The sequence below is a fragment of the Gopherus flavomarginatus genome, chromosome 15 (assembly GCF_025201925.1).
Source record: "Gopherus flavomarginatus isolate rGopFla2 chromosome 15, rGopFla2.mat.asm, whole genome shotgun sequence".
NCBI classification, from domain to species: domain Eukaryota; kingdom Metazoa; phylum Chordata; order Testudines; family Testudinidae; genus Gopherus; species Gopherus flavomarginatus.
This window is the reverse complement of record NC_066631.1, coordinates 8,681,211-9,570,365: the sequence shown is the minus strand read 5'-3', so window position 1 is coordinate 9,570,365 and position 889,155 is coordinate 8,681,211. Positions and strand designations below refer to the sequence as shown.

General features: G+C 46.5%; 9 protein-coding genes and 1 long non-coding RNA gene across 22 annotated transcripts; 6 read left to right on the top strand and 4 right to left on the bottom strand.

Moving 5' to 3' along the window:
• The first annotated feature begins 31,565 nt into the window (after positions 1-31,565).
• On the top strand, positions 31,566-281,659 carry KSR2 (kinase suppressor of ras 2). 3 transcript variants are annotated; one of them, XM_050924133.1, is made up of 20 exons: positions 31,566-31,700; positions 40,085-40,235; positions 68,592-69,096; positions 115,630-115,811; positions 148,680-148,749; positions 152,262-152,345; positions 158,718-158,785; positions 158,959-159,057; positions 161,524-161,642; positions 168,873-169,041; positions 178,131-178,172; positions 179,954-180,020; positions 188,276-188,324; positions 190,529-190,896; positions 244,883-244,979; positions 254,456-254,589; positions 268,395-268,526; positions 275,518-275,647; positions 276,355-276,488; positions 280,654-281,659. In XM_050924133.1, the coding sequence occupies exons 1-20, from the start codon at positions 31,695-31,697 to the stop codon at positions 280,658-280,660; spliced, it is 2,613 nt and encodes an 870-aa protein (XP_050780090.1). In that variant the 5' UTR covers positions 31,566-31,694; the 3' UTR covers positions 280,661-281,659. The 3 variants fall into 3 exon arrangements, with proteins under 3 accessions (XP_050780090.1, XP_050780091.1, XP_050780089.1); XM_050924134.1 differs by lacking the exon at positions 280,654-281,659 and having other exon boundaries at positions 276,355-276,492; XM_050924132.1 differs by lacking the exon at positions 158,959-159,057 and having other exon boundaries at positions 31,619-31,700.
• On the bottom strand, positions 179,730-478,991 carry LOC127034846 (uncharacterized). Its single transcript, XM_050924154.1, has 2 exons — positions 476,916-478,991; positions 179,730-179,785 (listed from the first exon to the last, which is right to left on the bottom strand). Exon 1 carries the CDS (start codon positions 478,458-478,460, stop codon positions 477,579-477,581), a length of 882 nt encoding a protein of 293 aa, XP_050780111.1. The 5' UTR covers positions 478,461-478,991; the 3' UTR covers positions 179,730-179,785; positions 476,916-477,578.
• On the top strand, positions 309,736-466,347 carry NOS1 (nitric oxide synthase 1). Of its 3 annotated transcripts, none has more exons than XM_050924126.1 (29): positions 309,736-313,133; positions 392,509-393,756; positions 409,909-410,038; positions 419,430-419,567; positions 420,474-420,619; positions 421,251-421,413; positions 422,583-422,674; positions 424,191-424,332; positions 425,300-425,439; positions 426,005-426,179; positions 428,835-428,936; positions 430,070-430,264; positions 431,485-431,570; positions 436,271-436,415; positions 436,897-437,001; positions 437,639-437,697; positions 442,889-443,005; positions 445,288-445,462; positions 446,753-446,891; positions 448,064-448,142; positions 449,400-449,593; positions 450,253-450,422; positions 451,383-451,593; positions 453,106-453,193; positions 453,683-453,804; positions 454,592-454,740; positions 455,412-455,606; positions 456,900-457,018; positions 457,800-466,347. In XM_050924126.1, the coding sequence occupies exons 2-29, from the start codon at positions 393,023-393,025 to the stop codon at positions 457,813-457,815; spliced, it is 4,326 nt and encodes a 1,441-aa protein (XP_050780083.1). In that variant the 5' UTR covers positions 309,736-313,133; positions 392,509-393,022; the 3' UTR covers positions 457,816-466,347. The 3 variants fall into 3 exon arrangements, with proteins under 3 accessions (XP_050780083.1, XP_050780084.1, XP_050780082.1); XM_050924127.1 differs by lacking the exon at positions 309,736-313,133 and adding an exon at positions 322,293-322,372; XM_050924125.1 differs by lacking the exon at positions 309,736-313,133 and adding an exon at positions 364,298-364,569.
• FBXO21 (F-box protein 21) lies at positions 469,416-504,709 on the top strand. 3 transcript variants are annotated; one of them, XM_050924142.1, is made up of 12 exons: positions 469,416-469,597; positions 473,397-473,532; positions 474,715-474,809; positions 481,615-481,736; positions 486,169-486,276; positions 486,628-486,764; positions 487,072-487,208; positions 488,161-488,337; positions 489,124-489,256; positions 495,291-495,481; positions 497,554-497,711; positions 500,738-504,709. In XM_050924142.1, exons 1-12 carry the CDS (start codon positions 469,416-469,418, stop codon positions 500,914-500,916), a joined length of 1,755 nt encoding a protein of 584 aa, XP_050780099.1. In that variant the 3' UTR covers positions 500,917-504,709. The 3 variants fall into 3 exon arrangements, with proteins under 3 accessions (XP_050780099.1, XP_050780098.1, XP_050780100.1); XM_050924141.1 differs by having other exon boundaries at positions 486,130-486,276; XM_050924143.1 differs by lacking the exon at positions 497,554-497,711 and having other exon boundaries at positions 486,130-486,276; positions 500,738-500,854.
• A 22,436-nt stretch (positions 504,710-527,145) lies between these two features.
• On the top strand, positions 527,146-558,833 carry TESC (tescalcin). Its single transcript, XM_050924155.1, has 8 exons — positions 527,146-527,448; positions 549,094-549,163; positions 554,776-554,856; positions 556,001-556,140; positions 556,343-556,404; positions 556,501-556,608; positions 557,660-557,707; positions 558,506-558,833. Exons 1-8 carry the CDS (start codon positions 527,391-527,393, stop codon positions 558,581-558,583), a joined length of 645 nt encoding a protein of 214 aa, XP_050780112.1. The 5' UTR covers positions 527,146-527,390; the 3' UTR covers positions 558,584-558,833.
• A 3,982-nt stretch (positions 558,834-562,815) lies between these two features.
• Positions 562,816-630,974, bottom strand: FBXW8 (F-box and WD repeat domain containing 8). Its single transcript, XM_050924138.1, has 11 exons — positions 630,582-630,974; positions 626,135-626,239; positions 616,455-616,619; positions 615,415-615,503; positions 600,624-600,781; positions 591,652-591,848; positions 588,614-588,823; positions 576,127-576,254; positions 569,685-569,858; positions 565,369-565,485; positions 562,816-564,668 (listed from the first exon to the last, which is right to left on the bottom strand). The coding sequence occupies exons 1-11, from the start codon at positions 630,957-630,959 to the stop codon at positions 564,515-564,517; spliced, it is 1,875 nt and encodes a 624-aa protein (XP_050780095.1). The 5' UTR covers positions 630,960-630,974; the 3' UTR covers positions 562,816-564,514.
• Positions 630,975-636,909: 5,935 nt separating this feature from the next.
• On the top strand, positions 636,910-655,730 carry HRK (harakiri, BCL2 interacting protein). The gene is made up of 2 exons (XM_050924160.1): positions 636,910-637,220; positions 655,588-655,730. Exon 1 carries the CDS (start codon positions 636,910-636,912, stop codon positions 637,171-637,173), a length of 264 nt encoding a protein of 87 aa, XP_050780117.1. The 3' UTR covers positions 637,174-637,220; positions 655,588-655,730.
• Positions 655,731-663,913: 8,183 nt separating this feature from the next.
• RNFT2 (ring finger protein, transmembrane 2) lies at positions 663,914-702,967 on the bottom strand. Of its 7 annotated transcripts, none has more exons than XM_050924151.1 (11): positions 702,868-702,967; positions 698,879-698,980; positions 695,833-695,891; positions 692,250-692,728; positions 691,024-691,100; positions 689,367-689,467; positions 685,974-686,127; positions 674,594-674,743; positions 668,435-668,500; positions 667,150-667,251; positions 663,914-666,031 (listed from the first exon to the last, which is right to left on the bottom strand). In XM_050924151.1, exons 3-11 carry the CDS (start codon positions 695,877-695,879, stop codon positions 665,897-665,899), a joined length of 1,311 nt encoding a protein of 436 aa, XP_050780108.1. In that variant the 5' UTR covers positions 695,880-695,891; positions 698,879-698,980; positions 702,868-702,967; the 3' UTR covers positions 663,914-665,896. The 7 variants fall into 7 exon arrangements, with proteins under 7 accessions (XP_050780108.1, XP_050780105.1, XP_050780106.1 ...); XM_050924148.1 differs by lacking the exon at positions 702,868-702,967 and having other exon boundaries at positions 663,914-664,852; positions 665,867-666,031; positions 695,833-696,267; positions 698,932-698,971; XM_050924149.1 differs by lacking the exon at positions 702,868-702,967 and adding an exon at positions 696,020-696,267 and having other exon boundaries at positions 698,932-698,968.
• Positions 702,968-703,019: 52 nt separating this feature from the next.
• On the top strand, positions 703,020-713,507 carry SPRING1 (SREBF pathway regulator in golgi 1). Its single transcript, XM_050924156.1, has 6 exons — positions 703,020-703,140; positions 703,810-704,161; positions 706,281-706,434; positions 709,430-709,581; positions 710,906-711,019; positions 711,725-713,507. The coding sequence occupies exons 2-6, from the start codon at positions 704,045-704,047 to the stop codon at positions 711,806-711,808; spliced, it is 621 nt and encodes a 206-aa protein (XP_050780113.1). The 5' UTR covers positions 703,020-703,140; positions 703,810-704,044; the 3' UTR covers positions 711,809-713,507.
• A 166,956-nt stretch (positions 713,508-880,463) lies between these two features.
• Positions 880,464-884,544, bottom strand: LOC127034913 (uncharacterized). The gene is made up of 3 exons (XR_007769521.1): positions 884,375-884,544; positions 881,541-881,627; positions 880,464-880,723 (listed from the first exon to the last, which is right to left on the bottom strand). It is a non-coding gene; the product is annotated as an uncharacterized LOC127034913 (long non-coding RNA).
• Positions 884,545-889,155: the final 4,611 nt, after the last annotated feature.

Sequence of the window (889,155 nt, the reverse complement as noted above, 5' to 3'; positions counted from 1 at the left end):
AGATGCAAAACAGGTAGAAAATTGGCTGCCGAGCGTGGAACTAAGCAAGTGACCGTGTCATAACATGGTGTAAATGCTGCTGGAGAAAGATGTGGAAAAAGGAGATGTTTAACTTTGTCACATGGCTGTTGCTCGTTGGGGATTTATTGCTTCTCATTGCTTTTTTTACTGTGTGTACTAGAAGGTTTTGCATTTTTGTCCAACAGTTTTTCTAACCTGGAAGCCTAAAGTTAGGTTCCCCAAACCCTAAATGGGCACCTTACTAAATGCGTCTCTTTCAGCCGCTCTGACAGGCAGGCCACAGTTTATTTAAGTGCCTGTCTATGACTTTAGGACCCAAACTTTAGGCCTGCAGGGTAGAAACTGTGACTTTTGTTACAAGAAGGCAGTGGTGGTTCTGGCGATGAAGACCCCTGTCCATGAGCAGCTGGACTGACCTGCAACATGCTTTACGTGAACCACCAGTGAAAACATTGGTGTCCAAATTCTGCTTGGGAAGTGCAAACTGCATCTTCTTGAGCCTTTGCACCCAGGTGGGGATTTGTCCTCTCTTGGAGGTTCTTCAGGGGTACCTTTAGTTTCATTTTGCGGCTTCATAGGAGCCTTGTCAGCAGAGGCTATAATAGGGTTGTGCTGAGTCAGTGCATCCCTGGCCAGTACTGCCCACTCTTGAGGAAGTACGATCTCTCTGGGTCCCCCCCCCATTGAAAGGGAGGAGCCACTATCTTCCGCTTCAGCTCTCCCCGACCACTCCCCCTACCGCCCACTTCGGGGTGAACTTCCCGCTTTTGGAGACGCTGAACAAACTTAGCCCCAGATGGTAATGATTTTGGCATGGTCTTGCAGTCACTACTCATGGGAAGCTTCGGTTGAAGTCAGTAAGTGGCTTAGGTATATTGAGGAACACATTCAGGGCCTCTGCCTCCACTGACCTATGGTGGGGACCTAGGGTTTAGTTCTTTGCTGTACCTCCAGGAGGTGCAGCATGAAAGGGGCAGGTCAAGGAGAAGGGGGGGGTACTGGTGGCTTTCAGACACCTTTCATCTCTCTAGATTGTGGGCTGCTCTGGGGGCTGAAATGGTCCTCGTAGTAAATCATAGAATCATAGAACTGGAAGGGACCTCAAGAGGTCATCTATTCCAGTCCCCTGCACTCAAAGCAGGACTAAGTATTGCCTAGACCATCCCTGACAGGTGTTTGTCCAACCTGCTCTTAAAAATCCCCAATGATGGAGATTCCACAACCTCCCTCGGCAATTTATTCCAGTGCTTAACCACCCTGACAGTTAGGAAGTTTTTCCTAATGTCCAACCTAAACCACCCTTGCTGCAATGTAAGCCCATTGCTTCTTGTCCGATCCTCAGAGGTTAAGAAGAACAATTTTTTCTCCCTCCTCCTTGTAACAACCTTTTATGTACTTGAAAACGGTTATCAAGTCCCCTCTCAGTTTTCTCTTCTCCAGACTAAACAAACCCAGTTTTTTCAATCTTCCCTCATAGGTCATGTTTTCTAGACTTTTCATCATTTTTGTTGCTCTTCTTCGGACTTTTTCCAATTCGTCCATGTCAATTTCTCCAATTAGAGCCTCCCGCATCTGCTCCAACTTGCAGCATCTCACCCAGAATTGCTTGTATCCTGCAGCACTGTTTAGGATCCCTGTAACTTTATGCACTTCAGGTCTGTCCCATCCTGTTCCTAACCCCGCTCCTCTGGCCTCCAGACCTGACCCTGGCATGACCCCAATGATGGGGCTTAAAGGGGGACAGTCTAGTGCCATTTAAGGAAGTCTTATGCTATGCCTGCCCCAAGGGAATTCCCCTCTGGCCAGCTGCAGTTCCTACAAAGCCTCTGTCCGCTGCTAGGGTGGGGCATGGAGTCTGTGCTACAGAGATGAAAAGCTTTGTGTCCCATTAACAACCTCATAGAGCCATCCAGTGACCTCGTCCAAACACATACATGGGCTGCTGAGTTCCATGGCTATGAGCGATTCCATCACATCCTTTCCTATATGCCAGGGTTGGCCAACCTGAGCCTGAGAAGAAGCCAGAATTTACCAGTGTACATTGCCAAAGAGCCACAGTAATACATCAGCAGCCCCCAATCAGCTCCCGTCCCTGATCCCAGCACCTCCCACACACTGGTAGCCCTGCCAATCAGCACCTCCCCTTCCCTTCCCACCCCCCCCCAATCAGCTGTTCCGTGGCGTGCAGGAGGCTCAGGGTGGGGAGTGGGGAGGAACAAGGGCACGGCAGGCTCAGAGAGGGGGTGAGAAGGGGTGGAGTGGGGGAAGGGCCTGTGGCAGAGCCAGGGGTTGAGCAGTGAGCATCCCCCGGCCCATTGGAAAGTTGGCGCCTGTAGCTCCAGCCCTGGACTTGGTGCCTATACAAGGAGCTGTATGTTAACTTCTGAAGAGCCATATGTGGCTCTGGAGCCACAGGTTGGCCACCCCTGCTCTATTATTATTTCATTGCACTAAAAGAGGAAATAAAGGAGAGTCATCTGATAAATACAGACCCTGTGAAATGGATAATAGAGGGACAGGCGCTGGGTGGGGAGCACTTTGTCCTGCTATCTGCCAGGGCCAACTGGTTTCACTCCTGTTCCCCTCAGGAAGTGCTGAGAGAGGCAGCGTGCTCAGCCCCAGAGTCCGGGGGAAGAGCGTGTCTTACGTGGCTCAGCAGCACGGGCTCTGAGATGCTGCCTCCCATCAGCCAACAGCAGTTGGATGGATGGGGATGTGGGATCTAGGAGACAGTGGTTTAAAATGTGGGAACCAGGAGGAATCTGTAGGGCACACAGGGGAGCAAGAAGGGATTTGGGCTGGCTGCTGAGATGCTAGGACCAATTCCCCCAGCTTTGCACCAGTGCAAATAACTCCTGTGCAGCATGAGTGTAAAATGCTGCAGCATCAGAGCAACTGTGTTGTACACCCACATTGCAAAGGTGTCAGCAATGACATAAGGTGCCAAGGCAGTGCGGAGCCAGGCCTGCTGTGGCCATAGTGTCTTCTGGGGACCATAAGAACCAACGAATACATCTAGGGCCACCCAACCCTGGCTTTGCTGGGGATGCTCTAATCACCCATGTCTATCTATGTAGACACCACCACTAATCCCATACAAGCAGTGAGAGGAGTAGAACTCACGGCGTTCAGCTCCATCAAGGCACAGAGCGCCACCTGTCGAGCTAACGGAGCAATACCTCGAGCTTGTCCACTATAGGGAACAGAGGGTCACTGGAGTAGGCCCAATGTCTGGCCTGACTGGTACACGCTGTTGTACATTACCATATGAATAGAGTCATAGAGCTCTGAAAGGCTTAAACTGACTCAAGCACAGAGAAACGGGTATATTGAGGGAGAAAGCTCAGCCTCGATGGGATGAAGTCCATACAGGTGCAAGCTTTCACCCATGTGGATCAGCTTTCAGGATCAGGTCCTAAATTCAACACCAGCTGGGGTGTTAAATGATGCCCTCTGTTATCCCTGTGCAGCCACACTGGAAGCAACAGAATTTTCTAGACGTAGATGAGAGCAGAATTTGGCCTGAAGAATCCTTGCTAGCATTCCAGTGATAGCACATGAGCCAGAGAATCCAGCTTGGCTTTCAGATCCTAGGCTGAGTTTGCTGGGCTGAGAGTTAGTAAAACTCTCCCATGAATTGAGCAGGCAGGATTTTGAAATCTCAGAGAGACAACTCCTAGGGAACCCCACTATGGCATTTTTACCAAGTTACTGCCCAGAACTGATCTACAATTTAAGTTATTTAAATAGCAAATTAAAATGAAGAACATTTGTGGTCATGGTTACTTGCTATTGAAACTTATGGTCATCATGTGGCTTGGTTTTTAAGAGAGGAGGTTCTGGTGAAAGGGGGAGTGGGCTGGACCGACTACCCTTTTGGATGAACAGAAGCTGCTAGTATGCATGTTGTATAATCCGCAGCCACAGTTAGCACCTGAGGGAGGTTCTCAGTGGAGAAGCCAAGGACTTAGTGGGCATGGAGATCACCTATTTAGGATCTCCTGTTTAGGATTGGTCCCTCTCAGTAGGCGTGGAGGATTGTGCACGTCTCTGCCCATGCCAAACCTGTGGCTTGTGTTATGTAGGAGGTTGGTCTAGAAAATCATAATGATTCCTTTTGACTTTTAAAATCTATGACTCTTTCCTGTGAGCCAATACCCTGCTCTCTCTGGCATGCCACTGACTAAAACGTTTCAGTCAAGCTTTCCCGGGGAGAGGCACTGAAGTTGTACTGGGGTCCCTTAGAGTTTACAAAGCCAATGGCTACGTAAAAATCTCTGGCCAAGATTTTCAAGAGTGACTAGTGATTCTGGGTGCCCGTCGTCAGCGCTCATCATTGGTTTTCAGCGAGTGAGTAGTCAGCACTTTCTGGAAGTAGGGCCCTTTTCAAGGATGATGCTCTAAAAGCAAAGCACCCCGAATCACTAGCTACTTTTGAAGATCTTGGCCCCTACGTGCTCTGGCAGCTAAGGAGAAATGCAGCAATTGGGGGATGAGGCAAATGGGTGATGTGTTGGCAACCCATCCTCTGCTGCATCTTTGGGAACTTTGTCTCCTTACTCACCCTGATAATCTAATGAGAGGCTAAATAGAGCCGTTTTCCTGGTCTACATATACCCACGCATTGCATGGTGTCTGGGCACTTTTAACCGGTGCTGCCTTCCACAGGCAGTCAGCAGATATCGCTCATGCTGCTGTTGCCTCTAGGAGACACAGCAGGTCCTTATGTTAGTAAAACATTCTTAAAAACCACCTTGAATAATGTCCCAATGTGGCTATCATTCTGATGTGTATTACGGTAGTGCCTAGGAGGCCAGGTGCAGACCAGGGGCCCAATGGTGCTAGGGGCTGTACAAGCACAGAGCACAAAGACGGTCTGTGCCCCGGAGAACTTACAATCTCAGTGCACCTTGCAGTTCCATTAACCATGAAAGCAACCCTCTGATTGCGCCTAATGTCGTCGGAACACCTTAAGCTCCTTGTGTCAATCAATTATGATGCCTATAATTCTTAATAAGCTGCTCTCTCTGATTTATATTTACAATAAACATGCTCCTAGCATGTAACATGACCATTAGGTTTCATGAAACACAAACAGGTTTCATGGGGGGTGAATTCCTATTATTACAGGTCAAACAATTTCCTTTCTCGAGAAGAGAGTTTTATGTAGTGATTAGAGCAGGTCTCACTCAGGACTTGGGCAAGTCACTTAATGGTCTATGCCTCAGTTTCCCCATCTGTGTGATGAGGCTAATCAAAGGTACATACCTCAGAGTAGTGTTACGGAGCTTACGGAATGCAAAGCACGTGGAGTTCCTTGGGTGAAATACGCTCCATCAATAGCAAGTATTGCTAATAGAGCGGGGTGAGGTGGGGCTCTTAGAGCATTTTGTTGAGGATAATGACTGGTCATTATTTGTAGTACAGCAGCATCTGGAGGCACCAAGATCAGGGCCCCATTGTGCCCACTGCTGTGCAAACACCCATCAAGAGACAGCTCTTACCCTGAAGCACTCGCAGTCTGAACAGACCAGACAAAGGGTGGGAGGGGAACAGAGGCACAAGGGGTGGTACAAGTTGGCCTGAGGTCATACAGCGGGCCAGTGGCAAAGCTGGACTATGCAGCCTCTGAGGGATAAAATTTGACACGAGAATCATTTTGATCCCCCAGGCGGGTAGAGTGGTGCAGGATTAATAAGTAAGGGAGAGGGATTTCCCTCACGGTGTCAGCCAAGCAAAACGGGAATCCCCTGTTGTGTGTCTGGCGTGAGGTACAGGGGCAAATCACCAGTGTCTGATTTAAAACCCAGGCCCGGCTGCACTAAGGAGAATGAAACTGTGGACAGCTAGTGATTCAGCCGGTGATCTCTGTTTGAGTCAACAGGTGGCTGCGGTAAGAGTAAGCTGTGTGATAAAAGCATCTGCCCAGGTTTTCATAGAGGTGCTGACTGATGGCGTTTCTATTATAGAAACAAGATGATTTCCAGTAAGGGAGTGATAAATGGTAAACCCAGGGCCAGATTCTGGTCTCAGGTACAATCTGGAGTGACTCCATCAAAGTCAGTGGATTTCAAGTGGCATTACTTGGATTTACAGCAGCCTATGTGAGCTCAGAACTTGGCCCTGGATCCTTGCCACCGCCAAATCCCAAGGACATGACGTAGGCTCAGAGTCCCAGCGAAGAGGAGGTGTTTTGTTGCTTTCCATCTGCCTGCGAAGAACCAAGTCAGAGAGTGCTTGATTGTCAACATGTGGCATAAAAAGAACCGGCTAGATCCTGTGCTCATGTAACAGCCCTGGACTTGCGGCCTGATCTGGAGCACATTGAAGTCAATGGAGAAAGACTCCCGTTGTTTTCAGTGGGCTGTCAGGCCTTGGTTACTAAGGAAGCTGGAATGATGGCTCATTGTGTGCATCCGGTGGAGTCCACAATGCGGGGAGCTACGCACTGCACTGCATGGGGTGTATGATCAGAGGGCAGTGGTTAAACAACACCTCCGATTTAGATCTGAGAAGATTAGCATTTTGTAATTGTAATTTTTAGAAATTATTTAATTTTTAGAAAAACATTGTAAGTGAATAAGATTTCCCCCCCTTTCCTTCTGGAATTATGTAGCTACATGATGTGCCGATACAGATAGTGTACTTCAGCGGAGAGGGCTCCATCTCTCTGGCTCTGCCTCTGACGTCCTTTGGGGCTTTGGGCAAGCCACCTCTCCTCTCCATACCTGTCTTTCCTCCTCCCCCTCCATCTGTCTTTTTATTTAGAGTGTAAGCTCTTGGGGGACGCCTCTTGCTATGTATATGTACCTAGCACAATGGGGCTTTGATCTCCATCAAGGCCTCTCAGTGCTACTGTGAGGCTAATAACCATCACAAATCTTAGCTTTGATCCTTCCTATGGTTGTGTGCATAGTGCAGGAGAGACTACAGGAAAGATGGTGTTATATATACATCAGCGGAACTCCATTCTGTTGAGTTCAGGGGAGTGACATCGATGTGAAGCTGGAGTAACCCAGGGTGAATCGAGTCTTGTATCTTTCACCTAATCCTGATTAACTAATCCTGATTTGGCAGGGCTAAAATAATTATCTCAATTCAATTATTTTTTTAAATTTTTTTTTACCATCTTAATAGTGTATGTGATTCTTTTTATTTCATATGGTGGAATAGTAGAGGGAGCTGGTAGCAACCTCTATACTGCAGTTGTCCGCTTTCCACTCACAGGAATTCTCGCGATCTTTTCTTTGGGGTGCTCTTGGACCCCTTTGCTAGCAGCAGTGCTTTGACCAACACTACATCACTCCTTATTTTCAGAGGTGAACTGGGGGAGCCATTTGATTTTTTATTTTCACCTCAGGACACCTGGGTTCAATAGGTCACAAGTGGAATACCAACTAGTACCAAAACCTTAGATCCAAACTGTGTGGAGCTTTGGGTGTGTTTATAATCTGGATTTAGAGCCAGATTTTGCAGATGGCCTATCCCTTAACAATAGGCCACACCAGAACATTGGCTCCAAACTTCCTCATATTTTGGAATGTTTAACATCTGGATCAAAAATATTGGGGATTGAATTTCCTTTCTAGTGTAAACGTTTCCTGTCATCAATGTAGCCCACAGTGACCATTTGTCACCTTGCGTTTGGATACTGTAAGGTACTGGCTAGTGTGCTCCACTGCCTTCTATGGGATAGAATCAGAGCTGAGCAACTACGTTTCAGAGACCCTGTACTGCTAGCAGTTGAAGAGCCTTCTCTAGTTCATGTGCTTTTGGAGGAAGTGAATGGGAGTTTTATTGCGGCTGGTAGGGCCAAGTTCTGGGTGGCCCAGGCTGGGCTAACTGCCTTTGTTATAATAGGACTGGATATCTCTGGGAAGGAGAGACTTGCACTAGAGATGCAGCAGGGTCAGGTTTGGTGGGCGCTGGTGAAGTTGTACAGACAGCAGGTGCCGATTGCTCCAGTCAGTGCTGCATTTCCCAGCCAGGATTGTTTACAACCCTAAGCCTGTATTTCCCAGCAACGTATTACAATAATTTATAATAATACACTGACAGTACAATGACCGTGGTGCGTCTAGCCTTCAACAGAGCTCAGGGCCCCATTGTGCTCATAGAAACACGCCTTGTTCCAGGAAATAAGCTAACGGGACCACTATGGCAGAGAAAGATCACTGCGTGTCACAGTGTCTCATAACATGATGTCAAATGCAAAGGGTTCCTTCTCCCAGCTGGCTGACCCAAACATTGACCTAACTCTAACTTTTTGTTTTCTTCCCTTCATTTCTAATTCCATTAAATTCATCAAGTGTGTGTATGTGTGTGGGGGTGTTTAGTGCTGGTGAAAGGTGACTGCTCTGGTGGTCAAAGCCCTTTGTTTAACCAGCCCATAAGTCAATAAGTACATCACAGACAGTGGCAATGCAGCTTTCCCGTCCCTGGCCTGGCCAATATGCTTCAACACTGCTCTGCCTCGGATGAGCAGGGAGCTCAGGCTCTGTGGCCCAGTCATTCTTTGGCCCCTCTGATCAAACTGTCATCAGAGAAGCCAGTTACAGCCTGTCAGGATGGTTATGGATAAATTTACTTCTGCCTGGTCTAAACCCAGCTCTTGTGCCATACATAATGCTTTGTGTTAGGGTGGTGTGATTTTTTTTTAATAGCTATAGTTATACCAGTACATCCCCTAGAGTGGAGACTGTTATACTGGTATAAGAGTGTCTTCTACCAGTAAGGCGTATTCCTCTTCCAGTATAGGAATACGCGATACCAGTTTAAGTACAATTATACTGCACCCACATAAGGGAGTTTTAGCACTTTAACTGTAGCGGTAGAGAAAGTGGAACAAGTTTTCTGTGTAGACCAGGTCTCTGACTGTAAGCTCTTTGGGGCAGGGATCTCATCACCCTATGTCTTAAAGTGCCTTGCACATCCGTGGTGAAGAGTACATAATAACAGTAATCTACAGTTTTATCATGTGGACACCTGCCTTCTGAGAAATGGGCTGAGACCCACCATATAGTCACTGGACGGCAATAACTTTCTTTCACTTGTTCCTGATTCAGATAGGGTTTGAGGTGGTGTCCAACAAATGAAAGGCTCTTATTTTCCTCTGACTGACTTCAGTGGAGTTACTCCTGATTTCACTATGGCCAACCACAAGTGTTCAAAAAGCATGAGGCAAGCCCAGAAAAATCATGACAGTAAAGAAAAATAATGCCTTTCATTTTACTTGCTTTCTGGTTTAGGGTGCAGTTGGATCACGTTTTCAAGCTTTTCTCTGAAACCATGAGGGTTAGAAACCTCAATTTTTTAGCATGAAAGCTAAAAGTCTCATTAGTCACATGACTCCAGGAGCTGGGACTTTAAGTAAAATGCCAGATATCCCAAGACTCAAGATCAAATTGCGAGAGTTGGCAACACTTTCTGTATGACCGAGATCAGAATCCAGCCTGTAATTCGCAGGTCCCTTATCAGTTCTTTAAACTGCCTAGCCTCTTTGGCTTGGTACATTTTAAAGAGATGTCTTTAACCAGACCGCCTTGCAATGTGTTTTCTTAAAATATAAACACCCCCATCAATTGATGCCAGGATTTCTGCGCTCACGAGCAAACCCTACACTCATCAACAAGTGTGCTGATGAGGTAATGAGGGTGGGGCGGATTGGAAGCAGGGAAGAGAATAAGATTAATGGAAAATAGATTTTATTCTCATGCTACCAAGATAAACAGAGAGTTTAAAAAAATATGAGGAGGAGAGAAAGGGAAAATGCTGATACCATTGCTCTAAATTCTGAAAAGGTGATCAGTGAGTGTGTCGTTTTCAAGTGCATGACAGAGATTGTAAATCTACAACAAATTGATATGTGCTATATCCTTGTCCTTTTATTCAATTGTAGAATTGGCATTTGGTTTTCCACGGGAAGCATAAACAGGCCCACAGACATGCCCAGCCGTTGTGTACATTTACCATTTGTGAAGACGCCCGCCCCAACCACACACGTTGTAATGCAATGGGAAAACACACAAATACCGTGCCCCTGTGCTTTCTGAGGGAAAGAACGCACACTGTGCTTGGTCTGCAGGTAGACAGAATAAGAATCCAAGTACAGGCATGTATTAGGAACCCGATTCTGTTAGATGCTGGGTACCTTCCACTCCCAGTCTGAGTTGTGGGGACGCTGGCCAAGATCCTCAAAGATATTTAGGTTCCTAACTCCCAGTGAAATCAGGAACCTATATCCCTTTGGCGATCTGGGCCTCAGCACCTTGCAGGAGTTGCTGTATGCAAAGTGCATGTTGGTTAGTGTGCAGCTGCATTATGGGGGGAAAGGTTTGCATTCTTCTGAAGCATCAGAGATTTCCAGAGGCAGGAGGCTGGAATGAACGAACTAGAGGGTTGATCTGCTGGCTAATTCTGTATTCCCACGGATGATATTATTATGTAGTACCATAGCTCCTCGGAGCCCTCATCATGGACCAGGGTCCCATGGTGCTAGGTGCTGTACAAACACACAACAAGAAGACAGGCCCTGCCCCACCCCAGGATACTGCTTTAGCGGTGTTTGATGTGAATTGTGTGCAGTGGTGGTGGTAGGATGGGGAATAAAGCCCTAGTAGGAGTTTGACGTATCCACATTTTGAAAACACATCCCATTTGGTGCAATCCTCAGGCCAAACATTGCTCTCTAAGGTATCTTTAGGATAAAAAGATCCTCTGGCAGGGATCCCAGAATGGGGGAATGAATGCCACCATAGACACAGACACAGGTATCCTCTCTCTCCTTCCTTCGATAGGATTTCTGTTGTTCACCTCAAGGGGGGAGGAATGGAGATTATGACAAGGCAAGGGTTAAATAACTTTGCCTTGTGCCTGTTCTACTGCAAGATTCGGCAGAATGCTTCTAAAATAAGACTACGGGTTTCATCCAGCCCTCCGATACGTGGGCGTGTATTGGTGTGTATCTTGCAAAGTCAGCTACGCTTCATCTTGCAAGCCCAGGACTGAGTCCTATCAGGTGTTTATATATGGGTATATATGCATATTTCAGAAATGCTATGGACTGCTAGCTTGATTAAATGCATGAGAATTGAACCAAGTATTCAAACACTGCAATCACACACTCATTTTGTGCATATAGCTCTCTAGTGAGAGACATCTGCACATTCACTTTTCATGCATAAACTAACAGTAATGACGATCTTATATTTCTATAGGGCCTTTTATCTGCCAGGATCCTAAAGTGCTTTTCAAACTGTCTGTGCAGGAATCCCTTCCCTCGCCATTAAAATGCAGACACTTCTGGGGTGGAAGGTGGCAGCCATTTAAAGAAACACAACAGTTTAGAACAGGAAGTGAAGAAGAATGTATCCATTTGAAATTGCAGGGGGGAATTAAAAGAATCAGGTTGTCCGTATCCAAGCTGGCCCTTGGCCTGGACACCGGGGTTTACCATGCTACTCTTGTGGAAAGGGTCCACAATAGTCAGGACCACAATAGTCAGGATTAGGATTGCCACCTGTCCATGTTTTCCCAGGATCATCTCTTTTTTGAGGTAGCTGTTCCGGGAAAGGTAAGGGTGCTCAGTACACACTGCCAGCTGTCCGGGTCTAAGGGCTCAGGATCATCCTGGATGTCCCTTCTTTTGTACTTCACAGGTGACAACCCTAGTCAAGATCTTAGTTGTACTTCATAGCTAAAACGCAGCCCCTCCAGCACTGCAGGTGCCCTCACATATAAGGTAGGGTGAGACTAGGGCCTCCCTGCACTACCACAACACAAATACATACTAATGCTGGCAGGAGTTCATACAAAGGGGTGTGCACTTCTGGCATGGTGTAGAGTCCTGCTCCATACAAGCCCCCTGAGGTGCAGCGTTTGGACAGGAAGAGGAATGCAGGTCATGGAGACCTCTTATAAGGGGGGAACCCCTGCAGTCCTACCCCTCTGGGACTTGGCCTCTGGACTGCAGCCCTCCTGTTTCCCAGCTGTTTTACCACGACAGGCCCAACTGTGTTTGGCACCTGGAAGCCCTTTTCCTTTGGGGAGCTTTGACCAGTAGCTAATTAAAGTGACTCCAACAGCTTCTCCAAAACAAAGCACTATTTATTCACCCAAAGGTGCGTAGCTCGCAGAGAGAACAGATAAAACAACAACAGGCCTGGACATGTGGATTTTCCCTAAACTTTATACATTCCTTAAAAGTTTTGGGTAAGTTCCACCCAGCCCAGACCCCTGGCTCCTGACCCGGGAGAGAAAGACAGCCCTGCAGCATCATCTCCAGCCGTTGCTGCCCGCTCAACCCCCTATTCCTCCTCCCTAGGCTGAGAAGTTCAGTGGCTCAATATCCACTTTGATTCCAGGTTCAAGGCTGAGAAGAATAAGCCTTGTTAGCCTATATGGAGCCAGGCAAGTGGGCATTCCCCAATTAATAATTCTCCCATTGTTCCCTCAAGGACCCTTGGGTGCACTCTCTGACAGTGCCTTCTCCTGGCCTTTGTTTCATTTCCTGTTTGTTTCCCCTACCAGCCTCCTTTGATTTAACTCCTTGCAGCCAGGCAGGATAATATCAAACAGGTAAACTGAGGGGCATGTGATATTCATGGAACAAATACAGGGAACTCCCATGTTCTCTACAAGAGCCGTGTGCGGGACTATGAGTGAAACTTCGTTCCACACTAGGGAGCGAGCTCCTCCGGCAGGACTGTGGCGGGAGGGTAGCACAGCACTGTTCTTCGCTATGCAGTTGTATTATGTGCAGATCTTCCATGCAAAGTGGATCTGCAACCACTTTTCAGTGTTACTTGCATAGCAGTGGAGGGTGAGGGGAAAGGCAAGAGGTGTGAGACAGGGAGCAGATGAGGTGGAGAGAGACAGGCAGGTTTTTCTAGGGGGCAGGAGCTGCAGAGGAGAAGACTCTTTCCCCAACAACGTGGAGGGACAGAAGAGAGGGGCCTCGTAAGGGAGAGACAAGGCCCTTGAGATATGCTTTCTTTAGGTTTGCTTCAGCTTGGCATTAGCCATTGCTGTCACAACCCCTCTGTTTCCCATATACCAGTGGTTCTTAACCCAGGGTACACATAACTCTGGGGGTATGCAGAGGTCTTCCAGGGGGTATGTCAACTCATCTAGATATTTGCGTAGTTCTACAACAAGCAACAGAAAAAAGCAGTAGCAAAGTCAGTACAAATTAAGATGTCATACAATGCCTTGTTTATACTGCTCTATATACTATACACTGAAATGTAAGCACAATATTTATAGTCCAAGTGATGTATTTTATAATGATATGGTATAAATGAAAATGTCAGTAATACTGCTCTGTGACACTTCTGTATTTATAAGTCTGATTTTGCAAGCAAGTGGTTTTTAAGTGAGGTGAAACTTGCAGGTATGGGAGACAAATCAGCTGCCTGAAAGGGGGACAGTAGTCTGGAAAGGTTGAGAGCCGCTGCCATACACCACATTTTTGGGGGTGATGGAAACAGCCAGGCTCAAAGCCCCCTCAGCAAGGTGCTGAGTGGGGATAGAGAGCCTGCAGAAACACACGTGGCTCCCATCAGTCGGGGGTGCATTAGCTGTCAAGAGGGTTCATAGAGCTTTATTCTCCTTTGCCTTACACCTTGTGCTGTCATTTGAACCTCTGCAAAGCAGGTGTGAAATGCTACCAGGTTATGCTAATAAAGGTGTTACGCTTGCTTGGGTCCCATTTTGTGCAGGTGCAAGCGCCAGGTGTAGGGCAGTGGAGAGTCAGGCCCAGAGCATCTTGGATGGGCAGCTTTCAGGGTTAGCAACAGAAGCCATGTAGTGCGCTACACTTAGCAACATGAGGCCACGCTGACCCTTGTATCTGCAATGCTAATCAAGCAGGCAAGACAATACTCGCACTCGAAAATACATCGAGACTAATTTTTTGCAGTGCCCGCAATGAAGGTTCTGGCAGAGGGAGAGTTCCCATTGCAAATGGACAGCCCCTCTGTCACCTACTGTGTCTTATTCATCATATCCATGCCTCTTCCTATCTCAGGGAGTCATCTTCACACTCTGACCTAGCCTGAATATTCCAGATGTTTGCCCGGTAACATCATTAGCTCCCTCTTTGTTCTGGAAGAGAGAGAGAGAGAGCAGCCTGGATGTTTGGTTTGTCCTTTCAAGAAGCTGGCAGCTCGGGAGGGTGTATTGTAGGGGGATCATTTATCACTATAGTTGGTGTATAGCCTAACAGAAATAATATGCATTCATTAAAATTTTAAATGCAGCATGTGGCAACCACGGCCACCTCCAGCCATTACTGGAGAGCAATCAAAGGTGGATTACATTTCCACGGCATTTACATAGTCTGACTAATCCAATACGAGGTTAATTTATTTTAGCCTCGTGCTCCTACAGGTGGTTTCTTTACAAATTTTTCCATGCACATTTTCTTTGATTCAACCCCCTGATCTTAATCTCCAAGCAGGTCAGGGCAGGGAAGCAGTTTCCAGTGCTGGTGACGTCAGTCCAGCTCCATAGATTAGCTGGCAGAGGGTGCTCTGAGAGAGGTGCAGCTGTTGTCCCTCTCCCTGGAGACCAGCTTTATCACCAATCTAGCCTGCTTAGTGTCTGTGCTCCGCTCAGGGTGTTTGCAGCAGCTGGTCCCATAACACTGCGCAGCCTTTTGCTGACGGGGTAACGTGCCGCTGCTGAGCCAGCTTCGCAGCACTGAAGGGCAGGCGTGTTGAAATGGCACCAGAACAACCTGGCCATGGTCACGGTGCACCTCTAAGTGTGAGGAGGGAAACCTTGGCACAGCCTGCTCTCTGGGAAGGGGAATTCCCAGTGCGGGCAGGGAGGTGAGGGTGGAAATCCCCTTAACCTTTCCAGTTGAGATGCCTGGGTAAAGTGGCTTACCACCGGAGGGGGCGCTCTCACCACAACAACAGGCCTGGGAGCGGAGGGGGAACTCCGCTCTGCTGCACAGCAGGCAGGAGCTCTGTGCTCCTCACTAAGTTCATCTAAGAGCTGAGCAGAACTCGGCCCCCCAGCTGAATACAGAGAGTAGCGCACAAAGGGTGAAAGATTCATCCAGGGCTCCGGACGCTGGAAGTGCCACGCGGTTTCTCCATGCAGCCTTTTAAAACTTGATGGCAACAGAGCAATGTGACGCTTCTTGTTTTAATTATCATTAAGGGGCCAACATGCTCCGATCCGTTGGATCTGTGAAAGCAGCGGTCTTACCTTTCAGCTCAGCATGTGTCTTGGTAGAATTATTCTTAGTCTCTATACCTTTGGCTTGTCAGGCCAGGGTTTATTCAGACCATTTTTGCTATGCATATTTTTTTTCCCCCTGCAGCTCAGAGGCCAGCTGCTCCTTATTAGCAAATGCTGATGAGGCAATAAGGCCTAATAATGAAAGTGACACTGGCCTGGCAAACCTCTGGCAGCTGACTGTCAACTTCTGTAACTGATAAACATTTTACCCATGCACTGGCACCTCTCCTTAACACTGAATCATACCTGCTTTGCACTTCTAGGGAACTTCTCTCCCAAGCATCGTAATGCGAATTACAAATATTAATGAAATTCTGACAACAGCGCTGGGGAGGGAAGATAAGGTGGGAGGTATTATTCACAGCATTTAACAGATGGGGAAACTGAGGCACAAGAGATATTTAGGACCAGGTTTTCAAAGATATTTAGGCCCCTAAAATGTGAATCTTTTTGAAAATCTGACCCTTAGTGACTTGTGCAAGAATGCAGTCAGTCAAAGGTTGGGAATAGAATCCAGCAGTTCTAACCCTCTCAGGTCCTTGCTCTAGCCAGTGGAATGAGTCAACTAGCAATTTGTTTGCATCAATTTAATCTAATTGATCTACACAGTAGAATCTTAATTATTCAATTGTAATAGTGGGGGAAGGGGCGAGGCACTTACTAGACATGTACATGAGTTTAACTAAACTGATTTTAAGAACTGATCTGCTTAAATGAGTGCCAGCTCCTAATCTAGGGCCATTTAAACTGGTTTCACCCTTGTTTATGTTGACTTAGCTTGCTCCAGTAAGCTAAAAAGGTGTAAGGAGGTGTGAAACTAGTTCAAGGGCATCTACACGAGGGGTTTAGTTAGATAGGCCTCCCTGTAAGGCAAGGAATGGCATTGTGTCTAGGCAGCTCTCCAAACAGGGAAAGTTAGGAACCTGGTTATTGTAACAGAGCAGAGTAGCTTCACTATATAACTGGGTACGAGGAGTTTGAATGCATCTGACCTCACCATAAATATCCAATACAAGCTAGCTGTATTTTAGGGCTTGCTCCTGCTCCCGCTGAAGTTGATGGCAAGACTTCCATTAACATCTGGGAGAAGAGGATCAGGCCCTTCCTTGGAGACTGTGTAAGGGAAAGTCTCCTCGGCACTGGACGGAGGGAGTAATAGTTCATGGAACACGCCTCCCGCCCTGCGATGCACTGTCATTTGGATCTACGCTGTTTCCCGCTAATCTTCCTCCTGGGCCTCTTCTGAGCAGAGACTGCCACATGAGTTATGTCACGTAGTGCGGGGACTGAGAGCCCTGGGTGGGCAGAACGGAACAGAGCCAGCCTGTAGCAGTTCAGTAAACCTGAGCAATCACCCTGCCATGCTCTGGTGGCAGGAGAACCCCAGCGAGGGTCCTGGCTCTAGGAGGTCATGGGAGATCCTTTCCCCCACCATCTCAGGCTGGAGCTGGCTGAGCCTGATTTTGCTAAGGTGCTGAGCACCTGAAGTTCTCACTGACTTCCATGGGAGCTGGGGGTGCTCAGCACTTCGGAAGAATGAGGCCACGGATAAGGGGATGGGCCTTGCACTATGTGTGCTTCGTGAGGGGCACTGCGGGGTGATCAGGCAGCTGCAGCCCGCATCGATTGACTTTTCTGACCGGCCTCCAGGAGGCCCCCCTGGAGAACTCACTGCAGTAATTTGGAGGTGAAAAGCCCAGAGAGCTGTGACCAGGACTTGGTCGCAAAGCCGCTCGCTCACATTTGGCCCAGCTGCCTCTCTGTCATGATGGAGGGGTGAGTGGGCCAAACCTGAGAGGTGCCGGGTCACAGTGTCCAAAGTGGGGAGCCAGCCCCAGCCCCATGGGACAGGAGCTGCTGGTGGATTGTGAGTATAGGGCAGGGTTGCTCTCCAACATCCCCTTCCCCACAACCCCTGGGACCTCCCCTCCACACCAGGCTGGGAGAAGTGTATGTTTGCCTGTTTATGCATCCTTGGTTTCATGATTTCTGTGGGTGCAGCTGGAGTCAGGAGCCCCTGCTAAATCTGCTCCTGTGCTAGACATTAGGTCGTTGTCATCATGGCGGTGAGCTAACTTTGGGTCCAATGGTTAGAGTGCTCATTCAGGATGTGGGAGACCCTCCTCTGCCTGATATAGCATGGTACCTTGATGGGTGGGAAGGCTTGCATGCTTTGGTGATGCTGAGAGCTATGCTGACAGGACCACCCAAGGCAGATAGTTCAGAGTGGTAGTTCTGGGTCCGTGGGCTGCTTATGGCCCAATCAGCACACAGCATTGGCCCATGTGACATCCTCAGGTCCATACAGGCAGTATTGGCTGCGGGCCACAATGGTAAATAGGTTGAGAACCCTTGGTTTGGAGGGTAGGAACCAGCCTGAAGGCAATCCACTGGCCCTCCTGGGAGGGGGTTGTGAGTCAGGTTAACCTGTCCATGTAAAAATGCTTTCTGTTTTGGTAACAACCCGGAGACAAGGCGTGTTTGTCGTGGATTTGCAAATATTGCCATCAGGTGTGGAAAACCAGGATAGGCTGGTAGTACTGCCCAAGCAGCAAATCCGGCTGACACCACCTGTCCTTAGCGTGAGAAAGTCTTGTGGGTGCCTGCTGTGTATCAGTTCCCTGACACTACCAGCCTCTGGCCACACAACTGCGTTGCAGGCCTCTCTCTCCGGGCAGGTTAGTGATTGGCACACACCAACCCCCCTCATCCTCTTTGTGTCTCTCTAGCTAGGGTGCTGAGCCCGTGTTCCTCTGCACACTCACAGAACTCTCAGATCCACTGTTCCCAAAGAAACAACACACTCCAGCTTGCAAGATTCAGTGCAGGATCCCCACTCTTCTTAACACACAGCCCTGAGAGAGTGTAGTGTAGTTCAGTGAAAACAAGACAAAATCTATTATCACAGAACAGTGATTCAAGTGCTAGAGAGTAGGAATATTGGAAAGAAATGATTACATATAAAACAACGTAACCTGTTTTCTCAAGCCTAAACTTCCCTAACAAGGCATTCCCCTATCTCCTACAGGCTAGCTTACTCCAAGTCCTTTTCCAAGCATTTTCAGGTAAGTTGGCTGAGGTCCCATCTCATAAGATCAAGCCTGCTGGCTGCTTGTCCTCACAGATTGAAGGGTTCATCTGCACCCCAGATAGAATTTCAAAAGTGCATTTTCTTATTTCTAAACAAGAGAACCCCAGTGTTTTTGGTTTTTTCTGCAAGCTCTGCTATCTATTGGGCATCCATTGTGAACCATACGGTACTCAATTTGCACATGACCAGCCAGAGAGAGAGAAGCATCTCTTCCTGACAGGAGTATGTGGATTACCTCTTGGTGACCTGCCTTAACTCACAGGCCTAGAGGTCATAATTTTTAGCATATATAACAATCTAAGGAAAGAATGATTCCAACCAAATATATGGAGACATGTTGAAGAGAGGCAAGAATTAAAGAAAAGATTTCAGCAAGAATGAGACCACAATGAAAGAGCTATTCTGCAACAAGAGTATACAGACAAAGACAAGGAAGTTAAAAGATCAGCCAAAAGAGATAAGAGAGGGTGGATGGAAAATAAAGCAAGAGAAGCAGAGGAGGCATACGCGAGAGGAGATTTAAAAAATATGTTGTCTAGTATCTAAACAACTGACATCCCAATTTTTGAACCATTGTAGCATTGTGAAGGCTTGAGATGGTACAATTTTAATGACAGAGGAAGGACAAAGAGCTCGTTGGATAGACATTTCCAGGCTGTGCCTACCCACTAACATGCACTGAGAACCTCTAACACACACTGAGAAATGTGACGGAATAGTGGACTTGTATCATTAGAAGTAATTGCTACTGAGGAAGTAACTAAGGCGTTGTCTACACTCCACAGCTTTAGCGACATGGCTACAGCTGTGCTCCTAAAAGCCGCGTAGTGTGGCTGCTATCAGGGTTCACACTGGCAAAACTTTTGTCTTTGGGGTGTGTGTGCGTGTTTTACACCTCTGAAAGACAAAAGTTTTACCGTTATTGCCAGTGTAGACATAATCTGAGGCTGTAAACCAACTGAAGAGTGGTAAAGCACCAGGCTATGGCAAGGCAGATGCTTAGATGCAGTGGTACGAGTAGAAATCATTTCTTGCCAGTACTGCACTCATGGGATGGACACAAGGGGGGGGCATGTGACCTCCCCATGTGACCTTCCATGTGACTTCCTCCACCCCACCTCACCCTACCCCAGGGACCCCATGCTCTCCCTGTCCTTTCTGACACTATACAAAAATCAACATGCTTAAATACTCACTTTCCCCCCAGATATGTAGTATTCAGTCTCTTTATATGGAATATGGGAGTTGGTGAGGAACCATTTCAGCATATGTATGACTTATTAAAAGACAAATGTTAAGTAGAACTGTATCCTAAACTGCTTTATGCTACTGTATCCAAAACATTGTATTTCAATGGGGGATTCAACTTCCTTGATAGGAACAGACTCCTGAAACTCTTACCAGCCCACAAAAGTGGTCCATAGTCATGCAAATAGTCCTATTGTCTTCAATGGGATTGATCAAATGATTAAGGTTTTACAGGATTAGGTTCCATGTTTGTAAATTGTTCTGGATGAAACTGATAATGCCTGAGCTGTCAGATCAGAAGGAGCTTCATTCGAATAAAAAATTTGTTTAAGTTTGTTAGCATATGTATTGTGCTGTTAAAGCCATATAAAGAATGAATGTCCTCCCTAGCCGTGTTCTGCTCCTTTTAGGAGCAGAGCACAGCCCCACCCCACCCCAAGTCTTTCCGGTTCCCTATACCAGATTCTACAAATCTCTCGCTGGTACTGTGTACTGGAAGGTACCACCCTACTTGAAACCCTGCTTAGATGTTAAAATCTGGAAGAAATGATGGTGAATTACATTTGCAGGTTGTACAGGGTGGTTTGGGAAAAGGAGATCTGTCCTAAAGGCTGGAGAAAAGGTGTTACCTGCAAAATCTATAAAAAGGGGGACAAAGCTTATAAGCAATAACTGGAGAAGGGCCACACCCCCATGTGTTCCTGGAAAAGTGGTTTGCATTATTGTTTTGAATAGAACGAAAACCACCATTGATAAAGTACTCAAGGAAGAACAGGCTGGATTTTGTTCTGGTAGGTCATATTCAGACCAGATTATCACCTTGAGAAGACTTATTGAGAGAGGCTTAGAATATCAGCAGTAGATGGTTGTTAATTTCCTTGATTTTATGAAAGCATTTGCGAGTGCCACAGATAAACTCTCTGCCAGTGCCTGAGTCACTGTGGAATTCCAGAAAAGATTGTTAATTTGAGAAAGGCTTTGTATGATGAGTGTGCATGCTGCCTCTGGACAGAGATAGGGGACACCAAATGGTTTCATATTGCTTCTGATGTAAGGCAAGATTGTATACTATCCCCACTTCTCTTCTGCATTGTCATATAGACCTTATCAGAGTGACAGCTGCTGCCAATGACACTTGGTTGTTTGGGCAAGAGATAAGCTGCAAGACTTTCTGCAGGTGATATAGTCAACTGGATACCAACTCAGATGGAATGAAAAGACTCTTCATGAACATAAAGGCAGAAACTGCCAACGTGGGACTTTGTATTCGTAAACAGAAGACCAAGACCATGGAAATAGGAGAGAATGCGCTCAACACTGACAGATGTGTGATTGACAGAGAAGAGTATGAAAGAGTTGATGACTTCGTCTATCTTGGAAGTACAATATCTCCTAATGGCCAGCTCATGGAGGAAGTGAAGAGAAGAATTGGCAAAGCCAGTAGATCATTTTCCCATTTGCCAAGCATCTGGAAGAGTAAGAAGAAACATTTATCTACTAAAATGAGGTTGTGCAATCCTATTGTCCTTCCATCACTATTGTATGCTGCGGAAGCATAGCAGACGGTGGAAGTACACAGACAAGGAAGCTGAATGCATTCCTGCAGCATTGTTTAAGAAGAAACTTGGGAGTTCACATAAGCAGTGTTGCACTTCACAGCTCTGCAGACTCAACAATCAGACAGAGATGGCTACAGGTCTGGTCATGTAATCAGGCTACCCATGGCAAAAGCCCAAGTACACCTTCGATTGGGTCCCACCCGGAGGGAAGAGAGGGTGCAAAGGACAAAGAATGATTTATCGCAGGACAATTTATGATGGAGTTAAACACCTTGCTCTAGAGTCTAGACAGACAGCGGTGGGAAATATGGGTTGCTTTATGTGCCATTAAGCAGAGGAGATTCTAAAGCTGATGTGGAGCAGGAATTTTAACCCAGATCTCTTTTCTCAGATGAGTACTTTCCTCACTAGTCTATGGGATATTCTGCTGTAGGGCTCTCTGAGTCTTTCCTCTTGAAGCCTTCCCACGCTGTATGAACTACAAGCAGTCATGGGGCCAAGGACAGAATGACTCCCTATGCCTGTGGCCAGGGCATGCACTTGGGAGCTGTTATAGTGTTTATACAAAGTGGAACAGCGCCAACAGGAGAGATTGAGAGAGTCCCACACCCGACTACCCTATTGCCTGGTGGTTAGGGCTCACACTTGGGAGGTGGGAGACCTGAATCCAAAACCTTGCTCCACCTCAGGGAGCGGGGTGGGATTGAATCTGGTTCTCCCACATCCTAAGTGTGCTAACCACTGGGCACAGCGATGTGTGACGTGAGCCCTGAGCCAGTAGACGTGCTCAGAATACACCTACCAGATCAATTCCCACAGGCAAAATAGGCGGGAGGAATGTAGAGTTTGAGCATCCTGCTGGAGATTAAGTGGAAGGTAGGCACCTGGCAGTTGTGTGTGTGTCCAGCAGTGGAAGTTTAGACACCTAGGGACTGTAGTCCCCTGCAGGGGTTAGGCAGCAGTTGATCAGGGGTTTTGAGCCTCTAAATTTTGGACTTAGGTCCTAAATCCCTTTGTGGATCTCTCCCTAGGAAAGCAAAGCAACTGCAGAGAGTCCAGGTCTGATGAGAGAGGCATACTGGTGAATGTCTTAGTTATTTTAATTTCCACCAGTTTTTCATCAAGAGCGGGAGTTTGGTTTTTGACCTAAGATGTCTCCAGACATGGAATCTCTCCCGCTACTGTCAATTTTGCCAGAAAGTTTTGCAGACAGTTCTAGATAACTCTGCATCCCTGATGGCTCACCTCACGTACAGATCAAGCAGGAGGGGTGACAGACCAGAACTCTGTGATGTTACACTGAGGAGTGTCCTTGGGGCAGATGTGCCCCTGAAGTTTACCTGTGAAATGTCCTACTCCAGGCTGCACCACTAATGCAAATTAAACTTCTAAAACTGGAGCAGGCGAGAGTAAGCACCTAAAGCTAATCTCATACTCTAGATCAGGCTTCTGAGACACACCACGCTTCCCAGCTACACTGCACAGCCAGGCTAAAATAAGCCCCTAAACTATATTAAAACACACAAGAGGAAATGAGCTCCTTCACACTAGACCTGACTTCTGACTCAACTGAGCTCCCCAACTGGATCCAGCAACCACACAGCTAAACCAGACTTCTCCACAAGCTGTCCTTTCAAACTAGTGTACGTGCCTCATTCCTGGCGCAGGCTGTACACTCCCTTAACCCCACCCCTGGTAGGAACAGACCAATCAGTCCCTTCTGCCTGCCTAAAAAAATGTCTTCTAGCCAGCAGCAGATAGGAAGAGCCCTTTTAGTTTTGAGCAAATGCCACTAGCTTGTTGCTCCAAGGTAAAAAAGGAGGTAAATATGCAGTTGCAAAAAAAGTCTAATATAATTCTGGGGTGCAGTAACAGGAGTGTCGTATGTAAGACACAGAAGGTAAGCATCCTGCTCTACTCAGCTGGAGTATCGTCTCCAATTCGGTGCACCCTGGTTTAGGAAAGAGGTGGACAAACTGAAGAAAGTCCAGAGGAGAGCAACAAAAATGATCAAAGGTTTAGAAAACCTGACAGTGATGATCGTCTTCAAATATGTTCAGGGCTGTTATAAAGAGGCCGATGAGCCATTGTTCTCAGTGTCCATGAAGGTAGGACAAGATGTAATGGGCTTAAAATCTACAACCAGGGAGATTTTGGTTAGATGTTAGCAAAAGCTTTTCAACTTGAAGGGTAAGTTAAGCTGGAGCAGGCTTCCAAGGGAGGCTGTGGAATCTCTGGCATTGGAGGTTTTTAAGTTCAGGCTGGACAAACACCAGTCAGGGATGGTCTAGGTTAGTGCAGGGGGCTGGACTAGATGACCTCTTGCGGTCCCTTCCAGTCCTACCTTCCTATGACTTTTTTCCAGATAAGAGCAATAATGGGAAGAAAAAGGAGTTGTATCCCAACTGTGTGGGCCGGGTAATCAGGCTCTTTTCCTTATTGATCCTTGGGACTATTAAAAGATTTTAATACAAATAAAAACGACCCATTTAATCTCTGACGAACCTCCCTCCAAGGTCTTCACAGTCCAAGTCTGCAGTGACGGTCATGGTGTTCTGACCACATCCAGGGCGAGGGCACGGCGCTGGAATGGGATTGTATGGGAGTTTCAGATCAGAAAACAAACCTTGGGGCCTTGTGTGGATGTGCTGTTCAGCAGTGGGGGAGTCGCAGTTCAGAGAGTTCTGTGTCCCTCTCTGGGCCCCTCCCTGCAGAGGGCTAAGCCAGGCAGGCCTGGCCCTCTGCATGGCTGTTTCAGGCCGTCACACCTTGTTTTTAATACCAATGGAAAGCACTTTCTTGTCCCTCTGAAAGGGAACCATTGCAGCAGCAGGAAGGTATCTGGTGCTTGGCCAGCTTGTTCAAACGTCGTTACCAGCTCAGAGAGTTCCCAGGGTAGGCGGTGAAAGTCAGGGCTGGTGCATTTTCTCTTTAGACTATCAAAGTGCCTGTGTTCCTGTAAATCTCTGTGAGTGCTTTTCCTCTTGCGTGGAAGCCTCGGGAGCCTGACCAAAGTACAGAGCAAAGAAAAAACAAACAAACAAACTGGGACTTAAGCTCCTTCTGGGAGTGTAATGAGAGACATGTCTGCTGGGGAGCCGTGGGGCCAGTTAACAGGACAGAGCTGCGTCCTTCCCACTGCACCACGTGTTGGTGGAAGGAGTCAGCTGTGTTTCGCCATCTGTTCTGGATGACGGGTGGGGCTTGCTCCCCTCAGAAGAGTGAGAGGCCTCACTTTGCTGAGCACAGCATTGGAGGACCCTGTGCTTGCACAGGTGTGATCAGGGCAGCATTGGGCTTGCAGAATCTATATGACTAGGGACTCTCAGAGCCTAGGCTGAGGGGATTGCTTGCTGTAAAAGCGGTTCTTGTAAATGGATCATGTGCACCTAGAATGGCTGACAGGTGGTGTTGCTGTTCATAGTAAGACCATGGTGAGCAGGGCCTTGGGTGGGCTCTGTGCTTTGGGGAGGAGTTCAGCTGTGGGCAAACCTGGTGGCCTCCTTGTCATTTGTGGGTGACATACACCTACTTATCCCTGCTCCCCAATGGGCTCCATGCAGCCTTGTCCCCCTATGCAGCAGAAACAGATTGCGTCTGCCACGATCTTCCCAGACAGGGAAGGGTCATGGCTAAAGTGAAACAAGGGCAGCTGAATCGCTGTGCTGAGTACTTACAGCAACCAGAGTTCAAAAATGATGCAGCAGCCATTCCACTGTGTGTGTCCAGCTCTTTCTTATGCTCCTGTGAGAGCCGAGGGTTAGCAAAACTACCATGCAGCCCGACAGTGTGGGGTGAGTGGGGAATGGCCTCAGCTGGCCTGGGTTTATCCAGTGCTCTGCTTACACAGGCTGTCAGAGGGGACTCCAGTGCGAGGTGTAGGAGAACAGGAGCAAGTCCTTGTTGTCCAGAACAACTACCCAGTTTGCAATGTTTGTCCTCTTACAAAAGTCTTTTTTTTTCTTTAAAGCCCTTCTTATGTAAGAGTAAGAAACCTTTTTAAGGGGCATCATTGAGTTAAATATCATACTTGGGTCAGGATGTCTTTTTCCCTGCTCTTCCAAGCAACAGTGATGATTTCCAGCACTGCAGGAGATTAGACAGTCAAAGGCTGTACCTCACTTGTCCTTGAGTGGACTGTGCCCTGGTAGAGGTGTTTGTAAAGTCTCAGAAGGATACTGTCCCCCTCGGATGGAAACACTGAGTGCATCTGTGGTTGGGGCACTCACACCTGGAGGCCCCAGTTGAGATCTGAATCCCATGGTGGGAAGTACAGCACCTAGCACCATGGGATTTGGATCTTGAGTGGAGCCTCCAGGTGCTAATGCAGCACCAATCCTGTGCTGGGTGTTCCTCTGAGCGGTGCTTTGGGTCTCTCCCAGAACACCTGGGGGGAGTGCATTTTTATAAAAGATTGTCACCCCATAAAGCTTGGCAGGGGGGGATGCGGGGACGGACATTACTGCTAATGTTAACAAAAATGGGCTAGAGTTGGAGTGGAGTTGTGTGGAAAGGAAAAAGGCCTTGTGAAGAGAACTCCAACTGCTGTGTTCATTCCAACCTCTTCTCTCCCCACTCCCCATTTTTCAAACACTGCTGATTATAAAAGGGCTCTAAAGTCAGAAAGGGGGTGGGGTGGAGGGGAAGCAGGCACCTCTAGCATTTAGTGCCTTTGTATGTCTGAGCTCAACTACAGGGCCCTTTAGGGAATGGGACAAGACACTTCTTTTGCGTAGTTTCTGTCCTTGTTTTGGGGTATCAGTTGTCTGTAATTGATCTATGTAGCGGTCAGGCGAGTAGATGCCATAGAAATCAATAAAACAAACAGCAGCTCACACGGCCGCTTGTGTGCTGGCTTCTGCTGCTTTGGGAGCAGGTGCCAGCCTGGTGGAAATAAAGGAAGAGGCTGGCACCACCCACCTTTCTTTCAAATAAAGTTACAAATCCCCTGGCTGAATTTTCACCCACCGAGGGCCCAAGCCTGCAACCAGTTTCCCCAGTGACGTCAGTGGGAGTAGTCATACTACTCCTTTATTGGCTTAGCTGTAAGATAATAAAGAGCCCATCCAAAAGACTCAGTGCCCTAACGCATCGTTAGCAGCACAGTAAAACCCCAGCAGTATTACAGCGAGTATTTTAATGGGAACTCCTTTCCTTTCCAGCTGCCCTTCGGGGAAGTGCCCTCAGCCCTCTCCAGCCACGTCTGCAGAGTTCCCAAAAGTCACCAAGGCCAGGCTGAGAATGGGGCCAGGAGCATCCTCTGTTCTATAACGAGGGGAGAATGTAGCTCAGGTGCCCCTGCTGGCCATAGCTGTGGCAGTATGACGTGGGGAGAGAGGCCATCCCTCAGGTAGGCCGGTCCCAGGCCTAGGAGGAGCGTGAGTTTGAGTGCTCAGTCCGTTGGTGCCCGTTTCCACAACAATCAGAGCAGAATGGCTGCTAGCAGCCAGAAGCTGAAAACCTCATGTCTGTTTCAGAGGCGCTCTGCCCATGCCATGGTCTGACCGTGCTCCCATTGACTTAACGGCAAATCTGCCTTTGACTTCAATAGTAGCAAAATGGAGGCCTAGGTTTGTGAAGACCAACTGCAGGGTGGAGGGCCCAGTTCTTAAATGCTGATGACTACAGACAAGTCAAGGCACTTGACCCTCCCAAGGAGTAATAAGCGCCTGTCTGGGCTGCGATCAAGCAGGGGGAAAGGTCAGCCGGGCCAGATAGGTTTTAGAAGTACCTTTAAGAGCGCGTCTTCTACCTCCTGGATGCCTGTTGTGTCGCTGGTGGGATGCTGGTAATAGACCTTGCTTTCCTGTGACTTGTTTCAAACGCTCTTCCGGGGCTTAGAACTTGAGGGAGGTGAGATGAGCCCAACACCTCTTCCTTAAGGGGACACTGTCAGGTCAAAAAGCATTGGCCTGATTCCTGCCTCGTACTGCGGAGTCATTTCCAACTGTGCACGGTGGGTTCAGCCTCCCAACTGGCATTTCCTGCGCGCTTTGCATGGGGGTGAGGACTGCACAAGGTACCAGAGCATGGAGAATGGGGTCTCACGTTCTTAATGAGCAGATACCCTGCAGGTGATTTATTCAGCACCTTCTGATTATTACAGCAAAGGAACTTGAAACTCCAACTCTCTTTTCACCATTGATGCTGCATGTTTTCCTTTTGCCCAGAGTACTGAACGAGGCAAGTCAGTTTCACTCTTGTACAGAACTTCCCAACCCTAGGGATCACTGGGATCTTTGCGGAAGAGATCCCCTCTTCCTGACCTGCGCACGCAGAAGCTATCAATGGGTTACTCCACTAGCGCACCCTGCCCCCATCCCAGGCTGCAATCCTGCTGGAGCCAGTGCTGCTTCATGCATGGATTGTCTACAGGCTGGGGTGGGAACAGTTCTGCAGAGACGCTGCTGTAGAATCTCCTGCTCTTGGTCTTGCTTCTCCCCGTACGCCAGGAAACGAGTATCTCTGAAGTGCACTCCCCTGTGTCCCTGCAAGAAGAGCTCTGCCTGCAGGAGAGCCCCTTGGAGGGTGCACATGGAGAGGATGCTTTGGCCCAGTGTTTCTACTGAATCCTGAAACAGAGTCGTGGGGCTCCACCTGGCTAGGTAAGGACCCCTGCCCAGGCCCGTTGCCATGGAGAAGCAGTTGTTCTAGGGATGCTAGGAGGGGATGCGGATGTGTGGTTCCCCTTTGCTGGCCAGCAAGTGAGACCAGAGACTTGGAGACAGCTTTGTGTTTGGGGCGGCAAGTTAGGCAACCCCTGACTCCAAGCTGGATTCTCCTTGTGGGTAAATCCACTGACTTCAATAGCATGACTGCAGTTGTATAGACTGGGGTGTAACAACAGGATCTGGATTCCTGCTCGGCAGCTCCCTTTTCCCAAGTCTCCACCTTGACCCCAGACATGGGAGACCCCCAGCCTGCTCATATGTAAAGCAACAATTACAAAATAATGTTCAGTCCTCAGCTAGGATCCCTTATTGATCCTGGCAGCCCAGTACTCTGCATGCTGCTGACTCCCTTGCCCTGGCCGATAATACCATCCCATCCAAGGAGTGAGCAAATCACTTCACAGCAGAAGCCTGGAAAACATCACTTTAAAGACTTGCTAGGAGAGTGCTGCACCTGTTGTGTCTCCTTTGCAGCCTCTACTCCTGCTCTTGATATCTTTGAATTCCCCCCATACCAAAACCCACAGTGTATGTGTGAGCTAGGTCACGTTTTCCTAGTGTTTACATTGATGCATCTACATTAACTGGAATGAAGTTCTATCTGTGTGAGTCAAGAGACTGGCCCACAGGACACAGATTGTTGCTGCAGTACTATATTTATTACTGAGGCAGCAAAAAAAAAAACCCCTAAACTACACTTGACAAAATAAATGAACAAAGCACACTGAGTGATGCATTATGCTAGGTTTCGGAGCGTGATAGGTATTATGAATAAAAGATACAGTCAGAGTCTCAGAACTAACCATGTCAGGCCCTGAGTCTGCATCATGATCCGCTATAGCAGGCCCCTGTGGCAGTGCAGTGTCATGTTGACTAATGGGACTTGGTGAGGATTTGTGCTTGTAAATCCTGGGGCACAATGGGGACCACACAGAGATAGCAAGATAAGACAAACTGGAGGGAGGTGGTAGGGGAACAGGGCCAAGTATTACTAATCCAGCCCCTAGCTGAGTGGCATTGCACATATCTTGGGGGGGGGGAAGGGTTGTTAGGTTTACTCGGGATGTTTTTTCTAATCCTTGCCAATTGCCTTTTTAAAAAAATCCCTAAAACTTGAAGGTGCTATTTTGATCTTCACTCTCTCTAACCTTTGCCCATCTGTTAACTCTTCTTTCCATGGTCCAGTTGTGCAACCTTCACTTAAGCTGCAATGTGAGGGTAGCCAATCAAGCTCTGAAGTCAAAGGGAGTTCTGCCAGTGACTCCCCTGGGAGCAGGCTGGTGCTCACTATTTTTAGGAATGGCCTGGGTTTTACCCTTGTATTTTTTGTAGCGCTATACGTCACATTAATAATAATGCATCTAGCAGGGGATGCTGTGGAAATGGGAAATTTTCAGCCAGGCATGTACGGTAGCCTAGTGCCACCTAGCGTTCCACAGAAGGGGCACAGAATCGCCAAGCTGAAAGCAGTGAAAGGGAATTGCAGAGGGTTTCTTTCTGCGATAGTGTCTTAAACTCCTTGCCAGACGGTGTTGTGAAGGCTAATACTATAATGGGGTTCAAAAGGGAGCTAGATAGATTCATGGAGGATAGGTCCATGAATGGCTATTAGCCAGGATGGGCAGGAATGGTGCTCCTAGCCTCTGTTTGCCAGAAGCTGGGATTGGGTGACGGGATGGATCACTTGATGATAACCTGTCTGTTCATTCCCTTTGGGGCACCTGCCATTGGCCGCTGTCAGAGGACAGGATACTGGGCTTCATGGACCTTTGGTCTGACCCAGTAGGGCCGTTCTTGTGTTCTCATGACAATGAACCATACTATAATCTCTGTTTCAGTCTAACACGGCCAGGTACTTAGCGTCGTTCCAGTTCAGAATCTTTGTTTTCTAACTGCAGTTGTCAGGGTTGGCTGCAGAAAGATTTGAAAGGTGACATGGAAGGCCCTAGCTCTAGATGTGTGTGTGACCAGTGAGGAGAAATGTAGGTCTGTCTGTGCACTGAGCACCAAAAGCCCAAATGGCTACCCCAGTCCCCTGCAAACTGAAATGTTGGAATGATACCTAGTGGCAGACAAATGTTACGCTCAGGAAGTGTAATTATCCCATTTTACTGAGGCAGAATGTTCCTGGGCTGAGGTCACGCAGCACGGCCATGGCAGAGACAGCAGTAAAATCCAGGGATCCTGACTGCCAGCCTCTTGTTCTGACCAAGAGCCCCGCATCAGATGGCTGGGGCTGGAAGGGGAATAGCTCCTCAGGGCAGGGAACACGTTCTTTGATTCGCACCAGGAGGCACGTGGCGAGCTGTTAACAATAATAGTAATGAAAGGCGTTGATCCTGCCAGGTGCTGAGAAAATTTGGCAGGAGTCACGTTGACTTCTGTGGGAGTGCTCAGCATCACCCAGGAAAGGACGGGCGCAGCGATGTCTCCACTCCAGGGCTTTCTCCGGGAAGGAAGGCACTTCCCACGGCATGGGGCACTCAGTTCCCAATTGAAAACTGAGTGTCCCAGTGCCAGCCTAGTCTCTGGCTGCAGCAGGTCCACTCGGCTCTCTGCAGGTGCTGAGGTTGGGCTGAATTCTAACCTTAGATTCTTCTGGCACCCACTGAAGTTCATTTAACCCTCTGTGGTCTGCACATGTGGGTGATGAAATGCATCAGTGCTGCCTTTGCGCTGTAGGCTTGTCCAGTCTCCTGCGCTGATTGTAGATGTCGGCCCTGGCAGAGGGAGAGTTGAGCCGTTTGCTGCCCTGAGGACCGTGCGGGTATGGTGTATGAAAGCTGCCACTGAGGGGTGGGCAGGTGTGAACTGACATGGCTTGTTGTCGTCATCTCTTTCCTGCCTACTTGTCCGGAGGCTGCAGATTGGACTCTCTCCATGAGGCAGAATAGAAAGGGCGTTAGTGTCCATATTTCTCATGTCATCCCTTTCAGTATTGCTCTACGAACTGGTAATGGGGCAGGTTGCTCCCTCAGATCCTTAGATGAGCTTCTGCAGAGCTATTAAGAGGGAGTGGGGTGTTTGGATCCCTGACTTTCCAGTGGACAGTCCTGGGCTCCCATCCTACAAACTCTGATGCACTCAAGAGTTACCCACAGGCATCAGCGTTTGCTGGATGCAGGAGTCTTTCCAAGAACAGCAGTACAGAGCTGGTATTTCTGGAACAGAGTGCTAAGCAAGGGGTGGATATTCCCCTCCTGCTAACTCTTCTTGGGACCAGGAAGAACCAGGCATGGGAACACTACTGGAAACTTGGCATTAGTAGTTTAGGAGCCAACTCTGGCTTGTGTTGAGCAGCACTTTACTCTATGAACAGTGCCCCTGACTTCAGTGGGGCCACATGTGGAGTAAGACGCTGGTCGGTGTGACTGGGGGATGGTTGCAGTGCGTCTGGCAGTTAAGGACTCTGACCTCTCCAGCAACACGTGCCATTCTCGGCCGTGCTCGGGTTTTGTTCCCGCAGAGCTGTGGGGCTGGCATGTGCTCTGGGTGGATTTGTGCCTGTAAAGATTCAAATCTCAGGAAATATATGCAAATTGGCAATCCCTGGGGAGGTTGGCTGGCAGGTGTGGGATGCAGTGTTGAAACTCTTCAGTGTTAAGTGAGTGGTTGCCCTTTGTCTGCAAAGAGGGGGACGTGGTAGCTTTGGGGGAAAGGGCAGAGTGTGTGTTTGCTGTGTGCCGGCTGCCTCGAAACACCTTTCCCCTTCTCTTTCAGAGCAAGCTGGTCAAGTACTTCAGCCGCCAGCTCTCGTGCAAAAGGAAGGTGGCCCGGCAGGAGCGCAGTGCCAAGCTGGAGGGCTTCCCTCAGCTCCTGCACTGGTTCCGCATCGTGGACATCCGCAAGGAGGTCATGGAGGTAAGGAGCGTGCATGCCCCCCTCAGCCTGGAGCTCCTGCCTCTTGCCTCGCCCTGCAAGCTCCAGCCAGTTCCCTCCCTCTGCCTCCTCACTGGTGCCTCTGCCCATTCATTCCTGAGCCACCTCCCCAACTCCCTGTGTGCCTCCCCTCCTGCAAATCCCTCCTTAGAGCCTGCTTTCCAGCCCTTGCCTGCACACTCAGAGCAGGGTCTCTGGCTTCCTACGTGTCCCAAGTGCTGATCCCAGGGATGGAGAGAGACCATTCACCACAGTGAGTGCATACCATGCACTCAACTCACAGCGTGGTCTAAAGGGCATTGTACCTCAGGGGACAGCAGGAGCCTCTGATCCCGCTGGGCATGGCCACTTCTCAGGCGCACGAGTAGCTCCTCTCTTTGAGCTCATCAGAGAGGTGGGTTTTTTTTTTAAAAAAAAGGACTGAAGAATAAACCAAACCCAGCCCCCTGTCCTATGCCATAGCGTTCCCAGGGCCGTGCGCCCTGACACGCTTTCTCCGCCTCCCAAACAAGCCAGTAATACAATCTGAGGTGGAAAATGCCTCTTTTCAGAGGATGGCCTCATTGCTCTTTCGACGTGATGGCTCAGTGGGATACGTGGGTCGAGGTCTCAGAAGGGCCTGTCTGCACTGGGGCTGGAAGTGTAGCTCGCCCTGATTGAGCTAGCGTGCTGAAAATCGTGTTGCCGAGGCAGCACGAGTGGGGGGCTGGGCTAGACAGCCCAGGATGATCCCCTCCGAGCCTATATGTATGTACTCAGGGCAGCTAGCCCCTCCCATGCTTGTGCTGCTGTGGATACCCTTCTCTTTTCAAAAAGAACAGGAGTCCTTGTTGCACCTTAGAGACTAACATTTATCTGAGCATAAGCTTTCATGGGCTACAGCCCACTTCATCAGATGCATAGAATGGAACATACAGTGAGAAGATATACATACATACAGAGAATATGAAAAGGTGGGAGTTGCCCAACCAACTCTAAGAGGCTAATTAATTAAGATGAGCTATTATCAGCAGGAGAAAAAATAGTTTTGTCCTGATAATCAAGATGGCCCATTTCAGACAGCTGACAAAAAGGTGTGAGGATATAGGGGAAATAGATTCAATTTGTGTAATGACCCAGCCACTCCCAGTCTCTATTCAAGCCAAAGTTAATGGTATCTAGTTTGCATATTAATTCAAGCTCAGCAGTTTCTCGTTGGAATCTGTTTTTTATGCATTCTATGCATTCCATTCTATGCATCTGATGAAGTGGGCTTTAGCCCACGAAAGCTTATGCTCGAATAAATGTGTTAGTCTCTAAGGTGCCATAAGTACTCCTGTTCTTTTTGCGGATACAGACTAACACAGCTGCTACTCTGAAACTTCTCTTTTTAGCATGTTAGCTCCAACAGAGATAGCTGTTGCCTCCAGCAGGAATTCCCACCTTCCAGCTCCAGAGCAGACAATCTGCACTTGGAAAACGTTACCGAACAGCCGTTAGGAAACATCTTGGCTCGGGGAAAGCACAGCCTGAGATCCCAGCAGGGTTAGCACTGGGCTTCATCTTCCCAAGGGTGCCAGACGAAGTAGTTTCCTGGAGTTTAAGGCAAGAGGAGACCATCATGATTGTTTCGTACGGCCTCCTGCCTAACACAAGTCCGAGAACATCAGCCGGTCGTTCCTGCACTGAGCTCTGTGACTTGGGGTTGAACTATATAGCGTATATTTTAGAAATATTTGAGACGTTTCCTGTGTGTGGCTCTTTCAATGAGACCTTGAAAACCAAGGTCCTGTCTTGTCTGTATGGAATTAAATACCTTAGGGCACTGGTTATGCTAAGGGTGGGATTTTGTCCCCATTCCCTTTTCCAAAATATCCCCTTCCTTTGCTTCCCCTGCTGTTGTGTGGTGTTTGAGGTGCCTCCAAACTGTGTGGATTGAAGCAGAGGTCCTGTAGAAATATGTGATTGGGTAATTATAGACTGTATCCTTAATACATTTGCACAAGAGGGCAGAGGTAAGGTTCTGTATAGAATTATCTCTTCCTCTGTTCCTCACCCCACCATTTAAAAACATGCTGCCTGTGCATCTTTGCACTGATTTTTAATGTAAGGTGCCTGTCCAGAGGGCTGGGTGGCTCAGCTGACTGGTGATGGGGTGGGGAACGTTCCATCTTGGTCATTGACTCGTATCTGGCCCAGCTTGATAGTGACTGAATGTCGCTGGGTGTGAAGCGGGCTGGTTGTCTGTGGATAGTTCTTGGTGGGGAGGTGGCCAGGTTACAGAAGCCAGCAGTTCACCTCGCCCATTGTCCGGCAGATTGAGAACACACCCTTTGTGTTTCAGTAACACTTGCTAGGAAAGCATTATGGTTTGCGACTCCCTTTGAAGCAGGAGGCCTTGTCATACACCGGGGAAATTGAGGCACAGGTGGTCTGAGTGGCTTGGCCAAAGTCACAGAACAAGGTAGTGGCACAGCTAGGAGCAGAAACCAGGTCTTCTGACTCCCCGTCCTCTGCGCTAACCACTAGGCTGACTTTCCTGGGGACATGCAAACTGCTCAAGCACATCTACTGGTGGAGTGTGTGTGCCCTTCTGCTGAACTGGCCCCCAAACTTCTATGCTTCAGGTTATCCCCTAGGCCCTGTGGGCTTTGATCTCTTGTCTTCTACCTACCGAGCCCCATAGCTCCCTCTCCTTATGGCTGGTTATGAACTAGGTGAGGGCAGAGGTCATGCTACTGCTCTCCAAGGCTCTGCAGCTGCTTCTCTTCCAGGCTTCCCACACTATGGGCTCCTGAATCCCCAGGACCAATCAAACCTTTTCAATGCAGCAGCTCCAGCATAGCGGGAGGCCCCAGGAAATGGGGTGCTGTAACCAGAGCAGCCAAAGGGCCGTGCAGTTTTGTCCACTGCTGCCTCCAGAGCGGAGCCAAGGCGTCTTGTTCCCGAGTGCAGGATCCTGTGAGGCGCTGAAGCTCCTTGCAGAAGGCACTGAGCCCCGCTAGAATCCGAGGACTGTCTCCGATTCTCACACCCTCCGAGTGTCTGTCTAACTGTGCGTCTCTGGCAAGGCTGTAGGAAACCAGCAGAGGTGGAAATGTCCCCAGTCCCTGTAATATTTAATGCTTACACGGCACCAATCATGCAGAAGGCTTGCCAAAGCGCTTCACAAACCACCATATATATGTAAAGAGCCAGTGAGATGCAGCCTGTTCTGGGCTAGAGCCACTATGCTGTGCAGCACTGGGGAGAGGAGAGATTTTAGCCAAGGAGACCAAGGCCAAGCCTTACCGTGGGAGAAATGCTAAGTGTGCTTTTATGTTCTCCTGGACAGACAGGACCTTGACCTTTAAGGCCTCATTGAAAAGATCAAGGCTCAGTAAGCAACAGGGAATTCATTTATTGGAAGTGTTGAACCAGCTCTGCTAGTATTTGAACCTGTGACTCCAGGGAGTCAAGGTATTGAAAATTCAATACCTCAGCCCTGAATCCCCATCCACATGGGGAACCACCTTCTCTGGGCTGGCCTGTGCCAGTTCATACTAGACCCCAGGATTTCAATGCAGCCAAATCACTGGCTGAAGATAACAGGATCCTTTTTACAATTAGGTTTAGACACCTAGTCCCTATTTGGTAATCCCTAAACTGGGTGTAACTCCTGTTTGCCAGGGCTGGATTTTCATCGTGCCTTTTATCAGGGTATTTAGTCTTTAGAATTCAACTATATTCTCCTCTTTTGTCTGGTGCTGGCTTCCATGGGTCCAGTGTTATCTCTGAGTCCCCTGCTCTGCCTGGCTCCCCTCACTGTGGGTTTTCTGCATTGCTGCCTGCATGCGGTGATGTGGCCACACCACCCCTAGTTCCCCAGTCAGTCCTGCCTTGCCCACATACAGCACCTGCCCCTTCCTGTCCTGGCACCATCATGAGCACCCAGGGCCTGATTTTCAGTGATCTGGAGTGCCTCTAACCCTCGGACGGTCAGTGGGAGCTGTAGGTTCTGAGCCCCTCTGAAACTCAGGCCTCTGGCAACCTGGACAGTGTCATGGGGTGACTCAGGCCCTCTAAGGGTGTGTCTGCACTGCAGCTGGCAGGGAGCATTCCAGCCTGGGCAGACAGGCTGGGGCTAGCAGGGCTTGAGCTGGCTGGTGTGATAAAATTAGCAGTGTGGATGTTGCGGCTTCTCACCCACCTGAGCCCCAGGGCAGGAGCAGCAACATCCACATTGCTATTTTCAGTGTGCAAGTGTGAGCGAAGGTGGGTGTGTCTGTCTAGCCCGGGCTGGGAGGCCCGCTCCCACCTGCAGTGTAGGTGCCTGTGGGGACCAGGCGAAGGGGGAATTGTAATTGGTGATTGATGAACACTTGGAGGGCTTGATGGACATAATCTGCAACACCTGGGGAAAGTGTGGTCAGGTGGAAGAGGGAGTTTAGGAAGGGGAACAGAAGTCAGGCAGGGGAAGAAGGCCTGGGGTGAGGAAGTGCTGGCTCCCGTCTAAGGACTGGGTTGAAGCAGACCCAGCGTGTGTGGGGTATGGCTGCAGGGGACCAGATCAACATCTGCAGTAGCCTTGGAAAGGGGCCAGGGCTCAAGGGAAGCTGAGGCTGTGAGTTAGGGACTGGAAGAAAGTGTAGCAAACAGCCTCCAGGGGAGCGGTTGGTGCTCCTGAGGAAGGGATGGAGAGGCCAGGTGAGGAGGAGGTGAGAGACCCCAAGCCCAGCTGTGGAGGGACAGGTTGTTAAGTTGTGGACTTTGCTTGGTGGATGAGGCTGGGATGGGAGGGAAGCCCCAAAGGGGCAGCAGACCAGATGGGCTTTCTTACGTTGGCTGGAACGTGGGGGAAGGACACTGACACTGGAAGGGTGATGCTGTTCCAGAAAGAGCTGGATAGTAGGGGAGCCTGGCTGGAGGGCCAGGTCCCAATTGCAGGAGCCTGTCATGAAACCCACAAGAGCTGGCAGCCTGCCACAGACCCGCTTATGCTGAATGAAGCGTGCCAGCGCTGAGCCTAGTGGGACACCCATTTGCTGCCTCCCTTCCTTCCGCCCACGCTCTAGCCAGCCTCCTATGCAGATCTCCTGCCTGCCTGGGACAGCAGCTCCGGCCTGCTTGTGAGCAGTAGTGTCATGCCCTTCCGGAGCCGCTGTCCTTGAGGATCTCCGAGCGCCTCCAGCACACTCCGGGAGCCAGGGCAAGGGCTTATGCCCATACTGCAGAGGGGTAGCAGAGGCAGAGCAGTTCAGAGCGAGCTGTCAGACCCGTACCATGTCCAGGGCAGACTCACAAATGGAACCCAGGAGTCCTAACTCCTAGCTCCCTGCTCAAACCACACTTGGGACTGGATTCAGCGTGGACAGCTCCCACTAGGCCACATTCAGGCTTAAAGGAAGCAGGCAAAAATCCCACTGGAGTTACTGCCGCCCCTCTTCAGCCAGCAGGGAAGAGCACAGTATGATGGGGGAGCTTCCAAAGACAGGCCAGTGCTGCAGGCCAGACAACCCGAGAGGAAAACGATTGCCTGGAGTTCAACTCTTCGCCACTCCATCATGAGTGAGCCCTTCACCTTCTCTGTCCTGGGAAGGAAGACTCTCTTCGCTCTCCAGCCGTGGTGGCTGTCGCTCTTTGGCCTCCCAGTTCTTTAGCAAGTCACTTGCCTGCTGTTTGCCTCACTTTCCTGGCTGGTGATATGAGGCTGGAGTACTCGGCCTGCCTCCCAAGGTGGCTGGGCAGGGTAGCTAACGATGCCGCTCTGTGGGATGGCTGGGCTTGCTAGAGGCCAGGCTTCCTGTCCTGGGGAAGTTGTGTGTTTGAGCCATAAACCAGGTGTGGTGGCAGCGGTGGGGAGAGGTCGGTGCTGAGGAGACTGTGGCTAGAGGGCGGAAAAGAGAAGCAAGCTGTCTTCCACTCTTCCCCATGAAAATGGAAAAGATGAATGCACGTCACCAGAGTTTCCACCAGGGGGAGGAATTGCTTCACTAATTGACTGTTCTGCACCCATCTGCCTGAGTCCTGTTGTAACACTGAACTGCGGAGTGGCGAGATTTCTCACGGCTGGGAAATGTGGGGTTGCATATTCAGCGGTGAGGTGGCTCTGCGATGCCACAGCACCTAGAGGCAGTGTTGTCTAGTGAATAGGGCCCAGCAGCTGTAGTTAGGACCTTTCCTGACCACGCTACTGATTCGCTATGTGAACCAGGGCAATTTGCTCCGGCTAAAATGGTCATGTGTCTTCTTCACCTGGGACACGTCACGCCCGATGGTCACAGGTGCTGAGCACCCGCAGCTCTCATTGACGTTGGCTGGAGTGTGGGTGCTCAGCACTTCTGTAACACAGCCCCACAGCATCTTTGTGGTAGCTGCTCCATGGGCTCTTCTGAAGATGTAGGTTTGCCCCTTCCATGATTCAGACTCCCATCTCTGTGCTTCAGAGCCATCAATCCAAGGGGTTATGGAAGGGCCAAGCCTTGTCCTGCCATGACGTAGCCACCGACAAGCTCTCTCAAGGACTTGAAATGCGATAAAACTAATGGGAACGCATTGAAAAATATCCTTCTAACTGCACTCTGCAGGCCAGGGCCTGCCTGGCTGGAGAACCCCACCAGGGCTGGCCTGGCATTAATTCCCTAGGTAATGCCAGGGACAGGGATGGACCAAGGCAGTCCAGAGTCCTGGCACATGATTAGGTGGGGCCTCCCCATGGCTCCATCCCCACCACTTGGAGAAGACCCCTTCCCCTCTCAGAGGCATGGCAAATGCCATGGGCTTTCTCTTCTCCTCATAGGAGTGATAGCAGGACCCCCATTCCATGGATGGGAGAGAAATAATGACAAGAACAGGAGTCCATTCTCTCCCTCACAGGCAGGGGGTTCCCTTGATACTTACCTCAGCATCTGGAGTGTGTCTGCTTGCTGCTTTCCTTCCCCTACCCCACAGAGTCCTTAGTCAGAGTGGTGTGGGTGTGGTTCTCCAGAGCAGCGGGTCTGGGAGTTCACACTACACTGAGGTGCAGAGTGTAGTTCACACCTCTCCAAGCTATTGTTTCAGGCTCTCGGCAGACTCAGGCAGATAGGAATAAATCAGTTACACTCAAGTCACATTTTCAGGCTTTTCTGCTCGAATCTGAAGACTGGAGACTTTCGTTTTAAAGTGAAAACTGCAATTCTGATGCAGTCACAACTGCAGGAGCTGTGACTGTAGGTGTGGGCTTGGCTAAGGCACGCATGCCAGCTTCAAGCCCTCTGGAGTGAGGGTAAGAACCGAACTTCTCAAGGTCTAACTTGAGTTCAGTTTCTCTTCTAAATTTTGCCCCAGCACCAGCTGGATCAGCTCTGTGGAGCCCTGTGTTAGAATGGACTGGAATCTGGCATAGGACGGTGCCTTTCCCACTGTGCGGTCCCAAAGGGCTTGCCTTATCAGGGGAGACTGCGTTTGTAGGGCCCACCCAGCAAGGTGCTAAACACCCTCAACTGCCATTAATCAAGGTGTGAGCTGAGAGCTCTATGCACCCTGCTGGATGGGACCCCTAATGGCCTGTAGTAGCTCAGCCATTAGAGAGAAATGTGCCTTTATGATGATTCTTAGTACTGACTTTGACAGGTGCGCACTCTTTCTCTCGTCACAAGGGTGGGTCAGTATTTCAGATGTGTGGGCAGGGCATAGAGAGGTAAATGGATCAGGCCAGGGTCACGTGGAGAGTCACTGGCTACATGTGGTGCAGAACCCAGATCTGCAATAGCTCAGAGTGCTTGGCAAGTTACAATCTGCTTTAGAAGGAATTCTCCCCACCTCTCCCCTCAATGGGCAGTGGGGTTTTTAACTTCTGCCAGCACAGCAACCTGAGACAGAAAGGTGGGATCTTGCTTAGTATCTTGTCTACATGAGATCAGAAAGCAGCTGTTTGGCTCTGCAACCTTTCCTTAATACTGAAGCTCCCTTTGTAGGAAGTCTATCAATGCAGCTGTAGTAGCCTCAGCGGTGAGAGTGGAGAGATTTCTTCCTATGTGCATGTAATGGTCTACAAGGAATTGGAGATGCTATAATAAAATTTCCAATCCATACTCAGCACTGGTCCACAGGGTAATGATGTTTACTTGGAGTGTGTTTTTCATCCACTAGATATCTCTGGGCTGTATAGAGTTTCAGGTGTGATTGGGTCCTGGTGAACAACATGAGACAAAGCTGGAACTCAGGCTGTGTGGAAGTCTGTTTACATGTGCCAGTAGGTGGTAGCAGGTTTCTTTCTTAAGTGCCTCCTCTGTAGGAAGGTCTGTGATTTCATGTGCCATGGCACAGGGGACAGGCTTTCCTGTTGATGTTTTCTGAGACTGATTTGCAGTCAGCTCTCAGGATGCTTCTCCCTCCCTCAGCCCTCTCCTGTCTCTCATCTCTAGGAAATCACCCCTGGCCAGCTGAGCCTGGAGGACCTTCTGGAAATGACTGATGACCAGGTCTGTGAGACGGTGGAGAAGTTTGGGGCCAACAGCGAGGAGTGTGCCCGGCTGAATGCCTCCCTCTCCTGCCTCAGGAGCGTCCACAAATCAGGTGAGGAAGGGCTGTGCAGAGCTCGCTGCTTCTGCTAGGTCCTGTGGGCTCACTCATCTGCTGAGGAGTCCTCTGACTCTCTTTTAGAGATTTAAGTTTTTCTTCTCTGGGTCCCCTTTGCTCCCTCACCCTTGTATTGACCCCCCCTTGCCCCTGGCTGAGTGCGAGTCCCATGATCAGTCTAATCAATGTTAGTCCTGAGCTGGCTGGAGGGGATGGGCCTGCTGTCACTTCATCCCCCGCCAACACCGCCCAGGTGAGCGTCAAAGGAGCTGGTGCTTTCCATCCATCCTATTGTCTCTGGCACCCGGGGCATCACTTTGTTGTCTTGGTTGGCAGCCTCAGCAGTTGCCAGTGGGGTTATGGTGCATGGACTAGAATATATGTAGTTAGTGCCTACCTTTGGGGGGGGCGGTTCAAAACCCTATAGATTTGCTATAAGTCTTCATTGAATTCTGTAAGTTTTTAGCAGGTTTCCTATATAATCTTTGCATCCTCCCTATTAAATTCCACGTGACTCTTCCATAGTGGGCAATGGGCAGTGGAGTGCAAACTGCCCCTCTCCCCCTTAGAGGCAAGTCCCTGAAGGCAAAAGCGGGGACATGGAGCAGTGCGGGGGAAGCTCCCGTGGCCTGCGTCCATGCCATGAATAAGCAGAGACCTTCAGTCTCTGAAGCTGTCAATCTGGCCCCTCACCCTCACACATAGGGGAGAGGATGGTGAGGGAATGCTCTGCCAAACTCTCTGAATGGGGCGGGTCAGTGACTTGCACGTGAGTGGAGATGCCAGGGGCACGTCTGACATGGGAGTGTGTGGCCTGGCACGACCCTCGCCTGCGCTGGGAACTGTTCTTGTCTCCTTACCAAGCTGATGTCTTCACGTTTTGCCTTTCCTTCTGGATGTTTTCTGCTCCCTTTTGGGATGTGAGGATCCAGATTGAGAAAGAGACACATGTGCAGTCTGGGAGCAAAGCACTTGGTAATCAAAAGTTATGGCAATACAAATACAAGGAGGCCTGAGGCCATCTGTCTCTCACAGCTTTGACCTCTCAGAAGGGGCCGGTCCTGGCTTCAGCTCACCAGAGACCAGGTTGGTAGCACAGTATGGATCCAGAGTCAGATCTGGTCCAAACTACCTCAGAGCTCAGGGGTGACTTGTCCCCAGGGTGCTGGACCATCTCTAGTCTGGATGTTTGTGAAATGCCCAGGATGCACTTCTGATTTGGCCAACACCATGTTGAAATGTGTATCTCTGCTGGGGATGCTGTTTTCCAGCCATGTCATGGTCCTGTGTGAGCTCAGGCAAGTTGCTTAGGCCTAGATCCTGCAAACGCTTGGCTTGACACTGAGTTTTCTGAGGGAGGTCATGAAGGGTGCTCTTGGGCTCATGTGCATATGTCTCCTGCTGGGAGAATTCGTCTATCCATCTCGCAAGGCTCGGAAGTTTGCATTGTCAATGTTGGCAAAGCAATTTGGCATCTTTGGTGATGTGCTAGAAGGACCAAGTGTCCTTCCAGGGCAGTTAGCCATGTTGAGGCTGTTAAGTACAAGCGTGCTGCTCCAACAGGGCTAGGGGAAAATCTCCCCCCAGCTTGCTCTCTGCCTGATGGGGTTCTCTGCACTTAGTGGGAAGAAGGAACTATCGCGCTGTAAGGAGACATTATTTAGCTACCTCAGTTTTGGGTAAATTTGTGCTCCAAGCCTCCTTCCTCTGTCCAGCAGAGGGCCCCAGAGGTCCTTGAGAATGCCATTGCTGCTGGTGGAGTGCCAAGTCCCTTTCTATGAGGATATGATACCGGTGCCATCTTCATCCACAGCAGGCTAACGAATGAATAAACATGGAGCCAGGCTGCCTGAGAAACCAGAGGGGTTTTGCTGGAGCTGAGGTTTCCCCCTAAAATGCAAAGGCCAAATCCAGCCTTTGCCTTGCGTTCAGTGGGCATCTCTGGACTTGCACGCACCAGTGCTGAATTTAGCCTGAGATCTTTACCTAAAACAAGTCTTGTAGTTCTAATCAGAAGCTTCATGCTGGGCCTGATGCTCCAGGCCCTCTTGTAAGTTCTTGGCCGTTTGTCTGTGTCGGGTCTGCAGGCTGGGCCTCCCTGTTCTTCAGCTGGCAATGAGTTTGGGCCCAAGGCTGAAGGCCTCCGTGCACAGAACGTCCATTATTGAACTGCAGCTGCTATTCTTAGTTTGTGTTCAGTCCTCTTTCCCCTGAAATTCCACTCGTCTCAACAATGTCTGGTGGTAGAGAGTTCCACAGGGTAACTGAGTAAAACGGTATTTCCTTTTACATGTTTGAAAGGTATCTTCTTAATTTCAGTGAGCGTTGCCACAAATCACGGCCCTGCACAAGCTTCTCTGCTCCATTCGTTCTCTTATGTACCTAGATCTCCTTTAAACTAAAGAGCCCCAGCCTTTTAAATCTGTTCTTGTAGGGAATCTCCTTAGTGCCTCAGTTTCTCTTCCCTCCTGTGAACAACACCTATAGCTTCTACTAGTAGCATGTACTTCTTGCTCAGATTAGCCCAAGAGGTTAATTCTGCAGAGACACCCTCTGGTGTCTGGAGCAGTGCTCCAATGACTCATGGTGTCTGAAGGGGGCGTCTGGCCAGTTACATCAGTAAAGGAGGCCAGTCTGTGGCTCACTGTCTCATCTCTCACTCGGGTCTGGTCAGCTTCTTTCTCTCTGATTTCCAGTATTTCGTTTGCACCTGCCATGTGTCACATGGTGCAGTCCAGCAGTGGACATGCCAGAAGTCAGTGGGCACTGCTCCATACTACGTGTAAATTACTGCCCAGGGCCACCCCGCAGCAGCAGGCCAGTGACAGAATTGTGAATAGAACCGCAGTCTCCTGACTCTCAGTCCAGGGCCCTGCCCAGGCAGAGCCATGACTCTGCTTTGCCAAGAGAGCCGACATACGGACGCCGCTAGCAATTATTCTGCCAGTTCCTCGCCCTTGCTGACGCCCAGTAAAAGGCTGCACTGGGCTGGTGCTACCCATGGCCAGGTGAGCCCTGCCCGAAGATGTGTGCCTGCCCTGGGGTCTCTGCCATATAAGGCAATGGAAGCGGAAGGCGAATTGGCACAGGCTGCATTGGTGGTAGTGGCACCAGGCAATACGTAGCAAACCTTTTGAAGCGGCGACAGGAGCCCCCACCCTAGCAATCTGACAGTTGGAGTTTTTGCAGGCTTCCTTAAATCTGTGATCCCTGGGCCAGGAGGAGTTCCCTATTGTGTAAATGGTGGAGGACAGCTGTGACTGGGCACGTGCACTGGGAACAGGAGACATGTGATGGACACGCTTGTCTCAAAGGAGAAACATCTCTCCCTCTTGCGGCAATACTAACAAGGCCCCAGAACATAGCTGATTCAGGGCCACCCAGAGGGGGGAGCAAGTGGGGCAATTTGCCCCGGGCCCCACAGGGGCCCCCATGAGAGTTTTTTGGGGCCCCTGGAGCGGGGTCCTTCACTCGCTCCAGTGGCCCCAGAAAACTCTCGCAGGGCCCGGGCCCCCGGGAGCGTCTTCTGCTCTGGGTCTTTGGCGGTGGGTCCCGGAGCAGAAGGACTCCCCCCCCACCAAATTACCACCAAAGACCCCAGGCCCCCTGAATCCTCTGGGCAGCCTTGAGCTGATTGGGTAGTGCTCACCCAGCTTCCTTCCTCAGCCAAGTCCCTGTCCCCATCGGGAGGGCTTTCTGCCCCCATGTGCCATGCATCCTCTCGGCTGGCTTGTCCCCTGCTGACAAGCTGATGGGTTTACTCTTATACAAAGTTCCTGCAATGCTTTTCTGCTCCTGGCCTGGGAAGGTCTTTGCTCCATTTCCCTCTCCCGGGGAAGGAGCCGGAGTTCTGACCCACAAACGCTGCTGATCTCAGGGACTCGCTGCTGACTCAGAGGCCTGGGCTGCTGCGCTGACTCTGGAGTCCCTTCCGGCACCTGGCAGGAAGCGTGAACCAGTGGCTGTCTCTGGGCCGCCTTTTAAGGATAATCCTATGGGAGTCTGGGGGCGGGCAAGGAAAAGCCAATACAACCTGCTCCTGCATTCTCCAGAGGGGGATGGCCTGTAACCCTCCAGTCCCTCTCAAAGTTGGCCCCTGGCTGTCATCCTGCTGGGTCATGCAAACTCAGAGTCCCTGGCCCCAGGGATGGGATGAGCTGGTGTCATTTTGGCTGCACATTCTCCCCCATACTTTCATTGGGGATGCTGTGGAGACAGCCACGTGGGAGGAAAGGCGTGATCTGCCTCACTGTATCTATTGCTTCCTTCCTAGCATCCCTCTTTGGAGTCTCTCTGACGGCTGGCGGATGCACTGCGCAGGCTCTCTGGGTGGCAGCAGAGGCGCCCTGGGATAACGAAGCTTCCTTGGATGATGAGCTGGAGCATGGTGAAGTTGCAGCTCCCTTGAGGTTTGTCTACGCTGCAGTTTGACACCCGCAGCTGGCTCATGCCGGGTGCCTCGGGCTCGCAGGGCTCAGGTGCAAGGGCTGTTTAAATGTGATGTACACGGTCGGGCTCTGGGACCCTCCCACCCTGCAGAGTCCCTGAGCCCAACCATCTACAGTGCAGCTAAACAGCCCCTTAGCCTGAGTCAGCCGGCACGGGCCAGCTGCGGGTTTTAATTGCAGTGTAGACGCACCCTTAGGGCCCTGCACTGCCGTACATAGCTCCTCTGGAGCTCCCTCTGCAATTGGCTTGTAGAATGTTCTTGGGGTTCGCCCCTGACCTGGGGGCAGGAGGAGGGAACCCCCCCAGGGTGGTGAAACCATTGCATCCCTCTTAATGGGGTTGGATATCCTTGTGCTTGGATAAGGGCTCTTCTCCCCTGCAGCCTGGCTGCTCCCTCGACCACAGCCTACGGCCAAGTCTGAATTTGTGTGTGCGCCAGCAGCTAGGGGTGTTGCAAGTCTGGGCTTGTGACTTCCCTGTAGAAGGGGGAGATGGGAGGGGGGTTGTTCACACCAACTCTAAATTCCCACCAGAGGCTTTTCTAAGCAGCAAATCTATACCTGTGAGGTAGCTGTGCCCGTGCAAACCCCATGTAGGGGTGCCAGCATGAAGTGGGGTTTACACTAGTGTTGCTTAACTGGTTAATTACTGACTGAAACTGTGCTTCTGCAAACCCCCCATTTACCTGGTAAAGCTGCATTGCTGGAACCTTGCATTGCACCAGTGCAATGTGACTATGAGGATGTAATACCACTGGTGTGTACTGGTGAACCTCCCACACCCATGCACTCAAGGGGGAGCCCCCCCTCCCAGATTTGCCCAGATACAAGTGAGATCAGCTGTCCAGCCAAAGTAGTGAAAGAAGCTGGGAAAGGTGAACTCATGCCTGACATTTCCCTCCAAGCATTAGGGACATTTAACTCCCTAAATCCAAGCCTCTCTCGTGTCTCTGCCCTCCTTCCCTTTGGCATTTCGGCTAATTCTTCCCGATATTTGTCCAAGTGTATTGATTCTTCCCCTTGGAGCCCACTGCCGGACTTTGTAAAAGGCTCCTAGCATTGTCTTTGCTTAAATACCTTCTGCTTGTAAAGCCTTCTGCAAACAAATACCATTCACCCTCAGTGACAGCACCAAGCCCAGAAAATAGCAAGGACGCCCTCCATATGTTCCTGTCCTTGTGCTTCCTGGATGTGCGGCTCCTGATCAGTTTCGCACATGGGGAGCAGACATACCGAGCATCAAGTATTCTGCTGCTGTGGCATTTTGCATGTTGAAAATGCTCAGTATCCTTTGCTTCCTAGGATCCAACGTAGGTACCCTCCGAACATCCCAGCACGTGACTGCGAGAAGGCAGAAGCGCTGCTGCTGTTGCTTGTGCTCTGGTTACTTAGGGACACATGTTGGCGGGGAGGAGGGGAAATGCTGGAGGGTCAGGAGATAGTGGACAAGGAGAGGAGCTTTCTAGCGGTCTGAACACAGCAGTGAGGACCAAGAACTACTGAATTCTGTTCCTTGCTCTGACAATGACATTCTCTCTGCTGGGCAATTCACTTAATCTCTGGGCCTCACTCTTCCCATCTGCAAAACCAGAGGTGATGATCCTTGCTGACCTTCCAGGTGATGGTGAATCAGCTAACCCGCAACTAGCACTTTAGAAACACCGAGTGCCCTAACTGCTAACTAGTATTACTGCAGCGGTGTTTTGGGGGGACAATATCAAATCCCAGCTGTGTTTTCCTGTACTCAGCCACCACAGAGAGGGCAGTAATTAGGCACATTGACATTCTCCCCAGTATTGTATTGGTGCTATAAATGTCATTCTTTACAATAAACTAGAGGCAAAGGAGCATGGCCCCCTTCTGAAAGCCGGCACCTGCTGGGTGGGAGGGAGCCAGTCTTAGGAGGCAGTGTCAGTCCTCCTGGTGAGTAACACTGTTGGAAACTCTGAGCCGTTTTCTACATTTTCAGGGCACCCAGAAGGCTCCTGAAGTCAGGCGGAATCCAGCAAATTGTTTCGGCTAAAAAGATGGAGCTTCCCCCCACCCCCAAAATGTCAAAGAGTTTGTTTTGGATGTTTCCAAAGTGAGCTGTTTGGAACTGACATTTTCAAAACCTTTCATTTGACCTAAACAAAATATATTTTTTGTTTGGGTGCAAGAAACTGAAACAATTCAGTTTTGGTTTGAAACCAACTTATTTTTCCCACCGCCAGATGTTTTCAGTTTAGCCACTGAAACAAAAAATCAATTATTCAGTCCACCTAGTGCCTTGTATTAACAGTAAATCCCATGGCGCAATGGTCCCCATTACATCCCTGGTGAATTGAAGTCAGTGGAATTACACCAGGCATTAATCTGGCCCAGAGTCTTTTTACATATTTTCATCTTTCTTGTATGTCCAACAGCCTCTAGTGCTGCATTTCAGCCGAGCCGTGGGAAACAGCTAGATCCCCACTGCTACCATGCATACGTTCACCTTACTGCTCCAGGGTGTTGTGCTGGGCCAGCCAGGGTCACTGGTCCTCGTTCTGGGGGCAGAATAGTTGTGGGGAGAGGAAAGCAGATGCAGTCAATGAAGGAAAAGCAAACTGCCCTCCCGTAGCTGGTACAATGGTTTCAGGGGCCAGGCCTGCTGGGTGAGCGCTGCTGGCATGCAGGTTCTTGATTCTTGGGTGAGAAGGGGCTGGGGGAACATTAACACTGCAGCGTGCCCTGTCCTGAGAGGGAAGGTAGATCTGGCATCCCTGAGGAGCACAGCCAGCTTATAGGTCATTAATTGGGTATGCAGGGAGTCCTGGCCAGATGGGAGTCACCTGCTGCCAGTCAAGCTTGCTGCCAACTCTTGCTTTTTTTCCTTTTCTTCAGGCAACTGTCTGTATCCCCCTGACCACTCCAGGAGAGATCCCTGCAAAGCTGTTGCTTCTGGGCTTCTCCAACCCCATGGCCCAGGAGAGCACAGACTCCTGGTAACAAGAGAGGGAAAAGACACACATAATTGGGGGCATCTTTGTTCTTCTATGCAGCCCTCTCTAGGCATTGCCTGATTTGCTTTTAACTGGTGCAGCTGGTGTGGTTCCTACCACTAACGGTGGGAGGCTGCTCCGCAGTGGAATGGATCTCTGCCGTAGGAGGTTTGCCTGCTAGCTGACTACCCTTTCCCACTTTGTCCCTCCACATTCTGCTCATGCCTGTGTGTTATTCTCACTCTAGAGGGCAGCAGTGTCTGATTTCTGTATTTGCACTGAGCTGCTCCGCTCCTCTGTGTCTCTTCACAGTCACTTGTGTAATGCCCCAGCTGGTGTTTCAAAGGCCAGGTTGTGAAAGTCAGGCCTGGGAACAGTGCTGGGACAGAGAGAGGGCCAGTAAGTGGAAATTGTAGCAAATATAGGCAGATCTCATGATTTTATGGCGAGATTTATGACATTGTATGGTTATCTTAAAGTGCCAGTTCCTGGAGTCATGTGAACACAGGCGAATCTCAGCTTTCATTGACAAATGTAAGTTTCTAGCCCTTGTGGTTGCAGAGAGGCACTTGAAAGCATGGCCAGCATGCACCCCAGGGCTTCATAAACCAGATGGCAAAGAAAGAGCCCAGAGGTATTTCATAAAAGCCATGAGTCTGAAGCCAATCTCATGATTTTGGGCAGGGCTGACTCCTGATGGAACCTTGGGAGGTGCAGCACCGAGTTAAGATTATCTGGGGAGGATCAGGAGGCTAGGACAGAGGTAAGAGGAGACAGGAAACTGGGTAAGGAGTGACTTGGTTGGAGGGCCAAGAAGAAGTTGGCTTTAGCACAGTGTTTTGGCTAGAGTCAGGGGGAAGTAGGAAGCAGGGAGCCCAGATGGGAGAATACTAGAGCTGTTAAGAGAATCAGGTAGTGTGGCCTAGTGGATCGAATGCAGGACTGGAACTCAGATGACTTGGGTTCTATTCCTGGCATTGCTACTGACCTGCTAGGTCACCTTGGTCAACTTCCCCTCCCTCTCTTGTCTGGTCTGTTTGGGAGAGGGACAGTCATTAATTCTGTACAATTCTTTACATGTACAGTGCCAAGCGTAGCATGGCTGGGATATTAGTCAGGGCTTCTGGGGGCTACAGTAATGCAAACAAACAGTGTGGATGAGGGTTTTAGCTGTTGGAGTAGGCAAAGGGCAGATATTTTATCTTATAGGAGGTATTTTTCTGTTCTCACCTTTGTTACCTTCCTCATATAGCCTCCGAGTCAAACCTCCCTCCGTTTCTCATAACCTTCTCCCAGAGCACCTTGCTTCACACACACAGCTGGACCTGACCCTGTGAGGTGCCAAGACCTCTTCTCTTCTGGCTGGAGGGTGTCCAACCACCACCTCTCAGGCCTGTCCTTCCCCCCACCCCCGGCAAGTGCAAGCTCTCTGATTTAGCCTAGAGTCCTCCACCAAATTGGGGCCCCGTTGTGCTGTACAGGTGTGTGTATATGCACATGCGTGTGCATGCAGAGGGTCCCTGCCATGATAAGCTTAGGCTAAGGCAGATGAACGTGTTGCACTGCCCAAAGTCACACGGTGGCTTTTCTGGTGCCGAGATCCGTGTGGGAACGGCTGGTGCAAGACACAGGGGAATGAGAGGGGGTGTTAGGAAGGTGCCTGATGCCTGGGAACTGACAGGACATACCCAGTATGTCCCAATAGGAGACAGAGACAAAGGGGGGCCGTGGCGGAGCATGGGGCTGGAGGGTTCAGGCTGCAGGGGAGTTTTGCAGGGTCCTGAGGGTGAGGAGTTGGGACAGCATGTGGGGAGGGAGGAGAAGCTGGGGCAAACAATGAAACCCACTAGGGCTAGGGGGTTTTGAAGGAGCCTAAGGGAGGTGGGGTCTGAATCGTGCTGGATTTTGGTAGGATTTGGGCACCAAGCTCCCTTCAGCTTAGTTGGGAATCCAGCCCAGGAAGTCAGTTTGATCCCTTCAGGTCTTCTGATGTTCAGCTTAGTTACCTGGCCTGGCAGATCCTAGGGTCAGGGCCAGAGAGTGACAGCATCGGCTCCTGGAGCAGTCCACGTGATCACACAGGTGTGGGGAGGCTAATCTCTCTCCCGCATTGTGGGAAACAGCCACTATCATGCAGAGGCCCTGAGTGTCCTTCAGCAGCTGGCAAGCAGGGTGCCATTAGCGGACCTGCATGCTGAGCGGGGGGGCAGAGGGCTGTCTCTCATTCAGGAGTGCCTGACCCCATACCTGGGCCTTCAGCACCGCAGTGCAACTCTGTATCCCATCAGCATAAGGAGTGACTCCGCTAGCTGGTAGCAGTAATAAGCTGTTATCCCCTAGTGGAGCAGATGCTAGAGGGGCATGTGATACACTTCACTGGTGCTTGCCCAGCGGCAATGCTGTCCTGCTTCCTCCTTGGTGGGGAGTTTACCGTTTCCATCCCAAACACTTGGGCTGAGCAGTGATTCTCTGCTCCCCCAGCTATGATCCTGCTTTCTCCCCCTCTGGTGCTTTGCATGTAATTAGGTGTGAACTAATGAAGATGCAAATAGCTTTGCTCAGTGAAGTACCAGTGCCTGTCTCCCTGGCTGAGTCCTGGTTTGGGAGCTGCAGGGGTTTTGGAGATTTCTCATTCAAAAGTTTTGAGTTCAGAACCTCTCTCACCTGCAGCCGGCGGGCTTTGAAAGAGACACTGCACCCCACTGTGGGGGTGACTGGCCTGGCCACTGCAACACAGGCCTGGCCACATCCTCTGGAGAGTAGGGCTGGGCAGGACGAAGTAGGCCTAACTCCCGCAGAAGCTAAACCATTGGATAAGCCTGGTGAAGATGTAGGTAGTAACTTGCACTGATGTAGCACCTTACAAACTGATACATGGACTATAGGGATCCCTTCGCCATCACTGAAGTGCAGCCAGCTCTCGGGTGGAACATGGCTGCTGTTGAACACCCCCCGGAATGTTACAAAACAGCGTAGTCTAGGAGGTGCAGAATACCGTGTGTGTGTGAAAGTCCAGGAGGTACGTTGGCATGCAGGATGGAATTGAGACTGGGCACCGACTCTATGAAATGCTCAAGGGGATCACGAATTATTGGAAAGGCTCAAGACCATGTTATCTTTGTCCCTTCTGGCATCTGAAGCAGTACGGTGCTCTTTAGCACCATGCCGGGAAGTAGCTTCTGGGGCTTGGAGGGAAGATCCCTTCACCATCGCTGAATTACCAGAACCACCTCCTGCAGCATCTGGGTTCCTCCATCTCCAGGTTTCTCCCACTGCTGATGTGGAGCATGGGGCGGTCCAGAGAGCACTGTTTCCCTCCCCATCCTGTTTGTTTGGTCACTGCTGCATGCACCTGCTTCCTTAAAGGGAATGGGAGGATTAGGAGAGCGCACAGGGCCAGCCAATGTGAGCCTGACCTTACTGGAGATAACCAGTACATACAGCAGCTTCTCGTGGGAATGCTGAGCCGTACCTAACACTTGAGTTTTTGTCAGGGTTGGCGTTGCTAATCATTCTTTGCCCTTCTGTAGCAGCTCTTGGCAGAAGGTCTCAAAGCGCTTTACAAGCAGCGGCTGACTGATCCTCCTTATGCACCCTAAAAGGTTCATATTGTAACTCACCTCTTCTGTAGGAGACTGAATTGAGACACAGATGCAGTGGGACTCGCCCGAGGTCACACAGCAAGTTAGTGATAGAGCCAGACACAAAACCCAGAATAGACACCTTTTCTAAGCACTAGGCCAACATCCCCGCCCACAGTGTAAACAGCACCCAGGTGGACTGACACCTAGTCCCTTCTTCAAACCACTGGCCAGCACTGTTATCTGGAATTGACATAGGCTTTTCAGTTCAGAACTGGAAACTGCAAACTCCTTGTGGTGAAACGTTACCAGATTGAAAGGAAGGGAAGAACTAAGAACTCAAGCAAACTCTCCCCGCGCTTGTACCTTAAGGGGAGAAGGAGAAATTAAATGAATTCTGCATGAGCAGCATTGATTTAATAAAGAAAAAGTGGATTGATGAAAGCATCTGACGGCACTTAGCCCTGGGAAGGCTGTCGCGTCATGCTACACGGACTGGTGGGCCCACAGAGAGAAATGCCTGCTGGGGCCTTTGTTTTAAAGGAGGAGGAATCCATTGTGGTAATCACGTTTCCTTTTGCAGTTTGTTTCCCTGCGCTCACCTTTCCCCCTGTTTCTCTGTCATGAGTGATGTGACATTCACCAGTGCATAGCAAACTAACTACCCAGAGAAAAAGCTTGTGCTGTGTTTGGGGAATTGGGGCTTTAACTGAACAGACTGTGTGCTGCGGGGTCCTTGATGGAGTTAACGACCCTGTCAGGGGCACAAGTCTTGAAACCGGCTCCTCAGGGAGAGTTAGCATCAGCTGCTATTCTCAGGTATGTTTATGCCCCAAAGTTCAGAGACTCCACAGGACCCACCAGTTGCATCCCAACCATCTAAACTAGCTTGGTTTTGCTCTGACGCGGGGTTGGATGAGATATCAGACTGTAGGCTTCAGGGTTTAAGCCAATCTCTTCACTAGTAGGGATTCGGATGGGACCTGTGTGGGGGCCGGGGGGGGGGGCAGATTATCCCACAGCTGCCTACTGTGGGGTTCTTACAGCTTATTCTGAAGAAGCCGGGGCTGGCCAGTGTCCGAGACAAGATAGGGATAGATGGACCTTGGGTCTGCTGCATTGCTATGACAGCTACTTCCTAGCCCGTCTGTGCGGGAGTGGGGATAAGCCATGGCATTTTCCTGTTCTCGCCAGACACCTCAAGGATGATTGGAATAGCTCTGATTTTTCAGTGGCCCTCTCCCCCATCTTGGTGCCTTCCAGTGGGGTGAGCAAGAAGGCTCTGCCCAGTCTTTAACAGCTGCCTGACTTAAAAATCCCCACTAGGTCCCATGTGTCCCAGCTCTGTCCCCTGGCTGATGTAACAGCTCTTCTTCCCCCTGCTGGAAGGGGCTTCTGCTCTTTCACCCAACCAATTACTACTTCATCATAAAATCCTGTTCCCTAGCCAAAGGACCTGTTCCCAGAAATTACTCAGTGACTTGGTCTCTTCTTTGCAACTCTTGGGAGCATGGTTAAGGGTGATGTAAATCGGTGGGAGGGGATAGGGAGTAATGGAGATTTAGAAAAGAGCAAAGAATGGGCGGGACCCCTTAATTCTTTCCAGACAGCCTAACATTTGGGTTTAGAAAAGGTACAGACCAGGGGAAGCCAATTGTATTTTTGTCAAGGTCCAAATTTCTTGGTCAAGGTACAGTCAAGGTCCAGACACCACAGAAAATAATAATAAATAAGTAAATACTTTTGGGGGGAGGTCCATTCAAAAGCATCTGAAGGTCTGGTTTTAGCCCGCAGTTTGCCTGTTGACTCCTTGTAGGCTTTGTGTAAAGAGCATGATGCTGGGTTGGGACATTAGCTGTTCTAACACACCTACCGGCTTAGCAACTAACACTTTCTGAGTGAAACTGTTTTTGGTTTACAAGTTTAATTTGTGTGCCTTCATTTCTGCCTTGGTACAGTGGGCTAGTGGCACTTGACCCATCCTTATAGAGCAGGGGCTCTCAAACTTTTGCACTGGTGACCCCTTTCTCACAGCAAGCCTATGAGTGCAACCCCCCTTATACATTAAAAACACTTTTTTGTATATTTAACATTATAAATGCTGGAGGCAAAGCGGGGTTTGGGCTGGAGGCTGACAGCTCGTGACCCCCATGTAATTACCTCGCAACCCCCTGCTGAGAACCTCTGTTATAGAGCACTCTGACACTTTAGATAAGTGCAAAATCTTGATAAGTCTTTATCCTGTAGGTTTTTTAAATCGTTGCTTCTAAAAACACTGCCTAGATTTGCTGGTTTCAGTCCCAAGTCATTCCGTCTAACTGGACTCTCCAAAAGGTGCAGACCCTGATAGGGGACAGGGAGCAGTTGAAATAGGGATGATGTGAATGATGCAAGGACCTAGGGGAACCTTCATCCACACCAGGAGCTGAGGCTGACCCACACCCTGTTTCAGATCTAGAACAGTCTAGAGCTGTGGTTTTCAACGTTTTTTCATTTGCGGACTCCTAAAAAGTTTCAAATGGAGGTGTGGACCCCTTTGGAAATCTCAGAGATAGTCTGCACAACCCCAGGGTCCATGGACCACAGGTTAAAAACCACTGATCTGGATAATTCCCCTCTCTCTGTTGTTTTTAATTTTAATGCGGGCTCCTACCAGTATTGACTCAGATGGAATAGTGCCACCTACTGAATCACCAATAACACTGAGGAGTCCTCGTGGCACCTTAGAGACTAACATTTATTTGGGCATAAGCTTTTGTGGGCTATAACCAATGTACTCTGAATGCTCCTGGGCAGTCTCCCATCTCAGCACTGACCAGACCTGACTTGGCTTAGTAGGACATGTGAGCAGATCACAGTCTGAGGCTCCATGACTGCAAGCCCCTCGTCCTAGAATCCCTCCTAGCCAGGGAAAGCACAGCGTAGCTTGAATACTTCCCCTGTAGGACCTCCTGTGGCCCGAGCGACTCTGTAGCTCTGTGGTGGTCTCCCCTTTGTAATCTGCACTTTGATATGAGAAGTAGAGTCCTGGGCTCTGGAGGACGTACCTGGCAGCCGAGAGTTCCTCCATGAGTGCTGGGAAGTGACTTTATCCTTTAATTTTGTCATTATTTTTTTCTTTCCTGAGGCTCAGACCTTGGTGGATGACAATGTTTCCCCTCCACTGATATCAGGTACAAAGCAATATTATTCTGCAGGCCACAGCGTTGGGTTTTGCAGGGGCTCCCATTCCTCTTGATTGGCACATGCTGAATATGCAAAGGGTGGAAGGTTCACACCGGCCAGTGCACTTTTGCATTTCTAATAGTTTGGTCTCAGGCACTGCATTGTTTGGGGGGTGGGGAGGCAGCGGAGCGTTTGGATCTGATTTGCCCTTCCCTGCTGTTCGCTCAGCCCAGAGAGCAGAGCAGGCAGCAGACACTGGGGGACACACAGTAGGAACTGAGAAACTCTAAACAAACACCCTCATCTTTGGCTGCTGTCTGCTGATGAAAGGGTGCTTGAAACCACTGGCTGCTGAGCACCTGCTTGTCCAGAGGGCAGAGCAAAGCGGCCAGAGATATTGCATATTCAAAATCAAAAAGCCTGGGAGAGCTAAGGCTTTGTCTGCCCTGGCCGAAGCTTGGTTTATTCACATCTGGGGCTGTGGAGAGGCAATGGGATTTGGTCAGTCTAGGGTTGAAGTTACGCAGACTTTGGTGGCCTGAAAGTTTGATTCCAACTGAAAAAGCTCCTGTGTTTATATCTCCCTTAGGGGGAGCAGAAGAGAATCCGGTGGTGGGGAAAAGTGGGGAAAAAATAGAGCAGAGAGTCTAATGAGGAAACACACATGGTTATCTATATTGTGGTAGCAGCTGGTCTGCTGCATTATGGTAGCAGCTAACTGAAAATGGGGCCCCATGGTGCTAGGTGCTATACATGTGCGAAGCAAGACTGACCCTGCTCTGAGCAACATACAAGTCTAAACAGACACGCAACGAGGGAAGGGAAGTATTATCGCCACATTACAGATGGCGGAGCTGTGGCATAGGAAGATGAAGTGATGTGCCCAAAGGCTCACAGGGACCTTGTGGCAGAGCTGGGAATTGAAACAAACGTAGTTGCTTTAGCCACCAGACTTCCTCTTTGTGATTGACACGCAGTAGGGCTGGCCTAATTTTAGTGGGGGAGGGGAAGGATTGGCTCTTCAGTCCCTAGTACAGATCACAGGCTCTCACTTTTCAAAATATTTGTTTAAAGTTAAAATTACAGGAACATAAGGCTGCCAAGCTAATAGTAGCTTTGTAAACAAATGGCTGGAGCTGTTCACAAATGCTCAGACTCCGTAAAACTCTCTCAGCCCCAGATCTAACATGGCTTCACTCCCTGGCATGGATATGGTTGGATCGTGACAGAACTCTGCTGGGCTGCGACTCGGCATCGGTGTGTTTCGATAGCCAGAGTAGGGCCTATCTATGCTCCAAGTGCAATCAAGTCAGGGGGCCTGGTTGCTACGCCTGGACATGTCCAAGCCTCTAGTCTTGCTATAGAACATGGCTAAAGCTGCATCAATGCTAACTGGAACCCTGCTGTGCCTGAGCCCCCTGACTAAGTTGTGCCTGTGATGTAGATGGGTGTTACGCTCTCTGGCAGTGAGTTATGGTGAAAAGAGACAGAGGAGAAAGGAAGCAGATGGCATATGGAGACTTGGAAGGCTGATAGAACAACCCCCTTTGCCCATCTCCACTGCATCTAAGGACTGCCCCATCCAATCTAGTGGTCAGGAACATTTGACCATCGCAGCAGAGTCATTTGGACACTGTATTTTCTGATTGCTACTTTCCAACTGACAAATATTCAGAAGATCGATTTGTTCATTCTTAGGTTAAAACATGTTCTATATGTTTAAATATATTTTGGCGAGACATGAAAATAAACCTCAGGTCTGTGTTATGCTGGATTTCCTGAACTCACTGGAATGAATTAAAATATACCCTATGGTGCATTTTCAGGTATATATTTTACCTATGCCTTGAGTCTTAAACAAAAAAGCTGTACTTAAGGTCCTACCGTATAATTTATACATGGGTTACTGCCTTTTTAAAATATTGTGTGTTTTAGTCACAGGTACAACAGCAGAGTCAATCTTTAGAAGCCAAGATTTATATTAATAAAGTTGGAATGAGGTACAAAGTTAACCTCTTCCATCCATCTCTATTTGAGTCCTTAATTAGAGCCATCTAATTTCCCAGGGGAAATGGTGTGGGGGGGAAGTGAAAGCAGCTCATTATCGCATGTATCACACTTAATGCATAATGAAGCTCTACAAGAATGATTTTCAATATTCAGCAGCTACCCAGTGTCCAAGGGAGTTAGATTAGGGTGGAGGGATGGAGTGGGTCTCGTACCCTCAAAGGACCTGTTTAAGCAAATCAAGGTTATGCACCGTGAAAGGTCATAGGAGGCTCTATGGAAGTCCATGGAGTCGGATTTGGTAACCTTGACTGGAGCCAACCAGAGGGCGGTTGTGTCTTAGTGGACCGGGCTGGGGACAGGGCACTTGACTTTTATACTTGACTGTGCAGTTGACATGGACTGTGACCTGGGCCAAGTTTCTAACTTTGGAGTTTTAGCTGTATAAACCTACTGCTCTTTATGGTGCAGTGTTGTTAAATGCTGACAATACGCTTGTAAAGAACAGTTTCTGAATGCAGTTCCTGCCCTGAATAGCTTACAAGCTAAAGCTAGTTAGTACGTAAAATGTAGTGTGCACAGGTTATTAAAAACCTGCTTATTGGGTTAATGTGAGTGTAACAGATTCTTCTCCATCATGGCTATGAACCCTTAGACTTGGAAGCAATATTTTAGTGGCAGATAAAGCACTGATTTTGGACTCAAACAGGATTAATTTAATATTTAATATTAAATGAGATCCCAGTAGAGACGCTATGGATTTCAGAATTAATGGTGTGTGACTAGTGAATTGTGAGTGGAGCTTATTATCTAAGGGGAAAAATGATCTGTTGTCGTATATTTGTCAGTCAGTCCTGGCTCTTTAAGAGGTTTGTGTGTGTGTGTGTGTGTGTGTGTGTGTGTGTGTGTGTGCGCGCGCGCACGTGCGCATTTGGAGGTAGTGGAGGTGACGAGAAGAAAATTGGGACTGGGAATGTGATGTGAATAAAAGAGATGGTAGAACCACAAAGAGATACCGAGGTCAAATCTTAAGCCTAAAAGCCTTAGCTGAAATCCATATTTACCCAGTGGAAGAGGATAAACTCAGTAAGAAGAAGAAAAAAATAAGCCTCCTAAGAGGAAATTGGAACGATCACAAAAAAATGGTGAGGTTAAAAATATATAGATAACGGAGTCAAGTTTTCAGGCAGGCCTTGAGCCTGTGCTCACAAGTTCTGTGTGCTCCACATCTGCCTTGGGGAGTTGGAAGTCTGAACACGTCTGCACCCACAGAAATGCCTGGCTGTGCAGGGGCAAAGCTTGGAGGTACGGTTTTTGGAGGCTGAGTTAGGAAAGTCGGCCCTTTTACAGCACAAACTGCTTCTGGAACAGACTCTCTCAACTTGAGCGAGGTGGGATTGAATCAGGTAGAGTTCCCGAGTAGACTAGCAGACAGATGATGACCCGCTGAAGATTCCCTTCCATGGAAATGACAGTGCACTATTCTTAGATTTTGGCCTATCCCCTTATGTATCCTTTTATCATGGGCCCTGATCCTGCACTCCATGAAGTCAATGGCAAAGCCCCCACTGCCATCATTGCTGTGGGTTGGCTCAGAGACAGACCCCAAAAACCCTTCATTTAAAAAGGAAAAAGAGCTTTTCTATGGGACTTTGCTGCCTCCTGGCCTTTTTGTTATAAGTGCAGGTACTTCATTGAGGACAGGCAAATTCTCGTCTGTTTCTCCAATTAGTTTTTTTAATGGAATGGTTCATAAGGGGCTTCTTGTCCTCTAATTAAATCTGAGAGCGTGAGTGCACGAACGATGGACAACTTAGCCCAGAGACAGGGCAGCTGTCACCCAAGTTGTTCTGGGAAGCCACACTGCTTAATAAATGACGAATGAGAAAGAGAGCGCATCTATTTTGCATCCTCTTTATGCAGAGATCTAAGGCTTCAAAGCTCTGTGTCGGGGATAAAAGGTCAGCCATGTCGCTGCGCAGCCATTTCAAGACATGTGTCAGTGGCTCTCTGGCAGATGAGGCCTCAAAGGCCGCTCCTTGTGATAGGTATCTCTGAAGCTGTGGTGTGAGGCAAGAGGATGCCTGTCAGCCCCAACTTGGAGGAGTCAGAGTGTCCTGCACATTTGTCTCTCCCACCCCTTCCTCCTGTGAGGGGCTTTTTGCGCTCGCAGTGTTGGGAAAAGGCCCCTGCTGTCCCAGTCACTCTGCAGGTTTATTAATGGAGCAAAAGCTGCATTTCTTCCCACTCTCGTTCTGTGCCCACACTAATAAATCACCATGACAGGCGTTTGCGCTTACTTAACGCCCTTCATTGTTTAGCTGGGAAGGGGAGGAGGGTAATTCGGCTAAAATTGCCGCACACTAGAAATCGTTTTTCTTAAAAACAATATTAATATTCTGCATCTAAACAAGGGAAACCTACTGTAATAATTGCACAGGCGAATCATCAAGTCTGGCTCACCAGTCCAATTATCAGACAAATACACCAGCTCTGAAATAACGAAGATTGCCCCCGCCCCAAAATCCATTCCCTCTCCAGATGAATTGAATGGAGAGATAGATGGCTTCCATTTGTCACTTACATAATGACTAATACCTCTTCATTAAGATGAGTCGGTTTCATGCACATGACTGACTCCCTAAGTATCCAGATGAGACTATAACACACACGCTTTGGGGATGTGGCTAACTGCAGACTCATTAGTTGGGATATTTGGGTATATTTAAAGGGACACAGATGGTTAGCACCACTATTTAGGTTTTGTATTTAAAAGTAATAGAGTAGTTTTCGTAGGGTTTTGAGAAAAAGATTGTATGAAACCTAACAGAAATGTGTTTTTCAATAAGGTCAGAAAAAACAAGGGGTAGCCTCGTTGATAGATTGGTGGAAAAGCAAAGATTTCCTAGGAACTTCCTTAATTAGCGTGAACATTTTAATTAAATAATTAACCAAGACGTGACCATGACTCTGACTCTTCTCCTGGCTCCAACCACTAGATGAAACAGACCATGTTAAGAGCCCTGACATAAGGTGAAAGCATTACAGCAAAAACCTAAAGAACAATCTAAGTTCCTATACACATGCTAGAAGCTTAGCAGAGTCACCCATCACTCTTATTGGGCCTCAATAGGGCAAAGTCCTTGCAACCCTTCCCAGGGAGGATTGGGGGCCCGAGGGTCCTGTCCATTTGCTGGATCAGAATGAAGGCCCTGAGTCAGTTTACGCTCAGGCTGTTTATCCAAAAGTCCCTTCTTTGTCTATTCATTTGTCTATTCGTTTGTGAAGGATCCACTTTGAACCAGTATCTGTGAACCTCACCAAGTAGTGGTATCTCTCTGAAGGCGTTACAGCCTGAGTGAATTTGCCTAATCGTCTCCTACTATTATTAATTCCTGGAGGGCTGTGGTCATGCTCCCCCCTGGAATTGCATACAATCCCTGAGCCATGATGATACATTAACTTGATACAGTAAGATCTTCCGCAGATAGTGCCACTTCTGTCACGCACACCTCCAAGTATCTGGTCTTCCTCTTGGTGGGGTGAAGGAGAAGCATTTGACTAGAATTGATGATGATGAGTGAGAGGGAAGATGTGTGAATACCTGATGGACTGGTCTAATGGTTTTATTAGCCTGTATTTCCAAAGTGAAATATGTGGCATGCACAGAACATATGCTGGCATTTGTATAGTACATGCTACAGTATTGCTAGTACTTTTTTCCTTTGAGTTCTGTAGTTACAAATAGAAAGGTTACTGGTATTTTTTTTTTTTATTATCCCTCTGTCTGAAAAGTCAGGTTGCCATAGGCACCATCAGTCCAGGTTTACGGTTATGTTGAAAGAGAGGAAAACAACAAACGATACATTTTAGAAACCTTAAAAACGATTCCAAATAGCTCTTCTGCTGTGATTTTAGGGTCTTTTCCCTCAGGACCTTCCAGGGCTGGAAGCAAATGCTGTGCACCCTATTGGAAGCTGTGGATCTCCCCCAAAGCTCTTGACCCTAATGGGTTTGGAAAGATCAGACCATTAATAGAGCCCTGCGCGGATACAAAATTTGTATCCGCATCCGCTCCGCACTCTGCAAAATTGATACAAAGCGGATATCCATGGATTTGCAGGGCTCTAACCATTAATTCAGGAGTGGTGCATGACTGAATGTGTAGCTAGGCCTGGGTCTCAAGCTTGAGTCATTTGGGATGGTGGTGGCGGGGACTATTTCTGGCAGGTCTTTTAAAATGAAAAGTGGCTATTTGGAGCTACGCAGCTGTTTGGAGTGTCAGATTAATGGGCAGAGTGCAGGTGAAAGGGCAATAAATGGAGCTTATTGACTGGTTCTGCATTTGATTACAAGGCTATCGCCATAATATATCTGTGCCTACTATGTGTTATATGGAATAGTAGATCAATGCAGTCGGCCCAGTTCTGGTAACCCATGTGGGAGTGAGGCCTGCTTATGTCAATCCAGTTGCAGGACTAGGAGTTGATATTGTGTGTCTGTTCCCTTATCTTGTGTTTCCTCCTGCCCTCTTCCCAGCCAGATCCACTTCCCTTAGAGCAGTAATAATGTCCAAGAAAGCCCATGATTGATGGAATAAAATTGTCTTGAATTTAATAGTTTGTGAAAATAATATTTTCCTGCTCCAAAATGCATTCCCCGTTTAACCAAATCTGATCAAAGAGAAGTGCCCTGTACATGCACGCAGGCAGTTGTGTGTGTTTAAAATACATTCCCCAAGCTTTACCGGGTTATTTTTAGGCATGACGCACCCACCATTGAAATACCCAGTTATTTTTACGCTGGAGTGCAGCAATCTCGTTATGACATCGTCAGCCATCAGAATGAATAGTGGCTGACCGCGGATGGGAAATGAGAGGAGAGGACAGAACTGAGATGCTTGGGACAAGCTGCAGCACAGCGTCTTTCCGCTGCTTTTGGCAATGAAATATTGGAGCCTTTACTTGTCAGTGTCTTAGGCTGACACATCGGTTGTGGTCTTGCTGTGCTAGATTCCCGGTGGCCAGTCTACTCTGATGTTTAGGAAGTGTTGGTCATCATTAATTGTCTAATGATTATTGCTGTTTATCTAGGAAAGAATTGTCCTAGCTAGAGAGCGCTCTGGTGTGTGATGAACTATTCCTGACCCACAACTGCATGGCTGCCTGCCCGTTATGCAAATCTTTGCACACTTATTGGCCGGTGTGTTCTGAGTTACATAAAGTTGTGTGGTTTTCTCAGTCATCTTACAACATGCAAATCCATGTGCTCTGATGGGCTAAGGGATGTTACTAGCTGGCTGGAGCACAAGGATTTACATAATGGCTGCACAGTGGCACAGTTCAGATCCCTGTGCCTTCTACAGGCTGCTACCCTGATAGCTTCATATCCACATACCTGCAAAAACTCCTGCCTCTAAGCCACAGGGCAACTCCTCTCTGCAATGTCCCCTGTGCTCTCTACTTTCCTCTCCCTGCTTCTGTTCTCAGCTGCCTGCAAAGCACAACTTGAGAATGAAAGGTGCTCAGCCTTGGGACTAGCTGGCTCACTGTCTCTGAGCTGGTAGCACAAGAGAGAAGAGCAAAGCGGAGCCCAGGGGCATGGTGCTGAATTTTAAAGAACTTGCTGGAGCCTACAATAGAGGCAGGGTGCATGTAATCTGCCAGGCACAAACATAAAATGATTGAGCTTTTTTTTTTTGCAAATTAATTACACTTTTTAATCCAGTTATTCTTAAATATATATTTTGTGCTAAAAGATTTCTGTGCTCATTGTTAAATGAATGCCTCCTCCATCCCTTCTGAGGGCTAGATTCTGTTCCGTTACAATGGTCCACCCGTTTGGAGTAAGCCCTTTGACTTCAGGGCACTTCAGATTTACGTTGTTGTTGCTGTTCTTGCAAACAGTCTGTGGGCTGCACTGAAGCAGGGACCTCATTTGCACTGCCTCAAACATGGTGACAGTCACCCCCTGCAGAGGGCCAGCCTGAGACCAATGCAGCACTTCACCGCCACTACAACCCTAAAAATTGGGTTGATGTGGGATGGTGGCACTGCACTGATGACTCTCTCACGGGGTGAATTCCACCAAGGGCTGGAGTGAAGTTTACATGTACAATATTATCTTTGGCAATTCCTGACCTTTGAGGCCTTCTCGTTACAAACCTGATGTTCTTGCAGCATAGTTTTAGTACAGAATAGTTATAAGAACCCCAGATTCTTTGGTTCCTGTATTCAGCGGTGCAAACACCTGGGACAACTTCCTTGGTGTATCATTAGCCCAGGTCCAGGATAGTTATTACCTTGCAAACTAGGAAGCAGCAGTGAGAACAGAGGCTTGAGAGTCAGGGCTCCCAGGTATTGTTTAGTTTTCCTCCAGGCCCTTACAGCTCCTTAACGTCCCCTAAGTGCCACCGGGATGGTGTCTAAGGGCTAGGGACCACAGGTGAGCCCTTCATCTCCAATAGGCTTGATGATAATGTTTCCCTGCCTCTCAGGGGTGTTTTGAATCTTCATTCACTTATGCTTTTAAAAGCACTTTACAGACTGGGTTATGTGTGTTTTGTACCAGTGTAACTGCCAGGGAAGGGTGTGATTATTTTAACTGATGGTTACGTCTATCATGGATGTGGTTACGCCTGTATAAAAGTGACTTAGCTCTGGTTGACATGTAAAAAGTTAAGTTGATACAGCTGTGTTGGTCACGTGTGAAAAATCCACACCCTACCCTGACTGACATAGCTGCATTGACCTAACTCCCAGCATAGATAAACTACGTCAACAGAAACATACCTCTGTCAGCATAGCTACCATTGCTTGGCGAGATGGTGTTCCTACACTGATGGAGAAACCTCTTTTATGGGTGTAGGCTGTGTCTACACTACAGCGCTGTGCCAGTATAGCTAGGGCAACGTAGCTATGCTGGTACAATCTCTGTAGTGTAGACTGTACCTTATCCTGGTATAACTGGGAGTGGGAGCAAGCTATACCGGTCTAAGCACCTTTCGCCGGGTATCATTCCATCTACACTAGGAGGGTTGTAGTGTTCTAGCTGTACCAATGTAGTTAAAGCACTTTTGTAGATAGATAAGGCCTAAGATGTTTGGCTGAGGACCTTTACTGCGTATCAGCAACTGCATGCATCCGGCGAAGTGGGTATTCACCCACCAAAGCTCATGCTCCAATACGTCTGTTAGTCTATAAGGTGCCACAGGACTCTGCTGCTTTTGCTGACTGTTGAACTTTATTGTGCATTTTGTATTAGCTGATTTATAGAACATTTTAAACAAGGAGGAGCAATGGCTGTTTTGTAGGCTCATACTGATCCCAGCTGCTTTTCTCCGCATCCATTTTTCAGCAAGATCAACTTTCTTGGGGCCAAATCCTCCCGCCCACCCCATGTCCCTTGAGGGCCTTGAGCCCACCATGGGTGTGGCTCTGCTGTCATAAAAGGCAAAATGCAGGGACCCTTCCCCGTGGTCCTTGTCTTCTGCATTCTGTGGAGCTTAGCTTTGCTGGTGCTCCATGGGCACGAGGGGATTGGGTTGGGAGAGGAATGGGCTAGTGGGTCCATTGGCCAGTTCTCCATGAAGGGGGACCACACTGGATGGTGCAGGCTGTTCCAGCTCTGAGATGTCAGTGGTAGCTGTGGAGTGGCTGTCCTCTGGCTGCGCAGCCTGGAGGGATTGGGAAGGGCTTCTACCAGCACCCGTGGAGGTCCCCAGTGCAGCCTTCACGCTGCCATCCTGGAGTTCTCCCTTAGAGACTTGCCCTTTGAGGAGAAAAACATTGAAGAACTGAATCTAATCTAATCATTGCTACCGTGCTCATCACTGTAATAGCTGAGTAATTTATCTGCTGCATTAGGCTGTGCTATAGCCCCACAAGGGAAGTGATGGAGGCCCCATTGCTCGACACATTTTAAATTAGACTAGATGAGGCCCTAGGGAAGAGCCCTGCATTGGGAGGGGGCTAGCACTCTTGTGACCTGTCCTTAGAACTGAAATCTCTGAGCTGTGCCTTCAGCTGGTGGAAATGCAGACAGGCTCAGTGGAACGATGTCCATTTCCATCAGCTGAAGGTCTGGCTCTTTAATCTCAGCTCACGTAGAACCTGCAAAGTATAGCTTGGCTTGGGGGAGTCTCTATCCTTGGCTTCACTCCTGCATGTACTGCTTTACTGGCCTGTTCTCTTCCCCATTTCATCTTCTCCTGCTCTATTTACTGACACAACTTTCTTCCCATCTTCCGTCCTTTGCCTTCAGCTTCTCTTCTGTGTTGGCCATCAGTTAATGTGCCGCATACCCCCGACCCCATCCCATTCTGGATACTATTTCCCCACCTCCTCCCTGTACTTCTCATTTGGAAATCTTCCCACTCATACCAGACATGTCCATGGGGCTGCTCCCCAGGAGGACTGCGAATGTCACTGCTCAGACATGTATTTCTGGGCCTGAACAGGCTCCTTTCCATCAAGTTATAACGTACTAAGTGAGTGATTTGTCACCTGAAGAATCTGATTGTTGTTTGGAGCTGGTGTGTCGTATCTTCACGTCTTGGCTATTCTCTGTGTCCTGCCTGCTCTTTACCCCTTCCTCATTCAGAAATAGCCCTGGGAATCTGGGTCTGATCCAAAGCCTGTTGAAGCCAGTGGAAAGAACTCCCATTGATGTCAATGGGCTTTTGGATCAGCCCATTTCAGGTCCCCTGAGGAACGCGTCATGGTGAGCATGTGCTGTGTGCAGGGCAGAGGAGGTGCATGGGGACCCCGCACTCTGCAGAACTCTTCTTGTACAAGCTCCCAGAGCTCAGGCTGATGGGCCGTGCTGGGAAGGAGAGATGTGGGACCGCTGGATCTGCCGCTGTGCCATTCCCTCCCACAGAGCGTTTGCCACGGCAATGCTGCAGAGCTGGTGGTAGGGGTGCGTGAAGATTTTTTTCTCCAGCCACCAGGAAGGAGTCCGTTGCCTGGCCTGCATGCTAGAGTGGAGAGTGAAGAGTGAAAAGGACATGAGATTTTAACAATTCTCTTTGTTCTCGATCCCATGGGTTTCATTCATAACATAAAGGCAGCAGCAGCCCCTTCCACCATTGCTGGGTGCGGGCTGGTATGTCAGCAGACTCTGCATGGTGGCCCTATCTTTGTTAGCCAGCCTGGGAACCAGAGAGAACCGCAGGGTATGTCTGTGCCCAACAGCCTCAGTATAGACTCCCCTCTGTGTTCTGCAACAGATGCAGAAAGATGTTTGGAGTTAAAATGTGGTTTGGGGCTGTGGGTTTTTTTTTTAATGGTAACAGACATGTTCCCCTAAAGAAGCCACTGAACTCTTCGAAAGCTCCCCTGACCCAGTAATATTAAAATAGTAAGTGGACACTCGAGCACTACAAACCGTCTCTGATGTTCACACCAGCCTCTCAAAATCTTACTTCCACTCACCTGCTCAATTTTAATCTGAAGACAGACTTTCCTGAGCCCCGCGTCTCTCCCTTTGATAAGAACTTCTCCCCTCACCTTAGCAGTACAATTCAGAGAAAACGCCCCCCAAGCTCTTTTTGATCAAATCCTACACCTTTCATTTCCAAAGCCCATTCCTCTTTTTCTTCTCAAGCGCTTGAAATAAAATGAGTCCCACGAAAAGAATGGGCAATTAATAACGAAAGAAAGTGGGGGAGGGAGAAAAAAATCTCCCTTTTTAAAAGAAAAGAATCCATTTTGATTCAAGTCTTATTAGAGGAGAGGATCAAAAGAACTGGGACAAGAGTGCTTGAATCTGGCTCATCATTTAAACACTGCTAAAGTGTCACTGCAGATGGGTGGTGTACCCACCACTGTGCTAGTTGGCACTTTGTGGCTTCTTTTATTTATTCCCCACCTCTCCAAACTGCAGAAATGGAAGTGTGCAGTGTGTGTGTCTGTGTGTATATGAAAGCGAGAATTGGCCGGGTGGGAGAGGAAGAGATGCTGGCGCTTGTCAGACAGTTGGAGTCCTGGTGGCACTCGAGGAAGGTGGAATCCATTGGGCACCACTTAGAGCGTGAGCGGACACAGAAGCAGAGGGAAGGGAAGGCTGGATGCATGTGAGCGGGGTGGAGGGGGAAGCGGTGGAGGAGGTGCTAGACCAGACAGAGGGGAAAAAAATCTTAGCTGCCAAGCGTGGCTTAAAAGTGAGAGAGCTGGGAGAACCCTTTGAGGCAATGTGACTCTTGTGTGTGTTTGCACCGAGCCATCACTTCAGCCCTTCCTGTGAATCTCTGTGGCTGTTCTCTCATATCCGAGTCATGGAGTTCAATTCCCAGCTCTACTACAGCCCAGTATGTGACCTTGGTCAAGTCCCTTATCCTCTTTCTGCCTCTGATCCGCATCTTACACATGGGGAAAATACTCCCTTTCTCCCAACCATTGTCTGTCCTCTCTGTTTAGACTGTGAGCCCTTTGGGGCAGGGACTGTCTCCTCATTGTGTGTGGACAGCACCCAGCACAATGGGGCTCTGATCCCTGACCAGGGCTTCCAGGTGCTCCCATGATGTGAATTGTATGGAGCGGTAACCCGTCTATTGAAAGGAAAGCCCTAGGGTTCTGAAATTGTGTAAGTTGTCAGTCTATGGGAATAGCTATTCTGAATAAGTGTGGGGAGGGGGGGCATGTGATGAGGTGTGTAGGGGGCTCTATGGGATACAGTGAGAAGGCTCTGAACTGGGAGTTGGTGACCCGAAGTCAGTTCCTGGCTATAGCACTGATCTGCTAGGACTGGACAAGTCACTTCCCCTCTCTGCCTCTTCTTTCTGTCTGTCTGTCTCGTCTGCCTACTTTGAGGCAGAGGCTCTCGGTGGTTTCACAGCACCCAGCACAGAGAGGCCTTGGTCTTGGCTGAGGCCTCTAGAGCTATGGTGATCCATACGTTTCCATAAGGAGAACACTTGTCTGCTCTGTAGCCCAGCGTTCTCTCTCTCTGGCTGAGGACTGCTCGTGCAGACAGGAGGGTGTCAGCTCCTGGAACGTGCCATGCCCATTTCCCCAGTGTCCTGAGCTGAGACAGCAGAATTCCTGCCAGAGAGGCTCGCGTTGGATCCTCTGGTGGGACTCGAGAGGAGGATGTGATCCCGTCACTGTCATTCAGCACTTTGGTCATTAAGTGCATGTGTCGCACCAGGCTCTCCAGGGACTAAAGTGAAAACAGCCCCCCGCTGTGCACGTGGGTGACTCACGGAGCCTTTTCGGCTTCAGTGCTGAACTTGTCACAGAGTATCCTAAAAGCTGCACTCCTCTTGGAGCCCTTGTTCTGCAGGGCAGGGGGAGAGTGCAGGCCCAAAGCTGCCTCGGGAACCAATTGGACTTGTTTTTGTGTGCATTTAGCACTACCGAAAGGTGCTGGATTGTTTGTCCTGGAGACAGAGACACAGTGTTAGGGCCCAGAGAGCAGCTGGACAAGCTTTTCACAGACTGCCTCCACTGAAGCACCCTGACTTAGAGGGACTGATGTCTGGGAGTGGGATGGGAAGGAGAGAGCCAAGGCAGTTCATTCTCTAGGGCCCATTCTCCTAGGATTCCGGCCAAAGTTGGACCCCCCACCAGCCTCCTGCTAAAAAATCTGTTCTGTGCTAATTACCCTTCATTTCCCACCCCAGAAACAGCTGCATTTTAGTGTTTCCTCTGGGGTCCTTTGGGATGGAATGTGCCCTTTAAAGGCAGAGTAGCAGGAGGCTAATATAAGGCTCATGACAGCACTGCCTGGGCAGGCTGTAGGTCCTGGGAGGCTGGCTGTCCAATATCTCATGCATGGCCTCCTGCCCGAAAGGTCTGAGGGGTAAAGAGGGAACCTGACTCTCTTCTGACTGAAGAGGTCTTTGCACCCTACTCTGAAGGTGTTAAGATGTGGGGCCCAGTCAGTCCTCTGGCAGAAGCTTGTTCCCTGACCTCTGGGCTTGTCAGTCATGATGTCCTGGTAGAAAGCAGCTGGGGCACAGGCTGAGAGGCAGGTGATGCATCTGGCTCAGTTTGGCTGTTGTAAATAAGGACCAAGATCCTACCTGAGGAGGCCTGATTTTCAGAGGTTCAGTGCACTGGCAGCTCTTGCTTACATCAGCGGGAGTTAGGGCTGGTCAGCACCCCTGAAAATCAGGCCTGCGATTGGGAGCGTGTGTTTAACGCCAGCTGTGTCTAATTGCGAAGTGCTGTTTGTTTGTTCCCTCAGGAGGCAGCCTTTCCAAGCAAGACTGGACCATCCAGTGGCCGACGCCAGAAACAGGGAAGGAGAACACCCCTGTGTGCCAGCCCGAATCCATGCAGTGGATCAGAACCCACCTTTCCCAGAGCCCCAAAGTGCAGTCCAAGTGCATGCAGCACTACTGTCACCCGGGTTCGGCCCACGGACCCACGTACGCCCACGTGGAGAGACTGACTGTGGAGGGCTATCCTGGGCTATGTCCCCCACTGGAAGCCGGCCACCGCTCCTTGCCGCCGTCCCCCCGGCAACGGCACCCTGTTCACACCCCCCCACGGACGCCTAACATAGTCACCACCATGACTCCTCCCGGCACGCCGCCAGTGAGGCGGAGGAACAAGCTGAAACCTCCAGGGACACCGCCCCCGTCGTCCCGGAAACTAATTCACCTCATCCCCGGCTTCACCGCCTTGCACCGGAGCAAGTCACACGAGTTCCAGCTGGGCCATCGAGTGGATGAGGCGCACACGCCCAAGTAAGTGAGTTGGGGGCGGTGCCTGCGCAAGCTGAGCAGAGTAGGGAGCTGCGGGTGGGAGCCCTGTGATGGAGCTAGGAAACGGCTGAGTAGTGCACACCCTTGGGGAGTGGTTCGGAGTGAGTGTGGTTTAATAGCTAGATTGCTGGTATTCCAGGATTCTGGGTTTGTATCCTGGTTCAGACACTGAGTAGCCCTGGGTGGGTCAGTCCACCTCCCTGTGCCTCAGTTTCCCCCTCTGTAAAATGGCAGAGTGGCCTACCCCACAGAAGTTTTGGGGAACTGAACGTATGAGATCCGTGGATGGAAGGAAGCTGAAGATATGCTTGCTCTTGCTCTCTGTCGGAGCCGTTGGTGGTAACCGTGAACACTCCATCTACCACCCCAACCAGCCCACCTGTCTGGCACTGAATCTAAGACCGCCCTTGCTACAGATATCCCAAGCCCCAGCCTGCTAAATCTGACCTGGTCCTTAGACACAAAGGCAATGTTGGCCTGGACTGTGTGTCACAGCTGGAGTGGTGATGAGTTAATTGGGATGCTGAATTCTGATCAGTGGAAATGCTATTAGAGGGCCAGGTTTGGGTTCTTTCCAAACTGGAAAAGATTACTGCTGAGGCAGTGTGCCTAATCTCTAGGGGTGCGGGGGGGACAGGCCCGCGAGACCTAATGGTCTTTCAGGCTAATGCAAGGACTGACATGTATGGGTTTTCTTTCTTATGGTATTTGGTCACAGCTCTGGGGGAGGAGGGAGTTGAGCATGGGTTAGAGGGACTGTTATCTTCTTTAGCTTATTCTCGGCACTAGATCAATCCCCAGTCAGCTCTAGGAGCTGGGAGGGCTGCAAAGGTGGCAGTAAATCACCTGACCTCTGTCCCTCCCCTTCTGAGCTAGGTCTGGTGTCTTTGATGTCTGTAAAGCTCGGTGCATCCCTGCGGGTGCATTTCTGTGACTTCAGGCAAGTCCCTTAACATCTCCGTGACTCCATTTTTCCATCTGTAAAATGGGGTTCCTGGAACTTGCCCTATTTCAAGTGCTAGATATTAATGTGTGTGTGAGAGAGAAATAATGTTATTCCAGGCCAAGTTTAAAACTTGGATTTATTTGGTTTTTTTAAAAAAAACTTCTGCAAAGAACCTTCCAAACTTCTCTCCCCTCTGTGATGTTGTTTGCAGAGCCCTCTTCAGCCTGATAATCTCTGATGCTGGAAAGATTTCAGAGGTAGGAAACAATTAAGTGAAAATGACAATAGGCAAGAGATGCTGAAAAGTGGCCTCTTGCAGACACCAGTTTCCTGGTTCCTCTTCATTCGATAATTAAAAGCAGCGTTAGACCAGGAGCGCGTTGCCATGACATCCTCCTGGCAGCTTTCAATGGACAGTCTGCAAGCATAGCTAGTGAATACCTGTGGCATCCTTGGTTACTGAGAGGAACACAGGCATTCACAGGTGGCTCGTTCCTCTGAGCAGCCAAAGAATCTTTCAAGGCGTTCGCTGGCTGAGAGTTTTAAGATGAAACCCAGGCAGGAATGTGGGAAGAATTGGGCTTTGCTCTAGCGAAAGGCATTTCATGCTCATTATTCTTAGGCTAGCAACAGAGTTCACCAGAGTGGCTCGCTGCTCTCATTCCTTGGCCATTGGCGGTGGCTGGTTCTTTGGAAACAGGCAGCAAAATACCTTTGCTGCAGTGTAGCTCCATTTGCTGAGAGAGTTGCTGCTGTTTACTTCTGAGGAAACTGTGTTGTTCCCCATTGTAACCCACCCCCCAGCTATTCATGTGTCTGCACTTGGTATTATTTATAGCCTTCCAGTTGTTCTTCCTTCAAGAGCTCAGGTTTCAGTGGTAGCTGTGTTAGTCTGCATCAGCAAAAACAACGAAGAGTCCTTGTGGCACCTTAGAGACTAACACATTTATTTGGGCATAAGCTTTTGTGGGCTAAAACCCACTTCCTCAGATGCATGGAGTGAAAAATACAGTGAGCAGAATATATATACAGCACATGTAAAGATGGGAGTAGCCTTACTAAGTGTGTGGGGGGCTCAGTGCTAACGAGGCCAGTTCAGTTAAGGTGGAAGTGGCCTATTCTCAACAGCTGACAAGAAGGGGTGAATATCAAGAGAGGGAAAATTACTTTTGTAGTGCTAACGAGGCCAATGCAATCAAGGTAGATGTCCGCCATTCCCAACAGTTCACAAGAAGATCTGAGTATCAGCAGAGGGAAAATTACTTTTTGTAGTGATCCAGCCACTCCCAGTCTTTATTCAGGTCTAATTTGATGGTGTCCAGTTTGTAAATTAATTCCAGTTCTGCAGTTTCTCATTGGAGTCTGTTTTTGAAGTTTTTTTGTTGAAGAATTGCCACTTGGTAAGGCAACTCCCATCTTTTCACGTGCTGTATGTATATACTGCTTACTGTATTTTTCACTCCATGAGTCTGATGAAGTGGGCTGTAGCCCATGAAAGCTTATGCCCAAATAAATGTGTTAGTCTCTAAGGTGCCACAAGGACTCCTCGTTGTTCAAAAGCTCAGTTTTGTTTAATTTTCCGACCTCCTTAGCTCTGTGGATCAGCAGCCAGCAGGGGGTGCTCTCTTGCCGAAGAATCGCTGTGCTGGATTCCATTCACCCCCCTGGTTGCTGGAACTGGATTCAAAGTCTGTTTAGAGTCAGGAAGGGTTTCAGTCCCGCAGCTGAGCTCTGCCCTGCTCTGCTGTTGAATTGCTGGCATGACCTTTGTTACAATGTCCGGCTTCCTGTGGGTCCGTGTCCTGGATTTTGTTTGAAATGGATCATTCCTTCTTTTGCCAGTGCAGGATCCTTGTGATAGAAACCTGCAGTCTGAGAGGGAATGGGGAAGAGGCAAAGACCCCAAATCTGCCAGGGACTTCACTAGTGCCAGTGATTTTATGTGGAAGGCACTTGGATGCCGTGGTGATGCGTGGCAGTAAATAACCCTGCAGTGGAGTCTGGCTCCCTGTGTGTACTGCATCCTGATCTCATAGGAGTGGGAAATACACTTGTTAGCCCAGTCTGAGAGCTTGTAATTAAATCCTACAATGTTCTTAACCCAGGCATGGATCTTGGAAAGGGCGGAAAGTTTCTATCACTCTCCATGGGGATGCATATAGCTTTCTTTTACCCTGACTCGCTCTGATCTCAGGTCAGGTGAGTCCTGTTAGCTCCAGTTGAGGAGAATGAGGGGTTAAAGCCTCTCTGACAAAGAAGGAACTATGGACAGGGAGGGGAGGACCTGCAGGGAAAACCCAGGAGGAGCCAAACTCAGGAGAAGGCTTTGGCTGGACTCGTGATTTGTTAACAATAAAGTAAATCCCAGGAAGGGGCCATCACGTGTGTGGCCCATGTCCAGTGTGCATATACTCCAGCACCAGGGTACCAGGACTGGACACCCCCAAACTTGGGTGCTCTTTGGATCTGGTTCCAAAATGTGTCTGTTTCATCCTGCCTCTGCTTTCCACCTGTAACGGCTGTGCAGGCGCTTGTGTGGTAGGGAATACATATATAATTCAAAGCAAAGCAGTGTTCTTTCTTTTCCCGAATTAGAGCTTGTGTATCCCTAATGAATGAAAGCAGAGTGCACTACCCACGTCTGATAGTTCTTTGTAGATACCGAAGTCGGGCACACATACTCAGATACAGTAATAGGATCGACAGCTCGTTAAGTCCCAAAGTGGCACCATTGCTCATCAGTCAGTGCCAAAGAGAAGTGTTTCATGCCCTGCATGTGCAGTGTAGAGCGAGCATCTCTCTAATGAAATGTTGCAGTACAGCATGCATGCCAAGGCATACACGGAGATTGTGCTCTCTTCCTGGTGCTCCGTTCCTTTCCTTTTCTTCTTGGATGTCACTTTGCTGTTGTTTGATCTTCTGCTCTGTTCCTCTTTTCTTCAGTCAAAACTCACACTGCTCTCTGAAAAATTCCTGTTTACTCTGCTAATACCTAAGATCACTGGAGCTCAAAGATTAGAGGGAATTTCCCCCCTCCCTCTTTACTTTGTTTACTTTGTGCAGTTTGCAGCAGTGGCAAATCTGGAGTCTGTGTCGCTTGTTTCCTCTCTGCAGTCTATCACTTTTCTCTGCTTCGCATGGATTTTACACACGACCATAGGGGAGAGAATTTTTTTTTTAAATAGGAAAACCACAAAAATTGGTGGGGGTCTCTCAGATAGACTTGTGTCCCTGAAACTACTTTTTAACGCTTTTTATTGCAGATGACTTGATTTCAACTTGACTGTGTGCCTTTTGAAATGAATCCTTCCTCCAGCCAGATTTTGAAGTGCTCAGCACTCAGCATTGGGGCCAGATTTTTCAAAGAACTCAGCTCCCATTTAAGCACCTAACCTGCGCTCCTACTTATTTTTAATTATCCCCAATATTAATAAAAAGATTTTCAGAAGATAAAGTTTAGAGAACTGGGAGGTAAGGAGTGTTTTGATTTCATCCTCCTCCTGCAATATTTTCAGTCCAAACATTACAGCCTCAGACCATTTGAGAGAGACACAAATTGAAACTGGCTACTGTGCATTAGCTGCCCAATCTGAGCAGAGAGCAAAGTGTAAACAACATCCGTGAAGAGGGGAAAGGAAATTAGGTTTTACAAATAAGCTCGTGTGCCAGTGTCATGGGCTGAGATTTTCAAAGGGTGTCCAGATCCTGTGGAGAGCTTTGAAAATCTCAGCCGTGATTTCGAAGCTGACAGCATCCCTGGAAGCAGTGCCCATCTGATTATAGTGATGTTCATTTACAGTCAGAGAGACATCGCTTACCCGAACGGCTTCCAAAGCCCTTTAGACACCGAGGCCCTAATCCTGCAGTAGGTTCACCCTCATACGCATAGCAAGTTGTATGGAAATCAGTGGGGCTCAGGGATCTGCCCACGCAGGATCTGGGCCCTATGTGCATGAAGCACCATTGGAATACCAGCCACCACTGGCTTGCGGGATACAGCAGCCTAAAAAATGAAAAAGGGAGTGTGAAATTTTGCCTTCAGGTCTGCTCCTATGACAACTGCCAGGTGGTATCTTTAAGGTCCATGTCGCTCAGACAGCTCTTGCATTTTTCATGTCTCATTCCAAAGGCTTCCACAGTGAATTCCAGAGCATGGGACTTGCCTACCTCAGAGGAAGGGCTGAGTCTGCTGGCCCCGTGGAGATTTGAGCCTGTCATTAAAGGTGTTCTGGGTTACTGTGCCTGACATTTATACCGTGAAAACATCCCCCTTTGGGGTGGTTGTATTATTATTAATTTGTATTATGGTAGCACCTTAGGGATCCAGTTATGGATCAGGGCCCCACTGTGCTAGGTGCTGTACAAACACTTGACTAGAAGATGACCCCTCTCCAAAGATAAGCTTCCAGTCAAAGAACTATTGTAAACAGAACCACTCTTACAATTATCTTAGAACTATAATTGCTCTTTGTTTTCTCTGTACTAAGAAACCTGCTCTTTCTCCTAAGCATTAGCTTTGAATCTTTTGCTGTTCTCCTTTCTCTGTGGCTTTTGGTGCATATTTTTCTGTATTACCTTGAGTTATTGGGATAATGTTTTTCTTTGTGCATTAGTAGCTGTCGAGTCTCTTCTTTAGCTTTTGTGACTTTTTCTGAGTTTCTATTTGTCTTCCCTGTCCGCAGTTCCACCACAGGAGCAGTCAAGAGAGGAAAGAATCTTTGCTACCTACCCCTCCGCCCAATCTGATCACATTTCACGTTCCTCCAGGAAAATCCAGAGCTTGGGGACCTTTGACTCCTTACGCTGCTAATGCAGCAGAGCCAACGTGTGCAATGCACTAGTGCGTGGTCTGCAATGCTCACTCAGAGGAATTAACAGTACTTGCAGCTTGTGGGTAGGAGAGGAGTTTGGCAAAGGCCGCACAGCAAGAAATGCCCTGGGTCATGGCGAATCATCCATAGTGGGGTGGTTGACTAAGGCATTTTGATGTCTTTTCCTTTGCCCCACAGGCTGGGTATCATTTGCCAGGGGAGGGAGCTGTTGTGCTGGGAAGTTATAGTCCCATCCTGTATCATCTAGTCAGAATCAAAGTCCTTGCACTCTGACACCAGGGCTCACTGGAACTCAGGGGTGGTGTGTCAGCCCGCCGGGCAGACCTGCCTACTTCTGACTATCTCCTGCCAGTGCACCCTGGAAATGCTGTTGGCACTGGTCTCAACAGGGGCCCATTCCCTCTCTCTCAGCACAAGGAGACACAAGTGATAGGGGCTGTCTGAAGGGGCAGGGGCATTGTGTAAAAGGGCCAGGCTGGTGGGGATTACCCAGCACACACTCCAGCTGAAGTGAGTCTGACTGCGGGAAGCAGAGACCCCAAAATGCAGCCCCAGCCTTTAGCAAATGAGCTGTAGGCACTTAAAGCAGATGCATCCCATCTATCCCAATGAGATGTGGCTGTGGTTGCCCCGCTCTTGTTAGCCGCTCCCCAAACCCACCATTAGCTGCAGCTCCTACCCGTGGCTTCCTCTGCTGTCTGTACCCCAAGTGGCATGAAAGTGTTGCGGTGTCTCCTGCATCGTTATAATGCTCATTAATACGGAAAGGGGAGAGGAATTGAATGTTTCTTGGAACTGCTGAGTCTAGGGAGTGAAACCTTTCCTCCTGCAGTGGGAACCCAGCCGTGCTCAGTCTCCAGTGAGTCCATGCCTAATGGCCGTTTTATTCACTTAGAAGGGAAGGAGATGTTTTGAATGGGATTAGCGCTTGGGCATGATGCTGGATTGGTAGATCCACACACGCTGATTCTTGTTCATTCTTCATGCCCAGAACAGGGCCAGGCCCATTCAGTTGGCACTCAAGACCATGCCAAGTCAGGGACCGGGCATTCTTCTAAAGTGTCAGCATCCTCAGTGGTGGAGTGGATGTGAAATGCAATGAGCAAGGGATGGGGAGGCAGTTGCTTCCAGGGCATGGAGAATGACCTCATGCTCTCTCCTTCCGGCATGGGGACAAAGTGATTTAGATGCTATTTTCAGAACTGACTGGTTTCTGATCTGCAATGTCCAGTCTCTGTTTGTTAGTATCGCTCACAAACGACCTCTCTGCCTTATGTCCGGTACCTACAGACATGTCCCCCTCCATGTATGTACATAGCTATAGGGATGGTTTTCTGCAGACTCAGTGCCAACTGTTTAATGTCACTATTGTTTCTCCTCTGGTTTGTTTGTAATATCCATTCTCAGACGCAGGACTCGGTGTTGCTCTTCTACCCAGCACGTGGGTCTCTTTGTCAGTGGAATAAGCTAAGTGGACTCTGGGTGTGGAGATTCCACTGCTCTCCCAGGCTGGAGAGCAACATTTGTTCTACCAGTGATAAAAACTCCTTGGCCAAAGGTGCAGAGGCTTCAGCGCTGTGTTTTCGGCTGTTTTGCAGAGGGATGTTTCCTTACAGGTGAGCTGCAAAGCTAAAGAAGAAAAGTATGTGCTGTCTAGATAGCAGCAAAGCTTGTTTTGCTTTGGATTTTTCACACTAGCAATACCAGGCCCTAACTTACCCCGTCTTTCCCCCCTGGATGACTTTAACAATCTGTAGAGACCCTGGAATGGGACAGTGCGGCTGGAGATGGACACTGACCTCCAGCTCTCCCAAGCAGCTGTTACATCTTTGAAGCAGGTTTGTAACCCGTTACTGGCATGGCACTAAACCATGGCTGGTGTCTGCACACGCCTGTTTTAAGAGCTGCCAACCACATTAGCTCCTCTGGCAACCCCGCCCAACAACCAAACCCTCAAATGTGAGCAGCCGAATAGCTACCGTCATGCCTAGTGGAAGCAAGGAATTTGAAGAAGCCAAAATGCCATTTCAAATGGGGAAACTGTGTCACATCTTGACAGTAAGAGGGAACTCTACAGCATATCCCAGCCCCTGTGCACTCCGGGGTGGCTGGACTGCAGGTCTGCACTGTACTGTGGCCCAGATGGCCCATCCCCGGGAACTAGCTAGTGAAGCTCTGTCCTTTTGTTCACAAGCTTCCTGTTCTACCCTGCAGAAAAGGGAAACTTTGAAACCCTTTGGTCGCTGTTCTTGCACCTTGTGGATTATCCCTGTAATTGTAAATGGCACCCCAGTGACTAATGCATTAACTCGGCCTCATAGACCTGCTAGGAGGCCAGCTGTGGATAAGCAGTATTGCTGCTTCCTTCTTTGTAAATCTTTCCTTTTTGTAATTACACGTTCCAGGTGCGCTTGGTGCCTTCTCGTGAGGGATTGATGGCACCCGCATGGGGGAAAGAAGTGTGGAATGTAACCATCCATTCCCAGCTGCTAATTGCAGAAGGGGCCTTAGCCCCTGGCATGCTGTTTCCAGTTTGCTTAACCTCTCTGCTTTCCCACTTCCTATTGGTGCTTAGAGACATCAGGTCATGCTACTTTAATTTACAATTAGTGTGACACGAGCCCTCCACTGCAGTGACTAGCAAGAGGCAAATCCCCGCAGGCCAAGGAGTTTATTAAGCTAAATTAATAGAGGAAAGAAAGCACCAATATTAACAGCACTCCATCTCTCCAGCGTCCTACTGGGGGATCATCACTCTGATGCAGAGAGATGGGGATGGGCTCCCAGAAGCTGCTCGGAGAACAGTGGAGGTTAATTTACTCTAATAGCGCTTAATGATTTTTAGGAGGCAACCACTGAATCTTGCCTTCTAATCCCATTAGTGTTTCAGGATTATAATTAGTACATTAGAGAGGCAGCTCTTTTTTATATTCTCAGATAGAGGCATACAAAGGTTTAAGCTGTTATCTAGTCTGTGTTCAGCTGCTAAGTCCTCAGGTTGGTTAGAGAAGAAAGGTGGCTTTTACATTTATTATGGGCCAGATTCGTCAGTGCTTACTGACACTGAATAATGCCTTACTCTGTGAGTGGTCCGGCTGATTTCTCTAGGGCTTCTAATAGAGTAAGATACTTCTCAAGAGTAGTCTTATTGAAATCAAAAGGATTACTTGTAGAGTAAGATATTGCTCAGTGTGAGTAAGGGTAGAAGAATCTGGCCCTCTATAAACTAATTCCACTTCTTTTGCAACAAAATGGTGTCTTTCAATAAAATATATAGTGCAATCAGAAAGTTTACTATAGTTAATCTTTGCCTAGCATTTTTGTAATAGATTAAGCCCTCATCGTGTGAGTGTGTTGTCCCTCTATCCTTTACTAGAAAGTTAGCTATATGAAGCGCAGTGGACTAGAACTAAAATAGACCTAGATCCACCAAAATGTGAGACGTCTCCAAAAATGCCTTCAGAGTTCCTGCAGCCCAACTTCTCTTGTGGCTCCTCCCTTCCCGGGTGGACTCTTGTCTTCCTTCCACTCATTCATGTTTATTATTGGAATTGTGAGAGCATCCAGAGGCCCCAGCAAAGAGCGAGGCCCCATTGTGGTTGGTGCTGTATATATATACAGTAAGAGGCAGTTCCTGCCCTGAAGAGCTTACATTCTAAGTAGACAAGACAGCGGGTGGGAGAAAGGGAGTATCAGGGCTTGTCTAAATGGGAAGGTTATACCGGTGTAAGATGTGGTGTGAATTTAAACTGCTAGAGTTATACTGGCATAACTCCTGATGTAGACAGTCTTATTCCAGAATAAGAGTGACCTTTTCCAGTTTAATCTATGTCACTTTTATGCCAGTCACTTTTTTTTTTCCAGAACAGTGTCCACACAATACAGCTATAGTGGTATAATTGCATCGCTGTAGTTCTGTGGGTCACTTTCCTCATGTAGACAAGCCCTAAGTCTTAGTGACTTCTCTGAGGTCACACTGGGAGTCCGTGGCAGTGCTGGGAGTTGGGGTTTGATCTCATGAGTCTCAGTCCAGTGCCTTCTCACTCCTGATTCTTTCTCCTTAGCGAGGTAGCTGTCTTCAGCTCAGCTGGCAGATAACCATTGGCAGTTAATATCCGATTTGTGAAGGCCTGATGAAACAGAATTGGTTGTGCTTCTGGGATGGAGATTGGTATAGATAGAGTTCAGCTGAAAAGAACAGGCTAAGATCCCACCTAGTAATGTAATCATGTGTATGGTTCCTGATGTTAGGAGAGGATTTGGGATTTTATGGGCTTGCAAGAGCAGGTTATCCTTTTAGGAGAGCAGTAGCAGTGACCAGGCCCTGTCTGGGACAGCTACCATGTACCACTTTATTCTTGATGATGCCTACTGCATTAGTTTGCATTGTACGTATGGTAGATTGTTTCTACGTGGTAACAATTTATCACTTTCATATGCCTGCATCTGTTAAGGTTAAACAACGCTAACCGTTCCTGAGTGGTGGCTAAATTTCTGGAGCCTATAGCAGCAAATTGCCTTGACAGAGCGTCCAGCTGTTGTCCATAATGCTGAGGTATGGAACATTACTCCTAAAAAGGTCCCCCTGGCTTCCAGAAATCCACAATCCATGAAGATCTCAGGAATGGTCTGGAAATTGAAATGAAATGATTAGAATGGTTTGTAATATAATGCCTGTTCGGTACCTCATGAGTTCCTTGGGCTATTTAAATTCTTCATGGGTAATTAGTGATTATTCATCAGCAAGAAGCCAAAAAACAAACTGAATGGAAGGTCTTAAATGCACGGCACTCGGGAGAACAAAAGTTGAGTCAGTTAAAAGTAAACTCCAGGCACCATAAAACACAAGTTACAAGAGCTCATTTAAAATCACCATCTCTGCCAAACATCCAGGCATTTTAACCACGGCCCTATGCTGTCCACTGTACAGCCCAGATTAACAGACACTGTGCAAGTCAGGGTCCCTTAAACCTGCCTGTAGCCATTGCCAACACATAGAGAAGCCTAAGGCCTTGTTGACTGTTAGGTTGTCCAACTCTACTGATCTACTGCCAGCTTAATGCACTGCATGGCCTGCGGGGATTGGCTTCTTGCTAGTGACAGCTTGTGTCAGAGGAGGGCTTGTATCGCGCTAAGGGTATGTCTGCACCTGGAGCTGGAGGGGTAAATTCCAGCTTGAAGTGTAGACATACCCATGCTAGCTTACTAAAAATAACCATGGTAGCACAAGTGGTGGGACAGGCCAGCTGCCCTGGATACGATCCTGCCCAAAATGCTAGGTTGTACTGGGGCAGCAAGGCTCTCCGGCTGCTGGTGCCACTGCAGTTACAACTTTGTTTTTAGCACTATCAGAGGCGTGAAGGTGTGTCTACACTTCAAGCTGGAATTGACACTTCCAGCTCAAGTGTACACATACCCTAAGTGTAAATTAAAGTGGTACGACCGAGTGTGTGTGAGCACTGGTCAGGCGTGGTAAGCTGTGCTGGTATAGTTAAAGCAGTAAAACCACCCTAAAGGATGCATTTATAATGGAATACTTGGGGTTACACTGGTATGGCTTACAAGAAAGGGAATAAGTTATTCCAGGATTAGGCACCCTTGTACCAGAATAACTGTGTCCACACGAGGGATTGTTCAGATACCGTTATTTTGATACAAAGTCACCTAGTATTCTGGTGCAAAACCTGTGGGCAGAGTGCTCCGAGAAGCTGGAAGACGGTGTATGTTAAAATAGGGGGATGCTCCAAAGCTACTGCAGGGATTTGGATACCCAAAGACCTGAAATCTCCTAGGCAGCTTTGAAAATCTCATCCTTAGAGACAGAACCTGATTTTCCTCTCCCTGAACTGATTTGTATTCACTGACTTCAGCAGAGTAGCTCCTGATTGTCACCAGTGTAAATGAGATGGGTGCTGGATCCCACACCTTTGTTACCTAGCAATTCTCCTGGAATATTACCGTAGTTTTCCATATTCTCATGTGCTGATCCCAAACATAGCAGCGTAATTTCCATATTTCTATATGTTGTCACCTAAATCTCCCTGTCCTGTATCTTGACAGATTGCTTTCAAGAGATGCACTCAGATAAAGCTATCCATTCATCCATCCTCCCTCTGCTGGGGGGGGACTGCTTATCCGGTGCCTTAAAACATGTCTTCACCGCCATTAACCCAGTCTGCACCAACGTAGCTTTCCCTGATGTTCTTCAGGGGGTCACCATTTAGTACGTACATCAGAACTGGCTATAAAGTCCACATCCATCTTCTCTATTGTCTTTTCCCAACATCCCCATGTGACTGCACACTCCTGGAGCATGTGCATTTATAACTATGCTGTTTTCAACTGTTAGTATCCTGGATGCTATCCCAAAAATGAGCAAATTGGATCCAAGACCTAAACATTTTCATTTTGAAGGTCTGACTATGATATTTCAGTAGCTAAACCATGTTGTATTGGCTGAAGGGTTCCATGTTATTGTCACACAAGCCCTGGTTTGACTGATCATTGTGGGATACAAAACCTGACTCTTGGTCCTAGTCTCTCTTTGCTTTGGCCATTAGGGGTTTGTTGGGCTATAGAGGTAGTGAAGTTGGCCCCTGGAAGGAAGAGCATGTTATTGAAGGACAATGTCAGTCATTCACAGGGGTTCTGGTGGACGTTGTGTGATGATGATGGCAGGTTTGGGAATGGGAAGATCCTTGAATCTCTGCAGTGGAGGGGGGAAGGAAAGGATTCAAATGCAGGAATTTGGAGAACAAAATGAGCATCTGTATCTTTTACGAGTTGATGATCTGTCAAGGATGTGAAGGGGAGACAAGGATTTTTGTCCAAAGACCTGGCATGTCTCCGGCTTTGTCTAAGCGTGGCCCTCATACAGTATCTTGACAGTGATATGTAGCCTCGGTAACCGACTGGCTCATCTCTGGAGTTATCTCAGAGCTCTGGCATGTGGAGCTCCTTAGGTATGTCATTAATGTTAATTACTGCTGCAATATTCTGTCAAGGGGAACAGAGGTTTTCACATGCTTGAAAGAGAAACTTAGGCTGAGTTCCTTAATGAGAAGTTGTGCATCCTTTCACCACTTTAATGACGGGGGGCGTGATTATGAATTTAGATTAGAATTTGTGTATCCACAGTGAAACACAGAGGAATTCCCTTGTTGCCTAGGTGCTCACTTTGTGGGCTGCCTCCCCTGTGCCCATGTGGAAAGAGCTGGGATAGAAGCAGCCTTTCCCCCGGAGAATGGTCATCTCAAGAATGGATTAAACTGCTTGCCCCATCTTGGAAACTGTCGGTCACCGGGAAGAAAAGAGCAGTAAGAAACACCCGATGCCTTCTCAAGACTCTAAGGCAGGATATTGGCAAGAGACTGGAAAGCTCCCTCTTTGTTTCCCCAGTCTGTCTTCATTGGCCCAAACGATGAGTGAACTGTCGGGATTGAAGGTCTCTCTCCATTCTGTCTGACTCTGACTCGGTGACTTCAAGGCCTCTATTGATGGTCCATAGAATTTGCAATGTCCACACCAGTTTTCTTGCTTGAGTCTAGAGTGACCAGGAAGCCACTGAGTCCACTGAACACTTTTATAGCTACTTTGTGTAACATTTGCTTAATAAAAGCCAGGGTTAAATGATGCCAGCGTTGGCTGAGTGAGGAGATCTCCAAAGAACATGTGAGGGGTTCTGCTCTGACTGTTTTTCTTATGAGTTAGGGAGAACTGCCAGAAGGGAACTGGGTTCTTTGGAGGAAGTTCCCCTGCCCCCAGGTTTGCAGGGCATAAATGCGTAGCTTCAACTCACAGGGCTGTTTGCAAGTATTTTCTGACCGTTGGGAAAAACTGCTCATATAGTTTCTTCATAGCTAAACAACTGAGACACTCTAATTGATGTTGATGAATGTGTGTATTCAGATTGAGCTTTTTCACCTGGTCACATAGTGTTTCCTATTCATTTCTTTCTAATGGGTTCGGTTTTCTGCAAGGATGATCCAGGTCAAGGAATACAGCATGCTCCTTCTCTTATGCTAAACAGGATACAGTTGTGTATACTTTATCAGGCATCTCCTGGCTGATTATATGTCTTCTAGTTGGGGGCTGCAAGAATAGAAGGGATGGTGGTGAGGAGATGGGACCCAATGCCTAGAGAGAGGAATGCGGTCTTCAACTGTCATGTTTTGCAGAAAAATGCTGCCTTGTAATAGGAACTCAAGCCTTGATTCTGATCTCAGCTCAGGGTGAATCGGGAGTAACACCAAAGAATTCTGAAACTGATGTGAGAGGAGAATTGTACCCTCAAGATTATAATGGTAACTAAGTAGCAAGTCCATAACAGAATGTCTGGATTTACCAGGTAGGTTTGGCAGCACAAGGAGATATTTATCTGCCAGATAGTCCTTGTGTATTCAGCAAAGAAACATAACAATGGAAGAGAAGAAAGCGAATAAATGTGTCTTCCTCAGTTCCCATAGTCAACCTTCCAGCCCCATCCCAGGCTGTCAGTGGGATCTCAAATGTGTTTTTCCTCTCTCTGTCCTTTTCTCCTTCAGAAGTGTCTCTGCAGAAGGAGCATGTGTTTGGAGGAAAAGTTCTTTTGGTTAGTTAAAGCTCCCTTCAAAGAATTCTCAGGTTTTATAATTTGCAGCTGTATTAAAAAGTTACACTTTGTGCTACAAAAAGAGAATAATAGATCAGTAAGACTTGAGCCTTAAAATTCAGCTGTCCTGGGGAAACAGAGATGGGCACTTGAATAAATATTTAACCATCTAAGCTTTGATATGAAGAACCTGCTTTTTCCCCGGCCATAAGAGACATCTTCTGTGCTTCAGTCTCACCCCTTAGAATAATGAGAGAAGGATAAAATGTAATATCTGGTGATTATTTTCCTTTTTTAATATCAAGGCAATATTACACAGAACTCATGTACCTCAGGCTTCTAACTAGGAAATTCCTTCCATTCAAAGAGCTCTGGCAGTTTAAATTAGTCTGCTGGAGTTATCCAGGCAATCACCTCATAACTTTGGAAACACTAAAAACAGAGCTTTCTAAGAGCTTTTTCACTCCCCTCAAGTCCCTGGTAGTTCCAGCTTCAAAAGAAGCAATGCTTGTAAACTGCCCACCGCTTGCAGTAACAGGATCAGTGACTGAAGGCTGTTTTTATTGCAAGAACAGGTGTTTAACAGAGTGGCCGTTGCAGTGGATTTTGTCTTGTGGCTGAGGGTTGTTGAAAGATTTCTGTCTGTCTGTCTGATCTAGGCAGAACGTTAGACTGGTACAGAGAAGGGGTCACCTGGCTTCTGGCAGTGGTGTCTCTGACCCTGAATCTTAATGGTCCAAACTCTAAAGCCTGTTCATTCCTTAATGCTGACACAGCATTGGCCTAGCCACACTCCCATTGAAGTCAGAAGGAGTTTTACCATTATTGACGTCCGTGGGAGCACAGCTGGGCCTTTGTAAATCTGTGTTCCAAGTGCCAATACAGACAATAACTGATTAACCCTCATGGTAGGTTAAGACACAGTAGGTCTCACCCCATTTTACAGATGGGGGCGCCGCAGTAGTAAGACCAACATTTTCAGATCTGGGAGCCCAGATCCATTCCGTGAGCCTGAATGAATGGTCTGATTGTCAGAGCTCTGAGCACCTGCAACTCTCAGTCAGTGGGAGCAGCCGGCGCTTAGCATTTTGGAAAATGAAGCCATTTATTCAGGTGCCCAAATATTGATCTGAAGTGGCTGATTTTAGAAACCCAGGTTTCAAAGCTTTGGCTTTACGCAGTTTGCCCAAGGCCACCCAGCACTCACTAGCAGAGCTGGGACTCGGAGTTGGGGCTCCCTTTCATCCAGAGAGCACTGTCTCCCTTACCTCACCATCCTCTGGAGCTAAGAATTCACTCAGCAGACGCAGAGGGGTTAAACTCAGAGGCAGGTTAAGGCAGCAACACAAGACAGTTTGCTGTCTGCAGCTCCTGCAGTGAGAGACAGTAGCCAGGAGCTCCCCTACCTTTCAGGTGAATTTCTAACGCTCTGTCTGTCTCTTTCCCTGTTCTGTCTCTCAGCTGCAGCTCATGCCATCGCTTTCCCCCCTCTCTTGCTGGTCATCGCAGACACGTTACCAGGCAGGCTTCCTGTTGGTGTCCCCATTGCTGCTCATGTCTTTTCTCCTCATGGGATGCCTCTTTGCTCCGGACAGGCCTCTTCTCTTCTCCCATCTCTTGCTCCAGCCTTCATGGAACCTTCCTGTTCGAACGGTGTCCTTCTGTGAAAGGGGCAGCAGTCAAATTCTTTTGCTGCCACTTGACCAGCAGCAGAGTGGGGAAGATTGTCACTGCCTGTCCTAGGGAAGATGGTGTTAGGGCAGCTGAAGTGATGGGAAATGGAGAAAGAAATGCCGGGATCCCAGGCAGGGTCAGCGCACTGAGACCGTTGCTGTCCTGCATTTCAGGCTCAGCTGTAGCTGGCCTGAGTGTGAGAGAGGTGGGGTGTACATGGGAGCGTGGGGGAGCTGGGTGCTTGTAAAGTCCATCCAGAGCCACGTACAGCCCATCGCGCCTGTCCTCTGGATATGGCTGCAGTAGTGATGATGGGACTCCCCTCAGATGTTGGGCCTCTGAATAAGGGCTGTGGGCGTGGCGGCACCTTCCCGGCGCACGGGGTACTTCCTGAGGCCTTGGTGCTGTGGGTCCCTGCCGCAGTTTTTGGAGAGTGGTGCAGCTGCTCCCTAGGAGGGCGTTCCCTGCTGGTTGGCCGGGCTTTGAGGAGACGCTGACGTGCTCTGTGGCTGCCTGTGTGTGTGGCAGCAGGAGATCTGGGGAGGCACCCCGTGGCAGCAAGGATGTCCTGGGGGAGCAGCTGTGGCAGGGGTCCGGTAGCTCTCAGTGTAACTGAATGAGCTGGGAGACTGCATGAGGCCCCTGGGACTCTGCATCCTGGGAGAGGCAACGCAAGACAAAGTCTGAAAGGGATGAAATCTCCACAAGACCCGTGAATATCCTCGTTTTAGATGCTATGAGCTGGTCAAGTCTTTTACCTCGCTGCCCTCTCATTCTGCCTGCAGGAGCGATTGTCAACACTGTGGCTTCCCTTCTTCCCTTGCCCCGAGCTTGGGATCCATCCCTCCTGTTAGCCCTCTGGCCACCACCTCCTTCCCTGCCTCCCAGCCCAGCCCTCTCCCCACTTTATTACCTCCACATCTGCCTCCCCCGGGTCCTGCCACTTCCATGCAATGAGGGCTTCCAGGAAAAAACAGTAATTTGGAAAAAGAACAGGTGTACTTGTGGCACCTTAGAGACTAACAAATTTATTTCAGCATAAGCTTTCGTGCTTATTTGAAACATTTCCAGTGCGTTTGCAGACCTCTAATGAAAAGGCCTTTACAAACCTGGTATGCGGCCAGCCCAATAGCACTAGGTATTTGTCATCCAGTGTGAGGGAGCTGAGCGCAGGCCGGCTGCTTGCTCTCTGGGGTAGAAGGCTGGTCAAGGCAGACCATAGAGATCCCTGATGGCTGACCTGGCCATGTCTTCTATAAGCTGTGAAGGAACCATTAGGCCTCCCGGCTACTGTGATGGAGTAGGGACTGTCTGTGTGGGGGATGGGAGAGCTGGGGATGTCTTTAGGTGAGGAACAGGATCTTTAAGCCTGTAACCTGAGCCAGGTAGGGGGGAGGGGGTTAGCACCTTGGCCGGGGAAGCTGGACAAAGGAATCAGCCGGCGGGAGGAGGGGCAGTTCAGCTTGGGTTTGGAGCTGTGGGGCGGAATTCAGGGTATCCTAAGCTGGGATCCAAGTGCCCTGAAAGCCCAGAAGGACTCGATTGAGGGGTACTGACTGTGCCTACAGGCTCTGCTGTAACCTGCATTCCTGTTGTCCAATAAACCTGCTGTTTTACTGGCTGGCCAAGAGTCACTGTGGTTCCCAGGAAGAGGGGTGCAGGGCCGGACTCCCCCACACTCCATGACAGCTACATGGAAAGTCAGTGACCTAGTAGGTTCAGTTTGCAATGGGAGAGGGGGCTGGAGTAGTGATTTTTGTTTATGCAGCAACAAAAAAAAAAGAAAAAGAAAAAAGGAAAACCACTATTGCAAGATAGAACTACTGTTTTTCCCTCCCTTTTGTTATTGCCCAGCAATTCATCTTTTTGAGCTCAGAGGGAAATACCAAGCCTACCTGTCCTGGGGAAAATGTTAGTGGGGGGCAGAGGGAGCCTGAAAGTATGCCTCAAAGATCACAGAAATGTAGGAGTGATGCAGAGAGTCCCATCTGGCTTTCAGAGTGCTGGTGCTGCGCTCCCCTTGACTTTGTTGGGCTTTCCAAGCACAGAGCTGGAGAACCCCTTTCTTTGGATGACAGAGACAAGCCTCTCATTAGGGAAGCAGATGCCTATTTCCTCATTTTTTGCATGTAGCAAAACCATTCCACTTCCCAAACAGGCTTATCTGCCCTCTGTGTGTTACAAGCCAAGGGCTTGGAAAAAACCCCCTTCCCCTTGAGCAAGATGTTGAGATGCCATTGAAATCCTGTGGGAGGGGCACCTGTGTGAGGCCCCAGTTGATGAGGCAAGCACTTATGCAGGGCTTCAGTGCTCTGCTGAATAGGGATGAACATGAACATGTGTTTAAAGTTAATTGTGTGCTTAAGAAATTTGCTGAATCAGAGCTGAACTCGGCCCCAGCCTTTCGAAAGCCCTCATTTCGGCCATGACCCTGTGATTGACTATGTGTGGCTGCCTCCCTGGGCCTACTGCAGGCAGCTTGCAGCGTTCTGGCCTTGGCATGTACATTTGCTGGAGCAGCCTTTGCTTCTTCCTACAGATGGTCAGCCGAAGGATTTCAGTCTGCTGGCCTGAAGAAGTACTTTACCTTCCCCCTTACCTGGATTTAATACAATGTATTATGCAATTAGACCGTCCGAGAACCCTTAACTCTTCTGGGATGAATCTTGATCAAGGCCACGCTCCTAAGTAGCAGACAGCAGGAATCTTTAATGCACTGTGGAAGACTAGTTGAAAGTGCTCTGTGCATTGCCCCCTCCCGCTTTAAAATAAGCTCTTTAAAATTGAAGTGCATTGGAGAAGAGCAAAGCAGTGAACAAAACAAAGCCTGAATCAGTCAGCACTGCACAGTTGATTCTCCCTCCCTCCCTGAAATCACCTTCAGAATTTTATCAAATTTGCAAGTGACAACAAATGGTTGCAGGGCAAATGGATTTCATTACGTCTCTTCAGTCATTTATTTAACAAGGAGACTTGTGACATGCTTCTAGGCATTCAACAAAGCATATATTATGCCGGAGTAAACGCTAGAGAAAGGGAAAGAAGTGATGTTTGTGGACACTGTTGCCCTCAGCTGGTCCTGATCGGGGTAGGGGGCTCTTGGGGTAAATTGGTTACTGAGTGTGCATGTGCTTGAGTGGGGAAGGGGATAGAAGGTGTATGGGCCCTGGGGCTTGGCAAGCTTCATGGGCTCACATGGCTATTCTAGAGTGTCACTGAGCCAAAGAATCTTGGAATTATTATTTTGATGGTTTTCCCCCTTTTCTCCCTTACTCCTGAGCTAAGGGCACTGGTCCCTCCCTGGTGCATTGGTGGCTCTTGTTAACGTCAATTGGAGTTTTGCTTGTGGTCGCATATTGAGGGTTTCCCTTCTGTAACGTGAAGGTGATAACTGTCTGTTATCAGGTGCAGCGCTGAGGCTCCATAAATGTTCCCGAGTGCTTTGAGAGCCTTAGACGAAGGAACTACATTCAATGGCTTGTTTATTATTGTTGCATAGAATTAAAGTTTGCGCTGCAAGTTGGAAGCTGCTGCTTTCCCTGAGCAAAATTAGAAGAGACGAAAAGTACGTAACGTGATGCCAACAAGAATGAGATCAGTAAGACTGGAGGCCATTGAGTGCTCAGCACTGATCTGCTGGTGCTTTGCTTTGCGTGAGAGGCATCTCTGCTCGCGCCCTGCATGGGGGTCTGTAAGGAGCCCAAGCCCTGGTGTCTGCTGCTGTTTGGGATGCTGAGATTCATCTATACAGCTTCTCAGGGGATTAATGATCTTTGAGGTAGCAGCGGTTCAGATGCTCCCTGCTGTGTCGCTGTATAGGAATATTAATTTCCTCTAGACAAGATTATTACAAGTTCTTCATTTAAACTCTGCAGGAAGTAGATAAACACATTCGTAGACTGGATAATGCTTCCAAAGGAAACAGCTGGGAAAGAAAAACAGAGAAGCGTTAGTGTAGTCCTGCAATTCTTACTCAGGTGGGCAGTCCGACCAGATTATTGAGGATGCCCTGTATGAGTAAAAGCAGCAAAGAATCCTGTGGCACCTTATAGATTAACAGACATTTTGGAGCATGAGCTTTCATGGGTGAATACCCGCTTCGTCAGATGCATGAGACATGCATCTGACGAAGTGGGTATTCATCCACGAAAGCTCATGCTCCAAAACGTCTGTTAGTCTATAAGGTGCCACAGGATTCTTTGCTGCTTTTACAGATCCAGACTAACACGGCTACCCCTCTGATACTTGATTGTATGAGTAAGGGTGGCACGGTCAGCTTCCTAGCGTATGTCTACACCAGAGTCGGAGGTATGACTCCAGCCCATGTAGACATACCCCAGCTAGCTTCACTCTGGCTAGTTCAGGCACCAATAGCAGTGACGCTGCAGCAGCATGGACTTAGCGCTGTCTGGCCTCTTGCATACATTTGTTAAGTGACAACCCCACTGAGCCTGGTAGGTGTGAACTCACCTTTCAATAGGTAACTCTAAGCATAAGCCCCCCACCTCCCCCCAATAACAAAGGATGTGTGTGAACCCACTCAGGAGCTTTTGGTTGAGGATTGTTTTGGATGGGAGGATGTGTGGGAAGAGAAAACACAGAGAAGAGCAGAGAGAGGGAGAGGCAAGGAAGCCAGCAGTAGCGTGTGAGTCTGGAAAGAGCGCTTGGGGTCTGGCCTTGGCCAAAGAGCCTTTGGGGGCTGCTAGCTGTGAAACTGCTCCTGTTCGTGGTTCCTTCTGTGTTCAGAGCCCCAGGCCATTGTACTTTCCTTGTACATAAACGAGCCTGCACCAAAGAAAATACCAGACTTCCCCAGTTTCTCCTTCTGCCTGGAAAGTCCCCAGGGCCCTGAACTTTGACTAGCCACTTGGGTCAAAAAGGGGCAACAATACCCAGGGGAGCAGGCAGACTTGTACAACCTGCCCTGAAGCCTGGGCTGCAGAGCGTCACTGCTACCAGTACCTGAGCTAGCGAGAATAAAGCTAGCTTGGCTATGTCCACACGGGCTGACGTCACACTTCCTGACTGCAGTGTAGACGTGCCCAGAGGGTTCTGTGTGACAAATGCTTGCCACTTGTTACTGTGTAGTTCCATCGAAGTCTGTGGGGCTGCTCCGACTAGCAGCGTTATGCCTAGCCATAAGAGTTTGCAGAGTCAGGCCCTGAACTAACCAAAAGAGCACCTCCTAGGGCTATCAACAAGTTCTGCCTTTCTCCTCTGGCATCTTAAGTAGTTTTCAGTTTTCTGTGGTACAGAAGGCCTATTTTAAGTTAGATACCAAAATTGTACGGAGGAGACAGGCACGTTCACTAAGTGACCTGGCGCTTGTCCAACTTGCAAGATACTTACATCAGAACAGTGTCATTTCTCCTGGAGTACTATTGCATTTTATACATCTCTATTTTATGGACAGCATCTGATCCCGGTGTATCGTCCATGCTGTGTTCATGAAACATGGCTGGTTATCCATAGGTTGTGGAATTGGTAGAAGCCGGATGTTGATGCTTCTGTCCTGTTCTGTAAACCATCTTCTAAACTTTCCTGGTAAACATCTGTCAAAGTGTAACTGCCACTGAAAACTATCTTTGATCTCCATTGAGGCCTGCTTATGCTGAAATGGCTGACATGCCTTTTTATCTTTTGTGTGCATTTAGTGTTCTCTAGAATCTAGTGGCTTTTGAGAAGATAATAAATGTTTGACTGATTTAGCACTGTGAGCACAGATGAGCTATTCAGCTACCGGTACACGTGTGGATTGACACCTCAGCAATGCACATGAAGCAATTTGTACCTGCTACTTCATTTGAAAAAGAGCATCATATATTTAGCAAATTCTTGCATAAAATTACATGCACGTCTAATATTCAGCTTTTACCCATTTTCATGTTGAAGTGATGTTGCCTTTAGTCTTTTGTGCACTCATTTACATGTATAAGCATATGAAAGGGGTACATTCATCTCCCCTGTCAGTTCTGTAAACTTATAGTATGGGAGAATGGCCTCTTCCCAGCCAAAGGGAGCTGCTGCTGGAGGGGGAGAGTAAGCAAAGGACTACCTGTGTGATACACCTAGAAGGGTTCAGGAACCTCAGAACTGTTCTAGAGAAAAACAAACCTGTGATACATTCGCATACTTTATGTTTATACATCTTCCATCCCCAGGATCCCAATCTCCTGTACCACTTGTAGGGTCTTGCAGTAGAGAAGAGACAGGACCTAACTGTAATGAATGTAAAGGGGAGTGGTTCTTAAGTGAGGCTGCTGGCCTCAGACAGATCCTGTGACGTTCTCTAGCTCCCGTGCTGGTGCCCAGTGGACCCACCCTTAGCCTCCATGCAATGTACTGCTGACATCATTACACCAGCTGTTTTGCCGACCGCACTGCTGTAACGCAGCCCTGCCACCCATCATTGGATTCTGGGCAGCAGCCATGCAGGCAGATGGCACTCTGTACAGCCTGGGGAGGGACCTACCAGGCATGCCCTAAAGGACAAACTATTTCTCTAACAAATACCACTGAGTCTTTAATATCTGTGCAGAATTGGCAGGGCCATCAGGCTTAGAGGCCTCCTCTGAAATACCCTGCCCTATGAACTGCATTTATGGGTCTTACCTTTTCTACCTAGGAAAGAGGAAGTTCTCCATTGTCCCTGGATGACTAAACAACTGCTACCCCCCATCTAGATTTTGAAGCTGTAATGGCTTAACTGGACATAGAGCAGCCTCTGGTCACTCCACTAGTATGTTTTTGGGAGTCTGATGTATCCACTTGGTTTTCATTTCACCAGTGTCACCATATTCCTATACAGGGCCCACATGGTCCCCCTTGAAGTGCAGTAGGAAAATTCCCATTAATTTCAGTGGGAGCAGGATTGGGCTCACTGTCCTATCTGACACTGTAGCTACATCAGGGAAGGAGCAGGAAATATCTCAGTGCTGAGTATTGCCCCCTCTCTGTATGGGTTCTCTTTAAGCCACCTCTTTCTAGCCTGCCTGTCCTGGAAGACAGTATAACTTGCGCTGGTGGTGTGTTATGAAGGTCTGTTAAAACAGAAATGTAAAACCAGGAAATAGCTGTTTGTCTGAAAGCTTCCTTCTCTCTCCTAATATTTTGTCAGGTCCCCTGGAGTGAAGGTTACATTTTCATTTAGTCAGTTGCCCAGCTGTGACTAAAGGAAAAATGGCCCTGAACGTGTTATGCCTCTGCATTGGAAGGTATCATTCAGAGCTAAATAACCCCTTATGTAGACACAGTGACATTTAGAAGCCTCACTGTGATTTCTGTTGCGATACATTTGCTTCTCCAGCGGACCTTTGCAGGAGGAACTCTTGTTTTCTCCCAGCACTCAAGAATGCACTGGTTTCTGAAGATGCCTGAAATGTTATTAATGGGAATATTAGCGCAGCCAAATTCCATGGAGAATCTAAATGAGCAGTATTGGTTTCAGACCTTCCACTTTGCAGTTTGATCCCGAGAAGGCTGGGGCTCATTTTTTCTGAAATTACCAGAAGTGCGTTACAAATTGGCTGTGCTCCAGGAAGTATTCTGTTGTTGTCTCACGACTTTGCTTTGTTGATATGGAAACTTTAATTAAACTGCTGCTTTTCCCTGCAAATTCCATTTGAAATCTTGTCAGAAGCATTTGCCTTTTACTGGCTGCTTGAGAGAATGGTTGAGCTGGACGTAAACCTTCATGTGACCCACAGACAAATGCTTGCTCCCTGGGTTGTCGTCTCTGCCTGGTAAAGGTGTATATAAAATACTGCTGAATTAGAATTGATGTAATGGACTGCACCATTTGCAAAAGCAGTAGACGATCAAACCTCATGACACTGGAGCAAACCTCAGGGTGTAACTTCACTAGGCAAGAAGGTGTGAGGTACATTGGTAACTAGCAGGAGGTAAAATCCTAGTGAAGACAAGACAGCCTGCAGTCCTCACACGTATTAGCAGGTTGAGGTAAGGACTGTGAGGAAGGCTAGGGTTTACCTTGACCCAATAACTTCTGGTAAAACTACAAACTACCTTGTGTTCGGTAGGAGTTTACCTCCTGTCAGTTCCCATGGGGTAAGACCAGGTAAGAAACGCACCCTTTTCCCTAGTGGAGACAAGACCTGAAAAGGTGACTTAGGTGGAGTCTCTAATTTCCAGGCAAAGCAGACAGGACCTGACTTCTTAAGGTCTCCTGTTCCCCCAGGGTTCTCTCACTAGGCATAGCAAAGAACTCGGGTTGTTTATCTGGGAAGACTACAGTTTGAACTCATGGTTCCAGTGGGTGTGTGTCTTTCAGGCAATGAATCCCTTCATTTCATCATGTGTTCATTCTTGGTGACAGCCGTGCCAGCTGTAAATCATACAAAACAAGAAATCTCAGCACTCATTGCAGGTTTTACACATAAAATGGTGCATGAACACACACAGTCTGTATGTCTGAACAGCATTGCAAATAGAATATCCTTCCTTAGCAGCTAACAACTCTTTGCCGAGATTCATCCATACTAAGTCTTCGAGCTGGCCATGGCATATAAAGTAGAGGAAATTAAAATGTTTTAAAGCGATAACTGAAATCTCTCCCAGAAATTGATGAGTCTTCAGTGATTAAGAGGTATAACCTCATCTGCTTGTGTGAGGAATTTATACCCTTATCTTCCATTACTCATTTAAGAGAGAGAGACTTTTAAAATTAGGAGTGGAAAAACCTAAATTTGGAATGGCTTTATCACATCTGTGTCTGAAAGTGTTTTGCAAGGAGTGGCTCCTCTAGGATCCTCTATTTTGACTCTGTATTTCTCCCCAAGAGGCCACCTGGTGGGCTTGATCCTTCATCCAGCTGTGAAGGGTTGGGCACAGCTCTGTGGGGAGCTATCCTATTGAATCCCACTTGGGCCTAAGCTCCCAAATCACTTAGGATTACCTCTCTGTCTTAGGCACTTGTCTGGCACTCATTGCCTTTGCCTTTCCTTGCCTTTGGTTTGGCAAAGGCTTACAGATAATTTCCTTCCAGAGTGTAAGCCATGAGTCTTGGGTTACTTGAAACAGATCACATGGGAACAGGGGCTCCTCTCGATTGCTGCATTCCGGTGTACGGGGCAGATTGAAGAGAAGTGGGGAAGCAGTATCTGTATCGGTGGGTGTACACTGCACGCCATAGGCGGTGTATGTAGGGTATGTGTAGCTACACGACACGGTGAAAAGCAGGTTGCGTCCACACTGCCGTGTGCAGTTACACATGGCAGTGAAACGCTTTGGCAGGGGGGAAACGGTGGGGAAAGGCTCTGGCTTTAGGGAGCTGCCAGGGCTTTTCCCCATTGCTGGAGTCTTTCCCTGCTGCACCTAGCTGCGGGAGCCTTTCTCTGTGATGGGGAAAGACTCCAGCAGTGTAGACAGGAGAGGCACTGCTTGGTGTGTGGATAGCTGTGGTGGGTACGTACCCTAAGGGTTCAGGCGTGTCTTCACTCAACTTGCATAAGCAGTGGCTCACTGCATACATTGTCCTCAGGGGTCATGCAGTGTATGTATTCCACATGCTGCCATAAGGAGTGTGCAGTTTAGATGTACACGAAATCAATTCTGTGGTCCTTGTATTCCGAGGCAACCTGGGGCCTATCCAGTCCCTGGCGCTGGGGGTTGCAGTGTAGAACCGGTATGTTAGTGCTGTGCCAGTCAGGGAGACCCTGTGCAGAGGTACATTCCCAGGGGACATTTAAACCAATCTAGCAGTGTAAGGAGGGCAGAGAGAGGTGTTAGTGGGAGCGAGCAGCCCTGGCTCTCTAAGTGTGCTGCCTCCCAAGTCTCTGCCAGCCTAGGAAGCGAGGGACAGACTTCGATCATAAACCCTGATGTCCTGCCACGTGCGAAGAGTTAGTCGGGCTTGGTCTAGCTTGAAAATGAGCAATGGGGAGGATTAGGTCAAATGCTCTTGAGATCCCTTCTGGCTGGAGAGTAGCAGATGGAAAAATTGCTTTATACTTCAGACAGGCCTTGTAAGTTTCAGCAGCACTTCCTCTGTCTTTCAGAGCTGGTAGGGAACTGTGTGTGGCAGAGGAGGCTGGGAAGAAAGGGGAAGGGTGTGAGTCTGCGTGTTGTAATCGGGACACAGTCCCAAGGGAGGACAAATGCTGGCTCACCAAATGATGCAGCTTGGTACTTCACAAGGTGATGAGTCTTTGAGGCCGTAATAGCTACAAATGCCTGCAAGGACTGCAGCTGTAATGCAGCCCTCCCACCTCCACAATGCTTGGGTGCCATGCAAACAAATCAGTGGTGATGGCTTTTTGTGCTCTGCATTCCTATAGAAGCCACGCTAGCTTTGATTGAGTTAGCAAGCTAAGAATGGCAGGGTAGCCGTGGCGGCACCAGCAGTGGGTGATACAGTTGAAGACCCTCGGTACCTACTTGGGCAGCTAGCCCATCCAGCCTCTCGTGCCTCCACAGCTACACTGCTATTTGTAGTGTATGTCTGCTGGAGCCGGAAATCATACTTGCCAGCTCCATGCTCTGAGGATCTCAAAAAACTTTGTAATCATGAATGAACCAAGCTCACGTTCCCCCTGTGAAAGAGGTGTCATTAGCTCTATTTTACAGACGGGAAAATGGAGTCACACAAGTTACACAGTGAGCCAGCAGCAGAGCTGGGAGTGAAACCCAGGAATCCTGACTCTGGGTCTTGTGTGCTGAGACCACTAGACCTTTCTTCTCTCTCTAGCCTCAAACGTGAGGGGGAATAGGCTGAGGCAAATGCTCCTGGAATGACCACATTAGGGTTTGCAGAGCATGGTGGCTGATGTCTGTATGCACCAACAAAAATCTGTGACAACCCACAGCTGGATTGTGCATGCAGATGGTCATGTTCACAGGTGAGTATGGCATTCACCCAGCTGATCTTCCTGTAGAATTGTGTATGTCTGCTGTGTTTCACGTGGATCTCACTCTGTTCGCCTGAAAATTTGGCTCTGAATACTCATAATAGTCCCAAGGTTGGTGCGAGCTGGATGAGAGAAAGCCAAAGGGCTGGACAGAAAGCTTTCCTGATACACAACTAACATAGGGGCCACCGAGGAGCATGAGTAGACAACAGAGAAGTGACCCTCAAGTAGAGGGAATACCCCAGAGGGAGTTGTTCTGCCTCGGGGGTCTCGTGGTTGAGCAGCTGTGACGAACTGGGAAAGTTCTTAATGTTTTCTCTGAATACTGTGTTGGTGCCTCAGTGTCCCCATGGCAGTTCTTAAGTATCTGGCAGAGCAAAGGGCCAGTGCACCTAAATGCCTGGCACTCTGTCTCCTAGCAACTGATGGCCTGGGCCCCTCCTCTGCAAAGGTGCCAGCTGAAGGTGTTGGAGACAAAGGGATCAGGTGACCTCCTGGCCCGGGAAAGGGGATGAGCAGAGAAGAGGGGCTGGGAGGGGTTGTTAGTCTGGAGCTGGCTGGGGTCAAGGGTGGAGGGCAGACCTGGGGGTCTGGCACACTGCCCCCCAGAATGGACCCAGCCGAGGGGTCCGGTTCGCTGTATCTACAAGCTCTGTTTTAGACCCTGTTCCTGTCATCGAATAAACCTCTGTTTTACTGGCTGGCTGAGAGTCACGTCTGACTGCAAAGTGGGGGTGCAGGACCCGGTGGCTTCCCCAGGACCCCGCTGGGGTGGACTCGCTGTGGGAAGCGCACGGAGGGGCAGAGGATGCTAAATGCTCCAAGGAGAGACCCAGGAGGTGAAGCTGTGTGAGCTTCTTGCCCTGAACAAGTCTGCTCCAAGGGAGAGGAGGCTCCCCAAAGTCCTGACTGGCTTGGTGGGGAGCAGTTCCAGAGCATTGCCCAGGGACTCCGTGACAGCAGCTGTCCTGTGTGATGGCCCAGCACAGAAGTTGCTCAGACTGGCTTTCAGATGGCGCGGAGTGGCAGGCTGGCCCCAGCTCTTTGAAAGCTAGTCACGGACAGCATTGCAACTCTGCTGAACGTACAGCTTCCCTTCCGGCCCCCGAGGCCTATGCGCCAGGGAGGGAGCTGGATACGCTGCTTAACAGGCTGTGAAAATGGGCCATAATACAAATTGTTTTCTTGATGGCTAAACGATTACTCACACAGAATTGGAAAATGAGGTGCGGGGGCTAGAAATCATCACAAATCGATTGACTATCGTCTCGGACACATGGACCGGTGAGCGGCGTTTGGAACACATTCTGGAGTTCTCCTCTTACAACGCCAGGGGGAGAAAATAACCCACTGATTTGTGAGAGGGTGGAAGACTTCAGGCTTGGTAACTTTTCACCACCTTTTTCCCTCTCGAGGATCTGGAGGAAGTATTTCTAAGTCGTTAGAGAGGGAGAGAGAATGCTTGTCACCGTGCCAGTGAGCTGTGGTTTATTGCCGCAGTCTGCTCTGGAAGATAGGGACAAAGAGGGTCTGCTGCAGTGGGAGTGCTGCTGAACTGTAACTCTCTAAGGGTATGTCTACATCTACAATTTTGCAGCGCTGGTTGTTACAGCTGTATTAGTACAGCTGTATAGGGCCAGCGCTGCAGAGTGTCCACACTTACAGCAACCAGCGCTGCAAGTGGTGTTAGATGTGGCTACACTGCAGCGCTGTTGGGCGGCTTCAAGGGGGGTTCGGGGAACGCGAGAGCAAACCGCGGGGAAGCAGGTCTCCTTCCCCGGTTTGCTCCAGTGTTCCCCGAACCCCCGTGCAAGCAGGTCTCCTTCCCCGCGGTTTGCTCTCGCGTTCCCCGAACCCCCGTGCAAGCAGGTCTCCTTCCCCGCGGTTTGCTCTCGCGTTCCCCAAACCCCCCTGCAAACTGCGGGGAAGGAGACCTGCTTGCGGGGAGGGGGTTCGGGGAACGCGAGAGCAAACCGCGGGGAAGGAGACCTGCTTGCAGGGGGGTTCGGGGAACGCGAGAGCAAACCGCAGGGAAGGAGACCTTCTTCCCCGCGGTTTGCTCTCGCGTTCCCCTAACCCCCCTGCAAACCGCGGGGAAGGAGACCCGCTTGGAGGGGGATTCGGAGAACACCGGAGCAAACCGCGGGGAAGGAGACCTGCTTGATTACCAGAGAGGCTTCCTCAGGTATGCTGGGATACCTGCTTATTCCACGGAGGTCAAGAAAAGCGCTGGTAAGTGTCTACACTTGATTACCAGCTCTGGATCACCAGCGCTGGATCCTCTACACCCGAGACAAAACGGGAGTACGGCCAGCGCTGCAAACAGGGAGTTGCAGCGCTGGTGATGCCCTGCAGATGTGTACACCTCCTAAGTTGCAGCGCTGTAACCCCCTCACCAGCGCTGCAACTTTGTGGTGTAGACAAGGCCTAAGTTTTACTGAGCGAGGGGTAGCACGGAGCTTCAGGATGCAGGAGCAGTGACTCGGGGTAACAATAGAGAGCTTTCCCTTCTGAGCTGGTCCAGCATGACAAACCTTCAGGAAGCTCTGCCAGCTCCAGACCCTGGCCCGCCTGCCTATGTGGGAGGGGGAGTAGCCTCCCTGTGACAGTCACTCTCTCTGTCCCTAAGCTTAACCTCTGGCCCTGTAGGTAGGGCACACAAGAAAGAAAGGGACTTGCTGTTCTCCCTTATTTCCCAGTGCTGGGGCACAGTGACGCTGACAAATGACCTTAAGCTGGAAGTGAGTCTCTCAAGCTAGGGAGGCAGACACATGCTAGGTCTGCGTGAGCTAGTGCACTCACAATAGCAGCGTAGATGTTGTGGCATGGGCTAGCCACCTGCATGTGAGCCGGCCCGGTCTCCTGGGCTCTGAGCTTGGGTGGCCAGTCCAGGCTGCCATGTTCACACGGCTATTCTTAGTGCACTACTCGTGCGTGTCTGTCTGCCTGGGCTGAGATGCATGCGCCCAGGTGCCGTGGAGACATACCCTAAGAGAGCAACATAAAAGATACCCATTTCCAAGCCTGATGGGTTTCACAGATGTTTGTTTATTTATGCAGGATGCATTAACAGGTTTACAAATCATTGCCATATAAATATCAGAGACAAAGGATAATTGCTACAACAGTGAGCTTTTGTTTAGTGCAGTGGTTCTCAGCCAGGGGTACATGTACCTTTGAGAGAACGCACAGGTCTTCCAGGGGGTATATCAACTCATCTCCAGGTTTGCATGGTTTTACAACAGGCTACAGAAAAAGCAGTAGCAAAGTCAGTACAAACTAAAATGTCATACAGACAATGACTTGTTTATACTGCTCTGTATACTATGCACTGAACTGTAAGTGCAATACTTATATTCCAATTGATTTATTTTATAATGATATGGTAACAGTGCGAAAGTCAGCCATTTGTTAGTACCAGTCTGCTGAGACACTTCTTTGTATTTTTATGTCAGATATTGTAAGCAAGTAATTTTGAAGTGAGGTGAAACGCGGGGGTACGCAAGACAAACCAGACTCCTGAAAGGGGTACGGTCATCTGGAAAGGCTGAGAGCCATTGGTTTAGTGGCACGCTCTTCGTTATATAATCATCAGCTCTCTGTTTCAGAGAGATCACAGAGTGTGCCTCTTGACAGATTGGATAGTCGTGATCATCCGCAGCATAACAAAGGCCAGAGGACTTCGTTCCTGCCTCCAGCCCAGGAACTTGTCCTGCATTGCTACAACTGCACCGTTTCTGCAGCTTAGTGAGATCAACGTTTGTGATAGTTGGTGGTTCTTGTATTTATTGCCTGATCGTTTTCTTATTTAATAATGTAAATTGCAGAGGGAAAAACAGCCACCTGCATGTGGCTTTTCTCCCTCACTGGTTGCAGCCAGCCTTAGCTTGTTCTGGAGCTGAATTTTACTGCTCCTTAGTGGCTAGTTAGCGAGGCTGCTTGATTTCTGTGTGTTGGGGGATCCTTAATGACTAACTGACCTATGCTGAACAGTTGGCCGAGTCAGGCAGGCCCAGGAGCTCTTTAATGGCCAGTTGAAATAACAAATGCGCAATGGGAATAAATAACCAAGTTTAAAAATATTGTTGATTGGTTTGTCTTGTGCAGGGACAGTCTCCCCACATGTACACCTCTCCGGCCCAATGCAGACCAACTTACTCATTTATTCCTGGGATATGGTCAAGGTAAAAATCATAGAGATACATACGGCCTCAGCTCAGCGCCTGGCTATTAACAGCCCAATGTGCTTTGCACTGTTTGCAGGGTTAGTTTCTCTCTTGCATTTCTGTTGGCTTGAAGCGGGGGAAATGAATGAGATCCCTGTTGCTGGGCTTTAGACCCGCTTTCTCCTTCAGGATTCTTGACGTGACAGTGGCTGGGTGGCAGTATCGGGCGGGTGTTAAAACAAAAAAGCTTTCTGCAGCCGCTGTTTGTAAATGGCCGTGGAACATTCTTTTAACAAAACCCAGTCTGAATGTTGGGCTAAATTTAGCTTGCGGGCAGCTCTTTTCCCAAGCAAAAATCCATGCACATGTGAAGTCGACAAGCGTTCCCCTTCCTGGGCTTTGGCTGTATTACCAAAGACATTAACAACATTATAAAGTTCAGCTCCAACCCCTGTCTTAGCAGGTAGGAGAGTCTGATTGGTTCCGCCCCCCACATACATGCACAAATGCTTTTGTTCATCTAGGGCCCGATCTGAAGCTTTTATGTCAAGTGGCACATTAACCAGCAAGCAGCCCTATTAAACTCAACGAGACTCCGCCCGTAGTCAGGGCCAATGGTGGGGGGAAGCCGGTACAAATTACTGAGGCCTGGTGGTCTGGAAGGGGGCCCGGGGCCTGGCTTCATCGGCCCTGTTTAGCCGGTCTGCCCCTGCCGGGGGACCCAAAATTTTTTTTTCACCAGGGCCAGAACCCGCTCTCAGCAGCCCTGCCTGTAGTATGTGGCAGAGTCTGACCCCTAACTGGTGCATGCGGCTGTGTGTAAATACCCAGTCTGTACACACGGTTGTCGTAGTTGGACTCCAACTGCTCCTGCTGGCCAGGCTTTTAGGTTTTCAAAGCCAGCCCCAGGATCCCTCCTTTTCAGACCCCTTTGCTTTCTGATGTCCTGGTAACTAAAATGGGAGAAGATGAGCCGTCTTGTCCTTTTGTCTGTCTGTCTGCTCGCTGCGTCTGTAGCTGGCTCCCGAGATGATTGTCTCAGGGAATGATGGGCTGGAGGGGGAGGGATGGCAAAGCATCTCTGAGAGATTTTATATTTATGGTAAACAAGTGGCATCCAGAAAGGGTCATTCTGTTTTTCTCGATGTGATGATTCCTCTTTGCACCTACTCTGTCCTGTCTGTCTCTCTATCAATCTGTCCTCCACCTGTGGCACATAATTCATTCTAATGATATCCAGCAAAGCTGGCATGTCAGCTTGAAGAGAGCCAGTTCAGAAGGGCAAAGGAGTTTGCATGGGAGGGAGGGAATCCTAGCGGCTCTCAGGATGGAGCTGTAGCTCGCTGCTGGGGATAAAGGAACTCAGCCTTCCCTAGCTTTGCATGCATCTGGCTGTGGAGAACTCATCCTTGTCTAGACGTTAGCAGCTGCTTTCTATGGTGTGGTCCAAGGCTTGGGACTGTGGCATCCGCAAAGCGGTCCAGCCACTCCACGCTGCTCTCCTGAGCTCCCTCCCTCTCACAGCATGAGTCCCACTGGGGCGGTTGCGTTGCATCTCTTGGTGGGTTGACGCCCCTGCTCTCAGGGTGGTGATGGCTTGTGAAAAGGCTCCGTGTAACGCCAGCAGTAACGTTCGCTGTCGCTCCCCCATGGGTTACCCAAGAGGTGATGCCATGAACAGGGGCCAGCCACGTCGCACTCCACCTGGCTACACCAGTGAAAGCCTCTTGGAGTTCTAACCACACAATGTTTATGCAGTTGGGCTTTGGGTCAGGTGGCCTCTGGCACAGAGTTTCTATGAAGGCATAAGGCTGTTCTGTTGTGCTTTGCTGGCGAGCATCGCACCAAGGGCAGGGTGCAAAGGGACTCCGAGAAGCCACAATTAAATCAGACGGCTTCGAATAACAGGGAAAACATCCATTTAAGTACCAGCTTAGAATTTGCTTCTTTAAAGGCAACTGTCAGAAGCCAGTGAACCAATACCTGTTTTCAAGCGTGCTTTGAGCACACGGGCCAAGATTTTCAAAAGTGATCTGGGCCCTAGATTCTAGGGTGCCTCTTTTTGGCTGCTCGACTTAAGACACCTTAAAGGGTCTTCCTTTTTCAGAGGGTGGGTGCTCAGTTCTTTCCAGATGTAAGGCTCCTGTAAGATGTATCAAGCGAGGCACCTAAAATCACTAATCACATGGGCGACTCGTGGGGAGGGACACAAAGGGGGCAACAGTCAAAGGGAGGCATTTGGCCTTACCACGTGACACCTCCACGTGACTCCTCTCTACCTCAACCGCAGCCCGGGGCCCCCACGCTCTCCCCATCCCGTCCCTTCCCCATCCCACATTACCCAGGCGGGTGTGTGTGTCTGTCCCGCTGCACTGCCCTGCGCCGGGCAGCATCCCCTCCAGGCAGCGTGGCCGGAGACTGCCTGGGAGAGTGCTGCTGCCGGGCAGTGGGAAGAGGAGAGTCTCCTGCCCCACCTCTTCCCTTCTGGCTCTGGGTTCGCCGTCTGCTGGCCCCTTGCCTCCCCACCGGTGTTTGGGGAGGCTCATGTGACCCATCAGGTCCCTCCCACCATCACCCTTGCCTGGCCGTCCTGGGGCAGAGAGTGCAGCATCATTCAGGGCACGGTTGGGGCTGGGCAGGGAGCTGAGGGGAGTGGAAGGCCCCACTGTCACCCCTTGCCTGCCTGGATCTGGGGAGGAGGGAGCAGGGGTTGTGTACACCCCCCTGAGGCAGCCAGGCAGGGATTACGTCCAGCCACACTGCAATCCAGTGTGATTACAGCTCGTGAAGACGTGCCTGAGCTAGCTCTGCTGAAGTACTAGGGCAGTAGCCTGGATTTCAAACCCGGCCGGAACCCTGGGAGATGACTTGTGTGACCAGCTCGCGCTGCTACCAGGAGCCGCACCCCATGATTGCACGATAGACACATCCTTAGAGGGCTGCCTGTGTGCATTATAGTCCCAGTTCCACCACAGGCAGCCTGGGCAATTAACTCCTGTGCCTCAACTTACCTCTATAAAATGGGCATCCTGATCCTTCTCCCCTCCTCACCCACCTGTGTGCAGGGCTTTGGGATCCTGTGCCCCTGCCCGGTGTGGTAATGGGAATTAGAGTTTAACTGAGAGACTGAAAACGGTTGCAGGAAGCATTTCGTGTATCACTCCTGTTCCCGGGTGCCTCCACAGCAGCTCTGTGGCAAAGGGCAAGGAGTCAGCGCCGCTGGGGGAGTGTTCCTTCACTCGGCTGGTCTCTGGGTGAAATGTGGAAGAGATTAAATGACAGACGTAACACCAACCACTCGCACGCCCAAACTGAGATAAAAGTTCAAGGTTTGCATTCCGCTCTTGCTGCGTGCGGGTGCTCAGCGGGAGATGAGCGCTGAGTCCATCAAACCAATTGTCAAACCACCTAATGAGCCTTAATGCACTCGGAGAGCCAGGCATCAACCCTCAAGGACTTGCAGATATTAAGGGCTCCGTCCTGAGGTCCTCACTCAGGCAACCCCCACACTGACATTGCTGGCAAAGTGGCCTGAGGATGCAGAACGAGGCCTTACATGGCTTAATGTTGCAGATGGGCGAGCAGGGAAAAGGCAGCAGGGTTTTCATATTCCCACCCCTCAGCCTTTCTCGGGCCCTGGGGAGGCTGCTCAGAACCTTGCCTAGTTTTCTGTATTCCTCCCTCTTGTGACATTAAGCCCCCCAAGGGCTCGATTTTTACATGCCCTTCTCAGTCGCACCTAGGAAACGTCCCAGGGTATGCACCTGCATGTACAGACTGTCTTGGGGAGGCAAACACAGGTGGACGTGAGCATTAGGGTGACCAGATAGCAAGTATGAAAAATTGGGACAGGGGTTGGGGGGTAATAGGAGCCCATATTAAAAAAAAGCCCCAAATATCGGGACTGACCCTATAAAATCGGGACATTTGGTCACCCTACATGAGCATGCACAGTATGAGCTTAGAGAGTCCATCGAGCATTTTGGCCTTTCCATGTGTTTACAAACTTGAGCTAAGATGCTGGGTTCTAGTGGGGGAGGGATAGCTCAGTGGTTTGAGCATTGGCCTGCTAAACTTAGGCTTGTGACTTCAATCCTTGAGGGGGCCACCTAGGGATCTGGGGCAAAAATCAGTACTTGGTCCTGCTAGTGAAGGCAGGGGGCTGGACTAGATAACTTTTTGGTCCCTTCCAGTTCTAGGAGATTGATATATCTCCTATTATTATTATTGTACAGGGCATAAAAGCCCATCTGCAGAGAGGGGCAGTGCAGGAGAGCAAGGTCCAGCAGGCGTGGCCGTCTGTGGACAGAGGCTGTGGAGACGAGAACCACCAGTTCCCATGGATGTTACCTTCTCTCTTGGCCGGGTACTTCGTGGCGCCGATGGCCCTGTTGTCACTTTCCCATTGGCTGCTGCTGCTGCTGGATTCTGGTGAGCTTTGGGGCGCCAGGTGGTGACCAGGCTAGTTTAGGTGTTTGTATTGCAGTAGAGCCTGGGGCCCTGAGGTGCTAGGCACTGGACAACACAGTGAGAGACAGTCCCTGCTCCAAAGAGCCTGCAGTCTGGACAATACACAGGCAAACAGAGGGGAAGAGACTTGCCAAGGACAGTGACTGAGCTAGGACTGGAACCCAGCTCTCCTGACTCTTTCTCTGGGGCACAATCCACTTGGGGTAACATTTTCACAAGTCCCATCAAAAGCCTTGGGGACTTGGATTCCTAAGTCACGTCCAACCCTTTGCACGTTACCCTAGCTCGGGATGTACAGGGACAGATTCACAGCAGTGTCCCATCCCCCGCTGGACAGCATTGGGGCAGAGGAGGCTCACGGAGCAGGAGAGTTGCTCTAGCCATTTCAGTTCCACACTTGTTGCTTGGAAGCAGGTCTGCCTTTTACCTGCTGCCTAATCACACTTCTGTTCCTTTCTCCCTCCCTTTTGTTTTGGATTTGTTCCTTTTTAGCAGATTGAAGACTTTATATATTCCCCCACTCGGCCTGTTAGCCCTATGAAGGGAGGAAGAGAGAGAGAGACAGCTTTAGAAGAGCTTTCCCCAGTCCTCTCTCTGTTCCCATTTCTCAAGCAGTTTGCAGCCACCCTTCCCTGAATCCATGCGACACCAGGAGACGGACAGATGATGTCAATCAGCTGTCATCATTCATCCTTTTTAAATTTCAATTTTTTTTTTCAGAGCGAGAGGGGGGAATCTCTGTCCAAAATCACTCATCCTTCCTAATAATGAGAGCTGTCACCAGCCTGGCTTGGCTAGGAAATGATCCTCTCTGTAAATATTTGGTCTGTAACTGATTTATGGGTGGAAAAAAAATAAGATTAGTAGTTAATCACCAGGCTGCAGGAAGCTCTCTTGGGCTGGATGCCTGCGAAGAGCACGTTGAGGAGACAATGCCAGGGGCTTTGTCTGGGATGAGCTCAGAGGCTGGGCAGGAGCTCAGCTTTGTCGCAAGTGGAGTGCACTCCATGGTGTCTCTTTAGGCCATGTGTTTCCAAAAAGGCTGCTTACAATGACCCTTGGCGTGGTCCATCAGCAGGATTGGAACCTAAGAGTTTCAGGTCTGTAGTAAAGATTTCCACTACTTGAGCTGCAGGAGTAACTCCATTAGCTAGTAGCAGCAGTAGGCTGGTATCTTCCATGGGGACCCGCCACTACTGTGTATGCGACACACTCTCTGTAAATGTGGGTGGCGTTTAAATGGTACCACGGGAGCAGCTTGTTTGTATAAATCTTTCTGAAGCTGCTCTGGATTGTGTCTACGGAAAGTGCTATGACGGAGGGATACTTGGGGATCCAGGTGGGAAAGGAAAATGTGGGGATGAGAAATGGAAACAAGGGACACTCAGGAGGACTGGTTCAGGCCATGCTGCCAACCTGCAGCTGCTGGACTCCCTATGGACACATGGGCTCCACCCCAAGGCTGGAACATTGGTGTGAACTTTCCTGTGGCGCTTCAGTGTGCTGTGGTACCCGGGGACTGCCTTGGGCTGTGTGGCAGCTCTCTGTTGCGACAGTAACTTGACCCTCCTCTCAGAAATAGGGAGACGTCCCCTCTTACTCTCTTCTCCTGCTCTAACCATTTGCTACCCTTCCTCCTGGCAGTGAAATCCCCTGCAGGATTGATTGTCCTGCTGAAAAGGGAATTGTCCTTGCCATATCCCTTCCTGCCACTGCTAATGGGCTCTCCAGTGACAGCGGTCCTAGGATCTCAGGAGTTCTGGGACCACAAAGGGGTTTAGAGTCTCAGCTGCCCCTTGTCTCCAGGCTTGCCTTGAAATTGCAGCTGGTTTCAGAGTCAGCTGTATTGACCAGATGATAATTGGGGATATTTTTAAAGGTCCGACTAACTGTTGCAAGACTTAGCTCATCCCAGGGTTTTCTGTTGGTCTCTGTAGAGGATAAATCTGTTGCTAGGGGCTGCAGAGACCTGGACTTGTCACCATGGAGACAACAGCAGAGGGTACCCTGGAAACATGGAAGGCTTGGAAACCTGGGGACAGCTGTCTGGGATTGGGCTGGCTCTTAGCAGGTGAAGACACATGATTACAGGCAGGTGTATTAGAGTGTCCAACTCAGTGGGAGTCCCGTTGAGGGCGTTCTGGGGCCATTACTCTCAAGCGTCCCAGCCCTCTGCTCCAGCCTGCTTCAGAGACAGGAGGCTACATTGCCGAACCTCATCTGATTCAATTGTCTGTTCGGCTAACGAGCCCACATGCCACGCAAAACAAGCTCCTTGATGGCGAGTTGTTTGCACAGAGACATTGAAATGAGCAGCAGCTTTTCCTGTGCAAGGAAACAATTAGTGCATTAGAGTTGGGTTTAATTGTCACATGCTATGGAGGACTGTAAAACGTTTGGGGTGCTGCAAGGCAGTCATTTCCTAGCAGTTGGCGTCTCCAGATGCCCGTGGCGTTGTCATGGATTTGGGGTTATCGAAGATGTGCTGTGGTTGAGAGGAAGGGAAGGATGCTGTTGTGGAGACGGCCCAGGGCAGCGAGCCAGAGTGTTCTGGTTTTGGCTCTGACACTGCCTTCTTGTGTGATTTTTGGGAAGCCACTTCACCTCTCCAGGCCTCAGTCTCCCTCTGTGTGCAGTGAGGGTGATAATGCTGGTGACCCCCCGGCAGGATGGGGGTGGGGGGACATTGCTGTATTATTAATGGAGAAGGGCTCACATTACAAAGTCCAGATAGATATTATGTCTTGAATTGTTATGAAGAGGGACAATCTGAGATCTGGATTTCAAACTGCTGCATGTTCTTGTATGCATTTAGACCTGACCCATAGGCTCACCTCTACTGAATGAGACACTTGCATATCTAGTTAGTTGAGCAGTCATGTCACCAGAGGGTCTGAACACCTGCTGGGAAGTGGCTGAGACATGAGGGGACATAACTCAGAAGTTAAGGAAACTAGGAGGAAAGAGAGGCTTTGGATACAGCATTAACAGATGGAGTTAGCTACCTAGGAAGGCGATGGAGCATGAGACTAATCTTAAGACACTCTGATTTTTTTTCTGGTAAAACCAGGGGAATGTGAAAGAGGAGGAATGTGTGTGCGTGCGGGGAGAGGAGGGGATTAAGATAAATCAGTAACATCCCTTTGAGTTGGATGGTTTTGCGGGGCAATGACTAGCAAGCACTAGTCTCCTGTAACTCTGCACTCACTGAGACCACGTTTTCAGAGGGACGATGCTCCACCTCCTTTGGAAGCTCTGCCTGCTAGTTTCCTCTGATTGTTGAGGTTTGTCCAGAGCTTAGTGTGATCGATGTTGGTCTTTCTCCCTGCCCTTGCTCTCTCTGTCATAGCACGCTTTCCCTTCTCAAGCTGCTGCATGTAGAGTGACCAGATGTCCCAATTTTACAGCAACAGTCCCAATTTTCGGGTCTTTTTCTTATATAGGATCCTATTATCCCTGTCCCGATTTTTCAAACTTGCTATCTGGTCACCCTAGTTGCAAGCTGCCTTTCTGCAACTGCCTTCCTTTGTGACACATAGCCTGACTGTCCTAGGGGCTACCCCTCACCTTGTCCCCCTGATCGCTCTGTTCTAGGGGGGCTAGGGTGTCGACAATGCCCAGAGTGCTGGGAGCTGGACGTTCCAAGATTGTGACTCCCCCCTCCCCAAATCAGGCTGACACTAGATCTTTCCAGTTTTAGGGTGACACGTACAGCATTTCTGATGGCTACGGCCTCTTGAACCATCCCACAGAGCACTGGATGGACATAGTGGAGTGAAAACAAAAGGAATGCAATGAGCAGCAGAAATAATCCAGTGTTAAAAAGAAAATTAACAGTAGAAACATCCAATGTCTAAAAATCCCTGACAGGGAGGCTTCTGATCAAACCGTGCTATAAATCATCCTCTTGATGGCCAGACTCCATGGTGGTGGGCAGGGAAGGAATACTTAGAGACTGCTTGGTGTCAGAGGGCTCATGGTGTAAAGAAGGTGCCACCTCCCTATTTCTTTATCAGCTCTAGTTTTTGCTGTGTTGATGCAAGCTGCCTTTGGGATTCTCGGGGAATGTGCATGTCCAGTGTTTGAAACAGGAAGATGAGGGAGTTCTGTATGGTGCGGAGTTGGATCTAGTTACAGCTGTCAGAGACCTACTGCTGTGTCTTTCCACCAAGCGATGTCATCTCACCACTGGATAGATGCTTACTTCATGCCAGGGCATGGCTGGAGCTGCCGGCCCTGTCTGCAGCTGGCCTCCTAGTAAAGCCCCACTTCAGCAAAACGTTTAAGCATGTACCAAAATCACGTCTGTTCAACCGAGCACTCAAACACATGCAAAGAGTGGGACTTAAAAATATGGGTGTAAAGTTAAGCACACGCTTTGGTGCTTTGCTGAATAGGGGTGTCAGCGAGGAGCGCTAAAGTAGGAAGAGAGTCACTCAGGGATGGGGGTGGAGTGATTTAGCTAATCGATTCCTGGTGTCCTGTCACCCTGGTATCTGGGCACCATTCTGTGTTCACACCTCCAGGAAGCTAGCTTCTTCCAGTCCAATCCCTGCCTAAAGCAACAATTGCTGCCAAGAGCAAATGCTCTGGCTTTTGTGGGAAAACATCCATTGAATGCAGGGAGGAGAGTTTTCAAATGAACTCTCACCAGGATGCGGGGACAGTGCCAGGGCACACACAGGCATGTGCCTCACCACAAGAGGGCTCACTGGGCTACGTTAAGAGCAGAACATGACAAAGGTGCTATGCCCCTGTATGTTCTGAGTGCAGCTCAGGGCTGCTGGCATTGGAGATGGGGTGGCCAAGGAGGGGGAGCCTTGGCAGGAGCTGGTGGCACTGTCTGTGGTTGAGGGAGCCCACCGGGTTGGTGGAGATGGTGGGCATGGCAGCTCCCTGAGAACACTGAGCAAATACAGCCAGGGTCCTTCTTCGTGATGTCTGAAACCAAACCAGGTGGGAAAGGGAGGGCACTCAGTAGCACCCACAGAGCTGTCTGGGCTTTGGGGTGAGCTGAGCTGTTCTCTGGGGCTGGAATGTTCAGAGGGACCAAAGGGAATTAGGTCCTGGAATCCCACTGAAATGCTTTGGGATTTGGTGCCTGACTCACTTAGGCTATCCCGGCACCTAAACCCCGTTAGGCTATCCCAGCCTGAATGCTTTGCAAGGATTGTGTGGGGTTTCACCTTGCTTAGCCGCCCAGCCCTTTCTTCTGCTTCAGTAAAACTCCTCTGTGCCAGGGAGGACAGTGCTAGGGGTGGTACAGAACAGAACTGGGCACCCAGCCCTGGGGTCCTTTGTAAGATTGCGTGCTTTTTTGGGTTCTTCAGCCAAACTCCCAGGGATGGGTCGGGTGAGGAGACCCCCTCTGTCATACTCTCCTACTCAGATCTGAACCTTAGAGTTCAGAGCATGAGAAGCTAGCATGAAACCTCCAAACTTAATTACCACCTTGGATCTGATATCGCGGCCACCAGCCAGAAGATTCCAGTGTCTGGCTCACTCTGGTCTCCCCAAAACCTTCCCTGGGGGGACCCCAAGACTCAAATGCCCTGAGTCTCAACACAAAGGGAAATAACCCACTTCCCTTCCCCCTCTTTACCTCCTCCCAGATTTCCCTGCCCTGGGTACTCTAGGATATGTCCTGCTTCAAGTCCTTGAAACACAAGTACCGAGAGATCAATCTCTCTCCCCCCTCACCCAGAGGGTATGCAAAGTCAGGCTTAGTAAATCTAACACAAAGAGATTCTCTCTTCCCCCCTGTCTTCTTCCTCCCACCAATTCCCTGGTGAGCTGCAGATTTAATCCCCCTTGAGCCCCCACAAAAAAAAAATCCAACAGGTCTTAAAAAGAAAGCTTTATATAAAGAGAAAGAAAAAGACATAAAATTGGTCTCTGTATCAAGGTGACAATATACAGGGTCAATTGCTTAAAAGAACAAATGAATAAACAGCCTTATCCAAACAGAATACAACTTAACACAATCCAGCAGCTACACACATATAAATACAAAAAAACAATAAACACCTATTGTCTTACTTACTATCCTTGTACTTACAACTTGGAAACAGAAGATTAGAAAGCCTGGAGATAGAGAGATCACTCTCATAGCCGAGAGGGTCACCAAACCAAGACAAAGAACAAAGAACTTACACCCAAACTTCCCTCCACCCAGTTTTGAAAGTATTTTGTCTCCTGATTGGTCCTCTGGTCAGGTGTTTCAGGTCACTGTTTGTTAACCCTTTATAGGTGAAAGAGACATTAACCCTTAGCTATCTGTTTATGACACCCTCTGCAATAGATTTCTGGAGACAAGAGCATTTCCCCCTGGGGGAAAGGTGCTGTAATTCCCCATAGGAGACATCTCCTGCTGTGGGGGGACTTATTCTATGAGATGCTGAGTTGGGGAAGATGGAGGAAATCCCATGTATAAGAGTCTCTTGGGGGATGGTCCTATCTCCCTCAGGCATCTCCTGTATCCAGTTTTCAGGGGTCAGTGGACCCTGCTGTGAAGTGTGTGAGAAGTTAGCCTGTCTCACTTTGGCTTCCCTCAGGAGCTGGCAAGTTGGGTTTGTGGTGGAGGGATGGGGCACCTCACATGCTGGACTTGAAGGGGGCTGGGTGGATCCCTCAGCCATGGGGGAGGCCACTTGTTGGATGTCTGCCCAGGTGCAGAAGGAGACTCTGATACCATGGCACGTGGTGGGGCTGGGCTGGCTGGAATCTCTCTTATGAGCTGCTGGACGAGGGGTTGGGTTTAGTGGCTTTAGAAACAAGGAAGGAAATGCTGCTAATGGGCAGAAGAGCTGTGCCAAAGCTGCCGGCCCATAATGCAAACGTGCACCACAGGAGCTGTCTCTGCCTGCCCCAAGCGCTAGAGAAGACCTCTCGTGGTCGCTGGGCCAGTGGCAGCAAACCTGACGCAGAACCTTGGAGTGACGCGGTCCCTGGAGCGTTCGGCCTTAGTGATAAAGTCTGTCAGGAGACAGACTTGGCTGCCAGTCTCACGCCCTCTCCAGCCGTTACTGACCAAGCATGGTGAGGTGCTGGCCCGACCCATCAGCAGGAGCAAGGCTGGGGAGGCCTCTGCATCTTTCCCTGGAGCTGTAGAGGGCTGATCCAGCTGGATCCACCCTCCGTCATCGGAAGGTTAATACGATTCATTCTCTTCCCTCACCACCCCTGCATTGTTGTTAACTAATTAGTTACAACAGTATAACCAGAAATCAAATGCACCTGATTGAATAAAAGGCTGTAATTCAAGCAGGAGTCAATGCTAACCTCATAAATCGTGAGAAAATATCGCCAGCGGTTTCTGAGTGTCAGAGCCTGGGCAGCTGAGTGATGGCCCTGGGAGCCCCTCCAGGCCCTGGAATTGTTTATTGATAACATCAAGGGCTATTGCGCTGCCTCCTTGCTGCCAGGGGACAGAAAAAACGCCAGCAACCACCCAAAAAAACCTCTCCAGGATTAATGAAAGGGGCCTGGGCTTCCTTAATGGACGCTGCAGCCTCAATGGGAACATTGTGTGCGTGAGAAGAGCAGAAAGTGCTGTAACCGGAGATCCCAGGGACTGGGGCAGTGAGCAAGGCTGGGAAGTGCTACAGCAGAACGAGCTCTCTCTAGCAGCTCCTCAGGGCACAGGCTGGCTGTAGCAGCCAGTGAGGCACCTTTCTTCTCCCCATCCCCATGTTAATATCCAGGCCAAATCCTGAGAGGGGCTGAGCACCACAATCCCGGTGACTTCAGCAGGTGGCGGGAGTGTTTCACCCCTGTGCAAAGGCCCCATCTGAAGTCTGCGTGCCAGTCGAGTCCCACGCTAGCCCTGTTTTGAGAGCTGAAGTGATGCCACGTCCCTGGGCTGAGTCCTTGCACAGGGTGAATTTCACCCAAGGTGCTCACATCACTCGGGGTCTGGCCCTTTATACCCCCCTTTGCCCTCCGCCAGTGCACACTGACTCCCCATCAGTCCTGGTTAGACAGTGCCAGGCAGGATCTCATTCAATCCAACAAGCTAGCAGAGCGGAGAGAAAAATCTGCATCTTCCCTCCGCCTCCAAGAACAGCTGATTGTGACTGGGGAGTCCCGAAACTTTGGCCAGCGCATGGCTGGCTAAACTGCCCACTTGGATGGCTTGTGCCCTGCGTCAGATAAATGTGTGTGTGTGGGGGGGGGCGTGCTTTTTGGGGCACCCACATAAATGGTTTTATGGACTGGCCTCTTGCTTTGAAAGTTAGCCCTTAGCCTAGAGGCCCAGTGGAAAGTTGTATGGATTTTTTCATAGTCCAACTGCTAGCCTGGGGCTCAGGAAATGTGGCTTTACCAGACTTCTTGTGTGACTTTGGGCAAGTCACTTTAGCCTCCCTGTGCCTCTGTTTCCCTTTCGTACAATGGAGACAAGAGCACTGGCCTGCATCCCCGGGCTATGGTGCGGAAAGCCAAATTAGAGTGTGAGGCACTCAGACATGACACCAATGGGGGCCACCACTGCTGGTGTATTAATTTAGATGGCATAAAAGAACCAAATGTGTTAAAGTAACCCAAGCACTGTCCAGCATTAACCAGCCTTAACTAAGGCCTGAGCTTTGGTATACAGAGCTCTCAGCCTGCTGAGTGCCATGGCAAACACACAATTGAAATTCCTTTTAACCTTTTAGTGAAGACCAAGACAACAAGGAAAACCAGTTCCATCCTTTGAAATGTAAAGTATTAAATAAGACTTGAATTGCATCGATATCCCTTGTTCTCTTTCTCTTTAGCTGGAGAGAGTTTTGGAAGGAAAAACCCCTTGTCCGACCATCTCTTCGATGGCATCAAAGATGGGACTAACTGTCCTTTAGGGGAAAAGAGAAAGAAGTTAGATGAGATGAGCTGGAGATGTTGCTGCTGTTGAAGTCTGATCCCATTTCGTCCCAGCTGGTGGTTGGGATTTAGCTGGAGCTGAGAAGGGTGGCAGGTATCATCTGGCCTGGTTTGGTCAGGGCATCCCTCAGGATTAGGACGAATAAGGTCCAAGATCCCAGGAGATGGCGGGGGTAGCCATGATGGTGAAACTCACACCAGTAGCCTCTGACTTCCTCTTCCATCATTTCCCTGCCAGAGTCTCTTTCTTTAAGGACCCCAAAATGGAGTGATGGGTGGAACAGCCCATCCGCTAGGCCTATGTTGATTTCATTCATTGGTTTCTGGTTCTACATCTTCTGTTTTTATCAAGTGTGATTTCAACACAGTCCATGGATTATATCAATAGCCTTTTGGTTTAGACAAATCCATTCTGTCTCCCGTTTGTGCCTTTTCCCATCAACATTTATTGGAGGTTGTTGTGACTCTTTATGAACTTTCACACAGTTTTTACAGTTGCGCTCACAATTCGAGTAAATGTGTAGGCTCCGCCCAATTACCACAACAGAACCTCTGTTGTAGCACGGGGCCAGATCCTCAGCTGGTCTAAATTGGCGTAATTCTACTGAAATCCATGGAGCTGCACTGATTAGCACCAGCTGAGAATCCGGCCCTGGAATCATCATCTCATTCATCAACTTGCCAAACTGGGCAATACATTTTAAATTAACTGGAATGTAAAAATGTTAAAAGACTGCAAAGAAATTCCAATTGAACACCCATAGGTGCAGTAGAGCTCTCGTCTCTCGACATGTCCGTAACACAGTCGGGCTACTGTTGGCATTATATTAATGATAAATGGTGCCTGTTTGTGTGGCCAAAGAATCCAGGAGGAGATTTTGAAAGATACCTAAGGGATCTGAGTTCCCAGTAACCTAAAGGAATGGCAATTGGGTGTCTAGACCCCCTAGGTAACTTTGAAAATCGCAGCTCCAAGGTTTACTGGCTCCAACAATATTTGCATATCTGTCTGTCTTAAGGTTTTATACTGCCGCCCATCACCATGGTATCTGGACTCCTTCCATGTTAAAGCAATAGCATTATCAAAGTCCCTAGTGCACGTCATGGTGTCTCTGGCTTCTCTCCTGCATTGGGATATAAATTTTGTTTGGGATAGGGTGGTTTTTTAATTTCATTTTGTGGATTTGTGAGGCCGTTTTCAGGGTTTTTGGTGAGAGAGGGTTTGGGTTAGTGTCGGTGTGTCATTTCTGGGATGGTAGATAGACCTAACCAAACAGGGAAGTTTGGTACCCAGATTTGTGCACATAAAGACCCACTTGCATGGAGAGTGCAGCTGGGACAGGCATAGTGGATGTGTTTTAAAAACAAACCTTTTGTAGGAATAGCTTAAGCACCGAGTTTTGAAAACGTAGCGCTGGAGGAACAAGCTGGTAAGAGAAGATATTTCCAAAATTCTCACTGGTCAGTGCAGACTCCTGATTGATTTGTTCCTTTCCAAGTCTTGACTGAAAGCGGGTTTGAAGAATGAATTATGGTGAGGCTCCAGTACCCCAGCATGGCATCACATTTGTCTGTCCCAGGCACTAAAGATTTTTCAGGTAGCAGTTGAGTGTAATTTCTGTAGGATGCTGAAGATTGATGTGCCATGTAGCGTTAGCATGCCGTAGTTTCAGAACTGTGAAATGCAATACGGACTTAGCAAGGCTGGTGTGTGAAGAAATGATGTGATTTTTATTAGCTTGTGTTACCATGTGGGTAATAATAGTTTGCATTCACATAGCACCTGCCATCCAAGGATCTCAAAGCACTTGATAACGTGGCTTGAAGGTAAGCCTCGGAACTGAATCTGACTTTGGAAATGGGCTCATTATTAAGATAAGGGGCCACATGCAAATATGTATCTGAGCCCAGGTTTGGATTTCACGGCTTCCAATGTGTGAGGACATGGGTTCGGGCCCATGTCTTCCTGTGCTTGTGTTTTAGTCAGACACATACTAGTGTTTCCCTGCCTGGCTTGCTGGCACTTCTTCCCTCTCCTCTGTTTACCATGAGAAAACATATCGTTTCCTTTGCTGCTTTTCTTCATTTTTTCTCCTTCTCTTTCCCTTAGAGCCAAGAAAAAGAACAAGCCCCTGAACTTAAAGATTCACAACAGTGTGGGAAGCTGTGAGAACATCCCCTCCCAGCGCTCTCCCGTCCTGTCCGAGCGCTCCCTGCGTTCCTTCTTTGTGGGACACCCGCCTTGCATTCCTTCCACTCCTCCTATCCACATGGAAGCCACCTTCTCAGCAAGTAAGTCAGACCAGCTCAGAGGGGAGCCTCTGCTTGGGATCACGTGTCTCTTTCCTTGAAGGCTCTTGGAGTTAGGCACCTGTCGCACTCCACTGCTGCTCAGGTCGGCAGGGAAGAGGAGTCTGGAGGTAGGAGGCTCCACGATTCTGTTCTGTAGCCAGTTGTAGATAAATAGCTTAGAAAGCATTGGGTACATTTTGCTGGCCTGTGCATTTCTCTCACTGGTTTGGCAGAGGGAAATTTGTTGCTCTAAATATTGAGGGTGATCTGTGAGTAGTTAGAATGAAGTCTGGTGCGTGTGTGTAACTATAGATATGTGTACATGTGTATAAATATTGAGGGATTAAATATAAGCATGTGTATATAAAATATGAAGACAGACACAAATCCAGCCCTTACTATAGCCCCAGCCATAGGTATGCATTTCAGTGCAGGTGTTGGAGAGCAGTGGCTTCAGGCTCTGATTCAGGAAAACACTCCAGCACTTTGCAGTGGTTTTCAACCAAGGGTACACAAGGTCTTCCAGGGGGCCCATCAACTCGTCTAGATAGTTTTACAATAAGCTACAGAAAAAGCACTAGCAAAGTCAGTGCAAACTAAAATGTCATACCGACAATGACTTGTTTATGCTGCTCTTTATACTATACAGTGAAATGTAAGTATGGTATTTCTATTCCAGTAGATTTATTTGATAATTATATGGTAAATGAAAACGGAAGCACTTTTTCAGTAATACTGTGCTGTGACACTTTTGTATTTTTATGTCTGATTTTATGAGCAAGTGAGGTGAAACTTGGGGGTGTGCAAGACAAATCAGACTTCTGAAAGGGGGTCAGGAGTCTGGAAAGGTTGAGAGCCCAAAGGCATTGAAGGATTAAAGAAACCTGTTTCATTTTGGATATGCAGGTCTCCCATGAGATTGCTGCCGATTCTGGCTCTCAGCTTTGAACATACAGGTCCAGTTTTTCCAATGGGTCTCCTTTACCATACCATAAACCTTATCAGCAAAGACTGGCTCTGTGTCTGTGACTTGTTTTGCATACAGATTTTTTCAGACCCTTTCGAGGAAGCCTAAAGCAAAGTTGGCCCCTGAGGTAAAAGTTTTGGAACAAACTGTATTGGGTCAGTGTCTTTTTCAAATTTCTTTATACACGGTCTGTTTTCTGCTCCCATTGATGCTAGTGGCAAAAAACCTCCACTGACTTCAGTGGGAGGAGTGGGCCCTGTTTGCAATGCCCAGAGCTAGATGGTATCAAAGCACAATGTACTGTGTTCCACGCTGCTGGGTGGCTTGTGTAAATTCTGCCAGTGTTCAGATGGCAGGGTGGGGGATGAGTGGGTCGCAGGTGGATGGTTAGCCCTGGATCCAAGGGGAGGGGAAAACACTTTTAGATCCTGACCCTTATTTCCCAGCCCCAAGCCAGAGTTCTGGTTAATTTTGGAGCTTTTGAAGCTTTTACAGCAGAGCTGTGAATATAAAGGTAAACAGAACCCACCCAAAAAATACAGGGAAAGTCACCGGAGAAGCAGAAATCCTACATATGCCAAGTGCAATGGATGTGGAAATATGGCACTGGGCCTGACACTTACTTACCGACTCTTTCTAGTTACTAATGTTCAGCTAAACCGCCTTTCTCTAATTCTTTGCATTTGCCTTCTACTAGCTCATCGCTTTCTCCCCTCTCTCGCTCTCTGTCCTTTTCTTTTTCTCCCTTTACCTGTTCTTTTTACTTTGTGTTCATTTCTCCTTTTTTCCTCCTCTCCAGAGGCTTTCTTATTCCTCCTCTTTACTTCCTGTTTTTTTCCTACTCTTCATATTTCGATCGTCTTATTTTGCCTTTCTCTGCTCTCCCTTCTCGCTCAGTTTCTCAGGGCACTGGGCAGTGCTGTGAAATGTTGCTTGAACAAGCTGTGGCATCTTCCACGGCATTGCACATCCTTACAGAGACACCCACCCCCCCGTCCCAATCCTCCTCTGACAGTCCTCCTCCACCAGGGAGCACATGCCAAGGTGGGAAGGTGCCAAGAAACTGGCACCTAGATACTGTGGTATTTGGCGCCCTATAAATATCCAAGATAGAAGAAATGTGATCTGGAGCAGCTGGCCACGGGGTCTGTGCACATAAGCCTGTTGTCTTTGAGGCATGTTGTGGTTGGGGGTGGATGGTACTGCTGTTGGGTAGAGGGGCAGATCCACAAAGAACTAGGCCGTGGGTCAATGGAAGGTATCCCTCAGCTAAAAGGCAAGCTGGTCCAGTAAGTCAGCTGTAGCCATACTTTTCTCCAGAGAAACAACACTCCCCCTCCCCATAGGAAGCAATGCAATCATCTGTCTCCATAAAAAGCTGCTTCTAGCCATGCAGCCAAAAATAAATGGATGAACGGGGAGTGTATGCATGTGTGTGTTCTCTCCTTGCCCCGTTGGTATGAGGCCTTTGTGAGTGAGAGGCTGATGGAGCAACATGGCAATCAGGAGGGACAGAATTCAGCATGCAGGAGGTTAAATCTTCAGTGCTGCACCTGGCAGATGACACACACAGCGTCTCATGCTGCTTTTAATCAGAGCTGCAGCCTATCCTCCAGGCAGGGCACTGGGAATTTACCAGGCGTTCTCCTGGCCCGGATAGATCCAGCTGATATCTGGGTACTGCAGTCCCTCGGGTGCTGGGAGTGCAGGGACCCTGTGTCCCAAAGTCACAAGGCAGCGCTGCTGCAGGCATGGCTCACCGTGGAGAAAGCGCAGGATTGTCAGTTTATTTCAGACACACAACCTCGGTTTTCCCCCAGTTACAGAGAGAGCATTTACCAGTTATTTAGCATCCGGGGCTTCCGCTTCATGTAAAAGGGGTGGGTGCCAGGAGTTCCGTTTCACTCCTCATGAAGGGAAGGGAGAGTTACCATTTGGAGCCCCCTTGGGAGGCAGGAGGGGCTCTGTCAGCTTCAGATTCCATAGGCAGCTGCAGGACAAGAGGCCGCGGGAGGCTGAAGCCGCTGCTCTAAGTGAAAAGCACGTGATTTCCAAATGGACTCTCAGACTCTCTGTGCTCCAGGACAGAGAAGGCAATGGTTCTGAGTATGTGGGGGTTACCTGAAGCCAAGGTGGATTAATTTAAATCAAGGCAATTTAAAGCGGTGATCTAAATCACCAAGTGGAAAGCCTTGATGTAAATCATTGATTTTAATCAACTTTTCCATTTGTACTTCACTTGTTGTCTAGAGAAAGGTTCATTCTCTTTGCTTGATAAAACCACTGAACCATGGTGATGCACAACTTAGTAGAGCCTCACACTAGATTTAGTATTTGGGTTTGCTACCTAGGAGGGTTCACCATAACTGTATGCACTTATTTAAGCAATTACATAGCTTAGTATTTTCCCATTTTGATTGATTGTACATTTTGTGTGTGTTCGAAAATGGTGAATGATGTATTGCTTATTTACTAGATAATTAACTTTTTGCTCAGGATTTGTGTCAAGCTGCATTAGGATGGTAACTGGAATTTAATTAAACTCACAAAACCAGCATACTTATTTTTTATTTAAACGTTTTAAGAGATTGTAGTAAGTTTAGGCCTTAAAATATTTTGTATTCAATTCAGATTTCGTTTTAAATAGGTTTATTTTTAAAAAGAAAAACGTCTGATCACTTAAATAACAAAATCAAAAAATAAAATGTAAATAAAATAAACCATTTTTTTTTAAATCATCAATTTTTATCTATCCCGCTTTAATCTTTTCTGCCCCCTCTTTATTCTCCCCCCTCCCAGCAAGCATAGCCATAGCCATCCAGTGGTAACACTTTCAGACCAGTCCCATTATTTCCTCTGCACACTGTCAGAACTCCACGTGCTGGGCTCATCGGACCTGGAATGCAAATACCAGAAAGGTCTTAGGTGCAAATGTCTCAGTAGCTTGAGGTTCGATTTCCTCTTGCACAGGACAACGCTCGATCTGTTTGCAAATAGAGTGTGAAAAACACTTAGGAACTCATCCTGTCTTGTCCAGCTTTGCATTGTCGTCCTCAGCCTTGTCTGCCTGCTTGTCCACTTCTTGCACCCTGGTCCTTTCTTTCACAGGGCCCTCAGTTCATGGGGCCACCTCCCTCAGCACCTTTGCAAGGAATCCACCCTGCCTGCCTTTTAGTCCCTGAGTCTCACTTGTGCCATGCTGCCAAACTGAGTTGTCTGTCCATTGCCTATTGTCCTGCCCTGTTGTCTGCTCCTATCTGTCCTCAGATTTCAAAGGATCATCCTCAAGTGTTTGGAAAGCACCCAGCATGGAGTGGATGTTACCTTAAACCAATAGCTAATGATAACGTTATCAGTCACTGAGCTTTGCAAAGGATCCACAACAGACTCCGCTGCCCTCCTGACCCGCTCAACTAGCACTGGTGGCCACTGATGTTCTATTCTTATCACCATCTAGGTCAGACTCGCTCAGAGCTGAGTGGTTAAAGACGCTGGTGTCTTGTATATAATGGAACCTCCACCGTTGCCAGCAACAGGAGAGCTGCACCGGGGAGTATTGCAACAGCGGGGAGTGTTCAGAAAACACTCAGTGTGGATACTGGGATGCAGCTCCCCTTCGCTCCTTGGAACACATGAAGACAACATCTGGGTGAAGAGCTTGAGGATCAGCTTTGCAGGCTGCCTTCAGAACTGGAGCTTCCTTTGAGGCCATTTGTTTGCGTATGCTGTACGTCGGCAGTGTCATGATGCAGTACGCCTGGCTTCTCTGCTTATGCCCCAGCACGGCACCTGGGGAGAGAGCAACCCTGCAGACCATGGCTCCCTTGGCCCTCCTGGGAAGCAAGAATCTTGTGATCCTCCCACACAAAGCATCTGCCTTCTGAAATGGTTCAAGATTCAGCAATCTGTTCCTGGCATCCCCTTCCTCCCGTTTCTTAGGCTGCCGGGTCAATGGGACCTAGCAGCAGCGCTGGGGGCTGGAGATATTATTTATGGAGATATGTCCAACTACCTGACTCTCAGCGGCACAGCTAGGAGATTTGCCTGGAGTGAGGATATTTTTATGTATTGCTATTTCCCCCAGCATCAAACCAATGTATCTTGCTGCCCAGAATGAGTAGTGGACCAGAAACCAAGCAATAAAGGCCATTCTCAGCAAGGCATTGGTGTGTCTCATTGCATTAGGTTCCCTTATGCATCACTGTTGGGTTGCACCATGTGGTGGGATAACCTGATGCAATGCGGCATACACAGGAATGTGACACAATGGGATGTGATGGACTAGCAAATGCCTGACCATTTTCTGGAGCGGTGGGGTTTTCTCTTCCCCTTCCGTCCTGGCTGGTCATCCCCTGACAGTCTGGGGTGTAATGTTTGCATGATCAGAGCATGGGAGCTGTGCCTAGTCTGGCAAATTATTCACAACAGGATGGTGGCTCTGCACTGGTGGATCTCGCAGTCCACCCCTTACCCTGTTCTAGGGGCTTTACAGACGAGATCCCAACACCAAAGATCTCGCATCATGCAGACTCCTGGGAAATTGTCAGTTCCATAGTGTAATTTACACTCCTCCCACTCAATCGATCTTAACACCCTTTTAGAAGAAGAACAATTGGAGGCAGTGTGGTCTAGTGGGTAGGGCACTAGACTGGGTGTCTGGAGACCTCGGTTCTCTTCTGAGCTCTGTTGCTGATTGGCTAAGTGGCCTTGGGCATGTCACTTTGTCATTCTGTGCCTCTGTTTTTCTTTCCCACCCTTTGTCAGCTTACAATCTAACTACACAGAACACTTTGGCCAGGGTCTCTCTCTCGGTACAGGGCCTAGCACAGCAGGTCTCAACTGCAGCCTCTAGTTGCCACAGAAATACAAATAACATTTGTGAGCACGCTAGGGACATTCCTGCCTTTCACCCCCCTGCCCATGCCAGGAGAGGTTAGTTGCTTCTGCTTACTCAGCTGTCTGCAAATGCAACTCACAGGAGCATGTTCTTCCAAACCTCGTCTGTTCAGCTTTTCACGCCCCTGCTGGTTTTGACTGTTTGGGGGTAATGACAGGAGATGGGATGTGTCCTGCATTTCTATCTGTCTTTGTCCCCTGAGTTGCCTAAAAGGGACATCTTTCTACAGAGCAGGCAGCTAAAGAGCAGTGACCCAGCAGAGAGAAGGTGACTGATCATACAAGCGGACTGCAAGGAGCCAGCGAGGATGCCAGCAAAGCCAACCGCTGTTCTCATGGGGGAGAAATACATCCCTGCTCCATAGTGCGGAGCGATGCCTTGCCATTCGGTTGCTGCTGCTGAGCCTGGAGTTACAACCAGAGGGTGACTTCAAATAATGTCCACCTTCCAGAAAGCTCTTTGACACTCCCAGAAAACAGACAACACGTAGACAGCAGCCGGATGATTGGTGTCGATCCTGAGGAATGCTGACAATGGCCTCATTTGCATGGCAACGAAGCACACTGCTCACCACCCTTCCTGCAAAATAAGCCGTTGGGGGTGTTAAAAAGAGAGTGATTATCCGGTGCGGTTTAATGGCGCTCGACACCAAGGGTCATTATGTCGGGGAGAGGAGACGAGCTGTGACACACAGCGCCGAAGCATATTTGTTTGGGAAAAAAGCATCCCTGCAGACTAGCTCTCCTCTGGCCCTGAAGGGTTTGTGTCTGTCACAGGCAGTGGTTAGGGGCATTGTCCTAAGGGAGGCATGTGTTACATCCACCCCTTTGGAGCACTCTGCATTCCCCCTTGTTCTGCCCAACAGACCTTACTTCAATCTACCTAGTGACATGGCCCCCATTTCTGAGCTAGCGCCTCGCTGTCCTTAGCAAATCACTGACCCTCTCTGCGGTAGGTTGGCTTTAGTCTCCCTGTTGCACAGATGGGGAACAAAGGGACAGACTGATTAAGTCAAGGACATGTGAGGAGTCTCTGATACGGTTGGGAATCGAACCTTGATCTCCAGAGTCCCCATCCAGCCTTAACCCCGAGACTACGCTTTCTCCTGGCCTTCATGTACCTAATCCCTTGGTGGAAAAAGCAGGCTCCTGGGGAGTGTTCACCATGCTCTGCTCCTCTCTGAACGGCAGGACTCAAGCCACATCCTCAGTTGTTGCCTGTAAACAGTGTGTAATTTGTGCTAGGTTTGCCAGGGCAGAGCCCCGGCACCTCTGGGCTCAGCAGTTCCTAGTCCCCGTGTCACACTCAAATGTCCCCTTCCCTCAGGGGATCCTCTGAGGAGGCAGATCAGCTAATCCAGCCCCGGCACCTCTGGGCCTGGCAGTTCCTAGCCCCGGCACCTCTGGGCTTGCGCATCATTTATGAATATAAAAACATTGCTTGAGCCCCATCACCTCTTTCATTGCAAATTAAGCACTGCCTGTACGGGTCTGCCCCGACATAACTGGAGACTTCAGGGCAGCACGAGCACTTTTGGACCCAAAGCCACGGGGCCTCCCTTTGGAATTTGGACTCTTCATTTCGCTGTCCCTTCCGCGGTCCCCCTGTCAGTTGGGGGACGCCCCACCCAGCTGCAAGCAGAAGCTGCACGTTCATTGGGTCCGAAAGCCACCTTTCCTGGGCTCCGTCCTATTAACAAAAAGGGTAATTCCAAAATCTCCCTGCACAAACCCCCAGCCTAGGCCTTCTCCCTAGGGTTCCTGCTCTCAACTGCTCTGCCCCACACCCTCACATCCTCTCCCACCCCCCACTACCTACCCACCCTACCTCTGATCAAGCTGCTGTGTTAGTGTAGCCACGACAGTGGCAGGGGCTTGTTGCCCTGAGTTATGTACCTGTCTGAGCCGTATGTGGGCTGGCCAACCCCGCCTGCTGCTTGTGCTGCCATGGCTACACTTTATGTTTAGCGTACTGGCTCAATCAGAGCTACCGCAGGTATGGCTCCTTGAGCGGGGAATTGCATCCCAGCTCCAAGGCCAGATGTACCCACCACAGTCAGGGGGGAACCTCATGAGTCATGCCTGTCCCACCCACTCAGCAGCTCCCTGCAGGGCTACCAACACCCGCCAAATGGAAACCTGTCCCCCCCCATCAGAGGTTACACTCTCCCTGTGAGGAGGAACAGGGAACATTTTGTCCCCTAGCTGTTCCACTGTCCTGCGAAGGAGGCGCATTGATACAGGTCAGCAGCGAGGACCCTCACAAATAGTTTAGCTAGGAAGTCAAGTGTATTTCTCTGTTTTTTAGAAGACTGCTTTGAAATGCTTGGTCTGTGTGCCAAGGAATACTTGTTTCAGCAGCTTGTACGGGCTATTACTGCCAGAAAAAGGCACTGTCAGCGCATTAAGAAAAACCACTCTTTTTCTGGCTGAAGCATAGCCTCGGGTTGCTCTTCTTGTGACACCCGGCTAAACACATTGCTTGTGTGGGCTGCGTGTGCCTGTCTGAGCTCTCGGCAGTCCTTAGCAGATCCCTGGTGAAAGTGGTTTTGGATGCTTTTATTTTTTTAACTGCTGATGGGCCCTAATTAGAATGAGTCTTAACAGATGCACAACTCCACAGGGCAATGGAAAAGGAGGGTATTTAATCACCTAACCGCTGTCCTTTCACTGGTTTCAGAGTGATTCTTGGTGGGGGGACCTCAGTCATGGCACAGGCAGAATTTCAATGAGCAAAGGTCGGTTTGTCTCTCTGGACTGTGCCCTTGCTCTAACTTTCCTTGTCACTGGCGAAAGGCAATGGAGAGGGGAAAGCTGTCACAAATGGGGAGCGTGTGAATTCAAACCTGGCTGCAGATTAGCATGGAGCTGTTGCATTTCGTGATCTCATTGGGTTACGGTGACCAATGGGTGCCTTTTTACATCTTTGCCATGTGTATTGCTGTTTAGGAGCTAGAAGTGCCTTCTCCTTTGGGCTGTACATTTTTCTCCAGGCTGTTTCTTTCTTGAGCTTTGGTAGAATGGACCCTTTTTTCCCATTGGCTGCAGGGTCTCTGCAGTTTTCCTGCTAATCAAGTGGCATTACGTCTCTCTTGCTTTTGCTGCAGGGATTTAACTACCTGGGATAAGCACTTTTTACATTGTCTTTTGTCCAGTAAGCTTGAAGAACTTTGCACCCATTAACTAATTAAGGCATCACAGACTCCCTGGGCAGCTGAAGAATAAATCTCTGAGTGGAAGGGGAGCCTTTGTTCTGGCTAGATCCAGTTACTATGCCCCTGTGGTCTCCACACCTCTGCCCCACAGCACTACCGCCTGTTTCCCATGAATGTGTATCAGGGCTGGTGTTTTTACTCAGGGGTGGCTACATTACTGTTATTGCCCTGTGAATTTGCTGTGGCGGGTCCCTTTCTCAGGCCTTTCCTGCTTTCTAGAGTGGGTAGCTATATTAATAGTCCAGGTCTGGCACATCCAGCATTCCTTAGCGTCACCTTCATCAGGGTGTCTTGGAGAGGGTTGGTGTCATTCATATTTTCCTGTGATTCTGTGTCTCTTTAGCACTTGGGATTCTTCCCTCTGCAGCACCTCAATCTTGTAGACGTGTATCCAACTGCTAGCATCCTGTGGGGTGGATTAATGATCAGCTCTCCTTGATATGTCCTCCCCGAAGGCCATGTGTGCTAATCAGCTCTCCTTTCCCCTCTGAAGGCAGTAGGACACACCATTTCATTCGGTTAGCCAGAGCGTTCCATGCCCGGACCCTGAGTTCAAAAACCTTTGTTTTGGGGTCTGGCCCCTGAACAGGGGACTATTTTCTGGCCGCACAGTCTGTATACACCTCTCAGTTTTAGAGACGGTGGCCCTGGGTAGAACCCAATTCCCTTTAGAATTTCACCAAACAAAAGTTATTTATTTTCCCAAATGTGTCACTTGAAAATCTCAGTTACTGCCAATTATTTCTTTGTGTTTTAGTGCTTAGTAGACTGAAGCATTGTGGCCCCAGAGAGAACAGGCAGGACTGAGGTGCCACCATGGCCCGAGGCCCCTGCAATGGCAGGGAACTGATTGGGTAGGTTAGGCCCAGATAATCCTAGCAGGAGACCGCTGCTCCATGCTGCAGAGGAAGGTGAAAATGTCCCCCGGTCCCTGCCAATCTGACCTGGGGAAAATTCCTTCCTGACCCTAAACCTGGTGATCAGCGTGAGCCTGAGCATGGGAGCCAGGATCACCAGCTAAGCACTTAGAAGCAGAGGATTCTGTGTACCACCTCAGAACATTGGTCCATCCTGCCTCGTATCCTGACTCCAGCTGTGGCCAAAACTTGATGCTTCAGAGGAAGGAGGAAAAACCAAACACACCTACAATGCATCTCACCAATTGTGTACCTAAGGGGAAAACAGTGCTTCCTGACCCCTGCAGGTGTCTGGCTGAATCCCTGAAGCATGAGACTGAGACATGCTATCTATCAATGGAGAGCTGCAAGTGAACTCATTGTTAGAGTAAGGCAGGGCGTCTCTCCCTGTGACCTGGAAGAACAGACTCAGTGAACTCCTGCCCCCGCACCCCGGGGCTTTGTGGATGGTCTCCAGTCTCTCTCTTGTGTTGTTGCACACATACGCTTTCTATCGTATATGGGCTGTAGATGCTTGAGCACTACGAGGCCTGGGAAAAGAAGTTTCAATAACAGAAACGATACTGTTCTGGGGCACTGTCTGTGCTCTTCCCTCCCCCTAGCCTGCCACCTAATGAGGGACATCAAGGCAAATATTATGCCACCTTCACTGTGACATCCCTGAACTGCTCTAGAGCAATGAAGCTGCTGCATTTTAACCTCTGTCTCCTCCTAGTACACACTTGGGGCCTATTTGTCCAGGCAGCTCCCATCAGATCTGAGTTCAGGTCTTCTCCTTTTGCACCTGGAGTCTGTTGGGATTTTCATGCAGACAACAAAGAGCTCTGGGGCCAGTGGCTGTAGTTACCAAAAAAAAGTAACCTTTAGCCAAGATGCTTGGACATCATAACCGTGATACAGATGGATTATGCTAATAAGTTTCCCTTAATGTGTCAGACCAACCTTACCCTATTTGACTTCAGTCCATTGCTCCTTTTCCTCCTCTCCCAGCTTGCCAAGACTTCTCTAGCTTTACAGTCTCACCTGGTCAATCTCCCTCACCCCTTGAGCTCTTTTCTTGGCTCTGTTGTGTAGATTTATTTCCCAGGGTCATTCCCCGGATCTCTCCTGCTCTCTCTCAAGCTGCCCCACTCAACCTGATTTCAGAGATTCCTTCAGTCTGTGGAACTTCAGATCCAGACACACCCACACTTTGTGGGTGGGTGGGTTGAAATCTGGATCTGAACTTTCTGACTCAGCCCCAGAACTAGTATTAGTGAGATTGCTCCGAGTGGGATCTGGGAGGCTTTGATGTCTCTTTGCCCTTTCTCGGCCTCCCGCTGAGCCCAGGGGAGCTGGGGAATGGGAAGCTGCCTTCACAAGACTAGCTGCACGTGCCCACTGGGAGGTGATGGGCATTGTTGGCAGGCCCTGTCCCCTGTGCTGTCGGCATTGCTGGCTCTGTTAAGGATGGACCAAGACCAATCTCAACACCCCCAATCTTTGGAGAAAGGGTCAAAATCCATCTTGGGATCAGTGTTCTATGCCCCAGGCCCATCTCCAATAGCGACCGGTCCCAGCGACTGGGAAAGCCCTGGAGGAGCTGGGGAAGCAGGGTCTTTCGTGGGGTAACAATGCTGACCCACCACTGTCCCTGCCTCAGCCTGGGACGGATGGGCAGTGTCTGGTCCTGACAGAACATCCTGGAGGGATGCGGTCATGGGCATTGACACACCCCATGGATGAGTCCTGCCCTCTCTGAACTGATGAACATTGAGATCTCTGCCTTTTGACTGGCCTCACACTCAGTGCCTCAATCTTACTGTCTACTTGCAACCAGCCCCGATCCCCCTTGGCGCTAGTTCTGCCCTTTTTACCCTGGGCCCTCTGGTTTCTTTAGAGATGCTATCGTCATCCCCTGGCACAGGAGCCTCCTCATCCCCTCCTATTAGCTCAGAATGAGTCGGGTGTATTGCTGGCTTGGCCGTTCCTCAGGCCAGGCTAGAGCTGAAGGCTTTGGGCAGGTCCGAATGAAGTACCAGAGTCAGCCCTTTGCCTGTGGTGTGAGACTCCCACTGGCAGACACAGTGCTCTGGCCCGGGGATGCATCCAAATCCCCAGGAGCCTGCAGCCCTGGTATTAGGATCCTTCTGGGCTGTAGTTCTTTAAGGAAAGGTGTATTTATACCAGAGGAGAGTGTGTCAGAGCTGCATTAAATCGGCACTCGTAACTCCCCCCTCTTCTTTGCTCTTGGAGGACTGTCCAGGCCTCTCAGTTGATCAGGAATCAACCACTCTGTGTCAGGCTTCCCTTCGAATATTGCTCCAGCTACATAGTCTTGTGGGTCAGGACTCTTGGGATCTGTCACTGGCTCTGCCACTGACTCATTGTGTGATATGTGGCAAATCACTTACCTTGTTGTGGTGCTGTCTCCCTATCCGTACAAAGGCTAAAACTACTCTCCTAGCGTCCAGGTTTGTTTCATCAAGAAATCATTTCTGTGTGAGTTGCAGGTGCTGAGATGCCTACTGTGCTCCTCGTGTATTAGACATGCCTTGTTACCCGTACTTTGATTGCTGTGAAATTCCCTGATGCCTCTTCCCCCAGCTCCTGAGGAGCAGACATTTTGGCATGTGCCTAAGTACATTGCAAACCAGGGCTGCGTCTGCGCTAGGAGGTAGGGGTGTGATTCCCATCCGTGTGGGCACGTACTTGCTCGCATGAGTGTAAATAGTAACGGTAGCACAGGTAGCAGCAGTGGAGGCACAGGGGAGCTGTCCCAAGTACAAACCCGCTCAGAGCCCAAGGGTGCATCTTTGGGGCAGCTAGTCCGTGTTGGTGCCCATGCTACCGTGGCTACGCTACTATTTTTAGTGCATTGGTTTGATCAGAGCTAGCCTGAGTGTGTCTGCACGAGCTGGGAACTGCAGCCCCAGCTCCAAGCGTAGGAGTCGGCAAGACGGACTGCGGGTACATCTGCAGTGGAATAGAACAGGCACGGCTCAGCCGCGGCTGGCCGGGTCAGCTGACTGAGGCTCGCAGGGTTCAGGCTGTGGGCCTAAAAATTGCAGTGTAGACATTCACACTTCAGTCCTGGGACCCTCCGACGTCGTGGGGTCCCAGAGCTCGGGCTCCACCTGAAGCCTGAAAGTCTATACAGCAATTTTACAGCCCCGCGAGCCTAAGTCGGGGCAGCAGTGGGTGTGTGTTTGCTGTGCTGATGGACTGTAAAGGCCCCATTGTTAGTGAGCAGTTCTGGCTTCAGTTCTAGCTGTACATGGGTGCGCACACAGCGCACCGTCTCCTGCTTTCTGTCAATCCCCTTGTGCAACCATGCTGATGGTGAGGGGGTCCGGATCTGTGCTCACCTCTGTGGGTGTAAAGCTGGAGTAACTCCACTGACGCTAATGAGGGACAGTAATGTGAAGTCAGCAGTAAGCGTGGAGCCGCACTCTGGTCAGGCTGATTCAGGAGTTGCCTGTCAGGTGTTAACTGACAGCAGAATATGAGCGTCTTTCTTCCCTGGCAGGCATATCCTGCTAAGACAAGCGCCTCTTCGGAAAAGCCGAACGCTACAACATCATTAACGACGGGCCGCTGTCTGGCTGCTCCATGCATCAGCACTACAAAGCCAAGCTGGCAAACATCAAGTCCTGAATCTGGAGGATTTCCTATTCTGGCAATGTTGTGCAGAGAAGAAAGAATACAGCTTTGGCTGATTAAGTCTAATTGACCCTGAGAGGCTGAGAATGGGGGGAGGGGAATCATAATGTAAGTATTTAAACCAGTAAAGTGACTGAATATGACATGCCTGTGTGACGAACTGGGAATGTTCTTAATGTTTTCTCTGAATACTGTGTTGGTGCCTCAGTGTCCCCATGGCAGTTCTTAAGTATCTGGCAGAGCAAGGGCCAGTGCACCTAAATGCCTGGCACTCTGTCTCCTAGCAAGTGATGGCCTGGGCCCCTCCTCTGCAAAGGTGCCAGCTGAAGGTGTTGGAGACAAAGAGATCAGGTGACCTCCTGGCCCGGGAAAGGGGCTGAGCAGAGAGGAGGGGCTGGAAGGGGTTGTTAGTCTGGAGCTGGCTGAGGGCAGACATGAGGGTCTGGCTCACTGACCCCCAGAATGGACCCAGCCGAGGAGTCCGGTTCTCTGTACCTACAAGCTCTGTTTTAGACCCTGTTCCTGTCATCGAATAAACCTCTGTTTTACTGGCTGGCTAAGAGTCATGTCTGACTGCGAAGTGGGGGTGCAGGATGCGGTGGCTTCCCCAGGACCCCACTGAGGCAGGCTCACTGTGGGAAGCGCCCGGAGGGGCAGAGGATGCTGAATGCTCCAAGGAGAGACCCAGGAGGTGAAGACGTGTGAGCTTCTTGCCCTGAACAAGTCTGCTCCAAAGGAGAGGAGGCTCCCCAAAGTCCTGCCTGGCTTGGTGGGGAGCAGTTCCAGAGCATCGCCCGGTGACTCCGTGACAGCCTGCTATATAAATAGGACTGTCACACTGTAACAATGAGATGCCATTATTATAAAGTGGCTTCTGTTTTCCTCTCGAAGAGAGAGTCTCAAAATAGCTTTGCCTTGTGCACCTCAGATGCTTTTGATGAGCTAATTCGTAAAGGTTGAGATTAAATTTCAATGCTGTCGAGCCGTAAACTCCAATAAAGTATAATACAATAAATGCTGCCTCTGCCATGGTTTAAAGCAAAGCAAACCTGTGCAGAGCCTGGCATCTGTCTAGAAATTGATGCAGATGTTAACGTTTTCAGTGGTTTGCATCTGAAAACCCAGGTGGCAGCTAAAAGCCTTTAAGCTTTAATTCTGCATCAAAATGATGCTATAGAGTGGAATGCTGCCACTACTCTCTGTCTAGATATTACTATGGCTCATAGTGTCTGAGTGCCTTACAGACATTCAAAGTAGATCTGCAGCTGAAGGTATAATGTCCGGCTAAAGCAGATGTCCAGGCGCTAGCTTTGCTTGAGCTAGCGGTGTTGTTGAGGCAGCTTGGGCTAGCTAGCTGAGGACCTCTCTAGGGCCTCGGACGGGCTTGCACTCAGGTGGTTTAGTCCAAGCTGCCACCCACGCTGCTGCAGCTACCCGGCTCTTTTTAGCATGCTAGCTCAGTCGAAGCTAGCGCATGTACGTCTACCCACGCTGGAAATGACCCTTCCAGCTGCAGTGTCCATGTACCCCTAGGGTTAGCCACCTGTGCACCTGGAGTGGGTAGTCTGCATTCCTCACCCACAGCTGAAAATCTGAGTCAAGATGCCTCTGTGCAGGTAGCTCTCAAAGCAGGATTAAAAAGCAGTTCAAGAGGCATGTCACTAAGGGAGTTCAGACCCTCCAGATACCCATGGATGTTTACTTTGTCATCCTCCCCTTAACCATCGCTTAGCCAAGTTCTACTGTGTACGTGTTTAGTTCCCTTAAACCTTTCTTCAGAAGCTGAGCTCTCCAGCTCCCAGTGGCTCCTGCTGCTGTTCTCTGCATCTCCTCTGGTTTGTCCATACCTCTCCGTAGGATATTATCTTTTCTCTACCATCAATCTGGCAATTTATTTTAAGGGCCTGCCTGAAGAGGTAATTAGGAACATCTTTCCCTCTGGATGATTAGCTCTTTGACCTTCTCTGAACACCATCCTTGAGGAGACAAGATATCTGTGATGGGCTTAGCTGGCATAATTTCCCCTCATTACCGAACTGGAATTCAGTAGGTTAAGTGTTTGGGTATGTGTGAAACAATAAAACAAAGGCACTTCTTGTAGCTAAATGCCTTTCCCGCTGACTTTTAGCTCAATTTCCATTCTCTTGTGTATTCAGAAAGTTTTGCAAAGTTTTTCTTTTGCATCAGTCATCTGTGTAATTTGCTGGCGTGAGTTGCCTCGGCCTACCACCAGTATAAGTCAAACCAAACACTAAATCTGCTTGGCAAATGCAGATGTGAGAATAAGCTAAAAAATGTTGTTTTCAAAGCACCAACCTCCCACCCCTGGGCTATGGGTGTAATTTCTGGATCACTTTGCAAATTGCTTGTCTTTTAGTGATGGATTTCCAAGCCTAGAGGTCAGATGAGCGGGGATCTAGTTCCTGGGTTCCCCGTCTATAAAATGGGGATAATTATCTACCATACAGGGAGGGGAGGGTGCTGGGAAGATGAATTCACTAGTTGTAAAGTGTAGCACAGTTCTGATGGCTCTAGAGCAGTGCAAAAAATGAAGTCGTTCAGGTGCATACTCAATTTCCCTCCACTCAGACAAATGCTGGAATGCGGAAGACCAGCACCAGTACCATAAGCTTGATTCCGTACTCAACTGGGCAGCCATTAAAATAATTAGAGCACTTGAGTGATATTGTCATTGATCCACCTTGGCTGGTAGGTGAGCTGCTGTGTTCTGCACCAGTTGGAGTTTCCTTAGTCTGTGGTTTCATTTGCAAGCCTTGAGGACAAGCCCGGCCACCAATGCATGGATCACCATGGCTCAGTCTGTCTAGCAAGAAGGTAGTGTCCTGGCCAGACAGAGGAGGCTTGGTCTAGCCATTTGGGTGTATAGCAGCAAAGAGACGTCCTTGAGGAGCCCGAGTCTGTGAACCACTCTGACAGTTGCCCTTGTACATGAGGGTTAGGCATTGGCCAGTTCTTTGGTTTCCCTCTGCCTGTTAGCGTTACCTTGGTCTGGCTTTAGTGACTTCAGCCAGTTGCTCTCAAGCCAGAGGTTGACCTTGCAGTGGGGATAAGTGGGGAATGGTGTTTGCCTTTGCAATGGGTATCTTGTAGCTGTTGCTGGCATTTCAAGCCACACTCCTCTGCACTGTCTCCATCCTCTGCACCCTAGAGCCTGATGTCAATGTAGAACAGGGTTTAAGGGGCTGTGGGGTCTCGGGAGAAAAGGGAGCTTTGTGAATCCCTGTAGGGGGGAGCAGTCTAGAGGTGCATTGCCTGTCACCCCCGGGTGCTGGGGGTGAGGAATGTGCAGAACCGTCTCTCTTTGTTGCTGTCAGGTCTGAGAAGAGCTTTTACTGGCTGAAAGTGTCAAGTGCTGCAGAGAACCAGGAAAATGCAACTGGCTCTTTGCCCTGGGCTCACCATAAGTGTCAGTTACTTTAACGTTTCACTCCACCTTCACCGTCATCCGTTGGTTCAAATAAGGGGCTGGGAACCAGGACTCCTGGGTTCCGTTGCGAGCTCTGCCTATGGGCTTGCTGTGTGACCTTGAACAAATGCCTTATCCTCTCTCTGCCTCAAGGTCTCCTGGCTGTAAACAGTGGTGAGAGCCTTCCCCACTGCCAGGGAGTTGGAGGTGTAATTCACGGGTCCAAGATAAAGGTGTTGCCTAAGTGCAGAGTCGTGTCGTTTCCCAGCTTTGAGATGATTCATTCCAGGGCTGGTTTCCAAGTGTGAAGAGTTTACTTCCATCAATTTTATCCATCCCATTCATAATTTTAAACTAGACTCGCATTGTTTATTGTAGTAGTCAGAGGAGGGTTTGTTTATCTGGCTGTCACCATGATGGATAACAAATTCATACAAATTCCCTGGGCATCCAGAGAGGTGCCAGTGAATGAATAAGGGGAATCTTATGCCAGAATGCAATCACAATAGATACACTTCAGTACACATCAACGTGATTTCAGGGGCAGCTGCTGCTGTTACTGGAAGAGGACTATCTATAAAGCCAAACCTCTGGATAAAAACACCAGACAGGTAACCAGCAAGGGGCTGAGTTCTTATAAAAGGCTAAGGGGGACCCGGATTCCATAGGCCTTGGCATGGGTGGTGGGTATAATAGGCCAGGGGAGACTAAGCCTCCCCAAACAGCCAGGCCATAGCCCTGACCACGCTCCTCCCTGAGGCCTCATTCCTGCATCCCACTATTCCCCTGTGATCCCACGCACACTGCTCCGCTTCCTGCCTTCGCTCCACCTCTCCCCCGAAGCCAGCTGGACCTCGGGTGGCTCTGGGCAGGAGGTCAGACTAGATGATCATAATGGTCCCTTATGACCTTAAAGTCTATGGGCATGGGCTGGTCAGTGGGCTTGGCTGGCCCAGGACTCAGGGCTGCTGGAGTGGGTGAGCCAGTGTTCAGGCCCGGGTTTGGGCTAGCCAGTGAGACAAGTCTCAGGGCGGGTGGCCAAGGACTCGGGGTGGCTGGGGCAGGTGAGTCAGGGCTCCCCTGGCTCAGGGGGAAGGGAGCGGGGTAGGAGCAGAGCCTCCCCAAATGGGGGGTTCACACACCACCCACACACCTTGGCTCAGGAAGAGTTTGCTCATCGTACCCATCTAGTACCTCAGGAGCATCCCTGCACTCAGCATCCCATTAGCAATAAGTGATGCAGGAAACAGAACTGTGTGAAACCTGCTGCATGCTGAGGCTACTAGTGTTTGTCCAGTAGCAGTTGTGGTCCTGGCTTGCATTGCTGAGAGAGACCCTGCTGCCTCCTTCAGGGAGCTCCTGGAGACAGTGACCTTACACTGCAGCTGGATCTGGAGAGGATTCTCATTAGTAGGAACTTTGAGGGGCCAAACCCTAGTGATAGTGGCAGCAGCAGCTTCCCAGTGGGGCAGAGGAGCTTTGGCAGCATGGCAGCTGTCAGGCCAGTGAAGACACATGTCCCCAGGGAAGGCAGAGTCAGGGCCATTCCTTTCCACCTTGCCCTGCTCATTAAACACACTGGCCATTACTCAGCCCTGCCTCGGACTATTATCCCCCCCCGGTCTGAAGCTGGAAGTTGATGGAATGACGCCAGCTGGGAATTTGGGTCCCTGTCCCCTCTGTGCCGTGCACAGTGCTGGGCACGATATTGTCGCTGAAAGAGCGGATCTGCTCTGAGTGGCACCTTCCACTCCCCATGGGGGTCGGAGTCCGGAGCCTTTAGCAACTAAACCCCAAGTTTTACTGTGGTTTACTCCAGCTGGCCCGGCAGAGCTGACCCAGCTAGGGAAGGAGGATTCTAATCCTTGAGCATTCGCAGCGGGATTGGTTGCTAATCTGCCCCCAGCGCCACCCACCTGAGGTAGTGGGGGTCACGCAGGGGCTAACTGGAAGGCAGTGGGGCTGGACAGGTGTTGCTGAGGCCCTGGTTTGTCCTGAAGCAGCCTTATTGCCTGTGAGGTTTGAGAAAAGAGGAGCCCAGCTTGTTTCTCCAAGACCAGGGTGAGTTTGCAGGACTGGCAACTGGAAAGCTATGTTCCTACTGGGAAACGAAGGTGGTTTGCTGTGGAGAACCTGAGAGATGATAAACGGGGACCCTCCCAATGTCACGTTTGCAGAGCCACTCTTTGGAGCGAGCTGTACTTCACCAAAGACTAGCAGCGTGAGGGGAGTTCTGCACACCAGCTGCAAGCCCCTCCCAGCGGCCTCCCTGGCATGCACACAGCTGGCCTAGCTGGCCTTGTGCCGTACCTCTGGAAGGCGCAGGCAGGACAGGTGGTGTGCCGGGAGATATGCTAGGGACTGGAGGGGGTGTTCCTAAGCCCTGCTTATTCTGCAGTAGCATGGTGACCCACAGAGAAAAGGTATAACTGGGGCACAAGCTGGGGCAGCCTCGGGGCTGCTCTACCTGGCACGGTGGGCTGAATCCAGGATGAGTGAGGCATGAGCCACCTGGGCCAGTGCAGGGATGACTCAGGGCCCTGCTGTACATTGAGTTGAACAGCCACACAGTGACACCGTGGAGCGGCCTGCTGTGGACATGGCAGGAAGCAAGGATGCCGTGTTGTACAGTGAATGCATCACAGCCGAGGCACTTACTTTGCATAGTCTGTGTCACCTGCTTTGCCCCGATCACCATAAAAGAGCACAAGTGCCATTCAGGCGCCTGCACTTGTCACATCTGCCTGTCACCGGCGGATTGCTGGGGCTCACAGGTTCCGTTTGTTGTGTCTCCTGTCACAGCCATGCCAGCACGGCTGTCACCTCTGCATCTGCCAGACTGCTCATTTTCCTCCTCGCAGTTCCCAGCCTCTGAGTGCATTTGATCACCGTCAAGTGAAGTCTGTTGATTCAAGGATAAACTGTACTAGACAAACCAAAAGCCGCGACCTTTGCCAGCTGTCTATTCGGACTGAGCGCCAAAACCCCATCCAGGGCGCACACTGCATGGTAGTCCCTTCCCGCTGTGTAGCCTGGCTCTGCAGCTCGTCTGATGGGGGCACACACAGCAAAGTGGGGGGTGACGATGGCAGAGGAGATCACATGTGAATCAGGCTTCCGGGGAGTGATGTTGTTCCTAGACAGCTCTGCCCCAGGTTCATTGGAGGCAGGGGGCTAAGAAAGGAGCTGGCACTCGAATGGATGTCCTGTTACGACATCAGTATCCTCTGCCTATAAACAGCACATAGTACGCATTAAGGCTCGTGCGCTCCTCGGACAGGAGAAAGCTGCCGCAGATCCAGCCCTGCCTATCCCCTTGAGTTCTGCACTGCAGCTCCATCTTCCAGCCCTTAATCGGAGAGTTTTCTATAATTTCTCCCCTCAATGAATCGCTGGCGGCCTATTTTCAGGGCAATCGCTTCCAAGTAACTTTCCTTCTCCCTCTTCTTAGCCTCGCCCTGATGGTTCGGCTTTGCCCCCTGCAGCCAGCACGATCCATAACTGCCCTGAGCAGCTGCACGGCAAGGCGGAAATGGGCTGGGAATTGCCTGCCTCCGTGACCATGCTGCTGGAGGAGGTGGGGTGCAGGGTTGCGAGTGGCCCCTCTCCACTCCCTGAGGCTAGTGAGGCAGGCAGGGCTGGTTTTATGGCTTGGGTGAGGGACAATGCAGTGGCTTGATTTGCTTATGCCTGGATCTGGGCCTGACCAGAGCTTGCTAGGAGAACTGGGTGGTTCCTAGGGAGCAGAGAAGGAGAAGTCACATTTATGGAGCTGGAGCAGGCTTTGGAATCGAGTCCATCTCATTGGCCCCATTTCTGAGCTGAGCATGGCGTGAGTAGGGGGAGGGAAAGGTCTACGCCGCCATTACTGCCCCGAGACTGGTCCCTAGCTCATGATGAGCTTCGTCATCCCCCCACAATGCCCCCAGAGCAGAAGAGCACAGCTAGGGCTCAGAGGGGCTCCAGACAGGGCCTCCCCTGGCTCTGCCCCGGCATGCCTCTCTCAGGAGCTAGGGGCAGTTGGCTTCAAGCGTGAGCAAGGAATCTCCACATGCCAAGAGGCTGGTTGAGCTGACTTACTCCTTTTCTCTGGGCCCCTTTGGATGCCAGGAGCCAAGAGGAGATGGTGATGGGGCAAAAGAACAGGCAGAGATGCGGTGAAACGCCTCTTCGGACAGCCACGGAGCCTAGAACCACCTGCCCCTGTCCTCTTTGAAGAGGGGCTTTGATTCACAACCTAGCTCCTCCAGTAGAAGGCCGCCTGCACTGGCCCTTCCTGCATCTCCCAGGTGAGCTTCTGCTGCCCAAAGCCAACTGCTGAGAACCTGTTTACCATGAATGTGCTGTGCAGAGCTTAGGCTCATTGGGACCAGGCTTCTATTACCGGGGCAGCTTTTCAACCACTCACATGTCCTCAGCAGCCACTAAACCCGCTCAGGAATGCATTCCACAGAGCAGCTCTGCACGGAGAGAGCGGCCCTTGGTTCTTCTGTGAGCAGTTACCTGCGTGCTTGTTAAATGCAGCCTTGCTGGCTGATAGCGGATAACGCCCTTCTGCACTGATGACAGTTGCTCTGATCAAAGAGCCGTATAATATAAACTAGGTTTCAGGCAATAAATGTATACGTGGTGCATGGCATCCAGCAAGGGGAGGTCAACTACATCAGTCGCTACAGGGCAGCGAAGGTTTATTAAGGAGGCTCAGCAAACGGCAGGCAAAAGAGGGCCGGACGGACCAAAGGGGAGCGCTATCGGATTTCAAGGAGCAGGGGAATCTCCTCTCTGATCCCAATTCACTGGTGTTTCAGAGAGAATGCGCAGCACTTCTGCTCTTCCCAAGCTGCGCCTTAGCCGAGGACTCTTCCTCCCGGTCCTTCCCTGGGTTAATGGGGGCTGCATGCTGATGGAGTGACGCGGTGCATTGCTTCTGACAGCTACAAGGAGCTTTGCTGTGTTAATATTGGCCTTCCCTCTCGCAGGGGTCAAAGACCCAAGAGCTTTTTTTTTTCTCTTTTTGGCTCTGCAAGCTGAACTTCAGTGCGCTGGCAGCAGCTGTCAGAACCCCCGCCTGTCAGCGTGGCACTTGTTTGTGCTGGCACCCCTCAATATGATAGCCTTGGCAATTGAAACTGACGGAGCAGAGGTGGCTCGCTTTCTCCTCCTTCAGGAAAACTCGTGGTGATGGCAGCCATGCCCTCTGTCTGCTCTCATCTCATCCCTGCCTTGAGCTTGAGCTAGCGATGGAAGGCTGCCTTCCAATTATTATGTGCTTTAGAGGGATAATGTGGGCTAGTGGTTAAAGCAAGACATTGGGAGTCGGCAGGGAGGTAGTACCTGTGACGTTGCACTCCATATGTTTATGGAAATATGCTTATGAGTGTAAATATAACGGAACTGGAATATTCTTCATGCAAAAGGTCTCTTGTAAGGTATCATTACAAAGCTTATAATCTACTGAGTGTGTTCTTCCTATAATATATAAATGTATCATTCTTGTATCTAAAACTAGAAATATGAACTATAACTCTGAGGTCCTATTGTAATTATGCAAAATGTGGGCTATTAATGGTGGCTTGGAATCTTAATGGCTCCCATTAACTAGGACAATTGGTTGTAAATTGCTCTGTTTACTTGTAAACCTTCCTCTATAAGTATGTGCCAGCAAATGGGTAAAGAAGTCTCACAGGGCATGGGAACATGTCACATGATACCGGAATCCATCTTTAACCTGGTGCTTTTCCATTTAGCAGGAGGGGTGGGGACCCAGAGAGACAAAGGTTTCCCTCCTTGTGCAAAAGCTATAAAAGGGGGTGAAACAGAACAAATGGGGCTGCCAGTCATGAGAAATCCCCGAGTTACCACCTGAGTTGGAACTAACAAGGGCTGTACTGGGGAAAGGATTGGGCCCAGACTAGGAAGGAGTCTAGTCTGCGAAAGACACTGATTAGACCATCTCTGAGGGTGAGATTTTACTTGTAAACAGGTTCTTAATGTATTAGGCTTAAACTTGCGTGTTTTGTTTTATTTTGCTTGGTATCTTACTTTGTTCTGTCTGTTATTACTTGGAACCACTTAAATCCTACTTTTTATACTTAATAATATCACTTTTGTTTATTAATTAATCCAGAGTAAGTGATTAATACCTGGGGGAGCAAACAGCTGTGCATATCTCTCTCTCAGTGCTATAGAGGGTGGACAATTCATGAGTTTACCCCATATAAGCTTTATACAGAGTAAAATGATTTATTTGGGGTTTGGGTGCCATCGGGGTCTGGGTGCTGGAGACAGGAGCACTTGCTGAGCTGTTTTCAGTTAAGTCTGCAGCTTTGGGGGTGTGGTTCAGATCCTGGGTCTGTATTGCAGCAGGCTAGTGTGTCTGGCTCAGCAAGGCAGGGTGCTGGAGGCCCAAACTGGCAGAGGAAACAGGCTCAGAGGTAAATTCAGCATGTCAGGTAACAGTCCCAAGGGGGTCTCTGTGACTGAACCCATCACAGGACCTTCTTGGTGGGGCTGATGCTTCGGCTGTCCATGCTACAAGCACTAAAGTGACACAGCTACAGTGCTGTAACTATGCCACTATAAGCCCGTAGCATGGACACAGACTACAGTGGGTTTTTCCATCACTGCAGGCACCCCATGTCTCTGAGCGACGGTGGCTAGGTTGGCAGAAGCATACTTCCATCGACCTAGCTGCGTCCACACCGGGCAGAGCGACAGCACAGAGGGGTGTGGATTTTTCACGCTCCTGAGCGTCATTGCTATATTCACCTACGTTTTAAGAGTAGACTAGGCCTTAACTGATGCTTTGTGATCCTGACACGGCAAGTGCTGTGTAAGGGCAGAAGGTTGGTATCAAGGAGAGAGCACCTCTGTGCCACTGGGCCGAGCTGCATTTACTGGTAAATGTTTAAAGCCAGTCAGTGAATGGAACTTCGGGAAGCACAAAACCAGTGTACTCAGAAAAGTGCCTGACACTTCCTTCAAAAACCCTCCCCCTGTGCAGGGCTATAGACAAGCAGCTCTGGGATTGGCCTCGGGGATTTCATGGTGTAGCTCCTTAATGATGGTGCTGGGAGCAGCTGCCACTCCACTGGCACCCACGTACATTGGAAGTGGACTGTGAGGGTGAGCACACTTTATCTTTCCAGCCCAAAGAGCGTTATGTGGTCTTAGCCCCCCCTCCACCTCCTGCGAGGTAGGTAAGTAGTAGTGTGCTATTCAACAGATGGGGAAATTGGGGGACTGCGGTTAAGGGGCTTGCCAAAGGTCCTGCAGCAAACGAGTGATACACATGAACACAATTAGACACACCTGAAAGAAACCTGGGTCCTAACACAGGACCCAGATCTCAACTTTGCATCCTGCATATTGAACAAGAAGGTTTGGAATTTGGGTCTGAACTTGCCCAGTGTTCAGGATGTTTGGGTATTGGGATTCATCCTCGTAAAGAACGCAGGCCAATCTGTGAACCCAATCTGGATTTTAATTTGAATGTGGATTTTTGCACGGTCCAGTCTCAGGTGTTCTCACAGGAGGATTGGTGTCTCTTGGGCTTAGCTTCCCCCACTGCATTTATTTAGGCGAAGGTGAGGAGAGAACTAATCTGTGCTGATGCCTCTTTTCTTTGATAGAGTCTCTGAAACCACTAGTTCAGCCCCTGGGTGTTTATATTAAATATCCAGGTAGCTTCTGAGGGTAGATTCTGATTCAGTGTTGCCCTCCCTAACTATAAATACACAATGTGTGAGAGAGGTAGCACTGCCCTCTATGAGCAGAGCTGTCACAGCATGTGGGCATGAGTGTTGCTAGCAAGCAGGTGTCAGCTCATGTCCATACAGAGATGAACATTCAGCATCATCAGTGGAGAGCCATTCGGTGTCGTTGTACCAGCTAGTCACTTCCGCTGAGCATTGTCTTCCTTGCTTTTCCACCTCCGATGACAAAGAATTCATGCCTGGCCTACAGCTGCACAGCCCATTGCTAGCTGTTTTGGGTGTAGGGGTGGTGACGTTATGATTAATTACAAAATGGGCGTGCAAGAAACCAGGATATTCTGACCCAGCATTGTGGATGGCTCAGCTGAGTGGAACATCTCTTTTTCACGTCGGAGATGGCATTGTTAGGGGTCTTGTTCAGTGATGCCAGGGCACTGGCCCTGCAGAGCTCCATCATCTGGCATTAATGGGGTGCTGCAGTGGACCCCAACCTTTCTTGTTGGGATCCCCCCTTTGGGGTGGATTGTCGGATGGATGACTCTCATGGCTTCTCCTGATAGTCATTGCCTTCTCTCCTTTTCTAATGCCTCCCTCTTTTTTTTCCTCCCTTTTCATTTCCATGCATTTTCCCTCATCTCAATTTTTTTCCCTCCCTCCACTGCCACAGGGCTTGCTGCTGATGCTTCCTCCTTAGTTCTGCAGTTTCATATCTGAGTTCCTTCAGAACTCCTGGCTGGATCCCATCTGGCCCCAGGGACGTATTCCTGTTATCAATTTACCAGTTTGTTCCAAAACCTCCTTTATTGACACCTCAATCTAGGACACTTCCTCAGATTTGTCAGCTAAAAAGAAGGGCTTGGGTGAGAGAATCCCCATCACATTCTCTGCAGTGAAGACTGACGCACAGAATTCATTTAGTTTCTCCACAATGGCCAGGTCTTGCTCTTTTAGCATCTTGATTGTCCCATTGCCTAGCCGATAGTTTGGCAGGCTTCCAGCTTCTAATACTTAAAGTAGTTGCTCTTCAAATTGTCTTTTGGGTTGCCTAATTATATTTTTACCCTTGACTTGCCAGAGTTGATGCTCGTTTCTGTTTTCCTCAGTAGAGTCTCACTTCCAATTTTTAAAGGACGTCTTTTTGTCTTTAACATACACAGATCCTCTCCAAAACCCATCCCTGATTATCCAAGACATGCCTTGAGTCCACATTCGTCTCCATCCTACTGCCAGGCCTGAATTTGTGTCCTGATATTCCTTTTATTTCCGTTCATCATGTTTCTTTTATCTCAGAACGTTAGGCTCCTCTTACTAGATGGAAGAGAGAAGGTTGCTTCCCCTTTCAGAAACCATCTCCAATCTTCCTTCTGGAGCTTGCCACTGAAGTCATGTCAGGTAGGATGACCAGATGTCCTGATTTTATAGGGACAGTCCCGATATTTGGGGCCTTGTCTTATATATGCACCTATTTACTCCTCCATCCCTGTCCTGATTTTTCACACTTGCTATCTGGTCACCCTAAATCAGGCCAGGAGAAGGAGAAACGGACATCTCTCCACATCTACGTCTCTCCCCCAGATTAGAGGGGAGAGTCTGCAATTAACTCAGAGGTACCTGAAATCCTTCAGGTTGTTTCTGGCTACAATGTAAAGCTTTCCTGTGCCCTTCTGCCTTCCCACTCTGGTTGCCTTCTCTCCTGCAAACAGTGGGTCTATTGTGAACATCTCAGATCCTTCATAGATCATCCCTGTAATGAAAATAATTACCTGTGAATCATGTAGGTCTCTCATCGTTTTGTTAGGAGGTTAAAAACCCTGCTACAATTTAATAAATTTTGCAACGAGCACATTGTAAAAGGTAATTAAATACTTCAACCATCCTTGTGCTTCTTTTTTCCCCCTCTCCCTACCATAGCGGGATTTAATTGAGGCCAGCTGAAAGTTAGCTGAAATCAATCATAGATGGTAAAGCGGAGGTTTTAATTTAACTCTGGGACTGTAGCTGTAATTGCTCACGTGTTCGATTAATAAAGAACTGATGGAGGGAGGGATGCTCGTTTGTATAATACGATTTACTGACGAAAATGGCATTTATGAAAATAAGAGCACTTTGCGCTCCCAGGGCCAAATCCTGGTTTGGTATAAATCAGTGTAGCTGCATTGAAGTCATTGGAGCTACGCCGATTAAGGCCCCTGCTGAGGATCTGGCCCCTAGAATACTCTTCATCTGAGTTGCTCAGAGCAGCTCACATCCCTGCGAGGTAGCTAAGTATTATTTTACTTGCTGAGGCCTTTACTCCCAGCTTTGGGCCCTCACTAGGGCTGCCAACCTTCTAATTGCTGAAAACCCAACACCATGCCCCTTTCCTGCCTCTTCTCTGAGGTCCTACCCTCCACTCACTCCACCTCCTCCCTCTGTCGCTCGCTCTCGCCCACCCTCGCTCACTTGCTCATTTTCACTGGCTTGGGGTGTGGGAGGAAGCGAGGGCTCTGGCTGAGAGTGCAGGCTTTGGGGTGTCGGGCCAAAAATGAGGGGTTCAGGGTATAGGAGGGGCCTACGGTCTGGGGTACGGGGTTGGGATGCCGGGGGGGGGGGCGACGGGTGCAGGCTCTCAGGCTCTGGTTTCTGGCCAATGGGAGCTGCGGAGCCGGTGCTTGGGGCGGGGGCAGCACGTAGAGCCCCCATGGCTGCCCCTACACCTAGGAGCTGGAGGGACATGTCGCCAGTTCTGGGAGCCGCGTGGAACCAGGTAGGGAGCCTGCCATCCCCGCGCCAACCGGACTTTTAATGGCCTAGTCAGTGGTGCTGACCAGAGCTGCCAGGGTCCCTTTTCCACCGGGTTTTCTGGCCATAAACTGGACACCTGGCAACCCCAGCCCTCACTAAGTCCCTGGTCCTACAGAGGGACCTATATGGACTGACCCTCAGCCTTGTGTGGAGTTCTGTTGCCTTCAGGGGCATTCCACAGGGGCGTGAAGGTCCATCCGTCCCAGTGACTGGGAGTTAGGGAAGCTCTTTCCCCAAGTGGTGCTCCAGAGGGAGGGATGGGCAGGAGCTGTGCACTTGACAAGGAAGCTGGGCAGCTTGAGCCCAGCTGGCCCCAGCTCCCTAGGAAAGCTGGGAGGCTGGACCTGCTCTAGGGTGACCAGATGTCCCAATTTTATAGGGGCAGCCCCGATATTTGGGGCTTTGTTTGATATAGGCACCTATTACCCCCCCACTCCCTATCCTGATTTTTCACACTGTCTGCTCACTGTCCCCCCCGGCTCCCATCCTATCTTGGGGGATGGTGGCGGTGAGAAGCCGGGACAGCTGGACCCCACTCCCCAGGGACACAAAGCCCCAGGGGGCCTCCCCCTGCTCCCGGCAGGGAACAGGGGGGCGAAGAGCCCTGGGTGGCTTTCCCCCTGCTCCTGGTGGGGAATGGGGAACCGAGGGGGGGCGCAGCCTGCTGGGAGCTTGGGAGCCTGTACTTGATGGAAGTGCTCCTGGTGAGGATGCACACCACCGACCCAAGAGAGGAAGTGTGCTCCTGCACCACTGCAGTAGTTACTGTGGTAGCTGTAAGTCGACCTGAATCATGCCCCAAATCCATAATAAATACTATTGGTAACGACTGTTTCCCGCCCCTCGAGTGAAGCATGTGGCGAGTTAACTTTGCACAGGAAGTGGCATGTAAATGTAACCTTCAGGAGTAGCGTGTAATTAAAACACACCTCAGCTTGATATATTAAAATGGTATATTAAAGCAAACAAAGGTACTCACGGCTTATTGAAAGTATGTTTAGTGAGGGATTGGTTGGCATACTGACTAAACCGCTGGGATTGCAGCTAGGTTCTGGCTTGCAGCCCTCGGTGATAAGTCTGGTGGTCTGAGCTTACATCCGTGATGGACAGCTTTTTGGCTGCAGAGAATTGCTATTGGTTACTGTTTGTACGTGGGAGTCTCTGAAACCGTTTGTCATTAGCAGGCCTGCCTCTGCAGCTGCACTTGCCAGAGCAGAGTGAGCAGCTCCCAGCCTTCTTCCTTTCCAAGGGCTAAGGTCAGAGGAAGACTGATATCTGCTCCCCAGACTGGATGTCTTTCTCGGAGAGATGCTGTAGCTCAACCAGAAATGACTCCAGCTGGAGGCAGGAATGATGGGGGAGGTTCTGGGGCCTGTTATGCAGGAGGTCAGACTGGATGACCTCTCACAGTTCAGGCAACTGCTTCTATGTTCCCCCTCCGTGGTCCAGCAAGAGCACCCACTCTAGGCTTGTCACCTCTCCTGGGCAGAGACCTACGTCTCTCTCCCTCCTGAGCAGGGTTTTTCAAGGCTGCACGGTTCCCTGCCTGCACTGCCATATCCCCAGCAAGTCAGGCTGCCTAAACAGGCCTGGGGCTGTTCTCTTCTAAGGCTATGCACAGCTGTAATTGCCAGACATTGTAAGTTACCGCACAACCCTTATAAGCAAGCACATTCATTCTTAAGGGGAAAGTATTACAGAGAAAATGTATAAAAACCCATCAGAGTTCTTATACGCACGCTAAAAGCTTACCGTGGGGCCGCATTAGGCAAAAGTCCTTCCAACCCCTCCCAGGAAGGATTTGAGGTCCCCTTGGACAGCAAGTCCTGTCTGTTTGCTGGATCAGAACGAAGGCCCCGAATCAGTTTAAACTCAGGCTGTTTATCCAAAAGTTCCTTCTTTGTCTGTTGGTCTCTGGAGAATCCAGTTTGAGCCAGTAGAGTCTCTCCATGTGGTGGTACCTCTCTGGAGTTGTTACAAGCTGAATGAATTTGTCTAATCATCCCCCACTGTTCTGAATTCCTGGAGGGCTGTGGTCACACTTCCCCCTGGAATTACATACAGTCCCTGGCCCACAATGGTACATACCCCTAGTACAGTAAGATCTCCCACAGATAGTGCAGGAAATGGCTGTATCTGTTAGAGGTCCCTTTTGGGCTTTGAATCTGTGGATCAGTTCAGTGCCAGCGCAGGGACTGGGAGGGGAAGGAGCGCACATTCTCGCTCTCAGGACAGCTGGCTAGGCCCTTGGTACAGGTTACAGCCACCTGGCTTCAGTGTCCTCTAAGGAGTGCGGCACTGCCAGGGAATAGCCAGGAAGTCCACAACTTTTATATTCTCTTCCACCCGGCTCCTCCCTCTGGACTCCTCGGTCTTCCTCTCAGTCTGTGCAGGGAAGAGGCACTTTCTCTTCACTCCCCTGCCACAACTCAGGGAATTCCTTGTTTTCCTCCTCCCGGCTCTCTTCCATTGCAGCCCTGTGGGCTCCAGTGGAGCTGCAGCTCTGAGCAGTGCTTGGCCCTTAATTTGTTACTGGCTCACTGCCCCTCGGTCTGCTAGGCCTGGTCCCTTGGTGTGCTAGGCCTGGTCCCTGATCCACTGGTCTCAATTCTGCAACCAGATTTGCTTGGCTGCAGGCCAGGGTCTTCCCACATGGATCCAGCTGCAGGATCAGATATGTAACTAACTCCATAGTCTTCCCCACCCAGGAAAATATTGCACTGCTCATTCTAACCGTTCCTCTAACACCTCCAACTCGTTTGCATCGGAGAGGATGTCAATGATTTGGGCCCAGTTCTGCACTTCCTGACATCACTACTAGTCCAGTGTAACACCAGGGACTTCAGTAGAATAATCACTCCTGATTTACACCAAGACAAGTAAGAGGAGAATGAGGCTCTTTGTGTTTCAGGGGCTGATTCAAAGCCCATCAAAGTGAGTGGGAGGCTTTCCGTTGGTTTGATGGGCAATTAATCGGGCCAACTGTGTGTGTGTTGCACATCTGTGCATGACACAAACACTATGAACTCGATGGCTGGCTTGGCAATGACTTACCTACCCCAGCCAGATCAGCCAGCAAGGAGCAAGGTGCTCCCACTACCCTTTTCTTCCCTTTTCTCTCAGAAGGGGAATGCAAAAGAGGTCTTTTTTATTTGTAATCATGCTATTCTTGCCAGCAAGTTAAAGAAGTTTGAGCTGGATGAATGGTCTATAAGGTGGGTAGAAAGCTGGTTAGATCGTCGGGCTCAGTGGGTAGTGATCAATGGCTCGATGTCTAGGTGGCAGCTGGTATCAAGTGAAGTGCCCCAGGGGTTGGTCCTGGGACTGGTTTTGTTCAACATCTTCATTAATGATCTGGATGATGGGATGGATTGCTTCCTCAGCAAGTTTGAGGATGACACTAAGCTGGGGGGAAGACGTAGGGAAGACTACACTGGAGGGTAAGGATAGGGTCCAGAGTGACCTAGACAAATTGGAGGATTGGGCCAAAAGAAATCTGATGAGGTTCAACAAGAACAAGTGCAGAGTCTTGCACTTAGGACAGAAGAATCCCATACACTGCTACAGGCTGGGGACCGACTGGCTAAGTGGCAGTTCTGTAGAAAAGGACCTGGGGATTACAGTGGATGAGAAACTGAATATGAGTCAGCAGTGGGCCCTTGTTGCCAAGAAGGCTAACAGCATATTGGGCTGCATTAGTAGGAACATTGCCAGCAGATCGAGGGAAGTGATTATTCCCCTCTATTCGGCACTGGTGAGGCCACATCTGGAGTATTGCATCCAGTTTTGGGTTCCCCACTACAGAAAGGATGTGGACAAATTGGAGAAAGTCCAGTGGAGGGCAATGAAAATGATTAGGGGGCTGAGGCACATGACTTACGAGGAGAGGCTGAGGGAACTGGGCTTGTTTAGTCTACAGAAGAGAAGAATGAAGGGGGATTTGATAGTAGCCTTCAACTACCTGAAGGAGGGTTCCAAAAAGGATGGAGCTCGGCTGTTCTCAGTGGTGGCAGATGACAGAACAAGGAGTCTCAAGTTGCAGTGGGGGAGGTCTAGGCTGGATATTAGGAAACACTATTTCACTAGGAGGGTGGTGAAGCACTGGAATGGGTTACCTAGGGAGGTGGTGGAATCTCCATCCTTAGAGGTTTTTAAGGCCCAGCTTGACAAAGCCCTGGCTGGGATGATTTAGTTGGGGTTGGTCCTGCTTTGAGCAAGGGGTTGGACTAGATGACCTCCTGAGGCCTCTTCCAACCCTAATCTTCTCTGATTTGAACAGTAGTTAAATTGGTTTCTAAGAGGTTGACATTTGGCTTTTTGTTAAGATAGAGATACAGTCACAAGTATGTGATGCCTTATCAATAAACTGAGTTGCCGGTTAGGCTTCATCTTCCCTTTCTTGTTTGGAAATCATTAACTGTCTCTAACAGATTTGTGTTCTCAGCTGACCAGAGACTGTGTGTGTACTGGACTGAATATATCTTGGAAGAGTAATCAACTGGTGCAAATCCATGCATACTTCTCTCTTCCTCTGGGTTAAACTCCTCCTACCTGTATAAAACTAGTTACTTTCTTATTGATCGTGTTTGATTCTTGTGAGTGAGAGGGGAGAAGAAGCTGCTTCCTTAGCTGAGTTAAGGATCTAACCCTGCAGTACTTGCTCAGCGGCTTAGGAAATGAAGTCAGTAGGAGTTCTGCCTGGGTAAATGAAGTGCAAGAATGGACTGCATTTGATAGAGAACAAATAACTCTGGATCTTTCTGACCTGTAAAATTAGCAATAAAAGGTGTGGGGGCAGCAGGGTGGCACTTACATGCTTTCCCAAGTCGGAATGCAGTGTCACCCCACCTTCTCCCCCACGCCCAGACCAGGTCTTCAGTGCAATTTGGGCTTGGCTGGGTTTGGTGAAAATATTGTTCGGGTAAAGACTTTTTCATTTTCTCTCAGGCTGTCTGGTTACAATTAGAGCCCTGTGCAGATACAAAATTTGTATCCACTTCTGATCCGCAAACATGGCCCGTGGATATCCACCTCTGCGGATGTGGTTCTCCCCAGATAGAAAGCAGATATCAGCGGACTTGCGGGCCTCTAAATATAAAATTTGGATCTGCATCCATCCACGATCCGCATACATGGGCCGCAGATATCCGCAGACTTGCAGGATTCTCGTTATATCCCTGTGGTAACTGATGCCCCTCTCTCTTTGGTTGTAGTGCGGCTACATGCTCCTCTGTTCAGAGAGTAACATCTGACCTTCTCCTTTATTAATCCTTGTTTGTTTCTGTTCTATCTTCTCACCCTGCAGATACACTGTCAGTGCCTCGCTGGTCCCCACAGATTCCCCGCCGTGATCTAGGAAACTCAATCAAACACAGGTACAGTATTTCTGAGAAGTGCCACACGAATGTGTCCCGGGAATTCACACTTGAACACCAGGTTCCTGTAGTTGCAGGCAACAGCCTTTCTATTCTGTAGTATTCTCTATCCTATTCTCCGCAGCCCCTTGGCCCCCATCATCCGGGGCAGAGGCATGCCCCTGGTATGTGTGTGAGAGAGAGAGAGAGAGTGTCACACCTGACCCAGCAATTTATTCGCATTTGATTTTGACCCATGAACAAACTTCAAAACTGACCGTTGTGAAGACTGAGAGCTGAGATCCAGAAAATGTGTGTAGCACATAGGGACTCCAGTCATAGACTGGGAGCCCATGGTGCTAGGTACAGTACAAACCTACTGAAAGACAGCCCCTGCCCCGAGCAGAAAAGCTAACTCACCCTAGGGGGCGCTGTTGCAAAGGACCCAGGGAAAGAAAGAGTAAGTCAGATGTTGCTGAAAAGCATGTGGTGCATGGGGAGGGATGCGGAGTGCTTTCCTATAGCAATCCAGCTTCAAGTCCTAACCATCCTGAATATTGTAATTCAAGATGGAGCAAAGGGGAAAAGGAGTGAGCCCGGGAGACAAACGTCTCACACAGGCAGCAGATTCGCCAAGGCAGCTACAGTATCTAATCTGTTTGTGTCACAGCTTTGCACGCAAAAGAGAAGCTGTTCTTGTTAGAAGCCACTGGCTCTGTTGTTTGGGGTTTCACACCAGCCCTGAATAGGAATCTCCTTGCTGGGAACTTGCTGTCAGAGACCTGATCTCTCCCCTCCCAGCCTTACTGAGTAGGTAGCTGGGGGAGGTTTACATTTTGCTTTAGCACCCGGGGGCCCCTGACATGTTCATGCCAGCCTGACTGACTGGACGGGGGCAGGCTGGTCACAGCCCCCTGTCACACATCTCCTCTCAAATTGTGCCCAGCTGTCAGACCTCGGTGCTCCTTTCTCGAGTCCCACGGCAGCAGGAAGTGGCAGGCTGCCATAACAGAAATGCCCAGCAATATATTAAGGTTGTGGGGACGGTGAAGCAAAGGGGAAACTCGTCAGCTTCATCACCCTCTCCCTAAACGTCATGGAGATAGATCCTCAGCTCCTCCAAATCTTCACTACTCACGTGACATTACAGCTGAGCCACTGTCCCCGGCCTCTAAGGCACAGGTGAGGAAAAACCCTCTGGTGGTCATCATGCCCTAGTGTCCCCAAGCTTGCTGGTCAGGGGTTTGATGGGCTGAAACATGGAGCCCATTCAAGATGCATCTGTTCAGCCACATAACTCAGACTGCACTAAACTCCCAATTGCCCGCATGAAAGAGCATAAATGTGGCCACCCCAATTCCCTCCATCTCCAAACCAGAGAGAAAACTAGTTGCAGAGGGCAGAACGCTTCTGAGCTACTTCCTGGATTGTGTAATTTACTGAGTTAAAACCTCTGACCCAGGCCAGGCCAGGGGCAATAAGCCCCATTGTTTCTCTTTCTGCAGCGCAGAGCTAGTGGGCAGGGCAGGAGGGGGTGCAGAGGGATCCCCTTAGGGTGACCAGATAGCAAATGTGAAAAATCAGGACGGGGTGGGGGGTGGTAGGAGCTTATATAAGAGAAAGATCCAAAAATCGAGACTGTCCCTATAAAATCGGACATCTGGTCACCCTAGATCCCCTTCTACTTCCAACGTGTAGTCACAGCATTCTAGGAGCACATTCCACTTCCATTTCAGGTGATATGCAGTTTAGACAAGGCTTGAGCTGAGGTCGATAGAGATTGTCCGTTACCTGTGGCCTGCCACCCTGCAGTAAACTCCACACCAGCAGTTTGCTGCTTTCATATCTACCCCTCCCCCAAATCATAGCATTCATCTAGATGGAGTGGGAAGCGTCTCTCGTTCTGCCCATCCTCACCCTGCAGCGAGGGCGACTCCTTTCCAGACCTCCTCGAGGGTGCTTGCAGTTATGTACTTTGCCTATCCAATCGTTGGGAGTTGTTTGTATGCCTTGGGACCCCAGCAGTGATCAGAGCCTCCTTGGCAGGCAGACATTCCCTGCCCCAAGAGCTTCCAATCCAACTCGACCAGGCAAACAGGCGAGGCCAGGGAGTGTTTTAATACCCATTTTACAGGTGGTGACTGAGACACGGAGATGAAGGGACTAGTTGGATCACACAGGGAGTCCATGAGCTGGGAGCTGAAGCCTCTTCTGAGTGTAGAGCCTTCACCGGGAGGCCACTCGCTTCTCTTAGCTGTGGATAGTTAGCTGGGAAATGCCTCTCCATGACAGCTGTTCCAGCTTAGCTCTGTGCTGCCTGGTGGATACTTTGAGATGGTTCTATACAGAACATGTTTATTTGGGTTCTCCTTTATGTGGCTCCTGCATATAGTAAAAAAAAGTTTGGACAAAACTTTTTTATTTTTACTGAAAAATGCAGATTTGGGCACTGAAACATTTCAGAAATTCATGTTAAATTCTCCACATTCCCCCTCCGCCCCCCCCCCCCAAAGTTCTGGAAAAGTTGAAACATTTTGATTTAAAATGACTTTTGTTTCAAATTTTCCTTCTATTTTTATTAACATGTTAAAACCCTAGAAAATTATATAAAATGTTTTGTTTGACTTGAAACAATTCCGCCCCCCTCCCCCAAAATATTTTGGTAGGGCCATTGAACCGAAAACTCTGTTCCTGTCAGTCATACTGGCTTTTACTTGTGTGAGCGCCCTGCCTGGTCTGTGCCTTTGGCGGGAGGATGCTGCTAAGTCCCAGCTGCTCGGGCACAGTCCCATGGGTGCTTAGGATTCATGGTCCCTAGCTGAAGGTTGCACAGAATGGGCCAAACTCATCCCTGCTGTAACTCCACCGACTTCATTGTGGACACACCAGGGATGAGTTTCTAGTGGGCTGACAAAGATCAAAATGAGCCCCATCTGTTTAAGACAGACTGACAAATTGACTGATGTGGCTGTGGCTAAGGGCAGATTAACATGAAGGGGGATCTAGTTTGTAATTGTCAAACGCCTTCAAATTTCCCAGTTCCTTCTCCTTCCTCCTTCGCTGAAGTCAATGTCTGTCAAACGCCATTTCCACCCACCTCCAGCTGAGTGGCGAGGCCCGAGCTCTAGGGTCTATCTGCACTGCAATAAGACACCAGTGGCGGCGAATTTCAGAACCCGGATCTGCAGATTTGGGCTTACGAGGCTCACGCTGCTGCACTAAAAATAGCAGTGAAGATGCTCCCTCTCGGGCTCTGAGACCTGGCCTGGGGGTAGGTCTCGGAGCTGGAGATCCAGGCCAAGCGGGAAAGTCTACCCTGCTGCTTTTTGCACCGGGACAGCTGCAGGAAACTCACCGCTCTGGTTTTTGTTTTGGCTTAACTGATCGCTGGACCAGACTCCAACACTGGTGCTGTGTGGAGGGGGCTAAAACGCAGAGGGTAGCGATGCTTATAAATAAAGAGTTTCTCCACCCGGGGTAGGGCATAGCAACCTTGTTTGTTCTTAACACTTATCTGATGTTTTCCTCTGCAGATTTTCCACCAAGTATTGGATGTCTCAGACATGCACCGTCTGTGGGAAAGGAATGTTGTTTGGATTAAAATGTAAAAACTGCAAGTACGTCACGGTTTCTAAGCTGGCTTTGTTGTTGCTTAATGTTGCAAAGGGAATGACTGGGCCGTCATCTCCTAAGCGCTCTGGGTGTGTTTTTTCTGAATGGGGCTCAGGCGTACCTGGGGTCTGCCATTGTCTCCCTTCTCATCTGCATGAAAAAGTCTTTCCATGACTTTGAGATAAGCAAAACGCCCCTAATGGCTGAAGCCCAGAGTTCATCCACCAATTCCCCCACACGGCCCTGCCCGTGCAGCTCAACATCACCAGTCCTAGGTTGCAGGGCTGGCTTTACACTGATTCACCTGATTTCCTGGAATCAGGCCCTGCATTGGCGCCTAAGAGGCCACCGTGCCGGTGCCTTTGTAATTTTTACCCACCCAGCGGCGCTCTGGGGAGGTCTTTGGCAGCATTTTGGTGGTGCGCCCTTCAGTCGCTCCGGGTCTTCAGCGGTATTTTGGCGGTGGGTCCTTGAGTGCCGCTGAAGACTCGGAGCGCCGCCGGGTGAGTACAAATCGGGCCCCGCACTTGCTAAAACCGGCCCTGCTAGGTCGGAGGAGAAGTTTGTTCAGGTTCCCCAGCCTGTTCAGCTCTCTGCTGATCCTGCCACTCAGGGTGGCCAAGCGTGAGGATTGATTTTCAAGAGCTCGGGCACCTATCCACTACACGCTGACCTGAAACAGCAAGGGCAGTTCCCACTGTGCACCAAATGCCCCCTCAGCTGATAACAATTCTCAGGAAGCCTTTTGATTTCCCATCACTTTCTCCTGGTGCCTCCTCCTCACTTTGGTGTTTTACTCCCTCAGGGGCTATATTCTAAAAACTGAAACAGACCAGGGAGCAGCCTCTGAGTGTTTGAGCTTCCCGGGAAAGTCACCTGGCATGCTCCGAGTCCTGTTAAATCTCTGCCTTTCCTCAGCAACAAGAGCGTGCAGCAGGCAGGCAGAGGGGCAGGAATTGAAACACTGCTGAACACGCCGAGAGGCCCACAATGCAGGCTGAGACTGCTAGTCACTGTGTAGTAGCAGCCTGGTCCTAGCTTGCATTGAGGAGACCCTGGCACCTAGCTTGACCCCCTTCTCCAGTTCTACTCCTGCTGCATCTGCCTCACTCAGAAGCTGCCTTTCTCCGCAGTTTAGAAGGTCAGGATCCCCCCCCGGCGGGGATCTCCCTGGCTCGTTGCTGCTGCACCTGGCTGACAGAGCCCAGCTGGTGCCTCTGTTGCAGCAGACTGACATGCTGGGCAGGGCAGGATTCTGTAGGCCTACCTGCTGGTTAAACCCCATTGTGTGGCGCATTTTACATTAGCTTTTCTATTTGATCATGAAGAACGACCTGCCCCTTCAATGGCTCAGCAAATCCAGAAGGGCTTCCTTTGCCCATCGTTAGCGGGTGAAGGTGCAAGGTGCTGCATATTTCAGCCAAAACCACTGCAAAACCCTGAAATGTAGCTCACTTCAGCCAAGCTCCAGAGAGACAGAGAACAGAGCCCCCTAGATCTCTCCTCTGCTCCGAGCCGCTTTCCAGAGAACCAGACTCAGACCATGCTTCCTCCCAGCACATCCTCCTTCTAATGTGCCGGACACGGAGCAAACGAATGAACTCCTCCCTCCTCCCAGCTAACGAGCTGACCTATCCCTACTGCTCCACAAATCCCTGCCCTCTGGGCTGGCGACTGCGGGGCCTTCCTTTAACCAGAGAGGGAAGAGGTAACCCCCCTTCCCAGTCCCTCCGGGCAGGCATGTGTTTGTTTTTGTATAGGGTGCACAAAACGAAGATTACAAAATTCTGATCACATTGAATCAATTTGGGAGAGGGAGGTGGACAAGAGCTGATTGGGAGAGGACCCTACTCCTTTCACTAGTGGAAAGATTGCTTTGAAGGCTAGTAATTTGGAGTGTCAGAGGATGGCTGATGAGACTTGTGCTCAGGTTGCTTGATTCCAGTGGCAGAGACTCCAGCGCTGTATTGTGCCCCTCAGAGGAGGGGTAGGGGAAGGTCTAGGACAACAACTGATCGGCATCTGACTGCTAACCTGTCCATTCCTGCTGTCTTTCCACGAGACTCAGCCCATGGAACACCTTGGTTGAATCTCGCCCTCTTTTGTGTTACCTAGCAATAAATCAACTCCTGGCAGTAATTGTATTTGCTGTACAGCTCTGTGATTGAATCTGAAAGTACATTAGTAATAGATAACAGGGGTAATTTTATGCCTAGGAATAACATGTGTAACTATGCAAGCTGAGAGAGAGGTAGTCCAGTCTCCTGCTCTGGGGTGTAATGCACACTTCCTGGAAGAATAGGAAGAATTCTCTCCCCCCTCCCTGACATGCAGGCTGCACAGCTGGGGAGATGCACTGTCTTACTCTGAAGTTTCAGGTGCGTGTCACTGCTGGAGGAGGGATAACCAGACCTGAGAGACTCACGGTGGTTCTGACAGTGTGGCAGACCTATGGTCTGTGTCCAGTTGATCTGTCTGTAGTGTCCTTCCACCCTAGTACAGAAAATCCACAACGTGCTTAGGTGATGCCAGCAGAACCCTTTGACTGGACATTAAGCCAAGGGAAGTTGTACCTTCCATCTCACTAGGAGCAGCATCAGGCCCTAACTCTGAGGGCTGTTGCAAGGTGCCAGTCACCTCCTGGAAGGTGAGCGCCCTCCGCTCCCACTGACTGTGCAACTCACAGGATCAGGCCTTTTACATGCAGTTGGTTGCTCTGCAGTATCCCACCACCTCTTCCATATCCCTCAAGTTTCCTTCTGCAGGGCAACACTGTGGATTTCTGAGCTTTCCCGCCCTCGTGCCTGGAGCGTTCCACTTGCCGTCCTGTAACGCTTTCTCACAAGGCGCCTCGGCAGCCGAGCAAGCCAGGAGGCGAAACAGCTGTGCCAGCCGATGAGAGTAACTAAGATGAATTGTGCATTACCCAGAGTGCGGCGTAGCTCAGAGCTTTGGATGCATCTCGATTTATGGCACCGTCGCCTTGAGCTGCCGTCTCTCATTTATGGCATCAGCAAAAATCTTACAAGCTCGTGTTTATCCGGGAAGCTCATTGTGCTGTAGAGGATCCAAACACACACAAATTGCAATTAGGATGTGATATAATAGAAACGGGCCATTCTTCGGAGGCCACAAAGATGAGCAGGAGTGGGCCAGATTCTGATTTGTTACACTGCTCTCATTCTGGAGTAACCCTGCAGGAGTTATTCTGGATATCGAAGATATCGTTTGCTTTTCTAAGGCTAGGGAATATGCCATGTCACTGCCCTGTGACTGAGTCAATGCTCACTTCTTATGGTGGCCACTTTTATGTTAATTAAATATCGAGTTAGTAGAATGAGGGCAGGTTTAACCTGCTGCAATACATGACAGCATTGCGTAGTTAAAGCTGATCCCAGTGTTCTGATAGTGATATTGCCAAGGACTTTTTGTAACTTTTTTTTTTTGGTACACCTTTGTAATCTCTTGAGAATTAAACGTAATTCTTTGTTAATATTGTCCTGTCCAGCTTGACAAACCTCTCCCCTTTTGTGTGCAATGGCGTTGCAATGGATCGTTCTCATTAACAGTGGCAGCTAACATTGCTCCTTCCCACTGGCAGAACTGGACACCCGGCAGAAGGAGGTTTGAGGGGCCGGGGTCAGAACAGCGAGGGTGGTGGGATTGGAACCCACTGCTTTAAACAGCAGGAGGGTCTGAGGGGCATTGGCCAAGCAAGAGTAAAGAAGAGGAGTGCAGACCTGGATGTCGAGATTGAAACGCACTATGCAGGAGGCTGTGTCTGCTTCTGTGTCAGCCTCCTACGAGCACTTACTAAAAATCACATTAATTGTGGATTTTAACAAAAAATGAAACACTAACGAACCACTCCAGTTCCTCACCTTCTACCTACCCAGCCAGCACTGGCTCTGTTCTTCCCTGTAAAGAAGCAGGTTACCAAACAAACAACTCTCCCTCTTCCCCAAAGCCTCAAATATCAAATTAATCCTTGGCTCTGCCTCTAGGAATCTATGTATAATGAATCTAACACACAAGGCTCCTGAATTTTCATTACCCAGCTCATTGACTTGTGGCCTCTTTTTGTATTTTTTTTTTACTCCCCTGATCCTGTTTCTTTTATAATATTGTTTTTTCCCTTTGCTTTCCATGCATGAACACTCAGTGCTTATACAGCCCTCCTCTGCTCTGGCCCATTGGGGCAGAATGGAAGGCTGGGACTCTTACATTCTTAATTAGGACCACGTGAAAAGGTTTTAGGGGCATAAGAGCCTGCTTATGTCTACATGTCTGAACCAGGGGTGGAGCCCTGAGTAGACTCATATTCCCGCCTGTGTTAAATATTAATGGCCGCATAGAAGATTAAATGAATCAATCATAGCTTGAAATGGTCTAATCACTCTTGTTAAATGTTCTGGTAATAAAGCCATAAGGAACATTGCAGCAGCAGAGAGAAATTGCAAAACAGAGGGAGGAGGAGCAGGGGGCTACCTAAATATTTCTCCTCTGCAGCCATATGCTGTAATTAAGTGCAGCCCAGCATTAGCGCTGGATCATATTCAGTAGGAAATAGCAAAGAGCGACTCTCTGCTCCCTTTGTCTCAGGCTGGATTGTCAGAAATGTCAGTTTCCGCAGCTCTGAGCAGTAATGAGATTGCTGGGTTTTCCTAGTAGAGGAAGGGTGTTTGGGTGTCTCCCTCAATTCACCATGCCGAATCACAGCAGTGAGCGAACAGAGAGACCCACCAGAGTGCCGGCTGGCTCGCCTTGCCAAGGTAGATTTAGTTCCTCTTTTTAACGAGCTCAGAATGCAAGCTGGCTTGGACCAGAGATGTTCTTGGGAAAGCCCATGGTGAAAAAAGTCCTGATGGTGGAGGAAATTCTGTGGGTGACTGGCTAGGTATCACTGCTACAGTGAGCTGGAAATGAAGCAATCCCCCAGCATGGCACTAGGACAGAGCAGCATTGGGAGGGATCACCATTTTGGGTGAGAGGTAAATCAAGGCATTAACCATTTATGGCCTAGAGTCCATGGAACTTTTCAAAAGCAAGGAGGCAACCCTAACTGAGTTACATTCCTCCAGCCTAAATTCCCTGGTTACTTTAACCAGCTAAAGTTGTCCCTCATGATAACTTGGGTTGTCAGGTGCCTTTAGAAGCTCCCTCCTCCTCGTCCAAAGGAGTCACTTGACAGTTCAAGGGGGGTGGTCCGAGCCAAATGTATGTCTGGGCGCTGGGGTCCATTACTAATGAAGGGGAGCTGGGAGGGTGAGCAGCAGCACGTTAACCTACCACATGACAGGGGATTTCTGTAGAGGGGACAATGGAAGCATCCCAGAGCTCATGGACCACTAGCCGGGGAGCTGGCTTAGGAGACTGTGTTTAGGGATAGCTTAAAGAATGTGTTTTGCAGTTCGCTCATTTTTCGGCTCCTCCACCCCATGCCCCAAGTTGGTTGGGAGGGGGAAGGAAAATAGACCTTGTCTATATGTCTGAGTGGGGTCAGTAATCACAAAGTGATCCAGTTGCTTGGGCCCTGTGAAACTACTCTTTGGCTCTTAAGCAGACAACTGCATTTCTGTGATGGGCAAAATCATTCCATTGCAGTTCTCCCAAACCCGTGGCTAGCTGAACGTGTTATTTTCCTCCAGGATGTTCTGATCGTCAGAATTGTACTGTATCCTTTACACCTCCACCCCCTGTTCAGAGTCAATAGGCATGATTCACCTGCATGGGACTGTGGTGTTTTTTCATCTCCTGCGTGGGATGGGTGGGGGAGTTTTGACTCCCAGCAGCAAGCAGTGGCTATGCTGCAGCCATCCTCTCCTGACGGCTCTTCTGGGGTGGGAGTGGCTCCAACTCTGGCCATAGTCCCATAGGAGCAGATGGACTCAGATTTGCTAAACCAGTGTATCTCCTAGGTGCCCCATCTCCTCTCATCCCAGCCAGTGCCCTCTTGTTTCTGGGAGATGTACCTCCCACCCCCGCTACCTTCTGGAGACCCTTTCTGCCATCTGGGACCTGCAGCCCCAGTTCCACCACTGGACCTACTAGTACAGTGAATCTAGCCCGATCTTTGGATGAAAGGTGCTGAAGGGGGTGCATCTTTTGAAGTCACAGCTGCGGGATCTGGTGGAGCCAGCGGGATGCCGCCAAGCGCTGGTGCTTCCCCCACAACGTTGAGCGGACAACGCCGCACGAAACAAAAGCGACCTGGAAGTTAGCTCAAGTCACCACCATCCCATCTGCAAAAATCATTTCTTTCTGCGTTAAGGTTCCCTTGTTCTCAGCTGGGCCGTGTGTGACAGTCCCTCCTGACCTCCATCCGGGGACTGTGATGGATCCACCTTCACATTTGTTTTTATTGCTTCTTCTCTTAGGCTAAAGTGCCACAACAAATGCACCAAAGAGGCCCCGCCCTGTCACATACTGATCATCCACCGTGGAGGTAAGAACCCCTTTACTAGCTTTGGCTTCCTTGATGTTTTTGCCAGGCAAAAATTTTCAAAAGCGCCTAAGTGACTTAGGAGCCTGAATCCCCATTGACAGCCAGTGGGACTTAGGCTCCTACCTCACATAGGCCCTTTTGAAAATGTTACCGACCGTCTTTTCCGCTTATAGGGAGACGAGCTGTCCGATGCGAGGCAGATTTGCATTCCAAACCACTTCCACCCACCCTCCCCCTGCCACCTTTTCTTTTCAGATTCCCCACAACGCGGGGTAAGTGCAACAGGTTTGAGCCTTTTGCTAACATTGAAAGCTGGCCTGGGTGGAAGTTTGGGAGCCTAGCTCTGCGATGGCTCTGTTGATGCATGCGGGTCTCATTTCACGACATGAAACAGCAGCGTTAATGTCAGGCATTGGCACATTCAGATGCTAATTGTGCTATTGAATTTGTCTGCTTTCCTCTCCTCCAGGAGCGCTGTTCATAAATATGAAAAGGAACGGGGCACATTTACACGTCCAGAAGGGAGGCTTTGCACCAGGAAGAGTTTTTTCTGTTCATTCAAATTCTGGCTACATGTTCCTAGGGCAAAAGGGGGTGGTGGTGGTTTGAGATTACCTAGGGGGAATTAATTTAAATTAAAATAAACTGAAATTAAGATTCCAAAATATGCATATAATTTTAGCTCTAATAAGGCTGTCAGAGTATGTTAAATACCAACTGATTATTAAAAACATAGTCATTGAGAATAACCCTTTTTGCTATTTTTTAAAAAAAATAAGTTACTTTTTGCACCTAAGGAGGCCAGCTGAGCTCTGGAATCTAAAATTCAGAATGGGGCATCATCTAATTCAGAGGTGATTCACTTCTTTTCACATGGGGATTCCCTGTAGCACCCCTGGTGGTAGGGAAGAGACAGGACTCCACTACAGTGAATATTAAAAGGATAGTTCTGTACTGTGACACTTTGACTCAAAGAGACCCTGTGGTTCTCTCTAGCTCCCAGACTGACTAATGGCCAATGCTGCCAGCGTCTCCCAAAGTCCTGGCCTGGAGCAAGCAGTCTTGGACAGGGCTGATGATTACTCGCCCCGCCTCGGGGCTTCTTTGTTAACTTAGCTGCCCTTCCAGTTGCTGGCTTTGTCCACCATTTCTCATGCCAACTTTTCGGCAGGTTATTTCCTTGTTGATTCCTCTGTCCCCGTGAGCTGCTGGCAGTAACAGAGAGCAGGGAAGAGCAGGTGACTGTGCTCATCTGGGCTGCAGGCATGAGAACTCCAGTATCACTGTTGAGCACTGTCCTGGGAGATATTAGACCCGGGGGGCCGTGGAGTAGTAGCATCATAGCAGAAGTGAGGAGCCCTTCCCGGCAGAAGAGCTCTGGGTTGCTGCTCAATAATTCGTCATAAAATCCACCCTTGGGAAAACTACACCTAAGAGTCGAGTGGAAGTAGGGAAGGGCTGTCCTGCTCCCTGTGGGAAAGCGGAGAAGCTTCTAAACATGGAGGCTATGGGGGCCATAGCAAAAATAGGTTGGGGAGGAGCAAGGAGGAAAGCATGCAGGCGTTGGGTAAGATTGGCGAAAAGGGATTCTGAGACTGTCCTGAAATGGGAATGAGGTCCCCACGCTAGGGCTCATTGGAGCAAGGGCCCAGTTGCCTGCTCAGCTAAGACATGGGGATGGGATCCCGGAAACATGAGTGGTGGCAGGGCAGAAGTTTGCATTGGGATGAAGCTCAAGATAGAGGCCTCAAATATAGCCAGAGTCTATGCCATTGTCTGCCTTGGCCACCCCTGGACATGTGCTAGTGGAGCGATGGGAGAGGGTGGAGCGATTTCGCAGTCCACAAGGGCTAGTGCTCACAGCAGGAGAGCAAAAGAGTTTTAGCAGTCAGAGAATAAACACTTAAACTGCCCCTGACCTGGGGGTGGAGGGTGTTGTGGAGTGTGACCTTCCCAGGCATGGTGACATGCCGCAAGCCCAGGAGAGGATTAGCTGAGCTTGAGTTTAACTCCTCCTTCCCTGCTGCACACAGCAACAAGGCCCCGTTGTCTCACTGCTACAGATCAGGAGGCATTCGACTGAAACGGGTGGAAAGCTGACATAATGCAGAGAATCACATCACAGCCATGAAGGAGGGTCTAGTCATCATGGTGCAGAATAGCTCATAGTGTGTCTTGCTCACAAATATTGGCTTCTCTCTGGGTCAGGAGACAGTTCACATAAACCACCTTCTGCACTGATGACATTAGCCATGTGATCAAAATAAACCAGCTTGTTCCTCCTTGAGCTGGGAGCCGCCGCCTGGCAGGATGAAATTCACCCTGGGCACTACTTAAGTGCCACTTGAGCCCTTCGGCATCGAGTCTGATTGGATCCTCAGTGTGTTCTGGTTGGCTGAGGAAGGTTCTAATTGTGGTGGGAGTGGGGAGGAGTGTAGATACAATCTGGCTTCAGCTGGCGCTCTGTGTTCCAAATGTCCCAAGTCGTTATGGTGCCACGGTGGGGAAATTGACAGTTTCTGGAGGAAGGTTAAGCTGTATAGTGAAGAGGTTACTTTGGGGTTGAGCTTAGGTATTTTTAGAAATTCAAGAAGCAGACCTGGATTGTCTTCCACGTGCAGGGCTCTTATGGAGAGTGACCTGCACTCAGGCCTGAAGTTTTGTTTTGAAGCTTTGATGTCTCTCTCTCTCTTTTTTTTCTTCTTCAATTCCTTCCCCTATCGCCCTTCTTCATCCAGCAAGATTAGTCCGGACAGAATCTGTGCCGTGTGACATCAACAATCCTTTACGAAAGCCCCCGAGGTATTCCGACCTGCACGTCAGCCAGACCCTTCCCAAGACCAACAAAATCAGCAAGGTGAGGCATATCCTTCTCCTCCCAGTGGGCTGTGCAGTCCCTCAGAGCCCTTCTCCATGCTGGTACATTGTGACTAATGCACAGGAACAAATGCAAATGCAAATCCTAGGTAATGAGCGAGATGTCAATGGCTTCAAGACACGCGGGGACATGGGTGGGGTTCCTTACCCCTAGGGTGACCAGACAGCAAGTATGAAAAATTGAGACAGGGAGTGAGGGGTAATAGGAGCTTATATAAGAAAAAGATCCCAAAATTGGGACTGTCCCTATAAAATCTGGACATCTGGTCACCCTACTTACCCACTGCCTACGCTCTCCAAAAGAACCAGGAAGTAGTTGTGGTGGCTGGTGTGACCATCTGGTTATGGTATCAGAGTCATGGTCAGAAGTGAAACTAAGCTGGTTCGGGCTGGTACGCTGTACCGGTAAGAACGTGGCTGCTGGCTCGGGCTGGAACAGCGTACAGGTAAGAAAGTGGCTGCTGGCTCGGGCCGGTACACAGACAATCACCATCGGAGGAGGCTCCCAGCTGCCTCCGCTAACCCAGGGCCCTGGCCTCTGGCGGAGCTTTAAAGCTTTAAAGCTGGCATACTGGCTTACTTTCACCTCTGCTCCCGCCTGAGGCCTGCCCCTTCTGGGGGCCCAGAGCCACCCGCCACACCTTGCCCAGGAGCCCGGCTGCCCTGCATACCGATAAGTCCTTTAGATTACTTTCACCCCCGTCATGGTTACCGTACTCTGTTGGGATACTGCATTTGGGGAAGTACAAAGCAGGCACAGACAAGCTGTTGAGAGACCATAGTCCTGCTTCTGTGCTGGTGACCTTAATTCGAAAGCATCAGGGATGAGAAATGCTGAAAGGTGGCGAAGAAATACTGCCCCTAAGCAAGCTGCTTGTCAGAGTTTTCCAAGAGGCATGGGCAGCTGTTTAAGTGTAGTCATAAACTGGGCATTAAAAGATGCCAAGTGTGCAATCCTAGTGGATCAGAGCATGTGAAGTTACACAAAAACTGTTCAGCTGTTTGCAGTAGGTCAGTACTCCTTAGGCTGAGCAGAATTTGGCCCATGCAATTCACTCCAAAGTACATGCAAGCAAGCCCCCACCTTGAATTCAAGTGGATGCCAGGGGTGCAAGTCAGAGCAGAATTTGGCCCCAAATCTGTGGAATCTCACTCCTGATTGCTGTTACTTAACTGCCCACTCTCTTGACTGGACCCAACTGTCATGTGCTGGGCCCTTTCGTGAAGGAAAACTGGTCTTGTGGTGCAAGCCCAGAACTCTGGAAGTCATGTGACCTCTGTTTCTATTCCTTGTTCTATCACTAACTCAGGGTGTGATCTTGGCAAATCACTTAACCTCTCTCTGCCTTGGTTTCCCCATCCATAACATAGGAATGCTACTGATTTCCTACCTCCCAGGAAGGTTCTGAAGCTTAATCCATTTGGATAGAAAGCTCCATAAAATTCAACATGCTGTTACTGTTTGTGTCCTTTTTAGTTCAGGGGCAAGAATTTCTTGACCTATTTTCCACAGGAAAAGCAGTGACTCCCTCTGTACTTCACCCTTACGGTGTATGGCTCAATCCTCTTTCCATCAAAGTCCATGGGAGTGTTGCAGGTGGCCATTGTCTGCCTGGAAGCATCAGAAGTTAGTAGGTGTTAATCTGTTGGGAAATGTTTGTGTGTTTTGCTGAGGGAGGGCCTGTTTACATGTGGAGCTACTGAGGAGGAGCTGTTCCTGAATAACTCCATCGCTGAACACCCTTATTCTGGAATAAGTTGTTCTGGGACAGCAGGAACTCAGAGGCAAGTGGTGCATTTCCTTACTTGGGTATAAGGGAGGTGGGAGGAGATGTCTAGAGAAATGAAGGATGTAGGGTACGGACTGTGCAGTCCTCATAGAGGAACCTTTGGAACAGTCAAGCCTGAGATTTCCCCTCACCATCCCAATGCCCAGGAAAAGCCCTGACTATTAAAGAGCACCCAATAGCACCAATTCCCAGGTGTGATTCTCTTTGGAAAGAATGCATGCATGACCACTCCAGCACCAGGAGAGTGTTTGGAAGGGCAAGGGTATGTGACTAGTTTTAGGACCCAGTGGGTAGGTGCAGAGCTATTCTGCTGATTCACCTTGACAATTAGACCAGATGAGTCTCTGCAGTTCCATATCAGGGGTATAAAGGACTGAACATCTCCACAAGACTAGAGAGCCAGAGGGAGGGACAAGATATCTGGCTTTTATAAACTCTTAAGTTTGCAAGTGCCGCCCTGCCTTAGGGCTCTGGTACTTCAGTTAAAATTGAAGGCAAATGCCAGGAAGTCTGTGTCTTCATTAGGAATAAAAAACTGTTCTTAACTGGAGTTAGCTAAGCTAACACTTTAGGTCCAGTTTTCTTTTTCTTAACTCAGCCTGGTAACTCAGGTGAAAACTGCAGACTCCTTTGTCTTCCCTAGGATTTTACCTGGCATTAGCTAACCCATGATAAGAACACACCTTTTTCTCCTAGCAGAGAAAAGGCTGAAGAAGCAGTGACCTGGTGAGTGTGAGAACTCCAGCCAGGCACAAAGCCACAGTCATAAACCTGCCTACCTCAGCCCGGATGGGCTGCACTTACCTACCAAAGAATATGTCGTATGCACTCGCTGATGCATCTTCCTCTCTCCTGTCAGTGCTCCCACTCCTCTCCTCTGCCCCATTGGATTCCTTCATCTTCTAGCCTCTCCTCTGTAGCCTTAAGAACTCTTAAGGACGAACACTTGTAGGTTGTGCTGTGAGTGCCACAACTTGTGCTGGCTGCACAGCATGAGGCTGAGCCGCGTGAAGGTGAGGAGCTGCTGCTTATGCCTCGTTCAGTTCAGAAGCAAATGTTACCATATAACAGGCCAGCTGGAACACAGTGAGTCCTTGAGAATATAGTGTGAAAGAAGCACCGGTGAGCTGCCTGTTGAGTACAGCTGATCACAGCCTGCAAAGATCTCTGTAGGGCAACAGGGCTGGCTACCCCACTTCATGTGTACTTACAGATCACCCAGACATGAGTGACTTAAATCCTACAACACTCCCATGTGGTATGTAGGTATCACCTCCTCCATTTTTCAGAGAGCAAAACTGATGTTGGGGCACATGGGTTACGTTTACAAATGCTGGTTCACTTGCGGTGGCTTGGTTCCGTGGTTCCTAACACGAGACACCGTGGGTCTGACTTTCAGAAGAGCTGGTCACCTGCAGCTCCCAGCAACTTCAGCTAGAGCTTGGGACGTGCAGCACTTTTGCAAAACAGGCTCCAGGAATCTGACACTGTGCATGTGAAAATCGGGAACGCTTTAAGGCTAAGCGACTTGCCCAAGAGGAGTGAGTGGCGTCGCCAGGGGAGGAGCCCAGGAGTCCTGAATCCCTGAGGCCTTTCTCCCCTAGAACATGAAATGCACAAAGCATTGGGAAAGGATGAGCCAGTGTTGACCATGGATGTCTTACCTTTATTATAGCTCCCTCCTTGCTACCCTGCATTTACTGCTATGGATGTCACTTCCCCGTGAAAGGGAAGAGGGGAAAGTGAGCTCTCCCTGGGCTATTCAGCTGGGAGTTGAGCTTTGGTGAAGTGTCTTCCATCTGAGGATCTCAGTCAGTAATTGAGCTTCTCAACAAGTGTTTGAACTGCTATTATCCTCTAGGAAAATAGGGCATGGAGATCAGCGACTTGCCCAAGACCATGGAATTTGTGAGAGTTCAGCCTGCAGCCCAGATTGCGTGACCCTGTTGCTCTGCGGTAACTAGTAGGTGACACTGCCTCTCTGGCTGTATAATCTGATTATTCATGACTATCTTATGCGACTTTAAAGGAGAGGCTCCAAATCCTTCCTCTTTGATCTGAAGAATAAACTTTTTGAGGTCAGGGCCAGATCCTGCTCCCCTCTAAGTCAGCAGCAAAACTGCCATGAGTAGTCCTCACATTCTGAAACTCTCCCAGCTGGTTTCTTAGGGGCTCTGTACCTTCCCGTTCTGGCTGCTTGGTGGCATTGCCTGCGGATGCCGACAAGGATCATTCTCCTGTCTGCTATGGAAACATGGTTACTTTGGAGAGTGTGCGTGGCTAAGGGAGGAGGGGCCGGTCTGGCAGACTTTCCTCTTTGCAACAGCACCTTCCAGTTTGCTCAATGGTCTGTTCAGCCATCTGCTGGGGCAAAACTTCGCAGATGGCTCGTTGGGTTTCCAGGCACGTCTGCTTCTCCAAAACACCAAGGGACTGATCTGTATTTCAACAAATCTGGTTGAAACTGAATAGAAACCTGTTTAGGGGGTTTTAAACCAATGAATCATAAAGAGCTGCGCTAATTGAAGAAGCAGGCCTGGGCCCTATACAATAAGTGGAGATGCTCAGACCGCTTCTCTAACGAGGGCGGTAGTTCCGCTGCAGAGCAGACACTGCAAACACAAATGTATTGGGCTCTTTCTTTTAAACGCTTTCCCCCTACTGTTGCTCTAGGTCTTCTTTATTTCTTAGGAAAGATATGGACTTTTTTACAGTCTCTGGTCCAAATTTTGCTCTGTTCCCCTGGTGTAAATCTGGAGTAGTTTCATTGGCCTCAAGCGTTACTCCAGATTTGCACCGGTGTAATGGAAAGCAGCACTTGGCTCACCAACTTCCCACCCTCCCCGTCAGAGCTGCTGTATATGAACGGCAGTAAGCTGGGGCTGAGATTAGCTGGGACATAGAGTATCTAACTCTGCACCTGTTGGGTTTTCAGTGTGTTTGCCATCAGGGGAAAGGCAGCGTTTGTCAATGTTATTTGCTTTAACAGCTTAAAAATAAAATGGAATCAGTGCCGTCGAAATGGTTTGTGTTCCACCAGTTCTGCTCGTAACTCTCCAGAGGCAACAAATCGAACCTGAACCTCTGTGCTCTCCAGGCTGTCTAAAACGTTAGTAAAAATATTAAAAAATAAAACCTACAGAAGCACAACAACTTGATCATGTTCCTGCAGGGTCCATGGATGCTGATAAGCCCAGACCTAACCACGCACCTGGCTGGTTCTTTCTCCTGCTCTGTGATAGTAGTGGTAATGGTGCTCAGATTTATTCTGGATTAAATTTGACAGAGCCTGTTGAGTCCAGCCCTGTCTAATAGAGAACTTAGAAGCCCCAACAAGGCAGCATATGGCTTTTCATTCATTCTGAATGGCAAATTTCAAAGTCTTGCTGGCTGGCTGTGCCTATACCTAGAAGTTTAAAGGTCTGATTTTCAGAGATGCTGAGCACCTTTTCAAATCAGTCAATAAGGGGTCTTCGGCACACCTTTCCTCTGCGACTCTGCTGTTCCAGGGACAGTTGGATACTGGATGATTCTCTCTGGGATGCAGCCTCTAAAGCTGCAGCTCTTGGAAAATTCCAAATGGTAAAATTACCTGATTTTTTTAGGGTGCATATTATTTCTGTGGGACCCCAAGCAACAGCAGACCCATATGGGAGTTCACAAGCAAAAAAAGCTACAGGTTTCTTTCAGTGAATTGTGTCATTTTGGGCCCATCATACTTTATCTTAACAGAGGTCATCATGGGAAGCAGGCTGGGCAGTGGGTAGGGCACTGAACGGGACTCAGGTGACCAGTGTTTTCTTCCTGGCTCTGCTACTAGCCTGCTAGGTGATGTGGTGCAAATTACTTCACCTCTTTTATGCCTCAGTTTCCCTATCTATAAAATGGGTATAATGAAGCCCATCATGTAAAGCACTTTCAGCGCTATGGATGAATCGTTATATATGTATTTTATTTTGCCTCTGCCATCATAAAATCACATCAGCCTTAGACAGCTTGTAAAATTAAATAGAATATTTCCCATTAGGCCAAGTAATAGCTTCTATTTTGACACCTACTTCTATTTAAAAAATAGCCCCCCCCAATCTCCTATTGTCTTACCACCCCACTTCAGCCCAGCCTCCTGCACCAGTTAATGGCAGTGATGCTTGTTTTCTGTATGAATGTGACTGTAAGCTCTGTGGGGCAGGGATCTCCTCTTTCATATCTCTAAAGCTTCTTAGCACCAATGGTGCTATACAAATAAGAGCACAAATCTTCAGTTCTACTTGCTCCCAGTGCTGACTTGGAAAAACCCTGAGGACGAGGTGCTGTAAATAAAGTAGAGCACTGTGTTCCCTGAAATGTCACCTCCGTTTAGGCTTGTTTGAGCCCCTCTTGGTGACCTGCTTGTGACTTTGGCCAAGATTTTCATAGTGACCAAAGATTTTGGGTTCAGCTTGAGACAGCTTAGCGGGGACTGATGTTCAGAGAGACGGTGATCAGCAGTGTTCTCTAGAGGGCACTGTCTGTGCTGAGACAGGGAGAATGGCTGGCTGAGGCGCACTCTTTCCTGGGGAGCCAAGTTAAGAACAAGCCGCGGGTTATAAAACACCTTCGTTTGGCTCACCCTGAAGTTGTGTCTCTTGCCTCAGTGAAATCGCCCGCGAGGCAGGATCAGTCAAGAGAGATTAACAGGCAGTGAGGAGAACGGGATGGTGTTTTGTATTGAGAACACTGACCAGTGCTTGCAAACGTAGGTGCGTGAAGTTAGACACGTACATCGCCTAGCCAATGGTTTCATTTCCAGGCATGCCGAGTGTCCATAATGGCTGCTGACATCAGTAGATGCTGCCAGGGGCCCAGCACCCTGAACATCCAACCAAGTATGTCAGTGTCCGACTTCTCACCATGGCCTTCCCATGTGACTAGTTCCTCTTTGGGTGCCCAGCTTTACCACGGCCTTGATTCCCCGAGGGTGATGCCTCAGCAACATCACTAGCCATTTTGGGAAACGGTGGTCTCCGGGGCCTCATTCTTTAGCTACGGCTGCGTCTGAAGCCACTGGAAGCTGCCGGTGTTCAGCACCTCTGAGAATCAGGCCCCTCCATCTGAAACATTGGCGTGGACAGAGTGAGAAAAATGGTGAAACAGGCCCTGGTTTACCTTGTTCGGGGCTCCCAGCTGCTGGGGTGAGCAGAGCGCTCATACCTCACTCTATAAAGCAGAATGTCCGCTGGGACTTGGGGCCAGATGAATTGGCAGAGCCTGTACAGGACAGACTGGGTGGCAGTGTTTGCTGCAGCCCCATGCTCCTCCTGCAGCCCCAACCACACAGTGACATGGAAAGCTGCGCTGGTGACTTGGAAAGCTGCACCACTCTCATAGGCTTGTGTTGTTTTTTCCTTCTTCCTCTCCCCCTGCCCTCCTTGTTCCTGCAGGACCATATTCCGGTGCCCTATCAGCCAGATTCCAGCAGCAACCCCTCCTCAACGACATCCTCCACCCCCTCCTCGCCGGCCCCACCATTACCGCCCAGCGCGACTCCGCCATCTCCCCTCCACCCCTCCCCGCAGTGCACGCGGCAGCAGAAGCAGTTCAACTTGCCAGGTACCTCACTGCGGGCAGGCTGCCCCCACAGGAGGCGCTGTGAGGGGCTTTGAATAAATCGCTCTGTAACAAAGGCAGTTATCAGTCAGTCGCATGGGACTTGCTGAGTCCCCCATCCATGGGGGAGTCCATTCCCAGGGCTTGGCAGGGATCTCGCCTGAATACGTCCTCAGGGCAGGGAGCCAAGCTTCTCCCCTGTTACTGTTATGGGATGCTGGGTCTGCTTCTGGGAGCCAAACAGGATGTTGAAAACCTTGTGAAGGGTTCAGAAAAGAGCGACAGGACTGATTCAGGGTCTGAGAGGGAGCGATTGACAAAGCTCCATCCGTTTGTCCAAGAGAAGGTTAAAGAGGTGACTTGATCTTAATTTAGAAGGGGAAGAGATGTCCGGGAGCAGAGGGCTCTGTAAACTAGCAACAATCATAACTAGATCCAATGGCTGGAAGTGGAAGCCAGATAAATCCAGGTTAGAAATAGGGAGCGGAATTGAAGCGAGAGTAATATACCACTGGAACAACTGACCAAGGGACATGAGGGCTTCTCCATTGCTTCCAGCTTTTAAATCCAGTCTGCTCTAGCTCAGCCAGAAGTCATGGGCTTTGAGGCAGGAGTGACGGGGGGAGGTCCTCTGGCCTGCGTGACATAGGAGGTCAGACTGGATAATCTCAGCGGTCCTTTCTGGCCTTAAGATCTGACTCATCTTGTCCAAGTGCAATGCTCCCTCCTGGGTTTCTTTGAAATTCACAGGCCCCGCAGTCCAGTGGGAGGCTTAGTGTGCACTCAGCTCTGGTGAACGGCTCCCAAGTGGAGGGTGACAGCCTCAGATGAACTCCATGATTTGCGGAGTGTGGTCAGAGGGAACACTGGCTTTTTCAACCAGCCCCTCCTCTGCCCCATAGAAGGACTGGGGGTTGAATGGGGGTGGGGATTAGCGGTATCCTCCCCAAACCTGCTTCCTCCACTTGAGATGCCAATGTGAAGACACAGTTGATCTTTCATAACATGATGGCTCCTTCCCTTCCTTTTGCATGCTTTCGGCAGTGAAACAGTGAGCAGTGTTGACATGTCCGTTGCCATCATTAGACTCCAGAGCTAGTAACGCATTAAAATGTACAGGGGCAGTTCCCCCTTTCTGAGCTGTTGCTTTAGGCCATATGGGTTCCGTTCCATTCATGTTCTGAAGCTCGACTTTACAGCCATAAGGGCGAGGTGTGTCCTAAATGAAAGCCTGGGTTCTGGTGCACAAGCTGGCTGCCTCCTGAAAAGAACAGTCACTGAATCCCCATGGACTGGCCCATTTCAACCCTAGATGGAAGCACCCTGTCTAGGAGCAGGAATTCACTCCCAGTCCATTCATTCTCTAGGCAGACAGGCCACTCTTCATGGCCCAGGCAATACTCGCCTATTCTGGTGATGCTGCCAATTAGTGCCTGCTTGTTCTTGGTAGTTCCTGTGTCATAGAAAAAACCCATTAACCAGGATCAACACCCGTTTTCTTGTCGAAGACCTCTAAACAGCCACCCACTGGTCACCACTTTCCCCTTCTGTCTGCCAGGGCAGGAATCAGGCCAGTGGCCCAGCAGCATGGCCAGTGGCTTCTGAGCTGCACGAGTGAGTTTACTTTGTGGCATGTGTTCTCAGCCTGGGGGTCATACCTGTCCTCATTACCTTTAAGGGAGCAAGGTAACATGGAGTCCCAGGAGGGAAACAATTGGGTCTTAAAGAAACCAGATCTTACACCTTTCTGCTTGGCTACGTTTGATCCTGCCCCAGAGATGGGGTGAGGGGGATTGAGCTGGGAATAAGTAACGGTCACCAGAGAGGTACCAGACTTTGCCAAATGGGGGAGTGGGGAGAGCAGCTTGCCAGCAGCAGCCAGGGTCTCCCGTCTCTAAGCTTTCTGAGCTGCCTCCTTTGCAGACAGTCTGTAGCCTCTCCAGAAATTCATATGAAATTGGCTTTCATTAGAAAGTCAGAATGGACAATTGAGGGAAGCAATGAAGCCATGGGAAGTGCTACAAGGAAGCACTTGAAGCACTGATGGCCTTGTTGAGAGTTGCTTGGGAAGGAACAGCGAGTGCTTAGGACATGTGTGGTATTGGGTGGCATTTGGTTTTTTATCTAGTAACTGCACAGGGCACTCTCTCTAAGATATTTCCCTGATGTAAAACCAGTAAGTCAACTCTTCTGACCTACACACAGGCCCATTAGCGGCTCCTTTTTCACCACAGGTTGTTGGGATGTTTGTTCAACATTTTAAAAAAATGCACGTATGGGACATTTAACGACTAAGTGAACAAAGTCTCCTAACTCTCCCGTGTGATAGAGGCAGTATGTCCAACCTACCCCTATTGCACAAATGGGGAAGCTCAGGCAGGGATGCTGAGCAACCAGATAGGGTCACATCACAAACCACTGGCAGAGCTGTGATTTCGCTCTTGCCCCAGGTCAATCCCAACCACATGGCCTCCTGAAAGCAACCAACCAAAGGCACTGCCCAAGGCCAGGTACAAGACGCGTAAACAGCGACTTCTGGTTGAGAAAACCCAGAGCAATGCTGAGGTTTCCATTCGGGCTCCCCGGCTGGGCTGCTTCCCTAGAGCCAAAGGCTCTGGTTCATGTCGTGGCTGCGTGATAATAAGCAGAACACACACAACGAGTCCTATCTCTAGACTCTGCTTGATGGCTTAATTCCACACTGCTGGATCAGGGGCTGTACAAGGTTTCATCATGCAGGGGCACCAGGCATCACGAGACAGGTTTGCAACAGCCCTGGCTGGGCCATTCCTTGGCCTCCGATGAGCAGACGCAGCCGTTTGTGCTGACCTGGCCTGTGGCTTTATGCTTTGGACAAAGGGCTTTTTTAAGAGTAGGATAAATGCAGACTCTTTGATCATGTCAAGTCCTGCGCTGCCCGTAATCAAGTCCTAGTGCGTGGGAGGAGGCAGACAGGGGCAAGCTTTGAAATGTCCCTCCTGGCTCAGTGCTGGCCACTAAGAAATGACCAATGGTTCCCTGCAGTTCAGAACTGCTGTTGCAGTCACCGGGGTGCATTTGCTGTGGCACAGTGGCTAGGATGTTGGGCAGGGTTCTAATCCCAGCTCTGCCACTGACTTGCTGTGAGACCTTGGGTGAGTCGCTGGGCTTCCGTGCCTTAGTTTCCCCATCTGTAACATAGGAATAATGTTCCTGACCCCACCTTTGTGAAGTACTTTGAGGTCTGTGGATGCAAAGCCGCAGGTGCATGCTATTTAGTATTATTATGTCCAGTAATTAATTTCAAAGGTAACTGCTAGCAACTGTAGTGACTGAGAGGATTTAAAAGCACCTATGCATTGTAGTTGGAATCAGGAATTAGGAGGGAATTTACCAACATGCACTGTGCCCAAACTCAGATGTGCCTGGTTCTCAGGAACAGTTTTATGGAGTGGGCCTAGGATATTCCAAAGTGATACAACTTGGGCTAATGAAGGAGCCCCATTGGCCTGGGTACCCCACTCACTCAGCTCATTGTCTCCTCTCTTTCCTCCCAAGTCAGCTTTCTCACCCTACCTGGCTTCCCACTGGGACCGACTAAACAGACCCAGTGTCCAAGAAGAGCACAAGAGGTTGAGTTCTCATTAACGATCCCATTTTTAGCTTCAGCTCTTCTCCACTGACAGCTCCTTCTCCCCACCAGAGGGACTGGGATCCTCAAAGTGCTGCCCAGAACAGATTCTGTTGCAGCTTTGGTCTACAGTATCATAGAGGCAAAGCTCTTCCTGTTGTCTGACAAGTATGGGACAGGATGCTTTTGCACGGGCGTAGTCCCCTCAGCTCCTAGGAAATGTGAGCACCCCCTCCATACTGTCTGCCTGAGGGAGAGATTTCCACACCTGTGTTTTCAATTGTATGTGTTTTAATGATGATGAATTTTGTTTAAAGTGGAAATAACAAAACAAAAAAAAAGTCAGTGGCAGCAGCTTCTTGTTGGAGGCATATGGCCGTTAGAGCTGCCAGCTTGCAGTGGTGGCACAGATGCCCATAGCATGAGTCATCGCCACTGAATCATACGAGTTCATTCCAATGAGTTAATTAGACAAATTGGCATTTACACGGAGTAAACTCTGGATCGCCAATCTCCAAGGCAGCCCATCCTCACTTCCCCTGCAAGGAGTGGAGAGACCAAGTCAGGAAAGATCAAATTCCCAAAGCTGGTACCTGCATGGCAACTCAGAGTGAGGGACGCTTTCTCAACATGTTTCGTTAGCAGCCTCGCTCTGAGTGAAATGACCCTGAGCAGTGCTTGGGATGCTTTTTCATCTCTGTGCTAGGGCTACCCCCGGGTAGCACGTCCCACTGCTGTCAAGATGCTAGTCTCAAGAATTTCAGCTTTTTTCAGAAGCTTTATACAGGGTTAGGAGGTCTGAAATACAGCGACTTCTCCCTGGGAATCCAAGAGGCGTCCACTTTGATCTCAGCTCAGGGGAGAGTAGTTCCTCTCACACTGTAAACTGTGGTCTCGGGAGTTAATCAGGAGATGCTGAGCCAGATCCTTGGCTGGTGTAAATCAGCATAGCTGTATTGGCTTCAGTGGAACACTGCGGATTTACACCAGCTGTGCATCTGGCCCCATTCGTCAAATTCAGCTCTTAGTGTAGTGCTAGGCACAGCTCCACTGTGGCTTAAGTCGCTGTCTCTTGTGGTCTTTAAAGAGTCCTTGGTGCTTTTCATAGTAACCCAGGAGTCCGTTCTGATGTCGTGGCTAAATTCCTCTGTATAATTATATTTGGGTTCCCTGAGTATCCCCCATTGCTTTAATTGAATCCAATGTTCTTCACTGCCACCCGTAGCTACTGTGTAGTGCTGCTGCATCAGCGATTCCAGAGGTAACTGCCTTTTAGTGGTGGAAGAAGTGACTCTTATGCCATATGGACTTGATTCAACCATGTTGCACCCCACAGACCTGGTGGGAGCAGCTTGGTGTGGGGCTGAGATTCGTGCCAGGGAGAAGGCAGGTGGTTCTGCTGCAGTTCTGCAATGCAGAAGCAGCTTTACGTTTCAGCCCAGGCTCCCAAGAAGCCTTGCTGACAACTGACTCGATGTGCCCTGTCAGTGCAGCTCCCAGGTGCCCTGCTCCAGCTTAGTGTCTGAACTGTGCCCGGGGGCTTTGGACCCAGAGTGGGTGGTTGTGTGCGCTGCTGCGACACCCGTCCCATTCCCACAGCCACAGTCAGATTTTCATTGCCTGGGGACCTCAGTTTGGGTTCTGCCTCTTTGAAAAGCCTCCATTTATCCATGTCCAGGGTCAGCCACTTGCACCATCTTGATCCAGTATTGCGCCCTAGCCTGGGTTTTCATGGCCCTGGCTGGCTTCTGGAAAGCTGGCCTGGGAGGCGGGTGGAGTGGGGGGAACTTACTCTTGGAGTGGTGTTTTGATGTACGTGCAGTGAGCGAGGGCAAGTCTATACTACAAACTTAAGTCGACATAAGTTACATCGACATACAGTCACCGCAGTAATTACAGTGCTTTTGCACATCCACACTGCGCTCCTGGTGTTGGCAGTGAGTGTCTTTGCTGAGAGCACTTGTCCCAATTTCGCTGTCAGTGTGGGGCATTGTAGGATGGCTTCTGAAAGGCAGCCATGGTCAATGTAAGCAATGCAGTGTCTGCACTGACACTGCGCAAACCCAACTACATCAACCTCAGCGCTGTGCCTCTTGCGAGGGTGGAGCTACGTCAGTGGAGTGGGTGAGTTACCTCGGTGGGAGCTACATTTTAGCGTAGGTACTTACAGAGTTAGGTCGACGTAAGCTGCCTAACTCTATAGTGTAGAGACAATGCACTTCTGGAGCATAATTGCATTTCTCAGCTGTTTAAGAACACATGGCCCCAGCCTTCTGGCTTTAAACATCTATCTGAGATGTAAAAATTACCAGAAAAGGGGCCCTCTATTCTGCATCCTTGGTGCATTGTCACATGAGGTGTGATCATCTCTACCTTCGAACAGGCAGTTTGAGGAGCAGTCCCAGCTGCACTTTATGGGTAGGATCAGGCCCTGTGTTTGGCTAGAAGCACTCACCTTCCATTCAGACCGTGGCTATCTGTTTTTTGTGGAGCTGGGGTCAAGGCTGAGAGCACTTACTCCTGGATGAGAGGGGGGAAAGGTGCACCATGGGCTGTAGGAATCCCGTGGAGTTGCACTTGTCTGCTCTTGCCCTAGAACTGAGGAGGAGGCTTCAGTTTGTGAAGTATCAAATGCTTCCTTTCTCACCGTACAAAACACCAACCAACTTCTGATCATCAAAGTGCCCCTCTGTGCTGGAGGAAAGAGGGCTCTCCTGGTCGTTGCCTGTGTGTTCACTGTTACCTTTTCTCTGTGTTTTGTGTGCCTTGGAGCTGCTGTGCAAAGTTTCCATGTGTAGATACTGTTACATAGTGGCCATCATGTACTGCTAGGATACTGTACCATATGCACACTGAAGATCTATATTTAAACAAAACAGCTCCAAGTGGGCAGGGCAGTCTGCCAATTTGGGCAAATCCAATAAATTGGGCGAAGGCAAAGAGACCCCAGAAAGGAGGAGCTGGAGGGAGACAGGCACAGAAAAAATGCAGAAGTGAAATAACCTGCATAGAAAGGCCTGGTAGTGGGTCCTGCAGGCAGCCATCTGCTCACAGAGGGGCTTCTACAGTCAGAGGTGACCCAGAACTGAGAAGGTCCTTCACAGACCTGATACAGTCGGGTACCTTGAGATGGAGAGCAAGGAAAGCTGTGCCCATCACACCCGTCTGTAGGGACAGCATGAAATGGGGGGGAGGGGTGCTTGAGTGTCTCAGATTTAGATTATGAAGGCTGTCAGCAAGACCTAGAACTGAATTCACCTCTGTCCCCCTAGAACCTCTCTGACTGGCTAGCTGCCACTTTCTTCCCTGTTGATCTAGAAAGCCGTAGGCAGTTGTGATACCTGAGCGATGCCCCCTTCTCTGTCTGCCACTGGGACAGCTGAGACCACCTGGGAGGCTGCTAACAACAGTCCCAAGACTGATCACCTAAGAGATGGAGGCAAGGCATTTTCAGAGGAGGGTCTTAGGCTAGAATTCACCTCCCCCATAGTCCTGGTAGAGACAGAGGCCTCTAGGGTATGTCTACACTGCAGTCAGAGGTGTAGACATACCCAGGCTGGTTTTGATCTAGTTTGAAGAACAATAGGGGTGATGCCAGTACCTACACAGGGTCCTGAACTGGGGGAGGCTAGCTTGTGCCACTGCCCATGCTGCTGCGACTAGCTAGCTAGATGTGTCCACATGCACTGTAATCCCACCTCCCGACTCAGTATACACAGACCCTAAGCTCATCTGTTTTCTCACGTTGCTGCCTGAGGGGCTTGCTTGTGAGTTGGGTATATGGGGCTGACACTGGTTGTGCTGATTTTGATCAATGTGTCAGTGTAGCTGTACGGGGTGCGGGGGTATGGGTGTATTTGCATTACAGCAGGGGTCACCAATCTGAGCCTGAACAGGAGCCAGAATTTACTAATGTACATTGCAAAAGAGCCACAGTAAGACATCAGCAGCCCCCCATCAGCTCCTCCACCCCCCCACCCACTCCCAGTTCCTCCTGCCCACTGGCAGCCACACCAATCAGTGCCTCCCCCTTCCTTCCCGCACCTCCCGATCAGCTGTTTCATGGCATGCAGAAGGCTCGGAGGTGGGGGAGGAGGAACAAGGGTGTGGCAGGCTCAGGCTCAGGGGTGGGAAGGGGTAGAGTGGGGGCAGGGCCTGTGGCAGGGCCAGGGGTTGAGCACTGAGCACCCCCCGGTACACTGGAAAGTTGGCGCCTGTAGCTCCAGCCCCGGAGTCGGTGCCTATACAAGGAGCTGCATGTTAACTTCTGAAGAGCCGCATGTGGCTCTGGAGCCACAGGTTGGCTACCCCTGCGCTACGGGGACGATTATGATGGGCACATTTTTATAAGTAGAGCCACTCACTTCCTAGGCAGTGAGCTGTCTTGGCCCAGCTACTGCACTGCGATGGCACTGACAGGGAAGGGAGCGGATGGGCTGGCTGATCTCCAGTGGCATGGTAAGAAGCAATAATATCAAAGGTCATTCTGTTCCCCACACCTTTTAAGAGCCATCCTTGATTGTTAGCTGCCCTCGAGTTACCAGCGGTACCTCTCCTATGCAGTGTTCATTAGTTAGTCAATTGCTTAATGGGTGCCTGGTGCCTTAGACATGTAGTCTAGAAATGTCAGAGGAGTCCAAAGGACTTAAGTGCCCAAATCCCATTGGCTTTCAATTGGGTGGCCAGATCCCTCAGGTGGCTTTGGAAATCTCAGCAGCAAAGTGCTGCATAACTGCTAAGCTAAGAGCTGAAGACTGTAGAATGAGGGAGTTGAATTTTGATAGGTAACCTGGCTCCTAAACAGATCTAGGGCATGTAAAGCAGCCAGATGCTGGCCTGGCGACCTAGCTGTGTCCTGGCTGTTGTTACTGAAGTGCCGTCCACAGACTTGGCATTTGCACAAGGTACAAAATACCCAGTCCCTGCCCTGAAGAGCTTATGGTCTAAGGGCATGGCTGCACTTCAAGTTGGAGGTGTGAATTCCACCTCGAGGAGACATACCCATGCTAGCTCTGATCGGGTTATCATGCTAAAAATAGAGTATAGCTGCAGGAGCATGAGCGGCAAGAGGGGCTAGTCATCTGTATCCACACCTGTCTTAGATATGTATTTGGGGCAGCCAGCCCTCCCGCCCTGCTGTGGCTACATTCTATTTTTAGCATGTTAGCTCAATTTAGAGCTAGCGCGGATATGTCTCCTCAAGCTGGAATTTACATCTCCAACCTGAAGCGTAGCCATACTCTAACAGACACAAAGGAAATGGGGTATGTTTGTGAGAGATTTAACTGAAGGCAAGTCCATGCCCTGAGCTGCCATGTGGGACAGTGGGATCAGATGCCCAATTCTGGTCTCTTACTCCCTGGTCCAGCAGAGGCTGGATGCTCTGTGATGCAGGACACAGAGGTTTTGCAGATACCACCCTTCCAATTGTGCTGTGTTGCCCTTGCTCACTTTTTTAACTTCTTCCTTTCTCCATTGCAAGCTTCCCACTACTACAAGTACAAGCAGCAGTTCATTTTCCCAGGTAAGTCATTTCAAACGTAGTGCATGCAGAGTTACCCCTCTCTGATTTAGGAGCAGCAATACCTCCCTGTCCTGAGTTGCATGCCTTACTGTCATTGTTTAGGGATCTGGATGGTGCATGGGGTGGGACTTAAAGGGTGGGGAGGGGTTTTGGGTGTGTTTCTTCTAGAAACGAATCATATGAGGATGATTTGACTAAATTATTGAGGGTGAAATTCACCCCCTGTGCAGAGGGTCAGCTTCGGTCCCTCAGAATATGGGGGCATGGGGATGAATGATACCCGTGCCTTGTGCTGGCTTTTTGCACAGGGGTGAGTTTCACCCTATAGCGAGTAAATTCACCCAAGAGTTGCAATGTTTTTCAAGTGGGCCGGTCTCTTCTGAGGCTGTCCTTAGGGATAGGGTTTCCTGTGGGGAGGAGAGATGTAGTATTAGATGAGGAAAAGGAACTGGCAGGAAGCCCTGTCTGGAAGGTTTTCCCCTGCCCTGATCGAGGGTAGGTAGCAGAAGGTTTGGGAAGCCATGAGGGTAAGAAACAGATAGTTTTTTTAAGGTTAACTCCATCCCTAGGCAGGTTTGGGTTTTGTGACTGTTTGTCAGCTGAATGATTGAGCCTAGAGAAGAACATTGATTTGACGTTCAGCACACATGGCTGCAAGCCGTGGCGCGGGAGGGAAGGGCGAGTCAGCTGCAGGATGCCAGGAGAAAGCTGCCAAGGGCAAGAAGTAGCTGTGGAAGCACCTGCTTCCTCTGGCTGTGACTGATCCTTTAATGTGAACTTCACATTAAACCAAAGCAGCCAGGGCCAGCTGGAGAAGCTCCTCATTGGCCTTGTTTACTGACTACAAGGTCCGGAGGAACTAGTAGAGTCTCTCAAGGTCTTTTACCCATCCTCTGGGGGTCTCACTTCTAGTCTAACACCAACTGCCTCCGTCAAGCCCAGAAGTCGCCTGATTCTCCACTGCTTTGCTCCTCGTGGAGTCACGGGCTCTTGTGCAAGGAAGTGCAAAGTGCTGAGGGATGTGGAGAATCCTGACGTGGTCACTTTTGATCCATGCTTTGCCCAGATTTCTGTGGCTCCAGTAGGTGCAGTGCCATGGGAAAGTGCTCAGTGGGAGCTGGGATGTAGCCGCTTCATCTCATATTTCCTTTTTCCTGCCAACCTCTCTTCCCTTTCTCCTCTTTCTCCTCCCCAACCATCCTTCTCTGCTTTCCCCTCCCTCTCCAGGGCCCTTCCCCTGCCTTCACCTGACTCCCTTTGAAACAGGACTTCATTTTCTCCTTCTCCCTCTTCCCTGAATGCTCCATCCTGGTCTCCTGCCCCTGTCAGAGGCAGTTCTTCCTCACGTTGGTTGGGTGACCGACTGGAGGTGCCACTGCCGAGGCCATGCTGATGTCAGCACGGTGTCGGTTTGGGTGCAGCTTTGAGATGGGATAGAAGAGAGAAGCAGAGATGCTGGGCTTGATTCTCCTCTCCCTTATGCAGGCGTGACCCCACCTCGGTGAGTGCGAAGAGATGGTGGGCCAGGGACTTGGGGAAACCCCAGAAAATAATATCAGAGGGGTAGCCGTGTTAGTCTGGATCTGTAAAAGCAGCAAAGAATCCTGTGGCACCTTATAGACTAACAGACGTTTTGGAGCATGAGCTTTCGTGGGTGAATACCCACTTCCTCAGATGCATAATGGTTGTCTTACTGCAAACAAAGTGCCTAGCTTGGAAACTAAACTCATGACAGTGTGTCTTCCTCTCTGTTTTCACACTCCGCTCTCCTTTGTTTTCAGATGTTGTGCCTGAGACACCGACCCGGGCGCCTCAAGTTATCCTTCATCCAGTCAATTCTAATCCAATGTAAGTGGGGCTCTTGCCTTGTCTTTCTACATCCTTTTCACGTTGTGTTCTTCTCTCCCTTGCACCCCCGCTCTTGAGGATCACCCGCTAGCATGCTCAGTGAGGATAGAATCTTCAAAGATTTGAGGGGCTAAAAATCTAAGAAGTCTCTTCTGAGCATGAACAAACTAACAGTTTTCCCAGGGCTTATCATTTGGCTAGATGGGGTGCATTTTTACAGAGATGGCAAAAGGCACATTTGTGACCCAAAGGCCAGCCTCCTGCCAAATTTCAGACTCCTATTTCAAAGCACAGGGATGTGAGAGCTGTTCAAATAAAAGGTTGCAATACTTTTCCCCCCTAGCCTGGTTCTCAAAAATGGCTATACCATTTTGTCTGAAATAAAAAAAAACAAAAACAATCTGAAGCAGACACCTATCATGGAAAACTTCATAAGAACAGCACAGTTGGTCAGACCAAAGGTCCATCTAGCCCAGTATCATGTCTTCTGACAGTGGCCAGTGCCAGGTGCTTCAGAGGGAAAGAACAGAACAGGTCATCATCAAGTGATCCACTTCAGCCACATGGTTAAAGTTTGGAAAAATTCGATGCAACTGAAAACAGGAAGCACTGGATAACCTTAACAAAAGCAGCACTCCCAGCTCCACCAATAGTATTTGTTAAACTCCCTAAAGTTTGCATTAGGTGTCTAAATAACTCATGAAACTTGGTATATAACTGGCAGCTAGGAAAAGCTCTGCCAAGTGACCTATGTTTTTGCTTTTACTTGTGGCTGCTTTCCCTGTTTAGCTAAGTGTTCCCTAAGATCTTCCTGGCTAATGCTCTGATCAGCGTTGCATTAGCAGCACCCAGCAGCGCTGTTACATTTCAGGAGCTGTTGCCATTCCTTTTTATAAACTCCACTTTTGGGGGATTATGTAACTCAGAAATTTAGCAGCTAAGATCTCAGCCCAAACAGAAATGTAGGTTCTATCAGAATCGCCCACATTTTTCTAAATAGATTGGTAACCTGCTGGGGGAAGAGGGGGGGGTAAAGAATTGCATCTGTGTCCAAGTGAGACCACCTGCATGACAAAGGCAGAGCTTCTGGTGGCCTGACAAATAATGCCACAATGGTTATTTGATAGCCTGTGTCTGAGTCAAACTAGAGGTTAAAGTCCATTTTGCAACTCAAGCCAATGCGGGAGAGAGATGGAGATCTTACACCCAAATTCCCCTTGCTGCCTTCAAGCATATTTAGACCTTGTGAGATGGGTTGTACAGCTGTCACGCCTGCCTTCTGGTACATAAATAAATACATTCACATCAGAGGCATGCTGTAGTAAAGTAAGCTCAGGTATGTGGATAATTTATAAAGCTTTGGACCAGATTCTGATCTCACTTCCACCAATGAAAATCTGAAGTAACTGCATTGACATCAGTGGTGTTACTCTGGATTTACCACCAGAGTAACTGAGAAGCACTGAATCGATTTGGAAAGCAGGCTATAATCTCTACGCTCTTAGAAATAGGTATCATTATTACTACTATTATTAAAAGCAAGGGGTGGAAAACTGCTTAGCTGACTGTACAGCAGGTATAACAGATGGAAGCAAAATGGTTGCGTGTTAGTCTGGTGTTTGCTACAGTTTTCATCTGCATAGTGTTTTGCCACTTAAACTACCAGGACTCTTCTCATTTATACTGGTTTTGTGCAACTATAACTCCACTGATTCCAGTGGAGTAACTCCAAATTTACATTGGCACGTGACGGGGTGATCAGTTCTTGTCTTAAACATTTCCTCTGAAAGGTTTCTCCTCCACATTTAACACTTGAGACCTGATTCTCATTGACGCTTAAGCCCCCTTTCCTCTGCTCTGGAAAAATAGTCTTGATGTAGGTGAGAAGTACGCTCCAGAAATGTAAATCAGAGCGCGAAGGAATGACCAGAGAACAGAATGTGCAGAGAGGACACAAAGCAGTCTCTTCACTGGATGGAAACTGATACAGCAGTCTGGGTTAGAGGGACCTGGAGGATTTAACTGAGAGTGTGTCTACACTGGCAGAGTTACAGTGCAGGCAGTTACAGTGCTGCTCAAAGAGCGCTGAAGGGAAACCACTGTTGTGTGTTCACACGGTCAGCTGCCTGCACAATAGCATGTTCACACTTGCGGCACTTGCGGCAGTATTCAGAGTGTGGTATATTCTGGGCAGCTATCCCACAGAGCATCTCTTCCTCTTATGCCACAAAGAGTTGTGGGAAGGCAGAGAGGGTTGCGGGGCATCGTGGGTCCTGTCCCAATCCCCATGATGCATTACTTCACATCCCAACAATCCCTGTGCTTCTGTCCGCATTTGGTGTCATCTTTCAACAGTTCGTGTACTGCGCGCTCTGCCTCTTTGGTCTGCAGGAATGGATCCCGCACCGTTGACCAATATGCTGCTTGCTCTAACATGTCACGAGTGGCAGTGAAGTTATTCCTTAAACTACAAAGGCAAGAGGAGTGTGACATTGATCTCGCCATGTGTAGTAGCTATGACACGAGATTGCTTGGGGCATGCATGAAGGTGCTGACCACAGTGGAACGCCGCTTTTGGGCTTGCGAAATAAGCACTGAGTGGTGGGATCACATCGTGAGGCGTGTCTGGGATGACGAGCAGTGGCTGCAGAACTTTCGGATGAAGAAAGCCACATTCATGGGACCGTGTGATGAACTTGCCCCAGCCCTGAGGTGCAGGGACACAAGAATGAGAGCTGCCCTGCCATTGGAGAAGCACATGGTGATTGCACGATGGAAGTTGGCTACTCCAGACTGCTACCGATCGGTCGCTAACCAGTTTGGAGTGGGAAAGTCTTGGACTTGTGTTGATGGAACTGTGCAGGGCCATTAATCGCATCCTACTCCGAAAGACTGTGACTCTGGGTAACATGCGTGACATTGTGAATGGCTTTGCACAAATGGGCTTCCCTAACTGCAGAGGGGCGATAGATGGTGCGCATATTCCAATTCTGGCACCCGACCATCTAGCCACCGAGTACATTAATTGGAAGGGGTATTTCTCAATGGTTCTCTGGGTGCTTGTGGATCACCGTGGACATTTCACGGACGTTAACGCAGGCTGGTCTGGAAAGGTGCATGAAGCACGCATCTTTCAGAACACTGGTCTGTTCAGGAAGCTGCAAGCAGGGATTTTCTTCCCAGACTAGAAGATCACCGTAGGGGAAGTCAAAATGCCCGTTGTGATCCTGGGAGACCTTGCTTACCCCTTAATGCTGTGGCTTATGAAGTCATACATAGGGCATCTTGACAGCATAGGTGCTGACTCCATGGGTGTTCTGGGGCTAGAACACCCACGGGGAAAAATTAGTGGATGCTCTGCACCCACCAGCAGCCAAGCTCCCCTCCCTGCCCCACATCCTACCTCATTTCCACCTCTTCCTCCTCCCCTGAGTGCACCATGTCCCCATTTCTCCACCTACCTCCCAGCGCCATCAAACAGCTGTTTGGCAGTATATAGTATATAGCAAGCTCCGGGAGGGAGGGGGGAGGAGCGGGAATGTGGCATGCTCAGGGGAGGAGGTGGGGAAGAGGTGGGGCTGAGGTGGGGATTTGGGGAAGGAGTCGGAATGGGGCAGAGAACGGGAGGAGTTGGGGCAGGGACTTTGGCGAAGGGGTTGGGAGCGGAGGGGCAGGGGTGGAGTCAGGGCGGGGCCAGGGGCAGAGTGAGGGTCGAACACCCACTGACACAAGCAGAAGTCAGCACCTTTGCTTGACAGCAGCAAGGAGCAGTTCAACAACAGGCTAAGCAAGTGCAGAATGACTTTTGGTGGTTTAAAGGCCCGCTGGCGCTGTCTGTATGGGAGGCTGGACCTGGCCGATGACAATATTTCTATGCTTATAGCCATGTGCTGTATGCACCATAATATTAGTGAAGGGAAGGATGAAAGCTTCTCTCAGGGATGGACCACTGAGGTTCAGCGCCTGGAGGCTGAATTTGAACAGCCAGACACCCAGGGCTATTAGAGGGGTGCAGTGTGGGGCCATAAGAATCAGGGATGCCTTGAGGCAGCAATTTGAAGCTCAAAGCCACTAATATTTGTTGCTGTGCTCGGGAGTGCAGTGCTTGTAATGCTAGGAGTTGATTGTGATTGGTGCAGATGATGCACTGTGAAGGTGTAAGAATATTGCCTGTTGCTTTGCAGGGCTCTGTTTGCTTTCAATTAATGGAATAAAGATTGCTTTCAAACCAAAATAATTATTTTATTAAAAACAACAATCGGAGGAGAGTGACAAACAAAAAAACACATCAACACTGAGGGGGATGGGGGAAGGGGAAGGGTCCCAGGAGGAGGTGGAGTCCCAGGATGGTTAAAGATTTGTGTATGTCCAGGCATCATATCCAACCTTCTCCTTTGGAATATAGTGCAGCGGGTACTGTACATCAGCAGGGCTAAACTTCAGAGGGAGGGGTGTTGAGTGCAGTGGGTACTGGGAGTCCACAGGGCTGGACTGTGACGGTAGGAGTGGAATGCCGCGGGTACAGACTGATTACCACCAGACAGGTCTGCTCAATGGTCTGCGAGGAGATGTTGGATGCGATGGGTACTGAGTTGCTGCGGAGAATTCCTTCTTGGGTGCTGGCTGGTGACTCTTGCCCACATGCTCAGGGTTTAGCTGATCGCCATATTTGGGGTCGGGAAGGAATTTTCCTCCAGGGCGGATTGGCAGGTGCCCTGGAGGTTTTTCGCCTTCCCCTGCAGCGTGGGGCACGGGTCGCTTGCTGGTGGTTTCCCTGCAGCTTGAGGTCTTCAAACCATTTTTGAGGATTTCAATAACTCGGTCCTGGGATAGGGGTTGTTATAAAATTGGATGGGTGGGGTTCTGTGGCCTGCCTTGTGCAGGAGGTCAGACTAGATGATCAGATTGGTCCCTTCTGACCTATGAGTCTATGAGTCTATGAAGCCAGGAGTTGATAAGAGTGTGTTGGCAGTGTCTGGGGGGCGCATGGGAAAGAGTTTTGTGATAGTGGCTGCAGGGTGGGCGGGTGCGAAGCTGCTGGTTTGCAGCGCTAGTAGCACCTGAAGCATGTCCACTTGGCGCTTCATAATGTTTAAGAGTCACTCTGTGGCTTTGTTTGGCGTGCCACATTCTCCTTTCGGTCCCTCTTCTCGCTGTTCCGCCACTCCTTCAATTCCTGTGTTTCGGCCACAGAGTGCACATGACATCACACAGAAAGTCCTCTTTAGTTTTTCGTGGCCACTTTCTAATTCTGCACAGCCGTTCGGCCGGCGATAACAAAGAGGGAGGCTGGGCTCCCAAGGTCTCATCTGTGAAGCCAAAATGCAACATTTCACAGAAACAGCGTTGTTTGCACCACACAGGCCACTGATTTAAAACACAGCCACTGGTTACATACCTGCCACTAACTAGCTGACCCCAGGCAAGCACACATGAGCCACAAGACCCCCAGAATTGTGAGTAGCCGCAGGGGCAGGGGAAATCAGTGTTCCAGGACCGTACTGTACACTGGGCACAGTGTACCCAGCACTGCGGGGCGGCGGGGAGGGGCTTATAATCATTACAGTCCCCACATTTTCCACAGACTGTTCGTTATGGAAGGTATCTCACTGCTGAGGCTGAGCAGGGAATCAAGGGAGGGTCTTCTCCAAGCCCGCGGCTTCCGCCCTGGCCCTTATGTGCTCGGCTGTGTGCAGCAATGGTCCCCTCCCCCCGTGACGGCAGAGTGGCACGGGAAAGTAACTGTTAATGGGGCAAGAAACAAAGCAGCTCTGCCAAAGAACCCGCGGCAGCGGCTTGCCCAGTATCTCCATGAGAGTTTCCTGGAGATCTCTGAGGCAGATTCCCTTGAAGTGAGGGAGTCAATCAACAGCCTGTTCCGCCGCTCAGATTAGGCATGTGGTGGTACGCGCATCACACAGATACAAGCCTGCTTTCTGCAACTCTCCTGCCCCCAACAACTCGCTTCAGCAATTCCCCAAATCAAAGCCACTTACCAGCAGCCTCCTCTTCTGTTTGCACTTCGCCAAGATCTGACAGCTGCGACTGACTAGCCTCCTCAGGGGTAGAGAAGAGCTCCTGACTGCATGCATCTCTGACCTTCAAGTAGTCCCCTGCCGCTGGGTCCCCCTCCCCCTCCACATCCTTGTCCAAGATTTCCTCCTCCTGGCTCGGTCCACTCTCGACTGTCACGCGAGCCACCAAAGTATCCACAGTGGCCTTCGCAGTGGAGGTGGGGTCACCACCAAGTATCATGTCCAGCTCTTTGTAGAACCAGCAGCTCATGGACACAGCACCGAAGCAGTGGTTTGCGTCCCGTGCCTTGTGGTAGGCGTTCCAGAGCTCCCTCACTTTGCCCCTGCACTGCAGTGTGTCCTGGTCATGGCCCCTTTCTGTCATGCATCGTGAAATCTGTCCATAGGTATCATAATTCCTAGAGCTGGAGCACAGCTAGGGCTGGACAGCCTCCTCTCCCCAAATGCTGATGAGGTCCAGCAGCTTGGCATTGCTCCAAGCGGGGGATCGCCTGCTGTGTGGAGCAGGCATGGCCACCTGGAAAGATGTGCTGAGACCACTGCACATGTCACTGAGCAAACAGGAAGGAGACTTTCAAAATTCCCAAGGAATTTAAGGAGTGTGGATGACAATTGGTCACCTGAGGGCAGGGCAGTAGAGTTCAAATCAATGACCAGAGAGGCGAGAACAGGCATTGTGGGATATCTCCTGGAGGCCTATCGCAGCACTATAATCGACCAGGGTGTCTACACTGGCACTGTGGTGCTGTAGCCCCAGCGCAGAAAGCTGTACGCCTCTCGTCGGGGTGGGCTTTTTAAAAGCACTACAACTGCACAGTTTCTGCGCACTAAGCGGCTTGGCAGTGTGTGCGCCTCGGGAGTAGAAGCTTGCCAGTGTAGACAAGGCCTGACGTTAACAGACAAGTGAAAGTTTGAATCGGCAGCTGCACATAATTCAGCCTAAACCGAGCAGTGCATGACAGCGGTTCGCAGAAACCAATATTGTAATGGTCTCTGATACTCTAATAGCAATTACACTAAGGAGGACAGGCAGGGCTATGGCATATGAATGCCTACGGGGCCTGGGCTAAGCTAAGTGAGCCCTTGCTTTCCTACCAGCAAGCTCTGTTGTATCCACTTTCAGTACTGTCATCCTTTGGTACTACAAACTAACCATGCTATTACTGCTAATACTGCTTTGTGAATGCCTTACTGTGAATCCCTATTGATTGCTATTGACACTGTGGTAGCACCTCAGGCATGCACCAGGATCCCCGTGCGCTAGGTGCTGTCCAAGCACAGAACAAAAGTACCATCCCCGCCTCAAAAAGCTGATAAAATACTGTTCCTGGGCAAGACCCCAAGGCTCCTAATCAGTGTTTGTTGTGTCCTTATTCAGGCAAACTCCCTCGTGTCCCTGGTGTAAGGGCAGAGTAAAACCTCGCCAAGGAGCACAGGAGATGGCTCAATAGTTATTTTGCAGCACCGGGGACTCTTCTGTGCTCCAGTCTTGCAAGCACTAATGCATGTGAGGAACTTGACTCACCTCAGTGGTTCTGGTAGCTCTGTGGGCTACTCCTGTGAGCAAAAGCTGGCCTTTGCAAGATCAGGGCCTTACGGAGCCAGTGTCATTAAGGATGTCAGACTCGCAGCCTATCTGAGGCCCCATAGTGACATCATAATTACATCCAGCACTATAAAGGCTATCTCTGTTTCCAAGCCCTGCTTGCCAGGTGCAATGGATAGCTGGTGGAGGAACTCTTTACAATACTCTCTTTTTGGTGACCCAGAAGTTCTAAAATTATGACAGTCAAAAAAATTCCTCTTTTCTTTTATGCCAAATAGATGGGGTTACCTGCGGCTTCATCTTCCAGCACATGTGCTAGAGAGAACTATGCACTTTCCTGCCTTCCTAGGACCAGGGCATCCTTTGATCCTCAGACCCCCTTGTTACATTAACTGGTGATGGGTTCAAGCCACAGATTTGGGGTTGGAATTTTCTTAACTGGGGGAGGAGAGTGGGGGCCATTCAGACCTGTCTCTGAAATTAGCATGTCAACAAGGCGTGTTGCAAGCCCGAGGTTCCTGCACACTGTTTTCTTTTGTCTTGGGGGAGGCTGAGCTGGGGGGAAGCAGGAGCTTACAGCCATGTCCCGGTGCTGCTGTGCAGTGTCCGGGCACAGAACGTAGGGAACTTTCCATGCACGTGGTGGCATATTAAATTTGTTTTATTTTTAACAGCCTTGAAGGAAATCCATTGCTTCAAATTGAAGTGGAGCCAACCTCCGAGGTAAGAGACATGCAATGCTACTTCAGGCTTTTTATTCCATTGAAGATTGAAAGGAAAAGTTTACAACCTGAACTTCGTTAAAACAAGACCCTGCCACGGCCTAATGCTTTGGCATCTTGCCCCCTTTATGATCTATCTCTCTTCTCAGAGGCAGTTATATGGAGCTGGCTGGCCTCAGCGTTGTACTTAATGGACCGTTATATTATATACATCTCAGAGTGCATTGCACTGAAGCTGGCATAAAATTTGCATCTGCACTGTGAACTGGCCTGCAATTGAATTAATGGATGGATCTGATTCTAGTCTGACTTATGCTGGCTTTAGTGGAATTACCACTGCTGAACAGCAGTGGGAACAAACAGAGAACTAGGTTGGAGGGGGCATTGCTGCCCTGCTATCCCCAGTAGCTCAGAGGGAGGCAAGGTATAAGGGGGTCAACGCAGACTGTTAAGCTTTTGATAACAGATACCAGGATGGTGGGTCTCTGCTCAGACCAGGTGCAGAGCATAGATATAACAGGCACATGTGAAAAACCATCCTAAGGCTCTAAGCAATTTAGGAGCACAGGCTCCACTGACTTTCAATGTTACGTGTGCTCTGAAGTCACTTAGGCACTTCTAAAAATCTCATCCTGAAAGCGAAGGGCCTGATTCTTGACTCACTTGCATGACTTTTATGCCCATGTAACTCCATTCACTTCTATGGTGCTACATCAGTGCAACAGAGCAGAAGATCAGACCCCAAATGTGTCACAGCAACAATAGAAATTAGTAAAATAACATAGATACACTCTGGCCTAAATCTCTCTAGTTTTCCCTGATAATTTGTAAATCTTTCAATTTGTCTATCTATCGTAGAGTTATAGATCACTACAATACCTGAATGTCCAAAAGTAACTGCAGTAGCAAAGTCCCTTCATGGCTACCTCCAAGTCTATCTGTCCATCACAATAATGTGTCTATTTGCCAAGGCGCACTGAATGCAGTGAAAAATTATTTGAATTAACAATGAACAATGGCAAAATTCACCCGTGAATCATATTTGATCAGCTCAAGTATGTGTCTATCCTAATAGTGTGTGTCTATCTGATCTTCCACTTACCGCTCTTCTGAGGGATTTTTTTTAATAGGGTCCAAATTCTGCTCCTGTTTACACTGTTGCAACTCTGTTGAAGGCAGTTTGCACCAGTATAAACAAGAGCAGAATTTTGTCCAATAATGTATTTAGATTTCGGTACAATCTGTATGGGAATATCTGTATTTTGTGTGTGGGTGTAGGGGATTAGACTCTCAAATTTACACAAAACTCGCTAAGACATTTCATGAAGAAACAAACTCAGGATAGTTCTGAGGGAGTTTCAGTCTGCAGCCCTCTGGGCACTGCAGTAGTAGTAGGGAATCTTAGCGAGGCGAGGCTGAGCTTTGCAGGCTCCAGTGCTGGTGTCAGAAAAGCTATCCAAGAAAATAAGGTGTTGCATTTCAACCTCTTGCTTTGAGCATTTGGTCTGCAAGTTTCCATGGCAACTCACTGCAAACAAGTGTTTCATTTCCCCCTTCTAATGCCCCAAAGCACAGTCTGGCTAGATCCAGGTAGTCGCTAGCAAATTTTCTGGTGCTTGCCATGTGCACCTGGCAGGTTTCTCTCCATGTCTGAAGAAGTGCTAGAGACTGGAGCTCTGGCAGGTTTTCATGCAATCCAACTTTCCTAGGCTCTGCTTGTGTCCCCTATTAATCCTAATCCCCAAGCCCCTCACTCTTGGTCTCACTCTCAAGCAGCCTCCAAGCAGCACTGCTACAATACTAGCTAATCCCCTTCTCAGCAGAGTCTTGGCACCCCTCTCCAAGCTCCGCTGCCATCTGGTTAATAGACTGCCTTGACGGAGTGGTCTCTTCCAAATCCTCCATCTGCCACCTAACCAGAGGAGGAGGAAGAATCGGGGGAGGGGAGAGGTGGGGATTAGGGCATTCCCAGGATGTGGCTTTGACTGTGCCTGGATTCTTAGAAACACGTGTGCTGGCAAAAAGCAATCCTGGGAGGGAGTGGGTTGGCTTGTGGCCATGATGGGTGCATCGCTGGGAACCACTCCACCTGGTTTAGTGGAAGCACATGTTCCCTTCCCACCCCTGCTCCCTGCATGCACAGACGCTGTGAGAAGGGCTCTGGCTGACCCCACTCAGGCAAACACCCCACTTGTCTCCCCGCAGAACGAGGAGGGGAACGACGAGGCTGAAGAGTCTGAGGATGACTTTGAGGAGATGAACCTCTCCCTCCTCTCCGCTCGCCACTTCCCACGCAAGGCCAGCCAGACCAGCATCTTTCTCCAGGAGTGGGACATCCCCTTCGAGCAGCTGGAGATTGGAGAGCTGATTGGCAAAGGGCGTTTTGGCCAGGTGTTCCATGGGCGCTGGCACGGCGAAGTGGCCATACGCCTCATCGACATCGAGAGGGACAATGAGGACCAGCTGAAGGCCTTCAAGCGGGAGGTGATGGCCTACAGGCAGACGCGGCACGAGAACGTGGTGCTGTTCATGGGGGCCTGCATGAGCCCTCCCCACCTCGCCATCATCACAAGGTAAGCTGTGGGCTCTGCCACTAAGCTGGGCAGCTGTCGTGAATCCAGGCTGTCAAAGCTGTGTGGTAGCCTGGGCAGTCATAGTGAGGAGCTGGGATATCTTTGCCCTGTAACACAGGGTATTGCCTTCTCCAGGCTGAGCTGCTGGAGATGACGCTTTGGCACACCAGAGAGAGGCCTGGGCTCTTGGAACCTGTGTAGGTGGCTGTGAGGTCTGAGACTAGAGGATCTGGAGGCTCAAGCATCCTCAGGGACACATGCCTCTCTTCTTCAGGAACCAAAGATCTAGGGATCAGTCCTGCCTGCGCTGGAGTTGATGGTTTAACTCTGGCTGATGTAACTGAAACAAGGAGCCAGCCATTGGTATGTTACAGCTGTCTGTAGGTTCCTCTAGAGGCAGTTACAGCTGACTCTCCTTGGACAACTGAAATGCCTAGTATAGATTATGCTGATTAGCACCTTGTAAAGGCTTTTGAATTTGGTCATGACCGAGAAGTGCTGTCGGCTTCAACTAGGAGGGACATCACACGCTTTGGGTGTGAATGTGTCAGCGTAGATCTCTAAATGCAATTGATGGAATGGCTACGCTTTCCGCTTGTCTGGTGTGTGAAGCCAAGTGATGACGATTTCTGAAAACTAGCGTGCGAATGGTGCCTCTCTGCTGGGAACGGGTCTAATTATGTAAGCTAGTTGAATACGTGGTGGTTTGCCACTCTGTAAGGACAACAGACTGCCTACAGGTTCCACAGATAACTTGGTGCTTTGCTGGTGCTGGGAAATATTTGCAAGCATCTGATTTCAAGGGTCTGCTGGGTTTGAAGGTCACCCGCACCCCCATGGGGAGCAGTAGACAGCAGTTTTTAATAGTGAACATGGCAGAGTTTCCTGGGCCATCTCCTGAGGGCCTTGCCTCAGGAGCATGTGACAGGGCCCTAAGTAATGACAGTGAAAGCTAGCAAATACTGTGTATCTGGGTTCCCCTGTAATACAGTGCGAGCCATCACGGAAAGGGTCCAACTTAGGAACAGGGAAAATAATCACCCTATAATATTTAACCAATATTTACATGGTCAATGGTCAAGTTATGACATGAGTGGGCAGTTACACAGTTATTGGTGCCTAAACTGGATCAGTTTCTTCACCCTAGCAGAGAGGCAGGTGGTAGCCAGTCTCTATACAATAATAATGTATTTATATATATAACCGTACAGACGTTAACCAATGAATCCTCACAATGTCCCCAAGAAATAGGTCTGTGCATATTGTTCCCATATAGCAGATGGGAGAACTGAGGCATGGAGGTGAAGTAATGTGCACAAGACCATACAAGACGTCAGTAGCAGAGTCTGGATTAGAACTCAGGACCTCCTGACTCCCAACCCTGTGCTCATTTCCCCTGCCCACAGCTGCAAAAAAATGAAGGCACAAGAATGGATGCACCTGTAATAGGCACCTGCTCGAAAGGATTCTGCCTCTGAAAACCTGGTCCAAGTTGTTCACTTTCCTCTCCTACCCCTTACTCAATGGTCACCTAATCTCACTGTGCAACAAGATTAAAGAATTTGTCTTCTTATTGAATGACTTCCATCATGTGACAAGCTCTACAAGGCTGCTCTGTTAGCAGTCAGCACTCGGGGCTTCAGCATCAAATCTTTCCACAGGCTGAATTATCATTGAAAAGTTCCTGTAAGGTGAGGCTTCATTTCCAGACTTCTCTTGGCAGAATTTCAAACCCCCAAAATTTCAAAATGCGCTGACATTGGAAAGCTTCACAGAGCCATTAGCCGTGAAATATTTCATCATCTCTTTCCCTATCTCCCTTGAAATGGCCCATTCCCAGATTGACTGATCCCAGTTCAATTGAATAGTCAGGCACTGTGGAGAAGGGGTTCTTGCTGACTCACTTAGCGTGCTGCACCTAACGTAACGCCAGGAGAGGCAGACACTGTATCACATATGCCAGTACTACTGTTATCAATTGCTGCTCTTGCTCTGTTGAATTAAGTTGTCATTTGCATTCTATCTTTTTAAGACGTGGTTTTCAGGTGGCTTGAGTATTTCCCAGGGAAGAGGAAGAGAAGAATTCTTCAGGGCAATCCAAAGAGCAGGGGAGGTACAACTGAAGCAGGGTACAACAGAGGGGAAAAACTTGGAGTGAATATTGGGTATAGGTTCTTCAAAGTGAGACTTTAGACTCCTCTCCCAAGGGAAGTATTCAGAGCCCAATTGCTTGGGACACCACAGATTAAACAACATACTGTAGGGAACAGTCCCGCACTGGCCTTGGAGGATAGCCTAGATCTCAAATGTCTGTGGTTTCCATCTGATCCTAGAGAGGCCTGCAGTTCTAGATGCCAAGGAGGAGACTCAGGCAGGCGAGGGGTCTCTGTGGTCCTCCTTGATGTCTCCCACCTGGAGTTGTCACTGTGGATTGCTGAGGGGTGCGTTCTTTTCAACCCTTCCTGATGCTGGATGTATGCAGTGAGCCAGCCCCAAGGCCATGCAGCACTTGTGGCCCATTGGACCCCCTCAAAATAGGGCTGATGGAGGACTGACGCAATGCCTAGTCCTTCGGTTGGCACTCTGCACCGGGGGGACTTACCTGCAATGCAGCACTTACTGTGAAGTCAGAGGGGCAGCTCGAAGGAGCATGTGCTGCCGTTCAAGGTACAGAGAGTTGCAGAAACAGAAAAAGCCCCAGAAGTTGTTGAGTTGGCTCTAATGACATCTCTAATTTAGTTGGGGGAAGATGTCTCTTTCCCCAGTGGCAGGTGATGAAAAGAGGGGTGAGTTTAATCCATAGATGGTATAAAAATCAGTTTTTGGGACATGAGAAGTAAATGCCCTTTTTTTTCCCCCTGGAATAATCCTCATAAACCCTGGCAGTGAAGTTAAACTGGATTTCAGCTCTCTGACCCGTTAGCGAGTATTCAGTCAAAAATTAAAAACCCAGACTGATCCATTTCTGTAGTGTCCAAAGCCATGTTGCTGTGTTACATTGCATGGAATCGGCTGTTCCAATCACTGGTGGGTGCGGCTTGTGTCCATTGTCCCTTTGATACAAATACTGTTGAATGAAGCCCTTTGGATGTGTATTTGCACAGCATTTAGGTTCCATTTCATATCAGGACTCGTGCAATATTTTTCTAGCTACAAACCATTTTCTGTCCTAATGCCTTTTATGTAATCCCAGCAAGGTGCCATTTTTGACATCTTGACAAAATAAATATGTGCACTGTGGTAGCTTGATGCATTAATATTGGGTCTGGAGAGCTTTCCGATCTGCTTTTTCCCATATGTTTTCAGTCCTTTTTAAGGTCAAAGTACAGCTTTATTGGATTGCCCTAAATAGAGCTGATGTCCCTCATGTCTGCCAGCACTGAATGCTTCTGGAACTGACTTTACTCTGTGTACAAACAAGGCTGAATTGGTCTGTACGGCTGGTTTTTAAATCACAGTTGGAACCATTTTTTTGTTTTCTGCTGCTTGTAATGGTACTGGATGGTGGAGTGCTCCAGTGCCCTTGCGTTATGGACTCTGTAAATGTCCTTTATTATGTCTGGGCTGGCTAGTTTGGGAAGGCGTGAGGGTCTGAGGGGGAAGGAAGATTCACAGATGAATCCCAATGAATTTTCAATCAATCCTAGATTTAATCATATTTGTAACACATCAATTATTTCCTCCATTGCTTCCAGACTTCTCTGTTCTTCTGCCCGTTCCTCTCCATATCGGGTTCCTCTCCAGGATCTGGCTTAGGGAGGCCCTGGCTATGGAATGAGTGGCGTCACATGACACAGGAGTAGGGCTTGTTAAGGAATAAATCTGAATGACCAAGGGCAGTCACAAAGCTTAGGAGAACTGGCTTTCATCTGCAAGCTCCTGACACTTCAGCCCTTGCTCTCTGACTGCTGTTCCGCATGGGTTCATGCAGACATTGGGAAGGGCAAGGGAGGATCTGAGCCTCAAGGGACCCTGCACGGGGAGGACTTGCAAGGGCTGGAACAGTTTTTCATGATGGGTTCAGTCGGAGAGGAAACTCTGTGTCATTGCCAGGGCATTTCTGTTCACTCTGCCTCCTCTATTGGTCTGGACAGAAAGTTTGGTGGTCCATGGTATCAAATGGCACACAGAGGCCCAGCCAGATTAGTCTGTGGGCTGGAGGAGATCATCAACTGAGGGATCAGTGCCGTTCAACCTCATTCCCTGGCCTGAGGCTGCATTGGGTGGGATCCAGGACACAGACAGCAGAGAGGTGGCACTGAAGAGTATTTATAACTCACTTCTCAGCTAGCTTTGAGGGGAGCCATTGTAGGAGCTTTCTGCTTTACCCTGTGCTCCTGCCGCAGGGCATGCATTGCAGGGTGGCTGCCTACCTGCATTGCCTGCGTGTGCATTGCGGGGATGGATGCATACGTGCATTTCTTGCATGTGCATAGTGGGGCGGGGGCAGGGGCCTACGTGAATTACCTGTGTGTGCATGGCGAGATGGATGCATACGTGCATTTCTTGCATGTGCATGGCGGGGGCCTACGTGAATTGCCTGCGTGTGCCTGGCGGGGGTGGGAGCAGGGGCCTACATGAGTTACCTTGTGTGGAGGTGGGGCCCTATGTGCATTGCTTGTGTTGCACTGCGAGGGCAGGGGCCTATGTTTATTACCTGCCTGTATTTTGACTCCTGGCCCCTAAAAAGGAAACTAGCATCAATGGGAAAACGCTTCACCTGGTGAAGTATCCGATCCAATCAGAGCCATTGTTTTTAGTCCTGGGCTCATTCATATAATCAGGTGACTGTGTTATGTAGCCTAAATCTGCCTTTCCCTAGTCCTGTTTGGGTCAGGGTTAGGGCAGGTATCATCCTTAATAGCAACATAATATTTGTGATCTCTGTGCAGGAGATTTACCCTTCATAGGCAAAGAGACAAGGTTTTATTTTTTCTTTTAACAGGCTTACCTAGGAGCAAATACAGTTCTTACTGTGGCCTTCAGGGAGCGAGTAGAGGGTGCATTCAGGAGGGGATTGAGGCACAGTGCTGGGCTCGAGGGATGTTAGTTTGATGGCTCTACTTGCCACTTGGGGCTCATTAAAGATAAAATCAGTTGAAAAAATTCTGAATTTCCTATCCTGATTCCCACATCTAAGCAGCCTGGTGGTGACGAGTGGGGTAGTGTTTGCAGGGATGTGCAGAACTCCAGGGCACAGGCTGTAGGGTTGCACAGCTGACTGGGCAGTTAAAAGTCCGGTCGGCGGCGCAGTGGGGTTGAGGCAGGTTCCTTGCCTGCTGTAGCGCCATGCAGCTCCCAGAAGCAGCGACATATCCCATCTCTGGCTCCTATGCATGGGGCAGCCAGGGGGTTCTGCACACACCCCTCCCCCAAAAGTGCTGGTTCTGCAGCTTCCATTGGCTGAGAACCATGGACAATGGGAACTGTGGGGGCAGTGGCTGCGGACAGGGCAGCGTGCAGAGCTTCCTGGCCGCGTCTCTGCATAGGAGCTGGAGAGGGGACATGCCGCTGCTTCCAGGAGCAGTTTGAGGTAAGCACCAGCTGAAGCCTGAACCCCTGACCCCCCCCCCCCGTACCTCAATCCCTTGCCCCAGCCCTGATCCCCCTCCTGCACTCAGCCCCCTCGGTCCCAGCCCGGAGCACTCTCTTTCACCCTAAACCCCTCATCCCCAGCCCCACCCCAAAGCCCACACCTCCAGAAGGAGCCCTCATCCCCTCCCCTGTGGCCCAGCCCCCTGCCCCAGCCCTGATCTCCCTCTGAACCCCTCAATCCCAACCCAGAGCACCCTCCTATACCTCAAATTCCTCATCCCTGGCCCCACACCAGAGCCCACACCTCCAGCCAGAACCCTCACACAACCCTGCACCCCAATACCCTGCCCCAGCCCTGATCCCCTTCCCCCCCTCCGAACCCCTTGGTTCCAGCCTGGAGCACCCTCTTACACCCCAAACCCCTCATCCCCAGCCCCACCCCAGAGCCCACACCTCTAGCCAGAGCCCGACCCTCCCCCTGCATCCCTGCCCCAACCCAGAGCCCCCTCCCACATCCTGAACTCCTCATTTGTGGCCCCACACCTGAACCTGCACCACCAACCCAGAGCCCATACCGCTTCCCATACCCCAACGCCCTGCCTGGAGCCTCCTCCCATACTCCAAACCCCTCAGCTCCACCCTCCAGCCTGGAGCCCCCTCCTGCACGCCAAACCCCTCTTCTCTAGCCCCGCACCACAGCCCACACCCCAAGCCGTAGCCCTCACCCCCTCCCATACCCCAGCCCTTTGAGCCAGCCCAGTGAAAATGAGTGAGTGAGTGAGGGTGGGGAGAGTGAGTGACGGACGGAGAGGGGATGGACTGAGAGGGGGCAGGAGCGAGGCCTCAGAGGAGGGGCCGGGGCCGGGTCAAGGGTGTTTGTACGAGAAGAAAGTTGGCATCCTAACAGGCTGTCATCCATAGAGTGTGGATTGGCTTCAGCAGGCCTCCTTCGACACTTCCCTCACATCGCCCCTAGACACAGGTGTCTCCAGGTGACTGCCAGTTGCTGTTTAAAAAGCCCCTTTTTCTTCCTGATCACACAGCATTTGCCATCGAGGAAGGAAACATTTCTCTACATTTGAAAACAAATGTCTCCAAACTATTAAAGAAATCTCTGCTTCCAGCCCCTCATTTTCCAACCCAGCGTTCAGAGCACTCAGCTTCCTAGCAGGCCCTTCAGCAGAGCAACGAAATCTGTGGTGCAAGACACAAGGAGGAAGATTTGTGTGTGTGTCTGTACATTTTCCATAGCCTGTGTGTGGGTGTTGTTCCAGCGTCAGCAGAAAGGTCTCTCCTCCCTCACCCAGATACCCTTGTCTGGGGGACATTTCAGTACCAAACCAGACAAGCTTTGCAAGCTTTGTGCACATGATGTGACATTGCAACAAAGTACAGTAGCTACTACGGCCTAGGGTGGTTTATCAGACCATCTCACTGCTGGGGAACAGGCATGGAGAAGTTAAGCGATTTGCCTATGAACGCATTGTGTGTCAATGGTAGACACTGAGTCAGTTCTATGCTTTAGCTGCTAGACTGGGGTAGTCAATAGGCGGCCCATGGGCCAAATCCGGACCTCCAGATGCTTCTGACTATACTTTGACCAAGGGATTCGGACCTTGACAAAAAGTAATTGGCTATTCCTATTCCAGACTACCCTACTTCTCTCCGTGTTTCCTGAAATGTCTCTGAATATGACTGGTCTAACAAGGCAACCCTATTACCCATATAGGAAAGGAATTATACTCGGTTGTTTCATGACAGTTGTAAGCACCAGCATTTTGATATGACACCTCTCGGAAGCAATGCGGTGGGAACTCCTACGAGAGTTTCCATCAGAGCTGCTAATAGATTTTCCCGGAGGTAATGAGCAGTGTGGACATTTAACATTCATCTTAATTTGACATTAGCAAGAATGAGTGGGAGCCGGAGTGTCCCAAGTGCTGCATAACAGATGGTGTGAAACCACAAAAGAGAAACAGCATCAAACTCCTCAGCCCTGTGGCACTGAAGGATTTAAAAAAAACAAAAACTTTATACTGCAGATGAAAAATTCCAAGTTCCTTTTACAGGCTTTGAAAGAGAGAGCCTGCACTGTGAAATCCTTAACACGACCACACCACAAATACACAGAACACTCGCTAGGAAGGGTTGTCAAGTGGTGAGAGTGGAGTGTAGGGTGGGAGAGAGGAAGTGGTCATTGGGATCTTGCTGAACTCTGCCACTAACCTCCATGGGTGACCTCAGGCAAGTTACTTCACTTCTCCACTCCTCCATGTGTCAGCACTTACCTATCCCACAAGGGGTTTGGGAATTTTGATTAATGGTTTTCCAGTGCTTTGAGGTCCTTAAAAGGACAAGTCATCAGTATTTGATTATGTTAACGACAATTGTATTGGCTCCAGCCGTCACTGAAGGAGGGAGGGTCGCAGGAGTTACAGAGCTGTAGGACCTAGTTCTAGGTTCTTCTAGTCAAAAAGAGGAGACGTGAATATTTATTGTTCCTCTTTCATTCTGTGTCTCATTAAGTCTTGACTGTAGAACTACGGGGACATATAATATTTGTGCACACTGAAGCCTTTAAAGAATCTAATGATATCCCCAGCTTTGAAAACTGCTTGCGGGAGGGAACAAGCCTTTGAGCTGTCAATCTTTTATGTAGAAAATATGAGATTTGGACCAAAGTTTGCTGAGCCCTTCTAACTCCCATTGGCTTGTGTGGGAGCTGCAGGTGCTTACACATCTGAAAACAAGCCCACTTGTATTTAGGAACCAGCTATAGGCACCCGGGTTTGAAACTTTTAACCTTAGACTCTTCGGGCCTATGTACCAGTGTACATCCAGAACGGCTCCAGATTTACAGCGGAGTAATGGAGAGCAGAACTGATTGCTGCTTATGTTTGTCAGACTGCCTGGCATAAGGAATTAAAGGATGGTGTACCCAGGAGCACCCACAATGTGTGAGGAAAACCCAAGGGAGCACTGAAGAGCAATACCAAGTAAACCTGAAAATACAAAATGAAACAAGAAGGATTTATGGAGGCGCCTTTCACCAGCAGGACTGCTAGCATGTTTTACATTAGCGAGAGCAGCCCCATCACACTCCCATGGTGGGAGTGGTTGTTGTTCTGAAGGAACTGAGGCATGTAGAAGTGAAGCAAGTTACCCAAAGGCAGACCGTGAGCAGCAGAGCTGGGAAAGGGAATCCCACCCCTCAGCCTTGTGTTCTAATTACACATCTTCCATTTCACTGCAGCGGCAGTGGTGGGGATTTTCAAGGGAGTTTAAGGGAATTAGATTCCCAAATCCCAGTGGATTTGGGTGCTGTGACAGTTCTCGGGGTACCCAGGACTGTGAGTCACCTCGTTACCTCCTGCCTCCAATGAATCTTTCTTGTGATAGCTGGATGTCAACTCCTACCATCAGCAGCCACTCAGGCATTCTCCTCTGGGCTCTGCCCCACCCAGCTTCACTTTACAGGTTAACAATAGATGCACTCCACTCCCTGAACCTCTTTGAGGAGTTTCCCTATGATATACAGCCCCTGACACTGGCTACGCACAGAAATTCCAGCTCCTCTGCCCCCAAAGGTGCAGTGTACCCCAGTGCACCATCTTTGCCTTAAACCACCGTGCCTGTACACCACACAGTACTTGGGAGCACTTGTAATAACACAAGAGAAGGTTTATTTACGAACGCATAGAGGTTCCGCTAGAAACAAGAGAGTTGTGGAAACAAATGGTTACAATACTAAACACAATCATAAAACACAAACCTGGGTCTACACTTCCTTATCTCATAAAGTAGACTTCCCCTCCCAAAGTTCAGTCTGTTGCAGAGCTGGCTGCTTTCTTAAGAACCAGGATCCAAACATTCATGAAAGCATCCCCATTCCCCTTAATGAATAGATACAGAGTGCTTCTCCCACCTCTGCTTTGTACTGAAAACAGCCTGTGGTTTCTATTCACAGGCAGAGCAGAGCCCTATCTTGATGTAAAGTTTCTTTTTTTTTACCCTTAGGTTGTTTTGGTTGTTTGTTGCCGCTGATGGTTTCCCATCCCAAGCCTTAGTAGCGCTTAAGCTAACTAGTTGAACCTTGCATTGCATCACCATCCAAAGAGGGCAGGGTAACAACTCCCTTTTGCCTGAATGGGCCACCACCGAGACACATCTCCTGGTGACTAATTTTTACGCCCAGCCCCTGAAGCATACTTTCAATATAAATACATTATTCCTTAAATACTACCCCCACAGACATCTTGTGAGGATTATGAATTTTGACAAGTTACAAGCTTCCTGTAGATACCTCACGTTACTCTTCATGGATGAATATCCTGTAAGACGTATTTGGTGGAGTGAGTTTGTCCGCTCTGAGATGAGAGATATCGGCAAAGAACTGGGGACCCTTTACCAAGGTGTTGCTGTCACAGGTACCTCTCTTCATTCAGCTCCTTTGAAAATCCAAGGCCAAAAGCAGACCCAGGCCCATGCTGCTCAGCGCTTTGGTTGCACGTTGATCATGCTGAGAAGCACTTGACCTGTGAACTGGATTTTGACAGTAACTTTTTAAATGACACTCATATTCCAGAATCCACTAACAGTGGTATCCAACCTGAATGCACAAAAACATGGCACAGTATGCCAAGCCCATGTCATAGGGGCTAGAACTAGGAATGCTGCGGGGGCTGCTGCATCCCCTGGCTGGAAGTGGTTTAATCATACGCAAGGTTTACATTTGGTTCATTGGCTCTCAGCCCCCCCCAGCATAAAAACTGTTCCAGCCACCTGCCCACATTGGAGTCTGTAAACAAGTTTCTCTCCTGGTCCCTGCAGTAATGCTGATTAAATAATCATAGAAGGAAGTGTAGTGTTTAAACCTTCAACATTTTGATGAAATATTAAACACAACCATTTTCCATCGAGTAGGATGGAAGTGGGTTTACATTCTCTTACCCTGGGCTCCCACGCTAGCCTTGTCACTAACAATGTCTCTCCTTGTAGAAAGATGGCAGTCAGCTCAGAAAAGCCAATCAGAATTAGGGATCTTAGGCTCAGGTTCTTCTTACTGTTTCTCAATTAATTATGGATGCACCACAGAAATATCAGAAGACCCAGACCGCCTTCTCATAGGTGACTTATCAAATAAACCACCAAAGATGAAAAGAGTATTTGCTGTGTTCTTCCCTCATGGCAAAGCAAGCATGTTTTAATGACATGGAAATCATTATGCACCACTAATTAGCAGTCGAGATGAGAGGCTGAGGGACGGAAAGAAGATCCCGTAAAGTATTTCAGTAGCATCTCATCCAACTTCCATGCAGTGCATGGTTAGGCAGTAACCTTGATAGGCTTTATTCTGAGGCCTGTCATCAAGAGCCCCATGAGTTGGAGTCAATAAAAAAAAATCACATGGGATTTTTTCAAGAGTTATGGGCATTAACCCTTTCTTCCCTAGGCTAGACAGTGCCTATTTTAAACGCCCATGTAATATCAACCAAGCAATCAATGTTTTCGCTTCCTAGCAGGAGCAAAAAGTGTGGGCTTGTCCTTTAACTCAGGCTTTCCAGGATGGAAGCTTTGGGATTTCAATAACTGTTCTGAGCAGCAGCGATAGTTCTATGGGATACTCTTGTGGAAGTGATTTAGGAAGAACATTCCACCTTTTTTTAAGGTATACAAGTAAAACTGGAAGCAATAGGCTAAATTAATTATATATTGCAAACTCGGTGCTTAGACTCCCTGCAACCTGAATTGCAAGTCCCAATTTACACTGAGTACCAAGCAAGCTACTGTGAGGGTTCGTCACACAAGACCTTTTATAAGAGGGGGAGCAAGACTTTCCCTGCTATGAGACATTTCAGGTGCCATTCAGTAGTCACGTTGTTTCCCGTACTATCAGAAGGTGCTTGTAGGGGTATTGCAGTGCTCTTGCCCTCCAGTGCAATGCATGCCCATCATTTGCTTGGCGGGTGCCTTGAATCCACCAGATGGCTGTGTTTGAGTGGTGCTGCTTCCTGCCTGGCTTTGTGAAGCCCCCTGGAGAAGAGCTGTATCCGCAGGAAATCCTGACATGAACCAGTGCACCCCCAACCCACCACTCTTCCCTTCTGGGTTTATTCGTTTTTTTAAGCAGTGAAGAAAAACAGCGGTGCTTAGTTAGCAGTCGGCCGATGTGCACAGAGATGTCGTTGTGAGGCGTTCAAACGCGTGGGAGGCTTGTAAATCTCAAAGTTGGCTGGAGTTGCAGGGTCATCATCCACCGGGAAATGTTTGCAAACTAGATGCCGTCTGGAAGCATTTCGAGGCTAAAGGTGGAGGGAGGGGGAAAGTGTGATGGTCCCATCACCAGTTCCCCCTGTCAGGACCCTGAGATTTCCCTCCTGACCACATCTCTCTCACCGCCTCTTGAGACCCCTTTCACATGCTCCATCGTGCTGGAGGGGGCAGATCTCCCCACACTTTCCTCTTTTGGAGCTGTCAGGGGTTCTCTCTGGTCAGCCGAAGGGGTCATTGTTGAATGACGTGAAGCGTTCTTTTCCCTCGATCGGCTGGGAGCATGGGCCCTTCAGAGATCTCCCTTGTGTCAGCTTGGAGATGACTGGGCTGTAACCCTGCATGGCAGTGCAGAACGCTACGTGGCAGTTGGACTCCTTCATAACCTTCCCTCATGCTGGGATTCAGCAGCCAGGGCAAGGGAAAGGAGCCACTTTCCTCTAGCACGCCCTGCCTTCCTGAGGGGCTTGGCCCAGAAACACCCCTTGTTTCTCTCTGGTTTCAGTTTTCCTAGCATAGGCTGGGCTATAAAGCAGCTCTCCGTCTGTCTATCATCTCACCTCTGGAGGAGCTCCTTGGAGGGACCCATTCCTCTCACCACTGCGATGAATCACAGCAGTTAGAGCTGGAACCAGCCCTGCTTGCTCCTTTCGGTCCCACCTCCGAAGGGGACGATGCCCGACTGTTCCCTGCACTGCCTTTGCTAATGCTTGGTGCAGCCTTGCTTTCGCAGTCCCCAGCAATGGGGCACCCACCACTGCCCTGCGGAGGGCGCTCTAAGAACTCTTTCTGTCAGGAAGACTTTCTGTTAGTCGACCTCAAACTTTCCTTTATGCAGTATCATCCCCCAGTTCCTCCTCACGCTCCCCTGCACCCCACCCAGTGCTCCATCCCCTGGCAGCCACTTCACCAAGGTCTCCGAAGTCAGGAGTCAGTCCCCCCAGCCCCTGCTCAGTTTTCGTTGCTCTTCTTGGAGCAGTCTCCCATTAGGATGAATCGTCTGACTCCTCTTCCTTGGTTTCGAGTCCTCTCCAGTTGTGTCTTCTCTCTTCATTGCATCCGATGAAGTGGGCTGTAGCCCATGAAATCTTATGCTCAAATAAATGTGTTAGTCTCTAAGGAGCCACAAGGCCTCCTCGTTCTTTTTGTGGATGCAGACTAACTCGGCATTCAGATATGCTTTCCTTCACCACATCCTTCTGCAGTTTCTCCCCTTTCCTTCTTCCCTGTCCCTTCTGCTCCACTCCCTTCCCCACTCAACAGCTCCCCGATGGCATTGGCCACTCCTCTGATTGTCTCTTCCTGCAGCGTCTCTTCTCTCAGTAGGGAACAGATCGGCACATGCTAGTCCCTGTATGGGTAACCCGCTACACACAGCAGCAGGGTGGAGATGACTCAGGTGTGGAATGCAGGAAGGTGCCAGTGTTCAATGTGCTGTGATACACAAGCTGTAAGCTTGTCTCGCAAGGGGCATGGGAGGGGATTCTCCCTGACCCAGTTCCTTCAAGGCAAACACAATGCCGCGTGGGAGCTCTCGACAGAGACTTGAAACTCTCAGCTCTTCAATGCCTCTGTCTGTGCCAAATCTGCTGACATTCACAATGTCTCATCATCTCTGCTTGTAAATCTTACTGCATAAGGGGAGCGGGGTAGGAGGCGTATGTCACATATTTAGAAGGAGAGGAGAAATGTAGATATCTATGGAACTCAATTACTCATTACACAATTCAGAAGATTTTGTATTTCTTTCCAGTACGGGTACTTTGCAGGGTCAGTGTGTGATCATGTTTGAAGATGAGGTATAGTAAGGGGAGGAAGATATCCAACCCTGCAACTGATGCTTTGAGAGGGTAGGTTGCTCTGCTGAATAGATCATGTCTGCGCAGAGGTGTCTTCTGTATGTTTTTGTTACCTTTCCTTAATGCATAACAATATTTGTCCCCTGTGGTGCTTTCCATCTGAGGATCTCAAAGGACTTTCCAAACCTTATTCTCAGTAGCCCTGCGAGGTTAGAATAATAGAATCCTAGAATATCAGGGTTGGAAGAGACCTCAGGAGATCATCTAGTTCATTCCCCTGTTGAAAGCAGGCCCAACCCCAACTAAATCATCCCAGCCTGGGCTTTGTCAAGCCGAGCCATAAAGACATCTAAGGATGGAGATTCCACCACCTCCCTAGGTAACCCATTCCAGTGCTTCAGCACTGGGTAGGACTTGTTATTCCCACTTTACTGATGGGGAAACCGAGGCACAACTTGGTTAAGTAACTTTCCCAGAGTCACACAGTGAGTCAGGGACTGTATCCAGAACCCATGTGATCTGGTTCCCTGGTCCTCGCTCTGCCCATGACACTGCACTCTACCCTTTTTCCTCAGGCGAGTTCTCTTTGGAAGCCTGCCAAGGGACTGGCGTTTGTTAAGATTTGCAGTGTGGGTAGATGGAGAGTTCAGTGCGTCCCATCCATCCTTCCCCCTTTGCGACTTGTGTCAGTGTCAGTGAGCTGGAGTGATAAACTCTTTGCCCTTGGTATCCTACTGTTTTCAGACACCTTGAATGTTTGGATTTGGGGGTAAGGTCCCTCCCTGGACTTTAGTGCCTTTTCTCCTCTTGCTTTCTGCCCCGTCCCCTCCGCCCCTGCTGCATTTCAAATAATGAAGTCCATAAATCACATAATAAACAGCTATTGACGTCCTGCCCCAGGCTGGATCATGATTGACTGACCCGTGGGAATACTGTTTTCCTCAATCAATAAGAGGCCATGAGGGGGAATAAATCTTGATAATAACTGACAACAGGAAAGTCAATACGTGTATTAATATATACATTAAGTGAGCATATATCTTCCAGTGAGAGACAGCCTGCGGGGCTGTGGGTGAGAAAAGTGACTGAAACATCCTGGCTGTTGGGGGGGTGAGGGGTGCGTGGGGGTGAATGGGGGCAGGGGAATTACTGCTAGAGTAAAAGCATTCAGGCCTTCCAGAACTGTGTCGGGAGGCGGGATCAGCACAGAAAAGCAGCGCACATGATCGGTGAGGCCACACCAACCTAGCAGGGGATTGATTTTTGGTCAGTGCCAGGAAAGTGCTTTGTGTTTATCCAGCGTGTTGTGGTGTCGTGGGACTTTCAGTGACTTTGTGTGGAAAGCAGGCATGGAAGAACGCTCTTGTGCTTTCCATTCATGCTCTGCCCCTGCCCTCCTAGGTGCGTTTCTCCCATCATGCCATGGGCTATAGCCCGGCTTGGAAAGGCATGGTTTGGGGAAGAGAGAGAGATTGTGTCTCCTGCAGATGAGTGCACAGTGCTTGGCAGGTGAGCACTGTGAAATGTTTTCCTCTCTTGTGCACTGCTCTGACTCACTTTTTCTTGTGCTTAGTTTCCTCAGAGGCCAGGCAGAAAGAAAAGGTTTCCCGGTAAAGATCCCCAGCTAAAAAGAACCCTGCTGCCGGGGCAGTACTTGGTGGGGAGCACCAACAGCCAGGGCCGGCTTTAGGAAGTGCGGGGCTCAATTCAAACAGATTTGATGGGTCCCCGACAGGAATGACTAAAAAAAAAAAAAAAAGAAAAACGTAAAAAAACACATGGGGCTTGTACTTACCGGGTGGTGTTCTGAGTCTTCGGCAGCACTTCAGCAGCGGGTCCTTCATTCGCTCCAGGTCTTCGGCTGCACTGAAGGACCCACCGCGGAAGACCCAGAGCAAGCAAAGGACCTGCTGCCGAAGTGCCGCCGAAGACCCGGAACGAGTGAAGGACCCGCCGCCAAAGTGCTGCTGAAGACCCAGAGCACCACCAGGTGAGTAAAAGGCGCCTCTAGCCAGGGAAGGAATTCTCACTGGGCGCGGGGCCCTCTTAGGTACGGGGCCCAATTCAGGGGAATTGGTGGAACAGGCCTAAAGCCAGCTCTGCCAACAGCCACCTGCATAAAGCTTGCTCAGCCATGCTGTGGCAAAGCACATGTTACAGCCAGGCTTGGTGATTTGCTCTGGCTTCTGGGCACAATCTGAGGTGATGGATTTAACCTGCTAAGCCCTTAACTGGCTTGGGTCCCGAGTTGCTCTGAATCACCTCTCCCCCACTTGGACACCTTGGCTGCTCAGCCAAGGTGCGCACTCTAACAGCCCCCTGATTTAACAAGGAAGGGCTCCAGCCTGGGTCCCACCTCCCTGAAACTCCCTGTACCTGGTGCTCAGCCAGAGCCCCACGTTGATGACTTCCTGGCCCTTAGAGCTGTCAGGAGGGTGACAGTTCTGTTCTGTGGCAGTTTTCGAGAGCTTGAAATTTGCTGAACAAGTTGGAAATGAAACCTTTTGAACATGGGCACAAAAATGGACCTGTGCTGAAATGACTATTTTCAGATTGGAACCTGAGCTTTTTGATTCAGGGCAGCTATTTGGGGTGAAGAGAGAGGGACTCTGATGCTCTCTATCCCAGTGTGTGGGACACGTGCACTGCTCTATTCAGAGTGACTTGGGATGCAAAGCTCTGCTCTGAAAGAACAAGGGCTTGAACCTGGGTTTTCCGCGTCTCGGGGCAGTACCCCAGCCACCAAGCTAGAGAGTGTGTGCCCGTCATAAACAGATAGCTAAGGGTTAATGTCTCTTACACCTGGAAAGAAATACCTGAAACACCTGACCAGAGGACCAATCAGGAAACAAGACTTTTTCAAATCTGGGTGGAGGGTTTTTTGTGTGTGAGTCCTTTGTTCTTGGTCTTCTGCCTGACTCTCTCTTGGCTATGAGGGGATTTCTATTTCCTGCTTTCTAATCTTCTGTTTCCAAGTTGTGAGTACAGAGATCATAAAAACAATAGGGGTTATTGTTTTTTTCTTTTGTATTTACATGTCTATAGTTGCTGGAGTGCTTTGAATTGTATTCTTTTTGAATAAGGCTGTTTATTCAATATTCTTTTAAGCAATTGACCCTGTATTTGTCACCTTAATACAGAGAGACCATTTTTATGTATTTTTCTTTCTTTTTATATAAAGCTTTCTTTTTAAGACCTGTTGGAGTTTTTCTTTAGTGGGGAACTCCAGGGAATTGAGTCTGCAGCTCACCAGGGAATTGGTGGGAGGAAGAAGTCAGGGGGAAATCTGTGTGTGTTAGATTTACTAGCCCGACTTTGCATTCCCTCTGGGTGAAGAGGAAAGTGCTTGCGTTTCCAGGACTGGAAATAGAGAGGGTGGACTCCCTCTGTTTAGATTCACGGAGTTTGCTTCTGTGTATCTCTCCAGGAACACCTGGAGGGGGGAAGGGAAAAGGTTTATTTCCCTTTGTTGTGAGACTCAAGGGATTTGGGTCTTGGGGTCCCCAGGGAAGGTTTTTGGGGGGACCAGAGTGCCCCAAAACACTCTAATTTTTTGGGTGGTGGCAGCTTTAGCAGGTCCAAGCTGGTAACTAAGCTTGGAGGTTTTCATGCTAACCCCCATATTTTGGACGCTAAGGTCCAAATCTGGGACTAGGTTATGACAGTGCCCAGCTCTCTCGCTCCTTGAAGCTTACCTGGGTGATTGACACTGAGGCCTGAGTGCCTGGCTTAGCCTTGCCTGGGTCTGCGTTTCCCCACTGCGGAACCATACCAGAATGACTGTGTCCTCACTATTTCTGTACTTGCCCGGGTGTGTCTGGGAGCAGGTCCCATTGTTGTGTGGAGAAGCTCTAGGGTTCTTTCACAATCAATTGTGGGAGAAATTGTCTGTCCCTTGGGAGGAATTGTGGGAAGAGTTTGGAGGACTATGGGCACTTGAGTGATTTTAGCCTGCGTTCTTGCTAGGGTGACCAGGTGTCCGGTTTTCGACCCGAACACCTGGTCAAAAAGGGATCCTGGTGGCTACATCAGCACTGGTGACCAGGTCGTTGACTGTCCGGTCAGTGGCGCTGCGCAGCAGGGCTGGCAGGCTCCCTGCTAGCCTCTGCACTGTGCGGCTTCCGGGAAGCAGCCGGCATGTCCCTGCTCCAGCTCCTATGTGTAGGAGTAGCCAGGGCAGAGGTGAAAGTAAGTTGGTCCGGTCTGGTACGGCGTACCGGCAAGAGCCAGTACGCCGTGCCGGACCGCACCAGCTTCCATGGCGGGGATTGAAAGGGCTCTGGGCTGCCTGCAGCTGCGGGCAGCCCAGAGCCCTTTAAATCCAGGCCGCGACTCCAGTAGCCAGGCTGGGGCTGAGATTTAAAGGGTTCAGAGCTCCCTGGGGTTGTGGGCAGCCCAGAGCCCTTTAAATCCTGGCTGCCGCTGAGATTTAAAGGGTTCAGAGCTCCCCGGGGCTGTAGGCAGCCCAGAGCCCTTTGAATCCCGGTCGCGTCTCTGCCGGCCGGGCTGGGGCCAGGATTTTAAGAGGTCGGGGCTCCCCTCAGCGGCAGGAGCTCTGGGCCCTTTAAATCCCAGCCCCAGCGTGGCAAAACTCGGGGTTCTCCCCACCCCGAACTCCCAGCCAGCTCTTCAGCTGGGAGCCCCTGGTTGATTTAAAGGCCCTGGGTCTCCCAGCCACAACTGGTGCCCCAGGGACTTTAAATCTTTAAAGACCACGCCTCTTCTGGATGAGGCCATGCCCCCCTCAGGACTCCAGCAAATCCTGTAAGTTACTTTCACCCCTGAGCCAGGGGGCTCTGCATTCTGCCTCCGCCCCAAGCACCACCCCCGCAGCTCCCATTGGCTGGGAACCGCAGCCAATCGGAGCTGTGGGGGTGGTGCAGTATGCAGAGCTGCCTGGCCGCACCTCCGCATAGGAGCCGTAGGAGGGACATGACAGCTGCTTCCCAGGAGCTGCGCAGCGCAGAAGCAGCTTCTGGGAGCTGCTTGAGGTGAGCACCACCTGGAGCCTGCACCCCTGATCCCCTCCCGGGCCCCAACCCCAACCCTGATCCCCCTCCCACCCTCTGAACCCCCTCAATCCCAGCCCGGAGCACCTTCCTTCACCCCAAACCCCACATCCCTGGCCCCACCCCAGAGCCCGCACTCCCAGCCGGAACCCTCCCCCCCATGCCCCAACCCCCTGCCCCAGCCCTCATCCCCCTCCTGCCCTCCAGTCCCCTCAGCCCCATTCCGGATCCCCATCCTGCACGCTAAACCCCACAGTCCTGGCCCCACCCCAGAGCCTGCACCCCCTGCAACACCCCAGCTCTGTGAAAGTGAGTGAGGGTGAGGAGAGCGAGTGGCAGAGGGAAGGGGGATGGAGTGAGCAGGGTATTGGGCCTCAAAGAAGGGGCAGGGTAGGGACAGGGCATTGGAGGGGAGGCGGGAAAGGGGACAGAGCAAGAGTGTTTGGTTTTGTGTAAGTAGAAAGTTGGCAACCCCTAGTCCTCACTGCAAAGTGGGTGGGTTAAAGCTGAGCCAGAGTTTGAAGCCACCCCCTCAGCCAGGTCAGTTAGGCTACGCTTAAATCACCTCTTAACTCAGGGCACAGGTTTTTCTGTGTGGACAGTGGGAGGGTTTGGACTAAAACCCAGGTAGGAGCCCAGGTTAACCATGTAGTGTAGACATACCCTGTGCCACACCCCCAGCACCACCTTTCTGTCCCTCTGCCTTTCTCTATCTGCTTTGGGAAGGAGGCTTAGTATGAACACTTCGGCATTTTATTATTTAAATGTCCTGTGGGCCCGTGCACCCAGCGCTTGACCTTGTAAGCAACTTGTAAACGCCTTGACTTCTGATGTGGTTTTTGAAGCAGACAGGATATTAACCTTCCAGAGGAATAGGGGAAGGAATGCTGACACAGCCTTCACTGCAACAGTACTATCAGGCGCCGCTTTAATTTAACCCCCCTGGGGCAGCCACTGGCAAGAATTGCCTGAAAGTAACCTAAATAGCTGCCTAATGTGAGCTGAGGTTCAGCCGGATTCTGCATTAAGTGGGTGTTGTCTAATACAAGGGAGAAGTGACATTTCGCTGGTTCATACTGTCTGAGTGCCCCTTATACAGAGCTAGTGCTTGGATGGTGTTTCCAGCCAGAGTCACTTCCTTGTTAACATGCATTAACATAATGCTGCTGGGTTTAGGTTTCCAGCTCTGAAGGGGAATAGTTAAGGGAAAGCCTTGGCTTTTTTTAACTTTAACGTTTTTTTAAAAATGTTCATGCTGATGACGGCAACCCAGGCTCTGATACAACAAAGCACTTAAATCAATGGGACATCTGTACATATCTAAAGCAAAACACTTTGCTGGAGAGGAGTAGATGTGTTTAAAGCTGAGTGCGTGCTTGAGTGTTTTGCTGAACTGGGGTCCTATCCAGGCTTCCTCCTCACACCAGTACAATTTAAATTCAGTATTGCTATTAATCTCTGCTCCTCCTCCTCTCCTCCACATCTGACTTCAGGGTTGTTCCTTATCTGCAGGCTTCCCCAGTGTGGGGTCATCTTGGGAACTAAGCAGATCGTTGGTTCAGGAGGACAGGCTATACTAAAGGTGGAGTACAGAGGGGTTTTGCTGGGCACCTTGTATGCCTTCATGAGAAGTACACAATTGCCACAGAGTAAACCGTTCCACTCTGCAACACTCTCATTTCTCAGTGGCTGGTCAGATTTGTTTCCCATCTGCCCGTGTGAAGATGAAGTACTAGGAAACAACTCATCAATCTTGTGGGGGCTGCTTGATTTTTTTGCTATCTCTAAGGTGGAGATGAATTCCAGGCAGGCTACTTTTTTAATCAAAAGGTTTTTCTCTTCACTCTCTTCAAAAGAAGATACTTTCTACTTCTTCTTCTTCCTAAAGTTCAAAAGACCAGGAAGAACACGAAGCAGAGAATATATTAGGCACCTTCAAAGGGAAGGAAGAGGTCAGCATTGCTTTCCATATCCCTGTACATCCCGCCAGCCCTCTCCAAGCCAATTATAAGCACATCTTTTCAAACGGAAGCGAGAGCAACAAGAAGTGTCAAGCATTCTCAGTTGACTTGTTTGCAACAGGGGGTTGAGATAAACCATTTGGGACTGTGGTTGCTTTCCTGGATCTTAGCTGTTTTCCAAATGGCAGGAGAACAGCTTGAGTTCCCTGACAGTATCTCAGAATGGGAGGCGTTTCTTGAAATAAAAATGCATTGAGTTTGCTTCCTCTAAATGACTTGTTTCTTCTAAAGCCCTGATGGAATTGTAGCCACTTTCCAGGGAAGTTGATCTCCTCCTCCTCCTGCCCTTACCTTCGAATCAGCTGACTCTCCTGTAGTTATCTTGCATGCCAGCTGTTGAAAGTTCAGTCAAGAAAATTCTGCTGCTTAAGTAATATCCATCAAAGGGCGGCGTTTCCATCAAGAGGAGGTAGGCAAGGTGGGGAGATAGCGAAGGAAGGACAAGAAAAGTAATAGTCTTCAGGTCTGTTCTCTTTCTCTGAGCTAATTTCCCCTTCAAAGGCATCTCCATATGGAGCTGAATGGTTGCAGGGTTTGGCCAGTAGATGTTTGCCATTGTAATGGCTTGAAATGTTGCACTGGAGTTGAATTAAATCCCTACTTTGCCATTGGTGTTGCTTTGGCAGTTCCCCATTCTAAGTAGACAGTGTGATTGCTATCTAGTTGATAAAACTGGAGTCTATGGCATGTCTTGTCTGCAGAGTGATGAGCCACTGTACCAAATGTTTGTGTTTAGGACACAGCCATAAGCATCTGTCTAGGCCCCCATCTTGGATACATTCTTGAGTAGCTTCACTCACACAAGCAGTCCCCTCAGATGAGTTGAGGCAGAGGTTCTCAAACTTGTGTACTGGTGACCTCTTTCACATATCCAGCCTCTGAATGCAGCCCCACCTTATAAATTAAAAAGCACTTTTTTGTATATTTAACACCATTATAAATGCTGGAGGCAAAGCAGGATTTGGGGTGGAAGCTGACAGCTCACGTCCCCCCCATGTAATAACCTTGCAACCTCCTGAGGGGTTCTGACCCCCAGTTTGAGACCCCCTGAGTTAAGGGGTTTGCAGGATCAAGGCCTTACTTTGGAAGTACATGTATGCACTAGTGTTGTAGCCATGTTCAGTCCAGGGTGTTAGACAAGGTGGGTGAGGTAACATCTTTTACTGGATCTTTTGTAGGTGAGAGAGATAAGCTTTCAAGCTACACGGAGCACTTCCCCACCTCTGGGAAAGGTACTCAGAGTGCCACAGCTAAATACAAGCTTGGACAGATAGTTAAGCATCAGCAGTTAACACGCATTCTAAAAGGGACCATTCAAAGGGAAGTGAACACCCCTGTAGTTATAGGACAAAAAGAAGGTTACAGATTGCTATAATAGGCCATAAAGTCAGTGTCTTTATTAAGAATATTATAATTTGGGAGTTATATGGCATTTTGCGAGAGCTTCACAAACATTTCTCTCAACACTTCCCACTGCTATGCCTCTAAACCTCCCATCATTCTACCGTTGTGGAAAGTGGGATGTGCCTCCACCCCAATAATGCCTATGGCCAAACAGTGTAAGAAACAAAGGCATCCCGAGAGCTGCTATTAAACACCACTTCCATCAGAATCCTGGGAGAAACATCCAGGTTTGCGGAGTGGAAAAAGGAGAAGACCTGGGAGGGAAGGAAGTGTTACTGCCACCTTCTCGGAGAGTGTAACACAACAAAGAAAATAACATTTAAAACATTTTGAGAAGTTTGCCGTTAATGGTTCCACTCCCGAGATTGAGTGTCCGTGTCAAAGAAATCCCTGGTAAACGACAGCAGCACACAGAGGTCTCAGCAAGTGGAGCAGCACAGCTTCGTGTGCTCTCATCCGCTGCCGGAGAACTCTGCCTGGCCCACAAGCCTCTTACTGCAGCAGGCTTGGATGGAATCTGCAGCAGAAAACATTGGATTCTGTGGCAGCCCTGAGTGTGCCTGCCGCCAAAGAGGAGAGGGGAAAATCACCCTCCTGAGAATGCTGGTATTGCCAGAGGGAAGAGGGGCCTGCCAGCAGCCTCGCTCCTCCCAAAACTGACTCTGGGGTTGGCTTGTACATCTGCGGAGGAGCTGGGGGGTGCTGCGAGCCTGGATTATACTGGGAGTTAGTGCTGGAGGACTTTAGCAGTTGTGCCGGTCATGTGGAGTTGAACATAATGGAAGGCTTCCCCCACCTCACCCCATCATCGTAGAAAAGTAACAGCATGGAAGTTGAATAGCTTCATTACTAGGACCTGTTCCTGCTGCCTGTTGGCGTCCCATGTGCAGAAAGGCTCCCACATCAGGCCCTTCTAGTGTAGTAAGCCATGTAGCCCTCATGTGGACCTGTGGGTTCAGGTCTCTGCCCACTTGCGCCAGTATAAGTCAGAAGCAACACTGCTGAAGTTGGTGGAGTTATGTTCCGGTAAAGCTGCTGTAAACGAGAGGAGAATCCAGGCTTGTGTCCTGGACATTATGATCAACTGTCGTGTCTCAGCACAGACCTGCTTGGGGATAATTTGTTATTTGTATCCCAGTGGCGCTGGGGAAGCCCACCTAAGCCCGGGGCCTTGTTGTGTGGACAGCTGTGTGCGCACGCAGGAAGAGAAAGTCTGTGCTGGGGAAATCTTTCAGCCTGCATAGATGAGGCAGATGTAGGCTGTGCAAGGGTTGGGAGAAGTGTTATCCTCCCTGGTTTACACGTGGGGATCTGAGGCACAGAGAGATGGAAGATTTGCCCACATAAGAGTTCCGTAGCGTGCTTTGGCATATCGCTGTTTGAAACAGCCATTGTTCCAAGTGGACCGTGGAGCTTTTCGTGCACATCAGCAGCGTCCACATGGCGACTTGGTGCGTGGTGTGCTAGAACGCTGTAAATTTACCCATCTCGAGATAGATAAGCCCCAAGTGACAGGCCCAAGGTCACACCAGAATTCTGTGGCAGTGTCATAACTTTCCTACTCAGATCTGAACCTTAGAGTTCAGAACATGAGAGGCTAGCATGAAACCTCCAAACTTAATTACCAGCTTGGATCTGATATCGCTGCCACCAGCCAGAAAATTTCAGTGTCTGGCTCACTCTGGTCTCCCCAAAACCTTCCTTGGGGGGACCCCAAGACTCAGATGCCCTGAGTCTCACCACAAAGGGAAATAACCCACTTCCCTTCCCCCTCTTTACCTCCTCCCAGATTTCCCCGCCCTGGGTACTTTAGGATATTCCCTGGTTCAAGTCCTTGAAACACAAGTACCGAGAGATCAAATCTCTCTCTCCTCTCACCCAGAAAGTATGCAAAGTCAGGCTTAGTAAATCTAACACAAAGAGATTTTCCCCCTCCCTTCGTTCCTTAGCCTTAACCAATGAAAAAACTCAAACAGGTCTTAAAAAGAAAGCTTTATATAAAAAGAAAGAAAAAGACATAAAAATGGTCTCCGTATCAAGGTGACAATATACAGGGTCAATTGCTTAAAAGAAAAAAATGAATAAACAGCCTTATCCCAAAAAGAATACAATTTAAAACATTCCAGCAACTACACACATGTAAATACAAAAAAACAATATAAACCTATTGTCTTACTATCCTTGTACTTACAACTTGGAAGCAGAAGATTAGAAGGCCTGGAGATAGAGAGATCACTCTCAGAGCCGAGAGGGCCACCGAACCAAAACAAAGAACACTCACCCAACAACTTCCCTCCCTTGACATTTGAAAAATCTTGTTTTCTGATTGGTCCTCTGGTCAGGTGTTTGGTTCCCTTTGTTAACCCTTTACAGGTAAAAGAACATTAACCCTTAGCTATCTGTTTATGACAGGCAGAGCCGGGAATCAAATCAAGATACTCTGAGGGAATGTCTCCACTACAAAACTAAGTCGACCTAACTTACGTAACATACAGCCACCGGAGTAATTACATCACCTGTGTGAGTCTACACTTTGCTCCTTGTATTGGCAGTGCGTGTCCTTACCAGGTGCGCTTGTACTGATGGTACTGTCAGTGGGGGGCACTATGGGATAGCTTCTGAAAGCCAGCAACAGTCGATGTAAGCAATGCAGTGTCTACACTGACGCTGTGTCAACCTAACTGCATCGACATTGACTCTACACCTCTCATGGAGGTGGAGTTATTACACAGCAGTTACATCGAGGAGAGTGACATTCTAGTGTTGACACTTACGTGGTTCGTTCAACATAAGCTGCCTTGCATCGACCTAAAACCAAGCCTGAGTGCTAGGCCAGTGCCTTAACCACAACACCTTCTGTCCTCTCTGAGAGCCCCCTGTCCTCAGACAGTGCAATAATCTTCGCTGTCTCAGGGTTATTTTAGTTAAGCTTTTGTATTTCAAACAACCAAACAGTGGACGTTATGTCCTCGTGAGCTGGCTTTCTGGGCTCTTCGACGAGGCACCAGTCTGCAAAGAGCATGTTTTGGAAAATCTTTTCATTTAACAAGACAATGAATGGAAGTCCCAAATTGGCTGTTTAAGGGTTTGACTTGCATTCTAGGCCAGTTTGGAAACTGGAGACAGACTTCCCTTTCATTGCTGGGCCAATGCAATTGGGCTTTATAGGATTGTAGGATGATTCTCCATTGGAAGGGATTCCTGGGGGAAGGTGATGGTTCTAGCAGAGGATTACATTGGGGATGTATCTTTGTGTGAAACGTAGCATGATTATCAGAGGATCTCCTCATGGGTCCTGCTAACCTCTTCTGGACCTTGATTCTATGAGCCTTTTCAGCTGGTGGAATTGGCATATCCTGGGTGTGAAATGCTTTTTATCAAAGCAAGATAGTGGCAGGGAAAGATAGTAAGAGAAAGCAAATCTGCCCTCCTATTTCCCACTTCGGTTCAGTGTGGATGGCTGCTGAGTGCTGTGGAGCAGCCAGCCCCAAGGCAGTGACAGCACATTACACACCGGTGCTCTCTGAACCCCACATGGACTGGGGTGCGGCGTACCCTGCAGCACAGACTCTTGGGGGCTGGAGTGATGGATTCTGTCTGCCCTCCCTGGGATCCTAAGGTCATGTCTGTGCCCTGAGCTGGGGGAGCGATTCCCAGCTCAAAGAGACGTACTCATGGTAGCTCTGCGTGAGCTACTGTGCGAAAAATAGTGTAACTCCAGTGACATGAACGTTGGCATGGGTTCGCCGCCCACCCGAGTATGATCCCACCCGAGAGGCTAGGCATTACTCGAGCCTGCTAGACCCTCCCACCGCCACAGCTATGCTGCTCGAGGTTGTATTGGTATATCTACTCGAGCTGGGAATTACACCTCCAACTATTCTTGTTGATTTAATTGAAGACAGTGCTCCGTGCAGTAGTCAAAGACACACATGCAGTGCCAGCCCCAAGGAGCTTTGCTAAAATAACTGAAGGGGCGAGATGAACGTTGGTTGACAGCTTCACAGAGCAAAGTCTCGCTTTTCTCCCCAGAATGGGTGCGACGTAGACAGCAGCAGCGCTGGCTTCATAGTTTCATAGATTCCAAGACCAGGAGCAACCACTGTGGTTCTCTAGTCCAACCTCCTGTATAGCACAGGCCAGAGAACTTCCCTAAAGTAGTTCCTAGAGCAGATGGTTTAGAAAAACATACCGTGGTGATTTAAAAATGGTCAATGTGGGGGATTCTCCATCATCACTTGGTAAGTTGTTCCAATGGTTGATTACTCTGATTGTTAAAAATGTACCCCTTATTTCCAGTCTGAATTTGGGTAGCTTCAACTTCCAGCCATTGGATCGTGTTATGCCTTTCTCCGCTGGATTGAAAAGCCCATTGTTAAATATTTGTTCCCCATGTGGGTACTTAAAGACATAAACTTCTCTTTGTAAAGCGAAATCGATTGAGCTCCTTGCGTCTATCACTATATGGCAGGTCTTCTAATCCTTCAGTCATTCACATGGCTCTTCTCTGAACCCTCTCCAGTTTATCAACATCCCTCTTGAATGATGGGCATCAGAACTGGACTAGTATTTCAGCAGCAGTCTCACCAGTGCAAAATACAGAGGTAAAATAACCTCTCTGCTCCCACCCAAGATTTCCGTTTGTACATCCCAGGATTGCACTAGCTCTCATGGCCGCAACATCACGATGGGAGCTCATGTTCAGCTCATTATCCATCATGACCCCCAAATCTCTTTCAGACACTACTTCCTGGGATAGAGTCACCCTATTGGCCTGCATTCTGTGTTCTTAGATGTATACATTTATATTTAGCCATATTAAAATGTATATTGTTTGCTTGTGTGCAGTTTACCAAGCAATCCAGATGGCTCTGATCAGTGATGTTTCCTCTTCATTATTTGCCACTCCCCTAATTTCTGTGTCATCTGAAAACTTTATCAGTGGTGATTTTGTTATCTTCCAGGTCATTTATAAAAGTGTTAAATAGCATAGGGCCAAAAATGATCCCTGTGGGACCTCACTGGAAACACACCAGATTGATGATGATTCCCCATGTAACGTGCTTGGAATCTCTGCAAGAACGAGGCCCACACACACTGTGAGTTATTTGGCTTTAATGAAGGTAAAGTGACACATTTGCAACGGGGACCCTGGGCGTTGCTGTCACTTTGGCGGGGAACCCACCACTGAAGCTCAGCTCGGCCTGGGTCGGAGTCCAAAGGCGGGACCGGGAGCATACAGCTATATATACACAATACAAAAGCAACTCATACATATGCAACAAGGGACTTCCCACAAGCTATGCCCGCCCTTTGGCCTAAGGCCATACAAACTGGTTTCAACCAGTTAAAAGCAAATTATAATTGGCATGCCGTGTCCTACAATGACCGGCCACTTAGCAAGCAGGGGCTTTCCACAAGGCCGGCGAGAAAGTGTAGATACCCTAGCTAGGCTGTGACACAGTCTTCCGCAGTCCCCTACATTCCCCCCCTCACTTTCTTGAGTGACGCCAGTGACCATGACCCAAGGGCTGGGAGAGGGTCCTCAAAATTAAAGGTGTGATCAAAAAATACAGCATAGCAAACAGCAGCAGGATTCTTAATAGCCTGTAAATCCTATTCAATTGAGCCAAAATAATTGACATAAAAACAGCAATTTTCCCCAATGCAAGTACAAGCCCCCCCCCACTCAGGAATGAGTGCACGAACAAAAGAATGAAATCCTGTTTGTCTGACAACTAAGGGATTTGGGCACTGACTATAAATCAGTTAGGTATACCAGGTGATCTAATTTCCCAGATGTCTTGGTGAATAATCCAGTTCCATATGCATCCTCCCCATGGACCTATCAGGATTCGGTATGTGGGAGCCCACACCCCCCTAACTGGTCCAAATGCTTGGAAGGAGCACTGTGAATATCCACACTTCCACCCAGAAAGTGTCCAAGTATGTCTCCATGACCATAGATCAGATGGTAATCCTGATGTGTCTGTAAGGGCAGTGGGCCAAGTCTGGTACTCAAGATCGCTCTGAATGGCCATCAGCTGGTCATTCAGGAAATCCTGAATTTCTGAACATACTAGATCCCACTGCAATGCCTTCCCAGCCTCAGTGATATTTAATACCATCTGTCCTTGGTGTAGTATAATACACCTGTTATTTAAAATCCAATTAGAGAGAGCAATACATGCTGAAGGATTTATCCAGAACACAAGGCGCAGCCTGTAGAATAAACCCAAAAATCCAATCAATACCACATTCCCAAGCATGGGTCCCACAAATTTCTTTCTGCCAGTGTATAATTCTTTGTTTCTTTACCAGGGTCAGTTCTTAATGTCCTTTTTAGTCAGGAATTCCTGGACTTTGGCAATGTCAGTAGGGTGAGTGTTCCTTTATCTTTCCCGAAACAGTTGTGGTTCAGCATCCTACAGGGGAGAGGTTACTAGCACATCACCCTGTAATGGTTTTGCTGCTTCTAGAACAACGCAAAGGCACAGTAGATCTGTCAGTGGACAAGGGAGAGGTTACTAGCACTTCACCTTGTCCTTTTTCCCCTGCTGTCCAGAAGGCACAGTGGAGCTGGAAGGAGAAATAGGCTAATCATCAGTAGGAGAATCCTCCCAAGGAGGAGGGGTCTTTGGGTAGCGCTTCGTTACCTGTGAGAAAAGGAACCTAACACATTTCATTAGTGCCTGGCAGTGTTTTGCAGATCTCATAGCTGCTTGGGCATATTCACACACCCCCGCCCTTTTCTTGGTTATTAGCCAAGTCTTAGCTGTGAGCAGTGTCCTTGAGTGGAGCCAGTGTCTTATCTTCAGCCTGCTCGCTATTATTTTTTCTTTCCAATTAACTCATTTTGTTCCTTTTTCTTCCTCCTTCTTGGCTTCTTTTTATCCTACAAAGGGAACTTTTACTTTTCACTTATACACCTTTTTCCAACAACGAACACATAAACATTGCCATTATACAGTACATTAGTCTTATTGTTCAGTGTATGCTACATATACCCTTTCACTAAAAATAACCTTGTTAGAGAGCTTTGGAGCAACAAGCCAGGACAAGCACACCCACTTTGCGAAGTTCATTCAATTTAACCCCTTTTGCCTGATTCCAAACCAACCCATCCTATAGAAACACTAAACACAACAATGCCGGCCACAAGACAGACACCACAAGACAAAACATAAAACACAAAACATAATTCCTAACATAAGACCCACCCATCTGTCTGCTAACACTTAAACGAAAAGAAAATTACACAGAGAACAGAGGGAATTACAATTTAATCCAGGTTTTCCCACTTTATTACACTGATCGCTACAGGGGACGGAACAGAAGGATCTCAATTCGACCTCAGAGCTTCCTCGCACGCATGGCTTCCACTCCGAGGAATTATGAACGAGAGGTTCAGTTCCGCCCACACTCCTAACACCCAAATGTATACAAACCAAAAAACAACAGTAACCAGTTAAACAAAACCAAACCAGCTAGTATTTCCTTATCCTATTAGGGCTCACCTTATCGGAGCACGAACCCCAGGGGCTGCGGGGAAGTGAGGAAGAGGGGTTAAGCACCCCAGTGGCGGCACTCCTAGTTCGCTGCAGCCATCCGGAGTTCAATGTCCGAGCTAGGAGAGTCCTGTCTATAGTCGCCAGAAACTGTTACCAAAATATCGGGTCTGCCTAGCTGAGAGCCAATTAACAGCCTGACAGGGATAAGGAAAAAAAACGCAGAGGAAAAGAGGTAGTGTAAAAGTTCAGGCTGCTGTGTCCATGAGCAGTACTCACCCCCCGCACCCACCTACTGGCTGCTTGTAATCTATTGGGGGGGTCAGCCAGCTTTCACAATCCCCCTCTTCGGCAATAGTCTTCCAGGGCCCGCTGTAAGTGGAGCACCTCCTCATCCTGGGCCCGGAGGGCGGTTAGGGAGAGCCACCCGAGCTCCCCCATCGCTCACCGTTCCGTCCCAGAACGCCGGTTCACCCGCACCCGCTGTAAGGCCTCTGTCAGCTGTGCAGGAGTCACTCCGGCCACCTGCCAGAATTCCGGCCACTCGGCAGGGGCAGTCCACCCTGCCAGAACCCGCGCTACCGGCCCCCAGCGTTCCGTCTGGGGCCACTTGGGTGTGCGCTGTAGGGACAGCGGCAGCTCCCCTGCTTCCCCTACCTTCGGCCAAAGCGGCATCGTCTTCCAGAGCACCCTGCTCGCTGCGCCAAATGTAACATGCTTGGATGCTCTGCAAGAATGAGGCCCACACACACTGTGAGTTATTTGGCTTTAATGAAGGTAAAGTGACACATTTGCAATGGGGACCCTGGGCATTGCTGTCACTTTGGCGGGGAACCCAGCACCGAAGCTCAGCTTGGCCTGGGTCGGAGTCCAAAGGCGGGACCGGGAGCATACAGCTATATATACACAATACAAAAGCAACTCATACATATGCAACAAGGGACTTCCCACAAGCTATGCCCGCCCTTTGGCCTAAGGCCATACAAACTGGTTTCAACCAGTTAAAAGCAAGTTATAACTGGCATGCCGTGTCCTACAATGACCGGCCATTTAGCAAGCAGGGGCTTTCCACAAGGCTGGCGAGAAAGCAGAGATACCCTAGCTAGGCCGTGACACAGTCTTCCGCAGTCCCCTACGCCCCATTTACAGTTACATTTTGAAATCTACCAGTTTTTAATCCATTTAGTGTGCACCATGTCAGGTTTATACCATTCTAGTTTTTAATCAAAATGTCCTGTCCCTGTGCCTTAGCCACAAACTGTAGGGAGAAGGGGTTTATGATTCCCACGTCCATCCAGTGTTTGACAAGTCTACTGGAACTGTCAACGCAGGTGTGATGCTGATTTCTTGTGAGGTGGCTGCATTTCCATTTGAAACAGAGTCCTAGCAAACTCATTTCACCTACTTCACGGAATAGCTCTCTGGTTGTGATGACTGTACACTGCTGCTCCACACTAGTCAATGTGGAGACCTAAAGGTGAAAGGTTGTGTAGGCCACAACCATCCCCATTACCTTCGTAATCCAGGGTGCATTTTAAAGGTGAGCAGGTACTGTATTGTGGGTGTGGTTCCATCTGATCATCCTGCACTGAACTCAATGATTAAGCTCCCGTCAACTACAGTGATGCAGGATTGGGTCCCTCTTGCATGTCCCCCTGCAGTATTTTCAGGTCTGTATAAATAAGTGAGCTGTGTAAGTGGAACAGTTGACAGCTACCCTGAGGGATGTAGAATTTATCAGGACTGGAAAGGGTCACTCTTCACCCTGTGCTGTGGCATTTCTGAGGAATCTGGTCACCCCGATTTCACAGAGATACATTCCATCTCTGCAGTAGTTATAACACTGTGTACAGCACAATATATAACAACGTCAGATGGATGGTCCCTAAGCGCTGTTTCCCTATGGCAGCTCCTCGGGGCAGACGTGGGCCAAGGATGTGATTTTATACTGGGGCCTGAACCCCCCTCCCAGCGGTGGCTCCAGGCACCAGCGCTCCAAGCACGTGCCTGGGGTGGCAAGCCATGGGGGGCCTCCTGCCGGTCCCTGCAGGGGCGGCAGTCAGGCAGCTTTTGGCGGCTTGCCTGCAGGAGGTCTGCTGGTCCTGCAGATTTGGCGGCAATTCAGCAGCGGGTACGCCGAAGTTGCGGGACCGGCGGACCTCCTGCAGGCAAACCGCCGAAGGCAGCCTGCCTGCCATGCTTGGGGCAGCAAAAAAGCTAGAGCTGCCCCTACCCCCTCCCTAAATTATGAAATGAACAAAATAATCAAATCCTAACACCCTGCCCCTCCTCCGCAACCAACCAAACCTCTCACCTGCCTTCTCTCCCTGCTTAGGTCACTGATCTTTATTTATTTTTGAGTTTTACAGGAAGCGCTCTTTCCTTTCCTTTCGGCATAGCACTGCCATTTTTAAAACTGCAATCGCTTGATGTACCGAAATCGGGGGAGGTGGGGGGGAAAGGGGGAGGGTCATGGGGGAGGATTCAAAGAGAACTTCTGAAAACTCCCTGAGCAATTCAGAAAACTCAGTTCCCCCACAAACCATGGCCTGTGGCAAAGGTCTGAGTAAACACACACCTGTCCGCTTTCAGCGTGGCCTGTAATTCAGATTGTTTCAGGCTAATGATGTAGTACAGGAAGTCATCTCTCTCTCTCTCTCTCTCACACACACTCTACTCTAGCCACTTTATCGCAATACCAGTTAGGAATTAAATACTTTCTTGTTGCTTTTAACAAATTCCAGGTCATTCCTTCCTGGATTCATTTATAGCATCTTTCTCCCACACTCGTACCCACAGATCTGCTCTTTTGTGTTGCGGTAAAATAATAATAATGAATAAACGCTCAGTACGTATCAAAAGAGTTTAAATGTCAGTTATACCCTATATAACTCCGTGGGACTCCTTTTTCTTTGTTGCATTGTCTACCTCTTCCCTAGCACAGATCCAGCCCACAGGTAGTGGCATAGCAGACTTTTTAATTTTAAATGTTTATTAGTACTAATTCTTCTCTCTGTCTCTCTGGGTTTTATACCTATCACCTTGGTACCTGAACTCCTTCCACATAAAATCAATAGCAATAGCAAAATTGCTAGTGGATTGCATGGAATCTGTGGCACTTGTCTCTTTTTGGGAGGTAAAAGTCTGACTTTAATTTACTCTCTGTTAGGCTGCTTTGTTTTGGGGTAATTTTTACTTAATTTTTGGTTGATCGGGGTTCTGCAGTGGAAGGGGGATGTCAGTGTTGTGAGTGTCGTCCTTCGGGTGGAAAAAGGTCTTTTCAAAGATGAACATCTTGCTGCTTTTCCTAAGGACATTCAGGCTGGATTCACCTAGCTGTGCCTGGCATTTAGGCTGCATGCAGCCCTGATCTCTATTGCTCTGTGGGTTGTCTTCTCCCCTTTTCGCAGATAGTATTTATTGGCTTGTGCTTCATTAAGTTTCAGTTCAATTTCGCATACAATATAAAGTCTTCGCGCTTTAAACTCTGCTGTTGGTCAATCTTTAAACTTCGTAAGTGTTTGTGCTTCTTGTCTGCAGGATGCATAAACTGTACCGTCACTCTGTGAAGTGGGGAAATGAAGTAGTAATACCTGTGGTGGGATGCGGGTGGAGTCGCCATGGTTTATCTTGGAGACATTTGAAGATGCTCGGATAGAAGACACCATAGAAATGCAACGTATTATTAACTAGGCAAATTCCAGCATGGGTAACTACATTCTGTCCCTCTAAATATTTCTTGCAAGTTCTGCTCTATGGTGGAAGAGTCTTCACTTGTGCTGCCTTGCTCTGGTAAACAGTCCCTGTAATACACCCTGAAAATGGCTGTAAGTCTGGGGTATGTTAACTAGAAGGAAGGGTAGATCTGATTCTCCTCTCACCTGCCACAGTTATATACCTCTGTATCTCCACTGACCGCAAAGGAATTGTTCCTGATTTACGTCAGTGTGAGCAAGTGAGGATCAGGCTAATATATCAAAAATGATGGAAATTGTGGTAAACAATGTTTTAAAATGTGCCCAATTGCACTGACTTCACTCCAGATCAGAAAACTTGAGGGGAAGTGCCCCAGTCCTTCCTCTAAACTGAGCCTCTGCAAGTCACTTTTGCTTTTATCCCATTGCTGATGTCTTCAGCCCACGCTGGTGGAATGCTTATAAAGCAATTTGAGATTTGGTGTGCTTGGCTGAACACTTCTGGAACTCATTTTGAATGGAGAGCACATCAGTAATGATCTGGTTTTAGCAGTGCTAGGAAGTTTCCTGCTAGCTAGGGAAAGGATGGAGAGCTGAAGGCTGTTAGTAAACATTTGAAATTGCATTCATTTAAGTGTTTAAGGGTTGTGGATGGTTATTCAGGCTGGCTGCTTGTCACAGCCGTAGCTTCACCACTGAAACCAATGACTTTTAGAGGGTTTTGATTAAAACAAACTGGGTGTTTTTTTACCCTGGCCAGCCTGCCACTGAGTAAGACCCCAGCGTGAAGTTTGACACACTTGGCTCTGCTAGTGCCTGATGTGTGTATATCTCTGTCTACTTGGGCTGTCTGGAAGTCTGCATGGCCGTCATCTCCAGAGCACCTAATCATGCCTGCCAGTGAGGTCTCTTGTAAAAGGCAGGACATTGATTTCTATTTTTCATAATTTCCTCGTGCCAAACAACTTAATATTTTAAAATATGATTTGCAACAGTCTTTTAAATTAAAATGACGACTTTTGCGTTTGGTGTGACAAAGCAGCACTTTATGGGCCAGTCCAAGGATTATTTCACTTTGGTTTAGAGGGGGCCTCATTCCCTCATTAACAGTGTTGTCAAAGGTTAGCTGCTTAACTGACCTGAATTTTCTAATTCCATGAGAAGGAATCTTCGGTGTACAGGGTGAGCAAGCGGAGTCTATCTGAGGGCACACTCATTTTATCCCAGCAGTACAGAAAGGCGACAGGTTCTCTGGACACTGGCTCAGCCATAGTCCCTTAGAGGTTCTGGAACAAACTCTGTTGGCATTTTACACTGGTGTAAAGCTGGAGTTACTCCGGATTTACTTTGGTGTAACTAGAACCTGAATGTGGCACTGTGTCATTAGTTCCACCGTGTGGATTCTCCCCAGAGTTTCTCCTTGCTCTTCACTTCAAGGGTGCTATCAGTTAGCTGAGTGTCTTTGCAAAGGAGCTATGGTATATCAGGTACCACAGTGAACAGCAGAGTAAGTTAGGTCCTCAAATGATTTGGGGGGGTTGCCAACTTTCTCCTTGCACAAAACTGAACACCCTTGTCCCGTTCCTACACCGCCCTTCCTCTGAGGCCCCGCCCCTGCTCACTCCATCCCCCCTCCCTCTGTCACTCATTCTCTCCCACCCTCACTCACTCGTTCATTTTCACCGGGCTGGCTCAGAGGGTTGAGTGCAGGAGAGGGCTCTGGCTCTGGCTGTGGGTGCGGGCTCCAGGGTGGGGCCATAAATGAGGGGCTTGGGGTGCAGGAGCATGCTCCAGGCTGAGGCAGTGGGTTGGGATGTGGGAGGAAGTGAGGGCTCTGGCTGGGGGTAGGGCCCGGGATGAGAGGTTTGGGGTGCAGGAAAGGGCTTTGGGCTGGGGGGTGGATCCAAGGGGTTCAGAGTATGGGAGGGGGCTTCAGGCTGAGACAGGGGGTTAGGGTGAGGGAGGGGGTGTGGGCTCTGGGCTGGGGCCAGGGATGAGGGGTTTGAGTTGCAGGAAGGGGCTTTGGGCTGGGGGGTGGAGCCAAGGGGTTCAGGTTGCAGGAGGGGGCTCCAGCCTGAGGCAGATGGTTGGGGTGTGTGGTGGGGTGACGGCTCCAGCTGGAGGTGCAGGCTCTGGTATGGGGCCAGGCATGAGGGATTTGGGGTGCAGGAGGGGGCTCTGGGCTGGGGCTGAGGGGTTCAACATGTGGGAGGGGTCTCCGGGTGGGGGAGTGGGTTGGGGCACAGGAGGAGGTCAGGGGTGTAGACTCCAGGCGGCCTTTACTTCAAGCAACTCCTGGAAGCAGTGGCATGTCCCCCCTCTGGCTCCTACATGGAGATATGGCCAGGCGGCTCTGCATGCTGCCACATTTGCAGGTGCCGCCCCCACAGCTCCCATTGGCCGCGGTTCCAGCGCTTGTGGCGGGGAAGTGTGCGGAGCCCCCTCACTGCCCCCACACATAGGAGCCAGAGAGGGGACATGCAGTTGCTTCTGAGGGCTGCGCGGAGCCATGACAGGCAGGGAGCCTTAATCCTGCTGTGCTGCCGATGGACTTTTAACAGCCCAGTCAGCGGTGTTGACTGGGGCTGCCAGGGTCCCTTTTCAACCGGGCGTTCTGGTAAAAAACCGTACACCTGGCACCCTTAATCAGACAGCCCTGGCTGCCTTAGCACATACCTCTCTCCTCGTGTCTTAACTTGGCAGATGAGATCAGCTAGAGCTTACAATGCCTTTGTGCATCTAGGGACAGGATGCTCTCAGCAGAAAGTTCTCAACCCTGGAATTTGCGCACGCTCACGTTATCTGATAACGCCCACGTTTGTTTATTTCAGGCTCTTTCTGTGGAAGGTCGTTGTGTGGAGGTTCATCTGTGGTAGGGGTGTTGTTTCATTTGCTGAGCTAACACTGAGTGGCTCGTGCACTGTACCATTGTTTTTATTGTAAAAGGTCTTGAAGTTTGACTGGGTTTTGCACAGAAAAATAACATGGCCAAAAGTTTGCTCAGCTCCCTGTCTCTGTACATCTCTGTAGTGCAGAGTTCCATGTGCAGCCACAAGAAGTCAGGCACTCGGTGTTCTGGGGCTCGCGAGAGGAAGCAAGAGTTTGTGTGATGCGCGAGGCACCTTCTCCTCTGGTATTCATGGGCCGTGAGTTTCTGTTCACTGGCACATTCAACGGTAGCTCAAATCCACAGGGAGTGCTTGCTGAACACAGTAAAGTTGGATTGTGTTTCACAAGCCTGGATTTTCTATTAACCACCGCAAGTGTGTGATTATAGGCTGAGGATGAGGTGAAGCGAACATTTGGTTATAAATACACACTTCAGGAGTGAATAAGCCAGTGTATCTGAAGAGGCATGTCTGCGCTCCTTTTGTTCATGTTGTGAAGCACAGACAATCTTTGGCCTCTTCACCCTGATGTACCCTTGTGATGTGGAGGAACATCTACTCAGGGCTGGGTAGCTATCTCCATCCTGCATTTCAGCCCAGGTCTCCAGAAGTGAAAAGTGAATACGTTATCTGTGCACTCTTGAGGCCTCTCGTTGTTTGCTTCATGAATGTTATTTGTGCTCTGATGGAGGGGGACTATTCAAGTCAGACAAGAAGTAAGAGGAAACATAATTGTGGAGAGTTGTCATGAAAAGATTCTGCAGGTGGATTGTCAAGTGGCTCAGGTGCTGTATAATAGTTGTAAACAAGGCTTTGTGTGTTGGTGACTAGCTTCTTCTCCACCAAGTAATCTCATTGGCTGCAATATTTGCTAGTTTAATTCATTTGGAGGAGTTACTCATCAGCCAGTGGAAAGCATGAAGAGCTGAATCACCTGGGCTGATGTATAGTTATTTTCCTTGGGGTCCAGTGAGCTTTTGCTGCATCATCTCCCACTCCTACATTGCATGGTACTTTACCTTGTGTGGGTACCTTCTAGTGCCAGGCTTGACTTGCACCTGATTTCTGCTGCCTGATTTAATATGGACCTAACGTCTAATGTAATGGGCCCAATGAGTTTGTAATCTATCATGCACTTCTAAATGATTGAAGTGACGGGATCTTGTCTCAATAGAGACTGCAAGAAGTCTGTATTCCCAAGGTTCTCTCTGCAGTTCAGAAGTGCTTGAAATATGTTTTTTTAAAGTTCATCCCACTGCAACTGATCACAACTCACTTTGGGGCTGAGACCAGATCCAGTTCTACTCAATCTCTTTGTTTTGTTTATGGTGATGGTTCATTACTTATTTCACTTCCTTACCAAGTTTCTGTTGTGGTCAGTTTTCTTTGGGGGATAATATGAATTACACCAAGAAGGACTGATTGGAAGTATTGCTACCATGACTTAAGGTGTGCTAAGATTGCAGAACACAGCAGGAAGCATGTTGTGTAGTAGATCATGTTATCCTGGTTTCTTGAATAGATCTGTATAAAAGACTCCATATCAAAAAGGTGTCAGGGCCAGCTTTTTAGAATGTGGCTTACTGTTTTGCACCCCCAATTTTAGTTGCAAATAACTCATGGCACAAATTTTCACCAGCATTTATTTTCAGGTGCAATTTAGATCACTCACTTTCCAAACTACAAAGATAACCATGTTTAAACATGATTGTAGCCAAACTATTTTAGAGCATCATTTAATTTTCCTTGTTCAGACCGAACAAAACATGATTAAAATTATGTTAGGCCTGGTCTACACTTATATACTATTTTGACTAGGAGTCTTGGGTGGTTGTTTTTTTTAACCAAAATAGTTATACTGGTAAAAGTCCTAGTGTGGACACAATGATACTGGTATAAAGGTGCCTGATGCTGGTCTTGCTTATTCCCCTTCCTGCATGCAGCAGGTTCATAGAATCGTAGAACTGGAAGGCACTTTGAGAAGTCATCTAGTCCAGTCCCCTGCACTCATGGCAGGACTAAGTATTATCTAGATCAGCCCTGACAGGTGCTTGTCTATACTGGTTATACAGTTATACTGGTATAAGCACATTTATAATGATTAACTGTGTCCACACTAGGCGGCTATTCCCTATTGCTGGAGCGGTACAACTTTTAAACATAGACAAGCTCTTAGATAACCACATGTAACCTGGGTATCTGTATGGGTTCTCTAATCTGTTATAACCTGCCATTTTTTCCTAGCCATACAAACACAACATGGTTTGACCATATCCATCGTTCACTGTTCTCTTTAAACCTGTTTGTTTTTGTAGTGTAAATGGGTTGTAGTTCGATAAATACTCGGTCTGTGGGTGCAGGTGAGGAAGCGACTACAAAGGCTGGTGCAAATACAGAGGCTGGATAGATCTGGAAATCTGCTACAAAAGTGTTTTCCTGGTTTAGTTATATGTGGAGTCATCATGGGAAATCTCTAGGGAGCCTACAAGGCAGACTGGCTTGGCCTAAGAGAAGGTTGACGTGTGCCACATTAGAGGAAACAAGCCAATGGATATTAAGTGAACTGGGTTAAATGCCACTTCATTGGTACAACTAAAAGCATTTGACTTCTGACCAAGCCCAACTGGAATGTGAGTCTCTAGCAGGGAAGACTAATGCTCTCCGGAGGTGACGGGAATCGGCGTGTGCATTAATTCGCTCTGCTGGCTGGAGTGACATTAATGAAGTGATGCATTCGTTTTCATTCCATCAAGGAGCATTTCACAACTGTTCCTTCGTTCTCTTTTAATGTGCCCAAGTCTCCCTCTCCTTTAGTTTGTTGTATTCCCTGGTGGCTGACACGTCAGACACGGGATCATCACTAGGGCTTCTGAATAGAAACACACATTTCCCATCTGCACCAGGGGGCTTTTAGACATTGTGGTTTCTATAACAACTCGATGCAGTGCTTTCTAGGGTATTCATTTCTTTCTTGTTGTATGAGGGCCAAGACAGCAGATTAGCCGAGGCTTTGTGACTGATTCTCTTCTCGCTGACGCTGGTGTAATCCCAGCAAAGTTACACTTCAACACAACAATGTGAGTAGCATCAGAATCAGGCCTAACGTGTTTCCATAACCTGACTGGGATTACAAAGAAACCCCAGGAATATGAGTACCCAACTCTCACTGAAATTCAGTTGGAGCTGGTCATTTAACTCCCTTTGGAAACCCCAGCCCTGGTCATCGTATATTCTCATTCAGACGTAGTCATCTGTAACAGCCATTAACGTGGCAAACACAGAGAGCTCAGGGTGGATTCTAATTTGCACTCAATGTGGGAGTTCAACCTCTGTGTTTTTCTGTGAAGTATACAGTGTGTCTGCCCAAAGCATTCACCCTCTAAACACTGAGTAAGACTTAGATATTCTGAGGAGTTCCTTAAGCTCTGATCAACTTAAAAATTGGCCTTCAGATAATTTCACTTTCAGAGTCGCATGATTCTGGGGGAGTTGACAACTGTAGAAAATCAATAATCTGTGCACAGTGAACAGGGTGCTTCTTCGCTCTTTGGTTAAGATTGCATTGCTTGCCCATCGTGCCTGCTCTCTTCCATGCTAATTCTTCAGTGCTCTGCTTTATTCGGTCTATGTTTTTATGTGGGCGCTTGCCCCTGTGGTACCTGAGACCTCCCATGAGGAGTAAACACAAATTTATCAGCTGGGACCTCTTCACTTCCCCAACACAAAGCCCAGGAAAATGCCTAATGTTTTCTCTTGCACTTGCTTGTATTTTGATTATAAGGAGTTTAATGCTCCTGATCGCCTGGGAATGGAATTTTGTGTAAATGATCAGTAAGGCTAAGTTTTGGTCAAGGATATTTTTAGTAAAAGTCAGGGACAGGTCACAGGCAATAAACAGAAATTCACGGCAGCCCGTGACCTGTCCATGACTTTCACTAAAAATATCCCTGACAAAAGGGAGAGGTGGGGTCAGCACCCGCTGCTGCTGGGGCTCCCGGGTCCCCACACTGCTGCAGTGCGTGGGAGCTCCGGGGTCCCCCTGCCCGCGGGGCTGGACTGCTGCGGGGACCCCTCACCCCCAGGAAGTGGCAGGTGCAGGGAGTCCCCCCGCCAGTCGCTGTGGTTGGGTAGCTGCAGGGGGTCCATCACCAGCCCTCTACAGCTGGGCAGCTGCAGGGTCCACTTGCCCCCTGCCACCTGCCATGGCTGGGCAGCTGTGGGGTCCCCCCACAAGGGTAAGGGCTGGGAGCTGCAGGGGCAGGACTATCTGGGAGCTCCAGCCCCAGGCAGAAAATGTCACAGACGTCAATGGAAGTCACGGATTCTGACGTCCACGACCTCTGTGACATAATCCTAGCCTTAATTATCAGCGTAAATGGGAAAGATTATGCCAAAAAGAAGGTGGGAAACTATTTAAGGTGGAGTGTGGTGGGTTTTTTGGTTTTTTTTGGTTTTTGCTGTTGTATAGCTTCCAAAAGGGTCAAACCCAGCATCCATATCTGAAGGTCTGGCCATCCCATTGGCAGTGGGACTGGTAATTCTGTTACACCAGGGGGCCAAGGGGACTATGCAGTTGTTGTAGTTATTTATTGCAGTAGAACCTAGGGACCCCAGTTATGGCCCAGAACCCTGTTGTGCTAGGCACTGTACAAATACAGAACAAAAAGTCCCACGGAACTTGCAATCCCAGTATAAGACAATAGACACCTGTGAGACTGGCAGACCAGGTGCCAGCTCATGCCAAGGTCTCCATGTCTCAACTGGATACTGATAACTACAGAGCTGGAATCAGTCTGGTTCACCTGCATGTTAGTATTGCTAAAATAGGTATTAGAATTACAGTATAAGAATGCATTTAGCCTTTAGACTTTATGAATGCATGTAAGTGTCTGCCTGCATTAATCTCACTTATCCCATTGGTATTCTATACTATAAGGTGGTAATTGAGTGTTTTGCATTGTAAGCCTCCATAACTGTGTAAATCACTAGACAGGAGAGAGACACTAACTGGTGTGAAATGCTGCTCTCTCACAGAAGGCGTTATGTCTCGCCTGACAGGGATGGCTCATGGACACCAAACAGACTAACGTGGAACATTAAAGAGGACAAGTGTCTTTGTTGTTCACTCTCCCATCCCCATGGAGATGAGTCATGCAAGTGAATTCCTCCCATCAGCTGAGTCTGCAGCTCAGGCAGAAGTGAGGGAGGGAATAAAAACTCCTAGGAAGAAGGAACTGGATCTCTATGCTGCTTGGACTATCAGAGGCAACATTTTCTAAGCATAAACAGAGGATCCTCAGCTACTTAGCTTAAGTCAGCCCTAAGAACATATAGAGCTTGCATATTCTAGGAGTGTCTATTACATTTTGAAACTGAATCTTGTAACTCATTTTTGTGTGTGTGTGTTTACCTGCTTGTAAATAACTCTCTCGTTTCCTTTTCGTATATAATAACTCTTAAGATAGTTTATTGTAGGGTTGGCTACAAATGTTGTCTTTGGCATGAGAGCTAAAGTGTGATTGACTTGGAGTCAGTAACTGGTCCTTTGGCACAAGGAGTAACCTGAACCTGACTGTGATTCACGATAGAGAGACAAGGAGGGTGAAATAATATTTTTTATTGGATCAACTTTGGTTGATGAGAGAGACAAGCTTTCGAGCTACACTTGAAGTGATTCATGGTGTAAAGGACCATCTGTCATACAAGCAGGCTTGCCTGGGCAGCAAGACAGATCTGAGTACCTCAAGGAACTGTCTGTGACTCCATGTTAAGGCTATTATCATGCCTGAGGAGTTTACACTCGATGGTTGGTCGGTGATATGTAAGTACAGAACTCACAACTAACTTGGGGTTTGTGCCCTGGTTCTTATCGGTCTGCCCTGAGTACTTATGTTCTTGAGCCACAGCTGGACAGCTTGACAACAACAAATGGACACAACAAGGAAACTGTCTAGCGCCCACCATGATGGGGTCCTGGTTCATGACTGGGATTCTTAGGTGCTACAGTCATGATCATAGTAATTAATAACCAGACAAAACCGGTCAGCGTGAAAAGCACACCCATCTGTCTAATTATTGTCATGTTATTGTGCACTCTCCCTCCATGGTAAAGAGCCCAGCTCTGCAGGGGGCTTTCTGCACAGGGGGCAGCATGTGGGAAGGCTGGGGGAGAGGCAGGCCCAAAGAATGTGTCACTGGCTAGATCTGGCAGCCCTCTGTCCTCCAATGGTGTCCACTCTAGGATAGTGCAGGGCCACTGCAGCCGTTGGGCTGGAGTAGACCAAAAGTGGCCCCTAGTCCCGTTTGCAGGCATGGGAGGAGGATGCCTCCAGCACGCAGCCTGCCTAGTCAGACTGGACGTAGAACTCTTGGCACTTTTTCAGATGCCTAAATGGGAGCTGGACTCTCTTGGAGATGTGGCTGTGCCTAGGAATAGTGGGGTTCTTCGTGCTTCTCCCTGGCTTGTGTCTTACTAGAAGGAGGCTTGAGTTTTTCCTTTTCAGTCATCTTATTTTTCTTAGCGTCCATCTGGTAAGTGACATAAACCTGCTCGGCAAAGGCTAAGAAAAATGAAGCCTTTCAATTTGTTACGAGCTCGTCTCATTAATTCCAACTGGAGTAATGTCCAAGCTGAACTGAGTAACTTCTGAATCCTCATTGGCCATGTGTGATGCAGTAGGGACTGTCTGTGTGGGGAGCGGAAGAGCAGGGGAGGACTTTAGGGAATGGACAATGCCAGGGCCTGTAACCTGAGCTAGGTAAGGGAGGGGAAAGGTCAACACCTTTCCCCGGGAAGGGAACAAAGGAAGGGAGTGGCAGGAGTGAAGCAGTTTGAGTTTGGGCTTGGGGCTGTGTGGGCGAAATTCAGGGTATCCTAGCTAGGATCCAAGCACCCTGAAAGCCCAGAAGGACTCGGGGGAGGGGTCCTGACTGTGCCTGCAAGCTCTGCTGTAACCTGTGTTCCTGTTGTCCAATAAACCTTCTGTTTTACTGGCTGGCTAAGAGTCACTGTGAATCCCAGGAAGAGGGGTGCAGGGCCGGACTCCCCCACACTCCGTAACAACTGGTGGCAGCGGTGGGATATACTGCACCCCGTGGACGGCGCTTCCTGCAGTAAGTGGCTGGGGAGCAGTAAAACGAAGGGGTGATTAACCCCTGGGAGTGTGTGCCCAGTGAGAAGGACTTTGCAGTAACAGGGTCCCCCGGGGGATTGCAGCGAGCGGTCCCAGGGGTGGAGGAGTCTGCAGCTCGACCCTGGCAGAGAGGTGGTGACCTCAAGAAGGGCTGGTGCACTAGGGGTCCCCCTGGAAACCGTGGGGAGCGGCGAGCACCCCGGCCTGTGAGTGGCCAGCAGGAAGATGTATGCCAAGCGGCGCAAGTGTAACCTGGTGGAACTGTGTAAGCAGAGGGGGCTGCACCCAGGGAGGCTCAGCAAGGACCAGCTGATTGCCCAGCTGGAGCAGGGAGACCGCATGAATGAACGGAGCCTTGTCTCTGAGGGAAGCAGCCGGGCAGATGCAGCACAGGCACCAGTGTCTGTCCCCGCTGGGAGTGGTCAGGCGGCGGACGAGGGCTTCCCGAGACCCCCCCTTCCTAGGCGTAGAGGAAGGGCGGGGAGGAGCCCAGTGTATACCGAGGGCACCGTGACACCCCCGGCCAGCAGGGGATCCTCCCGGCAACGCTCGGCATCCGTGGAGCGGACGCGGCTGGAATATGAAAGGGAGAAGCTCGAGTTAAAGAGGCAAAAGCTGGAGGAGAAGGCGAAACAGCGTGAACATAAGCGGAAGGAGGAGAAACAGCGTAAACATGAGCGGGAGGAGAAGGAGAAACAGCGTAAACATGAGCTGGACCTGGCCCAGCTGACGAGCAGTGGGGCCCCGGCTGCGGTGAGTGAGGGGGGACCCAAGCCTACAAAGAGCTTTGATAAGCACTTGCTGCCCCGGCGTAAGGAGGGGGAGGACATAGATACCTTCCTGATGGCCTTTGAGAATGCCTGCGAGCTGCACAGGGTTGACCCTGCAGACAGGATCGCAGTTCTCACCCCCTTACTGGACTCCACAGCTGTGGAGGTGTACAGCCGACTGAAAGGGGCGGAGGCAGGGGACTACAAACTGTTCAAACAGGCCCTGCTCCGCGAGTTTGGGCTGACTCCTAAGATGTACCGGAAAAAGTTCCGGAGCCAGCGTAAAACCCGTGAGGTCACATACCTACAACTGGTCAACCGGGCGCAGGGGTATGCCCGCAAGTGGACAGCTGGGGCCCAAACTAAAGAGGACCTGCTTGACCTATTCATACTGGAGCACCTGTACGAGCAGTGCCCGTCCGACCTGAGGCTGTGGTTGATGGACCAGAAGCCGGAGAACCCGCAGCATGCAGGCCAGCTGGCCGACCAATTTGTGGACAGTCGGGCAGGGGATGGCAGGGAGGAGTCTCGAAGGAGCAGGCCTGCCTCAACGCAGAGAGAGAGTCAACATGGGACCTCCCAAAGGGGGCCTATGGAGAACCCCCCCAAAAGGGGAACATCCAGCGGCAGGTCCCTCCGACCCACTCAAGGGGACCCACAAGACATGGGCTGCTATCGCTGTGGCCAACGAGGTCACATACGGGCCCAGTGCCCCAAGCTCAGGGACAGACCAAGCAGACCCAACCCGCAGAGGGTGGACTGGGTAAAAACCCAATCGGAGGAGGGGCTACGTTCCCAGGAAAGGGGGGCTGGCAACGTACCACCTGTGGATGCGCCAGGCTCCGGGTTTGTGGTTTACCGGGTGGGCGCGGGGCTGCCCCTCCGGAAGGAGTGCATTGTTCCCCTGGAGGTAGATGGGAGGAAGGTCACTGGGTACTGGGACACGGGCGCAGAGGTGACGCTGGCCCGGCCCGAGGTGGTGGCCTCAGATCGGATGGTGCCCGACACCTACCTGACCCTGATGGGCGTGGGCGGGACCCCATTCAAGGTGCCTGTGGCAAGGGTACACCTGAAGTGGGGGGCCAAGCAGGGCCCCAAGGATGTGGGGGTACACCGATATTTGCCCACTGACGTGTTAATGGGAGGGGACCTCGAGGACTGGCCTAGTAACACCCAGAGTGCCCTGGTCGTGACTCGTAGTCAGAGTCGGCAAAGGGCACTGCACCCTGACAACGGGGAAGGTACTCGACCCGAGGTGCAGGACCCTAACCCAGGGAGCGGGGAACGCCCAGGGGCACGGTTCAGAGAGGCTGCGGCCTCAGACCCAGCCAGCAGGGGAGAGCCGGTCCCCATCCCTGTCCCAGCTGCTGAGTTCCAGGCCGAGTTGCAGAAAGATCCCTCCTTGCGGAAGCACCGGGACCGGGCTGACCTTAGTGCGGTACAGACCATGAGGAGAGGTTGCAAGGAGAGGTTCCTGTGGAAGAAGGGGTTCCTGTACCGAGAATGGGCTCCCCCAGGGGAAGTAGAGTCATGGGGGATCAGGAGGCAGCTGGTGGTTCCCCAGAAGTTCCGTCACAAGCTGTTGTACCTGGCCCATGACATCCCTCTCGCAGGGCACCAAGAAATCCGACGCACCAGGCAGAGGCTGCTACAGAACTTTTACTGGCCTGGGGTCTTTACCCATGTCCGACAGTACTGCCAATCCTGTGACCCCTGCCAGAGGGTGGGGAAGGCCCGGGACAAGGGGAAAGCGGCTTTGAGGCCTTTACCCATCATAGAAGAACCTTTCCAGAAGGTGGCCATGGACATAGTGGGACCCCTCAGCAAGATGACCCGGTCAGGGAAGAAATACATCCTGGTGGTGGTGGATTTTGCCACTCGCTACCCCGAGGCGGTGGCCTTGTCCTCTATCGAAGCCGACACAGTGGCAGATGCGCTGCTGACAATTTTCAGCCGGGTGGGGTTCCCCAAGGAGGTCTTAACGGACCAGGGGTCCAACTTCATGTCGGCCCTGCTCCGGTCCTTATGGCAGAAATGTGGGGTCCAGCACAACTGGGCCTCAGCATATCACCCCCAGTCCAACGGGCTGGTAGAAAGGTTCAACGGGACGCTGAAAATGATGCTAAAAACATTTATGAACCAGCACCCGCAGGACTGGGACAAGTACTTACCTCACCTGCTGTTTGCGTACAGGGAGGTGCCCCAGAAATCTACCGGGTTTTCACCTTTCGAACTGTTGTATGGAAGGCGGGTAAGGGGGCCCCTAGACCTGATGAGGGACGAATGGGAGGGGAAGGCCTCTCCCGAGGGAGAGTCAGTGGTGGAGTATGTCCTGACCTTTCGGGAAAGACTGGCCGAGCTCATGGGCCTGGCCAGGGAAAATCTGGCCCGAGCCCAGAGGAGGCAAAAGGTCTGGTATGACCGCACGGCACGGGCCCGTGCCTTCGCTACCGGAGATCAGGTGATGGTTCTTATCCCCGTGAGGAGAAACAAACTCCAGGCCGCCTGGGAAGGGCCCTTCAAGGTTATCAAGCAACTGAATGAGGTAAACTATGTGGTGGAGCTGTCAAACCGGGCACATCACCGTCGGGTGTACCATGTGAACATGATGAAACCATACTATGACAGGGGGAATGTGGTGTTGGCCGTGTGTGGACATTGGGAGGGGCAGGAAAATGACCCCTTAGTAGATCTATTCCCTGGGACAAAAGCTGGTTCCCCCCTGGAGGTGATTCCCCTCTCTGATCAGCTGACCCCGGGCCAGCACGCTAAGATCAGAGGGGTGCTGCATCTATACCGACAGCTGTTTTCCAACCAGCCTGGACGCACTAATTTGACTGTCCACCGGGTGGAGACCGGGTCACATCCCCCTATAAGATGCTCCCCTTTTCGGGTCACTGGTAAAACTGCCCAGGATCTTGAAAGAGAGGTCAGGGACATGCTGGCTTTGGGGGTGATCCAGCCGTCTTCCAGCCCTTGGGCCTCGCCAGTAGTGCTGGTTCCCAAGAAGGATGGGTCAATCCGGTTCTGTGTGGACTATCGAAAGCTCAATGCCATCACCGTATCTGATGCCTACCCTATGCCCAGGCCTGACGAGCTCCTAGACAAGCTGGGAGGTGCTCGGTACCTCACCACTATGAATCTTACCAAAGGCTACTGGCAAGTGCCGCTGGACGCAGATGCCAGGCTGAAATCGGCCTTTATCACCCCTCTGGGGCTCTATGAGTTTTTGACCCTGCCCTTCGGCCTCAAGGGAGCGCCGGCCACCTTCCAGCGCCTGGTGGATCAGCTACTAAGGGGGATGGAGAGTTTTGCCGTGGCGTATATTGACGACATCTGCGTCTTCAGCCAGACCTGGGAGGACCACGTGTCCCAGGTTAAACAAGTCCTGGACCGACTCCAAAAGGCTGGGTTAACAGTAAAGGCTGAGAAGTGCAAGGTGGGGATGGCTAAAGTATCTTACCTGGGCCATCGGGTGGGGAGCGGCTGCCTGAAGCCGGAACCAGCCAAGGTGGAGGTGATCAGAGACTGGCCTGCTCCCCAAACCAAAAAGCAGGTCCAGGCCTTTATTGGGATGGCGGGGTACTATAAAAGGTTTGTGCCCCACTTCAGTGCCATAGCCGGCCCCATCACTGAACTGTGCAAAAAGGGGAAGCCAGACAAGGTGATCTGGACTGAGCAGTGCCAGGAGGCTTTCCGGGCGCTGAAGGAGGCTCTGGTTAGCGACCCAGTTCTGGCAAACCCAGATTTTGACAAACCCTTTATGGTGTTCACCGATGCCTCAAACACGGGACTGGGGGCGGTGTTAATGCAGGAGGATGAAAAGGGGGAGAGACACCCCATCGTGTACCTGAGTAAGAAGCTGCTACCCCGGGAACAAAGCTACGCGGCCATTAAAAAGGAATGCCTGGCCATGGTGTGGGCCCTTAAGAAGCTAGAGCCATATCTCTTTGGGCGACACTTCACCGTGCACACCGACCACTCTCCCCTGACCTGGCTGCACCAGATGAAAGGAGCCAATGCCAAGCTCCTGAGGTGGAGCCTGCTCCTGCAGGACTATGACATGGACGTGGTCCATGTGAAGGGAAGTGCCAACCTGACAGCGGATGCGTTGTCCCGGAGAGGGGACCCTGAACTTCCCCAGGTCACTGGGCAGAGTGACTCCGCTCAGTTCAGTCTCGAAGGGGGGAGAGATGTGATGCAGTAGGGACTGTCTGTGTGGGGAGCGGAAGAGCAGGGGAGGACTTTAGGGAATGGACAATGCCAGGGCCTGTAACCTGAGCTAGGTAAGGGAGGGGAAAGGTCAACACCTTTCCCCGGGAAGGGAACAAAGGAAGGGAGTGGCAGGAGTAAAGCAGTTTGAGTTTGGGCTTGGGGCTGTGTGGGCGAAATTCAGGGTATCCTAGCTAGGATCCAAGCACCCTGAAAGCCCAGAAGGACTCGGGGGAGGGGTCCTGACTGTGCCTGCAAGCTCTGCTGTAACCTGTGTTCCTGTTGTCCAATAAACCTTCTGTTTTACTGGCTGGCTAAGAGTCACTGTGAATCCCAGGAAGAGGGGTGCAGGGCCGGACTCCCCCACACTCCGTAACACCATGTGATTTGCAGAGGCTCCCTGGGACTGAATATGATTGCCAGGGTCCCTGGGGCTGATAACTGCCGCGTCGTTAGCCAGCTGACATGTGGCCTGAGGATGTGGCCAGGGAAGTTCCCTTCACTCTATAGACCTTAACAGTCTTAGTGAAACTTCCCATCTACAACTTCGTTGGCCCACAGTCACCTCACACAATCCGTCCGCTCAATCCCGCTTGACAACACAACCATCCTCTCAGTTCTTCAGACTTGTACAGTGCAATGGATAGGGGACTGGACTGAGACTCGGGTGACCTGAGTCCTGTTCCTGGCTCCTGTCACAAACTGATGGTGTGACCTTGGTCACTTCACCTCTCTCTGCCCCTGCTCACCTTCCTACCCTTGTCTTGCCTATTTAGATGGTAAATTCTTCAGAGCAGGGACTGTCCCTACTATAGGTGCGTACAGTGCCTAGCACAGTGAGCCCCTGATTCCAGGCTGAGACTTCTTGTCACTAATCATTTTTGGCTCTGACTTCTGTCTAACTCCACTCACCAAGGCTGTGTCTAAATCTGAGCAATTTCTCCTCTGCAGCCTTCCAAAGGGTTGGTCTTCCTTGGCTATGCACAATGCCAAACCCAACAAAGGCCCTTATCTCTGGTCTTGACTCCTGCACCCTCGTCCTCTCTGGCCTTGACTATTGCAACATCGCCTCCTCTGCTGCTAAGATCATCTTCCCAGCCCCTCATGCTGACCCCATCACCTCTCCCCTCCCCACCATGCCAGATACAAGCTTCTTGTCCTTTTCCTGTTGGCCTTTCATCATTTAGTCCTACGCTACTCACTAACATCTTTCAGATCCCTTCTTCAGGCTCAGTGGTACCATGAAGCCTGCAGAACCCTGATTACAGCTCGGCAGCATCAAGCTAGGGTTACTGCTACTCATCTGCTCCTTGGCCTCTGTTAAAGTACCTCCCTGCCTCTCCAAACCCACACGCCTCTAGCTAAATACTGTGCATGCTGCCAGTCCATGAGAAACAAGGCTCCAGTCACGTTACTCTGGCATCCCATACCCCTTCATTGTGTCTGTTACACCTTGTCCTAAACCACATTTGTGAGCTCTTGGGGGAGATTGTTTTACTACATCTGTACTGCACCTATCTCAATAGGGCCTCAGCCTGCATGGGTGCTATTATAATACAAGTAAATCTGATGTGCTGGGTGAGATTGCTGATTCACCTAGCTGACAGTCAGCTTGTTGTATTAATGTCTGGCCATGTCCATGCTATGGGGCCTGTGTCGGCGTAGTCTCCTAGTATGGACGCAACAGATGCTGACAGAAGGAAGAGTTCTGCCGGTGTAGCAACACCATCTGTCCTGCAGGTTTTGTCAGCATAGCTATCTCACTAGGGGGTGTGATTTCATTTTCACACTCCTAGCTGACATAGCTCTGCTGGTCCATTGTAGACCAAGCCTATGAATTGCAACTTGTGTCCATGCATCTGGAGACTGTCAGGAACATTTAATAAATAGAAATAGATTAAATTAATCATTGAACAAAATAGGAATGAAATAACCTTATCACTAAATCGGCTTGGAATAATAGCGATAGTCATGATTAAATGGCCCCTCTACCCAAAAGCTCAACTGCCCGATACAACATGGCTAGGGCTACTAGGCAACATGGCACCATGGTAACCAGGGACAAGTTGCAGGAAAACCAAAATCCGCAGCTTGCCCAACCACCAAACCTAAAAGAATGACAGCTCTCACCCATCAGATGTGAATTCTGATCGACCTAGGGCAGTGGTTCTCAATCCATGGGCCGCGAGCTGCTTGCAGCCCAATCAGCACACAGCTTCAGCCCATGTGAAGTCCTCAGGGCCATAGAGGTAGTGTAAATATTGTGTGGATGTGGCCCACGTAACACATTGAGAGCTACATATGCGGCCCACACTGGTAAATAGATTGAGAACCACTGACCTGGGGCTCTCCAAGGTTCAGCTGTAGAAGGTAGAAGGAAGTGCTTCAACTCTGAGTAATGGAGGCTTGAGGCCTGGTGAACTTGGCTCATTTTGTCAGTACTCCAGAGCTACTCATAGACTCATAGACTCATAGACTGTAGGACTGGAAGGGACCTCGAGAGGTCATCGAGTCCAGTCCCCTGCCCTCATGGCAGGACCAAATATTGTCTAGACCATCCCTAATAGACAATTATCTAACCTACTCTTAAATATCTCCAGAGATGGAGATTCCACAACTTCCCTAGGCAATCTATTCCAGTGTTTAACTACCCTGACAGTTAGGAACTTTTTCCTAATGTCCAACCTAAATCTCCCTTGCTGCAGTTTAAGCCCATTGCTTCTTGTTCTATCATTGGAGGCTAAGGTGAACAAGTTTTCTCCCTCCTCCTGATGACACCCTTTTAGATACCTGAAAACTGCTATTATGTCCCCTCTCAGTCTTCTCTTTTCCAAACTAAACAAACCCAATTCCTTCAGCCTTCCTTCATAGGTCATGTTCTCAAGACCTTTAATTATTCTTGTTGCTCTTCTCTGGACCCTCTCCAGTTTCTCCACATCTTTCTTGAAATGCGGTGCCCAGAACTGGACACAATACTCCAGCTGAGGCCTAACCAGCGCAGAGTAAAGCGGAAGAATGACTTCTCGTGTCTTGTTTACAACACACCTGTTAATGCATCCCAGAATCACGTTTGCTTTTTTTGCAACAGTATCACACTGTTGACTCATATTAAGCTTGTGGTCCACTATGACCCCTAGATCTCTTTCTGCCATACTCCTTCCTAGACAGTCTCTTCCCATTCTGTATGTGTGAAACTGATTGTTCCTTCCTAAGTGGAGCACTTTGCATTTATCTTTATTGAACTTCATCCAGTTTACCTCAGACCATTTCTCCAATTTGTCCAGATCATTTTGAATTTTGACCCTGTCCTCCAAAGCAGTTGCAATCCCTCCCAGTTTGGTATCGTCCGCAAACTTAATAAGCGTACTTTCTATGCCAACATCTAAATCGTTGATGAAGATATTGAACAGAGCCGGTCCCAAAACAGACCCCTGCGGAACCCCACTGGTTATACCTTTCCAGCAGGATTGGGAGCCATTAATAACTACTCTCTGAGTACGGTTATCCAGCCAGTTATGCACCCACCTTATAGTAGCCCCATCTAAATTGTACTTTCCTAGTTTATCTATAAGAATATCATGCGAGACCGTATCAAATGCCTTACTAAAGTCTAGGTATGTCACATCCACCGCTTCTCCCTTATCCACAAGGCTCATTATCCTATCAAAGAACACTATCAGATTAGTTTGACATGATTTGTTCTTTACAAATCCATGCTGGCTATTCCCTATCACCTTACCACCTTCCAAGTGTTTGCAGATGATATCTTTAATTACCTGCTCCATTATCTTCCCTGGCACAGAAGTTAAACTAACTGGTCTGTAGTTTCCTGGGTTGTTTTTACTTCCCTTTTTATAGATGGGCACTATATTTGCCCCCTTCCAGTCTTCTGGAATCTCCCCTGTCTCCCATGATTCCCCAAAGATAATAGCTAGAGGCTCAGATACCTCCTCTATTAACTCCTTGAGTATTCTAGGATGCATTTCATCAGGCCCTGGTGACTTGCAGGCATCTAATTTTTCTAAGTGATTTTTTACTTGCTCTTTTTTTATTTTATCTTCTAAACCTACCCTCTTCCCGTAAGCATTCACTATATTAGACGTTCCTTCAGACTTCTCAGTGAAGACCGAAACAAAGAAGTCATTAAGCATCTCTGCCATTTCCAAGTCTCCCGTTACTGTTTCCCCCTCCTCACTGAGCAGTGGGCCTACCCTGTCCTTGGTCTTCCTCTTGCTTCTAATGTATTGATAAAAAGTCTTCTTGTTTCCCTTTATTCCCATAGCTAGTTTGAGCTCATTTTGTGCCTTTGCCTTTCTAATCTTGCCTCTGCATTCCTGTGTTATTTGCCTATATTCGTCCTTAGTAATCTGACCTACTCACAAACATGGCGTCCAAGTTTCTGCTCTCCACCCACTCTGTGGTGGTGGAGAATTGGCTAATAGCATTTGAGCACACGGGTGTGAATTGCGTGGTGAGTGCTCTCTTTGGACCCATCTGTTACCCCTTTGACTGATTGATCAGGAGAGTCGGGCCATCCCTTTCTGTGAGGCTTTCACCCCTGACCGCTTCTGCACCCCATTAGCTGGACCCCAGAATCTCTCACTTTGTAGGGCTGGCAGGGGATCCAGGCCACTCGGAGCTCTTAAGTGATACATTAAGTGATATGGACTCACTTGTCCTGAGGTTTCATTCCACTCAGCCTGACCTTATCACGCAAGGTGGTAAAGACAAGTCTTGCCCACTCTCCCTAAGATCGGTTCCAAACAGCCACACAGCTGCGAACATAATTTCCACTAAAGACACTGTCTAGAAGTTTTTGAACACTGCCAGTGTTCTGCCTCCTGTGTCAGGGTGAAGGAGGAGGACGATGATGAAGAAGAAAGGAGGAAGATGTGGTGGGTGGGATAAAGGAGTCATTAAAAGCCCAAACTTTTGTTTCATTAACTAGAACAAATTCAAATTAACATCTGTGATTCTTGAAGCCTATTTAAATAGAGATTTTTTTTTTTGGTCTATTATCCAGACACAGGTATTTAGTCTGTTCTTTCTCAAGTTGCCTGTAATGAGTGTAGGTGGGTATAGATGGGGAAAAAAAGCCCTCTTTCGTGGGAGGAAGCCGAGGCAGAGTCCACCCACATACTCCGTTACGATATTCAAATGTCAATATATTTTTAATTGGTTTAGATGCCCCCTTCCCCCTGCAGCTGCTGCTATCAATTGCCTTTGGTAATTAAGGCCCTGTAAATAGATTTTACTGTAACTGGTACAAGAAGGAAAATCGGAGGACCCTGTACAGTGTACAGGCTTTTCTCTTTTTTCCCTCTCTCCTCTGAGATCTGTGAGAGTTTTATCCTGTAAAGGATGAGGTGGAGAGACACAGAGAGTTCTGCCCAAAAGTCTGAAGCCCCAAAGCCAGGAGCTTTCTGCCAACTAGAAAATGGGGAACACAGTAAGAGAGAGAAGAAAGGGTTATCGGGTATTGCTCAGTATCTGTGGGGTGCTAGCAAAATATACTAGAGAGCTAAGATATTCCCCTCCCAACATGCCGAAGAGAAGGAGTGAGCTCCAAGATTTATTCCAAAGTCTGTCGTCATCGTTTTGGTATGAAGCCAAAATACTGTATCTATTTTTAGCCCCCTTTACAGGTTCTTTCTTTTTAATCCGTGTTTAGATTTAATGATGTTTCTTGGTTTTTTATTTATATCCGCCTGTTTGTGTATCTCCCCCTCTTTTTTTTTTCAGTTTGTGTAAAGGACGGACGCTCTACTCGGTGGTGAGAGATGCAAAGATTGTCCTGGATGTCAACAAAACGAGGCAGATAGCTCAGGAGATTGTGAAGGTACTGTATACCACGCGGACAGCCTAGTCTCACTGGGTGAAACTCAGCCACTGCGCATAACTCGAGTTAGCAGACTCCGGGTTTGTTAACACAGGCTTGAATGTCCACTCTTATTTGTAGCCCCAGATTAGGAACTGCTGAACCCTGTTCCCAAGCTGGGGCTCCAGCGTCTACACTGCATTATGCAGGCTCAAGTCCAACCACCCATATCCCAGACTTCCTAGTGCCCTCCAGAGGGCAAAGAAAGTCAGCTGGTGGAATTGTGGGATACTTTAAGTGGACTCCCAGAGCACAAGTCAGTGGGGCTACATCTACACTGCCAAGCAATAGGGCTAGAACCCTGGGTCCCAGCTTGACTCAGGCTTGGAGCCTCCTCCCTCATGGGGTCCTGGGACTCTGGGTCCAAGCCCTGGGTTAGCGCGATTTGTGTGTAGATGGAAGAAGGGTTAGGCTTGAGCCTGAGTTCAAACCCTGGGCTTACATTGCAGTGTAGACATACCCTTAGAGGCTAGACAGGATGATCACAATGGTCCCTTCTGGCCTTAAAGTCTATGAAACTAAAGTCCTACTTAAGCCCTTAAAATGGGGCTTAAGCGGTGCCTAAGTCTTGTGCTTGCTGTCTGCATGGTGGTGATCTTCACACAACTTGACCAAATTCATCCTTAGTTTGAAAAAGAACAAATTATAGGAGAAATCTGAAATATCAGCTACTTAAGTACTGTCAGCCAGTTCCTCAGCTGGTTGGAAGTTTGGATATTACTGAAAAATTCTCCATTTTAGCTGTAATTTTTCATGCTTGCTGTCCAGAGGGAACTTCTCTTTTTAGATTATTAAAATAAATGGAAAGTAAATCAGTTCAGCTACATTTGAGGTAGGCATGCATGTGTGTGGGCGTGTTCCAAAACCAGAATACAAATAGACTTCTGCTCTCAAAATTTGCTTCCACCTTTTGCTTTCACAGTGATAACTGAAAGTTCAACTTTGCCAATTGAAACTTGGCCTATAGATAGTTCTCAGCGAGGAGCATGGTGGTGGTCAAGCTAGGGGGGAAATGGGTTGGAAACTAAAAGGTTATGTCTGCACTGGACCTGGAAGGTATCATTTCCAGCTTGTGTTGAGATCTGTCAGAGCTAATAGACAACAGTCCATGTCTTTGGTCAGCGCATTCCAAGGGACGTGCACAGAGAAGCAGAGCGGTAAAATAATGCCTGTGTGTGTCTCCGAATGGGAGAGCTTTGAGAGGGATTTTTTTTAAAAAAATGTGCTGCGTATGCTCTGTACGAAGCTTTTAGCCATATGGAACTTTCTCTGGGTATGTCTGCACCAGAGCTGGAAGGTGTAAGTTTCCAGCTCAGGTAGACATACTCAGGCTAGCTCAGATCGAGCAGCATACTAAAAATGGAAGTATAACAGCAGGACGGGCTAGCCACCCCAAATACGATCCTGTCCAATACCCTAGGAATGTACTCAGGCATCTGGCCCGCCCTTGCTGGGGCTACACATCTATTTTTAGCATGCTGGCTCTATTACAGCTTGCACGAATATGTCTATTCAAGCTGGAAATTACACCTTCCAGCTTTGGTGCAGACATACCCAGAGAAAGTTCTAAACGCTTGAAAGCTTAATACTGAGCAGATGCAGCAAACATTTTTTTAAAATCCCTCTCAGTGCTCTCTCATCCAAAGAGATGCAAACACACATTTACAGCTATATTTTTCAGTGCATGTTCCTTGCCATGTGCCGGCCAAAGATATTGACTGCTTCCTGTTAGCTCTGCCAGGATACAGCACTTCCAGCAGGACACCAAGCACTAATGGCTGACTGGTGCCTATCTCCTTACGTGTGTGTATACGGAGCACTTGCATATGCAGATCTCAAGGGAAACAAACTTTAAAAAACAGGTTGAGGGATGCAGTTCGGAGCACCTGTGTGTTTACCCCAGGTTCCCATGCGTTACTTGCTAGAGCTGCTCGGCAATTTTTTGACAAAAAACATTTTTTGGTTGGAAAATGCTGATTAATCAAAATGAAAACAATTGGGGGGGGGGGGGAGAATTGGTGAGTTTCAGTAAAATACCTGTGCAAATCAGTTTCCAAATTGTCAGTATGTCCCAATCTGACCGTTTTTTTAAACAAAGAAGTCCCATTGTTATGTTTAAATGACTTTTTCTTAAGAAATGTATGTTAACTTACAGATTTTTTTCTTAAGTTTTTTTTTTTTAAGTTGAAATTGAAAGGAAGTGTTTTGATTGACCTGATCTGAATTTTTGGTCTGTGAAAATGTTTGATTTTTGGCTTTTTGTCTCAATTTGGGATGGAAAAATTTCTCAAAATCTCAACTTCTCAGATGGTGGGAAAACTGTTTCCTGCCCACCTGTGCCCCTGGCTCCCTTCACAGTTAAAGACACACATGTGTGGTACATGCAGACTTCCAGTGGTGGTTGTGGTTAGAGAGCTTGGCTTTTTCTTTTTAAAATAAATAAATTAAACTAACTTTGGGAACCAAAATGCAAAAACTGCATTTGTGCATTGCAGAGGCTGCTCAAGACAATCTGCCTCCCTAGGCAATACCTCAGTGTGCCACCCCCTCCAACCTCCTAGAATAGAATCATAGAATATCAGGGTTGGAAGGGACCTCAGGAGGTCATCTAGTCCAACCCCCTGCTCAAAGCAGGACCAACACCAACTAAATCATCCCAGCCAGGGCTTTGTCAAGCCTGACCTTAAAAACCTCTAAGGAAGGAGATTCCACCACCTCCCTAGGTAACCCATTCCAGTGCTTCACCACACTGCTAGTGAATAAGTTTTTCCTAATATCCAACCTAAACCTCCCCCACTGCAACTTGAGACCATTACTCCTTGTTCTGTCATCTGGTACCACTGAGAACAGTCTAGATCCATCCTCTTTGGAACCCCCTTTCAGGTAGTTGAAAGCAGCTATCAGATCCCCCCCATTCTTCTCTTCTGCAGAGTAAACAATCCCAGTTCCCTCAGCCTCTCCTCATAAGTCAGATTTGCTGAACCAGGAGGGATGATGAGTGTCTGAGGTGGGGGCATGACAAGCCCTCTGATGGTTCTATGGTTATGGTAGAAGGGGTAGGGGGGCAGGAGGTTGCAGTGCCACTCACTCAGGTTTGGCCCTGCTATTATGACAGAGGGGTGGCCAGGCCAAATCTATGTGAGCATGTTGCGATCTGGCACACCAAGTTGCAGTCCGCTCAGGTTTGGCCCAGCTGCCTAGTTTGCCTATAGCTACAGCAGCCTCTGGTGCAATGTGGAAGTTGCACAGTTAAAATCACAAAAAGTCGGGAAATGCTAAGGTTGTTTCCTCTCCTTGTCCTGCCTGGGCTGCAGTGCACCTGTGTGGTATCTCTAGCCCTGTTTACTTTGTAGAGCTTATACCTGTTGCAACACTCAAATGCATGTCAAAGAGTAACATCTAGACTCTGCAGTGTAGCCCACGTCACGATAGGATCTTCACTTTTCTCTTCTGGTTCTGTATTTTCACTTGTGCCCTCTTAATGTTTTAATACCTAGTTTGGGTTTATTTAGGCCCAGTTTCAGCAACACATTTAAGCACATTCTGATCTTGAAGTATCTTATTAAGCCTTATTGAAGTCAATGGGATTTAAGCAAGTGCGTATAGTTAAGCACTTCTGTTTTCCAGAAGCTGGAAATGAGCGACAGGGGATGGATCACTTGATGATTCCCTGTTCTGTTCACTCCCTCTGAAGCACCTGGCATTGGCCACTGCTGGGGAGAAGTGCCTGCAGATGGTCAACACCAGCAAAATGTCTTGCGGCTTGCAATCAGATTACTTTGATGGGCCGCAGGTTGCCCACCACTGATCCAGACTAATGAGTAGCTGTGTCACCCCTACCCTCTAACCTGGGGTGCCCTTTACAATGTCTTGCTCCTGTAGTCTCCAGTGTGGACTGCTCACAAACAGCCTTCTGTGTGCAAATCACTCCCAGCTATGAATGTGTGCATGCTGCAGCCAGCCACCCCTTGGATCTTACCAGGTTTTGTTATACTGCAGGGTGACCTCAACACACTCTCAGCCTTATATTTCCCCCCAGACATGTATTTCCTGTAGTGCCTAGCCCACTTCTGGACAATAAATGTTTATATAAAGTCCATCATTTCATCAATAGAAATTAAATGCACACATTTTGTTACCCCAAATGGAGTTTCCCAGAAACTTCAGTTTAAACAAACCAGATTAGATAAAACAATAAAACAAGTTTATTAACCATGAAGAGAGAGATTTTCAGTGAGCACAAGTAGGGAGGCATAAAAGTCAGAAATGGTTACAAGAAAAATAAAGATAAAACACACTTGATGCCTAACTTAACAAACTATTTCAAACTCAAAGTAAAGTTTTCTGGCCACATGCTTTCAGCAGTCTTACTGACTGAACTTTATTGGTCAAGACCCCTTCTCCATTTAAATAGCTGCTTCCTTTGTCCCTTCTGGTGCAGTGAATCGATAGGCAGAGATGGAGAAAGGAGGGTCCTTTTTATAGTATCAGTTCCCCTCTTGGAAAACATTCCCAGATGAGATTCAGGGGACTGAGTCTATAGGGAAGGATGTTCCCTGCTGCTTTTCCCTCACCTGTCTGAGCAGCCTTATGTTTTCCTTCCTGCTCAATAACTCTGTTTATTGCTTAAACTCAGTTTGGAACATGTGTTAAGAACACCATACAGCAAAATCTTATAACTTCACATACACATTTTATTAGGACAATAATGATCAGCAAATTATGAGTTTTCAAATCATACATCCCAAGGCATACTTTGTTCAAAGATTATTACAATAGTATGTAGCGCGTGGACACAGGGTACATTCTGTCACAGTGCCCTAAATGCCCAGGCTGACCATCCACAGCTCCCATTGCAAGTGAGGGGCCTCCCCCATCCTTAAATTATAGCTGCCTCTGTCCATGTGTCCTTGGCGTACAGACCAAACTATGTAGTGGTCACCCACTGCAGGGGGGACACCATGCTGTATCACCAAACCTTTCAAGCTTGGCATATTGTTCAGTGCAGCCTTTGCTGTACCTCTGCATTGCACTGAGGCTTTGCTCTCCAAGCCAGCCTAGAAAAGGCTCAGCGCAGCCTGGACTGAGGGAGGAGAGGTGACTCGGAGTAAGACCAGACAGGGATCCCTGACTATACTGTATCAGTCACAGTAATTGAACGACTCTATCCTTTTAGTCGCCTTACTTGATTGAAGATCCTTTAAGCTTATTGGATTATTGGGTGCAAGGGTTCCTGTTGTAATGTGATCCTAGCTAACCTCGGGTTAATTCGTTTAGAAAGCTGAGCCAGCAGGGGGAGCTGACTTTTCATATACACAGGAAGCCTGAGACAATTAGTGTAGTACTTAGCGAAGGATGTGCTTATCATTACAGATGCAAAGGCTGGGGCTGTTGCAATCTGGTGTGGGACCTGGGATGTCAGATGTAGGGGAGAGGTAGAGAATTGGGGCTGGGTGGTAAAGATGCTGTTTGCTAGCCCAGGGCTTGTTCCAACTTTGGAGAACTATCCTAGGCAATACGTTGGATAAATTCCTTCCTCCTAAACTGCACCCACTGTCTGAGCCAAAGCAAACAAATCACGAAGAGCCAAGTCCTCCCTTCAGATACACACACGCGCAACTCCCAGTTTGAGGGTGCGTCTGAGAGGGGAGTTTGGCCCGCCAGTGCAGGTTCCTGTCCTTGGGTTTGGGAAGGATCTGAAATAACATGTCCCCTGTGTGTAAAACGATAATGCTCTGGCTGAACAGGGGTCCTCTGAAGTTTTATATACGCAGCATCAGTGCTTTTCCTACAGGAAACTTTTAGCCGAAACCAAGGCTATAAATAACAGCGCTTTGCAAAGCCACCTCTTCCTTTCATTGAGAACTGCTGCCTCTTTCATAAACACAGGGGTGGCACAAAGGAACAGGGAGAGAATGACCCTTGCGCAGGCACACCCAGTGACTAAGCACTGACTTACCATAGGATGTCTGCTGTTGTCAACACACTATAAAATCACTGCTGTGCACCCTAGGCCAGCTGTGACCAAGCCCAATCTCAAAGTCTTTCACCCAAACGTCACCTTTTTTGGGTATGGAACAAAACCCTGAGTCTGGACATCTTGCCCAGCAGCTGAGTCAGAGAGGGCATCTGCCTTCACAGTGCTTCAGTATAATCCTTACAGGTCCCAGTCCCTGGGTCCTGACATGGATTTTGCTGACTTCAGTTCGTGTTTGGCTGAAAATATCCCTGGAGGATTTGGTCTATAATGAACAGTCATAGGTGGTGATGGTTTGCTTAAGGTAACGAACTTCTACTGCAGGGGTAGGCAACCTATGGCACATGTGCCAAAGGCAGCACACGAGCTGATTTCCAGTGGTACTCACACTGCCAGGGTCCTGGCCACCAGTCCAAGGGGCTCTGCATTTTAATTTAATTTTAAATGAAGCTTCTTAAACATTTTAAAAACCTCATTTACTTTACATACAACAATAGTTTAGTTATATATTATAGACTTAGAAAGAGACCTTCTAAAAACGTTCAAATGTATTACTGGCATTAAATTAGAGTGAATAAATGAAGACTCGGCACAGCACTTCTGAAAGGTTGCCGACCCCTGTTCTACTGCATGGGCCATTTGGAAGCTGATTGTCACTATAAGTGTGTGTGTGTGTGTGTGTTTGTGTGTGTGCGTGAGCTTGCATGCATGCAGCTCCTAGCACAGTGATCTTGGTTGGGAGCCACTCAGTGCTACTGCAACAAAAGCAAATTAATTTCTTTTCTTACCCTTAGTTTTTTGGCAAGGTGATAGTAACGGTCATTCAAAAACCAACTGGCATAGAATGTTACTACATGTGTTAGGGTGTGCAGGCCCCTCTTTGGGCCTGTAATTCCAATAATAATCGCCATGTTCAGCTAAAATACTTTACACTTCCATGGTGTCTTTCATCAGAGGCTCTTGGAGCGCTTAGCACTTGTTGGTGAAGTAAGCCTGTGTGGGTTAGGAGAGTGTCTGTTCTACAGATGGGGAAACTGAGGTATGGAAAGCAGATGTCTCTTGTCCAAGGTCCAATAACATGACACAGGTAGAAACCGGGATGGAACCCAAGTGTTCTGACTCTGTCCTCTGCTCTAAACAGTAAACCACAAAAGAGCTCATGCTTTGGTAGGAACCTGTTGTACACCTGGTGTGGGGTGGCAGAGGAGAGACTATTTAATGGAGAAGCAACTGGGTTCTCCTTCCTTAAGCCTGTTTATGGATTCTTAAAGTGTCAGGTCTCTTTATGACTGGGCATTTCCCATGGCACCAGCCATCTCCTGCCACTTGGGCTCTGTGGCTTGGTCTACGCATAAAAGTTGTATTGACATAGCTACATTGGTGAGAGGTGTGAAAACGCCACGGTCCTGATTGACATAGCTACCATCCTCAGGAAGGGGAGTTCCTACACAGACAGAAAAACTCCTTAGAACATAACAAGAGCAGCCATACTGCCTCAGACCAATGGTCCATTGAGCCCAGTATCCTGTATCCAACAGTGGCCAGAATCTGAGCTTCAGAAGGAGTGCACAGAACAGGGAAGTTGGAGTGATCCACTCCGTCTTCCACTCCTGGATTCTGGCAGTCAGAGGTTTGCATTGCCCTGAGTATGGTGTTGCATCTCTGACCATCTTGGCTAATAGCTATTGATGGGTTTAACCTCTATGAATTTATTTATTTAGTTATTATTTTGAACCCAGTTGTACTTTCAGCCATCACACCTTCCCACGACAATGAGTTCCACAGGTTAATTGTGTGTTGTGTGAAAAAGGTCCTTCCTCTAGTTTGTATTAATCCTGCTGCCTATGAATTTAATTGGGTGACTCCTGGTGTTTGTATTGTGGGAAATTGTGTTCTGTCAGTGTGGGCTGAGTCTACACTCAGGGGCTATGCCAGCATGGCTATTCCGAAGTAGCTATGCCAGCACAAGCTCCTTAGTGTAGACATTGCCTGAGAGCTGGCTTCAGAGTGTGAGTTCTTCCAGACACGACACTTATAACATAACCTAGCATCACAGCCCAGATGTATTCCTAGCAGAACTCGGTCATTGGCTGGCTTTGACCACCTCAAACAGGCTCACTGCAGGGAAATTCTGATCTCCCTTCCCCCATTTCTTCACATCACTGGTGCTAATTATAATTTTCCACCATGTAGGTGTCAATAGGAAACAAAGCTAAACCAAGCCGCTATGTGCCTCCTACGCTGCTATGATCTCTAGACCATGAGAAATTATTTCTAATTATTTCTAGACTAATCTTGGGGTGCAGGTAGAAAACATGAATTAATGATTCAGACAGGGATGGTGGTGGTGGAGGTGGAAAGCTTTGAATTACCTTCCAGCTCCTCAAATCGAAAAGAAAATGAATACAGTATTCCTCATCCTCAGCAGAGGATTGCAAGAAAGTGAATGCGATTTGTTATGCTGTTGTTTTTTTCTGAATAATGAATTAATCAGGATGTTGAAATTGGAACCAGCTTAGCAAATAGGCATAAAATGATAACAGAGTGGCTCTTTTTTGGCAGCATCCAGCCAAGGATCTCAATACACTTTGTAAACATTAATTGATTCTCACAGCACCCCTGCGAGTCATCCCCATTTTACAGATTGGGAAACTGAGGCAGGGAGCCTCCAAGTGCTCCAAGTCAGACAGCGAGTCCTGTGCAGCACAGGGAATAGTCATTCCCTCGCATGCCTGGATGTCCTGTGACTACCAAAGACAGAATGGCTCCTGGAGCTTTCCCTGGAGCAAGGCAGTTCCTCACTGCCCTTACACGGGCAATGGCCAGTGGTCATGACTGAGCAGATAGTAACTAGTGAAGCTGCCCCTCTGCATGGCTGCACATAGCCCTGGCTGCAGGCTTACTGGTGCACTGTGTGGGAAGAACAGTTCCATTCCCTGTGTCCCCTAGGGCAGAGCTCTGCTGGGGGTTCATGCTCCCGCTGATTAGAGCTTTAGGGTGCAGGAGTGGGCTGTGGATGGCTGAGTGGATCCGGGCTACCTGAAATCTTAGTTTCACCCTGCTCGTGCTTACACTCGAGCATCACGGCCCTACGCACCCTGCTGTGTGCTGCCCAGGGCATGTGTGCAGGGCAGGAGCCAAGGCCTAGGGGTGAAATGATGTCATGTGGTTTTCTCTCACAGCTGAAATTCTGTTTTGCAAGCAGAAGGGTGATTCAAATGTGTGTGCCCTCACCCCTCCTGGACCCCTCGCTTGGACTGGCCCAGCTGCCTGGAAGTGAAGGAGTGCTCATGTCTGAAATCCCTTCCCCTCTCTTGCGTTCAGTCCATTTAGAGATGGCACTGGAAGCCATCCGTAACCATGCTGCATGCTAGCACGAGCTGGTGTTGTCCCCTCAGGGATTATGCTATTCCAGTTGCTTGTGTCTCCCTTCCAGTTCCTTCTCTCTCCTTTCTTGCAGGGAATGGGGTACCTGCACGCGAAGGGGATCCTTCACAAAGACCTCAAGTCTAAAAACATTTTCTATGACAACGGGAAGGTGGTGATCACGGACTTCGGGCTCTTCAGAATATCGGGAGTTCTGCAAGCAGGCAGGTAGGCTGTAGCTGCAGCCGGTGGGGTCCTGGAAATGCTCCTGTGGGTGTTAGTCCTCTACACTGTCATTTGTCTCTAGCATCTTCCAACCCATCTTCTGTGCCAAAGAGTAACCTTCCTTTCTCTGCTAATACCATCCTTCTCTCGTGCCCCACCCCCAACTATCCCTTATGGGATAGGCCCAAGGAGGGGCCACGGACCCACACAGGAGTCGGCCGTTGGAGAAGTGGGTTTGGGGCACTGTAGACTTGCTTTGGCCTGGGGGAGCTGAGGGGCTGGCTCAGAGAATTACCCCCCTCTTCCTTGTGTCCCTTTCCCCCTGCAGGGGCACAGTTTGGTTTCTGGGAACCAGAGTTCAGGGTGTTGCCAGCTTACCAAGAATGGCCTTTTGAGTCAGTACCTCCAGCCTGTTACCAAGGGAGTGGTGGAGGGAAGGGCAAGGCAAACCACTCCCTGGATGGAATGATGCAGTGGCAGCTTAAAACTCCCAGCGCTCCCAGTCATCCTACAGAGGGGATGATTTTGACCCAGAATTTTTCCTGGGGCAGAAGCCATTGTGACTCGCTATCACCTGCTTTCTCTTTTGGTAGCGATGTACCAACGGGAGGAGAGGGCTTCTTCATCCTCGAGTCTAGGCTGAGCTAGCTGTTGCTGTTGCATTGAGATAGTTAGCAAAATCTTGCTTTCATGAGCGCCGTGTGATGGATTTGTAGTTAACCCCCAAAGCAGGTGGGCGCACACTCAAAATTCAAGTCTAGATACCAATTCAGATCACAGCCCAGAGCTCATAGGTCTGTGGACTGAACATGGACATAGTTTTGAGCAAACAGTCCAGTTTATAGTTTCAGTTCAGAACTATGTGAAATGGGATTCCCTGTGATTTTGGTGCTGTGCTGAAGGGCATTTCATAGGGACATCGTGTCACCTGTTGATGTGATGATAACACTTAGCATCTTTAAAGCCTGTTAATCAACCAATCCTCACAACTAGAACTGGGGGACATTCTTTGGACAAATAATTTAGTTGCTGGGAAATGCAGTTTTGGGTCAAATTTGCTGAATAATTTTGGCCGGGCCTAGATTCACAAGGGACTTCAGCTTGTCACCATTCACAAGACGGGAGGTGGTGGTGATGGTGTTCCCCCCACCCTTCTCCTTATAACTTGAGCCCAGTGACACTCACCTGGAAGGAGGACACCTGGGTTCAGGTCCCTGCTCTCCCAAGTGAGTGTCCCACACACTGAGCTGAAGGTTATTCGGGTACCAACACCACCTCCTCCTTTGCTTTCATGAAAAAGGTTAAAAATGCTAAAGGTTTTGTTCAACTCAAAACTAAATTTTTCCAAATTTTTGATTCAACAAAAATTCCCCAAAAATCTCATTTTCACCCCAAAAGAACCTTCATTTAAAAAAAAAAGCCAGTGAACCAAAAATCAATGATTTGCAGCGCCCTTGTTGAGGAAGTCGTATCCTCCCCATTTCACATGTGGGCTATTGAGGCAGAGAAGCTATGATATGTTGATGGCCATACAATGAGTCAGGGGCGGGAGCTGGGATTGGGGAACATCCTCATTCTCAATCCTCAGCTCAGTTCCACTAGCCTGCGGTTGGTATCCTGCCTCACCCAGCCAAGAATCCATGTGCTGCAGTGATTTACCTGTTCTGTCCCACAGCTCCAGTTCCTATATGGAATCAAGTGATCAGACTCCTCCCTGGTGTTCCTTTCTTAGCCAGAGCCTTGGGAAATGTGGTGCTAATTCTGGAGCAGGAATATTTTTGCGTGCAGTCTGAGGCTGCACTGGGGACATTTCAGTCTGGATCAGCCACGTCACAGAACTGAGGCTGTGCATCTCTTGGTTTGGAATGATTTCAGACTGGCTCCAGGAAAAGGGTTTTGTCTCCTTGCTTTGGCAGTTGGATTTCTTTGCTGGTTTTAAGACTGGGAACCATGAGTTATAGTAGAATAACTGGAATTTTGGGCCAGAATGTTGGTGGGGGGGGATCCCTCGGTGGCTTCAGTGTTACCTTCAGAAGAGGACACCTCATGGACAGGTGTTCATCTATTATAGCTCCCAGAGGTTCTCTGCACTCTCTCCCTTAGTATTGTGTTCTCCAGAGAAGTGGCTTCGGCTATTTTATTTGTGCACCTGATGTGCAGCTGCTGCAGTCTGTCCCTGCAGATGATCTCTTCTCTGATGAGAAGTACCAGTCCAAACAGGACTGCAGTGCTGCTGCAGCAGCTGGTTCCCTTCGCCTGGGCCAGAAGAGCATAGAACAAAGTCACTTCCAAATTCTTCCTCCCCTGATCTCTTGGTCCTCTATTGAGATCAGCTCTAGGCCAATCTATGCTGCCATCAGTTAAGATAAGAACAGCTGAAGGCAAACTCCACTTCAGGTGCCTCCTAATTTAGATTTAATTTGTTGTATTTTAAAAAAATTCTTCCTATATTCAAAAAAACTCCAGAGAAACCCCCTCAGTATTGTAGAGATTTGTTGTGGTTAATTATTGCTTTATTGCAAAGCCACCTGTGAGATAAATGGCAGATTTTTAAGTAGTTTTTATTTATAGTGTGTCAAAGTCAAAGGATTCAAGAAAGAGATAATGGGCCACCTATTTCTATCCCCCACCCCTCTTGCCAGTGTATCCAGTGTCCAGATAAGTGGTTAACTGTGCGATGAGCTTTTTTCTTACCCCCTGCTTAATTAGATCATTGCCAGTTTTTAGCCTAGACATTTCCCAAAGCTTTAAAAGTCCTAGGAGTACCGCTGTTTTGGCACTTTCCACACGGTATCTGCAAATGTGATACACTGGCCAGTGGTGTTTCATGTCCCCCTTTAGTGGCTGCACCACTAGAAGGTAACAACTTACTACAGCTACCTGCTAATGAGCTTGCTCGTTAGGCTGAAGTGGTGGTTATCTATGTCCTCGGACCAAGGATTCCGAGTTCAAATCCTACTGTGATTAAAAGGGGTGGTTACAGAATTGATCCTCCACACATTGGCTTGTTCTGATTGATGTTTTGTCTTATTCTTTTTAGATAGTTCCTGACCCCAATGCAGTCCATCCCTTAGACCTTCACACTAGGTGTTCTTCCATCCCTTGCCTGGGAGGCTGATACCTTGGAACACTGGGTATGTTAAAATAGTGCCCAGAGTTAGGGTGACAACCAGTGGGTACACTTCCTCCTGGGATCTGGAGGTACCGCACACAAACACAAACTGAGGATGTAAAAAGCAACAGAGAATCCTGTGACACCTTTAAGACTAACTGAGGTTGTTTGACCTTGTTGGCGGTGACCGGACAACAGGTGAAGACATTAATATTGCACTGATAGATGAATCCAGGACCATATACACAGTGTCTTTCTTCCCAAATGACAGGTTTCAGAGTAGCAGCCGTGTTAGTCTGTATCTGCAAAAAAACCCAGGAGTACTTGTGTACTCCTGTTCTTTCTTCCCAAAGCACTTCATAAGCTGTACCCATCTGTCAAGGCAGGGATGCAGCTAAGCAATAAGAAGAGATGGAGGGATATTTCAGCCAGGACAACAGAACAAACCCACTTTTCCGCACGGTGGGATTTTTAATGCCCATGCAGAGCAGAGACAAAGCCTTCACTTCTAATGGCATCGGCTGAAAGACCTACGCACAATATACTCAGTGCATCATCCTGGGAGAAGGAAAGGCTGAGTCAGCTCTCCCAAGATCCCAAGCATCCTGTTTTCATTAGGGCTGCGTGACTTCATACCAGAAGACTGGACAACAAAGCTTCCAAGGATGGCCAGATCTTCAGAGGAGATCCTATGGAGATGAAATACTTCTTCATTCCTCTGAGGCCCTCCCACAGAACAAGGGACTAATATCCATAACGGTTTGAATTCCATGCCCTTTCTGAAGGTGCAGGGTGACAAACCTCTCTGCCTTCCAGGACTTACCTGGACATTTGCCCTCAAGATGTGGCCACTTGTATGTTCCCTGAGGTGGTACTAGAGTGCCTAACCTGCTCCTTGGGGCAAACGAGCTTGATCTCACAATCATGTCAATACTGTGCCCTGTGACTCAACGTGGGCGTATCTCAAGTGTCTGCAACGTGGCTTTGCAAACATCTGTGCCAGCGCAGCCCACCCCTACTCCCTGCGTGAGTCAGGCATGCCAGAGGGCTTCGGCACCTGGTGCTTGCTGCTGTTTGAATGCCCTATTGTGTTTGCCTTTAGTGGGCTCTGCTAATGCACCTATCTAAGTGCATCTTCTTCTTTATTTGTTGTTGTTGTTTTTCTTCTGCCGAGTAAATTGCAGGTTTCATTTACAGAGGGTGGTGTTTTGACAGAGCCGAAAGGAGCAGGGAATGCTAATGAGTTGTGGTAGGAGAGGGTCCTTCCAGTTGGTGTTCAGTGACTGCATGAAAAGAGCCTTGCCTGACTTCTCTGTTCCTCACCCCAGTTGTTGTTTGCGTTGTGGTTGCACCGAAGGGCTCCAGGAAAGGATTGGGGGCCTGAGCAAACACTTGTTTAAAAGACAGTATCTGTCCCAATGAGTTTACAGTCTAGGTTATTACAAGTGCACAGCAGGTGGACAATCAAACAGGACTGGAAATGGAGGATGAGCTCAGCTCTGTGGGGAGTGACAGTCATTTCCTATAAATTTGTACAGTGCCTGGCACAGCTGGGCCCCAACTTGGTAGGTCTTCACACACTGCCACAATATAAGTGTTAAATAAGAATAGCAGAGAGACAATGAGCTTTGTGCTACATAGCTGCATAAGATGGCTAGGTCCCTGCCCCAGAGGGCTTTCAATATAGTTCAGGCACCAGGTCTCTCCTCGCGTGCACCACTAACATGCAGCTCATAGGCTGGTTCTGAATTAATTCTCTATTCTCAAAGGTATGAAAAACATCCAATTACATAGATCTACAGTTATCAGACTCTGCAGTTTTCTAAACTGGAAAGGGGTGTAATGACCTGATTTCTCTTTGCATCATGGCCTCAGCCAGATTCATCCTACATGTATGAAGCAGACTTTTCTGCCTTCCTGAGAGAATTTTTCCACTCACTGCAGTGTCCCTCAACTTTAATAACAACAATACAGGCCCTGCTTTGTGGGTGGCCTTGGAGGTTTGCCGTGGTCCTAATGCAGTTGCCTGAGCTGGGAAAGGAGCAGAGACCAGATGCTACCAGTGAATTTTTTTTTAAATTGCAATTTTGTTAGGGATTCTATTGGCAGGTCAGTATGCTCTGCCCACCAGTTCTGGGGTGGCTTCTAACATTCCATTCCTTTCCCAACACGTTCGAGAAAACTCTCTAGGAATTCTCAAGAGGAAGCAGGTTTGCACCTCTAATGTTGCAGTGTGACGGGGCATTCACCTCCTGGGCACTTCCTCTTGGCTGGCTGTGGTGCTGCAATCTCCCCCTGGCCCCTCTCCCACTCCTGGTGCCCTTTGTAGGTTGTTGACCTTGCTTGGTAGGTCTTCAGTGGCTCAGCCCTCCAGCCAAAGTCACACAGTCAAATGGTGTATTCAGGTCCAAAATAACACAAAACAAAAGTTTTCCAATCCCACTACTCCTGGTCCCAACTCAGGGACCCTTTAAACAGCAGCTGCATACTACTGCCTCCAGTTCACTGCTGCTGTTCCCTGGGCTTTTTGCCACTTAGCTCCTTTCTCTTCACCCTTCTCTCAGGGCTGAAGTTCTCAGATCCTCTTCCTCCTCGCTGAATGCCAGTGCCACCAGAATCCATCTTCTGGTTCTCGCTTGAGCTCCTGAGGCCAGCAAGGGGCATCGAGCCTGGCTTCTCTGGCCCCAGCCAGGAACTAACCTACTCAGGCCGTGCAGCTCCTTTTATCTGAACCTGCTGGGCTTGGATTGGCTGCTTCCACGCAGCCTCTCTAGGCAGCCTGGAAGACCCACCTTCACTGCTCCTTTCCTGGGGTAGAGTGTGATAAGTCTGTGGGGCCTCCAGCAGGGCACCTTGAAGAACCAGGTACTGCCTGTCACATGCAGGCATCAGTATTTGCTGTATAATTTCCCTTTTACAGAGTCATAATGAACCAAATGAAGCCCCTCATCTTACAAAGGGTCCCACCAAGGAAGAAGGGTCTGTCCGTACAGAGACCATTGCAGGCTGGGCACCCAAGTCTGCTGACACAATAAATTGACTTTTCAGTGGATTCCATCACACGCTGGTTTATACAGGAGTGAGGTAGCTGATGACCTGGCCAAAATTGGAAGATTGGAAACTCAGGTTGGAATGACAGGGGTTAAGTATACTAACGCCCTCTCAAGGGAAATATTAGCTGAAATTAATGGTCAAAAGATGAAAGATCCTCTGATTGATACCAAAACATCTAGGAAAATAATATCTGGTTATGAGTTTGCAGATGGGTCACATTGCTGGAATGAAAATCAATAGAGATGAGACCAAACTATATCCACTTTGCAAGACATGTCAGGAGCAGGCTCTAATGCCTGCTCAGGCTTTTGAATTCAACATTGTAAGGAAAGTGACGTGTTTTGGATTGAACACCTTGAATTGATCCCTCACAAAGGAGCCTGGACAAGTTGCTGAATTCATTCTCAAACTTCCCGGCCTGATCTGATGATTGCGGGACAGGACAATAACAATAACAACACCTGATGCACCGGCACAGACCATGCACAAAGTGCATGTGAAAATCACTGAGGTTTTGCCTTCACTAAGGAAAAAAAGATGTGTTCTTTCTCACCTCATGGTAACCGACGCAGGGTAAAATCCTAGTGAAGACAAGGCAATTTGTAGTTTTCATATGTGTTACAGCAGGATGAAGTAAGGACTATGGGGGAGCTTAGGGTTTACCTAGATGTGCTAAAATGTGTGAAAACAACACACTGCCTGGTCTTCACAAGGATTTTACCCCATTAGCTACCACCTGTTATCTACCTTGAGGAAAGAACACACCTTTGTTCAGTGAAACGCACCCTGAGTTGGCAGGAGCACGAGGCATGATGCATTTACAATCTAGATGTATGCAAAAGTGCATATGCCTGTCTGATGAATAGGCTTGATGTGATCATTCAAATCGGCACTGGAGAGACTTACTTAAAGTCTTAGCTCAAGAGAGATTTTTATTTGTTTTATTTTTCTTTAAACACTTGGTTGCACTGAGTGGAATTCTTCTGAGAGTAGGAGTGAGGGGAGTGGATTTTGCAAAATTTGGCAAGCTCGTCTCCTCTTTTAATGTAAAATTAATAAACCCTTGTGTTTAAATCACTAGATTTTGCAAGGCTTTAAGTCAATAACACATGTTCATTTGAGTCTAAGGGGACAGCTTATTTACAAAGCCAGGAACAACTTATGTCAGGAAGCCCAAAACCGCATCAAATTTGCCCAGTTTCGGCTCTCGATACAATCTCCGAGCCCAGCCAAGTTCAGTGGCAGGCTCGTAAACCCTGAAACCCCAGACTCAAATGCACCTGGATATCAGGGAAGTTTGGAAATGGATCTGTACCAGAACTTCCCAGCTGAATCCCAGTCTCGTGATGGGCCAACGTGAAATCCTGGCACCCCAGAGTATCGCTGAACTGGATGGCTTGAGCCCATTGGTACTTTCAGGCATACCTCTGCTGATTCGTGGTTTTGTGTCAAAACTATGGGAATCTCCTGGATTCAGGTGAGCTTTGTTTGGAGTTTTTGGACTGCCGAGCAGAGGTGGGGACCACATGGGTTACAACCAAAGGAATGGCTCAAAGGAATGGCTGAAACCTGGGAGCTGCTGCAATCTGAGCTGCAGAGCCCATTTCAGAAGCCACTCCATTGTATTTGCGAGGCTTTGCTTTTCAGAGCCCTGTGTGCGCACTCTATTACTTGTGCTTGTCTCTCTCCCCCTCACCCCCCATTAGAGAAGTGCTGTGAGCACAGACTTCAGTAGCGGGGGGAATCTTTGTGCCTTTTAATTGACCTTGGTGCTTCGTAGCAACTCGTAATTGAGAGCTGCACATGAGGGCCAGCAAACAATCTCAAAGCCCGCTGCTGGGAGTTGAAAGCTTCCCTTCTGTTCCAGAGCACTCTCACCTCTGACTCCTGGAGCATGGAGGCCTCTGAGCGTAGCTGGTGCTACTGGTTGCCAAGGCGCACTCCCCACAGCCAAGACGAAGAGAAGCTGTCAGGTTTCTGGAGTGATGGCAGAGACTTACTAAGCCTTGTGAGCTGCTTGTGCTGTTGTGAACTCTTCGTTATGTCCCTTCACGCAGTGCGTCGGGAGGATTGTGTTTTTAATTGACCTACCTCTTGGTTGTTTTTCTCACTACCTGCCTCGGAGCCTTTTGGGGGAAAACAGGGTGGAGAGTTTGCATCTGATTTTTGATCTTGCTCATGGCAATGTGAACTTGTTGATTCCAGCGGCTTTTCTTCCGTTGTCCATTGGTGTGATTGAGATCCAAATCAGACTGTGTGCTATCAACACGCACGTGCTGCCTCGGAACAATGGTACATTTTTGTGACGAAGAGGAATTTTTAAAAACAAATGACTGGATTTGATCACGTCTCACAAATGGAGGCGGGCAGGTAACGACTGCGAAGAAATAGGAAAGGGAAAAAGCAAACCTCCCCAGGGGTGTGTGTGCGTGCGTGTGTGTTTGTATGCATGCTGTGTATACACAGCTATACAAAACTGTGTTACGTTCTAAAGTAGGAAGAGGGAACGTTTGCTTTGGGAGTTTGTCGTTCTTGAGCCTCCCTCATGGCCTGGCCAGTAGAGGAAGAGGACATGGTTGGGTGGAAAAAGACAAAGTAGAGTTGAGCCCAAACTGAAAAGTTTCTATCAGGATCTGAATTGTCCCCAAGTTTGGTGGGAGAGTGTTTGGTTTGGGCCCTTTGCAGAGACAAGCCTGGACTGTGACGTTCAGAGATAAGAGTGCCCATAGCCTGCCTCTTCTCCTCTAACGACTGTAACCTAGGGATGAAGTGGGGGCAGGGAAAGGAGGAAATTTCCTTAAAACCAACCGGCCAACCATCTCAGAGGGTGACTGCATTTACAGCAAAAACCTGCCCTCAGGTAACAAGCTTTCCCGTTTCCCTTGGTTGTGCCAAACATTCTCTGCTGTTAGGCAGCACACTCCAGACTTAGGAACTCTTCCCTGATGTGAGGTTTTTCTGCAGTTGCCTTCAGAGCAGGCTAGTGTATGGGGAAGGCCCTTCATTTTCACTTGGATTTAGTGTAAAGTTTTCTGGGGATCTATCTCTATTTATTACAAAATTTAAAAAATGGGTGAAAATCAATAAAAAATGAAACTGAAGGGCCTTGGGTGCCTGGTATTCATGGGGGGCAGTGGGCGGGAGGGGAGGGATGTCCAGGGGGGCAGTGGGTGAGGGGTGCCTGGTACTTGGGGGGGCCAGTGGGCGGAGAGGTGAGGGGTATTCAGGGGTGCAGTGGGTGAGGGGTGCAGTGAGTGAGGGGTGCCCAGTACTCATGGGGGGCAGTGGGTAGAGAGGTGAGGGGGTGTTTAGGGGGGCAGTGGGGTAAGGAGTGCAGTGGGTGAGGGGTGCCTGGTACTCATGGGTTGGGATGCGAGGGGTACCTGGTACTTACAGGGTTCTTGGTGGGGGAAGGGCTGCCCAGTATTTCTGGGGTTCAGCAGGTGGGAGGCACCCAGTGGGGACGTGGGGCCGAGTAGTCCTGGGGTGCAGCTGTTGCTGTACTCATTGATTATGGTCTCAGTGTAGCATCTGAGGAAGTAGCCTGCTCCCTGCTGGCCTGTTGCTGCAGAGGTTGGCCAGGCTCGGCTGCTGGGCTCTGGCCTCCACTCATCTTGCTCCCTGACTGTGAAGCAGTCACCACAGACTAGCAGTTCCTCTCCCCTGCACAGGTGTGCTGAGCAGTCTGATGGAAACTCTGTGAGGGGGACCCCCCCCTGGCATCTGGCCCCGGCCCCCCACTCCGGACGGAGAGGTGGCAGTTCACGAGCCGTCAGATCTCCTTCCAGAACAGGGAGCTGGGTCCAGGGAGTCGACACTCCCAAAATTTGGGTGAACATTGGTAAAACATGAATAATGGCTTTTCTTTATAACTCAATAATTTTTTTTGGAAAAAATCAGTGAAAATCAAAACCAAAGGGCCTTGTGTCTGGGCTACTGACTGGCTGTGCCCTGTGTCATGCTGAGGGGCAGAATACGTCCCCTTATGGACACAGCTTGGCTGAGGAGACAGCTTTGTTGAGCAGCCCCAGTGTGGCTTGGGGAGCAGATTCAAGTGGAGAGCAGTGCCCGTGGACTGGGGAATGTTCCCATGTGACTGATACCTCCTAGGCTCCAGCCTGGCATGTGGAAGGAGGAGGAAGCCTACCTGGCATGCTGGTATCATCCATTTGCTAAAGGATCATAATATATGTGTATTGATTAGCCGGGAACTTGAGGAGGTAAAGGGAGTGACTGGTAGATGAGGTGGGGAGCAGGATTAAAAATGAAGCGAAATTCCTGAGCTACGTGCTGGCAAGAGCTCAGGATTAATAGTCATGTCACCAGAGAGATTGGCAAATACATTTACTGGGGCAGCTAGTTTTAATGAAGCAGGATGTGACAAGGGGAATTAGAGTGAGGATGGACTACTGTTTGGGGAGCAATTACAAATGACCCTGGCTGAGTGCTTGCAGGGGAGGACGTGTGTGATTTGTGTGTAGCCTTGGGACACAGGGGTGGAAATCTAGTGCATGCAGCTTGACTGAGGGGCGGGCAGAGATGTAAGAGATAGGAGCAGGCCGGGGGTAATGCAGAAATGTGGAAGGCAGATGTGTGGGTGAGTTAGGAGGCACTTGGAGTTGATTCTGTGTGGTGTCCCTTTATAAAACACTGAGCAAGACAGATTCCCTTACCCAACGGTCCTACAGTCAACAGTAATCCAGGCAATGGTAATTCAGCTTGGGGTAGGAAGCACAGAGGTCATCACCTTGGATGGAAATCAGTGTAAGGAGCAGGACACTTCTGCTTTCATTGTTAATCCTAGGAGTCAAATGATGCTTTACACTGGATGGTGTGCATGAGGCAGATGGAGATGGGCCATAGGCGGGATTTGATTATAGTTTAGGAGGCTTCTTTGAAAATATTTCCTTTAGCATCCTGCTAGAAAGGAAGGAGGAAAATCACTATTTACTGGTGAAAATGTCAGTCCAGCTTTACTATTCCTGCTTTTTATTTTCTGCTCTGAGATGAAATCTAGCTTTATGCCAAGCTGGATACTCCTCCCACAACCCTGGCGCTCCAGCTGGAGCATCTGAAGTCCTTTCATCTGACCGACCAGCTGACACTACAGCATCCTAGCTACTAAAAGAAAGCACTGAGGCTGCCTCCAGTTCCCCTTCTGCAATTAGAAGGGGGTCTTGGAGCAGTAACATAAATCTCGCCTTTGTCCCAAGGTTCTGAGTCTCACCTATTCAAAGTTCTGCCTGATGCTCCCAGCACCGGCCAGCAAAGTGACAAAGGAGCTGAGTTCATGACACCCCCCCGGCCATGTCACTTTACACAACCCAGGTGACTCAACATGCTATTGCTGAGTTCCCAGGCCACACACCTGACTTCCTTGAGACAGTTACAAAGCAGGCAATCGGTATTTTGTGCAGGTCCCGCTGCTTGCTAATGCTGACCTGAGTTCACTTCATTAACTAACAGTTGTTTAATTGCTGTCAGTGATGGCTTCCCTAGGGATTATTGCTCAGTGTAATATGGCATCTGTTTTTCATAAACAGGACTCCAGGGAAGGAAAAGGTTGATCTCTGGGTCCTAGACTGTGCCCTTGCTGGGACGTGAGTGATGAATGTTAATGTTCTAAGTGCCAGGCAAGGTCAGTGGCCGCTTCTGGTGCCAGCACAGATTACAAAGTGTCCTTTCAGGCCAGCCAGTGACATAAAGGTTATTGCTGGAGAGGAGACACTGGAGACCCAGTGAATCTCAGTGGTCATGAATTAGGCCTTGTGTGAACCGATGTGGTTCACTGGGTGAGACACCAGCCAGGTGTTTAAGAGACCTGTGTTCTGTTCCGAGCACTGCCTTGCTGGGTGACCTTGGGTAAGTTACTTTACTGTTATTACCCTTACTTATTATTTGTGTTGCACCAGTGTCATCTTCGGCAGCACCGGCCACAACGGATACTAATGAGGCTGGTCTTTCACCCTGGTGGAAAGGAGATGATAATGTTCCCCCACCTATTTATACAGCGCTCTGAGAGCTGCCGACAAGCAGCACTGTCCAAGCACAAAGCATCATCATTATTATTGGTTGATTGATACATTGATTGATTTTATTATTTCCCCAAGATGCTGAATGGGCAAAGCTCAAGTCATCGGGTCAGTGAAAATCAGCTGAAGGGTTGTGCACCGCAGTGCGAAGTTAAAAAATCTATTCAAGAATAATGTTTGTGAAAACAAAGGGCAAAGTGGCCTCTAAATTTGGCATTGCATTACCGGATGAGTGTGTGCATATCCATGGACCCTCACCCACATATATATGTCCGCAAAGCTATTGGTAATAAAAATATAGGGTGAGATTTTCAAAGCCAGCTCAGAGATTTAGCCATGCAACTCCCATTCAATGAATGGCCACTGTCTGTTTAGCTCCCCTACTCAGTGATGAACATGTTAGCCCTCTATTACTAACAGCACTGGAATAGCTCTCCTCAAACACTCCTCCTCCCAACTTACAGATAAAATGTGACTTTTTCCTTTGAGTTGCTAGTTCACTCGCCCATCTGGACCTTTCTGCTCTATTTAGATTTCCTGATAATTTTCCCTTTTGTAATATGGTGTCTTGTCGCTCTGTAGCAGATGCATGTAAAGGTCTTTTCTGTGATTCGGTTGCATTTCTTATATTGTTCTGTACAAAATGGTTTGAGTCAATGAGGAAGCCACTTGCTAGGATTGCTTTTTTGTGTGTGTCTGACGTATTTCCTATATAGACTCATAGACTTAAAGGCCAAAAGGGACCATCATGATCATCTAGTCTGACCTCCTGCACATTGCAGACTACAGAACCTCACACACCCACTCCTGTAAAAGGTTTATATTATGCATATATCAGGTATTGCTGTAACGACGGCCTGAAATTCCAGTGTGTCTTTTCTTTCACACAAGCTGTCATTTGCCGGGCAAATTCTTCTCTGTTATAGCAGTGTAAATTTGGAGGCCCTTTGCTGAAGTCAGCGGAGTGACTCCAGAATTACACCAGCATACCAGAGCAGAATTTAGCCTTTTGTCCATTTATCCCTAGCCGCTTTGTTCTGTTTTAGGACCTGATCCTACCTGGACTGACTCCAGCGGCACTGTTTCCAAATACAGTTTATTACTGGATAAAGTTTTATCTTTTGCTGGTGTGGATTTCGGAGACAGTTGCTAATGTAAAGAACAGTGAGACAGTAGGGCAGGCACTATGCGTGGTTTCTTCACACGACGCTCCTGACTAATCTCAATCCCAATTGAGCTACATCTCTCCATTTCTACCACCCTGTGTGAGTCCTGATCTTCCATGAACAGAGTCTGCCTGTGCCCCATTGTATAGTTGTTTTGTGAGATGGCCAAACATGCACTAGGGACAAAAGTGAGGTCACTCATTTTGTTTCTACTTGTGATTTATTTAGAGGAGTTAGAACACAGGTCCTACCCTAGAATAATCACTTTATTGACCCAGTGGGGTAAACCCAGTTTGCCTCTGGACTGAGTAGATGCAGTGAGGACGTGCAGCCTTAGCCAGTTGCTATCCCAGTTCATCACCTCATGGTCAGGGGACCTCATAGGAGGTATGGTTGAAATGGCAGCTCAGTGATGCTCTCTCTATTGCCTTCCTGTCTCCTCAGGAGGGAGAATAAGCTGAGGATCCAGAATGGCTGGCTGTGCCACCTGGCCCCGGAAATCATCCGCCAGCTCTCGCCTGACACGGAAGAGGACAAGTTGCCCTTCTCCAAGCCCTCAGACGTTTTTGCACTTGGGTAAGTCCTGTTGTGGGCCCAAGCTAATATTTGGCTTTGTGGGGAGGGGTTTGTGGTTGGGGATGAGTCCCTGGGCTAGCACAGTGTTTCTGCATTCTGGTGCTGCTGCAAAGCAGGCAGGAACGACGGGAGGGAAGTGAAATGGAACTGAAGAAATCCATTTTATTGCAGCAGGAGTTAAGTAACTCTCCTGGTCTCCCAGGCAGATTTTAGGTTTGTGAAAAAGTCCAAACAGAGCGACAAAGAGTCCTGTGGCACCTTAAAGACTAACAGACATATTGGAGCATAAGCTTTCATGGGTGAATACTCACTTCGTCGGATGCAAGTAGGAGGGGGGAGTAAGTGGTGTGTGTGGATTCCTTGCTGGGGCGAGGAGTACCTTCTTGCCTATAGAAAGGCTGTGGAATGCAACAAAGCCTGCAGTATTCTTTGAGCTGCAGAGCCAAGGTCCCGCCAGCCCAGTACATATGTGTTGGGGTTTGTGGAAAGGCCAGGGAAGTGGCTGAACCAGGCCAATCCAGGATGGCTGGTTCCATCCATTAACTGTATGGATGTGTTGGCCATCATCGCCACGTTGAAGAAGGCACAGAGGAGATAAAGGAAGTGACTGCTGCAGCCTATAGGTCATATAGCATCTGCCACCTGGCTGCCCCACACCCTGGGGTCTTGGCCAGAATGAAGGATTCTTTCCCTCTTCTTCCTGCCAATGCTTAAACTAGTTTGAAAAAAGTGGCGGCTGTCATAACCTGGGAGCAGCAAATTTATTAAGAGAGTGGTTAAAGCACCCCCATCAGCAACCCAGCTCGATTTTTTAAAATATTGAAATATTTGTTTGCCGGGTCTGTGACCCCTTGCAGCCTTTCCTCATTTTAAGTGCCATTCCCTGAGTTGCGTGGCGGATGAGATTGTCTCCATGCTAAACGCTGCCATAGGGAGTGCTGGAGCAATCTCACTGACCAAACTAAACTGGGGATGGGCCTCAACTTAACCTTTTCTTCTAAATGATGGGGTGTTGCATCGTCCAGAGCCAAATTCCAGAGCTGACCCTTGTCTCCAGCGGACTGAATCTAAACCATATTCCAGATGCCATCCTCCAGCTTGGGGAAAGATCCCATTTGACTTCAGCACTTCCACTTTGTTACTGGGCCCAACTCTGGAAACTAGATCCACCTTCAGCTCTCGGGTTTTTAGTTCAGACCCATCTCTCTCCTATAAATACTACATAACATGAACATAAGTGAAACATTTTAGAGAGCCCAGCTGTTTGCGTGTGACGCGGTGGGTAGGAGAACCTAGAAGAGTTCTATACTCTGAATTCTCTATGAACATTGATCTCATGCTAGATAATCTAGAACTTTTTAAACATTAGAATTTTGCTCTAAAACTACAGACAGTAGGGGGAGAGGATGCTAAATGACAGGCAGTAGAGTAAACGGTGAATTTTTCTTCCAGTTAGAGCATCTAGTACACCAGTTAATCATTCACACTATTTATCTAATAGAAAATAACCTTTGTGAAAGTGGCTCAACCATTTCCCAGATCAAAATCTTCCTTGAGTCAGACATAGGACTATAGGTTTTATCTGGTGGATTAATTTTCCTTTGTGCCATATTGATGGACACCTTAAAGACTTCAGCATACAGTGATTGGTTTATGTGAAGCTGTTATCTGATGAGATATTTCCATTTTAAAATGCAGTAATTAAACCAGTAAATTTCTGGTGTAACTTCATCATTTAAAAAAAAAAAAGAAGCAATTAAGGGATCTTATCAAACTAAGCAAAAGCCGTTTGCTTAAGGCTTAAAGTTATTAGCTAAGAGCTCTATGCTTTTTAAAGTAGCTGTCAATTTCTTTTAAAAGTTTTCAGTGTTTTTGTTCTTCCTGGTTTATAATATCCTCTCAGCTGCTGGGAATTGTTCGGCCAGATCCTCAGCTGCTGTAAGTTGATTTTAGTGGAGATTTGCCAGTTTACACCAGCTGAGGATCTGGCTCAGAGATTCTTGTCTGAACGGAATTGGGGACGGAAATCATGCCCTCTCTCTGGGACTAAAAGTGGCAGCAAAGGGAAATAGTCATAGGACTTGGTAAGACTGCATTGCCTTTCTGCTCCCTTTTGGTCTCTTTCCCCAGCACACTGCAAGACAGCACTAGTTCTTCTCCTTTGGTAAACATCAGTGAGCAGATCGTCAGCCCGGGTCATTGATTTCAGTGGCGCTATGACAACTGACCCCACTGTGACTTTGCCCCCAGATTTGGCTGGCATTCTGTTTCTTCTGGAGTTATGGGTGACCTGAGGAGATCCGGGCACCTGGGGCACTGAGAATTACCAGGGTACAGGGAAAGCCTGCATGGCTCTTTTCTGCTAAGCCTTAGAGAGCAGGGTAGTGTAGGCACTGCTCTGCTACTTCAGTGCCTCTGGTTCATTCCTCGAAGCAGGGATGGTCTTGCTGGTTGGCTAACCTTATAGGGGCTGCTTTGTGACCCAATGTGTCTGCAGTGGGATCTAGGCTCTAGTCCCTAGGAAAAGATTCTGGCATAGAAAAAGTTTTATGGAGAAACACCGAATGTCCAGGTGATTAAGACCTTGCTTCACAGAAGTTCTACGTTAAGGAGGAGCAAAAATAAGGAATGGAATCAATCAATTTAGCAATGTTAAGTGTCAAAAAGCTAAGAAATGCCTTCAGCTCCAGTGCTGTAATTAATGTTATACATCTGGTCTGATAGTTATGGAATAACCCTACACAGGTCTGGGCAAGGGAAAATCATGCTTAGAAAAACAGATTAATTAAAGCTGGTTGCAGCCATCAAAATAACGGAGGCGACTGTAGGATGTGGTCTAAAATTGAAAAGTAAACTCTGGAAAATAAGTTTTCAGAGTGGGCCTTCTGAAAATTCTCTCTGGAATCCTAATCCTCTTTGCATTCAGGAGATGGACAGCTGCAGTCTTTGGATCTAAAAACTGCTTTGCATTGAATCGCTGACCATCAGTAATGACTCTCAGCTTAGCTGGAAGGAGTACAGCTGCCTGTGAGATGGTGATGTTAGACTCAGCCTTTCAAGACACTCTTATCCCTCTATCTAAACTGCATTGCCTGAGCCTAGGAAAGGGAACATATGAATATATTTATACCTACAAAGCTTTTGATTTTCCCTTCATGTCAGACAATACACATTTATCAAGCAGATTAACGCAAGAAATAGTTCAGGTATGAGAACTCATTAGAAATACTGCAGACCCCACAGTAATGTTTCAGGTTCACATTCTGTTGGGAGTATAAGCCACTTAGGCACACTAATTTCTTGAGGCGGGGGTTTCACATGTTGGGTGCCCAATTTGATATGACCACGGCTCATTTTTTCAGCAGCATGGAACACCAGTAGATCCTGTTGACTTTGGTAAGGGCTGCAGGTGCTCAACACCTCTGAAAACCAGGATCTAGCATGTCAGATTTGGCACCTGAAAACAAGCATCCAAAATTAATGAACGCTTCCCAAGACTGAGGCCTTAGCTACCATTGCACGTAACATACCGCAGTGACAGACAACTTACAAATACCATTGGCAGACAGCACCTCTTCCTCTACTTGTGCTGTATCCAGTCCAGTGGGCCAAATTGTCTCGAAATTATTGGATACTGCCAGCTGGACCTGCCCCCCTGAGCCAGGCACAGTTCTGGAGCAAGAAATATTTTATAAAATGTCTACCCTGCCTTTTGCTTTTCACTCAAGGCAACTTTAGAACGGTTTGTATTTATATTATTCACAGCCCATGGAACCTTTCAGCTATAAACCATCAAGAGTTCCAAACCTGGGGCCTGATCTTGCCTCCCCCCTGCTCCAGTGACGGTCATTGATGAGAATGGCACTTCTAGGCTACCACCACTGTCTTCAAAGAGGAAGCCACTTACTCCCCTAACGTAACTAGTCCAGCATGCGAGGAAAGGACTGAGACATGGTGGATGTACCTGGGGCCAAAGGCTCTGAGCTCCCCGGTTTACGCCAGAAGGGAATTTTGACCTGGTGCCCAGGTTGGTGACTGGCACGCTAAAAATCTGCAGCTAGGCCTGCCTCATCCCTGAGTCCCCTTTTAGAAATTTGTACCTTGAACATAGTGAATGTGAAGAGAGCTCCTGGCATTTGTTGTTGGTGCTGCTGGGCTTTCGTTCTCAATCAGTTTTATCGTAACAACAACAAAAAAAAAAGAAGAAGAAGAAATGAAGCTAAAGTTCAGTAGATGCAGAAACAAGAGAACCCTTCTTACAAAAGCACTCTGTGTGCAGCCTGCTACGACGATCCCGGTGAAATATTCCTTTCTCAAGCACATTATTTCAAAACAAAGCCATTCGGGGCCCAAGGGCCAGCAACACTAACACAGTACAGACAAGAATTCCTCAGGAAACCTTCCGATTTATCCCAAGAGTCCAGTTAAAAGCATGAACATTTACTTTTTCGTAAAGTCCCATCCTCCAGACACCAGATAATAAGCTTGGTTGTCAAGGGGGCAGGGAGCAGACAGCTGAGTGAAGGCAAACTAGCTATTGAATGCATCTCCTCTTGGAAGAGATGTTGGAGGCTGTCTCTGGTCCTAGAGCAGCAGTGAGAAGTGTAGGCAGCTGGCTATGGGGAGAGAAGCTGATGTTTCATGCCCTCCCCTCCCACTAGTTCCATCTAGGGAGCAGGAGACAGCTGTGCTGGTGGGGCAGGAACAAGGAGCCCAGCCAAATTGTCTGCCTTCTGGATACTTCACAACTTTGTAACTCTGCCCCCAGCTCCAGTTATCAGATCCAGTAGTGTTGTGAGCAAGAGAAGAAATCTCAGTGGGGTCATGAGTGGGGGCGGGGAGGAGGGGAGTTGATGTCCAGGGAGACTTAGATCTTCCTTTCATGCTGGCTGATGCTTTTCAGGATGTCTCTCATTACCCTGTCAAGGTGCATTTCCCCTTTGACTTGATGGATTTCTGGTTTTCAATTAATACCTGAAAGATGAAGTGCACAAGGCTGTATTCCCTTCCTTCCCTTCAACCTATTTTGCATGGCGCTGCGATTGCTGCTGTCATGGACAATCTTTTTTTTTTCTTCTCCCCCTCAAGTCATGTCTTGGTGGTGAATATTATAAATGTGAAGCAGAACAATGCCCATGGACAGGGCTGTCTGCCTCGGAGCGCTTTTGAAGCAGAAGATTGATGTTTCTTACAAAGCTGAGGAAGGTGGCTCAAAACTCCTCTCCCTCCACAGTTGTGGGGGTGGGGAATCAGGGAAGAATATTGCCCTCTACCATGGTTGGAAGCCATGGGGATGGGACTGCACCCAAGTGACTTCAAACACCTTTGTCCTTAGCTCAGCTGTGCCAGACATCAGGAATTGAGCCCTAAGCTTATATTTAATAAAATGGGTTTGCAACCCTCATAGTTGTGCAGAAAACCTTATAAAACATGAGCCCAATATCAGCCAATGAGTTGTGGTCCTCCTGACCCAGCGGACCCCGTGTCAGTGGATTTTTGACTCTGAAACCATAGGGACCTGTTTTAAATGCTAACACTGTAAACTGATGATCACTGGAGCAGATGCTACCAACACGGGTCTCTTCCACAATGTCAGACTCCCAGGTGCTGAAAGACCCAGATGGCCCCCACTCAGCTGCCAAGATCCTCAGCTTCCCCCCGACAACACAGTTCAGTTCCATCAGGACACACGCCTGTGGCACATTGAAACCCTCTCATGCTGGGGCAATGCACAGCACATGAGATTATGTACAAAATTAACTGTGCGGCCTATGCTATCCATGGCCACATCAACCAGCTCAGCTGTTGACTTGAAATGAAGCTGCTGCAGAATGTCCAGTGGGCTGCACCAGAGTGATGCGGAAGTCAGGTGCAGCTCACTGCAGAGTACATGGGGCCTTGGCTCATTGTCTGGAGTGGCCAAGTAGCAAATGGGTGGAGAGTCTGACCCACCCTTTCCACTCCAGGAGGTGGCTGGTCCTGCCAGGTCAGGAATGAAGATTGCAGATGGGGTGGTGTTGGGGAGCTTGCATCACTGTTCAGACAGTCCCTGCGTTACGGACAATCTACATACCACATATCTGCCTCTGGGGCTCTTGAGCTAGCACTGAATTCCCGTTGGGGAAAAAATGGAAAAGCAAAACCTCCTGTTTCTACAGAGCTTGCTTCCAGATCCAGCTGGAGCAGGTGGCATGAATGTAAAAAAGCAGCTGCGAGGCATATTTATCCCCTGCATTAGCTATTAAGCTGCTCCCTATGCAGCAGGTTCAACCACTATTGCAACACTGCAGGAGCCTCCCACTTGAAGTACCAGGCTCACTAGTCAGTCTGTTTGTGCCTCCCATCAAAGAGGCCTATTCTCTTCTTGGTGGGCCAGATTCTTAGCTGGTGTAAATGGATGTAGCCCCATCAAAATCAATGCAGCTACACCAGTTTTACACCAGTTTGAAGATCTGGCCCAATATGTGCTAGAAAGGGGGTGTGGGGCGGGGGGAATGGCACAGTTTCCTTTTACTGTTAATGAGAGTTACATTCACATGTAAAATTCCTGCAGGTCAAGGTGAGACTGTGACGAGAATCCCTAGCAAAGGGGAGGCAGTGTATTGGAACCCGGGGCTGGCAGTCAGGACAGCTGGGTTTTCATTCAGAGTTTGCCTTCGACTTGTTATGTGACTTTGGTCAAGTCACTAGCTTGTGTGCCTCGGTTTCCCCATCTCTGAAATGGCATTAATACCCACCTTTGTGGAATGCTTTGAGATCCCTGGGTACAAGGTGCTATCTACATAGGAGGGGGTAGCGGTGGTGTGAGAACATGCCTTCTCTGAGAGGTCTACCTCGGATGCTGAAGAAGGACTGCCTCTGGCAGGACATATTCTATCAGTGCTGATGGGTAGGGAGAGCATGCGGCCTGGCTCCAATGTTCAGAGTTACCCCCTGCTTCATCTTTGGTGTCTAGGTCATTCTAACGCCCAGTGCGATTGTCTCCTAACAGCACCATCTGGTATGAGCTGCATGCGCGGGAGTGGCCTTTTAAGACACAACCAGCAGAGGCAATAATATGGCAAATGGGAAGAGGGATGAAGCCCAACCTCGGCCAGATCGGCATGGGCAAAGAGATATCGGTACGTCAGGCGGCACTGTGGGCAGGTGTGTGTGGGGGGCAGGTGCCCCCATTGTGATGCAGCCAGGAACCGCTCTAGCATCTCCAAAAATCACCTTTCAGGGGGTGGCCCCTGGGCCAAAGAAAATGCGGTGGTGTTGTGTGGCAGGATCTAACTTCTCTTCCTGCTGTCTCAGCCAGGGTGGTGGAGGCTCACGCAGTCCCTGGAGGGGAAGGAGCGCTTCAGGTCACTCCACACCAGCCATCTTTAGACCCACTTGACCTGTTTTTGTGGGCCCCCTCCAGCTCTTATTGGCTGGAAGGAGGAAGGTGTTATGTGTAGGAGGAATAAAGGGGAGAGCTGCAGGGCTCCAGCAACAAAGACAGGGAACATAGCTGCTCCGTCCTTCCTGCATTTACCCAGCCAGGGTCTGGGAGGTGGCATATGCGCCTTTGAATGAACTCCACCTGTTTTTGCAAGAATATGGAGCCCAAGCTACAGAATTCATGTCAAGATCTTCCTCAAAGTTTGGGACCTTGTGGGCGGTGGGGAGTTTGTTTCAGCCCATGATAGAGGTGGGGAGCAGATGCAAAGTTCTCCAAAGCACGCAGGTGCTGGGATCCAGGGCTTTGTCTCGGCCGGTCGCTGTCAGGGTATGTACAGTTCCAGTAAAGTGTGTGGAGAGGGCTGGCTCTGTTGTTTCATTCTCTGTCTTGTGCATGCTGCAGGACATCCTTCTCTTCTGCTGGGCATATGAACAGGAGGAGAGACCCACCTTCACCAAGCTCATGGAGATGCTGGAGAAACTGCCAAAGCGGAACCGTCGCCTTTCGCACCCTGGGCACTTTTGGAAGTCGGCAGAGTAAGGCTTCTGCCCTGTATTTCCACTGATTCTCCCCTCCCTGTGCCAGGTGCTCTTCCGTGGGTTAGCCCCTTACACAAGTCTAACACTAATGCTGCCCATTGGCATTAGGGTGGGTGGAGGATGGGAGTGGATCCGGATTAACAGGGACGTCCTTCACCCCCACCCGCTCTGGGCATTTCCAATGGTAGCAGTCCTCTGCTGCCTAACCCAGCAGTCCCTGGTCTGTGGTCCATGGACCACTGGTGATACAGGGAACGTGTCAGTGATGCTTCGGGAGCTGGCTGGTCACATGGTGACCATCTGTAAAATGGGAATAAGGATCCTTACCTCCCTTTGTAAAGTGCTTTGAGATGTGCTGATGAAAAGCACTATACAAAACTAGGCATTGTTGTTATTATGGTGCTGGCTTTTCTTGGTACCAGCTGCTGCTATGGGTGAGAATCCTGGAGCCCAGGTAAGTTGTTGGAAACAAGCAGGAGGAGCCAGTTAAGCTGCCTCCAGCGGGATTGTGTCTTGATAGAGAGGAAGAGGGAATGGGCTGCACTTGGGGTCTGGGGTGACTGGAGCTCCCAGGTGCTAGTGGGAAAGGACTGTTCAGAGGCCACTGGTGAATGGGGTGTGGGGAAGACGGGGGGGCCATCTGTGTGCTGGTGAATGAGGGGAACGGAGGTCTGTGGGGTGGTGAGTGAGGCAGGGAGAGAGAGGTGGCCCATATGGTGGTGAATGGATGTGGAGGAGGTGACTGCGTCCCAATGTGGCCCACGCTCAGAAGAAGTTGGAGAACCCTTGCCCTAGACATAAAGTTCTGCGTTTAGCTGTTACATTCCAGGCACAGTTACTCATCAGAGACAGACAAGTTTTCCAAAGCATCAGCATGCCTTTGTTAGTTAATCAGACAGAGAGAGGTTACATGCATTCCCTGCATCCACCTCCCCCACATATCACCGGATACTGCATTCACAGTATCCAGCAGGAGCTATCACTGAGTCAGCAATGGACCTCAAACTGGAGTTCCTAAAAGGTGTCTTATAGCAAAATAATGCCCATCCGTGTGTTGCTGAGACATGATGCACAGTACGTATGCTTCCAGTATAGTCATAAATATACTTGCCGTCATGGAGAAGACTTGCTTGGCCTTTCCAAAGGCCGTTAATGTCTGGCCCATGATTGTTGAGCACTGTGCCATGGCTTCAGAGAGAAACTGCTGCGGTTTCAATACGTTATTGTCAAGGATGTTTTCATTTCTGAGGTTGAGAAGTCAAGAGAGGTGGTGATTTGTGGGTAGCCCGTTGTCTCCAGGGGGCCATTCTCATGTGGGAGTACAGCATGGGTCAGTCTTTCAGTATCAGTGGGAGAGTTTGCAGAGCCAGGAGAAAACTCTCGTTCTGATACAAGCATCTGTCAGCTGAATCCTGTCCTCACATCATTTTGGCTTAATGCTTAGTCAGATCTCCCACTGGCTTCAATGAACACTTTGCCTGAGTAGATCTCAGGTAAAGGACTCCAGATCTGGCCCTATAATAGCTCCAGGGAGAATGCAGAAAGTCAGACCCCCAACTAAATTGTTCCATTTTCTCCCCCTAAGTTTCCTCAGTGGGAAGGTCCTTCTCTCACTGTCTATTTTTCCTTTACAATACCTAGTGCATACACAGGGAAATACATTACTTCACAACATGGGGAGCAGCATGCACAGTTCCATAAACATACCAAGTTGGAGGGGAGAGATTTTGCCTTATCTTGGAGTATATTTTCTGTCATGGAAACTGTAGAACAGAATGGCAGGACAGGACACTACAGGTATAGTGGGTTGGGGAGCGTTGTGCTAATCCACCTGCAAAAAGTAACCAAAGAATTCTTGCATTTGGACTCATCTAACTTGTGCAAACGTCTTTCTGGAAGACAATGAAGAACTCTGAGATGCTGATTTCTCATCCTGCATTGGGCAACCTAATCTCCCAGCCTAGCATTCTAGCTCTACTCTGTAGCCCCAGATGAGCTGCGTAGGCCCTCAGTTATTGCCTGTGCGCCTCTCTCAGAGCTCTTTACATTGCAGAATGTCTCATGCTCACATTGGAGAACAAGGGCTCGGGAAACTCTTCACCATAGAATCTCCCTGTTTAAAGTTCTCATCTACAGAAGTTCCTGTTGCCCCGTCTTTATTAATGTTTGGAGGCAGAGCACACCAGCAATCCCAGAGATCATAAAATATCAGCCTTGAGAAGGCTACAGTCGATGGCCCAAAGCCTGCCATGAATGTAGGTGGTTTGACAGGACTAATGTTAACTGACAGTGCGTGGTGGGGATAGGCAGTAGCTCCAGAGAGCTTCCAAGGAAGGCCAGGGGTTGATGAACCCGAAGTTGGTAGGTTATGTGCTTGCTTTGTTGCGTTTGGTCATTTGAACAGCTGCCCTTTAGGGTATTGCACTCATTTTGCCCTTGCTATGACGGCTGGCAAACTTCTGGCTGGCACTTACCCTAATTCCTGCAAGTCTGCCCTCTGTTTTTGGTAGCTGCGTGGAGATGGGGAGTGGGGGAGGATTTCGAAGCTGCAGTTGTTTTCTGTCAGGTATCTCTCTGGCTCCCTCATTAAGGAGAGGTTGGCTGCTGCTTGTCTCCTTGGTGTTGCTGCTTCCTCCAGAGCAGTGTGACAGGTTAATGAGAGCTGCATTGTGCATTGTAATAACAATTTGCTTACCGCTCACCCGTACTCTCTCCCAGCAACTGGTTACTCATCTCTCTGGGAGGTGGAATTCAGGCAGGCCCGAATATGCCTGAGACAGCACTGCTGTCCCGTCCCCCATCACTGAGCCAGCTGTACGCATGCTGCTGAGGTGAACATGACAAGTAGGGTGTTCCCATTCCCCACCCTACTTGGTTCATGGACATGTTTGCATGGGGGGCTTGGGAGAAGGTGGCTGCTGGCCTACACCCTGTCTTCCAGCAGCCTGGATCCAACACCTATAACATGGTTGTTTATTAATAAACACCCCCCTGACTCACTGTCCTTGGCCTATGGGCTAAGACGACATACGCTGTCAGTTTGATACGTGGTATTATACCTCCTCTGGGGATTTTATGCCCCTCTTGGCAACAGACTAGATGATCTGACAGTTCTCCCCTGACTCTTACGACTGTGATGTGCCTGCTGTATAATCATCTCTCTCAGACAACAGTCACAGACTGAGTGAACAAAAATGTTTCCATGAAGCCGTGCCATGTTTGGGCCCGGATCCTCAAAGGAATCTATGCACCTATTGATTGATGGAGCCTCATACCTTCATACCCTTCATGTCTGGGCCCAAACCTCTAGGTGCTAGAAATAATGAAGATTCTCCCCCTGCTGCCATGGTCAGGCCTAGTAAATCTGCAGCTTACTATTCCTGCTTATCACCGGTTGCTGGGTAGTCGTGGGTGAGGTCTGGGGATAATGGGGTTCTTGTGTAGCTGTTATGAGATGAGCAGGATGATTGTGTGTGGGAATGGACATGGGGAATCATGGTCAAAAGAGGTCTCGTAGCTAAGGGTCTGATCTGGAATAGAGACCTATGATAGGGCTGCCTGGATGCTTGCTGCCTGCGCCCTGAAGCAAAGGGTGCATTAGAGATGATAGCTTAGGTACTTGGATGCTAACGGTAACTGTATTAAAAACCTTTGTCATTTATCGTAGTCTCGTTTATGCAAACACACCGTGTATGTCTGGAACAATAGAATCATACATATGCAGGGCAGGAGCGGTGCTCAAGAGTTCTAATCCATCCCTCTGCGCTGAGGCAGGAGATAAAGGGACATCTATATAGACAATTTTCTCCCCCCACCAATCTGGGCAGTAAAACAGAGGGCTCCTTATACCAAACAATAATGTGAATCTAACTGATATGGGGGTACTCGGGGGAAGTGCGATTGCTTAAGCCATCTTACCATCTCCATGGTAACCCTCCTTTGCATATGAACAAATGGACTTGTTGGAACTTTACCTGCCACACATTCCTTCCATCCAGTGAGTAACCCCCAGGTCATCATTAATCCCCTGATGTGAGTAGGTTAGTGTTCGGAGAGGTCTATTCCTTGGTGGGTGGCACTTTGGAGTGAACTCCTCTCAACAGAACGTCCAGCTGTCATTGTTCAGGTGCTGACTGCTGTGTGTCTTGTCTCCCCTCTCCAGGCTGTGACAGACGGCGTTGAGGGATGGTGCCTTTCTCATCCCTTCAGTTCTCCTCCTCCCCTTCCTCGCTCTTTCCTCCATGCACTAAGGAAGACCAGAGGGTATCATGGACTGGGAGCATGGAAGGAAAGATGCTTCCTGCTCATTCTCTCCCCATCCCCAGATGCTTACCCACTCTCCAGAATAATCAGCCAGCTCGGATTGGACAGGAGGAACGCAGAATTCCCGGCGGTGGTCTTGAAGGGATACTAGGGGGAAATGTCTGGGGAGAGAACAGGTTGGGAAGAGCAATCACCAAGCATTGTATAGACTTGTCATGGAGTCCCCCTCCACGCCAGCAAAGGCCATGAGTGAGGGGGATGTGAGAGTGTGTGTGTGTAACTGATCTTTTGAGATTTTTCCACTGGTTCATACTGAGCGGGAAGCAACCAGCTTCAATTGAGCACTGTGGCTTCCTGAGACCCCAATCAGCTGTTCAGTGTGAATGTGGGTCATTTGGGGAATAGTTTTCTTCCTCTTTTTTTTAAAGAGAAATCTTGCTGCTCCATCAGTTTATCACTTGAGACTGTGCCTGCTCAGTGGGGAGGGGGGACTTTTCACTGCTGTCAGCTGACTCCTGCAAGGAAACGTGTCTGCAGGGACAGTTATGAGAGCCCTGCTCCAACACTGCTCTGCAGAACTGTGATAAACACCTTTCACAAGTGGCGTCTCTACCTCCCATCCACACCCATTCACTCTTATCCTGTCCCTCTCTGCCTCTCTGCATGGCACGGATCATTTTAGCATTTTGCACTGTCTTGTAGCTAACCAGCAAATCTTCCTTTCTTTGCTCCCCAGTGCTGCGGCTTCCCTACTTGTGCCCTCCCCCCTCTCCCTGTTTACCCATGTTATATGTGCAGGGGATCTGGTTTCCAGCCACATTGTGCACTGCTGAGCAGATGCACCCATGCAAATTGACGTTCAGGTCCATGCCTGGATTGTGCGCACACACGTGCACACACACACACACACAAAATAGGGCTTTGCAGTAAGGCATCTAGCAGTGCATTGGAAAAATGTGTGCTGGCATGAGGTCTGAAAACAGACCCTTAGCATGCAGAGTGCATATGTGTCTGGATTTTAGAGAAATGCAGAAAATAGTGTGACAATGTATTAGACAAGCCTATGAAACCCTCACATGTCAGTGCATAAACTGGCCGCTAGCTTACTTTGGTTAGAAGAGACTTTCCTTATGGACAAACCATTGCACGGTTCTCCACCGTGGTTTCTTGCATCTTCTTCTGAAACATCGGGCCCTGGCCACTGTCTGACAATACTGCACTAGATGGACCACAGGTCTGTTGCCATATGGCTGTTCCTGTCGTGTTTTCCCCACAATGTATTTCTTTGGTGGATTGGATGGTTTAGGGGGTTGGTAATGGAACAGAAGTTTTCACCTCTAGCCCACCTGTTGCAATCCAGACTGCGCTAGTAGTAGGGTTTCCAACCCTCCAGGATTGACCTGGAGTCTCCAGGAATTAAAGATTAATTTTTAATTAAAGATCATGTCAAGTGATCAAATCTCCAGGAATGCGTCCAACCAAAACTGGCAACCCTAGCTAGTTGTGACCAGAAATCACCGCCAGCTGATAACTGGTTGATGGCCTGTGTACAATGAGCTGATGATCTGAGTTAAGATCAAAGAAGACGCAAGCTGCAGTGTTGTCTGCAGTCACAGCAGCTAGGCCCAGGGTTTGAATGACTCTCTAAACCCTTGAAGTGAATCCCTCCAAGTCAGGTTTGACGCTCCTTGGTGAGGTGCTCAAGCTGTACCTGTTCTGTAGTTAGCTAGAAAGCTTCCCTTTTCAAGCTGTCAGTCTTGGACTTTTCACAGACACAGAGCTCGCAGCTATTTGTCTGCAACATTCGCTTCTGCAATAACCTGGGTTCTCTCTGTCCCTGCCAGGGAGTGAGATACGCGGCCTGGATCGTTATCCATTTTTCTGTACGTTCCTCTCCTGTCAAAAAGATCCCGCAATCCTCTTACTCTCCACTCTCTGAAGTGCTGCTTCATGGTCAGCGTCTTAGTGCAGTTGTTTTCACTGGAATACCACATACCAGTGTTGCTCTATCACCGTCAGTCTGGATGGAACCTTGAGCCCGTCACACGAGGTATCAAGTAACAGATGAGAGCAAATTTCATTATCAGGCCTTTATTAAACATAATTGCTTGACAGGAACCATGCTGAATCATTTAATGGTAGTATAAGTTAGCTTTAGTGTGGAGGTATTACAAGGCTCTGAAAACTAAGCAGTCCTGTTCTATCTCCATGAATTACTTTAACCCACTTTTTCTTACATTGTAACTGTTTTAGCCTAAATAAATGAAGGTTAAAAACTTATTCAAAAACATTACCTTTTGCGGGGGGAATCGCTTTGATTGCGAGAACAAACAAAGTGGGCTCATTCTATTAAATTTGCATGCGTATGTGTGTCTAAAACTTTGAGATGGGCACAGTATGTAGGGATTGATTCTGGATCCCAACTTCCTCTGAGTTCAATGCTCTTTGAATTCAGGGCATTTTGTTCAGTCTTGTTTCTAATGCTTTATTGGGGAGAGTTTCAAAATCACTCAGCGCTGGACTAACTGTGCTCCCACACAAATCAAATAAGTGAGAGGCAGTGTGGCCTAGTGGATAGATTTGCTGGACTGGGACTGAGGAGACCTAGGTTCTATACCTGGCTCTGTAAGTCCTGCTTGGTGACCCTGGGCAAATCATTTCCTGCTCAGTGCCTCAGTTTCCCCATCTATAAAAGGGGGGTGATGATTCTGAACTCCTTTGTAAAGTGCTTTGAGATCTACTGATGACAAGCATTTCACCATTGACTTCAATGGGAACAGAATACATTCCACCAGCTATACCCTGCATAGTCACATTCTATCTTGCACTGTCTAGGAGTTATGTGTGACTGGCCAAGGGGTCAAACCTGCCTTTGCTATACCTCGGGACTGCAAATGGAGTGAGCAAGGGCAGAATCTGACCCTCCGAATGTGTGTCACACAACATGCTAGGCAACTGCACAGGCTGTCCAGTCCATCCCTTAAGGCTGATGAATCTGCAGCTCACTGCTGAGTTGCTTTGCTGTCACCCTAAAACCCACAAAAGTAATAAGTTTGTTCTGTTGCTCTGTGCCGCCTCTCTTCTCTCTTGGTCGAGATGTATCCATATGATCATGGCTGGGCCCAGTAGCTTCTGTTCCTTATTCCTCTCCTGTTTCTCACCTCCTAGCATGCAGCAGCATCTTCATTACACCCTGGGCAGCAAGAGAGCTGTTTTCTCTCAGCCTTGCTTTCTTCACCCCTTTCTCTCTTCCACTTTCCTTGTCCCTTCTTGTGCTGCACTCCCTTATCCTGCCATCTCTGCAGGCCTCCATTTGTGTGCGTGTATCATGTGCCATAAATGTCATTGCACTAATCCTTGGAATCTCTCTAAGGAGTTTTCACCAATGCCTTCTCTGTCTCGGGGTGGAAAAGGCAGTTCCTCGGGACTGTGGGAGCAGAGGGGATCTGCTGCAGGGAAAGGCGATGGGTTTGGACTTGTCCATCACTCCGCCCCCTGCTTCCTTTCCACCCAGTACCTGAATTCGTGGTTCCTGGGTTGTTGTCTGTGCGTGTGGGACGAGTGCATGGAGCTGCTTGGGCGTGTCTGGGGGAGGAGAGGGGAAAGTGCTCGCAGTGTGTACAAAACAACTTCATAATGGATTCATTTTTCTTCCCACCGTTCAGCCTTCCCAGTTCGGAGGTTTGTGTCGTGGCATTTGAGTTTACATAACTGTTCACAGAGGGGGAAAAATTATATGTTGGTGTCTTGTCTTTACTGATTTTTTTTTAATGATGGTTTTGTTTGTAGAGTAATGGCTCAAATAGATTGTGCACAAACCAAGCGGTGGTGGGTTCCCTGGACTCCACGTGGTAATAGACACAGTGGCATGCGTGCTTTTCTGACCCTAAAAGAAAAAAGTACGAGGATGCACACCCGTGCGTTGTGGTGAAGAGTAAGTAACTCTCTACCCAACCTCAGTAGCCAGTGGTATCTCAGCTTCTCTGATACGGCCTTCATAGTCGGTCACAGAACGTTGCTCACCAGGCTTTGCAAGCTCATAAGCAGTCCCTGTATCTAATGTTGTGTTCTCTGCTCTGCCCCCTTCAGGTGGAATGGAGTGGTGCAGAGACAGACTTCCTCTTCTTTCATATGTTGAGTGGATTGTAATATTTGAGAAAGGTGCATATATTTACACCCTACTGCCTGAAGGACTCTGTTTAGCTACCTGGCTAGGTGCAACATGGGCTGCAACAGTTCATTGCCTCCACCAGTGTGCCTCAGCCTCAGCCATGGGCATGGTAGGTTGATCTCTGTGCCCATTCATTCCTCAGCCTTTCTTCTGAGTGCCAACACAGGTGCCAATTGTGTGTGTGTGGGGGTCCCAGCTCCCTAGGAAAGTGGGCTGCCATCGCCCTTCACAGCAGCAGCCAAAGCAGCTTTAGATGGCAATGACTATAGTTGGCAATGACTTTCAGCCACTGCTGACTTGGTGACCCTGGAAGTTGACAAGGACCTTTACATGGGTGCTGACCAGTCCCCAAATATACTGCTGATGGCAGTGCCTGACAAGTAGCCCTTTGCAGCAGATGATTGCCGAGGTCTGGATCACCCCGAGAGAATGCTGATCCCATTCATCTGTTGTCACCCTTGTTTTGGGCAGGTACAGTGGTCGTCATTAGAAAAGTCAACAGTGGTACCTGACAATGCTCCCTTTTTCCTCTGTACATGGAACAGGAGAGAACAGTGATGTCCCAGGTTCATGTGTGTTAACCCAGCATGCTCCTCCACAGGCACGCCTCTTGCCAGAGGAGGCCCTGCAAACATGAGGAGCCATGACAGCAGAGGAAAGATCTGGTATCATTAATGATTTCACTGTAGCTTGAAAGAGGGAGCCAAGCTGAATTTCAGGCTGTGTCATTAGCTGTTCCCTGGCGCGTGTAGGGGAAAAGGATTGATTATATTGTAATGACAGCCAGTGCGTTCTGCTAGATGTGAGGTTGTGCTGGCAGCTCAGGATTTAATGGATGGGGAGCATCCATTCCCCTCCTCTGTCTCAGATTATTTATGCTTCCTATCATGCTGTTCAGCTGTCTCCTAGATCGTTGGGAAAGCTAATCTGGAATCCAGCTTCACAAATCAGAGTCTGCCCAGAAAGACCGTTTTGTTCCTATTAAACTGTTTTAATTTAAAATTTGATAGGACTTCAGAGCCCTAGAATTAACCAGTGGAACAGGCCAGAGAGATATAATAGTTGGAGAGACTATGGACCAAACTCTGTCTTGACATTAGGGAATACAACTTTCCTTGGCATCAGTAGGAGCTGTGCATACTTATGCAAGAGCTCAGTGTGGCCCTATGTGTACAGTGTCCTGCTTGGTGGAGAGATGCAGATGTGCAGCCACTGACCTGAGGACTCCTGCACCTAAGTGACTTCCTGAAGAAATGTCTCAACTCCTTTAGCCACTTGCCTACAAGAATTTCACCATAATGCAGTAGACACCACATCTGTTTTATCAGCTGGCTGACACCTGAGCAAACGAACACTTCAAATGGTAACTGGGTAGAGGAAGGGCAGTTTTGTTCATATATCAGCTCCAGCATCTATGTGAAAGATTTGCACCCTGAGGCACCTCACTACAATCAAATGATAGCTAGCCAGAAGAGTCAAGTGTCTTGTAGCATATTTGGGAGTGGAAGATGAGGAACCTGTGGGTAGCCATGTACCTAGCCATTCTTCTCTTCTGCAGGGAGACCACCCTGTTACTCCCTTCCCATCCTGTCCTCAAAGGCATTCAGACAGGAGACCAAAACAGAATGTGCTTTCCGCAAAGTAAAGTTCTATATCAAAGACAACCCTAGATCAAGTACATAAAAGATTGTTACAAGGAGGAGGGAGAAGAATTGTTCTTCTTAATCACTGAGGATAGGACAAGAAGCAATGGGCTTAAATTGCAGCAAGGGAGGTTTAGGCTGGACATTAGGAAAAACTTCCTGTCAGGGTGGTTGAGCACTGGAATAAATCGCCTAGGGAGGTTGTGGAATCTTCATCATTGGAGATTTTTAAGAACAGGTTGGACAAACACCTGTCAGGGATGGTCTAGATAATAGTTAGTCCGGCCTTGAGTGCAGGGGATTGGACTAGATGACCTCTCGAGGTCCCTTCCAGTCCCATGATTCTATGATCAGCATCTAGTTTGAGTGGAAATGTGCCCACATGCCCAGGCTGTAATTTGGTCTTTGGAAACCACCTGAATAGCTTGTCAAACGATGGCTGCATAAGATCTGGTTTGCACGTGTCACTTATTAGGATGGATCTTTCCAGCAGCACTAGATTTTGCATTCATTAGGGTGAGGGGAGCAGGGTATGAAGCCATCAAAATCTCATTAGAGAAGTTCTGTTTACTCTGTGCTTACCCTAGTTTAACAGACCATTATTCAGCTAAACGACTGCAGCTTCCTCCCTAGTTTGTGGGCTGTCCCCAAAGACATATACACGTAAGATGCACATCAAAATTAACCAGTCTGTGTGTCTTCTTCCAGTGGCATGTTTAAACTAGAGGCTTGGGAGAATGCCGCCTTCTGACCTGGCTGCCTGTAACGTGTGTTGTCATTCACTGACGACGCCAGTGAGCATCGCGCTTGGCCCTGGCCCAGGAAGAGAGAGGAAACTAAGTGCACGGATAGGCCTTGTCCATCTCTGCTTTCTACAGCTGTGAAAAATTGGAATCCCGTATGTGCCCCCTCCTCTCCCATCCCACACGTGAGAGACCCGGATAAAATGTGATGTCCTGAAAGCACCTCACTCCTGTTTCCCATTTCTGTTTTGAAACAGAGAGATGCTACAGTGAAAAAGTCCAGTTCCCCCTCTGAGGGCCAGTGTGTTTGCACAGATTCAGTGAGGATGCTGGGAGATTAATGCCAGATTCAAGGTGTATTAACAGAGAGGAGTGAATAATCCAGCCAGGAAATGTTATCTTGTTTCTGATCTCACCATGGGTCTGTTTGGAAGACCAGACCTCTCTCTGAAACTGGCGTTTTTGTACATTCTGAGAGCAGTTAGGTGAATGGTGGGCTCTCCTTTTGATGGATGGGAAGTCATTGGGCCCCTACCCCTAAAGCAGAGCACTACAGAGAAGAATTGCCCAGGGACATGGTGACCTAAGCACAGGGACAGTTTGTTTTTGACTGTACAGGAGCAACAGGGCTCTACTTATCATGCATCCTCTGGCCATTGATGCCCAAGCATCTGGGCACTTCAGATCTTGATGATATTTCTTAATAAACGCCCCTTGCACTCTGCAACAAAAATATCTCCAATCGTTTCCTCCATATCTTTCCTGCTTTCTTCCCTCGTGATAACGTCTCACCCAGGCCATGAGCAGCGAAGGCTGTTGCACAATAGTGTAGATGAAAAAATAGCTGCCCTGTATTTATCGTAAATTAGCTCAGAAGAGCAGCTCCTTTCCTCCATTCAGCCCAGCAACAATTCTTTATGCAAACGTGTGATTTGCATCATGCTTTCTTATTTTTGAAAGTCTTAATTATTAAAAAACAATTTTTTTTCAGTCTTTGTTTTTTAATTCCAGCTTTGTGTATTATTTTTTTCCGGTTTAAAAATATCCACCCCGTCAGCGCAGAAAGAATGTAGGAGAAAATCTCCACAATGCCATGTAATAGGAGAGCCGAAGGAGCAAGGAAGTTCATCCGGTTGCTCAGTTTAGCTGTGCAAGCTACGGTGGAGACATGGGCTATTTACAGAAGTGTCTTGTGACTGTAGAGTGGAGATGAGCCTGAAATAAACCCCAGATCCAGTTCACAACTTCAAGTCACCTTTTTACGGAGCCGCCTCAAAGTAGCCTAAGATTTAGGAAGGTTCAGGTCTGGATTTTGCAGCGCCAAGTTCAGGAGTGTTCTGGTGTGGAGTTTAATTTCAGTCAGAGATGGATCTGGCTTATCTGTTCTGTTAAGAGCCCTGCACACTGCTCTGGCAATGTTAAGTTCTTCTTAGAGTGTAACTGAGAACTCCAGCCAGGAAAGTCAGAGAGATCTGAGTTTGGGTCCCGCCTTTTGACAGCACATTTGGGCAAATGGCAAATGGCATAAAATGTAGTAAGATGTAGTAAGAACTCATCTGAAATCTTACCTAAATATAGGGTGACCAGCTGTCCCGATTTCATAGGGACAGTCCCGATTCTTTTTTCTTATATAGGGTCCTATTATCACCACCGCCTGTCCCGATTTTTCACATTTGCTGTCTGGTCACTCTACCTAAATATGAACTGAAACATGGGCCATTGCAGGGGGAATTTCCATGATCTCTTTTGGATGTGGGGTACCAGACTGCAGCAGAATCTTATAAGTTGGTTTTGTCAGCCACAGTCACGCAGGGGCATTGCATGATACAGACCTGGTTGACCCCAGAAGATGTTTGCAAAGGCAGAATAGAAAAGTGTCAGTAGTAATACTTTATAAACAAGCAATGCAATGCTCCGGCACACCAAAAAAGCAACGTCTGTCTTGTTTTCTTCAGCCTATCTTGCAAAAAAAAACAGGGAAAAAAAGAATAATGTGAGTTGAAGTAACTATACTTCTTCACTTTCCTGAGTATTCAAATTTCACCAGTATTTAGGGAGAAACCAACCTGTCTTCCTAACAATACCACCCATAATAAATAAATCAATCAACATCTTGCATGTAACAGGAATTGTAGACAACCTCAGCTGATTATTTGGTCTCTTGAAAGTAGCACAAAGTTAAAATAGGTTTCCAAGACTTCCTCATTTTGAGACAATCTTCCAGTTCACAGGAGAGGTTCCCTAAAAAACCCATTATCATACTGGTGCTCTATTTTAAAACAAATAATAAAATATCCTTTTGGTATAGAATTTTCTCTTACATGACTAGCTCAGCTATTGTATGACACTCCCCTCCCCGCCCCCCCAGGGCAGTATTTTAAATAGTGTTTTTTAATAAAAAAGCCAGGGCTTCATTTCCAGTATGTCTGTTTTGGCTATTAGGTGCCGCAGTTACAGTTCTGAACAGGTGCACCTCATGTCTCAGTGGGAATCTTTTTTTGAGAAGAGACTTTGGAGGAAAGATGATGTTTACACTCGTTAATGCTTAACATTTTAAGTGGGAGAAAAAGGTATTAGATGAATTAGAAAGACAGCTCCACTATTCACATCCAACATTGGTTATTTTTTAATCACTGTTTACTACAGATACCCAGGTATCATGTAAAGTCCACAACAAGGCATCTGGGGCAAGGATGCGATAACTCCTGTGGCTGTTAAAATAGTCTGGTGCTACTGCCCTGTTTTCCACAGGCAACGAGGCCCCTTTTCAGAGCACCATAGAGGCAAGGATTGAAAAGCCCTTTCAGCTCATCCAGTGCACGGCCTTGCCAGGACAGTTCCCTAAAGCATGTTTTCTAATGCTGTGGTCCAGCCTGGGGTGAAAATTTCTGAGCAATGGAGCTTCCCTCGGGGAACTCTCTCATGGTGCCCAGTATAGACCAAAATAGTCCAGGGATGGTCACCAGGGCGCGGTAAAGAGGGAGGGGTTATTGCTCCCTCCTCGTGACAGAGGTGCCTTTGAGTCTATGGCCCAAAAGTACACTGCTCTCTCTTTTTGCTGCTAAATCACATTGCAATGTCTGCTGTCCTCCACTCTCTCACTCAGCATTAATGGAAGCCTTAGATATACACCTCTACCTCGATATAATGCCACCCGATATAACATGAATTCAGCTATAACGCTGTAAAGCAGCGCTCCGGGGAGGGGGGCGGGGCTGCACACTCCGGTGGATCAAAGCAAGTTCGATATAACGCAGTTTCACCTATAATGCAGTAAGATTTTTTGGCTACTTAGGACAGCGTTATATTGAGGTAGAGGTTTACGAGGCCAGATTTACCCCCGGTGCAGCTCCCTTTGAATCTGGGCCGTAATTGTGGATGAAACTCCCTGCTCCCTCCCTCCCCACCCCACCCCGGGCCATATTCTGCTCTAAATTGTACCAATGCAACCTGCTGAGGTGCGTGAGTGCACGTGAGCTGAGGCTCTGGTCCCAGTTCTTTGGCTTGCTAGTCTTTGAGCCCCGAGATCAGCCGACATGCCCTGGGCGGTTGAGAACCTGCATACAGGAGCTAAAGCTGCAGATGAACAGTGCCTGAGTGTGGCCAGCAGCTCCAGTGCTTGCTCACTGGGTACCGGGGTGGTGGCTCAGGGGTTGATCAGTCCCAGCTACAAAGTAATGGTGACTCTTCTCCACCACCCCATTTACTGTCGCTGCTCGGAGGAAAGTTTCCTTCTCGTCAGAAAGCCTTTGTACATCCTGGCTCAGGCACAAATGTTCTCCTCTCTCTGCACACCCTGCGCTGCCATTAGCATTAATGGGAGCTATGTGTGTGCAACCGGAGCACAATAGACCCCTGAAGTGTTGTCTCATAAACAAGATGACTCCGCAAATGGCTGCAGGCTCTCGGAATGGGCTTTATGCTTGTCGGAGCGTAGCTGGCACAGGCCCCTCTGCTCTCTGTTTTGTGCCCCCAGCTCCTGCTTGGGGACAGGCTTAGTAGCCTGTAAATGCTTAAGCAACAAAGTTTTGCCCATTGATTGCAAGGGGATCAGCAGATGCTGATGCTGGGAGATAATAGTCACCTCATTTGCTCTCCGGTGCTAGCTAGAAATGGGCTGTGGCATTGCTCATTGCCTGTGCCAACTGGCACTGGTTTGCTGGGCACACTGGAAACAAGCAGGGGACTTCTGTGTCCATCCAACCCACCTTTGATGCCAGCTTTATATTTCTGTAGCGGACGTTCATGGTTCTGGGAATGTTTTTGTCAGTAGGAACCTTTTAGCCAGTTTTCCACGGCATTACAGCATGGAGAGAAATGTACCCAGCTGGCAGTTCGTCTGCCCGTGGTCCCCTGGGTCACTTAGATCCCTGGGGAATTGGCCAGAACAGCCATATTAATGCCTATTAGCAACACTTTTTCTTATGTAAATATTCCTGGGCCCAATTCTCTGCGGATGTAACTCACCTGACTTTATTTGGAGGCAGTGTTGCCTAGTGGATAGCATGCTGGACTAGGAGCCAGGAGCTCTAGGTTTTAGTCTGGGCTCTGTCACCGGCCTGCTAGATGACCCTTTCACTGATCTGTGCCTCAGTTTCCCGCTCTGTAACATGGGAGTGATGATACGGAGCTCTACAGACAGGCTTTTTCTAGTTTGATCCAGTCTGACAGTGCATATAATGGGGAAGATGAGCATCCCAGAGTATACCCATGAGTCTCCCTGAAATATCAGCGTGCCTTTGAAGCCATTTTGCTGCAACAGCTTCCTACATAAGCTGCTAGGGTCTGGGGAGGACTGGGTCATAGCAGCACCCACTGGGGTAGTCCAAAAGCTGTCCAGTCGGTCCTCCTGTCCCGCCCCTTCCCTCCTACTCAAAACACACACACACCAGGAGTGTCACGAGCAGTTGGAGATGTGTATTCCCATGAAAAGCACCTTTCCCCCCTCAGCACATCCATAACTTCCCAAGGCAGCCCTGTCATTACCCCCAGCGGGCCCAGACCCTCTCTCACACAACTCCCATTGACTCCCTGAGTTCAACATGAGCACAGTGCATGCAAGTCAGGGCAGTGCATCTGCCCAGGTGTTCGTTAAAGGTCCAGTTAAGGACCAAAGGGCCTGCTACTTGCTGTGGGAAATGTAGTCCCCCAGCAAATAAAAAGTGCCCCCTGCAACATGCCTGGTGTATGAATCCTGGATTCATGTCAAGTGAAATCTAGTCCCTGCAGAGCTCACACAAAGCCTATATCGCTTGAGGGGTTGTGTGAGACTGAAGCGGTGCAATGACTGTCCTGCTCTTTGGACTGGGTGAGCACCACTTGTTAGATCCTTACGCATTCGGAAGTCCGTCTGGCTCTCTTCTTTGTATTTTTTTAGATGCCAGAGTATCTGCTCTCTGGAACACACAGTTTCTTAATCTGCCCCAGTTAAAGCAATGACCTGTTTCAAAGCAGAGGGCTAACTGCTGAGAGAAAGACAAGGGACGATAGCACTTGGGTTAGTGCATTTTGGCTGTGATGGAAAATGAGCATACATGCGCTCTGGGTAGCACTACTGAACTCAAAAGCCCTGTGTCTATTGCCTGATCCTCAGCCATGCTCTGTATGTGTCAATCTGCTTGCAGTGGCCACTGCTTAAGCCCACACCTGTGACAAGCACTTGGCATGTTTGATTTTATTCCTTTTGTTTGTTTGTTTTGCAAATAGTGACTTTGGGGAAATTTTGTCAGTTGCAAAAGCCTTCTTATTTCCTTTCTCTGTACAGTACGCTGTTACATTTTCCTGTACATAAAGTATATATAAATATATATACATATCTATATATGTATGTATAGAGATATATACATACATATATAACAAACTCTAAATCCTGTACAGTTTTAAACCGAACTTGATGGCCGGCTTTGTTTTCTGTGTGTAAGTTATGACTGTTGCAGTATGAGCTGAGATAAGAGTTTTAATTTTTTGTTTCCCTCTTTTTTTTTGTTTTTGTTTTTATAAATATATATATTTTGTTGTGGTTGTTGCTGCAAAATTCTCGTCACTGGAAGAGAACAATTTGATTCTGGTGCAAAAAGAAAAAAGCTTCATTAAAAAGGCACGCTGGATCTCACCGATGTAAATTTGTACAGGAACATTTATAAAGTTTTCTACACTTTAAGAAAGTATTTATAATTTCAGCTGTCTGAGTGTGAATCTCTGTGAACTGCCTAACCGGTTAGTCATGTGTTCCTGTGGTTTTTGTGCGGTGTTTGGTGCGGTAACAATGTATGAATTATTTATGCCAATAAAGACTTTGAAAACTATTGCATCACATCATTGTATTGGTCTGTATCTCTTCTGAGTATAGAGCTTTTGGCTAGGCACCTGTGCTGCTTTTATTCACATGTGGTGCTTCTACGGTATCTGATAACGCTCTAATACACCCCCTTCCCCGCACAACTATCTCAGGCTAGAACTTCACTGCTAAGTCTAGGTAGCAAGAACCCAATAAAATCCTAGGGGAGACAAGGCACAGACACTACTTTCCCTCAGGTTTCATGGTAGTCTGTATCAGCAAAAAGAATGAGTCATCCTCGTGGCACCTTAGAAACTAACACATTTATTTAAGCATGAACTTTCATGGGCTAAAACCCACTTATGCTTAAATAAATGTGTTAGTCTCTAATATGCTGCAAGTTCTCCTCATTCTTTTTACTTTTGTGACGAACTGGGAAAGTTCTTAATGTTTTCTCTGAATACTGTGTTGGTGCCTCAGTGTCCCCATGGCAGTTCTTAAGTATCTGGCAGAGCAAAGGGCCAGTGCACCTAAATACCTGACACTCTGTCTCCTAGCAACTGATGGCCTGGGCCCCTCCTCTGCAAAGGTGCCAGCTGAAGGTGTTGGAGACAAAGGGATCAGGTGACCTCCTGGCCCGGGAAAGGGGCTGAGGAGAGAGGAAGGGCTGGGAGGGGTTGTTAGTCTGGAGCTGGCTGGGGTCAAGGGTGGAGGGCAGACCTGGGGGTCTGGCTCACTGCCCCCCAGCATGGACCCAGCCGAGGGGTCCGGTTCGCTGTATCTACAAGCTCTGTTTTAGACCCTGTTCCTGTCATCGAATAAACCTCTGTTTTACTGGCTGGCTGAGAGTCACGTCTGACTGCGAAGTGGGGGTGCAGAACCCGGTGGCTTCCCCAGGACCCCGCTGGGGTGGGCTCGCTGTGGGAAGCGCACGGAGGGGCAGAGGATGCTGAATGCTCCAAGGAGAGACCCAGGAGGTGAAGCCGTGTGAGCTTCTTGCCCTGAACAAGTCTGCTCCAAGGGAGAGGAGGCTCCCCAAAGTCCTGACTGGCTTGGTGGGGAGCAGTTCCAGAGCATCGCCCGGTGACTCCGTGACAACTTTACCTCCCTGTACCTAGTTGAGGTCACCTCACTACCCCCACACATGCTTGCCTTGACTAGCTACATCAAGGAAAGAACAAACCTGACCGTGCCTTGCCTCCGCCAGGATTTGATAGCCAGCTCACTAACTCGATGCACTACACACACCCCTTGTTTTGCAGTACTGCCATAATCACAGGCTCTCTCACACACAAAACGAATGCCAGGCAACCACACATACCGCTGCACGAATGCCCACAGCGTGCTGTGTTAAGAACCGGGCTTTAGCCAGGGTACACTTTTCCTTTGCAGGTAACTCTTCATTGCCCTTCTCATGCAGCAGTGCATATGCCTCGCAGTAAATAGTGCAATTAATCAGTACTTCAGGCAACCAGACAGAGTGCTGAGCAACCATCCAACTCACTTAGGAGCAAGGGCTTCAGAATTCGGCCTAACACCGAACACAGGTGTCATAAACAGATAAGTAAGAGTTAATAGAACAGAAGTACTTCATATCTCTTTTGCCTGTAAAGGTTTAACAAGATCAGTGAGCCTGGCTGCCACCTGACCAGAGGACCAATCAGGGGACAGGATACTTTCAAATCTTGAGGGAGGGACGTTTTTGTGTGTGCTGTTAGATTTTGGTGGTGGTTCTCTCTGGGTTCTGAGAGTGACCAGACGTGCAACCAAGTTTCTCTCCAATCTCTCTGATACAGGCTCTTATATGTCCAGAATAGTGAGTAGTAGGTAGATAAAGTGAGTTAGGCTTATGTTTGTTTTCTTTTTTTGCAAATGTGTATTTGGCTGGAAGGAGTTCAAATGTGTATTTGGGTGAAAGGATTTTACTTTGTACTTGTATACTTAGGCTGGGAGGGTATTCCCAGTGTCTATAGCTGAAAGACCCTGTAACATATTCCATCTTAAATTTACAAAGATAATTTTTACTGTTTTTTCTTTCTTTAATTAAAAGCTTTTCTTGTTTAAGAACCTGATTGGTTTTTTTTTTCTGGTGTTAGATCCCAGGGGACAGGGTCTGGATTCACCAGCGAATTGGTAGGGAGAAAGGAGGGAAGGGGGAGAGAAAGGTTAATTTTCTCTCTGTGTTAGGATTACTTTCTCTCTCAGGGAGAGTCTGGGAGGGGGAGAGAGAAGGAGGAGGGATGGTGAATTTTCCTCTCTGTTTTAAGATTCAAGGAGTTTGAATCACAGTGATCTTCCAGGGTAACCCAGGGAGGAGAAGCCTGGGAGAGGCAATGGTGAGGGAAAGGGTTTACTTTCCTTGTGTTAAGATCCAGAGGGTCTGGGTCTTGAGGGTCCCCGGGCAAGGTTTTGGGGGGACCAGAGTGCACCAGGCACTGAAATTCCTGGTTGGTGGCAGCGCTACAAGTACTAAGCTGGTAATTGAGCTTAGAGGTATTCATGCTGGTACCCCAACTTTTGGACACTAAGGTTCAGAGTGGGGGTTTATACCATGACAACAGGAATGCCATAGGATCCCTGAGAGGGCCTGCGCTAAGCTCCTATCTCGGCAATACTGACAATCAGTTGGACGGAGCAAGACCATCAAGATTATGCCTCTTGTTCCATTTTGTGTGCAGCGCACTGGGTAGGGGGCTTTTAAAAGGGACTTATGGACATTAATGTTCCTACATCCCCTGGAAATTCAATAGGAATTGGGTGTCTAAACCCTGTAGATACCTTGGAAATCTCAGCCTAAATGTGCACAGTGCTTTAGAGACCCAGATAGGAGATGCCCCTGCTGTGCTGAGCTATTTCCCGACATAGGTAAATCTTCCCTGGATGTTAGCGCCCTTAAGTAATAAGCAGTGCTGAGGTGGGTGGGTGCTATCTCCTGGTGGGTGCTGATAATGGACCAAATGTAGCCCAGGCTCCTGGTGACCCAAAGCTGTTACCTTCTGCTGGCTATTTGCTGCTTGGGACGGAACGCCAGTGTGCCACTGTAGCGGTGTGGTAACCCCCTCCAGCCCTGTGGGGCTTAAAACAGCCCAGGAGAGGGCTGGGGCTGGAGCAAGAAGCCTGGGCTGATTGGGGGAAAGCAGGCTCAGCTGTGACCATGCCCCAATCAGACCTAGTTAGCCCCTATAAGAGGCGGTGAGCCAGAGGCCCAGGCAGTGTCCCTCTGCCTGTAGAGGGAGATGGGCCTGGCAGCAGAGAGCTGGAGACAGGGTACCTGAGTGGCACAGGGCTGGGGAAAATCAGAGGAGCTGGGGGAGCTCCAGCCTGGAAAGCCCCAGGCTGTGGCCTAGCAGGAGGCCAACAGGTACTGGGGGTTGCAGAGGGCAGCCCAGGAATAGGCAAAGGCAGCAGGTCCAAACCCAACCTTGCTGGTGATGAATAGGCTGATACTGCAGTCTGCCCCAGGGCGCGGGAGCTAGATGGTGACTGGTAGTAGCCGTATACTGAGGAAAGGTGGGGATAGTGGGTGGGAGCTCCCTTGGGAGGGGAGATCCTAAGACTGGGGTGAGGGTGTTACTGCCAGGGGGTAGCACCACAGATAAAGGGGCACCGGGTCCCGGGAGGGACACGGGGGCCAAGAGGACAGGCGGATCACAGGCCTACAGAGGGCACTCCGGAGCTGGAACAAGCTAAATTCCCAGAAATCATCAGCAGGAGGTGCCGCAGGGGTGAGTCTGCACCTCTACAGTCACATTGGTCCTTGGTCTCTTAACCACCAACACATGCTGGGTTGTCACCCTTTCACCATGGGTGTGTTTATTCTTCACTTACAAAGTATAACACAGCACGTTGCAGGCTTGCAGCCAGAGGTGTCTTCCATGCAGCCTTCATGCCTCAGCCCAGGCTTTCCCTGTGCAATCTCTGGCTTCCTGGTCCCACTCACTGAGCGAATTGCCCCATTAGCCCAGCAATTGCCACCCAGGTGTCAGCAATCCCCAACAGGAATGGGTGAATTAGCTTCAGTTAAGCCTGCACTCTTCCCAGGGCTGCCCTGTCACCCTGCCTATGTGGCAATGAGAGTGGGGTTCACAGGGCTGTTTGTCAGTGAATACGCAACACGCCTCTCTCTCACATGTGCACACACAACCAATACACTGGTGATCAGTCACAACAAGGCGGCTAAGGACTGAGTGGGCCATGGGAATTCTGTTCCCTTTCTATCCTTACTCCAGGTGCTTCCCTGACCTATAGGCTGTCAAATCAGTTACTATCATCAGCATAAAACTTGTGGCATTTTTTGCACCTCTGACACACTATACAGCGTAGATTCTGTGTTCAATCGAGTCTAAGGATCTTTGCTGCCCTAAAGGTCCCTCCAGTATAAGGCTCTGGATTGCACTTCCACTTATGACTATGGGAAACAGCCCTCCCTTGAAAATCAGCATGCGGGATTGTGCTGAAAGATGAGAGTTGCACAAACTCCGCAGAGTTGAGCACTTGCTGCCCTTACTTCTACAGAGAGATGACCCTGAACTGAAACCCCAGCTCCCAACACCCAGACTTGTGATAGGAGCACAGGAATCACCATAATGGATCAGAGCAGAGAGCCATCTGTTGCCAAACCCTGTCTCTAATGGCCAGTACCAGCTGCTTCCAGAGGGAGAAGCTTTTAATAACAAACTATGGACTAACTCTCCCATATCCTAACCCTACCCTGAGCTTTGGAATCTGATCCTGGAGCTAAAATTTGTACCTTGCTCCTGTTGCTATAATGGGCCAATCCAAAGACCCAATATCTAAACATCCCCCAAATGTTGCAGAGTTCAAAGTCTGGATCCAGAATGTTGTGACGTGGGCCCATTTCTCCTGGAGACCCTGCTCAAATCTTGCTGTGTTCCTGAGTATACAGGTGAGGGATGGAGGAAAGAGACAAGGGGGCACCCCAAGGTATCGCATGCCTGAAGCCTCTCTGGACAGCCCTCATGCTTTGTGGAAAAGCCAAATTAAAGTTGAGCTCCTCACCTTGCTTTTTGTAGATGAACTGAGTTGCCTCCACCAGCAACAATCGCTAGATCTAATTTTTTGGTTTTTGATCCCATGCTCATCCCTAATGGTGCCTGCTTGCCTTAACACCAAAGAATATCTAGCATGGCCCAGGGTGTCTAACAGCTGCCTGTGTTCTCTAAAATGCACCTTCAACTGTTCTACTGATGCTCTAAAAAGACAAGGCAGAACAATGATCAGTGCAAGCAGAACATCCGCTGTCCTCTTAGTCTCCTGTTAAAGTTGGGGTCATCCACCAGCAGTTGTCCCCTCTTGGCAGTGGGTTTCTGGGAATCTTGAACCCCAGCACTGTGTGAACTGAGTAAAGTGCTCCCCCTCCCCAGCCTTGCAAGGCATCCGGTGTAAAGAAAGGAATAACATGCCTGCCCTTCTCTCAAACCTCCAAAGAATCAGCTGTTTGGTGTTAGACAATGCCAACGATAATTCATTGCGAACATTTAGACAGGAGCAGCAGGAAAGACCACAGCCAAAGATGCCAGAGTCATGAAAATTATGGGCCGGTTACTCAGACAAATTCTATTGTTCCTCGCAATTATAGAATTCGGGGTGCCCATATGTATTGGAGAATGCAGCTACCGAATGCATCACAGCTGAACCCTGGTGCACCATTGTTAGTCAGGGAGAGCGAGGATGAATGGGGGAAGGTGAGAGCAGGGGAAAAAGGATGAGTGGGGGAGAAATGCTACCAGCTCTGATGGGAAGTGTTTCCCTCTGAATTGTAGCATCTTCTGGGGTGCAGTTCATCATGGCCTGGCATCATTACTGGGTAACTGCGTGTCCAAGCATCTTCTGCCCAGTTTGTTTGCTTCCCTCAAGCTGTTTTACTGCAGGGCCAACATAACTCTGCAAAATAACCCATTGAGAAAGCAGTGCTGGCTTCAACTGCTACATTTGCCCTGAACCGGTGGCGCTGATCTGGGTCATTAACCTTGCAGTATGCAATTTATACGAAAATCACAGCCCTTTCTGTGCTCGTCACTGGAGCCCCAGTGAAGGTAAAACATTCGCCTCTCGCCGCTAATTACCCATGAATGCTCAGCACTTGCTGCCCCCTAGTACTTCTCATCCCGAAAGCCTTGGAGGGCCGTTAAACCCACACACCTGAGGAGGTATTTAGTCTCATTTCAGGGCTGGGAAAGTGAGTCACAGGGGTGAAGTGAGTAACTCAAGGTCACACAGCATGTCAGTGACAGAGCTGAGATTAAAGTGCAGGAGGCCTCTATTCAAGTGAGGGACGCTGAATTTCCAAAGTAGCAAAATGTGCCCAAGATGAATGTGCCCCTGTCTCATGCATGCTGCCCACAGGGGTTCTACACACCTCAGCAGCTCCCTGGTGTTTTGGAAGTGCTGGTATGGTATTCCCAACCACTGGCTCTCACTCAGGTGCATGCTATAGGGGGTATAGTCATCCAAGAAGCAGGAGGGAAGGGGCGGTAAGTGTAGGAATCCAGTCTCTGTGAGGTCATTCCTCAGTTCACGTGTGGTGAAGAAGCCTGTAGCTGCTTTATCTTTTGCTCCCCAGCAGCTCTGCCATAACGATGCCTGGCCCATCCCTGAGGACAGAGGAATGTCAGACCAATTTTTCAGGGTTTAAATCTCAAATTTTAGATACCCACTTCTGAGAACGATGGCCTGTATTCCCAGGTTTCAATGCTGGGCCCCGAGCCCTGCGTTCTGATACCCAGATGGGCTTGGGCTATTGAGCTGAGATGAAGGATTTAGAGAACCGGGGCTCAGATTGTTCCAATTCGCAGCCCCCGCACTTGGGGGCAGATTTATACAGAGCTCTGCACTGTGACAGTTACACTCAGATTTTCACAACGGGCACCCTGAGCGCCGTTGACAATCAGCTGGCCACTCATTTGGGTGCCTAACTGGCTGTGGAGCCTGCTGGGAAATGCAGCGTCAGGCTCCAGCTCCTGAGAGGTCTAACACCACTGGAGTAGATGGAGCTTACGCTGTGGGCCAGGCAGAGGTGGGTGTAAGCAGTGGGACGATGTCAGGATCCTTCCTCTTGCGTCCCTCACAGGGGTCAGCCACAATCACGGCTCTTGGTTCCCAGGGCTCTGCCTGCCCACAGAGGGTAACCCCTGGAAGGAAGGAAGGCAATAGTGCCCATTGGCACTCCCACTGGGCTGGCACTTGTAGGGCACAACAGGTCTCTCATGCCATTGGGCTCTGTCTTTGTGTTTTGTTTTCCTTTTCACGTATCGGCTCTTCACTCTAGATTGCACTGAAATGGTCTGAGGGGAGACGTGTGTGCTGCTGCAGCCAGAACCTGAGCTTCTTAGCTCTCGAGGTCTTGGATCTTAAGGAGAAGATTTTCTTCAAAACGGCATCTACTGAAAACATGTCACATATCGAACCCTGCCTGGCTCCTTTGCTACTGATCACAGAACCACCCACGGCCTCGGCTTGACCAAGCAACAAGAACCAGTCTGCATGTTTTTACAGCACCACAAGAACACGAACAGGAGAGTGCAAGCCAAATTCTGCTCCCGGTTACTCACATAGAAATCTCGAGCTAGCCCCATTGAAGTCTGTAGAGTACAGTTACCCCCCAATTTACATAGGTGTCACTGATATTAGGAATAGACCCAGTGAGTCCAGCATTCCAGGCAGAGAGCTAGAGAATATCGAACTGAAATCACAGCAGCATCCTTCAGCGCATGCTGAGATCTGTGCATGAGATGCTGACATCTCCTGGGGTCCTGCATGTAGTGAGAAACCAGCACAGATCCGTAGATAAACATGCCATGTCTCCCTAAAGCAACCTTACCAAGAGCATTTGCAAGTGAGTGAAGGTGATTATATGTAGCTTCCCCCTCTATAGGTGTATATATCCAAGTTGCGAAACATTCATATTGTACTGCATTGTCCCAGGAAATAGACTGATGGAACGCAGGGTGGGGACAAAATATCAAAAGCCAAAGGCACCTTTAGACTTCTCGGTATTTACCAAGATTTTGTTACTGGTCTGCAGCAAAATGTCTCCAGAAGTGCCCAGTTGTGCTGTTATTTCAGAAGCACACCGAGAACTATGAAGACCGCCAAGCTAATCTGACACAGGGATTCAGATCTAAGGCTGCGTGTTTGACTCTGTGCCCAGGTGTCTGTATAAATGTGTTGGTAGCAATGACATAATTAAGGGTGTGTTTAGATTTTTCGTTAAAACAGGTACAAAAATCTCTCTGTGTGTTTTGAGAATTAAATGTAGACTGCATATTTGGCATAATAACTTGTTTTTAGGAGAGCTGAATGTACCAGATACCATCTTAGTGAAATATTTGTTAGCTTTTGCGGCAGCAATAGTTTTGAATGCTGAATTTTTGAAATTTCCCCCTGTGTTTCTCAGCTTCCAGTGGGTTCCTTTTGGTAAGCCATCCCATTCCTTGCACACTCCAGAGTACATAGACCTATATGTGTGCCCAGACACATGGGTACATACATACACACACGCACCAGGTGGCCCCCACAAAGGAAAGGAAGGGGTTACTGTGGTGTTGAGAGGCCAGTTATGCTGCCTGGCTGCACCTGCAGGGTGGGCCAGGCTTAATGAAAGAGGAAGCCCAGCTGGGGAAAGAGCTGGGTGAGGACTATAAAGAAGGGAAGTCTGGCCCACCAGGGAGCTGCAGGGAGAGGGTAATGAGCTCTCCGGTTGATGGGAGCCATGGGAGGGGTGGAGCAGGCTCTGGTGGTGGACCCTGGTGTAATGGCAGGAGACTGACTTCAGGGACCCCTGGTAGGTGTACAACAAGGAACGGAAAGGGGTGAAAGGTCATGGCTGAGGAGAGCAGAAGGGGGGTTACATTTGTACCCTTACTTTGGGGTTTTGTTGGGGGAGTCCAGAGGGGAGCTCTGGCCCACAGAGAGGTTGTGGGAGGCACCAGAGAGAGGTCCGATGGAGCAGGCCTTGATCACTGATTATAGGGTCTCTGGCCTGGAGCTCAGTGTAGAGGGAGGGCCTGATTTCCCATACCAGCCAGTGGAAAGGTGGTACGAAGCCCCTGAGGAGAGGACCTAGGCTACTGGAGAGAAGGGTGCACAGACCACTGGGCTCAGAGCTAAGAGCCAAAGACCTTTTACACAGGACGATGATTTGTTTTTGTTGGATTTTCTGTTACCCAAGAAGGGATTGGACTAAAATGTGACCCAGTCCTTCATGAAAGGAGGTGGGCCGCTATGGGATGGAGTGATCAGTGGTGGGGGGGCTGTGCCCTACCCAGCCCCTAAGGGGTAGTGAGTCTTCTCACTCCCTCACAGTTACACCCCTTATTCGGGGTAACCACACAGTCATGCCCAGGCTACCTGACAGCTATTTCCCAGCACTGCTTCCCTGCCTAGCAGGCTGCTGAGGCCCGGAGGACATGGCTCTTGCTTGGGGGATGAGAGGGCACAGGGAGGGGGCAGGCAGCGTGAGTAGGACTTTGAGGAGGCAGCGGTGGGAGGGGCCAGGGACTCTGAGGCTTGGTGGAGGGCAATGGGGTGTGAGGAGCTATGGCTGTGCAGGGGGCCAGGAGCATAGCGGGGAGCCCGGTGGCTTTGCATTGTGGCATCCGTACACCAGCCAGCAGCTCCAGGGTAGCCAGGTGTCTGTGCTGAGGCAGCAGCCGAGCCGGGGACTGTGCATGGCGCTGCTGCCGTGGGCTGCTAGGAGAGCCTTGGTGTGGAGACTCTGGGTTCCCACTGCCCCCGGCGGCCTGCAGGGCCCTCGTCCTCCCATCAAGGTTCCCAGCTCAGACCCTCTTCCTCCCACATCCCTCCCTTTGGTTCTCCCTGCACCACGTGCGGCAGCGCAGGCTGGGTGAGCAGACGTGTAGCGCAGGGTTAGGAGGTTGAACGGGGAGGAGGGAGCTAGGGGGACAGAGGGGCTTTACAGAGGGCATGGGGAGTGTGTGCTGGAAGGTGGCCATGGAGAGGACAAACTCAGAGGTTGTCAGGGCCGGGTGAGGACTCAGTGATTTCCTGGCTTGTGTCTAACAGAATAAGTGTCTGTGCACTTGAGCAAGCTATGATTTTTGTTTAGGGTTTTTTTTCTACATACATGAAACACTGTCTGCTTTGTGCCACTCCAGCAATGCAAAGCACCTGTTGGGTACCAGTGATTTTTTTCTCCCCCATACCTCTCCACACTCTCCAAGGCTGGGTGCTTATCTCAGGGGTCCAATGTGATGGACCCTGCAAGCCTCATTCTCCTGGTTTATGCTGTCCTTCCTTCTGGGTCAGAAGCAACTGAATGTTTGGAGCTGACTGAGCCCCCAGAGCACTAGAGCATGTGCTGAAGTACGCTGGTTTTCGTTAAGATTCAGCACGTGTGCTTAAGTGCTTTGTTGACCTGGACTTAAAAAATCTGAGTCAGCAAGAGTGAGCACAGGGATGGAGACCATGGTATTAACACCCTCCCCGGGACATTAGTCCTACTCCTGTGTCATACAATGAGCCAAATTCTACTCTTAGCTCTGCTGCCCCTTTGGCTCTTCTGAAGCTGGCAGTGCTGACATGGAGACTTGGCAGCAGGGTAAGTGGGAGCACAATGTAAACCTGCACAGTGGGTCACCGGTTGCAGCCTGGGTGTGAATTCCCAGTAGGAATGGTAGGTCAGAGGGATTTTGTTCTTTAATTTCTGCGATGGAACCAGTGCCACCTGGTGAATCTGGGTTATCTGCTGCGCTCACACACCCCACTGCAGGCCCTCTGGTGTTAGACTGAAGAGGAAATACAAGTACACTCTTTAAAAGCTGTTCCTGGGGGACCGGGGGCTTCTGGGAGGTTGGAGAATCTGCTTGATAAAGTGATAAGGGAGCACTGGAGGCTAGCTGTGGGAAAGCAGGAGTTCTAATCTCCCTTCCGACACTAAGTCCTTCTGTGGCTGTGGGCAAGGACCCAAATTTCTCCTGCCCCGGTTTCCTCCTCTGTCGATGACGGGGGGTAAGAACGTACCTGTCTCCGAAGGTTCTAAACTTGGGAAATACGTGGTTGAAGAAAAGTAGCTGCACCGGATAAAGGACTCAAGGAGACACAGCATCATCCAAAGCCCCTGGGCACTCGCTCTCTTTGAAACAATGCCAGGATGTTATTAGCATGGGAACGTCAGCGTGCATTGTATTTACTAGCCTTGGGTTGACTCTGGAGGATCCTGTTAGTGCCGCTCTTCCTTGATACGATAATTGCTGTGTTGCTGCCCTAGCAGGAGCTGTGATTACAGTGGCGTTCGACAATGGCGGCATTGTTTTGCCATTGTAACTTGTTTCCTTTCTCAAATCTCCTGTGCTTTCTATGGTATTGGAAATAAACTCGCTGCTGGAGTGCTGAAGGAAATTCCATATTGACTTTAGCCTCCAGAAACTTGTGAGACTTGGATTATGGAGCCCTCAGGACCTCTCAGTGGAGTTCCAGCCTTGTCCTGCATTGCAGGCTCTTGTCATCTTTCCCTTATCTACACCTTGGGCCAAACTTGTCCTAGGGTGACTCCATTGTTACCCCAGAAATGAATGCAGCCTGGTACATTTACACCACTTGCTACTTTCCACTCTGATCTCTCTCACATTGATCCTCTATATAGCCTGTAAGTGGCGCCATCAGAGTCTCCTGCTCCAGCTTTCGTTTATTGCCCTTGGACTCTCTCACTGGGTGTTTCCAGCATGTGCCGTGGCTGGGCCAGGCCATGAGAACTCTTCTTCTTTGTGTTTAATTACAGTTTTTTCCAGCCACACATCTCAAAGTGCTTCACAAAAGTGCTCCTCTCAGCTGCTACCAGGTCACACAATGAGTCAGGATCCCAGCTGAGATTAGGACCTGGGTCTCTTGACTCCCAGCCCTGTGCTCTAGCCTTCCCGCATCACCTCTTTTTAACTTATTACTAAAGCTGTGTGAAACCCTCGCACCCAGGACAATCCTTATACAGAAGCATTAGATTCTACAGTGCGATGCTGTTGGCTTCTCACCCTTGAGTGTGTCCCCCCATATTGCCTTGCAAGGAGCTGGGATTCCCGTGCCCAATCCCATTATTTTGTGGAGGGACGGATTGGAGAGGTGCAGGCAGTTGTTTAAAGCATTTCCTTCTCTCCCCCAGCTCCTCAGTCAAAGGCAGAAGCCAGGGCCCCTCACTGTGAGGATGTGATATCAGGGCAGCACCGTTGTGAAGCCAAGCGCTTGTGGGGGTACGGGTTGTGTTCTTTCACTCATTGGCTGAGCAGTTGTACAGTATGTTTGATACCCCAGTGCTTGCCCTAGCTGAGTATGTGCTATTCCCATGCCCCAGGACCTGCTCAGCTGATGGATTAGCAAAGCCAGGGGGAGAAGCGGAGGGCCAGCAAAGAGCCCAAGCCCAGATCAGAGGGCAGGCAACTTACTGGCTGATCAGGGTATTGAAGTGGCCACCAACCTAACAGGACTGTTGCTCAGAATGTCTTTGAAGTGGAACAGAGCTGGTCCCGCTTCATGGAAAATGGCTGGCGCGTCAGCTAATGCTGAATCTAGCCAATCAAGCACAGATAGCGGCTGCTATTGGACAATGGAGTACGCTGCTCAGGCTGGCTCCCCACAATGTGCATCCCCCCCACACCTTATATTGCCCTTTCACAGGCTCCTCTGGGCCCTGGGCCCATTCTCCCCACCTGCCTCAGGAAAAGGGAAGAAGCTGCTTTTGCCAGTCGCTAGCCCAGGGGTGGGCGAATTTTTTGTCCTGAGGGCCACATCAGCGTGCAAAACTTTATGGAGGGTCAGGCAGGGAAGGCTGTGCCTTGCCAAACAGCCTGGCCCCCACCCCTATCTGTCCCCTCCCACTTCCTGTCCCCTGACTGCCCCCCTCAGAATCCCCAACGCATCCAACCCCCCCCTGCTCCCTGTCCCCTGACTTCCCTTCCTGGGACCTCCCACCCCTAACCACCCACTCCGGGACCTCATCCCCTATCCAACCCCCCTGTCCCCTGACTGCCCCGCTCCCTATCCACATCCCCGCCCCCTGACAGGCTCCCCAGGAGTCCCACGCCTATCTAACCACCGTTCCCCGTCCCCTGATGGCTCCCCCCAGAACCTCTGCTCCATGTGCCTTGACAGCCCTCCAGGACCTGCTGCCCATCGGCCCTTACCATGCCGTTCAGAGCAGCAGGACTGACAGCCGGAGCCAGCCACACTGCCGCGCTGCCCCTCAGGAGCTCGCTGTCCAGCTGCCCAGAGCGCTGGCAGCACGGCAAGCTGAGGCTGCGGGGGAGGGGCTGGGTGCTAGCCTCCCCGGCCAGGAGCTCAATGGCCCGGCAGGACAGTCCTGTGGGCCAGATGTGGCCCATGGGCCGTAGTTTGCCCACCTCTGCATTAGCCCCGTCCTCCATTCCAATCTGCTATTGCTGCCTCACTCACCCTGCTTTTCCGCTTCCTCTTCCACTTCACCCCATCCCTCCTGAGCGCCTCTGCCATCCTTCTGCTTGCCCCATTCCTACCAGCCCCTCCGTTCTGCCACTCCACCCCTCCTGTCTCCCCGTTCCTCCTCTCCACTCCCAGCTGTCCTGCATTCTACGCCTCCAGTGCCACCACCTTTCTCCTCTTTCCCCGTTCCCATCTCCATCCCGCCTCCTCTCACCACCTCCTCCGGATCAGGCCACGCGCTCTTTGCCACTGGGGTACCCCAATGGACACCCAGTGTTGGCGGGGGCAAGTTCAGGCTAGATGGGATCCCATGGCTCTGAGAGGAGGAGATCCATTTTGCCTGAAGTCGCTGTCTGGCCGGATGACTGTGGCTCTCCATGAGGCTATTCCCAGAGTATGTGCTGCAGGAGGAGGATGTCCTGGCATGGGGGAAGGGAAGACAGCCCAGGAAAGGAAGAAGGAAAACAGAAAGGGGCACTGCGGTAGAGAGAGACATGATGGGGATGGACCTGCCAAAGGGCAGGGTGCAGAAAAGATGATTTGCTCAATGCACTGGTAAGTGTAAGTCTCGCTCTGAGCTTTAATTTCCTTCTGGATTTAGCTTTTATTGTAACTCTGCCGTGTGCCCTACTAAAGGAAAGGGAATCCTGAATTGCCCCAGGCTCTGAGCTTCGGAGCTGTTGGGAATCCACCACTGGAGCTGGCTCTGACTTTCACAGCTTGAGTTTCTTCCTCTAATTAGCTGATTTTTTTTTTACCCTACCAAGCATAGGGTTGCTTGGAGACCTTGGTTTAGCTATGATGAGCCCAGTGTAAATGCCAGGATGGATTAGATTAGCCAGAGCTGACTGTGCAAGTCTGACCTGTGTTCAGAATCCAAACGCCAGGAAGTTCAGATCCAGAGTTTGGTGCAGATCCACTTCTGACTTAAACAAGCTATTTAATGCAGAAGGGAACCTGATAGACAAGCTGTGCCCCTGGCCTCTGGTATTGTGTCTGTCACTCCCCGGCAGGAAGCTTGTGAGTGCAGATTTTAATTACCAACTTTATTTTCAAATCCAGTGTGTACAAGTCCATATGCAGGGACCAAACAGAATGGGCTCTCCCTGTGTGAGCTTTCCCTTGAGCTGTGCTACCTGAATATGGCATTGCTAATTACATCAGTATAAATAGAGCCACAGAGGTGACCTGAGCTGGAGCTGGGGTATTATCCCGTGGTAGTACACACAGTCACAGGCATCTCCTATTAAATGACCTCCCATTGCTCAGCGGATTCGGTTTCCCTATTTTTGTATTGCTCTTGTGTAACCATTTTCCATTCCCCCCTGTGGACTCCAGTAATTGGAGCCAGACCTTTTGCCACTGGTTTTGGGAGAGGGTTGTATATTGAGGACATCTTCACTTTCTGATTTGTGGCCCAGGCAGGACATTGAAATAGGTTCCACGCTTCCTTGCAGCGCCCCAGAGAAGAGTGAAGCACACCGAACGCTCAGATAAAATACGCACGATGGCAATAATAAAACATCACACCCCCTTGCACTAGGGCAATCGCTGCCTTTCTTCTCCGCAAATAGATCACAAAAATAAACAAGGGGAAAGTGGTTTGCATTTCCTGTTGGCACGTCTCATGCCAAAGGCTTCACAAACGATGGAGCTAAGAACCCTGAGAATCAGCCTCCTGTGGGATGGACAATGGACTATAGCCACCCAGAACACCACGCTGTGCGACAGTGTGGAGAGAGGAAAAAACGTTCAGCTTCTCAACAGCTACTTATATGTCTGTTTTTGTTTGGGGCAGAGATTCTCTTCCGTTCTGGGTACATCACCTAGCACAAGGGAGCCCTTGGCCTTCGTGGGAACTGCTGCAATGCAAATAATAATAATGTCAAAGGTGCTATCATCCCTCCCTTGCTCTTGTCCAAAGTTCCCTGGGAGCCTTGGTACCTACAAAGAGAAGACAAGAATTTGTTTCTTAAGGTCTCTTCTGAGAGGATCCCCTCCTCCATAAACTGCTTGGAGCACAGCGTATCTGCCTTTGTAGGATAAAGGGCTCAGTTAACCCAGCTGGTATTTGGATTTGTTGCAGGGTGGCTTGATATTTGAAACCTGCTGTTTCAGCCAATACCCCTTGAGCACCGAGTGAGTGAACAGCTAGCACATGTACCATGAAAAGATCCCTGGCAGGGGGCTGGAATTGGCACAATGCTTTACAGACCCAAGGCCTGATTTTTTTTTTCAAAGGTGCTGGCCCAAGGGACCCAATCCCTTATGGGGACTAGCACCTTCCTGCTCTCAGCTCCCACTGAAATAAGCAGGAACTGAAGGCACTCTGCACCTTGCAGGGCTGAGCCTAAACCTACCAGCCACTCCCTGCCCCGAAGAGCTTGCAGTCTCAGTAGAAGACAAGGCCCAGCTGATTAATTGGCACAATAAGAAGCCTGAGAATTTCAATAGTGCTGCATACCAGTCCCAAGCCACCTCTCTCTGCAGATACTTCTGAGACACTTGGGGCCCATGAGATCCCAGCACATATGGAGCAAGCTGTGTAGCCATGTGTATTGTTCACGCTTGCTTCCTTCCCCCTCTATTTACGCTCCCCATGTTTTACCCCCCATCACAATCTCTGCTCCCCTTGGATCAGCAGCTCTCTGCAGCACTGCCTCACTTGAGATCAGTTTGTATGTTATTGGCTGGGAGTTGGGACCTTGGAAGATGTCACGCGATGGGTTCTGCGGCCAGCTGTCTCGTCCTCTCTGGTCTCAAGAGACTTTAGAGCATGTCAGCTGAGTCGCCTTCTCCGCTTCCCCTGACCCACGCGATGGCCAGAATTCACATGACTGCTGCTGCCAGGTTCTAGGCCAGAATAAATTATCCAGCGAAAGGTGAAGGGGAAATGACTAAGCTTGGAGCGCTTCTGCTACTTTCAGGCTACCTTGCCTCTGGGTTGAAGCCATGCATGGTGCCTGTGCTGAATGATCTCACTCAAGGAAACACCATCCTGAAAATTCCTGAGTGCTCATTAGCTAATTATGGGATGACCACTACCCTGAGAGGTAGGACTTTCAGAGGATAAATACGGACGTGCCAGTTCAGATACAATACGTATCTGGGTTAGGTCAGGCGTTTGTAGATAGCTGGTTAGCTTGGCACTGAAGCAGAACATATTCACATTAAAACATTGCAGTGGGACAGACTTGCTTTTTTCAGGCTATAAGCCAGTGACTTTGGATACTATGTTGATGGGTGCAAATACAAAATCTTAAGCAGCTAGATTGATCAGTTGGCAGCTGTCATATGTGCAGCAGATCTGGGTTAAGAAGTCCTCAGATGTCATTTGTTTGATGAAATATGCCATTTTCTGTCTTGGGCTGATTTTTATTCATCGTTTGAAATGATTTTCTCAATCATTTCCATGCATGAAATCCTGACTTTTCAGCTACTCTGATTCGGCAAATCAGGGCCAGGGCACGTTTCTTTTCCCTGGTTGGCTTAGCATCACCCTGCTGTCTGGCGTAAGCCATCATGATTAAGAATTCAAAATATTTGCAGTAAATGTATCATTGCCATAAGCCTTCTATCTGGCTAAACAGTTTCTTAGAATACTTTCATAGGCTGACCACTAATGGGGTGAGGTGGACATACAGGGGATGAAGGGAGAGCGTAACTATTCACTGGAGGTTTTTAAACAGACACAATTATTTTTCAGTGTTCACTTAGCTGTAGGATGAAGTAGCAGGGCCTGACCATCTCTTCTGCTACTACCATTCTAAGCTGCTCTGCTGTACGAAGGAGCCAGCATCCCAGTAGATGTGGCCAGCCAGGAATTACCCTGCATGGAGGATGTGTCTGGGGAGAAGGGGGTAGGACCAGGGCATCCCTCTGCTCCAGCTATTCCCAGCTGCTCGAATTGCTCCTTGAGGTTGTAGGCAGCCTGGCTTACGACAGAGTGGGGGTCTACCTCAGGGTTGTAAACAGGTGTTTGTTAGGCTGGGGGGTTGTGATTTCCTTTCTCATATTGTTAAATAGGAGCGGGAAGGGATGAAATGGGGGTCTGAGTATGAAAAAGGTTGTTAGAGAATCCCTGAGGCTGCTTTAACCCAATGCCAGGGGCTGATTCCTCGCCATCTGGCCCCAGAATTGGGGAACTGGGAAGCTTTGAACTGAAAATGTGGCCCATGGAATCTCTTCTCCTTACCAGTCAGAATGTCGGTACTCTCAGCAACTCTTACCCTGTAGTGCTGCAGAACCGGCCTCATGCGTCGTTAAGAGCAACTAAATAAAGACCACGCTCTGGAATCAATGTCTCTGAAAATGAGCGTGGTGACTTGCCTCACACTTAGCTCACAGTGGGCGACCTTTGTCTTGTGACATTTTATTGCATTGCTGCGATCTCTGGGATAAGGGGCCCGTCAGCTAGCAGTGTGACTGCCTTGTATCATGCTTTGCAGAATTACCTGTCTCGTTCGCTCTCCGCCATGTGTCAAGAGCCATGCTGGAATGGCAGCTGAAGGAGAAATTCGATGTGCGTGATCACCCTCTCTCCACCAGCAATTGTGGTGTAGGACTGGGTAAGGTACCCCCCATTAATGCTGGCAGGCCCCAGGGGCTGGGTTAGCCAGGACACATAGGAGAATTCCTGCTGTTGCCGGTGTTCTAGCAGAGAAGTGATTTATCTGCTGTCTTTTTTCCTGTGTACGGGCTCGGGCAGCCATTACCCTATCTAGAGCTGACTGCTCTGAAGGAGGCTTGGGAACAATCCTTTTCAAAGATCAGTGTTTTTCTTTAGGAGCCAAACTGGCACCAACTCCAAACTGCAGCCTGGAGCCCAGATTCTCAGCCCTGGGGCCAGAGCAGCAGAGAAGGTGAAGGTTTATTGAAGCCACCTTTGTGTGTGCTCTATTTTGGGGTGGTCTTTGGGCTGCTCTAGCTTATGCACTATTCCCCATGGCCCCCCAGTGGGAAGCAGAGAACAGCTGGAGTGCAGTGCACTTTGCCTGTGGTATAGCCCCATCCCACCATAACGCTGGGAGCTAAGGAACAGGGGTAACACAGGCACCATCCCAGCTCTCTAATGGCCAGGGAGACCCCTTGCCCAGGAGGCAGCATAGGGGGCCTTTAGCACACTAAGCCCAGGTCAGTGGGACCCAGGCTCATGGAGTCGGGTGTCTAACCCTGCTCTTGAGCATCCGCACTATGTTGTAAAGCTGGGTTCATGGTTGCTGGATCTCACAGCTCTGGTAATATAGCGCAGTACGGCTATGGAGCCCTGCTGACTCAGCTCTGCAGCCTGAGCTGTGGCCACACTGCAGAATGACAGGGCTTGGAACACCATAGTGAGATTTGGGCTCTGACTCACCCACCTAGTGGGGCCCCAGGACCAGGGTCCTGAGTCAGGCTGATCAGTGTGTAGACCCAAGAGGGGCTTGGGCTCAAACCTGAATCACTTCCAGGGCTTAGTGCGCAGTGTAGACATGCCCTTAGGGAGTCACTGGGGTTCAGGCCCTGTGGGTGGCATGGGTGTGGCTAACTCCCGGTGCATTAAATGGGGGTGCTGGTGCCTTTAGCACATCACCAGGCATTGAAGAATTGCTCGTTGGGATCTGCTCTCGAAGGGAAAGCCTTTCTGGAAATGCACAAGAAAGATCAAGCTGTAGGAGGGCCAGCAGCGTCTGAGGCAGGGAATGGAAGAGAAACATTTCTGTAAAATGTGTCCAGATCTGATCTGGAAACCCTCCTAACTAAAGGTAATGGTGGCCAGGTCCCAGTGAAGCAGGAGAAACCCAGAGCCTTTCCTTAACCCAGTGGGGTTCCTGGGAATGCATAACAAAAGCCAGGCCAAAAAAAGAACAATTAGGGCTGGGGGTGGGTGGCACGCCCGTCCCCAGGCAGCCTCTGGAGCCAGCAATGCAGGGTGAAGGCACAGGTTGCTGTTCCCAGGTGGTGTCAATTAATCCTACTTCATTCAGAGTAACACAGGCAGCGAGGCTGGTGAGGGCTCCTGCTGATTAATTACCACTTAGCCTCCAGATGGGAAAGGCACTGCTAGAGCTGGGGTTAGACTGCAAGGGAATGCGAGAGGAGGTGGCTGGACTGGAGTGCCGCTTCAGAAGGGCAAGCCGAGTGAGTACCCTCTCTGCCAATATTTTACACTCCCATTACCTGGAACTGGGGGGGCTTCCCCAGCTCAGCACGGCTTGGATAGTCTAAGGCAGGCTCGAATTCCCCAGGTGAAAGGCTTCATTCCGTTCCTAGGAGCGAGTCCCCCGGCGGCTGCTGGGACACTGAGGTGATCCCTTGATGTATGGCCAGTGCTCTGGTGTGGTGAAGTTCCAGTCTCTCCCTGACATCCCCTAAAGTGCTAGGAAGGAAGGAGAATCCAAGGTGCTTCTGGGTCTCTCCTGGACTGTGCTGTGCCAGTGAGGCTCCCCTGTTCTAGGAATTGTGATACCTTGGCAAGGGTATTGCTCACTGTGCTCCTTGGAGAAAGGCAGGACAACCAAGTGGTGGAAATTGTGACACAGTCTGAGACCTTCACTAAGCGATTTCCCTTTAAGTTTGGGCTTTGCTAGCATCTAGGTTTGTGTGCTGGGTTGGTTGTTCTCTCTGGGCAGACAGGAAACTGCCTGCGTGTTTCATTTCCAAAAATAGCCCAGGTGGCTCTGCCAAGGGTCTTTTGCACCCAAGCTGTCTGCTTGCCAGCAATCACAGCGCTTGCTGTTGTCTGTGTTATAAATCCTGAGTGTGAGGGGGGGGGGGAGGGGATTGCTCTCCATAGCAACTACCCTGCTTCCCAGTTTGCATCTGAAGGTCATATTATTTATTTATATTTTAGTGTGTATTTCGGTAGTGCCTAGGAACTGCAGGACTGGGCCAGAACTAGATTGTGTGAGGTGCTGTACAAATGGGTTGTTAGGCCTGATAGTGTGTGTCTTCTGGCTGGCATTCCCCCTCCTTCCCCCCACACCCCAGAGAGATCCTGGGTCCTAAACAACGGTGCCAGCAGTTCCAGAGGTTAGGTGAGGCCGCAGGCAATTTAACCCAAACTACACTCTTCCTGCCATTGGTTTGAGACCCCGAGTAAGAGACTGTCAGTATTTTGAGGGCTGCTTTTACGCTGTGGATGAACAAGCTCTGTCCGGGCTTCAAGCAGATGGTCAGAGTTCTTTGAAACCCTTCTAAAGGGAGAACTGTGCTACCATCTTAAAGACAAAGTTTTGTAGAACACGGCGGTAATTCAGATTGTAAGCTACTTGAGGCAGGGAACTGGCTTTTGTTCTGTTTGTACAGCTCCTAGAACAATGGGGCTCCAAGATGCTATGTCAATACAAATAATCTTCTCGCTACAGCATTTTGTAGGATGGTTCTAAAAGTCTGCAGATAGGAGATTGTTGTGTATTAAAGACTATAGGTTTCTATAGTGATTTCTGTTCAATTTCTGTTGAACGCTGTTGGTTTCATTCCTATCAGGATAAGCAGAGCCCTCTGAAAGGTAGGCTGGAGCAAGAACATGCCACATAGACCTTCCCTGTTAATTTTTCCCCTTAGAATCTCTTCCTCTTTCTCATTCTCCCAGGCAGGATGGTGTCCGAGGGCAAGTCAAGCTTTCCAACCGATAAATGAGGCAAACAGTCTCCTCATCCCCAGTTCAAACAGTTAAACAGAAAACTCATCTTCCTGCTTTGGTGTTCGGGCTTCATTTGGCACTGAACTTCACCCACTACCTTGTTTTCACCACACAAATGGCAATTTGGGTCTGTGCCCCCAGCCCAGTCGATGCCATGGGAAATGAAGCTCGGCGCACTCTCAGGTTGTGAATTGGGGGAAAGTCAGTGTTTATTCAGGGAGAGAACCTCCTGCAGTCTCTAACCATTCCCAGGGCCAGGTGCTCTGCTGGCTGGCTTGGCCAATGAGAAATCTTTCCTTGCTCAGGGCTGTGAGATACTTTGCTGGACTGTGCCAGGGAGATGGTGGGAGGGGGCAGGATGGATGGAACAGTCAGGGTGAAACTATGTTGTGCAGCATGGAGGCTGGCCTCACGTCCACTAGGTAACTGTGTTACCTGACACTCTGAAGGCCAACCTCTCCAAGGGGCCTGCAGAATATGGACACACTATTTGCGACAAACCTATTTTCATTGAGAAAGACCTGCATTTATTAATGAATGTTTGTTTCTATGATATCCTTTTAGCCAGGGATCCCAAAGCACTTCACAGACACTAAGTGAGTCTTGACATATCCCTGTGAGGTAGGTGGTGGTCGCCCCATTTTGCTGGCATCCTTTTGTCTGAGAGAGATGGTGGAAACTGCAGCCTAGGATGTAAATGGTTTGCAATGTTTTGTGTAACTGAATAGTGCAATCCAAGAGTTACAGGCATTTGCAATAACTGCCAAAGATCATGCGTCTTGGTTGGGAGCTTGATTCCTATGGGCTATTTTCTTTTCAAAATGTAGGCGCCACTTGTTAGACAGGATCAATTCCAAATTCCTTCATATCTCACTTGCATGTGTCTATACAGTGAAGCTTGGGACATCCTGTTGTTCTTGTTCCCTCTGATAGCTCCATGTTCAGCATGTCCTTGGGTGTGCGTCCATCTTTCAATCTGCTCAGATGGCCTAGCCAGTGCAATTGTCTTTGCTTGAGCAGGGCTTTCACATGCGGTAAATTTGCCCTTTGAAGAACCTCTGCACTGGTGACTTTATCTTGCCATTTGGTGTTGAGCATGTAGCGTAAACAACATAGGTGGAAACAGTTTAACCTTTTCTCCTGATGAGCATTCTACACATGGGGAAACTGAGGCACAAAGCAATTATGTGACTTGCGCATGGTCACATGGTGAGTAAGTGGCCTAGATGAGAACTCTAGTTTTCATCATTCCTGTTCCTGTGTTAATGTATTCCTCCCTTTTAATGCCGGGGCCCAGTCAGTTACTTATGTAAAGGAGCACAACCACCCATGTGCTTATTGGTTCCCTTGAAATTCTGTGGAGGAACGCATGGACATCTACCTCCCGACCCCTCCCCAGAAAATCTATCCCTTCAAGTTCCCTCAGCTGGCGTATGAGCATGTATTTATGTATGATACAGATGGTGGCTAAAGTATGTGTAGGCACCAAAATAGTGGTGCCATTGTGACTGCTGCAGGGAACAGGCTGTTAGTAGCGTATCGTGTTCCAATTGCTCTCGCTATTTTCAGGGATGTAAATCCCAGGGCAGTACCACTCCTGGGGCTGTGGCCTTCAGGAAAGCTCTCTTCCCAGGAGCAACTGTGTGTGTTTGTTTCTGCAAAACTCTGAGGTTGCTTCAGACTGCTTTTCACGCTGTTGGCAGGGCCGGCTCCAGGCACCAGCGCAGCAAGCAGGTGCTTGGGGCTGCCAACAGAAAGGGGCAGCATATCTGGGTCTTCGGCGGCAATTCTGTGGCTAGGCCTTCAGTCCCTCTCGGAGGGAAGGACCTGCCGCCGCTGAAGTGCCACCGAAGAATGAAGTGATGGGGTAGAGTTGCCCCTGAAGTGCTGCCGATTGCGGTTTTTTTTTTTTCCCCCCACTGCTTGGGATGGCAAAAACGCTGGAGCCGGCCCTGGCTCCCTGAACTCCAAACGGGAAGTTTTGATCCTAAACCGTAGGCACGTAGGATCTGCAATTTGAATCGGACCTTCACAGCCTGATTTCTGGCCCTGGTAGTCTCCTAACCCGATAGGTACATGAAGAAGCAGAGGGTTTATGGCACACCTACAGTGCATGTGAAGGTGTGATTGTTGTACAGAAAGCAGGCGTCCCTGTGCTAGCATTCATCTAGCGAGCATGGCTAACAAGAGAAGAGCAGGCCTGGCTAGCAGCTAGCAACCAGAGAATATGCCCGGGTTCTCTGGAGGGTTTGTATGCTGGCTGCTAACCTGTGCTGCCATCACTACCCTGTTATCTGTGCTAGCTAGATTGAAGCTGCCACGGGTAGGCTTGCCTTTGCTAACTTCACTCGTCGTGTAGCTATCCCCCTGCACCAGCAGTTCCAGGAAAGTGATCATGTGGGATTTGCCCACCTGAGTCTACTAGCAGAGAGCAAGTGCAGCGTCTGCTGGTGTCCCGTCCCGTCCCAGGAGACATGGGAAACTCGATTTAGCAATTCCTGAGCAGCCAGGTTAGGATCCCAGCTGTTGGAGGTGCTTGATAGGAGCCCACGAGAGTACTTCAGTCAACGCTGCTCATAACTAAGGGCCAGGTTCTAACAGCAGGGGGTCCCATCCACTGGCCTGGAACTGTTCTTGGAGCGACATGCTGTTGGGCAGTGAGTAAAGGCGTCGGCATCTGGCCTGGTAATGTGGACGAGCGTAGTTGTTTGTACGATGCTGGCTGGGCGTTCAGAGCCCATTGGAAGAAGTCAGATACCAAGAGAAAAGATGAGGCCCTGCCTAAGAACTGCTGGGCCTGCTCTGTGCTACGTCCTGTGGTGTGTTTGTCTAGGCTCCCCGGCTGGGATCCCAGTGTTATGTCCTCAGGAACACTATCCAAGAACTGCTCCATTTGTATGAGGAGGTGCAGTTCTTCCAAGATTTTAACATTGTGTCCTGATATCCAGGCCTCATAATTTTTCCCAACGTAGTAGGCGTGTTTGGGAAATGACACATCTGGTTTCCACTTTTGGGTTCTGAAACGCCGACGGGCATGATCCGGGGTTATCCACATTCTGTATCTGGCCTTGGTTTGAAAAAGTTTATAGTCGTTCATTTGCTGCTTAGGCAGTTCAGCTGCCACCTCTGCTAAAGGTCCACTGAGCTGTGGCCTCAATTCTACCATGTACTGGTCTTCAGGGATGCTGTATCCAAGACAGGCTCTTTCAAAATTTTCCAAGAAGGCCTCGGTGTCATCACCTGCCTTGTAGGTGGGAAATTTTCTGTGCTGTGGAACCATAATTGGCAGAGGATTGTTAGGATTGGCTGGAGCCTGTTGCTTAGCCTTTTCTAATTCCAGGGTCTGGCGGTGTGCCTCCCTCTGGAGTTCTATCTGTCTTTTGTGGGCTGCATCTTCTTCTTCTTGTTTCCTTCTGTGTGCCACCTCTTCTTCTTCTTGTTTACGTCGGTGGGCCACCTCGTCTTCTTCTAGTTTCCTTTTGTGGGCTGCCTCTTTGGCTGCTTGTTCTCTTTTGTAGGCTGCCAGTTTGATGCTTTCTTCCTTTTCTTTCAGCTCCATCTCTTTTTGTCTTTTTTCCAGTTGTCGCCTGTGTTCAGCTTCTTTGATTTGTTCTTCGGCCTCCATTTTTGTATTGGAAGGCATGGTTCCTGTTTTCTTGTGTTGGGGTGCCCTCTGGTGTGTGTTGTCTGAACTGCAGGCTCTGTTGCCTCCTGGCGTCTGCCTAGCAACAGTGCCTTTTTCCCTTTCTTCCTTTAGCTAGTCTTTTCAATGTAAAGTAAACCAGAAAAACCACTTTATTTGCATGTGTATAGTGCTGGTAATGACTCTCAATGGGAGTGCTATTGTCACAAAAGACCCTTAATAGCTCCTTAATGGTTTCTTGCTTAATATGCAAGCCACAACTGCCAGAAAGAGCAGAAAAAAAATTCTCTCTGGTTCCCTTTTAAAACCAAACTGTTTCTCTCTGCTAAAAAGCCCCTAGCAGAGAAAAGAAAAATATAATATTCCTACTGGCTTCTGGATTGTATCTATCCCACCTCTGCCACCATGTCATAACTTAGTCCCAGATTTGGACCTTAGCATCCAAAATATGAGGGTTAGCATGAAAACCTCCAAGCTTGGTTACCAGCTTGGACCTGGTCAAGCTGCCACCACCCAAAAAATTAGTGTTTTGGGGCACTCTGGTCCCCCCAAAAACCTTCCCTGGGGACCCCAAGACCCAAATCCCTTGAGTCTCACAACAAAGGGAAATAAACCTTTTCCCTTCCCCCCTCCAGGTGTTCCTGGAGAGATACACAGAAGCAAACTCTGTGAATCCAAACAGAGGGAGTCCACCCTCTCTATTTCCAGTCCTGGAAAACAGAAGTACTTCCCTCTTCACCCAGAGGGAATGCAAAGTCAGGCTAGTAAATCTAACACACACAGATTTCCCCCTGAGTTCTTCCTCCCACCAATTCCCTGGTGCTGCAGACTCAATTCCCTGGAGTTCCCCACTAAAGAAAAACTCCAACAGGTCTTAAAAGAGAGATTTATATAAAAGAAAGAAAAATACATAAAAATGGTCTCTCTGTATTAAGGTGACAAATACAGGGTCATTTGCTTAAAAGAATATTGAATAAACAGCCTTATTCAAAAAGAACACAATTCAAAGCACTCCAGCAACTATAGACCTGTAAATACAAAACAACAAACCAACTTTGTACTCACAACTTGGAAACAGAAGATTAGAAAGCAGGAAATAGAAAAATCCTTCTCATAGCTGAGAGGGACAGGCAGAAGACCAAGAACAAAGGACTCGCACACAAACTTCCCTCCACCCAGAGTTGAAAAAATCCTGTTTCCTGATTGGTCCTCTGGTCAGGTGCTTCAGATACTTATTTCCAGGTGAAAGAGACGTTAACCCATAGCTATCTGTTTATGACACCCATCTGTCCCGGTTCTGCTGGCGATGCTGCCTCGAGGCGTAGGATGGGCCTGGACAAGCTCTGCTGCTTGTGCACTGTACATTGCCCTGGGGGGCTGGTGTGGCTGGGATGGGAGAGATGGGCCAGTCCGATTGTAGGTGCTGCTCATTAGGATGCTGTGGACCCAGGGTTCCCTGCCCTCACCCCCAATCATAGAGAAACAAATTCAATTGCTTTGCAAACTTTCAACAGGGTCGGGTACTATGCGCCTTATTCGGGCAGTGTTCTCTGACTTCAACAGGGGGTCTGCCCTGAGTCCAGAGAGGCCTGGTCTGCCCTGTAGCATCCATCCCTTTAGTCTCTGTGCAAATAAATTGTTCCATTCCTTTTTTTCCACAGCTTGAGACAATAACTCTGGGCAGATAAGAGCGTGTGGATTGTTCGGTAAAGCTCCAGGGGTCTCCTTTGCTTAAACCTGCCAGGCACCTGTGGAGTGCGGATGACTGAATACTGATTGCAGGGGCAGCGTTCCCAAAAGGAAAGTCACACCTGGCATCACACCCACTTACAGAAAGGAACACAATGAAAGAAAGGCTGGCGGCGTGGGAAGCTCTCTCAGCCCCTGGCTCTTGCTGAGCTTGGGCCAGCAGCAAACTCCAAGGCATCTGAGCTGCTCCATGCTTGGAGAGTTCTCTCTGCTCCACACCCACCCTTCTAGGTCTGCCACTCAGGGGGCACCTGACTACCAGGTTGATGTGTCGGAGTCCTGCTGGCTTTTAAACATGAGTCTCCTCCATACTTGAAGTATGGGCCAGGGGCGTGGGAGCCCTTATCTACTAGCACACATAGCAATAAGAAGCCTGAGTTGCTCCCAGCCTGAGGTCTCTGATTAACACCTGTTTTTATTTTATTTTATTTTTTTCTTTCTCGGGCCTGCTGAGTGAGACTCCTACTCATTCTTGAACCTGGGTCTCCCATAGTACCTGGCACTCATGCCTTACTGTGGTGCTGACGGCATTTTATGTGTGAAGGGTCAGAATGCTACAGCTTTGTACCATGGCAGGGCTGGTGGGAGAGGAGGTAGAGGGGAAAAAATTTTCACAGAAAATCTAAATAAAAGGCTTAGCAGATCCCTGTTGTAATGTGGCAGGTTATTACCTGGAACCTAGTGTAACTGGCACAGGCGCTGCCCCAGAAGGAGGGACAGAGGAGCCACTCTGTCCCTTTGTGCATCCAGCCATGTTCCCCAATGAGCACCCATGGCTTGAGTGAGGAAACCAGCTCTGCGGTAGAACAAACCGGGCAAAGCCTGGGAAACAATCTCACTCGCTAGAAATTGACACCTTCTCAAGCGATGGGAAGCCCAGCTCGTGGCACACAGAGGTGCTCTGGCAGGGCGCTGCCAATAGCCAGCGGTGCTGCGGTTGATTGGCAACCCTACCGCTCTCGTGTTTTGGTGCAGTCACTGCTCTGGTGGATGTACCCCGTGTGGTCTTTCTCAAGCTTACCAGTTAAACTGGCTTTGTCTCCTGTTGTGTAAGCTGCTGTGTCTGAGGCTAAGAGTTCTGGCTATAGAAGGGAAGCCTGGCTTCAGATTTGGCCAATAGAGCCCAGGAGTGGCTTCTGGGGACTTCTAGGCCCAACTTCTTCTTATGACAGTAGTGCCTAGGGACCAGCCAAGAACAGGGCCCTGTTGTCTTGGTTCTGTACAATAGTAACAGACAATCCCTGTCCCAAAGACCTTATCATGTAAAGAGATCACATGGAGGGTAGGGGAGAGGACTACAATGCATGGACAGAGAGGATAATACGACAGAGGCAAACTCTGTCAGTTCCACAATTCTTTGTTTGTTTGCTTTTAATTTCTCAGGTCTCACATTGGATTTTCAAAGAATCCTGTTAATAGGCCAGTCTACTGTGATGGTTTCTGTCATACTTAGTTTTTATCTGGTGTCTTTAATCCCTTGATCGCCAAAGACTTGGAAAAGTCTCTGTCTTTAATCCCTTGATCTCCAAAGACTTGGAAAAACAGGGTGTCATTATCCCCATTCTACAGCTGGGGAAACCGAGGCACAGAGCAACTTCAGGTGACTTGCCCAAAATGACACTGAAGGTCAATAAGAACTTGAAGCACAGCCTAGGTCTTCAGGCTCGCAGGTGAGTGGCCAGTCTACTGGACCATGCTGCTCGGTTCTTTCCAGCCTGCCCCTCCGAGGCCTCCTTCCATTATTCATGAACTTGTCTTTTTTGTCTTTTACATATTGTGTTTCAGGTTAGATGAGGAGGGCAATTATGCTGCTGCCCATTGATGTGCCGTGGGGGCAAGAGCGGTAATGTCAGGTCTTTTAACTTGTCTCTCAATAGGAAAGATGCTGAATGCTCCCTAGAACGCCTGCATTGAATTTTGAAAATTACCTGCTTTAAACCTATTGTGTTCTGCTTTCCCCAACTTCCTGGTTTTTTTTTCCATAAAGCTGCTTCATTATGGGTGATATTAGCAGACTCAATCATCCCCTCCCTTCAGCTCTCGGCTGGGCGGCTCAAGGAAAAGAAGGACCCAGAGTTTAAAATCAAAACTCTCAGAATCGCACACACCTGCTTAAAAGGGGTGGATTTTTTAGGTTGTTTTGTATGTGTTAGTGTGCGCTGTGTTAAAGATAATTAGCCCCTTTGATGTTCTGTGTTCCTCTGACAGGATGTGTTCAGAGGGCTCTACAAAGGGAGTTGGGGCTGTTGTTGTGAATTTCTGTGTCTGAAAGAGCCGAATGCATGGAATTCGATGGCTCACGCACAGGATAACTTGGGGCTGTGAGGAAGAGACATAGGGGAGGTAAGATCTGTGACGGTTTAAAACATGCTGCAAAGATAAATCTTAAGTTTATTTAAAGGTAGAACCCAGTGAAAGCTCTTCAAGCTTTTGTTTAACTGGTGCCTTGTAATGAGGCAACTGTGTAATTGGTAATAATGCAGGAGCCTGGTAGTGCTTCCTCCTTACAGAAGATAAGACAGAGTGCGTGTAGATTTTAGTGTGTGTGTCTGCAGAAATCTAACAGCGCAGGTCTCTGAACTAGCCTGGCAGAGACTGTGTTTCTAATCTCTGCCCCTGGCAGAAGAAGGTTATGCTGCTTGTGAGATTCAAAACCATAGCACTCCTCTCCGCTTAGCCCATGTCCTGACTAGGAAAACAGGTTGTGTTTGTAGAATGTTTTGGTTAACTACTGTGGTTTTAAAAGAAGACTTTGCCCCTAGTGTAGATCGAGCAACAAGTGATTTTGTTTTTAAATGTGGTCATCCTTAGGACCACAGGAACCATAGTGAAAGACAATCCCTGCACCAAGGACCCTACAATCTAACTAGGCAAAATGGACAGACAAAGGTTGGGAGAAAAGCACTGGGATTGCCATTTCGGTATGGGGAACGGAGGTACCATGACCCTGTGGTTCAGATTTTCCATTGCCTTGCACCTTGTGTAGTCCCTTACATCAGTGTAAAATCAGACTGGTAATGAGAGAGACCAGTGTAAAGTGGGTTCAAGTGACCCCACAAGGTGCAGGGCAATGGAGACTCTGGTCTTAGGTGACTTGCCCAAGCTTAGCCAGAAGTCTGAAGCAGCCCATCAGGTGCCTCTGACACAAGGCCAGAGAACGAAGGTGAAAGTGTCCAAGGGAGCTTTGCTCATAGCACAGTAACCCACAAGGGACCATCAGTCTTTGGGCTAGATGCTGCTGGCTCCTTGTGTGACATGTTCTTATAGCTGCCTTCAGCAGAAGCCCTAACGTGACCACTTCGGGGCTCAAGTCTGCTACCCAGCAGGATGCTTCCTAAATCACCTGGTTCAGGGAGCATGCAGCAATTTTAACCCCAAAACTCTTGATACCCACTACAAAGGTAATCAGCATGCTGACTTAGCTTTTCAGTCACCGACTGAGACACAAGGGACAGGAAAACGCCGAGGTCCCCAATGCAGATTCTATCAAGGAGCAAATGGTTTAATTAATGTGGTGGCTCTTGGATGCATGCTAATTCCCTGGGATAGTTTGACTTTGGAAAAGCAGGTGATGTACTGAAGCAGTGGTAGCTACAGGCATCTCTCTGCTATCTCTCACTTTGTGGGCAAGGAAAATCAATATAAACCACTTTGAGATGCACAGAAGTGATTATGTCTTGATTGAGCTCAGGAGATAAAGTCTAAAATGAAATTCCTTCACCACATGAAGGGCAAGCAAACGCCTTCTGTGGTCTTAGGAGGGTGGGACACATTAATTAGGTAGAGGGGTGTGTGTGTCTTCAAATATTTTTAAACTACCAATACACCTCTTTAACTAATATTCCCTGATTACTCTGTTTGAGTAGAGACTTTTGTTAGCACATTCTTTAATTCTGATGCTCAGACAGAGGTAGGGGTCTAACATCAAGGCTACGTGATATACCCATGCTCTTGACTCTATAAAAAACCCAATAATAATGCCAATGAGTAGAGTGAAGGTTTAGTTGGAGGTGCAAATGCCCTGGGGAGATACTGAAGGGGAGAAGATGGTGAAATAGGACATTGCTGGCTGGATAGCTTAACTGCTCGCTAACACGTTACTTTAATGTTTTAGCAGTGTGTATAATTGGGAATGGTGATGGTTGTCTGTGCTTTAAACGTAGCAAGGGGGTGTAACATTTGTACCATTTGCTGCTGGTTGATATCCCTTTAAAACGAGGTGTGCTCCATTTCTGTTTGGCGGTCTTCAATTTGCAGTGAATTTGCTGTCCATTCTGGCTCGCTCTTCCGGAGATATGCCGAGAGCTTTGGGCTCCTGGGCTGACGAGCCAATATCCTACATAAGAACAACACCTTTCAGCACTAATCTTCTCTCTGACTTTCAGAGCTTGCATGAGGGATAAGTAACTGCATGTAGATTTTAGTTCTTTATATATAATCATCATTCATCCTGACGGGTGCCAAACACTTTACTATCGGTCCAATTCCCTCTTAGATGGGTAATTCCTGCTAAAGTAATGGGAGTTGGCCCTGTGTATCTGAGAGCACAAATGGGCACTAAAGATATGAGAATATTTTCACCCGCCTCTTAAATGCAGCTTTCTTTAGCTTGAGAGGTAATGGCTGTGTAGCAGTGCCCAGCCAGTGCTACCAGCCATATAAGCTCTGCACTTGAAGAATGCTACAGCCGGCTCTCACCACATAGAGATTGTAGGCAGACAGGATGTTGTCACTCACCCGGGAGTGAGGCCAGAACACTGGAACTCTCATCTCAGAAGAGAGATGCATAAAGGTAAATTCTCCCAGGAAGTCCTAAAATACTGAAGATGTTTCTCTCTCTCTCTCTCTCTCTCTCTGTGGAGTTTGAGAGTTATGAGTCAGCAGGTCAAGCACCTGGAAAATGTAACTGTTTGCGGAAATATTTTTCTGTTCTGTTTTGTAATCATGACTTGTTTCTCCATAATAGCCAAGTGGAGTCTTTATTCAACTTCATGAATGTGAGTGCAAAGGGTCAGGCCAACAGGGGAGACTGGTGAGAAGATAAGCATTTAAGTATTCAGCAAGGCTCAGAATGCCAGAACTAATTCAGTTTGCCAAAGGTTTTCCATAGGAGGTGCATATTTGCTCATGTGCGTCAATTCAGTATTGCCTAGAGGGGGTTGTAATGTGAGCTGTTTACATCTCCACCCAGTAGTGAAGCCAAGCTCTTTCTTGGGAATCTGGTGGTGTTGGATGAGGGATGTGGGTGTGTACTGTGATATGCTATTAACTGCCAGGTCAACAGAGAGCTGCTGCTTTCCTTGTTCTGCGTTCAGGGAGATACATTAATCGGAGGTCAGTGCTCACAATGGTCTCTGTCGGCCTTAAAGCCCGAGTTATCTCAGTGTTACAAAACTCAAGTGAAGTCTTTTTTTCTCTAACCTTCAGAAAGTGCCATCAGGTTTCTCTTTTATTCTGTCTATAAATCAGTCTAGGGATGGCTCGGGAGGCCTTGGTATGTCATTAGTACTTTAAGTACAGCTTTAAACATATTATGGGCTAAAATTGCAAATTCTGCACTACAGCATGAGACTGAGCAGCAGTCAGTGGCATTTTTCCGTTAATTTATGATTCTGAAATACTTGCACCCTTGGGAGTGGGGGGTTCATAGCAAAGAAACTCAGGAAATCACACTACAAAGGGTAAGAGTTACTTGTAAAAATGTGTAAAGGAAGCAGCATGTCTGTAGATGCCTACCTAGCTTTGAGTTTGAGTAGCTTAGGAAGTCTCTTCTGCCTGGTACGGTGTTCTTTCTGTAAGGCCATTTGGATTCACAGCAGCTCCATCCTCTTCCAGCTCCAGTCAGTGCCACATAATAAGAAGGTGGTTTTCCCGATGATGCCTGGCAATGCCTATGTGAAGCTATATCCCGCTACCAAGCAAAGCAAACCTCTTGACCTGTTCAGAATCTTCATCTGTCAGGATAACTGAATGTCTCCATAATGCTGTGGTCCTGGAACACATCAGGGCTCAGCTTCTCAAACTCCCACAGAGGTGATAAATTGGATTTTTCTCTGCTACGAAGGGCCCGGACAATGGAAAGTCACCTTGACAAAAACCGGCCTAAGTAGTTAGAAAGGATTGCACAGTACATTAATCTCAAACTTTCTCACAGTATTTCAGAACTTCCTCTTCTCAAGCCAGCCCAGGTGCTTGTGGAAACAGGAGGAGGAAAGGAGGGCAAAGTTAGCCAAGCTCATGATGGGTTTGGTTTGGGCCAAGTTCAGGTAACAGGACATCCTTCCTCAAGTCAGATGTAAGATCTTCTGAAGATCAAAGAGCAGACTCCATTTTCGTTTTGGGGTTCTAGCTGAAATATCACAAGGAAGGTGATTTTCATAGGCGGATAGACATCCAGGTCCCCAAGGAACTATGGTCTATACAGCCCCCTCCCCTCCAAAAGCACACTGATGATCCTCAGATATTATTTCTGGCCCTTCTTGGAAGCAAAGGAGTGCCAGACATTTCATGAGTTAGCCTGTTCTCATGTGATTTCCAAACTGTTTCTGCAGAGCTAAAATGTTCCCATGAGTTTTGTATATTTGGAGGTGCATTTCCTGATTTCAGCCCAGACTCTGATCATCTGTCTGTGGGCAACAGGCAACTCAGACTCTTTGGGGACCCTCACACTCATGAAGTACCTTCTCCTGGTTTTCCCCAATGAAAGGAAGCAATATCAAAGTAGACAGTAGGACAGGAGAGTTCTCTGGAGCAGCTAGAACCCAGCAGAGGGGTCATCTGGGGTCCTACTGGAACCTGATTCCCTAAAGGCAGCTGTATTTAATTCCTCAATGTCTTGTTACCTAGAGATGTGGTAGATTCTTCATCACTCCAAGTAATTTTGGATGTGTTTCTAAAAGAGACTCATTCACAAGTTATTAGGCTCAGTGCTGGAATGACTGGGTAAATTTCTCTGGCATCTGTCAAGCAGGAGATCAGAGTAGGTAGTCCTAATGGCCATAAAAATCTGTGACCTTCTAATGAGAGGGCCTATGAAAAGAGGGCAATCTCTTGAAAAGGAAGCTGCTGGGGAATCGCTCCATTTCCCTAGGACCTTGGGGAATCTGCTTGGGCAGGATCCTGAAATCAAGCCCATTCACAGTCACTGTCATCATTTGAATAACAAGCCCAGAAACATTGGGTCAGGATGCTGGCAAGCAAGCTTGGTTGGAATCTCAACCTATAAATGCTTTCCAGAGCCATAAGAGCATATGAGAGCATCAAATTCTTCCCTAATGTTACCTTTTCCATTTAAGCAGATGCTGCTGCTGCCAGAGCAATGTCATGCACTTGTGAAGAGGGGGCTGCGTGATGGCGAATGGGAGGAGAGCTGTACACGCAACAGACGCTCCTTTAAAATGTGACTCACTCTATTAAGAAATTGGAGAGCCCTGTAACTGAGGAGCTATAGTTACTGTGGAATCCTGTGGGGTGTCTCAAAACCGTATCGAGAGGGCCCTGTGCTCCATTAAAGCCTATGAGCCACATCAAGACCAAACTTCTGTTTGGGCTTGTCACACCTTGATGATGAGGGTGCTCAAAGGTCGCTGTAAGCCACTTCTATGGCTCATCAGTCTTCAGGTTTCTGGGCCAGTCCTAAGTGGCAACATAGAGAGATCTCCTGGGCCTGGCTGTGCCAGATCTTAAGAGTTCTGTGGCCATGCCCCTGCTGCTTCAGCCACACGACTTGCACCTGTGGGTGAACTTAGGGGGTGGGGGCCAGCAGTATGCCACAGCTGATTTCTCTGTGCCAGAGGAATCCTCAGGGGGCCACCAAGGTTAAGAGATTGCTTTGCTTTGTGCTACCAGAGCAGGGCAAAGCAGATTTAACAGGGCCAAGGATCTGACCCCATATGTTTTCAGAGTCCTTGCTATAGAGTGCAATGAACAGTCTAGGACACTGCTGGCTTCATCCCAGTGAAGAACTGTAGAATTTTTTCTATAAACACCTGCTCATGGGAGACCTAGAACTAGACTAGCATGGCAGTAGTGTGGGTAAGGACTGAGGTGGAGTAGCAGACCGGGGTGGGGGGGTAGGGCTGGGACAGTTAGGGGTCCTGGAGGCCAAGATTCAAGTGAAACCTCTCCCATACTGTTTGTATGGACCAAGGTGGGATTGGATCTCAGAACTGTTCTCCATGAGCCTCTCCTGCTTTAGATTATGCACCAAACATAGGGATGTGCTGGTCAGAGAGAGGGACATCTGAAATGAAAAGGCATCTAACTCCTTTCCGAAGAAGGGTTGCTGGTGAGAGGAGTCCACACAGTCTAATGAGCCATCTGGCCAGGGAATACGACCACATTCCTTGGCAGTAGAGATGGTAAAAGTTAGCTCATCAGCCTAGCCCCCTCATGGGACAAGCACCGTCTGCTTATTGTTTAGAGTTTGTTTTTCTGCCTCTTTCATGTATGTCAAGCTTTAACTGACAGCACAGTAGGAAAAGTGTGCTTCCATTCACTGCTGACCTGGATGGAGTGTGTGGCAGCAGATCTGCTGCAGCAGGTCGTTGTGTTAGCCAGAAGTGCCCTCCATAGGCATTGGAGTAGACAGAGCTGCTAGTCCTGACATTGAAAGGGCTGTGGTCCTGCATTTGGGGAATTCTGAGCTATTCCTAGCACTCTAAGACCTCCTGGCAATGAAGAGATCTGCCCAACATTTCTCTACTCCTGGAAGGAATAGCATTAAGGAGACCTCTTGAGTTGGGGAGACCCTGTGCTGGTGTGAAATAGAGAACATGGTGAAAGGAGAGCATTGATAGGAAGGAATATGAGAGACAGAAGCTCTGGGGATTTGGGGGAAAGGTCTGGAGCCAGGGAAGAGCACAAGGGGAGTGGGACGACACAGCCTGGGGAGTTTGGGAACAGAGATGAACCCTTTATGAAGGCCCAGATTCTGAGCTGGACTCTGCACAGCTCAAGGAGGGTCTGAGTTGACTTTTTGTCACCTTTACGACCTTTGCATTCTTGAGCTAGGGAGAGAGTAAGTCTGGTCTCCAGCCTTTAGGCTGCTTCAACATACTCTGGGCTGCCTGGAATTCCACAGGCCCTTTCCAGCAGCTGGGACTACCTGTAGCATGGAAGGGCTGCAGTCACACTCTGACTTCCCAGCTTCGTGGGTTTCTATATTGGAGATTCCCAGTGCAGGTAGACATACCTGCAGTATTTGATCTTGCTGGCCGTGGAGGCATGAACAGTAGAATGGGACCTACCCTGAGTACCTGCCTAGGTTTTCAGATGGGACTGTAGTTAGGCAGCTAGCTTGTCCCACCACCCATGTAGATGTGGCTTCCATTTTTTTAGCACACTAGCTCAATCAGAGGTAGCCCAAGTATGGCTACCCAAGCTGGGAATCACATCTCCAGCTGCAGTGTAGACAGGCTGTGTGTGGCGGGGAGCATACAGCCATGACTCTGACTCTGGTGGCTGGAACAGGGGTCCAGAATCCAACCCTAAGTACCTTTAAAAAAAATTGTAACATAGCACATTAAATTCCCTCCTGTAGTTTTAAACACCTCGTGAGAAAGAGCAGCCAAACTTCTAGGCATAGGGGGTGTCTGCCCACAAGGGTGTTTGTTTGTTTAATCTTCCTGGTGAAGTCTGGGGTTAACAATTGAAAGATCAAAGCTAACTAGAGGGCTGTGTCAGGCCAGGGTTCCTGTGGGAAACAGCAGTTTCCTTCATTCGCTTCAGCTAGGAAGTGTCTGCCCTGCATTCTAGACTTGGGTCCTGGGTTTTGCTGAGTTCCCGGGGCGAGGGGCTGGGAAACTAGGCGCATGTGAGTCAGCACCGGTTTTTACTTATCAGATGGGGAAGGCCTGAGGAAAAGCAGGTGGCAGCACAGAGGGTAACATCTGTGCATGTTCACACCAGCTCTCTGCTGCCCTTGGCGCTGGGTGGGAGCTGTACTTGCCGTCAAGATTTCTGTCACCCCGGTTTGTGAGAAACGCCATGATGGCTGGGACACACTCAGCCCGTCCCCTTTACTCTGCTTTTCCCAGTCACACAAGGGGCTCCTGATCTCTCGAAATGGCCAGCTGGTGCTTTGTCGGAATCAGGAGCCAGAGACCGCCTGGAAACAAGTAAGCCAGGGTGACGCAAGGGAAGGCATACCTGTTCTGACTGGGTGTGTGTGTGGGGGTGTGCCTGTTACCGATGTGTACTGTGAATATTTTCATGCCGTCCCGTGCTGCTCTGCAGTAATCAGATGCCCCAGAGCCATTCAGTAGCATGCAGTATTGTGCCCAGGCTCTCATGCCACAGCACACAACAGCCATTTGTTTCAAAGCAATGGGTGAATTCACTGCTCTCCAGGGCTGTCCATGTGGCACTTACCATAAGCCTACTCTGTAGCACTCTTAGTGGTGTGTAAACCACCTTATGGGGTGAATGTGCCTTCAGCCTGGACTTCAAAGGGTGTTCCTGGGGCTGAGACAGTCTCTAATGACCATTCAACCCTGGATTTTTCTGCTGAAAGTGCTGGTGAGGGCCAATTAGTACCAAATTTGGCAAAGGTTTTTGTGATTTGGATATCTGCCACTTGGAGTTGTACTGAGACCCATCAAACTCATTTCACTGAGGCCAACAAACAGTTGGATGTTAAGAACTTTAAGCCTGATCCAAAACCCAGATGGGGAGGGCTCTGAGTTACTACAGAGAATCTTGATGATGCCTTCTAGTCTTAAAGTCTGAGAGAGTCCCATTGGCTTCACTGAGCTTTCATCCAGGCCTGGTGTCGTTATTGAGAAGGAGGAAGTTCTTCTAGGTTAAGCACAGGACTGAATCATGGGCTAGCTTGTATTCCTGGCTCTGCCAGGGAATTCCTATGCCCTTGGATAAGTCCCTTAACCTCACTGTACCTCTGTTTCCATGTATGTGTGTGGGTTTTTTTTTAAGTAATACCATACAAGGTGGTTGTGAGGCTTAATGTCTGTAAAGTGCCATAGTAGATCATAATACTTGGATCATCAGTGTCCTCTGCAGTTGTGGTGTTTGACTCTGGAAGGACTTGGGGAGAGATGAAGACTGCCTATTTGCTAAGGGCCACCTGGAATACTTATCAGAGTGAGCATGGGCCTCTTTCCTTATTGCTATGAGAAACCTAACCCCTCTGTTCTGTTTTAAGATACCAGAGAGTGGTGCTTTTTGTAAGCTTGGAGCATTGCCATTGATTAATGGTCTCTTCTGGCTAGAACCTCTGCTTTTGCTTTGTGTAGGGTTGAGTTTTGCGGTTTCATGTTTGAACCCCTCCTTCTAATCTCAAAGTCAAGATCAGTTGAAATGACGCAATTTGAGGTTGACTTGACACTATATGGAAACTGTCCTGTTCTCCCCCACCCCCAGCTTTGCTTGACTTCCTTTGGAAATGGGATCTGGGTGGAGGCCTGCTTGAAATTTAGCCTGGATTTGCCAAATGGCCCAGGCTTGAGAATCCAAAATGAAACCCAAACCACAGCAAATCTCTCCTGGATCTGAGTTTTGTCATGCTGATAAATAGTACTTCCATAACAGTGCCTGTTCAAAACACTGTGCTTTCTTAGTGAATAGCAGTGCTGCTTATGTCATCACTCCTATAGACTCAGGCTCCTAAATCAGTTAGGCTTTGCCATGCTGAGTGCAGCAAAGCCTATATACCCTAAAAATCTAAGCCTCTAATACAATTTATGGTTAGTGAGGTGCTTGTGACGTTAGCTGCCACCTAAGGATCTGAGCTTTCAGAACTCGGTTGGTTCAGTGCCAGCTCCACCTGGTTTACATGGGCCAGCTGACAGTCTCAGCTCTGTGGAGGCAGAATGTATGCCCAGAGGGAGCTGAGCATCCGTGAGAGTGGACAACAGCAACTGAAAATGGTGCAAACCGATTAATAGCCTGTCCCAGTGAACCATTAGCACCACACGGCCTTCAGAGCCACTAAAATGCCCAGTCTCTTGGCATGTTAGAAACAACAGCACATATGGCAACAGACAGCGACCAGCATGGTGCCAGTGGTTTGATGACCTCTTGCCTACCAAGCTTTAAGTAGAAGAACCCTGAACAGCTCAATAGAAAACATTACCATGCAAAGAAGAGAGGCACACGCTGCAATACTGCTCCTGTTAGATGAGATGACTGGACCTACAGATGTGAATTGTAGTTCCTGTAAAAGAAGCATGCTGGTTGCTTCATTTGTCTTTCTGCTCAGCTCTTGGCCCTCTCTGTAGCCCAGTCCTCATGGGATACCCTTGAAGGGTGAGTAAGTAGCCATCAGAACCTTAAAACAAATTGCCTGGCAGCCAAAATGGTTCAAGTCCATTGACTGGGTCTCTGAAACAACCAGCGCCTTTGCCATGCATTCTCTTACCAGCTTCCTATGCTCAGTGCTTCAGAAATTGTCTAAACTAATGTCTCTTCTAAACTAATGTCTCTTCTAAGTCTTCACTGCAAAGGCCAAACACATACTGATTGCCCAGCTAACTTACGTTTTTATGTTCCAAAATTTGAACATATCCATGGAAATACCACATATTGGAGTCTTTGTAATTACCTTAACGTTTGGTCAATATTGCCTTAATTTTAATTACTAATATTTGCATCTTCCAAATATTATGTGAATTGCATGTTTGTCCTTGTCCTTTTCTCTGACCTAAGATCAGTGTCGGAGCATGAAGAGCAACAAAAATGATTAAAGGTCTAGAAAATATGACACACATGAAGGAAGATTTGAAAAAAAATTGAGTTTGTTTAGTATGGAAAAGAGAAGGCTGAGATGGGACTTGATAACAGTTTTCAATTTCATAAAAGGTTGTTACAAGGAGGAGAGAGAGAAATTGTTCTTCTTAACCTCTGAGGATAGGACAAGAAGCAGTGGGCTTAAATTGCAGCAAAAAAGGGTTAGGTTGGACATTAGGAAAAGCTTCCTAACTATCAGGGTGGTTAAGCGCTGGAATAAATTGCCTAGGGAGGTTGTGGAATCTCCATCCATTGGAGACTTTTAAGAGCAGGTTAGACAAACACCTGTCAGGGATGGTCTAGATAATTCTTAGTCTTGCCGTGAGTGCAGGATCCTGGACTAGAGGATTTCTTGAGGTCCCTTCCAGTCCTATGATTCGACGAAGAAGTCTTCACTTTTCCTCAATTCCCCATCTTCCTTCCACCTTTTTTTTTTTTTTTTTGTTCTCTAGGAAGCGCAGGGACAAAGAAAGGAGATAAGAGGAAAGGGCTGGCAGGATTTGACTGCTCATGTCTGTGGTCTGCTAGCCAGCCAGGTTATATAAATATGATGCCCTCAGGTATTTAAGCTCAGGAAAGCCCAAGTTGTACTGTGAGGCACCTCAGTATTCTAAGCCCTTTCACATCCATCTTTCTGTTCTTTTGAGATTAATTCTTCATGTCTGACAGGCTGTTCTAAAAAAACATTGCTGCCCTGGAGGATACAATGTGGGTTAACCATGTTCAAGTATTATGAATGAATTAGTGCAGGGATCGGCAACCTTTGGCATGCAGCTCTCCAGGGAAAGCGCCTAGTGGGCCGGGCTGGTTTGTTTATCTGCTGCATCTGGAGGTTTGGTGTAAATCAGCATACCTCCATTGACTTCAGTGCTACTGCACTCATTTACTCTAGCTGAGGATCTCACCTGTGGATTTAAAAAACAAAATTCCACAGGTGAGATCCTCAACTGGTGTAAATGGGTGCAGTAGCACTGAAGTCAATGGAGGTATGCTGATTTACACCAATCAGTGATCTGGCCCCATTCATTAAAAGTAAAACAAAATCAGATTTCCTGACCTGGGTTTCTAATACCACCTCAGATTATTAAAAGGGAAGGAAGTTTTAAAATCTAGTTTATTCGTTCAGCAACAGTCTCTCTCTAAAATGGCTTTCAAAATATTTTGAGTTCATACAGAGGCAATGAAAGGAGAGGGAAAAGGTGGGCAGGGGAATATGTAGGCACAAATCTGACACACACACATTCTCTCACACAGTCAAATGTGGCATCAGAGCTTAAGCACATGCAGATCTGTGGTGCAATAGGCCATTATTCCTCACTCAGTAAATTCAGTCACCTTCTTGGTCCCTTGGCAACCACCCCAGGAGCCTCTTTGAGTCCCCAGACAGAGCAGTATAGTTATTTCGGCTTGCTTGTTTGTTGGATACTGGGACTCTTCCCTTTGTCGTGCTTTTTTTTTTTTGTGGCTTAGAAAACCCAGACTCCTTCTGTGAACCTCTGAGTGGCAGGGCCAGCATCATTGTCACTTCAAAGCCAATGCTTAGCAGCTGCCAAGTTAATGATGCTTTCCTTGCTCTGAGTAGGCTGGAGGATGCCTGAAATCACAGCATCCCACAAGCGCAGGTGACCAAGATGACAGCAACCAATTACTTTGTACCTCCCTTTGCTGCAACCAGAGCCAAGATTCCAAGCCACTTGGGTTGGATTTGGAAGGGGATCAGGTATTTCCAGTAGAGCTGGTCAGGAAAGAGGAGGGAAAACCCCCACCAAACTCTGAAGATGAAAATAGTTCCCATTTAATTTTTGTGTGGAAATTTTTTTTGGAGTTTTTGTGTTTACCCCCTCCTCCCCCACAAAAATCCCAAATCTGAACAGAATATTTTTCATTTTTATTTGCTTGTTTTTTAAAAGGAGAATCAGGAAAATATCAACATGAACAGAAGACTTTTCTAGTGTGAATTTCTGTTGAATTGAGAAGGCTGAATCCTTCCAGTCTTGGCTCTGTGAAGAGTTCATATGATTCCACTCTTCAGTGGTGGGACATGAGTATGCAGCGGGGTTGAGAGAACAGACCTGATCATGTTCCCTTTTTGCCTCTTCCCCTCTTTTCTCTCTGGGTCTGCAATAAAAGCAGGCCAATGTTTGGGGTCTGGCTGGTCACTTCTTGGTGCAGGACTCTAGAAAGAGAATAATTATGGCTGAGTACAGCCATTCCCATGGGCTTTTAATTTACTAGTCACTGCAACGGGAAAGGGAATGAGGAGGGGGAGGGGGGAAGGCTCAGCATATGATATTTCTCCCAAAAGTCAAACTTGGGACATAAACTCCTACCAGACAATACTCCAGTGTGTTATTTCAGAACCCATCTCTCTCACACAGACTTTGACCCAGAACTCGGAGTTCCATAGCAACACAGCTAAGCTGCGATGGAAAGCCGAGCAGCACTAGAGCTGCAATGACAGACTGGGCTGGAATGTGTTTACACGTCAGATTTGGGAAGGGCTAGGGGTCGTCAAACTTCATTGCACTGCAATCCCCCTTCTGACAACAAAAATTACTACACAACGCTGAGGGGGTGGCGGGGGAAGGGGCAAAGCCAAAGCCCCAGGGCTTTAGCCCCAGGTGAGGTTCCTGTAACCTAAGCCCCGCCACCTAGGTCTGAAGCCCTCAGGTGGCTTCTTCAGCCCAGGCAGTGAGGCTCGGGCTTTGGCTTTGGCCCTGGCCTCCAGCAAGCCCTGGAGACCCTATTTAAATGGGGTTGTGACCCATTTTGGGATCCCGACCCACAGTTTCAGAACCACTGCGCTAGAGAGATCTGGGGCAGCCATTCCAGAAGTGTGGAGGAGAAGGCTCTGTTGCCAGCAGTGATCCATCCACATGAAGGAACAAGGAGGCTGGGGCTGAGAGCTGGAGACAAGGTTGATTTAAGAGGCAGGAGCCAAGTCCACAAAATCTTTATAAAAACAGAAGGCTGACATTTCTGAGCAGGCTTCTGGAGCCTGTATGTGTGTCCCTTCAAATTCAGCAAGCGGCTTAAAAACAGCTTGGTACGTGCATTGTCCAAAGACCTAATCTTTTCCCTCTCTGTCCTAGCGATTCCTGATTGCTCAGAGCACCTGGCAACTTACCCTACATCTCCCTTCATCTGTTTTTCTCTCTCCCTTGCTGTCTTTTCACTTGGCAGTTTGGTTGAAAGGTCCCTTCTGCTCTCCATGGTACTGCATGGAGCAATAACTTCTTGGAAATAAGCAAGCTGAGGTAAGCAAAGCAGCTGCAGCAGGAAGGGAGAAAAGGAAGGATCAAGCCACAGAGGTCTCATGAAGATGCTGCTGAGCTCTAGTGACTGGGATATAGTGGAAAGTCTCTGGCATGGCGAAGGGCTCTCCTTTCTCTTCATCTCTGTGCAGTCAAATGCTTTTTGTCTCCTGCTTGGGTACAATGTGCCAGGAGTTGAAAGCAGATGGCATCAGCCAGGCGCTATCCCAAATCTCCATGACTTATGGCACTTGTTTGGACAGACGTTGTTATTCTTAGTAACCCTCCCTTAGTAACCACTCTCCACGAAGGAGCCGGCCATTGGTTCTCTTTTTGTCGGGTTTCAATTTCTGTTTAAACTCGATCTTTTGACTTTACGCAGCTTCCCATGATACATGTTCCCTGATGTTATGGCAGCACGTGGTACATGGCTCATATAAGACTACTCCATGCTAAGAGAGGGTGATTATATCTGGGTGTTTTTTATACATACATTTTGCCCCCGTGCTATAGAATCTGCCTTATGCAGGAATTCTGCAGTTGTTATTCATGGCAGGCTTTAGAAGCATTAGCCATTGTTCACTTTATTGTCAGTTGCAGAAGTTAAAAACCATGGGCCAAATCCCCAGGTGTTGTAAGTAAATTCTACTGACTCCAGTCAGCTGAGGATTGGACCTCACGCCCTGATAGTATTCTATGTCCCAGTACAGCTGGTTTAAAATTTTCAGTTCAAAAATGTTTGGTGGGAAAATGGCCTTTTTTTCTCAAAGCAAATCTTGAAAAGGAAATAATCTTCGTGAAAATTTGGTTTTTAATGGGGAAAACCCCCAAACCCAACCAAAAAAAAATCTGGAAAATGTTCACAATTTCTAAATGTTCTTCTGAAATTTGTCGTGGCCCATCCTTGCTCTTCCCACCCAGCTCCATAATACAGAGGTACCCACAGCTCTGAATTGAAATTCTGGGCCTAGGGTGCAGAGTTTTATTTAGCACGTAAATAAGTTAGGGGACAATTTTTGGCTGAGGTTTAGCTGCTGAAGCCGAGCACTGTTTTAAGCCTTGTCCATCGCTTTCCACAGCCTCCTGATTATTGGCCGGTGCAGTGGCATACGCAGCAGGGTTCCTTCTTCTTTGTTAAAGCACCCCCAGACATCAGAGGTTAATCACACACACAAAAAGAAATGGTGGGCCTATACTGTTGGATACACCGAGCATGTCTTTCAGTAGCATATGGAATTAATAACTGCATAGCCCCCTGGCATGGGTATAAAGGCATGGTAGCCGGTGAGGCACATCTTTGGCAGGTAGAGAGATGACACACCTGAAGGGTGTGGTTATGTATCTGAGTGCAGACCCTACATGCTCTGCTTGCCCATGCCTGCCATCAATGCTGATGTTTGCAGCTGTGCAGTGTCCCACTGTCTTCCCTGCTGCTGGAGCCCTTCCCATCCCGCAGGGAAAGACTCTGGCAAGAGACTCTGGCAGGAGCCTGTCACCGCTGCCTTGCCTGGTCAGAGCCTGTCATGGGCATGTGTAGCTAGCCACCGCACTGTGGATGCAGTGTGTAGCTATGTGTACACAACTTACCGCCACCAGTGATGTACCGTGAAGTCGTAGCATCCTCCCTGCCCCTCAGCTGTGGCTTAACCAAGCCATGGGCCCAGTGACTTTAATCTTTATTCTTAAATCAGTTTTGCCATCCTTTCCACCTCAAGAGCACAGGCATGGCCAGCCAGGGGCTGGACTTTCAGAACCAGCTACCCCTTTTCCATGCCTTTTACTCAGACTGAATCAGTTGCATCTGCCCTCCCTTTGTCCTCCCCAACACACCCGGCCCCTCATTGATAGTGCCACATCTTGTACTCCCAGAAGGGAAGGGAAACTAGGAGCTATCAGAAATGAAACCCATTTCCTACACCTCCCAAGTGCCAATATAAGACCTGTGGGAGTACTGAAGCTAAGCAGGGTGTTTGCCAAGAGATAGGCAAGGAACTATCCATGAAATAGGGTCCTTCATAAGAACTGTCCCCCAACGTGAAATGTACTGAGTCAGAATTTCCTCCTTGTTGTGGTAAGTCACCTAGGGGTGCCACAATCAGTTGCCAATTCTAAGACCAGGTCAAGTTAGGTCACCCAGCAAGGTTAGCTAACCTACCCCCAATTAATTTGTATTCTGAGCTGGGAATAATCATCACCGGCAATTCTGAGCTGGCAAGAATTCAACCCATGTTAGCTTTTAAAATAACTCTTCAGAGAAGATCAGATCTCACAGTTTAACAGGCCTGAGTGGCTGTTTAATTTAGGAAACAACAATATCTTTTCTTTTTTTTCTCCCTTAGCAAAAATGTGACAGTTCCTGTCCTGGTTGTCATGGATGGTTTAGATTTCTTAAGAGGTTTGTGGATCTCTAAATAAGATGTATGTTTCTAAAAAGCAAGAACTGTTTATCAAGTGTTCTTATTCCATTAAACAAATGGAGAGTTATTTACCCCTTTCTGTTTTCCACAGGCTTAGTAAATTTGTTAGACAGGCATTATCTTAAACTAGTCTAAAGGAATTTACCAATTTGCAGCCATGCTTCTGATGATGTCTTCTTTTAATTGAACTGCCTGCCTTCTTTCCAAAAAGAGGATTGCAATTTAAACTATTAACACTAATCACTCTTCCAAATTAATTAATCAGAAAACTCCTGTGTTGTTCCCAAATAAATCAAATCCCCAATCAGTGTCTGTTCAAAATGAACTGCACTGTTTTTTTTTTAAATAGTGGTTGTTAGTCTGAAACCAGTCGGAACCAGGATCTTCTTTGGGAGCCTTAACAAGGCAGGTGGCATGGTCTAGTAGTGGATAGAACACAGACCAGGAAGTCTGGAGCCATAGCTTTATTTCCCCATGCCTACCAGACTGTGTGACCTTGAGCAGGTGTGTGTGCCTCTGTAAAAGTAGGGAGGGTGACACTTCCCCTCCTCTGGAAAGCTCTTTGAGCTCTACAGATTAAATGTATCCTATGAGAGAGAAGTATTTTAGTTGTTGCTGGGGTTTAATGTTATCTGAAAGCAGCGTAGGAGTGTTGATTTACACGTTAAACTATTTTGACTTGTAAAGTCTCCTGATAGAATTGCTCAGATGGCAAACTGAGCCTGTGTGTGTGTGTGTGTGTGTGTGTGGACAGATTAAAAACATAGAATTAACTGTTTTGGCTGGTTCCCCAGGGCCTCTCAGTTCAAACCTGTGTATCTCATCTGATCTCTGTGGAGTCACAGACAGCAATGTTCACAATATTATTATTTTTTGGGTGGTCTCTGGTATTCCCTTCTTTTTTCCATCTCCCTCCTCTGGTCTTTGCAACTGTTTGGGTCATGGTGGTTACTCACTTACCTCTCCCATATCTCCAGCTCCACATTATATTTACACGGCCTCATGGCTCACATCATCAACTCAAGCCCCATGGTCCCTGCTTTGTGTTTGTAGCAGAACTCCACTCCCAACATGCTTCTCTCCATACTGCTGTCCCCCCTGCCCCCCCGGTGGCTAGTGCTTGGCTCACTTTGGTTTCCTCTAGCTGAATGCAGCTGTTTCTACTCGCAGTGTGTCCCCATCAGGGATCTTTCCCTGAAAGCCAGCGGATTGAGTAGAGGGGGCAGAAGGAAACTCTGAGCATTCTCCCGGAGTTTCTTCAAAGCTACTGGGCCAGATCCTCAGCCCTCTTAATCTTCCTTTGCGCAAACTTTTAAAGCCGGTCTAACTGGGCAGCTGAGGGTTGCCTGGTGTGGGGAAATCTACTGGTGATATAGATCTGTACTCAACCCCATCCTGAGACCTCAAGTGGAGGGGGCATGACTGAGGAGTACTGAACCTCTGTTAGGAGTCAGTGAGGACATCCTGCCATAAGGCCAGTCCTGTGGTTATGGTGCTAGGTTAGGTGATGGGAGACCAGGGTTCAAGTCCCAGACATGCCACAAACTTCCTGTGTGACCTTAGTCTCTGTGCCTCAGCTCCCCACCTGTAAACAGGGTAGTAGCACTTCTCACAACACTCCAGAGAAGTAGCTGGATAAATCCATTAGACTGTGAAGTGCATAGATACCAAGGTAGATGCCTTCTATTCAGCCACACTGCTACCCTCTCACACTCAATTCACAACTCATTTCTAAACAAAACTAACCAGCCCAAATGACTTGCTTTCCTGTCCTTGAAGGAAAATCTTTTATGCTTTGCCTGATGAGCTTGTTGCATCTTTCTCCCTCCCTCTCCCAGCAAAGCCATTCCCCAAGCATCTTGAGTGATTGGTGGATTTTGCTAGATTGGAACATGCCTGCTAATTTCCCCCAGAGGTGTCATGTGTTGGTAACCGCAGAAACCACAGAGATGACTGATTGCTCTTTCTCTGACCCACCTGGGGCAGCACAGAGTGGAATTTGTGCAGGGGCTTCCATTGAGCTAACTGACCTAATGCCTGTTCCCTCTCCCCTCTGCCCTTGCCCACCAACTATGACACTGGAGATGTGCCTCCATGTTTACCAGGTGAGCTAGTTTTGACAGAGTGATTTGTCCAATTCCCAGGCATCCACTGCACTATGCCACCATCCCGCTGGGCCTGAATCTGGGCTGCCTGGTGATGGTGTCAGTAGAGAGGCCAAGGACTGAACAGGCTCTGAAGCTTGTCCACTGCTCTCTCAAGTGGCTGCATTTCAATGGGGCTTGATGCATCTGGTTTGTAAAACCTTCTGAGATGATTCAGGAAGGAATAGCGACATCAGTGGGAAAGGCCTTTGCTTTGATATGGGCAATTTATTCCAGCTTCAGAAATTGCCACTTGTTTTACCCAAGCGGGGCCTTCCAGAGAGGATGTTGCATGGCTGCATTCAGTGTGATGGCATGTTAGGACATTATCTTAAACCATGTTCCAGAAAAGCCCCAGGGTGTGTCAACTTGTCTGGGCAGTGGAGCTATTTATCACTGTATTATGGAGGTCTGCTTCTCCCCATCCAAATACCTTTGTAATCTACTAAAGGACCTCACATTTCACTGTTTTTAAACAATTAGCCCAGCTCAAGACCTCTGCAATACATCAATTATTACAAGCTCTGGCAGTAAATTAGAGGGAAACAGGAATGGGATTAGGTCACTGAAACTATAAACTTTGGAACAAATCAGATTTTCTTGGGAAGTGAAATGGACAGCGGCAGTATGTCAAACAGTGAGATGAGACAGGCTTAGAAAAACTTTCCAGGATCTCTTGAGTTGGACGTATGAGTAAGAACATCATCCCTAGGGCAGTCTCATCCAGCAGACTCCTCTGTTCTTAGGAGATCCTTGAATGGCTCTAGGGGTGATTGTGGGAATTACAGACCACAGAGTCTCACACCTGTAAATTGGTTGACAGGAGAATTAAAAATAGAAGAGCACTTATAAAGCTGGAAACTCCATGACAAGCATGGTTACTGCAAAGGAAAATTGTATCTCACTTAATTTATTAGGATTCTTTGTAGCAGTGACATCATCCTGGTTGTCATCACTTATTTAGACTTTGACAAGGCACCACACTAGAGGCTATTAAAGAAGCCAAGTAGTCATGGGTTAAGAGGCAAAGTATTGTCCTGGATCAAAAACTGGCTAAAACAGGAAACACAGAGTTGGATAAAATGATCACTTTTCACTCCTGCTAAAGGTTATAACAATAAGGGCCTGTACTAAGTCCTCTATCATTTATTAATGATCTGGAAAGGAAGCTTAGCAGTGAGGTGGCAAAATCTGCAGCCGATACAGGTTAGGCAAGGCCAGAAGAAACCATGAGGAACTTGGAGAGCAGTAATCATTCTTGGGGAGAAGGGTAGTGAGATGGCAGATGAAATTCAGTATTGATGAATGGAGGGAAATAGTCAAATGCACCTTTATAGGGTTATAAATTATCAATAACAGCTCAGGGAAAGAACCTGGGCAATGTTGCCAACAGTTCAGTGCCCAGTTGCTCTGTGGGCATCTTTCCACCGCAGTCTTAAGTCTGAAATTTGAACCCTGGTGCGCAGAAGTGAAAGCGCATTGACCTAACACCAGCCAAGCCCGGACTTCCCCCCCCTACACTTCATGTTAGCTGTGCCCACCTAGGAGAGCAGGTGGTGAGGTTACCCTATCACTGAGTCACCTCCTTGCTGCTACTCGTGCATTGCTGTCCCATTGAATACTAATGCCTAGCACCTTTTTTTTTTTTAAAGATTAATTCATTTTCAAGTACTTTTATAAATGAGGTCAAATTTATGAGTATATGATGGGATTGCTTGTGGTGGTGGGGGTCAGCAGCCCTGAGTCCCTTTTGGTTGTCTGATGTTCCTCAAATCTCATGCAGGTGGCAGACTAAAACCCTACAGTCGGGGTCAGAAAGAGATCCCCAACCCCAGTGTATTAAGGGTTTGGGGGTTGTCGTTTTCTGGAGCATCAGTGTTGGTCATGACTGATCTGGAGATGGGATGGGCCAGGGCTCTGAGGAGGCAGCGAGCATTCTCTCTCTCTCTCTCTTTCTCTTTCTCAGGTGTTTGGCTGGCTGGTTCTCTCTTACATGCTCAGGATCCAATTGATTGCCATATGTGGGGTTGAGAAGAAACTCCCTACCGCCCCAATCAAATTGGCATTGATCTCTGGAAAGTGTAGGGGAGAGTTGCCTTCCTCTGCAGCATGTGGATGCGGGTCACTTGCTGGGATCATCTTACTCAACCATTTCCTTACCATTGCCTGGGCCTCAGTCTCTCCTGTTCTCCGCCTGTGGCCCAGAATAGTTTAGTGTCCTGCTGGCTGTAATACCATAGTCTAGTTTAAGTTGTTGGATTTAGTGAGTGGGCGCTGGTGGCCTGTGACACATAGGAGGTCAGACTGGATGATCAGGTGGTCCTATCTGGCCTTAGCCTCTCTGACTACGAGGCACCTATCAGCATCATCTCCATCTTATTGGTGAGGAAACTGAAGCTATTTTGTCTGAGATCTCATGGCAGGACAGTAGGAGAGGTAGGCCAAGAACGCTGAGCTCTCTCTGGCCTAGTCCTATGTCTTGTATCCATTCAGCCACGCTACACCCCATTGAAGCATTAATGGAGCTCTCTCACTAGCTTCAGTGAGTGTCCTCCCTGGTGCTGATAGCCACCATGGCTTCCGTTCACTGGCTTTTCATCCATCGTGACTACTGATCTCTTCCCCCACAGCTGCAGAGTCCTAACTTAGTTGTGGCGCTTCCTTGACAGTCCATGCTGCAGCCATGGAGAAGTGAGCTGCTCTGAAATAACTGCCTCCAAGTTCCGGGAACATCGTTGGGCTCGTAAAGGCCATGTGGTGCTCCTATTGATCTCCGTAGCAGCTCTGCCTGTAGACCAAGAACTGTATGTGACTGTAAGGAGGCGCACTGGCTCCCCACCGTGCCTGAGAGGGACGAGCCAGAGCAGGTGCCTCAGTGGGCGGAGTCAGCACGGCCTGTCCCCGCCCCCCGGAAGTCAAGGGGCGGGACAGGAAGTATAAAAGCCCGGCTCCAGCGCTCAGTTGGGCGTAGGCTGCTGGAGAGGACAGACGCTGGTGCCCGGGCTCCTGCCGGGCCCAGCCTGCCCCGCGCCCACTATCCAGAGGAGCGCTGGCCGGACCTGCCCCGCGCCCACTATCCAGAGGAGCGCTGGCCGGACCTGCCCCGCGCCCACTATCCAGAGGAGCGCTGGCCGGACTTGCCTCAGACCCGGTACCTGGAGGAACGTCGGCCTGACCTGCCGTGTGCCCGATACCCTGAGGAGTGGCCTGAGCTTCCCCACGACCGGTACCCGGAGGAGTGGCCTGAGCTTCCCCACGACCGGTACCCGGAGGAGCCCATGGTCTGGGACCCCCCAGACGACGCCAGCAAGGACCAGGTACCCAGAGAGGGGGAGGTTGGAAGTGGCCCGGGGATAGCCGACCCTGGTTTGGCTCCTGAAGGGCCCGAACCCATGTCAGTGTGTTGCGGCCAGGATCCCCACTGACCGCAGCGGGTCTTGACCACTGCTAGGGCCCCAGGCTGGAACGCAGTGGAGTGGGAGGGCCTGCGTTCCCCCTGCCACCCGTAACCGGGTGGCAGACTCCCCCTCTTCCCGCCTATTGCCACTGCTCTGTCCTGATCCAGAGGGCCAGAGCTAACTAGACTTGTGTTTCGTGCCCCGCCTGGACCAAGGGCTGGGCCCCGTTGACTTTGCCACTGCTCTGTCCTGATCCAGAGGGCCAGAGCTAACTAGACTTGTGTTTCGTGCCCCGCCTGGACCAAGGGCTGGGCCCCGTTGACTTTGCCACTGCTCTGCCCTGATCCAGAGGGCCAGAGCTAACTAGACTTGTGTTTGGTGCCCCGCCCGAGCCAAGGGCCCGGGCTGATACTGTGTTTGCTCAGCCCCTGCTAGAGGCCTGAGCCTGAACTGTTACTGCCCGCCCTGTCCAACGGCTGGGGCCTATTTACTTTGAGAGCCCCGACCCCGGCTAGAGGGCCGGGGCTCTACCTTGTTTGCAGACCCTGTACCCCCTCAACACCTGCGGAGGGGCTAAGCCTACCCGGACTGCAGCATGCTAGGAGGCGCCCTGGCTCCCCAACGCGCCTGAGAGGGACGAGCCCCGACACGACCGGCTTACAGTGACCCACAAAGATAGTGGCATGATGGGTGAAAACGAGCCTTTACTGTAGGTGTAGTAACACTTGACTCCTCCACGGTGCTTTTCATCTGAGGCTATCGAGGTGCTTTACAAAGAGAGGGAAGTGTCCTCCTCCCCATGTTACAAATGGAAAACTAAGGCACAAACAACTGTGACTTGCCTGAAGTAGCACAGCAAGCAAATGGCAAAGCTGAAAATCTCATCCAGATTCCTTTGTCCTTTATACCCATGTAAATCCAAAATCACTCCTTTGTTTGCAGTGGAATTCTGAGTTCACCACTGTAAACTGGAGCAGAATCTGGTCCCACGTCGCCTGACTCCCTGTGCTGTGTTCAGCCCACTGGACCACGACTGCCTCTCCTCCACAGACCCATCGCTGTGGAAGTCAGCCTGCCTTTTGAGCACACAGGCATGTACCCCTGCTGTGTGATGACCTGTGACTCGCTCTGTGAGTGACTCTCACCCTCCTGAGACCCTGCTATGCAAAAAACCATGGGAGCTAGAACGCCGGGTGAGCCTGTCTATCTGCCACACTGCCCAAGCCAGAGACGCTAAGTTGGGTAAATCCTAGGCTACCATTTGAAGCCATGTTGTCTTTCAGCCAGCAGACAAAACTGCCAAAGAGATGCTGCTGAGTTGCTTCGTTTTATCTTAATTAGTTCTTTATACAAATTTATCTTGTAACCCTTCCCTCTGTTTCTTTCTACCTCTGGTATGGCTGTCACATAAATTCCTAGATGTTACAAAACCTGCCTTTGTGGTATTCATCCTCCCAGCTCTGACTGGCTCGACCACCATCTAATATGTTTTCTTTAAGAACTGTTGCATTAATGAGACACTTGCAGATATACCTCTACCCCGATATAACGAGACCCAGTATAACACAAATTCAGATATAACACAGTAAAGCAGTGCTCGGGGGAGGAGGGCTGGGGGCAAGGCTGTGCACTCCGATGGATCAAAGCAAGTTCAATATAACGCGGTTTCACCTATAACGCGGTAAGATTTTTTTTTTTTTTTTTTTTTGCTCCCTAGGACAGTGTTTTATCAGGGTAGAGGTGTAGTTTCCTGTGACACTTCAGCACTGAGAGGCACTTAGCCAGTCCCTGTGAAACTACAGAGTTGATTTCACCTGTTCTATTCTATCTAATGTATTTTTGTTGCATTGCCTCTTTTATTTGTATTGTTTGGGGATGGGAATGGGAAGGGAGAGATTTGATGACTCCAACATTTGGCTAAAACCAAGGATGATGTAAGTAAGCAAACACCCTGATCTGCTTCCACTCTTGATTTTTCTAGACTCGGAACTTCCTTGATCAGTAGTACCCCAATCATAACGAATTGTGCAGCCTTGAAGTAGGACACATGGTTCTCTGGGGACTCAGCTGAGATCATCCAAACTTCTTTGTCTCTAGACTCATCTGATGAGGAACCCAGATGCACTCAAGTGAAAGGCCCAGTGGTTCCTGGCCTCTTACGGACATCTATGACAGTTTCATACTAAGACCTCAGTTGTACTGCAAAGTACCTGTGTGCTTTCTCTTATTCAGTTGTGTTCATTCTGACCTATAATGGAGCTTGAACTGCTCCAACCTGCTGTCTTGCTTGCTTTTCTGACAACTCAAGATCTGTTGCAGGTTAGAGCATGCACAACCAAATGGGAACTGAGCAGTTAATCTGGAACAAAGTGGGTTATCGAGGGCCAGTTTTGCTTCTGGTGTAGCAAAGGGAGTCTGTGGGAGTAGGATTTGCGCTCTAGAACAGGGAGAGAGCCATGCATACCAGTCTCTGAAGGCTCCAGTACCCATCCGGGAATGCATACTCAGGGAGTCATTGCATTAGACCCTCTTGTATCTACTTTCGTCCCACCCATTTGCACGTAAAAATTCTGCAATTGGTTCGTTTTTGGCTCTTGAGTCTGGTGTGGGAAGTTGAGATGACTGCAGTGAAATTATAAGGTTCAGACGCTGGCTAATAGCATTAGGAAGCCAGTGGTTATTGCCAGACATCCAGTGGGACCTGGTAAATGAACCATAATTCTGTAATGTGATTTCCTTTTCCCGGTCAGACTAAATGTTCTTGGTCACTCGGAATTAACAAAAAAAAAAAAACCCACCTGTCTCTCAAGCTGTCAATCTTGATCACATCGAAGATTTGAAGAGCTCTTGAATGTCTGTGCCTATTGCAGCTCACTCATGCGCTTTCATTGCGTGCACTGGTGAGCTTTCTAACAGCTGACTTCACATTCATCTCCAGGGGCTTTCTGGGACCCTGTGGACAAGGAAACCGTGAGATGCCTTCAGAGAGCCAGAGGACTCTGGATAGGGCAGAGGGTGGGCCAGGGCCCTTTGCCAAGCACTGGGCTGAGACTGGAATTTCTCCAATTGACCTCTCTAATTGCAACACTTATATAGGCCAAGAGAGAGCCAAGTCACATTTTTCTTCTGATACTATGAAGGGCACTAAAATCAGGGATGTCCCTTTCCCCAGTGAGATCAGCGGGGCGTTATGAGGTATAAGTGAGGATAAAGTGTATTCTGCCGACTTAGGAAAGGTGAGACTTGTTTATGGATCACTATATATTTCCCCATCCACTGCACTAGTCGAATGTGGTGAGTCAGGCTCATCCTTGATGCAACTCCCTAGACTTCAGTGGGGTTACACCAGAAATGAATTTGGCCCAGGTTGGTCACATGTGAACCACTGTGGATGAGGGGAAAGCAGAGGATATGTTATTCCTTGACTTTAGCAAAGCTTTGGATACGGTCTCCCACAGTATTCTTGCCAGCAAGTTAAAGAAGTATGGGCTGAATGAATGGACTATAAGGTGAATAGAAAGCTGGCTACATCGTCAGGCTCAATGGATAGTGATCAATGGCTCCATGTCTAGTCGGTCCTGGGGCTGGCTTTGTTCAATATCTTCATTAATGATCTGGAGGATGGCATGGACTGCACCCTAAGCAAGTTTGCAGATGACACTAAACTGAGCGGAGTGGTAAATACGCTGGAGGGTAGGGATAAGATACAAAGGGACCTAGACAAATTAGAGGATTGGGCCAAAAGAAATATGATGAGGTTCAACAAGGACAAGTGCAGAGTCCTGCACTTAGGACAGAAGAATCCCATGCACTGCTACAGACTAGGGACCGAATGGCTAGGCAGCAGTTCTGCAGAAAAGGACCTAGGGTTTACACTGGATGAGAAGCTGGATATCAGTCAACAGTATGCCCTTGTTGCCAAAATGGCTAACAACATTTTGGGCTGTAAGTAGGGGCGTTGCCAGCAGATTGAGGGACGTGATCATTCCCCTCTAGTCGACATTGGTAAGGCCTCATCTGGAGTACTGTGTCTAGTTTTGGGCCCCACACTACAAGAAGGATGTGGAAACATTGGAAAGAGTCCAGTGGAGGGCAACAAAAATGATTAGGGGGCTGGAGCACATGACTTATGAGGAGAGGCTGAAGAAACTGGGATTGTTTAGTCTGCAGAAGAGAAAAATGAAGAGGGATTTGATGGCTGTTTTCAACTACCTGAAAGGGGGTTCTAAAGAGGATGGATCTAGACTGTTCTCAGTGGTGGCAGATGATAGAACAAGGAGCAATGGTTTCAAGTTGCAGTGGGGGAGGTTTAGGTTGGATATTAGGAAAAACTTTTTCACTAGGAGGGTGGTGAAGCACTGGAATGGGTTACCTAGGGAGGTGGTGGAATCTTCTTCCTTAGAGATTTTTATGGTCTGCCTTGACAAAGCCCTGGCTGAGATGATTTAGTCGGGGATTAGTCCTGCATTGAGCAGGGAGTTGGACTAGATGACTTCCTGAGATCCCTTCCAACCCTGATATTCTGTGATGAAAGGCCCAAGGGTTGCATGGGCATACAAATTCCACTGAGCACTGTGCTCCCACTGTGACACATTAGCAACCTGCTGCTGCTAAGGCAGGGCCAAGAACTTGCCTCTCAATTGAACACAACCCCCTACCCATGCATGGACAGGGTAGGTGGTAACTGGGTGGTGCATGTGAAGCCATGTGTTACTGGAAAGCCAGGAGGTGTAATCAAGACATTGCTGTGTTGGAGTTGCTAAGGGGTAAAGATGCTGTGTGTTTATTTGCTCTGGGAAAGATGATCAGTCTCCAATGAAGAGGAAACCCACTATGGGGACTGTCATTAACTTAAGCACTTTCTACTGCTACATGGGAACCATCTGTCCCCTGCTCTGCTCAATGAACCTTTCTTCTCTGAGATGTATGGCAAACCCTGCTCCTGGAAATGCTGTAATTCTAGTACCGCTGGCTCGGTGGAAGACAAGAACCCAACCCCAAAACAGAAGATACCTTTTTAAGCATGTAATTACACCACTTAAGAGAAGGATGCGGTGGAGCCATTAAAGCAACATGTTTCTGATTAAACTCCTCTAGAAGGTGGTCCATAGACCATTGGAGTTCCTTCCTCTCACCCTTTCAGTAGGTTGACTTCCAGGCTGGGTAACCTAAGTTTGGAATAGATGGTGCCTCGTCTGTGAAAGGATCTGAATCTCAGGTATGGATTGATGGCAGGGACAGTCTTGCTTGAAATGTGAAAAGTGCCTAGCACATTTTTGGGTGCTACCATGATCTAAATTAATAATAATAAATGTATGGAACTGATCTCTCAGTTCTACCAGGGTAATTCCATTAATAGCAGTTGAATTGCTCCAGATACGCCAGGGTAATTTGCCAAAAACTGGGACCGGGTGATAGGGGATTGATCACTTGATCATTACCTGTTCTGTTCATTCTCTCTGGGGCACCTGGCACTGGCCACTGTCAGAAGACAGGATACTGGGCTAGATGAACCTTTGGTGAGACACAGGATGGCCATTATTATGTGCTTTAATTGACTTCAGGATTGGAGCTATATATTTAATGCTTCCCCTAGGAAAACCCAGCTCAGATGCAATGTCTGTGTCTTCTGGATGCTCCTGTGGTTTTAGATGAACAATAGGCTAAGATAAGTGAGGCACAGGGAACTTGCAAAAGCAGTGTCTGTATGCCTGTCCAGACATGCAGCTACTCCGGCTCTCTGAGTGGCTGAGTGGCCCTGACCAGCAGTCTCCGCTCTGTTGGTCCAGCCCTGTGTCACCACACTGCTCTGACAGTGCATGTCAATCCTGGCTCTGCATCACCTCAAATTGCCCATGGGAGCAAGGTTAAATTTCCATGGCAGACAGAGTCCGTGCTCTGTAATGTGTGTGTGGGAGAGGGAGCCCCGACACCCTGTACTTGAACGGTATGTACCAGCATCCAAGAGGTAAAGCAGTAATTGTTAAAGGTTTTGAGGGAGAAATCATTCAAGCTGGTGCCATACTAAGCTGTGGCTCCTCCTCCCTCTAGAAACCCTTGAATTTAGAAGCTGGTTTCTGGCCATGATTTAATGTACCACATGCAAGTAAAACCTGCACTAATGACCACCTTCAGCAGACAATCCCTTCCCCTATTTAGAACCTCCTTTAAAGTATTCCCAAAGTTTCCAGTACAATTTTGTTTGACCTCTCTGGCTAAAACAGCCATCCTGCTAGACAAGTGACTGCTTTGCTGGCCACTGCAGCCTGGCTTCCCTAGATGTTAATAGTCTGGATGGGCATGTGCATTTCAAAGACTGGGGATCAGAGTGGGACTTCTCCATTGCAAATTTTAAGTATTGGGTTAGGGCTGTTTTCCTCTTTCTTTCTCTTCTTGTATCTGTTTTATTCTCCCCCTTTTTTTTCCTTGAACAAGTGTGTTTTTTACTCTTACTTTTATACCTTCAAGGTGAACAAAAAAGCTTTTGACCTGCAGAGTCCTGGGCAATGTATTTCTCTGGCAGCTACTGACAGCCTTGAGAGCATTTTACAGCACTCCCTGTGCTGCTGTAGAGATTAATGATTTAATTTAACTATTGCAGTGAAGACACTGTGTTCTGGTCTTGGCAGGTAAGCAAAGCAAAACACCTTTTCAATCCTTTTGTCCCTTTTAAGGCTGCATCTCTTCCACTGGAACTAAATCCTGCAACCTTCCCTTGGGTAGAAGGCCATGGAAGGGTTAGAACTACACTGTCTGGCTCTGGAACACTTGTGAGTTAAGCCTCTCAAAGCCCTTGTGTGATATCCCCATTTCACAAGGTGGAGGACCCAGTCATGGAGAGGTGAAATGACTTGACCGAGGCCACTCAGTAAGCCAGTTGCAGAATATTTTATCTGGTCCACATGACTCTACAATCAAAGATTTAAAAGAAAAAGCATGATGATTTTCTCATGGCAAAGGAATAAACCTTATGAAAGAACTTCTGTTTTTGGTGGACAAGTGGCTCGAGCACAGGACTCAGACCAAAGAGCCCTGGTTTCTAGTTCCACCTTTTGCTGCTGGGTGACCTCAGGCAAGTCATGTCCCAGCTCCCTGCCTCAGTTTCTCCATCTGTAAAATGGAAATAGTGATGGTGACCCCTTTTGGTGTGTGCTTTGAGAGCTACTCACGACAAGTGCCTGAGAAGAGTCAGGTATTCTTTTTTTATGGTAGTATAAGGTAAGGACTTCACTAGATGATGCAAGGCGTACCTTTTGGTGAGGATCCTCTGACCAGTTCCTAACTTGCTGCTCCCCTTTTAGGGTGTGTTTAAGCCTGACCTGCCCGTGCTCCATTCAGAACGTGTGTTTCTGCTTGAGCTACAAAAAGATCAAACGAAGGGGAGAAAATAGTTCTGCTGACTTCTATTAAAAGGAGAAAAAAAAAAAGAAGAAGAATCCCAATGTCTGTTGAGTGTCAGCTCTACTGGCGTTATCCAAGCGGCTTTCCTCCCCGTCAGCTGGCACCACTCAATACTAATCTCATCAGGAAGCAATGGAATATAGCAGAGGAGGAAAGGTGCCCTAATACCTCTGTTAGTCAGACCCAGCTGTGCTGCTGCTCCAGCTGCATCGCACAGGGCTCTGTTTCCTATGCACGCGCATTCCCTTGAAGGAAAAAAAACACAGAACAGATTAAATGTGCCAGACTGAGCACCCTGGAAATTGAAGTTCTCTGTTTATTCAGGAAATAAGGTACAGTGTGGACTGTGGTAATGCACATACCTAGCCAACTGCCAATGGGCTTCTGTTCTGACCTGGAGGGGACCCCTTCTAGCAGGGGAGCTGGAACAATTTGTACAGTGAGGGCTCAGAGAGCCATTAAACTGTTGCTGGCAGATAACTGCCTGAGGCCAAGCAACTGCGGGGGGGGGGGGGTCCGTTGCCTGGTGTGCCGCTCCAATAAACACACCAGGGTGGAGAAGCAAACCAAATTTATTTGAGATCTCAAAGCGGTGCAGGGAGAATGACTCAGATCAAGCGCGTCTAAAACAAGCAGTCTGTTCCTTTATATCCATGAGAACTTTTCTCACTGACTAGCAATCCCCCATTTCCCCTCCCTCTTCTGTCCAGCTGCAGCATTCTCTTCTCACACATTTCTTTGTTTTCCCCCTCCCTCTCCCCCTTTCTACTGCAGAGACATGTATGCTGTATCTAAAAGTGGCCTTGAAACTTGCTTCAGCCTAGCTTCAATGTATTACAGCAGAGAACTGTCTGTTACAACCAAAAACTAACTGCTAACATTACATTTTTGCAACTATTAGTACATTAGGTTACACTAGGTTACACAAAGTGTTGAACATGGAGGAACAATGGTTCACTAAGGCCTACAACAGGAGGGCTTCATTGACACTTGTGATCTACCACTTTCCCGAGTTACCTAGATTTATACCTGGTGACACCAACAGAACCAAACTGTAAACCCTGCATATGATGGAAATCACTTCTGGCCAGGGGGTGTGGCAGCCCCCCTTGTTCCAGAGCCTCTGCCTTTTCGGGGTGAGAGGACAGTTTAGCCTTCACCCCCACACCTCCTTCTTCGACTTCTTTGCTAAGACTGCCAGCTAGGGAGGCAGGCAGGGCCGATTGTCCTGCTGGTTTTTATGATGGGGAAGTGCTGCCAGCTAGGAGTTGGACCAAGACTAGGGCCTCATGTTTCATAGGATGCCAGTCTCGTCCTTGCATCCCAAAGGATGTAACAAGTTCAGAAATGTGGCTCCCACTCTGGGGCAGCATCAGGCAGCATGGCAGTGGGAGGAGGTTAAACGGTGCCTGTGAGGATGCTAGAGGAAACCCTTGTTCTCCTGAAAGGAGCCCTGGGACAATGCAGGCTCCTGTTTTAAGGTGCCATGTGAGGGACTCACCTGCTCTAAGCTCCATGGAACTCTACCAGAAGGATCTTGCCAGGATCCAAGTGTCTGGTGTTCTAGGAATTCACTGGCCACCGAAGCAATCCCCTCCACTGTGGTACTGCAGCGATTTCTGGTCACGCCTAAAGGCTAGAATATCCCATGACCAGCCCTGTGAGCCAGCCTTTCTTCTCCTCAGTCCCTGCTCTTCAATGTTAAGGTGAAATCAGCAGGGCAGCCATAGCACTAGTGGCTTTCCCCTGTGTAGCCGTCGCTGGAGGATCTGGTCCAGTCGCTGATTTGCTAAAGACACCTTCTCTTTCAGAATGTCATGTCTGGTTTAAAGATCGAGATGGTCCCTGTGTTTTCCCCCCACCCCATCCCCATTTTCATATTGGGAGGGAACTAAAGCCATACATCTGCAAGTCAAACCAAAACCAGCCCCCCACGCCCCCCCCTCAAAGAGTTGGGGCAGTCCAGGTTCCAATCCCAATTTCCGCCCAGTCATTCTAACCTCTTTCTGGTTTGACTCAAAGAGCGAGTGCTGGGCTGTGCAGTCTGCCATTGAGGCAGCTGGGTTTTGTCCTTCTCAGTGCTCACAAAATGCCAGGAGAACTTTGGAAGGTGAATAGGGAACAAAAGAGAGTGCTTTTTTTTTCCCCTCCCATGAAAGATTCTGTGCATGTGAATTGAAAGCGAGGGCCTAAACTGCACCAGACAGCCAAGCCCAGTGCAAGCAGCACTGGAGAAGCTTTCTTAGAGATCTGTTCATGCAACTCACTCCTCATTTACAGAAATCTCCACTGTTCTAATCTGGACACCCTTCCGCCAGCTCCCCACCACGGCCTCTCTCTGCCAGGTCCCTCAGCCCTGCACTGCAGGGTGCTGTTCCTGGCCTGGGCAACCAGACCACTCTGCTCACACACCTATGTTCTGAATTGCGGGACTCCTTGCTATGGTGATCTTTAAATGAGCCCCAGGCAGCCTTCAGCCCTCCTCCATGTCAAACAATACAAGCAGAGAGCATTGGGTCATGCTCTCTGCTCTCAGTGTAACCGATATAGAGGAACAAAATGTATATATTTCCACCAGGTGCCCTCAATAGACGTTTGTTTGTTTGCTTAGCAGTCCTGCATCCCCCCCGGCTATGATTATGGTTATGGCAAACAGTTACTGTTTAAACAAATCCTGCTCACCACCTCTTTCCAAGGGCACCTTCCCTGGGGGCAATAACGTGTTTTGCAGGCTAAGGTTAATCATAGAACATCAGGGTTGGATGGGACCTCAGGAGGTCATCTAGTCCAATCCCCTGCTCAATGCAGGACCAATCCCCAAATGGCCCCCTCAAGGACTGAACTCACAACCCTGGGTTTAGCAGGTCAATGCTCAAACCACTGAGCTATCCCTCCCACTGTTTTTGAGACCATTGGCAGCACATCACTAGTTAGGCGGTGATTTTGTGATGTGTACTAGACTTAGATAAACAATACTTTCTCCTTCTGAGCTAAGGCAGGATTTGAATCCAGAACTCCCAAGGCCCCAAACCAATAGCCATTGAGAAAGGGGCTCACTGACTTCAGAGGGGATTTGGAGCAGGTCACTAACCCTCTATGGCCACTAGCCCTTTTGCCTTTTATGTTTCTATTGTCACATTAGCATCCTGTGTGTGTGGACGCAAGGAACCCTGAATCTGGTTAGGGTTTATTGTTTTGTGTAGACCAGAAATGTAGCTGTGCTCCAAAATTGAACTCTCGCACTATAAGGATTCCTGAAGATGAAGCCAGGAAAAGTATGTTTTAGCCTCTGAAGCAACCTTTTGTGCACAGCCCTTACACCTGCTGGAGGTCAGTCATTTAGCCCATTATAATGTAGGCCTGGCCTCACTAAAGGTACAGCAGTATAACTGCATTGCTTGGGGGTGTTGATTTTCCAGGAGTGTGGATTCCACACCCCCTGAGGGATGCAGTTACACTGACCTAACCCTGGTGTAGACAGCGCTACACCGACATAGCAACCGCCTCTCCCAGAGGTGGATCAACTACTCTAACTGGAGAAGCTCTCCCATCAGCGCAGTAGCGTCTTCTCTGAAGTGCTGCCACTGCACCGGTGCAACATTTAATGTGTAGAGCTGCCTTGAGAGTGAGCCAGAAAGGAAGTGCAGCAAAGAATCCTGTGGCACCTTATAGACTAACAGACGTTTTGGAGCATGAGCTTTCGTGGGTGAATACCCACTTCTTCAGAAAGGAAGTGGTCATTCTGTGGGAATGCCAGTCAGCCAGACCAGGGAGGGTTCTCGGCTTTATTTGGGTGTGTGCATTTTCATACAAAGGGCTCATTCAGAGCAGGAGGAACCTAGCTGGCAGCTCTGGAAGGTTCGAAGGTGAGGTTTTTTTGTTTTAAATTAAAGGTCCATCCAGATGTGTCCACCTGTCATCTGTTGTCTTATATGTAGGCTGTAAGCTCTTCATTTCAGGGACCATCTTTTTGTTCTGTTTGTACAGCACTTGGCACAATGTGGTCCTAGTGCAAGACTGAGGTTCTAAGGTGCTATGGTAATACTACCACTAATCCTATCTGGGGGTGAGAGATGTTTTAGGCATGAATTACTGTGAAGGACCAACTAACTTTATTCCAAAATTACCCAAATGTGGTGTTTTAGGAAAATCAGGAACAGCCAGGGGAATTTTCATATCAGTTCAGGGACCTGACCTCCCCTAATTTATTCACATGAGGGTCTCCCTCTGCCTTGGAAGATGAATAAAAAACCAAAGTCCTCAAGTTTATTAAAAACAGAAAAATAATAAAACAAAACGAGCACCAAAACAATGGGTTAATTTAGTTTATCCTTTTTGTTGTTGTTGTTGTTACTTCTCTTTCACAGAGAGATTCTAACAAAGATTTGACCTCTTAAAGGAGGGTCCATGTTGAGTAGGAGCCCTTTTCTCTAGGGAAGTGAAATCTGAAGTTGATTACTTCCAAAATTAGTAGGTGGATTCTGCTTAGCATATTGAAGATAACTAAGGCCTGGAGCTCTGAGTTCAGTGCAGCTTTGTGTGCATGGTTATGCTGATGTGGAGTTTCTTGAGGAATGGGATCTAAGAATTTTTGTACATGGACAGAGGTAGGTGAATTCAGCTCAATTCTATGAAATTCAGTAACTGGAGAGAGGATTTGTACATTGCATAAAAAGCCATTTGAGAAATTGCTATTCACGTACTTTACGTTAGGCCATTTGCATAAATGTTTGAAGGACAGGGCCCTGATTCACTTAAAATGGCAAGGTCTCTTCTAAACTACTGTCCTTAAAGACCAACAGGTGACAGGCAAATTAATGAAAAAGAATCATCTTAAGTGTGAATGAAATATCACAATGTCGCTGTTTTGCCAAAGTCAGCTTCCATCTCCTCTCCAGGAAACGTGGTTTAACTTCATCCTGGTTTAAAAGGGAGAAGCTGTTTAATACCTTCAAATTACAACAACATTTCTGTATCCCATTAAAATCATTCCAGAAATAAATCTAATTCCTGGCAAAACTCCTGTGAACTTCTTGCCAATCAATGCTAAGGCTGAGTGGAGTCATTCTTCTGTAGATTGCAGAGGCAGTGCTGGGCCTAGGAAGTTGGGGGTTTTGTGGCTGTTTTTTTTTTTTTTTTTCTCTCTTTCCTCTTTGGAGCTGCTGGGCTGTGATTGATTTATTGTGTGTGAGATCATTGCTAATGTTTGTTTGCAGTGAGATGATGCTGATTCAGAAGTGTGTGAGTGATGCAGACAGCATGTTTTAGTTTAGCATCCACTGCCCGCTCCCCATGACTTTTTATCAAAACGGTACGGTGGTCCTCCTGCTGAGTTCAGATATTCCCATTGATTCATCAGCTCGACGAACGTGGATGGGTGACTTCTTTACCTTATAAATATGCAGCTCTGTGAATACATACACATTTAGGTTACTGTTGGTTTGTTAGCAAGATATTTATGGCTCTTTGATTTGGGGGTGGGATCTTTTTAGAACTTTTTGAAGTTAAAACTGTAAACATTTTTCTTTTGTTTTAGTTTCATTATTTTAAATACCATACATATTACAATCTGTCCTTTCTCTCACCCTTTGTCTATATAGACTCTCTAATCTTTGGGGCCAGGGACTCTTACTCTGTGTATGAACAGTACTAGCATAGTGGGGCCCTGAACTTGACTGGGGCCTCCAGGCGCTGCAGGAATACAATATTTATAGTTTAAAGATGTTCCTGCTTCATTTTGTGTTTTTCTTTGCTTTTTTGGTAGCATTTTTAAATGTTAAAAGACTGAGACTATATTTCCATATATTGTGTAGGGTTTGTTATTAATAATGCTTAGGAGATTTTGTGTCTCTTTTGAAGTGGGCAAGAAATTTATCAGGTAACTTTTTTATTCATAATAATTTAAAAAAAAACAAACTTTTTCAACAGCCACTTTTTTGCTAATGGTTAGTCAATTGGACCTCAAGTTCCATTGGGAAGGGCTTCAGGTCATTCCTTATTTGGCATGAATGTAAAGCAACGGCTTTTCAGCTGCTGTAAACCATCCTAGCTGGAGCAGCTTAGATGGGCCCAAACACAGAGTTCTCTTTCGGTTGCTAAACTATATTAAACAATGCTAAGGAGTAGTGAGAAATGCTCCTATTTTAAAAATAGAGCTGTGGCAAATGAGTAACTTGGGAGAATCTTGTACCACTTCAAGAATATGAGGAGCAAACAAGGTTTCTACTCTTTAAATAAGAGTATGAACTAACAAGACACCCTATTCCCTGGATTTTAAATATTTTCCTTATGGTATGAGTGTTTGGGGAACTTCCATTAAAAGTATATAATAAAAAGTAGGGCTGTCAAGCGATTAAAAAAATTAATTGCATGATTACTCGCGTTAAACAATAATAGAATACCATTTATTTAAATATCTTTGGATGTTTTCTATATTTTCAAATATATTGTTTCAATGGACAACATAGAATACAAAGTGTACAGTGCTCGCTTTATATTTATCTTTTATTACAAATATGTGCACTGTAAAAAACAAAATAAATAGTAATTTTCAATTCACCTCACAAGTACTGTAGTGCAGTCTCTTTATCATGAAAGTGCAACTTAGAAATATAGATTATTTTTGTTATATAACTGCACTTAAAAACAAAACAATGTAAAATTTTAGAACCTACAAGTCCACTCAGTCCTACTTGTTCAGCCAGTCACTAAGACAAACAAGTTTGTTTACATTTACAGGAGATGCTGCTGCCTGCTTCTTATTTACAATGTCACCTGAAAGTGAGAACAGGCATTTGCATGGCACTTTTGTAGCCAGCGTTGCAAGGTATTTACGTGCCAGATATGCCAAACATTTGTATGCCCCTTCATGCTTCAGCCACCATTCCAGAGGATATGATTCCATGATGATGATGCTCATTAAAAAATGCATTATTAAATTTGGTACTGAACTCCTTGGGGGTGGCCTGTATGTCTCCTGCTCTGTTTTACCCACATTCTGTCATATATTTCATGTTATAGCAGTCTTGGATGATGACCCAGCACATGTTTGTTTTAAGAACATTTTCAGAGCAGATTTGACATAACACAAAGAAAGTACCAATGTGAGATTTCAAAAAATAGCAATAGCACTTGACCCAAGGTTTAAGAATCAGAAGTACCTTCCAAAATCTGGGAGCTTTTGGGGTGTGGAGCATGCTTTCAGAAGTCTTAAAAGAGCAACACTCTGATGTGGAAACTACAGAACCCAAACCACCAAAAAAGAAAATCAACCTTCTTCTGGTGGCATCTGACTCAGATGATGAAAATGAACATGCATCGGTTAGCTCTGCTTTGGATTGTTATCGAGCAGAATCCATCATCAGCATGGACGCATGTTTTCTGGGATGGTGGTTGAAGCATGAAGGGACATATGCATCTTTAGAGCATCTGGCATGTAAATATCTTGTGATGCCGACTACAACAGTGCCATGAGAACGCCTGTTCTCTCTTATAGGTGACGTAAACAAAAAGCAGGTAGCATTATGTCCTGCAAATTGTATGTTTGTCTGAGCAATTTGGCTGAAGTAGTACTGAGTGGACTTGTAGGCTCTAAAATGTTGTTTGTTTGTTACATAACTGCATTGAAAAAACAAATCTACATTTGTAAATTGCACTACAGTACTGGTGAGGTGAATTGAAAAATACTATTTCTTTTGTTGTTTTTACAGTACAGATATTTGTAATAAAAGAAATATAAAGTGAGCACTGTACTCTTTGTATTCTTTGTAATAGAAATCAATGTTTGAAAATGTAGAAAAACATTCAAAAATATGTAATGCATTTCAAATGGTATTCTATTGTTTAACTGTGTGATTAATCGTGATTAATATTTTGAGTTAATTGCATGAGTTAACTGCGATTAATTGACAGCCCTTATTAAAGTATCCTAGAGAATCTTTTTATCATGTGTGATTTTTTTTTTTTTTAAAGATGGGCATTTGAAGTGAGAGTGAAAAATGAGGGGAAGATGGACAAAGCCTCTATGGCATTAATATACCAGCTAAGGAGTAATCCATCTCTCTCTGGAATTTCTTCTGTGGTCCAGATTACACACTTTTATCTCTTCGGTGTCTTTCTGAGACTCAAGCTAGGTTCAGTCCAGGAACCTACCACTTGTGCCGTCTCCTGCTATTTAATTGCTGTTTTATTAGCATTTTTTGTGGTCAGAGTTTGATTCCACATTTGTATTGCTCTTCAAAGATGTTGTAAAGGGATAACAAATCTGTGGACATTAGCGCATTTAGAAATAAAGGCCCCAATTCAGCAAGCACTTAAGTATGTGCTGAAAGTTTAAATGTGCTTGAATGCTTTTATGGAAGGGGGCCAAGTTAGGTGAAAAACTGCAATCCAGCGTGTGGTGTGGGGCTAGATGTTATACTATCACATACTTGTGACTTGTCTGCTAGCTAAAGGACCAGCATTAAGGAGAGTTTTCCTTTAAGGCTGACAGATCGTGCTGGAGAACGAGAGGAGGAAATTGAAAAAATTCCGCCTTTGGATGGCTTTATATTACTTTTTGCTCCAAGTTATGTTAACTGGATAGGATGGGTAATTCTTAAACGGGAAGTTTAAACTTGTGATGACCCAGCTAATATAAAATATGATGATCAGATCAGTTACTAATAACCAGTGATTTTTGCATACATATAATGTATGAGGACACGTGTGTGAGAGAGAGGGAGGAGTGGTTGAGGGTAAGCAGGAAAGAGATCAAGATTCTTCACTGTGAGGTCAGCCAGAAGTTCTGGGTCTATTACAGGAAAGGGGGGTGGGGAGGTTCTGTGGCCTGCGACTGCAGGAGATCAGACTAGATGTTCATGATGGGCCCTTCTAGCCCGAAAGGCTATGAGTCTGAGTCTGTTTTATGCCATCTGTGTGGCAGCATGCGCTCAGTAACATAGCGTATGAGCAGCTGAACAGAAAGCACAAACTCCATAACCTTTAGGGGACTTTCCAGCCCTCTCATAGTGGTGTACGGTCGGATAGGGGTGCAACAGTGAAGGTTCACTGCCACCTCTAGGCAAGCATTAGTATCGGCATCCTCTGAAGACTGGAGCACAGAGAGAAAACAATCCTGGGATTTGTCCCAAATCATTGCAATCTCTGTGCCAGGCCACCTACTATCAGCTGCTGTATGTATATATACGACTACATCGGCTGTTCAGGCTTTGGTATAAATACATGTAGCTGTTTCTTTATTCCCAGTGCAGTAATCCCTCTAGGACACTTAGAATTACACACAACAAGCATCCGAGTGAGGCCAGAGCCACTGCCCTGCACTGGATTGCTGCCTAAGTTACTGCAGCCATGATCCATGCTGGGGCTACATTTTTTTTTCCCCCTAAGGATCTTAGCTCTAAGCATTGAGGGCAGCCTGTTGTGGACAGGCGGGTTCATAGTTAGATCCCTTTGCAATGGAGCTTGTCTGGGGCTGTGCCTAAAACTGACGTAGCCTGGGGATGTGCACCCACCTGGAGCAGTACATCCTGCCACTGGCTTCATAAGATGCTCTAATATAAACCCCACCTTGATAACCAGTTTGTCCTCAGAGTGGTGGGGAGAGGATGTGTTTTAGAGGGAGAGGAAAAGAGAGGCCAGCACGACAGGTGAAGAAAACTTCTTAATGAGTGCATGAGCTGGGAGCCTGGCTCCTATAATCGCACCGAGCATAGAGATAGCCTAGAACCATGTTTGGCCTGTGTTGTTTGAAATGGGGATGGGGGAAGGCTTGAAGACATGGAGGCAACTCAGGTGGAGGGGAGAGGAAGAGTTATTTTCTCTTATCCTTTTTTATTATTATTATTTTTTATTTTTTAATCTGCCACTTTGGTGCATCCCAAAAGCAGATAATTTGCACTTCCCAAGTATGGTTCTATGACCTGGGGACAAGACATCACAGGCAGGCATGGTTCAGTGGTATCTAGAAATGGGGGGATGCCATCCCAGGAAGGGACAGCCTCTCAACCCTCTATTCTCTGGGGTGGTGGCTCCTGAGTCCCCTCTAGCCCACATCTGTGCTGAGATGGGCATTGCTTTCTCTGCTTTTCTTGGGGCCATCCTGTGCGTCTGGCATCCTTCTCTCATGTGGGGAAATTGGAGTGGCTGAGTTTGAGGATCAACATTCACATGCTGGTAACCACCTCTGTTTCCCCTGAAGGAGGGGGGCATAGAGAGTACGTGCCCATTATGGAGACAGTCAGTTTGTGGGCACCTGTTACTGGAAGAACAGTGTCTCCAGATGTTTGCATCCCTCCGGTTGGCCTATCATTGAACCCTGGGCTGGACTGGAATGGACTCACTGAACATGGATGGGACAAGGAGGCTCCTTCACCTTCTCTGCTCACCTGACTCTTCCTCGTGAGTCCAGTTTGCCTTTTACGTCATTCATGATTCAATGTTGTATTAACCCCCATACTGGCTCCTAGACAGCATGGGAAGGGAGGACTGACAGACTCTTCCATGGCATGTGAAGATTTACAGGGTGCACAGAGACTAGAGCCCTGGCACGTTTTTTGAATACACGGGGCCAAATTCTGCTCTTGGCTACCCTGGATTTACACACTGAGACAGAGCCTCAGCTGGCATGAATCAACATAGCTCCACTGACTTCAATGCAGTTGAAGTTGTCAGGGCTGTGTTGGTTTGCACCAGTTCAGGGTCTGGCCTATTAACGTTAGCATGGATACTCTAGCTTTACACTGGTGTGACTGAGAATAGAATTTGATGGGCAGGGCACTGCAAGTCGTCACTCAGTGAATCCACTGATCTGCACCTGGGGCTTGATCCTGCTCCGCTGGCGTCAGAAATGGTGCTGCTGAACAGAGTGGGAATGGGCTCCTGAGGAGGAAGGTAGAGACTCACTATGGGTAGGGCTGGGGTGGGAGTAGGAGCGGGAGCACAGCTCATCTCCTCTTAAAACATGGGCCAGTGAGGAGTGTGGGAACCCCTCAAAGGGACCAGCCATGTTCCTGTACATCCCCCCGCTGCACTGCCTATCTCTCCATCACAAAGTTGTGCACCATGGAGGCCAGGCTTGAAAACTCTCTCCTGGAGCATCACTTTCACGGGGCAGGTGTATATGAGCCCTGTGCTGAAATCCGCAACCTCTAGCCTAGCACTAGCCAGCTGTCTACTATGCCAAGCTCAACCTAGGTGTCACTCAGCTGAAATCATGGGGGATGAGCTGACCCAACTGGCTGTTTAAATATTCATGTTGATCTGTCAATCCTCCTACCCCACCCCCACTCCTTAAATTTGTGTTGCAGGCAGGTTTCCCTGCTGAGTGTATTTGAGCAGATGCCTTTGGATAGCTTACTATTAAATTAGTCCTTCCTGCATCCAACTGGAGATAATTATGTTTTCATTAGCCTGGGCTGATGTATTACATCTTGATGTAACAGGCATGCCAGAAAAAAAAGAGAGAGGTGGAACTGGACTTTTTCTTTTGAACTGACTGGCACAGCCAGCTAGACTTCTCCGCTTTCCCAGGCTGGGTGCGCTTAATTAGCCTATTTTTTTTTCTCCCCTGTCTTCATCAGCTAAATGCTGTGACATCTCACAGGCTCACTTGGGCGTGGTGGTTGCTTTCTTTTAATCAAGGGTGGAAAGTTTTCTAATTGAATTACCTGGGATGCTGCTGTTTAGGACAACTAGACAATCTGCCACTGGGTGCTCCATCTACCCAGTCCTTGGCTGCCCTTTTTACACACAGGAACCCCAGTGTCCAGGTTTCCCATGGAAGGGTTGGCACATGTGAATCAGGAGAGCAGGCCCTTAGATGCAGTTTCTTGTTTTAAGCAGGTGAAGGGTGAACGCTTGAAGAACAGATTTTGGATCTATAGTGTGTGGCGGTGTTGCCATAGAAATAGGGAACAGTTGCAAAGACAGGATGCTGTCAAACCTGTGTCTACATGGCTCTTTATCAAGGGCAGTTAATGCTTCACCAAGGGAGGAGAGCTAAAGATAAGCAGACAGCCCCCAGGTCTCTCCGTGCTAGGACTCTTTGCCTTGGTTCTTAAGAACAGAAATATATTCCATGAAGGGGGAAAAATGCTACTCCATCCCGCTCACCACAACCCAAGCCTTTCCTCCTCCTCTCCACCCTGAGCACAGGCGTCTTAGTAGCGGAGAGCTTTTCCTTGCTTTTCAGCCTGGGGCCCTTTCCTCAGCATGATAGGTGTGGGGGCGGTGGCACAATGAGGCATGACTCCAAAACCATTGTGTGGCTTGTAGCCCCGTGAACAATCCCCTCGCTGTCCCGTCCCCCACCCTTCCCCTTGGAAATAGATAGCTGCAGGGGCATGTGGGAAGAGACTCTGCAGCATGCAGACGCAGGGCTAGGCAAATATGTGTTTCAATACCTGGGCGAAGGAGAGGAGCCTGGTTCTTCCCCCTCTGGATCCAGCTCTGGGGTCCCGACCTCCACCAAGCTCTACCTGCGGGGGCTTGCTAGGGGGAGAGGGAGTGTGCAGACAGACACTGCTCCAGGCAGCGCTGTGACTAGGGCTGGGGTTGTATGGCTGGCACAAATCTGGCTGCACAATTCCCCAAGTGACTGTCCAGGAGCCTTTCCCAAACTGGGCGACGGAGGGTGGGGGGATCTGTGTCCACCCCCCCGCCTCCTTAGTACGAGCTGGCCGGTCCCGGCTAAAGCCCCCCCCCCTTTGCTTTGGGAGAGGGGCCGAGCGGATGAAGCAGGCTGCAAAGTGCCTGTCAACAAGCGGAGGGAGGGGGAGTTCTTAGCTCTCCACTGGGGTGGTTAATATTTGGCCCCCCCCTCCCGCCCAGGCGGCTCTATAAGAGCTGGAGGGTGCTGCGCGCACAGAGCCTGGACTCCACCCCGCTCCACCCCCTGGTTGGACGTTCAAGTGAATTCGTTTCCGCGATGATAGGATAAAGGAGGCACATTAAGGAATAAATTCCTCCTCGCCACGCGCGTTCAGCTCAGCGCTGGGGCTCCGTCCCTACCTATTGATGCTGCTTTTCGCCTCCCCGCGAAGACCCGCTCGGTGCTTGCAGGGGAGGGCTGGCAATAGCTACTTATTCCTCCCACGGCGCGGGAGAGCGGAGCAGGCAGCCCCATTGCCCGGGGAAGGGGGGACTGCACCTCGGCCAGCCAAAGGCGGATCGTCTGGCGGAAAGGTAAGTGCCTTGAGCTGAGCAGCTCCGCTCGCCTAGCAGAGCAGCGGGCTGGCAACTGCGTTTGTGCTTTAGCCAAGACCGGGAGGCGAGAAGGCGCCCGGCGTGACCTTTGGGTGCCTCGGGATACCGCTGCCTCTGGGCACCTTTCCCCAGCAGCAAAGGTTTCCCCCGTCTAAGGAAAAGCGACCGTGCTCGTAGCAAATCTGCGGGGGCAGGAAGCCAGGCTGTCCGCCGAGGCACAGCCGGATCCGTCGGGTTGGGCCGGCGCTTCTCTAGCAAACTTTGCAGCTACTTTTCAGTTTGTTCGGAAGCGCGCGCGCGTCTGTGTGCCTCTAATACACAAAGCTGCAATGACAACTGATCAACAACACTAGTGGAGGGAAAGGGGGGCTCGCCTGGGGGCAGGTACAGGTCATCCTGTGCAGCACTTTAAGAAGCTCTGTAACATGCGTGTCGTGGGTGTAGTATCTCTGGGTGCGCACCCGGTTCTCTAGCACATGTGTGTGGACTAGGCGAGACCGTAATGTTTTCACCTAGAACTTCTCTCTGTCCACCTGGCGCCGATGCGGTTTCAGCGTTTGGTACTTGCTGCAAACTGAAGCAGCAGGATCGAACAAGTTGTAGGGAAGGGGAATTTCCCCCCCTCCCCCCGCCTCCGGCGAATAAATGCGGGGAAGCTGTTACAAGCCCGCCGGCTCTCGTGTTCGCCAGTTGCCCCCGAATTTCCTCGCTTCTCTTCCCGTTCACACGCTGGAAGGCGAGGGCAGTGCGGAGCGAGGAAAGCGGGCGGCGGATTAACGTTTCCCAGGCTGTGCAACGGGGGCACTTGTTGGAAGTGGGAGACGGGGTTAGGCGAAGTGTTGGCCGCGCAGAGAAAAAGGGAGCGATCTGGAAAACTAGAAGGGCTGGGTTTCTCCGGTTGGCTCCCCTCTGCAACCTTGTCTTGGCTCCTAGGTCTTTCCCGGGCGCTGTGTGACACATACCAGCAGGAAAGCCCTTCCGTTTTGGTCGGGGGGATTCGCCAAGGGAAAGCCGGGAGCAGGTACCCCCCGCCCGGGTCTCTCCAGGTCTCTGGCCTCTCCGGGCGCAGGTGTCTTTTCCTGGCAGTTCCAGAGCGCATGGAAAAGGAAAAGAGCTGCAGCGAACCCCGCAGCTCTTAGGGTAGCAAATCTCCCCCGGCCGGTGTGACTGTAAAACGGCCTTGCTGGGGCTGGTAACCCCCTGGCAGGCAGGTCCGACCAGTGCCGGGTCAGATCCGTGCCGGCCACAGCGACCAGTTGTTGTTTTGGCTTCAGAAGCTCCTGCTTTTTCTCCCGAGTCCCATCGGGGCGCTCTCTCCTGCCCGCACCCAGCGGGGGGAGTGTGCCTGCGGGGCTCGGGAAACTCTCCCCTGGGGCAAGAGGGCCGGGGCTGCTCGACGGAGAGCAGCCGTGTACAGAGCTCCCTGGAGCCCTGGCTCCGTGCCCTGGGCTGGGGCAGGGACGCTGGAGCACTGGCGGGGGGCGGCGATCTCCACCCCGGTAGCATTGACAGGGCGGCTGGCACCAGCTTCACTTCGCGTGGGACCTCGGGCCGCTCCGGTTCTAGTTTGACATCGCTTTGAAGATTAGCCGGGGTAGCTGAAGCCAGGGGTATTAATGTGTGCATTGCCCTTCGGCTGCTCCTGCCCCGTGCCCAGCCGGGGGCAGATCTCTGTCACCCCCGGGGTTGGGGGAGACAAGCCAGCGACTGCGAGATGGCACGGCAGCCCAACCAGAGACAGGCCCGCGGTCTGCGAGTTTTGCTCCCCGTGAAATAACACCTATCCGAGGGCCGAGCTGTTGCTGTAACTCTGTTCAGGTGAAGCAGGGCCCTGAGAACCAGCAGCAAAAACCAGGCTCCGGGCGGGACTGTTCCTGACTGCAAGAGAAGAAGAAACCGCCGTCTGCGGCCTTTCCGGCGTGTCCGGCTTTCCCCTGGGGAAGCCGGGCTCGGGGCTGCCCTCTCGCTCGGCTCCCTGGGGGCGAATGACTCCATAGAGCCGGGGCCCTTCCCTGCCCCCTGCAACCGGCCCTGGGGTCCCCCCTCCGCATTGCGTAGTATTCCCGCTCCATCCTTCCCCTCCGAACCGCTCTACCTAGGAAAGGAGAATCGCTCTGCAGAGCAAACGAGCTGGGCCTGGGGGATCAAAGAGAGCCGCTTTCTCGTGCTGGGCCGCGGGTGGACGTGCAGCGCCGGGATTACCACCGTAACTAACGCCACTTCCTACCGGCTCCGCCATCCACCCTCCCCGCGCCCTCTCGCCGATGTGTCCAGTCGCTAAAGAATCCGCCCCGGGTCCTGTGTGCAGGTGACAGACACAGGGTGCTCCCAGCCTGCCGGAGCAGGCACCTGGGGCTCGCCATCGATCACCCCTCTAGCAACCCGCCCTGCTGCGAGCATCTTCCCGGCTGCGCCTGACCTCCCTCCCGCAGCCCCTGGCTGGGCAGCCCGGGGGCCTCCCTGGGGCGCTGCCCGTCAGCGGTGACTGTCCCGTACCCCGTTGCCAAAGGAGAGTCTTTCTCTCCGCGGCAGGTTTTTACGGGCGCCGCGCAGGCCGGCTAGGGGAAGGGGAGCGGCGCGGATCACAGCTTCGGCTTGCAAAGCCCCAGGGCCAAGGGGGTGTCCTTCCAAAGCGCCGCTTGCTCAGTGGAGAGCGGCCTGTGCTCAGCTAGCACCGATCCCCTGGGGCAGCAGCGGGTTCCGCTTCTCCCTGAGCAGCTGGTTTCAGCGCCCAGCCGAGAGCAGGCCGGCCTGGCCCGGCAGCCCCGGGATCTGTCCGTGGTGCTGAAGCGGGACTATGGCCTTTCCGAGCAGCGGGTTTCCAGAGGCGCCTGTTGGCCGGATCCTCGGCCCTGGCGGCGGGTGAGTTCAGAGCGAAGCATGGTGATGACAGCGGCTCTGGGCGCCCCACCCCACTAAAATACACCCAGTCTTCCCCCCCACACACACATCAAAATACACCCAGGCTTCCCCCCACCAAAATACACCCAGGCTTTGCTTGCGAGCTCCACACTCAAGGGAATCTCTACTCTGGGCCATTTGCACTTGCGGGGGTTCCTTCCATCCAGCCCTCCGGGGCTCGCTGGGAAACGCGAGGGCGGTTACAAGCTGTAAACCGTTTTCTCAGCTCCTCTGCAAGGTCCAGGCCTTGATCAGCACCAAGCCTGGAGAGCCGGTCTCCCCTGTTGCCACCTCTCCTGGCTGCTCGCTCTAAGCGCTAACCAGGGAGCAGGGGGCTTCGTCCAACCTCAGGTGCGCTCCCTGAAGCGGAGTCAATGCCCTTAGGAGGCTGCCGGTCTTCAGGTCTCTGAGCCTGACTTCAGTCCGGTCCTGCTTCACCGCCTGGGGTCTGCCGCTGCCCTTCGGGCCAAAGCGGGTGAGGATTTCCCAGGCTCTTTGCCGGGCCCAGTACAATGCCCTGTCCCTTTCCCCCTCCATGCCCAGGCTGGCCCACCCTCGGCCAGGACCTGTCCTCCAGCCTAGAACAGAATTCGGAGTCCCATCTCGAACGGCCCAGAACTGAAGAGCGGGACCAAAACCCCGGGGTTCGGGTGCTGTCCGTTAGGGGAGGCAAATTTCAGATCGGATGTCGATTCAGATTTTGACACTCCTTCCCCCCTCCCTTAACCTGGGTTGTCCACACCTGGAGAGGAGACGGAGCAAAATCCTTGGTCATTTCTGATGCCCGCTCCATTCTGCTTCAAGTTAAAGGCTAGAGAAGGAGGGGCAGAGAATGTGCCTCTTCAAGGAAACTGGGGGTTCATGTCTTTACTTGCTTGGCTCCAGGACATTAGAAAGCAATTTTTAGTTTTGAAAAAAATGTAATTTGTTCCCCCAAGACTCAAGCGGGATGTGTGCCGCTTGCAGTGCATCTCGTGTGACTCAGAGCAGGGCTCTGCGGAGCGGCTAACACAAGCTGCCTGGAGGCAAAGCACGGGGGATGCTGTGTTCAGCATTTCTTAAATTCAGGTTTTGTTAACAAATAACCCGAGCAGATGCGCCCTAATGAATGGAATATCCCAGGGGTCAGATCTGTGTTGGTGTAAATCAGCATCGCTCCATTCAAGTCAATGGAACTACACAAATTTACACCATCGGAAGATCTCTGCTTAGCTGAAGGCTCTTGAATATATAGCTAGGTACATTCATTTCCTTCCTATGCTTTCAAGTTAGGATTTTCCTCCTGAAAATCCTGCTAGGCCACTTGATAATTATGTACGAAATCCCTGAAGATCTGCTCCACCTCCCATCGAAGTTAATGGAAAGATAGATGCTCATTGATTTAAAGGGGAGCAGAATCAGCTACTGGCTGTGAATGGAGCTGTACAGATGTGTGGGGATTAAAGGGGGGACTTGGAAAGGCACAAAGGCACTGAACTGCCAAAATCCATCTGCCTTTCAATGACAGTGGAGGCCTGAATGCCATTTGTGCCTGAGAAATTCCCCCACCCACCTCCCAGGCAAGGCCCCTGCCCCCAAAGAATTTACAACCTGAGTTTAGCTATAACACTACTAGTGATAACCTAGCTGAGGAGCTGATCCTATAAGCTGTTCTTTTTTTTTTTGCTAACGAGTCTGTATTTGCATTTCAGGTCAGTAGTGGATCTGTATAAAGGCTCAGGAAATCTGCCTAAATGTTTAAATCAGTGACTGAAAACTATGTATAGTAACTGATAAGTCATGTGCGCGCGGCTTGCATACATTAACATTTACCTTTCCTGAGTAAGGAGAATACTGTTCAATACCGTCACAATCAGTTCATGCTGTGAGCCGGATATGTACAGAAACCATGATGGTGGCATTCTGCTCGTGCATGGATACAATAACTGTGGCATCAAAACAACTTGATGTGGATTATCTGGTCACTCATTTATGTCCATAAATAAACATGTTCTGGCCTAAAAATAGAGAGATCCATAAGCCAGTGCCGTTGCTGAAACTAAGGGAATGTGTGTTTGCTCGCATCAGCCTGTTCCAAATGAATTTCATAGCACAATGTGGAGTGCCTGAACCAATGTACTCTTATGTTACAATATCATCTGGTTGAACATCACCATACACTGCAGCTGTAAAGCAAGCAGTGCTAAGTACCAATATGGCAATGTATTAATGTTCGGCACATGTGCGTGACTGGATGTAGCATGGATGTAGATTTGGATACACCTGTTATGAGGTATACAAACGGTTTATAGATGCAGTACTTGGGTATATGAGTGTTGCATATGTAAGAAATCTCTATATATTTAGGCTAATACTTTGCCTTTCTATATCTCCCTTTATCTGAGGATCTCAAAGCACTTTATAAACAATTAATTGGGCTTTACAACTCCATGTATTATCCCCATTGTACAGACAATGAGGCCCACATTTTCAGAGGTCCTAAGACCCTGCAACTCTTATTGATTTGTGAGGGGAGTCTGTGAATGCTCCGAGACTTTTAAAATTGGATCCTCTCTCCAATTGGACCCCCCCTAAAAAAATGGAGGCATCCAAAAATTAGTGAACACTTGAAAATGTGGGCCTGGCCAGGTTTATGGAGAAAAGGTGAGACTGGAATTCTGGGCTCTTCAGTGCCTCTGCATCTCTCAATAGTAGTGTAAAAACATCTCCCTGAGTAGATCCACAGGGCACAAATTGGCCCAGACTGAAGAGTTCATCTGCTCCTGCTCTTTATTTGCCCCCTCTCTCCAGTGTACAGTAGACTTTGGTTTGCAGTATCCTGCTTATTTCCGCATCAACCAGAAGTGATGACACAAGTGCAGGATTATGCCATCCGAGCCTGGGAGTAAGCATCCAGAACAGATACACTCTGAGGGCCCGATCCTGCCTCTCTCACTCAGGTTGAGTTGTAACTTTCTTGGGATTTGATTTGTGCTCTGCATCCAGCACTCAGTACAAATGTTTTCATGTACCACAGTGGGTGCGGGATCAGGCCATTGCAGACTAGTCTGGTTGAAACCATTGGGACTACTTGCTAGGTAAGGCACTGCTCAGCATGAGTGAGGTGCCCAAACTTAGCCTTGAAGAAATGTTTGTTGTCCAAAATGCCTTTCCACCAGAAGACTAACTCTCAGGAACAGAAGACTGGACGGGACCTCCTAGGTCATAGAGTCCAGACCTCATAGTGCTAGAGTGGCCTCCTGGGTTATAGAATCCATTCTCCAGCTTTTGCAGGCAGTGCTGTCATATGGTGGTGTTCATAAACTCATCAAGGTCCATCTCCAAACTACTGACAACCTCTTTTACTTGTAAATCTCCGCTAACCAAGAAAAGGGAACAAAACCCCAAACACCCCACCCCCAAAACCCAACAAACAAAAACCCTTCCTCCAGCAGAACTTTGAGCCTGTAAAGGGAAATGCCGGAGACTCCATATAGTTCACTGGGGATTTTGCTGTTGATTTTGCGTGGAAGACATTCAGGTGCTACAGGGATGGATGGTGTATAAACCCCTAAGATAAAAGAAACTGAGATTCTGGGCCTGAATCATCACTGCTCTACACCTTGCACCATCATTTGCACCAGTGAAAAGTGGGAGCATAAGGCTACTGGATCCAAATGGCAGCACCACACACTCACTCTCCACTGGTGTAAATAATGGCTCAAGGTGAAAGGCAATGGTGAAGCTGGCCCCCTGCTTTTATGCCCAAGTCCCTAGAGATCGAAGTAGCGATGTTGGGTGGGAACAGGAGAACATGAGCATTTGGAGGAATTATCTCCAAATGGAATGCTTCCATAAGGAACTGGCTGCAAATCTTGAATGCCACTCTGTCTTGCTAAATGACGGCGCTTCAAACCAAGAAACCATAACTCCTGCCAGGAGAAGCTTGACTTTTTCATGAGGATTTTAAATAGTGATATGAGTCATTCTTTCTAAAAGTCTGTGACAATGAAGTTTATTATCATTTTCTGTCTTAATTAGGCTGCTTCTCTCTCAGGCTTGTTATATTACGAGCATTTAACAGGGAACTAGGAAGATTTCTGAGAGTCAGCAGGAAAAAGAATGTAAGACAGTCTCTGGGCTTCTGTGAAATTAGTCCTAAGCTTTATCCCTGGAACATCTTAAGTTGAGATTTCTGCCATTGACTTTATTGCTTCTGGCTGGCTGGCTGCATTAGAGCGATTAAAGTTTCAGCCAACCTGCTGCAACTTAAATATCTATTAAAATGGAAACATATTTTCTTTCCTGTGCCTTGATTGGATTTCAAAGCCATATATCAAGTTATATTTTCTCATTTATTTCCCATCCATCTCTTGTACTTTTGGTAAGAGTTGTGGACAAACTGTTGTCATATCAGCATAGATCCATTTGTCAAATTGGAGCCTCAGATAAAATTCCATTCCCTTTGGGAAATTGATATCAATGAAAATTATGTTCTGCAGATGGGCCCATACTAAATAAGAGCTTTAATTTTGCTTATGGATGGGGTGGAATTGGCTATTTTATCCAAATAGTTTCAATATCACATTTCAGATGCAAAACAGAAAACAAACACACACTGTATGAAACAGTGAAATAGAAGCGATCTTCAATATCACATTTCAGATGCAACTCCCCCCAAGCCACTTATGAAATGGAAGTGGCAATCATGTTATTGAAATATGTTTAGCCCTGTAACTCTAAAAAAGCTGTTTCCATCATCAACATAGTTGTCTTGGCAACATTAAAATTTATTTCTCTCAATCTGCTTAGACAGCTGCAGGTTATTTCACTATATTTCAAACAAACTCCAATGGCACGTTATATATAGGATCCAATCTTGCTCCCGTTGAAGGTCAGATCCTACTGTGATAGGCACTACCGCTGATTTCACTGGGAATGTGTAGGAATGCTGTACAGATGAAATACAATTGGCTGGTATTACAAGACCTGTTGGTTTCCTGGACTTGGCATTACTTTGTCGTGGAATGCACTGAGTGATGATGATGATTCAGATAAATATGAAACCATGTCCTAGTAATTGAACAAATGTACATTTGTTCACACTGAAGAAATACTGTACCACTTGGATTCAGTTCAACTATATTGGGATGAGGAAACATGTACTGCTTTAATTTCATGAAAACAAAGCCCTGATTAGAGACTAACGTATTCTCTTAGGAAACGAACCCAGATTTATTTATATCAGAAAGTAGGCAATAGTTTTATTAACTGCTTTCCTGCTGGTGCCCATTCTATATACATCCATAATGAATACACACTGGCTGTACTGCTAAATACATCAGGCTAAGCATCTTAAGGTTAACAGACGGCAAATGTGAATAAGAATGGCCATACTGGGTCAGACCAAAGGTCCATCCAGCCCAGTATCCTGTCCTATGACTGTGGTCAATGCCAGGTGCCCCAGAGGGAATGAACCTAACAGGCAATGATCAAGTGATCTCTCTCCTGCCATCCATCTCCACCCTCTGACAAACAGAGGCTAGGGACACCATTCCTTACCCATCCTGGCTAACAGCCATTCATGCACTTAACCTCCATGAATTTATCCAGTTCTCTTTTAAATGCTGCTATAGTCCCAGCCTTCACAACCTCCTCAGGCAAGGAGTTCCACAAGTTGACTGTGCGCTGTGTGAAGAACTTCCTTTGATTTGTTTTAAACCTGCTGCCTATTAATTTCATTTGGTGGCCCCTAGTTATTGTATTATGGGAATAAATAAATAACTTTTCCTTATCTACTTCCTCCACATCACTCATGATTTTATATACCTCTATCATGTCCGCCCCTTAGTCTCCTCTTTTCCAAGCTGAAAAGTCCTAGCCTCTTTAATCTTTCCTCATATGAGACCCGTTCCAAACCCCTAATCATTTTAATTGCCCTTCTCTGAACCTTTTCTAGTGCCAGTATATCTTTTTTGAGATGAGGAGACCACATCTGTATGCAGTATTCAAGATGTGGGTGTACCATCAATTTATATAAGGGCAATAATATATTCTCCGTCTTATTCTCTATCCCCTTTTAATGATTCCTAACATCCTGTTTGCTTTTTTGACCGCCTCTGCACACTGCATGGACGTCTTCAGAGAACTATCCACAATGATGCCAAGATCTTTTTCCTGATTTGTTGTAGCTAAATTAACCCCCATCATATTGTATGTATAGTTGGGGTTATTTTTTCCATTGTGCATTACTTTACATTTATCCACATTAAATTTCATTTGCCATTTTGTTGCTCAATCACTTAGTTTTTTGAGATCTTTTGGAAGTTCTTCACAGTCTGCTTTGGTCTTAACTATCTTGAGCAGTTTAGTATCATCTGCAAACTTTGCCACCTCGCTTTTTACCCCTTTCTCCAGATCATTTATGAATAAGTTGAATAGGATTAGTCCGAGGACTGACCCTGGGGGAACACCACTAGTTATCCCTCTCCATTCTGATAATTTACTGTTTATTCCTACCTTTTTGTTCCCTGTTTTTTAACCAGTTCTCAATCCATGAAAGGACCTTCCCTTTTATCCCATGACAACTTAATTTACGTAAGAGCCTTTGGTGAGAGACTGTGTCAAAGGCTTTCTGGAAGTCTAAGTACACTATGTCCACTGGATCCCCCTTGTCCACATGTTTGTTGACCCCTTCAAAGAACTCTAATAGGTTAGTAAGACACGATTTCCCTTTACAGAAACCATGTTGACTTGCCCAACAATTTATGTTCTTCTAGGTGTCTGACGATTTTACTTTACTATTGTTTCAACTAATTTGCCCAGTACTGATGTTAGACTTACCAGTCTGTAATTGCCGGGATCACCTCTAGAGCCCTTTTTAAATATTGGCGTTACATTAGCTATATTTCAGTCACTGGGTACAGAAGCTGATTTAAAGGACAGGTTACAAACCATAGTTAATAGTTCCACAACTTCAGATTTGAGTTCTTTCAGAACTCTTGAGTGAATGCCATCTGGTCCCAGTGACTTGTAAGTGTTGAGTTTATCAATTAATTCCAAAACCTCCTCTAGTGACACTTCAATCTGTGACAGTTCCTCAGATTTGTCATCTACAAAAGCTGGCTCAGGTTTGGAAATCTCCCTAACATCCTCAGCCGTGAAGACTGAAGCAAAGAATCCATTTAGTTTCTCCACAATAACTTTATCGTCTTTAAGCACTCCTTTTGTATCTCAATCATTCAGGGGCTCCACTGGTTGTTTAGCAGGCTTCTTGCTTCTGATGTACTTAAAAAACATTTTGTTATTACCTTTGGAGTTTTTGGCTAGCCGTTCTTCAAACTTCTCTTTGGCTTTTCTTATTACATTTTTACACTTAATTTGGCAGTGTTTATGCTCCTCTCTATTTACCTCACTAGGATTTGACTTCCACTTTTTAAAAGATGCCTTTTTATCTCTCACTGCTTCTTTTACATGGTTGTTAAGCCACAGTGGCTCTTGTTTACTTCTTTTACTGTGTTTCTTAATTTGGGGTATACATTTAAGTTGGGCCTCTATTATGGTGCTTTAGAAAGCGTCCATGCAGCTTGCAGGGATTTCACTTTAGTCACTGTACCTTTTAATTTCTGTTTAACTAACCCCCTCATTTTTGCATAGTTCCCCTTTTTTAAATGAAATACCACAGTGTTGGGCTGTTGAGATGTTCTTCCTGCCACAGGGATGTTAAATGTTGTTATATTATGGTCACTATTTCCAAGCTTTCCTGTTATAGTTCCCTCTTGGACCAGCTCCTGCACTCCACTCAGACTAAATCGAGAGTTGTCTCTCCCCTTGTGGGTTCCCGTACCAGCTGCTCCGAGAAGCAGTCATTTAAAGTATCAAGAAATTTTGTCTCTGCATTTCGTCCTGAGATGACATGTTCCCAGTCAATATGGGGATAATTGAAATCCCCCTCTATTATTGAGTTCTTAATTTGGATAACCTCTCTAATTTCCCCTAGCATTTCATCATCACTATTACTGTCCTGATCAGGTGATCAATAATAGATCCCTAATGTTATATTCTTATTAGAGCATGAAATTGCTATCCATAGCGATTCTATGGAACATGTAGATTCACTTAAGATTTTTACTTCATTTGATTCTACATTTTCTTTCACATATAGTGCCACTACCCCACAACCTGTTCTGTCCTTCTGATATATTTTGTACCCCGGAATGATTGTGTCCCATTGATTGCTCTCAGTCCACCAGGTTTTTGTGATGCCTATTATATGAATATCCTCCTTTATCACAAGGCACTCTAGTTCACCCGTCTTATTATTTAGACTTCTAGCATTTGTGTACCAGCACTTTAAAAACTTGTCACTATTTACTTGTCCCTATAAAATCAGGACATCTGGTCACTCTAAAGTATCTGGACTGTGCACTTGACTTCTCCATTGGGAAGAACAGGAGAAGAATCCTTCCCATCCCTCAAATGGGCTGCAGAATGGCAACACCGCTTACTGCACTCAGCGATTGCCAGGGGCTCCATGGCCCTAGATCTCCCCACCTCTCCCTCCATGTTGTACATAGTGGTAGAGACTCCATGCCTCCCCCTGCATGTGGCTGCCCAGGCAGCTTCCACGGATCTGAGCATAGGGTACACACTGCAGCCTCTTTCTCCTCTACTCTATGCAGCAGAACCCCACCAGTTACATTATCAGCGAGCCCCCCCAAACCTATAGAGGAATAGGCAAGAGTTGTCCCCTGAGATTATATCCCAGCATCCTTCCTTAGGCACAACTTCCACTGAAATTGGTGGGAGCTTTGGCTGAGTAAGAACTGAAGGATCCAGTGATTTCAGTGGGATGTTAAATGGTGACAGTAGCATATTGGGCGTGGTGGAGGCAGAGCAGGGAAAGAGTTAAAGTGCACTGCTACAGCCTGCATGGACTGGCTAGGTAAATTCCAGCGGTCCCACCAAATACTGGGATAGTCACTGGCAGAAAAGTAATAGCCGGGTATCAGTAAGCACGGAGCACTGGCAACGGCAAATAAAATCATTTCCTTTACCTGTAGGTGCAAGTCAGCCTTACAAAACAGTCAGGAAAATGTACCAGCCCAGACACACGATTTACTTTCCTCCCCTTTATTCTGTTGACTGATAACAACATGCATAACGTTTTACTTGCCTGCCAAAGTAATATTCCCCTGTTCAAAGTGGATTTTTGCAAGCCTGGGGTAGACGGATATTTGGGATTGTTGCAAAAATATCGTCATGAGAGCAAAAAGGCCTGGGTACCGTGTATATATGTATCACTGCAATTGTTTGAAATGGAATGGCAGTCTGTGCAAAGCAGCTGGCAAGAGTACAGATGACTGTCAGTGAATCATCTCAGTGCTCCATTTTCAGATCCACGAACGCAGGTTTACAGTAGCTATGCATATGTTGCATCCCATTGCTCTTCATCAGACTCACTAAAGCTCCATGGCTTGTAAAAATTAAACCGGCATAAATCTGTCAGCTCTGGGGCTCTTTGTCTGACCATATCAATCCCATGAAAACTGATTTAAACAAGACAATAGTGTGCATTTAAAGCTGGCACATAAAAATGTAAGCCATTAACATAGCCAAGATATATGAGGGAGAGGACTTAATTGCTTTTCTGAAGGCCTGGGTAAAGTAAGTGTCATTCCTGAGGGCAGGTGTGTAATGTGTGTCTACCTCTGGTAGCTTGGAACTGATGGCTGGGGTAGTTAGGGGACTGTACATTACCACATAAGATTGATTTGCCTCCTGTCTTGCTTTTAAATAAAATCAGCCAATTAACATATGTGCTGGATTTTATTACTTAGGATGGTATCTGGAGACTCTAAAAGCTTTTCTTATCAGTTTCCGTGGGATTTGGGGTTTCTTAAACCAAGGACCGCCAAGCTGTTTTGATTTTTATGCCTCACCAACCATTAGCTCTTACCCAGGTTCCAATTCTGCTACCGTCGACCATGCTGACTGGGAGTTCGGTCTCCGAATAGTCCCACTGAAATCAAAGCAGCTGCGCAGGGGGTAATGTACCACTCGCTGGGAGTGAGTGGATCAAAATGCAGCCCAGAGTTAATCCCTTTCAGCAAAGGTTCTGAAAGCGCGTCACAAACCATTAAACCTTGCAACACCTTCATGAAGCGGGTTGATACTGTTACATGTGGGGAAGGAAACTGAAGTGGAGAGGTGAACTGATTTTGTCCATGGTCATGAAGGGCAGCCTGTAAGAGAATGCAAGAGTGCTGGTTCACAATCCCGTTTTGTTCTGACCGTTGGCTGCCTAACCTGGCATCCCTGGAGTGTCAGCATATTTATTTTGGGTCTCACTAGACCACAGTAATGTGTGCATGTTGCCAAGTCTGCATCCTACAGCACAGCACAGCCACTGCTATCAATAGCAGCAATTCTTTATGAGGGGGTTGCAGCATGTGTGCGTATGTGAGTGAGTGAGTGTGTGTGTGTTGCCATTAAATGGATGCACTCTTAGGTTTTTCTGTGGCTGCCATTACTGTAATATTGGAGCAGCTCACTCGGTCCAATGTTTTTATCATCACACCACCCCGGGGAGGCAGGGCAGTGCTATTATCCACATTTGACAGATGTGGAACTGAGGCCCAGTGAGACGAAGTGACTGATTTACCCAAGATCACATAGGCAGCCTGTGGCAAAGCAAGGAATAAACCCTGGGTATCCCGAATCATAGGCTAGTGTACTATTTAAACTGGTTCTCTTTCATATGGAAATGAGAAGAGGATCATCCATCAATGTGGCATATGTTTACTGCATTCAAAGCAAATCCCGCTCACCGTATTCACGAGTAACATCAACGGGAGTAGGCAGGATTTGATCCCTAATAAATTTAATGCTATGATCACTGGTTCTCTGAATTGATGCTTTTAGATTCATTGATCACAGATGACGTATTTTTGCTTGTACTAATAATTCTAAAGATAACTAATGTGGACCATTAACTAGCACTGTTTTGCCATCCCATTAGGATGTACTGCATGTCTCCCTTGCTTTCCATTAATGCAACACTTCAGCTTTGGTCCAAAATTTGTCCTCTCCATTCTTAAAAGGAGTTGTGAAAGATCATAGGACCTGTTGTGCAGGGAGCCAACAAACGCAATAAGGAAGATCGGTTTAGTGAGAATCCACTTCAGATAGAAAACTGATGTCTTATTTTCCCTGCTGTCCCCTCTGCCTGGAACCCCCTTCCTGTCCCAGTCCCACATGCCTCCATTTAAATGTTTATAAACAACTCTTTGCACTCAGATGGCACTGTTTTCACTTCCAAGCACTTTGCAAACATTAGAAACCTTACTATGTCTCTGTTAGGTCAACATATCCCCATTGTAGAGAGGGGGAAACTGAGGCACAGAGTAATCACTTGAGTACAAGGTCACACACAGACAATATCTGATCCAATCAGCACTGAAAAACACTTGTCCTCTCATCTTTCCCCGGGAAGGTTGGAAGGAATCCTTACTCCTTATTTCCATCCAACTCCTCCTCTTTCTGGAAGGGCTTTGCCCCAACAGACCTTCCTTAACTTTGGGGGGCATGTAAGGAAAATATTTAAATGTTAAATTTAAAAAAATCTTGGGTTTAGGGGCAAATATGCAAAGCGGGGTGTGAAAAATAACTTTGGCCTAAATTCTGCTTCGTTGTACGCATGCAACTTCCTGGCCTCTTTTCAATCACAGAAAGCCATTGCCATCTGATGCACACCCAGGAGTCTCTCTGAAATGTAACTGGGGCCCACAGATCAGCTCCTGGTGGGAAAGTGTTTGAATCACACAAGGCATCCTTGTAGCTGGGTCTCTGAAGCCTCTCTGCTGAAACTGCAAGGTGCAGGGGTGCCAAGGACTGAGTGGGTCACAGAAACTGAATTGGCTTCTAATCTTTAGCCGTGGGCCCCTCCGGGAAGGTCTGGGGCATGTTACTGGGACAACGCTGAACAGGAGCTGTGCTGAGTCCATGGCATCCCAGCTCCGTGGATAAGTCCCCAGGCCTGACAATCTGGCACCTTCCACAAACTAATTTCTCAAAAGATGTTGACCTCCTTTGTAAAGTGCTCTAAGATTTACGGGTGAAAAGCTCTGTATAAGAGCTAGGCCTGAGTATTGTTTGTTACAAACAAAGGATTAGATTCAAATGCTTTACTAAGGAAGAAATTACCGGAGTTCTGCAGCATGTAGAATCTGAAGGATATTGTGAGCTGTGTGCACAAGTGTAGCAAATGCATGAAACAATCGGCACTGCGTGGAGCCTCTGGAGCTGTTCCTTAGGCTTCCCCCTTGGAGCATTTGCCAGGAATCGGTGTTTCTTATTGCTCCCTCTGACTTCTCCCTGAAAACATGTCTCAGCTGATTGACATGTGATGGCCTCTAATGGGCTCTTGTGTGTCTAGGCAAACATTTATAAGGGGCATGTGTTGACAAGCAGATTCCTAGATTGAGAGCTTGGCCCCTCATTCCCCAAGTACTATGTAGGTGGCACAATCTGCGCTCTCTAGCTTCCCTATAACGATACCTGCTGGGCTTTTAGGAGGGACATTGACTAGGCTGGAGAAGACTCAGAGAGACAGATGGGGTTGATTCTGATATTTGTTTACAGCCAGGAGACACTCCACTGAATTGGACAGAGTTGCATCTGTGTAAAACCAGCATGAGTGAGATCAGAATCCAGCCTAAGGTTTCTGTATAGAGATTGGGAAAGTTGCATAAGGGGAAAAGCAAGGAGAAGTCTGACATACGGGTAATTCGTTCTGACTGCATGAGGACCTGTCAGAGCTGCAGGATGTTAAGATAGCAAAACCCAGGGCCTGTCTAGGCTTTGCACATGAATTTCTAGCAGGTGAGGAGAAATTCTGTTTGATTTCTCGCTGTACTTTATAATTCTGTAGGAAACAACTGAAAATTAGGAGTTCAGGAGAAGTGAGAGGCTCGACATTTATTTGCAGGATAGGAAGATTTTTGTGAGTGGGTGCAGTGTCAAAATATGTTTCTTAAACAGCTTTCAGTGATGGGTGGGGAAGCAACATTGACACCTCTTTGCCCAGAGCACAATTTCCTGGGCAAACAAATCAGATTGGCGGCATTAAGGACTATGGGTCTGATTTTTGCTGGAACTCAGTACTTAGTGGCTCAGTGTAGGCACCTGAATGCAGGGGCTTCATTTCCAGACGTGCTTCGCATCCAGCTGCTGCCATTGCTCTGTGGGAGTGCAGCACTTCTGGGAATGTGGCTGAGGTCTCAGCTTGCCCTTTGTCTCTGAGGAACTGGTTTGGCCACTCCTCATCCTTCCTTGGAAAACATTTTTAGTCATGATTTTAGCTTATGTGTATAGAGTCACCTGTAACGCTGCTAGCTGCATTTTGCCATGATATTATTGATCAGCAAATTGAGTTTTTAAATGATATCTCACAAGGCACACCTTGTACAAACATACGAACGGCTGTACTGGGTCAGACCAAAGGTCCATCCAGCCCAGTATCCTGTCTACCAACAGTGGCCAATGCCAGGTGCTCCAGAGGGAGTGAACCTAACAGATAATGATCAAGTGATCTCTCTCCTGTCATCCATCTCCACCCTCTGACAAACAGAAGCTAGGGACACCATCCCTTACCCATCCTAGCTGATAACAATTAATGGACTTAACCTCCATGATTTTATCCAGTTCTCTTTTAAATGCTGTTATAGTTAACATTATTAACACAGGGGTATATATTAGTAGGGTGCAAACACAGGGGTATATTCTTTCATGGTGGTGTTTGAAGAACTGATTCCTACCAGATCACTTGCTGGTGTTGGGGAAAGGGGTGGCCTGGTAAGCTTTTTGGTATGTATGTAGGTTCTTTTATGGCTTTTAATGTTCTCTCTTTAATGCTTTCACCTTAAGAATAAATGTGCTTGCTTAGAAAGAGCTGTGTGATAACTCATCACCGTGGGCAGTTACGTTCATAGCTTTTGAAGCATAAGCAAAATGCAGGTGCTGGCCTGATTATGCAGTCTGGCTTGTTGGGGATATCACAAGGTAGGCAGGGAACTGCACAGCCTGGAAAAACGCTGGTCAGCATGGAAAAAAACGTGGGTCTGTGCCCCAGAGAGGACTGCTGGGAGCCGGGCACCTAAGAGTGGGTGCCCTCAGGGGACCACAGAGTGGTATAGGTACAGTTACCATGAACTGTGGCAGTGGCCACTGCATTTATGTACCTAGATAAGTGCTGGGATCCTCTGAACATTTGGTCTGCATGGTCTCAAAAGATCTGTGGAGGTGGATCTTCAGACCTCAAAGGTAAAATATAGTGGTTTGGGCAGAGGCCTTGGGAGTTGTGGGCTCCTGTATCCTTACCGTTGCTCTTTCTATGACCTTGGCCAAGTCACTTTGGCTGTCACAGACTGTGGATGCCCGACGTAAAACTCCTTGGGCCTGGTATTCAGATATGTTGAGTCCCTATGGCCCCCAGTGACGTCAGTTGGAGTTATTGCTGATTTACACGAGTGTGAGATCAGGATCTGGCCTCTTCCGTGTCTGCTTCCCCCACCTGCCACATGGGGATAATAGACATACTGCCTGCCTCATGTTCAAGGATTAAGTCAGTAAATGTCTGGGGATTGCTCCCAAAGTGCTAACTCGTTGGTATCCCAGTTGTGCCTAGGGACTGGTTTCAGACCAGGACCCCATTGTTCTAGGCACCGTGTGACCGCAGAACAAAAAGACACCACCCCACACACACACACACCCAAGGAGCTGACAAGCTAGATGCTGTTGCTGTGTAAACTAGCGGTTATCCACCTCGACAATTACATTGCTCGTGCGGCATGCACGCTGATTGTAGAGTCTTGTTTACAGCCCTGTATTACTAAGCTAGCCTGTCTCGTACTCCTCTCCTCTCCTGTGAGCTTGGGGGCAGGGGAGAAGGACCATGGGCGGCCCCGCAAGACAGCCCAGGCAGAAGTAACCTCAGGCACAACCCCTGGACAGACCTGTCAGAGAGGCAACTCGAGAGCAGAGCTGGTTGCTTCATACAGAAGCAGCCGGTTTAGGGCAGCATCGCCCTGGCAGAAGGGCCTGTCAGGCACGAGGCTTACAGAAGGTCTGAGCTTCAGAAAGGGTCTGTGGGGAATTCCCCCTCTACCACCACCGCCGATCTTGCTCAGCTTTCGTGGCCCTGTTGTAATGCAGGTGCGATCCCCTCCCCCATCTCGATTCACCCCAGCTGGGGGGCAGATGCAGTAAGGGATGTGCCCATGTTTGGCTACCCAGGGAGCAGGGTCTCCCCTCTCTCCCACTTGCAATGAGCTGGACCCTCTCAAACAAGCCCCCATTGCAGAGAACAATGTGTGTAGTGGGAGGGCTGAGAGCCATTGAACCAAACTGTAAACCCTGCACATGATGGAAACCACTTCCAGCCAGGGGTGCAGCAGCCCCCCTAGTTCCAGCCCCTCATCCCATTGGCAGCAACTCTCTAGGCAGCTGCTGCCCTCCTGTCGCTAGCAATAGCAGGTGGCCTCCCTCCTGTGGCAGAGTGAGGGGTGATGAGACACTCTGGATACAAAAGGCTGCGAGGGAGAGGCAGAGACTATTGACCTGAGATTGCTATGAGACCCCTCTCTCCCTTCCTTTCTCAGCCTGCTTTTTGTCGCACTCTGGGCACAGCCAGTGTGTAGGAGGCTCGAAAGCAAAAGACTTTCTCTCTTCATCTTTGCTTAAATGGTTGCTGAGCGGAAGAGCTGGGAGACTCTCCAAACCCGGCCTCATTCCCCTCCTGCCTTTCCCTGGCTAGGTCTCCTTGATGCATGTTCATGAACTGAGCACTTGTTCACAGTGGAGTACGGGGAGGAAAAGGATCCTGGGACGGGAAGGGAAGCTACCTAGTGCTGGGTGCGCTGCCCTGGTTCTGATCAGGACTTAGAATAGTGGAAGTGAAATTGGGCTCTGGGTTGGGAGCGGGGGAGAGAGACAGATGGACCAACAGGGAGGGAGAAGTTGAGAACCATATGGTGCCAGCCACAAACCCTGCTGTATCACTGCTCCTTTGGATAGCTACGATGGTATCTTCTGTCCTAGTGGTGTGTGATGGGCACAGTGGAGGGGAGGTGGCGTTAGTCTGTCTAGCGTCCCATCTCTGCTACACAGGTGCAGGGGATGCTGCAGAGAGAACCATGGGGGATATTGGAGGATAAAAACCTATGTCTCAAATGCAGCAGTTGACCCCACAGCTGTCAGGGCCAGGTCCGCGTCACCTGGTCCCGAAGTACAGGGCAAGTGCCAGCCTCAGACACCAAAATGGTTAGAATAACCTGAGGGCACGGTGTGTCTCAAGTACCCCACAAGGGGGGAAGGTCCCAGAAGCCAGCTCCAGCCAGAGCCCAAGTGTCTACACTGGAGCCCCACAGCCTGAGCCCTGAGAGCCCAAGTCAGCTGAGCTGGGCCAGCTGCCAGCGTTTAACTGCAGCGTAGACGTGCCCCTAGTGACTTGAATGACCTGACCCCACAATAGGCAGGTTATGCTGCATTTGAATGGCTTGTCCCGAACTGCCATCCCCACCACCAAAGATGAGGCGTTTATGGAAGACATGTTCTGAGACCTCCCCACCCCTCCACTCATTGCATGTGTGGCTTCATTTGGTCCCAGGGAAGGGCTGTGCTCACACAACATCCTCAGGCTGCGCGGCTCAGGAGCTGGTCTCCAGCTGGAGTGGGTGAAGATCTGCCCTAGGATGGGTCAAGCCTTACCTTGACTCCAGGCACTCCCCCGAGGTCCCAGAGGGGGTGAGGCAGCTTGGAGTTCGGCCCAGAGTGTGCAGCGCAAGTTGGTTTTTCTCCTTTCACACTCAAAGGAAAGGCAGCCAAGGCCCCCAAGTGAAATGAAAATGATTTTGCCCTGGACGATTCCTCACTCCAGCTGCTCGGCAGCGTAACCCGCCTGTGTCCTAGAGTGCTGGTTAGTCTCTCTTGTGGTTCTGCAGTTCTGTGCATGGAGATGGAGTGCCAGGAGCCGAGCCTGCTTCATGCTGCGGGGGAAGAGCTGCTGGTGCCTCCCTCAGAAATATTCCCCCTCTTGGGCTGGGATCTATCGGTCTGGGCCCTTAGGTGTGTGCTCGCCCCGTCATGGTGTAATCGCAAGCCCTGGGGTGGGGGTGCTGCAGAAAGGAGTGAGGAACCTCTTGATTTCTTTCCCCTCTGAAAGCAAGGAAGGAGGCAGTGCCACTGGGCAAACAGACTTCCCCTACAGGCGCTTTGCTGGGACCATTTGTACATCGTCCCTGAAATGTATCCTGGGACTGTGGGGCCTACGAGATTCAAAGGAGACTAGAGAGTTAGGTGCCCAGCTCTGATTGGATGTCAACAGGTTTGGGGTGCCTAACTCCCTTTGGCACCTTTGAACAGCCCAGCCCAAGAGTAACAAGCAGTGTGGTGTTGGAAATCAGGGTGGGAAGGCAAAGATCATGGGGGTCTCCTCCCCTGGGAATTAACTTACACAGACACCTGCCGTTCGATGCAATTTGGCTCATTTTAAATGCAAAATAATGTTCTATGCCAGTATTTTGCTGAGCCCCTGAGTAAGCTGGCCCTGGCAGGGAGGGCGTATTGCTGTCTCCCGAGTCAGGGTCACTCCATCAGAGAAACGGCTCCAACCCTGTCCTTCATGCTGGTGGTGGAGTGTGAGCAATGTTAACCCTTTGCACATATCGCTGCAGCGTGCGACGGAGCTGCACCGCAGAGCCAGGGGGGTTAAATCTCTCAGCGTAGGATGGGCTCCAGAAAGTGGACCCTCAATACTCGAGTGGATTATTCTTTATCCTTTTGCCCTCTTATTTGTTTGGGCTGAATTGCAAATCACTCTGCCTTCCAAAGAGCTCACTTTGTATCAGTGTTGGAGAGAATGAGCTAATGCTGAGCGCCTGCTGCACATGCAAGCCAGGACTCTGCTCCTGGGAGCTCCTGTTCTTCGCCTTGCGGTCTGGCGGGGACTCGGCTCCCTCCTGCCTTGCTGGGATGCTGCTCCCATGCTGGCAGGTTTCCTCTAGGCCAGGATGTGGCCCCTGAGGTCCTGCTCGTATTGCTGCAGCAAGGTCCCCCTGGCCCGCTGGAGGGAGGGGACACTTCCCCTGCGTACGGAGTGAAGTTTATTCCAACTGTTACTATGATTGTTTTTCTCTGGAATGCATGAGAATTACTTGAATCCAGCCAACCGGCTGCTGTTTGGCAAGCTGCCTGCTCTTTCCTTTGTGCACTAGAGCAGCTGAGTGAGAACTGGCTTTCGGGAGTTAAAATCCAGAATGTGCATGGTTTGGGGGATCTGAGACCGTTTACTTTGGCATGCAAATCCTTCTATTCCAAGCACAAACAGTAGGCCACATGTGAAGCAACCGGTCCTGCCTTGAAGGAGCTCTTTAATATTCAGATTCCAGTTGCAACTAAAAGAAACTATGTCAGGACTTGGGAACAGAGAGGATAATTTTCAAAAGCATTTAGGTGACTTAGGAGGCTAAGTCCTATTTTTAAATCTAGCTTAGGCTGTAGGTGCTAAGGGCTAGTCAACACGATGCAGCAATGCACACTAGAGAGGTGTGAATTCTGCAGCTTACCAACATCTTGCACAATAAAGGGTCCACGCAGACTCTAGTGTTGCTTTAGCAGTATTGTGTTAATACGCAATAGGAACTTTTAGTGCATGCCAACAGGGCCTAGAAGGGCCAGTTAGTGTGCAGCACATTGGTGCGCTTTCGAATTCACACCCTGTCATAGTATCTTTCCCCAATCTGAACCTTAGAGTCCAAAAGTTGGGGTACCAGCATGAATTCCTCTAAGCTTAATTACCTGCTGAGATCTGATAAGCTGCCACCAATCAGGAATTCCAGTGCCTGATACTCTTTGGTCCCCCCAAAACCTTCCCTGGGGACCCCCAAGACCCAGACCCCCTGGATCTTAACACAAGGAAAGTAAACCCCTTTCCTCACCGTTGCCTTTCCCAGCCTTCCCCTCCCTGGGTTACCCTGGAAGATTACTGTGATTCAAACTCCTTGAATCACAACTCAGAGAAATTAGATCTCCTGGAGAGATAGACAGATTCACGCTCCGTGAATCTAAAACAAAGGGATTTCCCCTTCTCCTTTCTTCCTCCCAGATCTTTCCCGCCCTGGGTACACTAGGAGATCACAGTGATTCAAACTTCTTGAAGCACAACACAGAGAAATCAGGTGGGTTCCCCCCCCTTTCTGTCCCTCTCCCTTCTCCTTCCCTGTTAAGTACAGACTCAATTCCCTTGAGCCTCAACAAGGGGAAAAATCAGACAGGTCTTAAAAGCAAAACTTTTAATAAAAGAAAAAAGAATAAAGAAAACCACTGTAAATTCAAGATGGAATATTACAGGGTCTTTCAGCTTATAGAAACTGGAGAAAAAGCCTCCTCCAGCAGAGATACAATTTAAAATACTTCCAGCCAAATACACATTAGACCTCTACCAGCCAGATACACATTTGCAAATAAAGAAAAACAATTAAAAAGACTAAACCGCCTTTCTACCTTTGTACTTACTAAATTTGAACAAAAGATTAGAGAGCCTGTAGGTACTTGTGGTCACTCTCAGAGCCCAGAGAGAACAAAGCCAAACCCAAAAAACACAAAGAAAGGCTTCCCTCCACCGAGATTTGAAAGTATCTTGTCTCCTGATTGGTCCCCTGGTCAGGCGTTTGGTTCCCTGTTTTTTAACCCTTTACAGGGAAAAGAGACATTAACCCTTAACTATCTGTTTATGACACACCCCTCCAGTGTGTATTGCTGCACCGTGTAGACCAGGGGTCAGCAACTCTCGGCACGCGGCCCATCAGGGTAATCGGCTGGGGGCCGCGAGACATTTTGTTTACGCAGACTGTCTGCAGGCATGGCCCCCGCAGCTCCCAGTGGCTGCGGTTCTGTTCCCAGCCAACGGGAGCTGTAGGAAGCGGTGCGGGCCGCAGGGATGTGCTGACCACTGCTTCCTGCAGCTCCCATTGGCTGGGAGCGGTGAACTGCGGCCACTGGGAGCTGCGGGGGCCATGCCTGTGGGCAGTCAAAGTAAACAAAATGTCTCACGGCCCCCAGTGGATTACCCCGATGGGCCGCTTGCCGAGGGTTGCCGACTCCTGGTGTAGACAAAGCCCAAGTCTCACTGAGGGTATGTCTACACTGCAGTTCGACTGGGTGTAGTCCCCAGCGTGAGCAGACTAACACAGGCTGTCTCTGCTTGAGCTAGCATGGTCAAAATAGCAGCGTGGCCATGGCATGGGCAGCAGCTCCAGCCAGGATCTCAGGTGGGGTTGTGCTTGAGTGGTTAGCCCATGCCTGAGCCACTGACCATCCTGCTATTTTTAGTGGGCTAGCTTGAGCAGAGCTACGACTTGTAGGTCTACCCGAGCTGGGAATTACACCGCCAGTTACGGTGTAGACACAGCCTGAAAATCAAAGGCACACAGGAGCCTAAGTCACTTAGGCGTTTTTGAAAATGTTACCCACCGGCTTTGGGTTTGTCGGGAGCTGAGATTGAGAAACTTACTGCATCTCCACCCTGGGTGATTTTCCATTAGGTGAAGTAGTTTGTTTTGGAATCGTTCCCTGAGAATTGAATTTCAGGGGATGGGAGTTGGGGGGGATTCTTGGACTGCCTCTTCAAGTTGGCATCTCATGCAGGAACACTTTTGATTTGTAGTAAAGTGAAGGAGGAGATGAATTGGGACCAGGTGATGATACCCTTGTGCCACAGATAGTCCCATTGCCTGCAGTGGGACTAGCCAAGAAGTAAGGTGCTATTCAGGGTGAATATGTTAATGTGGAAACCTGTCCCTTAATTCAGGGGCTCTCAACCTTTACAGACTACTGTACCCCTTTCAGGAGTCTGATTGGCCTTGCACACCGCCAAGTTTCACCTCACTTCAAAACGACTAGCTTACAAAATCAGACATAAAAATACAAAAGTATCAAAGCACACTCTTACTGAAAAATTGCTGACTTTTAAATTTTGACCATATAATTATAAAATAAATCAATTGCAATACAAATATTGTACTTACATTTCAGCGCATAGTATAGAAAGCAGTATAAACAAGTCACTGAATGAAATGTTAGTTTGTACTGACTTTGCTGGTGCTTTTTCTGTAGCCTGTTGTAAAACTAGGCAAATATCTAGATGAGTTGATGTGCCCCCTGGAAGACCTCTGTGCACCCCGGGGTATGTGTACCACTGGTTGAGAACCACTGCTGTAACTCTCTCCCCCGTTAAGGTTGTTATATGATTTTTCACTCTTTCTCCTTGTCCCCCGGTGCAGGCTTGGTGTTCGGATGGAAAGGAGCGGGGATTAGATGTTTGGCTGCAGGTGCGTGTTCTCTCTGCGTGCCGTACTGCCTTTGGTCAGACAGCCTGTACACCAGGCTCCAACTGAACTGCCCAATAAATACACCGACTTCGTTTTTAGCGAAGGAACTTGGTTAGGTTTGTTGCCGACGAAGCACGGTGCTAATGCCCTGGCACAATGGTTACAGGTACACTGACACATGTGTGCTTGTGGCAGTGGACCAGCTCAGGCAGTGGTGGGACTTTCCGCTGTTCCCTCGGCCAGACAAAGATACCCCCTTCGAGGCTTTATTTTATACATTAGTACAAATGAGTTATGTACTGCCCCTCTGACATAGTCAGTTACCACCCATCACCTTGTACATTTGTATTTATTACACTGTCATCCTGACCTTATCTCTAGGATGGGTCAGCATGTTCCTGTTATCTGTGGGGAATGTGCTGGTATCGAGGTGTTCTGCTACCACCCTTCCGGAATATATCTGCATGAGTGCTCTGTGCCTAGCACCAAGGGTTGCCAAGCCTCCAGGATTGTCCTGGAGTCTCCAGGAGTTCAAGATTAATCTTTCATAAAAGATTATGTCATTTGATGAACCCTACAGGAATTCATCCAGCCACAGTTGGCAACCCTACTAACACCTCTTAGGAATGTGATTTTTTGCAATATTAGCCCCATTCTTGCCAGATTCTGTGAGCAGGGCCTGCCTCTACTCACAACCTGACTTTGCTTTATATTAGCAAAGCTTTGACCACTACTTTAGCCTAGGCCTCAGGCCTCATACCAGGCCTTTGCTACAAGGGCTTATGTCTCATGCTCTCTTCCTACTACATTCCCTCACTTTTTGTCTTTTTATGGGGTGGACGTTCACCCATCATCCTGGAAAAGCAGAATGCATGGACTGAAGATGACCCAGTGGGCTAAACACTGGTACGTGGTCATCTTACTTTACCATTTACACATTCATGCCCCATCTGTTCTTTGGTTTGCACATTTGTTTGCACGACTGATGGACAGATTTTATTTTCAAATTATGTGTTGTTTTTTGTGGGGGACCTGGGAATGTTTGGTCCAGGACTTTGACTGAGGAATGTAGTTTTATAGTTGCTATGGTATTGTGGTTTGGCCCAGATAGCTACACACTCCTATTAGGGCATTTACAGTTACCACCTCTCTTATTATTATTGGTAGTAAGATGAGTGCTTTGAAATACTGGGATAGGTATTATAACTGTGTGTTTTACAGTGCTATGAATATGAGAAGTAAAAGAAATGTGAAGTATTGGCATTACAAATGAGGCCTTTCCATATACAATTGCGTAATTGGTTGCTACACAGTACTGTCCATTCATGTTATAGGTTACCCTTCCCAGGAGCGCTGCCAGCTTTTTTGCCACCCTAGGCGGCGGAAGGTCCCATCCCCTAAATGCTGCCCCCGACAGAGGCGGCGGAAGGTCTCGCCCCCGAAATGCCACCCCTGACAGAGGCAGCGGAAGGTCCTGCCGCCGCGGTCACCACCCTCCAAATGTGAGCGCCCTAGGCAACCTCCTAGGTCACCTAAAGGGTTGCGCTGGCCCTGACCCTACCTGCTAGCTGTTACCCTTTAGTAAGCTTTACTGAGCAGGAAACAAGAACGTCTACGTTCTCTGTTCCATTGCTTGCATGGCTTCGTGATACACCAGTAGTTGACGTAGATTCACTTGTTTTTTATGGATGCTGTTTTTTAGATAACCTAGTGAATGGACAGTAACCGATTTGTTAAACATTGTGTGCCAGGGTTTAGTATTGGTACCCAGACGCTGAACAAGATTGTTTTGAATAACAGGTGCCTTACTTAGGATATGTTGTTACTGACCCCAAAGTGTGACTGGTACTACCAGGGAATTTTTTTACCCAATTTGAAGTTACTGTGGAACGTAATTTTTTTTAACCAATTTTGGTTTTATTTATTTTTTTGCCTTCATATTGTTTGCTGCCATTTATTTATTGACTGTTTTTTTTACTTGTGTATTGGTTAAACAGTTTAGCAATGTTATGCACATTGTAAATGTTGTACAGCAATAATACAATTGCTTTTACACAGTAGCCAAATTTAAATTAAATGACAGTTAACCTGGTTCAGCTAGTGGTTTCTAACTGATTGCCAACTTATTTGTTCATATATGGTAGACTGAGGTGTAGTTGACCAGTTTTTTATTTATACTTTGCTTTGCTTTTCTTGATGCGTGGGGGTTTCTTTACTGTGTATTGATATCTTCTGATGTCTTTGGGGTGTGATATTTTTTGGGAGGGGGGTTGGTCTGTGGGATGCAACCCTAAACAGCTTAAGTGAGTTAACATCATAAAGTTCTGTGTTTGTTTTACATTTTTCTTGGTTTTAGTAACCCAAATTTAATACACTTATTAACGTAGTGTGTTTACAATGCAATAGGGACCAAGCTTTTTATAACACAAGCTATACTTTTGCAATTGTTGTATGGACATTCATTTTTCACTTGAGGTGCATTACGGATCTTTTATGTTCTAAATATAGTGTTTAACTGCTCAAATTGATGCTGACATTTTTTTATGAGGAGGTGTATTGCTTTCCCCTGCTGAGCTTTGTTTTAGCAAAAGAGGTAATGTTAGAATTTTTACCCACTCTTTTTAGAGTTAATTTGTTTGTGATACCAATTTCACTTTTGTTAACTGTTTAGAGGCACAAACGTTAACCACTACTTTCCTTGAACATAACTTAAAAGAGAATAAAAATGAAACCAACATGAATTTTAAATACATGTTTATGCAAATATTTTGAGGGTATTAAACTTTGATGATGCTTGGTTGTGTTTGGGAGACAAAGGTGGAAGCCTGTTGAAATTGTTTGGTTAGCTTTTTTTAACATTTTTGCTATGATGTTGTTATGAAGATATATTTAATAAGATGCAAACAAGTTTATAAAAACCCAAATAAGAAATTGACATTTTGCTAATGTTGAGGTTTCCCTTACATTTTTTCTTGTTTGTTTGAATAAAAAACCTGTAATTGGGTTGCTCCTGGGGCCAGGTCTGCACTACACACTTACACTGATATAACTAAGGGATAAATCCACACCCCTGAGCATCACAATTATACCAACCTAACCCCCAGCATAGACAGCACAGGGCTTCTCCTGCTAACATAACCACTGCCTCTCACGGAGGTGGATTAATGTAGTTAATCCACTACACAAATGAGAGAAGCTGCAGCATTTTACATGTCGACCTGCCCTCGGTCATCTCTGCCAGGCAGACTTTGGCTCGTGAAGATGCTTTGAAGAACAGCGGCCAGAGCCTTTGCTGGTGTAAATCAATGTGGCTCCATAGAGTTCAGTGGAATTATGCTCATTTACACCAATCAAATAATTGGCCCCAAATTTTCCTTCCCGGGACTTTATTCCGCATCTGCTCTAGTTAAGGTGGAAGAACTAGACAGTGGGAGAGTTTGCAGAGGGACAGACGAAATATAGCTTGGGATGATTTCAGGGTACAGCCAGGTTTTGAAACACAGCTCCAGAGAGGATACCTGTGCTGAATGTGTTGTATCGGGGTGTCTAAGCCATTCAGATCTCTATGGGGCCCGTACTTAGCTCTGTCTATGCTCATGTCTTTCTCTCTGTCTCTTTTTTTTTTTTTTTTTTTTCAAATCTCCCTTTACAGACAGAGAAGCTCATGATTCATTCAGAGCCTAAAAACTAGTCTGTGGAGATGTCTATGAAGTGAGCCAGTTTCCAAGCACAAGATCAAGGGATGGTTCGAGGCCTGTCGTGTCTCCTCTCTAATCTTTTGTCCCTGTGACCCTCTTCAGCAGAGAGATGCTTAGTTCTGTGCCTGCTCCTGCCAGCCCAGCCTTCTGTTGGTGACATGCTCTTGCTGTCCCAGTGAAGGTTACCTGGGCTGCTGTCGTCATTACCTTACAAAAGAGAGAGAGAGAGGAGGGAGGAATGAATGACTGAAATTATGCTGGCAAAGAGCTGGAACTGATGTGCAACCACTGATGCTCTGCAGATTTTGCAACAAGGCAAGTCATTCCAGAGCCAGCAAGTTCCTCCTTGCAAGCAGAGATAAGCTGTGCTCTCTTCTCAGCTGCTAATTTCTCTGCTCAACGGTGGGCTAGTCTGTGCTCAGTGGGTCTAGAGGGCTTGGGCTGCAGGCTAGAAGACCAAGGGCTACAATGGAAGAGAATTTGTTCAGTGTGCAGCAGATACAGCCCAATGTCATTTCGGTGAGACTCTTCAAGCGCAAGGTTGGGGGTCTCGGGTTCCTGGTGAAGGAACGTGTTAACAAGCCCCCGGTAATCATCTCCGACCTGATCCGAGGAGGGGCAGCTGAGCAAAGCGGGCTCATCCAGGCTGGGGACATTATCCTGGCAGTCAATGGCCGGCCCCTGGTGGACATGAACTATGAGAGTGCCCTGGAGATCCTGAGGAGCATCGCCTCAGAGACCTATGTGGTTCTGATCCTGAGAGGTCCCGAGGGCTTCACCACTCATCTGGAGACCACCTTTGCCGGTGATGGGATGCCAAAGACTGTTAGAGTAACCAGACCTTTGTGCCCAACTGCCAAAGCAGTCGACTTGTCCAATCCAAGCATCCACGGCAGAGATCTGCAGCAGGGAGTAGACCCTACCATGGGCTTGGGTAGTTCAGCATGGGCTAGAGAGAATGGACAGGAAGCAGAGTCCCTTGTGCACGTCAATGGTGTGGTTACCAGCACCAAAGGTGAGGACTCTTTGAAGGGAAGGGACAATGCCAATGCCAATCCTTGCCTGAACGGTGGGGTCGAAAACAATGAGTTGCTAAAAGAAATAGAGCCAGTCCTGAAACTCCTAAAGAGCGGCACTAAGGAACTCAATGGAGATGCGCCAACCAAGGTGGAGACAAGAGATATAGAAGTCCAGGTGGACTGGTATGTACCTACAAACATTTTTTACCCTTGGTATCGGTTATGGCGACACAAGTCAGATGGGTTTGGTGGGGTCAGGTTAGAGCCTTCTCCAGGTCACAGACCTATTGCCCACTAAGGCATGATGGTCAGGAGAGAGAATGACAGCTAGAAAGGGAAAAGAAAGAAAATGTGAGAGGGGGAAATGGAGGTAAGAGGAGGACAGATGCATGGGGGAGAAAACAAGAAGCGGGTAGGAAGCATGGGAGAACAGAAAGGGGAGAACAAGGAGACTGGAAGAGGACAAAGGGACAGGAAAATAAAATTTCACGGACACCAGAGCTAGCAGTGTGGTCTACCAGATTGGGCACTGGACAGTTATATGGCACACATGGCTTCTTTTCCTGGTTCTGCCACTGACATGCTGCATGACCTTAAGCAGAGTTCGGTGCCTCGGTTTCCCCATCTGTAAAAAGAAGTCAACGATATTGGCTCTCCTAATACAGCGCTTTGAATTTTGTTCATAAAAGATGTCATATAAGAGCTAAATCTTGTATTATTACAACCCAAACCTTCCAGAAGAGAAGCTCAGCTCGCTGTAAATGATGCTTCTAACAGCCACCATATTTCAAAATGCTCTAGGCCTGTTCTGCCACCCAGCCCCAGCAGTTAGGCATCCAATCCTGCTCCCAAGGAAAGCAGTGGGAGTTCATCCACAGATTTCAGTGAGAACAGGTTTGGATCCTAGATGTGCAGCTCTGCTTCTCTATTTTTACACAAGCAGGAGAAATGCTATAAGCCGAGAGTCTTTAAAGTGCCCTCGAGAGCTTGAAAAACGACATTTCGCTAGAATGTAATTGAGGACCTGCGTAATTCCCCCCCTGTGTTTTTAATTGTTGTTAATTGTTCTGGTGTTTGTGCACTCACAGGAGCAGGCTCCTTCCCAATTAGCTTGCTCCTCCTGGCCATTTATTAGCAGTGATGCATTGCCGTTTCCTAGTCTCTTTCCCCAAGAATCTCAAAGCATTTTACAAACATCTTGGGTACATCTGCATAGCAAAAACAGCCCCAAAGCAGTGAGTCTCAGAGCCTGGGTCAACTGACTCTAACTCAAGGGGCTTGCGCTCTGGGGCTAAAAATAGCTGTGTAGAAATTCCTGCTCAGGCTGGAGCCTGGGCTCTGAAACCTAGTCACGAGAGGGAAAGTCAGAGCCCTGATGCCTACAAATGCTACACTGCCAAATGTCTACACTGCTATTTTTAGCCTGGTAGCATAAGCCTGATCAGTTGACCTGTGCTCTGATACTCACTGCCACTGGGTGTTTTTTGCCGTTTGAATATACTGTGAGTCTGCCAGCCCCGTTGTGAGATGATGGGTGTTAATTTATGGTTGGGGAAACTGAGGCACAGAGCAGTGAAGGCCAATGTTTTCAGAAGTGGGTCACTGATTTTGGCAATCTCCGTGTTTGGGGACATAGCTTGAAATGCTGGCAGGCCCGATTTTCAGAAGTCCTGAGCATCCTAAATTCCAGCTGTAGTTAGTGGGATGTGCAAGGGCTCCACACCCCTGAAAAGGAAGTTGTGGGTGTCTCAGGTTGCACACTCAAAAATAGAGAGATGCAAAACCAGTGGTTGCTTTTGGAAACCTGTTGACCTAAGGGAGTCACCAGCATCACAGAGAAAGTCAGTGGCAGAATCAGCAGCAGTGGAACCCAGGAATCTTGACCTCTATATGCCTATGAGACCTGCTGGCCATCAGTCTGTCTATGTCCGTCCCTCCTTTGTTCGCCACGGTGACATCGCAGCAACTTCTGTGGAATGTACTGTGATGTCACAAAGACTCGCTGTGATATTGCTGAAGAGGTAGGGAAGGCTGATTATAGAGGAGACAGCCCCTGAGAATAAACCCTTTGACTGGCTTGCTATGCTAGGAAGGCAAAAAGCCTGGGTGAATCCAGCACTTACATGAGAGTTGGCTGGTGAATTACTCTAAGTTTGAGCAGCGAAGAGTCCTTTGGCACCTTATAGACTAACAGACGTATTGGAGCGTGAGCTTTTGTGGGTGAATACCCACTTCGTCAGTTGAAAGTTTGCAAGGGTTGGGAGCTGGGCAGTGGAGGGGGAAGAGACAAAAGGTACTGGAAAGCCATACAGCTGAAAGGAGCCTATCCTTTTAATAGTATCTAAAGGAAGTTGAAAATTTTCTGTAAAAATTGTTTAAGGAAAACTGTGGCTTTGAAACATTTGAGAACAGTAGCCAGGGCTGCCGGGGGGGGTAGGGGTAGAGGCAAGTGGGGCAGTTTGCCCCAGGCCCTGGTCCCTGCAGGGGCCCCACGAGCCCTGGCCCAGTGGCAGTCCTGGTCTTCGACGGCATTTTGGTGGCAGGGGGCCCTTCAGTCACTCCGGGTCTTTGGTGGCATTTTGGCAGCTGGGGGGCCCTTCAGTGCTGCCGAAGACACGGAGTGACTGAAGGGCCCCCCTGGCACCAAAATGCCGCCAAAGACCCGGACCGCTGCTGGGTGAGTACAAGCGCCGCAGCTCCCCCGCTTTGCCCCAGGCCCCCGGAATCCTCTGGGCGGTCCTGATGGTAGCAGCTTTCTGTGGTAAATGTCAACTTTTTGACAAAACACTAACCTGAAACCAAACAATATTTCTACCTGGAAATGCCGCCATGGCGCCTCCTGGGAGTTACAGCTTGGCTGCCTCATGCCTCTGTTCTCCTCTCCGTCTAGGTTCACTAGCTCAAGTACCTGACTTATTTTCTGCAAAAAAGAGTCCAACCAACTCTAATAAACTCCACGATAAAACGTGCATGTTTTTTTAAAATGCTGAATCAGTAGGTTTCATGCAGAATCATGGTGAGGGAAGGTGAATGGCTTCAATGCTCCGGCTTATGACGAGAGGCCAAAGAGCAGAGAGAGCCGCCTCATACTTTATTCCTGAGGGTCCTGGGCCTGTGAAATGCTGAGCCCCACCTACAACAATGCACTGAGAATCCTCAGCTCTCATTGAAGTCAGTAGGAGCTGAGGGTTCTCCAGTCCTAGCTCCTCAGTGGAATCTGTCCTAAGCAGCTATCCCAAGAACCAGCAAGAATTAGTGGCCTTGAAGAAGTTAGTGTTTAACTACACCTTAAAGAGCACACTAGTATCCTTGGGGAAGCTTTAAAGTGGCCTCTGGAGAGAAACTCTGGCCCAGGCTTCACTCAGAGGCTAATATAAGGCTGATAGGGAGCATGAAGCCCTGTAAGAATGACAAGGGCAGTGGCATAATTCACTGCATTGTGGGTAAAATACTGGGGCGCGGTGATGCTAGTGGTTTTAGACGGACATAGAAGAGTAGAAACTCTGCAGGGAAACCAGCAGAGAGCAGCTCTGTGCATCAAAGGGTGTTTTCACCCTCGAGAGAGACGTGGGAAAGTCACCCCAGTCCCTACCCCCCACTACCCGGGGCTGAAAATGATCAACTCATTTCCTGTGCTATCTGCTCAGTTTGAAACAGGGCTGGTGCATTGGGGAGGCCTGATCATACGGAGAGAGACACTGGGACAAGCACAGAAAGCCCAGGGAGACTGGACAGCAGGATAACTATGGATTCTGCAGTGGCAGACACCATTGAGATGCCTAAAAAACAAGTAACCCTAAGAAGAATTAGACAGTGGTTAGGTGCAGCTGTGACACCTTGGGCTGTGACCTCTTCAGATCTTATAGACTAGGCCAGTTAGGCCTAGTCAGAGTGGGAATGGGAGATCTCCAGGTGAATCCCAATTATTGCAGGTGCTGATGTTTGCCCTTTCGTCCAAGGTCAGTACTGAACATACGTCTCCATATGGCATTAAGGATGTTAAACAGGCCGTCTTTTGAATAAGAGCTAAAGCTGAGGTGCTGACTACTCAGGGTCACTAATGGTCTGGTGGTACATTGGGTACGTCTATATTACCCGCCGGATCGGCAGGTAGTGTTCGATGTATCGGGGATCGATTTATCGCGTCTCGTCTGGACACGATAAATCGATCTGCTAATCGACACCCGTAGTCCACCTCGGCAGGAGGAGTAAGAGAAGTCGACGGGGGCGCCGCGGCAGTCGACTCACCGCTGTGAGGGTGGTCAGGTAAGTTGAACTAAGATACTTCGACTTCAGCTACGCGAATAGCGAATAGCGTAGCTTAGTTGCGTATCTTAGTTCGAACCCCCACCCCACCCCACTAGTGTAGCCCAGGTATTAGTCTCGGCTAGAATATAGTGTGTGTAACTGTGTTCTGCCTACTTAATTCCCCCCCCCCGCCTTTGTAACTGAGGGTGTGTTGTTCTCTTCCTGAGCCATTGTGTAACATTGCACATGTTGTTAAGAGGCTGCTGCGTGGCCCAGAGATGGCGGTATTTCAGGATAAAGCCTGTTCCCTTTTGCAGAGCTTTGGGGATTCTTTGGAAGAAAAAGAATGGTGCAAATATGGAGTTTATTAATAATGGATCAAGTAGTGAGGGTCTTTTTCAGGACAGTCTCCCTCTGAAATCAGTGAACGTTTTTCCTGAGTAAAAAGTGAGTAAGAACCTCAGGATTTTGACCCACTACTACAATATCCTATGTAAGTGTAATACCAAACAACCCTGGTCATCAGCAAGCGGGATTGAACCTGGGACCTCTGAAGCTAAATACATGAGCCTCTAGTGCATGAGCTAAAAGGTGCATGGCCCTTAGCTAAGGCTGTAGAGGAGACTCATTAATGTTTCCCTAAGTGATCTCGGTGCCACTAGATGGGCCTAAACACCACGCCCAGGAGGTTTGTGGGTTACATAAGGGATACAAGAAATCACCAAGACTGCACCTGGCAGGAGGTGGCTAAATTGCATCCTAAGCTTCCTTGGTCTGTATTCACCTGGGAAATTGCCTCAGATATTAGATGCCATCCATCCAGTGTGGTTTTCTGGATACATGCTCGCCCTGTGGACTTGCTGTCTGTCCTCAGGGGGGGCTATAATCACAGCTGAGTGTGCGCTGTTCAGGGCAAACCAGTTGTAATGGAGTTAATATAAAAATATACCCTGGAAGTGGGGGGAAAGGTCTGATGAGAAGCAACTCTCATCTAACAGGGTCTCGGCAAGATACAGCGTAGAAATCAAGCACAATTCATTCATTGCCAGCTAACCTTGTTCTATTTTTGACCCTCAGCCAGAGGAGAATTGTCACATCCCATTTCCTTTCATGTTGCCAACATTTATATTGTTTAACCCTCTGGGTTGTTTTTTTTCCTTTTTCCTCTAGGGCCCATTCCTTAGCTAGATAGAAACATGGCAGTTTTAGGTAGCAAGGGCCTAAAGAACAGTAATGCCACAGTAAGACGTAGACTGGTGTGGAGGATGGAAGTTGTTTCACAAAGGATTTGGAAATCTGACTTCATTCTGTACCCGAATGAAACCCAACATTTTTTAAATTCTCCGTGAAGGAAAATTCTGGAAAAAAGAATTCATTTGAGGGCAATCAAAATGTTCAGATTTTGACTTTTTGGTTTTGTACTATGACATACATAATATTATAAACACTTTTTTAAAAAAAATTAAAAACAAAAAATAGAAACACTTCTTTCTGGAAGCGTTGAAACAGGACGTTTTGAGGTCAGAATGGCTTTTCTGGTTTTCCTCTAAAACTAAAATCCAGTATAAGTTACCCATGTTCGTAAAGTGTCTCGATTTTGAATCTGACAGAGTATGGATCTGTTGAAGTTTCACCTGCCAGCCCTAAAAAGGCAGACTGCTTAGGACTAGTCTGACAGGATCCTGTCGTGTTTTTTCCCTGAGCGGTTCCGTTTGTTTTTGTGCCTTGAATTCCATCTATTCAAATGACTGACCTGCTTTATAGCTGAGAAACCCACTTGATCAGTGGTAGCCAAAATCCTGTACGTGGGTCCATATGGCCAGGGCCGTCCTTAGCCATAGGCAGAATAAGCAGCCGCCTAGGGCACCGAAAGGTCTGGGGGCACCTCTCTGCAGGGAGCCCAGACAGAGGGGAAGCAGTGGAGAATGTAAGAGCAGGGCTGCTGGGTCCTGGAGAGAGCCGAATGCAGCACAGTCTGAGGGAGGAGATTGGCTGCTGGGAAGTCTCTGGGAAGGGGTAGGGGAAGGAACTCACCTGCAGGGGTGGCAGCTTATATGGGCTCAAGGTGCTCAAGCACCAGGAATATTCAAGGCTGGGGGCTGTGCTCCACCAATATTTGGAGCTGGGTTTCTCCTCTGCCCCCACCTCGAAACTTCCCTGGCTGAAAGAAAACAGCCAGTGCCTCTCTCCTTTGTTTGGGCTGCTTTTGCCTAAGGCTAAAGAGATCATTGGGAGGCAGCCTCTTGGAGCACTGGGGGAGGGGAAGAGGAAGAGAGGAGGGGGAAGGAGGCACACACATGCTTGGGAGCTCTCTCGCCCCCCCCCCCCCGGCACTCAGTGGCAGCAGCAGGGATGGGGAGGCCACACATGATGGCAACCCCCCCCGCCCTGGTACCCATCATAGGGGAGGCAAGTGGGCTTTCTGGACCTGAGAGAGTCACTAGGAGCATGTGCAGTGACTGTGGTGCAGAGTGAGTGTGCTGCGGGTGGGGGGCAGGAGAGAGAGGAGGGGGTCCCTTCCCTGGAGCTTGCTTCTGCCAGTAAGGAGGGGGGAGAGTCCTCTCTGGCCCCAGCCCTGGGCAGCCTGTCTGAATCCCAAGTTCCTTATCCCGAGCCCTGCCCCACCCCAGAGCCTGCACCCCCAGCACCCCAACCCTGAGCACTCTGCTGCAGTGTGAACCCCTCATCCCTAGCCCCATCCCAGAGCCCTCACTTGAGGGGAAAAAACATGCAACTTAAATTTGGTGGTCAGTTTGGAGTATCATTGTGTTTAGCACAATACTTGATTATTTTACACCCTTTAAAGTATACAGGTGTTACAAAGTGAGAATGTTCTTAATGTTTTCTCTGAATACTGTGTGGGTGCCTCAGTTTCCCCTATGCATTTCTCAAGGATCTAGATGGTGGGATACGGATGTGTGATTGTTGTAGAGCCCTAGAGTGCCAGTGTGATGCCGTTTGCACAGAGAATGGCTGAAACCCTGTCTCCGGGCAACTGAAGGCCTGGGTCGCTCTCCTGCAAGGTGCCAACTGAAGGTGTTGGAGAACAAAGAGATCAAGTGGCCTCCTAATGCCTGGAAAAGAGACAAAGGCCAGAGGAGAGAGTGTCAGTGCCTGTTTGGACTTCCGGGAAGTGCATGGTGTGGAAGAGGATGCTGGGATGCTTTGGGACTACGCCATACAAAGCCAGTTAGGACTCTGGGGGAGCCTCCTCTCTCTGAGCATACTGTCTCCAGAGCAAGACGCTTACACCTTCCTGGGTCTGACCTCAGAGCATTCAGCATGCCCTTCCACACTGTGCGCTTTCCACAGCAAGTCTGTCCAGGCAGGTCCTGGGGCAACCAGAGGTCCCTGCATCCCAACTCTGCAGTCAGACGTGACTGTCAGCCAGCCAGTAAAACAGAAGGTTTATTAGATGACAGGATCACAGTCTAAAACAAAGCTTGTAGGTACAGAAAACAGGACCCCTCAGTCAGGTCCATCATGGAGGGTGGGGAGCCTAGACCCAAGTTCTGGGCCTCTCCCCATTTCCCCAGCCAGCTCCAAACTGACACTCCCTCCTCTAGCCTTTGTGTCTCTTCTGGATCTCTTCTGATCTCTTTGTCCCGAGCACCTTCAATTGGCACCTTGCAGGGGAAACTGAGGCACCCACACAGTATTCAGAGAAAACATTTAGAACATTCCCACTTTTTCACAAGTGTAACAAAATATAATACTGTATATTGAAGCAGGCAAGTGCTGCTTCTGAGTTTACACTTTTAATTGACTCTTGTAATCTTGTGGTGCCAACGCATTGTAGCTTCATTTTATATCGGCTTACAGGGTGACAGCGGGGGGGAGGGAGGCGGGCACCACCATTTTGGGCATCACCAAAAATTATACAAACTTGCTGCCTATGCTCACCTGTGAGTGTGACTCTTTCCCCTGGCGTGAGGGCTGTCAGGGCTGTGTTGGGTGAGGTGCTGGGGGGGAGGTGAGGCTGGCTGCCTACCTGCTGAGGAATGACAGTGAAAGTAACTCACTTCCTCACAGGCAGCCAGGATTGGAATGGTCACACACGGCTGGGCTGGGGATAGCCAGATAGCATGTGCGAAAAATCAGGACAGGGGTTTGCGGTAGGGTGAGCAGATGTCCCACTTTTATAGAGACAGTCCCATATGTTGGGTCTTTTTCTTATATAGGCCCCTCTTGCACCCCACCTCCCATCCTGATTTTTCATACTTGCGGTCTGGTCACCCTAGGTGGGGGTAATTGGTGCCTATATAAGACAAAGCCCCAAATATCGAGACTGGCCCTATAAAATCAGGACATCTGGATCTGGTCGCCCTAGCTGGGGAGTGCATCTCTCCCCCAGACTGGCAGTGATCCATCTCATCCAGGGGGAGCTGCACAGGGCAGGATGAGCTGCTGTGGCTCCATGGGTGCCCCGTCCCTGAGATCAGATGCTGTGCTAACTTCACCATGGTCCGTTGAGCTGGCGGTGGTGCCCATTGGTGTGTGATCAGACCTGAGGATTTGCTGCTGCTGTTGCCGCTCTGCACCCCAAGACGTGGATTTTGGGGTCCTTCAGTTTTCCACCTCTCCTCTTCTACTGCAGCTGTTGAACCAGCAGGCTGGGGGGGTGAGCCAAGCATGAAAGCAGTACTGTGTTGCCATTTTGATTGTCACTGAGCAAATTTGTTTGCTAAAAATGCTTGCTAAGAATCCTGAATTCAATTTCAATATATATTTTTTTAAAAAAAAATCAATATCTTAGCCAAAAACAGAAAATTAAGTTGTTGACAATTATTTGTGACAATTTTGGAATGGGGAAGAGAGTGGGCCAGTTTTCATCAGAGAAACAAAAAATGTTGACTGACTTTCCTATAGCCCTGTTACTGCTAAATAGAGCCCTCCAACAACTGTAATATGCTCATCTCCTTACTAGTGTATAGAGCAGGGGTCGGCAGCCTACGGCACATGTGCCAAAGGTGGCACGTGAGCTGATTTTTGATGACACGCAGTGGTGGGCTGAATGGCTCAGCGCACCGCTGCTCTGGGATTCCGGCTGTTGCCCCATTGCCACTCAGGGTCCCAGCTGCCAGCCCCACTCAGCACCCGCTGCTGGCCTGGAGACCCCCAAGGAACCCCAGGCTGGCAGCAGGCTGAGCAGGCCGGCGGCTGAGACCCTAGCTGAGCCACTCAACCCACTGTCGGCCTGGGGTTCTATTCACTCAGCTGGCAACGGGCTGAGTGGGACTAAATTCAACGAAATAGGAAAACAAGAGCAACTAATGACAAAGTGCAAGAACCTAGAGCAGTGGTCACCAACCTTTTTCGTCTGGCGTGCGCCAGACGAAGGACCGTGGTGGTGGATGAGCATCCGCCGAAATGCTGCCTAAATTCGACAGTAAGCAGTGTCATCCAGAGGCATTGGCGCCAAAATGCCACCGAATTTCGGCGACATTTCTGCAGATGCTCGTCCTCCGGCCAGTATGTGGGTGCACTGAGAAGCCCCTGTGGGCGCCATGGCACCCGCGGGCACCACATTGTGGATCCCTGACCTAAAGAGCCTCCTGAAGCATGGTGATCATTTTGATTTAAATGGACTTGAACTGTACGAAGTACTGAGTTGTTGCCACATGCAAAATCAGTGATGCACATTGTACAGTTTATTCATACCAGCAAACTTGCCACTCATATTCTACTGACAATTCCTGTAACAGTAGCATCAGGAGAATAGAGTTTCTCAAAACTAAAGCTCATTAAAAACTATCTGCACTCTACAATAAGTCAGGAACCTTGACTGGTCTTGCTATTCTTACAATCGAACAAGACATCACTTTGTCTTTGTCATACGATGACATCATTACTGATTTTGCAGCCAAAAAAGCCAGAAAGATTGCTTTTAATTAAAAACTAATCCTTGTTTCAATACCTCTTCATATAAATTTCCAATAAAATGCTGACAAATTTAAAAATATATATTATTTGCATCATTCTGTCAAATCAGAATTTTTTCTATAGTGCGACTTTTTAGTGTTAGTTCATCAGTATTACAGTGTGCTTAATTAAGTTAAACTGGTTTTAGTAACATGCCTGTGGCAAGTTTTCCAATACTGTAAGCTTATGTTTGTGTTGCTAAGAGCAAGACAGGCACAGGGGCACCAGTTTAATAATCCCGCCTAGGGCACCATAAATCCTAAGGATGGCCCTGCATATGGCCTCATACATGCTACAGTGTGGGTTGTCCGCTTCAGTGCAGATGTTCTGCCAGCAGGCAGCGTTCCAGCCAGGCTGCTGTGCCAGAGAAGGGAGCATTGCATGCTGGGGGTCTATCCTGCTGCAGCTCTGTGTCAATGACTTCAGTGTGCTGTCTGATGTGTTTAAGGTACTCCCTGCAGTCTCCTGCAAGCTGGAAGGTCATGTGCTCTAGTGATATAGGTGAGTGATCAGGAGACCTGGGTTCTATTCCAGACTCTGCTATTGATTCATCAAGTGGCTTTGGACAAATCACTTAACCTCTTGGTGCCTCAGTTTCCCCATTAATTAGGTCCTGTTTAGAGAGTTTTTTCATTTGAAAGAACTCTACATAAAATACTTCATAGCAGCATTGTTAAATCGCCAGGGAGGGGAAAATTGGAGCACACCCTGATTTAGTGTCATGTGGCTGAGCTGGGGCTCAATTTACCTCCTAGGAACCTCCAGTTGCTCTTACTGAGGTCCATGGCAAAGCTCTTCTTTACTTAATGGAGTCCAGACTTTAGCCCTGGGGCTGATGCAGCTCATGATGATTCACTGACCAAAAATAAGGGACACTTGAGAATATGCAAGGTCCCGGTTCCCCGGGAAACAGCACACGAATACATCACCTGAGCATACAGAACTCTTAGGACCCTACGGGAAGTGAAGAGGGTAACCAAAGGCAGGGCATGTTGAACCATTACCTATAAAGAGAAGAGCAGATGTGGGCAGCCATTGCTACTGCTCATAGCAGCCGGTGTTTGTTCTGCTCGCAGTCTGATGCCTGAGCTGCTGAGAGGAAAATGTACAGCCGGTAGGTCACCAGGCACCAGTATTGATATGGAACATACTGATCACATGAATGAAAATAGAATTTAGTGTAGTAACCCTAGCCCAAGTTTAAGGCAGGTGGAGGTGCTGACAGGAGGCCACAAGATCACCGCACCCTGCAACTCATGTTCCAGCAGGGCTGAGCATATCTTTACTGGATGTCCCCACAGGAAAAACAAGTTTGACTGATTCCCGAGGAGAATTTCTCTTTTGATGCGGGGATGTGACTCTTTTATTTTGTTTGTTCTGCCCCTTGAAGTCTCCAAGGACTCCTCTCTCTATAGAGGAGACTGAGTCTCTCTCTCTCTCTCTCTCTCTCTCTCTCTCTCAGCCCTTTCACAGAGACCCTTCTTTTGTCCTTTCTTGTTTGCTGACTTGTTCAATCTATAATAAGACATGCATGCTGACCATTATCTTCTGGTTGCTCTTTGTGTATTGCAAACCCAGCTGGGGAGAACATTCTGTGATGCAGTTTCTGAACCTGGCCAAACCCTGACCGATGACAATGGGAGTTTTGTACCAGTAAAGGCTTTAGGGTTTGGCCCGATGTCTGTATTCCTCTAACACCCTCTGTAGTGAAGAGCATGTTCAGAACCTATTCAGTACCTTTAACAAACTCTTATTAAATACAAAGACACGGCTCCAACTGCTAAGCGCAGCCACCACAGTTCCTTATTTGTTAATCCAAAATCTTAGCATAATTCCTCAGATGCCTCATCTCCTCCTCAGGGCACGGGATCCACTTATTGTTCCGCACGATGTTCTCCTTAGGGAGGCTTTTGTTCTTTGCATTCATATATTTAAAATGCTCCTTTATCGCTTAGGAAGCTGTTCTCACTTGGATCATTTGTGATCCCTGGGTTTTAGCTGCAAGAGCAGCCCCAGCATGCGGGCCTTGTTCTATCTTGGGGAACTGCCCCCTGTCTCTTTACATGCGCTGTTCAGTTCTAGTTGGATGTGACGTTCTCCATGTCTTCTCCGAGACTACTGCAGAATGCTGCTGTGTGCTGCTCCCTGCCAGCCCCACGGGCGGTTGCGTTTTATTGCTATGTGCAGCATGGGATTACCTCTTTCTGTTGGTGTGTAAAATGCTTTGAGATCCTTCGGCCTGACTGTATAGAAAAGCATGTTGTTACTTCTGATCTCTGACATTGGTTTGATCCTAGGTAATGGAGAAAAAAGATGGGTAGTCGATTCTTCAGCATTGCAGACCATAAACTGCTACCTGGCATAGCTGGTTGTGACTGGAGCAGAGGGTGGCAGCTTCTTCTCAGCCTGAAATATTCCTCACAGCAGGAAATGCTACCTGAGAATGTGGAAAACCCAGAGAGAGAGTGAAGGAGAATCACTTACAAACTACCCTGTGGCCCATATTATTGATGGTGGTGGGTGATTCTGCTGGAGGAAGGCTGACGGCAATGCCCCAGGGCAAAGTGAGATGGGAAAAGAAACCTATTTCTCTTGCATAGTAGAGAAGAACATTCTCTCTTTTTCCTTCTCATGCACACAGAGCTCTCTTCCCAGCTCATACTGGCACAGACACCTATTGCCAACATATGCTTTTCACGCACTGGGACAAGGGCTGCATTCTGCCCATTGCCAACAGCATCCTAGCCTTCTGGTTACTGCACTAGGTGTTGCTTACGGCATCGGTGCAAAACATTAGACTTCCAAGCTCTTATTGGTTCATCCAAATGAGCTTCCAGGAATCCGAGCAATCAGTTCTCTCTCTTGTCAGTGCAAAGGAAGTTCGAGAACACCTACTGCCAAGCAAACTCAGTAGACCAAATAGGTGAATGGACTGGCACTCAGAAGAGCTGGGGTGAAATCCTGATACCAGTGAAGTTAATGGCAAAACTCCCCTTGACTTCAGTGGGGCAGCTTTTCAGCCCTAGGTTGTATCCACAGCTCTGCAACTGATGTGCTGTGTGCCTTTAGGCAAGTGCCTTGACTTTCCCTGTGCCTCTGTTTCCCCTCCCACACTCCTGAGTGACATAGTTCTACTGAAGGAAGTATATAGTGTAGACCTGGCCTAGGTGTCCATACAGTACCTAGTTCAATGGGGTCCCAGTTCCGGCTGGGACCTCATTGGTGCAACCCAGGGCTGCCTAGCAAGGGATGGAGGACAAAAGGAGCAGTTTTCCCCAGAGGCAACAAATTGAATTTGAGGGAAGGGCAGCCTGGCCAAACCTGAGTTGCGCTGCAATCCCGTGCACCAGGTTGCAATGCGCAGCCCTGCAAGGACAGGAGGTGCCACTGCAGAGTGAATACCAGGCATGCTTACTCCCCAGTGCCCCCCTTCCCCCAGGCCTCCCCTCTAATTGGTTTCCTGATTTCAGTGGGGAGTATTCTTTTTAAAATCCTTACTTTCCATAGTAGTCATTTGGAAAGGCTGGGAGCCCTCAGTTTCAGATTTTTCCCTAGGTCCCCCAAATCCTCTGTGTGGTCTTGGTGCAACAGGAATACAAATAAAAAATAATAGCAGCCTTGGAGGCATCAATGAGAATAATAGGTCTTGACTGTGCTAATGAATGGAGGTTAAAAGGACCTATGGTCCAGTGATTAGGGGCACTAGCCTGGGACTCAAAAGATGTTCTGGGTTCAATTCCTGGCTCAGCTTGCCTTCCTGTGTGACCTTGGATAAGCCACTTAGCCTCCCTGTGCCTCAGTTTTCCATCTGTACAATGAGGATAACAACCTGGCCCTGCCTCACAGGGGTATTGTGAAGGTAAATACACTCACGCTTGGGAGGGTGTTCGGATATTACAGTAATGGGGGGCCATATAACTACCAAAGCTCAGTCCTTGCTCTGAAGAGTTGCTGTATTCTGTTCCTGTGATGTCAGCTCTTGTGTACAGCCCCAGAGGGGTTTGTGACATGCACAGTAGATAAACTGTGCCTCAGAAGCAGGGCCCCAGCCTGGCGGGCAGGAGTTGGGACAACACAGTGCAGAATGTTCACAGTGTTTGATGCATGCGTTATTCTGCATGTAGCACATAGTCATTATCTTACAGTCGTCTTTGACTTTGAATGGACCAGATTAATGGTGAGTGAGGTTCTGTATTTAATCTGATCAAAACCCTTTCACATGTGCATAAAAGCCAAGTTAGCAAAAGAACAATTTCCTCCTGGTAGAGGTGACAGAAGGGAATTTAAATTAAAAATCCAACCCCTGTTGGGTTTGAATTCTGTTGGAGATATAAAGTAGAGGTTTTCACCCCAAGGCTACCCGGTGTTTAGAATATATCCCCGGGAAGTGGTGTAACATCTTGGATGCTGGAGGGCTCAACTTCATTCCATAAATGAACTAGAAACTTCTGGAGTGGTTGGAATAAAACCGAATGCTGTTTTACCTCATTTATACCAAAAGCCACGTGCATGGGGAAAACTTCCTGACAGTTAATTTGCTGTGGGCATTTCCCTTCTTTTTAAGGTACGAGTGGCTTCGTGATCAGGGCACCTATTCAAATTAGGTTTTGAGCACCACGTTCCTGATTTGAGGCCTGATCCCAACCCCCTAAAGTCAATGGGAAGGCTCTCACTGACTGCAGTAGGCTTTGGATGAGGCCCCAGGTTTGCAACAGGAATCGTTTTTCATCGCTTGGTGTCAGGGGAATAAAGATCAGACCTACACAGAAAGAAAGGAATTGCCAGAGCGGATTAGAACAACAGCCCATTTAGTCCAGTCGTTTACAAAATCCTAACAGTGGGCAACTAAATCATAGCATTCTTATGGAAGAAGTGTCTTCCCAACCCTGGGCTGTAAACAGCTGGGTTATGTCCTAAATCATGAGAGCTGATGTCATTTACACATTTTTACCCTAGCTGGTTTGACTGGATTATATTCTCATAACTCATATAAATAACTAAGTCCTCATTATCTTTGTTTTAGTATTCATATTGCAGTAGCGCTTAGACACCGTTTTGGAGCCTACTAAATAATTATCCTCAAGGATATCTTGTGGTGGTAAGTTCCACAAGTCAATTCTGCATGAGGAGGGGGGGTGTTAAACAAAGCCAATATATCTTTGTGTCACTCTTAAATTAAGTGTGATCCAGCATGGGTAACAATTGCAATATTGTTGTTTTTTTCTTGCAGTACTTGTATCTTAGCACATTAATCCTCCAGTCTTGGAAACATGAGTAATTTTACATGTGTGAGTAGTCTCTCTTCAGTGGAATTCCCTGTGTAAAGTTACTTACATGCACAAGTGTCTGCAAGATCAGGCTCTCAAAGCATCAAACAATCTCCCTGAGAGCCACGTCAGTTTGTTCCTTCCCACTTACATTCCACTTAAGCAACAAGTTCCCCCCTCCCCAACAAAGCTATTATAGAATAACCACCATCAGCCCTATATTCTGTCCCCTTTCCTTCCAATCCTGTATATAAACTAGGGCCCCTAATTTGTTTTGATGCATTTGTATATTAAGAGCACTTCAAATATGCTCTTTGTTCTTATTCCATGGGACAGCATGGGGCAGGTGGCATTGTGTATAACTCAAATGCACTCTGGCTAAAGGTTCTCCACTCTTTATTGGGTCCTGCGGTGGCTGGTGTTGGGAGTGGTAGCACGCTGCATAGCGAGTGATAGGGTTAGGAATATGTCTTCCCTGGAGTGCAAAGGTGTAAGCTGGATGATTATCACTTCCCTACCTTGGCCCAGTGAGGACTTCGGCTTCCTGCCAGTTTTAGGAATTGGGATTTTTTACATTGCGAAACTCCCATTGCTTGTTGTTGAGCTAACACAGGGTGATCCTTTGCCAGCGTGGGGAGTTTCCAATTCTTCCCCTCAACCCCACCCCTTCAAACTCTTGCAAGTTTTCAATCCTGTGGGAAGCTGCCCAGAGCCAGTCCTGTATCCAAGCAATTGGCAGAGGGTAGCAGCTGCCTGCTGGCAACACACCAGCTTGAGTTCATCCCCCATGCAGTAGGCAGGGAGGTTTTTCTCTATGGCTGAGCAATCTGGGAGTTCTGATGGGGAACAAGCTGTGTGTGGCTCTGGGAACGAAATGATTAATATTCCCCATCCTCAGTTTCAGGGAAGTGGACAAGTCCCAGAAACTCGTGCCAGCCAGGATGGAAAATGACCGAGTTTTCAATGACCTGTGGGAGAACAGTGACACGCCCGTCGTCCTGAACAACCCCTACTCAGAAAAGGAGCAGGTAGGCACTGGTGTCTTGTGGGGTGATTAGTAGGGGTGGGAGCTGGTGTAGAAGCATAAGATTGGCTGCAATCTGCTTGTAATGGCTGCTCCATGTGGGAAGGGAGCACATGCAGGGACTGATCCTGCTCCCTCAAAGGCCATCGATGTCCATGGGAGACGAGGAGCTCAGCACGTTGTAGGGTGGGGCATGGGGTGTGCCCTAAGACAGGCTGCTGCTGCCCTGAGAGCAGTGGCCTTTTACAGCTCAGCTGACAGTGGCCAGTGCAAGTCTCCTTTCTCTTAGAGCCACAGTCACACGCGATCTGGCTTCTGGGCATAAGGTAGCATTGGAGGAGGTCACTGAAGCCTGAATCGCTCCTTTGGGTTGGGTTCCCGTAGGAGCAGCATTTACCATGCCCCAGGGTGCAATGCTCAAGCCCTTCTCTGAGCTCATGACAGGACTGGCCCAATCTCAATTGTGTGGCCCAGTTACTCCAGAGCAGGGGTGGTCAACCTGAACCTGAGCAGAAGCCAGAATTTACCAATGTACATTGACAAAGAGCCACAGTAATACGTCAGCAGCTCCCCATCAGCTCCTGTCCCCACTCCCAGCACCTCCAGCCCACTGGCAGCCCCGCCAACAAGCACTGCCCCTTCCCTCCCCATCAGCTGTTTCGTAGGGTGCAGGAGGCTTTGAGGGGGAGGGGGAGGAGCAAGGGCATGGCAGGCTCAGGGGGGGGGGGGAAGGGGTGGAGTGGGGGCAGGGCCTGTGGCAGAGCCGGGGGTTGAGCAGTGAACATCCCCCGGCACATTGGAAAGTTGGTGCCTGTAGCTCCAGCCCCGGAGTCGGTGCCTATACAAGGAGCCGCATGTGGCTCCGGAGCCACTGTTTGGCCACCCTGCTCCAGAGCAACCCCGTTTGTTGTAATGGGATCACGTGTGCAGCTGCGAGCTGAGTCTGGCCCGTTCAGTCCAGAAGCCATGCAGCTGGTGGGATCCCATTGCTGACGGCAGGGCTGCAGCTTGCGCTGGGTCTGAGTCTCTGTAGAACTTTCCCCACGGCGTGCAGAGCATACGTGGCAGAAGAACAGCGTCCAGTCCAGTCCTCAGCAAAGCTGAGGGTCCCCCGTGGTTCCCATCAGTGGCCAGAGTGGGCCATGAAAAGAAAGCAGAATGAGATGGCTTGTTCTTAACAACAGACATCTTGCGGGCAAAGCCCTCAGTGGTGGTAAGCGTGTTTCTCATTGCATTCATACAATTTGAAGTGGCCCTTCAGATAGTATTTACGTCGTGCTTGTCATCTTCTAGCACTTTGCAAACATTCCTTGCTTCTCACACCCCTTTGCCAGATGGGTATTAGCCTCATGTCTGCAGAGTGGACAGAGGGGGAAAGTGATTTTCCCCCACTTCGGTGGAATTGAACCAGGGGTAAAGTAGTATGTGGAATTTCTTCTGGACTTGTTGGGCCAAATGCAATTCTGAGATGGGACCAGTGTCAGAGGCAGGGCTAGAACTTGGCAGTTCCTGGCACCCAGCCCTGTGCTCAGACTATCCCATTCCCATGGCTCCCCCCGCTGTAATTCTCGGTAGGCCGTGCGGCAGAGAACACTTTCCAAATGGAAAAACAGATGAACATTCAAATGAAGAGGTCCAGGAAGACCAGTATTGCCTCTGCTCAGCTCAGTCACTTCCTGAAATAAACTTCCTACCCCTTCCCAGCCAGGAGCCATTAGCAGGGCAGGAACATTTTGATGGAGTGCATTTTAAGGCTATTTTTCTTTCGTTCCTATATTGATCGGCTCCTGCCCTCTGGGCTGGTGTTAGACCACTCTCGCCAGCCCAAGTCTTATTAATCTTTTATAGCCATTATTTATATTCCAGTAGTGCCGGTCAGGATCAGGCCCCTGTGTGTGCTGATCAGGATCGGGGCCTCACCATGCTAGGGGCTGTACCAACAAGTAGGGTGACATTGTCCCTGCTCCAAAACATTCACAGTACAAGAGAAGATACCAAACAGCTGTGATCGACACAGTCCTTCCACCGAGCCATGATCCGGCACTGGGCGGTGACGCGACTTGCTACTGTCACATGGGGATTCTGCAGCTGAGTTAGGAACATAACTCAGAGGTCTGGACTCCTAGTCCTGTGCCCTAACTACTAGATAATCCTTTCTAAAATAGCCTTGTTCTGTGCTGCTCCGTACTACCCAGGGTCTCCATCACTTGGTGCACTCCCTGCTCATTGAGAAGTGACTAAGATGCAAGGGTACTTGGTACCTTGTGGAGAGCTTAATTCTCCACTGAGCCCTTGGCGTACTTCATGAAGTGAAGCAGTGCAGGCAGGCATCATGGTGGACAATGATTTAGAAGTGTGGTATCCAGGGCCGCCGGGGGGGAGGCGCAAGTGGGGCAATTTGCCCCAGGCCCTGGATACCACACTTCTAAATCATTGTCCACCATGATGCCTGCCTGCACTGCGTCACTTCATGAAGTACGCCAAGGGCTCAGTGGAGAGTTAAGCTCTCCACAAGGTACCAAGTACCCCTGCATCTTAGTCACTTCTCAATGGGCAGGGAGTGCACCAAGTGATGGAGGCCCTGGGTAGTCATCAGGCCCCACGAGAATATAGTATTCTATAGTATTGCAACTTGTTTTTAATGGAAGGGGCCCCCAAAATTGCTTTGCCCCAGGCCCCCTGAATCCTCTGGGTGGCCCTGGGGTATCTTCTTGTGCCTCCAGGAAATAAGAGGCCCCAGGAGACCTTTCTAAACATCTCAACCCGTTCCTGGAGTTTAAACCTCTCCAGGATGGTGGACACCTGCCAAAAATTGCTCTGTCACATCTGCTATGATCTTTCTAAGGGCAAGATCCACTGTCAAGTCCTTAAATAAAGATTTTTAAAAATAGACTGTGAGGGCTTTTAAATGTTTGTTTATACAAAAAACACCCCAGCACACAATCTAGGGGTGCGCGCACACAGGAAATACAGCTCTTACCCAAGATTCAGACCGAGGAAAGCCAGACAGTTCAGAGTAAAGTCTGAAAATCTGTCCTTATCTCCCTCAAATGCAGCCCCATATTGCAGATGATCTGGTTCTCATAACAGCGTAGCTGATCTTGCCATATGGGCTGTAATATTTAGGCACCAGGAGGTGAGTCCAAGCACCACGACACACCTCACTCGGTTGCCAGAGTGACTTCCCCTGTTTCAACCTGACTCTTTCTGCTTAGTTATCAGTGGGTGCTGTGACTCCTCTTCCAGCCAAGCTCAGGTTACTGATTTGGTCCTTTCCCCTGTGCCTGGCAGCGCAGTCTTTCTGTTTTCTTTGCTAAGCTACTTGCCTGGGTCTGTGACTATAAGCACTTTATAACCTTCTGTGTTCAGAGCTTAATTTCTCTCCATGTTAGCACTGCTACAATCCCCAGCTTTAAGCTGCTATTAAACTCATTTTTTTCCACTAGATGTGCAAGCTTCTCTTTTATCCTTCTTATCCCTATCGTTAGACATCCTCCTCCACTAGCAGGTTTGGTCTCTCCATACGCCTCTTCTCGCCCCCCCTCCCCGCTACAGCCAGACTTAGGACTTCTGCTGAGTCATTCAAGGCTGGCTGGTGTGGGTTCAGGGCCGGGAGGGCTTGCTTCTGAAGGCGTACATTGAAGCTGGTGACAGCAGCTGACTCAGCACGCGCCGCTCAACTCGCCACCAATATAGGTTCATTGGGGCCTAAAAGAGGATCAATTAACAAGTGGAGGGCTAATTAGAGGGGGAAGCAACCCCAGCCCCAGGAATTAGAACAAGAGCTCCAATTGTCTACTCTGCCCTAGAATTGCTGCTCCTTCGGCCACTCTGAAATGCCCTCTGCACTAGGGCCATCTGCAGAGTGGAGAGGGGAAAGACAGAAGCTACAGTAGAGACCCTCTTGTGCCGGGGGTATTCCCTGGCTGTGGGGTTCCTGTACCTGCACTACGGCCCTGATGTGCCATCACAAAGGGATAAACTCCCCTGTTTTTTCCACATACTCAAGCAAACCAAACGCTCAGGGGGCTGGAGTGCATTCTCACATCCATATGTAATAACCGCAGAAGGACTGCTAATCTGCACGCTCCGTACTTATGATAACATGCTCTGGTGTAAAAAGTCTTTTGCATAATGCATGTGTGCCCCTGACTGCTACATTAATATCTCCATTTGTCCCACGCCTGAGTCGCTAATTTCACTGCTACCTAATTAAAACATAAAAGGCGCTAATATCACCCCCCTGACAGAACCTCGGATAAGGTTTGGTTTCAAGCACGCAAGCCAATGAGGCTGAGTGGAGAAGCAAAAAGCACTTTGCATTTTTCTGCTGGTCATCAGTTTCTTTCCTGTTGCACTGCACACAGTTGCCAAGCCAAGCGAGAGAGCCTCTCTTGGGTGCTCTGTCCCAAGCAGTTAGAGGACACATCCTTCCTTGTTCAGTGCGGCGTAATGTACCGACCGCTATGCCTACCTTCATGCCTCCAGCTTCCATCCCGGGCACATCACACGATCCATTGCCTACAGCCAAGCACTGAGGTACAACCGCATCTGCTCTAACCCCTCAGATGGAGACCAACACCTATGCAATCTCCACCAAGCATTCTCAAAACTACAATACCCGCATGAGGAAATAAGGAAACAGATCAATAGAGCCAGATGTGTACCCAGAAGCCTCCTACTGCAAGACAACTCCAAGAAAGAAACCAACAGGACTCCACTGGCCCTCACATACAGTCCCCAGCTAAAACCTCACCAACGTAACATCAGGGATCTACAACCCATCCTGGACAATGATCCCACACTTTCACAGGCCTTGGGTGGCAGGCCAGTCCTCCCCCACAGACAACCTGCCAACCTGAAACATATTCTCACCAGTAACTGCACACCACACCATAGTAACTCTAGCTCAGGAACCAATCCATGCAACAAACCTCGATGCCAACTCTGCCCACGTATCTACACCAGCGAAACCATCACAGGACCTAACCAGATCAGCCACACCATCACCGGTTCATTCACCTGCACGTCCACCAATGTAATATATGCCATCATATGCCAGCAATGCCCTTCTGCTATGTACATCGGCCAAACTGGACAGTCTCTATAGAAAAGGATAAATGGACACAAATCAGATATTAGGAATGGCAACATATAAAAACCTGTAGGAGAACACTTCAACCTCCCTGGCCACACTATAGCAGAACTTAAGGTGGCCATCCTGCAGCAAAAAAACTTCAGGACCAGACTTCAAAGAGAAACTGCTGAGCTTCAGTTCATCTGCAAATTTGACACCATCAGCTCATGATTAAACAAAGACTGTGAATGGCTTGCCAACTACAAAACCAGTTTCTCTTCCCTTGGTTTTCACACCTCAACTGCTAGAACAGGGCCTCATCCTCCCTGATTGAACTAACCTCGTTATCTCTAGCTTGCTTGCGTATATATACCTGCCCCTGGAAATTTCCACTACATGCATCTGATGAAGTGGGTGTTCACCCACGAAAGCTTATGCTCCAAAACGTCTGTTAGTCTATAAGGTGCCACAGGATTCTTTGCTGCTTTTACAGATCCAGACTAACACTGCTACTCCTCTGATACATGAATTTCACAGTAGTGCATAAGGTGTTTGCTAATTCACTGCAGTGTGTGATGTCTGGTGGGGGTGGAGAGAAACCTTAATTTGGGGAGGTTTCAAGTGTCAATTTTTATTAAAGTTTTATGAATCCTGTGGATATCATGGGAACTTCATTCCCAGAGAAATAAAGGGCCAAATTCACATCTCAGTGCATTTCAGTGGTGCAGCTCCGGTGAATTCAGCTGGCATGCAATAGTGTTGCTGGCCCACAAATGGCTGAGATTTGTTGAAGGAGGCAGGTGCGTAGGAAAGAAGATTACAATGTGGCCATCCCTGAGCATTCAAAAATCATGAGTCAGGCCCCCCAAAGCCATGAGATTGGCTTAAAAATTCAAGATTTTGAAAATAATAAATGTTGGGGCTCTTCTGATTTGCCTCTAGGTTTTGAGCCTTTAGGGTTCACTTTTTCAAGTTGTATTCTGCAACCCTGAGGGCTAGAGACACACTTTAAAACAATGACAGCAGAGGCCATCATTTAATCACGTGACTCCAGGAGCTGGGGAGACCACACACAGCCCAACAGAGCATGAGCAGGGATAGCGAGAGTCTCCAGAGCCCATGAGAACTAAAGAATATGGTACAGTAGTATCAGATGGAGTTCCCTTTCTCCCCCGACACGTGCACATGGAGGAAGGTACCAGATGCTGCTGCGCCTGATCCTGTTGTCACTGAAGTGAGTAGCAAAATCCCCATTTTCCAGGGTCAAAGACACTTTTAAAAACTTGTCAAAGGTTTTTGTGAAATTGCCACTGCCCAGCATCTAACTAGAACAGTATAGCCATGTGGCTGCTGCTATCTAGCCTGCCTCAGACATGGCTACTCTTTCATATGCTGCAATGTGGTTTCAGAGAATTCCTAAACAACAGGCGTGAGAAGAAGCTTTGGCTTTGCTGTTCTCTATGAACCACTTGTGCCTTTCTGTAAAGCAGACACATTTTCACCTGGAGCAAAGTGATCTACTAGGACATTCAGGGGCAAATGCTGCTCTCATTTGCTGGAGCCGTTCCACTGAGAAGAGTGAGGTTGGCTTTGGATTTTCATCAGTGTGACGGAGAGCAGAATTCTGTATAGTGCAACGAAATGCAGAGCAGGCTGAGGCCCGAGTAGAAAATTGGAGTTCTCGTTCTAATTCCTACCACAGCTTTAAGAGCGGATGCTGCTGGAATGTCTCATTACTTGCCTTCCCTGGTGAGTTTTAGGACATAAGCCCTTTTCTCGGGGTGGTCAAGTGATAGCTGGGGATCCTTCACCAGTTACCTCCACAGCTATTGGGCCTGTCAAAGGTGTCAAGTGAGTGATTGCCTCTGAAGAGTGAAGGCTGTTTCCTTGTCTGTATATCAATGTGGAAGGGAGGAAAAGTTAGATAGAGGAGAAGCAGATGAATCTTAAGTGACTAGATCCTTTAAAGGGCTTTCTAATAACATCGAATTAAAATATTTAAACTACATATTCTTCATATGGGTTCTATCATTTTTCTTCCAGTCTGTACTCATTGGCAAAGCTAGTCGTGTTGAAACACGGACTTTCATCATCACAGCTCATCTCTTTCCTCCATTTAGTGAGGTCACAATGCCAAATTTGTGCCATCGCAACCATTTCGTGATGTGTGATGATGTCATGAGCATAGGATTACAGCTTCTCTACAAGATCAGAGAAGGAGCATGAATATCTGCATCAATAGTAAAAAGAATACGGAAAAATGCAGAAGTGTTTTTTTAAAAAAATCTTGGTATAAGTTAGCCCTGGTCTATACTACAGTGTTAGGTTGACATGAGGCAGCTCTGTAAGCCTGTACACTAAAACATCATTCCTCTTGACGTAACTTGCCCGCTGTGCCGACTTAATAACTCCACCTCCACAAGAGGGGTAGTGCTTTGGTGATTGTCATGAGGTCGACGCAGTGTCAGACACTGTGTTGCTTACATTGGCTGCTGCTGGCTTTCAGAAGCCATTCAACAATGCCCCACACTGACAATTAAATCAATGCAAGTGCTCCCAATGAGGACGTGCACCAGTGACATAAGGAGCATAGTGTGGACGTGCAAAAGCAATTTAATTACTGCGGTGGCTGTACATTGACATAACTCAAGTCAACATAATTTTGTAGCATAGATGTAACCTCAGAGAGATTCAATGTCTGGATCCAGATCCAAATTTCCCCAAAGTTTAGGCGGTTCAGATCTATTTTACAGAGATGAGCTTGAAACATCAAGCTTTGTTCCAGCTCCAAACTTCCCCAAATTATAATGGATTTGGATAGGATGCCCCGGTTTGGGACCAGATCTCTTCTCCATGGAACATCCAACCAGACCTTAGTAATACTGAGTGATGACACTGCACCCTGCTGAAAGTTCTAATTCAGGGGTAGGCAACCTATGGCATGGGTGCCAAAGGCGGCACATGAGCTGATTTTCAGTGGCACTCACACTGCCCGGGTCCTGGCCACCGGTCGGGGTTCTCTGCATTTTAATTTAATTGAAGCTGCTTAAACATTTTAAAAACCTTTTTTACTTTACATACAACAATAGTTTAGTTATATATTATAGACTTATAGAAAGAGACCTTCAAAAAATGTTAAAATGTATTACCAGCATGCGAAACCTTAAATTAGAGTGAATAAATGAAGACTCGGCACACCACTTCTGAAAGGTTGCTGACCCTGATCTAATTTCAGGACGGGCTATCTCCCCCTTCCAGGAGCAATCTGGTGTGGAGCTTTTGGCATCTTCATGGAGTTTGTCTGCCAAAGCAGAATTCCTCTGAAGTTCACTAGAACTATTTTTTACCTGGTGTCACTCAGGATCTCTGCAGGCCAAGTATGTTCATTGCTGTGTCAGTACTTGCACAATGAGGTTCTCTCCAAGATCCTGGCTTGGCACACACCTACATAGGATATCAAGGAGCGAGATGGGAGTGGTCCAAGTGCACATAATTCAGAAGTCCTTTCACTTCCTCCCTATGCTTGTCCTTAGGCCTACATTTCTCCAGCAAAAAGGGGCACTGGGGAGGCCTGCTTTCTGGTCATTCCCTTAGAGTAATTGTCAGATATTAAGACAACCTTCCTCGGAGTAGTCAAACCACCGGCACTGGTTTTGGTGCATTTAAAACTATGGCAGATAATACACCAGTGAAGGTAATGTAGGGAGAAAATCCCACATTGACAGGGAATGGACTACATCAGGGGTCAGCAGCCTTTGAGAAGTGGTGTGCCAAGTCTTTATTAATTTAAGCTTTTGCGTGCCAGTAATGAATTTTACATTTACAGGGGCCGGCGGATGGAACCCCAGACTGGCAGTGGGCTGAGCAGCTCAGCCCCTGCCAGTCTGGGGGAAGTTCCGTCCACTGGTCCCTGCCCAGGGGGGTCCCAGCAACTGGCCCTGCTCAGCCTGCTGCCGGCCTGAGGTTCCATCCATCCATGCCAGCAGCGGGCTGGTAGCAGACTGCCACTAAAAATCAGCTGGTTGCCGACCCCTGGACTACATGAGCTAATAATTAATTTCCATCCCTACTTTCTGTGACTCTTTGCTCTTTCGAGGTTAGGCTTCTTCTGAACAGAGTTAACTTTGCAGTTATCCAGAGTAATTTTTTTGGTGTGGGCAAGTATTCACTAGGGTCTAGGTCAAGACCACACAATTCTCACCAGGCCTCCATAGGTGAAGAAGTCCATTAATACAAGATCCACCTGCTGTTACACTTCTCCTGTAACTGATCACTGAGCAATAGTCTGACACAACATCACTTTTTTTCTCTCCTCCAGCCACCGCCATCTGGCAGACAGTCCCCGACTAAGAACTTGGTGAATGGAAGCCCGTCCAAGTGCCCACGGTTTGCCAAAGTTAAGAACTGGGAGACTGGCTCAGTGCTTCACGATACCTTACATCTCAAGACAGCCATGGTGAGTGGGACTGAGTGTTCTGGCCAATGTTTTCTGAGTGCAGTTGACCAAATCAATGTCTCTAAACCCGATTTAACTGGAAGAATTAGAGTTGCTTTGAATAAATGAACCCAGCTTGTATGGTGCTATGGCATCTTCAATGAGCTGCTCTGTCGTGGGCTAGACTAGAATGAATCAAAGAGAGGCAATTGAGCTCTTTTGAACCTTCAAATGCTGGTGGAACATGAGGGTGGGGATGATTAGAATGCACGCCAGCTGCATTATCCCTCTTTCAATCCTGATGTTCTCTTTTCTTGGCAATAGCCGTAAATGAAATGGCTTGTGGGGTAGACTTCTAGGCTGATAGGTGGTAGATTCTGCAGGGGAATGTTGCAGAGGTGTTTACCTATAAAGTAGGAGGAGGTATGGTGTAAGGGAAGTGTATAGAATTTGGAGATGGGAAAGTAAGGTATGGAGGTGGGTGTCTATTACCTCCCAGCAGCTGATGGTGGCTGAATGTAAAGCATTGAAAAGGCGGCATTTCCTGCTGCTGGCAGAAAGGAGGACGCAAAGCTGATGATACGTGTTTGTTTCCTCCAAGGATTGTATGGAGACTGGTTTGGGGGAGAGAGAGCAAACATGGAGATATAACTAAGATTTAGGTTGGACTCTTATGAATCCCACTTGTCCGAGCCACAGTTGTAGGTCAGGCTGGGTCAGGGACATCCCTCAGTCATATGCCTGAGATCAGTGCCCTCCCTGCCAAAAAAAAGTGCACATGTGAAAGCAAACCCACTGGAAATATCATCACTTGTGCCAAATACAGAGGTGGCATTTCACCAACATTAGTGCAGCCCATCTTGTTTGCCATGTCAGTATAACCAGTGGTACAATCTACAGTTCATACGTGGCCCTTCTGTCTTGCAGGCCAGTGCGTGTACAGAGCAGATCTGCATGGGATCAGTAATGACGCCCACCCAGCATATCCGGAAGCCAGAAGACACCAGGACAAAAGAACAGCTGCTCCCCTTGGCTAAGGACTTCATTGATCAATACTACTCCTCCATAAAGAGGCAAGTCTTCTGGCACTCGCAGGTGGTGCTGCTGGCGGGTTTTTAACAGGAGGTACGCGGTGCAGTAAAATACCTCTGACTTGTTACCGGCAAAGCTAACGTGGTGGTGTGATCAAATTGCAGTGCCCAAAGTTAGCCAATAGTCGGATCGCTAGCTGTGCGTGCCCCAGCTGCACGCACACCCAGGGGCCAGGCCATTTGAAATCTGTGCTGGCCTCCAAAGAACACAAGACTGCAGACGTACGTTTATAGGTTCTGCTCTATGTCCGACAACCTTGTGCTTCCAGTGGTCTGCATCTGTGCTCTGTGTGTATGTCTAGCTGGGTACATGAGTGGGTGTACATGAGCATGTGCTATGTTGATCTGTCTAGAGATTGAATGCGCAGGTACAGCCAGGGAGACTCCCTTCCCCAGAATTCCATCCTACAATGTAGCATCTCAGAGTTTGACCCCTGGGGCAGAGGGGAACTTTTGCCCCCACAATTATTATGACTGGTCCAGAGTTATCTCCAGCTGGCATGTGTGTACGTGTACCGGGACCAGACTGCATAGTTGTGTACAAGCAGCATCTGGTGCTATCCACTGCCCTGTGAATTGGAGTTGGTCACTTCTCTTTTCCCCACGCTCACAGGTTTGGCTCCAAGGCCCACGTGGAGAGGCTGGAAGAAGTGACCAAGGAGATTGAAACCACAGACACCTACCAGCTGCGGGACACAGAGCTGATCTATGGAGCAAAGCATGCCTGGCGTAATGCATCCCGCTGTGTAGGCAGGATTCAATGGTCTAAGCTACAGGTAAAGCAGCAGACTGCTCTGGCTTCAACTGGCAGATTGCTCTTAGAGGGGTCGATGAGCATGGAAGGTAAATCAAGGGAGACACAGCTGTTTCTTTGGATGCTAAGGATACAGTGACTCATGCTTGTGGATCTGGGCAGTACATGTAAGAAACATGCCACCCTTTCATCTGTGGGTGCAGGGGCTTGTTTGAAGGCTCTGGGAGGAGAGGGCTTTGGAAGAAAAGGTGCTCATGGGGGAGGGTTGCATAGATGGTGGTGGCAGTGTCTGCATTTGAAACTGCAAAGCAGACTTCAGAGGTAACACTATCATCTTCCAAAACGTTCTCGGTTCTGGGCTCCTACTTGCCACATGCTTCTTTAAAAACTGTAGTTATTCCAGGGTTGCATATAGCCCCTGCCCAAGCGCACTTTTTACCCAGGGCTGGGGCAGAGGTTGTTTGAATGCGTTGTTCCCAGGGACATTGGGCTCTGGCTGCAGTCTGACACCACACTCCAACACACACACACGGGAAGCCGTCACTCCGAAGCTGATGAGCAATTTCATACAGGGCCTCAGCACGGTTTGGAGCTGGGAGGCCAAGCCTCTCTCACACACAGTGAAGCTTCCTGCTTCTTTTTTTTTAATTAACATCTGCGGGAGCACTTGGCTGTGGAAAGGAAAGGACTCACTACAGCCAGGCATAGTGTAGGAAGATGCTTGCAAGTGTCCCTGCACGGCTCTGCAAAGGAAGGTCAGTCCTAGCTTACCTTGGCACTCACCCCTTCCTCTGCCATGCCACTGCCCCTCAATCCTGGCTTCAATCACTGATCGTTCAGCCCTGGGTCTCACTTAAGGAGAGACTTCCAGAGCCAGAGCTGATTTGCTGGACACTTCTGTTGCTCTTTATGACACTGGGGACTGCAGTAGGCTGAGAGCACTGAACCAATGTCAATCCTGGATTTGAGTTTGGCTCCCCAGAGTGGAAAGGGCTGAGGTACGAGGTGCCGAGATGCTACAGTGGCAGGGAGCATGTATGTGCTAGACACTACTTATGGCTAGCTAGATCCTCATCTCCTGTATCGCGTCAGCCCCTAGTGCTTTCCAGCGTGCTGGGCCGGCTGTGGAGGAGAGGCAGGTTTATTTAAGAGTGAGAGAGTTCTGCAGACCAACCCTTTCAACTGTTGCAGGTGTTTGATGCCCGAGACTGCACCACAGCTCATGGGATGTTCAATTACATCTGCAACCACATCAAATACGCCACCAACAAAGGGAACCTCAGGTGAGTCCCCCACCCTGGCCAAAGGAGGGAGCCCTGGCTCTCAGCTGGAGGGGGCTGTTAATTGTTTAGATTTGTATATATGGCTTGGAGTGAGAGTAGTGCTCCTGGTAGTGGTCACCTGGCCCTGACCTCGGCCACATGCCTGGGGACCCTCTGACCTGCCATTAGATGGAAACAGCTCCTTCGTGCTGCATGTTTCTGCTGCGGTTCTAATCGCACCTTCCATATGCCCTGCCTTGCCTTTTGGGTAGCTTTTGCACGGTGACATACTCCCTGAGATCACTGACTCACCACTCAACTGGAGGGGTGGAAGTGGGCTGAGCCACCAGCCCAAGCATGAGGACAGGCTGTCTACCTGCCCTGGCCGGTTGTGAGCTGCCGTCCCAGGTTCTATGACAACTCGGACCAGACTGAAGAGCCTTCCTGTGAACTGCTTCAAATGCAGCATGCAGGCTCGTCCTTCACCTCCCTCCGGCAGAGTGCTGCCATGTGCCTGCAGCCAAGTGTCTGGAGAGTCCTAGGTTCCGAGTTGGAGTGTCTGGATGCCGGGGGCAGGAGCTGCTGAAGGGAAGGAAGGAGTGTCCCTCCTGTCCACCTTGCTTGCTCGCCATTGGGCCAGTATCTCTTCCAGATGTAGAGAAGCAATAAATTAAACCTCTCGGTTGCCCCTCTACCAACTCTGCCTAAGGGAAAGGAGTAAAACTTAGCCCCCGGGCCCACAAATGCTGAATTCTGCCTCAAACCTGTGTGTGTTTAAGAATGAATTGACCCCGTGTCCAAGTGATCAGTATCTTAGCAATCATGATACTTAATGCTTGTGATTCACAAAGGTGGGAAAGTATCAGTAGCCCCACTTCCCAGCTGAGAGAACCCAGGGACAGAGAGACTCAGTAACTCTGCCCAAGGTTATGGAGTAAATCAGTGGCAGAGAAGGGAACAGTACCCAGGTCTCCTGGTCCTGTGCTCTATCTGCTGGGCCCCTCTGTCTCTAGTGGCTGGGCTGTACAGAAACAGACACTGTGTTTCTCCTCCTTTTGCTCCTTTCCCGCTGGATGGATCTTCCCCCTCCGCCTTATTTACTGGGGGCCTGTTTGATCTCTAGGCTCCTAGATCACTGGAGCGAAGGGAAAGCACTGAGAGGGAGATGAATTTGCCAGGGAAACAGAACTGTCCCTCCGCCCCCGCTGCCTGTTTGCCACACCTTGGTGCCTGGTCTGCAGACTGGACTGTTCATCTCACACCCACATTCCTAAGGCACAAAGGTAGTCGCTGGAAAATCAGTTGGAAAGGGGGCTCTTCTCTTTTCCGGGCAGGCACAGAGGTTAATTTGGCCCCAGGCATGTTCACAAGCACAAACCATGTGGCAGAAAGCATAGCAGCTGAGGTACTGTGAATGCCAGCAAGGGCTGTCCATCATCCCAGGCAACCCCACTCAACTTCAGGAAAGAGCACATGCCCTCCTGGCTGCCACTTTTCACATCACTAACGCCAGCCTCCTCCCATCCGTTCCTTTCAGGTCTGCTATCACCATCTTCCCCCAGAGGACAGATGGCAAGCATGACTTCCGAGTCTGGAATTCCCAGCTCATCCGCTATGCTGGCTACAAGCAGCCAGACGGCACCATTCTGGGGGACCCAGCCAACGTGGAGCTCACAGAGGTAGGCAGCACAACAAAATGAAAAAAATCCATTCTTCCCAGTCATTGTAGGTCAGTGTCTGATAGGGAGTGCACCTCTGAGCACCTCCTAAAGCGCTCAGATAGGATGGGGACATCTGCACATTATACTACAGTGTTTCAGTCCATCTAGGACAGTAGTTCTCAAACTTTTGCACTGGTGACCCCTTTCACACAGCAAGCCTCTGAGTGCGACCCCCCGCCATCAATTAAAAACACTTTTTAATTTATTTAACACCATTATAAATGCTGGAGGCAAAGCGGGGTTTGGGGTGGAGGGTGACAGCTCGAAACCCCCCAGGTAATAGCCTTGCGACCCCCTAAGGGGCCCCGACCCCCAGTTTGAGACCCCCTGATCTAGGAGACCCACTCGGATTTGCTTTGCTTTTCCCAAGACAAGTCATGAGATGCTCTGCAGTACCACTAGAGGGACCCTTAGTATTGCCATGTGAACTTGTATTTGTGCATGTGTGTTCATGCACCACTGCCCTCTGTAGAGTGGAATCAGAACTTCTTGTGTTTCATAGTCTCTGTACTGCTACAGACTAACAACACTATAGCTCAGACAGTGGTTTGGAGCAGGAGGTCCAGGTGCTAAACTCACTGTCACCTGCAGGTCCCAGGTGGCTCATGGCACACTGCACAGTGACAAGTGTCAAGTCCTAAGTGGCCGTGAATTTGTTCCAATAGCCAGTCTCTGTGCACCTTAATGAGAATGTGCTTATCACCTACTTCTTAACTGCAGAACACTCTCCAGTGACTCAGCCTGAACTCTTAGCAAACACATGGCTCAGACTGAGTGGAGACATCCCTTATTAAAAAAAAAAGTAGAAGAGACTATTGCTGTACTTAACAGCCTTCCACCGCTTTGCAACCCCCACAGCGCCTGAGAGACATTGCTGGGCAGCCAGGTTGGCGAGAATATTAACGTGAATTCTGTTTGGCTGCAGATCTGCATCCAGCAAGGGTGGAAGGCACCCCAGGGGCGATTTGATGTCCTGCCACTCCTCCTCCAGGCCAACGGCAATGATCCGGAGCTCTTTGAGATCCCCCCGGAGCTGGTGCTGGAAGTACCCATCAGGCACCCCAAGTAAGCTAGAGCACGTCCGGGTGCCACTGTGGTTCTGCTCTGCTCGAACCACCTATGCCTGCTCACTGTGCACTACATGGCCTTGCCCGGGGGTCCTACATTCAGACCTAGAGTCCCACCAACATGGAGCCGTATCCATTGCTGCAACCCTTAGAGCTTCCTTCCACTGTGCATGGAAAACTGGCCCAGGCTTAAAAACCAGTGACCCTGGTCCCTTTCTCATGGATGGATGGCAGGGCTGCTCTCGCATCACTTCAGTTTCTCCGGTCCCTCTGCCCTGAGCCTCCTGCCATTCACCTGTTCTCCTCACCCCTCCCCACAACTGCCCTGTTGTGTGCGTCCCTCCCAGTGTGCAAAGGAAACGGTGCTGCGATCCCCACAGGCCCTGCTCTGCTCCCTCATTCCCACGAGTGATTCTGGTGGTTGGTGAGAACTGGTTCGTTGTAGTAAGACAAAGCTGCCTTCGGGCTTCTGTGGAATGACTGTTAGGGGCTAATCCCCTCCTTTGTTCCCCCCCCCCCGTGAGGATCCAGCAACCCAGCTGACCCCCCCTGTGTGCTCGCAGGTTTGCCTGGTTTAAGGACCTGGGGCTGAAGTGGTATGGTTTGCCAGCGGTGTCCAGCATGCTGCTAGAGATCGGAGGCCTGGAGTTTACTGCCTGCCCCTTCAGCGGCTGGTACATGGGCACTGAGATCGGCGTCCGCGATTACTGTGATAACTCTCGCTACAACATGCTGGAGGTAACCTGCCCTTGGCTATTGCCTGCCTCACCTTGGGGCAGCTATGAGGCTGGCTGGGGTGCCTTGGGGTGTACGGCGCTACCAGGAGCAGAGCGCCAAGCTAGGCGCAGCCCTGCTTTGTGGGGGACAGTAAATGAAACCAAAGGGCTGCCTTAAATAAGCTGTGAAGATAAAAATGAATTCCAGCCATGCTGCCACATCAGGGCAATATGTCCAGGGGAGCCCTGGGCCCAGCAAGTCCCTGGTACGTCACCTGCATGATAGTCACTTGAGGTGGGAAAAGAGGAAGAAACTTTGGTACTAAACACACCCAGAGTGTGGCTTCCCCACCCTGTGCTGGAGGAGTCCCTAGGGGGAACTCTGACGCTGCTCCCCCACAGAGGTGTACTGAGCTCCTCCCCTCACACCCAGCCAGCTCTTCTGTTTCCTTTGGAGGCCTGGGGGTGCCCCACAGAGCTCACTCCTCTCCTCATCCTCTTTCAGGTGCCCTGCCCCCGGGTGGGCACTGGTAGGGAGCTGTGCCTGCTGTCAAGCTGGCCTTCAGTGGCACAGGGTGTGGGGAAGCAGGGCACAAGCCCCAAACTGGATAAGCACTGGGGAGCTTTCCATTATACTTCATTATCCTTGCCCTCAGAGTGAGTCCCAGCAGCATAAAGATACAGTTCCTTCTTGTTAGGGCCTTTTTTCCTTTCCCCCTTTGCTCTTTGAGCAGCAAACTCAGCTGATGGAAGGTATTGTGGCAAGGCACCTTCTCAGTCTCCCCAGACTCTGCTGCTTTTACCCCTGGTGAGACAGGCTTGGGTAATGTGGTCCCCCTTGGGACACAGGGGAAGTCTGCTCCCCTTATCTCCACCAGTCCTGTTGAGAGTATTTTTACTCCCTTGTGGGAGAGAGTACTGCCTCTCCTCCTGATGAGGCTCACTGTCTTGCTGCTCCAGGCAGCAGGGCTCCTTCTCTCTCTGCTCTCCCCTCTTCCTTCCTCCCAGGGAAGGGTTTAAAAAGGTCTCAGGCAGCCCTAAGTTGGAATCAGCTGATCTTAATTAACCTCAGTTAGCTCCCCCTCAGCTGATTCTAATTGCTACCTTGGTAACCCTTTCTCAGCTGAACCTGATTGACCTGTAGTTGCCTCCCAGTTGATAAGGAGGAGAGCCTTTTAACCCTCTGGGACTGTTTCCTACCCCTCCCTTGCAGCTGTCTGTCCTGAGTTTATCATGATATTCACTTGCATCGCTCCTCTTCGTGGTGGGGTAAGAACAATCAATGGAGCCTTTTGTCCTCTTCAGTGTTCCACGATAGTTCATCTGCTGTCAATGGACCTTGCTTGTGGGGCAGGACTGAACGCCTTCTGTTGGAGATCCACGCTTTACACTCGCTAATGTCTCTCTTCTGTCTAGCAATTTTCACAGTCACAGAAGCTTGTAATACAAAAGGCTCAAATATTGCCTCATACTCTGGGGTACAGATGTCACAAGTGAGATCAGTGCAGGCAGCAACTCACATGCATTCCATAATGTCTAAACACTAGGCACTTTTTTATAACAAATGCCTGTTTTAACAATACTACCAGACAGGTGAACCAGCCGGATTCCAGCTCTGTATTTGTCAGTATTCAAGTGAGGCATGGGGACCTGCTAGGCAGCAGTTCTGCAGAGAAAGACCTAGGGGTTACAGTGGACGAGAAGCTGGATATGAGTTAACAGTGTGCCCTTGTTGCCAGGAAGGCTAACAACATTTTGGGCTGTATAAGTAGGGGCATTGCCAGCAGATCGAGGGATGTGATCATTCCCCTCTATTTGACGTTGGTGAGGCCTCATCTGGAGTATTGTGTCCAGTTTTGGGCCCCACACTACAAGAAGGATGTGGAAAAATTGGAAAGAGTCCAGCAGAGGGCAACAAAAATGATTAGGGGGCTGGAGCACATGACTTATGAGGAGAGGCTGAGGGAACTGGGATTGTTTAGTCAGCAGAAGTGAAGAATGAGGGGGGATTTGATATCTGCTTTCAACTACCTGAAAGGGGGTTCTAAAGAGGATGGATCTAGACTGTTCTCAGTGGTGGCAGATGATAGAACAAGGAGTAATGGTCTCAAGTTGCAGTGGGGGAGGTTTAGGTTGGATATTAGGAAAAACATTTTCACTAGGAGGTGGTGAAGCACTGGAATGGGTTACCTAGGGAGGTGGTGGAATCTCCTTCCTTAGAGGTTTTTAAGGTCAGGTTTGACAAAGCCCTGGCTGGGATGATTTAATTGAGGATTGGTCCTGCTTTGAGCAGGGGGTTGGACTAGATCCCTCCTGAGGTCCCTTCCAACCCTGAGATTCTATGATTCTATGACCTGGGCATGAGCTGGCATCTGGTCTTCCAGCATCACACCTGCCCTCCCTGCTGGGATTGCCCACAGTCCCTGTGCAAGGCTGGGCACAGCCAAGCCCTGATTGTTCAGGAGGGAACCAGGCCACTGGGATGAAGTTCAGTGAGACAGGCAGGTCATTTACTGACCCATACCCAGCAGCCATGCCTCCCTTCACGGAAGTTCTCCATCAGATGCAGAGATGGGGCTTGCCCTCCCTTAGCTCGCTCTCCAGGGCAGAGGCCTTAGGACTTGGCTTTGCGGCCAGTACTGAGTCACCGCTCACCGATTACTGCGTGTCTTTGCAGGAAGTAGCCAAAAAGATGAACCTGGACATGAGGAAAACCTCCTCGCTGTGGAAAGACCAGGCGCTGGTGGAGATTAACATCGCTGTTCTGTACAGCTTCCAGGTACCCGAGGAGTAGGACTTGCTGCTGCTGGAGCTTCAGCACAGGCATCCCTAAGGCTTTGGGGTTTGGGGTGAGACCAGCCGCTGGTGCTACGTCAGGAACTGGCTTGGGAAGGGGCCGTAGGGAGATCTGCCCCAGGGCCACAGCAGCTAGTGGTTTAACAAACATGCTTTTGTGTGGCACTGTCCTGACACAGAGGTGAAGGTGACTAAAGTCTGGGCTGTGCTGCTCAGGAGAGGCTATGCCACCTTTGGGGCCTCCCTAATTTGGGGTTGTTCCAGGTGCTGGGGTGGCCCCCAGTGGAATTTAGCACACTCCGGCCACTGGGCCCGACACAAACAGTATAGAACTGTTTACATCAGCCCTGTGCAAACCTTTCCCTGGGGAGATTTCTAGCTCCTTTACAGGGCCTGAATGGCACAAAAAGGGCCAAGGATCTGGCCCTGGGTATCCACATTTGCATTTAAAGGGATTTGTGATTTTTGGCTCGTCCAAGCCAAAACTAGTAATTGGAGCAGAATGCTGCTTGGCACCGGGTGAACCAGGAGAATATCTCTCCGCCTTAGTGTGTCTGCTCTGGGAGGGCAGGGGATACACATGGGCAGTATCTCAGTCTTAGGCAGCAGCATCTTCCAGCAGCTGTTTTCCTTGGAGTTTTATACGAGTGAGCTGGGAGGACAGCTCTAGCGGAAGGGAGCAGTGGCTGGTCCCAGAGCTGGACACCCAGGGTAACAATCCCCTTTGACCAGCCCACAGCAGAGCTTAGGGGGTTCAGGGTCCCTCCTACCTGTCAACCAGCTCTGCATACTCAAATGAAAGGAAGTTTCAATGTGAGGACTGTCTTCTCAATCAGAGCCTGTCACGGGGCCCTTCCGGATTGTTCCTCATGGCCCATTGCCACGGACAGACGCCTTCCTTTGGAAGGAGGAACTGAGCTTTCAGCCTTTGACTTCTAGACAGAAGCTGGGTTTTTTTGTCCTAATGTCCACTGCAGTTCTTGGTGGGGATGCTCCTTTTTAGCCCTCACGGCAGACTTGGCTCCAGCCCGGGCTCCTAATGCTGCCTTCTGTCCTCACTGCCCAAGGAGCATTAGCCTGCAGTTCTACTGGCTGTCTTCTCCTTCCCTCCAACAGAGCGACAAGGTGACCATTGTGGACCATCACTCAGCCACAGAGTCCTTCATCAAGCACATGGAGAATGAGTATCGCTGCCGCGGGGGGTGCCCTGCTGACTGGGTGTGGATCGTCCCCCCAATGTCCAGCAGCATCACCCCAGTCTTCCATCAGGAAATGCTCAACTATCGGCTCACGCCCTCCTTCGAGTACCAGGTACTACCCATAGCCAGACATCTGCCGGTGCCGCACAGCCTGCCCCTTGCACACAAGGGTACCATGATGGGCAGAGGTAGCAGGATCTATGTCTCCATCCCAGCTGTTGACTGGTTCTGTATCCCAACTGTTGTCTCTCTGCAGGGCAGTGGTGCTTGTTAACAAGCCTGATTGTTACAAGGCATCAAGGTATAATCAGAGTCAGGTTTGCCAACCCCCGGCACGAGTTGCCTTCCACCAAGGAGGGTGGCTCTTTGCATCTCTGCCAGAGCATGGAGAATCATCGCGGTCCCATCTTGCATCCTTCATCCCAGGTGAACCTAGCAGAGCCCTGTTCCTCAATCAGCCGTGAGGGGCTGCTGTCGACTCATGCCAGTCACCCCTTCCCTTCCTCCGCCATCCAGCAAACTTGAGTGAGCTGCTCCTGTCAGCTTGGAGATGGAAAATCTGACTCTGGTCTCCTGCCTGGCCATGCAGAGCATGAGCACTAGGCCATAATGTTAGCAACAGAGCACTTAGCCCTTCAAAGAATGGGACAAGGGACCCTGGCAAACAAACCTTCATTTGCCGAATGTCTATGCCTCCTGCCGCTTTCATTCAGTCTGGCCATTAGTCTAGATCCCATAAGGAATAACCAAGAAAGGGACTGACTTTTTCATCTGTGTTATCCATCTCCCATGAACCCAGAGCGTTCCCAGCCCTGACTGTATCCTCCGGGATTGCACAGCTGCTGAGCCTCTTTCCTAGCCTCCACCCCTTCTGGAGGCCCTATGGAAAAGTGGAGGTGTGCAGTGCTGCATCTCCCTGCTCATTAGCTGTCAGTGCTCCCTGGGGCAGCCCCACTTCCAGGAGGCACAAAGGGCATGATCCTCCGCCATGTTGTTACAAGACAGCAACATCCTCGCTGCCATGCGACAGCGTGTTGAAACTCTGGTGCGTGCAGTCATACCTCAAAGACATGGGCATCTCTAGAGGAGGTCATCTCCAAACTTAAATAGCTGGGTTGTGGAGGGTAGGATGGGGTTACCGACCAGCCCCACAAATAAAGACCCCTGACAAGGGTCTAAGGCCAGCTGGGCCCTAGCAACTAGGTGTTGTGAATGTATTGAACAGGCTGTCTTTACAAGCGAATGCACTTCCACTGTCGGGCCCCACACACCTGGCCCTTGTTGTATAACAAAACTCTGTCCCTCAGCTGATAACCATCTTTTTCCTCCTAGCCTGACCCTTGGAACACACACATCTGGAAAGGGGTCAATGGGACTCCCACCAAAAAGAGAGCCATTGGTTTTAAAAAGCTGGCCAAGTAAGTACCCTTGTAAGGTTCTTGGGAGGCTACGGGCCTACCCAGGGTGCTTTGCAAGAACGAGGCCCACACACACTGTGAGTTATTGGCTTTAATGAAGGTAAAGTGACACACCCGCAACGGGGACTCCTGGCGTTGCTGTTACGGAGGTGGGGAACCCAGCGCACCGAAGCTCGGCCTGGTATGGAGTCCAAAGGCGGGACCGGGATCATGCAGCTATATATACAGGACACAAACATAGCTTATATATAAGCAAATAGGGGCTTTCCACAGGCTGTGTTCGCCCCTTGGCCAAAGGCCAGGGGCTTTCCACAGGCGATGTTAGCCCTTTGGCTAAAGGCCATACAAACTGGTTTTAACCAGTTAAAGCGGGTTATAATTGGCGTGCCGTGTCCTACAGTGACCGGCCGCCGAGAAAGCGGAAATACCCTAGCTAGGCCGTAACACAGTCTTCTGCGGTTCCCTACAACCCTGGAGTAGCTGTCCCCACACACTAGGAGCCAGAGCACCGAGATGCAGCACACTGGCCGTTTACTGTTCAGATTCTGCATGGTGGGGCTGCCACATGCTCCTTGAATTACTGCTTGTGCGGTCAGACCAGGATTCCCCCCGTGTCTTTTGAAGGCCTCTCCTTTTGCCATGTCATCTTGTGTAGCACAGGAGAGAGGTGCCCGGAGCGGTGGGCAGCATTTGGAGTCTGCCACTGGAGCAGTATATGGGAGGGTGAAGGTATAAAATAGCTAAAAATCCTCATCAGGTCTCTTCCTACCAGTCAGTTCCTTCTCCAGCAACGACTCTCTGGTTGTTCCAGCACTTGGTGAGAGACTTCAGACGGCTCCTATTCCTTCCTCTTTCTGGGGTTATAAGGCCTGATTCTCCTTCCATCTTCCCCTATGTCAATGATGTAACTCCATTGCTGTTACTCCCAATTAGCGCTGGTATAAGTGAGAGGAAACTCCTACCCACGGAATCCTCTTCCTTGCTATGTGGGATACTTCAGCCAATCGCTCCCCTGAAGTTCGTGGGGACCAAACCCTCTGTGAGTGTGAAAGGAGAATGGCATGGGGAGCCTCTGTACATATGGACATAAGAGACAGGCTCAGACTGGGATCCTGGATCTGGACAGCCCTTGACATTTTGGAATAAAACCTGGGTCCATATGTCACAGCTAGTCCCCATCCCTTCCATGGGCAGAACAAGCCCCCTAGAGATGGGTACCCCAGAATGCTGACCAGGGATCTGCCCAATTGAGCTGAGCAACTTTGACAATCTTGGTATTTTATTCCTGGTCTGGAAGCCACCCCACCATGGGGGTGGGGTTGGGGGAGATGTCCCAACAGGGTAGGTAGAGTGGCCTAGCAGAGAAAGCAGTGGACTAGGACTCAGGAGACTTGTGTTCTATTTCTGGATCTACTCCTGACCTGCTGGGTCACCTTGGGCAAGCCATGTCATGCCTCTTTGCCTCAGTTTCCCCATCTGTAAAATGGGGAGGAGAATATTGACCTCCTTTGTGAAGTGCTTTGAGATCTACTGATGAAAAAGCACTACATGACAGCTAGGTGATATTATTTTTAGCCAGTAACACGCATGTTATGTCACAGATGACCTGACCATGGTCAATGATGCTACACAATCATCTAGACACTGCTAAGTCTGTGTCCCTGCTGTTGTGACTCTATTCTCATCCAATATCCCCTATCTCTTCCATTAAGTTAGTTTCCATGGTGTGTCCATGAAGCCACCGTACCATGAATACGTTCTTGGGGCCAGTGCCTGGCGCTGAGAGTCTGGAGGAGGTAGAGGATTCGAAAAGATTAAGTGAGCTATTGAGTTAGAAGAGGATACAATGGCTGTTAATTATAGCTGCTCTGTGTGTGAGTACGTAATTGATAAACAGCTTTATAAAAATGTGAACTTGGCAGGTAGGATTTTTAAATAATATCCCCTCTGTTGTTCTTGGTGTGTAGGTGGTTTTAATTTTTTTTTGTAAATTTACCATTAATTCTGCCTGGCTCTGAGCTAATCTGCTTTTTGACTGCTCCCGTGCACAAGATGGGAACGGATGAGCGAGCAAAACATTCCTGACCAGGTGGGGTTTCATTACAAGATGATTTAGATGCTGTCCAGAACTGGTTGCAAAGGAGCCAGACAGTTCATCTCTCAGCTTTCTCCTGGACCCATCTATACTTTTGCCAAGATCTGATCAGTGCCAGGGCTGGGGGAGGCCAGTGGCATCTGAAATGAGTGGGTGAAATCGACATGGAAGGGTGAATTCAGAAGCTGTGTTATAGCGTCAGGTAACATCCATAATGAATCAGACTGAAAGCAGGAACTGCCCAGAGGCAAGTACCTTGAGACCATGTTGTGGAGGGGTGGGGCCAAATAAATCCAGTTCAGGCTTTTCCTCCCCTCCCTCCCCCCACGTTCCAAAAAAATCTCCTCTCTGGGTGAAACGGGGGCAGATTTTGCTAGTGGACACCTTTTACCTGTAACCACATGGGCAGTGGAGGGGCAGGGGGGAAGGGGGCTGGGCTTCCCTAATGGATTCTCATTGATGAGCCTCTGCCTGGTGCATCCAACGTAGCTGCAACTGGCATCCCCGTCAATGTACCGTACGTCTGTTCTGATGAGGGCACTAGAATCTCATGGGCTGCTGGAGCAGGGCGGATGCTTATCAGACTTTATGTTGTGTTCCAACTGGGGCAAACGTGACTTTTTCAAGCCACCTCTCAACTGTCAACAAACTAAATCAAGCTGCCACGATTTCCGTGGTGTCTCTGTAACGAGATGCTGTGGCTGATTCTGCCCGGTGTGCTGCAAGAGACACTGGCTGGATCGGGGCCCATGCTCTAGCCTGCCATTTTGATGGCTTCATTTCCAAACTTGGCGTGACTTTAGAAAAAAGAGAAAACGTGGAATATTTTTGAAAGCAGGACTCCGGTCCCTGCAACTCAGCTCTTAGGAGTGACTCTACAATAACAAACAAGCGTGTACAATGTTGTATTTGTGGCCTTACTGTACAATAAGAAATCTGTCTCTGCTAGACTTTTTTTGCCCCGAATGCCTCCACCAGTGGTGCTAAACCAGCACTGGGAGAGGCAGAAGCACTTGTGTAGACAGAGTGCTGATGGCCACTGATGCGAAGGTGCCGTGTCATGTTGGGTGCATCTACATGGGAGCTGGAAGATGTCGTTTCTGGCTTGGGAAGATGTACACGTGCTAGCATTGATCAAGCTAACATGCTAAAAGTGGAGGGTAGTCACAGCAGTGCACGTGGCAGGCAGGACTAGTCACTCATATATGCGTGTGCTGTCTCAGACAGAATTGTACTCCATATGCCTGGTCCCTAGGAAGTAAATAGATGGAGATACACCTATCTCATAGAGCTGGAAGGGACCCTGAAAGGTGATTGAGTCCAGCCCCCTGCCCTCACTTGCAGGACCAAATACTGATTCTGCCCCAGATCCCTAAATGGCCCCCTCAAGGATTGAACTCGCAACCCTGGGTTTAAGCAGGCCCATGCTCAAACCACTGAGCTATCCCTCCCCCTTCTATGATATGTACCACTGCAGCTATACTGCTATTTTTAGCATGTTAGCTCAATCCAAGCTAGTGCAGTATGTCTTCTCCAGCTGGCAATGACACCTCCAGCTCCAGTGTAGACATACCCGTAGAGCTGCTCTGAGCTGGGTTAGAGGACACAGGGCTTGACACACTAGTGGGCCCCTGTCTACACTAGCACTAGAGCTGGTGGAGATGAACCGATAGTAGTAATGGCGGGAAATTCTGGGGCAAAAGGGGTTTTTATGTAGACAAGGCTAATGGATGCATCTGCTCAAGGAAATTGATTCCAGCTGCAGGAGACAAAAGGCAGGTGGTTAGAGCCTCTGTCCTGCAGCCATTTAAAGGGGAGTAAGTTGGCTCCTGGGGGTGATCCCCATGGGACTGTTCCCACAAGTCAAGTTATGCCCATAGGTGCTGTCCCCACTGGGACATGACGGAGAGAAAAATGCAGGCTTTTAAGTGAACAAATGCCCTGGCTGATTAGGGAGAGGTGCAGGTTCGGTTTAGTTAATAATCAACGCTCTTCCCAGAGCAGCGGGGTCCAGGTGTATGTCCTGGGCCCTGTGCACAGGGAAGGAAGTGTGTGTTTTTCCTTATTCAAACAAACTCAAAAGCCTTGTCAACGTCCCTGTTAGTGAAAACAAAGAAAACAGCCATTTCCCAGATGCTGTCTGGGCATGCATGAGTGGAAGAGATAAAACATTCTCTGGAGGTCTGAGACCCGAGAACATGAGACCGCAAGCTGGCAGGCTTCCCTTAAAGCCAGCAGTGCACGGGTGTGTTTGAATGGGCAGTGGGGGACTGGTTCCCACTGCCTAGAGCCCTGTGCAGTCACGTACAGGTGTGCAGAGCGTCAAAGGCTGCCTCTCCTGCCAGGGAGGGGTCTCCAGCCGCCTCGCTTGGCTGTAAATCACGGCTGAGTGGGGCGCAGCGGTTGTTTAAAACAATTCCTCTTCCTTTTCCCCAGACTCTGGAATTCTCACCCCACGGTTGTGAACTAATAACTGTCCTGTGATCACGCAGTTGTGCTTGAAATCCAGGAGAGAGAGAGAGAGAGAGATGGGGGGGCGGGGGGGGGGAAATTGCAGTGCTTCTTATGTCTGAGGATCTTATCGAGGCTTCCACTTGCTTTGCAGAGCCGTGAAGTTCTCTGCCAAGCTGATGGGGCAGGCAATGGCCAAGAGGGTCAAAGCGACCATCCTCTATGCCACAGAAACGGGGAAGTCCCAGGTCTATGCAAAAACCTTATGTGAAATCTTCAAGCACGCTTTCGATGCCAAGGTAGCGTACCAGCTCTCTGCCCATGGAGAACAGTGCATGGGGCTATACGGCTCGCGTCCACCGGGCCCAATGCAACGAGCTGCTGGGCACCCTCAACTCCCGGGGAGTTTCCTAGGAATTGCAGGCCCTCAGCACCTTGCAGGATTGGGTCCTGAGGCCGGTTAAGAGACAGAGACCCGGATGCAAACGAAGCTGTCTTCAATGTGAACACATTTGGAGAGGCTTCGTGGCCCAGTTTTTCCCTCTGTTACCATTTAGCCCCATGGAAGTCCCCAAGAGGAGCAGAATTTGTCTCTCCTTTAAGTCTCTGGGCCTCCTCCCTTAGCATTACAGATTGGATCTCAGCGCCACGTTCTCTGCCAGATCCTCGGCCCGAGCTTTCTGCCAGTAGAACTGCACTGAAGCCAGCGGAGAGACTGGCCCCTAGCCCAGCCAATCTCCCTGTGCAAGGGGCCATCACCAGCATCTCTGTCTGCCTCAGGTGATGTCCATGGATGAGTACGACATAGTCCACCTGGAACATGAAACCCTTGTCCTTGTGGTCACAAGCACCTTCGGCAACGGAGACCCACCGGAGAATGGGGAGGTAGGAAAGGTTTAAGAACTATCTCGGTACTGCACATGGCAGTAATGGTGGGGGAGGTGGAACAGCACCCACTGATAGGCCCGTTCATTACGGAGAGGGGGGAGAATGGTGCAGTGGTCAAAGCATATGGCTGGGCCTCACAACACCTGGGTTCTTTCCCAAACCTGCCCCCCACTTGCTGCAAGACCTTAAGTTTGCCTTAGTTTCCCCATCTGTAGAATGGGAAAACATCTGCCTTGCCCCCAGGGAGGCTGTGAGGTTAAATTACTTAAAAGCCTGCTCTAGATCCAAGGTCAGTGGAAGGACTCCCATAGATTTCAGGGGGTTGGATCGGGTCCTCAAAGCTTAGAGACCCTCTGATGTACAGCAACGCGCAAGGGAAAATTATGATTAACCTGCGGATGTGCTTGGTGCTCTACGAACTCTCAAGGTCCCGGTCCTGGCCCTGGCAGGCTTACAGAGCAATAGATGAGTTCAGTCCCAGCGCACGGTGCAGATGACCCACAGTTGGGTCCCACTGGTGAAAGCAGGTGGGAGCCTTTGGAGTGGAGTGGAGCAGCCACCCAGACCCACACTTACCTTCGGTGTCCTGTACGACAGCCGGCTGAAGTGATGACAGTGCTGTTTCTCTCTCTAGAAATTCGGCTGTGCGATGATGGAAATGAGAAATCCCAACTCTCACCTGGAAGAGAGGAAGTAAGAGACTCAGACAAGAGCCCCGCATCACTCCCGCCCCAGCAGAGCTGGCCCGTCCCTGGGGAACCAGGCACCACATCCCTCCCTTGGGTTAGCTGGCCTCTGTCCCAACTGAAGCTGCAAGTTTATGGCCTGGGGGAGGGACTCGCAGGTACTCAGGCCGCCAGTCCAATGCTCTAGGTAGCACTGGCCTTTCCCCTCTGGACCCAGCTGAGGTCACAGGTGAAACAAAGCTTGGCCATTTCATTCCACTCCACTGCCTGGTGGATGTTTGTCCATCCAAAACTGGCCTCAGGGTCTATAGGGACCCAAGTAAGAGATCAGGTCAGGTGGATTCTGCTGAGGGAGGGGAATGCATCCTTCTGGAGGAGTAGGGGGTGGTGGAATTGGGCCTAGTATTTCCTGTGCTTTGCTAGAGGAGGGGGAGAACCAGGTCAGGAGCTGCACTGTGGCCCTCCCAGAAGAACAGGACCCTGGGCAGTTCTTGTACATAGTGTTAGGGGGTTGCAGTGCAGGCTTCGCTCTAGGGGAACGAGTCTATATACTTTCCCTGGCGTTAAATCCCCTTGCGTGTCATCCCCTTTCCCCCCTCCGACAAGACACTGGCTCCAGCCCAGCAGACATTCCTGGCCTGGTAAGAGATGGGGCCGGGAGAGGGATACCATTCCTTTCGGTTTGTTTGCCACAGGAGCAAAGCTGGTCACCCCGGCAGAAACACATGCCTCTGGCCTGGGCAGGAGAGCACTTGTAGGGAGAACCAAGCACGCTGGAGCAAGAGCAAGGATGGTCCATTGGGGAAGGTGCTGGCCTGGGACTCAAAAGACGCATATTCAATTCCTTGCTCTGCCACCGACATCCCGTGTGGCCTTGAGCAAGTCACTTATGGTACGATTCCACGTCAAACAAAATAGGACACGGCAGCAAGTCTCAGACCCTCTGTCAGCTGAGTTAGGCTCGTGCAGCGGGACTCAAAATAGTAGTGTAGACATTTGGCTCTGCTGGAGCCTGGGCTCTGAAACCCAGGGAGGGAGAAGGGTCCCACAGCCAGGCTCTATATGAAGCCAAATGTCTGCACTGCTAGTTTGAGCCCCACAACCCAAGTGGCTTGAGCCGGCTCCAAGACTCACTGCCATGAGGTTTTTCCAGTCTGTAGCCATACCCGCTTTCTGCCTGTGTGAGGGGGGGAAAGAACTGTGAGGTGCTCAGATCCTTTGGCAGTGAGGACCCAAGGCAGACTCCTGTTGCAGCAAGACTGAATGCAGAGCCCAGAGACTGTCAACTAAAGATGGGCCTGCCCCAAACCCGGGATCCAGCTGCTCTGGGGGTTCTGAATCTGGATCCAGCCTTGGCACTTGAGCCTTTCTGTAATAGCATCTGTAGCAGGGAGTTACCTGGTCTGGCCTCAGGCCTGTCTGCTGCCTCAGTTTCCTCCCTCGAAGCATTCATCCTCAGCCTCATAGGCTGCTGCAGTGCTCTTATGCAGGAGCCTTTAATGTGCTGCAGCCCTGAGGTCACTAAGTCCTCGGGCTTAGCCAGAGTTCTCTCTTGCTGGGGAAAAGCTGGACCTCTAAGGGCCCCTCTGTCCTTTTCGAGAGTCTTTAGCCCTTTACTGGGCTCGGCTCCAGCCCTCTTGGGCTCCTACCAGTCCCTTCTTCCCCTCGTTAACCACCAATGGCTGCAGCCACACATGGGTTGGCAGCTTGGGGAAACCCATGCCCACCCTCTGTTACAGGTCCATGCCATATCCCAAACTGCCCTGTCTTCCCTGCACAGGGCCTCTTCCTGCTTCATCTCCTAGGTCTGCTGTCCTTGGAGTCTTTCTCCTGACTAGTTACCGGCCACCCTTATACCTCACGGGAGGCCTGGGTCTTAGTCACACATGACCCCTGCACTGTCATTCCCTTTGCCAGGGAAGGTGGGCTAACGTTTTAAAGGGCCAGCTCACCCTATGGCCGTGCCATACAGATAAACACCACACCACTAACGCAGAAGTGGAGCCCAAACTGGGGTCACTGCTGGCCTTTGCACGGACTGCTTTTCATAGCATCTTCGTAGAGTCTCATGGCCCTCTCCCCTCCCATTCGCCCTTTCGTCTCATGCCCCTCTCCCCTGCTATTGATAATGGGATATCATCCCTGAGGCAGCCTCAGCAATCGCTTACATGGAAAAGGACAAGAAACTATGGCATGTACTTTAGCTTCTTTTAATGCAAATTAGCTGCTGCAAATGAAGAGAAGCCAGCACTCTGCAACCAGCCACGTGTCTGTGGCCCAGCAGCAAGCGCCCCATGAACTACTGGTGATCCAGGAACCACAAATGTATAGCTATGCTTTGAACATGCAGTAGTAGTTAAGTCAGATTACCACTAGGTGGCAATGTTTCACAGATTTCTCTTCTTCGGGGCAGTTCTAGTTCTGCATTGACAACCCTAAACACTGAGATTATTTAAACATAGTAAATGTCTCCTTTTTATTTGCCTTTAAGCTTTGAAGGATCACATTTTTAGCTCTTCTCTGCAACCATAAGGGCTAGTAACTTTCTTTAAAATGCTGAGATTCTCACATGACTCCAGATGCGGGGGCTTCAAGGAAGACCCGGAATATAGTGAAACTCACCATAAAATCGCTTTAGGTAGGCTGAAAGGCCTGGGGATGTTAGAGGGGCTGGCTTCAGCTTATTGCAGTGTTGTGCAAAAACACCTCTAAGGCCCACGAGTACTATGGTCAAGCTAAGGTTGTGTCCTTCCTTTAAGGAAGTCTGGCTTAAGGTTAGAGCAGAGGACTGGGAGTCAGTTTTCTGGCATCTGTTACTAGCTCTGCTACTGAAGCAAGATTAGACTTGGGCAAGTCACTTAACATCTGCCAGAGTTAGTTAATCATTTGTAAAAAGCTTTGAGATCCAGGTTGCTGCAGAATGGCAAAGTGTTAAACATTTATTGATGATTATTATGATTATTTTAGGGGTGAAGTACAGCATATTCCACTTAATTGAGACATCTGCTCCCTGTGAAGTCTCTTGAATTAATGTAATGAGGCTAGTGAATGGTAATGTCTGCTGCTTAGTCAGAACAGAATTAGCATCCGACTAGTGATAAGTGAGTTTTAATCAGATGTTAAAGAGGTCGGAAAGTCTTGGCTCTGGTCTTTTCCTTCAGAACTGCATCAGATAACACGCTTGTGCAGAGCAGTAATGTTAGTTATTTGCACACTGACTGTGGTGGCGTTGCAGCCCCAGAGTGGCCTACTTGCTATGCGGACATGTGATGTGACAGATCCCTTCAGGGCTTGCAATCTGAAAACCCATTATGGTTTTAATGGCCTCTTCCCCTACTGGGGACAGCTGATGGAACAGGACAATATGCCACCCTCAGAGGTGCCTCTGGGAAAAGGATTCCACTGTGGTGTTCATGTGTGTCGCCTCCACGATGGACACTTGCAATACACCGTGTTACGGGGTATCCTAGAAGGAGATTGTAGTTGAGCTTAGGTGTCAGAGCTCGGCACTGGCTGCTGCAGTCACTTCCAAGAACAATTTGAGCTGTTGGCCACTATCTTTAAGGGCCTGGACAGCCTGGAGCCTGACTATACGACAGACAGTCTCAGTCTTCCATGTCCCACAAAGAGCTCTGGGGACGTTCTTGCTGTTAGCATGGACCTCTCCAGTACCCGTGGCTGGAGTTTCTCAGCACAGGACACTCCCCACTTGACCACTCTCTCTCTGGGGGAAGCCACCAGAACCCAGGGACAGTGACCTTCTGGTCAGGAGGTGGAGAGCACTTGTTTATGTGTCCTGGTAAGGTCACCGTTTCTGAACCTGAGTGTCTAATGGCACTGGATTCTCAATGGGGCCTAAATCTCTGAGGCGCCGTTGGAAATCCAACCCTGAAAGCCATATTTCGGGGCCTAAACTTCATAAGAAACTGTGCTTGCTGGAGGGGAATGGAAATACCTATAAAAACCCCAACCCAGCTTTCCAGCGAGACATGGACCTGCAGCTGGAAGCCAGGTCATGTAAAACCCTTGCCTGCTACACAGCTGCATAAGGCCTGGGTGCAGGCAGGGCCGGCTCTAGGCACCAGCAAACCAAGCACGTGCTTGGGGCGGCACATTTTCAGGGGTGGCATTCCAGCCATCTTCTTTTTTTTTTTTTTGCTTCGGGCAGCAAAAGCCTAGTTCCGGCCGCGGCAGCAGCAGCGCGTTGTGTGCGGGGAGCGCCCTGGGGCCACTGCAGTTTGCACCACTGGGGAGCAGCGCCTGCACCTTGGGCCGGGCAGGTTCCAAGTGGGGGACACTCGGGCTGGGGGCCGCCCTGTGGGGCACACTGAGCTGCCTGCAGGTGCCGCAGGGTGGCCACCCCCCAGCACTGCAGCTGAGGCTGGGTGAAGCAGCCTGAGCCACCCAGGGACTGTGGCAGGGCGGCCAGAAGAAGCAGCAGCAGCGGGGCCATAGAGGGCAGGGTGCTGCAGTGCAGGGCCCACATCCTGCTCCCCGGCACTCCACTCCCTCTGGGGTTACCCTGCCCCGGCTCCTCAGCCCCCTGCCGGGGCAGTCCCCTGGCTCTGCCCTCCCAGGTCCCAGCTGTTCCTGGAGGCAGGAGCCCTGACTGGAGGGACCCTGGGCTGAGGTGCGGCCTGGGAGCCCCGCTGCTTATCTTGACCCTGCCAGCGCCGGACTGGCTAGAGGCGATGGGGCAGTGGGCAGAGTCAGCACTGGTGGGGGGAGCTCAGCGCTGGGGCGGCAGAGGGTGCGGGGGGTGTGGGCGGGAGTGAGAGCCCAGGGCTGAAGTGGGGGGCAGCCAAAAATTTTTTTGCTTGGAGTGGCAAAAAACCTAGAACCGGCCCTGGGTGCAGGGCTCTGCTGATGCCATGGTTGAGCCAGGGTGGGTAGCCAGGGCTTGTAACAGACTCGCTTCCTCTGTGCATCAGGAGGCATGTAACATACATTGACAGTGGATTGCACCCATGCAGGGAAGGGAGCACAGCTCCCTGCTCTGCTGTCAGCATCACTAGCAGCCTCCCCTGGGGCAGACAAACAGCAGAGCCCTGAACTCAGGCCCTTGCTGGTGAGAGCTGCCCATGCTGCACCCTAGTTCCCAGCACTCGCCTGCCCATCCTACCGCTGGCTCGGTGGCCCAGTAGCAGGTGTAGAGGTGCCGCGACTGACATAACGCTTGCTGTCGTTGCTGCTTGCAGGAGCTACAAGGTCCGTTTTAACAGCGTCTCCTCTTACTCGGATGCACGGAAGTCTTCGAGTGACGGGCCTGAAGCCAGGGACAACTTTGAGAGCACAGGGCCTCTGGCTAATGTCAGGTGAGCAGGATGGAGAGGGAGGGAGCTGCTAGCTTCCTGAGGGCTCAGCCTGTCTCCAGCAGGCAAGGAGAGAGAAGGGACACTGCAGCTGCTGCAGAGGAACCCGTACCCCATGTTGTGGGGCCTGCCTGCCCTGTAGCGCACTCTGCTGGCCTAGTGTGGCACTCGAGGCACTCCCTGCCTCAGTTTCCCTTCTCTCTGGGCCCCTTAAGAATTCCGCAGAGTCCGAAAGGGTGTAAGACACAGTTCCCCTGCTGGGTTATGCTTTATTAAATCCCCAAATAGACTTGAAATAAAGTTTCTCCCTTGGGCTCAGCGGTCGCAGAGCCACTGACGCTGTCCTCCTCCTCTTCCGAGCTGTGGGCTCTGGGAGCTCCTCGTTCTGGGAGCCCCTCCCTGGAACTGAGCCCTGGTGGGTTTTATCTGGCTCAGGTGCTTGTTGTTCAGGTAACTACCGTACCTAGATGGGTTCCTTCCCCTGAAATTAGCTGGCTGGGGTAGCTTGGACCGGGGTCCCATTATGGGGGCCGGCAGCTCCATGACACCTGCCAAGCAGTGCTGCAGTGCCTCACAAGTGGTGAGCACAAACCTCCAGGCAGTCTGTTGAGAACCAGGGCCCAAGCCCCAATTTGGTTGGGAGTTCTGGACTTGGATTTCACCATCCAACCACCGAGTGTGAACTCCTCAAGCACTGTAACAGCCCAGCCATGCAGCCCCAGACTGTCCCCTTGGGCACTCCGAATCCTCCGTCTTGCCACCCAGCTAAGCCTGCCTCTGTGATTATCTCACACCAACCATCACAGCGCTAGTCAGGTTACGCCCAGTCACTTACCCCGGGTCGATTGCACCTTACTTAGATCTCGCACCAAAGACAACGCATGATCTAATAACAATCTAGAGATGTATTATATAGGAAACAAGAGAGTTATGTACAAGGTTAAAGCAGGTAAACACACACACACAAATGAGTTCAAGCTTAACTTTCAAAAAGTAACAGAAATGTCTATAAGAAGCAAGCTCTATGGGTCCTCTAGGGCTGACCCAGGGTAAGCACTGGGGCTCTTTGAGTTATGCCTAGTAACCTTTGCGCCCCAGAGCCCAAGCAGTATAAAGAGAGAGCTCCTCCTTGTTGGGACTTTTTATTCCCTTTCCCCCTTGCGCTCTGAGCTGCAAACCCCGCTGATGGGAGGAATTCACTGTCAAGACTCCTCTTCATAAAGGGGGGAGGAGAACAATCAGCAAAGTCTTTTATCCTCCTCCGTGTTCCACAGTAGTCTGGTGTTGATGGGCCTGGCTTGTTGGCCAGGACGTAGCAGCTTCTGTTGGAGATCAGTACGTCACACTAGCTCATGTCTCTCTCCTGTCTGGGGATCTGCAGTTACAGAGGCTCACAATGCAGAACGCTCAACTATTACCTTAGAACGTGAGCTACATTTGTTACGAGTGAGATTAATGCCGGCAGCAGCTCCCAAACATTCCGTAACATCTCAACACATTCTTATCGTTCTGACACCTGCTTTAGCAATACCACCACTCAGGGGAGCCAGACTGGCTCCAGCTCTGTATTTGCCAATGTTCAGTGGAGGCCTGGGGGCCTGGGCATGAGCTGGCACCTGGTCTGCCAGCACCACAACACCCTGTAGCAAAGATCTCCTCTAAGCAGCTATGCAACAGGTAAATAGCCACCAGCTCCCTGAGCTAGCCTGACTACATGTCTCTGTTATATTCACCCACTTCTCTTGCCTGACTTGGTCAGTGCGCCCTGACGCCCTGGGTCCCTAGGAGACTAGTCACCAGGCATCACCCCAGAACCACTAGGACAAACAAGCTGTAACTCTCTGTGCTTGGTTCATCTACATCCCATAGCTGTGTCAGCCCTGGCTCAGTGCTCTCCAGCCTCTCCTGCCTGCCACCTTGCTAGCCAGATCCCACCAGTCCCTGCCAGGCAAAGCCAGCCATGCCCCTGCTGCCCTGTCATGGCCTGGCAATGCCCATGGTGGTTGATGCACCCGTGGCTGTTTCCTCCCAGAACTGGTGAGGCGCAGTTGCCTCTGGAAGGCTTCCTCCCTTGGTTTCAGACAGGGGAAGGCTGAGCCCTGATGCCCTGGTTTTGGGGGGCCGGAGGGCTGCAGAGGGGTTTCAGTGCCTCCCTTTTTTGCTAGTGCTGCTGGGCCCGCAGGCTGGGCAATGACATGTGGGTGCGAGCCGGGAGACGCTGCCCGCTCTCTCTCCTGTCTCTGCTGTCATCCTCGGGTAGCTGCAGCTTTCCGGTCTGCTTGCAGGTTCTCGGTGTTTGGCTTAGGATCGCGTGCCTACCCCCACTTCTGCGCCTTTGCCCGTGCCGTCGACACCCTGCTGGAGGAGCTGGGAGGGGAGCGCATCCTCCGCATGGGGGAGGGGGATGAGCTCTGTGGCCAGGAAGAGTCTTTCAGGACGTGGGCCAAAAAAGTTTTCAAGGTAGTCTGCTTCCTTCGTCTTTGGGAAGGGGCACGGGGAGATCAGAAGTGGGCAGGGGGAAAGGGCCTAGGAAGCTGCCATTCGGCAAATCTGCTTTCAGTTAAAGTTGGGCCTGAGCTCACCCTTGGGTCCCCAGCACCTTGGCACATTGCAAGTTGTTCGGAGTTCACAGCTTTAGCTGTCTCTGCTCTTTGTGAGGGTCCTGCAGCAAAGCAAAGAATCAGAGACCTGGCTCCTCAGGCCTCCTGCCTGTGCACCGCAGCCCTCGGCGGCCTAGACAGGGCATGGGGACCAAGCTGGTTCGGGTGGCCCAGGGGGCAGTTAGGAGCCCCTCTAGAGCCCTAGAGCAGAGCTCAGGATAATGCGGCGCCTTCTCACTGGGCTGGGGTGTCTTTGAGGGTTTGGAGGAGGTATCTAAGTGCATTCTGGGAGGTGGGTCTGGATTGTGAGGCACCCAATATGCCGGGTGTTTGGACCCTGGGTTTTGGTTCGGCCAAAGGAGAGGAGCCCTTGGCCAAATGGGGGTGTGAATCCAGTATTGCCAGCCCCACATGTTCAAAAATCACATCAGGCAAAAACAAATTGGAGACCAAGTTAACAATAGTCAGTGCTGAGTTCCATTTACTTGTCTTCGGGTTCTTGAGCCATTACTGGTCATGGCTTTAAGCTTTCCTCCACACCATAAGGACTAGAAATTTACTCCTTTTATTTTTAAGGAAAGTTCATAGTCTCTTTTAATAAGCCAACTCCAGGAGCTGGGTCATTAAAGAGAAACCTCAGATATCATGAAACTCGTGGTCAAATCACGAGAGCTGTCGAAAGAATCTGGGTGTGGAATCTGGACACCTTCAAGTTCTGGAGGTGGTGGGAACCAAGGCTACAGTCTGGCCTATTATAGAAAGAAGGGGCCAATTCAGATTTCAAACACCCCAAACTCTGGGGTGATCAGAACTGGGCTTCTGATTTAAGCCCATGTGCAACTGAGGAGGGCGAGTTCTAGGGAATATCCCCCGTGTGTGTGCGTCGGGGGAGAGGAGGTGATGTTGACACTAACAGAAGATGTGCCCATGCACCACTGGCAGAGCATCCCCTGAGATGTGCTGGGGGAAAGTCACATAGCCTCCAAGCATGGTGCTACACCCTAGCCAGCACCATCCCGCCCTCCCTTCCATAAGCATGTGGGTCGGTGTTGGCTGAGAGCAGGTGGTGCCACCTCCTAGGAGCCAGGCTGGGCTGAAGGCCTGGCTGAGCTGGGGGGGGGGTCCCCTGACAGCCTGGTGTGTGCTGCAGGCAGCATGTGACGTGTTCTGCGTGGGAGATGACGTGAACATTGAGAAGGCCAACAACTCCCTCATCAGCAACGACCGGAGCTGGAAGAGGAGCAAGTTCCGCCTGACCTACGTGGCTGAGGCCCCCGAGCTCACACAAGGTACGGCTGCTTGGTCACCGGGGGGGCTTTGAGCATGGGGCAGACCCTGGGGCAGATTACAATCCTTGGGGCCAGTGGTGGGCTTACCTGGGGGAAGGGTGCAGGTCACCCTGGATGGAGTTCTGCTGACACCGTCTCTCTGGGTATTTGACTCTCTTGTCCATATCTCACTCCCACCCCAGATGTTTCCTGTCTCTGCGCCTTCTCCGCTCCCTCCATTCTCTCCCTCCTGCCCTCTTACCTCCCTCCCTCTGGTCCCTTTCTCCTGCTCTCTTTTCTTCCCATATCCTTCACCCGATGTCCAACCCTACTGCTGGATAGAAAACTCCCCCTTGTCCCTGTCCCTCCAGCCCCCATTCAACTTCAAACCCCTCCCCTCCCTCCAAATAGTGCATTGTGGCCTGGGAGGAGAATTCCACTGAAGTGCTGTCTGGTTTTGCCTCTTCACCACCCGCTCCAGCCACAGTCAGGGTAGGACGCCCACACTCGGCTGGAGGAAGGGTCTGGAGACAGGTAGCTGCTGGTCTCTGGAGCTGGCGGAGGGCCTGTACCAGGGTAGTGGTAGGCTAGGGCAGTGCTGAATCTGGCCTACCTGCTGCTGCCTCCTCTTGCAGAGCAGACACGCTCATTGCTGAGAGGAAGTGGAAATCCAGGAGCACTCTACGCCACCTGTTTAAAATTCTCCCTCCCATGGTGTAGCACAGAGTGGGGCCAACCCACTAAAACACAGTGCCATAGTGTGGCTCCTGCAGCTGGTAAACGCAGCGCTGCCTCAGCTCCTCCTGAATTCAGATGCCCAGTTGCCAATCAGATTGTGTGGCTGGCGAGAGAAATGAAGGGTGTGTGTATGTGCATGAGAGTAGTGGTTGTTTCTCCATCCCCCTGGTTACCTACCTGCTGAGAGCAGGGAGCTGCTGCAATCATTTGCTCCTTTCACATGGCCCTGAAGGCTCCCTAAAGCTTTCCAGCAAAGGCACTGTCGGTCTCCCATGGGGTGGAGCAGGAAGGCCCAAGCCAGGGCAGCCCTAGATTCACTCGGCTGCTTCATGCCAGTGCAGGTTCTGAAATGCTGAGTGTGGTGGTGCCCAGCCAGACGCTGGGGGCAGGGTTGCAGCCAGCCTGCCCTCTCCAGTTCCCGCCGCTTTCATCTGATTGAATCTTCTCATCTGCAGGTCTGTACAGTATTCACAAAAAGCGAGTCTATGCCGCGCGGCTCCTCACACGCCAGAATCTGCAGAGCCCAAAATCCAGGTAGGACTGACAGCCACACTTCTCACCCATATATCCAGGAGGCACACACACAGTCTGCTCTGGTGCATACACGTGACACACACACCCAACTCTCTCCAACTTCTTAATTCCAAGCTTCTCCGCTATCAATTCGCCAGGCCAGACCTAAAGTGTGCCCTGTGTTACAACATAAGAACGGCCAGACTGGGTCCATCCAGCCCAGTGTCCTGTCTACTGACAGTGGCCAATGCCAGGTGCCCCAGAGGGAGTGAACCTAACAGGCAATGATCAAGTGATCTCTCTCCTGCTATCCATATCCATCCTCTGACAAACAGAGGCTAGGGACACCATTCCTTACCCATCCTGGCTAACAGCCATTAACGGACATTAAAGTCCTAGCCTCTTTAATCTACAAACCTTACTTCTAACTTGGTGGTGAATGTTTCCTAGCATCCAGCACAGTGAATCCTCTACGGGTATCTCAGGCATGCTCCTGTCTGTTCAGACCACCCCAAAGTATCCTCAGCTGTAATTGCGTCTGAATATGCTTCACCTTTGCTATAGTGGTGGAAGAAGCCATGAACTTAGCGCTGTCCACACAGGTGGTTAGTTCGGTACAACTGCATATGCACCACACCCCCGCGTGACATAGTTATACCGAAGTAAGTGTGTAGTGGAGAACTGGCCTCACTTCCACGTGCTTTACAACAGTAGGGCCACATGCACTTCAGTGTAGTTTCTTCTCATGGGCACCTGTGACCCACTTCTTTGATGTGACATTCCAGAACAGTACATGGGCTTCTGCTGCTAGCGCTGCAGCTGGTCAGGGGCTAACTGGTTTCCCTGAGACATTCCTGCTGACACCAACCGTGCTAGTGCCGAGAAAGGGGCAGGGTGCTGCATTCATGGCATGACAGGCGATGCAGAAGTTCCACAAAAGACAGCATTGGGCCAGCAGGCTCAGCTTTCCAAGCTGGGTGCAGAAGAATGGCTCACAGTGGAGAACACGACCACAGGAAAGTGGGGTGGGAGGCTAGGTCTGAACAGAGGGCAGATTCTTTCCTAAGTGCCCGTTCTTGTTTCCTTTTTGTTAGTTCAAACATACGATCGTCTGGGCAGACTCTGGGCTGCTCCTGTGCCCTCCTTCCTGCTCCTTAGAAAATCACACCTAAAGAAACAGCTCCCAGAGCTGGGCCTTGTTAGCGCAGGGCTTACAGCTGTCCAGAGGGCTCGTCGCAGTGCTGGGTTTGTTTTGTTTTTCACCCCCTCTCCCTGCAGTCGGTCAACAATTTTCCTGCGACTTCACACCAATGGGCAGCAGGAGCTGCGCTACCAGCCTGGAGACCACTTGGGAGTGTTTCCAGGCAACCACGAGGACTTGGTCAGCGCCCTGATGGAGAGACTCGAGGATGCACCCCCAGCCAACCAGCTGGTGAAGGTGGAGCTCTTGGAGGAGAGGAGCACAGCTTTAGGTAACCAGGACCAGCACAGACACCCTGATTGGGGCCAGCTGGACCCCATTCCCCACCTCCCTTGCAGAGTCTCTGGGTGCCATGTGGATCCTAGCAGGGGTTTATTGGACCACATTCCCTGGTGCATTCCCATAAGGACTGTAGGGTTTGTAGCGCTGGTTTTAGCTTCCTCGTCATGAGAGAGTGTCCCCAGATCCACAGCTGAGCTGAGCTGCACTCTGGAGCTGTGGGGTGCTCAGAGCAGCTGTGTCATGGAAGAGCAGGGCCATAGGGGAGGGTTTTCTGTTCCCTCTGGCAAGCTGGTACCTAGGATGCAAGACCTGAACAACTGGTCCCTGGAAAGTAGAGTTAAAGGGTATTGATTGGCCGGGCACACTGAGCTCTCCCAGACTGGACATTCTATGGGCCTGATGCTCCATTGCCCTGCGCTAAGCAGGTGGTAAATGCTTTCTCCCCAAAGCAATAGAAAACTGGGAGAACCAGATGCTGTATCATTAGTGTGGCTGATTGTAGAAGGTGAGGACATAGTGAGCACCAGGAGATCATGTCAGTCTCTTCTTTCTAGCCCTTCCTCATTTATTGTCTCCCACTGGAGTCAAAGCCTTCATTGGCTTGCCCAAGGTGGACTGGCAGCATTGTACTGGATTCTCTCCCATCAGGTGTCATCAGTAACTGGACGGATGAGAACCGCATCCCACCCTGCACCATCTTTCAGGCATTTAAGTGCTACCTGGACATCACCACGCCTCCCACCCCTCTGCTGCTGCAGCAGTTTGCCTTACTGGCCACCAATGACAAGGAGAAGAAACGTCTGCAGGTCCTTAGCAAGGTAAATCTGTAGGTCTGGTTGGCAGCCTCTTCCTAATGTAGGAGGTTTACTTGTCCCATGCTTCTGCTTAACCTTAGACAGTGGTAACCGGAGAATGCCCCCTCCCCCTAAAAGAGAGAGAGAGAGAGACGGCTCCCTCTCGATGAACATTCCACCTTTCTATCCGCTTCCTGAATGTCTTAGGATGCATCTGGCTGAGGAAAACAGCTTGTCTATGTAAACTGCTGTCAAAGACTTGCCTTCTCAGATCCTCGAGCCGGATTCCACTGCAGTCCTGGGTGGTTCATACAGAAACGCAGCCTGTGGATATTACATGTCCCCAAGATGCATTCTTCCATCCTGATCAACGTGGTCTCCCACACTGGCTCCTTACCCAGGACTACTGACACAGTTTAATGAGACACCATCTTTGCACTGATATAACCCCCCTCCTGCCCCCAACATGCTTTGTGCTCAGTGAATTTAACCTCACAGCTCCTTGTCTTACAGAGGAGGGTTCTGAAATTAAGTGATGTGCCCAAGATCACACGGGGAGTCTGTGGCAGAGCTGGGGATTGAGTGTACAGCTCCTGATTCCCTGTCCTGATCTCTAGACCCTCCTCCCCCTGAAATCAGCATGGGCATCTTGCGCCGCTATTGCTGTGTCTGTGCAGGAGAGCGTCTGAGCCCGAGATCCCTTATGATTGTGCGGCACGCTCGTCGTATATTGGGAGAAGCTCGGAATCCATTGAAGGCTCTGTCAGGAAGGTTTGAGCCCTGAGGAACAGGCCCTAGGATGGGTAGCAATCATGGCTAGAGCCCTGGGTGTCCCCGAGCCCTGTGAGAGGCAGTCGCAGGCATGCGTCTTGGCATCCCTAGCCAGAGCTCTTTCCTCTGCTCCACCCTGCCGTGGGGCCCATGTGATGCAATGGGTCTGGCCTAGAACAGGAGCTCACCTGTCCTTTCCCTCCCACACTTCAGGGCTTGCAGGAGTACGAGGAATGGAAATGGTCCAAGAACCCCACCATAGTGGAGGTGCTGGAGGAGTTCCCGTCTGTGCAGATGCCCTCCACCCTGCTGCTCACCCAGCTGCCCTTGCTGCAGCCTCGCTATTACTCCATCAGCTCCTCCCCCGACATGTCGCCGGACGAGGTGCACCTCACCGTGGCCGTGCTCTCCTACCGCACTCGAGGTACCATGCCAGCAGCGCTGCAAGGGGCTCGTGGTTTGCATGGCGGCGACCGGCTAGAGCCATCCCATAGCATTGTGCTAGGTGGCCACGCAGATGGGGCCTTCATCTCTATTTGCATTGTGGGAGGTGGCTATTAGCATATGGGGGCGTGTATGTGTGTTTGGGGACGGGGGAATCCCTCCTTAAAACCTTGCTGCCTGTTCACACGGGGCTCCCTCAGGGTAGTGCTGGGGGCTGTGGCAGCCAGACGCAGCAGCAGAAACTGATAGCTTTCCAGCTCCTCCAGGCCGCTCTGCACTATGCAACACAAAGGCTGTATGCCCTTGTCTTGGCTGCCTTGCACCAGTGGGTGGTGGGGAGAAGAGACTTCAGATTGGCCTGCAGGGTGGATTGACCTGGCCCCCTCATGCAGGCATATGTCTCTCTTGCTTCCCACCCCTGGGAAGCTTATAGAAATGTTGAATGTTCATCCTCCATACTGCCAAGCACTGGTGTCTGCTTGCATTGGCAGGAGCATATCGGGGTGGCACAGAAGCCTATTACCATCTTCTCAAGGGGCATGGGAGGAACACTAGCTGGGGAGGGGGGATCCCTGGTTTATAAATCTCTCCAGCAAAAGCCTGTGGCCAAGGTTTCTTTGCAAGCACTCGCTCAGCTGGAGACAGCTCTGGAGGGTCCCATTTGGCCCTTAGCAGGGGGAGTGTGTTAGGGCCACAGCAAAGTCACAAACTGCCCTGCTCCAGCAAGTGGCGCCTCCCTGATGTTTGCCTGGGGCACGGGTCAGCAACCTTTCAGAAGTGCTGTGCCGAGTCTTCATTTATTCACTCTAATTTAAGGTTCCGCGTACCAGTAATACATTTGAACATTTTTAGAAGGTCTCTTTCTATAAATCTATAATATATAACTAAACTATTGTTGTATGTAAAGTAAATAAGGTTTTTAAAATGTTTAGAATCATATAAGATTAGAGTTGGAAGGGACCTCAGAAGGTCATCTAGTCCAGCACCCTGCTCAAAGCAGGACCAATCCCCAGACAGATGTTTACCCCAGTTCCCTAAATGGCCCCCTCAAGGATTGAGCTCAGAATCCTGGGTTTAACAGGCCAATGCTCAAACCACTGAGCTATCCCTCCCCCAAGAAGCTTCATTTAAAATTAAATTAAAATGCAGAGCCTCCCAGACTGGTGGCCAGGACCCAGGCAGTGTGAGTGCCACTGAAAATCAGCTCGTGTGCCGCAGGTTACCTACCTCTGGCCTGGGGGAAGCCAGCCTGTCCTGAGCGCTCCAGTGGTCCAGCCTGCCCTGAAAAGCAGAATTGGTCCCAGGGACCACTCAGTGCCTGGCCATTCTGACCCCAACTCACAGGTTGGCTGCCGTTAGTGCTGACGTCGCAGTGAGGTTTGGGGAGAGCATTTTGCTGGGTGCAGAGAGGTAAATGGCCAGGGCATTCTCCAGCAATCCATTCAGCAGTACCGGGGCAGGGTACAGACCCTCTCCTCCTTTCCTCTCCTAGATGGGGAAGGACCAATACACCACGGGGTCTGTTCCTCCTGGTTCAACCGGATACAGGCAGATGAAGTTGTGCCCTGTTTTGTAAGAGGGTGAGTGGCATGGTCACTGCATGTGGAGTCCCCGAGAGCCAGGGAGGGTTTAGACCATTCCAAGACAGACTGATCCGTCAGCTATTCACAGCAGAGAGCCCCTGAATTCCTGTCTGGAGCCCGTCATGTGCGCTCACGGCACTAATGGGGATTTCTACTAACGACCTGCCTCCTCACCCTGAACGGTGGAGGGGCTGAGGCCGTTCCATACAGCAGTCTGCAAAAGCACCGTTCAGACAATGGGGTGGGGGGTGGTACCTGATGCCCCTGAACAGCCAGGGGTCACAGAAGAGAGCACGGTGTGAACTGCAGATGGGCCCTGTTACCATGTGCTCTGCTTCAAATGCCACTTTTTGCCACCGCCTTCCACACTCAAACTTCTGCCCTTGCATGCCTGAGCTCCATTTCTACTCCCACAAGGATTTCATTGACCCAGCCTGGGCCTTGGCCCCTTCGGGGCATCATTAACTTTAGAACTTGTTTGTCCAGAGCTCCTGGGTTCCACATGCCACAAGATCCCCAGGTTCCCTGCATCCTGATTGGCCCAGGTACGGGAATCGCCCCATTCCGGAGCTTTTGGCAGCAGCGGCTCTTTGAAATCGAGCACAAAGGTGGGTCTGAGGTCTTGAGCCTCTGGTAAGTAAGGGGGTGAGCGAGTGCCTGCACAACATCCTCAGGGAACCCGAGGGTAGTACCCCGTCTGAGTGCATGCAATCATGTCCCCCTCCAGTGGCTGGTCCTGGTAAGGACTGGAGCCTATTGCAGCTAATAGAATTGCTCTGTTAGCTCCAGGGGTGTGTGTTTAGTGCTAGAGGCATCAGGCTGAGTGGTAGCTGCTGTGGTGTATGCGTATGTGTTACCATGGCTGTTTCACTCACCGTGAGATGACCTAACATAGAGCTGGTCTGACATTTTTCCACTGGGCTTTTTTTAATGAAAAATGTCATGAATTCTTTTCTTTAGATTACACTTCATTCCATTTTCCACAGTTTTTCAATGAAAGATTAGATTGTTTAAAAATACTTTTTTATTGCAAAAACAAAAAAAAATGATTTTTTTTATTAAATTTCCCACCAAAAAATCCTGACCTGTTTCACCCAGCGCTAGTTACTTGGGACCCTGGATCCATGCTCTGAGGAGTTACACAATCTCCCCAAGTATCTCCTCTCGGACCTTCTACCCTTCCCCCTCTGCCATCCACTGTCCCAGGGAACAGAGCTACACATCCAAAACAGCCTCCCTCAGAGTGCACAGAATGGCTGCCAGGAGCAAAGAGGGAATCCAAGCACAGCATTTGCCCACTCCGTGCAGGAGGGTGTGCGCGATCCCAAGCTTGGGAACTGGGGTGCAGGGGATGGTTTCCGTGACTCACTGCTATCCCACCTGTCTCTGCTCCAGCACTGAAGCCCTGTCCGATGATTTTGGTCTTTGGGTGCCGACAGTCCAAGATCGACCACATTTACAAAGAGGAGACCCTCCTAGCCAAAAACAAAGGCATCTTCAAAGAGCTGTACACAGCCTACTCCCGGGAACCAGACAAACCAAAGGTAACCCTGCTCTGCCACCTACGTTCAGCCCTGAGTCACCGTGACCAGTCGCTAGGGGAAGGGTCCAACCTCTCGTGCAGTCACCTGGAGGGATTTGCCTGCACTAGTTTGAGGACATGATCTTGGCTCAAGCTTTTCACAGCTCCGTGGGCCAATGAATCTCCCGTTTTTAAGAATCCCCAGGAAGGCAATTACAGCACAATTGCCCTCAAACTCGTTAACCAGCCCTCTCCGTCTCTCTCACTTTCAAACAAGACCTAAAGCCACTGGTGGACATTAACAGTCCTCTGGCACTTTCCCATAGCCCAGTACTGACTCCACAGCCATGGCTGGGTCCCACTGGGTCTCTGACTTCCCCCTGAAGGTACAGTCACACTGGACCCTGCTTTTCAGGGGTGCTGTGCAGCTGGGGAGTTCCACTGACTTCAGCTGGAGTTTCTGGCACTTGGCACCTCCAAACATGCAGGCCCTGATTGTCTTCAGTTCCCTTCCCAAACAGTTGTGCAGCATTGCCATGAGTTGTTAAATGGCTGCCGTGTTCCACCCCAGAGGTGGCTGCCCTGCGCCGATGGATGGAGGGGTGAAGTGACTCCTGTGTGTAAAGCTGGGCTGGGCCCTTTGGGAGCTGCGGGTGACAGGCGCCGTGCAACGTCCATTCCTGTCTCCCCCAGAAATACGTGCAGGACGTGCTGCAGGAGCAGCTGGCTCAGTCTGTGTACAAAGCACTGAAGGAGCAGGGAGGCCACATCTACGTGTGCGGGGACGTCACCATGGCTGGGGATGTCTTCAAGGCCATTCAGCGCATCGTGAAGCAGCAGGGGCAGCTGTCGGTGGAGCAGGCTGGCGCTTTCATTAGCAAGCTGAGGGTAAGTGAGCCCTCCCCAGCCTGCCGCAGGGCTCAGCGCAAGCTTGGGTCAAGGGCGTCAGGGCTTCCTCTTGCACAGTCACTGATGATGAGGTAATTGCGGCCACGAGCTCTGGGAGTGGTCAGTAGGCACCACACCTTCCAGCCTCCTGACCTGACTTTGTGGGTCCAGACTCTCTGCCCAGCTGTGCCCTCCTCTACCGACCCCGCAGGGCCCCTGGCTTGCCAAAGGAGCTGGGGGATGGGTGAGCTACTAACTGCAGCAGGCCATAGGGGTCTGGGACTTGCCTCAAATCTGTAAATCTGCAGAATGGTTCTTGCCGTTACCAACCGGCCTAGGCCCAGCACAGGGAGTGTGTCTGCACAAAGGACTGGTTCCCGGAAGAATTCTTGTCCGTAATCTGCTTCTGCAGATTAACCCCATTAGCCTTGTCCACACTAGCACTTCACCCACCACTGGCCTAGCACTGATGAAGCTCCAGTGCCAGCAAAATGCCAGTACAGGCTGCAGTTCCGGGTCCTTTTGCAATGCTGGCTCTACCCAGGAGATGTCTCTGGAACAGTAGTCAATGTCCAGCCAGCTAATAGCCTTTACCCACCATGCAAGTTATTTACCTATCTAAAAATTGGCTATAGTGTCATCACTGTAATATACAAATATAGCAAATCTATGGCCACCTAGTACCTTCATGGTTGTCAGATATTGTACAATACAGCCATGCAGATCCTACTGCTGCATAAGCACAGGCCTCCCACTTGAGCTAACAGGGAAGCTCCTCTAGTTGTTAGCAATATAGGACCTATGACACACAGTTAGACAGTTCTGATTCCATCCAGTGCAGGGCACGGGTCCACATGCATTGCAGTCTGTTCACTATGGCAATGTTCCTGTTAGGCTGTAGTACAATCTCCAGTTCCCCTGGGCTTTCTCTCTCTTCCTCTATTATTTTAACCTTAAGGCATGTGGACAAGTAGCCATTTAGAGAGGCAACCAGTGTAGTGGACACTGGACAGAGTGCCAAGAGACCTGAATTCTATCATGGCTCTGCCCCTGACCTACTGAGTGATCCTGGAGAAGTCACTTCCCTGCTCTGTGCCTCAGTTTCCCCTTGTAGGCTTTTCCTTTCTTGCCTATTTAGCATGTAAGCTCTTAGGGGCAGGGACTGTCCCACACTCTGTTTGCACAGCACCTCCCACCTCAGCTAGCATCTCTAGGTGCTACAGAAATACCATAATAATAACTTGCGACTACACCTTTCTCTCAGTGCCATGCCTCTGCTGTCCTTGCTTTCAGGATGACAACCGATACCACGAGGATATTTTTGGAGTCACCTTGCGTACATATGAAGTGACTAACCGCCTTAGATCTGAGTCAATTGCGTTCATTGAGGAAAGCAAAAAGGACACGGATGAGTGAGTTGATGTGCTTATTTTAACCTGCGCTATTGTTCCTTGGACGTGCTTGGGTTGTGTAATAAAACTCGGAAGGATCGTTTTATTTATTTGCATGTATGAAGCCAGTAATAGCAGAGACAGGAACAGGCCTCTGATCCGAAAAGTAGAAACAGACAAAGCTGCAGTACAGTTTCTTTGAGAGAACAATCAACTCAGTGGGCTAAATCCATTCCAGAAGGCATTGCCAAGGTGAATCTGACCCATTGTAGCCGCGAACACAGCCTTTTCCATACCATGAGCCCCTGGCAAAATAGACAGGCTAGAAAGCATGAGTGGGTGGGCACAACTGGAGCTGGTTGAAAATTTCCCAATGGAATAAAGTTCAGTGGGAACGTGTCAATTTGATGGAATTGACTTGTTCTGTGGGAATGTGTCGATTTCATCAATGGAAACCGGACCAGCTAGCTGTCAGGCTGCCTGGGACCCATGGTTCTCCAGTGCCTGGGCTGCACACCTGGTAGGGGGACAAGCTTGCCGGCTACCCAGGGAGCCAGATGGCTGGTTCCCCAGCTAAGGGAGCTAACTGAAAACCCAATCCCGTTCACACTGAAGCCAAATGGCAGAATACCCATTGGGATCCAAGGTGGCTTGATGGGCTCCATGCTGAATCTCAGCTGGCTGGTGGCCAGATGTGCTCGTTGCATTTAAACGCTAGCTGTCCCATGCCAGTAGGGGGGACTGCGGGGCTACGCGTGGAAGGGAGCATTGGTAGCTAGTCATTCTCCCCTTTCCCTTGCAGGGTTTTCTGCTCATAACCAGAACCCCTTGCCCCAGATGAGATGCCAAACCAGCTGCAGCAGCAGCCATCCCCCTCCAGCCGGAGGGTGCTGGGTTTTGTATTTACACGGACACGGCGGCTCCTTTTCTGCGGGGCCTGCCCACGGAAAGTGCTCTGTCTCTCGTCCTGTCGTCGTGTCCCGATGATGATGATTTCTCTTTCCTTTCTCTCTCTGTCGTCCTGTGGCGGTTTCTTTTCACTCCTTGTTTCCCTCCTCGGAGTCCCCTGCTGAAGTGCGATGGCTTTATAATCCGCAGTGGCTCTTACGAAACTACGTTTCTTCTTCTCTCGGTCCGACGAGGGCATTTCGCGGCTGCATGAAATCACCACCTTCGTGATCATCTGCATTCTTTGGTGTTTGGGGGGGTGGGGCTGGAGCGGGGGGAGCTGGCTGTTCCTGATCGGCCAGCGAGGACTGGAGAGAAGCTGTTTTGCCCAAGACCCCTTTCCCCACCTTGACGTGGAACTTGGCTGAATCGCTGCATCTTCCTCGCTTTGCTTTGGCCGCTCTGGGCCTGGCCCCGGGGGAAGTTGGATGGAAAGGAAGTGCTGCCCTGCCCCCTTTCTTGCTGCTGATGGAGGCACCAGAGCTTCGTTCTGTTTGAGGGGTGGGGTTCGTCTGTGTTCAATGGGTAACAATTCACCTACCTGAGCTCTGTGCTGTTTGTATCCTCAGCCCCACGCCCCGCCCCCTCTTGGCTCTGTCCTCAGTCCTCTCTTGCCTGTGTGCCCTGTGCTGATCTTGCTGGTGCAACAGTCATCACGGGCCATGTGCAAGCACAGCAGGTGCAGGCTGGTGTTTCTGCAAAGGGGCAGCACGTGGGTGCTCTTTGGTCACGGGGAAGCAGGGGACGTACTGCCCACTCTGCATCCAAACCTTCCCAGCCTGCCCTGGGAGTTCAGGGTAAATGCAGCCAGCTGGCATGAGAGGGCTACAGATTAGCTGAGATCCTTGGAGGAAAGATTGTGACTCGGGTGTGGGTTGCATCCTGTAGCTTCCCTGGATTAACAGGGCGCTGGTGGTGGGCACGTGAGTCCTCTCCAGCGAGGCAAGAGAACATGTAAGGCGACAAGGCTGGGAGGCAGAGTAGCTCTGAAGCCGTCTCTGCCCAGGTCCAAGCGGCACCAAGCTGCTTATAAAAAAGGTTGATAGGCAGCCAGCAAGTAGCTGCTGTATGGGGTCTACTGCGGCCATTCCTGACCCCTGGTACCAGGCCTTCTGGGAACCCCATGTAATGCCCCATTAAATGAGTAACAGTTGCCTTGATTACTCAAAGCATGGCCAGTCTGTCCTAGCGCGATCTTGTGAGATGTCCTTTCTCAGCAACACCACTCCCTACCCCCGCAGGGACTGCAATGCTCTCGTGGTGCCAGGCTGACTGCAACGGGTGCCTCCACTCTGCAAAAAACCCCAAATCCTCTCCATGCCCCCTCTGCCTGCTGCATGCATGGTGCCATTGTTCAAACTGCACAAGGCCGCTGGGCCGGGAGCTCTCAGGAGAGACGGGGAGCAAGCCCAAGAAGAGAGGCACTGGTGCTGTCTAACGCCAGGCTCTGAGGTGCTGACCGCTCAGCTCCACTGCACAAATCCAGCCCCGCTCGAGACTTACAGGAACTGCTACAGAGCTGGCAGCCCCCAAGGGTCACTCCCCTTTTCCAGGTAGGAACTTTTCCACCCACCCCCAGGCCGGCTCTCTCTCTCTCTGTCAGGGGGAGGGGGCTTTCTCTAGTTGCCAGGTTGTTTGGGGGTGCCCTCGTCCCTTCCCCCACCTGCACTGTACATAGCCATCTGCTGGCTAGACTGAGGCAGCAACAGCAAACTGGTGCCTTCAGGTGGCACTGGACCCCCTCCTGCCGACAGCATAGGGAATTACTGCCGAAGGGGGTCAGGACTTGGCCACGGCAAAGGGGGTGGGTCCCCACAACCGCTGTCACCAAGGGGTTGTTTTCAGAGCCCAGGATCTGCCACTGCCTCCCGCTGAACCAAGCTTCTAACAAAGTGAGTCCAGCAAGGTCGGAAGCCTCCCCTGGCCTAAGTGTGACTTGGCAGCTGGGCTGCTCAATTTCAGCTCGTGTTCACTGGTCTCACGCTTCGCAGTGACCACGTGGTTGCTTTGGTTTTGCTGCCTAGACCCTCCAATGTGGGTAGGCGCTCGTGTGTGCTGCCACTGCCACAGCAACATCCCTGGTCTTTACCTTCCCTGACCACCACAGATGGATCTGACCCAAAACCCTGGGCCCAGAGGCCCCAGAGCTTTGGGAAAGCTCCGCTCCAGGCTTTCTGCTGCCCTACTCCATCTCTTCGGAGTATTTTGCTCAACTAGGAGTCAGCAAGACTTTAAATAGGGACGTGCACAAATGCTGCCACCTTGTGGTAATTTGCATGCACGCTGTTCTGTGAGGGTGGCCCGATGTGTTGCCCTATGAGGATGAATGAAGGTCCCTGGCTAAGCCCCTGTTCAGTTACGAAATCACGGCTGTAGTGTGGTTATTCAATTTGCAGCAGCGACTGTATGCCCGCACCCACCCTGCTGCCTGGCAGCTACCCCGCACTGCCTCCGCAAGGACCACCAGGGGACATGCCCACAGCGCCGCTCACGGAGAAATGGATTCTGGGCTGTCCCACTGCACAGAGTGCTGGGGTGAAGGAGACTAGCCCAACCAGGGGGAGTAGGGGCTCCTAGCTACACTGCAAACCCCCAAGATGTTGAGCCAGTTGCACCACCCTAGGTCCCTGGCAGGGGGCAGGTGTGGTTAGCTGCCACGGTTACTAACCAGGTGGTGTGCAGGCATAAACCACAGCTGGAGCCATCAGTATCGTGTGCTGTTACAAACCCTGGTTGCTGTTGTGTAACCGGGGCCTAGGAGCTCTTTAGTGGGGCCGAGAGCTCAGGCAGGCACCGACCCTTCCAGTCGCATGTCCTGGTCCCCTGGGAGCCAATGGGAAGAGAGAATGGGGAGCGCATCAAGGGCAGAAGGATGCCTTTGCTCGAGATTGTGCCTCACAAATCTGGGTAGGGATCCAGCCCCTGGGGGCGGGGGAAGAGATGACAGATCCCTTACTCCGCCCTTCGCCCCCCCACCATCCCACACGCTGGGGAAGATTGGCTCTGGATCCAGCTCAGACCAGGCTGACCTTTCTGTAAGGTGCCCGAGCAAAACCTTGCATCTCCCTTCAGCCCACTCCACACAAACCTTGGGGAGAGTTTGAATTTGGATCCAAATTTTGCCCCAGGCCCATCTTTCCTGGAAATGTCAATGCAAAGGAATGCCCAAAGCTGTGTCCTTCGCATTCATTGCTGCTGTTCATTTTCCCATTCTGTCCTGTGCTCCTGTAACAGCCCCGCTCCGGAATGAGCTTTGCTGATACCGATGCTCCCTGTCTGTATCTGACAAGAGAGGCTGGCTTTGGCAGAACGGGTTGTGTCTCCTCCCGTCCGATATACCCATGAGCCACGCTAAAAACGCAGCAAGTGCAGCCATGGAGGAGCCATGACATCCGGATTCAGCCTCTCCCATTGCTAAAGGCTGGAATTTCCCCGGGTGCCCAGAGGAGTTAGGCCCCCAAAGGCTGTTGAAATTAACTGTGAGTTGAGCACCCACGTCCCTTTGTTCTCTTTGATAATCCCAGCCTTAGAGAGCAAAAAACGGTGTTACGTCCAGCCTGCTCACCTGGTGCACCCAAGAGACAGGACAGGGATGGGGGAAGGGACAGGTGAGTAACAGGGAAATCCTACCATTGTGGGGTGAGTTGAATTCAGGGCTCCAGAAGCTGTCATCAGCCTGCCGTGCTTGGCTGGGATAGTTGACTTTGAACAGGCCGGGCTGGCTTTCTAATTGAGTCAGTTCCATTTACTTTAGTAGCCAGTTTGCTCTCTTCACCTGCAAGGGTTTCACATGCTTAATTTTCTCCCCCAGAAAAGGGGATGTGATCCTGCTAATCTCTGTAATGCCACAAACACAGACCTTTCATCCGCCACCCGGACGCAGTTCAGCTGGGTGAAATGGGTGTGTATGTACAATAGATACATAGCACCTGGGTGGTGGAGAATGGAGATAGCCAGGCAATGGACTGAATGTATCTTGTGCGGTTGATGGCTTCGCCTGCCCTCTGTCCATTAATCCCAGTCCCCACTGGCTAATTCCAACACTCCAATGGGCTGAGCAGCTCCAAACAGCCCCTGTAGCAATTGGAGAGTGGTCATGATGGACCAGCGGGCTGATCCTGTCTGGCAATTCCTGTGAATGGCAAAGACTGCCATCACCACCACCAAAATGCTTCGCAGTGCCTCAGCTCACTTCTTACTCCAAAAGGTTAACAGCCAGGTGGGTCCTTACTACAGCTGGTCAAGATGATTTATTTGCAAATTGTTCATGAAAAATGCTCCCCATTTTTTCTGACCAGCTCCGCTCTTTACCTTAGACTGACGAGCCGCTAAGCCTCAGCTCCACAGCGACCATCCCCAAGGCTTTGCCTCCCCACAGCAGCTGCTTGGAAGTTTAGATAGGGGGCAACATACAGGCCTGTCTTTATATTACAGCACCTTCGAGGAGGGAAGCAAATAACCAGATCACTTTCTGCCCCCAAATAATTTACAATCTAAGATGACAAGAAGCAGGAGTTGAGGACAGGCTGCAGCACAAGAAGCCTCTCCCCGCTATATTTTACCCCTAATCTATACTCAATAGTGATTAGTTATTGACCTCTCTTAATTCCCCATTTCACTATTAATCCCCTCCCTTATCAATGCACACCCTTAGCCTCTTACCAATTAACCAACTGGCCTTCCTCCACCTCTCGCTGAAGAGACCTTCCCAGCATCCAGCCCATGCCCAGCCACACAAGAGGGAGGAGTAGCTCTTTAGTAAAGGTAGGTTCTGGTGATGGCAGTGGGACAGGAAGCACCTAAAGCTAGGAGGATGCTAATGCTCTGGGGACTTCCTCCCCTTCTAGCTGGCTCTCTCCAGCGATGATCCCAGCCCATGGAGAGACTGAGGGATGCAGGGAGCAAGGAACTTCACCTTAAAGAGACAAATTCTGCTCTCAGATCTGTCAGTCAATTCCCACAGGAATCAATGGCAGTCAATTTATACCCGCCTAAATGGCAGCAGAAGTTGGCCTACGTTCTGAGCCCCGTTCTGCAACCATTTACCCAGAGCGCGATGTGACTAGGAGGAGTTTGCAGGACCAGCTCTTCAGAAGCAGCAGCATGTACACACTGGGCATAATCTCCGTACGACACATATAGTGCACGAAGGCCTTGTTATTACTGATGGGGGGCAGAGGGGGTGTCTTTGCTGAGGTGGCTGTGGGCTTAGCCAAATATACCAGGCTAGATGCTAAGCTGCCATAAATCTAGCACCATTAGAGTGTGTAGAGTTGCTCTAATTTTCCCCAGTGGAAGATCTTCTCCAGGTTTGCTGATATTCTGAGAAGGAGAACTTTATGGTCTACGGTAATGGTGCTGCTACCATCAGGTACATAGATGTGGCTATTGCTAGAGTGAGATCTGTTGCTGGGTTTGGAATTATTATTATTATTTTCAATTACTCACAGAGTTCCCTAGAAGCTCGTGGCCCTTCTCAGAACAGATAGAGATGGGTGGCGCTCAGCATGGCCCTGATTTTGCTTCTGTGGGGAGTTTCAGTGCTGGCATCAGCGCGAGCAGAGTTAAGGCCACGCTGAGCGCTTATGAAATCCCACCCCCAATCAACACTGCATTGAGATTGCAGAATCTTGTGAGGTACTAAGAACAACCCAACACCCATTGGCTTGGGTGGGAGACGGGGCGATTGTCACTCTGCAGCATCGGGCCTGAGGGCAGTAGCAGTTACAGCAATTACAGCTTTGCATGCACCAATGCATTATTTCCTAGAAATCTTGTTTCAAATCTACCCCAGGCTGTGAGATTTCAGCTCTGGCTTCTCCCATACAACTACCTTTATTTACTAAAACTTCAGAGATGATGGGAAAAGCTAATGTGATAGTGGATTTAAAGCGCTTTGTTCCAGGACTAAAACGGACTCTTGTGGGGTCAGTGTTTTCTGGGTTCTGCTAAAGATACAAGGATGGCATCTGAACTTTTTAAACATCACAGTACGTGCCTATCTTCTCCCCGCTGAGCCAGTGTTACAACATGGCCTGGACTCTAAAATGCCCAGACTGGTGCTGTTGCCTATAAGGGCCAATGACGAGAAGCTGCAAAGCTCATTTCAAACGTAGTTTATCGACTGTCTGCTGGTGATACCTGCTCACAGTGACTTGCTGATCACACATGAGGGCACTTTTCTTTCTCATTCATGTCACTAAGTGGGGGCCAGATTGTGTGGGCACAACTCAAAGGCAGTAAAACCAGCTGTGTATGGGTCCCCCACTGGTTTAAGGGATCCCACAGGCCAGGTCTTTGCAGCAGCTTGCTCTGAATCACCACTGAATCGAGCTAGTTGGAAAATTGTCTATATGTGGGGGTGGGACTGGGTTTCCATGGAAAATGGGGATTTTGTTGGGTGCGGGCCTGGCAGAAATTCAAATACTGAAAACTTTGAAAACAAATCTTTTGGGTTTGAGGCGTTTTTTTGATGAAAAATCAAAAAATTCCATGGAAAGTGGGCACTTTGAGCCCCCCCCTCCCAAAAAAAAAAGTTTACTCAAAAACTCAATTCCCCAACCAGAAAAAACAGCTCTGATAGATAATTTTCAACCAGCTCTGCTTGGGAATGCAGCAAAAGTGACAATAAATGCAACAACCCCTGCCCCATTTGCTCCGGCATTTACTCTGAGTCTGAAAGAAACGTTTTATTTTTTAAGTCATGTGTTCAAAAAATGTAAAAGTTTGTGTTTCCACAAGTGCCAACCGACAAGCAGCTTTAGCTTTACTAATGAGGTTCCAGCCGTTTTGCATGTGTGTGAACTGCTCCCATCGATTCCAGTGTGAGCTGACTGCACCCATCCCAGGCTGTGTTTGGCTCCGCTAAAGAGTGCAGAGTTCATAGCAGAATCCAGTCACTTCATTTCAAAAACAACTGCAGCCCGCTGAACAACGCAAACCCAAAAAATTGGGACATTTTGTTGAAAATTTTCACGGACATTTCAAAATTAGACAAAGTTTTGACCAGCACTGTAGCTGGTCAAAAAACATGGCGGGGGGGAAATTGTAAAAATGGCTTCAAGAGTTGGGGGGAGGGGGTTAGTTAAAATTCAATATTTTGTCCAAAACAAACCTTGAAAAAAAATCAAAATTTGAAAAAACATCTACCAACTTCAGGGGAAATAAAACAACTGTATCTAAATCCGCCTTTAACTAACAAGCCAGCATGCCTCCAAAGCAGCCATTCATGTCTGTGTGGGGTATAGAATGGTGTATTAACAAAACTCACTCTAACTCCTCTGATGTAGGAATGCATTTCAGACCCTTCTTTAAATGAGGTTTGCTGATGTGCAGCCTTGAAGTGATGGTTTGAAAGCCAAGAAAATGTAGGGCAAACATCAATTCTTGTTACAGTGCTGTAAAACAGACAAATGTCAGGAACTTCCAAGATTGGGTCAACTCCTGACCTGGAAGAAATAGCTTTGGCCCACTGGGGAAGCCTCTCAGAAATCCTGGTTTCTTATATTTTGAAAAGACCTGAAGATTGAGTTCTCCTTGCTTCTGGCAACGTCTGAGTTCTGGGCTGTATGTGGTTCCCCAGGAACAGGGCAAAAGCGCCTTTCAAGCAGGACTGGTTGTATGGCACTGGTTCCCATCTAGTTAGAAACATAGGCTGAAATTCTCCTAGCTCCCAAAGGATTTTGGGTGCTCTATTCCAATTCATTTCAAAAGGAATTGGGTATCCAATTCACTTTGGCAGATTTGAACATCTCAGGTTTTTAAATGACTTGTCTCATGAGGAGCAAAGGCGCAAAAGTGAAATGGAGACATTTGCGAAATGTGACAAAGGTTTGGTGAAACTTCTACAATCTAGAGGCTTCCTGAATCCTCCAGCTGTCTTGGGTTTTCCCATGTTCGCTGGAACTACATCTTTTCCAAATTCTCTCAGCCTCGTGACCCTTCCGCCTTCCCCTTGTAGCATTGTGCCTTCTGTTTATTCTTTAAACAACACCATGAGTTAAGAGCATCGGCTTGACTCTCACTTTGTGTTTCCTGAGGTGGGTGGACAGATTGGTACATTTTGTAGCATTAAACGTGATTCAAACATAGGTTTCTTTCTGAGGAAGGAGGGTGGGGGTGGAAGTGGGAATGACGGTGGGCAGGTGTTGTATTTGATCATACCAGTGCTTTAAGCAGTCAGAAACATGGTTTCCCCTACCTCTGAGCTCTCAATGCTGCTAAAATCTCTGCCACTCATACAATGTACTCCAGCACCTCTCTCGTGGACTGACTCCTGCTCTGTTTGCGAGGTATCCACACTGTTCTAAAGCATGCACCTCTCTGTATAGTTCCAATCTTTTGATTTTATGGAATAAAATACCTATGCCTGTTTGCATTACAGTCAAAATAAAAAAGTGGACTAAATTTAGTGGACTGTCTTGTTAGTTGGTTTTTCTTTTTCTCTTGTGGGGTTCCTGACACTGAAAATGCCCTGTCTACCTCACTGCATCCCATTGTCCCTCCATTGACTAACAATAGTAGAAAATGCTGGTGCTTTACAAAAGAAAACTGTGAGATCTCTTGTATTTCTCTGTGAGAGATGCTCACTTCCTTGCAGGGCTGCTTGGTTTCTGAACATTACATCATAACCCTGTTTGCACTGTGAGCCCTCTGCAGGGGTCCTTACACTGAGAAAATATCTAAGTTGAACAGGGTTAGATGCCTACTCTGTCTATTCAACACCATCCAGTGTTGGAGCTGCAAGAGTCATAGTGTAGTCAATGCCAACAAGAACTGGAATACCTGTCTGGTATGAAGAATGGCGGCAGGGGGCAGTGAGATGGACAGAATCCCTGTGTAGCTGTAATGTTGCCCATGCCTACTGTACTGTCAGCTGATATAAGATGCCTTTACTTAGATACAACACACACATTCTCTCTCTCTCTCTCTCTCTGTCTGCAGGAATAAGAATAGAATAGAGTGAGGTCCAGGACTAAAGCCCAGATCCTGACATACCTGTACTTTGGGGACATTCGCTTCAAGATAGAATCCAAATCCAAATTTTGCATCTTGGGACTCAACCTCCAAAACAATTAAGTTACCCATGGAGCCTTTTGGCCCAGCAAAATCCAGATCCAGTGCCCCATATACCCAGGGCAGTGTGTTTGCTAGTGGGAGTCACACACCACAGACAAAGGGCTGCCTCCTAAACATGAGGAAGTTTCAAAAAACCCTGAAGAACTAGGATAAAAGGGGCAGAACTAGCCCCAAGGGGGATTGGCACTGGTTGTGGGTTCTGATGCAGAGATTTGAATGGTCAACAATTCAGAGAGGGCAGAGCTCATTAATGGGGTGTCAAAATGCCCATGACTGCATCTCTCCAGGATGTTCTGTCAGGACCATACCCTGCTCCTCAGTCCCAGGCTGGGGCAGGGACAGTCTGGCCAATAACCTAAAGCTCGGTCAGCAGTTACCCCGCTGGACTCAGAGATGCCAATAGGACTGGGCCTGGCAGCAAAGCACATCACCTCCTAGTGTGTATGTGTAGTGAGTCTTGTGAAGGTGCTAAGAAGGGATAGTGAACAGTGGAATCCATTCTCCAGAAATCCTAGCGGTGTGTGGGTGAAAGAGAGAGCACAAGAGACTTCCTAAGCTCCCTGATCTGTCGCATGCATGATGAGTGGATACCAGAGATAGGGCCATCCAGCAAATTTCTGCTTTGGATTTGAAATACCCCAAAGGCAAGAGATGTTTGGCCTTGTGACTTTCTTTCAGCCCATTATACAGATGGGAGCTGGTAAGTAACTTCAGATCCAGGTTTGGATTCAAAACTTCCACTAAATTCCAGGGTCTTGAGATCCAGGGTTTTGGTTTGAGAAAAGGCAGGTCTCTCTTGATTGAAATAGGGCAGCAGGAAAGAAAATATAATGTGGGGAGTAACTAACGGCACTAACAGGACACCATTAAAAAGACTGAAACAAGGAAAAGATCAAGGGACCAAACTGTAAGAAGTAAAAAAGTGACCTGTGTGTGCCTAGCCCTGTAATGACACTCACTCATATTTAAGCACTTAAGTAACTTTGGCCTGATTCCAGAGTGGATGAGCACCCACAACTCCCACTGAAGTCAATGAGACTTCAGCAACTCTTAGAACCAAACCACTCATTCAGGTACCCACATATGGACTTAGTTGTTCAACTTTCAGGGCTGCCCAGAGGATTCAGGGGGCCTGGGGCAAAGCGAGGGAGCTGCGGCGCTTGTACTCACCCAGCGGCAGTCTGGGTCTTCGGCGGCGTTTCGGCGGTGGGGGACCCTTCAGTCGCTCCGTGTCTTCGGCAGCACTGAAGGGCCCCCCGCCGCCGAAATGCCGAAAAAGACCCGGAGCAACTGAAGGGCCCCCGTACCGCCAAAATGCCGCCAAAGACCCAGACTGCCGCCGGGCCAGGGCTCGCGGGGCCCCTGTGGGGCTCAGGACCTGGGGCAAATTGCTCCACTTGCCCTCCCCTCTGGGTGGCCCTGTCAACTTCAAGCAATCTATTTTGAACATTTTGGCCTTGGGGTAAATGAGAAGGAGAAGGGCTCAGCTCTGACGGGAGCTGGGTAGGCAACTAGTCCCATATATCAGGGGGGTAGCCGTGTTAGGCTGGCTCTGTTAGTCTTTGCTGCTAGTCCCAAATAGTTTCTCTTAGGAGGAAAGAGGGGTTGAAACGCAGCAGCCTTCTTGGTTAAGAGCAGTTGAAAAGTGGTATCACCCTGGCAATGATATCACTGGGTGTCACAAGGGGGTGGCTCCCTCTTTGCATTGCTTTCTCTGTCACACCTGCCACTGGAGGCTGGCTGGAGTGGGGGGCACAGTGACAATGTCCTGGAGCAGTGTAACATTTGTGATATAATAGTGAAAATTCACAGGCCTCACAAAAAGAACAGGAGTATTTGTGGCACCTTAGAGACTAAAGGATTTATTTGAGCATAAGGCCGCACAGTGCATGAGAATCTTCAGCCTACACAGAGAGACAGCATGAGTGTGAATGACAGCAACAGGAGAGAGACAGGAGCCCACTGGACCCCAGATCAGGAGCTAGGAGGAGCCCCTGCCTTGCTCCAATAGTAATGAGCTCGCTTGCAGCCCTGATTACTAAGATAGTTTGTATAATCAGCCTTATGCTTCAGGGCTTCAGCTGGCCAACCGCAGAGGACAGGATGAAATTTTGCCTCCCTGATGCACAAGTGATCAGCTGCATTACAGGTGTTTTTTCATGTTCAGGGTTCCCCTGTTAGGATCATCGGGGCCCATCCTGCTTAATCAGTTCTCTGCCACTGGGGCCTCAGGCACTGGTGGAACCTCGGTCTCCACCCCCGTCACCCCCCCACCCTCCCACCTTTGCTCTGCGGCTCTCCGGGAACCGAACTTTGCAGACGCTCCCTCCCGCGGCGGGTCCCGGAGGGGGCGGGGCCGCGCGCGGGTCACTCACTCAGGGAAACAGCCAAGATGGCGGCGGCGGAGGCCGGCGGGATGGGCCTCACCGACCTGCCCGGGGAGCTGCTGGAGCTGATCCTGTGCAGCGGGGTCCTGAGCGCCGCCGACATCGGCCGCGTCTCCTGCACCTGCCGCCGGCTGCGGGAGACGTGCCAGGCCCGCGGCAAGGTCTGGCGGGAGCGCTTCCGCCGCCGGTGAGCGCCGAGCCGGGGCGGCGGGGCCGGTTCCGACCCAGCCGGGGGGCGTCGGGGTAGAGCCGGGAGGGGTTTCTGACCCAGGCCGGGGGCGCCGGGACACAGCCGGGTGGGCGGTTCCGACCCAGCCAAGGGGGTCCCGGGGGGGGAGTGGGCGGTTCCGACCCAGCCAAGGGGGTCCCGGGGGGGCGGTTCTGACCCAGCCGGAGGGCACCGAGGCAGAGCCTGGGGGCCTGGTTCCGACCCAGCAGGTACTGACCCAGTAGGAGGGGGAGCAGCGAGTTTCAGGCCCTGACCTAACCCCTAGTAGGGATCTAGGCCCTGGGTGTTTGCTGATTCAAGTCAGACTGATCTGGGTGTGGACGGGCAGGAGGTTTGAGCTCAAACCTGAGTCTGAGCCTGGGTTTATGATGCTGTGTAGACACCCTATCAGGTGGGAGAACACCCTGTGTACAGTATCCTGGGTATGTCTACATTGCAATTAAACACCTGCTGCTGCTCTCTGTTAGCTGACTCACACTGGGACTGCAGAGCTGTAAAACTGGGGTGTAGATGTTTCCCCCCTCAGGGGCTCCCACGGCTCGGGCCCCAGCCTGAACAGCTACACTGCAGTTTTACAGCCCTGTAGTTTTAGCCCTGCGAACCCAAGTTAGCTGACACTGGCCAGCCATGTGTGTTTTTAACTGGCGTGTAGACATACTTCGAGGGTACTGAAATGTGGAATAAACTGAGTTGAGTGAATAATTGATTTTCTGATTCTGGGGCTGAACCAAAAAATCTGGAAAAAAAATATTTAAAAATATTTACTAGTTCAGTTTTATCATGCCAAGCTCCATCCCCATAATTTTTTGTTTCAGGTTCAACAAAACATTTTGATGGACCCAAAATGTGGTTGTTTTTTTAATTCCCTTTTGGGTCACTTTTAGGTTTTGCTGCTGTTTGTTAAAAAATAGTTAAATTTCTAAATGAAATGCCTTTTCAATATTATTTCATTTTGTTTTGTCAAAGCTATTCACCAAATTTGACCTGAATTCATGAATAGTTTGTGTTTTAAAAAGTGCTTTTTTGGCAAGTTTACTATTTGCGGGAGATTTTTTGCCCAGCACTAGTTTGTAGAGAAAGAGAGAGAGAGAGATTAGAGGGCAAAGATGCACCTGTCAGATGCGTGTGACTCAGCGCAACTCAGTCCAGAAATTTTGGTGGTAAAATCCAATAAACAGGACATATTATTCTTAGGTGACCCTGTTTTCTCTTATTCAAAAGCATCATACTCAACGTGATTATCATGTGAAGAAGTGTACATACAGACGAATGCCCTTTTAGTAACATAAGAAATGTTAAATTTGTTTTTGTAACTGGGAGTCCATAACGTGTGTTGCATCTGAAGACTGTAGCTCAAAACAACAACCAAAGCTAGTAAAATATCTTTTGCTGATCTCTTATGGAAAAGACAAAGGGCTAGTTAGGGAACTCTTCTGCCCTGCCCCATCCCACCCCTATCCATTGCTGTATTTGGTAACCCATAGTGAGCAAGTGAACCAAACTTTGAGATTCTAGCTTGGTTCAACAAGGAAAATAATGTCAGTCACTCGCATCACAAGCATTGGTTGAAATAGATAAGTATGTGTGTAGTTCAGAAGTCTTTCAGTATAAGCTATTGTCAATAAAATTTAGTTTTGAGGGTTGTCACATTGGGTAGTGCAAGTGATTACATCTGCTTGTTTCACTTTCTCAGAAATCATAAACTCAACAGATAAAAATGTTCTCAAAGTAATTTTTTGCTTTTAAAATTGAACTCCTATAAAATTTCAGTTTGAATGTACTGTTCCAAGGGCTAAAATCCACTATACAATCTGTGATGAATCTCTAGATGAATCTCTGTAATTCACTAAAGCTACTGAGCCTTCTAGTTTAGAATAAATTCATTTGCTATCTGGTTTTGTTCATATCTTGGCACAAAAAGATAAATTGTGGTGCTTTCTCTAACTGCCAGTTGGCTTCTAAAATGTAGGTTAGTAAATGAAAGTGTTCTTTCTCCACCTGTGAAAGAGGCTACTGAACAATAGCTAGTTCATCAATTCAGCAAGCTATGACTTTGGATAGGTAGCCAGATATGTTCATCAATTCAGTGGTAACAATTTCAGGAGCAAGCCTGAATTTTTAGAATGGTTCAGAGACCTTCTTGAAATTGATTATGGTGAGTGATTAGTAGATGCTCATGTTGCAGTAGCATCCACTGCTTTGGTAATAGAACTTTTGGCAAGAGTTTAGATACTGACCTTGTAATCCTGGCCAGATTCCATTCTGAGTAATTACATTTTATCTCTCTAAAATTCTCACTGTAATTTTAGTTGGACAAATTATTCTTTACTTACCATCCTAAAACAAACAGTTGTTAGTATTGTTGCAATGTGGCTGCATTTTAGTCATGGGTGAGTAATTGGGGATCCATTAGAATGAAAGGTACTATAGAAATGCAAATATATTTGGCTAGCCTCTAAGTTTGTGTGCCAGCAAATTCAGGGTAGCCTTATTTTTAACTAATACTAAAATATTCTCCATATGTTTTAGTTCAAACAGTATTAGTTACACATTGACTTGGTTAATATCTATTAAATAGAAATAAAACATGTCATTCATTACTTTAAGAATCTGGACACATTTTATTTAAGGCAAGTTATGTCATTGCTCGAGGAAAACCTGGATTTTTACTTTTCAGATTTGTGACGGGAACCAAGGGTGCATGAAAACCTGTAACATTCAGATCAAATTTTAAAAATAAATATTAAAAATTAAAGCAAGTTACAAGTAACCTCTTATCTTAAGAAACCACACACACTATTTCTAGCTGTACTGAGTGCAATTCTGCCTCATCTTTTAAACTCCTTCATTAAGCAGCTGATTTTTCTGTGTCTTTTGAGCAGTCATGGGTATCGCTGTGCTGTTTCTTATTCTCTTACACTGGGGCTGCCACTGAGCAGGTGTCTCAAATGATGCCACTTTGTTGGGGAAAGTGCTTTTGTTAATACTAGCCTCAGAAATGACCTTTCATTTCAAATACATTTTGTGGCTTAGAGATAGTGAGAAGGGCTTTGTACTTTGTTAGCTTTCAAACCGAAGGGCTGATCGAAATAGGTGCATCTTCAAGTTTGTGTGCTTTAAAAGTACTTGCAGAAGCTGTTAGTAAGATCTGATTTCAGAATTTCATGATTTTCCTGCAATAGTTGATGTCATTGTTTACACCTAACTCAGTATCCAGAGCTACATTCTGCATACCCTTTTAGTTAGAGATTTCAGCTATAGCAGGAGAAATATAGGGCAATGAATTCAAGTCCTGTTAGTTGAGAGCAATGTCACCTCTGAGCTGTTTTGTCTTTAATATTGGAAAATGTATGTAGTTTAAAACTATAGGCTTATTCTCTTATTGATCTGAGGACTTAAAATTAATTTGTAAAGCTTTAGGGGGAGATTCTCAGAAGGGCCTAAGGTATTTAGGAACATAAGTCCCATTCAAGTCTCTGATATCTGTGCCTCTTCAGCACTTTTCCCCATAATGTTTGCTTTGTGTTTACTGTAATTTCTTATGATCTAACCAGAAATAATCAGACTGGAGGGGAATAGCAATTATACTGTACTTCTTGGATAAATTTTAAAAATAGAACATGTCTTGACTTATCTCAGGTACTCAAGTCACAAATGGTTAACTGCCTAGCAATAAGTAACACATTTTATAATATTAAACTGTCATGTGGAGGCTGCAATATTAACTACTGAACCTGTTCCTGTATATGTTATGTAGGTGGCCATTGCTACTGAAATACTACAGCCAGACAGACAACGTCAATTGGCTAAAGGAATATAAAGCACGGCACAATGCTGGCTTAGAAACTCGACGAATTGTAGCATCGTTCTCCAAAAGATTCTTCTCAGAACATGTAAGGTTTCTAATTTATTGTACACTTGAAATAACCTAGCTGTTTGTGCACCAGTATCTCTTACTTCATATATCTTGTCGACGTCTTCTCGCTCTGAGGCTGAATCTTTACATTTCCTTCTACTAGCCATTATTCTTATGATTTACTTGTATTGCATTAGCATCTAGGATCCCCAGTCATGGACCAGGACCTCATGTGCTAAAGTGCTGTGCAAACGAGAAGACTGTACCTGTCCAATAGAGCTTCCAATCTAAGTGTAAGAGAAGAGAGAACAGATGGATATGAGAGGAAGTACGAGGAAGCAATGAGACACTATTGATCAAATAGACCAGATGGACGTAGGGTGGGGGAAAGGGCGTAACAACAGGCAAAGTGAAAAATATGATGGTGATAGATGTCATGGTAGTTCCATGATTTTTTTTTCCCCCTTAGGTGGGTTGACTTCGGAGGGGAACCGATAAAGGGAAAGGAAGGAGATAAGACAAGGGAGGAGAGACAGGTGTGAACTGAAGCTGATGTCAAGGGACTTGGGAGGGCAGGATGAGGAGCAAACAGCTAATCAGGACAGAGCAAAGACAGTCAGAAGTTGGAAACATACTGATCCTTCAAAAGTGGCTATCCTCTCATTCTTTTCAGATTAGTTGGCTCTTCCATTTTTATAGACTGTGTGACAATGTGTTCTCATAAGTGGAGGGTACTGGGGCTAGACCAGCATTTTTTAAGAAATAATATAGATATAATCAATAGATACACAAAGTACTATGTTTTACAGTAAGTAAAAGTAACAAGTATTTTCCATGTCCATTTCTGTAGCATTTGTGAACTTTTACATACAGTGTAAAACTAACAGGACCACTGAGTCAGCCATGTGAGGAATTACTACCCTGTTATTTGTTTACTGGGGCCCATGGCTGGTCGTTGATGTTTACTCAGATACATCTTTCATCATAGCTGGAAGACTGCAAAACTTCAGGTCACTTGAATTATTGGAGGCCTAGTACTATAGATGAGCACCCTCCAATGAGAACTCTCAGTTGCCAGGCCTGGAAAATCTGTTTTCAGTTCAATTTCACTTGTATACACAAAGTATTAAATTGGGAGCTTGAAACTTCTTTGAAATTACCTATTTCTGCTTGAGAAAGTAAACTCTTCTGTAGTGTGTAACAGTGTTCTGTTTGCCAGGTGCCCTGTGATGGCTTCAGTGACATTGAGACTCTTGGGTGCCCGGGTCATTTTTTTGAGGACGAGTTGATGTCTATCCTTAACATGGAAGGAAGGTGAGAGAAAAATGAAAGGAGTTTGCTGAATGGAGGTGAATCCTACAGTGCTGAATGCACTCCGGTCAAATTCAGGCTCATTTCATCCTCCCTTGTTTAAAATAAACAGATAAATGTCATAGCCTAGTAAATCTCTGCATTATGGAGTTTATCTTGATATTCACCTTCCTTTCCCTTAGGTAGTAGCTGTCTCTTTGTTTTTAAACTTCAGAGCAAGCTTAATGGAAGTAGCTTTCCAGAGGGAAAATACTTGAAATATTCTACAAGAAGCAGGGCTTTTGGCACAATGTGCTTGTAGTCCTTTCCGTTGCTTTTCTGGTTTTTGGTAGGGAAGTGCAGCTTATAACTTTTTTTGTCTTGAAATCAGCTTGTTTGAGCCACTACAAAATGCACTCTTTGCTTAAATTGCATAAATACAAGCATGTTACATTGATCACTTACATTAAAGGTAGAAACAAACCAATACACCTCTGGTTCTTGTCTGTGTCAATATTTTTGTTGCCATTGTTAATCTCTGGAGCTGTGAAGAGGTGAACATTATCATTCAAACAAAGGTCCATTACAGTGCTGTGCTATCAGTGGCGTGCAATCAGTAGAATGCTGCTTCTGTTGTGATTGAAATGACAGTAGATTTCTCTTAGGCCTTGGCTACACTGGCGCTTTACAGCGCTGCAACTTTCTCACTCAGAGGTGTGAAAAAACCCACGTGGAGGTGGAGTACCTGCAGCGCTAGGAGAGCTCTCTCCCAGCGCAGGCGCTGCAACCACACTCGCACTTTAAAGCGCTGCCGCGTCAGCGCTCCCACGGCAGCGCTTCGGAGTTTCGAGTTTAGCCAAGCCCTTCATGTTGCCCAGTAGCCTGTTGTCCTGATTAAAGGAATTGTTTGAAAAGACTTAAACTAGAATGAAACTATTCATTTAATTTTCTCTTCACATTTATTTTGTTATTTCTCTGTTGAAATGGTGGCTTTCATGTCATATTTGACAACTGATTAAACACAATTTGAGCCTTTGCACTCGCCAAATGCTTTCTCATAAAGCAGAATTCATGCTAATTACACTGATTGAGCTGCAGTCCTTGCCATTCAATATTAGGCTAAACCGTTTCCCCTGGCAAATGTCCCAATAAAGCGACTGTCCCTCTGGAGCATCCTGATTAATTAGTGGAGGATAAAGTATTATGAGATTTGGTTCTTTCAGTTGGCAGGATGCAGAAGAGTTGCTTGGTCTATGGCTTGGGGGATAAGGAAGAAGAGCGGGGGAAGAGGGGAATTCTCTTCAAGGAAGCAATTCAAATGTGTTTCAATGGGAACTCCACAAATGAAGAGGAAGCCAGACTGAACAGCGACATTTATTTTCTGAGCAAATGTAAGAAACGGTACATTCCAGAGGACTTACCATCTGTAACCCTCTGACCACTACATACAACTTCGTATACGCTGAACAGCTCTGTGGAAGGACCTCAGAAAACTGAGAAGCCATTTTCTATGTCTTACATGCTCCAGAAGAGACCATCTCAAACAAGAAATCATCATATGCTCCTACGCACTGGAAGAAAAAAAATCAAGAGACCTACCTAATGATCATGCAGGAAACACAAAACTACTTAAAAAAAACCCACCTGTGACAGCCATCCAACGCACAAACAAAAAGTGGAACCAACTACCACAATTCCACAATGCACAGAATAACACCTCTGGGAGAAACCAAAGACACCATGACCAAACACATGGACACCGAAAGACAACCCAACATCATCAACCTATCAAGACTACTCCTAACTGGAACTGAAATATCTGTAAACTCCAAGAGACTCAATTTCTGCCCCACCACAGAACCTGATACCTTACTAGCATGTGGAGAACTAGAATAAATCTGCTGACTCCATGACAACACTACCCACAGCTACCACATCCTGACTGACAGTCCATAAGAAAAAAAAATCTGATTGGATCTCTCCCCCCGTGGACAAAACCACACACTGGATCATTACATCAATTGCTTTAAGAAAAAAAAATTGACTCTGAAATCCTCAGCAAATATTAAGTATCAGAGGGGTAGCCATGTTAGTCTGGATCTGTAAAAGCAGCAAAGAATCCTGTGGCACCTTATAGACTAACAGACGTTTTGGAGCATGAGCTTTTGTGGGTGGATACCCACTTCGTCGGACGCATGTAGTGGAAATTTCCAGGGGCAGGTGTGTATATATATGCAAGCAAGAAACAATCTAGAGATAACGAGGTTAGTTCAATCAGGGAGGATGAGGCCCTGTTCTAGCAGTTGAGGTGTGAAAACGAAGGGAGGAGAAACTGGTTTTGTAGTTGGCAAGCCATTCACAGTCTTTGTTTAATCCTGAGCTGATGGTGTCAAATTTGCAGATGAACTGAAGCTCAGCAGTTTCAGTCTGGTCCTGAAGTTTTTTTGCTGCAGGATGGCCACCTTAAGATCTACTATAGTGTGGCCAGGGAGGTTGAAGTGTTCTCCTACAGGTTTTTGTATGTTGTCATTCCTAATATCTGATTTGTGTCCATTTATCCTTTTCTACAGAGACTGTCCAGTTTGGCCGATGTACATAGCAGAAGGGCATTGCTGGCATATGATGGCATATATTACATTGGTGGACATGCAGGTGAATGAACCGGTGATGGTGTGGCTGATCTGGTTAGGTCCTGTGATGGTGTCGCTGGTGTAGATATGTGGGCAAAGTTGGCATCAAGGTTTGTTGCATGGATTGGTTCCTGAGCTGGAGTTATTATGGTGCGGTGTGCAGTTACTGGTGAGAATGTTTCAGGTTGGCAGGTTGTCTGTGGGTGAGGACTGACCTGTCACCCAAGGCCTGTGAAAGTGTGGGATCATTGTCCAGGATGCGTTGTAGATCCCTGATGTTGCATTGGTGGGGTTTTAGCTGGGGACTGTATGTGAGGGCCAGTGGAGTCCTGTTGGTTTCTTTCTTGGGGTTGTCTTGCAGTAGGAGGCTTCTGGGTACACGTCTGGCTCTGATCTGTTTCCTTATTTCCTCGTGCAGGTATTGTAGTTTTGAGAATGCTTGGTGGAGATTTCGTAGGTGTTGGTCTCTGTCTGAGGGGTTAGAGCAGATGCGGTTGTACCTCAGTGCTTGGCTGTAGACAATGGATCGTGTGGTGTGCCTGGGATGGAAGCTGGAGGCATGAAGGTAGGCATAGCGGTCGGTAGGTTTTCTGTGTAGGGTGGTGTTAATGTGACCATCACTTATTTGCACCGTGGTGTCTAGGAAGTGGACCTCCTGTGTAGATTGGTCCAGGCTGAGGTTGATGGTGGGGTGGAAGCTGTTGAAATCGTGATGGAATTTTTCCAGAGTCTCTTTCCCATGGGTCCAGATGATGTCATCAATGTAGCATAGGCAGAGAAGGAGCATGAGTGGACGAGAGCTGAGGAAGCATTGTTCCAGGTCGACCATAAAAATATTGGCATATTGTGGGGCTATGCGGGTGCCCATAGCGATGCCACTGATCTGGAGATATATATTGTCATCAAATTTGAAATAGTTGTGTGTGAGGATAAAGGCACAGAGCTCAGCAACCAGTTGTGCTGTGGCATCATCAGGGATAAAGTTCCTGACAGCTTGTATTCCATCTGTGGGTGGGATGTTTGTGTAGAGAGCCTCTACATCCATGGTGGCTAGGATGGTGTTTTCTGGAAAGTCACCAATGCATTGTAGTTTCCTCAGGAAATCGGTGGTGTCTCGGAGATAGCTGGGAGTGCTAGTGGCATAAGTTCTGAGTAGAGAGTCCACATATCCAGACAGTCCTTCAGTGAGAGTGCCAATGCCCGAGATGATGGGGCGTCCAGGATTTCCGGGTTTGTGGATCTTGGGTAGTAGACAGAATAACCCTGGTCGGGGCTCTAAGGGTATGTTGGTTTGTTCCAGTGTTAGTGTAGGAAGTGTCCTGAGTAGATGATGCAGTTTCTTAGTGTATTCCTCAGTGGGATCTGAGGGAAGTGGCCTGTAGAATTTGGTATTGGAGAGTTGTCTGGCTGCCTCCTTTTGGTAGTCAGACCTGTTTATGATGGCAACATCACCTCCTTTATCAGCCTCTCTGATGATGATGTCTGGGTGGTTTCTGAGGCTGTGTATGGCATTGTGTTCTGCATGACTTAGGTTATGAGGCAAATGATGTTGTTTTTCCACAATTTCTGCCTGTACACGTCAGCAGAAGCATTCAGCAAATGTTATATCTGCCACAATCTCTGCCACTGACATGATAGCTATACAATCCCTGAAATCCCAACCACCAGATAGTGATCAAACCAGCAGACAAAGTGGGTGCCATGATAGTCTCTATGTTGTGATGTGTACATCACAGAGAAAAACAGATAACTCAGGCACTACCTACCAGATAACTATGGCTACACTCGAAACTTCAAAGCGCTGCCGCAGAAGCACTTTGAAGTGTGAGTATAGTTGCAGTGCCAGCGCTGGGGGAGAGCGTACGTACTCCACCTCCTCATGGGGTTTAGCTTGCAGTGCTGGGAGCCATGCTCCCAGCACTGTTTACACTGGCGCTTTATAGCGCTGTATCTTGCAGCGCTCAGGGGGGTGTTTTTTTCACACCCCTGAGCGAGAAAGTTGCAGCGCTGTAAAGCGCCAGTGTAGCCATGGCCCTAGCATAAAGAATTCAAAGAAGACTGCACACCACCATTTACAGAGGAGTTTAATGATACCATCAAATCCTTCCTCAAACAGCTCCACGAAAAACTTTACAGTCTTATCACATACAAACCCAGGGTACCTTCCTTCTGCATCCTTCCCAGGATACACAAGTGAGGGAACGTAGGCAGACCATCCTAAATGGCCATGGTGCTTTTCCTGAAGATATATCAGGACTCGTAGAAACCATCCTCAAACCACTTATGACACACAAGTTTCAGCTTCCTCTGAGATACAACTGACTTCCTCCAGAAACCCTACAACATTAACCACCTCTCTGAGAACACCACCCTTGTCAGCATAGATGTCATCTCCCTATATACCAACATCCCTCACAATGATGGCATTGCTGTTTGCCTTAGATACTCACAAGGTAATTTACAACACTCAGAAATCCACCTTAAATGCAGCATCAAACTCATCCATTTCATTCTCGCCTGCAACAATTTCGCATTTAACAGACATTTCGTACAAACCGTAGGAACAGCTATGGGTATTAGGATGCTTCCCCAATATGCCAAACTCTTCATGGGCCACCTTGAGGAAGAACTTTTAGGAAAATCTGAGCTATATCAATGATTTTAATCTTCTGCACAGACAATCTAAACTCCCTCATAGATTTCTACCATAACTTCAACTACCATCACCAATCCATCAGACTCTCCCGAGTGCACTCCCACACCAACATTGACTTGCTGAATACCACAATTAGCTTCAACAGTGGAACCCTACACACGACTATACAAGAAACCCACAGATGACCACATTTGCTTGCCTTGAGAGATCCAGCAATCACCCCAGACACATCAAGAAATGTATCTACAGCCAGTTACTCAGATACTACAGTTTTTGCTCAGAAAGGAAAGTGGGATACACACCTAAACTTAAAACTACCTTCACTAAACAAGGGCATTCCACTAGAGAAGTAGATTGCATCATGGAAAGGTCCACCCAAATACCCTGGGAGAACCTGCTTCAATACAGAAGAAAAAACCCACTGACTGCACACCCTTAGTTGTCACCTGTAACCCTACTTTGGAACCCATATTGGGTATCCTCAAACAGTTACAATCCATATTTGACTGGAACCACGTCCCCAAAGAAACGTTTCCCAACCCTGCTTTTCTGGTCTCCAAACATCTCCCCAACCTCTCCAGGCTCATTAGAAGCAAGCTCCACACCAACCAGGACACCAACTCAAAACTGCCAGAGCGGCAGATGCAAAACTTGCAAATGTACCACCACTGCTACCATGATCAATACACCCCACAACACACCTTTCAAGATTCATGGCTTCTGTACTTGCCTTGTCACATGTGGCGTACATCAACCAGTGTATCAAATGGCCCAACAACAGTTGTGTAGGTGAAATCAGACAATCGCTATGCTCTGAAATGAACTCACAGAAAAATAATAAAAGCCTGTGGCCAAACACTTTTCACAAGGCATTCGCTCCATATGTGACCTCTCAATCCTTGTCCTCAAAGGAAATCCACAGAGCATCTTCAAAAGGTGAGTTTGGAAGCTTAAATTCATAATTCTGCTAGACACCAAAAATCATGGACTCAGGAGATACTGGTTTTATGGCTCATTACAACAATTTGTAACACACCACATTGCCTGCTAACCATCAATTGCCCATTTCATTTTAAATAGTTTCCTACAGCATACAGAACCTGATTTGCTTAACAGTCTGTCTCAACTTGTATTTAGTTCAGACACTCTGAGGCTTGGAAGCTTGTACCTTCCACCATCAGAAGTTGGTTCAGTAACCACATGGCAGGAATAGTGGGTGTAATAAAACTATGGTGAAAATGAATGGAATTCTGCTTTGCTATTCTGAGTCTTGGACCTGTCCACGTGTTAACATTCTGGAACAGAAGAGTTTGAGGAGATTCGCAAAGGCCAGTGGTAACCCTGATGTGATTTAGAGCGTCTGTAAATTGGAACTGTTGGCATTTAAAGCCCCTAACCATGTATATGCCTTGGCTGCATTCAAGATCACCTCCTTAAACATCCCCTGATGGTTATTAGATCTTTGAAACAACAGGGCTTGTAGAGATTCTGCCATTGCTTGTTCATTTAGTAGGTGATAGGGCCTTTATGTTTAATTCTACAGGAAGTGTCTAACCTGGAAGTACTATGCAAAGAAAATTCTTTACTTTCTACGACAACAGAATATTTTAAAAAATCTGAAGGCGTATCTTGAACAACCTGGGGACCAACTGTCATTTTTGGAAGGTAAGTATTGGCCTGAAAGAAGTCTCATGGTTTATTGTGATGGATTCATGAGGTTTGGTCTATCCTTTACCCTGTAACCCATGTCCTGGGAGTGTTTCTGCGGTGTGACTGACTCCAAGGATCCACAGGGCAGAGCTGTGGCCTCCACAACTCAAGAAACTGGGCTTTCAGGCACCAGGCATCCTTGTCCCTTTCTGGGGCTCCCTGCAGTGAGTCCAGCCAAGCCAGAGTCCTGAGGGAAACTCATTTGCACTCCTTTAGGACACAGTGTTCTGAGGAAGGATCTGCAGTGACACCCGGCAGCCTTTTCAGAGCAAGGTAACTATATTGATTAATCACATGCAATGCAGAGTCTGAAAGTCTTTAGGTTAGCATGAGAGAGGCAGGATATCATACCTGTTGGTGGGAGCCAGGGCATTGCCATGCCCTGTTTCCCTTTTGTTTCCCAGTTCCAGGAGAGAATCTTCTCCTGTGTCTGTGTACCCTGGTCTTCATACAGACACCTTACACCTTCCTCCTTTGTTCTCCCTATTTGAGGCCTTTTCTCTGCTTTCCTGCAGAGATGTAGGAGGAGTTTCCTCCTTCTTTAGGCTGTCTTTTGGGTGTGACTTTTCCAGACCATTGGAGTTTCCATTGTCTCTTCTGGATAGGATTGCCAACTGTTCCTGTTCCGCCAGGAGTCTCCTGGAATCGGGCTGTACCAATCTGGGAGATTTTAGGCTGCTAAAACTCCGGCAGCACAGTGGGGCTAAGGCAGACTCCCTGGCCCTGCGCCTCTCCCAGAAGCAACCGTCACATCCCTGGGCAGGGTGGGAGGGAGGTGTCTTTGCACGCTTCCCCTGTCCCGAGCACTGACTCAACAGCTCCCATTGGCCATGAACTGCAGCAGGTAGGGGCAGTGCACAGAGCCCCCGCCTCCACCAGGGGCTGCAGGGATGTGCTGGCCGCTTCTGGGAGAAGCGCAGGGCCAGGACAGGCAGGGAGCCTACCTTAGCTCCGCTGCGCCACTGACAGGGAGCTTGCCTTCTCACACCCCAACCCACTGCCCCAGCCCGGTGAAAATGAGTGACAGTGGGAGGAGAGTGAGCAATGGAGGGAGGGGCGTGGGGCCTCAGAAGGGGCGGGGCAAGGGTGTTTGGGTTTGTGTGGTTAGACCATCGGCAACCCTACTTCTGGATCCTCTATTCACAAGAGTAGGCTCTGTTCAGTTAGTTCATTATTCTGCTCTCCAACCAACAAACAACTTTTCCCTTCCCTTTACCCTCAGGCCATTTCTGTGCTACAGGAACTGTAGAGGCATAGCTGTGGTGCCATGGCTATACCAGCATAATGCCATGGCATAAGTACAGCAACAGCAGGGTTTTTCCATTGCTGTAGGAACACCAGCTCCCCAAGTGATGGTAGTTAAGTCAATAGAAACATTCTTCCATTTACCTTGCTTTGTCTACCCCATGGGGGGCTAGGTCAGCATAGAGTGTCTTTCAATGCTGTAACTACACGGACCTAAAACTTCACTGTAAACCAAGTCTCGGTGCATAGCTGTACAAAGGACTGAGGGAAACTGAGGCGCACATATGACTCCCCAAAATGTTACCAAAATCCCTATGATAGTCACCATTATTAACAAGGTAGTGGTTGAATGCTCTCTAGCTCAAACGGACTGTCAGCTGTTTATATTTTTACTAGATGTTGTTGAGTGATTGAACAATAGATCTGAGCTCTTTAGGTAGCTGAAATCCTCAAAAACTAATGCTATCTGCTTGGACTTGTATCGGTGTCAAGATTTCATTTGTTTCTCTCCGTGCTGAGCCCTGTAATGCTCACAAATACCAATGGGAATGACTGGGAAAGCAAAAATACTTATCAAATGTGTGTATATGGCATGTCTGCCAGAAGGCCTCTAGGAGCCTGATTCAACAAAACATGTAAGCACATGCTTAAATGTTATCTATGCTTTTATGGACAAAATACCATCAAACATATGCAGAGGCAAAGCTAGCTATAGCTCACATTCAAGGGTATTTCCTTTGGTCAAGTATGCTAATATAGCTACTGTACATCTCGGTCCCAGTTCTCAGAACTCCTTGCATCTACTCTTTTAGTCCCATCAGATGTCTGTGGAAATCACTGAGCAGACAGATTTTGCCCTTTTTATCGAATGCATTTTAAAAAACTCACCATTGTTATTTTGTACATAAAATATAATACTTCTGAATTTTTCTGTTGGTAGGAGAGGGAAAAGGCCATATAACAGTGTGTTTAGTTGGCTGTTTTAATGAAAATGACTTAACGGTATCAGTTAAAACAAGCCAGACTGCAGACATACTCAGTGACGTGACATTTAGTATCTATGTGGCATCTTCTAAGGTAAGATGCACAATTATACCATTTCCCTGTTTTGATTTTGTGTTTCAGCATTAACTTTTTTGGAGGTGTGGGAGGTGGATGGGTGGCTTTGTGTTCATTTCTGCACCAGCTTGGCTATTTGTTAGACTATGGAGATGTTAATTTTTTTTATTAGGCACCTTGGCCTAAATTCAGCTGTCTGTATTCAGCAGAGCATTTAAACATATGCTTGAATTAAACACTTTGCTGTAAAAGAGACTCTGATAACTAGAACTGAGGTATATGGTAGCTGCATTGTTGTAATTGGTCAAAGTACATGAGCTTTAATGAGAGTTGCAACTAGTTTTGCTTCTGTTATGTGTAATGATATTTTGTCTAGAAAAATATTTCTGATGTTTTCACTTTGTCCTCAAATGTTTTAGAATAAATATTTACATTCCATGCATATTTGGCTAACTGAATGAAGATTAATGTTTAAATATTATGAAAGATTTGTTTTTTACCATGTTTTGTAACCTCTTCCTGTATACAAATTAAATCTACATTTAACAACTGTCTTTCAACTTTGTTCATCAGGCTAACTCTGCAAAAGCAGTCTGCTGTCATTTCTTTAAATGATCAAGTAATCTTACTTTTCTTTAAAATGTTTGCTCACCATTGTAGTCTTAGGAGATGCACTTGTGTGATTGTCCCAGGGGACAGTATTTATATAATATCAAGCAGCCTACTTCAATACTATGTTAGCATAACGTAAGGTACTCAAACTACACTAGGCTGCTTAAAAATGAGGTGTAGTTTATTTAAAATTAAAAGGAGATTGTTTAGGATTTTAAGTTCTAATAGTGGAAACAAATGCTCTTTAAAGGAAACTTGCGGTATTACTGGATGCATGCTTTCCCCCAAAGTTCATACTATTGAGCTACCTCATGTAAGCCAGAAATAGAGAATTATGGAGAGAATTATGTTTAAACTTTGGAAGTGGAGGGTTCTCCCAAGATTTGGGGAAGAAGCAATCAGTCTTGGTGTGTACTCTAAAAATATGGTAAATGTAAAAGTTAAAACACAGGTTAGAGAGTTTATTTTGGTGTTATGATTTAAAAGTGGTGGTAGACTTTAGAGAAGGGAATGTATTGAGGCAGGAAATAGAAGCCAACGGCTGCCACTTTATGGGCTTTTTTAGAGGGGAATTCTGTGACTGATATTGCAGGAGGTGTTTTTGTCATGCATATTGGGCTGCTGATGTATGTAGCACTTTGCAAAACTAGAAAAGACATTATCCCTTTTGCAGAGATTTTATAGACCTTCAGCAGTTAAATGTAGTAAGAATAAGAAGTTGGACAATAAGGAGGTTTTGGAAAGAGGAGTGACAAGGCAACCAAGGAAGGATTCTTGGGAAAACCACACTTTTCTTCAAGGAGTTTGACACAGGACACTTGGACAAAAATAGGAGACTGTTCCAAGAATAGTGGATATATTAAATGAAGACAACATCAAAGATGGGGGTAAGGGACAAATGGAGCAATAAAAAGAGAGGCTTGAAGGACTGTAGGGAGCATGGCTGTAGTAGAAAGAAATCTGAGCAGAAATGGAGTTGGATTGAGAGTATGGAAGGCCTAAAAAGTGAGATTCTTGAGTTAGACATAAGTGACAGCAAACTGCTGAGAAGATTTGAAGAGGCAGGGAAGAGAGATGACTGGTACAGAATTGATTTAATGCAGCTTCTCCTATTCTGTGTGAAGTTCCATTACTTCTGCTTTCAAGACACTGGGGGACAACTTAGCTCTGAAGAGCAGGAGGTTGCATACTTGAGATTCAAAATCTGAAAGTCTGAGAAGTGGTTGCAAGACGTAAATAAATGTCTCTTTAAATCAAAGTATACATATCACTTCTATCGGTGTCTGTTTTATGCATTTGGGTATGACTTTATATCAGAACCAATGAACATTTAAAAAAAAAGTCATTATGCTAAAATATGTGCTTTTAGACTAAGAGCTGGAAAGTGAAGAACAGACCAAAATCCTGTTTTTAAATAGTTTATCTGTTCCAGGTGCTGTTTTAATTGACCAGTACTGTAATCCTCTCTCAGACATCTGTCTAACAAGTGTCCAGGTGCAGGTTGACGATATTACAGACAAAGTTCGCAAAGTCCTGCGGACCAAAAACCCTAGACATCCAAGCTTGGCTCCAAAGGCAGGTACTGTAGAGAAATGTGTTCTAGTTAGCCCTTTCAGAGTGATGTCGCTATAGTCTTGAGCTTGCCTAAAAAATGCTTATTTTGTTTAACTTACTCCATACTTTTTAAATAGTCTTAACGTGGGGCTTGGGAGGTATCCTTTTCTTTCTTGGAGCCATTACAAACTGAACAGCAATGAAACCACACTCTTGAGTGTCTTCTAAGATCTGAAAGAGGGGAGTCTCTCTCCCATGAACCTCTTGAAGTGTTCTGTGAAATTTGCTCTCTTTCACGGAATGAGCAACCAGTGTGTGTATCATTACTTAAGTAATAATCTTTTCTCTTAGTCTTGTCACTCTGTATTCATTTTAGGAGAGGTCTTGATTGTTTCTGATGTGGAGTTTCAAAGGCAGGTACTGGATGCTATGAATTGTGTTCTCTATGAACAGTTAAAATACAAAGGAAATGAGATGGATTACTACAACTCCTTGAATTCATTCATTCACCAGGCAAGTGCGTGTTTACTGAACCAGCCTAGGAAGCCACTGCTAGTACCAGTGTGAGAGAGAATTCTACTTACGCTTTTGTCATGTTTGCATGAGTGAGGAAATAAAATAAACCTGTATGTACCAGTGTCACAGCATAGTATGTTAACTCTCTCTGCACTTGCTGCTAGGTCAGTGCATTTTGAGGCATTTTGAATAAAATTGCATCTCAGCTGAGAATCCTGGTACTTTGTGCATTGAATTTTTTAAAATCTTGCATTAAGTGACATATGATTTGTAAGCTTCCCTCTGATTTAGTCTCATTTTTCAGGTTTTAATCCGTAGGACAGGAATCCCTATCAGCTTATCTGTGCTCTATTTAACAATTGCCAGGCAGTTGGGAGTCAGACTTGAGCCAGTCAGCTTTCCTAGTCACTTCCTGCTGAGATGGTGTCAAGGGAAAGAAGGGTAAGATTTCTTTTAATTCCATTTGACTTTTGGGAAGACCAATAAACCATTTACCCCCAAGAGGCAGTTTTCCCAGCCTGACACGCTGTTGTCAGAGGGGTCAAGTAAAGCAACCATCTCTGATGACAAGACGTTAAAATAGATCAGGTTGAAAGTTCCTGGTTAACTATTATTTCACATTTTTTTTCTGATGCAAATAGAAAAGTTACTTTAATTCTGAAACAAGAAGTATTTTCTGAGGTAACCCATAAATGCAGGAGCATCTTGTCCAATATAGATGTATGAGTTTAATTGCTAAATCTGTACATCAGCCAGCAAGTGAAAACACAACTGTATATTCACACAAAGGGTTCTGAATGGCAACAGACTTCCTGAATAAATATAACAGTAGTTAAGGTAGCACTTCCGCTTTTCATAATTTTATAGCTTTTATTTTTTTAAGGAATTTCATTTAATCCTTTGTGCAGCACAGCTGATAGAAGCTGATGCTACTGTGTCATGTACCCACCTGCTCTCTGAATCAGTGTTGGTGACTCCTCAAATGACCTAATGATTGGCTATTGGCAGTGATGTTACTCCCAGAAGTACATATTTCAAGGGTAATATTAGTGATCTCATCCAATACAATGAACTTGATTACACAACCCCCTGATGAGTATCTGACTCCCATCCTGACACCACACACTGCCTTGGGCTGCATTGTACAACAATCTCTTGTTAGCCAAACATGGCCTTCAAATATAGCATCAGGTAAAGCAGACTTGAGAACAGTTTGCAAGGCTTTCTGGGGAGAAGCACTGCTGATAAAATAATTTGACTTTTGTAGCCTTTTGCCATGTGTTTGCAAGAAGATAAATAAGAGGAAACTAACTAAACCCTATCATTAAAGGAGCTGAGGTACTGACAGTATTCACCTCAAACTTAAACTTTTATTTTCTTGGTGTTTCATTAGAAGCACAGACATCTTTGACTACATGTACATAGATGCCTTTGGAAAGGGAAAGCAGCTAACTGTGAAAGAATGCGAGTACCTGATTGGCCACCATGTAACAGAGGAGTTCTATGGAGTGGTTACTTCAAAGGAGGTCTTGCAGCGTATGGTGGGAAACCTCTTAAACCTTGGAAAACGGTAAGGTTTACTTAAACCTCATGAAGAATTTAAAGCCTTACGGAAATGTGGACCTGAAAAATTCTGCTTTGATCAGTAATATGCTTCTTTGTGGCAGTCATGAGTGGATTTACGAGGTATAAGCCATACCAGTTATTCACTTGGCCGTTCTGCTCATTATTTAGTGACTCTTACAAGAATATTCCTGTAGAGGGAGTATCAGAGAAAGTATTTAGTACAACAGATTTCATACAAGCAAATAAAGGGACTGTTTTTCCGTTAGGGCATATATTAGAGTTTTCACTATCCTGTAGAGAAAAAGGATCTTCCATTATGATCTGGTGGATTGATCCCACATGATCAACTTCCTGTGGTTACACTGGGGCTGTCATCATTGGACTTGTAATTCTGTTTCTATTTATGAACACCTTTCTTCATTTTGTTCACTGTTAGTTATAAAAGACCAAAAAAGCAAAAACATAAAAGAATTGCTCCAAGCATGAATGAGCAAGGAGAACCATATCACGATCTGAGAGAAAGTGAGCTTGCGACTTGGAGAGTGAATTCTCTGAAAGGGGTCTTGGAACCATGAGGGGGAAGTAGAATTTGGTAGGGCAATTTTAGTGCAATTCCTTCCTAGCAGAGTAGTGGATGCTGTTAGCAAGAGTGAGCCCCTGGAGCTGCTCCAATTGGATGAGTACCAGTACTGTGTAATGTCTTTATTGATCGTTATCTCCCGGATGCTGAAGTAATAGGGAAAGGAAATGAAGATTTAACCTTAAAATTGAATTTCTTCTTTGCTGGTAGGGAAAGCACTGATCAGTCCTACCAGCTCTTGAGAGACTCCTTGGATCTGTACCTGGCCATGTATCCGGACAATGTGCAGCATCTAATGCTCCAGGCTAGGTTATACTTCCACCTGGGAATCTGGCCAGAAAAGGTATCCTAACACTTGGTCATATGTTTTATCGTAGGGGTAAGCTATAAAAACAGTAGATTGATTCTGGGCTACAGTAGCTTGTATTATAGTCAGCCAAGAGCTGTTTCTGTTGTACAAACAATGTAAAGAATTATCACACTTCAAAAATCAACATCTCCCGTATAGAGAAGAGATTTTTCCTTTTTGTAGTCACCACTGCATATCTGTGGATAGCTTCTGACCTGAGTCAGAAGTTAGGATTTCCTGCCTATAATTGTGTTTTTTTCATTTTAACTTGGGCTTTCAGATTCTCTTGATTATATCTGGTACTTTACCTCTGCACCAAGGCTGTATGTTTTTAGATAGACTTAAACAGCCGTAGAACTGTAAGATACACAAGTGTTTTACCAGTTATAAACTAAAACTGTGTTTTGGTGCTCTCCACCCTCTCGCGCTTATTTTCACAATAAAATAACTGCAAAAGGAATCCTAAGCATGAGGATAATGGGGCTGATGCTTCAGTCATGCCAATCAAGGCAGGAGACCAAATAATTTGACAGAGAAAGGACCTGGACATACAAATTGTCTAGGTCACTCAAGCCTTCCATCAAGCTGAGAATAAAGCACATAATTAAGGAAACCATGTAATTATATTGAGCATGTTATATGCAGCTGCACTGTAACAACTTAGCAAAATTCAAGTCATTATCAGTGAAGGAGGATACCTCTTAAATCAAAATAAATGTAAATCTCTACTCAGCAGAGACTCACGGTTGGAACTTATCCCCCACCCCCACTGAAGATAACTCCATTCACTGCTTTAGGGCTCTGCTACCAGATCTTTGATTGTTCTTCAGGGCAGGGACAGTTGCTTCCTATGTGATGGTGCAGTGCCTAGAACAACGGGCCCCAATTCTGGTTTGAGTATGGATAATAATACGTGGCTGCATATTCCACAGATATTGTCAATCACTTCTGCACAGCAGAATGTTACCCAGCGTAGTGATTGTCAAAGTGACATGATGAAAGTTAATGGCTAAATTAAGAGGGTCACTATATGTGTACTGTGGTTTTTCTTGTTCATTTTCTGGAGTCAAGGGGAATACAACAAAACAAGATCCCCAAAACTCTATCGTGTCTTTATTTATAATATCCTTTAAAAATCAAAATCCAATAGCTGCGTGTTCGGATTATGAAGACTGTACGAAAGGAACTCAGTCTTTCAACAACATTCACTTCATTCCTCTTGCGGTTGCTTCAGCAACTTCTAAGCAATCTCTTCGCTCTCCCTCTCCTCCGTCTCTTCCCCTCCCCCCCCCCCCAAATTTCTGTCTTAGTCTCCATGGACTTCAAAGTGACCACCTGTCCATTACCAATTTGGCAGTATATAAAAACACCCTTTTCATTACAAAGACACGTGATCTGAGTACAAAACCATTGATTCAAGGCCCATATAACGAAAATCCTCTTTGGCAGGCATGCTTCAGTAAGCTTGGGTGGTATAGCTAGCATGAATGTCTACCTTTGTACAATAAAATGTTCACCAAGCTTGCCAATGTCTGAAGGAAATATCAGATTTAAGAGATTCACCCACAAATAAAATAGTACAAGCTAATAGACATGACAGATGTACTGTGACATGGGACAGCTAAGCTTTATGATTCAGAGAGCTACCTGTGACAAATTCTCTAGACCATCAATTTACTTCCTCTCACACCAGTAATTTGAAGGTTTATTTTCAATTTCCACTTTACTATCCTGCAATTTGTTGATCTTAAGTACAGATGATGTCCTTAAGTTGTATTCTCCATATCACTAATTTACTGCTCCAAATTTGCCAAACATCTTGAAAATCCTCAACCTTCTCAGTTATCATTGAGGATTCCTGCATTGCATCCATCTGTGCATGTGTTAATTCCAGACTTCTGGACCAGGGATCCATTGCTGGCACCTGGAAATAGCTGACAGCATCTTTCTCCAGCTGAGAATGTACTTTCAACTCCTCTCTGTGGCGTGGAATTTTTATTTTTAAGGGTTCCTTTTTAGCAAAGTGTCCGTCCAACACAGAAAAAAATAAACCAACAACAATAAAGAACATCACATGTAGAAATAAATGTGAAATCTTAAGAGCCAAACAGAGCTAACCAGAATGCATGTTTTACTATTGCTTAAACTTGTGCCTTTTGGAAATGACTTAAATCACTAAACTGAATTAAGGATAGACAATGGGAGAGTGCTTATAAACAACTGTAATGCCAGATGAAGAAAAGATCCCTTTCTTTTGGTGTCACTTGATGCAGAGGAAGCTTTTGATTAAATGTAAAGTTCCACAGTATTCTAAGTCATGTCCCATATGGACTTTGGCCCCCAATTCCTTAAATGGATAACTGCTCTTTACGCTATCCCAAAAGCAGCTGTGTGAATTAATGGGATTAAATCTTCCTGCTTGAATTACACAGACAGGCTAGGTGGGGGATATTCATTTTCTCCTTTACTTTTTGCATTGGCCATGGAGCCTTTTGCACAGAGGATAAAGAACAATGAATCTATCACAGGAATAAAACTTGGAGGAAAACATCAGAAAATAGCTTTATATGTACTGATGTAATATTTTAATCTAAACCAAATATGTCCCTAAAACTAGTATCTAAAGAAATCCTGAGAGTTTGGGAAACCCTCTGTATTAAAGTAAGTCATGCCAAATCTGAAATATTAGCTATAAATTTGCCAGACTCGAAGAAGTCATTCCTCCAGAAAACATTTGAATACAAATGGGCAATAAGTCCTATAAGATACCTGGGAATTCAAATCTCAAACATCCTAGAAGAACTGTAAGATTTCAATGTCAAACTGGAATTGCAGTAAATGGGGGGTGGAGGGAGCTGGAGTGCTGAGGGAAATATGCAGTTTTCTTGGTTGGGAAGAATAGCCACAGTGAAAATGAATGTTTTGCCAAGGATAGTCTTGTTTCAAAATCTCTGTAATGATCCCAATAAAACCCTCACAGGAATACAGACAAGACTGTTAATCTTTTCTTATTTCATATAAATTCTGAGTGCTGATAATTGTACAGATCTTAAAACAGGGTGTACTAGCTGTTCCAAATAGTCACGGGTACTAACATGCCAGCCAGCTCAAAGCAGTAGTGGATTGGTGGTGCCCTCACTCAGCCAAACAGTGACTTTTTTATTGAACAAGAAAATTGTGGCAGTGCAGACATGGCTAGGCTACCATGGATAATAAATTTTTAAAAAATCATACCCTCCAGAAATGTAGACTTACCCTTAACAAAGGCTACTCCATAGTTTGGGATAGAACTAGAGAGAGGTTCTTTTCCCCCGCCAGTGACATCCATTGTAAATAATCCAGACCTTAACCCAGATCACAAACTATAAAGCAGGGCTCAGCAACCTTTCAGAAGTGGTGTGCCGAGTCTTCATTTATTCACTCTGATTTAAGCTTTTGCTTGCCAGTGATGCATTTTAACCTTTTTAGGAGGTCTCTTTTAGAAGTCTGTAATATATAACTAAACTGTTGTATGTAAAGTAAATAAGGTTTTTAAAATGTTTAAGAACCTTCATTTAAAATGCAGAGCCCCTCAGACCGGTGGCCAGGACCCGGGCAGTGTGAATGCCACTGAAAATAAGCTTGTGTGCCGCCTTTGGCACGCGTGCCATAGGTTGCCTACCCCTGCGTTGCAGTGTGGCCGCATTTGCAGCGCTGTTGGGAGTGGTGCATTATGGGCAGCTATCTCAGCGTTCAAGTGGCTGCAACGTGCTTTTCAAAAGAAGAGGGTGGGATGGGGTGGAGTGTGGGGGAGACAGAGAGAGTGAATTTAATTACTGTTTAACTAACTTCTTCATTTTTGTGTAGTTCCCCTTTCTAAATAAGGTTGAAAACAAAAATTGAGCAGGTTGTTTTTTAAATAGCAAAAGATCTGAAACAGCTTTGATCACTGTGCCAGGACTTGGCTTTTCCAGAGATCTCTTACATTTGATGTTTCTGGCTGAGACATTCCTTGGGAAATAAGACCCCGTGTCCTATGCAGCACATTTGACCAAAATTAGGTAGCAGGGGATCTTGAACTATGCAGCATTGCCCTCCAAGCCCTCTGCTCATTACTTGTCTTAAGTATTTTTATCCCCTCATTCATTGCCGATCCCCTCTCTGCCTCTGAGTCAGTATACGTCAAACAGATCAATGTTTACTCTGATATTAACTTGTTATCCTATCCCAGATTTTCAGTGTTCAGTGACCCGCAGGCTGTTGTAATGAAAATGCATAACCATGTTGCAGAAGCTATTAGGGGGATACTGGACAGGGGATAATTGAGGTATTTGACAGCGGCTAAAGTGTGTAAGTCAGTTTTGTTTTTTAGCAAATAGTAGGCAGATAAGGCTTTTGATACTGGAAAGGGGAAATGTGTCCCATTCCCTGACCCTTTAAGACAAAATCAGACTACTTAAGTTGACTCGGGCCCAGCTGAGTATCCCATTTTTATAACGCATGGCAGCTGCGCCACAACGCCGTCCAGGACCGGCTGGTGAAGGCCATTGCCCCACACCTGGGTGAGATCACAGTCAACCGCACCATCCCCGACACCGACAGCCTGCTGCTCCCGGACATCGTCGTCACGGACGAGGAACGGAAAAAGATCATCCTCGTCGACGTGACGATCCCGTTTGAGAACAGGACCCTGGCCCTCCGCGAAGCCCGAGCCCGCAAACTTGAAAAATATGCCCCCTTGGTTGACATCCTGCGGGCAAAGGGCTACGAGGTTTACACTGACGCCCTGATCGTCGGGGCGCTGGGTGCCTGGGACCCCTGTAATGAACGAGTACTTAGGGCCTGTGGGGTGGGCTGTCGCTATGCACAGCTCATGAGACGTTTGATGGTCTCGGACACTATCCGGTGGTCTAGGGACATTTACACAGAGCACATCACCGGCCACCGCCAATACCAAGAGTGAGCCGGCGTGGCTCTGTGCACCCACGGGGGGGAGGAGGCCTATAAACCCCCCTACTGAACCATATCCCCTAAGCCCTAAACCCACTGCACTAGATTCCACCATGTGAGGGTCATCCTGTCCCCGTTACCCGGCCCGCTTACTTATACCCATGACTGCCTATAACCCACTGTATGAGCGATGTACCTTCACTGCTTCCCTACTGCTTCTTGATCCCACCCACCATACACCCCGCATTGGGGGACCTTACAGACTGTGTATGTTATGTGCTAACCAATTCCCAAATACCAGCATCCCCCTGTACTCTGTATGTTGCCCCCAATGACCAACAACTGACACTTTGAACTCTTTGTATCATCTTTATTTAAATATTCTCTAATAAACTTTTTAATATGTTTCTACAATAGTCTCACAAGAGTGGTCTGGTAGTCTAGCAACAACAAGCTCCCACCATCTCAGAAACCTTGTCTGGAATCCTGAACCCTTCTCCTAGCTCTCAACGGTTGTATGGCTTATGAGTCATAGTTGGACTTTCAGGAGTGTACCTCATGTTTTGCGGCCCTGACCTGAGAAATTAGGAGTGACATTAGTTGGCTTTGAAGGGACTATCTCCAGTCCTTCCAGCTAAAAGGCTAGTGACTGTATTAGTGGGCATTAAGGGGGCTTGTAATTAGAAACAACTCTGAAGGGCTCTTTAGCTCTGCAGTCTAGAGCAGATGATGGTTTTTGAAGAGCTGGCTGGTTGCAGGGTGCTGCTTCCCCACTTTAACTTGCTAAGCTGCAGTAAAAGGCAGCTGATAGGTTAAATATTTTCCTAATATTACTTTTCCGGTAAGTAATTGCAGTAGTTGCCATGTGCATATTACATGATGCTGAATGAGAAGGGAAGTAGTCTGTGGATAGGTAGCAACTGGTCCAAAATTTGTAGCAAAATGTGGTTCACCTTATGGAAAATTTTGAGAACCCTGATCTGAAGAGGAGCGGACATCTAGAATCGGGCACTTAAGCTCTATGGAGAAGATTGTTGTTTTTTAAAGCTACTATAGAGACCTGTTTATAAACATAGTTTTCTTTCTCTCACTGCTGAAGGTTCTGGACATCCTGCAGCATGTCCAAGCGTTGGATCCATCCCAGCATGGGGCAGTAGGATATTTAGTTCAGCATACCTTAGAGCATATTGACCGCCGTAAGGAGGAAGTGGGGCCTGAGGTGAAGCACCGTTCTGATGAGAAGCACAAAGAGATCTGCTTTTCTATTGGGCTGATCATGAAACACAAGAGGTAATCAACTCTGAACCTTTCAGTGTCCAAAAACTGCCACTGTAACACTGCGTTCTTGTTTGTATATGGAATGATGTATTCAGCTGCTTCCTTCTTACTGTGACTGAACATCATTTTTACTACATGCTAAGGAACAGTTAGAGATGTGTCTGAGAAGGAACATACTGCCCCATGTGTAGTTATGTGTGTATCCTTTTAGAGATATGAAGCCTAACTTCTATATACTTCACTGTCCTTTGACGGATTGCAAGTGTGTTGTCCATTTTTTGCTTAGTAAGAGGACCAGGAAGATGAGCCATCTGAACCCTAAGAGTTAATGTATTGGTAGGGATTCTATAGCTAAGCTCTTGAAATAGTACTGACAGCAGTGAATATATCTCATTGTTTTCTCTGTTCTTGCTCTTCTGTCCTCTTTGAAGGGACAGTGGGAAGGAACAGCAAAATCTTATACATCGTCTTTCTCCCATAATATCTTCCCTCATTCACTGGAGACTTCATTTTTCTGTTTTTACTTTTTTGGGGGTGTGACCTGCTAGTGATGTGCTGCTTTAGCTGACTTTCTGGCCCCTGTTCCTGATAAGTGCACGAGGAACAAATTTAAAGGCAGAGACAGTAATTTTGACTTCTCATAGGATATCACACAATCACGTATAACGCTATAAAAATAAAATAGGTTTTATATTCATGGAAACTCTTTGCCCAGAATCCTATGGTCACATGGCAGGAATGGACAATAATTGTCCCTCTCAATACAATGATTTCTAAACTGGGTGTTAAATGTAAGCTACAGGTCAGTTTGCATTGTAATAGGTTTGACTGCAGCATAGCAGCTAAATATGCTTTTTTTGCCAAATCTATGCTTAGAATGCATCTTTTCTCCTTCCCAAATCTTAATTTTTCTGTTTTACTGTAATTTCACTGTAGTTTTCAAGTTGGCTTTAATCTGTGCCACATACTGTTTGTTTGTCTTTTAGTATTTAACTCTTGGTTTGTATTTCAGTCATTTGGGAGTTAGTTCATTTGAAGGAAACTTTACAAGGTCCGTTGTATGAATTTACCAAGAGTTGTGGTGGATTCTGCATCACTGACCATTTTTAAATCCATATTGGATGGCTTTCTAAATAATCTGTTCTAGGAAATATTTAGGGAAAGTTCTCTGGCCTGGGTTTTATACAGGAGGTCAGACTAGATGATCACAATGTTCCCTTCTGGCCTTGGAGTACATGAATCTGTGTACTTCTATGACAGCAAGGTGTTTGTTACCAGAGAAGATGGGATTGGGGGCAGTATACACGAAATATATACCTGAGGCTCTTACAAGCTTGTACTTCACCCTTTAGAAATTCTTGTAACCTAATTCTGCATAAAAAACTTCTTTATTAGAATTTGCCCTTAGGCTAACAAGTTGTGGCATGATCCCTTATGACCATTTGCCGCAGAATAAGAAAGATTTATGGTGTATGGGTTGTGAACTAGTGGATGCTGTCCTGCTCCAGGTATTCAAATACTATGGTGAAGGATAGGCTGGAACTGATCAGCCATTGAGTAAAGGGAAAGAAGGTGTCAGCATCTCTGAAGTGTTTTGGATGGGTGTGAGGCAGGAACTGTGGTGATAATGATTATTGATTTATCAGCAGAGATGGGGAGAAAATGCCTGTTTGTGTTCAGTTAAACAAATGTGAGTTTGCTTTATTCAAAATATTTTCTTTGACCAGAGTTAAAGTACAAGATGACTGTTCCAGTTCCCTCCTGTATGAAGGAATATTATAAAAGGATCTGTTTGAACAAGTCTCCTCAGGTGGATTGGATTAGAATTGGCACCATGAGAACTCCATTCATTTTTTGTTCTCAGAATGACTCTTAATTGGTTTTGTCTTCAGTTTGAAGGTGGAACATGAATTTCTTAATCTACTTCAGTTAACGGTGTTCTTTATACAGAATCTCTCCCAGGAGCTCATGAGTGCCAGCATGCAGCTCCCATACCCTTTAGTGGCAGTCCTCCTCTCTCAAGAAGAGTATCTAGTTGTGCACCTTTCCAAGGTTTTGATTTTTTTTAATATACTTCTAATTAGATATGGCTATAACTGTGTCATCTATGGCTGGGATCCCACCTGCATGATGGGACAAGAATGGATTAGAAATATGAATGTCCATAGCCTACCTCATGGCCCCCATCAACCTTTCTACAACGTGCTGGTGGAGGATGGATCCTGCATATACGCTGCTCAAGGTGAGCAAATAAATCAGCCTGTAGATGTGATCTGTGTGCATTTCATTTCTATGTACATGTGTGGTATATCAGATCAGTTATGCTTACTATTTGAACAGTGTTAATATTTACACAAAAGTTATATAGCTGCTAAATCACTAGTGCTGCTTATTTAAACAAATGTACTCTGAAACCAAGATTCAAACAAGAAGGAAACTGATATTCAAATCTTAAATTGACCTACTTTGCTTCTGAATGCTCCATAACTTCTCAACGAGATCAAGAGTGCTAGGAATAAGTAAAAAGTCAACTTCAGTTTAACTTGCCACCCTCCAGTTTTATTTTGAAATACCTTTAATAGTTTACATGATAATAGCAATCCAAGTTTTCAGCAGTGTTTTCTTATTTGGGAGAATAGATCCAACTTTTCACTTAAATCTGAAAATAATTTGGTGGTATTACAGTTGATGTAATTCTGTAAGAGGCCTCAGAACAGTCTGAACACATACCAGGTGAGCTTCATTGTCTAGGCAGAATATGTTAAGGATGGAATTTCAGCCTTAACCCTGAATTTCTTGGCTTTTGTGGGTTTTTTCTTTCTTGTTTTTGTGAGGTTCTTAAGGAGATTTGGACAAAAATCAGGAGTAAAGTAATTGTATAATGGAAGGCTTTCTTTATATGATCACTATGCCTTTTATAGGAATTGTTCTGGCTTAATGCACTGTGCTATATTTAAAAAAAAGAAATCTTGTGGTCAGCATAAAAATATTGGGTACTAGGAACTTCTGCATTCTAATCCTTCCTGTGACACTAACTTCCCCTCTGATCTTGGGTAGATTACTTCACTTGTCTTCCTCTCACTATCTATATAAAATGGGGACAATACCTTTGTCACAGGGTGTTGCAAAGATTGATTAAATGTTTCTGTAGCGCTTTGATTATGAACACTTATTTTGACTGATTATGGTTCAGCTTTCACTAGAGGGAGCTGTCTAACATAGTTTGCAGTACAGTACATGAGAGCAAGTGTAAAAAATAAATTTAAAGGTCAGATACACTTGTAGATGTAAAATACAGGGAGATTGGTGGTTCTAGATTTCCTCAAATATTTTACTTTGCACTTGGTAGTCCAAAAATAAGTACTACTTGGGATTCTTGATTCTATGCCTCTGCCTCAATGCTTGTGTGTTTATGAAGCAGACTTTGGAAGGTCCAAGAAGCAATATTTTCTTCTCTCTGCACACACTGCCATTAGGATGAGAATGAAGTATCTGCCCTGGTATCTTACTATAAGTGTTATGGTCTCATCTGTTTCACTTTTTTCTTTTTTTTATTTTTAAACAAAATTAGTAACTACAGTACTGGTTGGTCGCAGAGCCCAAGTTCTCCTTATAAGCTGTCGGCTGGTACTGTCGTCTTGATTCTAGAGCACAATCTTGTATGTTACAGTTGTTTTGTCCTTACTTGCCATCACGTATCTCCCTTGACCACCCACACTTCCCTCCCTTCGAAACTGTGTGCAGGTCACTTTTTGCTTGTTGCATCAATTTCAGTTTTGTGGTTTGGGGAGAGAGAGTAGGATTTTGAGGGGGGAGAATTTCAAACAAATGTATTTTGTTTTTTAATGTTTTAACAGTTGTGGTTTTATATGGTTTGGGTCACAACTAACTACTAAATACATTACCAGTAATTCTAAGTGGTTTTCACCGTATTGCTTGTGACCAATCAGTTTAATTGTTGCAGGACTGGCTCCAGGCACCAGCATTCCAAGCTGGTGCTTGGGGCGGCAATCTGCAAGGGGCAGCAGTGCCTGTTGTTTTGCCCCCAAGCAGCGCACCGAATTGCTGCTGCAGATGGCGAGGGCAGTCCATGTGCCCTTAAGGTGGCACACGCGTTTCCATGGTGGCAGCAATTCGGCAGCGGCTTCTATCTTTAGCTGTCCGCGGTGGCTTCAGCTAAACATAGAAGTTGTCGCCGAATTGCCGCCGCCGCAGAAACGCGCCTGCCGTCCTAAGGGCACATGGACTGCCCCTGCCATCCTTGGTGGCAATTTGGTGCGCTGCTTGGGGCGGCGAAAACTGTAGAGCCGGCTCTGAATTGTTGCTAGTTTCAGAACTAGGGATGGATGGTGGTCTCGGCATCCTCCCCAAGCACCACAGATAAGCCAGACGGTGCTATGCATAGCTTGTATCAGCCCATATTCCAGTTACTGCCAAGTGTATGTTACATCACTCAAGACCTCCATGGGGATTGTACACCTGAGAGTCACTAATTGGCCACTGCACAGCAATGCTGCTTTACACAAACGAGAGCTTTTCCTCTGACCAACTAAATTATAGTAGTAGGCATTTGGTTCATCTTCTTACTATAGCACTATTGCTTCTGATTTTACTTTAATCTCTGTGTGCAATGATTAAATGGTTATGTTTTAAAAATGGGAAAACCTGAAAATACTGTGATGGTAAGGAATAAACATTCACTTCTTATAGGACTGCTATTCCAGAAAATTTGGTTTTTAAATGGTAATCTCGGTGTGCTAGACATAGCCCAAATGTTAGCTGATCCTCAGGAGCCTTCAAGGTGGAAGACACAATTCTTCCTTCATGCATGTTTGAGACAACTGACTTCTTCTTTGCTCTTCAAACAATTTGGCAGTTTATAAGGACCTCTTATAGGAATTGGCTTCCTGACTGCAGGAGTTTGAGCCCAATTGTGTAGATTCTGCATAGATGGAGGTCCTACTGAACTCCCACATGTCCTTGTTCTGTCTTCAGTATGAACCATTTACTTCTCTTCTGCACAGTGAACGGGTATCCATTAATGACTTCACAGCCAACAGCCAGTCAGCATTCTGACACTCTAGTTTAATTCCAGCAGTACTGTTCTCAGACACAGTAGTTTGGTAGTAGTATAAAAAATATCAGCTTTGCTCAGAAAACAGAGCAGGTGAAACACTGAAACAGAAGACTGACTAGCTGAAGGCAGAGCCAAAAAGCTTCTTCATTGCTGGGCGTTAGTGTGCTAACTGCTTTTTCTTCTCTCTACAGAGAACCTGGAATATAACTTGGAGCCTCATGAAATCGCTCACCCTGATATCGGCCGTTATTTTTCAGAGTTTACAGGCACTCATTACCTGGCAAATGCAGAGCTGGAGATTAGATATCCTGAGGATTTGGAACTTTCTTGTGCAACAGTCCAAAAGATTTACAGCACAGTCAAGGAATGAGTGTAACTTGATCACAAGGACAGAAGAAAGTTTATCACAGCTGCTGCCGTATCCTCTTTGTGGACAGAATTATGGAAGCCAGTTTTCACAATGATCTTAAGGCATATGCCCCGGGAATTGCTTCGCACTTTGTAACCTGTGATATCGCGTATGTCTAATAACCACTCGGTTACCATCTGCCCACACTAGTCAATTAATATGGAATGCATTGGTATTCCAGACAAGGTATTCATTATCTTGAAGTGACAATCAAAGTATTAAGTGTATTGTCCCCTTGAGCGCTTGCATTTACCACCCGTGTGTTTATGATCTATTTTTCATATTTAGGATATGAGCATGTTACGACTGTAGCTGAAGTCTGGCATAATCCCATGTTGTGGATAAGGATTGATCATACTTGCAGTATTTTTTTTACATATCTATTCTGTGTATGCAGTAGCTTTAAGGTCTCTCTGAAGTTCCACAGTTGTTTGTTTCCTCAATTCTGATTTTCCTCTTACCCTGAAAATGATTAGTGTTGCAAGCGTTCAAATGCTGAAATCACTTGTCAGCCTCAGCAATTTCACTGAAACTTTGTTGAACAAGAATCATGAGGCACCATATGATGGTGAGTTCAGCAGTAACTTGAACGGACCTCCATACATGTAACGCTTCCAGCTGTTACAGATGCACTGTTGAATCATTTTATAGAAAATAAGATCCTGGCAATTTTCTCTCCCCAAGAACTTCTTGCTGGGACCTTGATTCCTACCTGTACTTTTTCTTCCATTATGTCCCCTTCTGGTGTTAAATTTGTGATATATGTATTTTTCTACATGTCTCCTTTTATCTGATTGAAACTGTTAAAACTTGTAGTTTGAACCACCATGTTGTGATGGCAAACGGCTGTTATCTGTACTGTCAGATTGCGATTGTGCCATGAAAGCCAGTAGACGCCAGCATCTGGCAATCAATACATGGAGAACTTATTTCCTATATCATGATGCCTTCTTTCTTTTGATCAAAAGAAAAATGCCTTTTGAAGGGAAAAGAGAAGAGGCTTTGTCCAAATTCTGACTTCTGCAAGGGAGGTGCTTCAGAAACTGAGGACAGTTGAATTATAATGAGGCTACCGCCATAAAGTTTGCAAAGCCTAGAAAAATAGTACATAATTGTTTTCTTTTAGAGTTACATAAGAATTAGATGTGAAGTTGCAAAGTATTTACAAAGATATGGAATATTTACAGTACTTTAGTTTCTAAATTAATAACTCTAGGCAGGCTGTAGTCCATTGTTTCTAATTACCGTGTGGTTACATAGTTATAGGGAGAAGACCTAGTTATCCTGCTCTGTAGAGTAGAATGACACCCTTATTCTTGAAACATTTTAAATGTCTCTGTGCACTACCATGCACCCACCTTTTTAAGGTAATAATTGATATGCATGCAGTCTTGTGTAAATATTATTTAACAAGCAATTTATACTTTTCACAGTAAAGTTGTCGTGATCTGCAAGTTCCTCAACACTTTAAAGAGGGAGCAGAAAAAAACCTATTACTACTAATAAAAAGAAAAGAATAAAATTACACTACAATACATTTTCTGATAATCCCACCTGAATTAAAGGGGGATTTAGGTACAAAGTTGTCACTGATTTGAGAGTTATGTAGCTAAATACCTGTGCAAACTCTGCAAACTTCAAACTAAAATCCAAATCTCTGTCTTTAAGGGGTTGGAAATGTAATTTTTAGGGCATATCCTGAAAGATTGCCTGTGTTTGGAAGGACTCTGTTAGTAGGGTAAGTGAGGAAACACTGCCTTCAGTTTTAATTTCTAGGCTGTAGTGCATCTGACCCTTAAACATATAGTAGAAAGAGGTAGTTGACTAAGAGTCAGGATTTCCAGGTTCCCAGCTCTGTCACTGCTCACTGTGTGAGCTTGGGCAAGTCACTTCTCTCTGCCTCACTTTATCATCTGCAGAATGGATGGTCTAATATTTACCTGTTGTACCTCCCATGGGTGTGTTGCGAATGTTGGAAAAGTGCTTTGAAATCCTCAGCTGAAAAGTGCTTTATAAATGCAAACTCTTCTGCTATTGAATATCAGTGGTACACGTGCAATTAAATTCTTGCACAAGCTCTGGTCAACATCATGTTTCAATGTGACTCGGTTTTCCTTTGCTTTTAAAGGTAACATTAAAACAAAATTTTAACTTCAAGTTATAACTGTAAATATGTATTGACACATTTTAAATGTAAGCTATAATTTAGTGATACAAAATGGTGTCAAAAGTAGCCCCTATCGCCTGTTTGTGTACATTTTTATTTGGGCACTTATATATTTTTTTAAAAAGTAGATTTTGGACCTTATAAATCATAGCAATTGTTCTTGACTGTTTTCACAAATCTTTGACATAGTCCCTTGTCACTCTTACTGTGTATCAGTTTGTGAGGTGGAACCATTGCAATGTACTATTGGATACAAGTATTAAAAGTGAGTTATGTATAGCTACTTTTCAAACAATTGGTCCACTGTTAGCTTGTGTCTGTATTATAGACTAGGTTGATCTTGTCCAGAGGTTCTCAAGCTGGGAGTCGGGACCCTTCAGGGGGTCGTGAGCTGTCAGCCTCCACCCCAAACCCTGCTTTGCCTTCAGCATTTATAATGGTGTTAAATACATTAAAAAGTATTTTTAATTGACGGGAGGGGGGTCGCACTCAGAGGCTTGCTATGTGAAAGGGGTCACCAGTACAAAAGTTTGAGAACCCCTGAATTTTTTTGTCTATACAATGGACACATCATCTGCAGAATTCCTTGTGAATCATAGGATCTGTAGAACACTTCTGCATGTCTATGAACTCAAAATAGCAGATTTCTGTGGAGGTTAGAAGGGGAAATACCTTTGCGTGGGAAAGTTTAGCCCAGATTGTGGTTGTGCTCTGCCGTATGATTCTGTAAAAATGACATTATGTGACTATATGTTCAGTTTTCTTTTTCATCTGGACTGAGTTTAGAAGTAAAAATAACTTTCTAACTTGCAGTCCTATGCACCCAGTTTGGGATCTGAGCGCAAGTTTGGGTTCTTTTCTTAGATATCACTAGTAAAAAAGGTTCTGTAGGGGAAATTGCATCCTCAGTGACACCCGTGTGATCCCATTGCTTTCCAGGGGGTTGCAGAACCGTAAGCGATTGGAACTTTAGTAAACAATTCTGTTGCACAAGAATGAATTGCTCATTCTTAGCTTCATTGATTCTGCACAGCTAACTGGAATAAAAAATAGTGTGAGCTTATTTTAATCACTAAAGTGGTCAGATCTGATTGTGTTTATACACAGATCTGATAAGTCAAGTGCCATTTTCATAGCGACTTCTTAGAGTAGAACTGTATTTCACCCAGAGTATATCATTAGAAGATGATGATTCAGGAAAATGAAAGATCAGGGCCTGGGGGAAAAGACCATTGACAGGATTATAGATGTATATAGGGTCAGACTTGCTTAACTTGATGAATCACTTCACCTAGATCATTTTATCCTGAATAAATTACATCCAAAGACAAAATTCTTGAGTTTTCACTTCATAGTCAACAAAAATCTGCCTTTAGAATAGTCAAAACACCTTTCTAATATGGGAGAAGCCTTCCAAGATATAAAACAGCTCTGAGAGTTATATCTTGTCCTATGAAGTGTTTGATATGTCATCTGTAGTAATTATGTACATGTTAAAGGTACAAACTGCTTTTCCTAAAGTAGTAATAGGCTTTATGAATTTGCCATTACAAATTGTATTAAAGATTCTCTTGGTTTTGTAGGGTTTCCGTTCTTGTAATTTATGTTCCATTCTATTATGCAATTCTACATGTCCACTTTGTTCCTTTTCCCTATTCAGATTTTTAGTAGCCTGTATCCCATAGCAATATTACTTATCTCCTATTGCAACTTCTCTGTCTTAGTGGGGGGGAAATGAATGTCACATCTTGGTTATTATTAACACTGCTTGCATACACACCTAAGCAGAGGCTAGACTGAGCTTCCAGAGCTGTCAAGAAAACTTTCTAGAATGGGCACAATACTTACATGTCCACATTTAATCACTGATGCTGATGTAGGAGAAACAAATATTTTACTGGCCTATCAAAATTAAAATTATTCCAGGTGTGTTTTGTGAGTGCAACTCTTGGAAGCCATGTTAGATATATCAGTTATTGGGCATGAAGAGACACAAGGGGTTAATCTGACATCTAGAGAATGTCTGTCCAACTTTATGGATCTTGTGCAAGGATAGCTCCAGCATCAGCAGTCCCAAACCAGCTCCACAGGTGTGTGCATTTTGTAGAATATTTTCTTGGCTGCACTCTTTTTTGTTTCAGAAGGAAATTGAGTCTGGAGTTTCTGATTCTCTTGAGCTTTTCTTTTTTGAGTGACTTTTCAGCCAGTATATACAGGCAAAATAATATCTAAGCTGGTCCTTTACCAGTCCTGTGAATAGCTTGCTTCTGGAAATATGGCATGTTTTCCAGAGAAACTGGAAGTCTGTCTGTCTTGTGTCATCCAACTTCGCTCCATCTCCTTTCTGCCAAGTAAAATGGATTTCTATACCTGTCCAGTCTAGTATCAAAATTCTGTTCCCTGTGGTTAATATATATGCTACGTTTTTTAAGAATAGCATATAAGGAAGCTGCACTTCCTGCTGCAGCTAATACGTCCTATTCCTTTTCACCCTCTGTTTCATGGATATTAGAAGGAGGATCATAGGGACCAGTGAGATGTTAATTGTATTAAAAATATCACAAGGCTTTTGGCAGTGGAGGATAATGCAATGAAGATTGGGGAGGAGAAAGGAATGGGAGGATAATGAGAACTAGGTGAATCAATGTATATTAGGTGCATGATTTATTATCTTCTGCTGGTGGATGATAAATCTGACTGGGTCATCTTCAAGCCGTATTGGGTAATCCATGTGGGTATTCTGGCCAGTTATCAGGTTCACTGTCTTTAGTATGTGACTGCTCACGTCATGGAAGTGCTGAGCTCCAGGCACAGGTGGAACTGATCTATTTCTGCTGCTCTTTGGGGTAAGTGTAAAGTCTGTTGTACAAGGTCGTACTCTGTCTCTTACTCCCAAGTATCAGAGGGGTAGCCGTGTTAGTCTGGATCTGTAAAAGCAGCAAAGAATCCTGTGGCACCTTATAGACTAACAGACGTTTTGGAGCATGAGCTTTCGTGGGTGAATACCCACTTCTTCAGATGCATGAAGCACCTTATAGACTCCCAAGACGCTTAGAGACCAAACTCTTTGTGAAAATAAAGGGCTTTTGTCTTTTTTCCAACTTCCTCTTGAGAAACCATAAAATTCTTGGTGCTGAATTCTCTGGTTTACTCTTGTATTGATTTGTCTGATGGGACAGGGCACTGGACACTTCAGTTCTGGATGCTAGTACTCAAATTGCAATGTAACTTTTACTTCCTGGTACATAAGGATTATGGTGAGTGGATATGGGGGATGTTGCGACTTGCCTGCAATCGCCTTGATTCTTGCCAATGTTTCACTTGTACAACACTGAAACATAGTATTGCATCTCTCTCTTAATCATGGATAGGGAACGTTCAATACCTAATGTGATGAAGTGGGGGGTTTTTCTTGGAGTTTTCTGTCTTTTCCAGGGTTTGCATGCACAGGGGGTGGGACTCAATGTACCTGGGTGTTACTGGTTTAACGAGGTGAGGGGAGAAGGAGTTTGTTGTTACAGAGGACCGGAGAGGGACTCGGGACCCCAGCCCAGGAGACACAACCGGTTCTGGCCAGTGGGAGGACAATGGGCTGCAGAGAGAGGACCCCCATGACCTGACCAGCTGGTTCAAGCCAGAGAGGAGCTGCGAGGAGAGGGGACTCAGGCCTTCCTGTTTACAGTCCTGTTTACCTGGAGAGAAGACAATGGACAGAGGTGGGGCTTGAGGCCAGGGATATCAGAGGCCCAGCTGGGAAGCAGGGGGGCTCAGGGCTGGCGAGGGGAAGCAGGCAGAGCCCACCTGGATGCAGAGAGACTGGGATGTGCTGTTATTGTGAGAGGCCAGGCCTGAGGCCCTGAGAGTTTCCTGTGCTGTGTTCAACTCTCAATAAACCCTCCTGTTTTATGCTGGCTGAGAGTCACTCCGGTCTAGAGAACAGGGTTGCATCTCCCCTTCAGGAATGAAGAGGCCCAGGGGGTCTAGAGTGCATGGACTCCCAGAGGGGGCCCACAGCAGAGACAGACGTGCTAAGGCTCAGAGAGGTTCGGCTCCAGGAGGTGGAGGGGCCTGATCCCGAGAGAGAGTGGGCCCCCGAGAAGGGCTATCTCACTAAAGGGGGCACCCTCCACGGACCACACAGGGCCAAAAGTGGGCACGATCTGTGAGTCCGTGACACCTAATGACTCACGTGGGTCTCTAGGTGCTCTGGTTTTTCCCAATTTTGTATTTCTCCTGAATTTTTTTTTATTCAATGTGTGGACACTTTCCCCCCATGTGCTATGGCTGTTATGACTTGGAAACTCCTGATAAAATAAATTGATTAAAAATATGGCTATTTATTTTTATTCTAAAGCCGACCACCTACCATGTTACAAACCAAGAGGCCCGTGGGGTTTTAAAACAGATCGCAAAGGGCCGTTGGGAACTTTAAGAGTAAAGAATGCCATAGGCAAGAGAGGCCTCCAGGGCTTTCAGAAATAGAAGAAACCATCTGATATGCTGCTTTCTACATTGTCTGGTATGTCTGATTAGGAATATAAAATGGGTTTTTCTACACCATGGACAGGAGTTCCATTTTAACATTAAGCTCAGTTTTCTAAAGCATATGCTTTAGACCAGGGTCTCCAAACTGCGGCTCAGGGCTTCCATTTGTCCGGTCCTCCAACCAACAGGGGAGAAGCGAACAGCTGAGTAGGCATGCGGAGCAGGCAGGGGGAGGGGCTGCCGGCAGCAGCTCACACAGGGCGGCAGCACAGCTCAACTGTGCAGAGGGGTGAGTGCCCCCTGGAGCCAGTGTTCCCCCAAAAGGGGAGCCAACTTAGGGGAGAGTTACTGCTGCAGCCGAGCAGGCACAGCCCCTGCCTTAGAGTAAAAATACAACCTAGATGCTTAATTACATCTTCAATAAATGGAATAAAGAAGATGGAAATTAACACTTTCATAATCGTTAAATTTTAACTACAGCACTAATAGAACCAAACAGTATTTGTATGATACAAATGTGAGTTTTTAGAAATAAAATTTAAAAAAATGATTTTTAATGTATTGACAAATATTTTGTGATTTCACAGTACCTGCATCAATTAACTTTTTATACCTGATTTAGAATTTAATGCAACACTGACACAGTAGTGTTTGGTTTTTAATGATTTTGAATATATTTGCATATATTTAATTTCTTTCACAGTCGCTTCGGCCCGCGAAGCCCCTTCAAAAATCTAATATGGTCCTTGTCTCATAAAGTTGGGAGACCCCTGCCTTAGACCCTTAAAACAAAGCAGCTTACCAGTGTCCATGGCTGGCCTGTGTTTCTAGATTCCTTGTAGAATCCTCAGCAATTTTGTCTTGATGTTGTGTTTTTGAGTTCTTTCCTCCCCGACCCAACCTGCTACAGTCATACACAAAGCCCAGTTCCCTCTTCTAGCACCGGGACTAAAGGCGGGATTGGGAAGCCATGCTTCTGACTATTGGTTGTGGCTCTCCAAAACGCTACGGCCATCCTTGATGATTTCCTCCCATTCCTTTCATTTACCTTCTTGTCTCGGCGGCCATACTTTTCTGCAGTAGCCCTGGAGGAGCTGAACTATGCTAATATTCATTTTTAAAAATCATTTGCACCAGGTGCACAACACCTAAACTGGGGAGGGACCGTGCACTCTTCTTGCTGCTTTTTCCTACAGGCAAGTAGGTGGATGATTTGCTTAACAAATGTAAATTATCAGAGGGGTAGCCATGTTAGTCTGGATCTGTAAAAGCAGCAAAGAATCCTGTGGCACCTTATAGACTAACAGATGTTTTGGAGTTTGAGCTTTCGTGGGTGAATATTCACTTTGTCAGATGCATCTATTCACCCACGAAAGCTCATGCTCCAAAATGTCTGTTAGTCTATAAGGTGCCCCAGGACTCTTTGCTGCTTTTACAAATGTAAATTAAACTCCTTTGAAAAAATTTCAGGGCAGAGGAGCAAACACATCATTGGAGATCAGTGAGTGCTTCATGCTTTTCCATCCTGCTCCTTCCCAAACAAAGCTGGTCACAACAATTTGCATTTGTCACTCTTGGACTGCATGACTGTAATTCACTGTGTGATGGAAGCAGTGTTCCAGTTGTCCAGAAGGTGGCAGCTAGCCTTCTGACTGTGAATAGCTGCCATGGAAACGCTTGTTGTGCTCCAGATCCCTCTTCTGGCTCTTAGGGCTTGTCTCTTTTATGGAGTTTTGCACTGATATAGCTACAACAGTGCATGTTCCCAACATAGACACCTTGTACTTGGTTGAAGTGTTGGCAAGCAGCGTAACTGTACCAGTACAAGTCCTGCTTTATGCCAGCATAAAGCAGATCTAAGCTTGGAGGTTTGCACTGGTGTAAAAATCCCTAATGTAGACAACCTCCAAATGATATTGTTGCCGGCACACAGGGTGCCTGGGGACAGCAACAGTGGGGGTGTTCGTCGCCCGGTGTGCTTCACGCCAAAGAACACACCAAGGTGGAGAAGCAGACTAAGTTTATTTGAGATCTCAAACAGAACCAGATGCACGGAGACAGGCACGTCTCAGATCATGCACACTGATACAAACAATTTCTCTCTTTTTATACATAACTTAGCCAAGCCGTTTCTATTCCTCCCCATGCCCCCCTCTCCCCCCTCCCATCTTTCCCTGTGAATGTTACAGAAGCAATTATCCCAAGTAGTTAAATCACTTCTGGCACCTACTAATCTATCTTGTTAGTGACTCTTCTCTAAACTACTATCTCATCCTAGTTTCTGTGATATATTATCCTACTCCCCTAGCCAGGTGCATACAGGCCTCATTAGTGCCTCTTGGTACCAGCACTGTAGCTGATAGTCAGCCGCTTTTACATTCCATTCTTTAAGCCAGTTTGTCAGGTCGCTGAGAGTTCAAACATGGAAGGACTTTGGTTCACTGAGGCCTTAACAGGGGGCTTCATTGAGACACAGTGGCTTTCCACCCTCCCGAGTGGGCCAATGACACCAACAATATCCACAATCATGTCTCAATCCGGGACCATCTGCTCTTCTGGGATGACCCGGCTGTAGAACAAACTTCCTAAGGGAGGTCAGAGTGATCCAGAATCTGACCACTGTTAGGCACATTGTAATACCCTTTGTTTTGACAGCACTTTCCCATTGTAACCAGAATGGTGGAGGTCTATTGGTGGCATATCTTTAGAACAGGATCCTATGCCAGGGAAGGACGAAGAGCCCGAAGAGACAGTGAAATCCATCAAGGAGTACGATTTCCTTATTGAACAATGTGACGGCAGGGTGGCTAATGAGTTTTGGCTCTTTGTTGCCTCTCTCACTGACTCATGTCTTAATGGTAACTCTCAGCTATACCTATGTCGCTTTGTAACTTTAAATGCTTTAACACAGGCTGGTGGCATTATCTTATCTACTGTGTACAGAAATTCCCCGATCCGCCTCTTTCGGTCACTTATTTGGCATTGATTACACTGCCTTTACAAACAACTCTTTAACCACTCCTCCTGGCAACCACTGTGGGTGGACATGTTGATGCTGAACAGCAAGCGCTGCATTCAGGATTGGGACCCATGAACTCGGTTTAGCGTCTAAGAGCTGTGCTTTTATTCCAGAAATGTCTAGGAGGTGGACAGACACATCCGCAGCAACTCTTACACACTAATGGAGGGAAGGAGGGTGGAGGGGGAGGAAAATCCACTCATCATTTAAACAGGATTCTCTTTAAAGCCCATCCTGCATTTTCCTTTAAAGCCAAGTGCTCCAGCGCAGCAGACCTGCATGTGGTGATGTCTTCCCAGCCGTGTGGTATTTTTGTCTCGACTTTCAGCAGTGTATGAGAGGTGTTTATGGGCGTTGTCCCTTTATCATGATACAGTCCAGGAGTGTTTTCTTTTCTAACAATCCCAGCTGCCCTTTGCCCTAATTCTGTCTCCCATTCCTGCTCTAATCATATTTACACTCAACCCTAAGAGTTGTTTCTCAGTTGTATCAGAAACAGGAGGGAAATAGGATGGACTTTGAATTGCTCTCAGATTAACCATTTGCTCAAGAATCTGATCTAGTCTATTCTATTCTTAATTGAGAATAAAAGCAAGCTTGCTTCCCACCAAGCGTTATGAAACAACTAATCCTCCTTTGACGAGTTGTCCATACAGAGCCCACTTTTGGTGTGCATATTGTCATACCAACCCTGGAGGGGTTGCAAATGCTTTGGAGGAGAAGATTAAAATTCAGAAAGACCATTTCTTTGGATCAGAAGTAAACAGGATGAAATCTAATAAGGACAAATTCCCAGTACTCCACTTAGGAAGGGACAATCAGTTGCACACATACAAAAATGGAAGATAACTGTCTAGGAAGGAGTGCTGCAGAAAGGGATCTGGGGCTCATAGTGGATCAGAAGCTAAATTTGATTCAACCGTATCACACTGTTGCAAAAAAAGCAAACATCATTCTGGGATGTGTTACCAGGAGTGTTTGTAAGCAAGACACGAAAAAGTAATTCTTCCACTCTACTCTGTGCTCATTAGGCCTTAAATGGGAGTCTCCAGTTTTGGACATCACATTTCAGGAAGAATTTGGACAAATTCGAGAGAATCCATAGAAGAGCAACAAAAATGATAAAAGGTCTAGAAAGCATGACCTGAGAGGAGAGAGTGAAAAAATTGGATTTGTTTAGTCTGGAGAAGAGAAGACTGAGAGGGGACATAACAGTTTTCAAGTACATAAAAAGTTGTTACAAGGAGGAGAGAGATGAAATGTTCTCCTTAACCTCTGAGGATAGGACAAGAAGCAATGGTCTTAAATTGCAGCAAGGGAGGTTTAGGTTGGACAGTAGGAAAAACTTCCTAACTATCAGAGTGGTTAAGCACTGGAATAAATTGCCTAGGGAGGTTGTGGAATCTCCATCATTGGGGATTTTAAAGAGCAGTTGGACAAACACCTGTCAGGGATCGTCTAGATAATACTTAGTGCTGCCATGAGTACAGGGGACTGGACTAAATGACCTCTCTAGATCCCTTCCAGTTTTATGATTCCATGGATTAGCAGGGGGTTTTAATGCTCCAGCCTTTGCACAGTTTCCTAAGGAGTATTCCTATTATTTGCCATGCCCTAAGGCAGGGGTTCTCAAACTTCACTGCCCTGCGACCCCCTTCTGACAACAAAAATTACTACACACCCACAGGATCGAAGCCTGAACCCGCCCAGGCCCATGCGTGCCAGGATAGAGCCCCTACCCAAGAAGTGAGCTCCAAAAGGGCGCCTGTCTCAAAGAACCACAGTTACTCTACAGTGAGTGATCAGTCTTTAGTATGGGCCACCAACTAAGTGAGAGCACAGCTGGACAGGGCCCAAAGTGGAGCACGTGGGCTCAGTGGGGCAAGTCACATGGTGTGAGCCACAGAGAATGTGCCGTACAGGACAAGGCTTGTCAAACAGCCAGCACATGGATGAGTGAAAATCTGATCAGGCTTAGCTGTATGAGCAGTGACTCAGTGAGCACCTCTGCGTACCTCTGCCAGGCAGAGGACAGATTGCACAAATGTACTCTCTAGGAAGTTTGTGCAATTTTCCACCACTCTAGGGTGGGACTTTCAATGGAGCCTAAGGGCAATCAATGCCAGTGATACTGGACACTAAAGGGGCACTGTGTGCTTAACTCCCTTGGGCTCCTATAAAACCCTGCCATGGTCTTTAAGCAATGGACTGTTTTGCTGTTCATCACTCTGATAGGGGATATGCCCCACACTGGCAAATAAAGGGTTTACAACAGTCTGAGTGTCTAATCAGCCCACCATATTACACTGGGTCAGGGGGGAGGGGGTGGATTTGGGCCCCATCTAGTCTCATGCCCAGCTGATAAAAGGGTATGTCACAGGTTGACTGGCCCTTTAAGGGGAGTTTGGCTCAGCTTTGCCTGTGACCTAGCGTCTATCCCACAGCTTATCCTGCTCTAATTCCAACTAGTGACAGGGCTGTTGGGGGGCATGGAGTGGGGGAGGGGCAATTTGCCCCAGGCCCTGGGCCCCATGCCCCACAGGGGCCATGGCCCAGCGGCAGTCCAGGTCTTCAGCAGCGGAGGGCCCTTCATTCGCTCCGGATCTTCAGCAGTATTTCGGCGGCAGGGGGCCCTTCAGTGCTGCCGAAGACGTGGAGTGACTGAAGGGCCCCCCCCGCGCTGCCGAAATGCCACTGAAGCCCCAGACCACCGCCGAGTGAGTACAAGCGCCGCAGCTCCCCCGGACCCTCTGAATCCTCTGGCTGGCCCTGACTAGTGGCCACGGATGTGAAAGGGTCAGGACTACACTACATGGAGGGGCAGGAGAACTTAGACAAAGGCAGGCAACCCAGCAGAGAAGAGGTAGGTAGTTCCTCTTTCTGGGTGGGCCCTGGAAAAGTGTCCAGTGGGTTGCTCTTCCAGAGGAGCAACCTGGGGACCCGACCAGAGGCTGAATTAAAACCAGGCTTCTGGGAAATGGCCCCAAGGAAAGGGTATGTAAGTCCTGTTGTAAGGATCACTGTGTCCAGAGGAGGGGCTGCAGAAAGCACCTGTCAGGTAGAAAGACTTTTGTTGGAATGTGTGGATGTCTAGTTGGCCTTCTGTTGTCCCAGAAGGGGTCTATGACTTGGCCTGTCCGTGACTTACCTTCCAGCTAACGCTGGGCCAAAGTGACTGACTCTGGGAGTTGGACGTGTGCTAGAGCCTGAGCAATGCCATGCTCTGATGCCAGGGGCTGCCAGGCAGTGATGGGCGCTACCCACACTCCCTCTACACCCCCACCTAGACAATCTGTTTAGGTCTGTCATGTTCAAAAGCATGGTTTTATACTCCTGGGCTAGTTTAGCAGTTGAAACCCTATACAAATCTTGAAATGCATCTTAAGGATCGGGGAAGTTTGGATTTCCGTCTAGCTCAGGACACAGGTTGGGAGGATCTTTTTAAGTGTATTTAACAGTGATGGAGTGATGGCATTTGAACAAGGGTCCCCTCGTTAGGCTGAATGCAGTTGTTTGTTCTGTGCACTACCCCCAAAATCTACAAGATTAATGTTAAAGGGACACAGTCAACTGGAAACTTAGTCAGTTTCAAAAAGTAGCTTTACAGCAGTTTCAGGCCCTTCCCTTTTATGTGTGTTCTCCTTGTCACTTTCCCCATCTCCCCTTTTTCAAATGTGTTTCTTTCGCATTTGTGAGTCCCACACAAACACCTGGAGAATCTGCTCATAGAGGGAAATCCTGAAACTGACGAGATACAAAGTGCTGTCCTCAAATGCACACCTTGAAAAATACTTATTTTTCCTTCTAATCACATAACAGTGATCTTAGTTACATAATAACTAAATCTTTTCCCATAGAAGGCGCAGTCTGTCTCTGGATGATGGGAGTTGTGCAATGTTCTACTGTGGGGGGGAAAGCTATTGCTGTATTTTTGTACTTAGCAGTGGAAGAAGATGGATGAATGGATGTGGTATAGCACAATCCCCTGGAGCATTGACAACTCTGAGTTACGTACCTCCCTAAACTGGCTGAGATCTCGATATAGGCAGAGCAGCCTAGAGAATGTGTACTCACTGGAAAAAAGCAATCACCCCCAGCCCTGTTAAAAGGCAGCTGCTTTGTGAGTATGGGGCAGAGGTGAGCAATAAATATTTGTGCATGGCTATTTAAAGTTTATTCTTTTCATTGGATGTATTTAGAGCTGGGGAATGTTGCCAGATTCACAACTCTGGAGACTGAAGCCCTCTCTCTCTCATCCACAGAGCAGGTGGAGCATAGGCCGAGCTTGATTTCCCCATGTGCTGGACTCATCCCAGCCCATCAGCTATGACCTGGAGATGTCACCAAAAGACTGAATGACCTAGTCCACCAAGACTATCAGCAATGGTCTCAACTGTTGATGAGACCACAGGTGCCAGGCTTCTGGGAAATGGATTTACAATACCAGCACCTTTCACAGAGACAGCAAATAGCCATCACGCAATGACTTTTATTAACTACTGCCCTGGGCCTGAGCAGCAGAGGCAGTCTCCCTTCCCCATTAACCACCCAGTGCCCCTTCAACATCTTGTGTGAATTCTGGTTGCCCTGGCTCTGGCAAGGATCTGGGTCTGTTTTGGGGAACCAGGATTGTCATCTAGGGAAATGCCTTTCATTTTTCCATCACTTACCTGACAAACTAGTAATCTGTCTGTCTCGTACAGGACCTAATACAACAAGGCCTTGGCTTCTGTGCCTCACTGTACTATAAATGTGTTTTATTGATATACAGCCTCTTTATTTACTAAAGAAACAGCAGCAAGGACAGGGTGTCTGCTCAGCAGCAGCTCATTTTTACACATTAGCACTGCAAGCTAGGTGGTACAGCTGTTGATGACATACAAGGCAGCGAGCAGCAAGCATGTAAAGAGATGAGATAAGAGAGCAACCGAAAAGAAGAAACAGAGTTTAGAAACCGTGTTGAAAAAGGATGTGGAATTGCTTATGCTTGATAGTCAAGTGAGACAGCATCGTAGTTTTACGCTGCTGTGGTGTCTAAACAGCAGACAAGCAACCACTAAATGCTCCTGCTTAGACAAGTTGTTGGGGGGTTTTTTCAAAGAAAACTGTTATACTTCAGCAATGGAAGTTCCTTTGCAGAGAGGTTTCAATATGTGCCTGTATAATTTATCCTTTCTGGTGTTTGCTTTAAGGTATTTTTGCTATCATAAGCAACATGAGGGTTCAAAAAGATGTGACTAATTTTGTTATAAAATTAATAATGGGGTGTTATGCAGGCAAAAGATTCAGAAATCAAATTGCGTCTTTGGGGCATAAACTGATCAAGGGAGGAATCACAAGTGGCTAATTAGTATATATTACAGAACTGTGAAAGGAAGGATGGGTTGTTGGCCTTTGTGGAGAAGGTGGGAAACATCTGTATTTGAATGAAAATAGTGACAGTTTCTCACTCACTTTTGGATTGTTACCTACTTGCTATAAAGGGGTTTACTCTCTTTCCAGATACAGAAGAATAAGCAATGAAGTGACTGCGTGAGCCAGGAAGACATGTCAGGATTGGTATGAATGGACTGTCAACATGCGAATGGCGCTACCTTGGCTGTAAAATAGTGGATCTGTAGTTGGCTGTCCAACTTTTAACAAGTGCTAACCATGGGGACTTTTGGGATGTGGATGGGCAAGTTACTTGTGTGACCTGGGAGGGGAGCGGATGTGAAACCCAAGATGTGGGGCAGTACATGTGCAAAGAGTGTGCCTGGCACTTGAAAGAAAGAACTGAGGTGTGAGTAGCCTGCTGTCCTCAGCAGGGTGAGTCCATCCCCAATGACTGGGAAAGGCAGAGAGGTTTTCTGCATCAAGAGTTCACTCTTCCTTCCAGGCCAGGGCAAAGCAGGGCCTGCACAACTGACCAAGCAGAAGCTGCTGTGTTAAGTGAGACATGCATGCAGACTAATGTCCCTATCCCCATAGTCCAGCTGGCTAATCAATAATATCCTGTTTGGAAAAGGCTGCCCTGTCACGACAAACCCCTGCCACTTGCAGAGCTCCCACACCAGAGAAGTCGCCAACAGCCGTTCAAGTTCTTCTGCACCTACTGAAGGAGCCAGAGTGAGAAACAGGTGCTGAAGCCAGGAACCTAGTCTTGGGCCACGTCCAGACTAGAGGAGGAAAATCGATCTTAGATACGCAACTTCAGCTACGTGAATAACGTAGCTGAAGTCGAATTTCTAAGATCGAGTTACTCACCCGTCCAGATGGCGCGGGATCGATATCTGCGGCTCTCCGTGTCGATTCCGGAACTCCGTTCGGGTTGATGGAGTTCCGGAATCGATGTAAGCGCGCTTGGGGATCGATACATCGCATCCAGACTAGACGCAATATATCGATCCCCGAGTAATCGATTTTAACCCGCCGATACAGCGAGTTAGTCTGGACGTGGGCTTGGAGTAGCAAAGTAACAGGGCTTGCCCTGGCAAAATGCGGCGGCCCAGGGCTGAGCACTTGGAAGGGACTGCATAACAGTCAGAGGCCTACCACAGCCTGTGGCGCCGCCGCCAGCCTTCCTTCGGGTATGGGACGCTCCAAGAGGCAGCAGAATACTGGACATAGAGGATGTCTCAGTCCTGGTCAAGCTCTGCCTTGTTGGACATGCCCCACGCTGCTGTGTTTAGACCCACCTGCTGGGCCTTGTGCTTGTAAGTTCCCCTTTGCCTGGGCAGGCTTCAGTCACAGTCTCTGGCCTCACTGGCCTGCTTCCCGGGCACAGACTGTCTGATACCTCCCTCTTGAAAGTGGGGGCCCCACAGCCTAGTTGCCTCTGTACCCCCTGACTACTGCTGACACCCCTGTAGCTTACGGGCACACTTTCCCAGAGCTCCATTCTTATGAGCACTCTGGTTTACAGTTTATCCTCATAGTTGAAGCAAATAGCCACAGCATTTATGGAGGAACAACTGTCACAATCATGCTGCATTTTAGCCAGCAGAAGATGCACCGATCCAGGCAACGTAAGAAACACCTGCAGGCAAGTCCCTGCCTCAGTCATTTCATCTTTTTGAAGCGTTCTTTGGGGTTTGGTCAGAGTCCTCCAAGGAGTTCAGGAAGCTTTCTCTCCCTATTCTCCTCTGGAGCACGGAGTCTCCGCTCCGACTCCTGTAGTCAGCATCCTTCAGCTCAGCTGGTCAGGCAGCCAGAAAGGTCCCTTCTGCCTTATACAACCAGACTTCTCACCCTCAAGGGCTGTTCTACCATTGCAGAGTCACAGACTGTGTTCCCCTGCTGGGGATTTTCCACTCCTCTGAAGAGCTGGAGCCAGCTGGTTTCACCTAGGTTGCTGCTCTGCGGCTTGTTCATTGTTCTGCCAGGTCCTGGGGGCCTATTCACTTGTTACTGATAGTAATTGATAGCTGCCTTATTCAAAAGCAAAAGTTCAGGCCTGGCTCCCTGGCTCCTCACTAGGGGTTGCTGGAAAGAGTTTAACTCTTCGAGACTGAGTAGGTAGCAATCCAACTGTGAGTGGGGGAACTGAGTCGCACGATTTTAATAAAAGTACAGAAATATCCCACATTCCCCATGTCAGGATCCTGGCCTGATCTGGTATAGCAAACTTCAGTGGCCTAAATAACCAGCCACCCCAGCTCCCACTCACTCACACCAAGAAGCAGCATAATCTCGTTACCCTTAGGTGACTGTCATTTTAGATTGCATAGTGCAGTTGGCCATGGTTATCAGAAGAAGGGAAAATTCTCTCTTGTCCCCCAACTGCATTCATGCATTCTTGTAATGAAATAGGTTTCTGGACTCCCACCCTTCTCCCCTTTCTGATTTATATTTGGTGTCCTCCAATTCCATAAATGAAAGTGCCTTTCAAACCTAGAATCTGATTCCAAATATTCTTGTTTTCAAGTTTTGTCAGTGTCAAGCTGTCCTGCAGTGGTTCAAGAGGCTGAGTACCAAACTCTCAGTAGACTGATAAGAATCAGGGCACAAACCCCAAATTGGCTGTGAGTTCTATATGTAGATTTTGCCAATCAATTACTAAGCGTTAACTCCTCGACCACTATAACAGCTATGGAGTCATAGACTGGCCCCTTGGGTACTCTGAATGCTGTCTTGCCACCCAGGTAAGCCTGCCTTTGTGATAGATAATCTCTTGCACCAGGAATCACAGGAATATTCAGGTTACTTCCCATCCCAGTGGACCAGTCACTTACCCCGGGTCAATTACACCTTAGAGCTCACAGTAAAGACAACACTTGTAGCCAATCCTATAATAAACTAGCTACAGATTTATTAACAGGAAAAGGAAACAGGTGAGTTGACAAGGTTATAGCACAGAAACACACATACACAAATGAGTTCCAATCTTAAGTTTCCAAAGTAATAGATATTTCTATGATAAGCAGGCTGTATATGTCCTCTAGGGCTAACGCAGGCTAAGCACTGAGGATGTTTTGGTTATGCCTAGTAACCCTTGCCCCGTGGAGTCTAAGGCCTTGGCTACACTGGAGAGTTGCAGCGCTGGTGGTGGCTTTACAGCGCTGCAACTTACTCACCGTCCACACTTGCAAGGCACATACAGCGCTGAATCTCCCTGGATACAGCGCTGGCTGTACTCCTCCTCTGCCTGGGGAATAACAACTGCAGCGCTGGTGATGCAGCGCTGCTCGGCCAGTATGGCCACCAAAAGCGCTGTTATTGGCCTCCAGAGGTATTCGGAGGTATCCCAGAATGCCTGCTGAGCCACTCTGCTCATCAGTTCAAACTCTAATGCCCTGGCCTCAGGTGACCCGCCCTTTAAATGCCCCGGGAATTTTAAAAATCCCCTTCCTGTTTGCTCAGCCAGGTGTGGAGTGCAATCAGTGAATCTTTCCAGGTGACCATGCCTCCATGCGCCAAACGAGCCCCAGCATGGAGCAATGGCGAGTTGCTGGATCTCATCAGTGTTTGGGGGGGGGGGGGAAGCTGTGCAGTCACAGCTGTGCTCCAGCTGTAGGAATTACGATACCTATGAGCAGATATCAAGGGCCATGCTGGAAGGGGGCCATGACCAGGACGCGGTGCAGTGCAGGATTAAAGTGAAGGAGCTGCGGAGTGCCTATTGCAAAGCCTGTGAGGGAAGCCGCCGCTCTGGTGCTGCCCCCACAACCTGCCATTTTTACAAAGAGCTGGACGCAATACTTGGGGGTGCCCCCACTGCCAATCCGAGGACCACAATGGACACTTCATAGCGGGGGGGGGGGAGGAAACCGAGAGTGAGGGTACTGGGGTGGGGGAGAGACACCCCGAAGTCCCAGGAGGCATGCAGTCAGGAGCTCTTCTCAAGCCAGGAGGAAGGCTGTCAGTCGCAGCAGCCAGTACTTGGTGAAGGACAAGCAGAGGAGCGGGTTCCCGGGAAGCAGCTTTTATTTTCAGGATGGAAATGTTTCGGGAGAGGAGGGAGGGTTAGGGCTGCATGCATGCGTGCCTAGGTGTGGAATAGCCCATTGATGTGGTCTATCACGTCGTGGTAATCGGCCTCGGTAATCTCTTCAAAAGTTTCAGCCAGAGCATGGGCAATGCGCTTCCGCACGTTTATAGGGAGAGCAACTGTGGTCCTTGTCCCAGTCAGGCTAATGCGTCCACGCCACTGTGCCGCAAGGTGCGAGGGGACCATTGCTGCACACAGGCAAGCTGCATAGGGGCCAGGGTGGAATCCGCATTGCTGTAGAAGACCCTCCCGCTCTTCCCAGGTGACCCGCAGCAGCGAGATAGCTTCCAGGATTAACTCCTGTGGAAAATGTTGTGAGAGTGTTCACTACAGGTGCCCCCTGCAGCAGTTTGCTTTCCTCAGTGCACAGAAACCCCAGCACAGCCCTGAAGCAATCATTCCCCCTTCCCAGGTGATCCACAGCAGCGAGATAGCTTCCAGGATTAAATCCTGTGGAAAATGTTGGGAGAGTGTTCACTATAGGTGCCCCCTGCAGCTGTTTGCTTTCCCCAATGCACAGCCCTGGACAGTACAGCCCTGAAGCAATCAGTCCCCCTTACTCACCATTTCGGGGCTCCTGTGGGTTATGTGCGCTCTCTTTGGTATGGGAAAATTATGCTATTGTGAAGACTGTAAACTCCTTCACTGTCTGGGATAACTGTCTGAGATATAAACAATGCTGCCTCTGTTAACTGTAGCCTTTTTTTCCTTTCCACAAGCGACCTTGAGTTCTCAGCTGCCCATGTTAACAGCAGCTCAAAAACTCCAAAACCTGCAGAAGAAGCCATGAAAAAGCAGAGATAACCTGCTGCAAACAGTTATGGATCACTCTGCCAGAGAGAAGAAAAAACTGCAGGACTGGAGGGAAAGGGAAAGCAGGATCCGCCAGAGAAAAGCAGCGGCCAGGAAGAAAAGCACAAAGCAGCTGATAAGCATCCTGGCACGCCAAGCGGACTCTATCCAGGTGCTCGTAGCCATGCAGGCAGAGCACTACTGCACCGCACCCCACCCCCCCGTCCCAAAGCTCTTTCCCTTGTACCCCAATGTCAGCTCAAAACCCCCTTCCCAGCATCCAGGTTCTTACCTCCACCAGCTGCCTCCAACACCTGTACATTCACCAACCAGCTCTGAGAACTACGACCCTTACCCTCTGCACTCAACCCCCATCACCATGCAGTATAGGCATCCTGAAGGGCAGCAGTCATTGCACAGCACTCCAGACGTGACATATTCAAACCTGTGACTGTACAGTTCCTCACCACACATCCCCTGCCCTTTTAGGTTCCCGAAATGTTGTGTGTCTGTCAATAAAGTTATTTTCTTTTCAATAAATGAATTCTTGGCTTTGAAAACAGTCTTTATTATTGCAGAAAGTCAAAGATACCTTAGCCCAGGAAAGAAACATGCACTGCAAATCAGCTTAGGAAAAACAGATTCCTACTAACATTGTAACCACTATACTTCACTCCCGTGCAAGGCACCAAACATTACTGTTGGTTTTTAGCCTCAAATTCCTCCCTCTAGGCATCCCTAATCCTTGAAGCCCTGTGCTGGGCCTCTCTAGTAGCCCTGCTCTCTGGCTGTGCACATTCAGCCTCCAGGCGTTGAACCTCAGAGGTCCATGCCTGACTGAATGTTTCACTCTTCCCTTCACAAATATTATGGAGGGTACAGCACACGGATATAACCGCGGGGATGCTGCTTCCCCCCAAGTCCAGCTTCCCATACAGAGATCGCCAGTGCCCCTTTAAATGGCCAAAAGCACACTCCACAGTCATTTGGCACCGGCTCAGCCTGTAGTTGAACCGGTCCTTGCTCCTCTCAAGCTTCTCTGTATACGATTTCATGAGCCAAGGCATTAACGGGTAAGCGGGGTCTCCAATGGGCATTTCAACGTCCTCTACTGTGATCTTCCGGTCTAGGAAAAAAGTCCCTGCCTGCAGCTTCCTGAACAGGCCAGTGTTCCAAAAGATGCATGCATCACGCACCTTTCCGGGCCAGCCTGTGTTAATGTCAATGAAATGCCTACGATGCTCCACAAGCTCCTGGAGAACCATAGAGAAATACTCCTTTCGATTAATGTACTCGGATGCTAGGTGGGGTGGTGCCAGAATAGGAATATGTGTCTCATCTATCGCCCCTCCACAGTTAGGGAAACCCATTTGTGCAAAGCCATCCATAATGTCCTGCACATTCCCCAGAGTCACGGTTTTTCTTAGCAGGATGCTATTAATGGCCCTGCAAACTTGCATCAAAATGACTCCAATGGTTGACTTTCCCACTCCAAACTGGTTCCCGACCGATCGGTAGCTGTCTGGCGTTACCAGCTTCCAGACTGCAATAGCCACCTGCTTGTCCACTGTTAGGGCAGCTCTCAATCACGTGTCCTTGTGCCGCAGGGTGGGGGCGAGCGCAACACATAGTTCCATGAAAGTGGCTTTTCTCATCCGAAAGTTCTGCAGCCGCTACTCGTCATCCCAGACTTCCATGACGATGTGATCCCACCACTCAGTGCTTGTTTCCCGAGCCCAAAAGCGGCGTTCTATGGTGCTGAGCATTTCTATCAAAGCCACAAGCAATGTCGTGTCGTACACATCAGGCGACTTGCAATCATCATTGGACTCCTCATCACTTTGGAGCTTAAGGAATAGCTCAACTGCAAAACGTGAAGTGCTGGCGACACTCATCAGCAAAGTCCTCAGCAGTTCAGGCTCCATTTCCCACAGAAATCGCGATGTACAGAAACCACTGAGAGAGTCACAATGGGGCCAAATGTGGACAGAAAAACAGGGACTGCTGGGATGCAAAGCGATGCATCACAGGTCGTTGGGACAGGAAGCAGAATGACCCGCACCCTTCCATCCCCTTCCTACAACCCACGGTGCCAAAATGGGACGAGGTGCTGTGTGGGATAGCTGCCCATAATGCAGCACTCCCAACAGCACTGCAAATGCTGCAAATGTGGCCACACTGCAGGGCTGGTAGCTGTCAGTGTGGCCACACTGCAGTGCTTTCCCTACACAGCTGTACGAAGACAGCTGTAACTCCGAGCGCTGCAGACCGCCAAGTGTAGCCAAGGCCTAAGCAGCATAAAGAGAGAGTTCCTCTTTGTTAGGGGTTTTTAGTCCTTTCCCCCTTCTGTGTTGAGCTGCAAACTCCACTGACAGGAGGAATTCACTTGCAATTCTCATCTGCATGGGGGAGGGGCAGAAGAGTAAACCCCAAAGTCTTTTGTCCTCTGCAGTGTCCCAGTCTAGTCCATCTAGTGTCGATGGGCCTTCCTTAACAGTCAGGATGTAACGCCATCTGTTGGCGATCACGAGCTTTACGCTACTTAATGTCTTTTTCCTGTCTGGTGATTTACAGAGTCAGAGAGGCTTGCAGTGCAAACACGCAATACTCCTGGGGGAATTGTGCACCATTGTGCATGCACAGAATGTATGTCCCCTGCAGATTTCTTTGCTTCCCTGCAGAAAAATGACTTTCTGACAGGGAAGCGAAGAGAAGCCACAAGAGCAGGCACGTGACTCTCCCCAGTAGTATGTTTTGAGTGCCCAGGGCAGCTGGTAGAGAGGTAAATCACTCTAGGGCAGGGGGCGAGATGGAGGAAGACTTGGCTGGTGGCTTTGACTCTGCACCAGGCTCAGCTGCTAGTCCTGGCTGGGATGGGGAGGATGGGCCTTCCTCTTCCCCTGCATGACATCCAGGGCCATGTCAGACCCACCCCCAGATTTCTCCTCTGGCTGAAGGAAACTCTGCAAACCCCACCCTACCATTGTGCTTCTTGTGCCCATCGCTCCTCAGCTGCAGGGGGAGAGATCACTGTACAGGGAGCTGCTCCCCCATCCTCCCAACCCCTGTGCATCCAAACCCCCCCCTCACACCCAGCCCATCCCACTGAGTCTCACCCCTTCCATCCAGAACACCCTCGACAAGGCCAACTCCTCCTGCACCTGGACCACCCTGACGAGCCACTCTGGGCCCCAACCAGCTGCATCTGGATCTCTACTGACTGTACCCCACTTCCCCAGCACCTGGACCCCCCCCCACTGAACCCCCCACATCCAGACTCCCCCCCACCACCAAGCTCTATCCCCCGCACACCTAGACTCCCCGCTGAGCCCTAACCACCTTCACCTGGACCCTCCCCTGCAGAGTCCCATTACCACTGCATCCAGAACCCACGCCCCTGTGCATCCAGATCCCCACACACACACAACCAGATCCCCCCCACACAAAACCCTCTCAACCCACACTGGGATCCTCCACACTAAAACCCTCCACACTTGGATCCTTCCTTGCTGAGCCAGCCTGCTCACATCTGGTGCATCTGGCATGGAGGGGCAGGGCTTGGGGCGGGCGGGATTTCTGGGGCAGGCTGGGACCTTGAGCTGTGCAGGGCTGGGTGCAGTCTCACTGCTGAGTTCATGTGCTGGGGTGGGGGGGAGCTGCAGAGTGATCTCCCACCTCCGTGCAGCCAGTGGCCTGTGCTCCCCAAGACCATGCTGGCGTCTCCACATTCGACAAATAAAATGTGCAGAATTTTAAAATATTGTGTGCAGACTTTTTAATTTTTTGGTGCAGCATTCCCTCTGGAGTAACAAATATTAACTTAGCATATGGGGTACAGATGTTATACACGCGATTAATGCAGGCTGCAATTTACAAGCATTCTACAAAGTCTAAACACGTTACATTTCATTTTCTTTTTGACAATACTGCCAGAGGTGAGCCACACTGACTTCAGCTCTGTGTCTGCCAATGTTCAGGTGACACAGGGGGAACCGTGGCCTGAGCTGGCACCTTGTCTGCCAGCGTCACAGGCATGACGTGCTCTCTCTCAAAAATACCCAGCAAGCTGACAGTAGAGAGGCTGTTGTAACTAGGTGCTGTAAGAAAGCAGAACAAAGCTGGCTATCGTAGTCAGGTCTTTGTAATACAAGCAATCAATAGGTTGTTTTAGGAAAAAAAAATACCTATTAGGCATAAGCACCTATAACTGCTTGTATTTTTAGATGAGCTTTTGGGCTATTTAAGTGCAATGGTGGCATTGCTGCTGCAGCCCTTATCTCTTTCCCAAGCTGGGGTTGGGTTTGTTTTTGGTATGGGAAGAAACAGCAGCATGACCTGGGCTGTGAGAGGGGAGAACTGTTTAATGGTTCTCCAGATGATGGGAAAAAGGCACATTAAATAAGACCCTGAAAACAAAGCTGTGAGGAATCCCCCCACCCCCCCGCCCCAGTCTGAGACAGGCATTCACATAAGTGAAGCACTCAGAAGTGCATCCAAACATTGTGCAACGCCGCCCGTCTAACCCATCTGACGTTGGCAAATACCCGAGTTTTGATTTTACAGCCATAGGTGGGACAGCATGGGGCCAAATCAATTGCTTGTGCAGCTCCATTGGATTTAGTCCAGCATGATTGTGATTTATGCAAGGTCATAGGTGGCCTTTGATGGCACAGCTCGAATTAGCACTGAGCCATTCCTGGCTCCCAGTCCTGGTCTTCTGACAACTGCAATGCCATAGTCCAGCTGCCGCAGGCCCCCAGGACCACAACACTCAAGTTGCTTAAATATTCCCTTCCCCGCACCTCCAAGCTTGTGGGCACTCTGGATTACAGTTTACCTTTCTGGGGACATGGAATAGTTGAAACACATAGTACACAGGCTTTGCAGAAGGAATTCTAAATGATTACTTTTTACTTTAGAAAGCACAAGAGAGATACAGGTCCAGATAAAACCATAAAACACCTACACATCCTTCCTTGCCTCAGTTTCCTCACCACTCTGGCCATTCTTCAGGTCAGTGTCTTCTAAGAACATCAGTAGGCTTCCTCTCCTGCACACAGTGGCTTCTCTCTCTTCTGTATTCAGGCTTCTGGTCTCTTTTCTCGCGCTCCAAAATGGCCAGTGGCCCAGTGGGAACCTTTTTAAAAAATAACCTCCAGTCCCCTTAGATGACCCCTCGATCAGCCTCCTGATCAAAGTCCCCACTAAATGATCCTTGCTTATTTACCAGCCTGGTTTTCCTGGGCAGTAGCCAACTCTTTGTTCAAAGTTTCATCCATGTGAATAGAAGGCCATCACGTTTTTACAGCCTTCCATTGTGAGCCCTGTCTCACGGCCCCCTGGGAATTCCAGTCCAACATGGAGGTTAAAAGACCACAGAGACCGCTCATGTTAAAAAATGGAGTTTGCTGTTTGACACAGATTTATACAGAATGCTCATGAGCTGACAGACTTAATATGTTGTGCAAAGACAGATTATCACAGCTGTTAACGCTGAAACTTGACAATGGTAGTTTAAGAATTCCCTTGAGCATGGCTATTGCCCCGGTGGCCACGAATGGTACCATTCCTATCCAGATCGTGGGGACATCTAGAGCACCCACAGTGACTTGTTTATTAAGGAGGGGAAATAAAGAGACACAGTGATAAGTACTAAGAGAGCAAAACCTTTTTCTTCTCCTCTTGAAAGCGGAGAAGTCTGGATCCAGATTGGTGTAACGCAGCTTTTTAATCCTTTGGAACGCCTAACTTCAGAACAGGAAAGCTTCTTTGCCTGAAGAAAGGTTGCCTTATGGTTAGAACCACAACGGAGAGGTAAATCTGACTACTATGGACTCTGTGCCTCAGTTTGCCCCATGTAAAAGGGAAATAGGAACAGTACACTTGTCCCATTGCAGTGTTATAAGACTTGCTTAATTTAACTGCTTTGAGGTCATTGGCTGTGCTGGGCTATATAAGTGCAAAATAGTATTAAGAATGTGAGTATTCCGCATCTTCCCTGCAATAGTGCCTTGCCACCAGGGTGAAGGCAGAGTAATAAACTTTTCTTGTTACTATAGTTTCTTCTACTGCAGCTATAAATGCAGAAATAATAGGCTGCATTGTGGATTTCTATTTCCAAGTTATATAGTGTGTTAACAACAGACGATCACCCTGCTGTCCTAAACCAGGTAGCTCTTGGACCCTGAGGAAGCCTGGATCGCTCTCTCTATATATGTAGCACTGTATTATAATTAGTGCCTCACACTTCCTCAAGATTTAAACTGATGCACTGTACATTCGTCCGGCTGGCACTGCTGTTAGCCAGCACCTTAAAACCCTCCCTTCGCAGGGCTGCTTCCTGCTCTGCTCTCTTTGAATGTTTAGTATTTTATTTGTTTTGGTCAAACAACTTACTCCCACAACGACTGCTCTTTAATATTCATCTCTGCCCCTGCCCCTAGCTTGGATTAACTGGATTTTGCTCAAGACGTTTCAGTCTATTACTCTGTACGTTTAAAGGGATGGGTTCCGCCCACTCTATGCCAGAAGAGATTCAAGAACTTGCTGACAAGACTGGCTGTGAGTACTGCTCTATGTTTTTAGCTTCTTTATTCCCAATGTAGTATTGTTAATCATTGCTAATGGCTTCAAAGTGGATCTGGCAAGGTCTCTTTCTGATCTAAAGCGTCTCCAATAGCCAGCTGCTCCGGCAAGGTTCACTCAGCGCGGGACTCATGAAGAATGTGGTTTAACTGCGTAAGTAACTGGGGACTTTAGGTTGCTCTATGTTGTTGCAATTTACAGTGGCTTTCGAAACTAGACAAGTGACGACAGCAAGATGACAGGGCTGGTTTGAGCAGGAAGGTTTTATAAGTGAACTCAAAACACAAGTCATGTGTTCTCTGCTCTTGCTTGCTATGCGGCCCTTTTAAGGGGTGAGTTAGTTTTGAGTCTGTCTAGCCGCTGATTGTGTGAAGGATGGAGTCACTAGGAGTGCTAAGAGCTGAGAACTTGCATATACAAACCTGCAGTGTTTTAATAACAACTGCTGGTCCTTCAACCTCTCTGTGCCTTGACATCCCTGGCTATAGAATGGAGATAATACCAACCTCCCAGGCGTGTTGAAACGCTGAGTATTAATATTCATAAACTGTGTTGCGCTCCTTAGATGACGAGTATATGGGAGCTGCTATAGCCACACGTTGATTGTTCCATCATTCTGATAGCCAGTGAGACACATCTGACCATCTGAGGACCGCAGAAGTGGAAACACCATGTGAATGTGTAATTTCTGCATAGCTGTCCTTTGCCAAATGAATGGTGGGAGCACTATATCATGGGGTCCTGCAGGAATTGCTTCTTGGCCCCAAGCTGTTTAACGTTTTTTATCAACGACCTGGAAGAAAACCTAAAATCATCGCTGATAAAGTTTGCAGATGCCACAAAAATTGGGGGAGTGGTAAAGAATGAAGAGGACAGGCCACTGATTCAGAGATCGCTTGGGGAGCTGTGCACAAGCAAACAGTATACATTTTAGTATGGTTACATGTACATCTAGGAACAAAGCACGTAGGCCACACTTCTAGGATGGGGACCTCTATCTTGCAGAGCAGTGACTCTGAAAAAGATTTAGAGGTTGTAGTAGATAATCAGCTTAACATGAACTCCTCAGTGCAAAGCTATGGCTAAAAAAGCTAATGCGATCCTGGGATGCATAAAGAGAGGAATCTTGAATAGGAGCCGAGAGGTTATTTTACATCTGTATTTGGCACTGGTGAGACCGCGGCTGGAATCCTGTGTCCAGTTCTGATGCCCACAATTCAAGAAGGATGTTTGATAAATTGGAGAGGGTTCAGAGAAGAGCCACGAGAATGATTATAGGCTTAGAAAACCTGCCTTATAGCTATAGACTCAAAGAACTCCATCTGTTTAGCTTAACAAAGAGAAGGTTAAGGGATGACTTGACTATAGTCTGTATCTGTCTACACGGGAACAAATATTTAACAATGGACTCTTCAGTCTAGCAGAGGAAGGTCTAACACAATCCAATGGCTGGAAGTTGAAGCCAGGCAAACTCAGACTGGAAATAAGGAGACATTTTAATAGTGAGAGTAATTAACAATTGGAAAGACTTATCCTGGGTCGTAGCGGAGTCTCCGTCATTGACAACGTTTAAATCAAGACTGAATGTTTTTGTAAAAGATCTGCTCCAGGAATTTATTCTTTGGGCAAAAGCTTTACAGAGAAAGTATATTTAAAACAACAAAAGTTCCTACACACTTGGGTGTGATCTCTGGTAAGCATTTCCTAAGTCCAACACAGGGGTAGGAGTCAGTCTGTCTTCAACAAGGGTGGAGGTCCCCTAAGATCCTGTCAGTTTGTTGAATCAAAAGCAAGACTACAAGTCAGTTCAAGCCCATCCCATTATACCAAAAGCCCTCTCTTTGTTTCCTAGTCTCTGGAAAACCCAGCGGGAGCCTTGCTGGGAGAGGAGGAGGGTATCACTATGGGGTTGTTCAGTCTCAGGGGTAATCACCCTCTGCTGTTTTTGATTCCTGTAGGAACTGTGGTTATCTTCCCCCATTGAATAAAACACAATCACACATAAACTATTCATAAGTTTAATATAACAATCCCAAAAGACAATTCATGGAGTAGCACGTACGTGCTAGCCATTGACCTGATCCTAAACCAGATCTAAACAATCTGTATTTGGGAGATTCAAAATTCAGGTCTCGATTTCATCCCCCTCACCCAAACCTCAGGAGTTCCATTTTGGACCCTTTTATAGTGGGCCAAACTGTGATATTTGGATCTGGATTCAGATTCTGGACCCGGCAAAGTTGAACTCTGGGGGTCTTCGTTTGAGCATGTTTCATTTTAAAACGTGTGTGTGTGTGTGTGTGTGTGTGTGTGTGTGTGTGTGTGTGTGTGTGTGATGTTAACATATAAAATCACATACATGCCTTTTGTAATGAATATGTTTGGGGAAGGTTAACATAATGGATGTTTTCTAGATTCAGATGCTTTTTTTGTGTTTCTGTGCTACTCTGAACTTTCAAAAGTTGCAGTTGTGCCCTTAGTTCACTACTTGTGGTCTTAGACCTTCTTTTTTAATACAAAATGCTCTTAATTAGAAACAAAACATACACCACATCCGAGAAATGGTAATAGCTCGCCATGTGATGAAGCATTTTGTTTACAAAAAATTAGCCTGTCTGTTGCAATCAAGGCAGAAACAACAAATTGAGTAAAACCACACTGGGCCAATTAATTAAAATCAAATGAATGTGGACTAATTTAAACGGACAATTCTCCAGATTCTCAAACAGATGGTTAAGCTATTAAATTTATAACTTATAGCTAGGGAGATAAACAGTTGCATAAGAGGGGCCTGGTTAGGAGACCAATAAATTTTACTCTGATTTGGTGCATCGACAAAGCAAAATACATCAGTTTTAACCACCGTGCTTCCAGACTACCTGTTGTGGCAGGGAGCGTATGTCCAATAAATGAACTTGCCCTTTATAGCCGGGAAGCACCTGAGAGTAGCGCTACCTGATGTTTTCATCCTGAAATAATGCAGAGTCTCCTGTTAGGGGGGAAGAGAAAGGGGGATTGTTACAAATGTGCCCAAAGCTCTCTGGGCTGGGTTTTGTGTCATGATGGTTTGAAAACAGATGAGACAATATCATCCTGCTGTGTGAGCAGGGAACTGGACTAGGTCATCTCTCGAGGTCTCTTCCAGGCCTGTGATTCTATGGTTCTACCATCATCTGAGTTTTGGGATTGAACAAAATTGCTGCTTGTCACTCTGCTTCATAACAGACCCACGAGTGTTTGTGCAGCTCCACCACACGAACTGGGCCCCAGCTCACTCAGATCTGGGCTTGTTTTAAAGGAACCCAACACAAAGCTCTGGCAGTGGGGTGAGCGTTTGTGTGACGTGACGCGCCCGCAAAGGAACCATTTGCAGGACATGCTGCTCCTACCTCCTGCCTTGAGAATCTTAGCAGACGAGGTTCCCTGCAGGGCACCGCATTTCAAGAAAGATGTGGAGAAATTGGAGAGGGTCCAGAGAAGAGCAACAAGAATGATTAAAGGTCTTGAGAACATGACCTATGAAGGAAGGCTGAAGGAATTGGGTTTGTTTAGTTTGGAAAAGAGAAGACTGAGAGGGGACATGATAGCAGTTTTCAGGTATCTAAAAGGGTGTCATCAGGAGGAGGGAGAAAACTTGTTCACCTTAGCCTCCAATGATAGAACAAGAAGCAATGGGCTTAAACTGCAGCAAGGGAGATTTAGGTTGGACATTAGGAAAAAGTTCCTAACTGTCAGGGTAGTTAAACACTGGAATAGATTGCCTAGGGAAGTTGTGGAATCTCCATCTCTGGAGATATTTAAGAGTAGGTTAGATAAATGTCTATCAGGGATGGTCTAGACAGTATTTGGTCCTGCCATGATGGCAGGGGACTGGACTCGATGACCTCTCGAGGTCCCTTCCAGTCCTAGAGTCTATGAGTCTATGAGAGCCAGCTGGTGTTTGAGCCATTTCTGGGGATGTTCTGCTGGGGCAGCTCTGTGCCAGAAAAGGCTTTTTCTTTTTTGTTTTAAGTAAGTGATTTGTGCAGGTTTTTGATGTCACTGCGGTTTTCTCCCTTGGCGGCTGAAACCTGCTTCACTCATCCATTCTGCAGTTGCATCCCAAAGCTGCCAGCAGGAAAGCAAGGATGCATGGGTAGGTGTAATAAAGGAACTGATTGCAAGCAGCGGGTCACCATCTATGTTTGTTGGTCTGATTCATTCCGTAAAGTAGAGCTGGGGAGTGTATGTGGTTATTTTCCTTCCTTTGTAATCCTTCCGGGTCCTCGTGTGAGTTAATAAGAGCAGCACAGTCAGTGTCAATTTCACACAGATGTTACAAACGGAATCACTATGTTGTGAAACAAGTTGCCTACAATTTGAAACACTCATAGTGATTTCTTGGCTTTGCTAAGCAGTCATTTGATTTTGTTCTTGAGTTATAATATTTTTCAGTGTATGATTTGAAAGATAGACCATGTGTGGGGCAGTCTGTACAGCACCTAGCACAGTGGGGTCATGGTCCGTGACTAGGATTCCTAGATGCTACCACAATACAAATAATAAATAATGTATTGGGATAAGCTGAGAAATACTCAACATAGAACTATCCTCACCGCCTTTACAGAAGTCATAGCACAATGTTAATAAGATTTGGTATGCCCAAGGGATTAATTACGCATGCAAACACACACACACACACCCAGGGAAAGATGAGCTTCAACACAAATAGAAACCTAAACAACATTAACCCTCTGAAAGTGCATTCAAGTGCAATGTTCAAATACTTCAGATGACAGATTGTAAATGCTACTGCATCTAGAAGTTAAGCAGCAATGAATTAGTTTCAGCGTCAGAAATATGTTCCCCATCAGTCTATTTCTAAGAGGTTGATGTTTGGATCTACAAATCAGTAGATCCTAAATCCTCTGTACTACTTCATTTTGCAAAGTGTCTTTCATACAAATTGCATCGTAAGATGTTTTATGGCATTAATACAATTACAGAGTTGAATAATACATAATGGCATAGGGCGAGAGAGAGATGCAATGGTCCAGACAAGATTATTCTCGCCAGCTGAGATTTGAAATGAGAAGAAGAATCAATGCAGTAGAGAGAAGCAGAGCAGCTGTTCCAGGTGTAAGGAGCTGCAGTGGAGAAGGCTCTTGCATGCCTAGTGTGATTGTGTGAATGGATGGGACCTGTGCTCGATAAGGGGAGAGGTTGCTGCAAGCCCAGGATTAACTGAGGGCATTGACTGATTTTTGAGCATGCTGAAGTGTGGTAGGTGTGTCACAGGGACAAATGAAGAGATTGCACTTGTCCTGAAGAGCTTGTGTCATGTCTGCTTTCTACTGCAACAAGTAAGGGCTGTAAACAGACAAAAGGGAGAGACAGCATGGCCTAGTGGATAGGGCCACGGGAGACCTAGTTTCTGTTCCTGGCTCTGCCACAGACCTGCTGCGTGACCTCGGGCAAATCACCTATCCCCTCTTTGCTTCTCTTTCCCCTTCCACTCTGTCTGTCCCTCTCTAGAATGGGGCAGGGATTGGCTCATACTGTGCATCTCTACCGTGCCTAGCACAGTGGACTCTCTAGAGGCTGCGCTAAACCAAATAACAGTGCCAAGAGCCAGCCTTTATTTTAAAAACCTAAAGGCAGCTTGTGTCAGGCCAGTCTGATACGGAGTTATTTACAGCCAACTCCTTTGCTATTGCAGTCACGTGACCCTATGAGGATTGGGGTAGGTTCAGTAGCTCCTACCTTCTTATCAGAGCCGCTTGTTGGGCTACAGTGAGTGATGTTGGAATGCCAGCAGCATCCATTACATGCCTTTAAAATCAAAAGTTCCCAGCCACATTCCAGTGAGATCCTATGGTGAGTCTCCTGCATAGGGCATTCTGCTGTGAATCTGAGCGTGCTCACTGCGCTTGAGAATTCTCATGTAATGATGGGCTTTAATGAAGGGCTAATTGCTAATTTGGCTGCATTTGGAGTGTCTGTGCTTGCAGACGATGACCGGTGGCTATGTTGGCCTGGTTGATAACTCTTCCCCTCTTCATCTATTAGATTAACATTTGAGAGAGAGAAAGGCTGGAGCCTATGGTTTTCCTCACTGTCTGAGTGCGCGTCTGATTCAAGCCTCAGTCACACCAAAGCAGGAAGGGATGTTTGCAGAATAAGGAACTATTTCATTTTTAAAAAGCCAAAACAAATTATTGGAAAAGGACCCTGGGCTGGATTCTATCTTGCACAGTTGAGAATGGAGCACGGCCGGACGCAGTACTGGAGACAGGAGAGCAATATTGCAAAGCATGGTCTCTTGTGGAGTTTTTATAGGGGTCGATCTGCTCCTCTGTGTGGGCTCAAGTCTAACACTGACGCTGAAATGGTTGCTAATTGGAAGAACTTAGAAATGTCATTTCTAAGGTTGAGCTGGTGGATGAGAGGCAGCAGAACTAACTGCCTCATGGAGGTGGGGTGATCTGCATTCTCCAAGGCCAACTTGGGCTCTCATTATGGAAGCAGAGGTCAGGATCACTGTGCAGGCAGAGTGCTGAACCCAAGATACAGGTCTAGCGAGCTCCTGTTGCTCTTCCAGGTGATATTGTAGCAGCACGGAGACTAAAGGAGGTGGAGTCTAGCGATCCTCTGCCAGGTAGGGGCTTGCTGTGATGTGTATAGGGACATGGCCAATACACATATGCGCGCCCTCAGTGTCATGTGTTCATGGTGGGCCTTCTGCTGCCTTAATCCCTCCTCAGCGAGGCGGGGTCATGGGTAGAGAAGGGGAGGGAGAGGAGAACAGGGAGGTGTTTTAAAATCTCCCAAATCCAATGTTGTTTTTTTAAAAAAAATATTTTACTTGCAAACTGAGATGCTTGTGTGGGCGGTGGGGTGAGGTGGGGAAGAGAGGCCCCAATTCAAACCAAGACCATTTTAGATAATACCTGGGGCCATGTCTACATCTAAAATTTTGCAGCGCTGGTTGTTACAGCTGTATTAGTACAGCTGTATAGGGCCAGCGCTGCAGAGTGGCCACACTTACAGCAACCAGCGCTGCAAGTGGTATTAGATGTGGCCACACTGCAGCGCTGTTGGGCGGCTTCAAGGGAGGTTCGGGAACGCGAGAGCAAACCGCGGCGAAGCTGGTCTCCTTTCCCGGTTTGCTCTCTCGTTCCTCGAACCCCCGAACAAGCAGGTCTCCTTCCCTGCGGTTTGCTGGGTGGTTCGGGGAACGCGAGAGCAAACCCGGGAAAGGAGACCAGCTTCGCCGCGGTTTGCTCTCGCGTTCCCCGAGCAAGCAGGTCTCCTTCCCTGCGGTTTGCAGGGTGGTTCCGGGAACGCGAGAGCAAACCGCGGCGAAGCTGGTCTCCTTCTCCGGTTTGCTCTCGCGTTCCCCGAACCCCGAGCAAGCAGGTCTCCTTCCCTGAGGTTTGCTGGGTGGTTCCGGGAACGCGAGAGCAAACCGGGAAAGGAGACCAGTTTCGCCGCGGTTTGCTCTCGCGTTCCCCGAACAAGCAGGTCTCCTTCCCTGCAGTTTGCAGGGTGGTTCCGGGAAACGCGAGAGCAAACCGCGGCGAAGCTGGTCTCCTTTCCCGGGTTTGCTCTCGCGTTCCCGGAACCACCCAGCAAACCTCAGGGAAGGAGACCTGCTTGCTCGGGGTTCGGGGAACGCGAGAGCAAACCGCGGCGAAGCTGGTCTCCTTTCCCGGTTTGCTCTCGCGTTCCCGGAACCACCCAGCAAACCTCAGGGAAGGAGACCTGCTTGCTCGGGGTTCGGGGAACGCGAGAGCAAGCCGGGGAAGGAGACCAGCTTGATTACCAGAGGCTTCCTCAGGTATGCTGGGATACCTGCTTATTCCACGGAGGTCAAGAAAAGCGCTGGTAAGCGTCTATACTTGATTACCAGCGCTGGATCACCAGCGCTGGATCCTCTACACCCGAGACAAAACGGGAGTACGGCCAGCGCTGCAAACAGGGAGTTGCAGCGCTGGTGGTGCCCTGCAGATGTGTACACCTCCTAAGTTGCAGCGCTGTAACTCCCTCACCAGCGCTGCAACTTTCTGATGTAGACAAGCCCTGGAAGTATTTCCTAACGATGCAGCTGTCAGACCACAAGAGTCTACCAAGGGAGGGGTGAAAGCCACATCATTGGAGCTGTTTGCAACTGGACAAGATAAGTATTTCTGTAAATACCCTAAGGAACCGTCCTGCTTCAGCTGAGGGATGTTCCAGATGACTCAGCAGGTCTCTGATTCCCCTGAATTGGCGTGTGACTGTCCCTGATAGTCTGCTCAGGCTTTCACCCTCTAAGGCAGAGGTCTGAATAGGGCAGAGCGCATGCATTAATACCACTGCCCAGCAAAAGCGTTTACTTCACCCACGGCAACTTGGGCCCAGATACTCTTTCTATTGTAAGCTACAAGGAGTTTTGCTGTAGATTTCAAGAGCCGAAGGATCAAGCTTTTAAGGAGCAGGTGACAGGAACACAAACTATCATTTGTTTACAAGCCCCATCTTTAAAGGCAAAAACAGCCTCCTTATGCCTCAGCTCCGTTAGGGCAGGGCTGCGCAGCCTGAACGGTCAGCTGATGTGCAGTATAGAACTATGGTAACACACTGGACATCTCAGCTTTCCACACAGAAAGGGAGCGAGGCTGCATTTACAGCCTGGCTTTGGCTGGAGGAGAAATCTGACCGTTTAAGGACATACAGTGCTGTGTGCTTATGAGATCGTGACTCATTCTGGCCACCTGAGCCAAAATATCAAATGAGCCACCTGAGACGTTAAGTGCTAACCCTGCCCAGGTGGGGCGATACAGACGTGAGTGCTCATTACCAGCTGGCCGTTTGGTGGCTTTTGTGAAATGAGTTGATGATCTCAAGCCTGTTTCAAGCGCACAGGTGTTCATGGTACCAAACTAGCTGTCACAACAGACACATCGGCAGCCGAGCGGAGAGACGAAATCTGTGCTGGCCCTGTGTTCACATAGATGTGCTTCCAGGATAAACTCTCAATCCAGCACCTTTCGCTGGTACTGACGTTCACTTAGGCAACAATAAAACTGCCCTCAGCCTCAGCCCAGATTCCTCTCTCTCACGTGCGTAAAAATAATGAAATGATACAGCTTAGGTTCCCTTCCTGTACAATGCACATCCAAGCAGTCAGAGAAATGTGGAGAGCCAGTAGGAGGCAAGAAGGTGTCACACGATGACTCCCAGGAACCGGCTTATTCAACTAGATCAAAACTCAAGCCCCCAAATTTACAATGCACCTTTGGTATCAGGCCCCACTTTACCGCTGTGGCCTTTCTAAAGTGGCCATCATTGTGGCATCTAGACACTACAGTCAAGTCACTATACTGGATGGGTGCCTGCCACATTAGTATCAAACTTCTTGTTCCAGAACAAAGTCTGTAAGTCTCTGCAAGAGCAGTGTTCTAAAACGAGAGGGAGATTAGGGAGTGGGGAAGGGGGCCAGGTCACACTGAAGATCTGCATTTTCATAGGGAGTGCACTTGTAATAAAAAGCAATCCAGCCTGGTCATGTTTGTTATCCAGTCCCCATCGGTCTTTGTTCTTGATCCAACGTAAGCCCAAATAATTCCTGCAGTGTTTGGATAAGAGAAACCAACTCCATCAAAGTTCTGGCACCATTTCTGACTCCGTTTCCAGAGCCGAACTGTCTAGCCTGAGCCTCTGTAACATAGTCGGCCTGAGCTCAGACTGCAGTGCAAATTGGAGCCTTTGGCGTAACGGTGCTCCTTTGCTGAGAACAGTCCTGTCTGGAAAGCCAGGCGCCCATAACCATCAGCTGGTGAGTAACGTCTGTCCCAAGCCCGGATAGCCAGGAATGTAATAGTGTGGGCTTCTTCCCACCCCCTCCAAAAAAAGGGGGCTTTGGCCTAGATCTTCAAAGCTATTTAGGCATCACATTCCTGTTGATTTCAGTGGGTGTTAGGTGCCTACATACCAAGGCCATCCAGAAGGGGAGACAATTGGAGCAATTTGCCCTGGGCCCCGCAGGGGCCCCGCGAGTCCTGGCCGAGAATCTCTACCTTGGTCAGAGGCACCTTTTTAATATTTACTCACCCAGTGGCTGTTCTGGTCTTTGGGGGCACTTCAGCAGTGGGCCCTTCGCTCGCCCTGGGTCTTTGGTGGCACTTCAGCAGAGGGCCCTTCGCTCGCTCCGGGTCTTTTGGCAGCACTTCGGCGGCGGGGCCCTTCACTCGCTCCGGGTCTTCGGCGGCACTTCGGCGGCGGGCCCTTCGCTCACTCCGGGTCTTTGGCGGCGCTTCGGCGGCGGGCCCCTTCGCTCGCTCCGGGTCTTCGGCGGCACTTTGGCAGCGGGCCCTTCGCTCACTCCGGGTCTTTGACGGCACTTTGGCGGCGGGCCCTTTGCTCACTTTGGGTCTTTGGCGGCGCTTCGGCGGCGAGCCCTTCGCTCACTTTGGGTCTTTGGCGGCGCTTCGGCGGCGGGGCCTTCGCTCGCTCTGGGTCTTCGGCAGCACTTCGGCAGCGGGGCCCTTCGCTCACTCCGGGTCTTTTGGCAGCACTTCGGCGGCGGGGCCCTTCACTCGCTCCGGGTCTTCGGCAGCACTTCGGCAGCGGGGCCCTTCGCTCACTCCGGGTCTTTTGGCAGCGCTTCGGCGGCGGGGCCCTTCACTCGCTCCGGGTCTTCGGCGGCACTTCGGCGGCGGGGCCCTTCGCTCGCTCCGGGTCTTCGGCGGCGCTTCGGTGGCGGGGCCCTTCGCTCACTCCGGGTCTTCGGCGGCACTTCGGCAGCAGGCCCTTCACTCGCTCCAGGTCTTTGCCGGCGCTTCGGCGGTGGGCCCTTCAGTGCTGCTGAAGACACAGAGCGGGTGAAGGGCCCTGCCGCCGCTGCCGCCGAAGACTAGGAGCACCGCCAGGTGAGTACAAGCACCGCAGCTCCCCCACTTTGCCCCAGGCCCCCTGACTCCTCTGGGAAGCCCTGCTACGTGCCTTTGATCTTGGCCTCGATGTGAATGGCAGGGTGGGATTTCATATTCACTGTGTCTCAATGAGTCCAGATCAAGTCTACTCAGTCTGCTAGTCAAAAGATGTTTTTCTGACTACAAGCCTGATGAACTCAGCCTGGGCTCTGACTGCCAAGCTAGGTGAAAGTGAAGCTGCAGGTCAAAGTAAACCCAGTTTCACCTGCACAAATCCTAATTGTTTTCAGGTTAGGCCCTCAGTGAGACCTGCACAAACCCTCAGTCTGCATATGGAGCCCAGCGAGGTGAAGTTGGGGGGCTGGCAGCTAAGAAGAAAACAAAAAACCCTCAGCTGTTCACTTGCAGAGAGAGCAGATTTGATCTGGAATCAGTGAATATTGGCTAGGGAACCAGATTATGCTAGTTGTTGAGGAGAGAGCATGTGGCCTAGGTGACATTGAGCAAGTTGCTTCACCCCTCTGTACCTCAGTTTCCCAACTGTAAAATGGTGTTGCTCATAGTGACCTCCTTTGTCAAACACCTTGAGATTGACCGATGGAAAACTCTGTATAAGAGCTGGGGGTTATCGCTGTTGTTATTAGAGTCACTTTCCAGGTCTGAAGCACATTTAAAGTACCACATAGCCAGCCCCTATCATCTGGGGCTAGACTCTGTGCTTGTCTATGGAAGACTCAAGTTCAAGAGAGACCTTGCCTCTTTCCTGCGTCGCTCAGGAGCTGTGTCTGATCAGAAACAGACTCCCTTCAGATTGCAAGCTGTGCGGGACCCTGAGCGGCAAGTTAGCTGCATTGCCCTAAATCCTGTATAGCAGCTACTCCTGGAGCAGTGGTACTGCTTTGCAGGGGCTACCTTATCTTGATCATTTGGCGTGTAACTGCAGCTGCTGTTGGCTAGGGAGAGGGAGTAGCAGGAGGCAGGAAGGGAGGGGAGAGGTCTGAAGGGAGTGTGCAGGTCTGGCCTGCATGAGCACTTGGCAGTGTGGCTAAAGAGAACGCTGCGGAGTGGCTAGCCCTTGTCAGGAAAAGGTACATCTCAAGAGAATTCTCTGGCGAGATCAATAAATTGGGGTGGTGGCTGTATGGATTGAGGCAGACGCGTGTTTAAGTCTGAGAAAAACAGAAATCTTGGCCTCTCTAAAAGGGTCATCACCCTGGATTATTTTGCCTTTCCTGGCTGTTTACATGTGTGCATTAGCAGCCAGGGTGGAGAGGGGGCAGTTTGTGAAAGTTAAGTTAGACGTCAAATATGTGTAGGTTTGGCCCAGCCCCAGTATAACCCGAGCTCTGAGAACTCTGCTGGGAAGTGGATTCCCACGACTACAGCTGGACCTAGAATATCATCTCTCTGGGGCAGGGACGGGTCTGTGTGGCGCTGGGCTTGGGTGCTGCTGGAATTCAGATAATGCCAAGGGACAAAGGCACAGTGTGAACAAACAGCCACAACTCTCCTGTATTTACTCCACACTGCAGCGGTGCCTGCTTATGTCAAGAGTGAGCTGGGATCCTGCAGCTCTGCAGGTATTCAGAGCCAAAGGCCCATGGTTTAAAGGTGCCTGAAGATGCCTTGTGGGATTTCCAAAGCACCTAGATGTTACCTGTGTCTTCAGGCACCTAAATACCTTTAAAACACTGGCTCTAAATCCTCGCCTGGTGACCTTGGGCCCCAGTGGTACTTGTGGACCTAGGACCACTAGAAGTTCAATCGGAGCTCAGCCTCTCCCCCTGCCCCCATCAGAAGGGACTCAGAACCCAGGGCACCTACACCAGCCTGACTTCAGTCACTGAGGCTCCTTTCATGTTGGAGGTGGGGAACGGGGAGGTGGCTTTGTTGTAGGCTAGGTAATTGTTGTGCCTGGGGCTGACACAGCTGGTTAAGGGAGCCCAACAAAATGGCAACGGTGTTCAGAATCTCTCTGAGGCCAGGATTGGGAGGCTCTGACTCAAACAGCACAGAGACCAGCAGCCTGGAAAAAAGCCCAATGAATCCAGTGCCTTTCGCTCTAGCCTGGAAGCCTACACGTGGGCAAAGACCTGGGCCATCAGAGACTCAGGTTCTTTCTAAGGGATATGAGCCGGAAGTGTTGACCCTGAGCGTCTCTCCCGGGGAGTGCTTTCCCTTGTGCAGGTGTTGCTGCTTTATGGAAAAGGACTGAGATTCTTTTGAACAAAATGTCCAATCACAACTGTTCATCTGCCTGTTCGAAAGGAGAACTGTGCCCAGCCTTGTGCTGCCACGGGAGGAAGACCTGGCTTTGGAAGAGATCCCTTTTGTTTTGTACCTTGGGCAGATGAGTCACCTGGAAGGGAGAGGTGACATGCTGCAGCACACAGCGCTCCCCCACTTCTCCACAGAGCAGTGCAAGCATTTCACTAGCCTGTAACATGGCTACCTACTGATCACTAGCAGTCCCTAGTAGACAGAATAGCACTGTGGACTCACTGTACCCTCCATCTGTGAATCTCAAAGTGCTCCATAGCCCTCTGGGGGGTGATACCTCCATTTTACATATGTGGCAAGCTACATTACAGAGACATGGTGACTTGCCCAAATTCACTGGCACAACTGGGAATAGAACACAGGAGTCCTATTTCCAGTCCTCTGTGCTAATCATAGACTCTCTCGGAGCGCTCTGGTGGCTGGGAGAGGAAGAGGTACCATTTTGCTGCCAGATGGGATTTTTGTCACTATTTGTGCATTCCCCAAGGTTTATAAGACTTTGATTTAAAACCAAGTTCCAGATGTGTAAGCCTTCCTTGGCCCCAGTGTTTCCATGGCAATGGTGATGTCATCAAGTGGCAATGTGAAAGGTCAACAGCTGACCTCTAAGCTTTGGAAGCAATGTGTTGAAAAAGTTTCCATTTACGTGAAAACCATGAACAGAAGTAAAATAGTGAAACATAAACCAGAGCAGGATTTTTAAAACACTACATGGCTATAGTGGAGATGTAAGCGTAATAGGTCGCGTCCCACTTTAAGCAACTAGAGAGTCAAAATACAGCAGGATCTTGCTTATCCAAACAGCTTGGCCAACGTCACCAAATTTGTTTGGCTAACTGGGAGTCAGTGACCAGGGCAAGGTGTGACGAAGTGGGGGGTTTTTCTTGGGGTTTTCTGTCTTTTCCAGGGTTTGCACGCACAGGGGATGGGACTCAATGTACCTGGGTGTTACTGGTTTAACGAGATGAGGGAAGAGGGCGTTTGTTGTTACAGAGGACCGGAGAGGGACTCGGGACCCCAGCCCAGGAGACACAACCGGTTCTGGCCAGTGGGAGGACAATGCACTGCAGAGAGAGGACCCCGGTAACCTGACCAGCCGGTTCCAGCCAGAGGAGAGCTGCGAGGAGAGGGGACTCAGGCCTTCCTGTTTACAGTCCTGTTTACCTGGAGAGAAGACAATGGACAGAGGCGGGGCTTGAGGCCAGGGATATCAGAGGCCCAGCTGGGAAGCAGGGGGGCTCTGGTCTGGTGAAGGGAAGCAGGCAGAGCCCACCTGGATGCAGGGAGACTGGGATGTGCTGTTATTGTGAGAGGCCAGGCCTGAGGCCCTGAGAGTTTCCTGTGCTGTGTTCAACTCTCAATAAACCCTCCTGTTTTATACTGGCTGAGAGTGACTCTGGTCTAGAGAACAGGGTTGCATCAGCCCCTTCAGGGGTGAAGAGGCCCAGGGGGTCCAGAGTCCATGGACTCCCGGAAGGGGCCCACAGCAGAGACAGATGTGCTAAGGCAGAGAGGTGCGGCTCCAGGAGGTGGAGGGGCCTGACCCCAAGAGAGAGTGGACCCCCGAGAAGGGCTGTCTCACTAAAAGGGGCACCCCTCACGGACCGCACAGGGCCAAGAGTGGGCACAATCCGTAAGTCCGTGACACAAGGAGACATGTTAGCAGTTACAGGGGGTTCAGACGCTGACAGTCTGGGCGTGTAAGAACTTTTATTTTAACAGTAGCTTTTAAAAAAAGGTCCTGCCCCATTCCATGATAGATTCAACACTCACACATGGGACATTTCCAGACTTCATTGCAGGCAGACTGGAAAATCCAGATGCAACTGTTCCTGGTGAAAGTGAAAAGTATTAGCTGATGGAATTTACATCTGTGTGTGAGTGTGAGAAAAGGGAAGTCTTGAGCCACTTGGGATGGAAAAAAAAATGCTGTGCACTGGATTTCTGGGCCCACCTGGTATCGCCTCACACAGGCAGAGCCCATTAGCTTGATGGTTGTGCTCACCTGGACGTGGGTGCTGAGTATAGCCTGTGAGAGGGTAACCTAACGCCGATGTCTATACCCAGCTGGAATTGATGTTCGAATACAGCCACTCAGAGAAGAACCCAACTGGTCCCTGAAGTGGACTTTAAGCTACCTGCTCAAACACATTTTTCCATCCACCTCCTAACGCTGTGATTTTGCTGCATTGTTGACACTTAGCTGAGCTTTAAACTGTGGCTTGTGGCCAACCCAGTCTTAGGCTCATGTCTTTCATCATGTTACACGACACTGGAGCTTTCTCAGGTCAGCCATTGGGATGATGTGGATCTGGTCCAGCCATGGCTAGTCATACCCCCATCCCCAACAGCTGTTGCTGCTACAGCAGATGTAAGGATATCTACTGCGAGTCACTGAGGGAAATATCAGCCTTCCAAGGGGAGCAGTGGGGGGCAAAAAAACCTAGCTGGCTTCCAGACTGACCTTGGTAAGTTCATGGAGAGGATGGTATGATGAAACTGCCTACAATGGCATGTCACCAATCTTCAATGGCCAGCAGCAAATATCTCCAACAGCTGGGAATGGGACACTGGATGGGGAGGGCTCTGAGTTACTACAGTAAATTCTTTCCCTGGTGTCTGGCTGGTGGGTCTTGCCCACATGCTCAGGGTCTAACTGATCACCATATTTGGGGGTCGAGAAGGAGGTTTAAACAAGATTAAATGGTGGATTCTCTGTAACTTTGAGTCTTTAAATGGTGATTTGAGGACTTCAGTAACTCAGCCAGAGATTATGGGCCTGCTACAGGAGTGGGTGGGGGAGGTTCTGTGGCCTGCAATGTGCAGGAGGTCAGACTAGATGATCGTGATGGTCCCATGATCTGACCTTGAAGTCTATGAGTCTAATTGCACCAAGTTGCAAAACACTTCAGCAACAGGCACAGAAAGAGAGAGAGAGAGAGAGAGAGAGACAGAAGCTGCAGCAAACAGCATAGAGAACTTCTCAAGACCTGTAAAATATTTAGGCCAACGAACTGGGGAGGTTTCCCTTTCAAGGCTGTAAAACAACAACAAAAATGGAGCAAAGCCAGTTACTTAAAAGTTAGAAAAATATCAGTACAGACCTGTTACCTTCTGGCAACTGTAGTTAAAATCATAGATCTGCCAATGATTTTTTAATGTGCTTGTGAACTACTTGCCCTGCTGTGAAAGGCCCATTAGTGAAAGCTTGTGTTCCATCATATCCCATGTGATTCCATATGCCATCTTGCCCATCTCTGGGCCTGGGTCGGGGAGAATGTGGTGCTCAACTTGCACATGGACAAGAGTTAATATCTTGTGCAAACAAAGCCAACGGCTGCTTTTCCCACTGCTGATAATTACTATAGTCAATATTTATGCATATCTGAAAAGTACCAGCCCGTGACTGATCTGAGTCGTGTAAGTATGCACATGAGTTTCTGGCGAGGTATCAGTGAAAAGAAAATAATTTCCACCAAGAAACAGAGGAGTCAACAAATTCGTGATTGGTGTTGCCATGGCTTATTGCAGGTTAATATCACTGCTCTACCGCCAAAATGCTTCTGAAATAAATGTAGTCCAACTTAACTAATTCTGGGTCACTGAGAATGAAAATGATGCTTAAAATTGTTGATTGGTTCTAGTTTTCAAGATGTGCTATTGGGTCAGTATATACGACCCTTGACTTGGGAATGGCAGAGGATAAGTGAGTTATAAAGGGAAGGGATCTCAATTTAAACCAGAAATGACTAAAATACATCTTTGACTTGATCTATGAATAAATCTATGACTGGGTTTGGACAGTACTTGCTTTTTAGGCAAAACAATGAATGATGCAATCTGAAGCTGGTATTGCGTCATACATGATATGAATTGCATCATGTTATTCCTAGAAGTCATGGATGATGCAGTCATAACGAAGCTTACACCACTCTGCTGAACAAATTGCCCTATATCAGCTCTAGAAATCATACAGTGCCGTGCTCTCTAATTTGTCAGTGTTTGATTTTGCAAAGGGACACATTTCTGTTTAGCCAAAGTGAGCAGAGATGCCTCGTACTTGTGTGAACAGTGCAGATAACTTCTGCAATGTTTGTGGTGAAGTGACTTTTGCATCACAAAAGCGCAGTATAACCACTATGGTTAAGAAAGCCTATCACTTTTATTTTGGCTGCAAAATTGGAGATCAGGACAAGAGGTGGGCCCCACACATATGCTGCAACACTTGTGCAACAAATCTTCGCCAGTGGTTGAACAGGAAAAGGAAATCTATGCCTTTTGCAGTGCCAATGATTTGGAGAGAGCCAACAGATCATACCAGCAATTGTTACTTCTGCATGGTGCCTCCAGCTGAGAAAGGTGTGTCAAAGAAGAAAAAGTGGACTGTGTATTATCCAAACATTCCATCAGCTATACGCCCAGTACCCCACGGAGAAGGACTGCCGGTTCCTGATGCACCAGAATCATTCTCACTTGAGTCAGACGAGGAAGAGGAAGAGGATGAAACTTCTGGTCCTGAACCATCAATGTCACAGGACCCACATTTTCTCCCATCCTCTTCCTCTGAACTGCACCTCATAACACAAGGTGAACTGAATGACCTTGTCAGGGATTTGGTACTACCCAAGAGTAAGGCAGAGCTGTTGGGCTCCAGACTAGAGCAGTGGAATCTCCTGGCAGGCTATCGGGGCAAATGGAGCCCATCAATGCTTGCAGACTATTGCTGGACAGTGACAAGAGATGCTCCATTTAATGAATACAAGAGACAAGCCAAGAAGCGCCGAGTAGACACTGAATAGGACTAAACTATGTACATAATAGTTTTTTGCCTTTTGTTTCCTAATACATTTTATTTATTTAACCCTTTTGCTGATTTTTAAAGTGTTACATAAGCAGGACAGGTGAAATATTATCATGTAAAACAACCATAAACACATGAAAAGACCTAGGTTTACAATTTATGATTAAAACTCTACTATCTACACAATATACGTAGACATAAAATGTAAAAACTTAAATATCTTAGAAACAGTAGCCAGTTGTTTGAATTGTCATATTTGAATTCAGCACATCAAAATACATAATAAATATCACATTTTATCTCTGAAGCAGACGACGTCTCAAAAATTGTAGACCAGTGTATTAGGGCTAGTCCCTCTTGCTTAGAGCATTGGAGTGGGAGGCTGGAGTCTGTCCAGGGCTCTGTCAGACTTGCAGTGTGATAATGTGCCAGTCACCATCCAGTTCTTGTCTCAGCTTCCCCATCAGTAAAGCGAGGGTAATTCCCATTTCCTGTGTGGTGTGCTAAGCTTAATCAGGGCTTGTAAATCTCCCTGTGGTTCACAGATGGATGGTTCTGTATTGCAATGACTGGTATGGGGTTCACTCCAGGGCACTGAGTTTCTGAGTAAGATAGTATCATTACTTGTAAGCTCTCTCTAGTTAGGGGTAAACATCAGATCTTCTGTTCTTTCTGCAAGAGCTGCCCCCAGCCAGCTCCTGTGCACAGCCAGGGCAGTTCCAGCATGTACCCATAAGTATTAACTAGCGGGCAACTGAATTATTGTACCCAAATAGTCTTCATATGCCGCTACACTGTCTTTCTCCACCATGGGACATAAACTTTGCCACACGGCAGCAGAGCAGTGGTCTGCCTAGCTTGGTACCATATATTAGCCAGTAGCTAATGGCAGATACTTCAGACTGTGTAATATGCCACTACAATGTCCATTATTATTCCAGGGGTAAGGGAGGATTGGGGAATTGAGCCCAGCTGGTGATCATCATCTTGATTTGAAGCAGGAGAACCGATGGCTCTTAATTTTATCCTGGGTAGCGTAATTACAACTTCTAGGCTGATGGAGTGTCTAGGCAAAGATTTTCGAAAATGACCAGTCTCTTTGGATGCCTCCATGTTTGGGGGCCACTTTACAGTACAGGGGCCTGATTTCCAGACAAGGGAGCTGCTCAGTGCTTTCTGAAGAAGAGATCCATTTAAGGTGTCTCAAATTGGCATCCAAAATTTATAGTTACTTCTGAAAATATTAGTCCAAAAACTGTCTCCCTTTTCTCTCTCAAATATATTGCTTTTGAATTTCATAGAGTCCACCCCTATTATTGAAATAAACAGAAAGGCCTGATGGGCTGCCTTTATTTTTTTATTGTTTTATTTTTAACCAACAGCAGTGCACTTATGTCACCGACACCTCTTAGTGGTACTTCCCCAGATATAAGATACCTGACACGGAGGAGGGAGGACGAGACAACTCTGTATCACTAGGTTCTCACCTCAGCACTTTGTATCTGAACTGTATGGTCTGGCTGCACACTCTTACTGCAAGCTAACGGGCCACCAGGGCATAAAGAGTTTGCTTGAGAGGCTCAGATTGCAGAATAGGGACTGTACAGTATAAATTCCTTGGGGGCAGGGACCGTCTTATACCACTGGCAGCTTTCAATAAATAATGATTCTACACCCAGGCGCAGCTATGGCGGATGTGGGATTGTTCTGGGCCTTTTCCCATACAGCTGGGGTGGCCAGACTGGGACTCCGCAGCCACATGTAGCTCCTTGTATAGGTACCGACTCCGGGGCTGGAGCTACAGACGCCAACTTTTCAATGGGCCGAGGGGTGCTCACTGCTCAACCCCTGGCTCTGCCCCCTACTCCATTCCACCCCTTCCTGCTCCCTCCCCTGAGCCTGCCATGCCTTTGCTTCTTGCCCCCCCAGAGCCTCCTGCACCCCACGAAACAGCTGAGTGGGAGTTGTAGAGAGGGAAGGGGAGGCGCTGATTGTCGGTGCTGCTGGTGCGTGGGAGGCACTGGGAGCAGGTGGGGGAGCTGCTGATGTATTACTGTGGCTCTTTGGCAATGTACATGGGTAAATTCTGGCTCCTTCTCAGGCTCAGATTGGCCACCCCTGCCGTACAGTGAGGACTGGGCTCATGTTGTACTTCACATATTCAAAGCAGTTTACAAACACTGAACAATCAGTCCTCGCAGACCCTTCTGCGCTAAGCAGGTAATGATACTTCCCTGATTCATGGATGGGGAAACAGAGCCGCAGAAAGGTTAAGTGACATGCATAAGGCCACAGAGGGAGCCGGTGGCAGGGCTGGAAATAGAAGCGAGGTCTCCTGAAACCAGTCCTGCATTCTGACCACTAGTCCCTGCTGCCGTAAACACCAACACTATTTGATTGATATCTTTGACCGGTGTCCCCTCTGCAGCTTTCTAAATAAAGTGGCCCTAATGGGTCGGTTTTTTTCAAGGATGTCACTGGAGCTGTAACGGAGCTGAATTATTTAGCCAAGTCCTATGCCTCCTCTTAAGGAAGCTCTGCATCCCCACTCCTCTATTGCACCAACATGCAACGTTCAGAAGAGCTGCTTGGACCTTTGACCCATGTCTAGAAGCGCTGAAGCTGCAGAGCTGCAGAGCTGCAGCTTCGCTACTCTAGCCCTGTAATGGCAAGGGCAAGGGGCTTTTCCATTGCTGTAGTAAATCCACCCTGTTGAGAGAGGGGCACTAGCTGGCCAGAAGAATCCTTCCATCGTCCCTGCAGTGTCTATGCCAGGGCTTAGTTTGGTTTAATTGTGTCTCTCAGTGATGTAGCAGGGTCAACCTGTGTGTCTGGTGTAGACCAGGCCTATGTGTATCTATGTCCACTATTTGCCAGCTATTATCTCCTCATCTCTCTAAGATCCTGGGGCTGGCACGGTTACAACAGCACTGCCTACGCTAGGCACCGCTGGTGAAGCCCCAATGCACAGAGAGATTTTCACTTTCTTGGGTGGGGACACACTAGCTGTGCTGTCCTCTGGAGCAAGATTTCCCTTGACCAGGCAGGTGCCCTAGATCAAAAGACCAGATTAACACAGCTTCCTGCAGCCACAGCACTGTGCCACAGACTGCCAGCTTCGCTGCAGGGATGTGCAGCAAATGGTGCCATAAAAACGTTCCCTGTTGGGAGCGCATGCAGCAGAGAGGAGCAGGGAAGGAATGGGGACTCTGCTCATTGAGACATGACGCTTGGTTAAGAACCAATAGGAGAGAGAACCCCACTTAGCATGTTGTTTACTAAGGGCCATGTGCCTTTTACTAGGGTGTAAACCTATACTGACCACACTCCGACCCTCGCACAATGCTCAGGGTGTGTGACGTGATGGAGACTTTCCAGGGAAGGCAGGTATATCTTCTCTTGGGGGGAGCTTTCTCTGACAGCAAAAAATATGGTGCTTTTCAGAAGTCCTGGGAACGTCTAGCAGAAGGTTAAAAAGTCTCTGTGGTCCTCTTCCAGTGCAGAGCTGCTTCCCGCAGGGAAGGTCTGGCAGAGACTGGGAGCCCTATGCCGAGACCTCCTCTGGTTAGAAGGTTTCAGCTATTGCCTCATCTTCTGTGTCAGGAGAGGTTAGTGACAAATGATCTTTCTCTTGTCTCTTCCCAGTCACTCTGGAACAAATTGAGCATCTTCACCGGAGATTCAAGCAGATAAGTGGGGACCAGCGAACCATCCGGTAGGGTGCTTCTATTTCTGTACCCTTTGTTTAGTGCCCTGGCTGGGTGGTTGTTTATAAACTCGATCCTTTACTGTGCACATGTGCTCTTACTCTGTCTTCCTCTGGGGTTACAGAGCCCTATAGAGCGCTATCTGGGTTATATCACTCCCACCCATTACCAGTGATTGGTTCTTGGAACTGCCCAGAGAGGGAGAAAGTGAGAGTAATCTCTTATGCCAGGAGGAGACCATCTCTGACTCAGAAGGGAACAGATAGCACAGCATAGTGCCAGAACTTGCTATGATGCTGGAAGGAGCATCCCTTTCTTGGAATTAGATTTTCAAACTAAGGTCCTGACCTTTTTCTGGTCACTAAGGATCCCAGGGCATTTTTCACAAGTCGGTGGCCAGGTTGAATCCCAAGCTGGAGAGTTAACTAAGCTCCACTTGTAGTTTCAGCTGCCAGTGGTAACTTTGTCTTTACTTTCTTTCCTAGACTGCTGTGCACTGTCGTTATATGCTGTTAAATATCAGCCCTGTTTCCAGAGGTGGCTGCATTCCTCAGCTGCTAAAGCACTAGGACTGGCTACAAAAAAACTGTGTTGAAACTAGGGCTGTCAAGCGATTAAAAAAATTAATCATGATTAAATCACACAATGAAAAAATTAATTGCTATTAATTGTGGAATTAAGCACACAAACAATAATAGCATACCATTTCTTTAAATATTTTTGGATGTTTTCAACATTTTCAAATATATTGAGTTTAATTGCAACGCAGAATACAAAGTGCACAGTGCTCATTTTATATTTGTCTTTTTAAATATTTGCACTGTACAAAACAAAATAAATAGTAATTTTCAATTCACCTGATACAAGCACTATAGCGCAATCTCTTTATCCTGAAAGTGTAACTTACAAATGTAGATTTTTTTGGTTACATCTACGTTTGTAAGTTACACTTTCAGGATAAAGAGATTGCGCTACAGTGCTTGTATCAGGTGAATTGAAAAATGCTATTTATTTTGTTTATCATTTTTTACAGTGCAAATATTTGTAATAAAATAATAAAGTGAGCACTGTACACTTTGTATTCTGTGTTGTAATTGAAATGGATATATTTGAAAATGTGGAAAAAAAAAAACCGCCAAAATATTTAATACATTTCAATTGGTATTCTATTGTTTAACAGTGTGATTAAAACTGTGATTAATCATGATTCATTTTTTTTAGTTAATCACATCAGTTAACTGCGATTAATCAACAGCCCTAGTTTCCCCAGCACAAAATAGCTTTTTGTCTAAAACGAATGTTAAAAACCCCCTGGAAACTAAAAGCTTTCGGTAAAAAATGTTCAGTTTTACAAAACCAATTTTTTTTCTTTTACCAAAAGTCCCAATTTTTTTGTAAAATTTTTTTTTTTTAACAGCAAGATGTTCTTGTTTTTCAGTTTTGTTTTTCATCAAAAAAGTGAAATAGGTTGATAGGAAATTTTGAACAAAAAAGATGTGTTAATGTGCAGGTACTTTGGCATCAAAAAACCACTGTCTGAATGTTTTGTGGGGTTCTTTGAGGCTGGCTGGTTGACAGTGATGCCAAATTCTAAAAACACGGAGTTATGAGACTACTCCTTCCTTGCATGTGACCTATGACAGTATAAGGAATGTCAAAGCAGTATCAGAGAGAGCAGAGAAAGAACCAGCGGAGGTGACAATGAGAAATCCGGTCTCCATTTCCTGTTGTTGTAACAGGTTCTCTCAGTCCTGTAAGTGACCTTATCCAATGGAGATATTTCGTGCTCATTGCCTGTTCCTGTTGTTAATAAGATTTGACTGTAGTAGGCAATGGTTTTTCTGAGGACGTTTGTTTTACACACACACATCCAGATGTTTATCTCAGAGCGCAGCCACTTATCGTGACTTTGCAAAATGCTGCAAGAAGGCGGAAGAGACTCAGTCACAGTACAGAGAAAAGATATAGTGGCATAAAAGGAACTGGCCTCCCTCTGTTAAGCCTGAAAGGACCTCATTCTTCCTGGATCGCTCTAATTGCTCTTGTTAATGCAGGCCAGGACCTGGCGAGGAGAGGAGGTTTAGAATAATTGACAGCTGCCTGGCGATTTTTGGCCATTCATTACTGTTTCAGGCACCATAAATCTGAGATTATTTTGTAAGTGAAGCAGCGCAGAGGAACTCCTGGTGCCCCTGAGAACACGGTCTGCTGACTAGAGGTGGGGATTTGTATGTGCAATCAGCTTTCATTGGCATTTGAGGCTGCAGAATGCTGGAGGGGAGGCCCTTCAAAGGAAGAGGCATATTTCCCTGCATGGCCAAAAGGAAATGAGAAGCCGCTTCTATAAATGATGTGTGTGAGGAAGGGAGTTATGGAGCCTCCAGAAATACTTCCCAGGTGGGGGAGAATAAGGAAGCAAGGAGTCTGCAGAGAGGCCCTCCCCTACCTGGATAGTAGGAATAACAAGGAACCCCTCTCTCCCCCTCCAGCCAGACACACAGCCTGCTTCCCCACTGCCTCCCAGCTGGGGGCACCACCTGCACCTATGGGAAGTAGGTATTAATTGCTATCAGCAGGGTAACAGAGTGGAGGGTTCTGATACCCTGCTTGTCTAGTGCCCTCCCCCCGCCCCTCGCCCAGGTGCAAATGACTTGAGAGGATGCAAGGCAGTGAGAGGATCAGGCCCTGGAGTTGGGAACGATCTTGGAGCCTGACTCAAAGCTGTAAGTGTAGGAGCGCTAGCCTGGCAGAGGGCTTCGCTAGCAGCCCCATTCCCTGCCCTGGCCACGAGCAGCATTTTAGAAATTGATGGTCCAAGATGGGGAGCGCCAGCAAGTGTGATGGATCCCTTCCAGAAGGAACATGCTGCCCTCGGGGTGTGGTGTCCGTAGTCACAGGGATATTGGTGGGGAATGGGAAGCTACCAGCTAGGAACGGGGATGTTTATTCCTGACTCTGGCGAGGGTGAAGGTGGAGGGAGGGTTCTATGCTACATGTTATCCAGGACGTGGGAAAAACCCACCATCCCCCAGCTACAGAACTGTGACCCACAGCTACGCTTTCCAGGGTGCTCTGTTTTAAGTCCCCAAGTCCCTTGCTGGTTGAACGGAGTTCCCGGACAGTCCAGTACCTGAAACTCATCACATGTCCAGCGGGATCCACACCACAGTCTTAGCCCTTCCTTTGTTCCAAAGCTTTGGTCAGCTAGCCATGAAGATGCCACACTGTGTCCCTCCAGGGGCCACTGGCCGCACTCAGTAAAGCTGCTCGTTCCATAGCGAGTGTCTCTCAGTAACCAGCCAAGCCACGCTCTCCTGGCCCTGCCATGAGTCAGTCCTGCTGGCCCAGAGCAGCAGGATGACCTTTCTGTTACAGCACAGTCAGGTGGAGACCCAGCTGGGACAAGGTGGCACCACTCTGTGGTGGAAGCTGTCAGGAAGGTGCCAGGGGCAGGCAACAGAGACGCACAGGAACCTGCTTTGTATAATCTGTCTGTCACTCTCTCCCCACGTCTTCAGGAGAGAAAACAAACAGCAGCTGTCACAGTGACTGACAAAGGAAATCGGCCTCCTGCAGCACAATGCAAATGTCTCCACTGGCACGTTGCCAGTAACCCCTGCTTCGTCCTGGGGAGCATGCAACAGGCTCATTAAAACTGGTGTTACTGCAGCAGAGCAGGGGCTAGGGAATGCTGGGGGCTGGCCCGGAGGTGATTCCTATTCCTTACAGAGAGCCCAGCACTGTGCTGCCCAGATGACTCGTTCTGTGGGGAGTAGAGAGGGGTGTTTGTTGGTGCAGCCTGGCCCCCCAGAGCAGCAGGCGACTGAGTTTCTTCCCACTGCCAATGTCCCGCATGGGTCTCCCCACTGCAGTCTCCCTCCATCGTCCAGCTTAGGAACCCCCAAGACAAGCACTGAGAAGTGGCAAGGAGGTAGGTTAGTGATCAGAGCAGGCTGTTGCGGTACCTGGGTGAGCTGCCCCTCTGGCCCCTCAGAGTCTTGTCGAGTGCAGCTGCACCTGGGGCTCAGGCTATGAACCACCATCTGGCGCCAGGTGGGATAATGTGACGCTCCTGCTCCATACGGGTCCTGGGTTGCAGTCCCCTGGTGCCAAGAGTGAGGCTGGGACCCTGCAGTCCTGTTCCCTCTGGGGCAGTGACAAACTGCCTCCTTAGAGCCAAGTATGCTTTATTCAGAACACCAGCGTGTCCGAGAGAATCTATCCTGCAAATTGATGCTATGCTGCCTAGCCAACCGGGTGTCTAACCATCTTCCATGGGGGACTAGCTCCCTAGAGCCTCTTCCTCAGAGCATGTCCCAGACACCTCCCTGAAGAGCCTCTGGCAACTGATGATCTTCCCTCTCCTCCTCTTCTCAACTTCTCCTCCTCAAAGGGCTTTTCACGGTGCAGTGACCTTTTGATCTCCAGACTCCCAGCCTGGCCAAGCTGCTGTGTCACTTTGGGCTGGAGCCTGACACTAGACCGCTCGTCCATAACTGCCCTTCCAGGGATGTGCCGAGCTGGGGAGCCGTTCTCTCACCTTGCTGCACAGCCCGTTCCACTACCCGCCAGTACAGAACAACACAGGCTACAGGAGACTCTAGTCAGGGCCGGCTTCAGCCTTTCTGCCACCAAAGATGAAGAGAGGGAGTGAAGGATCTGCTGCTGAATTGCCACCGAAGACCAGGATGTGCCACCCCAATCACGGACGGAGTGCTGCCCCTTTCTATTGGCCGCCCCAGGCACCTGCTTCCTTCGCTGGTGCCTGGAGCCAGTCCTGACTCTAATAACCCAATATACAAGAACCCTCCCTCAGTGCCCAGGCCACGTAGTGTCCAACTCAGTCTCTGTTTCTGTCACGGGGGAGACCTGGAGAAGGCAACATAACCTGAGCTGCAATAGAACAAGAACAAGAACTGAGCAATGCAGCATCAATGAAAGTGACAGACAGGAAGACACTATTTCCTCCCGTCCTTTCCTGAATGGACTACAAACAGACTGGCTATTAATTCCTCAGGGTAGGGGGTCGGGGGGGAGATGATCTGCAGCTCTGCTAGTTGGGATGCTGCTCGGTGCTAAGCTCTTTTCGCTTGCGCCGCAGGACAGATCCACGATGAGCTGAGTAATCTGAATGGTACGCTAGGTTGTGCGGGCAGTGCCTGGCACACACTGAGTAAATGCCCTGTTACCAGAAGAGTTAAAATAATAAATCATCCATCAGTGAGAACTTCTGAGCTGGGAGGCTTTTTTTTTAATAGAAGGCACAGCTCAAAGCTACTTCATAGGACAGGCAGGGTTGGCTGTTCTGTTAGCACACAGCTGTCGGCGATTGGTACGCTCCTCTTTCAGTTTTGCGGGTTGCATTGTACCTGTGCACTGCTGGTTAATCAACTTAATGAAGCTGGGCCCACAGCGGGGCTGAATCTGATTAAGCATTTGTGCTTTGGAAAGTGGGAAATGGCTAGCGGGTAGTAATCCGGGACCAGGCTTGAGCTCGTCATGGGACAAGAGCCACTTTCCTGCCTCAACCCCAGGCGTCTTAAAGCAGTAACTGAAGTCCCTGTTTTCCCTTCTGCTCCGATTCATCCACCCTTTGTTGGTGTCTCTGTTTTCTTCACAGCAAGGAGAGTTTTGACAGGATCCCTGACCTGGAGTTCAATCCAATTAGATCAAAAATTGTCCGTGCCTTTTTCGACAAGAGGTAAGACAAGCAGCCCTGGCAGCTAGCCGGGAGGTTTGATGTAACTGTGTGCGTGTCCTCTTTCACCGCGTTTAAACTATAACAAGCCTGCAAATGAAGCTGCGGGGTTTTGTTCATTTGTAACCTCTGTCTGATTTCCTTCTACTTGGTATCATTTCAATCTAGGGCAAAACCATCGGCCAAACAAACCGGGTAGTGCCATGTTCTGTCACTTTATGGGAGCAGCGAACTCTAGAAGGTTTTGCGAGTGCTGCAGTGAGGTGGGCTGAGCACTGCAGGGGAGAGGCTTTGGGGGAGACTCGGGGCTGTTGGTGTCACCCTGTCAGGAAGCTGGGGTGAAGTCACTGTGCTGTGAGCTGGCTGCCAGTGTCAGGATGCTGAGCAAAGCTACAGAGAGACACCCAGGGCTACTGGGCAGGCAGGGTACAGTTAAGCATAGGGAGTAGGTGAGGTCTGACAAGTGGCTCACCCAGAGTGGTGAAGTACCCATGGGCCTCTGGGTCACAGAGACCTTCAATGTTAGACTGGGCAAAGCACTAGCGACCATAGTGCAGGGAGGAATCCTGCACCGACCAGGATGGCATTGCTGGAGAAGATCTAATAGGCTGCATCTCTCATCTCTGATTTGCGATGGAAAGATGTGCTGGCTGAATGCTCGCTGCCAGTAGCTTCGTTGCTGTCCGAGCTGTCATTTCTCACCTTGTCTTCATCATCTTGAGAACATGACCTATGAAGGAAGGCTGAAAGAATTGGGTTTATTTAGTTTGGAAAAGAGAAGACTGAGAGGGCACATGATAGCAGTTTTCAGGTATCTAAAAGGGTGTCATCAGGAGGAGGGAGAAAACTTGTTCACCTTAGCCTCTAATGATAGAACAAGAAGCAATGGGCTTAAACTGCAGCAAGGGAGATTTAGGTTGGACATTAGGAAAAAGTTCCTAACTGTCAGGGTAGTTAAACACTGGAATAAATTGCCTACGGAGGTTGTGGAATCTCCATCTCTGGAGATGTTTAAGAGTAGATTAGATAAATGTCTATCAGGGATGGTCTAGACAGTATTTGGTCCTGCCATGAGGGCAGGGGACTGGACTCGATGACCTCTCGAGGTCCCTTCCAGTCCTAGAGTCTATGAATCATGCCTCTGCAGGAACCTACGGCAGGCATCAGATGGGTTAGCTGAAGAGATCAACTTTGAGGACTTCCTGACCATCATGTCCTACTTCAGACCCATGGAGATGAACATGGACGAAGAGCAGCTGGATCACTGCCGAAAAGAGAAACTAAAATGTGAGACTTCTCAAGAGTCCCCAGCTCAGGGTTCCCCAGTTTTCAAGGGTGGGCTGCACAGACGCCCAGCTCCTCCAGCTTTTTCACTTTTTCCTTACATTTGCAGTAAGGCTCTGGGTTCTGAGGTGCATGGTTATGATTTGGCTGTCAGCCATTGGAGCCCATGATTGAGCCTGTCACTCTCCTGTGCCTTGTTTCCTAGTTCTCTTTCATATGTACGATTCGGACAATGATGGGAAGATCACCCTGCAGGAATACAGAAAAGTAATGTATTGTTCTAGACTTCCCCCCTCCCAAAGCCTTTTCCAAAACCACTGCCACACCTACAACCAGTGTGACTTGCTTCCCGCTCCCTGCTAGGTGGTGGAAGAGCTGCTGTCAAGGAACCCCCACCTGGAGAAGGAGTCGGCGAGGTCAATTGCAGATGGTGCCATGATGGAGGCTGCCAGCATCTGTGTGGGACAAATGGTGGGACCCCTTTGGGTGGTATAATGATGTGTAGATATTGCGCCATGTGTCGCTGGACGCCAGGCCCTGCAGAGTAATCTGGTGCTGCTCCATGGGTGAGCAAGCTGCTCATGGCCGGTCTGGTCAGTGTAATGCACTCTGCTCCCATGTGCTGCATTTCAGCGCTGCTTTTAGGCTGGGCACTCCAGGGCCATATGTGGTGCTCTACCTGACGCTATCACTCTGCTCCCTCTTGCTGCCTGCCAGATCCCAATTGCAGCTGGGCACATCAGCAAAATGGGTGCACACAAAATTCATCAGACAAACCCCACTGGAGTAAATGGCCCAGCTCTAATCCCAGCGTGGGTATAGACAAGTCTCCATTTAGGCCCCATTCAGCTTGCGCTTACTTCCCATTGCAGCCTCGATGCCTTGAAGGCTGGAACTCTCAAGCCTCCCTTTGCTAAGAGGTCCAGAGGCCTGAACACCAAAGGAACAACAAATTATTCATCCCCTGTCACTGTCCTAATGAGGTGGCATTTGGTGCCTGTTCCTTCAGTCTGTATCAAATGGGCAGCTGTTGCTGGGGCTGAGAAGCAGGTGATGGTGCCTAGCTTGGAGTGTGGCGCTGCAGCATCAGTCAGTATTATGGGGCTTGTTTGCTGTGACGTCCCTGTCCCAGCAGCCTCAGTGCCCAGACGTCCAATTTTCTTGGGGCTGGTGTTCTGCTCTGTAATGTCTTCAGCTGTGCTCTTTTCCTCTAGCTCTGTTAGTCTTGGAGCCTCGTCTCACCTCACAAAGAGAGCAGCTCATGCTAACAACAAACTGGTTGCACTTGGGTGTTTTTTCCCCCTCGGTCTTACGTAATAATAATTCTTTGCACCCTATCACTGTGAGAGTAGCTAGCTATTACCCCCATTTTAGGGGTTTGGAAACTGAGGCCCGAGGCAAGGAAGAGGTGGGCCTCCTGACCCCCCGACCCCTGCCCAGACCAGCCTCTCTCTTTCACTCTTTTCAATACTATTAACAGAGCTAGAGTGGAGTTAATTCTGTCTCTCTTCCCAAACCATAGGAGCCAGACCAGGTGTACGAGGGAATCACATTTGAAGACTTTCTTAAGGTTAGCAAAGACTTTTGTGTTGCTCAGACTAACTTTTAAACGGGGAGCCTTGTTGGGGTGGGAAGAACTCTAGGGCTGAATTCAGCAGGAGAATTCAGTCCCCAAACCTGTCTTGTGCAGTAGGTACTACCCAAACCGTTTCGGGGTTGCAGTAACGGTGAAAGTACCTATGCACAATACCTAATCCTCTTGAGCTAATGTGCCTAAGATGCTGGTTCCCATGCTGGGCTGGCTCCCAGGGATGTTGCAAAGGCTGTGGCCTCATTTACCCACTGCCACCTGTCCTCCTTTTGTTAGTTGCAAAGCCACAACTGCCCCAGGCTTTTCTCCCCTCCAGACACTGCCAGGAACGTGGTAACAGCTTCCCAGGGTGCAGCACAGGCAGTGGCTGGGCAGGTTTCCCATGCGCTGTCTCCTGCCAGTGTGCTTGGTGTTGTTCTGAAGGGCTCACTTCTGAGAGGCGTTTGGTCTCCAAGGCCCCTTTGATCTTGACAGAGGCTGTCAGCTAGGGGTGCCAGATGGGACAGTGGTTTCTGTGATGTGGACCCTGGCCCCAGATGAATTGGACAGAGATAGTGAACTTGCTTCACACAGAGCTGCCAGGTGATAGCAACGTTCAGCCATTACCAGCACTGGCACCATCCTTGGTCATTCAGCGCAGGTGTTAAACAGACCAGCTCAGGGTAGAAGGAATGAGAAGGGCTCCTGCCTCTGAGGAGCCCCCAGGCAAGTCCATTGCTGGGAAAAGACCAAGCCCCTGATGTCCATCACGTTTAACTCTGCCTGTTCCAACTGCAGATGTGGCAGGGGATTGACATCGACACCAAGATGCACGTCCGCTTTCTAAACATGGAGCCTATTGCACACTGCCACTGACCTCTGCCAGTCCACAGAGCCACTGACCTGCAGGGAGAGGGGAGTGGAGCCTTGGGCAGAGGAGCCAGGCCAGTGCCCTCCAATGGCAAGTCCGTGCTTTGGGTATCAGATGTCTGTCATTTTGCTACTGGTGTGTGTGATTAAATCTTATGAGGTCCCTGTGTTCCCACAGGGGCTGCATTGTGCTTTGTAGAAATGTCTGAGGCTTAAATGCTGACTTCTTTGTATAATAAAATAGTTTTGTTTTTTACTCTCTGCCCGAGGAACATTTTTCCCCCTTCAAGTTGGCCTGGAACCTGGGAGTGCAGCTTCTCTGGAGCCTCCTGGTGCAGAGCAACAAGTTTAGCGACAAGGAGGTGATGCTGTCAGGGGGATAATAGGAAGCTGTTGTCCTCAGCTGGAAAGCAACTGCTCTGTTTCCACGCGCATGCTGTTGTCCTCAGCTGGAAAGCAACTGCTCTGTTTCCACGCGCATTGCAAGCACAATAAATCACTCTCTCCCGCCCTCTTGCAGCCAAGGATGTGCTCAAGCATGCGGAGTGGTTTTTCTCCATTTGCAATTTTCACATGGGTCCTTTCTGGGGGATCTTTGACCACAGCAGCCAAAAAAACCCAAACAAAGAGGGGACCCAAGCTTGATGTAACAGGGAAATGTGTTGGACTGGACCTTTGTCACCTTTCAGATCCAATGTACAGATGGGCAGGCCGCCCGCTGTCAACCTATGACTCATATACTCAACCCCCCCCCCCCATACACACTGAATTTATCATGCCACTCTGACTCACCTGCCCTCTGCTCACTAACCAATGGGCTTCTGGCATTCCCATTAGCTGAGCAGCTTAAAGCAACCCCTCCTCTCTGTTTGCATGGTAAGCTCTTGGGGCAAGCAGTATCTCTCACAAAATATGTACATGGCATCTAGCCTCGTGGGTGTCTCATATCTTTGTGGGCATTGCCAGGTGCTGCTGTAATACAAACGATAACCTCAATTTAAAAAACAAAATCACCTGCCCTAAAAAGTTTCCTTTTCTTCTAGTTTGTTTATTTCCATCTCTAAATGTGCACAGACACAGGCAGGCAAGGGGACAGTGACATGTTTCAAGTCTTGCCAACCCCAGGTCCCAGAAATGGAAACTTTCTACCAGTGAAAGCGGCTAAGATCCAATATCCACTGAGATGTTCACTTATTTCTAGGCCTGGCAGATCAAATTCTATATACTGTATAAAAAAGCAAACTGAGACCTTCTTCCTGGCTGGTATTAATATATACAGTTCTTCCTTTGGACTCCTGTCACCAAGGCAGCCGGTGGTAGGCAAAAATAGGGGCAAAAATACTGTTTTTAGAAACTATTGTTTTTTAAAATAGTTTTTTCTGGCGCAAACCAAATTCAAGTGGCCTAAACAAAAATGTTTCTATGCCACAATTGGGCAGGGGAGGGCAGGACAGCCCCCTTGCATGCCAGTAAAACCATTATGCCAGCAAGGAGTGTGTGGGTGTACACTAGAGATGGTTCAGTGCATGTATCTGTCTTAAGCAAGCACCCTAGGGCCCAGTTACGTTTGGTTGCCTAGCAGAGATTTGCCCTTAATTAAAGGGTGAGCAAACGTGTGCTGGGAACCTTGAAGATACTTGAGAGCACGTTCTTAAGAACGAGCATTGGGGGGTTTTTAGTGCAGGAGCAGCTGTGGTGGGGGTGACACGTTTCTACACTTAAGCTTGGAGTAGCTATGGTACAATGCTCAGGGGTGTGAAAAAGTCCACCTCTGCCACCCCATACGCAAGTTTCACTCTGTCCCCACCAGCTCTTTGTCGGCAGGAGATGCTCTGCTGGTGTGTTGAATTTTAAACAAGTTCTGGGGAGCATTTGAATGTTATCTTCCCCCCTCTCCATGCTGAGAGCCCAGGCCCAGCTCGGGCCCATTGCCCTCTCCCTAGCACAAGGCAAGTACTCACACTGACGTAGGGGAGCCCATGGAGTACACATTGATGGTGGAATTATTAGCATCGTAGAGTTTTTTCTGGCAACAGAGACCTCAGAGCGCACTGCAAGAGGGAGATGTGGGATATTCAAGGCATAGCTGTGTAGATCCACATGCATTCAGGAGGAGCCTCCATCAGGGCTGTGCACCATGAACCTGTCTCACACCACCTACCCCCAAGCGCATGCAAGGCTGTGCCAGTGCCAACCGCCACTCCTTTCCTTCCTTCCAGCTGGGGCTGAGAGCCAGAAATCAGTTTGGTGTATCTTCAAAAGCTCGGCCCTGGCATCTGCTGGAGACACTTCCATGAAAGAGAGCTACGCCTCTCCTTCTGCAGCAGCAAGCACTCTCCTGATTCCTTCCAACACGGCCTAATTCCAGGGATCCCTGAGCATCAGGACCAAGTGACCCCATGGTCACCCTCACTGCCGTCAGGGATGGAGACAGAAAGATGCCTGGAGATCCGTCAGCCCAGTCCTGTTCTCCCTTCACTGACTCACGTTACCCCATAACTACCCCCATCCTGTGGCCCACCTAATTACAACTAGCCTGATCCTTAGGGAAACAAAGCCCTGTGACTCTCTACTTTGCAACAAGGTCACAACCCAAGTCTCGAAGAGACCATTCAAAGACTGGACAGCCCAGCAAAAAGATCAGGATCAACCTTTGCTACCAGGTCTAGCAATAGCAACAGCACTACCTGTTATCCCAATGCACCCCCACTCCAGCTTCTGTGTCTGGGCAACTCTGTGGGAAATCGTGCAATCCCTGTTACTGCTCCCTGAATTTAACACTACTTCACAAGGCCACCTGATACAAAGAACGATGCATCCCTCATTATTGATCTGTCTTTGTCCCAGGAGCGAGTAGGGAGCCAGCAGAGCGGATACTGCTTCCCCTCTGGAAGAGGCAGTGATGAGATCCCTCTCCCCTCAAGTGCTGCTCCTGCTCCAGAAATGTCCTGCCAGGCACCAGTGCTGGAATTCACACTCCCCACCCAGCCAGGCTTCTGTGCTAGAAAAGCACACTTTTGTTCCTTGACCAACAGGCTGTGGCTTGAGGAGCAGCCCCCTCAGCAGGGGATCTTCGGGCAGTTGGGCACTGAGCATATTGGCATTTTAGGCCATCCTGGATCTGTCCTTGCCCTGGTAAAGGCCAGGTGGTTACCTGTTATTGCTGCAGGAGCACTGGAGTGCTTTGAGCATGTGCTCAAGTGGAACACAGGTAGGCTGATTGCATCTAACAGATCCTAGTGAAAATAAATCATATTTCATCTGTACAGCAAAAGGTCCATTTATAGCATTGTATAAATAACTACTCTGAAAAGCAGAGCAGGACATTCCCTCTCAGGCAAAGAAGCTAATTACTCATATCTTATCATGGCTACTTTCTAACACCAGCAATATCCTAGTTTGCACGTGAGTATGTAGTACAGCTGGAATGAACAGAAATCCTTCTGAATCTGCTGTCTGCTAAATGAATGCCAGGGATAGGATCAGTCCTATTAAAGGGACAGCCCTCCAGTACACCCAGTGGAAAACTGAAAAACAGTAGCAGCATTAAGGGCCCATTGCAGACCAGAGCAAAACCCCCAATAACGGAATACGCCCATGTTTGGTTCTACATGAACTGGTGCCAGTGCACCAAACCAGGCTATTTCATCAGACAGCAGTGATTCTTCACAGGACACACTCACAATTACTATGCAGAGCATCTCTTTGTCAGCAACCCATCAGCCCCTTCAGTCTATTAAGGAATAATAAAGTGAAACAAAAACAAACTAGATAAGCCTAGGGAGGAATGTGAAAATGTCAAGATGGATTCCAGGGAGAAGCTGTAAAGCAGGTTGGGACAATGTGCCAAATGCTTCAGTTATCAACCAAAGGGAAGAACAAAGTTGCCTAGGGGCAAGGAGGTGTGGGTAAGGAGTGGCCAAGAGAGTCAGGGAGCATGGTGTAAGGTTGAACAGAGGTTCACACGACACAGCAACAGGTCACACATTATATTCGGTGGGGGACAGAGGCAAATAAAGAGTTGGGTAATCTGGCCACACTCGCCTGCTCATGTTAGAATAAAGACAGGGATATCCAGTTAATGAATAGCAGAAATGCTCTTCAATAGGTTTTTATTACACACCTGAACAAAACCAGATGCCCAGGCTGTAAACCATGGAGCAGAAGGAAGGGAGCTGGCCTCTCCGAAATGGAAGGGATTGTTAAATTACACTACAGAGATCAGAAATACCCAGGGCTTCTTGAAAACGTAACCTGTATTTTATTGTGTAGTCAGCTTGACGGAGTTTTTCTTACACATTTCCACTAGAGCAGTGTGTTAGAGAAAAGTAACAGGGTTATTACAACCAAATAACACACACAAGTTTATTGAGGGTCATGGAAAACATTACAAGCCAAATACAATAAATAATTGTAAAAATGATTTCTTTTCTCAGGCAGAAGAGATTCCCCTGGGACTCTTTCAGTATCCGGAGTGGCTAATTTTTATGTGAAGAGACAACCCAAAAAGAACCATTTCACCAACAGACTTGCTACCCTGCTCTATATATAAAGTTGTGCTGATTCAACTAAAGGTGTGATTTTAAACCCATTTTGTTAAACCAGTGAAAAAACACGTAGACACACTGAATCCATTTTAAACCTGATTCATGTTGGTTTAAACTTGCACTGAGAAAAGTACAGGTGCAAGCTAAAACAATAACCCCCCGTTTTACACTGATGGAAGTTATGGCCACGCAGGACTTGGCACCAGCTTAGCCAAATCAGTTTTTAAACCAATTTTAGTTAAACCAATGCAGCCTTTGTCTGTAGACAAGTCCATAGTTCTACTCTTCTTATCAAGGGTTGGACACAGCCATGTACAATTCAAAGATGTCAACACGAGTTAATCACGCCCAGAGGATGCAAAACAGAACCTGTGTAGTCACCTAGTTTGGCAGCTCTGTCCTCTCTACTTTGCTAAATGGGCACAATCAGTCTCAAAGACCATGTTATCTCAGTGATTATAAGAAGGTTCATAGAATCATTATTAGAGACAACTTGGAATCAAAACGACTTCCGAGACAGTGGAAGGATGCAGTTCAGTTACAAGGCACTGCCCAGCCTTGTACCTCAGTGCACAGTGATTAGCCCACCCTAAAATCTGTAAGGAGGAAAGTCCTTACAATAACAAACATTTATGAACCTTTAATGTATAGATTCGGAGATTTTTAAAAATTACAATTTATCTAAAAAAATAATTCTGAGGTGTTTGGCCAGCTTAGTTTCCAAGCTGCTCAGGCCTGGATGAGAGCAAGCTGCCTCCTATGCAGAGTGCATTGTGCTTCATCCTGTTGCAGATTGCTGGACATGCCCTGCCTGCAGCACATGCAGGGAGACAAGAACTGGCAACTTGTTACGCAGGAAAGAGATCCCAAGCTTGTGGCTCTGCAGCAGGCCTGTTCCCAGTTCTTGTTTCTTTCTCTCAGGACAGCCAAGCATCTGCGAATGCCTGAGCGCTTCTGTGTCCTTATCATCCCGTTGAGAAAGTGTCAATTCTCTTTCACTTTGCCACTCAGGGGTCTCCTTTCCCCCATCAAGGCACATCGATCTGCCACGAGAATGAGGTCACCAACACTCTTCCGGTGAGCAGCGGGAATGGACCATTTCCCCAAGTTTAAGTCTAAGTCTCCCACTCATTTTTCAATCTCCACTGACCAGAGCGAAGGTTCAAAGGTCATTTTGGATCATCAGTATGTTTGAGTGATACATTTGGGGGCAGCCTCAGAATCTGCTCTTGCATATGCCTTCAATTTTCAGCAAGAGCCCAGCCCACTAAATGTGTTGGAACAAGTCAATGCAATCTTTAGTAATCACCTCTTGTGATTCCCAGTTTCCTTTCTGCTCCATGGTGGTTGGTAGGGGACTGGACCACAGAAAACCAAGGAAAAACCATTCCTAAGTTACCAAAATGTTGTCATAGGGGACAGCAAGGCCAATGTTGTAGTTGTAACCAGTCACTTCATCGTAGGAAGAGCGACAAATAGGAAGGACACTCTCTCGAGCCAGCTGGTCCACTGAGAATTCATAGGCATAGATGATACCTCGATGCCTGGGCAAAAACAAACAAGGACAACATGCCATTTCTAATTGTGTTACAAGCAAAGTCAAATCTTTACCAACAAGTCTGGTATCCTGCTTTCAGAAGCAGCCAACACCTGTTGCTTCAAGAAAGCAAATGAGGCCTCAATACACCATGAACATTTGTGCAGTATTGTAGACAGAAGGAAATCCCTTCCTGACCCCTGCAGTGTTCGCTATATGCCCTGAACATGAGATTTGATTCTCTTACTTTAACAATATATAGATATAACAGCTACCTGCCCATGAATGATCTAATCCGATTCAGGGACAGGGAAAGTCAGTGTATTATAGCTGAATACTTGGAATCAGAAAGGGAAAATTGACCTGATATGCAAATGCCAGGACCTTAGTTTATGCTTCAGCATTTTCCCTTTGGGAGCTAATGCCATCACTAACATTTAAAGCAAGGCAAGGAGCTGCATTCCCTATGCGGCTTCAGGGGGTTGTGTGTTCACCTACTGAGGAGGAAACAGACTCAAGTTCAGAGGCAACATTGCTTCCCAACAGCTTGGAAGATTTATCTGCTGTTAAATGCTGCAAATCTATTTTGTTGATGGTTTGGCATGGGGTGTTTTTGAACTGATATATTTTTGTAAGTGTCTCCACTCCTCTTTAAGACTGAGCGTTCAGATGCAGAAACTTCTGCCCTCCAGAGCCTGTTCACTCACCTCCGGTGAGCTGTCAGGTCATCATCCATGATGCTGGCACCCCGGGGGTTCTTCTCATCTGGGATGTTTGCTGTGATGAGGCTGTGAGTATTGAACCAAATATGACGGACTGGGTGTCTAGAAAATAAATAGCAGAACTGGGTGGGAGAATCCACTTACACACGTATCAGACACCTAATGATCTAATAGGAACAATGACAAACCTAACTCAGCGCCCTGTCTTTAGTCACAGGTTGAGAAACTAGACTTTCATTTCTTCTAGGCATGACAGTAAAGCCTCAGAGATACAAACTCCTTGGGAATGGAGGTTGTCCGTAACTTTGAAGTGTCCGTAACTCTGAACAAAACATTATGTTGGTTCTTTCAAAAGTTTACAACTGAACATTGACTTAATACAGCTTTAAAAAACTTTACTATGCAGAATAAAAATGCGGCTTTCTTTTTTTTTTGTTATTAGTTTATGTTTAACACAAGACTGTACTGTATTTGCTTCTTTTTTTTTGTTTTTGGTCTCTGCTGCTGCCTGATTGTGTACTTTTGGTTCCAAAGAAGGTGTGTGGTTGACTGGTCAGTTCCTAATTCTGCCATTCGCAACTTTGAGGTACTACTGTATCTATTTAAAGTATGAAACTGAAGCTTTTAGCACCATCTAGTGGCGTATTGCTAGAACACAGATGGAACTGAGAGCATATCGCAGGCAATGCTATGCGGCAGCACATTCATAGACTCAGACTCCAGGACTGGAAGGGACCTCGAGAGGTCATCGAGTCCAGTCCCCTGCCCTCATGGCAGGACCAAATATTGTCTAGACCATCCCCAATAGACATTTATCTAGCCTACTCTTAAATATCTCCAGAGATGGAGATTCCACAACTTCCCTAGGCAATCTATTCCAGTGTTTAACTACCCTGACGGTTAGGAACTTTTTCCTAATGTCCAACCTAAATCTCCCTTGCTGCAGTTTAAGCCCATTGCTTCTTGTTCTATCATTGGAGGCTAAGGTGAACAAGTTTTCTCCCTCCTCCTGATGACACCCTTTTAGATACCTGAAAACTGCTATCATATCCCCTCTCAGTCTTCTCTTTTCCAAACTAAACAAACTCAATTCCTTCAGCCTTCCTTCATAGGTCATGTTCTCAAGACCTTTAATCATTCTTGTTGCTCTTCTCTGGACCCTCTCCAATTTCTCCACATCTTTCTTGAAATGCGGTGCCCAGAACTGGACACAATACTCCAGCTGAGGCCTGACCAGCGCAGAGTAAAGCGGAAGAATGACTTCTCGTGTCTTGTTTACAACACACCTGTTAATGCATCCCAGAATCATGTTTGCTTTTTTTGCAACAGTATCACACTGTTGACTCATATTAAGCTTGTGGTCCACTATGACCCCTAGATCTCTTTCTGCCATACTCTTTCCTAGACAGTCTCTTCCCATTCTGTATGTGTGAAACTGATTGTTCCTTCCTAAGTGGAGCACTTTGCATTTATCTTTATTGAACTTCATCCTGTTTACCTCAGACCATTTCTCCAATTTGTCCAGATCATTTTGAATTTTGACCCTGTCCTCCAAAGCAGTTGCAATCCCTCCCAGTTTGGTATCATCCGCAAACTTAATAAGCGTACTTTCTATGCCAACATCTAAATCGTTGATGAAGATATTGAACAGAACCGGTCCCAAAACAGACCCCTGCGGAACCCCACTGGTTATACCTTTCCAGCAGGATTGGGAGCCATTAACAACTACTCTCTGAGTACGGTTATCCGGCCAGTTACGCACCCACCTTATAGTAGCCCCATCTAAATTGCACTTTCCTAGCTTATCTATAAGAATATCATGCGAGACCGTATCAAATGCCTTACTAAAGTCTAGGTATACCACATCCACCGCTTCTCCCTTATCCACAAGGCTTGTTATCCTATCAAAGAACGCTATGAGATTAGTTTGACACGATTTGTTCTTTACAAATCCATGCTGGCTATTCCCTATCACCTTACCACCTTCCAAGTGTTTGCAGATGATTTCTTTAATTACCTGCTCCATTATCTTCCCTGGCACAGAAGTTAAACTAACTGGTCTGTAGTTTCCTGGGTTGTTTTTATTTCCCTTTTTATAGATGGGCACTATATTTGCCCCCTTCCAGTCTTCTGGAATCTCCTCCTTCTCCCATGATTTCCCAAAGATAATAGCTAGAGGCTCAGATACCTCTTCTATTAACTCCTTGAGTATTCTAGGATGCATTTCATCAGGCCCTGGTGACTTGCAGGCATCTAACTTTTCTAAGTGATTTTTTACTTGCTCTTTTTTTATTTTATCTTCTAAACCTACCCTCTTCCCGTAAGCATTCACTGTATTAGACATTCCTTCAGACTTCTCAGTGAAGACCGAAACAAAGAAGTCATTAAGCATCTCTGTCATTTCCAAGTCTCCCGTTACTGTTTCCCCCTCCTTACTGAGCAGTGGGCCTACCCTGTCCTTGGTCTTCCTCTTGCTTCTAATGTATTGATAAAAAGTCTTCTTGTTTCCCTTTATTCCCATAGCTAGTTTGAGTTCATTTTGTGCCTTTGCCTTTCTAATCTTGCCTCTGCAAGAATTTGAATGCACTCGTCCACATGTGAAGACAAGAAAGCCTCTCAAAGCTAACTGTATCCATGACCACCACCTTGTGATACCCCAGTTGGAATCATGAGCTGTGACTGCTTCAGACAACCACTGTGCGACACAAAGCTGAGTGGTCCTTCCATCATCCCCTTCACTTGTGAACAGTTTAAATATCAACCTCAGAACCCTTGTATCAAGGCAGGACTCTTTCAATTTCAGAGACGCTCTCAGAGGATGATAAAATAGCTTATCTCATTGGTCCTGTCACGTCTCCTCTCATCTCCCAAACAAACAAATCATTTCCCCTGCTTGTTTTTTACTCCTGCTTCCCCCTCTGTGACTGTGGGTTATGGACACAGACACCCAATAATGCCTTTCCTTTCAGTAAGGGCCTCCTGGCACTATTCATTTAGATTATCCTTTCTGGCTCATCCACAGGTTAATAATTTTATAACTGCTAAACCTAATGACTTCAGTCATATGCTGTGTTTCCTCCTCCACCCCAAAGGCCCACCAGATACAAATCACCCTCTTCCCTGACATACTCATTAAGTGTTGCATTGGAAGATAATCAATGCAATAATGTCCCTAATGCATCAGCTGCATCACAAAGAATTTAACAATTCATGGGGTCAAGAGAGAAGGGGACCACCTGGTTTTAATCAATGACCTAACTTGAACTCTCCAGCAGTGAATACCTTGTCTCATCTACCCCAGCCTTGGGAAAGGGTCATGAAATTTAGGATATATCTGTTCATTTTATAATAAACGCTAAGGTCTTTGCTTCGGCAGAACTTTAATCAAATGGGAATTTTGCCTGAATAAGAACTGCCTGAGGAAATCGTCAAGATTTGGCGCATGCAACTAAGGGGTCTGTCTTCATCCCCAAGATATTAAAACATTGTGTACTATCAGCATAAACAGCTATGGCTATGTCAGTCTGCCGGTACAGAAGCATCATTTTTGGCCCTCTGATTATTGCTTTTTAAAGGGATGTGAATATGTTGGAGGGAGTGTGTGTGTACCTGAAGGTGGAGTAATCTCTGTAGTCTGATCATTTTTTTTTAAATGATGTCCTCCCTTTTGACCACTCAAAGGCATAGGACAATGCTGTACAGTTAACACAAGAGTAAAACAGACAAAAGACTGGTAAACCAAAACTGCCCAAAATTCAGGGTTTGTAAAGTAAGGTTTGACAAAAGCTAAGACAAAAGAACTTCCCCAGAATTCAACACCACACACCAGTATAAGAAACTTTCCCAGGACCAACACTGTTTTTATGTAGGAGAAGCACATGAATTTACAATTTATTGTCTAATCTGAGAGAAGTGCAAAAAATAAACCATGAAAAATAAATCAGATTTATAAAAATTACCTTCATTGCAGTAATGATATGTTAGCAGTAACCTATTTAAAGGACCTCAGTCTATTAAAAGCTTGTGTTTTATCAGCGCTTCTTTAAATTAAATTAGCAACACCACCCATGAAAATTGTGGAGCGCACACACACACACACACACACACACACACACGATTAACCATTTGGAATCCTCTTTAATCTGAGTCCAACTGAGCAGATCACCTAACAGAACTATCATGCTGTCCTCAGAAAATTTAGGCATAGGATATTCAGGACCAAGTGAAAACATGCCAGCTCAGTCTGTCCACTGGACCTGGAAATGTCATGGCAGTAAAGCCCCTCAAGCAGATGAAGTTACCTGGCGTGCATTTCCCACAGCTTGGTGCCCATCCGCTGATCCCACACGCAGACCAGACCCTCCTCTCCTCCACTGACAATTTTCCAGTCATCCATCTGCACGGCAGACACTCCTAAGTGGTGGGCATAGAGGGAGCACAAAGATTTGCTTCTGCGGAGGTCATATACCCTGACCCTGAACAAATGGAAATCAAGAACAGAGAGAGGCATCTGTTACACTCCAACTGCAGCTCCTGAGAGTGCAAACACTGTTTGGATTGTTAGCACGTTGATTACAGTTGCATTACACTTACAAAACACCACAATACTTTTAAAGAGCCTGCAATTCACTGGCAAAGGCAGAAATCCAATAAAATTAGCAGCTAAAAATTGCCAGCTAAGCCAAACATTCTATTGGCTGTCTAAGGCCATGTCTACACTATGGGCACTATATACCATAGCTATGCCATGGTAACCCTATCCTGCAGATGCAGACTATAGCAACAGAAGGAATTTTTGCATCACGATAGGAACTCCCTGAGCAACAGTAACTAGGTCAACAGAAGCATTCTTCTGTCATCCTAGCTGCATCTGCACCTGGGGTTAGGTTGGCATAGCTGTGTCGCTCAGGGGTGTAGATCTTTTTACACTCCTGAGTGCCACAGATGTATTAATCTAAGTTCTAAAAGCAGACCAGGCCCAATACTATATCTGTTTTCCAAAAGGACTTTTGGCATCTACCCCAAGGTGTGATTCCATTGGGACTGTTAGAGTTTCTTCACTGGAAAACTATGTAACATGTTAGACATGTGCCTTGCTTTTCAATTACTGTAATACAGATTATATACTACTGTTGAAAATGGACACTTGTTCTTTAAGGATTAGTAATTAATATAATACTGAACACTAGCCAATGCATTCCCAACTTGGGCTACAAAAATGGCTAATCCTTGCCTTGCAATTCCTCTGGCATGCAAATACTCCTCTCATGGCAAAGAGAGCATCAAACATGAAATTCTCTTCTACATAGTGTTTAAAATTACTCCAGTTCAGTGTCACAGCACAAGCACACAGCCATACACATATGACTGATGGAATCAGCAGATGATCTTCTTTTTCACCACTGGATTTTCCCAGTGCAATATCCACTGCCTGTTGAAAGATTTTGCATCAGTGCTCTTTCCAGTTTTTAGGAACTTGGCTTCTTTGCATGTACTATGCAAAGTGAATATTACAATGAAATATAAGGAGAATTTCAGTTCAGAAGATAATTTGTTTGCCTCAAACTGCTAGCAATGCAGTGAGTAATAAATGACAATCTATTTGGTGTATTGCTATGGCACCTGTCTCCTTGGTATCTAAGCATGTCCATAAAACCCCCAGGACAATAGCAAAGATGCAGCTAAAGGACAAGGAACCAAATGTTACATCATCCAAGAGAAAAATCAAGGGAATCGTAGATTAACACACAAAAGAGTCATTAACATTGAAACAAAGCCATCTGCAAGCATCCAAACAGCAGCCTTCTTTAAGTATCTTTGGCCTAGATTTTCAAAAATGACTAGTGATGTTGCTTGCCCATAAGAACGTAAGAAAATAAGAACAGCCATACTGGGTCAGACCAAAGGTCCATCCAGCCCAGTATCCTGTCTACTGACAGTGGCCAATGCCAGGTGCCCCAGAGGGAGTGAACCTAACAGGCAATGATCAAGTGATCTTTCTCCTGCCATCCATCTCCACCCTCCGACAAACAGAGGCTAGGGACACCATTGCTTACCCATCCTGGCTAATAGCCATTAATGGATTTAACCTCCATGAATTTATCCAGTTCTCTTTTAAATGCTGTTATAGTCCTAGCCTTCACAACTTCCTCAGGCAAGGAGTTCCACAAGTTGACTGTGCGCTGCGTGAAGATCAACTTCCTTTTATTTGTTTTAATCCTGCTGCCCATTAATTTCATTTGGTGGCCCCTAGTTCTTATATTATGGGAACAAGTAAATAACTTTTCCTTATTCACTTTCTCCACACCACTTATGATTTTATATACCTCTATCATATTCTTCCCCCCCTCCTTAGTCTCCTCTTTTCCAAACTGAAAAGTCCTAGCCTCTTTAATCTCTCCTCACATGGGACCCGTTCCAAACCCCTAATCATTTTAGTTCAGAAAAGGGCAACTTTTTCTAATGCCAGTATATCTTTTTTGAGATGAGGAGACCACATCTGTATGCAGTATTCAAGATGTGGGCATACCATGGATTTATATAAAGGCAATAAGATATTGTCCCTCTTATTCTCTAATCCTTTTTTAATGATTTCTAACATCCTGTTTGCTTTTTTGACTGCCGCTGCACACTGTGTGGACGTCTTCAGAGAATTATCCACAATGACTCCAAGATCTCTTTCCTGATTAGTAATAGCTAAATTAGCCCCCATCATATTATATGTATAGTTGGGGTTATTTGTTTCAATGTGCATTACTTTACATTTATCCACATGAAATTTCATTTGCCATTTTACTTAGTTTTGTGAGATCTTTTTGAAGTTCTTCACAGTCTTCTCTGGTCTTAACTATCTTGAGCAGTTTAGTATCATCTGCAAACTTTGTCACCTCACTGTTTACCCCCTTCTCCAGATCATTTATGAATAAGTTGAATAAGATTGGTCCTAGGACTGACCCTTGAGGAACACCACTAGTTAACCCTCTCCATTCTGAAAATTTACCATTTATTCATAACCTTTGCTCCCTGTCTTTTAACCATTTCTCAATCCATGAAAGTATCTTCCCTCTTATCTCATGACAACTTAATTTACGTAAGAGTCTTTGGTGAGGGACCTTGTAAAAGGCTTTCTGGAACTCTAAGTACACTATGCCCACTGGATCTCCCTTGTCTACATGTTTGTTGACCCCTTCAAAGAACTCTAATAGATTAGTAAGGCATGATTTCCCTTTCCAGAAACCATGTTGACTTTTGCCCAACTTAAGACACCTTAAAAAGTCCTGATTTTCAGAAAGTACTGAGCACCCAAATAAGTCATCCCCTCAGTTTAGTACATCAGACAGCAACAACATTCAGTGCAGCAGAGCTTTTGATGAACACCTGAGATTGCAATTGCTGGATCAATTAACCAAAATACTCTGTTTTTTCTATCTAAGGCATATCCGTGGCCATCATTCCATAAAGTTTACATTTCCATCAGCATTAGCAAAAAAGGTTTGCATATAATATTTCACTCCAGATTTTGCCTTCTTTGCAATTTCAGTGTCCTGTCCCACACTATTACTACAAGAGCTTTAAATGCTGGGGAATGACTGATAGGTAGTATCTATATTATGCTTTTCCCCACACACAAACTTTTGCCTGTGGCCAATTCTGATCTTAAACCAATTTTACACTTATGTAAATTGTCTGATTTTCATGGAGTTCCTCCTATTTTATAATGGTATAAATGAGATCAGAATCAGGCCCATTACATTCAATATTTTTTACAAGAGACAAAGTGATATCTTTTTTTGGATCTTTTGTTTTATCTCATCCATTTTGTCTCTCTAATATCCTGGGACCAACATGGCTACAACAACACCGCATACAGTATTTTCTACAAGTCAATTTGTACGCTAAAGCTTCTTGAAGATTAAAAAAATTAAATGTAGAGCTTCAGGAAACAGAACAATATAGTGAATGGAAATGAAAATAAAGGAAAATCATTGATCTCAGAGTTGAAAAGAAGCTGCAAGATGACCCTCTGAATCTGATAAATGTCAGCAATGGAACAATCAAGCAGACTGAAGTCCATATTGTACTATGTTCAATATTCATAGTTTGATTCTTGTGCTGTTCCAAGAAGCGCTCCCTCTTTCCCTGTTCTAATGAAAACCACACCATAGGAGCTTGCAAATAACTCTATTCCAACAATTAAAACAAAAGAAGACAGAACCGTCCAAAGACTCCAACAGGGTAGCATCCATCTGACAGGCAAGAAAACATGCTGGAACAGAGATGGGAGTACACTGAGGATGGTTCTGTAGCAACACCTATGGAACAACTCATTGGAACACTTACAGACAGAGGGAAAACAGCTCCTAGCTTTCTCCCTCTTCAACAGTGACAAAGAGCATCTGGTGTGCATTAGAACGTTGTGTAAGGGTATAATATTTCTGAAACTCTCTCATTCACAGCACTCTTCCCATCTTTGGCTGCAAGTGCCCTGCACGATAATTAAGGTTTCTCCTATTAGTAAGCACAGCTGGAAATGAAACTGACTGCATCCCAGTTGATACATCAGCAAGGGTCCAGCTTTCAGGCACATTTCCATCCTGCATGCCCTCAGAAAATTAAAAAGAACTCTTGGATTTTTTACGTTTGCTTTAAAAAGAAAAGGCGTTTTACAAACCTGAGATGAGGCTCTAAATAATTGGAGCCTCGGTTATCGCAGAGACTGCCATTCCCCTCCATGCTCTGCCATAACAGCTATGCTCAGTGGGAATGCCTCAGTTCTGTACTAGTCCAAATGAGTCAGGAGCAAGCCTTTGTTTCTGATATTTGATTGCTCCAGAAATAAGCCTAGCCAGGTTTAGTGGTAGATGTAAACCAATATCTCCTCAGAAGGCTTTCCAGCATTGGCCGGTGCTAGCTTCCCCTGATATTTAGTTTTCCGATGCTATCCACCATTTTGGGTGCCTTCAAGGAAAGCAAGGTAGCTGCTGTGGAGCGTGCCACAGTGTGTGCTCCCCATTCTGGTAATGGAGTTTGAAGTGCACCTAGACTGAGCTCTATGGTTGCTCCCAAAAGAATCATTCCTTTCCTCAATGGAAGGGAGCTGCGGGGGTTGGGTTTTGGTTTTTTAACAGATGGTGTTGAATACAGAGCTTTCCCTATCACATAACAATGAGGTCAAATGTTGGGCCCAGAAATCCTGAGAATGTCCATTTTAACTCCCGCTGTAGGCTCCACCATTGGCCATTATTACTTAGCGTTCATATTGTGAATCCCTCGTTGGGAATACTTGTTCTACAACAGGAAACAGGGGATACTAAGTCCACTTGATACAGATAGGGGGAGGTCCAGCTGAGAAAACATTATACTGCTGCTAATGTCCTTCGAACAAACTTTCATGAGTAATTTGACTTTGTTTTGGGTGGCAGAAGATCTCTTTTCAGGGGCCCTATTTAACTGCTGACCTACTGGATTTCTGCTTTCCTGTTAGTTTAGCTCCAGCCAGGCCTCCTCCCCTGGATACTTGGGCTGTAAAATTCAGAATCATAAAGCTTTTCATATTCATATTCCGAGGAGAGGACTTCAGCATTTATTCTCATATAAGGGGAGTTACTTTCAATTCATTACATGAACAGACATGTCAAATTTGCACATGCTCTTCTGTCTCTCCCTGCACAAGTGACACAACATTATACAAGAGAATAAAACTACAAGCAGATTTGTTGGGATTCGCAGGACCCTAGCATACATGGGAGAAATTCGTATCTCCTAATTTAAGAAAAAAATCCCAAGAATTCAGTTACATGCATCAAACTTAAGCTGCTTCACAAAGCAGGCAGTTTGCTCACATTGCCTCTTTGCTGAAAAGAAAAAAAATGGTTTGACAAAATAATCATTTTTGCAAGCTGCTGCACTGGCAGGCCGGAGGTCTGGGATTTGGCAATGGAAAGTATCCGCCTCACAATCTGATACCCACCACCGAACCAGACCACCACCTGCAGCCCCATGCCCAGCAATGAGGGGAGGAGGGAAGGAGTGGGGAGCCATTAGAGACTGGCCTCTCGCCATCTCACATCTCTTTGGTGCAGTGGAGTGACCCTGCAGATAACCAGCCAAAAAAGAAAACCTAAAAATTGGACTCAAAGGGTCTTTTTAAGCACTTTAATCCTTTCACACTGACTGTTCCCAGTGCGTCCGTTTCTGGCACTGGATATCATGCAGGGAAAATCCGACTCACCAAGCCAAGGAGTTAAAGAGAAGGCTGTTAATCAGCTAAATAGAAGCTGGAATCTGTTCACATGAAAGTCTCTTTTCTGTCACCTGAGGGACTCTGCAGTGCTCCGAAATACACTCTTGACATCATTTGGCAGGCGGACCCATCTCGTCCTACATGATTCATCCCTTAGGTTATTTTTTTAATATCAGAAAGTGAGCTTTTAAATGCCAAACTAATTTTGTGGGTGATGGTGGGGAGGGGGGAAATGGAAGATATTCCAAGTGGTCTCGCTGGGCTGTACACCAACTGCGTCCACCAAATGGCTTAAAAAGAAAGTCTTCCCATGGTGCTTTCAGAAACAAAGCAAAACGGCAGCCACATCCAACTATTACCTAATACTTTGTTCCTGAAGTTCAGGCAGGCTGTACTTACAGCATACGGGGGAGAACCTAACTCTCGCAAAGCCAGCAGGGAATGAGGGACAGAAAGTGAACTCTAGCTCTAGATAAGATATTGCTCTTGCTTGTACATACCTCCTGTCTTTATTGCCTGTAACAAGCATCCATGGAGGACTATTCTGGAGGTTGACACACGTGAAGTCACCCAACGAGCTGCCTAGCTTTGTTAGACACTGACCTGTTTCCAGATTGTAGAGAAGTATCTGGCAGAAGGAGGGAAAAAAACAAAAAACGCACAAGGTGAAATATAACAGGGCCACGTGGAGTGCATTTTGCTGTAGCATAAACCAGAGCATAGTCATTACCACTCAGATTTTATTAAAGAGATGGTTTACAGGCCTACTTCTCAACCTTCTAGCATGTAATCAGGATACAGAGATTTCAACTACTGAGGACAGCAGCAATAAAATGCATACAGGGGTGGCAGGCAACCAGGCTGGCACTGTAATAGACTGTCATGAATTAGGGATATGTAGCCTGAACACTAGCTCCGGGCAACCATGGTGGAACAGGTACAAACTTTGGGAGTTCAAAGGAAGCTACATTGTGTTTGCTCAGGTCATACTGAAGTCCATATTGAAAAGCAAATCTCCTCATGAACAGACTTTGGACTGTATTTGCAATAGTACTGGAAGCTAAGCAAATCAGCTTTTAAAAGGGCATCAAAGGAAAAACAGCAAGAGAAAGTCTACAAACTATGGTAATAGAGAAAAATAAAGGAACAATTTGTTTAGCTCCGACAGCAGTGAGCACTGCAGAAGACCCTTGCATAGATGGTCAACTAGACACACTAAAGGATCATTCAACTTAAATCACAATTCTGTCTGATTTTTTTTTAACCTATGATTACAAGTAACTCACAAGATAACTGTTATAAAGATTAGAAAAAAGATATATCTTTCCTGCTTGTGTACTTTCTGATTTTGAAAGCACTATGTTTATAATCAACTTGACTGTTTCTCCTGCCCAGTCAGCTTCAGCTGTTTATGGGGGATTTTCACATAGCAACAGGAGACAGAAAGTATGTTCAAAAATAGGAAAATGCAATTGTCAAATTATAAAATTTGGCAAGGAGGCTCAGCAACAAGTGTAGAGCCTAAACATGCATTTAAATCATTTTGTGAAGTTAACTAGATTTTAAGTTTGTCCTTATTTAAATGCAAAAATCTATGTCTATCTAATATTGAGGTTGCATAGTTAACGTAAAGCAAAAGGAAAAATAAAGGTTTCTATAGCAACATTTTTCTTGTTATAACTTGAGTTGCTTAATAAATGTTACATCATTGCTTATAACAAACATGAAATATACGATATGTGCAACATAGCCAAGTTAGCTCTGCTGTAAGAACCTTAACATCTGCATTGTCTGACTTTCAAATTTTAACTGAGCAACCTTGATGTTATATTAACAGCTTAAAAAAAAAAGTTGGAAAAACAATTACCTGTGCTTAATGCAGATAAGTATTTGGACAGCTTTCACTAGACTTTCAAGTTCACACCCTACCAAGAAGAGCTCCTAATTTTGCCTCAAGATAGTTTTCCACAAGGTTGAAGTACAGCAGTAGCATATCTTTTGTGATGGCTGTCTCTTGGCAACAGAAAGTTTTGTTTGTTTGTTTTTAAATAATTAAAGTTTAGAAAATGTGAGGAATACAGCAAAAATTGCAGAAAGACTGCCGTTTTTCTACATTTCTCCTGTTGCTGAGGAGAAGGCAATAGTGTTTGTAGGGTGAACTTTGCATGTATCACTGCAACTTTTACAAATTTCCCTCATGCAAATTGTCCTAGCAACAGTCAACGTGCTAGACCCAACCCTTTTCCCCTCAGGCCAGGCACAAAGAACATGCATTATGGTGATGTAGTAAAAAGGCCAGGGTTTCATCAGGCTCTACTAAAAATATTAGTAGCAACCCGGTAAGGATCCATAAGTGATTTTTCTTCAATTGTTTGTAATGTTTATCAGTACCCAAACAGTTGTTGTTCTCCTCCTCCCCCACCAACCCCCATCTTGGCCCTGAACGATCTCCTTAGGGAGGGCTAAGTTCCTCTGTTAGCTTCCATCAACATATTACTAACATGCCATGTCTCAGAATTAAGCCATTTTTAGTGTGTATTTTTTTCATCATCACAGAACTCAAATGTACCTGAAGAACTTTTTTAAGTAATTAACTCTTAGACAAAGGCCTAGCATGGAAAATGTCATCCCAAAAAGATTAATTCATTTGAAAATCTGAACCTGTGAAAAGGGGGTTATAAATATAAACTGTTTCATAGATAATAGAGAGACATGGAGGTGAGGTCATATCACCCACCTTGTCTCATACTCTGGAACCAACACAGCTACAACAATAATGCAAACATCACTAATATTTCACATATAACACCAGTGAAACGCATCCCTTTCTGAAGAAAAGCACAGCAACCAATCAGCTCTCTGCACACAACACTGGAGATAAAGACATTTTGGCCAAGACACTGTGGCAAACCATTTTTTGTATTAAAATTGTAGAAGAAACGAATGGCCATGCTTGGCAGACCAGACTTCTGCTTTGAAGGTCTCACTTGAAAGACACAGGCAAATAATCTCCACTGAATTCAGTTTATCTTCCTTGAGAAAGATTAGCGACTGAGTTGATCTATCAAGATTCCTGCAGATCCAAAGAATCTAGACCATCTCTTTCTGGTTGCACACTTAGCCCCTGGACATAAGGCAGTGCCTCTTGTTGCTCTGGAGAAATTCCCTGCAGCTGCTACTTTGAGTGTCTATAGACCTAATAGATTCACCTAACAGATCTTAGCTCCAATCTACCCTGTCAACATAAAACTGGAACACAGTTTTCAAATATGTATCATTATGAACAGGAATGCCCTCTACGAAAACCTGTTAATGTGCAGGCGTTTAAATAACTTGGACTTTTCTTAGCAAACACTGAACACAATTATTGTCCTAATTGCGTGCCAGGTTTCATTTTCAAAATCAGAACAATTTTCCAGTTCTGTAGTAAGTGGGCAAAAGGCATTTTTAAATTAACATATTCATTTATTTACACGTGTGTAGTTTACAGATTGTCCAATGCTTTAATCTTTTTATCTGTAACAAAACTAAACTATAAAAAAAATTCTGATCCACCAGACTTTCCATATGTATTGACATTCATGACAGGAAACGTCCGTGTCTCTTTCCACTCTCTATCTCCCCTCTTTTTTTTAAGGATTTGTTTATGTTACGTATATATGTTTTTCTGCCCTAGTGGCTCTTTGTCTGCAAAAAGATACTCTTCAGTGTTATTAGCACATATTTTCACCTTTTCTTTGCTCAACGTAAAATTTATTTTTTTTAAACCCATCCCTTTTGCTTTTACTACTTCTCGGTCTACCAAGCTTCAAACCAGAATACAATTTTATACTTGAATTAAAAATCCTTAAAAATAGGGAGGTTGTAAATGAAATGACAACACAATTTTGAAGTTGCTGTAACACTTCAGAGGAGCTCTGCTGTAATACCCTAAAGTAACTAGGACTTTCTTTATAAAGGCCAAAGATAAAGCATGAAAATATCTCCTCACTTGGCAGTTAAAATAAGGGTCTCCATGTTAAAGGGAAAACAAAGCATAAGGTCTCTAGGAGGTTTATAATCTTATAATGTACACTGCAAACAGATTATCCTTTTAAAGACACTTATAATCCTATAATGGACACACAAAACTAGTGACCTAATGGGTACAAATCTGGCAAAGGTAAGTGAACCTAGAGCCTCTAGGTGTAAAATAGGGTACCCTAAGGTAATACTCTACTGAGGTACCTCCTTATTCCAACAGAACTTTTGGGTCAAGAGGGGTGAATGGCATTATATCTAAGAAGATTCTCTCTCTCTCTCTCTCTATGTATAATGACCAAAAACCCCACACAAATTAAAAATCTTTACCTACTAACAGTTTTCAAATGCAAAAGTCTAAGTTACTGGATGAGAGTCAAGTGATCTTCCAGAATGTTTAATAATTCAGCAAGGCAGAAATATCCAAAGAGTACCTTTACCATTACGTTTAGTTAAAGACCACAGAGATTAGAAAACACATTATCCATCTCAGAGGCGATTCTTTCCATGTTACAAGTCCCTTAACGACCTTTACCATCTCTCCCTCGCGCGCTCTCTCTCTTTTAATAAGGCTGAGCAAATGGGACTTCATTTTATCTGACTGCCACAGACTAGTGATATTAATTATTCATACTCCTACTCTCCCTTTAGTTAAGGTGGTGCATTAGACTAATTTCCCTCTTTGTTGCACGAGCTGGGCGAGTCTCAGTCGGTGGCCACTGTTCTCAGAGAGACATGCTGAGAAACAGGCTCACAGACTTATTAGAAGGAATGAAGGGAGGTGGGAGAAAGAGAGACTGCAAAACTTACTGTAGTTAGGAAACTTTAAATCAGCAGGTGTGTGGAAATTTTAACAAATGCAGTCCAAGAATCTAACAGAGAGAATATCAAATTAACAGACAACAAAATTACAGCTTCTGTAGCCAGACCAACTTCTGCTGTGAGCTTTGTTAGATCTTATAGCTTAGTAAGATCCAGCATGGCATAAATACTTTGGATGAGACACTTCCAAAAAAAGCCAAAACCAAAAAAAACAACGCAGGTGCTGAAGGAAATGGTGTTGATGGAACTCTTCCATGCACATCCAACATCCCAGCATGGGGCTAGGGATACTATGCTGGTGGAGATGCCATTTTTGGACAGAACATAAAACAGAGTCCCCAAGCACTTGTTATCAAAGATCCTGCAGTACTTTTCACAAGAGCAGGGATATTCACCCCAGTGTCCTGGCTAACGGCCAATTCAGGCAATTGCATTGTGAAACAACTCCCTACAGAGCAAATCCAGCTATGTTTTTATTTCTTGCCCTAAGTTGTTATGTTTTGTTGCCAGTAACACTCCAAGAAGTGGCTTCTTTTCAGCAGTGGTTACATATAAGAGGTACTATGCAACCGTAAATAAATAATAATAATAATAATAATAATAATAATAATAATAATAATAAGGAAAAGGTATAACAATGATCAACAATGTACTGAAATCATTGGTCTCTTCACTACGGAATAATATACTGGGCACACATGCTCCTGGAACATCTTAACTTTCCATTCATTTGAATGGACATATCTACGAATAATAATACTTAGAACTTACAGAGCTGTGCTAAGGTCTCAAAATACTTTACACAAGATACATGACATTACCCTATTTTACAGAGAGGGAAACTGAGGAACAGAGAAAAATTACACGACTTGCCCAAAGTCACAAAAGGACTCAGTGCCAGGGTTGGGAACAGAAAGTACATCATTTTATTTTCAGTTCTGTGGCCTATCCACTGGATTATGCTGCACACATTGCCTGCATACACCAATATTCTCTCAGCAATAAGGAGGTTCATGGAAGTGCTAGTCACTCAGGGCATACTTTAAGAAAATAACAGAACTTATTAGGAATTTTTTTTTAAATCCATGGGCTAAGAGGCATCCAACCTACATGCCATCTACAACAGTGGGCACAGCCATATCACATATGCTTGATTCAGATCTCATCATCAAGTTAAGCTTAGTGCCTGGTGGTCGCTACTGCAAGTTCTGAATATTACTTCTAAGAAGGATGTGGGAAAAAATATAAAAAGTTTACAAGCCTTAGGGGGACAGTTTGCTGGTGCAAATTGTACCAAACTGTTATAGTGGCTACTGTAAACACAACACACAGTATAGCAACATAGGAAATTTGACTATTAACAAATGCACGGTCAGCATATTGATACTTGTACACAGAGACAAGTGTACTGGCTCCATAAATTTAAAGATGAGCTAAGATTTAAGAAGAGCAGATGTGAGAGAGAGAGAGAGAGAGAGAGAGAGAGAGAGAGAGAGAGAGAGAGAGAGAGAGAGAGAGAGAGAGAGAGAGAGAGAGAGAGAGAGAGAGAGAGAGAGAGAGAGAGAGAGAGAGAGAGAGAGAGAGAGAGAGAGAGAGAGAGAGAGAGAGAGAGAGAGAGAGAGAGAGAGAGAGAGAGAGAGAGAGAGAGAGAGAGAGAGAGAGAGAGAGAGAGAGAGAGAGAGAGAGAGAGAGAGAGAGAGAGAGAGAGAGAGAGAGAAATCAGAAAGAGACCCAGAGATAAAAAGAGTAAATCATACACAAAACAACCAGTTTAAAAAAAAAAAAGCGGTTAATATACATGAATAATGGATGTTTGATTGAAAAGCAGTTTACTCCAATATGATGTAATTTTTGACAATCAGCCAGAGAGACTACTTTGCAAGTCTTTGCCAGATATAAGTCATTGTGCAGAAGTGGTAACACAACCATGTCTGTGAGCATGTGGAAAATTGACTTTCCTGCCATTCCAAAGGTGACTTTATGCTGGCAAACAAAAACTTTTATCTCAGGTGCACTTAGCTGTGCTCCCCAGCCCTAAGTAGTGCTCAAAGGACCAGCTCAGAGAATCCATGAAAGCATTGTTATGATTCATCTAGAAAGTCTGCAGCGTTCCCAGCAGTGCAAGAGTCAGGTCTCTTGCACAATGCTCTTTACGGAATCCTCCAAATACTTATGGCCTGCCATATAAATTACCTATGAAGCTATAAACAATTAAATGTAGGTTTATTTTTCCTTCTAAGTTTTTATTTGAATAGAGTCAAAGCTGGTAGCACTAAGTAGAGCCAGACATCGGGCAGGCAAGCAGTGTATGAGCTTCAGCTACACAACTCTGCCAATGCACCTGCAACCCCTGCTGTTCCAGTCCTGGACCCTTCCTGAACAGGGACTGCCAATCATCCAGCATTGTGCCAAATGTGATGGTTCTGCGACGTGGACAGATGTCTGCTAGGGACTGGAATGAGGTCAGCAAAACTCATTTAACTTGTAGCTGAAGACTGATGTTCAAGTTCAGGGAGACAGAAGTGAAAGGATATTGTTTGCCCACTAAACCATCTACCCTATAGAAAAAACACCACTATTTTATCCCCCTTCCTGCCCTATAAAATTAGGATGGGTAAAATGAAGACAAGTTGGTCCTCAAAATGGAATGAATTATTTGCCTGGCCTTGCAGATAATCTCCTTAAATATTCATGATGCATCCTAAGGGCAACATTTTCAAAACCTGAGATACTCGTCTAAGCATTGTGCCAAGTCTCAACGCAGGCATACAAAAAGTGGCTTGCTGTTTTCATTAGGAAACATAGGTAAATATATTTCTGTATAATTTTTATTAAAAGTTGCAAAAATGAATGGCTCTTTCAATTTAGTAAACAATTTACAAGTTGTCAATGGAAAATCATGGAGGCAGATTCAATTATTCTTGGGCAAGACACTGGTTAATTACTACATTGTGAGTGTGTGTACACTGAGGTTTCCCTGACTTAAATCATTCATTTTAGCAGTACTAGAATGTTACTAAAGGTTTGAATTAGAAAGACAATTACAAGGTTTAGAAGGCAGTACCTTGAAAAGGAAGGAAAGACAATTACACATAGGAATCAATACTATATAACAAAAAAGAACAAGACTATTTTAATGGTGCTTTTCATCCCAAAAATTACCCCAACACTTTACAATATAAGGCCCAGCTTCTGCAACTGGACCCACCTGGGCAGACACCTGTGCTCATGTGGATCCACTTGCAGGACCTTTCATCCATGACTGAAATGTAATCACTTCCAGGGTGAAACGGCAGCTGTTTAACAACATGTTAAACACAGACCTTACACAAGTGAAACTGCATGGAGCACTTAGGTAGCCAACGGCAAAAGTAAATGTATAGTAAAAGCTAAAACAGTAGTTTTATGAAGCTGGCCAGCAGGCCTCTGGATGCCAGCTCCAATGCCATCACTGAAAAGGAGCAGAAACGGGATTAAAAACAGGCCAGTTTATTAGTACGCTGATTTTAAAGCTGACATGTAAAGAAAAAACAATGGGCTTGTGTTTCTTTGCTTTTTAATGATGGATAAAGAAGACCTGAGAGGTTTTAGGCAAAGTGTTCTACCTTAAAAAAAAAAAAAACATGAGAACTTCAGGATTTGCTCACCCTAGAAGACCTGGTAACCAAAGGCTTAGTGAAACTGACACTGAGAGCTAATCAAATAAGAAAGGAAGCTAATTTTGGTCAAACATCTTGTTACAGATTGCCCCTCCCCCTCACATGCACAGAACCAAAGCCACCCCTGGTTTAAGTCTACTGACATAACTGGAGTTACAGCAGGGATGAATTTGACCCATTATGCTTAAAACCATTACTCACACCTCTGAATTCCATGCACTGTGGAGCACTCTGGCGGTGTCTACATATTTCAAGGATACAGTATTTCTGGAAAGCAGTACATTCTGCATTGGCCTATTAGTGTCAAAAGGTTCGATATTAAAAAAAAAAAAAAAAAAATTGAGCAACCAGTGGCCAAAAATACTCCCACAAAAATTGCCACCAGCTAATAATTTATAGTACACTGCACATGAAACAAAATGGGATGCAGCTTTTATATTGGAATGATGTAGCCATTAGACAACAGCACTGGATTCACTATCAATATGTTTCTGAGATCTAAAGCTCTTCTAGAGGCAGACCATCAACTTGTGACTCAAATAATCAACCGATGCAAAGTCTCTTCACGTCTGTGTGTGGGGAATAATTATCATAATAGACATTAGTAATTAATTTCCGGCGTGATGTCAGCTGGTGTAGCAATGCCAAGCAAGCGTCCTTGTCAAACACACCCCAGCCGTCTGGACTACTTCAGTCACATTGCCCTGATTAGGATGCGCGCTGATGCACTGCTTAATACAATCTGCCATCAAATGCCAAATACTTCAGAACTAAATTAGGAAATATGTCCGACTCCACAGAATGATGCTAAGGACTCTAAGTGGATTTCTATATTCCTTTATGAGGCACAAAGGCGATAGCCAATGTAATGGTCTTGAATGAGGCAATTCTATCCTCTAACCTCCCACCTCTGCGGGGAAAAATATTGGATTAGGATGGCAAAGGATTAAATAAAGACAGTACGGCCTCATAGCATCTCTCACCCCTAGAGGTATTTATGGCTCTTTCACTGTTTTTTGTGTAAAAAGGGAACTTTAAGGGGAGTTTAGATGCAGATTTACATCAACAGTAGAACTAGACCGAAAGAAAGCTACCCCATTCTATTTGGTTGTCAAATGGGGAAAAGTGACAGAACTGCACTTGTGCACCACTTGCCAGAGTTCCCACCCCAGCAACAACCCCTTTGCTCCATGCCCCACCTTCTCTTCCCCCAGGAGTTGCTGTTCCCCTTTTCCCCTTTCCTACTAGCTCACTACAAACCTGAGTAGGAGTGATGGGATGAAATTAATCTGTGGAAAATTTAGACAGGAAAAAGAACCAGGAAAGATTTCTTAACAATGAGATCTATTAACTGAGGAACAACATCCCAGGGGAAGTGACAGAAACCTCATTGCCTGAGTTATTTAAAATGGTACTGGGAAAAGCCCTAGACACTAGGCTATACAAGGAATAATCTGTACACTACCAGTGAGATGGAATTAATACCTAATAGGTTTTTCCAATCTAACTTCTGTGATATTCAACCACAATGAACATACATAGTAGCTGGATGTTTCCAATAAAGATATCAGCAGTAAAATAATTTAAAACATTTAATTGGTCTTTGTGCAGTTTCAGGATTAACAGTCCACTGAGATGAATGAGGCAATTCACACTATTCAGAGCTACTGTTTCAGTCTGTCTGCAGACTCTGGAAGACAGCTCTGTTCTGATTCACATTTGGAAAAAAAATACCATCAGAAGAACTAGAAGCTTTTTTCCCAGTGAAAGTTTAAATTCTACAGTAAAATATTTGACATATTATGCCCACACTGCAACACAAAGTTTCTGTGGGACGTATGACCAGTGAACTAATTGAGACACTAGGTCAAGAAAAAAAAACAACAACAACATTTTATGATGTAGCGAATGACATATGTCAATCTCACTAAAAATTAAAAGCTTGCCTTGTTAAATCTCAATAGTTTTAAAGCTGTAGAGCTCGCCTGATCCATCAGCTTTTTAAGCACAGATTCGGTACAATTGCAAAAACGGAATCTGCAGCTTATCAACTGTGCCACTGGCAAAAGACACTTATGAAGGTAGCAAAATGCAGAAGGCTTCAGACACATGAAGATTATTTATCCATCCCCTAAAGCAACATCCCACCATTCTTATAGGCTTGGAAGTAACTTAGCTCAAATACTGAAGTGAAAAATAATAGCATTCTCCAAGGATTGCACAAACAGGGTTTGACTCATTACTTAGGATGCCTCAGGTAGATTTATTTCTGAAAAGAAAACAATTTCACCTAGAGGACTGAAGCAGTAGAAGATACGGCTATCTCTCTTGCAGCTGGGGAGTAGCAAATATAATACTTACAGAAGCTAGCATGAGCCTTTTGACTAAGGGCACGTCTACACATACAGCGCTGCAGCTGCACCAGTGCTCTATGCCGACGGGAGAGAGCTCTCCCGTTAGCATAATAAAACCACCTCCGGGAGCGACGGTAGCTATGCTGGCAGGAGAAGTTCTGCCAATACAGCGCTATCCAAACCAGTGCTTATGTCGGTGTAACTCACATAGCTCAGGAGGATGGTTTATTCACACCCCGAGCAACAAAAATTATGCCAACATAAGCTGTAGTGTAGACATTGCTTAAATTACCAAAGTGCTGGCATTTCCTCATTTTATGCTCAGTGAAACAAATACTGAAAGTTCACGTAAGCCTCAGAGCAGTTTGTTAAGAAACTGACCTCCCAGTCCATTCACACAAAACAAAACAAAAAATAATAAAGAATTCCTTTGGCCTTTGTTAATTGTACAAAGGGACCTGGATTTTCCCATTTGAAGTTCTGACCCTAAGAAGCACTCAGTGCCAACTGGCAAAGAGTTCAATGTTCTGTAGCAGCAACAGCTCCTACTAAGCCTGATAAACTCACTACATCTAACACACTGCTGTCATAGTATGTATCTATAAAGACAGTCATGTGAGATCTTAAATGAAAGCCAGGATCATGCTGGTCATTAATATAATTGTGAAATGTACGTATTGATTATATTTAAAAGTTATATCTATATAGTGAAAATGTGTCCTTATAGTTTCTATCAAGATATGATTTCCCACCACAGGTGAAGAACTGATTTTGCCAGACAAAGGAAAGTATGTTTATACGTCTGCCAAGGTTCATATGTAGATAAAGCACTGCAAGCCAAACACAATGGGACCTATATTTGCATTTCAGGTCAACACAAGGATATGATGACAACTTGGAGCCAGCATACCGGCGACCAAACAACAGGGAGCCATCCTGACTCTGGGGTCAAAACTGTGAGTTTGGGGAAATATAAGGAGAAGCAAAAGCCATTCTGATATCCATTTACTGAGGAAACCCTCTGTAGGGCATAGGGATATTCCTGAAAACTTGGATTCTGGTACTGACTGAAAACCAGTAGCTCTCAAAGATTGAATTCTTAGGAGATAATCTACTTTATAAAATAGGGAAGGTGTGGGTTTTTTAATGTGTATACGCGATGCAAAGCAGAGATCCCCCGAGAAAAAACTTTGGGGAAACTGGCAGTTTGTTGCATCATTGCCACCATTTGGAATTACAAACTGTGACTCACCTGTGCATCAATAACTCTCATTTCCTTTTCTTAGCCAATAAACCTTTAGTTAGTTTACGACAGAACTGGCTACCAGCGTTGTCTTTGTGTGAGATCCAGCATGTAACTTGACCTGGATGAGTGACTGGTCTCTTGGGACTGGGAGTAACCTGATATAGTGTGCTTTTTGGTTTAAGTGACCTTCTATCATAAAGTCCAGTTTGTTTGGGTAGCAAGATAGAATAGAGAGTCTAAGGGGACTGTCTGTAACTCCATGGTAAAACTGGTATAGTGGTCCAGGAGTTCACATTTGTCACTGACTTGGTGAAATCTAATTATAGACACACCACCAGTTTGGGGTGTCTGCCCTGTTTTCTGACTGTTTGCCCTGAGGCAGGCACTCAGTCATGAGCCACTTCTCACTGCGTGACAATACCAGTTCTGCTTCCACTCATCATTCTTTCTCGGTATCTCTTAAATCTTAATCTTTGTTAATAAAACAGCATTTGTTTTCACTGCAAGTAGATTACAGTACTATTATAAAGGACCTGATCCAAGTTGTGCCAGTCAAGCTGTGTGTACACTGTCTTGCTGGGGGGGCAGCTTACCTGGTAATTGCTCTGAGTGTCCAGTGATGGGCTGGAGTCTGCAGGAAGCGCTCTGAGGACACGGAGGTTAGTGTGTATCTAGCAATAGCCTGTACCATGAGGGTGAGGTCTGCAGAAACCTGCAAGTCAGTGCTTGTGGGGCCAGAGACCGCTGGTTTCAGCAAGCTGAACCACACCAGACTGTTACAGGCTAAGGTGAAGTACTGACCAGGTGCTTCACAACCTTGAGTACCCCAGGGAAGCGACAAAGAAATTTACTGTTACATGACTCAAGAGGCCTGCTACTTAAATACCTTGTTGGTCTCATTCAACAGCCAGCCAAAGCCCTTTACTCCAAAGGCTGCCTCACTGGGAGAAACATCTAGACATGTGACTGGCAGGCCATATACAGAATGGAGAACTTTGCCCGACTCTTTTGCTTTCAGGAGGTAGACCATATCTTCAGCAGCTGCTATAGTCACTGGACTCCCAACAACATCTGGAACCAGGTGGAGAAAGTTGACCTACAACAGCACAGACATTTCTTAGTTTTTTACACTTCAGTTGAAAATTCCTTTACATTGTAATCAGAAATACACAGCATGGCCATACGCTAAACAGGGTTCTTTAATAAATGAATTAACATACTAAACATGTCTAAAACCACCTTCTTGGAACCAAGTTTCTTTTGTTTTTTTTTCAAATAATGTTTGATTTTTGGTCTATTTGTAGGAGTCAAACCTCCAAAATTCAACAGAATACTACTACACATAATATCTTTCATTTAAGACTCTCAGGATGTGCACATTTATTAAAAGAAGAAGAATTATTCATTAAGTCTCATAACAGGCCTAGAAAATAGGTACACATGTGACACAAAAGCCCACTGGTGCCAACAGGCAACGGGTTCACTGTTGTGTAACAGCAACTCCTACCGGGTCTGAAAAACTCACTACACCTAGCACACCACTTTCACAGTATTTATCCATAAATAATGTCAAGTGAGGTCTCTAATAAAAGCTTATGTCATACTGATCCTCATAATCATTGTGAGATGTATGGATGGATGACACTGAAAGGTTTTAAAGTCTGTCATCAACCAAAAACAGGTTTCTTCTAGACAGTAGATAAAACATGTACACCTCTATCTCGATATAACGCTGTCCTTGGGAGCCAAAAAAATCTTACCGCCTTATAGGTGAAACTGCATTATATCAAACTTGCTTTGATCTGCCGGAGTGTGCAGCCCCGCTCACCCGGAGCGCTGCTTTACCACGTTATACCAAGGTAGAGGTGTATCTGTCAAAATGTAAATTAACCATTGTAAGCTACTACAATGGAAGCCCCATTTACATGTGAAGTCAACAGGGGGATGGGAAATTAACTGGGAGACAAGACTGAAGACTTAACCACAGGGAGTTGCTTTGTCTCTGGGGTCAGACAAAGAACTTTGGGGAACATAAGAAGGAGGCAAAAAGATATTTTTTTTCCTGCACCTGGGGATTTAAATGGACAGCACTTTTACATTCATGAAAACAGGCTCTTAATCAAGCTCAGCTGAAATGTTGCAAAAGACATTTAGGGTGAGAGAAGTTCCTTTAGACAGATGATTAGCCTGTTAAAGTTAAGTTTAGTCTCTAAGATCAGTGTTATGATTTTGTTTTATGTGTTACCTTTCTGCTTCCATTATCCTTACTCACTATCTCTTAAACCTTAACCTTAGATAATAAACTTCTGATTGGTTTCACTATAAATCTCTCTCAGTACTGTGATGTTATACAGAAGTTGATCCTGAATTGAACCAAAAAGGCTGATAAGCACACAGTTCCTCTGGGGACAGCTAACCTGGCATTTCTGTCAATGTTCAGAGGATAAGGGGCTGGATACTACAGGGAAAAGCTTCAAATGGCCTCGGGAACTGTGTCGCTCCTACTATTACCCTGCAAGGCAAAGTCAGGGCTGGCAGAGCCCAGAGGAGATTGTTTGGGTGGCTAACAGACTGGAGGTGTCAGGGAGTTACCCAGGCAAGCACAAGTGAGTTTCTTTCCTGCTGGAGGCAACTCTCAGTCCTGTGCACCTCAAGAACTATCACCACATATTAACAGAGTCATTTTACAGATGGGGGAAACTGACGCAACACGGGGTTACATCATGTGACCTGCACAAGGTGACAGTAAGTCAATGGAAGAGCCAGGAATGGAGCCCAGGAGACCTGACTTTCAGTTCCCTGCTAGAACCACTAAGACCACAGAAACGTTGCTAGGTTAAAGTAATGTGCTGGTGAAACTGGTGAGGGGTTCTCAACCTGGGGGTCACACTCAGGTGTGGGGAATCGTGGTCACTCTGCTTTTCCTATACTGCTAAACAGGAGAGGAGTTGCTGGAATTTCCAGTATGAAAGGGTTGAGATCCCCTGAAACAGATAAATTGCATGCAGTGGTTTCTAATCCAACCTTAGAGACAACTGACAATGTCTTCAGTGTTTCTTTAAAATATTAGAAATTGGTATTACATACGGAGGAAGGGGAAAGAATACTGAAGGTGGATATCTTTCTGTATATCCACAGAAATAAACATGATTGAGAACTTCACAATTACATGACAGGGTGACCCAGTTCCAATGGAGTTCTTTCTTTGTTGTTTTAATATTTTACTAGAAAACGTGTCAAAATTGTTGGCTTCTTTGTTCTGTTTTTAAGTATTCTACGGATGTTTCCATTTAGAAGATGGGGAAGTTGTATTAAGGTTTGTTTAAATCAGAGCTCTATAGCCATTTGCTGTACAGCCAGTTTTCTTGTACTGATCGGAAATCAGAAGATTTATACTTTAATACGCTCATTTGCTCCCTCACACCATTTAACAGACTTGGCCCATAATAAACTTTGGATTTTTAAAAAAGAAAAAATAGCCTCAGAACTCCATAGACAGAAGGTGTAATCTAAAGAAGCTGTGCAACCAGTTACAACTTCACAAGTGACAGCATTAGCTAGCTTGTGATATCCTGCCTCAGAACTAATCAGCTAGTGTTGATCTGAAATTCTATGTGAGAAAACCTTGATCTACAAATGAGCCAACTTAGTTTAATGTTGACAAAAAATAATTAAAAAACAACAAAACCTCCCACACCATATGGGCTCAGCTTCATTTTCACTTGTAGTTTAGGCCAGGATTTCATCCTAGCTCTTCAGGGATGAAAGACATGCATTAACTCACTGCAATACCAGTTAGCTGCTAATGCTCTCACATAGTTCATGCAACATCGTTTTAAGGTCATTGGAAGATCCCTCTTGGCCAGGAAGAATTCAGAGATCTGGAACACTTGGAACCAAACTGACCAGCCGGAAAATACTCACCAATTTCTGGATTTCAAACTGTGCAATAGTTTGCCAGTATCCTCTGTCATCAGGGCTTTCCACCTTGACCTCGAAGCCAGATGCAGTTGCTATGACTGCACCCTCCAAGCTAAGGGTAAAAGCCTGTATCCTTTGATTGTGCTGGTAATGATAGATAGGTTCACGCCCTATCATGAGACTCCAAACATTAACAGTCCCTGCATATAAAAGGCAAAACAAATGATTCTGTTACCCTATTTCATAAACAAAAGTAGCTTGAGGATGGTAGCATCTGTGTATTAGTGAAATGGGTTGGCACACAGGAGGCAGGTCCTGGAGCACCTTCAGGACTCACTCCCTACAGCCACTAGAGCTCCAGCACACTGCAAAGTAGTGCAGAGTGGGCTCTAGTGTGGGTAATAACTGTTCTTGCCCTGAGCAAGTCTTACATTGTGACTTTCAGAGAATATTGGTATGTGCCTTAACCCTGCTCCTCTCAATGCACTAGGGATGGAACTAACCATTCGCAAGAACACAAGGAGTTCCAAAAAAGAGCTGCTAATATAAGACTTATCTACTGTACACTTACCTTCACTTAACGGCAAGGAACTAGAGTATCAAGGAAAAGCCAGGTTAAATGCTTTAAGTGACCTCTCCCTCACATTCTCTCACTCAAAGTGTCTTTGCATAGGTTTTCGATTGTGCACAAGGGGACAGGATGCGAAATTTCAGTGCCCTTCTAAAAGTGGAATCGAGGGTCTTATCCTAGCAGGGCAGTTACATATAGTATGCAACCAATGCTTAAATTCCAAATCTTGATGTTTCAGAGACTGGGGGAAATGCAGAGAAGATTATTATTTTTTGAAAGCTAAAGAGCACAGTATCCCAGGCTAGGGAAAAGGAATGTTGCTCCTTTTAGTGGTACAGATAAGCGAGTAACAGGTTGGCAATTGCACTGGCTTGTGGCATAAATCAAAAGAATTCCACTTAAAAAGTAAAGTACATAAAGTCAAGCGCTTTAATTTCAAATTACAAGAGTAAACTGGAGTTATCAGTGTACTACAGATCAGCAGGGCTGAACTCTCAAAGTGAGTTACAGCTCACTCCCAAGCTACTCCTGCATTGAAACGGAGCAGCAATTCTTCAGCCTGACAGACAGGATCAGAGCTGGAGAAGCTTTCCCTCTACTTGAGCATGGCCATTAATGATGGAATGATTAATGGTGGCTACTACTTCAATAGGAGACATAAAAGCTCTGACAAGCAGCTGTGGACAGGCACCCATGCCAGTTTACAAACGCCTGTCCCGTGTCCCAAAGGAGGCAAGGCGAGAGTGTGGTAATGAAACTGCTCATAGTGGAAATGGTATCTAAATGAGTTTAAATTGATTTATGTTCACTTTTGTTAAGATTATTTGGTATCTTGAAAGTGCAACCACTATAAAATAATGCAGACAATCCTTAAGGCCTCTGTCTAATGGCATTCCCGGAGAATATTTATATTCCTCGTCATGGGAATGAGAACCATAATGGAGACCATTTTTGTTTTATTAGGGATGCATATTTAAATTAATCTGCTATTTGCCTAAATAGTTAGCCGTCTCTGTTTGTGTGCCCAAAGCCAAAACTGCAATTAGGCTTCCATTAAAAAAATAAGTCCCAACTAAAACTGTCCCAGTGGAGTCGTAAGGGCTCAGAGCAGAACTTTTCAAAATTACTTCTTAGCCTAATGGCAATTATGTTAATTGCTTGAAAGGTAAATAACTGCTGAATTGGTTTTGCAAAATAGAACATTAGCACATGCCACATGCATACTCATGCTTAAAACAAGTTAACAGGTTTAAATGGATGGTGTAGACCAGTGTTTCCCAAATTTGGGACACTGCTTGTGTAGGGAAAGCCCCTGGTGGGCCAGGCCGGTTTGTTTACCTGCCGCGTCCACAGGTCCAGCCGATCGTGGCTCCCACTGGCCGCAGTTCGCTGCTCCAGGCCAATGGGAGTTGCTGGAAGCCGTGGTCAGTAAGTCCCTCGGCCTGGAGTAGCGAACCACGGCCACTGGGAGCTGTGATCAGCCGCACCTGCGGACGTGGCAGGTAAACAAACCAGGCCTGCCAGGGGCTCTCTCTACACAAGCAGCATCCCAAGTTTGGGAAACGCTGGTGTAGACTATTGTTTGCTTTGGAAACTGTAGCTTGTGATCATAAAGACTTAATGCTTTTGTGATTTTTGGTTACCTCACTTTATAGTGACCAGCAGGTCCACATTTCCAAACTGGTACAACAGGGCTGAAGTCTGACCTCAGGCACTTTAGATCAGCTACTGAGTACACCAATATTGTGCTTAGTTGGTTTTCAAGAAAGGAAGAGGTACATATTTCTGAGTATCCAAACTGGACCTTTAATTAGATCTAATCTGTTTCATTTGTAAACTTACCTGGGCAGGGCCCTGTGTTCATATTTTTCTGCTGAAAACCTATTCCACTTTTAGCACTCTACAAACAAGAGCACTGAAACACTGGCCGCAGAAGAGTATAAAATAGAAACAGAGAGTGAACTGCTTCTCTTTTCATAAAAGAAATGTTTTGCCTTAAACTTGGGGGTTTATGCAAGACAGCATGAAGTAAGCCCACCACACAGAAGACTGTTCTATCCCATGAATAAAAGGGAGAACTCTGGGATTCAGTGTTTTGGTCTCAGAGTTTGAGAAGCAAAAACCATTTCATTAAAATGTTTATGGCACATGGCATCCATTAAAACCAGAAAAGGACAAATCAATGTACATAGTATCAATGTACATAGCATTTTACCAAATATTTAAAAGACAAAGTCTCTGCCCCAAGATGCTTACACTCCAAATCAGAAAAATAAAATGCACAGAATACCTGTTCCAGCACAAGGGGATATGCAGACATCATTGGTAAGATCAGAGAATGACGGTTTTGTGAAAATACAGGATTCCAGGTTTGTTTTAAACTGTCAAGCCAAGAATTAGAAGATGACTAAGGCAGCAGTTTGGAGGATGAATGCACAATAATATAGGGAGCAAGAGCCAACTAGTATTTTCTTTCATTATGAGTGAATTGCATATCATGTGCACACCTCTGTGTGTGTGATGTCTGAGAAACATGTATAGGGCTTGCTTGGTTCCAGGGAACAGTTAGAAAACGCTTCCCTCAGGGGCACCAACAGATATGGATTATACAAGCTCTAAAGCAGCATTGCTATGAAGCAAAGAAATGGGAGCGCAGGTCCTTACACTCCAAAGCACCAGAAAATTTATTAATTAATGGGCAAGTCAGCCTTTGCTTTATTCACTCACATTGTATTTGATGGGACAAAATGGGGAAAAGCCATTTTTATAGTTGAAATTATCTCTGCTGAGATAACACACATTGTAAAGAAATATTTTTTAAAATAAAATATTAAAGCAGAGGATTTGCCAGGTTGGATGACATCATTGATCTACCCAGTCTGTCTTCCTGCCTCCAGCAGTGGCCAATATTTCATTCCCACACAAAAAGCTTTGCTAAAGTGAAGTTAAGGTTGCAAGCACACAGCAGTGTTTGAGCACATATTAACTTCCGAGAACACTACAGTTTAAAAAATAAAAATCCATCAAATGTTAGAAACACACACAATTGTGAGTAAGAATGGCACTTCCACAACAAGCCAGAGTCACATCACACCCTTAACTCTGCTCCAGTGGAGCTGTGACAGTGCAGTATTCTCAGACTGACTGAGAAACTACTGCATACTTACTTTCCTTTTTGGCTTAAGGAGACAGATGTTCAGTTGGATTGTGTAAGTGTGAGTAGTCAGTTAAGAGCAAGATAGTGCAGCTGTTAATTTGTGCAGCTGTTAATTTGTGATATTACAATCATTGCACTTACTTCCTGATGATCACCTAGTATTAACAACCACTTGCTGCATTATGCCTCAGAGTGTAAGCTATCTGGGGCACAGTCTGTCTTTTACTCTGTTTGTACAGGGCCTCACACGATGCAGCCCAGATTCGGACTGAGGCCTCTACATGCTTATTTAGAACCAGACAACCACACAGGTTTTTCCCTGAGTAAGAAGCTGAGTGAGATGCTCCCTATTAGCAATGGAAGCTTCCCACGCAACTAATTTTATATTTAGTTTCACATATATTTGCCTCTGGTGCCAAGTATGATGCTTTACCACCATACTAACTTGAACTGTTTTCACATCTATGCTCTAATTTCATGACGTTGTAGGCCTGCATAAGCAGACATGCAAAATACTCATGTACATTTTTAAGTGTTACATTGCAACTATCTGCAAAGTGTGGGCTTGTCTATGCTGGCAGAGCCCCCTAGTGGAGATGCATCATAAGCTGATAGAAGTTCTGCCGACATAGCTACACCACCTCCGCAAATGACATTAGCTAAGCTTACAAAAGCACTCTGTTGTTGGCACAGTTTTATCTTCACAAGGGGCTTTGCTGGCATAGCTATGTTGGCTAGAGACTGTGATTTTCTTCACAGTCGTAGCTGATATAGCTATGCCAGCAAAATTTTGTAGTGTAAACTAAGCCTATACCAGTGTGCGTCGCATCTCCTTGTTAGTAGCTAATCAAAATAGGGGATAACTGCCTACTACTGCTACCAGCTAATAGTTAACGCATTAGTTTAAGTGGAAATGGACTGTGATTAAATCTAATGATACCAGGTTGAAATATTGCTTGATGAACCATGCTGGGGGTTCACTTAATCAGCTCTTCCTCATTAAGACAATACTGTGCAGCTATTGGTTGCTGGTAACCTTGTAGATCGAGACGTAGGCCAGTCTAAATGTACATTATCTGCAAGGATCAAAGCAAGAAATCATCCATATAATTCCATTTTAGAACAGGGAACCTGGACATTGTGGTGGGGATCTTATTCTCTCACTTCAGCTTCAAAGCAATGCAGCCATGTGGGACTGCTGAAGCTAATGTGATTTACAGGCTGGTTTTTTTGGGGAGGCTGGAGGGAGAGGTTTTAAATGCAATTGTTCCTGGTAGTTCTCATCTATTCTGTTTAGGAGCCCAACTCCCACCTTTCCTATCCTGATCCAAGTTAATTGAATGTAAAACTTTTTATTTTTAAATACTGTATTTTATTTTCAATAGGGGAAAACAGGAAAAAATTACGAACTGAAAACTCATGTTATCTGGAATACTAGCTACACTATCTACTATCTATGATATTGCCTGGAATTATAGGGAAACAAACCATTAATGAAACATGAGTTTTTTTTAAAAATAGAACTGGCCCAAAGTCTCAAACTTGTTATCTTGAATCCTAGACTTTTGCCAAAAAACACTAGTAGACTGAAATGATAAACAGCAAGATCAGATATCATTCAGACTACTAGGGCTAGAAATTAACACTGAATACAATTGGAAAGTTGAGATTCTCATCATGGCTCAGTGAACAAGGCACAGAACTAGAAGTAAGAAAACTTGGATTCCGTTCCCAGCTCTGTGACTCGTTGGAGTTAATAAACTATTCCTTATTTCCTTTTTCCCATTTGTAAGATGGTTATAATTATACTTATCCCTTTACTTGGCAACCACAAAATAGAAGGGACCTTGGCCAACTAGCTTCAGATGTTCAGCAGAGAAAATTTGAAATTTCAGTTAATTCCAAATCACCAAAATGAGAGTCTTATTTGTAAAGCGTAAAATCAAAGTTCAATTTACATACCTTTCACCAATGAAGAGATACAGTAAATTCACAGCAACATTTACCCAGGCCCCCTTCTTCCTTAAAGCATCTGCAAGCTACACTATTTGTGTTGTAACTATTTTGTGGCATGTTCTGGAACTTAGAAGCGTGCTACACATAGAAATGGAGTGTTTTGGTGACCAGGTCTGATATTACAAATACAGGGTGCTTGGTGGATGAGGGAATGGCTCTGAGAGCCTCTCACTCACCATCTTGACTACTGAGATATCAGGTTTTCAGTTCAAAAGCAGCACTGCCTCAATTCCTAACAACATAGCATGCGTATAAGCAAGTGCATTCTGATCACTGCAGAAGTCACTTTCATTTGTTCTATACCAATCTATGACAAGTACTATTAGCTACTGCTGATTAGGTTTCAAAATATTAACATAAATGGGGGCAACATTATTTCCCTTCTATACCCACAGACAAACATGACAGCTTAAGTCTTAAAGGTGGTACAAAAAGCATGTTCCCATTTTACACCATAGAAAGTTTCCAAGTCCAACTATGAGAATCTGGGAGAGAGGGGGCAGTTTAAGTAGACTTCAGTTCCCCCAAAGCAGTGGCTTACGGCCAAAGTCAAGCAAGCATGGAGCAGATGGAGTCCTGGCAAGGCCGCTACTGTCCCTGCATTAGCAGCATCTGCTCATTACCCAGAACTCTCGCCTGCTTTATCTAATGCTCCAGGAAAAGCATTTTGATTTGATTCATTTCAGTACGGTAACGTGCAACACAATTAGTGGTAAAATCAAACTGGAGGACTGCCAGTGCTGACAATAGGAAACAAGGCAGAAGAAATACGAGGCCAGTGGGTTGGAATTCAAAACCCACAACTGTGGATCAAGTTGCCAAATCTCATTGCCCCAGGTGTACATATAGTGTGCCTACTGGGCACAGAGAGTGGAGGATAGAACTTAAATGTTCTCCCAGTACAGTTTTTCCATCTACCTTTCCTTGCATCTGGTTCCCCTGTGGTTGACTCCCATTGAATACCCCAGGGGTGCAGTCACAAGGACTCTCAATTCAACTCTTCTTCAGTGCAGTCAGAGCCAGAATATACTATAGCATGCAGGTACAAATTACCGACAACCTCCATACAAGACGAACCCTTTGCTCGCTATATTTCTTATGCTTTAGGAACTATTAACAACTGCTGAACTGTAATAAAAAAGACCCCCAAAACATATGGAGATATACCTATTTCAGAGAACTGGAAGGGACCTTGAAAGGTCATTGAGTCCAGTCCCCTGCCTTCAGTAGCAGGACCAAGTAATGTTCCCGACATTCTCCCTCTCCCCCCCAAATGGCCCCCTGAAGGATTGAACTCCCAACAGTGGGTTTAGTAGGCCAATGCTCAAACCACTGAGCTATTCCTCCTCCCAGGTCACTAATACATATCACTAATACATAGTGCTATCAGCAGATGTTGAATAAGCAGAATCTGCCTGTTAGTTCTTCCATGCAATCAGATGTCAGGGACATCACTGCTTGAGCTCTGTTGAACTGAGAGAAACTGATGTTATCTCAATGAGTCTGCTAGCCATGGATTCTCTGCCTAACAACACCATCTCCAACACTATGGTGTTTGTTTTCTCTATATTAGTCAAATGTACAAAATGAAAGGAAGAAAAAGCTGGAAAAATACAACAACAACAACAAAGGCATACACTAATTCAGGAAGTTTTTGTCATTTAGATAAAAAATAAATTCTCTCCATTAAACTGTAAATATAAGCTTTGTCATTCATGTTAGTAAACAACTGCAAAACAATAAAACATGCTAGTGCATATGGAAACTAAGCTATTCTGACTGAGGCTCTCAAATCAGAATAATCACTGACCTGTCACAAAATCCATTCAGCAATATGCCCAGCAGAGTTAAGACATACAGGTTTACTCATGACAGTTACTTATTCTCACATTGTAACATACAGTTCAACACAACAACCATGAGACAAACAGATAATTAGACTTTTAATCACTGGAAAGACTAAAACACAAACTAAAATAAAACCAGAGAACTCTGCTCTCTTCACTGCTTGCACAAACTGGATAGAAATCTAGACATCAAACCACCTTATGCTATATTATCCAGTGACTTAAATAACCAAGCTCAATTTATAGCTGTTAATTACAACAGAATGGCTGCTGTGAGGAAATATCCTATTAACAGTTTCTGGTGACAATAAACAATGACAGAGTTCACACTGCAACAAACACTATAATCCAAATACTTTGTTTCTATCAGAGGTTTTGCTTGTTTGTTCTTAAAAAAAATTAAAAATAAATATATAGATTTGATTTGGCTGTCATACTTCAATTTCGTTCCCACCTGCCAGCTGGTGATATTACAGTGTATCAAAATCAGCACTAATACCACACAGCTCTGTAACTTTATCAGGTTTTGGTTCTGACAAGATGAGAGGAATAGGTCTTTTTTATGTCAAATCACGTCACAAGTTACATGGAGAATGGAGGATACAACGGTGGTTAGCTTTGCTTGGAATACTCCTACAGCAGAATCCCAATTAATTGAATCCACCTCATCCAAGCCTTCTTTTTCTCATGACCTGCCACCTTGTGTCTTTGGTCTAGTTACTCTTTGCCTCAACTCCATATCACTCACACACATCTGATAAATCCTGAACAGGAATAGATCATTAGGATTAGAATATATTCCCATTAAACACACTATTAGGCTTTTTTATTTTTATTTTACAAGTAAGTGTACATGATAAAATAAGCAACTGGTATTGCTTACAAATTTTTTTTTCCCCTTCTTAGCCACATATTGTAACCCAACATCAGTAAAGGAAATGTTCTTTACATATACCCTATGTATATTCTATCCAGGGAATTAAGAGTGAAGATGCAGAATTCTGATTAACCAGGCACTGAAAGTTTAGCCATAGTCCCATAAACATGCCTCAGGGTGCTCTAAGAAAAACAAGGCTGTAGGAAGAATATTTTACAGCAAACAATTTATTTGCTTAAGACGGCTTGGTTGGATCTCCGCCTGGCACTCAAACCCTGTGCAGCAGTTCCAGTAGAAATTACACATCAGTTTTAATGGGTGCTATGTTCCAGTGCCTCCTAATGCATTTATGGTTATTGGCCAACTTTTTCACATAAAAGCAAGCGTGTGTGCAAGCGTGTGTGTATACAGAGGATTATAGACACACAAAAAGCTGAGCACAGCTGCTTCATTTTTGTAAAGCTTTTGTTAAAAAAAAAAATAGGGAGGAGAGTTGTGGTTACTTACCATCCTCATAAGCCGCTACAGCCAGAGAGCTGTTTATCCTCACAAAGGAGACATGTGGCTGAGGTCCAGGATCAGCAGAGCCATGCACTGGTTCCAGGATGGGGGCCGTATAGTCCCAGGTGCGGGTGTCCCACAACCTCACATCTCCTGATGTATATCTGGAAGAGCAGGATGTTATTCATTCCAAAAATATTTGAAAAGATTTGGAAAAAGAGAGATGGGAGTAGGAAAGCGGAAACAAAAAGAGCCTTAAAACCAAACCCCACAGCAATGGGACTCATTCTGTTTAAGTCCACTGCATGGCAACATCACGAAAACAACTTAGATACTGAGTCTGATTCTCCTCTCACTCACTCAGGTTTTATGATGGCATAATTCCACTGATTTCAACGGAATTATTCCTAATTTACACCACTGTTCAATACAGAATCAGGTCCATTAAGACCTTCAAACAGTCTAGAAATAAATGTATTAAAGTGATCCCCGCTGTAGTTCTAGAAATATAGCAACAACATACATTAACTTTCTAGAAGGGGCGTAAGGGGAGATGAGCACAGGGGGAAAAAACAAATGAATCAGTGCTCATTATATCACACTATAAATGGCAAAACATGTATTGTAGTTTATGAATCAACCCTCTTTTGTCCTTAAGTCCTGCCTTCACTGCAAAGGCCATGTACACAAATTTTTAATCAACAGCAGTATTTTTACACACACAAAGGACAGACACTGAAAACTAATGCTTTCTGTAGGCACAAGCTTTCCAATGCCTCATCCATGCATCAAAGTTGCCCAAGTAAAGTCCCTGAAGGCTAAGTGATTTGTTCATACAATTAAGTCCTGCCTTTAGAATCCAGGCAGTGCTGCCTTCTCACAGAAAGCTCTCTTGCTGAAACACGTGACAATCTCTAGTTTTACTCCACTTAAGAATACAAAAAAAACCAAACAGGCCTCTCAGATTACACAAGCCATACCTAACAGATGAATTAAGGCCATAAAACTGAGAGTGGCACAGAACCTGACTTTATAGGGTGTGTTCTAAGGCACTGACCATAAAACTGGGGGTGTGGAAGAAGAGAGTAATGGATGCTATATGCAAAGTGGAACAGTCTGAAGAAAGGATGTAAGACGACTATCCCACACACCGGCTCCCTTACCACTGGTCAAAGAGCAGTATCAAACTGGAATGGAAAAAATAAAGGAATGGTGCACTTTCGTGTTTAATATGGAATCACAGTAGGACTGCAACAATGAAAGCTCTAAAAACAGTTTCTTTAGAGGCAGAGAGTGTTTTACAAATAAAAGACAAACCCATTCTCATCAATTTTGACATCCACCCTAATTTTTTGCAGAGGAGTTTCTTTTAGAATTAAATTTTTCATTAGACTGAAAGCTCTTCAGGGCAGAGGACTTGGATTCTCCTTGTTTATAAAGTGCACAACACTCTTCCTGCTATATAAGTAAGAGAAATAAATACTACTACTGATAAATGAGAGGAAGGATGGTCTTGTGGTTAAGGCACCGGACATGCCTACACTAGCACTTATGTCAGCAAATTTCTTTTCTTCACACTCCGGAAATACAACACACACACACCGAGCAATATAAATATTGCCAGCGTAAGTGCCTGTGTGCACAGTGCTATGTCAGCGGGAGAGCGTCTCTCGCAAACATAGCTACCACCCCTTGTTGAGCTGGTTTATGTCAACGGGAGCGCAATCTCCCAGCAGCATATCGCGGCTATACAAGTGCTCTTACAGTAGCACAACTAAAACAGTACAGCTGTGCCACTGTAAGCTTCTAAGTGTAGACATGGCCTAAGACTCGTGAGATCTGGGAAATTCCCAGCTGTGTCACAGATTTACTGTGTGACCTTGTGCAACTCATTTAATCTCTCAGTGCCTCAACTCCCCACCTGCAAAATGGGGTTAATATAGTTTCCCTTCTCCCACCTTGTTTGTACAGATTATGAGCTTTTCGGGACAGAAACTATGACTTATGATGTTTTCTACAACACCAAGCAGAATGGGGCACCCATCTCAACTGAAGCCTCTATGTGCTATTGTAAAAAATATGTTTCTACTATTATTAATTTGTAAGTAACATTAAGATTCCCCGCCCAGAACATAATATTTTAGAAAGTTCTAGCTTAATCAGACAGACCATTTGGGGCTATGGCACTGACCAAATAATGTCTTCTCCTTTTCCTGGAAATTGTTCTAGTTCCACACAACTCAAGTGATTGGATATAAATCAACAGAAAGCAATGGCTTCTCTTCCTGTCCCAGATGGTCTCCATTGAGATCATGGCTCAAGCAGCTCTCTCCCACCACCACAGAAAAACTAGCAGCACCCCCACACACACCTTCTCATTGAGCCACTTCCCCCATTTCTGCCAGAAGAGTTGGACCAAATGACCAAGACAGACTGTGTGCATGTGGGGGAACGTCTCCAGAAGATATGAAGACAGCAAATCCATGAATGGAGGTGGAGGGGTGGTGAAATGATTATCTTGTCTCCAGGGCCCAAGACACCAAGGCCAAAGCTTTCAAAATTGTCCACTGATCTTGAATGTCCAAATCGAGTCACCTTCAGCTGGATTTTCAGAGGCACTGAGAATCTGCAGCTCTCATGGTCTTGAACTGGAGTTGTGGGTGCTCAGCATCCCTGAATGTAATCATGCACAACAGGCCTCAAGTTGGGCACCCAAAAATCAAGGCACCCAGAATAAATGACCTCCGTCTCCTAACAGAAACTCCTGCTAATTGAATTTCCCCACTCAGAAGCAGCAAACAATAGATGTTACAGTGTTTTTCTTTCAACAGCAGAATCCTAACTCCTCAGAAAGAGGCACTGGAGTTGAGCGTAAATCTTCATCCACTGCATGAGAGAAGCAGGCAGCAGCCAGTATTCACAGCCTCAAGCATTAAAAATTTTAAGTCAGGACCCCATAATCATGAGATCTGAAAAGTAATAAAGTCTGCATTGTCTTTAATTTTCCTTCTATTGTATGAGCACTAGGGATTCATGTTTCCAAGCCCCACTTACCTCCCAAACATGTGGGCTAAAAACATATCATTTTTTAAATGAAAGGTATGATTCTCCTGTAATCACATTACTCCAGGAGCTGGAGCTTTAAGAGATACCACATATCACTAGAGCTGACAGCACTGAGCAGCAGAATATTTACCTCCATGCTTAACAGAAAGAAAAACAGTAGCATCTCTCCCTCACAAATGCATACTTGTGGGCACTTATTCAGATGTGCAAATGTAAAAAGAAAGTGCAGGAGACAGAGGAGGAAAGAAAACAGAATTTGATATTCCTATAAGAACTATGGCTAACTTCTCTATACGCATGGAAGATAAGCACTCTGGGACTTGAAACACGCTACCACACATGAGGGAATAAAAATAGCTGATTGGCATTGGATTCCTTAACAGTGAAACTGCAAAGATTCCAGTGTGAAAAGGAGTTTTTAAAACAATTTTCCTTTAATGCTATTCTAAAGGACAATACAGTCTCAATGTTAGCTCCATAAACATTGTTAAAGTGTTAGAAGAAAAGAAAAGCAGCTTTTCTACTTAAAGCAATTCATTTTTACATCAAGGGATTTGTTGCACAAGGCAAAGTTTCATGTTCATGTGGCTGTTTTGCCAACCATAGGTTGGCTCAGCAGAATAGTACACTGTACAGTAAATAATCTGGTCCTAGATGATAGGAATGCTAGAATTAATCTATTAAAGATTCTTTCCCGCCTCCCCCCAGTAATTTTTAGGATTCTCATGCAAACCTTCTTCTGATGATTTATGCTAAACTGAGACCACCACACAATGAAGTCCTTTAGATACAGACCAGATATAGACAGTCTTAAGCCCATTCACATGTTGGCTTCTTTGCTGAGATTGCCAAAAAGGATGACAACTAAAGCTCAACTGGACTTCTTTATGTCAGGAAAAAAATCTAATTTATTTTTAATAGAGCAATAAATAGGTGCTATTTTCTATAGTATGGGTATCAGTCACCTGTTTTCTATTTTGCCCTTGCTGTTTTGTTGAATTCAGTAGTGAATTCATACTCACTTTCCATGAAACAGAGACATTTAAACACCTACTCCATTGAAAATAGTTTATTCTACAAGGCATCCTATGTTAAAGAGTGGCAGAATGTTCTGTATTTGCTCCCCATCCTTGAACATCACAATGCATTTCAAGATCCAGTTCCAGATCACAAATACTTTATTCACTCTCTGTGGTCTTGTTGAAACTTCTAAGAACCTTGCTTCTAGTTAATTCCCAGCCACACTTAGCACTCAACAAGCACCCACTTCCTGTGTCCCGTTCTACTACTTTGCCAATGGTGGTGAGAGAGCCTTTGCTTCTGAAACTCCTGCTAACCAGAAGAGCCCTTTCCTACCTCATCACTTAATATCTCTAAAAACAATCTTTTCTACCTTTGAATGTGTTAATGCCTTTCTCCTACTACTATTTATTGCAGAATATACTGAACATAACCTTCCATCACGATATTATTTATTCTGATACTACGTTTGGTACTGCTATTACCTAATTCTGAAATGCAGTCTGCAATACACCTCCAAGGAAGTTACCATATAAGAACCACCCTAGCTTGATCTGCTTGTGTTAACTAAACCAATTTTTAATCCAACAGTGAACATGTTACATTTAACATGTGCTTTACATCCAAATATTTTACAAAACATCAATTAATCCTTGAAACACCCCTTTGAGGCAGATAAGGATTATCATCCATATTTTATAGATGAGGAAACAGAGGCAGAGATGTTAAGGCTCAGATTTTTAAAGGTATTTAGGAATTGCTGTGATCAGCACTGTAGTGCTTAACTAATTAAGGAGCCTAAATCTCATTGTCACGAAAGAGTCAGTCTCTCAGAAGTTTAAATTCCATTTAATCTCTTTTGAAAATGGGATTTAGGCTCCTAAATCAGTTAGTCATTGAGACGATCAGTGCAGCAAAGCCTAAATACCTTTAAAACTCTAGGCCTAACTTACTAGCCCAAGACAAAAAGTGTTACAGTCAAAACTGAATGCACACCACACGAATGAGGGATTTTTTTCATCTGCTTACTTAAGGAAACAATAATTTAACTGCTTTTTACTGGCAGCAACTTTACAAGAAGGTAAGCAATAGTTTCCTCTCTCTCTTTTATAGTGGTGAAAGTGGAAGACAGGTGGTTAGAAAAAAAGCCTGTGGCCTGCTTCAGCTGGTATTCCATGCTGACTCAGCAGTGGGCACTGAAATGCAGCACATGTGGAAGGAAGTGGAGGTGTGGGAGTTGGACACTGTTCTAATGAAGTGGTACTGAAGAAGCAGACAATTTCATAAGGGCAAAACTGGGAAACTGGACAAAAACAAAATCAGATCTGAAAAAGCTTAACTACATTGGCTAGCAAGAGCCAGAACAAATTTGGGGAAGGGGGAGGAAGACTGATCTCTCTCCAGAGCCCCAGATGTCTTTATGGCTGCCTAATGACAATTACCTTCAAGCAATTAAGACACTGCTATCACAGTTGCATTGTTAGTAAGCCTTTGGCCCTCAGTGTTGATGGCTGTCTAATTAGTGTTTGTGTAAAGTACAACTGCAACTAATACATAAGCTAACAAATACACAAAAGAAAAACTGTTACCAGAAGCATTTTCAAAACAGTAGTGAATTTATTCATTCAGTCCATGGCAACAGTGCAGGCAAACTGTTTCCTTCTTAATGTTCTCAGTGCTGGCAGGACAGATTTTCACTCCAAACAAATAGGTCATATAGGCCATCACTTGTTTTCTGTTTCTCTAGGATGCTGGTATAGATCCTCGATTTGGGCTATCCCAAGTACATCATTCCATAGCAACCCGCTACCCTTGAATGGTTTAACACCACAGAACTCTGATAACCAGGCTCACAAATCAATTTACTATTATCATAATTCCTCTAAAGAATATGTAGCAAGAAAAAAGGGGAAAAATTGCCTCACAGTTAGGTTTAATTTCCAGAAGGCAAAGTCTGTTCTGTTTCCAGATACCTGTGGTGATCAACAAAACAAAACAAAACAAAACAAAAAAACCCAACAACTTTGTTTCAGGCAGTCAGTGACCATCTGTTAATACTCAAAAGATCTGATTATAAAATCCTTATTAAGTCACAACTCTTACTGAAGTCAGTGGGAATTTTGCTCAAGTAATGATCCACAGTCATAGCACCGAGTTTAAACAGGTGCCTGTTGATAAGCAAGTTAAATAATAATGAGCACTTTGTATTGTCATGCTGCACTGAACATCTCAAATCTTTCATCTTTATTCTACTAACAGCAATTAAACCAGTCCCTCGCGAAGTTAATGAAGGTTCTGTGAGTTCTGTCATAGCTTCTGTTTTTTTGTGGGGGCTGTTTTGGTTGGGGGGGGGGAATTTCTTTTTGAGAACAAGACTCCGTTAAATATGCAAATCCAGTCCACAAAAACCACAGCCGTGCTCATTTAAATTGCTCTATGTCTTCTTAGCTATTTATAATGGCACCAATATTGTAGTAGATGAATGCCTCATAGTCTTTAATGTATTTATCCTCAAGACCTGTGAGATAGGGCAATGCTGTTATACACATTTTACAGATAAAGAAATTAGGCATACACAGACTAAAGTGCTTGTCCAATCTGCTAAAGACAATTACCTTCCACAAAGCCCATATAACAAGGTGACAAATGATATATTCAGTTCCCAATACCTCATCAAAATTGTGACAAGTTAGGAGTCCATCAAAAAGCAACTCTCACACAGTGATTAAGCAGATTCTATGGTCTTGTCTATATTTAGACAGTTAAAACCCTGAAATCTTTACTGCTATCAGAAACAGTGGAAGCTGTAGCTTAGGCATAGCTTGGGTCTGTGTACCAGTGTCTTCTGACCCTGCACAGAGTAAGGTTAGATGACAGAGGGATAACAAGGTCCAATCCTTACCTGTGCTCCAGCTTTCTCTACTAGCAGTTATTTTTGGATACTAATTTTGCCACTGTAAACATAGTTTATTACATATATACATACATATGGAGAGAGAGAGAGAGAGAGAGAGAGAGAGAGAGAGACAAACAAACAGTTTGGCTAAATAATGACTAAGAGGACGGAGATGCAAAAATGGTCTACAGATATTTAAAGGATGTAAACACCAGGGGTGGGGAGGAATTATTTAGGAGGGCACAAGAGAGTATAACTAGAATAGGATGAAAATAAGAAAAGGAAATTTAAACTGAGTATCAGGAAAGGGGAATGGTGAAACTCTCATCACTTAGAAGAATGCTAGATAAGCTTGGGGCTGGGAGGTGAACAGCGCATGGAACAAACCTTGCAACTGGTAAAAGAGTAAGTTGAATTGTCTTTTTCATTTTTAATGTCCACAATTCCATCTCACACTTAGTTTTGAGTGGCTTATTATCATTCAAGACAGATGTCTCGGTGTACGGCCAAATGGTAAGTGAGGACCATTTTGGCATCAAGAGTGTGTGCAACTTTGTACCCAGCAAATTAATTGTGGGCATCACTTTGTTCCAATCCCTAGAAACCAGGGGCTAATAGTACACAATGACATGCTGTTGGAGAAGGCACAGAGTTCTTTTGTTGAGAATCTGTACTGGATGTAACAAAACAGCATTTCAAAATAGCAAGCAGAAATATTTACAAATGCTACTGATATTAAACAACTTTTCAATTTATTTACAAACAGCTTTACAAAAGCTCCTGTTCAGAGGCAGTTGGAACAAACAGATGTATTAAATAGCATGCAGGACATTTCTTGTTCAAAGCCAGCAATCTGCCCTTAAAAAATATTTTACAGCAAATTTGATTCTAAAATTTGATTATAATTCTTCCTTTAAATCCACGGAGAAACAGGGATTTTTGTTAGGAGGTAGTAGACTTCTATAGCATGTGAGTTTTCTACTTCAGTATAATCTTTGCTTGGTGTGAATAAGAAAGTATCCTGACAACCAATTTAATTAACAGTGCTGGACTGCCGCACAGCCTCTGAAACCATAGCTGATATTTACTTCACTGCCACAGTATCACTAAGCAGGGCTGTTGGTACTTCTGAATAATAGTTTCAAAAGGGGACAAATATACAATGTAAGAAACATATTGCTCAGACCTCAGTTGGGGACAAGAGACACATGATAGTTCAGTTTATGAAGATATGAAGTAATGTGTTCTTACATCAGCAAGATATGCAAATTTTAACACACTAGGTAAGAGGAGAAAGTGCTAATTGAAAAAGCTGTATTTGTAATAGCCCAGAAGGTATAAGGTTATTATAACTTTAAAATGAAATATATAAATTTGCTTCTCTTATTAAATATAATTTTAAAGCAAGGACAAACTAATCTAGCCCCAGGAGAAAATTGTGCTTTACAAAATGAAGTAAACTGTTGCAGATTTGGGAATATTAGACATCACAGCTGTTCAAAACAGCCATGCTCTCCTTGGAATCTGATAAAAGCTTTGGGTAAAGCAGCAACTTAATGGTCAGGCAAAATGGAGTGAGTAGGAGCTTCTACAAAGAGCCAGTCTCAGGTTTCTCCTGCCAGTTTCACCTGAAAGGCTCTTTTTCACTAGGTGGCAGTGAAGTGAATACACCTGTAACCTGAACTACCTCACATGTTTTGTAATCCTATCTGCACTTGTGATGTCATTTGTTTTCAACCCTCTGAAAGGTGACCTGCAAAACGAAACAATATTAAGCTTGGATCATTTTTGTTTCTCTATAAATTAGTGACAAAGACTTGAAAATTTTTTTGTCTATTAAATGTCTCCTTTATTTGTTTGTTTGAGGGAGTTTTGCATTCAGACCCTACTCCACCTGAAAAAGAATTACTGAAATGGTGACATCACAAGAGCAGAGTGTGAAATTGAACAATTAAAAAAGAGGAGGGATTTTAGTGAGTTTAACAAACAAAACTTTTTATGTGTTTTCAAATTTAATGACTAAATATTTTGGAGAAACATCTTTGTTACGTTTTCAAACATATCTGCTCCTTCAGTTCAGGTGTGATAAGCTACCAATATGCATTCTGAGAGGCATCTATTGAACCTTACAGCAAAACCAAATATTAGAGCAGAGCAGATAGGATAAAAAGGGAGCATCTTTAATGCAACAAACAAGCTAGGAGGAGAGACAGGATGTCCTGCAGGAACAGCTCAGGCTAAGGTTTATATTTGTTGCTCATAACTAAAAATAAAGAACGACTCCAGGATGTTGGGTGGCGTTTGGACACTAACTCAGCCTGTGCTTCATGTAATGCAGGGACTCCATACATCACACTCCTGGTTAAACTTTGTGCCTCGCAATGTGAAGTAGTGTCTTTAACACTTCACACACAAGTATGTGTAACCCTCACAAGATAAAACATTTCTCCCACTCCTTCTCCAACACAAAGAAATGTAAACATCAGAGGCCTCATCTCTTCACTTACCAGTTCTTGGAAGAGTGGTCTGTACAGTTTTCAAAAATACGTACAAGAGTAGTAAATGCAATGGCAAAGAAAGTACTATTTCCACAGACATGGTGTCAGGCGGCATAGAGAGAAAAAAAATCCTCAATAAAAGGAAGATCAGGGAGTTTTCTTTGTTGGTGGGATTTTTTTTTTTTGCGGGAAAGGACAGAGGAGGCAGACGCCACACCAAAGTGAGTATTAACATAAATGTAAAAGTTGAAAGGAGCCTGCAACACAGTTCAAGGATGCCTTCACCTAAGCATCCCACATATAGCCTATCAGGCAGCAACAAAACAACTGCTGTTGTACTACTAGAGCAGTGCTCTGTGATACTGGCAGGATCCTTTACCTAGAAACAGCCCACAGTCTAATAAACTCCAAATAACTTATCAAGTAGGGCTTTGACATTTTGTGCTTCAGGGATTCATTGTGCTAGCAAAATGGAGTGATTAACAACTGACAACAATGTCCAATAGGGTATATCAATACTAGCAAAGGAGATTAATGCAGAGATTACTGTGCAGGTATACGTAAGCTTAGATGATTGTGATTGATATTTTTAGAATACTGTAATGATGGAGGAAAGAATTGCTGTAGAACTCAGGTGTGCTACAGATATTTACGGCATAATAGTCAAACATATATTGAAAACTAATGTATTCAGAAAATTGTGAAACGTTTTCCATGCCAATTTATAAGTTACACATATAAGCTACTGCTTAGGTCAGTTCTGACCTTTACATTTTAACAAAAACTCCAATTATGTTTGAGAGACACTGGGGGTGGCTGAAAGCCCAGCGTCTCTGTAAGTGGATCCTCTGAGACAAGTAACTGTAGAAAGGCTGGTCTATACAACATTGATTGGGAGTGAGGTAACCACAAACATCACTGTCTCAAATGAAAAGGAATTCAAGGTCTGACCCAGAAAACAAGCATCGTAACCACTAGATAAAATTTTAATGATAAACACAAGATGCTCCACACCCAGGCCAGACTGAATTATCTGATGTCAAAGCCATAAATGCAAGTTTCTTCTAGAAAGAAGAGATCTTAGCAGCCTTCTTCAACCCACAGCTCAAGCTGTGCTAAATCAATCCTTGATATTCTGCCATCTTCTGGTTTGGGTATTGGCAGCAGGACAGAGAGAATGTGGAAGGCAGGGAGACAAATTACAGATTTCCCCATACAAGAGTGAGTTCCAATCTGTTCATGTTTGCTTCCTTACAGGAAGCAGGAAGACAATGTCTCAACCTACTTGGTTCCAAACGACTGCATGCTCCTGAATTAGTTTAGGCAGGTTAACAATAAAGTTTGCAAAACACAATTCAGGGTAACAGTGGTAAGTCACCCTCTTAGAATTGTCTGTCTATAGCTTTTTCAGATTCCTTTTCAGACAAATTTTAAAACCCTCTATGGCAAATCAAAGATGTACTATTTCATGTTCTGCCATGCAAGAGAAAGTATAGTGAACAATCTAGAGAGTTTGTATTTATTTCTTCCAGAGGGGTGATGAAGCTGAACCACAAAATGACACTAACATTTAGCACACTAAGTGCCACTGTTTTCAAAGCAATAAAATATTGATTCAAATGCCACTAATTACAAAATTATCTTTAAGGTAATAAAATAATCTTTAAATGTCCCGATCCTGTGAACAGTTACTCACATGCTGAACTTTAGGGACATGATGAGTCCCATTCAATTCACATGTGTAAAGCTAAGCATAAGTGTTTGCAGGGCTGGAAACACAATCATTAAATGTAAAAGATTATTGATATTTACACCCAGAAGTAAATTGACTTCTGTTAACCTCAGCTATTAAATTACTCATTCACTACTAGGATGCAACAGCTAAATATTGATCACTGGATTCATTATAGTTTTATGACTTATAAATCTGAAAGATGTGATGCCATTAACCACAATACTATAATGTTTTCTGTTTTTTTTTGAGGTTTTTTAATGATTGGAATCCAAGAACTACCTACTTCAATTAAAGCTGCATATTTAGGTACTTCTGTTCAACATGTGACGATGATAAGGTATTTATTTAGGTATTTAGATAGTTAGCAACTTGTAAGTTTCAGCTACTTTTCTGTAGATATATCTTGTTTTTATTCCTACTATTACTGAAGTTGATGGTGTCTGAGCTTGAAAGCTTGTCTCTTTCATGAATAGAAGATTGTCCAATAAAGATTACCTCACTCACCTTGCCTGTCTAAACATTTAAATAGAAACACTGCTATTAAAAAAGTAAGAAAAACAAAATCTGAAAATATCAATATACCAGGCCAAAGACCTTCTGAAATAAAACTTCTTAAAACTCAGACAGAAGGAACTGGGAACTGTAGGCTCCACAGACCCTCTGCTTTAAAAGAGCAGGAGAGCACAAAAGGAAAGATACTTGGAACAAAATGCCACAGACTTGAAGCTGAAGACACCGCATAAATGGCAAACATGATTACAGGCTGTGAAAGCAATACCAGTAGTCTCATTTAAATAACAACCATTCTTAAAAACAGCTGGGCAGTTCTGAGATGGTATGAAATTCTGTGCCATCTTGAAAGAACCAGGTCTTGAATGTCATTGGTAGAATGCCAGATGCATCTTCTCTTTTGGAAAATTGTATTAGATATCTGGAATACACTTGTGGGCGTGGTGATTTAAAGGGATGTTCTCAGGTAGCTTACATGCCAAACAAGAGTGACGTGCAGGTAGTAAACAGGTTGTTTGCAGATGGCTATAACTACATCAGTTTACACTCAGTTTCTATTGCTTCTGGTTGTGAAGAAAACCTTATAAACAGGCATGTAACAACAACGACAAAGCATAAACTTTGGAACACAGTAGTCCAGCAAGCAGTGGGTTCACAGCAAGTTCTGCAACTGTGGGATCACAAAATATATTGGGCCTGCTACTAGGAGCACAGCCACTTTGCTAGTGACAGACTCACAACCGTTGAGGTGACTGCAAAGGAACAGACATCATGACATTAAATAAAAATTACTAAGTTAAGAAAAGAAGAAAAACGAAGGAAGTTTAAAGAAAAGGAACAGGCTACAAAAGGGAAGCTACAAACAGAAACTGGAGTGGAGAGGGCCTTAAATCCATGAAATGAAAGACAACCCCAAGAAGAAGAGGGCCTTGATAAGCGTTTGCGTAACATCCCCTTTCCACTCATTGCCTTATGATTTAGATCTCAGCTCACACACACAGCCATACAATTCAAATATATGGCAACTTGCATGGGAAGCTTGTAAGAGTCCTCCATACTCAGATGATCTGCAGCAACCTTTATTATAACCAGCTGAAGAAGTTGGTATGTGGGGTGTCATTTTTACGGGCAGTTTTCTCTAGTCGCACCGCACATAAATGTACCACTAACATGAAGTGTTGCCATAAAACATCATATGTTGATGTGCTACGGGATTAAGACAGTTTGATGGTGTCCTCTAACTATTCCTACGACATCATTTCTATTTACTAGTGTGACTTCTTCTAAAGGGACAATCATTACAAAACCTGTGAAACATAAGTGTAAATTTAAAATCATACATCCATTGGGATAGTCAGGGTAATCTCATCAGCAAGTCTGGGATGTTCTAACAACCAGAAACACTTTCAGAGTACTGTACAGATGAATGCTCAGAGCAGAATAAACGGGGTGCCAATAAAGCTGGAAGAATCAAATACTAACGAAATTCCTGAAGACTAAGTCTTCAGGTCTGCATCTTAAATAAGGTCACATCATAACAAGGAAGTGCTTCCAGAAGTAAAGAAAAATAGTCCCACTGGAATACTCTTTCCTGTAGAAAACACAGGAATCTCCCCTGCAATTCAGGAAGAGTTGTTTTGGGGAAGTAACAAAAACTGCAGTACTATTTTCATTTAGGTCTGTTCTGCACTTAAATTCCAGGTGCTACTGCAACATAAATAGTTGTATTTAATAAGAAGATGCAAAGGTATATACAGAAATTACAATGAAACTAGACACCGTTTCAATTTATCTAAGTATTGCAGTGACCATTTCAAAATAGGCACAGCAATAACAAACAAGGAAGGTAAGTCCTTTCCTCTCTCAACATCCCAGCTCCTGCTAAATCATGTTGCTTCTTCCTGTCAAATATTAAGATGCCAGTCCATTCTTTTAATTTCAGTCCATTTGTTTCTATCTTCATTACTGAAAGCCTTGTCCATATCTCAGTCACTGTAACCCCTTCCTCTCTGGCCTCCCACTTCATTCACAACTCTCACCACTGCAGTTTATTCCAAAAATCACAGCTGCAGTTATCTTCCTTTCTTGCCACTTACATTTCATCATTCTCCCTTGAATTCATTGACCATTTTTTTTACTACGTCCAACTAAACATTTGTTCTCACGTTCAAGGCCTTACACATCCTTAAATCTGTCTCTTATGCCTTGTCTATACTAGAAAAGTCACCCTAGTGTATCTGCATTAGGGGCTCACACTGGTTTCACTGGTTTGATTTAACTAAATCTATCTTGTTCCCAACACTCCTCGCAGCCCTCTCTCCTTTCTTCATATCCTTCTCTCAATATTGGGTACTTTTTTTTATTATTAGTGACTATCATGCACCCAGCTGCACATAAAAGTCTTCTACACTTATTGTCTCTCCTTAAAAACCAGGAATCTTTCAGACCCTATGCGCATGTGTAATCTTCTTCCACTCTCTTCCTTTGCTTGTGGCCCCACACGGTCTTGTATTTGAGCTTGCCAATACTGTTTTTTTGTTTGTTTTTTGGGGGGCTGGGGTATTTTTGAGGGGGTAGCAATGGTGTAGCTGCACTAATGTAGATGCACTGCACTGGTGTAAAAAGTGACACACACACACACACACCAGGAAAGCTGAGCTGATGTAAAAAGTGACGTTTGGTGCAGCTTACCCCCAAGTAACTTTTTACATCAGTGCAACTCATCTACACTATGTGTTTATATTGGTGCAGCCACAAACAAACAAAAAAAACAGCAAAAGCAAAGCCTTAGTCAGTCTTACCCGTCTCAGATTGCAAACTCTTTCAGGTGGGAAATTTTTAACTGTCAACTTTTTAAATTTAAGTGTCACTTCTAAGAGGAATTGCAGTAGAGTATTACAACAGTCTTTCGTCTTGGTGACAGTAGATCTCAACTGGAAAAGAGCTCCTGCTGGAAAATGTAACTTCTCCCTATTATGTCAATCCAGATTTGCTTGTGAATCAGTCAAGATACAGCACACAAGAGCTCACAATGAGGAAGACTATACAAACATTAAACAATTTCATACTTACCCAGCAATGACGACTCCATCACAAGAATGCACATCACACAAAACTTTACCCAACTCATACTGCAACTGGCTCACAGCACCGATGCGGTTCTGCACAGAAATACAGAGACACACTGTTGTTTTTGTAATAGGTTCATCTAACACCAGATTTTCCTAGAAGCCCATGCCTTCCTAATGCTTTTGTATGGGTTACACTGCCCATTTTAGTGGAGGTCAGAGGAAAGAACAGTCATTCACTATCTGCTCATCTCCTATACATTTCAGAGTCTCTACTTCCCCATGTATTCTCTTGATAAGAAGAATGACACTGCTCTACTATGCAAGAGACTGTTGTAGGCTGCTACAGACTAAAAGTATCTCTCACTCATCAAATTAAGATGTGAATTGGAATGGGATGGAGAAGGTTACAGAACCACATGCATAGACTGATTCCAGTGGGAACTATCCTAAGAGCAAGGACTGAAGGACAAGGTCTTTAAGTGATTACATGAATAGATGGCACAGGAGTCAGAGCACCTTTTCAAAGTGAAAGCAAGACAAGCCAGCAAGCCACCAATAGCTGAGAGGAGGGCTCATTAAACCTTGCGCTGCTTTCACCTTCTTATTGGCAAAAAAAGACTGCAATAAGAGGCTCACATTTCACTAGCAGAAGAACAGGAGTAGGCAACCTATGGCAACCGTGCCAAAGGCAGAACGCGAGATGATTTTCAGTGTCACTCACAATGCTCGGGTCCTGGCCACTGGTCCGAGGCACTCTGGATTTTAATTCAATTTTAAATGAAGCTTCTTAAACATTTTAAAAACCTTATTTACTTTACATACAACGATAGTTGCGTTATATATTACAGAAAGAGACCTTCTAAAAACGTTCAAATGTATTACTGGCACATGAAACCTTAAATTAGAGTAAATAAATGGAGACTCAGCACATCACTTCTGAAAGGTTGCCGACCCCTGCAGTAGAATGACTGGTTTGAGCTGTATTATATCGTTCTACATGGTCATCATTGAGTAGTAGTATTAAAACTACTTTCGTTTTACCTTCCAATTGGTTCTTAAAGTGCGCTCTTTGGCACGGCAGCCTTGAAGGGCAAGTTTCCAGCAGGAACAATCAGAGATGCTGGCATCAGGCAGGTATCCTTCCTGTTGGCACAATCTATACCAAAGCACTTCATCTTCTGCAAGTACTTTCCATGTCCTGCTCACCTAAAAGCAGACAGACATGAAATAAATATCAGATCAGGTAATTATCAAGGCCCAACTGTCATCCAAATCAATGCATTTATTTTGCCCTACCTTTGTGACAACATGCGCTTTTAAAATTCTAGTGGGAAGAGAGGAGGTAGGTCGCATTAAAGATTAAACACAAATTCATGTTCACAATTGTATTTTCACATGTATAGGCTAAAGATAACTCTGATGTCAGCATCACTCCTCTAAAGCCCTGCTGACAATGACTGATTAGGAATGCGACAGCAGTGAGATATAAAATATTGTGACAGGTTTCAGAGTGGTAGCCGTGTTATACTCACCAGCAACCACACCACACAACAAAACACACTAACCCAGGAACCTATCCTTGCAACAAAGCCTGTTGCCAACTCTGTCCACATATCTATTCAAGGGACACCATCATAGGACCTAATCACATCAGCCACACCATCAGGGGCTCATTCATCTTCACATCTACCAATGTGATATATGCCATCGTGTGCCAGCAATGCCCCTCTGCACGTACATTAGCCAAACCGGACAGGCTTTATGCAAAAGAATAAATGGACAATGGTTTAAAACACATAAAAGGAAGTTCTTCTTCACGCAGCGCACAGCCAACTTGTGGAACTCCTTACCTGAGGAGGTTGTGAAGGCTGGGACTGTAACAGCATTTAAAAGAGAACTGGATAAATTCATGGTGGTTAAGACCATAAATGGCTATTAGCCATGATGGGTAAGGAATGGTGTCCCTAGCCTCTGTTTGTCAGAGGATGGATATGGATAGCAGGAGAGAGATCACTTGATCATTGCCTGTTAGGTTCACTCCCTCTGGGGCACCTGGCATTCGCCACTGTTGGTAGACAGATACTGGGCTAGATGGACCTTTGGTCTGACCTGGTACAGCCGTTCTTATGACACAGATCAGATGTCAAGAATTAGGACATTCAAGAAGCAGTCAGAGAACACTTCAACCTCCCTGGACACTCAATTACAGACCTAAAAGTCACAATTCTTCAACAAAAAAAACTTCAAAAACAGACTCCAAAGAGACACTGCAGAACTGGAATTAATTTGCAAACCTGACACTATTAAATTAGGCTTGAATAAAGACTGGGAGTGGATGGGTCATTACACAAACTAAAAACTATTTCCCCATGCTAATTTCCCCCCTACTGTTACTCACACCTTCTTGTCAACTGTTTGAAATGGGCCATCCTGATTATCACTACAAAAGTTTTTTTCTCCTGCTAATAACCCACCTTAATTGATTTGTCTCAGAGTTGGTATGGGAACCCCCATCTTTTCATGTTCACTATATATCTCTTCCTACTGTATTTTCCACCCCATGCATATGTTGAAGTGGGTTTTAGCCCATGAAACCTTATGCCCAAATAAATGTGTTAGGGCTTGTCTACATCACAAAGTTGCAGCGCTGGTGAGGGGGTTACAGCGCTGCAACTTAGGAGGTGTACACATCTGCAGGGCATCACCAGCGCTGCAACTCCCTGTTTGCAGCGCTGGCCGTACTCTCGTTTTGTCTCGGGTGTAGAGGATCCAGCGCTGGTGATCCAGCGCTGGTAATCAAGTGTAGACACTTACCAGCGCTTTTCTTGACCTCCGTGGAATAAGCAGGTATCCCAGCATACCTGAGGAAGCCTCTGGTAATCAAGCTGGTCTCCTACCCCGGTTTGCTCTCGCGTTCCCCGAACCCCGAGCAAGCAGGTCTCCTTCCCTGCGGTTTGCAGGGTGGTTCCGGGAACGCGAGAGCAAACCGCGGCGAAGCTGGTCTCCTTCCCCAGTTTGCTCTCGCGTTCCCCGAACCCCGGAGCAAGCAGGTCTCCTTCCCTGCGGTTTGCTGGGTGGTTCCGGGAACGCGATAGCAAACCGCGGCGAAGCTGGTCTCCTTCCCCGGTTTGCTCTCGCGTTCCCCGAACCCCGAGCAAGCAGGTCTCCTTCCCTGCGGTTTGCTGGGTGGTTCCGGGAACGCGATAGCAAACCGCGGCGAAGCTGGTCTCCTTCCCCGGTTTGCTCTCGCGTTCCCCGAACAAGCAGGTCTCCTTCCCTGCGGTTTGCTGGGTGGTTCCGGGAACGCGATAGCAAACCGCGGCGAAGCTGGTCTCCTTCCCCGGTTTGCTCTCGCGTTCCCCGAACCAAGCAGGTCTCCTTCCCTGCGGTTTGCTGGGTGGTTCCGGGAACGCGAGAGCAAACCGCGGAGAAGCTGGTCTCCTTCCCCGGTTTGCTCTCGCGTTCCCCGAACCCCCCTTGAAGCCGCCCAACAGCGCTGCAGTGTGGCCACATCTAACATCACTTGCAGCGCTGGTTGCTGTAAGTGTGGCCACTCTGCAGCGCTGGCCCTATACAGCTGTACTAATACAGCTGTAACAACCAGCGCTGCAAAATTGTAGATGTAGACATACCCTTAGTCTCTACGGTGCCACATGTACTCCTTGTTCTTTTTATAAAATATTGTATTACAGTGTGCATCAATAAGAATGAAGTATTAAACTAAATTTTTAAAATAGCCTCAAGTTGCTATCTATTTCAAAAGGAATTGCTTCACCACAATAAACTATGTGCCTAGAATTACCGTTTTAAAGATTCAAAAGGAAAAAAAACACTTTAAGCAGTGATTGCGCTACAATTCTTGCATGAAAGAGAAGAGTGAGAAGAGCTCCATGTGAGAGATGCTATTGTCAATGAGATCAGTGATAAGCCTGTTTTCAATCCTAAAATTGTGTCTCACTTCTAAATGTCATATACCAAGTAACCTAGAATGTATACTGTGCAGTCCACATCAGTTCAGTGCACTGCCAATCAACAAATATAACAGATAACGAGGACGTCCAGACTGAAAACAAATATGCTTCATAGAAATGCAGTTATATTTTTACTCATAAGAATCAAACAGCCAGAAACACCAAATTGCAGTTTGAGACATTAACTACATATTTGGTGGCAAAAATGCAGTCACCGAGTCTCCACTGCAAAACATGAATAGCCAGACTAGCGCATGTTGCAATGGTGAATAATATTAACTGCTGCTATGTGTTGCTAGCACTGAAGTGCAGAGAAGTAGGATCAATCAACAAATTCTGCTGTGGCCACAAAATCCTAGCACTTTATTGTAACTTGCTTCTTAGTCTCTCTCTCTCTTTTTTTTTAAGTCCTTTTCAAACAGAAATCTCAATAAGAGAAAAATTTAAGTGTATAACAAGATGGGGACATGATTTCTCTAAGGGGAAGAGAGTTTAACATGAACCCCTCTGTGACAAGCAGACCGCAATTTGGCTAGAGAACTGGAAAAGGAATAGCTATGTAATGACATTTGAAGAGTTATGCAACCATGACTGAGTGGGGAGTAAGCCCTGGGAAGAGAGATCAGTCGCTATGGCTGCATAGCCTGCAGAGCTTTTCAGGGTCAGCAGCTGTGAAAGCTGCTGTTTCTTGGACTGGGCACCCACCTCCAGCACACCTACTATTCTATTTAGTGACTACAGACCTCAGTCCAAACTGACCACATCGGTTGAATTAGTTTTCATCACTAGACAAGACAGCGATCTGGATTACAGTTATTCACCTAGAAGTGAGAAAACGTGTAGCGTGCCTTCCCTGACTAGATCCGTCTTAAAACTGAAAAACGAGGACTTCAATGACCATCACCACTTCCATCCCTAAAGGGACACAGTCATGTAGTTCAGGAGAATCAAAATGATGCCAAAACTTTAAAAAAAAAAAAAACAAAAACTGTTCTAATCCAGTGGGGAATCTCCTTTCAATTCCAGTTATTTGACAGTAATACAAATCTACACACTGTTGCCTAGACAAAGACAAAAGCTACCATTTTTTGCTGGCACAGACAAAAAAGCAGCTGTTCTGCAGAAGTTAAAACTCTGGGCAAACACTGCGGATAGGAAACGAACCTCTCTGTCTCTTTAGCTGGAACACATTTCTGCTGACATTGATGAGGCAGGCTTGTGCACAAACAGAGAAGTAAACAAAACCAAGTCATGCCAATTTCTGCCCTGTTAACAATATAGGGAAGAAGAAAAAAAACAATGTATGCGTTGCCAAATTGGGCAAAATTTGTTGAGACGTTTCCAGTTTTTAAGTTAGTTTTAAACAACAGAGTAAAAAATATTAGAACTAATTACAGTATCATTTTACCTTTCATGAACAAACATTCAAAGGGGGGAAGAAATCCTATCTTAAGATTTTTTTAATCAAATTACATTGAGTCTTGCCAGTTTACAAGCATGGATTTCCAACATAGCCTTTCTTTAATGCACCAAAACTGGCACGACAATCCCTATTAAAAGCCCCACTGAGCGAGCCTCAGCTGCAAGAAGTCTCTAATAAAAGTGTCTCAAGCATTTCACTTCACAGCACCACTGCGAGCTGCAGCATTAAAAACCAGCTATGGGCTGAAATCAGATTTATTAGCGCAGCTTGAGTTAGAATTTCAGGTGAGGTCTTGAGAGCCAAAAAATCATGGCTTTATTTGTGTACATGTACACATGCTCACAACCTGCTTGCTAACGACTAGTCAAAGAGCTCAGTAGAAACACTCAAAACTCATTAAAAACTAAAGCGGGACCATAATTATTTTCCAAGTCTGTATTATGTAAATGTCCAAAGCTTATCAACAATAACTTCGTGCATGGCTTACCCCACATCTAGAAACTATTTTTTTTATTTTGCCTTTAATGTAACTGTTATCTTTTTATCACATTACATCAGATTTCTTGCCACTCTCCATAGAGAAAATTCTGTTTCCCCTCAGCTTCACGCAGAGGCATTCACTACATCTTACTCACATACGGCCAAGCATGAAAGTGGTGTTCATATATTTAGAAATTTTACCTAATTTAAAGCTATTTGAATAAGATCTATAGGACTCCTTCCATCAGGTTCCAGACTTTATTTTCTTGTTCTGACTGACCAAAATCCAGTTGAACATATACCTGTTCCTCCCTTTCACTAAGTTTCCTTCCTTCCACCACCAAACTGCACAAAGTCATTACAAATGTGCACCCCAGGATGAATCCCAGGGACTTCAGTGTAGTGCAGAATTTGACCTAAATGCTAATAATTTCATCAAGAGCCACTAAGACCGCTTTTGTTATTAACCAAAGAGTTATCAGTTCCCTCCAAACACGAAGTTCAGGAAATCTGTGTCCATCTGCTTCTCTACTTCCTTTCTCATGCTATTGACCTGCTTGAGCTTAGCTCATTGAACATAAGAAAAGAGGTAAGCCTCATCCATCCATGCTTCAGAACTGCACATGAAAAAGCTATGAGACATCACACCATGTGTGGCTTTTTATATATCGTATACAAAGCATTATTAAACAACTTGAGATGGTTCTCAATTATTCAGGTTAATAACTCCGTAAGTGACAGAACCATGCAACTGAAAATTCTTGTCTTACAGGATCTGTCATTCTTGAAATACAAGTCAGTTCCTCCAGTGAGAGCCTTAAATATACACAGTTAGATTGATTAGTATTTCTAAGACACTCTGAAGATGAAAAGCATGATATTAGTGTTAAACATACTTAGATCAAATCACCCGACATATTTACAAATAAAACTCAACCTTACTCTAGTTACAGCTTTTAATACTTGTCACATAGGAGCATTTCCAGCACAAAATGCAAGTGACAAAATGTTCTTATTAGTAACTATAAAACATTTAGATAATACCAAAAGTTCACACAGCATTTTATAGAACACAGACAAGACACACTGTCCCCTAGTTTTCAGACAATGTCTGATCCTACAAATGCAGGGAAGTCAGTGGGAAATACTGCACAAGTTACGGTACTCACAAACATCTGTAATATCAGACCCTCCATATTACACTTCCTAAAAAACGGTTTAAAATTCTGCCACATGTGTAGCTTCCCAAGTGCCTCACTCTTCTCATTCCTATCCACTATCAACATGAGGAAAAACAGGCAGGTTTTGTGACTTCTCAAAATGCAGCTGCCACCATGTACCAGAAAAGAACAGCTGTCCACCATATGCCAATATGGATACTTCACAACCTCAGTGAGCCCATAAGAGTTCAGGAACCAATGACACCATTAATTTACATGATGCACATGACCTTATGATGTCTAAAATATCATACAGACACCTTTGCCTTTCACAGCATTAATTGCGGGGGAAGGGATCACTCAGCGGTTTGAGCACTGGCCTGCTAAAACCAGAGTTGTGAGTTCAATCCTTCAGGGAGCCATTTAGGGAACTGCGGTAAAAATCTGTTTGGGGATTGGTCCTGCTCCGAGCAGGGGGTTGGACTAGATGACCTCCTGAGGTCCCATCCAACCCTGATATTGTATGATTCTAATAAATCAAAGAGCAGCTGTGGGAAAGAAAGGTGGATGGGGGAGGAAGGGGAAAAAAAAAAAAATCAGGATAAAATTCAAGTTCTCCTAAGCAGTCTGTGGTGTGATTAAATCTCAAAGAGACTCAGCAGTCAGGCTACTTTATTGTTAGTCAGTTACCAATTTGATATAAACAATTAAGCAAACAGGTTTTCTCCAAAGGCGCTTGCGTAGTTCATGATGCCATTTCCACTAACTGGCCCAATTTTACTAAGGGCTTGTCTACATCAGAAAGTTGCAGCGCTGGTGAGGGAGTTACAGCGCTGCAACTTAGGAGATGTACACATCTGCAGGGCACCACCAGCGCTGCAACTCCCTGTTTGCAGCGCTGGCCGTACTCCCGTTTTGTCTCGGGTGTAGAGGATCCAGCGCTGGTAATCAAGTATAGACACTTACCAGCGCTTTTCTTGACCTCCGTGGAATAAGCAGGTATCCCAGCATACCTGAGGAAGCCTCTGGTAATCAAGCTGGTCTCCTTCCCCGGCTTGCTCTCGCGTTCCCCGAACCCCGAGCAAGCAGGTCTCCTTCCCTGAGGTTTGCTGGGTGGTTCCGGGAACGCGAGAGCAAACCGGGGAAGGAGACCAGCTTCGCCGCGGTTTGCTCTCGCGTTCCCCGAACCACCCTGCAAACCGCAGGGAAGGAGACCTGCTTGCTCGGGGTTCGGGGAACGCGAGAGCAAACCGGGGAAGGAGACCAGCTTCGCCGCGGTTTGCTCTCGCGTTCCGCGAACCACCCTGCAAACCGCAGGGAAGGAGACCTGCTTGCTCGGGGGTTCGGGGAACGCGAGAGCAAACCGGGGAAGGAGACCAGCATCGCCGCGGTTTGCTCTCGCGTTCCCCGAGCAAGCAGGTCTCCTTCCCTGCGGTTTGCAGGGTGGTTCGGGGAACGCGAGAGCAAACCGCGGCGAAGCTGGTCTCCTTTCCCGGTTTGCTCTCGCGTTCCCCGAACCCGAGCAAGCAGGTCTCCTTCCCTGCGGTTTGCAGGGTGGTTCGCGGAACGCGAGAGCAAACCGCGGCGAAGCTGGTCTCCTTTCCCGGTTTGCTCTCGCGTTCCCCGAAACCCCTTGAAGCCGCCCAACAGCGCTGCAGTGTGGCCACATCTAACACCACTTGCAGCGCTGGTTGCTGTAAGTGTGGCCACTCTGCAGCGCTGGCCCTATACAGCTGTACTAATACAGCTGTAACAACCAGCGCTGCAAAATTTTAGATGTAGACATGGCCTAAACTCCCACAGCAGCTTAATAAAAAAAAAACCTTTCTACAAAAACACTGTAAAGCAGCAGGGCATTCCATTTAACAGAAGAGGGTGGAGTTTTTTCAAAACAACAATTACCAAGAGAAAAATGAAAACGGTATTTATTTTTATTGCCTTTGCTTTTTAGTTGAACACTTAAAAGAAGCCAGTTCTACACTAAAGCACTGGATATTCATCTCATTCTGAAAGCCTTGAAAAATACTGGGCCTTTGCTCAGCTGTTAGCCACTACATAATATCCACTGTCTTTTTCTAAGAACGTTTTGCACATCTCACACTTACCTTCTGTCTAGGTGATTAAAAAGCATAAAAATGGGCTTTAAAGAAAAAAATGAAGATTCGCTAAAAAGATAGCCCTTTTAGTAGCTAACACTACCAAGTACTAGTATGCTGCAAAGTAAATTGGTCATGGCTGCAGAAAAAGTATTCCAGCCTACTTGCTATCCACTATGAAATGCAGCCCTGTTTCATTCATATAGGATGGCTGACAGAAACAGGAGCAGATGTGAAAGCTTCATGGCCTTCTACAGAGCACGTTAGTACAATGTAATGCCTTAGAAACTTTTCTTGCAGAATGTTTACAAGAGGAAATCTTTTTCTTCTAATGTAATTTTTTGTTGTTTTTAAGGGACATTGTTAGGTTAAAACTTTTAAATAATAGCTATCCTTACTTGCATAACATCATAGATTATTCAAACTGAAAAAAATGTTGACTGTCTAATTTAATCATTCATGCTAGTTGATAACTATTTGCATTTAATTCAACTAGCCAGTTTTACTCTTTGGTAGTTGTGTACTAATATAAGGCGTCATTATTGCTGTTGTCACTTCAGAGGATGTTTAAGTCCACCCCCAAAGGCTGTTTATATTGGCTTTTGTGTGATTACATGACATTGGGAAAGAAATCGTAAATGTCGGGCCCAAAAACATCCCACAGTGTCCATGAAATAGGTTGGGAGTGAATGCCCGAAACACCTCATCCTATTAACATTCCCCAAGATAATTGGCATTTGCTAAGTGGTTTCTGGTGATTTAGTGAAGCAGGTGGCTCATTATTCAATCTAGGTGGAAAGGAGGCAACAGTGGCTCCCTGGAGAGAGGATCAAGGGTGTGGACTGAACAGTCTTAGGGTAGAAACCCTAGGGGCAGCCAAGGTAACTTTATGTAGTAGTATTCTTAATTTCTGGGTTAATAAAACCAAACCTCAGGAAGGAGATGAGTTTGAATTACTATATACATAGTATATGGGCTCTCCCTGAGAACAGGCTGGTAACAGTACCTCTTTACAATCCCTCAAAAGGAACAGGGTAAATTTGAAGGGGGGGGAAATTAAACAAATAACTTCACCCTAGGTTAGGTTACTAAATTACTAAAAGGGACAGAATTGTTAAGATTCCATTTTTCACTATCCTGTTTGTTTACTTTCTATGTATCAGCTTCAACAAAGAAATCAATTTTAAGTCAGTTTCATTTCCAGGTTCTCAGTGCTACATTGTTTGTGTTTCAAACACTGCAAAAAATGCTCATTTGTTTATAAACAACTATAAATGACTGGAAATAAAAATGCAAGAAAACATTTTTTTTGGTCTTAAGTTTTCATGCTGTCCCTTTACAGCTGTTATCAAACCTTTAACATTTCTGTTAACTACACTGAAGCAAACTATGAATCAAGTTCATTTAATACTGCTTTTAATTTTCAGCTTTTGGAGTATGTCTTAATATGTAAAGAATTATAAAATAAGTCTCTGGTGGAGGAAAATGTCATTTAGGGCTACTGCACAGTGTAGTAGTTGAAATGCATCACGGTGAGAACCCATGCTGATCTTACATGGGATGAGACAAGCAAATCTTGGACAGTGCTTACCTGAGCACATCTGCCCAGCTCAGTCCTTCCCAGGTACTGAAAAATTTTTAACGCCAGTTCATAAGGCAGCTGGATATCAAAGAAAGGAACCTCATTTATTTCATTCTGAGAAGAAAAAGAAAAATTAACTGTTACTTTTTCTAATACATGAATAAATTGCACATTGTTAGTGGCAAGGTAGTAATATCCTCATAGTAAAATCAAGGAGAGATCATATGTACTCTTGGTGTTGTAACTAAAATCAGACCAACCTTCTCTGCTCTTCTATCTTACAATCCTGCTATACCAAAATGTCGGGCAGTCACTCCTGCTTGAAGCTGCAGAGCTATTCTCATCCTAACAGTCAGATCAGGTAAGTCACTTTAGCTCCCTTTGGGAACATCTCTCTCAGGCAAGAGAGAAAGAAGGGCCATCTAGATGATTCACTGGGAGTTTTTAGTCAGAAGGGTTGTAAACATGAACGAAATACAAATCTTAGTTTACCTGAGCAACACTTCCTTTTTGTACTCATATAATTATACTGGTTGCAAGGAGCAGGCCAATAGGACACATTTTCCTTGTCATTTGTTAATACTCAGAAATTAGAGCTTTTCAGTTTTTTGTTTGCTTATAGTTGACTGATACAAGCCATGAAATAAGACAGCTGACATTCATGTGCACTCGTTTTAAAACAGGGGGGTAGGAGGGGGAGTCTTGAAGACAAGATGTTTGTTACTAATAAAAAAACCTTCAAAACTTCACTGTCAACAAGTCTAAAATGAATGCACTTTAAAAACAAACAGCTACACATTCATTCATTCATTCATTCATTCATTCAAGAGTTTTAACTAGAGTGTGCAAAAAATGTAGTGTCCTAACATCTTTATTTACTTAATAGATCAAAATGAGATTATACTCTATGGCAGGGATTCTCAACCTTTTTCTTTTAGCACCTGCCTCATCACTCCCAGTATGCTATAAAAACTCAATGGCTCACCTGTGCTACAACTGTTTTTCTGCATATAAAAGACAGAGCTGGCATTAGGGGGTAGCAAGCTGGGCAATTGTCTAGGGCCCCATACCAGTAAGCTGCTCAACCTTCAGCTTCAGTCCTAGGTGGCGGGGATTCAGCTTTCCGCCCTGGGCCCCAGTGAGTATAATGCCAGCCCAGCTTGGCGGACCCTCTGAAGCCTGCTCATGGCCCCCCAGGGGCCTCAAACCCCTAGTTGAGAACTGCTGCTCTATAGTTTTCTGTATGTCTGAAAGTATCCAATTCCTATCAGAAGAAATATGTTAGAACAATAATTCTTTTAAATTTGAGTAAATACCACAAATCAGATCTTGTTAAAGAAAAAATACTGCATTATGAAGGCATAATTCTACAAATTAGGTTGCATTGAGATTTGCGGCTAAAGCAAGATTAAATTGCTTTATTTCCAATTACAACTCTCAACTTCAGTTTTCAGACTTAACACACAAGCAGATCCTAACTGAAATTTCCAGATATTTTCATGTTGTTGCAAACATGCCAAGGCCCATTATAACAGTCAAGAAAACCTACTCCTGAAATTTTGATCTCTGATTATTTTGCCTACATCTCAAACTCTTCAAGATTCTCACACATCTTCATAACATCTCACACTTAAAATAACTATTGAAGTGTAACTAACAAAATACATCCCATTTATTCATCATCTCTGCCAAAGTCAGGCATATTCTGACTCTTCAGCTACGTCTGTTCTACAGTACTGCTGCAGTGCACAGCTTGCCTCACCACCTCCACTTCATACTAGATCGCCCCCATCCTTGCCAATTCCGAATTCAAGTCCATCCCCTCTGCAGCCCTGACAAAGGAAATATAGAACAAAAAAAAGTAGTCAAATGGGTAATGCTGGGCTTTCTTAGAGTAGTGCTTCCCACCTCCCACCCCAATGAAGTCAAACTGAGAACAGCCAAAAAATTTCTAGGTCTAAAGTGTGTATTTATGGTCACATTGTAACATCAGAGTCAGAGATCAGACAGGGACTTAAGTACTGCAATGCAAGGGGGAAAAAATCACCCTTACAGTGACAAACAGCACAACTGTTAGCTCCTAATATCTGATGCCAAGCGGAGTGCCTGTTCAACAGTACATATGGTCAAAAGCCCCAAATAATCTGTCACTAGGAGAGTGCTCAACATAGCACATGAAGCAAAACCCATAAAGGAACAATGTAATATTAAGTCAGCACTGGTCTGTCTAAAAGTCTACAGGAATGAACCCAAAACTCTAATACTGCCATCCCCTCTGAGAGGAACTTGCACTCCTGTGTGCTAATGGAGCACTAATTCTGTAAATAGATTATACTTCTGACAGCTAAGCACAAATTAATCTGCTCTTTTTATTTTATTTTTTTAAAGAAAAGAATAATTAGCTAAATTAGAAAGAAGCGAAGGCTTTTCCCCCCAATTTCTCCCACACTGTAAAAAAAAAAATCTAATGCAGATAGAGCACAAGAAGGATTTATCAAAATAGCTTTTAACTTGTTCAGAGCAGTAATTAGGACTACTTTCAAATTAACTACTTCATTTATACAATTAATATTGGTTTCTCGGTGACAGGAAAGCTTCCCCACTGAGATACAGTTTAGCAAGATACTTAGTGCAGGGAAACTAATTAAGCATCCACTATCTTGTGTGAAAAGATTAGATTTTATTTAACAGAAAAAGGGTAAACTGCAACCTCATCATAACATTGAGGAGTAAACTTTTTGGTGTTACAGAAAAGCTGCTAAAATGAGACCATATATTCTGAAGCCATGCTAAAATAGGCTTAGAGTAACTAAAAACTCAGTAGTTACAACCAAAAGTATTTACACGCTAGCCTTCCTAATCCCACCAAAGAGAAATGGTTCAAGTATAATGTTTTTTCAAATGTTGTTGTTAAAGGCGAGTAAATAATAGTAACTCCTCTTGAGGGTAGCCATATATAGTTTTGTTTTAGTAGAGATTCTAGTCATTAGTCAAGTGCTTCTATGATTCATTCAGTGGTGTGTGGGTGTGGGTGTGTTTTAAAGAAACACACAATTCCCAAGTGCTTAGAATTTTGATCTGGGGTATGAAGTCATTCCTGTACCAAAAAGTAATCTTTTACCCTTTTAAGTGAAGCGACAAGGGGGTCAGAAGACAATATTTCTTGTTATTGTTCTTTCTTTTCCCCACCCCCTGACTATGGATCCAACATTATGGTGAAGGGAGTTATCATTTCAGAACCTAATTTAAAGATTTAGGCCTTGATCTTACAAGTGCACTTGTGCGCAGTCCCACTAAAGTCAATAGAAAATCAACAAAAATACAAGGGTCCACTTGCACAGCTCCAACTACATGATAATGACCAAAGGTGATTTTTTCCCCATATAAGTGTATCCGATCCCATATTCTTACCACTTTCATGAAGTTGAACATATCTTAAAGATTAAATTTTTAAAGTAAACTTTTATAGGCTATTGATAACAAAATTGCCAACAAGCAACACCAGACACAACAAATCCAGTCTGTTTATGGTCCTCATGCATCCAACGAAGTGGGTATTCACCCACGAAAGCTCATGCCCCAATACGTCTTTTAGTCTATAAGGTTCCACAGGACTCTTCCCTGCTTCTACAGATCCAGACTAACACGGCTACACCTCTGATACTTTATGGTCTTATGTAACTACAGATTTTGACGGACACAAACTAACCCCCATACCAGCTAAACCAAATCAATAAGAGGAAAAACAGAATTGTATAGGTCTACTTCTTGTGAATTATTAATTCCTGATGATAGGTACAGAATTGAGCTATTTTGTACACTGGGAGCAAATTCAAAATATATAGCAGGCCTTTTTATCAAGTCAGAAGGCAAAATGAGGTGCCTCAAAACAAGTTACTTTTAAATTAGTGTTATCACATGACATTTTACAAAAGTTTCTGGCATAGAAAGAAAGAGAAAATCGTCTCGTCTCCCCAGGATCAGTCTGGCCCAGGCTCAGCCATGAGAGCTCCTGGAGTTGAGAGGATCTTGGTGTTTTGGTTGTCAGCAGCAGGGGAAAGAAACGAGAGGGAAGGAGCCTGGACAGCTCCAGCGGAAGCCAGGGGAGTGAGTATGCCAGAGGACAAGACAAGGAGGTACCCAGCCCCTGCTGAAAGCCCGAGAGAGAAGGGGGGCGGAGGAGGAGTTACTGAGACGCTCGAGAGGATGGAGCAGAGGGAGGGGGCAGTGAGGAGCTGGAGGGGATGAGGGGGAAGATGGAGGGACACGCCGAGAACAGGGACTAAGGGAAAGTGAATGAGGAGCTGGGAGACAAGGGGCAGAGCGAGGGTCCGAAGTGACCAGGAGCTGTGGGGGATGAGGACGCAGAGGGCGGGGCAGGAAGCGAGGGGAGGGGAAGAGGCGGGGGGATGGACAGCCAAGAGGAGAATGGGGGCCGAGGGTGTGTGTCCCGTACCAGGTCCCGGATGAGCTGCCCCAGCAGGTCGTTGTCCCCGCCGCCCTCGGGCTCGGCGGCGGGTTGGACGGGCGGCCGGGGACCCGGGCGGGGCTGCCGGTGGTGGCGGCGGCTGCGGGCCCCCGGCGCCCTCCCGTCCAGCAGGCTCCGGGCTAGTGCGAAGTACCCGGCTTCCCGCCGCTCCTCCTCGCCGCCGCCATCCCGGGGCGCGGCCAGCGGGACCCCCCCGCAGCTGCTCCAGCCGGAGACGGGCTCCCGGCAGCTCGAGCTCCCCCCGGGCTCGGCCGCCCGCCGCCGCTTCTTCCCCTGGCGGGCTCCGGCCAGCTCGGCCCGCCAGCGGCGGCGAAAGAGCTCCAGCTCGCTAGACCCCGCGGCCATGGCGGCGCGGGCCCCTCAGAGCCGCCGCGCAACAGGGCCCATCCCGGCAGCCCCGGCCCCGCTGCGGAGCGCGGGATTCCCGGCCGGGCAGGAAACCGCCGCTGCTGCAACTCAGTTCCGCCGCACAAAGGTTCCTCCCCGTCTCACGGCAGCCAAGCCCTCGGCAGCGCCAGTGGCTCGTCCCGAGAGGCGCCGAGCGGCCGCTGGTGTCGGTAGGAGCTCGGCTCCGCTCGGGATTTGGCCCTTCGGCCGCAAACGGAACTGGCCACAGGCGGCACGTTTATTTGATCCCTGGAGCCCACCTCCAAACGCCAGCCCCTGCCAGGCAAATAGCCCCCAGGGCCGGGCCCCCGAGCGCCGGCCCCAGGCTATCGGTGTGGTCAGGTGTTGTCCGCAATATTCACGGCGCGTTTCTTGTTCCCGGCTCCGTAAGAGCCGCCTGCCGGGTGTCCTCGCGTAGTTCTGGTAGCCCTGGCCCTGCAGACCCTTCCACACCTGTGCGACTCTGCTCGCACTCCCCTGAGTCAAATTATACGGGATTAGGCGTTTGCTGGGTCCCTACATTGGGAGCCTTAGGCTCTGATCCTGCAATCTGACCCACAACCTGTGTGCCTGGGAAGCCCCAAGGATACCAGCTTGCAAGACTTAGGACTCTACCCTTCAAGCTGTTTGGGGGAAGGGACTGCATTTATTACATCTCTATAGTGCCCACCACCATGAGGGCCTGACCCTGATTCCAGGAGAGGCTACTGTGCTAAAAATGATAAAAATATAAATAAATAAATGCTTGTAATAGGGTGACTGCTGTCCCTTGTCTTAAGGGACAATCCTTATTCAGTTCCTTATCTCCCCCATCCGGTATCAAGTTAGTACGAGAGGTTCCTTGTCCCATATTTCAGCAATAACCAGGCAAAGGGTCATACACTATATTCAAATAAGCCAACTATAATACTGATTTTTACAAGAGGAGCCAGTGCTGACAGCAGAGCACTAGAATGATGTGTCACTCTGTGGCTGTGGGGTCTGTCAGGACGCTGCATGCCCAAATAGCCGTGATGGCAAAGAACACCCAGTTCCAAATGCAACTGGCCAAAACACTGCTCTTCATCCTATTGGACACAGATGAGGCCATGGTGATGGATGCATTCATGATTTCCAGCCTTGATTATTACAACTCATTATCTCTAGGAATGAAGCCACACATCCTGAGAAAGCTCCAAATGGTACAAACAGCAGCCTGCATGTTTAGCTACACAGGATGCAGTGAGCACATTACCTCAATGTTCTGCCCTCTGAATTAGTTCCCCACTGAATATAGAGTGTAGCTCAAACTCTCTGTCCTCACAGTCAAAGAACTGCATGGGGTTGGCTCCAACTACCTGAGAAATGCCTCTCCCTTCATGACCATGGTGACATCCTAAGACAGCTGCATCCCACCAGAACAATAAAACCATCGCCCAGTCAGGGCAGACTCCTCAGTGCAGGAGAGAGGACATTCAGATACAGCTTATCTGCTGCCAGAGATAACAATGACCATCAGCCTCGCCACTTTCAGAATTACATGTAAAACGGGTTTCTTCATCTTAGCTTTTCTGCACTTCCTTCTCCCTCGCACACACAGACTCAACATAACACCTGCACTTACACACGTGAACATAAAACTGTAAACAAATACAGATGGAGATTGTTACTAGTTCTAGTTTGACGTATATGGGAAGCATTCATATACTTCAGTGATAGGGTCTATAGAAGTACCTAAATAGACAGAATATTGGTGTGCTGAATTTCACTTGGAAGCTCATGCAACAGTGGTGTAATGTGGTGCTGGAGGCCACTCCTGCCAAGCAGCAGGCCTCAGATTTCTTCCAAATGATCTCCAAGGGTAGCCTGCGTATTGCCATAATGGGGACCAATTCTCTGCTGGTGTAAATGGGTGCAGCTGCATTGACTTCATTGGACTTTTTCCCCATTTACATTAGCAGAGATTTTGAGGCATGGTCTTCAGTGCATAGAGCACAGTCTAGTAATCTAATCAGGAGTTCAAAAAGGTACAGTCACAGGGGCAGAAACCAACCATGTCATACACTGTAGATGCTTTTCCCAAACACCTCTCTGTTGGCTAGGTGAAGTGTCAGCTAGTTTCCTCTCATCCACTTCCTGTCATGGCCAGGCAACTGAGAAAGACATTGCATCGTCTGGGTTTGATTAAAATAGACAGAGCTGCTGTCCTCTGCACACTGATGGGACCACAGCTACATATATTTTGTACTCCAAGAAACATTTTCTTGAGTGGGGTCCTAATTAATTCTCTTTTGAAGGAAACTGACATTAACTATCTCAGCCAGCATCAGATTGGGTACCTGATTCATTTTACTAGCCATGAGGAGCATGGTTCCAGCTTGCAAGAAGATGCCTGCTACAACAGTACATCCAGGACTCCCCTAACTACACCTCAGCCAAGGAAGATGTGGCCTGGGGAGCAGTGCAGAGCCACTGTGACTCTTCACAAAGGCCCTCACCTTGCCCAGATTCACCAAGATCCTTGAGATCTCCTTGTGCATTCTAAATCACCTGCAGGTTTTTGGAGGAGATAATCTTTTACCCTGTGCTTTAGAGTGGGTCCTTCAGGAAGTGTAGAGATGCCACAATTCCTTGGATACTCTTCATGCAGACTTGGGGTTTCCTGTGATAAACTTTCTGCTGGGAGCAGAAACAAAGAAGCCCAGGAAAGGGCAGTCCTAGGCTGCAGCCAGAGAATAATAGGACGTTTCATTACTTGACTTCTGTACATAGTTTCCAGTCTTAATAAAAGGTTTAGTTTTAAACTCATCAGCTGGTCAGAAAGATACCACACAAGCCACAGAGTGATCAATGAGTTTCCTGACTCTAGAATAGATTTTCCTTTTGCAAACCACTATATGGACCTAGAATCAGGAAATGTCTCTCACATCACCCAACTGAGAATGGGTGGAAATATCAGAGAATCCCACTGGGCCTGAACTCTGCACTGGGAACTTCCCAGCTCCAATTTGAATACATCTTTAATTGAGTTTTCTGGCAGGAAAAAATGTGTGTGATTATTAATCCACACTTCCCTTGTTTTTTAAAGATTACATTCGTCAGCTGAAGACTGAAAACTAGCACTGAAATATGGCCCAGGCACCTAGCATTTGCTTCAGGATATGCAACTCGATGAACTAGCGTCAATCTGACCATTGCACATGTCCTCTGAAACCAGGTGAAAACAAAATCAAACAACATAAAACCCTCAGTAAATCTAATTCTGGATCGATTTCAAATTAACTTTTTACTTTTAAGGCAAAATAATCTTTTTTAATTTACCAAAATTATAATATTTGTTGAAATTGGTAAAACAATGGCTCTTCACTGAGGACTAATTGTTGGTAAAACCTTGTGTGTTAGAAGGTATAGATGGGGTGGCACCAACAATTCTCTCTCTATGGAGTGGGATACTCCAATATTTCCTTTGTTGTGGGGGAGGGATAGCTCAGTGGTTTGAGCATTGGCTTGCTAAACCCAGGATTGTGAGTTCAATCCTTGAGGGGGGCCATTTAGAGATCAGGGCAAAAAATTGGTCCTGCTAGTGAAGGCAGGGGACTGGAGTCAATGACCTTTTCAAGGTCTCTTCCAGTTCTAGGAGATTGGTATATCTCCTATTATTATTTGTTCACCACTGGTCAGCTGCAGTTGCTGCTGCTTAGTTCTGCTCTATTGGCAGCCTAAGCAATTACTCCCTGCTTTTTTCTTTGCAGCATGCTGCTTTCTATACTTTTTACAAAACCCAATTAAAAGATGCTGAACAAACCCCAAAGAAGAAGCTGTTTGGATTCCAAGCCCTCATCTTGAGGGACTCCTCTGACTCAGAAACCCCACAAGCAATTGAACTTACCCTGGCCCCCCTGTTCAGGTTGAGGGCTACTTTCTGGCAAGTTTCAGCCTACAGAAAATGTGTCTTGTAGTTACAAACCCTCGCAAATGAAGTGTTTGCACAAGGACAATCTCTGAGAGTACAAAGCTGCCCCTGTAACAGGAGGGTTCTTACTAAAAAACAGAAGAGGGAGATTTTCTTAAGGATGAGCCTGAATTATTCTTCTGCATCTGAAACAGCCCAGAGTCTAGATCACCAATTCACCCCTGGCCTAATCCCACTGAAATCAATAGATTTACACCAGGGATGGAGCTGCCCTCAGGCTGCAGGGAAATCGAGCAGTTTGTTCTTTCAAAAGTCCCCAAGCAAGGCTGGAGCTACATTAAGGGGCATTCTTCAAAACAGGGCAAGGATAGCCCCGTTACAATTAGCGTCCACTGAAACAACCCATTGCAAACTGGCAGGTGAAGGGGAAATTATTCCCTTTGGGGTAATGTAAAGGAAAGCCTCTGGTATTTTATTCCTGGGAATAGGACCCTACTTTCCACTTTCCAATCCAATGTATCCAGTGGGGAAAAGAGAACCCAGTTACTCACCGGTTTTAAGGCTGCCCAAGAATAACCAGAGATTTCCCCGGTCCTGAAGGGAGCTGGCCATCCAGTGAGAGCTTGTTTTCTGGGGCAGATCGGATTAGGATAACGCTGAACCCGGGAACAGGGGTGAGAGTTTGCGTAATACCCAGAGTGCGAGCTATAGTAGGAGCAGGCCACCGATCTCCACAAGAGAACGACAAAACCCCAGTGACAGTAACTGTTTCTAGGCCCCCTGGATGGGCCCGATCCTGCTCCCAGGTCAGCAGAAGGTTTCCCGTGGCTCTCTATGGATCGAGCCCAGCTCATTTGCTCACCGCGCTGTGTTGAAAGAAGTGACTTGTTCACAGTGTCACAAGTCAGTGGGACTTGGTGCGAGAGGGTTTACCTGGCCTGCTACAGGGTGGGGTTTCTCTCTTCTTTAAACATCTCCCGGATCCCCAGCTCCTGTCCTGAGAGACACCTCCCCCCCGCCCAAAGCTTCATAATCAAGGATAATAACAGTTGTGGCTGATTTTCATATCTCATGTTTCTTTTTTAAACTAGAGCTCGGCTGCTCTTAAGATCCCCTCTCGACCCGAGCAGTAAGTTCTGGGGAAACTATTTAGAGTTTTTGTTTCTTTGCTTTTCGCTCTAGCTGATTCTCAAAAGAAAAGCAGACCAAAGGAAACGCTTCGTTTTCTCCCTCGTGTAAACTCACCTGCTTGCTGTTTAAAGCAGTAGTATGCTCCCCCCACTCACACTATTCCACCTGGGTCTTGGTTTCCATTGTGGATTTTGAGTCTAACAGGGGCAGACGCGGGCATACCCAGGACCTCCGCATCACCTTATCCGCACCGCACAATCCTGGGCTCTGCGCGTCTTCTCTCCATCCCAGCACAGAGAAAGACTGAGCCCGGAACTCAACAATGCCGCCCAACGGGACATTTCAGGGGAGCCGCGGCAGAGTACGTAGTATTTGAGTTCAGAGTCAAAGCTTGGAGAAGGGAAGGAAATCTGAAATAGAGATCAGGTCTCAGGAAGGGTCTGTTAAAATCCCCGAGCTTCCAAAAAATGGGTATAAAATATCCCCAAGCCAAGGGGGTATGAAACACCCCAAGCCAGGGAGCTGAAAATATCCCCAAGCCAGCGGGTATAAAACACCCCAAGCCAGGGGTATAAAATATCCCCAAGGGGGGAGATCAGACATCCCCGCGCGCCACATAACCTTGCCCGTCCCTCCTGCCCAAGTTGGAGGCAGGACAGTGGGGTTTGTGCCGGCTGCGCGGCGCGGCAAGAGTTAAAAGTTACCTTTCCTGTCTCCTGCCCGCAGCCCCGATGGGGAAGGATGATGTAACCCCCTCCTCACCATGTGACACTTTAATTAATAATCGCGCTCGGCACAACAACAGCACAGCTCACGTTCCCGCCACGCCGGCCGCTCCCGGGGTCTGGGTTGGACAGGCCGGGCGCAGCGCAGCGCAGCTCAGCCATGTGCCCCTGCGCGCTGCACGGCGGGCCCCCCGCCGCTTGCCCCTGCAGCTCCGCCCGGCGCGGGGCGCGCTTCTCCGGGGCGCAGCTGGTGGCGGCCCGCCTGAAGCTGGTCGGGGATGAGCTGCAGGAGCGGACCGCGTGGCGCAGGGCGAGCAGCAGGCGGGCTGCGGCCGGGAGAAGCCTGGCCACCTACCTGTGTCTGCTGTGCGCCGCCTCGCAGGTGGCCGCGCTGGTCTGGCTGATCCGCAAGAGGAGCTGGTAGGGACAAGGGCTCGGGCAGGAGCTGAGAGCATCCGGGAAGAGCAACAGGTAGGGACCCAGCACGCGCGAAATCAGCAACCCGGGCGAGGGGGGGTCGGGGGCGCTTTGCAAAATAACCGGGGCCGGTAACAGCTATGGGCGCAGGAGGGAGGCTTGGGGTGATGTCCAGGGACAAAAGCTGGAGTCTGCAGCCGCTGCCGGCCGCTTCTCCTCCTGCACCGTCCCCGTCTGCCCCGCAGCGCAGGGCTGGCTGGTGCCCCAGGCTGCCGGAGTCGAGTCCGGGTCCGGGAGACACCCGCGCCCTTCGCCTGGCCTGGGGGCACTTATAAACGGGGGAGGGGGGCGGTTATGCCAGGGCGGTTGACAGCGCAGGGGAGCCAAGCGAGTAACGCACTAGCCGCGGAGACCAGAAGGGCAGGGTCCTTATCCCCATTGTACAGAGGAGGAGACTGAGGCACAGATAGGGCGAGAGGCTCGGTCCCAAATCACACCGTGCCTTGGAAACTTCACACACACACACACACACACACACACACACCCCTCTCTCTCTCAGTCTGGGAGCGGGGCTGGGAACCAGTCCCGGGTGCGCTGCAATCCGGAGCGCACTGTTTGATGAAGCTGATGGGCTCTCTGCCAGGGCTTGGCACAGCAGCCAAACTCACCGTCCGCCTGATCCGCGGCCAGCAGCGGGATCCAGCCGATTTGGTCAGCTGCAGGTTCTGCGCTGTTAATCACAGCTGGTAGACACTGGAGCCGGAAGGCGGCGGTGGGCATGGAGTTGGGTACCCAGGCCTCTGCAGGCGGGGACGGCTCCAGCTGCTCCATTGCCACACTCCAGCCTGGGCTCTGTTGTCCCACGGGGAGACAGGCAGGTGCGTGTCATCAGTTATTGATCAGGCTCCTTGTAGCACAGCGGAGGGGGCGGGAGGTTGTCTTAAAATAGAGCAAACCTCGTAGTGAGCAAATCCCCAGACGGGTCTGTCACGTCTCCCCGGAACACGCGCCGATCCGGGACAGCCAAGTCCCCATCCCCCCTGTACAGACATGGCCCCCCACTGACGCTTTCCTCTTTCAAAGGCTTGAACTCTTTGCCTGGGAAAGTTCCCAGGGGCAACCTGCGATCTGGTGAGGTCTCTTAAGGGATCCAGCTTCCCACCAGAACCTGGCTGTGGTGCCCTCGCTTTGAAGAGACGACCTAGCGCTTCCAGTTTGTTGCTGTTTTTGTTTATTAGTCTGAAAGTTTCTCTTCCCTTTTATAACGCGGTGGTGACCCCCTCGGCTTGAAGCCTTCCCCCCCTCTCCCCTACAATGCAGAGTGAGTTGTTGTATGTTCGCTGTACACTCTAGGGGAGGTGCCGATGCTTGGAACCACAGGGAAGCACCCTCTGAAGTGGGTGTGGGCTCAGGGGACGGGACAGTGCCACTCATTGAACCTGATTTCAGAGTAGCAGCCGTGTTAGTCTGTATCCGCAAAAAGAACAGGAGTACTTGTGGCACCTTAGAGACTAACAAATTTATTTCAGCATGAGCTTTCCTGAGCTACAGCTCACTTCTTCAGATGCACAGAATGGAACACACAGACAGGAGATATTTATACATACAGAGAACATGAAAAGGTGGAAGTATGCATACCAGCAGGAAGAGTCTAATCAATTGATGTTCTCTGTATGTATAAATATCTCCTGTCTGTGTGTTCCATTCTGTGCATCTGAAGAAGTGAGCTGTAGCTCAGGAAAGCTCATGCTGAAATAAATGTGTTAGTCTCTAAGGTGCCACAAGTACTCCTGTTCTTTTTTCATGTAACCTGCTCTGCCAAACAAGGTGTTTGCCACATGGTTTTTCAGTCTTTGCAACAGCCCCAAAAGAGGGTGATGAGTATCGCAGAGCTGCTGCGAAGCCAAGAGACTGTGTAGAATCCATTCAACAGAATCAAGGACCGAGGGGGCTCCAGGGTTGTGGCCAAGCACGCCACACAACACACACACACCATGCTATCTGGTGGCTCCATCTCCGGGAGCATGAGCAGGTTCCTTGGAGGCAGCCCCCTGTGCCCACTACTCACGGTGTCTCATCCCCACGACAAAACGGCAGGGAGCATTGCAGGAGGTTAGTACCTTGCTGTCTGTGACCCTTGTGCAAGGGAGGAAACTTCACCTGCTTCATCTGGCTCCCAGGCTGTCCAAGCCCAGAGCTGGAGCCAGGCTGGGACATGGGCTGCTGCCTGCCCCTAGCAGAGAGTAGGTCTGCGGGCTGAAACCTGCGGGTTTAGTCCCAGCAGGCCACTGTCAGGATCACTTTATGTGCCAAGCCACAATAGCCCATGTGGATTTGTTTTCATGGAATGATTTAACTCAGTGCTTCTCAAACTTTTTTTCCATGGACCACTTGAACATTGCTGAGGGTCTTGGCGGACCACTTAATGATCTTTCCAAATGTTGTTTGAACCCTTAGCTAACTCTTGTAAAGTGCTTTGGATAAAAGCATTATGTAAAAAAACCTTCATAATAATTGAGGTTTTTTTGTTCTACAAATAAAAGCACACAACTCATATTTTAATATTAGTAGTCTTACCTTTCTAGTGCAATGAAGGCTGGGAAGGGGGGGTGTCTCTCCCTCTCTCCCCAACCACAGCAGCCCCCAAGCTGGGGCTGGGAAGGAGGGGGGTCTGTCCCTCTCTCCCCTGCTGCAGCAGCCCCCGAGCTGGGGAAAGTCGCCTCTTTCTCTGGCCACCACAGCCCTGCATGTCTCAAATTCCCCCCAGCCCCTCTTCTCACCCCACTGCCCCCTCCCACCTACCCTCTATCCCCCCAAGGCCACCACCTCCCCTTATATGTGCATCTTCTCCAGGGTCCAGGCACCTAATTAGTGGAGCCATACAAGCAATGGGTGGCCCTTCATTCTCTCTTGTGCAGCCGCCCATGTGCGCACATGAATGGAGATGGTCCATGGACCAACGTTTGAGAATCTCTGACTTAACTGAATGGCACATGTGCGAGGTTTGGTTCTCTGCTTCCTCAGGCCGTGCAGGGCTGGAGTGGAACTGAGTGGTCTCTAGAACGATTCTATTCTCTCACCCCCACCGCCGGGAATCGGGTTGGGGTTATGGGTGTAGGATGTCTCCTGATTCCAGAGCCCTGTCCAGTCGGAGTACACAAGAGATCCTAGCCCCACCAGCTTCAGGGCTGTAAATCCCTGGAAGTTGCTGCCTGGTTTCTTCCCTCCACTCCTTCCTATGCCCACCCAGTGCCAGGCAGGCTGATGCTTTCTTAGGAGAAATATTTTTGCATGTTCATTGGGAAAAAGGCCTAAAACTGATTCAGTGGAAAGCTGCTTTCTCAGCTGGCCACACTAAAGAGTTCTGTGATAACCATATTCTCTCCCCTACCCCAGCAGAATATATGGATTGTCCCTGTAGACTAAGCCAGCTCTGTAGAAAGCTCTCTCAGTCCTAGCACTTGAGTTTATCTATTTCTTGAGCGACTGCCAGTGGGATTCACAAAGGTACTTAGGCATCTAAACCCCAGATCTGGGCACCTAAATTGAAAGTTCAGGAGCCTAAATCCCAGTTTTAGGTTTCATTGTGATTCACAAGCTCCAGCCCCACCCTGTAGGTGCCTAAACTCACTCAGCTCCTAATTTTTTTTGCCATAAAAGTTCCTAGGCACCTCAGTTTCTGCCTCTGAGCAAGCACACTGCTGCCTCCCTATAGGCATCCGAATGCTTATCTCCGGCCTAAGCCCTACAGTGATTCACCAACTGGGGGAAGACAGGAGTTCAGATACCTATCTCACAGGTAGGCATGCTTAGCAGCTGGCTACCAGATTGGGTCTCATTCTCAACCTGGCTGGAGTCATGGTGCTCCCCTTACAACTTTTAGCCCTGTGGTTTGAGCTCTCTCGGAGAGTTGGGAGACCCCTGTTCAAATCCTTTCTCCCTCTGGCAGAGTGAGGAATTGAACCAGGGTGTCCTACATCTCAGGTGAGGGCTCTACCCCCTGGGCTGAAAGTTATAAAGTGGGCACCACCACAACCACTGCTTCCTCCTCCTCTGGCTGGTTTGTTGGGTGTGGAGTTAGGCACCCACCTAGCATATTCTCACAAGAAACACCTTCGGCTTCTAATCCACGGGACTCCAGGAGAGGGTTCCCAGTTCCTGAATTGCTAGCAGAGATAGGTACCTCCCTGCAGCCCAGACTTGGGCACCTATCTCATTGAGAAGAGCGGGCCTTAGGACGCCCCTAGCTGTTGACATCTCCCACTGGCTAGTTTGCGTGGCTCCCTGGCTAGTAGCCCAGCTTTTGTAGATCGCAGTCTTAGGCACCTCTCTCCCCCCATTCATTGCACAGGGAGCCTAGGTGCCTCACTCAGACTTTGTGAATCCTAGCCTGGTTCCTGGGATTTTCTAGGCACCTAAAAGTTAGGGCTTGCTATGCTCAGTGTCACAACGCGAGTCCCTGTGTGAATCTAACCCTACAATTTCATCAGGCTGGTCTTGATTTTTGTAACTCCTATGTTCATCAGCGTATAAGTTATTTTTTTTAAATTAAATAAACCACAACTAATTATTTTAAAAAATTACTAATACCACATTGTCTTTGGTTGTGATCTTTTCCCCCTATCAAACAAAAGAAGCCAGTTTCTGTTCTTCCCAGTCCCCTGCTAAACTACTGGTTTCTTAATCCCTGATTTGGGCTTTGTGTGAGTTTGCACTACCTAAATTCTGGATGGTTCTGCTAAAATTATCAGCAGTGAAACAATCAATAACTTTGTCATTTAAATCCTCATAATTATTCTTCAGAGTTAACTTCCTATTGAGATGACTGGTGCTATTCTCACTCAGATATAATATTTTGAGAATTGTTATTTATATAGCACCATAGATACGATAGATGTTTTACAATTCCAATAAAGGAAATTTTACTTCTTGCCCATCGGAGTTTAAAATCTAAGGGCTTATCTAAACCACGCAGCTTTTAGCGACAAAGCTGTATTTTGTCAGCACTTTTGCCAACAAAATACTTTCTGCTCCACGAACGGCGTTAGCTTCGCTCTCCTGCCGACAAAGCTGCATTCACGCTGCCATTTGTGTTGGCAACATTTCTGTTTTTCACAGGAGAGGGGGGCGGGGGGCTTTTTTAAGTACCCGTGAGAGATAAAAGTGCGGTGGACAACTTTGCAGTATAGACCTACCTTAAGACCTTGTTTCAGGACAACAGTTAAGCAAATATTTAACTCTATCCATATTCAGGAAAGCACTTAAATGCACGTGCTTAAGTTCCACTGACCTCAAGTTACTCGAATATGGTTAAATGCTTTCATAAACAATGCCTTGCCTTAGTGACAAAATAGGATGAGATGACAACACAGGACAGCAGAAGGGAAGGCCAAAGAAGAAGAAAATATTATTGTCCTTTCCCTCCTTTCTCCTAATCCCCTTGTTTGTTTGTGACCCTCGGTTGCAGTGTCATGTCAAATCAAGACTGATTTTTGAGGCAGGAATCATAGCTTTACTTGTTTGCAAGGTGCCTGGCACATTTTTAGGTGTCTGAAAAACAATAAATAAAAATGTGATTACTCTGTATCATCCAGAGTGTTTTAAAGTAGGCTTTTAGATAGACAGATGTGTGTTTACACTCTGTGTGTGTGTCTGTGTCATATTATTATCGATTATGTGAGTGATATACAGCTATTCTGTTTGTCTGCAGATTCAGTCAGGTCACATTCAGAAAGTTTTCTTGGCAAACAGGACTACAAAATGTTTTTTTTAACTGAAACTTTAAATTCTACACAGTGTGTCCCTCAGAGAGGTGCTGGGATGGTGTGTGGATGCAGCTAAGCTTGCTGGATGAGATCAGGACCATCGCTAGAGTTTTTCACGCCCTAGGCGCACAGCCATTTCGCCACCTCGTGCGCCGCTCCCGCGGCTCCGGTGGAGCTGCCGCAGCCATGCCTGCGGGAGGTCCACCGGAGCCACGCAGGACCAGTGGACCGTCCGCAGGCATGCCTGCGGCAGCTCCACCAGAGCCACGGACCAATGGACCCTCCACCAGCACGACTGCAGCAGATCCACTGGAGCCGCCTGCCGCCCCCCCAGGCAAAATGCCTCCCCCCAAAAATCCTGGTGCCCTAGGTGATTGCCTAGTTCACCTCAATGGAAGCGCCGGCCCTGGATGAGATTGTAGTCAGCTTTCCTCCTTACTTCCATTCCCCTTCTCTAACCACTGCTGATACTGTCTCCTCCAGGGTTCAGTTTGTGAAGAGGTTCATGAACCAAGTTGTGTGGCTTGGTTCACAGTTTTTGGAAATGAATTTCCCCAAGATTCACTTGTAGGTTTGAGCTCAAGAAACTCAAACCTCCAAGGGGAACATTACAACTGGCTCCTGTATGTTGGCCTCTTATTCCCCCTCCTCCCCCCGGCACCTTTTCAACAAGATGTAGGAACTCGTTTCTTTTCTTAGGGTGTGGAAATGCTGGGAATTGCTAGTGTGTAGAGCATGCAACTATAGGAAGGGATGGAGCTGGTGACACTGGCTGGGACATAGAGACTATTTACCAGCCTCTTAGCTGTCTGAACAAAACTCAGTCCAAGCTCACCAGGCTGAGGTGCACAAATCCCACCAAACCTCAGATCCAAGGCTCAGTTCGACTGAGTTTGAAGTTAATTGCAAATATTTGCACAGCTTAGTTGGGCAACCTGAGTTCTGTTCCCACTAGGCTCTGCCACTGATTTGCTGTGTGACCCTGGCCTCAATTGCCCCATCTATAAAATAGGTCTAATGATACTTACCTACCACATGGGGTGTTGTGAAGCTTAACTGTTTGTAAAGTGCTTTGAGATTCTCTGAGGTAACATGCTATAGAAATGCAAAGTATTATTTTCAGTTAAGCAGATGCAAGCTCCATCTTCACTGTGCACATTCCCTCTCTATACTCTCCACTTCCTTAAGGCTTACAACAGGGGTCAGTAATCTTTCAGAAGTGCTGTGCCGAGTCTTCGATTATTCACTCTGATTTAAAGTTTTGCATGCCAGTCATACATTTTAATGTTTTTGGAAGGTCTCTTTCTATTAGTCTATACTATATAACTAAACTATTGCTGTATGTAAAGTAACTAAGGTTTTTAAAATGTTTAAGAAGCTCTATTTAAAATTAAATTAAATTAAAATGCAGAGCCCCCCCGGATTGGTGGCCAGGACCTGGGCAGTATGAGTGCCACTTAAAATCAGCTCGCGTGCCGCCTTCGGCACCCATGCCATAGGTTGCCTACCCCTGGCTTATAAGGACAGGGGTTCTGTGCTCACGTGAAGTGCTCGTATGCTGCAAGCAGTGGCAGATATAGCCTCCTGCTTCAATGGGTGCACCATACTAAACTCTAGTGTAATCACAGCAGGACACAAAACAGAACAATAAATACAAAGAAAGCATGACACAGTGAGAGCACCCAAGGGTGGGAATGTGTGTTCCACTGTGCTCCACGCAGCTGCTCTGGGGCCAGTCCTGATTATTCACCATGGCAAGACAGACCCCAGCCGGGATGCAGTGGGGGAGGCTGTTCCACTCAACATCTGGACCCAGCTACTAAGAGTGGAGAGAGACCCAGCCATAAGCCCAGTGCCCTGACAGTGGTGTAGTGTTAAAAAAAGAGATGAGTAAAGTAACCTAACCTAAACTTCATATTGCCAAAATGAAAAGTGAGTAACCTCAGTTTATAACTATACTGCCCTTGCATCCTTGCTGCCTGGAGACTGGGACACACAGGGGTATTGCCCCTTCCACTCCCTGCCCCTCAGTGCACCTTCTGGCAGATTTTGCCCTTTGGGCCTCCATAGCAGCACACAATTCTGACATCATTGCACAGCAATATGGCTGGGAGCAGCGTCACCGTGACACAGAGCCTGGGCTATGGCGCCACGTGAGGTTTTCATGCAAAGGAGCGAACACGGTTCCCTCCCTCCCTCCCTCAATGGGGTATTTTTCCACCCTTGGTTTCATGATTTCAGTGGGGGCAGTTGAATCCCTGACTCCCCTGGCTTCAAGGACAAAAATACAAATCCTGGTCTTAAAAAAAAAAAGACTTTTCTTTGTGCTTTGAAATAACAACAGGGATGATGTTGAGAATCCAGATGTGGGGGGCCATCCTGGCTAATAATACAATCTCCGGGCTGCCACATGTACAGAGGAGCCATCCAACTCCCCTGGTAAGCTTCCAAGTCACGTGATGAGCTGTGGACACAAATACATCCACACACAGGGATAATTAAATATACTACCAGCAGCTCACTTTCAGGGTTTAATTTATATCTTTTTTTTTGGTCTACCATCTTTTATTGTCATACCTTCCATGGCTTGCTTGCTTTCTCTTTCTCTTTCTCTCTCTCAGTTTTGGTTGAAAAGGATTTTGCTCACACTAATTTATGCTGTATGCAATATCTGAAAAAATGTATCTCAAAGCCACATGGATACTGCCTCACATGACCCTGCTCATGAACAAACTAGGGAAATATAGACTAGAGACAAATGTACTACAAGGTGGGTGCACAACTGGTTGGAAAAGTGTACTCAGAGAGTAGTTATCAGTGTTTCACAGTCAAGATGGAAGAGCATATCGAGGGGGGTCTTGCAGAGTTCTGTCCTGGGTCCGATTCTATTCAATATAATCATAAATGGTTTGGATAATGGCACAGAGAGCACACTTATAAAGTTTGCGGAGAACACCAAGCTAGGATGGGTTGCAAGTGCTTTGGAGGACAGGATTAGAATTCAAAATGATGTTGACAAACTGGAGAAATGGTTTGAAATAAATGCAAAGTATTCCATGTAGGAAGGAATAATCAATTACACAAATACAATATGGGAAATGAATGCCTAGGAAGGGTACTGCGGAAATGCATCTGGGGGTTATAACATATCACAAACTAAATATGAGTAAACAATGTAATATTGTTGCAAAAAACTCAAACATAATGCTTCAACATATTAGCAGAAATGTTGTCAGCAAGATATGAGAAGGAATTCTTCCACTCTACTCAGCACTGATAAGGCCTCAACTGGAGTATTATGTCCAGTTCTGGGCTCCAGACTTCGGGAAAGATGTGGACAAAAACAGGAGAAAATCCAGAGGAGAGCAACAAAAATGATTAGAAGTCTAGAAAACATGACCTATGAGGAAAGATTGAAAAAAATGGGTTTGTTTAATCTAGAGAAGAGAAGACTTGGGGGGACATGATAACAGTCTTCAAGTATGTAAAATGTTGTTATAAAGAGGGGGGTTCTCCTTAACCGCTCAGGACAGGACAAGAAGTAGTGGGCTTAAATTGCAGCAATGGAGATTTAAGTTAGACATTAATACCCTAACTATAAGGGTATTTAAGCACTGAAACAAATTACGTACGAATGTTGTGGAATCTCTGTTATTGGAGGTTTATAAGAGCAGGTTAGACAAACACCTGTCCAGGACAGCCTAGATAATACTTTGTCCTGCTTTAGTGCAGGGGACTGGACTAGATGATCTATCAAAGTCCCTTCCAGGCCTATATGTCTGTGCTTCTATGATGTTGCAGTGATGAGTATGGTTTTAGAACTTAGAATAGAAGAGATCTGTGATGAGCAGTAATTTGCAAGCTCTGTAGAGTGTTTGTTTTTGAACAAAATATGTATCGACCCCACCCCCTGTACATCTACAGAGAAACTCTTCAGTGATAAACTCCTTATACAGTAAGATGTAAACCTCAGGTCCTGACAACTCATGTCCATTAGAGATTTCATGGCACAGTGAATAAGAATAGGGGAGTTAGCTTGTACCACTTAATACTGCTCAGCCCAATCTCTGGCTGAGTCAATATTAGTCTTATGATCTAGTGGTTAGAGAAGTGGAACAGTAGTCAGAACAAGGGCACATTCCAGCTTGGCTAATTGCTTATTGCCTCTCTAAATTCCCCCTGGAGTTTCAAATGGGCATAGTATTCTTCACCATCTCTCTCTCTCTCTCTCTCCACACTAGTAAGTATATGGACGTGTATCTATCTATATCCTATGATGTGCAGCTATCCCTACAGTGGAACAAGATAGCTGTTTAATAATGCACAGAAACTTTATACAGCAGTTTAGACTAGGAAATGATCTCTCTGTATTGGGGGCCTGCTCCCACTTCTCCCAGGAATCAGGTTTTAAAGGGTATTTGGGCATTGGCTCACTCAGCATTGCAAGGCTTACGTGATTTAGGTATCTATGTCCCATGTTCAAAAATGACATAGGCATTTAGGGCCCTAAGTCTCAATGGGACTTGGGATGCTAAGTGCCTAAGGGTATGTCTACACTAACCCCCGGATCGGCGGGCAGCGATCGATCCAGTGGGGATCAATTTATCGCGTCTAGTCTCGACATGATAAATTGACCCACAAGTGTTCTCCCATTGACTCCTGTACTCCAGCGCCGCGAGAGGTGCAGCAGAGTCGACGGGGGAGCGGCAGCAGTTGACTCACTGCAGTGAAGACACCACGATGAGTAGGTCCAAGTACGTCGACTTCAGCTACGTTATTCATGTAGCTGAAGTTGAGTAACTTAGATTGATCCCTCCCCCCCCAGTGTAGACGAGGCCTAAGTCACTTCTGAAAATGGCACTTAGCCATCTAAATCACTTAGGCCTTGCAGCACTGAATAGAGCAATACCTAAATACTTCTAAAAATCTCGGCCCATGTAGCCTCAATGGAAGCAGGGCTGGGCCCAAGGGGTGGAACCAGTTTGTAATGTCTGTTGTACACTTTGGGATCTTTAGATGAAAAGTGCTCTGAAAGCAGCAGCTTTGTAATATATAATCTGACATCACCTTTCAACACCCAGCCACGGCATGAAGTGTAGTTAGCATGTGCCAATTTGGCATGCAGTGTCATTTGTATTTTGCTCTATTAGTCTAGAAGTGGCAGTGTATTAAATTAAACCTTCTCTCTTCCTGCCAGCAACACCAGCCTGGTTCTGTGCTCATTGTGTTGCCAATAATTTCCCCCACTGTCTGCTGCTAGGTTCACGCAGAGTTGCTCTGTCAAATGTCTCAGTGTAGTTAATTAGCTGTATTAAAATGGAGTTGATAGGATTTTTGGAGATCTCACACTGAGCTGTGCAGAAGTCCAAAAAAAAGTAAGGACCAGAGGCGGAACTGCAGTTATGGGATGAAGCTGGCTGACGCAGCAGTAGGCTACAGTTTTGTACCATGAACAACAAACCGAATATTCAGCCTGTTACATCCTGTGTATTCTGTCTGCTTTCCTGAGTCTCACACTAGGAAAAAACCTTTGCTGCTTATTTTCCTGAAAAACTAAGGATGGAGAAATCCTCTATCTTATGCTCCCCATTCATAAACTCCAAAGCCCCTCACTGCTAAACCTGCATAAGAGAAAATCCTCATCACTAAAACCCTAATAAGCCAGTAGCAAAGAAGCATATTATTGTTAAAGAGAAACAGCAGCCATGAAATGCCTCTTTCTAGAGGTAGATTATGGCTAAACAGGACCCATATCCTCTGGAACTTCAGAGTCACCCCAACAACTTTCCTCTTTGGCCTCTGGCCTCCTTGATCTTGCCATCTCCAAACCTCTCAAATTGGCTGTTCCTCTGAGCCTCTCTCCAATGGATCAATACTTCTTTCCTGTTGCCATCACCCTCAAACCTACTCCTTGATCTTCCTTTCCCAACTATCCCTTCCATCTCCAGCACAAACAAATTCAAAAAGCCCTGATGCAAGTGGATGCATCTCCCCTGGAACTCAATGGAAGTCTCACTCACTTATGCCAGTGCTCAGTAAGGCCTTTGGTTTCGCACTAGCTCACTGCTGCATCAGGCTGGAATCCCAGGTATTCTGCATCATTCTGCCCGTCAATGTCCTTTCCCCAGACAATCCAACTGCCCCAATATTTTCCCTTGACATGAATTATTTATAATTATAATTTAATGTATTAAGCACTGACTACATGCAACATTAATGATTGGTGTAAGCAGGCGTAATTCCGTGTTAGCAGTGAATTGTACTCCATTTATGCAGTGCTTTACCAGATAAGTAAAGAGCCAGCTTCTTCCGTGACTTCATCAGTACTAGAACTGAGTACCCAGCTCTGGCTTGATTCCGTGTCTCTGAATAAAGACAAGCCAAAGAAGTGCTGAATAAGGGTGAGTGACGTCCTCCCTTAGCATGAGGCTAGCTTCTTCAGCAGAGTAATTTTCCTATCTGGTGGAAACGCCATCTAGCCAAGCAATGTTCAGAGTGGAGTAATGCTGTGGATAGGACTGAAGGATTTATGAGTGAGATTTTCAAAGCCGGCTAGGGGTTTGGATGCCCAAATCCTATTAAAATCAATAGGAATTAACTGTCCAGTCCACTACCTTTGAAAATCTCACTAGCTTTGAAAATCTCAGTTTAAATGCTTTTCATTGTGTCTTTGGCTCTCTTGTTTATCATGTGAAATTAAAGGAGAGCAATTCAATGATCTGAAAATCATAAAAGATTCCTACAAAAAAGTGGAAACACGGAGTACAAAAGAATAGCACAAGCAGGGACAAAATGAGAAAGGCTAAGGCACAAAATGAGTTACACCTACCAAGGGACATAAAAGGGAATGAGAAGAGGTTTGTCAAATACATTAGGAGCAAGAGAAAGATGAAGGAAAGTAAAGGTCGTCTACTGAGTGGGGAAAGAGAGCTAATAACTGATGATATCAAGAAGGCTGAGGTGTTTAATGTCTATTTTGTTTCAGCCCTCATTAAAAAGGTTAATGGTTTCCAAATACTCACCACAATATTAACAACAAGGAGGAAAGAATATAGGCTAGAATGGGAAAGAACAGGTCAAAGAATGTTTAGATAAATTAGATGTATTCAAGTTGGCAGGGCCTGATGAAATTCATCCTAGTGTACTTAAGGAACTAGCTGAGGCAATCTCAGAACTGTTAGCAATTATCTTCAAGAACTCATGGAGGACATCTGAGGTCCCGGAGGACTGGAAAAGGCCAAACATAGTACCCAGCTTTAAAAAGGGGAACAAAGAGGACCCAGGGAATTATAAGCCAGTCTGCTTTACTTGATACCTGGAAAGATACTGGAACAACTTATTAAACAATCAGTTTGTAAGCATCTAAAGGATAATAGAGTTATAAGGAATAGCCAGCATGGATTTGTCAAGAACAAATCATGCCAAACCAACCTAATTTCCTTCTTCAACAGGGTTACTGGCCTAGCATATGTGCGGAAAGTGGTAGATGTGATATATCTTGACTTTAGTAAGGCTTTTGACACAGTCCCACATGACATTCCCATAAGCAAACTACGGACATGCAGTCTAGATGAAATTACTATAAGGTTGGTGCACAGCTAGCTGAAAGAGTAGTTATCAATGGTTCATTGTCAAACTGGGAGGGCGTATCTGGTGGGGTCCTGAAGGGGTCAGTCCTGGTCCAGTACAATATTTTCATTAATGACTTGGATAATGGAGTGGAGAGTATACTTATAAAGTTAAAGGATGACATCAATCTGGAAGGTGTTGCAAGCACTTTGGAGCACAGGATTATAATTCCAAAGGACCTTGACAAATTGGAGAATTTGTCTGAACTCAACAAGATAAAATTCAATAAAGACAAGTGCAGAGTACTTCACTAGGAAGGAAAAATCAAATGCATAACTACAAAATGTGGAATAATTGGCTAGCTGGTACTACTACTGAAAAGGCTTTGGGGGTTAGAGTGGACCACAAACTGAATGTCAACAATGTGATGCAGCTAGGGGAAAAGGCTAATAATTAATAGGACCATTGTATGTAAGACATGGAAGGTAAATTGCAAATTGTTCCACTCCACCTAGCACTGGTGTGGCCTCAGCTGGAGTATTGTGTCCAGTTCTGGGCACTACACTTTAGAAAAGATTGGACAAACTACAGTGTCCAGAGGAGAGCAACAAAAATGAGAAAAGGTTTAGAAAAGCTGACCTATGAGGAAAGGTTAAAAAAACTGGGCATGTTTAGTCTGCAGAAAAGAAGGCTGAGGCAGGATCTGATAACATTCTTCAACTGAGTTAAGGGCTGTTATAAAGAGGACAGTGATCAATTGTTCTCCATGTCCACTGTAGATAGGACAAGTAATGGACTTAATCTGCAGCAAGGGAGATTTAAGTTAGAAATTAGGAAACACTTGCTAACTAGAAGGGTAGTTAAACTCTGGAACAGGCTTCCAAGGGAGGTTGTGGAATCTCTGTCATTGCAGGGTTTTAAGACCAGGTTGGACAAACACCTGTCAGGGATGGTCTAGGTTTACTTGGTCCTCCCTCACTGCAGGGGGCTGGACTTGATGGGTTCTTGAGGTCACTTCTGTCCCTACATTTCTATGATTTTAGGTTCTGAACAGAACGTGAGTATCCGTAAGTGGCTAGACAGGGAGGTACAAGTCAAAAAGCATTTTAGCTTCCATGAAAAATATCAAAGGAAATGACAATTTTTAATTTCCATATTTTTTTCATACAATTTTGAGGGTTTTTGTTGAAAACTAAAGATATTTCAGTTTTTGGAAACCCAAGAAAATTTTGATTTTCCAAAAAAACCTGAAAACATTTGACAAAAATGGAAATTGTCTCAGGAAAATTTCAATTTTTGACAAAAAAAAGCCGTTTTTCATTTAAAAAAATGGCTATGAACATTTTTTGACCAGCTCTACAGAGAGGACATGCTGGCATTCCCTCCTGGTAACTACTCCAGTATTACATATGGGGTGGAGTTTGGCTTTATACATCCCCTTTCATACTCAGAGGTCTAAATTCCAATCTGCTAAGTGCTATTGTGGCAAAATTGGAGTAACTCAACTGACGTCAATTTGAGTTGCCTTGTATTTACAGTGCTGTAAATGAGATCAGAATTTGGCTCAAAGCGTACTCCATTAATGAGTAAGACACTGGCAATGAGTAAGACACTGGCAATGCAGCCAATATGCACCCAGTAATGGCTTTAACAGAGCCTTTGATATTCAAAGTTGATTTATTGAGAGATGGGATTTAGGCCAGGATTCTGGGGCTCTCCTTAACTCTTTGGGTGAAATTCACCCCTATGCAGAGAGCCAGCAAGAAGCCTGTGCAAAACTTAAGTTGCACTTAAGCCCTCAAAACAGGGCTTATGTGGTAAACAAACATCGTGCTGGTTCTTTGTCTGCACAGGGGTAAACTTCTCCCTTGGAGCTTAATAAGTTTTTGAATTCAAAAACTTTTAAAACTTCGTGAATGTTTTCTGCTGGTTTAGGGGAAAGAGAGAAAAAATGTTTGTAGAATGTAACATAGGATGACCAGACAGCAAATGTGAAAGATCGGGATAGGGTTGGGGAGTAATAGGAGCCTATATAAGAAAAAGACCGAAAAATGAGGACTGTCCATATAAAATTGGGACATCTGGTCACCCTAACAACATCTTCAGGAGATGGGCTGTCTCATGCTATGTGTTTGTACAGCATCTAGCTCAGGGGGGCCATGATCCTTGGTTGTGGTCTCTAGGTGCTACAGTCACACAAGTAAAGTCCTTTTGTAAAACTGCAGTAAAATCCAAACACCCTTATTTGGCTTTTACTCAGGCAAAGATCCCACTTCAGTTTATTTAATTCCACATAGATGTCTCTGAATCTCATCTCCTCTGAGATTTTTCCTTGATTTTTCCTCTCACCCCTATGAAGTGCACCCTTTGACTTCTGAAGACTTGGGTTTGAATGTGTTTTAGATCACGGGGCAAGTGGCCAAGATGGTCTCAGGCTAATCCATGGTGATTGTTCACACACACGCGAAAAGCCACTGCACCAGGGCTAGGCTTTGCTCAGCAGAAGCCTAGAAATCAAATTTACAGGAGTTCTACAAACCAGGGATGAGGTGCATTGGCAGCATGTGTAGGAGCCCAAGGCTGGAGTAACAGTTGTGTCACTCACAAGATCAAAAGCAGTGAAGCGAGCGGTGTGTTCACATCTGTCCTCTGGCATGTTTTGACTCTGATGGTATGTCTACATTGCAATTAAAAACCATACTGGCTGACTCGGACTCGTGGGGCTCAGGCTAAGGAGCTGTTTAATTGTGGTGTAGATGTGCAGGCTCAGGCTGGTGGCCAGGCTCTAGGACCCAGTGAGGTGGGAGGGTCCCAGAGTTTGGGCTGAATCTGAGCCCAAAGTCTACACTGCAATTAAACAGGTGCTTAGCAAGAGCCCTTTAGCCTGAATCAGCTGGCCCGGGCCAGCCTTGGATGTGTAACTGCAGTTTAGACATACCCTAAGCCAGTATTATCATGCTCCCATTCTCTTGAGCACTAAACACCTTTCCCCCTTTTCCCCACCAAAAAAAAGTTGCTACAGCATAAGCAGATCTGCAAAAAAGGTGAAGGTTCAGACATGTCTGTGTGTGTGCATGAACACATAGGTATCATAGGTCAGGCAACTTGCATTGCTTTCTGTGGGTGGCCTAACCATTTGACAGGTGTTTCAGTCCTGGTTGAGTCAATCTGGACTTAGTCCTTCTAGCTTTGTTCACAGTTGCTTTAGACCAGGGGTAGGCAACCTATGGCACGGGTGCCGAAGGCGGCATGTGAGCTGATTTTCAGTGGCACTCACACTACCCAGGTCCTGACCAGCAGTCCAGGGGCTCTGCATTTTAATTTAATTTTAAATGAAGCTTAAACATTTTAAAAACCTTATTTACTTTACATACAACAATAGTTTAGTTATATATTATAGACTTATAGAAAGAGACCTTCTAAAAACATTCAAATGTATTACTGGCACGCGGAACCTTAAATTAGAGTGAATGAATGAAAACTCGGCACAGCACTTCCGAAAGGTTGCTGACCCCTGCTTTAGACACTTCAGTCTGACAGCGGGAGCTATGGATGGGGAGGGGGTAGAGAGGGGAGTAATTGCTGAAGTTCCATGTAGACTGGGACCTCTGAGACCTTGTGGAAATTGGTGTGTTTACACAGAAACAGAACAATCGCTAGTTGGTGAAACAGAACATGCGTTCAGGAGTTACTCAGCAGTCATTTGCAGCATGAGAATTTGATCAGTTTCCTTAATGGAAAAGATCTAGGGTCACATTTTGATCTCTCTCTCTCTCGGTACGGAAGCCAATGGAGTTACTCTGGATTTATATTAGTGTAACTTAGACCAGAATCTGCCCCATAACCAGCTGTCAACCCTAATCATTCTCTCATAGTTGACACAGTTGGATATTTTACTGCTCACTCTGTGTGAAATTCCTCCAATACAGAGGGCCAGCACAGATTTCTCTATTGAGGTTTTTATGAGGTCACCCATCCCTCTGGGATCTGAGAGCTATGAACCTCTGAAGTCCCTTAAAAGCCCCATAATGGGTATTAATGTGACTTAAAAAGTGTGTAGACCTTGTGCTGGCTCTCTGCTCGGGTGAATTTCACTCCCTCTCAGGGGCCAACTGAAAGACTGGAGATGCAAATATGAGGCTACATTTTCACTACCTGCCGTATTGGCGGGTAGCAATCGATTGCTCGGGGATCGATATATCGCGTCTCATCTAGACGCGATATATCGATCTCTGAACGCGCTTATATCGATTCCGGGACATCAGCCCTAACGGAGTTGAGGAGTTGACATGGGGAGCCGCAGATATCGATCCCACGCCATGAGGACGGTGAGTAATTCGATCTTAGATACTTCGACTTCAGCTACGTTATTCACGTAGCTGAAGTTGCGTATCTGAGATCGATTTTCCCCCTGTAGTGTAGACCAGCCCAGTCATAGAAACTCTTTATTTTAAGAGTTTTTCCACAATCTGCTCTTGAGAACTAGGATTTACACCTGCAAATGCCTGTATCAATGAGCACATGTGCCCTGGGACAATACTACCACTCATTTGCACTGATAACGGCACCTTTCATCTGAGGATGAAACCCTAACCTGAAGCACTTAACACATATTAAGATATCTTTGAGGCAGGTAAGTTATTACTGCCCTGGTGTTACAGATGAACGTGAAACACGGAGGCATTACGTGATTTGCCCAAGGCTGCAAGCCAAATTAGTGGCAGAACAGGACTAGAACCCAGGAGTGCTTCAGTTCCCTGCAATTATCAACGGACCAGGGTGCCTGCCTGTAACAGTTAGATGTTTCTCTAAAAGTTAACATTTAACTCATCTAAAGCTGGATACCCAAGAAGACTGGGACACCCAAAATTAAAGCCACACAGGATTTGTGGTAGCACTGTGAATAGAAGCCAGATCGCTTGTTCTCCTGTGATTTAACCACAAAGCTCTCTTCCCCATAAATTACATACACCTCCCAGTCAGTAAATTCTTGCATCAGCAGGAAGGTTTATGCATACATTTAGAAGATAATTTTATTTTAACCACTGCATCAATATAATTAAAAACAAATTATTTTGCTTTCTCAGGCTGGAGAAAACCCTGCACCCTTGGAGAAAATCATTTCCCCTTTTCCTGCAGGGAGTACAGAGTCTGAGCAGCAGCTGTGATGAATGGAGAAAGAAGAGGAGGAGGATGAAAGAGGCTGGAGCAACGTGAAAGAAGATTTGTACTGAAGGAGCTGTTCAAGTGCCCGGCAGCAAAACAGAGACACATACATGCTTATATAGAGAGCCTACGTTAATACATGCATGCCTTGTTGAGAACATAAGCAACATTCCTTTTAGATAACTGTGGTCTGAGCGCTTGTGCTCCTGCAGTTTGAGTCAAAAGATTAGTGATGTCTTTGCTGTAGTGCTAACACTTTCCTCACCAGGCATTGTCTATGGTATGGCACACATCTGCCCCTATAAATGTAGAAGTGTGAACAATCACTTGCAAACCCAGGGCTAAATAATACCTGCGGATAGTGCATTTGCTGCAAATAGGCATCGGCTTGTCTTGGGAGGTGTGGAAAGGGGTGTTTAGCAGTTTTGACAAGAGACAGTTTGTGTGTGTATATATTAAGCTCTATGACATCAGGCGAGATTTGCTTTTCTTATGACTGTACTTTCTCTGGTGCTACATTTAATGTTTGTCTAGGGCTAAACTGTCTCTTTGTGGTGCTACAGTTTTACCAGGATGATGTTCTGAAACATGAGCCTGGGAGAAATATATTTTGGTTATTAATATTTATACACAAAAACTAGGTTGAGAAGGTGCTATTTTCCTTTCGTTCTACCTGTAAATAAATTAGCAAGCAAGCAAACAAAACACACCAGCCAATCTAACCCTGAACTTTATAAAACAACTCACTTTGGGACAGCTCATCTCTTGTTTTGCTGGAATGGACCACGTGATATGATAGCGGTTGTGCAGAACAGGAGATTCTTTTCAGCCCTAGATATTCAAAAAAGGCGGAAGGATTTGGCCCAATAATCAGCTATTTTAGAGCTTTGGGGTGGGGAGCTGGTAGGGATGCATGCCTAAGTCCTTGCTACTCAGTAAAACCATAGGGGTTTAAAGAGCTACAAAATCTTCAGAGCAGTTTCTAAGGCCACGGGGCAATAACAGCCATTCCTATTAGTACTGCATCAGCTGATGTTCCTTTGTAAACCATTAATTTCAGAAGTCTCATAAAAACAGTGATAAAAATGGCTCTGGGCTGGAAGTTTAGCAACCAAGTCTGATCCGATTGGTCATTGTTCTCACTAAATATTTTTAAAAGACTGGGTCCGATACATCCACATTAAACAAGTGCATTCTGTTATTTCAGAGATGTTATGCTGGATGATCAGCACAAAGAAGAATCAAACACACAAAACATCACTGAATGTAAACTCATGTGAGACAACATTGTGCATTACTGTTGTGAATCAGGACACACGGCACCAGAAACAAGACTAGACCTAGCAAAAATATTTGCACGGAAATGCGTTCACATTTACAAACAAACAAATGCTCACCAGAACAGGACATTAAACAAATATTGCAGAATGCTCACAGAAAGTCACCTGGGGTGTTTGCACCCAAAGATTGATTTTTACTAATTATGGTGGAGATTACAAATGGCACAAAGGGATGTCAGATGCACAACTTCCATTGACTTCCAATGGGAATTGGGCACATACCTGCTCTTCGAGGCTTTGAATATCTTCCTGTACTTTCATCCCACCATAGAACAGAAATGTACCATGTGATCTTTACATCCAATCAGAACTGCTTGAATTTTGGATACTTGCAGAGAAGAGTTTTGATGCAGTCTCTGGGCTGAAATCTATGCGTCAAACATTCATCAATTTTCAGGCACACCGGCACGTGTGTGTGGGAATTACTGGTTCTTGAACAATTGATGAACAGGGAAAAGGGTGTAAAGAATAATTTTTTCCCAGCTCAAATTATGACATACAGTGAGTGAAGAATGACACAGCTCCTCTGCTGAGGAGATTTGGACGGGACATGGCTACAAATGGACCTCAGTCTCTTCCATACCACATTTGGGGCCTGGTGCTGAACACTGTTAGCTCCCCTTGGGTCCTATCTCACTCCTACTGAAGTAAATGGAAGTTTTGCTGTTGACTTCAATGGGAGCAGCCTTAGGCCTGCTGATTTCAGCAAGTGTGATGGGTGCCCAGCACTCCGCTGGATCAGGCTGACTCTAAGAAAACCATATACATTTAAGAAAATAAATCACAAAGGAAATTAAATTAGATATTTTAGCATGATATCCTATACAGACAGGAATCCTGTATGGAGATGGCTAGGAGACAAGGCCACCTCATGTGGCAAATGATCTGGTTTATGTTTATTTGTATAGGACAGACAGGGACCTCCCCTCCCATGGTATGTCCTCTCCTTTCTAAATTATCGGCTTCCTGCCTCTAAACAGTTAATGACTTCCCAGTTGAGGGAGGTATTGGTCCCCTTCCCTTTAAGCGTGTGTAGTTCGCATTATCATTTGCTAACTATATTATGATCCATGGGCTACCTCGGTCTGCAGCTCCAAGACCTTATGTGGCTTTCGCCCCATCTAGGGCTTTCATAACCCAGTCACGGATAAGCCACAATCCTGTGACACAGTTTAAGGGCATGAGGGACAGGTTCTGCTCTCAGTGTTGTGTCCCTGGTCAGTGGGAGCTGCTTCAATCAAGGTGCCGAGACTCAACAATGAGGCACACAGCACTGACCAAACCTGCGAAGTCCCTTAGTACAGACAGGGCTCAATGTAAAATCCAGGAAGGATTCTCTGGAGGAGGAGCCGGCCGCGGATGGGGATACGGGGTGGGGAGAAGAGGGACAGAGACCTCTTCAGCGGTTCCCAAGAATACAAAAGGACACGTTATGCCCAGGAAGGCTACAACCATATCAACAGCATTTCACAGGTTTACGTGAGAACAGAATTTGGCACAGGAATTCCACTTGAGCTCTGACTTGCCTGGCTTTTGTAGGCTTAAATCAGATGTTTTGTGTGAATGGAATATTAGGTTTACGGAGACTTAATCTAACAGCTGAGTCAAGGAAACTTTGCTAGAGAAGTCTCTTGGCAGAAGCTTTACAGCCAACATTCTCTGTATATAAATTCAGTGATTTACTAGAGGGTGTGTATTTGTCTAAGCCTTACATTTTCTGGTATAAATGACTATACTTGAATGCCTCCATCTTTTGACAAGGAGTGTTTTTATGCTTTAAAAAAAAAAAAAGATTCAACTCCAGTTGATATTTGTATTTGGAAACTAACACATGTTGTGTACTCCCCACCATTGTTCTTGTTCATTACAAGGACTGCGCAAGATGGGCGGGGGGTTGTACTTTCCTAATGTGAAGGAAGCCTACACAGTCCCTCGCTCTTCTCTCCTGTTTACAGCAGCCAAGAAGCCATTGATTTTGATTAGCTCTGCAGTGGAGCCTCTGCGAAGAACGGGAGTGCTCTCTAAATGAAAAAAAGACCTCATCTTAGGTTTCAGCAGACAGTGTGTGTGCAAGTCAGGGAAGGAGGTTATGAGATCATAGTCTGTATGGAATGCTGCATAATGTGACTGTGAAGAAAGTCTTTATTAATTTTTAAAGCCACACTCGCATGAGCTAGATCCCATTGCACATTGGAACTGCACATTTCAAGTTAGAAATGCAGCTAAGAATAGGATAAATACTGCCCCCTCATCCCCGCCATCACTAGGCCAAATTTATTCCTGGTGTAAGTCCATTGACTTGGAGTCAATGGGGTCATACCCAGGGTTGAATCTGATCTAGAGTTTCTAGATTTCTACTCTTTCTTGGAATGATTTTCACCAGCTAAAAGGGAAGGTGTGGAAGCCATTTTACCCCTTCTATATTACAAGGATATACACGCACGCCAACATTTGTGTGTCCTAGAACAAGTGTTACCATTTGGAGGCAGAGCAAGTCATCCAAATACATGGTTTTGTGCTGATGAGGCTTAATTGATCCACTGACCGCTTGTGTACACATTGAAATTGCACCAATTTAACTATATCCTTCCCTAAATCAGTGTGGTTAAATCAGTGCAGCTCCCATGTGTGGACACTTCGAACAGTTTAAAAAACTTAACTTGGTTTGTTACCAACCTAAACAAAATAGAGAGAAGACCCTCAAATCCATTTTAGAGTTTCCAGAAAGAGGGCAGCAGCTATTTAACTACATTGATTTAGAAACAGATTTAGTTAAGTGGGTGCACTTCCATTGTGTAGAGTGGGCCTTAGACTTCAGCACTTTCTCTGTTCTTTTGCAACAGGTAAACACTTGACTAAGTGCTGCTACAGCCATATTCCTCATACCATAAACCTAGGAGATAAAGAAAGAAGCATTTCTCTATGGGAGCAGGTGGAGAACAGAGAAGTGAGGCAGCAGGAAACCCTTCTCTTGAGAAGCCAATTTCCCTTGTAGAAAAAAAGTGTTGATAATGGGACTGGGTCCCATGTTGGCAGGCCCAGCTTTATTTTTTTCCAGATTTCTTTATGAACAGCGTAGAGAGGATAATTATTCCTTTAAAATAAGCCTGAGTTAAATGTAACAGAACTAGGGACAGCTCCAAACCAAACCCCTGGATCCAAACACACCAAACCTTGCAGAATTTTGGATACAGAGCCACACTTAGCAGCTAGACCCTACCTCTGTAACATATTCCCACATTCACATCCCTCTACATTTTGGACAAGTTTAATTCTGGAGGCAAACTTTGTGGTTTAGCCTCATCTATACAAGCTGCTGTATGTGGTTCATCATGTTCATCTTGTTCATCTCATGGGACAGAAGCTTTGAAAACACTGGCATGATTGATTACGACCATGTTAATCAAAGTCAAAACCTACTTAAAGCATGAACAATGGGTGACTTAAGAACATAAGAACGGCCATACTGGGTCAGACCAAAGGTCCATCTAGCCGAGTATCCTGTCTACCAAGAGTGGCCATTGCCAGGTGCCCCAGAGAGAATGAACAGAACAGGTAATAATCAAGTGATCCATCCCCTGTCGCCCTTTCCCAGCTTCTGGCAAACAGAAGCTACAGACACCATCCCTGCCCATCCCGGCTAAGAGCCATTGATGGACTTATCTTCCATGAATGTATCTAGTTCTTTTTTGAATCCTGTTATAGTCCTGGCCTTCATAACATCCTCTGGCAAGGTGTCCCACGGGTTGACTGTGCATTGTGTGAAAAAATACTTCCTTTTGTTTGTTTTAAACCTGACGCCTATTAATTTCATTTGGTGCCACTAGTTCTTGTGTTATGAGAAGGAGTAAATAACACTTCCTTATTTACTTTCTCCACACCAGTCATGATTTTATAGACCTCTATCATATCTCCTCTTAGTCATCTTTTTCCAAGCTGAAAAGTCCCAGTCTTATTAATCTCTCCTCATATGGCAGCCGTTCTATACCCTTAATCATTTTTGTTGCCCTTTTCCGAACCTTTTACAAGTCCAATATATCTGTTTTGAGATGGAGTGACCACTTCTGCACACAGTATTCAAGATGTGGGCGTACCATGAATTTATATAGAGGCAATATGATATTTTCCATTTTATTATCCATCCCTTTCTTAGTGATTCCCAATGACTTCACCTTCCTGAGAAGAATGCCAGCATATCAGGTACTCTGAAGGGAGGAGAAGAATCCTCATGTGCTGTCTTTAGTCTTCTCCTTCCCCACTCTGTTCTGGACTCAATTTACCACCTCTTACTCTAGAGCCCTCTTTTCTCATATCACGGAGCATGCTTCCGCATCCAGAATGAAGCACTTCCACTGTCATCATCGTTAACCTCTCTCCTACTGGCTTGAATAATGTTCCCTTTGCCTTTGCAATGATCACCACTGCCACTTAGCCCAAAGTCATTTCCATCCTCAGGTCTTTTAAGGAACAGCATCTTCCTCTACTAGCTATGGGACAGAGCTGGGAGCTCTACTAAAAACTGTGGAATTAGCATATCCATAATATAAAACGTTGGTGCGATATATTATAGCTCAGCATACAAAAACATTTTTTCTATCAATGTTCATTCAAATGCAAAAGCAGATTTTGCTATTACCATGTTTGTGCACCTTCAGCGCAAGTATTTCACCACTTGCGCTTTACCGGTGTGCATATATTTGCGAAAAGTTAGTTTTCAACTTAATGCTGGAATATTCACCAAAATTAGATTTCAAATGGTGTAAGTGACTCCCTCCCTGATTGAATGGCATTTCAGGCCATTCAGTCAGGGAGCAGAAACTATGCCACCTGACAATTTGCAATCATATTCATAACACTCTTTAAGATCAATCTGAAGAACACGATTTATTTGCTGAAGAAATTCGCCCATAATTTCAAAGAGCGAATACATTTGAGAATTTTCCAGTTTGCTACCAGTCACACTCTGCTAACAGGTTAAAAAACGTGAAATGCATCAAATCTACTGGGTACAGGAAAGACCCTACAGAGTAACTGTGCAAGTTCCTTCCCACACCAAAGCTAAGGCAAGGCATGTGCTTACTTCAGATGCAATGAGCTAGTTATGGCTCTTGTGTATAGATGGACATGGCTTCTCTCCCTCTTTTGTAAAAGGAATTTCATATGCTGGAGATTCTTTGTACATATTTGTAATGACTTTATTAAAAAAAATCAATTGTTCACTGGGAAAAAAGGTCTTACTTTTTATTTCCTCTCCAAAATTGAGAAGATCATTTACTACGAATTCTTTCCCCAACTCGGCTCCTGCTCCCACTGAAGTCGATAGAAGTTTTGCCATTGACTTTCACTAGAGCAGGAGCTGGCCCTGTGTTACCTTCTGAGAAGAGGCTAAGACTCTTTTGCCCCATGTTTAGGCCACAGAAGAATTACCACAACTAATACGAGACAGGACGGCTCAAGGAATTGCTAATGGACTGTAAAGCCTGTTACTTCTGTATTGCCCAGCACTCGCTGATAATGACAAAAAAAGTATTTATGACTCACTACTGTTTGGTGGCCTATGTGAACTGAGCTGACCTCTGCCCTTCACGTGGAACAAGTGCCCACAGTACAAAAGCACCACTGTGTGTAGCACTAAATCTCAAGAGAGAGGAGGAAGGTCCAAGACGACTGAGCTAGTCTCTCCCCTCTAGACAGGACTGAGGTTCATTGAAAGGCATCAGCATGGAGAAAGTTACTCTGCTGCTGTTAGTGCTGTGCCTGCTCTGTAGCAAAATGGAGGCCTTCAGTCTCCAGGAGTGTCAAACCAAAACCTTCATGTGTTTCTGTAATGACAGAGACACTGGAAGCTTGGCACGGCTTGCTCACTCAGACCGGTCTGATTACATAGGACGGCCTAATGTACTGAAATAGAACACAGGAGAACCATGCACATGTCTCTGAAGCTAGAATACAGGCCTATAACTGAGGGGAGAAACACGAGTCCATAGGGCACTTTGAGGTGGCATAAAGATGGAGAAAAGGTGCTCATATCTCCCAACAAATGAGAGTGTTTTGGCAGGTGTACAATTCTACTGAAAGCCTCAACTAAACAGAGAGATTCCCCACAATGAGTAGTAGTACCAAGCCTTGCCTTATGTTTTTCTGGAGTGTTTTAATCCTGGCAAGTTACTATTAAGATGCAAATTCACTCTCTCATGTTCACAGCTGGAAGACAATAGTCGGGGGGGGGGGGTGGGAGGGAGAAGAGAAAAGACCAATAACAGAGAAATCTTGCACCTATTGATGGCAGGGGAGGAAACACTAGACAAAAAACAGCTTATTTACAACCAGAATGTCAAATGCCATCAGTAGTTTTAATCTTTCTCCTATTAACATTTTGATACACTTCACCGTCATTCCCCACAACATTGATTTTTGCAGAAGTTCCTAAAGGCAAGCAAAGAAATAGTCACTCCTACTTGGAACCAGGTTTTCAGAACAGCCTTGAGACTCTAGAAAGCAGAAACTACACATTAACCTATCAGTTTCACTCCATGGTATTACACACAGAATGGAACCCATTCATACTACATTCACCTGTGCTTCCTTGCAGAGTCAGCAATTTGTCATTCCACCCAGATAAAGGTTCACCCAGGCTATGATTCACATGTCGAAATTTTATGCCACTTGGAAATCTCTCCTGCAGAATCTAAGAGACCTTTCCTTTGCAGACAACCAGAGGAATGTTTGGCTTAGTCCATGCCTTTCTAAAGAGGCTTTTAACAAAGGCACCTCACCTCAGTGGAGCAAAGCCTCTTCTCCACTCCCTTCATCCTCTCTCTCTCTTAATTCAGGTTTGATTCAGATTCTGCCTCCATCATTTCTCTTTTGTCCTATTTTTTCCAAGGAAAGTTAAGACAAAACCCAGTTGCCATTAGCTCCTGTTTGCTTTAATTTTTTCCCCAAGGAGGCTTTACAGGAGGAGGGGAGGAAAGCAACCAATACATACATGCAGCCCTGTTTCCCTGAGGTACAGTTCTTCCTGCTTGATTATCCAGTCAAGTGGGATTGTAACCTTACGGCCATTTCCATAGTAATGAGCACGGAAGATGCCATGATTGCTTAATGAAGCCATTTCTCCATGCGTTCAGCAAAAAGTAAATCGTCTAGTGAAAGAGAAAGCTCCAGCTCGAGAAACAGTGAACAAAACATCAAATCCATTTGCATCCTAGTGCCAGCAGAAGATCCTCAACAAACACTGTGACAGCTGAATACAGACTAATGCTACTCCAGCATCTAGTCTGTTCATTTGCCTATTAAGGGTACAGGCCACTGTCCTTGAAAAGCATTTTCTGAAGCTGAGGCATTTGCTTGTTTAGGCGAGATGGGGTTTATCAATAGAGAAAGTTTGTCCCAGTCTACCCTGGATGGTGGAACCTGACTGCAAGGTCCTCATAAAATACAACCTCTCAAGTAAAATGCAGCCTGCATCTATTTCACACAATCCTCATAGCAGGAGGGGGCCACTAATCGCTTTTATTAGAGGAGTTGTCACCATGATAGGGGATTTTGAAATATTGTCTGTTTGCATGCAGACTGGCCACATCCAGATACATACCCTAGATCCAGGAGAAATCTTAAGATGAGCTATAAGATCGTCTTTGGACATCTCAAATGAAGCTCGAAAGAATCCAAATTCTTTATGTCTGTATCACACTGGTAGTATTTGCATGCAAAACTCCACCCTTTTAGCAGGCATCAATCCTGCTAGGAAACAATGAGGTGGATTCTGCTGACTCCCTACAGAGAGAGGATCTAAGGTCTGGGCTGAGCAGCACTGAGAGAGGAGCCTTCGGAACAGCCAAGCCTAGGAAGAAAGTTTTGAGCTAAATTATAGGTTATTGGATTCCCATTTTGTTTTTTTAATAAAGCCAATCCCCAGGAAACAACATGAGGTCCCTTTTTTTTTTTAAATGACTCTATACAGTTTGTGGGCTGGGTTTGAGAAAACCATCTCTTTATTACATGGCCTTCAATTAGCACCTGAACTTTTCTAATAAAATTCAGACCTGGCTTTAATCTCTTCCCACCTCTCCATGCTCTCCCACTTGCAGAGGAAGCAGGTAATCCAACCATGAACATTAAAGACGAAACATTTCAAAACTGAGAAAATGCCACCCCCTCTTGGTCTCTTTAATATGTTCTTCTCCTATTTCTCTTGAGGTTTCATACAGATCAAGATGGCAACCCATGTGTTTTACAGTATCAATGACAACAACAGGTCTATCGGCCACCGACCTTTCCCAAAACCCCAAATGAACGAATGAACCAGTGGTACTGAAGCAGTGACTCTGACATGTTTCCCCAGGTAATATAATAGTGACAATGTAACTTTATGACAGATTCTGGGGAGCCAGGAGTCTGGTTTAATTACATAACTCCAGTCTGCTGTCCTCTCACGAGTCAGTTGAGGAAAGCTTTCCTCTAATATTACAGACTACACACTTACAATGGGAAACTCTCATCATGTTTTCCCTACAAACACGACATTTATGTACACTGAGAGAACAGACAAAGAGGAACCTGCCTGGGGTAGTTTGTGCTGTAGACAGCAAGTTCAAGCAAGGACCTTGGCCCCAAGTTAGCAGTGAAGAGTGGCAGGGATGGATTCTGACTCAGAAGAGTTGAAAACCCACTCCCCTTCCCTCTCCTTAGAAGACTCTTCATGCTAATGGACTCTGATCCCTGCTAGAGACGTAACAACATGCCAACCTGCTCCCCCGCTTGGATGGAGAGAGAGAGCTGTGTGAAAGACCGAGACAACAACGCACTAAATACTTGGAAGCAATGAGTTTCCCAGCTTTTTCTTCTGTCTGCTCACATGCCATCCTGATCCTGGTATGTGTTGGGGTTAATAAACCTGGAAGTGAGCTGAGGTAGTGCCATCTTTCCAACAGCGCAGAGTCTCCACTGCAATGGATCGACAAAGAGGACAGGTCTTCTCCCTGTCAAACCACAGGCAGAGGCACTCTTCACAAAACACATGCTGTGGACAAAAAGGGACTCCGTCAGGCTGAGGGGAGGGGAACAACCCTGTCACCCAGTGCACAGATGCAACAGAAAAGCTTTGGTACAGGAAGCAATGCAAGTTTAGAAGGAGGGTGCAACCTGTAGGATCTCACTCACCCATCTGCATGAAAAATAAACCTAAATATGAGCACACTAGCCCCACACAGGCAATAACTCAAACATCAGCATCTCTTAATGAAGAAATGGAAACACATGTCCAAAATACAGTTTCCTTAAGTGCGGAATGTCTCTCTGGGTACATAACAGCAGGGCTCTGTGCTCTGCACTAGCTATCTGTTCTCTTCAAAGTGCAATTCCAGGTGTGGGCCAGGCTCTCCAAAACCTAGGGGTATGTCTACACAGCATTTTGAAGTGAGTCACAGCAAGCCTCTCAACTCCAGTCGACAGACTTGGGCTTGCACTAGGGCTCTAAAGATAGCCCTTGTGCAGGCAGCACTTTGAAGTTGCAGCTCCAGCCAGAGCTCGGGTTTTGAAGCCTATGGAGGGGGGTTGGCTTCAAAGTCTGAGCTGCAACTTCGAAGCGCTGTCTCCACAGCTATTTCTAGCCCAAGCCTGTTGACCCTCTGTGTGGGCCAGCACTAGAGAAGGATGAGACACACATCGGCTGCAAGTTTCACAGATATTTGCTGACAGTAGAGCAGGGGTCTCCAACGCGGTGCCCGTGGGTCCTTGGCACCCACCGGGGCATCTATGTGCACCCACCTACTGGCCGCTGGACAAGCAGCCGACAAAATGCCACCGATTTTCAGCGACGCCTCTTGATGATGCTACTTCTCAGTGGCATTTCGGCAGCTTCTTGTCCAGCAGAAACACTCCTGGCAGCTAGTTGTCTGGCACTCGCCACACGGTAAGGTTAGGGACCACTGCAGTAGAGGAATGGAGAGACTTGGGGATCTTGGTTACATTCTAGGTTCTGCAGGGGAGTGTCTATGTCTATACTATGTTGGGTGCTTTGGTGACTTAGATGTCCACTGGGCACTAGATGGAGATACTGTGTCTATTTCTATGCTATGTTTAGAAGTGACGAGGTTAAGTTTGATCCCACAACGGGTTTGGCAAGCTTGGTGTTCTTACCTGGCACATAAGGATCAAAGGTTCCCTGAACTCCACTTGGCAAATAGCACAGATGTCTCCAGCCTCACTGCACTGCTGGCTGGTTGCACGGACTCCATAGGTCTGTTAGGGAGAGGGAAGAAAAACCTCTCTGTGCAAAAGGGTTTAGATTGCCTGGTTTGCTCTTGTACACACGCACAAATGCTTCTTTTCATGCCCAGCTTTTCTACACTGAAGAAAGCCCACTGGAAACTAAGCTACATCACTACACTGTGGCTGACTGCGGGAGTCTGGAGATGACCTGGACCTTGCTTTTCCAGTGACTTTGCTGCAGGATGTTGGGTAAGTCACTTCATCCCTCTGTGCCACAGTATCTACAGTTGTGAAATAAGGATAAATGATATTTACTGAGCTCAGTGGGGTGTTGTAAGGATTAATTCAATATCGTTTGCAAAGCACTGATAGAAGGTGCTTAGAAAGCGCTGAGTATTATCATCAACAAGCTAGCTCCAAAAAATCCCCCAAACACTTTTCATCCACAAACTTCCAAGCTCTTTATAAAAAGGAGGGTATGTGTCATTACCCCCACTGTGCGAATGGGGAAACAGAAACCTAGAGAGGTGAAGTGACCTGCCCAAAGCCACATGATGAGAGAGTCAAGTGTCCCAACTCAGTCCAGTCCCCTATCCACTGGGCCACACTGTCTCCAAACATACACATTACAAGTGCCAAGTGCTGAGAAAGTACCATGGTATTAGGTCTCATATCTATACTCCACATGGCAGAAAAGCCACGGGGTTCTACCACTATAAAAGATAACCACCGTATTCTCCAGCAGTGGCTGTTAATACCATCATAACACTGCTGTACATTGCCAGGTTTGCGGCAAATACGGTAGTACTTATTTTAATAATAAATCAGAGGATGTCAAAGTCTCTGCCTCACACAGACACACACACAAACAGCAACTCACCACTCTATTAGACTCAGTGGATCAAACAATACTATTCAGTGCCTCTAACCATCACATTTCATACATACTTGTCAATCTGTTTCCAGAAAAGGGATGCAGCATCTTGCAACAGACCAGCCATGCAATGTTCCATTAACATCGTTGGGAAAGGGCAGACATCAGGAATTGCTTCCCCACCCAAAAGTTAGGTAGGGCTTCCCATCACAGCCACGAGGTGGTGGGTGACTTTTTTCGAAAGTACCATAAATCTGGCATCCCAGCAATGCTTTACTGAACTTTTCCTTTGTGGCAACATTTCCCAAGTCAACTTGGCCACATACATTGACTACTTACCTGAGGTGTGCAAAGGACCTTCAGTGCCTTCCGGACACTCCCCACACGGCCACAGATATCAAAAGACTGCAATAGAAACATTTAGCTTTAGACACTGTTCACAGGGTGATAAAGATATAGAATCTTGTAACTTGGAGAACATTTAGGGCAAGATGGTCCAAACAGATACTCACAGGAAAGAAAGAGCCCAAGAAGCAGTAATGCCCAAAGAGACTGAGGTGTGGCAAAGAGCGGAGAAACAGACATGAGCTGACACTGCAATATGGTAATTAAAAAGGACTATAGACTCATAGACTTTAAGGTCAGAAGGGACCATTATGATCATCTAGTCTGACCTCCGGCACAATGCAGGCCACAGAATCTCACCCACCCGCTTCTGTAACAAACCTCTAACCTTTGAGTTACTGAAGTCCTTAAATCATGGTTTAAAGACCTCAAGGTGCAGAGAATCCTCCAACAAGTGACCCGTGCCATAACTTAGTTGCACACCCAGAGACTTCACTTTAGAAGAAGGGGACAAAACAGACTCTCTTGACATCTCTGATGTGACTAAGCTAGAATATGGTATTCATTTCTGGGCTCTTCATTATAAATTGGAAGGAGTTCAGAGAAGATCAACAAAAATGGTGGGAGGGCTGGAGGGACTAATTTCTGAGGAAAAAATTAAAGGATTAAATACATACAGTTTGGCCAAGTGGCGACAAAAGGTGAGTGAGTGTGTGTGGTGGGGGACACGACACGATAACTGTCTACATATCTCAAGGGAGATAAACACTGAGGAGGCGAGAAATTATTAAACATAAAAATAGCAGTGAGGATAGAGCTAAGAAAGGGAAAAGTCTGATGGAATATCAGGGATAAATTTCTCAGGGTTTAATCTATCAGCCTGGGGGACACTCTCCCAAGACAAACAGAGAAAGCCATACTGCAAACTAGACTAGACAAGATGTGAGAAAAGGCCCCAGAGGGAACAGCTCTGCATTAGCAGGGAGTGGGGCTGCATGGCATAACAGGACTTTTCCATCTCTAACTTGTCTGGATATGGAGCGAGTGGAAGGGCAAGAGAAACACCTAACGTGAAGAACTGCATTAGACTTACATGATATGCACACACATCAGAAAAACTGGATTTTTTTTTGTGAGAGTTTTTTTTTTTTTGAGTGTGACTAAGTGGGCTCTCTGCAGAGAATGCCAGTGAGATCACTGTGCAATAGATGTGGAATCAAATGCAGGCAGCAGTAATGCTTCCAGTCGGCAGATAAAAAGGCTCAAAGGGTTTTTCCGTAATGTTTCCAGTCAGCTCCTAGGGCTTGAAGCTGTGGACTGTTACAGATCTTTAAAAGTTAATGATCCCTAGACAGGTAGCAGCTCTCTCTCACACAACCCCATTCTCTCTCTCTGGGGCTTACTTGTGTCTCTGCTGGGGCCCCACAGTCTCTTCTAGCATCCTCCCTACAATGTGTGTTTCCCTTGCCACCCATTGAAATCTAAATTGCAGCCACCATCTTTCTGGCCAAGGAATTGCTCCACCTTTGTTCACAACTGGCCAGTGCTGCTCCTTAATGAGCTGGAAGGGCAGCCATAAAGCAACACCAAGTACCTTCAGCCTCCACTGGTCCAAGGAGAGTGAGATTAGGATGGGACTCAGATCAAGGTCCCTGACTTGGCAATAGAAATCCCTGCCTGCAGGCTGGTGAGCCAGCCCTTCCAAACGGTTTTCCAAACCCCTCTCCTCTCCTATGCAAATGGAGCCAGTAACACTTCGGGCAGGACTCGTCTCTCGGGTAGGGCATTAAGACATGGGCGTGCATACATATTAACGACTGGGATTCCCACACCAAAGTCAGCCTTGTGTTTACATGTAAGCCAGGCATATGCACTGAGGTGACCAGTGTCAGTTGCTCTACACAACCTCCCTATAACCTGAGCCTGCAGAACCTTCCCTTTGTGCCTTGGAGAGGTGATACAGTCGAGCTAAGCCCTGGATTTCTGCCAAGAGCACAGCAGGTCTAAGCACCAAATAGGCTTTTGTGGTTTTTCTAATGTGGTTTGTGGTTTTGCTCATGTGGACTCCTAGGGGTAGATTTTCAGTGCGTCGGGCAAAGAATTAGACATGCAACTCTTGTGACTGTAAATGGGATCTGAGCATCTAATATTCCATGCACTGTCTTGGAAATGTATACCAGCCTATTCCCTCTCCCAGTCCATCCCCACTCCTCTCACACGGTGTCTCCAGTGAAAGGGGAGCCAAAATCTCTAGTCTGATTGACCCATATCCCAAATCCTGTATATGGCTGACAGACACTAAAGGCACCTTAAACGATCCTGGACTCTCAGCCACTGGGCTGTATTATCTTCCCACATACACTGGTTTAACTCTACTGACTTCAGAGTTACTCCCAACTTACTTCAGCGCCGAATAAGAGGAGAATCAGGCCATGTTTTGCCAACCTCTTTGGCTTTTCCCAACACTAGGCTGTAGGCTAGAGGCCATGGTTGCAGGCAGGCTCTTGGGTTTAAAACAGATATTTCCTGGTTAAAGGTAACAGATATTTGCTTAAAGCAGAAGGGGACAAGTGAGCAGAAGAGCCTCCCATTCCTGACCTCTGCTGTTGGTTCTGAGCCATGTCTTTGCAGTGTCATGAGCAGGACAGGCCAGAACTGGCAGTCAGAATTATGCAAGCTAAGAATCCACAAAAGATACCAAAGAACGGCAGGTTTAGTGGTAGGGGGGCAAGGTCCTGATCTGTTACAAAGGTGCTTTTCTGAAGTAAGTGCACTGACGTCTCTCCTCCCACCACATAGCCCTTGTATATCAACAAGGACCTTGAATAAAGCAGGAAGGAAAGAAACTTCCACACTAACAGCATATGCAGAGAGACTTCAACAGAAGGGAGCCCTGCAATGCTACTCCTGAGCCACAGTGGAGGGCAGTAGATCGTTATTCTCCTTTGATACTGCAGCTGCTAAATCACAAAATAGGAGAACTTTTCAGGACAATCAGATTGCCGTCCAGTTACCTCAGAAGTCAGCACCTCACCCTGTGGAGAAATGTCAGCCTATTCCATAAAGAAGAATGACCCGAACCTGGGATGGTCTCTCCAGACAACAGGAGCCATATGAGAAGCCCAAGACTGGAAACATCTCTTCCTCTTTCCCAGGCGCTGCCCGTTTACACAACAAGAGACACTTGAGGCATACAAGAAATCAGAGTCACCGCATGGTGCAGGAAGGACACATAGGATCGCTTAGGTCCCCTCCTGGAAGCTTACAGTCAATGCCACTTTTGAAGAGGGATGCTTCCTACCACCGTAAAATATGAAATAGTTCAGTCCTCCAAAAGCACAGTGGAGAGCACAGAGAAGCAGTGTGGTCCAGTGGACAGGCACTGCACTGGGACTCAGGAGTCCTGGTTCTATTCCTTGTTCTGCTACTGACCTGCTATGACCTTCAGCAAGTCACTTCCCCCTCTCTGTGCCTCAGTTTCCCCTTCCACCATTTTACTAGAATCTCTTTATACCAGGGAATGTCTTTCATTCATGTTTGTACAATACCTAGCACAAATGGAGCCATCTAGGCAATACAAATATATTATAAGCAGCAGCTATCTCTGGACTGCACAGACTTAGGCTGTGTCTAGCTGAGCAACTTGCACAGATTTAAGAAAATCTGTTTAAAAACTAATTTCAGTTAAATTCTTACGTGGACAGACTGATTTTGGTTTAAGAGTGTCCACACAAGAGGCTTTCACAGTTTTAACTTAATCGATTAAATCAGATGCACCTTTTTAGTTTAGACAAGGCTATAGGCTCAGCATTCAGCCTGCCTTTCTTGAGCAAACTAATGGAAAGCATGCCAAGAGCAGTCTTCAATTATATCTCCTGGACCTCTGTCAGCCAGGTTTCAGGTGAGGACACTGAATGGAAACGGCACTGCTCGTTTTGTCCATACAGAGGCAGCAGGAGAGATTTATTCTATTACTAGACCAGTGGTTCTCAAGTCACGGCCCAATCAGCACACATCTGCGGCCCATGTGACATCCTCAGGGCCGTACAGGTAGCATATATACTCTGTGGATGCAGCCCACATAACACAGAGAGAGCTGCACAGGGCACCCACAATGGTAAATAGGTTGAGAACCACTGCACTAGACCCTTCTGCATGCAGTAGTGTTGATTACACGATACTTGTATTCTGCCTCATAGGAAGAGCAGGGATTGATGGGAAAACCCAGAGCTGACTGCAATCTTTTCTCCAAGGCTGCCCTCAGAGAGAATGGTGATGGGCAACTTCTCCTTGTGCTACCAGATAGTTCATCTGCAAAGTCCCTCAAGGCCCTAGACTGTCTCCCATCCTCTTCTATTGTTTCTTATATGAAGCCACAGGGGAAACAGTGACACATTAGAGACTCAAAATGTCAACAATATGCGGGCAACCCCATGCCTACACCTCATTCATCACTACTGTCCAACTATCTCAGTGCCTGGCCAATACCAGTAAGTGGAGGAAGACAACTGGCCAAAGCTAAGCCCAAGCAAGGCAAAGGTGACAATGGAAGGGGAAAGAAAAACTCCTGTGAAGATCAGGTCTTCATGAGAACATCTCTGAACACTGAGTGAGTCTGCCATCAACTAATCAATTCAGTTCATAGCTTGGGAGTTCTCCTGGACTCTTCACTGCTTCTAGATACTTCGACAGCTACAGCTGCTCACACCAGCTTTTTCCATCTGTAATTGTCCAGGACCCGGGCAAAGCAATCCATGCCTTTGTGGTTTCTAGGGTTGGCTACCACAACTCATTGTACTTGAACACACTGACCTTAAGAAAACTCCAGCTTGTCTAGAACGCAGCAGCTTGCCTCCTCAGCAACACTAGCCATGAAGACCGTTGCACTGCAGCACCTGAATCACCACACTGGCTGCCCAGACAGAACTGGGTAAATGTCACGATCTCAGTCCTCATCCTGAAGGCCATCCATCGCGACAGACCAATGACCTGAGAGCAGGACCTCCCTTGGGAGTTATGTTCCACAGAAATAAGAAAACCATCAGCAACATAGGTCAGACTCATGACTGCGGGGCACACAGCTTGCTCAGCAACCACAAGGCGATGGTGAGAATCACACTAAAGACCTTACATCCTTCAGAACTAACTGCAAAACTCACTTCTCTTCCCTCATCTTGCCTTTAGTGAAAAGCAGAGAGGAAGAGGAGAAACGCTCTTATCCACACACACACACACACCTCTCCCAGAAACCTTCTGCAGAAGGGGTGAAATTTAGTTCATTTGCTCATCTCAGTCTGGGGCCTAACATTTATGCTTGTAAATGCAATCCTGCCCTAGAGCCTGGTTATTGTAATTAAGAAAAACGGCAAACTCCAGGAAGCTTCCCGTCTGGACAAGATCCATCGTGCTGGTACGGATGCCAACCTCAGTCTCCAGTGGTATTAATCCAGTATCTTCCAGAAAACTATGTCCATCGGTCACAGCTCTCATTCTGGCTGCACTAGTATGATGTCCTCACAGGTACATAAGCAGGCATGGCTGCTTTCATAAATGTAACAGGCAGAAGGATGGTCCAGCGATTGAGGTGCCAGTCTGATACACACGGCTTGTCTACATGAACATTTAGACTGTGGCAAGCTGTAAATCTATCTCACACGAGTCTGCTGTGGTCTCACTGTCCATGTGGACCCTGCTGAGGCATGCGAACAGTTAGCTAGAGCACTCGGAGCTAGAGCCAAGTGCTCTGAGGAATTGTTAATGCACAACAGCATAGTGCACACAGACAGGCCAGTGAGGGGCAGGATTCATACCCCAGCTTGCTGAGGTCTAATTGTTCAAGTACGGCACACCCTCAGAAGACCAGGATTCAATTCCCAGCTCCACATAGACATCCTGTGGAACCGTAGGCCACTCATTTAAATCTCTCTGAACCTCAGTTTCACCATCTGCAAAGTTGGGATAATAGTACATCCCATGGGTGTTGGGTGGATAAAACTCTTTGAAGAGCATGAAGTGCTCAGATACATATATGGCCCCCGTTAGTGTGGTATCTAAAATAGTACATTTTTAAAGAGTTTATTTTTTAATCATAAAAAATAAAAATCAAGGAGTTTGCTGCTGTATACAAAGTTTACTCACCAGACATCCCCTTACCTTGCAGAGACTATACAGTATGATCAGGATCCCTCCTAGGAAATAGCTGCTGGCTGGATCATCCCCCATGATGTATTTGTACCACAACTGGATGGGGACAAGTGAGCGGAACAGCTGGCTCAGCTCTTCAATAACCAAATAAAACTTCCCCTGTAAAACATAAAGGATACAAATTATCATCATTGCCAGGGGCCCAAAAGGAGAAGAGAAAGGCTCAGACGTAAGAGTTTGCGCTATGATGAGTCCTGCATGTCCATTAGCCTCTCTGGTCCTTTGCTAATGATTGCACAGACCGGTCTTGGTGAGTTGCAACTATTGCCCTCTTCACTGCCACCTAATTTAGTGCCCAGAAAGGGAAACGTATCCTCTCATTGCTTCCTTGTGCTCCCCTGTCCAGTCTGTTTTATCCAGTTGTTGTCTACAGCCTTACACTTAGAAGCTTCTCAGGGCAGGGATTCTCTCTTTGCTATATGTTTGCACAGTGCCCATAGGGCACTGGCTTGTAGGCATTGTTGTATGATCAATATTACTAATAACTAGGAAGAGGAGTACAAGACATGTTTCTCTTTCCCTGGGCAGAGAATTACTACCATACAACCAGCGTGGCCTCCCTATTTTGCAGACAATCCTCGTGAATCAAAGCGCAACAGGCCCTCCCTTGCTTTCCAGCGTTCCCTTCTGCGCAGTGTGTGCTGGTCTCAGGTACAAACTCTGAGACACAAAGACCAGCTCTGAAATGCAACCTTCAGTTTCAGGCTTGCTAAATCCTCCCAAGAATTGTATTGGGAAAGAGAATTCATCCAACTATCTGCTCTACATTAGGGAGCCAAGCACTTTGCAGGAATGGGTCCTATGCCCTTTTTAAACCTCCCCCAAAACAATCCTCTCATCTTGGTATTCCCTCTAGATTTGAAACCATTTGTTCTCACAAAGGACACCATCAAGGCATCATTGTTTACCTTCAGGTTTCTCATAACCCCAGGAGGCTGCAACAGAAGTATGTTTTCTAACCACATTTTCTTTCACTCTATAGCAGTAAGAACCAGCTCCGATAAACTGACCACATCAGTAGGATCTAATTTTGGGTCTCCCAGCCTTGATGAGGATCTGTTTTTGTGTTGTCAGTCATTGTTTAGAAGGAAGAACTGATGCCAGGGCAAAGGGGTGGGGTGAGGGGTCGTAAACGTAAACCAACAGATCAGCTGTCATGGCGTTAACACTCCTAAAAGTTAAAGTTTAAGATGTCAAGATTTTGGATTTGGTAAGGATAGGGAGGGATTGGAAAAATTCCCCTAGAATTTTGCTGCGTGCATCACAGTAACACTATCATTGACAATGTCATCACAGGTCGCTGTCATTAATCGCCATCGGTGGGGCACAGGGATTCAGCCCTCTGCAGTCCAGGAAGAAAGCAGCAGTCAGTACCCTCCCCCTGGGTCTCAGAGATGAGATCACTTGGCAGGCTGTCCTGCTGTGCTGAACAAATCGAATCCTTCAGAGAGCTCTGGCATTCTCATGATCTCATATCCCCCCTGAGACGGCGAGTGAGGTCACACCAGCGGTTGCTAAAGGACCTGGTCTTTTTTCCCCCTTCCCCCATCCCTCCTCTTTTTAATCCCATGTGGCATCACATAGCAAAAGTGTAACAGCAACAATATGGGATTCTAAATGTAAGCAATTTATTAAATTAGCACGAAAAGCTCTCTCACCAGACTCACACTTCAGTATGTTCATCATTTATTTCATAAGCCCCTGTGACAGAGGGTCGCAGTTTGCTAATGACTAGTCTATCACTTCCTTTAGCATAGGCTGCTCTTTCTCTACACACACACACACACACACACACACACACACACACACACACACACACACACACACACACACACACACACACACACACACACACACACACACACACACACACACACACCAGCCCTGATGAAAACAACTGGCAAGTAAAATGCACTGCAAATTCCTAAAGCAAACCCCTTTTCTGCCTCTCCTTTTTAATCCTTTCTCCCACCAGACTCGGACGTTTCCTTCATCCAATTCAGCATCCATAACAGACTCTCCTGGTACAGGTCAACACTTGATCCTCCAAAGATTTCAGATGTCTTCTGTGAAGCTATGGGATAACAAGAGGAACCTCACTCCTGTGAAGCTCGGGAGCTGGGCAGGGCTAAAACTAAGCTCCTGCAGTTTCGGAGCTTCCCAGGGTTGGAGAACAGGGCTGGGAAACATTCAGGTGAGCTCTGCCAGGGAGCAGAAGCAGAGATGTATTTGCAGCAAATGGAAGATTCTGATTCTGTTAACTACGGTGCCTCCACTCCTGTAAAGCTAAGAAGTCTTAATGTAATTCCAGCTCAGTCACCTCCTCTAGGCTAGCACATCCCACGGGTTTTTACTGGTAACTAGAGGACATGTCAGCAGTCTGGAGATGTGTTAGCAGCCCCAAAGGAGTGCAGCTACCAGCATGAAATGGGTATGCATTATCCTGGATGACTCACACCACCAGAATGACCATCCAAGAGAACCCTGGAACCAAATACAATATCATCACAGCCATGATGGGTGCAGCTACAAAGACAGCGAAATGAGACTTAATAAAAGCAAAGAGTGCCGTATGAAATGTTGCCCCAACAAAATTAAAAGCATTGCCTTCTGGAGGCATGGAGTACAGAGTCTATACCAGGGGTCGGCAACCTTTCAGAAGTGGTGTGCCAAGTCTTCATTTATTCACTCTAATGTAAGGTTTCACGTGCCAGTCATACATTTTAACATTTTTAGAAGGTCTCTTTCTCTAAGTGTATAATATATAACTAAACTATTGCTGTATGTATAGTAAATAAGGTTTTTAAAATGTTTAAGAAGCTTCTTTTAAAATTAAATTATAATGCAGAGTCCCCCGGACCGGTGGCCAGGACCCGGGCAGTGCGAGCGCTGCTGAAATTCAGTTCACGTGCCGCCTTAGGCACCCGTGCCATAGGTTGCCTACCCCTGGTCTATACCCATCAGATACACCAAGTCTCAACCCTCCAGGACATTTATCTGTGACACTGGCCACTTTTTAAATTTAGGAAAAATCTCAAAATAGCCACAAAACACTGGCAGATATATGAGCCTGAAAAGAAGTGAGGACCCTCTCTTTTAGCAGGTATATAGTTTCCTTTACCCTCAGCTGCAAAATTCAGCATTTCTGATGTCCATAACTTATTACAGGCAGCATTGTGAGTGCTGCCTATTATTAAAGTTGGCTGACATGTCCCATTCTAAGAGTCTATTTCCAGTTGCTTATAAAACTTTGCTGAACTTTAACCATTTGCCACGTGTCCTCCTCAGGCTCTATGTTATTTATTTAATTAATTTGTAAGTTTCAGCCATTTCTGATAATGAGGTGAGGGAAAAGTCCATTGCTTCGTCAGTGTTAAAAATAAATCAGTCATACAACCCTTCCATTAAGAAGGTCCAGCACCTTCTCACTTTAGAGTTAGCCTGCCAGGATAGGCCTTTTGTTATTTCCATAACAATCTTCACAAATCTGGCTAAGCTATAAGCCTTTGAAAAAAAAATCTCCCTTTGTACATGCTTCTTAGAGACTTGTTAGAGCGTTACCTAAAATCTGAAGATTCTGTCCGCACCGAGCATTTGCCAGCCCCCCCAACACTTTTTCATGTGACTGGATTGCACAAGTGCCATCCCAACAGGGCAGATGAGCATGCTGCAGACCAGCAGTGCAGGGGCTGAGGAGGACTTTTCCTGAAACTGCAGTTCTCACCTGCTCCAGGACAAGGGACCAGAACTATGAGCAGAGCTTCTGTCTCTCCTGTGCTCTCTCTGACTCCTGGCTGGTGTCCACTATGGAGGAGAAGGAGGGGGAGGAGGAAAGTGTATGAGTAGAACGTAGAGGGGAAAAGTTGAGGGGAGGGGAAAAGGAGAGAAAGAGAAATTGGGACAGGGAGCCGAAGTGGGAAAAGGACTAGAACTGGTTGGGAAAGGAAATAGGATCTGGGATAAAAAGCTTGAGAAGTGGAGACTGGGAATGGAATGGGGAGTCAGTGATGGGGAAGAGATAGGACTAGGGCAGTGACAAATTGGAGGGGACAGAAGGGTCTGTGACCACTAGAGAACACTCTTTTCCAGAGTCTGGAATGGAACCCAAGATCTCAAAGTCTCACCATTCCTCTACTGTCAGCAATTATCTGTGAAAGTCACTAGCAAAGTATGTGCCTCATTTTCCTCTGGTACTGGTCCACATAGAGGATGACAACCTACTACTGCAATCAGTTACTCTACTAGCTCAAGCGGCAAAGGTCTCTGTGGCAGATCTAAAGGTGATGAGACATGATGGAATTTCTTTTTTCACTTTCCTCCTCCTCCCCACCCCCCGAGGAAATTATACACAAAACTAGGGAAAAATATTATGAAGGTTGCACTGTCAGAAATTAGGAAATGCCAGAATTAAGGTTGCCTGTACAACCTTAATTGAGATCCCATGCATGTATGCATTATGATACAGTCTTTAATTATATGATTACATACTTTTTTCCTCACAAGCTCTCTGCTTCATTCAGTGCACAGGAAGGATGGTGCTCATTTAATGAGCAGCTATTCAATATTTTGTCTTCATGTCATTCCATGCGTGACCTCAGGCCTCATTTACTGCACAGTATTTAAACCCTGTTCTGAAGCCAGAATTATTATTTTCCGCACAGGCTTTTCTATGGCTCTCATCCCCATACAATCTATCTGAATGTGTCACAAACATTAATTAATTTATTTTCACAACACCCAGGAGAGAGGTAAGAGGATGCTATCTCCATTTCACAGATGCAGAACTGAGGCACAGAGAGACTAAGATCAGAAGTGTCCACTAATTTTGGGTGCCCAGTTTGAGAGTTTCTGAGTGCTTCCCATTAGCACTTTATTTGTTCAAACCACAGCTCCCATTGACTGGAGTTGCAGCTGTGCACGCTCAGCATTTCGGCAAATCAGCCCATGGAGTTTCAAACCAGGCACGCTGAAAACAAGGAACACACACTGACTGACTACCTGTGAAAAGTCTGTTCAAGTGACTTGCCCAGCATTGCATAGACACTCTGTGGCAGAGGCAGAGAATCCAGTTCTCCAGGGTAGCATTCAGCTGCCTTAACCATGAAGCCATCCTTCCCTCATTCACTACACACCTCCAACTTCTGCAAGAAATAAAGCAGAGGACCTACAGAGAACAGTGTCCTTCACTACACAATCCTGATTCATTCCCAGAGCAGGCTGAACCAGTGCACTGAATGTGAGGGGTCCTGTGGAGAAAATAGCATGTGCTCATGTAATTAAAGATTTTCATAAAGCATATGCACAAACGGGCCAAACTGATGTTGTATGGGCAACCTTAACTCTGATATTTCTTAACTTCTGAGTGCCTGACTTTGCAACCTTAATGTTCTTTTAATGGAGGGGCGTGTGTGTGTGAGTGGCAATGAGACAACTGTGATTGTCACCCTGGAGAAGTTCTGAGTCACCCTTGCCAAGCTGCCGGCATTGTTAGGACATATCCTAAAAGAAGAGGATGCTGAAGAAATCTCTAAGAGAAACCTGCTGGCTTTCAGACCACAGGACAGCAGGGAGATTGACCAAAAGCCCTCTCCCTTAGAGCCTCTTTGCCAGCACAAGAAACGAAACAGGTTGGGTAGGATGAAAAAAGAAAAGAAAAGAAAAGACTGTTGCCAATATGTAAAGACAGGAGAAAACTCACTGCAGGCTAACTATGAATGAATCAAAAGGGGTTTTCTTTTTTCAATTTCAGTAAATGTGAGCAACTCCCACTGGACCTCTGCCTAGTCATTGGGAGTTCTAGGTGCTCAGCATTTCTGAAGATCAGGCCCCAGATCTCTTGAGTTGGCAAGTCAAAAAACTAAGGTACCCAAAAATCAGTGGCCACCTCTGAAAATGGCAGCTTTAGTGACTTTCCAAAGATCACGCAGGGAGTCTGGTGACAGAGCTCCAGTTCTGTGATGCCCAGTCCTGTGTTTTGGTCACTCTTTCCTGCAAGAAAGAAAAAGATAAAATGCCCCTCTAAGGCAGAGTCCCACCTCTTCCAGCCACAGCTCCCAAATTAGGGAAAGTTGCTGTAAAATCTGCATATGGTTCCCAGGAGAGAAGGGATGGGTCCAATGGGTTGAACGTTAGCGTAGGGTCTGGGAGCTCTGAGTCCAATTCCTGCTTTGCCACAAACACCCTGGACAACTCTATGCCTGGTCTCCATCTGTACAATGGGGATAATAGCACTGCCCTACCTCACAGAGACATTACGACGATAAAGATTGTGAGGCATTCAGATACCACTAAGCACCCTAATCCCTTGGCTTTGTGGTGATCAAGGCATAGTTTGTTGCCAGTAATGAGCTGCATCACGTGAATGTCCGAGTCATCTCTTCCTTTGCAGGTGTCATCAAGGACGGGAAAGGAACGACACCCTGGGCGAGCACCACTATCGGAACAAACCATTGTTTTTCAGTCACGCTGCTGAGGAGGATTGGGAAAAACTTAGTCATGGAATGTGAGTTACACAAAAGAACCCTCCGTGTCTCCCACACTGAATCGAGCAGTGGAAGGGTGGGAATTTCAGGCACAGGGTCCAATCCTGCACCTTTGAAACCAGTGGGAAGTTTTTATGGGAGCAGGAGCATGCCTATAATGACAGAATGTAAACTACCCACAATGTTAAAAAAGGCCTCTTTTTCCACCTAAAAAAGCCCAGAGGAGCAGAGCAGAAATTTAAATAGCAGCTGGGTTCCTAATTTCCACAGGAGGGGGGCTTGGCTGCCACCCCACAATCTGAAAGCTCTCCATTAAAGAAAAACCCCAACAAATATCATTTGGTTCAATATAAAATGAATTAAAGTAAATTAAACTGCAGGAGCCATGTGGCTTGCGAAGGCCTCTATTGTTGTACATCTATAAACGGCAGCTTTTCATTTTCACTGCTAAGGAACGACAGCTTGGTGGGTGTGGAATTGGAAGTAAATAATAGAAAAGACACACTTATTGAAGATTGCAGTTTAGGAAATCCCAGGTGCATGTGAGACTCCCCCATCCCCCCACCCCCCATGTGGCTATTAAACAATCTTTGCTGCTCTTCCAGGGAATGGAATAAAGGGGAAAAAACAAAAAAAGAAACAACGATGCAATAACGCGTGAGGTAAGAGAGAAAGGAACCAGGCTTCCATCCTAGGAATCTTGATTGCTGGAGCCTTTTAAACAATGGATGGGGGCAAATTTTCTTCATAGCTTCTTGAAACAGCAGTGCGGCAAAAGGGCTTTCCTGGTCCTGTTTTGTATTACCCATCTTCCTCAGAATCATGGAAACCAGAAGCTCCATTTCAAGGGGGAAAAATAAAAACAAGGGGGAAAAAATCCAGTGGTTCAATTGTTTTAAAGCACTTTAATGAAATAACAGTATTAATAAATACTTATCACTCCCTTTAAAGATCTGGACCCAAATACTCCCAAATTTCCAGGGCATTTAATATGGCCCATTGTGATTTGGGCTCTGGTCCTGAAGAGATTCATGCATGCACTCAAGTCTGTGCCCTTGTGAGTAGTCCCAGTGGTAGGTATTCAGCACCTCTGAAAGTCAGGGCCGAGCTTTCTCAAGTTGGCCACTCAGGACAGAAGCCCCTTTTGAAAACTTGTAAGTGACTTATCAAAGGACACAAAATGTCAGAAATGAGATGAGAACTCAGGAATTCACGGGTCCCTGGTCTGGATCAGACTACTACTCCATGCCGCTTATCAAAACTCTCATAAAAACCTCTCTTCCCAGTCTCTCTCCCAGCCCAAGGATTTTCTATATGCCCATGAGAAAGAGGAGAATGAGAGCATTGGGGAAAGCCACATAATGTTCAGAAAAGCCTGGGAACTTTGATGAAGAGTGGAAAAATCTGAGGAGTGGCCAGAAGAGCCAGAATAGTTTTCGACTCAGAAAGATGGGACTAATCTGAAAGTGACTGGTCTGAAGTCAAAGAGAAAGATAAAAGGCTATGAATTAGACCCCCAGTTAGCAATTTTCACTACAACCATTGCTGAACACCAGAAAGACACTGCCAGCAAACGCAGGAGAAAATCCCCCTTCTCCCCACCACCTTCTCCATGGTGTTGAACTATATCATCTCTTTCACTGGTGGCACGCGGTTCTCCATTCCTGGTCCTGGTCCTGGCCGCTGGAAACCACGGCTTTGATCAGGAAGAAGAATCCAATAGCACCAGCATTAATCTCATGGCAGCTGAAGTAAGCATCCATCTCTCCACTGTGATTTTAAGTGGACATTCCTCTGGTAGCTTTCACCTTGAAGGATCCCAAAGCATTTTGCTACATTAGCCACATATAGATAAGATTCACATCCCTCACCATTAGGCTGTAGCCATCAATGAAATGGAATGCAGCAGCTGTTTAAATTGCAAACAGCAATGCCAAAATAATAATTTTGGGCAGACAGTGAACAATACTATATCCAGCTGACTTTGCAAGAGGAGCTGTCAGACTATAAATACCTCGAATGGATTTTGGCCAAACCACAAAGAGTATGTCTACATTGCAAACAGGAGCATGCCTCCCAGCCTGGGGAGACAGACACTGTCTAGGTTCACTTCAGCTAGCATGCTAAAAATAGCCGCATGGACATTGTGGCAGGAGCTAGCCACACAAGTTTGGACCCTGGGGATTGGATGGGCTTGTATTCAGGCAGGTAGCCCGGGCGGCAACATCCATGTTTAGCGTGCTGGACATACTAGCTTTGCTTGAGTTATCTACCCTATGCTTCCAGCTGCAGCACAGACATCCCCTAGGATCTTCAATACTCTTAAGTGGACAAGAGCTTGGGTTCTCCTCTACCAATGGGACTTCCAGCATGTCATTGCCCCCTAAAACTACGCTGAGGTGTCAGCTAAGCAAAAAGCGCTCGACTCCATCACTAACAGCACTTCCTGTAGTGAGTTGCTTTTTTCTTAGAGGTCTCCCCTTCAAGTCCGATCCTGCTTAGTTTTTAAGATCAGAACAGATCATAGCCCCAAATGGCTTGATGGATGTAGAGAGAGAGAGAGGGTGTGTGTGTGTGTGTGTGTGTGTGTGTGTGTGTGTGTGTGTGTGTGTGTGTGTGTGTGTGTGTGTGTGTGTGTGTGTGTGTGTGTGTGTGTGCACCCATGATTAAGTGATAGCAACAGAGCCTCAGATGTCAAGGGACAGAGAAACCATCAACAACATCTCAAGACAAAAAGGGACTAAAAAAAAAAATTGGAGAAAGATCACTGTGCAGAAAAAGGTATTAAAAATGAAGCATCTGTGCTGCGAGCCATTATAGGCCCTTGACAGATGTGATCTTACCAGCCTCCCACTGTAGCTGCAAATAAAGACCCAGTCTCTTTCTTCTCCCCCGACAAGGATTAATGAGTACTTGGGATAGCTCTCAGACAAGCAAGCAAAGGCTGTGAACCTTTTCCACTGCAGCAATTTATCTTGGGATGACTATTCACATCACTTTTTTTGCAAGCTGGATTATGCTCTGACCCAGCACATTAATCTCCCAAAATAAAATAATAACAATAATAGAAAAAAAACTGGACAAATCGCCAGAGATAAATTAATAACCATCTCAAGTACCCCTGGTGCGCAGGAACAAACAGCTCAACTCCCCTGCCACCCATGTTATTTGTAAGCATAACTATTCCCGCTTTAAAAATTCCCTTTAAGTGCTTTGTCTGAGACTTTCAGTAAGGGATGAGGATAGTAATATCTTGCATTTCTATTGTGTCTTTCATTCCAAAGGCAACCAAAATTTAACTGATCCACAAGCTCTACTTACCACATCCCACCACTGGTGATGGGTTGAGGGTGGGGGCAAGGAGAACATGACAGCTCTAATCGTGAACAGGCACTTTACACAACTGTTTAGGACAGGAAGTGAAAAACATCATACACTGAGACCTGGTCTACACACAGTTTCAGTATCGACAGAACAGTTTCAGTTAGGGATGCAATTTTCTGCTGAAATAGTTAAATAGGTACTGCTCCTACTTTGGGTGCAAAGGTGTGGAGATAGCTTTTCCCCCTTACCTTACAAGAATAAGCTGTACCTGTACAAGGCACCTTCACACCCATATAACTGCATCCACACAGGAAGGAGGTGTTCTACTACTTCAACCTGTGTGCAGACAAACCTCTAGGGTGATATAAAGTCATTATTTAAGCTGGAACGTTCCCAGAACACCTGGGTTAACACATCTATTCTTGTAAAACAATAAAATAAAAATAAAATAAAAAGGTCTGCAGTGAACACAAGAGCTCAGAACCAGAGTTTCACATCTCATCCAAGAATCACAGCAGCATAATGTACCCTGAACATGCTGGGGGTTTGGGTAAGTACTGACTCAGAAGGAAGAATGTCAGCATCTCTGAAGATCAACCCCTTGGGGGCGTCTCAGGTTCAGTGCCCAAAATTAGAAAGCACTTTTTTTAAACAAACATTCACCTGCCATAAGAACTCAGATGCAACAGCACTGAGATCCTGCATGCACATCAGGAAACTAAATCCATAAAATGAAATGGATTCTAAACATGAAGTGACCCTGGCTTGTTTAGTTTCATTGTACACAGTGAATGATGCTACAATTCAGGTTAAAAAAGAGAATGGTGAGGGAAGGAAGAGAGATTGTATCAATTAATAAGTATACATATCAGAAATGTTGCTACCAGCTCTACAGTCGGTCAAAAAAATTACCCACGAAAATTGGTGCAAAAATTTTACCAAAACTTTCCATGATTTTTTCTTCTCTAACATCACATTTTCATCAAAAATTTTGATATTTGAAAAATTTTGACCATTTCTACTAAATACATAGTAAATCAGATTTCTAAAATTCCATTTAAATAATCTAAGGTGCTAACAGTTACACAGATAAGGATGCTTGTCTTCCACAAAGCATGCAATTTTTATCACTTTAGTCCACTGTTTTTCCAGCAGAAGGAGGGAGGCAGGGGGTTTGTTCACAAAAGGCTAGATTGTGCAAACTGCCCACAGCCTGAAGCAAAGGGCAGCACTTCACTCTCATCCATTGCTGCTGGCTACAGCCCCACCTCTCCCCTTTCCTTTTTGGGCAATCTGTAGTTCTGGGAGCGAGGGAGCCAGCAGCCCCCACTCTACCTTGTACATGGGAGTGAAAATCTGTCTGGTCCTTACACAAATCATGCAAGAGTTTGAGGAAATGGAGACTCCCTTTCCTTTGCACACCCAGCCAAGAACCAAGCAGAATCTGTATCTAACCTCAGAGGCATGGTTTCATTGGGTGGCTCCCATCAGACATGGACCAGGAAGAAAGCGGAGCCCTTTACCTTTGACTTGACAGCCAGAATGATTTTAGGCAGGGCAACAACCAGGCATTTCAAAGAGATAGTGAGATACTTCAGAACGAAGTCTGTGATCCCCACAGTCCACATCAGGTCAAAGAAATCCAGGCTCTCCAGGTTGGGTTTCAGAAATATCAGGCTGAAAAGCAGGACAGCAAGACCCAAACATTAATGAATGGCCCACGATCTGCCCTTCATCAAAGCCCCAGTACAAAGAATGGGCCCAGGGACTCCATCAAATGTGAGCACAGGTTCTTAAGATCAAGTGTAACAGGAGCAAGGTCAGCAGATTAGTCCCTTCGGCCTTTGACCCATGCCTGCTCTTATCCAGCCCACCTGAGGTCAATGGCTTCAGACTTGCCCATTTTCAGTAAAGGGAATACAGTTATCCACAAAGCCTACGGTGGAAGTTAACCCCTGCACTCCATGCTGATAAAAGAAACTTCCCTCCAGGGGGGTGTTCCCAATATCAGCAGCTCTGGTGCCCATGTTTTCCCCCTCAATCTTATTCCTGAAGGAAAAGCCACCTACATCTCTCCATCTTTACCACTGGGGAATGAACGGAAACATGCACACCACTGCAGTTCAGAGCTGCGCTGTGGGTAGTTGCCACTTCTCAGCAGGAACAGCACAGGCCAATTCAAGAGCACCAAGTGCGTAGACCAGGGCCTTGAAACCCTGTAAAAGCACATTCTGGCAAAAACAGAACTGCTGCCGGGGCAGCATTCTCCACAGCACTAATCTAGCTGGGAATGCAGGGCAGGCATGCGACAAGGGCAGCACCGCATAAGGCACAGCAGAATGCTCAAGGTCATTCAGCGTGGGATAACCACACTGAGACAAAACAAAAAGTTGGCTCGCAAACTTTTGAGGCCGACTAAGGGCTGGGCTCTGTGAATCAGCATCGCCTATTGAAGTGCACGTATTCCAAACCTATAGAAAGGGGAATCCAAGCTCAGTCATGGATTCCAGCAAACACAAATTAGTGGGAGGTGGAGAACAGTGACCCAGCAGGGCTCAGCACGCAGACCCTGCAGCTGCAAAGGATCCATGGGCAGCGGAAACCAGCATGGTTCTGCTGCAGAGAGACAGAAGGCTGGATTCCGGGGTGCCTTGCAAGGCACACATGCCCCACGGAAGGCATTCAGCACAGCAGCTCTCACTGAACAGGAAGGAGCAAGGCATGGGTGCGGTAGGGTCAGAGTAACCGCTGCAGCACACATGCTCTGATTAACCCCCACACCTGTGTTGGGGACACATTTAGGGAATGTGCAAGTCTACTTCAGCCATGGGCTAGAACAGCCTTCAGAGAGCAGCAGAAAGATGCCTTTCTTTTTCCTCCTCCCGCCATTCCCAGTCCAGCAACTCGGGCTGGACACTGAGTTGAATATTTGCTCCCTAGGCAGGACGAGCCTAGCATACCAGTACTTCAGGAAACCACTGCATGGGGTACCAATTAAAACAGGCCCTTCTTCAGCAGTCACAAGGGGCTTCTTGTCACTATTACTGTCCACCAAGCTCTCTCGTGTGAAAAGCAAAAACTTAACAAAAAGAAAAACCCGAAACAAAAAGCCTGAGCATGAAATTAAAATACTCACAACTCTGGCACAGCGCAACAGGTAAAATTAAACCCTAAAAACAGAAACAAAATCAGAAACTTAAATATTATTGTGGGCTAGGAAATAAATACACAAAAACAACAGCAAAATCAGGAAATGAAAAATAACTGAAAGGAACAAAAAGTGAATGGCGATTTCTAACCTCCCAAGCCTGTGCAAGACTCTGGGCCCCACTGCTGCCAGGGTCTCCGCACAGACAGACCTCTCCATCCACACAGAGCACTGCATGGGGGATCAGGCCTTGGTGTGGAACTCTCTGTCAGCCTCTGCAATATATTTAACCCTTTCGCCTCAACTCACCACTCCCCAAACACAGGGGCACAATGTTCCTGTTTTGCTGGAACCCTTTGAACTAACCTGCCCCTCTCCCAGCCCAACTCTGCTGTTCCTTTCCAAATCTGCCTGGCCTCATCAGCTCCTCCACACCCCAATCTCACCTTCCAGCTCCCCCACATCCCCATCAGCTCCCCCACACCCCCATCTCACCCCCCTGCTCCTCAGAGTCTCCCAGCAGCCTCCTTCCTGCCTTCTGTTTCCCAGCTGCCCACTATGGTAGCCTTTCCAGCACATTCTCCCAAGTTGTTCCTCCTGTTCCACTCTGACCCAATCCTTCCCTCCAGAGCCTCTGAACTGCAACTCTCCCTCATAGTCCCGTCACTCATCTGCTTCCACTCTGATTCACACTACAGTAGCCCCTTCACTGCAAACACCCAGGCAGAATCCCAGATGAGAGTCACATTTTTTTTAAATAAAATAATTCAGAGTGTTGGGGTCAAATGAAACTCATTTTTCTCCAAGCAACAGTTAAAGACACAGGTATTTCTAATAACTGCTAATGATAAATTTGGTTTAATAATGTAAATTCAGTTGGGTGCCACGGTTCTGAGCATACAATCGTTCTACCATTTAATATGTATTTTTCCAGGGAAGAGCTGGTTCTATTACTACTGCCTTATCCCAATTAAAAATGGAAAGGCTCTACCTGTGATCTCATCTAAGCTATTATTGCTCATCTGATGCAAGACTGTTCAATACAATTCATATTCCAATGATTTCTTGAATATATACAGTTCCAAACCTCAATCAGTGGGACTCCCACAACTTCTCTTGGGAAACTTCCACAGGGGAACAGATCTCATTGTCAGACCAATTTTCCTAATGTTTGGCCTAAATTTGTCTTTGCATCATTTCACCCCATCTATCCTGGTTATACTTGCTTAGCCTAACTCCAATAGCTTCATGGCATTTAATTCTTCCTTTATCATTGTAATAAGAGATTGACCCCAAACAAAACCCTGGATGTTTACAACCCTCAGCTTCAGAAAAGTTGAGCTCCATAACTAAATTTGGAGACTGGCCCCTATTTGCACCAGATCCAAACACCCCCAAATGCTGGGAACATTTGGCTCTGGATTCAAATCTAAATGTTACTACTCAAGTCCATCTTTAGTAACAGAATAAAAGCCTGATACACAGCAATGGAAAGAAGCCATTGTGGGAAGGGAAAATGAAGGTCAGTATTCTCATCTGGTTCCAGCACACTGGCTCTCTATATCTCAATTACACCATAATAGAAAATCCCAGCTTCCATGGGCAACAAGTAACCCATATGCTTTCCCTCCATTTACCATAGCAGAGATGGCAGATTCCATGGAACTACACTTGCATCTCACAAAAGTGTGAGAGAAGGTGGGCAACCTCTTTTCCACCCTGGCAATTACTACCTATTTCCACCAGATAGGATTTATCACATACCCACCTGTTATATAGCTGCTGGGAGCTGAAAGTGTAAAGCAAGTATAAGGTATTTCCCAGGAGGAAGGCCAGGATCCAGAAGACAATCAGCACCGACCTCTTCTCCTGAGCACAAACAAGAGGCAGACAAGACAGATTCAAAAGTCTAAAGGGAACATGCATATTGTGCACCAAGCCTTTAACTGCTGAAAAATGTGAGACCAACCCAAGGGACAGACACACACTTTTAAGCATTCAGTAATTAGTTATTTACATGGGAGTGAGACATAAAAAGAGGCAGCAAGGTACAGACATAGATAAACAGGACCAGAATCTGCTCTCATTTACTTTGTCAAGCAGAGTTACTCCACTGAAATCAAGAGAATTACACTGGTAGAAAGGGAGAGTCAGACCCACATAACCCAGTTTTCAAAGGTGGGTGCCTCAACAGGACATCCAAATCCTGCATGCTTACACTCAGCTTGATAAGTCGGAGCAGATACGCTGTACCATAGGTTTGAGCTCCATAGGCAGGAGCTGGATGGCCTTATCAGGGGACACATTTGATAACTGAACCTATCACATCTAAACATGTAGCTTTAACAAAAAAACCAAAAAAACCACCTAGACTCTTTTAGATCCTCATCATATCTAGAACATACTGCACAGAGCATGAATGGACAGTGTTTGGATGCAGGAAGGTTTCAGTGCATGTGATTTATAATCAAGAAACAACTGAACAAATGAAACAACCAACAGTAACTTAAATTCTACATCTGTGAAGATGGGAACAAATGACACGATATTAGATCCTAAACTCAGCACGTGTGAAGGTCTGAAGGTTACCTCTTCTAAGCCTTGGACCAGCATAATTTTGAGAAGGAAATTCCACATTTGGGGGGGAAAACGAGAAAGAATTTTTGGGGCAGGTTTATTTAGTAAAAATGCAGCTCTTTGAAGCTGTTCAGAGGAATGCTAGATTGAGTCTTCAAGCAACTGGATTAAAGGACAGGGTAAGGTTGGGCAGCCAAATATACAAGACAGAGATAATTAACACCAAGTTGTGCATTTATCCCAACAGTCTGCATTTTGTCACATTTATTTCATTACCATGTGTGTATAATTATATATTTATGTCACTCACATATCATCTATATGATAATGCAGCCCCAACCCGGCACTGCAATGCTGTTGAGATATCCCAATGAGACTATAAACCATGATACCTGAAGAAGCCAATAGGTTTATTTAAGATGTAACCAGAACACCATGCATATTAATAAGTAATACTTCTATAGCGTCTTTCTTCTGAAAATCTCCAAGCTCTCTGTAAGCGTTAATGAATTAAGCCTCACCACACCCTGGCGAAAGGGGCATGACCACTTCCATTGTTACATATAGGGAAACAGGGGCACACAGCTTGAAGTTGCACTGCAAGTCAGCAGCAGGGCCAGGAATAGAAACCAGTTATGATTTTTCATTCTCTAACCACTATACCAGGCTTCCTGCAAGACACGGAGGCTGTGTGGGGCAGGGGGGGAGCAGAATATTCATATATGCAAAGAAATCTGTGCACATTCATTGTTTCATCCACAAAGTGCAAGACAAGATCTGGCATCAGCATTATTTAGCATATTAAGAGCAATGTCTCAGAACACCATAGAGCAAGATACTGGACTCACCTTCAAAGAGACCTGTTCTCGGAGAGTTGAGTTAGCATATGCAAATGTGCTGGCCATACCAATGCACACAGCAATCCCTGCAAGGAAAGACACCCGTCAAACGGCTGTTGAGCCAGGGAGGGAGTATTCACATTGTTAAATTATTTTATAGTCAACATTTTAGGTTTAAAAACAAACAAACCCAACACCTGTAATTGCTGGATATAGTCGGGGATGCTAACACACTGACCACTAAGCTCTGGAGAGCGGGGTTAGGATCACAAGCCAAATTAATGTGAATGCATCATGGCCATTTCCAGTGCGTATACGCCCAGAAGCACAAGCTGCCACACAGTTTGATACAATACTGAAGGAACGGCAGCCTCTGTTCATGAGAGACCCAGGAACACAAAAGCAAAAGTACTGCAGGGTATGGCTGACTTGCACGAACAGAGCTAGGAAAGGAGGGAAGACTGGAATAGCAGCTGGTTCTGCAGATCAAGACTGAGGTGCGCTGGCCAAGCTGTGTTGTGACCTAGGGCTGAGGGCTGCTGCAGACAAGGATTGATGTGCGAGGGGGGGCAGCCTGCACATTATGGCTTCCTCTAGCTAGCAATATCAGTGTCCATAAAGACAAATATTCACCAGACAGTTACATACTCCATCTACAAATGAACATTTAAAAGGGGATGCCCAATTCCCATTCAAATTAAAGGAAATTGGGTGCCTGAATCCTTTAGGCAGCTTTGAAAAATCTCAGTTGTAAAGTTTAACTGGTCATCCCATCTCCAAACTACCGTCCTTCCAGCCAAGCACGATTCGAATCCCTTCCGAGACTTTCAGCGCCACACAAGAGCTGACCAGCAGAGGCTGCTATAAGCATTCTCATCCCACCTCTGCCCCGGAGAGCTGAGTGAGGATTCTTCACCGTGTTCTCAGCCACTGGTGGAGAGGGGCAGGGAGAGAGACCAAGGCAAAGAACAGAACAAGAATCTGCCACATGGCAGGACAGGACATCAAACATGGGCCTCACTCAATTGTAACAGCTAGTAATGAAAATAAAGGGGAAGAAAAGGCAGGATGCCTAAAGACAGGTAGCTTCACCGCTGCCCGCCTAGATCCCCTTTGCCCACTGAATTTGCTACCTCTAAGAATTCTTACAGAGATGAACACAGTGGACACTGCGGCAGGACCCAGCTGCTGAACCAACCTTAGAACCAAATGAAGATGATGAGTTGGCTGCTTACCAAGCTTATGCTGGAAACAAACTTTAGCCAGGAGTATCAGGATGAAGGGAAGCCCCTTCTGGAGCCAGCAAATCACAGCCTTCAGCTCCGAGAGGGCAGGCGCAGGAGTCCCAGGCTGGTCCTCAGGATTGTCTTCTGCGTGTCCGTGGCGGTCTCCACTAGCCATGTGCAGCAGAGAGGATCCCCGATGGTGGCCATGGTGATAGTGATGGGGCTGCTGCCGGTGGTGGAATGGAGCTCCTTCTGTTCGGCTGGCCCCTTCTTCCCTTGGGGCTGGCATCTGAATGAACACATCCCCGCCTCCTGCTGAGGAACCCAGGACCAATCCTGACTGGAATGGGGTAGTTGGGATGGTACCAGATGGGATGCCTGCCAGCCCTGAGAAAAGCTGCTGGGGTGAGGGAGTTTCAGCCTTCAAACCTTCGAAAACTCCACCTTCATCCACGCTGGTCTCAGAACTGACTGTCTGACTCCGGCTTCTGCAATGAGGAGAGAGACCCCCACAGTGGGAACCATCAAACAACCGGCTGTGCACTGGGAAAGGCATCCTCCTGATTCTCCAGAACACCAAGGCTGGCTTTGATTCACCTTGGCATGGCTGGAGTCATTAGGCAGTTCAATTGTGCTGGTCAAATAGTGTTGCTTTCCCCCACCCCTCAAATGGGTCATAAAGTTCCTGAGCTCCTCGCTGTGTTTTTAAATCAGAGTTGGAGTGTTCCCAAAAACAGCCCAGTTACAGGCCAATTTAAAACTCTACATCATCTCTAAAATGGTTTTGACGGTAAACACATGGTGTATGCAAAACACCGTGTGCAGTGGTGTACATTTGTTATCAGTATGAATCTGGGATGGCCCCATATTCATGAGTGAAGTAACTGTGTCATCCCAAATAAATGACCTAACAGCTCCAGTTGCCAGGCTCTTCCCACTTTATTTAGCGGTGGCCAACTGCCATCCTGGCACTGTGTGGAGGGAAAGCCAAATGATAACAACATGGGGTAAATCAGCCAGAAGGAGCTACTTCCCTGTCACATGACCCAACAGGGTATTTAAGGGACGAGAATGCCCACCTGCATTTGTTTTGGTGTTACATATGAATTTTGTGTTTCACTGATAAATTGTGCCCTGAGGCAAGGGTCTGAAGCAGACTTGGGCACAGCATCCATTCCTTCCCGTGCTCGGGAGACAGCCCACCAGCCTACAGAGAGTTTCCAAGAAGAGGCTCAGGAATCTCGTTATTTCTTCCCAATGCCACATGCCCAGGGAAAATATGCTCTGTTTGTCTGTACTCAGTGGCATGGCTCTACAGTGAATGTATGGAAGGTATGACCCCATGTGGCAGTGGGAACAGAGGGGACAATTCCCAAAGCAAGTCGCTAGCCAAGAAAATGCCCAGTGCAAAGTAAACACTTGTTAACACTGAGAGAGAGAGGAAAAAAAGAATAACTACAAAGATCAGCAATAGGTCGAACCCACAAATAGACACTCAGTGCAGCACTACAGTCTCTCCGGATCCTAATCCCTGGAAGCCTCCAACTTTAGAAACAGTGATCAAGAGCTGAGATTACACAGGTACATACACAGTGCCCGCACCTTCCCGTAGCCGGTCTCCCTCCCCCCCCGAGCCCATAACCCTCCCTAGACCTCTTACTCAGCACAGCTTTGAATTTCATCTTGCTCTGGAACCAGCTCCAACTCCCTCTTGGGCACTTCCCCACTAAGCAAGCTCCAAACAAGGCTTTTCATAGTCACACCCCACTCCCAGAGTCTCTGTGCAGGCACCCGCAAGGAATCAAAGCAACCAGATACTGTACCATTTTCTGTGGTTCAGAATTAACCAGATACATACTGGATGACACACAGAATGCCCCGAATCAGGGTTGGACACAGAAGCTACACCAGTAGCAATTCTGTATTTATCTCCAAAAACATAAACATAGACAATATAACATACCTGGGGCAGGTCCATATGCCAATCAAATACACTGATGTTGTTTGGAAAAATGCTGTTAGGATACATGACTATTCCTCCACCAGGAAAGAGGTTAACTAGCTACATAAACGATACTGTGAAGGTAAACATTATGGGTGAAATCTTGGCTCTGCTGCAGTCAATAGGAGCTTTGCCATTGACTTCAATAGGGCCAGTATTTCACCATATTTTTTTTTTTAATAATCCTTGCCCATGTTAGTGATAATACTTTATTGTATTAAAAATGAAATGGTTTTTAGAATCTATTTCACTTTACTTACTTTTTGCATTTGATAGTACAAATCCTGAATTTGTACAGCACCTTTCAACCTTATCAATCCCAAAGTGCTTTACACATATTTTACTGACTGGGGACAAGCCTCACCTCATGTCAGAAGGTCCATGCAACATCCAATGAACCACTCAGCTCACAAAACCTCTGTTCCAGTGCTCAGCCCACACACCAGACTACATGCCAGGTAGCATCATGGAAGTGTGAGGTGACAAAACTAGAGGTTGGCCAAGAACATAAAAATAATTTAAACAGAAATACATAGCCTGTCTCTTCTGCACTAACATGAAGAGTTACATTCCTGTCAGAATTTGAGCAGAAGACCAGACTTAACCTGCTCTTGTAAAAAGTGTTATGGAATAATTAATGATCACAAATGGTCAGGATCTTTTGCTTCACATTTCACTTGACAGACATTTCCCTCAACTCCACAGAAAAATGAGACTGGTTAGTTTCACTTTTGATTCTGATTAATTTCATTTCCCCATTCTCTAGCCCAAGAAAAATTTAACATTGAAAACTACACCACAATAAACCTGTGTTCACTGAAGTTATAAAAAAAGATTAAAAATAAAGTAGGCATACCATTATCTATCCATGTACAAAGGGATAAATCCTGGTTTACAGAAGGTCTCGAGAACCATTCAAAATCTTCTTAAAATTTGAGGGTGTGCTAACCAAGAGTTTCCTGAAGCACCTAAGCTCCAGGCAGCTGCAGTTAAGTTCTTGAGGAGTTCCACAAGAACATCTCAAGAACACAGCTGTCAAGGACCTCCACTCCTGCAGAGTTCACTTCCAAATCTTCAGCACTTAGGATCCCCACAGGACAACAGCCTGAAGTTCTCCTATGGAGTTTAGAAGTGCCACAAAAGTAGAGCCTCAGTCAGTACAATCTTGAGGGACATAACTCTGGCTTATCTGAAGTTTGGTTCTCAGGAGTTTAAGCTAGGCTGAATTTGAAAAATGTTTAACTGTATATATACAAAACTAAATGTTGGACCTAAACTATGTTGACTCTGTCTCTTTAACAAACAAACTGTAGGAACCGCGGCCCACGTCGCTTCCCACTACCCCATTGGCCTGGGATGGTGAACCGCAGCCAGTGAGAGCCACAATTGGCCGAACCTGCGGACACGGCAGGTAAACAAACCAGCCCAGCCCACCAGGGTGCTTACACTGGCAAGCCGCGTGCCAAAGGTTGCCGACCCCTGCTGTAGCTTTTACCTTCCAAAAAGATATGAAATACACCAAACAAATTAATCAGAATATTGCCTGTTGGAGAGGAATGTGGAAGAAACATGGGAGGAAAGAAGACTTACCTTTCCGGAGGAAGGCTATCAGTGTTGCTGCTGTGCCGTCTCTGCATTTTCCTTAACACTTTGAAACACAGCACACTCAACATTAACGTTGCAGATCAGCAATCCCCAGGGGGACTAGTAACAAAGGCCCAGAGGGTCGGAAAGCTGTGACACCCATTCACCCAGTGACATGGTTGGCAAAAATCACCTGCTTCTCTGAACAGTGGTTCAGGAGTGTATCAGTTTTTTTAGCACACTAGCGAAAAAAAAAAAAAAAAAAACTCCTGAAAGGTTTTCCGCTGACATTTGGTAGCGCACAGAAATAGCTCTCCAGTCGGGGCAGGAAGGAGCCAGATCACATTCTACAGCACCAGGAACAAAGTTGAAAGTCACATGGACTTTAGAATCCTACGATGAGATGATCCGAGAAGGGACTCCAGGATACTGACAGCAACCCTAGATGTGACATACAAATTGGCTGTTTGTTGTCTAGGAATAAGATATTCTTCTCCTCCTCCTCTTCTGAAGCAGTTTGCAGGGCAATGTGAAGCACACAGGAGAGGGGAGAAAAAGTAATATTTTATGAAAAATGCAGTCACATCAGGACAACACAGTTTTATTTTTTGCTACATAGTGCATCCCTGGTAATTCACACTAGCAAACTCTCCAGATTTTTCTTAAATATGTGCATGTATGAAAGATCAGATCTTTTGGGCACTGTCAAGTTATTTAATAAACTAGGGTCTGGAGTAGAAGAAGAAGAAGCACAGAGATTATAATAACCTGAAACCCTTGGCTATAGTAGCCTGTCACAGAATTGGGATGAGGTTTTATTTATTTTTTATTCTCTTTCCAGCAGCAATTTTGAGTCCATGAAACTATTTTTTTTAAATAATCATTCTGAAAGAAGAAACAAACGTGTCATCACTTTAGTATCAAAGTGCCACACAGACATGAATGAGGAAGGCTAGCATTATTACCCCATTTTACTGCAGGGGAAACTGAGGCACTGAGAGGTTTGGGGTTTTTTGTTTTGTTTTTTTTTTTAAAGTGACCTGCCAAGGGTCAAATTGACAGCTTATAAGAAAGTTGGAAATAGAATCATTAAATCCTTATTTCCAATCCTATGCAATCCTTCACTGAGATTTTTTTTCAACATCACTTAATTTAATTGTTTTTCCTTAACTTTTCAAGGTTTCGTTATAGGTACACCTCTACCCTGATATAAAGCTGTCCTCGGGAGCCAAAAAATCTTACTGCGTTATAGGTGAAACCACATTATATCAAACTTGCTTTGATCCGCCGGAGCGCGCAGCCCCCTCGCACTCGGAGCACTGCTTTACTGTGTTATATCCGAATTCGTGTTATATTGTGGTAGAGGTGTATATTAGTTACATATAGGATGGATCAAAATTGATGATTTAAAAAAATAAATCTATAAAAAAAATCAGATTTTTTAATTTAAATTAAATACAAGGTTGTTTTTTGTTTTTATAAATAAACCTATACATTTGAAACTGAGAACCTAAATTAAAACTTTTGGGCTTAATGTATCAGAAACATATAAATTAAATAAAAAAATAACAGAACATGTTTGCTGTCAAGTTTTAAGGAAAGTCATGCCACTAAGCTGGTGGAAATCACGGGCTAAACACCTGGAACCAGAGTTTATTGAAATGCTAATCAAGCTTTTGGGAGCAGTAGACCCTTCTGCAGGTGCAGAGAGAATGTTTGGCCTTGGCTACACTGGCACTTTACAGCGCTGCAACTTTCTTGCTCAGGGGTGTGAAAAAACACCCTCCTGAGCGCAGCAAGTTACAGCGCTGCAAAGCACCAGTGCAAACAGTGCCCCAGCGCTGGGAGCGCGGCTCCCAGTGCTGCAGGCTAATCCCCACGGGGAGGTGGAGTACCTGCAGCGCTGGGAGAGCTTTCTCCCAGCACTGGTACCGTGACCACACTCACACTCTTCAAAGCGCTGCTGCGGGAGCGCTCCCGCGGCAGCGCTGTACAGCCGCAAGTGTAGCCATGCTCTTTGTTTCAGTTGTATAAACTGATTCAACTGAATGACTAGTTCATTCAGAGTTAAGAAACCAATTGGGAAGCTGAAAAAGCAGGAAAGCTTGTTTTCCTCTTCCAATCTCAAAATAAAAATTAGGTGTGTGTGTGTGTGTGTGTGTGTGTGTGTGTGTGTGTGTGTGTGTGTGTGTGTGTGTGTGTGTGTGTGTGTGTGTGTGTGTGTGTGTGTGTGTGTGTGTGAGAGAGAGAGAGAGAGAGAGAGAGAGAGAGAGAGAGAGAGAGAGAGATCTACTAGTTCTAAAATCTTGAAGGACTTGGTAACCTGAAACAAATCAGTTCAGTTAACTAGTTATAGACAGCAAAGAATCCTGTGGCACCTTATAGACTAACAGACGTTTTGGAGCATGAGCTTTCGTGGGTGAATACCCACTTCCTCAGATGCATGTAGTTATAGACAATACTTCCTATGTTTAATAAGCATTTAATAAATGTTTTAAATGCAAAACATGTTTTGATGAGCTTCTTGATAAACTTCTTTTCTTACGTATCCAGCACATGTAAAGGTAGTTTTTAGTTAATAAAAGAAAATTAAAATGCTATTTATGTGCATTTTAACTGAATTTTCATCCAAATAGAGCTGACACAAATCACAAGTAAAAATGAATGATTAACTAGTAAATAAGATATGCGTTGTTTATCATTTTCTAACCTAATCAAAAATGTAAAAATTAAGAACCTGAATAAATGTAAGTTAAACTAAACAATTGCTTAAATAAATGTGTATAGACATTGTGTATCCCCCAGACTAGCAATAAGAAGCACCACATTTAGTGTAAGGGCTATATTTAAGTTGCAAATCAACATGTTTTAATGGGAACCAACCAAGGAGAATGAACCTCTCTTTAGGAAAATAACTAGAAAGTACAAATGCAAAACTTGATTAAAATCTGTGATTTAAATCAAGGTTTCCTGCTTGCTGACTTAAATCACAATTAAAATCAGTGACTTAAAACACTTTGATTTAACTCAATCCACCCTGGTAAACACATACCTTTATTCTGTAAGGATATACCGTAGTTGTTCTGGTGATATTTCCCAACTCACCCTCAAATATCCTAATGTGTTTGATGTGTAGCTTATACTTTGTGGGAAGCTATAGAAGAAAAGAGAAAAAAAAGATTTAACTTCAAAATTTTTCTGCTCGTTTTGCCTATGTTGCCATATTCCTCATCCCTCATTCTTTATTCCTAAAGCCCCACATGGAAACAGAACAAACATTTATTTGGCAGAAAAGTAAAAGGCCATGCAAATTGTATCCTGGTCCTGCAACTTACGAGACGTAAGCCGACGGATGCACATATAGGGAAGTCAGTGAAGCTAGGTGCAGGCAAAGGAGTCCACCTGTGCATTGTAAGATGCAGGAGTAGGATCAAAATAAATATTTTGCATGAACCTTTCCTCCCAAAGCATTTCACAAAATTATAAGATACACATACCCACCCCAACCTCCCCACATATACATCCCAACACTGAAATGTAGCCAGCTCAGAGGTGGAGCTAAGTGACAAACCAATGAGAAGAGAAGAGATATTTTGGCTAGAATTCACAAGCAGATGCCTGTACTATTAAAGAGTACCACATGATTTTGATATCTACAAAACTGAGAGGACCTTGGTTTTTAAAGCCTGATCCTGAATATTACAGTCTACTGTGTGTGTCTTTGTCCTATACCTCAGAAGGATGAAGGGCTGGATAAGAGTCAATAGCAAGAAGAGGAATTAGAGCGAGAGAGAGAGAGTTGGGAAAACCACAAATTGCATAGGAACATGGCTGAAACTACACAATGTACACAGATTGGCTGAAGGACTCATGTGCTCCAAGGAAGTAATTTCATTCAGGATCTTTGGTGACACTCTAACCACAAGCACTGTTCCGATTACAAACATCTTCTTTGTAATTCATGGCAGCCCTTTGATTAGATACATTTTTGAATCCAAGGTTGTGTTTTAGGATTCAGAATATATTATAAAAGATACCCCCCTCTGCCCCCTCCCCTGCAAATAAAATTGAAGCTGCAATTACGGTGGCAATACTTAGCATTTTAACAACAATTTACTTTTTCTCCCCCCAGATGCTGTGTAAATGTTAACCCATTCTTCCAACTCCCCTGCAAGCTGCGTACACACTATTACTCCCATCTTACACATGGAGTGAGACAGAGAGAGATTAAGTGACTTGCCCAAGGCCTCAGTCTGATCTGTGCAAGCAGATTCCTGTGCCTATGCACAGCCACAGAGCTCCATGTCATAGCAGAGATCTGCCCATGTAGGTCTGATCACAGGATGAGAGCAGAAGTCAGTGAGAGAACTCAGGAGTTCCTGACATCCCCCTCCCCTCCCCAACAGCCCTGAGCTCAGTCTACTGGGGCTCCACTAGTTTGTGCTATGGGGTGACTATCCATTAATTTGTCTTTTCAAATGTTTTCCCCTACCTAAGCCAAGCGTGGTCCTTCGCAAAGTGAATTCCTTTTAGGTATCAGCCACAGTGGGGGCAGTGAAGAGAACCCCAAAGGGTTAGAAGCCACGATTGCCTAGGGATCCAATAGGACAGCTGATCTTTGGCCTTGTACACAGTATTAGAAACCTAAGGCCAGATACCATTGGGGTAAATGTCATTTCAAAAGACACCTCACTAGGGCTGTCAAGCAATTAAAAAAATTAACTGCACTGTTAAACAATAATAGAATACCATTTATTTAAATATTTTTGGATGTTTTCTACATTTTCAAATATATTGATTTCAATTACAACACAGAATACAGTGTACAGTGCTCACTTTATATTTGTTTGATTACAAATATTTGCACTGTAAAAAAAAGAAATAGTATATTTCAATTCACCTATTACTAGTACTGTAGTGCAATCTCTTTATAATGGAAGTTGAACTTACAAATATAGAATTATGTACAAAAATAGCTGCATTCAAAAACAAAACAAACAATGTAAAACTTTAGAATCTGCAAGTCCACTCTGGCCTGCTTCAGCCAATTGCTAGGACAAACAAGTTTGTTTACATTTATGGGAGATACTGCTGACTGCTTCTTATTTACAGTGTCACCTGAAAGTGAGAACAGGCGTTCACATGGCACTGTTGTAGTCGGCATCACAAGATATTTTATGTGCCAGATGCACTAACGATTCATATATCCCTTCATGCTTCAGCCACCATTCCAGAAAACATGCATTCATGCTGATGACAGGTTCTGCTCTGACCAATGCATGTTCATTTTCATCATCAGTGTCAGATGTCACAAGCGGAAGGTTGATTTTCTTTTTTGGTGATTTGGGTTCTCTAGTTTCCACATCGGAGTGTTGCTCTTTTAAGACGTCTGAAAGAATACTCCACACTTTGTCCCTCTCAGATTTTGGAAGGCACTTCAGATTCTTAAACTTTGGGTTGAGTGTTGTATTTATCCTTAGAAATCTCACATTGGTACCTTCTTTGCATTTTGTCAAATCTGCTGTGAAAGTGTTCTTAAAACAAACGTGCTGGGTCATCATCCAAGACTGCTACAACATGAAATATATGGCAGAATGTGGATAAAACAGATCAGGAGACATGCAATTCTCCCCCAAGGAGTTGTCACAAATTTAATTAATGCATTATTTTTTAACGCACATCATTAGCATGGAATCAAGTCCTCTGGAATGGTGGCTGAAGCATGAAGGGGCATATGAATGTTTAGCATATCTGACACATAAATACCTTGTACCGCTGGCTACAAAAAAGTGCCATGAGAATGCCTATTCTCACTGTCAGTCAGCAGTCAGCAGTATCTCCCGTAAATGTAAACTTGTTTATCTTAGCAATGGGCTGAACAAGAAGTAGGACTGAGTGGATTTGTAGGCTCTAAAGTTTTGCATTTTTTTGTTTTTGAGTGCAGATATGTAACAAAAAAAATCTACATTTGTAAGTTATACTTTCATGGTAAAGAGCTTGCACTACAGTTCTTGTATGAGGTAAACTGAAAAATAGTATTTCTTTTGTTTATTATTTTTACAGTGCAAATATTTGTAATAAAAATAATATAAAGTGAGCATTGCACACTTTGTATTCTGTAAATCAATATATTGAAAATGTAGAAATTCATCCCAAAATATTTAATCAATTTCAATTGTTATGCTACTGTTTAACAATGCAATTAATCACAATTAATTTTTAATTGCAGTTAATTTTTTGAGATAATCCCATGAGTTAACTGTGATTAATCAACAGCCCTATACCTAATTTAAACACTGAATGATTGAGTTGTGTCTGGATTTGGCTGTTCCACATCATGTTGTGACATATGGTAATTTTGCACCTGCAGTGCCATGTGCACACTAGCATTTATATCTGGAAAAAACAAAACAGGCTACATAAATCTTGCTAACAGAGGACTTTGGATTGTCAAAGATTGCACAGTATTCAAGTGTTCATATCACAGGCAAAGAGTGCCATACTAACTAGGTATAAGAACAGAATGCTCTAATGGGTCATATTTGAAAAAGTAACGTTTTTATTTTTATTATTTGTTTTTCAGTACTAACTAGAAGCCCCAGTCAAGGACTAAGACCCCATATTGTGCTGGGCGCTGTAGAAACAGAATAAAAAGCAGACATTCAAACCTTGTCTGTCTATTATGCAGACACACACATAGGCCTGCCCCTATGCCTCACAATACATTGCAATTTGAAGCTAACCCAACAAGGTTCAGGCTGCCAAGTGTTTGATTTGATATGGAATGACTGATATTTTCTCTGACTGTGCTCAGATTTCCCCAGCTATTCTGAGATTTGAAAAATGAAATTTACGATGAAAGAGGTGGCTAAAGAATTGCAGGGGAGGGAGGAGAGGAATTTCCCCCTTCTTTGAACGCAACAGCACAATAAACACCGATACCACATAGTCACCATCCCATCATCCCTTTTACAATGCAGTACAAAGAACACACCACGTTAGACAGGAGGAGGACAAACAGCACAGCGCTCCTTTACCTACCCTCACAACCCAGCCATCACAGGCTCCAGCATCCAAACCCTGCCAAGCCAGCAGGGATAAACAAAACCACCCACGTGACGGGCGACTTCCGATTCCCCACCTCTTCCAGGAGAGACACAAAGTAACTTCCTCCCTCCCGCAGCCTATCAGGCGGGGGCAGCTGGCTACAGCGGATCATGTGCCGGGAGCGGGATTGGGGAGCGGAGCGGAAGCACTTAGCGGGTCTGTTTAGGTTCCTTTGCTGCAGGCAACAGTAGCAGGGTGCAGGAAGGGGTGAGTTGGCAGCGCATTTGCTTCAGATGCGGTGCTTCGGCATCAGCGGCTAGGTTTTGATTGATCCTTTTCTGAGAAAGGAGGAGAGGTTATTTGTCCCTGATTTAGACAGGCCCAGGAGCCCCATACACCATCCCTAGCATGCTCTTTTTAGGAGCATGCCACGAGGGGGGAGTGGGGCTAGCAACAGAGGTACGGGTTGGCGTGATAGTTTTGTTTTTTCAGAGACTGGAGGGCATCTTGGTTTGGCGAAGGTGCCCTCTCTAGGCTAGTATCAGAAGGGTAGCTGTGCTAGTCTGGATCTGTAAAAGCAGCAGAGAGTCCTGTGGCACTTTATAGCACGTGTAGCAATACAACACCTATTGGCGCGTGAGCTTTCGTGGGTGAATACCCACTCTCCAGAGTAGTGTGTTTTGTTAGATTTCCTCTACTTCATGCTAAATCGATGTGTAAAGATAGTCAGATGGACCTGACTGTAGCTGCAACTTCAGTTTGCTTTTTAAGGTTCCAGAACCCTCCTGAAGTGTCTTCCCCCTAAACAGCGCTGTTTGAAAATTTACTCACACAGGAAAAGCTGTGGCTTTTTCTCTCTGTGTTTAGTCCCAAACTCCTTGTTAGGATTTAAGCTATAGCTTCTATTTTTGAAGATTTTTTTTTGTGCTCTTCCAGTTTCTCCAGAGAGTTCTCAGGCTGGTTCAGTGTGCAGCTGATTAATGCACTCCTGGAAAAATTAGTTTACCTCTAGGGGTTCTTTTCATCCTACCCCACCCCACCCCCCAAACGAGCAAGGGCAGTGGCTGAAGGAGAAATAAAAATCCAGGGAGAACCAGAAGCTGGTGCAGCTAGTGCAACAAGGGGAAAAAACCAACAATTCCAGAGCAGAGCAGTGTCAGTAAAGGTGTATATGGGAATGGTGCAGTTTGTGTCAATGGTGTGGCGCAGGCTTCTGCGGAAGCGTTGGGTCCTGGGTATTGTATTTGGACTCTCCCTCATTTATTTCCTTACCAGTACCTTCAAACAGGTCAGTATTGCTTTTCTTCTTTGTCTCCTTCCCCCCCCCCCACCCCATTTTTCTGTAGGTCAAGGCCCAGCCCTACAAAAACACTTAATGCCAAAATACAGTGCTTATTACTGCTGGAAGGGGTCCCATTGTATGACTACAAATTGAATTAAGTACTGCATCTGGCGGTTGCTGCAGGTCTGTGAGCTCTGAGACATAGAGAACATCCTCCACCATGTGTAAACTTGCAACACATTGTGAGAGATTTTTGAAATGATTTTTCTTGCAGGTTGTAAATTATTGATGGTGACCTAAAAATAATATGCTGAAATGCTAAGATTTTTTTTTAAACCTGTGTTAATGATGGATCTCAAAATCTTATCCTAGGCACCTTTACTTCTGCCAGCATCATCAGTAAGATTTAAGGGTACTGTTAGTTAGTTCAGAGCCTGAACCTGAGACTCTGTGTAAAGTGAAAGTTTTACATCAGTAATACGCTGTAGCAACATGTTCATGGGATCTAAAGGGCAACTGGAAAGTTTTATCGGCTCAAAGTGTTCTCTTGTAGTGTATGTTGTGAAATGCCATCCCAAGCAGGATAACAGCATTGTACATGAGGGACAAAAAATGAAACCCACTGCTCCAAGCAAAGGCCCTAATTCTACATTAGGAGCCATGCAAGCAGAAGGGCCTGCCTGTGTAATGGAAGATTGGGACCTCAGTGAGCTGCAGAAACAAAGCAAATATCATAAATGGTGAAAGCTAATGGGAGCTGAATACTTAACTCCGTTAGGTGACCTTGAAAATCTCTATACGTGTAAATTCTTTTTTTAAATGAACTAACCTTCTTCTATTAAAGGTCAGGACATTTTTTCCCCCTTGTCAATGAGCTTTGTTAAAAATATCCCTGTAATTAGATCTTTGTTTAAAGAAAAATAGAGAGTCCTGATGGTGAGACTTGCTCTAGGATTGTTACAATCTTAGGATAAGTCCAGCATGAGGCCGAGATTTCTTAACACCTGTACTTTCTTAAGCAGCACCCACATAAAGCCCTATTCTTTTTTCTTTGGAGCCACTTTAAAGGTGCACGTGTAAGATGGTTTTCCAAAGGCAATCTTGAAATGTTTTAAGTATCTGTCCATCCTTAAATGGACCTCACCTGGCTGTTCTTGAACTGCCTCTATCACATATCACCTCTTTATTTGAGGTGAGGTAACAAAAGCAGCTTTGAATGTCTGACCTGTCTGGAGCGTTAGTAGATCTTGCAAGGGAGTGTGTTTTAGTGACTAGATCAGGGGGACTGGAAGTGTGGATTCTTGGTATCTGCCCTGTCTGCCCCACTGACTCCCTATATGACCTTGAGTAAATCAGTTAAGCTAAGCTAAATTTTTACAAGTGGCCAGTGATTTTGAGTGCCGAGCATCTGCAGGACCTGACTTTCAGAGGTGCTGAGAAACTGCAGTCTTTTTGATCTAACTCGTGCATAGAAGGGCCACACCAAAGAAAATTAGGTCCTAAGTGTTCCAAGTTGGGCACACAAAGTTAGTGGATGCTTCTGGAAAATGTAGGCTTTCAATGCTACCTGCTTCAGTTTCTCCCATCTTTAAACTTGGAATAACAATATTTAATAAACCTCTCCAGGAGTGAATTGCAAGGTTTAATTCAAAGTGAACGTTGACCAAGTGCTTTGGGATCCTTGAATGAAAGGTACTACAGAAGGCCCATTTTATTATTCTTAGTGTCCCTGGTTTGTAAGGAGAGCTAGTGGGGGATGGAAAGGAGAGAGCATTCTTTGTGTTACTAGGAAGAGGATGAAACAACATGATAATGTATGTTACTTAGAGAAAGGAATGCTACTTTTATGGCCTGAAATAATGTCTGAGGTAGGACGTGTTAAATAGTCCTGCAATTAATATCTACAACACCCTTTATTTTTATGATGTTGGTTTAATGTTACATGCAGTATGTGGTAAACCACTGTCTCAGGCTGTTGGTGTGATATCTCATATGCATTAGTTTCTTGCAATTTCTTTCTGTCTTGGGAATTGCAACAATTAGAGTTCAGCTGAGAGAATGGAACACAGAGTTGGGTAAGAAAAGGGAACTGTGTGTTAACTTGCATTGCTGTGTTTCATTGCAGGAAGAGAGGACAGTACGCGATCGGAATCTTCTCCAAGTACAGGAACATGAGCCTATCATGTGGAAGGTGCAGTTCAGCCTGGGAAATAGCAGTCAGCGGAGTAACCAGTGCAGAAATTCTGTCCAGGGGAAGCTATTCATTACGGATGAGCTGGGTAAGGCCACTGATAAGAGCCGTTCCTGCAAACCATAATGCTCAGCACTGTGTGTACCCTCTGGACTTTGCTGGGACCCTAAAGTAGCAATTCCTTCCACTCTCGTGCATTCCCACTAGAGTAAATTCTTCTGTTGTAGAAATGTTGTCTGAGATGCTACTTCCTGGCAATAGAACACCGCCTTGAATTGAAGCAAGGGATGTTCAGTAATGGCTGTAGGTACATCTGAGTCGGATGCAACAACTGTCTTAACAGCACACCAGAGGGAGTTGCATACATTGCTGAACACCTTTCACTTCATCTGGAGACAGTGTTCTGTTATAGGGAAGTAGCATTTGAGACATTTCCCACAACAAAATAATTGACCCTAGTGGGAATGCACTAAAGTGGAGGGATTACTACTTGAAATTTGAATTTAGCCAGGACAGTAAAAACTCCAGTCGTTTCACTTTTGCACATTTTTAAAAATACCATGCTTGGAATTTTGGTTTGGTATTGATTTAGGGAAATGAGTAGAATGCTTTCTGCAGGATTCACTTTCTGCCACACTTAAATGGACCCATCCTATTTCTGAAGCTGACCCCCTCCTGCCCTAGTTTCTGAGATCTGACTGGTTCATAATGTGAGAGGGCTTAGGTGTAGGCTACATTTCCACCCTAGTTCCTTTTCATGTTTTATTGTAATAAAACTCTAAGATCACTGGCCACCCATCCTTATCAATGGCCATTTTAAAGTTGTTTGAATGTATCTAGCTGGTCTGCCCTTTAATAGAAATGCAAAGGGCATATTTCAGAACTACATCCATTAGAGGTAAAATACATGCACTTTTTCTTTTAAACGTACACTACAAACATCTTTTTCCTTACTTTTGGCTTGTCTGAAAATGATTCACTTCTTTGTTTTATTATTGCAAATCTGTTTTTTTAAGATACTTACAAGCACTGTCATGCCAGAAACCCTACAGGGTGTCAGGAGCATAGGTGCAATGTCCCTCTAATTGCAACTTTATATTGTTTACTTTGCCTGGGGCTGCCATACATTATATTTTTTGTAAGCGCATTGGAGCTGGGACCATCTTTGTTTTGTACAGTACCTAGCACAGCGGTGTTCTAGACACCAAGCCATACTATAATATAAGTAATGTATCAGTCACACCCGCTTTGATATGGCCCAACAAATGGTACAGGCACCAATCCTGCAAACATTTAAATGTGTTTAACTTTAAGTATGTGAGTTGTCCCCTCAAAGGCAATGAAACTACACACTTTTTGAAAAAGTTAAATATGTACATAAGTGTCTGAAGGATTGTGGCCATAGAGTTGAAAGAATAAAATTTTAAATCAACTTTGGTATGACTGGGAGTTCCCAGGATTTTTTGTTTTTTAAGACATGTTTTTCAAGAATAAAAGATGCAGAAATCAATGCTGCATTCCAATGACTCCCCTATTTACCTACCATTTATGTGTATGTGAAATTTATGGGCGAATGCAGTGCTTTCAGTGTGAGAGACCAGTCTCCCCTGTCTTATATTACTATTATTATTTAGATTGCAAAATCCCTCCAAATGCGCTAATTACTTTCCAAACACTGAGGAAGACACTGTAAAAACAAGCGAGTCTTGTACAAGCTTGCCCCCCAGACAGCTTTGCAATGCACCTTGCTCATGTTGTTCCAGCACTGGACTTTTCTTGACGGGAGATCATCAGTCATGCAAAAATTGTGTTGTAACTTTTGTGATGTACGCAAGTAGAGACTAAACTGAAATCTACTGCAGGGGTTTTCAACATTTTTCTTTCTGAGACCCCCCCCCCCACAGGCTATAAAAACTCCACAGCCCACCTGTGTCGCAACAACTATTTTTCTGCATATAAAAGCCAGGGCCAGTGTTAGGGGGTAGCAAAGCAGGGCAGTTGCCTGGGGCCCCACACCACAGGGGCCCCTGCGAAGCTACTTTGCTCAGGCTTCAGTTTTAGTCCTGGGTGGTGGGACTCAGGGCCCAAGGTGTCAGCCCCATGCAATGGGGCTTTGGCTTTCTGCCGTGGGCCCTCAGTGAGTCTAATGCTAACCCTGATTGGCAGACCCCCCAAAGCCAGCTTGTGGCCCCCCACTGATCTACTGAACTCACTGTCACTTGTGAGTCAAGCTAGGATTTGAATTCCAGTCCCAAAGTTCCCAATGTACATATTCCCTAAAACATTGAAGCGATGCTACTTCTTCAGAAAGGTTCATCATGAACCTACTCAGTTAAGATTCCTCCTAAGGGATGAGTCCATTTTGTATACAGGGTGTATCTAGACTGTAATCGTGGGGTGCGATTGCAGTGCAAGCTGATATACCTAAAATAGCTTTAATTTACTAGTATGGGGCCTGGAGCACTGACGCTGCCTCAGTATGAACTTCAGAGCAGGCTAGCCCCAGAAGTAATTACCCAGGATTTCAGTTGAATTTGTGCAGCTCTTGCTGCCACGGCTTGGCTACTCCGGTAGCCAAGCTAGCAAGATTAAAGCGAGTTTGCATATGTTGCATCAAGCGACAGTTGCTCCTACAGATTACTGCAATCGCTAAATAGTGTGTATAGGTGACAGGATTCTTTCTCAGATTGAGATGGGCAGTGATCCTAATCTGGAGAGGTATTGGGTGAAATTATTGTAACCACCCTTACCCATGCCCCCAAAAATAAAGCAATATGGCAAATTTGGAAGAGTGCAAGTTTTGAATGTATTTTAGTTCAATATATTTATCTACAAAGTATTGAGTTAGAGACAGACTGGCCGTAAGATTCATTATTTCCAAATAGCATCTGCTGGGCCACCTGGTCATTTCAGTCATCGATGTACAGCAGCATTCCTCAAACTTGCCTGTTGTCAAATGATAGGGTCCTAATCTTGTACATGCGTTCCTTATTATAGCCCCATTGCTTTCCATGACCCTGCTCCAGTGGGAGGCCCAGCAGAGTGAATTCTGTAAGTTACTACTTTTTCCTCTGTTTTTTCAGGCTACATCTGTGAAAGGAATGACGTGTTGGTGAATGGATGTTGTAACATCAACGTGCCTAGTGCGAAGCTCTATAGTTGTGACAGCTGCCTGCCCAACGGTTGTTGCAGCGTGTACGAGTACTGCGTTTCCTGCTGTCTGCAGCCCAACAAGGTGCATGGAGTGCCTCTTGTTTTTCAAGTTCTTATCCTGTTCAGTTGGCTGATCATCCTCAGATGCCAGCTGGCCAAGTGTGTGCACTCATTGTGAAGGGGTCTGGAAACAGGGAAAGCCTGCTAGGACCATGTAAGAAATTGTCTCACAATAACAGCTAGAGCTCTGTGGAGGATGGAAAGTCCATTTTGCAAGGGATTTTGAGATTTCTTGGTTCCAATTAAGAAAAAGAGCGGTAAATTTCAAAATTCTCTATGAAAGAAAATTTTTGAAAAACCCATTTGTAGCCATCCTCCCTCTGAGTCAGGGTGTCCCCTCTTGTTAGCATTGGGCAGTCAGTGTGTCTGTCAGCCATTCTACCTTACAGCCACACAATCCCTCAGATATCATTTCAGGTCTCCAACAAGGAGGAATCAACACCTGCAGTCAGCTGGTAGCCTTGGCCTCCTGGTGGTGGGGGGGGGGTGGGGGGAAGAAGGAGGACACAGCCCAATCTAGGGCTCTGGCTCTCTGGGTGTGGGCGAAGCACTTCAGCAGTCTGTGGCCTGCTGCTTCCTGGCTGGGGCAAGTAGCAATAGGCTAGAGCTCTGGCCCACTTGGCATGGGCAGAACAATTACTGTTTATAGCCCTCAGCCTCCTGGATGGAGCAAACAGCAACAATTATCTATGTTGCGAGCCTTTTGGCCTAAAGGTTAGTGCCCTGCCAGCCTCGCACACGGGGTCAGGGATAGAGGACTCAGGCCCACCCTGCTCCACCAGGTTCCGGCTCAGGGCCCTAGCAGTGGCAGGCAGTCCCGCCACTGGATTGGTGGGAAACCTGTGGTTGCTGTCTCATCTCTTGGCAGCACAACTGGACCAAAATCTTCTTTCCCTGGGCTACTTCCTACCAGTTCGTGCTGTCGCTACTCCATCGCTGCTGGGACCTGGGTCTCCGTCTCTCAGTCATAGAATCATAGAATATTAGGGTTGGAAGAGACCTCAAGAGGTCATCTAGTCCAACCCCCTGCTCAAAATAGGACCAACTCTCATTTTCAACTATCTTTTATGGTCCTTGAGTATTGGCACTGCAGCACTTCCCTACATTCCATTAAGGAGGCACAATCCAAAGCTACTTTGAATTTTATTATTTAAAAAATGGAGCACTGAGAAAGCATGGCTAATAAAACTTTCAAAAAACAGTGTAAGAAGAACAGTTTGGTGAAATTGTTCTGCTGTAACCTTAATTGTCAAACTCTCAATGTATGCTAACAAAGAAATCCAGTTTTCTCTATTCCCCTTCTGTAACTAACTTACGCAGGTGCTCATTATTTCTGCCTCTCTCAGCAACTTCTCTTGGAGCGTTTCCTGAACCGGGCAGCTATTGCTTTCCAGAACCTCTTCATGGCAGTGGAAGATCACTTTGAGTTGTGCTTGGCCAAGTGCAGGACTTCATCACAGGTCAGATGCTGCGGCATGTGAAGTGGAGGAGGGAAGGGAGTGCCAAAAATATCAGAGAAGGCGGTGTTGATGCTATGAATGTATAGGCTTGTCTTCACTACGGGGAGATCAACACGGCTGCAATTGATGCAGCAGGGGTCGATTTAGCGGGTCTAGTGAAGACTCACTAAGTCGACGGCAGTGCACTCTCCGGTTGACCCCAGTACTCCACTTCTCTGAGAAGAGTAAGGGAAGTCGACCGAAGAGTGTTTCTCATCGACACAGTGCAGCAAAGACACTGTGGTAAGTCGACCTAAGCTACATCGACTCCAGCTACATTATTCATGTAGCTGAAGTAGCGTTAACTTAGATCGACTTACCACGGTAATGAAGAGAAGCCCTATATTTCTTATATGTGCATGTTCGGGTTTGATTAGAATGTGTGCATGGGAACTTGAGTAGTCTGACTTCAGCCTGCTTGGGTATTTCCTCTAAAGGAGCTTCTGGCTACAGTTCAGCGACCATGTGTTGTAATGTTGCAGCTAATTTTTTTTTTTTAGCTCTGCTCCCTAGATACTATGATGGTGTGTCTGTGAAACAGCCATTGCCATATAAACATCACTGCTATCTGCCCTTTGTGGGAGAGGAATGAGGTATTTTACACTGGAGAGCTGCTTTTTAATAGCATGTGTTATTCCTAAGGGCTTTTCCCTCTCTTCCCAACAGAGCGTGCAGCATGAAAACACCTACAGAGACCCCATTGCAAAGTACTGCTATGGCGAGTATCCCCCTGAGCTCCTGCCTATTTGAAAGCTGCATAATCTGAACTAACATGGGGGAAAACAAACTGAGGATCGGCATCTGGAACTGCAAGACAAGAGCTGCTTGTACAAGAGCTTAAACTCTCATCCTGAAATTTCCAAAGACAGAGTGATTTGCAGTCTAAGCTTGGGACTTATTTCTTGGGAAAATCTCTCCTATTTAGACTGAAGAACATGATAGACCTGCCGTGGATGGGTGGGAGGGAATCCTTTGAATGGTTGATCTAATTGAAGAGCTACCATTTAGGATACACACAATGGATTTAGTCTGTAGATCAGCATAGAAAAGGGCATAATACAGCCTTTCATCTGTACATAGAAGTTAAATTATATCCCCAAAGAACATGGACTTTAGACCAACTGCTGTAGATATGAAGAGGGATTTTTTTTGTGCTTAAAAGGTAAAGAATGCCTATGGAGCTTATCTCCTTCAGCATCCATGGCGCAGACTTTATATGTAACTATGAATTATTTATTGGGTTTATATGGAATAGCTGAAAGTATTGATGTTTCTTGTAGCCATTGGCTGACTCCTTCCAATCCATAGATTATCCTGGAGAAAGGTCATCCTTCATCTTGACCAAAATAACTCATCTCTCTCTTCTGGCAGGGTTTATTTTTGTTTGTTTGTTTGTTTTTTACTGGGGCCCATCCCCATAGTCTTTGTGTGCCTCCCAGTTTAAACTGGCATAGCAAAGTCCCCTCTGGAATTCTTGGAGCCTTCAGTTCCCAGAACATGAGAGAGAAAGTAGAGCTCTGCATGGGCTGGGGTGTTTTGTGAGTGGATGCATATGCCATCCTAGTTAGAAAAGCTTAACTAAAGAAAGTCTCGAAGGGTAACCTGTAAGTCATCCAACTCTTGATTATTCAGATCTCCTTGCCTGAAGTACTGAGGCTTCTGCTGCTTGTACTGAACATCAGCATGGCTCCAAAATGCTTCGCTCCTGGTTGTGCAGGGGCAGGAAGCAAAAGGAATGAAGTGTTTTGGGATCCTGATTTTAATGAGATCCTGATGTAGTAAGTAATTAGACTAAAATGTCAGGACACGTGGCTCTAGCCCCCTCTGAAGTTAGATTAGCGGCCAGTTTTGCAGTAGTTCTATTAACAGCTTATTAATGACATTCCAGCATGGGGTTCTGACCTGGGTGCTCGGAGGACTCTCTAGTTTGAGATTTCAATCTAATTAGCGTGCTAATTGAACACAGTGTTGATTTCCCCCTGCAGTTTCCTATCACTCTTGAAGGCTTCAGTTTAAATCTTTCCTTCTGATGCCTCTGTGAGGCCAGTCTGAAAGAAGAGAGTTGGGAGAAATGTTTTTCCCGTACTTCTAAATGCTGAGAGAATTTGTTTCCTGAAAGACTCCTAACACTGAGCCAAACAAGGCAGTTCTGGTGTATACAGCGCCTCCTATTCTCTTCCACTCTTGCCTCTACCATATCTCTGTACCTTGTGTGTTGCCATGGTTCTGACTTTGTGCTCATGTATGTATATCAGTACCTCTTATTCCTCCCTTGGGATAAAGCAGTTTACCCAAGTAAGAAATTAGAATAATGTGGCCAGTATTCTATGACATCCCTGTGTTAAAATATTCTTTATCCCATTGCAGGTTGTTCTGTTGTGTTTATAGTTAAACTGCATGTGGCATAAGCAAGAATTAAAAAGTTACCAGCCATCTCTGATACGTGAAATTGTGAAAACTCACTTGCATTTTTTCCTCATCCTTTCTCCCATTTGCTGCCCTCTTATGGCAACTTGCAGGAAAAAACATGATTGTACATAAAGTTGTATGTATGTGCTTTTTGGTGGACTTGGAGAAGCATGGTACTTAAGTATGGCAGCTGCCTGCTGATGGGCAGATATAGCTGGACCAATAAACCTATACTGGCAGAACTCCTAGTGGAGATGCAGCTTATATTGGCAAAAGGGCTGTGTTGCCAGTATAACTGCATCTATAATTAAAACTTAAGTTGACCTGGCTATGTTACTCAGAGATGTGAAAAATTCACACCCCGAGAGAGGTATTTAAGCCACCCTAACCCCCATAGTAGACAAGTAGAATGACAGAAGCATTCTTCCATTGACCCAACTACTGCCTTTTGGGGGGTTGGTTTTACTACAGTGATGGAACAATTCCTTCCATCACTGTAGCAAGTGTCTGCCCTACAGTGCTAGAGCTGCAGCACTGTAGTTGTGCTGGTAACATCTGTTGTGTATACATCGCCTCAGGCTTTTGCCTACATAGCTGTGTTGGTTGGGAGTGTGAAAAAATCACACCCCTTAGCATCATAGCTATGCCAGCAAACAAATGTAGACCAGGACTTTGAGTCTAAGGTGATACCCTCTTTGACACTAAGAAGATCACATTGGCTGTCTGGCGCTTTTGTCCCTGTGCCATCCTGAGCCTGTCTTATTCAGAGAAGACTGTCAGATTTGTCTAACACCTTGTCTATGCTGAGCTGTATTTTAACACTTCTCACAAGTGCACAACCACTCCGGTATAGCTCTAGTACAGTGCAGCAGCACCAGCCATTGGCATTTTTTTCTTCCATTTCTTCCTATTTGGATTGAGTTTTTAGGTTAAACAATATGGTAGTAAAACACTCTAATGCTTTGTCTACACTAGACCCCCTGTCATTGATATTGCTGGTAGAATGGCGGTGGTAGGAAATTGTAAGAAAAGCTCAGCCTGTACAACCATAGGGGAATTTCTTGTCTCCCGTCTAGACTAGTGAAATATGTGGAGTTGAGAAACGTATTAACTGGCCATTGTCAATTCTGGGGGTAGTGTGTCCAGCTTATGCGTCTGTAAAGGTATTGAAATCCTGGGTCTGCTAGGGGCGAAAGGGTATGTAAAAGGTTAGCTAATGTGTTTTAAAACCTCACTTGTTTTCCTAGTCTTTTTGTGCCCTTGTACTACAAGGTAGATGTAGCAAAACAGTAAATCCAGATAATGCAATAGGGTGAGAAGTGACAGTGAAGGTAAATATATTATAATTAAGAAAAGGAGGTGCGGGCAAACAGGAAACCATATTTTTTTCCATTCCATAAAGAGAAATAACATGTTTCTCTTAATGGTCTGAAAAAGGCAAAGTTTGAGAGCTAGCCTATAGAAACTTATTCTCCTTTGGGAAATCTGATTGTTGAGGTAGCTGAGTGCCAACAGGAGATTCCGGAAACTTACCCTTCCTCCTTTTGAAGTATCAACTTATTACCATGTGACTATAAATTTTATATGTTGGTTAAGAAAGTGACAGCCCCATTATATGAGATCTAGTGACCCTACCTGACAAATCAATCAGCTAAGCAGAGTTACGTTTCCTGGAAAATTTGTCCTGTGCTTAGAAGAGCTTGTGCATGATTTCTTTCCTGCAAATCCTCAGCTGGTGATGACTTGGAAAATGGTTCTGTACAAACTCCTGTGCAGGGACCAGGGCTGAAGCGTGGAACCTTTTCCTTTTCTATTTTTCCTGAGCTTAATGGAGTGAAAGTGCGAATGGGCAAACACAGAGTCTGGCTTGGGACCCTCACTGAACATTTGATGACCATGGCTTTAGCATTCTAGCCTCTCAGTCTCACTGAGTCTCTTAGGTATTTTGACTATTACAGTGAAAATCTATCACTCTACTTCCCTTATTGATATGTTTTTAGGCTCTGGACCCTTGCAATAGTTAATATGTGGTCATAGGATTAAAGAATTGTAAAGCTGTGACTATACAGCACTAGATACAGCAACTGCTAATTAATATCCTTTTCTGACAACCTGCTACCCTCTTTGCTTTCCCTCTTCATGTTGTTGACTCTGAGCTTTTTCCGTACTTAGCTCATGGATTTGTTTGGCGGTGGGCTAATTGTTTTGCTCATTCAGTTCCAGTCTAATTGTGCCAATTCCCTGTATCAAATTTGCATGCAGGATTGATACTTTTTCTCCAATCTTGGCAAATTGGGGGGAGGAGAATCCTTTCCCCCCTTATGAGTAACCTCCAAGGGGTTAATGATTTTAGTAAATTGTGGGAGTCTTAAAAAAGGGCCCTGTGCATTCCCATTATATCAGTGGGAAACTACTGTAGGCAGTGAAAAAGGGAGGGAAAAAAACCAAAACCACAGCCTCATCTGCTGGGAATGAAAGGAAAACAGAAGGCACAATGGTGTTGGTTTCTGTCTCTTATTACTAAGGACTCCCAACCACGCACTTCTGGCTTTTAGCAACTTGCACTCTGTATACAATATTGTGCTTTCTAACATTACATTAGTCTGACTCACATGGCAGCTAGTGTAGTTTTTAAACCACAGCTTCAGCTAGCTTGGAAATACAAATTTTTGCATGGATGACTAAAATGGCTTTAGAATGAAAGACGCTTGCAGTAGCTTGGATATCTCTTATCTGTGGTGCAAACTGCCATATGAAGGTTGCAAAGGGGAGAAGAGTGGGAAATGTGGTGCACTTTCTCTCTGGCTGTTGAGAGCCTGCTGTTTGCAAAAGAAGGTCAGATAGCAAGCACTACGTGGTTTGAGAAAGCAGAATTTCTTGTGTACGGGGAAGACCACACATTACTGTTACAGATGGGACTGAGCAGCAGAAGGGGGATCCAATGTATGTGATGCATATAGCTGAGATTGCAGATAGCTAATTGTAGAGACAGACCATATCTGATCTTCTGCCAGTTTTGTAGGAGTTTCAAATTGGGCCCAGCTCTCCTCACATACAATAAATATTTTCTACCACAATGTACAGTCAGTGTGACCAGCAGATAGAGCACTGAAGTGAGAACCAAGGGACCTGGGTTTTATTTCCTGCCCTGTCACTGATCTGCTGTGTGACCCTGGGTAAGTCACTTCATCTCTCTGTGAGTCTGTTTCCCTTCCCCCTTTTATGTCCCTTGTCTATTTAGATTGTAAACTCTTTAGGGCAAGGACTCCATGTATGTACGGTGCCTAGTACTACTGGCCTTGATCTCAGATGGGGCTCTTGGCATTATCTTAATACAAATTATACCTAGCTCTTGTATAGCTTTATAAGTAGAAAGTGCAACATTCTGATAGGGGAAGGTATAACTGCATGGGTAGCCAAAACTGCTCTGCAAATAAGCAGTCCTGATCCAAACCCAGCATGAAAAATGAAGCTTCCAACTGTGTAGACGGCCACTCTGTATGGATGTTGAAGAATTACATCCTATCTCAAATGTATTAATGTGTCCAAATCACATTTTCAGGGCCCCTTTGTAGTAATTTACAGGGCTCTGTCATCCCAGCAAGTAAACTCCTTCATACTTGGATGGACAGCTCACTGTGATTTTAAGTTTATATATTATGTAAACAATATCTTTCAAAAAAAAAATCCATGCCAGTTATGAGTAATCAATGTGCCTCTTACTTTCTCCGCCTCCTTTTTACTTTGATCAGTCTTTGTTGAGATCAGCTGCCAGGGAGACAGGCTGAGGCTAACAGCACTGTAACACCGTTGATCAGCCAGCAGCGGTTACTATAAGACTTAAGTAGCAGTTGATATTCTCCCATTTAAGATGAAGTCTGACACATGTCCCTTTGAGCTATTGAGACAAAACTTCACTTGTCAAAAAACAGGAACACTTTCTGAGTGCAGGGGACAAAGGTGATCAATGTTCCTCAAGGAAATGAGCAATTTCTCCTGTATTGCCAACTCTTGTTCTTCAACAGTACTGTAGTTAACGGGCAAACAAACCCACAAAAAAACCCAAAAAAGTTAAGGCTGCTTGCGTTTTTAATATTTCACCCACGTGCTTAGATGTTGTCATACATAGGGGGTTAGCTAGGGAAGTCACTGGTTTGAGGCAGCATAATTCACAACCACTGTAATAAAGAAAAGTACCTGACCCTGGGAGAAACAAGAGTATCGCACTACATAGCAAACTGCCAACTGCTCAGTAATGACAAATGGATCCCTGCGATCAAGCCCCAAACCGACAATGAGTAACCTTGAGGCGATCTTACTTATTTCTGACAGATGACTGCCAGTAGAACTGTCTCTCAGGGCTTGTCATGCCCACAAAGTCTCCTTGACTTGACCTGTGTGCACACTGCAACATGGAGGCAGCGGTGAGGCAGCTGGTACATCCCAGTGAGATGTACCAGCTCCTGTTCTGACCAATGATGGTCAAGTGTCAGTGGCAGCCTTCCCGCCTTTGCTCTCTCCCCCCCACTCTGTCACTGGGGGTGGGCTACTGAGACCTGCTCCCCCTCTCCAGGAGCCTCATGGAGAAGGGGCAGCCAGCCTCAGAGAGCGGGAGCACCGCTGAGAAAACCCTCTCCTGCCCTAGTGCAAAGACAAAGACGGGGGAGGGGACAACCACTCAGCTGCCCCTTTCCACACAACCAGGTGGGGCAGCAAGGGAGAGTGGAGAGGTACTCAGCGCTCCCCAGCCCTGGACCCAGGCAGCCCCAGGAGAAGGGTGACACCCTGACATCTGAGAAAAGCAGCTGCTAGGAGGGGACGGGAGAGTAGAGCCCCCCTCAGCCATCACCTGCTTCAGGAGAGTTGGTGAGTTCTGAGCGTTCGAGTCCCCTCTACTCGCTTGTGCATCTGTTTACTCAGGGCTCAGACTGACAAAAGGAGAGTTCAGAGATGCGGCCTCTTCTGTGTCGTGGTTGCCCAAGGCCTTGTCTAGTTTAGTTAAACTAGTGCAAACCCAGGCAGAGGGGCCAGTTTAAACCTGCTTCTAATGGAGTTTAAGCTCTGTTTTAACAAACAAGCGGGCACACAGAGGGCCTTGTGCATCTGTGTAATTAAAATGGTTTAAAAATCACACCTTTAAAGAGGTGCAACTCTGAGCCTAGGCAAGCCCTGTTAGGTCCTCTCCCCCTCCAGAACGCTGGAGTGCTGTGCCTCTGCGCCTACTCTTTCCATTCTTTTATTTCCTTCAGTGTCTTACACCCACCATTTCCATTGTCTCCTTTCCGTTCTCTAGCTTCTCTGCCTTTCCTTCAGGCCCATTACCGCTCTCCACCCCCAACTATCAGGTATTTCCTCTGTTGTTAGAGGATTGAAGCAGGAGCGGGTGCTCTGACTGAACGAGGGGAGCTCTGCTCTTCCAGGACAGGGGAAGGATGGAGGGCTCTCTTCTGCTTTTGAGATGGGGAGCTGGGCTGCACCTTCTTTCTCTTTGCTTTAAGCTCCTCCCACCATTGCTCTTAGATCTGGTGTGTCAGGCAGTACACGCCAGCACTAAAAGCACAGTGCTTTTGAACTGGCTTCCTCCACTCACCTATGTTTTGAGGATGGGATGCAAAAGCATCATGATGTCATATCGACAGAACGTGCCAGCACCCAGACAGTCTACAGTATTTTCAGGCAAGCAGCAGCTCAGCTGCTAGTGCTTTGAGGTAGAATGGGATGCAGAATGTGGATCTTAGTGTTTGTACTTCTGTAGACCCTAGGAGCCCCTCCGCCCTGTACAGACATACAACAAAAAGATGGACCCTGCCCCAAAGGGTTGATACTTTTTTTTTTCAGGGGCAACAGGTGCTATCCTTTCTGCATCTTACTGAGGACCTCTAGATAGCTAAAGAAAGAGAAGTGGTACTGGTTATGAGATACTGGCTCAATGCCAGATGTTTGTTTGTAAAGAGAATACGACATGGGAGACAGGCAAAGCACAGTGTGGGCTCAGTAGCTCCTCTCGACACTTGACTATTTCAGTATTTTTTTCAGTGGCGAAGGACTCAGTATGAGACACGAACTAAGTCCTTGCAAATGATCAGTTGAAAAGATCTTTTGGTGTTAGAGCTTTACAAACAATTAACTGATTCTGTAGGGCTAATACGAATACATTAAATTGTCACTCAGTAAGAAGATAGCTGGAACACACACCAAGAGCAGATCTGTTAAATAAGCTGTCACTTATACAGAGTCACTTTTCTGACTCTAATAATAGGTCTTTGGGTCCTACAACTCAAAAAAATGACCTGATGGGTCAAATTTGTTTAAGGGCAAATCCTGACGACAGAATTTAGGCCAAATTCCTTTGAAAGTTAATGACTGTTTTGGTGGTGGTGGGGGGGTGAAGGCTTTAGACTGAACTGGGATTCACCCTGGCATCATTTTCAGCTTGATCCCATTTCAAACTGCTGGGAGATTCTTTCCTGAAAACTAAGGTTTGTGATAGAAACTCTGAAAGGGACTAGGCCATTAAAACAAACTAAGCTAGTTGTGAAGACAAGAGGAAATGTTTTTGATGTCACACTGTGTGCACTTGTCACAGCCCTGCCACATCAAGGTTAGAGGGGGAAGGTGACTGGCTGGTAGTCACTTAATCAGATGGAGATGTTGATTTTCAGGTAACCCAGTCAGGGTGAGGTTTGCATGCTCTGTTGCTTTTAACAGCCACATAATGAATATGCTTTCCAAAATTCTTGTTTCTTGTGGCGGGAGTGGTGGCGGCAGCACGTGATCTGTGTCACTGTCAAAAAGAAAGTGAGATGTAGTTAATACAGAGCTGCACAACAAAGAAATATTGATCAGTTCTCCCCATGCTATGCTTGAGTATCTGCAGTGACAATGATGGGGCAGGCCATGTAGCTCCAGTCCTGAGCAGCACCAGTGTGGAAACAATTCATCTCCCACCCTCCAGCATTTGCCCCAGGACACTAAATCCAAGTGAACTGAAAGACACCTTGTTCATGTCATGAATGTGTCTCAGATGTAGCAGCTATAGTGTTAACATCAGAGGCTCATTAAAGACAAGCTAGAGCAGATTGGCTTCCCCAAAGAGTCCCCACGTTTGGTGACTCCAGACACTAAAATAAAATCAAGTCATTTATGCTTTGGTCAGTCCAGGTCAGGTATATTTTGTGTAAGACATTAAGCAGTTTTAGGAGTTACCAGAGCGCTTCAAAGGGAGTTGGGCTGTGTCACACTGCACTGTCTACCGCGGTTATATTTTGGCTTGAATGGACTATTACATATTTTGACAGGATGTTTCATTCTAAGATGTGGTTTCTTTATGGAATTTTTAAATTCTTTTTCAAAAGAAAAAAAACCCTTAGATGCTAGTTGTTACATAATCAAAATTAAATGACTGCTAAAGTTAAGTTTTTTAACCTGACAGTAAATTTAAGAAACACAAGTTGAGTCAAGGGCATCCAGAATCTTGGATTCTTTGGTTGGAATTTTTATGATCTATATAAATTTAAAAATTATGCTTCTAAGTTCATATTTAGCTATTTAAATAAGTGCCCTCACTTATTTTCCCTCAGCAGTTCCCATTACAATCAATGGGTGCTCAGCACTTCTGAAAAATGAGGACATTTTTAGGAGCCTAACTTTAGGGTTTGATTTTATGGCTGTGATTTTTAACAATAAAGTAGCCTACAGTCATCACATGAGATCATAGCTGTTAGTTAATAAAAATAATTGACAAAGGGCCCCCTAAGCTGTCTGCAAGTGCAACACATCTAACTGTTCATTCCAGTCAATTTCACTTAACAATGGATGCGTTATTTTTGGTTTTATGCTGTAGGGAAGAAGTTGTATGCTAATAGATCTGTTAATTTCCCTCAAATCTTTCCAACCCTAGTTGATGGAAAGTTCTTTCCATCTAGTTCTAGATGCAAAACTCTATTATGTAAAGTAACAGAGCTGCAATGGTAACATGGTTCCCTCCTACTTCCCACCCCATCGTTGTCCCCCCTGCGCCTACAACTCTCTCTCTACTGTTGGCTTTGGCCTGCTCTACACTTAAACCATAATTGACCTAGCTGTGTTGCTCAGGGCTATGAAAAATTTTGCACCAAGTTCTGTAGTTAAGTTGAACTGACCCTCGCTGTAGACAGGACTGAGTCCAATGGAATTTAAGGAGTCTTCTGTTGACCTAGTTATCACCTCACGGGGAGATGGATTAATTATATTGAAGGAAAAACACCTTTTGTTGACATAGCATGGATGTTTCCTGTGGCAGCGCAGCTACAGCGTAGACATGGCCTTTATCACAACATCCCTATGGTCATCCCTATGTAATTCCTCATTATCTTCCCTGAATTATCTTTAAAGGCCCAATCTTGTAAACTCTCTATTTCTAGTGACTTTAGTGGGAGTTGAGGCTGCTCAGCATTCTTGCTGACTGCATCCTTCCTATGACTAGTGTCATTGTCCTTCATAGCTATGCTAATGCAGTACATTACTGCCCCTTATAATCTTTTATTATTGCACACTGAAGCATGATCTTCAACCTCGCTCCATCATTTTGCCACGGACACCTGTTTTGCCATCCTCGATGTAATTGATCAGTGTTGTCAGTGTCATCATCCTGAACAGTATTTATTGCAGCATGCTTTCGTTTCATCGTTATGATTATGTGAGCTTCAGTGATTGTACTACATCTATCACCTCATTACTGAAATAAAGTTAATGTTAATGGGAGTCATGCGGCTAACCCCTTGCTCACCGTGCTGGAAATTTATTCTCATGGTGAAAAGGAGATGCATATGGATTCATTTAAAATTGAGCCAGCCATTGAGTTAATCCAGAGTTAAATCATCTTTTATATGTATAGAGTGCTTGTCATGCAGAAGGCCTCAACGCACTTTATAAACTTTACAACATGAAGGAGGAAGTTGCTGGTAAAACAATGCAGAAAATCTGAGTTCTAGTTTCTGTTCTACCCAGGGTCAGCACTAGGTTTTTTGCCACTCCAAGCAAAAAAAATATTGGCTGCCCCCCATCCCAGTCCTGGGCTCTTGCCCCCCCCGACCAGTGCCTTCCCCCACCCGCACCCCCTGCCGCCCCAACCCTGAACTTGCTGCCCCAGCCCTGGACTCCCCACCCCACCCGCCGCACCCCCTGCTGCCCTAGCCCTGGGCTCTCTCTTCTCCCCGCCCCCCAGCACCCTCTGCTGCCTCAGCGCTGGGCTCTCTCACCCAACCCCCCCTGCCCACACCTCCTGCTGCCTCAGCACTTCTCCCTCCTACCCCACCCCACCCCACCCGCTCCCCCTGCTGCCCCAGCGCTGGGATTCCCCCCACCAGTGCTGACTTCGCCTGCTCCCCCCTCGCCTCCAGCTGGTCCAGCACTAGCAGGGTTGGGATAAGCAGCGGGGCTCCCGGGCTGCACCTCAGCCCAAGGTCCCTCCAGCCAAGGCTCCCGCCTCCAGGACTGTCCGGGACCCAGGAGGGCAGAGCCGGGGGACTGCCCCAGCAGGGGCTGAGGAGCTGGGGCAGGGTAGCCCCAGAGGGAGCGGAGCCCCGGAGAGCAGGACATGGGACCCGCACAGCAGCGCCTTGCCCTCTATGGCTCCGCTGCTGCTTTTGGCCGCCCTGCCACAGTCCCTGGGCGGCTCGGGCCACTTTGCCCAGCCCTGGCTGCGGCGCTGAGGGGTGGCCGCTCTGCAGCACCTGCAGGCAGCTCCATGTGCCCCACAAGACAGCCCCCAGCCCTTGTGTCACCTGCTCGGAGCCTGCCTGGCCCAGCCACAAGGTGCAGGCGCTGCTCCCCCACTGCGCAAACCGCAGGCTTCCTCTGTGACCCATATTTCTGCATGGGTATAGCATTTTCATTTGTGAAATGAGGATCATAATTCCTACCTTCCCCAGAGGAGGATCAGTTTATTGTCTATAGAGCATTACGTGATCCTTGGACTGGGGAGATGAAAGAAATGCAAGTTATTGCTACTCCAAGCCATTTTGTCCTGATAAAAAGCAATCACCTCTGAGGAAACATGGCAATTACTTGAATAGCACACAACAAACAAGTTAGGACAGAAACAGAAAATATTGTCTTCAACTGAACTGGAAGGTTGAAGTTAGATCAGCAAAATATAATAACCTAGTTCACAAGATGGCCAGAACAATGGGTTATACACATCTCCTTCTGTGAGGAGAATTGTGAAATCTTTAGTGATCTTAAACAATCAGGAACAATCTTGGCTTTCTTGTAGCCAGGATCTCCTTCCCACTGATTACTGTGCAGGGTGATAGGTTCTTTCTTTCTTAGTTTGTGAATCGGTTGCACCAGCAACCATCTTTTCAGTATGTGCATGTACAGTACCTAGCACGGTGTCATCCCAATAATGAATGAGGCCTCTAGGCATTGGGGCAACACCAGTTAATAATACAAATACCTCCCACTGAATGTTTTCCTTCACCGTCTCCCATTGACCTAGTGACCAAGCCTGACCCTCTCTTAGCTTCTGACATCTGCCATGGTCACATACTGCATTAGAAAAGCTGCACAAACTTACAATGCATTCTTAACTTAAAGTTCACTCACTAACTCTTCAATCAATGTAATGATAGAATAATCCATTATTCCTTTTTTCCCCTTTTATGTATACAAGAGATCTCTTTTAAAAAGGGGGAGGGGAGGGGAGGGTTGGGCCTGTCCAGCAGGTTTAACCCTCCAACTGGCTAAATAGCCCACACTGCTTTAAAATGTTTACTAAAAGCTTCTAAGGAGAAACAAAAAATCAAAGAATTACCAAGGCAAAGATGCATCCTAAGATCATCTTGAAGTACTGCTAGTAGTAGTAGTAATGCTTTGCACTTATTACACCTTCAAGCCAAGGATCGCAAAGTATTTTCGAAAGCAAGTAAATATCTCCATTGTGCAGATACAGGAATTTCACCTGGTTTCATAAAGAACAGGTCACGGCTCTATTACCAGCAAGCGGAGTTTTCTAGCTGACAGATTGCTTAAATTGGTACCTTAGAATATTGAAATCTTCTACAAAATAGAGTCTGGATAGAGGCAAAGCTTCCTTGAGTCCTGTCATAGAAATGTAGACCTCAACAGGTCAGCTAGTTGAGTCCCCTGCACTGAGGCAGGACTAAGTATTATCTAGACCATGCTTGACAGGTGTTTGTCTAACAAACCTGTTTTTAAAACCAAGAGTGATGGAGATTCTAGTGCTTAACAACCCTACAGATAGGAAATTTTTCCTAATGTCCACCTTAAATCTCCCATGCTCTCTCATGCTGTGTATCTTTTCTCTTTAATACTTACTGAGAATTTCAAAGCCTGATGCAAAAGTTGTTAAGTAACATTAACTCCTCTTTTGCAGATGGAGAAACAAAGACAGTTGAGCTAACTTATTCAAGGAGTCAGCAGCAGAGCTGGGAATATAAGCCAGAACTACTGGTTCCCAGACTACTGTACTGACCATCGGACCATTCTCCTGCTCTGACATACACTCTGCCTTTCAAAAATTCCCACTCTTTTGTCTGAAGGCAGCAGGCACAGTGATTCCTTCATATACTGTCTATAATTTATAAAGCACTTTGGGATATTTTAGGATGAAAAGTGGTTTATAAACATAGGTTATCATATGATTAAACTAAATAGCTGTTGGTGCATACTAAAACATCTTCTGTATGGGCAAGGCAGAGGTTTTGATCTTCCACTGGCAATCCTTCAGGTCTTCCCGAACTGCTCTGAAAATAACCCACATCAGCAGCATGTATTAACATCCCCACACTTTTTTGTAAAGTGTACAACCCCCCAGTCTCACCTGCTTCCTGGCTTAGCTGTTCCTCTTCTTGGTGCCCAGCAAATGCCGATGTCTTGTTGAGTTAGCTGTGCTATAAATCACAATGTCACCACTTAGCTGGTAGAAGTGATTTAATTAATGTGTTGTGCCATCCCCAGAGTCTCTCCCCACCTGACTGCTAATCAACTTTCATCAGCAGTAGGAAAACACAGCCCTTCTTCTTAGAACCACACAGGAGAAGCTGAAGGAAAGACTGTTAATTGCAGCTGTAGAGATGAGCCTATTGCTTATCTCTAACCTATAGTCTGCTTCTTCAATTCTGTTGTCCTAGTCTCTGACAAACTGGAGAAAAGACCAAGTGCATTAATGCATTAATGTTATCTAGTGTCATATTGGAAATCATTTCTGTCCTGGAAGCATGTAGCTGCTGAAACTCTTAACAGGATCCTGTTACGTACATAAGTATTTGAGCCACTTTTACAGCCTGCATACCAGATGGGATGAAATAATCAGTTTACCATATAAACCCTGTCCACACTCAGTGGTTACACTTCATGGTTCCACAGCAGAGTATAATGATCACTACAGATCACTGAGCCAAACATGCCAAAGCCAGTAAGGAATTATAGGGTAGACCAGGGGCTCTCAACCTTTCCAGACTACAGTACCCCTTCACAGGCATCTCATTTGTCTTGCGAACCCCCAAGTCTCACCTCACTTTTAAAAACTTACAAAATCAGATATAAAAATATAAAAGTGTCACAAGCACACTATTACTGAAAAAAGCTGACTTTCTCATGTTTACCATATAATTATAAAATAAATCAGTTGGAATATAAATATTATACTTCCATTTCAGTGTACAGTATACAGAGTAGTATAAGCAAATCATTGACTATGTCATTTTAGTTTGTACTGACTTCGCTAGTACTTTTTACGTAGCCTGTTGTAAAACTAGGCAAATCTCTAGAGGAGCTGATGTAGCCCCTGGAAGACCTCTGAGTCCCCCCAGCAGTACGTGTTCGCCTCGCTGAGAACATTAGTGTAGACCAGGTAATGCACTGGCTCCCTTGGAGCCTTTTCTTGCTACTAAGTAAACAATAGGTGATTTTCAAATTGGAACATATATGTCACAACAATGATTTTATTGCCGAAGGGCCCCCTTGCCTAACAGAAAAGCTTGGTGTGCTGAAAAACAATGCAATAAAATAATGTAATTGGGGAGGGTTGAAAACATGATCTGAATTTGGCATTCATGAGCCCATGTCTTATTATAATAATAAACAACCCTTTTAAACAACCAAAAGGGTCTGAAAAAAAGGGGAGAGGAGAGTTTATAAATAGCCAGCTGCACTCTAAAAAAAATAAAAAAATACTTTGCATGTTTGTGTCATTTAACAGGTTGAGAAGGAGATTAGGGGAGCAACCCACAGGCCACAGAGCTCATTGCAGCTAAGCCTGGACTGCCTGCTGACTTCAGATACAATGATGGTCTCTCTCAACGTGGGATGGTGCCATATGATAGACTGTGCGGTTCAGTAGCTAGGACAGGGACTCAAGAGGCTTGGCTTCTATTCTTGGCTCTGCCACAGATTACCTATATCACCTTTAGCAAGTCACTTCACTGCTCTGCACCACAGTTTTTTCAGTGATTAAAAATGGGAAGAGAAACAAGTGTAATGAAAGAAAGGTCCTTGAGAATCTCTTCTGCTGGGGTTCCCATGGCTCCACTTGGTGTTCTTATATAATTAATCCTAGTTAGACCAACCCTCCTGACACAAAACATATTTAACTTGGCAAGTAAATCCCTTTGCAGGCTAGCCTAATGTCCCTTTAGCTATGGTCTTTACTAACAGGCAGGAGACTTCCATTCAGTGCCGCTCTGCATTCATCCCCCTGCAGGGTACATCTCAGTGCAGTAACTCTGCTAGTTGGTGGAGGGGCTGCATCAAAGGGAGTCTCGCTCAGTCCACCACCTACTAAAGGATGTGGAAAGGAGGAGAAGTAAGGGGAGGAAATTACAAAGAGTGCATCCATGATAATTAATGTTCACCCAGTCAAATAAGATAAAGAGAGGAAATTCACACCCATGGGCGAAGTGTTTTTCCTAGCACGAGAGTGGGAGTCAGGACTCCTAGTTTCTATAGCTGACTCTACTAACAATTTGCTGTGCGCCTTATGTGAGGTAATTAATCTATCTGTGCCTATGTTTCCCCCAGCTATAATATTTACCCACCACAAAGATGTATTATGAGAAGCAAAGGCAAACCCTACTCACCCTATTCGAGTAATCAATCCCAGTGGAGCCCAGGGGCCCTGATCATTTTCCTGTTAAAGTCAGTGGGGTTGCTTTGGTCATCTAGCATTTGGCCAAGTGTCTTTGAGTTCCTCATGTGATTGACACTACATAAGTTCAGTGCATTAATGCTTCGGCCATTATGCCTGTAGACTCAACAAGGCTCAGCATAGCTTACTCCAAGAAAGCTCTACCCAGCGAGAAAGGGCTTTACACAGGGCAGATCAAAGCTCGCTGCAAGGTGTGTGAGATGTCCCTAATTCTGCAATTCCACCACTGTTCCTAGAGAGCCAGTGTACATGACCGTGATTGGAAGACTCAGTGCCCTGCAGCCCTTCTAGCGCTGCCTGACAGGGTCATTACCATTCTGGCTAAGCAGCTGTCTCCATTGTAAATTCCTAATTTCAAGGGTTTATAATTTGGCCATGAAAGTCCTCTCCAGGCAGAGATTTGGCCAACAAGGCCTAGCCAGGGAACTATTTATTTGTTCATTTATTTATTTTTGAACACATTTTAAAGACATCTGTTGGGAAATATTTTGTATAGAAGGCAGGAAAAAATACAAATATGGTGTCTCAGGTTTCTTAGAGGCGTTTAAATAAACGTATTTATTAGAAGAACTAGGTCTTGGTTTTTATTTTATCAATCACATTTTATTGGATGAAAAAGGAAATATTATTATGCTACCAATTAAAATAGTATGAAAACAGGTATGCATAAAAGAAGCAGCTCTTTCCCTGACACAGTGCTAATTTTCTGGGTTAATTTGTGTGTTTTGTTCCACTTGCCTCCCATGAATTAGAAGCAAAGTCAAATCCCCTTCCTGTTGCTTCTTATCTTGATGGTCTTTTGTTTTGCACCGTAATGTCCCTTAGGAAACTTCCTCTTGGCATAGGAAAGGAGTTTGCTGTGAAAGCAACTCTTCACTCTCCTTTGCCTTTCAGCATCAGTCACCTCCGGAAGCAATAAAGTGCCTGACCTCACCATAATTATCAAATGAACCAGTAGACAAAGAAATACTTGTTTAAACCTTTTCTGCCCTGCCTACCCTTTCCCCTGCTTTCTCAAGGGAACTGAAAGATTGGCACCAGGGCAGATTGCTAACAAGCCACAAAAATTCACCATGAGGCCAGATTTTGCTCTTAAAATGGTTCCAACTGGGAATCAGTCCAGTTAAATCAGTGAAGTTACTGTAGATTTACACCAGTGTAACAGAGCATAATTTGACTCCTGAGGTTTTTTTGGGAGGGATATTGAACACAACTTCTATGAATTTGTTCTCTCATGGAAAGTACAACCTAGGCCTTGTCTAGTCTTTAAACTGTCTCTAGGATAGTTATCTAGGCAAAGTGAAATACCTTCAACTGTAGGGATTGCGGGAACCCCGCATCAGAGTATCCCTCAGCTCAGTGGTTAGAGTAAGCACCCGCAGAGTGTGTGAGACCCAAGTTCACATCTGTTCTCTCCATCATGCAGAAAGAGGACTTATCCTCACTCTCCCACATCCCAGGTGAGTACTATGGGGCTAAATGTTATAAGGTGAGGGCCAGTGCCTCCTCCTCTGGCTGTTTCACATAGAATGAAGTAGGCACTTCATTCATTTTCACAAAAAATGACTTTTTTGCTGCCCGAGTCCAAGAGGGGTTCCTATTTGTAGATTGTTAGCAGAGATAGGCACCTCCCTGTGGCCAGGATGGAGGCACTGAGCTCTGAGAGCAGTGGGGTTTAGGACACATCCCTCTTCTTGGCATCTTGCATAGGCTACTTTAGGTGGCTGCCTGCCTAGCACACTGGCTTTTGTGGGTTGCTTTGTCAGGCACCTCTCTTCCCATTCACTGTATAGGGAGGCTAAGCAGCTAACTCAGACTTTGTGGATCACAGTTTCAGAGGGGTAGCCGGGTTGGTCTGTATCAGCAAGGAGTTCTTGTGGCACCTTAGAGACTAACAAATTTATTTGAGCATAAGCTTTTGTGGGCTAAAACCCATGTACATGGCCAAACCGGAGGGGCATTGCTGGTCAGGGCCGGCTCTAGGCTTTTTGCCGCCCCAAGCAAAAAAAATTTTGGCTGCCCCCCACCCCAGCCCTGGGCTCTCACCCCCAAACACACACCACCAGTGCCCTCCCCCACCCACATCCCCTGCCGCACAGCCCTGGGCTCTCTCTTCCCCCCCAACCACACCCCCTGCTACCCCAGCGCTGGGCTCCCACCCCACCCCACCTGCACCCCCTGCTGCCCCAGCCCTGAGCTCCTCCTCCCACCCACCCCCTGCACCTCCTGCCATCCCAGCACTGGGCTCCCCACTACCAGTGCTGACTCTGTCCACTCCCCCCTCGCCTCCAGCCAGTCCAGCGCTGGCAGGGTCAGGATAAGCAGCAGGGCTCCCGGGCCGCGCCTCAGCCCAGGGTCCCTCCAGCCAAGGCGCCCGCCTCCAGGACTGGCTGGGACCCAGGAGGGCAGAGTTGAGGGGACTGCCTCGGCAGGGGGCTGAGGAGCCCGGGCAGAGTAGCCCCAGAGGGAGCAGAGTGCCGGGGAGCAGGACATAGGCCCCACACAGAAGTGCCCCACCCTCTATGGCCCCGCTGCTGCTGCTTCTGGCTGCCCTGCCACAGTCCCTGGGTGGCTCGGGCTGCTTCACCCAGCCTCAGTTGCGACGCTGGGGGGCAGCCGCCCTGCAGCACCTGCAGGCAGCTCAGTGTGCCCCACAGGGCGGCCTCCAGCCCAAATGTCCCTGCTCGGAGCCTGCCCAGCCCAGCCACAAGGTGTGGGCGCTGCTCCCCCACGGCGCAAACCGCAGTGGCCCCAGAGCATCCCCCGCACACAACGTACTGCTGCTGCCAAGGCCAGCTCTAGGCTTTTGCCGCCTGAAGCAAAAAACAAAAAATATATAAAAAAAAAAGGATGGCTGGAATGACGCCCCTGAAAATGTGCCACTCCAAGCACGTGCTTGGTTTGCTGGTGACTAGAGCCGGCCCTGTTGCTGGCACATGACAGCATATATCTCTGTCTGAGGGGTTGGAGCAAATGTGGTTGTATCTTAGAGCTTGGCTGTAGACAATGGATTGTGTGGTGCAGTCTGGATGAAAGCTGGAGGCATGTAAGTAAGTATAGCAGTCAGTAGGTTTCTGGTATAGGGTGGTGTTTATGTAACCATTGGTTATTAGCACAGGGCTAATTGTCTACAGCCAAGGTCTAATATACAACCGCATTTGCTCCAACCCCTCAGACAGTGACAAACACCTACAAGATCTCTATCAGGCATTCTTACAAGTACAATATCCATCTGCTGAAGTGAAGAAACAGATTGACAGAGCCAGAAGAGTACCCAGAAGTCACCTACTACAGGACAGGCCCAACAGAGAAAGTAACAGCACACCACTAGCTGTCACTTTCAGCCCCCAACTAAAACCTATCCAGCGCATCATCAAGAATCTACAACCTATCCTAAAGGACGATCCCTCACTCTCTCAGATCTTGGGAGACAGGCCAGTCCTCGCTTACAGATAGATCCCCAACCTGAAAGCAAATACTCACCAGCAACCACACACCACACAACAAAAGCACTAATCCAGAAACCTATCCTTGCAACAAAGCCCACTGCCAACTCTGTCTACATATCTATTCAGGGGAGACCGTCATAGGACCTAATCACATCAGCTACACTATCAGAGGCTCGTTCACCTGCACATCTACCAATGTGATATATGCCATTATGTGCCAGCAATGCCCCTTTGCCATATACATTGACCAAACCGAAAAGTCTCTACGCAAAAGAATAAATGGACACAAATCAGACATCAAGAATTATAACATTTAAAAACCAACTGGAGAACACTTCAACCTCCCTGGTTACTCGATTACAGACTTCAAAGTCGCAATACTCCAACAAAAAAACTTCAAAAACAGACTCCAATGAGAAACTGCAGAATTGGAATTAATTTGCAAACTGGACACCATTAAATTAGGCTTGAATAAAGACTGGGAGTGGATGGGTCATTACACAAAGTAAAACCTATTTCCCCATGCTAATTTTTTCTCCTACTGTTACTCACACCTTCTTGTCAACTGTTGGAAATGGGTCATCCTGATTATCACTACAAAAGTTTTTTTTCTCCTGTTGATAATAGCCCACCTTATCTGATTACTCTCATTATAGTTAGTATGCAACACCCATTTTTTCATGTCCTCTGTTTATATATATCTTCCTACTGTATTTTCCATTGCATACATCCGATGAAGTGGGTTTTAGCCCACGAAGGCTTATGCCCAAATCAATTTGTTAGTCTCTAAGGTGCCCCAAGTATTCCTCATTCTTTTTGTGGATCACAGTATTGTTCCTGAGATTTGCATGGCCCTTAAAAGTTAGGCATTGTGACACTGGACATCTCAACACCCACATTCCTTTGTAGACCTGGGCCTAAATGATTTTTTTTCATAGAAAGTATCTGTTTTCTTCACAATTTTTCAATTTATCATAAAAACCCCAAAACCTGAACACCAAAAATGTTTCAGTTTGGACAAAAAGTTTTGGTTTTTGCTTTTTCAATAAAAAGTCAAAATTTTCCATAGATTTTTCCATTGATAGTTTTTTTTTTCATTTTTGTTGAAATTTTCCAGGTGAGAGAATTTTTTTTTCTATCCAGCTCTACACAGCAAAAAGATGCTGCTTGTATGGTAAGTGTATTATTAGCTTTCTGGTCATTATGGCTGATTTCTTATCATTGCAAAAAGTGGGGAACATTATAGGTAAAATGCAAAAGTGAAAACTATTGTTTTGAAAGTTATTTTTATTTTGCATTTCTATTACTATAGTGCCTAAGGGCTCTGATAAGGGCCCTGTTGGGCTAGGCACTGTCCCAATATGTAATAAAAAGACAGTCCTTGTCCCAAATGGCACACAGCATTAAACTGTTATGGGAAATCATGTAAAAGCCTGGTAAACATCCTTTGCAATCAAGTGATTTTAAATAATTTAGAGTGGGATTTTTAAAAATGAAAATCCTCAAAGGCATTTTGGTTTCTTAACTCCCATTGAATGGGAAATGGGAGATAGACATCCAAACACCATGAAGGATCTGGGCCTAAATAACTTAAGAACACAAATCCTTTTGTTTTTTAAAATGGTACTTCTGCTCTGAAGTCATTTAAGGCTTTTGAAAATCCCACCCTTAATAATTAACTAACTGTTTAAAGCCATTAATAAACCCATACCCCATTAAACTGGCCACACCATACAGAGAGAGCCATGTTTTTAAAAATTTATTGAGGAATTTTGCTCAGAACAGTGCTTAATTTGTGCCAGTGCTCACCAGGGCTGAGCCCCAGCACCTCTGGGCTTGCCGCGTCAGTTATGAAAAGTAAAAAAATTGCTGGATCCTGGGCACACACTTTCGTTATGAATTAAGCACTTGCTCAGTAGCAGGGTGAATGAAATGACATGGGGCTTGGGTCACTTGCAGGTTTAAACGTGTAAATGGTGAATTCTCTGCCACTTGAAGTCTTTAAACCATGATTTGAGGACTTCAGTAACTCAGCCAGAGGTTATAGGGTCTATTTCAGGGGTGAATGGGCAAAGTTCCTGTGGCCTGCAATGTGCAGGAAGTCAGACTAGATGATCACAATTGTCCCTTCTGACCTTAAAGTCTATGAGACACAAACTGTGACCATAGATGAAAAACTTCAGATAGTCACAGTTTGTGTCACCAAATGTCATGACCCGCACCCAGCCTCACTTTTACAGAATTAAAGCAGAGGTGGCTATAGCATGGTTCACATGGTTTGCGGTGCCCATGTTATAAGCACCAGGTATGGGCTGCACATTCCAGCACTCTGCATGTTCCGTTTGGACCAAGTTGCCTCCAAGCAAAAGCAAGATTCTTCTGTGTGCAAAAGTAACTTCTTGCCTTCTTGGCTCTCCTTTTCTTGGCTGAGATCAGAATCCAGCCAAAATCACATTTATGACATCACAGGCTGTTGCCATGGAAATGACTGATGTCCTAATTTCTCCATGGTAGTTTTAGAAAGAAGATGCTGAAGGAGAAGCAGGCAGATAATGAGAAACAAAACAAGAATGAATGCAAATTACCAAAATAAATGAATGAGCCACCTGAAAGAGGAGTGAATTGACAGCTCCTCTTAGAGCTTTGAGCATGTTTCTCAGTGACAGAGATATTTATTAATTTTGGGGGCACATTGTCATTTCTGAAGGAATCAGCAAAGCAATGGGATTTTTTCTGCCACATTTCTGAATCTTTCACCTTCTCATTTTTGTGTGTGCACTAAGTGGCACGTGCTGAGCTTAGCCTTGGGATGTGTCATCATGATAAATCACTTTTGGTGGGAATTATATTTTTCCCCCAACTGAAGCTGCCAGCAAGACACATTTTAATAGTTGCAAGTGAAAGTCTGCAACATCCTCTGCCACTTCCTCTCTCTCTCCACACCCTGAAAATATTAATTAAGTAAACCCCCAATACCTGCCTGTAGGGAAGCTTGTCCTGTTTTAATTTTAGCTCCTGGTGAATAAATCCAGTGGTGGTGTCTTATAACTATAAGCACTGGCTCACAGGCCCTCTGCATATGTGGGCAAGTCTGTTTCTCTGCCCCCTCTGCTGCTCATATTCAAGGACCTCAAAGTTCTTTACAGCATTAATGAATGAAGCCTCACAACTTTCCAATGAAGTGAGTATCGCTCCCATTTTACCAACTGGGAAATCAAGACACAGAGGCTGAGATCAAATAGCAAATCTATGACAGGGCTGCAGGAAGAGAACTCAGAGGTTCTGACATCAGGTCCCCTGGTCTTAACCACTAGACCGGACTGCTTAATGTTTCAAAGTGAACTAGGGAAATGTCTTTCCCATCAGATTTCTAGGTAGGAGAGAAGAAAAGGGGCTTAAATAAAAATAAACTCTACACCTTGCTTTGTTTTAAAACTGTCAGAAATAAGGGGGATGGGATGGCTTTGGGCTTGTTACTAGGAGGTAGATGATCACCTTGCTATAGTGTTAGCTTAACTCCAGCCTACATCAACAGTAAAGGATGGCTTTCACCCCGGTAGCTTTTTCTGCAGGGTCTGTCTGCATATACTTCAGTGGGTCACAGTACAGTTCCCTGGGAAACTCTGGTCACATCCTAGCAGGAACATATGAGTAAGTTAAGCAGTGAATATATATATATATTATATATATATATATATATATATATATAGGACTGAATAGACAGAGAGAGAGTGACATACCATCTCCCTACATGTGGTTGGTCCCTCCAAATCATGTTTGGGAAAATTTCCCTTGCTGCTGTCTATGCTGTACCTGTCTGGTGAATACATTGCAAACTAAAGTCTCCAGGGTTCCTAGGTTGGCATCTTTCTATCTATGGTTCTCTACTCAATGTCGCTCTGGTTGCCTTGTTCTAAACCTTATGCCCCCACTCCCATTATCTCTCTTATTTGTCCCCAGTGCTTAGTTGAACTCCATGTTGTTTTGGCCTCTGACCTCCTTTGAGGGGAAGGTCATTGTCATCCCTGGGTGGAGACTCCTGGGGCTCTACCTCCCACTCCAGCTGTCTAATTGATTGGCACCTTTCTGGCATCTTACACCTGCTCTAAACTCACACCCATACAAGTCATTTTAAAAAGTCCACAGAGGCCTGTGTGTTTCAGAGGGTTTTTTAGAACTTCATTCCTGTTGTCCCTTTCTTTTGTACTTTGCATTGCAGATTGGGGCATGCAGTAGTTGTGTTGGTTTCCATAGGCCTGGATTTACTGGTCAGTTATAATTTGATATTCTGCAGTCTTGATTGTTTGCTCCTAACCATGCATTACCTGAACTGTCACAGCCCTTCCTAAGCTAATATGTCAGTATATTCTGAAGTGAATGTAGGCTGTGTGAAGAGGATGGATGACTGCTTTACTTTGAAGGTTGTGAGCACAGATGTTCAGCTCAGCAGATGGCAGACCCTCGCTAGCAGTAGGCCACAAATAGCATGCCATGTTCTCCTTGCACTTATGGCACCAGCAGATGGAGATGTCTAGAGGGAAGTGGGTTCTGCTTGTATTTCAGTTTTCCGCAAATGTGCCCTTCCTTCTGAGTGGTATGTGCTGCTCTGCTCTCAGGACAGTAGACTGCCATATAGAATCTAAGACTCCTGGCTGGCTTACAGCCTGCTTGAGGCTTCTCTTGTACTAGTTCTTTGCTTTGTGCATTTTTTTTTAAACCACACACAACATTTAACTTCACTAATGAATGAATCAGAATGAGCAAAAGGACCCCAGCCATGGTGTATGGACACTGAATCTAGCTTTGCTTAGTAGCTTTGCTTCTTTTTTACCATGCACTTGTCAATAGAAACTGCCCTCTTCTTAACGTTACCATTCATTTTAACGATGCAGAGGGGAATGAAATAGTAGCAAGGGTTTCTGGCACCAGGTTTGATCAGGAGTAAAAATGTTGGTGGGGGATGAGCAACACACCAGTATTAATCTGTGAGCCTTCCATGCATCAGTCCAGGGCCATTAGCATTTGGTTACACAAGCCTATAGTGCAGTGACAGCACGTGAAAGGAATGAGTTGTTCATGAGGACTTGGGTGCCACAGTGAGTTGGTTATTGTTTTGTTCCCTGTTGAGATAGTGGGCTCAGTTCCTGTGGCAAAGGGGCTACTTCCTGGTGCTGAAAAGGAAAGCACCCACTGTGGCCAGGTAAATCGATTTAAAGTGCACTTGCATAAGTAGACACACTTCAGTTTCACTGGGTGGCCAGATAGTGAAAGTGATACGTGGTTATATGGAGCGATTATTTACTTGCTCCTTAGGTATCCTAGTTTCCCTTTGGGGTGGTATCACAGGGTTCACTCACTACTGGTGGCATCTCCTATGGGCCATCCTGGGGATTAATTCCAACCAGGCATTACACCCTCCCCTGGTGGTGACTCTCTTGTCATCCTCTCACCCTACAGACCCCTCACTCCAGGAACTGCGACCTCCTCTTCATGACTTGGTTCTCTGTCCAGGTCACCAGATATACCCCTCCTGCCCTTCCAGGATATCAAAGTCTTTTCAGCACAAATCATCCCAGGCAGTCAACTGTCCTCTGCCTCATCTGTGCCTCCTCCCCAGTGGCAGGTAGGGGAACCCAGGCCTGCCCTCTACTCCAGGTTATAGCTTAGGGACCCTCCAGTTAGCAGCTAAGGCCTGCACAGCTGTACTTTGCTGCTCTTTCCCTGAATCTTCTCCTATCTTCCTGGCTTCCTCATCTCTGGGTTTGCTAGCCTACCAACTTCCTCTTCTCAAGAATTAAACATGGACTACCTCTATAGTCCGTAGCACAGCTCCCTCCTTCTAGGGTGTGACCACAGCTCCCTTCTAGTGGTAGCTTCCTAGCTTATATGGGCCCCACCTCTTCCTCCTCAGCTGGGCCTGTTCTACTTAAATCCCTGCTCCCTGTTTCCTTCTCCAGGTGAAGTCTGAGCAATTAATTGGCCCACTTAGCCATCTTAACCCTTCCAGGCCTCGTGGGGGATGTTTATTCCACCACAGGTGGGAAGAGGAGTCCTTTGTTTGCGGGTGCAGAGGAAGAGACATGAAGCCTTTCTTCTTAATGTCTGGCAATCTGCTAGTCTTTATGCTGCCTATCAGCACCTGTTCCTCCTTGAAACATGTTGGTAATGTGAAGTCAGGCCTCTCCCAGTAATGTGTTTACAATTTAATGGATTGTCCAGCACAACCAACTTGGTCCCCCATCGCTGAATGAGGGCTCCCAGGTGTGCATTTATGTATTCTGTGGAGGAGAGGTGCAGAAACTTAATAAATTGAACAGCCAACTCACTCCAAGCTATCATGTTTCTATATGAATTCCTGAGATGTTCTACAAAAAATAAATTAAATAAATCATTTTCTCCCTCTTGTACGCTAAGCACTGTGAATGTGATTTGCTTTGCTCTGTATGTAACTCATATTTCTCTCTGCCTCCCAAATTCTTAATAACTGTAAGCTCCAAAATAGGAAGCAGAGGTCCAATATGCCAATAAATTATTTTTTGTTTGTTGCCTATGCTACTATCAATCTAAAAATCTTCTTAGATGGTGAAGGGGAACACTGTGGCCATCTATCTGGTGCCGCTGTTATTTCACACCACCTCAAAATAAATACTTCCAGTTAAGGTTGGAGAGACCACAACAGTATCATTTTGATGGCTGGTTTCATCACACATTGAACCAACAGAAGGGGCACTAAGACAGCCTGCAGCAGAAAAGGCAACCTATGGTAAAAAGCGACAGAGTCCTGTGGCACCTTGTAGACTAACAGACGTATTGGAGCATAAGCTTTCGTAGGCATTCATCTGATGAAGTGGGTATTCACCCATGAAAGCTTATGCTCCAATACATCTGTTAGTCTATAAGGTGCCACAGGACCATTTGTCACTTTTTACAGATCCAGACTAACACGGCTACTCCTCTGATACTTAAAACCTATGGTAAGTAGTCTGAGACAAGGAAGGCAGCTGAGTTGCTAAAGGAGAGACCTTTTAATTCTGACCTCCAAATGTGCAGTGATCACCAAAGATGGTCAGGCTCAAAGATGCCTTTCACATTTACAGGGGTGGGCCAGCTGGTCATTTAGGCCCAGATCCTCCAAGGTATTTAGTACCTCCCTAACTCCCCATTCCCACACTGGATCAGACCATGGATCCATCTAGTTCAATATTCTGTCTCCATCCATGGCCAACATGAAACCCTGGAAAAGAAGGTGAAAGAACCTTGCAGTAGACCATTAAGGAATAATTTGTTCATGTGGAGAGCTTCTCCCTAACCTCTATTAGTTAGAGGTATGGTCCCGAGGCATGAAGCTTTTCTGATCGTGACCAGATGGTCAACTCCATTTCATTGCTTTCCCTTTCATTGAACAGTAGCATCCTTATAGATCTTCAAAAGAACTTGGGCCAGATTTTCAAGAGATCCCAGCACACAAATTCAAAGACAGACTTTTGAGAGAACTCAGCCTGAATCTGAGTGCTGATCTCTGTCTTGAAAGTCTGATTTTTAATGTTTTGACACAGACATATACCCATGTCTGACAACTTTCTCTTCTCCCAAAGATTAAATCTTATAGTTTCTGGACCAGTGAAGCAGTAGTGAACGGCTGCTTGTCAAAGTAGAGTGAAGACAATAGTTGTGTGTCCTAGGGGTTGGCGTTGACTAGCATTTTAACTAGACTAATGGCTTGGAGGAAATGGACATGAAGTTGTTGAAGTTTGTGGGTGAACGTGTTTGGGTTTGAAGCTATGGGGGTTTGTGATACCCAACTAGACAAAGTAAATCAGAAGGCCAACCACTATAACATATTAAATTCATTTGCCGTCATCACAAATTAATGGCCTGAAACGCTTTCCAAGCATCACCTTGTATGTCTCTCTCACAGATATCCATTAACTTACCACGATCAAATTTGGCTCCAGTTGCACACATTTTTTCTTTAATTTAATTACTTTCATTAAAATTAAGATTATCAACAGATTAAGGCAAATTTTAGAGGAAGTAGTAGGTGAGGAACAGTGTGGCTTCAGACCAGACTGAAGTTGCATTGATCAGATATTTACTTTCTTGACAGTTTATTTGGGGGGGAAGAGCAGAGGGAGGGGAGCAAGAAGGAGGAGCTAAAGATGTTTGCTGTTTTTATCAATTTCACAAAGACATTTGATTTGCTTTAGAAGAAAGCAATATGGAAAGTAGTGAAATCACAGGAGTTCCAGGTAAGATAACTGCAATTATAACAACTATGTATGAAGACTCCTGCGGCGCTGTACGAAATGGTGGAAAATTAACTGGCTGGTTCAAGTCAAAGTTTGCTGCAAGACAAGGCGGCATGGAATCACCATCACTTTTCATCTTGTTCTTTAAGTGGATGTTCAGAAAGTTAGATGAGCATTGTATGAACTAGAGTTAAACTCTTTAGCTTATGCAGGTAATTGGCAGACAGGTTTGAATTAATGCTGATACTCTTCACTATTTTGGAAAATTGGACTTTAATGTGAAGAAGACTAAGTGATTGCCTCTTGAAAAAAGGGACAATAGATAAAGTGTTGAAACAGAGCAGTAGTGAAGTAGAACAAGTAGCATTTTAGGTGTACCTCAGAAGCTTGATCAGTGCTTGCAATTCCATCAGGAATGAGTAGGGGCCTACCAAATTCTTGGTCCTTTTGGTCAATTTCACAATCATGGGATTTTAAAAATCATAAATTTCATTACTTCAGCTATTTAAATCCAAAATTTCGCGGTATTGTAATTGTAGGCGTCCTGATCCAAAAAGGTAGAGGGGGGTTGCAGTACTGCTACCCTTACTTCTGCGCTGCTGCTGGCAGTGGTGCTGTCTTCATTGCTGGGCAGCTGGAGAGCAGCATCTGCTGGCTAGGAGCCTAGCTCTGAAAGCAGAGCCGCTGCCTGCACCAGCACAGAAGTAAGGATGGCATGGTATGGTATTGCCATTGCCAGATTTCACAGTCTGTGACACGTTTTTCAGCTGTGAATTTGGTAGGGCCCTAAGAATGAGATTAAGAGATGTGCTTTAGCTATAAGTGCTGCACAGAAATTGACAAAATTATGACAGATTAGAAACATTATATTTGGTACCAAAGTGAAAATGTATCATACTGGTGTATTAATGGTATTAGTCTGTGGTGTGGCTAGAGCTGCGTCAGAAGGCTGAAGGCAGTAGAGATGAGAGTTCTCTAAAAGATGGCAGATGTAAAAAGGAATGATTTTAAGACAAATGAAGAAGTTAGAAGGAGAGTAGGGTATGAAACCAGAGTTTGGTATTGGCTACAATTTAAAATACTATGAGGGTGAGGACAGCAGAAGACAAACAGATGATAGGATACCAAAGAAAATAAAGCAAACAAAACAACTCAGTCTGACCTAAAGGCCAACCACTGACTAGATGATGGGACGTTATAAGTAGGGATGTAACCAGGCGGGGCTTAATGATGGAACAAGCCACGGGTAGGTATGAATGGTGATTGTGTATTATTCTCGGTGTCTGCAAAGATGCTCCAGGATGAAAAGACAACGTGTCAAGTATTATGTGCAAACAAAAATAATCTAAACTTCTCGTACGCAGTACGCTAATGGGCTCTGAGCTTCCAGTATCCTCTAAGGAAAGACTGAGCAGTCATTATGAATAGTTAAATCAATGAAGATGTCTACTTGATGAGCAGCGATAGTAACAAAGCAATTAAGATACCTGGAAGCATTATAAATGGAATAGAAGTTGATATAGACCAGAGTGGTATTACGTCACCATGCCAAGCACTCCTATGCCCTCACTCACATCCCTTCTGACCTGCAGGGCTCAGATCTGTTCCCTATCTTACATGAAGTATCCTGTATATGAAATTATTATCTGTTCACAGCCTCTGCATTCTTCTCAACTCCTGAGTGCTTTTGGACACTCCAACAGCCAGGCTGCAGAAAGATTCCACTTGCAGCAGACCAGAACAACCTACCTTGAGAGATGCAGATTTGGCCAGCTGGACTTATGCATTCATGACCTGAAGCTCCAGCCTAGGAATGAAGCCATTAGACCTGGAAAAAGTTCCAACTAGTACAAAATGCAGCAGCTGACCTAGTAACACAAGTCTCCCTCAATACCTCACCCCAGTGCCCTGCTGGCTCCCTATTGAATATAGAGTCCAGTTCAAGGTCTTTCTTTGCTGATGTTCAGTTTGGTTCATGGACTCAGCCCTAGCTACCTGAGGTCATCTCTTTCTGTGATGGTGAACTCTTATGGTTCCAGTGGCATATACCTACCCTAGAACTGTCAGTCTAACAGAGAGACAGACAGAATTTTCACAGGAGCTGGACATAGACTATGGAACTTGATCCTGAAAGAAATAAGAATGACTATGGACCTCTCCACTTTCAGAGTTAAATGCAAACTAGCTCACGTAGCTGCATTCTCCCACAACTGCCCTCCAAGCACTCAGTCAACCATGCACCTACTTCCTTCTCTTTCCTCTCTTCCCATCCCCACTCTCATGGTCCTTAGACCTGCAGTGTGTGGGATAGTGCAGGGTAGGGGGTCCCCATCCAGTGCAGGGTGAGTACACCCTGTCCCTCAAACACCCATTTCTTCAGGATAGAATGCTCAATGGACTTCTACTGATAAGATTGTCCTGCACTGCAGGGGAATAAGGCCTAATGGTCCAAGTCAATGGGGGTTCCCTGGTTCTCAGGGTAGGCAGGCCTAATGGCTGTAGTCTCCAAGAAGCCCCTGGGCCACAAGGTAGGCATGCCACATCCTAGGGGAGGGTGGAGGCTTAGGGTATGGGTACCCAGGCCCTCCCTACTCCACCAGATTCCAGCCCAGGGCCCTATTAGTGGCAGAGGGTTCCACCACTGAGGTCAGCGGGGATCCAACCACAACACGCTGCCTATGTCTGGGACTATGGCTAATTCCCTCCCTCTCCCGGCTACTTCCTACCATGGTTCTGATGGCAGTAGTTGCGGCTTCAGGTTGTTCATCTTGAGCTGTTCCCGGTGTTTCCAACACCTCCTGAGTATTGGTGGCCACAGGCGACTGGGCATCAGCTGGGGCCTCAGCACTTTGGGCTTCTACAGCATGAGCTGGTAGCTGCTCCCTGGCCTGTATGCTACATCCTTCCCCTCCAGCAGTCAGCCCTAACTGAACTGGTCTGCCTGCCTTTATACAGCCACTGCACCTGGAGCATGCCCAGTAGGGCCGTAGGGGCGTGGCTTCCTCAGCCACCAAGGAAGAGTTAACCCCTTCCTGTCCAGTGCAGGGTGAGTACACCCCATCACAGATAATAACTTAAACTCTGTATTAAACACAGTTACTATAATGCAGTAGAGGATCCATGAACAACAGTTTATGTAAACATCCCAAATCAGTAGAGCTGGCATGGAAATTTTCAACAAATCTTTCACCCTACCACCACCACCACCACAAAACACACCCTGCCAAGTCATCAAAAACAAAAGCTTTTGTGGAAGCGTTACCAGTTTTAATGAAACTTTCATCTGGAAAGTTTCTTAGGTCCAGGCTGGAATGTCTGGTCAAAACCAGAGTGAGCTGCCTTATAGCCTGTTGGTCAGGGCACTCCCATGGGCCATGTGAGACCTAGGTGCAAGACTCTATTCTGACTCAGGTGGTGTTAGAACTTGAGTCCGTGTCTCTCGGGTCTGGGTGAGTGGTTTACAGTCTCTCTCTCTCTCTCTCTCTCTCTGGTTTTGACTAGACTGGGCTACAGGTTATTCTGAGGTGGGCCTGACCCAGAGAATATTTAATTATTTATACACAGTGGAACAGCTCCAACAGGAAGGATTGAGAGAGACCTGCCCTCATATAGCCAAGAACCTAGTGGCATGGGAGACAGGCAGGTTCAAGTCTCTGCTCTGAATCAGGCAGAGTAGCTACTTCAAGCTGGGTCTCCTACATCCCAGGTGCATGATTTAACCAGCAGGCTATTTCTCTCTTGTGCCACCTCTCCTTTCACTCCCTTCCCACACTCCTCTCTGCCCCCCACTCCCCAAAAAACCCACAACTCTGTGTCATCCTGATTTAAAGTGGGAAACTTTTTTGAAACCTTGAAAATTTTTGTGAGATGAGAAAAATGTTTCCCATCCAGCTCTATCAATATGTTCAAAATAAAGTCTGTTTTTAATTTAATGTAATTAGGGTGATGTTTGGCACTAAACTCATAATTTTTGTTTGTCTTAAATTTCAAATTTTGTTTTCACACACAATATTCTTGACCCACAACTCATTATTCAGCTCCATTATTGATGATCTCTCTGGTGTGACTAAGGACTGATCAGGTCTGTGAAACTCTACAGAAGAATTTGTTGTTTCATCAACTTCACATGGCCACCCAGACTTGAAGCAAATTTACTATGGAGCAGCTCAGGTGCATACCTTGCAAAAGAGTTTGCCCCAAGTTTAATAGGCATGGAGCAGCAGTACAATCAGAAGGCCAGGAAGAGATCAGTTCATATCACCATGGAGCAGCTGTAACAGTATTTACTGTATATGCCATCCAGAGAAACAAACCCTCCACAATATTTACAGCATTCTTGGTTCTAACCCAAATACTGAATAGTGACGGCAGGGAAATGAATGTTGTTTTATGATCACTAAGAAGAGATTCAGTGATGACTAACTTTAGTTCACAATAATGAACCCACAAAAAGTTATTCTGGGTTGTGCGTAAAACAGGTGCCACAGTCTTAGCCAGCAATAAGGACAAGGAAGATGTGGGAAGAAAAGGAAATAGGTAAATTTTCATCTAAGTTGATCTTATAAATGTAATATCTGAAAATGCATGGTGCACTGTTCAACACTGGAGGTAGACAAACCTTCGGGCAAAGATGCTACCATGCAGAAATATCAATACTTTTGTTGAAAGAGGAGCTTGTCGTTGCACACCCACAGCTGTGAGAGCTCCTCACTTAGGAACCTAGAAATGTAAAAAATAATCTGAGTTTTCATTTCCCCCCCACCCCCCCCCCCCCCCCCAAAAAAAAAAAAAAAAGCCTTGGAAATGTAACTGATGCAAACCTATGACTAGGGTTGAAGGCTACTTGCTGATCTTCTCTAAAGTGCATGGGTTATTCACGGCCAGCCAGGGCTGGCTTTCGGGGCCTGGAAAGAAACCAATAGCCGTAGACTTACTGGTTTTGTGGAAGGTCCCAGATCAGTTCAGAGACAAAGGGGAAATGCCCAGTTGATGCTGATGGCAATGAGGCAGCAACACTCTCCATCCCAGATGGCAGTCTGCAGCTGAAACAGTTCCTTTGCTGAACAGAGAGCTGACCTGTGGCCACAAAGAAAAGAATCTCACTAGCATGAGAACAAGCATGATGGTGTGGAACAAGGCCTGATTTTATGATCAGTTAGTACTTGTAGTTTTCAGTGATTTCGAGGGAGGAGGGTGTGATCTGGCCTTTAATTTTTTGGCAAAACAGCTAGAATGTCTCTTATTTTAAAAGGTCTCCTTCAGAAATCTCCATCCAGTAAATAGCATAGATGCTAATAGCTCAGGAAGGATGGATGTTGTTGGGAGCAGGGCATTGCAAACCTGAGGCTTAGCCTGCTAAGCCATCCCCCCAGCAAACACCTGAAAATTGTCATCTGCAGAGAATCTTACAGAGGTTAATCAAGTGTTGTGGGCTATGGTAAGCTTCTTGAATTCAAGTGGTCTCTCATCTTTATTGAATATGTCTATACTGTCTGTGTATCTGCACACTACTAACTAAACTCCAAAAGCCCTTTGCTGTGGCTGCTGCAAAAACCTGGGTTTGTTCCAAGTCCTTCTCTGGTATATAAAAGGGGATTTTCCAGGACATTACAGTTCACACAGAACTTGTAACTAGGCCTTTTCCCCCAAAGGCTTTCTTGCCTTGAACAACACACTTTTGAATACAGTAAAAAAAAACTCGAAGTGCTCCTAGGTCATATAAAGCAGGAAAATGGCAAATATCTTAATGACAAAGATCGAACTATCCTGAAATGCTTTCTCTCCCCACCCTATCTTTAGGTTTCCTGAGCTATTCAAGGTGTCAGTGTTGTTGTGTGATAGAGAGTATATGGTTGTTGGTGACTGATGGTGTCCATCTGGGAGCTGTAGGCAGCTTCTGTGGTGTTGAGAAAAAAAATGGCTGCTGCCTATTTTCAATATTAAGGACTTAATGTGAAGAAGAAAAACACTACCCAGAGTCATACACCAATTCTACCTACAGTCTGAAAGGTTCAGATCTTCTAAGCCTTGCTGAACTCTTAAGAATGAGAAGGCTTTCAAAATGTGGAGGTTCAGGGAGCACCTTCTAGAAAAGTGAAGGATGGACCTGATTCTGGGGAAACTGAAAATAGAAGGCATCTAAAGCTGCAATGGTATGAAGTTATACAACAATAAATTATGCCACAGGAAAAAAAATTATTCCTAGTGATTAATAATTTAAGCCCTCCTTCCCTGTGGACTGAATGCTGCACAGTAAGTAATCTAAAACCAATCATTCTTAATGGGCAGCCAGACTCCTCTTTTAAAAACTACTTAAAATACAAAACTTTGCCAAAACTCAAGGGGAGAAATTTGTTCACCTCTAAGAGGCACTGATACAGAGATAACATCACTGTGTTTCTTGAGCATCTTTCGCCAAGTCCAGTCAGAGCCATAATGCAGAGCAGCACACAGCTTTAAAAGCACACATTATAGCAGTCATCATGAACTTCACATCCATTGAATGGCATCATTTGGGACAAGTTCTTAAACCCCAGCACTGCCAACCTACTGCTTCAGATGAAGACTGGATGCCTTTCTGGGAGATATGCTTTACCCAAACACAAGTTATTGGGCTCAAAGCAGAGTTAACTGGCTGAAATTCAGTGGGCTGAGATATACAGAAGGTGAGACTAGACAATCTAATGGGCCTTTCTGGCTTTAAAATCTATGATCTGGTGATCTACTGAGACTGAATCGTAGATTCCAAGGTCAGAAGGGACCATTGTGATCATCTAGTCTGACCTCCTGTATAGCACAGACCATAGAACTTCCCCAGAATAATGCCCTTTGGCCATAGCATTGTACTGGGAGCTCATGTTCAGTTGATTATCAACCAAAAGTGTTTAGTGGTCCGGATTTGGTCCACAGTCTGCGTACTGCCTGCCCGTGTGCAAGCCAGCAGGAACACAGAAGCTATATGTAGAATCCAGTTTAATCTGTGTCTATATAATGGGAGATAAATGACTGGATTTAATTACTGGATTAAACACTGAAAAATTCATGTCTGATAAGTAGGATGGCAGTTTGGCTACTGAAGTTGGGAGTTGCAGTCATGTGACTCAATTTGACAGAAGCAATTATAACTATTAGGATATGGCCAGAATGGATAAGAAGTCCTGAATTCATCGTAATGGCTGTTTTTTCAATGAATAATATATCTGTTTAATTTGGCTGTTTTGTTTGTTTGTTTTTTGCTTATTCTAATTCCTTCTCTACCGTCCATCCCTTCTGACCAGATTCCTCCTATATTTAGCATCATATTTTAGACTATGTTTGTGTATTAGAGGATATCATCCACACTAGCAAGATCCATTATTGCTTTTGCACATCCGTTCACATCTGTTTTATACAGGGCAAGTCATTGAAGAGGCTGATAACCTTGAAGCCATCATACCAATCTCCATATCAGTAATCCACTGCTCATCTCCTGAAGGGAACAACATACTATGCTTCAAATAATAAAGAGATTGTTTTATTTGCTTTCATACAAGCCACCAAAGCCTGAAAGGCCAAAACAGCAAATAGATTATTTTCTTTTATTATCTGCAGCCTGGAGTTATTTTTCCTCTTGATGTGGACTTTAGTTTAGCTTGGATTACTGGGTTAGGGTAAAGAAGATGTGTAAATGGTAGGGGGAAAAAATCTCAGAGCACAAGAATAGAAGACATGTCAAAAATAATATTTCACATTTAGATAGCGTCCCTGAAATGCTGCCACCTTAGAAGGGAAGGAAAGGTGCTAGGTAACCAACAGACCCTGAGAAGGGTGCATGGGTAGAATCCTAACCAAGCAGTCTAGGGCAAATTGCTACTCAAAACTAAATGTGCCATGGGATCTTCAGGCTCTATATAGCGCACACAGGACTTTAGTTTTAAAGTTCTCACCCAAAAGATACACATTAAACTGTATGAAACTAAAAGCATAAATGGTAGTAGAAAGATGAAAGATGGAGAATGAGGAGATGTTATCCTTAAAGTATTTATTGGTAGACGTAAGCAGTGTGCAGTTTTACCAAGAGAAAACAATGATGTAATGGAAATTAAATGGAGTCCAGAGTATTATTAGAAGGAATGTCTCCATTGATTAAATGAGTTGCTGACAGACGGCAGCAGCAACGTTGCTGGGCTATCAATCTTGCATTCTTTGTTTGACATTTTAAAAGAAAATGATGAATGTCACTGGGTTTTTCCTGTTATTATTTGCATGAGGTAAGTGATTCTGCCTCATGGGTTTCAGATCTTCTAGGTTTGTAGGATCTTGAGCACATCTAAATATTTGCTGTCTATCTTGTTTGGAGCCAAGTTTCCTTTGTTTTTCCCACTGGGGCACCAAAAGTAAGTGCTTGTCTACACACAAACTGGAACTGAAATAATCAAATATCCTCCATTGTTTGCAGTGTTGTTGTAGCCGTGTTGGTCCCAGGATATTAGGGAGACAAGGTGGATGAGGTAATATCTTTTATATCTATTGGTGAAAAAGACATGAAGAAGAACTCTGTGTAGCTTGTCTCTTTCACCAACAGAAGTTGGTACAATTAAAAGATATTTTCTCACCCACCTTGTCTCACTGAAATAATTAAGTCAGTTTTAATACACATCTGTACTCATTTCAGAGAAAGTCTGTATGTAGAAACACTTCCCGTGGATTAAGCGTGTCTTAAAACTGACTTAGTTATTTCAATTCCAGTTTGAGTATAGACAATCCCTAAATGCCCTCTTCCAAGATGCGTTTCCGATGCACAGGATTTTCCATAAGTTTTGAAGATGGTATAGCTGAGCATTTGACTATGGCTTGTCTTTGAGGAAGCATTTCTTTCCTGCTTTGTGAAGCCATCCACTCTGATGAAGAAGAAGAAGAAGAAGAGAAGAGAAAGAAATGTCTTTTTTAAAGCAAGCTGATTTCTTTTTCCATTTGGGTCTCTAGCAAGCTGATCATTGTTATTCCATATGTTCTTTCAAAATGACCTTTTTATTTTACATTAAAAGAGCAAAAAACCGAACAACCAAAGTGCAGTGAGGAGCAATTGCAGAAGCATCAAACTTCTTCAGTGAAAAAGGCCAAATACTACATTTGATTACAGTTCATGAGTTACATATTTAGGAGTACATGCTAGCCTCAGTCCACAGCATTTCTCCCACTGCTATCAATATGAGGTTTGCACAAACATCAAGGGTAGAATCTGGTCTTTATGCAGGAGCTACATTTTTAATATGAGACTTTCCAAGCTGTCTAAGGATTTTGGACACCCAGTTTCTAATGGGAATTGGATACCCAAATCCCTTTAGCAAATCGTCATCTGAATCCCCTAAGTGACTGTGAAAATCACATCTGTAAGTCCTTATTTATGATTGTTAAGTACTATATTGTTGCATTCAGTATCACTCATTGGGAAAAGTCTGCTCCCCTTCTTGACCACTGCTATTCCTGCCCTGTGTTCCTATTACTTCACCATCTTTCTTACTCTGTATCTTTCCCTTTGTCCTGGCTTTCTGCCTCTCCTCCTTTCTTCCATTTGCACCTCCTTCTCTGCAACAACTCTCAGTTCTACCCTCTCTGCGACCCATCAGCAATGAAAGAGCTAATCATAGAATCATAGAATATCAGGGTTGGAAGGGACCTCAGGAGGTCATCTAGTCCAACCCCCTGCTCAAAGTAGGACCAATCCCCAGTTAAATCAACCTAGCCAGGCCTTTGTCAAGCCTGACCACCACCTCCCTAGGTAACCCATTCCAGTGCTTCACTACCCTCCTAGTGAAAAAGTTTTCCTAATATCCAACCTAAACCTCCCCCACTGCAACTTGAGACCATTACTCCTTGTTCTATCATCTGGTACCACTGAAAACAGTCTAGATCCATTCTCTTTGGAACCCCCTTTCAGGTAGTTGAAAGCAGCTACCAAATCCCTCCTCATTCTTCTCTTCTGTACACTAAACAATCCCAGTTCCCTCAGCCTCTCCTCGTAAGTCATGTGCTCCAGGCCCCTAATCATTTTTGTTGCCCTCCTCTGGACTCTTTCCAATTTTTCAACATCCTTCTTGTAGTGTGGGGCCCAGCATTGGACACAGTACTCCCCATAAGGCCTCACCAATGTTGAAGAGAGGGGAATGATCATGTCCCTTGATCTGCTGGCAATGCCCCTACTTATATAGCCCAAAATGCCGTTAGCCTTCTTGGCAATAAGGGCACACTGTTGATTCATATCCAGCTTCTCATCCATTGTAACCCCTAGGTCCTTTTCTGCAGAACTGCTGCCTAGCCATTCGGTCCCTAGTCTGTAGCAGTGCATGGGATTCTTCCGTCCTAAGTGCAGGACTCTGCACTTGTCCTTGTTGAACCTCATCAGATTTCTTTTGGCCCAACACTCTAATTTGTCTAGGTCCCTCTGTATGCTATCTCTACCCTCCAGCATATCTACCATTCCTCCCAGTTTAGCGTCATTTGCAAACTTGCTGAGGGTGCAATCCACGCCATCCTCCAGATCATTAATGAAGATATTGAACAAAACCGGCCCCAGGACCGATCCTTGGGGCACTCCGCTTGATACCAGCTGCCAACTAGACATGGAGCCATTGATCACTACCCTTGAGCCTGACAATTTAGCCAGCTTTCTATCCACCTTATAGTCTAATGCTAATATTTTAAGTTGTCCATGTTAATTTGCCAGTATGATTAATGGGTGAATTCACCTTCACCATTTCCAGCTGTTTGTAGACTCAGGAAGATTGCACTGCCTTGGCTTACCCTTGGGGTGAGATTTTCAAAAGTGCCTAAGTGCCCACATTGACTCTCAGTGGGACTTGTGCTCCTGAGTCCCTGAGGTGCTTTTCAAAGTCCCACCCTTGAGTCAGCTTTTCATACCCAAGAAAGCCAGAGACTATTAATGAAAGCTTGAATGAAGTCCTGTGGCAATGTGGTCATAGAGCACACTTTCCCTTAGAAGATGCCTATCACCTCCATAGATCCTCAGCTTGCCCCCCAGCATTGTGCTGTCATTCAGTTCATATGGTGAGATGCTACTCCCATTACACTACTAACCTGAGTAACATTCCTATTATGGATGAATTAAAAAAAAAACATGCTGACCTAATACTGCACCTTAAAAATGGCATTTGATTTCAGCTCCCAACATAAAGAAGTCTTAAAGTATAACATGACCGATTTATGCAACTGGAGAATCAATTTGAAGATCAGAAATCACTATTCTGAAGAAGGGATCCAAGTAGGAACATAGGAATCAGCATTCTGCATCAGACTAGTAGTCCATCTAGTCTGGTATATTTTCACTTACAGTACTTTAGAAGAGGTGCAACAAACTCTACAGTAGGTGTTTTGGGGATAAACTCCAAGGAACTTTTCCTCTTAACAATTACTGGTTGACTTAAATTCAGAAACATGAAGGGTTATGTCCCCTTTCAGCAGATGCAAAGGATATAACAAAGTTCATAGTATTTGGTCACTATTAGGTTTTCTACTTTACACCCCCTGTTAACTCCTTCTCACACAGCACTGTTATGTGGAAGCTGTAAAGACCTGGGCAACAGCCAACTTAGTTCTGCCATTTTAAATCAGTTTGCCACCACCATGTTGAAGCAAGAGTCATCTAGAAGTTGCCTTTATAGTCATCCAAGTAGGACTGTCTTAGCTATTGTGTACACTCCGGGTACTTATTGGTAAAGAAACTTTATGCATGATATTTTTTTTCCTTTGTAAAAATACCCTCCATTTCCCCCCTTCTGAGTGATGCCTGCCAGTGACTTTCTATAGGAAACCTCTACAATTTCAGCAGGAGAAATTATCCCATCTTTATAGTGCTATGTCTGTTATTTCCCTGTAGGAACCTGGCCTACCTGTTTTGTTGGTGATGCAGTGGGATTACTTGATACTGCTTACATGACTTAGTCATATCTCTGATGGTCCAATGATGCTTTTTTCCCCAATGCCATGGAAAAGGCAGTAGGGGCCCCTGCCTGTGTCTCTAGCCGAGAAACAGGGCACAGCTTGCTAGTGACCTCTGGTGGAATAATGACAATGGGATTAATCCATCCTTGTGGATATATAATGAACCACTTCAGCCCTTTTTGGGGGGGAATGCACTTACTATTTTATAGTTTACCTCACTTACACAACAATTTAAAGCAGGGAAATGAAATATAATACCAAACCTTCTGTGGGAATGTAGGTAGACAGAATGTAGCTACCTAACTTGACCAGGACTACCAGAGTCAACATTTTTATCCTTGCAAAAATTGCATTGAGATCTTTTATAACAAGAAAGGCTCAGGGGTTCTGGTTTTGCATCTCATCCAAAAGATGGCAATGCAAGCAACCCTTAGTTTGTAGGTGGCAGGATATCATTATGAAAGACAGCTAAGGAAGACCTGCTTACCTTGTGAGAAGAGATGGCATCATAGCACCATAGCACAATGTCTCTGGAAAATAGGCATTGCACATGCTCCATAATCTGTATAGTCCATATCATTTTCGTTCCATGCCTGAGGAATGAAGAAGGACTTGTCATAACGGGCACTCCTTTCCAAGCCTGAGGAAGGCCTAAAGAAGATATTTTATGCATCATGGGGAGTGAAGAACCAGGTTCCAACGTGTTCAGCTCTGTAAATCTGCAGTTGTCAAGCCCCTCAAGGTAGGTACATCTTCACCTGTTTCATGGGAGTTACAGGCCTGGCAACAAACAGCCTGGTGTAACATACTTAGTCTTTGGCTCAAGCGGTAGAGCAAGCTGTGATTTGAAGCTAGAGAGCTTAGGTATAATCACCTACTGGGACAGCTGTTTCCTCACACCTTATTTCCTCTGCATCCTTATGGGAGGTTTCAGCACCCAGCTCCCTCCATTTGTACGCCCCTCACTATCATGATCCCACCTTACAGAACCAGTATCCTAGGCAATACCACTCATTAACCAGCCAAGTGGCAATCGGAGACACTCTCTCTCCTGCTTTGTTTCTGCATCACAGTAACACATAACACTCATTCTGATTGAGGTGGGCTGCATGAGGCTCCTTCTGTTCCCCACCAAAACTCACTCCATGAAGCAGTCATCAGAGAAGGGGGCATGAGAGCACAGCAAAACGTGCACTCTCTCTCTTGTTCTCCCAGACTGTGTAAGCCGTAGTGGGGATATCAGCTCTGCCGCTTTTAACTTTGAGTGCCTGACTGGCAGCCAGTTTATTCAACTGCTATTGCAGAATGCACACAAAATAGGCAAAAAGTCAAGTTCCAAGCAGGGAGATATTTCTGAAGATGCACACATTGCACCACGAGAGGGCACCACACTCCTCATCACAGCAATAGATAGCAATGACTCTATTTACTTTGAAGGGCTGGTTATTCCAAGTGCCTAGACTCTTTTCTATTCCTTGGGCTTTGTTTACATGCAGCTTTTGGTTTAATGTAAGAATTCTCGTGACTTTTCTCCTGAAAGAGTTTAAGTACAACCCCTGGGATGGAAGCAGTTATACCAATATAAAGATGACTTATACCAGTATACTCATTCCCCTTCCCATATGGGAAAAGCTATACCACTATAAAGCACCTTTATACCCATATAACTGCCTCCAAACTAGGGGAATTATACTGCTTTAACTATACTAGCATAGTTAAAGCAGTCCAATTTGTGTGTACAGACAAGAATTTACACAAGTGTTACCCCAGATAAATAGGGATTAGCATCACTTACTTTTTTATTTGGTATATTTTAGCCCACACTCAGAAGTCTGGAATGTGGTATAAAGACCTAAATAGAAACATTATACAAAAATAAAGAGATTGGACACCAGAGGTGCTGACTACACTCTCCCTGCCCCCACCCATCACTTGTGCCTTGGAAAAGGCCGCTTCATTTTACAAGTCTATTTGTTGAGAAAGAAACTGGATACAGGAACTCAAGTAACTGAGTGGGATTCCGGGTGTGCACATCTGCCTTCCAGTTCCTGCCTTCCCCAGAGCAATGCTGGTTGGTTGACATCGGAGAGCAAATCAATATGTTTAGGAGGTAGGTGTATATTTCTGCCTCTTAACTAAATGTTGAGGTGCCAATTCAGGGCTCCTGCAAGAGAACTACTGTAACTGGATGTAAGACAGCACTGTACAGACTTCCTCTGCACACCACTCTGCTATTGCATCTCTCTCTTGCCACAGAAAAACACCTCTTTACTTCCCTTAATATGGACACCTCTCTCCCCACCCCCCACCATGCTTCAATCTTGATCTGCAGCATTCTTAGTACACCTCTACCCCGATATAACGTTGTCCTCGGGAGCCAAAAAATCTTACTGTGTTATAGGTGAAACCGTGTTATATTGAACTTGCTTTGATCCGCTGGAGCACGCAGCCCCCCCGAGCACTGCTTTACCATGTTATATACAAATTCGTGTTAGATTGGGTCACATTATATCGGGGTAGACATGTATTCCATACTTGGGCTTTTCTTCAGAAGAAGCTGTCATCTAAGCAAATCTAGCCAAGCTGCAGGATGGTTTGGCAATATATGGCAGGCACTCAGATGCTATGGTGATGGATGTCAGTATAAAATCTAAAATAGAATAGTTATGGACCAGACTAAAGCTACCAAACTAGCTTTCATTTGTGACCTCAACCAGGTTTGAACTCTCGGCCCAATATGGCCTTCTTCGCTATAAAGATAATCTCTTTTTCTTTTGCCTTTGTCTCCCCTCCTCAGGGTAAAGGTGCAGTGGTAGAGGAATCCAGAGACCTTGCTGCCTTCCCATCCTGTTAATTGATTCCATATCCATTGTGTACACACTTCATGACTCATTAAGGCTCTGCCCCTCAAGGCTTCTCCATAGTATCTCCTAATCACTAATAAGAGCCAGATTAACCTTGTGTATAGTTGACTATTAAGGTTTTTCAATCTTGCACTCTATTGCTTTTATGAGTCCTCTGGTACACCATTCTCTGAATCATATAGATTAACCCCATTTATTTCATATATAACCCCATTCCCAGCCTCAGCAAAGGGAAGGCCTCAGTACTACATGGCACTTCTTGGCAGGAAGCTCTTTGCATCAAGTCTATTAGGGCAGTGACAGCTGAGCCTCCCCCTAATGACTTGCAGTACCAGATTGGAACAAATTGTTCTTATTTTGTTTCTTTAATGTATATTTTGAGAGTGAAGTCTAGTGCATGCTTGCACTTTCTCTGCTAATAGACTGTTTTAAAATAGGGACAAAAAGAGATTGGAAACAGAGGTCAAAGGGATGCTAAAGAGAGCAGGAATAGCTATTTCTATTCTGCTTCCTGGGCTAGAATGGAATGAGCAGCTGCAGGAGACAACCAGGCTACGGAAAATACAAGGATCCCACTCTACTCCAGTGCTGCAGAGAGAGGCCCCTGCACTCTGGCTTCAGAATACTCCAAAGTCCCATAGAGATTCTGGAGGAGATTTTTAGAGGCACAAAGGGCAGTTTGGTGACCGACTCTCATTAAAAGCCAGTGGAGGTTGATCCTTTAACCCTCATTTGTGCCTTTGAAAATCTCCTTCTCCTTTCTTTTCAACCAGCACTAAACTTCCAAGAACAGCCGGGGCTGCTGAGAGATGTATACTAGATCAAGGTGGTGCAAAGTGCAGCCCAAGGGTTAAGTGAGGCCACCTGTAACACACCTGCAGCCATCCATTGGTTCAGTATAGGCCTGACCCAAAACCATCTGAGGTCCATGGGCGTCTTTCCACTGACATCAATGAGATTTGGATCAAGCCCAATCTTTAACACCTTCTTCCTGACAATCTCAAAGATTTAAGCTTAATAAATTATATACCTCACAACTTCCCTATGAGAGGAAGCATTGTCCCCAATTTACAGATAAGAAAACTGAGATACAGCAATTAAGTGACATCTCAGAAAACTTTTCCTGACTACAGATATACAGTCTGCACTGATAAACAATTTTCATGGGCCATATAGCCCATGCCAGCTGTTCCTCTGCAGCAGTCTGGTGAACATCTGGCTTTTGGTTTTCATAGCTCATGAAGTGTCAGCAGTGAAAATTCATGTTTATCTAATAATGAAGGAAGAGGGCCAGACAAATATTCTGAGCTTTGCACTAATTCATTTTTTGTTTAAAATGGCAGGTAAATATATGCAAGTTAGGTGTGGCCTTCGCCATTTCTGACTAGATGCCAATGTAGGTCTGTTGGTATGAACTAGGGAATCACTGTACTAAACAAAAAATTGGAAGGACTAGTAATAATAATACCTATTTCTTATATAGCACTTTCCATTAGTAAATCTCATAGCACTTAAGAGCCTTTAATATATTTATCGTCCCAACACCCCTCTGAGGTAGGGAAGTATTATTGCTCCCATTTCACAAATATGGCACTGAAGCACAGAGAGATGGAGTCACTTTGCTAAGGACACCCAGGAAGCCCATAGTAGAGCAGGAATTTGAACCCAGCTCTTCCAAATCCTAGCCCAATGCCCTAACCACAGATAAGGGAAGGATTGTAGCTAATTGCAGTGCTTTCAGCTGCATTTCTGAGTCAGCCTCTCCACTTAGGGTCAAAGCCAGAGCAAGTGAATCTGCCTTACCTAATGAAACGTTTTGAATGGATGGTTGTGGGGTACAGTGGCCTTGGAGACATTAACTCCTTCTGTGCCAGGATGTTAAGATTTCACACTCATTTAATATGTCACAGCTAGTATAACAACTTGCTCTACAGGGCAATATGGGATTCCGGCTTCCCAGACTCTTTGTGCATCTATAGTGGACTGAAAGAGTTAAATATAGCTGTTATTGACAGTGTGTGGCATGGCTGAGGATTAGGGCTTATTTTAGCTGCTCTTCCTAAACATAGCAAAGGTCACGAGGGAACTGGCTTCATTGCTAAGTCTTGTTGGCCTTGTTCCTTCTGTGGGTTTTGCTGGAGGATGGGACTGTATCACTTACAAGGATAATAGATGACTAGCCTGGTGCTGATTAACCTCATTTTAATTGATAATTAATTTTAAACCCTATTTACTTTCCCTGGAATAGCTGAGACTTAAAGGAAACCACACTGAAGGCATACAAGGCTTGAAATCTTCTTCAAGGGAATGGCTGAGGGATATAGATTTATATTCAGAATCAGTTTCTAGTCACACTGTAACTTTAGAGCTTGAGTGAATTTGTGGTTTGGGGAAGAGAAGGACTATCAGTTTTGACTAGAATGAGGGATAGTGCAGGTAAGTTCAGTCTATGCTTCTCCTGATTGGCTTGGCTAAGCTAATGCTTCCTTGTCTTGATCTGTAAAGATATCTGCTGTTCAAATCCTGATTGGGCCCTCCTCCGGCTCTGTCAGTGCACCTACTTCCAGGTTTACCACATTCCCTATTATTACGGTCCTGGGGATTTGATGGACCGACTGGTGATGTGGCTGAATATTCTTCCAGGACCAGTTAAAGTCATGAAGGTTGCTTGGCTTGTTGCAAAACTACCCAAAAGGGATGTGATTCCATAGTTATACAGCTCTCAGAACTTGAGGGTTGTACTGAGAGTCATTCTTATTCAGAGCCCTATTCTTTCCCCCTTTTGGACTTTGTTCTGAGACTCTCACCATCCCAGCATGATCCTTTAATACAAGGGTTCTCAAACTGGGGGTTAGGACCCCTCAGAGGGTTATGAGATTATTACTGGGGGTGTGGGAGTAAGAGCTGCCAGCCTCCTCCCCAAACCCCACTTTGCCTCCAGTATTTATAATGGTGTTAAATATGTAAAGAAGTGTGTTTAATTTAAAAGGGGGGTTGCACACAGAGGCTTGCTATGTGAAAGGGGTCACCAGTACAAAAGTTTAGAACCACTGCTCTAATAGCTGCATTAAGTTTCCTAGCAGTACATTCACCCAGGGGCTTTCCTAACCACAGTTAAAATCTGTTGAGTAGCCCTAGCTAGTACAGTAATACTTTGTCCTTCTATAGCACCTTTCATCCAGTGACCTCAAGCATCTTGTGAGACTTAATTCTTGAATATTCATAACACCTGTGAGGTAGGTATTATCCTTATTGTATAGGCTGATAAACTAAGAGGCTGTGATTTGCTCAAGGTCACACTAGTGAATCTGTGTAGAAGTGGCAGTAGATCCCAGCAGTACTGACTCCTCTTAGCTTGAGGCACTGGTGTACACTCCTTTCCAGTACAACACACAGCTGATATGAGCTAAATTTTAAATTACTACTTTTATCATAAGATATCCTGACATCTCACTCTGTGCTATATTGTGATGTCTTGTATTCAGTGGCATTACTAAGTCCTAAAACATAGCCTCTAGGTACTGCAATAATGGGCACTTCAGAAAAACCTAGGTAATAACAGAAAGCTTGAATTTCCATTATCACAGTGTACCACCAAAGGTAATTAAAGCAAATAAAGGGGGCTGCATATTCACTATCATTCCCAGCTATTCCAGTAGTTGGGATGTGAATTGCTGCCTTTCAATTCTCCCTCTCTGTGTGTGTGTATGTGTGTCTCTCTCTCTCACTGCTGAAAGGAAGATGGGTTTTCTTTGAGTCCTGGCACAAGCTGCCAAACTGGCTGAATCTTTGGAATGTGCAGGTGCATAAAAAAGGCCTCATGGGGTTCCTGCACTCTCCAGGGGATTTCTGCATTAGAGCAAATAGGTTAAAAATAGCTATTGTCTAATCAGAACTAGAAATTCTTATCTAAAGGGTGCTTGCCACTCTAGGCAATTTCACCCTTTATAACTAATGCCAGTTGACCTCCACTCTCACCCCACCTGTTATAGTGAATGATTGAGGATTCCTTTTAAAGTGGCATCTGGTCTGAAAAGTGACAGTGTATTAAATAATAACCCTGTGTGATTCCAGGTTTGTCTGAAAGTGTCTTCAGATCAGATTTGCTCTGTTTACAAGTAGAAAATACTTCTGACCCTCAGTTGCCAGCCCTACAAACTCAGAATGGAATCTGAAAGGCAAGCTGAGTTCTCTCTTGCTCTTGCATTATCACCAATGCAAGCCAAATCCTTCTTTTTGTTTGTTTGTTTATTTGTTTTATGTCTTGTCTAAGAGTTATTTGCCAGCTGAGCAAAATAGCTACCCTCCTGGGGTCAGAATTTCCACTGCTGTTCAGGCAGCCTGTCAAAAGTGCCCAGCACCAAACAAATAGACCCAGACTTTCAAAAAACCTCTGCAACCAGCAGATCCTATTGTTCTCAATGGAAGCTGCTGGGTGCTAAGCCCTTTTGAAAAAGCTGACCTTAGTGACTGCTTTGCCCTCCCCTCTCCAGTAACATAGTCCAGCTATGGCTCTTATTAATGTATTGGCTATTTGTGGGATGGAATGTGGTGTAACAGTTAAAGCAGGAGGCTGATACTCAGGATTACATGTTTTAGTCCCAGTTTTGCCATAGACTGTATGTGACTAGGCAATTCCCTTGACCTCTCTGTGTGTCTGTCTCATCATGTGTGAAATAGGGATAATTCTTACCTGCATCCCAAGCATATTGTGAGGCTTAGTCCTCATTTGAAAAGGGCTTTGAGATGTATCAATGGAAGGAACTGTAGAAGTTTTAATAGCGGAAGTTAATACTCATGGGGTCAGAAGGGATCAGGTTTTACTAGCTGCTATGAGGGGGGAATGACCTGATCAAGCAGGGAGAGGTCATTAAAGGTGATGGTAGGATGATTTTCATGAGCTCCTCCTACATCTAACATTTCCAGTATTAGAACTGTAGAGTGGCCGGCTGCTACATCAAACAGCACAGGTGTTTACACATACACAAAATTTCCATAAGCTAGATGCTTTCTGGGATTTTCCATAAGGTCTTTGCCCACCCCACTCCCCTTCGAGTTGGGGAGGGGAAGAGATTTCCTGTTGGCTTTCTCCATAAAGACTGCTTGTATATTTTTAGCTGCTCAGGATGTCTCCAAGTAACACGCTGGCTCTGAACTTGCCTTGTCAGCCTTCTCTTTTAAACTCCCTCTCAGGAGGTTTATGACTGGTTTGCTGCAGCTTTGCTGATGCAGCCTGTAATGTTTATACCTGCAATCAAGAATCAGCTGAAGCCCAAAGCTTGGAGTTTTCCTCTTTCTTTCTTCTGATGCTGAGTTTGCAAGCTGGTACCTATTGGGTAGTTTTCCATGCACAATCCCCACCCCCACCCCTCAAAATCCTGCCACCTGATAGGTTTATAAAAAGCTGTGTGTTTATAGTCAGTAGGGGATGGGATGGACCCAGCCTCTAGATTTCTATTTCTAGGTGATTTATAATGCAATCTTCCCCCACACCCTTACCTCCCAGAGCAGTACACAAACATTGAGATTCACCACACAAGAGTTTTATCTACATTTCATAAACCCCCTTCTAAACAGAGAGGGAAGGTTGGCTCTACCTGAGTATGTTCTCCCCTTACAAGCTGCCTTCAGTACAGAGTATCCAGTGGCTTAAGATGTCCTCAAAACTCCTCAGTGAAACAATAGGCCTGGATCAACATAGCTGCTTCCCACAATTGTATCTGTTTCCGTCACTTTAATGCAACAGACATTTCAGGTTTTAAAGTGACATACAGACAGAGCGACAAGGTAGGTATTGAGTCAGTAAAAGATCTCACCTCACCCATCTTGTTTCTAATATCCTGGGATTGAGATGGCTACAACAGCACTGTATACACAGAGTGACTGTCCTGGAGTCTTATAGATAGGTGACACGGCACCATTCTACCACTGTGTTGTCTAAGCCTGATCTGAGCTCACAAAATGGCAGTAAAAATACTTAAGTCCTGTCTGAATCAATGATCAAATCCATGGTAGAGCCGGTATAGCTGCTTTACAGTTGAAAAATGGGTAAACAAAATTATATGGTAGACAAGGCTCAACAAAGCATCAAGTTTTAAGCTTCAGAATTAGCAACTCTTCCCTCTTCCTGAAGTTTAAATTGGTCTGTGATGAGGTTATCTTACCCTCATCAGATCATGTAGGGTGACCAGACAGCAAGTGTGAAGGATGGGGATGGGGTGGGAGGTAATAGGAGCCTATATAAGAGAGAGACCCAAAAATTGGGACTGTCCCTATAAAATCGGGACATCTGGTCACCCTAGGTCATGTGTATATTGCCTCAGTTTCCCCTTCTTGGGCTCCCCAATACACTCATGCTTCAAGTAACATCCACTTTTGGGGGTCCAGTTATTAACAAAATGGTTCATTGTGGAGAAAATGTGTATTTCAGTTGACAGATTTCACAGTTCCTTCCCCAACCCATGACATAGTACCTGATCTTTCCTAAAGCCTTTCCCAGCTGCGTCGTTTACTCAAGCTCTTTATGAGTACTTCCCTTCCCTATCTCAGTCAGCTGTCTCTACAAGGCAAAACCCTCTATGGCTGAGTTGCTGTCATGTGACATTTGGTCAACCTGACCCAGTCATCAGTCAGGACCTTAAAACCAGGAGCAAGGAAGCTTGCATAATGTATTTGCCTAAGGACCAGTACAGTGTTATGTGGTCTCCTGATTTATAGGAAATTTCGTGCTAATGTAGCTCATAGGGACAGGGCAAAGATTTCTATAGTTAGGACTGCTTTGCAGTAGTAAGAGCTAGTAAATGTTTCCAGGCAGTTGTCATGTTTCTCATACACAAAGAGCAGCCACCTGCTTTCAGTCTAAAAACTCTCATTTTAAAACTTCCTTTTAAATTAAGGTAAATAGCAACACAGTACACAAGTAAAACCCTCCAGGGAAAGTACAATGTGCCTACATCTTCAGAGTCACAGGCTCCTAGCAGCTCTGAGAACAAAATGGCTGCTGTCTCAGGAAAGCAGTGCAGAAGTTAGACATTTAAAGATGCAGTGCACAGAAAAACATATCTCAGATTTCTAGCTACATATACCAATAGCAATGAATTGGGTTTGCTCATGTATCTGTTTGCAGGAGTGGGTGTGAGAGGGGGGAGGGGGAAGTAGTCTTGCTTTCTCTTCAAAACTTTTCTCTCATCTGAGAGAGAGCTACATTTGAACCCCTTCTGTTTTCTTGTACATCTGCAAGTACAGTGGCAGCCCGGTCATTTTGCAGTTCCCCCCTCCACCCACCTTTCAGTTATGTGGCCTATCTACACTGCAGTATGTTTTTTTTTAACAGGAATGCACTGCATTACAGAGAGACCTTGGAGTGGTGCCATTCCCTTTTTTCACAGACCTTGAGAAAGGGACTTGGAGGTGGTTAGAGGATATGGATAGCCGTTCTGAGTTGTCCAATTGCTCATCAGAGAAGGAAGCTTCAAGGAATATTTCACACATAGTGATACACTGTCTAGCCACTGGCTGTCTGGAACACTGTGCCAGCAGAGGGTGGGATCATGAGAGTCTCTTCAAGCTGCAATTACACACAGATCCAAATGGGGGGTGGGGGGAGTGGGAATTAGAGGAGCAGAGAGCATTGGGCAAGAAGTCAAAGGTGTGGGGGGTTTTATGTCCCAAGGAACTGGGAACTCCTAGACTCACTTATATGACTCACTGTTATGTGCTTTATTGGGTCACGTCAGCACTGCCTGCATAGCTGCACAGCAATGACTAAAACTTCCAAAAGCCCATCCTACTATCTTCTGGACTCTGTGTAAATCCTTGGGGCGGGGACAGGAGCGGAGCCAGAGTTTTTGGCGCCCTAGGCGGAGGTCCTTCCACGCTCCCGGTTGTTGGCGGCAATTCTGCGGCGGGGGGGGTCCTTCTGCGGCTCCCAGTCTTTGGGGCACTTTGGCGGCGGGTCCCGGAGCGAGTGAAGGACCCGCCGCAGAATTGCCACCGAAGACCCGGAGTGTGGAAGGACCCCCCGCTGCCGAATTGCCACCAAGGGTGGCAAAATGCCACCCCCCCAAATCCTAGTGCCCTAGGTGACCGCATAGGTCGCCTAAATGGAAGCGCCGGCCCTGGGCGGGGGAGGAGGACGTGTTTTCTTTGTTAGCTACAAAGGGCCAGATCCTCAAAGGAATTTAGGCTCCTAACTTCCATTGAATTCAATGGACGTTAGGTGCCGAAATATCTTGGAGGATCTGGGCCAAAGGACTGTGGTGGGATTGTTCCTCAGGGTAGTTACATGACCATGCTATGGACAGAAATGGTCGGGAAGAGGTGCTTGCAAGGAAGATCTGGAAACTCTTTCAAACTGGCTCTGCATTTCAGGAAAGAAGTTGCACAGACCAGACCCTAATTCAAGGAGAATCCCACTCATGCTCCAGCCTGAGCATCCACAGAGTGCTCAACTGACCTTATTTGCTATGGTGGCACATTGGCCAAAGACTGTACTGTAAGCACCTCTCTTCTAGATTACAATCCACTCCAGCATGTTAAAATTAAAAAGATATGATGGGAGTTGTGGAGAAATTCCCAACCTTCAGCCTCCATGCCTGGCTGCAGAGATAAAAATATAGCCTAACTGTGATGTGAGGAGGCAACGTTCCCACCTTGCTTTGAAACGAAGGCTCTGCACTCTGGATAGGGCCAAAATTTGCCTCTTTTCTTGGGTTTGGCTTTAGTAACAAGGTACAAAAAGTGCAACACAACCTCACCTTGTGACACATTTGTTGATGGCCTGGCATAATACCACATGACAATCTGAAGGCCCTTCCATCAGTGCAGACATGGCATATTGGCATATTTCCTGTAGGGTCAGATTTTCAAAAGAGTTCAGTGTCCCGCAGCTCACATTGTGACACTTATGACCAGATTTTCAATACTGAGGAGGCTTCACTCAAGAACTCCTAGTCTTACTGAATCCATTTCCATGACAGTTTGAGTATTTATGTAAAATGTTCAGAACAGCCACAGAACTGAAACCTTTGGCATATTCCTTTGTATATTGACTTTAAAAACCATAGCAAAATCTTAAACGGTTGGCAATAACCACATATACACAACTAATCTGCATGGAGCAGTGACTGGTTATAGCTCTTCTACCCATTTCATTTTCTTTTTGATTTTATTACCTTAAATATGTGTATGTTGGGGGTGGGATGGGATGCAGTGGGCAGGGAGGTTAATCTTTTTTAAGCTGTGAAGTTTGTTTTTGTAGCTCTATGGGTACATAGGGAGCTTTACAGACAGAATATACAGGGCCAAATTCTGCACTGGCTGAAATGACTAATTCTATTGAAATCAACGGAGCTACCCCAGATTTACACCACCATAAATGCAATCAGAATTTGGCCCATGGTGCTTAAAGTATTAGCTAGTCCAAGTAATAGTTCCAGACAACACCAGAATTTATTTACTGTTCTGATGCAACTTTAGAGAACTCCAGATCCAAACTTGGCAGGTCTAGCTCACCTCAAATTAGACTTCACAGTTTTGCCTGCACTTGAGATCCACGTTCAGTTCTCTGGGCACTTTATTGCAGGAAAAAGACTACTAACATGGAGAGGGGGTAGTATAAGAAAATTGAGATGATCCCTGATCTTGAGGATCAGTTTCAGGAGGAAAGATTTACCATCATCCCTGGGCTGCTTTTTTATCGGACAAACTTTAAAGCGCTTCACTAGATGCCTGCAACAATCATGGACAAGAAACATGTAAGAGCTGATTCAGGCAAGTTATTGACTCTCTGGAGACAGGATTTAAAAAAACACAACACCTAGGGATACTCTCAGTGCCACTTCTGAATCATATTTTATATATGGCCCACTGGGCCTGTTTAGTTCAGCACACCCTCTCATGAGTGCTGGAGTTCCTCTTCTCAAGCCTACTCTAGGTATTACTCTAAATTTCCCTTGAATGCCCCTAGTGACTGAGCCTCAATGACTTCCCATGGGAGATTACATTAAAGAGGCACTATAGAAAGATTGATTGAATGTCTATTAAAAAAAAGTGTATAGAAAAATCTAAGCAATATGATTGCCATGGAGGAGAAAAATGGTGCAATTTGCCATGAGGTTTTTTTAAGGCTTGATTCGTTTTTTCCCTTTAGTAATTTTATCTCCCTCCTTGTCACATAATGGGGAGTGGTATGGGGTGGGAGGAAAAGGAGAGAGCCCTTGTTAGACTTGGTTTCTATATGGCCAGGTGTTAAAGCTGAAGGCCACCCCGAAGAGTGAGACAAGGAGCTTTTGGACATTCCTCCAGGAAAACATGTCTGCACTTTTGGGATGTACTGAAACTGGCACACTCTGGCATTCCCATTAATTTGAAATGACATTCCATAGAAAACCTCCTTAGTGGACTCTGTTGCTCAGAACACACACCCACCTTGTGTCAGCAAGGGAAGGGACAATCCGCACGGCTCAGCTGATAAATGGATCTGTAGGTCAGTAGTTGTGGGGCCAGAATTTCAGGACAAAGTGTCTTGCAGTATTGGAGTGGGACACCATCTGCTCTGAAAACCCTAGTGCTGAATATATTTGCTCTCCCTGTGGGATCTTATGTCAGGGAAATAGACAGCCAGGACCAAGTGGCACGCACATACTGATTCTTACCAGCACTGGCTGACTTTGTGTTTGTTTCTTCCCCCAGGCCTGAACTAAGGAGGGGTGGGGAAGGTAAAAGCAGAGAGGAGCTCCCTCTCCTATCCTGGGCTTGGTTAGAGCAGCATTTCTCCACAGTCCCCCTCCACCCCGCTCTTGGCTTGCGCTATGAGACTTCCCCACCTGTTTTAATTTACATTAGCCACTGCGTTTCCCCCATCTCCCTGCTGCACCCTACTTCTTTCAGCTTCTTGAAAGTTAATGGACAAAGAAAGGGCAGAGAGAGGTTAGTAGTTGTCTCGTTCTACACACAATTTCTAGACTAGATCAGTGCCCTAATTTGCTGTAATCTTTATGGGTGTCACCCTCCAAAGTGCCACTACCAGATGAAGCCAGCAGGTGGCGCTCTGGCCTTTGCTTACCCAGGAGCCAGAGAGAAAGTGGAAGAGAGAAAGCAGTGGAAAACAGGCATTTAGAAAAGGAACAATTTGTTCCAAAACATTTGCTTTGTAACGGGGTCATCTATAAATTCTGGGATTTCCTGTTTGCTGAATGGCAGGCCTTCTTTTTTTCAAGCTGCAGTTTGGAATCATTTTATTACAGCTCACTGCAAATCGCTTTCCTATTCCATGTCTAGATTTGCAGACTTTGCTCAGAAATTTCCCAGCTTTTGAGGGTTTTAAGTCAGATCCTTCAACGCTGTCCTCTGGACTCATGCTTGAATTTCCTTTGGGCTTTGGAGGTGGTGAGATCATGGCAGTTTTAAGAGGAAAGTACTGGATGTATTCATGACTTCTTTTCATGCTGATGTATGTTTGTTCTGGATACAAAGGAAGAAAAATATGCTTGTTCTGGATACAAAGAGGACAGAAATCTGGATCACTTGATAAACTGGGTGCAAGCAAACAATATGTGTTTTAACATGACTAAATGTATACATCTGTGAACAAATAATGTAGGCCTTACTAACACAATGGGGGACTCCATCCTGGGAAGCACTGACTGAAAAAAATTTGGGGGTTACTGAACACAAGCTGCCAAAAGGGCTAATGCAATCCTTGGATGCGTAAACAAGGGAATCTTGAGTAAGTGTAGAGAGGTTATTTTACCTCTGTATTTGGCATTGGTACAACCACTGCTGGAATCCTGTGCTCAGTTCTGGTGTTTACAGTTCAAAAAAGGATGTGGCTATATTGGAGAGGGTTCAGAGAAGAGCCATGAGAATGATTAAAGAATTAGAAAATCTGCCTTACAGCAATAGACTCAAATAACTCAATGTATTTAGCTTAATAAAGAGAAGGTTAAGGAGTGATTTGATTACAGTGTGTAAGTACTTACACAGAGAGGGAACAAATATTTAATAATGTGCTCTTCAATGTAGCAAAGGAAGATATAACCCAATCCAGGGGCTGGCAATCTTTAAGAAGTGGTGTGCCGAGTCTTCATTTATTCACTCTAATTTAAGGTTTTGCATGCCAGTAATACATTTTAACATTTTTAGAAGGTCTCTTTCTATAAGTCTATAATATATAACTAAACTATTGTTGTATGTAAAGTAAATAAGGTTTTTAAAATGTTTAAGAAGCTTCATTTAAAATTAAATTAAAATGCAGAGCCCCCCGGACCGTTGGCCAGGACCTGGGCAGTGTGAGTGCCAATGAAAATCAGCTTGCTTGCATAGGTTGCCTACCCCAACCCAATCCAATGGCTGGAGGTTGAAGCTAGTCAGACTAGAAATAAGATGTAAATGTTTAAGTGAGAGTAATTTACCACTGCAACAATAATTTATCAAGAGTTGTGGAGGATACTCCATCACTGATTATTTTAAAATTAATATTGGACATTTTTTCTAAAAGCTCTGCTCTAGGAATTATTTTGGGGGGATTCTCTGGCCTGTGTTATACAGGGGATGAGACTAGATTACACTGCTCTACAGCCAAAATGCTTCTGAAATAAATGTAGTCTAACTTTACTAATTCTGGGTCACTGAGAACGAAAATGATGCTTAAAATTGTTGATTGGCTCTAGTTTTCAAGATATGCTATTGGGTCAGTATATACTACCCTTGACTTGGAAATGGCGGAGGATAAGTGAGTTATAAAGGGAAGGGATCTCAATTTAAACCAGAAATGACTAAAATACATCTTTGACTGGATCTATGAATAAATCTATGACCGGGTTTGGACAGTACTTGCTTTTTAGGCAAAACAATGAATGATGCAGTCTGAAGCTGGTATTGCGTCATACATGATATGAATTGCATCATGTTATTCCTAGAAGTCATGGATGGTGCAATCATAACGAAGCTTACATCACTCTGCTGAACAAATTGCCCTATATCAGCTCTAGAAATCATACATTGTCGTGCTCTCTTATTTGTCAGTGTTTGATTTTGCAAAGGGACACATTTCTGTTTAGCCAAAGTGAGCAGAGGTGCCTCATACTTGTGTGAACAGTGCAGATAACTTCTGCTATGTTTGTGGTGAAGTGACTTTTGCATCACAAAAGCGCAGTATAACCACTATGGTTAAGAAAGCCTACCACCTTTATTTTGGCTGCAAAATTGGAGATCAGGACAAGAGGTGGGCCCCACACATATGCTGCAACACTTGTGCAACAAATCTTCGCCAGTGGTTGAACAGGAAAAGGAAATCTATGCCTTTTGCAGTGCCAATGATTTGGAGAGAGCCAACAGATCATACCAGCAATTGTTACTTCTGCATGGTGCCTCCAGTTGGGAAAGGTGTGTCAAAGAAGAAAAAGTGGACTGTGCATTATCCAAACATTCCATCAGTTATACGCCCAGTACCCCACGGAAAAGGACTGCCAATTCCTGATGCATCAGAATCATTCTCACTTGAGTCAGACGAGGAAGAGGATGAAACTTCTGGTCCTGAACCGTCAATGTCACAGGACCCACATTTTCTCCCATCCTCCTCCTCTGAACCATACCTCATAACACAAGGTGAACTGAATGACCTTGTCAGGGATTTGGAATTACTCAAGAGTAAGGCAGAGCTGTTGGGCTCCAGACTAGAGCAGTGGAATCTCCTGGCAGGCTATCAGGGCAAGTGGAGCCCATCAATGCTTGCAGACTATTGCTGGACAGTGACAAGAGGTGCTCCATTTAATGAATACAAGAGACAAGCCAAGAAGCGCCGAGTAGACACTGAATAGGACTAAACTATGTACATAATAGTTTTTTGCCTTTTGTTTCATAATACATTTTATTTATATAACCCTTTTGCTGATTTTTAAAGTGTTACATAAACAGAACAGGTGAAATATTATCATGTAAAGTAACCATAAACACATGAAAAGACCGGTTTACAATTTATGATTAAAACTCTACTATCTACACAATATACATAGACATAAAATGTAAAAACTTAAATATCTTAGAAACAGTAGCCAATCAGTTGTTTTAATTGTCATATTTGAATTCAGCACATCAAAATACATAATAAGTATCACATTTTATCTCTGAAGCAGATGAGTTCTCAAAAATTGTAGACCAGTGTTATCAGACTGGTCTCTTCTGGTCTTGGAATCTCTGAGAATTTAAATAAAGAAGATTTTAGAGAAAGCAATACTTAACCGCCTGGGGCGCAATCCTGCATTCCTGATACATCCAATGAGCTCTCTGTATCAAGTGGGAATTGTCCCAGTGCAACGAATGCAGGGTCTGAACTAACTTACCTCTGTTGAGCAAAACTGGCACCCATAGCTTACAATCAGAGAGCTTACAGCCAGAAGGGATGGGCAGATCATCTAGAGTGACCTCCTGAATGTCACAGGCCTCTAGCCCCCACCCAGTTGCAACTGCATTGAGCCAATGGGGTCCTGTGCCATGACTGGGGCTCCTAGGTGCTACAGTAATACAGCTAAATAATAAAAATCTTTGAAAATCTGTCTACCAATGGATTAGACTCAGAGACAAAACACAGGGTAAAAATCATATTGTATCTGACTCAGACCAGAGTAGGCAAATCCTCTCCTGCCTACCCCATGGAGCATTCACTGATTGACTTTACAATAAGAAGAGGTGACCCATTTTTAATGGGGATTTGGGGGTGGGGGGAAGAGAATATTCCATCCCTCACACCCCACCTTGAACTTAACATTTGAACAAATTGATTCCTCCTCTTCTGGGGAGCTCCCAACACTCTCCAATCACTCCCTCTTCCTCCGTGTGGTGGCAGATATTTTAAGGGAGGTGCCCCTCTCATCTTTCCCTTGGAAAGCCTCTGTCCTGTTGTGCTTCACAGACAGTAAAGTGCACATGGTATAAAAATCCTTGGAACTATTTTATTAGCATTTATTATTGTACTATCTGGCTGTGGAAAGCAGTGGGCAAAAGGAGTAAAGATGCAGAGACTAAAGTCCTTTGGCTTGTAATGTTTTCCCTAAATAGTAAAGGGAATTAGTTCATATTTGAGGGCTTGTCCACACAGAGACTTAGTGCACAGCAAACTGGGGTATAAATATACAGGACACTAGTATGCCACATGCCAATTCGCCATTTGGACTTTACCGCACACTAAAAGTCCTGTAGTGCACTTTGACCTACAGAACTCTTAGTGGGCATTAGCAGGGTCCTCATGGCCAGTTAATGCACAGCAAGCTAGTACACTGTAGATTGACACCTGACTTGCCGTTCACTAAGTCTCAGTGAGGACAAGCCATGGTACAAATGCCCTCAAAGGCTGACTTAGCCATATGGAGACTGATTTCAGAGTGTTTGGCACCCAGCAGCTTCCACTGTGACATCTATGGCAATTTGCAAGTGTTCAGTACCCCAGTGCTCTGGGGTCTTTGGAAAATCTGACCTGATTGTGGCTGCTGAGCATATTTTTGTTCTGTGTTTGTACAGTGCCTAGCACAGTGGGGTCCTGTGCCATGACTGGGGCTCCTAGGTGCTACAGTAATACAGTTAAATAATAAAAATCTTTGAAAATCTGTCTACCAATGGTAGGGTACAGCACATGGGGATTTGAGTGAGGGTACAGAACTCACTGTATTGATCCATTGAATCAGGCACCGAGCCCACAGTAGTAACCCCAAATCCAATTGCTCCTAGGTTTTGGAATGGGGTGTATCTAACACACCCTTCTTTTCTAATACAAGGCAATGGAATTGTGAGGGGGGGGATAGAAAGAGCAATTGTTGCTGTTTTATATTTTAACAGGTGAAACAACTTATCCCACTGTTTGCATGGTACTGATCCTTTCCGTGGATATTCTGTCTGCATTAACTTTGGCGAGGGCTTCAGACTATTTTTGGCAGCAATTAAAAATATTCAGGAGGCACCTGTCACTTTTGTTCGGATATTTCCACAGGGCACTTTATTTGTACGTTATAAAAGAAATATAAAATTCAGCAATATGGTTTCTGCTGAACTCAGTCATCTTACATATTGAGGTGGAAAGTGACAAGCTATTTCTGTGCATTGGAAGCTGTTCTTCCAAATATCACAACATGGAGATGGTGATGGAAGACTTTTACAGTGAATAGCACTTGCTGTCCAAGGATCAGAAGCACTTTTGTGAAACATTAATGAATACAACTTCATACCTGTGAAGTAGGAAAATATTACTGGTCCCACTTTACAGATCAGGAAACAAGCACAGTGATTAAATATCAATTATTCAAAACTGACAACTAATTTTGAATTCCTGCATTTTTGGAGGCTCAAGCTGAGGCATCAAGGGTAAGATTTTTTCAGAGGCACTGAGCATTTCTGCTCCCACTGATTTCAGCTGGGGTTCTGAGTGCTGAGAAACCCTGAAATATTAGCCCACAGTTTTCTAAAGTTGGGCACCGAAGTCGGAAGCCACTACCTGTTGGAAATTTGGACATAGCTGAGTTGGCCAAAGTGACACCAGAAGCTTTTGGCTTAGCTGGAACTGGAACTCAGATCTCCTTTTTACTCACAAGACCATCCTTTCCATCCAGCCTGTTGAGTACGTCTCTTTAATGCTGAATGCCTGGGGGACACATTAAGTCTACATATGGAATGTACATTGTAACACTTTTTTGTTTGCTTGTGTGGGTATAACCTAAGAAAACATTCAGTTAGAGGAAAAACTAAAGAACTAAACTCATTTGACTTATGATATGTGTAGCTTTTAAAAGCTATTTCACTAATACTAATAAGCATTTCTCCAAGATCTAACTCTGCTACACAGAACTTTTAAGGTTTCAGAGTGGTAGCTGTGTTAGTCTGTGTAAGCAAAAAGAACAAGGAATATTTGTGGCACCTTAGAGACTAACAAATTTATTTGGACATAAGCTTTCATGGGCTAAAACCCACTTCATCAGATGCATGCAGTGGAAAATACAGTAGGAAGATATATATACACAGAGAACATGGAAAAAATGGATGTTGCCATACCAACTATAATGAGACTAATCAATTAAGGTGGGCTATTATCAGCAGGAGGAAAAAAAATTGTAGTGATAATCAGGATAGCTCATTTCCCCAACAGTTGACAAGAAGGTGCGATAACATTAGGGGAAAAATTAGCATGGGGAAATAGGTTTTACTTTGTGTAATGACCCATCCATTCCCATTCGTTATTCAAGCCTAATTTAATGGTGTCCAGTTTGCAAATTAATTCCAGTTCTGCAGTTTCTCATTGGAGTCTGTTTCTGAAGGTTTTTTTTGTTGGAGAATTGTGACTTTTAGGTCTGTAATTGAGTGTCCAGGGAGGCTGAAGTGGTCTCCAACTGGTTTTTGAATGTTATAATTCTTGACGTCTGATTTGTGTCCATCTATTCTTTTTCATAGAGACTGTCCGGTTTGGCCAGTGTACATGGCAGAGGGGCATTGCTGGCACATGATGGCATATATCACATTGGTAGATGTGCTGGTGGACAAGCCTCTGATGGTGTGGCTGATGGAATGTACATTGGTGAGTATGGCTCAACCATCTGAAACCCAAAGAGCAGCATGGAGTTATCCAAGCACACTATAGAGCACCTCCAGAACAGCTCCCATTCAGCCTTCACTAATTCCGCAAACATAAAACACCATCACGCAAGCACACACGCACGTTCAGATTTCAGTGCTGTAGTTTCTACTTACAAATTTCCATTAATTACTGACAAAAGCGATCACCCACTCACATAACATTGCCCGAATATCGCAGAAAAAGGGACCTCACATTCCACCTAATGGTAACCTGACTCCATTACGTCACTTCTGATCGTGCACTCATGCAAAATATAATTTATGGAAGCCTCACGAGCTCTATATTAATCCTCAAAACATAACCAGTAAACATGGTGGGAGTTAAGGCTGCACGTTGGTTGTTCAGAATGAGGGTGGAGATATGTGGGCTGTATGTGGTAGAAGGGAGGTAGCTGAGGTTAAGAACAGGAACTGGTGAGGCGAGTGTAGATTGGGTGTAGAATGATTTAACTGCTTATTTCCTTGCTTCTTACAGTTTGAATTTGGGCGATGCTGCCTAGCAAGCTTATCTCAAAGTTAAGCAAGATTTTTTTTTTGCGGGGGAATATATTGGATGCTGTGGTTACATGTGTAACATCCTTGGCAGCTTTTGGGGGTGCCTACTCAAGAAGTTAAGATTATTCTTGGTGTAAAGTTTATGCTGCTGCCTGTTACAAACCCTTACTTTGATGTTCCTTGTGTTACTATCGCACCTGCCCATGTTTGGCTTAGGAGAGATCTGAAGGTATTGGAAGACGGTATGCATTTTAGTGTTTTGCTCCCAGGGGTAGCTTTTATTTATTTATATTTATTTTATTTATTTATTTGGGTTACAGTAGCAGCCAGGACTCTGTCACAAACCAGGAGTCCATTGCGGTAGGTGCTGTGCTAACACAGAACAAAAGGCTGGTCAGTGTCTTCAGTGATTTTTGACCCTCTTAGACAATATTGCTGCCTGGTGAGGTGCTGGGAAGGATAAAAGTCCCAAGGGAAAGTGCTTTAGCCTCTGTGAAGAGTGGGATTTCTTTTAAATAGAATTATGACTGGATATTAGACCTAAGAATAAGATCCTTTGCATAGCAAGGCCATACACCAGAGATTTTTTAAAATATATATGTATAATTTATGCAATGTTTCTGTTAATCACACTCTCTACTTTAGATAACCATTAAAGCCCATCACATTAATTTAATTGAAAAATTCTAAGGGAATTGTATTAGATTTTTTCCCATTAAATTAACATTACAGCCTTTAAATAGAAGTCCTAGGCATCCATTGTTGTTAACAGAACTATTATGCAAATAGATAGCTACTATCTGCCCTTTCTGGAACTGACCACCAATTCCTTCTCTCTTCCCCCCCCCCCTCAAATTTAATTATCCTTTTCCTTCTGATTTCTAGGTCATTAACACTGTATTTACAGCAGTCCTTTTTCATATGATACTCCCTGCTTATCAGTCTGCTTAGGCCTCCCAGACTTAACATGCTACCATGTTAAGTTGTGGGGAGTATGAAAGGATAGTTCCCTATGTAGCTCACTGGCCCTACAGCAAGAGAAGCAAGAGCTCATTCCTCACACCTGTTCTTGGTGAGCGGGGCAAGGTGAAGTGAGTTTTAGCCCTGTTCAGAGCTATTCCATTAATTGGCCATCTTGGGATCAATGAGAACACTAGGCCCAGGACTTGAGTGGTATCTATGAGTATGGTTATGCTGCAATAAAACACCTGTAGCTGGGCCATGTCAGCTGACTTGGGCTTGCAGGGCCCAGGGTACGGGGTTATAAACTGCAGTGTGGACGTTCAGGCTCTGAAACCCTGCAAGGTGGAAGGTCCCAGAGCCCGAACATCTACACAGCAATTGTATGGCACAGCAGCCCAAGGCCTGTGAGCTCAGAGTCAGCTGTCCCAGGCCAGCTGCAGGTGTTTTACTGCAGTGTAGACATTCCCTATATTTTCCACTGGAACCATCAACAAAATACTTGGCGGTCTGCTTAGAATCCCTGATGCACACAAACAGCACACCGGCTCTTCAAGAGAGTCAAGTCTAGACTCCTCTACAGAGGAGGGTGCTATGTATTTGCATATAAATTGCTGCTCTTCTTAGAACCTAACAGTACCCCAATAAAGGCAATGCACATAACAGATAATTCAATGCTGGTCACAGCCAGCAACAATAGACCATTCATGAGACTTTCATAGTCCTAGATTACCTGTCTAAAAAACCCAAATGCATTTTTTTCTTAATAACACCTCCACCCCCAAATTCTGTCTCCATGTCTCCTCCCCCTTCACCTTCTCCCCAGAGTTTTTAGTGAAATCTCATTTCTGTGCTGGGTTGTGTTGTTTTAACTGGCAACAATGGCCAGCTGGCGCACTCTAAGGAAACAGGGCATTATCCAAGTAGATTCTGCATCTGTGAGTTGCAATTTAGCTGTGCTGGAGCACTGAGGGAACAGCTTGTGCTCATATCTAAAGTAACAGGTGGCTCTGCACAACTGGGTAACTTCATAGACCCAGACACAAGAAAGCAGCAGTTTGTACAGACCTCCGTTCATGCTGTTCCATAACCTGATACAGGCAGTTGGTGCATAAGGCAGATCCTTACCTGCATGCTGTCCCCTCCCCTACTAATCATTAAGCTCAAAACTTTCCCACCTTGGATTGGTAAAATCCAGGAAGTGATGGATTCAAGCTCATGCTCAGTTTCTGGGACACATCCTGAAAAGAACAAAGTAGTGACCAGCACGGACCTGGGCCCAGATGAAGAATAGAGCAAAGACTAAGAGTGCATCTTAGTAAACAGAGGGCTTTGGGGTTTTGTTGTTGGTTTTGGGGGTTGGTGTATTGCTGGATTTTTGTCTTAATGAAAATGTGCAAGCCCTTGCCTTCATGGTTATTTTTGCATAACAGCTGTGTTTCCATTGAGCAGCTGGGGGAGCCGTCTGACTCAGCAAAACTGCAGCATTAACAGTCAAAAAGAGCACTCAGGCAAGACTAGAAATCCTGTGGGCCAAACAATGGATCCTTTTCACCATGACTGAGAAGAGACAAAGATTCATATTGTCATAGGTGCTCTGATACAACAGTGATGGGCATGGTAAAAGAGTTAAGATTCATTTACCCCAGGGCATATTCTCACAGAGGAAAAATCAATGGTTCTTTGTTTCATAACTGTATTGTGTGCATGGCTGTTAAAGGTATCCAGCAACGTATAAAGGAAACTTGATAGAGGGCCTCATCCCTCAAAGAGCTGGAAGCTCCTTTCAATGGGAGCTGGGGGTTCCCAGCATTTCACTGGATTAGTCTCACAGTTCAAACAGAGCAATTTTTATATTTCAATCTTATGACAAAATGCAACGTCAGCCACTATTTCCAGACAGGGTCAGTGTATCCTCTGTACGGACTGGATTTGACGTGTGTGTGAGAGAGACTGATTTTTAGGACAATTGTATGGAACTTTGTTAGTGATGGAGAAGCAGTGTGACCTCAAGAACAAGGCACTGGACTGGGAATCAGGAGACCAGGGTGCTATTCCTCACCCTGCCATTGATCTTGGGCAAGTCCATTTATCTCTCTATGCCTCTGCTTCCCCTCCTGCTCTTTGGTAGAGGAACTGCCTTTTACTAGGTGGCTGTAATATAATGGAACCCTGGCCTCCACTGTGACCTTTGGGCACTACTGTAATACAAATAAGTAATAACAACAATGGAGATTTGTCCATTTTGTACACCACAATGGGACCCACCTATAAAGAGAGCAAGATGGCATTTATAATTAAGAGGAATTAACTGTCCAACATGGTTTCAGTCTGTTGCAATGAGCAAATTGCAATTCAAGTTACAGTGAAGGTGTGTGTGTGTGTGTGTGTGTGTGTGTGTTGGTGGCAGCAGGGAAATAATTATTTCACAATAAGTGAGTTAGAATGGCTTTGTTTTTAACAAGGTAGAAATGTCATCACTGGACTTTTTAGAAGGGAAACAACTTCTTGGATTGGTGAGTAGCCTTCTGGCAGCAGGTCAGTGTAGAAAGTGGGAGAGGCTAATGGTGGCTCCAAAATTTGGAGGAGATGAAGATGGCCCTCACCCTGCGGTGCATGCTTTGGAATAAGCACACCTCTGTTCTTAGTTATCCCTGTTAGGAGCCTGCAGACATCCTCTAACTTATATGATTGATGTGTCCCTAACTCCTCTGCCAGCATGTTTGTTTATATGCACTTCCTATTCCAGACAGAGCAGACTAGACTAAATAGGTCTGATATATAATAACCAGCCTATATGCTATAATACCAGTGTTGAGACTTGATGCATGTCTGTCTCCTCTCACCCCCCGGATCACAGGCTGGTATCATAAGCAGTATCCTGGTAATTATTCCAGGCACATTTGGGCCCATGTATGCTATTCAATTTTTTTATTAATTGGGCTTAACCCTTAGTCAAACTGCAGCTCTGGGTGAAGAAGAATCTGGTGCCACATCTTTCCTAAAAGCAAGAAATGGAAGATAAATATTCAATTCTAGCTCCAATCGCACTATATAGTTTTCAGCATCTTGGGTGACCACCCAGGTCAGCAACCAAATATGTTAGGTATTCTCTCAGCTGATATCTTAGCGTTTACATTGGATACCAGGGAGTTTATATTGCAACCCCATTCAAAAAATTCCCTGGTCACTTCCTCTATTCACATGTTCATTTTGTGTGCTCAAATCACCAAGTGATTAAAGAGTACCCTGTTGATTATGAACTTTGCATCTGATGAAGTGGGTATTCACCCACGAAAGCTCATGCTCCAAAACTTCTGTAAGTCTATAAGGTGCCACAGGACTCTTTGCTGCTTTTACAGATCCAGACTAACACGGCTACCCCTCTGATACTTGCAACCTTTGCAGATGTTGCATCATGTCATGAAGATGCCAATGTTGGTGATTTTGCAGTTCTAGTGTAGCTGCTTGTTCCACAGATCAGACATAAAAAATGTTATCCCTAATTCCAGGCCATGTCTGTTTATAAAATTAGGATCTGGCAACAATAATCCTGAATACTTATTTAATTCGTTACTAACCTATGTTGATACAACAACTCTCTGTACTTGAAGGAGAAAAAGAGGTTGAGGTGTTCAATTGACTTGTTCACTTCCCCCAGCTCCAGGGTGAAGTTTCCCCTGTGTGGACAGCAATGAATCCTTCCCCACTTGTTTGCTCTATTACCTTTCTCCCACCTCCCCCCTCAGAACAAGTGTTAACTTATGCCACATGTAGAACTTTATTGAGATCACAAGAAGCATTTTGCTATATAGAAGGAAGGACTCAGATTTGCCCACATATTCCTGCTTCATTCATTAAAATTCTTTGTGAAACTAGTTGTCCATGTGACCTTAATGTTACATATGTTGGAGTGCTATCTAAAACTGGCTTAAAAATTGTAGGCTATGAACCTTGTTTATTGCAATTTGAATCAACTAAGTTGAATTCATACCCAGTCTGGCCTACCATTGTGCAGCTAGGGTTGGTAACTTTCTAATTCAGGCCTGGGCAAACTTTTTGGCCCGAGGGCCACAGCTGGGTATAGAAATTGTATGGCAGGCCATGAATGCTCACGAAATTGGGGTTGGGGTTCAGGATGAGGTGAGGGCTCTGGCTGGGTGTGCAGGCTCTGGGTTGGGGCCAGAAATGAGGAGTTCAGGGTGTGGGAGGGGGCTCTAGTTTGGGGCAGGGGGTGTGTGGTGGGGAGGAGGGCTCCGGCTGGGGCTGCTGGCTCTGGGATGGCGCTAGGGATGAGGGGTTTGGGGTGTAGGAAGGTGCTCTGGGTTGAGACTATAGCGTTGGGTGGGTGGGAGGGGGATCAGGGCTGGGGCAGGGGGTTGGGGCACGGTGGGAGTGGCTCAGGGGTGCAGACTCTGTACAGCGCTTATCTCAAACAGCTCCCGAAAGCAGTGGCATGTCCCCCTCCTCCAGCTCCTATGCGGAGGCGTGGCCAGCTGGCTCTGCTGCATGCTGCTCCATCCGCAGATGCTGCCCCTGCAGCTCCCATTGGCTGTGGTTCCTGCCAATGGGAACTGTGGAAGCAGCACTTGGAGCAGGGGCAACGTGTGGAGCGGAGCCCCCTGGCTGTCCCTACACATAGGAGCCGGAAGGGGGACATGCCACTGCTTCTGGGAGCCGCATGGAGCAGCCCCTGACCCTGCTTCCAGGCTGGAGTGCTGGAGCGGGGCAAGCCCCAGACCCGCTTCTGAGGGGAGCTCAAGGGCTGGATTAAAATGACTGGCGGGCCAGATCCAGCCTGTGGTTTGCCCACCCCTGTTCTAATCGCACAAAACGGAACACCCTAACCCCACCCCTTCTCAGATGGACGGACACCTGGCAACCCTAAGTGCAGCTGATATGGGGATTTTAAAATAATATATCAATAGATAACAGATATGAGACACTTGTGACTTGCTCAACTCTCCTATTGCTAAGAGACTCCACTTGCAGAATGCTGTGCTCTGAATCTATGAATAAACTAACTAAAAAACTTTCTCTCCTTGACTCATCCCATTGTGCCTAGAAATAGTAGCACAAATGGGATGAAAAAACCCTGTCTGCCTTTCTGGGCAATATGCTTTAGCCAGACACTATTTATTGAGCTCAATACAGAGGTAACAGGGTGAAATTTTCTGGCCTGTGATAGACAGGGGGTCAGAAAAGATCAGTGGTTCTCAAACTGTGGGTCATGACCCCATTTTAATGGGGTCACCAGGGTTGGCTTAGCATTGCTGGGGCTTGGAGCCAAAGCCTGAACCCCTCCGGCCTGTGGCCAAAGCCAAAGAGTTTCAGCCCGGGTGGCAGGGCTTGGTTACAGGCCCCCTGCCTGGGGCTGAAACTCTTGGGCTTTTGCTTTGCCCCCACCCCTGCCTGGGGTCAAGGGGCTCAGGCTTCGGTGCCCACTTCTGGGGTCGTGTAGTAACTTTTGTTGTCAGAAAGGGTTCTTGGTGCAATGAAGTTTGAGAACCCCTGGACTAGATGATCTAATGTTGCTTTTTGGCCTTAAACTCTGTGAATCTATGAAACCCCCAATAGTTAGCTACTAAAGTGATAAAAAGGAATGTCAGAAGTCCCACTGCCAGAGAGAACATACACCACTGTGAACAGGCTTAACGTTGCCTTCTGAACCACACACACTTATTGTTTACATATTTTAGTTCTTGCTATTTATTAAAGCAGGAGGGAATCTGCATAGTTTGACTCGGTGGGCTTGTCTACGTGGAGTGGCATCACACACCAGAAGGGGTGTGAACTGTAAAGCATTCTAAAGTGCTGCCCTCTAACTACCCCGTGTAGACCCTGCTGATGCTCTCCGAAAGGTACCTAATCTGTGTTAACACAGTACTATTTCAAACAAGACTACATCAGAACACACTGGGAACCCTTTAGAGTGATTTACAGGGTCTGTTAGAGCACAACTTTTTAGAGTGCTCCACAATTTACACCCCTCTGGTCGGCACTGCCTTACTGTGTAGTCTGGTGGCTCCCAACAAGGAGTATGCGTACCCCTGGGGAAATGCAGATTGCATCCACGGGGTACATCAACTCATCTAGAGATTTGCCTAGTTTTACAACAGGCTACATAAAAAGCACTGCAAAGTCAGTACAAACTAAAAGGTCACATAGACAATGACTTGTTTATACTGCTTTATATCCTATACACTGAAATGTAAGTACAATATTTATATTCCAATTGATTTATTTTATAATTATATGGTATAAATGAGAGAGTCAGCAATTTTTCAGTAATCATGTGCTTGTGACACTATTGTGTTTTTGTGTCTGATTTTTGTAAGCAAGTAGTTTAAGTGAGGTGAAACTTGGCGGTGTGCAAGACAAATCAGATGCCTGAAAGGGGTACAGTAGTCGGGAAAGATTGAGAGCCACTGGTGTAGACAAGCCCTGAGTTCCCATGCTCTATATCACAAATGAAGTGGCTTTCTGGCAGGATAATACTAATAGTAATATGCCCCTTTCATACACAAATCTCAAAGAGCCTTATAATCACTAGTTCAGCCTTACAAAACAGCAGTGTTGTAAGCGGTGTTCTCGTAGCCATGTTGGTCCCAGGATATTAGACAGACGAGGAGGGTGAGGTAATATCTTTTATTGGACCAACTTCTGTTGTCCAGGCTTGCCTCTCTCAACAGAAGTTGATCCAGTTAAAGATATTACCTTGCCCACCTTGTGTCTCTGAACCTGCAGTGTAGCATTTAATAAACAAGCAAGCCAGCATCCCATTTTAAAGAGGGGGAAATGAAAATGGGGTGATTAAGTGACTTTTCCAAGGCCACACTGCAACTCAGTGGCAAAATCAGGGATGGCCTACAGGAATCATCTCATTCTCACCTGACAGTTCTTACCACTCATTGGAGACATCTCTTAAGAACCAGCTGTGTTGTAGTATTGTGTTAGGTGTCAAATCCCTTGGTGCTGCATTTGAAACTTTTCATGAAACAGAAGGTTTTTAAAAAATTGATTTGGAAACATCAAAATGACTTATTGATGTCTTTTGATAATGTAATACAAAATATTAAATATATAAATATTAAATACAGCATAGAAATATATTTAAATACAATTTTATAATACAAACTTAAAGCTGAAAGAGAATGAAATCATCAAAATGAAATACTCCATTTCAATTGTGATTTGTTTCAAAATTTCTCGGAAACTTTTGACAAAATTCAACACTTCCCACATGAACATTTTTTATTTTAATGGAAACAGCATTTTCAAATGGAAAACTGTTACATCTAATATTTTTCAACAGCCTCTATAGCAGAATGATTCTTAGAATCATAGTGTAACAGATTAGCCTGCCTTCCTGTTCTTCTGGGTGTAACAGGGTCTCAAGCACTCTAATGTCAGAACTGCCATTGTATCAACAGGCCTATTGAGACACAAAACAAAACCAACCAGATTCAGCCTGGCAGAGGCTAATGGAGGGAAGCATCTGATTCTTGCTACTGACAAGTGAACGAACTGCCAGCTTAAGTCAACAACGTGATAGTTCTTGTGTCTTGCTCCTCCCAATGAAAGGAGGATCTTAGAAACTCAAACCTAGGGCTGGAACGGTAAGCCCCACTTCTCTGCCATTGTCCCATTGGGGGCTGGAGGGGGGTCTCCCCTTCCATGCCATCTTTTGCTGTGTATGTATGAGTGAGTGTGTGAGAGAGAGAGAATAACTGCTCTTTTTTGGTTTGGAGGGCTGAACTAAATACCTTAATCCCCATATTCATTTTGGTTCAAACTAAACTGTTTTCATTTTTTTTTCTCTCTGAAATAAAGAAAACTGGAAAAAAATTGTTTGGGTTTGACTGAAACAATATTTTTCAGCTTTTTGTTTTATTTTGGGTTGTTTTCAGGGGTTTTCACTCTCTTAAAAATGAGCTAAATTTCTAAACAAAATACTGTTTTGAAATGACGTCAACATTTTTTTTTGTTTTGAAGTGTTCAAAACGCAGTGTTTTAAAATGGTTGACACTAACCATTTTGACTTTTTCAGAATTTTTTTCCTTTTCCCCCCCAGCTGAAACAATTTCCCATATTCAACCCAAATTTTCAAATCATTTTGGTGCCCTGAAATATACATTTTCCAGCAAATGGATTAAATTAAATCTCACCCAGCTGTAATAATGAAGCTTCCTGTGCACAAGCCCCTTTTCAAACCAGCTCTACAAACACAACTCACAGATGTAAAATCCACTTCTCCACACCTTCTGTGTGGAGTTCTGACTCTTCCAGCATACACCTTCTTCTCCGGCTCGGCTGCTAGGCCCACACGCTGGCTCCTCTCTGCCCACAGGGCCACTCTCAACTTCCTTACACCAGGGTGGGAGGAGGAGCCACCTGCCTCAGGGAGTCAGCAGAACTCAGTTAACCTTTTCCCAGCAGGATCAGCACCAGCTATGTGGCATTTCAGCCAAACATTCACCAACCTATTACACTCTCCTGCCCTGCAATCCCCTTTCTCTAGTTACTAAACTGCAGTCTTTCCTGGGATTTGTTTAACAGGGTGAACTGCATTGTTCCCCTGCGCGAGCCCCGGGAAACCTAATACAAGAGTTTACAGGCCCATTCCTTAAAAGAAATAAGATGAGGAGAGCACAGAGACCCAGCACAGAGAAACAAAGGCAGGCGCTTGCTGGTACAGCTGTGTGCCTGCCGTGAAATCTACCTTGCTTGCCTGCTTTGAGCACAGGGGCATCAGCAACATCCTCCTCTTCTGAAAGCTCTGGCCTGCATAACACAATAAATAATGCCTCAGAGCAATGTGACCAGTGGCCAGCAGTAAATGATGACACTGTCAGCCGTACACAACTGTTGAAACAAACACAGACTGTAATCATCATGCTGTACCCATAGAAAGATACTTGGCAAATGAGATTCCATTTTCACATTGGTTTGTGCCGTGCATGTAAATTTCCAGGGGGAGGACCAGCATTAGAGATGTGTAATTGATTGTCTGAATTATAATAAACAAGCTGTGACAGATGATCATCCATCATATTCCTGCTGAATGTTCCAGTACCACAGTGAGAGAGCAAGAGCAGAAATGTGAAGGAGGGGAATGGGGAAGCAGAATTCATACAAGAGATAGAGGAGAGGCAGTGGGCAAGGGGAGGGGAAGAGAATGTGAAGGAAGGGAGACAGGAGTGTGAATGTGAGAACGCATGCATCAGGGAGAAACAGACTAATTAATTCTTTTGATTAGATGATGTGTTCTTTTGGATAATTTATTGGATCAAAAAAATCCTTTCTAGTGGTGGGCGAGAGAGAGACTTGGGGGATTTGGTAGGGACAGCAAATGGAAGGTGGAGCTAGCTATTCCAAGAATTGAGTGTGGAAAAGGACAAGTGGAAAATAAAGAAGGAAAGGCCCTTCCAGCTGTGACTGGGACAGATCCAGTTAGAACTAAAGTGTGTGTGTGTGTGTGTGTGTGTGAGAGAGAGAGCGAGCGAGCGAGCTCATTCAAACACCCCAGCCTATAACTGAAATGCCCAGGGGCAACCTTATTCGAGAACATATTTGCAAATAAACTTATATGCTTTATCTTCTGTGTTTTTTTAAAAAAAAAAAAAGGCTCTAGAAGACTGAGGTTTACAACAAAGTTACTGCAAAATTTCAGACCATTCTTGTAGCATTTTTAATAACGGTTCCATTCTAATGACATACCTGCGAGAAGGAAACCATGCTTCAAGAGCAGTTCAGCACTTTTATTTTCGCGGGCTAGCAGAGGCTATTTGTATTTTGGAGAGGGTAGAGGTGACAGGTGAAGTTACTGGTCTCTAGAGGGTAGTGTAAGGAATACGCTGCATGTTGAACTTTAAAAAGTGGGGAAAATTTGCCTCAGAATGGAGGGAATGGAGTGTTTTGCTGAATTCAACATCAGTATCCTAGGCAATAAATAGATTGTGGGTTTAGTTTCACCTCTTAAATGGAGCAAGTCAGCAGGGGTTGGAGGGTTAATATATTTACTAGAGCTCTGGGAACAATTTGCAACAATTAATCTATCCAATTTGCTTTGCCTTTTTCTTTGCTCACAAAGTGCTCGTGATCAGATTGCTATTTCCACACATTTATTTGTTAATTCAAAAGTATTGATTAAAACTTTTGTGAAAATTCTTAACTCTCTGATTCTATTGCAGGCAGTTTTCTGCAGTTATTTGATATTTAGAATTTCAGCTGTGCCGCTAAGTTGTGTTGAGCCATGTTGTTGTTTGTGTTCACTGGTTGGACAAGTGCTCAAGAACTTATGGTACAGAATTTTGCACGTGAAAATTTAAAAGTCCTCTTCCACAAACATGTGGGCCACCAGAGCTCAGCTGCATGCATATTCACAGGAAACAAACAGAAAATGGATATGAACACAGCAGATGCCAATTTATTTAAAATATGAGCAGAGCAGATTTTAAAAATCATGAAAAAATGTCATTGAAATCTCAAAAATTTAAATTAACTTTAATGTGAGCAGATATTCAGGCTCTCCCTGGCCCTTTTCAAAACACTATTAATAAAGCAGAGGCCCAATGTAAAGTATTAATCTGCAGTTAAGAACAAATTATGCTGTCTCCGAATGGGACCTTTTGGGACAGAACAAATACGTTCCCATTATGCACTGGAAAGAACAGGATTTGGGAGGCTGTGGTTGAATGTAAGCCACTTGCCTATTTGAAGGTATCCACGGGTAGGGAAGGGTAAGAGGTCTTGTGCGCAGGCCAGGGCAGGTGGATCTGCCACTACACAGATTCATTGGGCATTTTATCACATTTAGGTTGAAGATGATGTGTAGGCTACTCCAGACTAGAGGCCCAAGTAGCAGTTACAGAGAAGCTCCGCTGTTGATCCCATGGCCTGCCAGAATGAGGATTTACAGTGACCTGGCAGTGCAGCACACAACTCTGTTGCTAAAATTGTACATTGGGGCTTGGGTTTTTGCCTCACTGAAAGGCTAGAAATGGGGGGCAAGGAGAAATGGAAAAGCTTTGCTGCAAAACTGGATGAGTTCTGGGCAGAGGTCTCTCTCCCTGCTCACTAGACAGGACGTCTACTTTCTTCTGCTCATTCAGTCTCTATAGGCAGCTCTAATTCCATGTTGCCAGACTGGTGCAGATCAAGAATTTTCTTTGCAATCTGGTGGGATGTGGCCTTGATTTTCTGAGAGTTATTCTGGGAATCCAGGAGGGCATGGGGAAGGGGCAAGGGAAACAGAAAAGTGGGGGTTGGTTTTTAAAAGGACTTATCTATTAGGAGAAAGTGGAGGAAGGCTCTGGTTTAAGAAACTGAAAACAGTGCATGAGGCTTGAGTGTAAGTAACTGCTGCTGGCATGGCAGAGGTTTATTTTGGCCCAGGACTGCCCTGGGAACAGCAGAGAAGCTAACACTCTTGGAATTCTCTCCCTTTACAATTCACTCAGCAACTTGGCTTCAAAAGACAATTTAAAAAAAAAAAGGAAATGTATCCAAATATCCAAGCCAAGGTTTGTATGTGAAACTGTGAGGAGGAGATTAAAGATCCAACAAGGCTGATCTCTGACTGAAATGTTGTGGGAAGGGGTGTGTGTCAACATTTGGGATATCAGCTTAGATTGTGCAGAGCCTGTTCAGTCCTGGGTAAAAGTTATTTGTGATCACCCGCTCTCGCCAAGCACACACAAGGGTGGTAGTCTCTGTGTCGGCGACAGGAATGGTCTGGGGGACAGTAGCGAACCAATCTGCAGAACCTTTTTCTTTGTATGCTTCCAAGTTTGTAGGGTTTTGTTTTTAATTCTGCAGCTGTTTCCCCAGGATCACCCTCTTGTTTCACTTCCCAGAAGCTCTGTTGTCCCTGGGTCTTAATGATCCTCCCATGCATGGGCAGAGCAGAGTCACAACATGGTGACAAGAAAAGAGATGAAGTTGAGTGGTGGCAGCAAATGCAGCAGTTGTATGATGAAGAATCACAAAGCATGTAATTAATAGAAAACAGGTTAAGGCTGTAACGCTATGCAACAACATCTTTGGGCAGCAATTCACATGGGATCCAGTTTAGTCCATGTGCATACAGTGTGATATTGTAACTGTTCAGTATTGATATATATATTGTTGTTTATGTGCTTTTCACAGAGAGGGTGGGTTGTAGTATCTGTATAAGATGCCAGTTTCAATACACAACCATGTAATTCACTAGAAACCTCTGACATTTTATGATGGAACCATCAGGCTATGAGCAGGCCAGTCTGGCTGGTTCTTGCTACTGTAAGGGTGGTGTTGTGGAGGCCATTGTATCAACCCCAACCTCACAAATTTCTGCAAACAACGATGCTATTTGCAATCTAAGACTTTCATGCAAAAACAGCAATTTTGCTCATTGCTATATTTTTTCCAAGGTCCCAATTTGGATGATGTGTCATCCTGGTCATGTCTATATTCTTCTTCACAAGAATTTTGTTGTTATAAACCAGGCTGAAAAGTCTGTGCTGCTTTAAGATATCTAATTTTTACTTGACCTTTATAAAAAGTCAATTTGTGCTTTGTTTGTTTCCCAAACATGAAATCTAAAATGCCCTCCAGTCACTTCTGCACAGTATTCATTTTTCACCATCAGCAATACAGTGCTGCTGTTGCTCTTTTCAGGAACAACTAATGCACAGGAGACAGACAAGGCCCTTTTTTTTTTCCTCCTCTTCATTTGTATTGGTTCAGGAGGAGAGTTCAGGTTTCAAAATGCTGGTGTCACCCCCATAATGCCACTCATTTTGGAGTTATTCTGTACTTGGAAATGTTGATATGAACTCAAAGTGAGAGTAAGCGTGGTATAACTAAGCAGGGACTGGAAGTTGTGAGTTCTCACTCTGGCTTTGCTGCAAACACTAGTGGGTGTCCATAGGCAACTTACTTAGCCCAAAGTGACCTCCAGTTTTGAGTGTGTCTATGTTTAAGTGCCCTATTTGAGAAACCCTGGGTCTGATTTTTCAGAAGCATTAAGCACCCACAATTCCAGATGGAAGGCAGTAGGAGCTGCAAGTGGGCTGCAAAACCCCTTTGCTTCTGTGGAAGATTTGCCACAGTAAGGAGTGCATGGACAGTGGTGTTTTGAGGATTAATGTGTAGAAGTTTTCAAAGCACCAATGGGGGGATATTTTCATAGGCACAAGGGGCAGTTAAGGTACCCAACTCCCATTGACTTTCAGTGTGAGCTGGCTGTCTAACTGCTCTTTGTGCCTTTAAAAATCTCCCTGTAAGTAATTATGATCCAATAGTCTTGCTGGTTATTGGTGACTTCCGGTCATGTGATTGGAATACAGCAATTAATCAGAAGATTGTAGGAATGCAGAATTATTTTTCAAGGTGTCTGCCTCTCTCTCTCTCTCTGGAGCTCATAGGGATGTACATTATTACACCATACTCACACTTCCCAGTAGAAGGCAAGTTTTGAAGGCACATGTCCTTTGGCTTTGTTCTTTACACCACACCCAGGGCGTGTATTTTTTGGACACACATATGCATGTCTTATCATGCCAGCTGTTGCTTAAGAATTCACATGAGACAATATTTCAAAAATGAAGATGCTGGAGTTTGTGAGTGCTGATGAAGAAATGTAGGATTCCCGTCAGTAATTCAACCCACTGCCAAGTTTAATTTAATTTAGTTACATTTGTGGTATATGAGACTGCCTATGAAAGCACTAATCTGCTGAAAACCAGATAATGCCCTGACAGCATGATCAGCCAGAGGGCGTTTTCTCCCATTTTGCAGATGGGGAAACTGAGGTACAGAAAGGGTCAGTGACTTGGGCAAGGTTCTAGAGGAAGTTTATGGCATAGCCAGGAATAGAAAGACTCCAAATCTCTGTGGATCCTGTGCTTCTACCACAAAATCTTCCTTCCTCACCTATGACTTTAAAGACAGAAAAGAGATTTATTTTTCTTGTAATTAGATGTAATAATTAGAATATAGAAACAAATCTGTTGCCTCCCAAATGTCACAGATATCACTCTATTGCCTACCATGGACATTTAGGGTTTCAGGCCAACATCAGAGATACAACTCAGATTGTCCTGCTGCAGTAGCACAGGCTTTTGCTAAAGGAGACTCTTCACTAGCTGTTGACCATACAGGACCCATGACATGCATAACTACGGAGTTCTAGTTCTATTCAGTGGAAAAAAATGTTATGTGATCATGTAATTTATGTAAACACATGAGGGGTACAGAATTAAGGCTGCATGGGCAGCATGAATTCTGACATCCTTTTGAGTGCTTGATTTTGCAACCTTAATATTTTTTTAATGCAGCTCTATGTGAGCAATTGTGTGTATATGTATGTTATATAGATTGTTTCTCCTTCATAGTGGCCTGTTATCCTGGTTTGCTGGAGAGATCCTGTAAGTTTCCTCTCTGTGGTGCTCTAAGTAGCTGCAGGAATTGTTTTTTTTCCTCTTTCTGCTTTGGTTCCTGTTTTTAGCCACCTGCCTATCATGACTGCTGTCTGCTGTGCCAGTGAACCGCTTTCCAATGGACCTTTGCAAACTGGGTTATCCAATTCTTCTAATCTGTCAATCTCATCATTTCAGTCTCACACACCCACTGTGTCTGGGAGTTACCTGTGTCTTATTTTTATACACTCTGCTTGGATTAAAACCTTTAAAGATTACTTACAAATTGTTCTTAACTTGCATCTTTTTGCACCCCTACATTGGCTCAGTGCATAGGGTATATAATTACTAACATGGATGGTTATATATAATAATGTTATGTTAGAATGGTTTTACTGGCATGAGGTCAAAATGGCACATTATTCATAAATGGCAAAGCCATGAGCGTATTATGCAGGTCATCCCAAATAACTATATTTAAAACTGTAATCCACACAGTTATCGGTTCTATATATGCCACATATTTAAATATTTGAAAATTTTAAATAGTTTTGATAGTATTTTTCATATCTCTTTGTATCTGTAAATCCAGATTGCTTTAGTTACCATGACAGATTTTCAAAGCAGTCTAGGCACATGTTCTATCTTTCATTAAAATTAATGGAAGATGTGTCTAAATTGCCTAAACCGCTTTGAAAATCTCAATCCATGAGTTCAACTGTGTAGGACAGGAAAATTATAACAAGTAATATTTAGAGTTGTTAAAAGTGTATCTATAATAGGTTTTTCATAGGTAATGTAGAAACATTAAGATTATATGTCATGATTTGCCAGGGTTTGAATCAAATATTTTATATCTCATTGGAAAGCAATGGACTTCTCTATAACAGGATATGTGCCTGGTCCCTGTGGTGTCCGGGAAAGTGTTAAAACTCTTCACTAGACTGAAAGGTGTAAACTGAAATATTGTGTGAGCTTCTAGTCCTGGAGAGAAGACCTGGCAACTGACAGACTACTTGGAGATGGAGCTGACAGTGTGCCAGCCTTGTCTATACAAGGAAATTTACCTGCATAACTGTGCTAGTATAAATACTCTTATTCCAGAATAAGAATGTCTACACAGGGAATTATACTGCTGTAGTTATGCTGATAAATTTCCCTGTGTGGACAAGCCTTTTAAGTAGGAAAAGCCATAAAAGAGAAGCAGAGGTAGCTAGTATAGAGGATTACGGGAGAGGTGTTTTTTTCCCTAGAGATGCTTGGCTGTCTCTTGTACTGGGAATTCCCTATGGGACGTAGCACCTGGGGGTTGCCCCCTGCTTTGAACTCAAGAGGAGTGTACTGCTGCACAGAGACTGTAGCCACAATAAGAACTGGCGTTTTTTATTTGTAGCTGAAAGAAGCAGCCCTGTGTTAGTGGACCCTTGGATCAGATGGAAGACTTTTCAATGGGACCTTGGGCAAAGGAAGCTGCTGTGGGGCTGGATTTTGGTTTTTTTCCTTTGCTGACATTGACACCTCTTTCCCTCTCTTTTGGGACATGATTTCAAGGGGCTGTGATGCTCAATGTGGAAGTCACTGCATAGCACCCACTTCCAGTCTTTGTGGATTTTGCAGTCTTGGGCCTTTACAATTGTGAGTAGTGCAGGATTGAATGCTATCCATCTTACACCTCAGACCAATATAACTGTGGGGGAGAAAATTAAAAAAAAAAACTGCCAGAGAAGTGTTTCTTCCTCCTCTCTTTGAAGTGGCAGCTGTTTGGAACTGCTCCCAAGCTTTGGAATGTTAGGAGAAATCCTCAGGGAGATGGATTAGTATGTAGGGGGCAGATGAGGTGGTCAGGGGTGAATGATAAAATGCAACTTGTATCCTGGCTAGACAATTTATCATATAGGTATTGCCACCACTTAGTGTGTGGGTTTTGTATATATAAATGGTGTTTACTGGCAAGTGCTATTCATTTAACTGCTCAGCAAATGCCTGCAGCACTTCACAAAACATCCAGATATGTTTTCTGCTCTGAAGAGCTCACTATCTGTATATCAAATAGATTTAAATAACTCACTAAGTCTTCACTGTGGCTTTAAGCTGGCTCTGTTCCTCCCTCACTGACAGGTCTCAGAAGGTAGGCTGGGTGTCATTCGCATTTTGCAGCCTGCACTGTTTCAGTCTCTCCTGGTGGCCTCCTGTACAGGATGATGGACAAGGGAAGTGAGGAGCTCTTTTCTTCTCAGCATCCTCCGATGAGAACCTTTGGGGAAAAGGAGCATCTCCCTTCATTGACCTCTACGTAGACGCTGTGATTGTAGCTAACAAAAAGCAAGAACATGATCACTGGAAAACAAAATACAGCAATAGTTAAGACTCCACCAGACATACTTGTACCTGAGGTTATTCTGTGAGCACCTCTGGAGCCCCAGTCCTACTCCCACCAGCTTCAGTGACAGCAGGCTTAAGTTCTAGGTATGCAGCTCTTCCCCAATGGATCCTCTGAGTCTTCATATTTGCATCAGTGCAGCCATTCACAACACACACTTTGCCTCTCTACAAAGGAAAAAGGACACTAAACTATCTAAACTCCTACGTGCCACAAGGGGCCTGTAAGCGTGTGTAGACTCACCCCTGCAGCACCTCCTGCTGGTCATCTCTGGGAATTAGCTTTCCAGTCGAAGCGCTCTCTGCAGGCCGGTGTCCCACTGCTGCTTGGCCCCATGTCCCTCCCAGGACCCTGGTGCCCCTTTAACTGGGTGCTGCCCCCTGGCAGTACCTCCACAGTTCTGGGTCTCCCCCTCCCAGGGGAACCCCCACCCACTATCCCCACTTCGCCTCAGTCTTGGCTACTGCCCAGTCTCCATCTAGCTCCCGTTCACTGGGGCAGACTGCAGTATAAGCCACTCATCACAGGCAAAGGGATATGGACCTGCTGCCTCTGGCTACCTGCGGGCTGCCCCTGCAACCCAGTACCTAACAAGCCTGCAGCCTGAGGCTTTCCTAGGCCGGAGCTCCCAGCTCCTTTGGCCCTTCCCCAGACCTGTTCCACTCTAGGTTCCTTATTTAGCACTTTGCAGCCAGGCCCTTCTCCCTCTCCAGCAGAGGGAGATTTACTGGGCTTCTGGCTCACAGTCTCTTACAGGGGCCAGCTGGGCCAGATTGGGACATGGCCCAGCTGCAGCTGCTTCCCCAATCAACCTAGTAGCTGCTTTCCCTGCCACAGCCCTCTCCCAGGGCTGTTTTAAGCTCTTCAGGGCAGGAGTGGGGTAAGCACCCCACTACAGGGCCACAACAGTGGTTCCCTTAACTCACCTAATAATACTGTTAATCTATCCAGATATACTCTTAGGACAGACTGTTCTGTCGGGCTATCTCAGGGTCTCTCCTTCTGCCTCACCACCCCCACAAACATGATACAGTTCTGCGGTGAACTAGAATCCTACTTTTGACATCTCTGACTCAAGGAATATTTCCAACATGCCACTGAACAGCACACTAACCCACAGGAAGCTTCCTACCAACACTACAAAAAGGATTCTGCATGGACTCCTCCTGAAGGTCGAAACAACAGACTGGACTTCTACATACAGCGCTTCCGTTGACATGCACGAGCTGAAATTGTGGAAAAGCAGCATCACTTGCCCCATAACCTCAGCCATACAGAACACAATGCCATACTCAGCCTCAGAAACAACTCTGACATAATAAAAAAGGCTGACAAAGGAGGTGCTGTAGTCATCATGAATAGGTTGAAATATGAACAAGAGGCTGCGAGACAACTCTCTGACACCACATTCTACAGGCCATTACCCTCTGACCCCACTGAGGATTACAAAAGAAACGACACCATCTGCTCAAGAAACTCCCTAACGAAGCACAGGAACAAATCTACACTGAGACACCCCTAGAGCCCTGACCAGGGGTATTCTACCTGCTACCCCAAATCCGTAAACCTGGGAATCCTGGATGCCCCATCATCTCAGGCACTGGCACCCTGACAGCAGGATTATCTGGTTTTGTAGAGTCTCTCCTCAGGCCCTATGCTCCTAGCTATCTTTGAGACACCACTGACTTCCTGAGGAAACTACAATCCTTTGGTGATCTTCCAGAAAACACCATCCTAGTCACTATGGATGTAGAAGCCCTCTACATTGACACTCCACACAAAGATGGATTACGAGCCATGAGAAATAGCATCCCCGATACCATCACGGCAAACCTGGTGGCTGAACTTTGTGACTTTGTTCTCACCCACAACTATTCAGATTTGGGGTTAATATATACCTTCAAGTCAGTGGCACTGCTATGGGTACCCGCACGGCCCCACAGTATGCCAACATCTTTATGGCTGACTTATAACAACACTTCCTTAGCTCTCATCCCCTTACACTCCTACTCTATTTGCACTACATTGATGACATCATCATCTGGACCTATGGAAAGGAGGCCCTTGAGGAATTCCACCAAAATTTCAACAATTTTCACCTTACCATCAACCTCAGCCTGGACCAGTCCACCCAGGAGGTCCACTTCCTAGAAAATACAGTGCTAATAAGCGATGATCAGATAAACACCACCCTATACTGGAAACCCACTGACCTCTATACTTATCTACATGCCTCCCAGATTTCATCCAGACCACATCGCATGATCTATTGTCTGCAGCCAAGTTCTAAGATAGAACCTCACCTACAGCCCCCAACTAAAACCGCTCCAGCGCATCATCAAAGATCTACAACCTATCCTGAAGGACAATCCCTCACTCTCACATACCTTGGGAGACAGGCCAGTCCTCACCTACAGACAGCCCCCCAACCTGAAGCAAATACTCACCATCAACTACACACCACACAACAAAAACACCAACCCAGGAACCAAACCCTGCTACAAACCCCGGTGCCAACTCTGTCCACATATCTATTTAAGGGACACCATTATAGGACCTAACCACATCAGCCACACCATCCGGAGCTTGTTCACCTGCACATCCACCAATGTGATATATGCCATCATGTGCCAGCAGTGCCCTTCTGCCATGTACTTTTGCATAGAATAAAAGAAAAGAATAAATGGACACATATCTGACATCAGAAATCGTAACATTCAAAAACCAGTAGGAGAACACTTCAATCTCTCTGGTCACTCAATAACACACCTATAAATGGCAATTCCTCAACACGTTGAAGTCTGTTTTTGAAGTTATTTTGAAGCTTCAGAACTGGAATTAATTTGCAGACTGGATACCATCAGATTAGGCCTGAATAAAAACTGGAGTGGTTAGGTCATTACAAAACCTAAACTTAATTTCCCCAAAACAAATTTCTCCCTACTGTTACTCACACCTTCTTGTCAACTGTTGGTAATGGGCCACTCTCTTACCACTTCAAAAGTTATTTTTCCTCCCTTGGTATCCTGCTGTTAATTGATTTATCTCGTTAGACTGACCTCACACTTGGTAAAGCAAGCCTCATCCTTTCATGTATTTATACCTGCTCCTGTATTTTTCACTTCATGCATCTGATGAAGTGGGTTCTAGCCCACGAAAGCTTATGCCCAAATAAATTTGTTAGTCTCTAAGGTGGCACAGGGACTCCTCATTGTTTTCTCCACGTCAATATAGCATATTTCAGGTATCAGTCTGCTACTTACCTGCACAGGAAGTTAGTGCACAGCAAGCTAGGGTATGAATTGGCAAGTGCACTAGCTACTCCATACTAACTCTGTGTGGACATTCTTACTGCACACTAGAGGTGTCCTTGGTCAGTTTAGGTTGGTGCACTTTAAAATGTGTTAAGTTAACATGCACAAAGGTACTTTTAGTGCATGGAGTGTCCACATAGTAAGCACAGAGTAGTGAGGGCACTGTAAATTCACAGTCTGCTGCACACTAACTTCCCTATATGGACAAGCCCTGAGCTCAGAAGTGGCCCTCTCATTTTAGAAGCCCATCCCAAATTTGAAACACCCTGGCTTATAAAAGTGCAACCCCAACACCAGTTTTCCCCCATCCACTTACAGAAAAAGAGCAAGAAGGCTAGCCATCAAAGACGGAAAGGAACAAACATGCTGTTCGCGTAGAGTATTCCGTTTAGCACTATGTTCCCAAAGACAAGCTGTAGAAAAGAAACTGGCATAGCCTCTAAAACAATAGCTTTCTTTTCTTAGCCACTATAGTACCCTCAGGGAAAGATGTGAAGAAGAGGAAGCCTTAACCCCTCCTCTTGCTCCACCTCCACTTTCAGGGAGAGACAGAAAAAAAAAGTCTTCTACATCATCAATAAATGTGTCAGTACTTAGACCACAAGGTAATATTGAAATAGTCCTCAAAGACAGCTGTGATAAATTAAAGGGGGAGGGGAAGGAGAGGAGGTAGCTCCTTTTTATAGACTCAGCCAGCCAATCAGCTATAAAATCCCTCTTAGTAGGTGTTCTCTGCTTGCTTTATCTGTAAAGGGTTAAAAAGTCTCCCTGCATAGGTAAAAGGAAGGGAGTGGGCACCTGACCAAAACAGCCAAGGGGAAGGCTAGAACTTTTTAAAATTGGGAAAAAACTGCACCTTTGTCTGTGGTGTTCTTCTGGAGAGAAGGGACAAAGCAGCTATGTCATAAGAGCTTGGGCTAGGTATGAAAAATCATCAAATCATACCTGGAAACTACTCATTTGAAACCCCAGATATGTAAGCAGATCAGGGAATGTCTAGGAAGACATGATTAGGTTTATTTCTTTCTGGCTTGTGGACTTCTCTGTGCTAACCCCAAATGCTTTGTTATGCTTATAACCTTTAAGCTGGACCTCAAGAAGGTTATTCTTGATGCTTAATTTTTGTAAGTAGGTTTTTTCAAATGTATTTTCTTTCTTTCTTTTTGTTTTTAGTAAAATTTACCTTGGATTTTGTGTCCTTAAGAGGTTTGTGCACATGTTGTTTAATTAGCTGGTGGCAACAGCTGATTTCCTTCATTTTTTTCTCAGCTCTTAACTGGAGGGGGGTGAAAGGGCTTGAGGGTACCCCACAGGGAGAAATTCCCAAGTACGCCTTCCTGGGCTCTCAAAGGGGTTCTGCATTTGGGTGGTGTCAACATCTACCCATCCAAGGTCAGAGAAAAGCTGTAACTTTAGGAGTGTAATACAAGCATGGAATGGCCAGTATTGATTTTTAGAATCCTTGCAGACCCCACCTTCTGCACTCCAAGTGCCAGAGCAGGGAATCAGCCTTGACAACAGCTCTACTCCTTGTCTTTTTCCATCTCACTAGGCAAGAGGCACATATCCCTTCACAGTCTTCCATTTATATGATGGGGGGTGATACTCCACCACCTGTGTAAAACACTCAGAGGTCCTTGGATGAAAGGTGAACAGTATCATTATTTTCCAAGAGTCTGCTTCTTTAAGAAGGTTATTTGCAGTTAATTGTCCACTGAGTCTGGCAAATGTTTAATAAGCAGACTTTCTTATTCCAGTAAAGCTAAGTCACTTCTGTGTTACCAGAGACTGCTGCTTATTAGATACAATGCCCAGCTGGTCAGAGAATATTCTGATAGTGAGTTACAGTACCTCAAAGCACTTGTAGTAGAGATGCAATAGGAAATGTAGATCGAGGCTGAGCAAGAATTAAATACATTGATCATTTTGGTGCATGACAGACTTCACGGTGGCAGATTACATGGTGGCAAAGAAGTGACACCTCAGGAAGCAGACTGCCTCCCAGCACAGTGCAGCGGTCCCATGATGAGGGCATTCCAACTGGCATGGGCTGACAGCGCACCGGCTAATTGCAGATTGTTCTGCCTCAGCTTCTGGGAGAGTCCTTGGAGGGAAAGTAGATTCATTTAAAGAAAGCTGTTGGTAATAAGCCGAATTGGGTTTTAATGGGGTTCGTACGGATAGAACTGAAATCAAATTAGAGTCTAATTGGCATGCACGAGGTGGTAGGAGAGGCAGAAAGCACAGAGCTGCAATGGTTGTCTTGTGCTGAGAGGCTCAGCAAGCAGTGCTTATGCAGCCAGTCTCCATTAAGTCTCTATCCATAATGTATGAGACTTGTAAACCCAGGGGATTTCCCAACAAAAGGGGGAGACTCCTCCAAACTACCCTTCAGAACGTGATGGGCCTGCTGTCCCAGGAGGGGCTGCTCAGTAACTAATGGTTCACTTTGGCAGCAGAGGTAATAGAGCACTAATGCACTTCAAGCCAAGGGCTGGCTTCTCCTCCACTGCACTCCACTGCTCTCCTGCTATTCAAGGATCACTGCAAGGGGACAAGGCATTTTCCTCAAAATAAAATAAAAATGACAGCAATAATTATGAATGAGAGAGAAGAATTGCAGGAAGATATTCTCTGCCTGAAAGTGCTTCTGTTGGGAGTAGCAACTTCATCCTTCAGTTACTCATTGCTTACTCAGGGCTAGGACCCAGACCCAAGTCACTGTGGGGCCAAGCTGCAAAATTCAGATCTATATTTCAAACAACCCAAAGGTCAGAAGAATTCAGATCTGGGATTTCAGTTCAGCCCATGACTGAGGGTAGGAAAGAGGGGGAAGCTAGCAAAAATCCTGCATTTGGATTTTATTCTCTCTATCTCTTTCTCCCCTCCTTCTATCCTCCCCTCTACCCCCCAACAAATTAAATAAATAAATAGAGGTGTTTGGTTTTAGAGTTCTAGTTCTGGTCCATCTCTGCTATAAAATTCCTGGGTTCTGCTTTACATATCTGGCATGTAGGCCTACAATATTGTTCTGTGCACCAGTTAACATGTCTTAGCCATATTACAAAATCATCTTTGGAGTTAGCACTGCTAACTTTGGTTTCAGCACAGAATGCAACATGTGAATGGGCATGAGAAACTGAACTCCCCTCTCACCCTTATTGCTGGTCCTGCGGGAACAGTGCTTCATGGTATGTTGGCAGGGTAGTTATTGGAGTTGTGGAGGTCAGGAACAGCTATTCTGCTGTTGGCCATGCTGTACCTTCTGTGGACTTCAGAATAGAGGGGTTGTCAATCCGCTGACGGTAAATTAATTTACAAGAAGTTGAAGAGGCCTAGAGAACATGAATCTGCATCCCAGGCTTTACCAAGACCCTGACTTTGCTTTGCAGTTTGGCAGGCAGATTTCTGAGGAATGCAAATAAGGAAACAGCTGAAATATGTGAAAACTATGGAGGCCAAATTCGCACTCAGCTAAGCAGCCTCAGCTCCATTGAAGTCAACAGGCTGTGTCAGCGAAGGCTGACAGTGAATTTGCCCCTAGGGCATGAGGAGATGCCAGTTTCATCATCAGCAATGCCTGCTGCAACTCAAGTGGGATTCACTGCAAGTGGCAGGCCAGGAGAAGATTCTCTTGGTGTGGGAGTGACAGAGTCTGTCCCAGAGCGAGGCAGAGAGAGGGCTTTCAGATTCTTAACTGAATTTTCTGTGGCTCACCCATTACTATCTGATATATAATGCCAATGATTAGAGTAGCATTTATAGAGCATTCTTCACTTCAAAGTGTTTTGCATTGATTAACTACACAATAGGACCCCTATGGCAGCATTAAAATAATAGAAAACTAATAGTTATGTGATGATTACACCAGATAAAGATACAACCTTATACTGTTAACATATTTTTTAAAAACTTACATTTTACTGTAGATGAACAATGTGAAACATCTTTTCTAGTGGGGTGTCAATGATCAGAAGAGGGTATTTTCCATTTTGGACAGATCCAGCAAACAAGAGAGAATCTGCATGTGGTATCTGTCCTTTTCCTGCAGCAAAAGCATAAACTTCTATTCTTTGCCCAAGTCATTCATGCAGAACTAGATCTTACCTTTAGGCACATCCATGTGCAAAGGGTGATACATACTCTGCTCCGCCACCCCCCAGGTTTGGAAGGCTTGATGTCCAACAGACACACCCAAGTCAAACTTCTCTCTAACTTTCCTCCTTGCTAAGGGGAATAGTTGTTTGCTGCTGGCCTCCCCCCTCATACAGACTCAACTGCACTAGCAAGTTGTAAGGGCAGTTTGTAATCAGGAGCCACGGTTCTGCCCCCTCCCTGCCCACCAGCACTAGGGAGGGAATAAGAGGTTGTGCCAGCATCTTATTACTGCAAATCTGAACCAGAGGTCTAGGTAGCCAATGTGGGGATAAAGGGGGAGTTCTCACTCTCTTGCATAGGTATGTATCATAAGCCAAAATCTAGACAATGAAACTGAACCACAACTCAGTGGGACAAAACACCCCTGGGATCATTCGAGACAAGTGTAATTACTAACCTGTTCGAGCTGAGTCCTCTAACAGACATTCGTCTCCATTTTGAGTGTGTTTCTGTCTGGATCCCCTGAATCCAAACTAAAGGCTGAACACTGCTTTCCCTGGCTTTACAGCAGCTGGAATGTGTGGGTGTCTGGCTGTAGTTTTCTGTGGAACGTTATCCATTCAAAAGGCAGGAGGTACCAGGTAATTCCAGTTACACTGCACAAACTACGTGCTGGGTGCACTTTATAAATCAGCAGTGGAGAAGTTAATTGTATGTCCTTTAAAATGTTTATACTGTATTCTTTGACATTAACGCCCTATTAGAATAAATGGGGGAAGTTTACACCTGTCTTATTGCTGTGGTTTAAGACTGAAGATTCAATAATTTAGCACTTGAATCATTTCACATTAGGGAGGCCAACTGCAATCTGGAGTGCTGAGCATTCATTTTAAAAACTCATAGACCTTATATTTCAGAGAATGCATCATCCATGGGATGAACCACAATGGGCAGAATTGATAGATTCCTTGCCCCCGTTTGTACTGCCTTATATGGAGTTACCTGGGGCTGTCCTTTTATGATCTATCTTTCACCACAAGGGGGCTGCCAGTTCTTGCTAGTCTGCATTCTTGCCCTGTAATGACTTTATCAGATGTGCTCTTCAGCTTTGCAGAGGTTTTGTTACTTTCAGTAAACAAAGAAACAGAATGTTGTCTTGTAGCAGCATCCACTGGAGCCAGTGGACCTGCCATGTGACATGGGTGACCCTTTGTAAGGCCAGGTCACTGCTGCCAGAAAATAAGGTGCTACAAGTACTCCTGTTCTTTTTGCGGATATAGACTAACACGGCTGCTACTCTGAAACCAGAAAATAAAGATCAATCTTTAACCGTTCATGTCACGCCGTTGTTACATACCTTCATTTATCCATTTATCATACATTCATTTAACCCAACCCATGGGTCCACAGTAAGGATCATCACCTAAACTACCACAAAGCCTATCAGAACTCATTACATAATGGAGATGACATGCCACCCACTGTAGTATTAGCATAGCAGCCACTCATACGCCACCAGTATTTCATTTTCTGGAGCCTCAGTGGGAAATCTTCCCTACCTCAATAATAATTAATAATAATAATTAATAATTAGTAAATAATTAACAACCTACCATCCCCATCCTCAAATCCTGAAAACTAGCAAATTCTTGTGGTGTATGTTAGGAGGCTGAAATGCCAGTTTTTATCCTAGCAGATTCCTTATAGCAGCTTGTCTTTAGTCATGTGAGACTTCTCTGTTTTTTAATAAGGCCAGGACTCCTCTTTACATGCTCACAAATGTCATGTGTGTCAGGCTTGCAGTCAGGGCACATTAGGTCTGTTATTCATTATCATAATCATCCTCTCAAGGCAGCTTTGGCAAGCTCCCAACAAGACATCCACTGCCTCATTGTGGATTATCTTGCTCTACTTCCTGGTGGTGTCCATATGGTACGTAGGTCCTAAGCCAATGGGATCCTTAGTAATGCACAGCTCCAGCATCAATTTGCATGGACTTGTGTGATGGGGTCTATCAGGCCTTATCTGTCCCCTGCTGGAGACATCAGCACCCTGACACTCCCCACCCAAGGAAAATCCATTCGGACTGGGTGACCAACAAGACAGTCTTCCAAAGGCCTAGAAGGGTCAGGAGGAAATACTGACCAGTCAAGATCCAGCAGGCCAATTCAGAAGGCTTGCCTGCTTTTGCTCAGGGGCAGAGCTGGGTGAGACTAGGGCAGGGGAGGAGTGTGTCAATGCTAATCCAGAACCCGGGTCAATGCCTTGCCCAAGCACCGCAGTGAAGCACTTGCATCTGAAAAGGTTTTTTTCTCTGTTTAAAGGTACGGACTGATGAATCCTGAGTTGCTGTTTTGTTACGTGGCTATTTGGAGACTGATACCAAGCTTACAACACTGGCTACCCTGCCCCAGACAGGTGGCCAAACATTGCAGACTAAAGAGGGGACTGCCTGCAGCACCCCATGTGACTCTGAAGGGGCACTACAGAAAAGTCCTGTCTCCCACAGCTTGCTTGCCTGACTTCCTAATATCCTGCATTACTGATTCTTTCCATTTGACCTCCTCTTGGCCTTCATTATTCTCCTCACTCTGCACCCTGTGACCAGCTTGTCTTCTACCATCACACACATTCGTCTCTAATAGTTCCATCCTTTGTTCCATTTGTCCTCTTGATCATCATGCTCTTGGCTGAGATCACTCCCAAGCTTATTCTTTCCCTTGGTGAAAGTCTGACTGTACTAGTAGCTCAGAGATCCCTATCACCATCACAATTATACAAGTATTGAATAACCTCTGCTTAGCTCAGAAGGAGTAGAATTTCATACTGGACCAAAGGCTTTCCAGTCTGGTGCTATCATGCTCTTTTTCTCTGCTCATGCAACATATCCCCTCAGTATCTTACTGAGATTATAGACTCTTCAGGGCAAGGACCATCTTTTCACTGGATGTACGTATAGTGCCTAGTACAACGCAGGCATGATCCCTGATTGGGGCTTTAAGGGCTACCAGAAAGTATATAATGACAATCTCAGTTTTCAGTCCCACATGATGTACAATCGACGATATTCTACTTCTGTGTACACAAACAGCAAAACTTGCATTTTTAGTCTAGATTACTTTTATTTTTAGATTAAAGGAAAGCAACAAAAATGAATAAATATAAAGTTTCCATAAGAGAGCGCACAGTGTGTTACCCAGTAAAACATTATGCATCTGAACTGAAATTTAATGGAAGCAGAAAGAGTGTGTGGTAAAGGTGTAGTACTCAGAAAACAGAATGCCATCATTCTTTTATACAGCTGCATATGTGTTGCAACAGGGGAGCCAACCAGCAGTAGACGCAGTGGTGATGATGCTGTTACAAGCAGATCTAACAGCACTTCTCTCATTACAATGCTGTTCAAAGGAACTTGGAAATCCTTCAAGCCCAACCTACCTTAAAACTGTTATAATCTTGCTGGGAATTTCCTTCAGGTTCTATTAGTATTATAAAAATTGTTGTGCAGTTAGTCACTGAGAATAAAAATAATAAACACAACTGTTTCAATTTTTATAGGACCTAAACAAAACAATATATTGTGCTTTACTGCCTCAGAACCAGCAGAGGGAGTGAAAGTTAACTAACAAACCATATTCCCTAGTGCTGAGCTGAGATACCAAGGATAATGCTGGTGTACAAACCAAATAAACATCATATTAATTTCAAGTCCCATAAGAAATGAAGAAATAATCTGTCTGTGAAACAGAAAAAGATGATACTGGTAGCAAAAAAACATTTTAATTCCATGCTTCTAAGTGGGTATTAGCAACAATAACATTAAACAAAATTAAACCATAAAAAAGTACTCAAGAGTGTCCTATTCATAGTCAGTGTATAGAATTTGATGAGGCTTTTGATATATTCTCTCCATTAGAGACACTAGAGTGAAAGAAGTGAAAAATCTATTTGTTGCCCTTGGCTTGTTCAGCCTGTTGTTCAGTTCATCCCTGTAATATTTCTCTCTCTCTCTCTCTTTAATAATTTGGGGGTTTCAAACACTGTTTTGCTCAGCCGCACTGGGAAATGTTTAATGAATCCTCATGAATATACATGAAATGCTGTTACTGTTATCTGGTGAGGTAGTAGCTGTGGCTTTCTTGTCTCAGGTCTCAGCATGATAGCTCGCTGTCTCTTTCTCTCTTTTAAAAAAGGTAAATCATCCTGTGTTGTAGCATGTGTGCTGTACATCCATAGGGCACTCAAAAGAAGGATGCACATTTACTAGGGTGACAGGTAGATGGCTGGAGGTGAGATAGAAGAGCTCTGCTCCCTGGGTTCCATCTTAGGTATCACATAATGATGGTGGCTCACTAGAATGAGCAGAGACTGATTGGACCAGTTATATTTATTTAGCGATTCTAGGCCAAATCAAAGCTGAGGAGTAAGAAGGTTTATCTGAGACTCCTTTAGACCCGCATATATCCACTTACAGGTGAGTACAGGGATCTAAATTGGTGTATCTTGTGTGCTGGAAGGGGTATTTGGGCCCTTTGTGTTATGTGCTGTACAAACATATAGTACTGATAAACAATTTACTTAAATTCATAGATTTTTTAATTCATCAATTCATAGATGTTTTTTTTTTTAGGCCAGAAGGGACCCCTGTGATCATGTAGTTTGACCTGTTATATAACACAGACCATAGGGCTTCCCTGAATTAATTCTGCTTTCAGGTCCAATAGCTGTTGTTGAACTAAAACATAACTTTTGGAAAAACATCTAATTGTGAGAATCTACCAGAAACCCTGGCAAGTTCTTCCAATGGTTAATTATCCATGCTATTTTTAAAATGCCTTATTTCTAGGCTGCATTTGTCTAATTTCAGCTTCCAGAGTTCTATCTTTGCTGGATTGAATAGCCCCCTATTATCAGTGCCAAATATAATCTTATGACCCATACTCAATATTCCCCTGTTTCTTAAAGGGGAGGGAGGGGATATGATAACTGTTTGCAAGTATTTGAAAGGCACGAACACCAAGGAGTTGCTGAGTTTCTATGGTGATGGATGGCAGTATAAAACCATAAGGATGGAAAGGAATTGTTTGGGATGGTCCGGGGGGAGGGGGTGGTGGTAAATCTTGGAGTAATGAGATGAACTTGAGCAAAGGAAAATGTAGGCTGAGTATCTGGAATAAGTTCCTACTGTGAGATCAGTGCACAGAGGAGTACATTCCTAAGGAAAGTAATAAAAACCTCATCATTTGATTAACTCAAGACTGCACAAAGTTCTTGAGAGTACTGGCCAGGACTAGATTAGATGATCTTTTCCGTCTCCAACTGTTGTGATCCTTTGAATTTGCTTACTATTGCAATATAGTCTAGAAAACAACACTTATAGAGCACCTTTGCAAAGTGTTTTAATTAAACCTTACAATTCCCCTTTGAGATGAGCAAGCAGTAGCTTACCTTTTAAATGCAGATTGGCAAAGTGAGGCACAGAGCATGGAATCACCCCTTTGCACAGGGGCCTAAGATCCATGCATCATTTAAAATCATCCCAATCATTAAGTTAAATAAAAAATACAGGATCACCTGACCCACATAACTAACTATTCAACCTGCATTGTGAACATAAACTGTCCACAAATGGTCAGAAGAATTCTGAATAACAAATACATTTAAGAATTTGGCAATCAATTGGTGAAGAAAGCAAAATGAATTGAAAAAAATTTTCTTTGGGAATAATTTCCTCAGCTATAATAGGCAGGTTTACTCAGACACCCTGCTGTGGGGGGCATGGTCATTTAACCCATCATAAACATGTTTCTAAATCAGTTGCCTAAAGTGTCACATTGGCCCCAGAGTATCACCGCAGTTAGACCGGATACAATCCAGAGTAACCCCAGTGAAGCAAATGGAGATACTCTGGGTTTATGCTGAAGTAAATGAGATCAGAATCTGACTCAGTGTTTGAAAGGGATCAAAGACTGTTTTGTCTGCTTTGACACCTGGCACAGTATGCAGGAAGGATTTCCACTTCCAATGAATATACAGCCCTAGGCCTTCTTTCTTACTTCAGCTATTCAGGGGAGTAAATCTCTCCAATTGCCCCAAACTGCACTGATATATAATATCGAGTGGAATGTGCAGCAGAACGGATAGACTGTTAAAAATCTACTAGGCTGAAAATAAAAACTTAACACCCCTCTGATTTTCACGCGTAATCCCATGGTGCTGCTGACCCAGAATTGTAATGCAAATATTGTAGTTCAATCAGGCTATTTTAAGATAGGGTGGGAATGAGGCTTCTGCTTTCCCCAGAAGGAATGTACATCATTGCTGCTTCTTTAATTTCCCTTTGATTAAAAAAATATCAGACTGTCTGAAGAATATGTGGTATCTTTCCTGTGTGCTGTGTGAGAGGAGAAATCAAAAGGAATGAAAAATACAGGTGAACTTGTCAATTCAGGTTCAGTGGGAAAAGCTTAGAACTTTTTTGCTAGATGTGTTTTATATGGTTTGGTGTGGCTGACTAGGAAATTCAGAGGCTTTTTTTTTTTTAAACCTAAAGTTCTGTGATGCATTGTAGGCAACTAGACAAGGCACAGAGGAACAAGGCAGGCTCCGTTAAGCCTCTGTGTATTTCTCATCTCTTTCCCTCAAATTTAGGATCTTATATGAAATGTGTAACATATCCATCAATTTGTTAGCTGATGAGATGCATCTTTTGCTCTCTTTTAATGTATGTGGAAGCTAAAATACATTGTGGATTTATGTTCTGATGGATTTATTGGTTTAACTGATTTCTCTTTCCGTTGCAGGTGGGCAAAATAAGTGGAGAAATGTTTTATTGAATTTTGCCAGCTTTTCAGGTTCATGGAATGTTTGTGAAATTGAAGCAAGTCTTCGAAAATTTCAAAATAGATCAGTAACATTTTGTTCTTGGGGTCACTGAGGATGCCTGGCAAATTTTCATGTGGCCTTTTCCATTTTGGAGCCATGTTGGCTGGTTGGCTATGACTGGTCAAACATCTCATGATGTTGGTTCTACGTGGTATTCTATCACTCCCAGTCTTCTATTCTGCAGCCAAAATGGACAAAGATAGCGGTTCTGGTACTTGAAAGTAAAATTTTGAAAATATGAAATGTCAGCCTAGAAATAGATTTCAGAAACGGATCTCTCCCTAACATTCACCCATCAAAAAGGGCTCTTAAGATTTACACAAAAAGTGAGAATTTTCAAGATATTAAAAACTATGTGAAATTAAGGGGTGGTGGTGCGGGAATTCATCCTCAGTTTTGCTCAGTCTTGTCTCTCTCTCTTGACGGATGGGGTGGATGGATAGAATAAAGTCTTTACTGCCATGAGTTTATGTGTGCTTAGATGCTACAGTGTTGGGAACATTAAAGCTGGTTAGAGAGACAGAATGTGTCTTAGATGGCCAAGTGGCACAGTCATGAGTGAGAATTTCTGGTTGTTCCAAACAAGCAGCAATAAAAACTTTTTCTCACCCTGCCCATCATGTATTTTCTTTCTGCTACTTATTTTGTTTGATCTTTGTCATTATTTTTATTTCTTTATTTTATTTTTTTAGCCTCCATCCCATTTTTCCCTTTTGAAATGCATTAGTTACTATAGAAACACTGCTGTGATTGGTATGGAAAGAGCTTAGACAACCCCAGCAGTACATTTGAAGCCACTTTGTGTAATGGCTTGAAATTTATACCGTGGTTTTAAAAATAAAGGCGTTTCTGTGGTGGTTACCATGGCCACATATGTGGTATAAATATATATATATAGCACTCTTAGATCATTGTTGGTAATTACCCCCTTCTGCCAACCTCCAAGGGGTGGTAACACCCCTGCCTGTAACTTTATCTCTCAGCTGTAGCCTTTTGAATTATGCATCCAAGTGCTTCAGCAGCATCAGTTTTAACCTACTGAATGTGTTTAGCTGTTATGGAAAATGATCTATACACGTATGTATAAACTCTGCATTTATAATTAATTAGGCTTAGATCTACAATAGATAATCAGTGACAGTCAGATTTTTAAAGGTATTAGGCTATTCTCCCAGTTTATTAAAATTCTCAGTGTTACTATATTACTTCCCACAAGTATGAAAGCTGTAACACTTTGTGCTTTGATCCTGTCAGGTCTCCTAAGCAGGGTTGGTCAGGGTCAGTAATTTAATGGGTGAACTCCACGTGTTTCAGGAAGTGGTGTTGGTGATTTTATTAGGGAACATTATTTTTCTCTCTGAGTCAGTACTGACCTCTTGCCTCAGCATGGCATTAAAAGACACTACGGAACAATGTGTCATCATTTGGATTCAATGTATTGTAAACCCAATATTCTTGTCTCTTATGATCATCAAAGACCTCTTAACACTTGTCACAAGAGTAGGGGTGTTAACCCTGGTCCTGGATAAATTCCAACTTCAATCATTGTATTCTATCTAAATTCTCCCAGAACTTTCAAATGAAAGCAGTGCTGTTCATTACTTCCTGTCCTAACTTCAGTGTTGCCAACTCTGATTTCACTGCAAGTCTCATGATATTTTATGTATTTCTTAAAGTTCCAGCTCCTGGAGTCATGTGAATAAATAAGAATATCAACTTTAATTTTTAAAAAAGCATGTTTTTAGCCCTCATATTTAGAGAGAAAACATTGAAAATACAAAAAGAGCACACAGTAAAGACTCAAAATTCAAAAGGTAAATTAGAAAAATCCAAATGTATTTTTTTTTAAATCTCATGCTTTTTAAGTCAATGTTTTTTGAGGGGCCTAGCCCATGAGTTTTGAACACTTGGGTTTGTTTACTGACAATTTTTTAACTTTTAGCTATTGTAATTTTTGTCTAGTTTTGTTATGCATTGTTAAATAGCTACCAAGTTGCACCCCTGTGGTGGCCACATTCCAGTGGTGGGTTAAGTGGTCCCAGACTCTTCCTTACATAGGTATAGAGAGCTTTAATTAGATAACATATGTAAAGGGCTTTGTGATCCTCCGACCAAAATGTCTATAAAAGGCATTAGTAAAATAAGAGCAGTTAGAAAAAATAACTTTATAATATACTCTAGTATGGAAAACAAATCTGGATCAGGAAGCATAGGGCCAAATACAGCTCATAAAGCAAACTGATACTTCACCACCACCAACCACGTGTGTTGTCATAATTCCCCATTCCTTACTTATATTTATTCCATGATAATTTACCTGTTATTTGAAAAGTGTTGCTACGTCATATTCCAACTACGTCATGCAAGTTGATTAAAAAAAAAGGGATTGGGCAATTATATGTTTAACAAGAATAACTAGTGTTATAATAATGATACAGTTTTAAAAATAAAGTTTTAGAAGGGATGTAAACCCTCTTGCTTCAGGCCATAAGCCAGTCTTTAACCTGGGGCTAGGAAGAAACTTAGCCAGTGAGCAGATTATTTCATAATAACTGCCTTCTGCAGGGTTTCTTGGCACCTCCTTCTGAAGCATTTAATACTAGCCACTATTGGAGAAAAAATACTTCACTAGACAGACCACTAATCTGAACCCGTGTGGTATTAGCAATGTCCAGTGTTCCTAAATTCCACAACAGCATGGCAAATGCAGATTTGTACATCTTTCTAGGGAGGGGTGTTGTGTCGAGTGGGCAACATTCCTCACTCTGCTATAGCAAGATGTTTGTTTCAATGGCATGAGTTGTTGGATTCCTTTCTCCCGGCTTCAAACGAGAGTGGAAAAAACTAAAATGTTTCCACACAAACCTCTGGGTACAAAGCCTGGTCACCTCTCCAAAGCTCTGTCATATTTCAGCCAAGTAAGAGGGGAGATTTGGAAGCTTTCTTGAAGCAGACCCAGGAGGAACTTGCATTGTTCACATTATTGCTGGCATTCTCTACTTCCTGGACATCAGCCAACAGGAAATTCCTGGGATAAATCTTTCCACTCAGTCTTTTTATTATTATTATTTTTATTTTTAGAAAAAAGAGTGAAATTGAGCTCTATAGAACAAAGAATTCAACTTTAACCCCAAAATACATATATGTAATGTTTTATACAGTTGTTCCCCTTGATGGTTGTATTCTTTTCTCTGAAGGATTTATGACCTCACACTCCTTGTTTCTGTGACATCACGTGGTGTTGCCATGGGCACCATTTTATTGTCAAAAACAAAGATTTTGCAGCATTCTTTAGCAGTACAGGGCACTAAGTACAGAGCAAAAAGGCTTTTCCCCCTCACATGATAAATCTGTTTTATTCAGCCCACTGATTTTTAAGAACCTGTAGGTCCAATTCAGTCCTGCTATGAGCATACATAATTCTGGTGAAGTCAGACAGTTGCAGCTATTTATCCCAGGGCTGAATTTGTCCCTTCATCCCAAAACCTTGGGATTTTCCTTTCCAATTTCAGCCCCCTTCTCCTCCCCCGCAAATGACTGATAGGTTCCAAAACTTTTATATATATTAAATGGCAATTTCCTCATATTAGCTGTGAGGCAGGGAGGGAAGCTTTCTGGGCAAAAGTAAGCCTGCTTTGCTCCGAGTTGTAAATGCCGGATGCTCCAGTACAACAAAGTACATCATCAAAAGGTGCACATAGAATAAACCACTGAGCATTACAATTGCCCTAAAATCAGAGGAGATGGGAGTTCTGGCAGTGCATGTCACTAAAAAGACACTTCTCTGGTGCCTGATGAAATAGTATTGATGTGCTCTGAAGGAAGGTCCTGCCCTTTCTCAGCTGGAATGATGGTGGCTCCACCATAGGGCACTGGGAGAGGGGTGTAAAATGGTGTGACTCAGCAGCATTGAAATATGGAAGGATGTTTATCCTAGAAACCTCTGGCTGCGACTCAAGGCACAGCCAAGGGGAAGAGAGGTGGCAGACTTCCTAAAAACTAAAGGTTAACATGCACACAGTCCAGGGGTTATATAAGTACATACTAATGACAAGAACTGATAAGCTTCAAATGCAAATCCATATACATATATACACATATACATATATAATTTTATCATAATTTAACAATGAGAGGGCATAGGTTTCTCGGACAAGAGTCAACACAGATCCCTAAAGAATGTAGTTAAGAGAAAAAATTAAAATTCCTTTCCATGTATGTATGCTGCTTCAGTTAAGATTCTGCAGCTGCTAAATTCAGTGCCCCAGCTCTGTTATGGAATTCCAAAAGACAAGTGATCTCCTTGCCATATATTTGCTAGAGAAAAAAAAACCCCACCAGGGAACAGGTAGGTTAAATGCCATATGGTTAACCCCAACATTTGTTTTAAATTATTCCTTGTATTTGAGTGTGTATCACCTTCTCGCTGAGTTTTGCTAATCTTTTATTTTGTAACAAGCTAATCTGGTGAGGTGGAGGGAACTGATACCTTTAATTAATATCTGTTTATAGCTGTTATCTGTCCAATCCTTCTTTGCAGATGTTTCCTGTAGACCTAACCATCTTAGAAGAGGATCCAAGAGAAAACCAAGAACACAGAATCCCAGCATGGGAAGGAGAAGGAAAGTACTGCCTTAAAATTGACTTACTGCCAGATGTAGTGCATTTTAACATTGATATGCACTTGTTCACACTTGTCAAATCATACTGTGCTTGCTAATGTTGCATTTTAATCAAATACATTAGCCGTCTCTCTCTTTCCACTGTTTAGCAAGCCTCTTTCCTTCATTTCTCCTCTCATCCCTCCCTTCATTCTTTGTTCTTTTTCTGCCTGTCTCTTCCCACCTGATTCTGTGTCTCCCCTTTCTTCCTCCCCTCCCAAAAAAACCCTCAATCCCACCTAATCTGTAATTTACAAAAAACACTTAGGTTAGACTGGTGCCTGCCTGGAGGAATTTATAATCTAAATTTGATATACTCAGTACAGGCCATAAAGAGGCTGATAAGCAAGAGTGGGGGCAGCTCGTTGTGAATCAGCAATGGGAGGATACATGAAACAAGTGTTGTTTTTTTTAAGGACAGATTTGCAGAAGACAGTTGTAGGAGAGACGCTGTTCCAGGGGTTAGCGGCTGGTGTTAAAAAAGGCATGGAGACAAGACTAGAAGAAAGTGATGACATGGAGAGCATCTTGGGCAGGGCATTAGGATGCAGCTGAGATGACAGTAGAGGTGGAGATCTTCAAAGGTAAGGCTGAGAAGCTTGAATCTGCTGTGGAAAGAGAGATTAGGCTAGTGAAGGGATTTGAAAGGCAATGGCTTGGTCAGAGTAATGGGAGAATCCTCTTCCCATCCCAGCTCTTTCTCCTCCTCAAATCTATGTGACACAAGAAAGTGTATTGTTAATTCCTCTGCCTCCTCAGTGTCTCTTCCCTGCATTACTGGAGATTGAGAGTGACACGGATGGATGGCAAGATTGGACAGTGAGCTGAGAGTGGCTGATGTGGACGGACGGCAGCAGCACTGAGGAGATCTTTGCTGAGGGCAGATCTGTGGGCCATGAATGGCTGACATGGCTGGACAGAAAGGCAGCTCCTGCTATGGGGAGAGTGTCAACTGAATGTACCATCTCTGGGAAGATGATCCTCCCCAGAGCCCTGCTGTGAGATCTGTGCTGTATGTTGTGTCTGTCTAGTTTGTATTGTAAGCTTTGAGGGGCAGGTATCTTGCCTGTATCTTTTTGTTTTTACCAGCTTGTAAAGTTCTCTGTGCATTCCTGGTGAAAAAGGGCTAATGGGTCAATCCCCAAGAAATCCTTAATAAGCCCTCACTTGGGCAGCCCTTCCCCGCCCATTAACCTCAAAGCATATGGCTATACTGCACAGTTAGCTCAGGTAATCAGTGCCCACGTCTGAGCACCCAGGTTAGCTCAGGCATGAGCATGGCCACTGCAAAGCCCTACCCACACTGCTGTATTCTCACTGTTTCTGCACTCTCCCATGTGTGTCTAGGGGCATATCCCATGGTTCTCTGTGCTCTCTAAGATTCTTTCTCAGTCAATTGTGTCAGTTGTGGGAGAACTTGCGTGTCGTTCACTGGGAGCTCCGGGAAGGGTGCTGGAGGAGTACCAGCACTCAAGTGATTTTGCCTGCAACCTCATCAGCCCCAGTGAAAGCAGCACCTAGGCTCTAGCCTATACCCAGCTGGGTAAACTAAGTTGGGCTTAAAACATCTCCAAACCTGGGGCAGAGGTTTCTCTATGTGAATGGTAGAGGAATTTGGGTTAAAACAGGTCAGAGCTGATGTTTATTGTGCAGTCTGGACAGACCCTGGGGAGTTTTGCACTTGGGCAAGGATTTCAGGATGTGGTCCCACTGTAACAGCTGACCTGTGTCACAGGACTACAGATTGCTAAGGAAGCAGGGCTAGACAGACAGCATCAGTTTAGTCTCCTTCAGGCCCTGATCCTATCCATCAGCATGGATCATAAGACTGGGCCCGTGGTCAGTTTCTCAGAATCTTTTTCTCTTTAGAAAGAGCCATTTTTTAGCTCCTTATATTACTCACCTCATCACAATGCTCATCATTCGTTGTGTGCACAGACCATAGGGCTAGACTGAGCCTCTGTTGGATGGGGGCCAGAGGCACATGGCTGCAGAAAAAGCCCAGTAAGAATTCTGGCTGATTCAGCTCCACCGTGGATACTGCATGAGGTTCTTCCTGCACCACTGCAGTGGGGAAAGTGCCAAGGCGCCACCTTAGCCTCTCCCGCTCAGTCCTCCTAGGAAGTCAAGTTCTGCCACTGGGCTTGCATGGAGCAGTGGCTGTTCCAAGCCACATTTCCTGACTCCTCTGTAGAGACCTAAGTGAGAAAGGAAGGCAAGTGTCTTTGCACATTCCCTCTATTCTTTTGTCGTCAGACAGGGTCAGACACAATGTGGCCAGTGACATTCGGGGTTCTGCGCACTGTATGTGCAGTACAGAATCCAAAGCAAACCTTTTCTCCCCTCTCCATTTAGGAAGGGGATATTTTTCAACTGTATTCTTACCATAAACCTAAAAATAAAGAGCCTAAGTCAAGGTCATGTCTTTTGGGGTGCCTAACTCATGATTTTTGTACACTGTGGATTGTCAAATACTGGGATAAAGAAAACTGAAGTCAATCGGCGTTACTCATATTCTTTAAAAGGTTCGGAGGTGATTCAAACACAGAGAGTGGAAACACCAGTTTACTGGCTGTCTCCTGCCAAGGGTATGTTGATCCTGCCAGATGCATAAGCACAGAGCTAGAATGCTTACCTTCTTGCAGGATCAAGTTCTAGGAACACAAGGGATCCCTGTAGCCTCTTCTCTCTGCCTCCCTCCCCTTCACACAGTCGCAGATGAGCAGCTACAATCATCTCAAATGTGGTGAGTGCTAACATATTTTAATTACATTGCTGGTTACTTTTAAGATACCTGAGCCAGGAAGCTTTGGAAACCATGTATCCAAAGCATCTATTAACAAGCAAAACACAATAAATGTTAGATTATAGCACTCCCATAAAAACATGCCATGTAACAATAGCACCAGGGCAATAGTTCAGACTGGTTCACCATGAAATATCATCAGGCCAATGACAATAAATGGATAATTTTGAAACCACTGTCAGGGCTAATATTCAGTATGGATTTATTATTTGATTTTCATCCCAGATGAGTTATTACAGAAAATCCCCATTCCTTAACTAGAAGGATTCTTTTGCTTTCAATGGTACGTCTCCATGTGAATCAATCGCCCCCCCATCTCTCTCATTTACTGAGCAATAGCTATATCTGTCCCTAACATTTTACTTTTGCACCCACAGACATAGTGGTTCTCCTTACGCCAACCAAAAATCCAATACAGAATCTGTGGGAGGCATATTAATGATAAAAAACCTCAAGGTTGTGTTTGTATTGTTCATGAGGAAAGAGGAAATTACAGGCAGCCACAGGGTGCAGGAGTGTTTGAATCACCCCAGCTGTTTTCTAATTCTGAAAGGAAAGTTTTTAAACCTTTCTCCTTGTGAACTGGTGACATAAATGGTGTCATGCAGCCATGGGCTAAGGATTGCTTCCCCGCCTGTTGCTTGTAGCCTGTACTATTGCAGATCATCTGGAAACCATAAACCTCCTGTTTCATTCATTGTAAATCTACCCTGATATTGTTAATTTTTTTCTACCTTTTTTCTTTGGGGCTATTAATAGTAAAAGTTCTTTCAGCTTACCCCACACAGCTTTGCCTCTTAAAGAATAGAGAAAATCCATTTGCAGTATAATGTATTTATGCCCCACATCTCTATTAATGATGACCCACCATGTACAATTTCTCTGACTTTCTGATATGAAGTTTTTAATTGCCTGCCCCAATCAATCTATTTTCATAGATCTTCCTTTGTGCTATGGGTAGGGCCTTACCAAATTCACAGGCCATTTGGGTCAATTTCACAGTCATAGGATTTTTAAAATTGTAAATTTCATTATTTCAACTATTTAAATCTGAAATTTCACGGTGTTGTAAGTGTAGGGGTCCTGACCGAACAAGGAGTTGGGGTGTGAGTGACGGGTTCGGTCACAGAGACCCCCTTGGGACTGTCACCTGATGTGCTGAGACTACCTCTGAGCCCATTTTCTCTGCCAGTTTGGGCCTCCAGAATCGTGCCTTGTTCTGGGTGCTCCTGTATCTAGGACCTAGACACCCAACTCCCAATGGGATCCTGTGGCGGGGTGATAACTCACTGCTGCGGCACCTCCTGCTGGTCATCCAGGGAATTAACATTTAATAATTAACAGCTCCAGAGCACCTCTGCAGGCCAGTGTCCTGCTTGCCACTGGGCCTGAGTCCCTCCTGGACCCCAGTGCCTCTTTCAGGCCAGGGTGCCAGAGAGAGTGTCTCTGTTTAGCTTTTGGCCCCAGCCCTTTTATAAGGGCCCGCTGGGCCCTGATTAAGCTGGCCACGGGTGTGGGCAGCAACTCACTCACCTTCTCACAGCTGTTCTCACTCCTTTTCCTTGCTGCATCCCTCTCCAGGGCTGCTTTTAACCCCTTCATGGCTGGAGCGAGGTGACTACCCCGCTACAGATCCAAACCTCAAATAAACCTGTTTTACTCTGTATAAAGCTTATACAGGTAAACTCATAAATTGTCTGCCCTCTGTACCACTGATAGAGATGCACAGCTGTTTTCTCCACCAGGTATTAATCATTTACTCTGTGTTAATTAATAAACAAAAGTGATTTTATTAAGTATGAAAAGTAGGATTTAAGTAGTTCCAAGTAATAACAGACAGAACAAAGTAAGTTACCAAGCAAAATAAAACAAAACATGCAAGTCTAAGCCTAATACATTAAGAAACTGATTACAGATGAAATCTCACCCTCAGAGATGTTCCAATAAGCTTTTTCACAGACTGGACTGCTTCCTAGTCTGGGCCCAATCCTGTCCCCTGGTACAGTTCTTGTTAGCTCCAGCTCTGGTGGTAACTAGGGGATTTCTCATGACTGGAAACTCCTTTGTTCTGTTCCATCCCCTTATATGGCTTTGGCACAAGGCAGGAATCTTTTGTCTTTCTGGGTCCCCACCCCTTCTTCTAAATGGAAAAGCACCAGGTTAAAGATGGATTCCAGTACCAGGTGACATGGTCACATGTCTTGTAAGACCCTAAGCCTTCATTGGCCTGACTCACAGGAAGGTTTGCAGGTAAACAGAGCCATTTACAACCAATTGTCCTAGTTGATGGAAACCATCAAGATTCCAAACCACCATTAATGGCCCACACGCATAATTACAATAGGACCTCAGAGTTATAGTTCATATTTCTAGTTTCAGATACAAGATTGATACATTTATACATTATAGGAGGAACACACTCATTAGATTATAAGCTTTGTAATGATACTTTACAAGAGACCTTTTGCATGAAGCATATTCCAGTTACATTATATTCACACTCATTAGCATATTTTCATAAAATCATATGGTGTGCAATGTCACAGAGGGTCACAAGTTTATTGTAGGGGGGGTTGCGGTACTGCTGCCCATACTTCTGCACTGCTGCTGGTAGTGGCACGGCTTTCAGAGCTGGGCAGCTGGAGAGCAGTGGCTGCTGGCCAGGAACCTAGCTCTAAAAGCAGAGCCACTGCCAGCAGCAGCACAGAAGGAAGGATGACATGGTGTGGTATTGCCACCCTTACTTCTGTACTGCTCCCTGCAGAGCTGGGCCCTCAGTCAGCAGCTTCCACTCTCCAGCTGTCCAGCTCTGCAGGCAGCAGTGCAGAAGTAAAAGTAGCAATACTGTGACCCCTCTAAAATAACCTTGTGAGCCCCCTGCAACTGACTTTTGGGTCAGAACCCCCAATTTGAGAAACGCTGGTCTTCCCTATGAAATCTGTATAGTATAGGGTAAAAGCACAGACAAGACCAGATTTCATGGTCCATGATGCGTTTTTCATGGTAGGGCCCTAGCTATGGGACAGCATGTCTATCTTTGGGTATGCTGTAGAAGGGGGAAGAGCAGAGTCCCCTGTTTTAGCAAAAACATGTCTGAAGGTGGGAGAGGGCAAGGCAGGGGCTGCTGACAAGATGGATCACGGGGATGATTTGGCACTTTGGGGATGGGAATATTCTTTTGTTTCTCATCTTTACGTTTAATTCTGACGTCTAAAACCCATCCCTCTCTTTGAGCGGAGGAGTAATCATTTATGAATAGGACTCTAAAGATTCAGCTGAGTGGTATTCTGGTTGAACCTGCAGTGAGTAGTTACTGCAATAACTTCAGGGGTTATAATTCAATAACAGCAGATCTACAGTTCATAACATGCATCTATCCTTGATTTATTGAACTCTAACAAATCTTTCATAAAGCACTGAAACCCCCCAAATTATATATTGATTTAAAGCTCCAGGCTTGTGCTTTTTGTCAAATAGTACTGTAACCCACAAATTTTAAGGGGGCAGAGAAACTTCACAAATTTGAGTCAAATTTAGCAAATAGTTTTGGCCAAAAAAAATTCAGAAATGTTGAAACGTTTTGTTTTGATGTTTTTGAAACAAACTCTTTTGACATTTTATTTCAAAATGACATTTTCATAATTAAATTTCCATTGAAAATCAATATTCAAAATGTTTCATTAGAACTGAATGAATTTTTTTTGGTTTTATGTTTCAATGAGAAAACCTGCAAAAAAAATTGGTTAAACAAATAATTTTTTTTTAAATTTTATTGTTCAGTTTGGGCACCAAATTGAAAAATGGATTATTTTCTCAGTTCTGGAGGGGAAGTCTGGGGGCGCTGCAGGTCAGGCTTGTGGTGCATTGTAAGAGGTCTCTGTGGATCCTGTACTTGAACTCAAAGGTTTTTGTAGCCACAGTCACTGTGCACTAGCATAGTTGGGTGTAAGAAGTTTGCTCATTACCTGCCTGCTCTCTGCTTGGTTCTGTCAGCTTTTAATGCAAGTGAGCTCTACATATTGGTCTAATCATGAAAAAGGAGAGGAACAAACCTCACTCTGGGGAGGGAAATGAAATGAGAATGCAATTAATAGAAGGTAGAGGAGTGAGACTGGCCTTATCACCTTCGTGCTGGCCTATCATAGTGGGCGCTGACAGATTTACCACCAGTCTGACATGTAGAGAATTCTCAGCTCCCAGTGCCAAGGGCTCCAAGTACAATACACACCCTTCTGTTTGGGCTCCAGCCCAGTTCAGCATGAAAACATTTCAGAGGATCCATTCTTTTCATTTTTAGGCCTCTGTCCGCCCTCCAGACTTCATGCTACCTCAGTTCCGCAGCCAGCTGTTGCCTAGCCTGGCAAGTCAGTTCTAGAAAAGGAGCCATTTGACTCTATGTCCAGAACCTGTACCAGAGTCCCATCTTCTACCTACTTGTGAGCTCACCTTGAGCCTGTGCATCATGAGACATAGAGTTACGTTGGGAGGAGTTTCCTTATGTGCTTGATCTTCTTTCTACACCATCCAGTGCTGCTGCACTACTTCCCTCCGGAAACATGACTCGTAGTTCCAAGTCACTTGTGTTGATTTTAAGAGGGTATCTTTGTTTGATGCGCACTATGCTTCGGGGGTTTCAGATTTGGGCTTCATGATCCAACTCGGTTGCATACCTAGAGCTGGAGGCTTCCACTGCATCAGGCTCAACTTGGGTACGAGGCTCAGCCAGCAGGACAATACCAGGATTGCAGTATAATCTCTGTGCCCTGCAGAGTTTATCGTGGATCCCTCGCTTGGCTGGCACATTCAAGGCATCTGCAGAAGAGCTTTCGCAGCAGTCGGTACCAGGTCTGGGTGAGGGGGACTCTGCAGAGCTTCTCCTCCGGTTCTGTGCTGAGCAGTGACCTCAGTCAGACATGCCCTCCCCAACAGCTGTCCCCAACACCACGCTTGATTCCTTCTCTTTACACTGATGTAAATCAGGAGTGACTCCACACTGGCAGTACACTGATGTAAAACTGAGGTGAGATGAGAATCGGGCTCGTTGTTTGCATCAGGCAGCTCCCCTCACTTTCTTTAACAGGAATGGAGCTGACAGATTAATTCATTCATCCTGTAGACCTGGGGCTTAAACAACTGGTTTTCACACCCTCCCCCATTTCTCTCTCCCATCCCTCCCCCAGCTGTTGCCTTTTCTGCAGCAGTTGCTCCACAAACAGCCCTGCGGGTCTCCTTAGTTGCAGGTTAGAGGTAGAAAAATGGCCCTTTTCTGCCAGAAAGTAGCACTCTGGAGTGTCTCTCAGCTGGTAGCTCCAGTCCCCTGCAGCACTTTTATCAATTTTGCACAACGCAGAGGGTAATTTTTACCTCAGAGAGAGCAGGAGCCACATGGTGTACCTCAGGCTGGGAAAGCGTCGGCTGCACTGCAGAGTCCCGGCTACTCTGCTCTTTCAAGGGATGCTGCCGACCAGGCTTCACAAGTGACTCGGATTCTTAACAGGCTTGTAGTTGGTTGTTAGATACAAATGAAGAGCATTAACTTTTGGGAGGGGGGTTCTGACATGGTTCTTTCTAAAACAGTTCCTTGTAGCCCAGAAATGGAAACCGAGTAAATAAATATACCAGCTATCCCATGGGTCATGGAGACTGTGTCTGCTGCTTTCCGCTAGCCCTGTCAGAGCTCCTGACCACCCTCCCACCCCTGCCATGTAAGAGATGGACTCTTCAATAAACTGCTTTTACTTGGAAACACCCTTAATGTCAATGGAATAAGCCTCTCAGCCAAGATCTCTCAGCTGGCTTGATGAAACTTTTGTAACAATCAGAGCCAAATCCTGCCTCCAGTTACACCTGCTTAATCCCATGATTTCAAACTAAAACATCAAGAGGTAATTTCAGATGTAACTGAGGGCCATATCTGATGCTTGGAGCTAAAAAAAAATGAGAGAGAGAGAGAGAGATTTTTTCCCCCTGAAAACTTTTAAAGTCTATGGTCAAGTTTTGCCCCCTTCCTTGCAGCCCTTTCTGGAAAGTTTAACAGATGAGATGACTGGCACATGGGTTAAATTGACTCTGAGGGACATCTGAATTCCTGTTCTCTGTGACAGCAGGCATCAGGCACTCTGGGGCCTGAGTATGGAGCTTTTCCCCCTGAGTTGTGTTAGTATCCGTCACATGGGCAGATCTCAGAAGTGCTCTACAAGCACTAAGAAAGCCTTACAGCACTGATGTGACACAGATATTTATTGTTTCCATTTTACAAATGGGAAAACTGAGTGGCAGGGAAATTTAATTTCCCCATGGTCACACAGGAGATCAGTGGCAGACTTTCACTCTGCTGCTCTGACCATTAGAGCATACTCCTTCCTGGTCACACAAGGGGTCAGTAGCACCTCTCTCTTGTTCTGTCTCTCTGAAACTACTGGTAAAAGTGCGAAGACAGCAGTCACCAATAAAAGAAGTTAGAGATGATGAAGGGAGGAGAGAGAAACAGCATTTAGTCCTAGAATGAAGAAGTGAACATTGTTCATGCTTGACTAGGAACCAGCCTTGCAAACAGAGAGCTTAAAAACACACACAGCCTATAATTTAAAATGCTCCTGTTTGAAAGAAAGCTCACTTTGAAAGTCTTATTGAAAACATTACTACTTTTCTCTAATTATTCACAGATTGATCCAAATCCAGACTATGAGTCAGGATTTCCAAGTTATATTCCAAACTCTGCTACTGACTCACTAAATAACCTCAGGCAAGCCATGTCACGCCTACATTTTAGAAAACCATACACTAATGTGGGGTATCTCAGCTTTCAGGTGACCAATTTGAGACACCTGGGGCTTAATTTTCAGATATTTTGCAGCACTCAATGCCAGCTGAAGTCAATCAGAGCTGCGTGTGCTTAGCATCTCTGACTGTCAGGCTCAAGGTGAAATAATTTGAGCACCAGAAAACTAAAACACAGAAAATTAGCGGATACTTTTTGAAAGTTTGACCTTCCCTCTTCTGTTTGGACATCTACAAAAGGGAGTTAAAAAGCTTCTAGAGCTGACTGAATTGCAAATTAGTTACCTGACTGATTTAGCCCCTTTTTTTCTGTTTGTCACTCACTTAGGAACTGATCCTGGTTACTGCATACATGTCCATCCAATGGCTTGTGCCAACAAATTACAGTCTATGAGTCTATGACTGTTGATTTTTTGTGGTGTTTGTTTGGTCTCCTAAGTTACGTAGTATTGTTTCTGCTCCCTGATTGGATGGTGGGAACTTTTTAAACAAGAGAATGATGAAGTCAGTTTGGGTACAATTTTTTTGCTTGTGGTCACATTCACAAAGAGTGAACATTATCACATGTAAACCAGCTCCAATATGGCCAACACTGAGTATTCAAAACTCACGAACCAAGCTCCTCGAAATCAGGAGATTTAAAAAAAAAGCAAAACTACCTTTTTCTTTGCCTTTTGGTTTGTGAGTCTTTACAGTTTGCATTTTCCAGCTTTTCTCCACAGCCATGACAGCAACAAATTTACTTTTTCTTTAGATGAAAGCCGAGTTTCTTTTGGCCCTTGAAATTGGGATTTTAAGAAAAATATGATGGCGAGACTCATGGTAAAACCATGAGCACTGGCAATGCTGCAATATTCATAAATAATATGACACAATGAATAATAGTGGAGTGAGCTTGCCATATTTTTCTCAGAAATATTCACAAATGATCTTGTTCAACCTACTTCCCAGTTCATTAATGTTTGTAAAGTGCTTTGAAATCCTCAGCGAAAAGGCAATATATTGTTATGCAGAGAAATGTTCAAAGATTCCAGGGCAAACAAGTTTTGTTAATAATAATAATAATAATTAATAATCAAATGAAAAATTGCAGTGGTTACTGATCTGTCTCTTATTTCACTAAACTCATTTTTTCAATGCCACTTCATGTCCCTGTTTCCTTTGAAAGCTTAGATGTATTTGTCTGGATAAGTGCTGTGGCTCTCTAACGATCTCAGAATTACTTGTCGCTATTTACTGGGGCAAAGAAGGTGTCTTTTCCACAGGATATAACTGCAAAGGGCTAAGTCTGGTCCTGGCTTTAACAAGCCGACACACATTTCCAGAGGGTGTACATGCACTAAGAAAGCATTCTGAGACCTTTTGATTTCAGCTCCTGTTGCCCAACTCCTGTCCTGTTAACATTACTTAGGTAGGTGTGTGCGCATCATGCAGCTGCCAAAAGAACAGCCAAAGTTGCTTTTCACCAAAGACCTGAGCCTGGTTACATAAAACAAAAAAACTTTCCAGGTTTGACTGCCATGGTCAACACGGAGATTGTGGTGAAGCGGGGAGAAGAAGGCAATAGCTCTGTAAAGAACTGAGAGTGTCAGCCAGCGTTACATGGCAAAGAACTAGCAGCGAGTGCTATTAACCCATGGTGTTCGCTAGAGGAAGGCAAATAAAATGAACACAGCATAAAGGAGGGCAGTGGCAAACACTTGATTCTTTGAGCAGACCTGGTCCAAGACTTGATGCCATGACCCCTTTGCTTGACAAAGCATTAGTTCTCCTAGTGATGGCTGTGAAGCATACTTTTCTTTTTAGAATCGGGGGACGATGAATAAGTGTGAATGCCATCAGCGGTGAAACAGGAAGTAGCGGGCACCTCATGCGGAAGGGTGTGAGCAAAAGAGGGAAGGAGTGTGACTTTCATCCACTCCACCTTGAGTGATTCTCCCGGTTCTCTCAAGCTATGTCAAGCTCTGGAGCATCACCATCTCCAAGGCCTTGAGTTTTAAGAGTGACTCTGCTGGCAGAGCGTTTACCAGACTCCCCGGCCTTCCTCCCATCCTTGAACTCTAGCCAACATGCAGCACTGAGAAATACAGTTCACCTCATCTTTACTTCAGAGCTCAGCTCTTGCACCTGCTCTGTTGGGTGCTTCCCATTTGCGTCCATTCAGTACTCAATAGACATTACAGGGCACAGCTCTGGTGGCTCTATCCTTTGACCAAAGCACTGTAATTTTTAACCCTCTATTGCACCCCATCACATAAGCACTAAATATTTGTATATGTTTAATCCACATTCAGTAAAATTTTTATCAGATCCATTCAAGGCAACCTCCTCTCTTAAGACCACCCCAGCATACTCCTGAACATTAAACTGAAAATAAATCTATTGCATCTTTACTGGAAAATCACCTCCATTAATAACTGATTTTGTTGGTCCATTAGATTTCACTCTTTTTTTTCTTTCTTTCTTTCTTTGCGATTTCCTCTCCAAAATGAATTTGTTACTGTAGAATCAGGATGCAGCTGTATCATGACATCCAGAAGTGCAGGGTAAAGTCAATGTACATAATAGTTTGGAATTTATATTATGTTCTGAAAATTGAAGGCATCCATCTGCTGGGCTTTGTGATCACGTGTCAGGTATAAATACTATGATTTATTCTTGTCTGCAACTTTTATAAATCTTTTAATTAAAAAATAAATCTACATGTGAGGTGCCCTCAGCCCTTTGGTAACCTTATCAAACTAATATCCAGCTGTTGACATTTGCCAGTAAGGTGCCAGGTACTTTGAAGGCAGAACTACAATGTCATTCTAAGGCTGCAGAATACAGTCTTGCCTCTGTCCTCACTCCTGTGCCTTTTCTCCTTTTCTCCTCCCCACTTTCTCTTCTGTTTTGGGCTTTGGCAGGACTCCGTCCTTAATTTGTCAGGTGAGTAGGTGTCTAAATGAAGAGGAAAGTGAGGGGATGTCCGTGGCTAGAATCTGTTTTAGTTGGGTTTGAAAGTCCACTATAGGATTTACCTGTGACATATACAGATTCCCTCTAAAATTCACCTAATAATTCACATGTTCTCTCTCTCTTTCTGCATGTGTGTGCATGCATGTGTGTGTGAGAGAGAGCGAGAGAGCATGTAGCTTTTGTATTATGTGATATGGAAGTTGCTCTGGCAACTACACATGGCTTATTGAATGCCAAGGTAAATAATGGCAAAAAACATGCATACATTATTATTCCCATAATTTCCTGCTGCCCTGAGGCTGTAATAACTTACACACCCTATTTTCCAAATGTCTCTAATTTAATTTTCTTGAGCAGAATTATCTCATATGTAAGGCTCCTCCCTCTTTGCAGCTAGCCATGCCTATTTTTTTAGAACCTACACAAATGAGGAGACCAGTTGAAGGAAGAGACTAAATCATGTTTATTGTTCGTTAGTGAAACAGAACAACTAGAGCTAGTTCTAAACTCCCCACACAATTCTGCTAGTTCATATGTGAGCTGCAGATTCCCTGCTATTCCAGCACTGGATCTCCATTCAGTTCTGCAAATGTATTTAATAACTAGCTTGCTGCATACATAATATTCCAGAATTACAGTTCCATGTAACTCCTGCTATTGTATCTCAACCTGAAACTGCAACACCCGTTTTTCCAATCCTGATCTCCACCAATAGATCTGTCAGTGCACCTTGATCCTGATCGGCAACATGTCATGCATATCTGTTACGAAATTTCTTTTGAGCAAAGAGTGGCATAAAGAGAGAAACTTGCCAGATAATTCCTATTATCCAATGAGACAATGACATACCTGCTGCCCTCCAACATCCCCTGTGTTCATAGCCACATAGATCTTTCCCTTGGATTTGTCCCCTTTGTTCCTTCTGTATTTCTGGGGTTTGAGAAGGCAGCAAGGGTGACTTCCAAATCTTTGTAACCATAATAGAACCCAAATCTGAAGATCAGACCTTGTGGGGAGAGAAAGCAGTATAAAATAAAAACACAATTAATAAAAATACAACAGAAAACTAGTTCAATAGACACTTAGGTTAAAATGACTTTTTAAAAAATTCTAACTTGGTTTAAAAATTTCACTTTAAGGTTCCAATCCCACAGTGAGATCTGCTAGCAGAGACTCCTGCATCTGTGAACAGCATCACTGACTCATAGACTTTAAGGTCAGAAGGGACCATCATGATCATCTAGTCTGACTAGATGTTAGGCTTTGTCCGGGCATAAAGAACAAATATCTACTGTCAAGGTAAAAATATTTTTATTTCAATTTAAGGTAAACCGCAAGAAGACAGAATGATGTTAATGTCTCTGTGAGAGAGCACAGTGGGTGTGTCTCGTCTGTAATAGTCTGCAGCAACTCTAGGAACAAAATGCCTATTGTCTGTGCACATACACTTTATAATTCATAGAAACTGAAAGGATAAGTACACAGAAATGAAGATATGACAGTTTTGTAGCTATATATGCTACACTTATCACTACTTGTTGCCACTATTTATTTATTGGTATTACTGTCATGCCTAGGAGTCTTATCATACATCAATAGCCCATTGTGCTATGCTGTTTGCTTCCTTTTTATATTCCCAGAGCTCAGACAGGGGAACTGGTCAGTTTCTAGCCATTTTCACTTTCTGATTCCAATGCACTAATAGAGTGCTGTGGTAATTGGATTGCAACAGTTCTGAGGAAATGTGTGAGAGGCACTTCTCACAAGAGTGAGTGAAGTGAGCAAGCTGTTTTTAGTAGCCTGGTGTTTGGGATGTAGTGGGAAGAATATTGTGATTTTGCTCTCTTCATGTTATTGTGCTTCCCTCCCCTAGTTCGCATCCCTTTACCTTCCTGAGAGACATGCACTGGCCAGTTCTGCTGCCTCCTCCCTTCCCAACCTAACTAGTTCTTTTCCCTGCCAGCTGGCTAGCAAACATGGGTGGTGATGGTGGTAGCTGTGGGAATGGAGTAGTGGGAAGGGAGGAGGAGAGTTTTCCGTGGCCTGAGCGGCCCAAAGAAGTAACTGAAGAGGAAAACCCGTTCACTTCCTGCAACTCTGCTAGATGCATGAGATTCCAGCAGAGCTGTGGGAATGGATAGTGGACACAGGAAAGGAGGAGGAAATGTGTGAAGGGATACACTCAATCCATGACACTGGGAAGGGAATATTTTACATTGTTAAAACATCTTTCCATTTCTGTCAATATTAGGTTTATAAATCCTTTTTCTCCCCCCTTCAGTGCCTGCATTTTCATTCTAAACTCTTTGACTGTCCCTTTTAAAAGAACCTACTCACATGAGGTTTTAATTTAGGTTTAAGACAGTTTCCTCTGTGCTAAATAAAACACCAATTAATTATTAATAACATACCTTTTGCGGCTGAGCCTTCTCTCTCATAGCTGTTAAACCCCAAGACAAGTTTTGCTTTTTAATAATTAATTTTTATTCATTTCATGAGCATACAGTAAGTGCCTTGTGGGAAAGTGGAGGAAGGAATGGTCTTGTGGCTGATGCACAGAACAGGTCAGTAGGCCTGGATTTTATTCCTGATTGTGCCATAGATTTCCTGTATGGTAAGGGCCTGGTCTTTAGACAAGTCACTTAACCTCTGCCTCAGTTTCTGCCTCTGTAAAATGGGGATTATACTGCCTGTCTTTCAGAATTATTACTGATCATCTTAAGAACCTTCATTTGGAGGGCCAGACAGACACTTCCCTTTGGCGGGTCCATGGAACGAACTTTGAGATGAAAAATAGATTCTGAAATCAGTAGTAAATCCATCCATGGGTAAAGGGCACTATGTAGACCCTAATGCAAAAAGAAAAGTGTGTTCTACTTATCTTTCCTCATTGATAACTCATGAATCCTGGCAATAAACCCCCCAGATGTTTATATTAACTGAACCCCTAACTTTACATATGGAAAAACTGCTTCTTTTAGCCAGTTTATTTGATATTTTTGAACTTTGGTACAGAGGAAATTTTATCTTTGAACAAATCCTCATGCATGAGGGTCTCTGTAAATAGGCACTGCCTCAAGCCCTTTTCTCCAATTATTCATCTGGTCTGTACAGAATGGAATCAGCTTGGTGTATTCCGCCGGACAAACTGACTTTAAATTCTACAACTGTGCTTTTTAAAACTGTGCCTTGGTGCTAGAAACACAGCACAAACCAGTGAAGGGAAGAATTAGAGTTAGCTAGTGCCAGCAGTCTATGCTGCTATCGTGTAGAAGTTACACTGGTAAAGCAAGAGTATTAGGAGATGGATAGTGGGATTGGATAGGTGATGGTATTCTTCCCTTCTGATGCATTAGAGGGCATTGCACTGCTGAAAACGCCATCTTCTCTTATGAGATATAAAAGTACACCGACCTAGACCACTCATGGTCTATTAGCAATTTTGGCAGGAAATGGGTATTTGTTAGCCCCAGGTGGCCAGATTCCAGTCTGCACTAACTGCTTATATTCTCCCGACCTAAATTCCCTGTGTAATTCCAATTGGATTTGGTATTCTGTACTCCTTACCCTAAACTGTTGTTTAACAGTGTACAGCAACTTGACACAGCTATTATGCTCCATCCCAAATAGGACTACACTTAAGTGGTGAGTAAAGGGATTTCTCTGTGAGTACGCAGGTATGTGTACACACATAAAAAACACAGGGGCGGGGAAGTGGAAGGGGACAGGAATCAGAGAGAAAGAATGGGGGGTGAGGGGAAGAAGAAGTCTGGTGAGCCGAGGAAAGACAGAGAGCAAGAATAAAGGAGCTGGGGTGTCTCCTTGGCAAAGCAAAGACTATGAGGTGATAGAAGACTGGATTTCATGAGTCTAAAATATGTTGAAAACAATTGTTTTTTTAAAAAATATTGATGATGGGTTCAAAGACTAAGGCTGTGATTTTTAAAGATACCTAGGAAGTATGAGTGCTTATTTCCCATTAATTTTAGTGTGTCCATCTAAAGGTCTGGGCAAATGTACACAATGTTAATAAAATCCACATACTTTAGACCAGTGTCCCAAAACTTAAAAAAGGTTTGGCAACACCCAAAACTCTCCTACCTTTTTCCCATCCATTCATCCCTCCCCTCCCACCACTCCCAAAGAACCCTGGGAAGATAGATATGACATGAAGGAAGGTATCCGTGCTCTGGTGGACTGAAGGTTGGGGAGCAGAGCAATTGTTCCACACTGATAATCTTTCACTGAGAATACCCTGCTGCCCAGCCCCTGGCATCTAAACCAAGGGTCTGTTAAATCAAGTGCTGCATCCCATTGCAGTCTGACACAGGGATGGAGTCAGTCTCTGAGGTAGCCAAGACCCAAATCATCTGGTGAATGACTGCTAAAAATAAATAAATAAATAAATGGACACCTTAAATTTCTTGAGGAAATATTCTGTAAATTGGGGAACTAGGAGTAGATAGGAAGAAATACTTCAGACAGAGGATATTAAATTACCAGTGGAGGCACTGAAGCAGATGAAGCATGTAGGTGTCTCTTGAACATATTGTAGTTTTGTTTCTGGAGGGACCACAAAAAGAAGGAAAGTGGAATTAAGGACAACCAAAACCACGCAGATGTATTGGGTGAAATGGCCACTTTCTGGTTTTAATATTTTATACAGTATTTTCTTACATTGTTAGATAATAAGTAGTAGGGCTTTAATTAATCATGTTTATTACACTAGTGCCTGCAGACCAAGATCAAGGCCCTGTTGTACAAACAGAATAGCAAACAACAGTTCCTATCCAGAACAGAGGTTACAATCTAACTAGAGAAGACAGACAAAGGGCAGGGGAAAGGGGTATAACTTACAAGCAGAGAGATCAATACAGTGGCAGCAAAATCATGTCAGTGCCATTTTGGGGGGCGCAGGATGAGGGGAGGAGGGTAGTTAGGAGATGATAAACTAAATGGAAAGACAAGAAAAGGTAGACAGGTGAGGAACACAGACCAGGTCAGAAGAGACAGGGGAGGAGGAACAGGTGTGGAGTGACACTGAAGATACTGTGAAACAAGGCATGTGGAATTTAGAACAAACACCCAATCAGAACAAGGCAGAAAAAGTCCAGTCAAAACTGTAGTAAATATTATCAGTGTCCGTTGGTCCCTGGCCAAGTTGCTTCTACAGCTTCTCTGCTGGTTTCATTCTCCAGCTGACTCCTCCCTGAAGTTTCTTTTTCCCAGTCCCACGAGGATAACCTCTTCCTTATGGATTATGGGGAAGATGTGTGTTGTTTATTACACAATTGTCCTCTCATTGGAACTCAAGAAAGGGAGGATTTCCCTCTAAAATACTTACACACTTGTGTGATCTTCAAAGGGAACCTCTCTTTCAGCTTCCTCACCGCTACCTTCCAAAGTGGAATTAGGATATGGATTTCTTATTCCCCCATTATTATTTTTATTTCCTAGAATAAGCGAGTGAATTTAGTGCTTATGACAGTGAGGAATTATGGCAGCATAGGGTGAGTATGCAGGTGCAGGCATGCACACGTGTCTGTGTAAGATCAGAGTTCAGCTCTCCACGGTTATGTCTACACTGTAGCTGAGGATGTGTAATTTCCAGCTCAGGAAGTTCTGTGCTAGAATTGCAATGTGGCCATGGTGGCACAGGCAGCATTGCCAGATTGGGCTAGCCATCCAAGGGTGTACCAAGGATCTTGGATGAGGTTGTACTTGGGTGGCTAGCCAAGTACACTGTGGACACGCTGCCATTCTTAGTGCGCTAGAGTGATCAGAGCTAGCAGGCATACGTTTATCCAAGCTGGCAAATTACAACTCCCAGCTACAATGTAGATGTATCCTCAGTCTATTTTCCTTGTGTCCGTAGGGCTGGCAGCTTTCTGAAGACAAGCTCAACCCCTTGTTGGAGGCAGCACCTTGCATCGTCATTAAATTGGCCTCCCTTTCAGACTGAAGGATTCATGTTGACAAGGCTCATGCGCAGTCCTCCTCACCAGAGGCCATGTTGCAGAGCCTTTGAGGAGCAGACTGGCAGAGTGAAAAAGGGTGGAAATAGGGATGGGGGAAATTCAGGGATCATCTCTCTGTTACGTGTTTGTACAGTGCCTAGCACAGTGGCACCCTGATCCATGACTGGCACCACCACAGTACTAATAAATAATAATAAATCATTCATACAGGGTCCCTAAAAATAAAGTGAGGAATTGTTAGCACTGACTTTTGGCAAGCATTGTGCAAGTGGTTGCTATGCAGGTTTTCCCACACAGCTCTGCCAATGCATGTTATGTTTGACTTATAACAGCTGAGGGGCTGGATTTCAGCTTCCAGTCCTGGTCTTCTCTTGCTCAAGAGGCGTTCATTCATGTAAATGGGTTGCTTCTGTGATGTCCACAAATGGGGGCTAGAGTGAGATTCTCACACCCAAAATTTTGACCTGGGGTTTCCAGCGGTGAAAGACTAATGCACAAATTCTCCTCAGCACTTACTATTTATTGTTTTACTTATTTCTGGTAGCACCCACAATGTACTCAGTACTTTCCAAACAGAAAAAAAGGGATTGTCTCTGTCCTAAAGAGCTCACAGTCTAAAGGCGAGCAGACAGACAGCTGTAGGGGAAAGGGGTACAGTATATAAACTGAGTCATCAGAAGGGTGATTGGCTGCATCCTGGTAATTTAAGATTAAATAACTTGCATGCATCACCTTAGAGCTAGGATTGTTGAATGGAGAACATGACCCCAGAGGAGTTAGGCATTTCAGAGAGATCTATCCGGTTCTTTGCCATCTCTTTCTTGTTATAGAATTATAGGGACTAATATGGTGAAAGTATTGGGATCTGAGGTACAGCAGGATAGTTTTTTTGAGGGGGGGAGAGGGCTAAAATTACTTTTTGTACTTTTTTACAGAATATGCTAGCTGCTAAACTTTTCAGGACAAGTGTGTGGTATCCCAAACCTCATTTGGGGAGCCAAGGTTGTAATAATTAATATGCATCTTCCCAGTGCCAGCTGTGCCCTCAGGTGCTGGATTCTCCCAATGCCAGCATTGTCCACTTGGGTATATTAGACTCCTCTTATGCCAGCTTCTCATGCCAGCTCTGTACTTGGTCTTCCCAGTGCCAGCTCTGCCAATTAGAGACTGTGTCTTCTTGAGGGCTCTAGAGCATCCCACGTATCATGCAATGCTGAGATACAGAATCGCTTTGAATGTCTGCTCAACACAGTGGCACAGGATAACATGTGCTTCCCTTTTTTTTTTTTTTTTGGTAGATGAAGTATCTTTTGCATTTGCCTGGTTTCCCTTCTCCCAAGTCCTTCCTGCCCCTATTTATGCCCAAACAAGACCTCCATTGCATGGCTTGCTGTCATTCGAATGGCCAGTCCAGACAGGGCTTTATTTCATTTTTCTGTATGCATATTTTAATGCTTTTCTATTTGTGAAAACATGAGTGCTATTTACACTGTTTGGAAAATGCTTGTGAATATGGATTCTGGAGCCCAATGGATATCTCTGCACACTGAATTCATGCTGTAATATCCACTCAGCAGCAGGGATGATACTTTCCAGGAGCGTGGGGAGGAAAGGAGAAGCACAGGAATTGGTTTAAAAAAATGCAGTACACGATTGGAATGAAAGTGTGGGGGAACGCTGGTCAGTGAACTCACAGGTGCAGCATGTCTAGAATTTATATTATGGGGGTGGGGAAACAAGAATATTTCCTTTCTATGTTCAGCCCAATGTAATTAGCATTATGCAGCATGAGAGGAGAACAAGGACTGTAAGAATGGGGAGAGGGGAAAATGCCTCTCCATCTGCTATGTCTTTCAGCTTCCAAGCTTGCCTGCATGCAGGGGTCTCCTCAAGAGACGGAGGTAGCTGCGTGCTGTTGAAGCAGTGAGAGGAGTAAGTTGTGAGGAATCACTGGCTAAAATCCAGCAGCATAACTGTTGCCAATTTCACCCATTTCTTCTAAGGGAACAGCCTGCCCTTCCACTCTTTTTTAAAAATATAATTATGATTTTATCTCATGGCTTAATCACTTGATGATTACCTGTTCTGCTCATTCCCCCTGAAGCACCTGGAATGGACCACTGTCGGCAGACAGGTTACTGGGCTAGATGGACCTTTGGTCTGACCCAGCATGACTGTTCTTATGTTCTTATGCAAGCTGAATGTGGGGGTAAGCTGAAACATCCTAAATCTTGGCATTCTTCTCTTAATTGATCCAACTGGAATGTCTGCTTACATCAGAAAGAGGGATAGCATTTCCAGGCTTTCTGTCCCACAGAATGAAGGCAATCCCATGGATACAGAGAAATTCCTCCTTGGGAATCTGTTCTATGCACTCTGCAGTCGCTAACCACAGTGAATGAGTGATGGCTCAGAAATGCTCTGAAACATATGCAAGGCAGAGAACTGGCTACAGTAGTGATCTGGGAGGTGGTGCTCCAGTAATTTGGAAATCGTTGTTGAGAGTTAGAACATTTAGCTAAGGAAACACTTCCCTGAAATGAGATGTTAGGGCAGACCACCTCCTCCTTCCCCCCACTGATTTTCCCTGGTGGATTCTATTAAATAATGTGGGAAGGAATAAAAGAAGTGAGGTCAGGTCAGACTGCATGGCAGAGTGGGTCAGACAGGGTTAAGCAGGTCAGGTCACTTTTCTCTGTCTTCCCTGGTTCCTCGAGGCTTGGGATCATCACTTAGAAATTGTGCTATTTAATCAGCTGTTAGCAATTTGAGCATTACACCAGAGTGAGTGAAATCAAAGACGCTTCCTAAAGGGGAACGGAGGAAAATGATTATAAAGGAAGGAAGAAGAGGAATGAAGGAAAGCCATTATATTAAAAAAAAAAGATACATTAATCCTTAATTTTATTTCCATTTCAAATAAAACTCTCATGATCAGTCAGAACAAGAAAAGCAGCCCCAGCTCTGTAACGGGAAACACGTGAATTTACTACTCTCCAAGAAAAAGAAGTGTTTTGTCCAGAGAGAGTTGTGTGTCAGAAAGGGAAGGATACAAGACTGAGATAGCTCCAGAGGGTGCTGTGCTGCTAGAGATTGGCTGGTCACTTCAGAAGTACCTGTATGTCCAAGCTCAGGAAACAAGAATAAAATAATGATGATGGACTGATAAAATGTGTTATCAAAATGTTTTACACCATCAAGTAATTTTACCACCATTCTGCACATTGGTAACTTGAGACACACAGAGGTTAAATAACTTTCCTAAGGTCAAACAGCAGATCAATAGCAGAGCTGGGAGTAGAACCCAAGAATCCTGGTTCCAAGTCCCCCTGCTCTAATTACTAGACCATAAATAAATAAAACAGGGTGGATAAGTGGACTTTTTGAATGGCGAAGATGTCAGTAAAGTCAAAAAGTGGGGAAAGAAGCTGATATCAGGAGATCTGAGCCAGTATCTTTGGGACAGATTGCTCTTTCCCAAGAAAAAATTCTATGGGATTAGTTCCATTGGACCTAATATAAAGTTCCCCTCTGGCTTTTCTCCAGATCATTGAGTCAGGGTCCTCAATCATCAGGGTCCTCAATCATCAGTACGCTGATGCAGCTCCCCCAGCTGCTTTGCCCTTGAATCCTATCTTCCCCATAAAGTAGGATTCTGGAGCATTGGGAAAAAGGATTCTACAGAAAATAAGAAACCACCTGAGGCTGTGTTACCTTCTTAGCAGATTCTCCACTGGTACCTGGTGTGGGGCAATGAATGATGCATGTAGTAGGCCTGCCCCCTCTCATCTATGGCTTGCCTCTCCCTAGACACAGCTCCCCAATTCTGCAAAGGACATGTAGGGGCTGATGGACAGGTGCATAGACAGGAGACACCTGCACACTTATAAATCTAAATATTTAATAGAGGGATCTGTCCTTTAATATGTACTGACTCCTGAGGAGGAAGGAAAATCCTGGTACTGAAAGAGACATGGAATGAAGAGTTAATTTATGGCCCAGCACAAAAAGGTGCAGAAGGGACAGAGAATGAAAGAGATAACCTGAGAGCTGTTTTGTGAGGCAGTTTGTAGAGCTGGCTTTTTTTGGCAAATAGTTTACTCACTGAAAAATGCAGTTTCAGGTCATCCAAAATTGTATGCGAATTCTGGTCAGCTTTGGTAAATAGTTTCAGCGGAAAAAAATAGGGAAAAAATTCTGATAAAGTTAAAATGTTCATTTTGACATGTTTGAAATGAAACATTTCACCTTTCATTCAAAATTATGTTTTATTTAGACTTCAGCTAGATTTAATTTTTTTTAAAAAGCACCCAAAATTAAATGAATTTTTTTTTGGTTCAGTCACCAAATTAAAAAAATCAATGATTCACCCAACTCTAGTTATTTGAACCTGATTTCGGGGTTCACCCTCACTTTGTTATGGCACGATACACCTCCCATGATGTGCGCCAGAACTCCCTCCACTGCTGCATTGTTAAATCATTTCCTTTTCCCCTCACTCACTTGATATTTTCCTTTCTCTCTGAGCAGTGCCCTTTTGCCAGTGGCAGTTCATAAACAAAACACCAGCCTCACTGAGTTGATAGGTGATGGTCACTCCAACTGTTTCATAAAGTTCAAGAGCACCTGTATTCATACAAACACAGAAACGTTTTTCATGTGCCTTTATGCAGACGTGGTTAGTTCTGATCTTGTATCATAACTAGTACAGAGGAATGCTTAGCAAACCCACAGAAATATAGTTATTAAAGCACTCAACTGACATATAATGAATATAAACTAACTGTAAATACCATAAAAATGCAATATTACTATAGTGTTACAGGAAAAAGCTCAATAAATATCCCAAAGAATAGCTCTGTGTAAGCTCAGAAGCTTGTCTCTCTCACTAATAGAAGATGGTCCAATTAAAAAATATTATTTCACTCACCTTGTCTCTCTAATAAGCCATAGAGACATTTAATTAAAAGCAAAGTTATCTAATTCCTGGTTATTGAGCATTCTACTGTAGTTAGGGATAAATGAAGAGCCCTGGAACAGCAGAGAAGCTGCTGCCGCTAGAAAAATGTTGGCAAAAGTGTTCATCACCTTCATTCTTCTCCATAAAAGAGAAAGGAGCCTTACTGGTGTAGAGAAATTTGGTGGGCTAACCTCAGTGTATCCCCCCACACCCCAACAGTGCAAAAATGTTAAAAGCATCATTGGAATTATTAGACTTCCTTCAAGCAAGACAAAACACCACCTTGTCCTTCATGCTACCATTCTCCTCTGATGCAATATCAGCGTGGACCCTCTACCTATCATTCCACAGTGCACCAGCCTCTGCTTATCCTGTGTGGTCTCCTTTCTTCACTCTACTGCATATGAATCAGGGCTACAAAATTTGCTAGTGTCGACGTGGCCCCTGTGAAGTAGCTTGTATCAATATCCTTATTTTATAGATGGAGAAAAAAGATGTACAGGGAAATAAAGTGAAGTCTTCCTAACTCTCCCAGACAATGAACTAGTGACAGAGTCAGGATTAGAATTTGAGATCCCTTGGCTCAAGTCCTCGGCTCAGATCACACTCTGGACTGTTCTGTCCCTAAAAGAGTGGGGGAAGGGCAGCCCACATTTGGAAGTTGGGCTGTATTCCTATATTTTATCAGGCGGCAGTAGAACAGCCATTTTAGTGTTTTCCTCTGAGTTATAATAGATAGATTCCTGAGGCACTTGCTCTCCAGGGCAGCTGGTTTTCCATGGTTTATGTAGTGTGTATGTTGTTTCTCCTCCATGACAGTATCAAAAACAACTCCTTTTTTTAAGAAAAAACTTACCTTCTATAACATCTCCAGTAGCAGGATGAAGGTGTGACAATAAAGATTAGACCAAAAAATATCTTCATCACATTAGGTCAGATTGGCCTCCTGCAGACTAGATGATACTGGTTTGGTGTCATCTAGGTTATCATGGTCTTAGGGTATCTCTACGCTACCCGCTGGATCAGCGGGCAGCGATCAATCCAGCGGGGATCGATTTATCGGTTCTAGTCTAGACACGATAAATTGACATCTGAGCTCTCTCCCATTGACTCCTGTACTCCAGCACCACACGAGAGGTGCAGGCAGAGTCAATGGGGGAGCAGCAGCAGTCGACTCACTACAGTGAAGACAGCATGGTAAGTCGATCTAAGTACGTCGACTTCAGCTACGTTATTCATGTAGCTGAAGTTGCGTAACTTAGATCGATCCCTCCCCCTAGTGTAGACCAGGGCTAAGTGATGTTGGATGCTTTAGACTGTTTGCTATGTATGTGTCTACTCTAGAGATATTACCATGCTAGAACTGTTTGTTCTTCCTGGCATGTTTCCTTATCCTTTACAAAAGTGTTCCAAACTGCTTACAGCCAAGTCTGCTACTACTAATTAGACTTGCTTTCAGTGGGGTTGAATGTCATTTCATCCTGTCCCACTTTAGTATTAGTGGGGATGCAGTCTAGCTGAAACAACTCATCTATCCCTCCCATGGTGTGTCAGTGGCCTAGCAAAATCTCCCAGGATGCACTGCTTCTGGAGAATGTGCCAGGAACTGTGACATGGGTTTCCCGAGAACATTGCAACTAAAATGTTTTAAAACGGCACTAGTAAGGATATGTGGCAAACTTGCAAGGAATTCTGTGTGACTAGTGTGCATACACAGAATTCTTTGTGCATAAGCCAGTACAATATACAACAGGTTAAATTACCAATGGTTCATTTTTTTAGCTCAAGCGTTCTGAAAATGTTCACACCTACCCTTTAGAGATACTGGCAGGAGGTCAGAATGACTAACAGTATCATGGTAACTCTGAGTAAAATTCATTTTACCTTCATAAAGCATGAATAAACAGGTTTTATACAAGGGGTCTGGAAAAAAAAATCCTCATCACCTAACCTGGAATCAGAGCATATGGCTGGAGCTTACAGTTCTTACAAGCAGTGCTCCAGCAGACGAGCTGTTAGAGAGAGTGCTGCATTACTTACATCGGGCATTAAGGCCATTGCATCAACTTAGTGGCATGAATTCCAGCACCCCACATTTCAGTGGTGCAGAAAGCTTAACATACGTCCTCTGTCCTCAGGGGCGGCTCTGTTGGCAGTTAACTGTTGTCAGATGCTACCGGTGTGGTGCTCTGCTCTCTCCTTGTTGGTATCACTCGGCTGCGTGCGTGTGTTCCCTCTTGTGCTGCCCCAGCTCTGCAGATAGCTGACACAGCAGACTCGAAGAGAACCCCCAATGACCACAGAGTCTAGTAAGGTACAAAGGCACGTCGGCCAGGTTTATTGCGCTCGGACACAATTGCAGTTCCTCTGAGATTGTTACTCTACAGGGCATACTACGAGAAAGTGCCTCTTGGCAATGGACTCGGCTCAGTCAGTGGCGGGACTTTCCACTGCCCCCTAGGCTGGACAAAGACATCACCCCAGGGATACATTTTTATACACAGGTACAAACAAGTTACACATCACTCCTGACGTATTGAGGTGCAGCCCCTCTACGCAGTAAGGTACAACCCTTCTACGTAGTAAAGTGCCGCCTCTCACCTTGTACATGTTGGTTCGATCAAAACAACTCTATCCATCATTTTACCCTTTTGCCCCTGTCATTGGGGTGGGTCAGTCTGTTCCTTGTTATCTGTGTAGAATGTGCAAGTATGTGAATGTTCTGATCTCTAGTGTTTACTACCTTTTAGGTACGTATCTTCTTGCAGCATCAGCCCCTTTCTTGCCAGCTTCTGCGAGCAGGGCCTGCCTCTGGCTCACAGCTTCATTTTGCTTTATGTTAGCAAAGTCTTGACCATTATTTTAGTTCAGGCCTCAGGCCTCATACTGGGCCTTTATCAGGGCCTTCACTTACTACACTTAGACATTTCGCCGCCCCAAGCACAACATCATACCGCAGGGGGCGCTCTGCCGCTCGCTGGTCCCGTGGCTCCGGTGGACCTCCCGCAGGCCAAAGGCACCCTGCCTGCCGCCCTCCCCGGCATGCCACCCCAAGGACGCGCTTGGTGTGCTGGGGCCTGGAGCTGCCCCTGTCTGCCCTGGGGTGAATTTCACCCACCAGAACAACTAGATCATATCTGCTGTTATCATAACCTTGAGGGGTTGGGGGTGGGGGGTGTTATATTCTTGGGGGCAGCTGGTTTAGGAAGAAATCACTTGAGGCCAGACAGCAGACAACTAACAAAACTACCATTTATTTACAGACACAGAGCTTGCCTAACCGGCCGAAGCTGGCTGGGCTTTCCCCTAATAATCTAACTCAGTTGCCATAGGAACAAAAACTGTGACAACCAAATACACAAGAGGGGGAGTGTTGTTTGTTTTTGCTTTATTCACATTTTTCGTATGGAATGTCTTTCCTTCTTCTGAAGGATATTTCACACAATTTTAACTTTTTTTCATATTCTATAGTGCCCCAAGCAATTATACAATTTAAAACAGTGACAAAAAATAATTATTGCACATGCACAAAATATTTATAATCACTCATAAGTTTGTTTTAAATTTAAATTTAATTTAATTTTCAATCAACATGACATTTGAAGCTTTACAGTTCAGGTGTTTTTAAGTAACCATTCAAAAAGCAGGCTTACATTTCTTTTTCAAAGAGAAAAATGTGTATTTGTTTTCCTGCTCACCTAACTTAAAAAGAACAGGAGGATTTTATACAAAGTTTTAAAAAATGCACCTTTGTTCTGAGACCAAGCAGGAAAGTTTTGTTACCAGAAGAGAACTTTTCAGAAAGGGGAAGAGAGTGAAAATGGGCTTATGATGAGTTTTCTTGCAATCTTAACCGTAGAGTGGTGACTGCAAAATGTCATTTCATATATAGACTGCATAGTAACTGAGGTTATAAATAGAGTGGAGATGTAAATAGAACTGGACAAGTAACATATTTTTCACATTGTTGGCAATTATTAAATGTAAAAAAATCATTTTGGGTCAGATTGAAACAAAAATTTACAACATTTCTAGCAAATTGAGAGATGTTACAAAATGTGTTCAGATACCAAACATTTTAAAATATTTTAAATTTTTAAAATAATATTAAAGGAAATATTGAGACAAATAGTCATTATTAATCAAAAAATTAAAATTTTATTTAAAAATTTCAATATTAAATTTTCAGTTTTTTCACATTTTTTTCAAAATGAACAATTCAGCAAAATCATTCGAAATTTGTGAAAACTGTGTTTCATAGAATATGTGTTTTTCACTGAAAACAGTATTGGTCAAAAAATTTCACCCCGCTCTCCAAGTATGTGATGACACATGGTGCAAAGCAATTCATAACCAAGCCTATGATGTCTGTCCCAAGGAGTATACAATCTAGTTTTAGATACAGCCCAGTAAGTGAGGGTAACAATAGCAGGGAAGGGATATGTTGGAGGGGATGGGGTGAGGAAGGGCAAGGATTATAGCAATAAGAACACACAGTTACTCAGTATAAGCAAGTACCTCTAAGATATGCATTTACCAGGTTAACATTATTTAGTGATAATATTACTGATTCACTTGTGGGCATCACAACAATCTGAGCCATAAGGAAGGATTTGAAAGAAGCAAGAGAGAGTGGCTTTTTGAACCAGAATTTGGAGAATATTCCAGATGTACTAGGGGTGGAGTAAAGAAAGGCATAGATATTATTATGGTTTACTGTTATGATAAACAGAGCAACTCACAGCTTTCCCAGGGTGTAGAGAACAAAGATATGCATAGAGGGTGTGGGGAAGAGAATAGAAGGGTGATACTCAGGCAGCATGAGTGAAGGGACTGAAGTTGCAGGGAACAAATGCATATGTAAGGCCGCGTCTTCACTACCCGCCGTATCGGCGGGTAGCAATCAATTTCTCTGGGATCGATATATCGCGTCTCATCTAGATGCAATATATCGATCCCCGAACAAGCTCCTATCGATCCCAGAACTCCACCAACCAGAACAGCGGTAGCGGAGTCGCATGGGGAGCCGCAGACGTCGATCTCGCGCCGTAAGGACGGTAGGTAATTCGATCTTAGATACTTCGACTTCAGCGACATTATTCATGTAGCTGAAGATGCATATCTTAGATCGATTTCCCCCGTAGTGTAGACCAGCCCATAGGGTACGTCCAGACTACCTGCCGTTATCGGCAGGTAGCGATTGATTTATTGGTCTCATCGAGAAGTGATATATCAATCCCCGAACACGCTCCCCGTCGACTTGGGAACTCCACCGGAGCGAGCAGTGGTAGCAGAGTCGACGGGGGAGCCACAGCCGTCGATCCCACACCATGAGGACAAGAGGTAAGTCGGAATAAGATACGTCGACTTCAGCTACGGTATTACTGTAGCTAATGTTGAGTATCTTACATCCCACCTCCCCCGCCAGTGTAGACCAGGCCTTAGTGTGGTGAGGTGTAGTGCCAGCAGAAGAATATGGATTAGAGCAGTGGTCCTCAACCAGGGGTACACATACCCCTGATGGTACGCAGAGGTCTTCCAGGAACTACCTCAACTCATCTAGATATTTGCCTAGTTTTACGACAGGCTACATAAAAAGCACCAGCGAATTACAATTTCATACAGACAATAGCTTGTTTATACTGCTCTATATAATATACACTGAAATTTAATACAATATTTATATTCCAATTTATTTGTTTTATAATTATATGATCAAAATGAGAAGGTAATCAATTTTTCAGTGATAGTGTGCCGTAACACTTCCATATTTTTATGTCTGATTTTGTAAGCAAGTAGTTTTTAAGTGAGTTATAACTTGAGGTTACGCAAGACAAATCAGACTCCTGAAAGGGGTCCAGTAGTCTGGAAAGGTTGAGAACCACTGGTTAGAGAGACAGAAGGCATAGGCTCCGAGCAATATTTAGGACCATGGCCCTAGTTCCACCAATATTTAGGCTTACCACGCTTGGGGGGCCGTGCTCTTGAGGAGATGCGGGGTCCATGGCAGCTTAGGGGGTTAGCAGAGGGTCTGGTGCCGGCAGCAATGAGCGACCCAGCCCCAGCCCGCCCCTGCTCCACTGCCTCCCCGCCCCCATTCCACCCCTTCCCCCAGTCCTCCACCACACCTGTTTCCAGCTTCTGCTCCCTTGCTCAAGCCACACCAGGAGCTGGCGAGACAGAGCAGAGCGGGGTGGGCTGGGATAGGGGCACTCGCTGCTGCCGGTGCCAGACCCCCTGCTAACCCCCTGTTCTAGGAACCACCAAAAAGTATACAAACCTGGCGCCCATGACAGAAGGGAATGGAAAGAAGGTAGGGCTCAAGTTGCTGGCAGAAGTAGTGTGGAGAATATGAGGAAGTCACAGGCGTTGTGGAGTAAGTGGAGGAAAGGAAGAGAGAGGGTTCCAGGGGAGATAAGATATATCATATAAAATAAGAAACAGAACTGTGACAATAAGAGGCTGGACCCAGTGAAGGGAGTTGCACCAGGGAATTTTCAGTATGCCCTGCACACTCAGTATTTGTTTTTATTTCCCTCTGCTTGTTAATTATTGAAGCCAATGGCTGATAAGACAGCAGGACCTCCTGCTACAGAAAGTCAGGTTTATCTCCAGTTTTATAGCATTGTTACACAGTAATCATAGAGATAAGCTGATGGGTGGAGGCTGATTGGACAGTAACTAAAAACTATGCTGAGATTTATAAGCAAAAACTCAACTATATTGATATCAGACAGAAACAATGCAATAATTAAGAGAGACAAGATCAGCCTAGGTGGCCAGATGGCACTGCTCATCCACTCTGGGGACTGCTTCTTCTTTTCTTACCTAGAGATTTAGATAAACAATTAATGATGGGGCAGTCCTCAAGAAGAATCCCACTGATTGTACATTTTGATCAGAGCAAGTCTCCTTACTTCAGCTGAGCTACACCTGGTTTAAACCAGCATAGCTAAGAGGAGAATCATGCCTGTAGACTTTAACAGATTTATTTACTCTCTATTCTGTATCAGATGTACCTCTTACTCTGGGAAGGAAGGCAATGGATTAGATTTCAAAATTTTTCAGCATTGAGCCTGAGGCGAACAAACCTTCCAGAATCTCTTGATACCATCCGTTTGCAGCCTGGATTGGGATCTGGATTCAGATATTCGGAATCAGCATAAGCAAAGGGAACTGGAATGGTGAAAATATCATCCTTATCACCAGCCTATACAGAGTAGCTTTAGCCCAAGATCTTAGAGGGAGTTAATCCATCAGCCTCACAGCTGGAAGTCACCACATGGCATGGTCACAACACATGGCACTGCTGTGTAGGACGTTCTTGTTTGGCAACTCTGAATCCATAGCCTTCTGAGACTACAGTGATTCAAGAGGTTCTAGGGAAGGGGATAGAACAAAAGCTATGTCAGTGTGGAGGTGAGGGAGTAGTCATTATCTCTGAATGGTGTAAGATGGAGGATGCACCACTGCAGAAGTGGGCTTTCCCTCTGGGCAGGATGCGGGGGGTAATGTTGAGGGTGTACTGCTAAAGGGCCAGACTGAGGCATTGATTTGTGTCTGGGGGAAGGTACGGCAACACCAATCCTCAAAACCTGCTGATCAATTAAAAGAAAAGTGGGGAATATTCCCCTTTGGTGGCCTCAGGCCTTGACTCATCCAGCTGAAGGTTCAAGGCCGTAATGAATCCATTTGTCCTGGGGAGTGAGAGTGATGCAAAAGATGTAATACAGAGACAGAAAGAACCTTTGCTCCAGTGCTTTGGGCCCTTCCAACACTAAAGATTTTTAGAAAGCTGTTCAGCTGAAATGAACAGACATATAACTGTACAGAGGTCACATGCTCCATTCCAGTACATGCAAGCTTAAATGTGATACTTCAACCGATCCTACCATATTAAAACTACAACATCAACTAGTGCTGGCAGGACCATATCACTCTGCAGCAGCAAAAAGTACTAGGAAGTAGGTCGTGGAATTAATCCTGCTGGTTCCAGTAATTAGAGTATACAATGGGGTCAAAAGTTCAGACTGAGCGGGGGAATGCAGCCGGAGAGACTCTTCTTTCCTGAGGGCTGGACACAATGTGTTCTCTCTGAGCTGCTACTGAAGGGAGGATTTCTCTTAATTGGGACATTGCCATCAGCTGGGCTCAATACAAAATGTAAAGTGTACAGAGTTCTTTCTTTCCTAGAATCGTGTGTCTTCCTCCTTTGTGAAGGACAAAGGTCTCAGGAGCTGGAGCAGGGAAAAATAACCTTTGTTAACTCTTAGTTTTCAAAACATAGATATCCCCTTGTTTAGCTCCACAGATAAGAGGTATCCTTAGATTCTTGGGCAGATCAGAGATGATTTGCCAATACTCTGTCCAAGAGAGCCCATCGGGACAGAGGGGTGAAGGGAAGGAAGAGGAGGTATTGATTGGATCTGCGTTAAGTTTAGGCTTGGGTTTGAGTTTGAAGCCTAATACAGAAAGGGGCTTGAATTCTGTACCCAAATGGTGGAATTGTCATAAGAAACTGTTCTTGTGGAATTTCTACTCTCTCGCATCATAGTCTTGCAAGATCAGTTGTCATCCTGAGATTTTGGTTGCATCTGAACCAGAACACAATGTCCTTCTAGTTGTGGATTGATCCAGAACCTAAACAACATGAGCAGATTTGGATCTGGAGATCTGAACCCAAAATTACCACCTCCACTTTGACTCAAAATTAGAACGTCTAATCGAAACCCCTTTAATTTCATAACAATCCTCAGCCATGTTTCTAAGGGTACAACACCACTGCAAGTGAAGATGTGATTGTAGCACAGGTGGGCATACCTCTGCAAGTTTAAATCTAGCTAGTATGGATAACAATAATAGTCTAGATGCGGTGGCATGGGTTTCAGCATGACCTAGTAACCAGAACACATACCCAAGGTCTCTGAAAGCCTTACATCTACACTGCTATTGTTGCCGGTGGTAGATTGATTATGCTTACAAGCACACCTTCACTTCCAATGTACACATATCCTAAGTTTGAAAAACAATACTCTAGTGGCTAAAAACAGAGGTCTTGTCACTGCTACAGAGTCATTCTGTGACTGTATATAAATCATTATAACTCTGCAGCTCCATGTCTGCTTTTGTAAAATGGGAACATTTCCCTACCTACATTAAACCCACGTGATTAATCTTTGTAAAGTGCTTTGAGATCCTCTAACAGAAGGTACAATAGGAGGGGTAGGTATCCCATCAGCATTTAAAATGTTGCATACAAAATCATTTGCACATGCGCATGCAAGTGACATTAAATTAGGTCATGTTCATTCACAAATACCTTTGCATGCAAAATTATGGTCATTGATTTTAAAAAGTATTTCTGGGGAAAAAATTGGTCTCTGTTTGCTAAAAAAACATGTATGAACAATGTTACATAAGAAACACACAATAGGAACCCATTGAAAACATGAACGGGTTTTAAATGAGAAAGGAAGTTCCCCCCCCCACCACATATTCATTGCATCCCCTGATGTATTTCATGTCATGTAACATCATTATCATCCCTGGCCCAAATGAAAGATTAATTTAAAGTCCTATGTAAGTATTTAAATTTTAATTCATCTACTTTAAGTCTTTTTTCCCTTGCTAAGTCTTTGAAAGAAAGACTAATATTATAAGTAAAGAGTTTAATTGGCCATCTTTTAGTCATATCATGTTCCTTTCTTACAGGTTTGGTCATTGCTCCTTTCTTAATCTTTGGAGTTTATTTTTCCATGTCTTGAAGAGATTTCAACTTGTCTAGTCAGATCTTTTCATTTTACCTAATTCAAATATTCTAGCCAGTTTCAGAACCAAATAATGATGAATATGATTAGGATCAGAGCTTTATTAAGTGTTATGAAAAGCTCCTTTATTTCAGCTAGGGACATATATCACCTCTATAGCACATAGTGCCATGCTGACAAAGAGAAATGTACTGTAACCTGATGGAAAAATAACATAATCTAACCATACTGACACAGTAGGAAAGAAATACATACAACATTCAAAACAAATGTTGGAGGAGGGGGGTTGGTTTTGTTTTTCTCTTTTCTGGAGCAGGTAGTTGTGTCTGAGCATATCAAAGTATCTCTGGTGCCCAAATCTGGTAAGTCCCATCCTCTGGTTTTCTCACTGATAGGCAGTTTGGCTCACAGGCACCAGTAACAGGCAAAGTGAGAATAATGAAGAGCCAGATGAAGCAGAAAATATACCTGGATTCTATGCTGCAGAATTGTACGCACAAAAACTGGGAAAAACCTGTTTCTGCAGAGTAAGAGATAGATTGCTGTTTAAAGACAGAACATTAGATCAGTTCTCTAGCCTGATGAGATTATGGTCTAAGGCAGTGGTCCCCAAACTTTTCAGGATCACTCCCCCCGACCCATGTCGCCCCCTCCCCCTGAGCTGGAAGTGGGGCCCTGGCTCCAGGGGTGGGGAGAGAACATGGAGAGGCATAAGGGGGCCAAAGCTGGGGCTGCAGCTGAGGGAAGGTCTGGGGCTGGGCACAGAGCTGGGACTCAGGGCCAAGGCTGGAGGTGTGGCCAGGGCCAGGACTGGGGCCATCACTGGGGGCGGAGCCATGGCGAGGCTGCAGTCGGGGGCTGAGGCTGTGGGCAGGGTCAGGCACAGGGCTGGAACCCAGGGCCAAGAGCCAGAGTCATGGAGTGGAGCTGGGAGAGCAGGGCTGGGTGGCCCTCCCTCCCCATCCCCTGTGGTCCCCAGACCACTGCCTGGGCCCTGCTGCACCCCCTGAACATCCCTCTGTGCACCCATGGGGGGCACGCCCTACAGTTTGGGGACCTCTGGTCTAAGGGCCAAATTTTGCTGTGAGCTATATCAGTGTAAATATGGACCATCTTCATTCAAGTCAACAAAGACTGAATTTATACAGGGCTAGCTGAGATGAGAATCTGACTGTAGGTATACATGTGCAGACAAAGAGGAGGGACACAGGAGGGAGGGATAGCTCAGTGGTTTGAGCATTGGCCTGCTAAGCTCAGGCTTGTGAGCTCAATTCTTGAGGGGGCCACTTAGGGATCTAGGGCAAAAATCTATCTGGGGATTGGTCCTGCTTTGAGCAGGGGGTTGGACTAGATGATTTCCTGAGGTCCCTTCCAACCTTGAGATTCTATGAAAGGTAATGTCTCTGAGCAGTGATGTGAAGCAGAGGGCTTATGGTTCCATGATCCTCATCTTTGCTGGATACCTTGGTTTGCTGAAACAGATCCTGGAATGAGTCACAGTTCACAGTCTGTTGCACTGCTCACCTGAAAAGCAATGGGAATTGCTTGAGGCTGGGGAAGGGCCAGTGTTTTCAGGTGGTTTTGAATGTGCAGGTTTGTCAGATACCTGTATAATTTCATCTACCATGGGTGCACATATCAATTAGGCCCTCACACGATAGCAACTGATGGAAGTAGAAGAATAGAACCTATTTGGATCATGTGTTACGAAATCCTTGTCAGGCAGGAGAGGGTCTTCATTTTCATTTCTCTTAAAGATTTATTGAAGAAATAGGAGCAGAGTATAAAGATTTTTCACTGAATTTAATTTTCTTTTTACATGTTGCCATATTACTTTCTTAAAATGAGTATAGTCTCTGCAAAAGCTAGCTCCGTAGAAATCCTACAACCATTGTCGCCAAAGAACCATGCTGTTCTAAGCAGTGCTGCTGGTGATTCCATTAGAGCAGCTCTTTGCTTTAAGTTAGTATTGCTAGAAAGCACATTGCTACCAAAGGAGCCAACTTCCACTTAAGATAATACCAAGCTCCCTTTGTACTTATTTTGTAAGCATAAGTACCAGTTTTTTAGCTCTAGTACTGGGTGTATCAGCAAATGTACCTATTCCCTATCCTTAAGTGTGATTTCAAAATGGCAGGAAATAATTTTTTTCTCCCTATGTTATTATTGTAATCAACTCACAGTTCACAGAGGTTTAGAAACATGCTCTAGAATGAAAGAGAACAGACAAAGTATTTTTTAAAAATGTTTTACAAAATGAGAGAAAGGTTGGGTTTTGCTACCTTTAATTACCATTGAGCTGAGTATAAAATAATTTATAATTTTCCTCACTTATGTAACTCAAAATAGTTGTGCTTTTTAAAAAAATGAGATTTGTTACTCAGGGCAAAATTCTCCTCTTGGATCTGCAATGCAGATGTCTTAGCTGCAGGGCAGATTTCTATTGCCTTTCTGCACTCATTCCATGCATAAAAGTCCCATTGACATCAATGGGAGTTCCATGCATGGAATCAGTGAAGACTAGGCAACAAAACAGGCCACAGGGAGAATTTTCCCTTAATATACCATGAGCGTCTGGACTAAGGTTGAAACCATGCTGGCAATAACCGTATTTTAACACTTTGTTGCTAGAATGTTTTTCCCCTGCCCATTGTGGACAGAGATTTCTCTGAGAATCACATTATAACCCTGTTGTAGACTATCTGATGGGGAAATCTATAACATGGTTTGTTTAGTGTGGTTCTGAGAAAAATATCCCTTTTCACATTGATTAAGGTAACAATACAAAAAGCCTGCTTGCTACAACCTGTCATAGAAACAAATTCTCATTACAGTCCAGCTAAATGGGTCATGTGTGCTGGTGCTTCATGGTTGTGGCAGGGATTAATCTTCTCACAGTGCAGCCTCCAAGGTTGCACTATCCCCCTTCCATAGGCATGGAGGCTGTGGTGGTTTGCTAGCTGATCCATGAAATCACCAATCTTCCAGTCCTCCCTCCATCACCCTGCCAGTCTTCTATGTGAAAACCCCATGAAGATGTGATCTATAGAATGCAGTTAGTGCAGATCCTTGTGCTGGTATCCCCCTCCCCCACTGGGCGATGATGCACCTTTCCAGTGCTGATTGTGCCTTCTGTTCCCTAGAGAGTATGGAGGCATGCTTTGCCCTTTACATTTGTTGCTAATTAGCGAAAAATGAACACAGCAAAATAGTATTAGCAAACATTCATTGAAATTAAAACCACCTAGACATATTTGCAACCCATTTGATTTGTTTTCTGTGAACGGTCATACCAGTGATTTTTTTTTTTTTGGTGAGTGCACAAGAATGTGTGCTGTAAGTAAAAATCTTACAAAAGCTAGTGCAAATGTGTTTGCATGAAAGTTTGTACTGGACGCAATTATTCAGCCATCTTGAAATCTCACTGGTTTCCCCCCTCCTATATAGGACAGTTGCCTTCAAAGAGCAAAAAACAAAACATACAATTTAGTCACCCAGTCCTATGCTCCAAATTATCAAAGACTTGGGTTAAATTTTCAAAAAAGCCTAAGTGACATAGAAGCCAGAGTCCCATTTTTAAAATGACTTAGGCACTTGAGAGTCTCAGTGAAAGTCAATGAGACTTGGATGCCTCAATGACTAAATCACTTTTGAAAATGGGACTTAGGTATTTTTGAAATTTGTACTACTTCTAGTCATAGGAAATAGTTTATACAACCCATAGGCTGGAATCTGTCCAGAAAAAGTGCTCAAATAAATTCACAATAATCACTCTGTTCATGGATTGCAAATGGAAGGAAGGGCTGTATTCATCAAATAAATTGGCTGCTGCAAACAGTTTGCCCAGCTCCACTGCTTACACCTTTTCAACCATAGGCTCTAATTCTTCAATACGACTAATGCATGTGGACCTTATGCCTACTTGAGTCCCCACTGATTTCACTGGGGCATTGCCTGGGCCCAATGTCTGTCTGTGTGAATCTAGTTTCAGGATGAGGTCCAGAGCTGCTTTCAGTATTCTAAAAAAATCAAAAAGGAACAATACAGGTATTTGCATAGATCGCACAGCCTACTTCCAGTAGAGACAGGCTGTCCTTCCCACTGTAATCACACAGGAGGGGAATAAAGGGGAAAAACTGCTTCTCAACAATAGCGTCTGACACGAACCCATAGAAATCAGGGAATTTACTGACAAGGCTCTGTCCCTATCCTTGATTTACTACTGAGAATTATTGTCCTTAATTTACAGTGTTGTGCGGGTGCGGGGGGGGGGGAGAAATATCACTGGCACTTTTAGCTGGAAAATTTCTGACCTTTCTTGGAACTTAAATTTAGATTTTGTGTTTAAAAAAAAAAAAGGACTGGGGAAGAGGGAGGATGGCCTTGCAGCTAACACAGCTAACCTGTGGTAGAGCCAGGAATAGAAACCAGAACTCCATGTCTGACGAGCAAATCACTTAACAGTAGTGCCTCACTTTACCCATCTGTACAATGGGGATATTTATCTAATTCATGAGCGTTTTGATGCAGTGACTTGTTTGCAGTGACCTTTGAGCACTATAATAAACAAGGGTATATATGGGGCTTCATTCATTAATAGTTGTACTTTGAGACCCTTGGATCAGAGGTGTCATGTAAGTATTAGAGGTTCAAGCCCCAAAATTTGATTTATCTTAATATGGTTTTACCTGCTACCTTTCAAGCATATTTCTCTGTTAAATAAATGTTGCTGATACGGGGAAATTAAAACCAAAACAGAAGCCAGTCAACATTTTTAGGGAATTCTGTATATCAAGCAGCAGCTTCAGGCATAGGCTGGAAAGGCAGCCACATAGCAAAAGGCACCTTGGAAACTCTGAGGATTGTTGCATCTTAGGGTGAACCTTAATAGGCTGCATGCAGCCTGCAGCAAACAATGGTAGTGTCTAGCTGCAGGTCTTGAAAGAAATACTTCACACTTCTGAGCACAGGGCAAAAATGTCTATAAACAACCACTAATTGCCATGGGGAGTAGAAGGAAATACTCAGAAAGATGTTTGAGAAATAGAGGTACAGGGGGAGAGAGGGGAGAAGGACTGCACAGAAACCAGAGAAAAACAAAAGAGATGCAGAAGAGGAAGGGCAAAAAAAGAGAGAGGAGACTCAGAAGGAAAAAGAATATGAAGATTAGATTAATGAGGATGTGGGACTCAGGAGAAAAGAGGAAGAAAAAAAAGAATATCTAGGGTAGAATAGAAGAGATGAAAGAAAAAAACTTAGAAATAATAAAAGAAAAAACTGAATGCAGGAAAAAAATAAATTAGGAAATGAGAAAAGTTTCTATTGATGTTTCCCCCTGTTAGCCCTGCTGAGCCATTACAGCCAAAAGAAAGCAAACTAGACTCTCTCTTCTTGTGCTTCCCCCATAGAATTATCAAGTGCCTGTCAGATATACCTGTGCAAGTCACTAGAGGTGTCAATGAGGGCCTAACTTGGCCTACAGAACCTTTATTACTGGTGACGATGCGCTAGAATAAAAGATCATCACTTGACTCTGAGTCAAGTTGTTTGCAGGAGTCCTAGCTAGAAGTTACTGGAGTCCCATAGGTACTCCTCTGACTTCAGTCCCAGCATTTCATTTATTCAGATCCCAGCCCCTATTCAACATACTCAGTGACTTACTTGCTTACATAAGGGTTGATCACACAAAGCACTGAAAAGGAGTTAGGATTATCTTTTCCTTCCTCTACCTCGATATTATAACCAATTCCTAATTTGGAGCAGCTCCAAGAGCTGCCCAGAGGTGGAACCAGCCTGCTAATCCTGCCCCATCCTTAGGCTTTGGAAACAGTCTCCTGGGGTGTGTGTGCTGTTTTCAAGGAATCAGGAGGAGAACTTTCATCAATCTAATATTGTATATTAGAATTCAGCACTAATAATTCATGTTGCTTTTTCAAGGAAAGAACCTACCACACCATGCGCCTGTCCCTATAATAAAAGGTAAATTAGAAAATAATGATGGCCTTAGATATCACCCCAGGCAAATATGAAGAAAGGCGGCTTTTTAAAGATGGTACATAGGATATAAATCTGAGAAATGGGATTAAATTAAGAAAAGGCAAGGTAAACTAAATATCAGGAATAACTATGATGTCTAGTAGCCCATGTAACAGTCATAGGAAGTGATGGAAAGCCATGATCTGCAACTCTTAAAACTACATCCAATTGCATTGGAGAATATATTGTAAGGGAAAAATCTTGTGCTGGTCCCAGGGAGCCGGACTAAATGGGACCTAAGAGGCAGAGGGGCAGCTCTTGTGTATGTGATTTATGCCGTGGTATTTTTATATTATTCTTTTTGTTTCAAAAAGGAAGGGACTCTCAAAATATCCCTTGGCTAAGGCCCCAATATTCTTAAAGGCGGAACTGGGTCTAAGAAGAACAGAGCTTTCCCTTCTGACAGTGTAATCAACATTTAGGTAAAATCCACTTCCCAGAACTGTCCACACACAAGTTTCAATGATTACTGATTCTGATGTCCAAACAAGCAATCCAAACAGAGCCATGTTGGCCACTATTCCAGTACAATCTGTATACAGTATAACAAGTTATACTGGAAGCCCTTATGATCAGTTTTTCTACTGGAGCATGTTTTTGTATTCCTAGCACATTAATATATTGCTCAAGGAATCTCCAATCCAGCCAATAATCCTGGCAAGCGTTACTTGGCCAGAGTGAAAGGATAGTGATATGGTCCAAGTTAAAAGGGGGAGAGGAGGAGGAGAGAGATTAGCCAGCTGCTTTTAAAGCCCATTAGTGTAGACTGTATGTACTGAGATGGGTAGTAAAGCCAAACTTTGGTTCCATTGTTTTCTTCTGGATAAGGCCTGTGTTGTGTTTAGGGCAGGTAGGTCACATTTTCCTGCATTTGTGTCCTGTGATTGGCGTATTGTTTAAAGACTATGAGGGATGATCTTGTGCTCTAGAGGAAGTTGGCAATAAAGTTTGCTCTATAAAAAGAAACGTGGTTAGGATACAGTTTCCTATTCTGAGTCAAAGCAGAGAGTAGCGTCAGAAATTCCGACCCAGAGGGTCAGGAAGAATTCCAGGACTACTTGAATCACAACTGAAACATGTAGCCATTCCCCACCCCCGACCCCTTCAACCTCCTGGCCTCTATTCTACTGGTATTACTACTCAGAATTATTTAGTTCACTTCATCATATGGGCGGTTCTTACTATGAACATATGCCTTATTTTCCGCAGGCTATATCCTCTCCCTTTTCAGATGAGCATCTCCTTCTCCTATTAGGACCACTATTCTTAAAAAAACACACACACACTCTCTCTCTTTCTCAGCACACAATCAAATGCTTTCTCTGACTTGGGAGTACCTTTTCTTACCAGAGGTATGGTAGCCATTGGAACGTACCCTAAATTTATTAAGATGCCAGTTTTATAAAGACCCAAATGTCTTTACTGACAATGTTTCATGCACAGAATAAAAAGCAATAATACCATGATAATCTATTTATAGCATATTGGATTTATTCCCATGCTTGCTTCTTCATTAAAATGACTTTGTAAAGAACATATTCAGCTCTTTTATTCAAAGCAATTTTGTTTTTCTTTAACCAAGATGTGAACATCCTAAGAAACAGAGGGCATTTGATTTTCATAGTTTTTAGCTCATTTACAACAAAGCCAGCATATACTGCAGCAATATCCAGGTTTGTAAAATATTTCCTTATGGTCTAAATTCATTGCATTTTACAGACAACATTTTATGACTAACTGATGATTTTCCCATTTCCTTCTCCTTCCACCATATACCATCCTGTTACGTATGGATGTTTGGCAATCCTGACCTGAGCATGGGAGACATCTCTCTCAACCTGCCACAGCCCAAAGTTAGGGTAACAAAACTAGTTTAGGAAAGTTTGAAGGAGATGGTATTAATCACTTCAGCAGAAATAGCTGCATGTATAATTGGTGTCATACTCCTACCCTCTGATGTAAATAACTATAGAGGTGAGAATTCCAAATTTACTTGGAACAAAGGCAAATTAGGTCTAAAATGAGGGAATCCCTCATGAGGAGGAGCAACTGAGAGACATGTTGGATGAAGTGGAGATAGGGAGGGCTTACTCAGCTGGGTGGGTCTGCGGAGTTTATGATATGTTGTCATGTTAGTGTTCACCATTCTAGATAGTATAATTGGACACACACGAGGTAAGTATATTCCTCTCCACCACCATTCAAATGGCAGCAGGAGCAGTGGAATGTTCAAATCTAAGATTCCATGGCAGTTGGACACCTGCAAGGAAAAGGGAAAGAAGCTGTCATAAGTGCAGTGTGAGAACAGCTGGGTAGGTGATAAACAGGGAAGCAGACAGGGGAAGGGAAGCTAACAGGAAATCCAGTGAAGTGTGTGAATAGAACAGATTCAGGGAAGGGTTATCGGGTCCCTGGCCCAGGAATCATGCTGCCTTTTCTTAGAAAATGTCTAGTGCATTGTAATAAAGAGAGGTGAAGAAAGACAAAGCAACTGAAGAAGAAAGAGAAGCAGATTGAAGTTCAGTCTGGCCCTCCAGACAGCCATATATTGGGTCAACAGAGAGAAAATGAACAGAGACCCTCAGTTCCCAGGCATGGAAAATACAGCAGGACTGTGATACCAGGTGCAATGTTTCTGAGCTATCCAGTTGCGCCTGGGCACTAAAGTTCTCCCACAGGTTGGTCCAACTTGCCTGATGAGCACAATAGGAAGGGATGGGTGCTGAGCACTTCTGAAAATTGGACCCTACATCGCTGAAGACCAGAGAATGGAGAGACTTAGGGTGACCAGATGTCCCAATTTTATAGGGACAGTCCTGATGTTTGGGTGTTTTTGTTATATAGACTCCTATTCCCCCTCCCCCCCAATCCCAATTTTTCACACATGCTGTCTGGTCACCCTAGAGAGACTACACCTGTAGATATACAGCAGTTTAGCAACATCTGCTCCAGGGGGGTGCTTTTCCTGCCAGGTGAGCAACCTGAGAGTTTTGCTTAGCTAAAGAGGATGGTGAATTCCTGCCATAATCACGAACTTCTGATCATTCTCTGCTTTTAGGAAGTTGGAGGGGAGGCATTAAATTTTTAGGACCTGATTCTCTATGGCCTTGCAGCTTGTCATCATTTACACCTGTCCAACGTAGGCATAAGATGCTATTGAATCAGAGTGCTGGCATCTTACACACACGTTGTGCAGGTTTAAATGATTCTCCACTGCCTTGCACCTTGTATAATCAGGCCCTTACTGTCCTTCTAGAAAAGCCTTGGCCCAAAAGTTGCCATGGCATGCTACAGAGATCATCTAAACTTGCCCATTCAAAACCATTAAAGTATGCTGACCTTTCTTGCTCATTTTCCCCTTTGCCATGCAATAGCCCACAAATGAATCTATGCTTCACAAAATTTACAGCTGTGAGGATACACCTGGGCATGCAAGGAGCGGCAGTCTTTCCCTAACCTCTGCTATTGAAACAGTTGCTGGTGGTTTTGGATAATGAACCTTTCGACCCTAGAAGGGATGGAATGTTTGAACCAAAAGGTTCCTTGATAGCTGGGAACTACAGCTTGCTAACTAATGAGAACAGGCAAACAGAGAAAGTGGAGGGACAGCAGAAGAGAAGAGAGAAAGACATGGGATGGAAGGTAATAAGATGCTGAGTACAGAATGTGAGCTGAGTAGGGTGAAGTGAAAGAGTCTGAGAAATTCACCTGGAAAGGTAAGTAAGCTATTGGCTATTGCATTTCATTGCAGGGGAGGAGGGAAGGCTTAAATTGCTGCCTGACCTTTCTTGGTTAAATATAAAAATCTTTCTTCATTCAGTCAACTTCTATTTCCAAGATGGTAACTAGGCTCAGGCGCTGATACTACTAGTAATGAGACTTGTGAGGATTCAGTATTATAGTTGTAACTGCTAGGATAGTAGAGGGCTATGGATCCTTCCAGCTCCTTGTAATGGGGATACTGGTCTTTTGTGCTCCTACCAGGGCCCTGCAGCCATGATGCACTCTCTCTCCCTTGGAGGCCCCCTAGGAGCTAAGCAGTATTATGAAGCTTTTAGGATTGAATCACGAGGGGAGAGGGTGTTGTAAGAGTCCCAACTGGCCATGCCTCCCTAGGCTGAGGTAATCAGCTGCAGATGAGTCTGGCTGGGCTACTTTTAGGTAAGAAAAAGAGATTTGCTATCTAGAAGCCAGAGCAAAGACAGCTTAGGACAGAGGTTAAATTTGCATTGGTTGGTGTTTTGTATATGATTTGTTTTAGGAGTTCAAGAATTTAAAGGAATGTGGTGGTTTGTGTTTTGATTACACAAATTGAAATTCTGGAGAGGTTTTTCTGCTTAGCCTGGAACTCCCTGAAATTAATATCCAATTTACATGCATTGAGACTTCTCCACACATCCAGTAAGAGATTTACAGCTAAATGTGGCTTGGAATGACCCATATTGCAAAACCCCAAACCCACTTGCATATTTCCAGAAGGTGGAGAGGGAAGTCTCTGAACTTGTGGGCCTATTTTTGTCATGTGCTCCTCTGGTGAATAATCAGAAGATGATCACTCCACAACTCATACTAGTACATACTCTTTACTGCCACTTTTCACATCTTGCACTGAAGTTGAGTGCTCTTCACCCTTCCTTGAAATCACATTTGCCTCTTCTCTGTCAGTTGCTGGGGCACAAATTGTCTGCATGTGTAGTTGCTTCAGAGGACAACCAGTTCACTTTCTCCTTAGAACCTGAAGGCATAATGTAGTACATGCCACAGCCAGATCCTTACATGGATACTTGCTATGTGACTTATGCTCCTATGTAATTTGCCACTGTGCCCTAAGTATGCACTTACTTGGGTAACAGGAAACCACAGATCTCTCATCCTTCTATGATTCCTCCTCCTTCTTTTTCCATATCTAAATCACTTCACAACATGACAAGCTATATTGTGTGGTGTCAGCTCAGACTCTGATGATGAATGTAAATGGCATAAAGAGCATGAGGAACAGATGGAATGAGACATAAAGAAATAAAGTATTTGCAAGGGAAGTTGGCAGAGAAGTTGGAATGCTTCAAGCATTGTGCGGGGGTGGGAGGAGGGAGGCCAGGATGAGTCGTGTGGAGCTGCACTCTAGCAATCCATCTCTTCCAGCAGCAATGAATGACCTGTTTCTTTATTTAAACTAAACACTGCATCAAAATTCCCTTTTATACCACCTCCTAGTACCTGATCAATGTAGTGTGAAACTTCACTAGTAATTCTGGTTGGGGAAATGTTTCCTTGACTAAGAGTAAAGTGGCATTGTCTTTTCTCTTGTCATTATATGAGTGGTTCAGGGATAGGAGAGTGAGCACACATTCAAGTGTAAATGGAAATAGGATAACTGCTCTACATTCAGCCCTAGAGTTCTTATTTTTTATTACCACAAAAAGCAAAGCACCAGGCCTGTGATTGTCTATTTCTGGCAACTAATTAAGTTCAACTGTATACCTGTGAGGGCAGAGTTCTTGTCTGGTGTGTGTGTGGAACATCATGTACACATGTAGTGCAATATGAGTGGCGGGGTGAGTGAGCTGTAGCTAATTAACATTGTCTAATATTGGGATGCCACTCTGATAGAGGGAGGCACCAGTGATGGATTATTATTTCATAGCATTCAAGACTCTACGAGGGTGGCACTTCACTAAAGACAAGGTCAAGGTTTTAAAAAGTAGCTAGTGATTTTGGGTGCTTTAGTTCTTGGGTGCCCAACTTGAGATGTCTCAAAAGGCCTGATTTTCAGAGGGTGAGTGTCTATTATTTTCTGAAAATAGGTCCCTTTGAGGTGTGTGATGTGTACCCAAATCCCCAGTCATTTCTGAGAATCTGTCATTGGTTCCTGAAATCTTAGATATCACTCAGTGAAAGAGGTTGACACAGGGTGAGAGAAGTGGAAGAAAAGGGGTTACAACACTAGGGTAATGTGGCTATTTAATTTAGTTGTGTGCACACCTGTAGATTGATTTTTATTTGTTTTTAAATAAAAAAAATACCATTGAATGAGCAGGTTGGGGTCCAACATTTTTGGTCAGCCCATGTCATATGGCCTTAATTTGCCTCTGTGACTTTATGATGGTACTGCTGACTTGCTTAGAATGTAGTTTGTAGGTAGCATATTTGATTTACTTCATGCTACCAATTAAGCATGTTCTCAAATATAGAGCTGTGCAAATAACTCATTTTTATTTATTTAATTATTTTTTGGTTTGCTGTCAGATAAAAAAGGGGGGGCAGGGGAAGGTCAAAAAACTGGAAAACGTAATTTTGGGTCAAATCAAATATTTTACTTTACCTGGAACTAAAAGTGAAAAATTGCTGTGTAGATGAGGGTGGAGGGTTCCAGTCAGGCTCCAGTCTGAGCCCAAACATCTGCACAGCAACTTTTAGTTTCATAACCCAAGCCAGCCATGGCCATTCCATGGGGCTTTTATCCCCATGCAGATACACCCTCAGTTCTAGGGAAAGGCAACACCTAACGCTGCTCTCTAGAAGTCCCCTTGCTGATTTAGTCATGTTGCTGGGCTCTAAAGGGCACAGCATCAAGTCACCCTCACTCAAATAGAGAACCTGAAACAATGAAGAGGATAGAGGAGGCAAATGATGGCTCCCCTGAGAGCCATGAAGGGCTCAAATTACCCTCCTTTCCATCCTTAAGGAGAATATAAATACCTCAGTTATGAGACTTTGTGCATGACTAATCCACTTCTAGTCACTAATTGTAATGACTAACACATCTTACAACAAATCAAATATTAACTTGCAGTACGTGAACAAGTAGATTTGTAAGTGTTAAGTAAAAGTACAAATAATTAACAAAAAGCTAACTGGTGTTATCTCCTAATTAACTGTAAAGACACTTTTTACTTCAGAGAAAAATAGACTTTTTTTTTTTTAAAGCCAAGTCTGGAAATAATTGGCCCACAATAGCTGGATCTCTTGAAAAAAGCTACATTGAGATAAAATGTAATTTTCACAAGATTAAATTAATCATACTTCCCCTGATGACATCAGTCCAATAAAAGTACTTTGTGCCTGTTCTACCTGCTGGGTCCATATGTCCACTGGGAAAAATTTGGCAGAGGTCTCAGAGTAGAAATAATTATCAGAGGCAGGAGGAGCTATGCTGATAGCACAGGGAATGGTTTCATTCTACGCTGTCCAGTGTACTTAACCCCTACTAATAAAATTTGGTCTGAAAGAATGTTGACACGAGAGAGAGTGCTTAATAGACATGCAAAGCATTTTGGACTGTTGGTGATGGGTTTTGTTTAAACAAACAATTAAAGGGGCAGCAGTGATTTTTTTTTTAATGTGGTTTATTAAGGGATTCAGATGGTGTGGGGAAAAAAATCAGGTCACCAGAATCCTGAAACAGAATTCTGTTGAACTTATCACAGCTAATTTTTTTGTTAACATTTAGATTTAACAATCTACATTTTAAAATGGAATGTAACTGAACCATTAACTGCTGATAATCTTTAGAAATGTAGCAAACTACTGCAAGTTACTAGATGAGTAAATATTAGGGTTGCCACCTTTCTAATTGCTGGTAACAGGACCCCTGAGGCCCTGCCTCCTGCTCCACCTCGTTCCCCCAAAAGCTCCCCCTTCGCTCACTCTTCTCCCCTTCTCCCATCACTTGCTGGATCATCTCAAGGAGACTGACTACAAGTAGGAGGCATGCCCCAGATGAGCAGGGACTGGTGCAGATTAATGACCCAGAGTCTCCTCACACCCCACAATAACCAAACTTTTGGTTTGGGTGCCATTTAGGGTTGCCAGCTACCTTTATTAACCAGACTTTCCAGTCAAAAACTGAACACCTGGCAAACCTAAATGGCACCAGGTCACACAAGCCAAAAACCAGACTGTCTGGGTAAAACCTCAATAGGTGGCAACCCTAGTAAACATAATGAGACTTGAATATGACTTTGTTTATTTGAACCACAGTTCAGAGTTAACTTAGTTCACTTGAATCCCCGCTTTCAAAATACCCATGTAACAGAAATCTATCTGCTAGATTATTCAAACATGAAATTTGTTGAGTAGGGTACAATTTTCAGAAGCAACTAGGTCCTATTTTCAAAAGTGACTTAAGAGCCTAAGACTCATTGACTTTGACTATGAATTAGATTCCTAACTAAGTCACTCAAATAGTTTTGAAAATATTACATTAGAATAACAACTAATATAGCACTTCTCATCTTCAGGCCTGAAAGTGCAATACAAAATATTAAACATATTTTACCGAAATTGATTCACCAAGAGGCTAAATTACTAGCCCAAAGTCACAAACTGAGTAATGTTGGGAATATTACTCAGATCTTCTGTTCCCAGTCCCCTTCTCTAACCACAGTGACTTCCTATATTTTGTTATGTAGCCTCATAAATGAACATGGTGCTGTACATTAGGGAGAATATGCATGAAACAGGATAGCAGGACTCTTCTGTTAGAACCCTATATAAAACTGCTGACTTTTTTGCTGACTTGTTTGGCAGCTGTAACTTAATTCCACCTGGGATATAAAGGACCTAGTGACTCTCTAGGGAGAAGGAAATAGGGAGCTAGAAGAGAGGAGATCCTGGAGGGAAACACTATGGAAGGCCACACTCAGGGAAGAGACTTAGACTGATGCTTGTCTTATTTTTGAGTTACCAATAAAGCCAAACCCCAGGAAGGGACTGAGTTTGGATAGAAACTCAGGGCCTGTGCATTCTGTTACTCTGCAGGGACACTGCATTTTCTGTACTAGACAAAAAAATATAGTTTGTTTTATTACTCATTCATACATTGCATCACAGCTGCTTAAGATCAAGAGACTCATTACCAAGTGGGCAAAAACTGAGCAACTAGGATTTTAGTTTAGATTTAAACTAATATTTCTTAGATATCTGAACTTGGAGTGCAAAATGTGTTGTGGCAATCAATATGTTGTTTTGGATTCCTAGAACAGAATTTGGACATGCAGTGACATCTAAATGCTTGTGGCCTTGAATGGTTCAGACACTTCTTTAAATCTCATCAGAAATGCACAGCCCATCCCTGCTAATCAACCTTTCAAAATCAGGTTATGTTGTGGTGGGAAATGTAAAATAATCAGCGAGCACAAATCTTACTCATTTTCTTGCATGAGGGGAAGAGTTTGTTGAATTGAGACTCAATCTTTACCCAGGTTAGTTAGGACCACACTAACAACTAGCCAGAAAGCTGAAGGTCATACCTAATTTATAGAAAACAGAACTGATTGCAGACACTTCTTTCTCTTTAATATATAGATGTAGTCTTCTGGGACCATAGTGCCCAACATGCAATGCCCCATTTTGAGCCAAATAGGCACTGAAGGGTGAACCAGAAGAAAACTCTCTGGTTGAAAGCAGATGAAAGTGTGTTCTTAATGTGACCAGGTGTTCTACAAACCTTCCCATATAGATCTGCCATATAGCACTAAAATCCTGACTTGTTGTACCTGATATTAACAAAGATTATCAAATGAGTTGATAACACTTGTGTGCTGATTTTGTGATGTGGATTTAGATGAAGCTAAAAGACCTAGGTCTTCATATGTACAATGGGGTAAATGCTTTAACCTACTAGAGGCCATTTAGTTGATCATTTCACTCTTTATACAGCAAAAAGCACCACATTGATTTCTTCCTGGGATCAGTGGCTCCTGCTTGAATCAAATCAAACCCAAGAAAAAGCAACATTTACTGAATAGTGCTGAAAAAAACAGATATCCTTTAGTAGGCCTAGCAAGCTGAATGATAGGTCTCCTTTTTAACAAATATTTCAAGTCATTATTGGGATTTTTTTTTTTGGAGAAATTTAATCATAAGCAGTTGAAATATTTTATCCATTATAATTCCTCATCAGGCTAATATTTTAAATTGTCAGTAGCAGCAAGTGGTAATAAAATAGGATTTCCTGGCTAATCCCTTTTTAAAGTTAGAGCTTATGAAGGCCTGAAGTCACAGGGAAAGAAGTTGTTTCATTTACTGGAACTGGAAAATAGAGGTGCCAACACAGGGGGCTGATGGAATCTTTTCTTCCCCTTTCTGTATGTCTTGAATTCTTTTCTTTTCTCTTTCCTAATCCAAGCAAAAGCTCACAGCATAAGTTTATCAACACTTGATTAATCACTGCATGCTTTACAAATAAAGAAAATGTACTTCAGAGCTGGCCAGTCAATTCTTTTAATAGCTGGAATTTGCACAAAGTACAGCATTACCTTCTTATGTTTTGTTTTCTATACAAACAAAATTTATATGTATTCCTAATACAGCTTTTAACTGTGAAATAACATTACCTTTAATTTTGAATAGTCATTATAATTGACCTGTAAGTGAATATGACAGCTTTGTAGCTGAAGGGAAGTCAGATACTTTATGTATCAAGAACCCTGAGAATCAAGATCCAGAGCAAAGGGCCTTAATGAGGCCAGAGCAGTAACAGAATATAAAGCAGAAAATTTTTCTTTTTGAATATCTCTATTATGGATGGATCTCAGGTAGGTCCATTCCAACCGTTCTCTTTCTCATTTTAGGGAAAGACAGGACCAAACTGTGCAATTGTCAGGTAGCCGTTACAATTCCTACACTATCTAAACATCTGTGCCTGCCCCTTTCACCACACAAAAATAAATGTATGACCATAATAACCTTTTCAAATCTCTGCTTTGCATCTTTGGGGAAACACCTACGAGTAACTAGACAGTTTAGTTTATGGATGTGTTTTATTTCCAGAGAGATGAGTCTGAACCTTAATCTTCCTCTCTCGCTCTCTCTAAATGGTGAAATCCCAGACAAGGGCATCTTTCTTCAAACTCATTCCCCTTCAACTCGTAAATTTTCAGTGACTGCTTGTTTTAGTCTGATTTTAGCAGGAGCAGCCCCACTCTCCTTTGCAGATACAAAGCTTGTTGTGTGTTCTCTGCCCACATGGGTTTGTCACAGGCTCTTTAACCTCTCAGAAATCTAGAAGTACAAAATGCCAAAGTGCCACAATAAAAAGTGCACTTCATTAGAGGTGGAAAAAATCTTAGAGTGGAGAAGGGGGGGATAAATAGGGAATCGTATTTAACGGAGCCCATAAAAACTTGGATATAAGTGGCATAGATGTACAGCAAAATCTCAAATGTGCCCTCACAGCACACTGCTATTAAATACCTGAAGTTACTAGTACTGTTGTCAAGAATAAGCATTTTGTACATCATAAATTTTGTAAGTATTGAAATACATACAGCTTTTAGCTCTAAAGATCAGCCTCAGCTTATGTGAATATCCTCTTTCAGTTTTCTAGAGGACCTTGTTTTTATGAGGTTTTTTGATCAGTGTAACATTACCTGGTAATGCGCCTTACTGTCTGAGAGCAATTACCAGAACACAATCCAAATATCTCTTTACCAGTTACAAGGATTTATTGGGACCAAACTCTCATGGAACTGTTTTTCAGTTATAACTGCATAATCAGGTCCGTAAAAATGTGATGTCATTACACCAGTATAATATCAAAACATCCCAAAAGCTGAGAGTTACCAGCTCCTTCTCATGGAGTTTAATAGGAACACTAGCATTCCATTTTGGGCTTTGAGTCCCTTCATTGTACTGCACAATGGACCTTGCAGAAGGGCTGTGGTACTCATTAGATGTACTTAATGCCATAATGTGGGAAATAAATAGTTTGAAATAAAGAGAGCAAAAGCAGTCCAGGAAAAGGAAGTGTATATGTACACTGAAGTGGGGGAGGAGGCAGATAGTAAAAATAGGCAGAAAGGAGAAGTATGCTTCAACTTCTTCAACACCAGCTCTGATGTGGTCAAAGTGATCTCAGTCCATGAAGCTCATTTTTCATTTATCTCTACTATAAAGTAGCTTATATTAACTGCACAGATATGATGTGAAAAGGATCTGTGTGGTAACTGAAATACTATATGTTCTTTGAGTAATAGTATACATTTTCTGCTGGTGGTGGCACATGTAGTCAGCAGTGTCCTTTGGGGTAGTGCATATATTCTTCACATCCCTATTTGTTCAGTTGAGGGCATAAAGGATGGAGCAGTCCTGACAGCACCCCCGTTCCTTCTCACTGCCCTTGGTTACAAGTTAGAGAATGTCACTTCTCTGAGTCGTCTTGAAGCACTGTGTGTATAAATAGATCTAGTATAAATAGTTAGTGATAGCATTTCTATTTATTTTATCTTAAGGGTAGGGAACACTTTTTTTTTTAATTTTTTTCTTTTTGAGTTACACTTGGACTGGACTAGCCATAATGACATATGATAAATCAGTAGGTTTCAAACATTGCCCATCTTGTGAGGCAGTCATACCTTTAAATGAGGGCAACGCATGTTTATTCTGCCTCAGGGAGCATCACATCCATAACTGATGTGACATTTTGCAGATTGTTTTCAAAGTGGACTCTATGAGCTGGGTCATGAGTCTTGTAAAGGGCCTTTCCTCCTTGACTCAGACCCTTGCTTCCCAACTTCAGAGGCCACTAAGATCAGAGATCCTCAAAGTCCAGCCCTTGTGGCTTCATCATCCCTATTTGCTGACTTACCTGGCAAGGAAACACCTCCAGTTAAGCCTAATGACAAATCTCACAGGGAGCATAAAGAAAAACTGCATAGATGTCCTACTCCTGGTCCTACTGTTAGTTCTCAAAAACTTCCTGGTCTTCTGACACTGAGTGCATCAAAGCTTTGAAAGAGTTCTCTGATGCTGTACTGGTCAAGTTGAATCCAACTTGCCTTGGGTTTCTCCCAGTACTGCTTCAGCCATACTGACTTCATCAGTACCAAGGTCTTCTGAATGAGCTTTAGGAGCACCAATGCCTTCTGTACTAGTACCTAAGTCACTTTTGAAAATGAGATTTAGACTCCTAAATCACCTCTGTAGCACAAACCTCGAGAAGTTCTTATGGGCAGGGTGCATAGAAATATGCACCCTAGAGACTGAGATCAGCATGCCAAACCTTTATATTTAGGTGTGATGATTGAAGTTAGACATACCATTCTGAATTTGAACTTCTTGATGTAAACATCAAGCTCTCTGGGATCTAGAATAGGCTGAAGTCCCCCTTGTTTCTTTGGAATGAGAGAGTACCTCAAATAGAGCCCTCTCCCTCTCAGATGTTGTGGTACCTCCTCTATTGTACCAAGTGTTAAAAGAGACTGTTTCTTGGTCTAACATGCTCTTGTGCGAGGGGTCCCTGAATAGGGATGGGAAAGGACAGGGGGGTATGGAGAGGAGATCAGTCAGTGTCAGATGCATTTCTCTCCCCTGGACTCTTGGTCTGTGTTTGCACATTTCCCCTTATTCTGCTTCTTTCAAAGGAAATAATAACGATCAAGCAAGAAAGAGCCAAGCTAATCTTAATACTCCATAGCCAAGGCAAATAAGATATCTGGACCTTCATAGCCTTTCAGTACAACTACCAATAATACTATCTGTCTCCAGATCTGCTTTTTCAGGACAAGAGAAGAACCTTATTTCAAATTCTGTTCACTCCATCTAACAGCATGGATACTCAGTAGCGGACTCCTGCAGAAAGCATATTCAACTGCGGTGCAAGGAATACTCACAGTGAAAAGACTCTACCAGATCCACTTTCCAATTGAAGTGGAAGAGATTTTCCATTTGGTCTCATCAGCAACATACACCTACATTACAATTACAAATCCATAATAATTTGGACTACCTGTTGTGCTTTAAGTGATCTGCTCTAAATCTTAGTTCGTTATTTGTACACTTAGCTTCTATATCTGTCATATCTATTCAGGGATCTTCAGCCTTTCCTCACTTGATGGTGAAAAGATCTAAAGTTTTGATTAAAGAGTCCACCACAACATGAAATTTAAATCTAGTGCTATCAAAGGTGATGGATGCTCCATTTGAGCATACAGCTATGTAGCTTTTTCCATATCTTTCTATGAGATGGCTTTTCTGTTAGCAATCACGTCAGCCAGAAGAGTAGGAAAACTCCAAGTGTTGATGGCAGAGCCTTCTTATACAATTATTCATAAAGAGAGAGTCTCAATGAAATTGTATCCAAAGTTTTTACTGAAGATAGTGTCATAACTTCATTTAGATGAAATTATGACACCATCCACTTCCCTATATTTTCCCCCAAAGCCATATGCAGTAAAGTAGATCAGAGATTACACAACTTTGGTATATGTAGGGCTCTTATCTTTTTCTTGACAGAACTAAACCATTCATAAAGTCCCCAGTATTCTTCAAACCATATGTCGAGAGAATAAAAGGCGAAGTAGTATCTACACAAGGGATATTCAATTGGGTATTGCAATGGATTAAGCTCTGCTACAAACTGGCTGAGAAATCTCCTATGGGGAAAGTGTTGATTTATTCAACAAGGGTTCACTCCATCTCAGTGACCTCCCTAAGAAAAAAAACAACTTGCCAATTCAAGACATCTCTAAAGGACAGGGTAGGCCCACTGCTCAGTGAGGAGGGAGAAACAGTAACAGGAAACTTGGAAATGGCAGAGATGCTTAATGACTTCTTTGTTTCGGTCTTCGCTGAGAAGTCTGAAGGAATGTCTAACACAGTGAATGCTTATGGGAAGGGGGTAGGTTTAGAAGATAAAATAAAAAAAGAGCAAGTTAAAAATCACTTAGAAAAGTTAGATGCCTGCAAGTCACCAGGGCCTGATGAAATGCATCCTAGAATACTCAAGGAGTTAATAGAGGAGGTATCTGAGCCTCTAGCTATTATCTTTGGAAAGTCATGGGAGACGGGAGAGATTCCAGAAGACTGGAAAAGGGCAAATATAGTGCCCATCTATAAAAAGGGAAATAAAAACAACCCAGGAAACTAAAGACCAGTTAGTTTAACTTCTGTGCCAGGGAAGATAATGGAGCAAGTAATTAAAGAAATCATCTGCAAACACTTGGAAGGTGGTAAGGTGACACGGAATAGCCAGCATGGATTTGTAAAGAACAAATCGTGTCAAATCAATCTGATAGCTTTCTTTGATAAGATAACGAGCCTTGTGGATAAGGGAGAAGCAGTGGATGTGGTATACCTAGACTTTAGTAAGGCATTTGATACGGTCTCGCATGATATCCTTATCGATAAACTAGGCAAATACAATTTACATGGGGCTACTATAAGGTGGGTGCGTAACTGGCTGGATAACCGTACTCAGAGAGTAGTTATTAATGGCTCCCAATCCTGCTGGAAAGGTATAACAAGTGGGGTTCCGCAGGGGTCTGTTTTGGGACCGGCTCTGTTCAATATCTTCATCAACGACTTAGATGTTGGCATAGAAAGTATGCTTATTAAGTTTGCGGACGATACCAAACTGGGAGGGATTGCAACCGCTTTGGAGGACAGGGTCAAAATTCAAAATGATTTGGACAAATTGGAGAAATGGTCTGAGGTAAACCGGATGAAGTTCAATAAAGACAAATGCAAAGTGCTCCACTTAGAAAGGAACAATCAGTTTCACACATACAGAATGGGAAGAGACTGTCTAGGAAGGAGTACGGCAGAAAGAGATCTAGAAGTCGTAGTGGACCACAAGCTAAATATGAGTCAACAGTGTGATACTGTTGCAAAAAAAGCAAACGTGATTCTGGGATGCATTAACAGGTGTGTTGTAAATAAGACACGAGAAGTCCTTCTTCCACTCTACTCTGCGCTGGTTAGGCCTCAACTGGAGTATTGTGTCCAGTTCTGGGCACCGCATTTCAAGAAAGATGTGGAGAAATTGGAGAGGGTGCAGAGAAGAGCAACAAGAATGATTAAAGGTCTTGAGAACATGACCTATGAAGCAAGGCTGAAAGAATTGGGTTTGTTTAGTTTGGAAAAGAGAAGACTGAGAGGGGACATGATAGCAGTTTTCAGGTATCTAAAAGGGTGTCATCAGGAGGAGGGAGAAAACTTGTTCACCTTAGCCTCTAATGATAGAACAAGAAGCAATGGGCTTAAACTGCAGCAAGGGAGATTTAGGTTGGACATTAGGAAAAAGTTCCTAACTCTCAGGGTGGTTGAACACTGGAATAAATTGCCTAGGGAGGTTGTGGAATCTCCATCTCTGGAGATATTTAAGAGTAGGTTAGATAAATGTCTATCAGGGATGGTCTAGACGGTATTTGGTCCTGCCATGAGGGCAGGGGACTGGACTAGATGACCTCTCGCGGTCCCTTCCAGTCCTAGAGTCTATGAATCCATAAAGCAGTGACATAGTCTTGACATGGTTCATACATTCATGAAGCATTAAGGACTTGTACGTGCACTTGTACAATGTGAAATTTATCAGGACTGTGGTGCATTCTCTGTTCATTTAGACTCCTTGTACCCACCTTCCTATAAGGTTACTGCTCAGGAGACACAAGAACTGGAATATGTATACGGACTGTCAGTTGAAGTACAGTAACGAATACTCTTCTTTGAGTGTCCTTTGCATTTTCACATTCTTGGGATATATCATCTGCACAAGCTGACATAGACAATGGAACCCTCTGGTAATAGTGCCTGTTAGAGCACTCATATTCCCCTCCTGTCCCTACCCTCAACATTTAAGTGAGTCCTGAGAGTGTGACTATAGACGGGACCTGGCACGTGTTATCAGCTCCAGTTCCTTCCAACCCCAGTGGTAAACGGATGTGGATCTCTCAGATCCGCAGCTACATACGTAACTTTTAGACTAGTTATTGATATTTTATAGTTTTAGGATAGACTTACAGACTTTAAGGTCAGAAGGGACCATTATGATCATCTAGTCTGACCTCCTGCACAACGCAGGCCACAGAATCTCACCCACTCACGCCTGCAACAAACCCCTAACCTATGTCTGAGTTATTGAAGCCCTCAAATCGTGGTTTCAAGACCTCAAGGTGCAGAGAATCATCCAGCAAGTGACCTGTCCCCGCGCTGCAGAGGAAGGTGAAAAACCTCCAGAGCCTCTGCCAATCTGCCTTAGTGGAAAATTCCTTCCTGACCCCAAATATGGGATCAGTTAAACCCTCAGCATGTGGGCAAGACTCACCAGCCAGCACCCAGGAAAGAATTCTCTGTAGTAACTCAGATCCCATCCCATCACAGACCATTGGGTATATTTACCTGCTAATAATCAAAGACCAATTAATTGCCAAAATTATGCTATCCCATCATACCATCCCTTCATAAACTTATCAAGCTTAGTCTTGAAGCCAGAGATGTCCTTTGCCCCCACTACTGCCCTTGGAAGGCTGTTCCAGAACTCGTATCTGCATCCAATCTGCAATCCACAGAAATGATCTGCGGATATCTGCATTCATGGATGCAGACACCTACAGATATAAAGCGGATATCCGCGGATTTGCAGGGTTCTATTAGTATCATGACACACCATTAAAAATCCCTTTAGCCTTTTATTAAAGATAAAGAAAAGAGGGGACAACAGTTCTAGCATTTGAAATGTAAAGCATTAAATAAAGTGTTCATTTTAACAACATCCTTTGTTCCCTTTCCTTTTAGCTGAAGAGAGCTTTTAGAGGGAACTCCCCTTCCCCCTGTCTGCCAGTTTCTTAAATGGTATCAAAGATGGTGTGACAGGGCAGAGCAGCCCCGCACTGGTACAGAAGGGGTTAATCCTTCTCTCCTGGCAGAGGAAGCCACGCCCTGGAAGCTCTGCTGGGCATGCTCCAGCTGGGGATGAGATATAAAAGCCTGCAGATCAGCTGAATCTGGGATGACTGCTGGAGGAGAAGGATGCATGCCGCTAGCTCCTGCAGAGGGAGGGCCTGCGAGTCAGGATCCAGGAGGAAGCCAAGCCAAGGCACTACCTGATACCCCAACGGAGGGCGTCAGAGGTGAGGAACAGACCGGAGGATCTCTGCTGCAGAGGAACTAGTATTCACAGTAGGAAGTGACCCAGGGGAACTATAGAGAAACATCGTTAAAGCTGTATTGACGCTCGGCGTGTTGCGGGCAGATCCCCGCCGAGCGAGTGGCAAGGAAAGCTTGCTGCTACCAGGGCCCTGGGTCAGGGCTCGGTGGAGAGGGCGGGCCCGAGTCCCCCTACCCCCTCACCCCCAAACCGTGAGGGTTTATATGGACTCTGGCCTCTAGGCCACACTACCCTGCCTGAAAGGGGTTTTAGATGGACTCGGGCTGCTAGGCTGCGCTACTGCTCCAGGCAGTGGGACAGTAGAGAAGAAGGCCAAGAGGCCGTAACAGGCAGCCTACAGAGGGGCGGCCACATGGATGGGAGAGTGGTGAGGCGTGGACACCCCATCCTACCCCTGCCACAGGCGGTCACTGTGGTGACAGGCCTGCCACAGATGGTTATAACTGTCTTTTTGGGGGAAAAGAGATGTTAGTTAAGATGGGCTAGTGCTGTTTTTATTGCTGGTGGTGGTAAAGTCCAATCCCATGTCATCTCAGATGGTGTTTGGGATTTAGCTCTAGCTGGTAGAGGTAGACCTGGGTCTTGCTCCCTGCCCTGGTCTGGCTAGGACATCTCTCAGGATCAGGATGATAAGCACCCAGGGTCCCAGGAGATGGTGGGGATGGCAGCCATGATAGTAAAGCTTGCTCCAGTAGCCAATTTTTCTCCCCAAAGCCTCCTCCTTTAAGGACCTACAAAGGGAACAGCGGGTGGAATAGTCCATCCCCTTGCTATTTTGTCCATCAATTAGACCTAGTTTCTGACACACCAATTATGGTTCATTGATTTCTAGTTCTGCTCTCTTCTTATTTACCAAGCATGATCTTAACACAGTCCTTGAATGATATTGGTAGGCCTTTTTGTTTAGACTGATTCAATCTTTGTCTCCCTTTCATACCATGAACATTTGTTGTGGGTTATTGTGACATCTTATGAACTTAGCTCAACTGTAAGAAAGGAATGTAACAGTTAGCATAAGGTCGTAGCCCAAATTATCACAACAGGCATCAACTTTAAAATGACCATCAGTAGCTATGGAAGAAGCCAGACATCCAGTTTTTTACATTTCAGTTCTACTGAAAAGAGTAAGGTCTCCTTGTGTATCTTACAAGGTCTTTGAACAGCAAAATCTCCCTGCCCCCAATCCGTCTTCATGTCAACTGGTTTGAAAAAAGGCTGACATATCAGTGTAACCCTTCTGCCCCTCTGAGTTGGCAGCAACAAGGGCCGGGTTCAGTATCCAGAGGTTCCGTTTCAATAACCCAATGCCAAACCAGCTCGAGCCCCCACCCAGTGACCTGGGAAAATCTTACACGCACCCCTAGGCGCCTCAAAGAGGCAATGCTTCCCCTCTCGCAAGCACAGAGTCTCGGTGTAGCAGAAAAGATTTAATACATGAGATAAACAACAAACACTAAATTGGGAAAAACACCTCTACTAGAGTTCATAGACCAAACCGTGAGCAAAGACCCACCCCAGGAAATTGGGCTGTGTCCTCTTTCCTGGGCTCTTGAGTCCAGCAACCCCCAAATCACCCACAGTCCCAAAAGTCTCTGTCCTGGGTCAGTGCAGCCCAAAGTTCGAGAGTCTATCTGCAGGTCTCCCCCCCCCAGCCTGGTAGAAAGGGGCACCTTACGTGGTCCGGGGCGAACTGCCCTGCCTCTCTGTGGGTTCTGCTCCCGCCTTCTCCACGAACTGCTGCGCTTTACCAGCTGCTCCACTCTGCTCCTCCAGCCGTTCTCAGAAACTGCTCCGCTCCGCCAGCTGCTCTGCTCCACCAGCTGTCCTGTGAGCTGCTCCAGTTGTCCCTGCAAACTGCTCAGCTCTGCGGGCCGCTCACAGCTACTCCGCTCTGCCAGTCGCTCCGCTGCCACCAGCTGTCCCGTGATCCGCTCCAGCCGTCCCCACAAACTGCTCCACTCCGCCAGCGGCTCTGTTCCACAGTATAGCTTTGGGCTCCCCACTAGTTAGCACTGTACTCAGTGCTCTCAGCTCAGTGATTTTAGCTCTTTAGTGATTTTCAGCTCTTAGTGATTCCAGCTCATAGTAGGGGAGCCCCAGTGCTAGTGCACCATTAGCCCAAAGTGATTTCAGCTCAGTAACCTGTAATTAAATTCTTAAGGGAATAAAAAAAACAACTCTGACATTCCACAGTGGAGAGAGGAGGAGGTGCAACTGGTGCTTCTGGCGCCACAAGGAGACTGCACCACCAGGCACAGATACCTGTCCCCAGCCTCTCTCAATTCTCTGGGTTTTGGAACCCATGTCCCATGTCTAGCCAGTACCACCCAACTGAGGGTGAGCAATTTGTCACCAAGCAGTCCCACAGCTTGGCAGTCTGGGATAGGGTGGGCGTGCCTATGCAAATACACTCTCTCACATTCTTTCCACCAGATGTCAGTGTAGAGCTTATCCTGACCCTGCTTACATCAGATTCCAGATGAAAATTTTCCTGCTTTAATGTATGCCCTTAGCCTGACTCTCTTGTTTATCACCATTAGTTCAAAGATCTAGGTCAGTCCTCAAGGTTCTACCCTTCACAACAAAGAGGGGGGAAAAGTTCAGTTTTTCTAGGGACAAAATTGTTTTCAGCTTCCTTAAATGTATGTAGCCAATTATCAAGTTGTCATGGCCAGGTATAATCTTCACTTGTGGGAGAAGATAATCTTCACCAAGAATCTTCCAGAGAATCAAGGAAAGTTAACAGCTCTTATCAAAGAGGCCCTTGTTGAAATATGCAAAGCTGCTATATGGACTTTGATTCACACTTTTATGAAATCTGATGTATTAGATATGGCAACCAGGTCTGATGCAGTTTGGCAGAGTGGTGCTCCAGTCATTGTTCAATGGGGACTCCACCTTCATTTTACTGTACTGCTTACCAAACTATCCCAAGTGGGAATATGCAGAAGGACACTCAAAGAAGAAATGAAGGTTACTTCCTAGTAATTGGAATTATTTGAGAAGAACTCCGCACAAACACACTCCTGCAAAGTCCTAATTTTGGCATTCCTTGATATTCCACTTTAGCGATGGAAGGAACTTAAGTGGCAACAAGCACCGTCGCACCTTCTGAACACATTCAAACACATACGGTGAGGACTAGAGGGGCTCGTGAATGCTCCAACAGGCATTGCTTCCAGAAGGTTGCAGACTCCATCTAAAAGAACTTTCAGGTACAAGTAAGTAACTTTCATTCTTTGGCATTTTTCTGTATGCATATTCCATGACGCACCCTCCATTCCTGTTAGTTTGAGGACTCCAAAGTATGGTCTCTTGATGTCACGAAGGAACTAGAATATGATTTGGTGTGGCTCCATCCTTTACACAATCGGCTGGACACTGAGAACATGAAGAGTACATGAGCCATCCCAATGGATGCTGCTGCATATAAAATTTCTGTCTTGAACACTGGAAGTCCACCCAACCAACTCTGGAATATGTATATAGAGTAAACAACTCAAACATCAATTATTGTATGGACATTCCTAAGATATCAGGAGTCCTGGCCAACTTTAAAGGTGGGGGTGAAAGAAATCTAAAACAAAATTTACAATAGAAAAGATAAAACATTTTTGTAGGCCCCTAGAGTTATTTTATTTACCAGTTGCTATAGTCTGCCTGCATTTTATCTAGAAATAGCCATACCAGCTCTAGTAGAATTAAAAAAAGCCTGGGTTCAAAACAAATCTTGCATGCCAGAAGGATAAATCTATATATATTCCAGGGCTATATTTTTCAATTTTTTTAACTACCATAAACAACATATAATGGCAAAGGAGAAGAGGATTTTAATCCAGATAAAATATGAGTATTAAACACTGAAAACTGCACTCAGATTTATGGGCCAACTTTAACATCTAGCCAAGAGCTGCACATTCCACATATGTAGTACAGGGTGTTGCCTGCCTGGCTCCTTCCAGGAACATAGCACACCAAGCTACATCATCCATCCAGAGATCCCTCATAATCAAATGAGAAAAATAACTTGGGTTCATGTTTTCAAAATGTGTTCATCAATTGATATTTCCATACTTGTTTATTTTTACCCTTAAATCAAAGCTTTCTGATCCAATCCTTTCCCACTGCAGTCTTATTAGGCTGAATCTTATTCAACATCTTTTTATTAAAACCGAATTCTCACCAAGCAAGCACAACAAATTTGAAAGATCAGATCTATCCTTTTGATGATGTGTGCGTTGGGTCATTGTTTCATACCATCTGCCTAGAGGGCTAATAGCAACCTCAAATTTTATTATTAAATCCTTCGGAAACTCAGGTAGGGTTAGTTGTAGCTATAATGGGGTATCTGACAGATAGTATGGTCATCTTAACCAAATTCACTGAAGTGCAAAAATAACTTACTATTAAAACTTTTAAAGATACCTGTTGGCTTGTTCTGTCCAAGTTACCTTTCCTCTTTATTCCCTTGGTAGTTTACATTGTCATTTTCTTTCTCTCTAGCATTCTCTAACTCATATAAAAATTGTTCCACAGAGGCCTGGTGTACACTATACATTTAAATCAAATTTAGCAGCATTAAACCGAATTAACCCTGCACCCATCCACACAACAAAGCCCTTTATATCAATATAAGGGCTCTTTAAACCGATTTCTGTACTCCTCCCTGACGAGGGGAGTAGTGCTGAAATCGGTATTGCCATGTCGGATTAGAGTTCGTGTGGCTGCAATTCGACGGTATTGGCCTCTGGGCGGTATCCCACAGTGCTTCATTGTGACCGCTCTGGAAAGCAATCTGAACTCGGATGCACTGGCCAGGTAGACAGGAAAAGCCCCGTGAACTTTTGAATTTCATTTCCTGTTTGCCCAGCATGGAGCTCTGATCAGCACGGGTGACAATGAGATCCCAAATCCAAAAAGAGCTCCAGCATGGGCCATACGGGAGATACTGGATCTGATCGCTGTATGGGGAGACTAATCTGTTCTATCAGAGCTCCATTACAGAAGACGAAATGACACAGCATTTGAAAAAATCTCCAGGCTATAATAGACAGAGGCCACAGCAGGGACTCAGCACAGTGCTGCGTGACAAGCATAACGGAAAGCCAAAGAATCAAACAGACGCTCAGGGAGGGAGTGCTGAGGACTCCAGCTATCCCACAGCCCCTGCAGTCTCTGAAAAGCATTTGCATTCTTGGCTGAGCTCCCAATGCCTGAAGGGTCAAAAACATTTTCCCAGGTGTTTCAGGGTGTATGTCGTCAATTTACACCCTTCTCCCCTCCTGAAAGAAAAAGGGGAAAAAAATCGTTTCTCGCCTTTTTTCAATGTCACCCTATGTCTACTGCATGCTGCTGGTAGATGGGGTGCTGCAGCGCTGAACACTAGCATCCCCTTCCCAGTGGCAGATGGTGCAAAATGACTGGTAGCCATCATCATCAGCCCGTGAGTGCTCCTGGCTGGCCTTGGTAAAAATGGGAATGACTCCGGGTCATTCCCAGAAGATGGTACAAAAGGCTTGGTAACCGTCCTCATCATAGCAGCGGGAGGCTGCATTCCTCTCCCTCCCCACCCTTTAATGTCCTGCCTGGACTATCATAGCAGCTGGAGGTTGTCTCCTCCTCATTTTATCTCACTAAAAAGTCAGTGTTTCTTATTTCTGCATTCTTTATTACTTCATCACACAACTGGGGGGACACTGCCACGGTAGCCCAGGAGGGTTGGGGGAGGAGGGAAACAACGGGTGGAGTTGTTGAAGGGGTACCCCCTAGAATGGCATTCAGCTCATCATTTCTGTGGGATCTCTGGGGCTCTGACCTGGAGCAGCTGTGCTCGCTGGTTCTCTAGTACACTTGCCCCATATTCTAGGCAGGACTGACTCTATTTTTAGACAAAACATAAAGAAAGGAATGACCTGGGAACTCGTTCCCATTTTTGTCCATGCGCCCCCGGCTGACCTCAGCGAGGCCAACCAGGAGCACCCATGACAGCAGCAGACAGTACAAAAGGATTGATAATTGTCATCACCACTTTCCAATTGCAAATGGTACAAAATGACTGATAACCATCATCTCATCGCCAATTTACAATGGCAGACGGTGCAATAGGGATGGTAACTGTCTCTGCTACCTTGCAAAGGCAAATGAATGCTGCTGTGTAGCACTGCAGTACCGTGTCTGTCAGCAGCATCCAGTACACATACAGTGACAAAAGACAAAACAGGCTCCATGGTTCCCGTGCTATGGCGTCTGCCGGGGCAATCCAGGGAAAAAGGGCGCAAAATGATTGTCTGCCGTTGCTTTCACGGAGGAAGGATTGAGTGACAACATTTACCCAGAATCACCCACAACACTGTTTTTGCCCCATCATGCATTGGGATCTCAACCCAGAATTCCAATGGACGGGGAAACTGCGGGAACTATGGGATAGCTACGGGATAGCTACCGACAGCGCAACACTCCGGAAATCGACTCTAGCCTCGGTACATGGACGCACACCGCCAAATTAATGAGCTTAGTGTGGCCGCGTGCACTAGACTTTATACAATCTGTTTTAAAAAAACAGTTTCTGTAAAATTGGAATAATCCTGTAGTGTAGACATACCCAGAGGATTTACAGCTGTGTCCCACATTAACCAGCAGGGCATGTTGGTGCACAAAACTCTTCTTTGCCTCAGACTAAGGCCTGGTCTACACTACGAGTTTCTCGAATTTAGCAGCGTTAAACCCAATTTACCCTGCACCCGTCCATACAACAAAGCCCTTTCCTTTGATATAAAGGGCTCTTAATATCGATATCTGTACTCCTCCTCAACGAGGGGAGTAGCGCTGAAATCGGTATTGCCATTTCGAATTAGGGTTAGTGTGGCTGCAGTTCAATGGTATTGGCCTCCAGGAGCAATCCCATAGTGCACCATTGTGACCGCTCTGGACAGCAATCTGAACTCGGATGCACTGGCCAGGTAGACAAGAAAAGCCCCACGAACTTTTGAATTTCATTTCCTGTTTGCCCAGTGTGGAGACCACAGTTGACCATGCAGAGCTCATCAGCACAGGTAACCATGGAGTCTGAGAATAGAAAAAGAGCACCAACATGGACGGTACGGGAGGTACCGGATTTGATCGCTATATGGGAAGAGGATTCCATGCTAGCAGAACTACATTCCAAAAGAGACAATGCTAAAACATTTGAAAAAATCTCCAAGGGCATGATGGAGAGAGGCCACAATAGGGACTCACTACAGTGCCGCATGAAAGTTAAGGAGCTCAGACAAGCCTACCAGAAAACCAAAAAAGCAAACGGAAGGTCTGGGGCAGAGCCACAGACATGCTGCTTCTACGCTGAGCTGCATGCTATTCTAGGGGGGGCCGCCACCACTACCCCCACCCCTGATCATGGATTCCGAGGAGGGGGTAATCTCAGCCATGTCTGAGGATTTTGCTGATGGGAAAATGAGGAGGAGGAGGAGGAGGAGGCCGATGAGCTTGCAGAGAGCACACAGCACTGCGTTCTCCCCAACAGTCAGGATCTCTTTCTCAGTCTGACTGAAGTACCCTCCCAAGGCATTATCCTAGACCAGGAAGCCATGGAAGGGACCTCTGGTGAGTGTACCTTTGTAAATATAAAACATGGTTTAAAAGCAAGCTTTTTTTTTTTAATGATTAATTTGCCCTGAGGACTTGGGATGCATTTGCGGCCCGTACAGCTACTGGAAAAGTCTGTTAACGTGTCTGGGGATGGAGCGGAGATCCTCCAGGGACATCTCTATGAAGCTCTCGTGGAGGTACTCCAAAAGCCTTTCCAGAAGGTTTCCGGGCAGTGCAGCCTTATTCTGTCCTCCATGGTAGGACACTTGACCACGCCATGCTAGTAGCAAGTAACCTGGTATCATTGCATGACAAAGCCTGGCAGCATATGGTCCTGGTGTTTGCTGGCATTCAAGCAACATCTGTTCTTTATCTTGCTGTGTTATTCTCAGGAGAGTGATATCGTTCATGGTAACCTGGTTGAAATATGGGAATTTAATTAAGGGGACAGAGGTGGCCATTCCTACTGGGCTGTTTGCCTGTGGCTGAAAAGAAATCCTTCCCTGCAGTTAGCCAAGCGGGTGCGGGAAATGTCGCTGAGCTTTTTCACTTTTGGCTAGCGGGGATCTTTCCTGATACCAACCACGCCGTGGAGGGAGGGTTAAAGCGATCATCCCAGAGAACTGAATGGGAGGGAGGTTAGTTTGGTTTCTGCTGCTGCATGTTAACAGGAAAGCTGCAGCACTCAATGGACTTTGCTTGGTATGTGGGAAAGGAGGGCGCTGCTTTTATGAAGCCTGCAGAAGCCAAAAGACAATGGCTTACCATGGCCGCATGCAAGCCAAATTCTGTTGACCGGACCTGCATCTGTGATCTCTAACACCAAAGCTGCAGGCACTCAATATGAAGATGCAAAATGCAACCTTGTACTGAAATCACGTGTGCTATGTAATGTGAATAGTGTTGTTCACCGTGAAAGAGTGTAAGTATTGCTCTGTAAAATGTATTTTTTAAAATACTTCTCTCCCATTTTTTCCCTCCCTCCCACAGCTGCAAATTTTTCAAGCCTCCCTCCTCCGTCCCGAAGGCTATCTTAGATAAGGCGGTGGGGGAAAAAAGGACATGAGACAAAATGTTCTCTGAAATCATGGAATCAACCCGCAATGAAAGAGCTCATCTGAATGAGTGGAAGGACGCGTTATCAACATACAGGAAAGATGCTGGTGAATGTGAGGACAGGAGGGACCAATGTGAAGGGAGGAGGGACGCTCGAGATCAGAGGTATTGGCAGCAAGATCAGAGCTGGCGGGATGCAACGCTGGGGCTGCTGTGTGATCAAACTGACATGCTCCGGCATCTAGTGGAGCTTCAGGAACGGCAGCAGGATCACAGGATGCCGTTGCAGCCCCTGTATAACCGCCCTCCCACCTCCCTAAGTTCCATAGCCTCCTCACCCAGACATGTAAGAATGTGGAGGGGGGAGGCTCCCTGCACCCACCCACTCCTCCTCAGTGGACAGCCCAAGCAAAAGCCTGTCATTATTTTGAATTTCTGAAGTGGCCTTTTCCTGCCCTCCTATCCTCCTCCCAAACCCAATCTGGGCTACCTTGTCAGTTCTCTCCCTCTTTTTATAATCAGTTAATAAAGAATACATGAATTTTAAACAATAGTGACTTTATTTCCTTAGAAAGCAAACTGTGATTGAAGGGGGAGGGTGGTTGCTTACAGGGAATGAGTCAATCAAAGGGGTGGGTATTCATCAAGGAGAAACAAACTGAAGCCTGGCCAGTCATGAAATTGGTTTTCAAAGCTTCTCTGATGCGCACCACTTCCCGGTGTGCTCTTCTAATCACCCTGGTGTCTGGCTGCGCATAATCAGCGGCCAGGTGATTGGCCTCAGCCTCCTACCCCACCATAAATGTCTCCCCCTTACTCTCACTCTCACAGAGATTGTGGAGCACAAAGCAAGCAGCAATAACAATGGGTATATTGGTTTGGCTGAGGTCTGGGCGAGTCAGTAACGTGCGCCAGTGTCCCTTGAAATGTCCAAATGCACATTCTACCACCATTCTGCACTTGCTCAGCCTGTAGTTGAACATCTCCTGACTACTGTCCAGGCTGCCTGTGTATGGCTCCATGAGCCATGGCATTGAGGGGTAGGCTGGGTCCCCAAGGATAACTATAGGCATTTCAACATCCCCAACTGTTGTTTTCTGGTCTGGGAAGTAAATCCCTTGCTGCAGCTGTTTAAACAGATTAGTGATCCTGAAGACGCAAGTGTCCTGAATCCTTCCCGGCCATCCCACGTTGATAGTGAAACATTCCTTATGATCCACCAGTGCTTGCTTGCATTGAAAAGTACCCCTTGCGGTTTATGTACTGGGTGCCCTGGTGCTCCGGTGCCAAGATAGGGATATGGGTTCCATCTATCGCCCCACCACAGTTAGGGAATCCCATTGCAGCAAAGCCATCCACTATGACCTGCACATTTCCCAGAATCACAACCTTTGGTAGCAGCAGCCTAGTAATTGCTTTGGCTACTTCAATCACAGCAGCCCCCATAGTAGATTTGTCCACTCCAAATTGATTCCCGACTGACCGGTAACTGTCTGGTGTTGCAAGCTTCCAGAGGGCTATCACCACTCACTTCTCAACTGTGAGGGCTGCTCTCATCTTGGTATTCTGGCCCTTCAGGGCAGGGGAAAGCAAGTCACAAAGTTCCATGAAAGTGCCCTTACGCATGAGAGAGTTTCGCAGCCACTGGGAATCGTCCCACACCCGGAACACTATGCGGTCCCACCAGTCTGTGCTTGTTTCCTGGGCCCAAAATCGGCATTCCATGGCTAGAACCTGCCCCATTACCAGCAGGATCTCCAAAGCACTGGGGCCCGCGGTTTGAGAGAATTCTGTGTCCATGTCTTCATCGCTCTCGTTGCCGTGCTGCTGTAGTCGTCTCCTCCTCGCCCGGTTTTTCAGGTCCTGGTTCAGCATAAATCGCACGAGAATGCGTGAGGTGTTTACATTGTTCATGACTGCTGACTTGAGCTGAGCAGGCTCCATGCTTGCCGTGGTATGGTGTCTGCGCAGTTCACCCAGGAAAAAAGGTGCGAAACGGTTGTCTGCCATTGCTTTCTCAGAGGGAGGGGTGAGGCTGTACCCAGAACCACCTGTGACAATGTTTTTTGCCCCTTCCGGCATTGGGATCTCAACTCAGAATTCCAATGGGCGGGGGAGACTGCAGGAGCTATGGGATAGCTACCCACAGTGCAATGCTCCGGAAGTCAATGCTAGCCTCGGTACATGGACACACACCGCCAAATTAATGTGCTTAGTGTGGCTGCGTGCACTCAACTTCATACAATCTGTTTCCAAAAATCGGTTTCTGTAAAATTGGAATAATCCCGTAGTGAGGACATACCCTAAGAGTGAACCTTACCCTTTTGTCTCCCTCAGGTAGTGAGTGGCCTTTATTTTTGGAACTGTGAGGATCATACTGCTCAGCCCACCCTTACCATGAAGGTCCTGTTGCTCACATTCTGTTTCCCCAAAAGACCCCCAAGACTCAGACCTAGTCTATTTTCTTTTATAAAAAGCAAACTAACTTTATTAGTGCTTTATTACCAGCATTTTGACTGCCAAAGGGGCACCATATGCAAGTATGCACCAACTGCAACTGCATAATTGGTCTATACCGAGCATCAACTTTAATCTTTTCTATTATTTTAGACAGTTTTTTAAAATCTGTTACATGACTAACTGAACCCTATCAGATTTCTATGTTTTTTTTTAACTAAATCATTATCTGAATATAACACTGTTTTTTTTCCCCTGGAAAATATGTGTAGTAGCTGATCATAGGTTCGTCTGTCTCCAGAGAAATGGGTTAGAATTTGCATTCTATTATTGTTTTCTTCTGCCCTGAAAGAGATAAATCCCTTCATTTTGTAGCTGGAATGTGTAAGTATTACTATGATGTGGAAAAGAGACTTAACAAATCATTTCTATGATGATCACTTAGCAATCTACCTCTCTACTCATGAACAGTCTTCCTCCTCCTATCTAATGGTACATTTTAGACAACCTCACTGACCTCTCCTCGTGGATGGTTTTTCAGCAATTTAAATTTCACAAGACAAAACTATGCTCTGGGGTTTTCTGCTGAATCCCTCACCCCTCCCCACTTTGTCACAAAGTACCACCACTATCATGTCATCATCGCAGATGAGTGCAGCTGTACCAGTCCAGAAGTAGGTTGCTATCGTCGTCTGGAAGCTGGCTACTCCAGAATATTATAGGCCCATGGCTAACAAGTTTGAGGTTGGCAAGTCAACTGTCAGTGCTGTGATTGTGTGCTATGTGAAACTATTAATCCTGCAGTTTACCCATGCATGGTGGACATAATTAATGTGCCTGAAATAATAGTTAGGTTTCAGAGAATGGGTTTCTCAAGCTGTACTAAAGACACTGCAGTTCCTGGGCTCGCTCATAGCCCATCCACACCAAGTTTTCTAATGGCTGCCTTGTCAGCAGGATGTAATAGGGGTGAGGGTAGACCATGGTGGCTCTTCGAGAGATGTCCCGGTGGGTGCTCCACTCCAGGTGTTGGTGCATCCCTGTGCCTTCACTCAGATTTTTATAGCAGTACTCGTACCAGTCGTGCATGCACAGAGCCTGCACCCTTGCTGTGAATGTACCTTAATAGTATTCCTGCGTGATCAGTCTCTTCAGTTCCTTCTCTACCATCCCCAGCCTGAGATGGAGCTCAGCAAACTCGTTAAAGACTTTCTGTCGCTTCGTTGATATACCTTCCCTGTTAGTTTGTTACCAGTAGTACTTAGATACCACTGTTCCTGTTCTTTTTTCTCCTCTAAAACTACCCAAAAAAATTTTTTTTTGTTCCTGTCAGAGGCAGCCGCTTCCGACATGCCTGGCTCCCCAGGCTTTATGCACTGCTCTATCTGCAGTGATGCCATCCCTCTTTCTGCTAGCCATTCAAAATGCATAAAATGTTTGGGGGAGTCCCATGTCCTCCAAAAATGTGCCCACTGCAAGAAGCTTAAATCCAGGGCATGGAAGGACAGGGAGCTGAAACTAAAACTGCTCCTCCTTCAGAAATCCTTAAGGTCAGCTTGACCTAAGCGCCAACTCCACTGCATGCCACAGCCTCTCCTCCCCATCTCAAGGAAAGACAAAAAAACTGCAGAAAAAGACATTTTCTCTCACCCACAAAGGGAACTTTGCGGGACAAGACTTCCTCAGGCAGGGCTACAGCCTCCCTCCCTGCACTCCCCTGGCTGAGCACTTTTGACGCGTCAGACTCCTCCAGCGTCGCGTGAAACCTGCCTGCGGCTGCAGCAGTAATGAGGGGAGGGACAGCTCAATGATTTGAGCCTTGGCCTGCTAAACCTAGGGTTGTGAGTTCAAATCCTTGAGGGGGCCACTTAGGGATCTGGGGCAAAAATCAGTACTTGGTCCTGCTAGTGAAGGCAGAGGGCTGGACTCAATGACCTTTCAAGGTCCCTTCAAGCTCTAGGAGATTGGTATTTCTCCAATTATTATTATTAAATTGAAGCTCCAGTGCCGAGGCTTCAGGCTTCCAGTTGCCTGCCTCTCATATGGCACCATTCGGCACCGCAATGGAAGTAGTGCCGACACATGCTGACATGCCTGACCCCCTGAAGACTGCTAATGCTTTCCCAGCACCGGCACCCACCGAGCTGGCTAGCAGTGAAATAATTCTCAGGACACCGGTGCAGAGGAACCTTTTCTTCACAGCAGATTCCTCTTGCACAGCCCTCACCTCGCAGAGGAGTTCTGACACCGCAATTCACACAGTCAAGGGACCTGCTGGTGTCACCTATGCTGCAGTCACCCCTACTTAATGCCTACTTCTCTGTCAGGGTCCGGACAGCCTTCCTCCAGTCATGAGGAAGCTGGACTGCAGGGGGAATTTTCACCATATCAAATCTCCCATCCTCAGACCCCAATCAAGAGAGGTCATAGAAAAATTACCTCATCCTACTCTCAGGATCCTGCCCTGTGGTGTGTAAATCCTTGGATGGCACCACCTGTGCCCTTCCCCCCACAGCGGCAATATTGGGCCCCATGGGCATCTTATCCTTGAGACCATGCTCACTATGCCACCACAGCCAGGTGTGACATCTGCCCGGCACTACCAGCTGACAAACCCACCACTGACGTAAGGCTCCAGGCTGCACCATCACAACTGCAGGATCAGTCACAACCTGCCTCAAACCCAGTAGACCCAGTTGTTATGCCTGATGAAGCCTTACTTCCTCCTCCCCTGACATCTTTGGATGATTTCTCAAAATTTCAAGACCATTTAAAAGAATTGCCAGTGAGTTAAGAATTAACTTGGAGGAGGTTCCTGAACAACAGCATGAGTTAACAGACATCCTGCAGCCCGCTTCTTCTTCTAGGATTGCATTACTGATCAACACAGCCCTTTCGGAACCTGCTAAAGCCATTTGGTAGACTCCTGCTGCAATCCTATCTACCTGTAAATGAGCGGACTGCAAGTACTTCATCCCTTCCAAGGGCTCTGAATTCCTTTTCAGTTATCCAGCACCAAACTTGCTGGTAATAGATGCAGTCAACCAAAAGAACACACACCAGTTTTCCCGCTCCACCCCATCCAACAAGGACAGTAAGTGATTAGATCTGCTCGGACGTAAAGTATGTCTCTTCCACATTACAATTTCACATTGCTAATTATACTGCCATTCTGGAAAAATATGACCACAAAAATTACAACAAATTCATGGATTTTATTGATGACATTCCAGAAGAAATGAAACAACAGTTCATGGCTCTAGTTTCCAAGGGACAAATCATCTCACGTACCGCTCTTCAAGTGGCCCTCGATGCAGCCAATACTGCAGCAAGATCCACGGCTACAGCAGTGGTCATGTGCTGAGGTTCATGGCTTTCCTCCTCTTCTTTTCCTTGAGAGGTCCAGAATACCATTGAAGATCTTCCCCCTTGACGGCGACAAACTCTTTGCCTCCACGACAAACAACGTACTTAATTCAATGAAGGACTCAAGGGCAACTCTCCTGTCCCTAGGAATTCAAACCCCTATGACCAGAAGGTAACAATCTAGATATCAACTTTACCAGCATCCACGCTACCCCACATATACCCAGCAGTTATATAAATCACATGAGCAGCAATGCCAGAGACCCAGATATTAGCATTGCTGTCCCAATTCCTCGGCAGCATCTTAACCTCCTCCAACTAATAAGTAGATTTGAAGCCTTGGTTGAGAGTTTAGAAAATAACATTCCCACTTCAGCACTTACACTGCCTGCCCCTATTTTTGAACCCCGCCTACGACTATTCTCCCATCAATGGCAGAACAGTCCCACAGACAAGTGGGTTATAGAGGTCATCACAATTGGCTATTCCATCTCTTTCCTATCCTTGCCTCCTACCCACCCATCCTCGCTGTCCCCCTTCAGGGACCCCTCTCACGAGCAACTGCTCCTCCAAGAAGTACATCATCTCCTATTGGGAGCAGTGGAACTCATGCCTGAACGACACAGAAGGAAAAGATTTTATTACCATTATTTCTTAAAAGAAAACAGGGATGGCAACCAATCCTCGACCTCAGGCGGCTCAACAAATTTATCAAAAAGCAAAAGTTCAAAATGGTTACCCTCACCACCATAATCCCAGCTCTGGAGCAAGGCAATTGGTTTTCAGCCCTCCACCTATTTTCATGTGACTATACATCCGGCCCACAGACGTTTCCTTCGTTTTACCCTCGGCTCAACACATTTTCAATACAGGGTGCTACCCTTTGGCCTATCCACTGCCTGCTGCATTTTTTCCAAGCTCCTAGCCATAGTCCACTGTCTACCTCAGGAAACAAGGGGTCATAATATTTCCTTACCTCGATGATTGTCTCCTCAAAGCCTCAACACTCGACGAAGCACTTCGATTCACACAGCTCACCGTTGCTTGCTTCCTATCCCTTGGCCTAAAAATAAATAAAAACAAATCCACATTATTTCCTACTCAGCACTTGGAGTTCATAAGAGCACACCTCGATTCCCATACGGGAATAGCATCTCTCCTGCCCGAGCGCTTCAACACCATAAAACTATTGGCCACGAAACTTCACAACAGTCCTCAGGTCACTTCTCAAGACTATCTACAACTATTAGGTCCCATGGCCTCGTGCACTTTTGTGGTCAACTATACATGAGGTGGTTCCAAGCTTGGTTGGCCACGGTTTACAGACCGAATGTACACACTCTAAACTAGCCTCTATCCATACCTTTCAGAGTCAAAGACTCTCTCCTACGGTGGACAGTTCCGTCCAACCTCTGCTCAGGAGTCACCTTTCTCCAGGATGCTTCATCTCTCATAATGACTACCGATGCATCCCTCACAGGGTGAGGAGAGCAAATGTCCCACCACACAGCCCAGGGGCTGTGGATTTCAACCGAAACCTCCTTACACATAAACGTCCCAGAACTTTGAGCCATACACGTGCCTGCCATCACTTCCTCCCATTAATCCAGAACCAACATGTACGGATAATGACAGACAACATTGCCTGCATGTTCTATGTAAACAAGCAGGGAGGAGCTCGCTCTCACTCTTTCTTTGCACAGAAGCTATGATGCTCTGGAATTGGTGCTTTGTGAACAACATCCAGATATCAGCTGCCTATCTTCCTGGAGCTATGAATTCCACCGCAGACGAATTAAGCAGAGGCTTTCCCTGGGATCGTGAATGGGAGATAAACGAGACAACCATCAACAACATATTCCACATTTGGGGCTACCCAACCATAGACCTTTTCGCAACTGCAAAAAACACAAAATGTCCCGAATTTTGCTCCAGAGCGGGACTGGGCAAACATTCCCTGGGAGTTGCATTCATGATCCCATGGCACCAGGACTTACTATATGCGTCTCCCCCGACACAGGCTCTCCACAGAGTTCTGACAAAGATATGAACAGATCGTGCCACAGTAATTCTGATTGCCCTGTCGTGGCCCAGATAACCATGGTTTCTATTCCTCACCAGAATGTCAATTCGCCCACCGATTTCATTGCCCCTCACTCCAAACCTCCTATCGCAGCAACACGGCTGATTTCTTCACCCCAATCTGTCCATGCTTCATCTCAAAGCTTGGTTCCTACATGCTTCTCCCAAATTAACTGGCATGCTCTGAGCAGGTTCAAAGAGTGCTCCTACATAGGCAATACAAGTAGATTGTGTTCTGCTATCTCTGAAATTGGAAGCAATTCACACAATGGTGCTCAACTAAACTTCCTCCTACTTCTGCCCCTCTTCCACTCTCACCTGACTACCTATTAGACCTTAAGCAATCTGGCCTTTCTTTCAGCTCCTTCAAAGTCCACTTAGCTGCTATTACAACTTTTCATGACAAGATCGACGATACCTCTGTTTTTGTTCATCTAATCACCAAGCGTTTTCTCAAAGGACTCCAATCCCTATACCCGGACATTAAACCTCCTACCCCTCCAAGAGACCTTCACTTAGTTTTATCCTGCTTAACTCAACAACCGTTTGAGCCCTTACCCACTTGCTCCCTCTTATACATCTCTATGAAAACAGCATTCTTAGCGGCAATCACCTCAGCCAGACACGCAGGAGAAATAGCAGCTCTCATGGCAGACCCACCTTATACACTATTTTTCAAGGACACGGTTACCCTCCAAATACACCCCAAATTTCTTCCTAAAGTGCATTCATCATTTCACATCAATGAGCCGATACACCTACCAACCTTCTTTCCTAAACCACATGCAAACTCTTTTGAATCCACAATGCATACATTAGACATACACAGGGCTCTGTCCTTCTATTTGGATTGAACCAAGACCTTTAGGAACTCTTCTAGACTCTTTGTCTCCATCATGGAACGCTCAAAAGGGACCCTATTTCTACCCAGAGACTTTCAAACTGGATTTCTGAGTATTTCTGACTGTGCTATTAGGTAAAGAAAGTTACGCCTTCAGCCGGCTCAGAACTCACTCCACTAGATCTGTGGGTACTTCCATGGCTTTTCTACACAAAGTTCCCTTAGCTGACATCTGTAAAGTGGTCACTTGGTCTTCTGAACACATAAGCACTATGCCCTAATTCAAGGCCCTCTTTCTGATATACGATTAGGCAGAGCTGTATTATCTAATGCCTTCCTACCAAATCCCAAGTCCCTACTTCCTTGAACTACACTGCTTTACGGTCACCTGGAGTGGAGCACCCACAGGGACATCTCTCTCTCGAAGAGGAGGTTACTCACTCTGTGCTGTAACTGATGTTCTTAGAGATGTGTCCCTGTGGGTGCTTCACTACCCACCCTCCTCCCCTCCACTTCGGAGGTGGGGTAGCCTCTGTTGTAGAGAAGGAACTGAGGAGACCAGTCGCACACACATACTATTGGTACACTCAGAGCAAGGGGGCGGGAAGGCTCTGGTTGTGCGTGTCTGGTACAAGTGCTGCTGTAAAAATCTCCGAGCGAAGGCGCAGGAATGACTAACACCTGGAGTGGAGCACCCTTAGGGACACTCATCTCGAAGAACATCAGTTACTGCACAGGGTGAGTAACCTCCTCTTACTGGTGATGGTGCTGAAGCTAGTGTTGGAATTTGTGGTAGGGGGCTGTGACTGGAGCTGATGGTGGAGGGTTGCAACCCTATGGCTATCAGGGTGATCCATCACACTAACAGTCTGGTCAAGGAAACTGACCATTCTTTCCTCTTGCTTCTTGTCCAACTCCTCCTTCGCTTTTCTGGAACTGCTTTTCTGGAACTGAATCAGGAGGCTGCCCTGATTTCCCCTTGTCTTGTAGCAGGTCATCTTGGACCCTCTTCCTTTTCCCAGGCTTGTTGAAGCTCCTATCTCCAGGTGTCATAGATGGTGCAGATGAGGTAGAAGAGCCTGCCAATAAAATTAATTAGCATATTTTCCTCCCTGGGGATGGAAGAGTAAAAAATTCCTCCATTTCACATTCTGCATCAAGACAAGAACACAGTTTTGATACTTTTATCAACCTGGTATGTTTTTAATTTTATCTCTACATGCTGGTCTATTCCGAAGCTCTTTCCAGCAACATACCCAGACCAAAGACTTTACTATGGTAAGAATTTCAGATTTAATTTATTTTAAAAAAATGGGAAGGGGGGAGAGATGAACCTACTTGTGGAGAAATTAGGGAAGTCAGATCAAGAACCTGTTACCAGTACTAGTTTCAACATTTAGTTCAGTCCAGAGAAGCCTTGGAGGACATTATTGTTCTGGAAACCCCGGTATGTAAATTTTCCAGGCTATGACTGGAATTCCATCTGTTTGTGCAAAGGAGATTTGTGTCTAATTTCTCCTGCATGAAAAATTCTCAAGCATCACCTGCCAAGAATGGGAGAAAATGTGTGGGGAACATTGAGGATGATGAACTAATATTCAGAGGCTTGTTAACGGCAGAGCTCAGTTCCCCTAGCCTGGACAGAGTGCTGTGAATGGACAACCAAGAGGTCCCCAAGGGACTCTTCCACTTAATACAGCTCCTGGGATTTGTAATCCATACTGTCTGGGACAGTGCTTTAATGGTAGTAACACTATAATTCTAGATCTTTCTACCAGTGCGGCAGAATTACAAGCACAATGGTATACACTGAGAGATGCACTCATGCTTGCTAAGTCTCTCCTTTTAAAAATAAGTGCAAAGATAGTAAAACTAAATCACTAGTTGCATGTTCAATTCCACCCCCCCTTTGAATTAATCTCTGATTACACCTGTTGGGGGAGGGAAGGGGAGGAGAAGTCAAGGTAAAGTAGTGGCTTTCATTCTCAATGTAAACTAAATTCATTACATTGTATGTAATATATCATCCATAACTTTATTAGTTATAACCTAGAAATCTCTGCCACTTAAATTACATTTTTTCCCCATGATAATTAAGAAGGTGGGTACAATTTAGCTGCGTATCCAGTTCCTTCTTCTGTGCTGCTCCCTCTGTAAATTGTTTCCCAGGTCTATCTCCAGACAAGTCCTTTGAAAATTTATCCACAATGCTCAGTAGCCCATCAGGTCTCATAGCCTGATCCTTGGCTTCCAGTACTGCGGTCTGGTTCTGGGATTCCCTCCATCCCCTTTCATCATGGACTCCTCCAGTGCCCTCTTCTTCTAGTCTAACATCAGTTGCTGTTCAGAAGAATGGTAGGACTGCAGGCTTCATGCATGGGGCATTGGCAATCACCCAGCTGAACTCCTCATAAAGAGGGTAGGTAGAAAGAGTTGACAGGTCTGCTGCTGTCATCCTCAGCCTTGTGTGAAGAGTGTCTTTAAGTGTGTGATGTGCTTCCTGCACCATCGTTATCAATCTCTACCACCTTCTTTGAGATCGACTAATTCTAGCTACAGATTTTGGGTACTTCTCCTAAAATCATGCTCTTTGCTGTAGTTGCACCACATCAGGCCAGCTAGCAGTATGCTGGACGGTGGGCATCTTGTAATGCTGTTGGACAGAGCTGGACTGAGTTGTGAAGAAAATGCAGTAGGGCTGCATAGAAATGAAGTTACATGGACTGAGGTACAGAAACTGGCAAGTAGCTTCTGGTGCAGAGGGGCAAGGTGGAAGTGAGTAACTAGAAGGGCCAGAACAAGTGCACCAGGAACTGTAGGATGGCATTGGAGGACTATTGAAACGTGCTCAGCAACACACGCTTTAGCTGTCTCCATGCAGTAAAGGAGATGAGGTGTTTTGAGCTTTGCTTCTACAATGATGCTTCCCGGGATACCCAGGCTTGTGAGGCACCTTGCTACCACTTGCCCTTAGTATGAGGAAGCCTTGTCTGTCCCTTCCATGGGTCAGCTCCCCAACTCCATTAGCCATGGGCAGCACGAGCACTCCTCTCTAGGCTTTGCTGTTACTCTACTAGTTAGTGATAGGTGTACTCCAAGCTGGACTGTCCAGCCCCTTGTCCACTAGACACAGTATTCCTAGATTTGCTGTTTCCAAAGAGACAGTGTATACCCCTGCTTATCAGTTCCACCTCAGATCACCACTCCACTTAACCTGCACAGCTTTGAAATGTTTATAGTGAAGCTTATTTAACAAAGCACAGAGACTCAAGTAATACTAACAGAAGTATTGGAAACAAATGGTTACTAGGGCCGTCAAGCGATTTAAAAAAACTAATTGCGATTAATCAAAATCGTGTGATTAATCAATAATAGAATACCATTCATTTAAATGTTTTTAGATGTCTTCTACATTTTCAAATATATTGATTTCCGTTACAACACAATACAAAGTGTACAGTGCTCACTTATTTATTTTTGATTACAAGTATTTGCACTGTAAGAAAATAAAAGAAATAGTATTTTGCAATTCACCTAATACAAGCACTGTAATGCAATCTCTTTATCATGAAAGTTAAACTTACAAATGTAGAATTATGTACAAAATAAACTGCATTCAAAAATAAAACAATCTAAAATTTTAGAGCCTGCAAGTCCACTCAGTTCAGTCAATCGCTCAGACAAACAAGTTTGTTTACATTTGCAGGAGATAATGCTGCCCACTTCTTATTTACAATGTCACCTGAAAGTGAGAGCAGGAGTTGCAAGATATTTACTTGCCAGATGTGCTCAAGATTCATATGTCCCTTCATGCTTCAACCACCATTCCAGGGGACATGCATCCATGCTGATGATGGGTTCTACTCAATAACAATCCAAAGCAGTGTGAACCCACGCATGTTCATTTTAATTATCTGAGTCAGATGCTACCAGAAGAAGGTTGATTTTTTTTCTCTTTTGGAGGTTCAGGTTCTGTAGTTTCCACATCGGAGTGTTGCTCTTTTAAGACTTCTGAAAGTATGCTCTACCCCCTGTCCCGATCAGATTTTGGAAGGTACTCGAGATTCTTAAATCTTGGGTGGAGTGCAGTAGTTATCTTTAGAAATTTCACATTAATACCTTCTTTGCATTTTGTCAAATCTGCAGTGAAAGTGTTTTTAAAATGAACCACATGTGCTGGGTCATCATCTGAGACTGCTATAACATGAAATATATGGCAGAATGCGGGTAAAACAGAGCAGGGAAACATAATTCTCCCACAAGGCGTTCAGTCACAAATTTAATTAACACATTTTTTTAACGAGCGTCATCAGCATGAAAGCATGTCCTCTGGAATGGCGGCTGAAGCAAAAAGGGACAAATGAATGTTTAGCATATCTGGCATATAAATACCTTGCCATTCCAGCTACAAAAGTAGGATCGTTGCCAACAGATTGAGATAAATGATTATTTCCCTCTATTCAGCACTTTTGAGGCCACATCTGGAGCACTGCGTCCCGTTTTGGGCCCCCACTACAGAAAGGAGAAATTGGAAAGAGTCCAGTGGAGGGCAACGAAAATGATTAGGGGGCTGGGGTACATAACTTAAGAGGAGAGGCTGAGGGAACTGGGGTTATTTAGTCTGCAGCAGAGAAGAGTGAGGGAGGATTTGATAGCAACCTTCAACTACCTAAAAGGGAGTTCCAAAGAGGATGGAGCTCGGCTGTTCTCAATGATGGCAGATGACCGAACAAGGAGCAATGGTCTCAAGTTACAGTGGGAGAGGTCTACATTGGATATTAGGAAAAACTATTTCACTGGGAGGGTGGTGAAATCTCCATCCTTAAAGGTTTTAAATGGCTGGCTTGACAAAGCCCTTGCTGGGATGATTTAGTTGGGGCTGGTCCTGCTTTGAGCAGGGAGTTGGACTAGATGACTTCCTGAGGTCTCTTCCAACCTTAATCTTCTATTATTCTACAAGGGAAGCATTATCTCCTGTAAATGTAAACAAACTTGTTTGTCTTAGCAATTGGCTGAACAAGGAGGACTGAGTGGACTTGTAAAACTTCAGAGCCAACGTGGTTTTGTACACTTTTTTATTTCAATTACAACACAGAATACAATATATATGAAAATGTAGAAAAACATCCAAAATATTTAATAAATTTGAATTGATATTTTAATCACACTGTTAAAAATAAAATTGTGATTAATCGTGATTAATTTTTTAATTGTGATTCATTTCGTAAGTTAATCGCAAGAGTTACCTGCGATTAATTGACAGCCCTAATGGTTACATATAAAATAAAATAATAATACACCTTCTAGAGCTAAGACTTAATTAACAAGATACTCTCATGTCCAACCAAGTATTGCTCACCCAAAACCCTTGCAGCACTTTACAGCCAGGCTCACTATGACTCTTCTTTCTGGAGACTTGCACACTGTCAGCTTGCCTCCTCAGTGAAGGACCCCATGTGTTTCCTTGCATCCCAAGATATACCAGAACAATCCTTTTTCTTTATTCAGAAACAGGAACCCCTGTGCTGTTTGTGTCATCTTCTAGATTTTGCAGTCCCATTTTGCCTGTGACTTAGTATGCAAATAGGCATACATTGTGAGGCATACAATACACAAATGACCACAGAGGTGGGAAGGCATCTGTTACCTCTTGCCTGAAAAGAACGTT

What these genes read in the sequence shown, in the direction of transcription:
- KSR2 (XM_050924133.1), top strand. An exon ending in CAGGAGCGTCCACAAATCAG is followed by an intron (nt 40,236 to 68,591) that starts GTGAGGAAGGGC and finishes TTGTTCCCTCAG; the next exon opens with GAGGCAGCCTTTCCAAGCAA. An exon ending in CCAGTCAATTCTAATCCAAT is followed by an intron (nt 180,021 to 188,275) that starts GTAAGTGGGGCT and finishes TATTTTTAACAG; the next exon opens with CCTTGAAGGAAATCCATTGC.
- NOS1 (XM_050924126.1), top strand. Translation starts at nt 393,023, where the DNA reads ATGGAAGAGAATTTGTTCAGTGTGCAGCAGATACAGCCCAATGTCATT. An exon ending in TACATCTCAAGACAGCCATG is followed by an intron (nt 419,568 to 420,473) that starts GTGAGTGGGACT and finishes TCTGTCTTGCAG; the next exon opens with GCCAGTGCGTGTACAGAGCA. An exon ending in CTCGCTACAACATGCTGGAG is followed by an intron (nt 426,180 to 428,834) that starts GTAACCTGCCCT and finishes GTGTCTTTGCAG; the next exon opens with GAAGTAGCCAAAAAGATGAA.
- FBXO21 (XM_050924141.1), top strand. Translation starts at nt 469,416, where the DNA reads ATGGCGGCGGCGGAGGCCGGCGGGATGGGCCTCACCGACCTGCCCGGG. An exon ending in TGAATTCATTCATTCACCAG is followed by an intron (nt 486,765 to 487,071) that starts GCAAGTGCGTGT and finishes CTCATTTTTCAG; the next exon opens with GTTTTAATCCGTAGGACAGG. An exon ending in CTCTTAAACCTTGGAAAACG is followed by an intron (nt 488,338 to 489,123) that starts GTAAGGTTTACT and finishes CTTTGCTGGTAG; the next exon opens with GGAAAGCACTGATCAGTCCT.
- LOC127034846 (XM_050924154.1), bottom strand. Translation starts at nt 478,460, where the DNA reads ATGGATGTAGAGGCTCTCTACACAAACATCCCACCCACAGATGGAATA.
- TESC (XM_050924155.1), top strand. Translation starts at nt 527,391, where the DNA reads ATGGGTTCCGCCCACTCTATGCCAGAAGAGATTCAAGAACTTGCTGAC. An exon ending in CCCTGCAGGAATACAGAAAA is followed by an intron (nt 556,405 to 556,500) that starts GTAATGTATTGT and finishes GCTCCCTGCTAG; the next exon opens with GTGGTGGAAGAGCTGCTGTC. An exon ending in GCATCTGTGTGGGACAAATG is followed by an intron (nt 556,609 to 557,659) that starts GTGGGACCCCTT and finishes CCCAAACCATAG; the next exon opens with GAGCCAGACCAGGTGTACGA.
- FBXW8 (XM_050924138.1), bottom strand. Translation starts at nt 630,959, where the DNA reads ATGGCCGCGGGGTCTAGCGAGCTGGAGCTCTTTCGCCGCCGCTGGCGG. An exon ending in AGTTTGAAATCCAGAAATTG is followed by an intron (nt 588,824 to 591,651) that starts GTGAGTATTTTC and finishes GTGCTGTTGTAG; the next exon opens with GTCAACTTTCTCCACCTGGT. An exon ending in TGTTGAATGAGACCAACAAG is followed by an intron (nt 576,255 to 588,613) that starts GTATTTAAGTAG and finishes TCCTTCTGCCAG; the next exon opens with ATACTTCTCTACAATCTGGA.
- HRK (XM_050924160.1), top strand. Translation starts at nt 636,910, where the DNA reads ATGTGCCCCTGCGCGCTGCACGGCGGGCCCCCCGCCGCTTGCCCCTGC.
- RNFT2 (XM_050924145.1), bottom strand. Translation starts at nt 695,915, where the DNA reads ATGTTGAGTGTGCTGTGTTTCAAAGTGTTAAGGAAAATGCAGAGACGG. An exon ending in GATAGCCTTCCTCCGGAAAG is followed by an intron (nt 692,729 to 695,832) that starts GTAAGTCTTCTT and finishes TCCTCATTGCAG; the next exon opens with AAGCCGGAGTCAGACAGTCA. An exon ending in CTTTGATCCTTATGTGCCAG is followed by an intron (nt 666,032 to 667,149) that starts GTAAGAACACCA and finishes TTTTGTCCACAG; the next exon opens with CATGTGTTTTGTGAAGAGTG.
- SPRING1 (XM_050924156.1), top strand. Translation starts at nt 704,045, where the DNA reads ATGGGAATGGTGCAGTTTGTGTCAATGGTGTGGCGCAGGCTTCTGCGG. An exon ending in ATTCATTACGGATGAGCTGG is followed by an intron (nt 706,435 to 709,429) that starts GTAAGGCCACTG and finishes CTGTTTTTTCAG; the next exon opens with GCTACATCTGTGAAAGGAAT. An exon ending in AGTGCAGGACTTCATCACAG is followed by an intron (nt 711,020 to 711,724) that starts GTCAGATGCTGC and finishes TCTTCCCAACAG; the next exon opens with AGCGTGCAGCATGAAAACAC.